Here is a 1,153,433-nt window from a genome sequence, read left to right as displayed (position 1 = left end):
GATGCCCCTCCCAGCAGCCATAGCCTGGGCTGGGGTCTCAGCCTGTGAAGGGTGCAATCCCCCTCCCCGCAGCCATAGCCTGGGCTGGGGTCTCAGCGTGCTAGGGGCGCGCACCCCCACAGCGCTATCCCCCTCCCAGCAGCCATAGCCTGGGATGAGTCTAAGCCTGTGAGGGGCGTACACCCCCACAGCGCGATCCCCTTCCCAGCAGCCATAGCCTGGGCTGGGGTCTCAGCGTGTGAGGGGCGCGCACCCCCACAGCGCGATCCCCCTCCCAGCAGCCATAGCCTGGGCTGGGGTCTCAGCCTGTGAAGGGTGCAATCCCCCTCCCCGCAGCCATAGCCTGGGCTGGGGTCTCAGCGTGCGAGGGCCGAGCACCCCCACAGCGCGATGCCCCTCCCAGCAGCCATAGCCTGGGCTGGGGTCTCAGCGTGCGAGGGGCGCGCACCCCCACAGCGCTATCCCCCTCCCAGCAGCCATAGCCTGGGCTGGGGTCTCAGCGTGCAAGGGGCGCGCACCCCCACAGCGCGATGCCCCTCCCCGCAGCCATAGCCTGAGCTGGGGTCTCAGCGTGCGAGGGCCGAGCACCCCCACAGCGCGATGCCCCTCCCCGCAGCCATAGCCTGGGCTGGGGTCTCAGCGTGCAAGGGGCGCGCACCCCCACAGCGCGATCCCCCTCCCAGCAGCCATAGCCTGGGCTGGGGTCTCAGCGTGCGAGGGGCGCGCACCCCCACAGCCCGATCCCCCTCCCAGCAGCCATAGCCTGGGCTGGGGTCTCAGCGTGCGAGGGGCGTGCACCCCCACAGCCTGATCCCCCTCCCAGCAGCCATAGCCTGGGCTGGGGTCTCAGCGTGCGAGGGGCGCGCACCCCCACAGCCCGATCCCCCTCCCAGCAGCCATAGCCTGGGCTGGGGTCTCAGCCTGTGAAGGGTACAATCCCCCTCCCCGCAGAGCCATAGCCTGGGCTGGGGTCTCAGCGTGCGAGGGGCGTGCACCCCCACAGAGCGATCCCCCTCCCAGCAGCCATAGACTTATCTGGGGTCTCAGAGTGCGAGGGACGTGCACCCCCAAGGCGCGATCCCCCTTTCAGCGGCTGTAGCCTGGGCTGAGCCTAAGCCTGTGATGGGCGTTCACCCCAACAGCCTTAGCATGGGCTGGAGTCTCAGCATGTGAGGGGCGTGCACCCCCACGGCCCGATCCCCCTCCTAGCAGCCATAGCCTGGGCTGAGTCTAAACCTGCGAGGGGCACACACCCCCATGGCACGATCCCCCTCCCACTGGCGGCAGCCTGTGGTCTCAACCACTGAGTCACACCAGCCAGGCAGATATGGAGAAGTCTTAAATGTTACTTTTTTTGTTACATATATTTTATTGATTTTTTACAGAGAGGAAGGGAAAGGGCTAGAGAGCTAGAAACATATATGAGAGAGAGACATTGATCAGCTGCCTCCTGCACACTCCCCACTGGGTATGTGCCCCTAACCAAGGTACATGTCCTTGACCAGAATCGAACCTGGGACCCTTGAGTCTGCAGGCCGATGCTCCATCCACTGAGCCAAACCAATTAGGGCTGTCAAATATGTTAAAGAAAAAACCCTATCTAATAAAGAGGGAATATGCAGGGGAGGGCATTTGGGGGTGACCGGGTTGTCAGGGGAGGGCAGTTGGGGATGATTGGGCTGGCAGGGGAACAGTTAGACATCGATCAGGCTTGCAGGGGAGTGGTTAGGGGGTGATCAGGTTTGCAGGCAGAAGCGGTTAGGGGCAATTAGGCAGGCAGGCAAGCAGTTGGGAGCCAGCACTTCCAGATTGTGAAAGGGATGTCTGACTGCCTGTTTAGGCCCGATCCCTGTAGGATCGGGCCTAAACAGGCAGTCAGACATTCCTCGAGGGATCCCAGATTGGAGAGGGTGTAGGTTGGGCTGAAGGACACCCCCTCCCCCAGTGCACGAATTTCGTGCACCGGGCCTCTAGTTTTTAATAACACTCTCAGAGTAGTTTGTTTATTTCTGTTCTGTGTGTGTGTGTGTGTGTGTGTGTGTGTGTGTGAGAGAGAGAGAGAGAGAGAGAGAGAGAGAGAGAGAGAGAGAGACTTGAATTATGGACATGTCCAAACAACAGAGTTTTCATAAGTCCTATACCAATTGTTAATATTAATTTCCTTCTGATTTCTAAAATTCTACTGCAACCACTCCTACTGTTCCTTAAGTTGTTGAATATGAAACCATCACTATCTCCACAATTGATTTTAATTATGAGTCGTGTTCAAGCTTGTGGCATGCAGGAATTGAGTTTGGATTATAATTTTCAATCATAGATATGTGCTATTCTGGAGAAAAAAAGAAAGAATAGCAGGAAGGGAGGGAAGAAGGGAGGTAGGGAGGCAAGAAAGGACTTGGTCAGTTTCTTCATGGGACAAATATGGCCTTACGCTGAGATGTAACCCTTGTTGTGAAGACTCCATAAGTGAATTAGTTTCCTCTCCCCTGGAAATTAAGGATCTATTTAATAACATTTGCTGATTTATTTTACCTAATAATGAATAATCATTCTAATAGGTGCTAGATTTCTCCTGGTTACAGGTAGATATAATAAGGGCTGCTTTTAGAGACTGTGGGCTCTAAAGAATTTAGTTCTTACTCCCCAGCTCACCATCTCAGGCCTTATCTCTTTCCCCAGGGTCAGAATTCATAGTCTAACCCCTTGCTTCCTAAATCCCATCGGTATCAGCACCTCTTAATTGCTTTACTTTGATTTCTCTCTCTCTCCCCACCTCCCCGCAACCTGTCTCTCTGGAGGTCAACTCTGTATTTTCTTAGTCTTTAATTTTTACTAATATTTTTCTAAAATGATTCATTACTTAGTATATGATATTTTTATGAGGAAAATTTCGCATTGATTATACATTTACTCAGACAGAACAGTCTTCAGAATTCATTGATATTGGGGAAAGGTAAAATCAGTTAAAAAATAAAATCAAGCATTACAAAGCATCATAATTTACAATTCAATTACATCTGTTTGCTTATACTAGAGTATTTTCTATAATGAATAATAAAAACAGGCATCATATTAATCACTCTGGAATTTAATGCTTCTGAGTTTTATGAGAGCTGATCAGATTATAATTATTTTCAAATAACCAATTAGTCTGCCATTTTGTCTTAAAGTGCTTTTCTAGGTTTTCCACCTTTTTTCTTGTCAGCCTTTTGTGACTATAATTCACTGTTAAATGGACTTAATTGTTCTTAAAATTGTGCCTTTTCTAACTTTGTGCTTAACTCTGACCAATTGTCTTATGTTAGAAATCCAGTAAATAAGGGAACAGTGGGAGAAATGTGGTAGCAAGAGGTGATGAAACCTGTTTCTTCAACACATACACACACCCACATGGCTCTCGTGTGCAACCATTCACAAATAGCAGAGCATCAAAGGGGCCTGATCCATTCAACATTGGGTTTCCCATTCATTTTGCTAAAAGACAAGAAAAAGTAATAAAAGCAGTTAAAAAATTAAAACATATTTGCCACCATAGGTAACTATAAGTCATCAAACAGCCGACTATCATGTGTCTCTGGTGCTTATTTCCCCATCTATAAAATCAGTCATAGAACGAAAGAATAAATGGGAGCCATGAGGTTTTTTTAAACTAATTCTACTGTTACAAAACCACATGTGGAGAGTTGTAGCAATTCTCTTTATGTCTTCCACCAAAGAAGGGAAGGACTCCTCTTGCTGGGATGAAGGGCAATGTTTTTACTAAGTTGGAAAATATTCCCTGAGGGATCAACCATTGGAATCCACTAAGTTTCTGCAGTTGAAGCCTTTATCTTTAATAATTGTTAACATACCATTCAACTTATTTCTTTGTTTTCTCACCTGTTTCTCCCATATTTTATTTTTGGAATTTTTTTTTGGGGGGGTGTTGTTTTTAGGATTTTAAAATATCTCACATAGGTTCTATTTTCTCAAACTGCATCATTTTGGTTGATGCCTCTCAAAGCCTTTACAGATTTATATCATTTGTAAAACCTGGCCTCAGAAGTTGGGCAACTACTTGCTAAGGGCTTGAACTACCTTAAGAATTCTCATTTATTTCTCAAATAGTGAGCTTCACCCCTCACTAGGGAGATGCAGGAGACTTGAGATATAAGCAGTTACAGTAACAAAGGAGAAAGCGGAGAATACATATGGTGGTGAGGGGGTACTGTGGGAACACAGCAGGAGCACCTATTTAGCTGTATTTCTTTAGGTTAAAGGTGAATGTGCTTATCCTTAATTTTAAATGAGTGCTTTAAAATTATGCCATCTTAATCTTTACCTAAAACTCAAAAGTTTTCCTATCTCTCTGCTCCAGCTTCTTGTTTCATTAATTATCCATTCTTTCTTGAAATTTTCAGCTGCTTTTTCTCCAGTGACTCTTTCAGTCTGCAAATAACTGTCCTAATAAAAAAATAAAAATTCCTATTAACAATTCCTCCCTCTTGTTCTATTCTTTCTTTCCTTCCTTCCAATTTTTAAAATTCTTGACAGCAGTCTACATTCCTGTCTTCACTTCCTTAACTCTCTTACACTCACCAGCATGTTGGAATCCGGCCTCCACTCGCCATTGCTCTACATAAACTTCTTTGTCAAAAGTCAACCATGATATGCTAGATGAATGTCCAGTGACACCACCTCACTGCTCCCTTGCTTGATCTCAGGCAGGATTTGATTCTGTTGAAACTATTTTTTCCCTTGGGTTCTGGCCCACTCTGGTCTACTGGGCTACATGGGTTTTAGAGCTTGGACTAAACCTTTATCCAATAGTCTGTTGAGTTGTTAGTTTTTTTCTTATTTATTTAAATGAGCTCTCTATATATTTTTTAAACAGCTCTTAGAGTCTCACATGAGTTGCAATATTTCCCCCATTTTGTTTGTTCTAATATTTTAATCATAAAAAATAATTAGCAATATTCATATTAAATGTACTTAGCTTTGTTGGGTAGATTTTAGGCTTTTGGATCTTGATTTCCAAGGTGAAAAATAATTATACCATTATTTCTTCTAATAGTTTTATGATATCAGTTTTTGCCTTTAAATATTAATCAACCAAAAATTAAATTTCTTAAACTAGATAATTATTTATTAGAAATGCCATCTTAAGTATGTGTTGAATTTTCAGATCTATTTAGACTGTTTCTAATTCTGTTCCATTGATCTGCCTATCTAATCTTTTGTCAATACAAAAGTATTTTAATTTTTAAAATTGATCACTGTAGCTTTATATACATTCAGTAACTGGTAGGGCTTATTCTTTTTATTATTATTCTTTTTCAGGCTTTTTATTAATTTTGGCTATTTCTAAACTTCTATTTTCTTCATAAAAATGTTAGAATTCAGCTTGCCTAGTTTTAAAAATAGCTCTCTATTTTTTGGTCTTATAATAATGTATGATATCTAGGGGAAATAAGATATCTTTACACTACTGTTTTCAATCGATCCAGAAACATTGTTTGCCTTTCTACATGTTCAAGTTCCTTTCAGACACATCAAACTAAAATCTCCAAAGTGGAAATGATTATTTCTTTGCCACCACGGCCTACACTGTTCCAGTTGGACAAAATAAAATGCTAAGAAATCTGCTAGATGTAGTGAACATAAAATTGGCTGTGTACGCTATAAAGCATAAGTCTAAGTTCCATTTGTTCTGTGACATTAGAAGACTGCATTTTTTTTCTGTTAAAGAAAAAATTTTAGAGAAAAACCTATCATTTCTTTCTTGCTACTCACTAATGACACTACCAACATGCACTTTCTACTTAATGACTTTCTATTGTCTTAAATTTCTAGTTCACGAGGACAAATTAACAGAGATCACTCTTTGTGCACAAATTTGTCTTTTGTTTTTATGAAATTTCAGTCATAACAATTTTCTCTTAATGATCATTATTTAAAAATTATGGAACATAGTGAAACCTATTTTCTTCCTCCTTAGCTTCTCCTCCATGTCCAAACTGCTCCGACAGCACGTGGCTCTCTTCCTTTTTCTTTCATTCCTCTTTTGTCCTGTCTCTTCCTTTTTCTCACTCATGATTCCTGAGAGAAGTTGTCCAAACTCACCAGCATCCAAAGAGCAAGAGAAGCAACAAGACACGGTGTGAAGTGACAATTCGTTATATGATGCCTGAGAGCTGAAGTTCTATGGCCATTGCCAGCTCCCTGTGTCATCATAGATCATCTTGCTCTAGAATCTAGATACACTGGTCTTTCAGTTCTTAGATTTATCTGAGTCCTCTTTGCCTCTAAGTCTTTGCATATGCTGAAATACTCAATCATCTTCTCACCTCTTCCATTTGCTAATTCTTACTGAGCATTTAACATTCAGCTTAAATCATGTACCCAGGAAAGCCTTCCTAGTCATCTCATATGAGGCTAGGTAGCCTTGTCATACAGCCCCATTACATATTGTGCTTTCTATTAATGAGACTTGTTTTAGCTTTGCTAGAGTGGGTTGATAGCCTTTATTCTGGGGATAGGTTAATCTTACTAGTAAAATACGGCTTTTGAAATCCTTATTGAAACACTATAAAATGTTAAAACTATCTCAGCTCTGTTTCATTGGAACTTGCATGTCTCCCAGCCATGAGTGAGCTGTGGGAAATTTTCAGCTTATTCTTTTTGCCCAGGCTTATTGATTCCATCCACAGATTCAAGTAAATTTTATGCAGATTTCTAGAGCTCAATCTCTTAAGAGCTCCCCTCTCTCCTATACTTTTCCTCCCAGAGTCTAGCCACTCAGCCTCCCAAAACTCTGATTGGTCCCTCCAACTCAGCAAGATCACATGACATGCTCTGCTTAGGTACTCCTCTCCTACACCACAAAAGAATACCGGTATGCTTCCAGGCAGAAAACCAGGATTATCATTGGGCTTACCTTGTTTGTTGCCCTTATCTGAGTATCCTGTCCTGTGCTATCTATTGCTCAATATCTTAAAACAACTGTTTTCTGGCCCTAGCTGGTTTGGCTTAGTGCAGTGGTCGGCAAACTCATTAGTCAACAGAGCCAAATATCAACAGTACAACGATTAAAATTTCTTTTGAGAGCCGAATTTTTTAACCTTAAACTTCTTCTAACACCACTTCTTCAAAACAGACTCGCCCAGGCCGTGGTATATTGTGGAAGAGCCGCACTCAAGGGGCCAAAGAGCCGCATGTGGCTCACGAGCCGCAGTTTGCCGACCATGGGTTTAGTGGATAGAGCGTCGGCCTGCAGAGTGAAAGGTTCCGGGTTCGATTCCAATCAAGGGTACATGCCTGGGTTGCAGGCTCGATCCTCAGTGAGGGGCATGCAGGAGGCAGCCAATCATCATTGATGTTTCTATCTCTCTCCCCTCTCCCCTCCTCTCTGAAATCAATAAAAAAATATATATATATAAAACAACCCAACTGCTTCCTGCATTTTGACTAATATTTATTTATAGCAAGACAGCAAGTCTGGTTCCAGTTCCTCTGTCATAATTGAAAGAAGAAGTCTCTATATTTTTATTTAAATTGTAATATGCAGAGAATAGTTTAAGGAGGAAAAAAACGAATGTGGAAAGCAAGTAAAAGGCTATTGAAGCAGTCAGTGAGAAATGACCTAAGATGGTATTAATAGACTTTAAGATACATTTGAGGGTAGATTAATGGGATTGAGGGGCTAAGGAGAAAAGCAGTCTCAAGGAAGATTCTCGGTCTTTTGGAGTAAGCAGCAAGGTAGATGGTAGGTCCATATGTTCAAATGAGGAATAAGGGAATTGGGATAAAAAGAAATTTAAGAAGCAGAACCCAATATGCTTGATGATGTTCACTCTGGTGGTGAGTCAATGGGAAGGAACAAACAATGGTAATCTCATGATATTTGCTTGTTTTAAGGATCAAATGATGAAGTACCTTAAAATTCTATTGTCCATATAACTAAATACAAAGAATCTTTAAAAGTTACAAAGACAGGACTGCTATTTCAATGATCAGATCCATTTGGAGTTTATTTGGGGGTGACGCTGAGTTCTCCTATTCTTGTGTTTCCATGGTCACTTCTCAAGGATTATATTATTTTAGGACCTGGAGGTCAGCTATTATTCCCAATTTGCTGATTTTTATATCTTAGTGTTAATAGCCACCAATAAATACTTTACTGTCTTTGTCTTTGTCATTGTTACATGCCTTCCCTTGCACTTGCTTTTGGATATGGAAACAACCCTCATATCCTCTGCGAGTCTCAGTTAGTGAGTGCGTGCCATTGCCTTCATTTGTAATACCCCTGCACTGCGATCATGATTTAAACTCAAGCTTAGACCAAAGACTGGTTTCTCTGTGACTCATCCTCTGAATAATTCACAGGCCATCTCACCCTTCTTCAGGTGGCTTCTCTTATGGAAATCCCACAAGAACTTTCCTACCTCCTTTCAATTGCTGTGGTACTTGTCTGCATCATTTATGTCAGTTGCCATTTTGTGATCGACAATGAAATATTTCTAGTTGCTCATGTCCTGGCCTTTACGTAAGAATGTGCTCATTCATCTATTTCATATTTATTAACTATGTCTTAGACACGGTGTTAGGTGCTGGTTCTAGATATTGCTATAATATAGCTCCTGTTCACAGCCTTTGCGGGGAGGAGGGGGCAGGAAATACCACAAATGAACAACCTATGCCTCAAATCATTTGTGTTTCTCAAAGAGAATGCACCTAAGAGGTATAATAAATATATGCAGAATAGGAAGATACTTATTTGGAATTAAAAACCTGAAATAACCACTTTCTCATTTTGAGGAAATTTGTCACATAATGATTGTATTTTACTATATCTCAATACCTCCCCCCACCAAAAAACAAACAAACAAAAAAAACACACACAAATGCACAGATTCTTTCTTATATGAGAAAATAAGAGCCTGAATATACTCTCTAGAAAAAGGCTTATCTGGCAGAAATTTCAGATAGCAAGGAGAAAACCTCAAGAGGTTCAGAATTTCAGTTCAGAGAAGCATCCAGAAGTTCAGATGATTGTCTGGCACTAATACAACTTCCTTAACATGAAAATAGAACTGTAAGTCTCAAAGAATAGAAAATATTTTTTTTAAAGTAGTATTTACCATTTTTCTTCCTCACCCAAAGATATGCTTCTTATTGATTTTGGAGAGAGCGAGGGAGTGAGATGGAGGGACACAGGAAGGGGGGGGGGAGAGAGAGAGAGAGAGAGAGAGAGAGAGAGAGAGAGAGAGAGAGAGAGAGAGAAACATCGATGTGAGAGAAAAACATCAATCTACTGCTTCCCATACAACACCCTGACCTAGGATTGAACCAGCAACCAGTGTATGTGCCCCGACGGGGAACCAAACCTGCCACCTTTCAGTGTATGTGATGACACTCCAACCACTGAGCCACACCACCCAGAGCTCAAAGTTTAGAGGATTGTTTAAGAATTTCAAAACCTCCTACTATTAGTTAGAAATCTTATAAGGGTAATCCCCTTTAAAACACTGATAATATGCTTTAAAGCTTAATATGTAGAAGCCTATGTTTTGGCAAAGTGAAGGTCAGAAGAAAAGATGTGTTGCAGTTCCATGCATTTTGGAGCCTCTGGTAAAATCATCTATTTCTGCTGTGCTCTGTCATCATCTGTTAAATGGAGGCAGCTCTAAATACATCATTACAGAGATGCTTCACAGCTCCGTGCGTCATGTCTCCACTTGTTTTAGAATGTCAATAACATCTCAACTATTACTGCAAAGAACAGTAATAATTTTGGGTCATCTGTCTAGTACAGCTCTATCAAAAAAAAAAAAAAAGGAAAAGGGCACAGAATAACTATGATTTCCCCAAGGAGACACGTTATTTTACAGTAAACCTGGGACAAGAACCCAGATATCCTTGAGCCCTTTCCCCTGTTCTTTCCTTGCGTTCTGAACAATGCAGAGAATGAGAAATAAAAGGCCTTTGTTCTATGCAACTGGTTCAGGATTGGGGCAAGATTGTAATTGCATTGCTGCTTATTAAATGGGTATCTGGAAATTCTGAAAACTAAATAAAATGCATACCAGGCACACAGAAAACAATCGTTCCCACAGACAGCTCTGTGGAATGAGCAGGAATGGAATCTGAAGATGTGTACGGGCTGCAGTTCCAAACAGGATGACTGAATTGTTGTTTTCAGGCACCTGGAAGGTCCCACCTCACTGTGTTTGATAGCCTTCCAATGCAATGTAAACCGCCATTCAGCCACAGAAATCATTAAGCCATCATACCAGTTGGATTTCCACGGCATTTTAAAATTTACAAAGGACATTCACAAACTTTATCTCATTTAATCCTCCTAAGAGCCCTGTAAGAGAAATAATACTGTCCTTCTTTACCAAGGAGGCAAATGAGGTTTGGGTAAGTCATCTGCCCAAGCTCACACAGCAAGCAAATGACAGAACGGGGTCCAGATGGGTCTCTGTGCCTCAAAACGCACACTGGGTTTTAACTATTAACATCTTGGTTACTGCGCATGAAGAAAAACCTTCATTCATTGACACCACTCTGAGAGAAAATGCATCCTTTCCTCTTGCTCTGGGCAAGGTGGCTCCATTCCAGGCAAAGCTGGCACTAGCTCCCATTATGTTCCTTTCCTGAACGGCCTCCTGCAAAATGTAATCATCATCACCTCAAACAGATTGAAGCTTCAATTCATGGCAGTACGGCACAATTTTACATTTTTTTCCTCTCACTGCAAATGAATTGACTCTCAGAAATTACCCTTAACCTATTTAAGTTTTTGTAGAAAATGGTATTGCAAAATATTGTTAGCAGGCATATAGCAAGATGTGTAGGATGAGGTAAATTCTCTCCTTGAACATCACACTGGCAGTAAGTTTCTGAGACTGAAAGTGATGGTGAAAATGAGCTCGAGGCACTAAGCACAGAAGCTGTGGAGTTGGCTTCTGGCGAATCTTGTCATTGAGGAAAATCTAGCTGTGCCTACTGCCAGGAAAAAAGTGGGAGAATTGAAAACAGGAGACCTTGGTGTATAAAAGTTAATAGAGCAATAAGTCTGTTTTCCACCATCTAGAAATATAAGTTCATGTTTGAATTTACTTCATAATAGAATAATGTAAGAGAAAAGAACAATAAAAAGGAAAGAAAATTATTATTTTTAGACATAGATGTGGTTCCAGAGTAAGTTCCTGAAATGGAATCAGGGAGCATGAGAGAGAAAAGTGGTGTCACAGCATTGTAGGTCATTGATTGTGATGCCTTTCAGCCTTGCCTCCTGAGAATTTATGATATGTGTGTGTTTTCAAGGAACTAGTATTAAAGTTGTTTTAACCCATTAAATATTTGTTAAAGGTAAGAAAGGAAAAAATAAAATGCTTCAAAATATAGTAAGTGATATCTCTTTAATTTGCTTGATGATCTTATATAAGAATTTTTCCTACAGGTCCTAATTCAGTACTTCCATTCTTCATTATATAGAACCATATATTATGAAATGTACCTAATCATATCTTCATTAAAGAAGACATATGCATTATTGCTACTAACTAATTAGCATTTGAAGACCTGCATAATTTTGTGGAAGCACACAAAAAATCCATTTGTGCTGTTCTGTTTGAGGGCAAGAATATAGATAAGCAAAAGGCACAGGTGAAATAAATGCAACAGAATAATTATTATCAACTGTTTGATCACTCAGAACAACTCTGTAATTTAACTTGGGGGGAAAAGACTTCTTAGGAAAGAAATAATAGCCAGTTCAATATATAATAGGATATTGAGTGAAATTTTTCTTGTTATCTCAAAATTTTATCCCAAAGACAAAAATTAAATTCCAAATTCTGAAGACAGTCCCCCTAAAACAAAAAAAAAATTGGGAAGAGACCCTTAAGGCAACATTTACTGAGAGGCTATCCAACTGGCTCCGAAACCACCAACTGGGGACAGGTGGAGAGGGGCTGTTCTCTAGGAGGCGCCTGTGCTGAGAGGGCTTTCTTCCTTTGTGCCATGCTTCTCCCCACAGACAGGTGACTAGGATGGGGAGGATGATTCCAAGTGAGTCATTCAAAGGACATATGGTGCCATCCCAATTAAAGGTATTAAGTAGGGTGGACTGAACACACACAAACATCTATCCCTATTCCTTCTAGAAGCCCTACTGAAACAACAGTTAGGAATATTTTTTAAGTAATAATAACACAAGGACAAAGAAAACATGGAAAAAGTAATTGCAAAAGAAGACAAAAGAAAAATCAAATTTGAAAATCGGGTTGAATGTTCAGGGATCTCCAGGGCCTGAGAGCGCTGGGTCCTGAACTAGCCATGGAGAAAGTCGGTAAGCCACCCAGTTTGCACCGCGGATCCCTGAAAACACGCCAGCTGGGAACTCTAGGTGCTTCTGTGAGTGAAGGAAAGGCGGTTTTAAAAACAGCAGATTGGCTGACAGTCTGTTGAAGAAGCTAGAATCCTGGATCCTCTCACTTACTTCACACGTTCAGATTACCCTGCCTTCCCCAACCTGACAGAGAATAGAGAGAGACGTTCATCTCTGAAGAAGGTGAAATGGGTGGTAAAACACAGCATTCCTGGAACAGGAACAGGATACTATTTTTGAAGGACATTTAAATGCCAATAAGAGCTCTTGAAAATGAAAAATATGATTAAATAAACCATAATCTCAACAGACATGTTAAGAGAGAATTGACAGAACTTTCCCAGGAAGAAATAAATAAATAAATAAACAAACAAACAAACAAACAAACAAACAAATGGAGGTAGGAGAGAAAAGAAAAGGTACTCCTTATCTGTTTCAGCTACAACAGAAACACCATAGCTTCTGAATGGCTTGCGTCTAACAGAAATTTACTTCCTACCATTCTGGAGGTTTGGAAGACTAAGATCAAGGCACTGGCAGCAATGGTGTCCGCTCAGGACCGGCTTCCTAATTCACAGACCGCCTTCTCCTCACTATACCCTCACAGGGAGGAGGGGGCGCTGTGCCCCTCGTCTCTTTAGGAGCACCATTTTTATCACTGAGGGCTGTCCCCTCACGACTTAATCACCTTCCAAACACTCCATCTCCAAATACAAACCTAAAAATGAAAAGGTGGACGCCGCCTTGTATGAAGGAAAGTGGCATTTTGTTCCCTGGTTAGACACCTGCCTGAGCTGTGGAATTGCTAGTCTGTACCTTTGCCCCCCTGAGTTGGGGAAATTGAGCACAAAACTAAGAGGAGAGGAGGCGGCCAAGTGTGGAGCAGCCAGCAGCGTTGACATGGCCAAGATGCACGGTTGCCTGGTGCAGTAGCTACCTAGTTGTCATAACTTTAATCACCACAGATCTAGTGGCTTAACACAGGCTTACAGTCCTGCAGGTGGGCAGTCTGACGCTGGTGTCACGGGGCTGCAGTCAAAGGGCCACCACGGCTGCCTTTCCTCGGGAGGCTCTGGGAAATCACTCATTTCTCTGTCTTTACCAGCTTCCCGCGGTCACCCACAGTCCTTGGCTCACAGCCCTCTTCTTCCATCTTCAGAGCCAGCCAGGGGTGGTGGAGTCCTCTTCCCATCACACCACTCTGGCCCAATCTTCCGACACCCTCTCCCACTTTTAAGGGCCATTGTGATTACACTGGATCCACCTGGATAATCCAGGATAATGTGATGATCCTGGATTTAGAGTCAGTTGATTGGCAACCTTCATTCTGTCTGCAAATCCCATTTTGCCATGCAACGGGACACATTTATCGACTCCACGGATTCGACTGTACAGATCTTTGGAGGAATCATTATTCTGCTCAACACATCTCAGGATGCAATGGACAAATAAGAAGGCAGCTGGAGCTTCAATGATCTTGCCAGTTCTCCACCTGCGAGGGATTCTTATTGGGGGGGAATGAGAGAGTAAGCAGCACAGGGGTCCGTGGGGTATACCGGTGGTTGTAGGTTTCAACGGGGGAAAGCTGGAGACAACTTTGCATCATGCACTGAAGAAAACTTTGTAGTGAAGAAGCTCCATAGAAGCCATATCTTTGCCAAACCATCAAGAGTTAGACTTTGGGGCCCCGGAGAGCCCCTCCGCGCGTCTCGTCACCCTGCCCCAGTGGCTGCGGGATACGGACGGCTCGGGCCGGTTCCGCTCAGACCTCCAGCCGTGGGCCCTCCAGTTCCGCCGCCGCCGGGCACCATCGCCAGCCCGTCCGCCCGTCCGCCGCCCCGCGGGCCGCTGCGCCTGGCCCGGGAGAGAAGGTACAGGAAGAAAGACTGGAATCGGAATCGGAAGGAAGAAACTTCATTTCAGAGACAAAATAGCCCCCCTCCTCTGTGACAGCTGTTCCCCGGGCAATACAAGCTCTCTGCTTGCAGGTTCTGTGCATTGCAGACCGCGAGCACTGAGTCCGGATGGGAAACAGACCACTGAGCCCAAGCTGGCAGCAGCCGGTGGTGGGGTCCAGAAGCCCACGTTATCTGAAGGGGCACGCACACGCGCGGGAGCCAGGCCTCCACTGTCCCCGGCTCTAGTTGGGGACCTCTTCAAACCCACCAGCGTGCGGATGGCAGCAGTGAGGAGACGGTGTCAGACTGAACGCTGGGACCTGGACTCTCCCCTCTGAGTCCTCTTCCCGGACCCACTGGAGCTGCCACCACCACCAAGAACCTGGTGGTGACCGCAGAGATGTGCTGCTCCTGCTTGGATGTCCTCTACTGTCACCTCCATGGCTTCCCCCAGCCACGACTCCCTAGACTCACCAATGGCCCCTATCGGCTCTTGGTGACATGGAAGACAGGGCGGGACGAGCGGCTTCGTGGCTGCATTGGGACCTTCTCAGCCATGAATCTTTATTCAGGACCCAGGGAATACACGTTAACCAGTGCACTTAAGGACAGTGGATCCTCCCCCCATCCCCCCCACCTCCCCCCAACCCCGCACCCGAGAGAAGCTGCCTGAACTTTCCTGCTCTGCCTCCCTCCTGACTAACTTTGAGGATGCCAGTGGTTACCTGGATGGGAGGTAGGGGTCCATGGGATCCGAATTGAATTCATCCATGAAAAAGGTGTCAAATGTACAGCCACATATTTACCTGAGGTCGCTAAGGAGCAAGACTGGGATCAGATCCAGACAATAGACGCCTTGCTCAGGAAAGGTGGCTTTCAGGCTCCAATGACCAGGGAATTCAGAAAAAACGATCAGACTCACCAGGTACCGAAGTGAGAAAGTGACAATCAGTGATGCAGAACATGTTGCTTCTGGACAGCACTGTTTCCAGAATGGCACTCTTCATGCCCCGCCCCTCTACAGTCATTACTCCTGACACAGGGCTGCATGACCAGTCCCACCCAACCCCCCTGTGGCCACCCATGGCTATGACATCATTGGAGCAGAGCCTCCTCTTCCTGGTCCAGTTACTTCTATTACTGCACCATTTGATGATGTTAGCTTCCAGCTGACTCCGGGGTGGGATGGGAGGGCGGGGTTATATTGAATGAAACAGAACTCCAAGGGCCCAAGCCTTATTTCAGCCTTTCCTCATTATGGGGTTCCATTGGATTGGGGCTCCTCCATGACGAGTGAGAATTGCCTGTGGGTTCAGAAGGCCCTGGGCATGCACGTGGCCACCTGCTTGCTGGCTACACAGTGGGAGCTGGAATTCATGATTCCTGAAGGTTTACCCCACTTGCACCCTCACCCTTGTAGCCTCCCCAGATCAGGTAGATGTGTTTTTCCCTGGCAGTCTGGGCAACGGAGACCAATAAGACACATTTTTAGGTTGTTTTAAATTCCTTTTTTTAAACGTCCAGTGTATTGCGTACCAACAGTTGGTTACACCCTCCATGCTTCGTAAGTGGACGCCATGTTCGGGTTGGCCGTGGGCGCCGGGAGTCCTGTGAGGCTCCTGGACAGACACCCACATCCAGATGGAAAGCCCTTTGGATGGCGTGGCAGATCTCATTGGTTGCTCAATCAGCCTCCAAGGTTTAATTCTAACCCTGCTGTCAGTGGGATTTTCTGGCGCTCTTCTCTCATGGAGTCTCCTGGTGCTGAACAGAGAGCTCTGCGGTGTCACCTGCTGAGGAATGAACTGGGATGCCTGTAGGCGGTCCTGCCATCCTAGCTGCATGCAGTGTGAAAGGAGAGGCCTCCTCCTCACCACCCGGCTGCCTCACTCCTCGCCTGGTAGCAGTGCCTATAGCTGCATCTAGGTTCACAGAAGACATAGATGTTCAAACACGCACCTGGGTTGGGCTGTAGAAAGACACATAGTCACAGGAGAAAATCCTGGGTCTCCAAGCTGTTTTTGTCTTTTCAGGCAAACATCTTTAAGGGACTTAAAAGCTGAGGAGTTCCTTTTCCTAGTTTCCCTGTAGAAGTGAGAAGACAGTTGATTCAGTCCTTTACAGGACTTTAGAACAAAGCTATGTGATTACACAAGGTGAATCGTTATCTTGCCTAATATGCTGGGAATCTTCACCCCACCAGGGCAGGGTTCCAAACAGCTCATTTTAGTCTCGGTCATTCCGTTTTCCTGTGGCATATTCCCCTTTCCCATAGCTGCTGACTAAGTACCTGTCAGCAAGTTCCTCCTCCCTCTTGCCCAGCCTTCACTCCCTTGGTGCAGAGCTGATGGCAGCTGGGAGTGGAAGGGGCCAGGGCAGCACTGTCCCGGAGGCACTGCTGGAAGGGCTACAGGAGGAATGGCCGGTGGGAGGAGAGACCCTAAGGGTAACGCTGTTCAACAGCGCACTGGGAGAACTCTTGAAGTGGATTGGATGTCAACCTGGTGGACACAATATTTTTATTTAATTTATTTTTAAAAGTTTATATGGTGATGGTGTGACTTTCCAGAATGGGCAAATAGTCAAGTCAAAAGACCTTTTGAGTTTCCTTCTGCCAGGAATTAGGGAAGGGGGCAGACAGGGACACAGTCTAAGACATGACACATGCTATTATAGGCATAGCTGTCTCGTTTCCTGGAAGAGATAAATAGAGATGGGCAGACTAGCTTGGCGTCATCCTCTTAGGCTATGGCGCGTGCAGGGGCAATGGGCTGACATCCGGATGCCCAGGCTGGGCTGCATTCTCACTTCCTGCCACTTTTCCTTGCAGAGGTAACGAAAAAAGCTATTGAAGATGAAGGGATTGTTTCATGATTTCCTGCTGCTGAGAATAATGAATGTCTTGTTACAAACATGACGACAGTTACTTTTAGGTGATATGGATTGATGTCAGGTGCCGGAAGCCAGTTCCAGCATGTCAGCAGGGCTGAATCATCTGGAGGTGGCTGAGGGCATTTCCCCAAACCTGAAAAGGATGCATAAATTGATTGCTTGCTGCCAGACAGCTGAGGGCATCTTAATCTACATGTTATTGCCTCCTACTGGCCAAACACCTGAACAGCTGTAGACAATTTCTCCAATCTGACAATGGATTCTGTGTACTAAACCTGGCCTTTGATGTGTGTATCTACCTCGCCTTAGGACAATTTGTGTTAATAAAAAGCAAGGGGTCCTGAGACAAGGGAGAACTTGATTTCTTCAGCCAAGCTCCACTGGCTCCCCATAATGCCTTCCAAAATTATGTTTCATCTCTGGACTCTTATTTAATTTACACACAGAACCTTCTCCAGATTCCTGGACCCTTCTAGATGCTGGATCAAGACCACCAGCAGTCAGGATGGTCAGTTTGGGACTAAACTACCCACCTTCAATTTGTACAACAGTATTGATCTATAGGGCTACACTTCATTATTGTTCAAGTGTTCTATGTTAAAAGTTGTGTTTAATTTCTAAAGATTAAAAAAAAAAAGCCAAAAAAGTGGTGCTAAAATTTTACCCCTGAGCACGCTCAGTGAAACTGGTCATGCAAGCATTTACTACAGTGCCAGGCTTTTCAAGCCTACTGTTTCTCATGGAAATGCTGCTCTATTTGTCTTCTCCAATGTATAGTGTGATTTTTAAATTTTATTTTATCTTATTAGGGGTCGGGTAGAATACCTGCCGTTAAGAAAATGAACAGAAAAATTTGAACCCACACACTAGGGGGCTGGGGAATCTGCACAGAACTGGCTGGTGAAGCCCAGCACCACACTGCAGTGGGCTCCCAGTCCCTACGCTCCACCCAGACCCAGCAACAGAGATGCTCGGGGTCCTCTTGCTTGTCACGGGAACTCTGGAGTTGACCAAGGAAAGTTATGTGGCTCTGGAAAGAATGGCACTATCTGTGTCCGTCTTAAATGGGGCCTAGTCAGGAAGCAGTGTGGGAGTGCACCGTCATGGCCACCTCATGAAGGTGTGGCAGGTGGCTCTCGGGAAAAATACTGAGTCTGGATCATCCATGTGGCAGTTGTGCAGATGGGGATGACAGCTCCAAACTACAACTGAACTGCTCTCCGCACACTCTACCTGCGCCGTGATGAGGGCGGCCAGTCCACGTGTAAGTGGTGGGTTTAAAGAGAAGGGATGGTTTTGCGTGCTCTGTTTGTCCTTGGGCTGCTCAAGCTGAACAATAGATGACCACCGTTTTGAAGGAACCAACCCCATGTGGCTGGTTTGGTTCAGAAGTTGTTTCATCCCTAGCAGTGAGTGCCTTTTGGTCTGGAAAGTTAGCTTGTCTCATAACACCCACAGATAGGACATTCTCTATGTAATTATGAATTGTGTTTGTTTTGCATAAAAGAGAATGTCTGATCACTAGAGTTTGTCAGTGTTGGATTGTTCCCACTGTGAGGTTCTTAAACGTTTTTTGCTTCATAATTACTATTAAAGCAATTCATGTTAGAGATCCTTTCAATATGAAAGGTTTGTAATGGAAACATAGCATTTTATTGTTTATAATAAAAACTAGAGGCCCAGTGCACAAATTCATGCATGGGTGGGGTCCAGCAGGCCCGCCCCAATTGGGGTGAATCGGGGCTGGGCCTGTCAGGAGGAGAAGATGGCCGGAGGTTGGCCAGCCTGCCCCTGATCAGGGCCCGATCAGAGCCAGGCTGGCTGGGGGAAGGGACCATGGGCAATTGGCTGGTGGGCCCTGCCCCCGATTGGGGTTGGGGTGTCGATTGGGGGCCAGCGGCCTGGGGGAGGGGCCATGGGTGGGAAAGCTGATCTGGGGTGGGGCCAGGTGGGGGGAGGGGCTGCAGGAGGTTGGCGGCCAGCCTCACACCCTATTGGGGTGGGGGACAATCAGGGGCGGGGACAGCCGGGGGGAGGGGCTACAGGCCAATCAGGGTGGTGGGGGCCCATCGGGGGTGTGGCCAGCCAGGGGGAGGGGCTGCAGGAGGTTGGCCGGCCAGCCCCGCCCCCTATTGGGATAGGGGGTGTGATCAGGGGTGGGCCGGCCTAGAGGAGGGGCTGTGGGCCTATCTTGGTGGGCGGGCTGATCGGGGGCAGGGCTGGCCGGGGGGGAAAGGAGGGGGCATTTAGCCAGCAGCTCGCTCTTGATCGGGGTGGGAGAGTCCAATCAGGGGCAGGCCAACAGGGGGCAGGGGCCGCAAGGCTTGCCAGCCGGCCCCACCCCCTGACCGGCTAATTCGCTGGCCATAGTGGGCATCATAGCGACCAGTCATTATAAGGTCATTATGGCTGTTATGGTCGCTGGCTTTTTATATATATAGATCATCTATACAGAAGTCCTAGGTGTTAATACAGTAGGTCCTCAGTTTACGTCAGAGATCCATTCCTACAGCACGATGCAACGTGGTATTCGCCATAAGTTGGAACCCACCTACATAAGCACCTATGTCACTCACATAGAGCACATACACAGCAGTAATGAAGTGAAACAGTAAAAAAAATTTTAAAGAAAGATTACAATTCCTGACCTTTACTTGTGGTAAATAAATAATAAAAAACATAAAGCACATATGTACATACGTCGAAATGATGGAACTTTTTAAAAAATAAATAAATGGGAGATGGCGACGTAACCACAAAACGACGTACGTTGAGTCCAATATAACCTGCGGACTGCCTGTGTTTGCACAAGATCTGCTTTCCATGTTAACACCTACAATTTCACTAACTTGGTGTTATTTTCTGTTGAGATTCTGGAGCCTAAGGAGCTTGTGTGTTTTTTTATTAATTTTTCTATTTCCTTGAAGCAAGAGACTTTGTATAGCCTTCAAGTGCAAGGACTTCAGACCAATTCTTTGTATTACACTTGGTTGCCTCTTGGCTATATAACTGAGTGCAAATCATTGAACTCTTTAACGAAATATTGTAAAGAATAAATCATTATGGGTAAAAATTGTTCTTTGTCCTGCCTTTTTCTTTTTTTTTTTAAAGTAGTTTATTGATTTTTAGAGAGAGGAAGAGAAAGGGAGAGAGAAGCATTGATGTGAGAGCAAATAATTGATTGGCTGCCTCCTGCATGCCCCATACCTGGGATTGAGCCCACAACCCAGGCATGTGCCCTTGACCAGGAATCAGACCTAGTACATAGGACTACGCCCAACCAACTGAGCCACTCTGGCCGGGCATTTCATTTTTATTTTTTTTTAATATAGTGGTACCAACCATCCTTATTTTTAAAGACAGCTAACCATATGGTATTCATTCAGGCTACATATTCTGTGTGATGTTCATGACCTCCAATAATATTTCACTTGTGTATTTTTTTGTGTTCGGAAGCAATGCCACTGCACTGGTTTGTTAGAGTCCAGTTTCCTGAGCCAGGGTTTATGAACCCTTTAAAGTTTGGGCTTTGGAAAGAAGGTTCATAGATCTCATTAGCTTTTCCAATAAAACTGACCTTGCCCATAAAGTTAAAACCTGAAGAGGGGGGAGAAATACTCAAATTTAAGATATCATTTGGTGACATTAATCCACCCTGGGACACTAGTGTGTTCTGACCTAAAGGAAAAGGTTGATTGTAGAAGGCCCAGAAAAGATGAGATGTGTTTGGAGAAAAATGACAATTAGTTTTCAAACAAACATATTCTGAGATTGTCAGTCTTTGGTTTAAATTTTTATTTACAAGGATGTAGTTTTTTTCTTCTTAAAATACCCAGTTCTGAGGCCCTTACACTTGGCAGAAGTCATAAACATATGACCAACATGTTAGATGTCAGGTTTATATGATAATTTTGGGAAAACTTTGAACAACCGATTAAACAGTTTGGCAATAAAAAAAAAAAGTTAGACCTTGAATACCCTTCAAAAGGCACAGACAGCCAATCAATGATAAAGGGCATGTGACAGGGGGTAGGGGAGGCTGGGGGAAGGTCAATGGGGAAAAAAAGGAGACATATGTACTACTATATGTAATACTTTAAACAATAAAATAAAATTTAAAAAAAAGAAGTGGCAACAACCAATCAGAAGAGGATTGTGTCATCATAAGATAACTGACACTCTTCTATGATATCTCTAACCCAAGCCCAGAGGAGTCAGAGCTTTTAGAAGATTTAGAAATGGGAATCCTATAAGAATACACCACCACCAACCTACTTGAGTCTATCTGTCCCTGAAGAAAGAGCTTTGAATCCATCCAATATTGATATTACTGACTTGGTTGGATTTTTAATAAACAAGATTGTCTGGAAAATTTGCATACTCTGACCAAGAGGAAAGTCAGTGAAAAAAATCAACTTTCTCATAATTTTACTTCTATGTGTCTATATTCTTCAATAACCTGTTACAAGTATATGAACATCTGAAAAGCCATTCAATTTGTATGTAATCTAGATTACATTAGCTCTGGGAAGTTTAACAGAGAGGAACATGATGTCTCTTAGCTGAGCTAAAGGGCCATGGTCTTTCTTCAGGCTCTTATTTCCAGCAACATATGTTTTTAAAACTATATTCTTACTGTAAAATTAAGGAAATTTGGCTCAAGTTAAAAGTGGCAAAATTATTTTCCCTTTTCTAAGCAGTGATAGAACAACTGGTGCTGTTATAAATACAAGTGATGAGTCCATGCCTTCAAGATCTTAAAGTATATAAATGTAATCAACATTTTTCTAGGTTAAAAAAAGCAGGAAAGAATCAGAGAAATGATTTGCTTTTATAATACAAACTATTTGTCTTGCTGTCATATTCAGTCCCTTCAGTCTTATTCATCTACTCTCTTCAACCGCCTACGGAAGCCATCAGCGATGGAACAACATCTCAAAATCTTGAGATGTTGAGGGTAAGTATTAACAATTTGTGAGCTGACTCATCTCTGATGGTGGAAATTTACATATTTCTCCTGAAAGACTTCAGAATAATTTTTAACATTCAGAACCAAAGAAAAGATAGCAAAACTATTACAATCCAGTATGCAATCATACACCATTGTGCTCTGTTGATTTTGAGTTTCTTATATGTTTTTATTTTATACTCTCATTCTGTCTAACTCCCCCTCCTCTTTCTTTTTGTTTTTACTCTGTGTAGCAGACATCTATTTTACCCATATTTGTTTCTCCTTTCCATCTAGGCACATTGAAAAGCCAATGGTTGGAAGAAAAGTACTATATGCCCTATCTGTATGAAGATATTTAAGTTGACAGTACAAGATGCACCAGCACTTTCTTTCCCTGAAATTGTGAAAATTGTGAAAAATGTGTGTTGAGAAAGAGATGCCAAAAACATAAAACAGCCTGAATACAATGCAGCTCCCCTGGCAAGTCAATTTTCTTGGTTACTGCAGTATAATCTAGCACATCCTGACTGATATACTCACTTTGCATTATCTTTTTTTTTCCATTTTGGTTTTTATTATTTTAATTTGCTCTCATCCTTGGGTACTTCTTCATGTTACTAAACATGCTTAATCAATCTTCAACTTTTAATTTGCCAAGTATCCTATCTAATAAAAGAGTAATATGCAAATTGACCATACCTCCACTACACCCACAAGCCATGCCCATCAGCCAATAAGGAGCGAATATGCAAATAAACCCAACCAAGATGGCTGCAGCCACGGAGAGCAGGAGGGAGGCTTGGGTTTCTCTGGCAATGGAGGAAGCCAAGTTTTCCACCTGCCCTTGATGGCCTAGGCCTCCAATCAATGCTACAAAGTTTCAATGATAGAAGATAAATAAATCCCAACAGAAATGGCTGCTTCCACAGAGCGAGCAGAAGGCTTGGCTCAGCTCCAGGCTACAAAGTTTCAATTATAGAAGATAAATAAATCCCAGACACCAGGGCCTCCACTTGGGTCGCCACAGGTGTGTGGCCGGCCTGCAAACCACCACAGGCCCCTCGCCCAGGCTGCCCCACACCCCAAGGGAACCCCCACTCTGATCCAGGACACCCTTCAGGGCAAACCAGCTAGACCCCACCCATGCACCAGGCCTCTATCCTATCTAATAAAAGAGTAATATGCAGATTGACCATCACTCCAACACACAAGATGGCTGCCCCCATGTGGTCAAAGATCCTGCCCCCATGTGGACACAAGATGGCCACCACAAGATGCCCAGCAGGGGAGGGCAGTTGGGAGGGACCAGGCCTGCAAGGGAGGGCAGTTAGGGGTGACCATGCCTGCAGGGGAGGGCAGTTAGGGGTGACCAGGCCTGCAGGGGAGGGCAGTTAGGGGCAAACAGGCTGGCAGGGGAGCAGTTAGGCATCAATCAGGCTGGCAGGGGAGTGGTTAGGGGGTGATCAGGCTGGCAGGCAGAAGCAGTTAGAGGCAATCAGGAAGGCAGGCAGGCAAGCAGTTGGGAGCCAGCAGTCCTGGATTGTGAGAGGGATGTCCCACTGCCCATTTAGACCCAATCCTACTGGAATCGGGCCTAAACGGGCATTCGGACATCCCTCAAGGGGTCCCAGATTGGAAAGGGTGCAGGCTGGGCTGGGGTCTCCCCCCTCCCCATGCACGATTTCATGCACCGGGCCTCTAGTACATCTGTAAAGATGTATAGGTATTATTGATATGAAGAACCAGTTTCATTGGAGTGTAAAGCTAGCAGCAATCGTGTCAATTCCGGTTGAGCCACAGGTGCTCACTAGGGGAGTAGGTAAGTACTGGGCTACTTCTGCTTGAGAAAGAGGCCTTCCTGTGGCTAACTAAATTCATGGTGTGTTTATGAAGAGAGCATACATACTGGCACCAGAGAAACTCAATTTTTAATTCCAATTTCACACACACCCCCTCCAGATCTTTGAGTAATGCTAAACTCATTCTGCCTTGGGAAACATCTACAAAATAGAGAAATGATATATCAAGTTTGGGGTTTGGTTGTGATTAAAGATAACAATACAGAAACATTTGGCTTAGAGTTGATAGTTGGTACAAGATAAATGCTATTATTATGTTCTGTTCTCTTGACAAGATTTTGAAGATGACCAGGTGCTAGAGGCTTCAGGGAAGAAAAGGAGGGTACTAATGAGTGCCCTTTGTTCTCCAGACTTGATGTCTCGTTCTCCTCAACACTCCTATATTGATTTTCCAAGCCCTTTGAGGTATAGTTCCAAAATATATCGACTTAGGTAACTGAAAAGAAACACAAGTCAGTCTTCTCCTCAGGCTAACAAGAATCTTATTTGGGCAGATGGCATGCTTGAATTCCTGGAATGATGTGTATTCCTTGCACATGCACTGTTCATGTTACTGCCATTTGGCATGCAACAAGCTTTGTAAAATGTACTATGTATCAGGAAAGCAACATAGCGACATGTTTCCTACTATGTAAGGCACCTGGTCTGAGTTTGGTAGGGGGTTAGTTGGCAAAGAACCTCTTAAGTGTCTTCAGGAAGATTCAATGTAGGTTAATAACTAAATATATAGTTCATACCCGAGGTCTGTCATTTATGATCTATGTGACTGATCAAGTCATTTTTTACTCAGTTTTCCTACAGCACTGGGAAGACGGCAATGTTACCCACCTCGTAGTTTTGACGGAAGATTAAACAATTATATACAACACCTTCAGAACAACATTTGGCACCTCATATGTGCTAAGTAAGTGTGGCTATAATCATTATTACAATAGAAGGACTATAGTAGAGAGTCAATAATTAGTTTTCTAGAACTTTGGTGTATACCAGCTTCTCAACTGTATATATATATATATATATATATATATATATATATATATATATATGTAGTTGTATTCTTTCTTATGAGAATAATATGAGAATCCTCTAGGGCTGTGGAACCTTCTTAGCTTCTATTCCTATTTTAAGGAACAGGAACAGCTGTAGAGAAATAATGTAAGTAAAAGTGAATGCTTAGACAGGTTTTGGCCAATGGCAAATTTCAGGGTTTTGCAATAGTCTCAAAATATAGATACTTCTTAACTCTTAAAATTTTAAATAACTAAAGGCCAAATACTGCTGCTGAAAAATCAGGAAATGATTGAAGTCCCCAGGCCTGGCTGGTTCTCTACTTGAACAGAATCTTTGGAGGAATTAATCATTAAAGAAGAGGAGGGAATAAGATTATGATCTGGGAATGAACTGAAGGTGTACTAGGTCTGCTAATCATATTGACAGTTGAAGAACAAAAGTCAAGGAAAATGTGTTATGAGTAGTCTATTATCATAAAAACCAGCCAGTAAGGCAAGAGGAAGAAGATGCCTCCTTATTCAGAGGGTGTAAGTTAGTGTCCAGGAAATGATAGGGAAACATCCAGGCTACAGGCTGATGAATTGCATAGCTCTCTTGAAACTTATCATAAGCAAGCAGGAGAGGCAGCTAGTACTATTGTTTTGACAATGGCCATCTTCAATAAATTAGTTCATATATGTAAATATTTATTAAGCACTTACTATGTGGTAGGCCCATTGATTATCTGAATAAATAATGATTGATACAGAGTAAAATTTCAGAGTAAACAGTAGGATTTGGTGACTGATGAGCTGAGGCTGGGGAGGAAGAGGCCAAGGAGATTTTTCAGGTGTTATAGACCATAGAAAGCACCAGTTTTAGAGAAACTATGAGATTTTAGTTTCAAGGTGCATTGCACTTGCAAGACTATTAGAATGGGATTTTTTTTTTTTACCTTTTAAAGATAACTATTAATGGAAAAAGGAAGGCAGAAACCTAATGTTGATGCTTTGAGAGAAATTGGAAGGTGAGGAAGTAGAGATGATGATAGTCCATTCTTTCAAAAGAATTATGAAGACTTACCTGGCACTATAATTATAATGAGATATGCAGTCAAAAAAAGACTTTTTAATGGAAAATATTTAATAGCCTGGTGAGAAGAATAAACTGGAAGGGACGGATTCAAAGAAATGATGGATCATTGACCCCAGAGAGTCAGTGGGTTTATATCAATCTTGGAAGAATGAGCATTTAGCAAGAAAAGAAAAAAAAACTCACTATCTAGGATTGGAGGAAAGCAGAAATTTTTTCTGCAAGTAAAGGGGAGAGTTTTTTTCTGGGTTCCTAAGGTCAAGTGGATGGTATTATAGAGAGATAATTTAGGCTAAAAATGAAGGTGAACATAATAATTTTTAATATTGTCAGAGTATAATGGATCATCTAGAGTGGTTATATGTTATTTTTGATTGGAGATAGGCAGGAAAGAGTTAAGTGATTATTTATTGGAAATGTGTATGCCTTTGAAATAGAGTGGCTCATTCCAATGGCACAGTCTAATGCTGATTTTCTGATTTTTTCAGAACTTGTTTTTACACATTTACTTTCCAGGCTAACACTATCCTGGGTATTTTTTTGAAGGCCTAGAGAGCAGAGAAATATTGATTTTAAATTAAGCTTATAAAAGCTCTTTAAATCCTGAGCTTGCTTCTGATAAGAAAGGGAGAAGAATGTTTTCACCTTTAAATGGCAAAGAAATGGAAGTAGAAATAAACCTAAATTTGGCCATATGAATCTTTGTAATTTAATGCAAATTTGAGGATACATTCCCTTGGAACTTATCTGAATAATGAAATTCAGATCATGGCTGTTGGGGGGAAAGAAAAATATCACTATTTATAATAGAGATGGTGGTGGAATGGGGAGAAGGGGGCAGTACAGTGTAAAAGAGTAATCACCCCCTCCCATTCTAAAGAATACACTTCTCTATTGTTGTCGTTTTAAATATGTTTTTATTGATTTTTTAGAGAGAAAGGAAGGGAGAGGGCTAGAAAGATAGAAACATCGATGAGAGAGAAGCATCATAGATAGGCTGCCTTCTGCACGCGACCCACAGGAGACCCAGCCTGCACCCTGAGCACTTGCCCTGACCAGGAATCAAACTGGTGACCTTTTGGTTCCTGGGTTGATGCTCAACGGCTGACCTACACCTGCTGGGTGTGAATACACTTCTCTTAATGCAACTAACAATTATCTTAACACAACCAAAAATTAACAATATAGTACACTGCCAATTTACATGAGCTCCTCAAATAAAAGTTCCCACCATAGAGATGAATTTATAATTGATGGATAATACTTTTAGATCTTTAGAAACAATCATTAATGGCAGTTCTTATTTATTGGTGTGTATTCCATATTAGATATTCATTTAAAAAATTACTCTGGCCAAAACCGGTTTGGCTCAGTGGATAGAGCGTCGGCCTGCGGACTCAAGGGTCCCAGGTTCGATTCCGGTTAAGGGCATGTACCTTGGTTGCGGGCACATCCCCAGTAGGGGGTGTGCAAGAGGCAGCTGATCGATGTTTCTCTCTCATCGATGTTTCTGGCTCTCTATCCCTCTCTCTTCCTCTCTGTAAAAAATCAATAAAATATATTTAAATAAATAAATAAATAAATAAATAAAATAAATAAAAAATTACTCTGGTATTGAGAATGGACTAACCAGTAGAAAGATTAATGGCAGGACAACCTATAAGAAAGCAGGCACAATATTCTATCCAAGAGGGTCAGAGCCAGTAACAAGGTGACTGGGGATGGAGGGAAGGAAGATTCATCTGAGAATAAACATTTTCAAAATCAAGAGCAACTTTTCCAAGGAAATAACATGCATCCAGCATGGATTATTCTTAAATAATATGAAGTGGCTCCTAATGATCACTACTTCCTTTTCTAAATGATCGTAAATCATGCTGCTCATAAAATATTCTGGAATTAATACGCTTCTTTGATAAGTTCAAGAAGCCACCAAAGGAAAATGGCCTGAAAGACGGTTGGTGAAGTAGTTTAAATCAATCCAACTACTTTGCCCAGAAGGTTGTTTTAGTTTATGGATATAGATGCAGATATGGACATAGGTATATACATATAGAAAGAGAAGAAATAAGAAAAAAGAGAGAATGATAAAGGTAAATATTAACAATTAGAGAATTGCCGCTCAGTTCATCGATTATAACAAATGTACCTCTCTGGTATGGGATGTTGACAGTGGAGAGGGCTGTGCAGGTCAAGGAGGACAGGAAATACATGGGGACTCTCCCTACTTGCTGCTCAATTTTGTTGTGAACCTAAAACTGCTCTAAAAAAATAGTCTGTTTAAAAAATAAAAACCATTTTTATATGAGTTAATCAAATTAAAAGTTTAGTTCAGGATAAAGAGAGGCTCAAGAATTTGAATACCCTTACTTTTAAACATATACAAATATTGGGCTTATTCAAAGACAAAGGAATATTTCCAAAGCAAGATAGCAGTATAACCAATCAAAAATTTAAGATGACACCTAAGATCCTTGTTACAATGACATGTTTTCTTTTTGAAAGAAAGATAGACATGTAAGCAATATTCATCCAGAAATAATTTTTACAGTTTTATGTTTATTTTTTCTAACCACTGTTTTAAATTTATGCAAAATGTGTAAATAAATTATTCTAATACACAGAGGAAAAATTATCCTGAACTAAATGTTCCTGACATGGATAAAATGGTTCCTACCTTTTTGTATTCTTTAATACAGTTTTAATCACTAAATTATATACTTTGCATATAATGAGTTTAAATTATTTTATAGTGAATCATGATAATATACTAAAAAGCTAAGTATGTAGCTCACTGTGGTTTTCTTTTAAACATAATTATCCCTTCTTCAAATAGACTCAGACTCTGGACCTATCAGTGAGGATCCTCCCACCTGTTTTATACCTGAAATTGTGAAAAGGTGGTAATAGGCCAACTAGCTAAACTCCTAAGGGTCATTAGGAGCAACGATGCAAAACTCAGGCAGATTCCTACCTGCTTTTTAGGTAGAAAGTTGCTAGTAGGACAAATCCAAATAAAAGGTTTGACTATGTCACAGAAAGTAAAATTATTCTTCAGTCTTTTCAGAAATTTCACAAGAATACTGAGTATATGCCATTGTCTCAATCATATGTGAACACAATTTGTAAGGTTCAAAACACAAGACAAATCTATCGTCACAATCTAAATTACTTGCTTTCAAGTAAAATGAGATCTGCTCTGACAAACATCTTATAATCACAAAACACAAATTTTATTTCTAAAGAAATAAAATTACATTCTCAGACTGTAAATACTGAGTTGATCCAACCTAATGATTTCTGCTGAAATATATTTGTCAATGAAAATGGATAAAAAGGAGCAATAGCATATGTGAGCAAAACAGGAAGAACTCATTACAGTCATATATAAGAAGTATTTTACATGCCCCTTAATTCCATGTTTTATTCAGTGATTATACAATACTCCGTAGTTCTGAGCCACACATATTCTGCAGAGAAAACACCCCCCTTCCTCCAACTGCCCCTATCTTTATTCACATTAGGGACACTTCAGAAATAATTTGCTGAGGAAGAAAACTTGTGGGAGACCATGGATATTTCACCACCACAAATGACTAGCCCTGACATCAGACATTTCCCAGACCCACCCAAGTGTGATGGGAAGACTGAGCAAATAAAAATACCGGACACCCTGTTAAATGTAAACTTCAGATAAATAATGAATTTTTACAAAATATAAAAATGTCCCAAAAGTTGCCTTGGAGGGCATTAAAAATTAATTTGTAAATAAAAATTATTCATTACATTAAAAACCTATTCCTTAAGTTTATTCATTAAATTTAGTGTATCGCAGTACACTAAAATTATTTTGCACTAAAAATTATTCTTTGTTTATATGAAATTCAAATTTAACTAAGCATCCTGTATTTTATCTGGCAATCCTCAGCAAAGATATTTTGTAGAACAATGCTTTTATCTCCTTTCAGACTGTGAGTTCCATTATGGTAATGATGGAGCGACTAAAACTTTAATGGTCAGCTCCTAAAGCAATGCAGGATATATAATGGACACACAATAGAAATGTGTTGCATAAGAAAAAGAAATGTAAACAATGAATTTTAAAGAACTGATGTAGACAGATAGAGGATGGGTGAATGGACAGATAGATGGGAGGATGGATAGGTGAATGGATGGATGGATGGATGGATGGATGGATGGATGGATGGATGGATGGTTGAATGGATAGATAGATATAGGTAATTACCCTATAGCTTGTTTTATTTGCATAGCTCAACAAAATAATTATTACCCATACTGGCAAAAAGTGAGGCCAGAGTTCCAGCTCCACCAGGTTTACCTCTTTGGCAACTGGTATGAACAGCAGCTGTGCTATTTTGGCTACAGTGTGGCTGTGTAGTGGACGGAAATGGACATAACTGTCTTCCTGCATGTGAGACCTCTGTGTGCACACTGAAACTTTGGTTCCACTTGAGTTAACCACTTCTCTGGATGAGAACTAAGATGAAGACCCCACTAGAAGATCCGAATCTTCATTGAATATTTAAGAATTAAACAACGAGTTTATGGTAGAAAGCAAAGAACTCTATGACTCTCTCATAAGTTGCCATTGGCAGCCTCTGGATATATTTCATTCTAAAATCCAAGATGATAACCCCCCCAAACAAGAAAGATGTTCATTAAGCTCTCATATTAAGTGTATCCTATTTTGTTTTTATTTTTGGAAAAAAAAACAACAACAAAATATTCTCCTAGGAATATAATAAATTATGCCTGTAAATACAAACTTCCAGAACTTAAATGTGATTGACATGATACAGCATAATTTAAATAAACTTTACCAGCACTCCCACATACATATAATATTATAGATTATAGAATATATGTCTAGATATACAAAAGATATAAATATGTAAATATATTTACAAGCGTAAGTATATAAAATATAATATATGAAACGACATATGGCTATCAATTGACTTACATATGGATAAATAGGTAAATACATAGATAGGTGATAGATTCAGATTCTGATGTGATTTCACAAGTTTATAACTTTAAATCACAATAACTAATGAGTATTAATCAGGCAACACATCTCAGAAATGACCATGACCCCCGTAAAATTGTGAAATGTGAGGTATAATTTGCTTTTGATGTTCCTACCCTTCTGATGCCTTCTCTTCTCCAACATCTGGGCTGTTGACCTATTTTTCAAGAACCTGAACCATCTGATCTCCTGCTCCATCACCCTCCCAGGACCATCAGATCCACATTGGCTGGTTCTCCAAGGCAGCTTTCCATTGCCGTTACTCAGTCATATAGAATTGGTTGCCATCCTGCTCCCAATGCAAACCTCAATAGCAACTTGACAATCCCCTCAAGGTGGCTTCTGTGCCTTCCTAGAAGAATGACAATAATTTTAACTGAGAACTGAATTAGCAAAGACCACAGGATCCACCTGTCCTTTTTACCAGGGTAACTTTGATTTCAACAGTGTCACTGTCTTGTGATCTCACTCAAAATAGTGACTAGTGATGTGACTTTTTGGCCAAGTAAAAAGGGAGTTAGAGTCATTTTTGTTATTGTTGGATTATTCTGGCAGGCTAGTCAGGTAGACTTGATAATTGAGGCATTATGGAACACCACATATGCTCCTGAGCAAAACTAGCTTCTAAACAGTTGAAGTTCTTGGAAGTTCCTTTTGTGGTTCCCTCTTACTTAGTATTTCATGTATAAGCTCCTCCAATACAAAAGCAATGTTTCCCACTTAATATGCTCAAATTTAAATCACATTATTTTTATAGCACATGACTGCTTATTTCATTCTTGTCCCCAAACCTTTGACATCAATTTTCCCCCTTCTAGTCCTTCTCGATTAACCACAGTTCTTTAGGAAACCTCATCTACCTACTCCAGTCCATATGAAACACTATGTGACCTCTTGGTACATTTCTAGTTTATATGCATTTCTTGCTGTGTTAGCAAATATTTTCTTCCCTAGTGGAAACTGAACAATCAACCGCCATTATAATTCTTTTCAAAGTTGCAACTTTTCTATTTTACTCATGGAAGGAATAAGATTGAATCAATTTTCTTAAAATGTATATGTATTCCTGATTAAGCATTCTAGATCCATTTGAAATTTATTACATGACTACCATCAGTTTCGGAAGTAATAGCAAATAGAATCACTGCCTCTGCACATTTACTAGTAACCTGGGGTTCAGAGGCTGTGGATATTAGTGAGAACAGGTGACAACACTCGAAATACATTCAGAACCCAATTTTGTATGTGATAACTTTCTTTAAAATGTTTAAACTAAAATACTGTTTTTGAGACGAGAACAGGACACAGGAGCACACACTGTACAGATAACCTACATCAAATGGTTGCTAAGAATACAAACGATAAATTCAGAACTTGATTTTCTGAGTCTTGGAGTGGACTTCCAAAAAGCTCCAAATTCGGTCTCATATAAGTAGAAAACATATTCCAATAGTTAAAGGATAGATAAATGAAAATATTTGAAAAGTTCATGAATTTTCGGGACGTTGCATTATCTTGTCCTTTAGGCTTCAAGTTAATTCAACAAATACTTAGGGAACGCATATCGGCTCTCTCTGCCTGTGTGCGAGGAGCTGGGTGATAAGAAATAAGGCAAACTCCCACCATCAAGGCGCTCCCGGGCTGGCTATGGAGACCACCACACAAACCAGCACGCACAGCGTGACACTTCCAGCTCCGAGGCCGCAGAAGGCGTGCAATATACCTCTTTTGTTTATCTTTCAATCAGCCAATTAAAAGACGTTTCCCTGCGACCCATTGCACTTGAAAGTTCCTCCAGGCCGCTGTGCGCAGCAGGACAATTTGATCGCACTTTGGGGAAGGGGCAAGGACTGACGGGTCCCACAGTCTGGGCCGGACGGAGATTATTGTCAACTGCCCCAGAGGTAACAGGGTCTGGAACTCCTTCGGAGATGTGGAAATGGAAACGGAGGGGACACCCAGTTTACTCAGGCTTCCCCACCGCTGTCTGATCGGAGCCACTTAGCATCTGCAGGGAGGGCAGCGATGAATTGAAAAACATTTCCAGGAGTGAACCCCAAAGGTCAATCTCTGGCTGTGCGGGACTGTGGGGTCTGGCCTCTTCTCTTCCAAAGGGGTGGAGGAGTCCTCAGGAGAGGATCTTCACTCCGCGAAGATTCTAAGCCCCAGCGGGTTCCACCAACTTCAGCACAGGGCAGCTCCTGCCAGGGGCGGGGGAGGTGTCGCCATGGGACTCGTTTATTGGGACCCGGACCCTGAGCGACAGCCGCGCCCCTCCGCCCACGATCACGCGGAACCCCGGCCGCGGCCAGTTCCCAGCCACGAGGCAAGGCGGCGCGCCCCCGCCCCCACCCAGCCCCCGCGCCCGCCCCCGCCCCCGCCCCGGTCCGCGGCGGCGCGCACAGCCCGGCCCGGCGCGCACCCGCCACCCGGCGCCGCTGCGCTCCGAGCGCTCAGATCGCGGTCGCCGCAGCCGGAGAAGGAGACCGACGCCCGCCCGCCCGCTGGCCGACATGCGCCTCGGCTAGTGGCTCCTGTTCCCACGAACACCACCACGCGTCCCTGCTCTCTCTCTCTCTCTTTCTCTCTCTCTCTCTCTCTCTCTCTCTCTCTCTCTCTCTCTCTCTCTCTCTCTTTCTCTCTCTCCCACACACACTCACAATCTCACATCAATCTATACATCTATATGCTGGAGGAGAAAACCTTTCCTTCACGTTCCCTCCCTCTGCACCCCGAGAAGCTGAGCAGCCGCGTGGCGGGGGCCTCCGGATCGTCTGGAAATGCTCATCCCAACGCGCTTCCTCGCCTTCACTCAGCTCCTCTGTGTTTGCCGCCTGGGTGAGTGAGGAGACCTCGGGGGGTTTCCTTTCGGGGACCCTTGGGGACACAGGTGGGGGCATTTCAGAGCGTTAGGTCCTCGCTCTCTCGCCGCCCTGTAGCAAGGAGGAGAAAGGGCCGGTGGACCGGGGTCCCCCAGGGTGTCAGCAGCGTGGGAGAACGCGCCCCTCCCCACCTCGCACCTCTGCCACCTGCCGTCCGCCCGCCCCGCGGGGATCCTGCTCCCGCCCGCGCGGCAGAGGCTTGGGCGATCACTGCCCCTGTCCTGACCGCTTCTCTCGCTCTTATTTTGCAAAGTGTAGAAAGAGCCTGTTCCTTCGGCACACAGAAGATAAATACAGCCATAAACATGACCGTGGTGCGGGGCTGCATACTACATCGCGTTTTTGCTGTTAAGTTCAGGCTACGGATATTATGGGCTTGAATGAAAAATACACGCGCATTACACACACACACACACACACACACACACACACACACACACACACACACACCACTCTCCCCCCTCCCCCCCACTACTCACACAACACCTGAGCGGTAGTAACAGGAACAAGCACCAACCCGACTTTTCAGTGATTTTTCATTCTTTTAATTTAGTCATATTCAAGTCTGGGCAGTTACTTTAAAAAAAGTTTCAGTCAACCTTTCTGTCAACCTTCCGCCGCTGGTGCCAAAGCCAGAGGAGAGCTGTAGGCTGATCTGTTTATCCACGGATTCATCTTTCACCCACCACCTTTTAGGTTACACATTAAATACTGGAGTTGCACTCAGAAGTAGCCATTTTCCTGAAGAATTGTAAGATTGGATTTTTTGCATTTTTATTAAAGAAATGTCTTTTTTTTTTCCCTTTAGAAAGATTTGCTATTATGATGGACTGTAATCGGTTTGGAGGCATGCACTTGAAAGTTGGAAAGCATACCTCCATTTATGGGTGCACATACTCTTTTTAGTTAGAGGATAATACTTTTTAAAAAATGTTTGGATTGTTCATATTCAAGTAGATATTAGCCTACATTTTCATCCAATAGATGGTGCTGTTCTTGGCACAGTCACATGTACAAGAAAAAATAATTTCATAGTTAGAATTGTATTGCAAACATGGTGATTACCCCCCCTCCACCCCCCAGATACATGGTCATAATATAAATCCCAAAAGCTTTGCGGAAGTACTCAGGGGTGATGTGATGCACACAGTGACATTTAAGACTTACAGGGGATTCTGGTCCTGGTTCTCTCTAGCATCATACAGTTGACTCTGGAGAGGGGAAGACATTTTTCGTTAGTGTTGTGGTCATCAGATACACACCTGTGGAATTTACATTTCCTCTGTAGATCTGTTTTAACAACAAAGCCAGATCCCCTTGGTACTTAGACGATTATTTAAAATACACCTCACTGCAGTATAGAAATAAATTATAGAATACTGGTTTGTATGCCTTCCAAACGGCTTCCCCTGAGTATACTATGAATTCTTTTTAATTGAGATATCATTCACATGGTGTACAATTCATCTTTTAAAGTGCACAATTCAGTAGTTTTGGGTGTTTTCACAAAGTTGTACAACCATCACTGCTATCTAATTATAACATTTTCATCACCCATCACATAAACTTCATTAATAGTCATTCCTCATTCTCTTGACCCCAGCCCTGGAAACTTCTAATCTACTTTTTCTTCTATAGATTTGCCTCTATGAATATTTCATATAAATGGAGTCATATAATATGTGGTCTTTGGTGGCTGGCTTCATCCACTTAGCATAGTGTTTTCAAGATTCTTCCTCTAGTCTGTATCAGTACTTCATTCCTTTTTGTGGCTGAATGATATCCCATTCCAATAGGCCACATTTTGCAAATTCTTAATAAAGCATAATTTGTAGCTTGTTGCTTTTGGTTATTTAGATTTTAGTTTATTGGATCTTTTCTTTAATGCTTTGATGATGTTAGATTATAAAGGATTAAATTAATTGTTTAAGGGTATCACAAGTGTATGTGATGATATAGAATGTAAGCCTGTTTTAGGATTCAAATTGGATTTTTTTTTTTTTTGAGATGGCAGTTGACTCCTTTATTATCCTTTCTCCAATTTGACAAAGTTGGCCTTTTACAGTGTTGCCTACAGGCTGACATAGGGGTCTTTGCAACCTCAAATCTGATGAGTATCTTGATCTTAGGGTAGCACATTTTGAAAAAAAAAAAAACAGAGGCAATTATCTACAAATCAAAAATTCGGCCTCCACTTCAATTATCTTTCCCTCAGCATCTACTCTGGTATCTGTGTCTGTGTGTGTTACTCATCTTCAGTGCCCCTGAAGCCAACAAGAGACCTCGCACAGGTAATAGGTGCTCATGAGAGGTCTGCCTGCTGAGGCCAGCAGTGCCAGGTGACAGCTCTGAGACAATTTGAATGTTGGGCTGCCGTTCTGACCATTATCTGTAACAATTTGTAGAACTCACCAATGCTTTCATTATTAGCAATTAAGACTATCTTAATGACCTTGTCACTTTTTGTCCAAGATATTCTGGTGTTTTGAATGAACATATAGACCAATCGCACCCCTCAAATAACTTCAGAACACAGACCAAGTATCATTAAACTATTTAGACTGAAACAAAATTTTTTTCCAAGTTACTAAAGAGAAACATTAGGGGTTTTCTTTTTAGTTGGGGGAGAGGGATTGTGAACTATGTTGTGAGTTCATCTACTTGGACTATTCTGTCAAGATTGGCCCGTGGCCTGAACTGTTTTTGCCAACTAGCTAGATTACAGTCCTCAAACTTTAGTGTGCATCAGAATCACCAGAAAAAACCTAAAACACAGATTTCAGGGCCCACCCTGAGGAGTTTCTGATTCGGTAGGTCCGGGGTGGGGCTTGAGAATCCACATCTAACAGATTCCCAGGATATGCCGATGCTAGGCCCAGGCCCGCACTTGGACAACTTCTGAGCTAGTTTGACATGTAAATATTAGCCTAGTGTCCAGATTATTAACAAGTTTTTACTGTGGATTTGATTTCTGATACCTGACTTAATATTATTTTTTTATAAAAACCACATGAGTAACACATTTAATGCTAGAGATTCTTAATAAGAGAGGCGGAACTTAAAGTTGACTCTAAGATAATCCCCTAAGTGAATCTGGACCTTCTCTAAAATAATTGGGAGGTGTGCTACTAGGTGGAGAACTAATGTGATGATTATGTGACTCTAATTATTATTTAATCTTGACCCACTGAACAGGTAATGGGAAAAGCTGCGGTGGCTTTCCTGTAAGGAAGCTTAACTGTGAGTCATAGAGGAGAGGTAACTGTTTTAAGGGCTTTTATGGAATAGTTACTTTGAACTAATGAGAATTCTGGATCTTTGAATTGAGTTATAGCCCTGCAAGGTATGCAAAATGTAAATGTTTAAATATTATTGTTAAAGAAGGTGGGGGCTAGGTGGTAGAGCTTTAATAGTGAAGACAGTTCAGTAGCCACTCTGTGGCCTGTGTAGACTGGTGTTAAAGGGGAGAGATTAGCTCTTAGCTCAGAAGTGAATGCTCTGTTCCCACAGCACATCATCCGTGATGGGTTTTAGCAGTCACCTTATCATTTTGTAGTGTATCTCTCTATCTCCCCCTCTAGCTCCTTGAGGGCAAAGACGGTATTTCATTCACGCTTGGACTTAGGATTCTTGGACTTAGAACCTATAGTAGGTACTTGGTAAATATTTAATGTATAGGTCATAGAGTAAAAGAACTGTGAAGGTTCTTAGACAGCAGTAGCTTTTTGCTGTTGCGATGGGTCCATTTCATCTGACATTTCCTTCTTTTGATTCTGACCCCAATCCGAGAGTTAGGTCACTATTCACTTTGAGCCATCCATCTTGAATGCCACTTCTGGCACCTAATTTTCACATTCTTTGATTCTCCCAGAAGGGCCCATAAGCATCACCTAGATCCAGACACTACTTGTGCCTTAAAAATGGAGCTCCTGTGATGGATACTGTAAGTGTGGTCACAGCAGCAATTTTGAGTGAAGGTTAAATTCTAGATGAGTTGGCACTAATGATGCTTGGATATGGCCCAGGGAGCAGGGCATCAAGTCATTGTATGTGCCTGTGCGGGTGTGTGCATGTGATTGTGTATATACTCATGTTTACCTGTTAGGGAGGAGTGGGCAGTCGGAGTGAGGGGTGGTCAGTAATGAAAAATGAAGTGTCTTGAGCCCATGAAGACTGTGTTTTTAGTCAGTCAAAACAAACAAACAAGAGAAAGAAAGGAAGGGGAGTAAGGAGAAAATACAGCAAAGATCCTAAAAGAAGAACAAGTCTTTTTTTCTGTTTTTAACTCCTCTGAGGATTTCTAACTCATCCCACACCCAGTTCCATTTGAATTCAATTCACGAAAAAAAAGACTTGGTCCTCTTTTAGGATCTTTGCTGTATTTTCTCCTTACTCCCCTTCCTTTCTTTCTCTTGTTTGTTTATTTTTTGGTGGCCATTGATCTTCATCTTCACTTCCTTTAAGCATGAATTTAAGATTTTAAAAAAACCCTCAGCATTGCCCAGCATCTTGATGAAGAATTTGATAGGGAGGATATTGATTCTATTTGATACCATTATTTAAAAATATCTTACTGTGATATAATTTGGGGAGCTTTGTAGTTAACATAATTTTTAAAAGATGTGTTAACATTTCTTTTTGCCTAAAAATTCTAGTGCCCTAAAATGGGCAGGTTGTCTTTTTTTTTTCTTTTCATATTTTCACACATATATGTAAGTATTTAAAGTCCTGGTTAATGTAAACTTTCTGATCTCTTTCAATAAACATGAATCAATTTATATACACATTATACACATTGGCAGGAGATAAGTTTTTTTTACAAGTTTCCTTAGAAATTTAGTCTTTATGTATTTGGAAAGAATAATGCATTAATTGGTAGGAAAGAAGGATTTTCTGTTAAAATATTCATAACAACGAGTAAAATTACTTTCCCACACTTGTAGAATAGTCTATCTTTCTTTCTCTGATTTCCCCGACAGCACTGACTCCATACTTTTTCTGTTCTTTCACTGTCACCAACTGGACTGCTTATTTCTTGAATCCTAAAGCTCTGATATATTTACTGAAAGATGGAGATTGTTACCAGACTTTTTCTCTGAACTTATTAATCCAGAACTTTGAATAGGAAAAAAAACAACTGTTGTTGTTTACAAAGACCTCTTTTGGCCGAGATCATGGTCACCACCACAGTCCTGATTGTGTGCTCATAATAATAAAATGCTGGCCAGACATAAGGAACTTTCTAGATTTTCACAATGATTTTAAGTTACGTCGTCATTAGAGTACAAATTATTTCTGTAATTAACGCTTTTACCCTCTTGCATTCTTACACATTTTCTTGAATGGGATACAGAATTGTGCAGAATCTTGGTCTGCCCACAGGAGGGCATTACACATGCAATATCATTGTCATGTTTGTTTCAGTGCAAATAAAGATTGACCACCTAGGTCAATGGTTCTCAGTCCTCGATGCACTTTGTAATTGGTTGGTGTTATGTCTCCTCCCAACATTCCTATGTTGAAATCCTATTCCCCACTGTGATGGGATTTGAAGGTGGGGCCTTTGGGAGGTAATTCGTTCTAGAGGAGGTCATAAGAGTGGAGCTCCCATGATGGGATCAGTGTCCTTATAAGAAGAGAAAGAGAGGCCAGAGCTTTCTGTCTCTCTACCCTGTGAGGATACAGTGAGACAGCAGCTGTCTCTAAGCCAGGGAGAGAGGTCTCTCCAGCCCTATCCAGAACCAAATATGCTGGCTCCTTGATCCTGAACTTCCCATTATCCAGAACGATCCTATATAATAAAAGGCTTTTATGCAAATTGTCCCCTCGACCAGGAGTTTGACTGGGAGCTTGACCAGGGGGTGGGGCCAGCCAGCCAACCTCCCTTGTCCCCTCCCCTGGCTGGCCCAAATGGATCTGCCCAGATCGGGATGGACTGGCTGGATCCCACCCATGCACGAATTCGTGCACCGGGTCTCTAGTGAGAAATAAATGTCTGTCATTTAAGCCACTCAGTTTATGGTATTTTATAGCAGCCTGAGCTGACTGAGACACCTGTGGAACTTTTAAAACATACTGATGTCTGGGCCCCACCCTGGATCCAATACATGTGTGGGTACAGGGCCCAGACAGAGATGTTTTCTTAAAATTCCCCAGGTGATTACAGAATACAGCCAGGGTTTAAAAAACACAAATCTAGGTTAACCTTGTGATACTACTAATCTTAGTTCATTTTTCTTAAGTAGAGAAATTTGCAAGTTTCATGCTATCCTAAAACACAGCTAGTGCCACAGAACAAAGGTTCTGGAAAACTTCCCATCCCTTTCTGCTCTTCTTCTCCTTCTCCTTTCTCCTTTCTTCTTTTTCTTCTTCCTCACCTGAGGATATTTTTCCATTGATCTTGTAGAGAGAGTGGAAAAGAGAGGGAAAGACAGAGAAACATCGATGTGAGAGAAACACATCAATTCGGTTGCCTTCAGGGCTGAGCTGGGGAGGAGCTCGCAACCAAGGTACATGTCCTTGACTGGAATCGAACCCAGGACCCTTTGGTCTGCAGGCTGGCCCTCTATCCACTGAGCCAAACAGGCCACAGTGCTTTCTCCTCTCTGAAGGCAGTTTCAGTGCCAGAGTAACCCCAGAAGGAGGAGTGTGGACTATAGTGGCTGACCTCATAGTCTTTGCAAGCCAGAGGAACCTCAGGAGGCCAGACAGTCTTGGAGTTGGTCCAGAGATTTAAGTCTGTAGGCAGGTGGATGGATACCTGAACCAGCCTCTGAGATGGGAGTCCCAGGTGCAATATAGGCACATAATATATTTAGTTTTGTCAATGACACATATTCTTGCTATCCGTTTGTCTTGTTTATTTTCCTTCTCCATGCATAAGTTGCTAGAATCAGACTTACTGTTTTGTTATGTAATAGGTATAAAATGTAGCCATATTTTTCATTTCAGCAATTGCTTTGTGTGTATTTCTTAAAATAACATTTTCATATTCATCAGGTCTAGGCTATTTGTTTTTTATTATATTTGAAAATTACTAATATCTCCATTTAAAAGTTAATGTAGAACTGTTTCAGATGGCCCAAATAACTATTTTGATATCCTTAATCATTAACAGTGAGGACACAAGCACAAATCAATTCAGTGAGTCTTTGTTGAGCACCTCCCTTATGATAAATATTTCCTTAGAAAGAATATTTCTCTAGTGGTTTGCTAAGCCTTTGCCCGAGAGAGATCCATCCATAAAGGTCTCTCATACATAGCAGAGTTTGCAGAATATGAAGGTGTGAGTTGTATGGGAGTGTAAACTGGATTCACCTTTGGGAAGGTTTCCAGGAGACAGGGTTGGGTGTAGACCCTGCAGAGTGGGTAGGTAGGGCTTCAGGGGTCACTGTTGGAGGAAAGGGCATTAGTTTCAATATACGTATGTATGTCACAATATACATTAAGGATATATGACGTGGTAAATTAATGAATTAAGTGGTAAATTAATAAATAAATTAAGTTTAAGAAAGATAATGCAAGCATAGTTTTTCTTGTGTAATGAAGAAATGTAACTATATTGTGCTATTAAGAGCTGTATGCAAATATTTAAGAAGTATGGCTGAATGGATTCTTCAAGAGTAATATTTGATTATGATAAATTTGCCCTTGATGGCTTACAAAGTGGGGAAATGACATGTAATATGCATTATAATATACTAGAGGCCCTATGCACGAAAATTCGTGCACTCGGGGGTGGGGGGGCGTCCCTCAGCCCAGCCTGCACCTTCTCCCAGTCTGGGACCCTTTGGGGGATGTCCACCTGCCGGCTTTAGTCTCACTCCCTGGGGGATTGGGCCTAAGCTGGCAATCAGACATTCCTCTGGCATCCCGGGAGCCCTCAGGGGATGTCCGACTAACGGCTTAGGCCCAATCCCCGCAGGAGCGGGCCTAAGCCATTAGTCAGATGGGACATCCTTAGCACTGCCGAGGTGGCGGGAGAGGCTCTGGCTGAGCGGCACTCCCCCTGTGGAAGCACATTGACAACCAGGGGGCAGCTCCTGCATTGAGCGTCTGCCCCCTGGTGGTCAGTGCGCATCATAGCAACTGGTCGTTCCATGGTTAGGGTCAATTTGCATATTACCCTTTTATTATATAGGATATTTATATAAGTATTTTATATGTAACTATATATGTATATTGAACATATATGCATATAAACACACAATAAATATATAAGAATATATGTTTTCTACTTCTCAAAATTGATAGTGCCTTATTTCGAGCATTCTAATGATAAGATTATATCCTTTAGAAAAATTAAGCTTCATGGTAGGACTTATCCTGGATATTTTGAGCCTGCCTTTTTCCTGCCTCCCACAGAAAGAAAGGAGAGGAAGAAGGTCTGCTTCTTCCTGTGACCTGAATAGAGTTCTGTGCCTCTCAGAGGGCTGAGTCCAGTTGAGATCAATAGAACTCATTTCACCAGATCCTCATTGAACAGCTACTGTTTGCTTAGCACTGTGCTGGACTTCCATAGTTTTTTCTCTTTCAGGAGTTAATTTTGCTACAGATATAAAATGAACCCTGGTGGGAGTATACCAGAATAGAGAAGAATTAAATAAATGTTAGAGTATATGTATCAGATTTTAAGTCTGTAGAAAGTCATAAAAAGAACAGACAAAATAAAGATGTGATTTCATTTAAAAATATCTCTGTGAGCATCTGAGCAGCACTTTCTCCTTTTGAGACATTTACTGTTTCATTTCATCATTGAAACCCCTTTTGTACCTCCTCCCTTATTTTTGCTAGATACAGAAACAAAAAGATAAGCTTATATTTATTACTCATTTCAGATTACTCACCCAAAGAGAAGCTTCAATACGGAAGTCGGTTGGGTTTTGCATCTCTAGTCTGGAATGCATTTACTTCACCTACATACCCTATCACATTGAAAATAGTAGTGTAAATAGCAAGATATAGAAGCAATATATTTGTTAAAACACTCATCCTGTATGTTTTGTTCAACACTTACTGCTAAGAAAATGTCACAGAATTTCCATAGTTAAGTCTGTTCCAATGCAAAGTTTAAATTTTGGTAGTGGTAACTGCTGTTTTATTTCAAAGATAAACTCTTGGTGCTAAGATTTCAAAGACTGGGTGGATATGCCTATGATTCTTAGGTAAAAGTTTATCAAAATGAGGCAAGAATTTTAGACAAAGAAGCGCAGAGAATGAAATAAATTTTAATTAGTCAAGAATGGCTAGTACATGTTGCCCTTATATCCTTTAAGATGCAGTACAGTCTGGGCATCATCCATCCCACAAGAGAGTATCCCTCTTGCCTGTGATTCCAACTTCTATTCTTCCTTATCTTTCATTACATTTTAGCTATTTAGTATTCTTGGCAGAAGAAATCAAGAAAACACAAGATGCTTCCTTGTTCCTCAGTAATTTATTCAAAATTTTATACTAATCCCTCCATTCCCTGAAGTGATAAAATAACCATCATTTTTTTTTAAAGAAAATATTCCAGTTCCCTGTTTGATGGGAGCTTTTCAAGATGGCGGCTCTCTCTGCTCCTCCTCCTTTTTCCTCCTCCTTCCCATCCTTCTCCTTCTCCTCTTCCTCCACATTTTGGAATTAGAATCCTACAGCATCTGCCATTTTAAAAAAATAAAGCAACTGGTGCATTTTTACAAACATGATGAGCTGTGAAGATGCGTCAGACTCAATGGCATTCAGGCAAATGAAGATGATATTTAGCCAAATAATCACTCTGGTAATGGTTATGGTGCATAAATCCTTTTACCTGAGACGGGCTGGGTCTTCTCTAAATGATGACAGAAGGTTACCTCATGCAGTGAGTTTTCCATTATGAGCCCATGGGGAGTGCTGGCTTTCTAAATGTGAGGCTTTGAGACTGCAGCACACAGTCTTCTGGAGATTGGTTTGAGTGACTGCATTATTGGAGGAAATCCTGAAAACAGGTCATCAAGAAAAATTGATACAGATTTTTGTGTGGAAGTGATTGTGCTTGTTTGTTGCCTTCTGCTATCGCCAATATGCCAGACTATGCAGTTTCAGTGAGAAAATGTGTTCACATTTATCCCAGTTAGGATTTGTAGGCTGGAGTGTGTGTTTCCACTGATTGGACCTCTCAAGACCTTTATGTGAAGAGTTTTTTGCATATTACACCTTTTATTGCTCAGTCATCTATAAATCCCAAATACACACCTATTTGTTCATCAAAACACAGCTGGAAAGCTCCATTGCACTAAATGTCATTCACATACATACATACACCCACATACCCACACACAGAGCCATGGAAATAGTAACACATCCATTCCCTTGTTAACCGAGGAAACCAACCTGTTCTCTTCCCATTAGGCAAAAAGTTCAATAAACATGCTATAGTCATTACTGACTTAACACAAATTATTGTTTGTCTAAGGCAGTGGTCGGCAAACTCATTAGTCAACAGAGCCGCAGTTTGCCGACCACTTGTCTAAGGCCAACGTTAAAAAGTTTTATGCAAGTTTGTAGTAACAAATATTGTTGGTATGCTTTTCCCTTTACATAGTGTGTTTCTGTAATTCTCAGAAAGAAATTCTTTGAAAACTAACTTCCATAATGAAACAAAATAGAGCAATAAGATCTGTTCTTCTATTGGAAACTAGAAAATATTAGATGGGATTTTGTTTTGCTTCTACTCATTATTGGGAGGGATCCGTAGATTCATGTAACTCTTGATATCATATGATGCTCTTACGAGAGCATTTAAGGTGCTTCAAACCTGAACTCGGGCTACCTGTCCAACTTGACCTGACCCTCCACACCTGTGCCCTTCACTTTGGCTCGAGCTTCTCCTTTTCCTGTGGAGGCTCTGGCCTCTTGCATCCCTAGTTATCTTTTACGTGCACTGTGAAACCTTCTCTAACACATCACTTTTCCCTGCCCCAGAGAGGGAAACATCACTCATGTTGTATCCATAACTCTCTTCCTTGAAAGAGTCTTGTCTCAAGGGATACAACAAGCCCTGGTCTGTCAAGACCCCTGACTGATAAAGTAGGTGCTCAATAAGTACTTGTGACATAAATCAAGGGATGAAATTCCTGCCAAAGCAGTCACTTTAAGAACAGAAAATTCAATAGGATCCATCTAGTCAAATGAGAAATATCGCCCCCACCTCATCTCATTCAGCACACTCTTTAGCAGAGTAAGGAACTTGGGATCACATTTCCAGCATTCAGCATTAGAATTCAGTTCACCCTCTTATTTTAAAAAAGTAAACGAAAAGTAGGTCAATCAAATCACATTCTCATTTTAACAGACCCAAGAGTCTATATAGATTTTGAACTGAATTGGCATACTCTCATGGACCACTTTCTAAGGGCTTTTCCTCTTGGCATTCAGGCTGTTAAGAAAGAAAATTAAGCGATTGGAATAGAGTACAATAGTGAATGCAGAAGAAGGGAAGAAAGATGACTGTGGCCAGAAACATGAGAGAAAGAGGACTATAAGTTTCTTTATTCTAAGTAGTGGTGGGAGAATCTACTTGTTGGCCTGCACAGCGGATGCGCCATTTCTGTGGCTAAGTTTTCCCTATGTTTCCTGTCAAACCAGGGTTTTAATGAAACAAAAAGATACCGGATCCTTGTCACTAACACCTCCTCATCCCTCCAGGGCCAGCCAAGAGCATTTCTCTCAGTTCTTTTTATCCTTTTTTTAAACCAAGAACAAGATCTGAGATACGTGAGATCCTGTTCGATTCAAGTGTGGAGAAAGCGCTGTAAATTTTATAGCCACTGGTTACCTGTTGCTGTCAATAGCTTTATTGTCTGCATTTTATCATGTGTCCAGTGCTTTAAAATTTTTCAAAAGACTACATTTTAGATTTGTAGAATAAAAGCTATTTTACTTGGAAAGGAGAGCCAGTGTTCTTGATACTTAAAATCTCAAAAAATAAAAATAAAAATAAAAATGTGAGAATAGCAGAGTTATGCCCGGCCCTGCTTGGGGGTCTATGAGGGACATTCTAAAACCAAGTTTTGTGACAAGAATCCTAGTTTCTTCTCTTTGGGCTTCTGAACTGCTTTACAGTGTAGCTGGATGTGGCTCACAATAAGATATGTGAAATATGAAGAGATTATGAAAAAATAGATTGCTAAAATCAAGTCTATCAAGATGAGGCAAATGTTTAGTGAAGTATTATAGAAGTGAGTGTTCTATTCAATAAAAAGAGTTTAAATATTTATGAGACTAATGGGCAAATAGAAATTATTTGCAGACCTCTGTAACTTCCCAATTCTGCAAATAACCATGAAAGGAAGTTGAATTCAGGAAAATTTGTCCTGGCTAGACTAGGATAAAGGACCCTCTAAAATACATAATTGTTCATATTGAAAAAATTAGTCATTCTTTTTAACTTAATGTCAATTATACTATTATTTAGTAATAGATTATTTAAGAAATTATTTTGAAATGTTTAATATGTCCAGAACAAAATGTAGGCATTATAATTTAAGAAATACAAAATTAAGAGAAAAAACATCTGAGGAAAAGAATTACAATGCTCAGATATTTAATTAAAAGACACTGAAAAAGAGAGTACTTGTTGAAATAGTGATGCTTGATAGAATGTTAGGTTATTAAAAGTTCAAAAAGCTATTTTTTATATAATAGAAGAAGCGGTATTTGGTCTGATGCAGAATTAGCAAATAGATTTAAGCAATGATTAAGGTTCCTATGGGACTTACTTTGGGAAAATCAGGTTTTAAAACAGTTATATAGGGAATGAATTAGATGACCAAAGTTTTTAAATTATGAGCACAGAGGAGAATTGGGTTAATTTAACATTGATTTTTAAGAGATGCAATATTTTCATCCTGCTTTTTAAAGAGGCTTTTGTGACTTTAATTAATGAGTTATTCATTCAGAATAAGAGGCTTTTGTGATTTTAGTTAACGAGTTAATCATTCAGTATGCAGAGCCTCACACAAAATTCAGCCATTATGGTTGTGGTCCTTGGGAGGTAATATTAATCATAAAGTTATGTGTAGCCTACGTTTTCAGAAAAGCTTGTTATGACTTCAGAAATTGTTGATAATAAATTATCTCTTTTGCAAAAGCAGAAGGGACAATGTAATATTGGGAAATGTGGGTAAGAGTTCTGTGTGTGACTTCGGAAGGACTTCCTCCCACCCTGAAGCAGGAGGCTCTGTGTGAATGCTTACAGCTAAAGGTGACGTCTTGAACAGCAGCATTTTAGTTTTTGCGTTATATCTATTCATCACTAAAGCGATGCTTTCTTTCCAGTTATTAGCTTAACATATGATAATACAAATTAATCAGCAGCTGTTAATTTAATGAGTGTTTCTTATTAAATGTTAAAATAATGAGTGTTTCTCATCATGCTGTTAGTTCTACCATTAAAAAGAAATCCTCTCACCTTCTGCCCCATTTCTCTCCCTTTTCAGCTAAACCTCTGGGAAGTGTTTTCTATATTCATCATCTCCATGTGCTCTCCTCCTGTTTGCTTCTGAACCCACTCTAAACAGGGTTCTCTTTCCACCCCTCCAAAAAACGGCCCTCATCAATCTCACCAGTGGCCTCAAGATTGCTACATCCAATAGGCAACGTTCTGGGTCCTCATTTTATTGACCTACCAGCAGCTTTTGAAAATGATCACTTTGTGTTTTGGGCAAGGCTTTGTTCATGTGACTTTCAGAACGCCACGCTTGGCCTGGTTCTCCCGGCTGTCTCACTGCCACCTACTTCGCCGGCTCCCTCCAGCACTTTTGCTGGTTCCTTCTCATCTCCCAACTTCTAAACACTGGCCTCCCCATGACTCAGTCCTTAGGCCACTTCTCTTTTCTGTCGGCACTGCTTGCATGGTTCTGTCATCCCTATATTCTCTACACAGATAACTCTCAAATTTATATCTCTAGGCTAGACTCTTATATGAGCTCCAGAGCAATATATGCAACTACCTACTTAGATATTTAATATACCTTTCAAACTTGATGGTCCAAAATTGGTCTGCTCTTCCTCCAACCCCATTCCTAACTTCCAGTGTCTCTCTTTTTTTTTTTTTAAATAATCATTTATTGTTGAAAGTATCACATATGTCCCTTTTTTCCCCCATTGACCTCCTCCAGACCCCCCATTCCCCTCCACCTTGCCCCAGGCCCTTACCACCCCATTATCTGTGTCCATGGGCCATGCATATATGCATACAAGGTCCTTGGTTAATTACCTCCCACCCACCTAAGCTTTCCTGCCTTCCCTCCTAGATTCCAAACTCTGTGTCTTCTTTATCTAAGTAAATAACTTCACTCTTTATGTTTCTCAGGTCAGAATTCTTGGTCATCTTTGATTCTTCCTTCTCTCTCACAACCCATATTTGCTCTATCAGCAAACATCTCCCAGATTGCATTTTCTTATGTTCTGCAACCACTGCTACCATCTTTGGAGCTTCCATCATCTCTTACTTGGATTATTGCTCCAGCTTTCCTTGAGTGTCCCTGCTTTGCCTCACAAATCAGCTGGGTGACCTTGTTCAAATGTAAGTTAGATCATGCATTTCCTCAACTTCCTGTCCCACTCACAATAAAAGGCAAAAGCTCTACATTTTTCAACAAGCCCTGACTGGTCTGGCTTTCTATGAGTAGTTTAGCTTGAAGGAGTCAAAATGTCTATGCAAAGTTTTGATTGTGTGGCTGTTGATGCCCCTAACCCCCCACATTGTATAAGGGTCAAATGCACTTCTCTAATTGCCTCCCCTGCCCTCACTCCTCCTCTCCCAGCCTCACTGGCCTCCTTGCTAATCCTGAGTCATCCAGGCTCATTCTCCTCCAGGCTGTGTTTAAAATATTCTTCTGTTCCCTCCATCCTCTCTAATAAAATGGTAATATGCAAATTAACCATCACTCCGCTACATAAGCCACGCCCACCAGCCAAGCCATGCCCATCAGCCAATCAGGGCGAGTATGCAAATTAACCCCATCCAAGATGGCTACAGCCACAGAGAGCTAGGTTTCCCAGGTAACAGAGCAAGCCAAGCTTTCCATAGCCGTTGCAGGCCTAAGCCTCCACTCAAGCTCCAAAGTTTCAATTATAGAAGGTAAACAAATTCAAACAAATGGCGGCAGAATGGAGCTTGAGAGAGCAGGCCAGGGTTGCTGGTGGCAACAGGGGAAGCAAAGCTTTCCCCACACCCTGGCCGGGATCACCCGCTTAAGGCTACAAAGTTTCAATTGTAGAAGGAAAATAAATTCCAGATACCAGGGCCTCCACTTGGGTTGCCAGGGGGCATGGCTGGCCTGCAAACCACCGCAGGCCCCTCGCTCAGGTCGCCCCACGCCCCAAGGGAACCCCACCCTGATCAGGGACACCCTTCAGGGCAAACCAGCTGGCCCCCACCCCTGTACCAGGCCTCTATCCTATCTAATAAAAGAGTAATATGCAGATTGATCATCACTGCAACACACAATATAGCTGCCCCCATGTGGTCAAAGATCCTGCCCCCATGTGGACACAAGATGGCCACTACAAGATGGCCAGCAGGAGAGGGCAGTTGGGAGGCACCCGGCCTGCAAGGGAGGGCAGTTGTGAGGGACCAGCCCTGCAAGGGAGGGCAGTTGGAGGTGATCAACCCTGCAGGAGAGGGCAGTTAGGGGTGACCAGGCTGGCAGAGGAGGGAAGTTGGGGTCAATCAGGCTGGCAGGGGAGCAGTTAAGCATCAACAAGGCTGGCAGTGGAGTGGTTAGGGGGTGATCAGGCTGGCAGGCAGAAGCGGTTAGGGGCAATCAGGAAGGCAGGCAGGCAAGCAGTTGGGAGCCAGCAGTCCTGGATTGTGAGAGGGATGTCCGACTGCCCGTTTAGGCCTGATCCCACCAGGATCGGGCCTAAACGGGCAGTCGGACATCCCTCCAGGAGTCCCAGATTAGAGAGGGTACAGGCTGGGCTGAGGGACAACCCCCCGCCATGCACGAATTTCGTGCACCAGGCTTCTAGTTTAAAATATTCTTCTTCTATAACTCTTTATAATCCACCCATTATCCCCTTAGATTTTTATTCAATATACATTTTTTATTGTGGACTTTCCTGGACACCTTATTGAAATTGTGACCATCTCTCTCCCCCTAATGCCTTCTATCCCCCTCTATTTATCTTCTTCTTTAGTACTTATCACTTATATGCATTTTTAAAATATGTTATTCTCTACTAGTGGCCTGATGCATGAAATTTGTGCACAGGGGTATCCCTCAGCCTGTCCTGCACCCTCTCCAATCTGAGACTCCTCAGGGGATGTCCGACTACCTCACAGGGATCGGTCCTAAACCGGCAGTCGGACATCCCTCTTGCTATCCGGGACCACCGCTGGCTCCTAACCTCTCACCTGCCTGCCTGCTTGATCGCCCCTAACCACTCTGCCTGCCAGCCTGCTTACCCCCAACTACCCACCCCACCCCCGCTGGCCTAATTGCCTCCAACTGCCTCCCCCGCCAGCCTGCTTGCCCCCAACTGCCCCCCACTGCTGGCCTGTTCACCCCCAACTATCCCCCCGCTTGCTGGCCTGATCTCCCCCAACTGTCCTCCCCTCCTGGTCTGATCGCCTTTAACTGCCTCTGCCTCGGCCCCACCACCATGGCTTTGTCTGGAAGGATGTCCGGAAGGTCTCCCAGAAGGTCTCCTGGTCTAATTAGCATATTACCCTTTTATTAGTATAGATTCTCTATTCGAACCTAAATGCCATGAGGGTTTGTGGGTTTATTCACTCTCTAGCTCCAAACCCTAGCACAGTGTCTGGTACAGAATAGTGCTCAGTAAATATTTATGAATAAATAACTAAAAATATGCCCCCACCCCCCCGCATTGCTTGCTTTTGTTTGAATTCTATTTTGAGTGATATTATTGTGTCTTTCTTTAGTTTGCATTGTCATAGATGTTTTAAGCTCTCCTTTTATTTTTGACATTTCATGTAACTTTTCATTAAATGAACCCTGTAATCATCATATGGTCAGTTTTTAGCTTTATCTGAAATCTCTGTGTATTTTTTCAACATTTTTCCTTCATCTTGTGTTTTTCAATTTAATATTTTTGCATCTTAATTGTTTTACCAGGTACATACACTCTGGTTTTTGCCTTATGTACTGTCTAGTCTTTGCATTTATCTTTTCCTGGGTCATATTTTTAATTTCTATTTGATTTTAAGTAGTAGAATGCTTTAAAACTGTTAAGAGAGTTCCTTTGAGTCTTTCACAATAGCAGCCATGAGTTACAATAGCCTTCTTTCATTCCACCAACCAGCTTTCTCTAACTTCTCTGTTACTGTTACTTGGTGTTGTAAATATGGATCTGTTATTTTAAATATAGAACACTGTTATTAAGTTAACATTCATAATTGGTTCAGCAGCCAGTTCTGTAAGATACATCTGGATTACTTTTTATGCCTTAGAGCTTACAGTTGGTTGTTACATATCATAATTTTATCATTCTTGGATTCCTCCTTGAAATATTTGTTTAAAGGAGACTTAGGTGGCTTGTTTAATGTATCAAGACATAAACGTTAAAGTCTTTTTCATCTTCACAATCAAAACCTGGGTGACCTAAATTTTTTATCACAACCTTTTTTTCCTACGAAATACATGGGCTCTGCTTTTTTATATGATGGCACTTAGTGTTGCTGAAAAAATAGAGTGTAAAGGGCACTCATTTTCTGCCAGAACTGGCATATTTAAGGGCAGCAAAAAGAAGGCAGGCGTGGTGAGAGTGGAGCTGTATCCTGGTTTCATCAAAACCCAGTGCCTGCCTGGTATAAGGAAGGGAAACAGACTTCTGATTGGTGGAGACACCAGAACTAGAGAATGTATCGATTGCGGCTCTTCATAGTAAAAAATGATTAAATGCATTTAAAATTATGTATTTTTCACTGTAATATTTAGTATGAATAGTTCAAAAGTATTAAATTTGGCTTTTCCATTTTACTATTTAAAGGATAAAGTCATTCTGCCTGATATATCTTAGAGTTCTGCAAGATTTCTCATAAATGTACACGTGTGTGTGTGTGTGTGTGTGCGCGCGCGCGCGCGCGCGCGCGCGCGCGCACGCATGTATTTCATGCCGTGTCTTTTTTTAAAATCTTCACTGGAGTATATGTTCATTTATTTGAGAGAGAGAGAGAATATCTGTGTGAAAGAGAAACATTAATCAGTTGCCTCCCGTACACACCTGGACCAGAGATTGAACCCGCAACCTAAGTATGTGCCCTGACTGGGCCTTGAACCCGCAACCTTTTGATGTATGGGACGACACTCCAACCTAGCCACCCAGCCAGGGCACATGCAGTAACTCAAAAGAAAGCAATCTAATATTTCTGGTAAAACATTGGGGATTTTCCAAATAAAGATTATAATAATTTAATACTTTAAAATGTGCATATATAGCATTTCCTGCATGATAGTGGCTCTCCTTGTTTTTTGGAAAAATCTTTTTCACGCTTATAAGATTATCATTGCAGATATTCAGAAATTCAACCCCAAATTCCATCTAAGCTAAATATTTTTAACATTTTAGTTTACCTCTCCCCTGAAATTTTTCTAAGTATGTACACACACACACACACACACACACACACACACACAGGGAGGGAGGGAGAATATTTTTTAACAAAAATTGCCCTGTACAAATGGCTTGGTGATCCGACTTTTGAATTTAAAATATAGTGAATAATTTGCTATGTCATGAAACATTGTGATTTTAAATTGCTGATTTAGTTAGACCAGTGGTCAGCAAGCTCATTAGTCAACAGAGCCAAATATCAACAGTACAACGATTGAAATTTCTTTTGAGAGCCGAAAACCGACTTCTGCGCATGGGCCATGAAGTTTCAATCGCACTGTACGTGTGCGCCTGCACGTGGTATTTTGTGGAAGAGCCACACTCAAGAGGCCAAAGAGCCGCATGTGGCTCACGAGCCGCGGTTTGCCGACCACTGAGTTAGACTATGGCTTGATCGCATGTTGAAATCTCACATGACTATGTGTCTCAAGTCAGAATCAAGTTTATTTCTCTTTTGCTTATTAGTCCAGATTGATGGAGCGTTCTCCAACAAAGTCCAGGGTGATAATCTGCACTCAAAAGTGTCAAAACCCGAAGTCCTTTCATCTTGTTGTTCCACCATCTCTGGGGTATTATCCTCTTCGCGGGTGTCCTTGCTGACTCACAACTGTGTCAGTGGGAAGGGTCAGTAGGGGAATGGCATGGCCTACACTTACACTTCTTATTAAAGTTACATTGCTGAAGTTGTACTTAGCAGTTTGCCACAACTTATCCACGTGTCCACAAGGAAAACTAGAAAATTCTGAGGATACTCTGGATAGCCAGGTGTACAGCTAAATATTTGTTACTGTAGAAGAAGGGGATGGGGGGGGCTAATGGAGCAATTAACAATCACTGTCAGAGGGAAAAAAGATGGCGGCGGAGGTGAACGGCTGATCTGTTGCCTCGCATGGCAGTTCCGAAAAAAAAAACTAAAAGATGGACTGGCAAGCGCGGCGACTCCTGCTCGCGTCTCCCCAGACCGGGCGGTGGCTCCTCTCAGCCAGCACCGCAGCCGGGGCCATGGGCTCGTGGGCACCGCGGCAACTGCTGTGGCGGCAGCCGCGGACTCGGCGCAGCGGCTCTCAGTGAAGGAAGAGACCATCTTTCTGCGAGACGGGCCCACCCGCGTCACCGACCCGACCGAGCTCCCCACTGAGATCCTCGGGGCCCCGGAGACCGCCAACACCGACTTGGAGGATTCTTAGGACTTCCTGTCTTACACTCGGGTCCTCTGGCCATTTTGGGAGAGGAGAACCGGGAGGGCAGCAGAGTCGAGCAAGGGAACTTCGCGCACAACAATTTCAAGGTTAAACAAAGGAACTTCGCGCGCACAGAGCGTCTGCCACCCAGAACCACAGGAGAGCTGGCTGAATGGTGGATTTACAGCTAAGAGAGAAGAGGAAAGAGCGAACTCTGGAGGAGCTGAGGTGCGGAGGCGCGTGGGTCGGGGGAAGGGACTTGTGGCTTTTGTTCCAAACCTAGGGGAGATTAGCGCCCCAGACGCCTGCGGGGAGAGGCGCGACTCTCGGCCTTCGGATCGGAGAGTGGGAGTGACTTCCTTGCGGAGGCGCGCCCAGCAATCAGTGTTTGCTGCATTGGAGTGCGGAGCGAGGGGGCTTGGAAGCATGGAGGGCAGAAGGAGCGGACTTGCAACCAGTGCGGTTCGCCACGCCATGGTCTGGTGGCGCCCTGAGGCCCCGCCCCGCCCTGAGACTCGCCCCGCCCTGGGACCCGCCCAGCTAGTTTTGCAGCTCCGCCCCGCACGTCTTGCAGGCACACCTGGGCTCCAAGCAACGGCTTTTGCATGTGGGTGGCCTGCCCTGTGGCAGCTTGACCAGATAAACTGCGGTTCTAGTCGGACTGCTCTAGGGACGCTCAGACAGGAGGAGGAAACTGCAGTTTTTGCCGCAAATCCTGCTGAGTGGTCTCAGGTAGTAGATGACCTACACACCATTGGAGACCCAGAAACGAGGGCATCTAGTGGTCGGTATGAGATGACACCAGATTTCAACCACTCACATAAAGGACACATTCTAGAGGCAGACGCAGTGAGCGCCAAAGCCTTGCTGCACCAAGCACCGGCCCATAAATCTGTCTCCTACACAGCAACTCTTCCTTTATAGTCACAGAGGATCCGCACAGCCAATCGGCCTGGAGGACAATTCCTCCCAGCGACACCAACAACAATCAAGACTTAACTATACAAAGGAAGACCAAGATGGAGGCATAGGGCGGAAGCCTGATTGTTGCCTACCACAACAATTTTGAGTCTACGACGGGAGAGCAGAGCAGACACCATCCAGAACCACCGGAGGGCTGACTGAGCAGATGCTCTAATACTAGAATAAAAGAGAGGGGTACTCGGGACGATGCTGATGCCGGTGACCCAAAAATCACACTTTAAGAACTACGGCTCAGGCGACACAGTGGCGGCCTGGAACGTGCTCGGCGCAGTCCCTCCGGCGGTCTCCGGCTGAGGGGAAGGCCCCACTCGCTGCCGAGCGCGGACAGACGAGCCACTGGGAAACAAGGGGTGGGAGACTCCGCACTTGCTGACCTCCGAGTCCTTCAAGAATCTCAACGCCCTGGAAGCGGCCAGGTGCGCACGCTCGGTGACTGGCCACCGCTGCAGACCCAAGGGGCGACGCAGCCACCCTGGACCAGCCCGCCGCCGCGCACCGGGCAAACCGGAGCTTCGCCGAGCCCGCCGCCCAATGAGTTCTGCGGCGGCTGCCCTAGAGCTCTGAGAAAATGGCCGAAGGAATTACTGAGAATGAATGGACCAACAGGAAATGGGATCAAGAAGACGAAACCCCGCTGGGTCCCGGATCCGGGTGAAGCTGCGCACCTCTGGGTCCGGGTGAGGCTGGGAACTGGGTCAGGGTGAGTCTGGGTCCAGGGTCCGGGTGAGGCCGTGGGCCCCTGGAGACGGGTGAGCCTGGCCCTGGGTCCGGGTGAGGCCGTGGGCCCCTGGATCCGGGTGAGCCTGGCCCCGGGTCCGGGTGAGGCCCTGGGCCCCTGGATCCGGGTGAGCCTGGCCCCGGGTCCGGGTGAGGCCGTGGGCCCCTGGATCCGGGAGAGCCTGGCCCCGGGTCCGGGTGAGGCCGTGGGCCCCTGGATCCGGGTGAGCCTGGCCCCGGGTCCGGGTGAGGCCCTGGGCCCCTGGATCCGGGTGAGCCTGGCCCCGGGTCCGGGTGAGGCCGTAGGCCCCTGGATCCGGGTGAGCCTGGCCCAGGGTCCGGGTGAGGCCCTGGGCCCCTGGATCCGGGTGAGCCTGGCCCCGGGTCCGGGTGAGGCCGTGGGCCCCTGGATCCGGGAGAGCCTGGCCCCGGGTCCGGGTGAGGCCCTGGGCCCCTGGATCTGGGTGAGCCTGGCCCCGGGTCCGGGTGAGGCTGTGGGCCCCTAGATCCGGGTGAGCCTGGCCCCGGGTCCGGGTGAGGCCCTGGGCCCCTAGATCCGGGTGAGCCTGGCCCCGGGTCCGGGTGAGGCCGTGGGCCCCAGGATCCGGGTGAGCCTGGCCCCGGGTCCGGGTGGGGCCGCGGGCCCCTGGATCCGGGTGAGCCTGGCCCCGGGTCCGGGTGGGGCCGTGGGCCCCTGGATCCGGGTGAGCCTGGCCCCGGGTCCGGGTGAGGCCCTGGGTCCCTGGATCCGGGTGAGCCTGGCCCCGGGTCCGGGTGAGGCCGTGGGCCCCAGGATCCGGGTGAGCCTGGCCCCGGGTCCGGGTGAGGCCCTGGGCCCCTGGAACCGGGTGAGCCTGGCCCCGGGTCCGGGTGAGGCCGTGGGCCCCTGGATCCGGGTGAGCCTGGCCCCGGGTCCGGGTGAGGCCCTGGGCCCCTGGATCCGGGTGAGCCTGGCCCCGGGTCCGGGTGAGGCCGTGGGCCCCTGGATCCGGGTGAGCCTGGCCCCGGGTCCGGGTGAGGCCCTGGGCCCCTGGATCCGGGTGAGCCTGGCCCCGGGTCCGGGTGAGGCCCTGGGCCCCTGGATCCGGGTGAGCCTGGCCCCGGGTCCGGGTGAGGCCGTGGGCCCCAGGATCCGGGTGAGCCTGGCCCCGGGTCCGGGTGAGGCCCTGGGCCCCTGGAACCGGGTGAGCCTGGCCCCGGGTCCGGGTGAGGCCGTGGGCCCCTGGATCCGGGTGAGCCTGGCCCCGGGTCCGGGTGAGGCCCTGGGCCCCTGGATCCGGGTGAGCCTGGCCCCGGGTCCGGGTGAGGCCGTGGGCCCCTGGATCCGGGTGAGCCTGGCCCCGGGTCCGGGTGAGGCCCTGGGCCCCTGGATCCGGGTGAGCCTGGCCCCGGGTCCGGGTGAGGCCGTGGGCCCCTGGATCTGGGAGAGCCTGGCCCCGGGTCCGGGTGAGGCCGTGGGCCCCCGGATACGGGTGAGCCTGGCCCCGGGTCCGGGTGAGGCTGTGGGCCCGTGGATCCGGGTGAGCCTGGCCCCGGGTCGTGGACCCCTGGATCTGGGTGAGCCTGGCCCCGGGTCCGGGTGAGGCCGCGGGCCCCTGGATCCGGGTGAGCCTGGCCCCGGGTCCGGGTGAGGCCGCGGGCCCCTGGATCCGGGAGAGCCTGGCCCCGGATCCGGGTGAGGCAGTGGGCACCTGGATCCGGGTGAGCCTGGCCCCGGGTCCGGCCGAGACCAAACCAGAGGGAGTCGAACCTGCAATACCACCATTTGTCCACCATCCAGACCTGAGGGGTCAGTGCCAACATATACTCATAAGGAACTGGTGGACATTGATATTGGGTCTCAAAAGAACTGTTGGTCCAGAAAGAAACTCACTACTGACTGATTCATTTGCCTGTCAGCATAACTATTATTGCTCGTCGCACATTCAATTCTTATAAGTACATCTCTAGTGACACATGATTTTGCTCATCTAGGGGAAATGATGAACAACATGGACTGATGAACAAGAACAGAACCAGAAACAAGGAGACATCGATCGGACTATCGGGCCTCAGAGGGAGGATAGGGGAGGGTGGGGGGAGGGGGGAGAGATCAACCAAAGGTCTTGTGTGCATGCATAAGAGCCTAACCAATGGTTAAGTCCAACAGGGGGTTGGGGCATCCATGGGGAGGGATGTGGGATGGGAATGGGGGGATGAGGACAAATATGTGACACCTTAATCAATAAAGAAATTAAAAAAAAAAAAAAAAAAAAAAAAAAAACAATCACTGTCAAATAGTATTCCATTAAACAGTGTGCTGACCAGAGTATTGCTGTTAGTTACAATGTATTGATGAACATCCTCATACTTCTATATCTGCCCCCTTATCAGATTAGCTGTTTAAGGATGGCCAAGATTTTCTGAATATTTGTCAGGTTCCAGATAGTATGATAATATTTTACATATGTTTTTCCCCCACTAAATATAATAATCTTTTTAAAAAATATGTTATTGATTTCAAAGAGGGAGAAAGAGATAGAAACATCAATGATGAGAGAGAATCATTGATTGGCTGCCTCCTGCATGCCCCCTACTGAGGATAGAGCCAACAACCCGGGCCTGTGCCCTTGACTGGAATTGAACCTGGGACCCTTCAGTCCACAGGCCAGCACTCTATCCACTGATCCAAACCGGCTAGGGCTATAAAAATCTTAATAGGTAAGTATTCTTCTCAATCCTCATTTAGGAATTGACTGAGGACATCAAGACTTATGTCTTCTTTAGAAGGCTTAGAAGATTAAATAAGAAAGTGTTAAGTAGCTTTGTCACATACACAGGCCTAATAAATGGTTGGTTAACATGAGATTCAGATCCAGGACTATCTGACTTCCATGTCCTACTTCCTACTGTCTAATTATTTTAGGGTAAATTATAGGAAGAAAATGTTCTGCCACAAAGGTATGCATATGTCTAAGGCTGTTGATTCCTTTTGTCAAACTACCTTCTGGAAAGCAGATCCCAGTGGGAGCTCCTACAAATGGCGCCATGGTTTGGCTCTGTGGATAGAGCGGCAGCCTGTGGACTGAAGGGTCCCAGGTTCGATTCCGGTTAAGGGCACATGCCTGGGTTTCGGGCTCGATCCCCAGTGGAGGGCTTGCAGGAGACAGCCGATCAATGATTCTCATCATTGATGTTTCTATCTCTCTCTCCCTCTTCCTTCCTCTCTGAGATCAGTAAAAATATATTTAAAAAAAAAAAGATATTTGTCTTTTATTTAGAGATTATTAGAACTCTTTTCTTAAGCATATACATGTTTCAGATTTCCTCCCATCTCCTTGATTTTGATGTACTCTATTGGATTTGGGGGAGAATATATTGTTTATGCTCTTGGTTTTTTAATATGTAGCTTTTTGGGATTTATCTCTCTGAAAGTCAATCTATTTTAAAAGTGAAAGATAGCCTAAATGTCATGATATTGACTCTTGCATGAAAAGATCACCCTTACTTAAAAAAAAAACATAATAATCCCTTTCCTCGGGTATGGAGGACTAGAGTGAAATATGTTCTCTGATGGCTTTTATTTTCATAAACTAATTATCTCTTATTTAAGTATCTTTAGCTATTTTAAGATTCGAATGCTTAGAGAAAAGATGTTGTTTCTCTTCTAAAACAGAGGATGAAGCCATGGTTTAAGGTGCATGAAAATAGGCATTGGCCTAAAACAAGTTGGGCTGTGATCCTAATGAGAAAAATAAATAAGACCTGTCTCTCTTCTGTTCTTTTCTCGTCAGGTGTTGCCCGTCAGGTCCTGCAGGTGTGGGATAAGCATAGTTATACATTTTTTGGAGACAGATATTGGATTTTAGTCATTTAAGAAAATGGGACAGCCCAGCCAGTGTGGCTCCGTGGTTGAGCATTGATCCAGGAACCAAGAGGTCATGGTTCGATTCCTCGTCAGGGCACATGCCTGAGTTTCAGGCTCGAGTCCCAATAGGAGGCGTGTAGGAGACAGCCAGTTGGTGATGTTTCTCTCTTATTGTATTGATGTTTCTATCTCTCCCTCTCCCTTCCTTTTTCTCTAAAAATCAATAAAAACATATTTGAACCAAAAAATGAAAATGGGACATCTTGGAGCGGGAGTGTTGGATGGGATTGATCCCAAAGCTCCTTAGAATTCTTGTAGACCACTTGCAGCAAAAATAGCAATGCTACTTTTTTATAAAAACACTAGAGGCCTGGTGCACGATATTCATGCACTGAGGGGGCCCGTCCCTCAGCCCAGATTGCGAGAGGGCACAGGCCAGGCCAAGGGATCCCACCGGTGCACGATCAGGACCGGGGAGGGATGCGGGAGGTTGGCCAGCCGGGGAGGGACCATGGGAGGGCTCCAGGCATGTCCAACCTGTCTCGCTCAGTCCCGATTGGCCGGACCCCAGCAGTAAGCTAATCTACAAGTCAGAGCATCTGCCCCCTGATGGACAGTGCACGTCATAAAGACTGGTTGACTGGTCAACTATCTTCCCCCTGATGGTCAGTGCATGTCATAGCAAGCTGCTGAGCGGTCTTAGCATATCATTAGCATATTACACTTTGATTGGTTGAATGGCCAACTGAATGACTAGACACTTAGCACATTAGGCTTTTATTATATAGGATACTTATTGAGGGAAATTTAAAATAATGGTATTTTAAAGGAAATGTGAACAGAGGACAGAGTAGAGATTTTTTATACATTCCATGTTGTGGTGAAGGCTCACTGTAGAAAGTTGTTTTATTATAACCATTGCTACACTTTGATAAATCTTCTGGTATTATACACTATTGAGCTCAGAAATAAAGATATCTTTGTCTTGAAGGGTTATTTGAGAAAATTGTGATGACTCAGATTGGCCTTATGAGGAAAGGATATAAAAGGAATTGGCAACCCACAGTTTTTACCCCAAACAGTTTAAGAAAATAATTTTCAATGAAATACCAAAAAATAAAAATAAAAAATGAAATTTCAGACATGCAGGAAGATCTCAAAGAAAAAAAAAGTTTAGCTGAGCATCTTTTCCTCTTCTTTTACTTATTTATTTTAGTTAGTTAGTTAGTTAGATTTTCAATTACAGTTTACTTTCAATATTATTTTGTATTGGTTTCAGGCATAGAGCATAATGGCTAGGTAATTATTTACTTTACAAATATTTTCCCTCGATATTTCCAGTACCGACCTGGCACCATACATAGTTATTGCAATATTATTGACTATAATTCCTATGTTGTACTTTACATCCTCATGACTATTTTTTAATTGCAAATTTGTATTTTTAATCCCTTTACCTCTTTTACCCAAGTCCCTCAATCTCCTCCTCTCATACTACTCAACACAACACAACACAAAACAAAACAAAAACACCCCAAACAATTCAATTTAATAATGGGCAGATACTTCTCCAAAGAGGACATACATTTGGCCAATAGACATATGAAAAGATGCTCAACATCACTAATTGTCAGAGAGATGCAAATGAAAACCACAATGAGATATCACCTCATACCTGTCAGAATGACTATCATCAATATATCCACAAATGGCAAGTGTTGGTGAGGCAATGGAGGAAAGGGAACTCTAATGTACTGTTGGTAGGACTGCAGATTGGTGCAGCCCCTATGGACGTTCCTCAAAAAATTAAAAATGGAACTGCCTTATGACCCAGCAACTCCACTTCTGGGCTTTTATCCAAAGAAACCCAATACACTAATTCCAAAGAATATAGGCTCCCCTATGTTCATTGCAGCATTATTTACAACTAGAGGCCCGGCACACAAAATTTGTGCACGGGTAGGGTCCCTAGGCATGGGCTGTGATCAGGGCCAATCTTCTCCAGCTGCCATCAGCCAGCCACGGCCCCCCACCACTAACATGCCACTTTCTGTTGCCCTCTGTGTATGGGGCGACTGGCGGGGAGATCGGGGCCCTGGCGCTGTGTGTATCTGCTGCTACCCACTCCCAATTCCTGGTTCCCCATCGGGCGATCAGGGCCTCTGTTGAGCATCTGCCCCCTGGTGGTCAGTGTGCATCATAGCTGACTAATCCTTCCGCTGTCTGGTCAATTTGCATATTACAAATCCTTCCGCCGTCTGGTCGATTTGCTTTTATATATATAGACAGCCAGGATATGAAAGTAACCCAAGTGTCCATCAATGATGAGTGGATAAAAAAGCTGTGGTACCTATATACAATGGAATGTTACTCAGCACCCTTCTTGATTTATTCTTCTCCCATCCTCCTGAGACACAATACTTCAGGCTGCATTTGGAAGGCCTGCATCCACTGTTTCTGCACCTCTTCTGAGTTCTCCTTTTTGCCAAGTGTTCCAGGCCCCCCTAATTAGTCAGTTGTTCTGCCTCTTTTTCCAATCAAATCTCCATTTCTTTATCTTGACTACTCAGCTGCATACTTCTTCACTGGCTGTCTGATCCATGTAATTCATGCTGATCTGTAAATGATCAAAATTAATAAGGACACAGGTAGATTTGAAAAGGCAAGCACATTAACACCAATGATTCTGTAACTGGTATAAATATAGAGTAGATATTTTTGAGGGATTGGGACAGCAGGCTCTCCTGGGTAGGATGTTTTCCACTGCTTCAAATATATGACTTCATATTATTTTTTCCTCCATTGACATTTTGCCTTAATCTCTAGATTATTAGCAGTGGATTTTTCTAATAATCATTGCTTGTGTGAAGCTTTGTGAATTCCTTCATCTATACTAATAATAGAGGGATATGCAAATTGTCTGGGATGCTGCCACAGTAACAGTAATGACCAAACAGCAGGCTGCATAGGGCGACAAGGCCAGCAGGGCGGTTAGTGAAGGACGACCAAACAACTGAACAGCAGGCTGCATGGGGTGACCAGGCCGGCAGGGGGTACAGTAAGGGACAACCAGGCCAGCAGGGAGGGCAGTTAGGAGCCAGCGGTCCCGGATTGTGAGAGGGATGTCTGACTGCTGGTTTAGGCCAGGGATCAGGCCTAAGCTGGCAGTTGGACATCCCCCAAGGGGTCCCAGATTGGAGAGGGTGCAGACTGAGCGGAGGGGACCCCCCCCGTGCATGAATTTCATGCACCCAGCCTCTAGTTATTAATAATAACCATTTGTTGAGGCATTCATGGTAGCAAACACTTTATTTCTATGTTCTCTATCACCTTTATAATGCTATGACAGACATTATTGTTCTCATTCATCTCTTAGCTTCCTTAAAGTCCCAATTGGAAGGAAGAACTAAGATTCAAACCCAAGTCTGCTAATTTCAAAGCCTCTGCTTTTAACCCCTGTACTGTTCTGTAAAAATGGCTTTTTATATCTTATATATTTTTTATATCTTAAATGTGTACACATATATCTTAGTGTACACATTTCAAAGCACCAATCTCAGGGGGCCGGGGGGCGGGGAGGGGGAGCAACATGATTTAAAAACAACAACAGAGTTTTGAGGGTTTTTTACATTGCTGCTTTTGGTTTCAGGCTTCCTGCTGCCATGATGATTTCAGAAGTATGGACATTTGTCACTCATTCTCCTACCCCCCTTTGTGCATGCCTCGGTTTCCAGAGCTGTCTGGTTGGTTAGCCTGACCACTCTGTCACTACCTGTCTTAACCGTCATATTTCACCAAGCTTCCTCCCTTTAAGTATCTAGAAGGCTTTGTTCACTTCCCACTGAGATGGAAGCCTGAGCCATGGTATCCAGCCTCAGCATTTTCCACCTCGAGTTGTGCACATCAGCTTTCTCTGCCTTCTCCCCGAGCAGTGAATACTTTTACTCAAGAAATACTAAGTGATTGTAGTGGCAAGAAATACAAAGCAGCATGATGGCATATAAGGCAGAGTTATCGACTTCACGCATCCATTCCTCATTTAATCATTCAACTAGAGTTTTTGAGAACTTGCTGTTTTCCGTAAAATGTCATGGGCCCATTGATTGCCCCAGCTTGAGTGGAAAAAACAATTTTTCCCAATAAAGGTGAAAAGTAACATCCACTGGGGGGGTAGTTAAATGCTACAGCAGCAGAAAGTGATGTCTGAAAATGTATAGCAAGAGGTATGATATGCCCCTTCTGGTGCTGAAACAATAAAACATATAAGCATTTAGAGGCATCCAAGAGTATGTGCAGCTCTCATAGATTTCACCCTAGTCAGTGAATTACCTTCAGAGAAGATCTCTTTTAACCATGGAAGTATTTGATGGGTTTTCTCATGTTCTATGCATTGTATCAGTATGAAAAGAATTTGAAAGAAATAGGACATAGGCCCTACCTGGTTTGGCTCAGTGGATAGAGTATTGGCCTGTGGACTGAAGGGTCCCAGGTTCGATTCCAGTCAAGGGCACATGCCTGGGTTGCGGGCTCGATCCCTAGTAGGGAGCGTGCAGGAGGCAGCCGATCAATGATTCTCTCTCATCATTGATGTTTAAATCTCTCTCTCCCTCTCCCTTCCTCTCTGAAATCAATAAAAATATTTTTTTAAAAAGAAAGAAATAGGACATAGATCTTTCCCAATCCAAAAAAAAAATGGTGTTGTGGACAGTTCAGAAGTGTCTCTGCCATTAAAGGAATATTTTTAAGGTCTTTTCAGCTGCTGTTTTGGGTAACCATAATATAAGTATACTAGGTATCACATCTGTTAAATTCAAATACTATTTTCTGGAGCATGAGAAGCTGAAGTTTGCTGGCAATCTTTACTGTTATTTTGTTTTTTGTTGTTTTAAGGATAGTTTATTAATTTTTAGAGAGAGAGGAAGGGAAAGAGAGAGAGACAGAAAGAGAAACATTGATGCGAGAACAAAACATCGATTGGCTGCCCCCTGCACGCGCCCTACCTGGGATCCAGCCTGCAAACCAGGCATGTGTCCTTGACAGGACAACGAACTGGCCACTTCCTAGTGCTTGGGACGATGCCCAACCAACTGAACCACACCAGCAGGGCAATCCTTACTGTGTGTGTGTTTTTTTAAATAGTGGTTTTCTCGCTGCAAGAGTAGTGGCAAATTAATTGATGTTGCTCCTTCTTTTGGATACATGACGGAGAATCTTAGATGTGTTTCCTTTGAGTAAACTGACAAGGCTGTCCGAGAAGTGCTGCTGTGTGTTTTCTTTACTGCTTTACACATCAGAACGAGGGGGATGCTATTCTAAACATAAGAACATCTTGCTATAAAGAGAAGTGTTTCATATACTTGTAATCTACCAAAGAGTGCAGGGAAGCTCTTAATAAGTAGTTCAGGTTGACCAGCCTCCAGGGAAAAGCTGATGCAGAGTGTATCCGTGGCAAGTAAAAGAAGACATGGAACAGAATAGTCAATGATGGGAGTGCACGAGGAGTTGCTATGAAGTGATATCACGGGAGAGCAAATCCAGTCTAATGCTTGTGTTTATTCATGATCACATAGCTTTGGATTATTACTGTGTTTTAAAAACTTGCCATCACTGTTTGCTTCTCTTTTTCTTAGCTTGTCTTCCATTCAAGTCCTAGATGTTTTTTAAAAATAGCTTCAAAGCGAATGTTTCCCATTAGACTAAAATAGTAGTGATGAGGACATATCTCTATTCCTCCTCTTTGCAAATCCTGTTAGGCATTGCTGTTCCCATCCCAGTTCAAATCGATTCCATTTCCTTTCAGTCGTGCCTCAAAATGCCTCTTAACTTCTAATGCTTGGAGGTATTTCTGTATGATTTCCAGATCTCTCAAATACATTTCTTGCAATTTTTTTTTGCTTCATTATGTTCTTAATACTTTACGTGTAACACTCTGAATATATGAATGATAAACTCTGCTCTTTGTACAAGTTCCTATCTTGTTGCTTACATTATCAGAAGTTTTATCTTTGAAGTTTCAGAAAGCTCAGATTTCATTTGAACAGAATGATCACTTAGGAACCGTATCTGGCTTCCTTCAGACTGTCTCTCTCTCCTCAGGAAGCTCAGATCCCGGAGCTCCTGGGAGTTGGAGCCGAGGCCAGGAGCAGTGGGTGGCTGTGGACTCAGGGAAAAGGGAGCCCTGTGTTTCAGGCTCAGGCAAAGGCCAGATCTGATTGGAAGGCTCTACAGCTCTGTGCAGGCCGGGCTGGGCCGGAGCAGCTTTCCAGGGGAGCTTGGCACATCTCCTGAGGCGAGGCGGTGTGACGTGGTGTGTGTGGATGGAGGCGCCTTCGAAGGATTATTGGAGACCAAGCTTGGGGTTGGGGACAAGAGAGAGTGTTTGTAGTACAGGCAACTTCTAGAACTAGCATTTATGACTCAAGCGACCTAGTTGTGTAATAGTGGTGACCACTGTGCTCTCTGTGGCTAAACTTGGGGCCTGCATCGCTTTGGGAACAGACTCACATCCATTTTTCTGAAGGAAATTCTGGCCTTGTCCATAGATACTCTGAAGTCTGAGCAGAGATGACACAGCCATTCACTGAGGGAGAACAGGACACCAGAACGGTCGTTGAAACCTGAGATACAGGTGTCAAGAATTCATATTTGGTTTTCAGAGTGAAGAGGTCAAGTTTGGGAGCTGGAAGGAAGGAAGAAACATGACCCCGGGGGAGGGTGACCTGATAGAAAGGGTGACCTGAAACTAGATGCTAAGGACACGGTCATAAATGCGAACCAGGGCCAAAGCCCTGGCAACTCAGGAAACCCCAAGAGGCCTCTCACCCTGCAGAATAGGATACAAGCATCACCTTGTCTCTGATGCTTCCCTCACTGCCCTGAGAGGGTCACTCGCCCTTCTGTGAAATCATATTGTTCAAGCATGCCGCTCATTGCCAAGATCCCGTGGTATGGCAATTGTTTATACATTCCTCTTCCAGTTCTAGTGTGTGAACTTGGTGCCAGAAACTAGCTCACCACCTGGCACATGCATGCTGTTGAATTGGCAAAGAGGCCTTGAGAATCTCTTTATCTGTCTATAGATAGAGCCAACAGATAGCCTTGCTATATTGGCTCATTCTGGGACATAGATAAGGATAAGTCATATTGCCCCAGTCAAATCCGTGGCTCTCCCTGCCTGCTCTAAATCTTCGCATTGGTCGAGGGGCATAGGGATGTGTGGAGATACGTACCTGGAGCCAGAAGTGGCAGGTCTGTACTTTTATTTATTTTTTAACATAGAAGCACACACAAAGGCTTTATTTCATATATATATATAATTTTTGTAATTGATTTTCTTACAGAGAGGAAGGGAGAGGGATAGAGAGTTAGAAACATCAATGAGAGAGAAGCATAGATCAGCTGCCTCCTGCACCCCCTCTACTGGGGATGTGCCTGCAACCAAGGTACGTGCCCTTGACCGGAATTGAACCTGGGACCCTTCAGTCCACAGGCCGACGCTCTATCCACTGAGCCAAACCAGTTAGGATGGCAGGTCTGACCTTTGAGATAAGCATTCTGATCAGTGTTTGGGGTACAAAATGAAGGTGATGAAATCCCTCCCTGCAAAGCCTAAGGCTAAGCATAATAACCACTGTTTCTTACACATGACCTGGGTGCTCATCGTTGCTAAGTATTGTCCGTCTTTATGTCATATAACTCTTCACAACAACCCCATAGGATTTGTTTTATCCATTTTACAAATAGGAAGTGTAGAAAAGTCAAGTAACTTTCCCCAGCATCATGCAGCTGGTAAGTAGGAGAGCTTGGAGTCAAGTGTCTAAGCCCAAAGGAAAGGGAAGAGCTCAGTGGTACGTGTCCCTATAAATGTACTCCATTCTGGGTGTCTGACACTTCCCACCATGGCTCTGAGTGATAGTGTCTTTTTCTTGAGAACGGAAGCAGTAAAGAGAGCACTATTTAAGACATCCCTTCTACAGTTCAGGCAAAGACACTATGCTTGCCAGAAATCTCATTTTCACATTCACTATTTACTCAAAGTGAGAAAGCAAAACTAAAATAAGGATGAGGCCGTGTAATGTAAAGTTCCTGAGCAGTGTAATGAAAGCTAGTTTTAAGTAAATAGTACTGAAAAAAAAAAAGATGTATTTTGTTAAAATGGTGAGTAGTTGGGAAAAAGAACAGTAAGATCTTAAAATCTTTTCTATTATGTTTGTATTCAACGGCCTGTCTGTCTAGCTCAACCACTTGGAAGGTAGCTGAATTTGTGCATTGCAAATAGCAGCTCTTATCCAATGTGTGGTTCAGCCCTAGCTGGTTTGGCTCAGTGGATAGAGCTTCGGCCCACGGACTGAAGGGTCCTGCGTTCAAGTCCGGTCAAGGGAATGTACTTTGGTTGCAGGTTCGATCCCCAGCCCTGGTCAGGGCACATGTGGGAGGCAACCAATTGATGTGTCTCTCTTATATCATTGTTTCTCTCTGTGTGTCTCTCCCCCTTCCCTTCCACTCTCTCTAAAAAAAAAAAATCAATGGAAAAATATCCTCGAGTGAGGATTAACAACAACAAAATATGTGTGTGGTTCAGTTGTATTGGAAAAGAGTATCAACTATAAACTGTGTATTTCTTAGTTTTATTGTTTGTTCTTTGTTAAGAGTAGTGGTACATCCTTAATGTTCCTTTCTGATTGTGTCATATTTTAGGTTCTGCATCAGATTTATTTTCATCCAGCTTTTCTTGTGGACTTCAGATACTAGTTTTCCCTGCTCCAAAATGTATTGTATATTTCTGTAATGATTCTATCGGTATTTCTACTCTCTTTAATGGCAAGTGACAACATTTTAGGTAAGCTCTCCTTAAAAATTAGAAACTTGAATAAGTTGAGACTTTAAAATAGGTCACTAAATAGCCATTTGAACTAAAAATGTTCCCAATAAGCAGGGTTCAGGCTAGAATAACATCAGGAATGACCTTGTAGTGACAGTGCTATTTATCCTTTTGAAATAAATGTCAGATAGACTGGGATAGGATTAGCAAAGTAAAAATTTGGAGCAAATTATTTTTGTTGTAGAAAAAAACCTATAGTGTTGATTTTTTTCTTTTTTATGGAATAGGCATTGGTACCTGAGGGTTTCATGGCAATTTTTTAAGAATTTGCAGGATATCAGCAGACATGTTTAGGCTTTAATATTGTTCTGACATTTCCGATTGTTCTATGTATTAAGTATGTGTGCTTGTTTTGAGATTATTTTGAATTAAACTTTTCTCTTTGCAAATTAAACTTTCATCCTGGCTTTTACATCTTGCCTTGGATACCCAGGCATAGCAGAGATGAGCTATAGGGGGGAGAATAGGGAGTTAGCGGAGAGTCTGAGCGCCAGCTGGGATGCATTCCTGCATCCTGGTCCCAGGATGCCAAAGGGGTGTGGACAACAGATATTTGAAACGCCACAATGAAAAATCTACCTTATGTTGTGATCACCCTCTAGTGAAACATCATTTGACAAACTTCACTCACGAAACATACCTTCTCTAGGTTTTAGTGTGTTTCTCATAAATAAAAAGGGTCATTCTAGGATGACCATATATTTAAGCAAAGCCTCCTAGTATGAAAGTGATCCAAAGAAACAATAAGTAAGCAAAAAGAGAGAAACTGAGACAAAACAGAAAATAAAGTGAAATTTTATAAAATCTATGATTATATAGTTAGAGATATTTTGTATTCACAAAACAAGAACAAGATATTTTAAAAGGGCATAAAAAGAGAACAAGAAAGTGCCCTTAGAATTTTTTAATAATGAAATAATGGTTGAAATAAACTAGCAAATATTAGGTAGAAAATTTCCCTAAAAGTAGAACAAAAATCCAAATAAGTGGACAGTAAGAGAGAGGAGATTGTTAAAAAGTAGATTATCCATCCAGAAAATCAAATATCTAGCTAACAGGCGTTTCAGAAAAATGAGTAACAGGAACAAAGAAGAGAAATTTAAGGAAGGAAATGTCAAGAAAATGTTCTATTACTGAAGAATTGGGTTCTCTAAATTGGAAGAGCCAAAATATACCCACTATAGTCAATGATAAAGAGATCCAAACCAAAGGATTATTATGAAAAATTCAAAACATTGGAGATAAAGAAAATATTCTGCAAGTTTAAAGTGGAAAACAACAACCAGATTCGATATACAAAGGACTGAGAATAAAAACGGTGTCAAATTCCTCCATATAGGAGTGATACATACCTTGAAAAATTAGGAGGCAAAGTAATTTTCAATCTAGGATTGTGAAGCTAGAACAAGACTGCTTCCAACATAAACATTCTCAAAACTTCCATGTCCTGCACTTCTTCCCAGAAGCTGGCTCCGTGTGCTTCAGCGATCCATTAGCAACACCGGAATACACTCACAGGGGGTTTGGTGGAATCCCGTTTGCAACCAGTGAAACGGCAACCAGAGGGAACACCTGAGGATACCAGCTTGGCAACAGGCTATGGCGCCACCAATTGGAACAGAAAAATTCAGGAGGAAAAAAAACACACAACTAGATTGGCTAATTCAGCATTTCATTATCAGCATTGTGTCCCCATCCATTTTTGTTTGAGAGCTGTCAAGTATGGGAAACATAACATAAGAGATTATTTATAAAGTTGAACATGTATTTAGCATTGCTGTGTATCATTACATCATCCATTGATTCTTTTCCTGTTACGTATGTATTGAGCACTAATTTTGTGCTTGGTGTTATAGAGGATCCAAGGATAACAGTTGCCGTTAGAAGAATATATGGGAGCAACGATGCTTAGTGCGTTTGGTAAACAGAAGTCAAGGGAAGGGTAATTTTTTTTTTTTTTTGGTATAGCAAAGGTGGAAATTTATTGAGAAACAAGCACAGACTTCCACGTGGGGAGGGGGAAAGTGTCCCCGGGAAAGGTAATTTTTAGGGTACCAGGGTTGAGTGTGTTACAAGGGCCCAAGGAAACAATCCAGTGGAGAGAGAGAGATTGAAGCGCAAGAAATCTTGGAGAAGGTAGGACGGCAATCAGAGGGATTATAAGCAAAGACAAAAGGTAATTAAAAGGTGCAATGGCTTCTGTTTTCTTGGTGATAACATGGTGTTGGGTCAGCCTTTAATTGTAAAGGGAGAGATTTAGCACAGCCACTGGTCTAGAAAATGTTGATGACCAGAGAGGGATAAATGAATTATACGTGGCAGGGAACATTCATCTGAGATTGTAAATCCTAAATTTGTAGTTTATTCATTCAATGAATATTTATTTAATACCTACTGTGTATCTAGGTTAGGTGATGAGAATACAGCAAAACAAAGAGACACATTTCCAATTCTCATGAAATTCACAGCCTCGCACAGTAAACAAACATCAAAAATTATTACACAAGAAAAAAGAATTACCTGAGAAATAGTATAAATTGGTTAGATGTAGGGGAAGAGAAAGAAAAAACTATTACACAAGTTATATTTCAAATGTAATTGTGAGAAAGACTGTGCAAGAGTCATAATAGAAAGGACTTCTTTGAAAAAGTGGTATTAAGGTACCATAGGAAGGATGAGAAGGACTGGGTGTGGGTAAGGAGCCAGAGAAGGGAGAGAGTAGCTATGTCCAGCCAGGCGGATGGCTGAGCAAGGGCTCTCAGGTAAGAAGTTGCTTGGGGCCGAAACCGGTTTGGCTCAGTGGATAGAGTGTCAGCCTGCGAACTGAAAGGTCCCAGGTTCGATTCCGGTCAAGGGCATGTACCTTGGTTGCAGGCACATCCCCAGTAGGGGGTGTGCAAGAGGCAGCTGATCGATGTTTCTCTCTCATTGATGTTTCTAACTCTCTATCCCTCTCTCTTCCTCCCTGTAAAATATCAACAAAATATATTATAAAAAAAAAAAGAGAAGTTGCTTGGGGGCAGAACTGCCAAGAGTGTGTCTAGGATTCATCTACTCGGGTCTTACATGTCAGCCCTGGGCACTGCATAAATTACCATTTTCTAACTGAGTCACGATAGGAACAAGTTTGAGAAGCCCTGCATTAGGTGGATGGACGCTAAAAAGTTTTCATCTGAATCGATAACAAGATGCCTGGAGTAGGTGACACCTGGGTGACACCTTCATCTGGCCCTTCTCATGTACCAAGTTCGGCACATCCCAAGATGATGTTACGTCTCCTGTGTTTGCAGTCATTGAATGAATTCCTTTATTTAGTTGATATGTATTTGATAAAATGATGCTACATTTAACCTGTCCTCATTGTATAAATATCATAAATCAACACGCAGAGGGTGTGTGAAATGAAAGCTTATCTTGGGATTGCTTGCAGAGAGAGTGGGACAGTGCTCTTGCCTTAGGCAGCAGGTATGGGAGAGAGTTTTCTTTCATGCTTTTTATATTGACTACCATCAGTAGACTAGAATAAGATGGAGTGGAATTGCAAATTATGTCATATTCAACAAAAGGAATTCTCAAATTATTTGCACAAATTAAATAAATAATTCAGCAAGTCACTCATAAAGTTCAGGCAAAAAATAATCCAAGTTAGTTGCCGGGGAAAAAGTGGAACTGTTGCCTGGAATTATCCAGCTGCAACAACTATATTTCTTAAATCGCCTACTTATCCTCTTTATTTCTGTATACAGTGCCTATTTAAGAGAAGCAAGCACCTAGCATTGCTTTTCTTAGCTGTGCGTTGTTACAACTCTGAAATCATGTGTTCCACACTGTCTCAAATCATTGGTTTCTGATTGCTTGATATCGTCTGAATTTTTAAAGCATTCCATTTTTATTTCTGTAGAAAAAAAAATTTAGCATGATAGAAATTACTGGGAGTGATTTGTATCATCACTAACAAAGGTGCCGATTAAGGTCCTAAGTAAGCTTCATGCATAGGAGAGATTCCACGGCTCTCTTCTTATACTCAGATGTAAACTTGTGGTGGTCTCGAGTCTGAAAGGCCTGGGAGAGTGTGTCCATGGCAATCTGCTGCCTGTGTATAGGAAGCTGCAGCAGCACTCGGCCATGAAAAGGATCAATTGTTTTTGTGAAAAATCCTCAAGGCATGCCCTGAATTCAAAGACACAAGTTCATTAAAATTGTGAAGCATCTATTAATCTTTTTTTTTTATATCATGAGATGTTCTTGATGGCCAGTTGTCTTTTAAAGATCAAAATGAAAAACATGATTGTTGAAGACCATGGAATACAATCCCCACTGCCTTTTCTTCTTAAAGACTTTTTACTGAATACTTGCTATACCTCACCTGACTATAGGCGTGAACATGATGTGAGGTGTATAACTTTCCATTCATTTATTCACTCCTGTGCCAGGCACCCTGCTGGTTTTGCAGACGAAAACATCCCAGGGGTTCTTGTTATATCCAAAAGCACTGCTAGGCTTCCCATAAATCATTTGGTGGACTGGGCATTGAGGACATTATATTGTTACCAGAGAATTAAACTCCCTTGTAGCTGGAGGGAGTGAGATGGAGGTTCTCGGGTGCCGCTGAAATAAGAATTTTCAGAAGCCCCCACGGGAGGAGGGGATGTGGAAGAAGGCTTTATTTGTGTGAGTTTACATGTCTCGGGTTCCAAAGTCCCCTGCCACTTACGCCAGTCCTGGAAAAGGGGCAGCTGGGGTTCCAGCAGTCAGAAACAAGGCCAGTGTCCAGAGCTTCCACCTCATGTTGCAGCGGGGCGCGGTTCAGCATTCAGGCCAGATTCAAGTGCATGAGTCCACGCGTGGCGCCCCACATGGCCCTGCGCTCTGTGGGTGCAGGGGAGCCCAAGCTCCTTGCAGCGGGAGTCCCAAGAGGGCCCAGCGTGCCAGCTAGGGAGAAGAGAGGGAACTTGCTTTGTTTGGAAGTTTAATATTCAGGTTTCTCTCATTTGCAGTGGCCACACCCATCCCGGCCACTGACTGGCTTTCAGGTGTGATTGAAGGGCAGACAGGTAGGCACCTTCCCAAGTCACCCACACCTTACTGGGCATGCATCTAAACTGCCTTTGTCTAGTCCCTTCCCCCAGTGATCAGCGGAACAGACTTGGAGAATGTGAAATGCAGCTTTTTGGCAAAGCTGTGTAAATGGCATGCCTATATTATCGGGTCTTCCCTTTTCTCCTTTCCTGTTAAATAATAAGCAGGTTATTACAATGGCATCATTAAGAGAGGCTGATAAATATACATTACTTCTAGTTGGATGTCCCAGGAAGATGGGGTGGTCTTTCTCCCTTTGAGGACAGATGAATGAGTAAGGCCCATTAGGGTGTCACAGTGTCCTGCACACACACTCCTGTGGCTGACAGGGGCTCTGTGGGAGATGGGAAAGCATGTCAGGGCGATGGTGTTACCACCCCAAATCACCAGACGCTTCCTGAACTGGAGGGAACAGTGAGTCTCTGGCCCCGGTACTAACTAGGGAATGGGTGTGTAACCTCAAGGCGCCTGGCAGGGGTCTTGGGAAATGCAGACTACTTGGCCTACTCATGCCCTTTGCTCTGATACCCAAGAGGCTTCTGGGAATCCTTCCTCACGGGAAACATTTCTTTCACTTAAATATTAAATGAAGTGAAACATTTCAGTTAGCTGTGGAGGTACAGAGATGTCATTTAAAACGGAAGGAGCCGACAGTTTCTGTAAGCTGTTTCTTCTGAAGTTTAAGAAAAAGGTAGTTAATTTGTATTTCAGTAGTCACTATTTTCTAAGTTTGCCAAAGAACTTGAATGGCATGTTAAAGAACTTTAGACATTATGCTATAATTTGTGAACAACTTGAAGAGAATCTTTTTATTTACTAGTAAGTGGTGTGTTCCTCATGCATACAGTTTAATAGGCATTAACTGTTAAATGAATTCTTAGTGAACATTCCATTTGGCACTATTGTGATGGAATTGGAGAAATGTTTAAGTAACTAAAATATATCCGTTAAATCCCCAAACATTTATTTTAAAATCTTCCCAGTTTATGATGAAAACCATTTTTATACAATGTAAATAGTTTTTTCTACTTTGTTAAAAACATATTTAATATAATCTAACTTCTTAAATGACATCTCACATCAGTATTCTCATCTATATCTTCTATATATATAAAAGCCTAAGCGACTGTTACAACTGGAACAACTGGTCAACCAATAGCTGTGATGCGCACTGACCACCAGGGGGCAGACATTCAATGCGCTCCCACAGACAGCCTCCCGCGGCCCCTCCCCCCTGGCCTACCAACCTCCCATGGTCCCTCCCCCTGGCTGACCAACCTCCCGTGACCCCACCCCCTTCAGCTGGCCAGCCAACCTCCCGTGGTCCCTCCCCACAGCTGGCCAACACCCCAATAGGCCTCGATCACCAGTCAGGCTGAGGGACCCCACCACCCATGCACAAATTTGTACACCGGGCCTCTAGTCTATAATAATTCTTTAAGATGCTATTTAAGAATGAGGCTTATTTTCACATCATTAAATGGCTCATTACTGTTTTTGAGGTTCTTTCTTTTCTGATTTTTAATGGTTGTTTGGTCAACTTACTCTACTATCCATTGTCACTTTTTGATACTATTGGAATTTCTTTCTTCAGATTTTCTCCTTTGTGTTAGTGTTTGTGACTTTTAACTTTCTCTGGATTCATGATAGTTAATATATATGTTGAAGATGTAAAATCTAAACTCTGGATGATATAAGAAGAATTCTTATGTACGAATTTGCTTTGAAGCTATTTCTGTTAACTATTCAGCTTTTTAAATTAATTTATTTCAGTTTAATTAAATTAAAATGTATTATTGATTGCTTACTCCTGTGGATCTCTTCAATTAGATTAATTTTGTTATTGAGTAAATCTGACTATAAAAATATCTTTTCAAATGTAGATTTCTCCTTGAATTGAATTCAATGAACATTCCTGATAGTATCTTTATGTAAAAGGACTTGCAAGATGCTAATTGTTTGCAAATTAACTTTTTTGTTTTGCAAAGAAGTTAATGAATCAGTGAAATTGATGAAGTTAAAAAAATAGCAGGATGAACTCTAAATGTAAAGTAAATATATATACATACACACACACACACACACACACACACACACACACACTAGAGGCCCGGTGCACGAAATTCGTGCACCAGGGGGTGTGTGTGTCCCCCAGCCCAGCCTGCACCCTCTCCAATCTGGGACCCCTTGAGGGATGTACGACTGCCCGTTTAGGCCAGTTGGACATCCCTCTCACAATTCAGGACTGCTGGCTCCCAACTGCTTGTCTGCCTGCCTTCCTGATTGCCCCTAACCTCTTCTGCCTGCCAGCCTGATCACCCCCTAACCATTCCCCTGACAGCCTGATTGATGCCTAACTGCTCCCCTGCCAGCCTGATTGCCCCTAACTGCCCTCCTCTGCAGGCCTGGTCACCCCTAACTGCCCTCCCCTGCAGGTCTGGTCCTTCCCAACTGCCTTCCCCTGCTGGCCATCTTGTGGTGGCCATCTTGTGTCCACATGGGGGCAGCCATCTTGTATGTTGGAGCGATGGTCAATTTGCATATTACTATTTTATTAGATAGGATAGAGGCCTGGTGCACGGGTGGGGGCTGGCTGGTTTGCCCTGAAGGGTGTCCCAGATCAGGGTGGGAGTTCCCTTGGGGCATGGGTGGGCTGGGCGAGGGGCCTGTGGTGGTTTGCAGGCCAGCCACGCTCCCCTGGCAACCCAAGCATAGGCTATGGCCGGCTGGAAGCAGGTATCTGGGATTTATTTATCTTCTATAATTGAAACTTTGTAGCCTTGAGCAGAGGGCAGGGCAGGCCAGGTTGGGCGGGAAGCTTGGCTTCCTCCATCGCCGGGGGCAACCCCAGCCTCCTGCTTGTTCCAGCTCCATGGCCGCTGCCATATTTGTTGGGTTAATTTGTATACTCGCTCCTGATTGGTTGGTGGGCGTGGCTTGTGGGTGTAGCGGAGGTATGGTCAATTTGCATGTTTCTCTTTTATTAGATAGGATATATGTTCTATAGATATGGGATTTGAGACTTAAAGACAAGCACCGACTGGCCCACAGAGATAGGAAGCAATATGTTAAACAATAGGATTGGGTAATATCTCACATGGAACATAAGAGAAAGGATAGAGAAAACTCCTGCTGTAGCAATACATGAAATAACCTTTGTTCTTTAAGATAAGGTGAAAATAGGGTTCCATTTACTTCCCAGATGAAAACATTGCTATGTTAATATGTTGTCTTATCCTTTATAAACACATGCAAATGAATTAATGAATTGGATTCCAAACCACCCCACCAGCATAGGAGGGCCTTCTGCTTCAGGCAGAGGAACTGAGGTTCTGAGGTGGGCAAATGACTTCCAAAGTCCACAGCTGGGAAATTTAAAGCCAGATGTAACATTCTTAGTTCTAATGGCCCCCTGGCTGGTTCCAGTCTCTTTCCATTATGGTTCATAGCCTTTCAAAGTTCCAAAATTTAAAATAGCTTTTTACTTTTGGGAGGCACCCTTGACTGGAGAAGTGGGACCATTTGCAGCAGGTGAGTGCTGTCAACTAGGGAACACAAATTTAAAATCTTCAATGAGATGCTAGTCCTAAATATAAACACACAAGGGCACTTAATATTTAGCCCTTGCTATTTCTTGTTGGTTTTTTTTTAAGAAAACTATTCAAATGCTTTTTATGACATTCTCCAGTAGTAGTTGAAAGAAATCTACTTTTATGAAAGATCTATTTATACCACTCATTTCCTTTCCTGATTCCACATTTCACTTGCCTTTTCTTCCTATAATCTATATTCAGTCAGTGTGACCATTTAGAACAGGGGTCCTCAAACTTTTTAAACAGGGGGCCAGTTCACTGTCCCTCAGAACGTTGGAGGGCCTGACTATAGTTTAAAAAAAACTATGAACAAATTCCTATGCACACTGCACATATCTTATTTTGAAGTAAAAAAACAAAACAGCAAAAACACCCGCGTGTGGCCCGCGGGCCGTAGTTTGAGGACGCCTGGTTTAGAGAGTAAATACAGTTTGGGAGAAAAGTATTATTTTTAATCAAAAGGTTACTATTTTTATGTTTAAAGGTGAACTTGGAGTGGTAATTGTAGCATTTCTTTTAAATCATAGATCAGTTCAGTCACCCCACTATTTTTTATTTTAAAACTCAAGACATCAACAAAATCGCATTCACTTCAATATAAAATAGATATTGTGCAAATTTTATTTCCCAGGTTAAATCAATGTGTCTTTGACTAGATGTATAATAGATTATCAGTTAAACATTTGCCACCAAAAATGAAAATTAGGATAAAGACATAAACTTCAGAAATGCATAAAGTCACTTAGATGTTTAAAAATATATTAATGAAAACATAAATTATATGTCAATATCTTAAGTATTTATGATCCTATATAATAAAACCCTAATGTGCAAATCGACTGAACAGCCGAACGACAGGTCACTATGATGCTCACTGACCACCAGGGGCAGAGACTCAATGCAGGAGCTGCCCCCTGGTGGTCAGTGCACTCCCAAAAGGGGAGCACTGCTCAGCCAGAAGCTGGGCTCATGGTTGGCTAGCACAGCTGTGGTGGTGGGAGCCTCTCCTGCCTCCACTGCAGGCGGGCGGTAAGGAATGAGGGGTCCCAGACTGCGAGAGCCCCAGACTTCGAGAGGAATGTCTGACTGCCGGCTTAGGCCCGATCCCCAGGGGTATTGGGCCTAAGCTGGCAGGAGGACATCCCCCGAGGAGTCCCAGACTGCGAGAGGGCACAGGCCGGACTGAGGGACACCCCCCCTCCAGTGCACGAATGCTGTGCACTTGGCCTCTAATATATATATATATATATAATATCAAAAAACTATATATATATTTCAAGGACTAAATTCTTTCATAAAAAACAACTTTTCTTTTTTTTCTTGAGGTACAAAGATGCTACCCTGCGGGTTTTTTAAATCCTCACCCGAGGATATGTTTTTATTGTTTTTTAGAGAGAGAGGAAGGGAGAGAGTGAGAAACATGCAAGTGAGAGAGAAATATCAGTTGGGTGCCTCTCATACTCACCTTGACTGGGAATGGAACCTGCAGCCTTTTGGGGAATGGGACAACGCTCCAACCAACTGAGCCACCCGGCCCAGGCAGAGATGCTACCCTTGGTCTGTTGTAAGATGTTCTTTTTCATTTCACCATCTCCATTACTACATCAGACACTGCCGGAGTATGCTAATTATCTGGAGGTGCCCCAGTGGCCCAGTAACTCCAGGGCAAAATACCAGCAGAGTCCTGGTTGCAATCCAGGTTGAAAACACTGCATTAACTTGTTTAGTCTCTTAGCATCCTCACAAACAGTAAACCTGGAGAGAAAATGTGTTTAATCAAGCTGAGTTAAGTATTCCAAAATAAATAATACCTTACTCCTGGCCAACTATTTGTGATTGTGTGTAAAAAGTAACTAAAGAACTATATTCTCCAAGGCTATTAATTATCTATAGAACAGGAATGCTTTTTAGATATTGATCCTCTAAGTGCAATAAACCTGGGTTATCTAGGCAACCTAATGAGTATCTGTGAACATCTGTCACTGCACACAGCTTTCAAGTTTCAGGAAAAACAGTGGGCCACTAAGTCAAGACAAGTCACCAGTGCAAGACTTGAAGACAAGTGTGTCGTGATTGATGAGTGAACGGACTCCTCTTTTCTTAGAGTGGACTTTGGTGGTTCAGAGAATGAATATCATGGAGACACCAAGTTCCATGGGGCGCACACATGTCTACATGAGAAAGATGAGTGCAGTGGGAAGCTTTGCAAAGAGCAGCAGCTTGGTGGGAGAGTAAGAAAGTGAAACACAGAAAATGATTCTTCTATCCCAACAGAACATTCCTACATCGTCCCAATCAATTGAGCCAATAGGATTTGAGCAGTTTCCACTCACTTCAAATGCATTTTGTAACAGACGAAAATAAGTTGATGAATAATATTTATCACTTGATAGTCTAATGGCACGTTGTTCTTGTGAGACTCAGTTGAACATTTGAATGTAGGGATTTGTATTCCCCATGTACATTGAATGTCCATAGTTACCTTTAAGACTAAAGGATACTTTAGTCTAAAAATCAGACAACAGTAAACAAATGTTGTGACTGAACAGAATATGCTCTGCACGTGATCTAAATATATTATTTTGGGGACTTTTGCTTCACTCGTAAAAGAAAAAACTAAACACTTGGAAAATAAATTCAGGAAATAATGAGTTGATACAAGCCTTTTTTATTTTATAAAAGAGAAAGGTCAGATAAGGCTTCATAGAGAATATTGTGTTGACAATTATTATTTACTGATGGTGGTGTTGGTGGGTATATTACTTTCTGATTGCCATTTAAAAAAATTATCATGATTTTAGAGAGAGGAAGAGAGAGAGGAGGAGGGAGGAAGAGAGAAAGAAAGAGAGGAGAAACATCTATTGTTTGCCTCCCATAAGCGCCCGACTGGGAATCGAGCCCACAACCCAGTTATGTGCCCTGACTGGAAATCAAACCAGAAAGCTATTGCTGCACAGGACAACACTCGGCCAGGGCACTATGTAAGCTATTTTTAGGAAGCTCAAATGGCTTAAGATATGCCCTATCATTTGTTACAGTATCCTTATAAGTAAACAGGAGATAACTATCCCCATTTTATAATTGTCAAAATGCCACCAAAGACATGTGACTTCTCCAAGGTCACCACTCAGAGGGAGGGTCTAGATTTCTGACCCTAAAGATTCATGAAAGAGGTATAAAATATTGATATGTCTATAATTTAAATTAGGCAGATCTACCAGGCTCACTCTGATTTCTGTTTGAAATATTGCCCAAGCCCATGGAGTTTTAATGAGCAGTAACATCTGGCTTATTAAGCTTATAAAAAATTATAAAATAATAAATACTCAAAATCATTAACAGCTATTGAAAAATGCCCTGGCTGGTGTGGGTCAGTTGGTTGGAGCGTCATCCATACACTGAAAGTTTGCTGGTTCAATTCTGGTCAGGGCAAAAACCTAGGTTGCGAGTTGGAGTTCAATCCTGGGTCAGAGTGAATAGGGGAGGCAACCAACTGATGTTTTTCTCTCACAGCGATGTTTCTCTCTCTTTAAAATGAAATAAAATAATCTATTAAAAATTATCAGCCTCTTTATTATAATGACTATGCTTCTTATGAATAAAAGCTTTTTTGCTAGACCATTAAAAAAAATAAAGTCTAAATGAAACGTGACAAAAATGAGTTTTCAGTCACCACATTGGAAAGTCAAGAAAATCGTTCTGCCTGGTCCAGACATAATAATGAATCAGTCAAAACACTGGCAGCTATTTTAACATACAATCCACCTATAGCCTATTTCATAACAGGCTGCCAACTCATAAAGTTGCCAGATTTTCCTGCTTAATCGATAGATATGTACATATGGGTCTAATTTTGTCTCAGCAAAAAGTATTTGTTTTAGAAGACACAAAGTGAAATAGGCTGTTTCAAAGTTTATCCCAAAATAGATGACTTAATCAATCTAGTCATCACAGCTAATTAGATGTTCTAAGAGTTTGCTACATTCCTATTTTGCTATGGCTCTTGTTTTTAATTTTCTTGGTAGTTGAAATGTTCAGATTGCCTAACATGTGCAGGCTTGGTTATGATTTTCTAAACTTAGCTTAAAAATATTGTTAATGCTACTGTATGCAGTCTCTTGTGAATAAAGATAAGCTGTTATTGTAAAATCTAAAATAAGAAAGGAAAATGGGTTTCAAATTTTTCTTTACCCAGTCTTCAAAACATAAATTTGGCCCGGGCTGGTTTGGCTCAGTGGATAGAGCGTCGGCCTGTGGACTAAAGGGTCCTGGGTTCGATTCCTGGTCAAGGGCACATGTCCAGGTTGGAGCTCGATCCCCAGTAGGGGGCATGCGAGAGGCAGCCGATCAATGATTCTTTCCCATAATTGATGTTTCTATCTCTCTCTCCCTCTCCCTTTCTCTCTGAAATCAATAAAAATATATTAAAAATAAATAAAACATAAATTTGTCTCTAACCTATTTGGCTTTAGAATTAGAGATACTGTTTCAGAAATGCATATACTTTTTACTTTTTTTTCATTTTACATTTTTTAATATTTAACTAATACAAACATAAAATACACGGAAAACTTAAAAACATATTAAAAATAAAAATCACATAGAAACTTACATTTCTGAATATATGTAATATTATAAAATTTTTACCATCACTGTTGATAAGGTTTTACATCATGTGCATTTCTCCAAATCAATAAATACATTATTTCATATTATGAACATTACATCATTTCTTTAAACTTCCCCTCACTTATTGTACATTAACTTATTTTTCAACTGGTCACTGTTACTTTCAGTGTTGTGAACATCATGGAACATGGCACTTTGTTCTTATCTCTGTTAATCTTTTAAAATATTCTCCTTGAAATGGAATTACTGTCTCACAGGATATGAAGATTCTTAAGAATCTTGATGACTCTTGTCAGCTTACTTTTCAGAAAATTTATACTTGTTCATACTTCCACCTGTATATTAAGAAACATATCAAGATAATTTGGGGTGTCACTGAATATTTAAAATAATAATAATAATAATAAACTTTTGACAGAAATGCTATCTTAGTGCTCGCTTCGGCAGCACATATACTAAAATTGGAACGATACAGAGAAGATTAGCATGGCCCCTGCGCAAGGATGATACGCAAATTCGTGAAGCGTTCCATATTAAAAAAAAAAAAAATGAAATGCTATCTTAGTATTATTTTTTGTTTCTTTGATACCCAGTAAAGTCTAACAGTTCTCTCTAGGTTTATTAATTATATTTTCATTTTAAAAACTTGTTTGTTTATATATTTGCCTTTATTGATTTGTAAGAATTTATATGTTTGGAATATATTGTCACATTTGTTGAGTGCATTTTAGCAGTTACCAATAGTTTAACATTTGTAATTTGCATTTTACTAAGCATTTTTCTTACAAGTTTTGAATGTTATGGAGTCAATACTATAAATATTTTTATTATATCTTTTGTTTGTGTGTACAAAGGTCTTCCCCATCTTATAATAGATTAAATACTTACTTATATTTTTTCTTATAGTTTTTTGTGAATTCTTTTTTAATCAGTCCTTAATCCACTTGGCTTTTATTATTGTTATTTTTTATTTTTAATCCTTACCCAAGGATAGGTTTCCATTGATTCTAGAGAGGAAGGGAGAAAGAAAGAGAAAGAGAAACATCAATCAGTTGCCTCCCGTACATGCCTGGACAGTGGGTCAAACCCACAACCTAGGCATGTGTCCTGACGGGGAATCAAACCCACAACCTTTTGGTGTACAGGTTGATGCCCCAAACAACTAAGCCACCTGGCCAGGACCACTTGGATTTTATTTTGATATGTGTAAAGTGTGATTAAACTGCTTGTTCCAAATAGCCAGTGTTCCCCAAATTGGTTGAACTTTCATATTTTCTTTATTTGACTCTCATGTTTCCTTTATCATGGATTAAACTGGTATCTATCCTAGGTCCAATTTTAGTGCTATATGCTTTGTTATATTGATCTGCCTATCAGTTTATCTTTGAGTGATTGCTTAACCAAGCCCCCATTATCTCACTCTTTCTCTTAATTGTGTTATTAATTATTATTTTTCATTTAATTTCTACTGAATTTAGAATAACTTTGCTGATTAAAAACACTCCATTGAGATCTGACCTATTTATTGACATGGAAAGAACTGATATCTTCCCCAAATCCTGTGTTTCCATTTAAGGATGTCATAGTTCTCCTTATTTATTTATGTTTTCTTTTGTGTTAATAACAGGTCAGATCTTTATTTAGGAAACGTCTTCATATTTTATGCTTTTCATGGTAAATGTAAACGGAATCCCTTTGTATCCTTGGGAATTTTGGTGTGCCAGTTGTCCAGAACTTCCTGAGTGATCCTGACCATGGAGGGACACAGACATTCTTGCTCTACTCCTGATTTCACATGGGCATAAGACTGAACAACAGAAACATCATTTAGACTGCTGAGTAATACCGCACTCTCATTTAGATATCAATATAATTGTGTATAATGAATAATAGTATATTAATACATAACACAAATGTAATAGTACATTATTTTTGTGTATTGGTGAATTCCATGTTTTGTCTTCACATTCATATGCTTTTTCTTCTACAGATTTGATTCTCTTCCCACTTTTAGTATTATTTTTAGCTCCTTCTAACAACTATTTTCGCACATGTTGTTATTTCTATCTTTGATCCCATCACCATTATTTCATCCACAATTGTGTTTTTCTCTTATAGTGGAATAATTTCACTGTTAGTTGTTGTCATAAACCTAGGTAGCTGTGATAATTATAGCCCTGTACACAGGCAATGAGTTTGTGCCATTTTAGTGTTTCCTCGGTGTAGTAGAACACAGTTGACAGGGAAAATAAAAAGTGTCGCTTACTCTCCTTCAGACTTTATTTTATACATGAAGCTCAAACTAGCTTAATGGAAACTTTCATCACCCATATAATTTAAGTCCAAGAAATAAATTTCCCAAAGTTAAATCAACTTTTCATTTTAATATTCAGAATGTAGAGAATGTTTTAACGGAACTGTTATGAGGCTATAAAACCCTACTTATTAACTTGAGAATATATCAGTGATTTATTATGATGTAGGAAAAAACAAGTCACCAAATAATGAAGTCGTGTAATTCAATTTACATAAATTATAAATTCATTACATAGACATAGTAAAACATGCACAAAATTATACTGGTTGTCTGTAAGAGATGGGATTATAAGTGATTTTTAAAATTATTTTTCTTATCTTTATTTTTCTAACTTCTCTGATACAGATTAAAATTATTCATATGTTTTTGACAGAAAAGGCCTCAACTTTAAGGATACAAATAAATCACATTAGGTTAAACCCACACATCTAAGGAGTGTAAGAAAATACACTGGTTACTTTTTCAAGAAAAGTGAATATTTTGAGCTTTTATTGAAAAGTGTTCAGTAGGTTTGGTAGATAAATTGCCAACATACAAATCCTTTTTAGGGAGGCACACACGGTACTCAGTGTCTATGGAACAGTAAAATCTAATTGCTCACCTCCACACCTGTCCTTAGTCCTATGAGAAATGTGTATTTAATTAGGTATCTAACTACCAAAATAAGCATGTGGAAGAAATAGCTCCCTTTGTGCTCTTACTTAATTATCTTTTATATCTCTTATATTTAATCTTTCCATCTCTCTGGATAATTTTCTCATTTTCAGTATAGTGTCTCAAGGATATATTTTTTCATCTTTTCAACCTTCTCTTTAAATGAAGAGGTCATCTGGACTTTAGTAATTCATCTCTTTGCAGAATTCCTTGTTGTTATCCATATGAATTAAGTACCCTCTTATTTGGCATTAAGTTGTAAATTTAAGTTTTAAGACTATAAGCAGTACATTAATTTTTAAATCTTTACAGAGAAGAGAAAACCAATGGAATTCTTCTTACTAACACTGAAAAGTAGCTGAAATTGGGAAACAAATGATTTTGGGGAAAATTTATATATAAATATATAATTTTTAAGAGGAGTACTTTTTTAGGGAGTTTTATTACATCTGAAGAATAAACAGTAAGTATTATGTTTGAACTGTAACAGTATCCTAAACAAGCCTATTACCTGAATTATCATAATTAGCTAAATTATGTTTCACAAATGTCTTTGCACATATACTGGATAAAAGTTTATAATCCAGATTGGTAAAGGCAAGCCATATGATAACGCAATTTGTTAGCAATATTGAATAACAGGAAAATCCAGAGAAAATCTGCCATGTATGATATTATAGACTCTCTACTATATCATGGGCAGATTTAATTTTACTTGGAAAGTTTGCCTTAGTTATCTAATCAGGGTTTTGGTTTAGATCACTTGGATCATAAACTCAGCTTTCTTTTTTTTTTTTAATATATTTTATTGATTTTTTACAGAGAGGAAGAGAGAGGGATAGAGAGTTAGAAACATCAATGAGAGAGAATCATCGATCAGCTGCCTCTTGCACACCCCCTACTGGGGATGTGCCCACAACCAAGGTACATGCCCTTGACCGGAATCGAACCTGGGACCTTTCAGTCCGCAGGCCGACGCTCTATCCACTGAGCCAAACTGGTTTTGGCATAAACTCAGCTTTCTTATCAAACAAAGATATTATAATAGAACTAGAGGCCCGTTGCACAAAGATTCGTGCAAGAATAGGCCTTCCTTCCCCTGGTTTCGCTCCCAGCTGCCCGGGAGCCTTTGTAAGTCTTCGCTCCTGGCCGGAGTACTGCTCCTGTAGCTCCCTCTGCCCCCCGCCCTCTCCCTCATAGCAGGCGTCCTGCCCCACCCGGCTGCTCTGTGCTTCCATATGCAAATTAACCAGCCATCTTTGTTGGTTAATTTGCATACTCTTTATTGGCTGATGGGCGTCATGGAGGTACGGTCACTTTGCATATTTCTCTTTTATTAGTGTAGATACCGACAAAATAAAGGACTTTCAAAGCTAGGTGATGCGATCACAGGTGTTCTTTAATCAAAAGCTAATTCTCTTCTTAAAGGAACTCTTATTTCTGATTTTATTTCTTTTCTGAGAGGGGACTTCTATTATTTTATTTCTGGTAATAGATGGGTAATGACTGCTATAGCGATCACCCTTTTTTATCACTGCCGCTTCAGTCTAATGGGTGTCTGACTGCCACATTATTTAGTGGGTGATAATTGTTCCAATGACATTAAACTGTCTTCAGGGGTTTCCAGGTCTTCCTTCAAGCAGATACCAGCCACCTAAATTTCTTTACCCACCCACCCCCAACCTCTTTCACTTCAATTAGAAATATTTATTGCATTATTACCCAATCTTATTTTTTTTTTTACTAAATATTTTTTTTTTATTGATTTTAGAGAGAGAGGAAGGGAGAGGCATAGAGAGATAGAAACATCGATGATAGAGAAACATCAATTGGCTGCCTCCTGCACACCCCCTACTGTGGATCAAGCCCTAAACCTTGGCGTGGCCCTGACCAGGAATTGAACTGGTGACCTCCTGGTTCATGGGTGGATGGTCAGCCACTGAGCCACACCAACCAGACTACATACTCTTCTGTAATATTTCCCTTTAAAATATGCGCAGTATGTGAAATATTTTTATATTTTCCAGTTAACTCAGCAGACTATCTCCTTCCTGTTTTTAAAACAAATGTAGATAAGAGGAGAGTTGGATGAAAACAAAAAGTATGAAAATTTATGTGACTTTTGTATCATGGTGAGCTGTCACCAAGGATAAGTTCCTAGTGACCTATGCAGACCCTACATGAGGGCCCAACTGGCCTACTAAACCTTTGGTTTCAGCATTTGCCGCTGCTTGGTGCTCATGCCTTTCCTCTACCTGAACCTGTCAATCCCTGCCTCCCAGTCTCCTTGTCAGTCTTAATCAAGGGCTTTAAAGATTCATCTTTAATTTTATTTCTTCTCTGCCTCTCCAGATTTCTACCATCAACTGACTGCCTGTGCCCCTCCTCTGAAGTTCCTTAGTGATTTTCTTTTAAAGAATGTGAAATTTGTTAGTATCATCTCCTTTGGCAAAGTCCACTAGAGAAATTTAGTTTTAGAATCTTAGACTTCAAACCTGTATCTGTGGTTATTTCCCACCAAAAGCTGAATTTCTTCTCCTTGTCATAATATTTGGCCACTTTATAGAATTAAAGAGTGTGTGTGTGTGTGTGTGTGTGTGTGTGTGTGTGTGTGTGTGTGTGTTTTGTCAGAGCACTGCTGCTAGATTATATACTTGGATACAGACAATAAGTAGAATATATGTTAATCAACAAGAAGCAGAGACTTTTTAAGTTAAGGGCAAAATCAGAGGCATTTTTGTAATTTGAAATATTTATAATGATATTTTAATAGGAAGTGACCACTCTAATTTTGTTGTTTTAAAAACTTGAGAAAAAATGCTCATTTTACCTATATCTTTTATACACATAGTTTTCTTTATATTCTTTGAATATAATATATACATATATATATAAATATATATATATATATATGTACACACACACACACACACACATACACACACACATAGACATATACAGATTTGCATATATCTAGGTGCTCAAGGTAAGTATAAGATCGAATATGTTGCAACAAGTACTTTTAAGATTACCTGAAATAAAATAAAGCAAATTTCTCTCTGCTTTTTGTAGCAGGTTATAAAACCATTTCATGAAGAATATTTTAGGACAAATTTTAGAGTAGCCTTAAAAAAATATATTCTAATGCATGTTTTCTTGTGTATCATGCGTACAATTCATTTCTGAAATTTATTTCTTAGTTTTAACAGTACAAAACACACCAAAACAGACCTGGCAAATACGTTTAAATGGAAAGAAAAATAGGTTAAAACTAAAGAAACTAAAATTCACAGAAACAGAAAAAGAAGTCTATTTTATTATTTTAATTGATTTAAAAATGTTTAAGTACTTCGATAGATTCTATTTTATATACTGATTTTCAAAGTATATAATGCAAGAAAAACAGTGACCCTAGCTTCTTTTTTCTGGTTCATTGGAGCTATCACATCTTATCTATCAGACCTCTAAGGAGATACTCTCTCACACTCAAAGACTATGCAATTAGCATATGAATGTGCAATGGATTGTTTGAAGTAACAAGAACACAATATGGAAAGGAACTGAAGGGAGCTACCAACACCTGGGAATCTTGTATTGAAAAAAGCTTTTCTTTTTTTTTTAAATAATAATTCTTTATTGTTGAAAGTATTACACATGTCCCCTTTTTTTCCCCCATTGACCTCCTCCAGCCCGCCCCCACCCTCCACCCCAGGCCCTCACTGCCCCATTGTCTGTGTCCATGGGCCATGCATATATGTATGCAAGGTCTTAGATTGATTACCCCTACCCGCCCCCCCGCCCCCCCCCCCCCCCCCCCCCCCCCCCCCCCCCCCCCCGCCATCCGCCTGAGATTCCACCCTCTGTTCCATGCTTCCAGAGACACGGAAGCATGGGAAAAAGCTTTCTTAAGGTAAGCAATTAAAAACCAAGGACAAGTGCTCATTGTGTAGTGTTTGAGCCCTATAAGGAAAGCTAAATTTTGTTATTTGCTGTCATCTTTTAGACTGAGTCATTTAAACAAGAACTTACTGTTTTATTTATTTCAATGTAATACTTGCTAAATGTAGGTTTTGTATGGTCTTTGATCTGAAATCATCAAAATGCATTGAGAGGACAAAAAGTCTTACATTTAAAAATATTTATATTTAAAATATGTAATAAGATGAAAAACCTTTTCCCTGTGGTCAGTGCAAAGTTTCAGAGGAAAATTACAGTTGATAGCCAGTTCAAATCAGGTATACAGTCAATTCTCAGTCATTTATATATCTAAATAATTTCTGTATCGTTTTGTTTTATTTTGTTTCTCTTGAAGGTATACATGCTATAGTGGTTCCTGCTCAGGCAGCACACCTTTGGGTAGTAACAAATAGCTCAGGATTGTTAGGAATCACTGATACTGGGGAAGGCTCAGTGGAGTAGGAGGCAGGAGCCATGCTTATTGTGTTCATTTCTGTCACTACTTTTACACACCACTTATATTTCTTTGGCATAAATTACCTTACTCTAAAATAAGAATTAAAAAAATATATATATTTATTGATTTCAGAGAGGAAGGGAGAGGGGAGAAAGATAGAAACATCAATGATGAGAGAGAATCATTGATCAGCTGCCTCCTGCACGCCCCCCACTGGGGATCGAGCCCACAACCCAGGTATATACCCTTGACCGGAATGGAACCCAGGACCCTTCAGTCCGCAGGCCGATGCTCTATCCACTGAGCCAAACCAGCTAGGGCAGGAATTATTTTTTTTTGTAGACTATTGAGGTCTGAGTCAAATGACCTTTGAGAGGTTTTCTAACATTTAATTCGATATATTCCTTGATCATGAAGAAACACTTTAACCATAAATGACCACCATACTATGGGATAACTCTATTTGATAAATGAAGTAGAAACTTAACATTTAATTTTTAAGTAGAAAAACCAATACATGCATAAATATTAATATCAATTCTATTCATAATAGCCCTACCCCAAATGAAACAACCTAACTAGCCATCAGTTGATGAATGGATAAATAAAATGTGGTACATCCATTGTCAAAACAAAAATTGTACCAGACGAGTTTAAACAGCAAGAGAGACTTTATTCAAAGCTATTGCAATTGGGAAAGAAGCCATAATTAAGTCTGAATTCAACTCCATTGCAGTAGAGGGGGTAAAGTTTTTTAAAGGTTGGAGTGAGTCCCAGTGGAAAAGTACTGCAGAACATTAAGGGGAAAATCATAAACCATTCGTGTTTGCTAATTGGCTTTATTCAAAGGAAAAATAAATGCATAACTTTATGACAAAGGGGTAGTTTTTGCAACTTGGAGCAGGCACCCCCATGAAGTCAGGCTCCTACCTGCTCATAGAGAGAGGTGATAAGGGTGCTATTTCCTTTGATGATTACATTTCAAAGAGAAGATTCCCCTGTCCTTGAGAGTACATGTCTGATTGTAAAACTGCCCTGTGGCTAAGAAAAAAGATTTACATCTCCAAGGGACACAGAGAGAATTTACCTTACAAGTCTTCTAAACTCTAAGGAAAGGTGGGTCAGGGGCCTGGAGTCCAGAAGAAGCCAGTCCAAAGTTTATTCCGGCTGAGGGGAACTTTAAGACCATTTTGGTCACCATACAATGAGTATTTTTAAGGCAATGAAAAGGAATGAAGTAATGATATATGCTGCAACATGGATGAACTTGGGAAATATTAATTATGCTAAAGAAACCAGTCACAAAAGGCCATATATTGTGTGATTCTGTTTATAGGAAATGTCTAGAATACCAAACCTGTAGCAACAAAGTAGATTAGTGGTTGCCTAGATCTGAGGGTTTGGGGGATCGGGTTGGAATGGGAGCTATATGTTTTTTGGGGGAGAGTAATGAAGATGTTTTAAAATTGTACTGTGAATGTGCAACTCTGTGAATATACGAAAGCTATTAAATTGCAGGCTTTAATGGGTGAATTGTATGATATGTGAATTACATTTTAATAAAGCTGTTATAAAAACAAGTAAGTGTTGAAATGTGCTACATGGCCAATGGATTATTTTCTAGTATTTATGGTTATAAAACATTTTAAAACACAAACAAAACCCTTATTTCTCCAAAGTATGTTTTGATTATTCTATGGATTCAAAATGTGTATTTCTCATAGCTGACCTGCTTTTCGGTTCTTATAAAATAGTTTACCAGTTATTCATTACCATGTTGAACTAATCAGAGAGTATGTGATGTAGAAGAAAGGAAAATAATTTCTGAACTGTCCTTAAGATATTTGCTTCCCTGAAACTGGGAACTGTCAATAAAGAGAAAACAACTTATTGAGGATTTTAAAAACACAGTTTCTTTTCTTAGCTATTGAGAATTATCAGTATAAGTGTAGTATGGAATGGAATGGTATAGAATGGTATGGTATGGTATGGTATGGTATGGTATGGTATGGTATGGTATGGTATGGAATAATATGGAATGGCATGGCATGGCATGGTATGGAATGGAATGGAATGGTATGGGATGGGATGGGATGGGATGGGATGGAATGGAATGGAATGGAATGGAATGGAATGGAATGGAATGGAATGGAATGGAACGGTACAATATAAATAAATCCTTATATTCCAATGAAGGCTTTACTGACAGATCCTCAATTTCTGAGTAACATTCTATAAGTTCTTTTGTAAATTATTTGTAGCCATTTCTACAAAACAGTTTTCTCAACACTGATAAGGGTTTGGAACCTGATTTACTTGAAAGGATTTAATTGGCCCACAAAGTAGTTGGAATGGAGTACTAATGCTAGTACAACCAGGATGTAAGGGACAATGGCACAAGAAGGAGCAGGATCCATCCAAACATCCCCGTTTTCTGGGTGCAGGCATGACTCTAGGCAACGTTTTGAATTATGCCGAGTGAGACTTTGATTTTAAAAGGTTCTGGAACCAATTTCTACTTGTGGGGCAGGGGGGTTCCCACACCAACAATTCTTGGACACCAACTGGGTGTCCTACAGTTTTACTCAATTCTGACACTATCTACATGGCATAGCAGCAGATCCTACAGGCTTAGCCCTTCAAGATCGTCCTTACCTCTTCAGACACCAGTCGCCAAATCCATGTTTTCACCTGTGCTTCTCACCAACTGGCTGAGGTTTAGAGTTCCAATGACCCCCTCCTCGGGTTACATTAATTTGCTAGAGGGGCTCACAGAACTTAGAGAAACATTTTACTTACTAGATCACCAGATTATTATGAAAGAATATAACCCAGGAACAGCCAGATGGAAGAGAAGCATCGGACAGGTATGGAGGAAGGGCTCAAAGCTTCCATGCCCTCTCCAGGTGTGCCGCTGTCCCCAAATCTCCACATGTTCACCAATCAGGAAGGTCTCCAACTGGGAAGTTTTCCAAACCCTCTTTGTTTGAGTTTTTATGGAGGTTTCATTACATAGGCATGGCTGGTTAAAACATTGACCACTGGCAGTTGGTTTATCCTCCTGCTCCTCACCACTCCCCAGAGGATGGGCGAGAAAGGGACTGAAAGTTCCAACCCTCTAATCATCAGGTGGTTCCCAGGACCATTGGTTGGTGAGTGTCCAAAAGTCTCCTCATTCATATAAAAAAGACACATGTTTATGGCTCTCTACAATTAAGAAATTCCAAGGTTTTAGGAGCTCTATGCCAGAAACAGTGATAAAGACCAAATACATATTTCTTACTATACGGTAAATCACAATATCACAGGCTTCTACCCACTTTGCTTTCTATACCTCCTTCCCTATGTTCTAAATCTAAAGCCTCTCTTTCTAATCTTGAGGCATCGCTAAGCTTTGATGATGCCCTAAGCTTTCTATTGTGCTACCCAATTCGGGCATCTCTGTTTCTCCAAGGGGCAGATTTACCTACACTGTCTGACATAACCTTTCTCCCAGCCAACACACACACATTTCAAGTCTCACTTCCGCAAGGCACCTCATTTAACTTTTTATTGTAAAAGAAGCAAAGTTTCAAAACATGATAACCTCTGGGTCTCCCAGAAGCATTTACAGATAAACCTGTGTTTTTATAAAACCAAAAGTATTACTAATAATCAATAGGATTTTAAGCATTAGACTTAGGGAATGGGAAGAAAAATTTGAAGATAGGAAAAGTTGAACTGCCTGACACCCATCTCTCTTTGGGATAAACCCCTCTAAATTGCTCCTGCTTTACCCAGAATATATGCTTTGTCTGTCCCAATTTCTCCTTCAGGGACGTAAGCACAGGTGACCAAGGGTTTCTCAGCCAGTCTCTAAACTGACACGTACGACCCAAGGTACTTACTTAATTTTGGCCGAGCATAAATTACACAGGAGACAGACATGCAATGCACGAATCACACACGGTTTATTTACCAGAGTCCTGGTGGTTTCCAGACCTCGGCAGGCCACCCGGGAATCTGCGCCGACAGACACACACACTGGACGTTGGACGTTGCAGCTGCAGCTCGGCGTCTTGCTTGAGGCTTCGGTTTCCGGCTCACTGTTCGGACTCACAGTCCACGGCAGAGCTTGGGCAGATTGCAGGAAGCGGGGTGGAGAGTGACCGTCTGTGGAGGGGCAGAGCAGGCCTCTCTGATCTTCCTCTGGTGCTTTCTCTTTTTATGTGCCTAGATGGGCGTCTTCAGTGTGTCTTATCAGCGGGTCCCAGGAGCCTTGCATATCTGGTTTTACATATGGGGAGCAGATCACTTTATCTATTTTCTACATACAGGCCACTCAGGGGTGTTTATCAACCTGTTTACATTACATTCAATACTTTTTAACATCACACTTTAATATCACACTGTAATTCCACACTTTGATACTTATTCTATATTATTCTTATCACTATTACTATAACATTGTCCCTGCCTGAACTTCAGCCTTCTTTAAATTGCCTCCTAAAATTTACACTATCTATAAAAAGAGCAACAATGGGATCTATAATGGTAGTGATTGGGGTTGGGAGGAAACATTGGGAAGGTGACATGGTAAGAGTAATAAGGAACCATTTATGGCATCGATAATTTGACCATCTTACTTTTTTATTATTTTTTTTTAATTTAGACATGTTTTTCTACACATTGATTAATTGTTGTTTTTTTCTTGGTTCTAGATTGGGCTTATGGATACTATAGACAACAGAGAAAACTTGTTGAAGAGATTGGCTGGTCCTATACAGGTAAACATATTAACATATAATGAGTTTCAGAAGAAAGTTTTATTGGCTTTTTATCTATTTTTATATGTAATAAGAAACTTTGTAGCCAATGCATCTTTTTCAACTTAGCTACATGGATATTCATTTAGATTAACTAATAAAAATGTTATATGCAAAATGATTTCTAGTGGATTTTCCATAAGCAAATTTGTTAGTGTAGAGAGATTGGTATCAAATAGAGCTGGATTTGAATCCCAGTTCTACAGTGGCTGTATCTGCTTGGGAAATATGCATAAACTACCTGAGGCTTGTTTTTTTCATATTTGAAATGGAGGATTATTCTGGACATTAAGATGAATGAAATTTGAACAGTGCCTTCTTATAAACAGAAAGCTCTCAAGAAATGTTACTGCTATTGTTTTGATGACAGTAGTGATTTTTTTATTCATTTAACAAATACTAATGGGATTTTTGCTCTCAGAGGGGTTCTCCTTCTGAATTACTGGGCTGCACTAACTGGAATCAGGTCCAAAATGATTTTTTAGAATTGCCAACCTTGGCTTAGAGCATCATGAATATCTGAAGTTGGCTTTACATGGTTACAACCAGAAATCATGGTCAGAAACCCTAGGGCAGAGGAGAAATGCCAGACCTGATGGGCAGCATCTAGATGGCCCATGACATGCCTGGCGACCATCTGAGACAGTGTTGAGTGGTAGAGGAGTGGAGAGGGGTTGGGGAGCTGAGTGAAAATGTGAAGGGATTAATAAAATAAAAAACACCCCAAACTCATAGACAATAGTACAGTAATTACCAGAGAGAAAGGGGATGGGGGAGAGGTAGAAGAGGGTAAAGAGGGGATAAGTGGTGATGGAAGGAGATGACTTGGGGTGGTGAACATACAATACATTATACAGATGATGTGCTATTGAATTATACACCTGAAGCCTATATGATTTTATTAACAAATGTCAACCCAATAAATTCAATAAAAAGGAAAAAAAGAATAAAATTGGATGGATAAAATGGAATCAGATTGAAAGGCCTTTAACATGAGTATAGCCAATTTGAATTTTATTTTATAGGTGAAGGGCAACAGCACCATGGGTTTTATAGATAGGCATGCATGTTATATTTTTTTATACTTTCTTTAAAAGTAGTAAATATTTGTTGTACAAAATTTAGAAAATATGTTTAAGGACAAAGAAGAATATAAAAATTACTCTTAAGTACTTCCCAGGATAGCCACTAAAAAAAATTGTATATTCCTTTTAGGCCAGTTTTTATTATATTATGTTTGTATATTTTATACACAGAGTTATGCATCCAATATGCTAGAAATTATTTTTTGAGCATTTACTCATTTCAGTGATAATTCTTGTTGATCATCATGTTTTATTTTTAACCATTCATTATTTTTTATATTTAAGCTACTATAGAAACAACACTAGATGAATAGACAGATTGATATGTCTTTATTTGTAATTTTATCATTTGGTTATTAGAGAATATTTGAAATGCAGTTACTGAGTACAAAAAATTAAATGCTTTCCTTCAAAATTCTTGATATACATAGCCTAACTGTTTTCTAGACTAACCCACTGAATGCTAGCCAGGATTGGTGATTGTCATTTTTTAAATCTTTAATTTGATAGCTTTAACAGTGACATTTTGCTTTATGTTGTTTTGTTTAATTACCACTGAAGTCATGATTTTTATTTCTATTAGCCATTTGTATGACCTCTTCAGTGAAATAAGTTGAATTAGAACTTGGAAAATAATCAAGATATTCATCAGAGCAAGAAAAATGAGCAAATTAAGGCTTATCGATACTGTGAATTACTGGCAGATAGGTATGAGATAGATCTGTATGACATTATATGGAAGGACCTGCCATTAATTTACCCATTTTTAATTATGACCATATAATCTAAGAAATACCAGCTTTTCAACTTTAATATTTCAAATCCTGAGGAATATATTAAAGCAAAAATTACCCATAATTCTACACCACTTTTAATTATTTAATTGCAATTCTTACTTTTTAAAAATATTTTGCTATTACATACCCAAGAAAGTAAACATCCCCAAACTATAGTTACTTAAGCAATTTTTTTCAGAATATTGGACTTTAATAAAAAAGGATTATTATATCAAAGTGCCTAAATGTTTATAATATTAATAGAGGTAATCCAATTAATTTCAAAAAATTTTGTTAATTTATTCATATTCCCACATTTTTACTAATACTATTTTTTTAATTTGGTCAATTTGATTGAAAAAAATTACAATCTCATTTTTAATTTGTAGTTTTCTAATTACTTAATTTCTTACATTACCCCAAACAACAGGGTCTTTATTAGGATTTTGGAAAGATATATGATAAATAAATACTACTTGAGGTAATGGCTATGTGAATAAAAATGATAGACATGAATAACTAATATTAAAAATGGTGATTCATTGGTTTCTCCTAAACAATTTCACTTTTTATTAAAATTGTACCTGTTATATTCTATTTGAATAAATTTGTATCTTTCTCTGGATTCAATTCCAGACGTTGGACCAATTCTTTCTTCTCTGTTATATACGTAACTCATAAAACAATGATTTTAAGAGAGGTTATTTTGAGTAAAAGATAAAGGTAACTTTTAAGTACCTTTAAATTGTATTTAAAGTAAGATTTTCAAGTAAAGTATTTAAGCATAAGAGGAAAAATATGTTCTCTTAGTCTTACATTATTAAAATAATACCAAGGCTAAGGCTAAAAATTATTAACAATAAAACAATCATCAAACAAGAGTAAATACCAAGATAAATCCAAAAGAAGAGATAATACAAGTTGTAGAAAATAACTGCTAACATGTTTTTCTACTTTTGAAACATTTGAAAGTCTTGACTATTCAAATATATTTCTTGATTATTCAAATATATTTCTGACCTGAGAATATTGTTACTTTTAGTGAATTATTTAGGGAATTCCTCTAAAATTAATTTGATTATAATAAAGAAAAGCCAAAATGCTTCTCCTAAGCCTTTTTTTTGGTATCATGTTATGTTCTTTAAAGATACATGTCATTTACACTTATTTTTACAGAAAGTTGGTTTTAGAAAGAAAGCAATATATATGTACTGATATAAAAGATAAATTTTCCATGTCTCTTTTTATATGTACTATCATCAGTTGGGTTGTAAGTTTATTTCATAATGATATTAACTGGGATGACATTGGTTAGTAAGATTATATAGGTTTTAAGTGTATATTTCTATGATATATGATCTGTATATTGCACTGTGCCCACCACCCAGAGTCAAATAATTTTTTATCACCCTATATTTGACCCCCTTTATCCTTTACAACTGCCCCACCTCCCTTCCGTCTGGTAACCACCATACTGTTGTCTGTGTCTAGGAGTTATTGTTTGTTTTTCTTGTTTGTTCATTTGTTGCTTTGAGTTTTATATCCCACATATGAGTGAAATGATATGGTTCTTAACTTTTTCTGTTTGACTTATTTCACTTAACATGATATTCTTAAGGTCCAACCATGTTGTTGCAAATGGCAGTATTTCATCTTTTCTTACGGCTGAGTAGTGGTCCATTATATAGATGTACCACATCTGCTTTATCCAATCATCTTTCAAATGACACTTTGGTTGTTTCCATGACTTGGCCACCATGAACAATGCTGCAATGACCATAGTGCATATAGCTTTGCCGATAAATGTTTTCAAAATTTTCAGGTAGATATCCAGAATAGGGCTTGCTGGGTCATATGGTAACTATATTGTTAATATTTTGAGGAGCTAGCATATTGTTTCCATTGTGGCTATACCAGTTTACATTCCCACCAGCAGTGAATGAAGGTCTCTTTTTCTCCATAGCCTCTCCAACATCTGTTACTACTTGTCTTGTTGATAATAGCCATTCTAACAGGTGTGAGGTGGTATCTCATTGTAGTTTTGATTTGCATTTCCCTAATTGTAAGTGAAGTTGAGCATCTTTTCATATATATGTTTTTCATTTGTATGTCTTCTTGGGAGAAGTCTGTTCATGTTCTCTGATCATTTTTTAATTGGGTTGTTTGTTTGGTGGGATTACATGAGTTCTTTATATATTTTAGATATTAACCCCTTGTCTGAGCAGAGAGCCCAGAGATAAGCTCATATGGATGTCTGCAAATATTTTTTGACAAAGGAGCCAAAAACACACAAAGGAGAAAAGAAAGCCTCTTTAATAAATGGTGCTGGGAAAATTGGAAAGTCACATGCAAAAGAATGAAACTAAACTATTGATTGTTCCCAATACAAAAATTAACTCAAAATGGGTCAAAGACCTAAATATAAGACCTGAAAAAATAAATTACATAAAAGACATATGTACTAACTTATGGACCTTGATCCTAGAGAAGATTTTATGAATTTGACCCCAAAGACAAGGGAAGTAAAGGCAAAAATAAATAATTGTGATAATATCAGATTAAAAAGCTTCTGCACAGCAAAAGAAACTCCCAACAAAACAAAAAGGTACCCAACCAAATGGGAAAAGATATTTGCAAAGAACAGCTCCAGGCTGTAAGTTTATTAACAGATGTAAAAAGTATTATATTGTTCTATTTTTCAAAGCTTTTTGTGCTTTGTAACTTTATATCTGACCCTGTAACTAATTTTGTCTTTTTTTCCCTCCAAAATGAAAATTCTAGTCTTTTTGTAAAAGTGACAGCACGTTTTTACTCCCCCCCCCCCCCCAATAACTATGAAAAAGTCTGAATACTTGGAGTGCATTTATAACCACGGAAGATAACATCATGATGGACAGCCCTCTTGTTCTTCTGGAAAATATTTGCTGATGTCACTATTTGGGGATTTAATACAGGACACCTTTTTTTTATTTTTTATTTCTTTATTGATTTCAGAGAGGAAGGGAGAAGGAGAGAGAGATAGAGACATCAATGATGAGAGAGAATCATTGATTGGCTGCCTCCTGCATGCCCCCTACTGGGGATCGAGCCCGCAACCCAGGCACGTGCCCTTGGCCAGAATCGAACCTGGAACCCTTCAGTCCGCAGGCTGATGCTCTATCCACTGAGCCAAGCCAGCAAGGGCTGCTACAGGACACCTTTTAAAAAGATTTATCTAGATATCACTCATAGGTGTTTGGGAATGCTGATTGCAGGATAAACTTTTCTCCAATAAGTTTTTCATGAGGATTAAATTTCTACCTGCTTTGGCTGGTTACATTTATATTTCTTATTTTTAACTGCCAAGAATATCACAGCCAATTTTTAAAAGTTCACCACTCTGTTTGGATAGTTTTGGCTGTGGATAAAAAGTGATATAGATAGCCTTTTTAGGAAACTTGATACAGAGAGACATGTTCATTGATAAAAATCATCTGGCTTTAGTTTCTTAACAACTCCCTAGTTTTAGAGATAGAACTAAAAATAAGTTATTTTCCTCTCTACAATAAATCTTTAAAGAGAGAACTCAGATATTCATCAGGTATGACTTAAATGAAAAACAAGCTTTAATGTAGCCTCCATTCTTCCTAAACCTAGAATCAGAAAATGGCCTAAGGAGAGAGAGGGTTATAGTTCTCACCAAGCACCAATGTGTGTTGACTGGTAGAGTGTAGTGTTGTGTGTTTTCCAGCAGACCAGGGTCCCTGAGCAGCTGGGTGTGCCTCACCAGGTCAGGAGAAGATAACACTTTTACCTTTGGGTTTATTATTTACCAATGCAGATACCACTGTGTATATCCTATTATAGATCTCTTCCTTTAATGGGCGGATTGTGTATAGACCTGGCATCTGTAGGGTGGCCAGGCTTTTGTGGCGGGGTCTTGGCATAAACAATGCACAGTTCTTTGCTCTCTCTTATTTATTTGTTTGTTTGTTTGTTTGTTTATGTATTTATTTATTTTACTAAACCATAGACTTAAGCTAGCTTTTATTTACTAAGGATTAATCTTAGATCACAGGAACTTGAAAAGCATTGAGTTAGTTTCTGTATTTCTGAGAATTTTAGAATGCTCAATCCTTACAAGTGCTTGCCTTTGAATTAATTTTGACAATACCATCTGGAGGTAGAAAATTATCGCATATTTATAATATACATATATATGCATATCCAGATAGACACACACAGAGAACAGTTGGATTCAAATTTTGTTTTGGAGGCTTTTTGTGATTTATATCTGCCCTTGACAAGTTAAGTTCCAACTGACCTTCCCTTTTTAAAATAGGGACAGCCATTTTTAACACCCTAAAGAATTGTTTTGACATCTAAATGACGCAATAGGTTGCTTTATTTCTCTAAACACTTTTTTATGAAGCTTCTGGAGACCAGTGAAAGGTTTGATTTTATAGCTAGTTTTTTTCTAATTGTGTGCACACACATTAATTTAGAAGTATCCAGGGATCCTCATCTTGGCCATCTTTATATTAATGGGAGACTGTGGTGGGCCTTGCTGGATTGGGAGGCTCTATTTCCCGTGTTAATTTTGAGATCTGTGGAGTCTAAACAAACTTCTAGGGAGCACTGACCTTTATGTGCATATCTCTAGATGAGCCCAATGCTGTGGATCTCCAGATAGGACTACTTTATGCCCTAGGGGCAAAATTTTCTCAGGAAATTCCACCAAGATTCTTAGTCACCTAAGAATACTAGAGGAAGGGCCAGCAAGAGCTTACCAGGTGTGATGGAACTGTGGTGCTTCCCAAGGCACGGGCCCCTCTCTCGGGGTGAACCCATTCCAGGGCACCCTTCCCTTCTCCCCAGGCTCCCGCTGGCTCTTCTGGAATCATCTGTGCTTAACTGCACTAGACAACCCCTGATGCCCATCTCTGCCACTCCAGATATGGGGTTTGAAACAACTGTGGTCACCCCATTGGCTATACTGGTTGGGGAAGCAAACGTTCTCTCTCTTTCAGAGCTAAAGAGAGTTCAATCTCTCATTTAACCAGCAAATATTTTGTTCAGATTCTAAGTAAGTATACGATTAAAAATCCAAAATTAAAAACAACACCCCCTTTTTTTTCCTTTCCCTTGGTTATCTCAACAATTATCCACCCTGGGGATTTCCTAAGAATAGTCCAAATAAAGTCATGGTCTGCTTCTTGAAGCACAGAGGCCTGAAATTCCAATGAAACTCACCCCAGTTCAGCCAATGAGAAGCTGGGGGCCAGAAGGGCACAATGGGACCCTGCTTGTACCCAGCACCAGGCCCAGGTCTCTGGGGTGATCCTGGGTAGGCTCCTTTGGAGTCCTGCTGACTACGCCAAGTAAATGTCAATGTAAGAAACCTCCAAACCTGTAGAAAATGTTGTAAGAGCTTTTTTTTGAGCCAAACTGATAACATCACCAGGGAGCGAGATCTCAAATGCTCCCCCAGTTCTTTGCTTTACGATCAAGTTGCATCATCTTGCTTATAACATAGGGCCTGTTGGCTTCTGCTCCTTTACAGGACAATCTACCGATCGAAGGGATAGACTCATTAAAAAATGTCATTTTCTGTGTGGGGAAGTGTTATAGGTCTCAAAAGGGAATGTTTCAGATGAGGACATTTTACAACTGCTTAGCTCCAACTGACTACAGATTACTATTTTTTTCTGAATTCCTAAAGTGTTAAAAGGAAAACAAAGGAAAGTCTTGATCCAAATGGATGTGTCTCTTTCAAGCAAATTACACCTAACCAAGCATTTATAATGTGGATTATTCACTATAAAGTTTATTATCTCTTTTTATTGTTAACACAAGTAGTTAAAGGTTTATAGTATTTTCAATTTCTATGCTTACTATTACACCTAGAAAGTGAAAAACTATACTCTTTAATAAAAGTTTTAAGATTCTTAATTTTAACTAATTGATGAATGGCTGAAGTAAATTGGTTTTGACTACACTTAATGCTAGTTTCATTCATAACAGTTTATGAAAGATTACACAATTATTATATGTGAAGAAACAATGGAAATCTTGGTGAGCTATATATTTCTGTTCTTTCTTATATTGTGTTATCATTGAAATGTGTCAGATTAGCTGCTATCTCAGAAGAAAGGATTTGCCCTTGAATATTTGTACATATAAAATTCTATAAAAATTACTAGGAACATCATAACATTTATCTAGAGGAGAGCTTGTTGCTTTACCATAGCCATTTAAAATATTACTGAAATGGAATCACATTAGGCTAAGGTTGTTTATGAAAGATTACACAATTATTATATGTGAAGAAACAATGGAAATCTCTGCTGGCTACCAGCTGGGTGGAGAAATAGTGGGTGGAAGAAGAGAAGGTACTACTATTTCAGCTGTGTTATTTATATAGGTTAAAAACAACTATATAGGATGTTTGCTATAATTATGTTGAGAAATGACAGGGTTGGTAAATACAGTTGACAGTCGCATTTTTAAAGTTATTATGGGAAAGTGAGCAAGGCGTGTTAGTCATTGAGACAAAATAGTGAATGTTAAACCTGGGAATGTCGGCACTAAAATCCTTAGTAATTTAGTTCTTTCCTTAGTAACTTCATTTCATTAAAGGGTTTCAGAAGGTGAATTTCCTTCTTCCTAGTAACCTAAAATTTTCTATGACTATACCTAAACAAAGACAATTCAATAAAAATAAAAACTAAGTTACTTGGCCTTTTTTTTTTTTTTTTGATATATTGAACACATAACCCACGATCATCATGTGAAATGTTCAGATCCTCCGTTTGAGGTGTTAGAACTTTGCAACTTCAAGCAATAGATGGGCTTTCACTGCTGCATTCTTAGGAGTTTCACTATTGAAATTGAGTCTTTATTGCCCTGTCTGGTGTGGCTCAGTTGGTTGAAGCATTGTCCTAGGCTCCAGCTCAGTTCCTGGCCAGGGCACGTGCCCAGGTTGCAGGTTCAATCTCTGTGTGACCAATCAATGTTTCTCTCTCATGTCAACTATTTTTCCCTCTCTCTCCCTCACTCTTCCTCTTTCTCTAAAATCAATAAAAATTTATTGGCCAGCTGGCATGGCTCCGTGGTTGAGCATTGACCTATGAACCAGGAGGTCACAGTTCAATTCCCAGTCAGGGCACATGCCCAGGTTGCAGGCTTGATCCCCAGTGTGGGGCATGTAGGAGGCAGCTGATCAATGATTCTCTCTTATCATTGATGTTTCCGTCTCTCTCACTCCCTCACTCTTCCTCTATGAAATCAATTAAAAATATATTAAAAATTTAAAAAGTTAAATCAATAAAAATGTATTGAAAAAATAAAGAAATGTAATATTTATTTCCTGGATTTTAAAAATATTTTGTTGTGTGTTTTTTCACCATATTTCAGAGCAACTTGAAATTGGAAATTTTTTATATATATATACTAGAGGCCTGGTGCACAGAATTCATGCAGGGGGGGCGGTGCCCCACAGCCTGGCCTGCAATGATGCCAGCATCCCTCACCCCAGCCTCTAGCCAGAGGCTCCTCCCCTCCTTCTGTGCAGCCTCTGGGAAGATGCTTGTCCTGGACCTCCTCTGGGCCCCGGCCCACAACGCCTGGCAGCTCGGGTACTCAGGGGCTTGGGCTCTCAGGTCCGGCTTCCCCACCCGGCCTGGTGTGCATCAGCTGCCATGGGAGCCGTGCCTCAGGAGTTGCCCCCTTGGACCATACTACTTGCCAGTGCAGGGGAAGGGGGTGGCCGCAGCGGCAGAGATTTGATGTCTGTAGCATGCCCACCGGACACCGCCCCCCCACCGTGGCACCATGCTGGCCACATCCGCGCTGTAGGCAGGGGGCTTCCAGTCTGCGACTAGGGCTGCCAGGCTGCAACTGGGGGCTGAAGGCAGAGGACCCCGGCAACCATAGGGCTCCGTCAGCATCAGAAACTGGAAAGATCCATTTTTCTGGGTCCTCCCCTCCCTCTGTGTGGCTGGGGCGAGGACACTGGGCTCAAGTCCCCAGGGGCCCCTCCTCTCCCTCCGCGGCCAAGGAGCAGATGCTGGGCTCGCATTGCCGGGGAGATGCCGCCAGCTTCTGCTATGGGTGCTGCCATTGGTCGCGGAGTGATGGTTAATTTGCATATTACTCTTTTATTAGATGGGATTGTCAAGTTCTTAAAACCTGGATACTTTTAAAGTTTTAGTTAAAGGGTTGCATTGTATACAAGTAAAAAAGGCCACACCAGTATCACTCTTATAGACACTTGGCTGAACACCTCAGGAGGAAGGAGGCTTTAAATACTGAATTGATTCTGTTGTCTTAAATAGAATATCCTGTCTAAACAGTATTTCCATTCCAATAAATATATGAACTAGAAGCTGCCACTTATGGCAAACTCAAGAGCCATAATAGAAGGTTGTGTGCAGTGTGGTTTTATGTTTGGCATTTATTTGGGGACATTCTTGGATTTAATGTTTTATCTCTCTTAAACTAGGAGAAAGTAGGCTAAATGTATCTCAGAAAGAAAATTTAAATCCGCGTAGAACAATGACTGGTTTCTGGCTCATCCAGGCATCCTTTTTCTTCTAAAATCTAAACTATATTTTTTACAGTAACATATTGTATTTTCCTCTTTGATTCATCACTCCTTATATTAAACATACTGTTCACTTATCATTTCCAACTTAGGAGTGAAAAAAGCAAGTTCCAGAAATCTATGTATAGAATTATCTCATTTCTGTAAAAACCTGTATATGAACATAGACGAAAGGCCTAGAACAGTGGTTCTCAACCTTTCTAATGCCGCGACCCCTTTAATACAGTTCCTCATGTTGTGGTGACCCCCAACCATAAAATTATTTTCGTTGCTACTTCATAACTGTAATTTTGCTACTGTTAATGAATTGTAATGTAAATATCTTTGTTTTCTAATGGTCTTAGGCAACCCACAGGTTGAGAACTGTTGCTGTAGAGCCTAAGATCATCGGAAAACACAGATATTTACATTACGATTCATTAACAGTAGCAAAATTACAGTTATGAAGTAGCAACGAAAATAATTTTATGGTTGGGGGTCACCACAACATGAGGAACTGTATTAAAGGGTCGCGGCATTAGAAAGGTTGAGAACCACTGGCCTAGAAGGATACATACCGAACAGTTGGCAGTGGTTGCCAGCAAGAAATGGGACTATGGAAGGCCAAAAGAGACCAGAGATGTTCACCACTCATTGTATACTGCTTAACTATATTGTATTAAATTTTTAAAACAAGTATACTGAAACAAAAGGATTTCAACTCACTTAGCTAAGAAGAGTAAGGTAGTTGAATAAGGACCACACTTTGGGTTTTCCCCAGGCAGAATGTAAGGCCTCTGCTTGGCTGAGTTGCAGGGAGAGGATGTCCCAGACAGCTGATCGGAGCAGAGAGCACTTAAGCCAGGCTTTCTGGACATCACTAACACGCAGACTCACCAGTCTGCCATACTGTTCTATATTTCAGTTTTGCTATTTGTCAAAAGTTTTTAATGATGCCCTACTTAATTGTTCATGGATCAAATAAATGTTGTAGGAGAGCTGTTTGAACAAGCTCACTGCAAATCTAAGTGATTATTATTTGGCAGCATCTTAACTTGAACCCAAACAGATTGCACAGAGTCTCACAGAAGGATTTAGAAGGAGTTGACTTGCTTGAATGCATATTATAGACAAGTACTTTCTATCAACTGTATATTTTCAAGAGTTTAGCTAAGATTTGTGTCCTGGGAAAGCTTTCTCTATGCTAAATGATCAGTAGAGTCTGCCTCATTGAAGAGGCTGAATAGAGTGCAGTTAAATGATCTAAAAACTCAGAACTTACTTCCCTGAAACTATCTTTTAGTATGGAATTAAAAACACAAAAGTGTGGCTGTAGAATAGCATCCTGATTGAATAATCACAGCAAAATGTATCTAGTAGTAAAACTAGATACTAATGAGTATTCTGCCAGGAGTAAAATTAAAATTGCATAGATTCTCTAGCCCAGGCTCATAAGTAACCCTCTGGCAGCACCTAGTAGAGTCTTGAATGGATTGGTCAAGTCCTCTGGCAGCTCAGGCTGAGAAAATCTGGTTGTTCCTCCTCTGTCTGTGCTCACCCTTGTGGGTTTCATATCTATGTATATTGTTCTTCCCTTTTCTAGAACTTCTTTATCTCTCTGTGTTCTTCTCCTCTCTGGAGCGCTCTACTACGTGAAATATATATTTTAGCAAAAGGAAAAAAAAGTGGTTATTAGATGGTTAAGAAAACATCTCAGATTAGGCCACAGTTTGTGTTGTCACACAAAACTCATTTAAACATTTTCAACTTTTAGGCAAAATACCATTGCAGTTAATTTTAAGCTGGCCTTCCTATTTTATGAATCAGTAAAAACTGAATACAGGGCTTATTTAGTTAGTTTCCTTTTTTGTTTTCTGTATGATAATTCTGAATCTTTAAACCAAAGATTTTCAAAGAGCAAAAAGTTGAAAAATAATATAAATGACTCACTTATTATATTCAGAAAAATTTCTTATTAAAGTGAATATAAAATTTCTTATATATTTTTATGACTGAAGCACAAAATTACAAAAATGACCTTGAAATATATTTAAATATGTTTAGGACTGATAGATTTTATTTTTTTATCCCTTGAATGTATATTTGTGTCAATCAATATGACTATCTCTCTATTGTGCTACCCATGAATGCCACAGTTTTGTTTTTTTTTTAGAGAGAGGAAGGGAGAGGGAGAGAGAGAAAGAAACATCCACATGAGAGAGAAACATGGATTAGCTGCCTCCCACACACACCCCAACCTGGGACTGAGCCTGCAACTTGGGCATATGCCCCAACTGGGAATCAAACCAGTGACCCATTAGTGCATGGGACAAGGTTCAACCAATTGAGCCACACCTGCCAGAGCTGCCACATTTCTGTTTTAATCATGTACTATGTTTTATTCAGATAAGCGAGCCTTTAATTGGACCAGAGCTAGGACCCTTTCTAGCTTGGGAGTGGAGGACCTTAGAGGTCCTTTATGGCTCTGGCACACCAGCCTTAAACTATTTTAGACCATGCAAGGAGCTTCTTAATTATCGTGGAATATTCCAGGACATTCACAACGCTGCACAGATTCACGCCTTAAACTGTATAAGCCTAGGGTTTCATTGGAGAGAGCAAAGAATTGGGACTGTATTTAGAGGGAGGTGGGGCTGAAGGAAGCCAGAACCAGGGAAGGGTAGTAAGGACACCCTATGAGGCAATTAGCATGACGGAGGGAGAAACCTGGTGGCAGCAGCTGAATGCAGAGCAGAGCCTGGCATCCACTGGAGCAGGTTCCAGGTTAAACTGGTTTCCTGCTGCTTCAATAGCTCACTCCCAACCTAGAGCCTCCCTTCCTCTCCAATGCCTGCCCTCCACTGTGCTGGCAATGAAGTGCCCCCCAGCTCCACTGCTGGAGTCTTCAAAGAGTCAAAAATGAGACGAGGAAGACCCTGAGGGTTCCAAGGCTGACGCACGGAGCAGCCCAGCGAAGTGCAGGCACCCAGTCTCGTCAAGAAGCTGCCCGTGGCTAGGGAGCTTACTGACCATCTCCAGGAAGGAGCAGCAACCTGGGACTTAAAATCAGATTCTTGGTCCACATGGGCTAAACTTCATTTCCTAACTTAACAAAATAATTTTTGGTGACAGATGATGAAAGAGGAGACCCTACCCAGGCTGAGGAAAGTGTGATAAGACCATACCAAAGCTGGGGAGATAGTAGATGCTTTTCTGATCCATTTCTCCCAATGAATCTGTGAATCTATGAAGTGTAGAGATCCTAGCCATTCTCATAATGAGTATCATGGATGAGGATCTGATGTGCGGGTAGATATCTTTTTCCCCAATTGAAAATCAGTTCACTTATTTTTCATTTAAAAGAATAAATGTTCAGAAATATTGAATACAGGGTGTCCCAAAAAATGTATATGCACTTTGAGTGATTATTAAGTCAGTGTTTATTAACATACAGTTCATTTTCAAAATTTAATAGAATCAACAGAAATGAATAATTTTTTTTTTGGCAATGCCTGTTTTCAAACTGGTGACCGTTCTTGTCCAGACACTGCTGATGTGTAAAGCAATGGCATCACAAACATTAAGAATCATTTCGTTCCGTATTTATGCACCCCCATTTCGTCGACTGTTGCCTGTTTTGCACCGTAAACTTGGTCTTTTATGTATCCCCATAAAAAAAAGTTTAGTGGCACTTTAGGATAAATTTTCTTTGTTCAAACTTCGTCAGGCTTCACCCATTATTTCAGACCAGTTAAGCCTTAAAAGGAGTGAAAATTAAGTGAGTTATCAGCTGTGTATACATGTTGGGACATCCTGTATATGCTTATATAAATATTTATATAAATATATGAGTATATTTATAAACATAAGTAAATATTTATAAACATATACATATAAAGTATATGGTATTTATAGATTTAAATATAAAATAGCTGGGATTTCACCCTCCAGAGATAACTGCTATTAATGTCTTCTGTTCAGGAAATATAATTAAAAATAAATCTCCCAACACAGAAATCCTCTCCAAAAGGTAGTAGAGAAAGGGAACTGTTTTATTATTGAATAAGCATTAAACCAGAACATCAAGACAAACCACTGAGAGACTGCAAAGACAAAAAAGAACCTCATCCCTTTCCGGTCAAGCAGATACAACCAATGTCACACATGTTTTCAAGATAAACAATGACTAGTCAGTCCTCAAGTAGGAACTTGGCAGCAACTTTATCACACATAGTTCACCCTGTTTCCCTGGTAATTGGAGTGACTACATGTGTTGTTAGCATATTGGCTTTATCTAGAGGGAAAACAAACCTCCTATCTTTACCAGAGGAGGTAGCTTTGCAAATTGGAACAAGGCAACCACCTAAGTTAGGCCCCTACCTTCCCACAGAAACTGTGAGATAGCGCTTTGTCTTCCTTCTTGTTCACATTCCATAAAAGATGGCTCCCAGGTCCTTGAGAAAGACATTCCTGGCTCATAAAGCTCACAAAAGGCCCGTGGAGTTTTCAAAAGGATGCATATATTTTTCAAAGAGCAGAGAAAGTACTGACCATGATCAAATTTCCAAAGAAAATGCTCTAAGAAAAGGAGAAGTCGCTTTCCTATCTTCAACAGAATTGTCTCTTATTTTTAAGGTTAATATTTCCTTACACTTCCTAATTATTCTTTCAGACATTTTTCTGACCTCTTACTAAATGTGCTACTCGAAACAAAGAAATAAGCTGCTCCTAGGGCTAAGCTTTCTTTTCTTCATTGTATTTCCGAGCCTAGAGCAGAGCCTCACACATAGTAGATGACCAATAAATATTTGATACTTATTCATCTACCTCATTCTGTCTCATTGGGACAAAGAATTGATTTCACCTGGGAGAAATTGTGACTACTAATAATATAATTTTAGGGAACCAACCCAAATCAGTCTTGCAACAAATAGGGATATAGAAAAAAATGAATACCGTGGAATGAGTTCAGAGCGAGTTTTAGTACATGAAAAGTAGCTATATGTCTTAATGACGTGGAAAGCAGGAAAGGCTGTATTTTGTAGCCCTTTGCCACCTGGAAATTGAAGCAATAGCAGAAGCTTCCAAAATCAACAGTAGAGCAAATTCAAAACTTGGCCTAAACCAAATTAGGTGATCTCTAAACTGAGAACGACTAATTTAGCTTTTCCTCCCATGTGGTTCCTATCCTTTCATATTCCATGAGCATCCCTAGGATGTAAGAGCTGCTTGCGGAACATTTTCCATAGATAACATATAGTTTTCCTTTTCCGAAACCCCAAAAGTTTGTTCTTGAGGACCAGTTGCATTTAGGCATATGGTGCCCTCAACATATCTCTGAGAAGATTTTTATATTCAGATCATCTTTGTTAGAATGTGTAGGATTCCACTTCCTATCACTTCCCTGGCTTTGCTTTTCTCTGAATCTTCTTCTCTAGTCTTCAGCAAAGGAAAATCTAAAGTTTTGAGATTATTCGCTTAATTAACAAATGCTTACTGGGTACAAAAACATGAGCCAGACCGTGTGCTAGCCTCTAGGATGCAGTGAAGGAGGGAAGCAACCACAGGCATGATAAATGCCCAGCGGTAGATTGTGGTGACAAGCACAAGGCCAGGGGCCTCGGCATAGCTCCAGGGGTTCAGGGAAAGCTTCCTATAGAAAGGGACTGAGATAAAGCATGTGTAGGAGCTCAGTAAGCCAACGTGGGCGAAAGGTTGCTCCAGGCACAGGGAGCAGCTGTGCCAGCCTGGAGGTGAGAGAGAAGTGGCTGTGCTCCAGCCTCTGTAATATTCTTCCTGCCTTTGGACACAAAACTGGGAATGTGGCCGCTCTCTCTATGGAGCATGCCCCATCCCAAACGCTCCACCCTCTTTTGTCTCTCAAGGCTTGTGTATCCCTCTCTCCCCTAAGCTCCAAGGGCCCTTCTTTTGCTGTAACTTGTTTCCTGGACCCTTTTCTTCTGTGTCTCACATCTTCTACCCCTGTGACTTTCTAAATAAACTTTTAATTATAATTGGAAGGGGAAAAAGAAACTAGGAATGTGATGAGACCAATTCTTAGAGCCTCTTGAGTTAATTCTCATTTGATTGACATCCTTGTCCTATTCAGATTTCTGGGTAATAAAACTCATACCATATTTTGATTGGCAAAGACTTGAAATGTTAGTTATTGGATTATTTTGCATTAAGGGATATTAGGCATGATTTTACACCAACATGTTAGTTAGTAAATGAAAGGAAGATGAACTGGTAAAAAAAACAACAACACCAACAACAGAGAGGTATGAGGAGGTGGAGGTTTTACAGAATGTCCCACTTTTACAGAAATGGGAGAGGGTTTCAAAAAGACAGGATTAATCAACATCACCACATGACTTCACAGGGAGTTCATGGTGACAGAAAGATGATGGACCAAGCCATGTTCTAAGGAAACAGGTGTTGGTGGGATTTCTTCTATCAGTTTGTCTGAGAAGGGACAAGCTCTGCGCTCAGACTATCTAACTGCTTGCCTTCAAAGATGGCCTCCTTAGACCTCACATCTTTCCCATTTCCTCATCTGTAAAAAGCTAAAGTAGAGTTGTGATTGTATTATTCTCCTGTTCAAATCCCTTCCTTTGCTCCCCATCATCTACAGAATGAAAAATGGACTCTAAAGAGTGGCATATAGTAACTTTTGTGATCTGGTTCAACCCACCTCTCTGTTACCCATCATTCTCTCTCTCTCTCTCTCTCTCTCTCTCTCTCTCTCTCTCTCTCTATCTCTCTCTCTCTTTCTGCCTACTGCTACACTACCATTTTCAAAAGCAGGTTCTCTCTGATTCTAATTGTTCTCCACTGTTTTGCCTGAATCCCAAACCTCTGCACCTCCTTCAGGAAATGAAGCCTTCCGGATGCCTCCTGCCTGTGTTCTGTCCCCAGCTCTCCTCTTTGTTGCCCATGACACAGAGATGTGGCCGGTCCCATGTCCTTTTCATCTTACGTTCTCAGAGTGCAGCATACAGCTTGTGCTCAGCAAGTGTGGGTGGCGTGCGTGAACCAAGCTGAGAAGCAGACAGTGTTTTCACTTTACAAATGCAGAACCAGCTGAAGTCACTGTGTGGAGTCACAAGAGAGCAGGAGACTGGGCCCTTGAGCCCGAGTCTTGACTTCAGCACTGTTTCCTGAGAAACCTGAAGGCCACCTTGGATTCTTTTGTTTCAGTGATGTGGGCAGTAACATAGGTGTAAAGCTGGTAGATTTTGAATTCTTGTGTGGATATAAAAAATGTTGGTTCCAAAGCCACTGTGTTTGATATTGTGGTTTTTTACTTTACACATGTGTTTTTATTTTTTTAAGAATAACTTATTGAATTTGAAAGAGAGAGAAAGGGAGGAGAGAGAGAGAAACATCGATGTGAAAGAGATACATATATCCACTGCCTTCTACTGGGGATCTAGCCCACAACCCGGCATGTGCCCTTAACTTGGAATTGAACCAGCAACCTCCTGGTGCACCAGATGACACCCAACCAACTGAGCCACCCTGGTCAGGGCATGCATGTGTCTTTATTAGGAATGTGTTAAGAGCAGACACTTCTAACAAATGTGATGGTGGGTGCCTTTTTTCTTTCTATTTTTAAATCCTCACCTGAGGATATTTGTTGTATTGATTTTTAGAGAGAGATGAAGGTAGGGAGAGAGAGAGATAGAGACAGAAACATCCATGTGAGAGAGAAACATTGATCCATTGTCTCCCGTATGTTCCCCGACAGGTATGTGCCCTGACAGGGAATCGAACCCTCAAGCTTTTGGTGCATGGGGCAATATTCCAACCAACTGATGTATTTGTTTTATAATCAAATTGGGGGGTTGCGGGGCTTAAACATGTACTGAATATACATTAATTTTTGTTCTGGGGATGATTAAAAAGTTGTTTTTGCCATCACAGAAAATCTTCTGCCTCTTCGTACTTCCTCACTCAGTAATGGTCTAGTGATTTATGTATCTGGGCCCGTTGCTATTTGACTGTAGCAGGTGAACTGCTTTGCTGATAAATAAAGTGAAAAATACTATCTTAACCATTTCTATCCTTGAAGAGTATGTGATAAGTTGTAATTAGTGTAGAAATGACTAACGTTCTCTCACAGAAATGGTAATGTTATACATTTGCGTTTCACCCGGACTCAATCTGGCCAGCGTTCCATCGAGGGCACTGAAAGGCTCACAACCTGGTGTTCTCCTCTGCTGTGCGCTCTCTGCTCACTTTGCATTCATTTCATAGTCTGGGTCATTATCCCAGCTCAGTGAGAATCTCTTTCTCATCGTTGATTGAACCACTACCAGCTCAGTCGCATTTTGTACATCGTTTACCACAGAGTATATATTTTTTAAGAAATCAGAACAATTGTGCATGTCTCCTAGAGCCTTGAAATGCCCCCCAAATGTGCTTCGGAGCAGTTGCCCACCCCTGGAGCTCCACTTCTTCTGCAGATTGATTGACAGTGTTGCTGGCCTCTGGATAAAGGATCCCCATTCCAATTCACTGTTTTCTAAGTGAGTCTCTGTTGACATGAAAGAGTTCATTCTCTTTTGAAAGGAGGACGGCTTCTCTTTGGAAAGCAACCTCTATTGTTGTCCTTTAGCAGAATAATCGCCTCTTTAATTTCTGTGGGGATAATGAAGAAAGCCAGTTCGGGTCTATGTCTGTGTGGCTTCAGTTAGATTTGGAGAGAAGGTTCTATGATTTTTAATTATGATTGTTTATCCCCAAAACATAGATGTTTTAGTAAATTATAAGAACTTCTCTTGTCAGTCCCCATGATTTCTTATTCATGCTTAAGCACGAGAAAGGCTTGATTTACAATCCAAGGCCTAGTGATGTGTTTTAAAATGCCATCAACATTTCAAAAAGTAAATTGAAGTAAAAAAATAAATTCTGGCATATGCAAATTCCTCTAAAGTAACTGGCCTCTGTTTAATCATTTATGAGTTATCACAGCAAGATGTTTATATAGATTAGAAACCACAGAGATCTAAGGAGCTATATTTATTTGATCCTAATTAATATTTGGCCTTACATAAATAATCACACCACTTTCCAATTTCCTAATGGTAAGCAATTAAGCAAGCAGCTGTTGGCCAGATAAATATTAAATATGCCAAGTGGATGTGTCAAGTTGTTTACCATAGTTGGGCTATATTAGAATAGACTCCTAGACATGCTGAAATTCACATACCTTAAAAAGAGTGTGTATTTAATAGTGTCAATATTTATGCTGAATTATCACAGGTAGTTTAGTGAATGTTTGTTCATAGTTTATGAAGATAAAACAACTAAACGTTTTGAGACTATGAAAAAGTGATTCATACTTAACACTAAAAGTAATAGAACACTGGATTAGTAAGGAATTCCATTACCTTCATTGGAATGTTCTTAAACTTTAAATGTTTCCATTTTTAGAAAATGAAATTGCCAGCGGAGCAATTACAATGGTAAAGAATAAAGGGGACACTAGATATAGATAGTTTATCACTTAGACTAGCTGTTCTAAACTTCAGTGTGCACCAGAATTACCTGGGCAGGTATTCAAATAAGACTACTGAGTCTGACTTCCAGAATTTCCAGTTCAGTAAATCCTAGTTCGAGGCTGGAAATTTAATATCTAACAAATCCTCAAGTGATCCTGCTTCTGATCTGGAGTACCTCAAATTGCACTACCCAGAATCTTAATCAGTCTCTACTTCTATTGCCTTAATCTGTGGAATGAATGAATGAATGAGTAAAAATTAAGAGAAATAATATGCATTTATAATTGTGAAAGTGCTTTAGCTCTCCAGATGTGTTAAATTGATACGAAAGAATATTATCAGTGCTTCCATTTACTATACCATCATATCTTAAATGTAATTTCCAAAACCTGCTAAGTCTACAAAAAGATGAGGAAAGTTCTCAAACAGTTGTTAATACAACTTGCTTTAATTTGCCCCACTAGACAGAAGGCTCATTACCTGTATCAGGAAGTTTCTGGCCTATGGGGGTCCAAGGAGAACCCCTCACTCTGAGCCTGGCTGCAAGCCATCTTTACCTTGAATTACTCTGGACACACTTATCTCCAGCCATTTCCAAGGAACGTTCTTTCTCATAACCTTTTAAAAATAATACTTTATTGACCTGGCCCCAAAAGAGCCTGGATCCTGATGACATCAAGATTGTATTTTCAACCCTAGCCGGTTTGGCTCAGTGGATAGAGCGCTGGCCTGTGGACCAAAGGGTCTCAGGTTCAATTCCAGTTAAAGGCATGTACCTTGGTTGCAGGCTTCTCCCCAGTCTGGGCCCTGGTCAGGGCTCATACAGGAGGCAACCAGTCAATGTGTTTCTCTCACATTGATGTTTCTTGTCTTTCCCTCTCTCTTCCACTCTCCCTAAAAATCAATGGGAAAAAACAAGAACAAAAAATTTTTTAAAAAAAGATTGTATTTTCAGTTCCTTGAATTCATTTTTACTTTTTTTTTGAATTTCCAAATTTCAGGGTTTTAGTCTCCTTAATTATGTTGTTAATAATGATTTCTTCCTAATTTTATAAGGTGTTGATAATGTAATTTAGTGCTACTTTCAAAAGTTTTAAAATAGAATAGAAGTATTTCTGGATTTTTGTTTATAAAGGCTGTTATACTTTTCATTCTTCGGTAGATGTTTAGAATTAATTCACTTGTATAATTGTCACTTTCCAAGTCATGCCAGCTCCCTAGGACAAGTTCCTGCTACACATACAAATTACATTTCCCCTCATTGGACTGATTTTTCCTGGACTTTAGTCTCTAACCATGGGGGATATGTTTGAAAGTTTTAATAATTTCTGAAGAAATTGAGAATAAAAGCATCTGCCATATGGCATTATTCTAGCAGAGAACTTGTTTGAAAATCTTACAGTGGATAGTAGAGCCTGAACTTGTTGGATAAATAACTTCATTTGAGCTTTTTTGTTGTTGTTGTTAATCCTCACCTGAGGATATTTATTCCACGGCTTTTCAGAGAGAGTGGAAGAGAAGGAAGGAGGGAGGAAGAGAAAGAGAGGGGGGGGGGGAAGCAAGGGGAAGAGAGAGAGAAAGAGAGAGAAACATCAATGTGAGAGAGACACATCTATTGGTTGCCTCCTGCACACACTCTGAGGGGCAGAGTGAATCTGCAACCTAGGTAGGTGCCCTTGACTAGAATCCAACTCGAGACCCTTCAGTGCGCCAGCCAGCCAATACCCTAATCACTTAGCCACACCCACCAGGGCAATAACTTCATTTATTCAACACATTTTAATTGAATTCTTCCTATATGGCATCATATATATTTATTTGGTACTTGGACCTTTTCTGTAAGTTTAAAATTGTTTCCACAAGAAAATTTATACAACAACCAGTTATTAGGACTTGCCTTTTAAAAGAGCAGAGGTGAGGGAGGTAAAAATGGAGCCTTTTACTATTTTACTCTAGAGTTGTGTGCTGCTCATTCACATTGAGAATACATGTAAATTTTAATTATTTAGTGGAAAAGAAAGGAAAAGTTCATATCACAGAGCCTATAAATATGTGACTAATAAAGCAGAAATTTGATTACACTAGTTTCAACTATTGAATTTCCCTCTGGTTTTAATTTAAAAATAAAGATAATTCAGTTGGTAATTCTACATTGAGTTTAATGCTTTCTCTATAGAAATAATTTTGATTAGAAAACAATGCAAGGACCTCGGCAATGCATAATTTAATGTGGTCTCTTTATTCCAGTCTGCTGAGAATTCTAACTAGAATAAATGAAAGCCGGATGTTGCAGTGAGAATTTGTTTTGTAATTTCAAAATTTTGTTACTGAGCCTGTTTTAAAAGAATTTTGTTTGTGAGGCCAAATCTAGTCTAAATTAAATAGATTAATCATGGTAACATATCATTTGGAGCTCTCAATAAGTATTTCCTTTTAATATGAGTACTGAAATATTTTAATAAGACAAACTGGGGCACATGAAATGGAGTTTCATGCTCCATTGAACTGAATTCTCTGTAGCTGCTTAGAGATGTTTGGGGAGTTTTAGTAACTTTATTCAGTTTTAGTGATGATGTTTCTCCTTACATTGTAAAGTATATTTTGTTGTTCATTTCAGTTATTCTGGAAATGTGAGTTTGCTTATCTACCTGCTTCAGAGAGCACTCATGAGAATGAAGAGAAATGATAAATACTAATAAATACAATAACAATTATAGGTAATACTCATCAATTTATTCATTCAGTACTAGTCTCTGTTGATACAATTAACAGAACAGATAAGGTACCTGCCCTGAGTAAGCTTACGTTCTATTAGGGAGGGAAAGACAGAAAAACAAATAACTGTCAATGTAAGAAACATTCAAATCTGTAAATAATATTTGTGAGTTTATTTGAGCCAAACTGACAATTTCAGCGGTTTGAGAAAATGCTTCAGAAAAATGGCAGTTTTGCACCTTATTTTATACATTACAATCAAAAGAGAAGACATAGATTGGATAAAATGTAAAATGATAGACACATACTTCTACACATGTGGGTACAGGGTAGTTAACAGTCAACAATGAACATGATAACAATAACAATGAGGGGATTTGTGGTCTTTGCTCTGGTGCAGTGCCTGTGCTTTGAGGGGTCTGGAAAGAGGTATGTTATCATAGATACAAAAACCCAATAGACAGGCTCAGTGTAAGTAAAGATTGACTTTTATCGGGGTAGATTTGAGCCTAGGAAATCACTACCTGCCATAAACTACTTTTAGTTAAAAAGTTTTAATTTCAGACCATCCTGTGTAGTTACTTTAGGTCTCTGAGTCTGTAAGACCACCACTCAGGCCTTCCCTGAGCTTGTCAGTTTTAGTATGTAGCCCCTTTTCATACACATAAGTAAATGAGGTAATTGTTGACCATGAGAAGTATTTCAAAGGGGATAAGCACAGTGATTTTATTATTGGTGGAAGGGGAGTTCTTGGGGTATCCTGAGGCCCTCACGGGAGGATGAGGTTTTGTGGAAAGCTTTATTGATGATGTGAAATTAAGGGGGTCCCCCTTCAAGGTCCCATCTCTGTCCATCTCACCATGGAAGAAGTCCAATCTTACCTTCAGCAGTGCTAAAAGTAAGGCCACTGCCCAGACTTTCTGCTCCACATTAAAGTCCAGTCTAGTCCATTCTCTGGCTAGTTCAGCTTGTGTCCCCAGCTGCAGTCCATTGCGTGTAGGATCCCCCTGGCCATGGGCCATGCGGCTGCTTGAGGCCACATGGCTATGGAGAGGCGCGCACGGGCCAGTGTGGGTCATGGAGCAAGAGTGAGCAAGGGAAGGGAGCCAGGAGAGAGGGAACTCTTCGGGGATGTTACCTTTCCAAGATTTGGCACATTTGCAATAGCTTTACCTTTCTAGCCAATGATCTCTTTTCCAGGCTAGACTGACAAGCAAGCAGCTTCCCTACATCACCCCAACTTCACTGCCCATGTGCCCGTTTCCCTTCCCCCAGTGATTTGCAGGGAATAGACCGGTGATTCCCTGGGCAGCCTGAAGCTCTAGCTCCCCAGGGAAGCTGCCCAGATGACCATGCTTGTAACGCCTGGCCTCCTCTTTGCTCTCTTCCTATTATTAATATTTACTAGCTAATTATCCCGATAACAATGTGATAAACAACTGCTTAGAGGAATGGGGAGAGCCTCTCCAAGAGGAGGCCATTTCAACTGAGATACGAGGAAGAGAAGGAGCCAGCCGGTGAAGAGTAGAGTGTGAATGTTTCAGGCCAGGGCAGGGTGAGTGTAGGGGCACTGAGACAGTAAAAGTGTTGTGACTGAGAGAGAAAAAGGGTGGAGTGTGGTAAAACAGAGAATCCATAATCCCTTATTTTGTGTCAAGCACTGTGTTAGCTCATTTAAGCCTCACACTAATCCTGTGAGGTTGACCTTATATAATCTATATTTTTAGATGGTAAATACTGGAGAACAGAGAGGTAAAGAGACTTACCCATGACTAAGTCACCTGGTAAGTAGTAGGGTAGGATTTTCAACCAAGCAATCTAACTTCAGAACTTTCAATATTATTGCAGGCCAATTACCCAAAGAAAGTGCCATACAAATGGAAAGTGCTTTATTATTATGGTAGTTTTTGTTACTTTTTTCAGCTTAAAAAGCTCATCTGGCCCTACCCGGCTTGGCTCAGTGCATAGAGAGTCAGCCTGCGGACTGAAGGGTCCCAGGTTCGATTCTGATCATGGGCACGTAACTCGGGCCCTGGTCAGGGTGCATGCAGGAGGCAACCAATCGATGTGTTTCTCTCACATCAATGTTTATCTCTGTCTTCCCTCTCTCTTCCACCCTCTCTAAAAATCAATGGAAAAATATCCTCAGGTGGGGATTAAAAAAGGGAAAGAAAGCTCATCTGTATTTCCATTTCTTAAAGAAGGTTAAGCCCTCCTCCACATGCCAAGCTTTCAAAAAATATAGACAAATTGGAGAATATTTGGAAGAATACCACCCCCCCTCCATTGGTAAAGAGTCTTGACATATGTAAACAGATGTGATTCTATCATGAAAAAGATAAGACTCAGGAGTCTACATTGTCAATATTCATATATTTACAGAACTATCATGTGAAAAAATAACATTTTGAATGGCCCCAAGTAGATACTATTTGGAGAGGAATTACTTGTGGAGAAAAACTTACTTTGATAAAGGAAATGACTTCCTAACCTCAAAAAATCTAAAGTATAATATCCTGTCATCTGTGAATAATATTAATTTTCCTTCCTCCTTTCCAATTTGGATGCCTTTTATTTTTTCTTCTTGTCTGATCGCTGTGGCTAAGACTTTCAGTACCATCTATATAAATAAATGTGACCCACTGTACATCCGTCTGACCATCTGACCGACCGGCCAGTACATATGATGTGTACTGGCAATTTAAAAATGAACGTTGACTCAAGCATGCACGATACATATAAAGTTCTTGCTGGCGCCAATAACACATCTGTTTCAATCTGTCATTGTCAATCGTGAATTTGGTTGTTTTTGTTGCCATTCTGAAGCTGAAAGAAATCAGAGTCTGTTTTTGTATCATGTTTTTGTTGTTTTTATATCATGTCTTTGTTGTTGTTATATCATGTTGTTATTGTTTATTTATATATTATTTTCATATACATTTTAATAATTTTATTTAATCTCTGACACTTCTATTATAGAGAAAAGGGGAATAGTGAAATTAAAATATTTCTTCTAATTAATTTCCTTTCAATGTGCATGAATCCATACACCGGGCCACTAGTGTTGAATAAAAGCAGTGAAAATGGACATCCCTGTCTTGTTCCTATTCTTCACTTATAGATTTTGCCCATTGAGTATGATGTTGGCTGTAGGCTTGGAATATAAGGCCTTTATTATTTTTAGGTATGATCCCTCTATTGCCACTTTGCTGAGAGGTGTTACAAAAAATGGGTGCTGGATTTTGTTGAATGCTCTTTCTGAGTCTAAAGAAATGATCATATGATTTTTATGTTTTATTTTGTTTATGTGATGTATCACATTTATTGATGTGCATATATTATACCAGCCTTACATACCTGGAATAAATTCCACTTGATCATGATGTATGATATTTTTATTATATCTCTGGGTATGATTTGCTAATATTTTGTTGAGGATTTTATCATCTATGTTCATTAGAATATTGCCCTGTAATTCTCTTTTCTTGTGGTGTCTTTATCTGGTTTTGGAATTAGGATAACTCTGAGTTTTGGAAGATTTATGTTTCTAGGAAGTTGTCTATTTCATCTAGGTTACCTAATTTGTTGGCATATAGTTGTTCATTTCTTACAATCCCTTTTATTTTTGTGGTGTCAGTTGTTACTTCACCATTTTCATTTCTGATTTTATTTATTTGGGTCCTCTCTCTTTGTTTCTTGCAGAGTAAGGCTAGGGGTTCATCAATCTTGTTTATCTTTTCAAAGAGCCTGCTTTTGGCTTCATTGATCTTTTGTATTGTTTTTTCTTTTTTGTTTTTTTAGTTTCTATGTCATTTATTTCTGCTGTAATCTTTATTATTTCCTTCCTTATACTTACTCTGGGATTTTCTTGTTCTCTTTCTAATTCTTTAACTTGTAGGGTTAAATTGTTTATTAGTAATTTTTCTTGTTTTTTTTTTTTAGGTAGGCTTGTAGTGCTATAAACTTCCTTTTCATGACTACTTTTGCTGTGTCCCATAGATTTTGTGTTGTGAGTTCATTTTAATTTGCTTCCAGGTAATTTTTTATTTCTTTCTTGATCTCATTGGCAACCCATTCATTGTTTTATAACAAGTATTTAGCCTGCATGCTTTTGAATGTTTTTGAGTGGTTTTACTGTAGTTGATTTCTAATTTCATGCCATGGTGATCTGAGAAGGTGCTTGATATTATTTCAATCTTCTTGAACTTGTAGAGACTTACTTTGTGTCTTAACATGAGGTCTGTCTTTGAGAATGATCCATGTGCACTTGAGAAGAATGTATATTCTGTAGCTTTGGGATGAAATGATCTGTAAATGTCAATTAATTCCATCTGATCTAGTGTGTTATTTATTTAAGATCACCATTTCCTTGTTGGTTTTTTGTTGAGAAGATCTATCCAGTGATATCAGTGACATGTTAATGTCTCTTACTATTATTATATTGCTGTCAATCGCTCCCTTAAAGACCTCCAGAAGTTTTTTGTTTTGTTTGTTTTATATTTGGGTGCTTCTATATTGGGTGCATATATGTTTACGAGGGTTATAGCCTCATGTTGGATCGATCCCTTTAATATTATGTAGTGGCCTTCATTGTCTTTTGTTATGGACTTCATTTTAAAGTCTAGTTTGTCATATATGAGTATGGCTACCCCAGTTTTTTTCATTTGCATTTGCATAGAAAAATTTTTCCCATCCCTTCACTTTCATCCTGTGTTAGTCTTTTGTTCTGAGGTGGGTCTCTTGTAGACAGCATATATATGGATCATGTTTTTGTATCCACTCAGCTACCCTATGTCTTTTTTTTTTTTTTTAATATATTTGACCGATTTTTTACAGAGAGGAAGGGAGAGGGAAAGAGAGTTAGAAACATCGATGAGAGAGAAACATCAATCAGCTGCCTCCTGCACACCTCCTACTGGGGATGTGCCCACAACTAAGGTACATGCCCTTGACCGGAATTGAACCTGGGACCTTCCAGTCTGCAAGCTGACGCTTTATCCACTGAGCCAAACCGGTTAGGGCTACCCTATGTCTTTTGATTAGAGCACTTATGCCATTTACATTTAAGGTTATTATTGATAGGTACTTACTTGTTGCCATTTTTACTTTTTATACCTATGTTCCTCTCTTTCTATTTATTATTATTACTAGAGGCCTGGTGCATGAAATTCATGCACAGGGTGGGAGGTGTCCCTCAGCCCAGCCTGCACCCTCTTCAATCTGGGACCCCTTGAGGGATGTCCTACTGGTAGGCCTGGTAGGATCGGGCCTAAACGAGCAGTCGGACATCCCTCTCACAATCCAGGACTGCTGGCACCCAACTGCTAGCCTGTCTGCCTTCCTAATTGCCCCTAACCAATTCTGCCTGCCAGCCTGATCACTCCCTAACCAGTCCCCTGCCAGCCTGATTGATGCCTAACTGCTCTCCTGCCAGCCTGTTTGCCCCTAACTGCCATCCTCTGCAGGCCTGGTCACCCCTAACTGCCCTCCCCTGCAGGCCTGGTCCCCCCCAACTGCCCTTCCCTGCAGGCCTGGTCACCCCCAACTTCCCTCCTCTGCTGGCTTGGTCACCCCTAACTGCCCTCCCCTGCAGGCTTGATCGCCCCCAAATGCCCTCCCTTGAAGGCCTGGTCCCTCCCAACTGCCCTCCCCTGATGGCCATCTTGTGGTGGCCATCTTGTGTCCACATGGGGGCAGGATCTTTGACCACATGGGGGCAGCCATCTTGTGTGTTGGAGTGATGGTCAATCTGCATATTACTCTTTTATTAGATAGGATAGAGGCCTGGTGCACGGGTGGGGGCTGGCTGGTTTGCCCTGAAGGATGTCCCGGATCAGGGTGGGGGTTCCCTTGGGGTGTGGGGAGGCCTGGGCGAGGGGCCTGTGGTGGTTTGCAGGCCATCCATGCCCCCTGGTGACCCAAGCAGAGGCCCTGGTATCTGGGGTTTATTTATCTTCTACAATTGAAACTTTGTAGCCTGGAGTGGAGCCAAGCCTTCTGCTTGCTCCGTGGCGGCAGCCATTACTGTTGGGATTTATGTATCTTCTATAATTGAAACCTTGTAGCCTTAAGCGGAGACCTGGGCCAGTCAGGGTGTGCAGAAAGCTTGGCTTCCTCCATCGCTGGGGGCAACCCTAGCCTCCTGCTCCTTCCAGCTCCATGGCTGCTGCCATTTCTGTTTGGATTTATGTATCTTCTATCATTGAAACTTTGTAGCATTGAGTGGAGGCCTAGGCCGGCAAGGGCAGGCGGAAAACTTGGCTTCCTCTCTTGCCGGGGAAACCCAAGCCTCCCTCCTGCTCTCTGTGGCCATAGCCATCTTGGTTGGGTTTATTTACATATTTGCTCCTGATTGGCTGGTGGGCAGGGCTTGTGGGCATGGCTTGTGGGTGTAGCAGAGTGGTGGTTAATTTGCATATTACTCCTTTATTAGATAGGATTATAACAGTCCCTTACTTGCAGTGCTGGTTTGGTGGTGATAAACTTCTTTAGCCTTTTGTCTGTGATGCTCTTTATTTCACCTTCAATTTTGAGTGATAGCCTTCCTGGATAGAGTAGTCTTGGATTCAAAATTTTGCTTTTCATTAATTTGTATATTTATGCCACTCCTTTCTGTCCAGAAGTGTTTCTATTGAGAAATCAGCTGACAGTGTAATGGGAGTTCTCTTATAAGTAACTTTCTGTTCTTTCTTGCTGCCTTTAAGGTTCTTCTTTGTCTTTAATGTTTGCCACTTTAATTATGATGTGTCTAGGTGTGGGTCGCTATGGAGTCATTTTGATTGGGACTCTCTGTTTCCTGAACTTGAGTGACTTTTTCTTTCAACAGGTTAGGGAAGCTTTCTGTCATTTTTTTCAAACAGGTTCTCTATTCCTTGCTCAGATTCTTCTCCCCCTGGCACCAATATGATGTGGATGTTATTCCATTTCATGTTGTACCAAAGCTCCCTTTAGCTATCTTCCTGCTTTTTATTTTATTTTTCCAATTGCTGCTCAGATTGTGTGTTTTTTTCTTCCTTATCTTATACTTCACTGATTTGGTCCTCAGCTTCTTCAAATCTACTCTTGATTCTTTCCATGGTATTCTTTATTTCAGGTATGTGATTATTTCCAATTGGTTCTTATTCATGGTTTTTACTCAATTTTCATGCTGAAATAGTTTCCACTATATTCCTTATAGTTCTCAAGTTATTTGAGCATCCTTATAACCATTACTTTGAACTCTATGTGAAATAAATGGCTCTCTATTTCACTTAGATCTTTTTCTGGCTATTCCTTCTGTTCTTTCATTTGGGGCCTGTTTCTTTGTTTCCCCCTCTTTTCTGTTTCTTTGTGTTTGTTTCAGTGTGCCAGAGAATACTACTATGCCAATCTTGGTGGGGTGGCCATCTTATGGGACCCAATGATATAATCTCCTTTATCTAAGTTCAGTGCTCTAGGAATGACCTTGTGTGAGTTATTTGGGTTCTCCTGTTGAATTTGGGTCTTGATAGTTGTTGTTATGTTTGTGGATGAGCTCAGCCCTCAGGCTTGTTGACCGTGAGTCTCAGCCCCGAACACATCATGCCAACTGTTATACAGATGCTAACAGAACTAGACTAAACCAAAAAGAACATGAAGAAAACAATAACAAAAACTAAAAAAGGAAAACAAATACCAGTACCAACAATAATAACACAACAGCCTCAACCAGAAGACTAAAATACAAACAAACAAACAAATGAAAAACAGACACTAAAAAAGAACTCTAGAATACATGACACCAGAAGAATTAGAAGAGGAAATAAATAAGTAAAAGAGAATATGAAAGCAAAGAAGGAAGAGATCAGAAATAGGGTAAGTATAAAAATAAAAGATAGAAAATAACAAATAAAAAATAATAATAATTTTTAAAGTGATAATACTAAATAAAATAAAATGTAGAATAGGAAAAGAAAAGTGGGAACAGAGAAAAGAAAATAAATTGAATTAAAAATAAGAATTAACAAAAAGTAAAGAGGATGAGAAAGAAAAAAACAGACCAAAATAAAAAATAGCAATTAGAGACTATGCAGGTGAAGAGAGAGAAAGAAAATCAAAATCAAACAAACAAAAAAACACAGAAGGAAAAAACACACACACAACAAGCCTTGGGTATGCTATATGTGAAGCTCACTGGAATTTGCTTTGATGCTGTTTCATCTGGCCCCTTGATACATGGGTCTTAAATCAAGTAAGAGGACCACACCTCAGTGTGTTATGTGTATGTTGTGGGGGTGGGGAAATGTTAGTTTGAGGGTGAGGGGCAAATGAGCCCTGTTGAAAAGTACCTGCAACTTAAATCCCTTCAATAACCTATCAGAAAAAAGTTCAAACCCTTTATCCTGGCATTTAAAACCTCAAAAACTGCTCCGCTCTACTCATTCTTCTCCCCTCCCTGCCTTGAATTTTCTGTATCATCACATGGAACTTCCTGCTGTTTTTCCCAAATAACCATTCTGTGCTCATGCTGTTCTCTCCTTAGATACCTTCAGCCCTGACTTTCTTCCCCACCTTCAATTTGATGATCCTTGCCCGTTATTTAAGTCTTCTCTCAAGTATCTTGTCATTCAAGTCTTCTTTGTCTCTTGTCCTGTCTGGATTAGGCACGACATTTTTATGTCCCTGGAATACTCCATATATCTCTCTGCTGTCATACTTATTAGATTGTATTACAATTCACAGTTGATATGTTTTAGGTCTCACTAGAGCATGAATTCTTTGATGATGTGTGCTGTTTTATTCATATTTGAATCTTTTGTACCAGATTTATATTCTATCTCCCACTAGGCACTTTGTTAAATATTTGATGAGTGAGTGAACCAATGAATAAATGAAAGCTGCCTTCATTGGGATTAAATTTTGATGGGATGTAGAGATAATACAAAATATAAACTTCCCAGCTGAAGCAATGGATTTATGATATCTTCCCACAGCTTTTTCTTAGTCCTTACATGGAGCAGAAGCACGCATGGAGGAGATCTGATTTAAGAAAGAACCCCATAATCAGTGTTTACAGGAAGGAGGAACTGACGGTTCTATATAGGGATTAAACCAGAATATTTGATCCTATAGACAGTGTGCTCTTCAACCAAAGCAAAATAATACCGCAGAAAGTTTTATCAAAAGGCCTATCACAAATAGAAAGACAGGATATCTGTGTCCCAGACTTCAACTCTGAATGTCTGGTCCTTTTACCAAAAGTAGGAAACAGAGCCAAGAGTCACACTCCATGGCAGCAATAAGTATGTGGACAGTAACCCGTGGGGGCAGATGAGATGGTGGTGTTACTGTCAGAAAACCCGTGTTATCTGTTGTGCCATTGCTTCCTTGCATAGGAGCCTGGCTCCTCGGTTATTGGAGAAGAGGAACGTTGATGACCACAAGCGTCCACAGTGACTCTAAGGCACTTTCAGAGCTTTTCCTCAAACCAAGAAGTAACTTGCAGGGCTTTTTTTTTTGGTTCTGTATTTACTATATCATCAGTGATAGCCAGTCTGCAGCAACAAAGTAAAGAAATCTCACTCTGTTCCTCTCTCATCATTCCACAGGTCGTTTGCCTGCCTTTCAGTGAGGTTAGTTAGTTAACAGCAAATACTATAGAAAGGTCCTGCACTAAGCCTGAATATTCAAACACAGTGGACTCATTTGGAATCATGCAAATATAAAGGTCATGACTTTAATCAGAGTTACCTAATCCCCAGCCTTGTCTTCCTTTTTAGAAGTACTAGCTTGTCGGGGTAGGTCAGTGGTCGGCAAACTGCGGCTCGCGAGCCACATGCGGCTCATGAGCCGCGGTTTGCCGCTCTGTTGACTAATGAGTTTGCCGACCACTGACCTAGGCTCTCGATTCCAATAATTACAGGCTGTTGCTGTTCCTTGTGATTAAGCCCCTATCCCAGTGGTCAGCAAACTCATTAGTCAACAGAGCGGCAAACCGCGGCTCGCGTGCCGAATGTGGCTCGAGAGCCGCAGTTTGCCGACCACTGGGGTAGGTAGACGAATAAGAACTCTTCATGGTTCCTGTAGCTTGCTCAGTTTCAGCTGTGTTTTTCTGATTTAATTAGAGAATATTTGATACCAGGCTCCAGCAGTAGAAACACTACCGCATTGGGCCACAGTAATTCATAAAGCTGTAATTTATAGTGTATGGAATCTTGGAGTATATTCAAGGCAATTAGTAATGAATGTTGTAATCATTACTACAGCCTTACAGCAATATTACATTTATATTTGCCTTTTAATATTTTTACATGTAAAGATATAGAAATGCAAACACTTTCTTAACACAAAATCTGGACCAGAGCCCCAGCCCCAGTGACTCACTTGGAATGTCAACCAGAACACCAAAAGTTGGTGAGTTCGATTCCCAGTCAGGGCACATACCTAGGTTTCGGGTTCCATCCCAAGTTGGGGCACGTATGGGAGTCAACTCATAGATGTTTCTCTCTCACATAGATGCTTCCCCCTCTCTCTCTCCCTTTCTCTCTCTAAAATCAATTAACCAAATCTTGTTAAATAATAGCACCGTATGGTAACTTAAAAGAAATCATATTGGAATTCTTATCAAATTTTTGTGAATTTTCAGTGGCTCTCCTGCTGAATACCTTAAACAATATTACAATTATTTTATCCATTTTTCTCACATTGGAAGGGAAGACTCAACAGAAATAATGTAAAAATAGACAGGAATAATTGTCTTTTAAAACATTTATTTTCTTACTTTTTTTCTCCAAACAGTGAAAAAATTCTTTTTGTTTCCTTCCTTCCTTCATTCCTTCCTTCCTCACTTCCTTTCTTTCTCTCTCTCTCTTTCTTTCTTTCTTTCTTTCTTTCTTTCTTTCTTTCTTTCTTTCTTTCTTTTTGTTAGAGACAGGTGAAGTAATATTTCCCCACATAGAATATTTTTTAAATGTGTTTTTATTTAAGACAAGATGTATAATACAAAGACAGAGAAGGGTAGGTAACTGTAGATATCTTGTTGAAACATTTATTCATCCAGGAAATGTTTACTCCTTAAGTGGAGTTCTAAGAAAGTTGCTGAAATTACAACATGAATAAGACACAGACATATTGTAGTTCAAATAAGTCCTTTCAGGCTGCTATACCAAAATCCCATAGGCTGATAGCTTATAAACAACAGAAATCTATTTCTCACACTTCTGGAGGTTCGGAAGTCCAAGATCAGAGTGCCAGCAGATTCGATGTCTAGTGGGGGTCCTTTCCTAGGCTGCTATCTTTCCTCTACAACCTCACCTGGTGGGAAGGGCCAGGGATCTCTCTGAGGTCTCTCTCATGCAGCACCAAGCTCATTCACCAGGGCTCAGCCCTCGTGACCTAATCACCTCCCAAAGATCTGCCTTCAAATACATCCCATTGGGGATTCGGATTCAACATATAAAATCTGAGAAGGCCAACACTCAGTCCCTTGCATAGGGATTTTGTAAAAAGTGAATGAAGACAAATGACTGATGCCTGTGAAATGCCTGCTAATTATACAGCCTCGCTTTCTCTGCCTATTCTGCAGTCCCGCCCACTTCATCTCTCTAATAGGACTGTTGTGAACTCCTTCACTCTTCCAAGGCCTCCGTGCCTCCACTGGCCCATGCAGTCTGCTCTTCCATCTCCATCTGGAGGTCCTCGGCAGCCACTCTTTGCTCAGTGGACCAAGCTGGGTTGCTCACTTCTCTCTGAGCATTGCCTGCACTTTTCTGCCACAGGGAGCTCCCTCCAGCTCACAGCTCAACCAGACATACTGTTGGTTCCCTCTCTGCCTGCCAGTGAGGATTCTACCATTTCTCAGGGCTCACTTGTGTGCTTTTACTGTCCATGTGGACCTACCTTCAGCTCATCTACTCCTTGAGGCATCTGTCTAGTTCTTATGTCACATGCCCCCAACCTCTGAAATGCAAGAATGAAAAAGCAAGTCAACAAACTTGAACCCATGTTTGTATATCTCCTACAAAGCCTAGAATTGATTTCCGTTCTGCTTGGAATTCTAATTTAAATATTTGAATACATTCATCAGGTGCACAAAGACTATTTTGCAAGAATTTCATTTGTTCCTGTGTGCCCACCTGGGAGTTTGGCAATAAGATACAGATGAGCCCTAACTGGTTTGGCTCAATGGATAGAGTGTCGGCCTGCAGACTCAAGGGTCTCAGGCTCAATTACGGTCAAGGGCATGTACCTTGGTTGCGGGCACATCCCCAGTAGGAAGTGTGCAGGAGGCAGCTGATTGGTGTTTCTCTCTCATCGATGTTTCTAACTCTCTCTCCCTCTCCCTTCCTCTCTGTAAAAAATCAATAAAATATATATTTTTAAAAGATACAGATGCAATAGGTAACAAATAAGTTAACAAACAAAATACAGTCTCTACATGCTCCACTAGAGATAACCACAGGAAATTTATGGGAGTGGTATCAATCCAGGTAAGTCAATAATTGGATGAAAGAATGGATGACTATGTGAATGAATAATTTATTTTAATTTTCTAGAGCTGACATTTAGTCCTCTACAGTCCTCCTTGTGGGTAATCAGCCTGATGATTTTGTGTTGCAACTACAGGGACTCTCCTAATTTCTTCTTCACCACATTCACTAATAATGCAGTGGATATCGTTCTAATGAATTCTGTACACCTGCTTTCTCAGGTACATCATCATGGCTTTACCACCATGTGGACTGAGCTCTCCAATTGTGACATTAAAAATGTTAACTTGGGAGTTTTAAAAATGTTTAAGCATAACATTAATCTAATATTTTATTATTAAAGACAGGTAAAATGCATTTAATGCTTCCTTGATCTATGTTTCACCTATGTGCATAATTTTAACACATTATCATTTTACTTCCCTTGGTTTTGTACTTATGACGATTTGAAAGAACCTGATTTCCAGAGTCCTTTGCAAAAAGAACCTCAGTGGGCTTTTGTTGTTTTATAGCTTTTTAAAAATATTTTTCTTTTTATGGGACTTTTTCTTTTACAATCTTTCCATAAAATATTATTTTCCCTACTCTGCCTTTTTTATTTTCTTTTAGTCACAAATGTTAAGGAGACTTCTTGACCCTGTACTTGACCCCATGCTCTAGTAGATGTTTTAAACTAGGTCCACACTCAGTGTAACTGTTTGATTCACTTCAAACCTAACCTTGTCACTCAGGATCACTGTGCTATAAAATGTCAGACAACATTTAGGCTGGACGTCATGTCTTTCTTGATATCCTTCAGCAGAAGTTTAGTAGGGACTACCCAACAAAAGTATCATACGGCAAACAGTAAAATGTGACCTACTATTGAGGTTAGAAATGGTTTTCTTTTTTTTTTCTTTCTGTTGCCATTTAATGTTAGATCCCTATGAGCTCAAACTCATATAACAAAAGACATCATCATCTTTTATTTGTCTGATTCAATCATTCAACAAATGTTTATTGAACACCTATGTTATATGCCAGGGCTTTTTTTCCAGGTTCTAGGGTATAGGAACAAATACACATCATTAATACCTAAGGAGAACAAAATTAATTAAAGAGAAGGAATCAGGAATGACCAGGGTAGGGAAGTGTGTTTTATACAGGATGTCCAGAGAAAGCCTCTAACAAGATGCATTTGGGAAGGGACCTCATTGAAGCAAGAGAGTACGAGAGAGAGCCTTGCACAGCATTTCGGGAAGCCTTCCGGGAAGAGGTGGCAGCGAGTGCTGGGCCCTGGGGCTGCCCGTGTTCCAGGGACAGAAAAGCCAGTGTGGCTAGAGTAGAGCCGGCACCACAGAGCAATGGGAAATGAGATTAGGGAGGATGTAAGTGGCGATATCATGTGGCATCCGTCAGCCATGGTAGTACGTTTCTTTACATTTTACTCTGCGTGAAATGAAAAGTTATTGGAGGGACCCGAGCCAAGGAGTGACACGCAATCTGATACATATTTTAAAATATTACTTGCCCTACTTGTTGCATTCATTTTCTTACACTGCACAACAAATTGGTACAACTTACAACGTGTATTTGTTATCTCACAGTTTCCATGGGTCTAGAGTCAAAGGGGGGGGGGCACTTAGCTGGATTCTCTGCTACATCTCATAAATCTAAAATCAAGATGCCCTTTGCAGGGCAGAGTCCTGTTTCTAGCTCATGCAAGTTGTTGGCCGAGTTCACTTCCTTGCCGTTGCAAGATTGAGGTCCAGGTCCCCAATTTTTGTTTGTTTGTTTTTGCCATCCTTATCGTTTTCTTACTGTGGTAAGAATTTCATAGTATAAAATTTACCCTCTTAACCATTTTTTAAGTGTACACAGTTCATTAGTTGAGCATACTTACATTATTGTGAAACATCTTTAAAACATTTTTTTATCTTGCAGATTTGAAACTCTGTACCCATGAAATAATTTCCCTTTATCCCTCCCCCCATTTCCTGGTAATCACCATTCTGCTTCCTATCTGTGTGAGTGTGACAACTGTAGATGCTGCAAATAGGTGGAATCATGCAGTATTTGCCTTATTGGTACTGGCTTGTTTGTTTTGGCTGGCTACCAGCCTGAGGCCACTCTTAGTATCTAGACATATAGGGTGTGGGAATTTGGGGGGCCATTTCATAATCCTGCCAACTATGTAATTGGGGAACAGAATTGAAGGAGAAGAAGGTGGAGATCAGAGAGAAAGCACTCGAGATGTCTAACCCATTGTGACTCAGAATTTAATATGTGTATGAATCTCCTGGGGTTTGTGTTAAAATTAGATTCTGACCTAGTAAGGCTAGGACCTGCCTCTCCTAACAATCTCCTAGGTCAGTGGTCGTCAAACTCATTAGTCAACAGAGCCAAATAAGTCTTTTGAGAGCCAAATTTTTTAAACTTAAACTTTTTCTAACGCCACTTCTTCAAAATAGACTCGCCCAGGCCATGGTATTTTGTGGAAGAGCCACACTCAAGGGGCCAAAGAGCCGCATGTGGCTCGCGAGCAACGGTTTGCCGACCACTGGTAGGAGATGGCAATGCTGCTTGTGGAAGAGAAAGACATAGACTAATGATGACTGTGGGCTGGGCTGGGCTGGGCTCGGTTGGTAACAGTGGAGATGAGAAATGGTCTGATTAGGGATATGCTTTGAAGGTAGACCCAAGGGGCTTGCTGAGGAGGAAAGAGAGGCATCAGACTGACTTCTAAGTTTAAGGGACCGCAAAGATTATAGGAGGAGCTAGTTTCAGTTGTTCAGTTTGGATAAACCAAATAGGAAGCCAAATAGAGATGATCATGAAATGCTATGGGAAATAGCAGGTTTATAAATCATATGCACTGGTACCAGAGACTTAAATTTGTATGTTTCTGTGAACCACAACTGTAAGATTCATCCTAGGTGTCTTGGATTTATTTCACTCTATTAAAAATTTAAGCAAACAAAGGGCCTTATTGGTTTGTGCTGCATTTTCTCTGCTTCTCTTGCTCTGACACAGTAAAATGAGCAGTGTTTTTTGTCCTCGTGCCAATTTCTTTACAGTGAAATTAGCATAGTGTTACTCCTTATTAGAGCTGTACCCGGAAGCTGACTTGTGCATCATGGTGCATATTTAAAGCATATGATTCTCAAGTGCTCTCTAGAAGTAGTTAGGTTTAAAAAAAAAAAAAATTAACATCTGTCGATTTTGGTAGATGCCTCACTAGGGGATGAATTACCTAATCGCCCCTGGCTATATAGGCAGTTTCATGGTATGACTATTATTTTTTTCCTGAGCTAAGTTATGGATATATATGATTACACATATAAATGTATTATGTAATATTAATATTTAGATGTACATGCTTATATTTGATGGGGAATATAATTTAATGTACAATTATACATAAAATGGATTACGCAAAGCTAGTTTTGTCACATTATGAGAGCTTGCATGGAAGTCCATCCTCACTGAGTTCCTTATCACAGCGATTTTAGTGTGTCACAAAACTTTTTGGGCACACCCAAAAAAATATTTTTTGCTGATCTGACAAAATAGTAGGTATAATTTTGAATGATTAAAAAAATAATAATAGTAATTACCTACACTTTTTTCTCCAAAGTGACTTTTTAAAAAATCAGGTGCCTATAATTGTATAAAGAATTTCTGGTACTAAGAATTAACAAATCATACCCAGCTGGTGTGGCTCAGTGGTTGATCATTGACCTCTGAACCAGGAAGTCATGGTTCAATTCCTAGTCAGGGCACATGCCCGGGTTGTGGGCTTAATCTCCAGTAGGGGGGTATGCAGGAGGCAGGTGATCAATGATTCTCTCTCATCATTGGTGCTTCTGTCTCTCTCTTCCTCTCCCTTCCTCTCTGAAATAAAAAATATATATGTTAAAAAAAAGAATTAACCTTATGTGATGTGACCAACAAGATTATATGACCTATTTATTTATGGTTCAAGACAGGGCATTCATACCGGATGGCTACTGTTGTGTTGACTGTTGTCATATTTTTATTTGACAATCTAGGAAAAAGAGGTCAGGGCCCTTCACTAAATAATCAGGTATTGCATGTTTAAACAATTCTTGCAGCACACTGTTTGAAAATCGCTGTTTTATCACAAGAAGTAGATTGCATAGACTACAGGTACAGAGGGGTGGAGGTTGTTTACTTATAATTTCCTTCAACATCAATCATGGAAAACCTTGGCCTTGCTCAAACGTGGGCTAGGACTCACTGCCTCACATGACAATCAGGCTTTCTGTTGATTTGGGAGAGTGTGGTGGCTAAAGAAAGGCTGTTGATCTCTGTACTTGATGTGGTTGTTCTAGAGGCCTGTTTTTTTTATAGTGTATTATATTAAAACCCAGAATCTAAATCTAGGCATAGTTGTTTTATGAATTGCTTCAAAGATGTCTCAATTTTCTTCCTATTATATATATTTTATATAATATAAAATTTAGCTTTTGCATAGTAAATTATGAAACTAACTTCTTACCCTTTTCTTTTCCTAGGAGCACTGAATCAAAAAAATTGGGGAAAGAAATATCCAACATGTAATAGCCCCAAACAATCTCCTATCAATATTGATGAAGATATTACACAAGTAAATGTGAATCTTAAGAAACTTAAATTTCAGGGTTGGGATAAAACATCTTTGGAAAACACGTTCATTCATAACAATGGGAAAACAGGTAACATGTTTGCATTTTGTGTGTGACTTTAATATATTTATTGGACCTAGAGGAAGTTCAGATTAGTTTCATTTGATTTTCTTTTTATAGAGTACTATGAACTGGATATAAACTATCTGTACAACAAACCAAACAGAGCATAGAAAATCCAAAGTTTAGACATTTTGAAAATGTGTACAAAAAAATAAAATCACCAAAGTAGTTACCTCAAGTTCTCCAATAATACAGCAATAACAATGCCTCCACTAGAAGATGTGATAAATATACTATAACATATAATTAATGCAATCGAATAATTCCATCACTGGTTAATCACTTAATCAGGATTTTCTTTTCTTGGGCATTGCAGTTTGATTTGTCTGCTGACCCTCAGACTATATTCAATAATTGGATAAGAAAAAAGCAATTGACTATAATTGAATTTTAAGAAATTACTAGCAATTCTACACAAAAGTTTAAAATTATATACAATCCTTAGGAAGCACTCTCAACGTGCTTTTTCTTGACACTGTTTTTAAAAACATGCAAATTATAATACCATAAAAAATTCCACTAAATGATAAGTAAAAAAAAATAGTTTTCAAAAAATGAACACCTTTTTTCTCTGATATGTTTTAAATAAAATTGTATGTATTTCAAGAAGTTGGGTAAACAAATATAATCATGGGAAAGAGATTGGAAAATATATTGAAAATTATAATAGTGGTAATGTTGAGGTGGTTTATCATTAGTGAATTTTTTCTCTATTTTCCATATTTTAATAATATAATTATTTGAATGTGGCAATTTAGTTTTAAATTCCATAAGGGTAGGATTTTTTTCTACATCAGTGCCTAATGCAGATTAAATACGTACTCAGTAAATATGTGTTGAATGAAAAATTAAGAAAATTATTATATTATAATATATTCTTAATTAAATTCATAAAAGTATATTGTAAATCTTGACATTTCCAGTGCTCTTTTTTTTTTTTATGTGTCAATATTATTGAAAGTATATGGATGTCCCCTTTAAGGTTTTTTCCCATTGACTCCCTCAACTCCGTACCCACCCCTTCCAGGCCTTCACCACACTATTGTCTGTGTCCATGGGTTATGCATTTATGCATGTAAGTTCCCTGGTTAATCTCCCATCTCACCCCCACCTCCTCCTTCCCATTGAAATTCGCCAGTCTGTTCCGTGCTTCTATGTCTCTGAATCTATTTTGTTCATTAGTTTATTTTGTTCATTAGATTCCACATATAAGTGAGATCATGTGATACTTATCTTTCTCTGACTGGCTTATTTCGCTTAGCATAATACTCTCCAGGTCCATCCATGCTGTTGCAAAATGGTAAGACTTCCTTCTTTTTATAGCCACATAGTATCCCATAGTGTAAATATTCCACAGCTTTTTTATCAACTCACCTATCTGCTAATTGGCACTCGTGCTGTTTCCAGATCGTAGCTATTGTAAATTGCCCTGCTATGAACATAGGGGTGTATATATTCTTTCCAATTGGTGTTTCAGGTTTCTTAGGATATATTCCCAGAAGTGGAATCACTGGGTCATATGGCAGTTCCATTTTTAATTTTTTGAGAAAACTCCATACTGTTTTCTATAATTGCCGCACCATTCTGCATTCCCACCAACAGTGCACTAGGGTTCCCTTTTCTCCACATCCTCCCCGGCACTTGTCATTTGTTGATTTGTTGATGGTAGCCATTCTGACAGGTGTGAGGTGATACCTCGTTTTAATTTGCATCTTTCAGATGATTAGTGACTTTGAGTATTTTTTCATATGTCTCTTGGCCATCTGTATGTTCACTTTGAAATAGGTTTGCCCATTTTTTTTTATTGGATTGTCTTCCTTTTGATATATTGTGTGAGTTCCTTATATATTTTGGATATTAACCCTTTATCATATGTATCATTACCAAATATATTCTCTCGTACAGTGGGCTCTCTTTTCATTTTGTTGATGGTTTCTTTTGCTGTGCAAAAGTTTTTATTTTGATGTAGTCCCATTTGTTTATTTTCTCCTTAGTTTCCTTTGCCCTAGGAGATGTATCAATAAACATTGCTATGAGAAATGTCTGAGATTTTGCTGCCTATGTTTTTTTCTAGGATTTTTATGGTTTCATGAGTTACATGTAAGTTTTTTATCCACTTTTAGTGTGATCTAGTTTCATTTTTTTGCTTGTACCTGTCTAATTTTCTCAGCACCATTTATTAAAGAGACTGTCTTGACTCCATTGTATGCTCTTGCCTCCTTTGTCAAATATTAATTGAGCATAATGGCTTGGGTTGGTTTCTGGGGTCTCTTCTGTTCCATTAATCTATATGCCTGTTCTTTTCCCAGTACCAGGCTGTTTTGATTTTGGTGGCTTTATAGTATAATTTGATATCTGGTATTGTAATTCCTCCAACTTTGTTCTTCTTCCTCAAGATTGCTGCAGCTATTTGTGGTCTTTTTTATTATTATTATTATTCCATATAAATTTTTGGAGAGTTTGTTCTAGATCTATGAAATATGCTCTTGGTATTTTAATAGGGACTGCAATGAATCTATAGATTGCTTTGGGTGATATGGACATTTTAATAATGTTAATTCTACCAATTCATGAACGTGGTATATTCTTCCACTTGTTTATATCTTCCTCTCTTTTTTTCAACGTCCTGTAGTTTTCTGAGTACAAATCTTTTATAGAACTCCTTGATTAAGTTTATTCCTAAGTATCTTTTTTTTGTTGCAATGTAAATGGGATTGTTTTATTAGTTTCTCTTTCTAAGAATACATTATTGGTGTATAAAAATGTCATTGAGCCCTAACCTGTTGGGCTCAGTGAAGAGTATCGGCCCATGGACTGAAGGGTCCTGGGTTCGATTCTGGTCAGGGGCATGTACCTTGGTTGCAGGCTCGATCCCCAATAGGGGCCGTGCAAGAGGCAGCTGATTGATGTTTCTCTCTCACTGATGTTTCTAATTCTCTATCCCTTTACCTACCTCTCTGTAAAAATCAATAAAATATATTTTTTTAAATATCACTAATTCCTGGGTAAATTTGTATCCTGCTACATTGCTGAATTCATTTATTAAATATAGTAGTTTTTTGGTGGAGTGTTTAGGGTTTTGATGTACAATATCATGTCATCTGCAAATAATGACAGTTTTACTTCTTCCGGTCCAATTTGGATGCCTTTTATGTTTTCTTCTTGTCTGATCACTGTGGCTAGGACTTCCAGTGCTATGTTGAATAAGACGTGGTGAAAGTGGACATCCCTGACTTGTTCCTGTTCTTAGGGGAAATGGTAGTTTTTGCCCATTGAGTATGATGTTGGCTATAGGTTTGTCACATATGGCTGTTACTATGTTGAGGTATGATCTTCTAGTCCTATTTTGCTGAGAGTTTTCATCAAAAATGGGTGTTGGCTTTTGTGGAATACTTTCTGTGCTTCTATTGATATGATCATGTGATTTTTGTCCTTCAGTTTGCTTATGTGATATATCACGTTTATTGATTTGCGAATAATGTACCAGCCTTGCATCCCTGGAATAAGTCCCACTTCGTCATGGTGTATGATCTTTTTAATAATATATTGCTGGATCCGAATTGCTAATATTTTGAGGGTGCCTGCATTCCAGCCATTTCCCCCTGGTAGACCACAACCCTGCTGCTTTTCACAGCCAGGTGTTATGTGAACACCTTTCTCAGTTCTCCTGCTCTGGGCTGCGGAGCCCAGCTTGGGGTTTAGACCCCAGAGTTCTTCGTGGGAAACTTCCCTAGCTAGACGTCCCTCTGGAACTTCAGCTGCTGCCTGTAGGTGCCTGGCCAGCCTCTGCACTTCCTACCAGTCTCTATGCCATCTCCACTTTCCATCCTTGGTTATCAGGATTCTATGCAGCTAGTCTTCAGTTGATTATTCAGGGTGGTTTTTCTGTATTTTAGTTGAAAATCCAGTTTGGTGGGAGGATGTCAGTGTAGCTTCCACTTACTCGGCCACCATTTCAGAACTTTCCCGTACCAGCTTTGAAGGCTGTTACGAAGCCATGAGGCATGTCCTCTGCTGTATTTTCTCAGTGAAGTGCGGCCAACACTTGATCTTTAGAGCCATACCTGTTTAGTTGTTTTTGCAATTTTTTATTAAAAATGTTTAATGTTGACATTATTTCAGGTGTTCCCTTCCCCCCACCTCCCCACTTTTCCACCTGCACCCACCCCGCCTCCCCCTTCCTGGGCCTTCACCACACTGTAGTCCGGGTCCATGGGGTATGCATATATTTTCTTCAGCTAATCCCTTCACCTTTTTTCCAGTCACTCCCACCCCCGACCCTCGGGCACAGGCAGTTTTGAGTTCACTGCTAACTTTTAAAGTACAGAATTAAGCTCAGCCAGTGTGGTTCAGTGGTTGAGTGTCGAACTATGAACCAGGAGGTCACGATTCGATTCCCAGTCAGAGCACATGCCTGGGTTGTGGCTCGATCCCCAGTGTGGGGTGTGCAGAAGGCAGCCGATCAATGATTCTCTCTCATCATTGATGTTTCTATCTCTCTTTCCCTCTTCCTTCCTCTCTGAAATCAATATATACATATATACATATATATATATTTATATACATATATATGTATATATATTTTTTAAAGTACAGCATTAAATCTTGATCAGTTTACTCTCTGTGACTCAATTTCCTTATCCATAAAATAGGATAATAATTATGTCTCCTCCTTCCTAGGATTGTGTGAATAACAAATATTTAATACATGTAAATTACTTAGTGTAATGCATGGCACATTGTGATTAAAAAGAATGTTGACCATTATTGTTATTGTAGTTATTATTAATGGAAGTTTATATCTCTAGTTGTCCGACCAACATGTTGGATTAAGTCCCTAATGCCAACAGTGCCTCATGGAACAAAAACTGTTTAAATCTGATTGAGAGATTTCAACATCATGTATTAAGCTCTCAAGAGAATCCTTAATCTCCAGACAATGCTTAAAATACTGTCAGATAATATCTGATATGGAACTCAAATTAAGAGATTTTAAGATTCTGAAAGTTGTCACTCAGGATTCAAACAGGAGATGGCTAAAACCCCTCAATGGGACTGGGTTCCCATCTGCCTTGCCGCACGCAGCCTGGGACACGGCTTGATGAAGCGTGGGGTGATGTATGGAGGGGTACGAAGGGGAGACAGAAGCAGCAGCCTGGTAACCAGTAGAAATGAGCTGAACTTGAGAAGGTGGGGAGCACTCCCAAGGGAAGACTTCTCCTCTCCACTCTTCTGTTCCTTCTCCCTTCACTCTGTCCCCTCGCTGTCATCATATGCCTTAGGGAAGCAGGGCTTTGGGGGAAGGGCCATCTCAGGACACCAGAGAAGCAGGGCAGGTGGACTGGCTGGCTGTCTTCTGCTAAAGGGTCCCACAGCACTTAAGGCCTTCGGGTTAGTGTACATTTTAGGCAATAAGATATATTGAGTATATTGTGCAGAGTTACAATTCAGCTTCCAAAATGGCAACTTATTTTTTTAATTAATCAAAGAAATTATTTCTGATGTACCTGTAATAGGAGAAAATTTACTTGAAATTTGTAATTTTGATTTTAAAAATTTAAATGCAGTTTTATTTTTGTCTGTGTATGTGTTTTTAGTGGAAATTAATCTCACTAATGACTACCAGCTCAGTGGAGGACTTTCAGAAACGGTGTTCAAAGCAAGCAAGATAACTTTTCACTGGGGAAAATGCAACATGTCATCCGATGGATCAGAACATAGTTTAGAAGGACAAAAATTTCCACTTGAGGTAAGTCACTAGTTCTGCTGGTGCTCCAGTCTGGACTGGTCGCCCTCCGCATCCATGCACAGCCATCCTAAGATCCCCCTAATCATTCTCCTTGGAGTTCCCTCTGATTCTTTCCTTTAGTCATTGAGATTTTATTAAGCATACTATTTTATTAATTTTTATCAAATTTTATAATTTGTGCAGTTATATTTTGTTTGCTTTGTTAATATCTGTCTTCCTTACCAGACTAAGTTAAATAATACCCAAATTTGGTTTTTCACTTCCTGGTAACCGAGAATGTCACATTATTGATGATAAATGGTTATGAGTAAATGAATAAATGAAACTTTTTCATATCCCTGTAGGGAAAAAGGGGGGGGGGGGGAATCTCATCATTATACTGGAGAATCAAAGAAATGCAAAGTAAAATGAGAAAAAATTTTCAGCTTTAAAATTGGCAAGATAAATATAATTATAATAAATCACAAATGTGGGATGAAATAAATACTTCTATGCATGTCTAGAGAGTATAAATTGGTAGACTTTCTGGATGCACTTTGCTTGTTTTTATCAAGAGCTTTAAAAAGCTTATTGCCAATATCTATCATTTCAATTTGTAGCAATTTAATCTAAAATATAATTAGCCCTAACTGGTTTGGCTCAGTGGATAGAGCGTCAGCCTTCGGACTGAAGGATCCCAGGTTTGATTCCGGTCAAGGGCATGTACCTTGGTTGCGGGCACATCCCCAGTAGGGAGTGTGCAGGAGGCAGCTGATCAATGTTTCTCTCTCATTGATGTTTCTAACTCTCTATCCCTCTCCCTTCTTCTCTGTAAAAAATCAATAAAATATAAAATAAAATAAAAAATAAAAAATAAAATATAATTAGAGATATACTCAAAAATGTATGTGCAAAGATTTTTTTACAGTAATAAAAAGTTGAAACAAAAGAAATTGATTAAATACATTATGATGGGATATTATATATCTTGTAAAAATCATATTCTTGGATGATTTACACAAAAATGGTTCATCATAAGATATTACCATAAGATAGTAATGCTTTTTACTTTTTAAAGATATTAATGCTTTTAAAAAAGAATATAAAATGGTGAAAATGGTATTATTATTTCAATTTTGTGAAATATGAAAACTAGTGACTGAGAGTAAGTTTGAATCACTAAGTTTAAATATAGATTTCACCATTTAATTATTAAAGACACAACATTGTACAAATTATTGTTATTTTAGTTATTAGTTAAAGACATTACATTGTAGGAATTATTTACTTTACCTAAGCTTCCAGTTCTCTTCTGTGAAATTAGCGTAATAGTAGCAGCAACTACCTTATGCAGTTATTATAAGGATTAAATGAGAAGATGGATTATTACTAATATAAAAATAATTGAGGGAAATCAAGAAAACATTACCAATGATTTTTCCCTTTGTGATGGCATATAGATGCCTTCTTGAAAATCCCCATGTTTTCTAAATTACTTATAATGAAACTATGAATTTATAATCCAAAATATATATTCATAATAACAATAAGACTAGCGTGAATGATCTCTTAAAGGACTAAAGATCATTTTTAATGTGGATAAGCACATTCAGATTTATAGCTTGTAATTCATTTTTAAACTAGGGGCCCAGTGCATGAATTCGTGCACCTTGAAAGGAACTGTGGGCCATGAGGCTGTGGTGGGCACAGGGGCAGGTTTCAGCCCATCCTCCACACCCCCACCCAGCCCCTCCCACCGTGACCCCTGGTCCTCTGTCTGCCAGCAGCACCGCTAACACCACCGCCGCTTCCACGTGCTGACAGTGCCGGCCCTGATCGCACCCGCTGACGGCGTGGAACGATTGGAGCCGGCGCCAGCAGTGGGTGTGAGCAGTGGCTGCTGCCCCAATCGCCCCTCAGGAGCACGGGGAGGTGGAGAAGCCCTGAGATCAGACCTGCCGCCGCTGCTCTCACCCACTGACAAACACTGAATGATCAGGACTGGTGCTGTGCACCGGCAGTGGGTGCAAGCACCGGGCGGGACCGCAGTGCACAGGAGCAAAGAATTTTCAGTAACCACCAGAGGCTCACCCCGATGACAGTGACCGGCGTCCCGCCTTGGTCTGGCAGTCCCTCTCACCTGCTTCACCATCCTGCCATGGCTGACACCCACCATGTTCCTTGCGCATCCCTGGTGGTCAGCACATGACATAGAGACCAGTTGTTCAGTTGTTCTGTCGTTCGGTCTATTTGCATGTTAGGGTTTGATATATATAGATATATTAACTATTCTTAAAGAAAATACAGTATCAAATTTGGTTTGTGAAAGAAATAAAAGTCAATTCATTAAACACATAACATTCTCATTTCTGAGAGTTTAGCTCTCTCACAGTATTATTTAGAGCAGAGATGAAAATCAATATACAGTACAGATGATGTATCATAGAATTATACACTTGAAACCTATATAATTTTATTAACCAATGTCACCTCAGGAAATTCAATAAAATTTTTTTAAAAATCAAGAAAAACTGACAACAACGTTAGTCCTGAACCAGCAAAATAAACAGTAGAGAGTCTGTGCACTAACCCTCATATTTTTTTTCTTATTTAAAAAGGCCCTAAAGTGTTCTCTCAGTGGTATTGTTTGTTTGATGTTGTTTGTGTAAACTCTCTCCATGTCATTGTGCAAACAGGAAACTGAGGGGCATCCTGGACTTGTTCTGTTTTTCTGGTCTTTCTGCATCCTACAGACAGGTCTTCTCCATTCTGTCCCTACATGACGTGGGCGATCAGATAAAAATTTAAACCACCTTTGTCTCTTACTTCGCATATTGAACTGGTCTCCTTCTCTCTAGTCTTAATCTCTTCCACGTTACCCTTTCCCCTCCCCGCATCCTGCTCCCTCCCCACCCTGTTAGCTGAAATGCATCAGGATTTGTCATTGCTCTCAAGACCAAACTGCAGGCTGGGACAGCCTCGCAGACCTTCCTGGTGTGCCCCCTGCCTACGTCTCCAGCTTCATCTCTCCTCTCCGTCACATATGCTCAGCTGAAATCACCACAGATCACTTCCCATTTCCTCCATTTCTCATATTTGCTTGCCTATTGGCCTTCCCAAGCTGGTCCCTCTGACTTGAACACAAGCTCATCTCTTCTGCCTTTTCACCTCTGAGCTTTAAAGCTTCTCATCCTTTTGGGTTCAGCTTAGAAATTCTCTCTTTGAAAGGCTTTGGGGATCACTCAAGGTAGGAGCCACTGCCGTCCCTGCTTCACACCCACTATTTCTCTGATCACAGCCCTACTGCACATTAACCTTCTCAGAGGCGTTCTGTTCTTCCCTTAATTATGTTCTAAACTGAGTTACCTCATTTCCAAGCCCACAACATGAGGATCACCAAATTATAAGTGAGACTAGAGTTTATCGACAGCTATATAGGCTAAAGTAGAAATTAACAAGTTGTAGCCTCACACCTGGAGAGAAAACAAAATAAGGAATTAAAACTCCTAGCATTTTTTAGGTGGAAATAAAGTCCTTAAGAATTTCACAATTGCCATGACCGGTTTGGCTCGGTGGATAGAGCGTCGGCCTGCGGACTGAAAGGTCCCGGGTTCAATTCCAGTCAAGGGCATGTACCTTGGTTGCGGGCACATCCCCAGTAGGGGGTGTGCAGGAGGCAGCTGATCGCTATTTCTCTCTCATCGATGTTTCTAACTCTCTATCCCTCTCCCTTCCTCTCTGTAAAAAATCAATAAAATATATTTTTTAAAAAAGAATTTCACAATTAATAGAGTGGAAGACAAAGTCCAAACAATAGTAACCCTCAGACCATCAAGAAAGGCATGTCCAGTCAAAAAAGAATGAAACTATATTTGAAAGAATACCAGCAAAATAGTTGAAATAACATTTGATCATTTATTACATTTGATAATTGTCCTAGAAAACTATTACTTTAACGCCACCTGGTAATCTCAACGTGGTCATTTCAGTTTTAGTATGTGTAACTTGTGTTTCCTTCCTCATTGCAGGATGAGAAATGATAGTAAATGCAGTTGTGTATACTAGTACACAAAATTGAAACATTATTTTTAAATATGCAGAGTACTGAATTATACAGTTTAGAGAATTTTTCAGATAGAAGTGCTTGAATTGGTAAATCATTTTATTGTCTCTTTGCTCACTTTTGTGAAACCTTTCTATATACTAAAGCCGTCATTGTTGCATTTATAGATGCAAATCTACTGCTTTGATGTGGACCAATTCTCAAGTTTTGAAGAAGCAGTTAAAGGAAAAGGGAAGATAAGAGCATTATCCATTTTATTTGAGGTAATCATTATACTTAGATTTAACGCTAACTCAGTTCCTTTTTGAATCACATGAAATATTGATGTGAAATATCAAAACATTCTTTGGAACAAGTAGAAGAGCTCACAAGTAGAATGCTAACTGGGAGAACCACCCCTTGGCTGGGAAGTGGAAAGGAACTCTTGGACTCATTTGTTGGGTACCTCACTGCCGGCTGTTCTGAGGGCACCGATCGGCCTCTTTGTATAGGCGAAGTATCGTAGTGATATAGCAGGGACTGTGAGTCATGACATTTTAAAATGTACTTTTCTTGGTGGAAAGTTGAAGAGATTTAAAAAGTTTATGTTGTATTTGTTTGTACCTTGCTGTGGAAAAAAGAGTGAGCAATTTGGAGGACATTGCTTTTGACTACTTAAAATGAAAATCACTAATCTTTACATTTTAGTGAACACTTAATCAAATATTTTATCCCATTTTTAGAATATCATTCTTCTTTAACAGATTGGAATAGAAGAAAATTTGGATTACAAAGCAATTATTGATGGAGTCGAGAAAGTTGGTCGTTTTGGTAAGTAAGCTATTTGGAGACATCTTCTAGATTCTGCTTTGGGTACTTATGGATTTTTACATTATTTACAAAAATTAGTTGGGTGGGAGAATGAGTTATACATAGATCTCACTGGGAGATTGCTTCCTGCATGAGTGAGGGCTGGCACACGAATAGCTAAATGACCAAGGCAGTGGTCGTGCTACTGGGACGTGCTACTGGGAAGATGCAAACACAAAAAATGGGACTATTCAAGGAGCCAGGAAAGCCATATTGTTTCAGTATTCTAAGACCAGATGAAATACTTAGGAAAACTCTACTCATTTTTTTTTTTTTTTTGGTAGGAATTCTCTGTTTTGAATACAAATCCTATATTCTTGTATATCTAGCGAGTTAAATCAATATTTATTATTGTACTATACATGTATGTGTATTTATATACATACTAGAGGCCTGGTGCATGAAATTCATACATGGGGGTAGGGGTGTCTCCTCAGCCCAGCCTGCACCCTCTCTAATCGGGACCCCTCAGGGGATGTCCAACTGCCGGTTTCAGCCCGATCCCAGGGATTGGGACTAAACTGGCAGTTGGACATCCCTCTCACAATCCGGGACCACTGGCTCCTAACTGCTCACCTGCTTGCCTGCCTGATTGCCCCTAACTGCCCCCCTTGCCAGCCTGGTCACCCCTTAGTGCCCCCTCTGCCAGCCTGGTCACCTCTCATTGCCCCCACTCCCCCACCTGCCTGGTCAACCCACATACCCTACTGGTCAGTCGTTTGGTCGTCCCTTGCTAACCTCCCTGCCAGCCTGGTCGCCCCACACAGCCTGCTGGTCAGTCATTTGGTCATCCCTCGCTAACTCCCCTGCCAGCCTAGTCGCCCCACACAGCCTGCTGTTCGGTTGTTACCGTGAGGGCATCGTGACCAATTTGCATATTACCCTTTTATTAGTATAGATGTTATCCATGATATATTTTCCATTCTTTGTCTTAGCTTTTTACTCTCTTAATAGTGACTATTGATGAATAGATCTTGATTATCACATCTTAAAATTTATCATTTATCTTTTATGGATAATAATTTTTATGTGCCATTTCAGAAATCTTAATCTACCATAAGGTTATGAAGATAATTTTCTGTTTTTTCTCTTAAAGTTTTATTATTCTGTTCACATTTAGATCTATAATCTGTTTATAACTGATCTATGCAGTGTATTTAGAACTGATTGAGTGTAAAATAGGGATTCAAGATGCACTTTTTTCCATAAAAATATTCAACTTATACAGCACTCTTTTTGTTGTTGTTGTTGTTGTTGTTAATCCTTACCCAAGGACACTGCTTCCATTGATCTTTGGAGAGAGTGGAAGGGAGGGGGAGGGATAGAGAGGAAACATCGAAGTGAGAGAAACACATTGATCAGTTGCCTCTGGTACTGGGCCAGGTGATTGAGCCTGCAACCAAGGCAGGCACCCTTGTCTGGAATCAAATCCGCAAACCTTCAGTCCTTGGGCCAACACTGCAACCACTGAGCCAACAGGCCAGTGCTGACCCAGTCCTCTTTATTCAAAATGCAGTTCATTCCAACTACATAGTAATTTTTTTCTGTCATAAATCAAGTGACTATGTATATGGGGGTCTGGACTCTGTTCTCTACCATGTTTCCTTTGTCTCTTTTTCCATAAAGATCTTGCTATCATGATTTTTACAGCTTTATATAATAGATCCTACTATCTAGTGGTGAAAGTTCATCAGCTTTATTATTGTTCAAGAGTATCATAACTTTGTTTAATTCCAGTTGACATTCAATATTATATTTGTTTCAGACGTATAGCATAGTGGTTAGACATGTACAAAGTGATCTCCTCAATAAGTCTAGCAATCACCTGGCACTATACATAGTTATTACAGTACTAGAGGCCCAGTGCATGAAATTCATGCATGGGGGGGAGGTCCCCTCAGCCCAGCCTGCACCCTCTCCAATCCGGGACCCCTCGGGGGATGTCCGGCTGCCAGTTTAGGTCTTCTCACAATCCTGGACCGCTGGCTCCTAATTGCTCACCTGCCTGTCTGCCTGGTCACCCCAACTGTCCCCTCCCTACCAGCCTGGTCACTCCTAACTGTCCCCCCTACCAGCCTGGTCGCCCCCAACTGCCCCCCTCTGCTGGCCTAGTAGCCCCTCACTGCCCCCCCCCCTGCCAGCCTAATCACCCCCAACTCCCCCCCCCCCTGCCAGCCTGGTCACCTCCAACTGCACCCCCCCTGCCAGCCTGGTCGCCCCTAACTGCCCTCCCCACCAGCCTGGTTGCTTCTTACTGCCACCCCCCTGCTGACCTGGTCACCCCTAACTGCCCCCCCTGCTGGCCTGGTCACCCCCAACTGCCCCCCCTGCCAGCCTGGTCACCCCTCATGGCCACCCTGCCAGCCTGCTCGCTCCACGCAGCCTGCCATTCAGTCATTTGGTCATCCCTCACTAACACCCCTGCCAGCCTGGTCATAGGCAGCCATCTTGTGAGGGCATGAGGGTCAATTTGCATATTACCTCTTTATTATATAGGATGGGCTTTTGAAGATAATCATCAGAATAAGCTTTTGTTTTCCACTAAGTGTATTGAATCTTATCAAATAATTTTTCTGTATTTATTGAAATGGTCATATAATTTCTGAATATCTTTTATATGTATAATAATCTTTCTAGCATCTTCCTGGTGTAAAGATGAAGCATCTAACACTATGTAGTGATACATGTAAGAAAATTATGTATATGCCAGTTTTATTGCCATTTAAAAAGTAGATCCAAACTGTTCTCAAATTTTCATTTCTGATTAAATAGATGACAAGACATATGTCTCTGTTTCATAGAAGTTTTGAACAGCTAAGTTCCAGAGTTGGGATGCCAGCTGAGACATATGTTATTACTTTGCAGGGAAACAGGCAGCGTTAGATCCTTTCATATTGCTGACCCTTCTGCCAAACTCAACTGACAAGTATTACACCTACAATGGCTCGTTGACGTCTCCTCCCTGCACAGACACCGTTGACTGGATTGTTTTTAAAGATACAGTTAGCATCTCTGAAAACCAGGTAATATTAGAAATTCAAACAAATGAAGTAATTTGAAAAAAATAATTTTCTAAGCTTTACTACAGAATATGTTTTAGAGCATTTACTGATGCCTTTGAAGCAGGAATGTTAAAGTACATGTTACATTATTTTCTTTTTAGTTGGCTGTTTTTTGTGAAGTTCTCACAATGCAACAGTCTGGTTATGTCATGCTGATGGACTACTTACAAAATAATTTTCGAGAACAACAGTACAAGTTTTCCAGACAGGTGTTTACCTCTTATACTGGAAAGGAAGAGATTCATGAAGCAGGTATGTATTGAAATATAATTTTTTCTACAACTCACAGATTCAGTGTTGTAGGAGATAATTGTGGTACAATGGAAAACAACAATTTCTAGAAATAATTTTATTATTAGCTTTGTAGCTTTAAACAAACTATTTAACTTCTCTAAATCTCAGTTACCACATTCATAAAATGTCAATTTAAAATATTTGTTCTTCCCCACATGAATATTTCCATTTTGCAGGTGAAAAACAGTGAGATTCAATAAGGCAGTGATTTTTCTAAAACACACAGCAATAGATGGCAAAGCTACAGACACACCTCTGAATTCACTTGATGGAATTTGTCCGTTCTAAGAGCTATAAAAGAAATGAATAAACAACCAAGGTGTTCAGAGCATGGGGAGATCACATCCAGTTGGGGTGATCAGGGAACCCCAGTGAGAGAACTACATTTGAGCTGAGCCTTGATATGTGGTTTGGTTTTTGTTTGTTTGTTTGTTTGTTTTTGAGGTAGATCAATCATTTGTTTCAACAAGTATTTTTAAATTAAATTTATTGTGTTGACATTGGTTAAGAAGATGATGTAGGTTTCAAGGGTACATTTCTAAGATACTGCATTGTGTGCCCACCACCGAAAGTCAAATCTTCTGTCACCATATATTTGGGTTTTAAGGTGTTCATATTAGTGTCAGCAGCTCCAGGAGAAGAGCTAATGCCGAGTAGGGATGGAAACTAAATGTGCTGAATTATCCTATATAATAAAAAGGCAATATGCAAATGGTCGTTACACCGTGATGCGTAACGACCAATCACCAGGAGGGCAGGGCGATGAGCTACCAGCCACGGAGAGCTACAGGAGGGTGGGGTAGCAAGCTATGAGCCACAGGGAGCTACAGGAGGGTAGGGCAGTGAGCTATGTGCAATGGAAAGCTACAGCAGCAGGGGGCGGGGCAGCCAGCTGAGGCAAGTGGCAGCAAGCTACTCGCACACGGATTCGTGTGCAGGGCCACTAGTTAATGAATAAAAAGTGAGTCTTTTCCCCAGTTGCCTTCTTTGGGGGGGAAGGAATGTCTTGTCAGGCAATGGAGAGGACGCAGGGGAGCATCTCTGCAGCGACTTCTGAGTCTTTTGAAGCCAGCGCAGCAGTCAGAGCCTTTGGAAATGCCCAGAGGACACAATCAGTTGCATCTACTGACTTGTCCTTTTCATGTCACCCTTTGAATGGACTAGTTCATGAAGGAAATAGTTGAAGTGGCCTTTGCTTTGCGGACTTTTTTAAAACCTTTTCAAGTACATGGTCTTCTTTGATCTCAGCCCTGCAATGAATTTTTGGCCATGTATAACATTAATTTAATAATCATCTGCTTTTGAAGATTAGGCATTAAAATGGCATGTTTTAATGTGCTATTTGTGAGCATTGTTTACGCTTTAAGCACACAAGAAAAAAAAAATACAGCACAAGACAGCAATGATGAATAGCTGCATTTAATGTTACATTAAGTTTCAAATTAAATTGCCCCAAAGTGAGGAAATTTAATTATATTTCTACTAGCAACACTAAATACTATAACATCCTGTCTGGTAAATAATAGACAATTGATTTTTAAAAAGAAGCGGGATTTAACCATTTCCTTTTCTAAAATGCAAATGACCAAATAAAAAAATTTAAATAAATGTATTTCTGTCATGTACTTTTATCAATTATATTTTATTAAAACCCTTCCATACCATTTGCCATTTTACGGTAGGTCCTGTTTAATACTAACTAGTCTCAGTGCATTTTCCTCCCCACCTAGCTTCCTTCTTTCATTCTGAAGAGGACAGACTCCATCTCCCAAGTTGCACTTACACATGCGCTTTCCTGTCCATGGCATGTTCTTCCCGGCTGTCTTCACTCATTGGTCTTCTCGTCCTTCAAGACCATTCTTGCATCCACTGGAGAGCCACTCTGACTCCACCTCCATCCCCACCAAGTCTATCTCTGGCCAGGGCACAGGACTGTGCGCTGGTGGAAGTGCTGTACCCATAGAGTACAAGATAAATAATGTGCATCTGCAGTTGTGTGATGGGCCCACGTGTGCCTATTTTCTGCGCATCCAAACCTCACAGCAGTTGGCATAGAATGATAATTGTTTGTTTACTCATGAAGGAAGTAGCTAAGTTTTTCACCTCTTCACCTCTATTGATGAGCTAAAGTGCAGCTCTCATTCACCAGACATCTACCAAATGACTAAAAGAGTTCATCTCCATATAATGTAAATATGGCAGGTTATACTTCATGGCTGTCTTATTGCACCATTTAACATGTCTACCCATATATAGTTCTGATTTAATGTGGAACATTGTTGTTTCCACAGTTAAGTGATGAAGTCCAAAAGTAATCAACAAAAACAGCAATCTACCATGTATTGTGTGAATCAGTGGCCTTATTTTCCAGTTTGGAAAGATGATATTGAGTGGTTTGTCCAAGTTCATAGAACTATAAAGTACTGAATGAGTATTTGAACCCAGGTCTTCTTGATTTTAAAGACTTCCAAAGCTTTCTCCAGTATGCTTAATATTTAGAAGGGAACATAATTTCTGCCTATATCATCTATACTAATAATAGCCTAGGTGGTGTCATGCCCTCACGCATCACTCCCTAACGTTGTCATAAGATGGCTGCATGCACAGCAGAGGCAGGGCCTGGCGGTCATTCTGCACAGTGAGGCCTGGGGGTCCCGCGGCTCCGTGCAGCGCGAAGGAGGCAGGTCGTGGCAGGGGAGGGCAGTTGGGGGTGATCAGGCCAGCAGGGGAGGGCAGTTGGGGGAGATAAGGCTAGCAGGGGAGCAGTTAAGCATCAATCAGGCGGCAGGGGAACAGTTAGGGGGTGATTAGGCTGGCAGGCAGAAGCAGTTAGGGGCAATCAAGCAGGCAGGCAGGCAAGCAGTTAGGACCCAAGGGGTCCCAGATTGGAGAGGGTGCAGGCCAGGCTGAGGGACATCCCCCCCTCATGCACCGGGCCTCTAGTTTTATAATAAAAACTGATTACCTTAATGACATGAAACTTTTCAAAAATAGTATTTTCTTTTTCCACAGACGGTAACAACTGAATTCTTGCTTGTTCCATCATGAGTACTGGTGTTCAACAAGCTCCTATTATCAATTGCCTTGTGCATATTCCTGTGATGGTTGTTTTCTTAATCGATACACTACTTCCCGTCTACTTTCTTGAACTGAATTTGAGAATAAGAATTGAGGTTTGCATTTATGTTCAGCACTTAATTTTTATTATATTTAATCTGAAAGTATGTTTTTATTAAAATAAATATTTTTTAAAATAAGGAAATATAGATAAACACACAGAAGAAAATAAAAATATTTTATAATGTCACCACCCAAAGGTAATTGATATGAGGATTTTGGTGAATATCCTTCCAGACCTTTTCCTTAAAAATATATTATTATTTCTCACAGAAATGAAATTGCACTACATACATATTTGTTTATTGATTTTTTTATTCCATGATATAAATATATTGTTAATACAACATTTTTATGTAGTATTGCATTGTAGAGTCATAACAACTTATTAATCCAGCCTCTCAGTTCTGGATATTTGGGTTACATTTATATATTTTACCATTATAAATATCTAACATTCTCATTTTGACCAAGAGTTGGCATGAAAACGGTCAAAATTCTCCTCTCAGTAAATGCATTGTAGAAAAATACACTCTGCAAAACTACATTGCAAATAATTGCAAAACCCACATGAGGTCTCTATATCTATACCCTTCAGAGTTGAGGTCCAGCTTCATTAACTTCTGTCTTCAGAGCAGGAATGCAATCAGAGTTTGTGCGTGAACACATCTTACCAGAACTCAGTCCTCAAGTTTTGCATTTTTTATGTGGAGCTGCCACTTACTAGAAAGGCATGTCTTTTTGGCACCATGGAATGCACAATGGCTTTCTAAGAATCACAGAATCCTATCTAATAAAAGAGTAATATGAAAATTGACTGTCACTCCAACACACAAGATGGCTGCCCCCATGTGGTCAAAGATGGCTGCCCCCATGTGTATACAAGATGGTCGCCACAAGATGGCCAGCAAGTGAGGGCAGTTGGGAGGGACCAGGCCTGCAAGGGAGGGCAGTTGTGGGTGATCAGGCCATCAGGGGAGGGCAGTTGGGAGGGACCAGGCCTGCAAGGGAGGGCAGTTGGGGGTGATCAAGCCTGCAGGTGAGGGCAGTTAGGGGTGACCAGGACAGCAGAGGAGGGAAGTTGGGGGCGACCGGGCCTGCAGGGGAGGACAGTTGGGGGGGGGGGAACCCAGGCTTGCAGGGGAGAGCAGTTAGGGGTGACCAGGCCTGCAGGGGAGGGCAGTTAGGGGTGACCACGCCTGCAGGGGAGGGCAGTTAGGGGCAAACAGGCTGGCAGGGGAGCAGTTAGGCATCAATCAGGCTGGCAGGGGAGTGGTTAGGGGGTGATCAGGCTGGCAGGCAGAAGCAGTTAGGGGCAATCAGGAAGGCAGGCAGGCGAGCAGGTGAGAGCCAGCAGTCCTGGATTATGAAAGGGATGTCCGACTGCCTGTTTAGGTGCAGGCCTCAATGGGCAGTCGGACATCCCTTGAGGGCTCCCAGATTGGAGAGGGTGCAGGCTGGGCTGAGGGACACACACACACACACACACACACACACACACACACACCCTGTTCACAAATTTCATGCACCAGGCCTCTAGTTTAGTAGAACCATTGGATCCTGAAGGAGTTAGTAAAAGCAGTCTTTCAGATAATGAGAAATATGTGTGAGTAACCATACAGACACGGCGTGAGTGGGAAGTAGGTGAAGTTCAACTTTGTCCCCTGCCTTCCAGGCGCCAGGTGCTTCCCTGCTGCCCTCGCAGCACACTGGCAAGACTCCCACTGAGAAGCAGGGCCTGGGCAAGCACAGTGGGAAAGGCATGGTCTTTAAAGTCCAGTAGGCTCTTGCTTTCAAACTCCTGTGTCAACACTTATTAGTTACACAAAAATTGTCAATTTACTTAATTTATCAAAGCCTCAGTTTCTGCACCTAAAAAATTAGAGTTAAAATGCCACCTTTGTAGGGTTGTTGTGGGTTTTAAATTAACAAAAGTTTGCAAAGCAGAGCAGTCCTTTGAACATAATGTGCTTCAGACTTATAGCTACTACTAGAGGCCCACTACACGAAAATTCGTGTACTTGGGGGCGGCCCTTAGCCCAGCCTGCTCCCTCTTGCAGTCCGGGAGCCTTCAGGGGATGTCCGACTAAAGGCTTAGGCCCACTCAGCAGTTGGACATCCTTAGCGCTGCCGTGGAGGCGGGAGAGGCTCCCGCCACTGCTGCTGCACTCACCAGCCTTGAGTCTGGCTGCCTCAGTGCATGTCATAGTGACCGGTCGTTCCACCATTCCATCGATTTGCATATTAGCCTTTTATTGTATAGGATTATTGTAATGTGTGTGTGTATGTGGTACACTCTTGTTTATATGTGTGTGTATGCATATATGTGTCTGTATATGATGGCTAAGCTATCACAGCAAGTATGGCATACTATTCAAGTTTTCCATGTTTAAGGCTTTTGTTTGTTGAATAGAATTATAAATGCACTTCATTTGCTGCCATGGTAATATATTTAATGATGCTTTTCAGTGGAAAATGGCATTACAGGACTGTCTTTATCCCCTAATGTTGTATTTGAGCAAGGAGAAATTGTCTATAATTGCCTGAAAAATGTCACAATGAATTATATATCAGCAGACTTACCTTCTTGAAAGTCAGTAGTTATAAATAGCATTCATTAATGTCACATGTCCATTGACACTCTATACGGAAAAGTGACTTGAGACTTCTTAGAAGATTATACTAGTATATTACAAATAAAACTATTGATGAAGTTCCTGTCTCCCCAAGAGAAGACTGACTGAATTAGGGAGAATTTAAAAGATTCCTCTTGGCTATTTATCTCAAGTGAATGCTGTAATAATTTAGAGGTACCAAACAGTGACAGATCATTTCTAGTTATTATTTGTCACAGTTGTGGCCATGTTTATATCAGCTTTATTAAGATCTGCTACTCCCTGAGGGGAAATCGCAACCTTAATATTGATTGTCTTCTGGGTCTGTGAATCTTTAAGCTCCTCTCACAATAGTTTTCCAAATGGTGCTCATAAACCTCAAACAAAGATGAGGTGGGTTTATCAGTTTGTCCATAAAGTCCTTTGTCATGGGTTGTGTTAAATGGCACCAAACTTCAAGTCAGTGTAAAATAAGTGGGTAAAACTTAGCGACATTGCAGGCAATTGTGACATTTTCTCTGCCCCTCCCCGAGAATCACCATCTGTCTTGTCACCTTGACTCATAAGCCATGGAGCTAAGCCTGGACCTTCTCCCTCAAGGCAGACTGCCCTTCCTCCAAGGTGGGCCATGAAGCAGCAAAGCAGGAGACTCGCACCTCCCCTTGACCATCTGCAGCAACTTGCTCGATTAGCTGAGAGATGTGTCAAGCCAAAGAGTTGTCATGTTCTCCTCATTTGTACTTTGCCTCTTCTTTTCCTTTTCTTTTTCCTCATTTTTTTTTTGTTTTCTCATGACACCCAGTGCTTTGCTTATTAATCTTTCATACTTGTTCTCCAAGTCCTACATATGAGATATTTGCCCTTCATAGAGATTTATATATGTTATTAGAGGATAAATGACTCTCTGTCAGCTAAAAGTTTGTGAAACCTTTACAAAGTTTAGTGATAAAAATGTGTGGTTTTGAAAATCACAACCTAATTTGGTCTAAATGGTATATTTTTACAAATTTATTTTTATTCCTCTATAAATAGAGTCTAGGACTAAGAAACTAAAAACAGCCATTATATTTTATAGCTTACTAGATGTAAGGGTTAGAACAAGCTTCCTAGAGGCAGGGACAGCATCGCCTTATTTGTATGTTAAGAGAGCCTGCTATCAAGTGGATGAGAATTTAACGTTAAAAATAAGTTTTTAAGTGAGAACATGTATTGCACCCTGAAAAAGGGGACTGCATCCTCATTCTTCATACGTGAGCATCCTTTGCATTTCTACCAAGGCAGTTGCTGTATTCTACATGACATGGACCACAGGATTGTCAAGGGCAAGGGCTTGCAGAAACCAAATTCTCGTTTTGGCCAGTGTTGCTTAAAGAATCTGTAACTATGGTTCAGATCACATGTATCTTGTGGAAAGATATTGGGGAATGTGATTCAGTCCTGCTGTAGGAACTGGGACCTCGACATAGTTCTTAACTTCCCATAATCAAGGAAATTAATTACATTTTTATTACTATTTTATTATATCAATTGGTAGTCTGATCTGGAAAACCCTTCTTAATTTTAAATCCAGATAATATGCTTTGTAGAGTGTATGTCCTTCTGATATGATAATTATACTAATTCCAATAATAAATATAATGAAAACCTGGAAAATTTAGTGCAAATTAAAAACTCATTTCATGGTAATTACCAGTTTTATGCTTGAACACCAAGTAGTGTGTGTGTGTGTGTGTATATATATATATATATATATATATATATATATATATTTAACTAGATTGTTATTTAAAGATTCCATCCTACTTTATAGAAGGGCAGTCCTTTGGCAAGATCACAGACTACAAATAGAAGTACAGGCTTATCTTTTGAATATATCCTGAAATATATATATCTTTTCCCCATAAGAACCTTTATTTCAATATCTAAAGTACAAGATTGGGCTGTAGCTTTGTAACCTATTATTAAGTTTTTTTATTATCAGTAAACAAAGGGAACCCTGGCCCGGTGGTTCAGTTGATTGGAGCCTTGTCCCTGAATCAAAAAAGGCTTCAGGTTCGATCCCCAGTCAGGGCAACCACAAACAATCAATGTTTCTTTCTCACATTGATGTTTCTCTCTCTCTCCCCCCCCCCTTTCTTTCTCTAAAATCAATTAAAACACACACACACACACACACACACACACACACACACACACACATATCCTCCAGTGAGGATTAAAATGTTTTTAAAATAAACAAAGAGAGTGTTGTTAACATACCATTTATAATTCAAAAATAAGTGAACTTATTTTTAATTACCACAATTAGCTCAAACTAGGCTCTTATAGATCTATAAATAAGAAAGCAAATCAATGATGACCTAATGAAAAATATAGCTTCCTTTTTTAGAATTCTTTTTACTAATGTTGATTCTTAAAATATGAAGCATCTGTGATTTCTACTATTATTAAATTGAGATAAACATAGACATCTGACCAAAGAAGTTAGTGCTATTTAGAGAGTAGTCATTTGGGTATTTTGCAGTCATTTGGGTATTTATATTTTTCTCAAGCAATTTTTATGATTTCTGTGCATGCACAAAATTTATGAATTTTAAGATTAATTTGAGGGGAAGAGAATAGTTCACTTTAAATCACTCCCATATTCTAAAACCTGGGATTGAATTTTTAGGACAAAATCTACAAATGATATTGTCTAGAATCACTTTTGTCCTCCCAAAAGGAACTTGGGAATCATTACAAGCAAAACTGAGGAATCTTGTTCCTACAATGATTGTTTATGTGAGTAGCTCACATATATTTTGAGATGATTTGATGGTCTTCTGCCATCTGGTGGACACTAATAGAAGTGTCACTAGGTAGAGTAAAGATAAAGTAGTCTGGACCTAAATTAGAATATATTTTCTTATTATGAATTCATATTTTATGATAATGGAAGAATCCTATTCTTATTCCCAAAGAAACACTTCACCTTAATTCCCTAATAAACAAAAAATAACTTCATAGTTTGTACAATAATAAATCCTGTCTCTAACTCATATGAAGCTATTCATGCACTTATTTATGCAAAGTATATATGTTTATATTTTCCTGAATCATTCATATTCCATTACTAGCATAGTGTACATTTGCTGAAATTGTTAGTACTAAGTACAGTATGTAAAACTTTTCAATTTACAAGGCCAATTGTTAGTTTTGGGTGCCCTCCTGTGTTCATGAGATAAACTACAGACTTGTACAGAGATGAAGACTTTGGTGATGATGCTATTAAGGCACATTTTCATTGAATCCTTGAAATATTTCTTAGAGCAGTGACAATTGGGTGACTGGAGTCAACTGCCTGATCTCAGCCAGACGCTTTGTAACTTTAAGTATCTCCTGAAAACAAAACCCAGATTGTGTGAGCTGATTACTTAATCCTGGGTCTTAGAGACCTCTCTCTCTCTGTCTTTTGCAGCTTGATCTGGTCTATGAGGAGGTATAGTTATTACTTTGCTTCATTTGTACAATATAAAATTTTATAATTTTCATTCTCACAATTAGCTCAAACTAGCACATTATGAATGTGTTTCAGAAATTCTTAGAGTACTTTTTCATTGGGACTAAGTATTTGGCACCATTCCCAGCATAGGCTTGAATTCTATTCTAAGTCCCTGAAATATTAAAAAACACTTTTTTTCAGATGAGATAAGCAAACTTTCTAATTCCATGAAATTAATTGCTTAATCAATTTATTATGCCAAAGTGGGATTTTTGTTAGCAGATCTGAAAAAATACTGAAATGATTGTTTTACTTGTTCTCCTATGGTTTTCTCTGGTTGGAAATTTTTAATTATTTCAAGGATTTTCTATCAGCAAAATGTCCAGTAGTAGGCCATATTTTATAATTGAAATTCTCCTCGTCCCAAGCTAAACACATTGGTCAAGTACCTAACAAGAGAAATAAAGGCATCATAAACTTGTAGATGCCCTTTGTACATTTATTTCCAAAAATAATGCCAAATATTCAAAATAGCATTTTAGTCAATCCTATCTAATAAAGAGGGAATTGCTAACTGACTGTCATACCATCACAAAGATGGCGGTGCCCACAGCCAATAAGGAGGGAATATGCTAATTGACTGCCACACCCTCAAAGATGGTGGCGCCCACAGCCACAAGATGGCGGCACCCAGTCCCCTCAGCTCCGCTGGAGCCGCAGGCATGCGGCACGGCTGGGCCCGCCCCCAGGAGGGTCCGGCTGCTCCGCGCGCCTGCCTCTAGAGTCCCCCAATCCGCTCAGCCCCCCATCCACCCAGGGCTGGCCTGAGGCTCAGGTAACCAGGGCCAGCCAAAGCTTGCACTGTCGGCAGTGGCAGCAGCATAGGTGTGATGGGGGCATCGCCTTCTCCTGATTGTCAGGTTACCTCCCACCGCTGAGGGATCCCGGACTGTGAGAGGGGGCAGGCAGGGCTGAGGGACTCTGCCTCTAGTGCATGAAATGCACTGGGCCTCTGGTCTAGAAATAAAAGGCTATGGCTTTTATATTTATAATCAGCTAGAGAAGTTAAGAAAGACCAATTCAGAAAAACAATATAAGAGAAAGTGCAATTAATCCAGTAGTAAAACCAAGCAGACAAATGACACAGATCAGCAGAAGTCAGAGCATTTGACCTAGACCTTTCCTGAATGGAAATGTAGGACTTGAACAGTTAGAGATAGGTGGGAAGGAAGAAGTATTTCATAGACAGGAAATGGCATAAATAAAAGCTCTGCAGCAAGTAAGTATAACTCTTTACATTTTTTTGAAATAAAATACAAAAAAAAATCATCTATATATATATATATAAAAGGATAATATGCTAAGTGTCCGACCATCTGGGTAATAACATCATGTAGCAATGACTGGCTTCCTCTCCCTAGCGATAACTAGCCTCCTTGCAGTTTCTTCAGCCCAGGAACATGACTTACCTTATAGCCAGATGGAAACATTTCACACTTTAACCAAATGTCTGTGAAGCATTTTCCCATGCCTGATCTCATTTGATCCTCACAGAAGTCCTGGAGTAGGTAGATAGGAGACTCAGTGGAATCCTATTTTCATTGCCGAAAAATGGAGATTTAGAAAACTGAGAAACTTGATCCAACTGAAAAGAAGTAAGAAATGGTGGACCTTGAAAATGACTCCAGGTTTTCTCACTGTGGAGAATATAGTCAAACATTGCTGCAGTTAAATATTTTACCCTTTGTTCTCCCTGCATGATCTACAATAATAATCAGCTTCGTGTTGATATTTACTGTTGTGTTGCTGACAATTACCTAAAAGAGAAGTTGGGGTACTTCAATTACCTAAAAGAGAAGTTGGGCTGGAAAAAGTTTAGCTAAATCAGAAAGCAGGTCTAATTAAGCAAGTTTATTATATACATATAAAAGGCTAAGTTGACTCACACATGCACAACACATATAAAGCTCTCACTGGTGCCAATTGCATGCCTGTGCTTCGATCTGTCATTGTCGATGTGAATTTGGTTGACACTTCTATTATAGAGAAAGGGCAAATAGTGATATTAAAATATTTCTTCTAATTAATTTTCTTTCAATGTGCATGAATTCGTGCACCCGGCCATTAGTAGAATATCATCTAGTACTTGTTAAAATCCTAGAGGCTGACAGCTGTATCTATAAGTGTATTTTTTCTCTCTCTGAAGTTTGTAGCTCAGAACCAGAAAATGTTCAAGCCGACCCAAAGAATTACACCAGCCTTCTTGTTACATGGGAGAGACCTCGAGTCGTATATGATAACATGATCGAGAAGTTTGCAGTTCTTTATCAGCAGTTAGAGGGAGAAGACCAAACCAAACATGAATTTTTGACAGATGGCTATCAAGATCTGGTAACTATAAGATCAATTGTTTCTTATATTGATAATATTATAGTTTAATTTTCAAGGAAAATCTTACAAGTGATTGTATATTGTTGCCCTCGGTTATTTACAGTTGGTATGAAGGTCACCAGAGGGAGGAGGAGGAGCAGAAGCTAGCCTAAATTATGTCAAATCTTACAGTGAATCACACTAGGTTATTATTTATGGTTTTAATTATGGGAGACCACCACTTTGCCAACAACAACATTACAGAGTAGACACAGATAGAAGGCTTAGGAACTAGAGATCATCTAGTGTCATTTCTCTTTAGAAATAAAGGGAAGGAAAGAGCAGTTAAATTCCTGGACTGTGATCTCACGGTTGTGGAAAAGAACTGGGCTGGAATCTCCATGCTCTTGTGCCATCGTGTATTATTTGCCCCTTCATATTACACCAGCACGAGGAAAATATAGTAGGGCTCTCCAAAGTTTTTTTTTTTTGGCATCAAGTTTGAAAGTAGCAATGAAATCAATTGAGACAGAACTTTCGGGACACAAGGCAGGTAAGCCTTGGGAAAGATCCACCTGCTCTCCCTCCCTGCCCAGGCACGTGAACTAAAGAAAATAAAGGACAGAGTCCCGCATGACCTGAGCGTCTCAGTAGCCTAAGTGTCTCAATAGCCTGAGCATCTCAGACTTTGCCTGGGCAGGGAGTATTGGAAGTGTTGGCTGTGGACTGGGGTTTCGTTGAGGCAACACCATCTGGGTGTGGCTCTATGAAGATCCCACTGCAGGTCAGACACTGCACTCTGCATTCAGACAGCTCGAGTTCTACATGCCCTAGGAAGCTGCCTTTAAAAAAAACTGTGATCATGGTTTTGACTACCTTATGGACAAAATAGATCAAATTTGTTCCTACTTTTATATTCATTTAACTAGAACAGAGACACTATGAACTTGAAAGATTGTGGAATTTATAGGAATATACTATAGTATAGGAATATACTATACTATTTTCATTTCATAATAGTGTGATGATAATAATCCTATTACTATCTGGCTTATATATTGTTAAGATTAGAAATAAGTTGTTTTTTCATTGTGTTTTCTTCACCTTTTGCTCCTTGCAAATGCTACGTGTTTATTTGTCTAGAATATTAATTTGCAGATTTTGACACTCGTGTATAACTTTTATGAGTTCTAGTTAAAAATGAAACTTTCTAAAACGAAATCAGATTTTTTTAAAGCTAAAAAATGCCTAGTTTTCGGTAGGTTTTCCATTTAACATTACATAAACATTTTCTTTGGTTAATAAAATATAAATATTTCTCATTTAGTAAGAAAAAGTTTTCTAAGGACAAATGTGTACATGCTATACTCCTTGAAAATAACACAGTTATAATTTATTGACATCTTTCTTTTAGGGTGCTATTCTCAGTAACTTACTACCCAATATGAGTTATGTTCTTCAAATAGTAGCCATATGCACCAATGGCTTATATGGAAAATATAGTGACCAGCTGATTGTCGACATGCCTTCCAATGACCTTGGTAAGTGCCCACCTAGCAAGTCTTTATATTATCTAAATATATGAGGCTAGTTTCATTATTGGATGCATTGGTGTTTTCTCTTTGCTTTTATATCCTTTGGGCCAGAAGGCAAAATGATTCTCTTTATAGTCTGGATCAGGGAAATTTTAGGAAACATGGAAGCCATTTTTCATCCAGCAGGTCTGGGCAGGACAATCACTGAATTTATTCTGAATATTGAAATTTTCTATTTGTAAACTAAGAGCAGCAAAACCTTTTGTAATGTCTGTGATGGTCATCAAATGAAAATAGTTGTGTAAACATTAAGACTTTTATTTTGGACAATGAGCTTTGGTTTCATTTGTGTTTATTTCCTTTTCAGCCCTCAAAGCATTTTGTAGTAAGTATATGTGTGATGCTGGGATTAAGAAAGGTACTTTGGAATATCTATACAAAGCCCCTCAATAGATATTTTTATTCACTTTTTGTGATTTGGTTTGTGGGGGTGGGAGTGCTTTCGTCTTAGTTAATTTCCTAAAAGCAAAACAAAAAGTTGGTTCTAATTGTATTTTATTTGCATGCATCTTCTCTAAGTATTATGGGGAATTCTTTTGATCTCAAAACATATGCAATAATTAAATGAATTGCTAACTATCATAATTTTACAATTTATAGATATACCTAATTAAACAAAAGTCTTCCTTTGCTAATATAAGCAGTTTTAAATAATAGAATGGAATTAAATATGTATATATGCATATATTTATACATCCATACACACACATATCCTACATATGCATATTCATAAATATATTCAAAGATACATATATAAATCTAAATATTCTGTGGTCATCCCTATAATGAGGCAACTCACTGAAATTTTTACAAGTTTTTAATGGAAATGAATGGTTACAAATTACATTAAGTATAGCATGTTTCAGTCTTACGTATGGATGGACAACTGATGTGTATTGACTTGCCTTTTGGTCCATATGCTACAGCACAGACTTTATTTAATCCATATGAGCTGTTCACTAATTACCTCATCTCAGTGTTCTTACTAGTTGAATTTTTCACTGAAAGAATAGATGCTAGAGCACTAGATATTAGATTATGTATTTTTCCAAACTACAGACTACAAAACTTGCCAAGATATTTCCCAAGTTAAAACATTGATGGCTAATGAATATTACTACTATCATGATGGCAATAAGGCAACCCAGCACTGACTGCCACCGCCAAGGCGGGTGAGATGTGATTGGTAGGGGGCCCCGCCATCGCCCCACAATCGCCCCACAGAGGGAAGCCCAGGCCACCGGTGTGGGGGGCTCCACGATTGCCCCAAAGAGGGAGGCCCAGGCTACCCAGCTGGTGGTGGTAGGCAGGGCCTCCCTCTGCGGGGCAATCAATTGCGGAGCTCCCGGACTGTGAGAGGGCGCAGGCCGGGCTGAAGAACCCTCCACGCCCCTGAGTGCACGAATTTCGTGCACTGGGCCTCTAGTTATTTAATAATATTTCACATGGCCTGGGTATAAAAATCTTTCCTATTGCTCTTATTTAGCATTGCTTTTCAAAATCAGGTTACTTTTAAGTGGAATGTTAGCTCTAAGTCTTATTAAGAGGTGAGTATCAAATGAACTGACCATGGTTTCAGCTGTACCATCTCATACTCCTCCATGGAATGTCATCCCTCACTCAGCAAAGTGCCCCTATTGATCCCCTCCAGAAAAATGGCATCTTTAGCAGTGCAACACTGACCATGTTGGTCAGTATCATACGTGATATGGCATCCAAAAACCTCCTCTAATCTTATTGTGTCTTTTAAGATATGAATTATATTGAATATATTCACTTGATTTTGCTATCTTGGTTTCATGATAGCTATCTAATTTCTTTACACAAAACAAATTCCCAGTAGTTTACAAAAAACAATTACTGTTAGCTATTTATATTATACTCTTCCTTACTCTATCCGCTATGGCAAAATTTCAGTCCACTATGGCAAAATTTTAAACTTTCTGAATGTTTTTTTCTTTTTGAGAAACATATTGCATATGAAAAAATAGATCAAATGTCTATTTTTTATAGAAGTGATTTCTGAGTGATCCTTTTAGACCGAATCTATATTGGCACAAAATACAATACTCTTGTATCATTTGTAGCACTTTCACATTTGTACAAAATAATCAATATTATAACTTAATTTCTATTTATTTGAAGGATCGGGACACTATTGAACTAATGAGATGCTAGTGTGGACACACCATTTAATCTCCATGAATGTGGCTCAGTCCTTTAAAACATTTTATATTGTAATGATGTTTTAGTAGAAGATGGTATTCGATTTATGTTTCACTATGATATTCATTTTAAAAACCAAGGGTTAAAAACAGATAAATGATCCTTTAATTATTCTTTCAAAAACTAATTCATCAAAAGTCAATTTACCCAAAGTTTGGTTCTTCCTGTTTTATATAGAAAAAATACTAGTTCTCTTACAACTCATCCTTTCTGATCTTAAAGGCTGCAGAATCATTCTAATCTAAATGTTTTCAATTTATTATTGAAATTACATTATGTTAAATATTGTTTCTATGGTAAACACAACACAGTAAAAGTCATGGTTTAGTGTGATGGTACCTTCAAGATTTGTGAAGTTTGTGATTTATGTGGCTAATATAGATGTAAGTAGATTTGAGTTTGCTTATTTCATTGTCTTTGTTAGTACCATTTCATCCTGTTTATCATGTTGTTTCATTACTTTAGTAACCTTATAATATGTCCTATTGAATTACTCTATTATTATTTTGGATAAACTGTTTTCTAAATACTGTATTGCTCAAAAGAAATGAAGGAGGTCATTTATAATTGCCCTTATTCTTTCAATCAACGATTTCAAATATTTTAATCAATATCTGTGAAGGAAACCTCAATCTTCCAAACTGTGCATTTAACTTTGGCTCCTTTGATTAAGTTATTGCTTTGCATTAAATTATATTTGTTGTGTACAACAGTATCACCATACACTAGTGACCATTAAATATTATTAGAATCTGCTGTTTTAAAATAAATGCATAAATTCATATTCATAAACAATTTAACTTTGTCAGGGAAAACTTTTTAAGGTTAAACAGAAAGAACATTCTTTTCAAATACTTTGCAGAAAATTATATTTATAAATAAATAATTTGTAAATATTGTTTCTATTATAACTGAAATAATTGTATTTATTTCTTTTCTATAATGTAGAGCTAATTACTGTACATTTATGGAGACATTATATAGGTACATGTTTTAGGGCCTTGGTAATTATGCGTTCAATTTAAATGCATGGTGAATTAAATCAACACAGTTTTCTGTTATTGTGTGCTTTTCAGTTGTGTAACAATTGTCTTTGTTAAATCACTCTACATCTGTCCTTATCCTGCCTGTACCATCTTATGCTATGGCTATTATAATAATATAATATAATATAATATAATATAATATAATATAATATAATCACAGTTTGAAGAGATCGCAGTCCACATTGCTTTCACTTTTTGCACTGTGAAACTTGGCTTGCCTTCAAACAATTAAATAAGTCTTTCTTGCCAACCTACACTAGTGTTGCTTTTTTTGTGTGCTATGGAATATTAATGTCTAACTAACAGGCTCTTTTAGAAAATCTGGCATTATAATTACCCAAAACCAAAACCAGAATGAGTCAGGAGCTTTTGTTCAGTTATCACGCAAATATGAATTTTAAGTATTCACTAAAAAAAAAAAAAGAATTCTGACAATCTTGGCTGTTGGACTTTTACAGCCCTCATGGGATCTATTTTGGTGAAGTGAGAAGATTCTATAAACAAGCGTAAATTTTTTCACCATCATATATGATTGTAGTACCTGAGTCAGACCAGTGGCTACTAAAACATCATTATTATTTGTGAAGAAACGGCAGGCCAACGGGTACCCAATATGAGACCTTGTGCCAATCACTAGAGTTTGACCTTGGCGGCTATGAACTCTCAGCCCAGAAGTCCGACTTCCGAATCTCCAGGATGATAGAAACTATCTCCCCAAATGATTTTATTTCAAAATTGTTCTGAAGAGATTCAGCAAAAAAAACCTTCTGGATTATTTGGAGGGGGTGTTGACGTGTTGCTGGGTAACCCCAGAATTTCAGTTAATTAAAATGATCTGAGTTTAATAGGAAACCAGAAATATGGTCTTTCAAAGTGTGTATATACTTACCAATATGAAGGTCCGCACGTGGGGTATTCACCCATAAGAGTGCCTTGAAACAGAAGGGGATCAGAAGGCTGTGTGGGTGCATACATGCTGCCCGTAGGGCCAAAGAGAACTTCTTCTTTTTTTAAATATATCTTTATTGATTTCAGAGAGGAAGGGAGAGGGAGAGAGAGATGAAAACATGAATGATGAGAGAGAATCATCGATCAGCTGCCTCCTGCACTGGAGATCAAGCCTGCAACCCCGGCATGTGCCCTGACCAGGAATCGAACCATGACTTCCTGATTCATAGGTCAATGCTCAACCACTGAGCCACACTGTTCAGGAAGAACTTTTTACTTCTTAATGCAGCAAACACAGAGTAGAACTCACTGATACTTTAGGGATATGTTTGGGTAAAATCATGTATTTTAACTTTTTAGGATCCATAATCCATATAGTTAATTTATACTCTGTAGTGGGGGAATAAGGACACATATGTAATACCATAATCAATAAAGAAATTTTAAAAAAATTATACTCTGGCAAAATGATACAAATAAATGCAGTTAACACAGAGAACATTGAAAGAGAAGAAAATCAGTCCTCGATGTAATCATTATGTAAACCCTCCCCCAACCCTGACAATGAATAAGAAAATTACCTTTACCCATTACAAGTATAGAGTTAGGTGAAGTTAGAACTTTTATAAAGAATTTTTTTAACACTTCTTTAAGCATATTGAAGAGAAAAGACTACCTTTGAGATTTTTGCTCCTAGCTTCTTATCAGAGAAAAAGCAACAGCATCATATATGTATCACCAAGTATTTGATTATGATTTGCCCTTATTAACATTAAAGTATTTTAAAAGTCCACGAAAAAGAGTGACTGCGTTTGAAAGCATTGTCAGTCAAATTTTGCATTGTCTTATTGCTGAATTTGAAGATTTTACATGCATGACCTTCTTAAATTGCAGTTTTTACAAAGTCATATTGAAGTTGTTATGTGTCTCTCACAGTTTAGTTGCCTCCCACTTTAAATTCACATGTAGTGTTTCCTGCTTTCCTTGGCCGTTATAGAGACACAATTGTTTCCGACTATTGAAATCACTTTCATTAGTAACCTAAGGAATAAAGAGCGTAAAAAACATGGTGAGGAAGGGGATTCATACAAACAAAAATAGAAAAGAGAGAACAGTAATAACCCAAACATCCAAACCCCTTCAGTTTTGGTCAGTTGTAATAAGAAAAAACATTGAGAGCTAAAATTTAAGACTTGTTCTCAGGGAATATTTTCATTTTTACAGCACAGAAAATTGTTCGGGGTAAGTAACTTTGAAATAGCTAACTAGTAAAGAGTATTAATTTTATCTAAATTTCTTTGGAATTCAGGCATACCACTGTGTCTTATGGTTTTACATTTCTGAACAGCTAGAAATTTCCTGATTAAAAATATACTCAAGAAAGTCTATGTTATAAAACAGGCCTGGGTTTGAGAAACACTTATTGTTAGTTCAGTCATGTCTTTGAAAATTATACAGAACTTGCATTTCCTTTGAGGATATAGAGAGGCATAAGACAGAACATAAATAGCATGGGGATAGTGAAGAGCATAAACTTTGGCGATGGAGTGAGATTTTATAAAATAATAGCAATAAGAGGAACCTCGTTGTAATAATGCTCGCACCCTCACAGTTAGCCTGTCTCCCTAGGCAGCTCAGATGGAGAGTGAGCAGGAATCTTCTGTCCCCCAGTAATTTGACAGTGGGGCTAGGTCCCTTGTTGGAGAGAATTGGCTCCTAACCTTTTCTGATATTTACTGACAGATCTTGTTTTGGGATTCATATGTCCATGTAGTAGAAATATGCTTATTCTCGTCCGTTGGAAAATGGACTTGAATGATCCTGGTCATTACATTCTTTGGATGGGCAGCATTAGCTGAGTTTCCCTGGGGAGGAGGCAGGGAACACCAGCCCAGCCCGGACCTGCTAGAAAACTCGCTCCATTTCACCTGGGGCAGCACCCCGTGTACAATTAGTTATGAGCACAAATCTGAAGAATTAAAAAAAGCAGTTGACCCTTAGTCAGAAGATGAACTTAAGGAATAGTAGCTGAATGAGAAAGTAAGTCCCGTTACTTCTCCCCCAAACCTCTGTCATTTCCCCAACTATGCTTTCATCAGCTCTGCAAAGGTTGAAAGTAAATCTGCACTGATGAAAATTATTTGATTTTTTAATACTCAGAACATCAGCCTCACTGCCCCCCTCTTCCTTCTTTAGCTTCAATCACACGGGGGTGGGAATGGGGAAGGGAGTTGGATTGGATTCATACAGGTGTATGTAGTGTTGTGTTTTATAGTGTTCAGTAGTGTTGAAAACTGAAATTCAAGATTTTTATTTGGACAGATTCTGTATTTTCAAAGCTAACAGTCTTTTTTTTTTTTTGGTCGTTTTTCTCTTTCCATCCAAAGGTAAACCCACATGGCTAAAATAGTTGAATAAAAATGTTAATAATTTTGTTTTTAATTTTGTAGAACTTGACTTCTTTCCTGAATTAATTGGAACTGAAGAAATAATCAAGGTATCATAGCTATATTTTATATTCAAATGTTTTAAACTTTGAAAGTCTATTATGAATTATTCATTAGGTTTCAGATATTACTTTAATAAAAATTTGTGTTACATTAGTTTTTGTAGGGTTGGTTGATGAGCTTTATAGATAGTCATATAATTGGTGTACGTAATTTTTATATGAAGAACTTAGAAGACACTTTAATGAGTATAATAAAAATAATAGAGATACAAAGGATTTGGTGATAATGAAAAATGAATCTTAAAAATAATTATAGCTATGAACTATAGCTATAAATCAGAATTTTTTCAGTGTCAAATTTTTCAAAAAGAATAAAATAATATCAATTCTTTTTTTTTCCAGTTGAATTTTTATTTTTTATATCAATTCTTAATATTACTACAGTTTACTTATAACTAACTTAACTAATCATTAATAGATTGATAATAAATATGGGCCAAAATATAAATTGAATATATTTTTTGCCCATTTAATTTGAATATTTGTGTTTGGACTATTCAGATGATAATGTTTGTTCTTCAAGTAAAGGGGTAATAAAAAATATTTATACATTTTAACGTTGTCTTAATTTTTAAAAGATAGAGAAACTGACTGATGTATCTTATATTTAATCCTAAACCCAAATGCACTATTCATCTTAACTGAGATTATATGTTTAAATCCAGGTGCTGTTGTTAATGTAGTATGAATGTGTGCATATGTACATATGTATGTATGAGATCATAAAGTGTGATAACTAATGCTATTATCTAGCAATAAGTAGCAATTAGGTTGTGTTTTACATGTATAATTACCTCAATATAACTTACAGCAATTCTCTCTTGCAAAGGATTATTTTACCGAAATAGCCAGTTCATCTATTAACAAGAGTCCATAGAATTCAGCTAAGGGTATCTTTGTGTGAGTGTGCGTGCCTGCATGCTTGTGTGCACATGCGCGTGGATATGTATGTACCTAGAAATTATCACCAGAATCAAGCCAAAGGCAGGAAAAAGAAAATATTTTTACACTTTAAATTCAAATCTTTAGTTTGTGTCTTAGACTGGGAGTCTGGGATTAGGGTGCCAGCACGATCCGGTTCCAGAGAGGGCCTTCTGGGTGCAGGCTGCGCGCTTCTCCACGTGGCAGAGAGCAGAGCAGAAGAAGCAAGCTCTCTCATGACTCTTACAAAGGCCCTGATCCCACTCATGAGGGTTCCCCCTTAAAACCTAACTTTAATTACCTCCCCAAGACCCCCACCTCCTGATGCCCTCACATTGGGAGGTTCGAATTTCAACAGATGAGTTGGGAGGGGGTGGGCACAAACATTCAGTCCATAACACTGTTCACTTTCATTGATTCATGCAGGAATGAATGATAGAGGTTGGCGAATATCTGGAATGTATTTGTAGTGGGTTTAAGCCTGAATATGGAAATGAATAGTTTGGGGATGTTTCTCAGATCCTCTTTAAATAGAATTGTATGACTTTGAAAGACAAAGCATCTCCAGCATAATCAAGGCTTTCCAATGATTTTTGAAAAATGGAAGTTGTGAAGGATAACAGGCATAGCACAGACCAAAACCACAGTGGAAGAGAGATTCACAATAACTTCATAAGAAATTAGAGGAAGAAGTAGCCATTAAAATATTTGTATAATCGTAAAGCATGACTTATATATTCTTCTTGAAATACTGACAAAAGGCAGTATGGCCTCAGAGATTTTCAAGATTGGAGGGGTAGGATTAATAAATGATCCGTCACCTTCATCAGATTCTGGGAGGCATCTGAACTTCATAAAGTCTAAAATCTGCTGGAAAAGAGAGAAATAGAAGGGAGGTGTGTGTCTACCCGCATATAGTAATTTTTCCAGATTTAACAGAAGAAGAAGGTGTGTAGTATTATGTTTTAAGAAAAATTTTATAAAAATCCACAGAGCTAATGGTGGGAAGATAATAAAGTGTATTTGTATAAGCAAAGAGAAAGGAAGCAATGCTATTGTGGGATTTGATAGAAATTGTTAGATCATAGATGATGTCTTTTGGGAACTTTGGTTGAGAAGGGGAGGAGAAGGTGGAATAATAACTAGAAATTAATTAGAGAGGGTGGAGTTGGTAGGTCCCTGTTTTGGGTGTTTTAGTGTTAGGAGGAGGTATGTGTTTGTCTATGGCTTCTATTTTCCCTGTAAACAGTATGGTGAATGAAGGGAGAGGAGAGGAAAAGAGGTTTGAATAGAGCAGAAAAGGGTTTGAAAGAGTCTTGGCAGAGGATAAGGACATGGAGTGATACCAGAAACTAGGCACAAACCCAGATTTGCAAAAATGAGGATGAGTTGAGAAAATCCATCTTGTTAAAACTGATCCTCAGCAAAACTTTCAATCAGATTACAAAACAAATTTTTAAGAACTTCTAGGGAAAGAAGAGATAATCTGGCACCAACAAATTTTCCCCGAGAGTGAGTCAAGGCAATCTATTCTCATTTCCTTTTTTATGAAGTGTTGGAGCTTGTAGATTAAGTGAGTATTTTATTCAGGAAAATTATTTGGTGAAAGCACTTGGGTTGTCCTTATGAACAAGATATTAAACAATGCAAAATTACATGAAGATAATACTGACCGCTAGTGAGGCAATTTGTCTAGGAGATCTAAAAGAATATTTATTTTTAGCACCAATACAATCTAAATCATTAAAGCTGAAATACTTCTCACAATTGTCATATATATGTCTTAGAAAATAGTTAAAATCAAAAGAATTAAGTTCTGAATATGAAAACTTGTTTTAACCAATCCAGCTTTTCATGTGTAAGAGACATAATCATGAACACACGTGGTTTAGGATTCAGATATTATCTACTGATATTGGTCAGGTTCTACTGATTAATTTGTACTCAGTCACTTTTTTCTTCTTTTAAGGGACAGGGCCCTAAAAGATCTAATAGATGACAATGCTAACAAACTGAAAATCATATCTCATATGGGCTAAAAATATAATATTTTGATACCTTTGGCAGTTTCATTTCTAAATATATAATTAGACATGTTATAAAATGAACAGTTTTTTTAAAAAGGAAAATCAAAACCAGAAAGTATGGGTCTTTGTTGACCTCTAACCAAATTGTTTCTGGGCCATTTTAGTGACTAAGTGGTCATGAAAGGCTGGGTCACCTGAATGGCGTTTCCAAAGGAAACACAAAATTAAATAACTAGCACTAGAAATGTATTTTGACAAGTTGTCTCTAAAATGTCTGCCTAAGCCCTGACCAGTTTGGCTCAGTGGATAGAGCGTCGACCTGTGGAATGAAAGGTCCCAGGTTCGATTCCAATCAAGGGCATGTACCTTGGTTGCGGGCACATCCCCAGTAGGAGGTGTGCAGGAGGCAGCTGATCGATGTTTCTCTCTCATCGATGTTTTTAACTCTCTATCCCTCTCCCTTCCTCTCGGTAAAAAAACAATAAAATATATCTTAAAAAATAAAAAAAATAAATAAATAAAAATAAAATGTCTGCCTAAGTCTTAAGTGGAAAGTATTTCAAACAAAATGAAAAATAAAAACCTCTTTCTATTATGAGGGCTTAAAAATTGTGATTTATTCTTAATATACACAATGAAATATGCTGAATGTGCAACTACTTTAGTCTTTGAAATAAGTTGTTTCATTGACATTTCATATTACAAAGAAGCTAATTCCTATTTAGTTTGTTGTCAGATGCACTGAACAGAGAAACATAAAACAAAAAATAATAAATACTAAGTTAAATAACACTCCCAGTAAATAAATGTAACTAAAATGTGTCTTCCTTTCAAAGCTGTGGTATCTATTAATTTAATTACTTCGTTACATAGCATTAAAATAAAGGCAGCCATAAATATGATGTTTTCATTAAATTTAATTACTCTCTCTAGAGGGTGGATGATAAAGGTTATAGGATAGAGCAGCAATTTTCAACCCATGTGCCGGAACACTTTTTAAAACATGCAATACCTGACTGTTTAATTAGAGGCACTGACCTCTTTTCCCTTAGATTGTCAAATAAAAAAATGACAACATCCCAGCTGGTGTGGCTCAGTGGTTGAGTGTCAACCTATGAACCAGGAGGTCACTGTTCGATTTCCAGTCAGGGCACATGCCCAGGTTGCCACTCAATCTCCAGTAGGGAGCGGGCAGAAGGCAGCAGATCAATGATTCTCATCATTGATGTTTCTATCCTTCTCTCCCTCTCCCTTCCTCTCTCTGAATAAAAAAGAAAAAACATATTTGAAAAAAAATGACAACAGCCAACCCAATAACCGCCCAGTGTGAATGAAACAAAATTATACCTAATTGTTTCAGCAGATTGGAAAAAATATAATATATTTTTTGGTGGGCCACAGAATTTTAGTAAATAGTTTTTGTGTGCCATGAGATGAGAAAGCCTTCTCTGGAATGGTGCTTTATGGGAAGTCCCTGAGATCCCACGAATGAAGATTAGCAGTATAATGCAGTATAAGATATTATTGAGATTTAGCTGTCCTCTCATTTCCTTACGTTCCATTAAATCTTGTTTGCTTTTCAAAGGAGGAAGAAGAGGGAGAAGACACTCTTGTGAATCCTGGTAGAGACAGTGCCACAAACCAAATAAGGAGAAAGGAACCGCAGAGTTCTACCACAACAAACTACCATCGCCTAGGGACTAAATCCAACGAGGCCAAGACTAACCGGTCCCCAGCACGAGGAAGTGAATTCTCTGGAAAGGGTGATATTCCCAACACGTCTTTAGATTCCACTTCCCAACCAGTCACTGAGTTAGCCCCAGAAAAAGAGGTTTCTTTGACATCACGGACTGGGACCAAACCTCCTCCACTTCACACTCTGGAAGGCACTTCAGCCTCTAAAACTGTCCTCAGATTTCCGCAGAGGAACGTGGCTGGGACTGTGGGATCTTTAAGCACAGCTTCTGTAAGGGAATCTCAGGAGGTATGGACTGATCTCGGTGACGAAGAGAGTTTACTCGCCAGTGTCAAGCTGGACACGGGAGCTGATGATGCTTCGGGCTCCAGTCCCACCACTGCTGCTGGGCCATTCGCCTCCGAGAACATATCCCGCGGGTATGTATCTTCTTCAGACACCCCAGAGGCCATCACCTATGACGTCCTTATACCAGAACCTACGAGAAATGTTTCCGAAGAGTCAGCATCGTCGGGCTCAGAAGAATCCCTCAGAGAGCCTTCCGTGGAGGGAAGTGTGTGGTTTTCTGGCCCCACAGATGGGAGGACACCGCCCGAGGTTGGCTCAGGTGGCGAGGGCCTTCACCAGACTGATCCCACCGAGATCCATGTGGGCGCATCTGAGAAGACAGCCGCGTCCTCTTCTCCAGGCCCAGGGGTGTCCCAGGGCCCCTCGGTCACAGATATGGAAATGCCGCTTTATTCTTCCTTTGCCTTCTTCCCCACCGAGGTGACACCTCGCGCTTTTACGCCGTCCTCTGGGAAACGTGATTCGGCGCCCACTGTCAACGTGGCCTACTCGCAGACCACCCAGCCAGTGTACAACGGTGAGACACCTCTTCAGCCTCCCTCCAGTAGTGACGCCTTTCCTCTAGTCACCCCTCTGTTGCTTGGCGAGCCGATCCTCGACACTCCCCCTGCCGCTTCGAGTAGTGATCCGGCCTTGCATGCGACGCCTGTATTTCCCAGTGTCCCTGTGTCATTCGAATCCATCCTGTCTTCCTTTGAGGGTGCGCCTTTGCTTCCATTTTCCTCTGCTTCCTCCAGTAGTGAATCGTTTCGCCACCTGCACACAGCTTCTCAGATCCCTCCACAAGTGACCTCCGCTGGGGAGCGTGCTGAGGGGTCCCTGCATGCTTCTCTGCCAGTGGCCGGGGGTGAGGTCCTGTTAGCGCCCAGCCTTGCCCAGTACTCTCCTGTGATGTCACCTCAGGCCACTCCTCCTGCCGCTTCAGAGACGTTGGAGTTTGGTGGTAGCGAAGCTGGTGTCCTTCCTAAAACGCGTCTGTCTCCTCAAGCTGAGCCATCCAGCAGTGATGTCACCATGCATGCACGTTCTTCAGGGCCCGAGCCTTCCCATGCCTTGTCCCATGCCGAGGCCTCCCGACACCTCGTCACTGTTTCTTACGGTTCTGCAATCCCTGTGCATGATTCTGTCGGTGTGTCTTCTCGGGGTTCCTTGCTTAGCAGTCCTAGCCACACACCCATGCCTCAGCCTTCGTTAATATCCCCAACCGCACCAGTGCTGCAGCCCACGCATGGCCTCTCTGGTGATGGGGAGTGGTCTGGAGCCTCCTCTGATGGTGAATTTCTTTCACCTGACACAGATGGTCTGCCAGCCCTTAACATTTCTTCACCTGTTTCCGTAGCTGAGCTTACATATACGGTATCTGTGTTTGGTGATGATGATAATAAGCCGCTCTCTCAAAGTGATGTAGTAGATGGAAATCAGACTGAACTGCACATTTCTCCTTTCACTGAGATGGGTTCTCATCCTGAAAGCACAGTCATGCCCGGCCGGCACAGTAATGTAAATAAGTTACAAGAATCCCCTGTTTCCATTTCTAACACCAAGGGCATACCTCCAGGCTCGCTTGCTTATAGTGCCACTAAGGTTTTTGATGATGAGATTAGTCAATTTCCAGAAAATAACTTTTCAATTCAACCTACACATGCAGTATCTCAAGCATCCGGTGATACTTCACTTACACCTGTGCTTAGTGCAAACTCAGAGCCAGCGCCCGCTGACCCTGCTTCTAGTGAAATGTTATCTCCTTCAACTCAACTCTTATTTTACGAGGCCTCCGCTTCTTTTAACCCTGAAGTATCGCTGCAACCTTCTGATGTTGACACATTGCTTAAAACTGCTCTTTCGGCTGTGCCTAGAGATCCAATATTGGCTGCATCCCCCAAGGTTGATCACATTAGTCCTACAATATTGCATCCCATGGCATCCAATTCTGCTTCAAGTGAAAACATGCTACACTCCACATCTGTACCGGTTTTGGGTGTATCACCTGCTTCTAATATGCCTGCTGCCTCACTTCAAAGTGTAACCATTTCTTATGCAAATAAGAAAGATGTTGAACCAGTCTTGCTTAAAAGCGAACGTTCCCAGCAAGTGGTACCTTCGTTGTTCAGTAACGATAAGTTCTTCCAAACTGCCGGTTTGGAGATTAACCATGCCTTTCCCCCAAAAGGAAGGCGGGCATTTGCTACTCCTGTCTTATCGATGGATGTACCTCCCAATACACTTTTAAATAAGCTTGTATATCCTGATGAAGTCTTTACCTCCACCAAGGGTTCCATTACTGAGGAGGTATTGGCTGGGATTCCAACAGTTGTTTCTGATACACTTTTAACTGCTGGTCATTCTGTTCCTTTCGGAAATGTGCATGCTTCTATTCCAGCCGCTTTTCCCAACAAAGATGTTTCTGTTGCCACAACCAAGTCGCTGTTTCCTTCTAAAACAATTTCCAAGCTGACTCACAGTGCCAGATCTGATGCTGAGTTAGTGGGTGGTGGTGATGATGGTGATACTGATGATGATGATGATGATGATGATGATGATGATGATGATGACAGAGAGAGAGATGGCTTAGCTGTAAATAAGTGTATGTCCTGCTCCTTCTATAGAGAATCCCAGGAAAAGGTGGTGAATGATTCAGACCCCAAGGAAAATGGTCTTGTGGATCAGAATAACCCAATAACATACTCCCTGTCTGAGAAGTCTGAAGAAGAAAGTAAAGTCACAGTTGTGACCTCAGAAAGTCAGGCTTATATGCACAGAAGTCCTAACAAATCACCATCAACAAATGTGCTCTCCCAAAAGCACAGTGATGGAAAACAGGACAATGACATTCAGACTGCCAAGGCCCTGCTTCCTTTCACCCCGGCCTCTACAGCATGGGCCATTCTTACAGGTGACGGAGAGAGTGGATCAGGGCAAAGTATCTCAGAGAGTCTCAATGAGAACGAGACCGCCACAGATTTCAGTTTTCCAGATGCTAATGAAAGAGCTGAGGCTGGGGTCCTGGAAGCAGGTGACTCAGAAATAACCCCTGGACCCCCACAGTCCTCAGCACCGACTGTTGCCAGCAGGCACTCAGAAGTGTTCAACATGGCAGAGGCAGGTTAGTTGTGGATCAAAGGGATAGACTGAGGCTGGTGGTTTTCTCCCTCAAAAAATAGAAAAATCATGAAAACATAGAAATTTGGTAAAATGATGTATCGGTTTTTAACCAAAACTTAATCAATTTACGATTTTTAGAGTATGATTTTGTTCATTACTTCAAATGAATACTCAATATGTTGGGGTTTTGGGTTTTTTTTTATTTTTATGAAAATATTGTTGGCATACCATGTTGTGTTAGCTTTAGGTGTACAACATAGGGATTCAACATTTATATACCTTATGATGTGTTCACCATGACAAGTCTATTAACCATCTGTCACAGTGCAAAATTATTATGCTATTATTGACTCTATTTCCTATGCTGTACACTACATCTCTGAGTCTTATTTATTTTATAACTGGAAGTTGTCCCTCATTCCCCTTCACCTTTTTCAGTCATTGCCCCATTTCCCCACCCCAACTCCAGCAGCCATCACGGTTTGTTCTCTGAATCTGAGTCTGTTTCTGTTTTGTTTGTTTTTGGTCTTTAATTCTCTGCAAAAGAGAGAAAGTGACTTTTATTTATTGTCAGTTTTTCATGTTCTACATGATGCCTGTTGTATGTGGGAGCAATTACGCGTGCATAATATATTTTTACTTATCCTGCTTTTTAAATGATAGATTAAAGTGTGCTATTTTTAGATGATTTTAATTTTCATATTTACTTATGTTCTAAAATAAGTTGTAAATGAATTCTATTGAATTCGAAAATGAGTTATAAGTTCTGAGAGTAATATGATATAAGCACCTTTTTCTGACCCGCCCCATGAAAAGGAATTACATAATTTGCACCACATTAGCTTGGGGAACTTTATAAAAAAGTTCTATTGCTAACTTTTGAGGGTGAATGGTGTGCTTTTTTTTAAAAACAAGGTTTTAGTTTTTTAAAATTGTCTTTGTTTGATTATCTTAATGTTGCCTAAAGAGGGCAGTGTAAACTAACAAAGCACAGTCTACTTTGTACTTGTTATACACCTTTCTAAGAAGTTAAATAATGGGCATTAATATGCAGTGTATGTATAGGTATTGTATGACAAGATGTAAAATGTTAGAACACTTTCTGTGGAGATGCATTTCATTTATTAATGTATTTTATGCAAATTAGTTTATTGGCCAGATGTTTCTTAGAGCAGATTATTTACAGCATGTTTGCTTCAAATGCCAATGAGAAAAAAAGGAAATTCAATACCATTAGCCACATGGGATACTAGATAATTTTATTGAATTGATCATAAGAATTTTACAATTTGCTTTTATTAAATTTTAAAGCACTTTTTAAATTAACAATGAAAATAATTAAATCTAACAGTAAATTAAAAGACAGGCTAGAGTAACATCTTTCACTATTACTGCATAAAAGTGAATATTTATAATCCAGAACATAGACACAATCTCATTGGGAGATTTTTTTCTCTTTCATTATTTGTATCCCTTCAATTGTATGCTGTTCTTCCAGTACAGCAGCAATTAAAAGTTTGTACATTTTGATAGAGAAGTTGTCTAAGTATTCTGACTTGATATTATTTAACATTGCATTCCAATTTAAAAACTTAAACTCTATCTGAGAATAAATAATTAACCCATAGGTCACCATATTAACTAGTATTGCCATATATATATATATATATATGGCAATACTAGTTATATGGCTCCAATTATAGTACATTTTTTAAATGTTTATCAGATGCATTTTAGAGGAAAATATCAGGAATCAATCTATTTTTCTGTCTTACTGGGTAGTGACATCATTGGATATTCTTGCTGGATTATGCTTTTATAGAAAGACAGTATATATAGGGAAATACCAAACCTAGAATTACTGACTAAAACTTAGCAATTTCTCTTCAATAAATCTTACTAGACTTATGAAATTATTTAGAGTATGTTTTCCCACTGATGAGGAGAAAACAACATGAATATAGCATCCCATATCATAAAATAACAATTAATGAAGTAAATAAAATAAAACAAGATTAGGGAAATTATGGCTTGTTTTTAAACCTATATCTGTAAAAAAATAATACATAGTATGTCTTATCAAATAATTGAATAGGCCTCTTTGTCAAATGCCTATAGACTAATTCTGAGACTTATGATTTGATTATGTATCTTTAAAGGTAGAATAACTTACAAGACATGTTCCTCAAAATAATATAGGTAAGCCAAATATTAATATATGCAGTTTATTACTGCATAAACCTAGACCCAGAGATACTAGATTATCTGATCCAGGTCAGTTAGGGAGTTAATACAAAACTGAGACTGAAAACCTGAGTTATTGGTGTCTATGTCTTAGGACTAGGCTTTCGAGATGGTAGATAATAAAATATATATATAATGCTTAGTTTGTAATGCCAGAATTATAATGTTTTATTCTGAAAAGGTACTTTAAAATAATAATCTTAGTTTTTTTAAATTTTCTAATTGTCTATTAGTAGATTCTTGCCTTATCATTTCGGTAAATTATATATACAACTTAGCTTATATCAAAATTAATATTTTAGTTTCAACTAATGAATATAAAAATCAATGCAACTAGTTGTTATTATAATATGCACTGCAATCAGTTGATTGTGTGCATTGTCCTGTAGTATCCCACCTTGGAACAAAAAACCTAGGTTTCATAATATATAATTAATTATTATGGATTTATCATTCTAACTCCTCAATTAAAGGTTTTATTTAAAGTCAGACCTCTCAGAAAACTTAAGAGAAAGTCTGTATACAAGACTATATTGTGCACATGTGTATGGATAGTGTGTGTACATAGTGTGTATGGTATATATGGTAATTTGTTATTCATTTTATGTGTTATGTATCTTATATAGCACATATATGATCATACATACCTCATATATGTTGCACATGCATATATATAAATGAGATATGTATGTATCTATATATGTTTATATGCATATTGTTATGAATATTTGTAGTCATTGAAGACCTATGTAATTATATAAGCTCACTTTGTATGTAACTTAATGTACATCATTGGTTCTCAAACTTTAATGTGAACCAGAATCACCTGGAGGACTTGTTAAACACAGATTTCAGGGCCTTACCCACAGTGCCTTTTTTTATTATTAATTTTCAGAGAGAGAGAGAGCAAACCATTGACTTGTTCCACTTATTTATGCATTCCTTGTTTGAGTCTTGTTTTTTAGTTTTTTGGGTTTTTTGCTGGTTATTTATGTTTTTATTTTTTAATTTTTTATTGTTGAAAGTATTATATATGTCTCCTTTTTCCCCCATTGACCTTTCCCAGCCTGCTTCCACCCCCCAGCACAGGCCCTCACCCCCCTGTTGTCTGTGTCCATTGGTTATGCTTATATGCATGCATACAAGTCCTTTGGTTTATCTCTTTCCATCCCCCTCCCACCTTCCCCTGCCTTCCCTCTGAGGTTTGACAGTCTGTTTGCTGCTTCTATGTCTCTGGATCTATTCTTGTTCATCAGTTTATGTTGTTCATTATATTCCACAAATGAGTGAGATCAGCTGATACTTATTTCTCCGACTGGCTTATTTCACTTAGCATATGCTCTCCAGGTTGACTCTTTTATGCCCTGATTGGAGACTGAACCTGCAGACTTGGCATATCAGGACAACACTCTAACCAACTGAGCTACCCGGCCAGGGCACCACTGAGTTTCAGTAAATGTGGGGTAGGCCCCAAACTTGCATTTTTAACAAATTTCAGGGGATCCAATGCCACTAAGGACTGCACTTCAAGAATAACAGACACAGATAATATTAACCACCCTTTGTAATTACTAGGTACCAGGAACTTTGCTAAATGGTGATTTCATTTATTACTCACAGACTTTCCATTTAGATCATGATCGTTATGATAGAAAAAAAGTGTGAAGACAATAAAATAAGGTGCTTTTGTAAATTTCATAGAGATATTTTAAAGGATTCATCATCAGATTAATTCATTTTCTAAATGAGCCTCGCCCTAATACGTAACTGCCAGAGCACATGGTTAACAAAGTAGAAAGTAAACGTGGGCTTCTCTCACAGGATATTAACTACAGCGCAGGTGTCAGTTGACTTACAATATTTCCACTTTTCCATTTTATGATTTTTAGGCACATCCTTGAATTCCACTATATTTTTTTAAGAAAATGCATCCATAAATTATAAGAACAAACATTTTGGGAAATTTGGGTATCGATTCTATGCCTTGGATCTGTATGAGTAGATTAAATTTTTGGCCCTTTTTGCATCATCCAGTTACAGAAGGAAGCTATCATTTTACATCCTAAGTTCTCTGCATTAGATATATTTTGCTTATCAATGTATATCACTCTCAAAATATTTCAGTTTCCATTGAATCCATTTGTCTCATGTCACTAATGGTAAGGGACTTAGTACAACAGCACCAGATGTGCCGTTTGTGTAGGAAGCAATGGAGAAGCTCCTGGAGAACGTAAATGTAGTTCCTTCTAAACTTCTCCAGGCAGACAGGTGGTGCTGTCAGCATGTCATTATGGCAGAACAGTTCTACTGTTCAAGCACCTTGTCTCCCACTGCACACACCTCGGAGTAGAAGGGGCGATGGTGCCTGGCCACGGACACCCTGGGTTCTGAACCGCCTTTACCAACTTGGAAGGACAGCGCCAGTGGCAGTGATTTTGAAAATGCTAGAACAATGACACACCTGATGCCTCACAAAAATACTCACTTGTCACCTTTTAAAATGAACCCAAGGAGAGAATTTAACCTTTTTCATAATTTACATTTGCATATTTGAAGAGAATTTCTTAGATCTATGAAGTCCTTCCATTCATGTGCAGTAGTATTTTTATTTTTGATATTTTTATTTTTGAAACTGATAAGAAGGATATTCAAAATAACATTTTAAAGCATCCTGCATTTAAATTTTAAATAGTTGTTATCTTCAGTAAGGTTTATCTTAATGTAAGAAGGGTTGTCCTAAGATTCTCTTTGAATGAAATGATTAACTGCTCCTAATTATTACCTAATTGCAGGATTAAAAATGATTCTTATATGGTGATTCAGTAAGTAGCATTGTTCTCCTGATTGTTTTATTTAAAAGCTGGATAGCCTTCTTCTTTTAATACTTCTATTTCCCTTTTAACAATCTTCTCAAGGCAGTATGATGCTCACTCTTGCTATGGCTCCCCTACCTAGGTGCCAATCTCTGTTAGGATATTATAGTTCTTCAGGTCTGATCGCCTGCCTTCTTTTTAGATTTTGGTTTACTTAAATTGGCTTATAATCATAAACATTCTTTGCATCATAGAGTCAAAATTTTAAAGGTAAGCAATTATTTGCAATTGTTTATGATTGAAAATTGCAATTATTTGATTGAAAATGTTGTAACTTTCCTTGAAATTTAAATATCAACTCTCTTCATTTTCTCCGACTACAGAGGCCAGTAATAGTAGCCATGAGTCTCGTATTGGTCTAGCTGAGGGGTTGGAATCCGAAAAGAAGGCAGTTATACCCCTTGTGATCGTGTCAGCCCTGACTTTTATCTGTCTAGTGGTTCTTGTGGGTATTCTCATCTATTGGAGGTAAGTTGAGTGTTTGTTTTGGAAATGTTATCTCTTAAAGCTCAGATTTTTGCCTGTTTTTACCTGAAAGTTTGTCAAAGCACATTCAAATTTCTTTTACTTGAGAGCTACCATTAACTTATCCAGGTACTGTGAATGAGATTAATTTTTGAATCCAGAGTCATAATAATAAAAGATTTTATTATTCTTCATACTTCAATCAAACAATGAAAGGTAAAATGGAGGACCTTTGGCTTAAGTTACTATAATACAGTACTTTTACAATTGTACTTTCATATTTATCTAACATTCAAATCTTATCATAACATTTAACATGATTATAAGCTTCTCCGCTTCAATGCTCCCACTGTTATAATTTTTAAAATTATTATTTAGGAATGCATAATTTTTGATATAGTAAAAAATAGTTTTTTAATTATTGGATTAGGTACAAGATGCGTATCAACTGCATACTAAAAAAAAAAATAGTACCCCATATATAAAAGTAAAATTCAAGCAATTAAAATATGAATTTAATTAGAAAATAAAAAAAATTTTAAATAAAATAAAGACCCATGGGATTTGAAAATATATTATAATTTGCCTTGAGGATGAAATTTAGCTTCATTTCCACCAATAACATACTAAAATCTTTAAAAGACAGGGAAAATTGTATCCATCATAAGCTTCCATTCTATAGCAAGATGAACACAAAGCAAATTAGTGAGTTTAACATGGACACAATGTAAGTCAGTATAGCTGTTATGATTGTGTCTGTTAGTAAACAAGAACTTTATGATAAAGGGAATCATATCTGTAAACTAGGAAAGGGCATAGATTAGTACTTTCTAATTCTGTTTTCAAAGAGCATTTTGTTCAGAAGGTCTATAATTAACTCCTTTTTGCTATAAATCCATTAACTACATTTTGCTGTAAATCCATATTGCCATTCTTTATGTGTTATCCCAAAATATATTCTCATTTTATTAAAAAATATTTACTATTTCAAAAATATTGACTATTTTCCATGTACCTAAGGTAACAGCTATGGGAGAATATTTTTAAATGAATGAATGACAGTCACTTCTGTCAAGAAATTTGTGCTCATTGAGGAGAAATAATTCTCCATGAAAATACTAGTATATAAAATATTATAAAAGTGCATGCATGTAAAGCTAAAAGTGGTCTAAAAGAACTAAAGAGCTAAAGCTAAAAGAGATCAAAGGATCTTGACAGGCCAGAAATGGCAGGCAAACGTAAAATGTAGTGTTGGAGCTGGACGGAATTCAGAAGATGGAGATAGGCTTGGCCGGCGTGGCTCAGCGGTAGAGTGTTGACCTATGAACCAGGAGGTCACGGTCTGATTCCTGGTCAGGGCATATGTGGGGCATACAGAGGCAGCCTGTCAGTGATTCTCTCTCATCATTGTTGTTTCTATGTCTCCCTTCCTCTCTGAAATCAATAAAAATATGTTAATAAAAATAGTTTTAAAAGCCCTCACAAGGCTTTGTAAAAAAAGAAGAAGAAGAAGAAGGTGGAGATAAAGGTAAAGGAGAGGGCATTGCAGGCAGGAGGCAAGACCAGTAGCAGAATGAGCTGAGTATCTGAGAGCCATCCCTGGAGCATGTGGTTGCATGACATTGGTTGGCGAGGGTAGAATGTTTTCAAGGCCAACTGCATTTCATACCTGATTTCCTTTACGGAACAGAGTAGACTGCAGACTGTGGAGAACAATCATGCTTCTGTTATTGTACATGGGTTAGGTGCCTATTTTGTCCATAACATGATGCACACAAAGCTGCTTTCTTCAGTAAGTTCTGTAGTTGCCAATGACTCTTTTTCCAGAAGATCCCATGCTCTGCAGAGTCCCGAGATCACAGTACAGAATTCATACATGTTCGCTCAACAAGAATTCATATTGCTTTTCTCCCTCCTCACCAACAGTGATATCATATTTATTTAAATGACTTATTTATATCTAATCTTATTTCCCCTGCCAAACCAGTATTTGAACTTATTGGGAATTCGAGTTAAACAAATTTAAAATAAGATGGAAAGCAGGACCTAATTCTACTTCATAGTAAATAGTGCTAGAACAAAGTTCCAATAAAGATGTCAGATAGTTTATAGTTATAAGATTGAAATAATTATTATGAGTCTTCTAATCTCTTACTTAATATTTTAACTTTATTTTCTACAAATTGGAAAAGTACTCATTTCGATACAATTTGATATTTCATGGAAAATTAAATTTCGGAGTGTTTTTTATCTTCTATTAATAATGGGTTATTTCACCTGTATCATACATGGAAAAAATATAAAACTACAAGTTGGGCAAGATTAATTTTACTTTCACCAATAAGATGTTTCTCTTTTCCTCACAAATAACACCTGATGTACCTTGAATAGAGAGTGCATTAGCACTCTGGTGGTTTTATGTGTGTGGTTTTTTTTTAATATATTTATTGATTTCAGAGAGAATAAGGGAGAGGGAGATAGAAACATCATTGATGATAGAGAATCTTTGATTGGCTGCCTCCTGCATTCCACCTATCAGGGATGGAGCCCACAACCTGGGCATGTGCCCTTGACCAGAATCGAACCCAGGACCCTTCAGTCCTCAGGCTGACACTCTATCCACTGAGCCAAACCAGCTGGGCTTTGTGTGTATATTTTATATCTAACTATCAAATGTTTTGATAATTTTTGCTATTTTTACTTACCCATTTCAGAACTTGACATATCTGTTCTGCTCACATCCATGTGAAGTTAAATAACTTTGAAATGTAACCTTTTAGATCAATAATATGATAGGGGTGTCATTTGCTAAATTACAAAATGCCAGTATTGTACATTCTTCAAGGTTTGTGTCAATCATCCAAATTCCAATGTAGATGCATTTGTGAATAATATGATTCCACTAGTCCAGTGATCGGCAAACTGCAGCTCATGAGCCACATGCGGCTCTTTGGCCCCTTGAGTGTGGCTCTTCCACAAAATACCACGTGTGGGCGCACATGTACAGTGCGATTGAAGCTTCGTGGCCCATGTGCAGAAGTAGGTTTTCGGCTCTCAAAAGAAATTTCAATCGTTGTACTGTTGATATTTGGCTCTGTTGACTAATGAGTTTGCCGACCACTGCACTAGTCAATTTGGAAACATTTTAGGCCTTCTTGGAGACTGCAGCCTGTGGAAAGGTTAAAAATCATACCAGCCCAGCTGGCATGGCTCAGTGGTTGAGCATCGACCTCTGAACCAGGAGGTCATGGTTCAATTCCCAGTCAGGGCACATGCCTGAGTTGCAGGCTCGATCCCCAGTAGGGCGTGCAGGAGGCAGCTAATCAGTAATTCTCATTTTTGGTGTTTCTATCTTTCTCTCTCCCTTCCTCTCTGAAATTAATAAAATATTTTTTTAAATCATACCAACAGGAGTCCCAATGGCCCTTATATGTGTTTCCAAGATTACATATTTAAGCATTTTTCTAGCCTAGTTTTCAGGAGAAAAATATAACCTCAGAGTGTTGTGATAAATCCTCTCTTGTCTAATTTACCTAACTGAAGGTGGTCCCCTATGTTTTGTGCAAATCTTGAGAGGAAATATGTTGTAGCAGGAAGACAGAATAAATTAGAGGTGATAAAATCTGGGTCCCTTTCCCAGTTCATCCTGGCATTCGCTTTATGGCCTTGGGCACCTCACTCACCCACCTAAGAATTAGGCTTCTCTTTTGCAGGGAAGTCTCACTAGATTACCGTAAAGATTTCAGTCAGACCTTTCGGGTTTCTGTCATGAATACAGCATGAAGGATGGATATTGTTTCATATTTGTATAAGGATCTAAAAAAACGGAATAATAATTACAAATTTTTAGTTTTTAATTCTAAATACTTACTGTGATGAAAAGGTGTAAATTGAATAATCAGATTAGCGTTGATTGATAGGGCCTATGTCTGCAAGTTTAAAACAGTCATCACTTTTTCATCATGGCTGAGTGATAATTAGCAGGAGACATTGTGATCAACACTTAGCACATAGACGTGAAGACAGTCACTGCTTATACAGAACAGATGGACTATAGATAGTGAATCTTGTCGTACATTAAATAATATGCCTTGAAATTATCTTCCAGATGTTTTAAGGTATAATTTACATGAGCCAAGTTGTAAGTTTCAAAGATGCAAAATTACTTTGATAAGGAAGATATTCAAAAAGTTCTTTTTAAAAAGACAAAGGGTAAATTTTTTTAGAGCTTTTTTAGTAGTTAGAATCTAAAAAAACAAAAACAAAAAAAACACCACCAAAGTTATATTCAACAAAACAGCATTCATTAAAAGCAGTATAGAAAAGAACTTGCCATGGACACATTGTTTTGACTGGTGGGAGTGGGAAGAAAAGCATTTCGAATTCTCTCTTCATCTTAAATTTAAGTTTGTAGGCCCTTGAGGGGAGCTACCACCCCAGAATAGAGGCCTCCCAGTACCATGCTGCCTTTTAGAATGTCACTTCCTAGGTAAGATTACCTAGTAGCAATATGCAAATGCCCTTCATCCAGAATTTTTCCTGCACTATTTTAACATTTCCCACTTATAAGCTTTTTGGTATGATTTTCCTACTTACAAGGTTCTTTTGCTAAAAAAAAAAAAAAAAAAAAGTAGAGTTGGTATTTACCCAGATACTACAGTGAACATTAGCAACATGTTAAACCTCAGTACCAATGTGTTGTAATTTATCTTTTCTATTGTATGAGATGCTATCTTCTTCCCATTTTCTCAGAGACAAGCTCTTTCTATTTGTCCTTCCATTCATCCATCCATGCATTCATCTTTCTCTAGCTATATGCTCCACCTCTCCCTTCCAAATGCTTTGAGATTTTTAAGTTATCCCATGTGGGGCTTGGGTAGATTAGAGACTTTAGAATGCAGCTGTAAACTAATTTATGATTGGTGGATTTACTTGCTCCTGGAAATCCATCTAATCTTTTAACGCTTAACACCTGCTGTACTCCGGGCACTGTATTAACAGTGAGTCTACATAAATCCCATCTTTAATTTATATGGCACAAAATAAATATATTGCAAAATAATTACTCTAACCACCAATTAAGAAGAGAATTTAAAATAAAATCATGGAGAATAATGTCCAGTGAGGTGGAGGTCAGGATTAATTAGGCACATTTTTTAAATCAAGTAAAGGTGATTGTGAATGGAAGTTTGTGTTAGGTGCAGGGGGAACAGAGAAACTGATTGCTAGAGTCTGCTCAGACAGCGAGGGGTTGTTTTCCCAGGGAATATGCCACTGAGCATCTTGAAGGAGGACAGCGCTCGCCTGGCATATCAGTAAGAGAGGCATTTGATCAGAAGGAGAACAGCTACAGCTGGGAGGAGAAATACTGAGTTAGGACAGACAAGGGCATGTTCAATGATCTGTAACTTGTTAGTATTATTAGAGTAGAAATGTCAGAAAAGGTGAGGACCGTAGGTAGATAGGGTATACATACTGTAAGATACTGGGTACCGTAATCTAAAAGTCTGTAACATACAGAACTAGAGCCAGTGTGTTAAAGGAATAGGGAGACTGAGCTCTGGTTTGATACAAGAACGATTTCAACAGTAAGAGGCACAACAGTGGGACAGGAAGGCCTCCCCTTTGGTACCATTTGGAGGCACTTAGAAGGGAATGAGCTTTGAAGTAGTTTGAGAAAAAAATATCTAGCAACTAAAGATAACACAAAGAAGTGAGCTCCTTGTTACTGAAGGCATTCAGACTGGGCCTTCTTTATGTGTCAAAGATGCTGTAGAAGAGATTCTTGTATCAGCTGCTATATTGCACTGTCTCTTCACGCATCTTATAGCTTTAAGACTCATTGTAAAATGAATACAAACCCTTTTACCTGCTTGTGTAACCTTATTTTAGAGGAATGAAAGAGATTGTATTCCGTGATCTTAAAAGCAAGTGTCTAACCCAGTTTCAGAATAGACTACATCTGTGGTTGCAAAGATAACCAAACTTTCCCTGTGGTTTCTGCTCCAGTCTGCTTTCAATTCTATTCAAATGTGGTCTTTCAATAGGATGGTTTCTTTATTGATTGACTGATTGGTTGATTTGAGAGAGAGAAACATCAATTTGTTGTTCCACTTTTTTTATGCATTCATTGGTTGCTCCTTGTATGTGCCCTGACCAGGGATCGAACCCAAAACCTTGGTGTATCGGGGCAATCTTCTAACCAACTGAGCTATCCGGCTAGGGCTAGGGGATGGTTTCTTTATCATAAGACCTACTAGAGGCCTGGTGCACAGATTCGTGCACCGCTGGGGTTCCTCAGCCTGTCCTGCAGGGATTAGGCCAAAACCGGCTCTCTGACATCCCCTGAGGGGTCCTGGATTGTAGAGGGTGCAGACCAGGCCAAGGGACCCCACCGGTGCATGATCGGGGCTGGGGAGGGACCGTGGGAGGACTCCAATGCGTGTCTGGCCCATCTTGCCCAGTCCCAATCAGCCAGACCCCAGCAGCAAGCTAACCTACTGGTTGGAGCGTCTGCCCCCTGGTGGTCAGTGCATGTCATAGCAACTGGTCGAACAGTCAAACTAACGGTCAGACACTTAGCATATTAGGCTTTTATTATATAGGATGGCCCTCATCCCTCCACTCGTCATTGATCTGCCATATCTACTCCACTTTCCAGATGTGAAGAGGATCCTTTTGTCATTTGATTCTACATCCACTCATCTTCCTTTCCACCACCTGTTCGTTTTTTAAGGCATTCTTGTGTTCTCTCCATTATCTATGTTCTCACAGGTTTCATTATCAACGACTTACAACCTTGCAACAGAGGGCTAGGTTTTGCTATCGTTGCTTTTGAATTTTTTTTCTTGTGACATGAAGGTTACAAATAAACTATATAATGTTATGTGACTCATACTGATAGCAGTGAATTCACTGAACAAATATCTGAGGGCACCTACACATGCCAGACCTGTTCTTAGCACTGAGGACTAACGCTGCACTGATTAAGACAAAGTATTTTGCCTTTGTGGGACTTACATTCTGATGAGGGAGGACCAGCTAAAAACATACAGGGCAAATGAACAGATACATAAATAAGGCATCACCCAGTGCTAAGTGCCACAAAGCAAACAAAGGGCAAAGAATAGTAAGTTGGTGAGCTAGGCTGGTATTTTTAGCTAGCCTGGTCAGAGAAGGACTCTCAGAGGAAGTGGCTTTTGGGCCGATGCAAAACTGATGGGGAAGAGGAAGGTGGCCAGAGGGAACAGCAAGAGCCAAGGGCTTAAGATGGTACTAACAGGGCCTCCTCCAGGGAGAAAGAGAGGAGCCATGAAGATTAGAGCCCATTGGGTAAGGGAAGGAGTTATAGGAGATGAGACAGTTGAAGTAGGCAGGGGACCAAATCATGAAGGGTCTTTAGTCTTTCCTGAAATAATTGAATACCATTCTATTGGGAAACCATTGAAGAATTGATGCAGAGAACTGATTACTGAAAAAATGTAGGTGTGTCGTGGAAGAATAAATGTTATCTTAGAGTTCATTAGGATAAATATCTTGTAGCTTGAAGCTTTTAAATGGAAAATGAGATTGGCATTTACTCAGATATTTCTATTTAAACTTAACCACTCATGAGTAATACTTCAAATACATTAAATGACCCACATCAAGGAGTGTCATTAGCAGTTTTAATTATCTAAATTTTTAAATGAAGCATGTTTTGCATTCGTTTATAGCAGCAGTTGGTTCTTTGCTCTTCTCAGTAGTTTGTAGTGTGCTCTTACCAGATGTTACTCTTATTATCTGAATGGAAATAGATTCAGGTGACATTGTAGGTTATAGTTACCGTTGATTCCAAATATGTTTATTCTCAAAACCCTCATCAACAAGGCTAGCATCTGTTGGGAAGAAAATCACCCCTATTTTTGGTTATATGCTCATTATTTCCTCACTTTGTTCTGTCATCAGTGCATTATCATACAGTATAAAGCTGACTTCTTTTTTCACCAAAATGTTACCACTGTGGAATTTTATTTCTACGTGATCATAGCTTGCTGCCTTTTGCTAGCAGCTGCCTGGGCTCGGAAGGGCCTGGTCACTGAAATATTGAGTGAAAATAGCTTTGGACAAGCTCTTTTCCACTGTGGTCCTGTCCTAGGTAGAAACAGTGGAAGAGTAACTAGGGTGTTAAGACATTCTACCTCAGCCAAGCTACAACTTCAACTACAACTTCAAATACATCACTGCTTACAGCAAGTCTGATATCCACTTGCTCTTCTGCATCTGGTACATAAAACTGAGATAAATTTGGAGGCCATGAATTGCTCCAATACTTTGTGTTTTATAAAATAGATACAGATTTCCCCTTACGTTTTGTTTCTGAAGATTTCTGTCATGACTTTCAAGCAGCGCAGAAATTGTCTCATTCTCTGAGGCAGCTGGTAGTTTAAATTGCTTTCTTTCCTTTCCAGGAAGTGCTTCCAGACTGCACACTTTTACTTGGAGGACAGTACTTCCCCCAGAGTAATATCCACACCTCCAACACCTATCTTTCCGGTTGCAGGTAATAGTTTAACGTATGACCATGAGGAGCTGGTTGATGTTGACTGAAAAGCAAAATGCTGGAAGGGTTGTCCTTATTGTACTTTGCAAATGCCTATAATATACTTTAGTAAACATTTGTGTTGCCCAAAATATGTGTTACATCATGTATCAGGCACCCAGTTGTTTAACTTGTTCTCAGAAAGTTTGAACATTCTTAACCATACACATGATGTGGGAAAATAGTTTATAATGGTTCAGATGTACTATGTTAAAGAACATAAGCATTTATAGCAATAACATATTAGTTAAGAATAATGCTGAGTTTTGGTCCTTTCACCTTCTTTTAATGGAAACCTAAACAACAAAAATGGACTAAACCAGTGCAGTAGGGTGGATAGGACAAAATAACAAAAATGAGGAGAATCTTTAGTTCTTTCTGATCATCTGCATTTGTGTGGGAAAAAGGTTTCTTAACTATGTTAGAAAAAAATAAACTATTTTTATCAGAACTTGCCTGATTAACACTATGCAAGAATCAGCCAGTGTCATTTAAGACACCCATTAACCCTACAGTTCACACTATGACTACATTCCCAGACACTTATTTTACTACCATTGTACAACCTCTCAGCATGAAAGAGGTAACAAAAAAGGAATTGTCTAGAAATGTGTGACCTATGGAAGAAGCACAGATAGAAGGTGAGATAAGGACATGGAAAGTCATCAAATCAGGGAAAACAAAAGGAAAAATTCATCCATGTGGCCATTTTACAGAAGCCTCCTTTTAAATTTTCTGGTACTACATATATTATTGCTAAAGACACAAGTTTCACCTGATATTATCTTCTGAAATCTCATGATTTAAAAAATGGGAAAAAGAGAAGCATTTTCTTTGTAACTTTTAACAGGCATAGGAATCAGACATCTTGGGCTGTTTTTCCTCTTTCATCAACTCTGTGTCTTTAATCCACTACTGTTTTATTTCTATTTAACTCTTTGTATTAAACTGCTATGTATTTATGTTAGTATAGCACAGTGGTCGGCAAACTCAGTAGTCAACAGAGCCAAATATCAACAGTACAACGATTGAAATTTCTTTTGAGAGCCGAAAACTGACTTCTGCGCATGGGCCACGAAGTTTCAATCGCACTGTACATGTGCGCCCACACGTGGTATTTTGTGGAAGAGCCACACTCAAGGGGCCAAAGAGCCGCATGTGGCTCGTGAGCTGCAGTTTGCCGACCACGGGTATAACACAATTTCTCATGGACATATAAGGGATTTTGAGACTTTCAGTTCTGTTATCTATTCCATTTTGATCCCCTTCACTTTCAAACATACCTCTTCTACATATCCTGTTAGCCTGAGTATGCAAATTAACCATAATATTATCCAAAGTCCAGCATAGGTTATTATTAACAATATAAAGAGTAAATCCAAAATCAGGACCTTGTTTAGGAAATCCAAAATCCCTGTTCTGCTTCTCAGAGTAGTGATCAAGGGATCTCCTTTTTTTTTCCCTGCTCAGCTCTCAAAATTGCACTCCTGATCACCCAAATGTGTGCATTTTCATATGAAATCGGAAAATAAAAAGGTATTTGGGTCTCACTTGCAGACCAATTCATAAAAGAGATTAGCAAAATAACATAATTGTAAATGAAAAGTAGTCAGTTTGCTTGTGCAAAGAGGTTACCTGTACAGGATAGCATCAGTGGATTTGAAGGACCTTTAGTAAAAAACCAACAATTTTGATGCGACAAATTATTTCTGCTTCCTTGTCTGCTTATAAAAGCTACTTGCAGGCAAGATCCTCCAGTAGGTGTGAAGGTGGAATTACACCTTTGTCTAGAGTTTCTTAAACTTAACTGGCTAATTCAATGTTAGTATTCAGGTATACTCATCTAAGAGAGAGAACAGATGGATTCTAATTTTTTTTAATCAATCAATTCTTGGTAATTGAGGCTTAAAAATATAAAATGGCCTGGATGCTTGAACAGCTGTTGATGTAAATAACTGTTTCTAGTGAAATGTGTTTGATGTTTCCTTGTCAGAGAAATCACTTGTGAAATTGCATGCTGTGAACTAGTAATATGTTTAATCTAAGAAAGTCTTTCCAGGAATAAAAATAGAGCCAGTTGAAATAATTTGGCCTCTTCACAATTAACTCACAGATATGATGACTTTGATTTCATAGTATATTTTCAAGTTAAAACTCTTGAAATACTAAAGATTAAAAGTCCCAAAGATTTTTGACATCATTTTCAATGAATAGTCTGCATATAAGTCTTCTCTGTTACATAGAAAATAAAGGAAAAATGTTTTCAACTGTAAAAAATCTTACTATTTAACTGTAAGACATTGAGCCATACAATTTTTTAAAAACTGAAATTGCATTATATATCATGTCCATGGTAAAATTGAAAGTATATTGTTTCTGCATTTCTCCCTAGCATGTACATGCAACTCCTACTCATGTTAAAGAAAGTTGGCCATAAAGAGTTGCAGTTCACTGATAAGAAGTGAGGCTTTGGTGGTATTTATCATTTAACATTGAAAATGAAATCTTCTCTCTTTGGAATATAAAAGGAAAGAGATGCTTGATCTAATCAGAATTCTAAAATGCAGATTATGGTTAGTAGTAAATATAGAGAAAATTGGTAATTGTTGCTAAATGTTTCATTGGGGTTATAAGACTAATTGAATTTTGAAGTTGTTTTGGAAGAAGCCACCTAATAAATCTTTATAATGGGAGGCACATTCATGTAAGTTGAATCATCCTTTCCAACCTCATTTTTTTTTTATTCACTTAGATGATGTTGGAGCAATTCCAATAAAGCACTTTCCAAAGCATGTTGCAGATTTACATGCAAGTAGTGGGTTTACTGAAGAATTCGAGGTATGATTTTACTACATCTATGTTAAGTAATAGGGAAAATAGCAAATTTAAACGATTCAGCAGTAGACTATTTTTTGATCTAATGACATGGAAACCATTTTCACTTCTAGTGAGAATATTAGTTCCATATATGTGTTTAGGAGATGTGTTATGGTTATCGTATAATTTAGAAAATTGGTTTTCCATTTTAAAAAAGCCATGTCGTGCTAGTGGAAAAATTAAAAAACAACAACATAGTTAATACTGGCACATAAAGTTCAGAACTCTAGCATTCTTTTTAAAAATAATAGTCATTAGTAACACTGATTCCTTTTAATTTTCTAAATTATATAAATTACCCTAAATGACTAAATTTCATGCTTCTCAGCCAAAGTATATACAAACAGTTAATTATAAATATTACAGCAGTGTAAATGCAGAAGCATTTATTATACAGGTATAGTAAATATTATACAAAGTAACATCCCAATTTCTCAAAAAAATATACACTTCTAAAAAGCATTTAAAATTTACAATCAATGAAAATTTTTCTAGTAACATCTCTTAAAATACTCTTAGCTAGAAGAGGCAGATAAATTTGCTGTGAATTTATCAGTTTACAGATTTTTCAAAATAGGGTCACTTATTGTACTAGGTGACTCTACATTCAGCCTTCACCCAACTCTAGAAGTTATTTGCTCTTATTTACATTACTGATGAACTCAGTTTCCATAGTAGTGAATTAATAACTAAAATTCTGGGATTCAAAACTAGGGATCTTCAGTCCCACCTCCTCCCCTAGGAAGCATCACATGGCTTTTCTGTCTCCCTTCTGAATATCCCAGTGCTCTAAGGGCTTCCTCCCTCTTTTTTTTTAAATATATGTCTTTATTGATTTGAGAGAGGAAAGGATAGGGAGAGAGAGAATTCTCATCATTGAGAGAGAATCATTGATTTGCTGCTTCCTGCACACCCCACACTGGGGATCCAGCCCACAACCCGGGCATGTGCCCTGACCGGGAATCGAACTGTGGCCTCCTACTTCATAGGTCCGCACTCAACCACTAAGCCATGCCTGCCAGGCTAAGGACCTCCCTCTTTAAAGCACTTTCAGCTCTGCTCCTGACCAGAGGGTATGCCACTCTTTCCATTGCACCCAACAACTGCTTCCCAGGAGTCACGCCAACCAAGGTGCATTTAGGGAAGGAAGGTGCCACAGGTTAGAAAGCTTTAAGAAATCAAAAGAAATAGCAATGAAAAGTGATGTCTTTTCACTAAATTTAAAATAGGCAATTCACAAGATCTTAAAAGAAACGAAAGCCATGGCTACTTTGAATAAGAAATCAGTGTGAGACAATGACTAAGTAAAGAGGAATAATATAAAGAATTACATATTTAAAACGTCAAATTAGTTGTTCTTACTTAACAGAGGTTACTGAGTGGTCCGATGTTAACTCATAGAAACTACCAGGCTCACCTCAAACAAAATCGTAATTGAAAGAGGGAGAATGTGCCAAGGATAGGTCTGATTTTCCAAATGTGAAAAACCATCAGGAAAAAATAGACAATTTATAATAAAGTTGCTGATAGCATATGGGCAAAAGCAGATTGATCGCTTTCACAACTATACAATCATTTTGAATATTACTATGCTATTTGTAATAATGAAATTAATAACCTCAGAATGTGTTTTTTAATTCCATTGCTTTTAACTCACAGTTTGATTCAAGAAAGAAAACTTTTAATTAACTTAATAATTAGCTTAGTAACTAATAATGCTATACCTTTTAAATATTAAATTGTTTTTAAGTCTAGAGTCAGAATGACTTGCTGCAAAAGAGACATTAAAAGCTTACTTGAAGAGAGGCTGGGCCATTTGTGATTAACCAGGTTTATATTTGGGTTATATACTTTCTCAAAAAAGTATAAGGCTTTCATGTTATTGTTTAATATTAAATAATTATTAATTCCAAACTCATATAATTAGAAAATATCCCTGAAAAAGATTTTAGCTCATTTTTAAAGATAATTGCCAGAAGTAATTTTCTGTATCCATTAAAGTTTAAATTAAAAATAGGTCAGTGTATTGAAAGTAATGCTATCTAAATTTTTGTTTCAAAATGACCTAGAATATATGATAAAAAGTTTTTGGAGATTTTTAATATTTTGTAACCCTAAATCTATTTCAAACCACCTAATAGGAAGTCTTTTATTCTTTAAAATTACTCAAACAAAAATATGTATCATTAATTCACAGTTTAAAATAGTGCTACAGTGATCAAATAGCATTATATTTGGATATTAGCAAATCTAACTAATCTGACAAAATGTGTCATCAAATAGATGGGTTTCCTCATCTGAATTTTTTTAAAACCATCATATTATTATACCACTGTCCTTTTTTAAAATGTTTATTTTTCCTTTCACATAATTTTAAAGTTCCAAATTGTTAGAAATTTTGATTTGCATGTAACTGTTTGAAACATTCTGTTTTGTATTTGACAAATGTATTTATTGCATGATCATAGTTTTCCATTGTAAACCTAATATGAACACTTTTTTTTCTCATTTGTCGTGTGCTGTGGAATTTGATTTCTTTACTTTTTTGGCATTCATTCCCTCATTAGACACTGAAAGAGTTTTACCAGGTAAGGCATTATTTCACTGCATTTTCTCTTAGCCAAGAAATAGTTGTAACATGCTAAAATTTTTTTAGATAGACTATTTTGTTTGTTTTGTCTTCATTATATTTTAAGGCCCTTTGTCTGAAAGGACACATGTGAAAATGTTGCACGTACAATTTCTTTACAGGAAGTGCAGAGCTGTACTGTTGACTTAGGTATCACAGCAGACAGCTCCAATCACCCAGACAACAAGCACAAGAACCGATACGTAAATATCGTTGCCTGTAAGTATATCCTTCATTCAGCTCTGACTTGGTTACCATTGTCATTGCTATGCCTTTAAACAATGTCCTCAAGTCTTCTCAGCACACCTATGGTCGCTGTTGCCGAACCTTTATGTCAGGGAATAAGACATGTGTTAGATAATACATCGAATTTATCACTACACTTTAAATGCATTTTGCCATTAATGACACCTGTTTCTTTCATTTTTTTAAATTTACCTTTATTGTTGAAAGTATTACAGTTGTCCCCTGTTGGCTCCCATTGGGCCCCCTCCCCAGGCCTTCACGGCACTATTGTCTGTGTCCATGGGCTGTGCATATATGCATATAAATTCTTTGGTTAATCTCTTCCCACCCCTCACTTCCCTGTTTCTTTTAAATAAAACAAACTCATTTTAATCCAGTCCTTTCTTCAGGTCCCATTGACTATAAATCTGTTCTTATGGTTTCTGTCATTATTTATACTAGTACTAGAGGCCTGGTGCACGAATTTGTGCACGGGTGGGGTCCCTCTGGGTGGCCTGCAGGAATCGGCCAAAACCCACAGTCCAACGCCACCTGCAGCTCCTACCTGCCGCTCATCCCGGCCCCACTGTGCAGGCTTGCTCCCAGTCAGTCCCAATCAGGAGAGGCTCGAGCTGCTGCAGCAGTGCTTGCCAGCCATGAGCCCTGTGTCTGGCCCATTCCCAAGGGGAGTGGCCTGCAGGATCGGGCTGAAACTAGCTCTCTGACATCCCCCAAAGGGTCCCAGATTGCAAGAGGGCATAGGCCAGGCTGAGGGACCCCACCAGTGTATGATGGGGCCAGGGAGGGACCACAGGAGGGCTCCAGGGCGTGTCCAGCCCATCTCACTCAGTCCCTATCTACCAGACCCCTTGCTGCTCCTACTGGTCGGAGCATCTGCCCCCTGGTGGTGAGTGCACATCATAGCAACTGGTCAACCAGTTGACTGTCTGCCCCCTGGTGGCCAGTACACATCATAGCAAGCAGTTGAGCAGCCTTAGCATATCATTAGCATATTACACTTTGATTGGTTGTTCAGTTCTGCTGTTTGGTCTATTTGCATATTATATAGGAATTCCATGGTCTTATTTGCATTTGAGATCTACTTATTATTATGTTAATTTATTAACCAAGTTATATTTTCTTTGGACTTTATTTTCCCTTCCACTCTTTCCTCCCGGTCTTGTCATTCTTCCTGGGGTCTTATAAAGGGTTAGTTGGATTTCCTTTTATTTTCTTAGCTATGTTTATCTTTTTCTTCTCAATAGCTCTTTTCCTTAATGCAAGTTTACCTCTTTCTTCCTATGAAATTACCATCTTTCTTCTGTTGTTGTTTTTTAAAGTATAATTGACGTATACAACATTATATTAGTTTCAGGTATACAACATAAAGATGCAACATTTGTATATATCACCTCTTGTTTATATCTCTTCCCTATGATTTTCTTCTATATTCCCTCCCCTCCATCTCTTGCAATCCATCTTCACCCCCCTTCCTGAATCTCTACTTACATTCTTTCTTATATATTCCGTGTGCTCCCCTAGATCCTTATGAACATAGTATTACCAGCCTGGTTATTTAAATACTGGTTCCAGTCTAGTTTCTGGAGGCCAATGAAACTGCACTTTTGTTATTACATTTTTTCTAAATAGTTTGCGTAGATGCTGCCTGTCTTCCCATGGGGCTTACACCGATGTTTATTTTTTTAGTAGAAGGTCCCCCTTCATGTTTGTCTTCCTCAACTGAAGCAACTGTCTGGCTGCACACAAAAACTCAGCTGCTTCTTGGAGAGGGTGAAGTTGTTAAACTATTCCCTCTACCAGCTAAATAGAAAATACCCAACAGGTAACTAAGAAGAAGATGGAGATGAACATTTGTTGAACAACTCCTATGTGCCTGGCACTGTGAAAACATCATTTTGTTTAGCCTGAGCCAGTTTGGATCAGTGGATAGAGTGTCAGCCTGTGGACTGAAGAGTCCCGGGTTTGATTCTGTTCAAGGGCACGTACCTCTGTTGCAGACTTCTCCCAGGCCCAGGCTCTGGTTGGGGCGTGTGCAGGAGGCAACCAATCAATGTTTTCTCTGACATTGATATTTCTGTCTTTCCCTCTCTCTTCCACTCTCTCTAAAAATCAATGCAAAAATATCCTCAGGTGAGGACCCAAAAAAAAACCAAAAAACACCACAAAACATTATTTCGTTTAATTCCTGAAACAATCTGGCAAGATAGGTAATTAACAGTCCTGCTTTAGAGATGGAGAAAAACAACTCCGAAAATTTAGCCAGTAACATCCACCAAAATATATTAGAACAAAAGTACAAAAATCAGTGAAACTGCCTCACACTCCTCGTTCCATTGCCATACATTATTTCCGCTTATATCCCTGCACCTGTGTGAGCAGCTGTCATCACAGAAGCATTAATATCGCTGAATATCTCTAAATCTTGTCACGGTTTGGTCTGTACTCACTTCTTTACCCTTGAAAAGAATAGTCTGCCCTGTGAAACTACCATGTTTTCTTCCTGTAACATTTTTCTTTCTTATTCTGTAGTTCCCCCAAATAGTTTCTCTGTGGAAATGCAGTTAATCCCACACGCTTCATTTCAACATATTTAAATTGCCACAGTACACAGTGTGGAAGTCACTATAGCTTTCATCCCCCTTTATGGACAGGGCAGGATCCATGTCTGCTGTTGGGCAACATTTCTCCTGTCTCCCTTTGCAGGAGTTCCTCTTTGAGGTTCTTCCCTTGATAGAGCTGTTTGTGTAACTGTTGCAGAAACCGGAAAGAAAAACCAGCAACACTTTGAGAGTTTGGAGTCACACTTTAATATACACCGGTGGGCTTAGAGAAAAATGAACTCAAATTCTAAGCAGAGCAAACAAGCAGAATTTTTCTTTTTATTAAAGAGCCAGCCCTATGTGTGCTTAGTGGTTATCTCGCAGGAAGCGTGTGGCCTTGAAAACAACACATTTCTATCCAATTAAAAAATACATCCGGCATGGCATGAGAGTATGGGCGTATCTAGTCTCTGGCCTACAAGGTCAGACAGCTAAGTTTATCTTCCTTGTTATTCAAGCAGGCTAGAAAGCAAAGTTATTTTTTCAGAATAAGGGGCTGTCTAAAAAATAGCAGAGAATTTCAAACAATGGTTTTACAAAATAGGGATTAGCCTTCTCATAACCATTCACAGATGCCTCCTAGGTCCCTTGTGCTTCCTTCTGTACTTTTCTTCCTCCATCAGCCTCACCTTCAGAGCACATATACAGCCATCCTTCCTCAGCTTCCTGAGACCCCATCACTCTTCTCTCCCTTCAGTGGCTCCTCCCAGTTCATAGCCCAATATCCACCTTTAGACACCTACCTAAGATGTCAAGTTCAGGTTTCAGTCTCTACAAAAATGTTTATCATCCCAAACCAATACAGGTTCTTCCTTCATGCCCCCCTACTACTTTGCACCTCTCTCAACACCTCAGCCTTCCTTTCTGTGTATATGTCCATTCTCACCTTCTACATTAGAAAACTTGAAGTCAGAAGCTCTTGTTATTTTTATATTTATCTTTGTCATCTCTGGAGTCCCCAAAAGCCTGCTATAGTAAATTACATTGCATTGATTCTAATTATACTTGACAAATTATTATGTAAATAGAAAGAACCTTTATGCTGAAAAGTAGTCCATGCTATAATGAAATTTTTTTTTTTTTTTTTACAGATGACCACAGTAGGGTTAAGCTGGCACAACTTTCTGAAAAAGATGGCAAACTGACTGATTACATCAATGCCAATTATGTTGATGTAAGCATGCTTTAACTTAAATGTTATAGAAATTATATTAGAGTAAGAATTTATTGTGCCACATACTAGTATTTAATACATGTTATATGATCGACTATAAGAAATACAAATCAGTGGTGAGAGATTCCCCTGTCTAAAGGATTTCAGACTGAATAACAGCCCAGCTCATATATACGGTTTATCTTCTAGATGTGTAAGGGATTCAGGCTGGCAATGTATACTCAGGGTAGGATGGATGGATAGATAGATAGATAGATAGATAGATAGATAGATAGATAGATAATAAATAGATAAATAGATAGATGATAGATAAATAGATAGATAGATGATAGATAGAGATTTAGGGAGGTTTATAACCCCTTCAATATGAGGGGCAGGATCAGTGCTTATTTTGCATGTCCCAGAACCCCTGGCACAATGCTGTGTAGATAACAGATGATCAATAAATCCTTACTGAAAAACTTCCAAGGTGGTGCTGGCTAAAAGTGATTACTACTAACCAGTTATCAATCTTCATAACCTTGGGCATCCCTCAGGACACCCAGCTCTGTAGGACCTGTTAGAGCTCCTCAGGGACTAACTTATGGTGTTTCACTGTGGTCAATGGAACGTCAGTGGAGCTCCGTTATTCTCCTGACAGTGAGCTCTCAGTCTTGCTGCCTTCATTTTTACGCTGAGTGGAACACTGAATTCAAAGAAGTGAGCACCAAATATAAGTATACAGTGGGCTTGTTGTAGGCAACCACTTCTTGCTTCCAGATAAGGCAATAAGTATGTCATATCAAACATGGGGTTGGGAGTCAGCACTACCCGTTTTGAATCCAGGTCTGCCGCTGGCTAGCTGTGGGAGCTTGGAAAGCCACTTAACTCCTCTGAGCTCCAGTGTCCTCATCTTCAAATGAGGATGGTGCTTCCATTTTGCATATAGCTTATGGATTAGGGTCAATGTCTGTAGAGCATCTTGGCCAGCAACGGGTGCTCAGTGAAGCATAGCTATTAATCATTAGCGTTGCTCAGTTCCACCAAGGAAAGGGTAAGGAGACACCAGAGGTTTCCTAACTGTTGTAAACAATTGAGCCCCAATGCCTGGACCACGTTTCAAAGCGGCACAGTTAAGGACCAGATATTAAGCAAAGTCCATAGGCTTAGAGTAAATATACTTGGATTAAAGATGCACAGAATGGTGCACCTCTTTTTCTACAAAAACATGTAGCTAAAGAAGAGTTGCTGTGTTTTTTAGTACTATTAAGTTTATCCAGCTTTGCAGGCTTATTTTTTTATGATTTTCTTTTATAGAAAAATAAATGTGCTGACCTAAAAACGTAAGTCTTAGATGGTTAAAAATGGCATGCAAATCAGTTAGTAAGAAATGGTTTCATTTATTTCTTCAGGGTTACACCAGACCAAAAGCTTACATTGCTGCTCAAGGCCCCTTGAAATCCACAGCCGAAGATTTCTGGAGAATGATATGGGAGCATAATGTGGAAGTCATCGTCATGATCACAAACCTCGTGGAGAAGGGAAGGGTATGTGGGTAATCCCTTATGGCATCCCCAAAGTAACAACTAGAGGCGCTTCAAAGTGCTTTCATGGAGTCAGCTTTAGGAAGCAACCAAAGGTAGGAGAGCTCACCAGGATTCCTTTCCAGTGAATATGACAGCTAAAGGAAAACTTATCATTTTAGGGCAAAAAGTTTCACTATTAATCCAGTTATCTGCTATTGAAATGCATTCTTCATAGTTTGAGGAAGATTAATGGGGCTCATTGAAAAGCAATGTGGAGTGAGATTGCCCTATGGTGACTAGATACATCTAGCCACACTTTCCTCATCTGAAAAAGGGAAGTTTGGACCAGATAATTGCAAGTCCCTTTTGCTTCTTTGATCTGTCCCTGGGTCTCCTCTTCAGCCAATCTGCAATCACTTAGAAAGGAAAGAAATATTTTGAAGAGTGAGAAAGTCCATTCCTGTCACAGTCTCAGACCTTTACAGATTTTAGGCGCTGCTCTTACCAGTACATTGCGCATTGGATATGGAAAAAGCATCTTTACTTTCCCTTTTGCAGAGAAAATGTGACCAGTACTGGCCTGCTGATGGTAGTGAAGAGTATGGGAACTTTCTGGTCACTCAGAAGAGTGTTCAAATGCTTGCCTATTATACTGTGAGAAATTTTACTCTGAGAAACACAAAGATAAAAAAGGTGAGTCCATAAATGATGGACATTCTGATTTGAGTAACACATCTGGCCCATTTTCAAGTGAGTGGATGGTATAATGAAAATAGGGTAAAAATGTATAATAAAGGCATTAAGTGTTCGTATTACTAGGTGTACTGGTTAATAATAGCAGATTTTATAATCAATGAAAACACAATAATTTCAAGAGAAACATCAAAAGTGCTTTATTTAAAGTAATGTCCATTGCTAACTACACATTTCCCCAATTTTCAGGTAATTTGTGGATACCATCCCAATAGAACTTTTCTTGTATTGAGGCAAACAATTCAGAGACCCAATTTTCCATTTCTTTGTATGTTTTGAAGTACTGCTCAGAAAGTGCATGTGCTATCGATCGGAACAAGTGGTAATCTGAAGGAGCAAGGTCTGGTGAATACGGCGGGTGGGTTAATACTTCCCAGACAAGATCTTTTAACGTGTCTTCAGCTGATTTTGAAGTGTGTCATCATGAAGCAAAATTACTTTGCCATGTCTTCTGGAACATTCTGGTCCTTTCACGATCAAAGCATGGTTCAAATTGATTATTTGTTGTTGGTAGAGATCAGTATTAATGGTTTTACCTGGCTTTAGAAGCATATAATACACCCACCTTCCTGATCCCACCAAATGCAGAGCATTGTCTTCTTTCCGAAGCGATTTGGCCTTGCAGTCAATGTTGATGGTTGACCTAGATCAACCCATGATTTTGTGCATTTGGGATTCTCAAAATAAATCCACTTTTCATTGCCAGTCACAATTCAATGCAAAAAAAATACTTTCTTTCGTGCCGTTGAAGCAACATTTTACTGATGACTTTTCGGTTTTCCATTTGTCTTTCATTCAGTTGATGTGGCACCCATTTTCCTTCCTTTAAAATCTTTCCCATTGCTTGTAAATGATCGGAAATTGTTTCCTGAGCAACGTTTAATCTTTCTGCAAGTTGTTTTGGAGTTTGATATGCATCTTCATCCAATAATGCTTGTAATTGTTGGTCTTCAAATTTTTTTTTGTTTGACCTGGACATGTTTGTCTTTCACATTGAAAATATCACTTTAAAGCATTTAAACCAGCGTTCACAAATATTTTGAGATGGAGCATGTTCACCATAAGCTTCCCGAAGTATTCAGCAGCACTTTTCTTCAAAATAAAGTAATGAATGAAAACTTCCCGCAGATGCTCTTTTTTTTGGCACGAAATTCAACATTTTTAAGTGTAAAAATAACTACCGGTATGATGTTAACACCTTCAGCAAATTTGACATATGAAGTTTTGAAGCTTCTTGTCAGTATAACAAAATAGCATACATATCAAATTGCATATATATCAACATATGTGTAACTCCATCTATTGAAAATAATCCACATCATTAACCGGTACACCTAATATAACCACACCTCAATCCCAAAGTTTCTTCCAAGTCTCTAAATGCCAGCCTTGGCTTTGGAGCTAGATTGGACATGGTGCTGATGGTTGCAGTGGATTTGATGCACAAACAAAAATTCCTGCCCCTTTGGTCACTGCACATCCAACTAAAAATAGTGGAGCTTAAAGTAAGGGAAGGGGAAAAACAGAACAATGATGTAGTAGTCAGGGAGGGAAAAAGGAAGGGGGAGAGAGAGAGAGAGAGAGAGAGAGAGAGAGAGAGAGAGAGAGAGATTGAGATTGACTGACTCCAGGGTGGAAATTCAGGCAGTGTCTGTGTTACAGACGTGAGGAGAATTCCTTCCTCTTTCAAAAACCTCAGTCTACTCTTCCAGCTTACATCTAATTGCATGAGGCCCACTCATATTTTGGAGCATAATCTGCTTAACTCAAAGTCTACTGATTTCAATGTCAATCACATCTAAAAATATCTTGACAGAAACATCTAGTATGACTTGGTGTTCTACTAAACCACAGGCCACTACAGCCTGGCCAAGTCAACACCTAAGATCAACCATCACAAACAACAGTGTGCACATTTGCTTCATTACAGACTGACGACATCCAGCTATGAACCCTAAGCTGCTTAAGAGCCCCATGTGTTTTGTGTGTATTCCTGTGATTGGTTGTCTGGTCTTTTCCAGGGCTCCCAGAAAGGAAGGCCCAGCGGGCGGGTGGTCACACAGTACCACTACACGCAGTGGCCCGACATGGGAGTGCCAGAATACTCACTGCCCGTGCTGACCTTCGTGAGAAAGGCGTCCCAGGCCAAGCGCTATGCGGTGGGGCCTGTTGTTGTCCATTGCAGGTGAGTCCCAGAGATGGGCTTCTAACCCAAAGTCTTGCTTATGCTGACGACAAGGGAATCAGTGGAACCAAGATTTTGCCAAAATGGGAATGATTTCATGAAGTGGTTTTGAAACCGGACAACCAATGGGTCCGGGCTGCCTGTCACTACTTGAGCCAATTCAGCAGAGACAGGGTTGAATCATATATGAGTGTTTATTCTAAGAATGCCCGCAGAATGGGAGAGCAGCAAGTCATCCACAAAAATCTGCTCTGCAGCCCCCCTAAGCCAGCTGTTTATATAGGGTGGGATAAAGATTACATGGGGACATAGGGATTACAGGTATGGGGAAGTAGTTAATTCAGGCTGGGGTGAGACTCCATTGTTTGGGCAGCAAGGTTGTTAACCTTTCCATTCTTGAATGAGAATGGACCACATTCCAAGGTTGATTCCCAGGTCCCGGGGGCGTACAACTCCCAGCCAGGTCAGAATGCCCTTTCTTTAACCAACACAAGGCAATCAAGGTTAACAGCGCATGATTAATATTTCCCATAACCATAGTGTTAATGTAAAAACATTCAAATCTGTAAAGAATTTTTGTGAGTTTATTTGAGCCAAACTGTCGACAATTGCCGGGAAGCAGAATCTCAACAGATTGGGATAATGCTCTGGAGAATGGCAGTTCTTCACCTTGTTTTATACATTACAATCAAAGGAGGAGACATAGGTGGGTTCCATGAACTCCATTGGTGATAGATTAGGGAGGAGGGAGAAAGCAAAGGTGGGGCGGAACCTCTGGGGTTGTATAAAAAGTAAAATGATAGACACATACTTCTTTTACTTAGGTGGGTGCAGGATAGTTAACAGCAACAATTAACATGATAACAATAACAATGAAGGAATTTGTGGTCTCTGTCCTGGCGCCCAGGGTATTTGGTTGTGCCCTGAGGGGTCCCGAAAAAAGAGAAGTTAAAAGTTACCCTGACATTTCAAGGATATGTTATAGTAGATGCAAAAGATAATAGGCATGCCCTTGTCTTCCCTGATAAGGTCAATCTTTACCTGAACCAGTTCAGGCTGGCAGGGGAGTCGTTATGGGTGATCAGGCTGGCAGGGGAGTGGTTATGGGTGATCAGGCTGGCAGGCAAGCGAGTGGTTGGGAGCCAGCAGTCCTGGATCATGAGAGGGATGTCCGACTGCCCATTTAACAGGCATTCAGACATCCCTCAAGGGGTCCCAGATTGGAGATGGTGTGGGCTGGGCTGAGGGACACACCCCCTCCCCCCCCCCCCTGCACGAATTTCATGCACCGGGCCTCTAGTTTATTACAATATAATGGTACAAGATAAAATGCTTGAGAAGCAGCCCCTGTTCCTAGGAGTTAATAATCTATTGTAGAGGGTTTGTTTTGTTTTGTTTTAATCCTCACCCAAGGACATGCTTAGAGAGAGGAGGAGAGAGAGAAACATGGATGTGAAAGAAACATCTATCTGTTGCCTCCCATATGCACCCTACTAGGATCGTAGCTACAACACAGGTATGTACCCTGACTGGGAACAAAACTGACAACTTTTTGGTGCACCAAGCAATGCTCAATCAACTGAGCCACACTGGCTGGGCTATTGTAGAGTTGTTATGCCAGGCTTACATTAGAGAAAACGAAGCACACGGAGTGTGAGGAATTTGACAGAATACTTTTCAGTTGTTTTAACACAGTTTGGGACCTAAAACCCTTTCTCATTTTCCTGAGTTCTCCCTAATATATCCTATTGAATGTGTTATCAATTCATCCTTGCCCAAGTCATTTAATTTCCAAGCCAGGATTGATGATAAGGACAACATGATATAACAGAGAAAGAGGAAACAACATTGGCGGTTTCAGGTGCTATTTTTCAGTTAAAATAAAAGTAGCAGCTAACCATTCCTGAGTGTTGACTCTCCACCAAGCTTTGTGACCACAGAAATCAAATCCCTCTCTGTGTGCAGTGTTTTCATCAAAGCAGTGCCTGTGTTCTTACAGAAGCAAGCATTTTCCTTTGCTCTACAGCTTATCTGACATATTCTAATTACCTATCTCAGGAGTTCTCTTCAGACAAAGTTTGAGAGACCTATCTTGAGGTTTTTATCTGTTCGCCTGAAGATAAGCTGAGGGAAACAGGAAGATGCAAGAAAAACAGCTCTGAAGGTCAGGAATTGTTTCTGCGCAAATGGAGAAGGACCAGGGTATTGTGCAGAGCGGGTGCCAATTTTCCTCTCTAGCACTTTCCACTTGTTGGAGCAGCTGAAAGGAATCCAGTCTGTGAATTCTGTCCCTTCAGTAGAGTCTTTGAAGAAGTCAGTAGATAATGACCCTTTAGAAATGACTGAAGTTAAGCTTTATTCTTCGTGCTCTCGCTGAAATGATATTTTTCAGCAGCAACCCTGATAGAATTCTTTTTCCCATTAATGCGGAAATCTTTACAAACATGTCTCCCTGGCAATACAGACTCAGGGACCTTTTTTTTTTTCTTTTTTCTTTTTTTTTTCTCTCAGAATCTGGTGATGCTTGTGCTTTTATTTTTCTCAGATTAATTGTCTATTTATTATGCTCTGACAAATAATATTTTCACTGTGCAATATAAAATGAATAATAAATGTATTTATTGAAAATAAAAATCTACAACAGAGCCCTGTCTGACTTGGCTCAATGGATAGAGCATCAGCCTGCAGACTGAAGGGTCTCGGGTTCAATTCCAGTCCAGGGCACATGTCTAGGTTGTGGGCTGATCCCCAGTGTGGGGCATGCAGGAGGCAGTTGATCAATGATTCTCTCTCATCATTGATATTTCTATCTCTCTCTCCCTCTCTCTTCTCTGAAATCAATAAAAAATTTTTTTAAAAAATCTACAACAGAAATAGGTTGTTTTGCAGTTTGACTGGTAGCAAAAAAAAAATTAATGGAAACTTTGTCATTTGAAGCATATGCTTAATAACTACTTACAGTTTTGGGTAGCTAATTATTTATTATGTGGCTCATTTGCTCGAGGAAGGAAATTATTTTAATTTACAAGACAGCTCGTAGTGACCTATCTTCCAATTTATTCTGTGCTTGACATTGAAACCATTTTTTTTTTTTGTTTTGTCTTCTTTAGTGCTGGAGTTGGGAGAACAGGCACATATATTGTGCTGGACAGTATGTTGCAGCAAATTCAACATGAAGGCACAGTCAACATATTCGGCTTCTTAAAACACATCCGTTCACAAAGAAACTATTTGGTGCAAACTGAGGTATGAGAAAAAGGATAATTTTATTTATCTAAGGGTTGGAAACATCACTAAAATGCTAACGCTGGGTAGACAAGTGTTTGTGTTAGCAGGTGAATTAGTCTGGTAGGGCTGCCATATAAAGTACTACAAACTGGTTTAAAACAACAGATACGGAATGTCCCATCGTTTTGGAAGCTAGAAGTCCAAAATCGTGGTGTTGGCAGGGCCATGATGCCTCTGCAACCTCTAGGGAGGGATCCTTTCTTATCTTTTCGAGCTTCTGGTAGCACGTGTGTTCCTGGGATGGAGCAGCATAATTCCAACCCCTGTCTCTGTCCTCAGACGGCCCTCTTCCCTCTGTGTCCAGGTCCAAATTTTCCTCCTACAAGGACACCAGCCACTACCTCATTCCAATTCTTTACATGTGCAATGATTCTATTTACAAGTACGGTCACATTCTGAAGTGCTGGGGGTTAAGGCTTCAACATATCTTTTGCGGGGGACACAGTTCAACCCATAAGAGGTAATTGCATGTAATTCATGGAAGGGCCAACTAAATTTTGTCTATTTTGTGATCAAATGGGAACTGTCTTTAAAGTAACACCAGTTACAGAGAAGATTCAGAAAATGAGTCTTCTGCTAGCAGAATCCTCAAGTTTTTCCTCCACGTAGTAAAGGAATGGATTCATTTTTATATTTAAAAGTATGCATTATGCTAAAGTTCTATCCACTTTTAGGCCCATATTCTTTACACGTCTATGGCACAGGACAAGTCTGCATATCTGTGTTGGTTTTCGCTATGTCTAAATAAAAAGGAATGTAAATTGAAAATTATTGATGGCAGCTTGAAAGCGATTGGAAACCGGACAGGTTTAAAACCAAACCAAATTTCATTTCATAAAAGAACCGACATTCTAGTCACGTAAGACTAGAGCAGCGGTTCCCAGTGTGGGGCACACACCCCATAGGGGGCAATTGGATTTTTAAGAGGCGGGGGAGCTTTCGAGAATGAGTTATAAACCGTGAATTTTTTGCATTTCTTCTGATTCTAGGGGCCTCGTATACAGTATATAAATATATCTTGTGACATATTTATGCATTTCAATTCTCTATTATATGTTTTGAAACTTTATTTGCTATTTTTTTCATATCACTTCATATTATTATTATTTTTTAACTATTTCTTAGTGATTTCTTCCTCAGTACTTCAACTGTCCTTTCGTTCTTTTATTTTTCTCTTTCATGGATGCCATGTTCTTTGGAAGCTTGTTTAGACCAAATGAATGACCTTCGACGCTTCCTCCACGTGAATAGGAGTTCACTTTTTGAAAAATAAGCATTATATGTCACAGGGGCGAGCATCAGGATTTTAGAGAAGCTTAGGTGGGGCATGGCCAAAAAAAAGGTTGGGAACCACTGGTCTAGAGAAAAGAGTCCTATTCATAGAAAAGAAGATAACTCTTAGAACCCGTATAAATAATTACACTAAATTATATATGACTGGCTAAAAGGAGAATTAGAATGGACAGAGGGGAAGACCCCTGAGAGGGAGAGAGGTCGTGGAAGGCCTCATGCAGAATGCGGAAGTGGGCGTTGGGTTGAAGGCAGGGCAGAGAAAAGGCATTGCTTTGCCTCCCCACATCACCCTCCTCCTTCCCACCAATGTGAGCCCACAAGAAATAGAGAGGTGAGGGAAGAGGAGAGCTGTGTTCTGCCTCGACTGCCTCTTTCCCTCCCCCTGCCTTCCTGCCGGACCTGATAAGCCATCTTTTGTGGCTTTCTCTCCACCCTCAGTAAAACGCTTTCTGTCTGTCAATGGAAGATACTGCTTTTATATATACCTAGATGCACATAAGGAAAACCTGAAGTAATATTCCCTTCTGTCCCTGCCTTGCCAGGAACAGTATGTCTTCATTCATGACGCGCTGGTTGAGGCCATCCTTAGCAAGGAGACGGAGGTGCCCGACAGTCACATTCACGCCTATGTCAATGCGCTCCTCATCCCCGGGCCGACGGGCAAAACAAAGCTGGAGAAACAATTCAAGGTGAGTCCTCTTGGCAGCGCCTCCTGTCTCTCTGCCCAAGGAACTGAATGTGCCTGCCTCCTCTCCTCGGAGTCCGCAGGGCCGCGGGGGCGGGCGGAGAGAGCTGTTGGCACAGGGGCTCGTATTGTTCTGTGTTGTTCTCTGCAACCGGCAGCGAAGCCACGTGGTGCATTTCAAGGAGAGCCTTCCTGTGGAGTGGCGAGGAGAAAAAGTTCTCAGAAACCCTAGACTAACTTTTATAAATGCGGACTCGGGCAGGCGGAGGGGGGCGCCCAGCCCACCAGGATGCACAGACAGGACTTACAATACAGACCGGACAAGTGCTCTTCTTGCTTTGAAAAGCCCAGACCACTCAGCCAGCCGGGCGCGCGGGGGCCCGGGCTGCTCTGTGGCTCTTGGGGAGGAGTCGGCCCCACTTGAAGCCCCAGAACAAGAAGAGGCGGCACCACCACAAGGGCTTCGGCAGCCCGTGTCTCCCACGCACCCTGTCCCAAGGCCGCGCACCGGGGAGGAGAGCGCGCGGTGCTTCTGTGGTTGTTTAATAGTGTTCCTCCCGCCGCCCAGCTCTCTGACTTCCAGAAATCAGGGAGCAGAGAACTCAGAAAGCAGATGTGCCCCGGCCTGCCAGCTGGGGTGGGGCATTGCAGAGGGAGGCTTCCAGAGGAATGGAGGAGTTATTGTGCTCCCCGTTATTCCCGTACTAACCTCTTATTTACCAGGATTCCCGGGGAAACAGGGCCACGTTCTGAAGAAGGACTATCTGGGAAGAATTCGGAAGACCTTGGGGAAAATCCAGGAGAGTTAGTTAACAAACCTTGAGATTTCAGGTTTTCCCCTCCCTTCTCCCCAGCCCGCAGCATAGAAGATGCTAGCACTGAATTGTCTCTGATGTGTTGCCCTCTTAGTACTGTTTGCACTTCGGAGGATTAAGAGAAAGACGAGATGCCCTAGCCGGTTTGGCGCAGTTGAGAGCATTGGCCTGCGGACTCAAGGGTCCCAGGTTCGATTCCGGTCAAGGGCACATGCTTGGGGTGCAGGCTCGATCCCCAGTGAGGGGGCATGCAGGGGCAATGATTCTCTCTCATCATTGATGTTTCTGTCTCTCTCTCCCTTTCCCTTCCTCTCTGAAATCAATAAAAAAATACATTAAAAAAAAAAGATTTAAACACTTGGTGACTCCTAATTCTCTATAGAAATCCTCACGTGTGAATATTCAGAAATATAGAAGGGAAATTCATTGCTACAATTTGGACATAGCAAAACATTGGAAATGACCTGAACCTTCAGTAATTGGGGAATAGATAAATAGCAAGTAGATTGTTCATGTGATGGAGCACTAAAAGAATGAATAAAATCCAACTATACCCATATACATTTACACACACACAGTGTGCAGCTTATCTCCCAACTGCACGGGATTTAAGTAGAGGAAATGGAGAGTGGACTCCACAGAGGAAGCCATGGGGAAGATCTTCCCGATGCTGCAAGTCAACTAGGAAGCTAGTGTTCTCTGCGTCTTCCAACTTTCCTGGTGTCAAACACAGATGTGCCACAGAGTTCCCTAAAACAACTTCAGTGCAAGGAATTCTTGAAAAAAAGTCAGATATATTTATATTCGGTATCTTACCTTGGTTGGGCTGTGTATGTATATGAGTGTGTGTGTGTGTGTGTGTGTATTTGAGTGACTTTAATGAAATAATCTGTATTTTTCCTTCACTCCCATTCTCAGCTCCTGAGCCAATCGAATATACAGCAGAGTGACTATTCTACAGCCCTAAAGCAATGCAACAGGGAAAAGAACAGAACTTCTTCCATCATTCCTGGTAGGATATGTGAATCTTGAAAAAAAACAAAACACAACTTTCTTTCATTTATAATAGAAACCTTGTGATTAATTTAACAATATTTGTACATTTTAGGACAAAAGCAATACATTCAGATTTTTCTAATTATGTAACTTTTAAAAAAGAATCTCAAACCCTGAAGTGTCACCTAAATCTGCAAAATACATGGTAACGTGAGCTTAAAGGTCACAGACACTCAGCGTGAGACGTGCAGCTGTGTTTTGCCACGTGGGGCTGGAGGGGAAGGTGTAGCGCGGGGGGCACGGTTGTTTACCCGGAATGCTCTGTGTTGCAGTGGAAAGATCACGGGTTGGCATTTCGTCCCTGAGCGGGGAAGGCACGGACTACATCAATGCCTCCTATATCATGGTAAGTCAGAGAAGTCGCTGGGGAGACTGCCTGCCAGCTTGTGCTACCAGAACCAAAACCAGAGTGAGCTGCCTGAGGCAGTAGCTAGGGACATGGGCAGCAGCCCTGGGGGACAGAAGTCAGACCTGATGATGGCAAGCCTACCACCCACAGTAGCGATAGATAACAGCCTTCCTGGATGCTTTAATGTAGGCTGGGACTGGGAAAACCTGCAAATAAGTAGAAGCAGGAACCAAACACCATCAGGGCTGATGAATAGACACAAAACATGTGCTCATCCATCAGAGGGCCTCTGGACACCAAACGTGCCCTGTTGCCAGCAGTGTGAAATTTGGCACTCTGTCGCTGGGACTTGTAGGAAATGAGAAATGTAACTCTTCTCTAGATTTCCACCCTATATAGTGAAGGAGATACGGTTCGGTTCGTAAGTCATGTTGATGAGTCTGCTCCTAGAGCTGATGGCTGTGTGAACTTGGGCATCTGCTTAACCATCTGTAAAATGGGACCACATTTTCTATCCCGTAGTACTACTGGGAGGAATAACCGACTTAAGGGGAGAAAATGCTTAGTGCTATACCTGGCATAGAGCAGTGTCCCCTAAACATTGACTGGAGTAATCACATTGTTACTTATAAACACAATCTGAAAATAAAGAGATTGCCATAATGTTTTCTGAATATTTAAAGTCATATGTCAAGGTTTTATCTACCTTCTTTTTGATTGTGTAGGGTTATTACCAGAGCAACGAATTTATCATCACGCAGCATCCCCTTCTCCACACCATCAAAGATTTCTGGAGGATGATATGGGACCATAACGCCCAGCTGGTGGTTATGCTTCCTGATGGTCAAAACATGGTAAGGCCCTCAGGCCGCTCTTAGTATTGTCCTTGAGGGAGAAATATCAGCTCACAACAGCCGGAAGTCCAGCAAACAAACCGGTCATGTTTGCAACTAATAAAGTAATGTCACTGGAGTTGCACCTTGACTAGTATTGGGCCTGGTTTGGTTATGCAATCAGGTCTGAAATTGTTGAATGACAGTTTTAAATAAGGGTAGGTTGAAATGAATTTAAATTTAAGTATTTTGTGACACAGTCTACGAAAATTACAATCACAATCATGAATGAAGTCAGTCCATATGCTTCTATGTATTTTTAATAAAACTTTGTAAGATATTTGGAGATTCCCTGAGTTTGAGGCTATCCATAGAAGACCAATTTGGAATAAAGTGAACTCCCAGTATCCGAAGGACTTTTTTAGCATCAGAAAATCATGGATGCCCTATGCTACTATTCATATGTATTTGGAGAAACCCTAAAATAAAATAAAATTAATATTCCATTTAGCCTTTGCATATATACCTTGAGATTCATTTCTTGTCCATAAAGTTATGCTGACCATTCCAAATGATGCTGTAAATTGCTGAGCTCAAAAATCACTTGACTTTCATCTACTAAGTTATCAATTATAGAAGCAACAACTAATTTTTGTTATTGATAAATTAAGGAAACAAAATAACAAAGCAATAATTTGGGTTCTTAAGTTTTATTCTGCAGGTCAATCTGGTTTATAAGACACAAGATTTTAAGAGTAAATTTTGAATTCAAAGAAAAATGTGTTGAATTGTCTATGGCAACCAGTTAACTTCATTTCACAGCCTGCTTAATTGGACATTTTATTAAAATCTAGCATTTTCTTTGGTTTTTAATCCTCCAGGCAGAAGATGAATTTGTTTATTGGCCAAATAAAGATGAGCCTATAAATTGTGAAAGCTTTAAGGTCACTCTTATGGCTGAAGAACACAAATGTCTGTCTAATGAAGAAAAACTTTTAATTCAAGATTTCATCTTAGAAGCTACACAGGTATGGTTATAATCTAATTGACAAACTTTTCATCTTAAGCACCTGTTAAATATATGCTCTTTAAGGATCTTTTCCAGCAAGAAAAAGAAGGAAACCGATTTCTTACAAATTGAGACAGATTACCTAAATAGTAAGTTTTACTTTACTTGTCACTTTCATTTTCAAAATCTTGTAGAATCATTAAATACTTAATTATCACTAAACGGAAAACAAAGATTTCTACACACACAGGAAAACAAAGATTTCTCTTTTACTTCAGAACAGTTGTTGATAGAACTTAAATTGAAAGTAAACACAGTAAAAAAAAAGTTGAATCAATCCTTGTTCTCATGTATTAACTTTACCTTGGATTCTCCTAAGTAAAATGGAAAACATATTACCTAGTAAATTAACGCATTGCTCTCCAGAAATGTATGAGTTGATAAGTGAAGAAGTGCTTTTTTTTTAAAAATATATTTTATTGATTTCTCACAGAGTGGAAGGGAGAGGGATAGAGAGTTAGAAACATCGATGAGAGAGAAACATCAATCAGCCGCCTCCTGCACACCCCCACACTGGGGATGTGCCCGCAACCAAGGTACATGCCCCTGACCAGAATCGAACCTGGGACCCTTGAGTCCGCAGGCCGACGCTCTATCCACTAATCCAAACTGGCCAGGGCAAGAAGTGCTTTGAAAATGTGCAGTGAACTAGAATTGTTTTACTAAATTCTTTTTAAAAATATATATGTATATTTTTATTTATTTCAGAGAGGGAAGGGAGAGGAAGAGGGGGATAGAAACATCAATGATGAGAGAGAATAATTTATCAGTTTTCCCCTGCACACTCCCTACTGGGGATTGAGCTCACAATCTGGGCATGTGTCCTTGACCAGGGATCCTTCAGTTCACAAGCAAATGCTCTATCCACTAAGCCAAACGAGCTAGGGCTGTTTTACTAAACTCTTGATTATCTACAAGATAGATTCTATAAGGAATTACTCTAAATTATTTGTCAATATTTACATAACTACAGTACAGTACATTATTTGTTGTATAGCCATACTAAAATACTAAAAGATATTAAGAATGATAAGTAAGGAATCTGAGGTTCAGAATAACTTCACAATCAAAAATTAAGTTTTAGATGGTTTAATTGTTTCACTTTACAATACCCTAATTCTGAAACCAGTAAACCATATGCTATCCTATATAATAAAAGCCTAATATGCAAATCGACTGAACGGCAGAATGACCAGTCGGTGGGGGGTGGGGCCGGTGAGCATGTGGTGCCAGGCCAGCCAAGGCAGGTGCCAGCGGGCAGAGGGAGTGAACGACAATCGGGGGGGCGACAGTGACCAGCAGTGGCAGGGCAATGGGGGGCGGGACTGGCCGCTCACCAGCTAGGGAATTCCCCCATTGCCTCCCACAGAGGGAGGCCACCGGTGGCGGTGGGGGGTGGGGTCGGCGCCATCCCCCAATCGGCCCACTGGTCACCTCCCACAGAGGGAAGCCAGACTGCAGCTTAGCCATCAGTTGGGCATCCCCTGAGGTTTCCTAGACTGCAAGAGACTGCAGGCTGGGCTGAGGGACCCCCCCTAGTGCACAAATTTCCATGTACTGGGCCTCTGGTATCTATACTAATAAAAGGGTAATATGCTAATTGGACCAGGAGATCTTTCCGGGAGGCCTTCCAGACAAAGCCATGGTGGTGGGGCTGAGACAGAAGTGGTTAGGGGTGATCAGGCCAGGAGGGGAGGGCAGTTGGGGGTGAGCAGGCCAGCGGGGGGGGGGGGGCAGTTGGGGGCAAGAAGGCCGGTCGGGGGGGCAGTTGGGGGCAATCAAGCAGGCAGGCAGGTGAACAGTTAGGAGCCAGCGGTCCTGGATTGCAAGAGGGATGTCCGACTGCCTATGGGATTGGGCCTAAACCGGCAGCCGGACATCCCCCGAGGGGTCCCAGAAAGGAGAAGGTGCAGGCCAGGCTGAGGGACACCCCCTCCCCCCCCCGGTGCACGAATTTCGTGCACCGGGCCACTAGTCTATAATATTAAAAGCATAATATGCTAATTAGACCGGACAGCAAAACAACATTCCGGATGTCCTTTCAGATGAAGCTGCAGCGGCGGGGCCAAGGCAGAGGCGGTTAGGGCTGATCAGGCAGGCAGGCGAGTGGTTAGGGGCCATCAAGCAGGCAGGCAGACAGAGGGGTTAGGGATGATCAGGCAGACAGGCGAGCAGTTAGGGGCAATCAGGCAGGCAGGTGAATGGTTAGGGGTGATTAGGCAGGCAGAGTGGTTAGGGGCAATCAGGCAAGCAGACTTACAGTTAGGAGCCAGCATCCGACTGCCAGGATGTCCGACTGCCAGTTTAGGCCTGATCCCATGGGATCAGGCCTAAACTGGCAGTCGGACATCTCCTGAGGGGTCCCGGATTGCAAGAGGGTGCAGGCCAAACCCCGTGCACCAATTCCATGCACCAGGCCTCTAGTGGTATATAAGAAGATTCACTATTCTGCAGAATATTTGAATGACCAAAAACATATACATTTGATAATACAAGTAATTAATAATGTAAACATTGCAATGGAATAGTATCCTATTGATTAAACAAAACAAAAACAAAAAAAGGAAGAAAAAAAGAAAAGAACATATTGATTCCAGTCCCTGGTAGAGTGACTTACATTCCTTATTTGTAAAATGAGGGGCAGATACCAATAGAATACTAAGATCCCTGAGAGCTCTTAACATTCTATAATTTTCACCGGTAACTGTTCCCTACAAACTTCAAAATCACCCCTTCAAATGTGTAGTTTCTCATGTTCTCCCATAAAAAATTTATTATAAGAGTAATAATCATTAGATACCCATTATCCTGACTATTGATCATGTCTAATATCTAGTTTGGCCCTGGGTAATCAGCCACATTTTCTCCTGGTATATGCAGAAAATAAACATTGATGGTGAACTCCAATTTAGTACATCTCCTCTACATAAATCAACTGCTGTGGACACCTTGATCACCCGATCTAACATAGGAATGGGAAGTATTTCTAAAATAATAGTAAAAGAAGAGGGAAAGACTGAAGTGGGCAGTTTCATAATTTCAGACAAAAATAAAAATCACAGTGTTTGAGGTTGGTAGAGGGGTAAAGGTCTATACTATAGAACCAGGGTTTGTTTTGGTGTCCAGGAGGTTTGGAGTAAACTACTGAAATTAAGCACTTGGGGCTTTTACTTATTTACCTATTATATGAGCATTATTAATTATTAAATAGTGGGTAGATTAAAAATAATGTTCATAAAATATATGCAAGGTATAAAATCTATATATATAAAAGCCTAAGCGACTGAACAACCAGTCAACCAGTCACTATGATGCACACTGACCACCAGGGGGCAGACGCTCAATGCAGGAGCTGCCCCCTGGTGGTCAGTGCGCTCTCACAGCCAACCTCCAGCACCTGGCCAACTTTTCATGGTCCCCTCTTACTCCCCACCCCCAGCCGGCTGGCCCAATGGCCCCGATCAGGACTGGGCAAGATGGTCCCAATCAGCCCTGATCACCGGCCAAGCCGAGGGACCCAACCCATGCATGAATTCATGCACTGGGCCTCTAGTGATACTATAAATGAGTTCATGGAAAAGAACACAGCCTTTACTTTGATGTCCCTCACAAGCCCCCCATCCCATTCCATCCTTCTCTACCTTCCGAAGCAGCCACTTCCTGAATCAATCCATGTTTATCGCTCTCTTGATTTACTTTCTTATTTAACCTTTTGTCCTTGTATTCCTTAACACCATGTTCTTTAGTTTCTGATGTTTTAGAATTTCAAATAAATTATATTTATGTGTATTTTTCACTTTACTTCATCCTGATGCTGCCAATATGTATCTATATAATTGAGTATAGTTCCAATGCATTTAATTTTCTGCTGTTTAGCATTCCAGTTTATAAATGTACTTTTTTCATTCTACATTTGGGTTATTATTTGTTTGTGTTTGTTTGTTTTACTATTGCAAACAATACAGCTGTGAATATTTTTCAATATATGCACAATTTTTCTCTTGGGTATGTCTGGGAATTCCACTGCAGAGTCATTGGCATGAGCATCTTCAACTTTCTGCAACTTTATTAAGTTAATAGAGGCCCGGTGCATGCATTCATGCAGGGGGTGTGGTCTGGCTGCCCTTCCCCGATCAGGGCTGATTGGGCCAGGCCAGCTGGGGGGGAGGGACACAAGAGGTTGGCAAGAGGTTGGCCAGCCGGCCCAGCCCCAAATTGGGGTGGGGGGGCGGCGATCAGGGTTGAGGCAGGCCAGGGGGTGGGGCCTCGAGCCTTTGGCCAGCAGACCCCGCCCCTTGGTTGAACTCCCGGCCAAACTCCCAATTGAGGGGATAATTTGCATATTAGCCTTTTATTATGTAGGATGCCAACTGTTCTCCAAAGTGGTCCTGCCAGTCCACCTGCCCATCAGGAGCACTGGAGTGATTTGGAACCACCACCTCCTCATCAGTGTTGTGATGAGAATGATATGGCATCTCATGGTGGTTTAATTTGCATTTCTCTAGTTGCAAATGAAGTTGGATATCTTTACATCATCTTTTGTGAAGTTTCTGTTTATGATTTTTGTCTATTTTTCTATTAAGTTTTATACCATTTTCTTATTAGTTTATTGGAGGTCCTTTTATACTCTGGATACTAATCCTTAGTCAACTATATATGTTGGAAATACCTTCTTTCCTATTTGTGATTTGACATTTTTCTTTGTGATATTTTTGGTGAATAAAAGTTTTAATGTTTAATCCATGTAAATTTATATTTTTCCCTTGCCACTTTTTAAAAAAATAACTTTTATTGATTTCAGAGAGGAACAGGAGAGAGAGATAGAAACATTAATGATGAGAGAAAATCATTGATCAGCTATCTCCTGCATGCCCCTACTGGAGATTGAGCCCGAAACCCGGGCATGTGCCCTGACCGGGAATCGAACCATGACCTCCTGGTTCAGAGGCCAACCTATGCTGAACGACTTAGCCTTGCCAGCCAGGCTCTTGTTACTTTTATAAGGAAATCATCTGGTGTCTTTTTTAAAAAAATTCATTTTTATCTTGAAAAATCATCTTTTTACCCTTTTTTCTAAATGTTTTATAGCTCCACCTGAAATTGACATTTTGTATTATGTTTTGTGAGGCAAGGGTCCAATTTCCTTATTTTCCATGTGGATAACCATTGTTCCAGCATACTTAGTGATCAGCAATACCAGTTCAGTCACAAATCAAATTTCTCTCGTATGTGTATGGGCTTGTTTCTTAGATCTCTGTGTATTATATTGGTCTCTTTGTTCACGCCTCTGCCCAAAATATAGGGTCTTGTTCATTCTTTTATGATATAAGACTTTGTGTTAGCTAATGAGATAGTCTCCTATATTGATTATCTTCTTCAGTGGTTTCTTGGCTATTTTGGACTTTTGCACTTCCACATACTAGTAAAATGTTGGTTCTGCTGCTTTTTTAAGTTTATTTTTTATTATTCTTTAAAATATATTTTTATTGATTTCAGAGAGGAAGGGAGAGGGAAAGATAGAAACATCAATAATGAGAATCATTCATCAGCTTCCTGCACTCCCCCTGCTGGAGGTTCAGTCCGCAACCGGGCATATGCCCTTGATCAGAATCAAACCTGGGACCCTTCAGTCCACAGGCCAACGCTCTATCCACTGAACCAAGCCAGCTAGGGAATCTGCTGTTTGTTTTTAGATGTAACATTTGATTGCGTACACTTCAGGAGCTGGAGGTCAGAGGTGTGAGGGATTTAAAGTCACACAGGCTGCTTGGTCACTTAAGCAAGAATCAGAACTGGGACCAGGTTGAAACCAAACATTACTCGCCTTGCCAGCGTCTTCCCCAGCGTCCTGCTGTCTCATTTTCCCCTCAGTTAAGCCTGAGTGATACTGGTACTGAAAAAGTCTATGTTATTTTTAAAATAAATTTTAACACTGAAGATTTCTTCTTGTAAGTTTAAATCTAGCATCACAGACACATCTTTTGCACATAGTGCCATGGTTTGATTGGCATAAGCCCACAAATAAGGTTTATTGTTGGACTAAGAAAGAGATGCATCTATATGTGACCAGTGTGGCCTCACAGCAATGCCTTCCTTCCGTGAAGGACAGGCTGACACTGCTGCTGCTCGCTTGTGCGTGCCGTTTGCTTTCATCATCTTCCTGTGATTTCTGATTTTCCTCACTTATTCTACTCAGTAACCCATCTGATTCTTTTAACACATGATTTTTTCTTTCTTGTTACAGGATGATTATGTACTGGAAGTGAGGCATTTTCAGTGTCCCAAATGGCCAAATCCAGATAGCCCCATTAGTAAAACTTTTGAACTTCTAAGTATTATTAAGGAAGAAGCTGCCAGCAGGGATGGGCCCATGATTGTCCACGATGAGTAAGTTCCACACTCGAAATCAAGTTGTGCCTCAGCATCCCCTAGGTCAGTGGTCGGCAAACTCATTAGGCAACAGAGCGGCAAACCGACCACTGCCTAGGTGTGCGCGGATTTCTCCTGTCTTTGTACTCACCTAATGCTTTGGGCCAATGTAGTGATTCAGTCTGGGTGGATTATCTGCTTCTTATAGACAAGGTGAACACGGAATTTTTTTTCACTTCTCTTGGAGCTCCTCCTGAAGGCAGGAGATGGGTGTGTGATCACAAAAATGTGCTCTTGCAATGGATGCCAACAGCCCTTTGGATGATGGTCCAGATTGATTGATTGATTTATAGTTAAACCTCACCCAAGGATATGTTTCCATTGATTTTTAGAGAGGGTGGAAGGGAGAGAGAGAGAGAGAGAAACATCAATGTGAGAGAGTCACATTGATTGGTTGCCTCCCACACGTGCCATGACCAGGGCTAGGGATCAAGCAAGCAACCGAGGTACGTGCCCTTGACTGGAATCAAACCTGGGACTCTTCAGTCCATGGGCCAACACTCTATCCACTGAGCCAAACTGGCTAGGGCTGATGGCTCAGTTTTAGCATTTGAATTTTTACAGGTGCTAATCAGAGACATTTCTCAGCCATGGACTTTCTTGGAATAGGAGTAAAATTGATATATTTTTTTCTTTACCAGAAACAGAGATCTTTATCCAATAAGTCTTTCCAGGTTTCTGTTATAAGCAAATAAAAAATATGTGTGCTGGAATTATGTATTATATACATATTCTATATAATACATATTATAACCTTAGTCAGAGCATTCTGATTTATTGCTAGCTCCTGGTATAAGCAAATCTTAATCCTCTATAAAGCATCTCATTACTAATATCATGAGCACTTGTTGAGTGTTCTATAAACCATAGTTTTATGCACAATAAAGAGAGGCAATTCATTAGAAATCTCAGTGTTCTTAGGGCAAAGTTGTCAAGAGTACACACTCTGTGAGTCCCAAATATGAAAGTCTGATGAATCTGAACGGAGCCTGTCCCTTCCCTTTGCTTCAAGGCACGGAGGAGTGACAGCAGGAACTTTCTGTGCTCTGGCAACCCTTATGCACCAACTAGAAAAAGAAAATTCCGTGGATGTCTACCAGGTAGCCAAGATGATTAATCTGATGAGGCCAGGAGTCTTTGCTGACATCGTAAGTAACCAAGCAATGAAGCAAACTTCTCACTGTTACTACTGACTTCCTACAGCAGTGATGGGCAACCTTTTGAGCTTGGTGTGTCAAACTTCGCCAAAAAACTGAGCATAACTCGGGTAATGTGTCACTTTGAGGAAAAAACTAACTCCAAGACTCTAGTCGCAAATGTTTCATCCTCAGGAGCAGCAAATGTTTCATCCTCGGCATGCAGCCGCGTGTCATCAGAAATGGCTACGCGTGTCAGTGCTGACACGCGTGTCATAGGTTCACCATCACTGTCCTAGAGGCTGCCAACCTCATTTTATCCTACATCAAAAAAGGTCACATTGACTGATGGCATTAGATGTAGTTTTCAGCCTGAATTACAAGTTATTCTGTCTCCAACCCATATAACTGGAACTATAAATAAGAAACATTTACATTTTTTCTTCTAGAAAATTTATGGCTAAAAATTTTAAATCACGTGTGTGCTTTTTTTTTTTACAAGACTTGTAATTCTGCCAAATATCCCCAGTAGAAGCATCAACACCCTGACTTATCCAACAAAATAAATAGCTACGTTTCCAGAGTTCTCGTTCTGCCTAGCTCAGAGAACCTTCAGAAGACACACCCCAAAGTCTTCAACTTTTGAAGTTTTCACTTTTTTCTCAAGTGAAATTTAATTTCTGAAGTTAACAAACAGCTAATTCTTGGGTACTTTTAAAAAGAAAGAGACTCAGATGATCAAAACAGAGATACAGCACATCTGGAGAAGTTGGTCTCGACACTGAAATAATTTGGAAGATTTTATTGTAGAAATATGGGCTGAAAACACAATAGGGAACTTAGTTCAAGTGGCCCAATGGGAGAAGCCTATGTGGATGTAGAATATAGGCTCACCTTCATCCCCTGGTCTGTGCATGTATAAGAGACTTAGAAAAGGTCCGTTTTTTGAGCTACAGCCCAAACCCACTGGCCAAAGGCAAGGTTACCCCCTGCAAACCTGCACTTCAGAGGAGACCCTATTAAACATCTCATTCAGATCCGTTGGGTTGTATCAAGCTTGTCCTGTATGAAATTGCTTTCCAGAGGGTGACCTTTCACCCATTTTGAGGATGCATTCAGTGGGGCACCAGTTCCCATGTGGTCCTAAGGACTGTTTGCTATGATGTTAGTCCCCAACTCACTTTCTCTGCAGCTGCCTTCCCCTACCCGCCACAACCAAACCAGCGTCTGTAAGAGGAAAGCTACCTTATTCTACTCTGTCTCTACTCTGAGACCTCAGCAGGGAACACGCTCGCTCACCTTTGGTAAAGCAGGGATAGCGCGGTCAGGTGGGGAGAGTGTGAAGAATACTTGATAAGTGGATCTTGGGAAAGGCCTGCGTTCTGCATGGGTGTCTCCGCTGACTGATGTGCAGTCCTTTGACCTCCCCTTAATAGACAAACCCAATGGTTTCCATAACAACTAGAGAACGGAGAATGAGCATCTTATTTGGGAGTGGGTCACAGGTGCCCCATGCCAGAGAGCTACGCACAAGTTGACCAGTCAGTGACGGAACCCTGTCACATTGCCTTCTCACTGACGCCATGAAGTAAATGAATAAGGACGGAGTGCCAGTGTGTGGAGACCAATTTTCTAGAACAATGAATGTTAGCTAATTAAAAAGCTGGTTTTTTTTAATCCTGACCTGAGGCTGTTTTCCCATTGATTTTTAGAGAGAGTGGACAAGAAAGAAAGACAGAGAGAAACATTAATGTGAGAGAAACGCATAAATTGGTTGCCTCCTGCACGTGCCCCGACCAAGGCCCAGACCCAGGAGGGGCCTGCAACCGAGGTACATGCCCTTGACTGGAATCGAACCTGGGACCCTTCAGTCTGCAGTCCAACACTCTATCCACTGAGCCAAGCCAGCTAGGGCAATTAAAAAGCTATTTTAAATGTCATCAGAAGAAGACATTTGTATAGATTGTGTGCCTCTGCTGAGTATAACGGAGCCCCTAACACAGAGCTCTTCCGTGGACAGTGCCCAAGTGTCACTAAAAATATTCCAGATGTATGTCTTCACTGAGCTTCTGTTTATATCTCACGTTCTCTGTTTCCTAGGAGCAATATCAGTTTCTCTACAAAGCAGTCCTCAGCCTTGTGAGCACGAGGCAGGAAGAGAATCCATCCACCTCTCTGGACAGTAACGGCGCAGCACTGCCCGATGGAAATATAGCCGAGAGCTTAGAGTCTTTAGTTTAACACAGAGAGGAGGGGAGTATGAAACTCCATATCTCAAATTAGACTGGAAAATCCGTCCTTCTGTTCCCTGTTTTCTTTCCCATCCCCTGACAGTAACTTTCATGACATAGGATTCTGCTGCCAAATTTATATTATTAACAATGTGTGCCTTTTTGCAGAACTTCTTGTAATTCACTTATTGTGCTTAAACTAAAATGATTGGATTTTACAGTGTTTCTAAGAATGGAATTAGGGTGTTTTTTGTATTGATTTTAACAGAAATTTTCAACTTATAGATATTAGGAATTCCAAACTACAGAAAACATGTTGTTTTAGTGTCAAATTTTTAGCTGTATTTGTAGCAATCATCAGGTTTGCTGGGAATATAACTTTTAATACAGTAGACTGTAAATAAAATGCTCTGTTCCTTATGATATTCAACATTTTACAACTGCAGTATTCACCTACAGTACGAAATAATCTTCTACTTACTGTAAATACTGCTCTAGTGGCTCCATGGACCAAATTTATATTTATAATCGTAGATTTTTATATTTTAATACTGAGTCGGTTTTCTAGTTCTGTGTAATTGCTTAGTTTAATGATATAGTTCCTTGCCTGGTCTTGCTTTATAAGTCTCCTGATATTGTTCCATGTTATCTCAGTGATTAACTCTGTTTTAGCATGTGATTTTAACTTTTATGGAAAACAGAAATACATTTGTTTTGAAAGAATATGTTTTTATGAAAATAACACCTTACCCAACATTGTTTAAATGGTTTATTGAAGGGATTGCAAAAATAAATATAAGTATTGCCATCAACTTGCGTTTGCCTGTGGAGTGTTGTGCCAGGGCCTGTGTGACAGCGAATGGTGGGCGTGGGTCCCGCTGAGATGATGGATCTGATGGAACTGTGATTCCAAACTGCACTGAGGCACACAGGGACTTCACCAAATTTTCCATGCTTGAGGACAACACAGTAACATGTACTGACACTGCACAACTACTAACATGAAATTATTTGGACCTAATTACTTCATAAAGGGAACCATTAGGTATGTCCTTTGGCTTAGTGGAGCTAGGAAAATGTTACCGAGAAGCTAAGGGTACCACATACCAAGAAATGTTGAGAAATTTTCGTTGAGAACCAAACTGAGAGTTAGATTTGCCAGCCAGGGACAAGCTAAGCTGGCTTGGAAACCAGGTGAGTAGAAAAGGACCGGGAGGTCATAAATCCCAGAATGGAAAAAGGGAAGTCCTATGTGAAGGTAAATCAGCAGAGCCCACCGGCTGTGGGGAGCCCAAATGCAGCAGAAGAGGGAATCATGGGTAACCAGCCTGCTGTGGTACTGGGAACTGTGCCCCGACTCAGCCAGGAGTGTTTTATAACACTGCCTGCTGAGGAGGGCAGTGATCCCCAAGAATGCCCAGCTTAGGGCCCATAGCAGGAGGCCAGGAAAAGCTTCCTTTAAACCAGCGGTCCTCAGAGTAAGGTTCCCAGGCCAGCAGCACCAGCAAAACCTGGGAACTTGTTAGAAATGCAAATCCTGGGTTCCCATCCCAGACCTACCATGTCAGAAACTCTGAGGTTGGGATCCAGCAACCTAACGCATGTTCAGGTTTGAGAACAACTCAGGGAGCCTCGAGTCTCCTCTAGCAATATACCAGGAAGTTTTCACTAAATCCTTAAAATAGAACTGAAATTAATTAGTTCTTGTTTGAAGCTTACTTTTTAAAGCAATAGTCATGACGATAATCTGAAATAGGAACATAAGAAATGGGACTCAGTGGATAGAGCGTCGGCCTGCAGACTGAAGGGTCCTGTGTTGGATTCCAGTCAAGGGCATATGCCTGATTGCAGGCTCAATCCCCAGTAGGGGGCGTGCAGGAGGCAGCCGATCAATGATTCTCTCTCATCGTTGATGTTTCCATCTCTCTCTCCCTCTCCGTTCCTCTCCACAATCAAAAATATAATAATTTTTAAAAATGGGAAAACAGATATTAGAGTGTCACAAATCACAAAATGGATAGCCCCCGGATCACCCAACACAAAGTGTCAGTAGTACCAAGATGGACAAGCCCTGCTATCATCGATGTACACCAGGGCTCTTGTTATCATTTTCCTGATGTTAGCTAGTTAGGCTCTTTTCAAATTTTTCCTACTGCAACACTATGACAAACATTTCTTTATGTATAAAGCTTTTACCATGTTTAACATTATTCCTTAGGCCCTAGCCGGTTTTGCTCAGTGGATAGAGCGGCAGCCTGTGGACCAAAGGGTCCCAGGTTTGATTCCCGTCAAGGGCACTTACCTTGGTTGCTGGCTCCTCCCCGGCCCTGCCTTAGTCAGTGCGTGTGCGGGAGGCAACCAACCAATGTATTTCTCTCACATCGATGTTTCTCACTGTCTTTGCTACTCTCTTCCACTCTCTCCAAAAATCAATTGAAAAATGTTCCTTGATGAGGATTTTTTTTTAAAGATTATTCTTAAGTACTGATTTCTTTAAGTATCATTGGGCAAGCAGATTGTATGAATATTTTTATGTCTTAAAACTCTTTTACTGTACAAAAGAGTTGTACCATTTACATTCCCACTGGCGAGATAATAGTTTTTTATTGTTCCATTCATGGGTTCAGGCCTCTGCTCAAATATCTCCTCCTCAGAGCAGCATTCCCAGATCAGTCTGTCTGAAGTAGCATTCCTCCCAAGGAAGATATTCCAAATATCTAGCACTTATCATCACAAGAGACATGGGCTGGCTCACTGTCCTGAGTGTACCAGCTGAATGTCAACCCACCGCTCTGCACCCGCTTCGTCCTAAGGACCCCCTCATCTCTGGGGATCGGGCCTAAACTGGCAGTTGGACATCTGTCTCACAATCTGGGACTGCTGGCTCCTAACTGCTCACCTGCCTGCCTGACGGATCACCCCTAACCGCCTCTGCTTGCCGGCCTGATGGCCCCTAACTGCCCCCCACTGGCCTGGTCGCCCCTTACTGCCCCCCCAGCCAGCCTGGTCGCCCCTTACTGCCCCCCCAGCCAGCCTGGTCACCCCCAACTGCCCCCCCCACCAGCCTGGTCGCCCCTTACTGCCCCCCCAGCCAGCCTGGTCACCCCCAACTGCTCCCCTGATGGCCTGGTTGCCCCATGCAGCCTGCTGCTCAGTCGTTTGGTCGTCCCTCACTAACCCCCTTGCCGGCCTTGTCACCCCACGCAGCCTGCTGTTCAGTTGTTACTGTGATGGAGTCCTGGACAATTTGCATATTCCTCTATTATTAGTATAGATTATTGCACTCCTTATAGTATTTGTGATAGGTAGGACCAGGCCTTAAATCAACTTTGATCCTTTTAAATAGCATAGGTGCTTTCTCGACTTTCATATATTCCGCATCTAATATCTGCTATTTCAAGGGTAGAATTAGTTTTATGTGCCAGGATATGAGCACAGTCAGTGAAAGTCAAACAGGTATTTAGTTTATATGAATAACTATAAAATTTTTATTAGTTATATATAATGGTTTTCCCAAGGAGCCCAAAAATGTTTCATTTGTAATTGAATCTTTTATAACAACTTGAGATCTAATTCACATCTCATACAATGTATATTCAAAGTATATAACTCAGTGATTTTTTAGGATATTCAGAATTGCCCACTATTATCACAATCAACTGTACAATATTTTCATCACCCCAAAAAGGAACCCCCAACTTATCAGTAGTCACTCCCTCTCACCTCCAGCTCTAAGTAACCTCTAATCTAGTTTCTCTATATACAGATTTGACTACTCTGGACATTTTATATAAATGAAATCATATATGTGGCCTTTTCTGTCTGGCTTCTTTCACTTAGCACAATGCTTTCAAGGTCCATCCATCTTGTTGCTTGTATCAGTAATTCATGTCTTTTTTGTCAAATATTCCATTGTATGAATACACCACATTTTGTTTATGCATTTATTAGTTGACTGACATTTGGATTTTTTTCATTTTTGGCTATTATGGATAATGCTGTTACAAACATTTATTTACAAGTCTGCACGGACATGTGTTTTCATTTCCCTTGTGCATATACCTAAGAGTGGAATTGCTGAGTCATATGGTAACTAGGTTTAGCCTTTGTGCTAACTTTGTGCTAAACTTCGTGTTTTCCAAAGCAATTGTACCATTTTGCATTTCCACCAGCCCTTTATGAGGGCTCCGATGTCTCTACATCCTCACCAGCATGCTTTTATTATAACTATCTTGGTGAGTATAAAGTGATACCTTGTTGTAAGTTTGATTTGCATTTCTCTGATAGCTAATGATGTTGAGCATCTTTTTATGTGCTTATAGCTTTTTGTTTATCTTCTTTGGAGAACTGTCAATTCAGATCCTTTGTCCATTTCTTCACTTTGGGATCTTTGTCTTTTTATTGGGTTACAATAGTTCTTTATGTATTCTAAATATATGTAAGTTCCTCCCTTACCTGATATATGATTTGCAAACATTTTCTCTCATTCTGTGGATTGTCATTTTGCTTTTTCGATGGTACCCTTGGAAGCACAAAGGTTTTTTATTATGATGATGACCAATTTTTTTTCCTTTTGTTGCTTGTGCTTTTGATTTCATTTATTTAAGAAATTATTGTCATAAAACCAAGGTCATGAAGATTTATGCCTATAATTTTTCCTAATAGTTTTATTGTGTTTGCTCTTATATTTAGGCCTTTGGTTCACTTTGACTTAATTTTTATATGTGCTGTGAGGTAAGGTCCAACTTCATTCCTAAGCATGTAGATATTCAGTTGTTCCAGCACCAATAGATAAAAACACTATTTTCCTCTAGTAAATTGTCTTAGCAACCTTTTCAATAATCTATTGACCATAAATGTGAGAGTTATTTCTGGACTCTCAATCTATTCCTATGAGTTTGGAAGTGTTCCTTCCTCTCTAACTTCTTGGAATGATTTGAGAAAGGTTAAGTGTTAACTCTTCTTAAATGTTTAGTATAATTCACCTGGGAAGCCATCAGATCCTGGACTTTGTTTGGGGGAGTTTTTAATTTACTGATCAATTTTATTACCTATAATTGGTCTACTCAGATTTTCTATTTCTTCGTGACTCAGTCTTGGAAGGGGCATGTTTCTAAAAATTTATCCATTTCTTCTAGGTTTTTCAATTTGTTTGCATATCATTGTAGTAGTCTCTTACGATCCTTTGCATTTCTGTGATGTTGAGGAAATATTTTCTATCTAAAAAGATGAAACTTCATCTGCTGAATATAGGAAAATATATTCTTGTAGGAAAACAGTTGCACAATAAATTAACAAAAAATACAATCATTATCACTTTTACACACACGTGAAAAAATACATGACAGAATTATTAAAGTTCTCTGGTAATTACTGGCATATCCTGTTCCAAATATTTGCATAAGAAAATAGAGATTTATATTTCAAAAACCATTGTAGTGACAATCAAAATATATGTTTTATACTTTAAAATAGCACTGTAGCAAACATGTTTGTTGCACAAATGTTCAGAGCTGTATTGCTTGGGAAAATAAAAATAAAATATAATTCTCAATTAAGGTTTGATTGTGCTCTGTGTTGTATAGATAATGCCTTCTGCTTTAATTCGCTCCAATATTGGTCCATAGATCTCCTTTGAAAAGGGTCCCATTAGGCCTTTAGCTTGAATTTCACCTGAAAGAAAGTTAATTTGTAGTTACCATTTTAAAGGTGGTATTAAATGCTAATTTCTGCAGCAAGAATCTCCATATAGCAGTCAAGTCAGAGTCAATGAATTATTGGAGGCCTAAACATTTTTTAAAATAGCTGCTTAAATGTCCCCTACTAAATTATTACTTAATCAATTTTAGATTAAAAACACAACTGGACTTAGGGATAGTGTCAGAATTTATACACTTGACTGCATTAACTCCTGCCAAGACAATCAGAGAATAAAGTAAAATAAGAAAGTAAAGTAAATCTAACTGGCTGCTTCATTTGCTGATTTCATTTTATTTAAAAGCATACTACCCAACAGAATGAATAAAAGCCCATCTGGTTATTTGGGCATGGGTGTCTGTCTGATTGCTGAAACAGTAAGTCTGGACACATTCCTTAAAGGCCATTATTACCTCATCCTTCATCACTTCATCACCCCTGTTCTGCAATAACTAAGTACATGGTTTAACTTGGTATTAGCTGATTTGCTATTGTAGATACATTTTCTCATTATTTGACATTGATATGCTTTGATGTTTGAAGAGTTAAAATTTGAATTCATTCTGTTCAAAATATTTATTAGTACTGATAATATACTGAGGCATGAAGATTAACAAAACGTGGTCTCAATAAAGCGAGTGCTTCACAGCAAAAAATAAAATAAATAAAAAAATAAAATAAAATAAAACCTGGTCTCTATGTTGGAAGACCTAAGTGACTGCCTTTTGCTATTTCAGTGTTACAGCCTCCCAAATACAAAAAACCAAAGAAAGAAAGGGAGTTCACATTGCTGGGAGGCCCCTCCATGTGGTAGGAGCTTTACATATTATTTCACTTTAGCGTCACAACAATCCTATGAATTGGCGATGACAACCCCCAGTTTGAAGATGAGGGAACTCTGGCTCAGAGATGCTGAGTAACTTGCACCTGATCGCTCAGCCATCTGTGACTGAGCTGGGAGAGAAGGCGGTGCTAACTCCAAAGCCCATGCTTGTCACTCCCACGGAGTCCCTCCCAGTCAGCCAGCACCTGGAACTTCTGAGGTGGCTCACTTTTAGTGAATGCAGTGTCATACTCAGGAATAGTTATTGGGTGTCCAGGCACCGAATGCCTTGAAGATGATAAGGAGATGAAAGAACTTACCATCAAGCAACATCTTGGCCGCCATAGCGGTGGGGAACCCCACAGTTTTAGCCATGGCTGAAAAGCCATTGATGTCTCCATAAACCACAAGATCAATAGTCTTATTTTCTAAATGTCCAGAAGGATGTCTGATTCCAAAGCTGTCTCTCATCACAATCATATCTTTCTCTCCAGGACCTTAAAGTGAGTAAGCAGACATTATAAAATGCCACTGTCATTACAAGCCCAATATTGTATTTCCTCTCCTGCTGCTGCCCTCTCGCTCTCACAAGTCTCCCTCCCCTTAGATATGGTTCTTAGAAAACTAGCCATACTGCTCTGTAGCTCAAAGACCCATGGAAAACTCAAAGAAATTATGACTCAAATCACAGTCTGCTATCCAGGTTTGTTATCACTGCAGCCTGGTATAGGCACGAGGTCTCTGCTACAGAGGCCATCCACTTTTCTCTCAAAAATGCTCCTGTAGTTTTTCCAAATGAGCTAAAAATTAAAAGTAAAACTGATAGTATTTTCCTTTTACATATTACCCAAGTTCATTCTTTTTTTAAAAAAATGTTATTATTTATTTTAGAGAAAGAGGAAGGAAGAGGGAGGGAGAGAGAGAAATATCAACAATGAAGGATGCTTGGGTCATTCACTGAGATGGTCAGATTGGGCAGGAACAGGTTTTGGGTGAGGATATGTGTGTGGAAATGAAGAGTTCTGCATTAGCGATGATCATTAGACAGGTACCACTTTGATAGCTCAACTATGTATGGGTCTGTAACTCTAGCTGGGGTGCAGACTGGAGACTTGAATCCGGAATCCTTTAACCTACAGCACGGCGCTATGCAACAGAAATAGAATGTGAGCCAAGTATGTAATTTAAAATTCCCCAGTAGCCGCATTAAAAAATAAAAAGAGCCAGCAGGTGTGGCTTAGTGGCTAAGAGTTGACCCATGAACCAAGAGGTCACGGTTGATCCCCTCTCCAGGCACAGGTGGGGCTGTGGGCTCTGTCCCCAGTAGAGGGCCTGCAGGAGGCAGCACATGGATGATTCTCTCTCATCATGGATGTTTCTCTCCCTCCCTCTCCCTTCTCTCTCTGAAATTAATAAAAACATTAGGAAAAAAAGAAGAAAGAAAAGAAAAGAAAAGAAAAGAAAAGAAAAGAAAAGAAAAGAAAAGAAAAGAAAAGAAAAGAGAAAAGAAAAGAAGAGAAAAGGAAAGAAAAGAAAAGAGAAAAGAAAAGAAAAGAAAAGAAAGAAAAGAAAAGAAAAGAAAAGAAAAGAAAAGAAAAGAAAAGAAAAGAAAAGAAAAGAAAAGAAAAGAAAAGAAAAGAAAAGAAAAAGAAAGCATCAACAATGAGAGAGAATCACTGATTGGCTGCCTCCTGCACGCCCCTCACTGGGGATCAAGCACACAACCCAGACAAGTGCCCTGACTGGGAATAGAACTGTGAACTCCTGGTTCATAGGTTGATGCTCAACCACTGAGCGACACTGGCCAGACCCAAATTCATTCTTACTTTATAGTTCTCTCATTTTTCCCTCTGAAAAAAAGTCAAGTGCTCTTTCCCTCATATCATACTACCCCACTCCTACTGCTTAGCTCCAGCCCTCTAACATAACTTGCTGGTTATACTGACTACATCGTATGTTTCTTCTGAGATGTCCAGCTAATATCCAATGGCTTACCATAGGAAAGTTTCATGGCCAAATACTTGGAAAGTGCATCCACAACAGACTCTGCCCGAGGGACTTGTTCATCCCCAAGTAAGCCCAACCTGAGAAGCACAAGAGATGGCTGCATTAGTATAAGTCCTGGACATATTCTCACTTGGGAAGCGGGAGGGAGCACTCCTTGGATTTCATCTTGAAGGGAAGAATCCCAAAAGAACAGTTCAAGGTATAGGACTCTTCTAAATTGTCAAATAATAACGGCAGTAATGTTACGGCCTTTGCAATCATCCCCAGATTCTCCCGGGCAGCGCTCTCTGGAGCAGAAGTAACACATTGGAAATCCACGCTATTGCAAAGCTTTTTATGAGATTCTCTCGCAGGTTCGTTCTCCCACATTAAGGATGACAGCAGAATGTGCCACCGCTGTGTGAACAAATGTTTTAAAACAGTTGGAAAACAACTGGGTGATTCTCCAGAGGAGAAAAAAAAAAAACACCCCACCTGCCTTGAGTACTGAGTAGTAAAGTGTCTCAAAATAAGTATTTCCCGAGTTATAATTGCCGTTGAATTTCTCTCTTAATCTACATTTCATCCCCACATGAACATGGTATCTGATAATCTCTCTAAAACAGGCCAACACTAGAGCAGCAGATTAACCAAAGACCATGAGAAACATTTGGTATTATTCTGACCTTTCTATGATGGAAAAGGGCTAAGGGATCATCTGTCCAATAGTTAGCTCTATGTTGACTGGTGGGTGCCTACCGTTCAGCAGCCTCCAGCTGGGTACTGTCTCCGCCTAGTTTCTTGAAGACAGCTTCCTTAAGCACGTCCTGCGTGGAGGAGGGCGGAATCCCAACTAGATCACACAGGAGCTCTTTCTGGTTAGAAAAACAAAAATTACAACTCTAAGTTCCTAACAGAATAAATAAGTTGAGAAAGTATTTTGATAAGACATTGGACCTCAAATGCACCTCGAATTAAATTAGAAATAGTAAATTAGAAACATACACATGTGTCTGCACACCCACACATCAATAAATGCATGGTATTCCAGAATGATATTTCAGCAATAAAAATGAGCCATAACATTAAATCAATACTAAACAGATGGTATCATAATGACATCACATGTCCTGTCTTTGCATATCCTCTCCATCACTTTTTCACCCATTGCCCCCTCACCCTCCAGCCATCCATTTTGGCCAGGATGAAGTTATTTTGTAGTTCCAAAGATGAAAAAGACCTCGCAGATAATAAAACCTCGAAGAAGAAAACTTAAACAGTGGCCACAGCTTTTTCTACTTTCTAAACAAGAGTGTTTTTTTTCAGGCTCCCAAGGGAAAAGTTATGCTTTAGGTTGCAGGGGTGGGGAATGTCTGGCCCACAAGCCATAGAAGGCCCCTAAATCCTTCCATCTGACCTGGCGAAGGCATTAGGGGTGAGTTAATTAAATGTTTGACCAAATATAGCTAGCTAATTTTTAAGTTGATAGTTTTGTATGGCCCACGAATGATATTGTAAATATTCAAGTGGCCCTTGGCAGAAAAATGGTTCCCCACCCCTGGTTAAGGAAAAACAAGCCAGTTCACAGGTCAAATTGGGCTCACCACCTGGCTTTGCAAGTAAGAAGTTTTATTAAAACTTGCTCATGTGTTGACCTATTGTCTATGGCAGAATTGAGTAGTCTGACAGACATCGCTGGTCCATAAAGCCAAATATATTTTTAATTTGGTCTTTAAAACTTGGACCAGCTCTAAGAATACCTGTACCAACCTCCCCAATGCAGCTGCCTCACCCCCATGTTCACCCTATAGATACTTATTCACTCCTGTCCAACAAGTACACTTATGGATGGCAAAACTTGAACTGGAAAGTCTCTCAGCATATAAAATAACTGAATTGAAAAGCAATTGACCAACAAGAATACCAAAGTTTCTTTGGGGAGACTTATAAGGATCGGCAATATTGATCCTTTTCTCCCTGTGATACATTTCTGGCATTTCTATTGGAATATGGGCACATTAGGTTGGATGACCAGCTAGTAAGAAGCTAATTCCTAGCAGAGAGTGGAAGCTCTACTTTACATTTAGTTCCAAGCCTCCAAAGTCCCTTCCAACACTAAACCTTTTTTAATTGATTTTTTTTACAGAGTGGAAGGGAGAGGGAGAGAGAGAGAAACATCGATGTGAGAGAGAAACATTGACTGGCTGCCTCCTTCATGACCCCTACAGAGGATCGAGCCTGAAACCCTGTGCCCTGACACAGAATCGAACCGGCAACCTTTTCGTGCACGCGACAACACCCAACCAACTGAGCCACCTGGGGGGAAAATCTTCCAGTTTTAATTGATTTTAATACAACACAGATATGGGGTGAACTCGGGAACTGAAAACTCAAATTACGCTTGATTACAAACGGCCGAATGGAAGAACTGCTGGGATCCGCGGGTTAGGAATCAGATCTGATACCAGCAATCCCCCCCCCAACCCCCCCCCCCCCCCGGTGCTATTAGTGCCGGAGGCCCAGACTTAATTCCTCTCACGGGGCCACCTCGTAGGCCAGTGGCAGAGCCCAGAGCCCAGTGCAGAGGCAAGTCCACCTCTTCCTAGAGTGAGGGAGCCCTCAAGTGGTAGAAGTTACTGAGGAAATAGGCCCGGAGTCCGCCTCCAAGCTCTCTCCATCCTCCCGTAACAGTGAAGGGAAAGGGGACTTTGGGGCTAGGGTTTACCTTGCTGCGGGTAAGCTACACAATGGGCTCGTTAGCTGGTCCAAACCAAGTTCAACCCTAACCAGTCAGAAGGCACATCACTATGAAATTACTCACCCAGGTGAGAGGCTTGGCCTCAGGTCGAAGCGCGGGAAAAGCATCTCTGTTTATGAGACCCAATTTCACGAGTCCATTCAAGGCTTTGGCATATCCCTGCAAGGAGAATTATTAAGCAGTATATGAAAATTTTCTCTTCAAAAATAATGTTTCAGTGTTTTTGGAAAGAGGGCTCTATCTTCACTTGTTTACAACACAGGCTGAAAGAGTCATCTGCGTGGCTCCTGTGGATGCAGCCTCCTTCAGGTTCAAAACAAAATCAATCGTGTCAACAACAATCCCACTGGTTTACATAAGCGGCCTTGAGAAACTGGGGTACTGACTGCTGTTTCTGGGGCCACCGAGTGGTATTCTCTGGCAGCAGGAAGGCAAATTTCCTTCTGCGTCAAATTTCAGCTCTGCAAACAGTATTCAATAGAACAGTTGTTCTCTCTCCTAATGGAAGAAGGACGTTTTAAGAATAGCCCCCAAAAGCAGGTAATCCATTCTAATGATTAACAGCCACCATTCTAATGCCTATAGAGAGCAGGGGGGAAAGCAGACCAGAAAGATTTTTCTAAAATGTCATATCTCTGACAAAAATTCCTCGTGTGTTCTTCATTGTCTACAGAAGTCTGAAGTCCTTGGCCTATTACATAAAATCCATCCCAATATGCCCCTCTAGCCGACTCACTATCATCGCCTCCACCACTCACCATTCCCCAAACACGCTGTGCTCTTCAGAGACCTGGGCCTCTGTGCACGCTGCCCCTGCGCCTGGAATGGGGGAACCCCCTTCTCCACCAGTGGAATGTTTACTCCTCCCTTAAGGTCCAGCTCAGCAAACCTACTGAGCCCCTAGGTGAACGGGCGCTCCCTTCTCCTCTGTAGCATTTTGTATATATCTCTGTTATGGCACTTGACACATACTGTAATTCTCTATTCAGCTGCTGAACAGTAAGTATAGTGTGTGTGTGTGTGTGTGTGTGTGTGTGCCCTCACCCATTTATCCATCATTCCAGCAAGCTGAGAGAACAAGTGACTGCATGAATAGATTCTGAATGATGATGAAGTGATTGAAGACCATAACTATATGTTATGCTGTGAGCAAATATGGGGGGGGGGGGGGTAAGGGGCTTTGTATCAGAGACAGAGGCAGAGAGAGAGGGAAAGAGTGGAGGAGGAGGAGGAGGAGGAGGAGAAAGAGGAAGAAGAGGAGGAGGAGGAGGAGCAGCAGCAGCAGGAGGAAGAAGAGAAAAATGTAAAATTATTTTAAGAAGCAATAAAATGTTAACATATCAAAGCGTCTGCAGCCATGGAATAGTTCACCGTTTAATGTGTGGCCAACTAGTAATTTTCACATTTCAGAGCAGTTGTATTATTCAAACTGTTCAAAGGTTACTAATAAAGAATTCACATTTATTTGATCCTATCCAATGCAAATATATTTCAAACAGGAGAAACAAAAAAGCAGTTCCCTTGCTTGCTTCTAGAACCCCTTCATCCAATTTCTCAAATACTGAGATATTTCTTAATCTCAGAAATGTGTTTTATGGCGATCTCTAGAAGTAAATGTATCGTGTGTATTCACTCACCAGGAAGCATTTAGCAAATTGCTACTGTGTGTGAGACTTGTGCTAGGGGCTGAGGCCACAGAGATGATCAATGCAGTCCTCACCCACAAAGAAACTGAAATCCAATAGAAATTCAAACAAAACAAAAAAATGCCCGGTGCATAGCGAGCAAAGCTACATGACCGCTGTTGACTACACTGCAGTAGAATATTCTAGGTGCTGTGACAGAGGTAAACAGAGCTGTGGGAGCTCAGAGGGGGGACCTCACGTAGGTGTGGGGGAGGGGAGTCCAGGAGAAGGAGTTAAGATCCCAGGGGAAGGCGATATCAAGCTGAGTCTGCAAGGACAGCAGGTGACGGGCAGGTGCCTAATACCCGAGGTGTCCCTGTCACTCTGGGATGACAGTGTCTCATCTCTAACACCCAAAAGAATGGCCAGGCTAGGGAAGGGTGGCTGACACCGCTCAGGACGGTGGCCCTCGTGGACATGAACACCGTGACGTCTTCCATCCTCCAGGGCTCAGTCGCCTGGCTCCCAGCCACGCACTTGCGAGCTGGGTTCAGTTCCTAAATCTCTCAAAACCCTGTTTCCGGGTCTACACGTTTGGCAAGCGACTTTACCTAAAGCTAACAGAAAACCCCAATTCCTGCACCTCCCCCAAGAAGCTACTACTTTCAAAATAGGAATCAAGAAATGTGCCGGAGCTGGGGCTGGGCTGGCTTTCACTCAGACTAGAACTTCTGTTGTGCTTCTAGGCACGTGGAACATCGAGGTGCCTAGATCCCCTCGGATGTCACCACAGGCATCTCAGTTGATTCCTGGCCAGTGAGGACATCCGAGTCATGACAGTACCCGTACCTGCCCTCCAGGGGCTTAAAGTCTATTTCAGGACACAAGAAAAATATACATAAAATAGAACTAGAAATGCTGGAAGTAAATGCTGTGCCAACAAATGCCACAGATGCTCTAAAGCAGGGGTCCTCAAACTTTTTAAACAGGGGGCCAGTTCCCTGTCCCTCAGACCATTGGAGGGCCGGACTATAGTTTAAAAAAAACTATGAACAAATTCCTATGCACACTGCACATATCTTATTTTGAAGTAAAAAAACAAAACGGCAAAAACACCCGCATGTGGCCCGCGGGCCGTAGTTTGAGGACGCCTGCTTTAAAGAGCAAGCGATGTGGTGGTTGTGTTCTCTTTAAGGGTACACAGGGCTCGAGGAGAAAGGCGGCAACCAGAAGGCAGTCTCCATGAGCCGGCACCGTGGGGAGAGCCTCCGCCCTCAGTCACTTTCTCAGTGATTCCCTTCACACACCCATGCCAGCAGCACCCACCGCACACAGGGAAGGGGACCGAAAGCATCCTGGATGACAGAGTTCTGATTTTACTTATTTATTTTTAAGAACGTAATTCAGTTTAGTCTTTTTAAAATATATATATATTTTTATTGATTTCAGCGAGGAAGGGAAAGGGAGGGAGAGATAGATAGAAACATCAATGATAAGAGAGAATCATTGATCGGCTGCCTCCTGCACACCCCCTATTGGGGATCGAGCCCAGAACCTGGGCATGTGACCTTGACCGGAATCGAACCCGGGACCTTTCAGTCCACAGGCTGACTGACGCTCTATCCACTGAGCCAGAATGGCGAGAGCCAGAGTTGTGATTTTAAATACCAAGGTATGGAAAGCCGCACAGGCATGGGGCAGTTTCTTTCTCAAAGCCTTCAGAAGGTACCCACTCCGCCCGCACTTTGATTTCAGACTTCTGGCCTCCTGAATGGTGAGAAAAGACATTTCTGTTGTTTTAAGGCACCCAGTTAGTAGTAACTTGTTATAATAGCCCTAGGAAACGATTTCAATAAAATTGTCTTAATCTGGTCATTCTTGTAACTACTCTTTTGTGATTAATAGATGTGTAGTGGACATTTGTGTTTATGCTCCTAGAAACTACCCCTCATTTTGTGGTAAAAAGATGTTGCTTTGGCCCGGCCGGTGAGGCTCAGTGGTTGACCTATGAACCAGGAGGTCACAGTTTGATTCCGATCGGTCAGGGCACATGCCCAGGTTGCAGGTTCGATCCCCAGTGTGTGTGGGTTGTAGGAGGGGGAAGGAGCACGCATACAAGACGCAGTGGATCAATGGTTCTCTCTCATCCTTGATGTTTCTATCTCTCCCTCTCCCTTCCTCTCTGAAATCAATAACAATATCTTATATTTAAAAAAAAGATGTTGCTTTAGGAAAAGTGATACTGACTACATCTTTCGCTTAAGGGACATAAAACAGAGGGCAAAGCTGATTGGCACATTTTATCCCACTGGCCTCAGGCACTAATGAAACCAAAATTACATTTTTAGATATTAAAAGACGCACTTTACGTTCTCACTGAACCTAAGAGGGTGGGGATGCTACCACCATCCGGCCGCCGTGGGAGCCTGGGACTGCAGCCAAAACCTGAAGGCAGAGCTGAGAGGTGAAGAGAGAGCAAGTCCCAGCAAGGTCACCTGACTCCCCAAAACTCATTACCCCCGAAGCTAGTCCTCTGCCCGCCCCCACTCCTCCCGGGTCTGAAGTTCCCTTCTTGCTCACCTCATTTTGAGCTGTCTCCTAATATCGCTCAATCGAGAGTCCTGAGGACACAGACTCCAGCGTGGCCCAGCATCCTAATTATTTTTATTACTAGTCACAATGACGTGTGCACATCACTCACATCAAAACAGGCAACGTGCTTCATCTGAAACACAGCCGCTTACCTTATATCTCAGTGTCCCCCGCAACAAGGTGTGAGCAGACGAAATGCCATAAATTTCAGCGTATTTGGTACTGTCTCTGTTAGGATAGCCTTCCAAATTTAACCCGGGGTAGTAATCCATGGGGGTCACCGAGTCGAGAAAGGAGACGCCCCCTGCCACGTTCACAACCTGAGGACAAGGCACACTGGTTACACAGGTTGTCATTTGCATGATGAAGAAATCAAAGTTTTAAAGGAAAGCAATAGGGATTTAAAAAAAAAAAAACTTTACTGAAACTACCATAATCAACATTCCATATTCAAGCTGTTTCACTAGTATGAGAATTCACAAGGCCATATGCTCCCAAGCTTTACTTTAATCATTTTTTATTAAATTTATTGAACACTTGGTTAGTCTCATGTTATAAATTTCAGACTCACAACATTATAGTTTGATATTTGTGTCCTCTATGGCATGCTCACCACTAAAACTTCAGTTTTATTCCACTACCATATATTTGACCTTCTTTACCCAATTCACCGTCCCCCCATCTCGTTCCCCCCTTCTTTCAAACTTGAAAATCTGACTGAAGCATTTCATTTTTTACTAAGATCCTGTTTTCTCTATTTCCTCATGCCCCCGGATTAAATGGTACTGAATAATGTCCCGTGGGGTTTTGTTTTTAAGCAAACAATAAGCTAAAAGCAGCAGACACTCATTTAAATGGCTTCTAAGCTCAGAGCATCGGCAATGTTCTCACTGTTCTTTGGCTTTACCCCGCCCCCTTTCTGAATCCACACGAGGCACCAGCCTTGTACATTTCACTCACACGGCTAGCGCTTGCCGAGCACCCACTCCGTGGGCCTGGATCCCACTCATTGCGGAGGGAATATGATGGATAAGGCACAATTCCTGCCTCCATTCACTCCTTTATTCATTGAACAAACACTTCCTGAATGTCCACCAAGTGCCAGGAGCTGTGCTAGAGAAATTATAAAGAGCTCATAGCCTGCACTAGTCAACCTACAGTGTGTGTTGGGGACAGGGAGCAGGGGAGATGTTCCCTCACAAGAAAGACAACCAAATGAACATACGGTGAAACTCAAAAAGTGCTGCCCCACTATTACTGCTGGTGAGAAGTTAAATAGCCGATGCCAAGCTCTTTCAACTTCTCAGTAGTCCTAGTACCCAAACCCCACCCCCCAGCACACTCAAAATGCAGTGAAGCATTTTTTTCCCTTTAATTTTGATTAAAGGACTAAGTTTTTCTTTCAGCTGGTGAGGTTTATGATCATCCTTGAGATAACGGGAAGCATCCTGGAATGATAAAGCCAGGGCTGAGATTCCCAGGGAGGGGGTGTGGCTGCTGGTGGAACTGGATCTTGTCCTGTTTGCACCAAGGGAAACAACTGCTGATCACGTGAGTAAAGCTGTAAAGAACAACCTGCACGAGACAGTCCTCAATGTATCTTCAGGAGGATTCTGATGAATTTGCCCAAAGGAGTCTTGGCTAAACCTAATGATTCCCAGAGCTTACTAGCATCTGTAAGTAGGTACTGCAAGTGTCTTGGTATGAGAGACAAAATGGAAATGTATGTCTCTCTACAGTGGAAGTCCAGAAGGAAACGTACTCTGCTGACCAAGGTCAGGCCTGGTAGAGTCTCTCCACTTAAAAGGCTCACTTTGCAGAACGCCAAGCATTATCTAAAACTCCAGGACTGGCCCTAGCCGGTTTGGCTCAGTGGATAGAGCATCGGCCTGCAGACTGAAGGGTCCCAGGTTCGATTCCAGTCAAGGGCACATGCCGGGTTGTGGGCTCGATCCCCAGTAGGGGGCATTTAGGAGGTAGCTGATCAAGGATTCTCTCTCATCATTGATGTTTCTATCTCTCTCTCTCTCCCTTCCCCTCTGAAATCAATGAAAATATTTTTTTTAAAAAATAATAAAAAAAATAAAACTCCAGGACTGAGAATCTAAAAGTGAGAAATGCTTATTTCATTTCCCTATAAAATCCTTCTGGATTGCACAGAAACCATTTCCAGGGACACCATTTCTGTGCTATTTCTTTATAACAAATTTATTCTATCAGAATTCTAAATTTTAATAGAAAAATTTATTAAGAAAGCAAGTGTTAAACTTCAGCGTCTCCACACCTATCTAATTTCTATAACCTATAGCAATTCTAAATCTTGTTTACTTGCTTGAAGGTTAGAAAAAAATTAAGAAAAATTCAATAAAGATGACTAAATTTTAGCAATTTAGTAATAAAAAAGAAATCAGCTATATCATAAGTCTACCATAAGACCCTTGTGAAGAAAACATGGAAATGTAAGGTGAATGATAATGATTCCTTTAGAGATTGGCAGATGCTGAAGCAACCTGACCCAAAAATTACTGGGTAATCATTATCATTGGATATCGACTGAGAATTGTATGTCTAGTGGCATATTATAAAATTCATTAATAAACTCTGTCTTGTTTAATATTTTATTAATGACTTGAATGAAGACAGAAAGAATGATTTATCTATTTGACAGAGAATATGCTTTTTTTTCCGACTCAACAATACTCAGATGCAAGACCCACTCCCAGCAGAAACAGTGGCTCATTACTCACTGCTGTTGCTCTAGGTCCAACTCTTTTATACACACACACACACACACACACACACACACACACACACATCTCCCAACCAATGAGAATCGATAATAAGCTCATCTGTTGAACTAACAAGAAATAAAACACAGGAAATATACAGACAATCATTTAGGACCCACTGTGCTAGGTGCCTCCTAGACATTACCTTTAACCCATGCAATAACCCATTTTTCAGAGGTGAAAACTGAGGCCAAGTCACCCAAAGGCACATTTGAACCCAGGCTTACCTGGGTCCTTTCCCCTATGCCATGTCTATCCCCTTAATTGTGCTTATTTCTGGACATTTTCAGAGGGGTACGACTGACCAGGGGCAGCATTCCAGATGGTGCCAGTTCCTTGCCTGAAAATCGCACTAAGCATGGTTGCAGGAAAAGAGAGCAACAGCAGCTCTTTTTAAACATTTGTTTTATTTCACAAATACTTCCTGGCAACATTTATAGAAATAGAATTTCCTACAAAGGAGGCGCTGGGTGTGGCCATCAAGGTAAACTTGACTTGCAGGCCAATTCGAGGATGAGAAAACCTACCTCAGAGCTGTGTGTGCGGAGCAAGCACGGCCCTGAGAGTGTGCAGCTGGGGGCAGCTTGGGAGAGGAGGCTGCCGGAGGGGATGGTGAAGCTCAGCATGTCATTCCCAGGTGCCACCATTATAGAAACTGTCCCTCTGCCCACGGAGGGAACAGGACTAAGAGAAGATACAACCACCATCTCCAGAGATGTAGAAGGAAATCAAGCATCATTAGAAATAGGATTAGCTGGGAATTGTACCCGTGGCTGGAAATCACTGCAAGGATGTAGGCCAACGAGACACATCCTAATTCATGGGCCACTGCCTGCATCGCTGGGAAAGTTTGAGGCTTCAACTCTAAGCAGAAGCCAGAGGTCCCCTGGGTCGCCCTTTATGATCCTGTGAGTAACGTAAGGCCTACTCCACGGTCACAGAGGGATTGGAGGGACAGGAACACAAAAGAGGATTCGGGGCTGCGGGACAGACTGATGCACTTGAGTTACTGAGTGAGTGACACAGCATCCGAAAGATTCTTAGACACAGGCAAAGTGTGGGAGTGCAGACAAAGGAATAGTGAGTAAGGGCTGGAGTGGTCAGGGAAAGAGGTGCCGGCAAGAGGAAACTTGAGCAGGACCTTGACAAAAGTATCCATTTTAGCAAAGAAAAGCATCGAGTTTTCTCTCGGTGTCCTCCACGGAGGCAGAGCGATGCAAAAAGCACTTTTTACAAAAGGAGCTCAGGCTGGAAGGGAAAAACTTCAAATTCAACAAATACAACTCCTGCTGCCTGAAATCTCCTCTCACTTTCCCCCCAGCTTTTCCCACCATTGAACCTACAGCAGGAGCCCTGCAGACGGGGTTACGTTTATCTTCCAACAGGGAGCCCAAAGCTCAGAGGGATGAAGTGATTGTTCTAGTGTCCCAGCTGGGCCAGGGCACGAAGCCAGGCCAACTGACACCAAAGCCCTTGTTCTTTTGTTTTTTTTTAAATATATTTTTATTGATCTTAGAGAGGAAGAAAGAGGGAGAGAGAGATAAAAACATCAATGATGAAAAATAATCATTGATCGGCTGCCTCCTGCATGCCCCCTATTGGGGATCGAGCCCACAACCCGGGCATGTGCCCTTGACTGGAATCGAACGCAGGACCCTTTCGTCCAACGCTCTATCCACTGAGCCAAACCAGCTCGGGCAAAGCCTTTGTTCTTTATGTAGCACTCTCCTGACCCCCTCATTGCGATCACTGACATGGCCGCCTGAAGCATTTTGCCCAAATGAAGCAAGACGTTTTCCTGCACTCACAGGTTAGGCCAGTCTCTTTTCCTGGACTGCAGAGGTGACAGACAGGGGCATCGGGAGACCGGCTCTGGCAGAAAAAAGACATGTCGTTGGGAGAAGGTCAGGATGAGTTTCTTGCCCAAGCCTTCATGAGTCACAGACTCGGAAAACTCCATGGAGCACTGATGCTCACATCACGCATCAGGAGACAGACAGTTCCAGCGGACCTTTGCAATTGCCTGGCCTTTGGGGACATTGTCAGGGGTGCCACCACCTGGACCAGAACTCAGGGGAATGTTTCATCCTGAAACTTGTGAGTGTATCTTTCCAGCATCACATTTAAGTGTCCCGATTGTTTAGTAGAGTCTTAGGTGCAGCTCTGGTCCTCTGGTCACCGAATTGGGCCCTCTCAAATCCAGCTGCACATTAGAATCACTTTGGGAGTTTTTAATCACCCCCACACCATGGGGAATCAGAAGCGCTGAGAACGGGGCCCAGGCACCAGGGTTTTGTAAACTGCCCCGTGATTCCAATGTGCAGCAAGGCTGTGAGCCAAACTGTCCACCGTAGGCTCAGAAGACCATGGCTGGTAACAACATGCACCTCGTTTCTAAAGAAACTATTTAAGCCGTAGCCAGTTTGGCTCAGTGGATATAGTGTTGGCCTATGGACTAAAGGGTCCTGGGTTCAATTACGGTCAAGGGTACATGCCTAGGTTGCAGGCTCAATCCCCAGTATGGGGCATGCAGGAGGCAGCCAATCAATGATGATTCTCATCATCGATGTTTCTCTCTCTCCCTCTCCCTTCCACTCTGAAATTAATAAAATATATTTTTTTAAAAAGAAATTATTTAACTTTCCTCTTTTGTTTGTATACAAAACACCCTTAGATTCACAGGTACACTGGGAATTTGTAATACTGCTGCCAGACGAATCTTTTTAGGGTGCACATCTGATCACATGAGTCATCACTCCCTGCAGGGCCAGGACGAGGGCAGGGGAGGGCGGTGCAAGGTCACAGCGTGTAAAGAGGAGCCCTTAGCCTAGCCACATTTCTTCCCAAATCTGAATCTTTCCTTCTGGTAAGAGAATAACCTCTGAAGGCAGCCCAATGTGACTTGGAGATTGGCTGTGCCAGTTGCAACCTCTTGAACTGTGGCTGTTAGCCAAGCTTCTTATGCTTGCTTTCTGCCTTATGAACCTGGTAAGGTTATTGTAAGGAATGAGTGGCAGCAATCCAGCCCGCCTGGCAGCTTCTTATCCTTCAAGGCCAAGCACATCTTCTCTTCTCCACTCATTTTCTCCTCCCCACCCCCTCACCAAGTTCAACTCAACCCCGTGGCACTTCAGCATCCTTCGGAACTGCTCTCCCTGGATAGCAGTATCATTCCAGGGTCTGTCTTGCCCACCACGAGGAGGAAAGAAACCGCTTGGGAGTTAGTGAGACATACGTTTGGGAGTTAGTGAGACATACATTTTCAAACCAGGCTGAATGATCTTAACATTCTCTTTAAGCCACAGTCTCATTACCAAATTCAGAGAGCACTTACATTCTGGTACACAGCAGCTGGGGGGAAATTTGTCTTTCTCTGACCCACCAAACCCTCTATTCCAAGAGCCACCCCCATTCCAGCTGTAGGTTCTCTGAGGTCAGGAACTTCATGCATTGTGACAACCTTGGGAGTCTTGCCCCCTGGCCAGCACACAGTAGGGACTCTAATCATTTGCCATGCTGAAATAAATCACAAGATGACCAGCATTCGCACATGCAGAGAAGTCCAGAAGTGAGTTTTCCAAATGCAGAAACAACTTGTGAGAAGAGGAAAGAATGAGCACAGGCCATGCTAGGAACAGTGAGGAGAGGAAAGGGAACAGAAAATACACTCTGGGAAACGTCAAAGGAGGACGGGACGGAGCACAAGCAGCACAGCCAGCATGAAAGGGCCTCGGTATCAGGGAGAAAGACTCTGGACTTTGTGGGCAGTTTCTACAGGTTGGTATCTAAAGCTATCAGGAGCATCCTTCACCTTTCCATTGAGCAGGTAGGTGGCGGGCTGCATTATGTTCATCAGAACTCCCACTGGACTCCAGCTGAACTTGTACCTCAAAGGGTTGTCTGAGTGTTCGGGGGCAGGAAGCCCACCACAGTAGGAAATGTAAGATTCAATCTGTAAAATGAAGACTCAACAAATTAGGAAGAATTAGCAATACGTTAGGGAGTATGACATGTATGAGGTAGACTTGCTACAGTTTTTCCTTTCTTAAAGTTACTAAGTCTTTCCAAACGACATCCTTAAAGGCAGATATCATTCGATAAAGTCACAGTTATATTTTAGGCATACTAAATTTTTAAAAAACCCTCTAGAGATTGTGACTAACACTTTGTTTACTTAAAAATCTAACTATTAATTCAAGTTGGCTTGGTATGAAATTGCATGCTTGGTGATAATTTGATTACATACATTATAATATGCAACTTTAAATACACTAATCGGTATATGACATAATTAATATATATACAGTTAAACCTTGTTTCTTGAACATCTCCCATCTCCAACAATTTGCTTCTCAACCAGATAACCCTTTCTGCTGACACCTGTATGACCAGTCACACATCTCTCAGGTGACAAATAAAGGAGAGAATGTGTGAGTATGAGTCAGTTTATTGCTGTTACCTCGGGATATTGTGCTGTGGATATTTTCGGGTTTGGTTATTTTTTTACTTTTGTTACTACTTACTATTATCATTAAATTTTCTTTTTTTTACTCTATATTTCCTTTTTGTTAAATTTTCATTTATATTTCATGATCTTTTTATTTTTAAAGTATTTATTTATAGATTAAAGAGTACATTATTCATGTACTAAAAATAAGAAAGGTTAAAACAGGGAATCATTTTGGAGTCTGGAATGGATTAATTCAATTTACATTATTCTAATGGGGAAAAATGCTTCGATTTTCATACATCCGTCCTGAATGAATAAAGTTCGAGAACCAAGGTTCCACTGTAATTACAATTCATTTGAATCTATATTTGATTACATATATTGCATACATAAAACCTAAAACATTTCATCTGATTCATCACATTTAATGTCCAGTAGTTCTTTCTCCTGTACAAAAGATTTGCGGGCTTGATCCCCAGTAGGGGGCGTGCAGGAGGCAGCCAATCAAAGATTCTCCCACCGTTGATATTTCTATCTCTCTCTCCCTCTCTGAAGTCAATAAAAAAAATTAAAAATAAAATAAGAATAATGCCATGGAGCTACTTTCTTGAAAATGACTGAACTTACCTCTTTTCTAATTCCTTTAGCGCTGGTGTGATGTAGCTTGCCGTGACCATGTTAACTTTGCTTGTGATGCATGTACCAATAAATGGATAATATGGTAAAGAATTTTTCCCACTTTTAAAAGTCAAACCTTATTAAAGAATCTTTAAGGCAGTCTAAAATATTTTATTAAACCAAAATATTATAGTAGCATCTATTTCTCTAAAAATTGATTGCTCAGAGGTGGACACTGTTTTACCATGCAGATATTTCTGCCGTTACAGAATTTTACTTGGAATTTCTGGTCAAAGTATGAGCTAGAATATAGCAACACCTTTAATCAGAATTATAGAAAGATACTTGCAAACACAGAAACCTGGACCTCTGAGTGTTTTCCTAAATGAACTTCTGGGTGTAAATGAGACTCACCGTGGCCCCCACTTCTTTGGCTTTATCTATCGTTTCCATTGCCAGCATGTGATCAAGACCAGGGTCCAATCCCAATTCACCAATGACTGTGATGCCAGCATCGTCCACACTACAACAGGTGAACACAGGAGGAAGAAAACGTTGAATGTGAAATAAAAATAATGCGCCTAGCTGGCATGGTTCACTGGTTGAGCGTCAACCTATGAACCTGGAGGTCACAGTTCAATTCCCAGTCAGGGCACATGCCCGTGTTGCGGGCTTGATCCCCAGTAGGGGGCGTGCAGGAGGCAGCCAATCAATGATTCTCCCACCGTTGATATTTCTATCTCTCTCTCCCTCTCTGAAGTCAATAAAAAAAAATTAAAAATAAAATAAGAATAATGCCATGGAGCTACTTTCTTGAAAATGACTGAACTTACCTCTTTTCTAATTCCTTTAGCGCTGGTGTGATGTAGCTTGCCGTGACCATGTTAACTTTGCTTGTGATGCATGCCTTGGCCACAAGAGGATGCAATACATAAGGCAACAAGCTTAAAGACAAAGGGAGGAGCCAATCAGAAACTTGTCCAACCCTATCTTCCAGTGTACCTTGAAGCACTAAAGCGGAGACACTGCTCTGATTAATTTATTCTCTACCTTAAGGACTACAGAACACATGCATCCTGTTATCACATTTAAAACTCTCCACAATATGACCTTCACCTAACTTCACTATTTTTCTCCCTCCATCTTCTTTATAGATCACATGTGGGAACCAAAGAAGCCATTATAACTCTCAACTCCCAGTCTTTACTTTGCCATCTCTGAACCTTTACTCACTGTGTCTTCCACATGAAATGCTCCCTTCACCCCCCCGCCTCACCCAGGCCATACCCTCTTTAAAGAAATGTCTAAACAGTTATCTCCTCCAAGAAGCTTTCCCAGATTCCCCCAAATCCAAATGTCCTTCTTCTTCAAGTATCAAGCTATTTTTTACAACATTAAGTGGAATTTATTTTATCCATCCTTATATTTCTATTATATCCTGTTTAGAGCCCCCTACTAAAAGGTAAGGCTGCTGTTCTTTCCACTTTCACATTTCCCAAATGACGATCAGGAAGGGGTGAAACTTAGTCTAGGTGGCCTGTGTGTTATGCTAAAGAGTAGAGTCTATGAAGGGCCAGGGTGGAAGATAGGTTTTAATGGTATTGCCTGGTGTAAAGCCTATTGGCTAAAAGGCTATATACTGAGTAAAAAATGAAGATGTACTTAAAACTCAATTTAAAGTGGGTTTTCTAAAAATCTGGTTTTGGTGTTTTAATGTGGTGCTGGGAATACACAATCACCAAAAAAAATAAAAATGAATTTCTATAAATGTTTATATAAATGAGTATATTCATATTCTAGCCAAGAAATAATAAAACATATTGCAACTCACTTACCACTACTTAAGTTCCACTAGCTTATTGCCTATTTGATAAAGCATTCTACATAGTAACCATGAAAATGTAAGTACAAACTTATAAACACATTCACACTGTGTCCATGTATATGTCAATGTCACCCTGCATACTTGAGATTTCTCTCTTTCACATAAAACAAAATTTCTTAGACTCTACTCCTGCTCAGGTCAATAGAATAAGTATTATTAAATAGATTTATTATCATGTAGAATAAAATTATGTACATATTTTGCCAGTATCAATAGGAAAGCCCTTGATCTCTATTTCCTGGCTTTTTCAATTCAAAGGAGTTATTACTGAAAGTAAAGAGATGGAAAAAGTATTTCATGCAAATAAAAAAAGCTGGGATAGCAACACTTATATCAGACAAAATAAAATTCAAAACAAAGGCCATAATGAGATACAAAGAAGGTCACCACATAATAGTAAAGGGATTGATCCAACAAGAGGATATAACCCCTGTAAACATATATGCAACCAATATTAAATATAAAAAGGAGCAATTAAATATATAAAGAAATTACTGGTAGACGTTAAGTGAAAGATCAATAGCAATACAGTCATTATAGAGGATTTAACTGACATCAATGGATAGATCTTCTAGACAAAAAAATCAACAAAGCAACAGTGACCTTAAACAACACACTGGATTGGATGAATTTAATAGATATTTATAGAACATTTTATCTCAAAGCAACAGAAATTACATTCTTCTGAAGTGCACATGGAAATTACTCAAAGATAGACCACATGTTAGGACACAAAATAAGTCTTAACAAATTAAAAAAGATTAAAATTATATCAAGCATTTTCTCTAACCACAATGGTATAAAACTAGAAATTAATTACAATAAAAAAATTGAAAAATATTCAAACACATGGAGGCTAAATAGCATGTTATTAAACAGTGAATGGGTTACCAATGAGATCAAAGAAGAAATCAAAAGCTGCCTGGAAATGAACTAAACTGAACACACAACACCCCAAAATCTCTGGGACACAGCAAAAGCTGTCCTGAGAGGGAAGTTCATAGCAATATGGGCCAACCTTAAGAAGCAAGAAAAAAAATCAAACAATCTAACCCTATACCTAAAAGAAGTTAAAAAAGCATACACACACATAAATAAAAACCCCAGAGTAAGTAGAAGGAAGGAAATAATTAAGATTAGAGTGGAAATAAATGACATAGAGACTAAAAAGGCATTACAAAAGATCAATGAAACCAAGAGCTGGTTCTTTGAAAAGATAAACAAGATTGATGAACCTTTAACCAGACCCATTAAGAAAAAAAAGAGAGAGGTCCCAAATAAATAAAATCAGAAATGAAAGAGGAGGAGTAACAACTTATACAACAGAAATACAAAGCTATATATGACAAGCCTACAACGAACATCATACTCAATGGGAAAAAACTAAAACCATTTCCCTTAAGAACAGGAACACGACAGGGATGTCCACTTTCACCATTCTTATTTAACATAGTACTTGAAGTTCTAGCCACAGAAATCAGACAAGAAAAAGAAATAAACGGCATCCAAATAGAAAAGGAGAAAGTAAAACTCTCATTATTTGCAGATGACATGATATTGTACATAGAAAATCCTAAAGACTCCACCAAAAAACTACTAGATTTAATAAATGAAATTGGCAATGTAGCAGGATACAAAATCAACATTCAAAAATCAATGGCTTTTTTAATAAAGAATTCTCAGAAAGAGAAACTAAACAGTATATCCCATTTACCATTGCAACAACAACAAAATAAGATACTTAGGAATAAACTTAAGCAAAAGACTTATACTCGGAAAACTACAGGACGTTGAAAAAAGAGATAAGAGGAAGATATTTAAAAGTGGAAGAATATACAGTGTTCATAGATTGGTAGAATTAACATCATTAAAATGTCTATACTACCTAAGGCAATCTACAGATTCAATCCCTCTTAAAATACCTACAGCATATTTCACAGATCTAGAACAAATACTCCAAATATTTATATGGAACCAAAAAAGACCCTGAATAGCTGCAGCAATCTTGAGAAAGAAGAACAAAGTTTGAGGAATCACAATACCAGATATCAAGTTATACTACAAAGCCACTGTACTCAAAACAGCCTGGTACTAGCACAAGAACAGGCGTATAGATCAATGCAACAGAACAGAGACCCGAGAATTGGGTCATTATGTTCAGTTAATATTTGACAAAGGAGACAAGAGGATACAATGGAGTCAAGACAGTCTCTTCAATAAATGGTGTTGGGAAAATTGGACAGATACATGCCAAAAAAATGAAACTAGATCACCAACTTACACCGTACACAAGAATAAACTCAAAATGAATAAAAGACTTAAATGTAGGTCAGGACACTATAAAAATCCTAGAAACAAACCATAAGCAGCAAAATCTCAGATATCTCTGGTAGCAATATGTTTATGGATACATCTCTTAGATCAGTGGTCGGCAAACTGCGGCTCGCAAGCCACATGCGGCTCTTTGGCCCCTTGAGTGTTCTAATGCCACTTCTTCAAAATAGACTTGCCCAGGCCAAAAACTGACTTCTGCGCATGGGCCACGAAGTTTCAATCACACTGTACGTGTGTGCCCGCACGTGGTATTTTGTGGAAGAGCCACACTCAAGGGGCCAAAGAGCCACATGTGGCTTGTGAGCCGTGGTTTGCCGGCCACTGTCCTAGGGCAAAGGAAACTAAGGAGAAAATAAACAAATGGGACTACATCAAAATAAAAAGCTTCTGCACAGCAAAAGAAACCACCATCAAAACGAGAAGGGAACCCACTGAATGGGAGAACATATTTGGCAATGATACATCTGATAAAGGGTTAATATCCAAAATATACTAATATAAGGAACTCATACAACTTAACAAAAGGAAGACAAACAATCCAATTAAAAAATGGGCAAAGGATCTAAATAGTGACATACAGATGGCCAAGAGACATATGAAAAAAAAATGCTCAAAGTCACTGATCATCAGAGATGCAAATTAAAACCATAATGGGGTTTTACCTCACACCTGTCAGAATGGCTACCATCAACAAACCAACAAATGACAAGTGCTGGCAAGGATGTGGAGAAAAAGTAATGCTAGTACACTGCTGGTGGGGATGCAGACTGGTGCAGCCTCTGTGAAGAACAGTTTGGAGTTTCCTCAAAAAGTTAAATATAGAATTGCCATTTGACCCAGTGATCTCACCTCTAGGAATATATCCTAAGAAACCTGAAGCACCAATAAGAAAGAATATATGCACCCCTATGTTCATAGCAGCACAATTTACAATAGCTAAGTCTGGAAACAGCCCAAGACCATCAGTAGATGAGTGGATAAAAACACTGTGGTACATTTATACCATGGAATATTATGCAGCTGTAAAAAAGAAGAATCTCTTCCCCTTTGAGACAGCATGGAGGGACCTGAAGAGTATCGTGCTAAGTGAAATAAGTCAGTCAGAAAAAGACAAGTATCACATGATCTCACTCATATGTGGAATCTAATTAACAAAATAAACTGAGGAACACAGTGGATCCAGAGACACGGAAGCACGGAACAGAGTGTGAAATCTCAGAGGGAAGGTGGAGGAGAGTGGATGGGTGTGAGGTAATCAAGCAAAGACCTTGTATGCATATATGCATGGCCCATGGACACAGACAATGGGATGGTGAAGGCCTGGGCTGGGGTTGGGGGTGGCCAGGAGGGGGTCAATGGGGGAAAAAGGGTGACATATTTAATATTTTTAACAATAAAGTTTTTTTTTAATTAAAAAGCTAAAAAAAATACCACTGGGACTTAAAAAAAAAAAGGAAATCTTACATTTTGCAACAGTATGGATGGACCTGGAGATTATAATACTAAGTGAAATAAGCCTGTCAGAGAAAGACAAATACCCTTGATCTCACTTATCTGTGGAATCTAATGAACAAAATAAACTGGCCAGCAAAATAGAAACAGAGCCAAGCATACATGGAACAGACTGAGAGCTGAAGGAGGGGAGAGTGCTGGAGGGCTAGATGAAAGATAGCGAAGGAATTAAGCAAAACAAACAAACAAACAAAAACCAACACCTTATGTACAGAACGAAGACAACACTGTGGTGATAGCCAGAGGGAAAAGGTGGTGGGAGGTAGCTGGGTAAAGGTGGGGAGAATTGTGACGGAAAGATACTTTGCTTGGGGTGATAGGTGCACAAGCAGTGTGCAGATGATGTTTGGTTGAGTTGTACACTTGAAACCTATATGGTTTTGTGAAGCAATGCCATCCCAATAAATTCAATTAAAAAAAAAAAGAAAGTTAACATGGATAAATTAATAGCTATTTATTTAACCCCAAGAAAATTAAATGTAAGTGAAACCCATTAACTTTTTGTGTTGTAGTATATTTTTGGAAGATTAAGAATACTTCGCCCTGGCCGGTTTGGCTCAGTGGGTAGAGCGTCGGCCTTTGGACTGAGGGTCCCCAGTTCAATTCCGGCCAAGGGCACATGCCCAGGTTGCGGGCTCCATCCCCAGTGTGGGGCGTGCAGGAGGCAGCCCATCAATGATTTCTCTCATCATTGATGTTTCTATCTCTCTTTCCCTCTCCCTTCCTCTCTGAAATCAATAAAAATATATATTTTTTAAAAAAGAATACTTCAATAATGTTCATTATTTAATCCTTTTGAATACTTAGAAAATCATATTAAATTTTCAACTCTCCTTAAAAATTCTCTATAAATAAAAATAAATTTAAAATAATAAATAATAAAAGAATTGTCTAACCACTATTCTGTATACCTGAAACCAATATAAAATGATGCTGAAAACAAACTGTAATTAAAAATAAAAACATAAAAGAATTATTACTAAATATTGAAATAATTTAAAAGCCAATGAGCAAAATACTTGCAAAATGCTTTGTTGAAAAAGTATTAATAGACAGTGTAGAATTACATCATCTGAAAGGTTAGGTAGAGACTTTTTGTCACCTTCCGATCACTGAAAACTTGCCTACTAAAAGTGTTATCTAGAGCTAATATTTTTTTATTTGGCATTAATTACACTAACGTAATAATATGTTGAGAACTAGAATGATAGAACTTTGATTGGTGGTGCTTTTTTAGACAAAGGGATTAGAGTTCATAACTGATTGTTTATGTGATATAGTAACTAGCCAAGGGCCATAACTCTAAGTCAATTAATTCAAACACTTGGAAATACCACTTGTAAAAACATATACAAATGTAATATTCAAAGCAACATATCAAACTTGATTAATATTTACATTAAATCATCAAAAACTAAACTTGAAACATTCAAACCAAAAAGATGTGATATACCATTATATAATTTTTTGTGAAACATATCCCATATTTTATTTTGGTGGTCACTGCGCTTACCTCAAAACATTCTTTCTGCAACTTAAAAATAAGTTATTTGAGGAACATCACAGGATAACCATGTTTCACAGCATTATCACTATTCAGCAGGGAAACTCAACCAAGAAAAATTAAGTATAAAACAGATTTTGCTAATGCTAACTTTCATGAAAGGACACCAGTTCGCTAAATTTGAAAATTAGGGAAAGAGAAATAACAACACCAACAAAATATGCAGCAATCATTTCTTGCTAAATACTAACCTGATGACAAGATCCTGTGATGCCACCAAGGAGGCCAACTTCTCTTCCTGTTTACTGATGTCCATGATAACAGGATTAATATTATATTTCTTGCCTAACTGCTCAACTTGATTCCTTAAGTCAGAGCCTATTTCAAGAATAAAGAAGCCCAAATTTTAGATTTCCCTCTACTAGTCAGAGAGCAAACACACTTTAATATCTCCAAAGTAATTTTTCAAAGTTTAGAAACAAAATAGTCATTTAAAATTCACAAGGGAAACATGAAATTAGTTTTTCTTCTTCTTCAAATACTAGGGCTTATTTACCTACTGTTATTGATATGTTGTTATCTCTTGACAGGTATTCCAATACAGGCTCAGATACATAACCAGTTCCAAGGACCAAGACCTTTTTCGTGGTGCCCATTGAAAGTGACTGAGCACGTTCCCTATAGGAATCAATAAAAAGGCAGGGTAGGGGGAATCATTTAACAACAACAACAAAAATTAAATAATAGAATCTTGCTGGCAACAAAACAAAATAAAAGTTAACACTATAAAGCAATAATTTTCCCACATTATTCATAAAAAGAACCTCAACAGGAGTTCCCTACACCAACATTTTTCATTGATTATTTTAGATTTTGGACAATGGACAACGGACCCTGACATCTCTGAGGTGTATGTTCACAGACTTTCATGAATTTGACTAGTGAGGCACAGATGCTGGGCCGTTGACTGTCTTACTCACGATTGAGTAACTTGGTCTCACACTTTGTCCTTTCAGGGGACGTGATTCAAAATCCTGCTAGCAGCTTTACCATGGAAACCTGATTCACTCCACACAAAATCCGAGGAGACTATTATTATCCATATTAGACATTTGTTTGGTTGTTTATCTTTAGGATCACTTGAGAACAGTTGAAACCATAACTTTGAAATCACAAATGTCAGGGGTCAAACCTAAGAGAAGTTACCAGGCAGGAATTTAATTCTTGAACAGTTTATTCTATTAAGAATTTGTACCTTCCTGACAGATAACTCTTTCTCTTTCCAACAAACTTAGTTTGTCTTAAATATAATAGGTACTCGTTAAAGGCCTTCTGAATCAAATTCCCAGGCATCAATGTAAAACCATGGAAATGGCCTGGTGCCAGGAACTTAAGCAGCAAGCTTTGTTGTTTAGATCTTTTAGACCAGGATATCTCTCAAACTTGAACTTTTTCATTAATTATGATAATTGCATAAAAATAACTATAAATGTAAAATGTCCCTGTCTCTCATCACCCCAACACTTATATTACTGATGAGGGAAGGTCTTTAACTTCCACCCCATTCCATGCCACCTCCCAGAGAATATCACTATTATTTGATTATTGGATATGCTTCCTAATAACACTTCCTACAGTATATATAATTGAAACATATTTTGATGTCTAAATGTGGTGTGTTCAAAATAATTTTTTTAAAAAATCACACCTAGATTCTAATACAGTTCATCTCATGAGCACCCCCAAACACTCCAGGTTAATAACCACCGTGTTAAGTGATAAAGATAACATCAGAATAAGGCGGGGTGCAAGATAATTAAATCTCCTTTCAAAATTCAATCTTCATATTACTCTCTTGGCACAAGATTCTGCTAGGGAAGGAAGGCAGGAAACCCTAGTGATGGGAGCCTAGTAGACCTGCTGCCACATGAAACAAGGTGTGTAAGAGTGAAGATGCCATCGTCACTGGTCACGTCAGATATGACGTTGGGATTAGTATGAGATCATCAGGTGATGAGAATCAAATGACACAGGGAGTATAAAAAAACAAATACACGTGACGTTTCCCCAATAATTAGCTCTCCTAAGGGGTTATAGAGTTAGCTCTTTCTTTTGAGAAACAAATTATACACGCTTGCTGTCTTATGCCAAAATATTTCATTGAAGCATACAAAGTAACTATAAGCAAATACATGGAAAAAGCATAACTTTGATCTGTGCCGCTCTCCTCATTTACCTCTTGTAGAGACAACAACTGAGAAAGAAGATAAGGCAATCTGTTTGCTTGTTTATTTGTTATTAATTTCCCCACTCAGCTTTTTCCTGAGCATTCAGTGCATGGGCTATTTTGTTAGATGGGAATAGACCAGTGGGGAGCAGAGCTAAACACAAACCAAGTGCACTCAGCTGAAGTGGACTAGAACATTCCAAAGAAATGATTTTGAGTAGGAAAATCAATCGAGGGAACGAGGGCCTTAGCTAAGTACCTTTCTGTGAGAACTATTCTCTTGGGGAGATTTGTCACGGTACTTTTTGGCACCTTCCTCCTAGGAAGAATCTCCGGGAAAACTGACTTCTGATCATTTTCTTTCTCCACGGCTTCTAATCTCTAACCAAGAGCCTTCTTTCCTACATATTACACTACACAAAAGAGAGCCCAAACCCTCAGCTAAAAACCGGACTGAAAGCACCACAGAAAGAGTTAGTTTGCTCACTGTCTTCAAGCAAGTAACAGAGGCATGACAACAGGCAAAGTGCTAGAGAGGGGGGTTCCCAGAAAGGATAGTCTTTTGGACTTATATGTGGGTTTGCATACAAAGCTACACAGGATAGGATACAGCCCAACACTGTCCCAGAGAAAATAATTCACACTGGTTTCAACCAGTCACTTAGTTGGGATATCCTATATTTATAGGCATTTTCAAATTTTTCCTGTTGTATAAACCTAGTTCTTCTGAACTCACATTGAAACATGAAAAAATACTCATCAGATCCAAGATAAGAACAATGCTTACCTGCTCTCTCGGAGTTTCTGGATATATTTATACTTATCAGTCAATATACCGTTGGATGTAATCACTGCCTAAATGTATATGACACAAGACATTTCTTTAATATCCACATATTAGTGCCACAAACATGGGCTCATGCTTGATAGAGAAGAGACAGAGAGATAAAGAAAGATGGGGAGGGAGAAAGGGAAGGGAGAGAGGGGAGGGAGGATGGTAGTGGGGGAAAAGTACATTCATAGAAAAAAATTATTTTTATAACTTACATCTCGCACCACCGGAGAAAAATTCTGACTTTCAAGAGGCTGTGTTGCATCTGATAATATCTGAAAGGAAAATGAGATTGGTAAGAGATAAATGACATTGCAAGGAAGGCTTCTTGGCATTTCTATTCATATAACAATATTAGTCAAAAGAAAAAGGAATTTAGAAAAGTTTCTGAAGATCAATAAATAATTGGTAATGAAGACTTCCACAAGCAGTGAAGTCTGCCCCCAAACACATGCCATTTCACAATTTTAACCTTTTGCACTCGGATGTCGAGTGTGACTTGACACAGTTAGCATCGGTAGCAGGAATCGAGAAAAAAGCAAGCGAGTGCAAAGGGTTAAAAGTAAAATTTGATTAAATTCATCTTCACTTACTGGAAACGTGAAAAACTCAGACCCCCCCCCCCCCACACACACACACACACACCAGTTAGATGTGTCATATTGAGCATGCTGGCAAATATCACCACAAGGTCTATAGCCTCGCTCTGGGGGCTTCCTTCACATTTCAAAGGTTCGGGCAACAAGCCTCCAAGACCCCAATAGGGAATCTCCCTCAGGTGAATATTAGTTCTGAACATAGACACATCAGCTTTTCAAAAGTGTTAGGGAAAATGACTTCAAGAAGTAGATTTCAAAAAGTCATCCACACTCTTCCCTTTATTTTGCAAGAATGAGTCAGATGGCCAACAACAAACACAATGTCACTCATTTTAACATCCTAGCATCTTTCTCGGTCTCCTCTTTTCTTGCAAAAAAAAATCCCACTCTAGAATAGACTGCCAAGGGGTAAAGATCATATAAATCAGTATTGTTGCTTCTGGTGGTCAGAGTATTAGGGTTAATGAGACAATCCATAGGTTAAATCTAGAGCACTCACCCAACTAAGAAAGAGCAAACTGAGCAGATGCTGGCATGGGAGTATTTATTTTCTGCATTAAAATACACATAAAACTACTTTCATGTATCTAAAACACAAGCCACTTAGGCTATCTATTCATAGGACAGGGGCATTTAAATATATATATACTAGAGGCCTGGTGCACAAAATTCGTGCATGGGGAGAGTCCCCTCAGCCCAGCCTGCACCCTCTCCAATCCGGGACCCCTTGGGGGATGTCCAACTGCCGGTTTAGGCCCTGGGATCGGGCCTAAACCGGCAGTCGGACATCCCTCTTACAATCTGGGACCGCTGGCTCCTAACTGCTCACCTGCCTGCCTGCCTGCCTGATCACCCCAACTGTCCCCCCTGCCAGCCTGATCACCCCTAACTGACTCTGCCTGCCGGCCTGATCGCCCCCAAATGCCCCCCAACCTGCCTGGTTGCTCCCAATTGCCCTCCCCCCCTGCTGGCCTGGTTGCCCCACGCAGCCTGCTGTTGAGTCATTTGTTCATCCCTCACTAACCCCCCTGCTGGCCTTGTCACCCCACGCTGCCTGCTGGTCATTACTGTTACTATGACGGCATCCTAGACAATTTGCATATTTCTCTATTATTAGATAGATATATAGCATAAGCCAGGACGTACTTTGGGAAGCTCATGGAATTAACACATCGAGGGTCCTCCCACTGCCCCTTTCTCCCAGGCACCCTTGGAGTGTTCCCTTCTCAAGCTGACTCCTCTACCTACCAACCCTGTCTACAGGCCGGAAACCATTAGTAGATAAGAAAATGAGGCTTGAATTTCACTCTGCATATGGTCAAACCACTGAACACTTGTGTATCTTTCCCTTATCTGGGCTCTTTCTCTATATTTCTACAGTCTTACTTAGGCCTTACTGGGATCATGGGAACTACCTCTCACCGTTTTTCCTTTCATTTAAATCACAAAACTGATTGTTTTCCTGTACCTATTTAAACTAACTCAGTATCTTTCCCTTGCCTCCAAGATAAAGTCTCTTGAAGTGTCCCTAAGTGTCCTACAACATTCTCTACAGGCTGGTTCTGCCTCTCCACCTCAGCTCTCCCTTCTGCCTCACACCCAACTCTTCAGACGCATTAACAGCATGGAGTTACTGCTCTGGGTCATGCTTTTATATGCTTCTGTGCTACGCCAGGTAAATGCCTCCCTCACATGCTGTTCCTCTACCTGGAGCTCCCACTTCTCCTCCTGCAAGGTGCAGCTGAAGAAGTGTCTCAGCTGTGAAGTCTTTACCAAAATCTGCCCCTGAGCACACCTGGAATGGAGGAACTGTATTTGGCATCCTACCACATACCTACTACATTATAAAATGGTAAATATTCAGTGAATATATTAGTAGATACACGCAATAATTATTTAAAGTTCCATGGACTTTTCCCCAAGAAAACTAATAGTTGTCATGAGTTCACTTAAAGAAAGGCACGCATGCAAGACAACCAAAGGCTGCTCAATTCACCCATTACACATGTGCAAGCACAAGGGTCCTGAAGCATACCGGATGCCTTATCACTTTCACATAGAGCTTTGAGAGCTCATCACTTTTTTTTCTTATTTTGTTTTGTTAATCCTCACCCGAGGGTATTTTTCCAAAGATTTTTAGAGAGAGTGCAAGGGAGTGGGCGAGACAGAGAGAGATAAACATCATCGATGTGAAAGAGACACATTGATTGGTTACCTCCCACACGAACCCAGCCTGCAACCTAGGAACATATCCTTCACCAGAATCAAAGCCAGGACCCTTCAGTTTGTGAGCCGACGGAGACCTCATCACTCTTGCCCAAATTAATTTCAAGCTATTTCTTCTGATGTTAAGACCCTTTCCAATATGGAACAAACATACTTAACCTTTACTTCAATCAGAATCCCTAGATTAAATTAACTCCCTCATTTGCTCTCCTGTCTCCATCACATATTGTACCTCCCACTACCATGCAAAGGAACAGATACTATACATCTATCAAGAGCCAGCTCAAATGTCACCTCTTTCATAAAAGCTTTCCTAATTTTACCCAACAGGACAGAGCCTCTCTCTCCACTTCACTACCATCTTTCTAATGATTGTCACATTCTACCTGACGGCTGGTTTGCATATCTCATCCCCTTCTGGACCTCATGCTTCTATAGGTCAAAGCCTGTGTTTTCATTCTAGCCATCCATGTGTGTGCCTTGTTCCAATAGACCAGGCGTCCTCAAACTACGGCCCGCGGGCCACATGCAGGTGTTTTTGCCGTTTTGTTTTTTTACTTCAAAATAAGATATGTGCAGTGTGCATAGGAATTTGTTCATAGTTTTTTTTAAACTATAGTCCGGCCCTCCAATGGTCTGAGGGACAGTGAACTGGCCCCCTGTTTAAAAAGTTTGAGGACCCTGCAATAGACAGTAAATATCTAACGAATTCAACTAAAACAAAAATTCTATGTTGGTACAAAATAATAGTATGTACCCTGCAATGCTACAAAAGCTATCTGGACCTTAAGTCAAGAAGGAAAATCGGTAGGGGAAAGGACAGTGTATATACTTTAAATACAGTTCTCATACAATTACGAGAAGAGATCACAGACAATATACTTAATATTTTAGTGGTAAACTGACACATATATATCAACACTACAAAATACAGACAGTCATCAACTTTCACAAAAGTTCAGTGCTTCAAGATAGCACAGAAATAAATGCCCCCAAGGCAAGTCTACCAAGCTGTTTAGAGGGGTAGCCTATATAATAAAAGCCTAATATGCTAAGTGTCTGACCGTTTGTTCGACCCTTCGACCAGTCGCTGTAACGCATACTGACTACCAGGGGGCAGACACTCCGACCGGTAGGTTAGCTTGCTGCTTGGGTCCAGCTGATCAGGACTGGGCGAGACGGGCCAGACACACCCTGGAACCCTCCCGCAGTCCCTCCCTAGCCGGCCAACCTCCCGTGGTCTCTCACCAGCTGGCCAGCCCCAATCAGCCCCGATTGGGACTGGGTGAGACGGCCCCAATCAGCCCCAATTGGGACTGGGCGAGATGAGCCGGACACGCCCTGGAGTCAACCTCCCGCAGTCCCTCCCTTGCTGGCCAATCTCCCACAGCCCCTCCCCAGTCTCTAAAATATTTCTTCTAATTAATTTCCTCTCAATGTGCATGAATCCATGCACTAGGCCTCTAGTCTATATATATACAAGTCTAAGCAACCAAATGACCAGTCGACCAGTCGCTCAACGTATGTGGTCAGTGTCCTCCCACAGCAGGAGCACTGCTCAGCTGACCGACGGGAGCCAGAGGCAGGGCTCGTGGCTGATGAGAGCCTCTACAGTGGCACGAGCCTCTCCCGATCGGGAATGACTGGTTGAGAGCCTGTGGTAGGCGCAGTGGGGCCAGGATGAGTGGGAGTGGCAGGCAAGAGCGGCAGGTGGCATTGGACTGCCGATTTCGGCCCGATCCTTGCAGGCCACGCCAAGGGACCCCACCAGTGCACTAATCCATGCCCTGGGCCTCTAGTTGTGATATATAAACAAAAAATAGTGTGACAGGAGATTCAAAATGGTGGCAGAGTAAATGGAAGCTACACTGACAATCTGCTAGGACCAAACTGGAGATACAACTGAATTACAGAAAAAGCACCCTGACAAATCAACTGAAGGCTAGCTGGAGAGACACCTGATAACCAAGGACAGAAAGTGGAGACTGCATAGAGACTGGTAGGAAGTACAGAGGCACGAGAAGGCTGGCTGGGCTCCCAAAGGCAGTAGCTGAAGTTCCAGAGGGATATCTCAGCTGGAGGCGGGGGGGGGGGCAGTTTCCCACTGAGAACTCTTGGGTCTAAACCCCAAGCTAGGCTCCCCAGCCCAGAGAACCAGAACTGAGAAGGAAGCCCACAGAGTATCTGGCTGTAAAAAGCATCAGGGTTGCTCTCTGCCAGCCAGAGACAGATAGAAATACAGGCACCCATTTAAAGAGCCAACACACAAAATTTTGTGTGCAGCCACTAACCTTGGGCTCTGGCAGAGGGAGGGCAGAGTGGACTGGAGCTGTGTGAGCATAAGTCAGAGTTGGGGGCTCTAGGGTGGAGCTCAGAGGGCAGCCACCCAAGTTTCCTGTGCTGAATCATTCCCTCATGCTGCGGGCCTTTGGTTTCCAGGTGGTTTTTGCCTGGAGGGAAGGCAGTTACCCAACCCTGTTGGAAGACCTCTTACCCTACCCTGTGGTCTATAGCCTGAGGCAAACTAAGACTCTGAGAATAACAATCAGACTGCAGTCGAGTTGGATCTTTGGAGGTTTTGAGTCTTTGCCTGATTTCCTTCTGGGCCCAGGGCTAGGAAATGTAGAGTCTGGTGCACAATTTGGTCCATTGCAAAGATACCCAGCCCCAGCAGAGGGAGCCACAAGCTGTGGATTTCTAATAGCTCCAAACAGAGAACTCAAGGCCAGACAGAAACAGCATCTGACATTGTCCTGCACTGGAGACTGGGAGTCATAGCAGATCTACCTAATATATAGACACAAACCCAAACAGGCAGCCAAAATGGGGAGACATAACAAACAAACAAACAAACAAAAAAAAAAAAAACAAGCCCCAAATGAAAGAAAAAGAGAATTCCCCAGAAAAGGAGCTAAACAAAATTAAAGTAAGAAATTTATCAGATATAAAGTTTAGAATAATGAAGGTGAAGATGCTCAACAGCATGAGAAACCATACAGTAACTATGAATAAAGGCCAGTTGGAAATAAAGAATGACATAGCACTAATGAAGAACACATTGGAAGGAAGACAGAGTAGATTATGGGAGCCAAGGATCAGCTCAGTGAATTAGAAGACAGAGTAGAAAAAAAAAATCACTCAGAGAACAAAAAACAAAACAAAAAACAAACACACAATTAGAAAACAGGACAGCTTCAGGGAGCAGTGGGACAATGTGAAACATAATATTCAAATAGCAGGTGTGCCAGAAGGTGAAGAAAGTGAGCAAGGGACAGAGAATGTGTTTGAAAAAATAATGGCAGAAAACTTCCCTAATCTGGTGAAGGAAAAAGTCACACAAGTACAGGAAGCACAGAGAGTCCCAAGCAAGAAGAACCCAACCAGATCCACACCCAGACATATCATAATTAAAATGACAAAAATTAAAGACAAAGAGAGAATCTTAAAGGCAGCAAAAGAAAAGCAATTTGTTACCTACAAAGGAACTCCAATATGGCTGTAAGCTGGTTTCTCATAAAAAAGTCTACAGGCCAGCCCTAACCGGTTTGGCTCAGTGGATAGAGTGTAGGCCTGCGGACTCAAGGGTCCCAGGTTCGATTCTGATCAAAGGCATGTACCTGGGTTGCAGGCACATCCCCAGTAGGGGGTGTGCAGGAGGCAGCTGATCGATGTTTCTCTCTCATCTATGTTTCTAATACTCTATCCCTCTTCCTTCCTCTCTGTAAAAAAATCAATAAAATATATTTTTTAAAAAAAGTCTACAGGCCAGAAGGGAATGGCATGAAGTATTCAAGGTAATGAAAAGCAAGGATCTGAAACCAAGATTACTCTATCCAGCAAGGCTATCATTCAAAATAGATGACCAAATAAAGAGCTTCCCAGACAAAAAAAAAAAAAGGCTAAAGGAGTTTATCACAACCAAACCATCACTGAAAGAAATGCTAAAGGGACTGCTGTGAAGAAGGAGGAGGAGGAGGAGGAGGAGGAGGAGGAGGAAGAGGAGGAGGAGGAAGAAAAAGAGGAGGAGAAGAAGGAGGAGGAGGAGAAGGAGGAGGAGGAGGAGGGGGAAGGGAGGGAGAGGGAGAGAGAGAGAGAGAGGGACATATAGAATTTAAAAGGCAATCAAAAAGTACCTATTAATAATAACCTTAAATGCAAATGGATTAAATGCTCCAATCAAGAAACACAGGGTAGCTGAATGGATACAAAACATGACCCAATTATATGCTGTTTCAGAATTTTGGAAACGTGAGGCAGACACTGTAAAGCAGCTTTTATAACTATACTCTATGTGACAAAGAAAGTATACTCAAAATAAATTAGAAAAATAGAAATTCTCAGCAGAGAAAGAGAAAGAAAAGGACTGAATGGAAACTTTACAACTGGAAAGAGAATATCTGAAATATTTAATTCAACGAACAGGAGAGAACCAAGATGGCGGCAGAAGTAAATGCCTGTACTCACTGCCTCCTACAACCATATCAAAATTACATCGCATATATAGACCAACCATCATTCTGAAGTGCTTAGAATCTGGCTGAATGGAAGTCCTACAACTAGAGAAGTAAAGAAGAAAGTACATCCAGACTGGTAGGAGGGACAGAAGTGCAGAATGGGATAGTCCAACACCCATTTGTGGTGTATTTTTAATTGAGAGGGATATCTCCACTGCAGATGCCTCCTTTGAGAAGCAAGGGGTCCCAGCCCCACACAGTACCCCTATCCCAGTGTTCCAGCGCTGGGAGAGAAGTCCCCATAACTTCAGGCTGTAAAAACCAGCGGGTATTGTGTCTGAGTGACATGGAGGCTGCTGGAGAACCAGGCAGTCCCTTTTAAAGGACCAACACATGAACTTAGTCAGACTTGATTCCTCTGAGCTCCAGCACGGGGTGGCAGTATTGGGGGAACCAGAGACATACAGGGAGGAACTGGAGTGTCTAGCATCAACGCAGGAACTCAGGGGCGGCTTTCTCCCAGACACAGTTGCTCGCAGGAGTCATTGTCCCTCTGCTGGGACCTCCCCATCACAGAGCTGGCTGGCAGCCATATTTGAGTTTCTATCAGCCTGCCTCACACTGTTAGCTCCATCCTGGTGGTTCCCTGAGACCTGGCCCCATCCAACTTGCAGCCCCACCCAAGCTGTTTGCATCAGCTTTTCCATATGATGGCCCACCCTGGCTCAGGCTTCAGACTTTCCTAAAATCTCTTAAACAGGCAGCGGCTGTCAACAGTGTACCCCCTATCTAGTAGTAAGAGGCCCAAGACCTGGCACTAGTACCAGCCTGCCTTGCTTCACAACTTGGCCTCTCCTGAGCACTTTCAAGCCCAGTACAAATAGCAGTCATCTGCAGATCATTCGGTAGCTCCTGCTGCATGGCCCCAGGCAGTGGCTGACTTTGCACCTCCCGGAGGCCCCAGAGCCAGTGCACCTAGTGGACAACTTCAGACCATACCAGATTACAACTCTACAGATCCACAACTGAATCACTCAAGGAACAGACTCAGTGAGCACAAAAGCCCTACTGAAGCAAGCCCTGCTCCATAGGGGTATTTCCTGCACAGCAACTCTTCCACTGTAGTCACAGCTGGTCTTCACAGCCAATTGGCCTGGAAGTTAACTCCTCCCAGTTGATGCCAACAGCAATCAAGGCTCAACTACAACAAGACTGTGCACACCACCCACACAAGAGAACACCTAGAGTGCCCAGCTCAGGTGACTGGGGAGGCTGAGCCACTGGGTCCTACAGGACACCTACTACACAAGGCTACTCTACAAATTCTAGGAGACATTGCAGCTCCTAGAATTACCTAGTACATAGAAACAAACACAGAGAAGCAGCCAAAATGTGGAGACAAAGAAACATATGACAAATGAAAGAACAGAAATATAACAAATGAAAGAAGAAATCTTTGACAAAGAAACATATGACAAAGAAACATATGACAAATGAAAGAAGAAATCTCAAACAAAAAACTAAATGAAATGGAAGCAAGCAAATGACGAGATGCAGGGTTCAAAATAATGTTTATAAAAATACCAACAGAATATTTCACAGACCTAGAACAAACTCTCCAAAAATTCATCTGGAATAAAAAAAGACCCTGAATAGCTGCAGCAATCCTGAAAAGAAGAACAAAGTAGGAGGGATCTCAATACCAGATATCAAGCTGTATTACAAAGCCACTGTTCTCAAAACTACCTGGTACTGGCACAAGAACAGACATATAGACCAATGAAATAGAATAGAAAACCCAGAAATCAACCTAAACCACTATGCTCAATTAATATTTGACAAATGAGGCAAGAGCATACAATGAAGTCAAGACAGTCTCTTTAATAAATGGTGTTGGGAAAATTGGACAGACACATGCAAATACATGAAACTAGACCACCAACTTATACCATACACAAAAATAAACTCAAAATGGATAAAGGACTTAAACCTAAGACGGGAAACCATAAAAATCTTAGAGGAATCCACAGGCAGTAAAATCTCAGACATATGCCGAAGCAATATCTTCACCGATACAGCTCATAGGGCAATGGAAACTAAAGAGAAAAATAAAAAAATGGGACTACATCAAAATAAAAAGCTTCTGTACAGCAAAAGAAACCATCAACAAAACAAAAAGAAAGCCCACTGCATGGGAGAACATATTTGCCAATGTTATCACCAATAAGGGTTTAATCTCCAACATTTATAGGGAACTCATACAACTTAACAAAAGGAAGATAAACAACCCAATCAAAAAATGGGCAACGGACCTAAATAGACACTTTTTGATAGAGGACATAAGGAAGGCCAAGAGACATAAGAAAACATGCTCAAAGTCACTAATCATCCGAGAAATGCAAATCAAAATGACAATGCGGTACCATCTCACACCTGTCAGAATGGCTATCATCAACACATCAACAAATGACAAGTGCTGGTGGGGATGCGGAGAAAAAGGAATTCTCGTGCACTGCTGGTGGGAATGCAGACTGCTGCAGCCACTGTGGAGAACAGTATGGAGTTTCCTCAAAAACCTAAAAATGGAACTACCATTTGACCCAGTGATCCCACTTCTAGGAATATATCCCAAGAAACTAGAAACACCAATCAGAAAGGATATATGCACCCCTATGTTCATAGCAGCACAATTTACCATAGCTAAGATTTGGAAACAGCCTAAGTGCCCATCAGCAGATGAGTGGATTAAAAACTCTGGTACATCTACACAATGGAATACTATGCTGCTGTAAAAAACAAGGAATTCTTACCATTTGCAATAGCATGGATGGAACTGGAGAGCATTATGCTAAGAGAAATAAGCCAGTCAGAGAAAGATAAGTATCACGTGATCTCACTCATTTGTGGAATATAATGAACAACATAAATTAATGAACCAAAACAGATCCAGAGAAGTATCAATCAGACCATCAAACCTCAGAGGGAAGGTAGGGGAGGGTGGGAGTAAGGGGGAGAGATCAACCAAAGGACTTGTTTGCATGCATATAAGCCTAACCAATGGACACAGACACCAGGGGGGTGAGTGGGAGGTTTGGGGGGGGGGTGGCAATTGGGGGATAAGGACACATATGTAATACTTTAGTCAATAAAGAAAAAATAAAAAATAAAATAAATAAATAAATAATGGTTATATGGTTGCTCAAGGAGCTTAATGAGAGCTTCAAGTGACTTAGTGAGACTTTCAAGGATCTTAGTGAGAATTTCAAGGAAATTAGAACATCAATGACATGACAGAGTACCATTCAGAAATTAAGCATACACCAACTGAAATAAAGAATAATTTACAGGGAGTCAACAGTAGAGTAGAGGATTCTGAGAATGAAATCAATGACTTGGAATATGAGGAAGCAAAAACACACCAAAACAGAAGAGCAAAAAGAAAAAATAATCCAAAAATATGAACACAGTGTAAGGAGCCTCTGGGACAACTTCAAGTGTACCAACATTCATATTATAGGGATGCCAGAAGGAGAAGAGAGAGAGCAAGATATTGAAAACCTATTTGAAGAAATAAGGACAGAAAACTTCTTCTACCTGGTGAAAGAAATAGACTTACAAGTTCAGGAAGCACAGAGAGCCCCAAACAAGAGGAACCCAAAGAGGCCCATATCAAGACACATCATAATTAAAATGCTAAGGGTTAAAGACAAAGAAAGAATCTTAAAAGCATCAAGAGAAAAGCAGTTAGTTACCTACAAGGGAGTGCCCATATGACTGTCAGCTGACTTCTCAACACAAACTTTGCAGGCCAGAAGGGAGTGGGAAGAAATATTCAAAGTGATGAATAGCAAGGATCTACAACCAAGATTACTCTACCCAGCAAAGCTATAATTTAGAATTGAAGGTCAGATAAAGAGCTTCACAGACAAGAAAAAGCTAAAGGAGTTCATCATCACCAGACCAGTATTACAGTATTACATGAAATGTTGAAGGGTATTCTTTAAGAAGAGAAAGAAGAAAGAAGAGGAGGAGGAGGAGGAGGAGGAGGAGGAGAAAAAATATGAAAAATAAAATGGCAATAAATATATATCTATCAACAATTGTATCGCCCGGCTGGTGTGGCTCAGTGATTAAACGTCGACCTATGAACCAAAAGATCATGGTTCAATTCCTGGTCAGGGCACATGCCCAGGTTGCAGGCTCAATCCCCAGTAGGGAGCATGCAGGAGGCAGCGACTAATGATTCTCTCTCATCATTGATGTTTCTCTCTCTCTCCCTCTCCCTTACTCTCTGAAATCAATAAAAATATATATTTTTAAAACACAATTGTATCTAAAAATAAATGAACAAGGAATCTAATGAACAAAATAAACTGATGAATAAAACAGAACCAGAAGCATGGAAACATAGAACAGACTGACAAATCTCAGAGGGAAGTGGGGGTGGGGGGAGAGGCAGGGAGAGATTAATCAAAGATCCTATATGCATATATGCATTGCCTATGGGCACAAACAATAGGGCAGTGAAGGTCTGGGGTGGGGTGGGAAGAAGGTAGAGGGAGGCAATGGGAGTAGAAAGGGGGACATCTGTAATATTTTCAACAATAAAGATTTTTTTTAAATAAAAATTATAAATTCATTGAACCGGCTAAAGGAAATTATCAAGTCTACAGGGAAATGATGCCAGAGGGAAAAGAATGAAGATCATCGAAAATGGTAAACATCTGGGTAAACTTATTATTTGTTTTATATACATGCCTTTCAGCCACTCAGACATCCACAATACAGAATGTTACAACTGGAGGGGCCATTAAGATTTTAAATTACAACCAACTCAGGTGAAACATCTGAGGCTCAGAAAGTGAGTATCCAGCTCAAGGTCAGAAAGTAAGATGACGTCTCCAATAAAGCCTGGGAGGTGTACTCTGCTTATTAAGCTACATCATATGCTAATCCCTCAGCACCGATTCCAAGCACATCCAGCACAGCGGCAGCAACCCTTTTCAGTCTTAAGTTCTTTATGCCTCAACTTTCTAATCTATAATTTGGGTTTATTTATGGTACCTACCAGATAGGGCTGTCATGAGCAATTAAAAATTAAAATATATAAAGTAATTTATACACTGCCTGGCACATAGTAGATGCACTATAATATTGTGCCAATTATGGCAGTGCCTGCTGCCTGCATTTTCTAAAGCCTGTTACATCTTCCTGCTGACATATTACAGGAGAAAAAACAAAGGTTCAAAATGGAATAGTATGTGAAAGAAAAGAAGTTCACAAAGTTTCATTTACTCATGCCCCATAACCACTGTCCCATTGCAGTGTGAGAGCTCCAGAGTGAAGCCATGGATGAAAAGGACAACAGCCACTGATTCATACCTTGGGACTCATTGCTAGAGGCAGTCAGCCATCAGCAGTAGACATAAAGCAGGTTGAGCATGAAGGCTTAAGATAAATACTGAAATAAGAAAGCTTATCTTTGGCAAAAACATAAAAATAAAATAAATCACACAAAAAATGTGGTAAATTTACACACTGGAATAGTACTCAGCTGTAAAAAGAAGAAAATGTTACCCTCTGTAACAGCATGGAGGGACCTGGAGAGCATTATGCTAAGTGAAATAAGCCAGTCAGAGAAAGACAAGTACCATATGATTTCACTCATATGTGGAATCCAATGAATAAAATGAACTATCAAGCAAAACAGAGACAGACTCATAGATAGAGAGCAGGCTGACAACTGTCTGGGGTGGGGGACTGGATGGGGAGATGGGAGGATTGAGCCAAAAAGAAAAAAAGAGAGAGAGAGAGAGAAAGAATTCGTGGACAGGGACAACAGTGTGGTGATGGGGCGGGGAGGGGGGGCAGTGGAAAAGGGTACAGGTGGGATAAATGGTGATGGACTGAGACTTGACTTGAGGTGGTGAACACACAATACAGTGCACAGATAAAACCTGTATATAATTTTGTTAACCAATGTCACCCCAATAAATTTAATAAAAAGGGGAAAAAAAGAAAATGGAATTTAGATAACATAGTATTTCATTAATCAATTATTGACCACAGTGAAAAATACAAGACCTCAAGAAAAGCTGTCACTTAACTAAGCATTAGTGACTAAAATCCAATAAAATTTCCTATATACCTGATTTTTCAAATCTGCTAATCACAGCACACTAAGAATACCCCAATATGAATTGACCTAGAAAGCAGGAAAATTGAAAATAATCTAACCTTACCTTCCATGTCATGAACATTCTTACTAAAACATGCATAAGGAGAGGCAAGAGCAAATTGTAATTAAGCATGAAGACAGTTATACAACCATATTTCCCATGAGACAAGGAAGCAGAATATGTAAAGTGTCAATAAGGGCTTCAGGGAAGGGCTGGCATTTCACTTTGCAACAGATTTCTTAATACCAGAGACCAGAACATCGATAAGATCACACCACAGTTCTCTTTCAGCCATGGGATTGTTACAAGGCTCTAGGTTTGCTTACCATTTCTTCAACGTAAGGATAAAGCATGTCGCCAAAGTATTCTGTGGCTTCTTTTGGAAGCTGCGCGGGCAAATTGTCAATGGAACACATCAGAATCCCAGAACCTTCAACGCTAGGAGAAGCAATATGCTTTATTTGGATGTACAAAATGTTACTTGTGAGCTCTAACTTTTCCAGATGTCTACTCCATTATATTTGCTTCACATCATTTGTAATATGGTACTAGAATATGTAACAAAATAAGCAAGAATTTCTAAACAAAGTTTTTTCCCTTCTTCAGCAACCTATTTCCCATTTAAACATTGTGTATATGGATTTAAGTGTTCTAATTTGCATGCGGGTTTTCCACCAAATGTTTAAATATGTTTCAGTATATCTCTGGAAATTTGCGTAGTCTTCATAATGATGTAAAATATTGAGTATTTTAGGACTAGTATACAAAGTTAAGTAAATGACGTGTTTTTATGTCTTTCTCACCATCTAACAGCTTTAGCAAACTCACCTGTCATGAATAATATGCTGGTCTGCATCATACATGCAGAAGGGATGCTCTATTGTCGTGCACTCCGTCATAAACTCTATAGATCCCCCTGTGTCTGCAGAAATGTCACATATCGCTACGAGTCTGAAAAGAACATCAACACGTAGGTCAGAGCATGGAACTCTAAAGTCTCCAACAAGATTACAAACGATTCAAGATGAAAGGTGCTTGGAACAATTTTTAAGGTGGCTGCCTGGGCTCTTAGCTTTTTCCCTACAGCTCCCTGTGTTCTTCTGGGATACACCACATCTCCTCACTATGAGTTTCAGGCTTCACAAGGAAGAAAAAGAGGGGGAGGGGAAGGGAGAGGGAAATAAAAGTGGAAAATCCCTTCCCTATATATGTCATTGACCACAGCCTGAATTTAACCTACTTGGCCAACTCCCTCCACCCTGCTTTGTACTACATAATTTTACATGTTATTACATGGAAATCTCTAGACTTATGAACAAATGTCTCAGTCCAACACTTGAAATCCTTTAGCATTTGACCTCGTATTCCTGCCCAATCTCCAATTACCACCTGCCTATATAAACCCTCAGCTAGACCCTAGACTGGCCCACACACTGTCTTAAACTGTGCTTTGGTGACTCCGTATTTATCAAGCAGCAATATTGTCACTTGCAATTCTCATTCTCCTCACTCATCCCTCTTAAGGTATTGCTGAGGCCAGGCTCCCACTTTCTCCAACTCTGCTCATAGCGATTGCTCCTAGCATTCGCTTGGCACCTACTTGCTGCCAGCGACATGCCTGAGGGGACCAACCACAGTTTTATTCTCCTTTATCTTTTAGCTCAGCAGAGTGCCAGACAGATCTGGTGTTCCATAAATATTGATTGATTAATTAATTGGACATTTAATCATTATTTCAATATATATGATTTGTCAGGCAATGTCCTGGGTACTTGTAGCCAAGAGAAATGGGGGCCCTCTCCTTAAAAAGACTAAGTTCAAGGAGGAGAGGGAAAATCATAAACACTGGAAAATAAATGACGGTGAGTTTCAGTAAAAGAAGCAGAGGAGAAGACTAGAGAGAGAGGCCATGGGGAAGCAGGAAAGGACCTCACTGAGGAGGATACTTCTGAGCTACATTTGGAGCCACAGAACTTCAGAGATTCAAGAAGGAGGGAAGTTTAACGGCCAAATGTTCTCAAGAGCTCAGCTAAGATAAGGCAACTACTCAGTAACAGTCCAGTCCTGTGACACATGAATCCCCTATGTGTGATACCCTAACAGTGGGCCCTGCTAAAAACTGCCGTCATTGCTGAAGTAAGGTCCTTACTTGTGTGACAATGCAGGGCAGCCTTCCACACCAACAACAGGGGACTTGCCTGGAGCCAGGAGACTCTGAAGATCTTGGCGGGTTAGTAGACGCGGGCTTTTTTGTTCCCAATAGATTCCATTAACAAGACAAGTTGTGTAGGGTGCAATCTGTAAAGCAAGTTTCAGGTTCAACAAACCAGGAAACAGTGTATTTCAATACAGTGTGCTGAAAGAGAGCTATCCGTAAATTCCACGAGAAATAATTTAATGTTATTTCAAGTTGACTTTATTTGCTAGGTCAGTGGACTTCTTTTGAGCCTGAGACAATAAATAACCACCCAGATTCAGTGTAAAATTTCCCATAAGTATATGAACATAAATATATTAATACATTTGCTCTATCATATATTACATAGCTAAGAAAAAGGAAGGGACCAAGAATCAGGTGACCTAACACTCTATACAGATGACCTAAATCAGGCTACCTCAATTTCTCTGGGCTGTTTTCTTTATCTGCCAGATGGGGATAATACATACCCTGTCCTCAAAGGAAAGCCGTAAAGATTAAAGCATCTGTAGGCTCCATGGACAAATGTACTACATACATGCATACACGGTAACTAGGTCATTATAAGTTTTAGGATGCAGCCAATAACCAATACTTCTGTGATTGGGAAAGACAGAAGGAATGGAAATTTACTAGATGCAAAATTTTTCAGTTTGAGTCTAGTTTCATATTTCTTTCTGAGGTGTCTCAAGAATTTGCAAGTTACAGGTCAGATGCTCTTCCTATAACATGCTTTACATGCTAACCATTACATTTCACGCCAGAATCTAAAAATGCTATGTTGTTGAAACATATTAAAAGTTATTTAAAATACAATATTCCTTCTCACCATATATGCCTGTATTTTTGTTTTATTTTTTGTAGATTTCTTTTGAAGAGGATGGTTGCATGACCAATGACTACAGAACATACAAACATGTTCTTATGAGTCCGGTATGCTCCCATCAGAAGGATTTTAATTGAAAGTGACTTTTTTGTCCACGGGGGATGGGTCTATGCTTCTATAGCCTCCCTGTTTCACCCTGGAGCGCTAGAATCAATGGCATGCATTTCAAGACAGCTGGCTGACGTTATGACTGCAATTCATGGCCTGGAAGGAATAAACCTATGTTGAAATCAAACCTCATAGACACTGTGCTTTGCCAACAGTACAAGCTAGTCCAGGATAAACACCGAAAATAACAATCCACAGGAAATGTTTTAGAGCTAGTGGGCACATGCAGACCTAAAGAAGAAACAGAGACAGTAAAATAAAGGGCACAGCCACGGAAACCACCAAAACCACTCAGCAAAGGCCCCTGCAAATTTCAACAAAAACCAACAGTGCCTTAGGCCAACTCATAACATCCAAAGGACTCACCACAAGTCAATGTGAGGAACTAAAAAACAATGTACGTATCCATAATTTCTCTCCTGAAAACAGCCTGGCTATAGTGTATCATGAGCAACCAACTCAAAAGCTGAGTGTGCTACTCACATCAGTATTAAAACGACTTATGTAGCGCTCAGGATATTTGTCATATTCCACAGGATCATATACACCATCTGTTTTCCTGACAAGGTGATGATGGCGACTTATCACTGTTCCATACACTTTCCTCAGGTCTTGCAGAGGAGAAAGAAATTAGTAAAGTGGGTGACAAATGATAAAGATTGATAGTGATAAAATATTGTAACACAGACACTGTTAAAAAACAGTAAAAAATACACACAGCCACCTTCCCCCTCTTACCTCCTGTTTGGGAAACTTCTTTTAATTCATGTGGTTCTACATATTCACAGGGCAGTTCATTGAAGATTTCTTGGGCCCCCTGTAAATAACACATGAGTAAAAATCTAAAACTCAATAGGAAAAAAGCCAACACGATGTCATGCAAAGATTCGAATTCATCTTCCCCACAATTATACAGCTCCACTTGTCCCGCCCTGCGACCAGGACTACGACAGGAGTACAGATGAGGTTCTTGCTCACAGCAAGCAGTGTGAACACCATGCATTTAATTTATAAGATATTCAGCATAGAAACAAGAGTATTTAGAAATGAGAGCACCATAAAGTATTTCTATTTACTTTATGCTCCATTTCAGAAATTATTTCAAGTGGGGGAACTATATTTCCTACCAAAAAATTAGATACCTATCTCACAGCATAATACAAATAGTGATGTCCTCTTTGTAAAGTATTTTCATTAAAGAAAGATCTATTTTATAAGTTTCTTGGGGGGGGGAGGAGTTTGGGGGAGGTCTACAAATGCATCCTCAAAACCATCCCAGAAGGAAGAAAGTATTAATTCCAGTCTTGAATTCATCCAATTAACAAAACTCCAAGTCATCTTGAAAAATTTACAGCCTAGGGTAACGTCCAAACTTCTGGACATCTCCATGATGGAGATAAAACAGATCACCCTAAGAACAGAGCTTTGCACCATTAAAAATTAGTTTTTTCTCTCTAAAAAGGGGGAAAAAGCATTCAAAACCTCTCACAGCTTGGAATCAACTAAAAGCATAGAACATAAGTTTAGACTATGACTGCTCTTTACTATAGTAAAGGTACATACATAGGTAAGGAAAGCACCCAAAACAGAATGCCCATTTATGAAATGCTCCGAAATGCTCACAAAATGCCCACATCCTCTTAGAGTTTCAGGCTGCTTTACAGAAACAAGACAGGTGAGATTTACCTTTGATACATTACCAGTCCCTGTGAACACAAATGTTAAGGGCCCTATCGACTTGGGCATCAAACCCAGAGATATTTCATAGCCAGCATCACGGACAGCTTGCACAGCCTGACTGCTGTTCCTATAGTTATGAGCCATGCCAATGTGCTGAAAGCAAGCACACAATTCAAGTTAGTCTACCACTTGAGACATTTTCCTACTCTAAAAGTGTAATATGTATTTTAAAAAAATCAAATAAACATCTCACCATAAAAGGTGTGTGATGTCCCAAAGCAAGGAGCCTTAAACCCATTCCGTGCAAAATGTTGATCATCCCTATTGTAGAATCAGACCAATAGAAAGACCATTAGTTGGGAGAAGTAGGACTTGTTCTCTCTGCCTGTTCTCCAACCTGCTCCGGGCTCTGAGGAAGCACCGGCCACAGCATCTCTGCTTTGGAAGAGGCCATCATCTTATCTATCCCCTCAACTTGCTGCAATCCAAGGCACTAAGTCAGCTTCATTCCCACCCTCCCTGCCACTTTCAACCCTGCTACAATGGGATGAGTGTCCCTCTTCTTCTCTACAGGTAATCGCTCCACCTTTGCTCCAGATCTCATGCCTTCCTGCCTCTCGAAGGAATCCACTCCACTCCTGAATTATTCTTTTCATTATCGCTGTCTATGGGTTTATTCCTATCAACATTTAAACACTCTTCCATTCCTGCCATACCAAAAAGAAAGAACAAATGAAAACAGTCACCACTGACCCCATGACCCCCATTAGCAGTTTCAGTAACCTAAATAACTAAACTCAGTGGACACTTCAGATCTTGACTGACTTGTCAGAGGTATTTGGCAATGAGGAGTCCCTTTGTAGGAGTCTCTTCCCTCAGTAGCCCATGCCCATTCCTTTTACATCAGTGTCCTCTGCCTTTGCCTTAGAGATTAATCAGCTAGCTTCAGGATTCTGTCCCGGGCCCTGTTCTCTTCCATCTCTCATTTTTTCCTTAGCTAATTTCATCCAGTCCTAAATCCCAAGTACTCTCTGTATACAGATGACACCAAATCTGGATCTCTAACACAGATATTTTATATCAAGACCTAACCATCCACTGATTTCTCAGTTTGGATGTCCCCTCCAAAAAATAAAAACTCAGCATGCCTGTAGCAAAGTCCTCAGCATCCATTCTTTTCTTCTTTATTGGAACATACTTTTCCTGTCCTACAAAATGTTCTTTTATCTTTTTTTTCCTGAAATCAACTTTTAAATGGATAATTTATACACAATAAAACACAGCAACAAATGTATCCACATTAGTCCTACCTGACTAGATTTCTAGTCATTACCACTAACATATCAAGATAAGAATATTTCCATCACCCCAGTCAATTCTCCCTAACCCTTAGCCAAAAACAACTACTGATCTATTTCTGTCTGTATAGATTAGTTCCTTCTACAGTTTCATATAAATGTATGAAGTATATATTTTTGTGTGTGTCAGCTTTCACTCAGCTGAATGTTTTTGAGATCCAAACATACTTTGTGTGTATAGGCAGTTTGCTTCTCTCTATTGCTGAGTTTTCCATTTTATAGATATACCACAATTTATTTATCCATTCCTGTGCTGATGGACATTTGGATTGTTTCTAGCCTATTATGAATAAAGATACTATAAATAAGTCTCCACAAGATATAATTCATTTCCCTTAAGTTTTTATGTATGGCATTTATTTTGTAGATTGATATTCAAGTTTTTTATTTCTCCTTGAGTTGGATTTAGTAATTTGTGTCTTTCAAGAATTTGTCTATTTTATTGCCACTGTCAAATTTCTTGGCCTATTTATAATATTCGCTTATCCTCTTATTGTTTGTAAGATATATAGTGTGTCCCCTCTTGGGTTCCTAATATTGGTAAATAGTGTCTTCTCTCTTTTTTAAATAACCTAACTAAGGATTTATCAATTTTATTAATTTTTTAACAAAAGAATCAGCTTTTGATTTCATTGATGTTCTCTATTGTTTTCCTGCTTTGGTTTCATTGATTTTTCTCTCTTACCTTTATTATGTCCTTTCTTCTATTTGTTTTTGGTTTAATTTCTTGATCATTTTCTAACTTCTTAAGATGGAAGTTTAGATCATTAACTTGATAACTTTCTTCTTTTCTAATAAAAGCATTAAATGCTGTAGATTGCCTTCTAAGCACCACTCTATCCACATCCCAAAAAATTTGGCATGCTGTTTTTAAACTTTTATTCAATTAAAAATATTTTCTAATGTGTCCTGTGTCTTAATGTGTCCTGTATTATCGGATAACCCATTCAAGGGTCAAGAAGACTTGACCCTTGAATGGGTTATCCGATAATACATCGTTTCTTTTTCAAATATTTGGAAAATCTCTAGTTTTCTTTCAATTATAATTTCTAAGTCAGTTTGATTATAAAGCACATACTCCATGATTTAAAATCTTTTAAATTAATTAAGAATTGTTTTGTGGACCATCTGGGTGAATGTTCCACGTGACGTGGAAAGAATATGCATTCTGCATTTGTTGGGAGAAGTGCTCAGTAACTGTCGCTTTTATCAGGGAGGATGGTAGTGTGTTGGCATCCTATGTCCCTACAAATTTCTGTCTCGTGTTCTGACAATAACGGACCTTCAGGTAGTCTAATCTGATAGTTATACCACATGGTGTTTCTTGACTAAACAAGGTTCAAAGAACTAACTGAAAAATCAAGTAGAGTTTTTACCCAAACTCCAGCTTCTATCCCTTCTAGATTTCTCCTTTGTTGCTCCTGCCCCGTACCTTTTTCCTCTTTGTCCCTTTCTTCTACTCCCAAGTTCTCATCACCAAACTGACCTCTCCGTCTAGTCTTCCAACAGAACTACTGAGAAAGTCAGAGCCTATCTACAGTTGCTTTCCGTCTCCCTACCCTCTTTTTCTTTTTAATTTTTATAATAAACATATTTTCATGGTTTACTTTGTTATTCTAGCCCCCTGATAGTCATCACCCTCAGATACACCCTCACATTTATTTTTATTGGTGAAAATGGAGACTTTTGCCACAAAAAAGAAAAACACACACAGTCACTCCACAGTCAAATGTAGAGCGTGGGTGGTGTCAACGCCCACACACCTACCTGCCACACCGGCCCACTGTCCAAACGCCACGACCCGGATTCCTCTATGATCCACCATTTTCTCATAGTCAATAAGTCGGATTTCCTGATGAAAGAATAAAAGATTTCTCAACCAGACCCACCAAGCTTAATATCAAGGAGTAAAACACATACATAAGCAAGTCAGTATTGCACATTTTTCCCTCTTATGAAATACAACTTCACTGGCCAACATAAGTTACCCTAAGGGGCACCCTGAAACATTTAGAAATATCATGGTTCAATCACATGTCATAAACCAATGATAGGTTTATGATTAGAGATGAAAAAAATTGTCCTTGACCCGTGCGTGCTAAATGCCCCTTGAAGGTAGTCAATCAAATAATAGTCATTATTTCTTTTAAATTTTAGCCCAGCAGCATCTACAAATATATCTACAACCCCGTGTCTCCTCACATTCTTCCTTCTAGTTTCAAAGAAAACAAGCCCCTCTGGAGACTAAGCCCTGTGAGCTAGATCCCAGCTTTCTCCATGCCCTCCAAGACCATTATTCTTGAGCTTTTCTCTGTCCTGCATTATTCCTCTCTGCACAGCTCCTTCCCCTCAGCCATTCTAAGTGACATTCACCCAGGTCCCTTCTACCTTAAAAATAATACCACCACTCTCTCTCAAGTCTATACACTCAAATATCTTTCTTTCTCCCCCCCTCTCTCTCCCTCTCCCTCTCTTTCTCTCTCTTCCCCTCCCTCTCTCCCTCCCTCCTTGCTCTATCTCAGTCTCTCTTCTTCTCTCTCCTCTTTTTTTCTCTCTCTATCCCTTCACAAGTAAGCTCCATTTAAAAAGTAGCACAGTCTGCCTGCCTTTTATTTCATTGCCTCCACTAAAACCAGCCTTCCACTTTCCTTGGGAATCTCCCCTCTCTTGGGAATGTCTAATTAACTCGTGGTTAAAAGCTACTGACATGTTGTAATTATGCAATGTTTTAAACAGTCCTTTAATATTCCTCAAATATCATATGATTTTACCAGATGCATGAATGTAAGAATGTTTACTGTTTATCCAATTCCAAGTAATTGGTTACAAACTGCTGCCAAAAATCAGCCCTGCTGGGTCTGTTTCATTCATTTTCTTGTAATTAATGCAAGTTCATATAACAACAAAAATGTTTCTAAAGTACTTTTTAAAGGAGTTTATTTGCTTAAGGTGAAACATTCTTCTTATTACTTCAATTAATTCCTTTCTGAATTTGTTCTTCAGAAACACTGCAAATTCGCTGCAGCCTGGGTCTAGCATATTTCAAATTACTAAGAATGTGTTTTAGCCCAGCTGGCGTAGCTCCGCGGTTGAGCATCGACCTGTGAGCCAGGAGGTCACGGTTTGATTCCAGGTCAGGGCACATACCCTGGTTGTGGGTTCGATCCCCAGTGGGGGGCTTGCAGGGGGCAGCCGAAGTAATTTTCTCTCATCACTGATGTTTCTATCTCTCTTTCCCTTTCCTTTCCTTTCTGAAATCAATTTAAAAAAATTTTTTTAAAAGAATGTGTTCTATCACCTATATAAAATACTTCCACTGCTTTTACTGTTTGCAAACTCTCCTGTCCTCTGCCTAGTCTCAGGTTCTAGTCTAGTTTCTAATGCTCTAACATCCTTACCCCAGGACTGTGTAAAATTTCTAGTTGTCTCTCTATTATAACAGACCTCAGGCTTCTCTAGCTACACTCATTCCCTGTGCTCATCCACTCTCGTGGCTTTACATACCATCTAGTCTCTGACAAGCACAAAATGTGTGTCAGAAGGAGCTGCCCTCCTGAGCTACAAATCCACATCCAACGGCCCACACAGCATCTCCTCTTAAATATCTAATGGACAAATTAAACTCAACTCCCGATCCTCCATCCAAGCCTGCTCCTCTTACAGTAGCATCATCTCAATTTATGGAAGCTCCTTTAAAATCTTGGAGTCATCACTGTCTCTTCTCTTTCCCTCATATTCCACATTCATTTCATCAGGGAATCCTTTGGAATCAGACCTCTAAAGTACATCCAGTATTTGTCCATGCATCACAAACTCCATTGTAGCCTAGTGTCTAGACTGGTCTAGACTTACAATCTTCTTATCAGCTTTGCTCTCTCCCATTTCCACAAAGCAGAAAGAATAAGCTTCTTAGAACATCATGATTTACTCTCACCCTCCACTCAAAAAGACCAGCAGGCTTTGTGTTACTATTCTCTCTGCTTGGAAGACACCCAGATGGATAGTTTGATCCTTCATCTTCTTCAAATTTTTGCTCAATGAGGCTCTCCCTGATAATCCTATTTAAACTAGCATTGTCCCTTTCCCCCGGGCCCAACACTCCTTTTCTCCTTCTAGATTCTTTTATCTCCATTACACATATCACCAAGTGACCTATGAGAGGTCATTTATTTATCTGTCTTCTCCCACTAGAATGGAAGCTCCATGTCAGACACACGATAGGCACTCAGCAAATATTTGTGGAATGAATACTCTGTATTTTAAATAGCTGCTAGTCATTCAAATAGTATTTATATCTTAAAAATGCTTTTCTCCCCTTTTAATGTTAATGAAGGTAAAATAGTCTACACTCCAGGTCTGGTACTACGGAGCTGTGCAACCTCAGACAAGTCACTTCACCTTGCTGGGCTCCATCTGAAAAATTAGGAGGATGGATTATATGATTCCTGAGGTTCTTTTCGGCTCAAAAATTCTACTTGCTAATATCTGACCAAGTGGCCTTATAAACTGGGGATCATTTTGGGAGAACGCTTCTCTCATTCCTTCCATTTCAGAATACAAAAGGAATAAAATTTGTTTGTTTTCTCTTATAACCAAATCCTCAAGAACAGCAGAGCTAATCGAGCACCAGCTCATAGATCACCTTTCCTACTGAGGTGAATAACAAGATGTATTTCCTAGATGCTAGAAAAAAATTCAAACTCTGCTTGGTAATTCAAAGTAATTTCTATGACATTTCTGAGTGTTGTTTACCAATTACCTGTTTTAGAATCTCATCCAATAGGCCCATATTGGCCTCCTGGGCCTTTATTGTGTGGGAGAAGAATGCATACGTCTTCTTGGACATTAATTTTTCCTCTGGGGGTCTTTTAACTCCCAAAATAAGACAAGCTTCAGAAATATCCTCCTGAAGAATGCCGCCAGCTTTGACATATTCCTGGGAATGCAATTTTGATTAAAAGTTATTCCTCTGAGTTGTTATATTCACATTCTTTCATAACTAAGTATAGCGATTAAAGGAACAACCTTTTGAAGGAATACAATCTCTATGAATAAGAGCAAGTAATAGAATAACTACTAATATTTTTACTTGCTGGTTAAAGATCAATCTAACATGTTTGACTTTTATAGCAAAAAATTTAGAAAATTCAGCACATACTCCTATTTTAAGAACAGTTAATAGTTTGATCATAACCACTAGCACAAGTGATTTAAATATCATTGTGAAATATATATTTTACACCAACAATTCTCTGAAATATTAAATGCTAAGGACTAGTTTATTACTCAGGTTCATTTTTTTAAAGGAAGACATATCTGCAACATTTAATTTTCTATGTTTAATTACTATTTATTACTGTCCTATTCTATACAGCAGACTGTGATGGAGATGAGATGATAAGACACAAAGAAAGCCAGGTAAATCCCTCCTGTAAAGGAGTCCACAAAATACAGTAAGAAAGAAGTCAGGCCCGGCTGGCGTGGCTCAGTGGTTGAGGTCAACCTATGAAACAGGAGATTACGGTTCAAGTCCCAGTCAGGGCACATGCCTGGGTTGCAGGCTCGATCCCAGTAGGGGACCTGCAGGAAGCAGCCGATCAATGATTTTCTCCAATCATTGATGTTTATATCTTTCTCCCTCTCCCTCTTTGAAATCAATAAAAATGTATTTTTTTAATAAAAGGAGCACAGTAAATGAGGCTGAATTCAAAATAACATTGTGATCTGCAGAATCTAAGTGATTATTAGTTTAATCAATACTGAGATAATTCCCAGGTAAGGTGATAAAGGAAGTAGAAAATTTTAAACTAATCTAAAAGGTTGGGTAGGATTTGAAGAGGTGGCAATATCAGTAAGAGGCTTTAAAGGAATAGATATAAATATGGAGGCAGGAAAGTAAAGATGTTTAGGGCATAAAGGGTAAATCAATTTGGAAAAGTAGACTAACTATTATCATGGTAAAGATGCCCTTTATTGTATAAAATAATCATCAACATTTATTAATAAGTTACTATGTGCTTTGCCAAGTTCTTTACACGGATCACTCTATTTAATTCTCATAAAACTCCATGAGGTAGGTACAATTATCATCCCCATTTTATCAATGGGAAACCTGAGATTTGAACACATAACTGAGACTGGACAGCTGGTACATGGAGGCAACAGACAGTCATTTCAGAATTTTAAATAAGGTGTAGCATGGTCGAAGCAGAATTAAAAGAGCATCAAAGGTGGCAACTGAATAAAATGAAGATAAATCCACTTAGCAATCTACTTCAAAAGAAAGTAAAAATGGATAGAAGAGACAGTACAAGAATGAACTATGGTCCATACCTAGTTTCTTTGAAAATAGTCTATTTGCCCAGTGATAGCAGACTGGTTAAAGAAATCACAACAAATCACGGAGTAAGCACAACGGAGTAATTCCTGTACCACCATGAACTAACCTGGAGGATTTCCAGGATATGTTGATGACTAAACAAAGCAAGGTGCAAGAGGGTATAAATAGTACACAACCTTCTGTATAAGAGTGAAGGGGAAATAAGAACATGTACACACACACACTCACACGCTTATTTTTGCAAAAAGAAACATAGGAATGATAGGTCAGAAACTAATGAAAATAGCAGCCTATAGGGTGGGTGAGAACACCACTTTTTTACATAGTTTTAATCTTTGAAACTCATAAGTGTTTAAGTTATTTGAAAAATAGAATTAAATCAAAGGATAGAAAAGCAAACATAAAATGTAATAGAATAAAAAAAATTAATCCAACTGGATATCACATTGACAATGTAACCATACAGAAAAAATAACTCAAGTAACTTTTAAACATAGTATTCCAAATATTCCTTGTGAGATCTATTGTGAAGAAAAAAGTCAAAGAAATATTAAAGTCCATTTAATATTTTTTGAGATCTGATTGGCATACAACATTACATTAGTTTCAAGTGTACAACATAATGACTCAATATTTGTATATATTGTGAAATGATCACCATACTAAGTCTAGTTAACATCTGTCCACAGGCATAGTTACACAAATTTTTTTATTGTGATGAAAACTATAAAGTTTCATCTCTTAGCATTAGCAGGCTTATTGTTAACTGTAATATTTGCATTGTGATTCAAAAAGTATTTTATGTATATTTTGGGGTAGAGCAAAAATGTGCACTCACATTATAAGAAATTAAAATTTTCACTGCTAGAGAAATAAATGCAAATATAAAATTTTAAAGGTGAGAAATACCTGCAATGTTAAATTTATTTTGAAATATCATTATTAGCTCATGATTTAATTATATACAATTAATATAGACAGTTACTACATACAATTAATTATATATATAATTTCTGTGTGTGTGTGTGTGTGTGTGTGTGTGTGTGTGTGTGTGTGTGTCTGTGTATTTCTTTGCTCTGTCACTGAAAGGGCTTAGAGCAACAATATCTCAGTAACATAAGCACACCTAACACCAGATACCAGATCTGTTTCTATAAACTAAAAAAATCAGGATTCCTTGAGGCAGTGGTCGGCAAACTGCGGCTCTGTTAACTAATGAGTTTGCCGACCACTGCCTTGAGGTAATGGCTGATCCCAGCTGTGGGGCAGAAAAAACACAAGGTGAGGCTAGGACCATTTGCTGTTTAAGGCAACCAGAAAGTTCAGAAATAAAAGGATTCATGTACAAATGACATAGGAGCACCATTGAGGGGATTCTTGCTATCTCAAATTGGGGATCATTAGGACATCATATACCAATAATGATACTCAAAAGAGCAAGAGAGAAACTAAGGTCAATCTCTTTTCTACAGAAGAATATCAGGAAATAGAAGAGTGATAAAATCAGAAAGCCATCTTTTTTTTTTATATATAAGCCTCCATGTAAAAATTGATTCAGGCAAAAATTACCAATGGATGCTAACATCATTAGCATCCATTGGTAATTTGAAAGGCTGTTGAGAAACAGGAAATTCACAGGTCTCAAAACAGCATCCCAAGAATGGCTCAGTAAGTACAAAGGGAGAAAGGTATTTTTGCAATGGAGAAATCTGATAGCAAAGTGATTATGCATTTTCTCATCGTGTGATGACTGATTTTTTGTGTGTGTCTGATGTGATACAATGGGGGAAAAAACATGTATCACTTATGGAATATTTATCTATAACTTGAATTATAATGAGGCAAAAAACAAACGAGTTACACTCAAAAACGGAACATTCTACAAGTCACCTGGCCTGGACTCTTCAAAAAGAGTCAACATCATTGAAACCAACAAAAATCAAAAGGGCGAAGGATGTGCTGTTTTAGATTAAAAGAACTAAAGAGACGTAGCAATAAATGAAAGAAACTTTAAGCCTCAGTTGAAATAAAAGACGTTTGGGACAATGGGGGATTTGAAATGAACTATGGGAGATAATACTATGGAATAATTAATTTCTTAGGTGTGAAAATGATACAATGACTTTGCAGGAAAATGATACTGAAATGCATACCGAGCATTTAGTAGTAAAGTGTCATCATGTGTGCCACACACTTTCAAATATTTCAGGGGAAAAAAGCATATGCCTATCTTTAAAATGAAAATAAGAGTCAAACCTGTATCACAAGATTATTGTGAAGAGAATGATGAATGTAAAGAGCATCACACTATGGCTGGCAAGGCAAATTCTCATGAACAAAGTCTACTACTCAATGAAGCATTTCCTATAGGCAAGTCTTAGAGTCAAAAGATAGTAGTATCTTATTGGCCTTGTCCCCCAGTGCCAGAACAAGGGTCCATCATGAAGGACAGAGTGATAGAAGGATATCATCTCCTTCCAAAAGCAATCCCTCTACCTTGGAATAAATTTAATCAAGGAGGTAAAAGACCTGTATTCAGAAAGTTATAAGACACTGAAGAAGATACAAATAAGTGGAAGCATATACTTTGTTTATGGATTGGAAGAACTAACATCATTAAAATGTCCATACTACCCAATGCAATCTACAAATTCAATGCAATTCTTATCAAGATATCACCAATGGCATATTTCAGAGAGCTAGAACAAATATTCCAAAAATTTATATGGAACCACAAAGGACCCCAAATAGCTACAGCAATCTTGAGAAAGAGGAGTAAAGAGTCACGCTACCTGATATCAAACTATACTACAAGGCCATTGTAAACAAAACAGCATTGTATTGGCATAAAAACAGACATATAGACCAATGGAACAGACAAAGGAGGCAAAAACATACAATGGGATAATGCTGGAAAATTGCACAGATATGTGCAAAAATATTGAAACTAAACCACCTTCTTATACCATACACAAGAATAAACTCAAAATGGATCAAAAACTTCAATGTAAGACTCACAACCAAAATCCTAGAAGAAAATATAGGCAGTAAAATCTTGGACATTTCTCATAGCAACATTTTTTCTGATATATCTCATCGGGCAAGGGAAAAGAAAAAATAAACAAAAGAGATTACATCAAAAGAAAAAAATGAACAAAAGAGATTACATCAAACTAAAAAAAGTTTTTGTGCAGCAAAGGAAACCATTAACAAAATGAAAAGACAACCCACTGAATGGGAGAACATATTCGCCAATGAGACATCTGATAAGGGGTTAACATCTAAAAATTATAAAAAACTTATATAACTCAACACCAAAAAACAACAACAAAAACAATCCAGTAAAAAATTGGCAAAGGATCTGAATACACTTCTCCAAAGAGGATATATAGCTATACAGATGGCAATAGACATATGAAAAAATGCTCAATGTCACTAATCATCAGAGAGATGCAAATTAAAACTACAATGAGGTATCACCTCTCACCTCTCAGAATGGCTATCACCAATAAATCAACAAACAAGCGCTAGTGAGGATGTGGAGAAAAGGGAACCGTCCTGCACTGTTGGTGGGAATGCAGACTGGTACAGCCACTGTGGAGAACAGTATAAAGTTTCCTCAAAAAATTGAAAATGGAACTCCCATTTGACAGTGATTCAAGTTGAATCACTGTCAAATGGGAGTTCCATTTTCAATATAAATGGAACTTTTTATATTGAATATTTTATATAAATATTCCATAAGTGATACATGTTTTTTCCCATTGTATCACATCAGACACACACACACACAAATGGGAATATATCTGAAGAAACCTGATTCAAACGAATATATGCACCCCTATGTTCACTGCAGTGTTGTTTACAATTACCAAGATTTGGAAGCAGCCCAAGTGCCCATCAGTAGATGAGTGGATAAAAAAGCTGTGGTACATTTACACCATGGAACACTACTAGGCTGTAAAAAAGAAGGAAATCTTACCTTTTGGGACAGCATGGATGGAGCTGGAGAATATTATGCTAAGTGAGTAAGCCAGTCAGAGAAAGACAAGTACCACATGATTTCACTTACATGTGGAATCTAATGAACAAAATAAACTGACAAACAAAATGGAAACAGACTCATAGATGCAGAGAACAGACTGACAGCTGTCAGAAAGGAGTGGATTGGCAGGCTGGGTGAAAAGGTGAAGGGATTAAACAAAACCAAAATTCATAGACACAGACAACAGTATGGTAATTACCAGAAGGAAAAGGGGGGCGTTGGTGGGGGAGGCAGAAGAGAGTAAATGGTGACAAAAGGAGACTTGCCTTTGGTCGGTGAACAGACAATACAACATACAGATGATGAAATGCAGAACTGTACACCTGAGACCTATATAATTTTATAAATCAATTTCACCCCAATAAATTCAATTAAAACATTTTTAAAACCTTGAAAAAAAATAGAAAGGTCAAAAATGTTTTTAAAAATTAAAGTAATCCCTTTACCCCTCAGCTGGAGAAAGCATGAAATGGGATGAAAAGAATATTTATTGGTTGAATTCTGGACTCAGGTAAGGATGCTAACTAGCCATCTCATGATAACCAAAGTAAAGAAATATTGCCATGTGGTTGTTCAAGTGACACGAGCCACATTTTCTTTTCACTCGGGTGCTCCCTCATTTCCACTGACAGGGTCCTTTTACTCTCACAGATTTAAAACATTGGCAATACTTACCTCATCGTGAATGGCTCGCCGATTGGAGGGCTGGATTAAGACCTTGTATCCCAGGTTGGTGATGCCTTTGATGTGCCGGGGAGCCAGCGGCGCCCTCCGCTCCCAGGCGTTCACATCCTCCCGCCGCAGGGCCATCACAGGCTTGTGGTGAAGGCCCCGGCGGAGGCTGAGCCCCAGCCGGCCCAGCCGGGTGCCACACGTGCGCAGCATCTTGAAGCCTGGTGACTGCAAAGACATCATGAGAGCGCGGGACAAGAGGCAGGCGGGCTCACAGGTCAGTTCTGGTCTCCTAAGAAATCTGCTGTAAAGGCCAACCAGCTCAGATGGTAGCAGATACAGGATAGAGCCAACAGGAGGGGAAACCTGGACGGTAGCGTTCCTTTACCCAGACAAGCGCAAATTGCCACAAACGACGTTATTTCTTTCCAAAACTAAAAAAAGTAGAGCGCCCTGGCCAGGTGGCTCAGTTGGTTGGAAGGTCGTCCGTGCACCAGAAGGATTAGGGTTTGATCCCCCATCAGGGCACATACCTAGGTTGCAGGTTCCATCCCACATCCGGGTGCGTACAGAAGGCAACCAACTGATGCTTCTCTCTCACATCTAGCTCTCTCTCTTGCTCTCTCTGTTTCTCAAAATCAATAAAAACATATCCTTGGGTGAGGATTAAAAAAAAAAAAAAGTGCAGAGCAACTTATGGGACACTAACCCATATCTGGGAAGCTGAAGTCGATTTTTAAGTGTATGTTTTTATCAAACAACTATTCAGCACAAATGTTTTAAGCAAGTTAACCTGCAGTGCAAATATAGGAAGATAATGGATGTCAATTTTGAGAGCATGAAGTTTGGAATTCTTTAATCATGTACAAGATTCTTAGCTCCAACGTGTTTCGAGTTTCATCTCTGACCATTTTCTACAAGTGCTGCTCAGCGCTGGGCCGCCTGTTCCTCCGTGAACTGCTTTTCCCTTTCACTGGTCGGCGATGAGATACGCACAGAAATAGAAAGTTAGCACTTAAAGACCTTTGTATCACATGATCACTTTTCTAGTAATTCGCTGTTACTGAATTTTATGAAAGTCTTGGTCCCGGGCGGGTTGGAAATTTAAGAAAACAAAACAAACACACCTGTTCGTCCACCGCACGTGTTAAGAGTTTTAAGGAGCAGAGCCCTGAATGCAACCCCCGCCTCCAGCTGGGATGCCCAGCCTCGGCCTCACTGGCCTTTTGTTGCTCTAAACATGCTGTTCCCTCTCCCGGGGTTTCCTTTCCAGAACGACCCTCCTCTCACATTAAACCTGGGCCTGTCTCAACCAGCTTTCTAGCTGTTATTCCAGACGGCAAAATTCCACTCACTGATTCAATCCTGAAATGTTTGCAAGAGGCTCACTAAGTTTTAGAGCATAAATATCAAACAGTATTCTATCCCTCTTCATATGGCCAAATACATTTGGTAGTCAAATGTCATTTCAGATGATAATTTGCTGGATCATTTGGATGTTAATGTTTAGGTTCTTATGTTTAAGGTTGGCATCAAAATATAGGGACTATGGGCCTAGCGGGTTTGGCTCAGTGGATAGAGCATCGGCCTGCGGACTGAAAGGTCCCAGGTTCGATTCTGGTCCAGGGCACATGCGGACTTGATTCTCCAGTAGGGGGCAGGCAGGAGGCAGCCGATCAATGATTCTCATCACTGATGTTTCTATCTCTCTGCCTCTCCCTTCCTTTCTGAAATCAATAAAAATACACACACACACACACACACACACACACACACACACATATATATATATATATGGAGTACATGATTTCACACCTCCCAGAAATGTTCTACCAATTACTACTAGCATTTAGCCAAATTGGTTCAGAATACATTACTGTTACATCAGACTGCAACTAAATCAGACCCACCACACAGATGGGGAATGTTTATCCAAACCTGGGGGCATACAAATACTTGCCACCCGAGAAGGCAACTCACAGCACCACAGACCACAGAGCAGAGGGACCAGCAAGGAGCCCCTCTAAGAAGGCTTTGGGAAGGAGAGGGCATGGACAGAAAGGGCTGCACGCAGCAAGTGAGCACGCAGATGGTTAGGGCCCACATCGACGATCGGCATCTCAGGACAAGACTGCTGTGTACCCTCTCTAAATTGTGGGTGATTTAACATACTTTTGTTTTTAAAAGAGACAACATTGAGGCCAAACCCAAGCCAAAGCACATAGCAGTTATTCTCCCCCAAGACAGAGGGAAAAACGGCAGCAGCCCATGAAACGTAAATCCCTATGTTCTCCGATAAAACCCACTCCCAAGACACGCGATTCTTTCGAACACACAGGTAAGCCCAGAAATGGCCCCATCGTCCCAGCAGGAGCTGTACTTCATATTCCATCGGTGGTGGAGGGACGCCACATCCTCTGTTCTTTGCAGCAATTCTTGGTGTTAACATGAGGGAACACTTTCAGATAATAGAGCCTCTCTCTCCCCTCAACCTGATTCATAACCACAGCCACTCCTCCTTGGGGACCATCCCTCTTCCCCCTCCCTCCTCCGTCTGGGGTGGAGGAGCGCGATGTGGTAGGAGAGACACAGACACACGTATGTAATAGGCACACAGACACTGGCAAAGGCAGGCTTTCCACGGGAACAGGAAGAGAAAGCAGCAGCGAGGGAGCCTCTGCAGTTTATTTGGGAAGCTGCTTTCACTTTCCCTCTTTGTAGGCCCGTCTCAAATCACAAGCCCCGTAACTTTGTTTTCAAACAAATGTTAACAATGGATATCACTGACTCCACATAATATGCCAAGCACCAGGCTGGGCACCTTACAGATATTATTTTATTTTCTCCTTGCAAACAGTCTTACTAAGTAGACACTATTGTTACCCCATTTTACAGGTGAAGAAACGGACTCGGAGTCTAAGTAGAACCGACGCTTTGAAGCAGAAGCAGGATTCCTGTTACTATTTAACACTCGGGCTTTTCTCTTCTTTGCTGAAGCCTGCAGATCCACACCATGTAGATCTGACACAGGTTGTTCCTGCTGCCAGCTTGTTTCAGAAATCGACCAGGTCCATATGGCATCGGCTTTAACAGTTTTAGAGAATGATCAATTCTGCCCCAAGCATGGGCTGCCTCTATCCACCCCTTTCCCACGTGCCACCAAAAACCCTTCCTGCGTCCCTGCCAAGATCAAGTCCAGTTCTCTGGGGAGCTTAGGAAAACATGAATGCCGGTATCACTGCATTACTAACTGCTTGAACCGGAAACTTGGTCTCAGCCTAGAACTTTCCGGGCCCACCATTCATTTCACTGTAAGGTTATCCTGAACTATCTGACAGTGAAGATTTCTCCATTGCTTTTAGGTGAGGCACGGCAGGTGTCTGGTATTTCCTGGAAATGCCCAGGTTGGCTGTTCTGGGTGTCCCTGTCCTGGAATTTGTGTGTTTTTCCGAGGAGATCAGGAAATAAACAACATGTATATTTCTGGCAATGCCTCCAGTGAGACAAAGCAGGAAGGCCCCCGGCTTACCACGGGCGCTGGCCAGGTCACTTCACGGTGACAGGTGCTGAAAACGGCCTGTAGCATGAGCAAAGAGGATGTGGAAGAGCAAGAGGAGAAGAAAAAGAAAGATCTGGGGAGAATAAGGAGGAGCAAGAGAAGAGGACTGGGGTGGGGGGGGGAGGTAGAGGAGGGAGAGAAGTGTCACCCAGTCAGGGGAGGGGAACAAGACCCTTCCCCTGACAATTGCTAAAGTCTTCCCTTCAACACAGGAAGGGCTAATGTTTCAACAGCATAAAAATGAAATTTAAAAGATTCTATCCTATGTGTTTGTAAAACAAGAAGAGCACTAAGGTACACATTTTACTTCCCTAGAATTGATCGGGGATTTGAAATAACTCTGAAAGTCGTGGGAGTACTCTACTGAACTAAGTGCTCAGACATGCACAGAGACAGGGGACAATCAGCGGGTGGGCTCTAGCAATAGGATATCGTATGTGATATCGCAGTACCTCTTTCCATCTCTCAATGGGGAAGACTTAAGAATTTCTTTCAACTCACAAATTATCGATCTTTGCAATGTACACATGAGAATCAGTGTACAAAGGAGAACATGCTTAAATGGAAGAAGGAGAACATGCTTAAATGTTCTTGGTACATTTTCAGTGTACAAAGGAGAACATGCTTAAATGTTCTTGGTATTTTCTATCCTTTTCGAGAGAAATGAAAAGGAAAATGGTGATTAAAAATAGAAACAGAGGGGACCCTTCTCACTCCCCATGTGGGAGTCCGTTCTGTGGAACTCTTTCCCCCTCCCCACATGGGAGTCCGTACTAGTTCTTCAATAAAACTCCACCTTTGAAAAAAAATAGAAATAGATAGATAGATAGAGCGTGGCACTCCATACATATCCCACAATTCTCTTTCAGTGACCATGATATAAACTATGGTGATTAAGTATATCATCACCCCAAATCACATGAAGGAAACAAAGAAAATTTTGTGAGGTGTACTGGTATTTATAAAAGATTCTACCTGAGGAAAAGCCACGTTCACAGGCAGAGGAACTGATAAGTATTTGGGAAGGTCCTTTCAAATGATGAGCAGATTGGTCTTTGTACAATTACATATATTAATATAGTAGTACCTGATCATTTGTATATTTAAATAAAAATTTAATAAAAGTCCAAAATTTTCTTGATGGAGTTAGATTTTTCCCATTGATTATAGGTGTTTTGATTTTTTTCTTTAATTCAAAAAAATCTGGTGGGTCCCTAAGGTGTGCATAGCATGAAGTTAAGTACTTCTAAAGAAGCAGAAATCCTATTTCTGCTCATTTTCATGGGATCCCAGGGTGGGACAATTTCATTTAATTAAATGGCCCCCATTAAAATCTGATGGTGAGCCTTGGCTGGTGTGGCTCAGTTGGTTGGAGCATCGTCCTGTACACTAAAAGGTGGCGGGTTCGATTCCTGGTCGGGGCACATGTGGGACGCAGCTCATTGATGTTTATCATCTCTCTCTCCCTCCATATCTCTCTCTCTCTCTCTCTCTCTCTCTCTCTCTCTCTCTCTCAAATGAATTTCTAAAAAATTTTAAAAATCTGATGGTGAAGTATCAATTACTGATTCTAACTGGTAAATTATCAATTACTGATTCTAACTGAATATTAGAGTCAGAATGACCCTGAAGGTAGTGAGCCCCATAAAAATCAGGAATTTTCTGTGGTTTATAAAAATCATTTTCCAAGTATCTATGGGTGAATCACAATAAAAACTGTCTACTGTTCTGGTAGGCATAACTTTTAAATGTCACTGGATTAACCATTGTACGCCATGAGCATCTATAGACGCAAGCAGCAGACCTTTTTTAATTAAATTCAATACATCGTGGCAGTTAACTGGTTAAGTTATATCTATCTGCTACTGTTTAGGTAGTACTTATGCCATATAACATTGTACTTGATTTGTGCTGATTTTCATGAGTAAGAGTGGTAGGTAGTTTAATAGAGCTGAGGTCTACATAGAGCTTTTTATTCTTTCATCTAATATTAAAAAATCCTTGAAGTCTCTTCAGTCCTTTTCATAGCATCAACCTAACCAAGAAACTTTTTAAGCTCACCAACCACCCACCTAAACCAGAACAATTTGTGATCTAAATACAAGAACTTAAGTACAAAAAGGGCCTCCTAATGTCTGTTGTTTCCAGTGGGACATGTATAAAGGATTACAAATTCCTAATTAACAAATGAAGTCCAAATCTCCCATCTCTAGCCCCAGTAGTCAGAGATGTGCTCTTTGTCCTTACGTTTTAGATTTTTAAAATAATGCCTCTAGACTATAATTCAATAACTCAAACTCAAACTAAATCACACAGAGAGATTTCTCAATGCCAATTATTTGTTGTACCAATCTTGATTAAATATTGAGAGACTAACGAATGGAGTAGCCTTGAGTTGAACAAAATAAGGAAATGGATGAGAAATGAAAATGTTTTATACCTACCCTTCCACGTCACTCAAAAACCACAAGTGTCTTTTAAAAACCATGGTTTCCCAGGAAGCCCTGGTACTGTAGCTAAGGGAAGGCAGCTCCGTGACCATGCGCCTTGGCCCACATTACACAGTATGTGGTATTCTGACCTTAATAATCCTGGAGAGGTCCAAAAAAGTTACAAATTAACAGAACACCTGATGATGGCCTAGAACTAACTCAAATACCTCCCAACCCCAAGGCTTGCTAGAACTAGGCTTGGGCATGCAGTAACACCATCCTCCCTCCATACCTGTACTTCCTGTTGCACAGGTACATCCTTTAACGCTTCCACATTAAACTCCTTATAGTCGGCCAGAAATTTAAAAACAAAAAAAAAAGTAGACTTGGGTGGGTGGACTCTATTAATATTAACTGACCTGGTCTAAGAATACTCATAAATTCTCAAGCCCATGAACTAGGCATAGTTATCCCAGGATATGAGACCCAAGATTCTCTGGTGTCTAGCCCACAGATTTTGTTTCACTGACATGGAATGCAAAGTTCGTTCTGAATTGGAGACTCATCCAAAATGTCTCTCCGCTTATTTGTCTGTCTCTGCTCAACTGTAAATGCTCCGAGGGAATAAACGGTGTTTTATTCATCTTTTGTTACTGCTGCATAGGAGAACTCAAATGTTTTAAGGAAAAAAAATGAATGAGTCAGTGACCAAGTTTAAGCGAACATCATAAAGACCTATGCAGCAGAGAAAACAAAATAGACACACCAGATAGGGACTCATATTCCCCTCCCAACCCCACTCCCAGCCACAACATTCAACAACAACAAAAAAAGCTATTCTCTGCCAAGGTCTTATAGACCAATAAATGTTATGAAATGCAATAGAATATGGTAGGAAAATACACACCTGGGAGCCGAAACTAATAACTAGTTGTGGGTTCCTTCTCTTGACCTCAGTTTCCTCTTCCAGACCAGACACTGCCGTACATGCTGTAAATACTCCGTAAATGGTAACAAACGAAGTCTCGAAGCCTGCCCGCTCCTCAAAGATGAGCACAGCGAAGCCACCAGCAGAAGATACTACCTTCCTCTCCTCTTTGTCAGACCTGTAGGCGAGCATGTCAAACTCTCCCCAGGCGGCCCACAACGAATATTTTTGCAGCCCAGCCAATATAACGGTATGTAAGAAACGTTTTAATAAAAATTTTGTAACTTAATTTTTACAATATCCTGTTGTACATAATTATTAATAACGAACTACAAAGTTTGCTAATGACTGATTACTATAATCGTGTTGCATTCATTTCCCTTACACGCCATACACGCAGGCGCACCATTTCTCTCCACTAATACTAGCACAAACATTTTAGCAGCCGATTACCATGTCATTAATCTCGTACTGACTTCTTTGGTGTGCGCAACAGGAAATATTTTGCTTTCGGAGAACAAGAAAAATAGGTTTATTTGTGTTACGCTTATTAATTTGTGCAGTTATTCAGTGTCTGGTAAGTTCATATTCAAGAAAAAATATTAATTTTTATTAAAATGTTCTATTATTTTATGTTAACGATGACTCATTTATTTCAGCCCTTTGTATTCAGCACATCTATCAAAATAAACCTACGTTTCTATGAAATTTGAAACTTTTGTTTTTTTGCAGCCCACAGAAACTTAAACCTTGTTTATTTGGCCGGTGTTAGCCTTTGAGTTTGACATGCTTGTTGTAAGGCCTTCACAATGGCTTCATGCTGACTCCCTCCCAGTCTTACATCCAAAAAGGGAGTCCCTTTAGGCGTGGGCATTCAGGATAAATAACTTACCATTTTGATGCTGCATTTCATCAAATTTAAGACTTTTTATTTTTTCACATTTTAGCATCCCTGAAATAGGAATGCATCTTAAATGATTTCATCTGAGATTAACATGATAACATGGTGATAATGTTGTTGGTTATTTCCCATTCAAAATGCACAGTGTTTCTGTGATCCCATGAATTTCAGGAATTTGTTGTGGCCTCACCAAGGAAATTTGCCACTATTTATAGTTTTATTTCTATAAAAAAACACTAAAGAATATTTGCAAAAATGAAAACCTTTTTGTTAAATGGACACTACCTACACTCGAAAGACCACTTCCAAACTCCCACGCCACGCTTGGTTAAGGCTTAAATAAAGGTTTAAAGTTCGTTAGGGGGGAAATTTTCAGTTGTAAATAATTCAAATTAAAGTGCCGATGATGCTGCCACCAATAATAAATGAGACTGATAACAAATACGAATTTCTGGAGAGTGGGAGGGTGACTTAGTTACGTTGGTTTAAACCTTGGTCCTCCTAACTCCCTTTGCAGGAAAGCCACGGGTTTACAGCACCAGGTCAGGAAGCCCTGGGTTCACTAGTCTTTATGGGGAAAAGGCGGGAAAGGAAGTGCAAGTGGCAAAATCAAAATACACACACATACACACACATAGACAATAACACGTCCACACAAAGCGCTATGAGTGATTTCTTTTTTTAAATAAAGTATGTAAAAGCCACTGCCCGGGTCAGCGGCCTGTGTACAGCTAGCTACACCTGCATAATCACAGCTACATCTTCGCCCCATTCCGATACCTGATGACCCACAATTTCAAAACACGGTCATCGCTGTTCAGGTTACTGAACTCGCTCTCCTTCCCGCTCTCCAGGCCCCCACCCCACTTCCACTGCCCTGAAATCGGTGCCTGAAAAGCACCTCTCTTCTGGAAGTTGTGAGGACACTGGAGCCCTCTTGGATCAAGCAGGGCAGGCAAACAAACAGCTTCTACCCGCACCCACTGGCCGGGGAGCTCCTCACTGGCCCACACAGACCCTGCAGGTCTCGGGGGGCTGCGGGGGCGGGGAGGGGGGTGTCCATCTCAAAGCCAGCCCGAGATGGACAGCGTGAGAAGTTTGTGATCAGAGTTGGGCTAAGCAGGCCAGAACTGGAAAACAACTGCACAGAAAGACGGCGGCGGGGGTGGGGGTTGCCCCCCACAATCTCCATCAACCACCCCCCGCAGCCAGCCCATCTAAATAAGCACCCAGTCCAAGGATCCACAGGGAGTCCGCTCCTCGGCTTCCACACCAATCCTCCACTCCCCGGCAGCCCCACCCCCTTCCGCCGCCAAAGGAGAAATCTGAATTGCATCCCTCCCCCTTCTATTCAGCAAGATCGGAGCTGCGCCAGCGGCCCCCCTGGCCGGGCTGGAGCCTTGGTCCCCGCTCTCCCAGCCCCGGCGCGCAGCGGCGAGTTCCCGGGAATCGCGGGGGGCGGGCGGCGCAGGAGCGGGACGCAGAGCTCCGCCCGGGCTCCCGGCCGCACCCGCGTCCCGCCGGCGCCCTCCCAGCGCATCCCGTCGGCGGAGCCCGCCGCACCCCTCCTCACCTCGTCCTCCCGGGCGCCGACCGGTCCCCGCCGCCTCCCAGCTCCCGGTCCCGGCAGGGTAGGCCCCGAAGTCCCAGCAACAATTGGGATGCGAGCCGGGAGGAGGAGGTGTTTGCTCAACTTCTGAGGACGTCATGCCTCCTCCCCCCGCGGCCAATCAGCGGCCACCCTGAGGGAACAACCTTCTCCTCCGCCAATCGGCGGCGCTCCCAGGTGCTGGGTCATGCCCGCCCCCGCTCCGCCCCGACAGTCCGCAGCCTTTCAGATCGCTGACCTGCGTCCTTCGCCGGGCCATCAGGTCCTCTCAGGACAGTTATTGACCAAGTTCATCACTGTCCGCAGCAGGGGACAGGCAGGGACAGGGAAGGACGAAAATAGCCTGGGCCACACACGCTACAGAGATGCGTGTATTTCCTGGAAAAAGTTGTGAGCTCATGTCCTTTGCGTTTGTTTAGGAATATACTTTTTTTTCAAAGCGTGTTCACAGCCCCATAGCAAGCCTCTGAAGGCAGGTAACAGTTCGTAGAACAGTTTTTGAGCCCAGCAAACTGAGACTGAAAAAAATGAGTATATCCATGTCCAATGATTCTTGTGAATCATGCGTATCTGACAAAGCCCAGTGTTCTTTAAAAGTCCTAAGGGGCCCCAGAGGAACAGGGGGAAATGCATTTCATAAACACTAGCCTCAGCACTAGAGGCTGAAGAACGCCCGAAGCCCATCCGTGTCCTGCTAAGGAGTCAATGCCAGAAGGTACTCTTCCCTGCTGTTTTTATAACTTTCTCCAACGCTCACACTTTTCTCATTCCTGCCACAGAGGTGTTAAACTATCAAACTCTCATGTCAATAATCTAGAGCCTAGAATATTCTTATAAACTCCTCTCACACCTCTAATTGCCGGGTAGATTAGAATCTTCTCTGGAAGTAGGAATTTCCCTCTGTATCTTTAGCTTCACATATCCAAAGTGATCTTCCTGATGACCCTCCCCCCCCCCCCCCCCCCCCCTTTAAGCCTTCTCTTCTTGCTCTGTTTCCCAGCTTGGATCTTGACATCGCCAACTTCCTAATCAGCACCTCGCCAGATCTGAAACCCCAAGTTTGCTTTAGTTCTTCCTCTGGCCTGTCAACCTTAACCTGTCCTTTCAAATCCCTCTACTATCACCCTCATTCAAACCCCTTTGTACACTACCTGCACTGTATTCCCTTAAGCACACAACTCTGACCATCTCATTGGCCTGAGCAAAAAGCCTCTGCGCTTCTCAGTAACCCTAGAACGCGGCCGAAAGTCCTTCACACAATGTTGCTTCATGGGGTCATTGTGAGGATAAAATGAAATGATGGCCAAAGTGTTCTGCCAAGTGTCTATATAAAGAAAGTGGTGATTATCATTTACTTTTCTGTGTTGTCCACCTACCTGTAATTCTCATCGACAAAAGTGTCCACCTCTCTGAAACACACCCATCCTTTAGGGAGCAGTTCAAACACCACTTCATCCATGAAGCCTTCCCTGAGTATTTCAACCAGCTGTGATCTCTCCCTTCTGTCTTATGTGTCTGTCTCTCTTGTTCTTACTGCAGCCTTCCCTATATAATAGTCATTAGTACTTATCTTACCTCCAACCCTTACCGGTCGTCATCATAAAAACCTCAATAAAAGCAAGTATATATATTTGGCCTTGCCTTTTTTTTTCCTACTACTCCTAGCATGTGGCATGTCTTAGGTAGGTCGGGGTCTAACAAGGAAGTAGATGGTACAAGCCACCTGGAGACATGAAGGGCATAGCATGTACAAGGATAAATGAGGGTAAGGAAAGACGGTGCTGCGCCCTGTGACTGGCAGCAGTGAGAAGTCCCTGTAGGCCTTCACCAGGCCAGAGGAAGGGATGGTCACCAGAACTCAGAAAGAGCTCTAGCGATGGTGTAGCTGAAGCTACAGGCAGTGCCACCTGACAGAAGGGGCTTTGGAATCAATCAAGAATGGAGCTGCCTAAGGAATCAATAACTCCATTCCATCTAAAGCAGGGGTCGGTCGCACAGCCGGTCTGGCTCAGTTGTTGAACATTGACCTATGAACCAGGAGGTCATGGCTCAATTCCCAGTCAGGACACATGTCCAGGTCTTGGGCTCGATCCCCAGTAGGGGACGTGCATGAGGAAGCTGATCAATGATTCTGTCTCATCATTGATGTTCCTATCTCTCTTTCCCTCTCCCTTCCTCTCTAAAATCAATATACACACACACACACACACACACACACACACACACATATATATATATATATATTTTAATAAATAAATCAGAGGGTGAACAAACGTTTTTCTGTAAAAAGCCAGAAAATAAATATTCCAGGCTTTGCACACTTTAAGGTCTCTGTCACAATTATCCAAATTGAGAAAATTGCAAGTCCCTTGGCATTTTCAGGGTCAATCTCTGTTGGTTTCTAATGTTTCACATTGTCCCCAAGGGCCCATGGTATCCCTGGAGAGTCTGTTCCCTGTGCAGGGCATAACTCACGGAACAAGTTGACTGCCCCTCATCTCCTGCTTAGTTACTGTGATAAGTCCGCCACAATTTAGAAATTTTCGGTTACACATCACTGTGTTTTATATATCGGATGACAGTTATATGCTATAATATAAGCACATTTGGGGAATACAAATTTTGTCGATATTTCACTGACACATGGTAAATTTAATATAGTCGAATAAATGGGGAAAATCCAGTGTTCCTCCTTTCAGCGTCTCTTGAATGAAAGTCTCAAAAAAAAAAATAATAATGTCTTGAAGGACTGAGAAAAGATTGGAGACAAGAGGGAGAAAGTAATTAAAATGAAAATGAAACACAAGTGTAATTTTTCTGGAATAATTGTAAGTGTCATTGAGCTGGAGACAGCTAACAGCCAGGTGTAGGAGGTGAGGAGACTCAGGACTTTCTTTTTGTAGTCCCAGTCTGGGTCAGGTACTGAATGAAACCAATCTTTTACAGTAGTTGTCTCACTATCGAGAAAGGAAGGATAAAAGAATATAAAAATTGTTTTTGCAATATAAGAAGTAGCAACCAGGAAAAATAATCACAACATAGGCAAGGTCGCAGCAAGGGCAGAAAATAAGATAAAGTGGCCCTCACATTGAAATGACTTTCATAACGATTGCTATCTGTACAGCTCCGCAGAAACAAATGAAATAGAATTTGAAAGGAAAACAGCATCAAAGGAGGATGTTCCCGCTGGATGGTATAGTGTTGACATTGCCCATGATAGGCACAAACCTTTCTGTCCTTGTCATTTATTATTATTACTGAACAACCCCAAACCCCTAAAACAAAACAAATGCAAAAAGCCTAAAAGACCAGAATTTAATAAATAGAGTACTTTGTGGGCCTGTATGCACAAGTTAACTCCAAATTTGTTAGCTATTTTGTAAATATCCTATATAATAAAGAGGTAATATGCAAATTGACCCTCACACCCTGGTGTCATAAGATGGCTGCCCCACATTGTCACAAGATGGCCGGCAGCAGAGAGCAGTTGGGGTGATCGGGTCAGCAGGGGAGGGCAGTTGGGGGCGATCAGGCTGGCAGGGGAGCAGTTAGGTGTCAATCAGGCTGGCAGGGAGTGGTTAGAGGGCTATCAAGCTGGCAGGCAGAAGTGGTTAGGGGTAATCAGGCAGGCAGGCAGGCAAGTTGTTAGGAACCAGCAGTCCCGGATTGTGAGAGGGATGTCTGGCTGCCGGTTTAGGCCCAATCCCACAGGGTGTAAACCGGCAGTCGGACATCCCCCAAGGGGTCCCATATTGGAGAGGGTGCAGGCTGGGCTGAGGGACAACCCCCCAGTGTATGAATATCATGCACCAGGCCTCTAGTAGTTTAAATAAACACTTTCCTAAAACTAAATGCCTAAAATAATAATGGTGTTGCCCTAGCCAGTTTGGCTAAGTGGATAGAGCATTGGCCTGCAGACTGAAGGGTCCCAGGTTTGATTCTGCTCAAGGGCACATGCCCAGGTTGTGGGCTCAATCCCCAGTAGGGGGCATGCAAGAGGCAGCCAATCAATGATTCTCTCTCATCATTTATATTTCTATCTTTCTCTCCCTTCCTCTCAAAAATCAACAAAAATATTTTTAAAAAATAAAAATAAATAAATAAAATGACAAAGGTGTGTCAAGACAATGACAACACCAACATACAAACACCTGGGAGACAGAGATGTACACTGTGTTTTTAGAATCCGCCAGCGTCTACTGCCTGTCCGGTACACACTGGGGTCTGAGGGACCTAGGTCATTATGTGAAAGAAATAGATTTGGACACTGATAAAACAGGGGAATGAAAAAGGAACAAAATGAGGGAGAGTAGAGAAAACAAGGGTAAAGAATGAAGTGGAGGGTGAGAAATCGATAGCAGAAGGATTAAAGCAAAGTTTACACATTGTGTTCAAATATGGAGCAAGGGAAACAAGGAGAATGAGCCGCCATGGAGAACAGAAACATAAATGCTTCAGAAAGAGAAAGAAATCAAAGTTTTTGTGAAAACACCCAAATCTTAGAAGGCCTCTGTTGACTTTTCAGAAGGAAATTAAGCTGGAGGAGATTTTCACAGCTACAAACAACTTCTTCTTCCCACCTCTCTTTCTTGGGCAGAGGTGACCCTTGCCTTTTGAACTCAGCTTTTTCTCAGCTTCCTGGCAGCTGCAAACGCTCCATGGCTGGTGGGAGCATGGATGGGCTATATCTGCTGAGCTTGCAACCATGAAGTACCATCTCCCAGACAGGAAAGGAACAGTGTCTCTAGCACCTAATGAAGTTAAGTTGAAGTGGGTTGAATAATGTCCTCCAAAATTCATGTCCATTCAGAACCTCAGAATGTGACCTAATCTGAAAACTAGAGGCCCGATGCATGAATTTCGTACATGGGTGTGGTCCATAGGCCTGGCCGGCAATCAAAGAGTGAGCGTCTGGTGTGGAAGGGCAGGTTCCAGCTGACCTCTTGGCCCTGGGCAGCACCTGTGCCCCCAGGCCTTCACATGCCCCCCTCCGCCTGAGTCATGGTACCTGAGTCCCCACATGGAGATGTGGTAAGCGCAGCCAGACACTCCGAGCTGGGGCATAGCGTGGGCCTCTGGGCCACCCAGCAGCACCGCACAGAAGCCAGGCAGGCAGCGTGGTCTCTTCTGGCCGGCCTCGCAGACCAGCTCCTTCATGAACCCACTGGAGCCCAACCAGCCTCTGCAGGCCTAGTGTCTGCAGCCTGGCTCACCCAGAAGAGGCTGTGAAGGTGTGGGGTGGGCTCCTCATGGGCTCCTTGCAGGTGGCCTGGCACCTGAGCTCAAGGGGGCTTCCCTGGCACGAGCCCTGGCATCCCGAGGGAGGGTAGCAGGAGGAGTGAGACCAAGCTTGGAGAATGCCCCACATTCTCACCACACATCCGTCCCCGTCACCCCTGCCCTCAGGTAGCCAGCAAGAGATCGCAGGGTGTCGCCGGCCGACTCCCACCATGTTCGGCACTGCCCCCTGGTGGTCAGTGCACATCAGCACATCATAGCGAGCAGTCAAACTCCTGGTCCCCTCCCCCCTCTCCCCCTCTCCCCTAGTTGAACTTTGGATAGAACAACTGCCCGAGGGGTAATTTGCATATTAGGCTTTTATTATATAGGATTAGGCTTTTCTTATATAGGATAGAGTATTTGCAGATATAATTAAGGTTAGAACCAAGATGAGATCATACTGGATTCAGATGGGCTCTAAATCTATTGAAAATGTCCTTAGAAGAGACAGAAAAGGACACAGAGGCACCTGGAGGAAGGCCATGTGAAAACAGAAGCAGAGCTCTAGCTGATTTGGCTCAGTGGATAGAGTGTTGGCCTGTGGAGTGAAGGGTCCTGGGTTTGATTCCGGTCAAGGGTACATGCCTGGGTTGTGGGCTCAAACCCCAGTAGGGGGTGTGCCATAGACAGCCGATCAATGATTCTCTCTCATCATTGATGTTTCTGTCTATCTCTCCTTCTCCCTTCCTTTCTGAAATCACTAAAAATATTAGAACAAAACAAAACACAGAAACAGAGATTGAAGTTATGCTGCCACAAGCCAAGGACACCCAGAAACTAAGGGACAAAGCAGGATTCTCCCCTAGACCTACAGAGAGTGCATGGCCCTGCCAAAACTTTCATATTGGACCTCTGAATCCCAGAACTGTGAAAGAATAAATTTTCTTCTCATTCTTAGCCACTTTGTGGTACTTCTTTATGGCAACCCTAGGAAATGGATACAGCCTGAAATCACCAAAGATCTAGGTTGCCCTCCAATGTTGGGTGATTACCATGTAATCTGAGGACACAAAACAAAATAAAATCACACAATGAACAAAGAAGGTGGAAACGTACAGTTACTGCACAGAAAGAAATTTAAAGGCCAGATCACTACTCTACTCACTACTCAAAAGATTGTTTGCTCTGAATATCTAGAGAAGTTGACGCTGTGAGCTCTGAAATCAATGTGAAATACAGTTACACTGAAGCTGTTTGAGTCTACCTTTAACAGAGCTATGCCTCTGGATTTTGGAGAAACAGCCTTATACATCCAATTTCTACAAGCCCATTTAGCAAGGTGTTTCCCTTTTAAAAATATATGAAGAGAAAGTAGTGGAAACAAACTTTTTTCTAATCACTTCATCCCTGACAAGTCTTCTGTAACTCATTCCTCCTCATTAGGTAGGCTGACAAAAAGCACATCAGAGAATTGGTGAAAATTACTTGAAAATGGCCTCATTGTTATTATTATACAGGGTACACTGGGCACCATAACTCCCAGAATATGAGAAAAAAAAGTCCGAAAAGTATCACCCTCAAATGAAACAGATGAACAGCAACAAAATGGAGGGAAGAGTGACCAACTTTAGAAATTGTTTCTCAATAAAGCACTGAAGGCCCTGGCTGGTTTGGCTCAGTGGATAGAGCATCGGCCTGTGGACTGCAGGGTCCTGGGTTCAGTTCCGGTCAAGGGCATGGACCTGGGTTGCAGATTCGATCCCCAGCCCTGGTCAGGGCATGTGCTGGAGGCAACTGATCGATGTGTCTCTCTCACGTCGATGTTTCTCTTTCTGTTTCTCACCTTCTCTTTCACTCTCTTTAAAAATCAATGGAAGAATAGCCTCAGATGAGTCTTAACAATTAATTAATTAATATATAAATAATAAACGAATCGCTGAAGGTACTAAGAAACTTTTCAGATCTCCTTCAGGAGTCCCCAAGTTCTCAAAAATACCTCTATGGGATACAGGGTGTCAACTATAACTTAGCTGCTTCTTTTCTGTCTGAAGTGATGATGTGGTAACAGAAGAATTGTGAGAGGCATGGAAATCTAAGAAAAGGTAAACAGAGTCTTGTCCATGAAAGAGGGTTCCCTGGTCATGCCAGCAGAGCGTCTGTATCCCTCCATTAAAGACTAGGGGGCAGATCCACACTTGCGGGGAGGGGCTGAAATTCTAACAGATGGACCTTCTTTAATTAAAAAAAATATATCTAAATTGTAAATTTAAAATTAAATACAAAAATAAATATTTCTACTGAAAAAATAATTTACCAGGAATTATTAGAGGCTTGAAAATTCAGGTCCCATTTTTATGAGATCTCTTAGTCAATTTACCAAAAATGCTTACACAGAAATGCTTCCTGGGTGCAGTTCTGGCTTCTCATCTCTACCTAAAACACTCTGTAGCTCCCAGCCACTCCCAACTCTCACGGGACTCATAAAAGCGAGGGGCCGAGGCTGAAGCCTTTTTACTTGATGCTACATCTACGTCTGTAGAAAGGGTTGCATCCAGCTACAGAGACTTCCCTGTACTGAAAAGAATGTGCTGCCAAGCAGTGACATGTATTTCTTATTGCAAGTGAATAATGAACTGACATTTTGGCTTCTCAGTCTCGTTTGAGTTCAATTAGCACGAGTCAGTCCCTAAGAAGCGAAAGTGCTAGTAACAATGAAGAAACTTAGATGTGGGGACGCCAGCATCCTGAGATGCCAGCCTGAGAATCCCTGGTTGAACAACCAGCTACACTACAACTTTAACATCTCCAACAGGGATGACCAGGCTTCCAGCCAGAGCTACTTATACTCTTCCCCTTCCCACACACACACATTCACTTAGCTAAAGTATTAAGACTCTTCTTCTCAGTCACTCACACACATAAATACAGATCACCTTGTTGTCTAAGGTCCAATTATGACCTCAGTTTAGGGTGAATTTATATCTGAACTTTGGCTGTGCATCAGAATCACAGGTAGGAAAAGCACTCTAATAAAGATATGCACAATAGATTTTTTAAAAAGAGGAATGACCAACTCGGTTGGATGAAGGGGTTAAACTCATGCGTTAGTTAAAAAGACTCACGTGCCGAAACCGATTTGGCTCAGTGGATAGAGCATCGGCCTGCGGACTCAAGGGTCCCAGGTTCGGTTCCGGTCAAGGGCATGTACCTTGGTTGCGGGCACATCCCCAGTAGGGGGTATGCAGGAGGCAGTTGATCGATGTTTCTCTCTCATCGATGTTTCTGACTCTCTATCCCTCTCCCTTTCTCTCTGTAAAAAATCAATAAAATATATTAAAAAAAAAAAAAAAGAATCACGTTGTGTTTCCCTGAGATGATGTCATAGCTGTGCTGTTCATGCAATGGAGAGTGAAGGAGGAGAGATGTGGTTTTAGAAGATAGTTAACTTTTGTGTATATGTACTTTGAGGTACATGCAGGATATATCCAGATAAGATGCTTGGTAACCATTTACTACAATTGCATTCATACATGTCTTTATCTCCTGAGGTTGTGAGCCCCATGAAGTTAGATAATGTATCTTAATCACTTTTTTTAAATATATATTTTTATTGATTTTAGAGAGGAAGGGAGAGGGAGAGAGAGATGGAAACATCAATGATGAGAGATAATCATTGATTGGCTGCCTCCTGCATGCCCCCTACTGGGGATGGAGCCCGCAACCCAGGCATGTGCCCAGACTGGGAATTGAACTCTGACCTCCTGATTCATAGGTCAACGCTTAGCTCAACCACTGAGTCATGCCGACAGAGCTCTTATTCTCTTTTACATCCTTGGTGTTCAAGTTGGGGCCTACAATATAGAGGCGACTCAATAAATATTTGATGAATGGATGTGGAGTCAATGGACCACTGTTTGACAATCTGTTCAGAAATGGAATCATCCAGATGGAAGCTTTTACGTGCACTTGCAAAGTCCCAAGCAGAGACAAGAATGTTAGTGCCTGAAACCCTGACACCTGGAAACCCCGATTCTCTCATTCTGTCTACTTGCCTACCAGATTCTCCCAGAGTTCCTACTCTTAGACTCTTGATTCCCTATTCCACGTGCCAGACAATTCATGCCACCACTCCTTGCTATTACTCTGTAATGCAGATTGCTCACCTGTTACAGAAAAACGGAGAAGAGCCAAGCAACGCTTAGAGAGATAGAGTTACATTTATTATTATTATTATTATTATTATTATTATTATTATTATTACGCACGGGCCCAGAGGAAAATGCCTCTCAAATTCTGGGCCCCAACATGGAGGAACTTTCCCTATTTATATGTTTTTACCTTCTTTGTCTCCCAAATATGGGGTGATTCCGGCCTCCTTTACAAGTTCTTAAAGAGCCCCTATGTGCTGGGGCCTTGAGACCTCAACCAAAGGCCTGGCCTGGTGCCAGCACTGATAACTTCGTCCGGGGAAGGTTTAATGGCCTCTCTGAAGTGGGAGTAGTCTTATTTTCCTTATTATTCAAGCAAGCAAGCATTTACAGAAGCTAAATAGCAGGGTTAAAATTTCAAACAGCTGTTTTTATATAAGATGGATGCTTCCCACCTAGGATGCCAACTGTTGTCTGTGCCCATATTCTCAGTATTCTGTGTTCTGCATTCCTAGCTGCATTTTCCCCATCACGTGTAGTGGCATTCCAGTGGCTGTCTTCTCCTGGTTCCTCCCAATTTATCCTTTCCTCCATGGTGTAGCGATGTATTAGCAGGAAAGACATGGCAAGCACAAAGGCTGTAACTGAGAGAGTTCGATCAAAGTATCATCTAAAGAGGTATGGGCGAGGTTAAGAGAACCAAAAGGCTTGGCAAAGCACACAGGGATCAGCAATGGTGGGCAATTATTGCCATCCCGAAACAAAGGGGCCAGAGTGAGCAGTCGTGTTTTTAGAGCCTAGAAAAAGGGTGGAGCCTTCGAAAAAGAACTGCTGGACAAACGCTGTAACCACAGAACAAAACCACTGCCAAAGGTGTGACCAAGCAGCCCTGGCCGGTTTGACTTAGTGGATAGAGCATTGACCCAAACAAACTGAAAGACCTTGGGTTTGTTTCCGGTCAAGGACACATGCCTGGGTTGCAGGCTTGATCCCCAGTAGGGGGCATGCAGGAGGCAGCTGATGATTCCCTCTCATCATTGATGTTTCTATCTCTCTCTCCCTCTCCCTTCCTCTCTGAAATCAATAATATATATATATTGCAGCCGATGATTCCCTCTCATCATTGATGTTTCTATCTCTCTCTCCCTCTCCCTTCCTCTCTGAAATCAATAATATATATATATATATATATATATATATATATATATATATATATATATATATTTTTTTTTAAGAAAGTGTGACCAAGCCCTAGCTGGTTTGGCTCAGTGGATAGAACATCGGCCTGCAAACTGAAGGGTCCTGGGTTTGATTCCAGACAAGGGCATATGCCCAGATTGCGGGCTTGATCCCCAGTAGGGGGCATGCAGGAGGCAGCCAATCAATGATTTCCTCTCATCATTGATGTCTCTGTCTCTCTCTCCCTCTCTCTTCCTCTCTGAAATTAATAAAAATATATTTTAAAAATAAATAAAAAGTGTGACCAAGCAAAGGTGGTCACCTTCCAATACCCTGCTGCTGCCTCCCTTTAGCCAAAACCATCTGGAAGTCAAGGGAGAGGGAAGCTTGGCAATGGAATTCTTAAAGGTCAGTGTCCCAGGACACACAGGGTAAGGGGCATGGTTCAGATCAAGGTAGGGGTCAGGTGAAGCAAACAGAGAATAACTAGCACAGTCCATCCCTCTTGCTACTCAGCTTCAACTCTTGACCTTTGCCTGGATGAAGAACTTCTGACCCCAACACAGGAGAAACACAAAGTCTGATCAGCCACAGTAGCATTGCTGAGTGATATCAGTTCTGTCATATTTCCTACTAAAACCTAAATTGTGATGTTAGCCACCACTAGCTCTCTTTATAAAAAGTTACATAAACAAAAGTCTAGAGATACCTTTAAAAAAAAATTTAAAGAGAGATTATTCAGATCATTATTTGCAAACTGGGAAACCCAGTCCTCAGTATGAACTAAGAAAACATTCCACTATGGAGGGATAGGGCAGGGTTTATAAAGGCAAATGATGCAAAGAGTTATTGATCAAAGAGATGGGTTGCTAAGGGATACAAGACCATAAACGTACAACTGGAATTTCAATGATTGCCCAACTCAGTGATCAAGCAAGTGGGGTTGTGAGGTAAGAACATTGGGTAATATATTATTAAACATTTGTCAAGTCCTACGTTCAGCTCTGGCCTATAGAATAAAAAGTCTATCTTTGAGCACACAACCATAGTACAAGGAGAATTATTTGAAACAATGCAAGGAGTACAATTCATCAAACAGTACAATCGGCACAGCAGGAGATGCGGTGGGGGCTGCTGGCTCTGCAGGCAGCTCCGGAGCCCCAAAGGGCAAAGTTATGCTCTGCAAGCAGCTTCAGAGCTCAAGCTGTAAATTGAAATTAAAGTTCTCATAAGTCCTCAATAAGAAGGAAAAGGCGAAAACAACTTAAGACTAGTGACTGTAATGCTCTATAGCTGGCCACATGACCTGAACTGATAACAATAGCTTTCATATTTTACTACTCATTCCATTACCTGCTAACAGAACTCTTTATCTAGTGAAGTTATCAAAACCTCCTTTTCTGAAAAAATCTGAGCCCTTGGAGTTTCTGACTCTATGAAGCTATTGGAATTTCTCATTGACTAGTGCTTTGAGCTGGGAATTCTAGACTTTAACGTTATCCTTTATGTACGCTCTCCAGAGCAGCCAGAAGTGCTCAGATCATTCCACAATCCACCTCATGGTTGCCATAGCAACTAAGTACCACAGATATTTGATTTCTCACTACTTTGTTCTCTCCCTATGCTCCATCACATGCCACCTTTCATGATTATTACAGTAATGTGATGTTATCTCATGATACATCATATTTCATTTCCTAACAACAATGAGGTTATCCATGCCCTCAAATATGTGAACATCGCAACCCTAAAATCCCATTTTGAGCATCAACCCTCTGGGGTCACTTCTGGGACCAATATTAGCCAGAGTCTCAGCAGGAAAAAGATAGGTCACTAGAAGAGTCCCTTGGCATCCTTTTCTGCCCATACCCCAAACTTTAATCAGAGTATCTCACCAACCCAACTCAACAAAAAACCCTAGGCCAAACTCTGGGCTGAGGTCAGCCTCCTGGGGCACAAACACATCAGAGAAACCTGGAGAATGGAAATGGTGGAGCACTTATGTTATAGAATAGTAAGAAGCTAGGAAAATTCCAGGACAAGTGGAATTGGGAAACTAAGACAGAGAGTTAAACAGCAGTTTGCAGCCACCTAGTAAATCCTATCTTCCCTAAACCAAGGATACTTAAGAGTAAATGGTTTGTACTTCTCCCCAACCAGAAGGTAGACAGCTTAAATCAATCACCCTACTCTGGGAGACAGATAACATAAATCCAAGTAGTGCCAACCACACCCAAGGACAGGCTAATTAAGAGAATAAATCTCACTTTGGTACATCAGCATAAAGCTGATGAATATTTTATTGATTCACCCCCAAGGCCTTCTCTAAATACCCAGCCTTTAAAACTCCTGAAAATGAAGGTCCCAGTTCACTCTCCCTCCAAGGAGCACAGCTGTGCCATTTTCTTTCCCTTCTGCTCCCGCCACAGGCACATATCCCCTAACCTCTAAGGGACCCCCTGAGACTTAAAACCAGGGGAGCAATGGGGAGCAGCAGCTCGTCCTGGACTAACCCCCTAAACCTGTTTTCAAGCCCCCTTTTCTCCGACTTAGCAGGGAGCCAGAGCAGCCCTGCCCAGGCACTCTCATTGCTTCTTCGATGCCCCTCCTGTTTCACTGTCCTAAGTCTGTTTGTGCTGCAGTCAATAAATTCTTGCTTGCTTTTCTACACTTGGTCTCTTAATTGAAATCTTTCCTTCTAGAAGACAAGAACCAGGTCTCCTTGTCTCTCTGGAAACACTTAGATAATAATCAGCATACTTGGTCACAGTGACATTTAAAAACCTACTTGCTTTTGACGTTATAACACCTATAATCAATTATAAGAGATTAAATGGACATGGGCATGTAAGACGACTCTCAGTTCTAGAGACCTGAGACCTCGCTATCTAAATCTCCTTCCAAATGGAAAGATTACCCAGCAAATGCCAACATGCCTTATAATTATTTCACTTTGCTTTTATTTTCCCTTCAAGGTTTAATGAGTTTGAATAATTTGCTGATGCAATTTTATTAAAATGAAATTTATCAATTTCAAATATCATTCATTACATATTATATTTGATCTAATTATAACTAGAAATATTCTTCAATAATAATGTAAATGTTTGCTAATGTCATTTGGAGCAAACAAAATTACCAGACCATGTATTTTTTTTTTCTTGGCACTAATGAATATTCAAGTCTTATCCTTATAATGGTAGCAGTCCTCCAAACTGATGTTTTTCCTTTTTTTGAAAAAAAAAAAAATTTTTTTTTTTTTTTGCTGCAAAAAGCTTTATTGTTTAATTTGGTCCAATGCAAGGGAGAGGGCTTCAGGGTGGTTAAAAGAATGGCTAGTAGTTTCAGGGAGAGGCTCAGGCAAAAGCCAGACACCAGGGGATGCAGAGGGGCCTCTCAAAGGCCTCTGGGCTCCAAAGGCTCCTAGTCGTGCTTGAGGGTGAGCCCTTCAAAGAGATATTCGCCCTGCCCAGCCTGGGGGCCAGCCAGCCTGCGGAGGTGAGTCAGGTGGTCGCCCATCTTCTTGGTGAGTTTCACCTCCTCACCCCAGAAATAATTCTCCAGGAAGTCACAGAGCTGAGGGTCTACGTGGGTAGAACCCAGGGCCTGCAGCTCCAAAGGGCCTGGCTCAGGTTCCTCTCTGAGGTCAGGGCAGCTGCCACTCACCTTGGGAGGCTTTAGCACGTCCTGGAAGAGAATGCGGCCACCACGCTGGTTTTGCAACATTAAGAGATGCTCAGCGCCCTCTCTCTTCTTCTCCTCCAACTTGCTGAAGAAGTAGTTGCTCTTTCCCATGCTCTTTCTTCAAAGCCACATCATCTCAGTCAAAATAGAAGCCCAGAGAGAGGTAGGTGTGGGAGGCCTGCAGACTGCAAGTTGGCCAGGCGGTTGACTGCAGCCTCCACCTCAGTGGAATAATTCTGACGGATTTGGGGGCTTATGGTTGTTCAGCTTTAAGGAGTTAAGGCAGAAAAAAAACAAAACAGTGTGTTGGCTGGTCTCGGAGGTGGTTTTGAAGGTGATAACTGGAAGGTGATAACGCAGGAGAGTGGCCCAAGAATGGAAGAAGGTGGACAACCTGAAGCAAGAGACAGATCCAGGACCGCCAAGGGCACGCCTCTTTTTATTTTTTTAATTTTTGTGACCTGCCATGATGGCATGCAAAACTGGAAACCATAGGTTTGGGGTATTCATATAAATAATATTAAAATTCAGTGTAATGTACACAGTAAGGGATATTTATGGGTGCTAATGTATTTCAATAGGAAAACTTACAGAGTTCTGCAAATGATGGATGGAAATTAAGTTTAAGAGAACTGATTACATTTAGTATTACAATTGTGTGGAGGAATGGGGAAGTGGATGTCTTAGGGAAGGGGAACTTTGGGAGAGAGATACTCTGATTGTAGGAGCTTTCTAATGACCAAAATAAGATCTTATTGAGGCTCAGCATTCTGGCTGAAGAATCACAATTTCCATATAAAAAGTTTTATTTGGACAATTGCAAGTGGACTTTAACTTCAAGATATGCTTCTCTAGACTCATATTTGATGGAGTACATGAAGTAGTATAATAGCATTTGAGGGATGACTGTGATACATTGAAGATATATATAGTGAGCTCTAGAGCACTAATATAATGGGATATAGCTGATAAGACAAAAGGAGGGAAAATTAATTGTGAACAATTAATCTATCCAAAGGGGCAGAAAAGGGAATAAAATGGAACAAAGACCAGATGGGATGAATATAAAACAAATGACCTGGTGGTAAATTATAATCCAACAGTATTGGTAATTATGTTGTGGGTGGTGAGAACTGCACAGGTGTTAGATCCATGGGGTTGTTAGGGGCAGAAATAGAATATTGGGGACAAGCCATAGTTATAAGAAATATTAATCATGCTCTGTTAACCATGATTGCTTTGTTCTGATTAAAGAAAGCACATTCTAACCTGGCTGGGAGTTGTAGGTACCACCACCCCCCCACCACCCCCGCCCAGACCTGGGAGTCAACCTCAGAATGCAGTCCATTATCATGGAAAGATGAACAACCTTGTTTCCCAAACAATGGGGTCCCATCCGCATTATCTGTAACCTAGAACCATTATACCTATTATTCCTTTTGCATACTTTCCCAAGTAATCTTTGTCCTACTCAATATAAGCATCTGGCTGATGAGGGGGTGCAGAGCACATTTGCATGGATGACCTGCTGCTCTCCTGTACTGCCGGCATTATTGGAATAAACACTCATGTATGGTTCAACCCTGTCTCTGCTTAATTGGCTCAAGTAGTGATAGGCAGCCCGGACCCATTGGTTGTCCAGTTTCAGGGGCAGACCAGACCTGGGTTCAGCAATCTCGGTGCTTGAGTTCTGGCTAGGAAATAATTCAGAGCCAATACTCAAACTGTAAGAGAACATTTATTTGGAAAATCACAGAGGTAAAAGAAGTCATTTGTAGAAGAAATGGGCTTAGAAAACAAGTTATAGAGGCAAAGGAAGGGCCTTTGGAGCTTGGGAGTGAGGCAGGTAATAGTAATGTGGCTGAGGGGAGGAGCAGGAGGAGGGGGAAGGGGAAGGGAAAGGCCAGGGTGTGCTCCTGGGAGGGAGAGGGCACACTGGGTCCTCTTAAGGTTTGAGATTTTAGGGGCGGTCCCAGGGGCAGATCTCAATACAATACTGAGCAGTTTTCCAGGTGTATCCTTTCAGGGACCAGTCTCCACGGATTGATTGATTGGCTCCAGGGCAGGGGTTCATTGTCTAATACAGCTGGTTCTGATGTCAGCTGTGGGTCACTTGTCTGGTTTTGCTACTTTTATGGGCCTGCAGCTGAAATACAACAGAGGCCTGGATGTTATCTCTAGGGAGGGGTCCAAACCACATGACCAGTGGATATGTTAGGGGAGGAAAGATTTCTGGCAGTGAAGTCCTACCCTACAATTGTCCACAATTGTTCCTCGCTAGGCACCTGGAGCTTTCCACCCTGGTGACCTCTGTACCTGGCCCATTGTCCTTGCTCTGCTCAAGTCTGTCCAACTGCCTACCACAGAGAAAAGAACTGCCTTTTATAGTTGCCACAGCTGTTATAACTTCCATATAACTTTGAGTTTTCTGTTACCCCTTTTAGTAAATGATTATTTTTTACTAGAACAAAAAATTTTTTTTTAATTCTCACTGGAGGATATTTTTCCATTGATTTTCAGAGAGAGTGGAAGAGAGAGGGAAAGACAGAGAGAAATATTAATGTAAGAGAAACACATCTATTGGTTGCCTCTTGCCAATGCCCCCACCAGGACCCAGACTGTGGAGGAGACTGCCACCGAGGTACATGCCCTTGACTGAAATCGAACCTGGAACCCTTAGGTCCACAGACTGACACTCTGTTCACTGAGCCAAACTAGATAGGGCTAGAACACAATTCTTTATATTAAATGTTTCCTTAAAATCACAATGTAGTATCTGTTTTCTGATTGAATCCTGATTGATACAAAACACATCATTTATCCATCAGTCCTATAAAAAAATTCAGACCTGAATATATAATGAAGAAACATCAGACAAACCCCAAATAAGAGACTTTCTACAAAATAAGTACTTGTACTTTTCAAAATTTCAAGGTCAAATAAGATTTTTTGAAATAATTAATTGCAGTGTATGACCCTGGGTTGGCTTCTGTAGTTGGGAAATGGAAAGCAATTGTAAAGAATATTTATTGGAATAACTGCAGAAATTTTGAGTATGGAGAATGTATTAGATAACAATATTATATCAATACTAGAGGCCCGGTGCACGAAATTCGTGCACGGAGGGGGGTTGTCCCTCAGCCCAGCCTGTACCCTCTCCAATCTGGGACCCCTCAAGGGATGTCCGACTGCCCGTTTAGATCGGGCCTAAATGGGCAGTCGGACATCCCTCTCACAATCCAGGACTGCTGGCTCCCAACTGCTCGCCTGCCTGCCTTCCTGATTTCCCCTAACTGCTTCTGCCTGCCAGCCTGTTTGCCCCCGACTTCCCTCCTCTGCCGGCCTGGTCACCCCTAACTGCCCTCTCCTGCAGGGTTGATCACCTCCAACTGCCCTCCCTTGCAGGCCTGGTCCCTCTCAACTGCCCTCCCTTGGAGGCCTGGTGCTTCTCAACTGCCCTCCCTTGCAGGCAGGGTGCCTCCCAACTGCCCTCTCCTGCTGGCCATCTTGTGGTGGCCATCTTGTGTCCACATGGGGGCAGGATCTTTGACCACATGGGGGCAGCTATATTGTGTGTTGCAGTGATGATCAATCTGCATATTACTCTTTTATTAGATAGGATAGAGGCCTGGTGCATGGGTGGGGGCCAGCTGGTTTGCCCTGAAGGGTGTCCCAGATCAGGGTGGGGGTTCCCTTGGGGCATGGGGCGGCCTGAGCGAGGGGCCTGTGGTGGTTTGCAGGCCAGCCACGCCCCTGGCGACCCAAGTGGAGGCCCTGGTATCTGGAATTTGTTTACCTTCTACAATTGAAATTTTGTAGCCTGGAGTGGAGCCAAGCCTCCTGCTCGCTCCTTGGTAGGCAGCCGTTTCTGTTGGGGTTTGTGTATATCTTCTATAATTGAAACTTTGTAGGCTTAAGCGGAGGCCTGGGCAGGCCAGGGTGTGTGGAAAGCAGGGGGCAACCCTAGCCTCCTGCTCTTTCCAGCTCCGTGGCTGCCGCCATTTCTGTTTGGATTTGTCTACCTTCTATAATTGAAACTTTGTAGCCTTGAGTGGAGGCTTAGGCTGGGAATGACAGGCGGAAAGCTTGGCTTCATCCGTTGCCTGGGAAACCCAAGCCTCCCTCCTGCTCTCTGTGGCTGTAGCCATCTTGGTTGGGTTTATTTGCATACTCTCTCTGATTGGCTGGTGGGTGTGGCTGGTGGGCGTGGCTTGTGCATGTAGCAGAGTGATGGTTAATTTGCGTATTACTCTTTTATTAGGTAGGATTATAGTTCCTAATTTACATAATTATACTGTGGTAATGTAAGAGGATGTCCTTATTCTTAGGAAAAACACACTGATGTACTTAGTGGTAACATAGAACTTGCAAACTGTTCAAAAAATTGTGTGTGTGTGTGTGTGTGTTTGTGCGCACCCACATGCCTACCACAATTACATTAAACTAGAGGTCTGGTGCACCAAACCAGCTCTCCAACATTCCCCAAGGGGTTCCAGAATGTGAGAAGGTGCAGGCCAGGCAGAGGGACCCCACCAGTGCATGATTGGGGCCAGGGAGGGACGCAGGAGATTGGCCAGCAGGAGAGGGACCATGGGAGAGCTCCAGGGCATGTCTGGCCTGTCTTGCTCAGTCCCAATCAGCTGGACCCCAGCAGCAAGCTAACCTACCAGTCAGAACATCTGCCCCTGGTGTTCAGTGCATGTCATGGCGACTGGTTGACTGGTCAACTGTCTGCCCCCTGATGGTCAGTTGCATGTCATAGTGAACAGTTGAGTGTCCTTAGCATATCATTAGCATATTACACTTTGATTGGTTGAATGGCCGACAGGACGACTGGACACTTAGCATATTAGGCTTTTATTATATAGGATGTTAATGATTACAGCATTCCAACAAAATGGCAGAGATTATCACATTGGATAAAAAAGCAAAACTGATCAATATGCTTGTTATCAGCTAGATGAGGAGAACCTCAGTTCTTGTCTTCTTGAAGGTAAGATTTCAATCAAGAGACAAAGTGCAGAAAAGCAAGCAAGAATTTGTTGACTTCAGCAAACACATACTTAGGACAGTGAAATAAGGACCGTTGCTCCCCTGGCTGCAAGTCTCATGGAGTCCCTTAGAGATTAGGGGATATGTGCCTGTGGGGGAAGGAGAAGGGGGTGGAAATGGCACAGCTGTGATCCCTGAAGGGAGAGCATGCTGGGACCTTCATTTTCAGGGGTTTTAAAAGCTGGGTGTTTAGGGAAGGTCTTAGGAGAGAACCATAGAATATTCATCAGCTTTATGCTAATGTACCAAAATGGGGTCTATTCTCTTAATTTGTCTGTGCTTGGATGTGGTTGGAAAGTGGCATTAATTGGTTTATGTTATCTGTCTCCCAGAGTAGGGTGGTTTAAGCTATCTACCCTCTGGTTGGGGAGAAGTGCAAATCATTTACTCTTAAGTATCCTTGGTTTAGGGAAGATAGGATTTACTAGGTGGCTGAAAACTGCTGTTTAACTCTCTGTCTTAGTTTTCCTATTCCACTCATCCTGGAACTTTCCCAGCTTCTACTATGCTATAACATGCTGCCTAAAAAGTAACCAATTTGAAAATAAAAATACAGCTTTAAAAATAATGAACGTGGAAATACATACTATATAACTACTAATCAAAAGAGGACCTATAAATTGGGAAATTTCAAAATATAAAGAGGTCATAGATAAAATACCTAAATATAAGAGATAAAACTATAAAACTAAAAAAAAAAAGTAAGAGAAAAATTTGTGACATTTGTTAGTCACAGATTTCTTAGATAGGATACAAAAGAAAAATTGATAAATTAAACTTCATCAAAATTAAGACTTTTTCTCTTATAAAGCTTTTAAGAAAATGAAAAGGCAATTCACAGACTTGAAGAAAATAAATATTTGCAGATTGTTAAATATTTAGGAGTTTTGAGAGCCAGTCATTGCTAGCTGGAAAGTCGGAATGATAAGATTATTTACACCTTGGAAATCAGCAAACACTATGAAATCAGGACTTTTTCTTTTAGGAAAGTGGGTGGCTGGTTTACCAGCACATCACTGCCTATCGCTGCCACTTCCTTTCATCTAATCTTTTCACCTTGGGGGCATCTATCTTCATGGTGATTCTAACCTAGGTTTAATAAGCTCTGAGAGTTGGCAGAAGAGGCAGATAGTGCCTTCTTTGTCTATCTGGGGTATTTTGGTTGGTCACGATGTAAGAAAGGATTGCACTCTGGATGTCTTAAGAGATCTTAAACTGGACTTAGAGTTATATGTGTGGGTGTTTTCTCCTCAAACCATTTTAATTACATACTCATAGACTTAAGAAAAGCCTAATATTTAAAAGTTAGCAGGTCAAGAGAGTCCAAGGCAAAAGCTAAACAAACTCTAGCAAACTATAAAAATTGATGATATTACAAATGCACATAAAACTCACAGACATTCTGTACAAAAGAGTGAAGCTGTTCTGTCCCGTGGAGTAGCAGCCTTGGAACCTGGACAAAAGGCACAGAGATGAATCCTTCAAACACTTTACCAACATTTCAAAGCCAAGGTCCAAATATATTGAGCACCGCCACTTGTAAGCATCCCCATGGCTCTTACAAAACATCACTCTGACTAGACTCTACCAAAAAAAGCCCAACAGCAAACATATTAAGTGCCTCATCCCCAGTACACAGTGTTTTAAAACCATTATTCATGCCTCTGCTATTTATTCTAAACACTTTTTTTTCTAATTCAATGAGAAAACACATTCAGATAGGTTTTGAAAGAGTGTTATTTTAAAAAACCTGGTAATTATTATTGCCTTCACAATATTGAAAGTCCTTTTGGAAAACTAGACCAAGGTAGATGAACTTGGTGAGCATTTGGAACTAACAGAATTTCTCATAAGTTAGCTGCTTATGGGCATTGACCTTATTATTCTTTGACACACATTAATCAAAGAACTCTATATTTCTATTGTGTGGTGTGCTGCTTAGTATAATCATGAATTTCCCATTCTTCAGGGATCAAACCTTGGATCATCCTGAGGAATTCAATGTAGTTTCTTCTATAAATTTAAACTAAAGAAGTCCCTGGAGACCCTTAGAAATCTGTGAAATGAATAGTCCAGGATAAATTAATGGGGTTATAATGAGAGAACTTAGCTTGAAACGCAAGCACACAGGCAGGGGTCCAGTGGAGAACAAAGGCAGGTGGAACCTAGGCAGGGGCAGACAGGGCCGTTTGAGCAGCCTAACCACAGGAGCCAACCAAGCAGAAATAATAAAACGTTTCTGGACTCAAAGCAGGAGGCACGGGAAACCAAGGGAGGGCCTGCACCAATAAGGTGTACGGACACAGAAACAGAGAACGTTCAGCACAGGAACAGAGAAAGAACACACAGAAAGAGGGAAAGTTCAGGTTCGTTACTGGGCAAGAACAATGAGGGAATCAATCAGGTGATGACAAAGATAGACATAGAAGCAGGCTTGTAGTAAATATATACCCATTATTGGGCCCCCATCCCCTTGAGGGGAGTCTGAATCTGCTTGTAGTACATTTTCCACACTTTTGCTTAAATCTTCTGGTCCACAGAGCTCATTTTTCGGTGTCTTGAGACACACCCTCCCCCGGGGGAAAAACCCTCAGCTCGCCATTCCAGTTATCAATAAGACCTATCTGTTCCAAAATTGTGACGCAGTTCTAGATAAAATGTCTCTACCCCTTTCTTTTCCTTCTCTGTGTCCTCTCAGGCACAGATTTATCTAAAGTGAGAGTTGAATCCTAAGACATCCCTGCGATGGGTAGTATTATTTGACAATTTGGCCAGTCTACAATTCCCACTAGTTCAAACACTAATCTAGCGTGAAGATGTTTTATAGATGTGACTAAAGTCCTTAATCCATTGACTTTAAGAAAAAGACATTATCCTAAATAATCTGGGCATGTCTGATTTTATCAGTTTTGGGGCCTTAAAAGTACTGCTAAAACTTTCCTGATGAAGAAATTTCACTTGGAGACAGCAGTTTCTGCCAAGCCTGAGAGTTCTAGTCTACCCTAAAGAATTTAGGCTTGCCATAATCATGTATATCAGTTCCTCATAATAAATCTTTATATCTCCTACAGGTTCTGCTTCTATGGCTGAAACCCTTGAACAATATGTGCATGTTTTTTCTTAATTCACAAAAATGAAATATTTTCATTGCAATGATTTGGAACAACTCTCTTTCCACTCTGCCTAGACCCCTGCCACTCCATTTGCCTAGACCCCTGCCACACTGGTGGAGTCATGTTGCAATAGCCACAAGCATTTTGGAGGTAATACAAAAAAAAAAAAAATTAAACTAGACCACCAAGTTACACCGTACACAAACTCAAAATGGATAAAAGACTTAAATGTAAATCATGAAATCATAAAAATCCTAGAAGAAAATGTAGGCAGCAGAATCTCAGACATCTCCACGTGGCAGGATTTTCACTGATACATCTCCTAGGGCAAGGGAAACAAAGGAAAAAATAAACAAAGGGGACTACATCAAACTAAAAAGTTTCTGCTCAACAAAAGTATCCATCATCAAAATGAAATGGAACCCACTGTACGGGAGAACATATTTGCCAGTGATACATCTGATAAGGGGTTAATTTCCAAAATATATAAAGAACACATACTATTCAACAACAGGGAGACAAACAATCCAATTAAAAAATGGGCAAAGGACCAGAATAGACACTTCTCCAAAGAGGGCATAGGGATGACCTTTAGACATATGGAAAACTGCTCAGTGTCGCTAGTCATCAGAGAAATGCAAAGTAAAACCATGATGAGATATTACCTCACATCTGACAGAATGGCTGTATAATCACATTTCTTTATACCTTCATCAATGGTCACCTAATCTACTTCTATATCTTGTCGATTGTAAATAATGCTGCAATGAACATGAGGTTGTATATATTGAGTTAGCGTTTTCATTTTCTTTGGATAAATGCCCAGCAGTGAAATTTCTAGATTATATGGTAGTTCTATTTTTAATGTCTTGAGAACCCTCTATATTATTTTCTATAGCGGCTGCACCAATTTACATTCTCACCAACAGTGCATAGAGTCCCCTTTTCTCCACATCCTTACCAATACTTATTTCTCATCTTTTTTATAACAGCCATTCTGATAGGTGTTCGGTGAAATCTCATTGTGGCTTTAATTTACATTTTCCTGATAATTAGTAAATTTGAACATCTTTTTATTTAGCTGTTGGCCATCTGTATGTCTTCATTGGAAAAGTGTCTATTCAAGTACTCTGTCCATTTTTTAATTGGATTGTTTGTTAATGAAGATCTGTTCTATGCCCAGGCTTTCTCCCCCTCCCTAATCCAATCCCTTTTAATGGTCCTTCTCTAAGCCATCAGAGGTGTTAGGAAAGGCCAAAATTCCTCACTAAGGGTGTTTTCTCAATTTTATCCACAATTCCTCTTAGAAACGTTGCATTTTTATTTGCTCTATAACAAGCTGAGTCAGAACAGTGTGTTGGCCATGCATGTGTAACTTCTCTAGTTTTCCAGCCCCAGCTTTCCTACCCTCTTGCCACTCCCATGCTTTTCCATGTACAAATTCTAAAGCTACACAAGCTAAAAGTTGAATTCCACAATTTTGCTCAATAGAGAGAACCAAAAGGGCTCTTCAGAACCTGGAGGTAAGACCTGAGATTTGTGGTGAGATTGGTTTGAAAGCCAAGTGTGGACGAATGGGGCCACATGCTGACCTGACAAGCTCAGGTGAGGCCTGTGTGGCAGTCTTGCAAACTCAGAGACCTAAAGTAACCACAAAGGATGGTCTGACATTAAACTTTAACTAAACGCAATTATGCTGGGCAGTTACATAGTAGGCCAGTATCTTCACTGACAAAGTCAACCTTTACCTTAACTGAGCCTCTCTGTCTTTTTGCATCTATGATAACATACCCTTGAAATGTCTGGGTAACTTGTAACTTCCCTTTTTCTGGAGCCCCTGGGGCACAACCAAATGTGGTGGTTGTGCCACAAATTCCTTCATTATCATGTTAATTGTTCCTGCACCCACCTAAGTATGTGTCCATCAATTCACTTTTTATCCAATCTCAGGGGTTTTCCCAGCTTTGCTTACCACTTCCTTAATCTATCACCAATGAATTGTAACCCACCTATGCCCCTCCTTTGATGGCAATGTATAAATACAAATGTAACCCACCATTCTCTGGAGCATTATCTCATTTCATTGAGGTTCTGCTTCCCGGCACATGTCGACAGTTTGGCTCAGATAAACTCATAAAAATTCTTTACAGGTTTCAATGGTTTTTTTATGGTAACACAAGGACCAGGACTACATGAGATAACAAAGACAGGGTTAGAAGGAATGAATGGGATGCTATCTGAATTGTTTTGGAGACAGACACTAATGAGATCAATGAGGCTCTCGTGGGATCTTTGTGACAGGTCTCATTTATTGCCTCAATCCATTTGAAGGACCCCGGAAATGACCAAATGGAGGGCTTGGATCATTCACTTTAAGTTCATAAGCACAAGGACCAGGTTCTATTCATATCGACATTGCCAAGCCAAACACCCAAACTTTCCACCTTTTTGTTTCCTTACCTCCCCATGCGGGAGACTGAAACCATATGGGGGCATTAACAGGCAGTATAGTCCTGGCTCATCTCCCCAAGACTCTGCTTAATGAACTACCTCCAACTACCATCTTGTATTCTCACAGATCAGTTTCAGACAATTGAGAAAGATACGAATAGAGACTTGCTCTAGTTGCAGTGTAGGGGGTCACAAGTTCATATTCCATTTATACCTCCAATAATTCTATTCGTTTCCTTTGCATTAGGTGTTCTGAGATAATGAATACTTCCATAGCAACAAAAACCTGACAATAAATCGTTACCTTGATTTTCACATTTTCAAAGAGAAATTCTTCAATGGCAACCAAACCAGAAGTCTCAGCAATGAATGTGCAACAATGGCTACAAGGTGAACAGTTTTTCTATTTTATTTTCTTAGCAACATCATTGATTGATTCTCTTAGAAAGGAATTTAGATGGGATTAGATGATTTCTCCCCACTTGTATAGCATGATATTGGCAATTAAAATACTCAATTGCTTTTGAACAACATAGGTATTTAGTGACTTTGGTAGAGATTTATTATATTCTGATACAAATGATTTATAAGTGCAACTTTATTTTAAAACCCTGTCTCTCTGGTTACAATTGTCAAAGGATTCTGAAAGCAGAAAGTATGTGTATAACTGAAAAAAAAAATTTTCAGATATAGTAAATATTTTACAGGTTGAATTCAAAGGTCTGCTGATGCTATATATATATTTTTTTAATCAACCACCTTTCTTATATGCTCAACACCATCAGGGACAACCTTCCTAACGTGGGAAACAAGAAAACATTCTGTAATGATTTAGAATCAAAGGAAGACTTACTTATCAGCCATGTGGAAATTGGCAATTTTTTTTAATTTTTAAAAATAATTCTTTATCGTTGAAAGTATTACATATGTCCCCCTTTTCCCCCTCCAGCCCACCCCTGCCCCCTCTCCCCCACTGCAGGCCCCATTGTCTGTGTCCATAGGTCATGCATATATGCATACAAGGTCCTTGGTTGACTACTTCCCACCCTCCCACAATTTTGAGAGTTTCAGACTCCAAGTGCAGCAGCTATGTCTTTGTAAGGGCTTAACTGGAACACAGGTATGTGCAAAGGGATCCCTGAAAATTCAGAACTTCAGTGAGCTCAGCCTAAGTCCTGGAAGGGCAGCTATCTAATGTCTACTCTAAACATTTCTAAACTGACATGGTTGGGTATAACTTTTTAAATGATACACTTTCATCTATTTCATTTTTCTGGACCTTGTGATTGTGGCTTTACAGAGCCAATAAATAGCACTTCTCTCTACCCTAATAGATGAGAAATCTGACAGAGATGAAATAAAGAACTTAATTATTGCTAAAAGTTAGATGGAGCATATGGCTTAAATGTTCAACCTCAATAAATTTCCTAACACTTTGTCACTGTATTAAATTTACCATTAGGGGACATAACAGTGAATCCATTGTACTGAGAGTTGAGACTGGCACCTGACCACTTTGAGAGCCTCCTGACACTGAAACAACAGGCAAAAGAGGAGATGACTGTACTGCTAGGGGTTGATTGATCTTGAGTGAAAAGGGGGAACTGAGGTTGCTAGTACATAATGAGAGAAAAAGGTGTTTCTGTGGAAACCAGGAGGTTCTCTAGGACACCTCTGAGTTCCCTCATGTCTTCTGAGTAAAGTCCATGAAAAACAACAATGATCCAATTTAAGCAAAGCTGCTAATGGCTCAGATCCCTTTGGAATGAAAGCGAGGGTCACCTCATCAGGTAAAGAACCATGATTAGTTGAGGTCAATGCTCAGGGCAGAGGACATATGGAAGAGGTAGTAGAAGAAGATAATTATAAATGGTAGCTACATATAAACCAAGATGGCGGCATAGGTAAACATCTGAACTTGCTGCCTCGCACAACCATTTCAAAACTACAACTAAAAGACAAAACGAACATCATCCAGAACCACAGGAAGGCTGGCTGAGTAGAAATTCTACAAATAGAAAGCAAGAGAAAAGCACACTGAGACTCAGAGGAGGTGCGGAAGTAAAGTGCAGAGGTACGGAGGTGCGTGCAGCGGAAAGGGCTGGCAACTGAGTACGCAATTGTCTTTTTCAATCGAGAGGGAGATACAAGCTCCTGACTGCTCTGAACTCCAGTTCCAGGCGAGACTCTGGGGACCCAGACTCATATGGGGAAAAACTGGACTGTCTGGCCTCAGGCAGAACTCAAGGGTGGCTTTCTCTCAGAGGTGCTTGCATCGATTACTATGGGACACTGAGACCTGGGGGCCTCTTAGGGCAGGGCTGAGGATCATCCATAGCTGTTTGCTCCACCCTGTTGATTCCCTGAGACCCTGCCCCACCCAAGCTGTGTGCAGAGGCTTTTGCATATGAATGGCCTAGCCCTTTGCAATCTAAAATTACCTAACAAACTGCAGCTGAGTCAGAGAGCCCCAGAGCTGCCAAAAGAAGGCCAAGGCCCCACAGCAGCTTGCATTGCTTCACAGCTGGGCCTCATCTGGGCACCTCCAAACCCCAAACAAAGAAGAGGAATCTGCAGATCTCTCCGTAGCTCCTGCTGGGTGGCCTCAGGCAGAGGCTAAATTTGCACCTCCTTGGAGATCCAAGAGCCAGTGTACCCAGTGGTCAGAGTGGGACCATCAAGATTACAACTCCTCAGATCCATAAGGGACACACTCAAGGGGCAGACTCAGTGAGCACCAAAGCCCCACTGAAGCAAGTCTTGCCCCATAAGGGTGTCTCCAGCACAGAAGTTCTCCCATTGTAGACAAAGCTGATCCTCACAGCCAATTGGCCTGGAGGTCAATTCCTCCAACAACACTCAAGGCTTAACTACAACAAGACTGTGCACACAGTCCACAAAGGGGTGCACCAAGAGTGTCCACCTTAGGTAATTGGGGAGGCTGAGCCACTGGGCCCTATAGGACACCTAGCACACAAAGCCACTCTATCAACACAGGGAAGCAGCCAAAATGTGGAGACAAAGAAACAGGTCACAAATGACAGAAATGGAGGAAAGCAAACTACTGGATATAGAGTTCAAAACCACAGTTATAAGGTTTTTCAAGAATCTTCTAGAAACCGCCAATAAATTTAGTGAGACCCTCGAGGATATGAAAAAGGACCAACTAGAAATTAAGCATACACAGACTGAAATAAAGAATAATATACAGAGATCCAACAGCAGACTAGAGGATCACAAGAATCAAGTCAAAACTTTGAAATACGAAGAAGCAAAAAACACCCAATCGGAAAAGAAAAAAGAAAAAAGAATCCAAAAATTTGAAAATAGTGTAAGGAGCCTCTGGGACAACTTCAAGCGTACCAACATCAGAATTATGGGGGTGCCAGAGAAAGAGAGAGAGCAAGATATTGAAAACCTATTTGAATAAATAATGACAGAAAACTTCCCCCACCTGTGAAAGAAATAGGATTACAAGTCCAGGAAGCACAGAGAACCCTGAATAAAAGGAATCCAAAGCAGACCACACCAAGACACATCATAATTAAAATGCCAAGAGCAAAAGACAAAGAGCGAATATTAAAAGCAGCAAGAGAAAAACAGTTAGTTACCTACAAGGGAGTACCCATATGACTGTCAGCTGATTTCTCAACAGAAACTATGCAGGCCAGACGGGAGTGGCAAGAAATATTCAAAGTGATGAACAGCAAGAACCTACAACCAAGATTACTATACCCAGCAAAGCTATCATTCAGAATTGAAGGTCAGATAAAGAGCTTCACAGATAAGAAAAAGCTAAAGGAGTTCATCACCGACAAACCAGGATTATATGAAATCCTGAAGGGTATTCTTTAGGAAGAAGAAGAAGAAGAAGAAAAAGGTAAAGATAAAAATTATGAACAACAAATACATATCTATCAACAAGTGAATCTAAAAATCAAGTGAATAAAAAATCTGATGAACAGAATAAACTGGTGAATATAATAGAATCAGGAGCATAGAAAGGGAGTGGACTGACAATTCTCGGGGGAAAAGGGGTGTAGGGGATGTGGGGAGAGACTGGACAAAAATCTTACACCTATGGATGAGGACAGTGGGGGGGGGAACTGGTGGAGGGGAGTTATGGGGTGAAAAAAGAGAAACAACTAGCCCTGACCGGTTTGGCTCAGTGGATAGAGCGTCGGCCTGCGGACTGAAAGGTCCCGGGTTCGATTCCGGTCAAGGGCATGTACCTTGGTTGCGGGCACATCCCCAGTAGGGGGTGTGCAGGAGGCAGCTGATGGATGTTTCTCTCTCATCGATGTTTCTAACTCTCTATTCCTCTCCCTTCCACTCTGTAAAAATCAATAAAATTATTTTTTAAAAAAAAGAGAGAGAGAAACAACTATAATAATCTGAACAATAAAGATTTATTTAAATAAATAAATAAATAAATAAATAAATAAATAAATATATGTATTGGGGTGGTAACATTAAAAAATAATAAAAAATAAATAAATAGTAGCTACAAGCTTCTATTTATAAAATATGACCTATTGCAAAAATGAGGACTGTAATAGTTATGAGTAGATTTACTTATTTTTATATTAATATTTTTCTCCCTTTTTTCACAACTTTTTATCTAACATAAAATGCAGTAATAGTAGTTAATTCAGTATTTAAGTTAACAGACTATGAAAGGAGAGTGTGAGTCTGCTGGGAGAATAATTAATACCTAAAGATAAAAAAGAGACTTGCAATTTCTCCTGGAGAAAAAGCATGTTTTTCAGTTGTATGTGATATGGTTGTATCAAGTTAGGTAGGAGTATGACTATTTTATTATAATAATTTGAGATTAAGAATAGTTTTAGGAGACGTATATAGATGCCAAGTTAACAGGGATTTGATTGTGGTGGCTTGTCAATTTGGTTAGGTTGAATTCCATTTTTTAGATTCCTTTCCATGCTGATTAGGGTGGGATAGATCTGGAAGCAGAAATATATAGATATAGATATATAATATATATGTATGTATATTTGTAAATATATCCATAAACATTTGTATAGCTATTTATAAGTAGATCTACATCTATACATATTTATATCACCCATCTACCCTTCCTGACTACCTGGGCTGTGGACTTTAAGATCCAGTATCAGATGTGATAACAACAGCTTTATGGAGACAGTTTAAGCCACTCCCACAATTGTCCCCTGAAATCAAATCCCTAAAACAAATCTTTTTAGAGAGAGATATAGTTCTGGCAGTCTGCTTCTCTAATTAAATCCTGACACAATATATTTCAAAGATGGAACCAACAGAATTTGCTAACATGTTGAGCTTAAGAGTACAAGATAAAGAAGGGCCATGAATGGTAACAGGTTTTGGCCCCAGAAGCTAGAAGAATGGAGCTTCCATATACTGTGAAGGAGAATGCTGAGACAGAACAGATCTAAGGGAGAAAGTCAAGAATATGTTTGTAGCTATGTTATATGTAAAATGCCTACTAGATATCCAAATGGAAGTGTCAGGTAACCTCCTGAATTTATAAGTCTGAAGTCCAGGTGAGCTGGCCTAACTGCAGATAAAAATTTGGCATCCATCCCCAATATTAAGTACTTCAAAGTTAAGTGCATACTTTGTATGGTACTGAAGTATCCCAACTATCATAGATAGAACATGAGCCAGGCACATGAATTAAGTCACCTTGGGAGTAAATGTAGAAGAAGGAAAAAGTGATTTGAGAATGGAAAGCTGAAAGGGGAAAAAGAATTGGAAAAATAAAAAGGATTCACCAAAAGACATTAAGAGGGGTGGGAAGGTAAGTCTTCCCCTCACATGCAGTATCATTTAATGGTACCCAGTGGGATACACATTCCGCACAGTGTATTATAGGATTTCTTTGAGATACTTCTTAAAGACTCTGTCTGATTTTAAGCAAATATCCTATTGGGATTCATTTTTATTACCATACAGAAAAAAAAAAAACAAAAAAAAAAAACCAAAAAACTTTGGCCCCAAAGAGGAAATCTGAGGCACAAAGAAATTATAGCCTCTAGTATGTGTTTTGCAAATATATTTCTGAATTTCTGGATTTTAAAAAATTTATTAACTTTATTGAGGTAACATTGTTTAATACCATTATGTAAATTTTAGGCTGTTCCTTTAAAAATTGAGAATAGAAGTACCATATGATCCAACAATTCCTCTTCTGGGTATTTACCCCCCAAATATGAAAACACCAATTCATAAACATATATGTACCCCTATGTTCATTGCAGCACTAATTACAATAGCCAAGACATGGAAGCAACCTAAGTGTCTACCGATGGATGAGTGGGTAAAGAAGATGTGGATACAATGGAATAGGATTCAACCATAGAAAAGATGAAATACTGCCATTTGCAGCAGCATGAATGGATCTTGAGAGTATTATGCTAAGTGAAATCTATCAGATGGAAAAGGACAAAAACTGTTTGAATTCCTGTTTTTTACTTCAATTTCCCTGACACATCTGTCAGCGGCAGTGACTCTTCACTGGTGTCCCTCCAGTTTGCAGAGCCCTGCTCTCACGCATTTTGTGAGTCAGACTTCCCTATTTGAGGTTATCACTCAGAGCTGCAGCTGGAGGTCAAGGGGACTTAGACAGGCAGGCCTATGAGTGAAAGCTCCCAAACTGAAAATGCTCCACCTGAGTCAACTTGCTGCTAAGATTGGGAAGCACACCTTGTAAGTCAGTCCTACATGGAGCACAAAGATGACATTGGTCAGCGACTTCATGGCATCAAGATTCTGAGGTTCCCAATATAACTGGCTTTGCAACAGCCAGGCTATCCAATATATAAAAATGTGTAAAGAGGAAATGTGAGTGGCAGAAAGAATTCCTTTGGAAAGATAAGGAACTTCCAGCCCTACCCAGAGTATCCTGAGTGTTGGCATCAGTAGAAAAGGTTATATAGTTTCTGAAGAATCATTCCAACAATGAAATCATTTTGTGCTGAGAGCTTCAAAAGCAAAGTTTTAGCCATTGACATGGAATCAAATTATGTACAGACTAGAGGCCCAATGCACGAAATTCGTGCAAGAGTAGGCCTTCCTTCTCCTGGCTGCCGGCACAGGCTTCCCTCTGGCACCCTGGACCTGGGCTTCCCTCCAGCTGCCAGCAGGCACTTGGGACCCGGGCTTCCCTCGCAGCCCCGGCTTCGTCCAGAAGGATGGCAGGTATAATTAGCATATTACGCTTTTATTATTATGCCTAACAATTGAAAAAGTTTGGAAACAGTATATAAACACAGGTGTGTAAAATGGTAGTGAATTGTATTGCTGTTACCACTTCAGCATTCCAGTTAAACTAGGAGGGAATTTGAGTTTTTAATAAGGTGCTCATATATGGAAAGCTAAATTTACAGGATGATTGTATTTTCCTCTCCCAGAAATTGATTATTTAATTGAACTTTGCAAATTCAAGTATGAGTCAGTACATAGAATGGAAAAAAATCATGAAAAAAACTCTCATCTATAGCAGAGGTTCTTGGCCCAGACTTCAGTTAGAATCACTTCAGGAGCTTCTAAAAAAACTCCAGCTGTCTGGGCCTCACTCCAGATTAACTGCAGCATGAGGAAATGAGAGCTGGGGGCGGGGGGAAGGGCACAGGTGTGCTTTTGGAAGCTCCTTGGTGATTCTGCACTGAGAAGGTTCTCCGTGCTGCTGCACTTAGAATCGCCTGGGAAGGTCTTGAAACTTGTTGATGGCCAAACCACACCTTAGACAAATTAAATCAGAACTTTGGATTCCTGGATCCAAGGATCAGTATTTTAAAGCTCCCCAAGTGATTACAACATATAGCTAAGATTGAGAACCACTCTTTTAGAACCTATGGTATAATGGGGCCAATTGCATTGGTTTACTTTCCTTGTTCATTTTGTCATAAGTAAATGTATGTATGTATGTATGTATGTATGTATGTATATTTCACTGATAGAAGACTATATTGATGTTGTTTTCATACCAAATATTCCATTAAAAAAGAATGTTCCATAAAAAAGAGACACAAATTTATGGGGCAGAGTAAGACTTGGACCATTCAACCAGGTCTGAGAACTCAAGCAGCCTTCACGGACCATTAGATGAAGCTGCATGTTCAAGGCCATAGATGGAAGGACCTGGCGAGGTCCTGGGTGAGTGTAGGGCTACAGCTCCACAATCCTAAATTTAAAATCTAATGTGGCATTGCCAAAGTATTATGTGTAGTTGACATCTAGATCTTGAAGAATATACATTTTCCAGCTGTTGGCCATGTAAATAGCATTTCTATTTTACAAATGAAGCAACTTTAGAACATCTGTCTCCAGTCTCTAATTCCACGTTTCATTTTCTATATTATATTATCTCAGGTTACAGGTCAATATAATTCCAAACTTATACTATTTTTAGTATTTAATAATACCTCTGTGAATGGCAGGGTATACTAAGGAACACTTTCAATTTGGAAGTCTTTCCTCAAAGTTGTGCTTATGCTGCAATTCATCATGTCGACACTGGATGGCACCAAATTTTCCCTTACAAAGTCAATTTTCCATTGAAATGGATACTGGTGCACAGCAGTAAAGTAAATATTTAAGTTACAAGAGTTACTCAAGAGCTAAACACTTTAAGCAGGTAAAACTCACACCCTAATCCCCAAATCAATGCTAAAAAATCAACATTTTTTGCACCATGTATTTGTAACTGTGCTCCCACCTCACTTTTTAATAGCTGCACCACAGTGGTGCTTTGAATGGCTGTGCCATAATTTGTTTAACCAATACCCAATATATGAATATTGGGGGTGTTTCTGAATATTTTTAAATAATATTTCAGAGATCATTGCATAGACATTTTTGCATGTGGGTGTATGTCTTTGTAGGGAAAGTCCTAGAAATGGGATTGCTGGGCCATAGGGTATAAGGGACATAAATTGGAGTCATAGCCTTGATTGTCCTAGTTGCCATGTCTGTGCTCTACCCCTTCTTGTGAGGAAAAGCTCCTCCTCCCAGTTATCCCTGAGTCCTACACAGAAATCATAGAGCTTTGATATGACCCGCCCCTCCCCAGCCAGCACCAATTATCATCTCCATCTTGCAGATGAGACAAATGAGTCTCATAGAGCTCTAGCTTCATAGACCTCACATGTTCAGTGAATAAGATCAAAGTCAAACCCAAGTCTACATGACTCCAAAAGCCTTGTTCAGCTCCCTATGTTGTACTTTGATGCAAATATCAGTAATTCTGTTGAAAATCATCTAAATATGGAAGCTAATTGGATTATCTGGGACTCAGGCTAAGACTCTGGTTGGGTTTGTGCTATTTTCTGAACAACGACAAAGGAGAAAATCCTCACTCTCGCATCTAAGTATCCTGACTTCATAGTACCACAGTCAATACTTTCAAATACCTGGATGTTTGGATTTAGGTAATAAACCCTTACATTTCATCTGAATACTAGAGGCCCGGTGTATGGGCTCGTGCACATGGAAAGGAAATTCATTAGAAGGTGGCCGGCGGGGTGGGACTGGGCGAGACAGGCGGACATGCCCCAGAGCCAACCTCCCAAGGTCCCTCCCCAGCTGGCTGCACCTGGTTCGGTGCAGGGGCTCGAAAGGGCATCTGCAGAGTGAGCGGGGTCCTTCCGGCAGGTGGGATCCCTCAGCCTGGCCTGCGAGGATCAGGCCGAAACTGGCAATCTGACATCCCCTGAGGGATCCCGGAGTGCAAGAGGGCACTCTGCCAAGTTGCTGTTGCTCAGCAGCTCCTGCATTGAGCATTTGCCCCCTGGTGGTCAGTGCGCATCATACCTACCAGCTGGTCAGCTGGTCAGCTGGTCGGCCGGTCTCTTAGCCTTTTATATATATAGATTTGGGGACTATGGAGACAAATAGAATGTGGTTAAACACGTACAGTATTCACAGGAAATCACTCTATTAATTGTAGCATTTGTAATTCAAGGAAAGAGGAAAACTGCTAGCAATAGAAGCATGTATTTATTTGGGCCAGATAAAGCACTCAGATACTGTTGATACTTCCTTATTATAATGATAAGGAAGAAAGAATAAGGCTGCTAATTTCCTTGCATTACATGGAACATGCTTTAATAGTATTATAGTAACAAACACATTTGTTTCCATGTGATGGAATTCTCTCTTCTTATTCTACTATAAAATTACTGAGGTCCAAAGCATATGTAACGGACATTCATCACCCAATCCCTATCTGGTTCTCAAATGGACAGTGTTGCTCTAACAGAATATACCAGCCTGAAGCAAACCTGTAAAGTGAGTCAAGCTGCCTTCAGCACAGTCTCTTCCTAAAATTATCCATCTTGTTTATTTTAAACCAACATCAACAACAATGATGATAATAGCAATGATAACAGCTAACACATATTGAGTGTATATACGGTCTCTAGCCAATACCTTATCAAATGTTCTCAAAATCATTTGAGATAGGTATTGTTATTATTCCCTTTTTCAGAGGAGGACACTGAGCCCCTAATAACTGTCAAGCAACAGGGCCATGAGCCAAACCTAGATCAGACTAATTCCTCATGCCCTTGTTCTCACAGTGCCCCCTTGTGTTGTCCTAGGGAGGCCAGAGGCCACAGTGACTGGTCCTTCTCTGTGTTTCAGTCAAACACCTTTTTCATGTCACTTGGATCAGAACTTGCCAGTTGTATGCCTTAGCTCTGGGAAATACTATTAACTGACCTCAACAACAGATATCTACTTGGTTTATGATCTAATATCTATTTTTAAACATAATTGTATGTTTGATGTCATTTTTATGTAAAATATAATGTTTTAAAGCAAAAGAGTGGCTCTATGCTGAACTCTGCGGCAGGAAGCTATGTTCTGTGGGCAGAGATTTCCAGTACCCCCAAAGATATTCCCAGTGAAAGGTGAGAGATGGAGGGGATAGCAGAAGAAAGCAGTCTCTACGGGCCATTCCCACCCCAGGCTCTTTCTGCCATGCCCGAGCATTGCCCCACTTAATCTTAATCCTTACACCAAAAGGAATTCTTTATGTCTTTTTTATTAAATCCATTTCAGTACTTCTCCGCAAGGAAAAATGCTGGAAACGCCCAAGCACTGTGATAAAACTCTAGGTTACATAATGCGGGCTAGTTATTATCTCTAAGGGTCAATGGAACCTCAATTTTTGAAATTGTACCAGTGCCTGTCCTCTCCTCCCAACACTCCTCCCCCGATTGTGTCAACTGGACTTGGAGGAGTTATGCCTAGAAAGACAAATGAACTTACCATTTTCTTAAAATTATTTTTTATTTTAGTTAAGCCTTACCCAAGGATATTTTTTTCCATTGATTTTTAGAGAGAGTGGGAGGGGGAGAGACAGAGAGAGAGAGAAACATTGATGTGAGAGAGGTGCATTGATTGGTTGACTCCCACGCGTATCCTGACTGGAGCTATGGTGAGAATTAAATTTTCTATAAACATATGGACTAATTACATATCATTATGACATATTTTAAGTAAACTTAGTGCTAAAAGCTGTGTTAAGCAACTGCATGGGTTAAGAGGGACAAAAAAGATCTGGAGTAATTGACCCAGCTCAGTATACTCGCCCAGCCTAAACTAACCACAGTGAGGGGTTAGGATATTCTACTTGTCTGTGCCCAAGTCATGTGCAGGCATCATGTGCCCAACAAGATGAAGGGGGGAGGGTGGTAAACACACCTAAAAAAAGTACTCAACTTTCCTAAAAAATTTCTATTTATTGGGTATTTAAAATATGCCAGGCATTATAATTAGCATTACTCTAATTATACTTACATACACTTATATAAATAATTATATAAATATAATAATAAATACAGGGTGTCCCCAAAACATCTATACGCATTATAACAGCTAATAGCACAATTGATGTTACCTTCTTAGCCAGACTAAGCTTTGAACAAAGGAAACTTATCCTAAAATGCTTCTGGAAGTTTGAAAATGCAGTTGAAGTACAAACACTGTCTTTATAATTATTCAAAGTGTGTATACAAGATGTCCCCCCCAAAATGTATATACACTTTAACAGCTGATAACTCAATTTTTACTCCTTTTCAGGTTTAACTGATTTGAAATAATGGGTGAAACCAGACTAAGCTTTGAACAAAGAAAATTTATCCACTAGGTTTTTTTCTTTTTTAATAGGTAACTAATACAATATTTTGCTAATAGGAATTTTTCTTTGATTGTTTGTTTTTAAATTTGTCTTTATTGTTGAAAGTATTACAAATGTCCCCTTTGTTTTTTTCCATTGACCCCCTCCACCCCACAACTGCCCCTCCCAGGCCTTCACCACTCTATTGTCTGTGTCCATGGGCTGTGCATATATGCATATAAGTTACCCAGTTAATCTAGACTTTTTTATGGGGATACATAAAACATAAAGTTTACAGTACAAAACCGGCAACAGTTCACGAATTGAGGGCACACAAATACCGAACAAAATGATTCTTGATGTTTGTGATTCCATTGCTTCACTGCTATCAGCAATGTCTGGACCAGAACAGCAACCAGTTTGAAAATAGGCATTGGCAAAAAAATTATTCATTTCTGTAGATTATTTAAAATTTTTTAAAATATATTTTTATTGATTTCAGAGAGGAAGGGAGAGACAGACAGAGAGAGAGAAAGAGAGAGAGAGATCACTGATGAGAGAGAACCATTATGGGCTGCTTCCTACAAGCCCTTTCCTGGGGATGGAGCCTGCAACCGAGGCATGTGCCCCAACCTGGAATCTGACTGTGACCTCCTGGTTCATAGGTTGACTGAGCCGTGCCAGCCGGGCTAGATTCTTTTAAATTTTGAAAATGAATTTTATGTTAATAAGCACTGACTTTATAATCATTCAAAGTGTGATGAATACATTTTTGGGACACCGTCTACATACTATATTGAATTAAATTAAATAATAAGTATTCAATACTTACTATTTAGTTATAATTATGTCAGTTATAATTAAAATTATATTATTCATATTTAAATATATTGTCCATATTGCAATACCTCACGATTTGGATTTTTGTCCTAGTTCTAAACCTGATACAAGTATAAAATATGTTATGAGAGCTATTTCAACCTCATTTTTGTACTAGAAAATAATTTATGAAATCTTGCATAGGAAACCATTGGAGCTTTAATTTTCTTCACTCTCTATTTCTCAGCATGCTGGAAAGTGTATTATGCTATTGGTTATTTAGTTTTGGAATTTTGTTCACGCTGTTCTCAGGAAGTGTTACCAAGGAGCACAGATGGAAATCAGAATTGTGAATATTTTTTATCCAAATCTTACTGCTAACTCTATCTCTGATGGCTGGTCATATTAAAGGCTAAAGTGAGTCATTATAATATGACCTTTAAATTGCACAATCTCTTTATTTAAAAAGCATTATTTACTCAAATGGCAGCTGAGAACCCGGAGCCCATGGCTACTTACAGCATTTTCTAACACAGGCAATTTTCTGTCCTAAAGACAAAATATGAATGGGCCAATGAATGGGGTATGACTGAAACAGAAAATTAAATAAAGGATGAAGACAGAATTAAATGTCACAGACCAGTCTTATTATCATCAAGACATTGGGGTAGGGGTGAGGGAAGGGTGTCATAATATACAGTGGCAGAAGATTTGACTTTGGGTGGTGAGCACACAGTGCAATATAAAGAGCTTGTAACTTAGAAAACCACACCTGAAACCTATATGTTCATGTTTACCAATGTCACCCCAATAAACTTAATTTAAAAAAGACATCAGATTTTCTGGAAACATTGTTTTCACAGTTAAGCTGATTGGATGAAGATGATCACCATTAAGTGAAAGTGGACCTAAGAAAAATTTAGGAAGTTTGAAATTCTTCTTCTAAGTCAACCAGTTCATCAGTCCAATCTGTTTTAAAACTAAAATTTTAGCCATGGCCAGTGCTGTTTGTTCAATGGTTAGAGCATTGGCCTGCACACTAAAGGGTTCGATCCCGGACCCAGTCGGGACACATGCAGCAGGCAACCAATCAGTGTGTCTCTCTCACATTGATGTTTCTCGCTATCCCTCTTTCTCTCTCCTCCTTTCTTCCACTCTCTCTAAAAACCAACAGAAAAAATATCTGCGGATGAGGATTAACACACACACACACACACACACAAAAACAACAAAAAAAAAACTACTAACATTTTTAAAAATTATAGTTAGAAATTATATTTTATTTAAAACTTCATATAGGAATTTTTAAAAATTAAGAAGACTTAAAGTCAAGTAGCAGTCAAACAATACATTCTAGGTACTGTGAGACAGAATTTTAAAAGCTCCTGTCAGGAACACCAGGACACTCTAACTAAAAGGATGAATTTCGTGATGTGTCAAAAAGGACAATTTACCTTGAGAACTGGGCTTGCAAAAGATGTTCAAGGAGCAGCTCTCTTCCAATGAAAGACAGAAATTGCAATGGCTTAGTTCCAATATTAATTATCCTAGCATTCTGGCATTTGGACTTGCTGAATCTGATTTGTGAAATTTGATGAAACACAAAATAAAATCTGATTTGCCTAAACTGACCAACATGTTGTGGTTTTATTAAGGATCCAAACCTGGCCTGTTTGATTTCACACGGCCCTTATAGTTAAGCTGCCTTAACTGTTATGGTTAAGTCTCAAACATTATTATAAATACTAGATTCTAACAATTGATATATAAGTACATATATTTATTATATTATATTGTTATATTTTACATAATTATTTATATAACTATGTATAATTATAGTAATTATATTCATTATAATTATAGTGTCTGAGATATTTTAAATACCCAATAAATATTAATTTTTTTTTAAAGTTGAACACCTTTTTAGTTCTGTTTAGCACTCTCCTTCCCCCTTCATCTGGTTGGGCATGTGATACCTGCACATGATTTGGGCACAGCCCATCAGAATATCCTAACCCTGATACCGTGATTAGTTCAGGTTGGGCAAGTGACTGAGTTTAGTCAATTACTTTAGATCTTTTTGTCCCCTTTAACCAATGCAGTTGCTTAACAGTTTTAATTATTGAGTTTACTTAAAATATGCCTTAACAACATGTAATTAGTCCATACGTTTATGGAAAATTCTAGTAAATAATAATTAAGTAATATCGCATTTTACATTTTATTTTATTTTTTTATTTATTAAATTTGTTGGGGTGACATTGGTCAACCTGAACATTTAAGTTTCAAGTGTGGGTTTCTATGTTACAAGATCGGTATATTGCATCATGTACCCACCACCCAAAGTCAAATCTTCTCCTGTCACCGTAAATTAGGAACCCCTTTCCCCCACCACTTTCCCTCCGGCAACCACCACACTGCTGTTTGTGTTCGATTTTCAGTTTTTCATATCCCATATATGAGTGAAATCATATGGTTCTTAGCTTTTTCTGATGGACTTATTTCACTTAGTTTAATGTTATTGAGGTCCATCTATGTTGTTACAAAAGGCGCTATTTCTTCCTTTCTTATGGCTGAGTAGTATTCCATTGTGTATGTATAACACATCTTCTTTATCCAGTCCTCTATCACAGGACACTTTGGTTGTTTCCATGTCTTGGCCATCATGAATAATGCTGCAATAAACATAGGAGTGCATATATATTTGCGAATACATGATTTCAAGTTTTTCCAGTATATACCAGTATATACCCAGGAGTGGGATTGCCGGGTCATATGGTAGCTCTATTCTTAATTGTTTGAGGAATTGCCAGACTGCTTCCCACAGTGGTTGTATCAGTCTACTAGTACATTCCCTTATATGTTCCCTTTTTTCTATAACCTCTCCAACACTTGTTATTGCTTGTCTTGTTGATAATGGCCACTCTAACATGTAAGGTGGTATCCCATTGTAGTTTTGATTTGTATTTTCCTAATTGCCGGTGAGATTGAATATCTTTTCATGTATCTATTGGCTGTCCATATGTCTTCTTGGGACAGGTATATTTTCAGGTTATGTTTTCTTGATGTAGTGTTCTCTTTATCATTATAAAGTGTCCATCTTTGTCTCTTGTTGTCTTTGTTATCTTGAAATCTATTTTATCAGGTATACTAGTAAGTATGGCTACACCTGCTTTTTTGTGGATGTTATTTGCTTGGAGAATCATTTTCCACCCTTTTACTTAGAATCTACCTTTGTCTTTGCTGCTTAGATGTGTCTCTTGTAGGCAGCATATGTTTGGGCTTTGTTTTTTGATTCACTCTGCTACTCTATACCTCTTTATTGGTGAATTCAGACCATTTACATTTAGGGTAATTATTGATGTATGAGGATTTCCTTTAGCCATTTTATCTTTTGTTTTCTGGTAGCTCTGTGCCTCCATTGGGTCTTTTCCTTTATGTTTCTTCCTGTTGTTTTTGTTTGGTGGAATGCCAAACATCTTTCCTCTGTTTCCTCTTTTTTTAAGTGATATGTTTGGTTTGGGGAGTTCTGTGTGTGGTTACCATTAGGTTTATAAGAAATGAAGTTGTATATATATAACATAGTTTGTTTTTTGTTTTGTTTTTTTTAGTGCATCTGACCTTCACCTTTCCTCCTTCCCCTTGTATGTTTTTGTTGTCACAAATTATCCCTGTTTATGTTGTAAGTTTTTTTGATGATCTTACTCATAGTGATGTGACCTTATGTTCTTTGTTTCAGGTAGAAAAACTCCCTTGAGTATTTCCAGCAATGGTGGTTTTCTGGTGATAGAATCCCTCGGCTTCTGTATGTCTGGGAATGCCTTTATTTTTCCTTCATATTTAAAGGATAATTTTGCTGGATAAATTATTTGTGACTGGTAATTTCTCTCTTTCAGACATTTGAATATTTGATTCCACTTCCTTTTTGTAAAATAAATCTTTATTGTTGAAAGTATTACATATGTCCTCTTTTTCCCCCCATTAAACTCCCCACCAGCCTGCCTTGTCCTATGCCCCAGGCCTTCACCACCCTATTGTCTGTTTCTGTGGTTATACATATATTCATATAAGGTCTTGGTTGATTACCTCCCACCCACCCACCTTCTCCTGCCTTCCCTCTGAGATTCTGCACTCTATCCACTTATTCGACCTGGTTCCACTTTCTTCTGGCTTGCAGAGTTTCTACTGAGAAATTGATTGAAGTTCAAGTCCTTTGTAGGTCACTTCCTTCTTTTTCCCTAGCAGCTTTGAGAATTTCTTCTTTGTCATTAATTTTTGACAGCTTCAATATAAGTGCCTTGAAGAGGTCCTCTTTGGATTGAGGTAATTACGTGTTCTGTTTGCTTCTTGGACTAGAGGATCTAATTCTTTCCATAGGTTTTGGAAGTTCTCATCCACTATTTTTTTAATAGACTTTTTATTCCATACCTCCTCTCTTCTTTCTCCTAAATGCCTATAATTTTAATATTGCTTTTTCTAATGATGTCAGATAGGTCTCTTAGAACTCTTTCATTTTTCTTTATTTTCTGGTCTCTCTTCTTCCTTTTGCACCATTTCTTGATTCCTATCTTTGATATCACTAGTTCTTTCCTCTAACTAGTTGGTTCTGTTTTGTATGCTCAGTGGTTCACTCTTGATCTCCTTAATTGCATACATTTTCAGGATTTCTGATTGGTTCTTTTTTAAAAGTTAAATTTCCTTGGTAAAATATTCATTTTATTCATTAATTTATTTTCTGAGTGCACTAAATTGCCTGTCAGTATTTTCTAGCATCTTGTTGAGTATTTTCAGAACTGCAATCTTGAAATCTTTGTCATTTATGTCACATATTTTCATGTGTCCCAGCCTGCTTTGTAGGGATTTTTCATTTTCTTTCTGGTCATCATCATTACTGTGGTTCTTCATGGTATTTGCTGTCTTCCTTTGTTTTTGTCTTCAGTTATCTCTGAAGAGGTCTTTCTACTATATTCCAGTAGATGATGCTGAATCACAAGATTTTTACCTCTGTGGTCTCCCAGATTTGAACCTCCACAGCTTCCATATGACAGTATAACCACGTTGCTTGGGCACGGGGTTTGTTTTGCCCTCACCGTAATGGTGACCCCTGACATCTGAGGGGTCCCACCCCAACCACTCCTCCTGGGGATCAGTCACAGAGGGAGACAGCAATTCTATTGCAACAGCTCTTGGTTTACAGATGATATGCTCCTGGACCCTACTCCAAGGGCAACCAACAGGGAGTGAGTTTGGGGAGTCCAAGCAGCAGCAGGGCTCTGTGGTTCCATTTCTTTGACTGAAAAACCACCACTCGGCTCAATAGTGGGGAGCTGCATGGCAGAACCCCATGCTCTGTCAGTCATCTGCTGACTCAGACACTATTTGCTCTCTTGCTGCTTCCAGCTCACCCTGTTAGGCTGTCTCCTGCAGCTCTCTGTTCCTCCTGCCCAGCCAGGAGAAGTGCCTGCTACCGCTGGCTTTCCCCCCTCTCCTGGCCACCAGAGCCATGAGCTCCCGGCTGCAGGGCTGTGTCTGCAGGCCGTCTGGGCTTTCCTCCTTTCTCATTTCCCCGTATATCCCGGATGCTCACCTTTAGGTGTTTCAGTGTGTGAGCCTCTCAGGCATGTGTCTGCTGAGCAGGGATTTCTTTGTTGAATTATAGATGGTAAACTTGTGAAATGTCAGGGGAAGAGGAAAAACTGCACCCTTATGCCACCATTCCTCTGACATCACGCTCCACATTTTATATTTTAAAGAGGGAAAGAATGGGAAAGCTAGTCCAGGATTAAGTGACCATTAGTTCGTAATGGAACTAATGGTTATATTAGCCCATATATTTCCTTTTGTTGTGTTCTGTAAGCTGCTTTGAGTAAGAGTCCTGTCACAATCAGAAGAGTCCTGACCATTACTAAGCAATAGCAGGTACTGTCCATGTCCAGTGGCATTGTCCTGTGTGCCCTGGGAGCAGTGTGCTCAGTGTCCAGGGCAGCTTAACAGAAGAGCTGTGTGAGGTCACACTGAGGCCAGATTTGGATCCTTAATAAAACCATAACATGCTGGTCAGTTTGGGCAAATCAGATTTTATTTGGGGTTTTAACAATTTTCACAAATCAGATTCAACAAGACTCAAACATTATTATAAACTAGAGGCCCGGTGCATGAAAATTCATGCACTGGAGGGGGGGTCCCTCAGGCCAGCCTGCCCCTCTCATAGTCCAGGAGCCCTAAGGGCCAGGCGGCAACCCGGCGATCAGGGGAAGGCAATGCCCCCATCACACCTCTGCTGCTGCCACTGCCAGCAGCGCAAGCTTCAGCCAGCTCTGGTTACCTGAGCCTAGGGCCGACCCTGGGTGGCTGGGGGGCTAAGAGAACTGGGGGACTCTGGAAGCAGGCGCACAGAGCAGCCGGGCTTGTCTGGGGGCGGGCCTGGCCTTGCTGCGCACCTCCCGCCCCAGCAGGGCTGAGGGAACTGGGTGCTACCATCTTGTGGCTGTGGGTACCACCATCTTTGAGGGCATGGCAGTCAATTAGCATATTCCTTCTTTATTAGATAGGATATATAAATATATAACATGATATGTTATAATACAAATATAAATAATATAAGATATAATAATTAATATAATAAATATATAATTATTTACATATATTTATATAAATGCTATAATTTTCATCAGTATAGTTAGTAAGCATTGTACCTATAGGATTGCTTCTCATCCTTACATCACCCCCAAGAATTAGGTGTTATTCTTTTTGTTTTGTTTTGTTTTGTTTTTTGTTAATCCTCACCCAAGGACATTTTTTCCATTGTTTTCTAGAGAGAGTGGAAGGGCAGGAGGGAGGGGGAGAGAGAGAAACATCAATGTGTCGATTGATTGCTTTCCACACAGGCCCCGAATGGGACTGAAGATTGACCTGCAACCCAGGTTCATGCCCTTGACCAGGAACGAAACCATGACCCTTTGGTGTGTGGGCCCTACACTCTAACCACTGAGCCACAGCGGTCAGGGCAGTTATTCTTATACCTAATAGACATGACACTGAGAATTCGAGAAGTTAAGTAGCTTCCTAAAGTCTCACTGCCAGTGAATCTAAGCAGTCAAAGTCCCTCTTCCCTGTTAACACCCTGCTGCTGGCAGCAAAGTCACAGCCCCCTTTATCTTCTGCTGTTCCCTTATTTAGTAAACATCTGCAGTCCCCACTGTCTTCAAATATTTGTCCTTCACTTTTTCCTATGAAATATTGTTGAGTCCGAGCTCCTCTGCTAGGGACTGGACCTCCTTGGATGGATTCCGGGAATTGGAAAAAGACACGAGCAGCTGCAGGTATATGGGATATGCTTTATTGCAGACAAAGCAGCCATTGCAAACAAAGCAGCCAATCAATGGCTGGTCAGTAGCACCTTTTATACTAACTCAAATAAAAGAGGCTTCGTGCCCGTTAGTGACATCTGTGTCACATGAGCATGTGGAGGGCCACCTGGGAAGACACATGGGCATTTTTCTTTAATTATCGTCAGCTGAACTCAGGGTGTAGGCAGAGCCACGCCCTGGGAACATGCTTCCCCAATCATAGCAGCCCAGGTGTTGGCCGGGGCGGGACTAGATATGTAAATCTAGGTTCTATAAAATAAACGCGCTGCGGGGCTTGGGTCGTCATGCTGCTTCTCCATCAGAGAAATGGCGTCCCACCCAGCTCCCAGCTATAATCTATTTCTGCCTCTTGGTCTCTTTCTTTCTTTAATTTCTTAATCCCCAGCTCCTCCACTCAGCAACTGGACTGTTTCCTTTTCCGTGATGAAGATGGACGCGGGAAAGAGAGAAATACCACTACATGAGCATAAGTGGGTTATATAAGGGTGCACCTGCGCAGTAGGTATGGTGGTACTGCTGAGTCGAGTCATTGCCTTCGTGCATGCGTATGGCAAATGGACTTTAACATCCGGTGTACTTTGGTCAGGGTCCCCACAAATATCCAAATAATTTTGAAAGTCTGATCTATTGGTTCAGGGTATCATGGAGAGGAGGGGTACAAGTTACACGAGTATGGAAACTCAGACACTAAGGTATCTAGTGAGATTGAATTCTTCTGTCCTTCAAGCAGAGACCAACACAAAGCCGAGAGCTCACAAAGGGTGGAGGGCAAGCTCCGGAGGAACCTCCCATCCGCAAGTGCCAGGTAGGGGTGGAACAGTCCACAGCAAGATGGCAGAGTGGGTTTCACTTGCTGATGTACATCCATTTGCCAAGCACATCCATTCTGGGCCAAGGTGAATATGTACGTACACGCTGGTTTGCACTGGCATCAGTACTATTGCTCATATTCTGCGAGGCATATCAGCTTTAGTCTTCTTTTTAAGTTATCTGAGCTCCCCAATTTCATGACAACCACTGAAAATGAAGGCAGGTACTGATAACAGCTTGCATTTTGTGAATCAAAGAAGAGAAGCTGAGAGCATCATAAACAGCACGGGGAAAAGATAAATGCCACCAGATGTTCGTTTTTCTAAGTCTTTGATCAGAACATTGATAAAAACAGTCTCTAAAATGACTTGAAGAAATTATACGAAATTCTTACTGAAATTTTCCTTGGTTTCCTTTACTAACCATTTCTAAATTGGTATTCCAGAAATAGTAGTATATTTATTTTATTAAGAGCTTATATAGATGTATAAATATTATCCAAGGTATATATGTATAGTAGGGTGATAAATGACTTCCCCCAGAAGTGCGTGCAAATTAAATTAACATTGAGAGGGAGGTTCTTTATCAAAAGAATCCCACACAATCTAGTCTTTCTTCCCTGCTGAGAGCGCTAATTTATATTTTCTTAGCTAGAAAACTATGAGAAGGCCTCTCTTAAGACTCGGTTTTCTATTTATTAATTTCTTTCATTGATTCTAAGAATACTTTAAAAACAACTGTGCATTATGGTTACAGTATGTTCAAGCTGTTTAATGTAATGTCAGACAATATGTGTCACAGTAGAAAGAGAATCCCTTTCTAGTGTTAGGCATTGCCTCCATAGGTAAGTCATCAAAGAACAAACAGTAGCAAGTATTTATTGCAGGCTCAGAGGCCCAGTGATTGGATAGAATTCTTTGGTCAGTAACAGATACAGAGAATTAATAGTATTTTTTCAAAAATTTTATTTAGAAAGCATTTTGGGTGAACATGTTCAAGAAAAAATACTTAATATTAACAATGGCTGTTTATGACTTTTCCCTTGATTCACATGAGCTCAAAAACTCAGGACAAAAGTAACAGCACTACTCTGCTGTCAAATGTAATTTATATTATCCTACCTAATAAAATGGTAACATGTAAATTACCATCACTCCGCTACGCCCACGATTGGGCCAGCGGGAGGCACAGGGGGCGGGACTCGGGGTGGCCGGAGTAGCTGATTGGGCCAGCAGGACGCTGAGCTTGCGTCGCCAGCGGCGGCTCGAGCTCAGCATCTGCGCCATGGCTGTGCTGCGGCACAGAAGGGGCCTCTGGGGCAGCGAGCTCACATCCTGCTGCAGACCATCAAAAGCGGGGGAGCTGGGTGCCTGTCTGCTCTGGCACCAGGCCTTTCAGAAGCCTCTGGTGGGGCGGAGGCTTCTGAAAGGCCTGGTGCACCAGCGGACAGGCACCCAGCTCCCCCACAATCGAAAGCGAAAGCGTGTAGGGGACCCTACACGTGCATGATTCAATCATGCACTGGGCCTCTAGTAGCTAGTAAGTAAAGACACTCACGTTAAATGACTTATTGACGTCTCCAGGCCCACAACTCCAACTTGTAAACTGCTTTTCTTCTAAAAATTAATTTGTAGCTTTAAATATTGTTAGGGTAGAGTAGCACAGCTATACTACTAGTTGTGTTATCTTGGACAAAAACTTCATTTCCCTGAGTTTAATTCTTCATATACAAAATAGAGCTAATTTCTAACTTACAGGGTTATATTTTTTTTAAAATATATTTTATTGATTTTTACAGAGAGGAAGAGAGAGGGATAGAGAGTTAGAAACATCAATGAGAGAGAAACATCAATCAGCTGCCTCCTGCACACCCCCTACTGGGGATGTGCCCGCAACCAAGGTACATGCCCTTGACAGGAATCAAACCTGGGACCTTTCAGTCCGCAGGCCGACGCTCCATCCACTGAGCCAAACCAGTTTTGGCTACAGGGTTATTTTGATGATTTAATAAGATAGTGAATGCAAAACATTTAGCACACTTTCTGGCAAACAATAGATGTTAAATGGAATGTACCTGACAAAGGCCAATTTGAGCCATTTTAAAAATTGAAAACCAATTTTAAATGTATTAATATAAAGTTCTGGAATCAAGAATATACAGGTTATTTTTTCAAGTAAGCTTCTTATTGAAGTATCAATACATAGCAAAATACACAAGTAATAAGTGTATTGCTCAATAAGTGTTTAAAATATAAGTAGATCCAAGTAGCCAAATTGAGAAATATAACATTACCAGTATTTCAAAAGCCCATTCTTTTGTTTTCTCCCAGTCACTACCCCATTCTGAAAGGTTTTCAATATTTTGACTTCTAACACCTTAGACTCATTTTCCCCATTCTTTAACTTCATATATGTGAAATATACAGTATGTATTCTTGTGTCTGCCTTCTTGTACTTCAAAATTATGTCTTGAGATTAATCTCTGTTGTGTGTGTCACAGTATCTCATTTTTTATTGCACCACTGTATAAATATATCACAATTCATTTTTCATTTTACTGTTGATGGGTTTTTGGCACTTTACTAAATAATGCTACTATAAAAATTCCTAACAAAGTAATAGTGTAGGATAATTCTACTATGAAGATTCTCTGTACAGACATTTTAGTTCATATATGTATATATTTCCATTGGGTATAAGTTCTGTTGTAAATGGAACTGCTGGGTCATAGGGTATACATATGTTTATTTTCAATTCTATAACAGGAAAAAGTAAGCAAAGACAGCTAGGATAGCTATTTTAATATCAAATAAAATAGACCTTACAACAAAAAACCTTATTTATAATTTTTTAAAAGATCACTATATAAAGATAAAGAGTCCAATTAGTAAATGTGGCTTAAATTTTTTAAATTTGTACACAAATAAATGTAAATATATTCTGGATTTATGGTTGTAAAAATTAATATTATACAAATGCAAGATTCATGGATTGGAAGAATTATTATTATTAAAATGTTCATATAATCAAAAGCAATCTATGAAGATAATGTAATCTCTATCAATATGCCACTGTCATTTTTCACAGAAATAGAAAAAACAGTATTAAAATTTGTGTGGAATCACAAAAGATTCCATAATAGTCAAAGTGGTCTTGTGAAATAAGAACAAAGCTGGAAGTATCAGAAATTCCTGATTATAACCTATATTGAAAGCTATAGTAATTAAAAGAGTATGGTCTTGTCATAAAGACAGACACATAGATCAATGGGAGAGCATAAAGAGCACAGAAATAAATCCATGCATATATGATCAATTAATTCTCTTTCTTTTTATATGTATTTTTTATTGTTAACAGTACTAGATATACCCCTTTTTTCCCTCCTTGTCCCAACCACTACACACCTCCAGGATTTCACCACACTATTGTCTGTGTCCATGGGCTATCCATATACTAGTAAGTATGTAAGTTCTTTATATCTCCAGGTCCATGCATGCTGTCTCAAAGGGTAAGAGATCCTTCTTTTGTACTGCTGCGTAGTATTCCACTGTGCACCTAGTAAATATATCATAGATTTTTTTATCCACTCATCTATTGATGGGCACTTGGGCTTTTTCCAGATCTTAGCTATTGTAATTAATGCTGCTATGAACATAGGGATGTATATATTCTTTCTGATTGGTATTTTGGGATTTTTAGGATATATTCCTAGAAATGGGATCACTGGGTCATATGGCAGTTCCATATTTAATTTTTTGAGGAAACTTCATACTGTGTTCCGTAATGACTGCACCAGTCTGCATTCCCACCAGCAGTGTACTAAGGTTCCCTTTTTTCCATATCCTCGCCAGCACTTATCATTTGTTCATTTGTTGATGGTAGCCATTCTGACAGGTGTGAGGAGATACCCCATTGTGGTGTTAATTTGCATCTCTCCGATGGTCAGTGACTTTGAGCATTTTTTCATATGTCTGTTGGTCATCTGTATGTCAGGGGCCATGGGCAATTGGTTGGCAGGCCCCACCCCCAAATGGGATAGGGGGTGCCGATCGGGGGCCAGCAGACTGGGAGAGGGGCCATGGGTGGTTGGCCAGCCATCCCTGCCCCTGATTGGGGTGGGGGAGCCTATCTGAGGCTGGGCCGGGTGTGGGGAGGGACTGCAGGAGATTGGCCGGCTGGCCCTGCCCCTGATCCCCCACCTCAATAGGGGGTAGGGCTGTCTGGCCAACCACCTGTGGCCCCTCCCCCTGGCTGGCCCTGCCCCGATGGACCCCCACCACCCCATCAGTCATGGTCCCTTCCCCCAGCCATCTGCGCCCCCCAATCGGCCCCCCTATACCAATTGGGGATGGGGCTGGCCGGCCCACCTCCCACAGCCCCTTCCCCCAGCCGACCCCACCCTCAAACAGCCCACCCCCCCACCCCAATCAGTGGCGGGGCACCCTGGCCAATTGCCTGCGGCCACTCCCCCCAACCAGCCTGGCCCTGATCGGGTCCTCGATTGGGGTGGGCCCGCTGGCCAACCTCCCACCATCTCCCCCTTCCAACAGGTCCGGCTCCAATCCACCGATTGGGGCTGGGCTGGCTGGACCCCACACATGCATAAATTCGTGCACTGGGCCTCTAGTGTTGAATAAGAGTGGTGAAAGCAGACATCCCTATCCTGTTCCTGTTGTTAGGGGAAAATTTTTTCCCTAAGTATGATGTTCACTGTGGGTTTGTCATATATGGCCTTCATTATGTTGAGATATGATCCCTCTATTCCCTTTGCTGAGAGTTTTTATCAAAAATGGATGTTGGATTTTGTCAAATGCTTTTTCTGCATCTATTGATATGATCATGTGATTTTTGTCTTTCAATTTGTTTATATGATGTATCACATTTATTGATTTGTAACTATTATACCAGCCTTGCATCCCTAGGATAAATTCCACTTGGTCATGGTGTATGATCTTTTTAATATATTGCTGGATCAGATTTGCTAATATTTTGTTGAGGATTTTTGCATCTATGCTCATTAGGGATTTTGGCCTGTAATTCTCTTTCATTGTGGTGTCTTTATACAGTTTGGGAATTAGGATAATGCTGGCCTCATGAAAAGAGCTTGGGAATGTTCCTTCCTCTTGGACTTTTTGGAATAGTCTGAGGAGGATAGGTGTTAGTTCTTCTCTGAATGTTTAGTAAAACTCCCCTGTGAAGCCATCCAGACCTGGGCTTTTGTATGTTGGGAGTTTTTTTATTACTGCTTCAATTTCATCAGTTATTGGCCTATTCAGGTTTTCTGATTCTTCCTTATTCAGTTTTGGAAGATTGTATGTTCCTAGAAATTAGTCCATTTTGCTCAGGTTGTCCAGTTTGTTGTCAGATACTTGTTCATAGTACTTCCTTACAATCCTTGGTATTTCTGTGGTGGCCATTGTTATATCACCACCAGGGTGCAGTGACTGCCTTTCTCCCAAAAGCACCTGGATCGCAAAGGTCTGCAGGGGAAAGCTGTCCTCTGCAGCATGAGGGAATGACTCAGCACAAGAAGCCAGGGTGGCTGCCCTCTGAGCTCCAGCCCAGAGCCCCCAATCCTGGACACTCCTCACACAGCTCCAGTCCCTCTGCCAGAGCCCCAGGTGAATGGCTGCACAGGAAATTTTGTGCATTGGCCTTTGAAGAGGGTGCCTGCATTTCCAGCGGTCTCTTCCTGGCAGACAGCAACCCCGCTGCTTTTCGCAGCCAGATGGTATGTGGGCACCTTTCTCAGTTCTGGTGCTCTGGGCTGGGGAGCCCAGCCTGGGGTTCAAACCCCACAGTTCTCAGTGGGACCCGCCCCTCCAGCTGAGATGTCCCTCTGGACCTTCAGCTGCTTCCTGTGGGAGCCCGGCCAGCCCTTTCGCATCTTCGCACTTCCTACCAGACTCTATGTGGTCTCCGTTTCCTGTCCTTGGTTCTCCAGATTCTCTCCAGCTAGTCCTCAGTTGATTTTCCAGGGTGGTTTTTCTGATTTTAGTTGTATTTCCAGTTTGGTCCTGGGAGAGTGTCAGTGTAGCTTCCACTTACTCCACCGCCAGTTTTAAAACACACACACACACACACACACACACGCCCTGTATTTTCAGCATAACTATAAAATGAATTCCTATGAATCACTTACCTTAAAACATTACCAATACATGTAGAGCGCTATAGTAACTTTCTAATCATGTCCATATAGCCCTAGCTGGCTTGGCTCAGTGGATAGAGTGTCAGCCTGTGGACTGAAAGGTCCCAGGTTCGATTCCGGCCAAGGGCACATGCCTGGGTTGTGGGCTCGATCCCCAGTGGATCAATGATTCTCTCCCATCATTGATGTTTCTATCTATCTCTCCTTCTCCCTTCCTCTCTGAAATCAATAAAGAAATATATTTTTTAAAAATATATAGTACGTTACCTTTTCTTAATTAAAAGTCCAACTGAAGGTATTGGGGTGGCATAACTATACCATGTTTGCCTTCTTTACACATTTCCAATTATTTTTTAGGGAACCATAAAATAATGTGGGGAGGCAGGTAAAATGTTACACTCTCAAAAATGCAGTGACCGAGTTCCAGTCGCATGCAGAAATGTGACAGCACATTAAGCCTAATAAAGCCCTTGGTTAAACCCACATGTACCTCACCCATGGCAATATGAGTGACAATTGAAATATCCATTGTAAGTTTATATAACAGGTTACTTTAAAACCTCTCAAAAGGTAAGTAAGTTCTAAAGGGGAAAGTTATTTTAGTCAAGTACTTTGCTTAAAAATAACAAGTGTATGAAAAAATTACCTATGACTAGAGACTATTATCCCTGTTAACGATAACATGAGAACTTATCTCCCGCAGGTACCATTGGCTTTTGTTACTCTACTTGTTGTCTTTGCCAACATCTTTTGGTTTAAAAAAAAAAGAAAGAAAGAAAAAAAACACCTGCAAACCTTGAAACCCAATGATCTTTCCTACATGATTCTAGGACAAACATTGTTCCATGTTCTGTAATAATGGTAAGGACCTTTAATAATAATGTCAGCACATTGGCAACATTGTCAGGTGGTTTATTCTAGTTCTGAACACACAGGAAGAGTACACGGTGTCATTGGTGCTTTTAGGTGCTCTTTTAAAAACCTTTAAAAACCCGGTGCCATGTGAAATCTTTAGCACTTCATGGAAAAGTTTCACTTCGTGAGAAACCGACTTACACGAACTAATTTGTTTAGTTAGCAAATGGATCACCCACAAAAATTTTTAAATGAAGTCAAGTTTCTTAGAACTACATTTTATATAATAATTATTTGAAAGTGATGATTTATGTATTTCACTGCAAAATGTTGAAATGACAGTTCTGGAAATTGGATGGGAAGATGCTATTTGAAACACTATACACACACACACACACACACACACACACACACACACACACAACTCTCATGAGCTTAATCTTGGTACTGCTGACACAGAGATGCTTTCAGCAGAACGATCGTAAAAGCATGAGCCAATAGAAGCCATAGTTTCTAGAATAATCTCTAAATTATTACATTCATATTTTAGAATACATTTTAAATACATATAGGAGCCACTTGAAATAATTTGTTATTCTATTTCCAAATAAAGTCGCTATTGTTATTATTATTATTATTTGCATACACTTTATCGAGGGTCTAGTACGAGCTAGGAATCCACTAAGTGCCTTATATAGACTTTCTTCAATCTGCACAGTAGTCCTGTGATTCTCTGCTGAGGAAATGAAATGTCAGAGAAATGAACTGACCTGCCCAAGGTCGCATTGCTGGAAAGTGGCAGCGCTGGCCTCTAAACCTGGGTCCGACCACTCCAAAAGTCTCTTTAATGACCTATGCATCCTCCCATGGTTCTGATGTGTGAACCTTAGCTTCTTGTCTGGATTGGAAATCAGGCTGAACTGTAATTTTTAAAACAATCTTCAGAGAAAAGGATGGCTTCATATCACTGGTTGGCATTATTTAAAAATGGGGCAGCTAATCAATATGTAACAAACTGGCGTTTTAATTTTTTACCATCATTCTCCTCAGCAGTCTTCCTTCCCTCTCTTCATACAATATTTGTTTGTTTGTTAAGCCTCACTAGAGGGTATTTTTTTCCTTTTTTTTTTTTTTTTAGAGAGAGTGGAAGGGAGGACGGAAGGGTAGAGAGAAAGAGGAACATCAATGTGCAAGAGACACATCTACTGATTGCCTCCTGCATGTACCGCAACTGGGTAGGGGATGGAACCTGCAACCCAGGTACGTGCCCTTGACTGGGAATTGTACCAGTGACCCTCCGGTGCCTGGGTCAATGCTCTAACCACTGAACACTCCAGCCAGGACTTCATACACTATTTTTAATACACTACCCACCTTTTGATAAAAAACAAATTCTATGAAATGCATTAGGGATGTCCAAGAAAGTAGAGACATTCAGCAATTTGAAAGGTTGTAGAAAAAATTATCTGCAGCCTAGGCCAGTTTTATACCTATCTATAATAATGAAAGCATATATGCTAATTAGACCGGACGTCCGTCCGGATGAAGCCGGGGCTGCGAGGGAAACCCGGGTCCCAGATGCTAGAGGGAAGCCTGTGCCGGCAGCTGGGGGAAGGAAGGCCTACTCTTGCACAAATTTCGTGCATCGGGCCTCCAGTGTTCAGATAATGACTGATGAACAGAATTCTCTGAAATTGTACTTTTGATAAATACTACCTTGTGTCACAAATGGGAGGCTGGCTCTGAGACGCTGATTAGCTTGTGGGAGGTTTACTAAAAAGCGCTGTTAGGATTGCCACCTGTGGACTGAAGTTGGGCCGGGATGCAGGCCTAGTGAGGCCTCACCTGACCCCATAGGGAACTGTGGAGCTGGGATGGCCCTTCAGAGTTGTCCAAGTTGTGGCAAAGGGGCCGGAAAATTCAGCCCCTGGATTCAGCCATTTAGGGCAGGCTTCCTTAGAAGGAGGCCAGATCTCCCAGAGGCAGTTTTCCTCAACTGAAGACCAACTGTCCTGGCCAGTGCGGCTCAGTCGGTTGGGCATCATCCCTTGCACCGACCGTTGGCCGGTTCCATTTCTGGTCAGGGCACATGCCTGGGTTTCAGGCTCAATTCCTGGTGGGGGTCGTGCAAGGGGCAGCCAATGCTTACATCAATGTTTTTCTCTCTCCCTTCCTCTCTCTAAAAATTGATAAACTATTCTGAAAAGACAAACCCAAAGAGGTTTGACAGCTGTGGATCCTCTTCAGGCAGGACTCCCAGCAGCTGCGGAGGGTCTGAGCAGCATATCGCATGTTCATCACATGTTTATCACATGTTCATTGCATGTTCATTGCATGCTCATCACAGGTATGGGCTGACTAGTGTCCATCCCTAAATTTATAGGTTGAAATCCTAATCCCATAGTAACTGTAGTACCTGAGAATGTGGCTTTATTTGAAATAGGGTCATGGCAGATGTAATTAGTTCAGATGAGGGCATACTGAGGAATTAGGAGACAGATGCACACAGTGGGGACCAGATCTCACCCAAGACCCACACACCACAGACAGCTCTAAGATTCATCCCGGAGTCAAACCCACACACAGAGACAGGCTGTGGAAATCATAGGGGGCTTTTCCAGGCCCCATCTATGATTTTTTAAAATAAATTTTTATTGCTTTCAGAGAGAAAGGTTGAGGGAGGGAGGGAGAGAAACATCAATGATGAGAGAGACAACCTGATTGGTTGCCTCCTGCATGCACCCCAGCCAGGGCTGGGGATCGAGCCTGCAACCGGGGTATATGCCCTTGACCGGAATCAAGCTCAGGACCCTTCTGTCCTCAGGCTGACACTCTATCCACTGAGCCAAACCGGTTAGGACTCCACAATCTTTTCAGCTAAAATTCAGGACAGCTGCTTGTCATGACTGGTAGATTGCTGTATCATTTAGGAGAGAGAAGGAAAATGGCCTGTGATGAAAGTCACCGAGGGTCAGGCCACAAGGCTCTGACAGTTGTTTTAATAATTTAGACAAGGAGATTGATGCTAAGTTAGCCAAATCTCGAATAAAACTGACCTGGAGTACTTGTGTGTGACGGAACCAGTATCCCAGCAGACTAAACAACGGGAGAAGCCTGAATGATGAAATAAATCAAACAAAAATGTAATGCCATTAAGCTTAATGAAAGTAAGTTAAGTACCAGTAAGAAATACATGATTAAAAATGACTCGTGTTTTCACTGACCATAAGCTCACTCTGAGCCACCTGGAAAGGGACTGTGCAGGAGTGGACGAGGCAGCAGCTTCGTTAATGAAGTCTGAACGCGCAGCAGAGAGCAAGCCTCGCTCTACTGCTCTACTCGCACGGGTCGAATGCCTAGAGGGTTCAGTTCCATTCAGACACAACATCCCCGGGCTCCTGCCAAACTGGAGACTTCTCAGGAGAAAACTACCAGGATGACGCATGACCTTACATCATTTCACACCGGGAAACACCTGAAGAAAGTGGCAAGGCTTAACCAGGAAAAACAAAAAAGCAAGATTGAAAGCCCACCCTACAAAAGGGATGAACTGCGTTCTGAAGGATTCTGAGAGATACGGCATGGCCAGCGCGTGGAGGTTTCAGAGACGCTCATTCACTTAAAATCCAGGAGGGACTAGGAAGCATCAGAGCTGTGCAGAGAGAAACGGGAGCAGAGAGCCACGGGCCTCTCTGAGGCTGTCGGTTCCCGGCAGGCCCCTGACCCCTTGCCGGCGTGCTAGAGAAAAGGTCTGTGCGCCAGGTAGAGCAGGCAGAGCAGGCAGATGCCTCCTGTGAATCGAAATTCTGATTCACCCCTTCCTACCAAAACCTCTGCCTGACACCTCAGTGCACACTTCCCACCCACTCATCAGCCCCTTTTCACTTCACCTTTTGTTCAGTTATCTTCGGGACCAACTACAAGGCCACAAAGGAGACCTGGGAGGCACTTTGAAGCAATTTGCTGGCAGAATACCCTGTATATGACATCCCTGAGAGCCAGGCGTCCGGCGCATCCTTGCTGAGTTCCCCGCTGACACATCCCCCAGGGCCCATCTCCCAGGATGTATCCATTGCCTTAGCCCTCTCACCCCACACCTGTACCTGCCCTGGGTAGCAATGTAGTGTCGTGACCAAGAGCTTGGCCTTTGGAATCACCCTTAGCTGGCATCCAATCCTGGCTCTGCCACTCATTAGCTAGGTGACTGTGAGCAGGTTGCATAGCCTCTCTGCTTTGTCTTAGGGAAAACAGAAATTGTAATGGCATATAAACGATAGTGTTAGTGATTAATAAATTAAATGGGTTATTATGTTCAAACACTTAGGATAGTATGGCAGATCAGTGCTTAGTAAACATTAGCAAGTATTATCTTATGGACATTCTCTTCTCTATCCTAGGTTTCTAACCTTCTCCATAACTTCTACCTGCTTTTAGCCTCCTTTCTTTCTCCCAACAATATGCCTACTCAGGACCTTAACCAAGGTGCTACTGTGAGTGTGTGAAGATGGGAAGGAGACTCAAAATATGCTTCAGAGAGTTATTCTTCCATCTGGGCAATTTCCCTGCTGTGTTTTAAATAATACATGCAAAGACAGTTTCCAAGGCCCACTTCTTCAACGAAAGCATGTCATAATGCAGGCAAGTAACATTCCATAAGAGAATTAGTGATGGAAAACATGGCAGGCCTCTCCCTCTGCCGATGTCACCTTTTCACTCGTGCTGCTGGTGACAACACTCTCTCCTGAAACCATATACATGTGGTCCACAAACCCCCAAATTAATGAGTTGTGTAGAATCATTACTCTGGGAGTCTGTACAAATATATATATTGATTTCAGAGAGTAAGGGAGAGAGAGAGAGATACATCAACAATGAGAGAAAATCATTGATTGGCTGCCTCCTGCACGTCCCCTACTGGGGATCAAGCCCACAACATGGGCATGTGCTTTGACCAGGAATTGAACTGTGACCTCCCAGTTCATAGGTCAATGCTCAACCACTGAGCCATGCCAACTGGGCTACAGATCTTTTTCTATCCCAACCTTTATGCAGCCATCCCAGAAAAATCTAAACATGGGAGATAAAGAAGAGCTTGTCCTGTTTTCTTGCTACCATTCTGATCACAAGTTTACTGGGAACAAAAGGTTTTCTTTACAAGAAAGTACAGATAACAGCATTAACTAAGTCATTGCCAACAGAAACTAAAACTCTCCATGCTGTTACTATTTCTGTCTCCCGGATGCCCTTCACGGTGGGCCTGTGGCCATGGCTCAGCTTCTCGGCCCTTCTCTGGCTCACCTCCATTTGCCCCAGGTGACTACCGCACCATTCCTTTCAATCCCTCATCTGGGTGCTTGTTCCTCGGATTACTAGAAACCCACCACTCACTCTCTGAGGCTAAACCAAGGTTCTCTCTTTGCTGTGATACCATAGCCCTGTCCTATGCCTACTACACCTTCCCATCCTAAGCATTTGGGTAGGAAGGTGGAGGTGGAGGTCAGAGAGACTTGCTAGGCATCACTAATAACATTTGGCAATAATTTTGATGTCTTTTCGGAACCAATTCACATACCACACCTCTAACACCACCATAATGAAATACTTTTTTTCCAATTCATATCACATTTTCAGCTGGCATGCCACAGCTGAACTTGTAGATTACAACTTGTCAAATACATGACTTAATTCTACTTTTAACCAGGCCCTGGCTTAGTGACCAGGCCATCTCCCTCTACTCTCTCAGTAGAGAGAGTGACTCCAAGGTGCAGGCCAAAAGAATCCTTTATTATCATTCACCGTGGTTAATTGAGATAACCTGAGGAGTGATGGCATTGACCTTTCTGATTACCTACAAATTCTAAACTCATTAAGAGTTAGAATAAACCTAATCTTGGGATGGTGCCTGGCTCCATGAAGCAAAGACAAGTCTTTCCCACAGAGGAATCTGTTCTGAAGGCAATGAGAAGCTACCGCTCATGTGACCTGTTGTAGAGTCTCTTAAAACAAATTAAATGAAGTTTCCAATAAAAATCCAACAATACTGTACCTAATTTTAATCGACAGTTCTAGATATTTAAAACCTTTAAATATTAAATAATCAATTAATTCAAACTCCAAAAATCAGGCTTTGAATAACATTTTAATAATAGGAAAACCTAATAGACCATGAATATCTCATAATTAAGAAATATGTGATATGGGAAAGTTGTACCTATATGTTTCTGTGTGTGGGGGGGGGGGGTGAGAGATCCCTTCAGTAGGAGGGACCATGGGGTTCATTATATGTTAATTGAAAAAAAAATAAACAGTCCAGCCAGTGTGACTCAATGGTTGAGCATTGACCTATGAACCAGGAGGTAGCGGTTTGCTTCCTGGTCAAGGCACATACCCAGGTTGCAGGCTTGATCCCCAATGTGGGGCATGCAGGAAGCAGCCAATCAATGATTCTCTGTCATCATTGCTGTTTCTATCTCTCTCTCCCTCTCCCTTCCTCTCTGAAATCAATAAAGATCTATTTTAAAAATAAACACAAACAAATATGTGATACCTTAATCAATAAAGTAATTAAAAAAAATAAAATAAACACAAAATCAGGGATAAGATGAAACTTGAAACTCAAAATATTAAATTCTTATTACCTTTCAGCTTTAAGTAACTTAAAATACAGCCATCACTGTTTTCTCTTGTAATTCCTAGAAAACAGGATGAAAGAGGAAATGTTTAAATATGCACTAAAACTTGAACTGTTGTAAATATCTTTTCTTTAAAACCGAAGGGAAAAGGAAAGCCAAACAAATAAATTTAAAAAAAAACTGAGACAGTAATTTTCGAGGTATCAAAGACAAATGCTAGAACATCTTATTTATAAATTCATAACAAATCTTAGTGGGGAGGGGCTTGGGGGAATTGGAAAAGATTAACCAAAGAACTTAAACACATGTGTGCCTGGACACAGACAATAGTGTGATGAAGGCCTGGGGTAAGGCAGGGGATGGGTGAATGGGGGCAAAGAAGAAGAATGGGGGACATCTGTAATACTGCCAACAATAATCTATACATTTATATACATATATATATATATTTATATATTTTTTAAAACTGAGGTCATTGATGGTCAGCGTCCCTCTGTGTCCAGGTAGAGCCACCTCTATACATACTAAAACTTTAGAGAACCCTGCTCTGCGGGTGCTGAATGAAGGTGTACCCAAAGACCTACATGATTCAAAGGTATTTTGAGTTTATTTTAATTTACTTGTTACACTAATAAAAATAGTTATCAAATGTCAAAATAAAGAAATGAAACAAGTACTTGTTCTCCTGAACATAATGACAACTTTACTTCTGCCGTCCAATTAGATGAGTCACAGTGCCTGATAGAAATTCTCCCTCTGCTAGATCTAATTGGTAATAATTAAATTTCACCAGTAGGCCTGTTCCATATTATTTTTAAATGTAACATCCCAACTTAACCACAGGTAACGGATGCCGTTCTCTGTAAAGGACTCTCAAAGGTAAGGTAGTGACTTTCAATTACAGACAGCGTGAAACTTCCATCTGTCTGCCCTTCTGTATTCAACGTCCCCAGTCCTTGGGTGTCAGCCAGCTAACAAAAGACAGTATATCGCCATCTTGCTTATTAGATTATACTGTTGACAGTATGATAATCCGCATGTGAGAGAAAGGCTGATAGGATGAGTGAGCAGAATTCTCTTTCTGCACAGCAAGCCCACGAAGAACATCATTTAGATTCTGGCAAAAGACACTGCCCTAAGAGCACCCTCAGTAGTTCTGTGTCTGCCCTGTACAGGTTGTGTCTTCAAAACATCTGTTTGATTGGCTTGTGCTTGCCCCCACCCCGTGTTGTCACTTTCTTGGAGGCAGGAAATCCAGTGTGTGTTCCTCTGAGGTCCCGAGGGAACTGGCGATCTTCTCTGAACAGTAGGTAATCAATAAGGACTTGTTAGGCTAATTTGCTTGCCACTTCTGTTTGCCAACAGTTCACAGCGACTCCACATGGCTTGGTATTATGCTTTAGCGAAGCCCCTATGAGTCCTTGTAACAGTGTCACACAACAGAAAAGATGGGGAGCAGGAGATCCGAATGCCTGGATTTTGGTCTCAATGTGCTGCTAACTTAGATGTTGTGGGGCATGCTAAGAAAAAAGCAAAAAAAAAAAAAACCTCATTGGGCCTTTAGACTCCTTGACACCCTCCCACAGAGAATCCTTAATGTCACCTTCTAGTGAGATCTTTCCTAACTATCTTAGTTAAAATTACAGCCACGACCAGCTCCAATCCAGAAGACCTCTCCCCTATTCTTGCTTTATTTTTTCTTCATACTCAACGCCATCTCACATATTAACTTACTGACTGTCTCCCCCCACCAGAATGTAATCTTCATGAGGGCAGAGACTTGGTCTCTTTTTTCCACCTTACTCAAGGATATGCTTTTTATGATTTTAGAGCAAGGAAGGGAGAGAGGGAGGGAAAAAGAAGGAACGGAGGGAGAGGGAGAGAGACATTGATGTAAGAGATACATCAATCAATTGCCTCCAGTATGTGCCCCAATGGGGATCAAACCTGAAACGTAGGCATGTGCCCCAATCGAACCCGCCACCTTTCCGTGTATGGGATGATGCTCCAACTAACGGAGCCACACTGGCCAGGGCTACACTTTGTCTCTTTTAACAAAAGTATCTTTGATAAATGCAAGGGAGATTTTTTAAATTTTTTATATTTTTATTGATTTCAGAGAGTAAGGGAGAAGGAGAGAGAGAGAGAAACATCAATGATGAGAGAGAATCATCAATCGGCTGCCTCCTGCATGCCCTCTACTGTGGATCAAGCCCACAACCCAGGCATGTGCCCTTGACCGGAATTGAACCTGAAACCCTTCAGTTCTCAGGCCAGCCCTCTGTCTACTGACCCAAACCAATTAGGGCTGCATCGGAAATTTTAGATGCTCAATGAATACTGTTAATGAGAAATATATAACTGACATTCCACTCGTGAGAAGAAAATAGAATTAATAGATTGAGACTGGACTAGGCCCCATTGCTTTAAGATTTGAGGACTCTTTTCCCAGAAAATAGGATACTATTGTGACTAAGGAAGAGAACATATAATATTTGCAAATTTCTTATTACAAGTCCCTCTTTGTTCAGAAAGTATGCAAACCTAGTCCTTGTATTTCTTTTGGAGAATAAGGAGAAACTTTCGCTCCAGTTTCCTATTTCATAGAAATTGTCAAGAGAAAATGAGTGGTGACTGGATTCCAAGTTATATAAAGCATTTGCTGGAATTTGGAACTTCAGAGAAAATTAACAAGAGGGAGTGAGAATCTCTCCTTTGGGAGATAGCAGTTCAATACAGCAGAGCCTTCATTTGAAGGTTCAAGAGCCTCTGCTTGTAGTCCATCCTCAATCCTGAGAGCATAATGTCATCTGATGGCTCAGATAATTGAAGAATCTCACCTTCAGGCAAAGGATGGGAAGCAGCAATGAAACATCTCAGTACCACTTAGAATTCTATTTGACAGGGAATAAGTGGATTGAAAAGCTCTGTCCCATGTTCTATCTCTCAGTGTCCTGCAATTTTCCATTTTATTGTCATTTTTTAAATTTGGAGATTAACTTAGCCTTTCAAACCCTGGCAAATCTACATGGTAATAATTCTTCCAAGTCTTCTCCAAAGGGTCCTAAGGCCAGTTACATGGGTAGCTGTTCACTGGGGTCACAGGATGTAAATTTGATTTTTGTTGCTGTTTTGCTTTGTCTGGTCTTATTGTGGGGTTCTTGGACAAATGGTCTGAGTTCAAATGGATACCCAGGGACATGAAGTGCCATTAGAGCCAAATGGTTAGAGTAGAAGCATATGGGAAGCAAGTAATAAGTCCTGTTCTGGACTAGATTTGACTCATGGTAGGTCTACTGGATTTACTTGGTTCATGAACTCACCCAGTAGTTATCTCTCTGGTCCCTGAAGGTATGTACATAGTACTGGGCAGAACTAACATATTAATTCTTTGACATGTGAGGTAAGAGCAGTTGCAGTGAAAGCTTTTGAATCTTCCTTTACTCTAACTGAGCTAGTCAATAAAAAGCACGAGACTTCCACTCCTAGTTATGATATAGAGAGTAACAAGAGCCCAGTCGGAGTGGTCAGTGGTTGAGTGTCGATCCACGAACCAGGAGATCACAGTTTGATTCCCGGTCAGGGCACATGCCCAAGTTGTGGGCTCAATCCCCAGTGGGAGGTGTGCAGGAGGCAGCCGATCGATGATTCTCTCTCATCGGTGATGTTTCTATCTCTCTCTCTCTTTTTCTCTATGAAATCAATAAAAATGTATTTTTAAAATATTATATACTTAAAAATTGCTATAATATGAAGATTCTTCCATCCCCATTCATGGATTAAAAGTCTAAAAATTGTCCCAGCCAGTGTGTCTTAGTGGTTGGGCATCAACCCATGAACCAAGAGGTCACCAGTTTGATTCCCAGTCAGGGCACATGCCAAGGTTGGGGGCTCAATCTCCAGTAGGGGGCATGCAGGAGGTAACCGATTGATGGTTCTCTCTCATCCGTTTTCTATCTCTCTATCCATCTCCCTTGCTTTCTTTCTCAAATCAATTTTTTTAAACCATATAGAAAAAGACTCAAAATTATGCGTACTTCATGTCTCTCCAAATGCAGTGCAATTCCAGTCACATTTTATAGAAATTTACAAGCTGTTTCTAAAATTTATATGAGAATGCAAAGAACCTAGAATATCCAAACCAAAATTGAAAAATAAGGATAAAATAAAAGACTTACATTGTCTGACTTAATTCCTTTACAGCTACAATAATTAAGAGAATGCCAGTGGCCTAAGCACAGATGAATAGGCCAATGGAACAGACTAGAGTCCAGAATAGAGTCCAGTTGACACATATGGTCAACTCAGTGGCAAAAGGAAAGTATTTTTAACAAATAATTCTGGAACTGGATCAACATATGGGAAAAAAATGGGTCTCTACCTCCATGCAACCATACAAAAACATTAAATTAAGATGGACCATAGAACTAATCATAAAAGTAAGATTCATAAAGCTTTTAGCAGAAAAATATATATATATATATTCATGACTTAGAGGTAGGAAAGTTTTCTTAAACCAAAACAAAAAAACATTAACCATAAACGGAAAAATGATAATTTAGATTTTATTAGAAGATAATTTTCTGCTTATCAGAGGCACCTTTGAAAATGAATAGTCAATCCACAGGCTGGGAAAACAGTTACAATATAAACTTAAGAAAGAACTCATATCTCCAATATATTCTTAAAAATTACTACAAACCTACAATAAAAACAAAAACAACCTCATTTTTCTAAATGGGCAAAGACTTGAGCAGACAATAAGAGAAGATATAGGTATAGCCAGTATCACGTGAAAAGGTGCTCAAAATCATTAAGCATCAGGGAAAAGTAAATTAAAATCACAACAAGGTGCCATTTCACACCTCTTAGAGTGCCTAAAATCAAAACAGTATGCCAATAGTACCAAATATCGACGTGGATGTGGAGCAATTATACCCTCATATACATATTGCCGGTGGGAATGAAAATTAGATAAATGAAACATATGTCCACACGCACACAAAAAACTTGTACGTCAATGTTAAAAGCGGATTTACTAGTACTGCCCAGCCAGTGTGGCTCAGTGGTTGAGTGTCGACCAAGGAACCAAGACGTCGCCATTCAACTCCTGGTCAGGGCACATGGCCAGGTTTTGGGCTCAATCCTCAGTGGGGGGCATGCAGGTGGCAGCTGATAAATTATACAGTGTATTCTCTCTTATCGATGTTTCTAAGTCTCTGTCCCTCTCCCTTCCTCTTTCTAAAAATCAATAAAAAAGTATTTTTTAAAAAAAAACAGCCCTAGCCAGTTTTCTAAGTGGTTAGAGCACCAGCCTGCAGACTGAAGGGTCACAGATTAGATTCCATCAAGGGCACATACCTCAGTTGCAGGCTCAATACCCAGCCCTGTCAGGGCACGTGTGGGAGGCAACCGATCAATGTGTCTCTCTCACTTCTAGGTTTCTCTCTTTCTGTCTCTCTTCTTCCCTTCCTCTCTCTTTCTAAAAACCAATGGGAAATATATGTCCTCAGGTGAGGATTAACAGGAAAAAAAAGGGAGCTTTACTTATAAAAGTCAAATCTTGGAGATAATTCAAGTATCATCAACAGGAGATTAGATAAACAAGTTATGATAAATCTAATTATTGGAATACTACTGAGTAGTAAAAGGAACAAAGCAACTGGTACTAGGAGCAATGTGGATGAATCTCAAAACATTATGGTGAGAGAAAAGCCAAAAGAAAAAATTCATACTGTATTTTTTAAAATATATTTTTATTAATTTCAGAGAGGAAGGGAGAGGGAAAAAGATAGAAACATCCATGATGAGAGAGAATCATCCATTGGCTGCCTCCTGCACATTCCCCACTAGGGATGGAGCCTGCAATCCGGGCCTGTGTCCTGACTGGGAATCCAACTGTGACTTCCTGGTTCATACATCGACTCTCAACCACTGAGCCACTCCAGCTGGGCTGATTCTGTTTATATGAATAGCTAAAAAAGCCAAATATAATATAGTCAGAAAGTAGATCAGTGTTTGCCTGGGGTCAGAGTTGAGGGGGCAGAATAAACTTGAAAAGGACACATGAGACCTTTGAGGGCATAGAGGTGTTCTATATCTTGATTATGGTAAGTTTTGCCATTTATACAACTGTCAAAACTCAGTGAACTATACACTTAAGATCTGTGCAATTTATTATTAGTGAATAATGCTTCAATGAAAACCAACCAAACCAACCATTGATTAATGAAATATGTATTGTTCTTGAGAAAATGGCAGAGATTTGTAACACCCTTAAAAAAACTAGATGTTGCCCTAGCCGGTTTGGCTCAGTGGATAGAGCATCGGTCTGTGGACTGAAGGGTCCTGAGTTCAATTTTGGTCAAGGGTACATGCCTGGATTGCTGGCTCAATCCCCAGTAGGGGGCCTGCAGGAGGCAACTGATCAATGATTCTCATCATTGATGTTTCTATCTCTCGCTCCCTCTCTCTCCCTCTCTGAAATAAATTAAAAAATATTTTTTAGAAAAATAACAAAAAACTAGATGTTGCAGGAGTGGTGGTCTCTAGCACATTTCTATTGAGTCACCTGTGTGACCCCAAAAATACTAATGAATCCCGAAGAATAGCAGTAGCTGCCTTCAAACCCAATCCAGTCATAGCCCCAATCGTAGATATAAAATATTTGCTCCATCAGATTAACATAGTTTCAGATGCGTAATATGTAACCAATGGTCTGGCAAATGCATTCTTTCCATCGTTCTCAAGGAGGACCAGACACAGTTCATGTCCATGTGAGACGGACGACAGTATACATTCCCGAGCTTTCCCCAGGGCTGCATTAACGCCCCCTGATCTCTGCCATGACATATTCCAAAGAGGCCTAGACCATCTGGACATTCAGTGTGTCCTGAAATTGGCCCACTATACCAACAATATCATGGTAGCTGGGCCAGATGAGCAAAGAGAGCTAGTATGTTGGAGGCTTTAGTAAAGCACCTGTGTTCTGGAGAGTTGGAGATAAACCTTATGAAGACTCAGCAGTTGACCACGTCAGTGAAGTATTTTAGGATTTCCATGGTCTATGCCAGGATTACCACACAACCAGGTTCTGGAGACAGCACATCCCACACTTGCCAATACTGCTCCAACCCAGTACTGAGGGTCATGGAAGGTGACATAGATGACATTCTCTCTCATCAATGTTTCTATGTCTCTCGCTCTCTCCCTTCTTCTGTCTATAAAAATCAATAAAAACAAAAAAGCAGCCCTCGCTGGGTTGCTCACTGGTTAGAGCATTGGCCTGCAGACTGAAGGGTCATGGCTTTGAGAGAAACATCAATCAGTTGCTTCCCATGCACTCCCCAACCTGGGATCAAACCGGAAACATAGGTATGTGCCCTGACCGGGAGTCGAATCCACAACCTTTTGGTGTGTGGGGCGATGCTCCAACCAACTGAGCCACGCAGCCAGGGCAATGCCATATGAAGTTTATGGCAAGTTCCTGTAGGAGAATCACAGTGTTAGACATCTAGAGTTCACAACCATGGAATATACAGGAGAGAATTATAACTACGCTAAACACGGAAGTGGTACAAGCCGGTAACCCAGATGTCTACAACATCCAGGACTATTACAGGGATGTCTCCCCATCAGCTCACACCTACTAGTATAGGCCCAGGGATGAAAAAGGGCCAAGCTGAGTTCACAGGAGTGTTGGCTCAGTGTGGGGGTACAAGCTACAATTGGCTGCTGTTGCATTAATATCCTCATTCAGAGGGAGGGGAGGTTCTGAAAAAAAGTGGTGATGGGAAAATCCTCCCCAAAGACAGCCTTGCATGTGGGCTGCCCTGGGGAAGTGGTGTTCAATGGCCCAGCGTCTGTGCCTTAGTTCAGGACACTCTGACACTCTGAAGAGCTATCCCAGCCTCCTAGCACTCTGTGGGGTGGGGGAGGCCTCTGTGATACCTGCATCACAATCCATCTTCTCCCTCTGCCCAATCCCATTTCCCTCATATCCTTTATTCTCAAAAGCACATCGCATAATCTCCATAACCTGTGAACCAGGAAACCCAGCCTGCAGCAATCAATAAAGAGAATCAATATAATAAGTAAGGATTAAAAGTCCTACAGTTTGCCCTGGCTGGTGTGGCTCAGTTGGTTGAGCGTCATCCTCTAGGTGAGCATCATCCTATGCACCAAAAGGTTGCAGGATTGGTTCCCAGTCAGGGCACATATCCAGGTATCAGGTTCGATCCCTGGTCACAGTGCATACAGGAGGCAACCTATCCATGTTTCTCTCTCCCATAGATGTTTCTCTCTCTGTCCCTCTCTTTCTTCCTCTCTCTCTAAAATCAATAAAAACATATTTTTTTAAAAAGTTCTACAGTTTAGAAAGTTTGTGGGAGGCAGGGAGGAATGTTAGTTCTGCTTGGAAATTCATGTTATCCATTTTAAAACGTATCTTGTTAGCTCTCTTGTTTCTGACAGTGGAGACATAAGACCTGGTGAGTGGGAGTAAGACTGCCACTCCACGACCTGACAGCAGAGAGCGCTTTTGCCTGGGCGCTGTCTAGACAAATTACTTTCTTTTTTTTGGCAGGAAAGGGAGGCTAGCTCCCAAAAGGCTAATGCTTCCTGGCGAAATTGAGAGTTCTCTAGAGATCCACTTATATGTACACATCCGTGTTTAAAGGCAAAGATGGAAATTAATGTCCAATATTGTGGGGAAAGGCATTTACAGTGTAGGAACCGCCAGGCTTGGAATATGTTAAACAAAGGGCAAATATTTCTTCCTCCCTTTCCCTTTGTTTTTATTGGACCTCAGGTGCACAGAATTGTATTACTCATAGTCCTCTATTCATAACAACTTTTCATCATTTCTACATAAAAGCTCTTTTATTTATCTATTGTTCATTTGTTGGCTTGTTTGTTTTAATAATATAGTAAACAGTTTAAAAACACCACCCAACAGAAAACTAAAATGACAACAATAACTTACACCCACGTGAGGGGCTGGCCCATCCTACCCCTCGCCTCCCACCTTGCCACGTAAGTTCATTGTTACTTTGCTTTCCTTTTAATACCATTTTATTGCACTTATATGTATTTATTAATAGCATATACCTTTGTTTGGCTTGTTTTAAAATTTATTTTTGAAACAGTGACTTAATCCACTTTGTGTTATATTTCACAATAAAAATGTATTTTTTTAAAGGTATCATGCAGGATGTAATCTCTGGGAACTTTTCACTTAAAATTATATTTCTAAAATATATTTATCTACTTTGTTTATTGACTTTTTTCTTCTATTTCCATGATAATGTGTTAACTCTGAGTATTATTCATTTAAAAATATTTTTAATTTTTTTCTTTATTTCCTTTCTCTTTCTTACACAATTTTTTTCTCTCAGTATCATCTGCATGCCTTTCTTTTTGTCCAACATAGTTCCAAGGAACCCTGGATTCTCTTGTTTAGCCTCAGGATGAGAGATGCTTGTTTTTCCAGAAAACCAGAACAGAGAGATTCAAAATGCCTTTAATATAATGCCACATGTGAATACCCCTGTGCCTACACCGAAACCTTGTTCTTGTGGGTCCCCGGAGCCCACCTGAGGCCTTACACCAGTTGCGCTGTTTGTAAAGATGCATTTGGTTGGGGATAAAGAAATCTCCTGTGGCATTGAAAACACATCCCTCGGAGAATAAAGGACCAAGCTGTTGGACATAATGAAAATCAAGTATTAACCCTACGTCATCCAGGCACTTCACACACCTGGAACAACAGCCTGATGCTTCGGGGAGACAATGGCAGAAAACGAATCTCATGTGTATTCCAGATGGTTCTGAAGGATCCCAGACAAAAAGCGCTCTGTCCCTGCCCTCTTTTCAGAGCAACTCCAATTAAAATGTCCTCCCGTCCTCCATCTGAAAAGTGAAGTGGTTCATAAACCCCTGAGATGTGACAGATTATCCTTATCCTCCCACCTTGCATGTGAATGGGAAGTTGTCCTGCAGGAGGAAACTGCCAACACCCCAGCTATTAAGACTACACTGACTTCTTAGCGGATGAAATGACCAGCACAACACAGGGATCTTCACAGAGGGCAGGTGCAAGCTGAGCTCCACAGAGCTGGGCGGCCTGGAGGGCACATAAACCCAGCTCTGAGGGGCAGCAAGCCGTGCATGGTGCTGCCACATTCCTGCGGAGGCGGAGAGAACACAGTCCCACCATTCACAACAGCTTTTAAAAGAGCAAATATTTTCTATTAAATCGAAAGAAAATTATGTTTGTGAGACTAGAAAATTGTGTGGATGCAAATTCTCCAACCTAGTAATCATCTCTGATTCATTTCAATAAGCAAAGGTTTGGGGGAATTATTCACGTATGAATCATTTTCACTGCTTCTTACTTGCAGAATAGATTGGAACTGTATGAATAAGAGACCTTCAACTCCTATTAACATTTTTGAATGCAATCGAGGCTCTCCAGAAATTAAAAGACAAACGTGGGTAAATCAATAAAAGAAAACATTATTTTACTTCACCTTGGGCTCAGCCACCCACTGCCTGTCTTGTCTTCATCCTTGGAAAAAAATTTTTTGAGCTGACCCAGCTAGAAGGGAGACGGTAGTGAGGAGGTGGTGCAGGCATTGCAGCTGCAGGGAGCTGCCTGAGCAAAGATGAGACTCTGTGGAGCTGGGGAAAAAAAACAAGTCACTCCTTTACTGTATTGAGGGGCTCATGTGGGGAACTGGTTGTAGAGAAAGAGGCAGTTTGTGGAGGAATTTGAGGATTAGGATAATTGGAAGCCACAGAGTACACTGGATTAAGTGTGTGTGTGTGTGTGTGTGTGTGTGTGTGTGTGTGTGTACACGTGCATGTGCATGTGTGTGTTGGGGATGAGTGCTGACCAATGACTTAGGCTAACAAGGACAGCCAATACAGGGCAGTAGATCATTCGTTAGACCACCAAACTGAACGACTGGTATCAGACCAACCACAGTTGAAATACCGGCTCAGCTACTTACTGCCTGCTGCCTTGGGCAATCTACTTACCTCTTCTCTAAAATGGAGATGCGCCCTGGCCGGTTTGGCTCAGTGGATAGAGTGTCGGCCTGTGGACTCAAGGGTCCCGGGTTCGATTCCGGTCAAGGGCATGTACCTTGGTTGCGGGCACATCCCCAGTAGGGGGTGTGCAGGAGGCAGCTGATCGATGTTTCTCTCTCATCAATGTTTCTGGCTCTCTATCCCTCTCCCTTTCTCTCTGTAAAAAATTAATAAAATATATTTAAAATAAATAAATAAGTAAATAAAAATAAAATAAAATAAAATGGAGATGATATTAACAATTTCTAACTCATGGTGTGGTTGAGAGGATTAAATAAAATCATCTATATTAAGCACTAGACACAGTGTAAGATTAAGTATAAATATTAACACTGATATTATCATCTTCATTATTATAATTGTTATTTCAGGAAAATTAATTCTCTATATGAGATGATGAGAAATACCTATGCACTATTGCACATGGCTAAGATTAAAAAAAAAGACCAATTATCAGCAATAATACAAAGCAACTAGGACATAGGCTCTTTTCATTTTGAACAGCCTTAAAAAGTGTCCCTTACCTGGAATAAGCCATTGTAAATGATCTTAAATGTCCTTAAGGCAAAGTGAACTTTACCTCTTTAAACTGCAAAGAAAAAACACATGTGAACTTCAACTTAAGTTTCTCCGTAAATTTTCTGTGGAAAAAAAATAACTGGCCCAAGCCTAGAAAAAAAGAGCTAACTCACATGTTAAAGGCGAGTTCACGCAGAGAACATACAGTGATGGCTGTCTCAGCCGGAACCGACTCCCTCGGGAAGGAGAGGGTAGCTATAGATTGTGGCAGATGGGGATTATGTTTTCTTTGTTTGGCTCTACGGGTCTGAAGCACAAGAACGTGGTGGTGTTACTCAATTGCAGAATTACGCAATTCTAGACCCACCTAGGTCTTCCAGTTTTCTTTTTATTGAAAGAATGAGGAAATTCAAAGGAACAGCCATGTTCATTTTCTAAATAAGTTACTTAAAAGTCAAGAGTCATGTTACCTATTTAAGTGGGTGGCTGTGTGAGGCAAAGAAAAGCTTACTGACATGAGGATGGTGTAACTGAGATCAGATACCAGTTCCTTATTTTGGGAGAGATGGACTGTGCAACTATCTAATTTATAGACAAGGGAAAGGTTTGGATTCAATTATGTAAATCCTGATTCCATATTAGCCACATTTTACATAGTAGTGTCACCTAACTCCTCCAAACCAGATATAATTGTTTTCCTCCATTAAAAGCTTGTAGGATTTCCCCCCTCTTTTACACTTGCTTTGTTCCACTTTGGATTATAGTTGAGTGTGTGTCTATCTCTTGATTTCCTTCTGACTATAAAATCCTTCAAGGCAGACATATTGGTATGATGCAACAATGTGTAGAAAGAATTGTATTGCAAACAACTGAGATTTATTCCAAGTATCCAAGTCTGGTTCAACATTCAAAAATCAATTAATGTAATCTACCATATCAATAGCTTAAAGAAGAAAAATCATATAAATTAATGAAATTTTTTTTGCAGAAAAAATATTTGACCCATGAACGATAAATACTCTCAGCAAATTAGAAATAGAGGAGAACTTCCTGCACTTGATAAATAGCATCTACAAAAAATCCACAGCTAGCATTAAAGTTACTGGTGGGAGACAGGATGCTTTCCCCCTAAGATTGGGGTAAGGCGAGGATATTCTCTCTTATCCCTCCTATTTAACATTATATTAGAAGTCCTAGCAATGCACTAAGACAAGAAAAAATAAATAAAAATGCATACAGATTGATATGGGAGAAATAAACCTATATTTAATGATAGAAGGCACAGTTGTTTACAGAGAAGTTCTCAAAGATTCTACAAAGAACTTCTGAAACTAATAAGCTAGTCCAGCAAGATTGCAATATAAAAGGGCAATGTGCAAAAGAAAAAAAATATTTTATAAACCAATTATGAACATTGCAAGCTGAAAATCTTAAAAATGCTATTTACGATAGAGAAACCAAGATGGCGGCATAAGGTGTACACCTGTACGTGCTGCCTCTCACAACCACATCAAAACTACAACTAAAAGACAAAATGACTATCATCCAGAACCATGGGAAAGCTGGCTGAGTAGAAGTTCTACAACTAGAAGAAAGAAAAAAAGCACATTGAGACCAGGTAGGACGTGCAGAGGCATGTGAATCGGGCTGGAGACTGGGTGGGCTGTGCTGTTTTTTTCAATCTGGAAGGAGACACAAGCTCCTGACTGCTCTGAACTCCAGTTTCTGGTGAGACTTTGGGGACCCAGACTTTTACGGGTAGAAGCTGGACTGTCTGGCATTGGGTAAAAAAGTGAGGGTGGCTTTCTCACAGAGGTGCTCACAGGAATCATTGTTTTTGCTGGGGCGTGGTACACGGGGACTCAGAGACAGCTGACTGGCAGCCATTGCTATTTGCCATGCCTTGTTGATTCCCTGAGACCCTGCCTCGCCCAATTTACAAACCCACCCAAATTGTGCGCAGCAGCTTTTGCATATGAATGGCTTGCCCTTTTGCAGCTTAACCTAACACTGCAACTGGGTCAGACAGCTCCAAAACTTCCAAACCCCAAACAAAGAGGAGAAATTTGCAGATCTCCCTGTAGCTCCTGCTGGGTGGCCTCAGACAGTAGCTGACTTGGACCCCATTGAAGATCCAGGAGCCAGTGTACCTAGTGGTCAGTGAGAGACGACACAAGATTTCAACTCCTCACATCCATAAGTGACATACTCAAGAGCCAGACTCAGTGAACACCAAAGCCCCACTGAAGGAAGTCCTGCCCCATAAGGGTGTCTCCAGCACAGCAGTTCTTTCATTATAGACACAGCTGATCCTCACAGCCAATTGGCCTGGAGGTCAATTCCTCCCAGTGTACCAACAGCAATCAAGACTTAACTACAACAAGACTGTGCACACAGCCCACAAAGGGGTGCACCAAGAGTGTCCACCTCAGGTGATTGGGGAGGCTAAGCCACTGGGTCCTATAGGTCACCTACCACACAAAACCATTCCATCAACACAGGGAAGCAGCCAAAATGCAGAGACAAAGAAATATGTCACGAATGAAAGAAATGGAGGAAAGCAAACTATTGGATATAGAGTTCAAAACAACAGTTATAAGGTTACTCAAGAATCTTCTAGAAAGCTCCGAGAAACTTAGAGAGATCTTCAAGGATCTTAATGAGAATGCCAAAAACAATGGAAAAGGACCAGTCATAAATTAAGCATGCACTGTCTGAAATAAAGAATAATATACAGAAATTCAACAGTAGACTAGAGGATCACAAGAAACAAACCAAAGATTTGAAATATGAGGAAGCAAAAAACACCCAACCAGAAAAACAAAAAGAAAAAAAATCCAAAAATCTGAAGATAGTCTAAGGAGCCTCTGGGACAACTTCAAGCATACTAACATCTGAATTATGGGGGTGCCAGAAGAGAGAGGGCAAAATATTGAAAACCTATTAGAAGAAATAATGACAGAAAACTTCCCTTACCTGGTGAAAGAAATAGACTTACAAGTCCAGGAAGCACAGAGAACCCCAAACAAGAGGAATCCAAAGAGGACCACACCAAGACACATCATAATTAAAATGCCAAGGGCAAAAGACAAAGAGAGAATCTTGAAAGCAGCAAGAGAAAAACAGTTAGTTACCTACAAGGGAGTACCCATATGACTGTCAGCTGATTTCTCAACAGAAACTATGCAGGCCAGATGGGAGTGGCAAGAAATATTCAAAGTGATGAATAGCAAGAACCTACAACCAAGATTACTCTACCCAGCAAAGCTATCATTCAGAATTGAAGGTCAGATAAAGAGCTTCACAGACAAGAAAAAGCTAAAGGAGTGCATCACCACCAAACCAGGATTATATGAAATGCTGAAGGGTATTCTTTAAGAAGAGGAAGAAGAAGAAAAAGATAAAGATAAAAATTATGAACAACAAATACATATCTATCAACAAGTGAATCTAAAAATCAAGTGAATAAAAAATCTGATGAACAGAATAAACTGGTGAATATAATAGAATCAGGGTCATAGAAAGAGAGAGGACTGACACTTCTCAGGGGGAAGGAGGTGTGAGGGGTGCGGGAAGAGATTGAACAAAAATCTTATACCTATGGATGAGGACAGAGGCGGGGTAAGGATATGGGGTCGGGGGGAATTGGGTGGAGGGGAGCTATGGGGGGGGGAAGAGAAACATCTGTAATAATCTGAACAATAAAGATTTATTAAAAATAAATAAATAAAATGCTATTTACAATAACACCAAAAATTATATACTGTGTTATAAATCAATCATAATATATACAGAATCTATATGTGAAGATCTATGAAACATTGATTAAAGAATTTTTTATATGGGAGTGGGGTGGGGGGGGCAATGGTAAGATATGTACACATATAATACCATAATAAAAAAAATTGAAAAAAAAATCTAAGTAAATGGAGAGATAGTTTATAGTTTGTGTCCATGGATTTAAAATCAGTTAATGTTTGCCAGGGGCTCAAGGGGAAAGGGAATTGAATAGGTGAGGCACAGGAGATTTTGGTGGGTGGCAAAATGATTCTGTATGGTATGCTAATGGTGGATATATAATATTATGCACTTGTCAAAACCCATTTAACTTTATAGCACAAGGAATAAAATTTAATGCGTATAAATTTTAAAAACTCACTTAGGAATCTTGGTATCCCAGGAAGGAAGGAAGAACGATTAGGACAAGAGACTCTAACTGTATTGCAACTATATGAAGCAGCCTCACCTAATGGGACAGGAAAAAGGTGCTGACCTAAGTAACATTGGACATAAGTGATCACTGTAAGACAAAAGGAACTAAACACAATTACTACACTCTAACTGATAAAGCTTTTCCCCACAAGTGTATAAGTGACCAACTCAGAAACCACTATACATGAACAAATAAACAAATGGATAGTGGAAACCAGATTTCTCACTGTTGAAATGGGAAATTGCACTTAAGAAGAGGGGGCAAGAATGAACCATGTGGTACTTGACTCAAGTTCAAGACATCATTATGAACTCATGTTTAGCTTAATACAGATATATACAGGAATATTTATAAGTATGTGTAGATACACCAGTACACACACACACACACACACACACACACACACACACATCCTGGCTCTGAGAGCTTAAAGGGCCTGGAAGCACTGACAGAACTGTAGCAGAGAACATACTTGGTACCCACATCTTGATTTCTAATATCATTCTCCAATAAAAGGAACCAAGGATGCTTCGGGAAATGGTTGATTCTATGACTAGGGCAGGAAATATACAGGTGAACTTGCAACACATTGTAGTGTCAGTCTGCAAGGAAGCGCACACACACACGCACTGATGCTGGACATACTGACAATAATAAGAGTTAGTCAAAGGGACAGAGGAAAGAGCTCTCAATAGCCAAATCTGAAACAATTTGAGCAAAGGATAAAGTAGTATTGTATTACAACCCAAGTACAAAATAAACATCTATGAGTCCATACTGATATAAATAAGTGACTAAATAAATAAAGGAATGGAGGAAAAACAAATGTCCCACGCAGAAGAAATCCAAATAATTTATGCTGCTACTCAGCTGGGCGGTTCTGCCTCCCTGATGGCTGAGGTGAAACCTGGCATATGGAGCGGCATAGCTCCACTCACGTGTGCTGTTTCTTCAGCAGCACTTTAGCAACCTCTGTGTTGTAAGAAAGAAAGCAGACACACGAATGGATTCAAGATCGAGGTTTGAGGTGAGACTGCAGTAGAAACAGAAGGAGATTAGGACGCTGAAAATGCCAGCAAACAAGTGGCTGACAACATGCACGGTGAAGTGTAGGCTGAGGAAGGGCGAGGACATTCGCATGACAATGACCTGATGACAAAGAAAGTTGAAGGGGTCTCAGAGGAATGCACTGAAGAGAGGTAGCAATGGAACTGATGAATTGTGACTTGGGTAAGAGCACAGTTGACCAGGCGACTTGCATCTTGAGTGTGGCAGGGAATGAGGGGGGAGAGGATTGAATGGTCTTAAGTCTGAGCTTCTAAGCAGGCTCTGCTGGAGGCCTTGCCGGGTGGTGTCCGCCACAGTACTCTCCCTCCCCTGCCTCCTCACCAAGAAGCGGGCCACTGTTGGTTAGCGGCGCAAATGAAAGGGTGGTGAGAAACGACCTGGCTGCTTGAGAGGCTGCCTATTTTCCATCCACCCCTGAGAAGCTGGTTATTTCTCAAAAGCACCGGTGATGCCCTTCATTAACTGAGTACTTTTCATTCAGCTTTATTGAGGTGTGATTGACAAATAAAATTGTATACATTTAGTTTGTACAACGTGATGCTTTAATAAATATATGCATTGTGTAATGATTACCACAACCAAGCTAATTAATATACCATCATCTCATATAGTTACCCCCTTTTTTTTTTTTTTGCCTTTTTTGGTTTTACTTATTTATTATTAAATTTTTTAAATTGAATTTATTGGGGAGACACTGGTTAACAAAATTATACAGGTTTTGGGTGCACAGTTCTACAACACATCATCTGTACACTGTATTGTGTGTTCACCACCACAGTCACACCATTTATCTGCCCTATATTCTCCTCCACCTCTCGCACACACCCTGCCCCCAGCAGTCATCACACTGTTGTCCATGTCCATGATATTTTTTCTCTTTTTTTCCTTTTTTGTTCAATCTCTCCCACACACACACACACACACCTAAGCTCCCTCCCAACCAACAGCAGTCAGTCTGCTCTCCATCTATGTGTCTGTCTCTATTTTACTTGTTAGTTCATTTTGTTCATTAGATTCCACATATGAGTGAAATCATATGGTACTTGACTTTCTCTGACTGTATTATTTCACTCAGCATAATGTGCTCCTGGTCCATCCATGCTGTCACAAAGGGTAAGATTTTTTTCTTTTTTATGGCTGAGTTTTATCCACTCATCTACTGATGGGCACTTGGGCTGCTTCCAAATCTTAGCTATTGTAAATAATGGAACAATGAACATAGAGGTCTTTCAAATTATTGTTTTGGGTTTCTTTGGATAAATCCCCAGAAGTGGAAACACTGGGTCATAAGGCAGTTTCATTCTTAATTATTTTGAGGACCATCTATACTCTTTTCTATAGTGGCTATACCAGTTTGCATTCCCATCGACAGTATATGAGAGTTTTCTTTTCTCCACATCTTTGCCAGCCTTGATATTTGTGGACTTATTGATGATAGCCATCCTGGCAGGTGTGAGGTGTTAGCTCATTGTTGTCATAATATACATTTCTTTGATGACTAGTGAAGCTGAGTGTTTTTTCATATGTCTGTTGGCCATCTGTATGTCCTCTTTGGAGAAGTGTCTATTCAGGTCCTTTACCCATTTTTTAATTGGATTTTTTGGGTGTTGAATTTTATATGTTCTTATTTTTTGGTTTGTTTTATTTTATTTATTTTTAAAAAATATTTATTGTTGAAAGTATTACATAGGTCCTTCTTTTTCCCCCATTAACCTCTTCCAGCCCACTCCCATCCCCCACCTCCAGGCCCTCACCACCCCATTGTCTATGTCCATGGGTTATGCATATATGCATACAAGTTCATTGGTTGACCTTTTTCCACCCACCCTTCCCTGCCTTCCCTCAGAGGATCAATAGTCTGTTCATGCTTTTATGACTCTGGGTCTATCTTTTATCATCAGTTTATTTGGTTCATTAGATTCCACATATGAGTGAGATCATGTGACATTTATCTTTCTCTGATTGGCTTATCTCGCTCAACATAATACTCTCCAGGTCCCTCCATGCTATTGCAAATGGTAAAAGTTCTTTTTTATTGCTGTGTAGTATTCCATTGTTTAAATGTACCATAGTGGGGTGTTCTTATCTTTACTAGAAGCCCGGTGCACAAAATTCGTGCACGGCGGGGGGTTATCCCTCAGCCCAGCCTGTACTCTCTCCAATCTGGGACTCCTGGAGGGATGTCCGACTGCCCGTTTAGGCCCAATCCTGGTGGTATCGGGCCTAAACGGGCAGTCGGACATCCCTCTCACAATCCAGGACTACTGGCTCCCAACTGCTTGCCTGCCTGCCTTCCTGATTGCCCCTAACTGCTTCTGCCTGCCAGCCTGATCACCCCCTTAACTACTCCCCTGCCAACCTGGTTGATGCTTAACTGCTCCCCTGCCAGCCTGTTTGCCCCCAACTTCCCTCCTCTGCCAGCCTGGTCACCCCTAACTGCCCTCTCCTGCAGGGTTGATCACCTCCAACTGCCCTCCCTTGCAAGCCTGGTCCCTCACAACTGCCCTCCCTTGCAGGCCGGGTGCCTCCCAACTGCCCTCTCCTGCTGGCCATCTTGTAGTGGCCATCTTGTGTCCACATGGGGGCAGGATCTTTGACCACATGGGGCCAGCTATATTGTGTGTTGCAGTGATGATCAATCTGTATATTACTCTTTTATTACATAGGATAGAGGCCTGGTACAGGGGTTGGGGCCAGCTGGTTTGCCCTGAAGGGTGTCCCGGATCAGGTGGGGGTTCCCTTGGGGTGTGGGGCGGCCTGAGCGAGGGGCCTGTGGTGGTTTGCAGGCCGGCCACGCCTCCTGGCAACCCAAGGGGAGGCCCTGGTATCTGGAATTTATTTTCCTTCTACAATTGAAACTTTGTAGCCTGGGCTGCAGCCATTTCTGGGGCGGCAGCCATTTCTGTGGCAGTTAATTCACCTTCTACAATTGAAACTTTGTAGCCTTAAGCAGGTGAGCCCGGCCAGGGTGTGTGGAAAGCTTTGCTTCCCCTGTTGCCGCCGGCAACCCTGGCCTGCTCTCTCAAGCTCCATTTTTCTGCCATTTGTTTGAATTTGTTTACCTTCTATAATTGAAACTTTGTAGCTTGAGTGGAGGCTTAGGCCTGCAACGGCTATGGAAAGCTTGGCTTGCTCTGTTACCTGGGAAACCTTGCTCTCTGTGGCTGTAGCCATCTTGGATTGGGGTTAATTTGCATACTCTCCCTGATTGGCTGGTGGGCGTGGCTTATGTAGCGGAGTAATGGTTAATTTGCATATTACCATTTTATTAGAGAGGATTGCTGAAAGTATTACATATGTGTTCCCCTTTTCCCCCATTGACATCTCCCACTCCCTTCCCCCAGGGTCTTCACCACCTTATTGTCCATGTCTATGGGTTATGCATATATGCATATGAGTTCATTGGTTGATCTCTTCCCCCTCCCCCCATCCCCTGCCTTCCCTCTGAGGTTTGACAATCTGTTTGATGTTTTTATGTCTATGGGTCTATTTTTGCCCATCAGTTTATGTTGTTCATTACATTCTGCATATGAGTGAGATCATGTGATACTTATCTTTCTCTGGCTGGCTTATTTTGCTTAGCATAATTCTCTCTAGGTCCATCAGTGTTTATCTTGGGAAGTTCTCCAATAAGCAAAGTTACATCACTCAATGTTGTATATTACAGGATAACCTGAGATTTTTTTTTTATGGTGAGATGCATATTCGGTTACAACTGCTTTGAAATTTCTCTAGGCTAAACTCATTGCAGTCCTGCCCTATTACATAGAAAATTAGATTAAAAAACAAATATATATATATATATATATATATATATATATATATATATATATATATTATTTCAGAGAGGAAAGGAGAAGGAGAGAGAGCTAGAAACATCAATGATGAGAGAGAGTCATTGATAGGCTGCCTCCTACATGCCCTCTACTGGGGATTGAGCTGGCAACTCGGTCATGTGCCCTTGGCCGGAATTGAACCTGGGACCCTTCAGTCCGAAGATAGATGCTCTATCCACTAAACCAAACCAGCTGGGGCAGAAAATGAGATTTTGATGACTCATTATAGGTAAAGGCAAGGTCAAAATTATATCTTACAGGGATGCTGGCCCATATAAAGTGATCTCTCAGACCTCCTCTATGCTATTGTCATGTACCAATCTATTCTGGCTCACTATCTAATCTAATTCCTCAATTTTCATAATAACATTTTAATTCTATCCTCCATCTCTATTGATTTTTTCAAATACTGTTCATTGGTTTAATTAGCAATATATTGTATATTACATGTTATGCTACCTTAACTCATTGATGCTCAAAGTTTTTTAAACCTCCATTAGGGGAAACACAATATTCATAAAAAATGTCAGAAATACAGTTTAACTATATCTGTAGAATCTCTCTCTCTCTGTGTCTCTCTCTCTCTGTCTCTCTCTCTCTCTCTCTCTGTCTCAAATGGAGAATTGCATTCCTGAATCAAACTGCTAAGCCCCTTATCTATTATTTTTATTACATTGTACTTTGATATTTTGCCAATAGCTGAGCAAAACTATATGAAACAATTTTTAAGAGCTGGGTGTTTACTCGAAGGAAATTTTTGAGGATGAAATTCCCTGCATCCTCTCAATGTCTTCTCCAGGAAGACCTTCCATGGAAATTTCCACTCCGCCTCACGACTAGTGTTGTTTCACTTCTTCCCAGCGAGTCTTCCTCCCAGCGCTGTCCCTCACAGCAGTGATGATTTCCGTGTTTGCTTTCTGAAAGCAGAAAACAAAATTTATGTCTCTGTGCCAACAAACCAACAAGATCTGGCAGCACAGTTTTGTGTAATAAACCCAATTCAGGTATGATTTTATCATTCCTGCCTTCATTTTCTCGCCTGCTAAGTTTAAACTTTATTTTCTTATTATATTGATGTCTTTTAATAACCTATTTTAAATTCTTCCTGGAACAAGAAAATACTGTTTAAAGCCTTTAAGGAAACCTTTCTCTGAATGTGTTTCCTGCTAAATCAAATAAATTCAGGGGGCATTCAGTAGCCAAGTAGAAAAAAAAAAATGTGATTAATCGCAGGGTCCTCCTTTAAACGCTACTCTTCAACCCACTCAACCAGCCTGTATAGAATGTTGCTGCAGGCCAAGAGAGACTAGATCTTTTGTTAGGCTTTTTACTCAGCCTTGAATCTATGATCTGGGGAAGCTCAGGTAGATGAGTGGAGTAAACAACGTCCTCTGAGAAGTCAGTTTGGTGTATCTGCCCAGGAGTCTTCACCCTGAGATACTAGCCTCAGGAACCATGGCTGTGATGGATTCACGCATCAGCCCCAATGGTGCCTGTGCAGCATCCTAGGCAGGACCTTGGCGATTCCTTATCTCATTGTGTCTGTCCTGGTCCAGCTCACAGTTCTCTGCTCCAAATGGTGAGCAATTGGTTCTAGGAGCCCCATGCTTTCCACTCAGTCCATTCCTTTTCTGTTCCAGGTACAGATCCTGTTCGGTGGGTTGTCTTCAGAAATCTTGATTTCTACACGGAGCCACTCTTACTTTCTCAAGAAGACAGGCTGCCACTCTGGGATTCTGGGAGGTCTCACTTTCAGATTCAGAAAATAACTACTATGAGGCTGATATCTGGCAAGTGGTCCCAGTCTTGAGATACATTCTGACAGAGGGGGGAGTTTGTTTTCTGTCAGAAGATGCTGAAGAACACAAATGCTATTTCTCCTCTTAATTTCTAAAGATGCTTTTAGCTTCAAATAACAGAAATTACAACTCAAAATGGTTTAAACAACAGCACTATAAGAACTGAAGCTTATATGATTTCTGTGGCCCTCTTTAGGCAAAATTATAAATTTCATAGCCCTAGCCAGTTTGGCTCAATGGATAGAGCGTCAACCTGCGGACCAAAGGGTCCCAGGTTTGATTCTGATCAAGGGCATGTACCTTAGTTGTAGGCTCCTCCCCAGCCTGGGCCCTGGTCAGGGCTCGTGCAGGAGGCAACCAATTGATGTGTTCCCTCACATTGATGTTTCTCTCTATCTTTCCCTCTCTCTAAAAATCAATGGAAAAATATCCTTGAGTGAGGATTAACTAAAAATAAACAAATAAATTTCATATTGCTAGGCCACTCTGTAGGTATTATGCAATAGAAAAACCCTGATTTTTAAGATTCATGTTAAATCTACCTCAAAAAATTATACCTCCCATCACTAGAAATCTAGAAGTAAATTGATAATAGACAAAGAATGCAGCAGCTTAATGATATCCTCCACAATAAAAAACCATGTGCTGTGGTTTTTTTTTTTTAGGGTAGAAGGTGTGAGAGGCAACATTTTCACTTTGAAGATGTTATCCAACATACTCTAGACAACTAGAGCCCTAAAAGCATCACTGAAGTGAGAGGCTGTTAATTTTCACTGAGTTTATCTCTAAACTTCTGACACACCTGTGTCATCTAGTAGATGGCATCCAGTAAACTTGAAGCTTCCTGTACAACAAAGTCCATCAGTCTGATGTGGTCAGTCCAGGGTTTCAACAGGAGTTCCTGGGGGAGAGTGAGGCTGTCACCTTTCCTGCGACTGAGACTGTGCAGAGAGCACAGGAAGTCACAGAGCTCAGAGGTAAGACTGTGAAAGCATGTGCTGTCCTTCCCAAATGAAAACAAACGGCTTCAGGGAGTCTTTCCTCATCATTACAGAGGAAAGATGTTGTTTGGTGGGTAAACAATAGTATGCCAGGCCCAAGGGGTGTTGTTCACTCACTCCAGACAAGAGACTATCAATAAAATAGCAGCTATCATTGGAATCACCCCCCATTTAAGTCTTACAATCCAAGTGTCATTCTCCAAAGTCAACTGATCTTTGGTCCAGGCCAACCAGGTGAGTGTTATAGAAATAATTATATTTATACTAGAGGCCCGGTGCACAAATTCGAGCACAGGTGGCGTCTGGCTTGCTGGAGGGAGGGGTCATCTCCAATCGGGGGGTGGGGCTGGCTGGGGGAAGGAGCAGGGGGAGGTTGGCCGGCCAGCCCCACCCCCACCATATCATAGTGACCAGTTGTTCCAGTCATTTGGTCATTCCAGTTGTTCCAATCATTTTGGTCACTCAGCTTTTATATATGTTATATGTTACATATATGTTATATTTTATATATATATATATGTTATATGTTTTACACTAATGTTTGAAACTCCCCCAAGATATCTAGCTGGGATAAATAAGGTTTTTGAAATTAAGAAAAATTATTTGTCTCTTGACAAAGCCTAGGTTTTAAGATTTGTCTCACCATGAATTCTAAAGGTCAACTGAGAGTTCAGAACAGGTAGCGGACAGGACTGGAGTGAAGGAGAGAGTGTGAGGGAGTGAAAGAGTGAGAGGGTGAGTGTGTGGGTGAGCGTGAGTGTGTGTGTGTGTGTGTGTGTGTGTGTGTATGGGACAGTACTATAGCTCTGAGCCTGGAGGCGGGCGGTTGGCGCTCTCCTGGCCAAAGAGCCCCTGCTACCCCCACAGCACTCCCCAAGCTCACCTCTGGCTTGGAGACTGCACCACCTTGAAGGGTTTACAAAGTCCTCCTAGGGAGGAGGCAGTGGGGAGCAGCAGCAGCTAGGCACCAACATAATACTCCATGAGCAAAAACTAAAAGCATTTCCCTTAAGAACAGAAACAAGGCAAGGATGTCCTCTGTCACCACTCTTATTCAACATAGTACTTCCAAATTGGAAAGGAGGACGTAAAACTGTCATTATTCTCAGATGACAAGATATTGTACATAGAAAACACTAAAGGCTCCATCAGGAAACTACTTGACTTTAATAAATGAATCTGGCAAGGTTGCAGGATACAAAATCAACATCCTGAAATTGATGACATTTTAATACACTAATAATAAACTCTCCAAAAGAGAAACTAAAAAAAATTCCCATTTACCATTGCTGCTAGAGGCTAAGTTCAGCAGGTCATAATAAATGGGAGAAGTCCTCAAAAGGTTGAATGGACATATTCAGCAGGGCTGAAAATCTGCATATTATTACCTGCTGGCAGAATAGCTGAAGGAATTTCCCCTAACCTGATAACCTTTTCCTGTTTACCAAACCTTACCTTTGATATGTATATTTGCTGCGCTAAAGAGCAAAATGTGTGAATAAAAAGCCGTGGGTCCAGAGATTCGAAGAGCTTAGTCACTAGAGCTAAGTTTCCACCTGGTTTTCCCTCATGCCTTCCAAATTTATATTTCATGTCTAGTATTCATTTACATGCAGCCCTTCTCCAGATGCCTGAACCCTCTCCACATTGCAACAACAAAAAATAAGATACCTAGGAATAAACTTAACCAAAGAGGTAAAAGATCTGTACTTGGAAAATTATAGGACATTGAAGAAAGAAATAGAGGAAGATACCAAAAAATGGAAACAAATACAATGTTCCTGGATTGGAAGAATTAACATCATTAAAATGTCTATACTACCCAAAGCAATCTATAGATTCATGCAATCCCTATTAAAACACCAATGGCATACTTCATAGAACTAGAACAAATAATCCAAAAATTTATATGGAACCATAAAAGACCCCAAAAAGCTGCAGCCATCTTGAGTAAGAAGAACAAAGTAGGACGGATTACAATACTGAATATCAAACTATATTACAAAGCCATTATAACCAAAATAGCCTGGCACTGGCACAGGAACAGGCCTATATACCAATGGAATAGAACAGAAACCCCAGGAATTGACCTACACCATTGCACTCAAGTAATATTTGACAAAGGAGACAAGAACATACAATGGAGTAAAGACAGCCTCTGCAACAAATGGTGTTGAACAAACTGGACAGACACATGCAAAAAGATGAAACTACACCACTAATTTACACCAGACACAAGAATAAACTTAAAATGGATAAAAGACTTAAATGTAAGGCATGAAACCATAAAAATCTTAGAAAAAAACATAGACAGTAGAATCTCAGACATTTCACATAGTATAACTTTTGCTGATACATCTCGTAGAGCAAAGGGAATAAAGGATAAAATAATGGGACTACATCAAAATAAAAAGCTTCTGCACAGCAAAAGAAACAACCATCAAAATGAAAAGGGAACCCACTGTATGATAGAACCTATTTGCCAGTGATACATCTGATAAGGGGTTAATTTTCAAAATATATAAAGCACTCATACAACTCAACAAAAGTAAGACAAACAATCCAATTAAAAAATGGGCAGAAGACCTGAATAGACATTTATCCAAAGAGGACATAAAAATGGCCAAGAGACATATGAAAAAAAATACTCAAATTCACTAATCTTCAGAGAGATGCAAATTAAAACCACAATGAGCTATCACCTCTCACCTGTCAGAATGGCTATCATGAAAAAAATCAACAAACAACAAGTGCTGGCAAGAATGTGGGGAAAATGGAACACTTGTTCATTGCTGGTGGGAATGCAGATTGGTGCAGCCACTATGGAAAACAGTATTGAGTTTCCTCAAAAAATTAAAAATGGAACTTCCATTTCACCCAGCAATACCACTTCTGGAAATACATTCTAAAAATCCTGAAACACCAATCATAAATAATATATGCATGCCTATGTTTATAGTAGCATTATTTATAATGGCTAAGATTTGGAAACAGCCAAAGTGCTCATCAGTTGATGAAGAATAAAAAAAAGCTGTGGGACATTTACACAATGGAATACTATGCAGCTGTTAAAAAGAGGGATCTCTTACTCTTTGGGACAGCATGGGTGGACCTGGAGAATATTATACTAAGTGAAAATGCCAATCTGAGAAAGACAAATATCACATGATTTCACTTATTTGTGAAATGAATTGACCAATAAAATAAGACCCAAAGCATTGAGGCATAGAACGGATTGACATACCTTGATGTGGGCTTGAGGGGGGGGAGTGAGAGGAGATAAACCAAAGTATATATGCATATTATGTACTTATATGCATAGCCCATGGACACAGGCAATAGGATGTTGATAACCTGGGGTGGGGGGGGGGGAGGACAGAGGTAAAAGGGGGTAAAAGGGAGACATCTGTAATAATATCAACAATAAAAATATGCATAAAAAATAAAGGTCAACTGAGAGTCAAAGTAGAATCATAATCTTTTTGTTCTAGAATTATGTTTTCCTCTCTTCCCTAACATTTAAATCTCTTTTTGAACGAGAGTGGCTTATCGACAAGGAAGATACAGAAAGTGGTAAAAAATACTCCCATTAAAATCACTTTCTCAGGAAAGCCTTCCCAAATATCACCTCTCCCACTCCAAGATTCATTAGATCCTTCTTTGAGAGACTCTCACCACTCTTCCACTATACTTATAATTATTGATTAGTTATTTCTAATTATATATATTATGACTGAGATTCATCAAAGCATGAACAATGTCTCTTTATTTTATTCCTGTTGCCATAGCATTTGGTGCAAGATTTGTCTCATTGTAGACACACGATAAATTTTGATTGTCTGATTGAATTATCTTTCACATTTTCCAAATTTTTCTCTCAAGTTTCCATTCCAGAATTCCTGTAGGTTCTGGGATAATCTCTGAAATAGCTTATATATTTAAAACCTGATTTCTCATATTATATTTTAAATTCACTCTATTATAAAACATTTGTGCTTAATTGAACAGCAGTGTGTGTGTGTGTGTGTGTGTGTGTGTGTGTGTGTGTAATCTCTACTGCATAAATATGTATGAAGATGCACCATGATTATCCAACATCATGCAGCATTTTCTGCCCATTTGTGTGAGATTGAGGATTGTCCTGACTTCTATTCTAATTCTCATCCTACTTCTTCATAATACTACTTTTATAACTTTTTATATATCACATTAAATAGTTTGATTATATAAATGACAAGATTAAATTGTCTCAGAGTTAAAAAAGTACCCAACCAACCAAATCACATGGTATTCCATCTTCTACCTTAGGCATTGAGACTGTATAACTTCCCTGACCATTTAAAAGTAGAATAATTTTTCACAATCCAGAAGTTCTTCCTCATAGCTAATTAAATTGTAAGCTTCGTGAGTGTAATTTTATCTCCAATTATAGGAATTTTTAAAAGAGCCAGTCCTCATTGATTAATAATTATTTTCAAAGTTGAACTTCATTTTTTAACATTTCTACCAAGTGTTTGAAGCTTTATATTGTGATTATATTAGTCCTGGAATAAGACTAAAAAGTATGATGTAAAAAAAATGCAATTACTGCCCTGGTAGGTGTGGCACAATTGGTTGGTGTCACCCCAGGCACCAAAAGGTTGCCAGTTCAATTCCGGGTCAGGGCACATGCCCAGGTAGAGGATGTGCAGGGGGCAGCCCATCAGTGTATCTCTTCTTCCCTCGCCCTTCGTCTCTCTCAAAAATCAATAATTTTATCAAACACCCAGTCAGTGTTCAAATTTCTAAGACTCAGATAACTTGTTATTTTTGTAGTTTATTTGATTGACTTGGGGTGAAATAAGATTCACACATAGCAATTGGTCATTCTGTTTTGAAACCCCTTTTTAACTGGTAGGTTTTCTTGTTCTCCCTGTCCAGTACTCCCTTCCTCTCTCCCTCGCCCTCTCCAGCTCTCCCTTTTTCCTTTACTATTAATTGTCAAGGAAACTGGGTTGCTTGTCCTGTAGAGGTTTGTTTCAAACTTTGGTTTCTGCTGAAATTTTTAAAATGCAAATCTTATTCCGAGATTTGTGTAAACAATTTGCATCTGTGGAATGTTTCACCTATTTCAGATTTGGCTCACATTTAACTGGCATATTGCATTTCTATGGTGAATCATCCAAAGACATATCTGTTCCTGTGATTAGAGGGTTCTGCATTGGTCTACTCTAAACGTTTAGATTTCTCACACAAACACACAAAACTATATTATTGTTATCAAGAAGAGTTAAATCAAACAGATAGATGTATTCATTTTTGAGTTATTTCTAGCTCCACTTAGGAACCAATCCCGTGATGCTTTCTCTCCCCACGCCCACACCTTTGTACCCATGAGCAAACATTTGTCCATTTGACAGCAAAATATTAACCCTGGAGACTTCTATTGACAGAATTCTATTTCATCTTTATTTAGTAACTTAATCTCCATAAGACCAATAGCAACATGATTTCATTTGACACCAATGTCACCTCAAACTTGACCAGGAAGTATATGATTATTTGTGATAACTTTGTGCCCATTCAAGTACATGATGGATTTTGACTTTTCCTCAAAGTTTATTGTGGGCAACATGTCACAATGCAAACAGAAAAATATAATAACAGAGGTAGATTTTTCCATCAAGGTCATTTAAACACCAGGCTTCCTCTTCTCTTCTTCTCTATTGCCTGAAGTGAGATAACCCTTCACTTGAACTGGCTTGAACTGTCAACTGTTTCATCACCAAGAGTACACAAATGACCAGTGTGTTAATGAATATATCTTTGTTTTTAGTTCATCTGCTCTGGAGTTGGAATGGACATATGCCTTGATTTCTAGAAACAATCAAATTTATAATAAGATATCTTCTACTTCCAAATATGGTTAGTTTTTTTGTTTTTAATTAACTGGATGAAAACATATAATTTCTAGTGTGAAAGTAATCTATGGTTTCAGCCAAATCATAGCAAAAAGACAATGCCTTATCTGGTTCAAAAATTTTGGGGGGACCAGTCAACAACTTCACATTTTTATCCATTAACATTTAGGTTTGTCTTGCATTTTCATGCTTTAAAAAAATGCACTATTTGGTAAGAGAGTAAGTCATGATCCTTTAAAATTATAAACTTCATGTTTATAATTAAACAAAGATTTACCCAGTACAAGGATTTATAAAGTGATAAAATTTTTGTTTCTTTCCTAATTTTGAATTTAAGATAATTTATATTTCATATTGTATCTTGTATATTTTGGGATGAGTACTTTACAAAGACAAAATAGACCCTTTAGAATTATAATTTACTCCATGCTTTGAGTCATCACCAAATATAATAAATGATGATTTCTGTTATTGCTAACTGCACTTATATAAAGGGTATCTATCAAGCAGGGTGTATTATAACTGGGAATTATGACTCCATTGTGTTTGATGGATTCATTTGGAAAAGAGCAAAGCTTGATAAGAAACTCACCAAGTGCCCCAGCCAGTTTGGCTCAGTGGATAGAGTGTCAGCCTGCGGACTGAACCCAGGTTCAATTCCGGCCAAGGGCACATGCCCGGGTTGTGGGCTTGATTCCATTGTGGGTTGTGCAGAAGGCAGCCGATCAATGATTCTCTCTCATCATTGATGTTTCTATCTCTCCCTTTTCCTTTCTCTCTGAAATCAATAAAAATATTTTTTTTAAAAAGAAACTCACCAAGCTTCGAACTTTACTAACAAGTACTTGGATGAAGCCCCTAAGTAATGCTGATAAATTAACACCTTAGTCTTAATCTTGCACAATAACTTGTTCTCAAATTAAAATTTTGAAATTCTGAACAAACTATATCCTTTGGGATGAAGTTACTAGAAGTCAGGATTAGGGTTCTGTATTAAAATAAAATTGGTAGGGAATGAACTATTTACATATTAATTCTGTTCTCTATTCTGATTTTCAAAACTGAACAAAACATAAGGCCCCAGATTAGGAGATTTCTAACATTGGTCCCCACAGCCCCACAGGCCACCTTTCCCTGTAGAAAAAGTTAATTCCGATAAAGAGAGTTGAAGGTAAATCATTGCTCCCTGCAGGTGATGTGAACACTGGCCACTCTACCTTACTACATGAATTTGCTGGCTAACTCTAGTAAAAAGAAGGTGGACTGGGATCAGCCAACTTGCTATTTGTACTTCTAGGGTACCTGTTTCCTGAACAAACATAAACACTTATGTAAGCACACAGATACACACAGAGCTTAGGTAATGAAGGAGGGAAAATCACCCTTTAATATTTGTCAGATGGCAGAGAACTGTAAAGTCATCCATTGACCATTCGCTAGTATCCTTCTTCATCCATTTTTACCACCTCCAACTTCATCTCTAAAGTCAGACTATCCTTAAAGAGATTCTCCTTGATGGTCAGAAGCTCTACCAGCTTTGTCATAAATCAAAGTTTATTGATAATTTGTCTCCTGACAAGTAATCTCTTGAGTGCTTATTTTAGAGAATTTATATGCAGCTTCTCCTACTTAATCACCACCACTTCAGGCTACTCAAACAGACAGACAACTGCTTCCTTTTGCCTGCCTTTTCTGTAACTTGCACCAAATTAGACCTATATAAAGTCATTCCCGATTACATTAACAGATTCTCTGCTTCTCTCTTTCTTTCTTTCTCTCTCTCTCTCTCTCTCTCTCTCTCTCTCTCTCTCTCTCTCTCTCTCTCCTTCTTCCCCCACTAACCAATTATTTCTTTCCATAGAAGACTTCCTTTTTCAATATAAGCCAAAGCACACTGGCATGTATTAGAAGATGGGATCACCATATAAGTATTTCCTAACTGGAAGTATTTTATGGCTTAGTAATTTTCCTCAACAATATTCCTTTTGTTTATAACCAGTAAAATCCTGCCACCTTAAAAGCCTGGAAGAATTACCTACTGGGGTTTTGAGAAGAAGTTCAAATAATTACTGAGAATAAGTTTAAGAAGCAAAGGCCATTTTCTGCCTCCTATGGTAACCCCTGACCTCCTTCAATTTACTCAAGGAGAACAAATGCTTTCAAGATCCGACTAAGCCACCTCCAAAGGTGGTTGGTTACCCACAAACTAGGAGGCCTGTCCCTCACCTGCCTCTGCGGCTGGGCAGCTGTGTAGGAATGTGGCCAGGGCCTGGGACAAGATTTTCCTGTTGTCTGCGATCTTCAGGGAGAGACGGCACTTCTGCCAGCCGCTCCGATTCAGAATCCACCCAACTGGGGAATTCCAAAACAACCCACATCTCTCCGAAGTCCAATCTGACAGGGCTCAGGTGGGGTGTGGGGAGGCGAGGGACTCAGACAAGTAGGGATTCGATCTAACGCTTGCTGGGCCGCAGGGCCGTGGGAGGGTGGAAGGCGTGCGACCTGGGGCAAGATCCGGGGAGTCTGGCCTCCGAAGTCTGCACGTGGAATCGGGACTTTCCTCTTCCCAGGGCCCTGCGGTCCGACTCCGGGCGGGAGGTCTCCGGCACCCCCACCCTGAAAGGGGCTCGGGTGGGACTTGGGTCCGATGTTCCGCGGGGCCCGATCGTCCCTCCCGGGCTCTGTCACCCCTCTGCCTCTTGGGCCTCCGGGGAGCCCCTCGGGTCTTCGGGTCCCTGCAGCCATCCATCCTTCCCCGCCTGGAAATGCAGGCTCTGGTTGCCAAGGATACTGTCGCCTCGCCCCTCTCCGTCCTTCACCCCGCGAGCGGCCCTCCGGGCGCCCCATTTCCTTAAGCGCCGCCGCAAGGAACACAAAAGCGAGGCGGGACCGCACGTTTAAACGCCTTCGCGGCGCCTCTCCGGCCGCCGGCCGGGCGCTCCACCCCGGGCGCGGGAAGGCCGTCCTGGTTCCTCGGGGGCCGGCGCTCGCGGTGCGGATCCGCGGGGCTCTCCCCTGCGGGGAGCGCGAGGCCCAGGGAGGGGCGGAGACCCACCCGCCGGCTGGAGGGGCGGCGGGGACGCGGTGGCCAGGCGGGGACCCTGCCCGCTCCCCCAGCTCTCCCCCCGGATGTGGCCCCAAAGCGGAGGGATGTCTGTGCTGGGCTGTGAGCCCGTCTGGCAGCGTCTACTGAGCAGCTAGCTAATGGTATAACATCCCGTCTTTGATAAATCTGAACTAATTACCCCTCTTAATTAAAGTCTTTAGCAGTTGTTTCACTGTTTTGGCAGGAGAACAGGAGAGACTTGCAGTTAGAAAACACCAGAGCCCAAACCCGCAGCGGAGCTGCTGATTAACACTTGAAGCGTTTCAAGGACCTGGCACCCGCCACAGTTTGGTTTTCATCCGCGCTCACTCCTTGGATGGAAGTATATTCATCTATAAACATATACACACGCCTCAAAACACGGCGGCTCCCTTGCCAGCTGTGGGCAAGTCAGTCCGCCCCTTCAGGATGCAAACAGTAGCGACCCCTGACAAGGCGCGGCTTTACATCCCCGGGGTGCATGCCACACGCACCTCCTACATGAGGTGCCCCCCGCCCCGCCCCACGCAGCACCGCAAGCAGCTTGTCAGATGGCCCAGGACCAAGGCGCGATGCCTCTGTGACCAAACGCCACATCTTCTGAACTTTATCAAATTTCATCACTTTACCAAAGTTGGGAATATTTGGAGAGACTATTACTTGCTTTTGGTCAAGTTTTCAGATCAAGCATTAGGTGATACTATCACAAAGTTGAACTTTTTAAAAAGGAGGAAGGATGAGGCAGATAGAGATCTCCAGCTGAATAATGTGAACCGAGCCCTGAAGCTGATGATTAAATAAGCACATTCCAAGTATTTATTTCTAACAGTCAATGAATCCATTTTCACGTGCAAGAATAAAAAGCAAAATTCAAATTCATTCATCATGAACCATACTTATCTGATGTATAAGTGTGTGTGTGTGTGTGTGTGTGTGTGTGTGTGTTCAGTGCGGAATGGGCCTTTCCAGGTACACTCATCTGTGTGTGTGTGTGTGTGTGTGTGTGTGTGTGTGTGTGTAACGTACACACAGTGTTTTGTTACTTCAGGGAAAGAGGAAATGATTATAAACAATCGGCAGGCATTTGACCACAGAATCAGCACAATGAAACTATATACAATAATAAAATTAAAATGGTGCAGCATTCCTGGGTAGGATAATATAGATCTCAATAAATACAGCAGAATTTTTTTAAAAAAACAAAACAAACACCATCTCTCCACCGAGATGAAAAGTCTTTCCAAATTAGAAAACAATCAGAAAAACAACCCCCCCTCCATTTGTTCATACTTGTCAGTGCCTATGGTATAGAATATAATACACAGAGACATGGATCAGGGGCATGCAAGAGGCAAAGGCTGAGCAGTGCGGAGGCTTCTTTCTGGTCGGCGCCCATGTGTGGGGCCCGACATGCCCTGGGGTCTGCGGACCAGCTCGGATCTGGAGGTCCAGCTGCACTCTGCCGCCGCCTCAGCGTCGGGGAGCTGGGCTGAACCCCAGCTGCACTCTGCCGCCGCCTCAGCGTCGGGGAGCTGGGCTGAACCGGGAAGGGGCTTTGGCCTTGATCACTGGTGGCTCGGATGGAGCCCGGGCTGCAGAGACCCAGGGGGCGGCAGCTGCGCGGGCAGCGGCGGCAGCGGCGTGGCCGGAGTGGGCTGCTGCGCCGCGGGCTGCGCGTCCGCGCCGGGCTCCCAGGCCGCCGCGCGGGCCAGCCCCAGACCGCTGTCGTGCAGCTTGCGGACGTGCTTCTTGAGGTCAAAGTTCCTGCAGAAGCCCTTGCCGCACGTGGGGCAGGTGAAGGGCTTCTTGTCGTTGTGGGTGTGCATGTGGAAGGTGAGGTTGTACACCTGGTGGAAAGCCTTGTTGCAGATATTGCACTTGAACTGCTTCTCCCCGCTGTGGGTCAGCTTGTGGTTCTTGTAATTCCCTGAAAAACACAAATGACGGGAAGGCGGGTTTGAAAAGAGGGCTGGAACCGGAGGGCGCGGAGGGGTGGAAAGAGGGCTGGAGGGAGAGCTGGCGCAGCTCAGACAGCCCCCAGCCAGCGCAGGGCTCGGCGGCGGCGCCTGCACTTCTCGCCCCGCGTTTATTTATAAACAGCAGCAAGGAGGCCCTTCCCTCCTCCACCTTTCATTGTGTTTATTAATCCAATTATCTAGGATGAGAGCAAGTAGTTAGGAAAAATACCCCCTTGGTATATGCAGCCTTCCTTTTTCTAAGACTAACCCGACTTCCAGGTAGGAGGCTGGGAAGGCAACACATAAACCAGTTAACGAGCTGCGCTTTAAAAATCACTTTTCTAAAACATCCCCAAACCACTGGGGTTTTGGGTAAGACTACCGTGAAGACGTCTCCGCGATTTGATACCTTTTTGGTGAAATCCTTTGCCACAGAATTCACATATGAACGGTTTGTAGCCTGCGTGTATCCGGGTATGCGTGTTCAAAGTGGAACTTCTATTAAATGCTTTGCCACACTGGTTACATTTGTGAGGCTTTTCCTAAACAGGAGGGAGGAAGAGCAAAGAAGTTAAGGTGTTTGGGTATTCAGTGCAGTCCTGTAAACGCAGAGACCCAGGCATGCTCTCCCTGGCGCTTTGAAGAAGAACAAAGGCAAGCGATCCAGGCTCGGCACCTCCTGCGGCCAGCGGGCCCGTTTTAAACAAACCTCGCGGTGAAGTATACGAGCTCATGGGCCGCTTTCTACCAGCCGTGCCGGAGTACACCAGGCGGAACGCAGGCCGGTGAACATACCTGGGTGTGGATGATCTTGTGCCTGCACAGCGTGCTGGCTTGCCGGAACCCCTTTCCGCACACTTTGCACACGAAGGGTCTGGCTCCCGTATGCACCGGCATGTGGCGGGTTAAGTTATAGTGAGCGTTAAAGACCTTAAAGGTAAACACATGCAGAACAGGTTAGTCCAACGCGCACGAACTGGGGAATAAAATCGGGCAGAGGGAGGAGATGACCTTATCACAACTGTATACAAATAATTACGAAATAAATTTTAAGAGGAAGGAAGGAAGGGGAGGGGGGGGGAGAGAACGCCTTTCTTCATAGTACTTGCCTTTCCACACACTTCGCACGTGAAGACTTTGGGTTTGGTATTCGGAGAGCCTCGGCTGAAGTCGGAGGTTTTGAACGCGATTTTTTCCGACAGCAGCTGGGCGCTTTCTTTCATGTAATGCTGCAGCTGCACCTGGGACAAGTCTTTGAAAGCGACTCCCGAGGGGTACTTGTCCACGGCCGGGACCACCAGTTTATTCCTTTCGGCTAAATACGTTTTTGGCTGCGGGTGCAAAGGGGAGCTGAGGAAGTAGGAGGCCACCGGGTGGATGTTCACGCCCGCCGCCGGGTGGCAGGGGCCGTCCCCGCGGTTCAGGTAGCACAGGGCTCCCATGGCGTGGAAGGAGGAATGGTTGACCACCCGCGGCCTCACCAGCTTGTACTGCGGCAGGGGCAGGGCGTCGCGGGCCAGGTCGCCCTTGAGGCCCAGGGCGCAGTTCAGCAGGTCGCTGCAGCTGAACGCGGGCGCCGCGGGCGCCGCTGCCGACCCCGCGGCCGGAGGCTCCAGACTCGCCTTCCGTGGCTCCGAGCTTGTCAGTCCGGTCTTGGGGCTCGTGTCGTACGCCACAGGCACGAAGGGGATCATGCAAGGGATCGACGAGTTAAGATGCAGAGAGTGCTTGGAGTCCCCCTTGGGCACGGCTCCCTGCAGGAAGTGGGGGACCGGCAGGGCCTTGGGCTCCGGGGTGCGCGCCATGATCCGCTCGATGGAGAAAGCCAAGGGCTTGGAGGCGCTCATCACGTTGCCCCGGGCCGGAGCAGTCGCTAACATTTTGGCAGTCGCGTTGGGGCAGCCACCGTCCATGTCTGAGCCGCCCGCGTCCGCCAGCCGGGGCCGGGCTGCGCTGTCGCTGCCTTGTTCTCTGCTTGTCACAGACCTGCGGAGAGGGGGACGGGCGCGATCACCACCAGCAGCCTCCTCCTCCTCCTCCCCAGCATCACCAGCCGAACCTGCCTGCCCAGCCCAATGGACTCCCGCCATCCCATCGCAGAGTTCTCGGCGCACCAATGACTCAGGGACAATCACTACTTATTTCTATCAATAGAAAGTGTTGTGTCAATAGCGCAGCCAAGATCTCGCCAATCGTTAACTTCCAAGAGGAGAAGGTAAACTAGATAATTGCTCAATTCGCTTCCAACAGTCAACAGGAAAACTTTTTTTCTCTGCAGTCGGTGACTACTTTTCATTGGCGAGGGACGTTCCCCCGCCCAGAGGAGGCGGGGGCGCCCTCCGCCGCGCCGCGCGCCCTCCCCTCCGCGCACACTTCGCTCCCCTCCACCCCCACCCCACCCTCACCCCTTCGCTGTTTTCCTCCGTCTTTTTAATTCTCAATCTGCTTAACCAAGCTTTAGAGGCCAAGCAAATCTGAGATCAATTTTCTCGTTTAGCTCTAAGTGACATCATCTAAAATCATTGTGCACGGGCTAAATAAGGAAGCGGAGTCTAATTCGAGGGCAAACGCCAGGCTATATTTATCAAATTCCAAGCTCCAGAAAGCGGCAGCCAGGAAGCCTCCGGCAGCGAAACCCCAGCTTTCCCCGCATGGTTCCGCGGGGCCGGAGCTGGTCCCGGGTCCGAGCCGCGCCGTCTCCTCCGCAGCTGCTCTTGCTGGCTCTAGGGCGTGGGGCCGAGTGCTTCCGGCACCCCGGAATCCCTGTGGCCAAACGGAGTCTGGACCACTAGGAAGACGCCAGCAGGTAACTGGCCTCCCCAATCGCCCCTGAGAATTAAAGGCCTTGGGAGACTTGTTATGTGTTTGTGGCTTTGTGAGTGCGATGCCGTGACGCACGCCGCATCCACAAAGTTGGAGAGGAGTTGCAAAGAATAAGCGCGTGTCACACCAAAAGAAACCTCAGTTAGGGCCGGATCCCACCCCCGCTACACACAAACACACGCGTGCGCTTTCCTGCGTTTCCATTGAGAGTCCGGAAAGAGCATTTTGTTTGTTTGTTTGTTTGTTTAAGTACCTGCACTCACTAGACCCTTCTCGGAGCATTTTCAATTCTGAATGTTGAGTGGAGAAGGGAAACAACTTATTGATTTCCTCCCCCAACCTCCCGATTGCAGGTGTCCGCAGGCCTCTCCGAAGCAGCGCGGGCGGCGGCGGGGCGGTGTGAGCACCGCAGGGCGGCGAGCCCAGCGACCCGCCGGCGCGCGAGTTCCGGCTGCAACCTCGCAGGCGCCTCCCGGAGCGCGCGGAGACCTTGCTCGGGCGTCCGGGCGGCCTCCGGGCGTGGCGCCCGGGACCAAACTTCTAGGGAGGAGCGGTGGAGTGTAAGGAGTGTTTCTGGAAGACTCCAGCGTCTGCGACTCCTCCAGCTGCGCGGGTTCTCGCCGCCCAGGCAGGCGCGGGCCCGGAGCGCGCTGGGAACAGCGGCGCGCGCCCTGCTGGTCCCTCCCCTTTGCGAGCCGGCGATCGTGCGGAGGTCAACAGTGAGGTCAGCTGTGCCGGGGCCGGGCGTGCACTGGGGGCTGCTCGGGGAGAACGCAGCGGCCGCGGGCCGGAGGCGGCGGAGGAGCGCAGAGATGCCAGCGAGGGCCTTGCGATCTGCACGCCCCTGCCGGTGGCGGTCCGCAGCAGCCCAGGGTGCTACCTACCCGGTGAGTGATCCCCGAGGGTAGAACGGATTGGGGTCGGGTGCGCCTTTTGGGAGGATGATGCAAGCCCACTAGAACCAGGGATTGTTGAGCTGCTGACCAATTCCACCAACAAATGCGAAGTCTCAGGAAATTGACCTGAAAACATTACCTCTTCCCTGCCTCGCTGCCTAGCCTTTGCCAGGGGCCGCTCACCCTAGCTTTTCGGGAGGGCCGGCCTCGCCCGCGTCCGGAGAACCGAGCGGGCCTGGGCTGGGACCGTGCCTGATGCCCAAGACCGAAGCCGAGCATCTGGGAGCGTGTTGGGGAAACCCAGTTGCCGAGGAAAAGAAGGGAGAGGCTTGAATCTTGTTGCAAGTTGAAGGCAGCCAAAGGGCCAGGTGGGGGATGCGAGGGGCCTTAGCGACTAGGCCTAGAAGTGCCCCCTGTCCGGTCTCGGGGTGGCTTCGGGCTAGTTGGATCGAAGCAGCGAGAGAGAAGTGCAGAAAAAGGCGAGCGCAGAGCACGGGGGCCGAGTCCGGGGGCCGGGGCCAGGGCCGGGGCCACACCTTCGGAGCACTTCGGAGCGGTTCCAGGCCCGGGCGCAGTCACCAGGGTGCGCCCAGGCTGGAAATGTTCCTTCCATTTGCTCTTGGGGCCACAGATCCTGTCTCTCTTCTTCCCTGCTCAGACAAAGGGCGCTGGAAGGCTTTGCGAGGGGAAGGGGGCGTCCCACAACAGATGGGTCGCCCTTAAGACTTTAATTGCAGCCTTTTGTGGCGGATCTGGTTTCCTTTCCTACCTGACGATTCCCACATCGAAAATCCCCCTTCCCCATTGTATCCCTGCGACGAAGCAGGGCTCGGTTTGAAGGAAAAAGCAGAGAAGCACCAAACAGCCTGGCTCTGGCAAGCTCTGGCGCACCCAGCTGACTTGTACAACTCACCACTTCAGGAGCGTCGCCTGCCTTGTTGACTGAATGCCACCAGTTTGTTTTACACTTGACGCGTGTCCTTCCCTCCCCCCCCCCCCCTTTTCCCCCTCCCCCACTCCCTACTCCTTAAGGGCAAATTGACCTTAGTAAATTTCTCCTTTTCCTAAAAAGGAAAATCATGGCCTATGGGTTATTCTGCTTTGTATAGTTAATATTTCAGCACTTCGTTTTTCACTGGTCTTTTCGGGATTTGCCTTTTTGACAAGTGTGTGAAAGTAGTGTCATTTGAGTAACAAATATCACAACATAGCAATTATGCCCTACCTTTTTGGACCTGACCTTCCTAATCCTGAAGACGGAAGAGGTGCTTTATAAACCCAGTTCTTGATATTCCAACATTTGTGAATGAGTCTTCTACAGTAAAAACCTAACGTAAGGCAGGTGTTAATTTTTACAAATATCCCTATTAAGTAAAGATGGTCTTAAACAAAATGCAAAATGTAATTTAGGAAAGGCCTCCATCTTATTGTCAATCTGTCCAGTACTTCGGGATTTTACCCGCCCCCCAAAAAAATACATTTGAAAAATTACAACAACAAGAAAATAAAACCACCAATAAAAGCCGAGCGTATTTGGAAAATTTAGAAGCTTTTAAAACTGTCCAACACTTAGCATTGTTTATTAAACAACGCAGGGGAGCCTGTTTGTTTTGTTAATGGCAAAAGAGAAACTCAGTTATAGTTTCTTTGGATTTTCTTGAAGAATCCTCTAATCCCACCTCTTTTGGTCAGAGCTGATGATTAAGGATCGCTCCCCTTCCCAACCTGGGAAGGCGCTGTTTATTTGCCCTCCCTACCCACTTAAGTTCATGTGGAAGGCCAGTTCTGAGTGCGTGCGCTTTGTCCTGTATGCGATGCTGTGAGGGAAGCAGACCAGTGTCCTTGACAAGAAGAGACCAGATAACAAACTCCGAGTTAAGACCTTGTGAGGAAATAAGAGAAAAGCCCTACACCTCTAAACCAATTTAAGGCTCTCTTTTCTTTTTAGGCATCTAATTTTGATTTCAATGATTCCTAAACTATGTTCTTGACATTACTCAAGAACTTGAATGATTTTTGCAGGCTTTTTAGTTTGCATTCTGTCACCAGTAAATGCACTTTCTGATAGAGATTATTGCAATCTGACTTTTAAAAGCAATAAAATAGAGCCATTAATTACCAAATCATGCATAATTTTTAATCTCTTCTTTAATAAGTCATGAAATACTGTTGAGGTTTTTTTTAAATAAAAAATGGATTTGAAAAGTTATAACTTATTCAGCCTTCTGCCAAGTGCATTAATTCATGTCTGCTCGTGTTTTGGGGGTTTTCAGACCTTCCCAACATCCACAACTCCCACCTCTTCATCACAAGCAACAGTCTGCTTTCTCTGCTTCTCATTAGCCACTTGGAGCTAAAGGAGGGAGAAAAGGTTATTATTCTGAGGAACCCTCCTCCCAGGCATTCAGACTCACCCGTACTCTTTCCTGTTTAGAAAGTAGCACCAAAGGCAATGTATGTTCCTTCTAGAGGAGGAAAAATATTCCTAACTTCTTCTATAGTTTTTCTCAGTCTCTATTTCTGACTTGTCTTCTGTTCTTTCTTGTGGGGTGGGAAGGAGGCGAGGAGACAGAATAGGACACAAATAGGAAGGGCCTGCAAGGTTCAAGTAAAGAGTCTTGGGTGCTAGTTAATGAATACACGACGAGAACTCACTTTCCTGCCCTTAACACCCAGGCCACAAGTTCGAATTTAAGGCTACTAGTGTGTTTCAGTCAGTTTGGTAGCAAATAGAGAATTCTTGCCAAATTTGTACAGCGTGTGAAGGGCAGTATCACAGATCAGGAGTATAGGAGGGACCTCATTAACTCAGAGCCCTCCTCCCTTTTGGGGACGGATAGGTGAGTTCCTGTATCTTTTACATTGGGATTTCATTTAAGCCCAGTGAAATTATTCTTCTCCAAATAACGCTTACACATTAAATCCATTTGTAAAAGTAAATGAAGAGCCCCGAGGGTTGTCTGACAACTGTTCAGTGAGCGGCAGGATCACCTCTGTCTGCCCTGGGTTTGTGTCTGCCACCCCACTAATGCTGGGATTTTTCTCACCATTCCCACAGGCCCGTACGGTGTGTTCCCTCCAGACTGCCCGGCTCTGACTCAGGGCGGGACTTGATGGAAAAGAAGTTTCTAAACAAGCAACACAGTTTCTCCAACTTATTGGAGGACCTGCGTAGAGGTCGAGCAACAAAAACCAGCCAAGGTTTTCTTGCAATTGACAGTGTTATTGAAACCTGGGAAGAGAGCAGTTAGAACACAAGGCCGCCCCCCCCCCCCCCCCAATATGCTCTCTTGCCCTGCACTGATAGCTGGTTAGTGCAATTGGTTCATTATCATTTTGCAGCCATTGTCGGATAATTTTAAAAATTCATTTGATGGTCAAAATAAAAAAAAATATTTCTTCAACACACAGCACGACTCTTTCCTTGATTCTGCCCACGAGGCTCGGAGCAGTGTTAATATTATTTTCAAGCTTTCTCCCTTATTTCTCACGAAATAAAAGTCAATAACTGAGATTCACATAACATAGAGCAAAGATCAGCTTTAAAAAATGGAGAAGCGATAGGAGTAAACGAAAATCCCTGAGCAGAAATGCCTGAGAGCTCTTTATAAATTCAGTTACCTCCGGGAAGGGCGGTCGGTCGCTCCCGCCCCGAGCACCCTGCCTGGACCCGCTGCCCTCGGCCGCCTGGCCCCCAGACCGCCCCGGCCCCGGCCCCGGCCCCGGCCTGGCCTCCGAGGGGAACGTGCCCGCTGCGGGCGCAGGCGCTGAGGCTGTGGCCCGAACAGAGCCCTGTAATGCCAGCCAAGCCCGAAGTGAAACAGAAAAGCCGACACTTCTCCGCGGTCTGGTTCTCCACCGTGGACTCTGGCGCACGAGTCCAAACAGTTTAAATGACTCTGGCAAGGCCGAGGATGGGTGCCTGCAGCCGCTCGGAGGGGCTGGGAGCTGGGCGCACTCCGCAGCCCCCGCCGGTCCTCCCCGCTGCCCGCTGCCCGCTGCGCCCTGCGCGTCCCGCCGGCTCCGGGTCTGGCGTGGCCTCCGGGTGCCCGATCCGTCCGCGCCGGCGGTCGCCCACCTGGTCATCTGACCTCCGGCCTCCCGGCCGGGACCCGCGGTCCGGACGGCGCTCCTCCCCCTTCCTGCCCCCCTCCCCGCGCCCCCCGCGGACCCAGCCCGCCCTCCCTCCCCCGCCCGGACGGGAGGAGGGGAAACGCCAAAGCGTTTCGGAAGGGGGTGCGGGATCGGGTTTAAAGATCAAGTCGCTGATGGCCCAGAAGTCCCGATTGCAAAGTTTTCGAACAGAACAGTCGCTAATAGACCTGCTTTGACGACTCGGGGGTAACGGAGGGTCCTGTGATCTAGACGGCGGGGGAGAGAACTCGGGCCCGACGCCGCGGCTCGCCCCGGAGGCAACCTGAGCATCTTTCCATTCGCTTTGCCTGTCACTTCGAGAGTTTCCCGGAAAACATTTTCTTAAGCCAATTTTCAACGGGGGCAGGAGGCTCCTCTGAGGATCCCCTCCACACACCTTTCCTGTCCATTGTCCGGGACTGTGATGTTGTGCCCCACCCCCACCCCCGTCCGCAGGAGCCCTCCCGCGCCGTCGGGTCGGGGCTTAGAATTAGTTGGTGCTTCCTGAGGGCCCCTGGGAAAGCGAGAACGTTTTCTAAACTGGATCCTTCCGTTTGACAGCTTCGTTCCACCTTCCCCTCTGGGCCCCACCCGCCAAGTTGTCCCCTCATCCGGTTCAGCCCCCGGTCTCCCGGTCCAGCCAACGAGGAGAAGGGATGGCGGGCCGCCGGGCACAATAACCCGGGGCCTCCGCCAGCCGGTCCCAAGGCCCGGAGCGGAGGAGATGCTCAGACACGGGCCGCCCCCTTTTCTTGGTGGGGTGTACGCTTCCCTGCTGTCTTCCCCCCCCCCCCCCCACTTCCGTCCTCCCTCTCCCTCAGCCTCTCAGGCCAGACCCTACAGGCGCCGGGCAGGTTTCACGGGTTGAGCCTCAATATCACGCTGAGAAAATGCCAAGAAGAGGTCGGGTCCCGCGTTAGGGAATCAGCAACTTCTACAACACGTTGAGTGATTGCTTTCTTAGCATGGATTCATTTGGAAGTCGCGTGTCGTCCCACTTTACGTCCGTCCGGTTAATTCTTTGAATTCCACGCACCGTGGGCCCGCCCCGAGGGGGGTCTCCCCTTAGTCCCGCAGAGGAAACCCCGCCAAGCGATCAGCGCCCCGGTGCTCGTGTGGACGGTGGCGACGGGGAACCCAGAACAGCATCGCGCGGGCCCCGGCGACCTGGAGGGCCGCCTGGTGGTACAGACCCAGCGCTCTCTGGGCGACGAGGGCCAGAGGCCCCGGCCAGCCGCAGGGTCGAGGCTGGGGAGGTAGCTGGTTCTGGGTCAAAGCCGGAGGGAGAGCGGAGGCTGTGAATCATTCAAAGACTGAATGGGGTCGGTTCCTGCTGCATAGGGGGGGGGGGGGGGGTTCCTTTACCTAACCCTGTGATTCACAGTTTCTCAGGAATTTACACAATACAAGGGGTAGATGTAAACCTAAAGGACAAAAATAATAATTCAACAGCACATATTCCATTTTCGCACCGTGGGCCTGGATCTGTGCCCAGTGTTGGCACATGAGCTGATTTCCAGAGCCTTGTACTCTCGATGGAGAATGACTGAACTTTCACACCCCCGTAGCAAGGAGAGGGAGAAGGGGAGGAAAAAAGGGGGAGACAGAGACATGGGCTTTAATCACGCCGAAGCTGATTTCTTCCTAATGGCAAAGGAGTTTTCGAAATGAAAACGATAAACTGTGTTCCAAAGGCCGTGAGCATGATACGAATTGGGGTGCCTCACTTTCCCTACGACCTGTTCCCTGTTTGTTTGACTGACGTAAACGCTTTATTTGGAAAGCAAAGCCATTACCCTTTGATATTAATAGAAAGTTCCAATTTACCATTTCCCCCAAATAAGTGAGGGGCCACACCTACTGAAAGAGAGAGACGCCTCTATGACTGAACTCTAACCACCTAACTCAAATACAGGATGGAGAGGTGCCTCATAGCTTTTCCTCCCTGCCTGTGAACTCAGACCCCACTAGTACATTCAAATTCTGGAGCCCTGCTTGCGGTGTTCTCTTAAGGATTTTCTTTGGAAATCCAGGGACAAGGTCTGTGGGATCCCAGTGTCTCCTTATATTAGCCTGGAGGGCCACAGCCGCACAAGCACCCTCTGGCCTTAGGCCGGACCGCTGCCAGGTGGGTCCGGGCCCAGACCTGGGTGAGAACGGAGCCCTCCCCTCTAGTTTCGGTGGAGGGTGGTGGTCACTGGAGATGGGTAACCAAAGGCCTTTCTCCCCCTTTCTCTGCCTTCTGCATCTGACTATTACTCAGGCTTCCTTTTTCTCTGCAAAACCCGTGTGCAAAACTGGCCATACCCTCCAACACTCTCTCCAGCCCATTGGTAGTTTGCAGTTGTTATTTTACACTAATGTTTAGAGCTTTTAAGTAAACGTGTATGGGCAGGAACTTAAGAGGAGAAAGCGTCCATTTTTTTTTTCAAGTATGCAGTGAATTCTGCCGCCATGTGACCCCCAACTCTGCCCATAAAGGGTAAAATATAATCCCCTTTTCTCCTAACCGGACCATCCTTTTAAAGCTGGATTCTTCAACTATCTGTTCAAATCAAGAGCAAACTTTCCTGCTTTCTAAGAAAGTTCTTCCCCAGTACTCCTACCATCCATTTGCCCCAGACATCTTGATAGCAGGGTGTTTCCGGGGATGGGAGCCACACAACTAGTGGGCAGTTCCCCTTTGCCTTAAGTAGTTCGTCTGTAAATGGGACTAAATCAAAGCCCACTTTATTCTTGAGAGGCTTTGGGATTGAAAAGACATTTAAAAATAAAACTACATACGGAAAGTTATCTATCACCTTGTTAAAACCTTAAGCCAGAAACTTTTCCAAAATATTTTTCAGACAACTATATTTAAAAAACACCCCTTCTCAGGGATGTGATTTCTGGTTATCTGCAAGGGAATGTTAAAATACACATACACAATCACACTTGCTAAGGTATTTTTTACAACCTTGACAACTTTCCTTATCATACCGTGGGGTCCTGCTCTCCCACATTCAGCCCTGGGTTCCCCAGGGGACACTTTCTTCCGTAGATTCACGAATTGAGTTAACCTTTTATAAAAGCCCTTTGAAAATCCCAGTGTGATTAACGCAGATTTCATCTCTTTAGAAGCAGCTATGCATTTTTAAAATTAACCATTTTTTGATACACTCTCCTAATGATCTGAAATAACTCACCTAGCAATTAATTACACGATGTAACAAAAAAAACTGGGCAGTTTGAGTGAGTGACAATGAATGAGCTTCTTCAATACAGCAACTTTGTAATGTGTTTTTAAAAATTATGACCCAGCTTCGGGGTGTGTGTGTGTGTGTGTGTGTGTGTGAGGGTGGGGGTGGGTAGGATCTAGCAAAAGCCCTCCCTTGTCACAAGCTGTGACTATCCTGGCCTTTCTCATGTTTCACTTTCCACTTTTTGAAATCCAGTTCTTTCAGATTCTGACCTTTTACTACATAACCCCTCTTTCGTGAAGCTTTTCCACATCCCTACCAAAATCGCTTCCCAAAGTAACCATTGGGTGTGCTTCCTTGGAAATTCAAGGAAATGCCCTAAACAACAAACCTTAGCACTTTAATTGTTTTCCTGCCAATCACACCCTAGAGAGACATTACTTGTTGGGTGTCAGGAAACCGGCAGTGTTAACAGGCAAGCCAGAATTGACTTCAAGCAGAAAGGGAAGTAATTTGACGCACCACTTTCAATTTCTGCCAAGGTACATGCCGTGTGGAGGGGCTCCTTACACAAGCCTGTGCCAGGGCTAGGGGAAGAGGAACTAGTCTGCCTGATGGTTCTTGAGTTTGAATCAACTCTTCTCTCCCTCTCCGATGGAGAGCCACTGATCCTAGGGATGGGCAATGTGGAAGGAGAATGCTGACAAGCCTAGAATATGTTTATTTGCTGATTTTCTGTATCGCCCACAAATAAGCATACCAATACATCCTCGGTTACTGTGGAGGTGAAAGTGCTGGAGCTTAAAGGCCTCGTGGTATTCCACCGTAAGGGGCAGGGGTGAAATCCTGCCCCCTGGATCTGGAACTCAGAGGCTGCAGGCAGGCGACCTTAAAGGAATGATGGAGACAGTATTGTATGCCCCTTGCAAGGGATCAGTTTCTGCCTCCCCCAGGCCAAGACGTGTCTGGCCCCAGCACCACCAGGGAGTGCGTCTGCCTCTCCACAGACGTGCTGGGTTGTGACCAAGGAGCACCCCCCCCCCCCCCCCCCCGCCCCAGGCCTTCAGTTGTTGGCCTTGTCCTCCCGGCCTAGAAGGGCTGCCAGTTCGGTACTCAGTGCTGGCCATCTCCTAAGAGTTTTGGCTCAGCTGTCACAGTACCTTTCCTCTTGGAGGGCGCTCCCCCCCCCCTCTCTCTCTCTCTCTCTCCCTCTTCTCATTTTCCAAAAGCTGTGTGCACATCTCTGCTCTGAGATGCAGGTGGCCCCTTTAAATTTTGGAAAGCATCAGTGAATACCGATTTGCCCCTGAAATTCTCTCAAACGAAACCCACTGGGCACAGGCCACGGCCTGAGAGTCCTCGCTTGTGGTCTGACACTTCCCGAGTCAAACCCGTCGGGTTTCAGAGCCCCTGACCATCCTCATCCTCAGGTGGACCAATGACGTGTCCCCAGCTGCCTTCTCTTTGAACTGCAGCTCCGGGGGCTGCTCTCAGCGAAGCGAAGGGGCTGCTCTGGAGTCAGGAGTGGGCTTGCCCCTGCCCCTACTCCTCTCCTCCCCCCAGGCTGGCCTTGTGTATAAATAACCCGGGAGCTGGCCCACCGTAGCCAGTCCAGTCCGCGGCCGCCAGGGCCAGGGGCGGGGCTGACTGCAGGCCGGTGCCAACCCCGGGGGGATGGCCGGTGGCGGGGCGGAGCCAGGGCCAGAGGCAGCCTCCCTGGGTGTCCTCCGATCCCGCCCTACTTGAAGAAACAGTTGCCAGTGGCTGGCTCAGTGGTTGAGTGTCAACCTGTGAACCAGGAGGTCAGGTTCGATTCCCGGTCAGGGCACATGCCCGGGTTGCGGGCTCCATCCCCGGTGTGTGTGTGTGTGTGTGTGTGTGGGGGGGGGGGGGGCGTGCAGGAGGCAGCCCATCAAGGATTCTCTCTCATCATTGATGTTTCTATCTCTCTCCCCCTCCCTTCCTCTCTGAAAGCAATAAAACTGTTTTAAAAAAGGAACAGTTAACAATGGCCACAACTTGTTATATGCCTCTACTCCTTGCAACCGCCGTCCTGGTTCGGAGTGAACTAAGTGCCCAGGCCCCGGAGCGGAGCGGGGAAGAGGAAGCTGTTAGGACCCAAACCCGGGCTTTTCTAGCTCCGAAGCTCATTGTGGTGGTTTGGGGGCAGTTCTTTACATCAGGGGTCTTCTCCACTTGGGAAAAACATCGGATTCTTCTTCCTCACTTCCTCTTCCCTGGGTGGTACACGCTTACCCTCAGTGCCCACCTCTCCCTTAGAACGATCCATCGCGTACGTATCGCACCTGCAAAGGCCACTCTGGACTCCTGGAAGCCCGGCTCCCAGGCTCCCGGCTCCGCTCGCTCCCTGAGGAGTCTCACTTCACCGTCCCCAAAGGGCAGCTCCCGCAGCTCCGCACCCCCTAGTAGCCAACACGGAGGAGAGAGAGCCTGCCCCGGAGCTCCCGCCCAGCCCCCCAACCCCGGCCCCCCCCCCCCCCCTCGCTGGCACAGCTCCGTCTGCAGAGAAGTTCTGGGCCAACTGCACCCGGGGCCTCCCCGAGGGTCCCGGCGGCCCGACTCCAAGGGGAAAGCAGACCCTCTCCCCGCCGTCTCCAGAGGGACCGGGGCAGGGCGTGGGAGGGACTCATGGTAAAGGCAGGTGGACACAGTCCTCCGGAGCCCCCACAGACCAGGCCTCCAAATCCCGCACAAGCCGCGGGGGAGGGGTGCGTGCAGGGCAGGCGGTGGGGCTGGGGCCGCGGTGAAGGGCGCGGCGCCCGGCGCGCGGGGCGCACTAGGTGGCTCTGCCAGCGAGTAGATGCGGGATGCCAGGGACCTGAACATCTCAGGCACATCGATCTACCAGCTCCCTTTAGATCTACCAGCTCCCTTTAGATCTACCAGCTCCCTTTAGATCTACCAGCTCCCACTAGGAACCCGGACCGAGAAGTTCCCATGTTCTGTATGGAAGTAAGAAATAAAAGCGACCAAGCTCTTGCTCTACTCGCCCCCTTCGGGTCCTTCTACCCAGCGGGTGGCGGGAGGGGCTCGGGGCCGGGGCTGCATCCCTGGGGACGCGGGGATCCCTGGGGCATCCTTGAGCCCAGGGCCCCAGCCTGGGGTCGCCGCGGGTTTTCGCGGGACCTCTTTTGCATTGAAGCCCCCCTTCCAGGGCTCACCCCGGATCCTCCCTCGGGCGAAGGAGGGCGGTGCCCCCCCCCCGCCCCCGCTATGACCCTGGGGGGCCGCGTGGGAGCCCGGAGACACTTTGCAGGGGCGTTTTCTGCCAAGGTAGCAAGAAATCCTGTCTCCAGAGGGAGGGACAATGAACAAGAACTAAAGGGAATTCAAGTGGAAAAACCCGTGAATGCCAGAGCGACCCGCAACTGCAGCCGCGAGGTTGACTTGAAGCTCTGTGGTTCTCTCCCTCGCCGGGAAAGAGTCTTTTCATGATTTTTCTCCAACAAGTGTTTGGAGAAATTCCCCTTCCAGATGTGTTACTTAACAAGCCCGCTTCGGCCCGGACTTTAGACGGTATTATTTTTTTTCCAGCAACACTCACCAAACTGTGCAAAGAATGTACTTTTTTGCCCATCCCCAAGGCCATTCAGTAGGGTAGAGCTATTTCTTTGGGGTTAAAAAATGATTTTCACTTCAACATCTTTCACTGCAAGACTTGTTACGTTTCCAATTAAATCCCTTTTAAAAAATGATACTTAAAAAAAAATACTTGGCTTCCTCTAACAGACAGATGCTTGGATATTCACCCTAACAGTTACACACACCAATGAACAATTATGAAGTCATTTCAAGCAATTTGTAGTTATGTTGAAGGGCATTTCTGGGGAAAACCACAAGCAACTTTTCAGTCTTTGTCAGGATTGTTTTATAAGTTTCTCTTTACACACCTTGGACTGAAAGGATGATGGTCTTTAGTCCTCATACCTGCTTTTGTTATTCTCGCGGTGGGGTGCCAGTGGAGGCTGGAATGGGAATGGAGCTTTTAGAAATCTGGGTACCTGAGGGAAGGGAACACCCCAATCTAGAGAGAAGCTACAAGAGGCTGATCAGTCCCTAACTGTCCCCCGCTGCCGGCCAGGTCGCACCCAACTGCCCCCTCCCTGCCGGCCTGGTTGCTCCTAACTGCCCTCCCGCCAGCCTAATCGCCCCCAACTGCCCCCACTGCTGGCCTAGTCGCCCCCAACTACCCCCACTGCTGGCCTAGTCGCCCCCAACTGCCCCCCTCTTCTGGCCTGGTTGCCCCTAACTGCCCTTCCACCAGCCTAATCGCCCCCAACTACCCCCACTGCTGGCCTAGTCGCCCCCAACTGCCCCCCTCTTCCGGCCTGGTTGCCCCTAACTCCCCCCTCCCCCACCAGCCTGGTCACCTCTTACTGCCCCCTCTTCCTGCCTGGTTGCCCCACACAACCTGCTATTCAGTCATTTGGTTGTCCCTCACTAACCCCCCTGCTGGCCTGGTCATAAGCAGCCATCTTGTGAGGACGTGATGGTCAATTTACATATTACCTCTTTATTATATAGGATTCCACACACACCCATGGTTAAGAGCAGGTCACCAGTCATTCACACTTTAGGACAAAATGGGCCAACTGCACTGAGATGAACTGTATCAAGGAAATAGACATTTTATTGAACGGAAAACAAGGGTGGGAAATTTCTAAGCATAGAACAATTTGAGCTGTGTAGCAAGCAGCAAGCTTGGGGGTTTAGGGGAGCGTGACTGGACACCTGAGGGCTGGAGAATGGATGGTCATGAGCCTGAGGATGGAGAGAGAGGGAAGGACAGCATTCTAAGACAAACTCCCTTTCAAAACTACTGAGTGGTAGAGTTAGTCTCTAACCCAGAAACGGGAAGAAATCTCCTTTCATGTTGACCTTGTATCACAGGGTCTTTTACCCTAGGACCCAGCAGTTGAGTTAAAACAGTATTATATAATAATTTGGATGAAGTAGATTGTTGTGGGCTAATCTGGGTACCAAGTCATCATCTATAACACCAATGGTGGAATGAATTTAAAAATCCAAGAAGTTGTTTCACTTCCAAAGTTTTGGAACTCAAGTTTACATAAAATTCAGGGATAACTCCACTTATTTTGCATTAACTGACTTAATGGAAACATTACGTATGAATGAATGCAGTAGCAAACATGCCAACATATTTTAGAAAAAAAATACAAAAATAAAAATTCATAGGGAATTACAAAGCATACTACTATTATTTATCTTTCAAAATTGTTGCAAGAAAATACTTTGGGGGAAGAAATAACTGTTAATTAATAAGTTAATTGCTAGTTAATAGTACCAGCATTCCTAGTATTAACTAATTATTAGTTACCATTAATTGCTAATGTTAACTAATAATACACAATATCTAAGCATGTACTCAACACTACCTTTGACATGGAAATATGCTGTCCTAGTACTAAGTCTTTTAACAAATGTGTGTGCCTACTAGGTGCAAAGAAGTGTTAATATTTTTTACTCATTTGATTGTGAACGAGACAAAAAATTAAGCAAGAAACAAAACAGAGCCAAATTGTTATGATGTTTATAATACTGCGAACATTTTTACTGCATTTAATCTATACAAGTCTAATAAATACAGAAGTGCTTATGAATAAATGGATTTTTATTGCCTGCAAGCTCTTACAAGTAGGAGAATAAAGTATGTTATGGCAGCACACTCACTAACCCACACTTTGGGATTTTTTTTACATTTGAAAAAAGAAATGTTCAGAATGGAACAAGACACAAGGGTGATCCAGCCTATATTTGGCTTTGGCAGTCCTTTAACCTTTTGCACTCGGATGTCGAGTGTGACTCGACACGGTTAGCATCGGTAGCAGCTCGAGAAAAAAGCAAGCGAGTGCAAAGGGTTAAGCCCAGGAATATACCTGCAGACCAATTCAGAGTACTAAGAACCAAGGTTAACGTTTTCTCACACGTCACAACAATGACAAATTAATTATGAAACGAACCTTGCACAAAAATGACAAACAGTGCATACCACTTTAACACAGGTGCGGCAGAACTGGCAGAGCCAACAGAAGTGACTTCTCACAATGGTGTCTTATGAGAAATACATACTTCACACACAGGACACTATTTTGATGTGATTACAGAAAAAAAAAAAAGTCAACTAAGAAAATAGTTCTAATCACAAACAGAGCCAAAGCTCATATTGGGTCAAGCAACACAAAAGAGGCTGATCTTCTTAAAAACAAAACAAAAAAACTTGGCAAGCTTGACATTTCCCCCTTTATTTCTGCTTCCAGGTTTACTTTTGAAAATGTGGAGTGAAAGACAAGCATTTTTATTTGGTCAAACACTGTAACTGCAAGGACCAGGTACAAAATAAAGCAATGTCAAGGACCTGCTTTCTCCCACAAGCTGCACACCCTCAGGCTTCCTCTTCTTCATCACTGTCCTTCATGGTAATGCCCTGAAGTCCGCCTCCTTCTGAAACAGAGGCTGTAGCCTCCTCCACTGTTAACCGTCTGTGCACAGTGTCGTAGGTCTTACTGTTCAGTGTGCCTTCCAACACACCCTGCAATCGGAAGTCCCTATAGGTTTTCTGGAGGAGGAAGAGAAACATTGTTTAGATCACTTATGGATTATATGTGTGCAGGTATATGCAGATGTCTATCCTATATAATAAAAGTGTAATATGCTAAGTGTCTGACTGTTTGGTCGACCGCTTGAACAGTCACTATGACGTGCACTGACCACCAGGGGGCAGATGCTCTGACTGGTAGGTTAGCTTGCTGCTGGGGTCTGGCCAATGGGGACTGGGCCAGTAGGGCCGGACATGCCCGGGAGCCCTCCCGCGGTCCCCAGCCGGCTGGCCCCCATCGGGACTGAGATGGCCCCGATCACTGGCCAGGTCAAGGGACCCCACCAGTGCATGAATTCGTGCACCAGGCCTCTAGTATGTACATAAATGCAATTGGCATTTCCAAAATGATCTTGGGAAATCCATGAATGGCTTCAGATTATCAATGATTTTGTTTGTGTATTTCTAGGGAGAAAATAAAACGAGAGACTTTGGGTAGAGCTATTTAACCTAGAATTACTCTAAATAGATAAAAATGTTTTAACTATCAGATGATAATTGAGCTTTTCTCCAAAATATTACTAATTACATAACATTTACTATTTGGATAACTTGTAACAAGATAAAATGATATGTACTGATATATATATATTTAATATGAAAAGAATCCTTAGTATAACAATTGAGGAGACTTTCCTTTAACACTTAAAAATACATTACATTTTATAAAATGCATTAGCTTTTTGGGGAAGGTGTATGGAGGGAGAAGATTAATCCTATTATCAGTAAAAGAAATTTGTATTTTCACTGCTTGTGAATTATAACATTTATTTATATGTAACAAGGGATAAAATTTTGTATACACCTAAATGTCTATGCATTCTGCCTTTTCCTTTTGAAATTCCCTTGGACTGTGAATTTTCAAATTCTGGCATAAAGCTCTCATAGATGGGCTAATAAAAATGTATTAACATTTTCTGTGAAACAGTAAATTATAATTTCGTGTGTTATATGTCAAACATAGAATTCCATGATATTATTTCTACAGTGATTCTCAAAAACAAAAACAAAAGAACTCTGGGTTATGTGGCACTTCAGATATGTAACCTGTAAAGCTTCCCTTAATTTCACTTTCCCCTTAAGGGTGATTTTCTTCAGATATGATTTTTCTATGACTAAACAGTACAGGTATTTTAGTGTTGATTTTTAAAGTTGTAGGAAAAAATCTAGAATTAGTTCAACGGGGAAACAAAGAACAAATGAAGAGTTCCATTCTGTTGAGGCACTTCTAAGGCCATTTCTTTAAGCGAAATTTCTTTAAAAATAATTTAACTGTCCTATATTAGCTTTAGAATATTAGGCAGTCATATTTCAATGAACTGGCCCCAAAGTATCTTCTATACATATCAATAAGCCACTGATTGCTAATGGTCATCTTTTTTTTTTGGGGGGGGGGTGGGGGTGGGGAGGGAAAGTTTGCACTTAATAGATGAATACAGTAAACTAAGAAGGAATGTTGTACTTGATGGCCCAATATTATAACTCCAACATCTGGAAATTAACATTAAAGGATGTTTGAATTCACTCAACACAGTAGAAGGCAAATATCATACTATTCAGAGGGTTGAGCTAAAGGAGCTTCTTCACATGAGCTGAAGGTGCTGCTGGATGACACCTGATTCCCCTTGGTATACACACCTGGCCCACTAACAGCCCTCTGGATACAAGGTAGTGGGCCCATTGGTATTTTCACGTTTTAGCTTCCTGTCTTATTTCATCTGACTTATGCCCCATGTGGTCACACCAAGTTTCAGAAGTGATTTGTCAAAAGTAAGTATGGAGGGTGAATACTTTTTTTTTACTTGGAATAATCAGTAGTTATAAATAAAATTCATATTTGAAAAGTCCACCAAACCTAAAAATAAGCTGAACTGTGAGGAATACTGTATAGAATCTGAAGTTGGTATCGCAACAGCAAGCAAAGTTTAGATGCAGAGGGTGGTTTTCTTAAGTGATCACAACTATTGTCACTTGGATTCTAATATTTTGTTTTAAGACACACACAACCCACCATCCTGATAATCTCTTTCTAAGATGGTACCTTACGAATAATACATCAAAATTTATGATCATTTATATTAAAATCTATGAAGTAACTCTGAAAGGTAAGTTTTGTCTAAAGAATCCAGAAACAGATATACATGATATTACAACCATAGAGATCTGTGTTCAAGCCTCTAAGTGTCTAATAGTTAGATTAAAATACCCAAATTTTCATCTACAGATGACCTATCTGATCTAAAATATTATTGCTCCACTGATAATTATGTATGTGGTTTGTGAGTCCTACTTTCTTATTTTGTGGAATGACTTTCCTTAGTTTAATTATCAATAAGTTGGAAGGGACAGATTTGTATGGTGAAGGCTTTCTAATTTCTATATAATTAAGACCCCACTTCCTTGTTTTATTAGCAAGCAATCAGCAGTTAGGGGCAGGTACCCTTGCAATCTCTCTCTTGTTTCAGAATTCATAAAATGTTATTTACACTCGGACAGCCTCTGTGGCTGCCAGTGAAGGTCTGCTTGGCTCTTATTTAAGCTAAGTGTCTGCCATAGGGTGCTGCTCACTTGTCTTTTCTCCTAGTAAAAGAGGCAGCTGCTTTATGTTAACTGCTTGGAAATGTCTTATGGCCACTAGAGAGAACACAATCCACCATTTTGATTATTTGAGGATTCTATTTTTTCCCTCCCCAAGTAAGTCATTCTGATGTTAAAACTTTGCAAATAGCTTCTTAGTCCTAAACATTTTGTGAAAATCTTACTAGAATTTGTTGGGTTTTGTTTTCGGGTGTGTGTTTTTTTGTTCCCCCCCCCCCCCCCAACATAAATAAAGCAAGTCATGTCTAAGTATCTTTGTGGGACAAAGTTGGCTATCATATAAATGTAGATGGTGTCTGGGTCTCCAGGGGCATAGAAGAATGACAATGCTTGCTAGTAGTAAGGACTAAATAGCCAAGGTGGAGTACCTGGACTCCTGGGGAGGGTGAACTACTCTGCTATCACATGCAGGCCAAGTCTAAGGGAGTTGGATGAAAGGAAAGCCTATCAGGGCCTTTACAATTCTATACAATTCTCCTTAAATTCATTGGAAAATGTTCAGTATAAACAGAACCATATAGGTTTGAAAAATGACGAATTTATGTCTGAAATTGGTTAAAGACTCTTTATATTCAAAGTAGGAAAAAACCATTAGAACACTAAATTATTAATTCATTCTGATTTTTTATTGTGAAAATAATTATTTTAAATTATTAAATAAAGCCCCATGACTTGAATAAATATATCAGCCCAAGAAAGCATTGGCTGAGTCTGCTTGTGAAAAGCAAAACATTGAAAGTCAAACATATTCATGAAATTTAATTTCATACTTATCAGAGTTAGCTATTGGCAGCCATAATGAAAAATATGTTAAAGTTAAGATAAATCAATTGGCTTAGAGTACAATAGAAGTGTCACTGTAAAATTCAAGAAAGTATTAATTGTTATTTTCTGCTAAAACATTTTCTGGTCCTTGATTTTCAACTGTAATGAAGAGAATATGAGAAAAGGAATAGTTTTGAAAGAAACAAATGATGGGCTAATTGAAAAGACAAAAAAGAACTTAAGCTAAAAAAAGAAGGTTTTTATTCTAAAAACACAGTAAAGAGCTTAATCTATCAACTAATATTAATCGACTGAATATGTAAATTTCTGACACCCTAAACCCAGTGGACATCAGCTTGAAAATGAGGCTGATCGTAAGGGCAGCCAGCTTATCCCAACAGTATAGACTGCAACCTTAACATAAACATATTTTTAGAAGGTAAGAACCAGATTATCCTGATTCTCTTTTATGAAAGACAAACTTCATTTGAAAGCTCTCCGCGTCACATTTACAGAAACAAGGAAGAAACAACAAAGAAATTGAGGCAAATGTGAACGCGTCTTAGCGTGCTTTCAATTTCCTTGTAAAATAAATAATACCTCGTAAGAAGTGTCCTGGATCAAAGGTATTTTGTGTATTGAAATGTAATGTGTTGGAAAGCATTTAAAATTAGTGGGTGGCTATCATGTGACGTGTTATTTTTGACTAATCATGATTGCGATTACCGTGCCATTATAGATCTGGTTCTATGTGCCAGGTTTGCCAACTTCTTACTTTGGAACAGAACTTTCCTATTTGTGGGTCTTCCCAATCTGTGATAACCTGTATGTCTATGGCACAAAATAATTTGTATTCTAATTAGGTTTCAGGAACCAAGAGAATGATGGGAAATATTTTAATGTGGCAAAAACTTCCTTTACTGATATTAACAGTCGTTCTTAAACTTGAACCACTGTATGCAGATTGCTGGTCCCCACTCTCAGAGTTTCTGATTCAGTAGATCTGGGGTTAGACAACTAGTCAGCATGTCTAGCAAATTCCTAGGTGATGTTGATAATGCCAGGTCAGGAATGACACTTTGAAAATCAATGTGTATACGTGAGTGTGTAGTATGTGTGTGCATGCGCATATACACGTATGCACACACATAAATATACATAAATACATATGTGAACACATACTCACATATATAGGCACATACATAATTACACATAATAATTTTATGTATATGTGTATACCAGTATAAGGTATAGGTATGTACTAATTTGACAAATGGCACTAAGATTGTAGTAAAGCTTCTATTCACTAAACATAACATATGCTATTACCTTTTCTCTTGAAGAGCAAAAGTCAACATGGCCTTGCTGACGTGACATGACATCAGTTAGTTTTGATGGTCCCCAGCACTGAAAATGATGATCCTTACATACAGGAAGAGGCATACTTCCAAAGAATTCAGGTGTGACAGTGCATTACTTTTGTGTCAGGATATAACTACAGAATGGAGGCTCTCCTCATCCTACTGACAAATTAAAAGCCCTCCTAACGCTATATGATCCCAGGAAATAGGGAGGAAATACATCATGAGAAAACATTTCTATACCTAAGAAAATACAAAATTATTGTGGACCACCTACCTTCAGGTAAATGTGCTAGGGGCTTTCTGTATGTTATATAAAATTGTGATTATTTAATAACAAAATACTTTTTATTTATTAGAGCAAAGAAGATAAGTTTATATTTATTGAGTAATCTAACTGAAAATGGAAATAAACAGCAGCACATCACTGCTGACAGTGTTGTTTAAAAAGTACTTAAACCCACTGAGTCCTATCAAATAAGATGCTTTATTTGTATGTCAATATCTTGCCATTACTCTTTATAGCTTGCTGGGCAATTCACATCTAAACACATCTTGTTTACCTTCACGATCTTGATGAGCGTCTTCAGTTGGTAAATATGAAGCTGAAGGTCTAATCTGTCGGCCAACCACACACAGATGACTTTCATGGAACTGCTGTACCATTGCTGGAAGGAGGGATGGGGGCAGAGGGGAGGAGAAGAGGAAAGAAAAAAACCTCTGCAGTATTCATTTAACAGATTCGGTAATGAGGGGGTAATGAAACACTCTGAAATGACCACAGATCAGCACTTGAAGTCAATAATGCTATAATTTCCTGTTAACAGAATTGTATGTTTAGCTAGAGAATCTGCTAAGTTGACCTGGCCTGTTCTTCCCATGAATTAACATTACAGGCTTTCAGCTGTAACATATTCATGGGAAACAGTGTTTTCGCACTTGCTGCCTACTGGCCTGCTTTGTAATTTGTAGGTAACAATGGGTACTAAATACACGTTATGGGACTGAATGGACTGCCAAATAGCAGGAAAAGACAGGTAAATAATTTTCAAAGGAAAATTTGCCATTAGCTTGTATGTTATGTAAAAATCCAAGAATAGGTGCATTATGCCATAATGCATGTCGTCAATGCCTAGAAATAACATTTTAAAGGAGTGATGGCAAAAATAGCCACAGCTTACTAAACTACAATCCTCGAGCACACATGTACCTACTATTGATTGTCAAGTATTTGCCAAAATCTTTTAAAACCACCTAAAATGAAAATGTCAGGTCGTAGGCCTGAACATCATCAGGATGGAATTCTTGCGTCTTTTGTGTCTTATAAGAATCACAAAACAGCTGTCATTTGAAAGGAAAGTTTCTGTTCCATTTTGCAAGGGTTTTGGATGGTTCCTTTACCTCTGTTTATTACAACTCTCTTTAGGGGAAAACTGAAATTCTTCTTTCATGTAATTTCCTCTTCATATGTAATGTCTGCAAGTATATCAAAAGGAGGAATTTTGTTCCAGTTGTCAAAAAAAAAAAAAAAAAAGGCAATCTGTCAGTGGTGACATCTTAAGAGATTCGATGACTACCATGTGCCAGAGCTCGGTTTAGGTGGTTCTGTGAGAATAATCAGGCTACTCGCCCAGGTAACCATGAGACATACCCGAGTCCATGCAGCACTTAGGCGATGATGAGAGTTTTTGAAAGAGAAGAAATCTCGTACCTTGTTTGTATACCCAAACACAGTGACACTATAGGTCACATGCGTATACATATGTTTGTACATACTTGAACATAGAAAAAAATCTTAAATGTTTTTCTTCACAAATAAAACAGTAAATTCAACTTCTAAGAGAAACCTCAAGGGATACAAATAAGTCTGAAATTCATCTGGACTTGTAGTAACATTGTTTTAATAAAATTTAGTATAAGAAATGGTATTTTAAGCATAAGTTAAGAATGAATTTGGTTTCATATTCATCAGACTTATTTCTATTAGTTAGTACACTGAACATACATGTATAAAATGAGATATGCTAGATAAAATGAAGAACTGACTTACTAAATACTGTGATATCAAATGGATGAATGAACATTTTAAAAATTTGTGATTAGACTATGATCTTTAAAAACTATGTATTCATGTACCTAATTTCATTCTTCCCTAAAGATTACTTTCTTAATTTTAAGACATGTAAAAGTATCAGAAATAAGTTTTATAAAATGAGATAAATTCCTAAACTCTTAAAAAATGAACTGCTAATGAATTCAGTACTTCAGCTGACATATTAAATCTAAAATCTTTTATAATCTCTTTATTTCTGATACCGTTTAAATTCTATACTTTCTTACTTCAAATTATTTTTAGTCTTAACGTCTTGAGTTCTATTTTAATACAGGTAAACACTCACCGGACTGGTGATACCGAAGACAAGTACACTGAATGAAGACCCTTACTCCTTCCCACATAATTTGAAAGCTAAAATATAGTCATGATGATTATGAGTCTTAACTTCTATTCCTTCTGCAGGGGATAATAAATTTTTCTCTTTGTTGGGGGGGGGGACAAAATATGATAAATTGTATGAAGTATAGCATAACGTACTGACTAGTTAATCTGTCTGACTGCAGGTACTATAAAAATGGTAAGTTGTATGAATTTGAGGAAAATGAAAATACTTTCTTAAATTATTCCATATGTATTTTTTCTTAAAAAAATCCTTACATAATTTAACATTAATTTTACTTTATTTTTCCATTACATATGAATAATACTAATGGTTATGTCGCAAAGACACCTAATGTAACACAGAAATTTATTTTTAATATGGTAATACCTTTAATAAAAATGACAAAATTATAATTTTAGAAAAAACCCACAATTTTAGAATAAATGATCCAAAGTTAACAAAAACACAGTGAAAAAAGAGAACTATTGTTAAGTAGAATTTTTAAGCTACTTTACTATAATCTTACTTTAAAGGCCAACAGATTATTCTATATGGAAAATTCTATAAGAAAAATTATAGTATCTGATAAGAATGCATATTTTTTGGTTCCCATGGCAAAGCATTTTGAAGAACTTCAGCTAAATCAAGCAAGTGAAGAGAAAGCAGTAGCTCAGTTTATGTTGCTACTAAGAATACAGTGACAAACATACTCTCCTTTCTTGTATATGATGAAACACACACACACACACACACACACACACACACACGCACACACGCACACACGCAAACAAAACCACAAAACAAATCTCTAGCCCTTTCCTATTTCTGGAGCTGGAATTGGTATTTTTCTCTTTGGGGTGCTGAAGTATGGTGAGTCGTAGGTTTTCATCTTGAGAAAAAAGTCAAAGATAGCAGCTTAGCCTCAGCCCCTGCCCCCACCAAACCAAACCAAACCAACCTCCCAAAACAAAGGGGAAATTTTTTGAAAAGGATGAATGTGCAGTGAAGTCTGAGTGTTAGAAAATGCCCTTTCATTTCGGAAAAGTTAATTTTTTAAAAGAACTTGGTTGACTATTCACTTTTCCCGTCAGGGGCTGACAAGGAAGGGGTGCTGTGGCTTGCCCCGGAGCCCGGGCTGTGGCATTATTGCTTTATTCTTTGCTTTGGAATAAAGCAGTCAGTGTATATTCTACTCTTTTTTTTCCCTACACCAATCCATGACAGCAGCCTACCACTTTAGCAAAATATAGATTTTTTTTTTCTTTTTGTGGTTCATTCAACTCCTGTAAGGGCATGTATTACTCACTTCATTTTCTTGAGATATCTCTTTTAAAGCAAAAATAAAAGGAAAGGAAAGGCTAGGGTTGACTCTGTGAGACCCCTGTATTTATTCACACTTATTGTGCATGACTGTAGACTGGTAAATCATATTAGCAGCCCGTCTCCCCATCAAGCTGCTACTTGCTTTCCAGCCCTGGGAAGGTTCAACAAATCAACAGGAGCACGGAAAACAGAACATCAGTCTAATCTAGTGTTTAAGGTGAAGTTTTCAAACCCAATCTAAGAAGATCTTTAGAGCAAGCAACAAGCTGAAGGGCTCAGAAGGTGGTATTGACAATGAAGGAGTGTTGAAATATCGAGAAGCACAGCACTTGTGCATTTTTAATAACAAGAGGGTCAACAAGGACACAGCTCCCTCCGTGCCCGGAGTTGCCACTGACTATGGAAATTGCCACACCACGGCTATAAACGCTTGCAGTTCATCAGCTTTCTTAAACAGTTCATCAGCTTTCTTAAACACCCTGAACCCCCTCCGTGGACCTTTAGTCTTGAATTAACAAACCAAAGCAATGAAAGAGGGTGCAGCCTGAATGGCTGGCATTGATCCCCAACTGTGCCAGCACTACTACAGGCCCTGAAAAACTCTCTCCATTGTCAATAGAAATTGACAAACCTCCTCTCCTAAATAGTGCAGCTGAGCCGGGCGGGATCCTTGCAGCTGTAAAGGGCTCTGCTCTCGGGGCCCCGGAGCACTAACAATGGAACAAGCATGAGCTCTTTGTCAGCCCCAGACTCGGCAATTTTCTAACAAGGATTAAAGTTGTTTCTCTGCAGCGCGGGTGAAAAGAGATTTAGCAACATACCGTGCTTTCTTCATGCAAGTTAAAGAGAAGTAGTTAAGGAATTCCACTATTCTGTTGGCCAGTGGAAATGCAAAACAAATATACTAAATACGCACAGGTTCCCTTTCTGCTAATTTAGAACATTTTAAGGATGATTCGATTAAGTATAATGCGTATTGCCTGGAAACAAGCATTGCACATTTATTTGGGAAGTTTTATTTTTAAAAAGTCCAGCTGCTTGCCACCTGCAATGAGGTCTCAATACATACTAATGCACAATGCCTTTAGACCCTCTGTAGCTGATATTCCTAAATCTGAATCACAAGACCACATAGGGTTTATATATCGCGGCTGCTTCAAGCAAATGATTTCCGTCAGAATGTGGCTTCTGATGATGATGGCAAGGTAAAAATAGCTGCTTTGCCAGGGGACAAATCTGTGACATATTTTCTGCTTAAGTGTTTAGCTTTTTATTGATTATGAATTGGTGCAACTAGTTGATCTACTCTCATTTTTCTCCAGCTATGCTCGTCTCAATAGGAGAACAACAGAAAAAATAGAAAAGAACCAACACTTTTAGCGCACTAAGATATGGAGTGGCTGAACTTCCACAGTGTGCCTGTATTTCTTCATTTATTTCAAGAGAAGCTGTTTTACAGGCACTGAGTCACTGTGTTGAAATACCATCTAGAAAATCCTCACCTTAGAAAATGTGTACCTTTTTAATGCAAGGTTGAATAGAATAAAAACATAATATTCTTGAAATGCTGGAGGTTTTGATACGTTTGATAAAGATAAGCCATCCTGTAGGATTACTGGTAGCTTTAGAGAGCAACAAAATGCTTAGAAATGTTCATGCCTGACAGTTTCACCAGCCGATTAACAAGAACACAGAGATGTTTTATTACACACCGAGTGTTCCTTTTGTTGACCGTTCATCTCCTTAGTGTAACTCAATTTAGGGCCACTCGCTTCCCTTTTCTAAAAATTAAAATGCAAAGTTTATTTTAACGGTAAGTTGGATACAGTAATATCCACATTTCCTCCTCTGTTCAAGGCACCCTGATAAAATGACCATATTTAGTTTCCCAAAACAGACCCCCAAACACAAGCATTTTGGAAGTGTTAAGTGTGAATTTGTTGTTGGCTTGGAACAGGAGTAAGGGCTGTATTTAAGGAAAACCGAAGCCAGTCTTACGGTTAAATACAGGCCTAACCTACATTTATCAACATTCCCAGCGAGACCCAGAGAGAGTCGGATGGAAGACAGAGACCTGCGTCTCCACGTGGCAGCTGAGGGCTGGCTGACAACACAGCAGAGCAAAGTAGGGAAGCTGAGAGGCGAGGAGTGCAGCCCCCTTTCATGCTACTCTCTGCTTGATTGAGCCGGTCACTTGCTTTCTCTATGCCTCAGTTTTCTCATCTGTAATGTGAAGGGCACATTTTATGAATATAACTCTAAAATAATTAGATTCTGATAATCTCCAGAAATACCATGAGGTTATATTTGTCAGAGTAAAGGGCATGATTAGAGACAATATAGCTTGTGATTCTTGTATAAATGAAGTGAAGGGAAAAGCTAAATTGCCATATTTTTTCTTTTCATATGTGGCCTAAATACAGCTTTATTCTTAAAAAAAAAAAATGCAAGCCTGGTGTTCCAGAACTTTCTATCACCTATTTGTTTTTTAACTTACTCATTTTGGTATTTTAATGAAGTAGTGCCATATAAAAGTTAAACAAGGTGTAATGAGGAATGCATGAGATTTATAAAGAACTGTAAGATACAGTTATTCTTATTACTATTATCTTTATGAATTGCGATTATAAAGGAATCTGACATATTTTTCTTAATTGAGTGCATCAGTTAAAATTAAATTTCATTTAATTCTTACAACAACCTTGATGGATGGCTATTATTATCCCCATTTTGCCTATGAAAACTGAACTTACAGGTAGATAACTGGGTTTAGATTAAGCAATTAATCCAAATTTATACAGGTATAAGTGGCAGGATTACAATTTTTATCTCCTATCTAAATTCCAGAGTCTGTGCTCATGACTCTAGGCTACTCAATTTCTTTCTAGAAAACAGCTTGTTCTGTCAATAACATCTCTGATTCTTTAAGGATAATGTGTTGCTTCTAGCAGACAACTAAGAAAACAGCTCGATCATTCCTGGTGGCTCTTGCTAGTGGATCTAACACAGGATTGTGAAGTCATACAGGAGATTCTCACTGTTAAGTCCATCACATTTCCTTACAAGTTAACGCAATCTACATTTTCAAAGATACCTGTAAACCCAATGATGTAATATGTAAATAAATTATTTAAAGAACCACACTCCCTGTTAGGATAACCAACCAAATGGCTCTTAAGCTACGCATCTCCCACAGGTCCCCTTAAGATATTTTAAAGTGCCATACACCCAAATGCTTAGGAATACCAGAAAGGATTTTTTTTTTCACTGTAACAAAACAAGACAATGGGGACAACAAAGGTCGTTGGCTCATTCATAAGGGGACTTGATCGATGTTTGTAGCTTTCTTCTTCTTTAAAAACACAGACCAGAGAAGTATTTAATTCATGTCTTTTTCCTTCCATGTCCAATAGCCTCACATTCAGGGTGATTTGTATTTTTAAAAACTCTACCAGGAAGTCTGCAAATGAGAGTTCACAAGCACTACGATGCCTGTTAAGAAAGAGAAAGTGTATAAAGCGGTAACATGGCAAGTTTGGCATACAGTAGATACCTAATAAATGTTAAATCCTGGGAAAACTTTCCTATTCTTGAAGTTCAATACTTTTTTTTTCATACTTTCTCTTTTTAAAAATGTCTCAATGTAATAAGGTATTTTCAGATGAATTAGAACCTTTTCAGATACAAAACAGAGTGAGTTACAGAGCAGGGCAAGTTCTAGAATTTGGGAGTCTCAGAAGCTCTTTTCCACTCACTACTATGTCATTAATCCAAACTTCCTTCATTCCAAGGTGTCCTGACGGTAATGTTATTCCACTAGCCCACCTTTCTCCACACTACACAGGAGACTGAAATAAATACTGTTCTTATTATTCATCATCACCAAGCAGGCAAGTACTTCTGTACATTTATTCTGTGGCTCTTTTCCGAATGTTATAAAGACTAATGACTATAAAGTGAAAATTTCAGATAATCAGTTGTTACAAAATGATGGGGTGAACACTAGTTTGACAAATCTTTTGACTAAAATGGACTCGGGTTAATTCAATTATACAGGCATATGCACCAGTTTGGGGCCCAGTCATAGTCCATGAGTAGTTCATTGGGGGCACTTTGACCTTTTCATATAGTTGAATGCTTCATTTTGAACACTATAGATAACATTTTGGTCAGTATGGCATTTAAATCAATAATGTAGGGTGTCTGGGTAAAAATAAATTGGACTCTAGGAACTGCAACTGAATGGCACAAGTTGTTTTGAGATAAAACCCAGGTCTAGGAATTAGCAGACTTTTTTTTTTTTTTGCTTCAGTCTTCTTATAAAAAAATGGGGAACAATCATTCCAAAATTAGTTTTTGAGAGTGCTGTAAGGACTGAAGTACATGGCTACCTTTCTGCCTCCGACCCAGTGCCCTCCCATGGGAACCCTTGTCAGCAAACGAATGACCCGCTGCTCTGCTGGATGCTGGGCTTCTGGGCCAGTCCACTGTCTCAACGTTTAACCCCACATACGTTTCCCCAGCCAGATCCATGTTGACCTTTAAGACTCAGTTCAACCATTATTTCTGCTATAAATTCAATACTCTCTCTTACTAGGCAGAGTTAGCTGCTCCTGTATTTTCTGCTCCTTGAACTCTGGACAGGTGTCTATAAAAACATTGTAGAATGTACTATATGCCCATCTCAATGGGCTGTACCCACAAAACAGCAATGATTCATATTTTTGTTGATACCAACAGCCCTTACCAGAATGTCAGGCACACAACATGCATTGCCTAGTTGTTGAAGGACTGAATGCTTTTAGATATTTGGAAATATGAAATGCCACATATATAATAGTGACAGGGCAGCTTTTCAATAGAAAAAGGACAGAAGAATGTCAGGGCCAGATTTATTGTTGACTTAAATCATGGTTCATGAATAGAAAAGTCATTTGATAGATCTTAAAACTAGAAATCACCAAAAAGTAAACAACTGCTTTTGGCTAAAGGAATTGAACACAGGACTAAAACAGAGCTTTAAAGGTGACAGTCTAATTTCATGTAGGTGATGAGTTAAATAAAGGAGAAAGTACTAATAACCCCCATGTCTATGTCCATATATGAGTGTCACACATATATACACGTTTGCACAACAGTCTGATGACTCTCCCTGCTGCTGTTGATGTGTTCAGGGGGCTGCCTCTCAAGCAGATGCTCAGGGCACTGGTGTCCACTCCTGGGGGCTCGCTGAGGCTCTAGGGCACATCTGGAGTAGGGCTGGCTGCGCTGTCTGTGCATTGTTACCTCTAACTGACCTGTCCTCGTGCCTTCTACACTTGCTGGCTTTGTGCGCTGTCTGTAAAAAGGGCAGAAAACATCATTGCGATGGCATTGCTGACTTCAGTCTGAGGGAACATTAGAGCCCCCCTTCAACCCCAGCCTCTGGGAGCTGGTGGTTGCCTGGTTTTGAGCAAAGAACTCTTAGAGGGTGGAGAGGGGAGGGGGCGCCCTTAGCTCACAGTCTCAGCACTTGATACCACAAACACTGGAGCAAGGTACAAATTTTGTGTTGGGCCTAACTTTTGGCAAATTTCTAATCATCCACTTGTAACAGACAGAAATAAACTAACACATTTCATAGTCAATCACTAGAATGTATTTTGAAAGGACATTTAAAACATTTCAATTTACAACTTTTTGGAAAACCCATCTGATACTAAGACTGTAAGCTCCCTTAGGGTGGAGACTTGGTCTGTCTTGTGTCACATAATATTCTCAGCCTCTAGCATAGTCTGTGGCCTTTAGGAAATGTCCAATAAATGCTGGTTGGATGGATAAATGATTAATAAGAGGGGCTTCACTTTCCTATTCTAATTAGAATCCTACCGAGTCATTGTGACAGTGATAGCCAACTACATGGAGCCATACCAATGCCTAACCTTTTAATCCCAGCATTCACCACCATTCCTTACACATAGTAATTGAATGGTGAACTGGACCTGTTTTCTAGACCACATGTGTTCAAAACATCGACAGAATGAACATTCTGCATTAATAAACATATCCATTGTAAGGGTATATGCTAGGCAGTAACTGAGGGGAAAGTCAGCAGAAAGAGCTGTGGACAGTACATGAAGCCACGTTTGAGGATCAGGAGAGCAACAGTATGGGGCAGTTATGTATCAGAATGCCTAAGTAGCCATATGGCTGGAAAGAATCTTGTTCAGCCACATTCAAATACCGCATCCCATTCCTGACTCTGAACCCTACGCACGACAGAGGACACTTTGAGAAGTTTCAAAGAACAGCCACAAGGATGATTAAAGGGCTAGAGAGGGGCCCATGAAGAGAAGTGAAACAAATAGGGATTGCTTGTTCTGGAGGAGACAAGTATGACAGGTGGCTTAATAACAGCCTTCACATACGGGAAAGATTATTCCCTAGAGGATGCTGGCTACCTGCTTTTTGTTCTCCACTGAGAGGAAAAGGAGAAATGGGTTTCAAAAACAACATGAAGGCCCTAGCTGGGTTGGCTCAGTGGATAGAGCGTCAGCCCGCAGACTGAAGGGTCCTGGGTTTGACTCCGGTCAAGGGCACGTACCTTGGTTGCAGGCTTGATCCCTGGCCCTGGTCTGAGGGCACGCAAGAGGCAATCAATTGACGTGTCTCTCTCACATCAATGTTTCTCTCTCTTTCCTCCTCCCTTCCATCCTCTCTAATGGAAAAAAAATCCTCGGAACAAAAACCAACCAACCAAACAAAAACAAGAAAACACAGCATGAAGAATTTAGGTGAGGCAGAGGTTAGACCCTTCTTTAATCTGAAGAAAATATTTTGCCCAGGTTAAGATAGCCACATGTAGATGGCCACTTATCTAGGATTGAGCTGAGATTGAGAAATCGAGGGCTCTGTCTCAAGCTTAGGTGTTTCTAATCGTGGCGATCTGGCTGCCACTGTGGTGCCCACTTGTGAGTGGCAATGACGATGCTGCAGGGAAAGCTTGTGGAGGGGGTGGCTGACAGGGGGAGTTCAAGAAGCCCCAATAGCAAATGGCCTTAAAGCCATGCGCCACTTGCTTATGGAGTTAGGTCTGAAGAGAAGGAGAATAGTAGCTATCGGTTCTATGAAAACATCACACTGGCCCACGGATAGAGATGCTGGCCTCAGGGGAGGCCTGAGTATTTCCATGAAGGCACCGTGGCCAGTTGCAGTGCAAGCATGCAAACTCACCGGGGCCAGCCGGGCTCTGCATGGGGAAGCCAGAACTTCCAGACCATCTTAAAGGCGAACGCAGCACGAAATCAATACCAAGTAACTTTTGGAATGCTCAACTTGTTTCTAGTAATCCTTTCAACCACTGTGCACAAAATCAGTAGAAAGAATATTCTAATTTCTTCAAAGACTACGAAGTCCTTGGTGTCGGATGGCTGCATGAATGTGGATGCACACTGAAAGCATCTGGTGTTTAGAAAAATATCTGGATGAAAACGAAAGTTTTGTCATCTTCCATTCATCAAAGCCACTTTTACCATTACTCAGAGCATTTAGGTGATCAACAATATTTTCCCCCTAGTCAAGTAGAGACCTCAGATCAGTCCGCATGTGAGATTTTTTTTTTTTTTTTTAAATCCTGAGCACTATTAAAGGTGAGTTAAGGCTCTGGTGGAAATCTAAAGAGCATCCGTAAATCTGAGCACTGCTCAGCTTTTGAATTGCTTTTCTTCTTCTCAGTTCTTTTAAATGGTTTTCTATGGCAGGAACATTTTTCTTAATTAGTCACAGCTAATTAGTGTTCTGGCATAGACAAGTAATCAGAAATGTCAGAGCTGCAAGGCTACATCTCCCTAATCCTTTGATAATAATTTAGCCTCCTGGGAGGGCCCCAAGCTGCGGTAAGTAGTGACTGACAATAAGGCAAAATTAGGTGGGCAGCAGACCATTAGGATAGAAAAATAAAAAGCACTACCCAATCCCGCTGAGCACCATCAGGCAACTAACTGCACTGCCAGATGAGGTGCCTGTTTAAGCCTGTGTTGTTAATTAGCTGATGCTACCAGACCTGCCACAGATGTCCAGGTGCCTCATGCAAGGTTGTGAATTTCTGGGAAGGAGCCAAATGACAATTGTGTCCCATGATCACATTTCAAGAATATAAGTATGGAGGCCACATATTTCTTGAAGATTATTCTGAATTATCAAAGAAATAAGATCAACAAGCTACCATGCGTTTTCTTTGAGGCAATTAGGTACGCTTATCTCAAGTTTCTCAGGTTTTCATTCACCAACAGCTTAGATTCAAATGAGGGCCTCTGGCCGCTCCGAGCCCCGCCTGGGCTTGCCAAAGCTGTTTTGGCACAAACCACACATCAAAATAGATCCCTTTAAAAAAATAAATTCTTACACTTACAAATAATAACATGAAAATAAGGGTTATTAACAAAAATGAACCAGACGGCTGTAATTTGAGAGCAGAGGTTTAAAAGGGAAACAAACTTTGAGGTGTGTGTGTGGGGGGGTGGGGGGGAGGTAAGGAGTGAGCTCCGTATGGCATTTACTGAGGCAGAAAAGACAATATACAGAGCAAGTTTGACTGTGACTATCTTAAAAAAGGCCAAACAACTTCGATGTGAGTCCGGATACTGTAGGTAAAACAATGCAGGCATATATACAATTAAGAAAACACACACACACACACACACACACACACACACACACACACACACACACCAGAAAACAGTGTGCTAAAGCAGCTCAATCACACAGTATTAAAACACGTGACTGCAAAATGAATGAAATGCTGCTCAGAGAATACAGATATCAAACAGTCAAACTTTTTATCTGTCTTTAGTACACAATGAGGCACCAGGGTACACAACATAACATGTTTAGAAATAAATAATCCCAAATAGCCTCGAGTACATCACTGAACTTATATCATCCATCTCTTTCTAGTGATAGAAGAGAAATAGAATTCTTATGCCATGTGACTGAAAAGAATGTGCAATTTTGAGTGTTGATAGGACAATCATGGTTGGGCATAATGGACCCACAGTTAATGTTTCATATTTGAATTCTTTTTTATATACACACAAAGCCAAAAAGGACATACTAGCACTCTGTAGTGGAAATCTATACACATTTACTCAGTCTATAGAAAAACTTTCCAGTTATTTGAGAGGGAAAGGCCACTGAAAAGAGGAAAACTGTTATTTTTAAATCAACATTCACATATAAGAGAATAGATCTATACTATCATCAAATTTACGAAGTGTAAGAAGGCGAAAAAGTCTTTAGACTTAATGGGGTCTGGCTTGCCTTCCTAATAGAGAGGCTAATTATATACACAAAGAAATTCGCCCAAAGAATATGACTGAAAAAGTGGATGGTCAGTGGTAAACACACACTCCGAGGGAGTTAGGGAAAGGAGGTTTTATCTAGCGGTCCTTCTTACCCAGGCTCTGTTGACTTCCACTATTCTTGGGAAATCAACATGACAATAAACTGAATTTTTAAATAACGCAAGGAGAGTAATATTGATCGTACTGAGGATGAATAAATTCTCAGATCAAAAATTTGGGCATTAGTGAGAAATGCTAAACTCAAAAATTCTGAGCATTTCCCCATTTCTTATTTGGAGTAAGTGCCAAATTAGTTTTTTTGAGAAGCACACTTACCTGTAATAGTTGGTTTTTCTCCCCCCCTTCTTTTTTTTATTGCACTGAATCATAAAATGGCTACTGAACTCATCGATATAGTTGAGGTCAATTTTACTTAAATGTTTAATTTAGAGTTTCTTTACTAAAAAGGATATTTTTCAAGAAAACTTCTGAGAAATTAATCCTTATAAAACACTGTTTGGATGAATGTAGCTGATTAACTACCATTTAAAGAATTTTACTTTTAGAAGACACCGTAACAGTATTTTAAAAAAATGTCATTGAGATGAAACTCCTCAATAATTAAATGTTTAATCAGTTTATAACACAAGAGAATGTTTCATTTGCATGATTTGCCAATTAAATACTGCACCCTGATGTGCCTTCAGCAACATGAGAGCTAAATTAAATTGTTTCAAAGGGACTCACGGTGGGCAATGCCCAATAAATTTACAGAGGTTCAGAGGGGCAGGTTTGGTGCACTTTGGCCAACCCCTCAGTGTTGTAATGTCCTTGGACATTAGGACATGACCTCAGAGGGTGCTCGTGCAGCAATTCCTCTAGATGTCAATTCTGACGTGTACAGCATCACCACTTTCCAACCGAGACCCAAAGCTCTCAAGGAATGTTACCAGTGTCTCTCCTGACACATGGCCACCTGTGGCTGGCACTGTGCGTCCTCACACCCGAGAGTGTGGGAAGCAACATCCTAGTAGGCATGAAGGATGGAATTTAAGAATTAGAAAATCTTTGTCATACGTTTATATTGGGATTAGACGAGTTGTAGATGGTTTTGATTTGATAAAAAAATTTAAAAAGACTACGGTAGACCCTCGGTTTTGCGGACCTCGATGTAATGGACAAAATTTCCGGCCCATATGTCCCATGTGAAAATGAACACTGTTAATTTTAAAATGCTTTTAACAAAGATTTTCTTATATTAAATTAACGGGGTCCCGACTCGTGTGGCTCAGTTGGTTGGGCACTGTCTGGCACATGGAAAGGTTGCTGGTTTGATTCCCAGTCAGGACATGTGCCTTGGTTGCAGCTTCATCCCCGGTTAGGGGTGTGCATGAAGCAGCAGATCTATGTTTTGCTCTTACATCCATGTTTCTCTCTCCCTGTCCCTTCCTCTCTCTCAAAAAAATAATTTAAAAAATATTTTTAAAAAAGGAGAGACTGTTTCACAGTCTTATTTAAAAATAAATTAACAGGTTATTTTTTTGTTAGTCACTGTTATGTTAACAAATTTTAGTAAATAGGCCATATGTTGGAAAAAACACTGTAGTAATCGCCCTAGCTGGTTTGGCTCAGTGGCTAGAGCGTTGGCCTGCGGACTGAAGGGACCCAGGTTCGAGTCCAGTCAAGGGCACATGCCTGGGTTGCAGGCTCGATACCCAGTAGGGGGCATGCAGTAGGCAGCCGATCAATGATGTCTCTTTCATTATTGATGTTTCTATCTCTTTCGCCCTCTCCCTTCATCTCTGTAGTCAATAAAAATACATTAAAAATGATTTCCATTACTTTATAACAAAACAAACAAACAAAACCCCACTGTATCTACATATTTAAATCCAAGGGTCACCGCTCATAAATTTCACAAATGACTATCGCGTGATCACAATGCATTGCATGCGTGTGACTGGGGGGTGATTGGTTCTGTTGTCGTGTGGCATGACTTTCTGCAGCAGTTTTAACACCTGCAGCCAATGTTCCCACTTGTGCTAAGCCTCACCCCAGCCGGTGCACTTGTTGACTCACGGAGACTGGTGAATGCACATGAGAATATTACAACACCGAGGGGTTGACTAAAGTGCCCCAAACCTGCTCCTCTGACCTGTGTGCATTTACTACAGCTATTCAGTATAAATTTAACATCACAGTAATGCATATAGAAAACTCTTCTGTGAAATAAAAGCTTTCATATTAATTTTAATTACACAAATGTGTCAACATAAGTAAAAACAGGTAAACGAACTAACTTGTCAATTTTTAACATATGCATTCAGAAAACCTACTTTTATTATATAATGGACTTTCAGTCTTAATGGACACCCCCTCACCAGAATTAGTCCGTTATATTGAGGTTTTACTGTACTGACAATGACATTTTATATTAAAAGAAGAAGAAAAAAAAAGGACACAGGGTAAGAGAGATTGCCTTCAAAGCGGAACAACTTTATGGTGAATCCATTATCTCTCCTACTACAGGAAAACTTCCTTAAAGCTTTCTCTTACCAGATACTTTAAACTGAAAAAGTAAATTGAACATGTAGATTTTGAGCTTAGCATGTGAACCAATGATTACTAGAGAGGCAGAGACAGCCTCTGTTTAAAATATTCTGGCCACTCAGAAACACTTAGCATGAATACAGAATATATGAGTTCCAACTCTGGGATTCAGAACCATGGTGGTAGATACATAGGATGTCAGATGGCACAGATATTTTTTTATACAGAATCTCTTTTCTACCTTCTTATCCACTGCACTTGCTATTGCTTCTGGTGTGGGATACCCTGCTTTCACCTGGTCATCACAGAATGTCTTAAGAATTGCTACTCTGGGCCGGTGGCTCACTTGATTGAGAGTCCTCACAGACTTCAAAAGGTTGTGGGTTCCATTCCAATCACAGGAGGCAACCGATCGATGTTTCTCTCTCACCTCAATGCTTCTCTCTCTCTCTCTCTCTCTCTCTCTCTCTCTCTCTCTCTCTCTCTCCTCTCTCTCTCCCCTTCTCTCTAAAATCAATAAACATATCCTCACATAAGAATTTTAAAAAATCCAAAAAATAAAATAAAAACAACTGCTAATCTTAGGGGTGCAAGACTTGGCATACAACCAACACAGCAATTTTAGCCATTTCTAAAATTAGAACTAATTTAATTTACATGGTTTAAAATCTGGAAGCGATTTCAGAAATCATCTGCAATTCTAGACCAGCCTTTTCAGTTCATGTGTACTAACTATACCCAGCCTTACACAGGTGACATAACTTCTTAAAACTCACTCAGACAATTAAAGGCACGACTGTGGCTGAAATTCAGGTTTCTGTATTTCTGGTCTAGTCCTCTTTCCACCACATGTTGACCATTTCAAATTTTGTAAGTAATGACTTATGGTAGAGAAAGCATGGACTTTGAAACTAGAGACACAAAGTTTCAAAGTCTGATTCAACACTTAAGTCACTTATCTTCTCTGAATAGGAGATTCCTTAGATGGAAAACGAGGATAAAATGGAGATGATGGCATAGAGCCTATAGGTTAGAAATGATACTATAGGTAAAGCACCCCGCACATGTACCTGGAGGTACCCCAGGAATAGTAGTGGTGATAGCTAAGGCTATTATTACTTTTTGATAATTTGAAAAGATTAGGGGTGTACCTAATTGAAGTTGGTTCCTTCTATTAACAACTTAAGGCTGCCATAAATTATTTATATTTTTTGAAGCCATTTGTTTTAAGCAAAAGTGTTTTTATAAGTTTAACCACTTATGGAGTGAAGTAGAATGTCTTGATATTTGTCCTATTATTAACTTTTTTTGATCTTCAAAGGATACTATTAGTTTTAACATCTCAGGATTTGGTGTGTGTGCGTCTGTGTGTATCTGTGTGTGTGTGTGTGTGCGCATGCAAGCACACGCAGGTGTGTTAAGAGGATTCATTTCCTTTTGTACTCAGAAAGTACTTTAATTAGAATATCAAAAGTTTGTCATGATGACTGAATAAAAGTGTTCTCTTCAATCTTTTATCTGTAATAGACTAACGTTGCTAACAGTATTTACAGGGTCATTATTTTCAACTGTTTCTTAACACTGAAAAATATTATTTTAAGCACCAGCCACGTGGATTTCCAATAATTATATAATGTTTCTCAGTAATGATCTGTTGCTTAAGATACACATTTTACATTACCTTTCAACACATACTTGATAACCTCTCATTTACTAACTGCAATTGAGGCGAATTCAGTCTTGGCTAATTAGGGGCTCTTAGTACCCCCTCACACATGTTATTCTTGATGACATACCAATAGAATTAGAGTCTACCTTTTATTTTTTAATTACAATAATGAAAATTTGAAACTTAAAAGTATCAGAACATTTAAGGACATTTAACTATTTTACAAATAACAAGTCCAATGTTCACGGGGGGGGGGGGGGGTGGCGGGTGGAAGGTGGGGGGGGGGGAGGACGGGTATGCAAAATGACAAAACCTTCCCAACCCAAACCAGAATGATTGCTTGTCAAGGGCTCCTTTCACAAGCAATCCCACAGCCAGGTCAGGTGTTCAGGCGCTGAAAGGGAACGATCTATAGCTGGGACAATTAAATAGCACATCATTTTAATGTTGGCTTTCATGTATCCACTTTAGTTAGTTTCGTTTGTTATCGTTAACACAGACAGTCTTCAAAAGAAGTTTGGTGAATAAAGTGGAACTGAAGTGGGGAATATCATTATAGAGAAAGAATTCTGCCTCTATAAAGTTATGAAGTGATAGCAAGCTTTGCAATAAATAGGTCACCAAGACAACAAATTGAAGATGCTAACACACACGCCTACAATGGCCTATTTCCAGAATGATTCTACCTTTCTTCACCACAGACTATATGCTTTAGCTAGACTAAAAAGAAACATAAAGGGAAGAACATTAATTCAATTTTCCTCTTCTGTTTCACATTTTTGAAAATTACCACATAAGCAAAAAAAAAAAAAAAAAAAAAAAAAGTAAGAGAACTAGGACGTGAAGCATATGCTTGTAAATTCAAAGCAAGACCGAATGGAAGCAGAAGTTGCTAATACGGTTTCAGTATTTTGTAAAAGAGCCAGCTGGATGGATGACAATTTTTCTACCCCTGCAGGGCATCAAAGCTTTTAGGAAATCATTCTTTTCACACATATTAACACTTAGCTTATTAAAACAGATGATACTTTTATTGTAAAACAGCCTGGGTACAGGCTAGACACATAAAGCACGAAGGAGAAGACTCGTTTTGGCCACCCAATCTGACAATCAGAGACCCTGGCAGGGCAGACCGGGGCAGGGGCGGTGATGTAGCGGGACCTTCCGTAAGTGCCACAGCTGACGCGGCACCAAGCAGCCCGTGAACTGCTGTTATGAAAACATTTGCCGTAACTTGCATAATTAAATGAAACTGCCAGAAAAGCATTTCTAAAATGCAGAGATGTACATACATAAATCCAGTTCAAAGCGAATCTTCCATTTCAGAATCAGCCTTGTGGCGAATCAGACAGTTATGTCACAAGCAAAGTAGCATTTCCTTTGGACTGACTGTGAATAATTACAGATGAATGACAACATTGTTACTGAAATGGACTGCTCTCTTAGTCTCCTTTACAGATATTCAAGAAATGGCTCGAGGATCATGGTATTTAAATATCCCCACCCTAGCCAGTTTGGCTCAGTGGAGAGAGTGTTGGCCTGCAGACTGAAGGGTCCCCAGTTAGATTCTGGTCAAGGGCAGATGCCTGAGTTGCGGGCTTGAACCCCAGTAGGGGGCGTGCAGGAGGCAGCTGATCAATGATTCTCATCATTGATGTTTCTATCTCTCTCTCCCCCTCGCTTCCTCTATGAAATCAATAAAAATATATATTTTTAAATAAAAGTCCCAATCCCCCATTTCTAGGAGCTGTTGTGCGTCAGTGAAGATGTTCCTATTGACAAAGCTGCACTATTATACCCGTTAGCACACATCAGCACTGTAAGTCAAGGTCAAAATGTTCAACAACAGCAGCGGCAGATATCTGCCTTCACTGCAGCTTATTTCTTTGTTTAACTGAAGAGAATTTCACTGACTTAAAACTACTCTCACAGCAGGCCCACATCCATTACAATCGGATCCTGTTTATGGAGTGCTGCAGAGGCAAGAGAAATGACACTGGACACAGAGGTAAACTGATGATCATCTCGCTGGTTAAAATTAACTTCAGAAGGGTTTTGAGACTCTCATTTTAACAGTGACAGTTTTCATGTGCAGAGAGAAGCCTATTAAGGTTTCCATCAGCAAAGAACTAAAACTGCCAATGATATTAGCTGCATGGAAGAAAAAGGATCAAAAAAGGAGAGTCCAGCCTGGCCAGCATGGCTCAGTGGTTGAACATCGACCTACGAACCAGGAGGTCACGGTTCGATTCCTGGTCAGGGCATATTCCCAGGTTGCAGGCTTGATCCCCAGTGTGGGGTGTGCAGGAGGCAGCCCATCAATGATTCTCTTTCATCATTGATGTTTCTCTCTCTCTCCCCCTCTCCTTTCCTCTCTGAAATCAATAAAAAAAATATTAAAAAAAAAAGGGAGAGTCTGCTTTGCCAACACATCAAAAGGCAACTTCCCCCTTCAGAGCACCTGTAATGCCAGCACACTTTGCAGAGTAGTTACTTACATCAAACAACTTTTCTATGTACATTTCTTCATTGACCTTTTCACGAAGAATATCCTGATTCTGCCGAACAAACATAATATAGGTGTCTGCCAGATCCATTCCTGGTTTCTGTGGTGAGGGAAAAGCATAGCGAAGAAAATAATATCAGACCTTGATTAGAAAAATATTTAATCCCAACCCTGGAAATCATTCACTATATCATTTCAAAAATTGCTCTAGAAAAATATGCTCAAGCCCAAATGAACCATGAGCACTTTCAGTAAACTCCAGACTTAAAGTAAATAAAAGTTTATCACTGATGTCTATAACTTGAGGTCATAGTTATTCATCGTTACTAAAATGATTAGAAATTTGTGGTTGTACAGTAGATACATATTTTTAAAATGTCTATCTTGAGCCTTTGGTTAGAACAGTGGTCAGCAAACTCATTAGTCAACAGAGCGGCAAACCGCGGCTCGCGAGCCGCATGTGGCTTTCGAGCCGCAGTTTGCCGACCACTGGGTTAGAACATCATCCAGTAATCAAAAAGGCTGCGGGTTTGATTCCCTGTCAGGGCACATACCTAGGTCGTGGGTTCTATCCCCAGCCAGGCACATATGGGAGGAAACCGATCAATGTTTATTGCTTACATCAATGTTTCTCTCTCTCTCTCTCCTTTCCTCTCTTTCTAAAAATTAATAGAAATAGATCCTTGGGTGAGAATTTTTTTTAAAAAAGGCTATCTTAAAAGGTCAATATGCCAAGCAGCACAAATGAATAACTTTTTCAAAAAATTCCCACATGCAATAATCATTCCCTAATTTCAAATACAATTTGCTTGCCATCATCTTTGGGAGATTTATCCATATCTATTAAAAATAAATATGTTAGCTTGCCTTGTTTGCCTTCCTCAACCACTATGGGTACTTAAGGAATACAAAATAAATTTTCTTACTAACTGGAATAAAACCTTTCTAGGAAGATACTGGGCAAAAAGCATTTAATGTATTACAAAATGAAACATAAAGCAAAATTTTGAGTTTATACATTTCTTCTATTCATTTACATTTACATTTACACTATCTCAAGGTTTTATTTTATTTTAGGAATGCGCTAAGAGTATTGATAAAGATCCAAAGGTGTGGATTAGATAACTTTCCAAAGCTATCCAACATTTGGTGTTAGGGGAGACAGGGCAGTTAATATGATTCCTTCTTGCTATAAGATCAGTACGAGGAAGGGACAAAACCTGAAAGCTCCTCAAGAGTTTTCCTTCTAGCCTTGAGTTCTTCCTTGAGTTTCACACAGCTGAACAGTTAATAAAAATGTTTATTTGTATGATCCACCCCTGGGGTTGGGTCATAATCTGTATCGATTTACTGATTCAATTAGAATATGGTATTAGCAATAACAAAATTATAGAATTGATGCCAAATAAGTTAGTTTTGCATAATTTCATATCCACAGAATGCATTTATCTATAATAATCTATAATAATAAAAGCATAATATGCTAATTAGACCGGATATCCTTCTAGACGACCTTCCTGACAAAGCCAGGGTTGTGAGGGAAGCCCGGATCCCGGGTGCCAGAGGGAAGCCGGTGCTGGCAGCCGGGGGAAGGAAGGCCCACTCTTGCACAAATTCCATGCATCGGGCCTCTAGTGACCTCTATAAACAAACTCATTTTGCAAAAGTAAGTATTGCAAGGAAAGTAGTTGAGAGACGATATGGATGATTTAACTATTAAGTAACATTTAATAAGGTTTTAACTTATTAAACATTAATAGTTAAATGAGGCATATGCTGTGGAAAAACAACTCAAGATCTACATCTGAGTGATGTTAGGACAGTTGGTAGTGCCTTCTCTTAAATGAAGGAAAGTTCTTAGCACTTAATTTTTTGTGTGTGGGGGGGAGCATATATTATATACAATGATAAAATTATCTCTTAACCAGGGCACATTACAGGCAATGAGCATATCTCATTAATAAAATTTTGATTTTTTTTCCTGCCGCTGTCTTTTAAAAAAATTTCTTTTATTGATTAAGGTATTACATGTGTCCATATCCCCTCATTACCCTCCCCCCCACCATAAAATTTTGAATTTTTGGTAACAAAGTTATTTCTTGGTAATGAGCATCACAAGTTTTTACTGCTTTTCTATTTAGCCTAAAGGGAAATATATACACCACACAAATTCAAGGATCCATTCAAACATAACCCTGATATAATAAAATTGGTTTTCAGTTATAATTTGAAACAGCTATATGAATGTCTTTCCTTCAAGAGCTTCTATTGACAATGTAGGTAATATATTCCAAGCATATTGGAGGCAACTTTCCAAATTCATTCCTTCTCTATTTTTCTGCATAATTCTCATAAGCAATGTTTAAAAGTTGAAATAACTACAAGGACAATCAAGCCAAACCTAGGTTGCTTTCTTCTGTGGTGTGGGGGTTTTTATACACCAGTTTGTCCAATGAAGAGGCAGGGTGATTTGTAGAAAGATTACTGACTACCATTAAATATGCGAGGACAACTCATCCATAAGTATTTCTGTCCATGCCCTCAAACTTTTTCACGATACCAAAAAGGAGAAAATTCAGAACACCGTAGAATGAAAATGACATGAGAATAATTTTCTATACATAATAACACATTAGCTCAGGGTTGGAGTTGCAGGCAGGTGCCCAGGAACAAAATGCTATGATGTATATGATACTGAGGCGGTTGGACACAGCCCTGTAAAGTAGCAGTTCAAGAATACACACACATGGGAGGTTTGCCTTCTCCACCATTCCCCCCTGCCCCCCCGACCAACCCCATTTTCATTTCTGTCTTTCAAAGGAAGAGTATGCTTGGGAGTTGAACCTAGTCAACCACTTGACCCATCAGGCTCACTGGAAACGAAGTCATAGCCATGAGGACTGGAGAATAATGGGTCTAAACACTTGCCATAGACTCTAAGGTGTTTTTTTTAATCTCCTTGATCAATTTCAAGATAACATTAGACATCATGAAACACTGTCCAGGAAGAGTCTATCTTCTACCATCTAAAACAAACAATTTATAGCTTAGGCCCAAAGAGAAAATGGAATACTGCTCTCTTTGGCAGACCCCAGGCACGTAATACAGACATGTGTGAGCTGAGAAAATTCTACGACTTTCTAAGGAGATAAGAATCTCTGGTTGAGAGTGTGAGGTAAAGCTAACTTAAAAGTTTATTTCAACAAAGTAAGTGTGTCTGTGTTTTTCTTTCTGAAATTACACTTTCTCCCCTTTTGGCAAATTAAGATCCACTTGCCTGGAAAACAAATCTAGAATTCTTACGGTCCTCATTAGCATTATTTTTTTTTTTCCTTTCTCTTCGAGCTGTTTACCTAGTCTTGAAACTTTGACATATGGGAATTTCACACCTAGTGAATATATTTTCATGTGGCTTGTGGCATGAGACTATATTCATTAAAAGAATACACACAAGTAAGAGTAGCTGCAACAGCTGGTGACATTTGCCAATTAGAATTACAGTTCTTTGAAACACTCTCTCCTTCCTTTGCTGTATGAAAGGTAATTATCTCTGATAAACTGCTGAAAAGATGTAATTTTCCTTTTAAACAGCTTCTACTTACAGGACAAATGTGTTTGGATAGAAGACATTATCGCTGGTTCAGTGCTCCTTCGTGCAAAGACTGTTTTATGGCAGCAAGCTTTACATACTTCGGAAGTCACTGCATCTAATTCCATAATTACATGCTATCTTGTTAGGAAATGAAGTTGAGTTGAAAAACAACAACAACAACAACAACAACAACAACAACAACAACAACAAACTGAACACATTCCGTTAAGTTTCTGTCTTTTTGGGTGTAAATGAAAAGAAAGCACATGACAACATCACAGAGACAGAAGAATATTGCTACAAATTCTGGCACCGGTGGCTGCCCACCAAACTTGCCCACCAACCTTAGCGAAGGAGCAGCTGTGAAACGTTAACCGCTGTGCACGTGGATGAGTTTCTATCAAGAAGTTTTTATTCTAGAGAGCTATGTTTAGAAATCCTTTCTATATTGGTAAATTATAGTTGTCCTAATGAAGATGAGGAAATAACAATTAAAAGCCATCCAGCAAGCACACTCTGTACTAAATACCACTTAGAGAGAGTAAATGCTTTTTTTCATGCTCCCATTTGAACCTCTGAGAGCCCCAGATCACTATGCATTAACTTTCCCATCTGATAATCATTAGGGGAGTCATTTATAAATCAAATAGGGGTCCTTAAATTACTTCTAATTTGACTCAGAAAACAGAATTTGGCTAACAAAACTGCAATAAAATGGCAGACGCACACACACACACACACCCCTAGAAAAATTCCCCATGAGCACAGAGATCAATACATAGTGAAGGAAATGAAGGGTGTTGAGGCGAGTTCCTCTGACTCTGCTACGTAAGTGATAGAATGCACCAGTGAGTGAAGGAGTGTAAGTAGGGGTGCAGACTCCAGCAACTTTTTTTTTTCAACCATTAATCACTAGTTCACCTAGTGCGGTGAACATGCTGTTTTAAAAAAGAGAAAAAAAAATCCTTGTTAATTATATGCTGTAAATGCTCTTACTTCCTGCTGCTACACCTGATCCCACAGGTGCAAGTCTGAGCTCTCCCCACTCCCCGGTAGGTGGGTGCAACACTGCCAGTCATTTCTCACAGCAACAGATTTAGATACAGAAGCAGCCGCTTAACCTTCCACGGGAGGTTAACGATACACTGTGCAAACACTGTCATGGTGTCTATTTAACAAGGAGGCACATTTTAAAAATATACTATTCTAGTCTCAAAGATTAACTAGAAGCTACAGTATAATCTACTTAAATGAAAAGTGTACTTCTCACAACTTAGAAAAGCTTGCCTTGAAGAACCAATGGAGAGTGAAACTGTGATATGCTGACTTAGGATAATCTGCCTGCTTTGTAAAGAAAATACTATCACCCTTTGGAAAAACACAAATCTTGCAAGATTTAAAACATTCACATGTCTCCTCAATTTGAAATTGTCATAGGAACAAGTTACATGTCAGTCTAGCTTTTTAGATTCAGAAGGTCTATAACTGATCATCAGGAACATGCTACAAACACATAACCTACTCTAGGTTTTGCTAAAAACAATATATTTTTTCTTTTGCTGTCTAATATATCCTTTATTACTTTGACATTTATGCAAGAATATCTATATTTTTATACATGAGTAAAACTGCTCTTAAGGTTAAGCTTTTTTAAAGCATTTGGAGCAGTTTAAATAAATTATATGTTCTCAAATACTTAAAAATAATAGGCGGTTTTGAGTATAGCTATGAGGATTATGTTGTAAAAAATATATATTTTATGTTTGGTAAAAGTTTTCATGCAGAACAGCAAAAGGAAATACACAGAACTGAAACCTTTAACTAGATTTATGCCAATTTACATATTATATAAGCCCAGGAAAAGAAATAATCCACAAAAACAGGGAGGGGAGAAGGGAAGAAATGTAAACAATTCACAAGGATATAATGTTTTCAAGATTATTTAATAGTTTATTTTTTAAAACAATGAATTAAAAAATTCTCATTATTCTCTAGAAAGAACCAAAACTATTATTTCAAGTAGTGAAGCAGCTACAAAGTCACCTTTCTCTTTGTTGAATTCAAAGTATTCAAAATTCCTTTAATTAACACTATGATGAATTTTGTTTCCAAATTGGAAAGAAAATTCTGAATTAAAGACACTGGCATCCAGATCCTTTTGAAAACATCTTTTAGACATGGAGCATGTAATGTGTGTACTTTGAATGTGTCCATTTCATTCAGTCTCACATTTTCAAGGGAGAGGAGTTCCATTACTCCAGAGTTCTTGGTCTGGATAAGGATCTTCTGTGAATGTAGTCAGTAAAAAGCAGATTCCTACCATAATGCTATCTATAAGAGTATCTGAAATCAGAGTCCGCTATAATTAATGCTCCTATAACTTAGGTAGTCATATTGAATTCGTTCTTAACATTCACATGAATGTTTCACACAATTTCTTCTCAGTAGTGAGATAGTTTATGCATTCATAGGAGCAGGTTATTTTAAATATTAAAAGGAATACTGCCTTGGCCCATGTGGCTCAGTTGGTTGAGTGTTGTCCTGTGCACCAAATGACTGCCAGTTTGATCATGGTCAGGGCATATGCCTGGGTTTCAGGTTCAATCCCTGATGGGGGGCAGCCAATAGATGGTTGCTCCCACATAGATGTTTCTCTCTCTCTCCCTCTCTCTTCCTCTCTCTCTAAAAATCAATACAAAATCTTAAAAAAAGGAATACTGAATGATAGTTTAAGATATTAGCCTCCAACACTTAAGGAAAAGAGGCAGGTTGATTTTCAATTGAGATTTAGGGGTTCAATTTTAATCTTTCTGTGCCTTGTCCATTTGCGACTATGAGCATTTAGTATCTCTCTTGCTATTTCTGATACATAGCAAGAATAACTAACACTTTAGATTTAGAGAAACAGCTGCTGATACAAGAGAACCAGCAAGGGGCATGCTGATATATGTCTCACATACTAGCTTTAGCCTATTGTTTTCATGAGTAATTGTTATATCGATGATGAAGGTACCAGCTTATAATAATGTTCACTAACCTTTCTCTCATCTATCTACAGTTGTTATCATGTCAACTACAAAACTGCACTGAGGCTTTGAAGTGAAGCTGAAATGCTGCAGGTATTCTTTCATTTGGCTTTGAAAATGTATACTGACTGGGATTGACCGAGTCCCAATTTGGAACCTTTCAGCTTTTGGCTTCAGGGAGACCCGAGGATGCTAGAATGTTAGGTTCCAGAGGTAGCCTATGGATTTAACTTATGTGAGGGAGACGAGCCAAACACACAAAACACAAAGGAATCAGTGAGAGAAGCCAAACGCTCATGGAGGAAGCACAGTGCACAACCTCCCCCGCTCCTATGATGGTGAGGCCCTCACTGCGGTCCTGGCGTACACACGCCCTCTCCAGGTGCACCTGTCCCAGGGGGCCGGCGTTCCTTCCCCCAGGTTCTGCCTGGCTCACATCCTGACGTAAGGCTCCGAGTATTCGAGTGGCCTTATCTAAGTAATAAACAATATCAGAAGCAAGAGGGCAAAGAATGTAGGGAAAACACCATTGTAATGAACTGGCCAATTGTGCCTTTCAAAGTCATCCTTAATACATGCAAGGTGCTTACTCTAAAAGAAAAGGAAAAAAATAAAAAACCAATCTAACATTTTTTACTCTGTGGAAGGAAAAGAATGTTTCTTTTGGAAAATGCTCATGTTCTGAAGAAGGGAAACTGCAGAGAAATGCATGGGAGCAGGAAGCACCAAACCAGGTCGGAGCAATACCAGCCCCATTTATTGCCACAGTGCTTTTCATTTACAGAGTGCTTGCATGTTAATCCCCACACTGAATCCTCCTAAGAACCTGGCGAGGGAGACTGCACAGGGATTACACTCAGGCTCTCTGCGCAAATGGGAAGATGGAAGCCCGTGGGGCAGGGGGCAAAGGTGGAACTTCACCTAAGATCATGGACTCCACATCACATCTGTACTGTCCATTACTGACTTTTCAGAAAGAGAGGAAGGGAGGGATAGAGAGAGAGAAACATCGATGAGAGAGAAATATCATTGATCAGCTGCCTCCTGCGTGTCCCCCACAAGGGATAGAGTGCCCTGACCAGGAATGGAACCAGTGGCCTTTTGGTTCCTGGGTTGATGCTCAGCCACTGAACTACACCAGCCTCTGTGTGTGTGTGTGTGTGTGTGTGTGTGTGTGTGTGTGAAACACTTTCATAAATTCTGTCACCATAAGATGCTCCAGGCTTATCTTGTATATTTCCTGTCCCTGTCCTAGAACCAACCATTTCTAAGAGGAGTCCTGGGTCATTTTACTGGGGATTAGAGAGCAAGGTTTGGGCACTAGGTGTGCTTGTTGCTACTGGAGAACCATTGCTTCTAGGCTCTCTCACCTCACAGAAACCAAGGGAATCGATATGTATATACTCAACAGTAAGAGAGCAACCCATGCATATGCATATATCTAAAAATGTTTTTTTATGCAACCAGCTCTACTTATATGAAGCTAAAGCCAAGTTCACACTAATGTCTCCAACTCTAATTCATCAGCATAGGGATCATTCTAGCCTCCACTTGCTTGTCTCCAACATCTCATTTCAACAGTGAGAAACTTGGCTCCCAGCAACCACCATCCCTTTCCTTAATTGTTCAGTTCCAGTGTACATGTCTAATGGTTTCTGAATTGTTAACCCGTGGGAAAACACCTTATCAGCTAGAGTATAGTGCTTATGCACAATTCCCTTTTCTTTTATTTTTACAGATTCCACTCATTTCCAGTTACTCAGATCAAAACTTTTCCTCCACCTTTCTCAGTGACGCCATTCAACACATTTGCAATAGCGTTACCTTATTTTATCACTGTCTCTTTTCCATCCTGGGATCCCAGGATATCCTAATTGATTTTTAAATTCGCATATATTGAGGTTTAACCTTTGTACTGTACAAGTAGGTGTTGACAAATGTATAGTGTCATAGATCTTTGGAGTGGTTTCACTGCTCCAAAAAGTTCCCTGGGCTTCACCTCTTCCACCTTCCCTGACCTTGAAGTTATGGCAACCAGGAATCTGTTCATAATCTTTATAGTTTAACCTTTACTAGGATGTGATATAAGTGGAATCATACAGTGTGCAGCGTTTTCTGGCTTCTTTCACTTAGCGATATGCCTTTAAGATTCATCCAGGTCTTCTCGTGGCCTGGTAGCTATTTTTTCTCTCTCTGCTGAATTAGTATTCCAATGGTATGAGTATGCCATTTCTTATGTAACCATTCAGCTACTGAAGGACATTTTGGTTGCTTCTAATTTTTGGTGATTATCAATGAGGCTGCTATGAACATTTGTGTGCAGGTTTTGGTGTGGACACTTTAAAAACTCAGTTGGATAAATACCTAGGAGCAGAGCGCAAGTGGCAAGCTGCTCAGTAAGACTGGTTAGCTGTGTAAGACACTACCAAACAGTCTCCCAAAGTGCCTGCATCATTTTGCATTTCCACCAGCAATAAACTCCCCGTTGTTCTGCATCCTTGTCAACATTTTACTATTGCTAGTTTTAAAAATGTTAACCATACCAATAGGTGTGTAGTGGTATCTCGGTTTTAATTTGCATTTCCCTACTAACAAATGATGTTGAGCATCTTTTCATGTGACGATTTGTTACCCATACTTCTTTGTGGCAGTGTCCATTCCCAGATTTTGCCCATTTTTAATTGGTGGCTTGCTTTCTTATTGTCGAGTATGAACTGTTCTTTGTATATTTTAGATCTAAGTCCTTTATCAAATATGTGTCTGTGGCTTTTCATTTCTTAACAGTGCAGAGCAGTCAATTATTAAGTCCAACTTACGATTTTTTTCATGGATGTTTTTGGTGTTATATCTAAAAAAAATCATCACCAAATCAAAGGCCATATATATTTCTCTTATGTTTTCTTCTAGAAGTTTTGTAGTTTGCATTTTACAGGTAGGTTGTTGTTGTCCTTAAACAAATTTGAGTTAATTTTTGTGGAAGGTGAGCCAGTGTTCTTTTTTTTCTCGGAGGCATAGTTCCTGGAGCTTTAGCATAAAAAACATTAACAGCCAACAGCACTTCATAGCTCTTGAAGTTAATACTCAGAGGCATCAATAAGAGAGGTGTAATGTCCAGATTCAGGGGAGAAACTCTTTCCTTAGTAATCCGCCATTGCCAGACCACACGTATAGTACAGTCAGCTCTGCTAGGAGTAGGGAGGTGGCCAGTTGGATTTAATAGTGACACTGGTAAACTGGGATTCATCTAGAGAGTGACTCCCATGATGAGTACAACTGCTATAGCTGCATTCATGTTCTATCTATTTGTCTATCTCTTTCATCCCTAACACTGAACAGCTTGTGGGCATTATGTATGTCCAGGGCCCAGCACTTAGTACATGCTCAATAAACATTTAATTAGTGAGTTCAGTGAAGAAGTTGAGGATGTTTAGTATAGAAAACAAGAATTCCTCAGGTAATATATCCCTTTGAGTATCTCTTGGGAAGAGGAGGCATGATAATTATCATCAAATATTTGAAGGGTTGTCATACAAAAGAGGGATGAGAAGCAAGGCTGAAGTCAGAGAACTACAGAATTTCAACTCATTATATATAAGAGGAGGCTGCCTTATGGTGAGTCTGCAATCATTTAGAACATTTAAAAGCCTCAATGACTGTTTGTGAGGGATATCGGGGGAGGTGGTTTCTGCATTGAGAAGGGGAGTGAATGAACCACTTTGTGTATCTTTCATCTCTGAAGTTCTATGGGGTCTAACAGATCTAGTAGAGGGGCAAATTAAGAACTTCAAGAGCCCTAAGAACAGGAATAATTATGGTGTTCCATTCCATTAATAATTCAAAATAAAAGCAAAACAATATAAAATGTGTTAGGAATTCCAATGAAGTTCATGTGTTCCAGTGATTGCTTGTCTTTTTCTTTTTAAGATAAATATCGACTGTTTCCTTACTTCTTTCTTTCTCTCTTTTGTGATGCTGCTTTTCAGGACCCTACACAACTGATTATTTCTGCTTATTTGCCCAATGGTGATTTTCGGATTCTTGGTACAAGACAAGGGGTACACCAAGACTTCTTTGGGAATCATTCATAAAATAGAAATCCCTGTTCCAAAGAAACCCCATGCAAAGGCAATAAAGTTGATGGTCTATTCATTTAAACTGTCCATTTATAAGAGCCACTAGAGGCCCGATGCACAAAATTTATGCAAGAGTAGGCCTTCCTTTCCCCGGCTACCAGCACCTGCTTCCCTCTGGCACCCGGGACCCAGGCTTCCCTCACAGCACCAGCTTCGTCCAGAAGGTCGTCCAGAAGGACATTTGGTCTAATTAGCATATTATGCTTTTATTCTTATAGATAGCAGCGATAATAAATCTGGGGACCGTCTCGTTCCCAATATAAAATGTTATGCCTTTACAAGGCTTGTCAGTACTCAAACCACTAACATTCACAACGACAAGCCAGAGATGTGATGCTGCCCAAGCAGTCTTACCCAACGATGAGATTACTTATGTTCCATCCAGTTTTAACTTTAAGTTTTTTTCATTTGTGCTCTGATTCTTTGAAAATTGGTACATATGCCAAGATATATGATTACGCAAAACATTTTATGCCTTGATCATATGTGGTAATAGGATTTAAGGCAAACACTAATTTTGTTATGATTAATAACTTAAAAATGCTGCACTAACTTGTTGACTGTATTTATCATGTGAATTCTTGTACATTAGTTTCACAATCTCCTCTCATGGGATCTTAAGCTTTTAACAAATTTAGAGGTTACAATTATTTCTCAAGAATTCTGTGAAAAACTAAATATTAAAATGAATGAAAATTGACTTATAACACTTTTGTGTTTAGAAAACTAGTCCTCTGATGTAACTGCTTCATCTTTATTGTTACTTTAACCCTACAAGAAACCTTTTATTCATGACTATCATGTAAAGGGGTGAGAGAGTGAGCATTTTTTCTATAAATAGTGTGAGGCATTTTCTATCCCAGCCCAGGGTGCTATTACTGCCCTCTGCAACTGGGCTGACACGTTCTCATGATGAACTGACCTCCACAAGAGTTCCCAAGTTACAGCAGAAAAAGTACAGAGAAACCCTGCCAGGCCTTGTTACGAGGGCAAGCCCTTAAGAAAAATAAACTGCTCCCTGGGGGAATGGCACTGGTTTAAAGATTTGAAATAAACCCACAGTGAACTATGATTATTTTTAAAAAATTACATATAGTTTTAAAAAGCAAATAAAAAATACTTACTGGAACATCAACATATTTTGCAGCTGCTTTCACCTTAAGTGGAAAAGAGATAATTATGAGAATTATTTTCTTAGTTGTGAATAAGTACTATGATGAGTCAAAAGACAGCAGAAAAGAATGCATGCAAATACTTACAGTGAATGACAGAATGGATGACAAGAAAGTGCCTTCATCGTATCTTGACAGCTTAGACAACACCCCTTCCAACACTGAAATAAACTATAGACAGTTTCTGGTGAGTATTTAGAAAATTTCTGTGCATACTAACTAGTAACAGAGTAAATAATTCCTGAGCCAACTTCTGCCACAGCACAGAAATCCACGATGCATAAACTGACAATGAGGGGCTGACTTGTAATGTTTGCTCTTTCATTTTGAAGATGAACTCTAAGGTCCTTTTTAATTGCTGGAAATCACACAGATGTTTTTAAAGATAGAAGAATAATACGTAATAGGAGTTTGGTCACTATATGTGAGCTAACTTAAACCATTAGTAAATAACTTTAAATTTAAAATAATTTCAACTTCACTATAGATGTTTAGAAGTCCTCATCACAATAAAAATTTTAACTAGACTGTGGCCATTTCACAATACCTACAAATATCAAATCCTTAGGTTGTACACCTAAAACTGATATAAATCAATTATACTTCAATAAAAAACATATAGAAGTTATAAGTAATGATAGTCAAGCATAATCAAATCCTTCTGCCATATATCACTTGGCCATTCCATGATGTTTTCTATGTATAGAAGAGGTTGAATAAAAAAAGAACAGATAACGATGTGTAACATTTGGGGCTCTTGTAACACTAAACTGAAGTCTGACATTAGTTAATAAGCATTTAGCAAGCAGTTCTAATTGTATATATAAGGATGAACCCCACTTTCAAAAGCTTACAAAGAAGTTGGGGAGCTAATACAGATATTCACACTACAGGCTACAATAGAAAGAATTTAGTTGGGTAATACATACACTGAGTGGCCAGATTATTATGATCTGTGAACGCATAATAATCTGGCCACTCAGTGTGTGTGTGTGTGTGTGTGTGTGTGTGTGTGTGTGTGTATGTACATATATACACATGAGGCCCAGTGCATGAATTTGTGCATGGGTGGGGTCTGGCCAGCCTGGCCAGGGGGAGGGGACATGGGCAGTTGGCTGGCCTGCCTGCTGGTTGAACTCCTGGTCGAGGGGACAATTTGCATATTAGCCTTTTATTATATAGGATATACACTGAGTGGCCAGATTATTATGCGTTCAGAGATCATAATAATCTGGTCACTTAGTGTATATGCTGATTCTGTCACTCACTACTCTGTGAGCTCAGGCCAACCACTGCATCAATGACTTTCTCCATCAGTTAAATTGTGTGTGCACGTGTATATGAATGTGTGTGTGTGTGTGTGTGTGTGTGTGGTTTGGGGGGGCATATAAAATTAAAATTAGTTTCAAAAGATTTTACATTTCTAAAATTCTATATTTCTATGACATGAAAGTTAAGACATGTATACTGTAACAGTTAAAATGTGGAGATGTCTTTCATTGAGTGGAAATGTTAAGATGTGACATGAAGATAAATAAGAGATATAAATAAGGATCTACGACCCTACATCTTTCCTCTTTAGAACTAAAATAATATGTACTATTGACAAATTATACACTCCCAAAGGGAAAATACTGACAAGGTTTTTTAACTATGAGAAGGGAAATGAACAAAGGCTGGTTTTTGTTCACATAGCAGCTTCTTCAACAAAGTGATAATAGTTCGAGGGACAGAGCTTATTGGTCTCTGGTGACTAGCGAGCTCACTGAGAGCGCACAGGAGATAATCTTTTCTCCGTGGCTGGTCAATTACCGCAAAATAGTTTATGCAAAAGAAACAAAAACTTCCCTATAGGTTTCTCCATCACATCATGTGCGACATGATGTAAGAACACAGAAACAAAATCATGCAAACTGCCACCTAAACTTTATTTTTAAAGAATGAGGATTGTGTAGAGCTGGCTAGCTATCCTAAGGGATACAAACAGCAAAAAACACAAAATTATAAATTGCTCACAACTAAAAGTCAATTTAGCTCTTTCCTCCTGCCCATTAGGATTTCTTACCAATCACAGCTGGCTAACTCAACTTGATGTGGTTTGCAAAGACCCAGAAGACCAATACTCCAGGGCTATGTCAGACCAGGGGAAGGGAATTCCAAGCTTAATGGCCCTCTGTGGAAAATGCCTCATCTCTTGTAGCTCAAATCTTAAGAGCCAGTGTGTGCTGGGTGATCTCATTTGCCACAAGGAGAGAGACAATTGCTATGGTTACCAGCCAACCTGAACCATTGAAGGCTCTGGCATAGCACCTGGTTCTCGGTAATTTCAAGTGAGTCTATGTTTACACATGTGAGCCATGCTGAAGGACAAGGCAAGGCAGAGGCGAGAGCCCTGTGGTTGGATTCAGAGGATCTAAATTCAATTTGAAGCTTTGCCACTCTCTGGCTACGAGACAGCAGTGTAGACATTTAGCTTCTGTGTATTTATCAGTAAAATGGAAAAAAACAACAACAAACAGCTGTCCTGCCTGTTACAGGAATGGTGTAAAGATCAGTGGAGATGATTTATGTGAAAGGACTATGAGAATGGCAAAATACTAAAGAAATGCAAAGAATTAATACTCTTGATATAAGTAGCTAAATCTCTATCCATTATATAAGTCTAGAAACCTAAATATGTTAAGTAACAAGTTAATGGGGGCAGCTTTAGGATTGTTTAGTGATGAGGAGTAATAAGGAATTCGGTCATCAGTGAATGGTTTCCATACAATTGAATGATATCTATGAAGGTAGAACAGGGTTGAGGCTGTAAGTTAGAAGATCCGCATTGGAATCCCATCTATTTCTAGGGCATTTGGCTGATGTGAGAGGAGCAAGGCTTCGAACCCAGGTGGTCTGGCTCCAAAACCCATGATCTTTACCATCATACTACAGAGTTGTAAGCATTAAATGAGATGACATAAGTAATGTGTCCAGCATATAATAGGTACTCAATAAATGTCACTTTGTTGTAATAATTTTTACTGAGCTCCTAATATGAGAAATAAAAGAAAATGAGTCTTAGCCCTCTCGCTCCAGGAACATACAAACTAGTGGGAGAGACAGACATGTATACAATTGCCCTCCACGCAAGGCTGAAAGTGTCCAGGGCCAATGTAGGTGGGCAAACAGTGTAAGTGAAACTAGAGGAGGGAAAGAATGGCTGACGGGAGGGTATGGCTAAGCTTCATTTACTAGGTGACACAGGGGCTGAGCCACAGGGTGCCAGCAAACAGTGGATAAAATGACACCTGGGGCAGCCCATTGGCACATGAACCCAGGGCAGAAGTTTCCCTGCTTGGCAGCCTCTCTGGCTTGTCTTCTCTGCCGAGTATGAAGCAGCCTTGGGTTGTATCCAAGTCAGTCCTACACCTGGACCGGTGTCCCAGCATTCTTTGCTTCCATTTGAATAATAGGGGAGAACCTGTTCTTGGGTTCCCCCCAACCCCAAATGATCTCTAGGGAGGCATGACCCCAAGGACTTACACGGCAGTGAGCAGCAACTGCACCTCTGGGATCAATGAGGTGAGCCGTGCAGTTCCTACAGGAAGGTTATTCTTTGTAAAAGTAAACTCTGTTAGCACCGAGATTGACTATGACTAATAACAATATATTTCCCATCTGGCTTTTAATTGCACAAAACAGCAAGCTTCCAAAGAAATCCAGTTAAATGCTGGGTTTGGTTGCTGTGTCTTTAACTGCTTCCTGTGAACTTTCTCTGCGCAGCTCAGGGAGTATGTAAATACTCATGGGTCTGCCTTGTGCACTCTGCTCTCCGGAGGGTGTCCGGTTGGAATGAAACACCGTCATCTCCTTCTTTCCCTGCTCTTTATTGCGGATGCCATTCACTGGGTTTGTTGGAATAATATTTAACACATAAACTCTGTCTGGGTAATTACCAACTTTGCCTCACCATGCATACTCTCAAGGAAATGAAAGATGAAAATGTTTTGAAGTGACTGGAAAACATGAAGAATGAAAACATGAAGCATGCCACAAGGCATGCTGGCTTAAATTTTCTGTTGAATTTTAATAGGGTATAAGATTAATTTTCCTACATGTATGGGAAGTAGAAGCTAAGTCTAGGAAGTGATTGTGAGGAGTCTAGCTATAGCGTGGTGGTTCGAAACACATACACTTCTTGCCTTTTCAGCTGCATTTCATGAAGTAAACAAGAAATATCTGTATCATTTGTACTGCAAGTTATAAAATCTTCCACAGAAAAGAGTTTCATCCACAAATAAGACTGATCTTTTTTGGGGGGTGCTTTTCTTTGAGTGGGGCTAGAGATATCTATAAGCAGATGCTTCATATTTGTCTGGTAATATCAGGACTAACTAGCAATATTAAAAATCCACATGGAACCAGAATACCATGGACTGGAACAAAACAGGTTTCTTTCCCTGAATGGGATTATTAATGTTATGATGAAATGCAATTGTCTCTTCTTCACCCTCTTTTTTCCAAATGTAAATCCATTTCCTCTTTGAACCTCTGATCCAATAACTCCTAAGAGGTCTTTCCAGAATATCCACATCTGTATTAAGGATGGGTAGTACCTGACAGCATGGATTTACGACATACCTTGCTCGGCAAGTTTCTTAGACAACTTCCAAAATATCACACCTAGTCCACATGCTGGTGAATTCTCCATACTTTTCTCATTGTTTTCTTTCCCCTTGCCCCACAAATAGAGTGACTTATCTTATACTAATTTCCTCTCCTAATGGTTCCTAATAGTGTGTTATTTCTTCTAAGCTCATACTTGAGTTGCATAACTGTCTTTTGAGCATATGGACTTGATCCAAAATGTAAATTTAATCTAATTAATCTCACCAGATTTTGCTTGTAACTTCCTTAAAATATGAACTTTCCTTGCATCTTTTTAAACTACTATTTCTCAGTGAGGTATATAGAAGTATAAGACAGATATTTCTAACAATTCTCAGAAATAGAAAATGATTTAAAATTTTGATTTTAGAAGGTGAACAAGTAATACATTACCTTTGAAACTAGCAGTGCAATGATTTCTTTTACAGTGTTGTCAATCAAATCATCTATTTTGGAATGGTACTGTTGCTAGATATTAAAAGACAAAGATGCATTAGTTGATGTAGACACAAAAGTTTAAAGCTACTAGTTATGACATATCCTATTTACTTAAAATGATCATCTTGAACATTAGAAAAACAAAACTTTGAAAATGATCTACCTAATCAACACTTTTTGCATTGTTGTTTGAAAATTTCCCCATGTGCTTTGTTGCGTTAAGCAGCTAATGGGGTTATTATATAGATGAATTGAGTTCTTATTCTCATTCAGACGGAGGAATGTGAAGGATACTTTTTGTCTTCTCCTCTATAATTAAGGTGGCCATGTATTTTTCTAAAGGGTTGGATTAGCTGGAGAAGCGAAAAGACTAGAAAGAGATTTAATTAATACAGCATTTCATGACTGTCAACTCTCATTCATAAGTTATTTTAAATGTGCTCTGGAAATAAAATGAGCTCCCAATTGTTCACTCGAAAAGGACGTGTTTGTCAGTGCGGAGAGCAGCAGTTTATACAACTCTCACAATATGCTTAAGCAAGGGCAAAATTAAAATTTCATCAACAAAGGTGAATAGATGGTAACAAATTAATAGGCCATAAAAGATATAATAAAACGGCACTCACGCCCCATCATTTTATTACTGCTTCCTCATGAAAAAGCCACCTTTAAGTAAATGCAAAAAAAAAAAAAAAGATGTATTTAAAATAAACCTGAAAGACTCTCTCTCTATCTCTTTTTTTTTTGCTTTCTTTAGAAAATACTAGAGAGTTCCATTCTTAAATTAGCAGGAGCTTCGCCTTCTACAGAGGCATGTGAAGGCACATTCACTTAAACAGCAATTCTTCCTTTAGAAGCATTTATCTGACAGCTGATTGTCCCCAGGAGCCACTTCACAGAAAATGTGACTTGTAAAGACTAACCCTATCTTGATGGTTCAAGGCTTCCTGGAACAGCTAACATAATGCGTAGCGTAAAAGTACTCAGGTCAGTATAAACATTAGACCAACTTAGCTGCTGGCTGAATGGTTCCCTGAGATGTAAGTTTTTGAAAGCTATTTTTTTTTCTTCTAAAAACATGTCTCGAAGTTTCCATACAGAACAAAACATCAACTGAGCTCTGCTTTGGAATACACAAAAAATGATTCCTCCCCTTAGGCTCTGACAGTTACAAGTGGTCATCTACCTGCATCAACAATAAAGAAAGGAAGCATGGTTTTGGAGCGTGTGAATTATTTTCTCTCTCTGCCTGTGTGTGTGTATTGACAAGTGGTTTAAAATCAACAGACATATACAAACGTGGCACTTCCTAGGCATGTATTTTGCCCAGAAAAGTGAAGTACTAAGTGTCCCTCTCACTCAAAGCCTTATGCATCCCAACCTTGTGCTCCCGGGAGGACAAATGGAACAGAATCATAGAGGTGGCTTTCTATTGCATTACACGGACACTTTTGCTGTTAGAACAACTTGGAGAGAAGCAAAAGGGGAGAGAAAAATAAAGGAAAAAAAGTAGAGGAGAAAGAGCCTGAAAAAGCTGGTTGGTTGTGGATAAGGCCAGAGCGCCTCCCATCCCCCCAGACACAGACACAAAAAAAGCAGCTCCCCGCCGCCCCCCCCCCCCAGCTGACTGAGCGGTGAAGTTTATGCAAATGAGCTCTGCCCCAGCTCTCCCTCTCGGCCACTCTTTCACAGCTTCTCCCTCCAAATTTGTGTCTGTACAGGAGGGGGAAAGGGAACACCTGACTGAGGGTCCCTCTGGGGTAGACTAGAAAGGGGAGACAGCAGAGGCTTCCAGCTTCTCACTCCCTCTTGCATGGGAAGAGCTGTAGAACACACAGTGATGGAGGCACCCAGACTTCCATCGGTTCCCTATTCTTTTTTTTTTTTCTTTTCTTTTCTTTATTGATTAAGGTATTACATATGTGTCCTCATCCCCCCATTGGACCCCCTACCTCACACCCATTCATGCCCTCACCGCCCTGGTGTCTGCATCTATTGGTTATGCTTATATGCATGCATACAAGTCCTTTGGTTGATCTCTCCTCCATATTCTTAAATATGCCCTATCCTCATTGTTTATTGCTATTTGCCATACATTTAATTTTTTAACTCAAAAGTAATCAAATGTCATTAGAAGGCTATTGGATATAAAATAGTAGAGTTTCTACATATTAAACTTTCAGGTAGGACAAATTCAGGCAGTTCTTAAAATCAAGGGATAAGCCACAAAAGAGGTAACTTTTGCCTGGCCGGCATGGCTCAGTAGTTGAGTGTCGACATATGAACCAGAAGGTCATGGTTTGATTCCAGGTCGGGGCACATGCCTAGGTTGCAGGCTAGATCCCTAGAGTAGGGCGTGCAGGAGGCAGCCGATCAATGGTTCTCTCTTATCATTGATGTTTCTATCTCTCTTTTCCTCTCCCTTCCTCTCTGAAATCAATCTAAATATATTCTTAATAAAAGAGGTCCCTTTTTATTGAAAGGTAGGAAAAGCCACAGACCCTGGAAGCCACAAAATTCTCCTATAATACATATTTTAAGAATGCTATTTTGATACCTGATCTAGCCAAAAGCAGAATGGGAGAGGGGGAGAGGGAGAGAAAGTTAAAAAGAGAGGAAGAAAAGTATACATCTTAAATACACTACTTTAAAGGACAAACTCAAATAGGATAAGGTTTATTAGGTTTGTATAATCTAATAGTTTGCTATTATAGATTTTTCTGATTAGCTCTGACTGACACGAATATTAAATGTGAATGCTGCTGGGAGCTTCCAGGAGCTGTTCTGGCTGCACAGTTGGTACAGGTGGTCAGGGAGCATTGTGGGTAGAAATGGGGAGGTGGCCTCAATTTTCATATTTTACCTACACTTTCTGCAAAGAGAATAATCCACATATGCCACAAATGGAGAACAGAAAGTTAGGTAGAAAAAGTCATTCATCAGCGGATCCAGACAAACAGGAGCACAGAAAAAGAGATCACAAACGGATAAGAACAGAATTGATCTGCAGAGAGATTTATGCTACCTAAGTTAAAATTGTTCAATTTTTTTCATTTAGAGAAATAAACCAAATTTTTGATAAAATTCTGCTACGTTTTTATCTGCAATAGAAAAATGATAAAGTTCTTAGCGTATTTCAAGTTTGATCAGTAATCCTACATACAGAGCTATGGTAGGTTCCAGACTAATTCTCCCCACATATGCCCTCAAAAGTAAACTGTTGGTGCCTTTATTTTCCAGTAGATAACTCTGAACTCAGATGAACAACAACCCTTGAGGAAGTCTTACTTCATGGAGCTCAGGGAATTCAGAGATCAGCCCTTCATCACGTGACACTCTGGTAAATATCATCATTTCACTTGACTGTCCTCATGTAAACATACAAGAAATGAAGACTAATCAAGTGCCAGTGTAATCCAGCATTTGTAAAAGATGTTGGTCCTTCTCTTGGGATGAATGTTAAATGTATTTGAGTGCCAGTTCTAGAAATGAAAGTATTTCACTGTAATTGAGAAATAATCCCCTACAAGAGGCCCCCTGACACCCCCCTAGTGGCCCCATTAATGTGCTCTCATCCTCAGCGGATGGGCCGTGGGACGCAGTGGCTCTGAGGGTAGATGACTGCCTAAGGCCCACGCAGTCATCTGCGTTTCTGCAGGGATGGATAATAAGGATTTCTAAACACTGGTGGTTCTGTGATCTCAGCACCTGTCCCTGAGGGACTGGCCTGAGATTGCTGACTCATTACATACACCTGTCACATGAGCAGATCGTTCACTCCTGATCACTCCAGTAAGCAGTTCTGGGCTGTGGCTGAGCATGTTTGCATCAAGTGCCACGTCAGAGAACAGAATCATAACTCAGGAGCCTTGTGGGTAAGGCATCCAGAAGGTTTTATTCACTGACAAGGACAATGTAACAATTTATTGGAGATTGTGCAGATGTAATTCCTTTATAATTTAGATGTCTCTGCTGGATTTACCTATTCAGTATATGTGTGTGTGTGTGTGCGTGTAATAAGTTATTATAAGTTATTATTATATATATTATAAGTTTCCAAAATGTGTAATGGGCTAGTATTTTCAACACTGTTATTTGTTGCTTACTACAGAATGGAGCCCACTGGCTCACCTATGCATGTAATATATTTACTAATTTACAACAATAACCTATCTCAAGCCCATATAGAGCAAGAAACTCTGTGTAATTATGTGGGTATATTTATTGGCTATTAAAAGCAAAGTATAAAGTCCTTCTTTGGCATTGAAATTCTTGTTTACCACTTTTCAGGGTTGCTGATGGGTTTTACACCTGCACATTTTGAACTAGAAAGCTGTGGGGGCATTGACTCTGGTGAGAAGGTAGAGATGCAGACATAATGAATGGTAGCAGATTACCCTTCAAAAACCACCCACCTATTAATGTAAAGACTCATTTGGCAATGCACTGACGTCATTTGCATATGTGCTTGTGTTCCTTTTTAAGTACAGTACCAGAATTGCTTCTAATGGGGAGAATTTTTAAAGCAGTGACAACAAACCAGTGTGTTCGTTCCACAAACATTTACTAAGTGCCTACCGTGTGTCAGGCACTGCAGTGTATGCTAAACTAAGAACAAATGGATAATTCCAGTATTAGTGAAAAGAGGCAAGATGATTCAAAAAACCTGATGAGAAATGGATGAGCTTATTACAAAGAGACTTAAGACAATATTCTCCAACAGACAATCAAAGGCTTACCTCTGGGTACTGAAAAACATGAGGTGAATATGAGCTATTGATATCCAAACCAGCTGCCTCCTTATTCAGATAATTAGAGATAATAAACCATGTTGTAAATGATCAGAGAATAATTACTGAACACTCTACAACTCTTAGGCATCAGTTATGTAATATGTAAGATGGTACGCTATGGTATTAGCAATACATCATTTCCTCCTCAATTGCCCAAAGAATGAAATATGTGCACATAAAGTACGGTCAAATAGCTAATGTCTATATCTGGGTTAAATAAGTATGCCATTCACAAGCAGTGGGCCTTCTCATTCTCTTCCACAGTCATGTAAGTCCTTCTGCTTAGATGGGATTTGTTAGCCCAGTAAAGAGTTGAGGCTGACTGCCAGGTGCCAACTGTAAGACTTGTAATATATCCATACAGCACAAAACCATTTTGACTTATAAATATATGTATAACCTAGTCAATCCTGTATGCATAAAGGTTTTCACACCATGTTCCTCTGAGTCTCTGTGTGGCACCTTGAGAAACCCTGTGTGGGGGAGGGGAAAGGCTCCTGACCCAGGCCTGCCTCTTTCTTCCCCGAGGATGGCTCCATCCCAGGCCACCAGTGGGAGGGAAGACTGTATCACTGGTGGCCATGTGCCTCACTGAAATCCACACCCGGGTTCTTTTGTCTGAACTGACCTTGAGGGTGGTTTTCTGGTCCTCAAACTTAGGGTTCCTGTGATAATGTCATATGTTATTTAAAGCCCCACTCTACATTTTTCTAGTATTAAAGTATGCAGAAGACACATGTATTTTGAAAATGTTAATAATCATTCTGCTTCTGAATTTACTTAGAACTCAGTTTAAAGGAGAGTGAACTCATTTGGTTTTACATGTAAAAATCTAACAGCTATTTATAGATTCTGCAGCCTAACAGGAAGAAACGCTCCCCCTGACATTACTTAAGGTATTTACATATGTTTTCACGTGACTTTGGGCTATGCTATATTATAGGAAGCTGTTAGCATTTTACTCACATGCAGAAACCAAAAACCTGAAAACAAAATTAATTATAATTTGAAAATATGAAAATAAAAAATGTACATCAACAAAAAATAAAAATTCAAATGAGAATGTGGTTTAAAAAAAAAATGAGACTTACCCATTGACTACCAAACTGGATCATGTCATGGGAAAAAAGACGATGGAGAACATAGGGAAGAGTAAAGAAATGATGAAAAAGTAATTACAATGGGGAAAATGCAATAAAATGTCAACTTAAACAGATAATCTAAGAAAAAAACAACCATTTTCACTCAATCATGTCTTTCAACAAAAACAAATCATGGGATAAAATAATTTACTTCTGAATGTAGACAAACACATATACACAACATTAAAACAATGGGATATTTATTAAAGAGAATAAAGCCTAATTTTCAAGTATATTTCAACTTGGCCTTTAAAAAAATAGAAATTTTTGTGTAAATAAAATATTTCATATGCTATTTTCTGTGGGTTGTTTTTTGGATGCAAACTTTGTATATGCTAGATTTGTATAAACAAAGCAGGTAGTTTTCTCATTTGCTTGTGAAAAGTAATCTTTATGTAAATATACAACACCAAAGTTGTTAAAAGGTATATCTGAAATTCAATGGCTATTTGTAAAACTGTAGGCAGTCTTCATATAAAAAGGAAGAAACTGACAGGAGCAAAGGATAAAGGGTATTCCATATTAGAGTGAAGAAAAGACCAAAAGTTTGTATTGGAGAACTTGGTCTTTTTAATCTAATCAAGTGGATGGATTTTGGAAACAGCATTGTCCGTTGCCAGGGCACCCGTGCCGCACTTCCACATGTGGCACTCAACCCACTCACCTCTTGTCCTCCATCCAGGGCACAGAGTTTGGTGCTTTGCTTTTTGGCATCAACTAACACATTAAACATGGTACACACAGAAGCGGGAATGCGCAAGTCAGTGGTTTTGTTTGCCTTTTGCAGCTTGAGTTCAAATGCAGCTCTTGTTCTATTCATTAAAACATGAATTCAGAGTAAGAAATTCTGACATCTGTCCCACCTGTTTTGTAAAAGTGAAATCAACACTACAAGATGCTAATTTAAAACATGCAAATAAGGAGTGTGGCAGTGCTTGGGAGCTGGGACGGGATGGCCTTCTTTTCAGGTGTCTCATTTTATATGAAACGTAGCTTTTTCAGTCACTTAGACAATCTCTCTACCCTCATGAAGCAATTTGCCCATCTAATGTATCACTTTTAATGGAACAACCTCACAGTTTCACTTAACTACCTGAATTAATATCCAAGCAGAAAAATTACTTGCTTCTCTGCATTAAAGCAGAACAAATCCTCCACATGAAGATTTATTGCCAAGTCAAAAAACAAGTCTGGAAAACTCTAAAGCATCATAATTAACAGCTCAACACAGAATGTGTAATTCTTTTACGTCCCCTAGGTTCTCTTTCAAATACCCAAAGTTGCAGTTAGGTTTTTGAAGGAAACTGAATAACAGGCAATTTGGAATTGGTCTTGATTAAGTATCAAAAGAACATCTACTGATTTGAAACATTAGAATCACAGATGATGAACATGATTTTCTTAAAAAACATTGAATTATCTACTCCATGCCTAGCCTTGGAAGGCCATCATTATTCTAATGACTGAATTTGTCTTGCTTTAAAGAATTCAGGATTATTCAATTGCTCCAACCAGCATTTGTTATTCCACTATTGTTCTTGTTCATATTATGAACACAGACAATGAAAAAACAGTGCTTGGCTAATTAGGATGCAACGCTGCTTTTGTAAGAACAATTAAATATGAAAGCACATCTGGAAGAATCCAAAGCCTAGGTATTGAAGAATGAGAATGGATAACTGGAACTCACCTGATGGGGATAGGGAATACCAGAAAACACAAGTGATGGCACTGATCATAATTAGAATTTGCCATGTCATTTCATGGCGCACACAGTACATAATGCAAAAAGTACTTAACAGACCTTTTCCATATGTCTCGGGCAGTACCACCTTGGGAATTTATATTGCCTTGGGAATTTAAAACACAGTATCCCAAGACAGGGAACAATAAACACAACAGAAATGATTAATGTGGTATGGGTGCTACCGATGAGGGCAATGGTTGGGAGACCTAAAAAAAACTATCAGGCCAAGTTTATGAATTACATGGGTCCCCAGAATTTAGGTCAGAGAACCTAATGTCCATTAAATTTTGGAAGAGTAGTACAAATTGAAATCTCTCTTGTGACAATGATATAACAAATATTTGGTGAAAAGTGATATTTTGGGTGCTGGCATATTAAGCAGCAACTAGAAAATGCATGTCTACCTTTTGACACAGGCCTCTATCATATCACTGGCCATTAGTTTAAGTCTTTGCTCTAAGTGGTGGGCAAATTCTTGTTCTGGCCAGTGTAGGTCAAAGACAAACATTTGAAGTGCATCAAGTTTCCAAAAAAGGTCTTCAGATGTTGCTGAGCCATTGCTAGAAGAAAAGGAAAAATGGACATCATGAACCTCCACTGTTAGCTCTGTGGGTCACTAATATATTGTTTTTTTCCTCTTTGTATCAATTTCCCTCAGTGAAAAAATGACACATATAATTTCTAATACAAATATTTTCTTTGTTCAACCTTCTAATTTTTCCTTTTCACTTCTCAATGATTAAGGCAAGGCAAAGAGAAAAAATTATACATATTAAACCACAGTAAGGTTTCACAAGAAGGGAGAAAATGAATAAGGATACTTTATTAAGGAAATTAAATTGTGTACATAAGAACTAACATCTTAAATGTTCTTTACTAATCTCTAGGAAAAAGATCAAATATATAAATATCTCCTTCTAGAAATTCCAAAAAATATGTTTTATGCAAGAAAATCCATATGATAGCAACTACTAGCTTTATTCTTCTACTCATTGGTATGTGTTTCTGTCATCAAGATGGATGACTTCTGTCTGTCTACAGGTAGGTAGCCCCTAAACTTTTCAATTACAGGTAAAGGTGAAACAGGTACTGGAAATGAAATAACAGGTCAGGTAGGAAAACAAATCTTATACTTTGAAATGTTTTGTGCCTTTTCTAGCTCATAATTAAACTTAACAGTATCAGATACGGTTTACCACAGAAAGGACATTCAGTGTGGGCTAAAGTTGGAGCAAAATCATGTATTTCAGGTCATTACCTCTGTCTAACTTGGAGCCAGTATCTACTATGCATTCATAACTAGAGTGCAATTATATTTTCAGTCCATGTATGAAGATAATTTGTACCAGAGTATATATACTATTGGGGTGAAGGATAATACTATTACTTCCCATTATGCACATAGGTAGCTTAGTAGGGAAACAGATGTTTTGAAAGTAAAATATTCCTATGTTAAGACATATTGAAACTTGGTGGTAAAAGAGAACAAAAGAGAAAAAAAACCCAGCTATATGATTCATTTTTCTTCAGCGTTCCAATAATTATTTAACATATACTAATCTAAAATGTATATTTTTAGTTTGTAAAAGAAAATAAGAAAAGTAAAATAAACTCATTCATCACAAGGGAATAGTGGAAAACTTTTATAAAAGACTAGGGGCCTGGTGCACGAAATTTGTGCATGGAATGGGGAGGGGGATCCCTCAGCCTGGCCTGCACCCTCTCGCAATACGGGACCACTGGCCCCTAATTGCTCGCCTGCCTGCCTGATTAGCCCTAACCGCCTCTGCCTGCCTGATCCTCCCTAACTGCCTCTGTCTGCCTGATCGCCCCTAAGCACTCTGCCTGCCTCCCTGATCACCCCTAACCGCTCGCTGGGAGGGTGGCTGGCTGGGGTGAGGGACTGTGGTCATTCTGGTCTCTGGTCATTCTGCCATTTTGGTCGCTGGACTTTTATTATATAGGATAACATTATTTTAGATAACTATATCTTAATCAGCTAGCTTTAAAAAAATCACCTCTACTCTGCTCCCCTACTTTGTCTCTCCCCACCCCCACCCCAAGCCTCGGCATCTTAGCTCCATCACCAATCTCCTTTGCTTTCCTCCTCCCATTCTCCCAATAATTCCTCATGATCTCCTTGTCTAGCCAGGCTTTCCTCAGAGTTAAATTCTGCAGGGACCAATCACAGCAAAGCACTGAGATGACCCATCACATTTTATTCACTAACTATCTCCTAACTTTAGGTGCTCCAAAAGTATCATTAAACAAACAAAAGAACCAGAACAACACCATGCTGATATTGCTGTGAAAAACATTTGAAAAAATACTATATTTACTTCTCCTTTTTGCCATAGATATGATGAGAAAAAAATGACCAAGCAAAACCCACCTTATATTCATAGTGTAATATTTGGTAGATTAGAGGACCTATGTTTTAAGTGTAATTCAATATAATTGGCTAAGAAGCAAATCGGATTATAATTTTTTACTTAGCAGAAAGATTAGTAGTTATGTGAAACATACATGCATTCTTTAATAGCATAACAAAACAGCAACAGCAAAAATCATAATCAAAACAAAATCCCAAAGAGAAAAGGTAGAATACTATAAAAATAGACTTCCTCATTATATGCAACAATTAATTCTTCATAGAGAATATGGATATATGTTTCTTCTGTTCTTTAAGGCTATGGTATGATTCTGAACAATAAATGTGCTTAATTGGAATGTAATTAAGAAAACTGTTTGCTATAATTAAATAGATGGAAAAAATATAAATAGGTTTGCTCTCAAGATAGTGTAGATAATCTGCCATTTTATCAGAACTTTTTCATTCTAAAATTATTTCTAATGAGTGACTTATTCCTAAAAGTATTATTAACAGATTAAATAATTCACATATGAATAATAGACTCAGGCAGGAAACTTACCTTACTAGTATTCAGTTTCAGAACTAAAACACCCAGAATGAGGATTTTCATTCAGGGGGAGATGTGGGGAACCACCTCGTAAGGTGATTTATACATTAGTAGACAGGGATCTATCTCTCAAACCCATGGTTCTTTGATATTACTCATCTTCCCTTAACCAGTAATTATAGTCTTAATTCCTTATACATGTGAAATGGATTTTTTTTTTTGCTATTTACTGCTTTCTAGCAAAAATTCAAAAAACCAATTGCAATGATATGTTCATCGTAGCATTATTTATAATATCCAAGATTTGGGAGCAGCCAAGTGCCCATCAGCAGATGAATGGATAAAAAAGCCGTGGTACATTTACACAATGGAACACTACTCAGCCTTAAAAAAGAATGAAATCTTACCCTTTGTGACAGCCTGGATGGACCTGGAGAGTATTATGCTAAGTGAAACAAGCCAGTCAGAGAAAGACAAGTTCCAGATGATTTTACTCATATGTGAAGTCTAACGAACAAAATTAACTAACAAGCAAAATAGAGATAGACTCATAGATGGAGAGCAGGCTGACAGCTGTTGGTGGTGGGGGTTGGGAGGCTGTATGTGTGGGGGTGGAGGGATTGAGAAAAAAAAGAGAAAAAACTCTGACAACAGTGTGGTGATTGCCAGGGGAGATAGGGGTAGGGGAGGTGGAGGAGGGTATGGGGTGATAAATGGTGATGGATGGAGACTTGACTTGGGGTGGTGGTGAACATACAATACAGTGTATAGATGATGTGTTGTGGAATTGTGCACCTGAAACCTGTGTTAATAAGTGTCACCCCAATAAATTCAATAAAAAGGGAAAAAAACCTGAATATTTTCTGCCACTTTTTTTTAAAAAATAGGAGAAGAAAAAAAGACATGTGTGGAAAAACTGGTAAAATACAAATAAATTCTGTAATTCATTAATAGTAATTTAGTTGTAAGGTACATTTCTTCATTTTGATAGCTGTTCTATGATTATGTAAGACATATAAGAGAAGCTGGGTGGAGGGTATTTGGGAACTCGATGGAATTCAACTCTTCTGTAAGTCTAAAAACAACGAAGTTTATAAGAATATGATGAGCACAGCCTGGAATTCCTAGCACAGGAGGAATGGAACACCAGATGAAATCAACGTACACTCATTGGATATTGGGAAAAGTTCCCGTAAGTTCAGAGAACAGACAGACAGGATCTCACATCCGGAGATCCTGAAAGGAAAGTGATTCAAGAGAAAAAGTGGACTCTAATAAAAACAACCATATGAGATAAATAAATAAATTACTTTCTAGGCAAAGTTAGAAAAACTTAATTGCAATGACATCACAGCATTATGAGTAATTCTGACACTTTGACAAAGAGCCTAATGTTGATCATCTTGGCAGGTAAAGATAATGGTCATTAACTTAAAACATTTTTTATTTGCCCGGAATGATGAAAGCACAAGCACTTAATTTACAAAGCCACAATTTGTCATGATTCCTGTCTTGAATTGCAGGTCACTTTAAAAAGGAGCTCCCAAGAATGAGATGCAGGATTTACACATATCTCAAAGTTAATAAAATAGTGATGACAAAAACAACAACAATAATACTCTTAAATTTCATAAGGTAATGTCCACAATAGCATTCTTGGTTAAAATCAAGATTTTTATACATATGATAAATAAGGATGCAAAAAAGTTAAATTATTAAACAGTATAAAGAAGTACAAAATTTCACAAACTTATGAAGGTCCATTATACTTCCTAGGTAACTCCTGAGCACACATAGATGCCCTATAATGGCCCAAAGCATTTGCCTATAAGAGTAAGATTCACATGTAACCTAATATCCTAATAAATATTATGAGTACAGTGATGATATTTAACTTGCAGAAATATTGCCAAACCATTTTGCAAGGTTGTTCTCTTTCTTGGTCTTTTCTCGATTGGATGCAGACTAGACTGGGATTACATTTGACAGGTGATGGTACTGTAGGTAGAAAGGATGCTAACCAAGCTCTTAACCAGTATATTCTCTGGAAGCAGAAGAATGATAAGTGAGGGCTCTGAAGTCAGGCAAACCTGGGTTCATCTTACCTATATCACTTCATTATTGTGAGATATTGGGCACATTTTACTTCTTAACCGCTTTATGACTTAGTTTCCTTAATTGTAAGGTGGGGATAATGACATTTGCTTCACAGAGTTGTTATAAGGCTTAGACACAATAAGTTGGCACTGTACCTGGAACATAAATTCTCAGTAAATTGTAATATTTCCCTCCTAATTATTTACTTGCTAGCTGACTTCAGAAGACATCTTGGGTCAAGTATGGGCTATTATTTGGTTCATTTGATTGCTGTGAAGGCAATCAAATGAACCAATACTTTTGATAACTATACTGTTAAGGATAATAATGGTGATGATTGATGATACTTTTGATAACTATACTGTTACCAATACTTTTGATAACTATACTGTTAAGGATAATAATGATGATGATTGATGATAGTAGTAATAACTATCGTAATAACAATCATAAGGTAGAATAACAGTAGTTACCATTTGTTGAGAAATTAGGATGTGCCAAGTGCTTTTCATAGCTTTTTAACAATCCTCCCAAGAATGTCTTGAAATCAGGTGTCATATCCATTTTTGAGTTTAGGTAACTGAAGCTAAGCACGACTTAAGAATTAATAAACTAGGGTCTCAATCCAGGGCTCATCGATTTGAAAGTCTGTGTCCTTTTCACTTTTATGACTCTCAGTTACTGAATCTACAGTAGGTAGGCTGGTCACAACATGGAGTTAATAAATATGGTTTTTAATGACATAAAGATCATTTAACAATAACAAGGCGCATCAACTGATTTGTGAAGGGACAAAAGAAGACCTTGCTGGTGCTGGGAAAGAAAGGACAACCCCTTCTCTGCAATTAGCAAAACTGTCCCTTTAAAGGTGAGACTAAGATAAAAACAGAAAACGATTATATTCTCGAAACTGTTCTTACAATGGTTTTCTACACGCACAAGAGAAGTCATGTGGGCAGTAACAACACGGGAGCCAGGGAAGGATGCAGACACACTGTTTGCCACACTGATGGCCTGAAATTGGAGAACTCAGGTTATATCACTTAGGCCCGAATCTACAACCCGAGTCACAAAATGACCCTTGCCCCACAGATTACATATAAGCTACATGAAACCAGTGAGTACTTAAAAAAAAATCTATATCATTTATCATCCATGTGCTAAGCTTAGATTAATAGCTTAAAAAAAGAAAGAAACCAAAACCAAAACATAGTATTCCTCAACCAACGATGATAAATGCCATGCAATCTAAACACATCTGCACAGAACACAGCCCAGGCCATGCACTAGCTAACACAGCACCAGGAAATAAGTGAGGAATACACACGTGGACTCATATAAAGGAGCCATCCACGAAGGAGTAGAAAAGCTAGGAATCTGTGGAAGATTAAGAGGCAGACTTGGAACTTTTGGAAGAGCTACATTGGGAAGACTGTTGGCGATATTCCTGTAAAGAAACAAACAACGGGGGAAGGGACCACCATAAGCAATAACTACAGATGGCCATGTGGAAAGTCATAAGGTCAGAACAGAAGAGGCAGGTGCTGTATGGGCACTAGGCAAGATACCTACTTGACAGGCTGCCATGTCTCTTGCTCAAACCCTCTGTGAATTGACTGGGCGATGGAGGACTCCATGAGATCGACGTAGCGAACAACCATGGGCACAAAGATTTCTTGCAAGTGTTTGTGAAATTTTCCATTACATAAAAGTGCTGAAATAGTCAAGCAGAAACAGTGTTTATCAGAGAGAGAACATCAGGCATTTGGAAAATATGGGGGGAAAACTTTTCTTGAAAGAGTCGGACACAGAAGAATAAAATATAGATGATAATGGATCTTGCTCCTCCTATTGAATATCAGGTCTTGAAAACTGATCAAGAAGTATAATTGACCTTCTATATATGGATCTCAAAAGCACAAATGGATTATATTTCTATGAAATGTTCCTGGAAGTGGTATGTTTTTACTTTCAAAGAAGTTTAACACATGAGGCATATGACCACTTGCTGGTGAATCTTTATGCAAGGGAGCTGCTAGGTCCCCTAAAGGTCTGGACACATGTAAATACAGCAATTAAACAGTTACAATCCTGGTACTATGTTGTGTATTACTGAAGAGCGAAACCTCTTCAACTCTAAGAGCTAAGCTTGACTGCTTCTAAGAGAAATACTTGTTAAATTCACTAAGAGGGTGACTGTGGCCTTGGGAATGTCTCTTCGGATTCATGAACTTATTAGTTATTTGTGGATTTTCTTTTTAGTCATCTTATTTTCCCTTAGGGTCTTTAAAAACAGTCAGCACATCACATCACATGCACTCTTCATTTGCCCATTTGTCTCTAATGAATTGGGCATAAAAATTCTCCCTAAAGCAGCTGTAGAAGCCTTAGAGTTTATGCAAGGTGTACCTACCTCCATCAGAAGATGGATGCTTTCTATGCACATACTTTCATTAGAACATACGTCAATGCTATAGACTGAATGTTTCTGTCACCCCCACCCAATGTGATGGTATTAGGAGATGGGGGTCTTTGGAGGGTGATTAGGTCATGAGGGCAGAACCCAAAAATGGGGTTAGTGTCTTCATAAAGGAGATCCTGGGAAGACCCCTTGACCCTTTCATGATGTGAGCACATAGCAAGAAGATGGTTGTCTATGAAGCAGGCTCTTATCAGACACCAAACTTACCTGTACCATGATCTTGGACTTCCTAGCTTCCAGAACTATGAGAAATAAATTTTTCTTGTTATAAGCCACCCAGGCTATGGTAGTCTGTTATAACAGCCCAAACAGACTAAGACAGTCAGTATGTGCCTACACTGCACCATGAGAAAATAGAGAATCTGTAGGAAAATACTAAGTAATACTAAGTAATATTTAATAAAGAATTTGCAATGTTTCCAATGATGGTACACATTTTTTCATGTGAACATATCCTAAACCCAGTTGTGATTTTAAAAAATAGCCCTCAAAGTGAGAGCATGTTCATTTAAAAAATGTTCTCTGTGTTTAGGAAAGGTATTTTTTAAGTGATGGTATTTTAATTGCAACTAAATGACAAAGGAATCATCTATGGAAGATTTGAAGGGAAGGTTTCCAAGTAAAGAGAGTAGCTGGCACAAGAGTTTTAGGGAGGGCTAGCTGGTGCTCTGCAAAGAAGTGTGGCAGGAGTAGAGTGAGGGAGAGGGGAGAAGAGTCCAAGGTGATGTCTATATAATGGGGCATGGTGAGAAGTCAGAGTTATGGGGCATGGTGAGAAGTATTGGGTGCAATGGGAATCATTATTGTTTTTATTATTACTAAGTAGAGGAGCGACATGATATAATCTCTCTGGCTCCTGAGTGAAAAATGGAGTAAGTAGGTGGCCAAGAGTGGAAGCAGTGAAGGTGGTTGGTGCTCAGTTCTTTACCGCACTAGACCAGGCAAAAGATGACGAGGGTGATGGTGGTGTTGATTGTGGTGCCTTGGATTAGAGTGAAGAGGCAGAAGATGAGGAAAAGTCCCTCAGCAATTTCATTCACAGATTTGAATAGCTGTATATGCTTATAGTTACTAAATCTAATTATTAGCATCTCAAATAGTGTTGTCTTGTTTTGACAATATCTCATATAATCTTTTTCAGGGCAACAATACCCTGAAAAGTAGATGGTTTGTTTTTCTAATTTGGGCAAAAATGTGACACTATGGTGGAATGAATATGAAAATTCCTATTATATATTATTTTAATTAAGTGATTCTGAAATTTATCAGTCTGGAAAACTATAGAAACACAAAAGTGGAGTAGGAAGTAATTATAAATACAGAAGAATTTTCTCCTCTCTCTAGCTGATATGGGTTAGTATTTCTTTAAATATGTCTTTACTAATTTTAGAAAAAGAGAAAGGGAGAGAGAGATAGAAACAGTGATGAGAAACATTGATCAGCTGCCTCCTGCATGCTCCCCACTGGGTATCGAGCCTACAACCCAGGCATGTGCCCTGACTAGGAATCATACCAGTGACCTCTTGGTACATGGGCCAACTCTCAACCATTGAGCAATACCAATGGTTGGGTGATATGGTTTAGTATTTTTTTTTTGTGGCTAAATAGTCTTTTCTGGCTTGTCTATATACTAAAAGATTTCCTATTAAAGTGGGAATAATAATTATATTTAAAGATAAATGTCTTATTTGGAAGACTAATGTTATCTTAATGATACTTTCATTAGCACTGAAAGAGGCTTTACTTATTCCTAGAGATCCAATCATGTAGCTAGAAGGTACTACGGGTCATGTAATTTAGTTCCTTTTACCAAGAGTCATGAGAATAGGATGCTGAACACTAAGGATGAAAAGATTCTCACTCAGACCATCTAAATAACTGTGGTGAGCAAATTAAAAAATACACCCAAATCTGAATTTATTAGATCTCTACCTAACAACTCTCCTCTTCTTCCTCTTAGTCATCACTAGCATTTTTAGTGTCAAACATGGTGCTAAGTGTTTGATATGCATTCTCTCACTTAATAACCAGAAAAACTAAGAGATAAACACTATAATTTTTTCAATCTTATCAATAAGGAAACTGAGGTGCAAGAGTTTACGACTCTTGTCCACGTTATTTAGCTATTTGACAGTAGAATAAGAATTACACCAGAGTCCCCTCTTAACTTCCACAGAACTATAATACCATCATCTCAATTTGTTACCATAAGTCATTATCTGTCTGTCCATCCATTCACAAATCTGTCCAACCTACCATCATCACATCAGCATCTGTTAAGACTTCGAATGTAGTACAGTAGGTGGTTTTAGGTTAAAAAAATCTTGCAAATGACCAATAAATTACACCATTTCTTAGATGAATTATATGTTTTCAGAGTTAGAATTTTGAAAAACTTTTACAATATGAAAAAGACAGGAGATTGAGCAAAACTGTTATATTCAATGAATTGAAAAATAAATTAATGCTGTGAAAATATTCAGTGTGCTTATAATACACAATGAAATCAGGACAATTTTACATTGCTATATAGCTAGACTGTATGCCTAAGCCTTAATTTATATGGCCTATTAATAAAAAATATAGAACTTTTGGCTGTACATCTTGATAAGCACTGTCATTATTTTTTTACTACTCCGAGACCAAAACACATGCTTATGTAATAAATAATTACATCTACAAATAAGTTCAAATGCTACTTTATTATACATTTAGAGATTCGCTAAATGTCATACTCAGGTTGTTAAAATGAAGACGCACATAAGGAAAATCATACTTGGTTATTAAATGTTATAAAGATTCTAAGATTAAGTAGCAGTTGACTCAGATGTATTTCTAGCAACATCTCTTTTATTAAACACTTGATAAACACTGGTTTTATTATCTTGTTAAATAAGTCTGCTTCTCTTCTTGTATTCCCATCAAGAGAGTAGATATGATCCACCTGACCACCACACCAGCAACTTGGAAGCCGTTTCACAGGCCTTTATTTCCCTCCCTACATCTCATTAGTAATCAAGATCTGTGTATTTTATATTCGGGTTATCCTTTTAACCCTTCCCCTGCCTCTCTTTATCACTACTGCTATTGTACTAGTCCCGGCATTCTCATCTTTTGCCCTGATTATTGCAATAGTCTCTCCTAACTGTCTTAGGCTCCTCATTTTCCCTCTGCCAATTCATCTTCTTAAAATCTCAAGCAGAGGGACTTGCTAAAATATAAAACTAATAATGTCCCTCCTAAAGATTATAAGCCATCAACGGACCATCATGACCAACTCCAAAAGCCTTAGCATGACTTGAAAGCCATCCTTGAGCTGTCTTAAAATGACCTTTCTGACTCAGTTCTATTGCCTGACCCATCTCCTGAAGTCCAACCATAATGATTTTCATAGTTCAGTTCAAGTATACAATTTCTCTTCCAAACCGTTCTTGAAATGTTGTCCCTTTGCCCAATTACTCCTTTCCCTCTTTACTCTCTTTACAGGTTTGACTATAGTCCATGTTATACTTTTGCATTGCTTACATATCTCTTTCTCCCTACACAGGTGCAAGGTCCTTGAGGCAGGGACCAGGTCTGTATTCTTAGTAGCCAGCAAAGTCCTTCACTCAGAGCAAGTTTTCAAATGCTTATTGAATGGATGACTATTTAGATGCAATATTAAGATTACCATATAAGAATCTACTGAGGCTTGTGTATCTCTTCATATTTTGTATAAAATATATGGCATTAAATAATAATGTTATGAGAAATCCTATATTTGACTTATATGTCTAAGATCATACTGCTAAAAATTCTACTGGATATGAATGTTGGCCACTTTGTCTCTTAAATATATCTATCTATCTATCTATCTATCTATCTATCTATCTATCTATCTATCTATATCTATCTATAGGTAGATATAGATAGATAGATTTCAGAGAGGAAAGGAGAGGGAGAGAGAGATAGAAGCATCAATGATGAGAGAGAATCATTGATCAGCTGCCTCCTGCACAACCTACACTGGGGATCGAGACTGCAATGCAGGCATGTGCCCTGACCGGGAATCAAACCGTGACCTCCTGGTTCATAGGTCAACGCTTATCCACTGAGCCATGCCGGCTGGCCTATGTCTCTTATTTTAATAAAGGGAGAATTTTCTCTGTTCAGTCATGATACATGATAGCAAACTATTACATCCTACAAAATTAGGAAAAAATGGAGATTTCCTATATTTCCGAAGACCTGTCACAAATGTTGACTCTGGCCAAAAGTCTGCTAATGTTTCAGCATAGTGTTCCTTTTTATATTTAAAAAGTCAATTTATAAACCCATATTCCAAAGTTTTAGAAACCTGGCAATTGGCAGTATTATTTATTTGGTAACTAGATTCAGGAAATGGGAGAAAGAAGGGAGGCAGAGATGGAGACAGCGAGAGGGAGAAGGAGATAGAGGAAGAGGAGAAATAAAAAGAAAATACACAGTGAGGGGGAAAGAAAAGATAAAATCTAGTTTCAAATGGCAAGCCCGCAGAAATACATGCCACAGTGCACTTCTGTATGTAAATGTATGCTCCTTTTCTCAGTTGCCCATATGCCAGTTTGTAATCCACTCCTATCAGACACTGTCAAAAGCCCTCTTACTATGTAGCCCCAGGCATCAGAATGAGGCTTCTACCCTTTCCATATGGTTTAATAAAGATAGGCTATAATTTGGGGCTGCCACCTGCAACCGCTCATTGGAAGAGGTACGTTCTCAATATGACCTCATCCAAGGTTGCTTCTGATACTGTACCTGACGTGAAGTAGAAAGGACTGCTCAGAAGGAATCTCAAATAGTGTTTGCAAGAACATACGTGGAGGATCAGCATCTACTTTGTTGATAAAAATAATCTTCCCCCTCCCCCAAAAAGGATTCCATGTTTCAAAATATCACCTGGTCAGAAAATACTGAAGCATCAATGACATTAAGCCCAATGGCACAATTAGAAATGACAAAAAAGCAGAAAGACTTAAATACAAGGTAAAGTAGAGATGCAGATGTGCCCAATTATTTTAAATATCCCAATAATTAATAAATGAGTGTTGATTATTTATATAACAAAAAGTCTTACATTTACAAAAGTCATAGGCTTTTAATAGTAAGATTCCAACAGAGAATTTAAACCAAGATTCAATTAATAACAATTACTGGGATAATAATCACTCAGTAAATGAAGGATAAGCAGATAAAAGAGTGCATGTACTGCTTTTAGGGTAAAAATACAATGTTAGCTCCTGGGCCCATATAAGCATTTTACATTGTGCTGCCCCCTTCAATGAACATTAATGGATTAATAGGAAGAATGATTTTCCCTCCCTAAAGTTCTAATTAGGCATTTTGGAAGGAAACAGGTAATCTGTGATCAAACAAACACCACCAACCACAATAAAACAAGAGCCTTTGCCATAAAATAATTATTCCAGGGACTATAAATTATATCAACTGTGAACAATGCAAGTACAATGGGCTAGGATACAAACTTAATAGGTCACTCTCCCTGTTGACAAATCCATATAATAAGGATCCCAATCACAGGAAATATGTATACAGGCTTCAGGAGATGTTAGGAGGATCACAACCTAGAACAGCATTATGTAAAAGACACACACACACACACACACACACACACACACACACACACACACACACACACATCCTGAGATCTAAGAACAGCATTCAGCTGAGAATCCGGCACATTAAGTAAGCATTCAATAAATGTCTGTTTATTGAGTGAATCTCCATAAAAAATCCATCCCCTGAAAGAAACTCTGAGTGAGTCCACTGAAGTTGAAGTAGAATAAGAAACTCATTGGATTTTATTTTCCCTTTAGTTTAAAATTTGATAAATATTTTATATAGTTTGGTAATATTAATTTATACCATTACTAGCATAATAATCTCCTAAAGCTGCACCAAACTCTTCCTTTCCCCTTGGGGAATTTATTAAAAAATATCCATCCATCCATTGAAAATACCAGAGAATAAGACCACTGGTGTTATAATGCTCATTATGTTTGGGCAACAAATCCCAGTGTGGGTCCCCCTATGCTCACAGGGCCTTTAGTAGTTACAGATGCTCCCACGAATCTGCAGTGAAAGACACATATGCATTTAGAGCAGATTATTTTCTTTAAGGCACTAATTTCTAAAAAAATATACAAAGCATATTAAAACTTTAAAAGGTCTACATGTAGTAAAGGAATAGAGTGGTACTATGGAATTTACTTGAAAAAAAAATCTAGTGACTCTTTTTTTTATATTTATTTTAGTATACTGGCTGGTAAAACAAATGCAAACATACAATTTCAAATTCAATCAACTCTGGGGACTGGAGTTAAATACACTTTCACATTTCATAGTCATTTCATCATTTGTAAAGGTGCTTACCTATAAAACTAAGCTGGCCTGCAGCCCTGCCTCAACCCAGAAGTTACATCCTTTCTGCTTTGTTTCTAATATGTGTACAGATATATCTCTACAAACAGCAATTCACGAATTTCAGATGCACAGCTCTTTTAAGCACTTGAAGTAGAAGAACATGCAAGTGTCAGCACTTTATGTTTCAAAGCTTGAAGGTTAACCTAATATACAATATGGTGACCTAGCAGTTCTTCATTTGAAAGAAATTGGAAAAATCATATCTCATACCGCCTAAGTGTGAGAGCAACCAGCGGGACTTCCACCTCTTCATTTCTTAATGACTTTTTGATAATGAGAGGGTGACTTTGCCAGTCACTCTGGGCTCTATTATGGCTAATTTGACGCCACTTCACTCTCTTTGTTAATTATTAACACTAGCCTTTTTATCCTCATGAGACACTCTGATTTTTCTTTTTTTTCTTTCGATTTTCATGAGCTCATCTTTATGAAGGTGAAAGTCTCAGAGAATAGGTTTTCACTTAGAGCAGAACTCGGACATTTATTATTCCTCTAGGCAGGCAGAGATGCTGTGACATTGATTATATAAGCACGGGTGTTCTTCAGGATGGCTTTAATGTGCTAGCAATGTGAAAGGGCTGTTAATTAAAGAAGAAGAACCGCAGTATTTTTTTCACTTGGGAATTAGTTCCCAATAGAACGGTCATTTGCCACTTGCTAGCATAGCCACAGATTAAAAGGTGACTAGCTCCAAGGGTTTGCCTTTCCATAGTGTTGAAAGACGTGATTTGTGCCATTTGCAGATGACTTTCATTGGTCAGAAGCAGTCACTTGCCATTTCTCTATCAACAGGACAATGGTGGGCAATAGCATGCAAGGGTAGAATCTATTTGCACTAGCTTTATAGTCATTCAGTATCATGCAAATACCATGTTAATTGCTTTATTATAAAAACATTTATTTCCCCTCCATTCTAATACATCTCATTTTCAACACTGTTTCCTTAGATGCCATTTAAAGGAACTGCCCATCCAACTAACTACCTCTTTAGTTGGCGGGAGTGGATGAGGGTGGGAGGAGGCAGGGGAAGAGACGAATGGGATTGTAGCCTGTTTTGGACAGAAGTGAGAGCCTGAGTGTGTTTTCATCATCAGTCCTGCCTTGGGAATCAGTGGGTGAGTCTGTGAGGGATGCGAGTGTGGGGACAGTTGCTAAAATGATGGTGCAGCTGGTATTCATCCCTTGAGGAAAACCACATTTCATCTCCAGGGGTTCCTAAGGCTTAGACTTACCCTAATCATGCCCAACTGTGAGAAAAGACACATGCCCCAGACAGGGTTTTTTCCCCTTAAAATAGAAACTGAATTTTATTGCATCCCTTTCCCCAATAATTAGTTCAGCTTCTGGAATTCTCATCATAGACATTTCGTGACACACACAGCAAGACATTATATAGCTTTATCTGTACCCTTTAACCAATTCTCTTCCTCCGTCCCCACAACTCAAGACCCTATACATAAATATTTTCTCGGATAAAAATAGAAAAGATTACATTATTTTATAAATGCCCCAAGAACCTGCTTTTGTCACTGTAGACCAAGACAGAACTGGAGGCCAAGTGATCAACTCTAACTACCTCTGTGCCTGATTCCCTGTGAGCAAGCCCCTGACCAGGCATCGTCTGCTAGGGGTTTCGTTTCCCCAGCTGGAAAATAAAGGTCTAAGGACCCTTCCATGCACCTGCAGAAAAACACCTATTTTGAAATATCAAAGCATAAAGATTTTAACAAAAGTAAGATGGCAAACAACCAGTGGACTATCTAAATTAGTCATTAAAAACCCCAAACAGAGCCAGCTATGAAGATTTCAAGGCACAAGTAAAGTACACATTCTAACCAACACCTTCATTAGTTGGAGACATGTTAGTAATTTTTATTTTGGAAAAGCAAACATTCTTAATAGTAAATCACAATAATTTAAAAATCTCTATGTAATTAGTGGTATACCACGTGTGAGATAACAAGAAGCACGTTTATTCAGCAAATTACCTCTGGTTCCAACACTGGACATTTCAGAGTGATCTGTTCTTGTTGCCCTCAGCTGGTTAAAGTTGTGATTGATTAGAATTTGGACTGTAACTTTAATGGAGTCAATCTGATAAAAAGTCATGCCATGGCAATAATGTAAGGATCTTCTTATCAATGGGGGCTAAGAGGATAGAAGCTTTATATTTTCCCATTGGCTTTCAAAAGGGACAATTTGGGGGCAGTATAAGTTGACATTTAACATTTGAACTGAATTCACTAAATCACTATGTAAATATTTCAGGAATTTAATAAAACAAACACTTAATTATTAACAATATTCATTATTATCAAAGGTGATATTAATAGCCAATGATTATGTTTTACTAATATCTGAGATATTACTCAGTGGTTTTGGCTTTGGATAGTTTCTTGTGAGTTCGGGAAGAAAGTCACTGTATTCTATTTCAATTCCCCAGTCCACACGGCACTCCCAATGCCAAAAGGAAATTATGACACTGGGGAACCTTTCTACTTACCTCACTGCACAAAGGTGCTGTTTTTCTCTGAAATAATTGATGTTTTCTAAAAATCTGTTAATCACAAAGTCAAAGCCAAGATCTAGACTTAATGGCCCTTCCACAAATAGATAACATTCAAAAGAGATCAGTAGTAAATACTTTTGTGTTTTGTTTGAGTAATGTATACCAAAATATCATAACATAGAACAATATTTTATGCATTTAATAACAGCCAATGGTGTAGAAATGGTTTAAAACAGGAGAGAAATATAAAACTCTTTTGAATTAAATATTTGCAAGTCTGGCTAAAAATTCTGTTATTCTCATTTTAGTGGTTTTTAAAAATTATAAATCTTATAAATTTATACTTGCAATGTGAGAGCTCTTCTTAAAAATAAATATTAAGAGATGTTAATTTATTGAGTTGCAGTAGAGATTCCCCAAGAAAGCTTCTAAGAAATCTTCATGTTTTGTTTATTCTATAAATTCTAAGATGTTGAATAAGTTAAATGATTATGTTTACTAACAGTTTGATTGTCAACATTAATGAGTAAACTCCATAATAACTCTAAATATGATCATTTCTTGAGTTTTCATGCAAATGGAGAAAGCAATGTTAGAAGTAATCCTACATTAACTCATTCTTATTTAGGGACTTAATGCATGACACCTGTATTCTTGTATTTTTTGGGGGGGGGCAGCAGGTTTATTGTTATACACTTGTCTTAAGATAATATTAACTCTGACTTGTGATTTCTTAGCAAAAAATGAATGATGGTAAGAGACTGGCAATAAAAAAAGGACATTCCAAGTATGCCAGCTGGCAGGGGGGAAAGAATTTGGAACTTAAAAACTGGAATGAGAAGCCATGGGCTGTGTGGTTCAGTGGTTAGAGTGTCAGCCCATGCACCAAAGGGTTGTGACTTCAATTCCTGGTCAAGGGCATGTACCTGGGTTGCAGGTTCAATCCTCACCCTGGTTGGGGCACATGCTGGAGGCAACCAATCCCAATCTATGTATCTCTCTCACATTGATGTCTCTCTCTCTCTCTCTTTCTTCTTCTCCACCAGCCCCTCCCTCTCTCTAAAAAGCAATAGAAAAAATATCCTCAGATGAGGATTAACAACAACAACAAAAAAAAAACAACCAAAAAAAAATACACAAAACCAAAACAGACTTGGATGAGAATAATTTGCAGAATGAATGAACCAGAGTTTGGAGAAAACAGAGCTCAGTCTAGAATGGGAAGAATGTTATAGAATAGGTAATTAATGATGTCATGATTACTACAAGTGTTAGAGCAAGCCTCTCAATAGTTACCAAACTAGGGCTTAAGGGAAACTTAAAAGAATCCTCCTAATATATAAAAAGCCAGGGGCTGTCATGACCAAAACAACCAGACAGACAACTGAACACAGGCTGCATGGCGACAAGGCTGGCAGGGGGGTTAGTAAGGAACGACCAAACTACTGAACAGCAGGCTGCGTGGGGTGACCAGGCCAGCAGGAGGGTTAGTGAGGGATGACCAAATGACTGAATAGCAGGCTGTGTGGGGTGACCAGGCTGGCGGGGGGGTTAGTGAGGGACAACCAAATGACTGAACAGCAGGTGGCGTGGGGCGACCAGGCTGGCAGGGGGGTTAGTGAGGGAAGACCAAATGACTGAACAGCAGTCTGCGTGGTGTGACCAGGCTGGTGGGGGGACAGTTGGGGGCAACCAGGTTGGCAGGGGGGCAGTTGGGGGCAACCAGGCCGGCAGGGGGGGCAGTTAGGGGCAATCAGGCCAGCAGGTAGAGGTGGTTAGGGGTGATCAGGCTGGCAGGGGGGCGTTAGGGGCAATCAGGCAGGCAGGCAGGTGAGCGATTAAGAGCCAGCGGTCCCAGATTGTGAGAGGGATGTCTGACTACTGGTTTAGGCCTGATTCTGGGGATTGGGCCTAAATTTGCAGTTGGACATCCCCTGAAAGGTCCCGGATTGGAGAGAGTGGAGGCTGGGCTGAAGGGACCCCCCCCCCCCCGTGCACGAATTTTGTGCACTGGGCCTCTAGTCATTATATAAAAGGTAAAAAAAATCTGTATGTTAACAAATGACCCCCTGCCCTATCTGGGTGGCTCAATTGGTTGGAGCATTGTCCTGTATACCAAAAGATTGCAGTCTTTATTCCAAGCCAGGGCACATACTTAGGTTGTAGGTTTGATCGCTGGTTGGTCATGTATGGAAGGCAATTGATCAGTGTTTCTCTCTCCCCATTTCTCTCTCTATATAAATCAATAAAAAGACATTCTTGGGTGAGGATTCAAAAAAAAAAGTCCCCCTATAATTTTGATGAAAAACTAGGTTTGTACTGAATACTAGGAGACCATATCACAAAATAACTGTGAAAAATTATCTCAATAGAGAACCTTTATGATCTATTTAATTTCTAAATACTAAGAGAGCAAGCTATACCACATCCTATGACCTTTAGAATCCCTTTCAGAAACCAATATTATCACAATGCATAGAACAATGATAACTTTCTAAGGTGTCTTTCAGAGATCTAAGTATTCTCAAGTGCTTTAGAAATGTTAACCTTTGAAGACTTTCTGATTCATAAGGTACAATGAAAAGGGTGTCTATGATATCCGTTTTCGAAGAAGCCAGGAGAGTAGGAATAAGAGGAACTCCAGAACCAGGGAGCATGCTGGGGGTTAGCTGGTCTCCCCAGGCCCCAGCCTGATACACTCAGGGAGGAAGAGAAAACATTCATGTTATCCATGTTGACCCATTGAGCAGCTGCAAGAGCTCTGTAAATGTACTTTCCAACACACAACATTCTCCCGCCTCTTCCCACCTCATATACTACAGCAAATGAAAGTGCTTACTGTCATTTCTGAGGAAATTATTAAGCAGTTGGAAAAGAGGAAAACTATCCCAGGAATCTTGTGGCTGAGCCTCCAGTGCCGTATCCATATCCACTGTGAATAAAGCCCAGAACTTCTCCGCGTGCTCCGCCAGTAAATCCGGCCACCAGGCAAAGGCCTGTTAAAGGATAAGGAAATACTGTAAAAACAAACTACTTGTTAGAAACATACACAGAAACTGTGCCACTTCAACACACATCATTAAAAGTGCAGTTGTAGCTATAGCTGGTCTGGCCCAGTGGATAGAGCATCAGCCTGTGGACTGAAGGGTCCTGGTTTGATTCCCATCAAGTGCACGTAGCTCGGTTTTAGACTCATTCCAGTCCAGTGGGGGTGCATGCAGGAGGCAACCAGTCGATGTGTCTTTCTCACCTTGGTATTTCTCTCTCTGTGTCTCTCCTCCTCCCTTCCACGCTCTCTAAAAAAAAAAATCATGCTAAGCGAAATAAACCAGTCAGAGAAAGACAAGTATCACATGATCTCACACATATGTGGAATCTAATGAACAAAATAAACAGATGAATAAAATAGATTCAGAGATATAGAAGCATGGGAAGAGATCAACCAAAGAACCTGTATGCATATATGCATAATTCATGGACACAGACAAGGCCTGGGGCGGGGAGAGGTGGGGGAGAGGGGGGCAGGCTAAAAGAGGTCAATGGGGGAAAAGGGGGACACATGTAATACTTTCAACAATAAAGATTTAAATTAAAAATAAAAGGAAACTAAAAGAAAAAAAATCAATGGAAAAATACCCTTAAGTGAGGATTAATAAAAACAAAACAAAAAGTGCAGCTGTAGTAGAATGTTGTAGAGCATGAAACCAAATGTTTTAATGTTTGCAGAAAAAAAGAAATATTGGAAATAAATACACCAAAACATTCATAGTAGTTATGTTTAAATTATGACATATGGAATTTTTTATTTTATATACTTTTCAAATGTTCTAAATTAAACATGTATTTTTAAAATATAGCAATGACGGCCATTTTGTATTTTAATTTCTATTTTAGATTTCATAATTTATTCCTCAATGCCAAATGTGCTTATTATTTGAGTATGTGTATCTATAAAATTTCTTTTCACATTTAAAAATCATTGCTTTTTATTTGTAGTACATCTTTTATAAACCTAAGGTCTAACACTAAAACACACTTTCATACAGATTCCTCACCCTCCAATGTGCATTAGGTCCTCTTGAATAGTCTCTCTGATACCAGGTATTTTTATTTCACAGATCTTAGCATTGCACATATGACTACATATGTGAATATTTTTGATGTCTGCCTCTTAAATTAGACTTTATACTCAACTAGGCATTTTCTAATGCCTTCTAGGTAATGGCAATAACCACTTAAAAAAATCTGTGCTGTTTAGATAGGTAATCATAATAATCAATTATTTATTGATTTATTTTTGAATCTTTATTGTTGAAAGTATTACATATGTGCCCCCCCCCCCCTTTTCCCCAATGACCCCTTCTAGCCTTCCCCTGCTCCCTGCCCCAGGCCTTCACCACATTACTGTCTGTGTCCATGGGTTATGCATATATGCATACACGTTCTTTGGTTGATCTCTTCCCACCCACCCTCCCTTGCTTTCCCTCTGAGATTCGACAGTCTGCTCTATGCTTCTATGTCTTCGGATCTATTTTGTTCACCAGTTTATTTTGTTCATTATAAAAGTTAACTTGGAAGACAGTGCCGTGGTGGGAAATGGAACATAACTTTCTCTTAAAAAGTAGCTTCAGGTGACAAGATATTTTCATCAACTTGAAATTTTCGTCATATTTTGCATAAGCATCTATTTATGCCTTAAACTGCATTTCTGATAATGTTATCCCTGATGGTGCAAACTTCCTGATGTAAACCAACCTGTGATGAGTGCTTATTGTTCTAAGAAAGACTAGAGAAAGCTTTAAGCAATCACTGCCTTTCCAAATAAAACTCGAGAGCCGCAAGTAGTTGACGAGGGTCAATTCTATACCTATCCCCTCCTCCTTTTTGCCACCACCCTGGGTGGCAGTCATTCAATCTGGGTTGGCAGTAAGAAGAGGGGTTGTCTAATTTCCTCCCTAGAGTCCACCTTCATGAGAGAGGCCCGAGGTTCCACAGCATCAGCCTCCACCCAGGAGGAGAAAAGCCCTCTCAGAAATGCATCCATCTGAAGGACACGGATCAAAAGTCATGATCATCTGGGTGAAAGCTATCTTGGCTCTAATGCTAAGTCCCTCATTTGTGTAAAGGAGATGGCAGAGGCAGAAGGCCATGTTTACTTTGATTACGAGGGAAATACAAAACAAAACTTGGCTGTGATCCATTAGCCATACCATTTCAATTAAGGTTCTAACAGTAAATAAATAGTGTACAGTGAAAACAACATATGAGGCAGGCCAGGCTGACCATGCTCAGAAAGCCGTGTTTACTGAAGGTGGCTGAAAGCAGTGGCAGGTAAGAATGAGCCCTGAAACAGAGCAGAGCACTGAGCTTTTGAACTTGGTGATGAGATGGGAGTGATCATGGGACTTCCATTTCCTCATCTGAACATTGGCAGCAACAATACTTGCCCTAACCATCCCCAGAGTTGCTGCTGTGAAAATTCAATGACTATAAAAATCTCTTGCTGCACAAAAGTAAAAAATAAAACAAAACAACACACAAAAAAACAAACAAAAGCCTCAGTAATTACATCATCAGTAATTACAAAAATGAGTTGAAATTTATACAGATCTTATCATATAAATGTAGATATTTTAAAAATAGTAATGCCCAACATGAATTGAATAGTTTCTATGTATTAAGTACTGTTCTAAAGGCTTTTTATATGATTACTAGAGGCCCGATGCACAAAATTTGTGCAAGGGGCTCAGCCCTCGCAGCTCCAGCTTCATCCGGAAGGTCATCCTGAAGGTCATTCATCCATCCAGTTTAATTAGCATGTTATGCTTTTATTGTTATAGATATCTTAATCCTCTATACAACACTTTCAGGTAGCTGGTATCATTTTCCTTATTTTATGTTGTCAAATTCAGAGAGGTAAAATAACTTGCCCAAAGTCATATAGTTGATAATAGGTAACAGCAATAATTTGAATCCCAGTCAGCTGGAGTGCAGAGACCAAGCTCTTATACATCACTATATGCGGGGGAGAGGAAAAGTAGGTTTACAGTTGTTTGTATGGAAAATAATATAATAATGAAATAACTGTACAAGAATAAACTCTGTTTTGCACACTCACAACTGCAAAACTACCTTTGCCCTCCCTGTATGTATGTATATATGCATGTATCTCTATCTATCATCTATCTATCTATCTATCTATCTATCTATCTATCTATCTATCTATCATCTATCTATCTAAATATCCTTTTGCACATCAGACCACTGGTAATGTTCTCTGATTTTTTTCATGTCAGGGCATCTATTATGGTATGATTTCTTTGTGTCTTTTCTAATTTCTTTGAGGTCTGAGGCTTTTGATTACTTTACCTTCAAAATACAGTTAAATTTATAATTTACAACAAAAAAAGGAGGATGCCTACATAAATGAACAAAACCAGTGAATCTGATTTTGACATGTATTATGTGCCCCCCCCCATTTTTCCTATAATTTGTACTAGTAGATGATGCCGAAAACTCTAGAGACAGTTCAGTGTCTAAGGTACAATCCGTCCCCAACATAAACATACACACGCCTCAACATGTGCTGAGGGGCCATGTTCTAGAAATATTTATGCTGCTTTGAGGAGCCAGTAGAATGGACTAGAACCCTCAGGGTGACAACTAAACTACTGGCAAACTAACCAAACAATTTTTACAAGTCTTTTATTGATCAAAATCTCTCCCTAACTGGATTCATACCTGAATACAAGTATTGAAATAACCAAATGAGATGATAAACTGAAAATACTTTAAAACATATGCAAGGGTAAAGGACTATTCTTATTACTATATATTTACACATTAGTAAGTGGTGAGCAAACATTTTGGTAGGTATTTTTGTCTATGCAATTTCGTTTGACAGCTATTGCTGCAAATGGAATCGTGCCTCTGTACCTTAGGCATCTGAAAGCCACTTGCTGGTCACCTTCTTCCAAAATGAGGGACATTTGTTGGGCCAGAGCCTGATCTAATCCTAAGCCCAAACCCACCGTTAAAAAACATGTTGATTTATCTCACTGGCTACCCAGTTATAAATACTATGCAATGACAATGAAGTCTCTGAAATGATTTTGGAATCAGACCAATTCATTCCCCAATACTGTTCAGAGAAAATGATAGCTCTAACCATCCTTTTCTTGGGGTTGCGCTACTGTCCAATGAACATCTAGTGAGGGCAGTACTGCTAACGCCTGAACAACACGTTCGCATCAGGTTGGGCTCTGCTTTATCTTGGTGCAATTTTTGGAAATTATAAAAAAGAAGAAAAAAAAAGATAGATCTTCTGGTTAAAAAATAAAAGAAAAGAAAACAAACACAAAACTCCCAAACGAACAAAAAAATAAAACCAAAGTATTAAAATCTTCTCAGCTGGCCCATACTTAGGTGGCTGGCAGTAATTATGCATGCAATTATTAATAAGACATAATCACAGAAATACTACAAAAAAAGGTTAGTCTAGTTAAAGAAATAGTCTTTAATTCCAAAGAGAAGAACGAAGTTGGCTTTAAAATGAACTCCTATCCAAGTGGGGTCTATCTTATCTTCACTGAGTTATTTATTCCACGTTAGAAAAATAGCAGAAACAATTTTACATACCTCTCTTCCCTGAGGGATTCCAAGAATTTGGAAGCATTGTGGAGTGGAAGAATGCCATAGTGTTACAAAGCATTTTGAAAAGAGGTCATTATAATAGTTCTATATTTCAGCATATGGCAGAGTGATATTTATGAGTTATGATTATCTCTGTTCAATAAAGCCAACTCAATTTTCGAGGATTAGAAAATAAATAATATTTACATTTTAATTGTGTTTGGATACATATTTCAGTAAGCATTCAGTAACTGTGTGAAGTATATAACACTTATTAATTACATTTTTAAAAAGGTTATTATTTTCATTAGTGCAGAAAAATTAAATGTGGTTTTTGTGAAATGTATGAGAATATTAGATATACCTGTGTAGGTGAAATATACTGCAATTGGATATCCAATCAACAATTTTTTTAATTCAAAAAGGTCTAATACTCTGATTATAATGCCATTTAACAAAAGACAAAGACAACAGGCACATACATTTTATCATATAATCACTTTCATTGTAACATAGCGTAGTACTCGCCTAGAAAAGATCCTCCTGGGAATTCATTTCAAATCATTGAAGCAGCTGTTTCTTCAGTTTAAAATAAAATATCCATAACAAGTTCACACATGACAGATGCAAGGTAAAAACTAGACTCCACTGTGTGAGCTAAAAGCAGATGTTTTGAATGATCATATTTATAACCAGATACAATAAATCTTAGTTACCTATGGTAAGGTTTCATGAATACTCTTTTCCAAGAATTTGCTTCCAATATACTTCATGTAGTTTCTTATATTTTGAAGAACTAGCCTTTATTAAATATAAATATTCTATAATTTCTTATGTATCTGGTTATCTTTTATTCTTGCTCATTTCATGTGCTTCTTCAAGAATAAAAGCATTATTAGGGTGCTGGCATTTAATACATTTATTTAACTGCACAGATTTCCCACATCCAATTCCAATTCAGAAAACTCCTTCAAAAAAATAAATAAATAAACTCATGACTACTAGAAAAAGTGATTCCTTTTAAGTCTTAGAATAAGCAGTTTGCCTGACGAATAACCACTCCGTATCTTTAATGAATGCTAATATATAATTAGAACATCTAAAACCTGTAAACAATGCAGGCTTAGTGGAAATTTAAAGAAAAGTTTGACGGTAAAAGCCAAAGACTAGAGTTATAAATGCCTTCCTTTCGATGTTATCTTATAGTTTAGTTTATCACTAGCTTTCCTTTTGCACACTGACTGACATTTCTAAACTAAAGCAATCATGGCTGCAGGAGCCGCAAGTGACCCAGCATCACTGGGTGGGGTTCGTGTTCCAGGTTTGCTTCTTACTAGTTGTACATCATTAGTATACCCCACGAGCTCTCCCATGCCCCCCCTGCAACGAAGCTATTGTCAGGAACAAATATTAAATCATACACACACACACACACACACACACACACACACACACACAAATATATATAATGGCACATATATACATATATGGCATTCCTTTGTGATATGTAGGAGTTGTATTTCTAGGCAATGCACATCTGTTCTCAGTTTTCTACAGGTGAATGGCCAAGTGTGTGTCAAAGTCTATGGGCAGGCCACTTCTTCAGTATTATTCTTACTATGGCAAAGCATCACGGGTAGCATTGTAGAGCAGTTAAAACAGGTCGTCACCTCTGCATGATGCTCTTCATTTTGCTGTAAGACTTCTATGCAGAGCTCTGCTAGGTGAAGAACTTCCTCCAGCTTCCTAGCAGGAGTGGCCTGGCTCATGGTCTCTATATTAAAAACAAATCATAATGATGTTACCTTAAACATAAAAAGCCAAACATTTTCGAAAAGAATGTGAATGCATATTTTGGAGACAGAAGAGATGCAATACATACAAACACATTCTTTACAAAAAGAAAACCAGTTCACCCGACTGCAGAAAACATTTCACCCACAAAGCAATCCCAGGGAGCTGCGAGGGCTCTGCCATTCAAAATACAAGAACTAACAGGTGCATCCGCACATCAGATGCTCAACTTCTGCAATAAACAAGTTATAATTCTCCTCAAGGTCAGGAACACAAAGAAAGCAGATACCACAGTCTTTTCCTTCTCTCTTCATTGTATTATCAATACAATACCATTCTCACCAGATGAGTCATTCCCGGCATTGGCATTAGCAAAACCCATGCTTTTTTGTTGCTATTTAAATTCCCAGCCTGACATGTCTATAGTTCATGCTGATCTTAAATTCAACAAGTACAAAGTCACCTAAAACAACTCTGACAGCCTACAATTAACTGATTTCCTCCCCTCTGTTCCCTGCCCACCATCACCCCACCCCACACCTTCCTCCAGCTGGGGAGGAGGGGGAGGCGGTTTGTAAACCTGAAGGTTCTTTCAGCATTAAGGCGAACTGGTAGAAAAAGGCAAGACCACAATGACATGAAGTGCAGCTACTTGAAATTCAGTAACACCAAAGGCAAAGTCACTGATTTAAGAGATACAACCAACAGGCAGAAATTAGAAGTGCCCTGTGTAAAGAAACTGTTTCAAAATTGATTGTGAATAGAGTTTCCAATAAGGCCATTAAAGATGACCTTAGACTCATGGACCCTCCTTACCCCAGTATGGCGGTTTAAGGAAGGGAAATGAAATCTGCAGGAAAAGAACTTCCTCTGTGGAACCTAAGAACTCTTTTTTTTTTTTTTTTCTGCAACAGAGCTTTTCCCTCAACTTCTCCCTAAAACTTCAGACTTAAATTTGGAGGAGACTCCTCCATTTGCTCTTAATTTGTTCCCAAGGGACATAAAATGAAGCAGTGAGACATGGCGTATGGTGGTGCTTCCTCATTAAATATTTATTTTAAATGTTCTCTAGGTCGCCGTGTGATGGACATGGAGGTTACCATTCCCCAACCCTGGAACACATCTTGCTAAACTCCCCTGCAAGAAGAAGAGCCATTGACAGGGGTCAAGAGCACTAGGATTCTTCAGGAAAACGAGACAGCAGACACCACATCCTTGAGCCAGCCTACAATGTCCTTAGCTTTGGGAAGAAGGAGGAAGTATAAGACACGTTGCTGACGTTAAACAACTCAGACTCCAAAAGTCATTACAGAAAGGACCCTTAGCTATCATCGATCCAGTCTTCCGTCGGTCTCATGAATACTTCAACATCCTCACACAAGGGCAAAGTCAAGGAGGCTCATGACTTTGCACCATAGACTTCTCCATTGGGGGCGGCTCCATCTATCACAGCCTGGGGAGGAAGACAAGACCTTGAAGAAAAGTTTGAAAACGATGTAAACCAAACATAGCAGCACTGCAGGAATCTGAGAGTGCTGAGAGCAGGTGAATTTAGGGAAGGGATCTGGGAAGGTAAGCAGGACCTGAAGCAGATTCTAAAAGAAGTCACAGATGACCAGGGTAAGAAGAGGAGTTTCTAGAAATGTTTGTATGACAGAGATGGGATGCATTTTAGAAGAAGGTGAGGAGGAAGGTGATTACAAACATTACTATTCACTGAGAGCCAATTAAGGTGTCAAGCGTGGCACTAGGAACTTTCCATGTGTTATCACACTAATTGTTTTAATAGCTTTAAGTTGTTTGCTTTTGTATCCATAAAACACAGAGATCAGGAAACAAGCTTGGAGAGATAAAATGCAACAGCCTGTGGGTGGGTAAGGCCGGAAGTTAATGTGGGCTCTTATCACCTCTGCCTTACCTGTGCAAGGTGTTGGGGAATGGTGATGGGTGATGGAGCCTGAGGCCGGGTTGCCGCAGGCTTTGAGACAGACAATAAGTAGACTGGAAAACTATATCCTCCAGAAAACTTGGGCCAATGTTTCTCAGCAGGGCATCAGAATAAACTGATTTTAGGAACATGTGTGTGGTGGTTGCACAGAACACGAAAGGCTTGGTGCGGTTGTGTGATGTGGATCCTGAGGGGCAGGCCTACTCCTATGGAGATCTGTGGGAAGACGGTAGTGGGAACAGAAAAAGAAAAGTGCAGGGATGCCTTGAGAAAGAATTGGCAAGCCCTCCTGAGTAACTAGAAATTCCAGGCCAGAGAAGAGGATAACCCTGATGCCTGGAAGCTACAAGGCTCAGAGAACGATGATGCACGGTGGGTGAAACTAGGAAACGGGTCTTCAGTGCACCAGCACATACACTATGTTAGGACCAATTACTATACATGCTTAATAATAATTACAAAATCGGCATGCACGGGGAGTTAGGATATCTAACTGCCTGAAAAACTCCCAACTCATTATCCAAGACCCAACCTTAATGCTACCTTCAATGTGGGACCTTCTCCAAGTTCTGGGGCCGAATGCTTTGCTCCTCATTCTGAGTTTTCTATGACAGGCTCAGAGACTGGTCTCATTATCTTGTGCTGCCAATATCTTAAATAGGCTTTGGACCATGCAGGGTATTTAAGGAATGTGTACTGAAAATGCACTAGCATAATATTTGGGAAAAGTCATGTTAAACATAAAATGAATACCCAAATGATTCCATTTAACTTTGTGTTGGACTGCAAATGCCTCTTCTGTCACTAACATGTCCAGGGTAGGCTAGACAGCAGGTCCCGCAGTGAACTGCAGCTGTAGTGTGAAACCACTGCTTAAGGAGCTGATGAATGCTGTGTCCTCACATTATTCAAAACTTGTTTTGGAAAAGTGTTTTCAAAATAATTTTTAATTCTCAAGAGCATATCACTTATATTTCTTAGTTTTTCCGTGGTTAGATTGAGGGTGTTGAGTTATGTTGGGGATTCTTAACTCAGGAGGTTAGGACTAGGTTTTAGGGCATCCTTGAATACCTTAAAGGTAGATGCTAAATTTTGTGTACAGAGGCATTTTGTGGGAAGAGATAGGTTATAACTGTCAGATTCTCAAAGTGGTCTGTAAACCAAACAAATGCTAAGAATTACTGAACCATATAATCTCTAAGATTCCTTCTAGCTAAGAGATTCTATGCTTCCTATAAATGTGGGTTTTATTTATGTTGGATTATATTATTTCAACATACTTGTAGGTGTTGATATCATGTATTTTTCATAGGGAGAGGCAACGCAATTTAATTGGGCTTATCAAAGAAGATAAACTTATTTTTCCTATGTACATGAGTACGTTGTTTACTGAATCCTTACAACCATTCTGTGAATTAGGGAATCATGACCCTCATGTCCACATTAGGAAAAAAATGTGTTGGAGGGGTTAGAGAGGGTGTCCAAGGTCAAACAGATACTGGCCAAGATGGCATTAAAGTCTTACCTCTGATGTCATGCAAGCAGCAATAATACAATAATTTGAATTCTTTTTCATTTTCAATTTTCTGAGTAGCAATAGCACACACACAAGCACACAATTGAATATGTATTTCAATAGGAACTTCTGAAATAGCTGAAAGCTGGAGGAGTTTATAAAGTCATCATATCCTTAGCCACAAGTAGGCAATAATGGAACAGAATTACTGAAAACTCAAAACTTAGTTCTGTTTACATGTGATTATGTCAAAACCAGCTTTTACATTTGACACTATCTTAAGAACAAATTCTGAAAGTATCCTGCATCCTATTAAAACCTAAAACAGTCTTAAGCATTTTATCCTTCCTAGATTAAATTTATGGAGAGGATTGAAACTTTGTACTTGAACATAATGGCCACTCTGATACTTTAATAAACAGCATTTTTGTCAAGTACACCATGAATGCCATCTCGTGCTAGCTCCCAGGGGACCACAGTCCAGCAGCTTAATGCATTCTATAGTCAGAATGCTATTACATAACAAGGTTATCAATAGCTCCATTAAAATTCTGGACACTGAATATTTGTGAATTCCTCTAAAGTGTACACTTTCCCTCTTTTTGCAACATTTCTATAGCATTACAGATGTCTCTATATTCTTCCAGCTTCACAAGTTGCTGGTTGTTGCAATACATTTCAAATAGTGACATTTCAAACAAACATGCCCCAAGCAGCAAGGTTTCTTGACGAACCACAACACATTGCTCTTGGCTATAACTTGTCTTCATTTTGGAACATGTTTACTTTTCTCTGAAAACACTCCTTGGCTCCTCAAAGCCGTTCCTTTCCCTCTACTTATACGTCTACATTGAAGATGAGATCTCTGAAGAAAAGAGAGGGAGGTGGGAAGATGCAAAGAAGACACCTGACTGCTTTGCTTTAATTCTGCCTCAGGGAGGGTGCATACTTCCAGCACTTTCTCCTTGGCTGCCTCCCTTAGCCCATGTCCTGTCAAGTCCCTACTGATGGATACACAATGATGCCCTAGGGCAGTGGTCGGAAAACTGCGGCTCGCATGTGTCTCGCAAGCCGCAGTTGGCCGACCACTGCCCTAGGGGAAAGTAATAAGGGGACATGGGGAGACCCAAGATCACTTCAATTCCTTTTTCTCCGAAGAGGATATGTAGGAATTTGTAATGTGTTTGACATTAACTTTTGACAGTCTGGTTGTGCCTGTACTTGCAGCTAAACAGGAAACAGAATTCAGGATGGTCCTGGGCTGCGGGACATGGGAATAATCCCACCACAATGCTGCCTTGTCTTCTTTTCCTTGCATCTCGGTCCTGATGACCAGCTAGGGTGCCTCAGAACATAAGTCCCGTATGTGCACTCAGGTTTCTCGCTTGGCCCTTCCACAGCCCCAGACTGTGTGGCCCTGAATTTGATTCAACAAGCATGTTATGTACTCTAGTAACAACTGAGGGGATAAGACACTGAACAAGGAAATATTTCTGCCTTCACAGAATTTATGTATCTCTCTCCCTAACCCAATGATAAGGTAGACGATCGCTACGTATCATCCACTTTTGGTCCATATGAGCAAGTTCTGTAATACCTCTCTGATAGAAAGTGAATTAAGTGCACTCAGAATGCAAGAACGAGGTTATGAGAATCAAAGACACATAGCTAGGAAGGCTTTACATTGCTCATTCATAACAGGTGGGGTTCTTCGGAATGAAATGATTCTTTTAGTGGGTGTCTGAGTTCAGAAACTCTAGATCAGAGAAAGCTAGCAGCAGTCTGACATTGAAGCCTCCCACACTCTCCCTCCTCCCACCTGAAAAAAAAGGACTCACTCTTCCGTTGCTTCTCCCTCCTTCCAGAGAACATAAATGAGATGAGGAGACAGCCCTGGCACGCAGGAGATGGCTTGTAAGGCTTAATTAAGAAGGGGCTGTAGGGCTAAGGAAGGAGGGGGAGGAGGGAGTCAAGGGGAGAGGGCTTAGGGGAAGGACGAGGGTGGAAGCGACAGGGAGGTTAGGACCAGGGCGGCATTTCCCTGCCACACTCTCTGGAGACACAAGCCCTGACTGAGGCTTTGCCTTGCAAGGTTTACAAGAACAAGGACGTTGGGCCAAGGATACAATTTCTGATTTCTACCACCTGGAAACCCAAAATTCACCCAGGGGCAAGGACTATCAGCATCCTCTCTGTGGACTGCTGGCTGGCAACACTGACCTCAAACCCGGCTCAGAAACGCTGAAATGGCTCTCTCCATTTCCTGTGCCCCCTCACTGCAAAGTAGTTAGGGATCGCTACTTCCATGTCCCTCACCCTACAGAAATACAGGGAAACAGCACACCACACACACACACTGCTATGGGCGCATACACGATCTGTTCCAATTAGAGGTCAGGAAAGGTTCCGTCTGAGCCTCCATGCTACATGGCTTCTTCCACTCACAAACCCCTTTAGGACGGGCTGGCTGGCTCAGGGAGAGTCTACTGGCTTTCTGGCCTGTCCTAATTCGAACCTTAGTTCTCATCTGATTGTCAACGTTCCCACTTTGCACCATCCAGGTTGATGACTCAGTCGAAGGTCTACATTTTTATTGAAATTTTCAGACCTATCCTCTGCTCTAGGCACAGCACCAGAGTCTAGCACAGGCAGCCTCCTGGGAGTCCCAATTCAGGCCAGATCTCAACAGTCATGGGCCCTCTCAGCCCAAGAGGGAAGGAGCATAGGAGATCAAAGACTTTCTTTCCTGTTCTACAAAGCAGCCCCGCCCCTCCAAACCTGTCTGTCACTTTCCTTAGAGCATGTGACTAGATTAGATGATTTTGGGGGAACTCTCTTGACTTAGTCCCCTAGGAGGAATAGTATATAACTTGCTGGTTACTTAAACTGCCCCAGAATCTAGGGGAGAGGTGGTTTCTAAAACTAAACCCCACTTCCCCAAATCCTTAGAGTCAACGGGACTTACACTTACCCAGTATCTGACTCCCAGGACCTGGCTCTGTCAGCTAATGCAAGAGCAAGATCTCATGAGCTCTCTCCTGGCTGTCTGACTGCATCCTAAATGCTATTATGGTTGTATGAGTGCCAGAATATGCAGGGGTTTGGCCAAAACAGGTTTTCAGTTGTAATACAAACAATATAATAATTAACATATAATAATGCATTATTATTGATAAATTTTGTTTCATGAACCCACAACTGTAAACCTACTTTTGCCCACCCCTGTATATTGCTGTAATCAATGAATGGAGTGCCTTGGGTATAGGTCTGTGGTTCCACTTCAGCGGGAACCAGAATGACCTGGAGGGCTTGCGAAACACAGATTGGTTGGCCTCACTCTCAGGGTTGCAGATTCAGTAGGTCCTGTGTGGGGGCCCAAGAATTCACATTTCTAACAAGTTCCCAGCACATGCTGAGGATGCTGGTCTGGGGAAAGCACCGTGAGAACTATCAGTGTTTATGGAAAACAAAGCTTAAGGCGAAGACCTGTTTAGACTTTAGATCATTTACTCTGTTACCTGAAATCAAGCCACATCTTTATATAAACTTCATTTTGGGGAAAAAGGTGACTTCCTGTAGAATCTGTACATATTTTACTCTTTGTAACGTTATTCTAGACAGGACAGCTTACATATTTGGACAATACTTTCTGTTATGTCTTCCCTATGGCTGCTTAAATCCATGAGAAAACTAATGCCACGGATGTTTGAAAACAACGGGGCTGCAGCCTGCTAATACCCAGCCTCCCTTTGGGGCCAACTTGTGTAATGACCCTGTCATTTAAAGCAACAGTTCCAGTTAATACCTCCTTGCAATTAACCATGCTAATAACATAGTGCTTTGGAATAATTGTCCTGTGGTCACTATTTCACGTTAACTACTTTACCTGGATTATCTTTCACATCAGTAAACTCATTTTTAAGCAACATGGTCAGCTGTGGAACAAAAGAGAACTGGCCACTGGAGTATAGGTCAATGGCAGCCAGATTGGATCCAAACTGAGCAATCTCCTTAGCCAACAGCAAGTGGTGACCCATGAGTGACAGGCCATAAACCTCAGATACCTATGAAGGTAAACGTCAGTGATGCCTTTTGTGAGTCTTTAGGGGGCATATTCTCCTCTTAAGATCTTTAAGTAAGGTCTGGTAGTGATGGAATTACAGATACAAGATTACTAGGTACATACACAAAATTTAATGTGCAGTTTAACATCTGTCGCAGGCTTTTATAGTTATGAGATTTCTAAGAGTGGAGAAACCAGACACCTTGGTTTGAGTTTTATTCACGTTGTCCTTTTCACTGCTGAGACACTGGCTCTCCTTAAGTTTGTGAACCAGGAAGAGCTAAGATCTCACAGGGACAATTTTTTTTTTCATAGTTACTGCTGTAAGAATCATGAAAGTTTGAAAGAGAAAAGTTTGCTATTATGTATATTTACTTGGCTTTGGTTAGCTCTGGCCAGAACTGTGATGTAAGAGTCTAATGACAGCATAAAAAATTTCCCGGTAATGTTGCTTGTATTACTGGAGCTTTCCTAAAGATTGGTTTTTAGCCAGGATCTCTCTCACATATGTATATTCAGCCGTTGAAATTGATAAACTCCTCCTTGATTTTATTGCATCATACCCTTTTTTTTTTCAATACAATCCAGATTCAGAAATTTAAAAAAAAAAACACACATCAGAATAATCTCAATTCTAATAACTGCCATGCCAGCACTAAATTATCATGTAATGAAGTTCTACAACAGCACCTTAAATTTCATACCTAGTCCTTCGTGCATCAAATGCCTCACATCCTCCTTCTGTGCCTTGAACTCCTTTTATCATTCCTTTTTTTAACTTTTAAATTTTAATTTTCAATTACAATTTATGTTTAATATTATTTTGTTTAGTTCTTGCATAGAGGTTAGACAATCATGTACTTTACAAAGTGTTCCCCCTGATATTGCAAGTGCCCATCTGACACCATACATTATAGTGTTATTGATTACATCTCTATGCTGTACTTTACATCCCTGTAACTACCAATTTGCACTTCTTACTCCCTTCACCTTTTTCACCCAGTTCCCCAACCCCCTCTATTCTGTCCTTGAACAGTGGAGGTCAGGCCAGGCAGGATCCTGTGAGGTGGTAGGTGAAGACCACTGTGGAGTGGGCAACAGAGAAGGTGAAAGGGACCCCAGAGGCTGGTCAGCTAGGGGGCAAGCTGAAGGAGAAGGAAAGAGAAGTTTCCTGGACATAGCAACCACAATCTGAAAGATATCATTTGCAAAGATTTAGAGCCTTGGGTGCTAAGGTATTTAGTCAAAAGCTCTTAATGTCTGTATGCATGTGTTTCTTTTGACACATAATCAATAGCTATTGCATGCCTACGGCAGCCTAGTCATATGTTAGTAGTGATAATCTATTTAATACTAATATTTGAAGAAAGGCTCCTAGATGGACCAGGTGTAGAGGTAGGGTTGGGCTTAGTGACATCTTAAATATTTCTACAGTTTAAACATCCGCCAACCACTGTGAATGTGTATGTGTGTGTCTCGGAGATATGCTATAGGTTTCCCTGTTTAAATAATAATAAAAAAATATCTGGTATTACAAATGCTTCGATTGGACCTTTTAATTTCATGCTTGAAGCTATATGGCCACTTAGTTACGCACACAGTAATGAACCCTTCCTAACTTAGAAAACTGTCCAGGCTTTGAATACCTACAAACTCTGTTGAGAAACAGAGGTAGAAATCTGTCAGTCTGCATTACTCTGGTTTTGTCCAATTGGACAACACTTCTTAATACATCTAAACTACTCGGATTTTCACGGTGCTGCAGGGGCCACACAGCTATGTCACTTGGTTTACCTGTTGACACATGTTCGCAAATAAACCAGAGGGTCATCAATCAGTTGGTTTCAAACCCTGGAGTTAGAGAATGACAAATTCTACAGAATTGCTCATACAAGGAAGAAAGTTTTCTATTTCTAGTCTGTGTTTATCTGTGAATCACATTCCATATAAAAGCAAAAAAATAAAATAAAAATCACAAATACCTGACACACTGTCAAGAGAGCTGAGTAAACGCAAGACCTTTCAGGGAACAGGTGTCGAACACTTGTGATGAGATTTCCACGCATCGTCGGAGGAAGGAGGTAAGATTCTAGCAAGAGCTGTGCAGGGTGTTACAGATCACGGCCGAGGGAATGATTCTCAGTGAGGAGCACAGCGGAGGACACGTTACATAAAATGCTTTGTTTTCTCAGGAGGTGCGTCTGTTCTCACTGAGAATTTTTACAGAAGGCAAATATTCACCAAAGAGAAGCTTTGGGAGAATATAAAATAATTTTTCCAGGCCCCAGGGATTAAGTACTCCTGGTGTACTTTCCCGTGCGAACATGAATCTTCCTTTGAATCTGGGCATCAAAATATGATTCAGGGAGCTTCTGTAGCGTCGCTTCAAAGTCTGTGAAGTACTTGTTTTCAAGCACAAATGGTTGTCTCATCAACTAAATGGAACCTGCTATGTTTTATAAGAAAGCTAAAACAATGTTGTCTCAACTGAAATAGACATGACATGAACTTAGGATATCATCAAGGAAGTGAAAAAGTAAAATATTAATCGGGGATAGTTATGATAAAGATAAATGCTAAATTTATATGGCAGATATTTCCTTCTTAAAAAATTCAGGTGTCTTACTTTCTCTGGAGACCATGTTTCTATTAGAGAGGAGTTCAACTTATTTTTATCCATTGTGTTAGCCCATCTTTCTAACATCACCTCGCAAACAGCCCATCCTCTGCCCACTGTTTTGGTCCCACTTTACTAAGGAGGAAGCATATCAGGCTCCCATATAAACAGCAGGCCCTTGAGTAATGTCATTTCGCTCAATGTTGTTATGTCGATGACATTAGCTCTTGTTTATATCAATTAGCCTGTGGTAAAATGGGTTTTCTTGTATGTCGCTTCACGTTGCAGAACCTACTGAGAACAGTAAGGGAGGACTTAGTTTACATGAGTCTCCCTACCTTCCCATTCTGAGTATCTGCCTTATTATGGGCCTTGGTGATTGTCTTCTAATTTGCCTTAGTATCTGGCAAGGCAAGTCTCCACACTCTGTTCTCTTCCTTCTCTTTTTAAAGTTGACTTAGTTATTCAGTACCCTTTATTCTTCCACTTAAATTTTACAGTAAACTTATGAAGTTCTTTAAAATACCCTTGGGATACTAATGGAATCTGGGAGGAGAGCTTATCCTCCTATATAATAAAAGGCTAATATGCAAATTGTCCCTATGGGCGAGAGTTCAACTGACTGGGAGTTAGACGTGCGCTGACCACCAGGGGGTGGCACAGAACACGGCAGGCATCGGCTACGTGGTGCTGGCAGTGGGCAGCAGTGGAGATGCTGCCATCCCGATGGGGCCCTACGAGAGCAGGACTGCGGCAGGATGGTGGAGGTGAGTGGGCGGCGCCAGGCCAAGGTAGGTGTGAGCAGAGGCCCTGCCTGTCGCCCCACAGATGGGCCCTGATCACCAGCCAGGCCTAGGGACCCTACCTGTGCATGAATTTCATGCACTGGGCCTCTAGTATATTATAGTACAGTATCAGTTCACCTCTCTTAAAGTCATGGGCTATCCCTACATCTACTTCAATTACTCTCTAGGACCTTTATTTGAGTTTCAAATTTTCCTTAGACTGTTAGGAAATCTGAGAGATAAAAACTATTTTCATAATAATACTAAGATGGTTTGCCTTTTTACTCTGTTCATATTTACAGTGATGATGCAAAAGTAATGGTGGGTGAAACTGCTGTTGCCTTAGCGTGAAATGAGGCTAAACCATACTCATGATTGCATTCTTTACCACCATGCACTAAAAAACGCACACAGCAAAGGACAAGAACAGTTTTCATATAAATTCCCTGATGAAACAGTAAAAATTATTAATTTTATTTGATCTCTCCCTGAGTATATTTTTAAATATCATCTGTGACAAAATGAGAAGTTTGCATAAGTCACTTCTGCACTGAGCTATCATGATTGTCTCCAGGGAAGGTATTGTGTGATTGAGCTGAGGGCTGAACTAGTTGTTTTTTGTTTTTTCTTTCACAGAGAACCAATTTTAGTTGAAAGGAGTACTGATGAACAAAATTATGGTTTTTCATACTTGGCTAAGTAAACCTGTCACGTTAAGGATAATAGACAGTTTTTGTTTCCACTGACAAAATTAAGAGCTTTCAAGGAAAAGAAGAATTTTAGAAATCTGTCATGAGATTGACAGCTTCCCAATCCTTTAAAACATTACTGGTCGGACAGGTGATATTAACAAAGGACTTTTTTGATATAATAACCTTTGTCAATATTTTCCTTGATCAATACACGATATCAAAAAATCGTGCATGGTGAAAGATTTATTCAAAGTGCATGATAAACCATTTGAATTTAATGAAGTAACATGAAAAATTCATGATATGCTTTCAGATTCCACATTGCAATTAATCTGTAAGAAACTATTTATTACTTGTCAAGTTTTGATGCAATATCATAAAAGAAAACCACAATTATCTAAAAAGTCTATTAAAATATTCCTCCCTTTACAACTACCTATCAGTAGGTGGCCAAATTTTTTTTCATATACACCAACAAAAATATTATATTGTGTGCTCCATTATCCTGTGTGCTTCTGCATTTAGTATACTAAATGCAGAAGCACACAGGAGAATGGAGCTGTCTTTTATTAAGACAGCTGTTAAAGAGATGTGCAAAAAAGCAAGTTTTTTTCTACATGGGTTTTATAAAGTTAAGAAACTTTCTACGACTCTAATGGCATAATTTAAAATTATACATGACTATTGACCGGTTTCACATACTTTTTCCTACATCTACTGAGATGATATGATTTTTGCTGTCAGTTTGCTGGTTTTCTGATGTTGAACCACTTTCATGCCTGGAATAAACTCCATTGGGTATGACATACTATTTTCTCTGTTGGGTATTGTGATCATATATTTAGGAATTTTGCGCAAATGTATGCTTAAGATAAAATGAACCTGTACTCACTCTCTTTTTTTCTGTTGTTTTTATCAGGTTTGGGAATCAAGATTATATTTGCTTCATGAAATGAATTGATCAGCTGTCACTCATTTCCCATTTTATTGAACTTATTTTGGATACGAACTATTTCTTCCTTAAAAGTTTGGTAGAACTCAGCTCCAAAACCAACCTGGCTTAGGTATTTGGAAATTGAAGGTCTTTGATTCTTTGATAACTACTTTAATTTCTTTAAAACTTACTGGCCTATCCGAGTTTTGTTTCTCATGCTGATTATACCAACATATGGTTTTTCAAAAAATGTGTTCATTTCATCCAGACTTTCAATTTTTGTATTTATTCATAATACTTTTATTTTCTGTCTCTTGTCCCTCTAGTCATTATCCTCTTTCATACCGTATTTATCTGCATCTCCTTTTTTTCTTAAACAGTCTGATGGAAGTCTTTTTCTATTTTTATTCCTATCCTACAGATTACTTAGCTTTTCTTTTCTATTTTTTTTAATTCTTTTTTTCTTTATTAAGGTATTACATATGTGTCCTTATCCCATTGCTCCCCCCCCCCCCCCATTCATGCCCTCACCTCCCTGGTGTCTGTGTCCATTGGTTAGGCTTATATGCATGCATACACGTCCTTTGGTTGATCTCTCCCCCTTACCCCCACCCTCCCCTACCTTCCCTCTGAGGTTTGAGCATCTTATCGATGCTTCTCTGTCTCTGGATCTGTTTTTGTTCATCAGTTTATGTTGTTCATTATATTCCACAAATGAGTGAGATCATGTGATATTTATCTTTCTCTGACTGGCTTATTTCGCTTAGCATAATGCTCTTCAGTTCCATCCATGCTGTTGCAAACGGTAAGAATTCCTTCTTTCTCCTTTCCTGCTGCCCTCATTCTGATCCCCCAGGTCACTAAAAAGTTCTGCAGCTGCATTCATTCTGTATCCAATCTTTCCTACAACTATTTTCATACCCAATATTTCCACTTGGTTTTTCATGACTTCGCATCCCTATATTATATATATATATTTTTTTAAATAAATCTTTATTGTTCAGATTATTACAGGTATCCTCTTCCCCCCCCCATACTTCCCCTCCACCTGATTCCTCACCCCACCCATGCCCTCACCCCTCGCCACTGTCTTTATCCATAGGTGTAAGACCTTTGTCCAATCTCTTCTCACACCCTTCAGACCCCCTTCCCCCTGAGAATTGTCAGTCCATTCCCTTTCTATGTCCCTGATTCCATTATATTCACCAGTCCATTCTGTTCTTCAGACTTTTTATTCACTTGCTTTTTAGATTCACTCATTGGTAGGTATGTATTTGATGTCTTTTTGTTGTTCATAATTTTTACCTTTACCTTTTTCTTCTTCTTCCTCTTCTTAAAGAATACCCTTCAGCATTTCATGTAATCCTGGTTTGGTGATGATGAACTCCTTTAGCTTTTTCTTATCTGTGAAGCTCTTTATCTGACCTTCAATTCTGAATGATAGCTTTGCTGGGTAGAGTAATCTTGGTTGTAGGTTCTTGCCGTTCATCACTGAATATTTCTTGTCACTCCCTTCTGGCCTGCATAGTTTCTGTTGAGAAATCAGCTGACAGTTGTATGGGTACTCCCTTGTAGGTAACTAACTGTTTTTCTCTTGCTGCTTTCAAGATTCTCTCTTTGTCTTTTGCCCTTGGCATTTTGATTATGATGTGTCTTGGTGTGGTCCTCTTTGGATTTCTCTTGTTTGGGGTTCTGTGCGCTTCCTGAACCTGTAAGTCTATTTCTTTCACCAGGTGAGGAAAGTTTTCTGTCATTATTTCTTCTAATAGGTTTTCAATATTCTGCTCTCTCTCTTCTTCTGGCACCCCAAAAATTCGGATGTTGGTACGCTTAAAGTTGTCCCAGAGGCTCCTTACATTATCTTCATATTTTTGGATCTTTTTTACTTTTTGGTTGGGTGTTTTTTGTTTCCTCATATTTTTTGTTTTCTCTGGTTGGGTGTTTTTTGTTTCCTCATATTTCAGATCTTTGGTTTGATTCTTGGGGTACGTTGATCTACAATTGAGTTTCTGTATATTCTTTATTTCAGACAGTGTATGCTTAATTTCTGACTGGTCCTTTTCCATTTTTTTGACATTCTCATTGAGGTCCTTGAAGTCCTCATCAAGTTTCTCCACAGTTTTAAGAAGATTTTTGAGTAACCTTATAAATGTGGTTTTGAACTCTATATGGTCCCGTAGTTTACTTTCCTCCATTTCTTTCATTCGTGACATGTTTCTGTGCCTCCGCATTTTGGCTGCTTCCCTGTGTTGATGGGGTGGCTTTGTGTTGTAGGTAACCTATAGGGCCAGTAGCTCAGACTCCCCAATCACCTGAGGTGGATGGTCTTGGTGCACCCCTTTATGAGCTGAGTACAAAGTTTTGGTGTAGTTAAGCCTTGATTGCTGTTGGTACACTGGGAGGAATTGTCCTCCAGGCCAATTGGCTGTGGCGACCCGCTGTGTTTATAACTGCTGTGCTGGAGACACGCTTCTGGTGCAGGACTTGTTTCAGTGGGGCTTTGGTGCTCTGAGTTTGCCTACTGAATGTGTCACTTATGGATGTGAGGAATTGAAGTGTGTGTCTCACACTGACCTCTAGGTTCACTGGCTTCTGGATCTCCAATGGGGTGCAGGTCAGCTACTGTCTGAGGCCATTCTGCAGGAGCTACAGGAGAATTCCAGTCCTCTCCTCCCTGCTTGGGATTTGGAGATTTTGGAGTTGTCTGAACTGGTTGCTAGGTTAAGCGGCAATCCATTCATATGCAAAAGCCGCTGCTTGGAGCTTGGGTGAGTTTGTAGGTTGTGCAGGGCGGGGTCTCAGGGCATCACTAGGCTAAGGCGTGGCAAACAGCAATGGCTGGGAGCCAGCCTTCCCGCATCTCCGAGCATGACCCCATGTCTTGCACCCCAGTGCAGCCAACAATTATTCCTCCGCACAGCTCTGCAAGCAAGCCACCCTCACTTTCCGACCCAATGGTAAACAGTCCAGAGACAGAGAAGCATCGAGGATGCTTCTCCCCGTAGGAGTTTGGGTCCCACGCATTTCCCCTTTGGGTTGAAGAAAGCAACGCCCGCTGCCAGCTGGGATCCGCCACCAGCCAGTATCGCGCGCACGCCCCGGTACTTCAGCTTTTCAGCGTTTGTGTCCTGAATGCTCCTCTCTCTTTCCGTCTAGTTGTGGGGCTTCCATTCAGCCAGCCCTCCCATGGCTCTGGGTGATAGAGGTTTTGTCTTTTAGTTGTAGTTTTTGAAATTGTTGTGCACGGCCGCTGTTTAGGTGTTTACCTATGCCGCCATCTTGGGTTCTCTCCCCTATATTATATTGTAGTATCTTCCTGTAGCCCCTTGTGAATACTTATTATGTTCAATTTAAATACTTGCTTCCTAAGTTCTAACTAGTAGATACCATTTAGTTTATTGTCTTTTATAGGGACTGCATTCCTTAGCAGTCTAATTATTTTGGCTCGAGAGCTCATGATTATTTGGAGGTACTGAGGCAGGGATGATGGGCAGGCCTGGGTTGCTTGCTGGACTTTGATGAGAGAGAAGCTTCAGCTCCAGAGCGGAGAACCCCAGGCAATTCAGAACCGATACTGGTAATGTCCTTTTCCTATCAGTCCATCATGCAAATCCTACTGACAGGGAACCATTGGTTGGTTATATTCAAAGCAGCAGCACTTGGGCAACAAGCTCCTTAGGTTGCATTTCACTAGGCTGGGGGGGGTGGGGAGTTGGAATGCAAGTGAATGGGGTGACTGCCCAAGGGTGTCTCAGCCCATTCCTGTGCCCAACAGCTCACTGCAGAACAGCTGCAACCTGTCTTGATAAAACTACAACAACTGGCCACCGGGCCATTCTACCAATTCAATGGCAAAAGGTAATGAACAGATTGTTCAAAGGCAATGCAAAGGAAAGGCAACAGAATTCAGAGACTTACCCCCCTCCACTCTCCCTTTGACAAGCCATACTGCAGATCTGGTGTAACTCCCACCAGAAAGATTAGTGAGACTGCAAGCCAAACTTCCTTGGGCAGAGAAGTGAAGATGAATGAAATGAAGTTGAGTGTATACATTTGGCTTGGCCCTCAGTTCTGCATCTGTGGATTCAACAAATTGTGGCTAGAAAATATTCGGGAAAAATTGTTCCATTGTTGCTGATGTGTACTATGTAGTTAGGCTTACAATGGCTGCATATGTACTGAATATGTGTAAACTTTGTTTTTCTTGTCTTTATTCTATAAACAATATAGTATATCAACTTTTACATGGCATTTACATTGTATTATGTATTATAAGTACTTTAGAGATAAGTTAAAATATGTGGGAGGATGTGCTTAGGTTACATGAAATGCAATGCCATTTTACAAAGGGAACTGGAATATCCATGGATTTTTGTATCCACAGGGGGTCCTGGAACCAATGGTCCTCAGACACCCAGGGACACTGTACAATGCTCTTTGGATGGCAGCTGGGAAGAGATGTATAGTTCAGGTCAGGGCATTTTAAAAGGGGATAACATGGTGATAGATGGAAGGAAATATGTAGAAAGAAGACAGAGCTAAAAGCCACAGGGAAACGAAGAGATATAGGATGGAGTAAAATCCATCCAGGAAAACGCGGGGTGACTATCACAGGCAGAAGAGCTGGCCTTGATGGGGAAGACACCTCATATTTCCTGATGCTGGAGAACAGGACACAGAGGTAGGCATGGAGCCAGTAAATTTTAGGAGCAGAGCTAGAAAGCTGAGGTGGGCTTACTATGCTTACAAGGTGGAAAGGTAGCCACTGCCCTCAAATACCCTGTTATGTGTCATTTAAACTTAAGAGCCAAAGCCTATGATAGCCTGATTTGAAAAGAGAACATTGTTCAAGATTGAATCAAGGTTTCATTTTTATATGGGATTAGCTGTGACCATCGCTGATTGAAATTGTCCTTATCCATTACAACTCGCCCTACAAAAATAAATTATATTTTTTAAAAAAAAGGAGAGAAAGGATGGATAACTCATTGACAAAGACTGTGGATCAGGTCACAGAACACCTCGGCAGAGTCTGACGCAGAGTCCGAGCGGGCAATATTAGTTCCAATATAAGATAGGAAGCCACAAGCAGAGCGCAGCATGACGTGCTAGCAGCGGCTGCTTTACATGGATGAATACTTGCCCAGAATTAAATTCAGATAAAACAGAAAGGATGGTAAAGGAACGCAGACTCAGAAACAATTCCAGAGGAGAGAGAACTCAGTGGCCTTAAATGTCTCCATGGTTGGTCTGGAGCTGACAGAACGCCTGTCCTTCCCTTTGGTCACTGAGCTATGGGTAAACAGAGTACGGAGTGTTGCAAGCATCCCCATCACGTTGCCTCGGTATCTGAGGGTGCTCCTCGTGTCCTCATTCGACTTTTCACTTACGTGGTTAGTACCTGAGTGTGCAAAGAGCTACCGTGACACTGCACAGCACACTCTTCCTCTGTTTTCAGCTAACAGAAGGTATACGCAGAGCTTCAACGCACTGTCACATCGCAAAGTGTCTTCATTTGCCTCTTCTAATAACAATCCCTGCAACTCCTGTTTATTTGTCCCCAAAACATCTATTTTAATCTTCACCTGAGGATATGTTTACTGATTTTAAAAAGAGAGAAAGGGCGAAGGGTGTGAGGGGGGAGGAAAGAAGAGGGAGAGAGAAGGAGAGAGAAGGAGAGAGAAGGAGAGAGAAGAAGAAGAAGAAGAAGAAGAAGAAGGAGGAGGAGGAGGAGGAGGAGGAGGAGGAGGAGGAGGAGGAGGAGAAGAAAGAGAGAGAGAGAGAGAGAGAGAGAGAGAGAGAGAGAGAGAGAGAGAGAAGGGAAACACCGACCGGCTACCTCCTGTACCAGTATATGCCCCTACCGGGAATCAAACCTGCAACCTAGGTATATGCCCTGATCAGGAATCAAACCCTCAACCTTCCAGTGCACAGGACGATGCTCCAACCACCTGAGCTACCTGGTCAGGGCCCCAAAACATCTTTTGATACACAGGAATTAATCTGTTGACATTGTCATGATAACCAACTGGTGTGAACACAAATTATATATTGTTGGGTTGTTATCTTGGATGGCTAGTGTGGTGGTGGCAGAAAAGTTCAGCAAATAGACTAGAAACCCTCATTCACTCCAGATCAGATGTGGGAAAGGATGAAGTGGTTTCGTATTACTTACATAGTACTTGAAAGGGAACCTGATCGTAATACGCGGAGGTGTGCACACTACCTAGATTAAGGCTAACGGTGTGGCGAGGAAGTGATGTTAATGACATCTAATTCAATGTTGATGAGAACGTGTTGATAAGAACAGTTTAAAGTTAAGTTTCAATTGTATCATATTAGATGACAGGAATCAAAGTAATTTATTGCTATCAGAAAAAATTACCTTCTTAAATAACCTAACTCGTTCATTGACCATCTGAAAAATACTCATAGTTTCTTTTTTATGTAGAGTACAAAAATAACTTTTAATTTGGTCCCTACCCAGATGATCGCAGACACTAAGTCAGTGTAGCTCAAGCAATGAGGTTTTACTATAAACATACTGCTTTACAAATGAAAAACTTTTGACTGATTTTCTCAGTCTAATGAAAAAGATAGTAAGTCATTTTTTCTTTTAGAGCCAATTTGTCCCTAAATCATTAGGTGACTCAGAAGCAGAAATGGTCGCCAAGGTTTTACTTTTAGGCAAAGGTCTATCCTCCAAAAAAATCAAATTGATAAGAAATCACAACTATTAAGAGAAAACTATTATCCTAGAAATATTAGTACATCATTACTCCCTAACAAAAGGTATTTCCATCAACTGTGCAGTATTTTTATATACTTCCTTTTGTAAACACACATCCTTAAGCAGGGAAGATTTTATTTATTTATTATTCATCGCTACCGACAATGAGTGCTAAATTAAAATGCCACCCAGATGGCAAACACATCCTAATGACGTAAGCAAGTCACCACAGGGCAACTTCTCCTCTCAGAGACTGTCAGCAGCATGGCCCTCTGGGAAACCATCTCTGTCCCACTCAACTGAGACTGAACTAGAGCTCGCTGGGGTTAGACCGGTAGCCTGGCAACCAGAGGCCCAGCCAGAACCTCACTGCACAGAGACTCTGTCTGTTCAATCCATGCTACCTTTTGTTTAGGGCACCTCCGAGTTCCTGGATTCACAGGGAACCCAGGTCCTAAATCTATGCCAACGATCTCAGGTCAAGGCAAGCCCTCAGTTGTGGTTCTCACCTCTTTTGTCGTAAGTCAATTATGTGATATGTCGTTTTCAGGAAAAAGATGGGACTGATATTAGATGCATTATTGTTGTTATTGTCTATAAGAAATCCCTCAAATTAAAGAACAAATGGTTTCTTCGTTAAAAATCATAGTGAGTTTGCATAAACGGGCATGTGATTACAAAGATAATTAGGAAAATGGAAAATCAACCCAAAATGAATTTGCCTATTGAGTATGATGTTCATTTGTCATACTTTCAATCTTAGGTTATAAATAAAAAGGATCTTACTATTAAACCAATAATAGAGTTCATGATAAAGTTAAACCAAAGAAGAAAGCTAGAAGGTTTTGCAAGAGTGTAAATCTTAAACATTTCTTAAAATAAATAAAAAAACACATGAGCTTTCTAGAAATTTTATGTTCTAAAAAGAAACTGTCTGGTAAAACACATGCAAATAGTTTGCCAAAAGGGAAGAAGGCACTTGGATAAAGTTAATTTGTTTTATTTCATCTATTCTGAAGTTGTGAAATCCCTTTCTTCTGCAAATGTATGCTGCCAATGGAGAATTCCCAAGGATGGAAGCGAATAACGAGTCAAAACTGAGCATCATGCTGAATTACAGAAACAACTGAGCCAGGTGAGATGACTAGATATTGGTTATGTAACTGCAATCTACAAGGTCTGGCTTCTGCGATTCCAAGTTGATGCCTCCTTGTCTCTCCCCCAAATGACATGAAATCCTAGTGCAATTTGTTTCCATCTTGTTACTTTTTAAGTGGTTAATTTTTGCTCTACATTGTTCATTATTCAGCAATTGGTTTGAATGAACCTTCGGCCAGCTTGCCAGTTTACAGGTGTTCTCTCTGCTACAAATAGCATGATCATTCTTTGTGCCATATACTCATTCATTTACACAGTAAATATTTATAGGGTACCACTTTTCTTGGGAGGCACTTTTCTTGGCATGGGAGATGTAGCAGCTATTAAAATACAAAAGCCCCACCCTTGTGGGGCTAACACTCTAGGACAACAGTCGGATGAATGAAGAAGTATCTTACATGCTAGGTCGTAAGTGCGATGGAGGAAATTAAAGCAGGGAAGAGGGAGAGATACTCTGAGTTCGGGGGAGGTGGCACATTTTAGTCACTTTCTACACCTGACTCTAAAGATGTGTGTGTGTGGTGGTGGGCGGGGGGGGGGGGGGCGGGAGTGGGAGATAAAAAGATTTAGATTCTGGAGCCCACTCTCAGCCCTACACTAGAAACCTGTCCTGCCCAATTCAGCAGCCACTCGCCACACACGGCCAATGAGACTTGCAACGGGGCTACTCTGAACTGAGGTGGGGCGTGAGCATAAAACACACACCGAGTTTCTCAGACATAGTATGAAAAGGTAATGTAAGGTATCTCATTAATAACGTTGTATATTGAATACATTTTAAAATATTAAATACACTATATTATTAACATTCATCTCACCTGTTTTTTTTTACCTCTTTAATGTGACTGCCGGAAAATTTTAAGTTACATGTATGGCTTCTGTCATATTTCTGCAGAGACCACCATTGAGGACTCCCTTTCAAGTGTCCATGTCTCAGTTGTAACTGAGAGCAAATTTAACTTTATACAAGCTTACCAAGAAAGGGGAGGGAGGAAGACACAGGAGAATAAGAAGATAGCACTATGATTATATAATAGACAGTGGTTTATAGTCTTCCTCTAAGCTCTGTGACCACAGCCCAGCTGGCCAAGCCTCTGCTTCAGTTTCCTGAAAAAGTAATCATAATAGTAATGGTATTTTTTTAAAGAGTTATAAGGAATAAATGAATACATGTAAAGTGCTTAGAATAGTGCCAGGCACATAGGAGTTAATTATTAAATACTAGAGGCCTGGTGCACGAAATTCCTGCACGGGGGTGGGGGAGCTCAGCCTAGCTTGAACACTCTCGCAATCTGGGACCCCTCTGGGGATGTCCAACTGCCAGTTTAAGGCCCAATCCCCGCAGGGCCTGTGGGGATCAGGCCTAAACTGGCAGTCGGACATCCTTCTCACAATCCGGGACTGCTGGCTCCTAACTGCTCGCCTGCCTGCCTGATCGCCCCTAACCACTCGCCCGACTGCCTGATCATCCCCAACAGCTCGCCTGCCTGCCTGATCACCCCTAATTGCTTGCCTGCCTGTCTGATCATCCCCAACAGCTCGCCTGCCTGCCTGATTGTCCCTAACCACTCACCTGCCTGCCTGACCGCCCCTAACTGCCTCTACCTGCCTGCCTGATTGGCCCTAACCTCCTCTGCCTCAGCCCCCACTGCGGTGGCTTCATCCGGAAGGACATCTGGAATGATGTCTGGAAGGTTGTTCGGCTGTCCAGTCTAATTAGCATATTACGCTTTTATTATTATAGATCATTACTTTTTGAAAAAGGGATCCTACAAATGTTAATTAACCCTTGACCTTTGTACGTGGCTGAAGTGTTTATTTAAAAAATGCCACTGCTTCAAATCAGACAGCCTTGGAGGTAGAGCAGCCAGTGGAAAGAGCATGCCGAGGGCTCTGGTGTCTGAAGGACGTGGGTGCAAATCTCAGTTATGTTGAATTTTAATAGCAACAGTACAGCCTTGTGCAAGTTACTTTTTCTGAAGTCTCAGGTACTTCTTTTGTAAAATATTTTGGGTCAATTTGTGGGTTCTCTGTTCTGTCCCATTGATCTATATGCCTATTCTTGTGCCAATACTGGGCTATTTTTTATTATAATTGTGATCCCTCCTACTTTGTTCTTCTTTCTCAACATTGCTATGTCTATTTGGGCTCTTTTTGGTTCCATATAAATTTTTGGAGTATTTGTTCTAGATCTGTGAAATATGCCATTGGTATTTTAATAGGGATTGTGTTGAATCTGTAGATGGCTTTGGATAGTATGGACATTGTAATTATGTTGTCTTCCAATCCACGAACATGCTATATGCTTCCACATGTTTGTATCTTCTTCTATTTCTTTTTTCTATGTCCTATAGTTTTCCCAATACCTTTTACCTCCTTGGTTAAGTTTACCTCCTTGGTTAAGTTTACTTCAAGGTATCTTATTTTTTTGTTGTTGTTGCGATGGTAAATGGGATATATATATTTAGTTTCTCTTTCTGAGAGTTCATTATTGGTGTATAAAAATGCCATCAATTTCTGATGTTAATTTTGTATCCTGCTACTTTGCTGTTTTCATTTATTATATCTAGTAGCTTTTGGTGAAGTCTTTAGGGTTTTCTATGTACAATATCATGTCATCTGCAAATAATGGCACTTTCACTTCCTCCTTTCCCATTTGGATACCTTTTATTTTTTCTCCTTGTCTGATTGCTGTGTCTAGTATGCCCAGTACTATGTTGAATAAGAGTGGTAAAAGCAGACAACCCTGTCTTGTTCAAGTTCTTAAGAGAAATGCTTTTAGTTTCTGCCCATTGAGTATGATGTTGGCAGTAGGTTTGTCATATATGGCCTTTATTATGCTGAGGCATGAAATTCAATGCACGGATGGGGTCCCTATCCTGGCCAGTGATCAGGGCTGATTGGGGCCTTCCGGCTGCCAGCAGGGCCTTCTCTCTCATGGGCCCTCCCCCCAGCCGGCCCTGCCTTCCTGCCGGACACCAGATGGGGCCTTTCTTCTGGCTGCTGGCCGCCAGCTGGATCCTGCTGGACAGGGGAAGGGGCCGTGGGAGGTTGGCTGGCGTGGGGAGGGACCAAAGGAGGTTGGCTAGCCACAGGAGGTTGGCTGTGGGAGCGCACTGATCACCAGGGAGCAGCTCCTGCATCAAGCGTCTGCCCCCTGGTGGTCTATGTGTGTCATAGTAACCAGTCATTCGGGCCAGTCTGGCGTTCTGGTAGCTTAGGCTTTTATATATATAGACTAGCGTTCCCGTTGCAGGAAAAATCCTGCAATAGGGTTTCCTGCTGCACTCTACCCCACCCTGCCTGCTCTCCTTCCTTGTCCCCCGCCCCGCGATCTCTGCCAGTCCCCCTGCTTTTCTAACTTCTCCGCCAGCCCACTCTCCTTCCTTCTCCCCCGGCCCCGCCTCCGCTCCTCCCTTCTCCCCTGGCCCGCCTTCTCGGCCAGCCCACCTGCTTTTCCCTTCTCCCTCGGCCCCGCCTCCGCTCCTCCCTTCTCCCCGGCCCCGCCCCTTCTCTCCCGGCCCCGCATGTTCAACTTCCTTCTCCCCCGGCCCCGCCTCCGCTCCTCCCTTCTCCCCCGGCCCGCCTTCTCGGCCAGCCCGCCTGCTTTTCCCTTCTCCCTCGGCCCCGCCTCCGCTCCTCCCTTCTCCCCGGCCCCGCCCCTTCTCCCCCGGCCCCGCCTGCTCAACTTCCTTCTCCCCCGGCCCCGCCTCCGCTCCTCCCTTCTCCCCTGGCCCCGCCCCTTCTCCCCCGGCCCCGCCTGCTCAACTTCCTTCTCCCCCGGCCCCGCCTCCGCTCCTCCCTTCTCCCCTGGCCCCGCCCCTTCTCCCCCGGCCCCGCCTGTTCAACTTCCTTCTCCTTCGGCCCCGCCTCCGCTCCTCCCTTCTCCCCGGCCCCGCCCCTTCTCCCCCGGCCCCGCCTGCTCAACTTCCTTCTCCCCCGGCCCCGCCTCCGCTCCTCCCTTCTCCCCGGCCCCGCCCCTTCTCCCCCGGCCCCGCCTGCTCAACTTCCTTCTCCCCCGGCCCCGCCTCCACTCCTCACCCCCCCCCCCCCGCTTGCTTGCTTCTCTGCAGCTTTGCTCCCTTCTGCAGCTCTTGGCTTCTTTCTAAGCTGTCGCGATATGCAAATTAGCCACCATCTTTGTTTGGATAATTTGCATATTCGTCCTGATTGGTTGGCGGGCGTGGCTTGGCTGGTGGGCGTGGCTTGGGCATAGCGAAGGTGCGGTCAATTTGCATATTTGTCTATTATTAGATTAGATGGGTACTGGATTTTGTCAAGTGCTTTTTCTGCATCTATTGATAGGATCATGAGATTTTTATCCTTCACATTGTTTATATGATGTATCACATTTATTGATTTTTGAATATTTTACCAGCCTTTTATCCCTGGAATAAATCCTACTTGGTCATGGTGAATAATCTTTTAAATGCATTGCTGAATCTGATTTGCTAATATTTTGTTGAGGATTTTAGCATCTTTGTTCATCAGGAATACTGGCCAGTAATTTTCTTTCCTTGTAGTCTGTTTATCTTGTTTTGGGGTTTGGATAACACTGGCCTCATAAAAAGAGCTTGGAAACATTCCCTTTACTTACATTTTTGGGCATAGTTTGAGGAGTATAGGTGCCAGTTCTTCTTTGAATGTTTGGTAAAACTCCTCTGTGAAGGACTTTTGCTGGCTGGAAGTTTTTTATTTTTATTTATTTTATTTATTCAATTTCATTAGTTAATATTGGTCTATTCAGGTTTTCTGATTCTTCCTGATTCAGTTTTGGAAGACTGTATGTTCCTAGGAATTTGCCCATTTTGCCCAGGTTGCCCAATTTGATGGCATATAGTTGTTTGTAATATTTTCTTACAGTCCTTTGTATTTCTATGTTGTCAGTTGTTACCTCACCACTTTTGTTTCTAATTTATTTGGGTTCTCTTTTTTTCTTAATGAATTTGGCTAGAGGTTATTCAATCTTGTTTATCTTTTCAAAGAACCAGCTTTTGTATTTTTTTTTCTTAGACTCTGTGTCATTTATTTCCACTCTGATCTTTATTATTTCCTTCCTTCTACTTCCTCTGGGATTTTCTTATTCTCTTTCTAATTCTTTTAGTTTTAGGGTTAATTTATTATAGATTTTTCTTATTTCTTGAAGTAGGCCTTGTAGTGCTATGAACTTCTCAGGAATGCGTTCACTGTGTCCCATAGATTTTGGGTTGTTGTGTATTCATTTTCATTTGTTTCCAGGACGTTTTAAATTTATTCCTTGATGTCATTGGTGACCCATTCATTATTTAATAACACGCTATTTTGCCTCCATCTGTTTGAATATTTCTGAGTGTTTTTATTATAGCTGGTTTCTAGTTTGAAGAGTTGTTTAAGGAACTACTGACGCAATGTAAATAAAAAAATCTTTGGAGCAATAGGCAGTGGGTAGAGAACATGATGACAAGTCTTGGGCAGAATTTTACTCTTTTCTACAAACTAACAATGGATAATGATTATAATGCCCTAGAGAGTGCTGTTTGAAAGTCTTATCCAGCATTTGCGCTCTTACACATTCAACTGATATCCTCATTTTTACTCACTTTTCTAAGCACCCTAACATCATTTCTAAGTAACCCTGTTAACTCACAACCAAATGCAACTGAAGGAATAGAACTACATTTCTTAAAAACCTCTCTTCTGTTACTTCAGAACATTCTTCACTTGAGATTAGCTTTCTGTTCCATCCACTTAAATTACCGAGACTACTCTCATTTTTTTTCCTCTTCTCTATGCAAGCATTTAATTTTTAAAAGGCCTTTTTCCTCATGTCAGGCTGTCCAGTTGAGCAGAGGTGTGGATACTCAATGCATGTGAAGGAAAGGCTTCCGTCTGGTGGCAATGAGGTAAGAGGGGACAACAGCACATGTCCTTTCCCGGGCTCTTTAATGGGAACAGGGCAACAGTCTGCGCCCCATCCTTCCTGAAGGTGCACTGTGACCCCCCTTCGTATTTCACAGGGGAAGGAGCAGAGCCCTGTAGGCGGGGGATCAGGACACCCGACTCTCGTCCCAGGTGGCCTCCTCATTTACTCTCTGGCAGTGGGAGGGCCACTAACAACCCTGGACTACTGTGTGCAAACTATAAAAACTGTGTTCACCACAGCAAGGTTGTGGGGGATAAAGTGCCATAGAGGTTTTGAAAAAGTTTGTTAAAGAGCACTGGACTGTTGCTGTCACAATGGGCTGTCATGAAAGGGACTGGCAGTCTCATTCCTTTTTCCTAATTCATTTTTTCCTAAAGTGCCCTTTGGCGACCATGATAGGTGTGTTCTCCTCCCTTTTCCTGGCTCTGAGTGTTTTGTCCCTGACTCTCGGAGAAGTCAAATGCTTCAGAAAAATAAGGAAAGAAAAATGTAGGGAAAAAAGGAAAAAGAAACAAAGCCTTAATAGAAGACTTCAATTAAAAACAACCCAAGCAAACTTGTCTATAACACTGCGTGCAAAATTTGACGAAATAAGCAAACTGGGACTGGAAAGGTTCATTCATCACTCTTATTTTTCTCCATTGCTTTCAGATGAAACTGATTTCTTGTCCCTCTCCAAAGTATTCAGTACCTGCGTCATGTCAGTGGCATAGTCCTGGATGCTGGGAATACAACAGTGACTCTGGAATACAAGTTCAGTCAGGATCCTGCCTTCATGAGGCTGAAGAGGAGATAGGTAGGATAAATAGGTAACAGCAAATGTAACTAAAATTATTCCAGCCCTGGCTGAATAGCACAGTTGGTTGGAGTGTTGTCCTGATGCATCTAGGTTGTGGGTTTGAACCGCAGTCAGGGCACATACAAGAATCAACCAATCAATGCATAAACAAATGGAACAACAAATCGATGTTTCTCTCCTTCCCTTCTCTCTATTTCTCCCTTCCTCTCTCTCTGAGTCAATAAATAAAAATATTCAAACATAAAAGTTACAACTGTGATAAGTGACACTAGAAAAAAGTAACAAAACCTTTCAAAATCAACTCTTTCCCAGCAATTTCTTGAGATGGGATTTCATAACCTCTGCTCCTCCCTATGATTAACAACTTTCCAAGTTAAGAGCTGCTTCCTTTTTATTTAACAGCATTGGTGCTTTTCACTCTCATGTTATTTTTCAGGAGTGATAAAGGAAAGATGGTCCTCTTTTCTGGTTGAAAGAGCCCTTCAAACACTGGCAACAGCTTCCAAATAAGATTAGCGTCTATGCTTAAAAAATAATGCATAACATTAACACAGCCTCAGGTGTTTTGCTTTGAATTCATATCAGAAGCGTGTGCTGAACTTTTACAGAGATAAATGGCCTATACGTTTCCCTACAAAGCATTCTCGATAGTTCTGATAAAATCAAAGTTTTCTCCACCATCTTAAAGTGATCCAATAGGAGTCCTGAAAAGGAAAGGGCTACTCATAATATCAAAACACAGCAGCACCACGTTAGAAATAACACGTGCATGCACAAGCATCTGTTACCTGTTTCCTTTTCTGCTGGGCCTAAAACATAAGAAAAGACAGTTTAGGAGAGAAGCAAACTACCCATGCTGCTCACATAATACAGTAGGCCAATCCAGCCGAGAAAAGTAGCCCACTTCCCACTAACTTAGATGTGACGTTGTTCTTAGTCTGATCCTAAGCATAAAAGAAAAGCTCTTTATTTTTTAAGACACAAAACAAAGAGGGGGGGAGATAATAAAAAGCATAGAAGTTTTTCTCATCCAATAAGCATGCCTTTTGTTTTTTGAAAAGGAGACTGCTCAGTAGTCCTACCTGACTAGATTTCTAGGATCCATTTTCTAGAATATTCTCAGATAGGAGAGGGTACGTTCCAGAAAGTATTAGGTAATGGTCAAAATAATGAACTAAAATAGACAGTTAAGAACAAAAATAATAAAATAGATCCAGACCAACAGAAGCATAGAGCAGACTGACAAATCTCAGAGGGAAGGCGGGGGTGGGTGTGTGTGTGTGTGTTGGGGACAGGCAATAGTGTGGTGAAGGCCTGGGGGTGCAGGTGTGAGGTGGAGGGGGGCAAAGGGGGGAAAGTGGGACATCTATAATACTTTCAACAATAAAGATATATTTTAAAAAAGATTTTCATCGTTTTTTTTGGATAGGATTCATAATATTTAGATAAAGCAATACTGTATTTATTCAGGTTGTCCACATTTTTCTCATTGCCAGATTTGAAAGGTTTTAATATGTCTACTTTTATATTAATTCTTTCAATCCGTGTACGCAACACCCATTATTCCCAAAACATGAAAACTGAACGAGTATTCAAAATGTGAAAACCAATCTGTTTATCTTCCACTTTCCCCAAATGATCTAATATTCATTGCTTGTGCTTTAACACAACATGATATCATAATTAATGATGTTAAACTGGTAACTAAGGAGGTTTCATGTTGTTACTCTCGTGATATAATATTGGTTGCTATAGTGATGGGATGGCTTTTTTGTTAATCACTCAGGAGGTTGGTTATCACATGCTTGTTAGAAAGCTTGATCAGATTTGGAGAGAAGAAAGGATATATAATACAGCCAATTATAGTCACCTTTTCCATTGTCACCATTTTGATGAAACTATTATAACAGCATCTAATTAATACATTTATAATTCATCATGTAAAACTTTATATTAAAAGTGACTAAATTTTTTCTAATGATTTACTTTTTATAGTTAGACATAAATATTTGACATTGCAAGCTTTTTTCCTCCCTAAGTAAATGATACATGTGTTGAACAAGCTTGTTTTATAATTAGATAGAAAATTTAAGGTCCTTTCTATTACTTTTAATTATATCAATCAAAGGACTGTTGAGTAAAAACTGCTTGTGTGACTTGGCCACAAATTTCAACCTACTTATTTCTAAACATCTTAAATGACAGTTTCCTCAATGAATAAAACCTGAAGAAAGAGAAAAAAATGCACAGTCCTCTCAAGAGATCTAATCTTCCAATGCATCAATATACTGCAAGCAATTAAAAGTTGCAAGTAATTCTATCCATTTATTTCAGCCCTCATGATAATCAACAAGTTCCCCCTTCTCTGAGTGACACTGCAGAATAGAAAATAAAATTATGTAATACTACACTGTTACTGATCAGGAAAGAATACACCGTCCATAGTTTAAATGTTAGACATACTTACAGTAATGCCAAAAAACACAACCCATGAAAACACCTCTTGGTTTCTTGCAAACTCAAAATAAGAACAAAGGACAACTTAAGCACGAATCCTGGGTCTTTCATTCAAGCAGAGTCCCAGGAGGCATATTAAAGCAATGAATAGGAAAAAGCTCTTCAGTTCACCAGCTGAGATTTTAATGAGACATTTCCCTTTGCCAGGGCACAGGTTTGTTCAGAAAAGGAAAGGGCTTCTCACAGAAAATTCAGTTAATAGGCATTGTTGGCTCTCTCTGCCACTTCGGCAATTGCTCACTGCACTGACCTTCTATTTTGGCATATTCTGTGAGTCTAGTGTAATTGATCAAGGCGGCTTTCTCCAGACATTTTCTGACCACTTTTTTCACCTCTTCTGCTGGTATGGGAGTGGCAATATCTTTCATTAAAACCTGGGGGGGGGGGGGGGGTGGGGTTTGAGAGAGAGAGAGAGAGAGAGAGAGAGAGATTGCATAAAACACTAAAAACAAATTATACAAATTGTTCTAGACCTGACTATTTATTAGTAGGAGGGGTCCTAGGTAACACGGGGGAAGTAATTAGTCGGCACTTCACAACTGGGAAGTAATCCTCTAATCTTGGCTCCTCCTGCTGAAGCCTCATTTGTGCACATCAAAACCTCCCACAGGCCAAGCCACCATTCAGTGTGACTGTCATTCTTCCCCCAGGGACCCAGGACACCATTAGAGCAGCTGTTTCCGATCAGGATTACCATCACTGGGACAAGCAGTAAACAAGGTTTGTCCTCCTAGCTCTTAATTTCAAAGCTTTAAATGTTTTGAGCAACATAGATAAAAACAATAACAAGACTCCATTAAGAAGAAGCATACTTTTTGTGCTCTATAAAAATCAAGACCACTGCTTTCACTAATTAAACTTTAGTTACTATGATCTACTCACGAGGGAGAAAACTTCTTTGTCTCTGTGAAACGTAGTTTCAAGTGTTGAAAGACGTGGAAACTTTCTAATTTAGAAAAAACTGATTATTCTCCATTGGGTTCCTAAATTGTGTTTTTGGACTTTTTCCTTTAAAAACATTACTATTGGTAAGGGGGAAATACAGTTATATCCATAATTCAAAATACAATGTATTTAAACACTCATTTAATGGCTGATAACTTTTCTAGTGATAAAACTGCTCACAATAAGTTTTGATTACACTATTAGTCAAACTCTATTTTTCATAAAATTAATGGCTTTATCCTGATTTGCTTACATTCAAATTATAAAGTATATAGCAAAATGTTACTATAAAGACGACGATACTTAAGTGTTCTTACTATCCTATTAGTCTTTTATTGGGGAAGAAATAATGATAGAACATGAAAACACCCATTTCCTGCTTCATTATTTCTTTCTCTTTCCATAAGTCTTGGCACTAAGGATCTTATAATCTCACATGTATTCAGTGGTTCTGAAAGATGAGACAGAGGGCCGAAAACCAGGACTACAGGCTTTACTAGAGGAGAAGGACCCCTGCCGGGCTGCTCCGCAAGGGGGAGTAGCAACACGTGCAGAGGGGACACACGCCTTTTGAGGGGAGGAATGGGAAGGGATGGGGCTTAGGGTACTTGGCATGTGCTGATTGGTGGTTTCATATAAGGCACATGATTGGGCACTTAGATACTTAGGAATCGAGGGCTTAGGGTATTTGGCAGGTACTGATTGGTGGTTCAATGTATAGTCCATATAAGGTGCCTGGTTAGGTGCTCAGGAATATCCAGGCCGCCAGTGCAGTTTACGTCATACTCCATCCATCAGTTGGGGGAAGGAAAGATCTATCATTCCAGGCTTTTAGTAATATTAAAAAAAATTGAGAGTCCGGGCAAGGTCAGGGGTGAAGGTCCATCTTCCATAGCTACTTTCTGCTGAGAGGGGGCATTGTCAGGGGTGTCTACTGGGGGTCTCAAGGATTCTGGTGCCAAATACCCTAAGCCCCATCCCTTCCCATTTCTCCCCTCAAAAGGCATGTTCCCCTCTGCACATGTTGCTACTACCCTTGAGGGGCAGCCCGGCAGGGGTCCTTCTCCTCTAATAAAGCCTGTAGTCCTGGTTTTTGGCCCTCTGTCTCATTTTTCAGGTTCTAGCATTGGTGATCCTGACAATGGATTTTAATTTTGTTAGGCAAATTTTCCTTTTGAAAACAACAAACTCCATCATTTGAAAGCTTCCTCTCCATCAACTTCATTTATTCATCATACTCTTATAGTACTAATCTTTAAAACAGACACATATTTGCATTTTATTTTGAACTGAACATTAGACTCTTTATAGTCAGAAAAATCTTTCTACTTATAGTAAAAAAATGTACAAGCATTACATGCACTATTATTTTTATGTGATTATTACTGAAATTTGAATATCAGATTAATTTTGTACCATAGGCAGAATTACAAACTTTACCACTAGGCCTTACCATGGTAACAACCTTTTAAATAATAGAAATAAGTAGCTGTTAAAATTAGAATGAGGTGAGTCCAGGGTTGAAACCAGGCAATATTTCTTACTAAGTATCAAGAATTCACATGTAGATTTTATTTTATTTTGCTAAGGGGTCAGTAAGTACAGAGACATGAAAACGAAGGTAAGGTTTTTACCATTCCTCCCTCACTTCAGCAAGAGACATGATTAGTGACTACAACTGCAATAAAGGTCACTGTCCATCCTGCCCCCTGTCAGTGCAGGGCATGGGGCATCACTGCTACCACTAACTCTTCCCTGCTGGGGGTGGGGAGGGGAGGAGGGAGCTCTGCCATGGAAACCAGCTCACAGAGAGGCTGGTACCCAGGATGGGACGCGGTTCCCAAAAGTAAAGCTATCTTTTAGGATTTTGTCAGGAGCCAAGAGTCAATGACAAATTAATTCTAACATTATTTTAGTAAGCTAATGAAACAGAACCTCATGGAAAACTGGTCCTCACCATAGGCCTACTTCCTCATGCCTAAGGACAAAGCATTCTTCGCATAACTGCCCTTCTACCACCACACCTGCCCTCCAACCGCCCCATCCTTTATCTATAGTCAGCACCCTTTACGACCTTAGCAAATTCCACATGACCCGCTCAGCCCCCATCCCTCCTAGACATCTCCCCTTCTAGAAACCACCTGCACCCACGGCTACTTCCTCATACCCCCTTCCCTGCCTGCAGCCCCTGCTGGCAAGCACTGATAGGTCCACAGTTCACTCCCCGCGCCCCACCTCCCACTCCCTGACTTGGATATAAGGCACCGTTGTAAGAATAAAAATTTGAGGCTTGATCAGAACCCATTTGTCTTGCCTCCATTCTTCGCGTCCCTTGTTTGTCTAGTTCTCTTAGGTTCGTCTCTGGTGTCTGCGTTGTTGCCCCGCGGGTCGGGGCAAAGATGGCGCCCAACGTGGTCTAGAGACCCTCCGACGGGAACATCCACTGAAAAGGCCTGGCCAGGCGACCCTTCGGATTGCATTCCCCCTGATCTCGCACCTTCGGATTGCATTCCCCCCTAGATCGCCGCGCACCCGCCGCGAGTCAGATCGGAGTGAGGTAAGTGGATAATTTTACAAACAAGCATTTTCGGACATTTCACCCCTCTTTGCTCGGCTGTTATTATTGGCTTTTCGGGTCAATTCCTCTAGCCCACTAATAAGCAGTCACCTCACCGTACTGGGGAAGAGTGAAGGGTACCCAGTCTCGGTAGTGACAACTCTGAATCACCTGGCCTAGTATCCCTGCTTGATTTCTCTGTCGTGAATTCCTCACTGAGTAGATTTGCTCTCCAAACCTTGAGCTTGCTATGAACAAAAGGTCGTTCACCTCATAGACTCAACCACGAGGAGTTCACCTCCCCCGTTCCTAAGGGACGGGGGACATCAGGGTTCTTCCTCGTCTATGAGGGTCCGAGTAGGCGGGTTATACCTACCGACTGTTTCACGCAAGCAAGGGAGTAAAGAGCAATATTGAAAAGTGAGAGTTCCGCTTTGATTTCACAGTAGGCGAAAAAAGTCAGGCTGACCTGGCGCGGGGTTTATACAGCCCGGAGGCTTACGTGGGAGAGGATAAGTACCTAGAAAGCCATCCAGCCGACCAGGAATGGGGCATTCACTGAGTAGTCATGAAATGTTCCTTGATAGCCTCAAGAAATCCCTCAGGACGCGAGGAGTAAGGGTTAAAAAGAAGGATCCCAAAAAGTTTTTTGACTTTATCCATGATACCCTTCCCTGGTTCCCCCTAGAAGGAACCATCAATCATAGACGATGGGCTAGAGTAGGAGATGCTTTACAAGATTTTTATCGAGCCTTTGGCCCTGAAAAAGATTCCTGTAACTACTTTTTCCTACTGGAATTTACATGCTGAAAATCCACTCACATGGCCCTGATGTTCAGGAAGTTATTAAAACGGGGGAGGAAATTCTTAAAGAAAACTCCCGTCCCCCTTCCACACGCCCTTCAGGATTATTATGAGACTTTTGGTCCAGAGAAAATTCCTATTTTAATTGTTGATGGCCTTGATTCAGCACAGGAGAGTTTAAGAATGTCTAAGTGGGTTACAGCCTGCAATGGAAGGGTGCAAGTCTCTAAGAATACCATCTGCACCTCTTCTGCCTCCACGTGTAAACTACTTGTAACCAAGTAAAAAAGAATAAAAGGAACTTTTCAGCAACGGCCAATAATTCTTTATCTTAAAAATCTTTTCTTTCCTTAAAAATAAAAATAAATAAAAATTGAAAAAAGTAAATAAAATAAAAACAGTAGATGCCAGACCATTACTGAATCTTCCCCCTAAGAAAGAAGGAGGTGGGGGAAGGGAGACACGAGGTGATCCAATATGGACGCCACTCCCCAAGACAGCCAATTTGAAAGGCCTCATCTTCACCATCTTTATTTATTTTCCAGCTAATGACTTAAAGCTTTTACAAATTTATAAATGCATCCGGGATTTCTGTGCACATGCAAGGGAAAAGGCCAGTTTAAAAACGAGTGCGCATAGTTTTGAGCTGGACTTGACCTTTTTCTGTGTACAGAATAAAAACCCGAGACTATTTTGGCCTTAAAGATGGTGGAGATGAACCAGGGAGAGAGATAGAGGCTGGTTTCCCAAGGTGATTTGGGGTGACTCTTTTGAAATTACCCACCCCGAGGCAAGTAACCCCCAGGAAGTAGATAATACTGAAATGTTGATCTGAGTATGCCTAGTATGAAGTCTAGATGTTATAATTAATTAATCTATTAATTGACTATGCCTTATATTTTGTTTGAAATGTATCCTTAAAAATGTAAAAGTATTATTGATTTGAGAAATGCTAAGTATTTAATTTTGCTATCTAAGATTTAAAGCTCTGAAAGTTTAAGGTCTCTTTACTCTCCATTAAAAGGTTTTAAAGCTACACCCTTTTTTATGGAGGGAAGGGTGGACACGCCCTTCCCCTAGCATGCAGGTAGGCTGGTTCCCCCCAGCAGCCATCTTAGAAGAATGTTAATTTGCATTTCAATGGCTACACCTTTTGCTAGCCGACCTTCCCAGAAAAGGTCAAGTGGCTAGGCCAACCCCAGCTAGAAAAAACATGATTTAAAGTTAACTATTAGATTTTAAAATTTATTCTTAAAAAAAAAAAATAAAGGGTTATTAATAAAGAACTGCTAAATATTTGACTTACAAACTCTGGAAGTTTAAGGTTCAGATTGAATTGTGAGAAATTATAGAATTGTGGTAACTAAATGCCTAGAGTATAGCAACTTAATTTTTGAGAAAATAAAATGTGTTTTCTCTTAAATAATTAGGAATTCAAAACATGTTACTTCTTGGTCTGATTTAAAAAAGAGAATTAATTCTGCGATACAGTTTAAATTTAATTGATATTCTTTAAGATAATTTAAGTATATAATCTTTAAATCATATATATACATATATATATTATATGTTTGACCTTTCCAAGGTATTTCAAGGTTTTGAGAATAGCTTTTAAGACATTTCACAGGCCCTTAAATGTATTTCAAAAGTCTATTCTCTCTTCATGGAAAGCTTTATAAAATAATGAAAGTTTTTGCCTGTAAGGAGGGCAAAAACAATATATTTAAATATAGCCAACATTTTCAACAGCAGTAAAATTTCTAAAAAGACAAAAGCCTCAAGCAGCCTGCATTTTTGGATCGGCTGGAGGTGGGACAGTGTTTATACTTTTGGATCAGAACAATAAAGTATCAAATAAGTTTTACTGAATAGGTTTCTTTGCTTTTTAAATTAAAGATACCTACTTAAGTTACCTTATAAATTGGATTTTTAAAATATAATCAATGTCTCATATAAATTAAGTTACATGAGAAGCCAATGTTTTTATAAGTAGTTGAATCCTGACTCGTAGCCACCTGCATTCTTAATTAAGCCAGAGGCGGGGCAACATTTGCCCCTTGTGAGACAGCCGCCATCTTGCCTGCCCCTCTGGCCATGTGGCTTTTGGCCACCATCTTGAAATAACAAAGGCCAGTCCCCTTCCTTTAAATAAGCCAATGTCTTTGTAAGCAATTTAAATAAGTTTTCTAAAAGGGTTACTGAAGGCTTCCCATGATTCCTCTGTATATTCAAATAAGCCTAAGAGGATACTTTAAAAATATAATTATAAATTTATAAAAAAGAAATTTTAAGATTTTAAATTCTATTTCACTAACATTTACAGTATAAACTGAAAATTGTTATTAAAATGTTAAATCTGAAAGTAAATTAGTAGTCAGCCTTACTGTAAGAATACTTGTAATATAGCTAGCTAGTCGCCTGAGGCTTGCCTTTCAAGCTGTAACCATACAGGTTGCTTGTTGTAAAAAGAAAGACAAAGATCCTTAAATGAAACTCTCTATAGCCTGCAGATTATTTTGGGAGAAAATAGAGTTTTCCTTCAAACATCAGAGATTGTAATTGATAATCAATGCATCAGACCTCAGAAGGTGTAGATAAGAAAAGATTAAATGACTTTTAGAAATTATTAGGAGACTTTAACTGGTTAAAACCTTTTGTGTACAAAAGAAATTGATAGCCAGTTTGAGATTGAATTGCCATGGCCTAGAACAAAGAATATTCTTACATGATACTTTAAAATTTCATTATAATTTTTGATATTTTACAACAGCACATTGTACAATTATCCCAAACTTACAAATTAATTCTTTGAATGTTTGGCAGCAATTTAAAAAGGACATGAAATAATTTAATCCCTTCCACTGTGTGGAAAGCCCCTTGGGAAAGCATTTGAGCATTCTATATTGACCCTTCTTGCTCTTTTTGCCAAGAGGGACCCTCTTCTCACAATCCAATTGCCCACAGCTGTTGCCTGAGTTTTCAGTTCATGCTGAGGTTGAAGCCTCATAATGACTGGTACCATGGATCTGTCTCTCGCCCAATGGCGTGAGATGGGCCCTCCCTGGAGAAGAAACCTGGGTTCCCCAAGATATGTGATCAATGCCGGGGCCCCGCCAGCAGGCGAGGGGATCCCAAGGCAGGTACTGGGCATGGAGGCCATAGGGGCGTAGGCTACCAAGGAGACAGAACTGAACCTCACATCACCCTGCTTGGCCCCGGAGGATGGCTGGTTAGTCAAAGACGGGTAAGATTCCTCAAGGGAGGAACAACCTAAGACAGGCACAGTCGCAGAGGGGCCATCAGGAGAGAACTTGGGGGTCAACAGAGGTGGGGCACAGAACCTCACCCCCCCAACATTACAGGGGCTTGAACACTCGCCCCTTCTGAAGGAGGTCTCCTGCCCCATGGCTGCTTCGCGCTTCCCATGCCAGCTCAAATCGGGACCCAGGCAACATACAGAGACTTGGCCCAGATCAGATCAGATCTGGACCCAGATACAGAAAGAGACTTGGCCCAGCTTGGATTGAGACCCAGGCAACAGAGAGTTGGCTGATGGCAGCTGCCCTATATCTAAATCCAGGAATGCTCAGGGCTTTCTCAAGGATGCAAAATAATCCTTTCCATTAATATTTACTGAGTAAACTAAGATTGTTGTTATTTAATGAGTATTAAATTTGACAGTAAAATAGTCAAGTTTTCAGATTAATTTAAATTGGCTAATTGAAAATAAGTAAATATTCAAGAAAATGTAATTGTACAAAAGCTGTTCCTAAAGTATTAACCAAAATTTCTATTGATAGTTCATTTCATGGTAAAATTACTTAACATGCAATGAACCTAAAGCAGTCATATTTTGTGCAAAAATTAAAATTTAAAGTTATCAAGACTGCATTATAAAAATCTTCCAAAGCCTCCTAAAAATTAAATAAAAAAGGGGGATAGTGGAAAAATACCATGTAAGAAAAAATATCCTGTAAGTAAATTACATCTAGAAAAAATTTTTTACTTTGAAAATTAATCTTCACACAGCAGGACACCCATGAAAAACATATATGGTGTCAAAATAAGCCAAAGGAAAATTGTTTGGGCAAAAAATAAAGGATCCCAAGTAAAATTTATAGAAAAGAGTTCTCTATTAACCTTGGTCGAGAATGTGTTTGTATATTTTCAGAAAACAACTCCTAGACCATGTGGATTCCTGCAACAGAGAGGAATTAACAGGAATGCTCCAGCCATGAAGACATTTGGCCCTTGGGCATTTAGAAAAATAACCGACCTCGTAAAACAGCAAATAGATTCAGCTTTAGCAAAACCCATTCAGATTCATTATCAATGCCTGGAAATGGCCGATAGGTGGGGCTCGGTTTACCAAGAGCGAGAAAACCTCCAGACCCAGACTCGCTCCTTCCCTACGGGGACAGCATCTTAACCAGAGGGATGCTTACCTACGCTCTGGCCAGAGCCAGAGCCAGAGGTATGGGTATCAAACCGAGTGCAGAGCAAAGCATTGCAAGGGAAGATCGGGACATTTTTTCCAACCTCCTCTGGATTTCCCTGAGAGTACACCTGGTTTGCATAGAGGTTGACATCAATAAAAATAATGGCTCTGCCTCTCCTCCCCAAAAGATGTCAAAAACCACACATGGTGGGCATACAAAGCCCACGGGAGGAACCAGGTCAATGTCTCCCCGGTTGGTTAAGGCCCACTCCCTTCTCTTAAACAGAGAGGGAGGAGATGTCAGGAGCCAAGAGTCAATGACAAATTAATTCTAACATTATTTTAGTAAGCTAATGAAACAGAACCTCATGGAAAACTGGTCCTCACCATAGGCCTACTTCCTCATGCCTAAGGACAAAGCATTCTTCGCATAACTGCCCTTCTACCACCACACCTGCCCTCCAACCGCCCCATCCTTTATCTATAGTCAGCACCCTTTACGACCTTAGCAAATTCCACATGACCCGCTCAGCCCCCATCCCTCCTAGACATCTCCCCTTCTAGAAACCACCTGCACCCACGGCTACTTCCTCATACCCCCTTCCCTGCCTGCAGCCCCTGCTGGCAAGCACTGATAGGTCCACAGTTCACTCCCCGCGCCCCACCTCCCACTCCCTGACTTGGATATAAGGCACCGTTGTAAGAATAAAAATTTGAGGCTTGATCAGAACCCATTTGTCTTGCCTCCATTCTTCGCGTCCCTTGTTTGTCTAGTTCTCTTAGGTTCGTCTCTGGTGTCTGCGTTGTTGCCCCGCGGGTCGGGGCAGGATTTTATCTTATCCATGTACCTTAATGAATACGATGAGATATATCCTTTGAAAAGCTTGGGTTGCATGCAGCTCTTAATATTATAAAAATTCTAATTAAATAGATAATTCCTACAAGAATATTTCTTTCACACAATGCACAGTAATCAAGGATAAGATAGGGATCTGTAGATGAAACCAATTTATATGTGAAAGACCTCATTTTAGCTACTAGTTCTAGCCCTCATCTCCCAAGCCTTTAAATCCCTAAAATCCCTTTGGGGTTTTCATAGAGGTGCTAATAAACAATGCAATCTAGAGTTCACTGGGCTGAAAAACAGACAGGAACAAGTGCTTGAAGTTGATAAATCAGCATCAGAATGATCAAATCATGGGCCATAGATGATTCCTACATATTGTCTTTTTCTTTTTTTTTTAGGGAGAGTGGAAGAGAGAGGGAAAGACAGAGAGAAACATTGATGTGAGAGAAACATCATGTGTTGGTTGCCTCCTGCACTAACCCTGACCAGGGCCCGGGCTGGGGTGGAGCCTGTGACCGAGATACCTGCCCTTGACTGGAATCAAACCCAGGATTCTTGGGTCTGCAGGCCGATGCTCTATCCACTGAGCCAAACCAGCTAGGGCATAGACATTGTCTTTTAGCACTGATAAGGAATAGGAACTGGCCACCCACTTACCTGTTAGCTTCCAATGAGCATATGAAAAGTTTTATAAACAGATGAAAATGATACTTCCCTTTCAAACCTAATCTATCACAAAAACAGGAGTGGAGAATATACTTTCATTAATAAACCAATTTTCAGCATGGAATGAAACCTTATTTGCTATTTATTTTTTGAGGGGAAATGAATTTCTACAATTCGTGAATTCATTTAGAGCAATACACAGATTTAATTGAAATAAATTCTGAGATGATTTTTAGAATACAAAGAATGATATGTTTGTGAATATTAAATGATAAACTCTTTTAGGTATGAGGACTATGACAGGTAGAAGTACAAATAAGTCAGGGGGAATGATAAGACAACTGTGAAGTCTGAAAAACAGTTCATTATACTTGACTGAAAAAAACTACCACACCTATTTAATGATGGGAGGAAACAAGATTAAAAACAGAAAATTACCAAAAAGATGCCATCAACTTAGCATATGAAGCCAAGCTGCGCTTCAGAAAGGCTTTGGGAGGAAGAAGCAGGGTATAGGGAAAATTTTGAAGATAGCAAGGAAGCGTGAGAAGTTGGTGAAACACAATGGACTTAAAGGAGAGCACACTCCTGAGGAATGAGACTGTCTGCCTGGACAGCTGAGACACCCAGCAATTGACCGCGTGAAGAGTATTTGTAAAGTAATGTTCAAACATACCCTTTCAAGTAAGGAAAGTGTAGCTTTCAGAGCACCTTCAGGTCGTCCAAAGGGAAAGCAGTATCTTCAAAAACAAAAGGAGGAACAAAGGTCAAACCTTTAATATCCAAACTGTTAAACCATCCCCTCTTCTATTACCTGGCATGATAGAACAATGACAAGTGGTTAAAACAGCATCAGCCCATTCAGGAAACTTTTAATGCTGATGTTCACCTAGACTCTCCATTCCAATAATTACAGGCTGTTGTTGTTCCTCGTGATGAAGCCCCTATCCCAGTGGTCGGCAAACTCATTAGTCAACAGAGCGGCAAACTGCGGCTCACGAGCCGCAGTTTGCCGACCACTGACCTAGTCCCTTGATCTTAATAAGGGTACAAACTATGATGAAAAAGGTTCTAAAGTTTTGATGACACATGTATATAAAGAATATAATAATCAGAAAAGAACCACTAGGGTTCTATGAGTAAAGAGAAAATTAAAAAGCATTCCCTAATGGCCCAGCCAGTTTGGCCTAGTGGATAGAGCGTCCGTCTGTGGACTGAGGGTCTCAGGTTCAATTCCGGTCAAGGGCACATGCCCAGGTTGTGGGCTTGATCCCCACTGTGGGGCATGCAGAAGGCAGCCGATAAATGATTTTTTCTCATCACTGATGTTTCTATCTCTCTCTCCCTCTCTGAAATCAATAAAAATATATATTTTTTAAAAAGCATTCCCTAATAATTTCTTTTCTATGATAACATTGAAATGACTTCCCCCATTTATCCCTGTGGTTTAAGATGGAAACACACAACTGACATAACTTCTAGGACCAACGAAGTTCCAGCTCCCCAATCCCCTCATATTTGCCTGTCCACACCGGTGTCTAACTCTCCCTCTTCCCCCCACAAAACACAAAACCCTTAAGCCAGGAGAGTCATTTATCCCGAATCCTTCAGGCCCGTGCATCCGATACACACCCACAACTGAAGGGCAGGTTATGCTGATGCTCTGAAGTCAGGGCCAGAGGCTGGGAGCTCCAGTGAGCTCCTCAGAAGTTACTGCCACATGGTGATGAGAGGTGACTGCTCTTTACAAGGGGCGGTGTGTGTGTGGGGGTTGTTCCTCTTTAGGTCACTCCTGCTGGGCCTCCTGGCTTTGGTGAACCCTCCCTGACCACTGCTCCAGCTCCAAGGCCAAGTGCTACGAGCAGCTGGGCTGTCCCCAGGCTGCACCTTACTCAGACTTAGAAATCTCCAAACCAACAACTTGAGAAAGTTTCCTTATTGCCACGTCCTTTGCCATTACTGAGGGACTTGGTGGACATATTATCTAAGATGTAATTCACAATGAAATTCGTTTCTCACACTATCATTTGAACAGGTTTTCCTAAAAGGCACTTGTGTTTTAAGTTGAATTTGTTTTATAGGACCGAATTTGAATGAAAAAGAAAAAGAAAGATTTCTTACAAAGCAGTGGTTGAATATAAAGCCTGAGTTTTCGTTTCATGAAACTTTTATTTGTCTTAGATAAATGCAAATAAATGTCTTGTAAATCTAAGCACTCAAATTTTTCTTCAGAATACTGTTCATTTCATGTTAAAAGTTTCCTTCACTTAATCTCATCTCTTTGCACCCTATTAGCCTCTCCTACACACAAAAAAAGCCAGGGCCAATCTATTTTGATAGTTTTCCCTGTGTAGTGGTGCTTCTTAGAGCATTAGCAAATTAGCAAAGTGGCTTTATCATTTTGTATACCATAAACCTTAATCCGAGTTTAAATAAAACACAAATTGGGTTCTTGTTGTCCCCTCCCCTTGCTTAAATCTTTTCAGTGTATTTGCATAATCCACTCATTGTCTTGCCTATTGTTTATTTCCATTAACCTGTGGGTGATGCATTTTATGAATGGAATGTTACTGATCCGCAGATTACATTTAGCATTGCTGGGCTCCGAGGTCCCACTGGGCATGTTCTGAATTAGCATTAGCTGCCCAGGATGTGTAAATAATTCAACACATTTATAGAGTACAAGTAATCCTGAATCAATAAAGTACAGAAAATAACGACACAGAACCTTAATTAATCTTTACAATACAAGTTGGAAAAGGGAATCATTTTGGCCTGCCTTTCAGGATAAATATTTTGGGATTTTACCACTTTGACAGCTCTTTAATAACAACACGAAGTGGAAAAAAACTAAATTATCAAATAAAATTCAACCAAGTTTAATCCGTAATAGGAATAAATTGAAATCCTCTTCATTCCCACTTTAGTACATTAAATACTCAGATAAATGAGCCTGCATAGACCTGTCCTATGATTAAGATGTTCTTTTACTTAGCCACTTTTAGATGCAGTATGTAGTTTCATCAAAGTAATATATGTACATAATCTAACAGGAAACTTCTAAAAGGTTTTATATGAGAAACAAAAGTCCTTTATGTCAGTTCTACCCCATTCCCCAAGTAATTACTCTAGAAAAAATATTTTTAACTTTTAGCTGATTCTTTTGGCATTTAAATGTCATATCCTTAACCTACCTGCTAATATTTCTAATTCTTGATGTTTCAGTTTTAGATATTATTCTAAACATCCCACTATGGAAGAGAAACAGTTAGCTTTAAAAAAAAAAGTTTTAAAGATGTAAGTGACATACAATGAACTACACATGTTTAAAGCATGCAATTTGGGTAGAAGTCTTTTGTGGAATATGTATTGTGCAAATATTTTCTCACATTCTGGGACTTGTCTCTTTATACCCTTAAAAATAGCTTTGGAAGATCAGAAGTTCTTAATGTTTATCAAGTTCAAGACAACATTTTTCCATTTGTGAATTTTGGAATCAGGTTTCCAATTTCTACAAAATCTTTTTGGGATTTTGATTGAGATAGCATTGAATCTATAGATCAATTTGGGTTTTCCTTAATTTCTTTTAGAAAGACTTTGTATTTTTCAGTGTACAGGTTTCGCACATCTCTGTCAAATTGAACCATAAATATTTAGTAATTTTTGTTGCTATTGTAAATTGTATTGTTTTTAATTTCAATATGTTTGTTGCTATCATACAGAAAAAATTGATATGTATATATCCAGCAGCAGTGGTGGAAGTCTTTCCCGCCTCTACAGCAGCACTAAGGAGCAGTGAGCCGAGCGGTAAGGAGCAGTGAGCAGGTGGGCAGTAAAAATCGAGGGCTCCGGGACTGCAAGAGGGATGTCTGCCTGCCAGCTTAGACCTGCTCCCCGGGGTGATCGGGCCTAAGCCTGAGGCGGACATCCCCCGAGGGGTCCCGGATTATAAGAGGGTGCAGGCCAAACTGAGGGAACACCCTGCCCCCCACCCATGCACGAATTTCATGCACCGGGCCTCTAGTCTAATATAACTCCAAAATCTAATACAATCTAATTAATACAATTCCACACTCTACTCCAGACATGTTAAAATAATGAAGAATTTTCTGACCTGTTCCGGTGAGAATTGGTTGCTCTCTAAGCTCCATTGCCACTTTGGAGCCTTTTTAAAAAATATATTTTTATTGATTTCAGAGAGGAAGGGATAATGATAGAGATAGAAACATCAATGATGAGAATCATTGATCTGCTGCCTCCTGCATGCCCCACTCTGGGGATCAAGCCTGCAACCCGGGGATGTGCCCTGACTGGGAATTGAACCATGACCTCCTGGCTCATAGGTTGATGCTCAACCACTGAGCCATGCTGGCTGGGCAACACCACTTTGGAGTCTATTAACCATAACCTTCCCTCCTGTCTCAGGTTGATTTCCTATTACAAGGATCTTAACTCTTCTTTTTTCTTTGTTTTCTCCTTTGTCGTGGTAAGTTGCATTATCTTTTGAGGTTCTTCATATCTGAAAATATCATTCTACCATTACCCTTAATCAAGACTTTTGTTGGTACAGAATTCTGGGTTGAAAGTAATCTTTCCTCAGAACTATGAAATCACTGATGCAACGTTTTCTGGTTATATAGTATCACCCCTCAGATCAAAATGAAAGCTGCAGAAGCAAAGGATCTTTTTAGTTGTTGTTGTTCACTGCCTGACACATAGTAGGTACTCAATAAACAGTTCTAGAATAAATTAACATTGAAAAACATTCTGATTCTTTGTATTCTGGGATCTTCTCTTTTATCACCAAGAATCTGAAAATTCATGAATATGTACCCTGATGAGTAAATATTTTAATCCATTGTGCTGGGTACTAAATGTTTCAATCTGAGCACTTATGTCTTTTAATTCTGGAAATCTTTTTGGATGATTTTATTCAAAGTTTCCTACCTTTATACTTATCTCTTTCTGGAATTCCTATCTTCTACACTAATAAAAGAGAAAGATGCAAATTGACTGTACCTTTGCGACACCCACCAGCCAATCAGGAGTGAGTATGCAAATTAACCCAACAAATATGGTGGGTTAATTTGCATACACAGGCACCGAGCGGCCGGGGGCAGGATGCTTGCGTCGTCGCCATGGCGATGACGCAGGCATTCTGCACCGCCCCTGCCACTCTGGGCCCCTGGGCAGCGTGGGAAGGCGGAAAGGCAGCTCTGGGCCAGAGCAAAGGCAGTGCCAGCAGCCAGGGGAAGGAAAGCCCATTCTTGCAGGAATCTTTGTACATCGGGCCTTGAGTTATTTATAATCATGATATTGTTAAGCAGATCTTTTTCTTATCTTTGTTGTATTCTGATTTTCCTCTCCCCCACCCTACTTTCTGCAAGGTTTCATTAACCAATTCTTTCAGTAGTGTATATGTATTGTGTGTCATTTGCATATAATTTGTAAGAGATTCTATTTGTTCCAAGGTTTTTTCCTTTCTTTTAACAACATCTTATTTTTGTTTTACAGATGCTCTATCTTCTCAAACCTCTCTAAGGATATCAGTAATTCATTCCAGCCCCCTCCCCCATTTTTTTCTTCCCATAGAATTTTTGTGCTTGTTTTTTCCAAATTGCTTTTTTAGTATTTATTTGTTTGAGGCTCTGTCTTCCATAGCAAATACTTTCCTCAAATGTCTGATGACTTTGGCTCTCTGATCATTTTCAAAAGCATGGTATTGAAAACCTGAATGAAAGCAACATGCACCTAGCTGGGTGCATGTAGATCATGGTCTTCGCTGAAGGGGAATCTGACTGGGCTGTTTCCATGCGAGTCTTTATTGTCCAGAGTTTTAGGTTTTTGTCTCTTGGGCTAAACAGGCTCCACTGGGAAGACACTGGTAACAGGCTGGGGAGGTATGAACCTACCTACCTGCCTGTCTGCCAGCATTTTGGGAGTCAAGGGGATGAGCTGGTAGGAGAAGGCTGTGGTTCTCACATTTCAGAATAAACGCTTATTTAATCTCCATGCGTCTGCATATAATCCTAACTCCAACTGTGCCTGTTGTTTCCTCCCCTCCTCCACCCCAGTCCAAGTGCCCTCTAATCTGACCCTCTTCAGAGACTGAATCTGCAGTGCTCTGCCCAAGGGTGGATTGGGGAGCGGAACACAGAGCAGTCTGAGGTGGAAAAGAGATGTAGGGATCTAAGTGAGTTTTAAGCACATTTACAATAAATTGTCCTTCACTCTTATTTTCTAGAAGGGCTTGATATGGGCAATTCCTAAACACTTTGGTGATCGTATGACATAAATCAGATAGCTTCTCTGTTTTCCCCACTGCCAGCTTATGATTCAGTTCTTCCTGGGCGGCTAAATTAGATACCATTCATCCCTCTGGCTTCCAAAAACGCTTTTCCTCTTTTACTTCAGTTGTCCTTGTGGGGTTGTCTTCTGAAAAAATAGTGTTCTGTTATTTTAGTTAGGTCCTAGGAGGAAGCTTTGCAAACAGGCATCAATCTGCCATCTTTAACCAGAAGTTCCTCATTTATTGTTAATTTATTTTGCCTTATTCTTTTATCTGTGTCTTTGAAATGCATTTCTGGAATACATAAATTTATGGATCTAAATAAATAAATTTCTATATGAGTTAAGAATAGTACTGTGATTACTTCTTTAGCCTGAATTGATAAGTAATTTATGTTCCTTCTAAATTTTAACCTAAGTGACTAAGAAAGATCATTTGGTAGAATCCTTATTTTCATGGACAATATACATATTTATATATTTTCTTATGTGGATGCCTAAAATTTCTTGTTTTATTTTAGTCCCAGGTCCTGTTGTTCAATATTTTATGGACTAAGAAAACCTCCCCATAGAACTGGCAAAATTTATAAAACTCTACATATATCAAAAGGGAATATAAAAATCAGCTCAAAATGTCTAGACTGGTTCCTTTTAGTTCTTGTCCTCAGCGCTAAGGAGATAAAAACTGAAAAGTATATCTTTAGAGAAATTATTAAAAGAAGATGTGCATTTAAGAGAAACAGAGAACAAAACTGTGAGAGGGGAATAATTATGTGGACAACTGCCTTTCCCTGCCTCCCCGTGTAGTTGTTGGGGGGGCAGGGAGGGGGAATGAACTGCCCTGGTGGGGTGGCCCCAATTAGGCTAATCAATCATGGTGATCCCATACTCCTCAGCAACTGCCTGAGGCACCTAGTGCCTGGGCATCCCCTGGCCACCGGGTTTGGTACAGGACTGCCTCATGACCTATTTAGGGCAAATGAGATATGAGGGGTAGGATTTGCTAGGATTGTCTAACATAACGTCATGGTCTTAAGAGAGCATCACAGAAAGAGATGGCGCCACTACTTCCTTTGAAAAATTGCATATTTGGATGTGAGGCCAAGGAATTCTGTGGTCTTGCTACCAATCTGGGGATGAAGCCATCCCACCATGGAGGGCAGTTATGTGAGAACCACCAGGAAACAGAGCCATGGCTACTGAAGTCAGCCTGACTTGAAGTTCATCCTACCTGAGACCAAGTGATGACGAATACATTTATTTCTTTAAACCAGTTTGAGGTAGGATCTGTTACTTGTAGAGGGAAGCATTAATACAAAAAAACATAGATATTGAACTGAATGACAGACAATCTCTGCCTCAATGTCAAAAAATGGAAAAGTATGTGTGACTGAGAGACACATACAAAGTTAAGGGTCTCTACACAACCAAAAAGACAACACTCTTAACAAATACAAATGCAGAAACATTCTCTGCAAATGCAAAAGCCTTCCTCATATCTCCATTTATTTATTTTTAAAAATCAGAAGAGAATTCAGTCTTAATCCTGTAAGTTGAATTGCACTATGCTCTCAAGAATAGTGTTCCCTAATGTGAGTCTATTGGTCTTTTAGGCAAAACAATTCTCCAGTGTGAGACTGTCCCATGTACTGCATTCCTAAACCCCAGAACTAATGACTGTCCCAGTGCCTGGCTACTGTGACAATGAAAATCCTCCCTCATTCACTTACCTTAAGGTGATAGTACCAGCCCAGTTGAAATCACTAATGTAGGGGAACAGATCTACAGTATATTCTTTGAGAATTTCTTCCTTCAAGATCATTAAAAAAAAACACCCCACAGTCTAAAGCTTTTCATATTACAAATAAGAAAATTGAGGCCCAGAGCAGCTAGGCATACACTATTCAAATCCTACCTAATAAAAGAGTAATGTGCAAATTGACCGTCACGCCAACACACAAGATGGCTGCCCCCATGTGGTCAAAGATAGCTGCCCCCATGTGGACACAAGATGCCCATCACAAGATGGACAGCAGGGGAGAGCAGTTGTGGGTGATCAGGCCAGCAGGGGAGGGCAGTTAGGGGTGACCAGGCTGGCAGAGGAGGGTAGTTGTGGGGGACCAGGCTGCAGGGGAGGGCAGTTGTGGGGGACCAGGCCTGCACGGGAGGGCAGTTGGGGTTGACCAGCAGGGCCAGGCAGTTGGGGGGAACCAGGCCTGCAGGGGAGGGCAGTTAGGGGCGACCAGGGCAGCAGGGGAGGGCAGTTAGGGGCAATCGGGCTGACAGGGGAGCAGTTAGATGTCGATCAGGCTGGCAGGGGAGTGGTTAGGGGGCAATCAGGCAGGCAGGCAGGCGAGCGGTTGGGAGCCAGCATTCCTAGATTGTGAGAGGGATGTCCGATTGCCCATCGAACATCCCTCGAGGGGTCCCAGATGGAGAGGGTGCAGGCTGGGCTGACGGACACCCTGCCCCCCCGCCCCCGTGCATGAATTTCGTGCACCGGGCCTCTAGTGGTTAAATAACAATATTTTCAAATAGTGGTTAAATAACAATATTTTCAAATGGCTAAAGGGGAATATGAACTGAGCTCATTTTTTCAGTAAGTTCACATGGAATGATTACAATGACAGGCATGCTATAAGCCACAATGTGTAGACATGGCAACATTTTATTGGATCTAATGATAAGAGTGATAGAAAATGAAGTATATTGGCATATTTCTGTTTTTAACCCACTAAGTTCTACTGAGCTAACTATAATCAGGGGAAAAGAAATATTATCAAGATATTTATCTTTCATTCTGCAAATGTTTCATAGTATCAGTACTTAATTCTGAGCAAGGAAGTGTGCTAGGCACTGTGGTCCCTGTTCTCACAGAATGTAAATTTAAAAGAAATAAGTGACCCAAAAGATATGTGCCAGAACCATGTGATCAGTGCAAAGTACAGATAAGACTTCAGCTTTTCCAAAGAACTGAGAAAGGTTCTGCTTGAAGGCGGGACTTGAGAGTCTCCACGCCTGATGTCACAGAGAGAGGGAGGAACAGTCACCAGAGTTACCATGAAGAGACTATGCAGGAAGGAGAAATGCACAAGGCAAGTGAGAGGGACTCCGGGACAGACATTGCAGGGGGAGGGGCCTACTTAAATGAGCAGAGGAAACTGAATGGCAGGCTGAGAGGCAGACCACGGACGGATGAATGTGGAGAAGCTACTCCTAATTGTTGGGTAGTTGCAAAAAGTCATAAACATTTGCAGGCGATTGGATGGTTGAGTGAAGTAATAAAGCAAATACTTGTATTAATGAAGGGAGTACATACCTGAAATGGCTTATCTGATTTTCTAAAAGGAAAGACAGTCTCTCTTTTATCTCCTCAAATCTCTCTTTTTCTTCCATTGAAACTGTTCCGATTCCATCAGGCCTGAAAAACAATCAGAATCAGTCATTCTACTTTTATATATTTTATATTTATATCTACATCAGCACACACACATATATATATTTCCCTAAAAATCCAAATAATTAAGGAAAATGCATAGCAGTCTATAGTATACATATTACTTGTGTCTATAGTGAAAATTTATTGCAGACACTTATAGCCATTTACTTCATATTTGACCTGGAATTAATGGAATGGAATTATTCTCTTTTAGACAGCCTTCAAGGTAAAGGATTACAATACATATTTTCCATATCTACAGAAAACAATGACTAGTCCTTGAGAATGGCAGTGAAAAGTGTTTTGTAGCAGTATCAAACATTTGACCAATTAAATGAATATCCCCTGAATGGAAATATTAAAAAATACTGAATGCAAGCTAAAGTGTCTTAACGGCTTCTTTTCTTAATTAAACTAATGTAGAGTAAGGGATTTAATTTTAATTGTTGAAAGAAATGTAGACATCTTGTTTGGATACAAGTAGTGGTTTACTGTTCCACTCTTTTTGTTTGTTTAAATTTATGTGCTTATAAATAAAAATAAATATTTTAATAACAACATACAAAAAGACCATCAATGTTGCAAGATTTTTCTGTTTAACCAATATCCCTCTGGAGTCAATGTGAATTTTCATTAGGACTTTTAAAAGTAGCTATGAGGATGAAACAGAAATCTTCTTTTACTAAGATTAGCATATAAAATATAAGATATATCTAATGGCATGGATTTAGAATTTATTCTGTATCAATTTATGTTTCTGGTATATTGCAAAAATATGAAAATATAAAATTTAACTGTCTTTGTTAACACAGAGAAAAGGTATAGTAATCTCATATACAACATCTATTTATTTCAACAAATCTTTTTGCATTTAATAACTAACACCAATAATTTCTTCCCCTATTAGTTCATTTTTCTAAAAATTATATTTTAATTTTCAAAAGATTTATGCATTTCATTCCAATTTACTATTTTTTTAAATATATTTTATTGATTTTTTATAGAGAAGAAGGGAGAGGGATAGAGAGTCAGAAATGTCGATGGGAGAGAAACATCGACCAGTTGCCTCCTGCACACCTCCTACTTAGGGATGTGCCCACAACGAAGGTACATGCCCTTGACTGGAACCGAACCTGGGACCTTTCAGTCCGCAGGCCAACGCTCTATCCACTGAACCAAACCAGTTAGGCCCAATTTACTAATTTTTAACGTTTTTGTGAAAATAGGTGGAAATAAGGACTATGAAAAACAAATGCTTAAAATTAATTTCCAACAAGATTTTTATTTGATATTCCCACCGTTTTCTTTATATGTGTGTGTATGTGTGTGTGTGTGTGTGTGTGTATGATGCTTATAAACTAGTCAATTAGAATAAAAAGCAATTAAATTTTAAAGCTATACCTGTATCTCATTGACATAAAGACCTTTTATTTATATCAAAGCATCATTTAAGTTTGAAGTTTTTTTCCAATGTAGAGTAAATAATTTATTTCAGAAACTCGTGTGCTGCTAGGATTTATGCTTTGAAAATATTTCTTACAATTACATTTTGCTCCTAAGTAAGGAAAGATCAATTATTTCACTACATAATCAGAGTAATACATCACATTTTCCCCATCATTTGAATGTTAACTAAAGAAGAACTAATGGCAAAATATTGGCCTTTCAAATATTTTTAGAAAGAAGAAAAGAAAGTCTGGTCTATAAGTTATAAAGCAATTAAGTATGAGCAAGCTCCAATGTTTTATCATTTAATAATGGATTTTTTTCACATATTACTTCAGAGCCAATTCTCATTGAGCAAATGATAACACAAAACCCAGACTGCAACCTATGAATGAATCCATATTGACAATGATGACAAAAGTTCAACCGGAGAGTTCTATTTTACTCATCAATCTGGGAATCTTGACATTCCAACAAAAACCATAACTACATTATGCTATCTAATATATAATAATAAAAACATTCCACAAAGTTGCAGGTGGTTATTTCACTAAACACACTTATGCAAACTTGATAGAAAACAGCAAAGAACTCGTTCTGGTCACTGACATGCCCTTTGGCTTTGCTCTCTGACAGTGCCACCTGGTTCTATCTGAGTGAATTGTGCTGTTCACTTCAACTGTCGCCCAGTGATAGAGCACGTGGTCCTGTCACCGAGAACGCAGTGCCCACGGCCTACCTGGAGGGGAGCCGGGGCTTCGGGCAATGAAAAGCGAGAAAGGTAAGTCGGGGGAGCGTCACTTATGTCGATCTTCACTAAGATAAAGACCATTATACACAGTGAAGGGTCATCATTTTACTGAGTTTATTACTAAATTAGGTACATATCTGACAGATTAAACACATCATTTAATGCTGTGGAATTGCTCTTATTCTGAATATTAGGTATATGAAGCGGTGTTCTGTACCTAAATTATTGGGAGTACATGGTAACTTCACTGCAGTCAAGCCTGAAGGTAACAGCTCCTTCTAAAATGAGTCTTTCCAATAAATGCAAATACCTCCTGTGTCAATCAATATTTTCCTGTCATCATCATCATTAAAACAAACGTAGTGATTATCAATTACAAACTTTTGAATATGAGGTTGGTACTGTGCTAGCTGTTTTATATGCAGAACAACAGAAAATGCTCACAGCAACCTTTTCTGTAGTCTCCAAGGAAGGAGCCGCTAGGGTCCAGGGAGGTTAGGCTACTTCCCCCAGGTCACATGCTGGGTGCCAAAGCATGGCCTTCTGCATTTCAAAGCCAGTGCTCTTAATGTCCATGCCTTATTCCCCCCTCCTCCATTTTCACAGAAAAGAATAAAGAGCAATTTTTAAAGACCCATTAGAAAATGGAAGCTTTATTTGAGAAGCAATAATGGCAGCACCATTTTGAATACATGCACTTCAGACATTTTCTATGTTATGTGTATTAAAAGGCAAAGAACTTAAAAATTAATACAATTTTAAATGCCTATCATTGAATCAATTAAAAAAGACCTTAAAAAGGAAGTCCTAGAATGTACTCTTTCAGACACTACAAAATATGTTATTGCAGAAGCCTTGAGGAAAACTTGAACTAGTTATATTTTCCGACTGTTTATCAAGTAGACTCAGGGTAATAAGAGACTTAAAGTAACAGGTTCATAAACTCAGTTATAAAGTAACTAGCGTTCCTGTTGCAGGAAGAATCCTGCAATAGGGTTTCCTGCTGCACTTTACCCCGCCCCGCCTGCTCTCCTCCCTTGTCCCCCGCCTCGCCTTCTCCGCCAGCCCGCCTGCTTTTCTCCTTTCTCGTCCAGCCCACCTGCTCTCCTTCCTTCTCCCCTGGGCCCGCCTCCGCTCCTCCCTCCCCCCTCCCCCCGCATGCTTGCTTCTCCACAGCTTTGCTCCCTTCTGCAGCTCTTCGCTTCTTTCTACGCTGTTTTGATATGCAAATTAACCGCCATCTTGGTTGGGGTAATTTGCATGCGCGTCCTGATTGGCTGGTGGGCGTGGCTTGGGCATAGTGAAGGTGCGGTCAATTTGCATATTTGTCTATTATTAGGTAGGATTTCTATCAGCTGCACCTTCAAGTCATATCCAGAACCTGACCAGCCCTCACCACTTCCCCGGCTTCCCCTCTGGTTCCAGCCATCAGCTCTCCCCTGAGAACGGTGCCAGCCTCTTTGGTCACTCCTCTAGTCTCTTGTTTGAGTATTGGCAACAACTGTGAATCCTTTTCAAGCTAAGTCTTATCTTTGTAATGGTGGCAGTCATTTTAAAAGCCAAAGCCCTTATAATGGTCTACGAGACTTTATATGATCCTCCTACCCCACACTGACTCTCTGACCTCTTCCCCTTCCAGCAAGTCCTGTCACTCTAGGTAGCCTGGCCTCCTTTCTGTTTGCAAACATATGAAGTATGCTCTGCCCTGGGGCATCTGCATGTGCTGTCTCCACTGCCTGGGAGCTCTTTCCCTAGGCACACACACAGCTTGCTTGCTTCCTTCTCATCTCTACCGATTTGACTCAGGATTAGCAAGGTTATCGCTAATCATCCCAATATAAAGGTATAGTCTCTCTCATTCCCATAGGCCTCTTTTCCTTTATCAGGCTTTTTTGCTTGCCATTTTACATAATGCTATCATCCAACATGTGGCATATTTGTTTATAGTCTGCATCCTTTATGCTATACCTCTAGTGCTTAGAACATCTTGTTCATGTTCAATACTACATAAATGCCAAAGAAATGAATGAATGATATATAGACTATAAAAATATCAGTTATATAAGACTATGAGAATTTATGAAGTAGTACTATCACAGATATTGCTTTATTAGTGTTAACATGGCATAAATTATTTGGAACATTTGTTATGTAACAGTAGATAAAATAGGATTTTTTTTTTTTTTAAAGCAAACAGAGGCAGGTATTATAGTTAAGTATTCTGGGTAAAAAGATCTCTAACAAAAGTTAGCATGTATTTACACAGCAGAAAATTTTCAGTGTTTACTTGCCATTTTAGTTATTAGTAAAATTATTTACTTTAAATCTCAAGGATAAATTATTTTCCCTGTGATAATAAAAGTAAAAAGAACAATGCTTCTTTGACAATGATTAAAAGGCTGTGAAAATGTGGTTACTGAAAATTCTAATATAAGAGACCAATTTTATTATTTGAATGTTAATTTGGGTTTAACTCTATACTTATAATTAAATATTAAAGTGGTTCTGATGAGAAAGAAAAGTATTCTCATATATCAAGATTTAATATTTTTCTGTTTCTTTCCTGGGGCCTATAGTTATTGAAACTACATGATTTAATAATAGCAGAGTGTTCTCTGAAAGAAGTTCAAGATATGAACAAATTATAAAACACAGTGTAATAGTAGATACATATCTTTTAATTATAGATATTGTCAAATAAGTAATGACATGGAACTTCCTGCTGGCATTACACAAGCAGTTGAACACCAAATGCAGTTGTGTCTATGTTAATTATATTTCAAAGATTCTTAAAAAACAATTCATACAATAGCACCTTCTGCAAGTATCGCTTAATAGGTTTGATCTTATATGCGCCTATGGGTCACATTCTGTTTTAAGAGAAACTATCACACCTTGATTGTACACACACACAATATCTTTTTTGAAAGCCAGATTCATCCAAAAAACAGTTTCCACATACACTAAGGCCTATACCCGTGGTCGGCAAACTGTGGCTCGCGAGCCACATGCAGCTCTTTGGCCCCTTGAGTGTGGCTCTTCCACAAAATACCACAGCCTGGGCGAGTCTATTTTGAAGAAGTGGCATTAGAAGAAGTTTAAGTTTAAAAAATTTGGCTCTCAAAATAAATTTTAATCATTGTACTGTTGATATTTGGCTCTGTTGACTAATGAGTTTGCCGACCATTGGCCTATACAAATTAATTTCATTAAATTCCTCCATGATCTAAAGGATTTTATCATTTGTGCTATTCTTCAATCTGACAAACTAGGCATTTTAAAATAAACAGAATCCTTTATGTATACTGGACATCTTGGCATGGTTACCAATTCCTTCGGTAATGAGCACAACATAAGCTCTAGCAGTGGTTCTCAACCTTTTTAATGCTGCGAACCTTTAATACAGTTCCTCGTGTTGTGGTGACCCCTAACCATAAAATTATTTTCGTTGCTACTTCATAACTTTAATTTTGCTACTGTTATGAATCTAATGTAAATATGTGTTTTCCGATGGTCTTAGGCTCTACACTGTAGAGCGACCCACAGGTTGAGAACCGCCAGCAGTTCTTAGGCAACCCTGCTAGTGGTTCTCAACCTGTGGGTCGCTTTACAGTGTAGAGCCTAAGACCATCGGAAAACACAGATATTTACAGTACGATTCATTAACAGTAGCAAAATTACAGTAATGAAGAAGCAACAAAAATAATTGTATGGTTGGGGGTCACCACAACACGAGGAACTGTATTAAAGGGTCGCGGCATTAGAAAGGTTGAGAACCACTGCAAGGGACAAAGATTTTTTTTTAAGACAACTAAAAAAAAAACAAGAGGGATAAACAGTATAACTGATCCATTTTCTATGATCTCCGTGGCTTTTGGGATAGTTCAGATGAGAAATTAGTTTCAATGAAGTTAAAGGGTGAGTAGGCTATAGCTCAAGAAAGACCTAAGACAAAAGGGTATAAAACTGGATAACAGAGTCAGGCACTTGAGCACAAGACAAACGATCCATGAGGGAATCTTCCATATTCAGATATGGACTAATCCGGTAGCTTCACTTCCCTTAGTTGAACTGTTTACAGTTCACACATTTTATAGTCCTTTTTCCCAATCTAACACCAAATTTCAGCAACTCTTAAGGCCTATAAAAATGAATTTTGGCATGTTTAATATCCATTTTATCTGCGTGAGTTGGAGTAAAGAGATCTTACCGGCTGCCGACATGTTTTCATAATCAGTGGTCCTGTGATAAGCTCCAACTAAAAGGGTTAAATTGCCCAAGCATTTTGTGAACAATACAAATTGTAAGACCTTGGAGGATCATAGTGCAATCAAGGTGTATTAAAGAGTCTGAGAAGCCTGATAGTAAAGAAATCTGTTTAACTTCATTTGTTTTTAAATATATATTTTTATTGACTTCTGAGAGGAAGGGAGAGGAAGAGAGAGTTAGAAACATCTATGAGAGAGAATCATTGATTGGCTGCCTCCTTCATGCCCTCTACTGGGGATTAAGCTTGCAACCTGGGCATGTGCCCTTGACCAGAATAGGACCTAGAACCCAGGACCCTTCAGTCCGCAGGCAGATGCTCTGAGCCAAAGCGGCTTGGGCAAAAATCTGTTTAACTTTAAAGAACATGTCCCAAAGTTACTTAGTCATGGGATCTCCTCAAAATTCTCCACTTCAGTGCTGATGAGTTTTTTGTTTTGTTTTGTTTTTAATGAAAACTATAACATCTTCTATGATTATTTTCTCAATCACTTTCCTCAGCTGAGTAGGTTCTAGATGCTTGGGAGTAAATGTGACTTTGTCTTTATCATCTCTAGGAGTCTGCATATTGCCTGGAACAGAGTGCTCAGGAAGCCGGTGAGTTGAATAAATACACCAGAATTACCATTGTACAGAAAAGCCTGGGAAATTGATGAGACAGATTTTCTTCCCCCTCCACCACCCACCCCCTCCTTTCCAAAGCCATCATGTAAGTTTGCTTGTCCTGGCAGTTTGGTGGTTTGTGGTTAAAAACATTTTGCAAGCAAGACAAATGACTAAGTTTATGGTGCTTTTGGGTTTCTTATAGGGCTCTTTTCACCATCCCTCTCCTATGAGGAATGTATAACATCGTAGCTTCCTCTAAGAGATGAGAAGAGGAGAGATACCTAGAGTGTGGTATTTCTGAATTGTCAATTCTGCCTGCAGCACAGCAGGTAAAAGTCACTTTGCACTTCGTGTATTTCCCACCAATATCCATTTGTGAACAGAATAAAAAAGAGAGGAAGGCACAGCATGAGAATAAGAAATGATGGAAGAGGAAGGAGAAAAATCTCTTATTTTTGTTTCCCCAACTTATAACACCTCCTATTGTTTCAAATATAATGACAAATTATTTAGATGGTCATATATTACATAATCAGATTCCTTTTATTTCCCTGAAATTTTACATATCCAGAGAAGACATTAATTTGATCCCTTCACATTCACTGAGGTAGAAGAAATAGTTTTTCTATGAGACAATATTTTTAAGACAATTTAAAAATCATTCTTCTCTTTTTCCAAACACTCCTCCCTCCGACTCCTTTCCTTATTTGGATTTCCTACCACATTCTATTTTCTTTGGAGGTTTTTAAAGAGCAGACATTTCCACAGAGAAAGCAAGAACCTGACACTGTGAAGGAATGTGATTTTGTGACGTAGTTTTTGTGTTAAGGTAACAATATACTGAGGACAGTTACAAAAGGTGTTTGATAGCTGACCTGACCTGCAACCAAACTCACAAACATTCCTGGAGTAATCCAAATGAAAATCACGGCCGCACACAGCTCTAAAATTCAGGAGAAACAAAACACCAAGAGACTTTATGCTAAAAATAAAAAGTATTAATGTTAGCGAGTGTGTTCTCTGATGCCAACATCACCCTCTGCCACACTCCTAACATTAGTATTTTTCTTAAAAGACATGTTTTTTAATTAAAGGACTACAGACAAACTATCGTGGATGGAGGAATTCAGAAAAACACAGACACAAAAATTAAAATTTCCTATAAATGCACCAACTATAAATAACTGGCAGTACCATTTTGTAAATATAATTCTAGTTTCCATTCTATAAACCTATGAATAGTCTTGTACATTCTGATTTATAAGGTGATTCTTTTAATGAACTGTAAATATTTTTTACATCATTTAAATATTCTAACATATACTTTTTAGTGGAAGGATATTATTTCATTATTGGAATGTACCATAATTTATTAATAGAATACTCCATTAGTAAAAATCTAGACATTTCCCCCCTTTGTTTTTCCTACCATAAATTCTGCTGCAATAACAAATCTTACACATACATATAATCTTTATTGTTGAAAGTATTACAGATATTCCCTTTTTAAGAGATTAACCAAAGAATTTATATGCATAACCTATGGACACAAACAATACTATATATTTTTAACCCACCTCTAATTGTTTCCTTGGGATACATTTCTGAAAAAATATATACTTAATATATTTGTATTGATTTCTATATAGAGAGAGACTGAAACAACAATCTGCTGCCTCCTGCATGCCCTCTACTAAGGTTTGAGCCTGCAATTTGGGGATGTGCTCTGACTGGGAATCGAACCAGCGACCTCTTGGTACATGGGTCCATGCTCAACCACTAAACCACACTCTGAAAGTATATTGCTAGGTTGAATGGTGCTATGAATTGAATTCTGTCTCTCCTTCAAATCCATACCTTGAAGCCAATGTGACTGCATTTGAAGATAAGGCTTTAATGAGATAAATAGGTTAAATGAGGTCATAAGGATGAAGCCCTAAGCTGATAGGATTGGTGATTTTATAAAAGGTAGAAGAGTGAGATCTCTCTTCTGTTATACGAGGACACAGAGAGAAGGCAATCAACTGCAAGCCAGGAAGACAGTCCTCCCCAGAACCCAACCATTCTGACACCCTGATCTCAGAGTTCCAGTCTCCAGAACTGTGAGAAAATAAATTTCTGTTCTTTAACTTAAGATATTTTGGTATGGCCAAAATAATCAAGACAAATGGAATATTATTGGGCATTTGATACATATTGCAAAAGTGCTTTTTAAGAAAGCACTTATCAGCTTATACTCTGACCTATAGTCCATGAAATTATTAATTTCCCTGCAACTTCATCACCCATGGTCTTTTATCATTTGTTATGATAATTTTCAACTTTATACATAAAAAGACTATTTCATTGTTTCAATACATTAATTTCTATGGTACAAAATGACACAATTTTGCTGGTTATATACGGTCTTTCTGTGGGCCATAAAAACCATTGCATTTAATTAAGAACATTTAATTGTGAACTCTGCTTATGAAGAGTCCCAACATGTCACTTATAAAATTTGTAAACAGATGGCGAACGTCATTCTTTTACTTACTGAACAAATATGTATTGAGAACCTAGTTAGGTCCTGGGGATACAATATAAGCACAACAGAAGTGACCCCTACCCTAACAGAGTTTAAAGTAAGGAAAGGCATAAAAAAGAAAAATCAAACCATAAGTGTACAATTACATTTAAGAAGGGCAAAAGTACACAGACCTGATGTGGTTTAGATTTTCAAGGAATGATTCATTTTGGGGACAATTTAATCAGGTAGAATCTGCAGCAGAGAGGTCCAAGGAGGTTCTCCATAGAGATGTCTAATTTTTCCAAAATGCAAATTTCATCATGTGACTTCTGCTCCTAATATAGTCAACTTACTTGTTACTCTCCAAATCCCTCTTCACTACAAAACACCTAAACACTGAATAAATTATAGCAGGCACACTGTTAAATATTGTACTATACTTATAATAAGAAAAAAAGAAGTTATCCAAAAGGCAGGAAAACAAAAATTGAATCAGGAGCTAAAACCAAAGTAGGAGTAAAAGTGAACACCAGAGCTGCCTTGGAAGCAAATGCTGACACCAAGGAGGACTCTTGACAGCTATGCTCAAAGGACTCGACCACCAGGTCAGAGACCTAATGTGCATGGGCCACTAGACCTGAGATGCCTGTGAACAACAGGACCCTTGAGTAGGCTGTGCTATCAGTGAAAGGATGGCTAGAAAGAATAAAAAATCTTGCAACGGGAGGCAACAAGGAAGCCTGCCTGTATCCACCTCATAGACTGAGTGAGAATCTTTCCTGAGAATATGCATCATAGGCCTGACCTCATTGTATTGAGTACTACTGTGCAGTCAAGGGGTCTCCAAAATGAGAGAATATAGTAGCTCCAGTAGCACCCCTATCACCAAGTAAAGCAAGAGCAAATCCTTTTTGGAGGAAAGCATTTTCAAATAGGCCTTATAGAACTCCCACAGAGTGATTTCAAAGATGTGTATTTAGTACAAAAATGCTAGTTGCATAAGAAAATGGTGACCATAGCTTAAACATTGGATGAAATAGTAGATATAAATAACTAAAATACTGGCCAACATAAATATGTCAGCAAGGAAGAGGGTGATTGGAGTGAAATGTTCTAACTTCCACAGGAAGAGGGGAAATTTTATGATTAGTATAAGACTTTAAAAATATACATAGCCGAAACCGGTTTGGCTCAGTGGATAGAGCGTCGGCCTGCAGACTCAGGGGTCCCGGGTTAGATTCCGGTCAAGGGCATGTACATTGGTTGCGGGCACATCCCCAGTAGGGGATGTGCAAGAGGCAGCTGATCGATGTTTCTGACTCTCTATCACTCTCTCTTCCTCTCTGTAAAAAATCAATAAAATATATTAAAAAAAATATATACATATGGCCTGGCCGGAACCAAGAAGTCAGTACAATTCCTGGTCAGGGCACATGCTGAGGTTGCGGGCTTGAGGCATCTAATGGATGATGTTTCTCTCTTATCAATGTTTCTATCTCTCTATACCTCTCCTTTCCTCTCTCTCTAAAAATCAATAAACACATACTGGTATATTAAAAAAAAGACAAAAAACATACATATGACAAAATCTCAAATGTTGGACAATGTAAACTGTGAAAGAAAGAAAGAAAGAAAGAAAGAAAAAGCTTACAAACATGAGCCAAAAAAGGAAAGCCAAAAATGGCAGAAATGAATTTACTTATATAAATACACATGATAACTGTAAATGAACTAAATTGATTAAAAAATTTCATGTTGGATAATTAAATCAGAATCTAGTTTGCTATTTATAAGATGCACTAAAATACAAGAATATAGAAAAGCTAAAAGTATGAATAAACACATATCAGACAAATACTCACCAAAAGGCTAACATTAATAACTATCTAAATAAACTTTAATGAAAAATACATTATTAGTTATAAGAGGGCCACTAAATAATAATTTCTGTTCACTGGGAAGATTAAATAATTTTAAACTTAAGTGCAGTGATTAAGCAGCTTCAAACTATAAAAAGTAAAATTTGGCAGAAGTAAAAGGAAGAAGCCAATGGCAGTGGCGATTTCCATTCACCTTGGTCCCAATCCCACAGATCAAACTGGCAAATAATTAAGAAGAGTTTAGGAGATCTGAACCACGCAAATCCTGCTTGCCCTACTAAGCTACAGAGTAGACTTTTTTTCAGGCAACACGAAACATTTACAATATTTGGCAAATATTTGGCCAAAAGAAAGTCTCTCAGCAAGTTACGAAGAATCAGTATCACACAGATTACATTCTATGAACAGAAATAAGTTAGGTTAGATATCAGTTCTCAGGAAAAAAAACAAAAAAGGTTCACTTTCTTAGAAGTTTAAAACTACACTTATAAACAGCCCTTTGTTAAACAGAAATTATAATGACAAGTTAGAATTACTTAAGAATGAATTTTAATCAAATATTACATATAAAAATTTATATATGTAGTAAAAGCAGTGATTGGTGGGAATCTTCAATGCTTATGTTATAAAAGAAGAAAAACTAGTAACATCAAACAGGAAGTTAGCAAAAAATAACACAGAAAAGTAGAAAAAAGAAATAATCAAATTAAAGACAATATTTAATTAAATGGTTGACGACAAAAAGGGGTACACAGAGAAACTTACAGGGTGATGGGACTGTTTAGAATGACACTAGTGTAGTGAATATATGACTCTGTGTTTGTCAAAACCCACAGAACTATAAGAACTGGCCAGCACAGAACGTGAGCTTTACTGAATACAAACTTAAAGAAAACAAACCACACTGCACCAAACCAGATGCCGAAGGATCTCAGGATGGATTGCATATTGTGACCAGTGACACTAACTGTACTGTCTGCCATAACCTCACTAAAGAGAGTGGGGGAGAACAAAAGCTGTCCTACTGAACAGTGTTTGGACTGAAACTATAAAGCTACTGACTAAAAGACCTGTACACAAACACTGAATTCTAAGTAAACAGATGGTAGCTGCGGGAAGCCAGATTTCTCACTACTGAAGAGAGAAGCTACAGACAAGCAAGAAAGGAAGGATAACGTGGGCTGTGTGGTATTGGACTAGAGTTGGAGACATCAGGATGAACTAATGGGTTAGTAAATGAACATTTATAGCCTAGCTCTGTCCAGTGAGAGGGCCTGGAAGCAATGACAACCCAGTAGCAATGAGCATATCCATCATCCCGATCTTGTTTTCTAAATACCATTGGTAATAATAAAAGTGTAATATGCTAATTAGACCAGAGTCCTTCCAGACGACCTTCTGGATGAAGCTGGGCTGAGAGGGAAGCCTGGGTCCCAGGTGCTTGCCAGTGGCCAGAGGGAAGCCTGGGTCCCGGTTGCCAAAGGGAAGCTGGTGCTGGCAGCCAGGGGAAGGAAGGCCTACTCTTACATGAATTTCGTGCATCGGGCCTCTAGTTCTTTAATAAAAGGAATTAGGGCTCCTTGGAGAAATGACTGATTCTACGGTGGAGGCAGGGAAAATATAAGATGAGCTTGGGGCACGTTTTAGTACAAGAAAGAAAGAAAATGCTCAAAATGCTCAAAGTCACTAATCATCGGAGAGATGCAAATTAAAGGGACAATGAGATATCATCTCTCACCTGTCAGAAATCATCAACAAACAATAGGTGTTGGTGAGGATGTGGAGAAAAGGGAATGCAGACTAGTGTAACCACTGTGGAAAATAGTATGGAGTTTCCTCAAGAAGTTAAAAATGGAATTTCCATTTGACCCAGAGGTTCCACTTCTAGGAAAATATCCTAAGAAACCCAAAGCACCAATCAGAAAGAATATATGCACCCTTATGTTCATAGCAGTGCAATTTACAATAGCTAAGATTTGGAAACTGTCAAAGTGCCCATCCGCAGATGAGTGGATAAAAAAGCTGTTGTACATTTATACAATGGAATACAACACAGCTGTGAAAAAAAAAACTCTTACCATTTGCAGCAGCATGGAGGGACCTGGAGAGTATTATGCTAAGTGAAATAAGCCAGTCAGTGAAAGACAAGTATCACATGATCTCACTCATATATGGAATCTAATGAACAAAATAAACTGATGAAAAAGTCAGAGCTAGAGACACAGAAGCATGGAACAGACTGATAATTTCAGAGGGAAGGTGGGGGTGGGTGGGGTGGGCAGTGATTAACCGGGAAACTTATATGCACATATCTATAGCCCATGGACACAGACAATAGAGTGGTGAAGCCCTGGAAGTGGGGAGTGCAGGGAGGAGAGGGTCAATGGGAAAGAAAAAAAAACAAAGGGGACATCAGTAATACTTTTCAACAAAAAAGATTAAAAATAAAAAAGTGCTCAAAAAAAAAAAAAAAAGCCACCACAAAACCCAACAAACCCCAAAAGGATGGGACACATCACAGGGAGTCAGTCTGAAAGAGCTCTCACTGGCTCAAGCTAGAACAATTTGAACAACAGAGCAAATATACCAGTATTGGATTACAACCCAAAGTATAAAGGTACTAGAGGCCCAGTGCACGAAATTCGTGCACGGGGGGGGGGAGTGGTCCCTCAGCCCTACCTGCACCCCCTCCAATACGGGAGTCCTCAGGGAATGTCCTACTGATGGCTTAGGCCCGCTCCCCATGGTTCTCTGCTCTCTGTGGGGCCTGCCTGCTCCACACCACAGCGATCGGCAAGCAGGCCCTGCTGGGTGCTGTCTGTGGGCCGTGCTTGCCTGCTCCTGGGTCACCGCAGTGACGGCCAAGCAGGCCCTGCTGGGTGCTGCCTGTGGGCCCGCTTGCTTGCTCACACTGCAGCTACGGCCAAGCAGGCCCTGCTGTCTGCTGTCAAGCTGCGCAGCCGCCCTCGCCTCCTAGGGCAGCGATGGTCCTGGGAGGCTGCGGGCTTGGCGCCTGTGCATGCAAATTAACCCACCATATTTGTTGGGTTAATTTGCATACTCACTTCTGATTGGCTGGTGGGTGTCATGGAGGTATGGTCAATTTGCATCTTTCTCTTTTATTAGTGTAGATTATATATGAATCCATATTGATATAAATGGCTGACCAAATAATTAGAGAGGAGAGGAGACAAATCTTCCTTGCAGAAGATTACTTCATTATGTATGTAGCTAGTCCTCCCTCCAAGGAAGTGAGAGGACTAGCTACACAGTTAGTTATATGTATATATTTAATACACATTTAATTCCTCTCTCCCCTTGTGTGTGAACTGTGCTTAGTCACTTGCTTCCTAGTACTATGAAGAAAGCAAAATATCTTCACAGTGGAAAAACCTGGCAAACACCACCTTCACCAAGTGATCAAGTTGAACATGGCCAGTGATGTCCTGTGGATATCAATACTCCTTGACAGAAACAGAAGAAAAGGTATTTCACCTCTTCAAAATCCCATAACCCCAGTCTAGTCATGAAAATGTCAGAGGAATCAAATTGTTTGACAAAATACTTGACCAGTACTCTTCAAAACTGTCAAGGCCATGAAAAACAAGGAAAGGCTGAGAAACTGCCACAGATCAGAGAAGACATGACAACAACATGCAATGTGGTATCCTGAGTTGAATTCTGGGACACAAAAAGGGACATTAACTTAAAAAATGGACTGATCATTAGCCAACAGTAATGTACAGATGTTGGTCTCAGTATTGACAAATGTACCATGGTAATTATGATGACAACATTAGAGGAAACTGAAATACCAAAGCTCTTTGTGCTATCTTTTCAGTTTTCCTGCAACTCTAAAATTACTCTAAAATAAAAACTTTAAAAAAAAATTCATGAAATGGAAAACAAAGAAACAAGAGAGTTCAACAAAGCCAAAGTTGCAGTCTTTAAAAAGAGTTTATAAAAGTTTACAAACTTCTGGTAAGATGGATTGAAGAGAAAGAGAGAAGGGGGCGGGGGGGGGGGGAGAATGGGAAAAGGGAGATGTTTGGAGATAGAGAAAAGCATCTGAAATGCACTATTTCCTAGAAAATTATAACCTGATAAATTTACTGAAGAAATAAATGGGAAGCCTGAATAGTTCTTTAACTATAAAAGAAACAATGCAATAGTTAAATATCTCTCCACAATAAGTCCCCACACCCAGATGGTTTTAAATAGTTCTTTTTTAAAATGTAATTTTGTTTTTAACACTATTACAGATGTCCCCCCTATCCTCCTCTTTGCCAACCTCCTCTAAGCCCCCTCTCCCCTGCCCTTCAAAGATAACTTCTTGATCAACTTAAAACAAACAAACAAACAAAAAAAAACAACAACAAACAAGCGATTTGCCTGGCTGGAGTGGTTGAGAATTGTCCCATGAACCAAAGGATCATCGGTTCTATTCCTGGTCAGGGCACATGCCAGGTTTGTGGGCTTGATCCCCAGTAGGGGTTGTGCAGGAGGCAACAAATCAATGTTTCTCTCACCCTCTCCCTTCCTTTCTCTCTAAAATCAACAAAAACATATAAAAGAAGAAGGAAAAAAAACAAGTTCTTTGAATATCATCCAGAACAAGTGGGAAAGCTACCCAACTTATTTTATATGGCTGCAATAACCTGTATACCAAACCCTGACACAAACAGCATGATAAACAAAAATCACAGGCCAATCTTGAGCATCAGCGTAGATCTGAAAATCCCAAATTGATGGGAAACAGTAATGGTAAGTGCTACAGATATGTGTGTGTGTGTGTGTGTGTGTGTGTGTGTGTATGTGTGTGTGTGTATATATATATATATATATATATATATATATATATATACCTTTTGTTTTGTTTGATTGTTTCTAAGTAACAGCATTACATATGTACTATGTTCTTTAAAAACTTTAGTATGTTAGCAAGCTCCATGGAAAGCCAACTCAAGAACCCAAATTCTTTACCCCTCCTAACGAAGCTAAGAAGGCTCTGAAGATCTCAAGTTCAAGACAAGCGAAACAGAGGAGTAGCCTGCTTCCGCTCCCTGTTAACCTGGCCTATATTCTAACACATACCGACTCATTCCCTTTCCCTTGTCTCGTCCTCACCATTCACCTTCAGCAGGCTCTTTTATGCACTGTTTCAGAAAAACCCAGGAGTTGTTTGCTGTGAATCAGTGGTGTGAAGGGAAAACAGAGGAGAGTGATTAAGTAACCCTAGTAACTATTCCCCAAGTTCTGGTTTGGCGACTGCTTACCTTGCACAATGGGGTTCTTCACTCCTGTTCTGGCTGACTCTTGGCCACGCCCATATCAGGCCCACAGTGGGGTGGGCCTAAGCAGCATGGGGGTGGGGTGGGGGTGAAATAGCCTCACCACGGCTCCTCCTACTGATCACGGACAGCACATGAGGCGAGGCACCTACTCAATGCTTCCCAGTTGCATCCTCCTACTTGACACTTGTTGAGAGTATGCTGCTGTAACAAGGACACCCTCAAAGTTTACCTCTGCACTGTCGGGTCTTCTACACAACAACTCCCCAAAGCTTACTTAACTACCGTATTGTACGTAAAATAGCACCAACTTGATATTTAAACGATATTTCATCATTTACAAAGTGTTTACGTGATTTATGTGACCTACTTAGTAGCCACGTAAAGGTAGACAGCATTAATATTATTAATCACAATGAAGCGATGAGAAACGGAGGCGCAGACCATTTGAGTAAAATGAAATAGCTCCTAAGTAGAACCACCGGGAGAGGAAGACAGATGGTCTGACTCCTAGCTCACTGCTATTTCCAAGGTACCAAGTTTCTCCCCATACCATTCACTGTGCTCTGTTTGTGTCTGTCTAGTTTTGAAAGGCATAATTATCTTGCTTGAGTACCGAACTCGAGGTTGGGTGGAAGAGATATTACTGCTGGGAAAGTGTGAGGCAGATCTGCGGTTGTTCTAGGTTTCTGATATTCAAAAAAGAACCCTCTGTGCAGAGTGTAAAGGCACTCCGTGATAACCGCCCTTCAACCTTTGCACACGTAGCATGTGGAAGGTAGTATGTCAGATTGGCCACACTGCATGAGGATAACCTTGCTTTGATTTTTGATCTGATTGTTCACTTGTCCCAGAAGTAAGTCTCCAGATTTAGGATTTGTATAGCATTTATGCTTAATTTCTCTATGCCATATATCCAATACTAGAATTAAGAAGTGATAATGACTTGCCCTGGCACAGTAGCTCAGTTGGTTAGAGCAGCGGTTGCCAACCTTTCGGACCTCATGGACCACTGGTTGGTGACCGCTGGGTTAGAGCGTCATCCCAAAATGCCAAGGTTGCAGGTTTGATTCCCAGTCAGGGCATATACAAGAATCAACCAATGAATGCATAAATAAGAGGAACAACAAATTCTCTCTCTCTCTCTCTCTCTCTCTCTCTCTCTCTCTCTCTCTCTCCCTTCCTCTCTCTAAAATTAATAAAATCAATAAATAAAAAATGAAAAAAAAGTAGTAATGCAGTAATGAGGGGGTGGGGGCTGGTTGAGGTGGGCAAAGGGAGGTAAAAATAGAAATATCTATAATAGAGTCAACGATAAATATAAAGTAAAAACGTGGTGATGAAAATTCTTAATGATCCTACTTGATGTGATTATCTATGATTTTGCTAAAAATGCACCACTGTCTCTAAAATTAGAAGCAGGAAGATGAAGCATAATTTCTGAGGTGACAGGTTAAAAGATGGAGGTTTCGTGATATGATTTGACTGATGCCCATAAAGACTGCCCACCACTCTGTGCTGTGACCCGGAGCCCACAGAAAACAGGGACTCCTTCCTGCTGCAGCCTGTCCTGGGAGCTGGCCCGTCTGAGCGGACCCTTCACTGCGCCCCGGAGTCAGTGAGCACACCGCGGATCCTACATCACACGGAAACACAAAAGCCATTCTGTGTCGCTGCTGCCGTTTCTCCACCCTCAGCCTGGCTTACAAAACCAAGATGTATAACCACACAGATCAACCTAGAACTCTGCCCCCCGATGCATTGTCTCTGCAAGTCTTTTTCTCCTTCCTGTCGGCCCTCGGGGGCACCGTGGCCGAGCGAGAGGCTGTGTTATTCACGATGTGTGCGGCTCTCATCCCAAGGAGCGTGCGTGTCTGTTTCTGTCCTTGACTCACTTTTTCTCTCTCCCTTTCTTTTTATTCCCTCTTTCTGAGTCCCAGCACCAGCCAGCCCTTTTCTGTTGAGCTCTATTCTTTTATTCCCGAGACACTCAGAGTGCTATTCAGAGATGTGTCTGCACAGAACGCACACACCCAGAGCGCTCAACGCCCGGGAAGAGGATGTGCTTCCGAGAAACTTCCCTGCCAGACAGCACTGCTGTCCTTCACATCAGGCACGAACAAAAGGCACTCTTTTTTCCTGTCCATTGTTTGCCGGAGGTAGTTCAGGCAATGAACGAAATGACTCTCTCCCTGTGTGTCGTGACAGATGTAAAAATGATCATAAAAGGAGACGATGGCAAACTCTGACTGGAAAGCCAGACTTGACATTGACAGTATTTTTAATGAAAATCTGTGTAGGTATCAGATGCTGCAGGCGTGGCTAAGAGACGCTAGTTTTCACAAGGACAGGTTGCTCAAACCTGAATATTCTATCAGCGAAGGAATTAAGAGTATCGTTACATACACACTGAAATATTTCCATTTAGCAGGAGGCATAACCACCGATTTTTCATGTTTTTCCTCCTCTCACAATTTACATTCTTGTCTCTGGGTGACAAAAAGAAGCATATTTGAATAATAACTGATCAATACGGACATAGCATTTTATAATTATCCAGTACCTGCACATTAGTATTTCCCCTTTTACATATGAATTCTGTTTCAGAAAGGATAAATGACTTGCCCGACAGGGATCAGTTTGCAAATTTCAGAGCCGAGATTCAAGTAGAGATCTGCCTCTTTTTATTCTTTCATTGCGACAGCATAGCATCTATTTAACTCTAAAAATTACAGAGAGCGTCATACCTTTTAGTTTATCTTGTATAATGTCTAGCCTACAATGTGGTTCAAATTTCTCTAAAACCTGCACTTCTTGCTTTCTTTTTTAAAATCTTTTTTTTTATTGATTTCAGAGAGGAAGGGAGAGGGAGAGAGAGATAGAAACATCAATGATGAGAGAGAATCATTGCTCGGCTGCCTCCTGCACAACCCCACTGGGGATCGGGCCCGCAACCCAGGCATGTGACCTCCAGGTTCATAGGTAGACTCAACCATTGAGCCATGCCAGCCAGGCCTTGCTTTCTTTTTACTTAAGCTACATGTGACCTAAATGTTGGATCAGAGACTGACTCAAATTTCTATTCTAAAACATACCCAGAGATACCTGCACATGTACATATTTTAATCTGGAAAGTGGATTTAATATGTATTATTAACATATGTATGAACACATAAACAGACCTTAAATTTCACTTTACAGTGTACCATGACAAAGAAAACAATACTTTTACAGAATACAAGTAACTATGGCAACCTATAGATTCCAATCAGGCTGCCTCCCAGGCAGTGGCAGCAGCTCCTGGCTGCCTAAATAACTTTCCATTAAAATGTGTCTCAAACGCATACAGTTTGGGGGCGCATTAGCTGAATTTCCTACTTAATGTTTTTAATTTTATGTTACCTTTCTGTGTTAAGGACAAAAATAGTCCTATCATACAACATTTGCTGGGTATGTCTGTTTCATTGCATCCATGTTATCTTCTTGCTTCCAGGAGTGCTGCCTAACACTGGAGGCCTGCCCTCTGACAGCCACTGGTCAGGGAGAATTAGGATGGAGCCAGGAGATAAGACCAGTTGTAGTAAAACAGCCCCCGCCATGCTGGTTATCAATGGTTAGCCATCCTGACTGTGCCTGCTCCTCTCACTCCCCGCACCCCCCAAGTTGGCTGAGGGCAGATGGTTTCATTCAAGGTGATGGGAAAAGCAACCACAACCTGCAACATCCCCCTGATTTCCACGAAAGGCTGAGTTCCATAATGAGGGCAAAGCCTGGCAGGTTCTGAGACTAGGATCGCTTTTATTTCATTTTGGGGTGAGAAATGGCAACTGCAATTCAACAGATATTTATTGTGCCCCCACAATGTGCAAGGCACTGTGGTAAGGCCTTCAGAGGATAATAGGTGAACGAGACTAGTTTTTGTCTTCAAAATATGATCTAGTAGAACTGAAGCGGGGGTATGTGTGTGTTTATAGCATATAAGTATACATGATACATTTCATAAGAAAGCTACAGATAAAAGGTGTTTGAACAAGTTAAGTCTTCTTAAAGGAGTTTTGTGATTCTAACTATTACAACACTTGGAAGCAGAAACATTACAGTGAAAATACACAGGCTATCTGGGGGGTAAAGATCATGTGTAGAATATCTGGACTTACATACTAAGTAGAGATAATGAGATGATGATATTGAGAAAACCCAAACATTATAGTATGGGATCTATTTTTAATTTAATAACCAAATGAGAATCACTGAAGTTTTATGAAAGAGTATAGTAAAAATTAATCTGTAACATAGAAGGCAATTGCCAGGCTACTATAGGGAGAAAAGCAGCAGTAGAGAGATGCATAAACCCAGATAAGCACGAAAAAACTGAAGGTCAGGATAGGGGTAGGTACATGGAAATGGTAGAAAGACAAGTTTGAGGAGTACTACGAAGATGGAATACAAACTGAGTCTAGGAGGTCAAGAAAAAGATGAATGAACAGTGAATGAGCCATGAATGCAAGTTAACAGTAGTACAAATAACAAAGCCATTCATTCATTCATCACATATTTACTGAACACTTTGTGTCAGGTGTGATACTTTTTGCCAGGCATTCTGCTAGGAGCTAAGAGAGGTACAGGAGCTTGTTTGGCGAGATGATGGATTTAATTTTATATGAGGGCTGAAAGTCCTGGCAGAACATCCAAGCCAGCAATTGTTGACGGAGATCTGTTCTGTAGGAGAGTAACTGGGTTGGGATTATTTGCACCGAGAGAGGTCATAGTTGAAGCTGGGAGATCACTGAAGTTGAATTTTTCGCTGAAGTAGGAAAGGTCTTAGAAAGAAGAGAGCAAGTTTAAGAACAGATGGGAGAAAAAAACGGTAGCCTGCACTTGGTGTCTGGAGGAACAGGACCTGTGAGCAAAGAGATGGTCAAAAAATAAATGAGAGGAGAGTTGAGGAGGTGCTGCCTCAGGGAGAGCAGCAGCAGTTTAAGCAGCACAGGGTCTAGGATGTGCTGTCGTATCAGCCTTCCAATGAGAGTCAGGGGAGTGAAGCTGGGGCGGAGATGACTGGGTTATGTCATTAGGCACTCCATTTCAGAAAGCCTCACTGGCAAGCGAGGAGCCAGGAGCCAGGCAGGGGAGAGGTCAGTGGAAGGTAGCTTGACATGATGACAATACGTAAGATGACATAGGGTGTCACATAACGGCTTTTGACCATGTCCCAGGCACAAACGGTTCTAAGCGCTTGATATATAAGAATGTATTTAATCCCGATCACAACTGATGATTTTTGAGAGAGATTCTATCATATGTCTTTCTCAAAGGTAATGAAGCAGAGACACACCGGTTCAGAAGTGTGCCCTACCTCACACGGTGCATGAGTAGCAGCTGGAAGCCAGGCAGTCTGACTTCAGAACATCTTGACAAATCTGTTATGTGGTGAGGCTAGGTGAAGCTTGGCCAGGCTTGTGGGAAGAAAGGAAAGGAAATGAGGTACCACTACCCCACCCCCTTATTGACTTGCTTCCACCAGAATGCCATTAAGAGTGAGAGATGGCATATTGGTGGAACCAAGTTAAGAAGGGGATGGAGTAGTGGTACCTCATTTATGGAGGAGCCCCCGGTTCTCCGGAGCAGGATTAAGAAAGGACAGGGGGAGTGACATGGAGAGATTTTTAGCTCAGAGGCACACAGACTGGGGAGTCTGCATTAAGTGATTTCTTGCCCTTCTGGTAAAGCAAGAGAAGAGGTCACTGGAGTGCTAAGGGTAGATGAGGGAAGGGGCTGGGAGAAGACACTACATAAACTCCCCTGTTTATGCTGCCTTATCAATGAAAGCTTATTCCACAGTGGAAAAGCCAGGATCATTAGGAATACACAAACCTCTCAGCACACCCTGCCCAGACACACATATGCATCACAACAGAAATACCAATGACACTCAAGCTATGCAGACCTTGGTCCGAGGTGGCTTCTTAAGAGCTTAGAGGTGACGTCTCATTCCAGATAGGCTCTCTCTCACTCTCTTTTCCAAGCGGCTTCAACAGCCAAAAGCGACATTAACGTGCAGCCCACCTAAATCAACAGCATACTGATGTACATTTTTCCTTTGTGGGATTTTGTTGTGTTTTTTTTTTTTCTTCTCTCTCTGAAGAAGTGTTTGCTATTTAAAATCTGTTACTAGGTGGTAATGACAAAGCACACTTTTCACTCTTCCCAAGTCCACCCCACACCTTTCATTGTGTGTTTGCAAGTTAAAATACCTGTTGCCGTGCACGTGAGAGGCGCAGAATGCAAAGCTGTAATGGAGCAGGGTTGGGTCAATGACAGCACCGTTCTCTGAGTGTTCCATCAGCTCTGCAAGGTAGCAGAGGTGTCTGTGGCAGCCTCGTACACCATACCGGGCACAGTACTCATCCAACACAAAAACCTGGCCAGGGCTAAACCAACCCTACAAAAAAAAAAAAAAAAAAAAAAAGATTTGTTTTTTTTTTTCCCCCCTAGTACTGAGATCTGCTTTCCTGAAGGCACTGGTATGCATCATAAAGAAAAGCTGGATTAAAGTGTCTTTTTAAGAAAATATTTTTATCAGTTTCACAAAGGAAGGGTGAGGGAGAGATAGAAACATTAATGATGAGAGAGAATCATTGACCGGCTGCCTCCTGCACACCCCCTACTGGGGATTGAGCCCAAAATCAGGGCATGTGCCCTTGACCAGAATCGAATCTGGGACCTTCAGTCTGTAGGGCCGACGCTCTATCCACTGAGCCAAACCAGCGAGGGCTAAAGGGTCTTGGGACATTTTTTCATTAATGGTATGTTTCTGGTTATTTTCAGAATATTGAATGTCACCAGTTTTTGAACTGATTTGGACACTGGAAACCTAAAAACATTATCTCTTTATTGCCACGGAAGGTATGGGCAACCTGTTCTCCAAAACTGAAGGAATTCCAATGATCTTCTGAGGGTTAGATGAGACTAAAGCTTCCCTGTTAAATAGATAGCCCCTGCCCTCTTTATCCCACTGTTTCTTTCCCCTGTTAATTAGGTTGTCTTTCTATGAACAAAAGAGAGAATCAAAAAATATATCAACCTTTGGTGAACAGAACTTAAACCTCACAATGTCTGTACAGGTGTTGGTAAATCCTGTCACAGAGGTGTTTTTTGTTTTTTTTTTTTTTTTATCATCATTAAAGCCTTCTATTTTCATTCGACCTTCTCCAGAGGGACTGATAAGCCATAGCTCAGGGTCTGCCTGAGTCTATTCTCCTGTCTATTGAGTGGCACAGCAGTGGTCTTCAAGTGTATAATTTTCAAATTGGGAAGCAATCGATTGGAATCCTTCACCCCTAACTCCAACTACAGTTATTAAACAAGTCAGGAATAAAATGCCGCTTCATAACAAGTATTTCTCACTTTTAAACCTCTTGAATTCTAACCTGTGGGGAACCAGACAGAAAGACTTGCACTCACCAAGCAAGAATAGGAATCGTTCAGTCTGTGATCCAAAGTCTGCCTCTGGAGTATTCTGAAAAGGGAGGCGTGGTCAAGCTTGCAAGGGTTTGCAGAAATAAACTCATCCATACCATGTTTCTGAAAACGGTCTGCATCTGTGAATTCAGAAAGCATGTATAATACGATTTATATTTCTGGTTTAATAATGAGTAAATGGATTTTTTTTTTTGTCTCTCAACTGTTTTATTTTTTATTTTTTTTTCTTTCCAATTTTTTTATTAAGGTATTATATGTGTACATATCTTACCATTGCCCCCCCCACCCCACTCCCATATATGCCCTCACCCCATAATAACAAAAGATTACCTTCTATAATATAAAATAGGATGAATTCAGCATATGAACATAAATTGCAATTTTTGGGGAGCCCAAATAAAAATGACAGGGAACAATTTGCAAGTCATTTGAAAATGAGGTGACAAAATCCTATTTTCTTTCAAAGCTACTTCTAATACTCATCATAGAAATAATAGTATTTTTCAATTTTAGGAAAAGTTGATGCATTTTAAGTACATATTGACTGAGGAATGACTGGAAAAGAACCAAAGTCTATTCATAAAAAATTGCAATGATGGCTAGAAGCCTGCTTCCCAAATGGCAAACTAGGACAGAAATGAACACACAAGCTTTAGCTGGACCACTTCCAGTCCTTTTTTTATTTTTATTTTTTGTACGGAGCCTTTAATGGGACCAACCTTAATGCAGAAATGGCAATGAATGCTCTCAAGCTTCAAGTTTAAGAGACATGAAAAAGGGAGCATCATGTTTGTGCAAATATGCAGACAAAGCCTAAGGTCCCACATGGCACTTCAATCAAAGGCCCAAGTTCATTGTTCTTTACAGATTGCATCTTTCAACGCCTGTAGACCCCGCGGGTGTATCAAAAGGCAAGCTTTTATGATTGCGTTCATTAATGGCATGTTTTGTCAAAGTCTTCAATGTGAGTTATTTACTAAGGATAGAGAGAAAGAGCCACACACCACCCCAAAGAAGTGCTGGGTGTTACTACATTAGCTCTGTTGGAAATGGTGCGCATATTGGTCAAGCAATCAGTTATCAAGATAAAAGGGGACTCTCCTCATAATGGTAGAGCGGAAGCCCCATTGTTCCTTAAAATTCACAGACAGACCTCGTTTCTGGTCATCACAAGAAGCAGAGCCCGAAATGTAAGCTAAATGTCGTTTTAAAAACCTACACGGTGCAATCCTAAAGTTGCAGAGGAAAGGAGACAAAAGTTTATTGATTAAACCCAATTATAGAGTCAGGCTCATAATAAAACTCAATATTGATCTGTGGACATGATGCTAACATAATCAGTCACATTTAGATATTTAGCCCAGATCATATTGATCCATGTCAACTTCAACTTTCAGCCATATTTATGGATGGAAGAACTACATAATTCAAACTGAAGGGCCTTCAGAATCACATTTAAAAAAAAGATATACAAACTAATATATATCCTACAATATCAAAAGGTGGATGTAGCAAGCACAATGAATGTCCATTTATTGATGATGAAAGGTAGGGGGTTATAATCCATGGAAAAGTAGCATATGTATCTCTTCACATGTAATACTCACCTGGATAGTTAAATATAGTACATGTGGTAAATTAGTATTAATTAGATGAACACTAAACTAAACTCCTTTTCCTGAACTCTGAAATGAGACAATTCAACTTCCAATGTATTTTATTCTTATGTGTGATACTTTTAACATAAAATTAAATGTAATGATAATGCAAAATAGTATCAGATGAGAATGAGGCAGACTGTTGAAAGCTACAAGGCAGATATAAACCCAGAAGATTATGTTTTATTTTTAAAAAATTATCTTAGAACCTTTATTTCTGCATTTAGCTGAGTACAAAATCTCTGAGTATCACCTTTATGAAATTAAATTACTAGTTTTATAAAACATCTGCTGAATTTTATTCATTATTTTTTTCACCAGAGAAGGTCATAACAGGAAGTTAAAAATAACACCCATTAATGGCTTATCTGTTGAGAGGAGGATATGTAATAGAGAATAAAAAAAACTCCACAATTCTCAATTAACTATAAAGGTTTGTATCAGAAAATTTCTATTTTAAAACAATAGGTATACAGTTCTTAAATAAAATATACAAGTTCCTGGAAAAAACAAATCTATGGTTCATTTCTATAATTAATCATATTTTCAAAAATAAATGTACTTTCTGAGGCATTTTCTTCATGAAATATAACTCTAAACCATAAATGTGACAAGGCTTTCTGAGTCGTATACATAAAGGGATAATTACTTTTCCAACAATTGCCATTAGTGATAAATAATATTTATGATAGAAATTTAAGTCACATATACAAATTCTATAGTGACAGTGAGAAAACAAACACACTAAAAATCCTCAAAAAAAAAAAAAAAACACACCAAAAAACACCCACGTAACCTTCCATGGTTATAATTCTATGAAAGTAAAATGTACTCTTAGGGATTATCCCATCTTCAAAACATAGGCTGCAAAGACCAAGCTCCTCGACTTCTTCCTTTCTATGTCTGAAAGCACAATTCAAAATATTTTATGCAAATATACTTCACTGTGCACCATCACACCGAGAAGGAGAAGAGGTGGCCATTCACTATTCACTAGCATTGAGACTACTCAAGTGTCCAGACCTGGGACTTGAGTACCAAAAGGACTCAGAAGATGGTGCTGCTAGTTAATGGTCACCTCCTCTGCAAAACCCTCAGCTGATCTAAGCGGCCATGAACATTTTCAAAGACAGTAACTTAGTTTAAAGTTGTCCTATGTTTAGGAGCTGGCCTGGAGCTGCATTTACTGCTACCCACACCTGATCATACTTTCCTTTTAGCGCAAACTCTCACTGAGCTTGAAAAATTTGCAGGGAGTTAAAAGTGCATAGAGAAGTACACACCACTTCTCCTTATAGCACCCCTAGAGCTGCTAATAGGAAGAGCTTGATGTTAAAGGTTTAAGTAGATTCCTTCTGAGATCCATCAATCTCAGAGGAAAGTAAGGATGGGGGGAGAGAGAGATGAACTAAAGAACGCATATACATATAAGCAATATCCATGGACACAGACAATAGTGCTGTATGCCTGGGGGGGGGGCGTGCAAGGTGGAAGGGGTCAATGGGGACAAAAGGGGACATCTGTAATACTTTCAACAATAAAGATAGATTTTAAAAATTTTCAGTAGATCATCCTGGTAGTATGTTTGTGTTTTATGTATAGATGTTTTATGCTGAGACCGAAGAGAAATGGTTGACAGATATATTAACTAGAAGTTTGTTCACACCTCTAATATTGACCCAAATGATTTCCTAGCTTGTTTTTGTTAAACTGATTAAAAACTGATGTATGGATTTACACATCTTGCTTTCTGCAGCAAATAACATGTAATATTTTCACATGATGACAATTTTAATCAACACATACAGACCTAGAATCACAGGCCAAGTACACCAATATTCAACATTTAGTTAAAATAATATATTCAATGTAAAGCAAGACATATTTTACCTTATGTGTGAAATTTAACTTATTAGATCAATCAGGAAAATTAGCTTATATAATTAAATGTAAATTTATACTCTGATTTAAGGATTAAAAATTGGCTTAAAATGGAAAAGAAGATAACTTTTCTGTTTAATGTTTGACATTAATTTATGACTGGAAGTCCACTAGCCCTGTGTTGGATTCTATATTATGTAATATACACACTGTGTTATGCTACATACATGAGTTAAAAGATAAAATGAAAAATAAGGTGCTTGCATATTAGTTTGATTGGAAACAGCAAAGAAGGATAGTTTAACCAAAGAATGTTCCATAAGTCAGGCTAAAGGCAGTGTCCACCCTATTGCAGAATTTCTGTATATCCTGAGAGTCAAGGAAATAGAGAATAGATTCTCTTATAAGAGCAATGTATAAGAACATGCCATTATTTGTATCCTAAAAATGTAATAAGGTTGTCTTCCAATAAGCTAGATTTTATTACTTATTATTTTGTTCTGACTATCCCCCTAAATATCTGATATGCTTAGTTTTGAAAACAAGCTTTCTTTTTTAAAGTTATAACACAGAAAATTCAGGAGAACAAATGAATTAGCAATTAGTTCTTCCACTTAAATTCACCCACTGTGAATATTTTAGGTATAATTCTACCTATATTTTAAAATTTTTTTACTTAGTGAAAATAATATCACATACATAATTTAGCATTTTCCCTTATTGAGCATTTTTTTGCATGCTACTTTATCACCTTTATAGCCATTACCTTTATACCACATGAATGATAGGTAATAGGTTGTTTCTACTTTTCTATTGGGCAAAAATAGATATTTTGTTTCATAAATGATCAAGTTAACCTAAATATTCTAGGTTTACCTAGAAAAAAGGAGATTGACGTTGTAAACAAGGTCATGATACGCCTTTAAAAATCGTGTCATTACCAAAATTTATACAGTGAAGCAAAAAATAAAAAACAAACAAAAAAAACCCCATGAAAATACTTACCCTTACCAGCTATCAGTCAGCAAAAAAATTTAAAAACAAAGCATTGTTAAGTGGGTTAGGAACATATTTCTTTCTATAACTAGTCAGGCTAATTTTATTACTTTCTTGCGGTCTACGAATGACTCTAAGACCTGTTCTTCCAAGAGAGCAGCACTAGGGCAGGACTGTCTGCCGTGGCCGACTGGCATCTCTGCGACAGGCTGCACTCAGCATTCTCATTCGCATGAGGTAGAAACACATTTTTCTCCCTTCCTTCCTTTTTTTTATTTCTTTATTTTTCCTCTTTAAAGAAAAACGGCAGAGTCTGCTCTAATGGAAAACTTTACTACAAGCCTAGAATACAAGAAAGCTGTCGTTAACCCAACTGAAACAGGTTGGCTTTTTCGAACAAGGTTAGCTTTTCCAGAAGAAGTTAATCAAGGGACAAGAAAATTCAGTTCCAGTTAGCCTGATCAACACTGCCCTGACAGCACACATCTAACAGTAGAAGGTTTAGCCACAAAGAGATTGCATGGCGCTCTGAATCAGTTGATCATTAGAGCCTTAATTCATTAATTCTGTACAGTCATGGCCTTCATTTTCTAGGCTAGTGGTTCCTGACCACATTTCTTGCCTCTCTGTGCAAGACGGGTGATATCCATGAGCTTGGAACACTCCTTGGGTATTCCTTACACTCAGGATGTCAACAAAAGTGAATGAGTGAGATATTTTTACAGAAATAATTTTCAAGTCATTGCAACTCACTGGTTCTCAAACGGGGATAATCCTTTCCCATCGGAACCCTGCCCTCTTGAACATTTGGCAATGTGTGGAGATATTCTGGTTGTCAGATCTAGGTTGGGGGTGGGAGGGCGTACTCCTGGCATCTAGTGGGTAGATGCCAGGGAAGGTGCTAAACATTCTGTAATACACAGGACAGACCTTCCCCAAGCCCTGAAACAAAGAATTATCTGGCCCAGAATGTTAACAGTGCCAAGGCTGAGAAATCTTGTTCTAACTTACAAGAAATAATCACTATACTTCTTTCTGGTCAGGATGGTATGATTAAAAACAGATTTACCCTCCCTACTTGAAATAACTAAAAATTAAGAAAAAAACTGTTCTCAAAACATTGGGCATCAGGCAAAACAGGAGAGATTCCTAAGCAACAGGAAACAAGAGGTGAGACCAGCAGTTCCCACCTCCTCCCTTCAGGATTCACTTGAACCCTGATCACCTCAGCCAGTGAGGCAACCACCGGAGGCCAGGGCAGAACCACTCTAATGGGTTGGAGGGGATAATGCCCACGCTCACACAGCCTGGAACAGCCCTTGTTCCCAATAGTCTGAATATAACACCTCAAAATTCAGGGCTCACCAGTTGAGTCCTTAAGAAGCATCTCGGTCCGTGAGTGGGGAAAATTAACCCTGGATTAGACCCTGTTTGGTTCCACCTACCAAAACTTAAAAGCAAAACCTGAGAGGCTCCAACGATTTCCAAGGAACTTAATTTTAACTGTGTCTTAGAATGAAGGTCAAGAACATTTTCATGAAGAATGCCATACCAACGAACATCATAATCAAACTGCTCAAAACGGGCACAAAGAGAAAAAATTTAAAGTAGCCAGAGGGGAAAAAATACACATTATGTACAAAGGAACAAACAAAAAAGATAGCACACTTCTCATGGTGGGTGGTGGTGGTGGTGGTGGGGGAAGCAACTTAGTTGACAGTAGAACAAAATCTGTGAAGAACTGAAAGAAAAAAGTCTTTCAAAACAACAGTAAAAACTTTTTCATATATAAACAGAATTCATCACTTTCAGACATGCACTGCAAGAAAAGTCAAAGGAAGGCCTTCAAGAAGAAATAAAATATCTCTCTGAGAGAATGAGGAGCACCAGAAGTGGGTGAGTATATACCATTTTCCCTTATTACTTAAATTTCTTGAAAAGGTAACTGTTTAAGGCAATAATGCTAATAGCAATGCACTGTGGGATTTCGCACAGAGGTAGAAGTTAAATGTATGGCCAGACTAGCTCAGAGGCCAGGAGGGAAGAAATGGAAGTCTACTCCTGTAGGGTCCACATATATGCACCAAGTGATATCACATGATGATGGAGTGTGGTAAGTTTAAAGGTATATCATTTAACCCCAAAGCACAAAAGTGACTGGAGTTCATATTTCATCTGTAATTATTTGACTAACGTGCCTTTAAGATGTCCAGATGTGACACTCAAGGGTGCCAAAAAGAAAAGGGAGTAGTTATTTGAAGCATAACAAGTAGGAAAAGAAAATGCACATCAAGATGTTACTCCTCTAAGAAGAATCTTGAGAGTAAAAGGTGCTGATTGAAAAGTCACCGTTTGAGCTTAAATTTATAGACAAATGAATTTATTTCAGGAGAAACTAGAGAAGTTTTACAAAGGAGCATAACAAATTAGAACATTTGGCCTAATGATTATAAAAGCCATGCTTGAAAATGTTTCTATCGTTCCATAATTTGTTATTAATCACTTATAAATTCAAGTGACAAATATATTTCTTGTTTTGATTTATTAATTTTTAGAGAGAGAAAGAGAAATATTGATTTGTTGTTCCATTTATGTTGCATTCATTGGTTGACTCTTATACGAGCCTTGATCAGGGATCAAACCTGAAACCTTGGCATATCAGGACAATGCTCCAATCAACTGAGCAACCCCACCAGGGCCAAAAAAATATAGTTCTTAATGATTTAAATTAGCATTCAAAAATTGACATAAATATTAAGATATTTAGAAAAAGAAAGTTGGCTTGATGACTTTTTTTTTTTATCAATCTACAACAGAAAATAGCCCTGTTATCCTCTGAGTTATGAAGAACAAATCTAGAAAGTAATAGTTCATCATTTTGGTTTTCAGAAATCCTATCAATGCCAATTTCATTTTGCAATACTTTCTTATTTCTATAAGACACAATTAAAATTTCTATAGCACACATAAGTACTTAAAACTACAAAATTACAAAAGTTAAAATAAAATTTCTTTTGAGAAGTTTTGGAAAATGTTCTTATATGCTATTGCAATTCCCAGAGATACTCCAATGCTTGGCAAATTCATGATTGGAAACCATTTACTCTAGATCTGTGTGAAAAATTAGATGACTAATTCTATGACTATTAATATGAACTACTTTTATTCAATTAGGAATCAGTTCATGATGTAAACTATAACACTGAACAAATTTGCCTCAGATGATTTTATATCTCATTAAGGTTATTAATTGATAATCAAATTATTTTTTAATAAAACTTACAAAGCTGAGCATCTGCTTGAAGAGTTCCTCCTTTAGGATTCAGCTTCTGGGTTTGAATTGCAGGAATGGGTTTATAAGATTGACCTGTGGCCCTATACATGGCTTGAACCCATAATATTCTATCCTGTTCATCATCACTGGCAAATATAACAGTGTCTCCTTCTTTAACAGCATTGAAGAACATGCGACCACCCTGAAGGCCTGTGGAGGGAGAAAGACATCATTGAAAAGTCACACAATTGACAGATTTTAATCTTACTCACTAAATGGTCTCATGGAAAGGAATCGATTTGATACTAGCTGCTCAATGCTTTAGTTGAGGATCAAACCAAGAATTGTAGGAGAGACAATAAGAGAAAGGATTAAATCTCCATATTGCTTTGCAAATTAAAAATAACCTAGGGAAATAAACAGTCCATGTCATGGTAGCATTGTGCAAGACATACAAGCCTACCCCATAGAAAAGCATACTCTAGTCTGACAGTTCATGTCAGAGAAGTGCTTATCTGTAGGCAAGCTTTTCATTCTCTGTGCAGAACTATGTGATGAGTTTAGCTGGAAAAAAATACAGATAGGCAAAAAAAATGATACTTTCATTATAAGGTATTTTATCTTTTGCAAAATTCTTTCACACAGAAGGTATTTTTCATTTTTTAAATGAATGAAAAATTAGTGCATGTGATCACAGATTTCTATTTTTAATCTCTATATGTTAATTTCTCAATCTCTATATTTATTTACATTTTTCTTAATATCACTTTACTGATTTCACCAATCTCCTCATGTTGTTTCGTTCCCTCACTCCCTCACCAGCTTTAGTAACCAAGAGTCTAGAACTGGACCTAGTGTTAATATGGAGGGAGGGAACAGAAGCACAAGAATGTGGTGCTGGGGACAAAATTGGGAGAACATATAATAATTCATTTGCCATTTCTTTCCCTCTTTCTGTCTCTTATACATTTTGCTTTCCAGTAAAGAAGTTTAAGTAGCTGAAACCGGTTTGGCTCAGTGGATAGAGCGTCGGTCTGCGGACTGGAAGGTCCCAGGTTCGATTCCGGTCAAGGGCATGTACATTGGTTGCGGGCACATCCCCCAGTGGGGGGGCGTGCAGGAGGCAGCTGGTCGATGTTTCTCTCTCATCGATGTTTCTAGCTCTCTATCCCTCTCCCTTCCTCTCTGTGAAAAATCAATAAAATATATTTTAAAAAAAAGAAGTTTAAGTAAACATTGATGCTATTTCTCATCTAATTTTTCTGTTAACAGTAACTTTCACATATTTCATACTTGTACTAAGACAGAGATTTTCAACTGGTGTGCTGCAGGAATGTTTAAAACATGCAATACCTGACTACTGAGTCAAGGGCACACTGACCTCTTTCCCCTTAGACTGGAACATAAAAACATGACAACAGCCAACACAACAGCAGCCATCCCGTGGGAAGCACATCTACTTTTTTTTTTGGTCAGAATGGCCAAAAAATTTTTTTTAGTGCGCCACAGAATTTTAGTAAGTAGTTTATGTGAGATGAAAAAGATTGAAAAATCTCTGTACAAAGATAACAGAGATGATGAGTATGGCTACAGTGAAGTAGCCCTCAAAAAGATACAGTTTGCTTTTCATAAAGCCTGTTCAGGAATATAAGCGAAATATGCACCCCAGTCATTGAGTGGATATTGTAGAACAGAGACGGGATGTTTATGAGAACTTGATGAATACGTGAATGGCTGGGAAAGTGATTCAACTCAGAATTACCTGGGTGGGGATCTGTATAATCCACGGTGTATCCTTCAAGCTGCATTAGTTCTTGCGGCTCAGACTTTTTTTCTCTATAGCTGCACATAGCAAAGGTGTACTGGCTAACCTGAACGAGAAAGAAGTTTGCAGATTGGTTGCATGAAATTTGTCTTTTAGATGTTTCTGACTCTTTGCCCAAATAGAACAGAACATGATATTCCTATAAAGTATTAAATGTTAGCGCGTTTCAAAACCGAGCTCCCAGAGGAAGGCGCCTTTCGTCTGTCAGCTTGCAGTTGTACCTTCCACGCCGTGGCCCGGCATTTCCAAGTCAGTGAGCCACTAGTCAGGATTCTGGGATGCTAATAGGAGCATCATAAAAAAGTATTCATGTTAAAAACAAGTGTGGAATCACTGGGTTAAACAAAGATAAGCAGGCTTCTTTCACCACAGGTTTTATGTTCTTTAATAAGCTAACCTACGCCGTGACTCTCTAGGAGTGAGATATATTAGGAGCATTCGCAAACTTCTATGATAATGGGACCTCATTTTCAAGTGTACTTCCTTCAAAACTTTTAAGTGAAAAAGATCTCAATAGAAGTTGGGAATTTACAGACCCGCCTACCAAACCCACAGGAAGGTCTGGCGTGCAGTAAGTGTTAGGTAGCAGTGACCTGGCAGGGCCGAGACCTGCTCTTTCTCTTCATTCTGCTGCTCCGGTCAACTGGCTTCCGGCTATGCTGCCTGGCGGAGGTAGACCGTGCTGTGGGCAGCTCTGCACACCTCCCTGACTGCTCCAGCTGGGCTCACAGGCCCTATATGGACCAGCCACGGCAGCCAAGAGGGGACAAAAGTACCAGTGTTAGCTCTGTTTGGGTCAAGAGCTCACATGCTACAATAGGCAGGCCCTTAGAAGCCCCCTCTCCTCCCCTCCCCCCCCCCCAAAGATAGGGGAGGTGCTGTTTCCCAGCAGGAGAAAAGAATGTTGGTGGATCAGTAAAATCTAAACTGCAAAATACCCTACAACACAGGATTCCACGGAAAACAGCTTGGTTATTGTGAATCATATCTCTTTCCACTTTGAAACATGACATGAAACTAAGGAAACATAAGACCATCTCTCAACAGACATTACTTCAGGAGGACTCCGAAGACCTAATTATAACAGAAGAAGCGATGGCATGGAGTACAGTAGAATTTAGGAACTGTCCTTATTAAAGGACATCATGAAGAAAGTAAAAAGGCAAACACTGAGGTTACCAGAGAAGAGAGCATTCTGCAGCATACACTCCTGCCTGAGTTTCCAGCCTCTGGGCTGGCCTGTCTGGAGAGTCCTGACTGATGCCTGACTATTTACTGTGCATTCCCTTTGGTCCAGCAAATCATCTAAAACCATATCCCGAGGAGACAAATGGACAAGTATTCAAAGACTAGAGGCCCAATGCACGAAGATTCGTGCAAGAATGGGCCTTCCTTCCCCTGGCTGCGGGCACCGCTTTTGCTCTGCCCAGAGCCACCTTTCCGCTCCAGCTGGGAGCCGCCTTTCTGCCTTCCCACGCTGCCCAGAGGCCTGGAGCAGCTGGGGTGGTGCGGAACGCCTGCGTCATCGCCATGGAGACAACGCAAGCGTCCCGCCCCGCCCGTTCCGCACCTATGTATGAAAATTAAGCCACCATCTTTGTTGCATTAATTTGCATACTCACTCCTGATTGGCTGGTGGGTATTGCGAAGGTACGGTCAATTAGCATGTTACTCTTTTATTAGTGTAGATGCTTGTGCACTGTGTTCATTGCAACCTTGAATATAAGAAACGCCAACAGTGGTTCAAATACCTTATGGCAGGACCACACAGTATAATGCTCCATAGCCATTAAAAAGATATGACAGATTTTATTTTTCTGGACATGAAACTATTTCTAAGATATCTTATAAGATAAAGAGCAGGTTAAAAACAAAAATACAGAGTGTAATTTCACAGTAAACACTATACATACACATAAATAGAAAGGATATATATAAAATATTAATAATGATTATTATTGGATGGAGACATTATAGGTTATTATAAATTACTAGAGGCCTGGTGCATGAATTCGTGGGTCCCTTGGCCTGGCTAGCGATCGGGGCTGATGGGGGTGGCGTGGGTGGAGGGCTGGCCAGCCAGCTGGGGGGAGGGACCACGGGAGGTTGGCCAGCCACAGGAGGTTGGCTGTGGGAGTGCACTAACCACCAGGGGCAGCTCCTGCGTTGAGCATGTGCCCCCTGGTGGTCAGTGTGCATCACAGCAACTGGTTGACCGGTCGTTTGGTCGTTTAGGCTTTTATATATTTAGATTTTTTCAGTGTTTTGAGTTTTTTCCCCGAAGATTATGAATTATTTTAATTTACAAAAAGTACAGCTATTTCCAATTTGAAAAACAAACAAACAAATCCTTGTTTGGAAAGAGTGAGGCCAATAACTTGAGACACTTGTGGTTCCTGCTACTCTGAAGGTTTTCTTTTATTTTTTCACCTCACAGACTGTCGATGAACTTACTTTTCACCTGTCTATGCCTAAGGCTTGCAGATGAAACCCAGTGGTTCACACAGTGGTTTGTTATTAAAGAAGGCTTCAGTTTTCTTGTGAAAAAAGGTCTGATTGTGGGGTTTTTCTTGTGTTGAACAGTAAACAATAACATCGCATTCTATTACTTATTCTAAAAAAAAAAATCATTCTCTTACTTAAGAACAGTAACTTAGTCCAAAGTCCCACTATTCTTCCATAAAGTGGTTTAATGCAGTGTTATCTTTAAATAGGATCAGATACTTCAAACATAAACAGAAGTACAATAATATTCTAACATGTATATATCCCTCACCCATTTTTTTGAATCATAACTTTTTGTGTACTTATAATCTTTAAGTTGTTTTTTTTTAAATGTTTTATTGATTATTTTAGAAAGAGAAGAGGGGAGAGGGGGAGAGAGAGAGAGAGAGAAACATCGATATGAGAAACAGCTATGGCCTCCTATAAGCACCCTGACTAGGGATTGAACCCGAAACCTGTGTATCTGCCCTGACGGGGAATCAAGCCATGATCTCCTGGTTCATAGGTCAACACTCAACCACTGAGCCATGGCCAGCTGGACTGGTTAAGGAAGTTTCAATTTCACTATTATTTTTCTTCAGATGAGGTAGTTTGAGTGATTTGGTTTGTTCAAAGAGAGAAACAGGAGAAAAAAATACCTGGGTGTTTAGCATAAGATGAGCTAATGACAGCTATTTTCAGAGAAAGGGCTGCCTGTCTTTCCTATGCTATTCTTTCTGTCTGGTACCTCTGTTCTCTGGTTTATTGACTTAAACAACAGAAACTTATGGTCTTGTAGTTCTGAAGGCTGGAAGTTTAAAATCAAAGTTTCTGCAGGCTTGGTTCCTTCTGATAACTAGGGAGAATCTGTTCCGTGTCCCTCTCCTGGCATCCAGTGGTTTGCTGACAATTTGGGGCATTCCTCGGCTTGTAGAGCATCATCTCCACCTCTGAATCCATCTCCCCTGGCATTCTCCCTGCACATGTCTGTGCCCCAATTCCCTCTGTTTATGAGAGACCAGCCAGGCTGGACTAGTGGCCCGGGTTTCGTACCTTAATCACACCTACAACAACACGATTTTCTAATAAGCTTACATTCTGAGGTATCATTCTGAGGTACTGGGAGGTGGGGGACTTCAACATAAGAGGGTTTTACTTTTTAGTCTAGTTTTGTAGATTTAAAAAATATATATATTTATTCAATAAAGTCCATTTCCCAGTTATAAATTGATTTTTGATGAATAGGTTTTAAAAAATTTTATGACATTTCCTTTCTTTTCTATTTAAACCTAATTGTTTAGTGGCATCTTCCTTATGCTTTGTTTTCACTCTTCCTTTGTGCTTTTCCTTCAATTTTTTGATTCTATAGCCTGTTGTCTCTTTTATTTCTTTATTTCATCCTTTCTTTTCTCTTGCTCTCTACCTTTGACTGCAAATGATATATGGCTATACTATATTTTTAATATTTGTTGGGTCACTTAAAAAATGCTTACTATAAGTGTTGGCAGTGGAAATGGGGTCCTTTCACATTTCTGGGCACCCATACATGGGAGAAGGAGGTTTAGTGGTAAGATTTATTGGGGTTGAAATAAATGGCTGCACCCAGGTGAATTTTGTAGCCTTTTTTTATGAACTGAAGAGAAGCATGATAGTGTGATGAAGATGATTTTGAAGCATAATACTTATTTCCTAAGAATAAAATTCCAACTCAGCCCGTGTTGCTCAGTGGTTGAGCGTCAACGTATGAACCAGGAGGTCGTAGTTCAATTCTGGTCAGGGCACATGCCCGGGTTGCGGGCTCTCTCATCATTAATGTTTCTATCTCTCTCTCCCTCTCCCTTCCTCTCTGAAATTAATAAAAATATGTTAAAAAAAGAATAAAATTCCATTGGGGGAGAGTCATGGAAGTAAGAATTCATGGAGAAAAAGCAAATAATTTTGAATTTGCAATGGCTATAGGTGAACATAAAACCACAACAATGTCTAGGTTCCACTGGGCATTTTTATGATTGATTTAATACTTTTATTGTCGAACTTGCATCCATTGCAACTATTTAAATTTATTAAAATTTTACAAAGACCTATAATTGTACACAATTATTTTAAGGGACATATTAGCAAAATAGTTTAAATGCTGACGTGAGTGCTCTTTCCTATCTGGTGTTTTCGGAGGACACGTCTGGTCCTTTCTAGTTATCCTTTAGAGATACGGAATTACGCCTTCATTGATTACTAGCCAGAATGGTAAATAGCTGACTTTAGTTTCACGTGCACTTACTATTTTCATATCTTCCTCTGTGTTTTTGTGGGTATTTCCCTCTCTTTCTTATTCATTCATTCAACAAATATTTACTGAGCATCTACAGTGATATTTTCTAGGCCTTGAGGCTATAACAGTATCATCTGCATCAGAATCAGAAACAACAACGAAAACAATAGAAAGGAAAAGAATTAATCTCACAAAGTGAGAATGGAGAAGACTGAATTACAAATAAAGGGATATATAAAATAATTTTTCGGTGGCGAGTTGTTCTGAAGAAAAATAAAGCACAGTAAAGAGAATCACACTGAAGGGGGTCTATTTCAATAGAAAAGGGCTCTCTGAAGACAACCATAGTAAGGAATTTCAATATAACAGATTTAACAAAAGAGTCTGCTCTTTCAAACGCAGGTACCACTTTCATTCTCTTCTACCCTCCCCACCCCAGTTACTTATCTGCATTCTTTCAACTTATCTTTGGCAAGACCTCTGTACTTCATTTTGATTTTCTGTGACACAGAGACAACAGTAACGTACGTTACCAGGTTTGAGAGAATTAGAGATAACGGACATGGAGCACCTAGCACAATGCTTGCCTACTATGCAGTAGTCTCCCAATAAGTCAAACCTAGTTGTCAGGGGACCATTCTTTTCTCACCCTATTCTCTGTGTCTTCCAAGAGTCATTTCCTTTTGGGTTAGGAATGCAGTTTGTTGCTGTAACACAGTGAAGGCACTACTGATTTGGGGAGTGAACTGATGGTCTGGCCATATGCTTTTTCGCTGTGAATGACCTGGGGACTGGTTTCTTTCATGCCTTGGCTTTCTGTCTCCCAGCTTCACTTGGTTCTCTCCCTTTCTCTTTCTCCACACTCATCGTTTGTCTCTTTACATGAAGAACACAGTGACTATGTTGTGGAAGATACTTGTTGAATGAATACATAGATGAAAAAGAAACGGAGGGAGAAAGAAGTAGGGAAGCCGCTAAATGTAGTTTTCTATGTTACCCCCTCTATTTTTAATGGAGATGATCTTGAATATATATTTCAATGTATATATTTAAATTATTGTTCTCTCAAAAAATAATTGATCTCTAAAGCTCTTTATATAAATCATGTTCATATATTATCATGCATTAAAGAATCTACACTTGACAGGTGTAACCCACCAAAAATGCTAAAAATTTGCTTGCTATTTAAGATCTAGCCTTAAAAATTCTATGTCAAAGGCTCCTTGTCTTTTTACATGCAGTGTAAAAATGCTTACATCAATGCTGCCTTTTCTTTATATACCAGTAACTTAAACACAAGGTCCAGTTGCTGTGTTATGCTCCAGGTTTAAGTATGGTACTTTGAACTAGCTTTAAATAATACAATTGTTTCTTAACATATGATGGATAAAATTGTAAGTCCAATTTCAAGATCTTTAGAGGTACTCCATAAGAAACCCCCAAACAAAAAACCAGTAGCTTTAGAGGAATCACCTACTTTCTGAAGCCATGTTGATTTAAATGATAAAGTATTAAATACTCATTTTATTTCATTCTTCTTTTAATATTGTTAATTTTAACATCTCAAAAGTCACCAGACAGACCCCGAATCCGTCACAGATACCTGGGCCTCGAGTTTAATGAAGAGTGCAGCTGGAAGAGGAACAAAACACCAACGACTAGCAAAGCTGTCACTGGCAATTAAGAAATCCGACCCCGGACACAACTGAACACGTGCAGTTTGGCTTTCAAGTACGTTGGTTCCAGAAGCAACTACCTATTTCCAGAAAATGGTGCTGCCTTTTGTGCTTCTTTGGATTCCTCTAGTGTCTCCAATGACTTTCACTTGTGGCCTTCTCTTTTGCAAGGTCATGCCAAATCACATTCCTGAGGCAAAGCCCACACCCAGTCTGCAGGGCCAACTCAAGCGAACCATCGCAACAGTGCTAAAACCTTGCAGCTACCCCTTGGCAGGCAGTATCCAGATGAAGGGTAATGTGGAGAAGTTACACTCTGAAAAAAATGTCAACATCGGTTGGCACTAACAGCTAAACGAAGCTGCTGAAAGACAAAACAACAGGGACCAGGTGGTCACCCTGCCCACTGTGCTCCTAGCTGGAGGCAGTCTGTGGCCCTCCCTCTGCCCCATAACCACATGCCAGGGAGTGAAAGAGTAACAGGTGGTCTGACCTCTTCTGATCTAGTATTTGTTTTCTCCTCTAAGCTTTCTAGTATATTACTGAACAAAGCTTATATAATATACTACATTGCAATGAAAAATCCTTTCAGCAAAAGACAGAGCAATGATGTATACTCAATGTCCTTAACCCAATCCACTCTTAACAACTCCAAAAATAATGGATTTGTTGAGAATTGGGGGATTTAAACTGACTTAAATCTGAGGGCAGCAGCGTTAAATCAGGTTCTGACATCACGACCTATGACAGGTCACTGTAACTGAAGGTGCTCAGGTCCCATGAGGTGTCTGCACCTGGTCTGGGCAAGCTCCCATTTTGTTTTCAATTGCCAACCTGTTCAACACCTGCCCATGTCCACATGGCTAAGGGCTAACTATGAGTTTTTAGAGACCACAGCATTCAGGTTAGTAGGCTCTATTCCTGCTGCAGGGATCATGTTAACAGCTGGCAGCTTAGCAACTGCCACCATCTAATTTCAGTAAAGATTAAGGCTTAAAAATCCTTAGCTGGAAACGCTCCTGGCAGAGGCCAAAGGTACTAGTAGAATTTCTTTTTTTTTTTTAAATCTCATAGCTTAATTTAATCAAAGAAAATGAATATATCTTCAAGAGCATGATGGATTTAGGAGAACTATATACTTATTGTCTTGACTGAATGGCATAAAAAGACTTAGCAATCAGTGTATATAAATTAGAAAGAGAAAAGGCAGTCTTTTAAAAACACTGTTCAGAGCTATTCAGATATATTCATTTATTTAACAAATACTTAGTTTCTACTCATAGTAGCTTATAAGAAAGACAATGTCCTTAGTTTCATGGAGCATATATTCTAGGAAAGGTTAAAGAGATAATAAAAAATAAATATGGAAGTAAAAAATAATTTTGATTAGAGATAAATGCTCTGAGAAATATAATGTGATAGGAGTGAGTTGAGGGGTGATCTAGATTGGGAGGACAGAAGATGCCCATTTGAAGTGGCATGTGACCTGATCCCTAAAATGGGAAGGCAGAATGAGCCACCATGAAGAAAATGAAAGCCAGCTAGCCAAGCTTCAACTGGGTTAAACACCACCAACAACAACCAACAACAGGGGACTTAATTCAAAGGCATATTTGCATAGAAATCACATTTAAAAAGCACACCCATATTATACATTTAGTTGAGGTATCTTTGGAGAACAGGGCTGATGACTTGGAGGTGCTAAACTCCAATTATTGGCATTTATCTGGGCGCAGAATAGTACAAGTTAAAGGTGCTGCTCAGCAACAGGGAGGGATCCAGCAAAGAGGAAACTAGGGGCCAGAATATGCAGGACCTTCTCTAGATGATGGTCAGGGGTATTCTAAGCGTAAGGGGAAGTCATGGAAGGATTTAAGCAGCAACTTGGCAAAATAAGAGTTATGTTCAAGTAGATTATTCTGGCAATGAAAAGATTGTAAGGCGAATGGCAGAAAGTGGAAGCAGAGAGAACTTGGGAGTCCATGTGAAGAATGTAGGGGTCCCATTGTATGGGAGAGCATATTTGCCAATGATACATCAGATTAAGGGTTAATTTCCAAAATATATACCGTATTTTCCGGTGTATAAGACAACTGGGCATATAAGATTTTCCTGGGTTAAAAAGTTGTCTTATACTCCGGAAAATACGGTAGTCCAATATATCTAATCCATTATATCTAATCCCATCAATATAGTCCAATATACCGTATTTTCCGGCATATAAAACGACTTTTTAACCCAGGAAAATCTTATACGCCCAGTCGTCTAATATGCCGGAAAGTACGGTAAATAACTCATAAAACTTAACAAAAGGAAGACAAACAGTCCAATTTAAAAATGGGCAGAGGACCTGAGTAGACATTTCTCCAAAGAGGATAAACAACCCCCCAGGACTGATCTAATAAAGCCTAATTTTCATATTAAAGCCTAATTTTCATATCAAAGCCTATTTTTCATATTAAAGCAATCAGTATATTAAAAATGCTTTCGCCTGTTGTCACTTAACCAATCTCCAATAAATATACGTCGCAATTGAGCTCCTTGGTATTTACCCAAAGGAGTTGAAAACTTATATACACACAAAAAAATCTGCACATGGATGTTTAAAGTAACTTTATTCATAATTGCTAAAACTTGGAAACAACCAAGATGTCCTTTAGTAGTTGAATAGATAAATAAACTGTGGTTCAATCCAATGGAGTATTATTCAATGCTTTTAAAAAGTGAGCTTTTAAGCCATGGAAAAAACTTAAATGCATATTACTAAGGGAAAGAACTCAATCTGAAAAGTCTACATACTGACTCCAACGATATGACATTCTAGAAAAGGCAAACTATGGAGACAATAGAAAAGACCAGTGGTTGCCCGGTGAAGAAGAATGCACAGGCAGAGCAAAGAAGACTTGTAGGGCAGTGGAAACCTCTGCATGGTATTATAATGATGGATACGTGTCATTTTACATTTATCCAAATATACATAATGCACAACACAAAGAGTAAATCGTAGTGTAAACTATGGACTTAGGACGATCATGGATGTGTCAATGTCAGTTCATCCTTGGTAATGAATGTATCAAGTGATGTTGATAATAGGAGAGACTATGCATGTGTGGGGGCAGGAGTTATATGGGAAATCTCTGTACCTTTCTCTCAATTTTTAACCTAAAGGTGCTCTTAAAAATTAAGTCTTACATAAAAAAGGAAAAAATTTAAAAAAAAAAGAGTTACTTGTAAAACTCTATGCTTATTAAGAATCAGCTGGGTATGTTTATGCCAGTAACATAAGGTATTGAAATTATGGAGTTAAGTTTCTAAATAAATGTATGAAATATGAGTATGAAAAAGAAGCTGCTGTTTCTATGAAAAATCAGTTGAATGCTTTAGAAAGACTTGATAAAGACAAGTCACCAACACAAACTTGTCAAATTAGATGTGAGCAAGATATCTATAGCTGGGAATAAAATCAAAATGTTCAATCAAAATGTTATCACACAAGAAGAAGTTACATTTTAGCCATTAAAAATAAAAGACTGGCTGTTTGCAATGTAGATAAAACTACTTTGGACTAATTTTTTTTTTCATGAAATTTCTATGCCATATGGCAAATAATTTATTTAGCAATTGATAGGTGGACATATTGCTAGAAGATAGCAAATGACAATTTTCCTTCCTTGGCATTTCATCATATCATTCTGATTTAGATCATTTAAGCTTGCTTAATGTGTGGGTAGGAATCAATTAGTTTTGTGTTAAGTTTTATGTTAAGAATTTAAAAAATGAGTTTTTTTTTAATGTATTCCCATTGGAAATAAAATACCTGAGGCTTATCATAGAATAAAATGACTACTACTTAGAAAGTTATTCTTTAATGTAAATTTAACTTATTGAATATATTCTATGAGCAAATGTTATCCATGATTCAAAAAGAACAAAACATAAATCCACAAAACCAAAGTGTCAGCCAAACTGTATATTCTAGTAATGGTCTACATTCAGAATCCTATCACAAACAACCTACCAGTCAAGTGATTTAAAGACATAACTATGTGAGTAAGTGACATATATGGCACATCTGTATAAAATGAGTGCTTTTATGTATGTTTACCTTTAAAATATCAGAATGATACACTGGTACTCAAGGTATCATTTGATAATCCAGAAGACCTTCCAAATCTTTTCAGGGGATCTATGAGGTCAAAACTATTTTTATAATATTCAGGCATCCTCTGCCTTTTTCACAGCTATTCTCTCATGAGTGTACAATGGAGTTTTCCAGAGGCTAAATTTGACCCAATATTCAACAGATCGAATGTAGGAGCTGATATAAAAATCCAGCTGCTTTCTATTAAAGCAGACACTAAGGAGATGTACAAAAGTATGAAGGCCACTCGTGTCACTAAATAGTTTGGTTTGGAAAATAGCTGCTGTATATAAAAATGTAATTTGTGTTAGCTAGTCATGAACTTACTACTTTTATTTTAAAATAAATACTTAAACTTTATTTCAATTTTAATTTTTAATACAGTGAATATTGGTAGATATAACCCACAAAAAGAAAAGTTTGAGAGCTACTCTCTTAGAGCAATTAAGTAACAGGAAGAAATTCACTAACCTGAACAAGAACAAAGTAACGTTTTTTCCATCTTTTCCAAACCTTCTGTCCCAGGGCATACAGATACCTGGTAAGAAAAACAAACAAGCAAAGCGTATTTCATATGTGTAATCATATTCCTCCCACCCATTTTTATCCTTGAGACCTGCCTGCTAAAGCCAAAGTCTAGTTAATTTGGAATCTGAGACATACGCAGCTTTGGTATTACAAAATGACTGAGCTTATTCTAGGTTCCTGAAAGGCAACTGATTTATGTAGTTTACCAATTTGTTAGTTCACACCACAAATTGAATGAAGTTGGAGTTAGAAAGGATAATCAGGGAACCAGTAGGAACTTTATTCTTATACATACTTCTCAGGATAAGAATAGAGTACTAAATGTTTCAGCTGTCAGTGTGGCCTATGAAGACCCAGGGTGAAGGGAAGGGTCATTGTCCAGCAGGGTGACCCAGAAATGTGCCTGCACCAATCTCAGCATCCATGTCCTCAACTACCAAATGAAAGGATGGGAGTTGCCGATTTCTAAGGTCTGGGTCAGCCCCATAATTTGGGGGTTTACCTGATTTACAGGATCACCTTGCTGCAAATTTCCCTAACTACGAAATTCTGATAACAATGAAGGTGACATGGTGTAATTTAACATAGTTTCAATCAAGGCTTTTGTTTAACTCTGCAATGCTATTAGCAATGTGAATTAAAATGATTAAAGTAGTCAATCATTTGAAAATAGAACTTATGTTCTTACTGAATATACAGATGTAAGCTTAAGTATCAAGGAAAAAGAAGAAATTAAAAATTAATCAAGGGAGAGCATGTCATGGAGAGCTATTTTAAAATTATACCACAAAACTCCACACACACCTCCTATAAAACTAGAAAACATTGTTAGAAGTTTAAAATACGACAAATAGAAGCTTAATTTTTAAATTAAAGTAAGCTTTTTCAATATTTCATCACAATCTCTTTTTCTGGAGTGATGGTTTAACATTGTAGATGCTGTTCAAATGAACTCAATTTATAGACAGAAGATCACTGCAGCTAATAGTTTATTTAAGGGCTTAGAGTCTCTAGATTTCCACAATTTTTAGAACTGAGATCGTGACTTCAACTTTTAGTTTCTGTCTTGTGAAGAGAATTCTCTCGTGCAAAACAAAGCAAACATACTGCTATCCCCTTTTTGCAACATAATAGGGGCTTTTGGCTAAGGTGTGTTGAAATGGACAGGCACTCGCATTCACTGTTAGCACAGTGCAACAGGAGATCACCTTTCCGCAGGCTAGCGTGGCAATATGTAGGCACAGCCCCAGCCTTTCATCCTGGAATTTATTAGGGAAATAATTAGTATGCTACATGGATACACAGAATAGTGTTGTTCACGTTACTGAAAACACCACAACTTAAGTGTCCAACAGTAAGTGAGTCATTTAAGAAAAATGACATATGCATAGAAATACCACACTGCCACTGAGATTATGTTTTTGATAAAATTAGCAACATAAAGACTATCTCACCGTAGAATGCTATGTGAAAAGAGCAGATTCAAAACTACAAGTGTAGGTAATGATTTGGAATTCGTAAAACATATATATGAAAGAAATACTTGAAAATATTAGTAATAGTTATCTTTGAGTGGTAGGATTTCAGATGATTCAAGTTTCCTTCTTTAGTCTCTGTATTTTATAAATTTTGAGAACCAAACACACAAACAAGGATGAAGTTATTAAAAGTCAAAATAAAAACGAGGCTCCTGCACTGGAAAGCATCCCCCACGCTGCCCAAATCAATTAGATATTTTCTTCCAGACGCATCAGCTAGCCGAAGTGCTTGGCAAACTTGTATTTGGCTCTCACAATATCCTTAATACTGTATCATCTGCGCTTGTGCATGTAATGGGAACTCAGTTACCGACGGAGACAACTTCCGCTCCTATTCTCACCTGCTCACTCTGGTCTCCTGAGGTCCCTGGAAGTCCTTGGCCCCACCTTTGCTCTACCCTCTGATTTCTTTCCTGTGAGTCTGGTGAAAGGTGTTGAGCTGCTCTCTTTCTGTCTTTCCTGTGTAATCCCCCGCTGCTTAAATGCACATACCCAACCTCTTGCTACAGGGTTAACAGCAATGACCTTGGGAGCTACATACTGTGGACACAACAGATGCCCTCTATAAAAGTGCAGTAGCAAGATGTGCACCAAATAGCTGCCTCGGAGCCACAGAGGGTCATTTGGAATGACCTTTGCCTGTGACCACAGCCTGTTTCTCAGCTCCTTCAAAGCATCTCACTTAGCATGTTGCGGGCAACTGGGTCATACATAAGTGAAAGTGAATATTGATACGCAGGCCATCAACACCACAAGCAAGTCAAGGGTAAGCCTTGCTGACAGTGAAGGTACTGCAGAAGGAATAATACTGTCAGCTGCAACATCATTCAAAATGATGGCTCAACAAATCTGGAATGAAAATGGATGGTTTTTCTGAAGACACGAAGCAGAGAGGTGGGTGGATGCATAAATGTGCACACTAGAAGATGTTCCAAGGTAGAATAAAAGACAGCTTGAGACTGGAAGCAAGGTAAGCATTTGAATGTTGGGCTTTGGGGTATTTTGGGCTGTGGAACTATAAAAAAGAGCTCAACTGAACATAAACAGAAGTCATAATTGACCAAATGTATCTAGAAAGTAACAGGTCAAAAGAGTTTTAGTCTCCGCATAAGGAAGGAAATTACATTCAATAAAGATTAACTGCATAAAGGAAATGTTAGTTTCTGTCCTTTAGTTTTCATATTAGCCAGACAAAAATTTAATGTACAGCAAATGGAGTGAATAAAATATATCAGAAAAGACAACTATACTGAATAAAAACACATCAAATTTTAGTGTTTTAACTAACTTGATGAATTCTGGGATTAGGTACCAAGTACCACTGTTTAGCTGTGTGTTTTCCCCACACTGGTATCAAAGCAGATTCTTGGCATAATAGACACATTTATAATTGAGCGAAGGATAAAGAAAAAAGATGTTCATTAATATTGTTTAAGAGCAAAATCTCAAAACCATCAAAGAATCAAACAGTAAGAAATGATAAGGCTGTCATGAAAAGTGATGCCAAAAAAGAATGATATGGAAGAATTATTATGTTAAGTTAAAAAAAAAAGCAGTTGCATGAGCTTATAGTATATGTATGGAAAAATACCTCAAAAGATGTAGCAAAATAACACAAAATATAAAAAATAATACAAAATAATTTGGCTGGTGAGATTAAATATAAATTTCATATTCATTATGCCTTTTTACATTTCCACATTTCTACATTGAGCATGTCTTCCAATTTTTTTAAAACTAACGTTTACTGGTATAGTTTACATGAAGTAAAATTCACCCATTTTAGGTTTATAATTTGATGAGTCATGTGATCACCACTACAATGAGCTTTCAGAACATTTCCATCCCTCAAAGGTTGCTTCATGCCCTTTTATGATCAATCTCCTACTCAGATTTCTTACCTTTCAGTTTTCTATTTTCCAGAATCTCATATAAGTAGAATTATAGTTTGTAGCCTTTTGTGTCTTGCCTTCTTTCACTTAATATAAAGCTTCTGAGATTCATTCATGTTGTGTTCTGTATCAGGAGTCCCTATTTATTGCCGAATATTATATTTCATTGCATGAATTTACTTCAATGTATTCATCCATTCACCTACTGGCTATCAGAAATAAAGTTGCTATAAACAATCATGTACAGGTCTTTGTGTGGGCACATGTTTTCATTTCTCCCAAGTAAATATCGAGGAGTAGGACTGTTGAGTTAAATTGAAAATTGTATGTTTAACTTTCTAAAAAACTGCCAAATTGTTTTCCAAAGTGGCTGTAAAATGTTGCAGTCCTAGTAGCAATGTGGAAGAATATATCCTATTTTATAATCAGAAAAATTACAATTATTAAGGATTTGGGGAATGTAGTCATTAAGGCTCCATAAAGAATATTTGTGGTCTGACTAAGTTGAATACCTATAGACCAAAGATAAGGATTTTTGTCCTTTATCTTGAGCACCATAGAGGACTCATAAGCTTTAATGGTTAAATGGGTTTTCCTGTTTTCAAGGCTATTCTCAAGTTCTGGAATCTGGAGCAGTTTAAATTCTCTGTAGGTGAGTGGTCTCATCAGCTTTGGGAAGGCTGAAGTGTGGAGGGTAAGGGAAAAGGAGCCAGAATCACTTAAAATGTGTTTGCAATCTGATAATCCATTCATTAGAAAGCATCTGTAAAGAAATCAAAATACTCCCCCCCCATCCTATCTTTATGACTAGCATTGCTGTTGAATCACAGTTCTTTTGTTTGTTTGCTTTTTAAAAATGTTCAATGCTAGGTCACAAATTATCTCTTTTATAGATAAAAATCCAATAAGATTTTTTATTTCAGAAAAAATCCACAAAGTTACATTTAACAGACTATGTTCTACTCGGCAATAGATTCTGTTCATTACACATACATAGTGATGTACCAGTACTCTTAATTACTGAAAAATGAGTTGTTCTATACAGAGACTGTGTATCTATCTATAACAAATTTTTAAAGAATTTGTATACAATATGTTGACTTGACTTCAAATAGTCATAAAATATAATTTGATCTTTCTTTAATGATTTAGAAATGACTATAACATCTCAGGGACATTATTATGAACATCAATTATAAGTACATACTTCCATAAAAGGAGACATGAAATCTAACTAATTGACATACAATGGCAATAGTATTAATTAAACAGATCATTGGAAACTATTTACTTGCATTTATTTCTGTTTCATAAAAATAGTTTAGATTTTAAAAATTTATCGGGGTGACATCCTATATAATAAGAGAGGAATATGCTAATTATCTGTTATACCGTGAGGCATAACAACCGACCATGTAATGACCAGATCACGGATCTGCAGGAGGGTGGGGCAGTGAACTACAAGCGGGTGGTGGAGAGCTACAGGGGGGCGGGGTGTGAGGGGGGTGAGGGGAGCTACAGGAGGGCAGGGCAGCGGGCGGAGAGCTACAGGAGGGCAGCAGAGAGCTACTGGTGCACAGATTCATGCGCAGGGCTACTAGTTGGTTAATAAAATTATATAGGTTTCAGGTATACATTTTCATCTGTACATTGTATTGTGTGTTCACCACCCCAAGTCTCCTTCCATCACCATTTATTCCACCTTTAAAATAGTTTAGAATTTTAAAAAGTTTATTATAAATTATTCTTGCCATGTGAATTCCGGACAAACTATTTTTTTTTACTGCTTCATGAAATCTGATTTCACCCAATAAAGATATAGAGAACAAGAAGTGAATTTGTCATCCTGGAGAGAGAGTACCACTCTAGTGTGTTACAGATCTGTTGGTGGATCTGCTCTGCGGCTGTATTCTTTCTGAATATATATATATCCTATATAATAAAAGGCTAATATGCAAATTGACCAAACGGCAGAACAACCGGTCACTATGACGCACACTGACCACCAGAGGGTTGGTGCTCAATGCAGGAGGTACCTCCTGGTGGTCAGTGTGATCCCATAGGGGGAGCGCCACTCAGCCAGAAGCCAGGCTCATGGCTGGTGAACACAGCAGCAGTGGCGGGAGCGAGCCTAAGCTGAGGGGTCCTGGATGGCAAGAAGGCACACACCCCCCCCCCCCCCCCCCCGCTCAGTGCACGAATGTCATGCACTGGGCCTCTAGTATATACATATTTGTTATTCCTCACCCGATGATATTTTTCCATTGATTTTTTAGGGACAGTAGAAGAGAGAGGGAAACATAGAGAGAAACATCAATGTGAGAGAAACCCATCGATTGGTTGCCTCCTGCACAAGCCCAGACTAGGGCCTGGGCTGGGGAGGAGCCTGCAACCAAGGTACATGCCCTTGACCGGAATCGAACCTGGGACCATTTGATCTGCAGGCTGATGCTCTATCCACTGAGCAAAACAGGCTAGGGCTGAAAAAAAAAACATATATATATATATATATATATATATATATATGAAATTCATGCAATCAGAGGGGAGGGAGGTCCTTTAGCTGGGCCTGCGCCCTCTCTTGTCTGGGAGCCCTCGGGGGATGTCCAACTGAAGGCTTAGGCCCATTCCCCACAGGGAGAGGCTCCCGCCACTGCTGCTGCACATGCCAGCCATGAACCCAGCTTCTGGCTGAGCAGAGCTCCCCCTGTGGGAGCACACTGACCACCAGGTGTCAGCTTCTGCATTGAGCATCTGCCCCCTGGTGGTCAGTGCATGTCATATTGACCAGTTGTTCCACTGTTTGGTCGATTTGCATATTAGCCTTTTATTATATAGGATATTCAGCCCTCTTGATTGTATGATTAACTTAAATAATAAAAACAACAAAGTTTGGCCTGATCAGTGTTTCTCAACAGATAGAGCCTCAGCCAAAAACCAAAGGGTCTCAGGTTTCATTCCTGGTCAAGGGCATGTATCTTGGTTGCAGGTTCGATCCCGGGCCCCAGAGGTAAGTGTGAGAGGCAACTGGTCTATGTGTTTCTCACATGGATGTTTCTCTCCCTCTTACCTCTGTCTTCTGCCTCCCCTTCCACTCTCTCTAAAAATCAAAGGAAAAAATATCCTTGGGTGAAGATTAACAAAAAAAAAGTGTTTTTTAAGGGTATGTAAATCAGAGTTGTCAAATACCAATCAATCTGGACCACACATTTAACTGAGTTTTATGTGACAATTTATAATGTTATCCAATAAAATAAATATTTATCACACAGCATGAGAGCAATATTATCTAATGGGCATTGTGAATCTTTTTCATCTTCTTTTAAAGAGGAAAACAAGTTTTTTATTTTTTATTTTTTGTGGTGGGTGTTTTAACATTATTCATTTTCATCATCCAAAAGAATTTGGTCCTAAACACAGCATTTTTTCTCATCCTTGTCAAATTATCTCAGTAAAGTATAAAATGGATGAAAAATTAAGGAACAATCTTAGTTTTACTATATTTTCCACAAATCTATTTGAGTATGGCCCTAAAAGAACCAAAAAATCCTTAATCAAAGTTAAATTGGATCCAAGAATTATTATTTGACTGGAGTAAAAGAGATATTCTTTTGTACATAACACATTCCAAAAGCACATATTTCCAACACTAATTTGTACTAAGTGTACATTTTCCATTGAAATATTTCCAATGTATCACAATATTAATGTAACTATAGTATTTTAAGTTATTTAAAAATAATTGTTCCAATACTATTTAAAAGTGTTTGCTTTCATCAGCACATCCAACTTAAGTAAGGTATTAAGAAGTTGTTCCCTTTGAACAACAAAAAATGCCTGCTTAACTTTAAAATCTTCTCTTCTTACACAGGATTAGGTAACAAAGAAATTAGTAGACCTGACACAAAGCTCGGATTTATCGTGGAAGAGCAAAGCCGTAAAGCATTTGGTTTTATAAATCAGTACAAACACAGCAATAATCTTAAAGTATTAATCCCTCTTCTAGGGTTGTTTCTAATGGAGAGCACTATTTGCTCCAAATAAACATAGGAATCAATGCTAGAAACCAGGCACAAAACCAGCTGAATGTGTATCAATGTTTCACCCGCCTGTGACTATCTCTTTAGCATTTCTAACTATTCCTAAGTCATGCTCTATCCTCAAGTATCAAAGATATGAGAAGCTAAATTTTAAGATATTTGATGACATATTTAAAATACAATGTGAATGAATAGATCAGATACGATGCTGTTAGGAAAAAAGTCAAGAGAAGAGAGAAGAGAAAGAGAAAACAAAAGAATTGTGCTATGGCCAAACTTCAAGCCAATGTAGTTACTATCAACAAGGCAAACAGGGAATATTTTTTTCATCTTCTATATAAAGAGTTATATATGGTCATAGAGTATCTCAACACACTAAAAAGTGTACAATCTCTGTGGGATCACCATGATTCTTAAAAGAGTTATGTTAACTTAATAAGCCATAATTACTTCAAAAAGTTTCATTTGTGCAAAAACAAAAGCAGAGTCCTTATGAAATGCGCCAGAACAGTGGTCGGCAAACTGCGGCTTGCAAGCCACATGCAGCTCTTTGGCCCCTTGAGTTTTTAGCAAAGGCCAGCTTAGGAGTACCCTAATTAAGTTAATAACAATGTACCTACCTATATAGTTTAAGTTTATAAAATTGGGCTCTCAAAAGAAATTTCAATCATTATACTGTTGATATTTGGCTCTGTTGACTAATGAGTTTGCCGACCACTGCACCAGAACATTCTGACAATAGGAATAAAAACTTTTCTTTAGATGTAAGTTGATCCTTACAATTATGCATTATTCTAATAAAATGATCTCAACAACAAATTTACTGAGTAAAATAAAGTTAGGTAAAAATAAACTTCAGCAAAACAAAAATCAGAAAATATTACTTTGCTTGTTTTTGTTAAATTTCAAAAGATTGCATAACATGTTCACACTGCAATGCTTATAAAATTATTTTGAGAGCTTTTTTTTTACACAGCACCTCTTTCCATATGTTTTTTTTAAAAAAAATAGATTCACATGTAACATGCTGTGATTTGTCTTACTTTAAGCCAAAGAACTCAGAAATTAGTTTTACTAACAAATTAAGACATTTTTTTCTATAAATACTATATAATCACAAAAGTTAATGAAATTTCATCTTCTGATTAGTTTTAAAAACTGAAATTTAACTCATCTTTATAACACAATATATTGGAACTAAAATATATCCCACATTATTCCAGGAAGGAAACAGCTCATATTCTCTATTTATGCTATATTTGAAATTAAAAAGGACAACATGAAATACTGTCATTTATTCAAACACATTAATAGCACTTTTAAAACATTTCTAACTTGAAGATTGTTCAAAGAATACTTCCACAAACAAAGACCACGCCTTCTTGAAGAGCAGGACTGCTTGTGACTAGGATCCCAGCCTCACCACCACCCAATCTGGTCTCAGACGCAAGCTGGGACCCTACAACCACTCGGGACAAAGACCTGCAGACCCACGGACACCAAGACTCCAGACATCCCGGCCACAGATTACTGTGAGTCACAGAGTCCATCCCCCTCCCTGCTGGCCTGCTGACCCGCTGTGCGATTTAACTTTGACTCTGGGCACAGTGGGCACACGGGAGTCTGTTCCCCGCTGTGCAGGAGCGGGCCTCCTGCTGACATAGGGCAGCTGTGCAACCCGGCCCCTTAAGCAGACCAGGGACACTGATTCTCCATGCAAGAGGCAGCACTGAGCACCAGTGACTTGACTCTCAGCGCACAAACGTGGGGACTCTGTTTCTCATCTTGTGCGCATGGGATCCCTGATTCTCAGTCTGTGCACACTGAGCGCCTGTGATTGCAATTCTCAGTGCACGTGCACACAGGGACCCTGATTCATGGCGCGAGGCCTCACCAAGCTACAGAGACTCTGAAACTTGATTCTCAGAGAATGTACATGGGGTCTCTGACTCCTGGCATGCGATAGGAAACTCTGATTTTCTGCGTACACCTGTGGGGACTTTTTTTCAGTGCAGTGCATGTGGGGGTCCCTGATTCTAGGTGCATGCATGAGGCCACACTGAGTGCTGGTGACTCTGATTCTCGGGGGGTGTGGCTCCCACCGACCCATGGCAGCCACACGTCTTGGTGTTGGAGCTCTTCAGTGACACTCGGGTGGCGTGATGCTCCCACTGCACACAGCTCAGGCCCCCGCAACTCAGCATTTGGACCTTCTGGTGATAGTTAGAATGGGGAGACAACAAAACAATCCCCAGAGGAAAGAAAAAGAGGAATTGCCAAGAAAGGAAATAGGTGAAACTAGGCATGCAATATGACAGAAAAAGAATTCAGAGTAATGGCCATACAGTTCATAAATTGGATGGATGAGAAAATCAACAACCTATGCAAAAATCAGGAAGAAATCAAAGTGATATAGCTACAACAAAAAACACCATTGAAGGTTTCAGCAGTAGACTAGAAGAAGCAGAGGACCGAATTAGTGAGTTAGAAGATAAGGTAGAGAAACAAGCTCAATCTGAACAGCAACTGGAGAAAAAAATTAAAAAGCAGGAGGAGAGCCTAAGGGAACTTTGGGACAATGCAAAACGAAGTAACATACATATAATAGGGCTGCCAGAAAGACAAGAGGAGCAGCAAGGATTAGAGAATCTATTTGAAGAAATAATGACAGAAAACTTCCCTGATATGGGGAAGAAAAAAGTCACACAAGTACAGAGAGTCCCAAGCAAGATAAATCCCAAAATAACCACACCAAGACATGTCATAATTACAATGGCAAATGTCAACAACAAAGAGAGAATCTTAAAGGTTGCAAGAGAGAGACAGAGAGTTACCTATAAAGGATCCCCCATCAGATTATCAAATGATTTCTCAACAGAAACACACCAAGCTAGAAGGGAATGGAATGAAATATACAAAGTGATGCAAAGCAAAGGACTAAATCCAAGAATACTCTATCCAGTAAGACTATCAATTAAAATTAAAGGAGAAATCAGGAGCTTCGCAAGCAAAAAAAAATGCTAAGGGAGTTTATCACTACTAAGCCAGCAATGCAAGAAGTGCTAAAGGGAATGCTGTAAAAAGAAAAAATAGAAAGGAAGGAAGGAACACAGGCATAAAGCACAGAAATGGCTACAAACAAGTACCTATCAATAATAACATCAAATGTAAATGGATTAAATGCTCCAATCAAAAGACATCGAGTGACTGAATGGATAAGAAAACATGACCCATATATATGCTGTCTACAGGAGACCCACCTCAGAACAAGGGACTCACACAGACTGAAAGTGAAGGGATGGAAAAATATCTATCAGGCAAATGGAAATGAAAAAAAAAAAAAAAAAAGCTGGGGCCCTAATCGGTTTGACTCAGTGGATAGAGCGTCGGCCTGTGGACTGAAAGATCCCAGGTTCGATTCTGGTCAAGGGCATGTACCCTGGTTGCAGGCACATCCCCAGTAGGGAGTGTGCAGGAGGCAGCTGATTGATGTTTCTCTCTCATCGATGTTTCTAACTTTCTATCCCTCTCCCTTCCTCTCTGTAAAAAATCAATAAAATATATATTTAAAAAAAAGCTGGGGTAGCAATACTTATATCTGACAAAATAGACCTCAAAGTGAAGACCGTAACAAGAGACAAGGAAGGCCACTTCGTAATTCTAAAGGGATCGATACAACAGGAGGATATAACTCTGGTGAACATATATGTACCCAATGCAGGAGCACTCAAATACATTAAAAAAAAAAAAACTTCTGGAAGATGTCAGGGGAAAGATTGACAGCAATACAATCATAGTAGGAGACTTTAATACACCATTAACATCACTGGATAAATCCTCTAGACAAAAAATTAGCAAAGAAACAGCAATCCTAAAAGACTCACTAGATCAGATGGACTTAATCGCTATCTTTAGAACATTCCACCCCAAAACTACAGAATATACATTCTTCTCAAGTGCACATGGGGCATTTTCAAAGCTAGACCACATATTGGGACACAGGCAAAGTCTCTCCAAATTCAAGAAGATTGAAATCATATCAAGCATTTTATCAGACCACAATGGCATAAAATTAGAAATCAACTACAATAAAAACAATCACAAAAATTCAAACACTTGGAGGCTGAATAGCATACTATTAAACAATGAGTGGGTTACCAATGAGATCAAAGAAATAAAAAACATCCTGGAAACAAATGACAATGAAAACACAACAATCCAAAATCTTTGGGACTAAGTAAAAGCAGTCCTGAGAGGGAAGTTCATAGCATTACAGGCCTACCTCAAAAAACAACAAAAAATGGTCATAAATCATCTAAATCTGCAACTTGAAGAATTAGAGAGAGAGAGCAACAAGAAAAGCCCAGAGTGAGCAGAAGGAAGAAAATAATAAAGATCAGAGCAGAAAAAAATGACATAGAGACAAAACCAAACAAACAAACAAACAAACAACAACAAAAAAAAAAATACAAAAGATCAATGAAACCAAGAGCTGGTTCTTTGAAAGGATAAACAAGACTGATGAACCTCTAGCCAGGCTCACCAAGAAGCAAAGAGAGAGGACCCAAATAAACAACATCAGAAACGAAAGAGGCAAAATAACAACAGACCCCACAGAAATACGAAGAATCGTAAAAAAATACTATAAGCAACTCTATTCCAACAAACTGGTCAACCTAGAAGAAATGAACATATTCCTAGAAAAACATGACCTTCCAAAACTCAACCAGAAGGAATAAAAAAATCTAAATTGGCTGATATCTATGGAGGATATTGAAGCAGTAATAAAAAAACTTCCAACAAACAAAGGCCCTGGACCAAACGGCCTCACAGCGGAGTTTTATCAAACATTCAAAAAAGAAATAAAAACTATCTTCCTCAGACTATTCCAAAAAATTCAAGAGGTAGTAACATTTCCAAGATCTTTCTACGAAGTCAGCATTACCCTAACCCCAAAACCAGATAAAGACAATAGAAAGAAAGAGAATTACAGGCCAATATCCCTCATGAACATAGACGCCAAAATTCTCAACAAAATTCTAGCAAATCAAATCCAGCAATACATTAGAAAGATCAAACACCATGATCAAGTGGGATTTATTCCGGGGATGCAAGGATGGTAGAATATCCACAAATCAATAAACGTGATACACCACATAAACAAACTGAGAGATAAAAACCATATAATCATATCCATTGATGCAGAAAAAGCATTTGACAAAATCCAACACCCTTTCTTGATAAAAACTCTCAGCAAGGTGGGAACAGAAGGATCATACCTCAACATAATAGAAGCCATATATGACAAACCCACAGCCAACATCATACTCAATGGGCAAAAACTAAAACCATTTCTCCTAAGAACAGGAACAAGACAGGAAAGACCACTCTCACCACTCCTGTTCGACATAGTACTGGAAGTACTAGCCATTGCTATCAGACAAGAAGAAGAAATAAAAGGCATTCAAATTGGAAAAGAAGTAAAACTGTCCTTATTCGCAGATGACATGATATTGTACATAAGAAACCCCAAAGACTCCATAAAAAAAACTACTAGACTTAATAAATGAATTAAGCAATGTAGCAGAATACAAAATTAACACCCAGAAGTCTATGGCTTTTCTATGCACCAATAATGAACTCACAGAAAGAGAAACTAAAAAAGCAATCCCATTTACCATTGCAACAAAAACATTAAGATACCTTCGAATAAATTTAACCAAGGAGATAAAGGACCTGTACTCAGAAAATTTCCGGGTGCTGAAAAAAATAGAAGAAGACATGAACAAATGGAAGAATATACCATGTTCATAGACTGGTAAATCAACATCATTAAAATGGTCATACTACCCAAAGCAATCTATAAATTCAATGCAATCCCCATTAAAATACCAATAGCATACTTCAAAGACCTAGAACAAACTCTCCAGAAATTCATCTGGAATAAAAAAAGACCCCGAATAGCTGTAGCAATCTTGAGAAAGAAAAACAATGTTGGAGGGACCACAATACCAGATATCAAGCTATACTACAAAACCACTGTTCTTAAAACTGTCTGGTACTGGCACAAGAACAGACATATAGACCAGTGGAACAGAACAGAGAATCCAGAAATCAACCCAAGCCATTATGCTCAATTAATATTTGACAAAGGAGGCAAGAGCATACAATGGAGTCAGTCTCTTCAATAAATCGTGTTGGGAAAATTGGACAGATACTTGCAAAAAAATGAAACTAGACCACCAACTTACACCATACACAAAAATAAATTCAAAATGGATAAAGGACTTAAATGTAAGATGGGAAACCATAAAAACCTTAGAAGAAGCCATAGGCACCAAAATAGCAGACATTTGTCATAGCAATATCTTTACCAATACAGCTCCTAGGGCAATGGAAACTAAGGAGAAAATAAACAAATGGGACTTCATCAAATTAAAGAGTTCTGCACAGCAAAAGAAACCATCAACAAAGCAACAAGAAATCCCACTGCATGGGAGAACATATTTGCCAATGTTATCTCCGATAAGGGTGTAATCTCCAACATTTACAGGGAACTCATACAACTTAACAAAAGGAAGATAAACAATCCAATCGAAAAATGGGCAAAGGACCTAGACACTTTGTGAAAGAGGTCATACAGAAGGCCAAGAAACATATGAAAACATGCTCAAAGTCACTAATCATCCAAGAGATGCAAATCAAAACAACAATGAGGTACCATCTCACACCTATCAGAATGGCTATCATCAACAAATCAACAAACAACAAGTGCTGGCGAGGATGCGGAGAAAAGGAAATCCTCCTTCACTGCTGGTGGGAATGCAGACTGGTGCAGCCACTGTGGAGGACAGTATGGCGTTTCCTCAAAAAATTAAAAATGGAACTGCCATTTGACCCAGTAATCCCACTTCTAGGAATACCAGTATATCCCAAGAAAACAGAAACACCAATTAGAAAGGACATATGCACCCCTATGTTCATAGCAGCACAATTTACAATAGCTAAGATTTGGAAACAGCCTAAGTGCCCATCAGCAGATGAGTGGATTAGAAAACTGTGGTACATCTACACAATGGAATACTACGCTGCTGTAAAAAAGAAGGGATTCTTACCATTTGCAACAGCATGGATGGAACTGGAGAGCATTATGCTAAGAGAAATAAGCCAGTCAGTGAAAGATAAATATCACATGATCTCACTCGTTTATGGAATATAATGAACAACATAAACTGATGAACAAAAATAGATACAGAGGCAAAGAAGCATTGAACAGATTGTCAAACTACAGTGGGAAGGCTGGGGAGAGTTGGGGGAGGTAAGAGATCAACTGAAGGACTTTTATGCATGCATATAAGCATAACCAATGGATGCAAGACACTGGCGATGGGGTGGGGGGTGAGGGCATGTGCTGGGGGATAGGGGTGGCCGGGGGAAGGTCAATGGGGAAAAAAATGGAGACATATGTACTACTATTTGTAATACTTTAAACAATAAAAAAAAGAATACTTCTACACAACAAAAATTTGCAAGCATATTACTAAATATTATAGTTTAGTTGTCATTAGAGTGGTGGCCTACTCTTCTAATAGAAAAGAGAGTATGACAATTTATTTGCACCGAGTTCATGCTGTGAGAGTTCATGGTTTTACTTTATGATGAAATATCATCACTAATGAATATTTGAAAAACGTAATTGTATACAGAATAGGGGAATTAGTCAGTGTTTGAAAAAAGGACTATTATGTTTGGCAGATCACTTATGAGTCTACCTTTTAATTCAAAGAACTGGTAACGATCAATCTACATGTTGAATGATAAAGCCTTTTCTCCTACAAGCCTTCATTTCTCAAGGAAAAATACAGAAAGGGAAAAAAATCAATATATAGAGTAGTTTAGTCCTGGAAAGGGCTTTCTTAAAGAGAAGCCTCAGTCAAGGTTGAAAGAGCAATTAATGCAGGCTCAAGAATCTGGGCCATTCTGATAGAGTTCGGTTAACATGTGGCAGAAGTAATCATCCACTTGTGAAAATGATTTTCGGTTCATTCTCAAACACCTTTCAGACACTCATGATCCCATTTAACTGACAACAATACAGGCTATCTGCGGGCACCACCGCACTGGATGTGAAAACCGATCGGGACAAAGTGCCCGGAGGCACTTTCAGTCATCCCTGCAGTCCTCCGCTGCTTGCGTGAAGGGACTCTTCCTTTCACTACCGTCTCTCTTTTATTTAACCCCAGAACATTAGGACAGTTTTGTTTGTGTGTTTGTTTTGTTTTCAGCTAAGGATGAGAAAAAGAAACTGATTCCAGACAACAGCGCAACCTGGGCATTAAGAAACCTAGAAGTAAATACTTTGCAGTTGGCTTTTCCTACTTTCCGAATTCTTATGGGAAAGAGTACAGAGGTGGGGAGGCAAGGACAGGATCATCACCAAACAAATTAGGTAAAAATTATGAATGAAGAAAATTCAGAAGCTCCTATTGTTGAGCAAGAGTTAAAATGTGTGTGCTGTATAAAGAGGAGATTTATACAAGCAAACTTCGGTAAAATGTAGAGTTCTCCACTCATTTTTGTATCACTTTGTAGACTCAATAATATAAACACTGTCACCCCTCCTTTTCCTAAATCCCATCATCTGCTAGTTTAATCTGAGTTAAATCTCAGATTAAGTGTAACAGTCTAAGGTGTAAAAGCGCTTTTGAAAACTGGCCTGCGCTGTACAATCTAAAGTATAGAAAGCGGCAAACCACTAAGCTGAGAAGGCCATAAACGCCCATTCCACCCCAGATCAGACACCGAGAACTACAACGGGTCCTTCTTAAAGGGGGAGTTCTAAAGCCCAATGCACTGTCACCTAAAAACAAAACTGAAGTGGGAACCATGGAAGTGGTTCTATGAAAAGCTAAACAAAGCCAAACAATCCAACTAAATCAAACTCTACAGAGAACTCTCTTATTAAAAAAGGAAGTTTTTCCTACATTTAGCTTTGATAACTGATCAGCCTTCTTTCACATCTCGATTGGCAGAAAAAGTGCCCTACTATATACTTTGTAATGGTTCATGATCTCTTCAATACTGGTGTTTGCAAAATTATACAACTACGTAGGATATCTAATTTTGTAAAGCATGTGTCTCCTCAGTTTAAATGTTCTTCAAAATATGGTAATACTTTTTTTTTGAATCTGCAGAAGCTTCACTGCTCTGTTAAAAGGTCAAGAAAGTTAGTGGACTTTCCAAGCTAATTATAAAATGTTTCAGAAGAGGATATGAGGGGACAATATCCTAAGAATACATTAAGCAAACTACCCCAACCTACCCTAAACGTGCATAGAATCAAGTCTATGCTGCATCCCTTAGGAAGAGGGGGGGAGAGGCTGCACAGATCTGAATCTCTGGGGTTCGGGCTCTGATACTCTTCAAAGGGAAGGACACTCCACTCCACTTTACAAAAGCTCTAGGGCACCGTAAAGATTTAACCTGAAATAATCCACTTACACAATCCTAGATATTTGTGTAAGATATTCCACTACGCTTTCCTCTTCCTGAAAATGTAATTGGGCTGGTAATGATAAACAAAAGTTTCAGCAAAAGCTTTTATGTATGTATCCAAGTATGTGATACTGACTATAGAAAATGCCTTCCCTTTTGGGGCACACTATTCCCAAGCAAAAGCAAAATGATCAAACATTGTTAAACATTATATGTAACATAGGTAATCCTGATTTAACACAAATAATTTAGACCTCAGTTTCCTTATCTATTAATGGAAATAATATCATACCATCTTCCTATTTAGGATAAATTCAAGTGAAATATATACATAAAATGCCCATTTTATAAACTACATCTATACTAAAAAGAAAATCATTGAGAAGGTAATTTGAGATTCAATGTTGTTTATGGTGTGTCTTGGAACATCTGGATATAAGGAAGTATTCAGCAGAAAAAGAATGGGATTGGTGGGCAAATGTGAGGAATACTGAGCTAACCAAAGCTAAAGTCTCTATGTGAGGACTTGCAAGAGCCTGTAAAAGACCTGGATAAGAAGATGCTGAGGAGTGGGGGTGGGTGGGGAGAACAGTGTATATAGTGTCTCCAAAATCATAGGATCTTTTCACAGAAGGTCTTCTGGCATACACTTCAGGCAATTAGCAGGATTAGATGACTACTAATGAGTCTTTAGGCAATAAAATTATATGACTGAGTTTTTACATTCTGCTGGGAATTAACTAAAACCCTAATCATAATTAGATATCTTCTTCACTTCTCACTTCATTTAATTAAGAATCTATAAAGATTTATGTTTGAAAAAAAGCTTTTTGTAAAATCTGAATTCTAATCTTCATGGATAACGGATGATTCCGGAAAGGCCTCTGTAATGCGCCTCTCTGATCTTAGTTAACAGGGGCATTTTTGGAGGGCGGTGAGATTTAGAAAACAAACGGGTTAGCCCACATTTAAAGTAACTATTTTCTTGTGAGTTATTTCCCAAGGTGTTTGAATTTCTCCCAAAGACCAGCAAGTTTCACAGATTCTCTTCCCCAACAGCCTTCTTCTACCTGAACTGTCACTTGAACACAGTCTTATGCTTCGTATTAATCTTGTCTGTATCCAAGGAGGGTGGAGAGCTGGTTGAAGGCTCCAGGGACTGAGCAGTGAGATCCCCTTGCCATCATTCCAGCTCTGACCTTGCGCCTTGGCCTCTGTGTCTCTGTCCCTGTCCTTCACCCTTGTAGTAAGTACTTCAGTGGCTGTTTTAATGAGCAGCCCAATACGCCGGCTGAAGATCCAGCTTTGCTCTTGTTCTTGCTAATCTTTCTCTGATACCCTGTTCTCGAATTCTGAACATGTTAGTTGGTCACAGACATTTCTTTGATTGCTCACATTTGTAAACATTGCCTGTGCTGAGATCCTGGTAATTTTCTTGGCTTACTTTGACACCAAGCATTCCTTTACAGAAATACGCAGAGTTCTCATGGCTTTTCTAATTATTGGTGTGTTGTCTGTCTTACCCCATCGGTCCCGCACATCTTACAATTTCATCCTTTTCCAGCAAATTAAATTTAATACTTGAACCACACATTTCCAATTTCTTCCTTTCTCAGAGAAGCCCTCTCTGACATCCTACCTAATAAAAGGGTAATATGCAAATTGACTGCACCGTCGCTATGCCTAAGCCACGCCCATCAGCCATGCCCACCAGCCAATCAGGGCGAGTATGCAAATAAACCCAACCAAGATGGCTACAGCCACAGAGAGCAAGGTTTCCCAGGCAACGGAGGAAGCCAAGCTTTCCTCCTGCCCTTGCTAGGCCTAAGCCTCCACTCAAGCTACAAAGTTTCAATTATAGAAGATAAACAAATCTTAACAGAAATGGCGGCAGCCCGGAGCTGGAGAGAGCAGGCCAGGATTACCACCGGCAATTGAGGAAGCAAAGCTTTCTGCACACTCTGGCCGGGCCCAGGCCTCTGCTTAAGGCTACAAAGTTTCAATTATAGAAGGTGAATTAACCCCAACAGAAATGGCTGCCGGCCACGGAGCAAACAGGAGGCTTGGCTCCGCTCCAGGCTACAAAGTTTCAATTGTAGAAGGTAAATAAATTCCAGATACCAGGGCCTCCTCTTGGGTCACCAGGGGGCGTGGCTGGCCTGCAAACCACCACAGGCCCCTCGCTCAGGCCACCCCACGCCCCAAGGGAACCCCCATCCTGATCTGGGACACCCTTCAGGGCAAACCAGCTGGCCCCAACCCCTGCACCAGGCCTCTATCCTATCTAATAAAAGAGTAATATGCAGATTGACCATCACTCCAATACACAATATGGATGCCCACATGTGGTCAAAGATCCTGCCCCCATGTGGACACAAGATGGCCGGTACAAGATGGCCAGCAGGGGAGGGCAGTTGGGAGGCACCAGGCCTGCAAGGGAGGTCAGTTGAGAGGGACCCAGGCCTGCAAGGGAGGAAAGTTGGAGGCGATCAACCCTTCAGGGGAGGGCAGTTAGGGGTGACCAGGCTGGCAGAGGAGGGAAGTTGGGGGCAAACAGGCTGGCAGGGCAGCAGTTAGGCATCAATCAGGCTGGCAGCGGAGTGGTTAGGGGGTGATCAGGCTGGCAGGCAGAAGCAGTTAGGGGCAATCAGGAAGGCAGGCAGGCGAGCAGTTGGGAGCCAGCAGTCCTGGAATGTGAGAGGGATGTCCGACTGCCCTCGAGGGGTCCCAGATTGGAGAGGGTACAGGCTGGGCTGAGGGACACCCACCCTCTCCATGCACGAATTTCGTGCAACGGGCCTCTAGTCGCCAATAAGAACACATTTCCTTATTACATGTATTGGGTAAGATGTGGGCATTTCTCCAGAGCCATGGGCTGTGGTGTGGCATAGTGGACTAATGTCTAATCCAGCACAAGGCCCTAAGGCCTGTGAAGGCCAGGGCCTCAGGTGACTCAGCACTCATTCTGGCACAGTACCTCTGGAGAGCAGATATTCCACAAACATTTTTTGGAATGACTAAGTGGCTATTCTTAGTTTTGTCATTAGGAACCATCACAATAGAAACCTGATGAAGAAGGTAAACTCTAGCAAAAATGTGTATACTCTCTACACAGGTAAAAGTAAGACTTCAGATTTTCCATAAAGTTGGTATGTTTACATTTATTTCATCAAGAGTATTCAAACAGTTTTAGCAGCAGAATGGTATTCTAAAGTTTAACTTAAAATGGAAGGATATTTAATAGCATAAAGGAAGCACAAAGTGGCTCCTACGAAAGCAGGATCAGGTAGATGTTAGGAGTCCAAGCCACCCACCATCCCAGGATCTGGAAAAGAGACAGGCAGCACTTTAGATGAGACCCTTTGACACAGAGCTGAAGGTCACAGTAGTACAAGGTCACAGTAGTACAAGGGTCTTTTAAGTTCAAAAGAAATGGGATATATTCTAAGCCTAAAGATCTCAAAATGCCACCAGATATTATAATCTATATATATAATAGAGAAATATGCTAATTAACCAGGACACTGTAACGGGTCAACGGGACAGGAGGAGGTTGCGTGCGCAGTGTCGGGGGCGGGGCGGCAGGAGCCTCTGCGTGCCTGCGCCGGGGGAGGGCCTGATCAGCAGCGGCTGTGGCTGCTTCAAGGGCCGGAGAAGGAGGCAGGCTGGATCGGCAGCGGCCTTAGCCGCGGGGCCCGTGGAGGGAGGCAGGGCCAGACTGGCGACTCGAGGGTGGGCGGCGCTGTGCAATTTCAAATCGTGCACTGGGCTCCTAGTTCTCATTAACATTCATTTAAAAAAAAAACTTTATGACATGCCCTGGCTGGTTTTGCTCAGTGGATAGAGCATTGGCCTGCAGACTGAAGGGTCCCAGGTTTGATTCCAGTCAAGGGCACATGCCTGGGTTGTGGTTGTGGGCTTGATCATAGGGGGTGGGGGGGGGCATGGAGGCAGCAGGAGGTAGCTGATCAATGATTCTCATCATTGATGTTTCTATATCTCTCTCCCTCTCCCTTCCTCTCTGAAATCAGTAAAAATATAAAAAGCAAGCAAGCAAACAAACAAACAAAAAACCCCTTTCTGACATATAAATATTGTTGGAATCTCTGAGGAGGCCCAAAACTTTAGGACCTCTTTTCTCTACCTAAGTTCTAAACAGTTGGCTAAAGACAAAAGAGTTAACAAGAGGCTAAAACATCCTATAAAATAAAAGCCTAATATGCTAAGTGTCTGACTGTTCATTTGACTGGTTGCTATGACGTGCACTGACCACCAGGGGGCAGATGCTATGACCAGTAGGTTAGCTTGCTGCTGGGGTCTGGCCAATTGGGACTGGGCGAGATGGACCGGACACACTCTGGAGCCCTCCCATAGTCCCTCCCTGGGCCCGATCATGCACCGGTGGGGTCCCTCGGCCTGGCCTGCAACCTCTTGCAATCTGGGACCCCTCGGGGTATGTCGGAGAGTCAGTTTTGGCCCGATCCCGCAGGCCAGGGCAAGGGACCCCACCAGTGCACGAATCAGTGCACCGGGCCTCTAGTTACCTTATAAAGATAATACTGAAGAGTGTTTCTTTCTATAAGAAGGAGGCTCCTTTACTAGGGTCAGTATTACCATTAGACATACTTTTCCCACTCCAGTCACAGACAGGGCCAGATAGGATAGGCCTGCCCACATGGAGGCCCTGCTGCTGAGGCACAGATGCAGGGCGAAGCGGAGACCTGGTGCTCCCTATGGACACTCACCTTCAAGGGACAAACAGAGAGGAAAGGGCTGACGTATGCATGCCTAATTCCTGCTCTCAAGCTAACCAATCAGATATGTTAAAAAAAGAAAAGGGGGACGAGGGCAGAGGAGGGAGAGAATCCAGGGGTATTACTGTCCCTCCACATGAAAGCATATACCGGAAGTACAGAATAAGTACTTTTCCAAAACAGAGATGAAATAGTGAAAATGATGGGGGCGGGGGGGTGGAGGGGGGAAGGAGGGAGAGAACAAAGAAAAACAAAGAACAAGAACACAAAGGAATGATTCTCTTGAGACCCTTTAACTTTTAGTAACTGTTATGTGCCCAATGTGGCTTTCACATTTTGCATCTGTAAAATCGGAATAGCAATATTTGCTCTGACTATAATACAGTGTCATGACGAAAATCTACTGAAATGATATATGTGAAAGAGCCTTTGAAACTATAAAGCTCAATATAAATCAAGCATCATTACCATCATCATCATTATCATTATATTAATAGTGTAATATTCCAGAAATATTTCAATCCAACAATTTTAAAAGACTCTTTGGAAGGCTTGGAGTGGCAGTAATTTTTCAACTTTGTCCATTTAGAAAAAAGAACCTTCCAAACCGTGGGGCAAAACTTTGAGGGTATCTTTTTTTTAAATAAACATATCTATGATAACACATAAGTTACAACTAGTTCTCATTCATCAGATAAAAGTAGTATTTCTATCGAGTATACATTTTATGTTTCCCAGCTACTAAGTTCCTTCGGTTCTTAAGAAATTACTATTTACCAACCAGGCAAAAATTCCAGACTACTACAGACAGAAAGTGTACTTTGATGATCAGTTTCTTTTTCCCACAGATTTACTTATTTGAAGGAGAATGAATAGCAAAATACATAAAGGCAATAGTAATAAGGGGAGCATTTACAATCAGGTTGGAATTCATTAGGCTTATAAAATGTTTCTCTCTCTCTTCTTTAACTTAATGATTATGAATTCATGAAGGGGGGAAATTGGGGAAAGGGCAGAAAATGGGAGATATCTGTAATACTATCAACAATAAAAATATATTAAAAATAAAATAAATAATCTGTAATTTCAAATCCCAATTATAATCACTGTTAGTGTTAAAAAAAAGAATTACATTTATCTGTTAAACTATATTCACAATACTTCTGCCTATAAATACAGGATACAAAGAAAAATGAAACCAAGGTAATCAACAGAAATAACCTTTATCGTTTACAAAACATATTCAGAATTTCAAGTCTCAGATAGTTTTAGTTAAAATTGACAGTAGTGATATATCTTTGATTATTCATATACCACATTAAAGTTTTTCTGCATTAATTTGATAAAATGTCTTGACAAGTTTGATATGTGCAAAGTGAACTATGACTTCACCTTCTTTTAACCTCTTCTTACGTTTCTTCCAAAAGAAAATGTCTTTAAGATTACTTACTACTGCTTAAACAGTGCTATCTTTATTACAAAGTTCTCTACTTTCTTTAGTCCAGACCAACAATATTTTCTATTTTCAGGGAATGCTTGCGCCATCTACTGGAGAAACATATTACCACTTTTGTCAAACAAGAACTATAATCGCAACTTTGAAACAAAATCAGGCCCTTTGCTTTTGCCCATTTTAAGGCATGTGTCAGTATAGGAAAAACATTTTCCTCGACGTAACAAAAATATACACTCATTCAAATAACTCAATATTCCCATCTTCATGGAATAACTTGACAGTTATACATTCACAGGCAAAAATAAAGTGAAAGAGAAGTGCAGATGGAGAAAAGGAGATAAGTAACCATTTTGCACCTACGTTTTTAAACCAAGTATAAACAGAGGCCCTCTCCCATTTAACCATAAAGTTAGGGCTGAAGATTAGAATTCTGTCATGTGAATATGTAAAATATAAGGATTACTTCACAGAAAGGAATTAAAGCCATTCTGAAGGTATCTCTGAATTTCTCTCCCCCCCCCCCCCCTTTTTTTAAAGCACTCACTGTTTATTAACTGGCCAGATTACAAAAATAACCATGGTAGATATCTCAGTCCATCCTTCTAATAAGTCTATTGAGATGGTCTTCCCTGTTGTCAGCATTTCCACCTTCCACAAAACGGGTGGTCTTTTCTATTCTAGCTCTTGGAAGATAATTGAAGGGCCACAGGAAGCTGTCTGCTTCTTTGAAGCATTTTCCAACAGTACAGATCTCACGAGTCAGCTTCTCCATGCAGATGACGCGGTATTTACCAAAAGATCGAGCAATCAATGTGTTCTGTCGGGGCAATTCGCTTTTTGTTGATTTTGCCATAACCATGCTTGGAGATGAATACATTTACTGACTTCAGGTTCGGGTACCCCATGTAATACATGGTTTCCCAATCTTCTGCGTGTTCACTGAAGCCTTGCGGAGCTTAACAAAGGTGCCACTGGAGATCTGGCAAAGGTGCAGCAGGTACCTTTCCAACCTTTGGGCTCACACCACTGATCCCACTGATCCCACTGATCCCACTGATCCCAAGGACAAGTGCCAATCAGCGTTCCACAGGTAATAAAAGTTGCCAGGTTTCTTGACGTCCTAATCTCAGTTGTGTACATCTGCCTATGTTCCTTGTGATAGTGTTTTAGCTCTTTCTTCCTTTTTTTTTTTTTTTGTGTGTGTCCTCATTGGAGGACAAGTTCATTGATTTTTAGAGAGACGGGGAGGAGAGAGAGGAAAGGAGGGCTGGAGAGAGGAAGGGAGGGCTAGAGAGAGAAAGAGGGAGGGAGAAAGGGATGGAGAGAGATGGAGGGATGGAAAGAGGGATGGAGGGAAGGAGAGAGAAACATCAATGTAAGAGAGAACATAGATTGGTTGCCTACCATACTCAGCTGACCAGGGATCAAACCTACAACCTAGGCATGTGCCCTCATAGGGAATCGAACCACCACCTTTCAGTGTACCAGATGAAGCTCCAAGCAACTGAGCCACACTGGCCAAGGCTAGCTTTTTCATAATAACCTTCCCCCTTGCCTTTGGAAGCAGCTTTTGGGCAAATTTGTTTCCCAGGTGCTTGATGTTCAGCTCTGCCAAGTTCCTTTGCTTTTTCTTAAGGGTTTCTGGCGTAGCAGGAACCTTCTTTTCTTCTCTTCTGCCCCTCCATGGTTACAGCCAGAAAAAGCACTCTTAGTAAGTAAACACAATAATAAGATGGAGCATAAAAAAAAATCAGTACATAGGAGACAGTAACCTGTAAATATATATTTGTTTCAATTCTCTTTATGGTGGCACCTCCGAAACAGCAGAAGAACTGAAGAGAAGTTTGAGATCTGTTCATTTGCAATTAAGGAGTGATATTTTTTCCTAGGAAAAAAATGGGGAATCTTGCTTGCAGGTCCGAATCATAATTACATCCTTGGGTGGGGTACAAACATATCCATGTTTCAGTGAAATGCATGAATTACTAGGAAGTTATAAATCATACTGTAACTGGCTAGAATCCGATCATTTTCAATTTATCAGAGGGCTGTTCCCCACTTTGTTTGCTCCACAATTAGAGGAAAATAGACAAGAAAAACTTACTTCACAGACTGCAAGACATATGTTGGAGTCAGTGCTCTTCAGTGATATTTACTTAATATTTACTTGGTGCCGTTTAGGACAGAAGATATGCTAACCATTAAAGTAGAAAAATGATGAAAAGTGAAGATAAACTACCAAAGAAGTCAGAGAGTCTCAGATGGATGATCATAAGCAAATAAATGACCCTTAAGAATCAAATAAAAGTAAAACATATTTACGGACTCTACTCTAGAAAGCAATACAAAATTGTAGTAAATATTAAGGGAATTTTCAACAACTTAGTTTAAAATATAAAAAGTTTTCCAGTGAGACTTATTCAGTTAGCATTCAAGTTAATTAACCATATAATTCAATCTAAAAGTTTAAAATGACAGACTATAATAGAATATATTCTGTGATAGCATCCATTCTATTCTGATGCTTTTCAAATAACTATTCCCAATGCATTTCATCATAGTTTTCCTTATAACAGGTTACATTTTTAAAGATTTACTGAATTCTAGCCATTTTATTTTATACTTTACATATATTATGTCAATTAATATAACAACCTATAAGGTAGATATAGCTATTATTATAAAACTACCATAAATATAGCCTATAACTTCTGATACTTTTAACACTACAAAAATATTCACTGAATATTTATATTTCAACTTTGCCACCAGATTCACTTCACAGTTATAGTTAACTAGAGGCCCGGTGCATGAAACCGTGCATGGGAGGGGGGGGTGTCCCTCAGCCCAGCCTGCACCCTCTTACAATCCGGGTCCGCTGGCTCCTAACCACTCACCTGCCTGCCTGATCGCACCTAACCGCCTCTACATGCCTGCCTGCCTGATCGCACCTAACCACCTCTACATGCCTGCCTGCCTGATCACACCTAACCGCCTCTGCCTGCTTGCCTGATCTCCCCTAACTGTTCTCACCTGCTGGCCTGATCCCCCTAACTGCTCTCCCTTGCCAACCTGATCACACCTGACTGCCTCTGCTTTGACCCGCCACTGTGGCTTTGTCCGGAAGGCCGTCCGGAAGGTTGTCTGTAAGATGTCCAGTCTAATTAGCATATTGCCCTTTTATTAGTATAGATTGTAAAGGAATGGCCACCACCTAATCCTATATAATAAAAGGCTAATATGCAAACAGACTGAATGGTGGAACAACTGGATGCTATAACATGCACTGACCACCAGGGCGCAGACGCTCAACACAGGAGCTGCCCCCTGGTGGTCAGTGCACTCCCACAGGGGGAGCGCCACTCAGCCAGAAGCCCTGAGCCGGGCTCACAGCTGGCAAGTGCAACAGTGGATCCCAGACTGCGAAAGGGCACAGGCTGGGCTGAGGGACACCCCCCCCCCTCCAGTGAACAAATTTTGTGTACCTGGCCTCTAGTATGTGCATAAAACACTCACCTTCACGTATGATTTTAGCTCTTATATATGGAGAAGGTGGCCTTGATCTCAGAACAATCAGACCAAGACCACTCCTTGCATATTGGGAGGATGCATCCTGGACTAGTTGTGACTTGGTTGTGAATGAAAAACTGGTCACTTACAGAGGAGGCCATTCCCTGCTGGTGGCTGTTAAAGGTAAGAGTCTTCATTTGGAGAGAAGACTAAGAGCAAAATCCCAGGGCACCTTTGTGAGGTGCCAGCTAAATCAGGCCAGCTTTTGGGTAGAGCACGACAGCAGATAAACAGTCAGAACCCACCAGGCTGATGGCAAGCTTTACTGGTGTTTCTTTTTTCTTTTAATCTTTATTGTTGAAAGTATTACATAGGGCCCCCCTTTTCTCCCTTTAATGGCTCACGTCTTCCCCGCTCCCCCCAGGCCCTCACCACCCCATGGTCTGTGTCCACGGGTTATACATATATGCATACAAGCTCATTGGTTGATCTCTTCCCACCCACCCTCCACTGCCTTTCCTCTGAGGTTCAACAGTCTGTTCATGCTTCTGTGTCTCTGGGTCTATTTTTGATCATCGGTTTATTTGGTCCATTAGACTCCACATATGAATGAGATCATGCGATGCTTGTCTTTCTCTGACTGGCTTATTCTCTGTGGTGACTTTATTTGTTCCTCCTCAGCATAAAGGCGTTGGAAGTTCTAACTATTGTAACTGATGAAAGAAAAACAAGGAAGGAGAGTCCAGATGGAAGAGAAAAAAAATGAGGGGCAGGCAGGGCACATCTGAGTCCTGGTCTGGTAGGAAGGAAGGATGTGAGAGAATACCTCCAGGGAGGGAAACCCACATCCCAGAGTATTCTCCTTCCTAACTAACACTTTAGAGGTTTATGGTTCTTTTACAGGCAGCAGGATTCTCTTCCAGCAGTTCTCACTAACTCTCAGGAACAGGGGAACAAAGTTAACCACTTATTAAAAAGGGGTTAGTATAGTCTCTATCTGAATATTACACTTAGGATTCTAAAACTGGTCTCAGCTTTTCCTAACTGTAAACAGAGGCAATGATTGGTTTCCTAAATTGCCTCAAAGAATTATTCCAAGAATCAGATGACCCAGTAGATAGAATAGCTCTTTCAATGAGTGTAAAGATACTATAGAGATGTAAAGAAACACTGTTAGCAGTACTAGGTTGAAATCTAGGCCATGTCTTGACATCATCACAAGGAGTTATATTTGAGAAATTAAATTACTTGACTGATTTATCTATATAATAGAAAACAAATGACTTAGCTTAAGTTTCACTTGATTGAAAATTGGGGCGGGGGGGGCAAAGGGTGGAAGTGACTAATCAACTAACTGTTCTGACTCATCTGACCCCGGTTGTATAATCATGGGGGGGGGGAGTTTAATTCTTCAGACTCATTTATTGTTCATGTAGGAGAGGAACTTTTCCTAAGAAATACATTTTCACAATATCTCAAGCCCATTTGATAATTTTTAACCTAATAACTTTTCAACAGTTAGGAGCTTTAAAAGTATGTCAAAATCCACCTATTCTAATTCAGTGGTTCTCCAATGTTAGCAAGTGCTGGAGCTTGCAGAGGGCTTGGGAAAGCCATACTGCTGAGCCCCACACCGATTTCTGACGTGGAGCAGCCTGAGGCCCTGCCTTTCCTGCAGGCTCCCAGGGGATGCTGGGCTCCTAGTGCAGAGACCACACGCTAACCACTGATCAGTCTATACCTCCTGCAACTCCAACAAACACAAACAAAAACCGCAGCCATATGCACATCTAAAAAGCTACGTTACCTAAAAATACATAACTAGTTAGGGTTTCCCTACAGTAGTACTCTGAACCATTTTTCTAACTGAAGTAAACCAAACAAAAAAAAAAAACAACAAACACAATTTGTCTCTTTTCTTCTTATACAGGGGTGGAGAAAAGTAGGTTTATGGTTGTTCATATTGGAAGTAATGCAAATGAATGATACATTAATTAATTAATACAAGGATAAATTCTCACTGACTTGCAACTGTGAACCTACTTTTGCCCACCCTGTATTTGATCATAGTGCCCCTATGTGGATGGAAACATTACTGACAAGAAAGAAATTAGAACCATTCTCAAGAGGATGAAGTCACTGTAAATTAATCATTGTATTTGCCAGAATGCTCAACCTGGTGTTTTGCCCAGATACACCAAGAACCGGTTCATGGAATCAATACATACTTGAGAAATGCTAGCCACTCTTACCCTCAATGTTTTATTTAAAAAACACTAATGTGTTTTGCCAAGAATTGCAAAATCTCTTTTAGCTCTTCACTTCTATGCTGGCGTAAAGTAATCCCATTTAGAATACAGTAGAATATATATTAGTGTCTCTCTCTCTCTCTCTCTCTCTCTCCTACCCCTCTCTCTAATGTAATGCCCCTCCATGGTTGCAGCCAGAAAAGCTGGAAGTAACAGGAAGACCAATACTATTCTATGCTCTCCATTCTCACAATCATTAAGTTCCTCAAAGCTGTGATGGCATCTATATATACTAGAAGCCTGTTGCATGAAGATTCATGCAAGGAAAGGCTTTCCTTCCCCTGGCTTCGCTCCCGGCTGCCCAGGAGCCTGCAAGTCCTCGCTCCCGGCCAGAGCACCACTCCTTAGCTCCCTCCACCCCCTGCCCTCCTCCTCATAGCAGGCATCCCACCCCACCCGGCCACTCCGTGCCTGTGTATGCAAATTAACCAGCCATCTTTGTTTGGTTAATTTGCATACTCACTCCTGTTTGGCTGATGGGCATCACAGAGGCACAGTCAATTTGCATATTTCTCTTTTATTAGTGTAGATAAAAGCCTAATATGCAAATTTTTCCTGCGGGAGTTCGACCGGGAGACTGATCGCTTGCTATGACGTGCTGTCCACCAGGGGGCAGCGCAGGATGAAGGAAGGCCCCAGCCAGCAGCCAGAAGGCCCTGATTGGCCCTGATCGCTGGCCAGGCCTAGGGATGCTACCTGTGCACAAATTTCGTACACTGGGCCTCTAGTTGTAATAATAACTCATTTAGAGGTTAGAAAGATAATCATTCGTGCTTAATGACTGTAAGGTAAGGTGGTTACATGTGTTCTGCTAAACTTGTTTCCCCAATGCAGGATTATTGGCAATCATCTATTTGTGCCATATCCTCGAGGAATTCTTTAGGATAAAATCAAGTGTTTCCTAGGTGTAATCAATAATACCTTTACACTCCACTCCACAGAAATGTGCATAATATTTTGTGGTACTATACCTAAAAACTTATCAGCTGAATATACTTTTTACTTTGATGGGGATATATGGAATCAATACACAAAGGAGCCTTAGTCAATGTCACAAATTGAATACTGTTGATATCTAAAAATCATTTAACATAATTTTTAACATAATAGTAAAGAGGCTTGGAGCTTAAAGGCTTGATACTGACAATCTTTTTCTTAATAATTTTCTTACATGCAAATATCTGTCTTTTGCCTATTTCCCCTCCTACCTACTAGCATTTATATACATATATCTTCTTCACTTTTCATCATTCTCTTACCTTCATATATATTTGAAATGTATATTCACATTTACGGTGGGTTTTTTGTTGTTGTTGTTGTTGTTTTTTTTGTGTGTTTTTTTTTATAATTCTGGTAATCACTCAAATCAACAATCTCCTCTGGTATAATAAAGGAAAGACATTCACAGGACAGAATCACATAATTTGCTGGCACCACACAGCGGCACTATAAATGCTAACGGGGGCTAATGAACACATTTACCACTTTGCCTTTTCCTTAGCTTCCTTAAGCACACATGAAACACTCAGAAAAGCCTCATGTTATTTCATGCCAATTAACAAATTGCTAACATGTCATGTTAATAAAAAAAGCAATTGACCTAAGTAGAAGGGCTAATTAAATGGAGTAAGATAATTAAACGGTTCTCAATATGTAATCAAAAATTATGGCTGGAAGTGTTTCACAATGTTGTCTTTTTGTTTTCAAGTATCTATCCGCAAAATTCTAATCAGTGTATCCATATGCATAAACGGCAGCTCTAGTGCAGATGTTAATTTGTTGCATGATGGAAATCAGGTGTTCAATTACAAATAATGGGGTGTATGAGAGAACGGCCAAGATTTCCATTTAGCTGAACACATGCATCTCAACCGACAAATGATTGCAAAGCATTCATATTGGAATTAGCTACTAATATGCACCGGAGGCACATCGCATTTCACTCCTTTATTATCCTCATTATATAATCTTCACATCTCCAGCCCTGTGTGTTCCCTAATGTGCCACCGACGTAGAAGTTTGAATATGTGGTGATATAAATTACATTTACTGTACCTAAGGTCTTTTAAAAGAATGATTTCGATTTTGATCTAAATTCCAGGGAACTTAAACATGAGAAATTTTGTTTCCTTATCTTACATTTCAATAATCAAAATAATTTGCTTTTGTACAAAGGCAAATTCCTTAAACTAGGACCATTATACATGTTTAACAGTTAAAGCTTATTTCAACAAAGCCCTCCCACTATATTGTCTAAATGTTATTTTAGCAAAATACGCAGAGGCTATCAAAAGTACTCACTTGGACAAAAGACATTATGCACATTTGCTTTTTATATAAATTACTACAAAGACACAGGCTTAAAATGTATTTATGGCCCAGCCGGTGTGGCTCAGTGGCTGAGCAATGACCCATGCAACAAGAGGTTGCTGGTTCAATTCCTGGTCAGGGCACATGCCTGGGTTGCAGGCCTGATCCCTGGGGGAAGATGGCATGCAGGAGGCAGCTGATCCATGTTTCTCTCTCATTGATGTTTCTAATCTCTCTCTCCCTTCTCTAAAATCAGTAAAAACATATATTAAAAATGTATTTATGAATTAAGATAGTCACCATGCCAAGCCTGTAGTCTGCTACAATTCTGAGAGGATGAATAAATATCAGACTGATACTGAATTCTACGTCCTATCTTAAGACCCAAAATTTAGTTTGAAAATTATTTATTCCATAACTAACAGGGCTATACCTCTCAAACCCTAATGTCAGATAACTGCAGAGTAGTCGATGGGAAGGATCATCGTGTCAGATGGCAGAGTAATAGCAGTGTACACCCTTGGGACTTCATTAATTAAAAAAAAAACACAACAAAATACATTTTAAGAAAGAAAAAAATTAATTCTTTTCATTCTTATTTCAATGAAATCAATTTCAAAATATGTAACTATGGTCCCTTACTCATTAAAAAAATGCTATTTCTGAATGTGTGGCAACTAGCAAAGCCTCAAATATTATTTGGAGGCAAAAATAGAGAGGAATAATTTCTATAAACAAAGAGACGAAAATGTGGTGAACTTATGGGTCAAGTCTGGCCTGCAGATGTGCTGTGAAAGCACAGCATTAAATATATATATGTATATTTTGAATTTCTTTTCATGTCCTCTTGATTCTCATAATGCTGATCATTCCACTCTTCATGACTTTATATTTAATCACTTCACACATTTATGTGGCTTGCCTTGCCTTTGGTAGCATTTGAGTTTTATGAGCTCCTAGTATAATCACTTGAAAAAAGCATTGTGTACTATTAGACAGTGGTGCCTAATTTAGGAATAAGCTCTGGAATTCGACAAACTGAGGTTTAAATCACGGTCACTTACTAGTTGTATGACCAGTCAAATTTCTTAACCTCTTTATGTCACAGTAATCTCTCAGTAAATTGGCATAAAAGTGATATCAATTATATCACACAAATATATAATTATATAAATTTATCACAGAGTTGTGAGAACTAATTAAAATGATATATATTTAAAGTACTTAGCTACTTTAAATGTATTTAAAGCAATCACTCTGCTTTATTATGATGTCACAGCTATAGGAAGTCATACACTTCATCAGCTTGCTAATTAAGAGAATAACAGATGATCACACTGGAAGGGTGATAGTCTACTAGATAATGAACGCGTAGCCTACTTTAAAAATTGACTGCTGCTGTTAAGGCATCTTTCCGTTATATTCACATGACTTCTACAGAAAGGGCACAACTACTGAAGTTATCCTATTTACATTGGCCACAAACTCCTTTAAGAACTAATGGAAACCATCACTGTAAAACTAATGAGGACACTTACATATATTTGAAACTTCAACAAGAAACCCATGGCAAGCAGATTTTGTTTTAAGGCTAATGGTAAAATTGCAGGTTAATGGAATGCTATATCAAGTCCAACATCAGAAAACGTGACTCATATGCACTTTGAGGCCTCTTCGAACTTTAAGAAAAATTCTACTATGTAAATATAAGTCTTACTTTTACTTTTCCAATCGTACTTGAGGATAAGAGAGAATAACAACTCCTTAGAAGAAACCTTGAAATAAACCTCACTGCTGGGGAGAAGGAGAACATCTGCAACAGGACAAGTTGCCCTCACTGAAATCACCTCTGTAATTGGGTTTCTCCAAACCCAAATTTTATCATAATATCATCTCCATAGAATAGGGTAGAAGACACAAGACAATGATAGATTTTAACGAATGCCCTTTTGCATTTATGAATAATCAACAGTTAGAGGTTATAGTTACAGAATAGTAAATAAAGCAGACTCAACAAATGGAGGTTTTTATGGTTATAATTGTCAATTAGATACCTATCCTTTGTAAAACAGTGCACTAAGAATTCAATGAGGAATTAAAGATGAAATAGACACAGATCATGGACGCAGGGCTCATGCAAGTAGGGCAGCTAAGGCATTTTCAGACATAGTTAAAACACACAGTAGAAAGCTCTATGGGATTCAAGGAAGAACACTGTAATTCTTCTATCAATTGAGCATGTTAAAAAAATCCAAATTACTTCCCACTTTAACTAGAAATCATATTTATGAAGATCAATAAGCTGAAAAGGTACCCAAATCCAATACATTTTTAAACTGGAAGTTTATTGGGGGAGAAAAGTCAACACACTTAGTCAGGTGAGACCGTTTACTGAGGAAGGTTAGAAATGGTAGAGTGACATTTCTACACAGATGGATCTTACGGCAAACAATGTTTTCATGTGAGTGGGGCGGCAGGAAAAGAAAAGGGGGTTTGAAAGATGTTTTCAGTAACAGTATTCACAGCACTTTAAGATAAAAGAAACTTAGCTATTGGATCAGAAGTATGGAAGGGGTGCCAATGAAGATTAAGGGGAGGGAGGCCCAACCAAGCCTCCCAAGTTATTAGTTGGTCAGACTTGGTCATCACTGATTAGAGCCAATAATTCACCGATGGGAGTAATAAAAAGTTAAAATGGATGAGCTGCATATCTGAGAAGACTTTCATGAAGCATATATAGTATTCAAGTATTAATCTAAGAAACATATGTACAACTATCTGTCCTAGGAAGTTTGCACAAATACTTGTGAATGGCAATTAAAAACAAAGAACAAAAACTAAATATGATGCTTCTGAGAGTATAGAAACAATGCATACAAAGGGAAAATTCTGAAAAAAATATGAAGTATAATACAATAAGAAGAATCACATTTATGCCAATATAGAGGGAAATTAAAGATAAAACTAGGTGAGAAAAATAAAGGATCACTATAAATAGAAAAAGTAGCTATTTTGATGTGAAAAAAGACTTCCTGAAGAAATGGGGGAAAATCTAACTCAAGTGATAGAATAAAACAAACAAAATCAAATCAAACCCAAATTAAAAACACACACACACACATTAAAGAGTCAAGGTTAGCCCTGGTTGGTGTAGCTCCATTGGTTGGGCATCATTCTGTGCACTGAAAGGTTGCTGGTTCAATTCCCAGTGAGGGCACATGCCCAGTTTGAAGGCTCAATCCCTCATAGGTGGCATGTAGGAGGCAGCCGATTGATGTTCCACTCTCTCATAGATGTTTCTCTCTCAGTCTCAAACTCTCTCTCCCTCTCCCTTTCTCTCTCTCTACAAAAAAAACACACCATAAAATCATTTTTTTTAAGTCAAGGTTATTAGAATATAAAAAATAGAGGAAAAATGAGCTGAATTCAACTCAAGAAGTTAGAAAAAGCACAACATAACAAAACTAGAGAAAAAAGAAGGAAATATAGATTTGAGCAAAAATCAATGTAATAGAGCCCTAGCCTGTTTAGCTCAGTGGATAGAGCATTGTTCTGGGGACTGAAAGGCCCCAAGTTCGATTCCAGTCAAGGGCATGTACCTGGGTTGCGGGCACATCCCCGGTAGGAGTTGTGCAGGAGGCAGATGATCGATGTTTCTCATTGATGTTTCTAACTCTCTATCTCTCTCCCTTCCTCTCTGTAAAAAAGCAATAAAATATATTTTTTAAAAATCAATGTAATAGAAATAGAAAATTAGAAAATGAACATAATCAAGTGTTAGTTTTTTTTATAAAAGATTAGTAAAATAAACAAACTTCAGGAATAATAAAAATTAAACAGAGAATTATAGAAACATTTTAAATGAGAAAAAATGGAAAAAGGATAGCTATAGACACAATAAAATATTTTTAAATGTTAAAATATCAGTATCATTTTTCAGATATAAAGGAAAATTGATGCAAGATGTACTAAAAAATTTAAACAGACCAAGTCACACTAAAAATTTTGAAATGGCTATCAAAGACCTCCCCTTAACTGCTAACTAAAGCTTCCATTCCAGACAATATTACAAATACAGCAAAATTAAGAGAAAGATACAATAAACCACTTTATGTATGGGGAATACATTCCAAGACTCCCAGTGGATTCCTAAAACAGTGGATACCTGTATTTACTACTAGAGGCCCAGCGCACAAAATTCATGCATGGGTACGGTCCCTAGACCTGGCCTGTGATCAGGGCCATCTTCCCAGGCTGCTGGAAGCCAACCCCGTCCGCCCCCCCAACCCCCCCTCCCCCGCCGCCGCCACCCTCCCCCAGTTCCCCATTCGTGATTGGGCGATCGGAGCCTGCTGGTCAGGAGGAGGGACCTAGAGGTTGGCCATTCCCGCCCGCTTGCTGGCCCTGCCCCCTGCTGCCACCCACACCAGGTCCCCCATTTGCCATCAGGCAATCGGAGCCTGCCAGCTGGGGGGAGGGACCGAGAGGTTGGCCGTTCCCACCCGCTTGCCCCCGCCGCTGGTTGCCCTCTGTGTGTGGGTTGACTGGTGGGACGAGGGCTTTGGCCTGGAACTGCCTATGTCTGCCACCACCCACCCCCAGTTCCCCATTCCCCATAGGGTGATCGGAGCCTGCTGGCCGGGGGAAGGGACCAAGAGGTTGGCCAGCAGGCTCCCATTGGGCGATCGGTCTTGTGGGCTGGGGACAGCTCCTGCATTGAGCATCTGCCCCCTGGTGGTCAGTGCGCCTCATAGCGACTAGTCATTCCACCGTTCAGTCTATTTGCATATTACCCTTTTATTATATAGGCTTATTATATAGGATGCTATGTGTTGTTTTTCTTATAAATACATACCTATGATAAAGTTTAACTTAAAAATTATGCACAGTAAGAAATTAACAAAATTGAAAAATTATAACAATATACTGTAATAAAAGTTATATGAATGTGCTCTCTCTCTCTCTCTCTCTTTCTCTCATAACTGGTCTAATAACCAAGATGGTTACTAAGTGACTAATAGATGGATGGCTAGCTTATAAGCATAGATATGCTGGACAAAGGAATGATTTACGTACAGGGTAGGATGGAGTGGCAGGTCAAGAGATTTCATAGGGGCTTGCAATTTAAAAATTAGGATTCTTTATTTATGGCATTTCCCATTTAATATTTTTGGAGATTTCCGTTACAATCCCTGACCCCATGCAGGTAAACATTCAGCATCAGAGTGGGACATTTGTTACAACTGATTTACACCTACACATCATAATCACCCAAAGTTCAGAGTTTACATTGTGGTTAAACCTCGATGTTGTACACTAAACATGTATTTGGACAAATGTATAATGATACATATCCATCATTATGGTGTCATTCTGAGTATTTTTGCTGCCTTAAAAATCCTCTGTGCCCCCCTCCATGACTGGCAACCATAGATTTTACTGTCTCCATAATTTTGCATTTTGCAGAATGTCATGTAGTTGGAAACATACAGCACATAGCCTTTTAAAAAACATTGGCTTCTTGCACTTAGTAATATGTATTTAAGATACCTACATGTCTTTTCATGGTTTGATAGCTCATTTCTTTGCAGCAAAAATAATTCCACTTTTTATTTTTAAAAAAATATATTGTTATTGATTTCAGAAAGGAAGGGAGGGGAAGAGATAGAAACATCAATGATGACAGAGAAACATCGATCGGCTGCCTCTTGCATGCGTCCCTGCTCCTCTCCCCCCGACAATGGGGACTGAACCGGCAACCCAGGCATGTGCCCTTGACTGGAATTGAACATGGGGCTCTTCAGTCTGTAGGATGATGCTCTATCCACTGAGCAAAACTGGCTAGGGCTAATTCCATTTTTTAAAATATACCACAGTTTATTTATCCATTCACCTACTGAAGGTCATCTTGGTAGCTTCCAAGTTTTGGCAATTATGAATAAAGCTGCTATAAACATCCATGTGCAAGTTTTGTATGGACACAAGCTTTCAACTCCTTTGGGTAAATACCAAGGAGCATGACTGCTGGATCAAATGGTAAAAATATAATTAGCTTTGTAAGAAACTGCCAAACTGTCTTCCAAAGTGGCTGTGTCATGTTGCATTCCCAACAGTGATGAAAGAGTTTCTGTTGCTCCATATTCTTGCCAGCATTTGTTGTCAGTGTTCCAGATTTTGGACATTCTAAACAAACTTTCAATAATAGAAAATCTTACACGGGTTGTTCTAGTAAAAAGATTTTAAAAAACAGAGAAAGTGAAAGAAAATGAATAAAAACAGAATAAAGCTGATCAACTGATATAATGAGATCACTATAACTTTTATTTCCAAACTTCAAACTAGATGAGAACCTTAAAAGAAAAAAAAATGTTGGTGAATTTCACCTATAAACATAGATGAGAAATTTGGCAATGGAGATGACCATATGAATTACAGAAAGAAGAGCTCAGGTAGTAAAAAGCAAGTGAAAACTTACTCAAATTCATCAGACAGATAAACTGAAGAGGATATTTAACTTATTTAATTATTAATAACTTTTATAATAAAACATTGTGTTCCATGAATGTAAGGATGATTTAACATCAGAAAAATCACCAAAAGTAAATCACTATATTGATGGTTTAATGGGGAAAAATAATATTAATACCTTAATAATTACAGAGAAAACATTTGATACACTTCAATATTTTTTTAAATGTATATTTTTATTGATTTCAGAGAGGAAGGGAGAGGGAGAGAGAGATAGAAACATCAATGATGAGAGGGAATCATTGATTGGCTGCCTCTTGCACGCCCCCCCACTGGGGATCAAGCCTGCAACCTGGGCATGTGCCCTTGACTGGAATCAAACCTGGGACCCTTTAGTCCATAGGCCAATACTCTATCCACTGAGCCAAACCAGCTAGGGCCAGTTCAACAATTTTTGCTTTAATAAATAATTTAGTAAAGATATGTACTAAGAACATAAAGCCAATATTATGAATAATAAAATAAATTTAGGTATTTTGATGGTTAATGTTATGTGTCATCTTGACTGGGCCACAGGATGACTAGATATTTGTCAAATAATATTTTGGGTGTTTCTGTGAGGATGTTTTTGGATGAAATTAACATTTTAATCAGTAGACTGAGTAAATTGCCCTTCCTAATGTGGGAGGATCTCATCCAGTTAGCTGAAGGCCTGAATAAAACAAAAAGCTGATCCTCCCACAAGTAAGAGAATTTTCCTGTCTGACAGCCTTCAAACTGAAACATTGACTCTTTCTGGTTTCCAGTAGCTTCTGGCCGTCAGACTCAAACTCAACTGGGAACACTGGCTCTGTCGATTTTAGATTTGCCAGACTCCATAATCATATGAGTCAATTCTTTATTCTAAATCTCCTAATAGACACACACACACACACACACACACACACACAGGCATGTGTATCTTATTGCTCTTGTTTCCCTGGATAAACCTGGCAAATGCAGCAAATGCAGATTTAGTTCTAAGACTGGGAAAAGGCAAAAATGCCTGTTGTCACTTCCAAATAACATAGCACTAGAGGCCCTGGACCATTGTATAAAACAAGAAAAAGAGTAAAGACAATAAATTAAAAGGAAAAACTGCTGTTACTTACAGATGACATAATCACCTACAGAACAAAATATAACAATATCAAGTCAACTTCTAATAGTCATCACTATGCTTTCACATCCAAAAGCAGAGGGGGAAGAATGGATTGTCCTCCACATAAAAATGTGGGAAAATTGGCTTGTTAAGAAAACAAAGGTGGAGACTTTCCTTATACAATATCCACAGCATTAAAGGTCTACTTCAAGAAGCAAGAAAAATCTCAAATTAATTATCTAACCCTGCAACTAGAAGAACTAGAAAAAGAACAACAAACAAAGCCCAGAGGAAAGGAAATAATAAAGATCAAATAGGATATAAATGACATAGAGATTTAAACAACAATACAGAAGATCAATGAAACCAAGAAGACAAACAAGATTGGACTAGCTGGGTCATTCAATTGGTTGGAACATCGTCCAGGACACCAAAAAGATGATGGGTTTGATTCCTGATCAGGGCACAATCCTATATTGTGGGTTCAATCTCTGGTCGGGGAGCTTGTGGGAAACAACTGATCGATGTTTCACATTAATCTCTCATATAAATGATTCTCTCTCAAATCAACAAAACATCCTTAAGTGAGAATTTAAAAAATAATAATCATCAAGATTAATGAACCTGTAACCAGACTCATAAAAAAAAAGAGGACCCAAATAAGTAAAATAAGAAATGAGAGAGGAAAAGTAACAACTGATGGCAAAGAAATACACAGGATTGTAAGAAAATACTATGAACTATATGCCAATAAATTGGACAACCTGGAAGAAATGGAAAAACATTCCTAGAAACAATAATATTCCAAAACTAAATTAGGAAGAATTAAAAAAAAACTGAATAGACCATTTACAACTAATAAAATCAAAGCAGCAATCAAACACTTCCCAGCAAGCAAGAGTCCTGGAATGGATGGCTTCACAGGAGACTTTTACTAAAACATTCGAAGAAGAACTAATACATATCCTTCTCAAACGATTCCAAAAATTTTAAGAGCATGGAAGACTTACAAATTCTTTTTATGAAGCATTACCTAGTTCTAATACCAGAGAAGGACACTACAAAGAAAGAAAATTATAGGCCAATATCCCTGATTAACACAAGTGTTAAAATCTTCAATAAAATGTTAGCAAACCAGATTCAGCAATACATTAAAAGATCTACATCATGATCAAATGGGATTTATTCAGGGGATGCATGGTTGGTATAATATTTGCAAATCAATAAACATAATACATCACATATAACGAAGGATAAAAATCACATGATCAAATCAGTAGATGCAGAAAAAGCCTTTGATAAAGTCCAGAGCCCATTTATGATAAAAACTCTCAACAAAATGAGACTAGAGGGATTACACCTCAATATAATAAAGGCTATATATGACAAATCTACAGCCACCATTATACTCAAAGGACAAAGACAAAAAGTGTTTCTTTTAAGATTAGGAATAAGACAGGGATGTCCACTTTCACCACTCTTATTCAACAGCAATCAGACAAAAAGAAGAAATAAAAGGAATCCAAATTGGAAAGGAGGAAGTAAAACTGTCAATATTCATGGAAGGCATGATATTGTACTTAGAAAACCCTAAAGACTTCATCAAGAAACTACAAGATATAATAAATGAATTTAGCAGGCTACTAAATTAATATTCAGAAACCAGTGGCATTTTTATACACCAATAATAAACTATCAGAAAGAAATTAAGGAAACAATCCCATTTACTGTTGCAACAGCAACAAAAAAGTAGGGTACCTGGGAATAAATTTAACCAAGGAGGTAAAAGACATGTACTCAGAAAATTATAGGACATTGAAGAAAGAAATTGAGGAAGATACAAACAACTGGAAGCATATTCAGTGTTCATGGATTGGAAGAATTAACATCATTAGAATGTCCATACTACCAAAAGCAATCTATAGGTTCAATACAATTCCTATCAAGATACCAGTACCATATTTCACAACTCTAGAAAAAATATTCCAAATATTGACATGGAACCAAAAAAAAAAAAGACCCTGAAGAGCCACAGCAATCTTGAGAAAGAAGAACAAAGTTGGAGGGATCACAATACCAGATGGATAGCAAACTATACTACAAGGCTATTGTAATCATAACTGTTTGGTAGTGGCAAAAGCACAGGCATACAGACCAATGGAACAGAACAAAGAGCCCAGAAACCAACCCATGCCTTTATGGTCAATTAATATTTGACAAATGAGGCAAGAGCATACAATGAAGTAAAGACAGTCTCTTCAAAAAGTGGCGTTGGAGAAATTGGACAAAAAAAAATTGCAAACAAAATAATGAAACTAGACCACCAACTTATACCATACATAAGACTAAACTCAAAATGGATAAAAGACTTAAATCTCTCATAGCAATATTTTTGTCAATATGTCTCTGAGGGCAATAGAAACACAGGATAAACAAATAGGACTACACCAAGCTAAAAAGCTTTTGCACCACAAAGGAAACCATCAACAAAATGAAAAGACAACCTACTGAGTGGGAGAAGGTATTTGCCAATGATACATCTGATAAGGGGTTAATTTTCAAAACAAAGAACATATACAATTCCACATCAGGAAGACAAACAATCCAATTAAAAATTGGGCAAAGGACCTAAATAGATACTACTCCAAGGAGGACATACAGATGACCAGTAGACATATGAAAAAAAATGCTCAACATCACTAATCAGAGAGATGCAAATTAAAACCACAATGAGATATCACCTCACACATGCCAGAATTGTTATCTTCAAAAAATCAACATGCAACAGTGCTGGTGAGGATGTGCAGAAAAGGGAACTCTCGTGTCCTCTTGGTGTGAATATATACTGGTGCAGCTACTGTGGAAAACAGTATGGAGTTTCCTCAAAAAATTAAAAATGGAACTGTCTTTTGACCCAGCAATCACACTTCTGGAAATACATCCTAAGAATCCCAAAACATGAATTCAAGAGAATATATGCACTCCTATGTTCATAGCAGCATTATTTACAATAGCCAAGATATGGGAACAGCCCATGTGCCCATCAGTAGATTAGTGGATAAAAAAGCTCTGGTACATTTACTCTATGGAATATTACATCACCATAAAAAATGAAGGAAATCTTATCTTTTGTGACAGCATGGATGGACCTAGAGATTATTATGCTAAGTGAAATAAGCCAGTCAGAGAAAGACAACATGTATCTCAAATATGTGGAATCTAATGAGTGAAATAAACTAAAAAAATAGAAACAGAGGCATGGATAATGGAACAGAATGACAGCTGTCAGAGGGAAGGGAGTGGAGGACTGAATGAAACAAGATGAAGGGATTAGTCAAAGAACATATATGCATAAAACACAGACAAAGACAACAGCATGATGATAGCCAGAGGGGAAGGGGGCTGGGGCTAGGAGGAGGTGTCTAAAGGTGGGTATAATGGGGATAAAAAGAGACTTTGCCTGGGGTCTGGGCACATGATGCAGATGATGTTTTATGGAATTGTATGAAACCTGTATGGTTTTGTGAACCAATTTCATCCCAAGAAATTTAATTAATAAAAATAAATAAATAAATAAAATGAAAAAAAAATACTGTGAGTTCCATTCTTTCAAGCTCAATAATCCAATAAAAAATCAAATTGTACCAAATTAAAAAAAATTTAAAATTTTATGATTGTTAACCTTTCTTAACCATACATTTTAACAAAATATGCTCTTGAATTTGGAATTTATATTTCAGCTCTTACATATATTCAAACTAATTATTTCAAAATGAATATAAATGACATTTTAATTAGTAATGTGTCTCCTGGCAATTAAGATTCTCTTTCAGCAATTAAAATGGCAAGGCATATTATTAAAGTCCCATGACTCTTCATACCTCTTCCTGACAATTACCATGAAAAACATTAAAGGCAAGATTGTAGCTATAATCCATTCACTGAATATTTGGTAGCAGGATAAACACTTTCTCCTCCTTGCCTAGTAAATTTCCATTTCATACATATTACCTATCAATCATTAATGTAATTAAATGTCACAAAGTTCAATTTTTCATTTTTATAACTTATTACAATCAATTGATTTTGTAGAAATATAAGTTGTAAGGATAACTTTAATTAAGAAATAATTTTTAACCCATTTATTTATGATATGATTTTAATGGTCAGAATGTTAAATAAAAAGTGGTTGATTCTAGCAAAAAGTTCTAGTGCTGAAAATATCAGACATCTAAAATTACTGTAAATTGAATATATTAATATAACAAGAATATATGCACAAAAATGTTTATACTGCTTATGGGGGTGTTAAAGAATAAAGGAAGCACTTTCATTTTTAACTTTTAAATACCTATTTTTTAAAAAGGATATTATGAAATTACTTTTATGTTCTTTGAATTATCACTGTAATAGAAAAACATCTCAACATTACATGGAATATATGACATATCAAAATACTATATCATAAATTTAAAACATACTCTATATTTGTAAATTGCTTTGAATAACCTAGTTTATTAATAGTTAAAATGTATTGTATTAACTATTTTCCTAATAAACAATAAGTAATTAATAACCCTCACAACAATCTTTTTTTTTTTTAATCCTCACCAGAGGATATTTTTTCCATTGATTTTTAGAGAGAGTAGAAGTGGGGAAGGGGGAGAAGGAAACATGGGTGTGAGAGACACACATTGATGGACTGACTCCTGCACGTGCCCCGACCAGGGCCTGAGATTGACCTGAAACCTAGGTATGTGTCCTTGACCGGGAACTGAACCCATGACCATTTGGTGTGCAGGTCAATACTCTACCACTGTGCCACACCAGCCAGGGCCCTCATTATCATTAGCATATTACACTTTGATTGGTTGAACAGCCGAACAGCTGACCGGACACTTAGCATATTAGGCTTTTATTATATAAAAGATGCATATATGAATCCAAAATTAAGAAATCAATATTTTAAACATTTTGCTGGTTTTCCTCTTAAGGCCTTCTTCTTTTTTGGCATCTTAAGGAGTTCTTGTTTTCTCCACTGTCTGATCATGCACTCAGTGGTAGGAGGCCCAAATTGTCTCTCTGCAGCTCTATTTCCATGCTCTTTTGCATAGCTGATTACATTGTTTAAATTTTTCTGAGTAAGACAATTGCTTACCAGTATTTAGTACCTTTTTATTTTTTGACATCTTTATGAGCTCAGAATGCTCTGGTCCCTTATCGCATCTGCGCACTCTCCACCTCCACCTCCAAGTATGGCATCAGTTGACGTCAGTAACAATAAGGCTCCTGATTGGAGGAAGCCTGTTTGACAAGGTATGGGCAGCTGCACACCTGTGTGGTTCCCTCCTTGGCTGACTTTCATGTATAAGACGCCCCTTGATTTTTCAGTCTGACGATTTTAGAAAAAAAACACACATTGTATACATAGAAAAATACAGTAATAAAGTTAGAGTCAGTATCCCTGCCTTCAGGAGACAACAACATAGCTATAGATATAAGACACACACATCAGCCCTAACCGGTTTGGCTCAGTGGATAGAGGGTTGGCCTGAGGACTCAAGGGTCCCAGGTTCGATTCTGGTCAAGGGCATGTACCATGGTTGCGGGCACATACCCAGTAAGGTGTGTGCAGGAGGCAGCTGATAGATGTTTCTCTCTCATTGATGTTTCTAACTCTCTATCCCTCTCTCTTCCTCTCTGTAAAAAATCAATAAAATATATATTTTTAAAAAAGACACACACATCAGAAAACAGAAGTATCAAAAGAAGACAGTACCTGAAGAACATTATGTTAAGTGAAATAAGCAAGTCAGAGAAAGACAAGTGCCATATGACTTCACTCATATATTGAATTTAATGAACAAACTGAACTACCAAGCAAAAAAGAGACACTCATAGACAGAGAAGAGGCAGCCAGCTCTGGTTGGGGGATGTGCTGGGGTATGTGAAAAGACTGAATGAAAAAAAGAACAAATTTATGGACATGGACAACAGTGTGGTGACTTCCAGGGCAGAGAGGAGGGGAGAGTGGAAAAGGGTGTGGGGGATAAATGGTGATGGAAATTAAAAAAAATGTGCTTTTCCTCTCTGAATTGAATATTAATATACCATCCTTAAGGCTATAAATGATTCCAGGACAAATTATTAGAAATTTTAATACTTTAAAAACCCTTTGCTCTTTCTGTTCATGTCATCGACACTGGAATTAATTAAAATTAGTGAAAATTGTGATTGATTCTTTTTATAATCAGGACACACATTCATCCAGCTAAAATTCATTTGCTACCATCCCCATTATCATAAACTTACAATGATTCCCACTCGTTTCAAATATAATCTGGATATGGAACTGTGGCTGACTGTTATATTCTGTTACCCGTGCCCCATTCTGCTAAACTCTAGCTATGATCATAAGAGAGAGGATCAGGAAATAGTCCTTATGACAGTAGGTTATCATTTATGAAAAGAATGCCAGAATTAAATGCATTGTTAGACATTGGGACTACTTCTGGAGAAATGTAATAGTTTCTGTATTTTCAGACACTAGTGTACCCGCCAGTACTTTGCACTAACACCCTTTTTTCCTTGTGGACCCCTGTCAGATCCCTCCATGCTATCTTACACCTCCTTCTGTCAGGGCTTTCAAATGAGGTGAGCTTGGCTGCCACATGTGTTGATCAGGTTCTTCTGCTCCTGCTGCCCTTCTCTATTGCTATGCTTCATGCTCTTTTCTAATTTATGTAATCCTCAGCCTCCTACATTTCTTCCTCATTTTGACCCACAGCCATGCTCTGACCCTCTGAAATCTTTACAAACCCTAGAGCAGTCAGCCCATCCTTTTGCTTACTCCAACTTCTCTCTCACTTACAGGTCCACAACTTGACCTATCTCTCTGAGCAAGGCATTGGTTTCTTTTAAATGAGACAAGTACCAGACGATTTCACTCATATGTGGAATCAAATGAATAAAATGAACTAACAAGCAAAATAGAGACAGACTCTTAGAGAGCAGGCTGACTGCTGTGCGGGGAGGGGCAGAGGCACTGGGTTATTGAGCCAAAAAGAAAATAAAGAGAGAAAGAACTTATGGACCCGGACAACAGAGTGGTGATAGCTGGGGGGAAGCAGGGAGGGGAGGTGGAGGAGGGTTTGGGGGGATAAATGGTGATGGATGGAGACTTGACTTGGGGTGGTGAACCCACAATACAGTGTACAGATGACGTGTTGTAGAACTGTGCACCTGAAACCTGTATAATTTTGTTAATCAGTGTCACCCCAATAAATTCAATAAAAAAAGAAAAAAATTTTCTCTTCTTTCTGCTTTGTCAGTTGTTGGAAAGAACATTTTCATGAAGTGTTTTGTGCCTATCTAAATGGAGTAAAGTGTTCATCCACTAGAACTGACAGAACAAATTCTGAAATAAATATGACTATTACAAATCAGCAATCACCATAGGAGAAAGTAAATTACTTTTGATTCCGCAAAAATTGTATGTACAAAGCTAAATCTAGTTTTCTTTTTTGCCTTTAATAAGTATTGGTTACATATTAGTAAAACATCATTCTTATAAACAAACCCTGAGATATACTTTTACCCACAGGAAAAGTTGCTAAAACTTCCTCCTACCTTTCAATCACATATTACAGGAGTGGTTTAAATGTAAACGTTGACATAATAGATAATATTAGACTTTTACTTTCTCTATCATATTTAGGCAAAAAGTCATTAAAAAAGGAAGCCTCACTATAGAAAATAACGACTTTAAATTTAAAGTTTTTAGACAAGGATACATTTTTTCCCATAGTATTGTCTTTAGATTTCTAGTAATATAGAAAATTTTAGAATAATGAAACACTGTCATACATTTGGGGGCAATGAAATTTTGAAGCATACTCCGACAAACTATCATTCCAATATCACCAATTAGATAATGACCTGACTTGAGGCTTCTATCCAAACAATCAATCCAACACTTATTTCAAATATTTAAAAACTGTGACATAAGTTCTGTTTTTTCTTTATAAAAGAAAACATTTATTCATTCGTTCATTCAACCAATATTTATTGAGCTTCCACTAAGTGGTAGGCAATTTTCTAAAAAGTGGGTTTAAAAAGAGCAGTGAAAAGACAAGGTTCCTATCCTCTTGAAGTTAGATTTGGTTGGAGACCTAGTCACCAGCAAGTCACCTAAATGGAGACACAATTTTAGTTGGTGGAACAGTCAATAAGCAATAGCCAATCAATGTATTATCAGCTACTCATAAGAGCTTAGAAAGAATGAAGCAGGTTAAAAAGAACGCTGGCAGTAAGGAGAGAGAGGCATGACTCTATGGAGCGTGGTCAGGATGGGCCGCTCTGTAGGATGACATGTGATCAGGACCTGACAGAGTGAGGGGAGTGGGTGTGGGGAAGAGCATTCTCTAACAGTGTCGGCAACTGCCAAGGTCCTGTCCTCGGAACCAGCTGGGAACGTCCAAGCAGCAGCTTCATAACCCTCATCTCAACCACACCAACCTCTCCCAGTGATTATTTTCATAAAACATTAACATATATAATTAGGCTAATTATTCAATTACATGAATGTCTTGGGTGCTATGGTAACAACAAAATAACTGTCTTTGAGCTAGTTAGTATTAAGTAAGCTTATCAATCCTACCTTAAATTAAACATGTATAAGCTATAATTAAAACACACAAAAACAGCTAATATGAAGTTAAAACTAATGTATTTGGAATGTAAAAATTATTAAGACCAACAATTTACCAAAAAGTGGACAAATTTTAATACTAGCAAAACCTAATAGACTGTTTAGAGCTATGTAGGGTCAAGTACTATTTGTCTAATGATGCAGGTAAGAAAATTAAAAGTAAAACTAGCAATTGCACTAAACATACCAAAGACACTACTAGTTATCCTACCTAATAAAATAGTAATATGCAAATTGACCGCACCTTCGCTATGCCAAGCCACGCCCACCAGCCAATGCCACGCCCACCAGCCAATCAGGGCGAGTATGCAAATTACCCAACAAAGATGGTGGTTAATTTGCATATGCTGAAGGAGGGAGGAGTGAAGACTGAAGACAACTTAGAAGGAAGAGGGAGGAAAAGTGGAAAGCAAGGTGGCTGCCAGAGGGAAAGCCTGGGCGGGGCGGGATGGGGTGGAGCAGGGCGGAGCAGGGCGGGCGGCAGCGGCACTCGGGTGCAGGCGTGGCAGCCGTAACCGCGGCAGCACTCGTGGCCACAGCGGCTGCTTGCAGGATTCTTCCTGCAAATGGGCTACTAGTTTAAATTTTCTTTGAAAGCATTTGCCTTTTCTTTCTTTCTTTCTTTCATGTCAGAGAGGGAAAGGGAGAGAGAGAGAGAGAGAGAGAGATAGAAACATCAATGGGAGAGAATCATTGATCAGCTGCCTCCTGCATGCAACAAGGGCATGTGCCCTGACTGAGAATTGAACTGTGACTTCTTGGTTCATGGGTCTACACTCAACCACTGAGCCACACCGGCCAAGCAGCATTTGCCATTTTGAATATGTTATACTGAATTGGGCTGAAATAAAGGGAGAAGTTCTATCTTATTCTTCTCACTTGATATGAAATATCCTCCTTTTATAGAATGTGAACTTATTTTATCAGATACATCAGTCAAGTCAGCTCTTCAGGCACAGTAGAGAGCTCTTATGTAATAATAGTGAGCCGGTGCACAAAATTCATACACATTAAAAGGGAATTAGAGGAAATATTTTAATATTGCTATTTGCCCTTTCTCTATAATGGAAGTGTCAGAGATGAAAGAAAATTAGTAAAATGTATATGAAAATCTCCCTCCTGTCAGAGTCTGGGGTGAGCCACGGGACCCAGAGTCAAGTTCCTGCCCACCCGCTCGCGCCTCAAAATCACGTGAGACCCAGACCAGACCGGCCCCACCCGTCAAGCCCTGCAGGGCGGGGGGTGCAGCCTCAGGTCTCAAACCCTGCTGGGCAGGGGGTACAGCCTCAGGTCCCTCGTCAAGCCCCGCTGGGGCGGCGGCGCAGCCTCAGGTCCCCTGGCCCGGCCTCAAGCCCCCCAGCTCCAGCACTGGGGCAGGGGGCGCGGCCTCTGGTCCCCTGGCCCGGCCTCAGGTCCTCCAACCCCAGCACCGGGGCGGGGGGCACGGCCTCCAGTCCCCTGGCCCGGCCTCAAGCCCCCCAGCTCCAGCACCGGGGCGGGGGGCGCGGCCTTCGGTCCTCTGGTGTGGCCTCTGGTCCCCCCACCTGGCCTCAGGTCCCCCAGCCCTGGCGCAAGGGCACGAGGGCATGAGGGTGTGAGGGCATGATGACCATTTGCATATTAGCTCTTTATTATATAAGATTTCTATTTTCCTAACTTTGGACATAGGGAAGACAAAAGAAAGCTAGCAGCAAAACATACACAGGCACACAAAGTGAAACAAAATATACCACTGCCAACGCCTGCATTCATAATAGCTGTGAAATGAAAATGTAAATAAAAGCCAACAATTAAGCAGAAGGCCCTAATGAGGGATATAATTCTCATACTCTCCAGGAATTACTGAGGACTTACACACTTCTATTTCTCCATCTAAATCTGAACATTTTCTTCTGAATAAAATCAAATGACATGGTTAAAACCAGGTTTTATTATAGCTCATGGGAATATGTTTATTTTAATAACAACTGTCACTAGTTAATTGAGCACTTATTATGTAACAAGCACCGAGCTATGTGCTTTATGAGTATATCTAATTTAATGCGCAGGGCAACCTAACTTAATGGTTGAGGAAAGTGAGGCTATGTATGAGGAGTTAAATAGCTTGACCGATCTTGCATAAAAATGACAGGGCTAGAATTTGAACCCAGATCTGTCTAACTGCAAAGCCTATATTCTTAACCACATTGTATCTTGCTTCCTGGTTATGAAGATGTCCTTAAAGAGAATAAGCTGGCTTGAAAGTAATTTATTTTTTTTCATCCTGTCCAAGAATATGAACATGTCCACCTTACTTTCCTTTAGAGAGTTTTAATTTTAGGTTTAAAATAAAGAATTAAAAAAAATAGACTTCCGAGGTGAGAGAAACCTAAGGAAAGATGAAGAAATGAAGGTGGTGCATGGCTACAGACCCAGAGCAGCGACTTGCCTGAAGAACTGGCTACAGCCCAGGTCTCCCAGTCTCGTGGATGCTTGAGAAGGAGAGAGAAAGGGATCAGACATCGGGTGATGTGTGTGCTCTATTATTATTAACGTGGTTTTTGCTCTGTTTCACAGAATAAATGTTTATTTTTCCTTCTTTGACTAGTGTCTCAACTCAAAGGTATAACTTTTGTAGGGTTTTATCAATGGCTAAAACATATTGCATATTACTGTGAGAATCTAGCCAGGGTTTGAAGGCAGGAAGTCTGGCCTCAGAGCTCAAGTTCCTACACTGTGCTGCTCCTTTAAAGACTGGGTGGACAAGAATCTTTCTTCAAGGCTCACCTTAAGGAATCCTCTCAAATGAATTTCCCTAATAATAAGATTTGGGTAAAAAAAAATTAGCTATTTTTTACTTTAAAAAACCTATTTGCTTCTTTACATTTTAGTGTGATAACTGCATTCTTTCATCATAAAAGTACTATAACTACATCAGAAAATCTGGAAACTAGAAAACTTTACCCATAGTTGCATTATTCTATGTAGCATATTTAGTATACTTATTTCTTTCTGCATTTTTATATGCATTTTTAATACTATCAGAGGGTAAACAATTCTATGTGTATTTTTCAAATTAATGTTACATAAAGTTTATTGCTTCAGTCAGCCTTCATACTTCCTTTTTTGCCTGGAGAAAATTTGAATAAATCCTGTCATCTCTCTCCATGTTGCCCCCACTTCTCCCAAAACTCTGAACATGTATATCTGTAGGAAATGCCGTGGAAGGGTGTGTGTGTGTGTGTGTGTGTGTGTGTGTGTGTGTGTGGCTAAGGGAGGAAATTATTTGCAAGTCATGAATTCCCAGGGGGCTTAGGAGCCATTCACATTTTTCTAGTCTAATGTCTCCTTTAGCAACTGATGAAATTGAGGCCAAGAAAGACGCGGTGACTTACCAAGGAAATGAAAAAAACTGAGACCTAAATACAAGTGTCTTGGCTCTTAAATAGTGGCTATTCAACATAACTATTACTGCACAGTCTCCGCCTGGGCTGTTCGGACTGTAGGCAATACAATCCTTAATGGCCATTTGTAAGCTTTCCACCACAGAACAAAGGACCAGGAAAAATTCCCCGAACCTCAGGAGTCAGACCATGTAGAGAAGAGAAACTGTCCTGAAGGCACGTGATCGCCCACCTGCATTCCACGCCCACCAGCGCAGCCCCCAGACCACTGCTGACAAGAGTTTCAGGCCAGTGATTCCACATGAGGATGAAACTCCAGCTCCTGGGTGTTGCCATCATCTACCCAATGGCCCCTTGGCTCAGTGCTGTGCAGCCCTTCCATTTGGATAGCCCATCTCCCACCCCCTTTCCTTAAATAAATTCCATTTTTCTTTAATCACCATCTGAGATGGCTCTTTAGCCTGCCCATATGCACCATGTTCACCTTTCACGTCTTACACTCTCACAACATCTCTCGGCCTGGCTCCTTTAGGCTAAGACCAAACATGGACCACAATTCAGCTACATGTATCCGAGGAATGAATGAAGAATCAACATCTTTAAATAATGTCCAATTTTTCTTGACCTCCCAAAGTGCTCGAGCATTCAACAAGCCCAAGATTCATGCTTGTTAACTCAGTGTTAATATTTTAAAACTTCTGGATATGTGCAAAAGAATAAAAAGTATCACTGTGTCAGTACATACTACCAAAATTTTATAGTAAGGCATGGATTAAGAAAATGAAACTATTCTATAATTGTATACATAAAGTCATTATAGAATTGTACAATGTTCCTGAATAGTTTTCACAATTTTTTTAAAAAGTATCCCAACTTAATTAAGATAAGCTATGATATGGTCTGTGGTTTCTGAAAGAAAATAAGGAAAAAAGGACCTCATATTCCCTCTTTAATTTCTTTGTCCCAAAGTGCCTTTGTTTAAGATGCTCAGATGTGGCATTTAAGGGTGTCTAAAACCAAAAGAAAGCAGTTATTTGAGGCATGAAAAGTAAAGAAGAAAATAATGTATATTAAGATGTTACTCCCCTGGAGAAAATCTTGAGAGTAAAAGGGTGCTGAATGGAAAGCCACATTTCAAGTTAACATTAAGGGATAATTTATTACGGGAACAATCAGAGAAGTTCTGCAAAGGAATAAAGTTTGAAAATGTTTCTATCATTATCACATAATTTATTAATCGCTAGTAAATTAAAATGAAAAACAGAGTTCTTAATGACTTAAGTCAGCATACAGAAAATGACCTAAATATGAAGGTATTTGGAAAAAGGAAGTTTGCTTTTTGACTTCCTCTTTTTATCATTCTACAATGACTATATCAATGTTTATCAAGTACCACAGACAGACTTCTCTTCTGAAGAGAAGTTGTATTTGGAAAAAAGAACCAATTATGTATAAAGAACCTAGCAAACACTTTGTCAGAAGTCTTGGCAAGGCAATAAGAAGGGGGGTTTCTATGAAATCACGGTAAGCCAACATGAGGGAAATTCAAATTGGGAATGCAAACAGAGCTAAACATAGGTTCAGGTGAAGGACTGATGCCAATACATGGTTATTTCAGAGAAGAATGTGTGGGGAAGTCATTCTAAAAGGTTGATTCAAAATGAGGAAACCATTTTTCCTAGGAAAAAAAGCAGATTTGTCCTTTCTGTAAGGCCTGGACCCTCCAGGCAAATGCCACCCTGAAAGAAATAAGATTTTCCTTCCCTCGGTCATCAGACTGTCCTTTAAATGAGTTGCAGATCACAAACCTTAAATCAGAAATAAAACACTGCAACTTTATTAGCGTGCAGTGATTTCACTTTATGAGCAAATGCCTTGTCTGAATTTTAAGTATGTGACTAAAAGTGTCCCTGGGCATGACAGCCCAGCCGGAAACGCCTGGCTGGCCCTCGCTCTGGGAGAGCAGGACAAAGAAATGCAGCCTGCTTGGTGCTTGCCCAGTTCTCCCTGCTGGCAGCTGAACTGCTGTCCCTGCCTTACAGCAAGAGGAGGGCCCAAAGCCTTTAATACCCTTGTGCTGTAAATTAAACGGAGACTTCATATATGACAATGTCAAAGTATTTCAATACTTCTATCAATTTAACATGTTTATGGATCTACATTTAAAAAAAGGAAATTTATATGACAGTGATAAAACTACAATTTTATCTTACCAATTCTTCACTGCATAACTATTCTATAGTTATATAGTCATGAAGTTTCATTCATTTTCAATTGTAAGATAACCAGTTGCTTGCAGATTTCTGATCGGTCCTGGTCAAAATGTCTCCACATATTTGTGATGGCCAATTTAATTTTCTCCCTCCTTTTCAATTGCAGATATAATCATTCTAACAGTCACATTTGTTTTATTACTTCCACTGTATTTTGCCTTTCTTTTGGTTTAGAAAATATCATTTAAATTGGAAAATGTTAATAAATAAAAACTGGGAGAGTATTTCTGAGATTTAAGTTAATACTGTTACTTAGCCACTAGGCTATGCTAAAGGATAGCCCATTTGTTCAAGAACACGGCTGTCTTCCAGCTACCTAAGAAGGCAGGCAAATTAATTCAAAAGCTGGATATGAATTATTTAACCATTCAAAATCTAGCTGGTAATTCATTTAACAGATTTATGTGAGTTAGTTTATATAATTACTTTATATGACATACTCCAAAAGAATAAATGAACCCTTTTTTAAATTTGTTTTACCAAATATGTCTTGTGGTAATGTCTAATTAGATTTTAAAATAATGAAATCGTAATTATGCTTATTTTATCCAAATTAAATATCTATTTTCATTTGCATATAGTTAATTCTATTTTATAAACTATAATGTACACAGTCATGGACTTATTAGTTATCAGAAACATGAGATTTAACCAGATATATATTTTTTCTGCTTCAAAAAAAGGTCATGTTAAAATGTAAACAGCTGAGAGCCAAACACCATTTATTTCACTTATCTTAGGCATTTTTCACATTAAAATTATACTCTATTCTGTATAAATTATGCTTAGAACCCTTTCAGTTTCAGCTTACTCCCATTCTCACTACTTTTCCCTGAAAACTCTACAGAGCACACTGCTTTCATGTTCATCATCATTATTCACATCTGTCCTTGATCGCACACTGTGGAGGCACCGGGGCTCAGACAGATCTGAGAAACTCACAGTCTACCTGGGAACACATATACAAATATAGGTAACACTGATAAAAACACTTATTTAGGGACAAAACAGGGGCCACATGGGATAAATGAGTAAAACATAGAATAAGTGTTAAAACTGTTCACATGAGAAAGATATACTTGTGCCCACCTTATTAAAACAGAAAATAGGTTTCATGACTAAAGCCCAAAAGGATTTCAAAGACTACTTCTGTAAATGCTCTGAAGATAAAGGCCCATAACCTTCCTATTTAATCTACTTGATAACTCTATCTGTAAGAGTTTGCCATATTTTAAAGATATATTAATTTTAACTTGTGTTGTCTCTTTTTCAATTATTCATTATGCATCTGTTAATTATTCATTATAAGATGAATTATTGACAGAATACAATTCAGTCTGAAAGCAAAGTGCTATTAATCTACTATGTACTCCTATTCAATTATTGCTTTGGCATGTGATAGAGCACTTGGGGAAAAAAGATTATAGTTAAGTTTCCCTTCTTAAATGTAATTAAGTTCAGTAAAATCTATCTATGAAGCACCTCAGAAAATATTAATACAGTTATATGTAGGTCAAGTTATGTTTTCTCATATACAACTGTACACAAGGGTGATATTACAAATATTTAAAACTTACCACACAGGCACTGAGAGACCTGAACTGGTGGTGAAGTACTGTACTGTCCCCGCCCACAGGGATAAATTCTATTACAGCAATGCTGGAAGCTTTCAATTTGGTTGATCGTTATCATTATGCCCAAACACCGGTATTAAATAATTTGTGAATGACCATTACAAACTATAATTAAGAATATTAAGAAAATTATAATATTCTTAATTATGCTACATCACTTTAGAGAAGTAGTAAAACTCCCTAATCTCAAATTTGCACCAAACTTGTCATTATCATCCGCAACTCCCGCCCATGTACATGCTCTGTCATGTGACATTATGACCCACAACTCCTGCCCATATACATGCTCTGTCATGTGACTGGAATGCCCTTCCTCCCCACTGCTCACCTGCTGAATTAACAGGTCAGAGTTCATCTCAAAGGCCAGCTGTCTTATGAGATTTTCAGGACTAACTGCAGCTGGAACCACGCGGATGTCTCCCAGTTCTCAGTCCTCCCTTACAGCACTTATGACTCAGTGTTAGAATTATTTGTAGATGAGCTAAATCCCTGACGAGCCAGTTCTTGTAGGCCTCGCTCGGTATCTCACTGAGGTCTGCTCTGGTTTCAACAGAGTAAGTGCTCAAGACACACTGCTGCATCCATCACTGGTGAGCAGGCAGATGGGTGAGTGAAAGAATTCTAAATATTAAATCCCAGGAATTACAACTGCACTATGAGCTGAGCTGCAGTCTTTACTTTGCATTATACATTAAAGAGGCCATAATGTGAGCTACCCAGATTACTGTTGCCCTCTGTGAGATTAGTTCTGATGCTACATACATTGCCCACCCATTTAAGAAAAACGGTCACATTCTTTCCTAATGGCTAACACCCCTATGTTGGGATTTGGTTGTAGTGAGTCCTGAAGTGTTAACCTGAGAAAGATCCGGTTTTTTTAAAAACCCGTTTTATTGTACTCATGCGTTCAGCCCTGTTACCTCACCAGCAACAAGGGAAAGCGAGCTCTGGCCGAGATGACTGCCCCATGGCAGCCCCCGCACTTCTGTTTCCTCCATGGATTTAGTTTTTCAAGCCCACGTTGGATCTCACCCATCAAAATGTATACAGGCTCCTGAGTTATACCTGAACCACATTTTCGATTTAATATATTCATGTAAGTTTACTCCTGGGGACCTGAATGTGAAGCTTGTCTCAACTAGTATTGTATCTTGAGAAATATTACTTAGACATTATCTCCATATATCACTGTTCTTTATCAATATAAGTGATGTGTAATACCAATGCAATCAAGTGCCAATATTATGTTAGCAATGCAAACAGGTGTATTGACTAAATGACCATATATACTTGGCTCTGAAGATGTTAAAAAATTAAGTTAACCTATGTATGTCATTGGTGGAGGGTGGGGGGGGGGGGAGAAATCCATTTAAAAGCCTGATATCCTGGCTCTCTCAGTAAATTGTCAAAAGTGATACACTGAAATGAAATCCAATAGTTCAACAGAAAAAAAATCAAGTATACACTCACCCACTATGTTTCATATGTGGCGGTTTATCCATTCGCACTGCCAATTTGATTTTTAAGTCAGAATCCTGGCTATTTTTTGGAACTATCATTCGGTGCAACTCAGCTGACTTGGAGCTATTGGAAGTTGGGTACAATATCACCTGTAGGGGACAAAAAAGAAAACATTTAAGTGCATCATACAAAGCGTCTAAGGACTGGAACTGAAGTCTTTTCTGTACGTGTTCCTGTTTGACAAGCAGGTGCCATGCCCAAACCTGCCTAATCCACCATTTCACTCCCACCAGAGCAGACAGGTTCAACACAGACTCATTTATCTTTTCGACAAATATGTGCTTTCATATTATCACATAAGTTTCCTTCTTGTCCTGGCCAGGTGGCTCAATTGGTTGGAGCGCCATCCCCTACACCAAAAGGTTGCTGGTTCAAATCCTGGTTAGGGCACATTACTAGGTTGTGAGTTCCATCCCAGGTTGGGGTGCATACGGGAGATGGTCAATTGATGTTTTCCTCTCTCATATTGGTGTGTCTCTCTCTCTCTCCACCCTTCATCTCTCTCCCAAAATCAATAAAAACATATCCTCAGGTGAGGATTAAAAAAATAACCCAAAACACAAGTTTTCTTCCTGTATCACTTCATAATGAATTATTAGCACCATGACAACAGTTGAGTTGACAGTTGAAAAATACTTAATAGACACCTATAATTTCATGAACACTCTAAATTCCTCAGGGCTAAGAAGTTCAGAAAGAAATATGCTTTGAAATTACAGGTAGCATGCTTAAAAAGAAAAACCAATTATTTTAAGCAGCAAAAATACTCCTCATGTTTCAATATTTTCACTGTGAAACAGTATTAAAGAAAATCAACTCAATTAGAGGTAGAAGAGACTGAGCATAGCACATTTTCTGCTCTAGATCAGTATCAAAGAGGAATTTTCCCCCCTGACTACATGTTTTCAAAACTATAAAGATGATGTTATAATGACTAAAACAAAGTAATTATTTTTGATAAAACTGCCAAATTACCAAGTGATTACTTCACGACACCACGGGTCCACAAAGCCACCCCAAGAAGGAAAAGCTTCCTCTTCAGATGTGAGGTGCCGAACAGATTCAACAATGCCTTTTCCCCTTTTACGTCAGTCATGACACCATTTAGACACAGCCAACACCCAAGCCTTCAGGGGTATTTTAAAATGGGAACACTAACTTCTGAAAGAAAAAAATAATGACATGACACGCAGTGCACTGTATTTTAAATAATTCTTACTTTAAACCAAGGGGAAAAGTAAATAAGCCTGAACTTTCTATGTAGATGGAAGAATTCTAACATGCTCAGGTATGGTACTATGGTGCTAAAGTACAACTGGAAAGCTGAATTTGATTTGCTCTGCCAAAAAAAAAAATCTTCATTTTTATGTATAAGTGGAATATTCACTGAGAAATCTTCAAGCGAGGCTCTTTTTCTCTCTAGGAAAGGCAACACAGTCCAAAAAGCTTCTCAAACTATTCTCAACTTCCAAGTTGTTAAATGTACCTACTATTTTGAGACTTTTCTTAAGCCTGTTCTAAAAGCCACAGCTAAATTGAATCCAGCATATTTGTACCCTTGAGCATATAAAGGCACATCCAAGAACAGAGTAAATGGCAATTGTGATGTTTTGAAAAATTATGATCACATTCTAGAATAAGTTCTTTTTTTTTTTTTTTTTTACTGCTAAAAAATATCCGATGTAATATTTTACAGATTCCTTCTTAAATAACAGCAAATGAAAGTAAGTCGAAACTTTTTGGCTCAAACCAGTAGACAAAGGGATATCATTATCAGTTTAGAAGATAAGTCCTAAAAAAGAATCTAAGACTAAGAGCTAGATATCTTCTGGAGCTATCTCTGCTACTTGCCCCAGCCATTCCAGAAAGCTTCCTCCCCTCCCCTCCCCTCCCCTCCCCTCCCCTCCCCTCTCCCCTCCCTCCCTCCCTTCTTTCTATCTCTTTCTTTCTTCCTTTCAAAGTATTTTGACATGAGACTTTATTCTTTTGTAATTCTCCTTTCTATGTTTTTACAAAAGTTGGTTTTGTTCCAAACTCTAGAAGTCTTTTACAGGAAGGGAATATTTAAATTAAAACTTCTGACAATTTCTCATCCTCTAAATGCCAATGATGGGTTAACTAAACAAGGTCCCAAAATAACTAATTGCAGCTGAACTGCTAATGAAGGATCATCCCAGGATTGAATGCCATCATTTCTGCCACATTTCAGCTCTCTGATGGGTAATGAAGTCAGTGGAAGGATTTGCTATTTATCTCTGTTCAAATAAACAAACATTCGAGTGCTCACCATGTGAAGACACACAAAGATGAAAAAAACATAAATGGCTCAGTCCCTCAAAGAGCTCACATACCCTTCTCACCAGATCTAAGAGCTTAGGTAATATCTGGTAATATTACTTCCTCCTATTGCCCTTCTGTCCCTAGGGGTTATAGCCGTTTTCTGATTTCATTAGTGTCTGAGTTTATTCACCATCATTTGTTTGCCTTCTCTGTTCTATCAACTGTGTAGCTAATTCCTGTGTTAAATTTTCTCCATTGGAAAGACCTGGAATTGTCTCGTTTTTCTGGACAGTGTCTGACTGATAAAGTTATAAACACTGGCACATGTAACAAACAGAGGTTCACAGATATGAATTATCCCTGCATATCACAGATCTATCATTGCTAGTGTTTCTAAATCCACTGTTTCAAAAGAACGGTCCTGGCAAATAAACCCCAAACGTAGCCTTAAGTATGTCCTGTAAACTAGCTTTCAGGTTCCCAAACGGCACAAGCAGAAAGTGGTCATAGACCTTTACATGATGTAGCCACGGATGATAACCGGTCAAGGAAGAAGCTCTCGTTGTAGGTAGCCCAGAGGGTCAAGGAGAACAAAGGACAAAGGAGTTCCTTAATCAAGTGAACATGACACTGCCAGGGTGTCTTCACAGTGCCTGCCACGACAGGCTTTCACTGTTGTCACCGACAGCTATCCCTCTGTACTTTCCACTCCACCATCACTCAAACGGGAGCCTTAATTGTCACTCTCTGCCTCGGCCTCACTGCGGTGTATTGGATTTGTTCTAGGACAGGCGGGGAGGGGAGGTGGAGCTGGGGCGGGGGGGGGCTAACTTGAACTTCAGTGTATAGGTCACGAGGCTGCAAAGAGCCCACAGCTGGACCCGAGGGAGATGTTGGAGTTTGGACTGGATGTAAGGACAGGATGAGACTTTGGGTTGTTTCCCTGGAGTTGAAGCAAACATATGTGTAGGAGAAAGGGTAACACAGTCGTTATCCTTGGCCACAGGGGTGAACTATGGCAGGTCATCTAACTGGCTACCGGGACTCACGCTTCCACTAGTGTAGAACTGCTGCTGGGAAGCTCAGAGTCAGCCAAGGACCGTATTCTCCAGCTCCCCTTGCATCTAAGTAGAGACATGGTTCTAGCTAATGGAATCTGAGGAGAACTGGTAAGTGTCCCTTTGGGGAAAGATGATTTAGATATAGACATGCCTTCTTCATCCTTCTTTACTAAACTGCTCGCCAAATGCAGAGGACTCCAACGCTCTAGGAAATGAGAGAGCCATAAAATGGAAAATCAGAGTCCCGGGTCACCCACCATGTGAAGGAAATCTACCCATCTGGCAGGAACACCCATACTCATCTGTTACATAGGTGCTACTGTTTTAAATGACTGAAATGATGCCATTTGTTGGTTACAGCATTTGGCAGTATCTTCACTAGTACATTAACAGAGTTTTGCTTCATAAGTCTTTTACAAGTAAATTAGTGCTTGAAGAATTTTATTTCACGATAAATAGTTCTGTTTCATAGGACTTAGTTCATGTTCAGAGAGGTGTGTCTGATGTTGACTGTACAATTAAAATATTTAAAATATAAAAATTTACTAAGGATTCTTCTGTATTGTAGGTTTGCATCTAAATTAAATTATATTTCTGTACAAAATAGTTAGCTTCTTATATTACTTAGCAATGTAGGTTTTTTTTCTATCCTTTTATCTTAACCTTTCTATTCACACTCAGTATTCTATTTTATTTTTGTCAGCAACACTTTAAATGTCTTGTCACTTAGCATGACAACACATTTTATGATTTCTTATCTTAAATTGAGAGCCTTCTTCATAATAAAATGTCAACATTGCTTGTCATCTTTGCTAAGGTGTAATGAAAAATATGAAATGGTTTTTTAGATTTTGTTTAAAATTCTGTCAAATTTAATTTACAGGGAGAAAAAAAACTTAAAAATGAAGTGTGAGTATATGTATATTCACAATATTTAGAGCATATGGGATCCAGAAAGATCTTTCTCTTAAAAGGAGACTTATGTAATACATTAAACAATAAAGAATTTAAATTTATGTTGTTCATTATATTACACAAATTAGTGAGATCATGTGACATTTATCTTTCTCTGAATGGCTTATTTCGCTTAGCATAATGCTCTCTAGTTCCATCCATGCTGTTGCAAATAGTAAGAATTCTTTTTTTTTTTTTTTACAGCAGCATACTATCCCATTGTGTAGATGTACCACAGTTTTCTAATCCACTCGTCTGCTGATGGGCACTTAGGCTGTTTCCAAATCTTAGCTATTGTAAATTGTGCTGCTATGAACATAGGGGTGCATATATCCTTTCTGATTGGTGTTTCTGTTTTCTTGGGATACATTCCTAGAAGTGGGATTACTGGGTCAAATGGAAGTTCCATTTTTAATTTTTTGAGGAAACGCCCTACTGTTCTCCACAGTGGCTGCACCAGTCTGCATTCCCACCAGCAGTACAAGAGGGTTCCTTTTTCTCCAAATCCTCGCCAGCACTTGTCCTTTGTTGATTTGTTGATGCTAGCCACTCTGACAGGAGTGAGATGGTACCTCAATGATGAACAAAAATAGAACCACAGACACAGAAGCATCGAACAGACTGTAAAACCTATGAGGGAAGGCAGGGGGTATGAGGGTAAGAGATCAACCAAAGGACTTGTATGCATGCATATGAGCAAAACCAATGGACACAGACAGTAGGAAGGTGAGGGCTTGTGCTTGGGGGTGGGGGTGGCCAGGGAGAGGTCAGTGGGGGAAAAAGGAGACTCATCTAATACTTTAAACAATAAAGAATTTAAATGAAAATTAAAAAAATATATATAAACTTGTTACATTATTAAAAAAGAATTTAAATTTAATAAATAAATAAAGAATAGTGAAGTATAAAAATAAAATATACTTGCACAAGCAGGCACCTCTCCACTGTTTTCCTTCCTATTTAGATAAATTACTTAAAGCCAAACCACATGCATTTATGTGGATATAAAAGTAATTAAACTTGGTGACCTATAAATACATGTCTTTCTAAATTATTTAAGGAAGAACTGAAAAACTAAAAAACTAGGGGGGGAATCTAGAAGAACTGAGAGGGGCTAGATAAGTTCTAGGGGTAGGTAAACTGTTCTCTGCCTTTCCCTATAAGCAGTCTAGAGGAAGCAAAACAGTTGCACTGTAGTCTTATAGTAAAACTAGAGGCCCGGTGCACGAAATTTGTGCATGGGGTGTGTGTGTGTCCCTCAGCCCAGCCTGCACCTTCTCCAATCTGGGACATCCCTCTCACAATCCAGGACTGCTGGCTCCCAACTGCTTGCCTGCCTGCCTTCCTGATGGCCCCTAACCGCTTCTGCCTGCCAGCCTGATTGATGCCTAACTGCTCCCCTACCAGCCTGATTGCCCCTAACTGCCCTCCCCTGAAGGCCTGGTCACCCCTAACTGCCCTCCCCTGAAGGCCTGGTCACCCCTAACTGTTCTCCCCTGCAGGCCTGGTCCCCCCCAACTGCCTTCCTCTGCAGGCCTGGTCCCCCCCAACTGCCTTCCCCTGCAGGCCTGGTCCCCCTCAACTGCTCTCCCCTACAGGCCTGGGTCCCCCCCAACTGCCTTTCCTGCCGGCCTGGTCACCCCTAACTGCCCTCCCTTGCAGGCCTGGTCCCTCCCAACTGCCCTCCCCTGCTGGCCATCTTGTGGTGGATATCTTGTGTCCACATGGGGACAGCCATCTTGTGTGTTGGAGTGATAGTCAATTTGCATATTACTCTTTTATTAGATAGGATAATAGAGAAACAAATCTGGCAAAATTCTATCTCAAAGATGAGTACGATGAGCAATTCTTCAAGGAATCAGGACAGACTCACATAGAAGAATGACTGTTTCATTTGGAAACCTAAAAGAACACATAAGATTTAAAAAGCCATACACTTGGGAAGGGACTGAGACATAAATACATGAGGCCATTGCAACGAAACCATTCTAAGAGTGGCACCCTAGAAAAGGGCACACCATCCTGATGCTGACATTCTCACCACTACCTTTAGTTCTCAAAGCCTTCCTCCAAGCCAGACAGGTCAGCTCTTTCTTTGTTCCCTGGGCTGACCCTCAGTCAGTTTCCACTGTTTGCCACGAAAAGAACTTGAACCAATACAAATGGCTCATTACATTTTCTGCATTGTCAATTCTATATCTCATCAAAAGGTAAGGAGAGAGAACCCTGTGGAACATAACTTTTAAGGATTAGGAAAAGGAAAAGAACTCTGTAACTGAGACCAGAGGCCGAGGAAGCAGATGAAAAACAGGGAGGTTGTGGTACACTATATTCAAGGTTGGCTGTGTTTCAGGGAGTAGAAACTGGCCAAATGGTCAAGCCCAGTCAGAGTGGGAAGGCTATTGCTTGGCTTAAAAGCGAAGTCACGAGAGATCTCCGGCAAGAGAAAATTTAGGTGAGGTCAGACTATAATGGCTTGATGAAGAAATCTGTCTGAGGAATAGGGGAAGAATTCACTTAATTCTCACATGAGCAAGATTGGGCAAGATGGACAAGATCACCTTAGCTAGAAAGAAGGAACCTTGTGTTCAAAGGCTGAGCAGAATGAGGATATGACCAGGTAGATTGAAGAGGTTAAGGAAATGAGAAGGTTGCACTGACGGATGAGACTAATAAAGAAGTCTAAGAATAGACTGTGAAAGAAAGTGTTAATTTAGTTAAGGAGTTTGTATGGCATCCCATACATGCAGTCAAAAGATGCTTTTAAGCCAATAAATGAAAATCAAATTTTCATACTTTTAAGTAAAGAATAATGCCCTTCTACTGAGCTGTGGGAATCATAAGACTCAGTGTGTGGTCAGACATTCTAACATTCACATAAGAGATGAATTGGCATTAAAGATACATCCTTAAAACAGAGTAAGAAGGAACTAAAAATGTTATTAGCTGGAATCCTGTTTCAATTTGTGATTAAAAATCATTTTTTGCTGATAAGTGGATATCCTTGAGACACAGGGTATTTTAAGGAAATGGTCACGTGAACATCTCTCCAGATGAGTATAAGTATTTCTATGAGAAACCTTGATTCGATTTACATCTTTTGTTTTCTCATTCAACTGACAAGAGTTTTTATAGTTTAGCAAAGATTCAAGTACCTCCTTGAGAGTTAGGACCTTGAGAGAGTACGTGTTGTGAAAGGACTAAATGAATTTACTTCATTTCAGTAAATTTTTATTTAGCACACTAGAGGCCCGATGCACAAAATTCTTGCAAGGGTAGACCTTGGCAGCCCCAGCCGCATGGGCTGCAGCCCCGCCCCCGCTCACTGGTCATTCTGGAAGGTCGTTCCGCTGTCCAGTCTAATTAGCATATTAGCTCTTTATTATATAGGATATTATACAGGATGTTAAAAACTAGCATATATTTTCTCCACTATCAGAGCCCTATATTTTCAGTGTGTGGAAAAGATGAATTGGATGATTTTTCTGAGAGAAATCGGCAGCCCTTTTAGTAACATTTCCCAGTGTTCAATGCACTTGAGGTTGCTTAAATTACTTCTTCTTTGATTTAATATCAACGCTCCCTGTCCGACTTAGTTGAAACAAAGAACACCTGCTCACTCTCACTAACACAATGCTCTTTTGTATACGGAAAGATTAGCAATAAGTCTTCTGTCAACCCTATTGTCAGTGGGCTAAATCCAGTTTCCTTTATTTTGAAAGCGGGGAAGAATCCTGGAATTTACAATATGAAATTGATCAAACTTCCAACCCCTTACTAAATGTTTTCCTGACCTGACAGAACCACACAAAGTACACAGTACACTTTTTATGAGGTCTTTTACAAAAAGAAAAAGAAACTGAGTAAAAAGAATAAAAGGGAAATTATTGTCTTAATTATATACTTTTTTCTGGCATTAGCTTATTAAAAGAGATTAAAAGTTTTGTTAGTTGCACGATGGGCACTGAGGAAAGGCCATGGAAAAGAAAAATGAAGGTGTATAAAATTATTCCCAAATCTTTTTGACATCTCTACTTAAAAATGAATCATCGTATAAAGGGGCTCTTGGAATGCATTTAGCAGAGTATGCTACTAGAGGGCAGAAGCTATTCTGTGGCTCATAGAGTAATTTAAGCCAGTATCATTAATTAAGCCTTTTTTTTTTCACCAGGGTTCCCTTCATATACTATAGTAGACATATTTTTGTTTGCTTGGTTAGTTGGTTGACTGACTGAATGGATGAATACTTAGAGAAATTAGAAATAAAAATGCAAATGTAAAATTTTTATTTCACTGAAGTAAAAAGAGAAAAAGGCCTGCCAACTGAAGTAATGCCAAAATTTGGAAAATGACAGTAGTAAATGCAAGAATTCGGATGCCATTTACATACCAGTCTCTAAAAATGTATGAAACTCGCATCTTTCCATTTCTTGACTGTGATAGGTAGAATAAGTTTCCCAAAGATGCCTATGTCCTAATTCCCAGAACCTGTGAATATGTTACTTGACATGAGGGGAATTGAGGTAGCAGATGTAATTAAGGTTGCTAATTAGCTGAAAATTATCCTAGATTTTCCCGGTGGGCCCAATCCAACCACCAGGTTCTTAGGTATTGAAAAGGAAGGCAGAAGAGTGCTGGAATGATTGTGATAAATACTGAGCATTGCTAAGCGTTGGAAACAGAAGGGGGCCATGAGCCAAGGAATACTGGCAGCTTCTAGAAGCTGGAAATGGTAAACATTGCATTCTCTCTTAGATCTTCCAGAAAGGAACACAACCCTGCCAACTCCTTGATTTTAGCCCACTGAGATTCATTTTGGACTTCTGATCTCTATGACTGTCAGATAATAAATTTGTATTGTTTTAAGCCACTAGTTTTTAGTAGCTTGTTAAAGTTCAATAGGAAACTAATACACAAACAATAAAAGCTGAAACTACATCATAAAAGAACACTAAAAGCTGAGATTTGATAATAAAATACACTAAATTTACCTTTCAGATATTTCCACTAAATCTGTAATTCAAAGATGTCTTTACATATACATTTCTATCATTAGCTTTGTCTGATTACTTTAATGAAAGGTTTTATGTTTGTATTTGTATGTGAGATGATTTCTCTCACATTCCTAAAGCATGCTTGTATGAAATCTTTTGAAAAAAAATTTTTTTCTCACTTTCTTAAGTTTTTTCACTTAGTTAAACAATGTTTTTAATTTCCTTATCATGAATCAAAAAAATTTGTAAATAGATAAACAATGAGGCTGAATATTTTGGTTTCTAGAATGAACACAATCATGCATATATTTCTAACAAATTCCATATACCCAAATGACCAAGAATTATTTCTTCTTTGTCAAAGTGTTCCCTTGAAGATTTTGAAAGACATATTCAGATTTGTCATTGTGTTTTTGTCATGAGTCAATTAAAAGTACTGGCCTTTATTCATCTTCACATATCAGTTTTATTGCTTGTAAGGTATCAATTTGATATTTCTCCTTGGATGCAGCATATATTCCATCACAGCTATATCTGTATTTTTAAAGACTTATCTAGACAGGAACGCCTATTTATTATCCTTGATTTCCCTCAGCCATAAATTAAGAATAGCAATAACCTTCGTATTTCCTTACCAAGACAGTTTCTATGAGTGCACTGCACAAGTAATTTTATCATGTTTCTTTTTACTACTCATGTTATAATGCATGGTATTTACAGAGAACCTTTCAACTGAGTGTCTCAGAGTGTTTTTCAAAATTTAAATTAATTTTCACATCATCCTTAAAAGTAGGCATTACTCTTGTTATGTAAATAACCTGACATTGAAGTTAAATTAATACCTATAAGAAAAATTACTTCAAGTTAACAACAGACACTTTCAATTTTGCATCCCCTCCCTAACCCCACACATTATTTCATTAGTTGTTTCACAAACATTAGGTTAACTAAATTGACATTGTTCTTACTCTTTGGTCATTAAGTACCATAAGAATTCTTAAAGCCAAGTCAATTTTATTTCTGTCAATCCGTAATACATAATGGAAAGATGGAAAGGAGGAAGTTACGTACAGTATCTAAATTTTAATAACTTCAGCTGCATCCTAAAATTGAAGAATATGAACTAGCCAATTGTATAGCAAAATGTTTTAGGATTGACTAATTTATGGATAAGTATTGTTATTTATATTAAAAACCAACTACCACCCTGAAGAAGAAAAATTAATTCTTATTCTTCATTTGAAAAAGAAATCTATGGATCTTATAATAATCACAGCCTAACAATTTGCCAAAATGATAAGACTCAGGAGAAACCTTCCAATTTGCAATTACATACGTAGCAAACTAGTCAGTAGTCATTTAAGTAATGAAAAAGGAAAACAGAAAGAAGAGTATGAGGTTGAGAAATATTGGTGATACATTTCACATGCTCCAAAAATTGAATGAATTCAGAAAATATGCAATTAGATGGAAAGGTGGTGGGGAATAAAGGTCAGGGCAGAGGGAGGGAGGTTTAGTGACTTGTTCATGTCCTCATGGCTCTTGCAGCAGTCACAACAAGAATCAATGTCTTCTAGAAAGAGGTTTCAAGCTTTTTAGTTTGTGATACTCAACAGGCAGCTAATTAGAATCTGGTGCCTTTGACCTAAGGACTTTATTTTTTGGACTCATAGATCACATGCAATAAAAACTAGCAGGGAATAAAAGTAGATAGCTTTAGGTACAGGTGCTAAAGACAGTAAAGGTGGATATTCTTTTTAAAAAATTAAATTTATTGGGGTGACATTGGTTAAAAAATTACATAGGTATCATGATATTATATATAGAGAACCCTAAAGATTCCACCAAAAAATACTAGAACTGATCAATGAATTCAGTAAAGTAGCAGGATACAAACTAAATATCCAGAAATCAGTTGCATTTTTATACACCAATGATGAACTATCAGAAAGGGAAACTAAAAAACCAATACCATTCACAATTGCTTTAAAAAGAATAAAATACCTAGGAGTAAGTTTAACCAAGGATGTAAAAGAGCTGTACTCAGAAAATTCAGTGTCTCAGTAAGACACTGAGGAATGAAATTGAGGAAGATACAAATTAAGTGGAAGCATATACCTGATTCATGGGTAGGAAGAATTAGCATGATTAAAATGTCCATACTACTCAAATCAATCTACAGATTCAACACAATTCCTTTCAAGATACCAATGGAGTATTTCACAGAACTAGAACAAATGTTTCAAAAATTTGAATAGAACCACAAAAGACCCAGAATACAGTAGCAACAGCAATCTTGAGAAAGAAGAACAAATTTGGAGGAATCACTCTATCTGATATCAAACTACACTACAAGGCCATAGTAATGAAAATAGTATGGAACTGGCATAAAAAACAGACATATAGATCAATGGAAGAGAATAGAGAGCCCAAGAATAAATCCATGCCTTCTATAGTCGATTAATATTTGACAAAGGAGGCAAAAACATACAATGACTAAAAATAGTCTATTCAATGAAAGGTACTGGGAAAATTGAACAGATACATGCAAAAAAAAAAAAAAATGAAACTAGACCACCTTCTTCCACAGCACCCAAAAAATAAACTCAAAATGGATTAAAAACTTAAATATTAAGACTCAACACCATGAAAATCCTCATGTAAAACACAGCCAGTAAAATCTCAGACATCTCTTGTAGCAATATTTTCTCTGATATACCTCCTCAAGAAAGGAAAAATAAGCAAATGAGACTAATCAAACTAAAGAGCTTTTGCATAGCAAAGGAAATCATTGTCAAAATGAAAAGACAACTCACTGAATGGGAGAATATATTCGCCAATGATACATCTGATAAAAGATGAATATCCAAAATTTATAAAGAACTTATAAAACTCAACAACAAAAAAACAAGCAATCCAATTTAAAAATGGGCAAAAGACCTGAATAGACACTTCTCTAAAGAGGACATACAGGTGGCCATTAGACATATGAGAAGATGCTCAACATCACTAATCATCAGAGAAAAGCAAATTAAAACCACAATGAGATATCACCTCACTCCTGCTAGAATGGATATCATCAATAAACCAACAAACAAGAAGTGTTGCTGAGGATGTGGAGAAAAGGAAACTCTCATGCACTGCTGGTGGGAATGCAAACTGTGGATTGCCACTGTGGAAAGCAGTATGGAATTACCTCAAAAAATTAAAAATGGAACTGTCTTATGATCCAGCAATTCCATTTCTGGGAATTTATCCAAAGAAACCCAAAACACTAATTTGAAAGAATATACGTACCCTTATATTCATTGGAGCATTATTTACAATAGCCAACATTTGGAAGCCAGCCCATGTGCCCATCAGTAGATGAGTGGATAAAAAAAAGTTGTGGTACATTTACACAAAGGAATACTACCCTGCCGTAAAAGAAAGAAAAATTTACCCTTTGTGACAGCATGAATGGACCTGGAGAAATTATGATAAGTGAAATAAGCCAATCAGAGAAAGACAAATACCATATGATTTCATTCATATGTGGAATTTAATGAAAAAAAAAAACAACAACAAAAAACCTGAACTATGAAGCAAAATAGAGAGATTCCTATATAGAATGCAGGCAGACTGCTTTTTGGGGGAGGGTATTGGGTGAAGGGTGGAGGGATTGAGTAAAAAAGAAAAAGTGAGAGAACTCATGGACATGGACAACAGTGTGGTGATTGTAGGGGGTAGGGAGTGGGTGGAAGTGGGCATAGAGGTGATAAATGATGATGGAACAAAATAATAAAATAATAAATCTTAAACAAATATATTTTAAATATAAAGAAACAAATCAATTACAGGATGGAAAGAGATATAGGCTGACACTAGTTAAAAGGAAGCTGGGGTGGCTAAGATAAAGTAGATTTTAAAGTCAAGTATATTACCAGGGAGCAGGAAGGTCATTTCACAATGAAAAAGCAGTTAATTAATGAAGAGGAAATACTGGTCCTAAATATTTATGCACCTAATTGCCGGAAGCTAATTCCAACATGTCATAAATGCAAGAAGTTTCATCAAAAGGTTGATGGGCTTCTATATTCAGCAGGGCTGAATACATATTACCTGCTGCTGGAATAGCTGAAAGCATTTCCGCAAACCTGAAATTTGCTAATATTATTGTCTGCTACTGAGACAGTCAAAGGCAGTTCCCCCAAACTGACAATGCCTACTGTTTTGTTTTTTGTTTTAGTTTTGAATTTTGGGAAAGTAGTACATATGTCTCCTTTTTTCCCCATTGACCTTTCCCCGGCCTCCCCTACCGCCCCCCCCCCCCCCCCACCCCAGTGTCTTGTGTCCATTGGTTATGCTTATATGCATGACAATGCCTACTGTTTACCAAACTTACCTTTGATATGTATAACTGCTTTGCTTTAGGGCAATTTGTGTGAATAAAGAGCCCTGGGTTCGAGATCAGAGAGAACTTGGTTACTGAAGCTAGGTCTCCTCTGGCTCCCCAAAATGCCTTCCGAATTTATATTTCATGTCTAGTCTCTTTATAAATTTACATGCAGCCCTTCTCCAGATTCCTAAGCCCTTCTGGAAAACACCCTGGCACCTGATAAAAGATCCTTAAGATGCAAAAAAAAATTGATGGAACAAATACAAAATTATACTCAGAGATTAATATCATTCTGTCAATAATTGATTTAAAATGTAGACAGAAAATCAATAAGGACATGGAAGATATGAACAATACCCTCACCTATTTGACATTTATAAAACATTCTACTGAACAACAGAAGAAATCACGGTCTTTTCATATGCACATGGATCGTGGGAATTCATAGTACTAAATATTAGAAAATCAGTTTTTTCTCAAATCAGTGGATTCAGTTTTTACTTTAAAAGTAAACCAAAAGTAGATAAAAAAGAATAAAGATCAGAGACAAAGTAAGTTCAATAAAAATTAGCAGAAGGAACTTTATTATCCTGATGAAAGGGACCTACCAATAACCTGCAGCTAATAACAAACATAACGTTGAAAGACTGAATGCTTTTCCCATAAGACCAACAACAAAACAAGGATTCCACCTTCACCACTTCTACTCAACATACCATCGGAGGTTCTAGGAAACACAATAAGGCAACAAAAAGAAAGCATCTAGATTAGAAAGGAAAAAGTAAAACTGTATTTGTAGACAATATTACTTATGAAAAAATAATCAATCTACAAAATTGTTACTAGATTTAGTGAGTTTAGCAAGGTTTGGAGGATATATGATCAATACAGAAAAAATCAATTTTAGTTCAATATAGTAGCAATACCTAAATTAAACATTAAGCTAACAAAATAATACCATTTAGAATAGCATCCAAAATATGAAATACTCAGTGATAGATTTAACAAAGGAAATGCAAAACCTGTACACTGAAAACTAGAAGGCATTGCTACAAGGAATGAAATCAGACCTAAATAAATGGAAGGATATATAAGATGGGCAAAAGTAGGTTTATAGTTGTGTGTAAACAAAGAGAGTTTGTCTTTTTCCAAGCAAACAACTATAACCCTAATTTTGCCCACTCCTGTACTATGATCATGAGTTAAAAAACTCAATATTGTTGATCAATTCCCAAGTTGATCTGCAGATTCAATGCAATCACAATCAAAATCATACTGGGTGTTTTTTTTTGTAGAGACCCACAAACTGATTTTAAAATTCATAAGTCAAAGTAAAGGACCTACAATAGGCACAACAAGTTGGAGGTTGGTGGTGGAAGGAGGAAGAACAAAACAGAGCTAAAGAACTATCACTACTTAATATAATAGACTTTGATAAAGTTAAGGTAATCATGGTGATAAGCTACTGGCACTGAGATAGGAAAATAGATCAATGGAACAGAATAGAGTGTGCAGAAATAGACCCACAAATATATAGACAATCGATTTTCAACAAAACTGCTAAGGAAATTCAGTGAAGAAATGCTTTCTAATAAATGGTATGAGAAAACTGAATATTCATATATAAAAAAGTGAACTTTGATCTTCATGTAGCTCAAGATACAAAAATTAAGCAAAAATGGATCAAATATGTAAATGTAAAAATCTAAAACTATAAAGCTTCAAGAAAACAAAGGGTAATTCTGACCTTGAGTCAGGCAAAGATGTATTAGATATGGCACCAAAAGCACAAGCCATGAAAAAAAAAACACCAAAAATTCACAAATTGGACTTTAAAATTAAAAAAAAAAACTTCTGCTCTTTGAAACACACTGTTAACAAAATGAAAAAACAAGCTGGAGACTAGGAGAAAAATATTTAAAAATTGTACATCTGATAAAGGATATGTAAACAATATATTATGGTCTTTCCAAACTTAAGAATAAGTAAAACTCGGGGAAAATGTGTGAACAGATTTTTCAACAAAGATGTACAGATGAAAATAAGCATGCAAAAATATGTTCAAAATGATCAGTACCAGCTGATGGAGAAGTAAACAGTAAAATCATAAAGAAACATTATAACACACCTATTAGAAATAAAGGATTAATTAGTACAGAATATATGTCTAACATTTGTTCCATCTATTGTGCTGAAGAAACTGAAATATCAACTTCCACTATAATCACCCACACAGACCCACCATGAAGGATGCCTATTTATAACTTGCTCACCCTCCTTTAGTGGTGAGAAAGTTAAGAAAATGCATTCCTCTAACTTTACAGTGAGGATGGTGGCCAACTCTCTCTGAGGAACTGATGTCGGTTGTCAAGGTCTCCTTTCCTTCAAAGTCATACTTAGAATGATAAGTAGCCTCCTCTTACACTTCACAGCATCTCACTAACGAGCCAGACATAATTAATTGCCACTAGAAAAAAATCTTTCAAAAAAACATGCACCATGTACGAATCATCTCTGATCCTTCACCTGTGTGGTCTTGCTTCTTGTCACCCACATGGCTTCTGAGATATGGCAACAATCTCTTGTCAGAAATGGCTACATGAAAGGATTAGAGGAAGGAGACCTTTTCTGTGATTTTTCGTTTCAGGAAAGTTATACTACTTGCTAGAACTACAAAAATAAAAGTCTACTGTTATGGCAAGCTAAATGAGACATAAATGAAATGCAAATGAATTTCCATTCTGTTTTGCAGCAAATGATATTAATTTACTGACTAAACTGGCAGTCATCTAGTGCTGGCTATTTCAATGAAATTAGATATTAAATTTTGCCTTAAAATTGAAGAAAAATACCTATGATTTCACCAGTAGCTTCTCTAATGCTTTTTTTGATTCCTATGTAGATAAATCACATTCATAAAATGATGGAAACTTTTTATTAAATCCTCAAATATAAGCTTTGTCTGTTTGAGTTAAGGAAAGTCTTAGGTAATTTTTATGAATTTAACTGTTTCATTATTTGTGAAAAATTAGGATGGTTAATTCTTCAATAATATATCTTACCTATTATTTTATATGTTCAAATTAGAAGTTCTACAATGACTGCCTATATAAACAAGTAATCAGATACATGTTTTTAACTCTATGGCTCCTACACAATTGTATGTATGGGGTATTCAGTTAAATATGCTGAATTTGGGTAAAGTAATTCACATACTCCTAAAAATTTTAACAAAAATGAGAATTATTTTATAGAGAATTCAACTTAACTAGAACCATATAAACTAGAAAAACTAAAAAGACATAGTTCAGAAACACAAGAGGGGCAAGAAAAAGAAAATTAGATTGGCCAGTGAATTAGACGTTTTAAGATAGTTTCTCAAACCTCCCAAGAAGACAAATATTTGAACACTCCACTACATCACTTCTGTCAAGTTTCAGAAACAAAAATCATGCTTATTCTGATAACTCCTCAGATGACTCTCCTTTGATGCTTAATAAAGCAAACAGAAGAAACAGCTTGATGAAAAAGGCAAAGATATGGGCTAACTATTACTTACTAAATTAAGATGTAACAAGCTGCTTGAAAGATAATAGTTCATTTTAATGGAACAATACATTCAGCAAGGCTAATTTATCTTAACATTAAAAATGTATCTGAAATTAACCACTACCTGCTGCTTCCAGGTAGTGTGTAATTTGTAAAAGAAGCATAATGAATGTCCCTTTCAATTATTAGGTAAGAATATCTCCAGGTTAAGATATGCTGAATAGAAGCATAGGTATTCAAAAAGAAAAGGACAAGCAAAATACATAAAATGAAAGCCTTAATTTCAAGAATATTACTACTCTCAAAATGTCTACCTAAGAGGTGAATAAACTTTTAGCTTACTGCTATCTTGAAATATTATTTAATCAAAAGAGAAAAAAGTGTATGTTCTGGATCCTCTGCACTGTAAACAAACAAACAAAAAAATCTCTGATTGGCATGCTTCTCCATCCTCAGGGAGGCAGAAGAACAGCCTCCTTCTGGGTGTGCTGGGGTGGTACCAAGGCCATGAACTCAGAGTGTATGAACAGACAACTGGGTTATTTTTCTAACAACTGGCAGAAAGAATGTCTTCACAGCAACACTTTTAAAAGTAAAAAGTTATTTGGAAAGAAATTTCGAAAATTCATTTTGTATTCAAGAACACCTTTTGGCAAGTTAAATACCGACCGGGGAGTACAATTCATTCTGAAATTTTCGATGGAAATTCCCTTGTCCACAAATAGATGTCCTGTGGGATCATTATTTAAATTTTTGTATGGCTATGTTAGTATGGCTAAACTTGCTTTTCAAGGTTTCCGGGACAAAATTATCTTGATTATGATAAACCTTAGAATTTTGGGTGCTTGACTGGTCAACTGCTTACTTGGTATGACAACCCCATAATATAAAACCTTCCCTGTTCTGCCTCCAGGTATTCCCTTGGTACCTGGTGGAGGATTGGCGACCAATTCAGATGAAAAATCTCCATATGCCACCTCCATTTCCATAAATAAGTATTGGCATCTGCCATCTACAGACATAATCTGCATGTCAAGCACTTGCCAAAAAACACAACCTTCCACAGCCGAGGCCTAATTTTGAGCTACCATTTTACAAAACTATATGCTATGATAGGTTTTTTCTTATCCTTATTAATTCTAAACCCGGGCTACACATTAGTATCAGTGTGCAGCAATAATCAGCCCTAAATGTGCATTAGTATCTCCTGAGAAGTGCTTAAAATACTCCTTCCTGAGTTCGCCCCAATCCAACTAAAAAACAAGTGTGGGCCCAGAACTTGCTTCTTTTTCAATTCTCCCCAATGCGGTTCTTATCTGCACACAGAGCTGAGAGGGACTCACAGGAATAAAACAACACTGGCAGCCAGGGAGAACCCTAGTAAGATTCAAATCATTGTATGAAATGATGTAAAATATATTAAATGGCTATGCATAAAATGACTTTAGCTTAAATAATATTTGGTTCCTGCTTTAAGTCATGAAATTAAATTGGCCTACTCTCACAACATGATTTCTAAAACACTGTCAAATTTCCTCATTTTATCAGGTGTCATGTTTAATAATTGTTTTAGAATGCAGACTTTGGATGGAGTCAGGTAAGCTGAGTTCCAATCCTGACTCTTGCACTTGCAGAGTGGTCTTAACCTCTCCAATTCTCATTTTCCTTATCTAAACACTAGAGGCCTAATGCACAAAATCTGTACATTTGGGCGAGGGGTGGTCCCTTAGCCCAGCCTGTGCCCTCTCACAGTCTGGGAGCCCTCAGGGGATGTCCAACTGCCAAAGAGGCGGGAGCCTGGCTTCTGACTGAGTGGCGCTCCCCCTCTGGGAGCACACTGACCATGAGGGGGCAGCTCCTACGTTGAGTGAGATTGGGCCAAAACCCGAGGGGTCCCGGATTGCGAGGGACGCAGGCCAGGCCGATGGACCCCACCGGTGCATGATCGGGACCAGGGAGGGATGTGGGAGGTTGGCCAGCCAGGGAGGGAGGACTCTAAGGTGTGTCCAGCCCATTTCGCTCAGTCGCGATCAGCCAGAACCCAGCATCAAGCTAACCTACCGGTTGGAGTGTCTGCCCCCTGGTGGTCAGTGCACGTCATAGTGAGTGGTTGAGCAGCCTTAGCATATCATTAGTATACTAGAAGCCTGGTGCACGAAATTCGTGCACGGCGGGGGGTTGTCCCTCAGCCCAGCCTGTATCCTCTCCAATCTGGGACTCCTGGAGGGATATCCGACTGCCTGTTTAGGTCCGATCCTGGTGGGATCGGGCCTAAACAGGCAGTCGGATATCCCTCTCACAATCCAGGACTGCTGGCTCCCAACTGCTTGCCTGCCTGCCTTCCTGATTGCCCCTAACCACTTCTGCCTGCCAGCCTGATCACCCCCTAACCACTCCGCTGCCAGCCTGGTTGATGCTAACTGCTCCCCTGCCAGCCTGTTTGCCCCCAACTTCCCTCCTCTGCCAGCCTGGTCACCCCTAACTGCCCTCTCCTGCAGGATTGATCACCTCCAACTGCCCTCCCTTGCAGGCCTGGTCCCTCACAACTGCCCTCCCTTGCAGGCCGGGTGCCTCCCAACTGCCCTCTCCTGGTGGCCATCTTGTGTCCACATGGGGGCAGGATCTTTGACCACATGGGGCAGCTATATTGTGTGTTGCAGTGATGATCAATCTGCATATTACTCTTTTATTAGATAGGATAGAGGCCTGGTACAGGGGTGGGGGCCAGCTGGTTTGCCCTGAAGGGTGTCACAGATAAGGGTGGGGGTTCCCTTGGGGTGTGGGGCGGCCTGAGCGAGGGGCCTGTGGTGGTTTGCAGGCCAGCCACGCCCCCTGGCAACCCAAGGAGAGGCCCTGGTATCTGGAATTTATTTACCTTCTACAATTGAAACTTTGTAGCCTGGAGCAGAGCCAAGCCTGGGGCTCCGGCAGCCATTTCTGTGGCAGTTAATTCACCTTCTACAATTGAAACTTTGTAGCCTTAAGCGGGTGAGCCGGGCCAGGGTGTGCGGAAAGCTTTGCTTCCCCTGTTGCCGCCAGCAACCCTGGCCTGCTCTCTCAAGCTCCATTCTGCCGCCATTTGTTTGAATTTGTTTACCTTCTACTATTGAAACTTTGTAGCTTGAGTGGAGGCTTAGGCCTGCAACGGCTATGGAAAGCTTGGCTTCCTCTGTTACCTGGGAAACCTTGCTCTCTGTGGCTGTAACCATCTTGGATTGGGGTTAATTTGCATATTCGCCCTGATTGGCTGGTGGGCGTGGCTTGGCTGGTGGGCGTGGCTTATGTAGCGGAGCAATGGTTAATTTGCATATTACCATTTTATTAGAGAGGATTACACTTTGATTGGCTGAATGGATGACCAGACGACCAGACACTTAGCACATTAGGCTTTTATTATATAGGATGGAATATTACTACCAGCCTTAAAGAGGTTTAAATGGAGTTCAGTTTCAATGGTAAGCAGTAATGATAATTGGTAAACCAATACAATGATAGAGAACTGGAACTAGCAATGACAACAGAGTTTTTATTTCACCTTGCTCAATTTACAGACAAGGTGTCGAGATCCAGAGAAGCAATACTTCCAGATGACAGTTAAAGGCTGAGTGGAGTGAAACTTCCTCAGTAGAAAAAAACTGATTAAATAAGCCTGTTAGTTGCTCAGATGAAAACTATTATCTGATATATTTGTTGACGAAAATCCCTATAATAACTAAACTTGCAATTTCTTTATTAATTTTCACTCGCTAGACCAGTGGTTGGCAAACTCATTAGTCAACAGAGCCAAATATCAACAATACAACGATGGAAATTTCTTTTGAGAGCCAAATTTTTTAAACTTAAACTTCTTCTAACACCACTTCTTCAAAATAGACTCGCCCAGGCCATGGTATTTTGTGGAAGAGCCACACTCAAGGGGCCAAAGAGCCGCATGTGGCTCGCGAGCCATAGTTTGGCAACCATGGCACTAGACTATTAAATGAAATTTTATTACCTTCCATTGCATTGGGTGACTTTTAACACAGCAATCAGACATATACCTTTACTGAAATATATTCTAAGGACAAAAAAAATCTGCAAAGAAATGCTGACCTTTACTTTGTAACTTGTTATTGGCTCTGGTACTGTTGTGGTTTTCCTGAAAGGATTTTGTATGTATTCTAAGACAGAAAATGAGTATGTATATGGATGCTGTGGGGAACCAGGAAACTCATGATACACAGAACTGATGATACATAGAATGTTGGTTTCTAAATCCCATCATTAGTAAAAGGTACCAGTGCTGATTACAGGCTGAGGACAGGGAGGGTATAGGCTGAGTCTGTTAACTCAAGTGCCAGAAAACAAAGACTAATGAAATCATGTTTAATTACCATCAATATCAAAATAATCTGCCATTATCTGACTCCAGATATGACACAATTAAAACGAAAAGCACAAAACATCACAAAGGTAGTGCTTTTCCCAAAAATGTTAACCTGAATCTAATGATGAAAAATTATTAATAAAACAAGTCCTGAATTAGTTGAAAACTCTTCAAAAATTTCATCATCATGAAAAAAAAAAAAGAAAAACAAAAGAGAGAGAGAGAGAGGCGGGCATTATAAAGTAAAAGAGACTAAATAGTCATAATATCCAATGCAATACATGGGGTGACCCTGACTGTAATCTGGATGAGAAGGAATCTAGCTTTTCTAGAATGCTGGGATAATTAGAGAACTCTGAATGTTGACTAGCACATATTATTGAATAAATATTAAATTTCCTAGGTGTGATAAAGGAATTAAGTGTCAGAAAATACTTGTTTCTTAGAATATATATGGTAAAGTGTTTTGAAAAAATATTTCAATAACATTTAATTTTAAATCCTTATTTCTTATAAATCTTTTTAAAACCAAGCTTTGGATTTTGAAATAATTTTTTACAGAAAAGTTGCAAAAATATATTGAAAGTTCTGGTATACCTGTGACAATTCCCCCTTAATTAACACCATACACCATGGTACATTTGCTTTTTGTTTTGTTTTGTTTTTTACACTTATATTTATTATTTCCATTCTTTGTTGTTGTTGTTAATCCTCACACGAGGATATTTTTCCATTGATTTTTTGAGAGAGTGGAAGGGATGGGGAGAGAAAGATATATCGATTAGTTGCCTCCCACACAAGCCCCAACCAGGTCAGGGGATCAAGCTTGCAACTGAGATATGTGCCCTTGATGGAATCTAATCTGTAACCCTTCAGTCTGCAGGCCGATGCTCTAACCACTAAGCAAAATGGTGAGGATGAGATAAAAGAGAGAAATACATGTAAGAGAGCTACATAATTAGTCTAATCGTAATAAACATAAAGAGCGGATTACTTCAAATACAAAGATGATGCCTTTAACCAAAGGACAGAAATGTTTAAATGAGAATGACCTTTTACCAAGAAGTACAAGTCAGCCTGTAGAGGACATGTGTGAGAAGCATGACTCGAGTCAGTGGCTATGATCTTATATGTACCCCTTACACACCCAAAGCCTATCACAACACTATGTTATTAACAATTATGTTTAATAAATTAGAGCTGCAAGCTGAGCTCCTGAAGAACGACTCTGAATGAAAAGAAGTTAAAATTGTATGACCTCGGACACACAGAGCTGATCGCAACTCACCCTTCCCAGCTCTTTGTCTTCAAGGGCCAGGACGCCAGTGCTCTCCGTGAAGAGTTTCACTTTGACCACGGGCCTGGGATGGGTAGTGGTGAAATCTCCTTGAGTTCCCCATCTGCAAAGAAGTAAAACAATTTCCTTTGAAATGCAGCATTATTTTTCCCCCAGATAAATGTGCCTCCTTAGAAGACATATTAAGCAATACAAATCTTTGGTGGCTCAATGACATTTTTATCTTTGCTTTTGTGTCTGACAGATGGCTCAATCAAGAAGGAAAATAACAATAAGCTTCACAGCTTGTAATAATTATTCAGCCGTTCCGAAAATTAGTACACAACAATACAAAACTAGTGTGTGATAAGAATTTAGGTTAAGGTACAGCAGAGCAGATGCAGCTATTAAAATCTATTATTTGGTTAATTCAACACCATTATTTATGTATGCCCGGGGGGGGGGGGGCAGGGAGAGATGTGTGGAGGGGGAAATGCTAAGGGTTTGTTCAGGTTAGACGCTGTTTCCCAGAAAAGTGTTTTTGCATAGTGAGGTTTTTGCCCCATCTCTTCTTGAGAAGACTTTACTAGATATTTTATTTATATTTTAAAAAGTGAAATTAATTATCTCAAGCCTATTACTTTACCTGATTTTCTTAAAGCTCTGGTCAGAGAGAAAGAAATAAGCATCACAAAAATGAGTGTTTTTCTGTTAATTTCCCAGTACAGTTTCCTAAGAACAGGATAAGTCTGCCAACAGCTGGCTTTTCAAATCATCATCATAAAAAAAAAACATGTTTTCTTGGCTTATCTTTTAATTAATAGCATTTCATCTTTACCACACACCAATTTATTCTAGTATATTTACAAACTTAACTGGCACATAGCTGATATTAAAAAATCTTATCAATAACTCTCAGAGATCACAGGCATGAGATTCGGTACAGCATGAAGAAAATGCCATTGAGAGAAATATACATAAGAGAAAGAAAAAGTGAGATTTAACAAAGTAAAACTTTCTGTTAAAATAAGACACCTAATTAAAGTATCAATTATGTTGTTTATATGGTTTAAAAAAACAAATAATTTAGCATTTTCATGGAACTATCTAAATTTATTTTATAAACCTTATTCAGAAAGCTAGAGGAACACAGAAAACTGAGAAGAATAATAAAACTTTAACAAATAGTTCCTTCTTTGCCTAGCACAGCCATGGCTCGTGGTCCCAAGAAGCATCTGAAGCCTGTAGCAGCTCCAAAGCATTGGATGCTGGATAAACTGACCGGTGTGTTTGCTCCTCGGCCATCTACCGGTCCCCACAAGCTGAGAGAATGTCTCCCTCTCATCATTTCCTTAAGGAACAGACTTAAGTATGCTCTAACAGGAGATGAAGAAGATCTGCATGCAGCGGTTTATTAAGATTGATGGCAAGGTCCGAACCGATATAACCTACCCTGCTGGTTCTATGGATGTCATCAGCATTGACAAGACAGGAGAGAATTTCCGCCTGATCTATGACACCAAGGGCCGCTTTGCTGTTCATCATATTACACCTGAGGAGGCCAAGTACAAGCTGTGCAAAGTGAGGAAGATCTTTGTGGGCACAAGAGGAATCCCTCATCTGGTAACCCATGATGCTCGCACCATCCGCTACCCGGATCCCCTCATCAAGGTGAACGACACCATTCAGATCGATTTGGAGACTGGCAGAATTACTGATTTCATCAAGTTTGACACTTGTAACTTGTGCATGGCAACCGGAGGTGCTAACCTGGGAAGAACTGGCGTGATCATCAACAGGGAGAGGCACCCTGGTTCTTTTGACGTAGTTCATGTGAAAGATGCCAATGGCAACAGCTTTGCCACCCGGCTCGCCAACATTTTTCTAATTGGCAAAGGCAACAAACCATGGATTTCCCTGCCCCGTGGAAAGGGTATCCGCCTCACCATTGCTGAAGAGAGAGACAAGAGACTGGCGGCCAAACAGAGCAGTGGGTGAAGTGAGCTCTAGGTGACATGATTGGAAAAGTCTTTGTACTTAAAGATAATACAGCATGAAAAAACAAACAAACAAAAACTTTAACAAATAATTGCGATGACTTCCTCTTTAATGCAGTTATATCACAATATGTGTACAGTAAACCCGAGTCCATTTCAATGACTGAAGAAACGAGCAGCCAGATACAGTTTGATGTTTTTAAACTAGCATCAGATGCTCAGATGCCAGAGGAGAGAGAGATTCCATTAGGATGGGAAAGCAGCTTAATTTCCACTTTAGACTTCTAGAAAGGAGTTAGCAGATTCTTTTGCCGTTTCATAGAATTAAGATGGTCTGTGAAAAGTAGAACTACATAGGAGTAAAAATAAATTTCTCAATTTAGTGTGTAGACTCTGAAGCCTTGAATATAGCCAGGCAATCTGGATGAGACTCGAGTAGATTCCCATGACATATCCTTCTTTCTTTGGTATTATGTGGTGAAATTATATATATATTATATTTTATATAATTTTATATATATATAAAATTCCAAAATGTGTGCGTGTATATGCGCGTTCGCACACACTTGCACACTTTCCAGGAGTACTTGAGGGGCGAATATGTATTCTCCATTTTGAGTACAATGTTGTATGTATGGCCGGCCATAAGATCAGGCTTGTTAACTCTGCTGTTTATATCTCTACTTTATCCTTACTGATTTTTGGTGTCCTTTATATAGCAAGGTAGAACTATTACAATCTCCCATCAAGAGAGATTTTGTTAATTTCCCTTTATATTTTTTCAACTTTTGTTGTCTAATTGGTGATGTAAAAATGTTCAATAGCAACCATGTTCTTTGCATATGAACTGTTTCCCTTTTCCAACCCCAGGGCCATGGTTATTTTTCAATAACTGGACCTGTGTAAAATTAAAGAACTAACACTATGCTAGGAAGGGTGAAATTAGAGTCATATGTCAGAGTTACAGACCAGCTTAGAGAAGTCACACAAGTAACCTAATCAACACATTGCAAATATAGGCCGTAATTTATTAGGAAACCAAGAGTTGGCTAAAATTTACAGGAAGTCATCAGTAATGTAGGACCTGGAAGGGAATCCAGGATATCCATTCCCCAAACCAATATGCCAATGAAGACAGGAAACAGGTGCATATCACAGGACCCAGTAGGTACTCTTAATAGTCTGTCTACCTACAAGGTCTGGAACCTCTGAGTCAAGAGCATACACTACGAATGGCCAGCCCCTGTGGGGAAGGCCTCAGTCATGTGCTTTCAGATGGGGAGATGTTAGGTACACATATACTGAGTGGCCAGATTATTATGATCTCTGAACGCATTATAATCTGACCACTCAGTGTGTGTGTGTGTGTGTGTGTGTGTGTGTGTGTATGTGTGTGTATTTTAGAGGCCCGGTGCATGAATTCGTGCATGGGTGGGGTCCGGCCAGCCTGGCTAGGGGGAGGGGACATGGGCAGTTGGCCGGCGGGCCTGCTGGTCGAACTCCTGGTCGAGGGAACAATTTGCATATTAGGCTTTTATTATATAGGATATACACTGAGTGGCCAGATTATTATGCGTTCAGAGATCATAATAATCTGGCCACTCAGTGTAAATATAAATATAGTGGCAATTAACAGTCTTTGTAAACATTCCAGGCTACAAACTTAAACTGACACCACTTTGACAGTTTCTCCTACGAAAAATAGAAGTTAAAATGTATAGCTATGAAAAGCTTGTGAATTCTACAATGAATGAGTTAAAAAGCCGAAGCCCTTTCTCCTTCCACCCCCAAAAAGGCAAGGGAAGGAGGGGAGAAGATGACATATCTATCTTCAGTATCCGCCACCATCTTTCCTTGTTTTCTACCTAATTGGCATGTTTACACACTTTTAGGAATTCATACCAGCAATTATCTTCCTACTCTTTTCTCTGTATTATGTGATAAAAGAATACATTACCCTTGCTGTCAATTTTCTTTGACTCAAAATACAGTCACCTTTCTCTAGTTCTATTTATGTATTATTTATGAGGGTTCAGACTTCCACTATAAACCTTCAGATGAATAAAATATCTACAAAGTACCCTGATGAGGACAGCAGGACTTCCTGGCTATGACAACACAGGGTAGTTCATATGCCAACTGAAATAACTGATGCTAATTATGTGTTGGATTAAATAAAGTATACTGGACATTTGTATCAGGAGCCAAAATGTATGTTCATGTCTATTGATCCAGTAAAACCATATCTAGGAATTTATCCTAACAAAATAATCCCGAGTATTGAAAAGACGGTAAGTAGGAACATATTCACTATAGCATTGTGTATAACAGCAAAAGCAAACAACTGATAGTAAGGGAATGATTATATAAATTATGTGGCATATAATGGAATATTTTGCTGCTACTTATGATGATGGCTGTAAAGGTGATGTGAAACCATATGTGATGTAACATGAAAAAATAAATAAATAAAGAGGGCACAAAGCTGGATGTGGACCTTTTATTCTTTCAAAAAAAAAAAAAGCTGTTAACCTTGTTGTATGCCAGTCATCACTATTCTAGAGCCAGCAACCAGTCTCTATCGTCTTGGAATGTATATTCTAAGATTAGAGATGATAATTTTATTATTATACACAGTAATATACCTCCCACCCTGGCCTTGCATTCTATTTTGTTCCTGTTAGCAGTTTATTTTCTCTCATCACTGCTCCTTCCCCCATATCACACATCATAAATGAAGCCTGATCAATAGGCTTCATTTCCCTCACTCTTTAACAGCTGGATATTTCCCAGGTCTCTCAGAATATCTAGGGAACTAGATTTAACTTTTTGCACTCGGATGTCGAGTGTGACTCGACATGATTATCATCAGTAGCAGCTCGAGAAAAAAGCAAGCGAGTGCAAAGGGTTAAATTGCAACCTACACATTCTATGTTAAATTCATTTTATAGTATTTTATATTTGAAAATATGTTGAAAATCATGCACAGTAAAAAAAGTTATGTCAAAAAACATGCAAATCCCTTTTCGAAATTCTTCTTGTGAACATATAATGTACCCTTGACTACAGAAGCTAAAACAGAAAAAATCATGCCGAACCGGCATTCCTTATCTGTGACCAGCTCTGGAAATTAAATAAGGCATACATTATTTCATCCATCTCTATATCCTTCTATCCACCCAACTGCGTGACCAGCATTGGGAAAGGATGGGTATTTTACAAAATCAAGATGACGGATCCTGCACTAAATGTGCTCAGACTGTAGGGAAGACAGTAATTAATGTAAGTTCATAAATATACAAAATAAATCACATACAGAATTGAAGAGGGTTATAAATTGCATAAACTGCAGTTCCTAATTACTTCTGAGATGGGGAACTTTTTCTTTACTAGTCATCTGCATTTCTCTTATGACTTGCCTTTTTATTACCATTGTCGATTTATCTATTAGTAGACTCTCTTTTAACTGGTGATTTAACAGAACTCTTTATAAGATGAAGACATTTACTGTGTCTGATACATCTGGTAAATACTGTCACACTTGGTTATTTTCTAGTTAACTCTTGTTATGGCTTTTGAAAATGCATAGTCTAAAAATATTAGGTAGTACAGTTCTATCAATTTGATTTATAGGGTTTGATTTTGACATCCTCAAGAGTCTCTCCTTAACCAAAAATTATATGAATATTAACGGATATTTCTTACACATTCCCATAGTTTAGACTGAGCTTCGAGTTTTCTGGAAGTTAACACATTGCGGACAGATCACGAGAATTCTCGTTTCATATTACAGTGTTTTACAAAGTATCATACTTTAAAAAGATATTAGCTTGTAAAAACATGTAATAAATAACTTCAAATGCAATGAGTATTTAATTTTAAAGCCTGCCTTTAACCTTTATGCAAAACGTTTTTTGTACTCGTTCAATAGAAACTTATCTGGCAACTGGGTAAGCTAGCAATAAAACTACTGGTCCGCAATGTGATAATAGTGATATTAAACGGCAGTTTCATTTAATTCTTCATCTATACCAATCTCATGTGGTTTAGAAGTCAAATGTTTTATAAGATTATCTTACAAACTTGGGTTTGGTTTTGAATTTTCTGTCATAAAGATTTATCTCCTGAGCTGTGCTATATGTTAGAATTATTGTAGTATTATTAGAACACAAAGGAAATAGTTATTTTATTTTGAACTCATTATATGCCTTTTAAAAAGCACACATATATTTTTATTGATTTCAGAGAGGAAGGGAGAGGGAGAGAGAAATAGAAACATCAATGATGAGAGAGAATCATTGATTGGCTGCCTCCTGCACGCCCACATTGAGGATTGAGTCTGCAACCCAGGCAGGTGTCCTGACTGGGAATCGAATCATGACCTCCTGGTTCATAGGTCAATGCTCAGCCGACTGGACTGAACTTACTTATATTTCTATTCAAGAAAAAGTGAGATCTCTCTATTTATTAGAATCTGTTCTAACATTCCTTGGTTAGGTCTTAAACTTTTTTCTTCTTCTCGGTAGGTCCTACACATTCTATGTTAAATTCATTTTATAGTATTTTATATTTGGGAATTCTAAGTAATGTATCCTTTATATTGTCTGACTATTGCTGGTATGCAAGAAAGTTATAAGCTCTCTTCTTTTGTCATATGATAGTTTTGCCTTATTTCCAATTTAGTAATTGCTTTTTTAAATGATGCTTTCTTCATCAAATTATAATTCTATTACAAAGATGGAGTTATTAAAATAATCAAATAACAATGACATATAATTCCAAATACATCACTCATTTTGTAACAGAAAACATGAAATAAGGAGATCTAACTATATGGGCAGAAATAAAAGTCTTTGAAGAATTATACATAATACAAAAATTAAGAGTAGAGCTATCATATGACCCAGCATTCCATCTCCTAAGTATATACCTGAAAAACTCAAAAACATGTATTTGCAAAGATATATGCACCCCTATGTTCACTACAGCATTATTCATGGTGGCTTAAGCATGGGAATAACCAAAGTGTCCCACTACAGAGGACTGGATAAAGAAGATGTGGTCCATATACACAATGGAATACTACTCAGCCATAAGAAAGGATGAAATCCTGTCATTTGGAACAACATGGATGGACTCTGAGAACATTATACTAAGTGAAATAAGTCAGTCAGGAAAAGCTAAGAAACCTATGATTTCACTCATATGTGGGATATAAAACTGCCACTCATGGACACAAACAGCAATGTGGTGGTTGCCAGAGGGAAGGGGGAGGATAAAGAGGGCCTAATATAAGGTGACAAGAGAAGATTTGACTTTGGGTGATGGGCACATGGCGCAATATATAGATCCTGTAACATAGAAACCCACACCTGAAACCTGTATGATCATATTAACCAATGTCACTCCAATAAATATAATTTAAAATTTTTTAAATAAAAGAATTACATATAATTAAGATTTTTGATGCTGTAATTATTTTAACAAACAATCCAACTACACATAAATTATTTTCATAATTTAGGCATTTTAAGGACTAACATGATAAAACATTCCCCCAAAATATGTGCTTCAATAATAGCTTTGCTTCATAACTTAAATATCCAAAGCACCAGATGTTTGGTCACACTGATTTAGATATTCTCTTGGGAAAGTAAAAAATCTTTCCAAGTTTTCTGCAATCGATTTCAAATAGGTCCAAGGTCTCTTTCTGCTGTCCTATAAAGGATTTGCCCAAGAAAATGAATTGGATTCACCCAATTCAAGGTAAACAGTCAGGATTGTTTTGAGTTATCTTGAATTACTTGTGTTTGCTAACAAATTTGATGGGCACACTTCATTAGCTCTTTAAGAGGGACTAAGAGGTGAGTGCCTTCTTGGGAACTGGATGCCAGGGGGACTTGACTGGATGACTGAAGAAGGCACACGGCTGTATCCCTGCTCGTGCAGCTACCTCGATGCAGGTGAGCTTTAATATGTTTCTGTTACATAAAGAAAGCTGTACCCCTTCCCTGCATCTGTTGGTCTACTATCAGTCATTGTCCTGCTCATGATGGCCATGAATCCCCTGAAACCATTCTGAAACAATTTGCATGTAAAACAGGTATATTCATAGGCCTTGTAAGATATACCAAGTAACTACAAGACCTCACTATTATGCATATACAGGGCTATAACTTTTTAATTGAATAACTTAAAGTTGGGGATTACATTTAAAAAGCATTACTAACAGCCTGATTATTATATAAATGAAGATTAAAAATAAAACACTGAAAGCATTTAAAAACAATGTTAACCACTGTAAAAATGTGCTTATTGACTTATTTATTTTAAATTTATCTTTATTGTTGAAAGTATTACAGATGTCCCTCTTTTACCCCACGGAACCCCTCCACCCTGCACCAGTTCCTCCCATGCCTTCACCACACTATTGCCTGTGTCCATGGGCTATGCATATATGTATCTAAGTTCCCAGGTTAATCTCTCCTCACCCTTCCCCCCCATTGCTATCATCAACAAAAACTATTTTCAAATACAGCATTTCTGATTAATATGAGTAATTAAGATAGTCATGTAAGCTTTTTCTAAGTAGAAGACACTTTTGGAAGAGCAGCTTTTGATATTTGAAAAGTTCAAGATTTCTAAGTCATTTCCTAGGGCCAAGCATATAAAAGTTTTATCCAATACTGACGGACTTAAGCCAAAGATTAAGGGAATGTTGAAGAAAACTACAGTTTTCATGGGAATGTAGGTGGCTGGTGACACATCATTTCCGATGGTCAAAACTACAAGAGGTGAAGGGACCTAACTGAAAAACTCAAATGTCTGATTCCAATAGGATGCTGAAAATCCAGGCTACACTTTTGCTAAAAGGCCGCAAATGAAGATACAGGTTTGATAGTTATTAACATAGAGACAGCAGTAGTAGCAGCAACAAGAATGAATGAGCTTGTGAAGGGTGACCACTAAAACTCCATGATGGTAGGGATTTGTATCTTCTAAGTCCAGCCTATATGTGTATTTATATTCTGGTGTGTGTGTATCCAATGCATATTTATTATTTATTCTAAATTAATGGGATAGTCAAATTGTTCTATAACATATTTTTATATAACATATACTATTCCCCTTTATGTATCAGTACATGGATGTACATAATTCTTTCTGAGAATGTATGCCTATACCGTAATTTAGTCTACCACTCTCCTGCTGAGGGACCTGTAAGTTGTTTTCAATTTTAACTAGTACAAAAAAATACTGCAGAAGTTATCCTTCTGTTTATTCAATAGTTTTTACATGAATATTGAGAAAAACAAAAGAACAAGGGCAGGATTCTAAGATAGCCCAAGATTTAAACTGTTCTAAAATGTGAAAGGTTATCCTAAGTAACTAAAAAGGTTGATTCATAAGAAATTTTCCTATGTAAAAAATAATAATTACCACAAATAGCCCTGTTATAATCAAAAATTCAAATTTTAAAATTCATTACAATACAAAATCCAAGGTTTGCTAAAATTTCAAGATTTTACTGTGAACATCTTCAACTTCAATTTTAATAATCTGTAGAACAGATTTAAACTTTCTTTTTTTTTTAATATATATTTTATTGATTTTTTACAGAGAGGAAGAGAGAGGGATAGAGAGTCAGAAACATCGATGGGAGAGAAACATCGATCAGCTGCCTCCTGCACACCCCCTACTGGGGATGTGCCCGCAACCAAGGTACATGCCCTTGACTGGAATCGAACCCGGGACCCTTCAGTCCGCAGGCCGATGCTTTATCCACTGAGCCAAACCAGTTAGGGCAGATTTAAACTTTCTTTAAAATATATTGAATATATTATTAAATAAAATTTCTATATATTTAATTAAATTAGTTTAATTTGGGTGATCAATAGTGTTTATAAAAATTGCCTTACTTGTTATTACTGTTGACATACTTTAAAAGAATTTGAAATTTCAATTTGTGGTATATAAACTGAATCACATAGAGGTTAATAATATACCATAGGCAATATAGCTATAGCAATTAATTAAATTATGGCATGATTTTCTAGGTCATGAGGATAACATTTATCCAATCAATTACATTGTTATTTATGACAGCAAAGTACATATTCTACTTTATGCTTTCAACAAAACCAAAGGACTTACTGTACATAGTTACACAGGGTGTGGCAAAAGTATGTTTACATATGTTCATATGTAAAATAATATAATTAAAATTAATAAATAATACAAGAATAAACTCTGCCTCATGAAATCACAACTGTAACCATATATATATATATATATATATATATGTATATATATGGTAACAATCTTAATAAAATTAATGACATAACAGTTTCATATAAAGATGTGTGAGGAAAAACATGTCAAAATGATTTCTTTTTAGAAAAAGGAAAGAAAAATAATTAAAAACAGTATCTGAGCCTTTGCCTATAATACAGTACAGTGGTGGTAAGACAGGGCTAACGAGTTCAGCCCCTAGAGACAGTTTCAAGTCTCAAATGCCAATTCTAAGATGCAAAGGAACACTGGGCAAGCAACTTTATCATAACTTAATACTTTTCTCGAGGAACTGTTGAGGCACAAGTGAAAACAATTCGTTAACACCCTCACAGCACAGCACCTATCATCCAGAAAGTGCACACAGCAGGGTAACTACGATTAGTATCCAAGAAGTATTACTATAGCTTTACTGTCTAAGCAAAAATAATACCTCCCTGAAAAAAATGAGTTATGAACATTAAAGTTTTAATGTTTCACAAGATGGTGACATTATAAACTAGACAGTATTAGAAACTACAAAGACAGACATCAACTAATAGCAAAACACGACAAAGGAGAAGAAAAGAGAGAATGGAAGACAAAGAGGAGGGAGGGAGGGACCAAGAGGAAGCAGAGAAGACAGAGAAAGGGGACATGACTGGGAAAGAAGGGAGGATTAGCAAAAGACCAAACCAGGATAGGGCAAGACAGTTCTCACCCGAGCATTACTCTGAATGTCAAATCTATTTTTGCATGTTATCTTTAACCTTCCTTTAAAAACAATTTAAAGCCTAAAATGCTGACATGATACATTTTTAATAGAAAAACTACAAAATATCCTTTAAAGTAATGAAGTTGTATCATCCTAAACTTTGAGGAATATATTTCAAAAAGTAAAGACAATACAAAGTCATCTGTTTCTTCAAACATGACAAAGGAAGAAGAAATCCGGGTAGGACATCTTGCACTTTAAGGCAGAAAAATATTTGCAGGTGGGTAAGGATCACTTTTGTAATAAGAAATCCCATGGGTATACCTTCATGCTCTCCACTGTCACCTCTTGAATGTTTCCCTTTCCCTTGGAAGAGACAGCTCCCATTTTGTTCCTCTAAATCTCAATAACAGGATAAAATTATCCTGTAAAGTCTGTATTCCATTTGTAAAATGGAATTTCATGCCATTAAACTTCCATATCTAGAGTAGAGAGATAATATTTTTCTGGTACTATTTTCTTCTGGGAAAGTCTAGCAAGCATGTCAGCACAAAATCAGGTTTCAGAAAAGACAGAAGATACAATCTCTTGCAAGCATTTTCCTTTCTTCCCCTTACAGCAAGATAGTTCAAAGACATTAGCGGGAAGCATCTAATTTTAAAGAGAACCATTTGTCACATCTTGCATTACAATCTACTTGGACAAGACAGTACCAAAAAAATGTGTAACTTTTAAGAACTTAAATATAGGAAGACAGGATAAGTAATTGCTATATAAGATAACTTAATGTAACTAAAATGCATAAAGTTTGTATAACACACAAATCCCAAGAGGTTTAAATAATATAATGCGATAGTGTGTAAATGAGCACAATTATACTGCATAAACCAACAATTAAGTCATCCACAGAAATTTATCAATGTATGTTCATACTTTTGTCAGACCTTCAACTTTGAGGGTTATGTGAGAACATTAGCCTGGCTTGTTCCTGTTTTATGACCTAAAGTAAAAGGTGGATGTGTTGTATAAGCTGGAAAATAAAACTTTAAAATATAGGGATTGAAACGATTAGGTTATAATAATCATTAATCAGCACAGCCTATCGTCATTAGTAAGTTGGGGTGTCCATCATGTACTACCACATACTTACTTTACCTGATCTTCCAATAGCTGATCTCTAATTTGATAGAACTTACTAGTAAAGTGGGTTAATGTTCTTTGGGGCCAGACATATGAGTGTGAAAATGTTTTGCTTTACATTTTCTTAATTTGAAGGCCCTGGAATTGCCAAAGTACTATAATGTCAGGGCATCCTATTCTTCTATTTTTTTTATCGATTTCAGAGAAGGGAAAGGGAGAGATAGAAACATCAATGATGAGAGAGAATCATCCATTGGCTGCCTCCTACACGTCCCACACAGGGGACTGAGCCCACAACCCAGGCACATGCCCAGACCAGGAATCAAACCGTGGCCTCCTGGTTCATAGGTCAACGCTCAACCTACTGAGCCACGACTGTTGAGCCAGGGCATTCTATTCTTAATGGCTTACAAATAAAAAATAATAATAATACAGCAAATGTTCCTCAGCTGTTTCCTGCTGCTCGGAAGGTGAAAGACTCTGGGTCCTGTCTCAGAGCAGCTGAATCACCCACACAGACTTCTTTCATTTCTCCCAGGAATCGTTTCCCTGGGGTCTGCTGCAGATAAAACATTTTATTTCCTTTCCTAAATGATAGTGCTTTTTTTTTTGAGACAAAATAAAAAAGGCTTTCCAATTGCACAGGAGAAGTTTGGCACAATAGAAGTTTCTGAATTACACAAATATCCCCGATTCCAGAAAGGCTTGAATTGCATGAGACGCTTCCTGAGGGGTTGAGAAGGCAGCCAGAGCAGCACGCTTTCAACAGGGCACGATGCATGGCACAGAGACCAGCAGATGCTCAAGTGCACAAAGCACGGTGGGGGCCCGAAACCCGGCCCAGGGGCAGGGCGTGGAGTAACTGCCTAGTGGTGACACTGTCCCAGCAGCCTCAGGAGGAAGCTGTCAACAGTGAGGTCTGATAACCTTCACAGGCCAAACAGTCACCACTGCACTCGCTGCTTCCTGGTCCTAGGAGACCCTCCCCCATGTTACCCAGGAACAGAAATCCCCACTTGTGAATTGCTGATGGACAGCAACTACATAAATGTGAGATGCCTTGGAACACAAATGCAACACACATGTTTTTTTTTAAATTAAGCACACTTAAATTCATTTATTGCGGAAAAAATGTTGATGGTCATGAGATAATAGAGACCCTATCAATATCTGAAAGGAATGGAAATTGCAGCTGTGACCCGTGTTTCTCCAACATTAACCTAGCTGGCCCTTGAGGAACGATAAAATAATGACACTTTCAATAATTCTTGTCCTCACTTGTTCAATCTTTAGAATTCTATTTAATAAGCACCTGGAATGTGCCCATAGTGAGGATGAATGTTGAAAATACAAAGATGAAGGAAAAATGTCTCTGGCCTCCAGAGATCCAGGCTTATGGGAAAGGGACAAGTTTGAACTATAAACAAATACAGCACTGAGAAAAGCTACCTAGTGGCCTTCACTTGAAGATCCAAGTCTAACACATGACATTTCTACGTTTTTTATTAGTCTTAGCAATTACAGCCAAGTCCCTCACTGCAGCCACCACTGTGCTCCTGACATAACAGGCACATATATAGATCCAAGAGAGAAGAGTGTGTGGGGAAAGAATATAGACTACTAGAGGCCCAGTGCACAAAATTTGGAGGTACGGTCCATTTGCATATTACTCTTTTATTAGATAGGATGGACTTTGGAGTCTAAGAAGACCACTGGGTTTGAATACTCATTTCTACACTCAGTAACTGGGCTAACTTGGTTCAACCTTTGGAAGATCCATTTTCTTATCTAGACTATAGGCATATTAATAAGTCTTACCTGACATAAGTAGAAGGAATACATGAAATCCATAAGAAAACATCTAGCACAATGTCTGGGAAATCAGAAGGCATACAAAATGAATGATTCATACTTGAACACCCAATTTTCATGATTTCAGGGCCTAAATGATCAATTCCTGAACGTTTTCCCACATGATCTTCTCTGAAGGGAAAGGGGCCATGTGAGAGGTCTTACATTCTCTTTTCTGTGGAAAGCAGCACCATATATATCAAATATGATAGATGATGGGTTTTATCCATATTTCTAGTTGATAATGCAGCTTTTCTGTACAGTTCTTTGACTTTTGGGGACTCCGTCAGCCCTGAATTAGCTCCAGAAAACATTATTAAATCTTTATAGGTTCTGTTTGGAAAGAATTCTGCAACAACAAATATATAATTCCTTATAGTACTTTGTAGAGTACCAAGCTGGTGCTTATTTTAGTCTAAGAACTTGGTAGCAGAGGTGGAGTATTAGTTGCCGAGATGTTGGTGGGAAGTCCAGTCTAGAGATGAATTTAGCTGTCTTAAGAGTCAAGACTCTACCTAGCAGCATCCCCCCTCCCCTGCCCCCACTGTATTTGGTACCTGCAGAGGGACTCTATCAGTATTTTTTCTTTGTTTTCTTTTCCCCCCCTCTTCATTCACTCTGTCCTTGAACTACCATGGTTACCAGTAAAGTTGTATTTGTAAAATAATCCTATATAATAAAAGGCTAATATGCAAATTGACTGAATAGTGGAACGAACGGCCGCTATGATGCGCACTGACCACTGGGGGGCAGACACTCAATGCAGGAGCTGCCTCCTGGTGGTCAGTGTGCTCCCACAGGGGGAGTGCCACTCAGCCAGAAGATGGACTAAGGATGTCCAACTGGCGGCTTAGGCCCGCTCCCCATCCCCTGAGGACTCCCGGACTGTAAGAGGGCACAGGCCAGGCTGAGGGACACCCCCAAGTGCACAAATTTCATGCACCGGGCCTCTAGTAAAATATAAAAATGGCTGCAGAGATGAACTGACTAGAATGACCAGAGCCAAGACACAGGTCAAATCAAATGGCCAAGATGTGATATATGCAGAGCATATGGTATTGGAAGAACCAGGCAGACAAGCAGATTGGGTGGGTGTAACCCCAAAAAGTTGGCTAAGGATGGAATAATCAAAAGATGATAAACCAGGAAAAAGTACAGGAGAAGAGGGCTAAGGTAACCTGAGAAGGAGCCTTAGAAAGTCTGTAGTACTCTCTGATCCAGCTACAGAGCTGGAGCAAACTCGTCATGAACGCTTGGCCTCCTGTCATGATGGGAGAAGAAAACACTGCTGTTTTACACATGAGCTATCTTGGCAAATGCTGCTTTCCCACCAAACTCCAGAGCATGAAAGCAGCTCCCTTTGTGTTTCTCTAGAAAGATTTTACAGCTCTAATAAGCACTAAGAAAGTCTATACTTATAGAGAAAAGCAAAAGCTCTTAAGTATACTGTGGTTTCTACCACAGAAGCTGGGAAAGGGTAAAAGAAAATGAAAGATAAGGGAACAAAATGATAGAACAAAATGATACTGTCCTTAAGATGGCTCTTAAGATTGAGCACACCCAACCCTTACCTATTTCTCAAGCTTCAGCTCAACCCTTCTAAACCCCAATCTGCAGCCATCCAGAAGGTTCCTGCCTCAGGGCACCACACATGCCTGCTCCTCCAGTAGTAGCCCTGATTCCTCAATGTCACATTTTTCCCTGACATGTCGGGTCAACTGCCACTTGGCTTTCTGTTGAGAACTCAAGGGTCATGTTCTCAGAAAGACTTCCCTAACCATCTCCACCTGCTCCACTGGACATCCTCCCAATAAGTCAGATTGCTGGGTCACATGTTTGCACAGGAACATATTCCTTTTCTTTAAAGCAGTTACCTAGTTTGAAATTATGTTTATCTGGGTGTTTAGTTGTTAATGGATGTCTCCCCGCTTTAGACTATAAGTGCCATTTGCCATAGCCATGTCTGATTTTAGTCATCATTTTAACCCCAGCGCCCATGCAGTATTTAGCCCAAAGCAGAGTTCAATGTACTTTATTCTAATCAGTCTGTTACTCAAAGGACTATGAGGAGAGCCACAGTAGTTGGATGATCAAGTTTATTTGACAGTATATTTTACTGTGATAAACACAGAAAAGGAACTGGGTCAGATCAGGAACTGTGCTGCTTAAATGACTGACACATTGGAAAATTGCACCAGGTGCATGTACAGCAGCTCTAGATCAGATTGCCATTGATATATACAAACTATGCAAAATACATCATGTTTACCAATGAACAGTTTTTATGGATAATGCAACCAACTCAAGGTGTGGGTTGGTGATGTTGTTAAATAAGAGTAATCAGCTGAATCTTAAAGCCATTTCTGTATTTTAAAATATGTCATTACATTTAACTAAAATAACATCAGTATTTTTTAGCATAAACTACAGTATTTCAGAAAGATTCTAAAACAAATGAAGATCTACATGTCAGAACTGTCACAGCTGATCAACCACATGTATTCTAAATGTGTTTACCTGGAACCACTATTCATTTCTTACCCAATCTCTCTGTCTTGGCCTACTGTGAAGTGGTGAAACTTTCTTTTGGCAAAATTTGTTAATGAGGAACAGGTGTGTTTGCATAATTAATTCAATAAACATTTTTAAAATTAAATTTATTGGGGTAACTCTCATAAACAACATTATATATTTTAGGTGTACAACTTTATAATTCTCCATGTAGCAAAGCCAGACTTGGCATCTTCTTAATATTTTTTAAACAGGCACCTCTGTAGATGAGATACCACATCCTCAGATAAAAAGAAGGTGGGTTGAAGGTGGAAAAAAAAAAGTATTTCTATTTTGAAAGTGTTGCCTCTCAGAAACCTGAGTGAAGATATCCAGACAGAAGGATATGCTGTCCAGTATCAACCTGGATAACCGAAGAAAGGGTCTGTCTATTGTAGAATCACTTTAACAGCCATCGGAACCTGGATGCCTATTTCTTTGTATTCTACCACAGGGTGGGCCCATTGTAAAAGTTTCTTTGAGAATGAATACTACTACTACATAAAATATGAATTACCCATTATAATAATACAGAATAAATTGTATATGTCTCTTTTCTAATAAAAGTGAGTGATTATATCCTACTGTGAAATTCTTACTCATCCATGCCATATGGATAAATATTCCTAGATCAGATTATCAATTTGCAATATATCTTAACTGACATTTACAGTGGTGTTATAAAACTGTGTACAATTTTGATGACGATATAATAATGTGGATCGGTTTTAAGAAAAAGATAATTATAAAATGGATGTATACTTTCTGTCCAGGCCTTCACAAGCTACATAATGGGGAAGAAAACAAAGCAAAACACCACAAGCAGCAGCTCAGTAAAGGAACTGGTCTCCTTATGAACAGAAAGAGCAGCCCTGTGGAGTCAAAGCAACAAAGCCAAGCCCAGCTTGGTATAAACAAGCTTCCTCTTTCTGAAGATCCCACCAACTGAGGGAAAACCGCAAAGGTCACTGGCTAGGTTGGGGATCTTCTCTGAAAAATTAAGCCAGGAAACATTCACAGATATGTCCAAGGAATAATTAATGATAAAACTTTAATGCAATCACCAATCTGATTAGGGGGGAAACAGGTCCATCTGTCAGTGAGTCTCATCATAAAGGTGACTAGCACATTAGGCCCACAGACCTCCTCTGGCCCTCCCAGAAATAGTTACTTTTGCCATTTTTATGAGTTTGCAGCAGAAATAAGACCCTTACTCTAAGCCTTTTATATTTCTACTAGTGTCCCGGTGCACTGATTCATGCACACTGAAAGGAAATTAATTAGAAGAAATATTTTAATGTTGCTATTCACCCTGTCTCTGTAATAGAAGTGGTCAACCAAATTCATGATCGACAATGACAGATCGAAACACACGCATGCAATTGGTGCCAGCGAGAGCTTTATATGTATCACGCATGTGTGAGTCAACTTACCCTTTTATAGATATAGATAAACTTGCTTAATTAGACCTGCTTTCTGATTTAACGAAACTTTTCCCAGTGCAGTGAAGCACCTCAACTTCTCTTTCAGGTTCTTGTCAGCAACACAGCAGTAAATATCAACACAAAGCAGATTATTATTGTAGATCACATAGGGAGAACAAAGGGTAAAATATTTAACTGCAGCGGTGATTGACTATATTATGCACAGTGAGAAAACCTGAAGTCAGGTCAAGTCACTTCTTTTCAGTCAGGTCAAGTTTCTAAACTTTCTAAATATCTGTTTTCTGGCAAATGAAAAGAAAATAGGATTCTACCAAGTCTCCTATCTACCTACTCCAGGACTTCTGTGAGGATCAAATGAGATGAGGCACGGGAAAATGCTTCACAGACATTTGGTTAAAGTGTAAAATGTTTGTACCTGGCTATAAAGCAAGTCGGGTTCCTGGGCTGAAGAAACTGCAAGGAGACTAGTTGCTAGGGAGAGGAAGCCGAGTTGCTACGTGACGTCATTACCCGGCACCCACAGCATCTTTTCTGAGCAGGGCTCGGCTGTGGGCTGCATTTTGCGCAATGGGGTCTTGGCAGTGTTGGCTGCAATTTGGTGGGGTGTCGCTCTGGGGTGGTGGTGGGGCCTGTGTCCCACTTGAGGGAAGCTGAGTGTTGATTTGTCAGTGCCAGGTCCTTGGTGCCACTTATTTTTAAATGGCCAGTTCGCATCATGGCAGCTACTGTGTTGAGTGTCTGCCCCCTGGTGGTGATTATTGTGCATCATAGCTACCCATTGGAGGGAAGAACAGACACTCAGCCATATATATATATATATATATATATATGTGTGTGTGTGTGTGTGTGTGTGTATTTATTTATATATATTAATATATATATATATATATATATATATATATATATATATATATAAATACACACACACACACACACTCTAGAGGCCTGGTGCACGAAATTCGTGCACTGGGGTGTGTATCCCTCCGCCCAGCCTGCACCCTCTCCAATCTGGGACCCCTCTCACAATCCAGGACTACTGCTGGCTCCCAACTGCTCGCCTGCCTGCCTGATCACCCCGTAAGCACTCCCCTGCCAGCCTGATTGATGCCTAACTGCTCCCCTGCCAGCCTGTTTGCCCCTAACTGCTCTCCCCTGCAGGCCTGGTCACCCCTAAATGGCCTTCCCTGCAGATCCGGTCACCCCCAACTTCCCTCCTTTGCTGGCCTGGTCACCCCCAACTGCCCTCCCCTACTGGCCATCTTGTGACAGCCATCCTGTGTCCACATGGGGGCAGCCATCTTATGTGTTGGAGTGATGGTCAATTTGCATATTACTCTTTTATTAGATAGGACACACACACACACACACACACACACACACACACACACACTAGAGGCCCGGTGTATGGAATTCGTGTGTGGGGGGGTGCCCCTCAGCCAGGCCTGCGCCCTCTCGCATTCCAGGAAACCTCGGGTAGGTTCCCTAGGCCTGGCTAGCGATCAGGGCCTATCAGGGCTTTCCATAGCCCGGCTGCTGACAGTTGGCCCCACCCCTGCTGCTGCCACTGCATGCCATCTGTGCAGTGCTGCCCCCCCCTTCCCCACCACCGGTCACCTCCCTCTGCGGGTGACAAGCGTGGGGTGAGATCACATGGCTGGCCTGAGCCTCTCTCTGCGGGGCAATCGCTGGCCAGCCCTGCACACCCACCATAGCATCGCTGGCTGGTGGCCTGGGCCTCCCTTTTTGGGGCGATCAATTGCGGGGTGATCGTAGACTGATGGCAGGGGCCCCTTGACCAATCATATCACACCCGCCTTGGCTGGCTTGGTGCCAGTGTGTATCATAGCGTGGTCATCCGGAAGGTCATCTGGATGGTCGTTCAGCTGTTCAGTCAATGTGCATATTACGTTTTTATTATTGTAGATTTCCACTATAAGTAGGATGTGTGCCTAATCAAGCAGCTCAAATAAATACTAACGTCCACCAAAATCTTGCTATGATACAAATTTGTTTGGAACTGAACTTGGAATTACTCATGTCTGTTTTGGTCCTGCTTAAAAAGTGTCTTATCTACTAAAGAACTGATGAATCCCTCCCCTAGAAGTTGGTTCTGTGGCCTTCACCCAGAATCCAGTATTTGCAGAGAGAACATGAGAATGAGGCAATCTGAACCAACAATTGAATATGAATGTTTTGAATTTTAGAGGAAATTGACAGGAAAAGTTGTTTAATGTTGATGTAAATGTTGATCTTTAACTACTGATTTTATTTTAGCAGCAACACATGACACTATGGTACACAGTTTTTAAATGTTAAAGATGGCAAGTTAGGTTTTTATACCCACAAAATATTATTCATGGTAAATAAAGAGGTTCACTTTCTTTCCTAGACATCTACCCTATTTAAATGTGAAGAAGTACAGAGTAAAAAAAAATTAAGAATACTCTGTCTCCACCATTTTGGCAGAGCTATGTAAAATGTGTGATTTTGTACACATGTAAACATTAAAATTTTGAGGATTCTTATAAAAATTTGCCTAATTAAGGATCATCCAAATATTGCCATCTGCCAAAAAAGCTATACTATGGCAAGAAAAGGAAAGTTAAACATTAGAAGAGAGTGAGAATTTAACAAAATTGCTCCAGGTAAAATTTTGCTATTTTATAAACCAATAGATTTCAAACTTTGCCAACCAAATCCATCTTGCATTTTATGTAATAAAGAAATCTGAGCCAGGATTATAAAAGTGTTACTTGTCTAAAAATTGACTAATTCTTCACTTTTATTTCTTTTGCCAAATTTATCATCACTGTGGTGGTGTTAATTCAAAGTCTTTCCTGAGAAGAAAAAAAATTTAAAATAAGCTTGCCTCACCATCTTTCAAAACTCTCTTTAAATGATGCTATGTCAACATCGTTGTGGCAGTATTTCCAGAGGCTACAGTTTTAATTTGGAATGTGTGCAAGTGCAAGGGAAAAACAACCCTGAAGCTTACATAAGACGACTTTTCTTAAAACAAAACGCAAGGAAAACTCTGCCATATCTACTAGGAAGCAGTGTTCCTGTACTTACAAGTCTCTTTAAACTTCACAGAGACAGAGTCACTGCCACGGACACTTGGCTTCTGCATTCTAAAGAATTCTCAATCTGCAAATGATACCTGAAAACTGCCAATACTTATAAAGATTTAAGTGTCCACTTCCTTATAAACACGAAGGCTTAGAAATTATGATTTTTAAAGATACTATATTAATTTAAAAACAATCAGCATGTGATTAATATTACTAAATTAGTTACAAAATAAATAAAATATATTGAGGAAAGTCACTGTCATGAATATAATCATGTGTCTTAGTAGGAAGAAAATATATCACTTAGGTGGTATGAGCAGAAATTTCTTAAACCTAATTGACAAATATTTAGCTAGATTGTGTAGGAGAGAGAGAAGACCCAAACAAAATCATAAGTGAAAAAGGAGGTATTAAAACTGATGCCACAGAAGTAAAAAGCATCATAGGTGATTACAAGGAACAATTATACACCAACAAATTGAGTAACAGAAGAAATGGGTAAATTTCTAGAAATGTACAACCTGCAAAGATTGATCCATGAATAAATAGAAAATCTGGCCCTGACCGGTTTGGCTCAGTGGATAGAGCGTCAGCCTGCGGACTGAAGGGTCCCAGGTTCGATTCTGGTCAAGGGCATGTACCTCGGTTGCAGGCCCATCCCGAGTAGGGAGTGTGCAGGAGGCAGCTGAATCGATGTTTCTCTCTCATCGATGTTTCTAACTCTCTATCCCTCTCCCTTCCTCTCTGTAAAAAATCAATAAAATATATATTTTTAAAAAAAAAGAAAGAAAGAAAATCTGCCCTGGCCAGTTTGGCTCGGGGATTCGAGCATCAGCCCATGCACTCAAGGGTCACGGGTTTGATTCCCAGTCAAGGGCATGTACCTAGGCTGCAGGTTCAATCCCCACCCCAGTCAGGGCGCATGCAACCAATCAATGTGTCTCTCACATTGGTGTCTCTCTCCTTTTCCCTCTCTCTCTCCTACCCTCCCGCCCTCTCTAAAAATCATGATCAGACCTATAATTAGCAAGGAGATTGAATTAGTAATCAAAAACATCCCAACAAAGAAAAGCCCTGGATCAGTTGGCTTCAAAGTCCTCAACAAAATACTAGCAAAACAAATTCAACAGAACATTAAAAGGATTATGCACCATGACCAAGTGAGATTTATTCCTGGAATGCAAACATGTTTTAACATACACAAATCAATGTTACATGCCATATTAACAGAATAGAGGATAAAAATCACATGATGATCTCAATAGATGCAGAAAAAAATATTTGACAAATTCAACATCCTTTCATGATAAAAAGGTGTCAGCAAACTAGGTATAAAAAAATTCAACTGCCAAGCTGGGTGTTACTCAGTGGTTGAGTGTTGACCTATGAGGCAGGAGGTCACAGTTCTATTCCCATTCAGGGCACATGCCCAGGTTGCTGGCTCCATCCCCAGTGGGGGGTGTGCACAAAGCAGCCAATCAATGATTCTGTCTCATCATTGATGTTTCTCTCTCTCCCTCCCTCTCTAAAATCAATAAAAATATATTAAAAATTTCAACTCAATGTAATAAAGGCCCATAGCTAACATTATACAAAATGGTGAAAAACAAAACTTTTTCTGTAAGATCAGGAATAAGGCAGGGGTGCCCATTCTTACAACTTCCATTCAACACAGCACTGGAATTCCTATCCAGAGCAATTAGGCAAGAAAAAGAAATTTAAGCATACAATCTGGAAAGGAAGAAGTAAAATTACCTGTTCGCAAATAGCATTAGCTTATATGTAGAACACACTAAAGGTTACACACACACACACACAAACCCTGTCAAAACTAATAAACAAATTCAATAAATTTGCAGGATACAAAATCAACATACAAAAAGTCAGGTGCATTTTTATACATTAACAATGAACTGCCCAAAGAGAAAATTAGGAAAATAATTCCATTTAAAATAGCATCAAAATTATAATATTTAGGGACAAACAACTAAGGGAGGGGTGAAAGACTTGTAGCATAAAAACTATACACAACTTAAAGAAGACACAAATAAATGAAAAGATATTTCATAATCATGGGTTGGGAGATTCAATGTTAAAATGTTCATACAACTGAAAGCAATCCACAAATTCAATGCAATCCCTATAAAAATCCCAGTATAATCTTTTAAACAGAAATAGGGGAAAAAAATCCTAAAATTCAAATGAAACCACAACAGACCCCAAATAGGGAAAACAATCTTAAGAAAGAAAAAAGCTGGCAGCATCAGACTGGTTGATTTCAAAAATATTACAAAGCTACCGTAATTAAAACATTATGGTACTGGCATAAAAACAAATGTATAGACCAATGGAACACAATAAGGAGCTAAGAAATGAAACCACACATATACTGATATTCATCAAGAGTACTAAGAATTCTTAATGGAGAAAGGCTTGTCTCTTTAACAAATAGGAATAGTGGGAAAATGGGTATCCACATGCAAAGAATGAAACTAGACTCACACTATACACAAAAATCAACTCAAAATGGATTAAATACTTAAATGTAAAACTCCATTAAATGCATATGTAAACTCCTGCTGAAAACCTAGGGAGAAAGTTTCATGACACTGCCTAGGTTGGGGATCACAGATATGTCCAAGAAATAATTAATGATAAAACTTTAATGCCATCACCAATCTGATTAGGGGGGAAACAGGTCCATCTGTCAGTAAATCTCATCACAAAAGTGACTATGCACATTAGGCCCACAGACCTCCACTGGCCCTCCCAGAAAAAGTTACTTTTGCCATTTTTATGAGTTTGCAGCAGAAATCATGACCCTTATTCTAAGCCTTTTATATTTCTACCAGTGTCCCGGTACATGGATTCGTGCACATTGAAAGGAAATTAATTAGAAGAAATATTTCAATATCACTATTTGCCCTTTCTCTATAATAGAAGTGTCAACCAAATTCATGATCAACAATGAGAGATCAAAACACAGGCATGCGATTGGTGCCAGCAAGAGCTTTATATGTATCACACATGTGTGAGTAAACTTAGCTTTTTATATATCCTATATGATAAAGAGGTAATATGCAAATTGACCATCACTCCAACACACAAGATGGCCACCCCCACATGGACACAAGATGGCTGCCACAAGATGGCCGTCAGGGGAGGGCAATTGTGGGCGATCAGGCCTGCAGGGGAGGGCAGTGGGGGGGACCAGGCCTGCAAGGAAGAGCAGTTGGGGGGGGCAGGCCTGCAGGGGAGGGCAGTTGGGGGGGACGACGCCTGCAGGGGAGGGAAGTTGGGGGCGACCAGGCCTGTAGGGAAGAGCAGCTGGGGGGGGGGGGCCAGGCCTGCAGGGGAGGGCAGTTGGGGGGGACCAGGCCTGCAGGGGAGGGCAGTTGGGGGGGGACCAGGCCTGAAGGGGAGGGAAGTTGGGGGGGATCAGGCCTGCAGGGGAGGGCAGTTAGGGGCAATCAGGCTGGCAGGGGAGTGGTTAGGGGGCAATCAGGTAGGCAGATGAGTGGTTGGGAGCCAGCAGTCCTGGATTGTGAGAGCAATGTCTGACTGCCCATTTAAGCCCAATCCCACTGGGAGAGGAAGCCGAGTTGCTACATGACATCATTACCTGGCACCCACAGCATCTTTCCCAGATACAATAAAGAATTTAAAAACTCACAGTGCAATGCATTGTATTGCTATTACACTATGTTTAATTTCAAGTACTAATAGCCTGGCCAGTGTGGCTCAGTGGTTGAGCATCAACTCAAATCAGGAGATCATGGTTCATTCCCAGGGGTGTGCAGGAGGCAGCCAATCAATGATTCTCTCTCATCATTGATGATTCTCTCTCTCTCCCCGTCCCTTCCTCTCTCTGAAATGAATGAAAACATTTTTTTTTAAAGAATTCATTTAAAAAAGGGCTAATGAAGAATGAAGAAGAGTGTGCGCTAATATCAACTAGGGTTCAAAATCTTCAAGTTGAACTGGTTTTGGACCTTTATTCCAGTTTCCTGGGCAGAGCAAGGCCACGGGCAGCACCCTGCTCTCAGGTAGAGGCATGACAGAGTCCAGCATTTTTGATGCCTCCTCTGCTGGGACCTCCATGTCACCAAGGCTACTTGAATACACTGATTTATAGAAACACCCTTCTGTACGCCCTTCTCACCGCCAAGGTCCTTCCATGGCTTCCAAGATACCCAAGATAATTTTTACAAACTCTTCTAGATTTCCCTGTATCTGAAATAATCCTAACAATATAGGGTATCCTGAATTGCGAATTATCCTTTCTTTTCCTGATCTGCATGGCAACTGTAGTGGAGCCACAAGCTGCATTTCGATCCCACAGATCCAGTTCAGGGTGCAGTGAGTGTCCTGCACACAATGCACTAACACGGTGCCAGCATGGGAGGCAAGGCTGCAAAGTAACCATCAGCAACTGCAGGACGCTCTGCTTGCTGCACGGCATCAGGGACCCAGGGACAGCTGGTTTTGCCAGAGCAGACAGACATCTTCACTGATACCAACTGAGAAACAAAACCAATGTTGATAGTAAATATATAGCAACCAAGAATGTTGCCCCTTCATAATACCAGGAGGGCATTATTCACGTTGGAAACTATTTTACTTTGATTGAAACTAACTCTCAAATCCTAAAAACAACACAAAAACAAAGGAAGGTGTTTAGGGGGTTCTTACCGAATAAGTCATACATGCCAATAAAAACAGAAGCAAAAATCGCAGGCAGGGCTTGGGAGACACTTCATAAAACAATGTTCTTTCACACTGTCAACCCTTCATTGAGTGTGAGCACCCCTCCTGAAATTCTTCTGGACAGAATGCTAAGAGAAAAGGTTTGAAGGAGGCAGAAAAATTAAAAATTGAAAACAAGCACATAAAGCAAAGATTAAAAGAAAAAACAGTCCTAACTGGTTTGGCCTGTGGACTGAAAGGTCCCAGGTTCGATTCCGGTCAAGGGCATGTACCTTGGTTGCAGGCACATCCCCAGTAGGAGGTGTGCAAGAGGCAGCTGATCGATGTTTCTCTCTCATCAATGTTTCTAACTATCTCTCTCCCTTCCTCCTGGTAAAAAAAATCAATAAAATATATTAAAAATAATAATAAAGAAAAAAGAAAAAACAGCGGGTGTACAGGAGGCAACCGATCCATGATTCTCTCTTGCCCTTCCTGTCTCTCTAAAAATCAATAACAAACATATCCTTGGGTGAGGATTAAACAAAAAAAAGAAGAAAAAAATACTGAGTATATAGAAAGAGGTAAAAGCAGAAAAACATGGTTGAGTGTTCCTACATACATGACCTCAATTAATTCACAAAATAGCCTTCATATAGGCACGACTGTTCCCATTTTACCAATGAGGAAACAGAATCACAGAAACTTAGATAAGTAGTCATGATTATACAGCTAATGTGTGGCCAAGTTGGAACTGATACTCTGATCTGTCTCATTCTTCCCTTTAAAACCATGCTGTCCTGCCCTAACCGGTTTGGCTCAGATAGTTGGCCTGCGGACTCAAGGGTCCCAGGTTCGATTCCGGTCAAGGGCATGTACCTTGGTTGCGGGCACCTCCCCAGTAGGGGGTGTGGAGGCAGCTGATTGATGCTTCTCTCTCATCAATGTTTCTAACTCTCTATCCCTCTCCCTTCCTCTCTGTAAAAAATCAATAAAATATATTTAAAAAATAAATAAATAAAACCATGCTGTCCTGTCCTGGCCAGTTTTTCTCAATGGTCAGAGCGTCTGCCCACAGACCAAAGGGTTGCGAGTTGGATTCCCAGCCAAGGGCATGTACCTTGGTTGCAGGCTCATCCATGGCCCTGTTGGGACACGTGTGACATGCAACCAATTATGTGTCTCTCAAGTCTATGTTTCTCTCTCTCTCTACCCCCTTCCTACCATTCTCTCTAAAAAAAACCAAAAATCAATGAAAAAAATATCCTCAGGTGAGGATTAAAACAAATAAACTAAAGTAGAAATAAAAACTATGGTGTTCTGATAAATATCCACAGAGCCGCACTAAAATGACCATTTTTAAAACCTTAAATTTTGAATTCTTTAGAAATCCTACTTCCTTAACTTTCATTTCTAATGCCCTTGTTTCTATTTTTCAATATACAGATTCTGGGCAACTCTGAAAATATAAATTTATTACCAACTCACATCAAATGCTATTCAATTAGGTTTCTTACAATATCTTTCTTACTCATCACTATCATCATTCTTTCCCATTCATTGATTGTTCTGAGGATGCTAGCAAATCCTTGGCATAAGCTCCCTCTACTCTCTCCTCACAGCAACGTTCTAAGGAGTTGTCATTGCTCATATGTCTCAAGGAAAGACTGGTCCTGTGGTGTTCCATTAGGTGCTGCTCTGGGCTGGAGGAAGATCTGCACCGGCAGCAGTGAGGTGGGCCCCGGGGTTGCTCCTGGACTGCTGGGCTGAATTCTAGATGAAGGACAGGAGCAGCTAAGAACACCGGCTTTTTTTCTGAGTGTAGGCATTAAGCGGTTTGCACGTGAAGCACGACAGCAGTAGTCTTCTGACCTCAGAACTTAGTCTGGCTCCCATACATGGCATGTCTTAGAAAAGCACCCTTCAAACTTTCCCTCATGTATTTCCTAAAGTGATGTTGAAAACATATATACTCCCTTCACACATTTTCAAGTTAGCATCTAGACATTTTAAATATAAATGTAAAGAGATGCAAAGGGTATAATTTCTGGCGTGTTGTATACACTGACATTTAATATAAAAGTGTGATGTCATTCTGAAATGGATCTGATGGATTCTAACTATTGTATAAATAAGATCGCACCACAACCCATTAAAAACAAAAAACAAAACACCTGCACTAATCTTCTTCAGAAGAAATCTGACATTATTTTTTACCATGAACTTCTATTTTGATTCCATTTCCCAATCAGATATTCAGAATTTTATCCTATGGTAATCTATTTGAATGCTTGAACATGTTTTATTGAAGACCCCATCCCAATTATCTGCACCAAATTTGCATGTGTGTGTTACATAGAGCCTTACAATCCTAGAAAATTACACACACACACACACACACACACACACACACACACACACAAATGTATCTCCTTTTACAATGTACTTCAACAATATAAAAATCACATATGACAAGACCACACCTAATATTTTACTAAGTGGTGAAAAACAGAAAGCTTTTCCTCTAAGATCAGGAATAAGGCAAGCAAGCTTACAATTTTTATTCAACATAATACTGTAAGTTCTAGCTAGAGCAATTAGGCAAGGAGAAAAAGGCATCCAAATCAGAAAGTAAAATTGTCTCTGCAGAAGACATAGAAAACTCCAAAGATGCCACCAAAAAAATGATAAAATAGATGAATTAAGTAAAGATGCAGTATATATAAATCAACATAAAAATCAAGTACATTTCCACACACTAATAATGAACTACCCATAAAGACATCTGAAAACAATTCCATGCACAATAGCAAAAAAAAAAAAAAAAAAAAAAAAAAAAAAAAAGAATGAAATACTTAGGAATAAATTTAACAAAGGTGGTGAATTATCTGAACCCTGAAATCTGTAAGATATTGATGAAAAGACTCTTAGAAGGCACAAATAAGTTGAAAGATATCTCTTGTTCATAAATTAGAAGAATATCATTTAAATGTCTTTTCTATCCAAAGTGATGTACAATCCCTATAAAAATTCCATTGGCACTTTTCAAAGAAAAAGGAATCCTAAAATTAGTTTGGAAGCACAAAAGACCTTAAGTAGCTAGTTGAGCAAGAAGAACTAAGCTGGAGGCATCACACACACTGATTTCAAACTATATTACAAAGCTATAGTAATCAAAACAGTATGGCACTGACATAAAAATGAACACATGGACCAATGAAACAGAATGGAGCCAGAAATAAACTCATCCACATGCAGTCAACTGATTGTTGACAAAGTTGATATATAGTAGAGAAAGGAGAGTCTCTTCAAATAAATGGCTACTGACTATTCAGGGTCTTTTGTGGTTCTATACAAATCTACTGATTTTTTTTTTTGTTCTATTTCTTTAAAAAATGATATTGGAATTTTGTTGAGGATTGCATTAAATCTGTATATGCTTTAAACTATGTTCATTCTTCAAATCCATGAACACAAAATCTCTTTTCTTTTCTTTGTGTCTTCTTTAATTTCTTTTAATAATGTCTATTTAGCCCTGGCCGGTGTGGCTCAGTTGAGTGTTGTCTTACGCATCAAAAGGTCGCAGGTTTAATTTCTGGGCAGGGCACATGCCCAGGTTACATTTGGTTCATGGTCAGGGTATGTACAGGAGGCAACCGATCAATGTTTCTTTCTTTCTTTCTCTCTCTCTCTCTCTCTCTCTCTCTCTCTCTCTCTCTCTCTCTCTCTCTCCTTTCTCTCTAAAATCAATTAAAAACATGTCTTATAGCTTTCAGTGTATAGGTCCTTTGCATCCTTTGTCAGGTTTATTCCTAGGTATTTTATTCTTTTTTTTTTTTTGTAATTTCAAAAGGAATGGTACTTTTTTGCATTTCTTTTTCTGAAATTTCATGGTTAGTATAAAGGAATGAAATGGATTTTTGTACATTAATTTTGCATCCTGCAACTTTATTTTATTATTTTAATAGTTTTTTGGTGGAGTCTTTAGGGATGTCTATACAAATGATTCGGGTCATTTACATGAAGAATAGAGTTATCCTATGACCCAGCAACTCCTCTTCTGGGTATCTATCTGAAAATTTTGAAAACATTTATTCATATATGTAACTCCTGAGTTCATTGCAGCATTATTCACAGTGGCCAAGACATGGAAACAACTGAAGTGTCCTTCAACAGATGATTGGATAAAGAAGGTATGGTACCTATATTCAATGGAATACTACTCAGCCATAAGAAAAGATAAAATACTACCATTTGTGACAACATGAATAGCTCATGAGAATATCATGCTAAGAAAATAGGTCAGACAGAAAAAGTCAAGAACCATTTAATTTAATCATATTTGGGATATAAAAACTGAAAGCAACAAACGAACAAACAAGACAAACAAACAAAAACTCATAGATGCAGACAACAGTATGGTCGTTATCAGAGGGAAAGGAGGTGTGTGGGTGGTAATACAGGGTAAAGGGAGTTAAATAATGTGGTGACAGAAGATCTGACTTTGGGTGGTAAACACATGATGTAAAATACAGATAATATATTATAGAATTGTACATTTAAAACCTATATAATTTTATTAACCAATGTCACCCCAATAAATTTTTAATGAAAACAAATAAATAAAAGTAATCACACAAAAAAGTCAGTCCTGTCATTTGCAACAACATGGTTGAACCTAGAGGCATTCTAAGTAAAATAAGACAATCACAGAAAAACAAATAGTGCATGATCTCACTTACAGAAGGAACCCAAGAACAAACAAATAAATGAAGTCAAACTTATAGTAATAACAAAAGAATGGTGGTTACTGGAAGCTGGTAGGAACTACGGGGAGAATTTTATCAGAGTACAAACTTCTAGTTATAAGTTCTGAAGGTGAAATGGTCAATAGGGTGACTATAGTTTATAATAATGTATTGTATACTTGAAATTTGCTAAGACAGCTCTCACTACACACACACGCAAAAAGATAACAATGGTATGTGATGGATATGGTAGTTGGATTGGAATAATCATTTCAGAACATATACCAAAACATCTTATTATATACTTTATATACTTTTTATTTGTCAAAAATAAAGACAAAAAATTCCTTCTAAATTTAGTTTTTATTACAATTACTAGTATGCAAATAAATCCAAATAAATATGATAAATGATTATTAGTAAATATGAAAAATAAAATAGTAGATTAGATATGTATCTCTTACTGAAATGGATAGTACTATTTTTTCCAAATAGTTTGCATATCCACTGGTGCCTATTACTTAATTCTAGATTGAGACAGAGCTTGGCATAAATTTTTTCTTCTTTTTTCTTTTTGTTTATATTTCAGCATCAATTTTAATCCAGGTTTTTGTTTTTCCATTTTAAGCTAGAAAAATAAGTAGATGGGACATTATTATAGCAATATCCATCAATTTGCTTAATATCTTCCAATTTAAATGTTCCAAACAATACAGTGATTGAAAAGACAAATGTATTTTTCAATCACTTAGCAGTTGAAATTTTAAATCCTTCATCATCTTTGTTGAAAAGCAAAGCAGTAGAAGCCATTTAATTACAGAAGGATTCATTACATCATTTGTAAATCACTTTCTTAAAAATAACACGAACATTACAAGTTTTCCTTTGGAATGGCGACCTGGAGGTTTCTCCGCTCTGAGACAAGAGCCACAGGAAGACTCCAGTTGGGTGAGAGTGTGCCTTTCTTTGGTAAAGGCACAGAAGGGGGACTGTGAAAAGGGGGTTAAGAAAGTGAACTGGCATAGAGCAGGCTCTTTACTAGACAGAAGGGCTTTAGGAAAGAATACTAATGAACTAGAGGAATCATAGTGTATTATGTCTATTTAATCAACTCTATTAAAATTATTCTTGTGCCTGTGTATCTCTTGGGAAGCTGCCTTTTTTACCCACGTGGACCCCCATTCTCAGTGATTCTGAATTCCAGCCTCAAGTTAGCACACATGAACCAAAAAACACACACTTTCATGTGAATGCACGTGTTTTCCAAGGAATTTCCAGAAAAATGGGAGCTTCCTATGGGAGAACGAGGACTTCACATCCTGCTACTACGGGTAGGTGCTGGTTCAACTGTCAGGCCCCGAGACCTACTTGCAGACGAATCAGAAACTGAACACCCACGGGTCCTATTACTGTGGCTGGTGCTAGACAGGAACTAAAGGTTTAATATATTGCTCTTGTCTTCGAGGAGCTTCTACTTGGAGTTATCTGCTGAGGAAATTAAATTCAAGCAGAATGAGGATGTGTGGGTGATGTCATTAAACCAGTAGCTCAGGGGAAGGGGAGGGAGGGCAGCTATAGATGCATCCTTCTATGATGCAATGTGACATCAGAAGTTCCAGGGCACGTGGTGCATCATTAAGCAACTGACTAGAGAAGTTACATGGGGCATGTGCATGACAGAAGGTATTCGCTAACCAAGAGAGGGCTACCAAGAGCTCCACATACAAGGACATTTTGCTCTCCTCAGCCTCAGTCCTACCCCAAAGTGTTAGGAAGAATATACTGTATGTGTAAGGAACTGCCATTTGATCCAGTGATCCCACTTCTAGGAATGTATCCCAAGAAACTGGAAATACCAATCAGAAAGGATATATGCACCCCTATGTTCATAGCAGCACAATTTACCATAGCTAAGATTTGAAACTGCCTAAGTGCCATCAGCAGATGAGTGGATTAAAAAACTGTGGTAATCTACACAATGGAATACTACACGGTGGTAAAAAAAGAAAAGAAAAAGGAATTCTTACCATTTGCAACAGCATGGATGGAACTGGAGAGCATTATGCTAAGCGAAATAAGCCAGTCAGAGAAAGATAAATATCACATGATCTCACTCATTTATGGAAAATAATGAACAACATAAACTGATGAACAAAAACAGATCCAGAGACAGAGAAGCTTCTTTCAGACTGTCAAACCTCAGAGGGAAGGTAGGGAGGGTGGGGGTAAGGGGGAGAGATCAACCAAAGGACTTGTATGCATGCATATGAGCCTAACCAATGGACACAGACAACAGGGGGGTGAGGGCATGAGTGGGGGGGGGGTTGGGGGGCAATGGGGAGATAAGGACACATATGTAATACCTTAATTAATAAAAAAAATAAATTCATTTAAACAAAGAATATATAAGTAGGCAAATGAGAGTGAAAACCAGACTATAGTACCCTTTCCCTTGCTATAGGTTTCTGAATAAAATGAAAGGAAAAGAAAGTTTTTAAATGAATAAGTCTTAATTTAAACTGAGATGAAAACTTTAACACCTAAACATATTATTTAATACCTGAAAATGACCAGAAAAGCTATGGTTCCTGCCAAGATGTCTTCAAAGAATCCTGGAGTACAGCTGAAATTGGTAGCACCAGATGAAAATTAAGTTATTTGCTACTGAAACTCAGCCCATGCAATAAATCGGTTACATAAGTCAAATGAATAATGAAAACAGCTGCAAAAGCTTGCTCTGAAAAAGTCACAGATTATAAGGGGAAGTTATATACAAGCTATAAATGTATCACAGAGGTGTTGATAATCCTAGTTATACAAACTTTCTCGCAAGCTCTCTCACCACTGTTTTTCACTAGTGCTGGTCAACCAGCGTTTGCAATCTTAATCCATCATATTTTCCCTTTAATTCAGATGCCCTAATTTTGATGAACCCCAGATTACCTTCCCTCAACTGAAAATAAAATTTCAATGAATGCAATTTCTGTATTTGGCCAATGTTTGTCTCTTTTGGCTTTATTTTGCTCTGCACCAGTATCTTCTGGTGAATTTTTTTATATAAGAGGAAGAAATCTCATGCTTTTAAAAATGGAAATGATGAAACTAAAAGATGCAGCTTGAGTGTTTTCCCTTTAGTTTCTTAAATATAGGCACACTTTTTGATGGATCATTTAAATATGCAGTATTTTTTTCTCTAGCCTGCAAGAATAACTGTCTAATGAATTATACTTCAAAACTAATTCTGACATTACTAAATTAAAACGAAAGCTAACATCATTTTACAATGCACGGTTAGCTTCTCTTGTTTATATGCAGTCTGTATTTACTCTCTAACACTAGCTTGTCATTCTGATAAGCTTCCCATTTGTAGTTGCAATACTATTTCAATAATTTGACAGATTGTTACAATCCTGGTTCAGAATTTAAAGTTTCCAGAGACAGGTACTGAAGCCTGAATTTCCCATCATTTTCATGAGGCAGACGAATGTTCTGTCCCAATATCTGTAAATAAGTTTCTGTCATTGTGCAACTCCTCAGTTTTTCTTATCGCTCCCTGCCTTTCTATTTTATTACTTTGAAGGGGGTGGGAAACAAAGACCCATTAACCTTCAAATGTTTTTAATAAAATAGCACCATGGGACAAAAGAGATACAGAGGATATGGAAAAAAAAAAGAGCATTGCTTTCCATATTTTTTTTGTGCTGAAAACATTTAACTTGAGATCTACCCTAATAAACTTTTAAATATACAATATAGTACAGTATTATTAACTGTAGGCACAGTTTTTATAGGTCTTTAGAATTTATTCATCTTGCATAACTGAAACTTTATACCTGTTGATTAGCAACTCCCCATTTCCCTCTCTCCCAAACCCTGGCTTATTTTTAATAACAAATATCCTTGGTTTTATTTCATCAGTACCAAGACCTATGTTGGCCCTCCATAGGGCAATATTAGCTCTTGTGTTTTGAGGCACTCAAAGGATGCTCGTCATCTGTAGGGAAACTGTTTTAAAGATCAGTACATATCAGGAGATGTGTGACTACAACATGACTATAACGAACGGCACCTCTGCCTCCAGCTTGTCATTCTTGTTGCTATCCCTCCGCTTCCTTTCAGGGGATATCATGAAGGGTATAGGCTAAAACTGAAACACTGACATGTCTGGAAATGGTTAAAAAGCTATAAAAGTGTAGCAACAATGCTTTGCTACCTCATTCATAGAGAACAGAACCTTTCACAGTTAACTGAGAAACTAAAACAATGAGTTAAAAATCCATCAAGTTTGTTCCATAAGTAAAAAATACAGTTTATCTATATTCCCTTCCCTATATTAAAAAACTAAAAACTAAACACAGGACTTACACAGATTACCTCACTATCATTATTTACAAACAAAGATTGTCTATAACCACCACCTTTACTGGACCCCAGTTTCTCTATTCAAAGCTATGTACTGATGTCATATGCTGTGTCCATCTAATTGCTGGCAGGAAATCTGAGCTACAGGAATGAAATAGGCAATGGCTAGAAATCTTGATTACGTTTATTGGAAATATGGACTAAATAAGGTACTTTAATTAGTATCAGACAGAAGGATGGATTGATCTCCAACAAAGCACAAACTGTTAAAGGAATAATATTTAGAAAACGTGTCCGAGGCATAATTCGCCATGATGATGGAGGAGATAAATCTCTTTCCTGTTGTGTAAGATGAGTACAAGATAAATGTAACCACACTGTTGAAAACTGCAGTTGGTCAGCACTCGGGAGATACATTTTTGAGGTAATCTGCCCCAGGATTTGATGATAAATACAAATCTTTTCATTCACTTAAGAAGTTAACTCAGTGTTCATGAGGAAACGCAGATAAGGTATTTCAGTCAAATTTCCTTGTGGTAAGAATAATAAAGAGTATTGGAGGCTTACTGTAATATTTTCTAACTTCCAAGTATTTTAATTTGTTTAAACTGCCCTTCAGAATGTCCTTATAAGTACATTATGAGTATATTCGAAATTAAATGAGAACCATCCTTATTTGTGAAAAAAGTGTTGAAATAATATAACCATTTCTTATAAAAGTTACTTCATGTGATTGATCAAATATTAAGTATCCTATCTAATAAAGAGGGAATATGCTAATTGACCATCACACCCTTACAAAGATGGAGGCACCCACAGCCATAAGATGGCAGCGTCCAGTCCCCTCAGCTCCCCAGGGCTGGCCCAAGGCACAGGCAAGCCTCAGATGGCAGCTGCCCAGCCACCCAGGGCCGCCCGAGGCTCAGGTAACCAGGCTGGCCAAGGCTTTCGCTGCCGGCAGTCACAGCGGCAGAGGTGTGATGGGGGCATTGCCTTCCCCTGATCACCAGTTGCCTCCCGCCCCTGAGGGCTCCCGGACTGTGAGGGGAGCAAGCCGGGCTGAGGGACGGCCCCTCCAGTGCATGAATTTTCATGCACCGGGCCTCTAGTCAATTAAATATTTTGTAGAAATTATGCTAAGCTAAAAAAGCCAAATTCAAAAGACTTACACGATTTCATTTATATAAAACGTCCAGGAAAAATAAAATTACAGAGTGTGAAAGCACGAGTGTTCCCTGGAGCCAGGAGTGGGAGTAAGAACAGACGCAAAGGGGCATGAGGGAGCTTCTGAAGTGATATGTTTTACAACTGCACTGTAATGATAGAGGCACAAGTGTATACATTTACTAAAACTCACCTGAATTGCAATGGAAGAATGTTATGCTACATCAATTATATCTCCATAAAATTTTTCAAATAGATTCTGTAGAAAATATCATGACATTGAGACTCTTAGGGCACGTGTTTGTGGCCCTCTCCCACAAATTCATATGTTGAGTCTCTAGTCCTCAGTGTGATGCTATTTGGAGTAATTAAGTTTGGGTGAGGTCATGGGGATAAAGCCCCCACGGTGGGATTGGTGTCCTGATAAGGAATGAAAAGACAGCTCTGTTTCTATACACTGTGAGGCACAGCAAGACAGGAAGGCAGCCGTCTGAAAATCCTGAAGAGCGCCCTCATCAAGATCCTGAAGATGCTCCCAGCCAGTAGTTGAGTGTTGGCCTATGAACCAGGAGGTCAAGGTTCGAATCCTGGTCAGGGCACATGCCCGGGTTTTGGACTTGATCCCCAGTGTGAGGCGTGCAGGAGGCAGTGATCAATGATTCTTTCTCATCATTGATGTTTCTATCTCTCTCTCCCTCTCTCTTCCTCTGAAATCAATAAAAATATATTAAAAAAAGAAAAGAAACTGAAGATGCTGGACCCAGATCTCAGATCTCCAACCTCCAGAACTATAAGAAATAAATATTCATTGTTTAATCACTATAGTCTATGCCATTTTTATTGTAGCAGCCAGAACTGAGAAGTGTGCTGCTGCTGTAACAAACACCTAAAACTGTGGAAGTGGCTTTGGAACTGGGTTGGGTATAGGCTGGAAGAATTTTGAGGTGCTTGCCAAAAAAAGCCAATATTGCAATAAAGAGACTTTTCTATTACATTTTGAAAATGAAATGTATTTTGATGAACACTGCCTTTATACTTATTCAAAGTGTGTATACATTTTGGGGGGGACACCCTGTATATAAATGTATCAAACCTACACATTATATACCTTAAACTTACACAATGTTATATGTTAGTCACATAATAATAATAATAAGAAAAAGAATAATAATAATAATAATAAGAAGAAGAAGAAGAAGAAGAAGAAGAAGAAGAAGAAAAAGCTCTAGAGAAACCTCTCATCTTCTTAGAGAAAATGTAAATAATCATGTATAGAATGTTAGCAGAAATATGAACAGTAAAAGTCATTTTGATGAGGTCTCTCTCAGACAGAAAAGAGAAATGTGTTATTGAAAATGGGAAGAAAAGTGATTCTTGGTATCAACTGGTAAAAATCCTTGCGGAATTGTATTTGTGTTCTAGTGTTTTGTGAAAGGCTGCACTTGCCAGCATGAAATTGGAGATTTAGCTGAGGAAATTCCTGTTAAATGTTGAAGGAGTGGCTTGATTCCTGCGTGCTGATAGTAAAATGCAAGAAGAGAGACATTAAAGACAGAACTGTTAAGCAAAAGAACTCAGATTATAAAATTTTTGAAGATTCTTAGCCTGTCTACACTACAAAAAACTAGAACTAGAAAGTATTTCCAAAGAGAACAGTTAGGGTGTGGCAAACTAACCATTTGCTAAGAAGATTAGTATGAGTATGAACCACAGACCAAATCAACTATCCCAGTGGGAAGTGAAGAAAATAGAAGAAATGAAAGAAGACTACACCACCGATTCAGCTGTGAACACAATTTATTATTCAAGACAGGCTAAGAATGACCCGGAAAGTGATCCAATACACCTTAGAAGCTGCACTCCCAGCCCAGGCCCACAGTACATGGGGCTAGGGCTGTCTCCACCTTGGCTTCAAAGGGAAAGAGCTCTGCCCAACAAAGCCATGTGTTTGGGGATAACACCTTGGCGGCAACAAGCCAGAGGGCAGCTACTCCGAGCTGCAGAGGCACAACTCTCATCTGGCAAAGCTATCAGGGCGCAACCACCCACCTAACAGAGTCACATAAGTGGGAAAACCACCTTAATAAGTCTGAAAGGCAAAGCATGAAGCCAAAGAGAATTATTCTTGGCTTTTGATCAAGATGGTGGTGTAGCTAAATTCGTTGTGCAAATCCTCCGACAACCACATAGAAATTACAACTAAATTAAAGAACAAGCATCACCTAGAACTGCCTGAAATCTAGCTGAAGGGAAATCCTACAACTAAGGATATAAAAAAGAAGCCACTCCAGGACTGGCAGGAAGGCCGGAGATGCAGAACTGGCTGGTCACACACCCACATGTGGTGGATAAAAATAGGAAGGGATATCCAGGCTGCAGAAGTCCCACATGAGAAGCAAGGAGTCCCAGGCCCACAGCAGGCCTCCCAGCCAGGGTCCCAGTGCCAGGAAGAGAAGTTCCCACAATTTTTGGCTGTGAAAACCAGCAGGGGGCCAAGGAGGGAGAGGATGCACCTGGAGTGCCCAGTTCAGGTGAATGGAGAGGCGATGCCACTGGACCCTACAGGGAATCTACTACCTTAGACCACTCAACCAAGCCTGGGGGACATAGCAGCTCTACCTAATTCATAAAAACAAACACAGAGAGGCTGCCAAAATCAGGAGACCAAGAAAAATGTCAAAAATGAAAGAACAGAATAAAACACCAGAAAGAACTAAACAAAATGGAGACAAGCAATCTACTAGATGCAGAGTTCAAAACACTGGTTATAAGGATGCTCAATTAATTTAGGGGAATAGAAGATAAACTCAGTGAGAACTTTAACAGCATAACAAAGGACATGGAAACCATAAAAAAAGAACTAGTCAGTAATGAAGGATACACTAACTGCAATGAAGAATAAATTATAAGGAATCAATGGTAGAGAAGATGAAGCTGAGATGCAAATCAGCAATTTGGAATACAAAGAAGCAAAAAATGGCCAATGATGAGAAAAGCAAAAAATTTAAAAAAAGGTGTTTTTTTTTGTTTTTTTTTTAAATGAGGCTAGTGTAAGGAGCCTCTGGGACAACTTCAAGCCTATTAACATTTGCATCATGGGGATATCAGAAGGAGAAGAAAGAGAGCAAGAAATGGAAAACCTATTAACCTTTTGCACTTGGATGTCGAGTGTGACTTGACACGGTTAGCATTAGAATAAAGGAACTGAGAAAAAAGCAAGCGAGTGCAAAGGGTTAAAAAAAAAAATGACAGAAAACTTCCCTAACCAGGTGAAGGAAATAGACATAAAAATTCAGGAAGCACAGAGTCCCAAACAAGATGAATTCAAAGAGCCCCACACCAAGACACATCATAATTAAAATGCAAAATGTTAAAGACCTACAAGGGAGTGCCCATATGAATGTCAGCTGATTTCTCAACAGAAACTTTGCAGGCCAGAAAAAGAGTGGCAAGAGATATTCAGAATGATGAAAAGCAAGGACCTATGACCAAGATTACTCTACCCAGCAAAGCTATCATTTAGAATCAAAGGACAGGTAAAGAGCTTCCCAGACAAGAAAAAGCTAAAAAAGTTCATCACCACAAACCAGAATTACACAAAATATTGAAGGGTCTATATTAAAAAAAAGGGAAAAAAAGATAAAAAATGTAAACAATCAAATGGCAATAAATACATATCTACCAAAAGTTGAATAATAATAATAAAAAATGAACAAGCAGAAGAGAAACACTCATAGGTGAAGAAAACTTTCAGTTGCTAGATGGAAGGGTAGTTGGAGGGATGGTTGAAAAAAGTAAAGGGATTAAGAAGTACAAATTGGTAGTTACAGAATAGTCATGGGGAGGTAAACATAGGAAACATGGTCAATGATATTCTAACTAACTATGTACGGTGTCAGATGGGTCCAAGATTTATTGGGATGATCATTTAGCAAGTTATATAATGTCTAATCACTGGGCTGTACATCTGAAACTAATATAATATTATATGTCAACTATAATTGAAAAATACAAAATGAATTTTTAAAGAAGAGAATTATACTTGAACCAAGATAACCTTTAAAAAGGAGAACATAGTTGGTAGACGCAGAGTCCTGATTTAAAACTGGTAATCAAGGTAATATGATACTAGAATAAGATATATATGTATCAATAGAATATAATTGAGAGTGCAGAAATAAACATATGCATCTATGATTTCAAAAGGATATCAAGAAAATTTAATGGGGAAGTAGTTTCTTCATTAAATGGTGCTGGGACAACTGACTGTCACACACAAAAGGAGGAAGGTGGACCCTTACATCAGATCATGTACAAAAATTAACTTAGAATAGATCAATGACCTAAATGTAAGGGATAAAACTATGGAAGTCTTCGGAGGAAACATAGGGATAAATCTTTGTGACCTTGGATTTGGCACTGGATTTTTAGATATGATACAAAAGCACAAGCAACACAGAAAAAATAGATAAACTGGACTTAATCAAAATTTTAAAACTTTATGCTCAGAAGACAATATATCAAGAAGATGAAAGATCCTCTGAATGAAATAAAACACTTGAAAATAATATATGTGATCAAGGTCAAGTATCTAGAACAGCAATTTTCAACCTTTTCCATCTCATGACACACATAAGCTAATTACTAAAATTATGCAGCACACCAAAAATACGTTTTTTTTGCCAATGTGACAAAATTAAGTATAATTTTGATTAATTTATAAAATAAATAATAATAATTACCTACTTTTTTGCTCCAAAGTGACTTCTAAAAATTTTTTTTATTGATTGATTGAGTTTACAGAGAGGAATGAGAGTGAGAGAGAGAGACATCAATTTGTGTTCTGCTTTCTAATGCATTCATTGGTTGATTCTTGTATACGCCCCGACTGTGCATTGAACCCACAACCTTGGTGTATTATGACAATGCTCTAACCCAGTGGTCGGCAAACTCATTAGTCAACAGAGCCAAATATCAACAGTACAACGATGGAAATTTCTTTTGAGAGCCAAATTTTTTAAACTTAAACTTCTTCTAACGCCACTTCTTCAAAATAGACTCGCCCAGGCCGTGGTATTTTGTGGAAGAGCCACACTCAAGGGGCCAAAGAGCTCCATGTGGCTTGCGAGTCGCAGTTTGCCGACCATGGCTCTAACCAACTGAGCTACGCGGCCAGGGCCAAAGTGACTTTTTAAAATGTATGTAAGGAATTCTAGTACCAAGAATTAATGTTATCGGGTACAATCTCATTATGCTACATAATAACTCTATTATTATGACCTTTTATTTTTCCTTTCTTTTTGTTGTTGTCTTTTTTTTCTTTGACAATCTAAGGGAAAAGAGGTCAGTGCCCCTGACTAAATAGTCAGGCATTGTATGGTTTAAAAATTCTTGTGGCACTCTAGTTGAAAATTGCTGATCTAGAGTTATATAAACAGCTCTTATAATTAACAACCAAAAGACAACTCAATTTAAAAATGGGCAAAAACACTTGAATAGACATTTCTCTAAAGAAGATATACAAATGGCTAATACAATATGTGAAAATATGTTCAACATCATTAGTCATTAGGGAAATGCAAATCAAAGCCACAACAAGATACCACTTCACCCTTATTAGGATGAAGATTATATCTAAATCATCTATATCTTTATCTAATCTATATCTAATCTCCGTATGTCCATCTCTATAGCTATCTATCTATCTATTTTTAATTTATCTGTATTGTTGAAAGTTATACAGATGTACCCTTTTTTCCCCATTGACCTCTTCTAGCCTCCCCTGCCCAGGCCTTCACCACACTATTGTCTGTGTCCATGGGTTAAGCATATATACATACAAGTTCTTTGGTTAATCTCTTCCCACCCACCCACCCCCACCTTCCCTCTGAGATTTATTAGTATGTTCCATGTTTTCATGTCTCTGCATCTATTTTGTTCATCAGTTTATTTTGTTCTTTAGATTCCACATATGAGCGAGATCCTGTGATACTTGTCTTTCTCTGAATGGCTTATTTCACTTAGCATAATACTCTCCAGGTCCCTCCATGCTTTCTCAAAGGGTAAGAGATCCTTCTTTTTAATAGCTGCACCGTATTCCATGGTGTAAATGTACCATAGCTTTTTTATCTACTCGTCTACTGATGGGCTGGCTATTTATATTTTTAATTCAAATAACAAGCACTGATGAGAATGTGAAGAAATTTGACTCTCATATATATAATCCTGGTGGGAAAATAAGGTATAGCCATTAGGAAAAGCATTTTGGTGGTTACTTAAAAAAAACAAGAAACAAGAAACACCAATCAGAAAGGATATATGCACCCCTATGTTCATAGCAGCACAATTTACCATAGCTAAGATTTGGAAACAGCCTAAATGAAATAAGCCAGTCAGAGAAAGATAAATATCACAAGATCTCACTCATTTGTGCAATATAATGAACAATATAAACTGATGAACAAAAACAGATCCAGAGACAGAGAAGCATTGATCAGACAGTCAACCCTCAGATGAAAGGTAGCGGAGGGTGGGGGTAAGGGAGAGAAATCAACCAAAGGACTTGTATGCATGCATATAAGCCTAACCAATGGACACAGACAACAGGGGGAAGGGGTGAGGGCATGAGTGGGGAGGATGGGGGGGTAATAGGGGAATAAGGACACATGTGTAACACCTCAATCAATAAAAAATAATAATAAAGAAAACCTCCTCCAAAATAAATAAATAAACATAGAATTATATGATTCAGAAATTCTACTGCTAGCTTTACACTGAAAAGAATTAAAAACAAGTACTAAAACAGATATTTGTACACCCAGTTTAATTTGCAGCATTATTCACAGTAGTCAAAAGATGGAAACTATCCAAGTATCATTAGCCTAGATCAGAGATTTTCAGCAGGTGTGCGGAAAGAATTTTTAAACCATGCAATGCCTGACTAGTCAGGGGCACTGACCTCTTTTCCCTTAGTCTGTCAAAGTAAAAAATGACAACAGCCAAATACAATAGCCATCTGGTGTGAATGAATCAAAAGTATCCCTATTTTTTGTCAGATTGGCAAAAAATATATGTTTTGGTGTGCTGTGAAATTTTAGTAATTAGTTTATGTGTGCCATGAGATGAAAAGGGTTGAAAACTGCTGGCCTAGATGCATGGATCAACAAAACATGGTATACAGATATAATGCAATATTATTCAGCCATGAAAAGAAATGAACTCCTGACATATTCTACCAGATGGATACATCTTGGAAACATTATACTAAGTGAAAGAGGGCAATCACAAAAAGACCACATGTTTATGTGAAAATGTACAGAATAGGCAAATTTATAGAAACAGAAAGTCAATTAGTAGTTGCTTAGGGTTGGGGTGATTGGAGGTTGATAAGTAAAGGGGACAGAGTTTCTCTTTAAGGTGGCAAATATGTTTTAAAATGGACTGTGGTTGCACTGCTCTGTGAATAGCTAATATACACTGCAATACTAAAAAGCCAACCTTTAGAACAAACATACCCCAAACACCTCCCTGACTCCATATGTACTCTCTCTCACACCCTCCTCTGGGGAGGTGTTCGCCTCTTAACGAATTGTTGATCCTCATTCCTTTCACTTCACTGTCACACTGTAAATCAACTCTATATGGTGCAGAAGTAAACACCACACTGTTAAATATTTACTATGGATAACCATAAAAGGAAGTTCAAGCAGTTGAATTAATAAATTGTGAGTGTGCCAACCGGCACTAGGATATAGAAGCACACAGGACAAGACCCCCTCTTCTCAAGTGAAAACAACGATGCAAAATAGCTAGGATACACATTTGTGTAAACATGTAAAAGTGATGAGCCAGAAAATACCTGCTTCTTGTTGGATTAATCAGAGGGAAGGGCTGTTCTTAGGAAGTGGCGTGTAAATTAAGATTCTCGCTACCAAGGATCCAGCCAGAAAAGATAAAAGGAAAGGCGACTCCAGCCAGAGGGGAAAGCAGGCGCAATGATGAAAATAGGTTGATACATCTGAGGAACTGCATGAAGTCCAGAGTGGCTGAATAATAGTGGACCAGGGAAGAAAGGGACAAGGTGAGGCCCCAGAGGTAATGAGACTGGTCAGGGACAGACTTGTAGGGGTGTGTAAGGCCAGGTGAGAAGTTTCAACTTCCTTCTGCTCAATCCCTTAAGATTCTGTGCACATCTCTCCTGTTTCATTTAACCCTCTGTATCCACCCCTATCTATCTGTGCTTCAGAAGACGATATACTAAGAAGATGAAAGAATCAACGGTAGAGAAGATGATACAGGAAGGGATATCCAGGCTGCAGAAGTCCCACGTGAGAAGCGAAGAGTATTTAGACTGTGCCTGTCCTAAAGAAAATGAGTTGATCACCTTCCTCTTTGGGGTATAACCAGTGTCTACCCAGAACCTCAACAGAATGAACAGGCCACATATATCGATTCTGTAATAAAGTAAAAAGCCTAAATCCTGCAAGAAAATTTGGATAAAGTTTAAGTGGAAGAAAGAGAAGTTATCTCTAAAGTTAGTTAGTGTACAAATGAAGGCCAGGCAAGTTTCATTTGAATTCCTCAGACCAGTCTCGTTATTTCTACCATAGACTAAAGTTTCCCATATTGAAATCAGCTAAACTAAACATCTTCCAAACTTTATTAAACTCATCCCCAGAATTTGAAACATAAAACAGCCAGCAAAAAATAGCCTTTTCCTCTCTGATTCCTGTACAGTAATTCTAACAGGTTCTCTATCTCAAGCCTACCCCTAAAGTATCCCAAGTCCTTGTGCACAATCGTGGTAGCTCCCTCACCTTCACCGCAGAGCTCTTATACAAAGAAATAAAAGTGTTATCCTATATAATGGCAGAATGACCAGTCGCTATGACGCACATTGACCACCAGGGGGCAGATGCTCAACGCAAGAGCTGCCCCCTGGTGATCAGTGTGCTCCCACAGGGGGAGCTCCGCTCAGCCAGAAGCCCTGAGCCAGGCTCACAGCTGGTGAGCACAGCAGTGGTGGCGGGAGCCTCTCCCGCCTCCACGGCAGTGCTAAGGATGTCCGAATGCCCACAGGAGGTGGGCCTAAGCCGTCAGTCAGACATCCCCCAAGGGCTCCCAGACTGTAAGAGGGCACAGGCGGGTCTGAGGGACGCCCCTCCCCCTGAGTGCACGAATTTTGTGCATCGGGCCTCTAGTTGGATTACAATCCCAATAATTGAAACAGGATGAAGTACTCTCTTCGAAATAACATATACTGACAGCACATGCTATCTTTATAAATGACTTTTATTTCCTACTATACCTTCACATTTGCATGTTGGATTTTCTGTTTGAACTACAGGGGACTCTGCTACAGTTCTAATTGTAACATTATTATCCAGAAAGGCACACGCTGACCCTAATATAGTTGAGACAAAGCAAGCCAAGTAACCATTTCAGAGTGTCAAACCATACAACTGTGCAAATATATAAAGCCTGTTTCTCTGGGAGGAAAATAAAAACACATTGTTTTCAGCTGGCTTACTGTGGCCTTGAGGCTTCCGCCTGGTCTGTCTGCAGTTTCTCTCCTCCTTCCACTTCCATTGTGCAGTAAACAATTCGATTGGGAGCGACTGACTTCAAACCTTGCACTTCCATTATGACAATCTAAAGGTAAGAAAAATGTTAAATGATATGTCAAGTTGACAACATTTAGCTATTGAGAGAGACCGCGGCATAAACAACTGGATAGATCAATTGAAAAATTATCTCATAATATAAATGGAATTTTGTCTTCCCACGAATGCCTCTACTTACTATCCCTCTATTCATGTTAGGGATGGTAAAAAATCATGCTGAGCATCTGAAGAGGTATCTCCTGGCAACAATTAAAGTAATAAGGTTAAGTCCCTAAATATAACCCCCAGTGAATCAAGTGAGATTTAAACTCAGATCCTTAAACAATTACAGCAACTCTTTTTAAAGTAAAGCAAAATTACAAATGAAAAGTAAGTGCATTTGATAAAAGGAGTATACATTGAGTTTCACAGAAAGTGTTATAATATGTATTACTGGCAGACACTGTCACCATCAGACCAACGCATTGATGTCAAAATGTGACAGCATCAGAAATTTTCTATACTCACTCATTTCAGATGACATTATGAAAGAAAATGAAACTATTTAATTTTAACTATTATACAAGGTATTTATAAAAGAATTTTCTTTATGGCCATTTTATAACATTATCAAAATAATGAAAAATATAATGCCACTAAACATCTTAATACCAACTTGCAAAGGAAAAGGTAGTTTTCCACCCATTAAAGGCACACACTAGTTTAATGCATTGCACTGGGAAAGGGTGCAGACACTGATACTACATTATGGAGCTATAATTCCTGAGGGAAAGGGAAACTGTTTTTCAAGTTTGCTTTCTATCTATAATAATAAAAGGGTAATATGCTAATTAGACCAGACGTCTTCCAGACATCATTCCGGAAGTCATTCCGGACATCATTTGGGACTTCCTTCCTCCGGGTCCTGGGAGCCTGCGGGTGGCTGAAGGGAAGCAGCCCAGGTCCCGGGTGCCTGCGGTGGCCCGAGGGAAGCCAGCCCGGGTCCCAGATGCCTGCCGGCCGCTGGAGGAGGGAAGCAGCCTGGGTCCAAGTGCCGGAGGGAAGCTGGTGCTGGCAGCCAGGGGAAGGAAGGCCTACTCTTGCATAAATTTTCGTGCATAGGGTCTCTGGTATTTTTATAAAAGGCTGCCAATCTTAAAATATTCTTGCTAGATGTACACATAAAATATGATGATTTGCCACAGTTTTTTCCCATCAAACTTGAATCATGAAGTTCCCTAAATTCCCAAATTTTAATTTATAAAATACTAGAGGCCCAGTGCACGGAATTCGTACACGGGGGTATGTCCCTAAGCCCAGCCTGCACCCTCTCCAATCTGGGATCCCCGGTAGGATGACCGACTGCCCGGTAGGATCGGGCCTAAACGGGCCATCGGACATCCCTCTCACAATCCAGGACTGCTGGCTCCCAGCTGCTCGCCTTCCTGCCTTCCTGATTGCCCCTAACCGCTTCTGCCTGCCAGCCTGATCACACCCTAACCACTCCCTTGCCAGCCTGATTGATGCCTAACTGCTCCCCTGCCAGCCTGATTGCCCCTAACTGCCCTCCCCTGCAGGCCTGGTAACCCCCAACTGCTCTCCCCTGCAGGCCTGGTTCCCCCCAACTGCTCTCCCCTGCAGACCTGGGTCCCCCCGCAACTGATCTTCCCTGCAGGCCCGGTCGCCCCCAACTTCCCTCCTCTGCTGGCCTGATCAAACCTAACTGCCCTCCCCTGCAGGCTTGATTGCCCCCAACTGCCCTCCCTTGCAGGCCTGGACCCTCCCAACAGTCTTCCCCTGCTGGCCTGATCGCCCACAACTGCTCTCCCTTGCAGGCCTGGTCCCTCCCAACTGCCCTCCCCTGCTGGCCATCTTGTGGCAGCCATCTTGTGTCCACATGGGGGCAGCCATCTTGTGTGTTGGAGTGATGGTCAATTTGCGTATTACTCTTTTATTAGATAGGATACTCAATGGCATTTTTATATATGTACATTCATTTCCGTACTGATCTCATGCTGTATTTCTATACACAAGATTAATAACATTAATGCTATACAGCTACCAAAATCTTCACCAAAACACCCTCTATATCACTTATTTGATGACTCAATACTTGATTAAAGTCATAATACTTTTCACTGAGTTGTGAAATGAACCTTAAGACCAAGCTCTCAAAGAAACAAACCATCTTAAAATAACTGTTTTTCCTTTCAGCTCTGCTATAACAGAAGTGTCATGTTCATAAATACAAATGCATATTGCTTTGTTTTTTTTCATAAAAATATATGGGAAACCGTTCACAGAAAAATAAAGATCAAATTCAGGAGCACTTTCCTTCCTCAACCAAGCTTTTTGTCATTTTTTCACACTGAAATGCATCGCAACATGTGAATAAAAATAAGGACTTAAAACAGACTAAGAGAATTAATAGAGAATAGCTATTATCTTTCATAGCTGCTCTAATACTCAAGGAAGTTGGGGTAAAATACTAAATCCTGTTTAAGAAAAATAAACAAAAAAATTCTGTATTTTTAGTAATCAAATTTACTACGTTAGTAATACTGAAACTCATTAGAAACCAAATAAAATAACCAGAAGCTAAGACAAATGAAATTTATAACCATATCAATTAACTTACCACCATGACTCTAAAGACTTCTTAATTCAATGATAAAAATTTTGGATGGTCACTTAAAATGTATGAAATAGGAGAACTGTATACCACAAGAGAAATCTAGAAATCTTGACGGCCTTAGTTCATGGTTGGGCATGAGACTGTTTGCACTGCATCTCTCTGTGATGTGTTTAACAGCCAGAGTGCACGAGAGAGGGAAGGAAGCATGTGCTTGACACTATTTCTGTCACCTCTGTTATAATTTGCTGTAAACAGGACCTCCTAAAACATCCAACTTGTGAAACCGCATCCGCCCCTCAAAACAATACTCCCATCTGTGCAGGGGATGTTTTATCCTGCAGAAGTGCCACTTCCAAAGGATGTAACTTCTGTTATGAATCCATACACATAAACAAAACAACACAATTCTACAGATATAATTGCCAAAAGGATGAGAAGAAAAAAAGCCACACACAGCCAGTCTGAATCATTAATGATAAAGAAGACAGCCACGAATTAATTCTATGGACCATTAAATTAACCTAATTTAGGTAACTGTCTCAAACCAATTCCCAGGAAAACCTGATAATGGAACTACAGAAAATAAAACTGTTCTGTTTCATCTTCTCTTCCCTGATCTCTCTGTGACCGATTTAATAAGGATGAAATAGATCAAGTTATCCTAGAGGCAAAAGGAAGGGAGGCATATACAAAACATGGAACTAGAAAACATACTTCTGAGGAACATGTTGCCAAAGTGTTATGGGGCACTCAGACACTTGTAGGTTGTGAGGAAATGAAGTGGGCAGGATGGTGAAGAGGGGGTATGTATCTCCAGATACAGTGGAAGTCAGGTCTGCCAGCCTAATCCAATGGAAATGCTCTGTGTGAACACCAACTATGTCCATGCCATGACCCAATTCCCCTTATAACATAACTTCAGAGATGAACATTTGCTTTCCTGGCTTTAATTATATGTAGTTTTAACATACCATTCTATGGCTTCCTGTTTTGTGGGTTAACTTATCTCTTGCTTTATTCTCTCTGAAGGCTTCATGCATGGCTAACTGATGCTTTTTGGTACCACCAAAGTCCCCAATTAAATAAATATTTATCAAGTCGAGTGTGTGCTAGGCACTTTTGTAGGCTCTTGCTATATGCTTCAACAAACAAACACAAAAAAAAAAACACCAAAAATATCTTACCTTCCTGCAACTTACATTCTAAGTAGAAAAAGTCAGGTAATGAAAACATATAACAAATGTCTAAATATGGTGATAAGAGCTGTGGCAAAAATTAAGTTAGGTAAGGGAAAAAGGTGTGGTGGGAGGAGGGAGGAGTGAGCAGCAATTGAAAAATAAAATTGGAAAAGTTTTTCAAATCTGCACGTATTCCTTAGACTCAGACTTCAGTTCTTAAACAAGACGCCTTTCTCCACTGGACCAACTCCAAACCCGAGTGATGTGTGAGGCCCTTAACCTGGATGAACTGCTTGCCTTTCAGAGTTTCTTGGGCGAAATCTGGGTTCTGAGGAGGAGGCTTGGAAAATGGGCTGGGTTAATTACTCAAGTTAGCTAAGCCTGGGTCAGAGGGAGTCCTACAGATAAGCACTGTATAGTCTGCTCTTCATGTGGTTTCAGTTTTTTACTAGACGTGTAACTTCTACTTAAAATACTGTGGGCACCAGGGAATAGATCTGTATTGTGCTTTGGTAGGAAAATATCTGCCTCCTATAGATAGAGCAATAAAGAATATCAAAATAATTTTATAGCCCTAGCTGGTTTGGCTCAGAGCATAGCATAGAGTGTCAGCCTGCGAACTGAAGGGTCCCAGGTTCGATTCCGGTCAGGGGCACGTGCCCGGGTTGTGGGCTTGATCCCCAGTGGGGGACTTGCAGGAAGCAGCCGATTAATGATTCTCTCTCATCATTGATGTTTCTATCTCTCTTCCTCACCCTTCCTCTCTGAAATAAATAAAAATAAATTAAAAATAATAATTTTATGAATATGCAAGCTTCTTATACCATGCAGAATTAAGTTTTAACTTGTATTCCTCAAGACTATTTCATTGTTGTCTGAACAGACCCCATTTAACATAATGGCAATAAAGTTCAGAATAATAATTCTTAGTTTCACTTAAGCACCAACTCACAGCATCTGAGATTTTTAAACAGAGAAAATGTTTTGAACTGTTTTCAATTCTGAGTGCTTATAGAAATAATGGTAGATTTAGCCATTACAAAAATGATTTTCTTCACACATTATTTTTATCATTAATGAATTTAAATATCAAACTTGTAGAAAAAGTTATGTTGTCATTAAATACAAAAACCTATAAAAGTGGGGGAAAGGGTGTTGGCACTTTACATTATAGAGAGTAGGAAACCTCAGGCAGGAATAAGAAGGAAGTCCACTATGTAGTTTCAAAGTAAACAACCTTAGGTTAAGAGGCTAAAAAGATTGAGAAGAAACCTAACACGCAGCAAAGCCACTTCTAAGTCATGAGGTAACCCCAGACTGTGTCCTACGTCAGAAGAAAACATCTTATTCCTACTCTGAAACCAAATTTAATCTATTAACCAACAAACATCATTAGCCTGGAAGTTAAGAAAGTGAGAAGCAGCTGTTTTTCCCAAGCTTAAGTTTATCTTAGAGATGTAGAAGCGGAGAAAAAAAATAGAGATCTGATTTTTTTATTTTTTTGGTCATAAAGTAAGCAAGCCAAGTGTAGGAATATTTCAAAAAAGAAATGTAAAACTGTGCCTTCTAAAACTCCAGGGTACTTTTCTTTTTTTTCTTTTTTTGTCACTCAGCAAACTGAAATAGCAGTACTGGGACCCGGAGAGAGAATGTAACAATGTAAGCAAGGAGCGAGCTTTAATGTAATGTGTGAGAGAGCTATAAATTTCAGCTTGCTATTGCTAGGGTGTGTGTGTACTGTATATAAACCACAGACATATATGTGAATCAGCCCAGATACAGAGGTTGGCAAGAAGAAATGTGACTGTGAGGACAGGCGGCTGTAATAGCCAGTCAGTGTCTGGTTTCCAGGGATTTGCATGGAAGGGAAGAAACTGAAGTCTTGGAGGGCCCAGTGTTAAAGGCATGGCATTTGTTTCGGTTCTTTGTAATGCTGATGGTACCTCTAATGAAGCTGGGTGTTCTGGAGCAGAAGAGTTTTCCGCTTCTCATCATCTACATGCATCCAACACTTACAGTACAGCTACTTATGTGATCTGATTCTAAAAAGATAATCTCAAAGGGGAAGGTTAAAAAAAAAAAAAGGCTAACTGAAAGCCTGAGAGGAGTTCCCCAATATCAGAGAATGTAGTTATATGTTTAAATCCTGTTTCCACCCCAGTGTGCTTTGGTATTTCCTTTAACAATAAACTCACACTAGCCTAAGCTGACACAAGGTGACTGGCCTCAAAACGTTTAAAATACATACATATATATATGTGTGTGTATATACATATATATGTATATTATTGATTTCAGAGAGGAAGGGAGAGGGAGAGAGAGATAGAAATATCAATGATGAGAGAGGATCACTGATTGGCTGCCTCCTGCACACCCCCTACTGGGGATTGAGCCCACAACCCTGGCTTGTATGCCCCTGTCCGGAATCAAACCTAGGACCCTCCACTGAACCAAACCAGTTAGGGCAAAATGTTTATTATTTTACTAGAGGCCCAATGCAGAAAATTCATGCAAGAGTAGGCCTTTCTTTACCCCAGCTTCTCTCCGGCTGCCGGCAGGCACCTGGGACCCGGGCTTCCCTTATAGCCCCAGCTTCATCCAGAAGGACATCCAGTCTAATTAGCGTATTACCCTTTTATTATTATAGACTAAGAGGCCTGACTGAGGGGGGAATCCCTCAGCCCGGCCTGTACCCTCTTGCAGTCCGGGACCCCTCATGGGATGTCTGGGACCCCTCACTCCTTACCGCCCGTCTACTTGCTGCTCCTTACCACCCAGCTTGCTACTCCTTAATGCTTGGCTCACTGCTCCTTAGCGCTGCCATGGAGGTGGAAGAGGCTCCCGCCACCGCCGCTGTGCTCACCAGCCGTGAGCCCAGCTTCTGGCTGAGCGGCGCTCCCCCTGTGGGAGTGCACTGACCACCAGGAGGCAGCTCCTGCATTGAGCATCTGCCCCATGGTGGTCAGTGAGCATCATAGTGACTGGTCGTTCTGGGCGTTCCGCTGTAATGGTCGCTTAGGCTTTTATTATATAGACTAGAGGCCCAGTGCACAAAATTCATGCGGGGGGGGGGGGGTTGTCCCTCAGCCCAGCCTGCACCCTCTCCAATCTGGGACCCCTCGAGAGATGTCCGACTGCCTGTTTAGGTTCGACCCTATGGGATCGGGCCTAAACAGGCAGTCGGACATCCCTCTCACAATCCAGGACTGCTGGCTCCCAACTGCTTGCCTGACTGCCTTCCTGATTGCCCCTAACCGCTTCTGCCTGCCAGCCTGATCACCCCATAACAACTCCCCTGCCAGCCTGATTGATGCCTAACTGATCCCCTCCCAGCCTGTTTGCCCCTAACTGCCCTCCCCTGCAGGGCTGGTCCCCCCTAACTGCCCTGCCCTGCAGGCCTGGTCCCCCCCAACTGCTCTTCCCTGTAGGCCTGGGTCCCCCCCTACTTCCCTCCTCTGCAGGCCTGGTCCCTCCCAACTGCCCTTCCCTGCTGGCCTGATCGCCCACAACTGCCCTTCCTTGCAGGCCTGGCCCCTCCCAACTTCCCTCCCCTGCTGGCCATCTTGTGGCAGCCATCTTGTGTGTTAGAGTGATGGTCAATTTGCATATTTCTCTTTTATTATATAGGATTACTTAATTCCAATAGTGCTGCTTTATTTAAAAGACAGTTTACATCAATTTTATTCATAACCTGATGGTCTTGCAAATGAAGAATAATTTAATTTCTTCAATATATACTATACTGTTTAAATTTGAAAAGTTACCACAAAGGTCAGCAAAAACTATCTGCAGCCCCATTTACGCTGTCAGAGGCGAGCATGAGATAAGGCCACCTACCTCTAAGGTGAACGACAGCACCACGTCAGACTTGGACAGCTGAATCTCACTCTCATCTCCTATGTCCAAAAATGCAGAATTCTGGGAGCGTTTTAATTTCTGTAGTTTAAATTCTGGACCACCTTTCGAAACTGGAAGACTTTCCAAATTGGCCATTAGCAAATTCACTGAGGATCGCAACTCTTCTATATACATATTCTCCATTTCTTTTGTTACGAATTTGGGGAATTTTCTTTCCTTGAAAAGAATTTTTAAAAATAACAATGTTACACAAGTCATATTTCCAGTTTATCATAAAACACATTTGGCATATATTGACTCTTAGAAATTGCAATACTAGACATAATGCATCTACTTTAGTCTGTAGGCTTTAAAAGCCTCAGGCTCTGGCGAATTTGATTATACCTAAAGGTACATGATATACCATACTAAGGATCATTATGGTACAAAATGAATAACATTATATACATTTCCACATTAACTTTATTCTTGATGAGGTATTTGCTTAAAGGATAAACAAACTCTGAAAATATACATGTAAGAAGTTTTCGTGAACAAATGAATCTTAATTAGCCACTGTTAGCTTGGAAATTCTTGGGGTATCTGGCCTACGAGAACAATGTTCATTGTGCACTGCTTGCCTTTTAGGAAACAATTTTTTAAACAATATCTTTCTTTCTTACCACACATGTGCATTGTTCGGAGGGTATGCTTTTTATAAATAAGCATTCAAAGGTAAAAAAAAATAATAAAGCCATGAAGGTCAGAATATTAAATTGCAATACAGTCATATTTCTAAAATTGCTTAATTTTCATGTTACAGAAATGGGTCAAGATCCCTTATGTCCATAAATTCATATTTTTAGGAAAGCCTTAGAAAATATTAAGTTTAAAGCAAAAACACACACACAAAAAAAAACACACATACAATTTATGATAAAAGCTCAAAGTAAAAAAGTAACAATATCAAAGTTAAAGAGTCTATGTTTTCTGAACTACATGAGCATTGCCATTCAATCCTGCTACCTCTGCAATCAATTTGTTTCTTCCACTCACCTAAAAGCACATTCCAACTGTTGATATTTACATAAGATATTGAGAGAGATTGCCAAATTGTTCTTAGAGAAGATTATATACATTTATATTCCCACACACAGCAAATGAGGTTATAGCGGGTATAGAGCTTTAGAATGTCAAGTGCAGTGCAACATAACAATCTCTGTACACAACTGGCTGGGGTGAGAGCAAAGCAGACATCTTTCAGATGATCGCCTAAATTTCCAGAAAACCGATGCCTTCACTATTGTTTCCTCTGGCATCATTCAAGACATAACCTAAGATCTGCCCCTCCATATGACTGGACCACCTCCAGCGTGCGCTCATCAACCTGCAGCAGTCTCGGCCTCACCTGCACCAGTTCGTTCTCAGGATGGGAAGAACATCTGGTGTCACTTCTCAAATCAGTCCCAGACTCCCAGGCCACCTGTTCTGCTTTTCCCCCACATAAATTTCACATGTTTCTCTTAAAATAATTTACACATAATCAATATTGAACTGCATATTATCACAGAATGATTAAAATTCTACATACATAATTAACTTCCCCAAGGAAGATTAAGTATCCTTTTAACATTCCTCTATAGTTTTAAGCAACATTCCAAAAGAGTAAGTTTGCCTCCACAGTAAAAAAATATAAGGACACAGTTACAGAATACCTTGATTACCTTTGGGAAAAAAAAATAATTCTTTGGGATGGTTTTTCAGTACACACACCAGAAAAATAAAAAAAGCAAAATAAGCCATAATAACTGAATTTTACATTTGCGGACCAATTTTATAAGCTGTCATAAAAAGCAACCAAAACTCAGAAATAGGGCAAAAGCTGAGGGACAGCTCCTTTCAATGCCATGTGCAAAGGCCATCCAAGGGTCATCTGAGGAAATGTGCTTACTTCAACGTTCTGTTTACTATTGATTAAAGTTCCCAGTGAAGTTACATGTTACCTTATAGAAATTTCTCTGAAACACATACAAACAATCTGTGTCTAGTGAGTAGAATAATGCAATGGTTATGATTTAAATCTTAGTTGGAACTTAATCACTTTTATATCTCTATTAATCTTATTCTACCTTTGTCCCCAAACACCCAGTTTTCAAACACCCTCCAGTTTGGACTAGTTTTAACATCTAACTAGTTTGCTTATTAATTATGCATTGAATGAAATCTTCATTGTATGTTCATTTTATATTTGTATAAGAGTCATAATTGTGCCTTTTAAAAATTATATTTTAGCAAAGCAAAAGGCAAATATATCACGTTTGAAAGTTTGTATGTTCCATTTTCATTTTTCAAATTTTCGGGGTGTTATTTTATGGCAAATAGCATTGGAACGTGAAAAAAAATCTATTCTTTTTTTATTTTATTGTTGACACTATTACAGATGTCCTCCATTCCATCCCCCAAGCATTTGCCCACCTCCACCCAGCCCCACCAACATCTCCCCTGGTCTTCACTACATTGCTGTCTGTGTTTATATATATATATATATATATATATCTCCCTCCCCCGCTTTGGCTACTCTCTATTCTTATTTACCTTTAATTAAAAACATTTCATTCACTGTCATTTTTCAATGAGGAGACTGTTAGGAATCACTAAACTTGACTATTTTGTCAGCATTTTCAAACTTTTCAGGAAATAGACTGTACTAGAATATTTTTCTCTTTGAAAAAAAAAAGGGACAACTCTGTTTCAATGCTTTTAGGTTTACTAATAGTAATTCATCAACCTTATTTAACTTGCTTGTGTTGCCTACTTCTTGGAAACAGACCAATTATACATCAGACTAGTATGCATGTTAAATTCGATCTTTTAAATTAAAACAGCATCAGAAATAGGGCTATTCTCTCGTTTAACTCTGAATCACCAAGTGTCTGCTATGTGTTCTACTCTAGGCCCTTAGGATGTAACCACGAAGAAACGGATAAAAAAATCATCGGTGCTATGGAGCCTACATTTTACTGTAAGAAAACATATACCATAAATAAGATCATTTCAAAAGGTTGAAAGTGATCAGTGGGAGAAAAAGCCCAGACAGGAACATGGAGTGGAAAGGTGTTGTACATAGGGTGGCCAGGGAAGGACTCAATGAGGAGATGACCTTTAAGCATAAAAGTAGATAAAGTAGTAAGATAATGAATTTTACATGTCAACTCGGCTATGCCACGGTGCCGTTGTTTGGTCAAACACTAGTCTAGATGGTGCTGTGACGATAATTTTTTAGATATGATTAGCATTTAAAATCAGTCGACTTTGAGTAAATCTGATTGCCCTCCCATATCTGGGTAGGCCTCATCCAATCAGTAGAACACCTTAAGAGCAAAGCAGCAATTCTGCCTCAATACTGTAATATCAAAACTTACCTGAATTTCTTGCCTGTTGGCCTGCCCTGCAGATTTTGACTTCAAGACTACAATATCAGCTCTTCCTTGAATTTCAAGCCTACTACATTGCCCTATAGCAGTGGTCGGCAAACTCATTAGTCAACAGAGCCAAATATCAACAGATTTCTTTTGAGAGCCAAATTTTTTAAACTTAAACTATATAGGTAGGTACATTATTATTAACTTAATTAGGGTACTCCTAAGCTGGCCTTTGCTAAAAACTCAAGGGGCCAAAGAGCCGCATGTGGCTCACAAGCCATGGTTTGCCGACCACTGCCCTATAGGTTTCGGACTTGCCAGCCCTACAACCATATGATCCCATTCCTATAAATCAAATCAAGTTAATTGAGTTAATATTTCTCTCAACATATATATTTATATAGATACACATATCCCTATGCATATATGTATATACCTGGTATATACATATATATATATATATAGTGTGTGCATATATATATATGTGTGTGTGTGTGTGTATATATATATACACCGAGTGGCCAGATTATTATGATCTCTGAACGCATAATAATCTGGCCACTCAGTGTGTGTGTGTGTGTTAGAGGCCTGGTGCATGAATTCGTGCATAGGTGGGGTCCGGCCAGCCTGGCCAGGGGGAGGGAACATGAGCGGTTGGCCGGCCTGCCTGCTGGTCGAGGGGACAATTTGCATATTAGCCTTTTATTATATAGGATATATACTGAGTGGCCAGATTATTATGTGTTCAGAGATCATAATAATCTGGCCACTCAGTATATATGTATATATGTATATATGTATATATGTATATATGTATATATATATAATTATGTCTATATATCTATTATGCATATATTTGTCCAGAGATAATCAATAAGAGATCATATATCTATATTGGTTCTGTTTCTCTGGAGAACTCTGATTAATTCTGGGAGCAAAAGCATGTGAATGTCAGTGGGAAACCACTGCAGGAAGGGAAAGTAACCAGACCAAAGACCCTATGGCAGGAAGACCAAGAAGGCTGACACAACTGGGGTGGACTGAGCAAAAGTGAGAACTTAAAGGATGACAAGGTCAGAGAAGGACTTCGCAGGCCACTGTAGGAACTTACTATTTTATTCTTGGTGACATGGGGAGAGGTCTTTGTGCAGAGAATGACTGGCTGTTGGTTGGGAAGTAGAAAGTAGGAGCCTAGCCAAAGGACAGAATGGTTGTTCAGGTGAGACACAATGGTAACTGGACCGGAGTGACAGGTGGAAAACAGTGACAACTGTTAAGTTCCGAAAATATTTTGAACACAGGTGCAAATAGAGTTCCTAATAAATTTGGCATGAGGTGTGAGAAGAAGAAAGGAGTCAAAGATGATCCCACATTTTTGGACTGAGTAACTGGAAATATAGCACTGCCAATGACTGGCCTACTCTGACCACTTGCCTGAAAATTGTAACCGCCCTTCCTCTCTGTTGTATTTTCCAGATTATCAAATGATCACCTTCCACAATTCAGTTATAGCACCAGGGCTCTCCCAAATAAAATTTAAGCTCCACCAAGGCATGGCAGAAATATTTTTGTCTGTTTTTACCCCAAGACAACTACATTTGTCTAGATGCAATCCCAAGCACTTAAAACAGAGCCTGGATATTTTAATAGGTATTCAAAAAATATTTTGGCTCCAAAATTCAGGCTCCAAAAGGGTGAATAATATGTCTAATGTTATATATCTAGGAACCAATAATGACAGATTTGACCACAGGTCTTTCTGGCCCTATCCACATTTTTTTCTCCTACTTCCTAATTATACCTTGGCTGAAATATTAAGATCAATATTTCTATCTCTTGAAACAGAAATTTCTGCCCTGTGGTTTTATTATATCATGTTGTTGAGCAGTGTGGTGGAAGATGTGACTGATTGTGAACTACTTACTATTAATACACACTTCCAGATTTATCAAACTGAAGAGTCAGCCGGGTCTCAGAGAGAGGGCCAGGCTCTGGAGTCAAAAGACAAGGGTTTGAGGCCTGCCTCCACCACTTACTTGTTACAGAATCTGGGTGAAGTCAATCATCTTGCCTAAGCCTCGATCTCCTTGTCTATAAAATAAATTCATTATATTATCTACCTTTGTGGGTAAATAGGATTAGTGTAGAAATATAATCCAACAAGGTCAGCAAGTTGTAATTAGCCTTATAAATATTTTATCAAGATGGCTTAAATTTGGTGACATTGAAGGAGAAAACAATTAAACATGCTCTATGTCAGTAGTCTATTCAACAGAAAGTATCTTATTTTTTTAAAAGATCCTTCCTTATTGCTTTTTATTAAATATTTTTATGTTTTTATTGATTTCAGAGAGAGGAAGGGAGAGGGAGAGAGAGATAGAAACATCAGTGATGAGAGAGAACCATCACTCAGCTGCCTCCTGTAAGCCCTCTACTGGGGATCGAGCCCACAACCCAGGCATATGCCCTGACCAATAATGAAACCATGATCTCCTGGTTTATGGGTCGACACTCAACCACTGAGCCACACCGACTGGGCTAAAAGGCTTCTTATTTTTGTGTTGCTCTTTTTCCCATCTGATCCCATTGGCTTCACTTCCTTCTCCACAGTTCCTACTTTATCACATTTCTGATAAAGCCATTAGGGTCCCCTCAAACACAAGTCTCAGAGTGTACATCACAGGCCCTTCCCCTCTGACTCAGCCCGGAGGTTATTAACAGACATGCTCCTCTGCAAACAGAAACAAGAGAGCATATCAAAGGCCTCCCTTCTGTTCCACAAACGCTCTAAAAATTATCTAAACTTTATTCTAATGTGTCAGATAGTCAGCCAGGCCAACTTACGACAATGTGCACAGTCTCGGGCACAATCTACACACAAGCAGGCAACTTACAAATGCTGAGCCCAGGAGCAGAGTCCTGCCCCGAGGTGTCTGGCACATCCCTCTGGATTCTCTCTCAGCCTCGGGTTTTCAAGAAAAGCGAACGCCCTTCCAACCGGCTGTCAATTTAGGTTAGGGTTTCAAGGAAAGGGTTTTTCTCTCTAAAGCTTCCAAAAGCCTGAAGCTTATTGATTTCTATCCTATGATGCCCGTATTCCAGTCTCTAAATTATGTGGTGCCTCTCTAGAAATCCAGGGGATGGCAACATGGCAAACTGTGCTGCCAAACACTGCTCTTTTTGTGAATGTAATGTTTGAGCCCCCAATTCATGTCATCCTGTGACCTCTCTCCTCTAGAGATTACTCCTTACACAGGGGTGGGCAAAAGTAGGTTACAGTTGGTTGTATGGAAAAAGACATGCAGGTCATGATTATTACAGTAGTGAATAAATACACTCTGCTTCATCTACTCACAGCTGTAAACCTAATTTTTCCTGCCCTGTATATCTCCGACTTGGTTCTTAAAACATATTGTCATCTCTATTACCCATTTTCTTTTAAATTTTTTTGTATTTTTCTAATCACCTCCAATTTCTCAGCTGTTCTCTACTTTGTTATTTAATAAACATTTAGATAAACACAATAGTAGCATTCTTAAAACTTATAGATTCATACATATTTTATTTGCAAAAGAAAAAAACATGATTATCAAACAAATCATTATAAGATGTTTCTTCTCAAATGTTAAAAACTTCAATATCTTGATTTGGGAGGTAGTTATACAGGGTGTATATACACACATTGAGCTGTAAACTAAAGATTTGTGCACTTTGCTGTGTACGTTACACCAATTTTCTTAATGAAGAAAAATCCCTAAGTAGAGAGGATTCTTCAGAGAGACAGAGAGGAGGAGAATCTATCAATCAAACATTCAATGTTTTTGCTTAGGAGAAGGAAAGGCGGGGGGGAGGCGGGTGGGGAACTTACCTCAGAATAATTAACAGCATTATAAGCTCAAGTCTATTGGGAGGGACTAAAATTTTTGCGCCACTGAAGTAAATTAATGTAGCCATTTACTAAAGAATAATTTAGACAATGAAGTCCCAATCTCTCTAACACGTCTCCAAAATTGAAAAAGAAACTCATGGCTTTTGTTCGAAATCTTTTTCTTTTCGTAGAAACAGTGATTGCACAAATAAAATAACTACAATATTGTATTGAACACACTCTGCCAGACTCTGTACTTGAAACTTCAAATGGTATTTTTCATCCACTCAATCATTCAATCAAATATTGGTTGACTACTACTGTGCGCCAAACACTGTGATGAACACTTTGAGATATATTATATAATTTCACAGGAGGGAGATTTTTCTCCCTGATTATGTTATGTTTAGTGCAATATTAAAATTCATGTAAATCTTGCAGTTTGAGAAATTCAGGCATTGTTTTAAGAATATATCTGCAAAAGTTATCATTGAATTTAAACATTTCACATATACGTTGGATATGTAAAATAGAGAGTATGTTCCATTTAGATCATATACATTCAGATATTTTGGCTTAAGAAGTATGCGCGTCAAGGAAAAAGTGATAAAATTATACTGGCTTTATCTATACAAAACTCTTTCAGCTCACAGAAGTCTTGGTAAAGAAAGAAATACTGTACAGTATGTTCAAGTTAGTAATTTACCTTCGCCATCTTCTCTGCCAATTGCAATCGGCCATCAAGTTCCCTCCTGATCTGGGCTGCTTGTTCATCTGCATTATCCAACTTAAAAAAAACAAACAAAACAAAACAAAGAAATTATACTATGTGATTGCTTAATTACAGTGACCTGCAGATTAAAGTAAAAACTAAATGACTCAAACCTTTTAAAATAAATTTTCTCAGCTACCTATTGAAAAGAGAACAGTGAAGACTATTTAATTAGGTTAGCGGTCCAATTAAATTTCTTGGGCGCTTCTCATTGTGTTTTGGTTCACAATAAGTTAATAAATCTCTAAGGTTAATAGCTCAGTTTACCAAAACACCTAATTATAACAATTCTTCAATTAAACTGTAGACAACTCTAAACCAAGAAGTCCTCATTTCCTTCAGGTTACGTTAAATTGTCATGAAGTTCATTCAGCTCAGCTTTCTGTCTTCATAAAGGTCAGTCCTAAATGGCTCCAGATAGATACATCTCATGTTTTGTTCTTTGAAATTCCCAGAATGCATTTCTGGACTGTGAGATACTGAGTCATATTTCATTTCTTTCTTTGTTCTTTTAAAAAACAGTCCCTTCATTTTTATAGCAAGTCTGTATTAGTGCCAAACTATAAAAGTACTATTTGATGGAAATAATTTTCTACCATTCAAGTTTTTATATATGCCTCATTCTAGTACCAACAAACTCACACTGCCAAGACAGCCTTCCATTCTTTCACAGACTGGCACCACATTAGAATTTCAGTCTTGTTCTAAATTGGACTGAACGCAAGAAAAGCATGCTATCATCATTTTTAAGATATCTGCCACTTACATGAAAAATTACTTTCACTTCTCCACTGAAATAATCCTTAACTTTTTCTATAACTTCCTTTCACTTTCCTCATGATTCCTTTCCCTCCAATTATTCATTCAATCCTCCTTTATTAATCCATTATAAAGCCTGTTAAACTGACCTATGAGTCAGGCACAAAATGGGAAGCACTGGGGGCTACAGATGTGAACCAGGTGGATGTTTCTCTGTACTCATTCCTTCCCCTCTCCCATTCCTATCATTAAGAGGCCTGTACCACACAATATGACCATGTCTTAGTAAAGATCCATCTAAAGATCAAATTAGTACTGAGTACATTAAACACCCAGGAGCATGCAGATTAATTTGTCCATTTGCTAAATAACTAAAAAATGACCATGTTACCTTTTGAAACTCGCCTTAACAAGAAAAAGATAAGTAGGAGCAAGCCAGGTCAACAGGATAGTGGAGTTGGAATGTACATGGAAAACAAAGAAAAGGGAAGATGTTCCAGTAAGAGGCACCAAGTCTGGAGTTGAGACTAGACAATGGTTTGGGAAATGAAATACTTTGGGGTTGGGGGAAGGGGGACTTGGGAGATGGGTCTGGAGAGAGAGGAAGGGCTACTTCATGAGCTAATCTTCACGGCAGGGAGTATGGAGTTGGTTCCTACATCAGTGAGAAGTCATTAGAAGGTTTTACCTCTTTTGTAGAAACATATCATAAAAAAGAAAAGGAAAGGAATTGCATGGAGCTAAAAATTGGGTCAGCTGTCATACAGCTTTTCAGCAGTGGAACACAGAGAGGGAGGATCAGATCATCAAGCAAAGAAATAATAAAGTGATGCTTACATTCCACCCCAAAAAAAGGTTTTGAGCAGGTGAAGGGCATGATCAGATCTGAGCTTTGGAAAGGAGAGATCACTCTGTCTCCAGCACAAACAGGAAGTCTATTTGTTTATTTAAAAGAAGACCTGGGGTTACCATTCTAAAAAAATATGTTCCCAAGTTGATTTTAAAAATCAAATTCATTTTAACACAAGGTTAAAAATAGGCAAGATTTTTGTAAACTAAATCCTTATTGCAAAGGAGTTTCTCTGTCATCTCAAAAACAAACACACTTATAAATTAAACTTTATCATAGGTCTGTATGTATATGAAAAACATAGTATATATAAGATTCAATATTATCCATGATCTCGAGCTATCCACTGGGGGGGGGGGCGGTCTCAGAACGTATCCCCTGCAGGTAAGGGGACTACTGTAATGTCGGGCCATGTAAATAGCATGCCTATATACCCAGTTGTTCAAACCTTCGTGTCATCATTGAACTCTTTCCCTCACAGCCCACATCCAACCCAATCTAGTCATGTAGAGTAAAACCTAGAATCACATACTTGAGGGAGACCAGAATTTAGGTACTGTGAGTCCTTGACCAAGACTCTTTCTACTTTAGTGTGGTGGAGCGTTTCCCTAGCTACTGTATGCACATGCCATTTTGCAAGTACAGTTGTACATATTGTCATGGAGAAAATATTGTTTTCTTTTTTAACCCTCCAGAGAACTTGGTTTTGTATACCACTCCCCACCACAACCCCCAAAAATGAGAGAAGGAAGAAGAAAAGCCTGAATGGATGGCTTGTAGATGTGAGGCATTAGACTTTGCAATGGTGGTGACACACCTGTCTCTGGTGCCGATTTGGGCTATGAGATAAAGGAAATGGGGATATGGAGTTTGTGGTAGGAACCGGAGTCAAGTCCTCACTCCACAAAGACTTCACCTTAACTCGTTTTTATTTTACTTTAAATTTCTGATTTCAACAGTTTATGTGATGACAGATTACCTACCTCACAGATGGCCTTTCTTGGCACAGGATATTTTCCAAGTCTTTGAAAGAGGGTCATTCAACCCTGACAATAACAGATGCCCAAATGTATCTTTATTCTCTGCAATGCCTCTAGTACCTATTACATAGAGCCTTTTACAACTTACCAAAATATTTCACTGGTTTGACAAATATTTAGTACAGAAGATAGAGTTGTATTTTCCTCCTGTTCATTACACAAGGATTACTGTTTCCACACTCAGACTTCTCTAGGCTAGGGAGTTTTTAATCTGGACCTTTGGGAGTCTATGAACCTATTCAAGTTGTGGTGAAAATCTGGTAGAGATATGTGTGTTTTTCCCCTTGGGGAACTGTTTAAATTTCATAGCTTACCAAAGATTCTCAAAGGGGTGGTTAACTCGAAAGAGGCAGAGAGCCATGTTCTAGGAGAAACTTCTGTATAGAAGCTTCTGTTTATTTGTTCTAAAAGAGTCTGCAATGGCTTTCAAACATAAGCCATGGAAAACGGCCACAACAGACCTACACATCATCAACCCTACCCTTACAGAGTTTTGTTAAATTCTTTGGAAAGGGACAGTAAGACATAGGCTATTAACAATGTTGACTTGAATGGCCCTTGACTTCTTCATTAACTTTGCTTTTTTCCTCCACTGCACAGCAAGCAGTATTGCAAAGTCTTCAGCAGCTACAAAAAGTGTGTCCTTCCAGAAGTTCACACTTTATACAGAAAACAGTAAACACTGTATGTAAATCAATATAATTGGTACAAGACAGTTACTGATCAAGTATTGTGGGGATTCAGTGATGGAAGAGATGTTTCTCCTGGCTGACAGTAACAAGACTAATCTGTGAACACTGAAATATTAAAAATGGAGTTTGAGGGGTAGAGAAAATGCTGACCTGATGCAGCAGTCTATTAGGCTTGACTTACAAATCTCAAACCCTGAGCTGTCCATGCCCCACGCCTCTCGTGATCCGTGGAAACAGCTCTGAGAAAGAGAGGTCTCAGAGATGTCCAGCAAATATCTCTTTGCAGAAGTCCTGGGGAGGACCAAAAGCATGTGTTGGGGGCCAACTATCTGACAGTTAAGAACATTTTAAACACGCCACAAAAATAGTTTTACTAAGTTTAGCCCAACAGCTCCATTTTATAACTTGTGATATCATTCTTGTAGTGCTTTAAAAACTATAAATGTTAAATACTTGGATAAATTAAATCTCCTATTTTAAACAAAAAAAAAAAAGATCTTTTAAGAAGTGCTTTTCACACCCTGTTGAGCATCATTACCATCTCTGATTAATCTATTTTCTAGAATCAGGATACTAGACAGAGGGATTAATGGCTGTATTTTTCCATACTGATGCCTTTGTACATGCTAACCCCCAGTGTCAATGTGCCCTTCTTCCATCCATGAACAAAATCAATTCGATTTTTCTCTGTGACCCCACTCTAATTATGGTGTAACTCTTCAGACATATTATACTGTGTTATTCTTGTAATATTCATTTTTATGCGTTAGTTCTAAAAACACAAAGTAGACTAGGATTTGCACTGTTATGGAAATTTAGTGTTTTCCCTAAGATAAATTCATATGCTGGTCCACTGTATTTAAATTACCTATAAATCTGGGGAGTTACAAATAATCTATCATGAACAATAACCAACATGAACCTAACAGTGATTCCAAAAGAACACTCTACGCAACATTTTACCATATAATTTTCTAGTTGCCCAGTGATTGATTTATTTTGACAGTGCCATATGTATGGGTTTTTCAACATAACCTTAAAACACTGACTGAAGCTTTAAGTATTAGCAAATTATTTTATCAATACACCTGTTAATTATCCACTATCACTTGAATCACAAATTATATATATCATAAAGACAGAGCATAACTCTACCCTACTGACTGATCATTACAGTTGTTTCCTGTACTAGCCCCCTCCCTCTCTCAGCCCACAAGCACACACGTTGGTCTTAGCTTGTTCTAGATGTCAGAATGTCTGCAGCCATTTCTCAATACAATGTCATAAGGGGCCTCTCTCCTGAGTTCCATCTCTCCACCTCCAAGTGAAGGCAAAGAATTTCTTTCAGGCACCCCACAATAATCTCAAATTAAAACTGAACTGATGTTCTTTTCTATCCACTCTTCAAACTGACTCCATTTCTACATGGTTCTGACTACCCATAATCAGGCTAATATCTCAGAGGGTGGGAGGGAGGAAGGGGCGGGGGAGGAGAAAAAAATGAGAACAGGGAGTAAATGATGAGAACAAGTAAATATGAATGAGAGAGATGATCTCCAAACACCTTAAGCCTAGTATTCAGGTCCTCCCATGTTTTACCAAGCTAACTTTCTAACCTCTTAGATAATTCCATTATTTATGCAAATTAGCTTTTTCATTATTTACCAAACATGATACACTGTCCGATCATTTTTTTATTTTTCAGTTACAGTTGACATACAATATTATATTAGTTTGAAGTGTACACTTCAGTGATTGGACATTATAAAACTTATTAAATGATCATCCCAAAAAAATCTCATACGCATCTGATACCATACATAGTTATTAGAATATTGACTATATTTCCTATGTGTACTATACACCCCTATAACTATTCTGTAACAACCAATTTGTATTTCTTAATCGCTTTATCTTTTCCACCCATACCCCCAATACCTCTCCCATCCAGCAACTGTCAAAATTGTCTCTGTATCTATTCATCTGTATCTGTTCTGCTGATTCACTTATTTTGATTCTTTAGATTCAATTGTTAATAGATATGTATTTATTACCATTTGATTGTTCATATTTTTATTTTTCCCCTTCTTATTAAAGAAGACCCTATAACATTATATTTAATACTGATTTGGTGGTGATGAACTCCTTTAGCTTTTTCTTGTCTGGGAAGCTCTTTATCTGACCTTTAATTCTAAATGATAGCTTTGCTGGGTAATCTTGGTTGTAGGTCCTTGCTTTTTATCACTTTGAATATGAATGTTTCTTGCCAATTCCTTCTGCCCTGCAAAGTTTATGTTGAATATATTTTCAAATTCTTGCTCACTCTCTTCTCTTCCTGACACCCAATGATGTGAATGTTGGTAAGCTTGAAGTTGTCCCAGAGGCTCCTTACACTGTCTTCATATTTTCGTGTGTTTTTTTCTTTTGGCTGTTCGAATTGGGTGTTTTTCCCCTTCCTGATATTCCAAACTGATTTGATTCTCAGCATCCTCTACTCTACCACTGATTCCCTATAAATTATTCTTTATTTCAGTTAGTGTATCCTTCATTTCTGACTGGTCCTTTTTTATGTTGTTGATCAATAAGTTCCATGAGCATCCTTAAAACCATTGTTTTGAACTTCGTATCTGGTAGTTTCCTTCCATTTCATTTAGTTCTTTTTCTGGAGATTTCTCCTTACCTTTCATTTGCAATATGTTTCTTTTTCTCTGCATTTTGCCATCTTTTCTGTTGTTTTTTTTTTTCTGTGTATTAGGTAGAGCTACTATGTCTCCCAGACTTGGTAGAATGGCCTTATGTAGTAGGTGTCCTGTAGGGCCCAGTGGTTCAGCCTCCCCAATCACCTGAGCTAAGCACTCCAGGTGTTTCCCTGTCTGGGCTGTGTGCACTATCCTGTTGTAGTTGAGCCTTGATTGCTGATTGCATCACTGGGAGGGCTTGATATCCAGGCCAATCGGCTGTGAGGAGCAGCTGGAGCCACCCAGCACAAGCTACAGAGCAATCTGCAGATGGCTGCTACTTGCATTGGGCGTGGAGGTGCCCAGGAGAGGCCAGGCTGTGAACCAAGGAGGGCTGCTGTTGGTGCTGGGCTTGGGCCCACTTATCAGGAGGTATGGGGCACCCTGTGGCCAGCTGCTGCTTATTGGAGAGATTTTAGGACAGTCTGAGGCATGAGGCAAAAGAGGCCAGTTATATGGAAAAGCCATTGGAAATGGCTTGGACTTGCCAGTTGGGTGGGGTGGGGTCTCAGGGAATCACCAGGGCAGGACAAACAGTGTGGGCCAGGTTGATGGAGACACAGATAAGGTGCCTGCCTTTTGGCTCTGTGGTGGGGAGGGCTCGGCAAAGGAGCAATGGCTTCTGCTAGCACTTCTGTCTTGGAGAAAGCTGTCCCCCTCCAGCTCTTGCCCTGATGCCAGACAATTTAGTTCCTCCCTGTATGTCCCTGGTTCATTTCAAGCTGCTGCTTCAATGCTGTAGCTCAGAGGGAGCGAGTCTGAGTAAGTCTATCCATGAACCCTTTAAGAATTGCCCGGGAATCCGGAAATCTCAGTATCACTCATCCACATACCCTACTGGTTTTTACAGTCTGGAGATATGGGGACTTCTCAGCACTGGAATCCTGGGATGAAGGGTCTGGTATGTGGCTGGGACCCTTCGCTCCTCATGGAAGGACCTTAGCAACCAAGATATCCCTGATAAAAAACTGCCACATGTGGGTGTGGGACCAGCCTATTTTTGTGCCTCTGCCCCTCCTACCAGTCTCAATGTGGCTTCTTTTTTAATTCCCTAGTTGTAGGACTTCCATTCAGCCAGAGTTCAGACAGTTCTGAAGGATGGTTGTTCTGTAGTTTAGTTGTATTTTTTTTTAATGTAGTTTAGGGTAGAGGCAAGTACCATGTTTAACTACACCACCATCTTGACCAGATGCCTCCCAATTATATATTTTGCTTGTGTTCCTCCTGCCTGGGACTCTCTTCTTACATACCTTCATTGCCCAGATCAATCTCCAAATCTTCTGAGAAGACTACTTAACCAATCATGTAGTAACAAAGCAGGTACTATCTGATAACATATCTTTCATAGTTGTCTTATTGTTGAACTCTGATACTTAGGACTTTACCTCAAGCTGCAATGTATGCCCTCTATTAGCACACCCTACCCTAAACAAAATCCATCTCCAATGGTGGGACTCATATAACTAGACTCAATTTTAATGCAAATACTAAGAATAATTCCTGTATTTAAAAGGTCCTTAGACCCTAAGGAACTCCATGCTGACCCATCTTCCATGAGGCAATCTCCTTCAAAACCAAAAACAAAAAAAAACCCGTCCTCCCTTTTTCTTGATCACCGAGAATTAGCCAACAACCACCAGGTAACTAAAACTTGTTTTGGAATTTCATACAACAAAAAGAACATGAGGGAATGAAGTTATCCCTCTATTCAGAAGAGCACACTGCCTGTATGATGTTATGTATGAACCAGATAGCATCTGTCTGCTGGAGGAAAAGTTTTCAGAGAACTCCTTTATATCTACCTTCTAAATTATGTATAAAAACCTAACTCAGAAATAGCAGTTCTGCCATGGATTCTCATCGCGTCTTAAAAATGCATTTCCCAAACCACACTTTCTTTTGAATACTTAAAAGTAGGGAAAAGATAAATGAGTTAATTAGATATAAAATTACCCTATGTGAACTGAACTAAACTATATTAAATAATAGATCAAATGTTCAAAAGCAAGAATATATAAAATTTAACCTCAAACATAAAAACCCTGGAACTTCAACAGCCTGGAGAATATGCATGCATATTCTCTAAAATAGTAGATATAATTTGGCAAATTTTTACACGTCATGAAATTTTCTCTAGTTATTTTCATTTGGTATTAACAGTGTATCTTCTGGACAAAAGGAATGAGCTAATATTTTCAAGCAATTATTTACTAACTATACTCACCCCAATAAAGTAACTGAATATACATTCACATTACTAATGAAATAATGCTGAAATTGAGAATTTAGCACTAAATAAAATAACACATGCACTATCAGTGTTATTAAAGAACAGTAACCTCATAAAGTTCTCATGGTAAGGATTCAAGAAAAGTCCCCATGTGGATCAGGCAGAAAGAGGGGAAGAACAGCCATTATTAAACACCCTGGATTCTTTTCCTTAACAAAGGGGGACAGACTTTGCCAGAAGGAGCACTGACAAGCTGTCTCAGCGGAAGGAAGATAAGGCTGCCTCTGTAGTCCTTTGCAGCCTTTCTATGACTTCCATTGGGAAGAACAAACAAACAAAATCCAGAGTGAACAGGAGGAAAGACCTCAAGAAAATAGACTGGGGATGCTGTAACCAGAGAAGGGAATCCAGTACATGGGTGAAAAGGGAAGCAATACTCTTAGACAAGGGACAGAAAACCTTGCGAAGGTTACAGCCCAAGATGTAGGCCCACTAAAAGAGTGAGGCTTACTCGGGTAATAGAATACGCGCTATTCCCCAACACCTTGCCACAACACCAACACAGCTCTAGGACAATAACAGTCAATCACAGCTAAAAGATGCAAGACACTGACCCTCTCTGAGGAGGAATACGTAAGGAAACCCAAAGTCAAGAGGAAAGACAAGGATACGAGGAGAACTTGAAACTTCTTGTACCTATGGCTACAGTAAACAGTAAGCATTGCCCAACTCCCAGTCAGATCAACAAATATCATCACACTAAAGGCAAATACATTTCAGTTCTTGTAACCTGATGCAACGTGTCTGGATTTCAACAAAAAATTACAAAGCATGCCAAAAGGAAAAAAGAAATAGTATAGAGAGCAAAAACAAGCATCCAAACCAAGTTTAGATGTAACAGAGATGTTAGTTATCAAAGAAAAAATGTAAATAACTATTATTAATATGTTAAGGGCTTTAATGGAAAAAGTTGAAAACAAAAAGAAAATACAAAGAGAAAAAACTCCAAGACAAACAAAACAGACCATCCCAGAACTATGGGACAATATCAAAACTATAATACCCGAAGGAGGAGAGAACGGGACAGAAGGCATATTTCAACTAGTAATATCTGAGAACTTTCCAAAATTAATGACAGACACCAACCCAGGAATCACAGAACACACCAAGCAAGAGACATATCAAAGGAAAACCTAAACATATTCATATTTAAATGGCAGAAAATTATGACGATAAAATATTGACGATAAAATCCTGAAGGAAGCCATAGGACAAAAACACCTTGCCTGTAGAGAACCAAGAAGACCTATATCAGACTTCTCATCAGAAACCATACAAGAAGAGAGTGGAGTGAAATCTTCAGTGTTGAAAGAGAAAAAGAGCTAACCAATAATTGTGTGTCCAGTGAAATTATTCTCTAAACATGAAGGAGAAACAAAGTATTTCTCAGACAAACGAAAACTGAAGGGAATTCATCACCAGAAGTTCTGCCTTTTAAGAAATATTAAATGAAGTTTTTCAGAGATAAAGATACTGATATAGGTAAAAAACTAAATCAACATAAAGGAAAAAAAAGGAATAGCACAGAAGGAACCAATGAAGGTAAAATATAATCTTTTCTTTTTTTCTTAATTGGTCTAAAATTTTATAGCATATAATCAACAAAATGAATAAAAGAAATGTCATAAGAGATGGGAAGAAGGAATTAGGAATTCTCTATTATGGGATAGCATTACACTTATCACCTTATTGTGTTATTTGGAGGTAGACTTAGATTATTTCAAAATGGATATTGTGAACCTTAGGGCAACCATTAAATAAATTTTTTTAAAAACCAAGTATAAGTAGTACATAAAAATAGGATATAAAATGGAATGATAACATGTTCAATTAAAAGTAGAGAAGGCAGAAAAAGGAGGGGAGACAAAGAACAAATGCAAGGAAGTGACAACACAAAGACTGCACAACTTAATCCAAGTAAACTCTTTCAAATATGAAGAGTCTAAATACATCCATTAGAAGGCAGAGATTGTGAGGTTGGATTAAAAACAAACAAACAAGATGCAACTATATGCTCTACAAGAAACCCACTTTAAACATAAGGAATCATATAGGTTAAAAGTAAACAGATGGAGAAAGGCACCCCATGTTAATCCTAATCAAAAGAAAGCTGGAGTAGCTATCTCAGTATAAGACAAAGTAGATTTCAGAGGGGAAAAAAGAGGGACTTTATATAATAATAAAGGAATTAATTCCACAAAAAGACATATTCTGAAAGTGTACAAACCTAACAGAGCATAAAAATACATGAGGCAAATACTGATAGAATTTTTTAAAAAATAAATCTATTGTATTATTAATAAATCTATTGAATTATAAGTACATATGTTCCAAGTCATAGAGGACATAAATCAGGGGATCCACACCATTGCTTTAGAAGTTATCTTAAAAGCAAGGAAAGGATTAATTTTAAAATATCTTGAGTTAATAAACAAACTCTTAGGTTCACATATATTTATGACCCTGGAACATCCAGTATAAATTCTCATGCATATGTAATAACTCCTTTTCTGGGTCTATCTGCTCTATTAGACCTTGGCATATGGAGAATAAATATTTTATCTTACTCAGCTTGATTTCCCCACTACCTAGCAAGTTTTGGACTTGACTAAATACCCAATAAATACCTACTGAATCTGAATTTTACTACTAAATTAAGTTAATTAATATTTAACTGTAAAGTAAGCTATCATTTGATTAAAAATACAAACTCCCAGTTTCATTTATCTTTTAAAGAAGGAAATTTTGGTTTTACAGTCACCTTCCACTATTATCAAACTGCCAATGGGTGTAATAACACAATTAGAAACAATTACCATGAATGCACGATTGTTCACAGGGTTAAGGTGCCACATTGCTTTAGTATTATTTAACTCTGTTAATTTATTCATCTTAAATGATACACAAATTAGTAATACAAAGTAAATGATGGATAGAATGTCAAAATTAAGAGAAGTAGATCTGCAAAAGATTAAAAATAAATGTAAACATATGAACAGTGTAGAAGTATAACTCTTAATGAACTGGTTAACATTTTTTTTTTTTATTGATTTCAGAGAGGAAGGGAGAGGGAGAGAAAATCACTGATTGGCTGCCTCCTGCACGCCCCCTACTGGGGATCGAGCCCACAACCCAGGCATGTGCCCTTGACCAGAATCGAACTCGGGACCTTTCAGTCTGCAGGCCGATGCTCTATCCACTGAGCCAAACCGGCCAAGGCTGGTTAACTTTTAAATACCAGAACTTTGTCCATTTAAATTGTATATCAGGGCATAGTTAAATAATTTATACCTCTAAAATAAGCAAACAAAATGCAAATAGGGAAGGAATACATTATTAGACAAATCACAGGGTCTAAAGATGAAAGACTTGGAAAAAAACATGATATTTTATTGAGCTTTTACATATGTATGATTTGAATGAGAACAGAAAAGAAAATACATTATTCACTGTAATCACTTTAAATTATGCAGTTTAGGATTCATTGCCAATTAATTTCTATCTGGCTAGGTTAGAGAAAAAAATCTGAAATTTCAGTTACTTCCATAACATTTTACGTATCTGTATGTAAAATTATTTTGCACTGAGGAATAACTGTTTATTAAACTGCCAACCTTCTTTAGATAACAGATTATTTCTATTTTACTATTTGGACATGCCCCTTATATACCAAACAGGCACAAATCTGATGCCCTAAAACTGGGCACATGGGAATATTTATTTACTAGATAAAATGTACTGATGTTCTTTTTCCTCTATCAAATAATTCAAAACCTTCTTTACAAATATCACTATTTGATTAAAATTATATTTCACTCAACTTTTCAACCAAAGTGATTATATAGAAAGTAAAGGACATCTCCCTAGGCTTGTAAACAGTTGAGGTTCACTCTGAGTCCAGCAGGGTAATGGGAAATACGATGGGCCACTTACCTGACATGCATTATAAAGGAGTTGGTGCTCCAGTTTCTTAATACCCAGAATCTGCTGAAACATTTCATAGAGCTGTTCTTTGCTCAGAATAAGTTCAGACACAGCACTGAGGGTCATCCTATTGGGCTGTTTGCACAAGTCCTCTTCACCCCTGTAAATGGCATCGTATTTGGCTATCCATGAGCTCAGCACTGTCTCTTTGCTTAAGCCATCAATTTCTGGCAAACTCCGCACGCGTTTCTCGATGTTCTTCTTAAACACCTCTCTGAAGTCATTAGCAGAACATCCTCCACTCTGAACCATTCTGGCCACTCGATCACTCTTCAGAAAAACCTGGAAGATAAAAATAAAGAACAAAACCCCGTTTATAACTAAGCAGAGACACTAACACACTTGCTTGTAGCAATCTAGCGAGTCTTAACACCAAACATTCCACAGTGTTCAAATGTTTTTTAATATATGGTAATGAATGAAATAATGGAGGCCCCAAATCTACTCTCTAAAATGTTGAAATATTTAGGAGAGACAGCAACCAGTGTTGAGGAACTGTAAAATGATCTTGATCTACATGCTATCTCCCACCTGTAAATCAAAGGCCTCTCTGCCAACAGAATCCTTTAAGAGTTGATTAAGAAAGTAATTGGAGATATGACTGTACTTGGGAGTTCTGGCTAGTTCTTCAGCAGGGATAAGGTCTCCTTTTGTTTGAGCGAGGATCTGAAGGCCAGTGTGCGGTAAGTCCAGGATCCAAGTCAATAGGCATCATGTATAACTCAATCACGAATGCTTCACATTTGGGCGTGAGGGTACGCCCGACCCCCTCCCTCATTTCACCAGTCCTCCAACTTGTCACACATTTCTTATAACCAGGGAGAATGGATGACAGAAAAGAGATGCTCGTGAAACCGCAACCTGGGCATATCAGGATGACGCTCCAATCAACTGAGCTACGTGGCCAGGACAGAAGGATTCTTCTAACTGGTTGTTCTCTTCTTATTTGGAGGCGCATGGCACCCACCCATGGGCAGCTTCTCTCCAGATCCCTGATGGTGGCTTCACACCGTCCCACCCCCATTGGCAGATTCCCAGTGAGTCCTGCAGGGCAGCACCTCCCTGGGGACCATTTCCCTCCAGCACCCAGAAGGCAGATTTCCACGAAGTTCACTTCTGTGAACTTCTCTGCCATCCAGTAGGACACAACCACGCCTTCTCCAGTGAGGTCTGATTCCAGCCTTGGGGATGGGGGACTGGAACCCTCTTCCAGATTCCTTCCTTCCTTGGATGCTGTGTCCCCCTATCTGCTACTCCTGTGTCCTTATGTTCCTTACTCATGTTGTCAATCCCATTTTGTTTGTATATTAAATTTTCCCTGTTCAATTATTGTGTGGCTTCTGGCTCCAGATTGCACCCTGGAAATACTGAAACACTATATGTAATATTATATCTATGGGAAAATACTTGAAGTTGAAACAAGCAACTTTTGAAAACTTGTAATTTTGTGTAAAGCTGGAATGGCAAGGTATTTTTAAAGTGCAATATAACTGAAGACTGGCTTCAGAAAAACTTTTAATTACTTGATATTTAATATTCCAAGTTGGCAGGCATTTCATTTTTTCTAACTTTTGCCTAACACAGTCAGTGCTAAATTCCACCAAGTAATCAAACCACAGTTTTGAAGCAAAGACTCTAATGAACTTAAGTATCTGGATTCTAAATTTCACCTTATAAAAGCCATACCTAAAGCCATACTTAGTCCGATTACATGTTATGTAATTGGCATTTATCAAGTGAACAATGTGTCAAGCATTTTGCTAAGCATTAGAGACACAAAGATAAATGAACCTAAGGCCCTGCCCTCCAACAGCTCATGCTCCCTGAGGGAGACAGAACAAACAATAAGATACAATCAGGTAAGAGAATAATAGAAACCTATGCAAAGGGAGGAAAAGCTAAGGAGAAAAAAAATTAGGAACTCTGTTGGGGAAGGTGGGGGGTTCACAGGGTAGAGACGACAGACCTACAATTTTATTTGGCCTGTGGGTTAAGTGAGGGGTAAAGTGAGAATAAAATACATTTCGGGAAAATAAAAGGACAGGATTAAAAAGCACAGAGGCAGTCCACAGCATGGCCTTCTAAGGGAAATAAAAATGTTCATATTGCAGCAGCCTTAAACATAAGGGTGAGGGCAGCAAAGGTTGGGCCACACAGACCAACAGAGACCAGACAGCAAGATGCGTGTGTGCCACGCAAGGCATCGGTGCTCGCTCTGGGACCAGGAGTTAGGGATGTGGGCAACCAGGGACTGAAATGCTGAGACACACGAGTTGGAGAAATAACTGGCAATAGCATCAAAGGTAAGAGGACAAGTGACCAGAGCAGAGGTTGGGATATCAGTTATCAGAGGAGTACAGCAGACCAGGTGAGAAACAGTAAGGGTCTAATCTAGGCCAAAGGTCATGGGCTAGAGAGAGAGGGAGAAACAAGAGAGCAGGCTGAGAAAATGAACAGATCTTGGTGATTTACAGAATGTGAAAGTAAGGCAGAAAAAATATTATGATTCACATGTTTTTTAATGGGGTGCCTGGATTCTACTAACCTAGAATAAAGAACCAAATAATACAGGTAGAACAACGCGTGCACGCGTGCGTGAGAGAGAGAGAGAGAGAGAGAGAGAGAGAGAGAAATGAGAGAAATGTTTGTATATGGTGGTGGGTCATGGATAATTCAGTTTTGTTAGAGGTCAGCTTTGCAGACAAAATACAATACAAATAAAAATGAATCAAGGACAAAACTCTATGAAACATCTTCCTTTAAATGGCTGACAGAACAAGTGGATACAGGGGAGGCCAGCGGGGCAGGGGAGGAGAAGAGAAAATCAAATGCCACAATAAAAATCACTTAAATTAACAAGAGAACTGGTTGATCTTCATCACCACTAGGTCTCCTTTTGCAAAGAAGAGTTAGTGACATGGTGAAGAATGGAAGCCAATTGGCAGGAGGGAGAAGAGGACCAGTGGCAATGAAGTAAGACAGCAAATATAAATTGTTCTTTTAAAGTGCTTGAGTAAAATAAGAAGCAAGATAGAGGAAGGCAGAGCTAGACCAGAAAATTACATATAGGCAATGGGGAAGACCACTCAGTAAGAAGGGACAGATTGTGGTAGATGACAGAACATAATGCTGCAATGTCACGTCTGAGATTAGTTCGTAAAAAACGGTAGGGCCTTCTCTCTCTCATCACTTGCCCTAGGGCCGTGGTCGGCAAACTGTGGCTTGCGAGCCACATGCGGCTCTTTGGCCCCTTGAATGTGGCTCTTCCACAAAATACCACGGCCTGGGCGAGTCTATTTTGAAGAAGTGGCATCAGAAGTTTAAGCTTAAAAAACTTGGCTCTCAAAAGAAATTTCAATCGTTGTACTGTTGATATTTGGCTCTGTTGACTAATGAGTTTGCCGACCACTGCCCTAGGGGAAGCAAGCTGCCAGGAGGCAAAGACCCCAGACCCTCAGTCTAAAAGTGCTCAGTGGCCTGCCAAGAACCACATGAGTGGGCTAGAAAGCAGATTCTTCAGTCCCAAATGATCCACGAGGTAACTGCAGTCTCAGCTAACAGCATGACTACAAGCTCTTCATGAGAAACCCTAAGCAGAAACAGCCAGCTACTGGTAAGCCACACCCCGATTCCTAATCCTGAGAAACTGTGAGATAACATATATTTGTTTTATGCTGCAAATTTGGGGATAAGCTGTTACACAGCAACCCATAAATACACTCATAAATCCACATGGCTCACTCTCTTCATTTGGGTCTCAGTGCCATCATTTCCTGAAAGGAAGCTCTGTCCCTCCCCAATTCATCACCCTCCCCTCTGACCTTGCTCCACCAGACATGTATTTATTGTCCGTTTCCCCAAACTAGAAAGTAGAGGGCACCAGAGTCCTCGTTTGGTTTGCCAGTAAAGCCAGTGCCTGATCTAGAGCCTGCCCCATACACAGTAAGAAGTCAATAAAGATTTGTTGAAAAAAGTCATGACTATCTATCTAAAGGATTCTCCAAGAAGAGGACTCAATCTGCCTCTAGCTCACAGGTTTCCTAAGAGATGATGATTGTGGGAGAGGAACTCAGAAACTGAAAGTGTGAGAAGAGATCAAGTTGAAAGGCATGAGCTCCCGAAGCTGGAGAGATTTTTGCATGAGAGAGGAAGTACCAGGATCTGAAAGCAGGAATAAAGGGCAGTTCTCCCGGCCCAAGGTGCAGGGGAGGCAGGAAGGCTGCTTTCCCTCCCTGTCTCCTCGTTAGGGTGCCCCTCCGTTCCCCATCCGTTAGGTCTGGGGCACTCCACTCTGCATATGCTCCCAATCCGGGCACCACCACAGTGTGATCCATCAACTCCTCCTAGTTTACTTAAGCTTCAGACTTGGAGCTGCAATACCAGCCAACAGCTTTTCTTACATGTCCCACTGGGCCCCTAAACTAAACAAGTCTCAACAGGAATTCATGACTTTTCCAATTATTTGTTCTGCCTCCTGCCGACCTGCTTCAGTGAATGTCAGAAACCCATTTCCCTCCTTGAGAGACCTGGGTGCCACTCTCAGACTCCTCCATCATCTCCATGTTATTTTCCCCAGCAGACAATCTGTCACCAAACCCTGCTGATTCCACCCCTAAATCCTCTCCAACCCCTCTCTTCATGCCCCACACTGGGACTTAATTGCCTAAGAGCAATAGCCTCTTCTTACCTGGCCCTCCTGCCTCAGAAGTTTCCCCAACATTTTCTCTTGACTGCCATTACGCTAATATTTCCTTTTTTAAAAAATATGATCACTTTAATCCTCCTTCAACTTAAAAATTCTTCACTGACTTTCCACCAAAACCATCTCCAAGGCCTCAGATCCTACTTTAACTGGCCTCAAATGAATTCTCTGGTTTCATCATAAGTCATTCTCTTTCATTCAATCTCCAGGCTCCAGTTCCACTGGCCTTTTAAAAAAAATCCACACTGTCCATCTCACTGTCATCTAATAGTATCTCTTAGCAACACTTCAGATCCCCACTCAAACTGACCTTCCTCGAAGATTCCTTTTCCCAGTCACCTTGAATGACTGTATTGTGTGTCTGTAATCTTAGTATCCTGTCTTTTTCCTTTAAAGTACTTATCACAAAAATGAAAAAGGATCGCAAGTCAAATTTATAGAACAGATTCCTTTATTAACTTTTGGTCGAGAATATGTTTGTATATTTTCAGAAAACAACTCCGAGACCATGTGGATTCCTGCAACAGAGAGGAAGTGACAGGAGTGCTCCAGCCATGAAGACAGAAGAGAAACAGTCCAGAGATGGAAGACGCTGACGATGCCTTGCCATACTAGCAGTCAGCAGCTGTGCGTCACTGCAGGTTGCCCAGGACCAAACCAGAGAGGGTCGGACCTGCATTACCACCATTTGTCCACCATCCAGAACTGAAATATCATTGCTGTTATGTACACATAAGAAACTGTTTGACATAGAAATTGGGACTCAAAAGAACTGTTGGCCCAGAAAGAAACTCACTATAGACTGATTCATTTGCCTCTCAGCATAACCATTATTGCTTGTCTCATTTTCGGTTCTTATAAGTGTATTTCTAGTATCACATGAGCTCATTCATCTAGGGGAAATGATGAACAACATAGACTGATGAACAAGAACAGCATCGATCAGACTGTCAGACCTCAGAGGGAAGGTAGGGGAGGGTGGGGATAGGGGAGATAGATCAACCAAAGGACTTGTGTGCTTGCATATGAGCCTAACCAGTGATCACGGACAACAGGGGGGTGGGGGCATACGTGGGGAGGGGTTTGGGATGGGAATGGGGGGGATGAGGATAAATATGTGATGCCTTAATCAATAAAGTAATTTAAAAAAAAGAAAAGAAGGAAAATAAAGAAAAAAAAAGTACTTATCACTTTGGAACTGTAGTAATTAACTGAAAATTCTATTACCATCTTGTGTGTGTGTGTGTGTTTTTACTCACTAGTAAGCTCCATGAAGCCAAAGACGGTTTCATTCACTCTATCTGTAGCACCGAGCTAAGCACAGAGAAAGCACTTAGAAAACATCTACTGAACACATAAATGAGGAGTAAATAAATGATTTAGATAGTCAAGTTAATTTCCCCACCCCACACACTTAGTTAATGTAAATAATTAACCCGTCAGGTTTACTGATTTTCAATTAGGCATACAAAAGAAAGAAGTATAAGGCAGTGACCTTGTGTATGAGTGGGAGAGGGAAAGACATCTTAGATAAAAGGAAGCACAATGAGTGATGTCATAGGGGAAAGCAAAACTAGTTTGGTGAGGAAAACAAAATGTATATGTCTAAATAACATAACATTGTCTAATTCCCATAATCTGCTGTTCTTACAGAAATGACAGTTTTTAAAAGTAATTTTTCAGGTGTTGCTTATGAAACTATAAATGACGGATTTGGTCCCAGTAGACCTCAAAGATCTTATTCCTGTATCCTTTCATAACAGTTATCAATCAAATTAAAGGCAGGGAAAGTGTAGCCACAGGCAGAGACTGGTCCTAGAGCTGGTGCACAAGTGCGGGGACCTCTGTGAAATTCTGACTGGAGTACATCTAATACAGCACTACATTGTCACTGAAGCTGGCATGGGACAACTCGGTGCATCAACAAACCCACTGACGAGCAGACAGTCTGTCTTTCTAGAGCTCTTCACACATGAACTCCTTTTGTCCTCACAATCACCCGGTGCCTTTTCCATTTTCATTCTCTTGCAGATTAAATGGTTTTGGCTGGCCCAAGGTCATAAAGTTATTGAAAGAGTAAAGAGGAATCCAAAAGCAGCATTCCTTTACTTATTCCTTTCTCCCTCTCCCTCACCCCACCATAGCCCACTCCCATCAGAGCTCACCCCTGGCAGCCATAACTTCTGCTGGGTGATGGCCAACACCTGTGGAATTCCCAGTCAATGACCTTCTTGTGAAAATGCCACCACACACAACCAAGTCAGAGTGGGGATTAGGAACTTGACATCACAAAACTGTAATATACTGCGCATGTTGTACTTCTCCACATTTCAGTGAGGTTTAACTTGCACATGGGGTCCTCAGTGTGAACACTGTCAACCCTTTCCATTCACCTGCTCAGCTCAGACACAAAGAATTTACTAAATATGATAACAAAATGCTGGTAAACAAATGGCAAAATTGAAATGTGGTGACTATAACAAGAAACTATATGTGCAATGGGTAAGTCTGCTCAGCTGTCCAAATAAGACTTCAACCATGCTTATCCACAGAATCACCCATTGTTCATGCACTGCTTTTGATCTGAACTATGCATTGCTTCTTTGATTCAAGAGGATTGTATAATGAAAAGAGAAACATTAGCTGCTTGCCAACTCATTGTGGCTATTTATGAGATGGTTCCTGGGAAAGCTGCCAGCATGTGTTCAGCCAGGAAAATGTTGAGAAAGCACAAGAGCCCCACTTAAGAGATGCCTTTTTCTCTTTAATAATGACAAATAAAATACTGTAATAATTCTATGCTGTCCATAAGAGATTTTTAAACATTTAAAAAGGGGTTATCAATTCATGAAGGTTTTCTGCAGTGATGATTTGAGTTTCACTAGATAGCAAATAATTCCCAGTTTCCCAACATAAATACTACTTATCAGGTCAGTTTGCACGCCCAATGCCAGTCAATGGATTCCCTGCTAGCACTGTATTGTTCCAGTCTCTTCATCCAGCCAGGTCTCTCCCCCCACCTACCTTCCAGCCTTTTCTTCTTTTGCTTCTGAAAACATGTTTTTCTGTTCTAATAACGGGAACACTTGTTTAGCCCTCAACACTCTCCATAATTTCTTCCCCCATACCTCATCCCATATTTGTCCCATAACTATTTATCAAAATATACCATATGGTGGGACCCTGCTCAGTGCTGGGAATTTACTGGTGATCAAAATGATGTGAGTTTGCTGCCTTCACAGAGCATACAGTGGAGGAAATAATTATACATAAAAAAATGACTATGGCTTGGTGAATGCTACTGAGGATTTTTGTAACTAGGACAATTTGTAACAAGGTTTTGAATCTAGTTGAGAAGGTTATAAAAGGGTTCCCTCTAAGGAAGTGAGTGGAGATCTGAAGAGCAAGAGGAATTGGCTTGGAAATGCGAGGAGACCAAGGGAGGAGTGTGGCAGGTGGTGCTGAGGGGGACAGAGCTGGTCTAAGTGGGTTTGAAAAAGGCTCCTTGGGCTGCAATGAAGGGACCAAGGAGAATCCAGTGGTATGAGAGGAGGATGAAGAGGAGGAACGGGCTTTAGGTAAGCCCTGGGAAGGCATCTGGTCTTTATCCCAAGAGCATGGAATGCCATCCAAACATTTAAGTCAGGTGGACAGTCCCCTGAGTGGGGACTGGGCTCTCCCCTCCTCGGCTCTTGTCAATCTCTTGAGAAGGAATTCAAATGAGTGACAGAAAGCAAAGCAAGCAAATTTATTTAAAATGCAGTTGGTATGATGCACAAGCAGGCAACTCAGTTACTCTGAGTGCCCCACCCTGTGGGGTTCAAGGGGTTTTATACCTTTCCCCCTATAGGATTCAAAGTTCCCCCGCCAGATATCTTGGGCAGCAGAACAGGTTTCAAAGTCCCCTTCTACACTGTTGTGACTTATATCAGAATGTTTGTACATACATCTGGTCATCTTGTTTGGCAAGTCCTAAGGCAGTGACTTCTTTGTTCAGTGGGTGAGATAAACTTCCCCATCTTTCCCCCTCTCCTGTCCTATGAGCTGTCTATGCTATCTAAAAAGTCCTCTGATAAAAACTGCATTTTAAAAATAGCTACAATGTATTCTAGGGGCTTTACATATATTAACCACACAACCACATAAACTAGGTGTAACTATTTTAAAGGTAAAAAACAAGAGCAGGGAGAGGTGCAGACAAATACTCGAGGTCACATAGCCAAACAGTGGAGGGGTGAAAACTTAAGCCCCGAGATTCTTGCCGCAGAGCCCCCTTCTTTTATCACCATGCAATCGAATTTGGTGATTTCTCGGGTTATGGCTCATTAAACTGAGCTAGAGTGGGCAAGGAGTGGATGGATTAAAGAGAATCTGGTGTGTGTGTGGGGCGGGGGGACGCACTGTTATTCTCTGCCTCCTTCATGAAGCTTCCCACAGCTTGATGCCGTTCCTTTACTCTGAGCCTTCTCAGCACATCCCCACCCTCTCTGAAGGTATTCAACACGCCTGTCTTCATCATGTAGCAACTTGTGTACAGCATCATTGTGTCTTTCCCCTGCTAAGACTAGGAGTTTCATTAGAGCTGCACCTTTGAAGCTTCTGCAGGGGCTGAAGTCATTAGATACATAGAGTTTAAAGGAAATCACCAGGCCCTTAGAATATTAATGAACTCTGGAAAGTTACTGAATCTAAAAGATGGTGTTCTGACCAGTGCGGGAAGACATTTTCACTGATTCAATGTAAAGAACTAAACATAAGATTACAGAGTAATTTTAATAAAGCTCAATTTATTCAATATTTAGAAATCGTAAGTCCAACAAGTCTCTTCCTTGTAATTCAATGTTACTAAGAATAAACTGTGGGCCCTGGCTGGTTGCTCAGTGGTTAGAGCATCAGCCTGGGGACCAAAGGGTCTTGAGTTCAATTCCCGGTCAAGGGCATGTACCTTGGTTGTAGGTTCCAATCCCTTGGCCCCCAATCATGAGGGAGGCAACCAGTCCATGTGAGACAGCAATGTTTCTCTCTCTCTCTCTCACCCCCCTCATCCCCCTCCCCCTCTCCTCTCCTCTCTCTCTAAAGATCAATGGAAAACATATCCTCCAGTGAGGATTAACAACAACAACAACAAAAAAGGAGTAAATTGTAGGTTAATTTTTTGGATGTAGTGGAAAAAGAGCTATACTTTTTATTATATTTATGTAAAATATATTTCATATATTTATTATATACTCTATTTTTAAATTTATCAATGAATTCCAAAGGTTTGGAAACCATTAATTTAATCAATTCTGTTCCCTTATTTATCAAATGTGAAGAAATCATAACTTAAAACTTACAGCAAAGAAATTCTAATTTAAAAAATTAATTTGGGTAAGTGGTACACCTCAAGCCCTTTAGCTGTACACTATGAAGCAGGTGCTCTCCAAGGACCCTTCCTTATAATTGATCTAAATCCTTAAAGCAATTCTAACCACCAAACTAGCAACCTCTTCTCATGTTTTCTGTGGAAGGAATTGAGATGAGTTCTTTTATATCCAAAATAACATGTGATTTGAAAAGTATAAAACTATTTTTAGAAAAAAAATATGTGCATGCTAGTCCCATCATCTTAAAAAAATTAAGAAGTTTTTTTTTTGTTTGTTTGTTTTAGCTTTGCACAGTGGCAGTATCATAGCCAATGAGCTTTATCTGAGGCGCAATTATTGATAATTGGGAGAAAAATTACAACGTTTGTATAAAGCTTTTATTTTATAGAATCACATAACAGATCTTATAAGTCTTTCTTTATAGGTATTTTCCAACTCATTGATTACCTTAACTCTCCCTAAACTGATGGCAAATTTTCCTTACCCTTGTAACTACAGAATTTACCACTCTACTCACTCTGAGCACAAATTTAAACAGAGAAACACGATCACTGGGCTGAAGCTGGGCTTCCAACCTGTGGGACACTGAGCCTGAGATCCTGAAGGGGGAGCAAGGTCACGTTCACAGTGGAAAAGGGAGCCCTGGCACGGGAAATGTGATTTTCTAAAGCAAATGTCTATACGCATCCGAAATGCAGAAGCAGCCTCCTCTTCCACGGCCTCCCCCTCCCCCCATTTCATTCAATGTTCCAGGATACCACAGAAAATTCTGGAAGTTCCTGGGGTTGGGCTACCCTTATTCGGCCTAGTCTGTGAAGAAAAGTTGTTTTTTTCCCTCCATCATTGTAATGATATAGAAAATAAAATTTAAAAACTTAGTGTTTTATATTTGGAGTCTCATAATATCTAATGGTCAGTGAATCCTTAGAATGGTTTACCTTTATTATATGGAACAAACTATGCTCCCCCTGTCTCACAGCTTTACAATAGTCCTCTTTATTCCTACTGACGTTAATGGTGTAACTCTGTTCGCTTTGCTTTCACTTCTCCACTCTCCTCTCATCAGCTGGGAAATGATGGGCCAAGAAGCAGAGCGGAATCAGACCTGAGTGGTCAAGGTGCGGGGGGAGCTGAGAGACGGCCTTTCTGGGTCAGTGTCCTCACTAAACGTGATGTGACGGTGCCATGATATCTGGAAACATGAGAATTTCTATTTTGTTATGAAAATGTCCAAACACACAGAAAAACGGGGGGGGGGGGGGGGGAAGGTTATAGTGGTTTGGAAATCACTGACTTAATGAATCCCATTCCTTTACTTACCAAATTTGGAGAAATCAGAACTTAAAAACTAATGAACAATCTTTTATTCTGGCATGTACCTCCTACCTAGATTCTACGAGTAACATTTTAGTCTAGTTTTTCTTTCACATATCTATCCGTCCCTCCATTAATCCAAATTGTTTTTTGTTATGCGAGTCAGAATAAGTAAAAAACATGATTCTGTATTTACAAAATGATCCACAGTGGATTGGAAAACTATAAAAACTCGTCCTTTGCTGGACATACAATAGGTGGAGAAACTTTTCCTTGAGAAGAGGGATGATGTATTAATGTTGACAGAGGAAAAAAATATTAATTTGGGGAGAAAAGATATTCCTAAAAACTAAATCATTATATTCTCCACAACACTTACACAAGGATACAAGAGAATGAGCTACTAACCCTTTCATATTTTAGGTTTATAAAACATGAATCTGCAGGGTAGCAAGTTATTTACTCTTGCTAAGCCAAGAGCCTTTACAGAGAAATAAAGTTCCAAATGAAAATGAAACAAAAAAAGAAAATTTCTGGAAAGTAAATAAATCTTAAAAGCCAACATTCTGTTAAGTGGAGAAAAATGAACCCAAAATGTGACTACATTTTCCAGCTGTATAGTGGCTCTTAATACTTGTTGGATTATGTTGTTTATACCTTGTAGTTATTTATTTTTCCACCAGATGGCAACTCTGTGTGGAAGAACAATGTTTTTCAATCCCAGGATGTGATTTTCAGGGTTGTGAGGGACTTCAAAGGCACTATAAATCCAGCCCCCCTTCCAGAGCTTATATTCCCTCACCATCAAAATGACATCCAAACATCAGACTCCTTCGGGGAAGAGAAACGCTTGGTTCCCTGAGGCAATAGCCTGTCAATGGGCAGGACCAACTACTGGAAAGTGGTTCCCAGGTGGCAAAGCTCTCCTGATAGCTGTCATGCTCTCACCTACTTCTAACTTAGAAATTATAAAGGTCATTTTTCAAGTGTTTAATGGCAGCTAACACTGTCTTCACCATCCGGTGAAAGACACCCTGACTAACCTGGCAACTCGCCTTTGCACATGCCCCACGTTTCCTGTGTTCTGATGTAGGCACCTCATTCCTTTAAGGACATTGTTCAATTGTTTATGTTCTTGGTGAAGCCTCCTCTACTTAAAACTGTACCTCTGCCTCTAACAGTCCCCGTCCTGTTTCCTTTGTCTCCACAACACTTACAACTTTTTCACAGATTATATATTTACTAGAGGCCCGTTGCACGAAGATTCGTGCAATAGGCCTTACTTCCCCTGGCTGCCGGCACTGGTTTTCCTCCAGCACCCGGGACCCAGGCCTTCGCTCCAGCCGCAGCAGAGAAGCCAAGCCTCTTCAGTCTTCAGTCATCTTCAGTCTTCAGTCTTCTCTCGGGCCGGAGCCTTCAGTCTTCGCTCCGCACCTGCATATGCAAATTAACCCACCAGCTTTGTTGGGTTAATTTGCATACTCACTCCTGATTGGCTGGTGGGTGTTGTGGAGGTATGGTCAATTTGCATATTTCTCTTTTATTAGTGTAGATTTTATAATTTCTTCCCACTAGAAAGTAAGCTCTAGGCAAGCAATGAGTTTGAATGGCTCACCTCTATATTTCCAGGGCAATGACTATTTGTTGAATGAATGAATGAATGAATGAATAAATGAATGAATGGGATAACTGATTAATCTGGATAAGATCTCACCATCAATGTAAAGAAAAGGACAGATACTAGTATTGGTTCTAGTTAGATGCAATGCTGCTAATGCCTGAGAGTCCCGCTCCTTCAGGTGGCCTGCTTAGATGCCCATTGGCTCATCTTGCATTTATTTTCAGCTACATTTTTATGGTCACTGAGTCTCTCCCCTCTTTTTGTGAAGCTGGTTTTATGGACCCAAACCCAGGAATTTATATGAGTCCCTTCTGAATTTCACCTATGACCCACTGTTTTAAAGAAAATTAATTTTATACCTTTAGTCAGAAACTATCCTTTTCCAGCATGGGCCTCTCAGTCCAGTGTGTAGATACCCTAAACCAGGGGTCCTCAAACTTTTTAAACAGGGGGCCAGTTCACTGTCCCTCAGACCATTGGAGGGCCGGACTATAGTTTAAAAAAAAAAACTATGAACAAATTCCCATGCACACTGCACATATCTTATTTTGAAGTAAAAAAACAAAATGGCAAAAACACCCGCATGTGGCCCGCGGGACGTAGTTTGAGGACGCCTGCTAAACTGTTTGCACCTTCCAGGTTTCTTTCTATTGTTGTACCTTGGAATTCATGAACTGCATAAAATCCATTCATTTTCTCGCAATTCCCTCAGCAGTGTGATGGTGGTGGTAGAGAAGTAAGAACTGGGAGAGGAAAGTAGCATGTATATGCACAAGTCATGCATACGTCGGAGAACTGCTGGGTTAGCGAAATATGCCTAACAACTTAGTGCAACAATCGTAACTGTTATTTGTGCAGTGCTTTAAGATTAGCAACTACCTCCATTTATACTATTTCTATCTAATTACAACTGTGTGATGCATGGTGCATCCTCTTCTGAAAATGAACTGAGCCTCTGAGAGAGTAGAGGTTCCTAAACTTGAATGTCCACCCCAATCATCTGGAGGACTTGTTAAAACAGATTGATGCCCCCCTCCACCCAGAGTTTTCTACTCCATAGGTCTGCCGTGGGGCCTCACAATCTGCAACTCCCACAAGCGGAGGTGCTGCTCATCTGCTGGCCTGAGGACCGTGCTCTGTGAAGTTCTGCCGCCAGGAAAGGATATGAACGCAGGTCAGGTGATATAAAAGCACACACCCTTTTCAACAGGCAACTGTGCGTCTTATGCCTGGACTTTGTAAATAGACTGATATAAATTCTCAGGGAAATTACACAATTATTTTTTAGCCCTTTCAAGCTCTGGAGGAAAAGAAGGCTATAGAAAACCTCTCAGACTAAATAATCATTTTTTTACAAAAGAAAACTACCAATTCTAGAATCAGTACTTCCTAAATGGGAGCATCCATTTCCTAGAGCTCAATTTATCATGGGTGTTTTTTTATCCCCAATCAGATACAACCTGCCCATCCCCTCACCCACCTACACTCCTTTATCTTTCATAATGATGTGAGATATCATGAGTTATCCCATCAACCTTCCTCTAGCACTTCCAATGCCTTTAGCTGGAATTTTTCTTCCAAGGCCCAACCCTTGAAGTATGCAAAGCTGAACTCATATTAACAAGTTCTCTTTCACTTCAAAACTAGCTTTTCCATATCATTGTCATGCGGTGGTTAGAACCAGGAGCTGTGGAACCAGACCAAGTTCAAATACAGGCTCTGCCACACACGGGCTGTTTAAGTTTGGGCAAGGTGCTTCGCCTCTCTGGGTCTCAGCTTCCTCATCCAAGGAATGGGGATATTCACAATGCCTACCTCACAGAGTTATTGTTAGATTTAAATTAGATTCTACCTGTTAAGTGCATGTAACATCACCTGGTATATTGTAGCTGTTATCACCACCACCACCATCACTATCCCTGCCACAGTCACCAGCTTCACTCAGGCTGCTCAGCATTTCTGAGAAAAAGTTATACAGCACTGTAAACGGGGATACTATAAAACCGGAGGGCCCAAAATAACAACATTAAATTCTACATAATAGTAAGTCACCACTCATGTAAAAGTAAACAGTGGGTTCATTGCTTTTGTTGTTGTTAGTAAATCACCAAAACCGAGTACTTAAATGTAGCAAGCCTTTTGCTATATCGATGCATTTATGCCATTTAATTAGCATAGACCTATCTTTTCACCTGTGCAGTGAACATCACCTATAAGGCTTTGGTTCTGTCAAATTCAGCATACTCCAAATCTGAACTCGATGCTAACCGGTTCTATGCTAACTTGCTTCACCGAATTGTATTTTCTACTTCACTGTATGGCATCATTGTCACCTACTGGCTGAATCCAGATGTCAAGGAGTCTTCAGTCTTCTGTACCCACTGTGTGTTGCTAAACCTGAGATGAACTGAAGAGGAAAGTTATGGGTATAGGCAAGTTTTGAAATCAGTGTTAACTAGTCATTTAAAAATGAAGTTGAAAATTCATATCAGCAAATAAAGTCTCCAAAGAACATTTCTTGGAGGTGACCCACCTTACATTCATCTCACGCAATTGGTAACCGTTGGGAACTATAACCCACCTCACCATTCCTTTGACATTGTTTCTGTAAATGCTGACTCTGATGACTACGTAGCTTTAAGAGAAAAAGCATTTTTTTGTGTAAGAATCGTAGGAACTAAAATCAGAAGATACAGATGCTGACCTTCAGGCATTCCAGCTCTGGGAGACTGGCTACTTTCAAACGAAAACCAGTAGAATGCACATCAGACCATCCCCTGACCAGTTTCAAGGTCCTTACCAGAATAGACTGTGCTGGCCTGCACATGGAGAACTTTTCTACCCCTGCCCCTTGATTTATTTACTGTGTATTCCCTCTCCCTCCTTAAAAAACAAACAAAACCAAAAAAAACCCTGCTTCCCTGGAGGTGGGGAGACTGGCTTTGAGATGGTAGTCCCCGATCTTCTCAGGTGGCCAGCACTTGAATAAACCCCTTTATTTTCCCACCAGCAGCTGTCTTATGAGTATTGGCTTTTGTGGCAGCAGGCAGCCAAACCTGGGTTTTGGTTACAAATTCCCCAACTACTGCTTTTGTTCATACATTCACCTCATCAATCATAGACCACTGCAACAGCCTCTGGAATTCCCTGTCTCCATTTTCCAGTTCCCTAACCAAATTCCACATGACACTCAAAACTTCTTTACAAAACACTGTTGTTCACACTGTCCCCTCCATTATGAGGCCCTTGCTCCCAGTCCAGCAGAGTTCCATTTCAAATGTTATTTCCTTTAAGTATTTTCGCTTCTCCAGCTGAAATCCATTCCTTCATACTCCCAGAAGCCTTTATCAATTCCTTCTCATTAAATGTAAACATTGACACTTGACATGTCTATTTCTACCTAAATATTTCCAGTAAAGTGAAAACAAGTCTATCTGAATGAAGCAGTGGGTGACATTGGGAACTTGATTAATGTAAACGTTCTTTGGAACAGCCCTATGGCAGTGGTCCTCAATTCCATGTGCACACTGGAACCACCTGGGTAACTAAAATAACACTGATGCTTAGGCAGCTCATAGGACTTGAGTGCAGCCTAGACACTGTCTTTTTTTTTAAGGTTTTATTTTTTTATCCTCACCGAAAGATATGCTTTTATTGATTTTATTGATTTTTAGAGAGATAGGAAAGGGGAGAGAGGGAGGGAGGGAGAGAGAGAGAAACGGGGGTGGGAGGAAGGGAGGGAGGGAGGGAGGAGGGAGGGATAGAGAGAGAGAGAGAGAGAGAGAGAGAGAGAGAGACAGAGAGAGAGAGAGATGGATGGATGAGAGACAAACATCCATCAGTTGCCTCCCATATATGTCCTGATTAGGGATCAAACCCACAATCTGGGTATGTGTCCTGACCAGGCATCGAACCTTTGGGGTGTACAGGACAACATCCAACCAACTCAACTATCCGGCCAGAGCCACAAGTCTTTTTAAAAGTTCTCCAGGTGATTCTTATGTGCAGCCTAAGCTGAGAAGTACTGCTCTATGAGGAGGAAAAAAAATGAATTAAGAGATTAATAAAGGATTTTTAAATAGAAATAAAAATCTGGTGGAAATCAGTAGACATCACTGATTTTTACAGTAGGTAAATATTACTGTTACAAAATTCCTAGGAGGTGAGGAATTCCTTGGTACAGTAAGGATAAAATGGTTTACAATTTAACTCTAGGCTGAAGCTGAACAAAACGAGATGGGCCAGAAAAGGACTGCTTGGAATGAGAACAAAGAGCAAGTGGTGAGAATGAAAAGTACATTCAGGAATGGAATTCTGGAAAAGATGCTATACGTTGGGAAGTTTTCAAAAATGACAAAACCTGACGTGTCAACAATGGAATGTTACTGAATGGGAGATGAATGTTAACAAACATGGACAAGGTTTGAAATCAGGGTTACCTTGGTCATCAACAGTGAAGAGGAAAATTCATGTGCGCAGCTGAAATCATAAAGGGGCACAGTGTCTTGGGAGGTGTGACAAAAATGGCAGCACAATTGTGCAGACAGGTATCGTAAACTGTAGTGTAGCTGTGAAAATGGGAGGTTTTCATGGAGTACGTTACCCCCCACCCCTCCCCCCAAAATTCCTGTGGTTTAGAAAACCAGGTATGCATTTTAAGACAGTTCTGTGCCGGTAGTTGTAATAATCAATAACCCTATTTTCACCACTTAGCATTAAATGATTAAAATAGGCAGTAAATGCAAAACCAAATGAATTCTAAAGCACAGAAACTGGCGCCAATAGCAGAGCAAGTACATGGCCTCGCGACCTCAATGACAGTTCATAGTATCAACCGTGTGAAGCCTCCCTCTTTTTACCTCGGTGCTTCTCTAAACTCTGACCCTCCCCACACCTTGACTCCTGTGTGCTGCTTCAAACTCCAGGGAGTTTGCAGAGGAAGAAAACACTTGAACTGTACACTAAGCTTAAATACTATCAGAAATGCCAGATCTCTAGCTCACTACATCCTCTGAAGTATTCACATTATTGAAAATACTGTGGCTGACCAATATCCCTCTGCAGGGCAAATGCATTATGATGATGCCATAGCAAGAGACAGGTATACTATCAGTGTGTTGTAATACAAGGAGCTGCACAGATAAATTCACCTGAAATCTCCCAATCAGTGGTAAGGGCTTTAGAATCATTTTCACTTTAGTAGATATTAAACCTAATTTGTCCCAGTAATAAAAAAATGTTTAATTTTTATAAGGAACATCAGCCCCCTACCTAGCCGAGGCGGGCATGGGGAATCAATTTTACTACCAGAGAATGCAAAAATATATACAGAGGAGAAATGCAAGAGAAATCCATTATGACAATGGCATTAGGAGTAAAATAATTCACATTATAGTCCCATATCATTATGGCAAAATATATTTGCATCCCTAAGTGCAAGAGAAAGTGTAGCCCACAGACTACACGAGGTAAAAACTAACTATAGTGAACAGTACCTAACATTTGACATATCAGTGCTATTTCCAGGTCCTAGTTACTAAATCGAGAGTAAAAGTGGTTTATTGATCTGTTTTCAACATTCTGAGGCATAAAACTGCTGTTTTGTTCTGAGATGAGAAACAGCTATGGAAAACTCTTAGCCTACTGCCTGCTACACGGCAGGCACTCAGCAATGACAGCCCCAAGTCCACTAACTTGACCTTTCCTTCCCCACCTAAAAGATAGATTCTAACCACCCTTTGAAGAACATCCATTGGACATTCTCAAATCAAGATAAGCACACTGCGTTAACAAAGGACATCTAATTATAAAAGTGTGCCCGTGCTAATTTCTTACAGATGAGGGCAAATCAGATTTAAAGCTGACAGTGATGAACAACGCAAAGAAAAAAGGCAAAGGAAAGGCGAAACCGATGGGGGTGCAGGGGAATGGTGGAAAGAGAATGCAATGGCAATGTTAGTGTGATGAGTAAGTGACGAATTCTTCAAGTGCTAGGTCTATCACGGAATATGTGCCCCATGTCAATGTGCTAAGAGTGCACAGAGCTGTAACGGTCCCCGGGTTTGGGGACTGACAGAACTACCCCATTCATTCATATCTAGAGTTTCAATGATTCATCTGGGCAACCAGCCACCCCCAGGAGATGCTAACCCCAGAGACACCAACAGTAGTCAGTCGGAGAATGACAGCTTATCTTGCTTAGGAGCTGATTCTAGCAGAAGTGGCTCTCAAAGGGTTCTCAGTGTCCTGTTTCTCCCATGTGATCCTTGGTCTCTCAGGAAATGACTTTCCTCTCCCAGAGTAAACTAAACAAGACACTCAAAACAGTGTTCCTGCTAAATCCTCCCATGCTGGTGCTATGCAGTCCTTTCAAAGAGCAGCTCCTGTGATTAACTAAGTCCAAGCCTCCCCAGGGTTGGCTCTACAAAAGCCTGTGCATACCAAGCAAGGCATAACGCCCCCCCTGGTCATTTGCCCACTTTTTGCTGTGTCCCTCCCTCTCTGAAATAGTCTTCCTGGGCACTGCTCTTAGAAACAAGTACTACTCCTGCCTCCCTCTCTGAATTCCTGTATTGTTAGCCCTGAGCAACTCACAAAATTACTTACAGATCTCCCTCCAGGGTTGCACAAAAATTCAAAACTCACTGTCAGCCCTGGAGAGGTCAAAGCTCCTCATTAAAAGTATGCATGCTAAGTTATAATAATGAATTCTGGGCTAATGATTGTAATTTTCTGTTTTGTCAAAGTGATTTAGGATGAACATTTTCATGATTAGGGTCCCATTATTTACAATTGGGATACACTGCTCAGTTTTTCCAGATTAACACATAATAGTTACATTATGAAAAAGGTGTTTATCATTATTCATTCACTCAATCATATTCAAGTGTCCAGCTCTGCCCCATATTCCTGGAAATGCAGTGAACAAAATGAACAGAATCCCACAATGTCATATTAAAATTCTACAGTGTGACACTTATCTCCAAAATAATCTGGAATATTTTATTTAATGGCAAAAAAATAAAATAAATTGGGTAATACAAAACATATAGGAAGTAAATACACCATGACTAAATATCTTAAGAATTCTTTATCATTTAAGCCTTTCTACACACTATGAACATGTAACAATTATGATAATATTGGGCACTGAAATATTTGCTGGCCACTTAAAGAGTGCTACCATTTTACTTTTAAGATTGCAGATCACATAAAATGTACTAATTGCTTGAACAGAATTGTTTGCCAAGAGTAAGAATAAAATTCTATAAAGCAAATTTTTATGACAAGAATAAAAACACACAGCACAATGGAGGTCAAATTATACTATACTATAACTATCAAAAGATACATTTTACTCTTCCTAGCACAGCAAAGATAATTTGTTTTTCAAGCTTAATTTATAGCTTTAGGATTATAAGGAACATGCAAATATATTAACAATTTCCTTACTAAAATAAAGTCAATGTATATAATACAAAAAAACATCTATGGAGAAAAGTTTGTCCTTGCTTTTAACATGCATGTGTCATACAAAGAAGCATCTATACTCACAGGAGCAACATACATTGACAAACAGTTACATTTAGCAAAGATTTTTTTTTTTTTAAAATCCTGCTAGACCTCTTTTTCTTTGTCTGTCTTTAGGGCTTGACAAAGAATGTAGAAAATTACCAAAGTAACAAAAAAGGACACAAAACCACACTTCAAGCAAACTGCTTGTCAGTATTAGAACCTGGTTTGACAAACAGGTTTAATCCGCTTCCTCAAAGGTCATGCTATCAAGGTGAAGGATGAACGTCTTCTGCCGAGTTCGGCTGGCTGTCGTTCGGAGAAGTGGGGCGCTCCTCCGCCTCTCCCACGTGGGTCACTTTATCGGACGGCCTTGCAGGAGTAAGTTCACTAGTGGTCCCCTCTTCACTAGGTGATAAAATACCAGGCCATTCATTTGACATCAGAACTTGCAGGGACTGGGTTCCATCTTCAACGTCCACTTGAATTCCCAAAGCATTAAGAATGTCACATTTGCACATGGGGCATGTCCCATGGGACAGAATCCAGGGGTCGATGCAATTCTTGTGGAAAAAATGTTTACAGGTCAGAATACGAATTGTGTCGTTAGGCTTGTAGAGTTCGAAGCAAACTACACAGCTATCTCCGTTGGGACTGACTTCCTCGTCCCCTTCTTTCAGGACCCGGAGCTGAAGCTGGCCAAATGCTAGCTTGAGATCTGTTGCTAGGCGCAGCCATCTCCGGCTCTGAACCCTTGCCACCCAAAGTCTTCGGATATGATAAAAGACGAAATACGTGAACGTAGCGGTGGTGACGATCAGAAAAGAGACAAAATAGTGATTCATCCAGATGATGTGTTTTCTCCCCATCTCCACCATGACTGTGACATGAACTCCCTTCCGAATTAAATGCAGGATCTCCATGCCTTTTAAGTTGCCAATCATCACCACCACAACGTCTTCAAAGGCCTGGTGAGACATGGGGAAAACCTGGTTGCCGGTTCCCGGGAAGTTGTAGATGATCACTCCACTGGCTCCCTTCTCAACGGCCACCTTAATTTTCTGTGTGAAAGGACAACCTCCCCGTTCAATAAGTGCGAGCCACACCTTTGCGTTCTTTGACCTGCTGAAGCTGGTGTTGGGACTGCAGGCATATTGCGATTTTCCATCGGGCGGCACAATAACTCCTGACACTCTCTTCAAAGTGGAGCTTCTTCCAAATACTCCAGTTTCCCCCAACTCTGACAGCATGCGATTCCCAACATGGAATGAGATGTTCATGTAAGCGGTCCAAACAGCACTGGCTTGGCAGCCGTTCTGACTAAGAAGCCAAAGAAGAGTCAATTTCACAAGCCAGGTCGATGCAGTGCTGTTTCTCTGAGTGCCAATCTGGAGTAGATTCATCTCTCTCTGCCTAGTAAGCAAAGGACCAATCCAGTGAAAAGAGATGGCTCCCACATCTGTTGGCAATCAATTTAAAATAACAACATGAAAAAAATCTTCTGGGTGAAAACAGGTTCCACCGTCTTCCAGCATGTTTTTGTGAGAAATTCTTAAAGATGTTGTATGAGTTGCAGATGTTTTATTAGAGGCAGAGAGAGAAAAACTTTACATTGGGGGGAAAAAATCCTAGTTTCACTGCTGTAACTCTAGATACTGCTTACTGTTTGTTGGGTGATGTGATTATGACATAAAAGGCAACAGCCAATTAGATAAGAGCTCAGAGCAGCCTGTAAAATGTATTGGCTTGAAGGTTTCAATGTTGTTATGGGTGATTTTCTAAGTTGTTATAAGCTAGATTTCATCCCTGAGTGGCAAATACTGTTAGTAGATACCACAATTAAACTAAAAATCCTATCTAATAAAAGAATAATATGCAAATTGACCATCACAAGATGGCTGCCCCATGTGGTCAAAGATGGCAGCCCCCATGTGGACACAAGATGGCCACCACATGATGGCCAGCAGGGGAGGGACCAGGCCTGCAAGGGCGATCAGGCCAGCGGGGAGAGAAGTTGGGGGGGAACAGGCCTGCAAGGGAGGGCAGTTGAGGGTAATCAAGCCTGCAGGGGAAGGCAGTTAGGGGTGACCAGGCCAGCAGAGGAGGGAAGTTGGGGGCGACCGGGCCTGCAGGGAAGGGCAGTTGAGGGGGACCAGGCCTGTAGGGGAGGGCAGTTAGGGGTGACCATGCCTGCAGGGGAGGGCAGTTAGGCATCAATCAGGCTGGCAGGGGAGTGGTTAGGGGGTGATCAGGCTGGCAGGCAGAAGTTGTTAGGGGCAATCAGGAAGGCAGGAAGGCGAGAAGTTACGAGCCAGCAGTCCTGGATTGTGAGAGGGATGTTCGACCGCCCGATAGGATCGGGCCTAAACGGGCAGTCGGAATCCCTCGAGGGGTCCCAGATTGGAGAGGGTGCAGACTGGGCTGAGGGACAACCCCCATGTGCACAAATTTCGTGCACCAGGCCTTTAGTTAAGTGTAAAATTCATACAACACATGCATTTTAAAACCTAAAAGGATATGGATATGGAAGAAAGCTATCTATATATATAAAAGCCTAATATGCAAAGTTTCCCCTCAGGAGTTCGACTGACCTGGAGTTCGATCGTTTGCTATGACGTGCGCTGACTACCAGAGGGCAGTGCGGAATGAAGGAAGGCCTGGGCTGCCAGCCAGCAACCGCTGGGGACCCTACCCATGCACAAATTTCATGCAGTGGGCCTCTAGTCTCTATATATAAAAGGCTAAGTGTCTGTCCAACCAGTAGCTATGATGCGCACTGACCACCAGGGGGCAAACAACGCAGGAGCTGCCATGATGAGTACTGGCCATTTAAAAATAAACGGCACCATGGACCTGGTGCTGACAAACCAACACTCAGCTTCCCCGAAGTGGGACACAGGCCCCACCACCACCCCAGAGTGACACCCCACCAAATCACAGCCAACGCTGCCGAGACCCCTTGGTGCAAAATGCAGACTCCAGCCAAGCCCAGCCTGGAAACGGTGGCTGTGGGCGCCGGGTAATGATGTCACATAGCAATGCCCGGCTTCCTCTCCCTAGCAACTAGCATCCTTAGAGTTTCTTCAGCCCAGAAACCCGACTTGCTTTATAGCCAGGTGCAAACATTTTACAGTTTAACCAAATGCTGGTGAAGTATTTTCTGGTGCCTCATCTCATTTGATCTTCACAGAAGTCCTAGAGTAGGTAGATAGGAGGCTCAGTAGAATCCTATTTTCTTTTCATTAGCAAGACTCGAACAGCAATATTAACCCTTTGCACTCGCTTGCTTTTTTCTCGATTCCTTTATTCTAATGCTAACCATGTCGAGTCACACTCGACATCCAAGTGCAAAAGGTTAAAATATTTCTTCTAATTAATTTCCTTTCAATGTGCACAGATCCATGCACCAGGACACTAGTATAACTATATTTTTTCTTCAAAAGAAATATCTTCAACAAAATGGCAAGTTTTGACAAAATAATTTAAAATTAGCACTGCCACCAAATACATGGTAAAAATGACAAATTCTGTAATACCATTTTTAACTCACATTTGGTTAAAATGCAAATTTTTTACTTATCATGTAAACCACTATACTAAATTGGCTTACTAAAAGCTTACTCAGAAGTGTGGTGTGGATTTTGTTTTTAAAAGTAGGGTATCCTGTTAAATGACATCAGCCTCACTTCCTCACACACTGCTCAGATTCAGGAATGACAGCAGGAAAGACAGAAACGTGAATCTCATTTCTCTGCAGACCCTGACATCTGTTAATAATATTTTGAGGGAAGAAAAGGAAGGGTGTAGGAAAGTTTAAATACAACAGTTTTAGTTTAGTATAACTCACTGTAAACAAAAGTGTAGCTACTGATTTTAAAAAGAAGAGTTTCAAGGTCCCCACTTAAAATCAACCAGAGCAGTGACTACAAAGGCCATAGATGTTTTTAATAAAATGTTTGTCATCAGGGGTCCTCAAACTTTTTAAACAGGGGGCCAGTTCACTGTCCCTCAGACCGTTGGAGGGCCGGACTATAGCTTAAAAAAAAAAAACAACTATGAACAAATTCCTATGCACACTGCACATATCTTATTTTGAAGTAAAAAAACAAAACAGCAAAAACACCCGCATGTGGCCCGCGGGCCGTAGTTTGAGGACGCGTGGTCAAAATCAACAAACATCCCTAAAGGAAGACCTCACATACACACTGTCAGCTCTGCCTATATGTTAGCTACACTTATGTCAATGGCACCATATGACATACAAGCCAAAGAATGACTGTGAACTAATAAACATGGGCAGTCACTAGTGCTGCCACACACTTTAGTTGTTATACATTTAGTTGTTTTATATTTCAGTGGTTCTTCTTCACCAGCTAGGAAATCAGTGAAGGATTTTGACCTTGAACATAAATGCCTCTGACCTCTATGCACAGGGTGCTAAGAGACACTTTTGGTTGGGTCTCACTAGAACAATGGATGCTAGCACTTCTTATGAAATGTGAAGCAACAGCGTGATTACGTGAGGTAGGAAAGAGGAAGGAGAAAAGGGCCCTGTGTGCCCAGCAAAAAGTAGAATCAGAGACCACTGACATGGAATGCTCAGCTCATAATGGTCAATTTCCTTTACCAAAGGCCATTAATCTGATTGTACTTCCATACAACCCACTCTTTAAAAAGACACTATAGTTAGTATGAAGTGTGTGGACTCACAAACTGGGACATCAGTGGTTCAACATATTGTCCATAAATAGAGATTTTCATCAAAACAATGTAACCCAAATCTTTCAGTCTCTCATGATTACACAGGGGTTTATTCATATACTTGAAAAGAGTAAAAGGCAAAGTAAAGCAAAGATAGAATTCAGAAGGGCAACTGAAAATTTCAGCTTTTACTTTCCACATTATTAAAGAGAGACACCAGTATTTTGAGAAGAAAAGCATTTGCTAGCTTATTTCTAGAAGGGAAATCTGATTACCATAGCTGAAACATACTATGGTAGGATTTAAAGTGCTCTGGTAAACAAAGGTGATTTTTTGCAATGCTGCCCTAAATGAGACCTATCACAATTTAAAATAGTTTTAGTTACATAACTAAAAGTGCTATCATCTCTCTCTATATAAAAGCCTAATATGCAAAGTGTCCCCTTGGGAGTTCGACCAGGAGACCAGGAGTTCGATCGCTTGCTATGACATACGCTGACCACTGGGGGCGGCGCGGAACGAAGGAAGGCCCCGGGCCAGCAGCCGGCTGCCAGGGAAGGGAGCCCCCAGCTGGCAGCTGGAAGGCCCTGATTGGCCCTGATCACCAGCCAGGCCTAGGGACCCTACCCATGCACTAATCTAGTTTAAAATAATTATTAAGAACATTAGAGGCTCAGTGCACAAAATTCATGCACTGGTAGGGTCCCTAGCGGCTGCCGGCCAGGTATTCCCTCCCTTCCCCCAGCTGCCTGCTGCCACTGCCGGCCAGTGCCTCCCTCCCTTCCCTGGGCTACCCCACCCCCTGGTCAAACTCCCAGACAACTCCTGGTCGAGGGGACACTTTGCATACTACACTTTCATTATATAGGATACTGCCTACCCAGTTAGTACCTTTGGAAACCAGATTCCTTAGTTATTAATAAAATTAATTAATGGATTATTAAATCAAGGTCTAATCCTATAATAAAGTTTATTAAGCAGAGATATTATTAGATATCAAATGTTAAAGAAAATATGGTAACAAAGTATAAAAATTAACATAAAAACCTTTAAAATATTATGACTAACTCTGTGACATCAATGTGACATTGTAACTTGAAGGTAAAGACTAATTTGCTTTTAAGGTATGCTAATGTCCTTATTCAAATAAGAGCAAAAATGTATAACAACTAAAACTTATTAGAAAAACAACAAGTTCAAATAGGTGAGCGTGATAGGGAGTTTTATTTTAAAAACACAAATTTCACCCTCTTTGGTACATGGGGAGAGAAGCTGGAGTTGAATTTTCTCTCTACAAAAAGTGCTAAAAGAACTCATCTAGTTTTAATCTTTGAAAAGACTTGGTTACAGCTTCAGAAAATTCTCTGGGTTTCTTAAGTTTTCAGAATGTCACACTTGCACATGGGGCACGTCCTCCGGGCTAAAAGCCAGGGGTCAATGCACGCCTTATGGAAAAAATGTTTGCAAGTTAAAATACGTACTGCATCTTGGGGTTTGTATGTGTCAAAGCAAACAACACAACTGTGTTCATTGGGATCTAGTTCCTTATCCCCATCTTTGAGCACTCGCAGTTGAAGCTGAGCAATTGCTTTCTTCACATTGGCCTTTATCTGCCTTCGCCTCCTGGTGGAAGAATTGGGTGCTCTAGGTCTCCAGGCGCAGTACAAGAAAAGGTAGGCGACTGTGGGAGCCAGGAAGGTGAACAGAGACATGACGTAATAGCTCAGCCATGGCATGTGCATTCTCCCCACTTCGATGACGATCGTCACATAGACTCCTTTCTGAATCAAGTGCAGAAGTTCCATGCCTTTCAAGTTGCCTATCATCACTGCGACTGTATTCCCCGTTCCCTGGTGAGACATGGGAAATACTTTGTTGCCCGTACCTGGATAGTTATAGATGATCACACCATTGGCTCCCTTCTCTGCTGCCACGTTGATTTTATGTGTAAAAGTACAGCCTCCCCGTTCAATGAGGGCCAACCAAGAGTCTTCCTGCTGAGGCCTGCTGAAGTTGGTCATAGAATTACAAGCATTCTGATTCCATCCTTCAGGAAGTACCACCGCACCAGACACCCTTTCCAGGGGAGAATGGTTCCCGAACACTCCACTCTCTCCTAGTTCGGATATAATGCGGTTTCCCACCTGAAATGTTATATTCAGGTGGGCTGTCCAAATGGCTTTTCCTTTGGAGTCAGGAAGGCTAAGCAGCAGGAAGATGCTGAGCCTCAGGAGTCGAGATGAAACAGAACTATGAGTTGAAGGAGTAATTCTAAGTAGGCTCATTCCTCCATTTGCCTATTAACTGACAAACATGAACAACAAAACGTCAAGTATAAAAGAAAGTCAAAAAAAAGCTAGCTTCAATTGTTCACAGGTGATAATCAAAGCACATCAATGGAAAAGGTCTGCATGGATCAAAGATATCTTGCTCCTTCCAGTATTTTTATTTTGTGTAGATAACCTTTCTTACAATGAAACAGGAGTTGTTAGTACAATGTGATTTCAAGAAAATTATGACTTCCTAATGGGTAAATTGTGACATCAGAGGTAGTTAAGCCAATCCAAGAGTTTATATTCGTGCACTGCATACTGAAATCCTATTGGCCAAAATGCAACTAAGCAATGACTCATGGTTTTCAACAATCTGAATAAACTCTAAAGCAATTAATAAACAGATAAGAATATTATGTTTACAGTCTTGGGTTTCTTTCCTCGTTCTGGATAGGTTGAGAAGCTGCCTAACCACGTTCATACTCATTGTTTTACTATCTGTCAGGGAGAGCAGCAATCACGTACCTTGCCAGTCACTAGTTTTCATGTATGGTATGCTACCTAAAACGCCATTCTATGGGAAGCAAGAACAAATCATTCCTAGTGTCTTCCAATAGCAAATGCTTGCCCAGGCCTAAAGACTCAACATGGGGACGGTGTAATATAAATTTATATTGTTAGCCCAGTATGTTGTCATCTTGCAAGGAGAATTCAGCTTTATGCACAAAAATAGCTACTGCAATTGTACTATGTGCTAGACAAATACTAAGATGGATCCTATATCAAAGAAGAAAACAGACATACACCTACTTTGCAGAGCACGTTATCCAGTGAGGGCAGATTTTATACAAATGCACAGAGAAATGCTTACATGCAAGTCGTGAGAAGGGCTCTGAAAAGAAAACAGAATATCGAGAGGAAGAATAGATGTAACAGGGAGTGAACTCTGTTTAAAGAAGTCCAGGGCACTGCTCTCTCAGAAAGCGATCCTTAGTCTAAGACTTGGAAGCTAAATCAGAATTGCCCAAGCAAAGAGGAGTTAAGACGATGTCAGGCAGGAGCAACCGCAGCTTCAGGACCCTAAGATAGCAAGATGGCAAGAGAAAGGATCTGAAGAAACAGAAGTTTGGCAAAGGGAGAAAGGAGAGAGCTAAGGGTGACAAGGGAGGAGAGGCAAAGGGCAGTCCGTGTTCAGGGTCATGAACATTAGAGTAAGGATTCTGGATTATGTCCCAAGGACAAGAGAAGCACTGAAGGGTTCTAAGCTGGGGAAATGACACCTAAGTGTCTCCAAGTGTTCACTTTTAAAGAAGTGTGCTTTGACTGCCTTATGAGGAAAATGGATTGAAGGAGGAGGAGAATGGACTGGTGCGATGAGCTTAGGCAGAAGAAGCTAGTGGCTGGAACTCCTGAAATATCAGTAAAGATATAGAGACATCTTTACTTTGAAGTTGAGTTAACAGACGTGGTAACTGGACGAGTGGTTACCACAGAGGAAGGAGGACCACAACTGTCACAATTCACTACCTTACTTTAATGCTGCAAACTACAGTATCTTTGCTACTTTAAAGAGGTCTTAACGCTTGTTTGATTTTATTTTAAAATTTCACGGAAGTGTGTTTCAGGGAGTCAATACATTGGCAACAAGCATTCGAACATTTATTATTTACTACATAGGGCATTTCCGATGCCCGAGGCCTGCATATAAAACCCTGGGGATACAAAAAGGGGAAGAAAAAAAAAAAGATCCTGTTTCCCAGCATGCAAATGGACACCAACATTTCAATCAGAGGCATGTGGAGAGAATTCAATCTTTTTGTTTTGTTAATTCTTACCCAAGGATATTTTCCCATTGATTCTAGGTAGAGTGGGAGGGAGGGAGGAAGGGAGGGAGGGAGGGAAGGAGGGAGAGAAACATTGATATGAGACAGACACATGGACTGGTTGCCTCCACACATGTCCCAACTGAGGAGGGGGTTGATCCTGCAACCCAGGTATGTGCCCTTGACTGGGAATCGAACACGAACCCTTCCCTGAATGGGCCGACACTCCAACCACTGAGCCACACTGACCAGGGTGAGAATTTAGTCATTTTGTAAAAAAACCATTTATTGTACTTACCAGCCCATAATATTTTAGTTAATACTTGCTTTTAAAAATAAAATTGGAACCAATCAACTTGCCCCATTCATACAGTTGTATTGAGACTTTGTTCTGCTCACATCTGCATTGTCTTTTCATGTAGACTGTTCCCAGGTTCAAGCGAAGTGTGAATTCCTGGCTTTTTCTATGAACATCTACAAAATGAAGCCTCACTCAGAAGACAGTTTACATATTAAATAAAAGAAGCAATCCCTTCTCTACCACACTGGTTCACATGGTGGGGTGTGTGTGTGTGTGTGTGTGTGTGTATGTGTGATTTTGCCTCCCAAGGGGTATTTGGCTATTTCTGGAGACATTTTTGGTGGTCACAAGGGGGAGAACTACTGGTGAGTAGAGGTCAGGAATGCTGCTAAACATACTAAAATGCACATGACAGCCTGTGCAATAAATAATTATCTGGCCCACAGTGCCAATAATAAGACTAAGAAACTATTCTCCAATGGGACAGCCATGCGGGGAGGATCCATCCCAGAACTCACTTATCCCTGATGGACAATCACATCTGAGCTCTCACCACGGAGTAAGCTTTTATAAGTGACAATGCATCCACCGGGGACGATGCCCTCAAACCACCCCCATTTCCTGTTTTCCTTGGAATAGAAATAGTCAAGACCTCAGAAATAGTCCAGACCTGCCCATACCACCTACTAGTTCATGAAGATGGAATACAATGCATTCATTTTATTGCACCAGATCTCAGTCTTCTACCCTGGGGCCAGAGTGTTTGAGTGGGAAAGAAAGGCGGGTGCAGGCTAACAGCTACTACTGGAATCTGTTCTTTAGCAGCACTTACCTAATACACAGAACGCCTTCCTTTTTGCCAGCCACGTGTTAAATAGGCTTTCCTTCTGCTGAACTTCGCAGGCAGGCTAAAGAGGACGGACACAGACCACTGGGGTTGACTGATCCAGTGGTTCACAGTCCCTGCTCCTTCCAGCTGGCCATCTGGCCTCTTTACAGGTATGCCCTGCTTTTCGAAAGTTCAGGTTATGCCACTTCACTTTTATGAAAGACCTACATTAGTGAGTAGCTGTTTTCGCTAACCAAAGGAAATCCAAAGAGTTTTCAACTTTATGAAAGAAGGTGAGCGCTGCCACATGTGGTTCAGTGGTTAGGGTGTCAGCCAGTGCACCAAATGGCTACAGGTTTGATTCCCAGTCAAGGGCACATACCTGGATTGCAGGTTCGATCTTCACATGGTTGCGGCACATGCAGGAGGCAACCAACCCATGTGTCTCACATCAATTTTTCTCTATTTTTCTCTCTCTCTCCCCACCCCCCACCTCCCTCCCTCCCTCCCTCTCTTTTTAAAAATCAATGGGAAAAATATCCTTGGGTGAGGATTAACAAAAGAAAAAAGGTGAAAAGTGAGGCCTGGCCAGGTATCTCAATTGGTTAGAGCATCATCCCAATATGCCAAGGTTGCGGGTTCAATCCCCAGTCAGGGCAATTATAAGAATCAACCAATGAATGCATAAGTTAAGTGTTAATTGAGATCTCTCTCTCTACCACCCCCCTCAAAAATCAATAATTTTTTTAAGTGAAAATAGCATTCAGCATTTGTTTTGCAGCCAGTCATCACAGAGGCAGCGCTCACCACCACCAGGCTCCTTCCCTGGGAAACACAGCCTCTCAGCATCGTCCCACCATAGCTTTGTATTGTGTCTGTGAGCATCTGTGCTTTACGTTGAGTTAGTTTGTGCACCCATTAGCAACATGTGTCCTAAGGTATCAGAAAAACTTAAGAGAGCCCAAAACAGGAAGTAATTAAGTGTATTTGCTATGATTTGGTAGGTTATTTCTGGGTCTGGGAATGCTAAAAATTTTCCCATATAAATTAATGGTAATTGCTTCTTCACTTTATACCATTTGGGCTTATGAAAGGTGTCACAGGAACACTCTTGTTTGGGTAGCAGGGAAAGGTGTATGTTGACCTTCTTCTTACGTAGGCTCACTTCATGATGCCCCGATGTGGCCACTGTTGTTCCAGGTCTCCAAAGGCAGCATGGCAGACCACACCCAGAAGCACCTAGAGACTTTTCTCCTCCCGTATCTAAGAGTAAGAGAATTCCCCCCACCCCTCCCAGAAAGCTACCTTCAAGGGCTTCCTTCAATGACTCTCCAGCAGTGCTTCACAAAGGCATGACTAATAAAGCCTGGAAATCAGACTCCTCTTGCTTGGCTCAGTTCATCAAGATTCATCCTGTGTGGAGAACCCTTCCCCAACTGAGCACATGGCGAGAGGCACTCTCCACCATGGCGGGGGGGGGGGGGGGGGGATGGCAGCCACAGGCTCTAAACTCCTGAGGTTTACCCAAAGAAATGACACTTAAATAATCATAAACCACAGCCCTAGCTGATTTGTCTCAGTCAGTGGCTAGAGTATTGGCCTGTGAACTGAACGGTCCCGGGTTTGATTATGGTCAAGGACACATGCATGGATTGCAGGCTCGATCCTCAGTAGGGGGTGTGCAGGAGGCAGCCGATCAATAATTACTAGTATCTCTCTCATCATTGATATTTCTATCTTTCTCTCCCTCTCCCTTCCTTGCTGAAATCAATAAAAATACATTTTAAAATATAATAACCATAAACTACAATAATCACTAGACACACTGTTATGAGCCAGAACCTATATTATAAGGGACACAATATGGCCCTATTCTTAAGAAGGTCATCATCTAGACAGGAGGAAAGAGTTACATACAAACTAGGTGTATGCATGTATCCTAACCTCCAAGTCCCAATTACAATTTCAAAAAGGTTAAAATCTTCATTAAGCTCGGGTAGAAAAATCAGCTTATCTGTAGCCCTCTGCTGTTTGTCAACCTCTGTTAAGAATGTTCAAACTTCCAGAAATCACTATTCTTCTGAGAAAAATAGTCAAATACATTAACATAGCACTGCCCAGAAAGCATCTCTAAGATGCAGGGAATACCAGAGAGGCTTCAATAAATTACTCCACAAGTCACAATATCCAGGGCTATGCCATTATTAGAGGTCTCAAAGAAGCCAAAAACCACACTGGGTTAGCATTTAAGCTCGAAAACAACTGTATAGGTTTCCTCTGAGAAATTAAATGCATCATAATGGGGTTTGGCAGGAACAGAATACTTGCTCTAAGTCGTTTACTAAGAACAGCAAATATTTTCTGAAAGCAGTATATTTATTTTTAAAGATTTTTAAAGGTAAAACTAAATTTAAAATTTGTATATTTGTTTGCAAATTAATCACTATTCCTACATATTCTAACATATGCAATAAGATTCCTTTTTTAGCCTTGGACAGGTGGCTCAGTTAGCTGGAGTGTCGTCCTGTACTCCAAAAGGTTATGTGTTCAATTCCTGGTCAGGGCACATACCTAGGATGTGGGTTCATTCCCGGTCGGGGCATGTATGTGAAGCAACTGATATCTCTCTCTCTCTCTCTCTCTCTCTCTCTCTCTCTCTCTCTCAAAATCAATAAAAACATATCCTTGGGTGAGGATTAAAAAAAAAGAAAACGTATTTTTCAAATACTTTTTTCTCACACTATTTTTGAATTCAGCAAAGATCTAAATATGCTAAAATGGGATACGGTAAATTTTAAAATTAATACATAAGCTTCTGAATTACCTTGACAGACACACACTATAATAGGTCAGGGACAGATGCATGAAAATCACAAAATTTACTCAGGCTCCTCTTTCATTATTTTTTCTATTAACCAATATAACAGCTTTTAATACATTAAAACTTTGGTAATTAAGTATATTAGAGAAAATAAACAGCCAAAACAGACATATTTTACATCACCAGATCACTAACCATGATTTCTTCACTATGTAACACTGGATTACTATTCCTCTCTACTTATCTGCAGGCCTACCAGTGGGATCCATGAGTAAAGTGCACGTTGTGCAAGAGCTCCCCAAGAAGCCTTCGTGACATAGGGAAATACTCACTGACGTTTCTCAAATGCGTAATACAGTGCCTGGCTCCTAAGTGTTTGTGTGAGTGAGTGATTCCCATGCACAGGTTTACCACACTTGAAGGAATACACTCCTCATAGCTTTAGTTTGGCCTTCATAATCATCCCCACAGCCTAGAATTTTGCAATAGCATCGAATCCCCCATCACTGTTTTTCTCACCTTGAATTCATTCTGTTCCCAGAACAACCTATAGAAAAAAAGTAATGAAGTTTATACAGGCATTCCTGCTGGCTTGAAACCTATATGGCTCCCTCTATCCAAAGGACAACACCCAACTTCCTAGGGCAGAAGTATGAGCCTCTCTATGCTATGGCCACAATCACTATATGCAAGACCTACAATAGGCTTTGTCCCTTCTGCAAAACTGCCTACAAACTACCCTAGGAGAGGTACATTGATGGTTAATCAGCCTCAATTGCTTCCCTTCCTGGACTGACACACCCCTTGCAATGTGACTTAGCAGATCCTTCCATGAGGAGGTGGGATTTATCTCTTCGCCTCTTCAATCTGTGGCCTGGTGACTTACGTGGGTGAACAGACTGAGCAGAAGTGCCGATGTGCCATTTCTGAGCCTAAGCCTGAGGAGCCCTGCCCTCCTCCTCCCCACCGCCCCCCGCCCCCCGGCCCGAGAAAGGAATGCCAGCCTGAGAGAGGAGGAGAAACTATAAGGAGGAGAGCCCTGTGGCCTAGCTGAGGTCCTCCTAGATCAGGCGTCCTCAAACTACGGCCCGTGGGCCACATGCGGGTGTTTTTGCCGTTTTTTTACTTCAAAATAAGATATGTGCAGTGTGCATAGGAATTTGTTCATAGTTTTTTTAAAACTATAGTCTGGCCCTCCAACGGTCTGAGGGACAGTGAACTGGCCCCCTGTTTAAAAAGTTTGAGGACCCCTGCCCTAGATCCATCTACAGATGGGCAAACATGCAAGAGCTTGGGATGAACAGAGATGTTTACATGATCCTGAGTTGGTGACAGACACGTGACTGAGTCTAGCTAAGACCTGAAGAATCATCTCGCCCATCTAGGGATGGCTGAGCAATAACAGCCACTGAGTCTTTTATAGTTTACTAGTGGCCTGGTGCATGAAATTCATGCACATTAAAGGGATTAATTAGAGGAAATAATTTAATATCGCTTTTTGCCCTTTCTCTATAATAGAAGTGTCAGAGATGAGAGAAAATTAGTAAAATGTATATGAAAACCTTCCTCCTGTCAGAGTCTGGGGCATACCATTGGACCCAGAGTCAAGTCCCCACCTACCCACATGCGCCTCAAAATCACGTGAGACCCATACCTGCCCCCCCCCCCCCAATTGGGCTAGATCCAGACCCAGCCGGTCCCACCCTTGTCAAGCCCCGCCGGGCAGGGGAAGTAGCCTCAGGTCCCCTGGCCTGGCACCAGGGCAGGGGGTATGGCCTGAGGTCCCCCAGCCTAGACCGGGGCAGGGGGGCGTGCCTTGAGGTCCCCCGTCAAGCCCTGCCAGAAGGGGGGTGCAGCCTCAGGTCCCCCAGCCTGGCACTGGGAGGGGGGCACAGCCTCAGGTCCCCCGTCAAGCCCCATCAGAAGGGGGGTGCAGCCTCAGGTCCCTCATCAAGCCCTGCTGGGTGGGGAGCACGGCCGGAGGTCCCCTGTCAAGCCCTGCCAGGTAGGGGGGCGCAGCCTCAGGTCCCCTGGCCCAGTGCTGGGGTGGGGGGTGCAGCCTGAGGTCCCCCGTCCTGGTGCCGGGTTGGGGGGCGTGGCCTGAAGTCCCCTGTCAAGCCCCACCTGGTGGGGGGCGCGGCCTGAGGTCCCCTGGCCTGGTGCTGGGGCATGGGGAGCAGCCTGAGGTCCCCTAGCCCAGCACCAGGATGGGAAGTGCACCTTGAGGTCCCCCATCAAGCCCTGCTGAGCGGGGGGTGTGGCCTGAGATCCCCTGTCAAGCCCTGACGGGTGGGGGACACGGCCTGAGGTCCCCTGTGAAGCCCACTGGGGGCGGAGGGAGTAGCCTCAGGTCCCTGCTGATTGCTCGTTAAGGCTCCTTATGAGAACTTGGCCTCAGCTGTGGGTGCAGCCATCTTTGTGATGGAGTGATGGTCAATTAGCATATTCCCTCTATTAGATAGTATATACCAGGGCAATTTTTCTTATCCTAAGGTGCGGAGTAGTTCATTATGCAGCAACTGATACAGTTCTCTCGACAATATTATCTATTCTATTAATCTTTTGAGGACTGAAATTAAATCTTATTAATTCTCATTTTTTTCAATACTAAGTTTCCAGCACAGTATATAGCACACCATAGGTTCTCAATGAAAGTTGAATTAAATTGAAAATGTCATTATCCTCTGCATTCTCACTTATACTATTCCTCATGCAATAATGTATCTATTTAGTTTTATCTTTATGAGGGTGATTATGTCCGTTAGAATATAGAGTAGTTAAGACTATGCATAAAAAGTTCAATCCTGAATTCTTTTATAGATTAAATACTCATGAAAATAGATTTATTATGTCCATGCCTAAATATAAAAATAAATGAGCACTTTGAATATGACCAAATCTTTTAAAATTTTCATGGGTAAAAATCAAACTACTTAAATTATAGTCTCTCTTCTGCATTCTGAATTCAAGCCACGGACTATATAACTTTAACACTAAACAACCTTTTCTTCTCATTCAATATGAGTTAGAAGCTGAAGTGGTAACCAACAGAGTAGAAACCCACTACTAGCCTGGGAAGCAACGGGGGAAATCTCACACCACAGCCTCTGCATTGGGGGGGGGGGGGGGGGGGGGAGGAGAGGAGGAGCTGAACATCCTTCGGTAAACACAAGATGAAGGGTGGTATTTGGTGGCACTGTTACCTAGATCCTAGGACAAAACACATCTTAATGCTAACCCAACCATTTAGACTAGATTTATCTTTTGAATAACCACCAGAACCTGTCCTGTTCTCTTTTTTTTTTTTTTTTTTTTTTTTTTTTTTTTTTTTTTATTGATTTTTTTTACAGAGAGGAAGAGAGAGGGATAGAGAGTTAGAAACATCGATGATAGAGAAACATCGATCAGCTGCCTCTTGCACAACCCCTACTGGGGATGTGCCCGCAACCAAGGTATATGCCCTTGACCGGAATCGAACCTGGGACCTTTCAGTCTGCAGGCCGACGCTCTATCCACTGAGCCAAACCGGTTTCGGCTGTCCTGTTCTCTTAACAGACTATTCTGCTCCTGTGGTTCATCAGAGCCAACGATGAAGGCCAAGTATGGAGGCTGCTTTCGGGACTCGGCCATTTCAAAGTTGTCCTAGAACTCTGAAGTAGATTCTAGACCTTCCTACGCCACAATGCATCACTGAAGGTGTGTATTCCTTCGCCTTCTTAAGACCAGTTCCGCAGAGCACGGTTAACTCTGAGAGTTCTTAGCAGTCACAAGTAGCAGGGCATAGGCAATTAAGGAGATTTTCCCATTTAGACCCCTTATATTTCTCCAATTCACAGGTCACAAAACCCTTGCTCATTTATTAGGTAGTGCAAACCCTCTTGGGAGGCAATAGCAAAGAAACAACATGCATATGAAGTCATCACACTAGCAGAATCTGTACAGAAGCACCCATCTGTGTGACAGACCTGCTGTGAAACCCAGTCTCTGCCACAGGCTGGCTGTGCAAGGTGAGCCTCACTGAGCCTGTTTGCTCATTGGTACGATGGGGAAGTAACGCCTGCCTCTTGGGCCCATGATGTGTATCCGATGATCTGTTTCACATCTATTCGTAAATCAATCACCAAGCACACTGCTAGCGTGGCAGGCACTTCTCAATTCTATAAAGCATCTTTTTTTTTTTTTCCATTTTCCACCAAATAAAATTCTTCTTGTCCTTCAAGACAACTCTCAATCTCCCTTTTGCAATTTTCCCAGGCACAAAAACCTGGTGCTGTAACACATCCTTTTTGTAACAATTTGACAGTCATTTAATTCTACCGTAGTTCATATAGTGAGATGCTTCTATATCTATACTTTCACTTGATTTAGAATGTCTTGTGAGAAGCAGTGTCATCTTACTCATTTTTGTAAATTTTTGTTTCCTCTTTCTTACCCCCATACTAGCACAATAAAACTTGCTCAGGGTCCCTGACAAATGGTTGGCTTTTCAAGCACTTATTCTTCAAAATATCAAGACATAGCAGCAGCTATGGCAACCTCTGCTTTACACAGTCACCCATTTGAAAAAATAATAGAGCAGGCAATGATTTGACAACTCTTCCCTCAGCTAAGAATTACTTTGACAACAGTTGTCCAGAAAAGGGCTTATTTAATATCACAGAATCAGAGGCCATCTGTCTTACATTTTCTATCTAAAAGTCAAGAATAAATTTCATCCACATCTCTGTATCTGAAAAATGTTATAAATATGGAATAATGGAATAAATATGGAATGATATACAGCCATAAAGTAACAACTATTATATAAGCAAGCAGACTGCTGAATTTAAAAAAATCTTCCTTTAATTATGTTTTATATGTCAAGATAACTGTATCTAGATATACACTGAGTGGCCAGATTATTATGATCTCTGAACACATAATAATCTGGCCACTCAGTATATAGCCTATATAATAAAAAGCTAGTATGCAAATTGTCCCCTTGACCAGGAGTTCGACCAGCAGGCAGGCCGGCCAACTGCCCATGTCCCCTCCCCCTGGCCAGGCTGGCCGGACCCCACCCATGCATGAATTCATGCACCGGGCCTCTAATATACACACACACACACACACACACACACACACACACACACACACACACACACTCTGAGTGGCCAGATTATTATGTGTTCAGAGATCATAATAATCTGGCCACTCAGTGTATACCTATCTAAAGAAATGAATAGTCATAGCTCAAATCATAAGCCAAATAGCCATTATAAAGAAAAAAATGGTATCAGATAAACTTTGTATTGCTTGGTACCTAACACACCCCAACAGCATCCCAGCAATAAACTTAAAAAAAAAAGTTCTAAATGCAACCAACTTTCTCACCAACTCAGAAGGCCTTCTCTTTCCAGCCCAAGATGCAGTCAGATCCTGTAATTCCCAGCAACCTTCTCTGGTTAATCCAGTCCAAATTATGCCCTTCCAACTGTGAACTATAGCATTCAAAGTTTTTAACTTCTATTTTACAGCAAAAACAGCCTGTACTGAAAAAGAGGCAAGATGGCTGCTGCAGTCTAGGGAAGGTCTGTCCACTTGCTCCCAGCACCAGACCAGACTTGCAGCTAAACTGAAGAGCATTCCACTCGAAAAAAACAGCTAAAAAATCGTTGCTATGAAATACTGTGAGCAGGGAGCGCCGAGAGGGGACCGGAGAAGACGCAAACAGGTGAGCCAGTTCCCGCAGCTGCGCAGCATCTCCCCACTGGAGGGAAGGTGTGGCAGCCCACCCCCTGCCCCCTGGGAACGGGGGGGTCTCCACCCCACGCAGGATTTCCAATCCAGAGAAACAGAGAAGGAAAGGGGGGCCCACGTGGCCTCAGATAGTGGGAATCAGTGGTGATTCGGTGCAGTGGGGAGACTCAGACCCACTATCCCAGTGAGTGCTTGGTTACAACACCAGCCTGGAAATTTCACCCCAATCTGTGTCTGCAGGAGGCGCCACACAGCAGAACTCTGGACCGCCAGAGGGGACTGACTGGTTCACCCAGCAGTGAACCTGAGGGTCCAATGATTCTCCAAAAGAACTTTTAGTGGAGAGCAGGATGAGGGACAGAGAAAGGTCCTGGAAAAGAGGGGCGGTGCTCCCCACCTCAAGGAAGGATGAGGCCCCACCTGTGGAACGATTCTACACTGAAAATCTGCACCCATGTGGCTGGCCTGGCAGCAGGGAACTCCCACATCTGGCCTGGTGGAAGCCTGGGAGGAGGCTCCTACCAAGGAGGGCCGGCCACGCTAAAAGATTAGAACGTCAACCAGGGTTGGTTATTTTTTTAATATCCTCTCCTGCTTGGGGTGACAAGGGGGTGTCAGTGACCCAGGCAGAGCAGAGGCACTGGAAGGAGAGGAAGCAAGAGCTGCCTGGGTCACCTACAAGCTGTGGGCAATACCCCCAACATGAGTCTGTTTACCATCCTGACCAGGACCCGGATATCAGTGCAGAGTCCAGTTCCGAGGGGGGAGGAAGAGCAGCTCATTACAGGGACATCAAGGTCTGAGACCCCAGGCAGACCCAGCCTCTGGCCCACGGAGGGCCTGCCCGCTGGATGGTCCCTGCAGGATGTCCGTCAGGTTGCCCAGGGTCAAGCAGGGACAGCGACTTACACTGCCCTGCAGCACAGAACTTCCTGGGAGGCCTGGGACCCACACACCAAGGGACCACATTCAACAACACGGAGACAAATCCAGCAAGCTCCACAAATACCAGATCCAAAATTGGTTTGTTTGTTTTTGTTTTCCTTTCCCTTTCTTCTATTCTTCTATTTCTCTTATTTCTAGCATTCCTTTTAGTCTGTTCCTTTTTTCAATTTCTGTTTACTATTTTTAATTTTTATTTCTTTTCTGTTTTCTTGTTTTTCTTTTCCTATTCTCAGAAAGAGAATTTTAAAAAATCCCAATTACTATTGCAACAACAACAAAAATAAGATACCTAGGAATAAATTTAACCAAAGAGGTAAAAGACCTATACTCGGAAAATTATAGGACACTGGAAAAAGAAACTGAGAAAGATACAAACAAGTCAAAGCATATACCGTGCTCATCGACTGAAAGAATTAACATCATTAAAATGCTCATACTACCCAAAGCAATCTATAGTTTCAATGCAATTCCTATGAAAACACCATCAGCATATTTCATATATATAGAACAAATATTCCAGAAATTTATATGGAACCAAAAAAGACCCAGAACAACCACAGCAATCTTGAGAAAGAAGAACAAAGTTGGAGGGATCACAATACCAGATATCAAACTATTATACAAAGCCACTGTAACCAAACTAGCATGATAATGGCACAAGAGGCATATAAATCAAAGGAACAGACAGAGACCCCAGAAATTGACTCACACCATTATGGTCACTTAATTTGTGACAAAGGAGGCAAGAGCATACAATGGTGTAAAGACAGTTTCTTCATTAAATGGTGTTGGCAAAATGGATAGATATGTGCACAAAGAAGTGAAACTAGTCTCCCAACTTACACCATACACAAGACTAAACTCAAAATGGATAAAAGACTTAAATGTAAGATGTGAAACTATAAAAATTCTACAAGAAACCAATCTCAAACATCTCATGTAGCAGAATTCTCACTGATACATCTAGGGCAGTGGTCGGCAAACTGCGCTTGCGAGCCACATGCAGCTCTTTGGCCCCTTGAGTTTTTAGCAAAGGCCAGCTTAGGAGTACCCTAATTAAGTTAATAACAATATACCCACCTATATAGTTTAAGTTTTAAAAATTTGGCTCTCAAAAGAAATTTCAATCGTTGTACTGTTGTTATTTGGCTCTGTTGACTAATTGAGTTTGCCGACCACTGTCCTAGGGCAAAGGGGGAAAAATTAACAAATGGGACTATATCCAAATAAAAAGCTTCTGAAGAGCAAAAGAAACCATCACCAAAAATGGTGAAACCATGGTATGGGAGAACATATTCACTAATGATACATATTGAAAGGGGTTAATTTTCAAAATATAGACAGAACTCATACAACACAAAATATCCATGGGCAAAGGACCTGAATAGAACATTTCTCCAAAGCGGACATACAGATGGCCAATAGACATATGAAAAAATGGTCAACGTCACTAGTCATCAGAGAGTTGCAAATTAAACACCTGCCAGAATGGCTACCATCAATGAATCAACAAAGAACAAATGCTGGTAAGGATGTACAGAAAAGGGAATCCTAGTACACTGCTCGTGCAAATGCAGACTGGTGCAGCCACTATGGAAAACTACATGGAGCTTCCTCAAAAAATTAAAAATAGAACTGCCATTTGACCCAGGGGTCCCACTTATAGAAATCTAGTCTGAGAATCCTGAAACACCGATCAGAAAGAATGTATGCACCCCTATGTTCACAGCAGTGTTATTTACAATAGCTAAGACCTGTGAAACATCCAAGTGCCCATCAGCAGATAAGTAGATAAAAGAGCCGTGGTACATTTACACAATGGAATACTATGCATTCATAGAAGAGAAGGATCTCTTACTCTTTGAGACAGCATGGATGGACCTGGAGACCATCGTGCTAAGTGAAATAACCCAGTCAGAGTAAGACAAATATCACGTGATCTCATCTATATGTGAATCTAATGAAAAAATAAACTGATGAACAAAATTGGTCCAGAGGCATGGATGCATAGAGCAGACTGACAGATATCAGAGGGAGTGAGATGTGGGTGACAGGAAGAGATTAACCAAAGAACTTATATGCATAACCTATGGATACAGACAATAGCATGGGGAAGGCCCAAAGTGGGGTGGGGCCTAGGTGGAGAGGGAATGTGGGGGGGAGGGTGGGTAATAGGAGATATCTATAATACTGCCAACAATAAACAATGTATTTTTTAAAAAGTTAATTGACTATATATGCATGGATCTATTTTTCGACTCTTTGCTTTGTCCTATTGATCTATATATCTGTCTTGAAGCTATACTACATTTCCTAATCACTGTAACATAATAAATCTTGAAATCAAACAACAAGAACAAAACTGCATATACTATATGTACATTTAAAAATAAAAACAGCCCAGCCAGTGTGGCTCAGTTGGTTGAATGTTGTCCTATGCACCGGAGGTTACTGGTTCGATTCCTGGTCAAGGCATATGCCCAGGTTGTGGGCTCCATCCCCAGTTGGGTGTGTGCAGGAAGCAGCCGATCAATGATTCTTTAATCATTGATGTTTCTATCTCTCTATCCCTCTCCCTTCTCCCTGAAGTCAATAAGAATATATTTAAATAAAAATATATTTTTTGGAGTGTCATCTAGTACACTAAAAAGGTTGCAGGTTTGATTGCCAGTCAGCACACATACAGAGGTTGTGTTTGACCCCCATTCAGGGTGAGTACAGAAGGTAATGCATTGATGACTCTCTCTCTTTCTCTCTCTCTCTCTCCCTCCCTCCCTCCCTCCCTCCCTATTCCTCTCTCTTTTCCTTTTTCTCTAAAATCAATAAACATATTCTCAGTTGAGAATTAAATTTTTAAAAATAAATATCAAATACTTAGTACATTTAATTTTTTTTTTTTTATTTCAGAGAAGAAGGGAGAGGGAGAGTTAGAAACATCAATGGTGAGAGAGAATCATTGATCGGTTGCCTCCTGCATGCCCCACACTGGGGATAGAGCTCGCAACCCAGGCATGTGCCCAGACCGGAAATCCAACCATGACTTCCTGGTTCATAGGTCAACGTTCAACCACGAGCCACAACGGCTAGGCACTTTGTACAATTTTTAAAAGGACTATTTTGTTGCTCATTTTTCTACATCCTTAAGAAATTATGTACTGCCCTGTGATATTTTCCTGCAGGTGTTGAAAACAGTGTTAATTTACTCTTCCCTCTTATAAAGATTCTTTTGTCTCTCAATTATAAGCTCTTTGAGTTGGGAATTTGCTCTATTCCCTAGTCTTTATCCAGAGCTTAGTATACTAATTTGTGTAAAATCAATTACTTATTTCATTTTATATAACAACAAGTGGCCCGGTGCACAGATTCGTGCACATTGAAAGGAAATTAATTAGAATTCCTGGGGCAGCGCCGTGGCTTGAAGGGCATCTGCGGAGTGAGCGGGGACCCTCAGCCTGGCCTGCGGGGATCAGGCCTAAACCAGCTCTCCAACATCCCCTGAGGGGTCCTGGAATTGTGAGAGGGCACTCTGCAAAGTTGCTGTCGTACAGGGTGTGGAATGCAAACGCAAGTGTGCAGTAAACCAGATTCAGGGCCAGCAACAACATACCCCAGAGCCGAAGGTGGAATTGTGTGGCCTCAGGAAGAATTGGGCTCCCTCCTCTCTGGTTCTGGGGTGCATCACCTGAGAACTGCCGCTGCCTAGTCACCACAGCTCGGCAGTTCCTGCATTGAGCATCTGCCCCCTGGTGGTCAGTGCACATCATAGGTACCGGTCCATCAGATGGTCACTTAGCCTTTTACTAGTATATATATAGAAGGTGATTCTGTGGCATAATAAGAAAGCCTGATATGTCCCACTGTTATTCATAGCCTCCCCAGGAGTCCAGTCTAAGAACCATGTTTCACCAACTAATTGTTACATTACTAATCCATGTCAAATTGCAAGAAGAACGATCATGCCATCAATGACTCGAAATTTCATTTGAGATTTAAGGAAAAGAGGTTACCATGTGAGAAAGTAAAAGTGTTTGTAAAATCCACATAAAAATCTAGTTCTGGGCAAGACCTGGAGTTGAATTACTGTTGTTCTAATGCAGTGGTTCTCAACCTTTCTAATGCCGCGACCCTTTAATACAGTTCCTCATGTTGTGGTAACCCCCAACCAAAAAATTATTTTCGTTGCTACTTCATAACTGTAATTTTGCTACTGTTATGAATCGTAATGTAAATATCTGTGTTTTCCGATGGTCTTAGGCTCTACAGCAGCAGTTCTCAACCTGTCGCGACCCACAGGTTGAGAACCGCTAGCTGGGTTGCCTAAGACCTTTGGAAAACACAGATATTTACATTACGATTCATTAACAGTAGCAAAATTACAGTTATGAAGTAGCAACAAAAATAATTTTATGGTTGGGGGTCACCACAACATGAGAAACTGTATTAAAGGGTCGTGGCATTAGAAAGGTTGAGAACCACTGTCCTAATGTCTATTTAATTGAGATTATGCTAACGGCGATTATGCAGGTGGGAAAACTACATGATTGATATTCCATATAAATCAAGAGGGAAAGTGACAGTTAACCTGAAAATACCTGTGGATGAGAGGCTCTTTACCTCCAAGTAAATAACATGGACAAGGTATTCACCGTTCCTATCCTCTCTTCAACTTCTGAATTGTTTCTAGTTGTCTTAAACTTTTAGCTTGAGTTTCTACATCCCACCTTTACTTAAGTTTTCATTGCAAATTATTTGACAAATTTTCTCAATACTTTTCTCTCAGCAATCATTTAATAAAATCAAGCAAGAAGGGCCACAGCTGAAACAATTATAGAAATTGGAGAGACTGAGCTCCACAAAATCTGATTTTATTATGTTTATATCTTAACAAAAACACATATACGCAAGATGGGCTTCTATGTATGGTGTAATGATTGAGAGCAAACTAGAACAAATGGTCCTTACCACAAGAAAACTATATCAGATTAATTTTGTACTTTTTGGTACATCAAAGAAATCCCCAACATCGTATCAGCAATAACACTTAAAGCAAAAAGTTCTGAATGCCATACATAGGAATAAAGTTACTCACAAGGTAATTAATGTACAAGCTGTCCTAGCTGATAATTCAAGTATAGCACTTTTATAATTTGTTGAATTATAGTAATTTACAATGCTACTGCTATTAATAATCTAAGCTTCAATTTGAGTCTTTACTGAATGCTTGATGTTTTATGTATTATTTCATATTCACAATAATGCAATAATGTAGATATAATAATCTCCATTTTATAAATGAGAAAACCAAAGCCAAGCAAGTCATCTGTTAAATGCCACATAGCTAATTAAGTAGATGAACTAGGATTTAACCCCAATGGCTATGTAAATATTTTGTAGTCTAATTACCTGTTTTTTATAACTAGGTCCAGATGCATAATTATTTTCCATATTGGATACTTGCCAAGAGCAACTTTTCTGATGCTGAGTTTGCCCTCCAACTTTTTATTTTATTTTATTTTTTTAAATAAATTTTTATTGATTTTTTACCGAGAGGAAGGGAGAGGGATAGAGAGTTAGAAACATCTATGAGAGAGAAACATTGATCAGCTGCCTCCTGCACACCCCCTACTGAGGATGTGCCCGCAACCAAGGTATATGCCCTTGACTGGAATCGAACCTGGGACCTTTAAGTCCGAAGGCCAACGCTCTATCCACGGAGCCAAACCGGTTTCGGCGCCCTCCAACTTTTTAAAAATAAATATTTGAAACCCTCAACTGACTGCAGGAAATGTACGTTGGTACTGCTCATTTTGCCAGCTATGCACACATCTATTTTATTTTTAAACTCCATCAAAAAAGTTCATTATAGAAAATTCAATCAAATTAGTGGAAGTTTATTTTTAACTAGTTTCAGGATACAATATAAAAACATATGGAGAGAATAATACAACCCCCATGTATTCGTCACCCAACTTTAAAGAACCTTAACATTTTGGATATATATTCAGGTCCTACAGCTGTTGTAATACAGCGGCATAAACTGGCTAACTTGAAACAAAATCATTCTTCTTCTCAGTTCTTAGAGGCTAGAAATGGAAAACCAAGAGGTGTTGGCAATGTTGGTTCCCACTGCAGGCTCTGAGAATCTTGTCATGGTGGTGCCCAGCAATCCTTCCTGGCCCTTGACTTGTAGATGCATCATTCCAATATCTGCCTCTGCCTTCATCTCACAGGGTGTTCTGTCTCTCTTTTACTTACAAGGATCTCATTTTTTAGATTAAGGGCCCACTCTAGTATGCTCTCACCTTACTTTAACTAATTACATCTGCAACAATCTACAGTCACAGTCCGAGGTTCCGGGAACCTCTGAAAGCCTCACCATCAGCTATGATATTTTCTCTACATTTCTGATAGATATTCAGAAGTTTCTTCTGGTGCTCATTTTATCTTAAATAATATTCTTATCCTGAACAGATGTTGAATTTTATTAAATGCCATTTTTGTAATGTTAATATAATCATAATTATTTTTCTCTTTAATTTCTTTCATTTTTTTTATTTCTTTTTGAGTTTTTATTTTCCAATAAAAGTGTCACTTCATTTAAGTTCCAAATTTACTGGCATAATGTTGTTCAAAGTCTTTTTATTGATTGATTTGAGAGAGAGAGAGAGAGAGAGAGAGAGAGAGAAACACTGATTTTCTGTTCCACTTATTTATGCATTCATTGGTTGATTCTTATATGTGCCCTGACCAGGCATCGAATCTATAACCTTGACATAGCAGAATGATGCTCAAACCAACTGAGCTACCCAGCCAGGATGTTCAAAGTAATTTTATTATTTAAAAAAATTATTCTATCTGTAGTTAAAACCACTTTATATTCCTAACTAGAGGCCCGATGCACGAAATTCATATAAGAGTAGGCCTTCCTTCCCCCAGCTGCAAGCACTGGCTTACCTCTGGCACCTGGGACCCGGGCTTCCCTCGCAGCTCAGGTTTCATTCAGGAGGACATCCGGAAGGATGTCTGGTCTAATTAGCATATTACGCTTTTGTTACTATAGATTGTGGTTGTTTGTGTATTCTTTTATTTTTTTCATCGATCATGGTAGTATTTGTCTCATAGGTCTTCTCATATAACTCAATTTTAGTTTTATTTCTTTAGTATTTTTCTATTTCTATTTTATTTTCATTTTTATGTACTTCTTTCTACTTCTTATAGCTTTATTCTATGTGGCTTTTACCTACAGAATTAAATACTCAGCAGCAATATATCAGGCAAAAGTATATTCAGCAAAGACTACAGTGAGGATTAAATAGTGTAAGTTAAAAAGAGTATGCAAAAAATAAAAGAGCCTTGGTTTTAGCTTTGCCAAGATGCTACCCAGTCCATGGCACCTGCTCTGAATCTCTGATCTGTGAACATAAACACTCCCATCAAAAAGCTGATTTTGGCACTACAAATTTACCAAGTCTGGTGGGTAAATCCAGATGGATAGAAAAATCCATCTATGTACATAATCTCCACTGTAAGAATTTCATTCAAGACACTGCTTCCTTCTTTGCAATGGTGAGTGCCCTTGTTATCACATTTTATTTGAGGTTCTTGATCCCTTCCATCATACATATGTATATCCTCTTAACTTCTATAACCCCTTTCATTCTCCTTCCCTCCCCCCACCCAATACTGAATGGCATGGGAGTTCTCTCCAGTGATACGGCATCACTCTTTAGTGAGGAGACACTATTGGACTATCCACTGTCTCCAGGTAGGATTGGTCAGGCCTCATAATCCTGCCTCCACGAGGAGGTTTCTCCCTACAGGACCAAGTCTGGCTCCTCTATAAGCCACACAGGATTTCAGTGCCTTGCAACTTGAAAGCAGCAGATAGTATTCAACACCTGAAAGACATGAAAAGATACTCTCATCCATACACCTCTGCCCAGAAAGTACCAGTGTTATTCCAGGCCTGTGTACCAAGGCCATTTGTGTGGCTCACTTGCAGTTTAAACCAAGTTTGTGCTCCTTTGAGTAAGGTCTGGAGTGTACAGTCCTGCATCTAAAGAAAGCTTCTTTCCCACGGACAAAGCCAGGCAGGCCTATCTGCCATGGTAAAAACTCTCCACAGTACAAGCCTTAAAACTTCTCACACAATCCGTGAAAGAAAGCAAGTTGTGCAACTATAAAAAACAACCCCAGTGAAAAGCTCCGAAGTAAAAATCTCACATGCTCTTGGTAAGGTACCAACAAAGCTGTTAAGGTCAGCCACCCTAGCACTAACAGAAATATCAGCAACAACGTATGACTGTGTTCCCGTAGATTCTACTGGAGGCCGTAATCTCATATACACTATTCAATTTTTTTTTCTTTTTAAATTTTTAAAAAAATATATTTTATTGATTTTTTACAGAGAGGAAGGGAGAGGGATAGAGAGGTAGAAACATCGATGAGACCAGCTGCCTCCTGCACACCCCCTACCGGGGATGTGCCCGCAACCAATGTACATGCCCTTGACGGGAATCGAACCTGGGACCTTTCAGTCCGCAGACCGACGCTCTATCCACTGAGCCAAACCGGTTTCGGCTCAACTTTTTTTTTTCTTAAGTTTGTGCCTTGAGGCACAAAACCTGACCTGAAATAGTGTAAGTCTACTGAGAGTCTCTCAGTGTCCAAAGGAAATAAAATAGGAGGTTAGTCTCTACTTGGAAACATGCCTTTCATTTTACTAGTAGAGAAAATAAAATTTTCAATATACCAACACAACTTGCCACTTAAGGGAGCTTTATAAGTAAATAGAAAAACAAAGACTTTTTTTTTTGCAGTGTGAGTAATCTTTCCCAATATTATCTATTCTGTACATTCATACTTTTTTTAAAAAATTACTTTATTGATTAAGGTATCACATATTTGTCATCAACCCCCCCCATTCCCACCCCAAACCCCCCCACACTCATGCCCCCATACCCCTGTTGTCCATGATCACTGGTTAGGCTCATATGCAAACACACAAGTCCTTTGGTTGATCTATCTCCCTTGTCCCCACCCTCCCCTACCTTCCCTCTGAGGTCTGACAGTCTGATCAATGCTGTTCTTGTTCTTCAGTCTATGTTGTTCATCATTTCTCCTAGATGAGTGAGCTCATGTGATACTAGAAATACACTTATAGGAACCGAAAATGAGACAAGCAATAATGGTTATGCTGAGAGGCAAATGAATCAGTCTATAGTGAGTTTCTTTCTGGGCCAACAGTTCTTTTGAGTCCCGATTTCTATGTCCAACAGTTGTTTATGTGTACATAACAGCAATGATATTTCAGTTCTGGAGGTGGACAAATGGTGGTAATGCAGGTCCGACCCTCTCTGGTTTGGTCCTGGGCTGTACATTCATACTTTTGAATTCAGGATATAACTGATCCTGGCTTTTCATATTTGGCATTATCACTTTTTACCATTTTGCATTAATTTTCCAAATAGGCTGGTCAGAACTCAATTAAGAAGTTTTCTCCCTCTTCTCACAGTTTGGTCCCACCAAACAAGCAAACATGACAGATATTTAACAGCAATGCCAGAATAATCTGGCAACTTCAAAAATGTGGAAATTAAAGATACGAAGACATAAACAGGCCATAAATAGTTCTCATTGATAGGACTTATTAAAATTCTGAATAAACAAAAATATTAAATGGGTAAGACCATATAAAAACTTGCACAATTTTAAGGCACATTGACATTAAATAGTGGCAGAAATCTTTTCTCCTAATGAACATTGACTATAAATGGCTCACAGACAATTCTGCTTAGATTTCCCACCTGCAAGTTATCTTGGAAATTAAAAGATAATAGCGAACTTTCATATGCAAAAGTTAATAGTAATAATAATGTAGCTTTAAGATTAGGGAGAGAAAACACTCCACTGTAGATAATCTTCTTATACACATTTTGCAACTGAAATCTTTCCATCCCTTCCATCTTTTGGCTAACGAGCCTTATATTTAAGAATGTACCCTGGAGAGAGTATAATCATTTTCCCCATATGGAAAACTTACTGGGCAGAAAATACTGAAATACTACTTCATTATCTCAGCTCAACAATGGTATATCCCACATTTAAAAACAAAAACATGACAAGTTTACTAAGGTAGAACGTTATATCAATATTCCCCATTATATTCTTTTTTTTTAATTTCTTTATTGATTAAGGTGTCACATATTTGTCCTCATCCCCCCATTCCCATCCCACACCCCTCCCCATGGATGCCCCAACCCCCTGTTGAACTTAACCATTGGTTAGGCTCATATGCATGCACACAAGACCTTTGGTTGATCTCTCCCCTCTCCCCGCACCCTCCCCTATCCTCCCTCTGAGGCCCGATAGTCCGATCGATGCCTCCTTGTTTCTGGTTCTGTTCTTGTTCATCAGTCTATGTTGTTCATCATTTCCCCTAGATGAGCGAAATCATGTGTCACTAGAGATATACTTATAAGAATTGAATGTGAGACGAGCAATAATAGTTATGCTGACAGGCAAATGAATCAGTCTGTAGTGAGTTTCTTTCTGGACCAACAGTTCTTTTGAGACCCAATATCAATGTCCACCAGTTCCTTATGAGTACATGTCGGCACTGACCCCTCAGCTCTGGATGGTGGACAAATAGTGGTAATGCAGGTCCGACTCCCTCTGGTTTGGTCTCGGCCGGACCCAGGGGCATGGCTTCACCCGGATCCAGGGGCCCACTGCCTCACCCGGACCCGGGACCCAGCCTCACCCGGATCCAGGGGCACACGGCCTCGCCCAGACCCAGGATTCAGCTTCACCCGGACCCAGGGGCGCGTGGCCTCTCCCGGGCTCGGGACCCAGCCTCACCCGGATCCAGGGGCACATGGCCTCGCCCGGACCCGGGATCTAGCTTCCCCTGGATCCAGGGGCGCGTGGCCTCTCCCAGACCCAGGGGCGCGTGGCCTCTCCCAGACCCAGGGTCACGTGGTCTCACCCGGATCCAGGGGCCCATGGCCTCACCCGGGCCCGGGACCCAGCCTCACCCGAATCCAGGGGCACACGGCCTCACCCAGACCCGGGATCTAGCTTCACCCGAACCCAGGGGCACATGGCCTCACCCGGACCCAGGGTCGCGTGGCCTCCCCCAGATCCAGGGGCCCACAGCCTCACCCGGACCCGGGACCCAGCCTCACCCGGATCCAGGGGCACACGGCCTCGCCCAGACCCAGGATTCAGCTTCACCTGGACCCAGGGTATATTCTTATATATATATGAAAATTCTTTGACATGGAAAAATCACAGGAATTGGTAACGGGAGAAGGAAAAGAGGGAAGGGAGATGGAAAAGAGGGAAAGGAGGAAAAAGGGGAGGGAGAAGAGAGGAAGAGGTGGGGGAAGAGTGTGAGAGGAGGAGGCAGGAAGAAGAGAAGAGGGAGGAGCAGTGAGGCTACCTAGAGCAGTGGTCGCCAACCTTTGGGACCTCACGGACCACCAGTGGTCCATGGACCACCGGTTGGCGACCGCTGACCTAGAGGATATAATCGGTGAACACAGGCAGAGTTCTCTAGGTAAATAATGGTGACAAGAACCTTCTAAAGAGGACAAGGATAATGAAATGAAAGATGTGTACATAACACTCAGGTAACCCCAGATTTTTTTAGTTGCTTTCTTTTTCTATCACTAACGAGTCAGGTATGCATGAGGAAGTTTGGTTAAATAAGGCACTAAGATATGGATGTTTGTGTTACCTCCCAAAATTCATACGTTGAAATCCTAAGCCCCAGTGCGATGGTATCGGGGTGGGGCCTTTGGGAGGTACTGAAGTCATGAGGACAGAGCCCTCAAGAATGGGATTAGCCCTCTCATAAAAGAGAATCCACAGAGCTCCCTACTCCTGTCCCCACATAAAGACACAGTGAGAAGGTACCATCTGTGGAACAGGAAGTCAGTCACCAGACTGAATCTTCCAGAATCATAATCTTGAACTGTGAGAAATAAATTTCTGTTGTTTGTAAGTCATCCAGTCTATGGTGTTTTGTTATAGCAATCTGAATGGACTAAGACATAAAGGTAGAAGAGTTGGGGGGAGAAAAAAAAAACAACTGATCAAACAGGTCCACCCATAATCCGAGCATTCCGGCATCACACTCACAGGAAGGAGAAAACACTGTGGACAGAGAAGCTGAAGCACTGACCACCTCTCAGACAACCTGTGGATGGTTTGGTAGAAAGTGAATAGAAACAATGAAACGAATGCTTTCTCGGGCCCAGGGCTTTTGGCCAACAATCGAAGTCCATGGCGCACTCTATCTTGCTTTCTCCTCCACCCTTGCGGCATTTACAGTAATAATCACTTGCCACTTACTGTTTCCATAATAAAGCTTTCAGGGACTGCCACCTTATGCCAAAGTGCACACAATTTTGAAGTGCTAAGTAAAAGAAAGACCAAGGTGTAAATCCCTCCAAGAATCAGTCCCCCTTTGTATACTTGCTGATAACCAGGCAAGTCAGTGTTCTTCAAGTGTGGGAGGAGGCAACTGCATTCACCTCAGATGTCCTGGAGGGACCGTCTAACTAGGCAGAGAGTTCTGCAAAGAGGCCCAGAAATGGAGTGAGAAGGATGAGGGGGGAAAGGACGGAGGGAGAAGGGAGTGAGAGAGAAAGGGGGCCAGCTACACTGATCTCTGGAGCTCTACATGAGGGGAGCAAGCAGGAAGTCCCCAAACATAGCCCTTCCTCTCTACTCCCTGGCTTGTTCAAATCATCTGTCTCTGACTATCCTAAGAAGGAGGGCCAAGTTCATCAGTGAGTGTACCAGAACATGCACTGAAGCCAAGTTAAAAAACAAAGACTACCGAGCAGTGAGTGGGGGTGGGAAGGCTGGTCTCCATCATTCTTCCAAGCATGCATGGAACAGAGGTTAAGTCTACTTAATACCTTACCTGTTGAAGGCCCCTTTATAGCATTCTATAATCATCACTAATTTAAACCTGCCCAAGCTACATCATCAGATATGCATGTAATTTTGTAAGAAAAGTAGAAGATAAACTAGGATGGGAATTAAATTCCTCTATGTGATGTAATTTTTGGAACAAAACTCAGTAGTGAAGCTAAACTCTCAGCAGCATATAAAGGATTAAATATATTCTAAGGTGACTGAAAAAAAATAATCATACTTACTGCTTCATCATCATGATGTAGAGAGTGAAGGCCACATGGGAAAGAAAAATTCCTTTCTGCAACTATTTGTTGTAAGTTAAAAAATAAAAGCATGTACAAAGCATCTCAAATGGACAGAATTTGCTCAAAAAGGAGCAATCTTGCAATAGAAACTCACAATCACCAAAATAATGGTTCCTAACACTTTGCTTGAATTCAATACTGCATGATTCACCCCCCTCCCCCCAGCACTGGACTACTCCAAATCCACATAATCAGTGGACACTCAAATGTTGGCTGAGTAGAAATAAAACAAATATGAGTATCACATTTGCCGGTCAAGCCTAATGAGCCAGTCTAGAGTAAACTGTTTTAAAAACAATAAATGTATGTGGTAACAAAACCACAATAATCTCAATAAATTAAGTACCTGTTAGTTTTAATTTCTAAATGTGATGGAGTATATACCAAACATTTGGAAACAAAACTAAAAGCACATAAACCGGTATTACTGCTGTTAAAAATGTATAGTTACATAAACTTGATAGGGAATAAAGTTGAAGGTCTTATAAAAGTGTGATGATACCTTACAGGGGGATACAGCTGAGAAACCTTTAGACATCTTCTAGTACACCCTAAAAATGACCCACATCCTTGTCATGTTCCTATAAAAGTCAATCAGCTAGATTCGGAATGACAAATGTTCATAAGATCACTGCCACACAAAACCACCCACTATTGCTGCTTTGAATACTACTGCTTTATCCATAGGAAGCTGCCTTTATTATATCAAAAAGTCAGGTATCGGCAGTTTCCTGTGGTTCATCTGAAAAATTACTATGATTATTTTTAATTTATCTTAATTGTTGAAAGTATTACATATCCCCCTCTTTATTCCCCCTCCTCATTGGCCCCCTCCTCCTCATTATTGCCCCCTCCCCAGGCCTTCACCACACTTATGCATGGGTTATGCATAAGTGCATACAAGTTCCCTGGTTATGAAAAATTATCAATTAAAATGCAATATGTGCTGGACCCTGTGGTAAATCAATGTGCATAATCTTATTTCATTTTCACAGCTTCATAAGAAATCCACATATCATTTCTATGTACATAATATTTCCATTTTGAGATAGGCGTCAACATGTTCAAGTCCTCTGGGTTTGCTCAACACAAAAGAGAGAGCTTTCAAAGAGTGGCATGGTCTCAAGCATCCCCTACTCCAAGATGGTAAAGTGAGCCAGGGTGACTTTTATAATCAACTGTTTATACATCTGTCTCTCCCCCAACAGACTTGATAGGGGTACAAGGGTAAACTAAAAATATGATTTTTAAAAATTTCTCTTCATTTCCCGCCCTTTTACTAACAGAATGTGTAATTGATTAATCAATTGTATACACTGAACCTGTGTTCTGGCTGAGATTTTGTTACAGTTTTCAGTTGACCGGGCAAGAACAACAAGACTTTCAACCCAGCCTTGAACTTACAGGCCTGGCCACCAAGAACGGGGGTGCTGATTGATTCGGTCTCAGACACACAGGGATGACACACACTCCATCACCGCTTGAGTGATTTCAGAATGCTGGCCATCCTGTTCCAGGGACCAGTAATAAAGACCCAAGACCCCACAGGAATGCAAATTCCAGGACTGTAAATCACCAGCAGCCCTCTTGTACTCTCTGCCATTCCCTTTCCCCAATTCCCCTAGATAAGCTTTCTCCTTACAAGCTTAAGGGAAAGGTGGATATTAAGGTTTTTACTGGTCACCTTCCCACATTTCTGCAATATGATATTATTAAACGCACACTTGTAACCCAATCCCTATCTCTGCTTTTTGGCTGGGGAGTGGCAGACAGCAGGGGCCCAGGATTCTGTTGACCTCTGGTTACAAACTGTAGACTCTTGAGGTCAGAGACATTGCCTATTTATCTTTATAGTTCCAGGGCACTGGGCAGTACCTGATCAGCACTTAAATGAATGTTTAATTAGATGAGCTGTTTAACTAAAACAAAACAAAACCAAAAAAAATGGTTACTTAATTTAGAGTCTAGATATGCTCAGTACTGTATAAGCCATGGTTTCCTGCTCTAAAAAAAACTTATTAGAAAGCTATACATGTGACAACATGAATTAAGTGTTCAATTCTGAAAAAAAAATAAGGCAGATACTTTTAGGAAAGCAACACTTCAGGCAATAATAATAGCACCTCACACTTAGCACTGTGCTTAGTGATTTAAACTGGTTTAATCATTAATGATCTTGGGAGGGAGGTACATTATATCTCTGTTTTACAGATGAAGAAAATGAAGTACAGCAGAGTTAAGTAAATTCCTGGAATCACATAGGTAATGTATATTAGAGCTTGAGTTTCAACCCAGATAGAAATAAAACAGTTGCTTCTGCCTGTTTTTCTTTCCTGTGTTTAAGCTCTATTTCCTCTGTGACGAAGCCTTCACAAGTCCTTTAAGTCAGATTTCTAGCCATTTTTGTAGCATGAACCTTTTGGCAGTCTGGTGAAGTCTATGGATCCCTCCAAAGTATAATGCTTTTAAATGCATACAATTAAGTTCATAGCATCTCGGAAGGAAAGCAGTTTTACTGAAATATAGTTATAAAGATATTTTTTAAAACAAATTTGTGCTATAGCAATTTATGTGCATCTTTAATAAGTCATCAACAAGATATAATGAGAGATTTAAGTGTACTATAGCTTCAGTGTAGTTTATGAACATAAACAAAATTTCAAGATAGCTGCAATAAAATACATAATATAAAAATATATGTACTTCAATTGGTGATAAAGCCATGGATGCTGTTAGTAGTATCAGGGTTTGTTGTCTACATTCATCATGAAGTAAAATGCTAAATTTCAGTTAGAGAAAATAAAGGTGCAATGTTTTCCCATCTGAGTTCACCGATTCCCAAATTTTATCCAGATGAATTATTTCAACTGTAAATTACAACTAATCAGTTTCTCTCTGAAGCTATTGAATTTTCCCTCAAAGGACTCATCATGGTCCTCCCTCACATCTTGACTAGGAATGTTGGGAATGTGCCTTAATAGAATATCCAGCACTTCAGAGCAAGGCAGAACTCATGCTCCTGGGAGGTCACTTGCAATAGCATCTAACATAAAGTAGATGGTCAAAGGTTTATGGGGTAAATGCATGCAAATTTGATATTATCCCCTTGGCTAAAAATATTAGGCACTTCCTAGAAGCTTGAATTTTGTTTTTCACATTGCTATCCTTCAAGGCAGCAAAGCTTGCCTCACCAGCTCAACCATGTTTAGATAAAACTTCCACCACAAACTTGGATCTGTGTGGAAAAGGATGCTCCACCCAATGATCTTAAAACAACAAGGTTAACCATGCTAGAGGTAACTTCAGTGACAAAAACAGGTCATTTTTTTTTAAACTGCCAAGCATTAATTAGTAGGGGCTATGTCTTTAGTGTGTTTTATGGGGTACTAAATGAAAACAAGACCTTTCAATACGCATTGTTGAGATGATTACTATAAAGGTAATTAAATTATATAAGCTAAAACAAAAATGAACTGAGAAAAAGATGATCAATGACTACCTTAGCAGGTCATAGTCTTGCATACTCTACCTATGTAGGGCTTTCAGCTTTCCAAGAGCTTATTCTGTCCATTTTTTATGATTATGAGAGAGAAAAGCTGTAAATATACCAGGGTGAGACAAGCACCCTTTGGGGCTGTGTTAATAAGGGTACATATGATTCCTCAAAAGATTTCACCCCTGAAACCAAAGAAAAGATAAAGTCTTTAAAAATAGAAGTGTAATGATAAAATGTCTATTGAGTAAATCTGACAGAAGCAAAAGAAATGCATTTAACTGACTTGAGTGTGACATTTAAACACACACAAAGCGCCCTGGCCTATGTGGCTCAGTGGCTAGAGGGCTGGCCTGTGCACCTACAGTCACAGGTTGGGTTTGATTCTCAGTCAAAGGCACAAAGCTGGGTTGCAGGTTCGATCCCTGGCCCTGGTCAGGGCACGTGTGGGAGGCAACCAATCGATTTGTCTCTCTCTCTCACTCTCTTCCCTCCTTCCCTTCTAGTATCTATAATAATAATAAATAAATAAATCATAGGAAAAATATCCTCTGGAGGATTAACAACAAAAATTATAAACACACACAAAGCTTCATTACTCTTCCAGGCTTATAAAGGGAGCCAGGGGAATGGAATTATTTACACCTGGAAACTTTTAGAAGTTGAACAGTGATCAAGGTAATAAAGGAAAATTTTAACTCTAAAATTAAGGAGGACTTTCTGAAACAAAAAAACAATCCACATAAGAGGTCGTTTGCCTAATGAGGCAAAGAACTAACTAAACTTGTTCAAATAAATGTTCCTTAACCTTAAGGTAACAAGATAATTAATTTGAAGTAAAATAAATGAAACTAAGCAACTTTCTCAAGAAAGACACTTAAAGTTAAAGAGCATGTCCTGTATTAATGAAGGAGTAGTCTCACTAAATGTAATCTGTGAACAAATGGGCTTACACAGCAGTGCTTCTGCTCAGAGATCCTTTAAGCACCAACTTGGCATTCTCCCTCACAGAGAATGTGGCTTTGCTGACTCTGATTTTAGTAAAAGCACTAAGTTTCCAATCGATAGCCTCATGGCTATCAACTCCTAGATATGTCTAAACTCCTCTTGAATTGTGGCATCAGGCCAAAGTATACAAAGACTGGGGCATAGCACAAAACAAGCTTCTCAGATCTGGCCAGGGTCACCTTCGCAAGGGAACCCTAAATTCAGCACTCCCTCACGACTGGGTTTAGAGAATTCGAGAATGCTACAGAGGTAAGCCACGAGAGGTAAGCCACGTGTGCTTCTGCTCTTTGTGCCTTGAGTTAAAATTCCAGATCACTGGTCAAACAGGAAACCTACACTGGGTCTACTCACCCCAGCCCACTGGGTAGACACAATATCCTTTTACAAGAATGTAGATGTAGGAGAAAAGAGAATTTTACGAGGTAACAGAGGTCTAGCCCTGCCTTCTGCCACAAATTTGCCATGGGGGCTTGAAAAAGTCAGTTTCTTCTAAAAGTACATCAAGAAAGAGGAGGAAAATACTCAAACAGGATGATTTCTTCACCTATCTTCAAGCAATAAAATTCTACCATCGGTGGATTATCCAGTCTTCATCACAAAGTGGATGTCATCAAGAATGTAGGCAACTCTGCAAAACACACTGACAGGCAGCACAAAGCAAACGACCCTAAATAGAAACAGTAATCCCAGACATGAAAACACATTTTCCAGATTCATACAGAATACCAAATTTAAAATGCCAGCCTTAGACTTTAAGAAATGTGATGTCAAACAAAACAGCTAATATCAAAAATGAATAAATACAATGTGATCTGCAGAGCTCAATGCAAATTTAAAACCTCACTTCTCATTACCGGTTACTGGATTTTGTCTATGAATGTGTTGACCTTTTTTTTTAAAACTTTCCTGCCACAGGCTGCCAATCTTGGTTTACTTAGTGATCATCAATTCACTATGAAAAAACAGACCTTTTTCATGACATTATTTCAAAGTTTAGAAAAGATTTTGACTGGTCAAACATTCCTTGGAGTATGAAAAGCAAATCTTTCGATTCCAAAGTAAAATGATAAAGAAATTCTCATTGGAATATTTAAGTACAGATCTGCCCAGCCCCTTGTTGTACACACAAGACTAAGTAACACACAGTTTGTGCGTCTCAATTCTAAGAAGGTAAGGCCATTACATAAAACAAGACAAAACAAATGCCTTAAAAGGGCTCTCAGTTTTCGCAAGCCAATCATTAAACAAATGCACTTAACTTGTAAATCAATTTTAAGAGTCTGATAATGTTAGACGAAGAAAGTAGGAAGTAGAAAAGGAATGATTCCAAGCTGATTGCTGGTGGTGAGAAGCTGCCGCAGGTATTCCTGAGAGAGAAGCTGACTGCTGAAATCAAGTTCCTGGGCATTCTGGACTAGGAAGTAAGATACATAGAGTCCTTTGTGTTTCTTTCTTTTTTTCATGAATGTGTACAAAAATTCAAAAACCATGGCCTGGAGATTTCTCCTGGAACTAGCGTATCAAGCCATGCTCCTTTTTGTGTTCTTTACATTTGGAAATATAAGAGCATGCAAGTGAAGGAAAAGGAGAAACAGAAACAAATTAACTGAGATGTGGGCAATGAGAGGAAGCATCAGAGATCACCTTCCCCGTGCAATGGAGTGGGAAACAGGTGCACAGCAATGAAATGAGTTACACCAACGTTCCATTCGCAGAGCTACTAATACAAGACAGGTGGCAGCTGGAATGAGGAGGGGGAGGAAGAACATACATCATTGGTGATGCAAACTGCTATCACCAATGATGTATGAATAAGAAAACACAATCCAAAAACAATGATAAAATTAGAAATTGTATGCATATATGCATAACCCACGGACACAGACAACATGGTGGCGAAGGCCATGTGTGCAGGCCGGCGCACAGGGGCGAGATAGAAGAGATCAACGGGGAAAACGGAGACATATGTAATACTTTGGACAATAAAGATTTTTAAAAACAATAATAAAATGGGGTGCAGTCTCCACTTGAAATGTAAACTTTTTTCAACACCTTGGTAATTTTTAAAATATTAAATACCTCCATTACTCTCTTCCAGTGTTGGGAACCATAAGAGAAGAAGGACAAATGGCACTAATAAAAAAAAACAAAAAAACTACACACCCTTTCTGAAAGTTGTGAACAAAGCCAACCACCAAAAAGTAAAAGAAAAGCTCCAGTATCCATTTTCTTTTTGCACAATAACTGCATTGGAATGTTTCTGTTATGCTGAAAACAGCTAGCACACAATTTTATATACTGTCTTTTCCACATATCTGTTATAAATCATAGTCATTGGTTATATTTGGGTGAAGTCCACTTGAATTTTGTGAAAGAGAAGCAGATAACAGATGAGGAGAACAAGTTGGAAAATAATATGTTGCAATAAACCTATGTTTACCCAACCACAGAATCAGCTGAAGTTTCCTAAATTGAAAAATAAAAACAAGCAAAAAGACATGGCCAGAAAGAAAAAGCAAGTAGAATGAGTATTCATTTTATGTCTTCCTCCAGACAATGAGTCACTAGCAGAGGGGGAAAGAACTTGAAAAAAGTAAAAAAAAAAAAAGATGAAGGTAAAGCAGAATCTAATGACAATTAGCAACCATAAAATTATCAAGATTATAACTGCTAACTTTTATTAATCAGCCATGTATGCTACCTGTCATTTCTTTCTTCTTTTCTTGTTCTGGTCCTTCTCTATAATTTTGTCTGCCTAGTTAGATAATCCAGATGCTTGGATCCATTTTATTTCCAAATTATTCTAACTTTATGAGGAATAGGACTGATGAAATTTTAAGAGCAGATTTTTTATTTCTGATTCTTACTTTATAAGCCAGTATTTAAACCAAACAAGACATCCAATAAAAATAACACAACAGAAATTATATAGTCATATAAAATCATTAATCTTCACAGTATATGCTTCCTCATAACATATTGAATAGTACTCACAGTAAATATGTATTAACCAATAGATAGATGCATACAAAGACACACATCCAATTGGGCACCACATATAAACAACCTCAGAAAAATCCAATCCTATAAGGATCTAGTTGAGAAAAACTATTTAACTTTTAATATAAAAGATATCTTGGTCAAATAAAGTGGAGAAAAAGAAATACCTTGAGCCACATACTAAGATCCCAGGTATTAAAGAGAAGTAAAATAGGCCAAATATCTGAAGGTACAACCAATGTAAGAACAGACAGATAATTCTTTTAATTTACTGTAGAAAATATAAATCTACAACCAAGATGAAAAAAGCTATTCAAAAAATCATTAAAGAAATAGAATTTATAAAGCTAAAAAAATTAATAGCCAACATAGACTTTGGTGAAACTAGTATCCCCAGAGTATGAAGATGTATTTTCAATTAAAGTGATAATATATATTTATTAGGTTTTTTTCATATATATATATATATATATATATATATATATATATATATATATATATTCTTGGTTAGAAATGGCCATCACAACTAAAGGCAACTAAGCCTAAGAAATGAGAAAATTATCACTGATAGGTTAATAGTTGAAAATAGCTGTATATGATGAACAATATGTAACAACCTAAAAAAAAAAAAAAAAACCCCTCAAAAAGTCAAAGAAGACAAAAAAGATCACAAACTCACAGAATACAAGTTTAGAAAGAACATAATAGCCCACCATGCTTTGCAGTATCTGCCATCTTCAAGGAAATACAAAATCATGAAACTAAGAAGAGTTGCAAGCAAAATAAATTCCATAGCAAAACTGAAATATTTCAGAAACATAATTATGGGAAAATAAGAGTAAAAAACAAAAGATATAGTTTCTACATAGAGCAGTAAATGATGAAATACTCGTTCACTTAGCACGTGTTTGTTGAAGGCATGTGAGTGCTACATACTGTGATACAATGGAAACCAGGACAGAAGTGGCTCTCCTTCACGGAACATATATTCCAGAAGTTGTGAGATCTAAGTCAACACCTTTCTCAATCATAGTGTGAATCAAATCACCCAGGTTAGCAAGTTCAAAATTCAGATGCTCCATTGCCAGGAATTCTGATTTCATAGATCTTAGATGGAATCACAGAATCTGTTGTTAAGCCTTAGTGTATGAGTTCTTTGCTCTACTATTAAATATCTATGCAGCTTTGAGCACAAATCACTTCACCTCTAAGATGGAAATAATTCTACCAGTTTAAAAGGTTTATTCTAAAGAATAAAAATACTTTTTGACGTGCTTCACATAGCACCTAGCACAGTTGTATTCAAAATGGCAACTGTGAAGTAACTGTGGCAGAAAGAGTCCAAAACTCTGGGTTCACATTTAATTCAGCTGCTTACCAAATATATTAGCACTGGCCAAGTTATTTAACCTCTGAGTTTTAGTTTCTATTTGTGTAATATGTGGGTAGTAATATATGCACTCTATCAAAAAGAGATATTGGAAGAAAAAAATTAGGTCTTTTTGGTAAACTATAAAAATACTACCTAAAGGCAATTAATAGTTGAGACTACTAGCATTGTTAGTCATTGCAAGGTATACAAAAATATCATTAAAGAGAGAGAGAAAATTGTCCTGGCCAGTGTTGCTAAGTGGTCTGCACACCAAAGGGTCGAGGGTTTGATTCCCAGGCAACTAATTGATGTGCCTTTCTCACATCATGTCTCTCTCTCTCTCTCTCTCTCTCTCTCTCTCTCTCTCTCTCTCTCTCTCTCTCTCTCTGCTTCCCCCTTCCCTCCCTCACTCCCTCCCTCCCTCCCTCTCTCTCCCTCCCTCCTCTCCCTCAACCCCTCCCCCTTCCACTCTCTCTAAAAATCAATGGAAAAAAATCCTTGAGTGAGGATTAATGACAACAAAAAAGAAGAGGGGAAAAAATTGAAAAGCATCTTTTTTTTTTAACCAACTTTTCCCAAAAAAAGCAACTTTTGTGGGGAAAAACTCTTGAAAAGCAACTTTTTAACCACCAATATGTACTCATTCGAGACTTTAATGAGTACCAACTATATGCCACCTTGGAAATAACTCCCCAGATGTTAATCAGAAATGTAGTCTCCATAAACCCATTACTAAGATCAAAAGTCTTAGCAGTTTGAGGGTTGCACTAAGACAAGTTGGATATGGTTTCCCAAGTAAATATTGGCTGGAAATATCACCATAGAATAGAAAACCCTTGGTGGCCTCTTCAATACTTACATTTCTCTTTGTAACAATCCTAGCAAGCAATCATCTAATTCCATTGCTTGGCAATCTACCGGTTGTAAGAACATCATCTGGGGAGCATGGAGGGACCTGGAGAGTATTATACTAAGCAAAATAAGCCAGCCAAAGAAAGACAAGTATCCCATGATCTCACTCAGATGTGGAATCTAATGAATAAAATAAACTGATGAACAAAATAGATCTAGAAACATGGAAGCATGCAATAGACTAACGATTCTCAGAGGGAAGAGGGGAGAGTGAGGTAGAGGGGCCAATGAGAGCGGGAGAGGGGACATCTGTAATACTTTCAACAATAAAGACAAATTTTTAAAAATAAGTAATAAATAAAATTATAGATTCATAAATTTGGACTCAGTAAGTCTAGCTGAGCTCTGGGACGTGTATGTGCAGCGTGCCTCCCAAGAGCCCATGAAGCACAGCCAAGAACCGGCCACCAGTCAGGCTGCACTCACCAGTCCATTCTGCATGTGGCCAATGCAACCAAATTCCGAAGGTATTAGCTTGAAATCTTCGCCACTTCACTTACCATCTTGGTCCTAATGTTGCTCTTGGAACCGCATACAACACAAGCCTAAACCTTCTCTGGGCTAAATATCTCCAGTTCCTTCAAGTAATCTACAAATAATACATTTTAAACCTGACAACGCTAAATTGTCCACATCTTTTTATTTATATACTAGAGGCCCGGTGCATGAAATTCATGCCTGGGGGGCGGGGGGTGCTCAGCCTGGCCTGCACCCTCTCCAATCTGGGACCCCTCGGGGGATGTCCGACTGACAGTTTAGGCCCACTTGGACATCCCTCTCACAATCCGGGACTGCTGGCTCCTAACCATTCACCTGCCTGCTGGCCTGATCGCCCCTAACCCCTCTGTGTGCCGGCCTGATCGCCCCTAACTGCCCTCCCCTGCCGGCCTGGTCACTCCTAACTGCCTCTGCCCCCGACACCGTGGCTTTGTCCAGAAGGAGTATAGGACGATCAGAAGATGTCCAGTCTATCCGGTCTAATTAGCATATTACCTTTTTATTAGTATAGATCATGCCCAGAAGAGAACACAATCCTCATGTAGAATACAATGGGACACTCTCCCCTCCTCAGAATTACAATATTTAGATTAACATAGCTTAAGTGTGCCTTTTACTCAACTGTGGCTCTATCACATTATGATTACTTCTTTTAAATACACTTATTTTGGAAAAATTTTAGATTCACATGAAAGTTGCAAATATAGTACGGAGAGTGCCCACATCCGCCTCACCTAGTTGCAATTTTCCTAATGTTAACATGTACAGTGTGCCACAGCACTTTACCAAAACCAAACATGAGCTCAGTGCTTTCTTTTAATTACATCTTTTTACACAAATTACTCTTCTGAGCCACATTTCCTTCATCCTGAACACAGACTTTTTCACTTTTATTTTATTACAGGATGCAAATAAAGACCCTTACATTTTATCCTTTAAGATTCAGCACAGTATTTTATCTTGCTAGTCTTTGACTCAAAGACTCAGGCGTTGAGTCTTGCAAGATGAAATGGAACATCCTATACTTAAGATTCTGAAGTCCTATATTTGTTGATATTCTGAGTCAAGGTTCACTTTAGACAACAACAACTATCACCATGAAATTCATGTCGTACATGCATATGGTAAGCAAGATGTCTATACTTCCATCCAATTCAATAGGCCAATTCTTAGGGTAATTAAATAACATCTGATGCATATTATCAATGATTTACAAATTCAACCCATTTTCTGTACATCCAGTTACTGTGTTTTTCATGCAAACATATTATTTCCCATCTCAGGAAAGTTCAGACACATTGTGTCTCCACATTTTTTACTTTGTACTAATCTAAATATATGTTTGCATGTTTTGCTTCTTCCGCTGAAAGGTTTAGAGTAGCTGCACAATGCAAGGAAGCCATTCATCAAATAATCTGAAATGCTTAGGAAAAGAGGGAACGCTCTAAGTTTAACATCCACTGGCAACTCACTGAACAGCTCATAGGAAAACTGGTGCTCATAGGAAATCCACAGAGAATTCCTAATGAGTCAGTCACAAAATAAAATCAGAAGAAACAGCAACGTGGCATTTGTAGTATTATTCCTTCAGGAAGAAACGACATCCAATTTATCCTCTTGAAATTAGTTACTGGTCTTAATTATTATAAAGCTTAGGGAACATAATGACACAAGACAGCAATTTACTATTGAAATCCCAATTAAAAAGGATAATTTAGACATGTGGACCCAAAGATAGCTATATTCAGCTATATCAATCATGGCCAAAAAATTTTTCTAAACCGTTTACTTCTCCTCAAAGATGTGAATAATTTTTAATTCTGTTTATCTCTCAAAACCAGGCTGTGGAATCAGAGTTCTTAAATTACAAAATAGAGTTGACAATGATTTCAGAAAAGTTGCAAACTCATTCCTTTTTTATTATTATTATTCCAGTGAGTTTCTTAAAGTGGGAAATCCATTTTTAAAAATCTTTACTAAAGCATCAGGCCCTGGCCAGTGTGTCTCATTCGGTAGGAGCGCCGTCCTGTACCTTGAAAGGTCAAGAGGCGTTCGATTCTGGTGAGGGCACATTCCTAGGTTGCAGGTTCGATCCCCGGTTCGGGTACATGCAGGAGACAACCGATCAGTTTCACTCTCACAATGATGTTTTTCTTTCTCCCCCTCTCCCTTCCTCTCTCTAAAATCAACGACATTTAAAAATCAAATAAGTGCAAAATAAATAATAATAAAATATTAGAATGTCAAGAACCAAGACCTCTTCCCACTTACCTCATAGTAACTCCGGACAGCATTGAAAAATGCTTCATCAGCTACAATCTGGGTTTCCCCGTTGAGGAAGGCCTGGAATCGTTCTTTCAGTAACTGCAATTGTTGCTTATTAAGCTATTAAAAAAAGAGAAAGAAGTAACTGAAAAATTTGCCAATCCATGAAATGTAATTCTAAAATGTTATATTTGTTACATGTTCATTAGATTTGACACCTAGAATTAAATTTATGGTAAAAAAAAATTAAAGAGTCCTACTAATTATACTTATGACTCAATTGTAAGACATTTTCAATTTACTTGTCCATATACTCTGGAATCCTGACATTGCACTGAAATCCAAACTTCTACCCCAGATGGAGTTCCTATGATTACTACCCTGGTCTCTTTGCAGAGACAGGAAAAAAAACAAACTAAAATTTGGGTGAGAAATTAACTTGTGCAAAATTATCAGATATCTTGAGCAGAGAAGGCAGAAAACAAGCAGTCTTGGAGGTGAGTGGATAACCCTGGGCCTTGGACAAGAGATAACAGGAAGACTGCAAGGTCAGGGATTCTGAGAAATAATCCTCTGGAAAGGACATCTATTGGATGCCAAAAGTTTTGATTCCATGAATAAATGTGTGGATTCAATGACTGAGGTCAATAAAGTAATGATCAAGAGGAGACAATCCAGAAGAGAACAGTGATGCAACGGGTGGACAGTGAGTGCATCTTTAAGCACTTTGGTGTGTGGATGGCAAAAAAGGCCACATGCTAACCTGACTAGCTCAGGGGAGGCCTGCATGGCGGTTCTGCAAACTCAAAGACCTAAAGTCACCACAAAGGATGGTCTGAGATTAAAACTTTAACTAAAGCAGTTATGGTGAGTAGTCATGTCCTAGACCAGTATCTTCCCTGATAAAGGTCAGTCTTTACCTTAACCAAGCCTATTGTCTCTTTGCATCTAAAATAACATCCTTGTGAAATGTCAGGGTAACTTGTAACTTCCCTTTTATGGGACCTCTCAGGGCACAACCAAATGTGTCTGGGCGCCAGGACACAGACCATGAATTTCTTCATTGTTATTGTTATCCTGTTAATCGTGGACTGTTAACTATCCTGCACCCCCACCTAAGTAAAAGAAGTCTGTGTCTATCATTTTACTTTTTTATCCAATCCCAGAGGTTTCCCCGCTTTGCTTTCTCCCGCCTCCCTAATCTATCACCAATGGAGTTCATGGAACCCCCTATGTCTCCTCTTTGATCATAATGTATAAAACAAGGTGAAGAACTGCCATTCTCCGGAGCATTATCCCAATCCACTGAGATTCTGCTTCCTGGTCCTGGCACTTGCCAACAGTTGGGCTCAAATATACTCACAAAAACTCTTTGAAAGTTTGGATGTTTTTACGTTAACAGGTGGAAGAGCTGTGAACTAGGGAGAGGAGTGCAAGTTCGCAACCCGATTTCCTCGCTTTGGGAATGGCGGCTGTAATTGTTACCGAGGGTAGGTTAGATGTGAACTACGACATACCACCGGTATCCTCTAGTCATCAACTACAAGCAAAATAAGCTACTTCATTTGTAGGGCCCAGAACAAAGTGAGAATGAGGAGCCCCTTGTTAAAACACTAAGAATTTCAGGTCAGCAACAACAGGGCATTAAACAAAGCCAGGGATTCTTCTGAGCACAGAGCCCAGAGCAGCTGCACAGGCTCATCCAAGGCCCCGAAGCCAGCCCTGACTACAGGGACATAAACTTCACTGGAGGGAGGGCATATTAGCTCAGGCAGAAGCATTTTCTTAAAATTGCTAACTGGAGAAAGAACAACACAGTCTTTCGGATAAAACCAATCCCAAGACATAGTATAGGAATAGGACAGGAGTAATCTTCCCATTTCGCTCAATCCTCACCAGACTATTAAAGAACTCAGTCCAGTTCTGGATTCTACAGAGAGATGTGAAACATCTGAAACTATACTGAGGATCAAATGATTAAAAGATTAGAAAGTCTAATCAAACTGGTATGACTTGGCTTCAAAAAGAAGGCTGATGTGAACTAAGTTTAAATCATTTCAAAAGGCTTATTAAAATGCCATTCAATATGAGACAAACCCTTTCTAAGATAGATTTTATTTAGGAGCCTAACAAACAGGACAGTTTGTAGAGACACTGTTGCTGGTAGTAACAGACTGATAAAGAAGTGTCCTATTATACCCCAATGTGAAAACCCTCTTGCCCTGAGCAGTGGAGAGAAGACCATTCCATTTCTTTACTAAGGTTACAGCCTTCATTTTAGGGAAAGCTAAGCCAAGCTGAAATGCAGAAATATCACCATTAGACTCCATTCTCCATTTCTACACTATGGGGAGAATAAAAGCAGGGACCTTGTGTGTGTGTGTGTGTGTGTGTGTGTGTATGTGTGTGTGTGTACTAGCAAAGAAAATTAAGTCCATGACTTGTGCTCTCTAAGCATGGTTCACAAAAGGGACCAGATGGAAACAGGACAGCATTTGCTGAGAGTGAGACAGCTGAGAGCACATTAGTTGCCAAGCCCTGAGAACTGCCAAGAAGAGCTTCAACTTGCAAACAAATCAAGTGTCCAGGCAAAATAATGGAAATGGAAATGTACGCGGGAATAACAATGAACTGGAGGGGACCTTAACTATCTTTTTTCCCAACCCCCTCATTTCATAAATAAGTGGCATTTAAAACCCAGTAGATGCCTTCATTCAATTTTCTCTCATCAGACATCATGTTCTTTAAAAATTCCTTTAAATCTTTGCAATTTCTAGTTTACCAGTGTGTAACTAGCCATTGTATCTATGAGCTACTTTTTGGTGATTATGGCATGGAAATTTCATGGGTACAAACCAAGGAAAGGATATTTGAGTCAACCAGCTTTTTGGAAAGTCCAATGTTGACACATTCAAAAACATGCCAGAGGCACCTGGATAAATATCAGGCTTCAACTTTTCAATTAATAAAAATTACTGCAGTTACATTTAAGACATAAAGTGAAATATATTATAGTGATATACAAATACTCAATAAATGGATACTTTGTTAGTACAGTGAAGAGGTCCCCACTGCCACATAAACAGGGAGAAAAAAGGAAATGAAATTTAAAATCTATCAGTGGGAACAGCAGTGGGGAAACAGAATTCCTTACATGCTGTTTGCATGATCAAAATAAGCTACATGTTACGTCTACATAGAGACCAATGGAATATATCCAACAAATGGATACAAATATAATCAGGAATGTCCTATAAAATACCTTTATTAACAGCCACACAGAAGAAATTAAATTGGAGCATAACACCCCTGATTACAGTCCAAATGAATTAAACGTTTAATGTAAAAAGATGAAACTGTAAAGGTACTAAATGAAAAAAAAAAAAGGAAAATTCCTTAAGTACTGGTATGAGAAAGAACTTTCTACCATGAATCAAAAGCCACATGTAATAAATTTAATTACATAAACAATGAAAATAAATACCAAAATCTACATGTAATAAATTTAATTACATAAATAATGAAAATAAATACCAAAAGAAAAGACTAAAAAAAACTTCGCCCTAGCCTGTTTGGCTCAGTGGATCGAGTGTCGGTCTGCGGACTAAAGGGTCTCAGGTTCGATTCCAGTCAAGGACATGTACCTTGGTTGCAGGCACATTCCCCAGTAGGGAGTGTACAGGAGGCAGCTGATCGATGCTTCTCTCTCATCGATGTTTCTAACTCTCTATCCCTCTCCCTTCCTCTCTGTAAAAAAATCAATAATATATATATATATTTAAAAAGACTAAAGTATATACATACACACACACACACACACACACACACACACACACTTACAATTCATATCATAAAAAGCTATTTGCAAACACATGGATCCTAGAAATTGATAATGTGACCAATAATCCAACAGAAAAAAATGACAAAATGAATACATTCAGAGAAATGACTCCTAAACTATGAAAGCCTAACTTAATTCATAACCCAAAAAAAGCAAATTAAATCGACACGAGTGGGGAAGGATTCTGGGAAGATGGTAGAATGGTGAGCATCATAAATGTGTCTTAACCAGAGCATTGGCAGTGTCTGCCTGATATAACTATTTTGGTAGTCGAGTCTACTAAAGGCTTGCAACTTAAAGGGGAAAGCTTGAATGGAGTTGCAATTAATTTAGGTTAATTTCGGCTCTTAGCACAGCCGCAGCTACCCATCCCTCACCTCAGTCCCATGGCAACAGCAACAACAAAAAAGCCAACAACCTAAATTTTCATAATTACAGAATTCAAACAATGGTAATACTATTAGCTCTATAAAAAGAATGAAAAAGCTCCCTTATATACCTTATATACTGACATGAAAAGATCTTCAACTATCTTGGGGAAGGAAGCTAGTTATAGAACAGTATGCAAAATAAATCACCACTAGAACACTGCAAAACCAGAACTTGCATTTGAATTTGCTTCCAAATGCAGACAGAAACTACAGAAGGATGGCTGTGTGAACTGGACAGATAAAAAAAAAAAGAGTGAAAAAGTGTTTTCAACCTATACTACTTTATTCATTTTAGGTTTTAAATCACAGGACCCCTTTTATCTGCACACATTTTAATTTATATTTAATATACATTATAATAGCAACTGTGCATGTCTTTTTGTTGTTATTGTTAATCCTCCCCCAAAGATATTTTTCTACTGATTTTTTTAGAGAGAGTGGAAGAGAGAGAAAAACATTGATGTGAGAGAAACACATCGATTGGTTGCCTCCAGCATGCGCCCCAACCAGGGCTGGGGTTTGAGCCTGCAACCAAGGTACAGGCCCTTGACCAAAATCAAACCTGGGACCCTTCAGTCCGCAACGGGCTAGGCTGCAGCTGTGCACATCTTTAAACTAAGAATGATTATGACACATGACATGCAGTTTCAATCTCATCATCTTGTAGGGAGACTGGACAACAAGCCAATGGATTTTTACATATTTCCTTTCAGGTAGGAGATCTGAACTTGACTGGATCCCTTCATTCATGTTTCAAGGTTGAGGATTTCCAAGAAAGTTAGATTTGTGTGTTGGGAGAGGGGGGTGGGGGGTAATGTGAATTGTTTTAATTAAAACAAGTCTCCATCAGAGGTGCTGATATATCAGAGCAACTGCTCTAGAGCAAGCATGTCAAACTCGTGGCATGTGGCCCGCCAACTGCGAGTCGGACAATGCCAGCAGCACACCATGGACAACACTCCCCTGTAACCAGTGAATGTACTGACTTTTACACAATCCACACCAAGTAGCCTCAAAGCCTCCATATGAGCCCATTAAAACTAAAACACACACACACCCTACTTTATTATTTCACAATGAAGCTGATTCTACTTTTGGATAGCCATAAAGAATTAAAGCCCATTTCCCTATGACTTCCACACAATCCTACTTTTATGCTATCTAAGCTAAAACAGATTTCTCCATCTTCAACACAGCAAGCAGTTTAGGAACTTGAAGACAAGTCCTGGATTATTTGTGAGACTTCTCTTTCCCAGAAATAAATTTTGCCAGTTCCCCCAATATCCTAAGGGTACTCTCTCCTGTTTGTCCATAAATTAAGCATTAAACAGTTAAATAAAACTAAGTATAAGAAATCACTTGGAAAGCTCTAACATTATGCAAATGAAACTCCTAAAATAGCAATGTCCTTCCTAAAATGTACCGGATAGATTGATCGTGATTCTCCAAGGATAGTGTGGCTGACACAAGAGACAAGTGGGAGGCCTACTGCCCACACTCTAAGCAGTCTGTGTATATTAATTCAAACTAAAAACAAATTAACTCTTCTTGGCAGTCGCATCAACTGACTCATATTGTGATTATAATCAAGAAACATTTCTAAAACATTCTTACATGTGCTTCACTAAGCTATGTTTCACCTCGCTACATTCATTTGCTCCATTGTTCCAGTTGATTATGTTTTTTTAGAAGTCTAATTCCTTCGCTAAATGGCCAAAGAGCTCTCCTAGTTTTGTTATACCCACTAATATAATAAGGTGTTAGCCATAATCTCCATTCAGATCTCTTTAAAAACCTTCATCAATTCAGGATTAAGAAAAGCAGAAAACATGTCCTTCCACGCATTCATCCAGTTTGACACCATCTTTCAATTAACATTCTTTGGGGCATTTGATTATATTATTAATCAGCCTACATTTTAGTTCTGGCCATATATTGTCTTCGCACTAGTGCATTTACCAATGAAATGATTAAAGTATTTTTCAACAGTAAAGAAAACTTTGCCCTGGCTGTTGTAGCTCAGTAGTTAAAGTGTCAGCATGTGCACCAGAGGGTGGCGGGTTTGATTCCTGGTCAAGGGCACATACCTGGATTGTAGGTTCGATCCCTGCCCTTGGGTGGGATGCTTGAGTGAGGCAACTAGTATATATATGTATGTATATGTATGTGTGTGTGTGTGTGTGTGTGTGTGTGTGTATATATATATGTATGTATATATGTATATATATGTATATATATATATACACACATACATACACACACACACACACACACACATATATATATATACATATATATATATATATGGATTTTGGAGAGGAAAGGAGAGGGAGAAAGAGATAGAAACATCAATAATGAGAATCATTGATCGGCTGCCTCCTGCACGCCCCCTACTGGGGATCAAGCCCACAACCCAAGCATGTGCCCTTGACTGAAATCAAACCCAGGACCCTTTAGTCCGCAGGCCGATGCTCTATCCACTGAGCCAAACCAGCTAGGGCTCTCTCTTTTCTCTCTCTCTCCCCACCCCCCTCACCTCCCTTCCTCTCACTCTCTCTCTAAAAAATAGAGAAAAAAATATCCTCACTTCTTGGGTAAGGTTTAAAAATAAATAAACAAAAAATAAAGAAACATTTAACCAGCAGAAATTATCTAGTGGGAAATTTAAAAACTAAATTGCCGATGCTTAACTAGAACATGAATACCTAAGTAAATATCTAAATACAACCATGAGATTAGCCTTCTAAAAAGAACACTTCCAATACTGACAGTAACAGCTACAGTGTGTAAATCCTGGCTGGCAGTGATAATTTATCCATAATAAAAACAATTGCCACAGGAAAAACACAATTTCCAGAGTTCAAGGAGATGTATTACATTTCCTAGGTTTTACTTTTCGTCTTCTTTTTTAATTGCCAAATTAGATTCTAGCCTTTTCATTTCAAGTCATGATCAACTGCAGACTTATGCCAGAATCTCGACGACAGCAGGAGACCAGGACCCAGCAACCTCTACTGTGCAGAGCCTGTGCTGACCTGTGGACCCCGTCATGTGCCTTGACACTCATGCCGGGTGCCGCATGACACCCGGTGAGGAAAGGCCATCACAGACTCCACAGCAAAGTGGCAGGTGACTGGTGGGTACTGTATCTCTGGGGATGGAGGGTAAGGTGGTGGTGTGTGCGTATATCTTAAAGAGGCAGAAACACATACTTTTTTTTCAAGTAGGTAAAAGGAATCACTTCAGGAACAGTCTTGGAAATGTACAAAGGCCTACTTTCAATGCCTGTCAATGAAATGTAGTAAAATATAATAATAGGGAAAGAGTAAAAGAGAGGTGCCATTTTCTTTTTTTAATATATTTTTACTAGAGGCCCAGTGCATGATTGAATCATGCACGTGCAGGATCCCCTACACACTTTCGCTTTCCATCACGGGGGAGCTGGGTGCCTGTGCTCTGGTGCACCAGGCCTTTTAGAAGCCTCCAGTGCGGCGGAGGCTTCTGAAAGGCCTGGAGCCTAAGCGGACAGGCACCCAGCTCCCACGCTTTTGCTTTTGATTGCTGGTGCACCAGGCCTTTCAGAAGCCTCCAGCGCGGCAGAGGCTTCTGAAAGGCCTGGTGCCTGAGCGGACAGGCACCCAGCTCCCACGCTTTTGCTTTTGATTGCTGGTGCCTGAGCAGACAGGCACCCAGCTCCCCGCTTTTGATGGTCCACGGTGGGACGTGAGCTCGCTGCCCCAGAGGACCCTTCTGTGCCGCAGCACAGCCATGGCGCAGATGCTGAGCTCGAGCCGCCGCTGGCGACGCGAGCTCAGCGTCCCGCTGGCCCAATCGGCCACCCCGGCCACCCCGAGTCCCACCCCCCGGCGCCTCCTGGCCAATCGCGGGCATAGCGAAGGCACGGTCAATTTGCATATTTGTCTATTATTAGGTAGAATTGATTTCAGAGAGGAAGGGAGAGAAAGAGAAACATCAATGATAAGAATCATTGATTGGCTGCCTCCTGAACGCCCCCTACTGGGGATTGAGCCCACAACCCAGGCATGTGCCATTGACCGGAACTGAACCCGGAACCTTTCAGTCCACAGGTCAATGCTCTATCCACTGAGCCAAACCAGCCAGGGCAAGGTGCTATTTTCTTTTTCCCTTCCTATGTCAAAAGATCGACATAAAACCACTGGGGCCAAAAAATTAGTGTTGCCTATTGTCTGAAACAATGAAGCTCCCCAAACTGCCTTTAAGAACAGAATAACAGAGGAACCATGACCACATTATGATCTATACAAATAAAAGGGTAATATGCTAATTAGACCAGGTTGACCAACCATCTTCCAGACATCCGACTTCCTTCCAGACAAAGCCATGGTGGTGGAGGCCGAGGCAGAGGCAGTTAGGTGCAAACAGGGTAGAGCAGCAGGGTAGAGCAGTTAGGGATGAGATCAAGCTGGCATGGGATTAAGGGTGATCAGGCCAGCAGGGGAGGGCAGGTGATGACCAGGCCTGCAGGGGAAGGCAGTTGGGGGCATTAGGCAGGCAGGCAGGTGAGTGGTTAGGAGCCAGTGGTCCCAGATTGCGAGAGGGATGTCTGACTAATCGGGCCTCAACCGGCAGTGGACATCCCCCGAGGGGTCCTGGATTGGAGAGGGTGCAGGCCAGGCTGAGGGACACCCTCTGACCCCACGTGCATGAATTTTATGCACCGGGCCTCTAGTACATTATAACATCCTTTGGGAGGCACTGCTACTAATAGTTTTCTATCCAAATAACTTTTCTTGTCCTCTTCTAAATCCAGAATTTGAAACATGCCCATCTGAGACTACAAATACCAGCCTAACTTGACACTGGACATGGTCAAATGACTAAGTTAAGGCCCATGAGATATAAGCAAAAGTGCCATGACATCCAGGAAACCATGAAAGGTAGATGAAGCAGATACTTTTTGCTTCTCTCTTTTCTCTTTTCTTACCTGCTGGAATTTGATGTGCTAGCTGGAACTACCAACTTGGCCCATGAGGACAGCGGAACAGCAAGATAAACAGAGCCTGAGACTTCCCCAATGTGGAGCAGCTATTGCAACCCTGGATTTCTACCTTCCCACTTCCTTCATATAGAAGAGAAATAAACCATCTATGGACAGATCACTCTTATCTGGGGTTTACTGTGTCATATGTTTCTGAACCAAATCCTAATTGATATTAATCCCAATAAAATACCAAACCAGGGAAAAAAGGCAATAGTACTGAGAAGATTTATCTTAATTAATTCTAAAATATTCTTTCCATATATTATTTTATATGAAAAACCCCTTATCCAATGAAATTGCCCACTGAGCAATAAACACTAGAGTCTAAGTGTCGGAGGTAGACTGAAAATAAAGTTAATTTGGCAGATTGAAATCTATCATTCCACAGTATTGAAAGGGAGGATTAAAAAGCCCCAAATCTGCAAATACCACTTTAACATATTTTATAATAAAGGTATACTAATAAGTACAGAACAGCAAAATCCCATTGCATTGTGAGCAAATGGGCCCCAGGCTAGGCTTACTCAGCCTAAGTGAATTATTTCTATCCACATTCTCACTGACCTACTAGTGTAATTCAAGCCTCAGAAAAATTACTTGCCATTACAGGATTGTCTTGGGGGAGAGGGGCTGCTGGTAATACTGACACTATGGATGTTAAATCCATGAACTCTATCCATGAATGCTAGGCACATTCCATGCATGTGTCAGCCTTCCTAAGTCTCCTATAAAGTGTTTATACTCATTTTACAAATGAGGAAATTAAGCTTAAAGAAGTTAAGCATCTTCCCTGACTTCACATCTAGTAAGACATAGGGGCAAAATTTGAACCAGTATCTTGATCTAAAGTATTTTCTTCCCAGTCACCCATTATTTCTGCCACTCTTATAGCCTCACGTTGTTGTTTTTTTCAATAAGAGGTGTTTTTCCCTGTCTGATATGTCATATATAGCTTCAATGTATGTATTTCCTTATTCTATAAGCCCTATTCTATATAATAAAAGAGTAATATGCAAATTGAGCATCACTTCAACACACAAGATGGCCGCCCCCATATGGTCAAAGGTGGCTGTCCCATGTGGACACAAGATGACCACCACAGATGGCCAGCAGGGGAGGGCAGTTGTGGGAGACCAGGCCTGCATGGGAGGGCAGTTAGGGGTGACCAGGCCTGTAGGGAAGGGCAGTTAGGGGTGACCGGCCTGGCAGGGGAGGGCAGTTGGGGGGACCAGGCCTTCAGGGAAGGGCAGTTGGGGGCAACCAGGCCAGCAGGGGAGGGCAGTTAGGGGTGGCCAGGCCAACAGGGGAGAGAAATTGGGGAGGACCAGGCCTACAGGGGAGGGCAGTTGGGGGGGACCAGGCCTGCAGGGGAAGGCATTGGGGGTGGCCAGACCAGCAGGGGAGAGAAATTGGGGGGGGACCAGGCCTGCAGGGGAGGGCAGCTGGGGGTGACCAGGTTGGGAGACGAGGGCAGTTAGGGGGGACCAGGCCAGCAGGGGAGGACAGTTTGGGGGGACCAGACCTGCAGGGGAGGGCAGTTTGGGGGGACCAGGCCTGTAGGGGAGGGCAGTTGGTGATGACCAGGCCAGCAGTAGAGGGCAGTTAGGGGCAACCAGGCTGGCAAGGGAGGGCAGCTAGGGGTGACCTGGCCAGCAGGGGAGGGCAGTTGGGAGCAACCAGGCCTGTAGGGGAGGACAGTTAGTGGCAACCAGGCCAGCAAAGGAGGGCAGTTAGGGGTGACCAGGCCAGCAGGGGAGGGCAGTTGGGGGCAACCAGGCTGGCAAGGGAGGGCAGTTAGGGGTAACTGGGCCAGCAGGGGAGGGCTGTTGGGGGCGACCAGGCCTGCAGGGGAGGACAGTTAGGGGCAATTGGGCTGGCAGGGGAACAGTTAGACATCAATCAGTCTGGCAGGGAAGTGATTAGGAGGTGATCAGGCTGTCAGGCAGAAGCAGTTTAGGGCAATCAGGCAGGTAGGCAGGCAAGTGGTTGGGAGCCAGCAGTCCTGGATTGTGAGAGGGATGTCCGCAGCCAGACATCCCTTGAGGGGACCCAGATTGGAGAGGATACAGGCTGGGCTGAGGGACACCCTCTGCGCCCCCCACCCCCGCCAATGCACGAATTTCATGCACCGGGCCTCTAGTTAGAATAAAATCTGCTTTTAGAAAAAGAACTTGATTTTAGCTCACAGTTCTAATCCCATACTAAAATAATGTCTAGCATATAGAATGTGATACACATGCACAATCATATATTTTTTTTTTAAGAATGAACAAAGGAACAAACACATGTCAAGTGGTTGTTATGAGATTATTCCTTACCAGGACAACCAAATCTACTCTCATGCTCACCTTCCCCGACAAAAGAAAAGTTGGTTCATTATGCAATCATAAAAATTTAAGATTATCTAAAGCTACCACAATGGGTAAGAGAACAGAAGAGCAAGACATTGAAAACCTATTTGAAAAAATGACAGAAAACTTCCCTAACTTGGTGAAGTGCAGAGAGTCCCAAACAAAATGATCCAAAGAGGCCCACATCAAGACACATCAGGTTTAAAATGCAAAAGCTTAAAGACAAAGAGAGAATCTTAAAAGCAGCAAGAGAAAAGCAGTTAGTTACCTACAAGGGAGCTCTCATAAGACTGTCAACTGATTTCTCAACAGAAACTTTGCAGGCCAAAAGGGAATGGCAAGAAATATTCAAAGTGATGAAAAGCAAGGACCTACAACCAAGATTACTCTACCCAGTGAAGCTATCATTTAGAATCAAAAGACAAATAAAGAGCTTCCCAGACAAGAAAAAGCTAAAGGAGTTCACTACCACCAAGCCACTATTACATGAAATGTTAAAGGATCTTTTTTAAAAAGAAAAAGATAAAAAATATAAACAATAAAATGGCAATAAATATATATCTATAAACAAATTAATCATAAAAAAATATATGAAGCAGAACAGAAACATACTCATAGATACAGAGAACATACTGATGGTTGTCATATGGGAGGGGGTTTGGGGGTATGGATGAAAAAGGTGAAGGGATTCAGAAGTACAAATTGGTTGTTACAGAATAGTCACAGGATGTAAAGTACAGCATAGGGAATATAGTCAATAATATTCTAATAACTGTGCATAGTGTCAGATGGGTCTGAGATTTACCAGGATGATCACTTAGTAAATTATGTAATATCTAATCACTGGGGTATATACCTGAAACTAATAATATGTGTCATTGAAATAAAAAAATAAAAATGAGCCCTAGCTAGTTTGGTTCAGTGGATAGAGCACTGGCCTGAGGACCAAAGGGTCCCAGGTTTGATTACGGTCAAGAGCATGTCCCTTGGTTGCAGGCTCCTCCCCTATCCTGGCCCTAGTCTGGGCTTGTGCAGGAGGTAACCAATGGATGTATTTCTATCACATAAATATTTCTCTCTGTCTTTCCCTCTCTTTTCCACTCTCCCTAAAAATCAATGGAAAAATATCCACAGGTGAGGATTAACAAAAAAGGAAAAGAAAAATGATTTAAAAACAAAAAAGAAAGCCTCTCTAAGATATCTTTACCTATTTCATTAATTAGTAAGATTACATTATGACTACTGGGGCAGCAGAGTGAGTGATAAAGAACACATGTCTTGGTATAAGACTACTTCTGTCTGTATCCAGCATCCCCCACAGTTTGTAAGGTCTTCAGGCAGGTCATTTAACCTCAGTGCTTCAAGTTCTTCATCTAATCAATGAGGATAGTAATAACATATTTAAAAGGGCAAATGTAGTAAATGAGATAATACCAAAAATGCTTAACACATATTAAATACTATATAACTGCTAGCTACTACTTTAGAAATACATGGTGATTTCATTTCAGCCATTGCAGAGCGAGAGACAAAAATGAATTTTAAGGTAGATACAGATAAACAATGAACAAGAGACTGCTCAGAGCTGTGCTGTCCAACACAGTAGTCATTAACCAACAGGGCTACTGAGCATTGTGGTTGGTCTGGGTTGACGTGGGCTCTAATTCTAAAGCACATACCAGCTTTCAAATACTCTGCAACAAAATGAAGTATATGAAACATCTAATACTTGCATATTGGCTATGTGTTAAAAAAAAGTTTTGGATATTTAGGGTAAAATAAATTATTAAAACAACTTTCATCTATTTGTTCTTTTATGTTTTAATATGGTTAGCCGGAGGTTTTAAATCATATATGTGGCTCACATTGTATTTCAGTTGAACAGCACTGTTACAGAGAAATGTGTATGATGGCCAAGTCTCCCTTGAAGACACAAATGACTAGGCCTTCTTCACCTGAAAAACAGGTGCGGCCTGACAGCAGCCAGCCCCACATTATGTAAACTTGTGGCAAGTCCTATGTATGATATGACTAACTGAAGAGAAACTGAACAAGCACCAAAATGCAATACCTAAGTATTTACCTAGTGTTTTTTCATTGTTAGAGTGAAGTAGGTATTACTAATCCCATATTACGGAATAGAAAACAGACTGAGAGGTTAAGCTACAAAATCAGTTAGGTCATAGAACCAGGAACCTAACTTAGTCTCCTGAACCCAGGCCCAAGGTTTTTACCCCATCACTACATGACCCCTTACCATACTGGCATGTTCTTATTTGACTCAGACTTAACTCAGCTTAGTCCTGCAAAAGACAATCAAGTTAAGTGCTGAGGAGTTAGTTATTCAATAGGTCTGTTTCATGTTCCTGAACATGGTGATAGGTAGGTACAAGAAAAAAAATAGCATGTCTTTTTGGTCATTATACTCCAAAAATTTGCTTGAGGACCCTCTTATTCATTGATAGCATCTCTGAGAGTGAAATGGACCCAAGATAATAACCTTTAATGGTCCCCATTAATAATACAAGCTCATCGAAAGCAAAGGCAAACCAATTGTGATGGTTAGTTTTGTGTGACAACTTGACTGCCTTAAGGGATGTCCAGGTAGCTGGTAAAACACTATATTAGGGTGTGTCTGTGAAGGTGTTTCTGGAAGAGATTAGCATTTGATTCCATAGTCTGAATAAAGAGATCCACCCTCATCTATGAAAGGGAACATCACCCAATCCATTGGAGGTCTAAATAGAACAAAAAAGTCTATGGAAGGGTGAATTATCTTTCTTCCTGACTCCCCTCCTTGAGTTGGGAGGTCTGTCTTCTCCTGCACCTGGACATCAGAGCTCCTGGTCAGGCTCAGACTAAATTACTAGTATAACATCAGCTGTCCTGGTTCTCCACTTTGCAGAGGACAGACTGTGCAACTTGTTCAACCTCCATAACTGCATGAGCCAATTCCTATAATAAATCTTCTTTTATATTTATCTATGTATCCTATTGGGTCTGTTTCTCTTAAGAACCCTGACTAAAACACAAATAATCATAAAATAATATCAGCCTTAGCAATGAAGCAATTGGGAGATGACTATGGGGGAAGATATACACACACACACACATACATACATATATATATATATATATATATATATATATATATATATATACACACACACACACACACACACATATATGTATATATATACATGTATGTATGTATGTATATATATGTATATATACATACATATATGTATGTGTATATATATATGTCTATCTATCTATCTTAGGAGCCATTCTGAGAAGTTCTTACTATATTCACAAGTCATTCCCTCCCCACAAGGCCTGACAAGATAAATAAAGCTTCCCAAACAAGTAGACTTGAAATCTTACTATGGAGAAAAAAAGCAAGAATTCGAAGCCATCTAGCACATGCCCTGCCCTATTATGGTCCTACAAAGTCAGAAGATCCTGTCACAAGCCATTAAACTTTCTAGTCAGTGCGTTCTTACAAACACTTCTAGTGACTATATCAATATATATCCTGAGGAATCTGTCTGTGAAACAATCTGACCACTCTTAATCTATACTAATAAAAGGGTAAATATGCAAATTGGTCTGGACACCCTCACACAATGACAAAACAGGAGGCTGCGTGGGGCGACCAGGTTGGTGGGGGGAGCGGGGGGAGGAGGCGCCAGTGAGGGGTGACCAAATGACCAAACAGCAGGCTGCGTGGGGCGACCAGGACGGCAGTGGGGCAGTGAGGGGTGACCAGGCCAGCAGAAGGGGGCAGTGAGGGGTGACCAGGCCAGCAGAAGGGGGCAGTGAGGGGTGACCAGGCCAGCGGGGGTGGGCAGTTGGGGATGACCAGGCAAGTGGAGAGGGAAAGTTGGGGGTGACCTTGCCGGTAGGGGGGGCAGTGAGGGGCAACCAGGCTGGCAGCGGGGGTCAGTTGGGGGTGACAGGCCACAGGGGGGCAGTTAGGGGTGATCATGCCAGCAGGCAGAGGCGGTTAGTTGTGATCAGGCTGGCGGGGGTGGAGGGGGAGTTAGGGACGATCAGGCAGGCAGACAGAGGCCGTAAGGGGCAATCAGGCAGGCAGGCAGGTGAGCGGTTAGGAGCCAGCGGACCCGGATTGTGAGAGGGATGTCTGACCACCGGTTTAACCCCAATCCGCAGAATTGGGCCTAAACCGGCGATCGGACATCCCCCAGGGGGTCCTGGATTGGAGAGGGTGCAGGCTGGGCTGAGGGGACCCCCGCCCCTTGCACGAATTTTGTGCATCAGGCCTCTAGTAAGTATATAATTTAATACCTAGTAATAATAGCTAATAATAATTGAGCACTTGCTACATAATAAGTAACTCTTCATAAAGATGAGTAGGAGGTGGAGTTCTTGATCCAAGTAGGAGAAATCCAAGACACAAAGAAGCTAAGAAAATAGTCCAGTTCACCTAATTGGGGGGCAAAGCTAGGTACATCTGACTGGGATGCTCTTAGCCACTTGGGTACCTTTGGGATTTCTTCTTGAAGTCCTCAAGGCACATTCTCCAGACCCAGGTCAAACCTGAGCCTGGCAAAGCCAACCACATGGTTTGAAGCTCTCCTTCTTCCCATTTACCTCCAAAACATCATTCTATCATGCTTGCTCAATGGTTTGTAAGAGGCAGATTGTGAAACTTCTAAGAATAGGCACATACTACTACTGATCTCCGTCTGGAATATCCTTTCATCCTTTAGAACATAACTCACATAAAACCTATTAACCTTCCTTCTGTCCCGCCCCCCCCCCCCCAATAAAGCAATCCCATCCTCTATGTATCTCTGTATTACTTTTGTACCTCATACATACACCTATCATTTGTTTAACATGGCTGTCTCCTCACTAGGGTACAGATTCCTTAAATACTGATGCCAGTCATCTGTATATCCCCCTTTCCCACCAAATCCAATGTCTGCTGATAAGTATGCGCAGTGGAAGAAAATCCAGAGTGAAAGAGGGTATCACCGTTTATGACTGCTTGTCTGGGATGTGTCCTGTCATAACCACTGACAAAGGACTCTAGCACTGATGTAACTTGGGTGAGGAGTAGGGAACAGACAGTCAGAAAAGAATTCCAAGACAGTTTGTGTGTTGTCCAAATAACAAGTTCATGGCCAGACTCAGTGAGGCCTGAGAAACAGCAAAGGATTTTTGTGGCGCTGCAGTGTAAGTAGTTCTGTTTGCAGATGATATTGTTCTCAGGCAGGAAGAACGCGGTGCCTCAATACCATCTGGTATTCCACGGCAAAGTTCCCTATGCGGAAGCCACATTTGCAAGAAACAGAGATTTCATGTTTATTACCAAGAAATCAGACAGACTCTGCAGCAGACCACTGCATGCTGGCCTAAGAGCTTAAACATGCTGACCAGCTCCAAGCCACACAGTAGCCTTTTCCACCAAGTAATAAGTGGTTTGGGATAGCTGTTTTTGAAAGAAGCAACTATCATATAAATGTGGTTTCCCCAGAAATGTTTGAATTGGTTTCTAAAGTAGCTATATCATGAATTAGACATGGCTATCTATAAAGGCTGGAGAAGAGGAAGTGAGGGACTTTCTCATCTTTGTGGAACCATCCTCTGCAGTGGAAGAATCAAACAAGATAAGCATTAAGGTCCACCTCACTCCTTTAATTTTGTTAGGGTGCAATTGACTTAATTTTGTTAGGGTGCAATTGACTGAAAACTGCAGAAACTCCAACTCCAATGGCCGATGAAACAATAAAGGGGCTTACTATCACATATCTGAAGAAGTCCATAGGTAAGAGGGTGACAGTCATTCAATTAAGGTACTCAATGAAGGCATACAAAACCCACCCAATCTTTCCCACCTTTCTATAGCCTCCATGTGCTGGCTTGTCCTCAGGATTACTGCCTCCAGAGAAATCCATATTAACTCTATGCAAAGCATCCTCACACAACAATGAAGGTTGAAGAAGAAAATGTTTTTCCTCTGAAAAGCGGGTAGAGTGAGGAGAAAACTTTCCTAGAAACAGCACACCCTCACAGATTTCTCCCCACATGTCACTGGACAGAAATGACCCATGTGTCCTTCCTCAAGAAACCACTGACGAAAGGGAAAGGGACCATCATGACTGACCAATCAAGTCACCCTGGGGACTTAAGGAATCCAGCCAATCCTATATGATAATGGGTCCTGATACCTGAATAAAACCAAGGGCCTATTAAGGAAGCTCCAGAAAGAGTACTACAGTGATGGGCAACCTTTTGAGCTTGGTGTGTCAAACTTCGCCAAAAAAGGAGCATAACTCGGGTAGTGTGTCACTTTGAGGAAAAAACATTATTTTGAGATATTTATAGTTTAAATAACATAAATGTATAATTATTATATATAATTGTACTTAATAAACCTCAGCGGCCGCGTGTCATCAGAAATGGCTACGCGTGTCAGTGCTGACACGCATGTCATAGGTTCACCATCACTGGACTACTGTGTAGGCAACTAGCACTGCTGTTTTGTCCCAACCTTGACCTTCGCAATAATGAGGCCTGAACTGGAAAACTTCATAGGAAAGATCAAAATTATTAATGTCTGCTAATGCCTCAATACTATTTCCCTAATAAATAACAAAATTCTAGTCTGTATTTAATATATTTTATTGATTTTTTACAGAGAGGAAGAGAGAGTTAGAAACATCGATGAGAGAGAATCATCGATCAGCTGCCTCTTGCACACCCCCTACCGGGGATGTGCCCGCAACCAAGGTACATGCCCTTGACCGGAATCGAACCTGGGACCTTTCAGTCCGCAGGCCGACGCTCTATCCACTGAGCCAAACTGGTTTCAGCTCTAGTCTGTATTTAAACTAGAAATCTTAGCTGCAACAATTTTTAAATAATTTATTTCAAATAAATTATATTGTATTAATTATTGCATATATGTCCATGTACTTAGAGGCAAAACTATGCAAGGATCACATCACTCCCTTAACAATGAAAATTATTTCATATTTATTTCCTTCTTTAACCTTACAAAATTCAGCCAGCAAAAATGCTATGCTACCTCTAAGACATCATGGCAAGCTTATTTATATTAGAAAATTCAAGGATTTGGGAAGATTAAGTGGATAAAAGACCTCTTTAAGATTAACATTAAAATAAATGAACATCTAGACCAGGATTGGCATAAATATTTGCTTTCGATTTTTGGATTCAAAAAGCAATTCTGAATTCATAGACAGAATATTGCTGATAAGTAAAAAGCAAATGTTTAGTACATTTGCCTAGCAAGTGAGGTCACAAAGGAAGAATATATGACAATTTTCCCATTATGAGGGAAAAGCAAATGGGAGTCTCTTCTACCAGTTAGCTTTCAAGAAATTAAAAAGTTAGCTTTCAAATAATTAGCAAAAAAACAACAAACAAAAAATGTATTTTAAAATAAAGCCTGTTCCTAGGGCTAGTCTGGTTGAACACTATACTGCTGAGTCTATAAACAGTATGCCATCGCCCCCTTTGGCAACAGTAGACATCCAGGTAGGGCTGCAAAATTAAATGTAAGATGTCCCATTAAATTTGAATTTCAGATAAACAAGAGGTAATTTTTAGTATGAAATGTTATTATCTCTATCTCAAATTTTAATATGTCTTATGAAATACCTGGGATATACTTATACCAAAACATATCCATTATTTACCTAAAATTAATAAGCAACTGGGCATCCTATATTTTATTTATCTTCTAGCCCATACTCTTAGTCTTTGATAATATCTTACTTTTGTTCTTTGGACTGCCTTGCGCTTTTCTGCTTAGTCATTGGTGCCTCTTAGGGTTTGATAGTGTCTCATGGTTCCAGTCACCCCCACTGAAGCTCCTCAGTGCTGTCGGAAAAGGAAGCGCAAAGGAAATTTCCACAGCAGATTTCAACCTGCTGTGCAAGACAAACCAAGCAGACAAGGTGCCACTAAGAGGCTAGTGTGGTCATTTTTAACAGAAAAAGCAGCAAGTTTCCTAAACCTGGCTAATCACAGTCTTCAAAAAGCTTTTTAAAAAACATCGATACTGAAAACCTACCCACACCACTACTTCAGGACTCTGAATAGAGTGACCTAGAAAGCCACTCAGTTTTAACATTCCTGAGGATCAGATATTCAGCTAGGGGTTTGCTAAACCTAGTATTTATTAGTTAAGAAATCTACCCAACTAAACCAAAGGAAGGGAGGCATCAGTGAATGGATTTAGATATATTTACACAATATAATACGTAGCTGTCACTCCAAAATCTGCATTTTTACCAACCTAAAACGAAAAGATACACGTAATACACAGGCTATGATTGAAATCATTTCAAAAATTAGGGTTTTACTCATCACAAAGAAGTACGAGCAGATTTATCCTCTGGCTAGCATAATTCTGAGTCACATTTTAAACTATAGGCACTTCTTAAGTCTCACATCTTATAAGCTTAGAAAACAACTTAAAATGCTTACATATAAAACAAATTTCTCATTAGAAATAATGACAAAGGACATCATTTCCAAGGTCTGGGGAATTGAAATAAGGAACCCCGAGGCTCAACTGTCTATTCACTGAGGGGAAGACTGAGCAAGGTGTGGCAGGAATTAAAGGCACATTCCCCTCACCTGTGTCAGGACAATTGGCCTTCACATACAACCTAACCGTAACCTGCCTGAATCATATAGGAGGTGGTGACTTTACACCAAACCTACAAGAAAAGCTTTAAAGGAAACCACACATTTTACTGGCCATACCCTAAAAAATTAAATTCAAATAAACACGGAAAGGCTCTGGCCACACACACAGAAAAAAGAAACCTCCAACTACAACATAAGCCACAGGGATGGAGAGACATTGATTGCACAGTGCCACTTATTTCGTGACCAGATGTCCCTAAACACATCACCACATAACAACACTGGTCCAATAAGAAAACCTACACTATACTAAATGTACACAAAATAAAGGCTGCTCAATCACAGTGTAATTCTGTGTGATTCAGGCATATGCACTGTGGACCTAAAACCCTGTATATTGGTAGAAGGGGTCTCTGCCTCTACTCCATCTGCTGGCCACCTACTGAGAGACAAAGACTCAAGCCAACTTGGAGAGTCCTTATTACTCTTCCTTAATATTTAGAAGGATTATAAGTTGCATTTTATAGGAGAAAATTCACAAAACAGATATCCAAAAAGCTCAAAGGGGATTCAAGTTACTTAAAACTGAAAGATAATCTAGGATGTGAAGATATGGAACAGAATACATATTTTGTGCTGAAGACATTATTCTAGTATTTTCTTTTCAGATAATTTCTTTCACAAAAATTATATTAACAAACCCCACTTAGCTTATAAAATATGTTTACATTATTAAATTACAGAACCACCGAGAATTATTTCATGTAGCAAAGAATAGCACATTCTATATACTTTCTGAAAGAGCTTTCTGAAGTCCTGAGAATTAAAAATTTCTGAAATGTACCTGAATATCACTGTGATATTTGACTATAAAGTGAGTTGGGTAAAAAATTACATCATATCAATATAGAGATTAAAGTAATGTATTAACAATTACAAACATAATTAAGCACCAAAATCATTAGTGTATTGCAAAGAATCACATGAAGTAGCTAAAATGAAAAAAATATTGGGTAAATTTTACACAATTCAAAAGCTTCATGTGATAGTTTTATGATTTGCTACATTTTCCTAAATATCAGTCACACATTGTACCTTTGCCTACCAAAATGTCTGGCACTCTAACAGTGACAAACTCTTTGGGGAATAGCATTGTTTGCAGGACCCCTTCCTGGTTAAAATTCCTACAATAGGTTAATATGCAAATCCATCAGTCCTCTAAAATGCTTAGCAGCTTACCATTAGGTCACTAAGCTTACAGCCTGCTCCTAAAAGGGCAGGACACATCAAATAAGAATTTTCCCTAGTGCCCTGGCCATGTGGCTCTGTTGGTTGGCGAGTCGTGTACACCAAAATGTTTGGGTTCAATCATTGTGCATACAGGAGGCAACTGATCACATCCCTCCCTCCCTTTCTCCTCCTCCCTCTTTCTCTAAAAACAAACAAAAACAAAAAACTCAATAAAAAACCTATCCTCTGGGGAGAATTGAAAAAAAAAAAGAATTTTCCCTATTGACTAGGAATTTATTGAGGCAAAAATTATATTCAGAGCTTAATGCTTTCCTAATAGAGAAGCATCAAATCTATTATTAGCAGCAAATGGACCCCTAAAAGTTACGCTTGCTTCCCTTTATTCTATTAATAACTTCCTTATTGGTTTTTAGATCTAGCTTGGATTATAATTTTAGTTCCTTATGCATATGTATTACCATCCATGCCCGTGATATTAGAAATTCCTTTTGGTTGAAAACTTCCAGGTCTCATTCATTTTTAATTTGCCTGAAGGTTCTCAAATACATTTCTCACTTGTTCTGGAGTTATGTACCTAACCTCAGCACAAGAAATAAAGAATCAAGCTACAAATAAAGCAATCTTTTTAGAGGATGAAGTAAAATAAACATTCACAGTAAGACTTTTACAAACGTTTTCATACGCATTCTAATGACCACAGAGGTGAAGCCGAGCAAATGCAATCATGCATCTAATTCTGAAAGCCTCTTCTAAAAAGCATAATGATTGTGTAAAATATTTTTCTGATGTATCCTAAATGCTGAAATTAAGAGCCTGATTTAGGTATAGACAACATAAATGTTAGTACCTATGCCTCTTAAAAGGATTTCCTACTCAAAATATAATATGTTGTTGTCCGTTTTTATACAGGCACATCATATCAAGTCATCTCTGTAATGCTTAAAAGGGTGTATGCAATCAGACACAAAGGGAAATGGGGCAAAATATACTTAAATTGAAAGGAAGATGTGATTGCATACGTTTGCTGACCTTTCCCTAAGCAGTCTTCAGAACTGATGCTAAACCACCTTTCAAAATTAGAAAGAATTGAGTTTATTCAACTAATCTTTTTGCTACCATGAAAGCCTTTGGGATTAAAAACACAAAGTGAAAGCTGCAAACCATTAATGTTTCTATACCAATGTTATCAATAGAGTTTGGCAGAGGGTGGTGGTCTTAGAATTGCCAGGAAAAAAATAATCACTAAGGTTAATACATTTAATGAGTGCATTTGTTTACAAGGGAACACTTTCCTTAGCACAGACTAAAAACATTATCTAAGGACTTTCACTTGGGGGGTAGTGGGGACAGGGGGGAGACTAGAAGACTTTAAAGGAAAAAATAAGAGGCCAAGGAATCCAGTAGTTTCAGAGCAGAAAATCATAGTCAATGGAGTTGAAGACAAAAAAAAAAAAAAAATCACTATTTTCCCACTAAAAGGATTATGAGTCTACTATAGTATACTAATCTTTGGAGGCATTACCAACACCAGTGTAGAGCTTTTCTTATTATATCTGAAAATGAGGATCCAGTCATGTAGTAATAAAAGTATGGCTCTGAGTAACAGTTATTTTATTAAAGAAACAGAAAAAGACTGAAATGCAAAGGTTAGAAAAGAAATTGAAATACCATTTTAATAAGATTATATTTCTAATTTTTAAAAAGTACCATAGGAAAAAAAATTACTAGCTTGGTGCATTCATTATGCAAATCACATTGTAACAAAAAGAATATGGTAGGGGCAGTCTCTCTGAGTTCTCAAAAATTATTTGGGGTTTCATTAGAAAAAAGCTTTTGAAACTTCTGAAATTCTGCAGAAGAGTTTTATTTCATTAGAGTACACAGTTATTAAACTGATTTATAGAGGACCTTAATGATTTTAATGGATTAACTGGGTATTATTCAGAAATGAGATTGTAGAAATGCAGAATCCCTTCTTGCCTAGACCTTTGCTATTAATCCAATTGTCACTATTTCTGAAGAAAACCACTTATCTTTGTAATTTGTCTAATTCTAAAGCTAGTAGCAAAGGAAGAATCAAAATCTAAATAAGAATTCCTTAAGTGAGCATATAAAACAGAAGATAACCACAGTTCAGAATTTCAGTCACAAGTTGGATTTGTGCATTTTCTATACATACCAAAGATATGTACAGCACAGGTACAATTAATAATTTATATAAAATATAATAGGATCAATATGTGCATGCATCTTGTATATTCAGGCAAGTAGTTACACACACACACACACACACACACACACACACACACACTATAATTACTAAACAACTTTTATATGGTTAACTATAATCAACTAGAGGCCTAGCGCACAAAATTCGTGCACAGGTAGGGTCCCTAGGCCTGGCTGGTGATCAGGGCCAATCAGGTTCCCCACCTATCCACCTCCTCCTTCCCTCGCTGCCTGCGCACCGTCACCATGCAATTCCCCCTGCCTCCCTGCCTCCTCCTTCCCTCACCACCTGCTCACCGCCACCACACGGTTCTCCCCGCCTCCCCCTTTCCTCACTCCCTCAGCACCCTGCCACTACCACTGGTCACCCACCACGTTCTGCACCGCCCCCTGGTGGTCAGCGCATGTCATAGCAAGTGATCGAACTCCTGGTCTCACAGTCGAACTCCCAAGGGAACACTTTGCATATTAGCCTTTTATATATATACTAGAGGCTCGGTGCACAAAATTCGTGCATGGGGGAGGGTGTTCCCCTCAGCCCAGCCTGCACCCTCTCCAATTCGGGACCCCTCAGGGGACGTCCGACTGCCGGTTTAGGCCCGATCCTGGGGATCGGGCCTAAACCGGCAGTTGGACATCCCTTTCACAATCCAGGACCACTGGCTTCTAACTGCTCACCTGCCTGCCTGCCTGATCACCTCTAACTGCCCCCCCTGCTGGCCTGGTCACCCCCAACTGTCCCCCTGCCAGCCTAATTACCCCCAACTGCCCCCCCAACCTGCCTGGTTGACCCTTACTGCCCCCCCTGCTGGCCTGGTTGCCTAAACTGCCCTCCCCCACCAGCCTGGTCACCCCTCACTGCCCTCCCCATGCCGGCCTGGTTGCCCCCAACTGCCCCCCCCCTGCAGGCCTGGTAGCCCCATGCAGCCTGCTGCTCAGTCGTTTGGTCGCCCCTTACTGCTCCCCCCTGCCAGCCTGGTCAACCCCAACTGCCCCCCTGCAGGCCTGGTCACCCCACGCTGCCTGTTGCTCAGTCGTTTGGTCGCCCCTTACTAACCCCCCTGCCAGCCTGGTCACCCCACGCAGCCTGCTGCTCAGTCGTTTGGTCACCCCTCACTAACCCCTCTTCCGGCCTAGTTGCCCCACGCAGCCTGTTCAGTTGTCTGTTAGGTTGCAAAGGTCGCTTAGGCTTTTATATATATAGACTAGAGGCCCGGTGCATGAAGTTCATGCACTCAGGGGGGGTCCCTCAGACCGGCCTGCACCCTCTTGCAGTCCAGGAGCCCTCAGAGGATGTCCAACTGATGGCTTAGGACCACTCCCTGTGGCAGTCAGACATCCTTAGCGCTGCCACGGAGGCAGGAGAGGCTCCTGCCATCACTGCTGCGCTTGCCAGCCATGAGCCCAGCTTCTGGCTGAGTGGCACTCCCCCTGTGGGAGCACACTGACCACCAGGGGCCAGCTCCTGCATTGAACGGGATCAAGCCAAAACTGGCTCTCTGACATCCCCCGAGGGGTCCCAGAGTGCAAGAGGGCACAGGCCTGGCCAAGGGACCCACACCGGTGCAGGATCGGGGCTGGGGAGGGAAGCAGGAGGTTGGCCAGCCGGGGAGGGACCGCGGGAGGACTCCAGGGCATGGCTGGCCCGTCTCGCTCAGTCCCGATTGGCCGGACCCCAGCAGCAAGTTAACCTTTTGCACTCGGATGTCGAGTGTGACTCGACACGGTTAGCATTAGAATAAAGGAATCGAGAAAAAAGCGAGCGAATGCAAAGGGTTAACCTACTGGTAGGAGCGTTTGCCCCCTGGTGGTCAGTGCATGTCATAATGAGCAGCTGAGTGGCCTTAGCATATCATTAGCATATTACACTTTGATTGGTTGAACAGATGACCGGACACTTAGCATATTAGGCTTTTATTATATAGGAAGATTGTATATATAAAATGTATTATTAAGCACTGTGCAATTATCTAAGCAAACAAATCAGTTTTAGGAAAAAACAAAAGAGAGGAAGGATAATCATATTGTACAACAATCCTCAGTTGTGAATATTTGTATATGCATTTTGTCATGAAGGGTGAAATCCCTGCTTTATGCTTCTTAAGTTCTTATAGCTGGACTAATGATAAAATTGCACAAGATCACATTAAGAGGAGAAAAAACAATTTAATATGAGTGCACAAGAGATCATAGATGATGCTTCTGAAATGATGACCCAGCCAGCTTTTTATACTTCTTAGACGAAGGAACAATAAATTCATGAGGAAATGACAGGACCAAATGCACTTTAGTTCAGGGTAAGCATTAGTGAGGAATCTAAACAAAGTTTGGGCATAGGTAGTAAATTAGTAAAGGAGTAATGAGGTTTGTTTATGTAAGCTTTCCAGCCCTGGGTTCCTTAACTCTAGCTATAAGGGTGTCTCTCATACTCCTCCTGGAGCAAGGAGGGGCACCTTCCACCAGGGAGATTTAGTTCCTGCAGTGGACAAGGGATTGCCAATGTGCCCTTCTTGTTCCAAATGCTTGTCAAGTAACTTTAATTGAGAGGAATCAATAATGATATTATAGGTTATTTGGGGGCAGCCTGCCCTGGACCCTGACAATATATAGGTACATAAAGATACATTCAAACAAAGATTGTCAGAGACTGAAAAAAGCCTCTAATGTAAAAGAAAAAAAATTAAAAAGGCAACTTGGAAGCAATACACTATGCAGAAAAACAACAACAAATCCATCCTTAATATTATCTGAAAAAAATAAGATACAACATGAAACAAGAATATAAAGTTATAAAAATATCCAGAGAACAAAATTGCTCTTCAAAACTAAAAATCTGATAGCAGAAATGAAGTTCTGCCGTGGAGGGGTTGGAAAATATAAAGTTCAATAAATCCCCCAGAAGTTAGAGAGAAGAGATGTGGACTCACACACAAGAGGGGAAAAGATCATTGGAAATTACCTTTAACCAGGCTAATTGGAAATTCAGAGAATGAGCAGAGATACTGAAAAGCAAATCAACAATTCAAGACAATCTGGCAGAAAGGAAGCACTTGAACTTCAGCACAGAGGGTGAAATTGATATGAATCAAAAACCAAGACAACAGAAGGTGCCAAAAACCTAAGATTTTCCCCCAAACTATCAATTGAGTGGGTGAGTGAAAAGACATTTTTCAAAATTCAAGAATTTAGAAAATATTCCTCACATATACCATGGTCTCTTAGGGTGTTATTGTGCTTCCTCGACATTAGATACTGTACCAAAAACAAGAAGGATGAGGTCACAGAAAACAGAGGCTTCAACTAGGAGCAAGGGGAAGGGGATTCTCCAAATGATAAGGGAGGTCTCAGGATGAGAGATATGCGCCAGCTTCAGAGGGCAATCCTGCTCAGACTGGAGCCCTGTGGCAGGTTAGTTAAGGGCGGTCATCACCGTGCACTTGGCCGCCATACTTTTTTTAACCTGAAGGAGGACGAGGGGGAGTTGTTGTTCTTATTAGAGAATGTGTTCCACTGAAACAAGGAAAAAAAACAAAAACAAGAGAAAGATAGTAGATCTTGGTAACAGGGGAAATGGCTCAGAAACGGCCAAGGGAATGCCCAGGATAACACAGCAAAGGGAAGTTTCAGGAAGATCTGGAAGGCAGCCTATAGAGTAATCCATCCAGATAGTAGACGGAAGTCTCCAGAGAGATGAGAGGCTTTTGGATAGGGTAGAAAATTTTGCAACGGGTACAGTGAAAACTAAATAAGGATAAGCACATCGCCATTCTCTTTAGGAGAAGCAAAATGAAGGAAATGTAATCATATTGCATAACAATTCCCAGTTGTGAATAATATTTGATGAATAGTGATGAGAGAAAAAAAATGTAAAACAACTCTATGGGAATGAGAGGAGGAATGGGAAGCAAAGAGGAGAGAGGGATAACAGCACCAAATCGTAAACCAGGATGATAGGAAATCAGTGGAGAATGGCTAACGCTAATCAATCCAATTACATCAGTACATGAACATTAATTTAGAAATATGGGCATGTGCAATTGTCAGAAGAAAAAAGAAAAGAACAAAAATGGTTTCCTTATGTTTTCTGATAGATATATGTGGAGATAACATTGTCAGTAACATATCCATATCCAAAAAGCACTGTATCACCTACATTCAAAATGTAAACTCCATCCTTCAGCATAAAGGTTTTTGTTCACTGTACCTAGCATAAAGGACTTGCTCTATAATGCTTATTAATGAATAAATGAGTAGCCCCAACATTTAATACGATAAGTTCTAGAGAACTATGTTAGATAGCCCAACGGCATTCTATTTATGGACATGGAAGACACTCATGAAAAGTTTAAGGTGTTTCAAAATGATTATAGCAGAAAAAGCAGTTATTTCCCATAAATCACTTTATATGATAGGGAATTTAGTGTAGCCAAATACATAAGTATATATTTGATTACTTCATCATTATATCTAAAAATTTATATATTCAAATTGGATAAAAACTTTAAGATCTACTCATTCCAGGACAGAACTCCTAATATGCTCGGACGACCCGCTCCTCTAGGCCTTTCTAGTTGTAGTTCTCGCGGCCTGGTAGGCCTCCCCTGCCCAACCCTCCCATCACACCCTGCCTCCCTCAAGCTGCTGCTTCTCAGCTCCTTCTAAAGCTCAGCTCAGATATCACCTTCTTTCTCCAGGATACCCTGTCAGTATCTCTCTCACAGAATATAACACAGAGTTTTCTGATTTTGTCTCTCTTTCACTAGAAAATGAGATCTTGCCGAAACCGGTTTGGCTCAGTGGATAGAGCGTCGGCCTGCGGACTCAAGGGTCCCGGGTTCGATTCCGGTCAAGGGCATGTACCTTGGTTGCGGGTACATCCCCAGTAGGGGGTGTGCAGGAGGCAGCTGGTCGATGCTTCTCTCTCATCGATGTTTCTAACTCTCTATCCCTCTCCCTTCCTCTCTGTAAAAAAATCAATAAAATATTTAAAAAAAAAAAAGAAAATGAGATCTTGACAACAGTGACCGTATTCTATTTGTAACTATATCCTTGGCAACCAGCATCATATTTGGTAATCATAGACACAAACATCTGATAAACAAGTTTGTTCATTAACTTAATATTTATTCAGCACCTACTATGTACCAGGCATTTTCTAGGCATTGAGAATGTCTGCCTTTGTCTCTTCATCTACATCCTAGATGGTCTCTTCATCTACATCCTAGATGAAGAGACAAACACAAACAAATGTTCACATATTTTAATAGACATAAAACACAATGTAAGGTGGTGCTGAGTGTTATAAATAAAATAAAGGTGGATACGGGAATAAAGAGGGGTAGGAAAGCGTGCTACCTTAGAATGGTGGGGAGAACTCTTTAAGGATTAGGACTAGAGATCTAAGTGAGAGAGTTAAGTCATGCCAATATCAATAGGAAGACTATTATCCCAGGTAGGAAGACTATCATCCCAGGTAGAGGAAACAGTCAAACATCAAGGCCCAGGTAAGGAATTGTATAGGGTGCAATCAAGGCAAGCTTGCCACCAACTGGTTAAATAGTTTGCATGAAATCCATTGTCCTCTCTAACCCTTAGTTTCCCCATCTACAAAATCTGAAGTCTGTTGAACTAAAAGCAACACTTGCAGCCCAGGCATCCTACCACCTGACTACACTGCTTCCGCAACTCCTACCATCACTCAGTTTGGTGCAGGTGATAGGCCACGTATGCTGCTCTCAGACACACACAGAGTCACTCCCCAACACATTCTCTCCCGAGTTTAATCCCAAAGCAGAGGCTCATCTCACCCTGACATGATTATACCAAATGAGCTGTACATGTTCTGGCAGGTAACAGAGTGTAGGCGCTCCAATGTGCTGGCCAGATTAAGATTCCAGAAGGTTCACAATTGGATTTTGCTCTAGCAAAAAGTCAGGGTTTGGGTTACAATTACACCAAACAGGGCCTCCATAGCGCTAAGCCCAGAATTTTTAAATTCAAGTCTAATGCATATGTAATGCTCCCTTCTTGTGGAAGATAGGTAAAATGGCCACAGAAAATTTTGGTTACCTTATTCTTCTTATTGCTAATGCATGGAAAAATTAAAAAAAACTTGATAAATTAATAAACAAACCCTAGAAGGTCAAGGTGGACAACAGCACCCTGCACAGTGCCCAGGAATCTGAATAAGCATTGGATTAGTACATGGGTGAATGACTGACCAGTAAGTCATTGGGAGATGCCAAAACGAATTAGGAACTCACGAATCACTAGTGCCTCTGCCTACACCTGAAGGACTGTGGTGACAACATTTTCTTAGCTCCAGAACCTCAAATAGCACCCATTGCACTGTATTAATACTATATCTATTAAAATAAAGCTGTCTATAATATTTCTAAAACTTAAGTGTACACTATTAGGGATGTGACATGTCCTCTTTTGTAGAGAAATATCTATATGTATAAAAGGATAATATGTAAAGTGTCCCCTCAGGAGTTCAACTGGGAGACCAGGAGTTCGATCCCTCATTATGACATGCACTGACCACCAGGGGTTGGCACAAGACAAAGGAAGGCCCCGACCGGCAACCGGAAGGCCCGATCGGCCCTGATCGCCAGCCAGGCCTAGGGACCCTACCCTTGCACGAATTTTGTGCACCAGGCTACTAGTGTTAAATAACAATAAAATTTGTCATAGTCAAAACAGCAGCTACCAATAATTCAGAGCCTCATATGAGCTATGCTAGCTCAAGTGTAAATCCATTTGATTATCAAAACAAACTCACATGGTCATTTTTATTGTCTCTAATTTACAGTTAAGAAGACCTACTCCACTTAGGTGATGTTCCCATGGTCACACATTGCTGGTTCGTTGTGCAGTTAATATGCAAATCCCAGGTATGTTTGACTTCTGGGCTCAACTTTTCTCTCTTGCGAATGTCAATGAACAAATATAAAAGGTTTTTTTTTTAACTATCTGAACCACTGGCATATAAATGCAATACAGAATGATTGGTTAGCCAGCTGTAATTTAGAAATTTTTATGCTGATTTAAGAATATTTTTATATCTGTGAACATTTTACCAATATACCATTTGGTCTACTTGCCTCAAATAAACCTAATAATTACTGTTACAATGTCCGAAAAACCGTATTTGATGAACTATGGAGCAGGGAAACAAGAAAAACTGTTCATTCCTTCCTTTTCAATACACTGATAGGTTCAACTAAGAAAAAATGACCTATAACACCAAAATCATTTGAAAAGCCATCTTGCGAACACCTAAGAAAAGGTGTTAGCAAGGATGTATGCCCTTGCCAGAGACAATAAATCTCAAACAAGTGAGGGCTATTTCAAAAGCTTTTAAAAAGACTGTGGAACACAGAAATGTGGGAGAATGTGAGTCAGCAGATGATGGCATCTGAGCTAACAGGATAAGGAATGACAAGTAACAACTCAGACCCTGACAGCTGAAGTTAAATCCCAGACCTACCACTAGCTGGTTACTGGAAAAATAACTCATCCTCATATTCTCTACAGCTACGTTTCCTATCTGTAAAGCCAGGATAAGAGTACCCGTTTCACAGGACTGACATAAGAATGAAATGAACTAATGCATATAAAATACTTGCCAGGTGGCTCAGCTGGATGGAGTGTAGCTCTGCACACCAAAAGGTCATGGGTTTGATCCCCAGTCAGGGCACATGAGAGACAACTGATTGATGATTCTCACATCTATGTTTTTCTTTCTCTTTCTCTCCCTGCCCCTCTCTAAAATCAGTAAGAAACATATTGTCAGGTGAGGATAAAAAAGTAAATAGTAATAAAATATAAAAGCCTAATATAAAAATGTGTAGCACTTATTAACTACTTAATAAAACGTCACTAATCCCACCCTAGCCGGTTTGGTTCAGTGGATAGAGCATCGGCCTATGGACTGAAGGGTCCTGGGTTCAATTCCACTCAAGGGCATGTACCTCTGTTCCAGGCTTCCGGCCCTGGTCGGGGACATGCGGGAGGCAACCAATCGATGTGTCTCTCTCACATCGGTGTTTCTCTCTGTCTCTCCCTCTCCCTTCCACTCTCTCTAAAAATCATTGGAAAAAATATCCTCGGGTGAGAATTAAAAAAAAAAAAAAAAAAAAAGTCATTAATCCTGGGAAAGTGTTAAAAAAAAAAAAAAAAAAGGTTCAGGAGAAGAATGCCTGCCAAAGCAGTTTTCAGGACTATCAAACGTAGGTTGTTTTCAAGCAGACACTTGGGAAATTTGATGAGCTTTTAAATATGCATATGCCATTTTAATTTTTTTCCTAGTTAGTGAGGAGATCCTCACTTAATGAATGCTTCCTAGGTTTTAGACACTAAAATACAAGACATTTTTCTCAGCTATTCCTCCCATCTCTGTGAGGAAAATGATATTAGCCCCCATTTTACAGGAGGGAAAGCATGGACTTATGAGGACACTGTCCGTTCTGATAAATGATAAAGCTGGGATTCCCAGCCCAGGTCTGCTGATTCCAAAGGCCATGCTTTTAAGCATGATGCTACCCTAACCCCTTATTACCCTGGAGACCATGGCTGAGCCAACCACAGTGCTTTTCAGGAAAGTTAAGCTTCCCAGCTGGAGAGGAATGGCTGAAAGATTATTTCTACGGGGAAAAGTCCATCGTTGAAGAGGACATTCAAAAGCATGCAGCGAGGCCAACAAAGGCTTTCATTCTACACAGCAGGCACACCCACTGCGCCTCTTCCTTCTTCCCTTTGCCTTACCCCTAGACCATGTTGTATAAATAATTTTAGTAACTGTAGATCTCACACTTCCTGACATTCCAAATAATCTAACTCAGTACCTTCAGGAAAACAGGATAAAAGGAACTATCACTGATTGGAAGAACTCCCAGATTTTTAGTCTATTCATGAGATTGTGTTTAAAAAGGATGAAGGAAATATTTCATAATAAAACTCAGACAATCTATAAAGGAAAACTAAGCTTCTAGAATTCGTATCCTTACAGCGGTCTGCTGCCTCTCATTTGTTACTTCACTGTGGAGACAACAGGCTTGCATTCCTCTTTGTTCACAACTCTAGAAAAAAGGAGTATAAAGGTCAGGTGGCAGTGGTGGCTAAAATGAGTTTCTGGTCTTATGCACAGCTTTTATTGTAGTCTTCAGTCAGCTGTCATTCACAAATTAGCAAAGGGAAATGTGACAACTAAAGCCAAACTTGTCCCTTCATGAAGGAGGGCTTACAGAACCCTTCAAGCATCTGTAATCTCCGAGTTGGCTGAGTGAGACAAGCGCCTGGCATATTAATCATAGAACTACAGTTGATATTGGCAAGCTTACATCCAGGGTCATGACCTTCATTTCCTGGTTACTGCTCTGGAGTGCTTGAGCTACAAGGGTGAAGGTAACATGAAGATTTAGTTACTTATCAGAAATACACCACAGTCACATATAAATCTATGACAGGCCATCCTGTTAGGAAAATAGACTTCTTTAAAGTATTCCTCTGTTCCAAAACTTGTAAATATTTTTTTTAATTTTTATTTTATTGACTTTAAGGGGAGAGAAAGGGGGTGGGGGGAGAGAGAAACACTGATTTGTTTTTTCACCAGCATTCACTGGCTGATTCTTGTATGTGTCCTGACCAAGAATCAAACCACAACCTTGGTATACCAATGTCAGGATGACGCTCTAACCAACTGAGCTACTTGTCCAGGGCAGAAAAACTTTTAAATGCTTTTTTAAACCAAATAAAGGAGCCAAAACAATGACTACTCAATCTTTAGATCAAGTAAAAGAGGGACCTGAAAATTTTTAGAAATGTCACACTGCCTTACCCAACTGGTCATTCAGTAGTGATCTTCAAAACTGTCAGTCATAGAAGACTGCGAATGGTTTTTAAAGACTGAAAACAAAATGCCTTGAAGAAGACACAAAATAATGTTTCCAATTTTGCAGAATGAAATAAAATGTTTGATATTCTTAAAGTTTCTTCTTAGATGTGAAGAAAATCATACTGTGGATAATTATATAAGTAGCAGTTCCTTTGGACGCCATACATTTAGACTTATAAACAATATTTCTCTTTTGTGTAGAGTAGCCCAAAGACCCCAATCATATAAAGTTACAAGACAGCATTGAAGATATAGTTTATTCTAAAAAGAAAACCCAAATGAGGAATGACAATCACACAACAAAGCACAGAGCTTATGACAGAAAATGTAGATAACCTGAAAGACAGCATATGTTGCTAAGCGGCACTATCCCAAAAAAAAAAAAAAAAATCACAGTTGCCAAAAGTATTTGTTCCCAGATCACAGCAAGGCTGCCATTCAAATTGTACTGTCAAATCGGGTCTACGTTCAATGTGGAATACATACGGAAAGCGCTTTAGAGGGGCAAGAAACAGCGAGACAACTGTAACTAATGTGACTTTCTGCTTTTTTATTAGCACTGCTCTCAAGGCAATTCAGCTTCGTTTTATGATTAGTGGATAAGAAGGCACTTAGCTGATTCTTCTGCCAACACATGGTTTTAAAACTCACAGCTAAAAATTAGAGTCCAAATCTCATTCTCTCCCTTTGGATGGGGCTCTGGCAACATCCCTGTTCACTCCAAATTCCTAACAGGGCAGAGTTCCCCACCCCTTGGGAATGCGGTATTCGCACACACCGCTTGCAGAGGCACAATTCTGAGGACTTCTTGACAGGACCTGTGCTACTCCTTGAGTCCACCTCTTTCTGTTCATCCAAACACCCATCACCTCAGAGCGCCAATTCTTTTTCCTACAAGAGCCTCTTCCTCCTCCACATCATAACGGAACATACTTTACTAGAAATGCCATTGAACCATCTGCCAAAAGTCAATGTTCTCCATCGTTCTCAGATCAAATAAAACCTGAAAACTTCCTCATTATAGACTTTGGAATGTTCATTAGTGGTTTCAATACCTTCATCTCTTTTTCAGGGGCAACATGGTATAACAAAAGGTATAGGCTTCAGAATGAGACCATTAGATTTGAATCTAGGACTTGTCTACTGGGTGACCTTGGACAAGTGAATTAGCGTCTCTAAGGCTTTTTTCTTCCTCTAAAATGGAGATAGTAATAGAAATCTCAAATGGCTGCTGTCAGGGTTAAATTATTATAATTTTCGTAATTATAATTATAGCTAACACTTACTGAGCCCTTCTATGTGTCAGGTAGTATTCTAAGCACTTTACATAATTAACTGGCTTAATCCACACAAACACCCATGAGGTAGGAACTAGTATCTGCTTACAAATAGAGAAACCAAGACAGAGAGGGTAAGGGACTGCCCAAGGACACCAGCTACAATTGCTGGGGCCAGAACTGAAACCCAAGTGTGTCTGCGGAAGTCTTAACCCTTAGGACACCTGGCTCACTTAATGACAGTGCTATGTGTGCGGAGTCTGTTCAAGTGCCAGCCACATAAATTTCTTCAAATTTTTCCCTACCTTACCCCAATCCCACATTATGCAGACTGTGAAATCAATTTAATAACTTAAGTGGCAAAAGAAAATAATAATATTATAGAAAATTTTAAATATACATATATATATATATATATATATATATATATATATATATATATATATAAATTGATTTTAGAGAGGAAGCGAGAGAGAGATAGAGACATCAATGATGAGAGAGAATCAATGATTGGCTGCCTCCTGCACATCCCACACTGGGGCTGGAGCCTGCAACCCAGGTAAATGCGCTTGACCAGGAATCAAACTGTGACCTCCTCGTTCATAGGTTGATGCTCAACCACTGAGCCACGCTATTATAGAAATTAAAAAAACAAAAACAAAAAACCACGAGGGACTAAGAGGGTTCCCTAGATTAAGAATTTTAAAAGCTCACCTTAAAGAAACAGTCAGGAAGACCATGTTGGCTAGTGACAGTAACTTCCTCAGAGGTGTATCTACACACAAGGCCATTGGTCCTATGCCACAGACTGAATGATTAGGTTTATCTTTTAGAAAGAAAACTCTGGTAGCAAAGAAGAAGAGAGGAAAGAAAAGACCAGGTCTACTCTTAATGCAGGCTATTGGTAGTCTGTGCATCCAGCCAGCCACTCTCCTGACAGTTACTGAGCATCCTCTACTTAAGATACACCACTCTTGCTCTCAAAAAGTTTCCAGTGGAGAAAGAGGCAAGAAAACTAAAACACTGTGCAATAAGTAGAATATGAATGTGAAGGATATAATGAAACTAGAGAGGAAAGACACCTAACTTGAGAGTGCAGAGCCAATGTATCGTAAAACACTTCCAAGACGAAGTGAATTCTGAGCCTAAGAGGGAAGGGGAAGGAGTCGCCAGGCAAGCAAGGTGGTGGTAGATCATTCTATGCTGTGAGGACTTCCTATCATGATTCTGTAAAATTAAGTGAAAATAAGACTGGAACAAGGGCAACCGTGGGGACCTGAAGGTAGGAAATCAAAGCCAGAAATGACTCACGTAAAAGTTTCAGCTTCACAGGGAAGGCGATGGGACACTACTGACCAACTTTAAAAACTGAACTAACAGCCCTGGCTGGTTTGGCTCAGTCGATAGAGCATCAGCCTGTGGACTGAGGGGTCCTGGGTTCAATTCCAGTCAAGGGCACATGCCCAGTTGTGGGCTCGATCCCCAGTAGGGGTGTGCAGGAGGCAGCCAATCAATGATTCTCTTTCATCATTGATGTTTCTATCTCTCTCTCTCTCCTTTCTTCTCTGAAATCAATAAAAAATATATTAAAAACTGAACTGATATGATCATACTTGTGTTTCGGCGGGGGGCGGGGGGATCAGTCTCATAGTAGAGAAAGGATGGAAGAAAGGCACATAGTGCAAATCAAAACGAAAATGCGGTACCATCTTACACCTGTCAGAATGGCTATCATCAGCAAATCAATAAATGACAAGTGCTGGAGAGGATGTGGAGAAAAAGGAATCCTCATGCACTGCTGGTGGGAATGCAGACTGGTGCAGCCACTGTGGAAAACAATATGGAGTTTCCTCAAAAAATTAAAAATGGAACTGCCATTTGACCCAGTAATCCCACTTCTAGGAATATATCCCAAGAAAACAGAAACACCAATCAGAAAGGATATATGCACTCCTATGTTCATAGCAGCACAATTTATAATAACTGAGATTTGGAAACAGTCTAAGTGCCCATCAGCAGATGAGTGGATTAGAAAACTGTTGTACAGCCCTGGCTGGTTTGGGTCAGTGGATAGAGGGTCGGCCTGTGGACTCAAGGGTCCCAGGTTCGATTCCAATCAAGGGCATGTACCTTGGTTGTGGGCACGTCCCCAGTAGGGAGTGTGCAGGAGGCAGCTGATCAATGTTTCTCTCTCTCATCGATGTTTCTAACTATCTCTCTCCCTTCCTCTCTATAAAAAATAAATAAAATAGATATTTAAAAATAAAAGAAAACTGTTGTACATCTGCACGATGGACTACTATGCTGCTGTAAAAAAGAAGGAATTCTTACCATTTGCAACAGCATGGATGGAATTGGAGAGCATTATGCTAAGCGAAATAAGCCAGTTAGAGAAAGATAAATATCACATGATCTCACTCATTTGTGGAATATAATTAATATAAACTGATGAACAAAAATAGAACCAAAGACATAGAAGCATCAAACAGACCGTCCAATCTAATGAGGGAAAGTGGGGGGTGAGGGGGTAAGATATCAACCAAAGGACTTACGTATGTATACATATGAGAATAACCAATGGATATAGACAGTAGGGAGGTGAGGGCATGTGCTGGGGGGTGGGAGTACTGGGGAGAGGTCAATGGGGGGGGGGAAGGAGACTCATGCAATACTTTAAACAATAAAGAATTTAAATTTAAAAAGAAGAAGAAGAAAGGCAGATAGTTAGGGAGCCATTCCAACAAACCAGGTGAAGAAGAGTGAGGACTAGCAGGGCAATGGATCAGTGGGGGATGGGGGTGGATTTCACTAATTTAGGGCTGGAAATGGTACTGAGCTGACTAATTGGATATGGAGGAGTGAAAGAAAGAAGAGTTTAAAATTAAGTTAGGAAAAAAAATAAAATTAAATTAAGTTAGGAAGACAATGTGAAGCACCTAGGAAAGATTCTGGAGGACAGAACAAAAGGCAGATGTGGTATGTGAATAGCCCATTAAAACTCCTGAAATAATGTGATTATATTAAATATCTGGGGGAGGGGAGCAAGGTGAATCAATTTCAATAGTGTATTAAAATATTTATCCATTAAGACTATGTCATATTTCTTCAAGAACAGCTTACGATACAAATTCTATTAGTATATCACTACTAGGTTACACTTTAGGACTCCATATAATGATCTTTATACTGAAAATGTATTTGTCAATTTCAATATGGAATCCTGATTTTTAAAACTAAATAAGTAAATCTTGGAAATAATATTACACAATCTATACCTCAAAAAAACCAGAAAGCATTCTATTTTTTAATAATTTTTTATTTACTGATTGATTTTAGAGAGAAAGGAAAGGAGAGAGGGGGAGGAAGGAGGAGGGAGGGAAAGAGAAAAAAATATCGATTTGTCGTTCCATTTATTTATGCATTCATTGGTTGATTCTTGTATGTGCCATGACTGGGGACTGAACCTCAACTTTGGTGTATCAGGAAGACGCTCCAACCAACTGAGCTGCCCATCCAGGACCCAGAAAGCATTCTTAATGGCTGAGAAACTGATGGCAATCCCATTAAAAGTAATAAACAAACAAACAAACAAAAAAACACAACAAGAATGTCATTTCATTTTTAGATACTATTTTCTATCTAAGAAGCCTGAATTAATTGAGTTGTCACTGGTAAGTAAGGGAGTTCAATAAATTCAATGGATACAAGCTAAATTTACCCAAGAAAATCAAGAGCTTTCCTGAAGAGTAAAAATTGTTTAATGTAATAGAAAAATCTACAGGCAAAGATAGCCACAAACTAAAATGTGAAAAAATATATACAAGGTTCAAGGAGTCTATATAAAGAAAACATATCTTTACGGAAAGATTTAAAGGAAGGCTTAAATAATTGGTGAAACAGACCATACTTCTAGGTGAGAAACTGGATGTCAGGTCTTCACAAATCCACATGTATAATTATTGCAAATCCAATAACTAAATGCACTCTTTTACACATACACAAGATACTTAAAAATTATAAAACTGTAAGAAAATAAAGGTAAAACTCTAGGCTCTTCGGAAGAAAAGACTTTCCAGGCAAAGGAGATAACAAAAAATCATTAATTTTAAATACACAAAACTTCTGTTTGTAAAAACAGATCTCAAGGAAAATTAAAAAACAAACTGCAAGGAAATTGCTCCAAATGAAATGGGTAAAAGTTACCTTTATTAAAACCAGATCTATATATATAAAAGCCTAAGCAACATTACAACCAGTCAACCAGTCACTATGACGTGCACTGACCACCAGGGGGCACTCAGATAGGAGCTGCCCACTGGTGGTCAGTGTGCTTCCACAGTCAACCTCCCGCAGCCCCTCCCCCTGGCCGGCCAACCTCCTGTGGTCCCTCCCCGCCGCCAGCCAGCCCCCCCATAGGCCTCGATCACCAGCCAGGTCGACGGACCCCACCTGTGCACAAATTCGTGCACTGGGCCTCTACTATAATATAAAGAGAGAGAAGACATGAACAATTCATGAGTTAATATGTTTGTCTACTAGTAATTGCTCTAGTAATCAAAAGAAAGCACATTAAAGAAGATTGTTTTGATTAAATTAACTATTTTTAAATTTACTATATTAAAGTTGTAATGCTCAGTGCTAGAAAGGACAGGATGATATGGAAACTTTCAAACTTTATTGGTGAACATAAAATGGTAGAGCATTTCTGAAATGCTAGTAAGCCTAAGGCCTCAAGACTGGTTTTTTTTTTTTCTATTTCCGCAATTTCTCTTCTATAATAACTCAATCAGAATAAAATATGATTCAAAAATCAATGTTCATCTACTGAGTGCTATAGTGGCAGCCCCAAAGTATGCATCTACTCAGCAACATTCACCCTAATTTTCACTCCAAGTGATTAAAATTTCTCCTTTTCAGGAATCCAGTTATCTGCTGGACTCTTAAAATTTTCACATTGATGCCTTTTAACAAAAACTTTTAAGCTTGCCTTAGAGACACCCAACTCTAATTAAAGTTTTCTACAAAATTATTTCTAAAAACAATTGCATAGTAATTGGAGCAAACTATTTTAAAACATTTAAGCAAAGATTTAATAGGACCATTATTTTACTTAAAAAAAAAAAAGAGGTTCAATAGTTTTGACACAAACTAAGTGAAATTTTTGAATGTTTTTCAGAACAGAAGTACATGTTTATTCTATTCACATGTGACTTGGTGACATTTGCTTGTGGCAGGGAGTGGGGAGAATAAACCTGGAAAAAATCTGGCTGCCACTTAGACTTGAGAAAGGAGAAAACCAAACGCAGAACAATGAAAATATCAATTAAAAAAGAGATGGGGCCAAAACCGGTTTGGCTCAGTGGATAGAGCATCGGCCTGCAGACTGAAAGGTCCCAGGTTCGATTCTGGTCAAGGGCATGTACCTTAGTTGCGGGCACATCCCCAGTAGGGGGTGTGCAAGAGGCAGCTGATAGATGTTTCTCTATCATCGATGTTTCTAACTCTCTATCCCTCCCTCTTCCTCTCTGTAAAAAATCAATAAAATATATTTTTTTAAAAAAAGAGATGGGGGTAGTGTAAAGAAACCTTCCAGCAGCTTTAACAAAATTAAAACCAAATTACCCAAGCTTGGTGCGAGGAAAAGAATCTCCACAAAAAGAAGGGCATTAGACCCCACAGCCCAGCCACTGTCTACCACAACTGTCCCTTAGTAGTAACCCTGACATTATCCTCACGAAGGTTGCTGCTTCCCCATCTACACCCCAATTCAGTTGCGGACATATTTTCTCTTAACCCTTTGCACTCGCTTGCTTTTTTCTCGATTCCTTTATTCTAATGCTAACCCTGTGGAGTCACACTCGACATCAGAGTGCAAAAGGTTAATTTTCCATTAGGCTTTCAAGATAAGATAGTATACTTAATCAAGACATTTAAATGAAGGCTTCCTCTCAACACAGAATATACAAACAGAGAATTGCACAAAATTTTGTATTCTGACCTTCTGGACAATATTGGCTCTCTGGGACCCTTGGGGCCCTATTTTAATAGTGTCCCAAGAGAGGTATCATGCTCAGAGTGTTCCCGCTTTTGCTCTCCTTCTCTCCTTTCAAAGGAGGAGCCCACAGCATGATCCAGTAGACATCTACCTATGAAGATATTTCCATGTAAATGGGCCGTGGTTCTGTCATCCTCACTTGAGTCTCTTCTGGAAATCAGAATGAGGAGACCATGGCACCTAAACCAACCAGAAGCCCCTGGCCAACAGAAGTAGCGGCCTGAACACCTCTCGATGCTTGGGGTTGCTGAGGATAATGATAAAGGGATGAACAGATGTGCACAGGTAGGTTACAATTTGCCATGGCCAGAACCAGTCACTCTCTGTTGAAAAGAAGCCTACAGCATCAATGATCAGGGACACAAAAGACAGAATGTAAAGAATGAGGAAGGAGATGAGTGACTTCAGAGCTCTGGTGTGAGCCTGGGTGCTGGCGTCTTGCAGACTGTGGGCACTTTGCCGCATTGTCCGAGTGTGTCTCCTCAAAGAATGAATCAACAATGCAGTGGAGACCAGAAAAACAGAGCAAGGAATTGACAACGTGACTAATTTGAGGGGTAGGAAATAGTGAATTTCCATCCTCATGACCCTCTCCATGTAGGTCATATTCTCATAAACTTCTCTAATGAAGAAACCTTGATACACGGCGTAGTTTCCCCAAAAGAAGAGCAGGGTGACGATGGTGGAGATCAGGAGAGAGCCCAGCAGAAGCCAGGGCACTGACCCTAGGAACCTCCACTTCAGCCAGAGGAAGGTAGGGTGGGTGAGGTTAGCAATCTTCAAGCAGAAGAGGACACTGAGCCAGGTACCGAACCAGAAGGTGGCTGAATTCAGGAAGTCCCATTGGAGACCAAAGAGCTGCCGTGCAGGACCCTTGCTGAACTCCCCCAGGTGGAAGAAGGAGTAAAAGTTGTGCACCATTCCAACCCACTGCAGGCAGAAACGGGAGGCACCCAAGCTAATGAGGATCATGTCGGAAGGGAGCAGCCTCCCAAGCCGCCTCCATTCTCTGCTCAGCATCAGCACAATGAAGCCATTGGCCAGGATTCCCAGGAGACACAGCAGGACAAAGAGCAGCATGAAGAGGGCTGTGAAGGCTGGCTGCATTTTGGCCTCTCCTCTGGTCAGCACCCCTGCGCCTTGGTCCTTGGCCTCCTTCCTACCCCCACTCACAGTCCCTCTTCAGATTTTTTTCCTCAGCGCATGTGAAAAGAATGCTCAGGCTCTGCATTTGAGCCAGAGCTCACTTAAAAGGAAGATGCTTGGCTATGGCTATGGAGGAAAGGTGAGCTTGGCTCAGCAGGATGCAAATTTCTCCCAGGCTCAGTTACCATTATACTACCAACTGCTCCTGATTTGGTTTTTCTGGTTTTGCCTACATGTTGCCATGGTTAACATCAATATAGAGGGCTTCTCAGGGAATCTGTGACCGATTTTCATCCTTCTGATGCCATCGTGGGCCCTGTAAACACACACCTCCCCATCAGGTCATTCTCAAGATACTAAGTATATAAGCAAGAAGTACAGAGAGACATTCATATGGCCAAGACCTAAGCAAATACTGAAGCTAAAGAAGTCTGTATCTAGCCAAGCTTCCCTGTTACACGTCCATCCTTACCTAGGAGCAGTCACCCCCTTCAAGCTCAGATACCTTTGTAGCAAACCTCTTCTCAAACCCTTCTTAGCCCCTGAGGAATAAATGATTGACAATGTTTTAAACAAGTTGTATGCTTCCAGTGAGATAATTCATTTCCTCATGGTTATGGGAATGAGAACATCTGCTTCTTGCTGAGTGTCGGCTGAAGGTCAACCTCAGGTCCTAGTGGCTGCCTGAAGTCTTTACCAAGGGGGCTGTTTCAACATGGAGGCTCAAGCCAGCAAAGTGAGTCTCTAGAGAGAGTCTTAAATATCAAAATGTAATCACAGGTGTGACATCCTATCACCTTTGTTATATTCTATTGGCTAGAAGCAAGTCACATTCCCCACAGACACTCAAAAGGAGGGGGTTATACAACGGTGAGGATACCAGGGGTGGGGGACATGAGGGGCCAACTTAGAGTCTGTCTACCACACTGAGATACTGTAGCTTGCAAGGCATGTGTGAGTACTGTCCTCCAACACCAAAATTAAAGAGATCCCAGCCCTAACTGGGTAGCTTAGTTGGCATCGTCCCAATACGCCAAGGTTGCGGGTTAGATCTCTGGTCAGGACAATTCAACCAATGAATTCATAAATAAGTGGAACAACAAATTGACCTCTCCCGCACCCCACCCCCCCGGGCCGCTTCCTCTCTCTCTAAAACAATAAATAAAAATTATTTTAAAAGAGAGATCCCTATGAGACCATGTTAAAAATAAAAATAGGATGGACCTGGAGAGCACTATGCTAAGCTAAATAGCTAAATAAGCCAGTCACAGAAAGATAAATATCACATGATCTCACTCATTTGTGGAATATAATGAACAACATAAATTAATGAACAAAAATAGATCCAGAGACAGAGAAACACTGAATGAACCATCAAACCTCGGAAGCAGGGGAGAGCAGGGAGGCGGGGGGGGGGGGGGGGGGTGCTGTAATAAATCAACCGAAGGACTTGTATGCATGCATATTAGCATAATCAATGGACATGGACACTGGGGCAGTGGAGGTTTGTCCTGGGGGTGGGAGTGGCCAGGGAGGGATCAATGGGGGGAAAAGGAGACATGTGTAATACTTTAAACAATAAAAAAATTAAATTAAATAAAAATATTTTCCCACACTAAAATAGATTCAAGTCAATCCATACTCAAATGTTTTGTTTAATATATCAAATTTGTCCTTCTTCCACATTTGTGTAAAACATTTTATGTTTGTGTGTCATAAAAAAGTCAGCTAAGAAAATTAGTCATACAAATAATATAAAAGTTGTTATCACCACAGCATGAATGTATAATTGTACTAAAATAATTCACAATAAAAAGAGAGGGCCCATTGAAATTGGGTGAATATGCATTTTCCTCATTCTCAGATATCTGTTCCTTATACAGTTTTCACATTCATTCATTCACTCAACACATATTTATTGAGCACTTCTACACACGGGGCACCTATTCTAGTCACTGGGGACAGCAGCAAACTAAAGAGGTGGGATTCCTGCTTTTATGGAACCTGCAGTCCAATGGAAGGTAACAGATAATAAGGAAGCACAGGAACAAGACACTTTCACATAATAATCGGTGCTTTGAAGAAAATAGAAGAGTAAGATTGCTGGAGAATGGCGGGAGAGGGAAAAGTGGTTTTCTCAGGGGAAAACCTGGCCTAAGCCTGAACGACTAGAGCTTTTCCATGTATAACTGGACATGTTCATAATATCACAAACCATAATTATACATCATTCTCTTCCACCATTCTTTTCAACTTTATTTGGCAGGGAATCTTCTGCCAGAAAATAAGAACTCCAGCAGACCATATGACTTTTCCCTTTACTCTTATCAAACAGGTTGTCTCAAGATCACTTGAAATCACAAAACATCCTCAAACCAGAAGTTGGACATCGCTGCACAATATATGAATATTACATACTAGGTATACCGGTTAATAATGTGGATTTTTTTCAACAGATGGAGTTACACATATGTTGATATATATGCGATTTGATATGTATGCTATTTTGTTGTATTGACAGCAAGCTTCAAAATTTCATGTCAAATTTGCTGAAGGTGTTAACATCATAGATATTTTTACACTTAAAAATGTTGCATTTCGCCGAAACCGGTTTGGCTCAGTGGATAGAGCGTTGGCCTGCGGACTGAAGGGTCCCAGGTGCGATTCCGGTCAAGGGCATGTACCTTGGTTGCGGGCACATCCCCGGTGGGGGGTGCGCAGGAGGCAGCTGATCGATGTTTCTCTCTCATCGATGTTTCTAACTCTCTATCCCTCTCCCTTCCTCTCTGTAAAAAATCAATAAAATATATTTTTTAAAAAAATAAAAAAAAATGTTGCATTTCATGCCCAAAAAAATGCATTTGCGGGAAGTTTTATTTCATTACTTTATTTTGAAGAAACGTGCTGCTGAAAGTTATTGTATACTTTGGGAAGCTCATGGTGAACATGCTCCATCTCAAGATACTTGTGAACGCTGGTTTAAACACTTTAAAAGTGCTGATTTCTATGTGAAAGACAAAGAACATCCAGGTCAACCAAAAAAGTTTGAAGACCAACAATTAAAAGCATATTGGATGAAGATGCATGTCAGACTCAAAAACAACTTGCAAAAAGATGAAATGTTGCTCAGCAAACAATTTCTGATTGTTTACAAGCAATGGGAAAGATTTTAAAGGAAGGAGAATGGGTGCCACATCAACTGAACAAAGACAAATGGAAAACCAAAAAAGTCATCAGTAAAATGTTGCTTCAACAGCACGAAAGAAAGTCTTTTTGCATCAAATTGTGACTGGCGATGAAAAGTGGATTTATTTTGAGAATCCCAAATGCACAAAATCATGAGTTGATCCAGGTCAACCATCAGTATCGACTACAAAGCCAAATCCTTCGGAGAAAAGATAATGCTCTGCATTTGGTGGGATCAGGAAGGTGTGGTGTATGATGAGCTTCTAAAACCAGGTGAAACTTAATACTGATCACTATCAACAACAAATAATCAATTTGAACCAAGCTTTGATCATACAACGACCAGAATGGGCCTCTTCTGACATGGCAAAGTAATTTTGCTTCATGATGACGCACCATCACACACTTCAAAACCAGTTAAAGACACGTGAAAAGATCTTGCCTGGGAAGTTAATAACCCACCACTGTATTCACCAGACCTTGCTCCTTCAGATTACCACTTGTTCCGATCAATGGCACATGCACTTTCTGAGCAGCACTTCAAAACATACAAAGAAGTGGAAAATTGGGTCTCTGAATGGCCTGCCTCAAAACAAGAAAAGTTCTATTGGACGGTATCTACAAATTACCTAAAAGATGGAGAAATGTGTAGCTAGCGATGGACATTACTTTGAATAAAGCACTTTTAATGTTTCTCTTGAAATTATTGTGTTTTCTTTTATTACAAAATCCACATTATTAACCGGTACACCCAGTATCACCTTTCCCATTTTAAAGGAAGGATAAAAGCTAGATCTCACAATTTTGATGTTTGGCATTCACATTTTTTTCCACCTCCTTTGTCCTGCATGCTACACAGATTATAAACCTATGTTTGCTTAGCTCTCGTCTTGTGCAAACCTTGTATTACAGGTCAAAATTTTTATCAATAACAGTCTATAAAAAATCACAGACAGAAAAAGCAATATGGTTCACAGACCCTGAATTAAAGTCTTGAAAGCATTTTAAAGAAAAAAGAAATAACTTTTCAATTTCATTTTAAATTTTAAGCACTGTATGTGTATTAATCTCTAAAAGTGGGTCTAAGTTATTGGAAGTTGTTTTTGAATAAATTAATTTACTAAGTTTTGTTCAAGTCTTTCTATAAAAATAAAAAAATACATATTCTGGAAAACTACTGACAAAAAAAGCCACCTCCAGCCAATTTACTTCTTTCAAAGTTAAAAAAGCTACATTTTTTTTTATTTTCTAAAAATGGAACTTGTTAGCACAGATTTATATTTAGGCATAAGAACCAGAACCATTTCCAAGGACAAGTTGGTTAAGACTCCCTGGTTTCTAGACCTGAATTCTTTCTTCATATATTTTCAGATCATTTTTTTTAATGAAAGCATAAGGTTATGAATTTTCTATCAAATGTGGTTTATATTCTTACCATAACCTTTGCTATAGAGTATGTCTCTTATCAATCATGAGATGCAATTTTATATTTGATATCCCCTTTGATCCCAAAATTATTTAGAAAAATTTTAATTTTTATTAGAATTTTATCCCAACTTTCTTAAATGGATTTAGGCAAGCAAAGAAAGGCTAAATTGTTTCTACTCTTTAATATTTATTTAACTTTCATTTAAAGACTACAATATATATTTAATTTATTTATTAAACTTTCATTTAAAGACTACATTTAATGTTTTTCACTTTCATAGGCACTTAATTTATATAATGTTTAAGGAATATTGTAGATGTGCATTCATAAATATTCAATATATGCTCACTCAAGTTTTTTGAAAGTGATAGTCAAATTTCCTAAAATTATTTGTTGGCCTATTTGATCTATTTTGAAAGAACTAAGTTAAAGTATCTCAGTTGACTTTTAAAATACAAAATAACATGCTTCTAGAAGTTTTTGTTTTATAGATTCAGTTGCTATGTTGTTTTGCATCATAAAAGTTTGATGACAACTATATTTGTTCTCAGCATGCTATACCTTTCATCCAGGGGTGATATGTGAAATATTTAACAAAGAATATAGCACAGTATCTGTGAAAATTTTGGGATTTTACTGTATGCAAGCTAATGAATTAGCCTACCATTGTTTTACAGATGCTGGCCCAAGAGAGGAAACTCCTGGGTCAAAGATAAAGGATGTCGTTATTCACAACACAGAAGGCAGCATTAGCATCATGTTCCCCTGGGTTCTCCTTGCCAAGTCCCACAGGAGCCATACAAGGTGGCTCAAAGAGATGCCATACGTGCAGGCATTTGTGTCACAGCTGAAGATTCCTGGAGTTTAGGAAATGCCAATATTTTTAAAGGGGTACTAGCACATACATCTACCCAAACTGTCTCCTAGAGGGCAGCAATATACACTAAGTGGCCAGATTATTATGATCTCTGAACACATAATAATCTGGCCACTCAGTATATATCCTATATAATAAAAGACTAATATGCAAATTGTCCCCTCGACCAGGAGTTCGACCAGCAGGCAGGCCAGCCAACCGCCCATGTCCCCGCCCCCTGGCTAGGCTGGCCAGACCCCACCCATGCATGAATTCACACACCAGGTCTCTAACACACACACACACACACACACACACACACACACACACACACACACTGAGTGGCCAGATTATTATGCGTTGAGATCATAATAATCTGGCCACTCAGTGTATGTATTACCCAGATTAGAAAACAAACCTGCCCTTTGTGCCAGAGAGATAATTTACCTTTTTTTTTTTAACACAGCATTTCTTACTCTAGTGGTTACCTTTAATTTAGCATATCTGCACATACATTTACTTATCACCATCAAGAATTAATACTAAATATATGATCTTTCCCCTCCTAAAATAGGACTATAAACAACATTCTAATTTCCCTTCCCTTCCAAGCTCCTAAATTTTACTAAGGTTAGATTCCTGATACTTTCAACAACTCAGCTCTTGAATTTTGAATATCTTTTCCCAACAATTACATTAAGATTCACAATCTTCTATGAATTTAATCATACTCTTACTAGCTTCAGTATTCACTGCTGATTCTCCCACTCTACTTCTATGTTCCGTATTATGATTCTTTTTTCATTTGGGTAGAGTATGTCTTCAAGTTCTAGTCAAGTTGATGAGCATAGAGATCTCAGACCCATAAAACAACAGGTGCTGTTTTTTTCCTATGTGAGTTGTCTCCCTCACCTATTGCTAGGTAGCAGCCCACCACAGAACCCCAGTGCACACCGCAATAAGCACTTGTTCCCAATGACTGGTCTTCAGCCGGGATGGATCCACTGGTCTCATTCTGGGGAGAGGCTCAAGGAACAGAAGCTACCATGGCACGTTCTTCTCAGGTGGCAGTCAGAAGCATTTAGGAGGCCATTTCAAACCTCTGCTCATATAACATGCAAGTAAAAACGCCAATCTTAAGGGAAGGGGTAAGAAAGCAAACTCTGCCCGGACTGAGCAAGGAGGGTGAGCATTTGCTGGACAAGGATCTAAACCGTGTCACTCGTCCACAATACATGACTGAGTGAACACTCACTCCATGGCTCACGGCCCTCTCCCCACCCAACAAATATTCCTTCTAGGTCCTCAATATTTGAGTATCAAAGCAAGTAAAGCCAACCGCAGCAAATGCCCCTTTATTTTGTGTACAGTGCTTAGTACAAAAGTCAGGAGTCTCACATGCAGAATTCATTGGTACATGTGAAGGGCCTTCATGTTCTCTCCCGATGGACCACCTCATCACATACCCACCATATCCCGAAGCCCTGCTATTCTGAAACTACAGCCTTATGATTTTTAAAAAAAAGCCTTTTGGCTGAAATTCATTAACTGGTTACTTTCTAAGGCAGACTCATTCCTTCCATTCCATGTATTGAATCAAGGGCTAGTTAGCAGTAACCTACTTTCCTCCTTATCTGATCCTGTCTGCTACAGAACTGCTCGAAATTCCTCAAAATCTCAGGCTACTCACTGGTTTCCTTCCACGTTGTCTAGCACTGTTGTCGGTTTTTGGTTTTTTGTTTTAATTTTAATGTATTTGTTGGCCTTTTCTGGGGACAAAAAAAGGGGGGGGCTCTATAATAAACCTGACAGCTCTAGTGACTAAAAGTAACTCCCCAGGGTGGTCTGATCATAAATTCCTCACTGGGCAGCTGATGGTAGGTAGCCATGGTCCCAGTGTAACTTCTTTAGTGAAAGGTTTGAACCAAGCCCTCATTATTCTTGTGCATCTTGGTTAACACCCTCTGAAATGCCAAGAATACCCCTGAAAGGTATAACCAACCTCAAGAGAGCACAAAAACTGAACTATCCTGTAATCCAGTCCTTGCCTGGCTTTCTCCCACCTTCGTGTAATTGTCCATGGGTTCCCTCCCTAACTTCAAATGCAAATACAAGGAACTGCAAAACTGTCCTTCTCAAGGGCCTCTGAGATACAGCTTCCTGGCAACGGTCATCAGTTTTGGCTCAAATGAGCTCATAAAAATTCTCTCCAGGTTTGAACGTTTCTTACGTTGACAACATAAATAACATCACAATCATGATTTTCTTTTTAAAAAAAAAATACTTTTTTCTGCCTCACTTCACATTTGTTCTGATTTTTCTCTCTGCGCCTGCAGGTCTTCTATAGATTGCTCCGGTCTACTGTGGCTCCCTAATCGGGATGCACACCAGATTCACTTGGGTGCTGGGGAAGTTTAAAATTCCTGATGCCTATTAAGTCAGAAACCCTGGAGGTGCTGCTGCTCCGGCATCAGTACTGATGTAGCTCCCTCAGGTACCACGAGAACCAGAGCCCTCACCCGATTCCGAGTCTCATCACGTGAGCTCTGTAAAGAAAGAAGGCTGTCGGTCCCATGAAGAGAGTACTCAGGCCTACTTGTCCTCTCTGGGCACCATGCCAAGTCCAGCCAGTCAGCCCCCTCCTTCTAGGGGTCAGAGACATCCAGCATACTTTCATACACCTATCTCTGAAGACCAGGCTTTTTCTGGGATCTGCCTCTTTGAAGCTCTTTATCCTGTAGTTCCAACACTGTTCTTCCAGCAAGGCTCAGATCACTGGAGAAAGCTCCCATCATCTCCCTTCCCTGGAGCCCCACCTCATACAAGGACTTTTACTCGGCTGTGTAGGTCCTTCTCGAGAGAGAAGCCAGGGAATAAGGTTCTGGCAGAAAACATAAACCACACCCAAATCTGCAAACGATACCTCTTAGGAGGAATCTTACGACTTTGATCTTATATGTTCCCTATGTTTATAGTCAACATCTCGATACAGTTTTTGTTCATGTAAGTGGCAAATGAGCATCTTTGGAGAAATGGGTGAGACCAGAGAGAAAGGTAGGTCTGCTAATAATGAACATTAGATGCCAACAGCAAATTTCAAAGGGGAAGGAGGAGGATTAAGCTGTCAAGCTGGGAGGAAGGACTGATCAGATAATGCCTGAAGCAGAGTCAAAATGACTTACAGATATAAATAGATAAGTAGTACATTTAAAGATTAGTAGCTCTATACAACAAGAGTGTTTAGCTGGAAGCAGGTGAATAGAAAATGACATCCTTGCATTTCTTCTAACTAGTATTTGGCAAGGATGGGACATTTTGCTTTTAAGAATTTATCAAGAATTGTTATATTTATGGATTTAACAGTGAATGTGTAGCACCCTAGTGAGACGACTAGTGAGATAAATACATGGCACAACTTTTGTGGATGATTTTGCCTTCCAATTTTGAGACATAAATGTTTTTACTACTGTTGTGAGTCCCATGTTTAAAACAGGATTGCAAATAGTATTTCCAAAGCTCTCTCCATTCCCTGAGAATTAAGTAGAGAGCAGTAATAAAGCATCACTACATTCCAATCCTATCTAATAAAAGACTAATATGCAAATTTACCATCACTCCAACACACAAGATGGCTGCCCCCATGTGGTCAAAGATGGCTGCCCCCATGTAGACACAAGATGGCCACCACAAGATGGTCAGCAGGGGAGGGCAGTTGGGAGGGACCAGGCCTGCAAGGGAGGGCAGTTGGGGGCGATCAAGCCTGCAAGGGAGAGCAGTTAGGGGTGACCAGGCCGGCAGAGGAGGGAAGTTGGGGGCAACCGGGCCTGCAGGAAAGGGCAGTTGGGGGGGACCAGGCCTGCAGGGGAGGACAGTTAGGGGTGACCAGGCCTACAGGGGAGGGCAGTTATGGGTGACCAGGCCTGCAGGGGAGGGCAGTTAGGGGCAAACAGGCTGGCAGGGGAGCAGTTAGGCATCAATCAGGCTGGCAGGGGAGTGGTTAGGGAGTGATTAGGCTGGCAGGCAGAAGCGGGTGATTAGGCTGGCAGATCCTACCAGCATCGGGCCTAAACCAGCAGTCGGTCATCCCTTGAGGGGTCCCAGATTGGAGAGGGTGCAGGCTGGGCTGAGGGACACACACCCCCGTACACGAATTTCATGCACCGGGCCTCTAGTTTCTCTATAAAAGGGGTTTTCAAATTGGTTTTAGTCAACCTTTATTCAAAAGAGAGTTGAGATAAAAGCTGACTAGAAAACAAATGCCAGCAGAACACAGGCTGCTGATGACCCCACCCTCCCAGCCACAACATTCTCCCCACTAGAAACCAGGCTCCGTGAGAATGAGCCATTGTGTTTCTCACAGCTCCATCCCCCAAGCTACAAAACGCAAGGCACTTCATTAGGCCTTACCTAGCATTTGTTTAAGAAATGACTCTCCTGCCCTAGTCAGTTTGGCTCAGTGGATAGAGCATTGGCGTGTGGACTAAAGGGTCCCAGGTTCAATTCCGGCCAAGGGCATATGCCCAGGTTGCGGGCTCGATCCCCAGGGTGGGGAGTGCAGGAGGCAGCCAATCAATGATTCTCTCTCATCATTGATGTTTCTATCTCTCTCTCTCCCTCTCTGAAATCAATAAAGATATATTTAAAAAAAGAAAAAAATGAATCTCCTAAGAGTATGCAGGACTATTTAGAAACCATTATTCTTGACCCTTTTGTTTAAGTATTCTCCGGGTAAGCCATTCCAGAAAGAATAAAACTTGAAGCACCAAGAACAGCTCATGCTCCTACCAGCTCAGTGATCAAGATACTTAGCTTCTCTGTATTTCATGAGGCTTTCACAAGAAACCAACAGAGCAGTGGTTCTCAACCTTTCTAATGCCATGACCCTTTAATACAGTTCCTCATGTTGTGGTGACCCCCAACCATAAAATTATTTTCGTTGCTACTTCATAACTGTAATTTTGCTACTGTTATGAATGTAATGTAAATATCTGTGTTTTCCGATGGTCTTAGGCGACACACAGGTTGAGAACCGCTAGCAGGGTCGCCTAAGACCATCGGAAAACACAGATATTTACATTACGATTAACAGTAGCAAAATTACAGTTATGAAGTAGCAACGAAAATAATTTTATGGTTGGGGGTCACCACAACATGAGGAACTGTATTAAAGGGTAGTGGGATTACAAAGGTTGAGAACCACTGCAATAGAGGGAAGAGGGAGGGAGAAGAAGAAAGTGAAGTATCATGGACTAGATTCCAATTTCTCTGTAAAAGAGGTTTTCAAATTGGTTTGGTCACCCTTTATTCAAAAGAGAGCGGAAATAAAAGCTCACACTGGGCAACAGATGGAAGTGGAACCGAGACTGATGACCCTACCTCCCAGCCGAAGTATTCTCCCCACTAGAAACCAGGCTCCATGAGAATAAGCCTTTCTCACAGCTCCATCCCCAGTGCATAGACTTCCTTGGGCCCTGGATGCCTCCCAGCCATTTTCTTGTTATTACAAACTTCTGGAGGGTGTTCTTCTCTCAGTAAACTGGCAGTTTGACTCTCTTCTTTGAGCCCAGACACACTGCAATGCAAGGCCCAAATTCCAGATAACTAAAGGCATATTAAAGTTCCAATGGACATTGGAAATGGGGATTTTGTCATGACTAGCTTGTGTCCCAAACAGTTTAACACTCATTACAACGCAGTGCAACAATCTGCTTCCATGTCCATTTTCCGGAACAGAGAAGGGCTCCTCAAAGATGAACACACACTGTGTTCAGATTAGTAATTAGTCTAAGTGCCTAGTGCATTGCATGGCACTCTGTAGGCCCCCATTACCTGTCTCAGGCAGGAAAAAGGCAGAAAGTTCAAACATCAAGTACCTGCATTCCAAGCCCAGCTGGCATGGCTCAGCATTGACCTATGAACCAGGAGGTCACAGTTTGATTCCCGGTCAAGGCACATGCCCGGGTTGCAGGCTCAATCCCCAGTGTGGGGTGTGCAGGAGGCAGCCCATCAATGATTCTCTCTCATCATTGATGTTTCTCTCTCTCCCTCACTCTCCTTTCCTCTCTGAAGTCAATAAAAAATAAAAAGAAAAAGTAATTGCATTCCAGGTAATCTCCTGGCATTAGCAGGCAGGGCAACCTTCAGGATCATCTGTAATCGCTCACAGAACTTCATGGTAGTGAGGAAATGAGGCAAAGCAGTACCAAACATCTGATCCCTCACCCTCACATGACACCTCTCAAGGTCCAACCACCAGCTTCAAACACTGGAAAGGAGCATGTGCAGTATTTACATGGTCTAATTAGAGAGAACAAAGAGAGTCCCTGACACATGGTGCTCAAAGAATAGATGACTTAAACGCCCTCCTCTGAGGCGGAGATCATGTCATGGGAGCCTGAGAAAGTAAAATTAACTCAGGAAAAGAAAGTAAAAATCAGCTCACCTATTCATCAGGTTGAAACAAACAAGAAGAGAGCTAGCTTCGAAGTTAATAGGAAACCATAGTTTTCTTAAGGACGTTCTGCTACTGTGAAGTGCCACAATAACCCCCTTCTCTGAGTGTAGACTGTTTTCTTATGGAGAGAACTTAGTTCTCTAAAACCCCAGACTATTAGAAACTTTGTTCACTGCGGTTACAATAGTCAGAGTGAAGCATTTCACTTTTGCCTGGAGGATCTACGTCACTTTGACAAAGACAAGTACCCTTGATTCTCGATCCAGGCGCAGAGCTTCCGAAAGAGGGTTCTGGATACAACATTCCACGTTACTCTCAACTTGGCAGTTTCCAAGGAAACAGGACTGTGGTCCACTGTGCAGTGATGTCGACCCATTTACACACAGTCCTGTTGTGCTTTGAACCCATCAAAAAGTTGATTTAAATGTCACCTCAACTCCACCCTTCTTCAAAATCCTACAATAACTCAAGTCTTTCATCGGTAAGCAGTCCCATGAGTGTTCCTCTGGTGTGTGGTCTCCCTTTTCGCCGTGTCAATCCGTTGAACTACAGCTTGTCCCTGATGGGCTTAGGCTGGTTTGGCTATGGTGAGACCCTCAACAAGTCTTTCGTTAACTGCCCCTTCCATGATTGAGTTCCGAATCAAGCAAAGCCCTATGCATTAAGTCTGGCCTCCCTGAGGTCATAGGGCACCACTTTGTCACTTGTGTTCAGTCAGGCTTAAGTGTACTTGTCCTGCCCAGGATGTAAGTCCTCAACCCAGTTGTTAGGACTGAGAAAATGCCAGCTTCAGGAGTACAAACAGCTCATTATTTCCGTTTTTGGTAAGCCCTACTTTCAACACTCAGCACACCCTGGCTCTTATCCGATGCTGACCACAAAGAAGGAACCAGTCCATGCCCTCTTATCTCCAACTCTTGGCCCCAGGGGTTAGACTCCAAGTTCTTAAGTCCTCAGAGGTGATAAGTATCAGATGGTGGAGGCAATGGTAATGGTTTTTCTTGGTTCCCAGCTTGGCTGTACTCAACATGCCCGTGAAGTAGGAGGTTGAAGAGTGAAGGGAATGTCCTTAGAAGTGTAGATTTCAGTATTAGGGCATCATTCAGACTGGAAGGATGCAGAATGCCAGCCATTGCATCAAGTACATCCAGGGCTTAGTGTTTTTACAACCCCTTTCTTATCAGTCAGAAAGAAGACTTACTGCTGCATTAACCCATCTTCCTCAAGGCCCACACATTTCAAGGAGGGGGTCAGCCACTAATTTGTTTCTTTACTCCAAAGGTCCAGTAATTTAGCAGTGAGAGCTCTTATTTAATTGACTCAACCACTTTATCTTGCTTTGGAAAGCACTCAAAAGGAAAGGGGTCTTGCAGGGCATATCGGCTAAGGAATACAAAAAATTCAGCCATTTACTAGAAGCATTGTATCCTAACCCCAAAGCATCTTTAAGCCTCGAACCCAAAGGACATCAATACAAATTCTTCTCCCTCCCATGGCAAAAAATAATAATAATAATCACAATAAAATGCTTTAAGAAATTATCTTACAAAAAAAATAATAAATTACAGCTAAAGTGTCCATAGATAAATGTGCACATTCAACAAATGCTTTCAAAGTTTTTGCAGATAAAACCCAGAGGCCAAAAGGAAAACACTGATAATCTGACTGCCTAAAACTTTTATATAAGAACACAAAGCAAAACATGGAGAAAGGCCAAAACCTATATGGGAAAAGATCTACAACGCCAAGAGATATGAGCAAGTTTCCTTAACACAGAACATAGCCTTGAATAAGACATTCACAGAAAAGAAAAATGGCACTTACTAGTACCCATTTTCTTAAAAAAAAATAAACTATTGTTAAAGATAGTATGCTGATAAGAAACATAAATTCTGTATGTTCACATAAAAATAAGGAATTATGTACCGGGCAGTATTTTTTTGGTGTGTTTTTTGAGGAAACACCGGTTACCTGTAATCCAAGTTTGCAATGATAAAATCGTGGATTTAAAAAAAAAAGAAGACAGCATCAGAGTGAATTGGTTTTTCCTCAGATGAGATTTTATTAAAGCTCTTATAAACCAGTAAAATGTTCTTAAGCCCTCCCACTCCAATTTAGTTGTGTGTGTTTTTTTTTTAAATCTACTCTGTCTAGAAGTGAATTCAAAACATAGGAACTACAGGACTTTAAAATATCAAGGTATTATAAGATCAAACTAGCTCTCTTTATGAATAAAACATCCAACTTAATCCATATGAAATTGTGCGTTTTTTTAAGTATCGAAATCTAGTACTTATATCCCTCAGTCATTCTTCAAATTATGGCTCATGAACACCCATCCACATCTGAAATTTATTTCAAGATAGCTCTAAAAGTTACTCCAATGCATGACAAGTACTGCCTAACTGAAAATTCACAGGAATAAAATCCAAGGCTTCTGTAGAACCAAGCTCTCCCAAGAGCCCATCTTTATAACTTCTCCTGGCCATCAAGTCTTAATACCCAAGAATTTAAAAATATGAACTACAAACAAGTACAAAAGGAAATGGTGGCACCTAACATTAGAAAGCAAAGGGAAAAGATACAAATCACTTTTAATTCAGGGTTCAATATGTGGTGTGCCCACAGTGTATGCAGATGTGCATTAATTCTCCCAGCTGTCTGAATTATTTTTCTCAAAATATGTAGACCACCCTGGCCAGTGGGATAGAGCATCAGCCTGTGCACCAAAGGGTCTTGGGTTCAATTCCTGGTCAAGGGCATGCAACTGGGCTGCAGGTTTAATCCCTGGCCCCGGTCAGGGCACATGCAGGAGGCACCAATTGTATCTCTCTCACATTGATGTTTCTCTCTCTCCTCTTCTCCCTCCCTCCATTTCTCCTTTCCACTCTCTCTAAAAATCAATAGAAAAAATATCCTCAGGTGAGGATAACAAAACAAAAAAAGTAGACCATGCTGGCCAGAACAAAATTAAATAAGCTATATGAGACTGTGCTGATGGGTGAGAAAAAGTATAAAAGACCAATTTGTAATGTATGAGGTGCAGGTGCTAAAGCTTTTAACTTTAACATCACAGTCTTATATACGAAGTTATTTTCCCTTATGTAAGAAATTATTTAGGTATGAAATAATATTGTCTAACTTTTAGATTTTATACTACAGAAAAAACAATGAGGAAATAAGAGATGCAATCGGATGAGGTTCTTTTCAGAGATACACACATACAAAAGAATAAATTCTTAAACTTTGCTATTCTTGGTTCTTTCAACCATTCTAGTTTTCCTTGTGTTATTTTCTTGAACACTCAATGTCAACTAAATCTTCAGTTTGTTCTGAACTGCACAAAGGATAAGAGTCAAGTACTTCATGAGATATACCAGCATAGCAATTCATAACAGCTACCAGATTAACAACCACTTCCAAACCGTCTGGAAAAAGACTACTAGTACACAGGATGCCATTAACAAGTATATTGTGATTTACTGACTTCATATTGTGATTTACTTCCAACTAAGCATACACCTCACTGCTTTGTTTTACCACTCAGACCTCAGCTCAAAAAAATGCCTTCTCTGACTTCTTTATCTAACACAGATATGCACATATATGCCCATATACACCATAGGTGTAGGTCTATCCCATTATACATCTCAAACTATAGTGTTTGCATTCCCATCAGAACATAAGCTCCATCAGGGTAGGAATCATCTCCCGTCATCTCTAGGGCCTGGCATAAGGCTTGGCACACAGGCCTTTGCTTAAACAGAATGTATGAGTGTGTTCTTCAAAACACAATGTCTACTCTTTCACTATTATCAACCGCCTAAAAGTCTACTACTAAGCTGTTGGTTAAGTAGTTACACATGCATGCAGTGAGACAATATACAACCATTAAAATGATGTTGCTGAAAAAGAATTAAAGGCAGCTATTGAAGTATATAAAACAATTTATGTATACAAAAAACATAAGAATATACACAATTCTTACAATGGCTACTTAATAACATGTTAAGTGTTTTTTTGTATTTTTATTCATTTTAATGCTTTTATTTTATTTTTACATTTTATAAAATAACTATGAATTATTTTTAATAAGGAAAACCCAATATAGGTGTGTTGTTATTGGATGTGGGTGTGTGTATTTTTAAAATATAGTTCTCTTCACTCTCCCAACTTTTCCCAATGTATATAAACTTGGGGAAAAATCACAGTTATACCAGTCAACTGAACAAGTTATATAGCTCAGTGCTGTTTGAAGAAATCCACTCGATACTTTCCTTGCTGCTTAAAAAAATTGCAAATCTTAAGTAAAATAAATTAAATATTGCCAGTATTTGCTCTTTAAAGGGTAATCACAATTCAGAAAGACTTTTTTCTTCCTTTTCAAAGTAGGATCAAGAACAACAAAACCTCCCTAAATTCTCACCCTGGTAACATAGGAAAACCAGCAGGGAAGAATATGTGATGTTATTATGGAATCTCATTTCAAGATCTGGAAAAAATGTCATATTGCTACATGTGACACAGAGTTCTGTATGTTCCACAGTGCTTTATATCAGAATCATGTATGAAAATGTGACACAAACCACAAATCACAGTAACCTTTAACCACTAGATGGTGATCTCGCGGCTTGGCAGCTCAGGCCTGTGACATCATTGCTCCCTCCCTTCAATGGAAAAAAGATTGAGAAATAAGATACTCAATTCATCTTAAAAATGAAATGTTTCACATTTGTAACTGAGCATCATACAGTACAAACACATCCATCAAAACATTTTTTTTAAATAACCAAAATGACACACTTAAGTCCTGGTTTCTCATTTCATACTACACTTTTTTTTTTTTTTTAATCTTCACCTGAGGATATGTTTTCATTGATATTAGAGAGAGAAGGGAAGGGAGAAAGAGAAATATCTATGTGAGAGAGAAACATCAATTGTTTGCCTCCTGAAAGGGGATCAAACTGCAACCTAGGTATTTGCCCCGACTGGGAATCGAACCCGCAACCTTTTCGGCGTACGGGACGGCACTCCAAACAACTGAGCCACCCAGCCAGGGTTCCTAATATACAATTTTTTTCATGATATATATTTATACTCAAATTTAACTGAGGTGAGAGGATGCACTACTTAAAATGAGAATCCTATGTCCAGGCTTTCTAAGTTTGATCACCCACCTGTATTGACCTTTTAACCAGTCTTGAATGGAAACAATCACTGGCAGGCTTGTAGTGAAGCTTCTGCTTGACGTAATGGACAGCTACACTTTGGCCAAACGCTAGTTTAAAGCAATTCACTGTGGTCCAGCATTCCCAGCCACCAAAGACTCTTGCCTCAGTGGTCCCTGAGTGCAGATGGGACCAGACCTGAACTCGGGTTTGTTTGGAAAAGTCTAGGCCACAACTCTGATCCTGACCCCTGTAGTTTCCTTTCCCCACACACCAGGGCCAGACCATTGGTATTACCAGTATTTCTCTTGAAAAGAAAACACTCTTACTTCTTGTAGGAGCTTCTCATAAGCCCAAACAAGGCATATCTATTCATTAAGATTTGAAACAAAGATACACAATCACTGAAGACTATTCTGTTGCATTTTTACAACCATGGATATATACTGAGTTTTCCTTTCACTTTCAGGGAAAAAAAATATTTTTTTAAACCTCATCCAAGGATATTTTTTCCCCTTGATTTTTAGAGAGAGTGTAAGGGAGGGAGGAAGGGGGATAGAGAGAAACATCAATGTACATCAACCGGCTGTCTCCTGCACACGCCCCATCCAGGGCCTGGGATTGAACCTGCAACCCAGTCACACACCCCTGACTGGGAATCGAACCTGAGACCCATCAGTGTGCTGGCTGACTCTCTAACCACTGAACAATACCGGCCAGGGCTAGAAAAATATTTTTCATGTAATAAAGCATCTGCTCTCAGAAATCCTGTGCAAACAAATGGCTGAAAATTTTAGAATCACTGATAGTTTTGTTTAAAGACAAGAGATCATTTAATTTACCATTTTCATATGATAGTTATTCAAGGACCTTTTTTTAAGGGAAAGTTTATTTAGGAAGTTACAGAGGTAGTAGAAGGGCCCTTGGAGGTTAGGAGAAAGGGGGAGAGAGGGATGAAAAAGTGAGGAGAGGTGTGGGCATGGTCTGACAAAGACAGCACACCTATTCAAGGACACTGTAAGGAAATAACTAGGGTATGTGGTATTAAGTAATGAAGCAGAAAATACTTACACTTTTCTTAAGTCTCTGTGTCATCATCATGAATGGCAATTATTACTCTAGATCAGAATACACACATGCCCCTCAGGACACCATGTACCACAAAGAGTCTGTTTCCCTGTATTTAATGACTCAAGATTGACACACTTTTCACATTCTTACACACTTTATTAGATTTTCTAGGTTCCGTCTTGAAGTCAACTATCATTTTTCACTCCAACCATCATGCTGCCTCTAGGAGCCCTCATCCTCACCTATTTGCTGCTGCTAATACCATATACTTAAAAACGTGGCAAGCTTGTAAGAATGGTTAAGTGAAACAATGAGTAGACCCTAGAAAGTGGTCAGGAGCATTCTTACCAATCACAAGCTCAGGCGCTTCAGTGGGAGGATTTTGTTTGATCTATTTAGGGATATGTTATCCTTTTCATATGTGTCTTATCTTCCTTTATTAATCACACATTTCTGGAGGGCAAAGGCCACAGGACTCCTCCTTGTAGTCCCATAGCTAACCCCCCTGCAGTGCCTTGGTAAACACTGAAAGATTTCTCACATGCTCATTGTTTACTTCTTTTATATTTTGGATAGCTTATGTCCAGATGAGTATTTTTACTAATTTTAACAGTGGCACCAAAGCTCAAAACTTTACCAGCTTACATATTAAGCTGCAGTCCTTCCAAATCAAAGCTCTTTTACACTGACATGCCCCATAACCATCTTTCCCAGTTATGACTCAAGCAATTTACACTGTTTACCAGGACAAGTATCAGGAGAAGGCACAACTGAGGGTCTCAGGACCGTGAGGGTCTGTGCAAGGCCAGCACTGACAGTGGCACCATCACACATGCAGCTGGTACCTGGAAGTACGTGCCCCATTAATTCACAAAAGAAACCCCTCCCCGAACCACAACAAAAGGAACAGAAAAAAATGCACACAGATATTAACTTGCTACAGCCCTTCCCACCCTTAAACTTGAGTAGGGGGATTAAAAGGAGACAATGACCCATAATACTAGAGGCGCAAATGAGGGACACAGAGCTCCACCCCAGCCACCATGCCCCAACCACAGACCTTCACAGTGAGCTTACAGCCCCAGCTCAGCCCAGTAAACACTTCACCATGACCTCCTGACATGCACAGGGTGTACTCTAGGTCTTGCTCCACTCAACCAGTGAGCACATTCCCACTGCCCAAATCCCTTTGTGCATCCGTCCACCAGTCTGGGCCCACCTGAACACCAGAGAGGTGTTCCTTGCCTGCCAGTCTCAAGCTGCCCATAATCTGGAAGGGTTTCCTGTTTGCCTGACAACAGGACTACCCTGGCCTGAACAACCCAGTCAACTTCTAACATCTAGTGGGCCGCACGCATACCTTCTACTATGAGGTCTGAATTCCACTGCTGGAGAGGTGGCTCCTTTTCCAACGTTATCCCTTCCTTGGTTTGTCTGTTAGGGCTGCCACAAAAATACCAGAGAGCAGCATAACCAATGGACACAGACAGTTAGGGGGGTGAGGGCTTGTGCTGGGGGTGGCCAGGGAGAGGTCAATGGGGACAAAAGGAGACTCATGTAATACTTTAAACAATAAAGAATTTAAATTAAAAAAAAAAACACAAAAAGTCACATGGTCATATCAATTGACACAGAAAAAACATTCAACAAAACCCAGCACCGAATTTTTATAAAAACTCACAGCAAAGTGGGAAGAGAGGGATTATACCACAAGAGAATAAAGGCTCTATATGACAAACCTACAGCCAACATCATACTCAGTGGCAAAAACTAAAAGTATTTCCCTTAAGAACAGGAACAAGACAGGGATGTCCACTTTCACAACCCAGTCAACGTAGTACTCTAAGTCCTAGCCACAGAAGGAAAAATAAAAAGCATCCAAACTGGAAGCAACCCAAGTGCCCATCAGTAGATGAGTGGATAGCAAAGCTGTGGTACATTTGCACAATGAAATACTATGCAGCTGTAAAAAAGAAGGATCTCTTATCCTTTGATCAGCATGGATGGACCTAGAGATTATTATGCAAAGCAAAGTAAGCCAGTAGGAGAAAGACAAATATCACATGATCTCACTTATATGTGGAGTCTAATGAACACAATAAACTGATGAACAAAATAGGTCCAGAGACATGGAAGTATGGCACTAACTGACAGATCCCAAAGGGAAAGGGGGCAGAGGGCAGGAAGAGATTAACCAAAGAACTTGCCCTATATGCATATGTGCATAGTCAATGGACACCGACATTGAAGGCCTGGGTAGGGCAGGGCCAGGTGTAGGGAGGCAAAGGGGGGAAAGTGAGGGACATCGGTAATACTCTCAACAATAAAAAAATTTTTAAAAATTTAATATCAACTCCTTCAATTTGGGTAAATTTTTTTTCTACCAAAATTAGATATATCTATTTATGTAAAATTACTCAATATTATTGATGCTGAAAAAATTTAGAGAAATAGGAGTTTTTTACCCAAAGAGATATACTATCATGATGTTCTCTCCCCCAACTTATCTCTTTGACATTCCTTATTCATTATAAATCAAAGATAATGCAAAAAAAAAATAGACTAGTTCTAGAGGCTGGATGTCCAAGATCAAGGTGTCAGCAGCTTCAGTTTTTCTTGAGGCCTTTCTCTTTGCTGCACAGATGGCCTCGCTCTTGCTGTGTCCTCACATGGTCTCTCCTGTGGGCTTGCATCCCTGGCATGTGTCTCTCTGTATGTCCTCATCTCCTCTTCTTATAAGGACACCAGCAGATGGAGTTAGGATTTCAACATGTGAATTTGGGAGGGGGCACAATCTAGACCATAACACATGGGTACTCTCACTCATCCAATTAAGACACTGTTTAAAGTTCCTTTTAGCCCTTTGTAGTGAATTCCCCACCATAGTTAATTTTTAATTAAACTTTCCTTATTCAAATTACTTTGTGGTTTCTGCCTCCTGGTTGAGCCCTTTCTGATACACATAGAACTGGGAGGCCCCACTGTCTATGTTCATATTTTTGTAACTTCAGCATGCCTGTGGTTTTGGACCAGTATGATTTAGAATTAAGAAAGTAAAATATAGTTTTGCAGAATTATAGTTCTGTTGAACTCTCTACCACGTATTACTCTTAATACCATGACAACTTTACTGATCAAGTGCATGAGTTCCTGTGGGGTAACAATAAGAAACTGGGTAAGAGCAGCTCTACCTACTTGCAAACCATTTCCTTGATAACAGAGAAGACAAATGCAGATGCTTACAAGTTTTGGTTTGAGGCAAATGAAGAGTCCTATGTCAAACTAATTGTTTAATCTAAATTGAAGTTTTCATCATGAATGCAAACAAATCTAATTCAGATAGCGCTGAAGAGAGGCACACTATACAACTGACATCTGAAACCCCAGCATTTGCCACAATTGGGTGAATTTACGGGAAGCAGTATTTAAAGACCTCAGTCTTGGTACTACAGATACTCATTATTACTAGGTTAGTTATTCCTGTGTAAGAGGTAAGATATCTATATCTATAGGTAGGTAGATATAGATATAGACAAGTATATATAAATTATGATATTAGATGTATGTGTACATATATATGGAAGTTCATGCTGATATTTCTGATTACAAAACCTCTTGTCTTAAACTTATTTCTCCTTAGTGGGAGAGGACAATGGAGGGCTTCTGGATTAGTAGGCAAGGCTCTTACCTTGTCACCAAAATGAGGTTGTTTGCCTTTAATAACTCATTAAGCTCTATATTTGTTTCATGTGCTTTTCTGCATGCATATTATATATGTATATTGTTTTATATCATAAAAAATGTTTTTAAATAATGTTTTTAAAATTAATGTTTTTAAAATTTTAAATATTTTTAAATAAAATTGCACAGTTAAGAAAAGGGCAAGGATCTAAGACTTTTAAAAATGCTCTCTTACACCCTAAGATAAAGCAGCTTTGTAATATATTTTTAAATATTCACAAATATGAATTATCAAGCCACGGAGAAACCTTAAATGCATTTTACTAAGTGGCTTTTTATATATGGAGATAAAATGTCCTTGAAACTGATTGCATTACACTGTGCTGAGCAGTACTACTGATTAAGGAGATAATTTGCTAAACTGAGGAGACTCATCTTTTATTTAATTATCTACTCAATCATTTAAATCATTCACAGTTGTTTTTTCCTCTTCTAGCTTTCAGATTCCAGTATTCTTGGTCCTAAGTTAACTGAGGATTTCACTTCTGTCTTTCCTTTCATGGAACTCAGTAGATTGAAGTCCCTAAATACTAAATATTCTACTTGTACCAATTATCTTGCTCAGTGGTTTCTGAACCAAGTAAATTCCCCATCTGTAAAATGGAAGTATTATACCCATGGAAGTTATTTATGCCGATAAAGAATTGTTCTAGTGCAGCTGGCATAGCTCAGCGGCTGAGCCTTCACCTATGAACCAGGAGGTCACGGTTCCATTCTTGGTCAGGGCACATGCTTGGGTTGCAGGCGAGATGCCCAGTGTGGGGCTTGCAGGAGGCAGCCAATCAATGATTCTCTCTCATCATTGATGTTTCTATCTCTCCCTCACCTTTCCTCTCTAAAATCAATAAAAATATATTTTAGAAAAAGAATTGTTCTAAAAGACTTCATAACATATTGATAGATAACACTTTAAAAAACAGAAGTAGCATCTACTTCTAATTATTTACAGATGCTGTATAACTTTGAAGTAACAAATGCTAAAGGCTGTAAAGTCTGTTACACAAATGTAACAAACAAATGTAAAAAAAAACACCTGGTGTTTAACATGTAAATTACAAGTATTAAGAACACTCACCATGTGAGGAAGGGATGGGATGAGAGTTGTCTTTATGATGAAGCCAATGTATTAGTTATCCTTAAGAGTTTCTTCTCAGTACTCAGTACTTATTCATTCAACAAATATTTGAGTTCTACTATTCTCCAGGTATTACAATAGATTAGATGTTAAAAATAAATCCTAGTCTCTTACTACTATATTCATTTTTAAGGTAAGTAATAGTGTCCTACCATAAACTTACTCTATACAGCTAAAGGTATTGTTTGCTATGCACACTAAGAACCTAAAGGACATTCCCAGTTGGCACTCAATGTGCTATATGTCAATCAATCCTTGGACCTCAAACTTAGGAATCAAATTCTTTTTGTGTTACATCCAATACGAGCACAGTAAAAAAAAAAAAAGCCATGATAAAAGGACAAAGGCCCTCACCACTTCCCATTCTTCCTCCACTCAGATTTTGAAACAGCATAAGCAGTAAGTTTTTTAGAGTTAATTATGTCTTTATCTGTACCAAGTCCCTTTGACTCTCCCTACAAGATGTAAATCAATATCTACATTTATGTATTTTTCTTCTCTTCCCACTCACAATTAAAAAACATACTTAAAGCAAAATCATGAAAAATAACACTTTGATTTTCTATAAAGTCCAATTTTTTAGATTTAATTATACGAACAGCTTGCAATAATTACATTGCTTAATTACGCTAATTTGTAATAATTACATTTGTCTTTTTGCTAAAATATTATTGTGAAATTTGATAACTCATCATTTCAAACTGTTTATTAACCATAACTAGAGTGTTTACAGTTCTCTAGTCAAAAAAAAACACTCAAAACCATCATCACTTGTAAATTTACATTAACAGTCTTTCAGGTACAGGAATCTTTTTTTTTTTTTTTTTAGAAATCCTTTTAAAAACGAAACTTGATCATCAAAAAGTTCCACTTTAGCAAAGCCTGCCAATACATGGAGGCTACCATGGGGCATTCTAACAATATCACTTCATTAAAACTGTATGATTTTAAAAAACAGCTTTGTCTCAATTACTTTTTAGGGATAACACCATTTTTAGTATAGCACAAAAAAAGACAGTAGACACTGGGAAATACTTAAGGAATAGAGAGTATTTCTTTGTAAGATATGAATGCCCTAGATTTCCATTTTTTTCAAAGAACTCCCCCTTAAATTAATGCAGAAAATTAAACATTTCCCATAACATTGTGAACCAGGAAGAAGTAAGTTCTGACTGAAATTTTTAAAGGTAATATTTATTATCTACGCTTTTATTTTAGAACTAGAGGCCCGGTGCACGAAATTCGGGGGGGGGGGTGTCCCTCAGGCCAGCCTGCACCCTCTCTAATCTGGGACCCCATCGAGGGATGTCCGACTGCCCGTTTAGGCCCGATCCTGGTGGGATCGGGCCTAAATTGGCAGTCGGACATCCTTCTCACAATCCAGGACTGCTGGCTCCCAACTGCTCACCTGCCCACCTTCCTGATTGCCCCTAACCGCTTCTGCCTGCCAGCCTGATCACCCCCTAACCACTCCCCTGCCAGCCTGATTGATGCCTAACTGCTCCCCTGCCAGCGTGTTTGCCCCTAACTGCCCTCCCCTTTAGGCCTGGTCCCCCCTAACTGCCCTCCCCTGCAGGCCTGGTCCCCCCCCAACTGCTCTTCCCTGCAGGCCTGGGTCCCACCCAACTGCCCTTCCCTGCAGGCCTGGTCACCCCCAACTTCCCTCCTCTGCTGGCCTGGGTCCCACCCAACTGCCCTTCCCTGCAGGCCCGGTCACCCCCAACTTCCCTCCTCTGCTGGTCTGGGTCCCACCCAACTACCTTCCCCTGCAGGCCTGGGTCCCACCTCACTGCCCTTCCCTACAGGCCCGGTCACCCCCAACTTCCCTCCTCTGCTGGCCTGGTCACCCCTAACTGCCCTCCCCTGCAGGCTTGATTGCCCCCAACTGCCCTCCCTTGAAGGCCTGGTCCCTCCCAACTGCCCTCCCCTGCTGGCCATCTTGTGTCCACATGGGGGCAGCCATCTTGTGTGTTGGAGTGATAGTCAAACTGCATATTACTCTTTTATTAGATAGGATAGAGGCCTGGTGCAGGGGTGGGGGCCAGCTGCTTTGCCCTGAAGGGTATCCCAGATCAGGGTGGGGGTTCCCTTGGGGTGTGGGGCAGCCTGGGTGAAGGGCCTGTGGTGGTTTTCAGGCTGGCCACGCCCCCTGGCGACCCAAGCAGAGGCCCTGGTATCTGGAATTTATTTACCTTCTACAATTGAAACTTTGTAGCCTGAAGCGGAGCCAAGCCTCCTGCTCACTCTGTGGCCAGCAGCCATTTCTCTTGGGATTGATGTATCTTCTATAATTGAAACTTTGTAGCCTGGAGCGGAGGCCTAGGCCAGCCAGGGCTGCAGAAGCTTTGCTTCCTCCATTGTCAGGGGCAACCCTCGCCTCCTGCTCTTTCCAGCTCAGTGGCTGCTGCCATTTCTGTTTGGATTTGTTTACCTTCTATAATTGAAACTTTGTAGCCTTGAGTGGAGGCGGAAAGCTTGGCTTCCTTTGTTACCGGGGAAACCTAAGCCTCCCTCCTGCTCTCTGTGGCTGTAGCCATCTTGGTTGGGTTTATTTGCATATTTGCTCCTGATTGGCTGGTGGGCATGGCTGGTGGGCGTGGCTTGTGGGTGTAGCGGAGTTAGGGTCAATTTGCATATTACTCTTTTATTAGGTAGGATATTTTTAGAGTAGTTTTAAGTTCACAACAAAATTAAGGGGAAAGATACAGAGAACTAAATACTCCATCCCTCCTAATTCACAGCCTCCCCCATTACATCCTCCATCAGAGTGGTACATTTGTTACAACTGATAAACCTACATCAACACATCGTAATCACACCAAGTCTACAGTTTACAATATAGCTCAATCTTGGTGGTGTTCACTCTATGGGTTTAGACAAATGTATAATGACATGTATCCATCACTGCTGTATGATACAGAGCATTTCAGTGTCCTAAAAATCCTGTCTGCTATTCATTCCTCCTCCCACCCCACCAACCACTTATCTTTTTACTTTCTCTAGTTTTGCCTTTTCCAGAATGTCATACAGAAGGAATTGTACAGAAGCCTTTTCAGATTACCTTCTTTCACATAGTAATACACATTTAAGGTTCCTCCAGGTCTTTTATGGCTTGACTACAGGCCTAGTGCACAGGTTGGGTCCCCTGGCCTAGCCGGCGATCAGGGCCATCTCACCCAGTCTAGGGGGAGGGACCGTGGGAGGTTGGCTGTGGGAGCATACTGACCACCAGGGGGAAGCTCCTGCGTTGAGTATTTTCCCCCTGGTGGTCAGTGCATGTCATAGGCAACCGGTCAGACGGTCATTTGGTTGACCAGTCGCTTAGGCTTTTATATATATAGACAGTTCATTTCCTTTTAGTGCTGCATTATATTCCACTGTCTGGATGTATGACACTATCAATTTACTACTGGAGGACATATTGGTTGCTTTTGCTGCTGTAAACATCCCATATGCAAGCTTCTATGTGTTTTCAACTACTATTTGGTAAATAACAAGGAGTGTGATTGTTGGATTCTTTGGTAAGAGTTTTGTAAGAAACCACCAAATTGTCTTCCAAAGTAGCTGTGCCATTTTATATTCCCAGCAGCAAAGCATGAGAGTTCCGGTTGCTCCACCTCCTCACCCACATGTGGTGTTATCAGTGTTCCACGTTTGGGCCATACAAAGAGGGGGGTACTGGGATCTCTTTCTTGTTTTAATATTGTTTACCCCAGCTTTTTTGTTTCTTTTTCAAATTACTTCATTAACATATATACAGAGATGTGGGGGCAAAGTTAGTCATGTTACTCCCACTTTAAAGCTGGGTAAAATAAGGCTGAGGAAAAGTTAAGTAAATTGGTCCAATGATACAGCTAGCATGTAGAATCTGACTTCAAAGTCTACACCTTGCTATTACGCCTTCCAACTGGTATCTTGCTAAGTATTTTGAAAAATAAGGGGGGGGGGGGAATCAAGCAAACAACATGATGGGGTGGTAATAACATGATTAGCAAAGTCCTAAAGAAAATTAATGAGATAAGGAGACATACTGAGCAGATCACATAAGCAAAATAATGACATGAAACCTTCTCAACTTAGTGAAACCAGAAACAAGTGCAGACTTTTGAAATATCAAATGAAACACTCTAAAATAAGCATCTTAACTGCACCCCTATAACCATAACAGTGTCAGTAAAAATCATAAAATTTATAATATGGGGTCAGCAAACATTTTGTAGGTTCAGCAAGTTAAGAATAGTATTCTCATGTTTAAAAAAAAAAGAGTATATTATTCATGACACTTTGTTGTTGTTAGCAGGAAAAGAAATATGTTCTACCTTCTCAAAGGTCAATTTTATTTAAATCTTAAATTATTTTATATCAAGGAGTATGCTGCGAAAAACTCAATCCTTATCAAGGAGAGAAACATCTGAATCTCATATCTCACAGTAACTTTTAAATTGTACAATGCCATTTTATTTTAGGAAAAAACAAGCATATCTTGCCTCAGTTTCCCATTCTATAAAATAAATTAGAACCTAACTCTTAAGTTTGAGGTAGGTACTAAATGAAAATGTATATACAGTGTTTAACAGAATCTTATCACATAAATGATTAATAAGTCATTTTTATGATACATCCATAAAGTCTCAATACTGAGAATGAAAAGGCAGTCCAACAGGTAATAAAATTTTAATTAGGTATGTAGTCCATCCCTTTCTCTCTCCTAGATAGCTTTACTCTAAGAGTATCCACTAGACAGTGCTTTAATAGACATACAAATCTCCTGGAGATTTTGCTAAAATGCAGATTAATTCCATGGCTAGGGGTGATGGGGCTAGAGATTCCAAATTTCTCCTTTTAAAAAATATTTTATTTATTGGAGAAAGGAGAGAGAGAGAGAGAGAGAGAGAGAGAGAGAGAGAGAGAGAGAGATCTGTTGTTCTACTTATTATGCATTCATTGGATGATTCTTGTATATACCCTGACCAGGGATTAAACCAGCAACCTACTGAGTTACCTGGTGGCCAGGGCAAGATTCTAACAAGTTCTGAAGACACTAAATTTCTTTTGATAGCCACAGTTTGCATAGCAGAGCTCTGTTATCAACTATTGCATGGGGATCAGCTGCAATTAGAAGGGCTATTTTGGTTGCAAGAAACAGAGACACCACTGAACGGTCACTTAGGAAATTTAATAAAATACGTCCTGGAAGAGACCTAACTCTGGAGCTGGGTCTCTGAGAGACAGTCTCTAACTGCCACTTTGCACCTACTTCCCCTTCCCCTTTCTTTCTCTTCTACGTCTTTCTCTTCTACCTAGGTCCCTCACCATCTACTCCCGTAGATGAATCTCAGACTAAGGGTGGACGTGGGCTGGTTCTGTGTTTTTTAAATGTACTTATAGCATAGATAAATTCTGACAGCTTCACTATTTGTACTTAGGACAGCAAAAATGCCACAGATGTAGATTTCCAGAGAAATTCCCTGGTAACATCTGAGAATTCAAGAACTCTAGAGCTCCTCAATCTTTGTTTGCCCTCCAGCCACAAAGTCTTTAACACCTACTCAAAATTCCCAAGTAAAATGAATATAGTGTCTGTCATTTAAGGAATGTCTACTCAATTTAACAAAGTTTTGTTTTTTTTCTGTGTGTATTTTTTAATATGTATGTATGTATGTATGTATATTAGAGAGGGGGGCGGGTAGAGAGAAGGAGAGGGAGAGAATCATCGATGTGAGAGAATAACATCAATCAGCTGCCACCCGCATACACTACAGCCCACTGAGACCAGGGATTGAGCCCGAAATATGGGATGTGCTCTAACAGGGAGTCAAACCTGTGACCTCTCAGTGCACGAGAGGATGCTCAACCAACTGAGCCACACCAGCCAGGGCTTGACAAAGTTTTATTAAACATGTATGTTTACCACTGTAGGCAGCTACTGTGGCTGATATAAAAGCAGCATTTGATTGAGTCTTTCCCTGAAGGAGCTTTCCATTCAAAAAGCTAGTAAGTATCAGCAGAAGCTCCAAAAAAGGCCAGTGAGGACACAGTTCATTAGATCTCCATTCACTTGGGCAGCATTCTTATTCTGCAAAGGGCATACTGTAGCTAGTGGCTCCTTTCCTAGCCGCCCGGGCACTTCTGTTCTCACTAGGACTAGCTATGCTGTATGTCAAAAATGAGACAGTTGTGTTTCTCAATTCACTCATGTCAGCTTTACTTATTATAATAACTGTTCTTATTATTTAAATAATAGAGGCCCAGTGCATGAAATTCTTTCGGGGGCGAGGGGGGCGGTCCTTAGCCTGGCCTCACTCTCTCGCAATCCAGGACCCCTCAGGGGATGTCTGACTGGCCTCTCGCAATCCGGGACCACTGGCTCCTAACCACTCACCTGCCTGCCTGCCTGATCACCCCTAACCATTCACCTGCCTGCCTGATCATCCCTAACCATTCTGCCTGCCTGCCTGCCTGATGGCCCTAACCATTCTGCCAGTCGTGCACGAGGTGGGGGGGAGGTCCCTCAGTGCTGGCCTGCGGACTGAAAGGTCCCAGGTTCAATTCCAGTCAAGTGCATGTATCTTGGTTGCGGGCACATCCCCAGTAGGAGGTGTGCAAGAGGCAGATGATCAATGTTTCTCTCTCATCGATGTTTCTAACTATCCCTCTCCCTTCCTCTCTGTAAAAAATCAATAAAAATATATATTTTTAAAATACCACTGACTGGGTGACTTAAACAAAAATCATTTATTTTTCAGTTCTAGAGGCTGGAAAGTCTACGATGGAGGCACAAGCAGATTCAGCGTCTAGTGAAAGCCCACTTCCTGGTTCAGACACGGCCTTCTCCCTACAGTGTCCTCACAACGCAGAGAGTTCGAGAGCTCTCTGGGGTCCCTTTTACAAGGGCACTAATCCCATTCAGGAGAGCTCCACCCTCATGACCCAATCACCTCCCAAATCTACCTTGGGAGTTAGGATTTCAAGGTATGAATTCTGGAGAGACACAAACATTTCAATCCATGAAAAGTAAGAACAGGAGAAGACAAGGAGCATCCTAATACAGGATGCAGGGCTGATGTCGGTAGAAGAAAAGAGGGAAGGAAAACTAGACTTATAGCAAAGATCATAAAAAGGTTCACCTGCTAGCACAAGCCCACACTCAGAGGAATGGGTGTGCCTTACTATCACTTCTGTGCCCAGTCACTGGCTAGGAGGCGTACAGAAAACATGACGTCACAGTGAAGGTGGAAGCAAAGGGGCAGCAGCTGAGCCATCAGTCAATTATGCTCCGCAGCAGGAGACCAGAGGGGTGCATTTTCCTGGTCACTCGGCATGTAAACCCAACCTTATAAGAAAAGCTAAGATCTAGTGAGCCCTTACGTGTAGACTGAAGTTTTTCATGCCTTAATTTCATACTTATAACGGTGTAGTTGGGTACTATTATTATCTCTATTACAGACAAGGAAGCTAAGCCACAAGTAATTGTCCGTGAACAAACTATGAGAAGTGTCAGAAGTGTAATGTGCATCCAGAACTCCTTACTACCTCAAAAATTTTAGTCAAAAGTCATTCTTTTTTTATATTAAAAATTAAGGTAAAACCCTTTGGAAAGGCTCACGAGAAGCAAGTTAGTAAGTTATTACTGTCACATTAAATGTAATTAAAACAACTAAGAGAGATTTTGAGAAAGAACTCCTAAAAATCTAGGAAGATTCCCTAGCCATTCATCCAACAGCAGCATATGAGCCAGATCAGTGGTCAGCAAATTCATTAGTCAACAGAGCCAAATATCAACAGTACAACAATTGAAATTTCTTTTGAGAGCCGAAAACCGACTTCTGCGCATGGGCCACGAAGTTTCAATCGCACTGTACGTGTGCGCCCGCACGTGGTATTTTGTGGAAGAGCCACACTCAAGGGGCCAAAGAGCCGCATGTGACTCACGAGCCGCAGTTTGCCGACCACTGAGCCAGATGTTCTATGAATAAAACTGCCAAAAAGTTTCCCCACCCTCACAGAGTTTACATTAACGGGGGCTAGGGAGGGGGAAAAGTAGAGGTAGATCATGAATGTTATGTATATTAGGAGGTGTTCAGTGCAACAGGGAAAAATAAAACTCAGAAAGAAAGTAGTTTGCGAATAAGAAGAGTGGACCATTTTAAGCAGGGAGGTCAAGAAACACCTTATCAAGTTGATGACTGAGCAAAAGTGAAGGATGGGAGGGAGGGAAACCTGGAGAAAGAGCATTCAAGGTCCAGGAATAGTCCATAAGGGGCACAAGTAAAAACATGCCAGCATGTTCCACCAACAGCAAGGAGGTGACTTTAGCTAGAGCAGAAAGAGCAAAGTGGGAGGAGCAGGAGATGAGGTCTGAGAGAGAAAGGAGATGAGGTCTGAAAGGGGAACACCTCCAGGGCCTGTGAGAAGGGACACTGGAAAGACTTCAGCGGGGAGTGTGGTGGAACCCTTTGGAGGCCGTGAAGAGAAACAAACTCACTTTTCTTATAAAGCAATCACTCTGACTGCATGTAGAGCCCAGATTAGAGTTGGGGGTGGTAAGGATGGAAGCAGGGAAACAAATTTAGAGGCTACTGCAGAACACTGCATGCAGACTGCATTCTCCACGCCAAACATTTCCAAGATAAATTAAAGAAGTCCTACAAATTAAAACATCTAAAATGGGAAATGATGGAAGGTGCGTTAGGGATGTGCCTCGTGCATGACTATAATCAACAGAACCATACCTTTGTGCCAGTCCTTTGCCTGTTTGCTCTCTCATTGGTTCCCCTGCCTGCTCCTTCACATGACTGAATCCCGCGAACTCCAATGCCTAGGTTTCCCTGACAGCTGGCTACTGGTGTCTTGGCTGATGAGAGACTAGCAGGGGACCAGACATCATGAGGCTGGAAAAGGTCAGGGTATTTCTCCTCTCACCTCCTCTATTTCAGGTGGCAACTCCAGCAATAGCTACAGCTCCTCTGTTGCTTTAGCTCCCCATGGGCAGCCCCCTCCACAGGTCCACTGGGTGACCCTGAATCCTGGGTTCTGCTCTCACCAGACAGCACCCTCATCCATCCTCCCCCTCACCGCCCCCCTCCCCTGATAACATCAGCCCCAGTCTCTTTAGCCCAAGGGACCATCGCTGCTTCCTGCAGTTGTCAGCCTCTGCATTGCATAACAGATTCATATTTGCTCTTTTGACTTTTCCAATACCTTTGTAATTAGTTCCCTATATTAAATTCCCACTATTAACCCACTTCATGAGACTTGTTTTTCTGACTAGATCCTGACTACCATATTACCACTTCAAAAGATACACAAATAAATAAATGTACACTTATCTATTCTTAAAGTGTGCATATATCATTCTGTATGATCCATACTATTCATATCAACTCCTTCCCGGAGAAATCGGGCTGCAGGAATAACAGCGGAGATGGAAGAAGAGAAGGAAAGGCAGGAGAAAACAGGGTGGTGGGGGAGGGGAGAGGCAGAAAAGGGGGAGTGGCATGTACCCTGTGCCACTGTTTCAGTGCTTTGCCAGCTTCCTCTTACCTTGGAGCCCAAGGGAGAAGCCCCAGAGGCCGCTGGGGCATGCAACGCTGGTGGGAAAGCCTATCCCAGGCCTTCTGGAGAGCCTGTGGCCACCCGTCGTCAAGACAACAGGGTGCCAGGCGCTCCTGGGACGCTGTCCTCAGAACCGCCAACGAGGATCTTGCTTTCACCGGCTCAGTCCTCCCAGCATCTGATATTTTACAAGGCAGAGGAGAGGAGGTCTATGCCCAGACAAGTCAACAGAAGGTGTCTGACAAAGCTACCATCCACATTTGCTACAGAATGTCGCCAGGCACGGCACCCCACACCGTGCTGCTCAGCTGTGCTGGACCAGGAGTGCTGTACACGTCGAGGACTGTGAGACGTCCACGAGCAATCTCAGGGCTAACACTTCATAGTGTTGCACATCAGTATTCTGTGCCAACACTGACAGAAGAATTAGCTTCAAGTACATGCAGACAGCAACAAGTTCTACAGGAAAACACTTAAGATGATATCGTGCTGCAAAAGTGTTTGCTATAAAGGGAAGGCTGAGTTGACCTGGAGCAGACAGACATTCCCAACTGATCAAAACACATGGCTTCAGCACCATAGCTGTTAGTCACCACTTAGTTTAATCAAAGGGGAAGCGTGTCCTTGAAAATCAGCACATAAAGGGACATCCCCATATTTGCAAAAGACCTACAATAATTAGATAATGTTTACTGACTTGTTATATATGAAATATAACCCATAAGAGCCTTGAATTACTTAAAAGCCTCTCTCCCGGGAGAGGAAGTAGTTTGTAGTGGAGTCTGAAAGCTTTTGAAAGTGTGACTTTGATCCCCATCTGCTGTAGTCAGGGCCGGAGAGGAACACTGATGAGAAAACAAGCAGGATCATTTCCTTAGCAGAATTAGGAACAGTCCTTAGCAGCATTCTGCCTGGAAGCTAGTTCTTCCTATACCAAGTCACCGTCAGGGAGATGGGAAGGAAACAGTCCAGGAAGTGAGAGTCACTGTACACCCAGTGTGGTCAGTCTCAGCAACAATCCATTCATTCCCCCAGGTATGAAAATACTTATATGGAGAGGGGTTGAAAAATGTGGTTATTGCCATATCCCTGATAAACTGCAGACTGGAATTAAAATTCCAAACATGGATAGAGGGAACACCCCGGCCCCCCTCCAATTAACACAATAAGCAAGCATACCCAAGAGAATTTCGAGGGCAATTAATGAAATAACAGCAAACAGATCAGAATGATGGGATGTCATGAGGGAATCTAGCCTTGTGGCTGAATGGTGCTGGATATTCGTGATACAAAGTGACCTGAAACCTCATAAATGGAATTCAGGCAACAAGAGAAGCCATGGAAACAGGACAGAAAACCGAGAAATTGGAATCTGAAGTCCTTAAGATAAAAGTCTGAATATGAATCAAATGCAGATCGCATCTACATCTATCTTTCAAGCCCTGACAACTTATTTTAAAATCTAAGCGCATTTTCCACTGCATGAATGTCTCCTCCACAAACATGGCCAAGATTAAATTTATTATCCATCCCATTGTTGGCATAGTTTCAGTGGCTTAATTCCCATCCCAAATCCCTTCTCTTCTGCTTTCTTCTAGTACAGAATGGTAAAAAACAAACAAACAAAAAAACTAATATCCCAGCCTTCCTTAGTGATATGGTTTGCCAATAAGACAAAGAAAGTCCATACCACCCAAAGCAATCTACAGATTTAATGAAATCCCTATCAAAATTCCATTGGCACTTTTCACAGAACTAGAACAAGTAATTCTAAAATTTGTATGGAGCCACAAAAAACTCCAAACGGCCAAAGCAATCTTGAGAAAGAACAAAACCAGAGGCATCGTGCTCTCTTATTTCAAACTATACTACAAAGCTAGAGTAATCAAAACAGTATGCTACTGGCATAAAGACCCACAGATTAATGGAACAGAAGAGATCCCCAAAATAAGCCCTCACATAAGTGGACAATTAATTTACAACACAGGAGCCAAGAACATACAGTGGGGAAAGGACAGTCTCTTCAATAAATGATGTTGGGAAAACTGAACTGCCACAAACTGGTGCAGCCAATATAGAAATTGTATGGTGATTCCTCAAAAAATAAAGCATAGGCATACCAGGTCACCCAGCTATTCCACTTCTGGATATTTATTCAAAGAATACAAGAACACTAATTCGAAAACATGCAGGCATCCCTATGTTCCTTACAGCATGTTTACATTAACCAAGATAAAGAAGCAACCTAATGCCCACTAATGGATGAATGGATAAAGATGATGTGGTATGAGTACTATTCGGCCATAAAAAAAGAAATCTTTTCATTTGCAACACTAACATGATGGACCGTGAGGGTATAATGCTAAGTGAAATAAGTGAGATGAAGAAAGATAAATACTGAATGATTTCACTTATATGTGGAATTAAAACAAAACCAAATAAAACAGATACAGAGAACAGATGGGTCGTTAGCAAAAGGAAGGGGGGTTGGGGAAGGCAAAATGGGTGAGAGGGGCCGACTATTTGATGATGGGTAGTAACTAGACTTGTAATGGTGAACACTATGCCCTATATACAAATACCAAATTGTAATGTTGTCCACCTGAAATATATATAATCTAGTATAGCCATTTTACCACAAAAATAAAGATAGAGAAAGAAAGTCAAGGTGGAAAGGGGTGCTCTTTTCCAGAATAAAGTCACTCCATGACAGAGCCCATGGCTCCATCTTTCCTTCTGCCAGGAATGTAAATCCCTCACCTGCAGGTAGCTGCAACCAGGAAGGTAAAAGCCTCAGGCTAGGGATGGAAGAGCAGGCAAACAGGAAGATGAGCCACAATCCCAGCTGCTGTTATTGTAAAGAAAGAAAATAAAGTCCAGTGGCTAAAGCTACTATGAGAGAGGCTTTGTGTTCAGAGCCAACCTAATCCTCACTAGAATATCCCCAAATCCTTTTCACCTATTGGTAATGTTATCCCCATCCCACAAGTGGCACCAGCATGATCCTAAGAATAATCTCTAAATCCTGCTCATTTACCACTCCGTTTGCTTTTCACTGTTTCCCAACCATCTCTTACAATCCTTCTGTTTCTCCATCACCTTATCCGTCTTTACATTCACCAGGTCCATTCATCTCTCCTTCCCTAGGCTACCGCAGTACCACCAAACTCCTCTCCCGCCCCCAATCCACCAATCCTCTTAGACACACAAACCTCTACTTTTCAGACAAATCAACGGGAATTCTTGGCTCTCAGCTTGCCTCACAAGAGGCTTCCCAATAATGGGGCCCAACAATTGGCTAAAAGAAACACGTGAGAACGGAGCATTTTAGCTAACTTTTTTTTTTTTAGTAAAACAAGACCCCATTTGTGGTAATCAAATATACAAATATGTCTAACAAACTATAGAGCAGAGTAAAAACTACATCTTTGTTAAAAAATGAACTTCACAAAGACATCTTTAATATAATATTGAAAGCTGACAGGCTGCAGTGAAATGGGTATTCTTACAAACTAGTCACAGGAATATCTATAATAATAAAAGCATAATAAGCTAATTAGACAGCACAGCCAAACAGCAGAACCACCATCTGGACGACCTTCTGGACAACCTTCCGGACGAAGCCGGGGCTGCGAGGGCCGAGGGCAGCCACCGCGGCTGCGAGGGCCAAGCCCCTTGCACAAATTTCGTGCATCGGGCCTCTAGTATACATATATATATATATATATATATATATATATATATATATACATATACATACACACACACACACACACACATATATTTATTTATTTATTTATTTATGTGTATTTGTTCTAGAGAAGAATTATTCAATATATAACTCTCAAAATATGCACACTCTTTCCTTTGATATTCCCAGTCTAGAAATATTGTGAAATCCATCCTTCAACCCCCATAAAGTATACCTACAGGATCATCATGGCACAAGTGTTAAGAAAATTATGATACAGAAGCAGTATGAGGAAAAAGTACACACCATTTAAAAAAGTACTAGAAATAGTTTTTTAAATAGAAAGATATCCAGGATATAATGTTAAGTGGAGGGGGGGGGCGGGGAGAAAATACAAATTGTCTTCATAGGTGGTCAATAGGGGGAAACAATCATGGGAACAACAGTAAGGATGAACTGCTCAGCACTCGCTGCTGTTAACCTCTGGTCAGATGGTAAATATTTTCCCTTAATTTCTCTGCATGTTTCTGGACGTTACTACAAGCACATATTATTTCTACATTCAGAAAAAAATATATAATTCTAGAGATTTATGAGTAATAAAGATAAGATAGTAAAAACAAAAAAAATTTTTTAAAAAAACACTGAGGTTGGACTATTTATTAAATAATGACAGCTTTCCAAAACCAGATTCCACATTGCTTTGGGGAAGGGACTGGGAAGCCCTGAGTACAGATGCCCCAAGGGCAGGCACTTGGAATCAAGATCAATAACCCCCTCAGTAGTTTGACAGACTCTATTAGACTTTATGAGAATTCAGAATTCCAATTATGAGGTCCTGACATTTTAAGATTTCTTATTCAAACAGTTCCTCACACAATCCTAACTCCCTTTATAAAGCTGGCGTGAAGACCAGAAAATATTCAAGTCACCTTCTGTCAGGCTTTAAGAGGGTGTTGTAATGTGTTAGTGGCACATGATTTCTCCTGCAATTTGCCTTCAGTGCAATCTAATACAACTATTTCAAATAAGATCTCTTGTAGCAGAAACAAAGTAGTTGTAATTTTTGAAAAACAAAACAAAACAAAACACAAACCTCGGTAAGCACCTGAAGGAAAGATCCAAGGGTTTGGAGACACAGAGGTCTGAGTTAGAACCTAAAGTCCACTTAGAAATAGAATGACCTCAGGCACATTGCTATGATCTCTGAGAAAATACCGAAATAGAAATAAGATGACCTCAAAATTCCATGACTTAAAAATGTCATTTAATCCTATTCACTTTTTAAAAAAGTCATTATTGTTTTACCCATTGTTTTTTAACCTTCATGCTCAGCACCTAGTAAACATTAATATATCTGGCACGTTATGTAGAGTTGACATTTTAGACTATACATTTTTTGTGAAGATATTGAGACCATTCTGCTGTGAGGCCTCAGAACAGCAATATATAATTCTGAAATTATTGAAAATACTGGGGGTCTAGTGAATGAAGTCGCTGGCAAGAAAAAAAAACACAAGTAAAAAGTTTAATGTTTAAGCAAATATGAAGAAAGTTGCCTTTAATGAGAATAAAAGATGCTTCATAACAAGTTAAAATGTTCTCATTGTCATACATTTGGTTCTTGTGAGGGGGCTGGAGAGGGTACAACAGATGGTACTACTGAAACCATTACATATTGATACTAGAGGCTCAGTGCACGAAATTCATGCACTGGGGGGCGGGGTCCCCTCAGCACAGCCTGCGCCCTCTCGCAGTCTGGGAGCCGTCAGTCAGACATCCTTAGCGCTGCCATGGAGGCAGGAGAAGCTCCCGTCACCACCGCTGCCCTCGCCAGCTGTGAGCCCCAGCTTCTGGTTGAGTGGCACTCCCCTTATGGGAGCACAATGACCACCAGGGGTCAGCTCCTGTGTTGAGATTCTTCCCCCTGGTAGTCAGTGCCTGTCATAGTGAACGGTCATTCTGCTGTTTGGTCGATTTGCATATTAGCCTTTTATTATATAGGATGGTCAGGGAACAGGGCCATAGGACCTTACACTATAAAAAGAACTGAGTAACTCCTGCCAAAAAGTTACTAATGGAATCCAGGTCTCTCCCTGACCCTAGCACATACCTCACCAGTTGTTTTTCGGAATATGCTTTTGATTCCCCTTCACTACTCCCTTTATTGGATTGCTCCTAAAACTGCTTAAAACATTCAATTCAACTGGGTGTTGGTTAATTGGAAGTTTATACTATTTTACAGTAAAAAAAATTCTCCCAAAAGACTCCTATAAAATTTTATAAATAATTGAGCCTGTGAGTCATATAGTGTTTGTGTGTGTGTGTGTGTGTGTGTATATATATATATATATATATACATATATATATATATATATATATACACACACACACACACATACACACACTGAGTGGCCAGATTATTATGATCTCTGAACGCATAATAATCTGGCCACTCAGTGTGTGTGTGTGTGTGTGTGTGTGTGTGTGTGTGTGTGTATACATTTTAGAGGCCCAGTGCATGAATTCATGCATGGGTGGGGTCCGGCCAGACTGGCCAGGGGGAGGGGACATGGGCAGTTGGCCGGCCTGCCTGCTGGTCGAACTCCTGGTCCAGGGGACAATTTGCATATTAGCCTTTTATTATATAGGATATACACTGAGTGGCCAGATTATTATGTGTTCAGAGATCATAATAATCTGGCCACTCAGTATGTGTGTGTGTGTGTGTGTGTGTGTGTGTGTGTGTGTGTGTATTTCAATATACATATATTGAATAACTAATTAGACAAGAACTTTTTCATTTTTATTCTTATCTTAACGTTTATAATAGCTGGTTGTTTTGTTTTGTGGGAAGCAGCAAAAGTTATGCTCAGAGACTGTCTTTGCCAGCAAATTATCCCAGGTTTTCTGTCAGAAATATAATAATTTCACAAGCCAATAATATACAGGATAATCTCACTTAATAAGCAAAATAAAGAAATAACATATTTGAAACAAATGACAGATTAATGACACTACTGTCCCAGGCAAAGGGATGTGCACCGTTTAGATGAGGAGGCACTCAGGAGAGTTAGTACCCAACCAAGAACTGTCTTCCAGCTGCCAACACCCAAGTAAACGTCCCATGCTGCTAGAGCCCGCTGCTAGGGAATGCAGATGCCAGTGTTGACAGGCGGGCTGATCTCTTCCAAGGGGCCACAGCAGGGCTGGCTTATCACCAGGGCCAACCAAAGAGTCACCTTGACCACAGCAGAAACTATATGCCCCAAAGACCCCTGGAGAGTGTCTGTTAGCAAAGAGTCACCTCACCCAAGCTGAAACTCGTAAACAGTCCTCACAAACTCTCAGAATTTATACCTAGTATTTTAAATGTCCCCTTGCCATAGTTGCTTCTACCACAAGCTCTTATGGATAAGTCCCACACACACACCCTGACGCTCCGGGAGGCCCTCTCAGCTGCTGGGTTGCTGACTGCTTATGGAGGACAACAGAGTTAGAATGATGGCATCCTGGCCCTGCTTACCTTCATTCTTATATCAAAGAAATGCGGAATGATGACATCCTGCCACAACTTCACATTTGAATCAAAGCAACTCTTTTTCTCCCCCCTTTGTCATAAGTAGATTAAAACAACTTAGGTCATAAACAAGTGGATTTACAATTATAATAAACCTATACACAACACTGGCTAATGCCTCTAGGCAAACCATGCTGAATGAGCAAACGTTTCTTTTGAAATTCCTTTCTCCAACCAGAAGTTTACATTTCATCATATCAAGATCATTTTAAAATCCTACTTCAGTTAATAGCTCCATTAATACACAGGGGAGTCAAAGATAAAACCACAAAGTCATATATGAAATTAAAACATAAGAAAAATAGGGAATATTTTCATTACACACATATGAATACCCTGTTGTCATGTTCTTTGATTCTCCTAAGCAAATTTTACTAGTATATTACTCTGTGTACTTACATAAAGCCAAGATGCAAGCAAAGAGAAAACACCTGTTTGTTAATGACTATCTTCAGTATGATGAAAATTCATCCAAATTGATGAAAATTCATCCAAATAGAAACGTTTCGAGGTTTGTAAGTGTGCTAAAAACCAGTAGGATGATTTCAACAAGCTGTGTCACCTTAAAGAAAGCAAACACCATTCTTTACCACCTGGCCTTCCATTCCAACTTCACATAAAAATGTCCAAGAGTTGAAAGACATGATCCTGTAGGCAGATTGAATGGAAACAAGTTCCTTGCACAACAAATACTTTTAAAGACAAAAGGATTATTGTAGCATTTTAGAACCCCCTAAAAACAAAGACAAGAACATAAAATCATTTGAGAAAGGGGAAAAAAGGTCACTTAAAAGTGAAACCACACTTCAAGCTTTTCATTAGCAACACTGGATGCTAAAACACTATGGAGTAATCATGCCTTCAAAGTTCTGAGGGAGAATGAGTTCAACCCAGACTTCCATGCCCAGTCAATTTTCCCATCAGAATAAACAAAGTCTCAGACCTGCATGGATTCAGACGATTTATCACACTTTCTTATAAAGGTGCATGTGAAAAAGTTCAAACAAAGTGAGGGAATTGCCCCAGCTGGTTTGGCTCAGTGGAGAGAGCGCCAGCCTGTGGACTAAAGGGTCCGAGTTTGATTCCAGTCAAGGGCTCATGCCCAGGTTGTGGGCTCGATCCCCAGTAGGGGGCATGCAGGAGGCAGCCAATCAATGATTCCCTCTCATCATTGATGTTTCTCTCTCTCCCTCTCCCTTCCTCTCTGAAATTAATAAAAATATTTTAAAAAATGAGAGAATAGGAAAACAGTGTCTCCAACTCAAAAGGAACTATGAGAATGACATCTCTCAGCCTGCTGTCCAAACACAGACTCAGAAATTAGTTGAGTCAGAGAAAGGCTACAGGAGGAACATATCTGGGCGAGGAAGGTAAAAACAAGAAATTAGTGCTTCCCTTTAGAATATTGACTCTCAAACCTAATCAGACACAACATCCCATGTGCTGAGAATCCCCTCCACCTCTGGCCTCCAGAGCCATTCTCCCCTATTGTCCACACTACTCTGCGCCTTGGGAGGCTAATGAACCGCAACAGCCAAGTATGTTTTGCTCCACATCTTCTCATAGGGTTTCCCTTTGGGTGAAGTGTCAGCAGGAAACCAGAGGGAGGGAAGGAAGAGCAAGAGGAGATTTACTCCCTTCACTCCCTCCCTACCATGCCCAGTGGTCAGTGACTAGTTCTTCACCTGTAGACCTGAGCTTCTTTCTCCCACAGCTTTAGTTCCTGCCCAGCTCAGGCCACAGCTCCCTCCTTTTGCCCATGGAGGCTGAGGGGTAAGTAAGGGCATTCCTCTGCAGCCAACTATTGAGTACTCCAACATCCCTCATTGGTTCCATTAAACCTGTCAGACCCTCTGTAGTTTGTGACTTGCTCCCTTGGAGTATGACAGCTATTTCCTACTGGGCCCTGCTAAGCCCCTTTTTAAAAGAAAACAAAATAACCCTTTTGCTACACAGAAATAACATCTATTACCAGGTTATATTATCTGCACAGATGTTTTAAAAATTATAAATACATGATCCTAACTGGAATCTATAATAATAAAAGCATAATATGCTAATTAGACCGGACAGCCGAACGACCTTCTGGACGTCCTTCCAGACATCCTTCCAGATGACCTTCCAGACAAAGCCAGGGCTGTGAGGTCCAAGGCAAGCTGCCGCGGCTATGAGGGCCAAGCCCCTTGCAAAAATTTCATGCATCGGGCCTCTAGTAGAAATAATAAAGTGAAATAACATGTATCTTAGTATGTAAATGCTTAGGCATAGCTGGTCTAGAACATAAACTAGATGCCTAGACCCTCTTATATAATGTAGGAATCTAAACTTAAGGGAAGTTAGAAAATATTTAACTGTTGTCAACACTATGCTTTACTTTTGACATTTTGACATAAGGGCTAAATCGTTTTTGTATATATCTATAAAATCAAGGAGAATGTGACAACTGTAAGTGAAGGCTGACACAAGCATCCTGCATTGATAACACAAATGTCACAAGCATCATTGCTGTTGGTGACATTATTTCCAAAAACGATGAGCAATTCTCAGAAAAGTTCCTAACAAAATAAAGTGCAATCTTCCCTCCATTTACCCAAGAGTTGTATTTCTAGAAAAAAATAATTACATATTAAACCCTGTGACTCAAATAATTATAAACTATCTTTACCAACGTAAGTGTCCATGTGAACATGCAAATGCCATGTGTGATGGACAATTCATCATGCATTTCAGGATGTGTAGAATCCCTGGATCCCTACTAAATACCAGTAGTAACCCCTAATCATTGAGAAAACCAAAAACACCCCACAATTATTTTTTTAAGTTTATTTTAACTATTGTTTCCATTTATTTATTTATTTTTAATACATTTTTATTGATTTCAGAGGGGAAGGGAGGGAAGAGAGAGATAGAAACATCAGTGATGAGAGGGAATCACCGATCGGCTGCCTCCCGCACACCCCCCATTGGAGACTGAGCCTGCAACCCAGGCATGTGCCCCTGATGGGAATCGAACCCAGGACCCTTCAATCTGCAGGCCGAGGCTCTATCCACTAAGTCAAACCAGCTAGGGCCACACTTATTTTAAACATCTGCTTAAAGGGTACTACCATCCCCCTTAAGAACTACTGGCTTATAATATTGTCCACTGTGAAAAGGCAATGAAAGGAGACAGTGTCCCTCAGCCCAGCCTGCACCCTCTCCAATCTGGGACCCCTTGAGGAATGTCTGACTGCCCCTCGAGGGATGTCTGACTGCCCCTTTAGGCCCGATCCCGGTAGGATCAGACCTAAACAGGCAGCTGGACATCCCTCTCACAATCCAGGACTGCTGCCTCCCAACTGCTCGCCTGCCTGCCTTCATGATTGCCCCTAACCGCTTCTGCCTGCCAGCCTGATCAACCCCTAACCACTCTCCTGCCAGCCTGATTGATGCCTAACTGCTCCTCTGCCAGCCCGATTGCCCCTAACTGCCCTCCCCTGCAGGCCTGGTCCCCCCCAACTGCTCTCCCCTGCAGGCTTGGGTCCCCCCCAACTGCCCTTCCCTGCAGGCCCGGGTCCCCCCAACTTCCCTTCCCTGAAGGCCCAGTCGCCCCCAACTTGCCTCCTCTGCTGGCCTGATCACCCCTAACTGCCCTCCCCTGCAGGCTTGATCGCCCCCAACTGCCCTCCCTTGTAGGCCTGGTCCCTCCCAACTGCACTCCTCTGCTGGCCTGATGGCCCACAACTGCCCTCCCTTGCAGACCTGGTCCCTCCCCTGATGGCCATCTTGTGGCAGCCATCTTGTGTCCACATGGGGCAGCCATCTTGTGTGTTGGAATGACAGTCAATTTGTATATTACTCTTTTATTAGATAGGATTTAAAACATTACTAGTTAAAAAGTGAAAAGGGTTCCTTCTGGGCATGTGACTAGGAAGGGAAAGGAATGGGACAGGGGACTATTGCTTTTTTAAAAATATATATTTTATTGATTTTTGAGATAGAGGGAGAGGGAGAAAGAAACATTTATGTGAGAGAGAAACATCTATCATCAGCCTCCCACATGCACCCCGACAGGGGATCAAGCACCCAACCTGGGTATGTGCCCTAATGTGCATGGGACAATATCAACCAACTGAGCCACCACACCTTTGGCTCTATTGCTTTTTATTGTTAAGATCTTCAAGACTTGTCTTTTTAACCACTTGAATACATTATTTTAACAGAACGCTTAAATATTTTTAGCATGTTTTAATTTCAAAATAACAGTATTTTAGCATATTGCTCATTATAATGTATTTGTGTACTTGGTTAAATAATGTTGAATAAATACTACCTACATTCCATATTACCTTTTAGTCTACAACCCTATTTAAACCTGAACCACTGCCACAACCTCCTAACTCCCAACTTCCTGCTTCTACTCTTGCCCCTTTAGTCAATTCTCATGGCTGTACAACTTTAAGGCAGTGCTTTAAATTCCATGAAACTGGTATACCCTCAAGTTCTGCAACGTAGTGGCACTATCTATTCTCATCTCAAAGAGATCTTTTCAGAATCTTAATCAGATCCCTTCTTGAACTTGCTCAAAACTTGTCAATAGCTTCTCATCACACTTAAATTTTTATCTTACCGTCACCTAAAGAATTCATATAAGCTAGCCCTATCTCTCCAGACTCTTCATCTTCAAGTGGCTCAACCCTTCACTTAATTTCAAGTTCTGCTCAACCACTACCTGCTCCTCAGAGGCTTTCTCTGACCACTCGACCTGAAACAGCCAATGATGCCAAACTCCCTCCCACAGTCACTAGATATTCCTTATTACGTAAATCCATATACTTGTTGATCACCCATCCCTCTGCTAGAATATACGTTCCTAAGGGCTGTCTTGTCCACATCTCTATTCCCAGTGCTTAAAATACTGCCTAGCATACATATCTGTTCAAACATTTTTTGTTAAATGCCATATGCTTTATAGAATGAAAAATTTATTTTATGAAGGAATATTATGAGAAAATAAATTTAAAAAACTCTTTGAAGATCTACTCCATGCCAGACACTATGCTAGTTGCTGTTCAGAAATCTTACATAATCTTCATGGCATCTTGCTGAAGTATTAGTCATTTGACAAAGGAGGTGACAGCAATGTAGAGAGGACAGTGAAGGGCAGAGCCCTACTCTCCTACACACAGGTTCCCACAAACGACACAGAACACTGAGAGTGGGAAAGCCAAACAAAGAAAAGGGAGACAATGTAGGAGGGGAGACATACATTTCCACTGAGATAAAAACGTATTACAAAACCTGGTTGCATCCCAGTTTTCAGTTTATGTATTTGTACAAGTTCTTCGAGTCTGATTGTTTCATTCACAATTGAAATGAAAAACAGCTAAACTTAATAAGCATACTTTGGTCTTTGTCTCAGTTCTACCAGATTTGAAGTCTATGCTTATCACTAATAATTTTTATTTCACTTCTAAAAAACAAAAGAACAAAATTTTTAAAAACCTCCACACTGTCTTCCATTTTGAGTTTATTCTTATATACGATGTGAAAGTGTTCTAGTTTCATTTTTTTTGCATGTATCTGTCCAGTTTCCCCAACGCAATTTATTGAAGAGACTGTGTTTACCCTAATGTATATGCTTTCCTCCACTGTCACAGAATAATTGGCCATATAGGTGCAGGTATTATTTTCTGGGCTCTCTATTCTGTTCTATTGATCTATGCTTCTGTTTTTATACCAGTACTATGCTGTTTTGATTATTACAGCCTTGTAGTATAGTTTGATATCAGGTAGTGTGATACCTCCCACTTTGTTCTTCTTTTTCAAGATTGTAGTGGCTATTCAGGGTCTTCTGTGGTTCCTAGATTATTAAGATGTGTGGGGTTCTTTGTTCCTTATGAGAGCGTCCCTATTGCCTTTTTCTTAATATGGAATATTAATATGGAAAACTGGTTTAATTACTCAGTAATCTTAATCAAATACTTTCACCTTGCTTAGGTGAAAATAAGCAATTTCCCTGTAGCTTTGCAGTCTGAAACATTGGTTTTCAACCTTGGTTGTAGATTGGAATCACCTGGGAAGCTTTAAGACTACCCAGAGATTGATTTAATTAATCTGGGGCACAACCTGGATAATGGCATTGAAAGTCCCCCAAGGTGTTTCTACTGTGCAGCTAAGGATAAGAATCACAGGTGTTTTTCTTTTCAAAAAGGAAATCATATCCAAACACTCAAGTAACTTAAACAGTGATCATAAAATGAAATGTTGTAGATTTAAGACAACAGTTCCATAATTTGATTCTTAAATATTCCTAAAACCCTGGAAAAGGTGTCCTTTGTTTCAATAATGCATCCACTATTTACAATCATTAGGTCTTTTCTAGCCTAAAAACTGAAACAACATGTGACTATGCAACCCACGTCTTCCTTCCCAAAGAAAGGTCTAAATTAATTTGAAATGCATGTAAAGGAACACAATAACTCAAAAGAGACCTGCCTCACAGCCAAATAACTGGTAGGATTTTCCATTCAGAATGCCTATATTTCATAACCTGGCAATTGGCTTCCTTTCGTTTTGCTTTGAAGGTCTTTAATGACCTTACAAACTGTGCTTTTTATCTTGTGAGTGTACAAATGAAGAGGACTGTTTCCGTTAACAAACAGACCGACAAAAACTGAAGAGAAACCACAACATGACAATATTTCACTTTATAGGCAGTCATTGTGTATTAAAATTACAGCTGATTTTTGAAAGAGAAAAGCAAATGCCGATATTACTTAATCTGTTTGAGTTCTCATTCATACAACTCATTTCACCAAATTAAGTTCTGTGGTCTCAAGACACCCTGATGGAGGGTTAGATGGATCAGTTGAAGCAACAATCATTTTCCTCCAAGATACTGTTTAAGACCAGTCTCAAGTTTTACTTTTACGTGTGGTTTCCAACTCACTCCCCTCAGGACAGCAGCAAACAACAAAACCTATCTCTTCTGTATTTGCACCAGAACATCCCAAAGCCCCAGGGAGCACAAAGGATGGATTTTTAGACTATCCCCACATCTGCTGGAACCCTGCAAGCAAGAAAGCAAGGATACTGTGGGGTTCCTACAAGCGCTGCGTGCCTCTTGGGATTGGTAGTGGGAAAGGGTCTCTTTGAAGTTATTACTTGCACACCAAAAGGTACTACCACTTTTATGGCTTTCTTTAGAAGGGCGGGGTGAGTCCTGGTGGTCTCAAAACACGTTTATGGAACATTAGTTTCCACAGCAAACTAAAAACTATAAGACTCCTCTTTTGCCTTTATGGTATCCTTCCTCCATCCTATACGTCGCTAATTCTTTGAGGCAGACTAAATGGGACCCTTCCACATATCCAGACATTTACTCATTTCTTAGCCTCCAGGCACTGCACTGAGAACGTATCGGGCCACCATTGTATTTCAGTCCCAAAAGATGGAACAATAGCATAAGCATTGAGGCACAATGACTCCTGCCATAAGGTAAGCGATTCTCCATCTTCGTAAATCTGTAGCTAATCTATAATAATAAAAGCATAATATGCAAATCAACCGAATGTCCGAACAGCAGAATGACCGCCCGGATGACATGCTATGACACGCACTGGTGCCAGGCCAGCCAAGGCTGGTGTGATGCAATTAGTTGGGGGGCCCCGCCATCACCCTACAATCACCCCACAGAGGGAGGCCCAGGCCACCCTCTGCAAGGTGATGGATTGGGGGGGGGGGGCACGGGGTTCCACAATCAATCTCACTGCAGAGGGAGGCCCAGGCCACCAACCAGCGGGCTGTGGTGGGTAGACGAGGCCTCCCTATACAGGGCGATCTATCACAGGGCTCCCGGACTCCGAGTGCATGAATTTTGTGCACCGGGCATCTAGTATTTTATAAAAGTGGTTCTTTCCCTGAGCGGAGGGATAACATAAGCAGTCAGAAGATTGAAAATCAAAACAGAACAAAAACAAAACCCCAAAAATACTACCATTTCTAAAGAGGGACAGAAGTGTCCACTTTACTGTAGTATAATATTCGGATGGGAGAGAGTTGAAGGCAAGAGCCCACTGTGAATTATTATTTCACCAATACTATTTCCTCACAATGCTCTCTTCCTGATCAATTTTAGTTAAGGAGCTTATTCTCCCCCATCCCCATCTGCAATTTCACAGTATTATTTGTATACATTAGTCAAATTTAGAATTAACAAGAAAAATTGTGTGAAGTGGTGGGAGTAATTATATAAAAAGGTTTAATAAGGCCCAATTTAGTGTGATTACAGTGACAATGCACATAAAAATGCAAAGAACGTGGGTACATGAAGCATGTAGAAAGTTATGAGGTACCATTTCAATCTTCTTAATTCCCTCTTCATTATTTCTAGTTTAAAAAATAGTTGGCTCCTTTTTAACATCTGACTTTAACTTAATAAAAACAAAAATAATGAACATAGCAACCACCAACTAGAAACCTATAAACTCCTGGCTAACCAAAACGATTCCTACTTTAAGTCAAGCACATATGAAAGACAGTTATAATTTGAGAATTATAGTTTGTAAACCCACAGCTACGTGAGTGAATGTACTTAAATCACTTCTGTGGGTATCATGTTTGCCAGGTTCTCCCTACCTTCTAACCACCACGAACTCCTTTTATCACTTTTTTCTCCTGGATCTCAATTTTTTCCCAAAGGTTCAACAAACAAATTGCCTAAAGCAATAACTGACTTGCTTTATCTGTGTCATTGTTTTCCGGTTTCAACACTGATCCCACCTTTAACCAATGATATAGAACCACCCAAAGTTCATCTTTACTGGCCTTAGCAGTGAGATAGTGCCAAGGTAATCAAAGTAAATAAGCATCAGAGGCTTACACACTGCTCAGACAAAGCCATTTTGCCATTGGCAATCTACTTCACACTCTTATTACGTATGTCCACTTAGGAAGTGTGCCCACTGGTGCAGAACCTTATCAGTGCCCGGGCCACACGCCGCCCCCACCACCACCACCACCCAGAATTTCCTGAAAAGTCACTCGGAGGGCCTAACTGGCATAGGGTAACAACCGTTGTTCCTCAGCATTGAAATTTCCCAGCCAAAATCAAAGACAGACATGTTTTGGTCAACTGTGAGTTTAAAGCTATTAAGCTTTCTCAAACAGTTCATGGATGAGCCCTTCACTAGCTTTGTGGGCCTTTGGAGCCAATTGAAAAACAACACTGAGAGCTGAAACCGGTTTGGGTCAGTGGATAGAGCGTCGGCCTGCGGACTGAAGGGTCCCAGGTTCGATTCCGGTCAAGGGCATGTACATTGGTTGCAGGCACATCCCCAGTAGGGGTTGTGCAAGAGGCAGCTGATCGATGTCTCTCTATCATCGATGTTTCTAACTCTCTATCCCTCTCTCTTCCTCTCTGTAAAAAAAATCAATAAAATATATTAAAAAAAACACACACAAAAAAAAAAACAAAAAACACTGCGGCTCCTCAGAGGCCACCAGCCCTAACAGTGAGAGGGCTCTGCCTGGCAAGGTAAGGCTCTTATCTCCCATTCATTTTCTTCATTTACAAAATGAGGACCCTTTTTTCAGATCCCAATTTCTGAGTTCTAAATTCACCAAGTTGAAAGAAGTGACTTGGGGTGGGAAACACACAATACAATATACAGATGATGTATTGTAAAATTGTATACCTGAAACCTGTGTAATTTTATTAACCAATTATATTTAAAAAAAAGAAAGAAGTGAGTAGCAATATGCATTTCAATGACAACAATTTAAGCTATTAAATCCTTTTATGGGATGTCTGCCTACTTGAAGACAGTATAAAAATATACAATAGCTTGTGATTTTGTAATTATCCTGTTATTTCCTCTGTATAACCCAACTGTATAATTCAAGATTGGCCTGTGCATCAAATTCGCAAAAATATAGTTTATTACCATTTCAGAGAAGCATCCTATAAGTATGCTCTGAAAATGAACGACTCAAAACAGTCCAGGATGAAATCTGTCAAGAATTGCTCCAGCTCCCCTTAGCAAACAACATGTTAAAAAAAAAAAAAAAAAAAAAAGGTATGAGGTGCCTTTTGAATAAGTTTGACTACTTAGGTTGTTGTAGGGTTTCCTCCTTTTTTTTAATTAAAAAAAAAATTCGCAAAAGTTAATCTGACTGCACTCAATGCTCTCAACCTTTAGAAAAATTTCCAAGTATTCCAAATTATTTTTGAACAGAACACATGCGGTAGAGTTGGGAATGCACCTGTTTGCCAACACAATTTCTGGAGAAACATTCTACACTCTACAGGGCATATCTCATTTTACTGCACTTCGCTTTACTGCGCTTCACAGATGTGTGGGTTTGGGGCTTTTTGTTTGTTTGTTTTTGGGGAGGAGGTGGTGCAAATTGAAGGCAAGACCCTCCAGCTGCAAAAAGATTAAGACTCGCTTTATTGAGATGGTCTGGAAGGGAACCTGCAACATCTGAGGCCTGAACAGGTGTCGTCAGAGAGGTCGGCTCTAGCTGAACAAGCAAGGGAAAATTTGTCTCATTACCAAAATCCAACAAGTACACACAGTATAAAGCAGCTACTACTAAGTTGCAAAAAATATTTTCAAAGATAATATTCCAAATGGGACAGCATCTTAATGTCACCAAACTTTTGTGTGTGTGTTTTTTTAAGAATTTAATGCCCCAAAAATAAGTGCTAATGCAATATGAGTGAAAAACACTGGAGACTGGATGATATTCATGAACTCGATATGACCACTTATCACAGGGTGCCCCCCAAAAAATATACACACATGTTAACAGCTGACAGCTCAATTTTGAAAATGAAACGTATTTTAATAAACACTGCCTTTATAATTATTCAAAGTGTGTGTATACATTTGGGGGGCACCTATATTTGTCCAAAGTTACACTTGGTTTAAGAATGACTACTGAAATTGAAAGTCACTTGACCTACAGAATTGAGAAGAGGGAAGAGGTGACTGCATCTCCACAGCAAGCTACAGACAAGAGAAAGTATGGTACTGGCCTAGGGGTGAATGGAAGGCTCACAAAACTCCCCGGTGCACTCAAATCTGATCTAAGGAATGGGGTCATCAATTATGCCAATTGGTCTGGGATTAGAAATGCTGCTCTGACACCTTTCTCTCCTCCAAAAACCAGAGGTCTACTCAGAGGATCCCTACCTCTTTTCCATCCCTGGGGTTGTGACTCTGAAGAGGGTTGGGTATTTTTGAAGGGTCTGTGTAATTAGCTTCCAGCTGCAGAGAAGCGTCCTATAAGCATGCCCTGAAAACGAACGATTCAAAACAGCTGCTTAGGTTGGGCCTGTTTTAAAAGAGGATGGGTGCACAGGGTTAGGATGGTGTGGGGAGACTGCCTTGACACTGAAATGCAGGTTTTCAAAACTCAATTCGAAAGCTCCCCAAATTTCTAAGTGCCTCATCCGCTAAAGTTAATACTCCCGGAAACTAACAAACACCTGTGCGTCTAGGTAAGCACGCCTTGGGCAATCTCTCTAGGTCTCCACATCTGCTCCCAAACCAAGGAGACGGTTATATATTTCTACCGAACCTTCTAGGTTCAGCATTCCATTAGAGAGACTGTCTACACCGGTTCTGCTGAAAACACCCAGTTAAGGCAATTTGAGCCATTACTTTTGTCTGCTACAGAACATTAAATCCCTGGGGTCTTCGGCACGCATTTCTCCTGAAACAAACTCCCGACCTCTTGGGGGGGGGGGGGGGGGACAGAGGAGGGGGAGCGGGGAGGGGACATTTGTTTTGAAGTGGTTATGCGTCAATCCTTTATTTTTCTCAATAGTGCGTTTCCCTGGGCCTGGCTGGCCCAGGAATTAGTAACTCACGGTACCTCCACAAAGCTGCGTGCCTTTCGCAGTGTTTAGAGGTGAGGTCCTGGTTTATAAAGCAGTACAGGAAGCTTGTCCATTTTACTTTTTCAGCCACCGAGGCACATTCCCACCCCTTCGCCCTAGGGAAGACTTCCCTCTAACCAGTGCAAGTGTCCGGATTCCACCTGTTTCGCCGGGCTGCACACACTCCTCCCGACCTCCGGCCAGGGCCAGCTCCAGCGGGGCTAGGCGAGCAGGAGGCACCGCAGCCGTGGGAAATTCAAGTGGACCGGGGTTGCGTTCTAACCGGGCCAGAGCCCGGCCCGCCGGGTGCCCCGCCGCAGGGCCGGCGCTGCGCTGCCCGGTCCTACTCGGTCTCACGGACGCCAAGCGGACAGATTCTGCCCAGCCCGGGGCGAAGATGCGTCCGCGGCAACCGATTCCCAGCTGGCTGAGACACCGTCCTCCCCGCCACGGTGCCCCCTGCCCTCCAAGACTAACAACAGCACAGCGTCCTGCGCGGAGCAGAGGAACCGCGGCCGGAGCGCTGCCCGCCCGGGGGCGGGGGGAGTCCAGGAGGCGCGCGGTCCTGCCCGCAACTCACCTTCTGCTGCCTCCGGGCCATGTCTGTGGGCTGCTTGGCGTTGAAGGGGTACGCGATGCATCTCACCACGAAGACGTAGAGCTGCAGGCGGATCCTCCGCTCCTGCTCCTCGTCCAGCTGCCTCTCGGGCTCGTCTCGCCCCTCACTGATCACCGAGGGGCTCGGGCTCCCGGGTCTGACCGCGCCACCGCCGCCCGCGCGCCCCGGCGCGTCCCGCCGCCCTTCCCGAGCCGGGGCGGGCAGCGCTCGCTGCGAACCGCCGGCCGCCGCCGGCACCTCGCGGCTCTCCTCTTCCAGCCCCTCGTCCGACTCCTCTTCGCTGGAGGAAGGGTCCAGCATGGTGCTCGAGCCGCCCCGCCGCTCTGCCCGCGGCCCCGGGTGCCTCACCCCCGGCGGCAGCGCCCGCGGGGCTCGGGGAGCCGCGCGGCTGGCAGCGGCGGCCGCGGAATGAAAGGGAAACTGGCCAGGGCGTTCCGGACACGTCGAGTTAGACTCGGGAGTGTTTCCTACCCCGCGGGCGCAAGGGGCGGGCGGGCGCCGGGAGGAGGACGCGGGCGGGAGAGGGAGAGCCGCCGGGACTAAATAGGCGGAGTTAGCGCGGGGGGTGAGCCCGCGCGCCGGGCCCGGGCCCGCCCACCCCGCGGTCCTTTGGAGCCGGCGGCCCGGGGCGGAGCGGCCCGAGCGCCCGGGCGCAGGTGGGGAACCTGTGGCGCCTACAACACGCAACACGTGGGCCGCACCGCCCGGGCGCGGGCGCGGGGCCGCGGAGTGCGCGTGCGCGCGCTGCCTCAGCTGCCCGCCCGGGTGCCCAGCTTGCAAAGGCGGGGAGCCGCAGGGCGTGCTGGCTCTGTGTGCAGCCCCCCTGGGTGGCCTGGACGGTCGTGACCGCCCCACCCCACTCTTTTTTCTCTCCCGAGCTTCCTTCCTGAGAGGCGGGAGATGGGCGATTTGACCCCCCCACCCCTCTTTCCCAACTCCCTCCCCCACACACACCCCAACCCCCGCAGGTAAGGGAGCTGCCAGAAACTCTCTCGGACCCAAAACTGGTACCCAGGTTTGAACCGGAGCGCGGAAAAGTGGGGCCTTTGCTGTTCTCCAAATAACGTTGGGAAGAGACTTTGAAAAGTCTCTCTCTCTGCTCTGCTGCTGTTTGATCCTCATGGTGAAGTTCAAATGATAGAAGTCAGAGGAACGTTCTTGAAAAGAAAAACAAAGAGCAAAACACGCGAGGCTTAGAAAAATAAAATAAAAAACTTTTTATTCCTGTAGACGCATGAAACAAGATAGATTTTATATTCGCTAAATTGCACACTCATTCAGCTCTCGTAGCTCGATTATTTTCTGGGTTGGGACGCGGGCGACTCCAGGCAGGGAGGGCAGCGGTGTAAACATTTATTCAGCGAACCTTGGAGTGCACGCCCTGTGCCCAGCACCTTGGAGGATTGGGCCGAGCCTTCGGCGCACTGGGGCACACAGCTCTGGGTCGCTGTTGGCTCTGGCCTCCAGTGGGCGTCTCCTAGCTGCACCAGAAGCCTATCTCATCTGCGCAGATTTCTCAGTCCCAAAGCCGGAACCACCTGGACGTGTCTGAGATTTTGTTTATGTTCTTCATACCGACAGAGCGGGGGAAATCAGGAAAACGGGGCATTCAACCCACGGGGCAGTGTGCCGTGGCCAAGCTGGCAGGGAGGTGATAAAGCACAGTGGTGGTATCACTGAGCGGATGAAATGACTGCCTCTGAGTTTGTCTACCCCGTGGCCAAATAGCAGTTGTGGCTTTTTCAAGCCACTGCCACAGTTAGGGAAACAAGAGAGAGGCGTTCCTTCTGCATTGAGTGACATTCTCCCTAGCTGGGATAGAAAGGCAAGCAGGCGATGACTCCTTCTTGTCAATTTATCAATCTTTAATGGGTGCTCACAGTGATAAGAGGGGTTCTCTGAAGGCATGACTGATCGCCGAATGCCAAGGAATAGAAAATCTCAAAAACTGATACTAGTACATTTAAAGACAGTGTTTCACTTCTGGCAAAGTGAACAATAAATGGCAAACTTATCCATGTAAGTCCTAGTATCTAGTGCTTATATTCACAATTTGCAAAGTTTTGTGAATGTCACCGAAGTAACCCTTTGAGAAAGGGGATGATGATGATGATGACAATTACCATTTACATGTTTTGTTCCAGGTACAGCACTAATCCCTTTATATAATCTCATTTATTTTTAGTTCCGTTGTACAGATAAGGAACCTGAGACTGAAAGAACCTTCTTTTCTACAGAACTAACTAATGGAACAAGGACTCAACATAGTAAATCGCTTCTTGTTCCAAATAGTAGCTTTTACTACTACAATTTGTCTAATTATAAATCAGTATATACTAAATGTGTAATGTTTATTAAACTGATAACTAAAATAATTTAGTTCCTACGGACATAAAAGTGCATTTGAAATATAGCATCTTTATTGCACTTCCTTTTCTTGCCAAGGAAGGCTATATTTTTTCATTTTCCTTTATTAATTAGTTAATAGTATTTGACATGATGGCTTGTTATTTATTCTCTTCCTATTGAAAATGGTTATCAAATTAAAGATTCCCCAAGCCTTGGGGACCCCACTGGAAACATCTAATAATTTTTAGAATAAGGTATACAGTTTTCTCTATGAAGATGAAAATGGTTCAAAGAACATAAATTAAAGAAATATCCAAAAGACAACAAAGAGAATCTTTAAGCCCTGACTGGGTAGGTCAGTTGGTTAGAACATCCTCCCAATATGCCAAAATTGCCTGTTCAATCCCCAGTCTGGGCATTTTCAAGAATCAACCAATGAATGCATAAATCTGGGCATTTTCAAGAATCAACCAATGAATGCATAAATAAGTGGAACAACAAATTGATGTTTCTCTCTCTCCATTCCTCTCTCTCTCTCTGTCTCTCTAAAATTAATAAATAAAAATTTTAGAAAGGAGAATGTTTAAGGATTTCATTAATTAAACATACTATACATTGTTAAGAAACTAACATACGTTAAAATGATGCTGGGCATACTTAGAAGAACAAGATACAGACTCTGACCTTAATAAGGTTAAAGAACGACAAATGAGAAAAACATTTATTTATTTAAAATAAATGTTTATTTGAAAAAAACAAATCAGAAAATAAATATTGGTATTGCAATCTGATGATCATTTTAATCAACCAGGAGATAATGGTAGTACAGAGAAAAAATACTTCACTGAGGAGAGAGTAAGGAAGGCTTCCAGGATGCTTGACATACATTTTGAAGAATGATTGAGAGCTTCCGGGCAAGGGCACTTTAGGCAGGAGGAACTGCATTTGCAAAGGCATTAAATTATTTGCTTCATTGGACAACTGCAAGTAAACTGGTCTACCAGCAGTGAAGGGTACATATGAAGATGGGGGGGATGAAACTAGAAAGCAAGCAGAGACAAATTCAGCATCGAGCAGAATAGCGGGCAGGCATCCAGGGCCTTGTAAGCCATGCTTTGGAATTTAAAGCATATCCTGAAGAAAACAGGGAAACACTTAAAGGTTTAAGTAAGGTAAGATATAAGGTGATCTGTAACTCTTTTTTTTTTTTTGTTGGTGGTTGTGCCTTTTTTTTTTTCTTTATTGATTAAGGTATTACATATGTGCCCTTATCCCCCCATTGCACACCACCCCCACAGCTTGTGCCCTCACCCCCCTGGTGTCTGTGTCCATTGGTTATGCTTATATGCATGCATACAAGTCCTTTGGTTGATCTCTCCCCCTTCCCCCACCTTCCCCTACCTTCCCTCTGAGGTTTGACGTCTGATCGATGTTTCTCTGTCTCTGGATCTGTTTTTATTCATCAGTTTATGATCTGTAACTCTTAAGAGTCAATCTGGAGTAATGTAAAGGCAGTGAAATCAGAGGCAAGATACCAAGAGATTACTAAGGAAATCTGGGAGGGAAACAATGAGGGCTTGAATATAAGACAAGAGACAAAGAGAGAAGGAAATCTTAGAAGATGAACAAAGGTATTAATACCACATGTATGAGAAACTGAGGGAGAGGGTCAAAGATAGAAGATGATTCCCAAGATAAGATAACTTGACTGATAATGGATGAGATATGGACTTCTAGGAGATGACTAGATTTGGAGAAACATCAAGTTTTGAGGCGCTTATCAAAGAGATCCTAATCTTTGTTGGAAATACAAATGTGATACTCAAATCTAGATAAGGAGATCATGAGCATATAGGTGGTAGTTGAAGCTACAGATATAGATGATCATAAGGTCCAGAGATCCTTTGTTCAGGGTGAGAAGAGAAAGAATAACGGGTCTCTGGGGAACCCTCCCTACCTCCCCGCCAATTAAGGGGTGGATGGAAGAAAAGGAACCTGAAAAGAAAGCCTGACCGTTAAAAATTAATTATGCCCTAATAATTTCTAATGAACATTTTCAACTTTGCAGGTACACTAATGTTCTTAACCAAATTTCTATGAACAATGTTAGCTTTTCAAGTAATTATAACATTAATTGATGCAATGATCTGGGATAATTGAATAAATGATACCCAACATAAGATTGCTATTGGTTTGTGCCATTTCATAAATATAAGAAATACACTGGAATTTAGTCAGTGACTCATTTTAACTTTTGTAAAGGTGAGCATAAAAACAAATTGAAGTTATACTGCTTTTTAATGAAACACCTCTAATGCTGGTAAAAGATGGATGCACAGTTAATAAAATAGAATATAAATGTGTTTTAACAATGATAGTTTAGAAAACAGGTGTGTGACCCGAATAGCTATAGGTGGTCTGTTTGCTGGTTGAGAAGTGATTTGTGCATTTGACCTGAAAGGAAGCTATTAACTCTTTCAAGTCACAGATTAAATCATTCTTTCATTTGAACAGACATTGTTTGGGCACCCACTCTAGGCTATACAGTATTCTGAGTAGATAAAATAAATAAATAAAAGTTTGACCCTAGTTGGTTTGGCTCAGTGGATAGAGCATGGGCCGGAGGCCTGAAGGGCCCAGGTTTCAATTCTGGTCAAGGGCCTATACCTCAGCTGCAGGCTCAATCCCCTCCCCAACTGGGGTGCGTGAGGGAGGCAACCAATCCATGTGTCTCTCTCACATCCACGTTTCTCTGTGTGTGTCTCTCCCTGTCCCTTCCACTCTCTCTAAAAATCAACGGGAAAATATCCTAGGGTGAGGATTAACCAAAAGAAAGTTCGTCCTTGAGGGAATGCATATGAAACAGACATGAGCAAAATAAAAAATTATGGTAATATATGCTCTTGTGGAAATAGAGAACAAAATTCACAAAATACCCCTTAACTGTTTTGGAAGTTATAGTTAAAATTATATTACAACAGAGAGAAGAATCACTTCAGGTCAGTTGGAAAGACCGGATTTGCAAATATGTACCAGAAAATTGTCAACTCACAAACCCAGCTAATAAGAGGAATATGTTTTTACAAAAGTAACATAAAAACAACAAATTTTTGAAACTTTAAGGGGAGTACTTTTATCTTATGAGGCAATAATCCTCCTGGCAACCCCTTCTTCCCTTTTCTCAGCTTTTTCTTTTTCTCCTCTCCAGTTATAAGTTGAGCGCTAGCAGAGAATTATTCTGGGATCCTAATCTTTACAGATAATGGGTAAAAATATATGCAGATGATCAGCACAAATTGACCAGTAAATGAGTGGTCCACACTGATATGCAGACACACAGACACACGATTGTTGTGAAGATTAAAGAAAGCAATGCTTGCAAGGTGCTGAAAGACATCTGTTAGAGTAAATTCTCCGTTGTGCGCCAAGTATTTTACTGCTATTATACTAGTAATGGCCTTATCACTTAGCTCACTTCTAACCATAGAACTATAGAAACAGTGCTATAGCATAAATTACATGTATTTATTTTTAAAAAGCACTATATTTTTTGAAATAGAGACAAATTAGTAAATGAGTCAGTGCATTTACTTACTGGGTTTAACATGAATTAGAATTTGTATTTCTCAATTATTTGCCTTGAAACAATCAGACCTAAGAAATGCTCCAATATAGGTTAAGGTTACTAAGATCTCAAAAATGTCGTAATTTTTATAAGGTTGACCTCACAATAAGAAGTTACTTTACTTCTATTCCTTTCAGTCTGTGAGTATTCCCATTAATGACTGATTGCAGTTCTGTTCTTCACTTTTCCGTTTTGTGAGACATGGCGAGGAAGTAACTGACATTTGAGTAGGTTGAGAGGTACAGGGAGGAAAGAAAGGTACAAGTATGTTGTGACCTATGTGCTCAAAATATCATGAGAAAAGTCTTGTATTAATTCAAGGTATATAATGTATGTGATAATTATTATGATCGCCTAGTGAAGCAGGTATTTAGCCCAGAAGAGGATGTTTGTATTTTAAATGTCAATGGAAACACAAACTATGTGAACTTTTTGTGGAAATGGAAAAACAAAAATCTAAGAATGATGCTCATAATGGATAAAGCAATAGTCAGAGCTTCCCCCCTCTAGCTTTCACAGTTTTTGTACTTGTATTGACTTGTTAAATACATTTTCTGCCAGTCAGTCAATAACATGAATTGAGTGCCTGTTCTATATAAAGCACTATACTAGGACTCTGTAAAGAGGACATTGCATTGATTGACTAGGAATTCAACCAATGTCTTACTTAAGAGATGAAAATAATACTGCTGTAAACACACATTTCAACAATAATGCTCCAGAAAATTAAATTAAATTGAAGTAGAGATTTTACTGGAGAAAATGATAAGGGATAGTCAAATAACATCAAGTGCAAAAAGTAAAGATATGTCTATAACTACTTACTATTATTTTGGTCTGTAGTAATAATTAATAAACTTGTTCTCAGAACCCACTTACACTTTGAAAGTTATTGGGACTCCAAAGAGCTTTTGGTTATGCAGGTTACGTGTATTAGTATTTCTAATAATAGAAAAATAAGACTAAGACAACTTAGGAATAGCTATTTATTAATTCATTTAAAATAACAAATTTGTGCTATAACATAAATTATATATATTTATTTTTTAAAAGAATTATATTTTAAAAGTAAAAAGTTGATTGGGAAGAGTAACATTATTTTACACTATACAAATGTCTTTATTGTCTGGCTTGGTATTCATGTTACCAAGATTCTCATATCTGCTTCTACATTGAATCTGTTGCAATATATTATTTTGTTTGAAATAGATGAAGAAAATCCAGTCACTCATATATATATCATTGAAAATAGGAGTATTTTAATGACCTTTTTATATAATTGTAGATATTCTTCTTTCATATTACACCAAAACTAATAAGTGGTCAATTCTTTCAGCTTAGCTGTAATGTGGAATCTAAAACCACATTAATAAACTTTTTTACTCTATGATATTAAAAAATCCATTATTCTATCTTGCACCTTGGACTGCTAGTTTTGTGATATGATTCATTGCTCATTTGGAAAACACTGGTTCATTGGGTAATACAGATTAAAAGTTGACACTTTTAATTTTATTATATAGTATTTTAAAAATTACATTTTTCAATAACCACCAATCTCACCAAAAAAAAAAAAAAAAACAAACAGTGGAAGACTATCAAGCTTATAGTGACAGATACAAACTTTACAAAATATTAATTTTTTCTTGAATGCTTGAATTTTATCACTGGCAACAATATTGTCAGTTGTTTTCATTAAAGTAACAAGCTTACTTCACTGACATCTGGCACAGTATCTGCCAAATATCCAAGTATGAATAATTATAACTTGTCAAGTTGTTCTCTCAGGTGAGAATGGTGTTCTAGGAAAAAGCTTCCAGCTCAAACCAGTGCTTCTCCTACAAGTTACTGTGCAGGAGTGTTTTCTGTATTCTTCCCATTTCACCTCACAGAATATCTGTTAATGTATACCCAAGGATTGAGATTTAACAAAATTTATACTTTTTACTGCCTAACCAGAAGTATTGTTAAATGAAACTGGCACTTTTTTTTTTCTGTGAGTGTATACCATGAAGAACACAATGATTATTAGTAGATTTGGGTACCTTGTCATGATTGCCTTGATAAAGCTCCACATGAATCCACCATTGGTCTGCACCATCTCTGAAGTGTTAACACAGTGAAAAAGAAATGTAATGCTTTAGTATTCGTATGGAAAAGTTTCAACATCACTGATTTCCCAGGTAAAGTCTCAGGGATCCCCCTGTGGTTTGAGGACCACATTTTGTGAATGCTCAATCTTCAGGGTTAGGTCTCTAATTTTACTATTGCACAACTAACTCAGCAAATATTCACTCTCAGATATTCTTCTCTCTGCCTGATTTAAAGATAAAATAGGTATTATACTATGTTGAACAAATATATCCTGTGAATCTTATTATAGCTAAAGATATAGATTGTGAAAATGTCTTCATTCCTGTTTTAAAATGATTAGATATCTAAATTTTTCATAAATTTTGATGCCCTTAAAAATTAAAGTAGTGTGGGTTTTTAAATTGAATTTATGGAGGTGACATTGGTTAATAAAATTATATAGGTTTCAGGGGTTCAATTCTATAATCATCTATATATTTATTATGTGGTCACCACTCCAAGTTACGTCTCCTTCCATCACCAAAAAATGAAAGCATTGTGTTAAATTAACCCACATAACCAAAAGATCATTGGGGTCCTTAATAACTTTTAATAGTGTAAATGGGTCCTGAGAACAAGTTTGTTGATTACTGCAACAGACCAAAGTAATAGTAAATAGTTGTTATTTGACGATCCCTTGCAATTGTATCCAATAAATTAACAAGATTGTTCTAGAATATTAATAAATGAAATATTTTTAAAATTAAGATAAATCTTCAATTTGATAACAGGAAAAAATTTAACATCTAATATAGTGTCTTGGATCTGAATTTAAACATCATGCTATTAAAATAAATCTATTAAATTTCCCTGGGTTTTCTATTAAGCTAGAAAATACCTAGTCACATTAAGAAGTGAACATAAAATATGTATGTGCTATGGATAACATTTTACAACTTTTGTTAATATTTTTCTATCAATGTACAAATCTAGGAATAACTTACTTTTATTAAATCAATGACAAGTTTATATTTGAAACAAAATTTAGAAATTTAGAGTCAAGAGTCTACATTATATACAAAATGATTCCTAAGAAGACATTATTAGAATCTGTACTATTCTGTGAGGATAAAGCCAAAAATTCTATGTTGTTTGTAGTCAACATCATATTTTTACATCTCACTCTAAAGTAAATAACATGAAAATAAAACCTATATGATAACTCCTTTATTTACACTGACACTTTTATATAATTTAGTTGGAGAAGGGGGAGAATGAGTTAAAACCAAATAGAAGTGTGTGTGTGTGTGTGTGTGTGTAAATAGATAGAGCTTCTCTACAACAAAAAGGCTTCATAATTAAGCTCCTGGCTTTCAATACTCAAAATTAGGATCTAAAAGAAATAAATGTTAAAATAAAGAGAATTACTATTTAAAATCATAGAGCATGGAGGAACCCCAGGAAGTCCAGAAGCCTCTAAAATTATATGCAAAGTATATTTTACTAATGGACTTCTTTCTTAGGAGAGGTTCCAAAGCTTATTTCATGGAATTCAAGACACCAAAAAGCAAAGAACCACTGAATCTATGTTTTGTATTGTGTGAACTGGGTAAATTATGTAATGCCTGAAGTCCATCCTACCTAATAAAATGGTAATATGTAAATTACCATCACTCTGCTATGCCCACGATTGGGCCAGTGGGAGGTGCAGAGGGCGGGACTTGGGGTGGCCGGGGTAGCTGATTGGGCCAGCAGCGGCACGAGCTCAGCGTCTGCATCATGGCTGTGCTGCGGGACAGAAGGGGCCTCTGGGGCAGCGAGCTCACGTCCCGCCGCGGACCATCAAAAGCGGGGGAGCTGGGTGCCTGTCTGCTCCGGCACCAGGCCTTTCAGAAGCCTCCGCCGAGCCGGACAGGCACCCAGCTCGCCCGCGATTGAAAGCGAAAGTGTGTAGGGGACCCTACACATGCATGATTCAATCATGTACTGGGCCTCTAGTATATAATAACTAAAGTGAACTAAATATTAAAACTATACCATACAGCCCTAGCCGGTTTGGCTCAGTGGATAGAGCGTTGGCCTGTGGACTGAAGGGACCTGGATTCGATTCAGGTCAGGGTCAATGCCTAGGTTGCAGGCTCAATCCCCCCAGTAGGGGGTGTACAGGAGGCAGCCAATCAATGATTCTCTCTCATCATTGATGTTTCTATTTCTCTCTCCCTCTTCCTTCCTCTCTAAAGTCAATAAATATATATTTTTTAAAAATATAAAAACTATACCATACATGTGTAACTATGCCTTAATAATGAATAGAGAAGTTTTGTTCATCAATTTTTCTGAAATCTCCTTAAACTGGGTATTTGCTCTACACTAAAATAATAAGAAGGATTATTAGGAAATGTTCATTCAAAAATATCTATATCTATATTTAAACAAAATAGTGGGCATAAATCAATTATAAAAATGTTTAAATGCTAAATAAATATAAGGGGAATTTATTACCAGTTATATAATATCCGCAGACAGTTAAATGGGTTTATTAGCATGCCTAATTTTTTCAGCACTCTTTAGGAAGTGTGGCTCCTGGCTCATAAGAAAGTTCTACTTCTCAGTAGTTTAGTTGTTTTAAAATATCTTTGCAGGTTGATAATTGGTGATGCCCCAGTGTCATTTAAAGACTGATAATATACATGTCTTCTTTCACAAAGTTATATATTTTTATTGTAATAACAGTTGTTTATGTTTCCTTTTATTAGAATTCTTAATTTTGAAAGAAGAAAGAATTACAAATCTCAGTTTGTGCCTTTATCATGCCATCACAAACACACATTCACACACACACACACACACACACACACACACACACATTTAAGTTATTCAATGCCGCATACTTTTTCTTATATTAAAATATTCTCCTCCTATGATTTTTTTTACTTATAAATTAAGCTTTTCCATTCCCAAATTCAGAAAAACTTTTACATTTCTACATTTTACAAATATAGAAATATCCATAAGATGGTGCTGTATCTTTAAGTTAATTTGGTCAGATACCTGAATGCTAAAATACATCTATTACAAATGTGTTTTTTTAAAAGTAGGTTAGAGTTCAATGTTTAATAAGCCTTATGATATAGAGATGTTAATAAACTGTAATTAGAATCTTTATATAATTTATTTTTCATATCTCACGCAATTGCTAAAGTATCTTTGTCCCAGATTTAGTTGCCAATTATAGGTGAAAAAAAATAATTGAAATTCTTATTGACACTGACATTTTCTGAAATATAGCCACTTTGCACATATTAGATAAAGCAGTTGAATTATATACCATATCAATTTCCACCAAGGTCAATAATAGTCTTGAAAAGTCCTCTGAAACATCCAATTTGCTGAAAATTAGAAAAGATATTGCATGCAAGCACTTCCTTTCAAAAGTAGAACTACAGAGAAATTAACTCATGAATTTTGTATACCTAGCAAAATTATTTACCTAGTAAGGGAAAGGTAATTTAAGATATGCCAATTGTACAAAAGTATTTCTTATTTAGGGTGATACAATCCAGGAGAAATAACATTTTATATCCCATGCAATTATCACTCATAAACATATTTAAAAGTAGAGTACTTAAAATTCATTATAGAATCCTTTATTTTTTTTAAGATAAGCAATCATATGCCAAAAGGAATAGTGGAGGTAACAAGAGAAAATGTGTTTATGAAAGAAAATATTTGGAGTTACAAAAGGCAATAATATCTATATTGGCAATAATATTCAAGCCTGGAACCAGGACTCCATCACATAACCACATGAAAATCTCAAAATATTTACTGCTACGATTTGAAACGTATTTAATTTTATGGATTTGATTTTCTATCAATTGCTCAGAATTTTTTCTCCCTATCAACAGTGCCATCTTCTGAATGACACCATCATTACAACTTTAAAAGGTGTAATATAATGCTATAATTTTGCAGAAATCTTTGAATAGTTTAGTAGTTATTATGAGGTTCTAGTGAATGGAGAATCCTATGCAACATTACATTGCAAAATATCAAAGCCTAGTGAATGGTTATTATTAAGAACATATACATTTTTTGTCAGAAAAATATCAAATGACATTCTAAAAACCTATAAATAAATTCTAGGAAATAGATGATACCATATTTGTGAGGACATTTTTACCTTCTCAAAATTTCTAGGAATTTAAATTCTTAATTTTTTCTTAATAATCATTTTTCTTTTTTGCCCTGAAATAGAAAAGTCTAAATAATACTAAGATTTCTTTAAATAAAGTAATATAGCAAAACTCATATTTGTGTGATTTAAAATAAAATATTAAAATTAAGAAACTAAAAACAAGTAATGAATTATTTTCCCATTCACTTGATCTTGCTGTTGGTTATGCAATGATACATAATTAACATTTATGTTAATGGTACCTTCCCACACACTGTTTTCTATGACAATGTTCTGTATTCGGTGGGAAAAATAGTATTATGATATATAAGAAATAGTTAATGTGAATTTAAAAGATTAAGAAGATAAATATTAATTATAAGTTTTACTGTACATTCATTTTGAAATTAAGACTGCATCTGTAGGAAAAATAATACCTTATTAGCTCCTTTGGAAGAAATCAAAGAGATGATAAAAGTCTGTTTGTAAAGACTAAATGTACAATAGGACAGGGACTATGTGCAGAAAATCTTTGCATGTCAGTCAAAAGAACATGAAAAATACTAAGATAGCAGCAACGGCCAGAGTTCTACTACAGAAATCTCCACAGCTTAATTAATATATATATATATATATATATATATATATATATATATATATATATATATCTTCATTATTGAGCATATTACAGATGTCTTCTTTTTTCCCACATTGCCCCCCTCCACCTGGTTCCCACCCACCCCAGTCCTTCAACAACGTATCCTGATTGTCCATGGGCAATGTCTGTTGTTGGGCCAGTACCAAGCTGTTTTGATTACAATAGCTAATTAGTATAACTTGATATCAGGTATTATGATTATGGTATCAGGTATTATGATCCCTCCAACTCTGTTCTTTTTTCTCAAGATTGCAGTGGCTATTTGGGGTCTTTTTTGGCTCCATATAAATTTTTGGAGTGTTTTCTAGATCTGTGAACTATGACATTGGTATTTTAATAGGGATTGCATTGAATCTATAGAGTGCTATGGGTAGTATGGACATTTCAATGATGTTAATTCTTCCAATCCATGAACATGGTATATGCTTCCACTTGTTTATATCTTCTCTATCTCTTTTTTCAATGTGCTGTAGTTTTCCAAGTATAGGTCTTTTACCTCCTTGATTAAGTTTATTCCTAAGTATCTTAATTTTTTTGTTTCAGTGGTTAAGTGGGATTGTATTTGTATTTTTATTTTGGGAGGGGGCTTCTCTTTCTGAGAGTTCATTATTGGTGTGTAAAAATTGCCTTTGATTTGTAGATATTAATTTTGTATCCTGCCACTTTGATGAATTCATTTATTAAATCTAGTAGTTTTTTGGTGGAGTAGTTTTTAGGGTTATCAATGTACAATATCATGTCATCTGTGAATAATTACAGTTTTACTTCCTCCTTTTTCAATTTGGTTGCCTTTTATTTTTTCTTCTTGTCTGATCTCCATGGGTAGGACTTCCAGTACTATCCTATACTAGAGGCCTGATGCACGAAATTCATGATATCCAGTCACATGACCAAATCAAACATGAATGGGATGGGGAAGTGAGGGTGGGGAAGAGTGACTATTTTTGAACAACAACTTAATCTACCATGATGGCTTTAACATCTCTTGCCTCAATTTCTCTCTGTGTAAAGCCTTTCTAAGGTGGCTGTGACAATTCAACAAAGCACTTAGGATGCTTGGCAGATGGTAAGTGCTAGGTAAATAGGAGAACTACTATTTCTATATGTTTCTGCTTTTTTAATGGTATTCCCACCTCCAGGCCTCTCATAGCCATTCCATTTCCACTCATACTCATTTCTTTTTTGCAAAGAAGCACATTTGTTTGGCCCAAGACAAAAACTTTGCACTTAGGTGAGGTTAGCTCTAGTGACCATATTAAATGACTCACCTGTAAGGAAAGTCTATCAGGCAGGCCACACAGATTTCCCTTTTGCATTTAAGGCACATCTTTTAATTTTTTTTATCCAGATGAGATTAATGAAGTATATATCCTTATTTTTCCTTTCCAAATTCTCTGTTATGAATGTGTTTCCTTTTCTAAAGAAGGCAAAAGGAATTATAATAAAGATAATTTACTTCAAGTGACATTTCCAACTTCCCTTCCTTCCTCTGTAATTGTCAATATTGTTTTTCCCTAAATATTTATTGCTACAACTGGATTTTATAGGAAATGTTTTTATTTCTGTATAATAAAGTGAAATCTTCTAGGAAATGGTTTATTATTCTTGTCTCTTTCCTAACATGACACAAGGTAGATGATCAATAATGTTTATTGGCTAGAATTAGGGAGAAGACTGAAATGAAACTTAACAACAGATTATTAGATATTAAAAGTAATGTTCACTAAAATACACAGTTTGCTGCTTGTAAATTACACCTCAATAAAGTTTTATTTAATGTTCCCAAAGACAAATGATCAATGACATATGAACTATTACCTTTTTACTGGCAGATAATGATATTTATTGAAAAAGGAATATAAAATAATATTGCCAAATGTTTTTAAAATTGAGCTTTGGTTAGTACTAGAAAATAAGCATTGTACAAAAGATGGAGGGTAGTATAAAAGCAGTCTTTTCAACAAATGATGCTGGAACAACTAGATACCCATACAAAAATATAGGTATCAATCATCATCTCATATCATTCTTAAAAATTAACATAAAATTGATGATAGACCTAAAGGAAAAGCTAAATTCATAAAATTTTTAGAAGAAAACATTACAGAAAATCTTTCTGACATTGGGTTATCCAAAGTTTTCTTAAATAAGGTGCAAAAAAATGTGAAATGAAGAAAAAATAAAGAATAGGTCTCTATCAAATTTTAAAACTTTTTTCTCATAAAAAAACACTATTAAGCAAATGAGAAAGCAAGCTTCATACTGGAAGAAAATATCTGCTACACGTATATCTGGAAAAGTACTTGTTTTCAGACTACATAATGAATTCATGCAATTCATTAATGAGAAGTCAAATAACCCAACTTAATGATAGGCAAAGATTTAAATAGGTACTTCACAGCAGATATGCCAATAGCAAGTGAACACAAGCAAAGATGGTCAACAACTTTAGCCACCAGGGAAAAAATGCAGATTAAAAACACAAGGAGACAATACTGTATACTCATTTGAATTAAAATGAAAAAGACTGAGAATGCCAATTGTTGGTGAGGATGTGAAACAGCTGGAACTTACCCTCTGTTGGTGGGAATATAAAATAATACAGTCACTTTGGAAAATTACTTGACAGTTTTAATACAGTAGATATACATATACTTATCATGAGAACCTATGTCCACAAAGTCTTGTATATGAATGCTCAAATCAATATTATTCACAATAGCCATAACCTAGAAGCTATCCAAATGTTCATCAACAGGTGAATGGATTTTTTTAATGTGGTAAATTTGTACAGTTGAGTACTACTCGGCAATAAAAAAGAATGAACTACTTATACATGCACCATGAATGAATCTCAAAAATATCATGGTAAGTGAAATAAGGCAGACCAAAAATTACATAGGTATAATTCTATTGTTATAAAAATTGTAGAAATTTCAAACCAATCTATGACAGAAGCAGGTCAGTGGTTGCCTAGAACTGGGAGCAGAAAATGAGATGGATTGCAAGGCGCCATGGGGAATACTGTGGGGGACCTGAAAACTTCTGTATCTTGATTAGAAGCAGTAGTTTCGCAGGTGTATGCATCTGTCAAAACTCAACAAGTTGTATAGTTAATATGGATGCAGTTCATTCTTTATAAAATATACCTCAATAAAGTTGATTTAAAGAAGAACAGATTTCTAAAGGCTTGGAATGAAATGACCTATAGAAAATTAACATTTTATTGGCAGATAATTATGTATTGCAAAATACAAAAATGTAATACAGCTAAACACTTGTAAAAATACTTTTGTTAGTGCTTAAAAGTTAGCATTGTATAGAAGATGAAGAATAACATAATCAAATATAAGAGTTTTTTATCCTTACTCTCTGAGTCAATGTATTCCTACTCCTGCCTCACTCTACTCCCCCATTTTCTTAGTTGGGCAGGTGGACATCGCTTCCCTTCCTCCTTCCCCTCTGTCTGTATCCCCTCCTCTCCACATATTTAAAAAGGTCTATTATTTTATGCACTGCAGAGTATACAAAATAATTGATTTTTTTTATTTTGAGAAAGAATTTTCAGGTGTAAAATTAAAATACCAGAGGTAGTACATGTAATCCCATTCAAGCAATTGGAAGTATTGACAAAAATGAATTGAACATTTCATACGCAGTCTCCAGAATTCAGAGAAAGGGCTCTCAAACTCACAGTGACATATAGAGCTGACAAAAGCTCATGAAATCCAACCCTGATTTAGTGCATCTCTCAGGAGACTGTTGCTGATTTCTAGTTGCTTTCAACCTACAAGTTGATCTTATATTTGTTTTGGTTTTTCTTTCCCACATATGAAGTTTACAAAGAATAGCAGAGTGTAAGGGTTTGTTTCCAAAATAAATTTCATTTGTAATCCAACTAAAAGTCGCAGTTAAGCTTTTAACAGTACAGTCTTTATAAGTTCCAATTGATTTAAGTTTTAACTTAATTTCAAGGACTAATATTAAAGAACCATTTTAATGAGATTCTTTGGAATTCTAATAGAATCTGCATATTTGGGGATTTTTCACCTAGAAGTATTGATATATACATAAATAATTTTCCTTGGTGAACGTATACCTAAACATATTTCCATTGCACTCACAAATTTTCAAGAGCTGGATTGGGAAGAAAAAATAAATAGGTTAGGGATAATCTTACCTTATAATAGACAAATATGCAAATTGACCGCACCTTCGCTACGCCCAAGCCACGCCCACTAACCAAGCCACGCCCACCAAACATGCCCACCAGGAAACCGGTGCAGGGACATTGGGGTGTGGCGGAGCCCAAGGCCGGGAAAGCCTTGGGCGGAGGCTTTCCCGGCCTTGGGCACCAGAGGGGAGCCTGCACCGATCGCAGGAAACCACTGGGGGTCGGCTCCTGCTATCGGTAGCAGGGACGCTGGGTGCTGCCGAGCCCAAGGCCACCGCCCGGGGCCAAGCCCCGACCCTGAAAAAGGCAGAAGGCTGTGGCCACAGCCAAGGCCTGGGTCCCTGGTGCCGGCAGAAAACTGGTGCAGGCAGCCAGGTGAATGAAGGTCTATTGCACGAATCTTCGTGCAAACGGGCTACTAGTATTAAATAATGAAAAGTTTTAGTTAATGGTCCATTTTACAAATATTTCATAATTCAGACTTGTTCATAATATGTCATACATGGAACTATGAGAAATTTGAAGCATTTTGAATATACAGATAAATACTGTACTATTCACATTTTTTAAACCATCACTATCAACTGTTTATTTGAATTCTAGAGTTTCTGTAGTAAGATATCCACATGCTAATACCCTGAAGATAGCCACCAGTGCATTCAAATGATGGGTTGAAAACTTGGACTAGTACAAAAAGAGGGCCCATACTAAGGAGGACATACAGATAGCCAATAGACATGAACAAATGTTCAACATCACTAATCATCAGAAAATTGCAAATTAAAACCACAATGAGATATCACCTCTCACCTATCACAATGGCTCTCATCAGTAAATCAACAAACAACAAGTGTAAGTGAGGCTGTGGAGAAAAGAGAACCTTTGTGCACTATTGGCGGGAATGCAGATTGGTGCAACCACTGTGAAAAGCAGTATGGAGTCACCTAAAAAAAATTAAAAATGGAACTACCTTTGACCCAGAGATTCTACTTCTGGGAATTTATCCAAAGAAACCCAAAACACTAATTCGAAATAATAGATACACCCCTATGTTCATTGCAGGGTTATTCACAATAGCCAAGATTTGGAAGCAGCCCAAATGCCCATCAGTAGATGAATGGATTAAAAAGCTGTGGTACCTTTACACAATGAATACTACTCAGCCGTAAAAAAAGAAGGAAATCTTGAATTTGTGACAGCATGGATGGAGCTGGAGAGCATTATGTTAAGTGAAATGAGTTGGTCAGAGGAAGCAAGTACCATATGATTTTTACTTTTATGTGGAATCTAATGAACAAAATTAACAAACAAAATAGAAACAGACTCATAGATACAGAGAACAGACTGACAGCTGTCAGAGGGAAGGAGGGTTTGGGGGCCTGGTGAAAAAGATGAAGAGATTAAACAACAACAACAACAACAAAACCAAAAAACAAAAAACAACAACACACACACACACAAACACCTCATAGACAACAGTATGGTGATTATCAGAGGGAAAGGGGTGTGGGAGGAGGTACAACTGAGTAAAGAGAGGATTCATGGTAATGGAAGAAGACTTGCCTTGGGGTGGTGAACACACAGTACAATATACAGACCATGTATTATAAAATCATACACCTGAAACTTATATACTTTTATTAGCCAATGCACCCCAATAAATCCAATAAATTAAAAAAACAACAACAAATAAATAACTTTTCTGGAAGCTTCTCTCCTCCCCAGAAAGATGGCCTATGAACACTAAAAATATAATCCTGGCATGAATACTTCTTGATACTGTGAATTTTCAGCTGTAAAATTACCTAGAATTTTTCCAAAGCTACCGTAAGTCCTTTCTTCCCATAACAAAATTTTATTATTACTTGAAATATAATATCTAATTACATGGAAGTAAAATATTTAAGTAGTTAATAACAACAGTAATAATAACAGCTAATGTGAAACCCAGAAGCATTGCCATCTGTTTAAAGGTGAAATGTGTATCTATCACAAGCCAGCCGACTTACTAAGAGTTCATATAATTTTTTCACTGGATTTTTACAACCCATCCCCTCCATGAAGTAGGTTCTATTATAGTACCAACTTTACAGCTGCAACCGGAATGATGCTTTTGTTCATATTAGAAGAAAACCTTCTCTTCCTCAAGACACAAACAGCCAGCCAACAAACAACCATGGTAAAAAAAAAATCCACAAGGCCAGGGGGCAACTGTGGATGAAATCACACATCTAGAGCTGTTCCTAACCAATCATATGCCCTGGCCCCAAGAAAGACCACATCGATGTTCCTACGTACTTTAGTGAACCTTTTCTGACACTACTCAGCTAGCATGGAAAATTACGGAAGTAATCAGAAAGATTACTTAAATTCTTTGCAGATGAGAACTAGGTATACTAAGTAAATGAAGATACTTTGACTTTTTAGTTTTCATAGCGCCACAGCTTCTACTGCGTGTCAGTGAATCTTGCTACATATCAGAATTTTGTCATTTACCTATTTAACCCAAATATCACCTTTTGTCTTTTTTTAAAAATATATTTTATTAATTTTTTACAGAGAGAAAGGGAGAGGGATAGAGAGTTAGAAACATCGACAAGAAAGAAACGTCAATCAGCTGCCTCCTGCACACTCCCTATTGGGTATGTGCCCGCAACCAAGGTACATGTCCTTGACCAGAATCAAACCTGGGACCCTTGAGTCCGCAGGCCAATGCTCTATCCACTGAGCCAAACCGGTTAGGGCATCACTTCTTGTCTTGATATGTAAATATATATTTGTTTGTTTTGTAATCCTTACCCAAGGATATTTTTCTATTGATTTTTAGGGATAGTAGAAGAGAGAGGGAAAGACTAGAAAAACATTGATGTGAAAGAAACACATCAATTGGTTGCCTCCTGCACAAGCCCTGACCAGGGCCTGGGCTGGGAGGAGCCTGCAACCAAGGTACGTGCCCTTGACCGGAATCGAACCCAGGACCCTTTGGTCTGCAGGTCAAAACTCTATCCACTGAGCCAAACCGGCTCAGGCTTGTCTTGATGTTAAATTTAGCAAGTCAACACTCTCTAGATAGAACAATATGAAATGAAATGATATTTTAACTGCTAATTATAATTTAGTCATTTAAATCACACGAATTCATTATGCTTTTTTAAAGAAATTATATTCCTTATGATGCAATACTGTAAATATCAGATTTCATTAGAAGAGTCATGTTCCCATATATAATTTTCCTGATTAGCACTGAAAATGGTTAGACAAAGTAGATGATAAAGGCTATTTTTTAAAAATATGTTTTTAATTGACTTTTAGAAAGATGAAGGGAGAGGGATGATAGAAAAATAGAAACATCAATGAGAGAGAAATATGCATTGGCTGCCTCCTGCAGGCCACCTACAGGGGATCAAGCCTGAAACCTAGGCATGTGCCCTAACCAGGAATCAAACCATGACCTCCTGGGTCATGGCTTGATGCTTAACTACTGAGCCACACTGGCTGGGCATAAACACTATTATTAAAAGTTCTTACACTTGAAGAGTAACTAAAAATCAGTTGGGTTTGTTTGAAGATGGGGATACACACACACACACACACACACACACACACACACACACAGAGTGTATATATTTTACTTTAAATGAGATTTACAAACTTTTATGGTGAAGCAAAAAGCTACCTAGTAACCCAGTATGTGTAACATATAATGAAATAGAACATGTAGTAATAAGTAGAAAACACTATTATTAAAAGCTTAGAAAAAACTGTAGGATGAAAACTTAAGATACTGGTCTCAGTCGTAAGAGAAGTGAAAAATATTATTGGGAATTCGGAAAATAAAGGAGAAATCGTGTGTTTACATATTATATATATGTGTGTATATATGTGTACTAGAGGCCCGGTGCATGAAATTTATGCACGGGGCGGGGGGGGGGGTGTCCCCTCAGCCCAGCCTGCACCCTCTCCAATTTGGGATCCTTCGGGGGATGTCCGTCTAGACCGGCAGTCGGACATCCCTCTCACAATCCTGGACTGCTGGCTCCTAACTGCCCCCCGCCTGCCGGCCTGATTGCCCCTTACTGCCTCTGTGTGCTGGCCTGATTGCCTCTAACTGCCCCCCCCTGCTGGACTGGTCGCTCCTAATTTACCCCCACTGCCGGCCAGGTCTCCCCCAACTGCCCTCTTCCTGTCCGCCTGGTCGCTCCTAACTGCCCCCCCTGCTGGCCTGGTCACCCCTAACTGCCCCCCCTGCCAGCCGAATAGCCCCCAACTGCCCCCCACACCAGCCTGGTCGCCCCCAACTGCGCCCCCTGCCAGCCTGGTCACCTCTTACTGCCCCCCTGCTGGCCTAGTCACCCCTCATGGCCCCCCTGCCGGGCTGGTCATCCTACACAGCCTGCTTGTTCAGTCATTTGGTAGTCCCTCACTAACCCCCCTGCCAGCCTAGTCGCCCCACGCAGCCTGCTTGTTCACTCGTTTGGTCATCCCTCAGGCCGGCCCTGGGTGGCTGGGCAGCTGCCATCCGAGGCTTTACTGCACCTTGGGCTGGCCCTGGGCAGATGGGGAGCTGAGGGGACTGGGGGACTCTGGAGGCAGGTGCGAGGAGCAGCCAACCTGCCTGGGGGCGGGCCCAGCCGTGTAGCACTCCTGCAGTCCCGGAGGGGCTGAGGGGACTGGGCGCCACCACCTTGTGGCTGTGGGCGCTTCTGTCTTTGAGGGCGGCAGTTAATTAGCATATTCCCTCTTTATTAGACAGGACTAGTAGCCCATTTGCAGGAAAATCCTGCAAGCAGCTATTGCGGCCGCGTGTGCTGCCACTGCCGCCGCCTTTGCGGCCACCGCGCCTTCACCCACTTGCCACTGCCGCCCGCCCCGCTCCGCCCCGCTCCGCCCCGCCCGGGCTTTCCCTCTGGCAGCCACCTTGCTTTCCGCTTTTCCTCCCTCTTCCTTCTAAGTTGTCTTCAGTCTTCACTCCTCCCTCCCTCAGCGTATGCAAATTAACCACCATCTTTGTTGGGTAATTTGCATACTCGCCCTGATTGGCTGGTGGGCGTGGCTTTGGCTGGTGGGCGTGGTTTTGGCGTAGCGAAGGTGCGGTCAATTTGCATATTACTATTTTATTAGGTAGGATGTGTGTGTATGACATCTGTGGTTAAGTTCAGAAGTACTGTTTAAGTTGTATCTTGAAATATATGAGTTTTTAATATTCTCTACTAGAGGCCCGGTGCACAAAATTCATGCATTGGGGGTTGTCCCTCAGCCCAGCCTGCAAACTCTCCAATCTGGGACCCCTCAAAGGATATCCTACTGCCGGTTTACAGGGATCAGGCCTAACCGGCAGTGGGACATCCCTCTCGCAATCCAGGACTGCTGGCTCCTAATTGCTCACCTGCCTGCCTGCCTGCCTGATTGCCCCTAACCACTCTGCCTGTTGGCCTACTCGCCTCCACTGCGCCCTGCCACCAGCCAGCTCTCCCCAAATGCCCTCCCCCCCACCAGCCTGATCACCCCCAACTGCCCCCTGTGCCAGTGTGCTCACCCCCAGCTGCCTTCCCTGCCAACCTGCTCACCCCCAACTGCCCCCTCTGCTAGCCTGCTCACTCCAAACTGACTCCCCCTGTTGTCCTGATCACCTCCAGCTGACCCCCACTGATGGCCTGCTTGCCCCCAACTAGCTCCTCTGCTGGTCTACTTACCCCCAATGGCCCCGCCCCCCCACCAGCCTGATCACCCACAACTGCCCTCCCCTCTTGGCCTCTAACCGCCTCTACCTCAGCCCTGCCACCATGGCTTTGTCCAGAAGAACATCCGGAAGGTCTCCCAGTCTAATTAGCATATTACCCTTTTATTAGTATAGATAGAGGCCTGGTGCACAGGTGGGGGTCAGCTGGTTTGCCCTGAAGGGTGTCCTGGATCAGGGTGGGGGTTCCCTTGGGGCATGGGGCAGCTTGGGCAAGGGGCCTGTGGTGATTTGCAGGCTGGCCATGCCCCCATGGGGTGAAGGTCCCTGCTGGGGGTGTGTGGCCAGCCTGGGTGAGGAGCTAAGGGCTGTTTTCAAGCTGTCCACAGCCCCTTCAGGGTGGGGGGGGGGGTCCCGCTGGGGTGCCTGGACAGCCTGGGTGAGGAGCTGAGGGCTGTTTTCAGGTTGGCCATGCCCCCCGGCGATCGAGGCTCCCAGACCCTCCTTTTTTTTTTTTTTCAGTGCCTCCTTGAGCAGAGGCCAGGGCTGGCTGGAAGCAGGTATCTGGGATTTATTTATCTTCTACAATTGAAACTTTGTAGCTTTGAGCGGAGGCTAGGGCGGGCAGGAAGCTTGGCTTCCTCCATCACCGGTGGCAACCCAAGCCTCCTGCTCACTCCAGCTCTGTGGCCGCCACCATCTTTGTTGGGTTAATTTGCATACTCGCTCCTGATTGGCTGGTGGGCATAGCAGAGTGGTGGTCAATTTGCATGTTTCTCTTTTATTAGTATAGATTCTCTTTCATTCTCTTCCTAATTCCATGAAAAAAATATGGAAGACTTGAAAGAAAGCCTACAGATTAATTATTCTTCCTAATATCAAATGCCTTTTTTTTCTATAATTGCTGTTTTACACCCTTTATGAGTGTGACAATGATTATATTATATATTTTATGCATTTGGGGATTGACATTGGAATAGGCTTTGAGATTAGTACCCTTTTTCTTACAAATCATGAAAACTAGGGATGAGTTAAAAATGTAACTAGCCATTATATTCACAAATATTTTCAGTTTTTAGATGAGTTTGAGATGAATAATTAGCTTGAAAAATAAAATTTAGTTCAGGGCACACCAATAAAATGTATCATACCCAAAATTCAATTTAATCTAAAAATCATGCCCTAGCTGGTTTGGCTCAGTGGATAGAGCATGGGACTGTGGACTGCAGGGTCCTGGGTTCGATTCTGGTCAAGAGCAGCTGCCTGGGTTGCAAACTTGAACCCTAATAGGGGGCGTGCAGGAGGCAGCCAATCAATGATTCTCATCATTGATGTTTCTAGCTCTCTCTCTCTCCTCTCCCTTCCGATCTGAAATCAATAAAAATATCTATATTAAAAATCATGACCTCACAAACTAAAAAGTTTTCTTAGTAAACAAACAATGATTGAAAAGCTGGAGGGTAAAACAATCCAGAATCAAAATCAAGTACCTCAAACTTCAAATGAATATAAATCTCAGTGATTGTTCATCTGAAGTAGTTTATAGATATCCAGCATGGGTGTAGTGAGGTGGAATATATCCATAGTATTAGGTTAGATCTGGTATACTGAAAAACTGACATAGTAAAGACTAGCTGCTTTGGATAAAAATATGCCAGTACATTAAGATGCTGGATGATAAAATAAGCATAGAAAGAGTAAGCAGAAATGAGAGCTTTTTATTAACACTTCAAGTGAAGAACCAGGAACCCAAGTAAGATATCAAGTTAAAAGGTCAGCTCCAGACAACCAATAGTATCTTGAAATTTCCAAGAAAATTTGTGTTTCTTTCTATTTCAATATTACCTAGCGTATGTAAACCCAATAATTTTTAAGAACTAAAATTTTCAGAGATACATGCAATATAACCTCTATAAATCATAATGTATTAGGTTCTTCAAATGGGGAGGTGGTTGATTTAAAAAAAATAAAAGAAAGAAAGCTCTACCCGAATGCTAATGTTAAAATACTGTTCCTTGGTGTCCTCCATCTGCTGTTTATGAAGTCCTGTGTCTAAGCGATGTTAGGAGAGGGACACTGCAAAATAATAGTTTTTATTCTTTATTCCATAGTAGAATATATGCTTCTTTCTACCTTGATGAATTCATTTGGATATCCCAGAAAGAAATTTGAAAGCTCCCCAATACCTACCACTCTTTAGTCCAAAGATAAAAGCAAAATCTGAACAGACAACATCTATTTTAACATTTAGCAATTCTTGCTAGGGAGACAATTTTTTTCCAATCTAATATCTTCTTGTTTCTGAAGAAATTTTGCATAAAAAATGTGCATGTCTGAATGAATTCACTCGAGAAGGCCTGTGGGCTGTTTGTTCAGAATTCTCACAGAATAGCATTAATCTTGGCAATTAATCAGGTATTAGTGGTTGGTTCTCAGATTTACAAGCTTAAAAAAGCAAACAAAAACATAATAACAGATTAAGAATGGGCTCTTCTATGAGAGTATACCAATAATCAAATTCATAGACTGATGTGTATAATCAAATGCTTATTATTTTACAATGAGAAGAATAATTATGCAAATCAAAATTCTTGCACCTATTTAATGCTTTGGACTTTTTAGGGAAAACCACTTATAATCAAGAATTGGAAATGAGCATGGAATCAGAACAAAGAGAGTTGTATTGGAGAAATATAATTAGAAACAAAATCTCCTCCAGACTCAGCAAACCTCACCGCAAAGGTAGGAGAGAAAGAAAACAATTTTACTTTGGAATAAGCATTAAACCACAATGTGGTATGCATTGTAGGCAGTCAACTAAAAAGACTGTAAAGACAAAGAGATCTCACCCTTTTGTATAGCCAAGCAGATACAACCCATTGCATATATGTTCTCATGGTGAGAACTAGTAACTAGTTCTCAACTAAGTTCTTAACTAAGAGAACTTAACAGCACCATATGTCACACATAGTTCATTCTCAATTCACTTGGAAATTGGGGTGATCATCTGTGCTAGCTAATGGTCTTACCCAAAAGAAAAATAAAATCTTATACCTTTACTAGAGGCCCAGTGTATGATTGAATCATGCACGTGTAGGGTCCCCTACACGCTTTCGCTTTACGCGGTGGAGCTGGGTGCCTGTCCGCTGGTGCACCAGGCCTTTCAGAAGCCTCCGGCTCGGTGGAGGCTTCTGAAAGGCCTGGTGCCAGAGCAGACAGGCACCCAGCTCCCCCACTTTTGATGGTCCGCGGCCGCTGAGGGGGGCTACCCTGCTGTTGAGAGGCACAGGGGGCGGGAGGCACAGGGGGGCTGCCGCGGACACCTGGCTACCCTGCCGTTGAGAGGCGCAGCTGGGTGTCCGCGGCAGGCCCCCTCAGCAGCCATGGATCTGGCCGTTGAGAGGCACAGGGGGCGGGAGTCCCGCCCCCTGCGCCTCTCAACAGCATGGTAGCCCCCCTCAGTGGCAGCAGATCCGTGCCTCTCAATGGCCGGATAGGCCACCCCGAGTCCCGCCCCCAGCCTCCCGCCGCCCAATCGTGGGCGTAGCGGAGTGATGGTAATTTACATGTTACTCTATTATTAGATAGGATAACAGGAGGTAGTTTTGCAACTTGGAGTGAGACTTTTACTGAAGTTAGGACACTATGGTCCCATAGAACCTGGAAAATAGAAATGTTATCTTCCTTGATACTTACATTTCAAAGAGATGGTTCCTAGATCCCTGAGAAAGACATTCCTGGATCATTTAAGCTTATTAACTTTTAAGAACACATACCTTATGATATCACTTATTCAAGGAATCTAAACAAGCAAACAAACAAAACCCATAAAGCTAGCCAAACCAAAATCCTAACTTGTGAAGACAGAAAACAGATAGGTGGTTACCAGAGGCAAGGTTAGAGGGAGGGCAAAATGGGTGAAGGGGTGAGGGTTTAAAAAAGTATCAACTTCCAGTTATAAAAAAAAAGTCATGGCAATATAATGTACAGCATGAGAACTATCCTATATAATAAAAGGCGAATATGCAAATCGACCGAACGGCAGATCAACTGGTCACTATGATGCACACTGACCACCAAGGGACAGACACTCAATGCAGGAGCTGCCCACTGGTGGTCAGTGCACTCCCACAAGGGAAGCACCGCTCAGCCCGAAGCCCTGAGCCAGGCTCATGGCTGGTGAGAGCAGTGATGGTGGTGGGAGCTTCTCCTGTCTCTGTGGCAGTGCTAAGGATGTCTGCAGGGAGCGGGCCTAAGCCATCAGTCGGACATCCCCCGAGGGCTCCTGGATTGTGAGAGGGCACAGGCTGGGCTGGGGACCCCCTGAGTGCATGAATTTCATGCACCGGGCCTGTAGTAGTTAATAATACTGTAGTGTATATTTTAAAGTTGTTAAAAGAGTAGATCTAAAAAGTTTTGATCATTTCACAATATATACAAATATCAAATCATTATGTTGTTTGTATACCTGTAAATAATATAATGTTACATATGAATTATATCCAATTTTTGTTTGTTTTTACCTCCATCCCCAGGGGAAATGATATGGCTGACCTGTGTCCAAGGGTGGGCAGAAGTCAACAGTCAGGAAACCTTCAACAGCAAAAGTAGTAGGGGCTCCAGTCTGGAAAGCCTATGGACTGGCCAGAACCTACAGTCTCCTGGTGGACTGGGAAGTGGGTATGGCCTGCATGTGAGAGGAGGAGCAGGGTTGGGGCTGGTTACCAGAGTTAGCGAAGTCATAGACCCAAGGCTGGAGGGCCTGCGTGAGGGCCTGGAATCTCCCAAGGTACTGAAAGCTCTACTTCTTAGACATAGAATTCTGGGACACCAAGGGATTGGAAGGTTAGACTTCTGGGACCTGGACTCCCAGAATGCTGAGGGGTTGAGAGCCTAGGGACACCATAGGACTGTGCATAGGCTACTGGGCTGCAGAGAACCTCTGGAAGATCAAACTTCCACTGAGTCCCAGCAAGAATCAGGGCCTGACCCCTAAGATTCCCAAAGTTCTAAGAGTTGGGATGTGAGTCCCTGAGGGAAGCTGAGGCTGTGAGCTGAAGGAACCAGGTGAGTTTCCAGACTTACCAACCTCATCCTTGTTCACAGATGGGGTCAGGGGCTGGGCCAGGGGAGGGGGGAACTGTCCCAACAGAGACATAAGCAAAAAGGAACACAGCTGAATATATTTGGAGATTTTTCAGCATCCATTCTCCAGCTGTGAGAAATGGCTCACCTGTCCGAATTTCAAATGACAGACTGGGAAACAGAAGCATGGCGAAAATGAGACTTTTAATAACACTCTGGAGAATGGGTGCCCATTGTACAGCAACACACATGGGGCAGGGAACATCGCCTATTTATTTAATCCCTCCTCTGGTTCCTCATTGGCTGAGTACTATTTGGTCACCTGTTTCCTAATATGTGACCTAAGTCTTGCTGTCTCCTATTGGGCCATTTGAAATATTGGGCTAAGACTTCTCTAGCTGTCTTGTCTCCACCTCCCCTTTCTAGCTGAGGCAGTTGCCTCAGGGGTTTCCACCATGTTGGCTCAGGTGCACAGTTCTTTGTTCCTACATCCTCTTCCCTCCTCCCCACATTCTGCTTGCCCTGGGGTCACTCAGCAAATTCCACTATGCCAATGTCTAATTTGCTTCAGACTGGTGTTGCACAGATTCTTTTTTCTTCCTTTCTTTGTTTTTAAAAAAAATATTTTATTGCTTTCAGAAAGGAAGAGAGAAGGAGAGAGAGAGAGAAAAAAATCAATGATGAGAGAGAATCATTGATCGGCTGCCTTCTACATGCCTCCCACCAGGGATTGAGCCTACAACCCAGGCATGTGTGCTTGATCGGAATCGAACCTGAGACCCTTCAGTCCGCAGGCTGATGCTCTATTCACTGAGCTAAACAAGCCAGGGCTCCTTTTTCTTTAGATGCTTAGATTTTCAATTTCTACCTTGCCTCTTTTTCTCTCTCCCTCTCATTTCTACATTCATTAACACGTTCTTCCTTTAAATATGTTGCTATTCCACTCAATTAGGTTACATAAATTAGCCAAGGGAGCCATTCAATCTCTTTGAGGCACATTTGCTTATTGCTGTTTTATACGTTGATTCCAAAGTTTGTCTCTTAAAGCAAACTCATTTTGCTTCTTGCAAGTTTTTTTGACTTATAACTCTGCCTAGGAAATCTTACAACACAGGGTTTACCTGGAATAACACACCTCTACAGCAGGTACTCAGCAATTATTGTTGATTGATTGAGAAACCTCATTAACTGGAAGACCAACATAGCTTTCCTTCCAGTTCAACTGGTTCCTGTGTAAAGTTTCCAATTGGCAATTACAGGAATGGTTTTCATTTCCCTTTGCTGTTAAAGAAGCTAGCAGAATGAAGCAATGACATTACCGAAATAATGACTACATCTAAAATGGAAACATTCCAAGTGTCTTGTAAGGCATTGTTCAACCTCTTGAGATTTACCTGAGCTTGTATAACCACTTTGGTGTGAAAATGTAGAATAGAAAGAAATCTTGCCACTGAACTAGGAATGTAACCTATTCAACTTCTCTTTCCTGATACTACATCTGGCTACTTAATTAGCATGCCTATTCCAGTGGGCTCTGTTACTGCCTTTAGCACTGTGAGAAGTACTCAAATTAATATGCGTGTAGGAAACCTTTGCCTTGGTTCCCTTAAGGCTTGATTCAGCTGAAATTACCTTTGGAGGCCGCTCTGCTGACCTATGTGCACGGATTTAGTAAGGAACAATCATTCTTAAAAGTTAGAAACTTTCAGCTGCGAGTCAGTTGTGTTTCTTGCTTCAGAGGCATCTTCTTCCAAATAAGATAATTTATTCTGGATAACACAGAAAACAAAGAGAAATTAATACTGTAATCATTAAACATCTTCTAAATTAGTAACGAAATGTGTTTCTGCAAGACATTTCAGTAAGAGCTTCTACAAAACTCTTTTTTTTAATATCAAGATTTTGTGTGCTCCACCACAAAATAAATACCAATTTATATAAAGCCATAATTCCTCAATATTATCTCTGCATTTTTTATACATTTTCCCTCATTTGGTATATATTCGACTGAAATTCAAAAGTGGCAGAATAGTTTAATAGGAAACAGTTTTTCTGAAATGAGGAAAGAATATATGGCACTCTCTTTTTTGGGAGATCACAAAAAGTTATGGTCTCAACGTGGGAAAGCAATGGTCTCATGAAACCCAAAAGACCTGAGAATGGATCCATCTCTTGCAATTACCAAATCTGTGAGTTTAGGTAAATTATTAATCTCCTTGAGACCTTATCCTCTCATCATTTCCTCATACATAGATTTTACCTCATGGTCACTATATATAACACTATATACTAATAAAAGAGTAATATGCTAATTAGACTGGGAGACCTTCCAGAGACCTTCTGGACTTCCTTCCGGACAAAGCCATGGTGGCGGGGCCAAGGCAGAGGCAGTTAGGGGCGATCAGGCTGGTGGAGGGGGGGGGGGCAGTTGGGGGTGAGCAGGCTGGCGGGGGGGTGGGTGCAGTTGAGGGTGATCAGGCCAGCAGGAGGGGCAGTTGGGGGAGATTCAGGCTGTCAGGAGAGGCAGTTGGAGGTGAGCAGGCTGGCAGGGGAGGGCAGGTGGAGATGAGCAGGCCAGCAAGGGGGGGGGGCAGTTGGGGTGAGCAGGACAGCGGGGAGGGGAGCAGTTGGGGGCAATCAAGCTGATGGGGGCGGGCAGTTGGGGGCAATCAGTCTGGCAGGGGTGAGCAGTTAGGGGTGATCAGGCCAGAAGGGAGGGCCAGTTGGGGTTGATCAGGCTGGCAGGCAGAGTGGTTAGGGGCGATCAGGCAGGCAGGTGAGCAGTTATGAGCCAGTGGTCCCAGATTGCGAGAGGGATGTCTGACTGCCGGCAGTGAAACATCCCCCAAGGGATCCCAGATCCCAGATTGGAGAGGGTGCAGGCTGGGCTGAGGGACTCCCAGCCCCCTGTGCACGAATTTCATGCACTGGGCCACTAATCTATATATATAAAAGGCTAAGTGACCAGCCATACATTCGTCCAATCCTCCTCTGACTGACCAACTAGCCGGTACATATGACGTGCACTGGCACTTTAAAAATAAACATTGACTCGAGTATGTATGATAGTTGTCCCTGTCTGACACTGGGCTCCCATTTAAATTAATTCAGAGAAAGTTTCTCGTGATGCTAGCATTTGCAATGACTATTAATAAATCACAAGGACAAACTCTAGACAGAGTAGGAATATTCCTGCCTGAACCCATTTTTCGACATGATCAGTTATATGTTGCTTTTTTGAGTTCAAGTTTGAAGAGCATGTGATGTTAAAATTACAGTTGTAAATAATTCATCACAAGGGAAATTAGTTAAGCACTCTGAAAGTGTTTTTATTCTTAATGTGGTATACAGGGAGATATTAGAATAAACTTAATCAATTTATCAGTCATTGTTTTTATATCATGTTTTTGTTGTTTTTATATCATGTCTTTGTTGTTATATCATGTTGTTATTGTTTATTTATTAATCAATTTATCATTTTCATATACATTTTACTAATTTTCTTTCATCTCTGACACTTCTATTATAGAGAAGGGCAAATAGCTATATTAAAATATTTCTTATAATTAATTTCCTTTCAATGTTCACGAATCTGTGCCCCAGGCCACTAATATGGTTTATGAAAGAGCATTATGGAGAACACAAAACAGCCAACACATAGCAGATGTTCAATAAAGGGTAGCTGTAATTATCTTCCTCTCCAAGGTTCTATAGCATCCTATTTAGAGATCACTGAAAAATGACAATTATAATTTGCTTGGCACTATTCTCCTGGACATGCAGAATTTCTGTACCTGAGATTAGTGCAACATGTTTTCCTAATGAGCTTTAATCTATTGCTAACACATTATTCTTTTCCTGCACAAGCATCCAAATCCTGTTAGATAAGGAAAACAAATCCCATGAAAATATGTACCCAGGCTTCCAGATAAAATCTTTCTTATACATTTGTTATCAAATATTGCAGCTTTGTTTTTACTCAAAACCTAATACCAGACAATAAGGTTATTCTCATCACATCTATTTGAATAATAACTATGAAGCATGATAGATTTAGAAATGTCAAAGAAAAATGAGGTTTTTGTCTACTCAAGATCCTTAAAATAAAAAATCAAGAAGCATAGAATTTTGGTACTGATAGAGCCATAGAACTTTAGAGTTCACCTTATTCAATTATCTCACTCCCTCACCTCCCCCTACCTATTTCAAACAAGAAATTTTATTCAGAGATCTAAAATAATGTCATTGTGATATTGCTAAGACCAAAGCTCAGGTTGCTGACTCTATTATATCATGGGTAACTATAATTATTTTCTTCATTATTTGTTTGGACACAGAGCGTTAAGAGGAAGAGATAAGAATTGGCAAGTTTTCAAAACTTCATTTTTCATTCCAATCTTTCCATGTTGCATAGATTTTAAAAATAAACAGTGACATGACTATTTCTTGGTTTTTCTCAAAATGTGTAGTCTTTCTTCTGGTAATAGAAATAATTTTTTCTGTAGGCATCCACTCTATCCCTACTCATGGTCCATGTGGCTTTATCTTAATAAATACTTGTTAAATTAGTGAAATAATGAAGCAAACTGTATTTCATTGATCAGAAACATCTACACATTTTAAAAATAGCAATACATCGATGAGAAAGGCATATTATGTTCACTGTCTAAAGACAATATGGGGTGTGTGTGTATATGTATTTTTGGCTGAAATTTCCCAAAGATTCTCAGCTAAGGTGCCATCCAAACGGTAGTTATTCTCAAGATAATGAAAAGCGGCAGGAGGCATTTTGCAGAGCATTTTGTATAAAGCAAACAATGAAGGTTGGGTGGAGGAGAGATGAACCTGGGGGCTCCCTAGTGTCCCCTGGTACTATCATGTTAACTAGAATGAACGGAACACTAGAGCAAGTCAACCCAAGAAGGATCATCGAAGGTTTACTTGTCTAAGGAATGAAATTTGATCCTCCTTGCCAGCCAAAAGAACCTTAGTCAGCTGAAGTGGTGGCTGAGGGCAAAGACAGGGCTAAATGGCTAATATGGAAGGAAATCATACACATCAGTCATCTTTAGAAATGAAGGTGGTATTGAAGGTATTAGCTAAATTTTATTTCCCCCACTTCATCTACTGGTTTAATAGGGTTTGTGGCCAGTGGTTATTTTCATAATTTAGTTCATAAATTATAGAATACTCAAAGTAGTTCAATAACTATATGGTGATGGATAGTAACTAGACTTATGGTGATCATTTTTCAATTGTGCCAATATTGTCACGTTGTACGCATGAAACTCATGTAATTTTTTTTATATCAATAAAAAGTTATTTTAAACCCCAAGGAGGTCCCCTGCCAAGACTGGTTTGGCTCAGTGGATAGAGCGTCGGCCTGCAGACTCAAGGGTCCCAGGTTCGATTCCGGTCAAGGGCATGTACCTTGGTTGCGGGCTCATCCCCAGTAGGGGTGTGCAGGAGGCAGCTGATCGATGTTTCTCTCTCATCGATGTTTCTAACTCTCTATCCCTCTCTCTTCTTCTCTGTAAAAAATCAATAAAATATATTTAAAAATATAAAAAATAAAAAATAAACCCCAAGGAGCCTGAGAGTAACTCGCAGAAGAGAGCACATCAATACTTAGAATACATACTGCAACTGGAGTTGGATGCAGTAACTGATGAGCTTTATGGATTATTTCTTTTAGGAAACACATGAACGTGTTTCATTGCGCTTTGCTTTTGTAGAAGCAGCATTCTTCTGAATGGATGAGGATATTTAGGATATTTGGATATTTAAGTTTGGAAGAAGTATCATGTTGTTGCTGGGCAATCAAGAGATGGGATATAGAAGATAGTCATCAGATGGAGCTGTCCAATCAGTTTAAACACTCTTCTGATGTGTTAGTAATTTTCTGCATCATAAACTCAGCCCTCCTGAGAAACCAAGAAAGTTCACATACCCAGATTTATGTTCATCTAGGATGCAGGCATGTGGCATACAAATCTAGGTTGAAAAATGCTTTCTCTTAGTATTTTGAAGATATTTAAAGACACTTTCCTGGATTCCAGGATAATTATCATTCATTCTTTCAGATAAAATTTTTTTTCATTCCTGCTTTTCAGTAGTGTGTGTGTGTGTGTGTGTGTGTGTGTGTGTGTGTGTTGGCATTCTGTATTTCACTACACTATTTCTACATGTGTATTGATTTTTATTTATCTTTTTTTATTTCCTGTGAGTCTTCAAACTGAACATTCTAATTTTTCATCAATTCTAGGAAATGATTAACTATTACCTATTTCAATATTCGTTTTCCCTGACTCTCTCCATTCTATCCTTCCAGGATGCTATTTTATATATATTACTAGAGGCCCAGTGCATGAAATTCGTGCACGAGTAGGGTCCCTAGGCCTGGCCAGCGATCAAGGCCAATCGGGGCCTTCTGGCTGCCGGCTGGGGCCTTCCTTCTGGTTGCCAGATGGGGCTTTCCTTCCCCTGGCTGCTGGCTGCTGGCCAGGGACTTCCTTCATTCCATGCCGCCCTCTGGTGGTCAGCGCATGTTATAGCGAGCAGTCAAACTCCTGGTCTCCTAGTTGAACTCCTGAGGGGACACTTTGCATATTAGCCTTTTATATATATAGATAACTTGTTCTTCTACCTGCTGCATCTTTTCATTTTATTTTTTCCTTCTGGTTGTCTCACTGTGCTGCATTTTTCAAAGTTTCTTCCCATCTCTCTTCCAGTCCTCACTGTATCTAATTAGCTGATTAATCCTTCCATTCAGGTTTGGTCATGTAAATTTTCTTGGATTATAATATACACTAGAGGCCAGGTACACAAATTCATGCACCAGTGGGGTCCCTCAGTTTGGCATGCAGGATCAGGCTGAAACTGGCTCTCTGACATCCACTGAGGGGTCCAGAATTACGAGAGGGTGCAGGCCAGGCTGAAGGACCCCACCAGTGTACAATTGGGGCTGGGGAAGGATGTGGGAAGTTGGCCAGCTGGGTGGGGACTGCAGGAGGGCTCCAGGGCATGTCCAGCCTGTCTCGCTCAGTCCCGATTTGCCGGACCCCAGAAGCAAGCTAACCTACCAGTTGGAGCATCAGCCCCCTGGTGGTCAGTGCACGTCATAGTGAGCGGTTGAGCAGCCTTATTATGCTTTGATTGGTTGAATCACTGACTTGACGACCAGACACTTAGCATATTAGGCTTTTATTATATAGGATTTTAAAAGCACACAAATCATAAGAGTAGCTTAATGTATTTTAACAAAGTGAACATACCCACTTAGCCTTCACATTACTAGCACCTAAGAAAGCTTCTTAATGCTGCATATATGGCCTCCTCCCATTCCAAGGGTAACCAGTATCCTGACCTAATAGAATTGGTTAGTTTGGCCAGTTTTTCTTTCTATGAATGGAATCTTAGAGCATCATCTCTTTTGGTTATGGATTTTTTCTTCCAACAGTATATTTGTGCTGTTGCATGAAATTGTAGTTTGATCCTTGTCATTGCTCTATAGCAGCGATTTTCAACCTGTGTGCTCCAGCATATTGCTATGCCACAAACAAATTTAAAGCATGCAATACCTGACTATTTAATCAGGGGCACAGACCTCTTTCCCTTAGATTGTCAAATTAAAACAAATGACAACAGCCAACACAACAATAACCATCTGGTGTGATTGAATCAAAATTATACCTTTTTTCTGTTACATGGACAAAAAATATATATTTTTTTTGTGCTGCAGAATTTTAGTAGTTTATGTGTGCCATAACTTGGGAAAAGATTGAAAATTGTTGCTCTCAAGTATTGTTTTTTAAAACATGCCACAATTTATTCATCAATTTTACTGTAAGTAGGCATTTACATTTGTCCAGTTTTGAGCAATTAAAACAACACTGCTATGAATATTCTTGTATGTCCTTACTAATATTTATATGCATTTCTCTTGAGTGTGCATCTAGGAGAAGTTCGATAAGGTATGTGTACTCCACATTAGTAGATATGCCTAACAATTTTTCTAAGTGATAAAACCAAATGTAAATGTCTACTGCAGTGTATGACTGTTTCAATTGTTCCGCATCTTTGTCACTCTTGTCTGTTCTTTTCATTTTGACACTTTTGTGGAGATGGTAGTACAGTGAAACTGAACACATTTTTATACATCTATTAGCCATTTCAATTTCCTCTTTACCACAATGCCTGTTTACTGTTTTGGCTCAGTTTTCACTTAGGTTGTCTTTTTTATGGATTTGTGCTGGTTCTTAAATATCCTGCATATAAGACCTTGACAATTATATAACTGAAAATGCCATTCCCATTCATGTTTTCATACTCTATAATTGTGTCTTTTAATGAATGGAACTTTTGAAATTTAATGCAGCCCAACATAACCATTGTTTTACTATTGCTTTTTGTGTTTCATATAATAAATATTTGCCTATCTCCAAATAACAAAAATATTTCCTCAGTTTTTCTATTTGCATTATTTACTTACCTTTCACATTTGCCATTGATATACCTCAAATTAATTTTTTGTATAATGTATGAAGTAGGAGGTTAATGTCTTTTTTAAAATTTTATAGAGAGAATTACTGCAGAACCATTTATTAAATAACAATTCATTTCCTACTGAATTGTTGTGGCACTTTGCCATTTGGTTTCATTTCTCTATTTATAACCTATCCTTGCGACAATGCCACAGTTTTAATGTGTGGCAATATAATGAATCTTGATATATGCTAGGTCCTCCAAGTTTGTTTTTCTTCAATATTATCTTGGCTATTCAAGTTGCTTCGATTTTTAAATAACTCTTAGAAACATCTTGCCAATTTACAGACTCACAAAAACAGACGGGATTTTTGGTTAAGATTGCATTGAAACCAGAAGTTAATTTGGGGAGAATTGACACCTCAAAAAAATTGAGGCTTCCAAATTGTAAATACGATGAATACTACTTTTATTTACTTGATTTTTCTTAATAAAGTTTTGAAATTTTCATTGTGGAGACATTGTACATCTTTTATTAGATTCAGTTTTAAGTATTTGATGATCTTAATGTTATTGCAAATGACACTGACTTAAAATTTTACTTTCCACTTATTTATTGCCAGTATACAGAAAATATTGATTTGTTGTATATGAATCTTATTAAATTTGCAACTTTGCCAAATTTATTCATTAGTTCTTCTAGTATTTCTGTATACTTTTTTGGATCTTAAAAAATACATACACACATGTCATGTGCAAATAAGCAGTTTTGCTTTCTTCTTTCTGATCTTTATACCTTTTATTTATTTTACTTGTCTTTTAACACATGCTAGGACTTTGGGGAAAATGTTGAATATTAATAGTGGAGTGGACATTTGAGTCCTGTTTCTGACTTCAGCTTGCAATCATTTACTCTTTCATCATCAAGCATAATGTTAACTACAGGTTTACCATAAACAACCATTATAAGATTATGAACATTCCTTTCTGGTCTCAGTACGCAAAGAGGTGTTTTGTGTTTTTTTAAATAGTGAGTAGGTATTGAATTTTGTCAAATATTTTTTGTACCTATTGAAATGATCCTTCTTTATTCTGTTAATGTAGAAAATTATACTGATCAAATTTTGAATGTTTATCAAATCCTGCATTCCTGGGATTGAATCCCAGTTAGTGTTGATGCATTATCCTTCTTATATATATGTTTATTTGAGTTGACAACTTTAAAAAAATATTTTTATTGATTTCAGAGAGGAAGAGAAAGGGAAGGAGAGAAACATCAATGGTGAGAGGGAATCATTGATTGGCTGCCTCCTGCATACCCCCTACTGGGGATGAAGCCCGCAATCCAGGCATGCGCCCTTGACCAGAATCGAACCCGGGACCCTTCAGTCCACAGGCCTTTACTCACTGAGCCAAACCAGCTAGGGTGAGTTGACAACTTTTAAAAAGGATTTTGCATCTGCAAGATTGGTCGTCTATAAATTCTCTTTCTTGTTATATTTATGTTAAAATAAAACGAAATGAGAGGTATCCACTCTATTCTTTGAACAGGTATGTCCAAGATTGGTATTATTTTTCACCCAAATGTTTGGAAATTTTCACTAGTGAAGCTTTTGGAGAATGTGCTTCTCTTTGTTTTATAAAAATAATTGATTCCATTTCTCCAATAGATTGAGGAATATATTTTTTCTTTTCTTTTTTTGACAAATAATTGTATATAATTAAGGTGAAAATGTGAAGTTCTGATATATGTATACATTGTGAAATGATCACCACAATTAAGCTAAATTAACATATCCATCACCTCACATAGTTACCATTTATTTTTGTCTATTTTTTGTTGTATTAGTTAGTATTTAGTATTGCGGAAATTGAATACGTTTAAACAATAAAGGTACTACCTTTTTTCTTTTTTGTTCAACTGAAATATAAAATTGCTTCTAAATTTATAAACTTAATTATATTTAGGACTAAACAAAACTACTTAAAAAACTGTTTTAGTAGAACACTGGCTGCCAAAATAGCAAATTTTCCCTGAATTTAAGTTATCTATTGAGTGGTTTCTATGGTTTCTCAATAGTGTTTTTCATTCATTTTGCAAGAATGAATTTGGCATAAAACATACAATTAAAAAGTAACATAACATTTACTTTTACCATATTGGCTTGTTATTAAGCCATTTTCTTTCTGTTTCAAACCTACCCTTCTGGTTTCTGCCTTCTCTTTCTAGGTCCAGGACTCTGCAACCATATTGCTGTCTTTGACAGTTGCCTCACTGATAGACTTCAACAGCAGAGAATTCTAAGGTAAGATTGGAGGTCTTGAGAAGGACAAAGAAACACACTCTCTCCCGCTTTGCTTCCTGTGACTGTCAACATCCCCTGAGCAATGATTTTTCACCCTGGAAGTGGCAGTAGGTAACAGGATCAGTTGGTTCTATTTTTACTTCTTTCCCCCAATCTTCTACCACCAGTCCCACTTTGCCTTCTCAGAGAGTCCTGCATCAGTTAGCTGGTATCATCCTTAGATATCTGAAACCCTGCTCCTCTCCACTGAGACCTGGAGTACAAGCACTCCAAGTAGTTTGAGGACTACTAGTTTATTTTAGTATTCCACTACTGGTGATAGCTTCCTACTGTAGTAGCTAGCTCCATGATCCTCTAGTACCTATTAAATCAATTCTTAAATTATCTTATTAAAAAAGTTGGTGAGATAATAGTGTGATGAAGGCCTGAACTAGGGTGAGGGAATGAAGGTGGGAAGGGGAGGATATAGGGGACATCTGTAATCCTATATAATAAAAGGGTAAAATGTAAATAGACTGAACAGCAGAACAAACAATCAAAGTGTAATATGCTAATGATATGCTAAGGCTGCTCAACCGCTCGCTATGATATGATGTGCACTGACCACCAGGTGGCAGATGCTCCAACTGGTTAGCTTGCTGCTGGCTCCTGTAGATTGGCACTGAGTGAGATGGGTCAGACACATCCTGGGGCCCTCCCTTGGTCCCTCCCCAGACCGATTGTGCACCGGTGGGGTCCCTCAGCCTGGCCTGCACTCTCTTGCAATCTGGGACCCCTTGGGGGATGTCGGAGAGCCAGTTTCAGCCCGATCCTGCAGGCCACTCCCCTTGGGAGGGCGCCAGATACAGGGCTCATGGCTGGCGAGCGCTGCTGCGGCAGCAGGAGCCTCTCCTGATCAGGACTGATTGGGTGTGAGCCTGCAGCAGGCACAGTGGGGACAGGATGAGCGGGAGTGGCTTTGGACTGTGGGTTTCAGCCCAATCCCTGCAGGCCACCCAGAGGGACCCCACCCATGCATGCATTCATGCACCAGGCCTCTAGTAATGACAATAAAAAATAAACTTAAAAAAAAACGTTGGTCTGATTTCTGCTTTCTTAACTGATAAAAAAATTTCTTAATCTATGTGTTTTCTGTGCAAAACCAAAAACTTACTTAAAAATTAGGTTAAGAAGAAAACAGATTTTATCATAGAATATAGGAATCTTGGGACAAGAAGGCCTGGTAAACTTTGGGAAAAAAAGCTTGAACTAAGATTATTCCTTTTTCTTTCTCATCTTCTAGTATCCCATCTTCTCTATTCTTTCTTACTTTCTCTATATCTCGCTCAGTAGACCAATTTTCTCTACCCTTTTATTATAGCACCTCATAGCTCTGGTGTATTTGTTTTTAGTTCAGGTAATGCTCACTAGCCAAACTGAATTCCAGTTCCAGATAAGGAGAGAGGCCCTTACCGCCCTTGTTTGCACAAATGTCCACACCTGGCTGTACCAACTTAAGCCATTACAAACACAGCTGTGGGGCTCTACCACTGGAGAAGGGCAGAGATGGGGACTGTGCTGAGTGTACAGCTCAGCAAGTTTCTAATACACTTTCTAATTTTTATTTTTCATTAAAAAGGATCATAGACTAAGGAGATTTTTTTTTGGATGACATATTTGAGGCCTACACCATTTATGTAAAATAATTATTAGATTATTACTTAAAACTTTGTTAGATACATGCTCACTGCACAAAAAGTATAAATGTAGATGATTCACAGTAAAAAAAAAAAAGGTATCATGTACTAGTTAATTCTCAGTACACACGGAATATTTAACCAAAATTATATTTATTTATATAAGCATAATTTTTATTCTTTACAAAACTGGGATTCCCACTAACAATAATTTTGAATAACTTTACATGTCAATAAATATGTTTCAAAATATCATTTTAAAAGACTACCCAATAATTTGCCCTAACCGGTTTGGCTCAGTGGATAGAGCGTCGGCCTGCAGACTCAAGGGTCCCAGGTTTGATTCCGGTCAAGGGCATGTACCTTGGTTGCGGGCACATCCCCAGTGGGGAGTGTGCAGGAGGCAGCTGATCGATGTTTCTCTCTCATCGATGTTTCTAACTCTCTATCATTCCTCTCTGTAAAAAAATCAATAAAATATATTTTTTAAAAAAATTAAAAAAAATAAAAGGCTACCCAATAATTTATGAAACACAGTACTTAACCCAGATTATTGGACATTTATAAGCCTTTAATAATGTAGCTACATATTTGCAGTTACCTTTAATTATTTCCTGAGAACAACTTTTTTAGGAGAGGTATTTCTAAGTTGATGAACATAATTTCAAGATATCCGGTATATATAGTTTTGTATCGATTAACATTGCTTCCATTAATATAAGGGGTTATATGTTTGTTTCTTTTAGTACTCTGAACAAAATTGTTATCAATTTTTTTAAAATGACATTTTGAGAGTCAAAAACCCCTGGTTTCAACCTGGCCAGTGTTGCTCAAGGGTTAGGGTGTCAACCCATACACTGAAGGGTCACAGATTTGATTCCTGTACCTGGATTGCAGGTTTGATACCTGGTACATGCAGGAGGCAACCAATTAATGTGCCTTTCTCACATCAATGTTTCTTTCTCTCTCTTCCCCTCCCTCCCTCCCTCCTTCCTTTCCAGTCTCTAAAAATCAATGGGAAAATATCCTTGGGTGAGTCCCAACAAGAACAACAACAAAAAAATCCAGACTTCTCATTGTTGTTTTAATGTACATTTTATTTTTAAATATTGAACTAAATATTTTAACATTTGTTGGTTAAGTTTTTTCTTTTGTGATTTGCTTCCCCTCTCTCTCTCTCTTTTTTAAAATCCTCACCCAAGGATATTTTTCCATTGATTTTCAGAGAGAATGGAAGAGAGAGGGAAAGGCAGAGAGAAACATCGATGTGAGAGAAACACATTGATTGGTTGCCTCCTGCATGTACCCCAACCAGGGCCCGGGCCAGGGAGGAGCCTGCAACCAAGGTACATGCCCTTGACCAGAATTGAATCTGGGACCCTTTGATCTGTAAGTCAACGCTCCATCCACTGAGCCAAACCAGCTAGGGCTGCTTCCTTTCTCGATAGTTGTTCTTTGAGTAATATGTAACAGTTGAAAAGACTTCATTAAATTTCCATTTTATGTTTTAGCATTTGATCCTTGCACCCATCAAATTTAAAGTGCATAATAGTGTGGTTCAGGCCTCAGGTGGGGTTTGAGGGCAGGCTAGAAAGGGTCAAGGGAGGGGGGAAGGGTACATCCGTATTACTTTCAATAAAACAGACAAATTCTAAAAAATAAAGTTTGTATCACTTATTTTGTAAGTACCATTGAGGTTTAAGCTAATTTTTTGCCTCTTCATTTAAATCTCCTATTTTATTAAAAAAAAACTTGTCACTGAAATAAGTGTTCAGCAACCAATCAGGAATTGTATATTACCCTGCTCTAATTTGGTCAAAAGACAAAATACACTTCTATTAATAAATAGCACCCAAAAATAAAATAATAAATCCATGAATAGAGGAATTAAATAAGGTATAAAGCTTGTCTATATAAGATTCAATAAATAATATATTAGCTGATTTAATTATACTATATGATAATGATAAAATATTATTTATGCCAAGGCCGGTTTGGCTCAGTGGATGAAGCGTCGGCCTGCGGACTGAGGGGTCCCGGGTTCGATTCCGGTCGGGGGCATGTGCCTTGGTTGCGGGCGCATCCCCAGTGGGGGTTGTGCAGGAGGCAGCTGATCGATGTCTCTCTCTCATCGATGTTTCTGGCTCTCTATCCCTTTCTCTTCCTCTCTGTGGAAAATCAATAAAATATATTTTAAAAAAATTATAAAAAAAGAGAAAAAAATTATTTATTACAAGTAGCACATTAGAATTTGTTGTTGTGATTGTAAATCCTCAGCCAAGGATATTTACAGAGAGTGGAAGGGAGGGAGAGAGAGAGAAAGAGAGAAAGATCAATGTGAGAGAGACACATCGATTGATTGCCTTCTGCTCGCACTCTCACCTGAACCTGGGATTGAATCTGCAACTCAGGTACCTGCCCTTGACTGGGAATAGAATCCACAAACACTTTGGTGCATGAGCAAGCACTCTAACCACTTAGATATACTGGCCAGGTGTGTTTGAATTTTAATAGAAAATTTAAAGAGATTATATAATTTAATAAATTTTTTATTTAAAGATTTTTTTAATAAAATATTAAGTTTATTCAGTACACAGTAGTATATAATTTATATGCTTCTTTACAAGTATTTGTTAAAATTACCTATACCTATATGCAAAGAGATTCTGAAAGATGGAAGAATGGAATTGTATTCATAAATAAATTTGAAATGAACCTTTAAATTACAGAAAATAATTTTAAGACATTTGATAGACATCATCTTGCATAAACTTTTCTTGAAGACTTTTTATCTTTTGTGAAAACTATAAGTACAAATTTTGAATTTGTATGACAAATTCAAAAACTCATGCCATGTTATTGTTAGAAGGAAACTTAAAAGTCATACAGTCCAATTGTTTAATTTTGCAATTGAAATAGAGATTTAGCTCAACGTCACACAGCTAGGTAGTGCCGGAGATAAGACTAGAACTAATTTCTTCCAAAATCAAACTTCAAACTCTGGAGTAGAGACTACACTGGCAGCCTATCTTAATATTGCTTCAGAGGCCTAGTAACCCCATATAGTAACAGTACACCATTTTATTTAGGAGTCATACACAATCTCTAAAAAACATTTTCTAGACTCCCTTATAGCCAGACTAGTGGCCCGGTGCATGAAATTCATGCACATTAAAAGGGGATTAATTAGAGGAAATAATTTAATATTGCTATTTGCCCTTTCTCTATAATAGAAGTGTCAGAGATGAAAGAAAATTAGTAAAATGTATATGAAAACCTTCCTCCTGTAGAGTCTGGGGCACACCACGGGACCCAGAGTCAAGTCCCCGCACACCCACATGCACCTCAAAATCATGTGAGACCAGACCCGGCCATCCCCCCCACCCCCATTGGGCTAGATCCAGACCCAGTCAGTCCTACCCTTGTCAAACCCTGCCAGGCACGGGGCTGAAGCCTCAGGTCCCCTGGCCCGGTGCTGGGCGGGGGATACAGCCTGAGGTCCCCTGTCAAAGCCCTGCCGGGTGGGGGGCATGGCCTGAGGTCCCCTGTCAAGCCCCACATGGTGGGGGGTGTGGCCTGAGGTCCCCTGGCCTGGCACTGGGGAGGGGGGTGTGGCCCGAGGTCCCACCCTGACGCCAGGGTGGGGGGCATGGCCTAAGGTCCCCTGTCAAGACCCATGGGGGCGAGGGAGGGCATAGCCTCAGGTCCCTGCTGATTGCTTGTTAAGGCTCCTTATGGAACTTGGCCTCAGCTGTGGGTGTAGCCATCTTTGTGATGGAGTGATGGTCAATTTGCATATTCCCTCTTTATTAGATAGGAGGATGTGGCCATATGACTACACGTCAGCCAATGAGATACAAGGATAAGTGTGAAGACTTTTAGGAAGCCTCCTAAAAAAGGGAGAGGGGACATCATTCTCCTTTCTCTTCTTCGTTCTTGTTGCTTGGAATGCAGACATGATGGCTCTAGTTCTAGCAGCCAAGTGGGACCATGAGAATGAGGACCACACCTTGGCGGTATTAGTTAAGTAGAGAGCTTCTATAGAGTGAGCCTGAATCCCTCATAACCTTCCTGATAATTGTTGCTGGAATATTTGTGGAATATGAAAGAAAACAGATCATTAATACTGACTCCAAGGTTTTTAGCCTGAGCAGTTGGTAGACTGAAACTGACATTTACTGAGATGGGAGAGGAATGGGTTTAAGGGTTGGGGACAAGTAAAATTGGTTAGTTAACTTTGGCTATGTTAATGTAAAAATATTGAAATCTGTAAAGAATTTTTGTGGGTTTATTTGAGCCAAACAGTCGACAATTGCCGGGAAGCAGAATCTCAATGGATTGGGATAATGCCCTGGAGAATGGCAGTTCTTCACCTTGTTTTATACATTGCAATCAAAGGAGGAGACATAGGTGGGTTCCATGAAATCCATTGGTGATAGATTAGGGCCGTGGTAGGCAAACTGCAGCTTACGAGCCACATGCGGCTCTTTGGCCCCTTGAGTGTGGCTCTTTCACAAAATACCACAGCCTGGGTGAGTCTATTTTAAAGAAGTGGCATTAGAAGAAGTTTAAGTTTAAAAATTTGGCTCTCAAAAGAAATTTCAATCGTTGTACTGTTGATATTTGGCTCTGTTGACTAATGAGTTTGCCGACTACTGGATTAGGGGTTTGGGAGAAAGCAAAGCTGAGGTGGGGAGGGGGTAGGACCTCTTAGATTGGATAAAAAGTAAAATTATACACACATACTTCTTTTACCCGGGTGGTTATAGGATAGTTAACGATCAACAATTAACATGATAGCAATAACAATGAAGGAATTTATGGTTTCTGTCCTAAGTGGTCCGGAAAAAGGGAAGTTACAAGTTACCCTGATATTTCACAAGGATGTTATTTCAGATGCAAAAAGACAATAAGCTCAGTTAAGGTAAAGATTGACCTTTGTCAGGCAACATACTGGTGTAGGACGTGACTACCCACTATAAACTGCTTTTAGTTACAGATTTACTTTCAGACCATCCTATGTGGTTACTTTAGGCCTTTGAGTTTGCAAAACTACCATGCCAGCCTTCCCTGAGCTTGTCAGGTTAGTATGTGGTCTTTTTTTCACCCACAGCTACATACAACGAAAAAATTCAAAATAATGGTGGTGTAAGTAACATAGATATTATTTTTCTCTCTTTTTAAAAAATCTTTATTGTTCAGATTATTACAGTTGTTCCTCTTTTATCCCCCCATAGCTCCCCTCCACCCGGTTCCCACCCCACCCCCTGCCCATACCCCACCCCACTGTCCTCATCCATAGGTGTACGATTTTTGTCCAGTCTCTTCCCGCACCCCCCACACCCCTTTCCCCCCCGAGAATTGTCAGTCCACTCCCTTTCTATGCCCCTGATTCTATTATATTCACCAGATTATTCTGTTCATCAGATTTTTTATTCACTTGATTTTTAGATTCACTTGTTGATAGATATGTATTTGTTGTTCATATTTTTTATCTTTACCTTTTTCTTCTTCTTTCTCTTCTTACAGAATACCTTTCAGCATTTCATATAATACTGGTTTGGCGGTGATGAACTCCTTTAGCTTTTTCTTATCTGTGAAGCTCTTTATCTGACCTTCAATTCTGAACGATAGCTTTGCTGGGTAGAGTAATCTTGGTTGTAGGTTCTTGCTATTCATCACTTTGAATATTTCTTGCCACTCCCATCTGGCCTGCATAATTTCTGTTGAGAAATCAGCTGACAGTCGTATGGGTACTCCCTTGTAGGTAACTAACTGTTTTTCTCTTGCTGCTTTTAATATTCTCTCTTTGTCTTTTGCTCTTGGCATTTTAATTATGATGTGTCTTGGTGTGGTTCTCTTTGGATTCCTTTTATTTGGGGTTCTCCTCGCTTCCTGGAATTGTAAGTCTATTTCTTTCACCAGGTGGGAGAAGTTTTAGGTCATTATTTCTTCAAATAGGTTTTCAGTATCTTGCCTCTCTCTCTTCTTCTGGTACCCCAATAATTCGGATGTTGGTACGCTTAAAGTTGTCCCAGAGGCTCCTTACACTATGTTCATATTTTTGGATTCTTTTTTCTTTTTGCTTTTCCAATTGGGTGATTTTTGCTTCTTTGTATTTCAAATCTTTGACTTGATTCTTGCGATCCTCTAGTCTGCTGTTGGATCTCTGTATATTATTTTTTATTTCAGTCAGTGTATGCTTAATTTCTAGTTGGTTCTTTTTTCATATCCTTGAGGGTCTCACTAATTTTATTGGCCTTTTCTAGAAAATTCTTGAAAAACCTTATAACCATGGTTTTGAAATCTATATCCAGTCATTTGCTTTCCTCCATTTCTTTCATCTGTGACCTGTTTCTTTGTCTCCGCATTTTGGCTGCTTCCCTGAGTTGGTAGGGTAGCTTTGTGTGCTAGGTGTCCTATAGGGCCCAGTGGCTCAGCCTCCCCAGTTACCTGAGGTGGACACTCTTGGTGCACCCCTTTGTGGACTGTGTGCTCAGCCTTGTTGTAGTTAAGCCTTGATTGTTGTTGGTATCACTGGGAGGAATAGACCCCCAGGCCAATTGGCTGTGAGGATCAGCTGTGTCTACAATGAGAGAACTTCTGTGCTGGAGACACCATTATGAGGCAAGACTTGCTTCAGTGGGGCTTTGGTGCTCACTGAATCTGCCCCCTGTTCTGAGCGTGTCCCTTATGGATCTGAAGAGTTGTAATCTGGATGGTCCTACTCTGATCCCTGGGTACACTGGCTCTTGTATCTCCAAGGAGGTGCTAATTTAGCCTCTGCCTGAGGCCATCCAGCTGGATCTACAGAGAGATCTGCAGATTCCTCTTCCTTGTTTGGGTTTTGGAGGTGCCCAGATGAGGCCCAGCTGTGAAGCAATGCAAGCTGCTATGGGGCCTTGGGCCTTCTTTTGGATGTTTTGGGTCTCTCTGACTCAGCTGCAGTTTGATTAAGTTTAGATTTCAAAGGATCAGGCCATTCATATGCAAAAGCCTCTGTGCACAGCTTGGGTGGGGCGGAGTCTCAGAGCGGAGCAAACAGCAATGGCTTCCCATCAGCCCTGCCCTAAGAGGCCCCTGAATCTCAGTGTCCTGTGGTAATCACTGCAAACACCTCTGAGAGAAATCCGCCCTCGAGTTCTGCCTGCTGCCAGACAGACCAGTTTCTCCCCATATGAGTCTGGTTCCCCAGAGTCTCACCCGGAACTGGAGTTCAGAGCAGTCGGGAGCTTGTGTCTTCCTCCGGCTTGAAAAAGCCAGCTGTGTACTCAGTTGCCAGCCCTCTCCACATGCGCGCGCCTTTGTACCTCTGCCTTACGCACCTCCTCTGAGTCTCAGTGTGCTTTTCTCTTTCCTTCTAGTTGTAGAATTTCCACTCAGCCAGCCTTCCTGTGGTTCTGGATAATGTCTGTTTTGTCTTTTAGTTGTAGTTTTGAAGTTGTTGTGAGAGGCGGCAAGTTCAGGTGTTTACCTATGCCACCATCTTGGTTTCTCTCTCAGATATTGTTATTCATAAAAAATATCTAGAAATAGGCTGTCTCATCTATTCTTTCTTCATAATAGACCCAAACCTATCTGTTCCTCATCACTCTCACTGCTGTCACTCTGGTCCCAGTCACTATCCTCTCTCACCTGGTTTACTAGTGGCCTCTTAACTAGTCTCCCTGCTTTCATTCTTACCTGCCTTTCCTCAGTCTATTTTCCACAAAAGAGCCAGACTTAATTTTTAAAAACATATGTAGGCCCCTGTTACTCCTTTGCTCAGAACTTTCCATGGTGCTTCTGATTCAGAGTAAGAACAACATCTTTATTGTAGCCTACCAGTGTCTGTAGGTGATCTGGTCCCCTCCAATGTTTCTGACTTCTTCTAATATTTTAATTTTAAAAGAGTGGAAAGTTCATGCAAGTAAGAAATATTTTGAGCACTTGTATATTCCCCACAATTCAAACGCCATCAGCAATCACACCAACTTTCCTTGGAGATGACAAGTCAGTGAGAAACTGACTAAACTTGAAATGCAGAAGATGAAAACAAACAAGAGTAAAAACAAAGTAAACTCCTATAGAACCTGAACATAAAATTAAGCTTATTTGTAAAAGAATTCAAAATACAAGGGAGACATCTTAAGCTCATGCAATTACTGGAATAGTTGGTTGTCATCCTATCTAATAAAAAAGTAATATGCAAATTAACTGTCACTCCATCACAAATATGGCGGTGCCCATAGCCAGTAGATGGCAGCGCCCAGTCCCCTCAGCCACGCTGAAATCCCCCAGTCCTTGGGGGGCGGCCGCTGAGAGCAGATAGTGTGAGTGGCCTGGTGGAATGTTTGCTTTGTCTCTGCAGTGACGAGGCAAGCATTCAGCCTAGCCACGGAGGGCCTCTGGGCAGCAGGAGCGGAGTGGCTGGGGCCTCTGGGGGATGGGAGGCAGGCCCACAGCCTCCACGGCTGAGCGCAGGCCTGGAGAGGAGACAGCAGGCCCATCTCCCATGGAAGCAGCGCGGCTCCCTCCCGCCTCCCGTGGAATCGGCACGGGTCCCTCCAGGCTCCTGCGGAAGCAGCGCGGCTCCCCGTGGCGCGCTGCGGTTCCCGTCGGCTCCTGCGGAAGTGGCGGGCGGCCTACTGCGGATGATATCACGCGATGGGCTACTAGTTGTATTATAATTTCTAGCATGACATTGGATGATCTTGAGTGACTTGAAGCTCTTTGCCCATTTCCCAAGTATAAATGGGAGAGGTGATATGAACAACAAAAAGCATTGAAAAATATTCTAGATTTCTTAGTAAAAACAAAACATCACTAAAACATTCTGATTTTTTAAAAATATTTTTTTAAAATATTTTTTTATTGATTTCAGAGAGAGGAAGGGAGAGGGAGAGAGACAGAAAAAATCAATGCGGCAGCCTCCTGTATACCTCCTACTGGGGATCAAGCCAGTAGTAACCTGGGCATGTGGCCTGACCAGGAATCAAGCTGTGACTTCCTGGTTCATAATTCAATGCTCGACCATTGAGTCACACTGGCCAGGCCTGATTTTCTTTTGTTACATGTCTTTTCATTCTGTCTTGTAAGAAACAGCCGAAGAATTATACGTATTAATGTTTAACACATAAAACATATCCAGATACTACTTAAAAGGAAAACTCTGGGTCTGTAGTGTCAAAAGCTCTGTTTTATCTCTTATAGGGATTAGAGAGGTCTAATGAAACAAACTCAGAACTTAATGAGAATGAACAGAAGTCTGGGAAGGCCTTAGGGTGGTAGTGGTTCAATGGAGATAAGTGACAACATAACACAGGGAATAAAGTACATTTCTCAAATAGAGAAGAATCTGTATGAGTTAAGTATATTTCAAAAATGATGTCAGCAACATGGCTGAATAACATGTCCCTCATCGTATCCCCCCTTAACAACAACAATTTGGCATCCAAAGACAAAAGTGCCTTTGTGGGAGCTATGGGATCCAGCACAACATACCAAAGACCCTGGGAGCAGTCTTACTCACCTGTGTGTTGGGTAATAGTAGGCACACCGACCTTGGTCCTTCTGTGGACTCTGCAGGGGCCTGGGAACTGGCTCCAGCCCCTCGTGGCTTCAGTCTGAGCAGCCCTGAAGAACACTGGTTTAGACAATCACCTCTGGGTGAGAGGGCCTTTGTGGAAGTCCAGGTTATGGGTGAAGTTCCAGCACACCATTCTAACAAAAAAAAAAAACACAAGTTTGGATGCATTAGAGAGAGTAAGAAGAACAATTTGACTTTACCTATGTCATCCCTCCCCCAAAGTGACACAGCTCTCTACCAATTGAGAGCTTACTGGCCTGTGATTCCTTGCGTGGGGAAAAGTGAGTGCATGGGAATGAGAATCCAGCTCCCAAGAGGGCCATTTCTGTCTTGCCCCATGCAGAGTACTGAGTCATGAGCAGCATGACTGGAGAGAGGGAAGAGGCTGAGAGCGTGGCCAATAGGACACTCAGAGGGCATTGAAGGGACATGGATCCTACTAACTGTGTCACTAACTCCATCAAGAACCCCTCACATGAGATACAGGGGACACCTCACCTGTGGAACCCCCAACTGGCCTGTGAACACCCTGGGTGCTCATTGAAGAAGATGAGGCTTACATTCTACTTAATATTTGTCTGCACTGTTTGGAGAAACATATATTTATTGAGCAATTATATCACTGCTTGATGTTCACCAGTTGCCATTATTTTCAGTAAACGTAGCTCAGAAATTATTAGTTCCAAAATTTCTAATCTACCACTGTGGACCCATTGAGCACTAATGCTTAGTGATCACTTGTCATAGGAGGAACATATACAAGGTTTTGTGAGAGTCTAAATATGTGTAAATGGGCTTCTCAGCCTTCAAGTTATTACCTAAAATAGGAAACTAAAACCAAGGTTAGGAAAACCAAATCATGTACTATAAAACTAAAGATTCAAAATAAATGCTCTGATATCCTAATCAGACACGAAACTACTCAGATTTATTTAGACCTTTCCTCCATCTTTAATTTTAACCTCTAAAGTATAGATGTAAGAAACCATTTCTAATACATCTTTTGGACACCAGTGATTCTCTCTCCATTCTTTACTGTGGATCAAAGGACTTTCTCTAAAAGGCCTTGATTTCGAGTAACTTCATTTTTTCCTTCCTGACATTATGGGAAATAAGATTGGGACACACTTTTCCCTGAAGAGCTATCCATCCACAAATTTTTCCAATTACATGAAATCATTCAGTGTGTGAAGGGTCATCATGCAGATAAGAATGTCTGACTATTCCCTGTTGCCATGAATGACAGAATAAGAGAACATGAGTTTAAATTGAAAGAAAAGAAGGGGTTTGGCTTACCTACGGGAAAAGTTTGATTATTTAAGCCCTTCTACTTTCGAATAGCATGGATCTCCTGCATCAGAACTACTTGGAACTTACCACCTGTCAGCCGCTGTTCTAAGTCCTTCACTAGCTCATTGACTCTTTGCAATAGTCTTTTGAAACAGATATTGTTATTATCCCTGCTTTACAGATAGGGAAGAGTTAAGATTTCAAACCCAGGCAAAAAAAAAAAGAGAGAAAAAATTTAATGCTCTCAACCACTCCATTATTTATATCTCACCATCCCTTGTGCTGCCTTAGTTCTTAACCTACCCCAGCTTCTTTCATGCTTAGCCTTCCTGATCTTTCCTCCAGAGCCCATCTTCCCAGACGTGCTGATTCACACTGCATGTCCAAATTCTAAATGCTAAATCATATAATTTTAATTAAATCTCTCATACTATTTTAGAAGCATTACCCATTTAATCCTTTCAGGGGAGTTACATGTAGAAGAAAGTTTAGTCTAATGCTTCCCAACAAAGTAGTTTATAACTTTCCCATTGCTACCTAGCAGCAAAATGTCCCAGTGTTATTTTATGTGCCTTTCTAATCTTATTCATAAACTCTTAACTGTTAAACAGTAGTAATCAACTGAAAATTTTTCAAGGAAAGCTTGGTAAGGAAAATATCTACCTATATGAAAAGAGAAATGATTGTGTTTAAGTTCTCTGTAAAAGACCATGTCTATTCTTGTTTGGCAATGATTTTTTCTAAAACTTCACACTGCATAATACTGAAGTCTTAGACAAGCTTACGTAACTGAACTTAATTTCTCATTAGTAAGTTAAAGATTATGGTGCCCTCCCTCCATGCTTGCGTCCTCATCTCCTGCTATCATTTAGTTGTGCTTTGTATTATCTTCCCTGCTACCATCTGCCACTGGGCTATGACCTCCAGTTTCCAAGCCCAGCTGCGTGGAGTCTTCTAATGGCCTTCATTCTAACAGTGTCTCACAGTGTAGAAGTGATGGGGGCGAATTACAGCCACTTTGCGTGGAATCATTTCTACTACAGCATTTTTTTTCTTATTTTGATGTGATAGCATTAAAACTTCCATTTCCCTCTCATGAGCTCTTTTCTAATTCTGTGGGTATGTTGGCCCAATTCTGAAATATTTAGACTTTAAAGAAACTTGATGCAAGATCATGTGGCCAGGCAAAACCTCAAGGGACTTCGGACAAAGCAGAGCACACCTAGAAAACATCAGTTCCTGGATTTTCTTTATACTAGTAAGTCTTTTTTTTTTTATTTTTATTTTATTTTATTGATTTTTTACAGAGAGGAAGGGAGAGGGATAGAGAGTTAGAAACATCGATGAAAGAGAAACATCGATCAGCTGCCTCCTGCACATCCCCAGTAGGTACATGCCCTCCTGCACATCCCCACAACCAAGGTACATGCCCTTGACCGGAATCGAACCCAGGACCCTTGAGTCCGCAGGCCGATGTTCTATCCACTGAGCCAAACCGGTTTCGGCTATACTAGTAAGTCTTTAATCCACTCTGAGTTTATCCTTGTGTATGGTGTAAGAAGGTGCTCTAGCTTTATTTTTTTGCACATATCTGTCCAGTTTTTCAAACACCATTAATTGAATAGACCGTCTTTACCCCATTGTATGTTCTTGCCTCTTTAGTCAAATATTTATTGACTGTAAAGGCATGGGTTTATTTCTGGGCTTCCTATTCTGTTCTATTGATCTTTATGCCAGTACCATGCTGTTGTTGTTGTTGTTTTATTTTTAATTTATTTTTTAAATGTATCTTTATTGTTGAAAGTATTACAGATGACATCCTTTTCCCCTCCGTTGACCCCATCCACCCGACACCCATCAGTATCATGCTGTTTTGATTACTGTGGTTTTGTAGTCTAGTTTGATATGATATAGCATGATTCCTCCAATGTTGTCCTTTTTCAAGATCTCTGTTGCTATTCAGTGACTTTTGTGGTTCTGAAGCATAATAGTAATCCCTCCTTTGAAAAAACTGCTGTTTGAAACTGCTGTTTTAAAATTCTCTGCTGTTTTGAAATTCTCTGCTATTTTTTGTTAGTCCCTCTGTTATTTTTAGACTGTGAAATAACTTTGTTTTTTAACTTGAATAATAGAAAAGATAAACTTTTTTTTTTCAATTTTTTTATTAAGGTATTATATGTGTACATATCTTACCATTGTCCCCCCACCTCCCTCCCATATATGCCCTCACCCCCCAGAGTTTTGCATCCATTGGTTATGCTTATATGCATGCATACAAGTCCTTTGATTGACCTCTTATCTCCCCCCCCCTCCCTAACCTTCCCCCTGTAATTTGACAGTCTGTTTGATGCTTTACTGTCTCTGTATCTATCTTTTTGTTCAAGTTTATAATGTTCTTTATTATCCCTAAATGAGTGAGATCATGTGGTATTTTTCTTTCATTGACTGACTTATTTCACTTAACATAATGTTCTCCAATTCCATCCAGGTTGCTGCAAATGATGAGAGTTCCTTCTTTTTTATGGCAGCATAGTATTCCATTGTGTAGATGTACCACTGTTTTCTGATCCAGTCATCTGCTGACGGGCACTTAGGCTGTTTCCAAATCTTAGCTATGGTGAATTGTGCTGCTATGAACATAGGGGTGCATATATCCTTTCTAATTGGTGTTTCTAGTTTCTTTGGATATATTCCCAGGAGTGGGATTACTGGGTTAAATGGGAGTTCCATTTTCAGTTTTTTGAGGAAACTCCATACTGTTCTCCACAGTGGCTGCACCAGTCTGCATTCCCACCAGCAGTGCACGAGGGTTCCTTTTTCTCCGCATCCACGCCAACACTTGTCATTTGTTGATTTGTTGATGATAGCCATTCTGACAGGTGTGAGATGGTACCGCATTGTTGTTTTGATTTGCATCTCTCGGATAATTAGTGACGTTGAGCATGTTTTCATGTGTCTCTTGGCCTTCTTTCTGTCTTCTTTTGAAAAGATTCTATTTAGGTCTGTTGCCCATTTTTTTATTGGATCATTTATCTTCCTTTTATTAAGTTGTATAAGCTGCCTGTAGATGTTGGAGATTAAACCTTTATCAGTGATGCCATTTGCAAATATGTTCTCCCATGCAGTGGGCCTTCTTGTTGTTTTGTTGATGGTTTCTTTTGCTGTGAAAAAGCTTTTTATTTTGATGTAGTCCCATTTGTTAATTTTCTCTAGAAAAGATAAACTTAACTGTCTGACCTTGCAAGCTAGCCATCTAAAGGGACTGATACACTGATACTGATAATAATTCCCATATTCTCATGCCAAGTGTTTGTTCATTATGTATCCAAGGTTGTTACAGATGTCTATATAGATATGTACTCAAGGTTACAGGTGTCTGTATAGATATGATATGTACTCAAGGTTACAAGCTGTCTACAAAAATAACTTACACAAAGAACTAGAAGGATATAAAAAGGAAATACTCCTTCCTGTGTTTGTTCAGAATTTGACAGAGGTAATCTGCTCTGAACCTGGGTGCAATAAAGATGACTCCTAACTAATTGGCTCATTAAGGCGTATTGTCTAGCTTGCTAATCTGCGACACAACAGTTCCATATAAATTTTTGGAATATTTATCATAGTTGTATGAAATATGCCATTGGTATCTTGATAAGAATTGCATTGAATCTATAGATTGCTTGGGGTAGTATGGACATTTTAATAATGTTAGTTCTTTCTACACATGAACACAGTATATGCTTCACTTATTTGCATCTTCCTCAATTTTTTTATTCAGTATCCTATAATTTTCTGATTAAAATTCTTGTTTAAAATTCTTCCTAGGTACCTTATTTATTTATTTATTTATTTATTTATTTATTTATTTGCTGCAATGTAAATGGGATTGTTTTCTTAGTTTCTTTTTCTGAGAGTTTATCATTGGTGCATAAAAATGCAACTGATTTCTGAATATTTGTTTTGTATTGTGTTACTTTACTGAATTCATTTATTAGTTCTAGTAGCATTTTGGTGAAATCTTTAGGGTCTCTACATACATATCATGTCATCTGCAAATAATGACATTTTATTTCTTCCTTTTCAATTTGGATGCCTTTTATTTCTTCTTGTGTGCTTGCTGTGGCTAGGATTTCCAGTACTATCTATATATATATAAAAGCCAAGCGACAGGAACAACAGAACCACTGGAACAACCGGAAGGACCACTCACTATGATGTGCACTGTGGCAGCCAAATGGCCTGATCAGGGCCCCAATCGGCGGCCCCACCCCAATAGGGGGTGGTGCCAGCCATTTAACCTCCTGCAGCCCCTCTCCCTGGCCGGCCCGGTCCCCGTTCACCCCCCATCAGGGCGGGCCGGCCAGACCCCACCCATGCACGAATTTGTGCACCAGGCCTCTAGTGTTGAATAAGAGTGCAACATCCTGTCTTATTCCTGATCTTAAGAGAAACATTTATAGATTTTGCCCATTGAGTATGATGTTGGCTGGGGGTTTGTCATATATAGCCTTTATTATATTGAGGTATGTTCCTTCTATTCCCACTTTGCTGAGAGTTTTTATTATAAACTAGAGGCCCAGTGCACAAAATTCGTGCACAGGTAGGGTCCCTAGGCCTGGCCAGCGATCAGGGCCAATTGGGGCCTTCTGGCTGCCAGCTGGGGCTTTCCTTCGTTCTGCACCATTCCCTGGTGGTCAGTGCATGTCATAGCGAGTGATCGAACTCCTGGTCTCCCGGTTGAACTCCCAAGGGGACACTTTGCATATTAGCCTTTTATATATAGATTGATGTTAGGTTTTACCAAATGCTTTTTCTACATCTATTGATATGATCACATGATTTTTATCTTTCATTTTGTGTATATGCTGCATCACATTTATTGCTTTCCAGATATTGCACCAACCTTACATCCCTGGAATAAATCCCGCTTGATCATGGCGTATATCTCAGCTGCTGCCAGTGGGAGCAGGGCCAACCCTTTTCATGTCTTCACCATTCCTCCCAATCTCAATGTGGCTTCTTCTGTAAATCCTTGGTTATAATACTTCTCTTCAGCTAATCTTCAGTTGGTTATTCAGGTTAATTGCTCTATATTTCAGTTGTCATTCCAGTTTGGTCCTGGGAGAGGGGGATGTAACATCCATCTACTCTGCTACCACCATGGGTCCTCCTTTTATTTCTTAATTTGCTTGTGAAGTTTCTTCTTTGCTGGCCCCTACTTCATGACCCCATTCGCTTGATTATGCTTTCTGGAGGATCTATGATTTTCTTTGGATACCAATTGCCTCTAAAAACTCCTTATATCTTATATTCATAGACACCAAATTGGATCACATCACTCTGACAGCTATGTGACTAGGAACCAAAGTGTCCAAAATTTCCATTTATATCTATCAGTAAATTTTCATTTATTCACTTTAAATTGAGTTGAAAAAGTAAGAACTCTCACTCTTATTGTCCATGCTTCCCAAACTGCCTGCTTGTTCTCCAGCTATAAAACTTTTGGATTTTATTCAGCTCTTTGCCCCCTTATAACTATTTCCTACTAGTTTAATTTAATCCATCAATTCCTTTGTGCTCTATTCCCCCATTCCTTATCTAGACTGTAGTTATTTTATGCTTGGACTCATTCAATACAAACTTGTTGCTATTTACTAGGAATTATTCTGAGTACTACACATACAAAGATGAACATGTCAGAGCCTCAACATAGATCGAACTTTAAACTTTTTGTGTGAGAAATCATTTCATTTGAAACATCCAGCAACATCTGTATTTAGGTGGGTATTGTAAATTGGCTTGGATCAGTTTTTACTTAATCTGGAAAGAGTCGTTTCAGTAGTCTTGGCTGTGTTGATATAAAATAAGTCATCACACATTGCTCTAGAGATAAGTGATAGTGAACTTGTATTTGCGGTGTTCAATATCATTACAACTTCTCTGATTAATTGTATGATTCCAACTAGGTTTTCTGGTAGGTAGGACATAGGGATACTAGCCATGTTGGTTTGCCTGGGACTGAGTAGTTTCTTGAGATGCAGGATGTTCAGTGCTAAAACTGAGAAAGTCTTGGACAAAACAGAAAGAAATGATGACTCTGTCATCCAAGGAAGGGCAAGTCTGGACTATTGATCTAAGTTTATTACTAGGGCCTACAAACTTAATACTCTTTAGGGGCCCAGACAGACAATCTAAATAAGTACAGTTGCTGATTATAAAATGCAAGGAAATGATGTGATCTGCAGAGGGTACATACTGATTGTGTCAGTTTACTAGGTCTTCCTTAATAAAGTACCACAGACTAGGTTTTGGAGGCTAGAAGTCCAAAATCAAGGTGTCAGGAGGGTTGATTCCTGAGGGTTTTGAGAGAATGATTTGTTCTAGATATCTCTCCCTGTCTTATAGATGTCCATCTTCTATGTTTCTTCACACCATCATCCTTGGATGCATATCTCTGTGTTCAAATTTTCCCTCTTATAGGGACACCAGTTATATTGCATTAGTGCCCAACCTTATGACCTCAACTTAACTTGATCACTTATATAAGACCAAATAAGATCACATTCTGAGGTACTAATGGTTAGGATTTCAACATATAAATTTAGAGAGGACAGAGTTCAATATCTGCCTTTCATAATAAATGATACTTAAGAGTTATGGCAAATCAAAACCATCCTACATATTATGTGACCAAAAGTTTCTTACCACTGGTCTAATCTGACATCAAAGAAGACTAATTCCAGCACAGTTGTGTCTGAAGCTAGAAGTACTCCTAGACAAAGCTACCTTAGTGTAGCGGTATACTTTGAAAACAAAGTATGAGCCAGTTAGCACAATCTGTAGTTGTAAGTATTTAGCTGTAAGCTATGAGCCTAAGTTTTCCTGAAGATTAATAACACTACCCTTGGACTAGGCAGCATGTGCTTGCCTACCTTGCAAGATGAGTTGTTTTCAACAGCAATATGTAAAAAATTCAGTAGAAGCAATGGCAGCAGAAAACATAACATGTATGGAGTAAATAAAGAACTAATTATTTCTTCCAGTACTTTTACTGCTTGGCATTTGGACTTAGGCATGGCCCCTACATTACATTTTTATTTCTATGTAAAACGTGGAGACTTAAAACAATATCCATGTATAGCTCATAGCTCAGAAGTCTGGTCAAAGCATAGCTGGATTCTCTACTGGGGGCGGGGGGAGAGGGAGAAGTCTCACAAGGCTGAAATCAAGATGTTTACCAAACTGGGCTCTTATAGGGAGGTTCTGGGGAAGGATCTGCTTCCAACATTGTTTCAGTTGTTGGCAGAATTCAATGCTTTGCAGCTGTAGAACTGAGGTTCATGCTTCCTTACTAGCTATTGGCCAGGGGACTTCTTTCAACTCAATCTTTTCAACTCTCTTTCTCATGTGACCCCCTCCATCTTCAAACCAGCAATGGCATGCCAAGTCTTTCTCATTCTGTCTTCCTCTCCTGCTTTTAAGGGATGATGCGATTAGATTAGGACCTGGGTAATCCAGGACAATCTACCTATCTTCAGGTCAATTTATTATTAACCAAGGGCAACTAATTAGTAACCTTAATTATATGTGTAAAACCCCTCTTGCTATGCAATATGGCATATTCATGGGTATGATATTTCCTCAAACTCACAGTTTCTAGTGTAAGAAATCTTAAAAGCCATTTTTATTTTATTTGTTTAAAATATGTTTTCATTTATTTTAGAGAGAGAGGAAGGGAGAGAGAGATAGAAACGGCAATGAGAGAGAAATATTGATCAGTTGCCTCCTACACGCCCCGTACTGGATTGAGCCCACAACCTGAGCATGTGCCCTGACTGGGAATCAAACCATGACCTCTTGTTCCTATGCTGACACTCAACCACTGAGCCACATTGGCTGGGCTTGAAAGCCATTTCTAGAACTCTGTCTACTATAGACCCTTCAGAATGAGCAAGCTTCTCAGATACACTTTCTCAGTACACTGGGATTGCATTATACCACATGAATTCAGAGAACTTTTTTTAGTAGAAGCATTTCCCACTGCTACTCCTGGCTTTGAGAAAATAGCTATGCCAGAGGCCTCAGGGATGCTGATGCTCCCTCCAGTAGAGCACTTTTCAAAGCCTTTATAAAAGAAGTGTCTCCCAGACCTCCCCTGGGGACACAATTATAAGAAGGATGATTATAAAGTCACTACATCATCCCAATTTCCTTAAATATTTGATATCTTTCTCTACAAAATACCAGAGTAATTCTGGTTTTTCAACTTCAATTAGCATAAACCACATTTGATTCTGAATTCAGTCTAGTAATTGAACCCTCGGAATTAAACCAGTCAAAAGCACAGAGCCAATCCAAGTTCACACATTAAATTTTAAAAATCTGGTTAATTCCTCAGTATCAATAAATTTGGCCTCATTCAATATTGCATTCCTTCTATCTGATCTGTGGCCAAAAAAAAGGCCACATGCTAACTTGACTAGCTCTAGGAAGGCCTGAAAGGCAGTTTTGCAAACACAAAGACCTAAAGTAACCACAAAGGATGGTCTGAAATTAAACTTTAACTAAAAGCAGTTTATAGTATCTTCCCTGATAAAAGTCAATCTTTACCTTAACTGAGCCTATTGTCTTTTTGCACCTAAGATAACACCCTTGTGAAATGTCAGGTCTATCATTTTACTTTTTATCCAATCCCAGAGGTCCCCCTGCCCCTTTGCTTTCTCCGCCTCCCTAATCTATCACCAATGGATTTCATGTAGCCCACCTATGTCTCCTCCTTTGATTATAATGTATAAAAGAAGGTGAAGGACTGCCATCCTCTGGAGCTTTATCCCAATCCGTTGAGATTCTGTTTTCCAGCATTTGTCGACAGTTTGGCTCAAATAAACTCACAAAAATTCTTTTCAGGTTTGAATGTTTTTACCTTAACAGATCCAAACTCTTGGACTCCATTATGATAATATTTCTCATGTTTTTGTACATTGGCAATATCTTGTGATATTGTATATGCTACTTTCTCTGGGGACATACTTTCTACCCAAAACCTTGGATTTTAATATAGTTATAGATCAGGAATAACAAGAAGATTATCAAGATTTTCCTGTAAGGCAATACTTCTGGAAAGTCATTACAGGTTCTTTAGGCAAGAGAAGTCTAACCTCCATAGCCAGAGAGAATGGGCTGTTACTACTGCCAAAAAAGCAAGCAGCATCTATCCAGAGGGTTAAGGTCCCCAGCTTCTTTGGAACTTACCCAGATTCTCCCACTCCAATTTTTATGGTTCAAACTCTTTTCCAATCAATGCTATAACTTTAACAAATCTGTGGCTTCGAATTCCATGTACATTTTAATTAAGCCACCTGAGGATTAGACCTTGGGTTTGTTTTCAGAAATCTCAACCATTTAGCTATACGGTATAAGGAAGCTTTCTGGTCCATTTCCTAGATCTTAGGCTGGGAATTTAAAGCTTTAAGCTCATTATTTTCTTTTTTCCCAAGTTTCCAGAAGCATCCAAACAAACCCACAACATTATACTCTATTTCCACTAAAAACCTGGCCTTCTTCAGGTGACAAAAGGTAATCTTATAGCTCACCTATAGAGCTGAAAATGGGGTTTATCCAACCCAAGAATGAGTAGGGAGTGATTCTTTCATGAGAAACCTCGGTACTCTTGGTGGGAGAGGGTAAGAATGTAAGAAGAGATCAATATCCAACCACCCTGTTCAGAGCCAGTCTTTTCTCTCCAAAATTGAGTATAAAATATAATGCCATTATTTAGAAGATCCACCTCTGAGAACAAGACTAGAATGGATCATGTTGGGCTAGAACATAGGATAGGGCAAAAGAGAAGGTAAGGAGACCAGATGCTTGAAAGATTAGAAGAGATCAAAAGAGGAAATTACATAATAGCTAGGCTGGCGTGAAGACAGAGGCTCTGACTTCTCTGCAATTTTGTTTAGAACTATTCCTAATAATACTTATGTGAATTTACTCATATCCAGTGTAGCATTAATTTTTGAGTACAGTAGATACACTTGTTTTTTTGTGTTTTTTTTTAGTTTTTTTAGTATATGTGCTGCCAAAATTAGTACTAGACACAATTGTTTACATTTTAAAAATATTCTAAGATCTGAAAGAGAAATCGTGTTTGATCATATATATCTGAATGAGAACATGATTGTCTTATATATAAGTGAATTTTTGTATTCTGAAACCATTTGAATAGTAAGTAATAATAATATTATTCTATTTTATTAACGATTGTTTTCACCCTATTTTCATTTTTGTATTAGAATGCAATCTGTGCTACTTTTTAGGTGATCCCGCTAAGCTTTCTGCTTCTCACGTGTCTCAATTATTTCCAGGAGATTGAAAGTTTTAAAGTTATTTTCCAAATGGTGGTATCATAATGATGAATATTATTTAAAATCCTTACATCTAGGAGAGATTTCCAGGACTTCGCTTAATTCGTTATAGGGTTTTGGGGGCTCCTACAAAGTATTCCAGCATTGGCAACTGCTAACCAAGTCTCCTGCTATTCCCCACAACTTGAGCATTTTCTATGAAGTTTCAGAATAGAGATTTTCAATTCCTGTGCAGATGTAAATTGAATGAGCTGGGTAATAGAAGCATCTGGCTTTAGCTTCTGTTTTCTGAAGTTTTACCAGAGGGATTTTAAAAATGATTCCGTTTAACCTCATTTTCATTTGTCAGTGTCAGCCTCTTCTGTGGGAGTCCGAAGTTTACCTTCTGTGACCTGCTGGTCGTTTAGCAGAGCTAAAAATATCAAATCACCTTTTTAGGCTTTCATGTCAGTTAATATCTTCAAGAAATAAATCCTATACACATGCTCTTAAATGCTCAAATTTGCATCTTGCTTAATTACTACCCAGATAAATTCAGTATTTTAAAAGATGCAGCTCTAACATATTGACTTTCAAACTAACTACCCCATTTATTGCCATATTTTTATATTGTAGACAATTGTGAAAGCACTTGAACTTTAGGCCAAAGGGTTTGTATTTTGTTGTTGTTGTTAATCCTCACCCAAGGGTATTTTTCCATTGATCTTTTTAGAGAGAATGGAAGAGAGAGGGAAAGACAGAGAGAAACATCAATGTGAGAGAAACACATGGATTGGTTGCCCAGATCAGGGCCCAGGCAGGGGAGGAGCCTGCAACCAAGGAATCAAACCCAGGACCCTTAAGTCTGCAGATCAATGCTCTATCCATTGAGCCAAACCAGCCAAGGCCCAAGGGGTTTGTATTTAGTTTGGGATGGAATGGAACAGTAAGACACTATAAAATGTTTTAATAATGAAATAATGCTAAATGTAATTTCATATTGTCTGTATTGAGAAATCCCTTGAATCTTCAAACAGACTGCTGTGTGTTCATTAGGACCCATTCTCTTCTTTTTCTATAGAAATGGAATTTTCAGTGGACCACATTACCAACCAACCAATCTTCTTCATATTTAAATGTGGACATATGACCTAGTCCTTACCAAGATAGCACTTAAAAGGACAGAACTTTCCTTCTTTGGCCTCTTCCTTCATCCTGCTACACAGAATGCAGGCAGGATGGTGAGGCATCTTGAACTGCAGCTGCTTGAGGGATACAAGAGACAACATGGCGAAACCTGGACAGTATTACGCTAAGTGAAATAAACCACTCAGAGAAAGACAAGTATCATATAACCTCACTTATATGTGGAATCTAATGAAGAAAATAAACTGATGAACAAAACAGATCCAGAGACATTGAAACATGCAACAGACTGATGTATTTCAGAAGGGGTGGGGATGGGAAGAAAGTAAACAAAGAATGTATATGCATATATGCATAGCCCATGGACAAATAATAGTGCAGGGAAGGCCTGGAGAAGGGGAGGGAGCAGGGTGAGGGAATTATGGGGGGAGGGAGGGAGGGGGGGACATTAGTAATACTTTCAACAATAAAGTTTAAAAAAGAGAAAAAAATCTTTATTTCTATGTGATTAAATTTTATATAATGCTGCATGAAACTTAAAATCAATCTGGAGTACTCATCTTGCACTTCAGAAATGCTGCTCTTTGATTCTGTTTTTCATAAATAAATAAGAGATCGTAATATCAGGAAAGATGTTGAGTGGTTGGGGGTGAGGTGTATTTCACTATGTAGTGTAGTTTCACTCTGCTCCTATGTAATCCCTTGTTCTGAAATGAGATGGAAGATAGTCAACTACCTACCACTAGGAGTCCTTGCTACTTGTTATTTCTTCTCATATTTTTTCTTTTAAACCATACATTAAATAATTTTTAAAAGTAATTTTAGTTTACCAATATGTGATCCCAAGAGTAAAATAATGACTTCATTGTGGTATGTGCCTGAAATGAACATAAGGAACAAACTAGTTAAGCTTGAATGAACATTTAACCTTGGACACGATAATAATACACATCATTAAAGAACAAGATGAAAAGAGAGTGGACCATTTTACAAACAATTATAGATTTGTTTAATTTGAATGGTTTCTGATTACAGAGCAATCTTTCCAAGATTTTGAGGTTTTTGTTTGGAAACTGCGAGAACACAATGATGTGATTTTGCTAAAATGATGCGTAAATGTGTTGCCTTAAAAAATGGGGGCTTAAGAGTGCTGCTTGTACAAAAGGGCACAGTGTGGGCCGATGTTCTAGGAGCCTCCCAACAGGGATTCTCTTATGCTCTGGGTCCTCAAGAAAGGGTTGATGACTTGATTGGCATCAATTTACCATTAACAGGAGGTTGAACACATTCTGAAGCATTTTAAATATCCATAGTACATCTTATAGGCATTTCTAGTTATAATTCAAAGTTTTGCATTCACACAAAAAAAAGTCTTTTTCTTTCATTGTGTTTGTTGAACAAGTGGAAGTTTTATGTGTTCAGGTTCTCCATTCAGCACTTGATATTAGGCTTCCTTCAGGCAAGAAACCAAAAAAAAAAAAAAAAGTTTTTTCTGTTTTCATTCTAAACTAGAGGCCTGGTGGATGAATTTGTGCACCAGTGGGGTCCCTCGGCCTAGCCTGCAGGATCGGGCTGAAACCAGCTCTCCTACATCCCCTGAGGGGTCCCGGATTGCAAGAGGGCACAGGCCAGGCCGAGGGACCCCACTGGTGCATGATCAGGGCTGGGGAGGGATGCGGGAGGTTGGCCAACCGGGGAGGGACAGGGCGTGTCTGGCCTGTCTTGTTCAGTCCCAATCTGCTGGACCCCAGCAGCAAGCTAACCTACTGGTTGGAGCGTCTGCCCCCTGGTGGTCAGTGCACATCATAGTGACTGGTCTATGAGTTGACTGTCTGCTCCCTGGTTATCAGTGCACGTCATAGAGAGTGGTTGAGTGGTCTTAGCATGTCTACACTAATAAAAGAGTAACATGCTAATTGACCGTACCTTTGCAATGCCCACCAGCCAATTAGGAGTGAGTATGTAAATTAGCCCAACAAAGATGGCGGGTTAATTTGCATACACAGGCACTGAGCGGCTGGGGTCAGGGTGGGACGCTTGTGTCATGGTGACGACGCAGGCGTTCCGCACCACCCTAGCCGCTCTGGGCCTCTGGGCAGTGTGGGAAGGCGAAAAGGCGGCTCTGGGATGGAGCAGAAATGCGTCTCTGGCCAGAGCGAAGGCGGTGCCGGCAGCCAGGGGAAGGAAGGCCCATTCTTGCATGAATCTTCGTGCACCAGGCCTCTAGTAATTAGTATATTAAACTTTGGTTGAATGGACAACCGGACGCTTGCACATTAGGCTTTTATTATATAGGATTCATCTGGATTTACTCAACACCATGCTGCATCCCTGCTTTAAAGATTAGACTGTGTGTCAGATAGCTGTATAGTCACCATAATCTATTTTCTTTTCTTCTGGGCTCACAGGTAGACTTCACTTTTTATTTCTAAGGTTGCTATATAACTGAGTTCTGGCCAATGGAATGCAGAAGGCCTTAACAACTTGCAGGTTAATCCATAGGCATAGGGACAACTGTGTGATTTTCCTGGCTTTCTCTCTTCCTCTGCCAGCCAACTGGGTTTGGAGAATTCAATTGAGGTCTATGAGTTCATAGAAGATGGACATAGAAGATGTCCTTGAATGACTTCATGGAGCAAAAAGTGCCCCCCTACACACACACACATTGATTGTAAACTTTAATTGTATTCATCCCCTAATATTTTGAGGTTGTTGCTAGACACATCTAATCATATCGAATGCAGTTAGATATGATTAAAAGTATCAGGCAACAGATGATAAATTTAAACCTGAAACAGACCTGGAAAATATCTCACCCCATGTACCTCCCTGCCAGATCCTTGTGTAACACACAACCACCTCCTATTATAGGCAGCAAGCAGGAAGGAGAGCAGTCCTCTCTGCACTCTGTCCCACATGTTAGGATCATCTTTCCAGCCTATAATTTTAAGATTCTTAGAGAAAAGACTTTTAAAAAATAGTCCAAAAATCCTTATTTTATAGATGAAAAAATTGACCACGAGTTTAAATAATTTGCTCAAGATTACTTAGTCATCAAACAAGAGGGTAAAATAAGTCCCCTAATTTGTAGTTCAGATAATGCATATGTATAGGTCATTAAGAACATTACTATTCAGATGTATATTAGGATAGTTATAGGCTTACAAAGTTTGAGGAATTAGTTCTTAAATTTAAGTAAATACCTGTGGTAGATTAAAAATGGCCTCAAATTCTTAGCCATTTCTCCATTGGGAGTCTAAATATCCTCCCTTTGAATTAGGTGGGGTTTTGTAAGTTGTTTCACCAATAGAATGTAGCAGAAGGGATTTTTCAGAGTAAGTCATAAAAATCCTTGTAGTTTCTGTCAGATTCCTTTGGAACACTCTTATGGGGATTCTGACTCTCTATTTTGACTCTTCTGAGCCTGTCAGCTGTAATGTCATGTGTAGGACCTCCAGCCAACTGTTCCAGCTGAGCCCAGCTTTCCAACCATCCCTGCCAACAGGCCAGCCATGCAAGGGAAGCCGCCTTGGACTTCACTTATCAACTGAAAAACCAAGCTTGACTTCAATTGATGCTACACTGAGCAGAAGAATTGCCCAGCTGAGTCCTGCTTGAATTAATGGTGATTGTTTTAAGCAGCTAAATTTTGTTATAATTTGTTTTATAGCAATAGGTAAATAGTGAATAAAATATTGTCTTTTCTATGTAAGTTTAATGGTTAAAAAAGAGCGACTCTCTCTGGATTCAAATCCTGACTCCACTATTAACGAATTGTATGGTCTTAAATTACTGAACTTTTGTGTGTCTCAGTTGCCCAACCTGTAAAATTTGGATAGTGTCTACCACCCAGCCCGCGTGGCTCAGTGGTTGAGCATTGACCTGGGAACCAGGAGGTGATGATTTGATTCCTGGTCAGGGCACATGCCTGGTTTGTGGGCTCGATCCTCAGTAGGAGGCCTGCAGGAGGCAGCTGATCAATGATTCCCTCTCATCATTGATGTTTCTATCTCTCTCTATCTATCTCCCTTCCTCTCTGAAATCAATATATATATATATATATATATATATATATATATATATATATCTTAATTAGTGTCTACCTTACAGTGGAGATTAAATGAATTACTATATTTTAGTGCATACTAAATAAAATATAAAAATTGGATTTATTTATTGCTCATTGCATTTTCTCATGATAATGCTCATAATACAGCCTTCTTCTGGTTCACTCAGTAGGCTGCTAATGTGTTGGTTTACCAACCATATCAACTTGATTAAACTGAAACTACTTTTTCTAGAATCCTTTTAGGTGTTATCACTTTTTGAAGATACATGTTAAAAATACTCAAGTAATACAGGGAAGTACAAAGAAAAAAAGAAAAACTATTGTCTTTACCCATAACTCAGAAATAAGCATTTTAACCTTAGGTGAATATCACTCCAAACAGTAAACATGTAACTAGAAAAAAATAAATTAAAACATTAAAGTATTTATGAAAGTATAGATTCATAGATATAAATTTATGTGGAAGTAATTTCATATACCTGAAAAGCAGGCAACTAGGTTGGGCATAAAGTATGTGGCTATGTATTTTTTATTTTGTAGAACATTACTGACTTCTTTTGTCAGAATAACTTTTTCCCTTTATAGTGATTTTCTTTTCCTGTGAAATAACTGAGAACTCTATTTCACTCTTTTCTTTTTAATGACTTAATTTTTTTAGAGCTGTTTAGCTTCATAGCAAAATTAAAAGTAAGGTACAGAGATTTTCCATACCTGGCCCCATACATGAGGAAATCTCTAAACTTTGTCTTTAAAGTATAACAATTTAGGTTTAGCTCAGTGGATAGAGCATCAGCCTGCGGACTAAAGTATAACAATTTAAGTAGGGTATGTTTACATACATAATTCTATATTCATTTTCCTTGAATCACAATGTGCCCATTTGATCTATATATTTAAATTGTGTTCATTTCAGGGAAATTATTCTTCAGACCTCTAATTACATTCAGTAATATAATATAAAAATATCTATATATATAAAAGCCTAAGGGACCGAACAACTGATTGACTGGTTGCTATGATGCGTACGGACCACCAGGGGGTAGACGCTCAATGCAGGAACTGCCTCCTGGTGGTCAGTGTATGCCCAGAGGGAGAGTGCCGCTCAGCCAGAAGCCAGGCTCATGGCTGGCGAGTGTAGCAGAGTGCTAAGGAAGTCCGACTGTTGACTGAGGGCTCCTGAACTGCGAGAGGGCTCAGGCCTGGCTGAGGGATTCCCCCCCACCATCAAGTGCACAAATTTCGTGCACCAGGCCTCTAGTCCTATATAATAAAAAGCTAATATGCAAATAGACCACAGCGGAACAACTGAACAACCGAACAACTGGTCGCTATGACATGTGCTGACCACCAGGGGGCACGTGCAGAACATAGCAGGCGTAGGCAGCAGGCGGCAGAGCGTGGAACATGGTGGGCATCAGCCGTGGTGGGATGGTGGAACAGGTGAGCAGGGGCGCCAGACCAAAGCAGGGCATCGGTTGTTGTCATTGGGGCAAGCCTCTGGTGGTTACTGAAAATTCGTTGCTCCAGCGTGCTGCGGTTCCACCTGGTGCTTGCACCTGCTGCTGGCTCCTGAGCTACTGCTTGCACCCACTGCCGGTGCCTGGCACCAGTCTGATTGCTCGGTGCCATCAGCAGGTGCAAGCTTCAGCTGCCAGCCCCGATCACCCCTCAGGGTTTCTCCACCTCCCCCTGCTCCTGAGGGGTGATCACACCTGCTGCTGGCCCCAATTGCTCCGTGCTGTCAGCGGGTGCGAGCAGGGCTGGGAGCAGCAGCAGTGGGAGCAGGGCTGCCATCAGACAGGGGACTGGGGGGCTGCGGCGTGGGGGCTGGGTGGGGGCATGGAGGATGGGCCAAGACCCACCCCTGTGCCCACTGCAGCCTCGCGGCCCACAGTTCCTTTCAAGGTGCAGGAATTCGTGCACTGGGCCCCTAGTATATATATAATGTTATAGCCCACTGGTTGGTAAACTGCAGCTCGCAAGCCACATGCAGCTTGCGAGCCGCGGTTTGCTGCTTTGTTAACAAATGAGTTTGCTGACCACTGATCTAGACTCTCGATTCCAATAATTACAGGCTGTTGTTGTGTCTTGTGATTAAGCCCCTATCCCAGTGGTCGGCAAACTCATTAGTCAACAGAGCGGCAAACCGAAGTTTGCCGACCACTGTTATAGCCAATCATTTTAATCTGCTTTTCATTTTCTGTATTATAGGGATTATCTCAAGCCTTTTCTTTATGGGATTATCAACACTGTTCCTTTCTAATTCTAAGCTATTGTTTAGTTCCAAAATAATGTGTTTTTTCTTCATTTGTTTCTTTAGCCATATATAGTTGCTTCAGTTTGTGTTTTATTGAATTCCTGTTCATAGTTTTTTTGTGTGGCTCAAGGCACTTTGGGGGGCTTTTCTTTATCTTGAATAGGTTTTCTTTCATAAAACATTTGTCATCTGCTTTTGCATGCTTATTTCTCATCCCTCTCTTCCTCCTCCTTCTTCTTTCTGTTTGCTTATTTTTTCTTTGTTATGTTTTTTGCCTTTCTCCTCCCCTCTTGCTCTTTTTGAATGTGGACAATTTTATCTAGATATGCTCAATGTTTTGTTGTAAAGTGGTTGAGTTATTTTTGATAGCCTTAATACTTTAAGACTGGTTTATCATTTGCTTGAAGATTGGTGACTATATTTTATCCTCCTTTCTGAAATTTGAAATACATCTGAGAGCTGGAGCTGAAGGCATAGGACTTGAATGCTGAGTTCCTGCTTAATATTTTGTTAATGGCCCACTCGACTGCATAGGGTCTACATTATCTAGTGCAAGGTATATTGTATTCTCATGACACTGGCTTCAGGCTGTGGATTGCTCCCCTATTTTGAAATTAACCCCTGGACAATGATAATCTTAACATTTTTCTTCCTCTGCTGAGCTTCTAAGCGCTAGAGGTAAATCTTAGTGGCTTCCACTCTCAAGATTTTCCTGTGCTGACTATTCACCATATATTTCCCTCCACAGTGACAGTATTAGTGAAGATTCTTAGGAGTTAGTCATTCAGTTTTCCACTCAATAATATTTCTTTGGAGTTCAGAGCCACATACAAAAGCCCCCAGATTTTCTATGATTGCAACAGATTCGTCATTTTGGATTGTCCTTTATTTAATTTGCATTTGGAAGTAGAAGATCTTGCAATCCAGTTTTGCTTTGTCATCATCAAAATGACTTTGACAACACATTTGAAAGCCTGTGACCAATATGGAACTGATTTAGAAGAAAACAATGGAGATAATAAAGTGATTCAAAACTATGACAGTTATGAAACACTTAAAATTTTCATTTAAGAAAAAAACAGAAGATCCATCTTTACAGAAGACTCACACAGAATCAGCAATGTTTGAAAGGGTTAGCGCTCTAGCTTAATTAGGCAGGTTTAGGGAGTCTTAGAGATAAGGAGGGTCTATGGGAGAGGAATACATAATGGAAACTTGAAGACGCCAGCATGTTTATCTTACTTGTACAGAGGATAGAGAAATGCCACAGGCAAATAGAAATATTTCTGGCCTGAGCAATTAAAGTGACCATAAACCAAGGACAGAGGGTGGTATCTCGGGCCTGAGCAATTAAAGTGACCATAAGTTAGGCCAGTGGTCGGCAAACTGCGGCTCGTGTGCCACATGCAGCTCTTTGGCCCTTTGAGTTTTTAGCAAAGGCCAGCTTGGGAATACCCTAATTAAGTTAATAACAATGTACCTACCTATATAGTTTAAGTTTTAAAAATTTGGCTCTCAAAAGAAATTTCAATCATTGTACTGTTGATATTTGGCTCTGTTGACTAATGAGTTTGCCGACCACTGAGTTAGGCCAAAAGAAGCCCTGACCTGAGTAGCTGGGAGGCTATTAGACTTTCTCTGCCAGCAAAACTGGGAGAGCTGTAAGATACATCAAAAGTGACTCCAACCTAAACAAATGACCAAATGAGGAAAAGTGCAGATGTGGGGGTCATGAAAGCTGATTATAGGGCTAAGGTCCCACCGTAGAAAAGGGGGGGTTTCCAGCATATTTGATGCCTCAGGACAAAGAAAGTAATGGTCACCTTTGTTAGAGGCCCCTCTGTCCCAGAGGAACAGAGTCTTAGGCTTAGAATTTAGAATTTAGGTTTTAGAGGTAGTGTTTGCTTGCAATAAAGGTTCTGCACTTTACACCTATCACCTTTTGTCCGTGGCTTCATTCTTCGAATCCATCTGGACAAGAACCCCGGGGAAAGCAAATCACCCTGCTCAATAAAACAACTCAAATCAGTATTAAAAGGCTTCTTTTCAGGAATGAATAGTTTTAGTGTGTGTGAACCCAGGGACAGGAGAAATAGAGGTGGGCTGAAATCACAGAGGAACTGATTTCAGAGTGGTACAGTGAAGAAACTTCAGAAATAAGGGCATGCCTACCTCTGGGTTCTAGCGCTTATTTTCCCCTCCAAATGTCCTTTCCCTGTGATGTCTGTGGAATGGACTGCTCTATTCTCACTTCTTTATGGGAATATTTTTTTTTAGCTCTTCCCATTATTATTTTAATCTCTCCCATATATGTTCTCCTATTGTAATGTTGAACTATTAAAGTATACATGAAAGCATTCATGGTTTTTAAAAATAATATACTTAACTTGTATGCCATACGATACTATTGGAACTGTTAGGTCGTTGCAGGAGGAACATACAAGGCCAGAATGGTGAGGGGGTTACGAATTTATTAAATCAACCGCACACCAGGTGGGTGAGCCTGGATGGCTCCAGCCCCCAGTGACGGGAGTCAGCAGCTTTTAAAGGACTTCTGGTGGGCTTTTTGTGGGTGGAGACTTCTTTATGCATACCCAGAGGGCAGGGAATGGAATGTGGTCACCGCAAGTGAAATGTGGTCTCAGCAAAGGGAACATCCATAGTGAAATGGCTTGAAAAGCCAGTTCCTGGGGGAGGGTTATTGATTCAATTACTTGATGAGACCTAACAGGAACAAAAGCCTTTATCATGGATTATCATACTTTTGCTCTAACCACTGTGGGTGAAAAAGGGGCCACACACTAGTTCTAAACCTGAGACGCTCAGGGGAGGACTGCATGGTGGCCTTACAAACTCAGAAACTGAAAGGAACCACATAGGATGGTGTGAAACCAAAACTTTCTAATTCTGTCCTGGGCAGATATCTTTCTTCGCAAAAGTCAAGCTTTACCTGTCTTATTGTCTTTTTGCACAACAGTAACACACCTTTGGGTAATTTCCTTTTTCCCAGACCCCTCAGGGCACAACTTCCCACCGGAGCAGGAGACCACGGAGCCCTTCACTGTTATTGTTACCCTGTTCATTGTTAACGGTTTGCTATGGTATGCCCACCTATGGAAAAGAAGTATATGTCTGTTCCATTCACCTTTTATCCAATCCCAGAGACTTCCCAGTTTTGCTTTCTCCAGCCTCCCTTATCTATCACCAATGGACTTCATGTAACTCCCCTTAACCTTTTGCACTCGGATGTTGAGTGTGACTCGGCACGGTTAGCATCGGTAGCAGCTCTTTTTATTCTCTTTGAATGTATCAATAATTTGAAATATAAAAAAAATCCAAATAAATAAGTTTGTATGAAAAGAAACTCCAGTTTTTTATTCTACTGCCGCGCTTTGTAAAATCTGGGGTATTTAAAAAATTAAATCCCAAGTAGAATAAAGGAATCGAGAAAAAAGCAAGCGAGTGCAAAGGGTTAAAGCCTCCCGCTTTGATTGTAATAAAATAAAGAGCAAAACTGCCATTCTCTGGAACATTTCCTCAATTTGTTGAGATTTTTTGCTTCCCAACAGTTGTCCTCTGTTTGGCCGAAATAAATTCACAAAAGTTCTTATAGGTTTAGGTATTTCCTACATTGACACCACTGAAAGTATTGGCTATAAATTTTAACAAATTTACACATTTCTCTGTTTTGTACTCACCACTAATCTCATTCCCTGCCCCTCACTAGCACTCTCTTATTCCCCATGTTTTGACTGGGTTACTCCTTAGTGCTTCAAGCTTGGGTTCAATTGCCCGCCAAAGCCACTGCATATTATCTGTGGGAACCCCGTCCTCCTGCCCTGCCTCCTTCTTTTTCTCTTTGCTTTTGCAGAGGAGAGAAGTAGAATTAAACTGATCTCCCAAATGTTCCACGTTTCTGTGAAATTTTTCCCATCTTATTAAAAAAATGCCATCTTGTTCTATATTTTGTATTCTCTTGCAATGAAGGAAATAAAAATAGAAAGTAGAGGAGGAAAGACAAGTGCAGGAAATTAAGAAGAGTGAAGCAATAAATATGGACATTTGGAGATAAGAGAAAGAAAAAATGAAATGAGGTTCAAGAAAAAGATAAAGGTTTTATTTAAAGTGAGATGCAAGAACTCTGATAAAATACAGGTGAAAGAATCAGAATAGATGTTAGTAATTAACTTTCCCATCTCATCCTCATTCTTTGTAGACTTTACTTTAATATTTTAATCTCTATCACAATTTTCTATCTCTCTGACTTCTTTTTCTTTATTTTATAAAATTAAAAAATGTTAATACACCCTGACAAATAAAAACAAACCAACCAGACTGTCATCCTCCAAAAGCTCTCTAAATCCAGGTATGTGACCTAAATGTCCCATGCAGGCCCCTACACCCACCGATTCCAGTCCCCCTACAACACCAGGCACAGTAAGCTGTGTCCACAGACTGAGGGAGATATAAGAAATGTTAACATAAAAACATTCAAACCTGAAAAGAATTTTTGTGAGTTCATTTGAGCCTAACTGTCCACAGTTGAAGGAAGCAGAATCCCAATGGATTGGGATAATTGGGCGGTTCTTCACCTTGTTTTATACATTACAATCAAGTTGAGGAGACATAAGTGGGTTCCATGAAATCCATTGGTGATAGATTAGGGAGGCGGGAGAAAGCAAAGTGTGGTGGGGGGAACCTATGGGATTAGATAAAAAGTAAAATCTTAGACACATACTTCTTTTACCCAGGTGGGTACAGGATAGTTAGCAGTCAATAAAATAACAATAACAATGAAGAAATTTATGATCTCCTTCCTGGTGCCCAGGCATATTTGGTTGTGCCCTGAGAGGTCCAGAAAAAGGGAAGTTACAAGTTACCCTGACATTTCACAGGTGTGTTATCTTAGATGCAAAAAGACAATAGGCTCAGTTAAGGTAAAGATTGATCTTTGTCGGGAAGATACTGGCCTAGGACATGACTGCCCACTATAAACTGTTTTAAAGTTTTGTTTTTTGTTTGTTTGTTTTTTAAATATATTTTTTAGAGAGGAAGGGAGAGGGATAGAGAGTTAGAAATATTGATGAGAGAGAAACATCGATCAGCTGCCTCCTGCACACTCCCCACTGGGGATGTGCCTGCAACCAAGGTACATGCCTTTGACCGGAATCGAACCTGGGACCCTTCAGTCCTCAGGAAGACACTCTAGCCACTGAGCCAAACCGGTTAGGGCTTAAAGTTTTAATTTTAGACCATCCTATGTGGTCACTTTAGATCTTTGAGTTTGCAAAACTGCCATGCAGGCTTTCCCTGAGCTAGTCAGGCTGGTATGTGGCCTTTTTTTTCTTCCACAGAACCCACTTTTTTTCAGTCTTTTTACTTTTTATGATACTGTTACCATAGCTAGCTAGATATTAATGAGGAAAAGAGAACGGAGGAGTTCAGCATTGTTGAGCATATTCAGCTGGGCCTGTTTGCTTATCTGGAAGCTATAGCTTCACACACACTCCAGGGGATCAGAGCATTGCCCTGCCAAGGACGAACACTCCTCCCTTCCCCTCTGGGTTGTCAGGGGATGGGGAGGGATGGCAGGAGAAGATAGGGATATGCACAATAAAATCAAAATGGCATGGGGGGCTGGGGAGGGGATGCTCAACCATAGAGGCCTGTCATTCTAACCTGGGAAAAATATCATTGGTTAGAGGGGTGGACCCCATTAGAGGTCCCCCAAAGCTTGGCAAGTTGATTGGCTATTTTGAAAAAACCGTTGGTTCCTCCCAAGCCCAAGAATACATAATTCCAAGGGAGCAAAGAAGCTCTCTCTCGCTTGCTTGTGCTCCCTGCACTTGCCTGTTCTCTCCATAGTAGCCAGGTGGCCCTACTAGCCACATAGCTGCTGGCCAAACACTGGCTCCAGGAAGGAGCCTGGATACAGCAGGAAAGCAATGGGTTGCAGCTGGGAACACAAGCTAAATTAGCCAATGCTGGCTCGGGACTAAGCTTTAACATGGCACAGAACCTCGACATGGACTCTGTTTCTGGCCCCGATTTTCCATGCTGGGACAGATGGAGATGGGCCATCAGAGGGACATCCTTTTGATTTTGCCTCACAAATAAATAGCACCACCAGATCTCATCCTTCCTTGTGGGTTCCCAAAAATGCTTTTTCTTGAGACACTGCAAGAACCTGACTTCTACCGTCAACAGTGCCTTTACATAAAAAGTCTCAACTACAGATTGTTATTGCTCACAGCTGTATAGGACAGAATTTAATGTCCCCTTTTTGATGTGACCAGACATCATTGCCCACCCCCCTAATAGTAAATTAAAAATGTTTTTCTTGCTATAAATCAGTATTTATCAAAATTCCTTCATGTATTAGAGTTGGTTCCTTCTTTTTCCTTGGGTGATTTCCCTGACACCGTGGAGAGCTTCTTAGTCCCTCAACACAAAGGAAGTGGGTGTTATTTCCTTAGGGAGAGGCTGCAGCCACACGTAGTGTTTACACATGAAGACCTTGCACTGTATATAAATACAAGCTGTGTTCCATGTAAACACAAGGATATTCTCATGCTCTTAGAGTTGCTTATTCAAACCATTGACTGATAAATTTTCAGATGAGAGCAAATACTTTACTCATGGTCCTGCCCTTAGCTTTTAAACATTTTCTCCCTTTTCCTCCACTTATCCCCATGTAGGTAGAGAAAGAGGATGAGGGAGATTTGTTTTTCCACTAAGAATGCAGATATTTTAAAATATGTGCTTTATAAAAGTATTACTTAATATGTGTAATTTGAAGCAAAATTTAAAGAGGTGACCCAGGAAAATTGAGGGCAGCATAGTGGCAATGTTAGGAAATGCTGTTGTATTATAATATTCCTGCTACAGTTTGAAAAAGCAAAGTCTAGCTGGAGAATAAAATCCAAACACCAGAACAAAAGCTAATCTCAGCTTTCACATATAAAATATTTATGTTTTAGTGAAAGGCAAATCCTTATCTGCCCTTCCTCCTGGCCTTCCCTGACTCCATAATATTTTATTTGTGAAATTAGCCTTTCTTCTGAAAACAAAAGAACTAATACTCTAGAAAAATCTTTCTTATATGGTTAGTCTTCTTAAATGATCAGCTCTGTAGGACCCTAACTTATGTTCTGGAGATTATGTTTCATGCAGATCAATCTGTGACCTGGGCAATAATGTAGACAGACTGGGTTGTGCTATTATACGGTGAGCAACGACATTTAATGTCAAAGATCTCACAGGCTTGGAAAACTACAGGACATTGAAAAAAGAGATAAAGGAAGATATAAAAAAGTGGAAGAATATACTGTGTTCATGGATTGGTAGAATTAACATCATTAAAATGTCTACAAGTATACTACCCAAAGCAATCTATAGATTCAATGATTCAATGCAATCCCCATTAAAATACTAACATAAATCTAGAACAAATACTCCAAAAATGTATATGGAACCTAAAAAACCCCATATAGCTGCAGCAATCTTGAGAAAGAAGAACAAAATTGGAGGGATCACAATACCAGCTATCAAATTATACTACAAAGCCACTGTAATCAAAACAGCCTGATACTGGCACAAGAACAGGCATATAAATCAATGGAACAGAACAGAGACCTCAGAAATTGACCCAAGTCATTATGCTTAATTTATATTTGAAAAATGAGGCAAGAGCATACAATGGAGTCAAGATAGTCTCTTCAATAAATGGTGTTGGGAAAATTGGACAGATACATGCAAAAAATGAAACTAGACCACCAACTTACACCATACACAAGAGTAAACTAAAAATGGATAAAAGACTTAAATGTAAGTCATGAAACCATAAAAATAAACCATAGGCAGCAAAATATCAGACATCTCTGGTAGCAATATATTTGTGGATATATCTCCTAAGGGAAAGGAAACTAAGGAGAAAATAAACAAATGGGATTATATAAAAATAAAAAGCTTTTGCACAAAGAAATCATCAACAAAATAAAAAGGGAGCCCACTGTATAGGAGAACATATTTGGCAATAATACAGCTGATAAAGGGTTAATATCCAAAATTTATAATTAACTCTTACAACTTAACAAAAGGAAGACAAACAATCCAATTTGAAAATGGGCAAAGGACATAAATAAACACTTCTCCAAAGTGGACATACAGATGGCCAAGAGAAATATGAAAAAATGCTCAAAGTCACTGATCATCAGAGATATGCAATTTAAAATGATAATGAGGTATCACCTCACACCTGTCAGAATGGTTATCATCAACAAATCAACAAATGACATGTGCAGGCCAGGATGTGGGGAAAAGGGAACCCTAGTACACTGCTGGTGGGAATGCAGACTGGTGCAGCCATTATGGGAAACAATATGGAGTTTCCTCAAAAAATTAAATGTGGAACTGCCATTTGACCCAGTAATCCCACTACTAGGAATATATCCTAAGAAACCCAAAACACCAATCAGAAAGAATGTATGCACCTTTATTTTCATAGCAATGGAAGTTACAATAGCTAAGATCTGGAAACAGCCCAAGTACCCATCAGTAGATGAATGAATAAAAAAGCTGTGGGTCATTAACACTATGGAACACTATGCAGCTATAAAAAAGAAAGTTCTCTTATCCTTTGAGATAGCCTGGAGGGACCTGGTGAGTATTATGCTAACGAAATAAGCCAGTCAGAGAAAGACAAGTATCACATGATCTCACTCATGTGGAATCTAATGAACAATATACACTGATGAACAAAATAGATCCAGAGACATAGAATCATGGGACAGACTGTGGAATCTCAGAGAGAAGGTGGGGGTGGATTGAAAGAGATCAACCAAAGAACTTGTATGCATATATGCATAACTCAAGGGCAAAAGCAATAGGGTGGTGAAGATGCAGGGTGGGGGATGGGGTGGGTCAATAGGGGTTGGGGGGGGGGAAGGGGACATATGTAATACTTTCAACAATAAAGATTAAATAAATAAATAAATAAATCTCACAGGGAGTGAAACTAGAGACCAGTGAAACTTGTGTCATTCTTCTGGCTGACCTTAGCCCAGATGGTGAGAAAAACAGCCCGGGAAAGTGGATCATAATTCGACACAGATATATTGAATCCCTATTTAGTCTGCTAATCAAATCATGTGAGTTTGTGTCTCCTGATGGGGGAGGGGGAGGATAAAATATGTAGGCAGAGCCAGGAGTCTTAGTGTTAGGATACAGAAGGGACAAAAAGTTATGGAGACGTGCAGAGGATTGTTAGAAATCAAAGAAAACTGAAATATACAGGCAAGGGAAGCCTTGTGTTCAGGAAGAACGAAGATCCTAAAATAAATTGAACTTTTGTACAGGAGCTAATTTTCTCATTATATGTGAGAGCAGGAAAGAGATGAAAACATACAGACATCAGAAAGAGACTGGGAAAGGATGTGGGGACTTGGAAAGCCTGGGAATTAAGCATAATCAATTAAACATGGTTAAGAGCTTTCTATCTTACTGTTTTCTTTATCTCTCAGAGTTCTTTTTTTCCTTCTTATTATGTAAGCAATATATACTTAATGTTGAAAATTTAGAAAATGGAGAACTATATAGCAAGCAAAATAAAAATCTCTTGCAATCCTCCATTCAGATAATCAAACAACATCATGAATGTTTTGGTATGTTTTCTTCTTAAGTTATTTGTCTTTTATATTTTGGAATGTAGTTACACCTGCACAAGACTTTAAGAGAACAAAAGTTCTTCAAAGTTTGTTAGGAAAAGCAGAAATTTCAAGTTTAAATGGATTCTTTTGATATTAACCCCCATTGCTCTAAGTAACATGTTTATTTTGTTTTTTAATTTTAGACATCATCTCTTAAGAAAAGTGAGAATCTAGCTGTTGATTAAGTATAATTTTTAAAAAGCTAATACCATCATGACTCTCATGCAATCTTAAAATGAACATATGTCAAACTTAGTGGTTTAAAGTAACAATTCAGTTTACAATTTTTCATGACTCTGTGGTTGGCTGGGCAGTTTCCTGGTACTAAGAGGGCAAGAGCAGTGTCCTCCAGACTTCCTAGATGCACACTTACCCCACCATTAGTCAGTTAGTCAAAGCCCATCACAAGTCATCCCAGATTATAGAGGGTGGAGAAGTGGACTCTGTTCCCAGGAGGAGCAGCAGTACAACCTTGCAAAGGGTGGGGCACAGAGAGCTTGATTTAATAGGGGACATGACAAAATATACTCCTTAATTTTTTCCCCACCAAGTTACTGTTCCCTGTATTCTTGTTTCTGTGCTTTTCTTGAATTATCTGGAGATACTGTTCAATCATATTGAAGGATAGGCAGTAAAATGTTGATGGGAAGCTCTGTGCACAGGATCAGGGTGTGTTGCATGAGGGATGCTCCACTGGTTGACTTGACTGGGCCATTTGTTTGGGGAACTCCTATTAGTAAAATTCCCCAGGACAGTGTTCCTAAGTCCCAGGTAGCAACTTGGTGGCTGGGGTTCTCTATCCTGAGTCCTGTTAGAAGGCTGTTTGCAGTATGGTGCTCTGTCTCAGCTACATCACTGTCCCGTTTCAGGCACCCTCTGTGTGATCCTCTCTAGAGAATAATGCTGCAGGCTTCTGCCAGGGCAGGCAGAGGAATGTGGATCCCACTGTTCAGTAGATTTCAGTACATTCTCTTGTTCTTACCCCACTTTTACTCTCACTTCCAGAGGTGCCCGGTGCCTTCCTTTCTTCCCCTGGGCTGTGTGGTATAATTGGTTTGCTTCTTGGATTTCCGTATTACCAGTTTACAATTCAAATTTCTCAGTAATGCTGTCAGTTACCAAACATCTGCTCTCCAGCTTCCAAAATCTTCTTTTTGTTCTCTCTTCTCCCTTTCTCTTTGTCTGTATAGGTTTATTTCAGCTCTCCACCCCCCCCCCTATATTTTTATCAACATTATTAATGTAGTTTCAGGAGTAACTATTGAATACATTCAACTTCAATCAGAAATGCCACTGCTTTATGCATACTGCACATATCTATACTAATAAAAGCCTAGGTGACATCTCGCCATCGTGTCATCACAAGATGGCCACCCCCATGTCATCACAAGATAGTCGCCACAAGATGGCCGCCCACATGTCATCACAAGATGGCTGCTACAAGATGGCCAGCAGGGGACAGCAGTTGTGGGTGATCGGGCCGGCAGGAGAGGGCAGTTGGGAGCGATTGGGCCGGCAGGGGAGGGTAGTTGGGGGCAATCGGGCTGGCAGGGGAGCAGTTAGACATCAATCAGGCCGGCAGGGGAGCAGTTAGGGGGTGATCAGGCTGGCAGGCAGAAGTGGTTAAGGGTAATCAAGCAGGCAGGCAGGCGAGCGGTTAGGAGTCAGCGGTCCTGTAATGTGAGAGGGATGTCCGACTGCCGGTTTGAGCCCAATCCCACAGGAATTGGGCCTAAACTGGCAGTTGGACATCCCCCGAGGGGTCCCAGATTGGAGAGGGTACGGGATGGGCTGAGGGACCCCTCCAGTGCACAAGTTTCATGCACCAGGCCTGTAGTCCTATATAATAAAAGGCTAATATGCAAATAGACTGAACGGCAGAACGACCGGTTGCTATGACATGCACTGAACACCAGGGGGCAGATGCTTAACATAAGAGCTGCCCCCTAGTGTCAGTACACTCCCACAGGGGGAGCACCCCTCAGCCAGAAGACGGGCTCATGGCCAGTGAGCACAGCAGTGGTAGCGGGAGCCTCTCTTGCCTCCGAGGCAGCACTAAGGATCCCTCGGGAGATTTCTGCCTGCCGGCTTAGGCCCGCTCCCTGCAAGAGGGTGCAGGCCAGCTGAGGGACCCCCCTGAGTGCATGAATTTTATGCACTGGGCCTCTAGTACTATATATATTAGTTCACTGTATATTTTTTTCAGAGTTTGTTTCTACAGAAACTAGGCCATGTGAAATGCTTACAGTTACAATGACCCTTTTGGAAACCATAGTGCTATGGTTTCACTGAGTCATTAGGTCATGATGCCATGTTTTGTGCCCCCAAAGTCACCAGAGCTCACTGAAGTAAGGATGAGCATCTGATCCAAGGAACCAAATCTGTTGGTTGAAGTGGCCACAGCCTAGTGCTCTGTCTTGTATGTGTTATTCCATATTGAATGGTGACTGCCATTTTTCTATGATGTTGGTATTAAAGAATCACACACAGAAAGAGAAAGAAGTCTATTATTAGTAAAAACAAGAGCATTACATTTAGAGATGAACTAAATCAACATCATATCAGAACACTGAAGTAGAGAACAAAGTGTGCCTGTTGGGAATGAAAAAATTAGGACACTAAATTGCTTTGTACTAATGTTCTAGTGCTCTGTGAAGTCTGTTATGGGATAGGAGATACTGTTTACTATATGATTTACTTCCTCGTATATCTATCTGATAAGTCCAGATTAATTAGCCTAAACTAATCACAGTTCTGTTCTTGTGCAATCTGAAAGTAACTAGGTCCCTGTAATCCTGAGCAATGGTGAATATACTGCCATTACTACTGTGATGATAACGATCCTGGAAGAGAGGACCTGAAAATATCAGTCTTGTCTTACATTGGTTAGGATGAGTACACTCTGCTAAGAATGCATGAACAGAAAAAAAAATAATAAAATAGCATCTCAATTGAAAACTGGAAGATAGTTGTAAACTTTAGTTTCCCTACCAGCTACTTAATTCCTGAAGCAAGTCACCTACTATTAATTTCTTTTTTAAAAATCTGTTAATGAAGGGCTTTGTAGCCGTGGTCGGCAAACTGTGGCTTGCGAGCCACATGCGGCTCTTTGGCCCCTTGAGTGTGGCTCTTCCACAAAATACCATGGCCTGGGCGAGTCTATTTTGAAGAAGTGGCATTAGAAGAAGTTTAACTTTAAAAAATTTGGCTCTCAAAAGAAATTTCAATCATTGTACTGTTGATATTTGGCTCTGTTGACTAATGAGTTTGCCGACCACTGTAACTAGCGGAATAAAAGATCTCTCCTAGTTCTCAAGTTCTGTATCAACATGTCATAAGATTATTTCAAGAGTAGAGGCCTGGTGCATGAAATTCATGCATGGGTAGGGTCCCTATGCCTGGCCAGTGATCAGGGCTGATCGGGGCCTTCCTTCCCCCGGCTGCTGGCTGTCAGCCGGGGCCTGCCCTTGTTCCCCAGCTGCCTTCTTTCATTCCATGCCACCCCCAGGTGGTCAGCACACATCATAGAGAGTGGATGAACTCCTGGTCAGTCGAACTCCCAAGGGGAAAATTTGCATATTAGCCATTTATTATATAGGATCATGGAGGAAGGGTCTTACATGCAACTCCCTTTCTCATACAGTTACTTCATTCATTGCTTCCCCCAAACAATACTTAACTTACTCCATTCTTTTCAGTTCTATTCATATTTTTCCGTTATCATCAGTCAAATTTTTCCCTGCAAAAGAATTTTTTAGTAAATCAGAAAAGCCCAGGTAACAATGTTTAGATGTCTGTGGCCAAGAGGATGTACAATGTGTGTCTGTGTCCTGTGTGAGTGTGTGTGTGTGAACACAAGCGGATAAGGGGATTAGGAGAGGGGAATAGCAAAGGCCAGGAAGAGAACATAGGATGATTGGGAACCTGTAGTATTTAGGAAAGCCTTCAAAATTTACCTTTGAAAAGAAATATATGCTTCATGGACATAGTAATTTTTTAGTATGAAATAAAAACAAAGCTGATGCTAGGTTGGATAGTGGATGTAGAAAACTATAGAAACTTGGTATGAAATAAATTTTGTAGACATAAAAGTACATTTATTTATCTATTACAAAAAAAAAAGAAAGGAAAGAAAGAAAGAAGAAGGTTAAAAGATATTAAGCCAAAAGGCTCTGGTGGTGATTCAAATGATAATTTGTCCCCAGAGCTCCAAAAGTCATAGTCATTTTCTAAATCAGCTAAAAATAAATGAAGCACTTAATTATGACTAGTGTTTCTAAGTGAGGTTTTTGGTAAAAATGCAGTTAGGATTATTAAGAGTTTGTGGGTTTTTTTAAGTAGACAACACAAAACATTCTGGATAAAAGTAGTTTTGTTTATCCCTCTAGCTATATGCATTCTAAAACTACGTTATCTCCTCAAAAAGTTAAAAATAAAACTCTCATTTGCCCCAGCAATCCCACTTCTTTGTATTTATCCAAAGGAATTAAAATCAGAATCTTGAAGAGATACTTACCTGTACTCCAATGTTCATAGTAGCATTGTCCACAGTAGTCAAGATATGGAAGCTACCTAACTGTTCATCATAGATGTACTATATGAATAAAGAAAATGTGTATATACATACAACAGAGTATTATTCAGTCTTGAAAAAGAAGGAAATCCTGCCATTAGTGATAACATGGATAGACCTGGAGGACATTATGTTAAGTTAAATAAGCAAACACAGAAAGACAAATACTGTATGATCTAATTTATATGTGGGGAAAAAATCACAGAAACAGAGTTTAAAAGTGGTTGCCAGGGGCCATGGGGAATAAAAAATGGGGAAGGTGATTGTCAAAGGGTACAAAATTTCAGTTATGCAAGATAATAAGTTCTGGAGGCCTACTATATGGAATAATGCCTATAGCTACCAATACTGTATTGTATACTTAAATATTGGTATGAGGGTAGATCTTATGTAAAGTGTTCTTATCACAAACACAAAAAACAATGATAATAAAAGGAGCAGGAGGAAACTTTTGAAAGTGATGGATATGAATTTACAGGTGGTGAGGGTTTTATGGGTATATACTTAACCTACAACTCATTAAGCTGTGCATGTACATTTTTTTACATGCCAATCATATCTCAAAAAAGTGGTTTAAAATTTAAAAAATCAAATACTCAGTACAGGCATACCTTTGATATATTGTGTGTTCAATTCCAGACCACAGCAATAAAATGAATCATAATCTTTTTAAAAATATATATATTTTTATTGTTGATAGTATTACAGATGTCTCCCATTCCCTCCTCTCCTTTACTCGCCTTCTCCCAGCCCCTCCCCACCCGCCTCATGTTGTCGTTGTCATCCCCCTATTGCTTGGTGTCCATGAGCTATGTATAAAGCATATAAGTTTTTGGGTTTATCTCTTCTCATCTCCCCAGTCCCCACACCAAGGTATGTCAGTCTGTTCCATGCCTCCCTACTTCGGGTCTTATTTTGTTGGTCAATTCATTTTGCTCATTGCATTCCACAAATAAGTGATATCATGTGATATTTGTTTTATTAAGACTGGCTTATTTCACTTAGCATAATAGTCTCCAGGTCCATCCATACTGTCCCAAAGGGTAAGAGATCCTTCTTTTTTACAGCTGCATAGTATTCCATTGTGTAAATGTCCCATAGCTTTTTTTATCTATTCATCTACTGATGGGCACTGGGGCTGTTTCCAAATCTTAGCCATTGTAAATAATGCTGCTGTGAACATAGGTGGTGCATATATTCTTTCTGATTGGTGTTTTTGGATTTTTAGGGTATATTCCCAGAAGTGGATTGCTGGCTGAAACGGAAGTTCCATTTTTAATTTTTTTGAGGAAACTCCATACTGTTTTCCATAGTGGCGGCACCAATCTGCATTCCCACCAGTAATTAACAAGTGTTCCATTTTCCCCTCATCCTTGCCAGCACTTGTTGTTTGTTGATTTTTTGATGATAGCCATTTTGACAGGTGTGAGGTGATAGCTCATTGTGGTTTTAATTTGCATTTCCCTGATGACTAGTGATATTGAGCATTTTTTTATATGTCTGTTTTAAAATTGTATATTCTCTTTAGAGAAATGTTTATTCAAGTCCTCAGACCATTTTTGAATGGATTGTTTTTTATGTTGAGTTGTATGAGTTGTTTATATAAGGTCTTCAAAAAGTATTAAAAATAGAACTACCACAAAATCCAGAAGTGCACTCCAGGATAGTTATTTAAAAAAACACACAAAAAAAACACTAAACAAAAAAGACATATGCACCTCTATGTCCACTGCAGCATTATTTACAATAATCAAAATATGGAAGCAACCTAAGTGTCCCTCGATAGATGAGTTGATGAAGAAAATGTGTCAATATAGATATAAATATAGGTATAGATATAGATGTATACAATGAAATAATATTTCATTGTCTATATAGGTATAGACAATGAAATATTATTCAGACACAAGAAAGAATGAGCCCTAGCCATGTGGTTCAATGGTTAGAGTGTCCACTCTAGTAATGAAGGTTTGATTCCCCGTCAAGGGCATGTACCTGGGTTGCCGGTTCCGTCCCCCCACCCACTCAGGGTATGTGGGGAGGCAACCAGTCGATGTATCTCTCTCACACTGATGTTTCTCTCTCTCTTCCCCCACCCTCCTTCCCTGCTACTCTCTCTGAAAAGCAATGGAAAAGATTTTTTTAAAAAAGAGTGAAAAATTTCATTCGCTACAAAATGGATAGACCTAGATGGAATTATGCTAAGTGAAATAAGTCAGACAGAAAATGACAAATACTCTATGATTAAACAGAAAATAAACAAATAAAACAGAAACAGATTCATAGATACAGAGAGCAAATTAATGGCTCCCAGAGGGCTAGAGGGGTGGTGGTAGATGAAAATGGTAAAGGAGAGAAGGAGGTACAAACTTCCAGTTATCAAATGAATAACTCATGGGATGTGGTGTACAACATAAGGAAAATAGTCAACAATATTGTAATATTTCTTTTTTGTACAGTGACAGATGGTTACTAGACTTATTGTTGCAATCACATTGTAAGGTATATAAATGTTGAATCACTATGTTGTACATCTGAAACTAATATAATACTATATGCCAACTATACTTTAATAAAAAATAAATTAAAAAAAGAAACACTTTCTAAGGGACAAGAATAAAAGTTTAGCAGGTAGTTCATAGAAAAATTCAAAGAGCTCTCCACTGAATTTTCATCTCTTTCCCCCAAATTAAAATCAAGCTTCAATGCTCTTTGTCTTTTCCATAAAAGACCAAGTTTTCCTCATTAGAAACTCTCCCTTCTCCACTAACGTTTACAGCCCTGGATATTTCACAAAGAGCTTCTCAAGCTAGCTTCAGTTTGAGACATACTCTCCTGAGGTTTGGAGCAATGATTCTACTCTCTGTCAGTCACACGTTTTTCATGAAAATATTTTGATTTGTTCCTGCACATATACTTCTACATGGATTGGAATAATTTGTTTAAAAGGTTATCTCTTGTCCTTAAATACTTTTCTAAAGGAAATTATTTAAACAAAAGTAAATGAAATACTGTGCTTAGTTTGCTACCAGCTTCTCACTAAAATTTACTGTAAGGTAAATTCAATATTGAGTTTCTTCTCTTTATAGCTCCAGAAAGGAAATTATAGTTTAACAAGCACACATCCAGCTCCTAGTATTTCATAGCTTAGTGTTAAGCATAAGGATTATCATGACTTGATCATAAAAAAATGATTCACTAGTAACACAAAATGTGGTTTACAGCAAGACATTGTGAAGAGACTGTGTTCAAAGATTATTTTCCAAATAATTCTGATCCAGGGAATCCAATGGGCCTTGGTTCTGAGGTTCTGGGGTTCTGAGGAACCTCTCCTGAAGATTCTGAATTGTTAATCTAGAATGGTCCTGAGGAATCTTTATTTTTAATAAGAATCCAGATGATTCTTAGGATGAAATTGAGGGAACACTGTTACAAGGTTAGATTTTATTCATCTATGGGAATTATTGTCAACAATTACTCATCAATGATAATGCTTTTTTTCTTTAGCATTTAAAAATGACAGAAAGAGAAGATGGACTCTGTTGTTCAGGCCTCACATTGTAGATGCCCCTGATTTCTCCTTCACATGGATTTCTGCCTCTAGTAAGAGAACAGAGATGCTTGATTTGAATCTATTCTAACAGGAGAAAAAGCACCCTGGATTTCTGCTTACTCTTAGGATATAGAAAGATGAAAAGAACATGCTCCCACCTATCAATGAGACAGAGCTGGATAAGTGACAAAATTATAACTTTTCCTGAACCCATGAGAGGGCTAAGGACACAATCTGAAACCCATGGAGGGACAAACTCCTGCGGGGAGAGAAATTATACCCTCACAGAAGGCAAGAATGCCTGTACCTAGGAACAAATATTATTTACCTCAACTCACTATTCTTCCTAAGATGTCTGACATTCAATTAAAAATTATAAAACATGCAAATAAGAATAATGGAATCACTCTCAAGATACAAAGAAATGACCCAAGTGTTGGAAGTATTATGTAAGCAATTTAATTGCTCTTTAAATATAAACTTCAATTTTAAGTTACATAGGTATACAGAAGAGTGGTAAAGATAGGAGGACAAAGAGTGCTAATGCTTGGTTTCCCTGATTGTTAATTAGGGTACATAGGGTGCCTGTGGTACATTTGTCACAACTAAGGATCTAACTTTGAGACATTGCTATTAATCAAATTCTGAAGTTTATTCAGATTTCACTAGCTTTCCCCTAATGTCTTTTTTCTGTTCTAGGGTCTTCCCCAAGCCATCACCCTGCACGTATTTATCAGGCTGCCTTAGCCTCCTCTGCTCTGTGACCATTTCTCAAACTTTCTGATACACTAGACAGTTTTGAGAGTACTGGTCAGATATTTTTTAGAATGTTCCTAAATTTTGGTTTGTCTGATTTCTTTTTCATGGTTAGTCTGGGTTTTTAGGAGGAATACCACAGAGGTAAAGTATCATTCTCATTACATTATACCATGCTATCAACATGACATAATCACTGATGAGGTTAACCTTGATCACATGACCTTAATAATATTTGCCAGGGTTCACACTGCCCTGCTTTTTTTTGCTGTGAGGATTGAATGGCAAGTTCTAAGCTCTTTACATGTGGAATAGAAAACTAGGATTCTTTGTCGTATTATTCTAGAAAATTATTTATTTGATCTATGTATTACAATTGACTTGCTTAGAATATTGCAAAGTAGTCTCATGATGTTTTTTAAAGTCCTTCTGATGAAATGGTTTATTACTCTTTTCTCAATTATAATTTTGTTTTTCTCCGTTACTTCTGGATTAAGTTAGCTAGCAATCTGTCTACTCTGTTAAAATTTTCAATTAACACTTTGATTTTATTTAACTCTTTTTATGTTTTGAATTCATTAATTTTTGCTTTTATCTGTATTAATTTCCTCTTGCTTCTTTTGTTTTCCTTTTATAGCTTTTGAGTAGGATGTTTAATTAATTTTCACTTTGTGTATTATTTTTATAAACTAAAAATGCTTTAGTTTATCTCAGATTTTATGTGTTGTATTTTCTATTTCTTATTGTTAATAAGTTATGAAATCTTGATTTTTGTTCTCTCTTGACGTAAGATTTTTTTAAAATATATTTTTATTTTTAGACAGCAAGGGAGAGGGAGAGAGAGAAACGTCATGATGAGAGAGAATCATCGATTGGCTGCCCTGTGCGCCCCACACTGGGGATCGAGCCTAAAACCCAGGCATGTGTCTGACGGGGAATCGAACCATGACCTTCTGGCTCATAGGTCAATTGCTCAACCACTGAGCAATGCTGGCTTGGCCCAGGTTGTTTTTATTAGAATGTTTTCAACTTTTATATGAAGGGATCCTTATAGTTTTATTATTAATAACTAGGTTTATTGCATTATGTCAAATGCTATTAATATTATTTCCATTTTATAATTTCTTGATTTTTTCATTTTGGTCTAATATATTGTTAATTTTTATAACATGCTACATGCACAATTAAAACAAAGGTATATACTCTATTGTTAGAGTTTGACACATGACTACCTTACTTTTAATACTATTTAGCTCTCAAACATTTCTCTTCACTGATTATTTCTCCCTCCTATTTTTACTTTGCTATTTTCTCCTTGTTTTCTACTACAATAATATTGATATTAGCTGTTTCTTAGTTCATATTCCTGGAAACAAAACTTGAGCAGCATCTTGGTTGAGTGATATATTGAAAGAATGTTCTCAGAAGGAAATGAGTGAGGGATGCTGGATGAGGCAGGGTGGGAAAAAGCTGGGTAATGAGGGATGTGGAAGCCCAGGGGGAATTCTGAGCAGGACTAACACCCTAGAGTTAATCTGACCCAGGGGAGTTGGTCATTATCTGTGGCTGCAATTTGTGGGCTGGAAATATCCTCCTGAGGGAGGCTGTTTCTGCTGTTGCTTCTTGGCAAGTCTCTCAGAAGGGAGCCCCTGTGAGCTTGTAGCAGCCCACACTGACAACAGTTAGGAGTTAAGCACATGGACTTTTGGTAAAGTGGGTCAGGGAGGGAAATGAAGACCATTGACTACAGATAATAATGTCTCCTTCCCTTTCCCTACCATTAAGTTCAAGGTCCCCTCCCCCCATTGAAATAGAAAGCAAACAACAGGGGGAGGGGGTAAAGCATGTACTGCAAAGCTTACCATCATCTTACACTTACTTCACATATTTATGCTACCAGCTCTGAAATCATTTGAATTTGGGATTCTTGTTTTTAACAAATGCCAAGGTAGCCATAGTTAGTTATCCTTGTTTGTTTTAGATATATTTTTTTCTGGCATCAATTGCTTGAAAACGTTCACGATTTATTTTCATATCCATTTTAGGTATAAAAACAATTTTGGTGATAATGAATTTTTATTAGTGAAAAATGGTAATAAATATGTGAAGACTATAAATTACAGATTATAGTTATTTGTGTAAGAAAGTTGTAAAGAGACTGCTTAGCCTTACTCTTCTCCACCTAGAGATCCCTTCTTGTGAGGCTTCGATGAAGGCTGGAAAACTAAACATGACCCTTTCCAGACTCGTTGCAGGTAGGGCTCTATACGTGACCCACGATCAGTCAGCAGAGGCACCCACCAGAGTCCTACAAGAAGGAAATAAATGATGTAGGATAGTGGCTGTGTACGCCAGATTTCATCTTCGCTCAGAGGCATCTAAGGCTCCTGGGGCAGCAGTGATGCAAGTTCTGTTGCCTGTTCTCTGATGTCATGGATGCCAAGTGGCAGATGGTGTTGTTGGAACAACTCTGTTGCATGGTTGGGTGTTTCTTCTGGTTGCATTGCTCTGACCATTTTCCTAGACCTCCCTGAATCTATCTGCTTCCAAAAATGTTGTAAATTCCTCCCTTAAACCATCTAGAATAAATTTTGTTGCCTGTATCAAAGAAGTAACCTAGACAGTGACAGTAATAATCCTGAGTATGGCAGAATTATTCTCAAAATAATATCTTAGTGTCAAATGCTATTAATATTATTTAATATCGGGGTACTGCTCAATTTTATGAGTTCAGGAACCCATCCCTGTCAGTTCTCTGGTGTAGTCAAGTTGAGAAACTAACTCATACCTTGAAACTGAGACAAATGAGACTGAGATGGGAATAAGTATGTATGTTAAACTAGAGGCCCAGTGCAAGAAAATCATGCATGGGGGTTGGGGGTGTCCTTCAGCCCAGCCTACACCTTCTCCAATCTGGGATTCCTGTCACAATCCAGGACTGCTGGCTCCCAACTGCTCCCCTGCCTGTCTGCCTGATTGCCCCTAACCACTTCTGCCTGCCAGCCTGATCACCCCCTAACCACTCCCCTGGCAGTTGGAAGATTGATCACCAGGCCTGCCAACCTGATTGATGCCTAATTGCTCCCCTGCTGGCTCGATTGCCCCCAACTTCCCTCCCCTGCAGGCCTGGTTGCCCCCAACTCCCCTCCCCTGCAGGCCTGGGTCCCCCCAAACTGTCCTCCCCAGCAGGCCTGGTCAACCCCAACTGCCTGCCCCTACAGGCCTGGTTGCTCCTAAATGCCCTCCCCTGCAGGCCTGATTGCCCCCAACTGCTCTCCCCTGCAGGCCTGATCATTCCCAACTGACCTCCCCTGCAGGCCAGATCACCCCCAACTGCCCTCCCCTGCAGGCCTGGTCACTCCCAACTGCCCTCCCCTGCCGGCCATCTTGTGGTGACCATCTTGTGTCCACATGGGGGTGGCCATCTTTGACCACATGGGGGCAGCCATCTTGTGTGTCAGAGTGATGGTCAATTTGCATATTACCTCTTTATTGTATAGGATGACAAGATGTTAGGGGAATTTCTGCCTAAATTCAATTTAGGTATGATCGTAAGTCTAGGTGAAGAATCTGAAACTGAGTATGAAGATGGCAGAAATGAACTTCACAGATACCAATATATCAATGTTTGTCAAGAATCAAAAACATGATGACAACACCAGAGACAGTGTGAGTGTAGCTTTCTCTTGTGTTTCTCAGGGGGTGCTCTAAGTGATGAGCAGTCTGTGTGGAGTACTGAAACCAAGCTAGAATCCCTTTATGACCCCCTCCCACAAGTTTCTTTCTTGAAAAAAACAAACAGACTGAGTCTCTTTTCCTTACATTTACTTAAGTCAATTTTTTCAGACATAAATCAGGATTTGGGGGCACTGGAATCACAGAAAACATTGATGTGCACCTTGAGTTGTTTTTGCAAAACCTCCCCTAGATAGAAAACTACTAGTACTTACTGGTACTGACTATAGTCACATAAACCCCAGAATACCTGATGTTGGAGGATTGATCACCAGAACTCCTAAAATATCTCTTTGTTACTCCAGCTCCAACCAATCAGAAGATACCCATAAACTGACCATTTCTTGAAAAACTTTACCCCCATTTTCACCCTTTAAAACCAAGTTTGGGCTTTTAAACTTGTGTAGTTTCTTTGTGTAGCACTACCAATAAAACAAATCTAATTTCTGTACTGCAATTCTTGATGTTCAGTGTTTGACACAGCTGGTGCTGGGTGGACGAATATTTTGTTTGGTTACAGAACCAGCCACCTATCTTTTTTTTTTTTTAAAAAGTAGAATTTTATTGACTTCAGAGAAGAAGGGAGAGGGAGAGAGAGAGACAGAAACATCAATGATGAGAGAGAATCATTGATTGGCTGCCTTCTGCACACCCCGCACTGGGGATGGAGCCCACAACCTGGACATGTGCCCTGAGTGGGAATCAAACTGTGACTTGGTTCATAGGTCAACGTTCAACCACTAAGCCATGCTGGCCAGGCTTAGCCACCTGTCTTAATGTATGGGACCTGGGTCCTGAAAGTCTTGCTGTGCCATAATCATGTATATTACACATTCTCTTTTTACCTATCCCCATATTTTAGGACCTAGAACTTTTCTTTTTGTTTTTCTTTGTTATTCCTCACCAAAATATATTTTTCCATTGATTTTTTAGAGAGAGTGGAAGGAAGGGAGGTAGGGGAGAGAGAGAGAAAGAGAGAGAGAGAGAGAGAGAGAGAGAGAGAGAGTGAAACACCAACGTGAGAGACACACATTGATTGATTATCTCCCACACATACCCCAACCAGGGCTGGGGATCAAACCTGCAACCCAGATACTACATGCCCTTGACCAGGAATTGACATGATCCTTAGGTGCACAGGCTGATGCTCTAACTACTAAGATACACTGGCCAAGGTAGGAATTTTCCTTTTATGTCTACTTAGGGATATAGTCATAGATTATCATATCATAAAAGGCCAAATCATAATGATGTGAGAGCATATAGAACAAAAACTGGAAGGCTTCATATGACCTTATGACAAATCTCTCAGATAATAGTTTGAAGGACTTGTCAATAAGACTAGAAAGCCTTACATTGTTTGACCAAACATCCCGCTAACATGGTGTTGGTGGAAAGCCCCAAAAGTCAGAATCATTCTAAAGAACTGATTCGTAGCTTTATTCAAATTCATAAGAGCTTTTATAGGAGAAACTTACAGACACTGGAAAAGCAGCTGCTCTCAGTGGTGGACGGCTAGGAAGAATTCACACCCCTCTCAGGACAGGGTCTCTGTTTTACAAGGGGTGAATATCAAAACCATATGGTGGGTAGTCACGTAGACCACCAGAGAGAGCAATGCATCAGGTAGCTATCGTACTCTATATATTCATTAACCTCCTTCCTGGGGGCATGATGTTTGTCTTTGGTTGGCATTCCAGTTTTCTGGGTAGTCAGCCAGGCCTGAGGCTACAGAGAATTGAGTCCAACATTTCCCAGACACCTTTGCTGCTGGAGCCATATTGCATCTCAGTGAGTTCCCCAAACCTGGGCAGACTGGGATAAACAGAATGACATTCAAATTTATCTTTTTGTTATAAGTTCATTTCAAGACCTGTTTTACTTCTTTTTGTGTAACATATTACAATCTGGACTCTGCCTAGATTTATTTGAAGACATTTACCCACCTATTTTCTGGTTAATTCTTAGGTGATTACATTTAGAGTGGAGGTAGGAGGAAAGGTGATTTACCCTTCAGAAGACAATATAATTTCCAAGTTCTTGGAGTGGGCTTCACTCAAACCATCCAGTACTGACAACATCCAGCTGCCAATATTCTCAAGAAATATCGGCATACACATTTTATCTTTAAAGAATGAAGGTTTGTGAAATGTATCTTTCTTCTAATTTTAAACTTAAATGTTAAAATCTATTTTCCTCTGCAAATGCAAGTGATTATGCCCAGTCATTTTGATTGTAACTTGGCTGTGTTTCAGTTATTTACATCTCTTACATCTAGCATATTTTAATAAAAGTTAATTTAAAAAAAACACCTCTAGCAGTTAGGTTAAAATAAAAAAAAAAACTTAACTTATAATAAGGGATTTCTCTCCTATCTAACCAATGTAATCTTTCATTTTGATGTATTTTATCTAAAATAGTATTTAAAGAAACTTGGCAATGCAATATAGTTTCTACAACTATATACCCTTGTCATCAAAACTAGTAAAAAGTGAATTCATGCTTAGGAAAAATTTTGTATGGTTTATTAAAAAAATAAATAATTTAAAAAAATGTTGTTTTTGGAGTTTGAGACACCATGAATAGATTATAAACGAGTCTCAAAGAGTCTATTAAAAGCTCTGTCTAGAAAGGCAAAAGAAGATGCATTTACCCTGTGATTACGAAGCTTTTTGAGATTATAGTAGTCACAGGAATAAATTATTTTATACTGATTATAAGTAGATAATCGTCTAGGCTTCATATGAAAGAGTTCCCAACCTCTTTAATGTGCATGTCTAGAATAAAAGTAAACCTGGATAATTTTTAAAAATTGGTTTACAATTGCAGTTATGTCATGATTGTTTTATTGCTACAATGCTATTTATACTATTATCTTTGGAGCCTTTCTTTCTTTTCTTGCTCTTTCTTTATCTCCCTTAAGACCAATTTCTGGAATGAACTTACCACATTTTATAATAGAAATGCATGAATAATGAGGACCATTGACACAAAATAATACCATTAACAAAATAGAAGCACAAACATCAGAACTCAGTGTTTTGCTCTTGAAATCCTATTGAAACCAGGAAAGTCAGAGTTTGTGCTGCCCACCAGAGCCAATATGTAGGGGTGAGGATTGAATCTTTATGGGCTCTTTATTCAGATAGCTGGCAATCTGAGAAGACGGTGGGTTATGCACCTTAAAAGACTGTCTTACATCTCATCTCAAGCCAGCCTTTTTTATAAGGAGAAGAAAAGTGTAGGTAAATGGTTTGGAATTTAGGGAAAAAGGTTAATCAGACAAAAGCTGCAGTCTGCGCTTTTCTGAGCAACTCTTCATCTGGGTGATTCTTTGTCTGCATCCTGGGTGGCTGATGTTCTCTCCCCGGAGCACAATGGCTCAGATAATGTCTTGGTCACTTGCAGTCCTCTTGGGGCACAAAGGACGAATTGCTTGCGGGTCTCCTGAAGTCTGGCAGGTCCACTCAGTCCCTGGAACAATAGCTTTCTACCCGCATTGATTACCAAGCCTATCAACTATGTATCTAAAGCTATAAAATTTGTAACTTCTTGCTTGGGTTCCCCATCACTGTGTGCAAAGGTATTGTGATCAAGCCCACAATTTAAGGCTGCTCTATCTGGATTTAGGTAGAGAGAATCATAAAGGTTGTTGCGGCTGGAAAACTAAGGATCATCAGAGGTAAGCTCTTACCTTAGTCTGGTTTAGCTCCTGAGAAAGGAATTTATCTCAGGGTCATTTTATAAGGGGAATATAATAAACAGTATCTGACAAAAAAAAATCTCAGAGAAAATGCGAAGGTATTTAGCATCTTACTGACTTTTATGTATCGTGTAATAAATTTATTGGATAGACTGAGCTCCGATGAAAAAAAGTTTTTCTTTAACCAATGCCTTCAAACATATTCCAGAGATCATTCATTCTTTCCCATCTCTTGATGGTATTATAGATTCCACAGGTTTGTTTTGTGCAGATGATAAAGAGTCTAAATCAAACAATTAATGTTATATCTAATTAAAGTCTTCATCTTTCCCCCTATCGTAGCTCTAACATAGAGGTTGGTGACTAGCAGGGAAGAAAGTGAGAATTCAGTTTTTCACTTCTCTACTGCCTCTTCTTCTTGCCTTTAGAGGACCATGGAGTTGAGGAGGTGGAAGAAATAAAATTTAAGTGTTAATTGACTGGTGCTATTGTAATCTGGCCATTGGTGCCCTCTGTTGGGAAAGGAGTCCAAATGCAGGCTGTTTCCTGTTCTTCAAGAGCCTGAGAGGACTCCGGAGCTCAATCATTCATTGGTAAGGAAGGGACACTTCTCTGCTAAACTCCTCTCAGCTCTTGCCCCACTGTGGAACCCATAGCCTCTTTCTTATAGGGAATTTTAAAGTGATAAATGTATATATTAAGAAAATAAAGATCTCAACCTACCTTTACACCTCAAAGAACTAGGAAAAGAAGAACAAAATAAGTCCAGAGTAAGCAGAAGGAAAGACAACAAAGATCACAGCAAAAATAAATGAAAGAGAAACTAGAACTACAATAGGAAAAAGCAACAAAACCGAGAGCTTTTTTTCAATAGATAAAATTGACAAATCTTTAGACTAAGAAAAAAGAGAGAAGATAAAATCAGAAATGAAATAGGAGACATTACAACTGACACCACAGAAATATATAGGATCATAAGAAACTATTATGAACAAGTATATGCCAACAAATGGTTACCTAGAAGTAAGGGAGAAATTCCTAGAAATATGAAAGACTGAGTCATGAAGAGTATATGAACAGATCAACAATGAATAATGAGATTAAATCAGTAATAAATAAATAAATAAGTCCCACGAAAGAAAAGCCCAAGACCAGGTAGTTTTACTGGTGAATTCTGCAAAACATTTAAAGAACAATTAACACCAATCTTTTCAAACACTTCCAATAAATTGAAGAGGAGGGAATGCTTCCACACTTATTTTATGAGACCAACATTACCCTGATACTAAAACCAGACAAGAACACTGATGAATATGGATGCAAAAATCCTCAACAAAATACTGGCAAACCAACTTCATCAGCACATTAAAAGGATCACACACCAAGATCAAGTGTAATTTATTCCTGGGATGCAAAGATGACTCAACATATACAAATCAATAAATGTGATAAACCATATTAATATAATGCAATATAAAAATCAAAATATTATCTCAATAGATGCAGATCAAGCATTTGACAACATTCACCATCTTTTTATGATAACCCCCCTCAGCAAATTGTGTATATAAGGAACGCACCTCAATATAATAAAGGTTATATGTGACAAACCCACAGCTAACATCATGATCAACAGTAAAAGATAGAAAAATTTTCCTCTAAGATCAGAAACAAGACAAGCATGCTCACTTTTATTGCTCTCATTCAACATAGTACTGGGATAAGATAAAGGTGAGATAAAGAAATAAAAGGCAACTAAATTTAAAAGGAAGAAGTAAAATTGTCTTTATTTGCAGATGCTATAATTTTATAAATAGAAAAATCCTAAAGGCTCAACCAAAAAAACTGTTGGAACCAATCAATGAATTTGGTGAAGTTATAGGATGCACATGCAACATACAGGAATCAGTTATGACTCTGTACACTAACAATGAGCTATTTTAATGAGAAATAAATAAAATAATCCCATTCCTAATAGCACCAAATCAATAAAATACTTAGAAATATATTTAACCAAGGAAGTGAATGATCTGTACACAGAAAACTACAAATTTTTTTTATGAAAAAATGGAAGAAGATACAAAAAACTGGATTCTGTGTACATGAATTGGAAGAATTAATATCACTAAAATGCCCATACTACCCAAAGCCATCTGATTCAATGCAATCCCTAACAAAATTTGTTCTTTTCCTCTTCTCTACTTATGAAGATCTCTCTCTCTCTCTCTCTCTCTCTCTCTCTCTCTCTCTCTCGCTCTAGTATGAACACGCGCGCGCATGCACACACACACAAATATTATTCAGCCATGAGAAAGAAAGGAATAAATCTTGTTATTTGCAACAATATGAATGGGCCTGAAGCTATTATGCTAAGTGAAGTATGTCAGACAGAGAAAGACAACTACTGTATGATATCGCTTAGAGTGGGAATATTAAAAAGCCAAACTTGTACAAACAGAGTAGAATGCTGGTCACCAGGGGCTGGAGCATGGGGAAATTTGGAATATATTGGTCCAAGGGTACAAACTTGTAGTTAAGAAGATAAATAGGTTCTTGGAATCTAATGCACAGCTCTGTGATTATAGTTAACAATACTATATTATATACTTGAAAATTGCTAAGTGACTATATCTTTTTAAATATCTTTATTGTTGAAAGTATTACAGATGTTCCCATTTGACCTCTTCTAGCCCACCCCTGCCCTCCAGCCCAGGCCTTCACCACCCTATTGCCAGTGAGCATGGTTTAAGCATATATGCATACAAGTTCTTTGGTTGACTTTGGTTGATCTCTTCCCATCCTCCCATCCTCCCATGCCTTCCCTCTGAGAGTAGACAATCTGTTCCATGCTTCTATGTCTCTGGATCTATTTTGTTCATCAGTTTATTTTGTTAATTAGATGCCACATATGAGTGAGATCATGTGACTATATCTTAAATGTTCTCACCACAAAAAAGAAATGATAACTATGTGATGTGATGGAGCTGCTACCTAACACTGTGGTGGGAATCATGATTCGATATATAAGGATATCAAATCAACATGTTGTATGCCTTAAACTTACATAGTGTTGCAAACCCATTATGCTGTAATTAATAAAAAGAGGTAAAAGGAAGAGAAATTTACTAGTGTGGTAGAGTTTACATTTGTGCCAAGTAAGGTAAATGGCATCAGCAAATGTGAGGAAGTAGAGCTATGCATGGATATTTAGGAAACAAGGAGCAGATGCATTGGGTGCAAACACTTGGGTTTATGTTGGAGATTATTGGAAGTTAAGGCTGGGCCAGTGGTTCAGAGGCAGATCTTGAAAATCCTTGAATACCAGGCTCCTAAATAGGCAAATGGTGCAACTGAAGTTTTCTAACCCATGTAACATGAACAGTAGGCATGGGAGGGTCATACAAATATCCACTAAATAAATGTTGTGGTGTGTCTATCAAGCTACTCAAACTCAAAAGAATGTCCTTGTTCTTGGTCCAAGCATTGGAGGTGCTGTTCATCTTTCTAAACGCAACTCCCTTTAAAGCCTAACCATCTTTCCCCAAATTTTAACTCTTTGCTCCTTTAAAATGTATCTCCTGGTTTCCTCTCTTTTTCCTTTGGTTCTTAGGGATGATATTAACCAGTCTCATGAATTTAAGTAACTCACTTGATCTTCTTAGGTCTGTTTTCCAGCTGAGTTGGATTGAATAATCTTGACCTGCCCTTTCAGTTAAAAATGTATGTAAAAGCTCTTTATGAATTATTAGGTGTCCCAAAGATAAGAGATAGATGTTATTTCTTTTTTTTTTAATTTATGAATTCCCCCCAACTTCCTCTAATACTCATCCAGGATAAGTTTTCCCTTGCACTTTAGGGAAAAAAAGACAGTGAGAGTATTATAAATATTTAACAGATTCTGGAAGAATGTCTCTGTGTGTGTGGTAGTGGAGGGGAGGAGGTTCATACTTTCCCCATTCTCTACTGATATAAAGGAAATGGTTTCTTCCAGCTATCTGAGATTTTAGAACATGCACAATGTGGATGCAAATGATCAATAGCAGTAACTCAAATTTCACTGGCCTCTGTTCCACTTACTCTGTCAGGATACTAAACTCTTGCAACCCACCTCCTCACCAGCCTCCTAAGCATTCCCAGAAGTCTCTGGACAGATAACACCATGCTGATATCTACCTTTTATTTCTCCTCAGTCCCACATCATCTAGTTATGATTCTGCTCCACAGACATCACTGCATCCACCAGGTTTCATCCCACCGTCTACTATAGTTGAACCACTGGAGCTTGGGAGATGCTAAGGCTGCATGGCAAGCTGCTGCAAAGTGGGAAAATAGGCTTTACTCCCCTTTCTGTGCAATGGTAAAGATGCTGCTGAGATGTGCCAATTGGCACAGTGTCCTTGGCTAAAGTGGTCTTTCAGTTTGTACTTATATTTCACACCCTCAATTTCAAATATTAACTCAATGGATGACTTGACTGGGAGACAAATCAGAGTGATAGACCCAAGACCAGATCAGAAATTTCCACTCCAGGGCCTACATGTTTCCTTCATAGTCAAGCTTGAAATTCCTGCATTCTTTTCCCCATAGGATGGTTTTCTCTCTGGAGGTGTTTCAGTCTTCTAATGGCAGATCCAGAAGTTCAGTTTACCAGATATGCCCAATACATATAGGAAAGGTGAATAAAAAGTATATTCTTAACCGTGGATACCTGGAAGCCTTAAGAGATGAAGCTGTCTTTAGGAAAAACACCCTAATAAATGCTTGAAGCAAATGGAAGCTGAGACCTAAAAGCCTGGGAGTTGGCTGTTACCAAGATATTTTGTTGCTAGTAGGTGAAGGTAAAGAGGACAGAAATGATGAGAGAGATGCCATGGGGAGATGGTGAGACAGAGTCCTACAAGAAAAAGGGTTTAAGATAAGCTGAAGGGAAAAGGGGATTGGAGAAGCAGAAAAGGACTTATAAAGAACAGAAAAGTCCCATAGGTGATTTTTAACTGATTAGTATATGATTCATATATTCTTGTCAATTTGGGAGGGTTTTGAACTATTACAGAGGAAGAAATAGTAGAGTATAGAGAGTTTAAGCCAATGTCACTCAGCTTTTATGAAGTAAGAAGAGTTCCCAGATGACATTTGGGTTGTATCTGGAAGAAAACCAGCTAAGTCTCAATCTGGGAATCTTTATAGAAAGTTTATTCCAAATTGCAGTACAATTGAGAGGCAAGAATCCTGCCAATGGAAACCATATGCAATTGATCCAGTTAAGTTGCCAATATTTGGAGATGTTCTAGAAAGAATCTAGATTGGGTACGTAGTTTGCTATTCTGGGGAGAATATAATGTCTTGACAAATGAAAATAAAAGAAGAGTTAAGTTTTGACTTGAGTTTTAAAGGAATAAAGGCACATTGTGTGGGAGAGAAACAAATAAGAAAAGTTATGCCATCGGATAAAGGTCCATAAAGAACAGAGAAAAAGAAAGATGGTCAGACATTTTCTTGACTAAATTTAGAAAAATTGATTAATTGAGACCTCAGCATGGAGAACCTTCAGGGTGTAGGCAATAAATTATTGTGGGGGAGCTATTTCTATTAATATGTGAAGTAATTTGCAGTCATGAAAAGGATAAAATAAATATAATGTATGGACACCATGATTTTGGCTCTCTTGGGTAGAATACACTGGGAGTAAAACTCCAGAGATAGAGAAGACTAAGGAGAGATGGGGAAGTCATGAGAAAGTTGGGACCAACCTGGGGACTCTGGAGAGGAAACGATAGGAGTGGCTTAGAATAGAGAAAGAATGGTTGTTTAGTGATGAATGGCTGTGGGAATGGAAGAGAATAAGGCTTGCTTTGGCTTGCTTGCATTTATGGTACATTACTGTCACATAGGATTGTGAAGAGTAAAGCTGGTTATTGGTATTAGTTGCATCAATGCAAGCTCCAATTTGCTCAAGGTCTTGTTGTACCCGGAGCCTCAGGCAGCTTTGGGCCATTGCAGCTTACCTTTAAACCCTTTTTCAACGTAGAGCTACTCAGCATGAGTGAAGTTAAATGAATAGAGACTGTAGCATAGATGACAGTTTCCCAGGCCCAGAACCAGGAACTCTTATATGCTAGGATGTATTTAGTGGAGATGATTATGGTCAAAAAGTAAGAGGTGAAGAAGATGAGGAAGAAGGCGAAGAACTTCAGGGCAGTGGCATGAGCTTTCATGCTGGACTTGCTGTGGCCGGCGTTGTGATGTCGTATCTGCCTCAAGTGTTGGGACAACGAGGCTATGAGCAAGATGGTGGCAGTCAGGAACAGGAGGAAAGGAATGAACAGTATTGTCAGATGCTGACGTATGTAATATTTCTCCAAAAATGTCTTAAGTGGCTCAGTCTCCGTGTTGTTTCCAGGTAATTGCATCATGGAGGTTAACTGACTCTTGATGTAATGTCTAATAGTTGAAACAATGATTGTCACACAGGAAATCATCAGAGAGCCCAGCAACAGCCGGGGAATCAACCTCAAAATTCTCCACCTCAGCCAGAGGAAGATGGCATAGGTGAAGGAAGAGACTTTGACACAGTAGACGACAGCAAGCAAGCTGGTTAACCAGAATGTAAGAGTATTAGTAAATTCCCAGATGACTCCTATGTACCAAAGTTCATCGTCAGGGTTGAAATAGGAGCAAAAGTTGAACAGCACTGATGACCACTGTAGACAGAAGCGGCAGACACCCAGGCTGATGAGAATCATGTCCACAGGTGACAGCCTTTTGACCTGCACCCACTCTCTGCTCAGCACTGCAACAATTAAGCTACTCTGCACAATTATTGTCAAGGACTCGAGCAGATAGATGATCATGAAGAAAACAGTGAGTTGGTTGGGTATCATTCTTCCACTCCAAAGTATCTTCCCACACACAGACCCAGAATCTCTGCAATCATTTCCAAGTAGAAAATACATTCCTGGTCTCACTATTGTCTCATGCAAGAAAATACCTCTCTATGGATGCAAATTTTCCCTAGCTCATTTTTTATTTTGCATGTTCCTATCTGCAGAATTTGCTTATGCTTTGCTTGCTGGTTTGTTATCAGACCTGGGATGCAGGAAAATATTATTTGAATGTGGATTTTTGCTCCTGAGGTTATTTGATTATTCCCATAAATGAAATGCCTGTTTCATAACCATGCCATTGATTTCCTCTTTATCTCTGTGAGATGTCTTTAACTTATTTCCCCATCTTCTTTAAATGATAGCCTCATTCTTTTAACCTACAATTTGAACCGCAGGAAAGATGAATCCTTCACTATTCCTTCATGTCCTGGGTGATATATTTATTCTGCTAACTGAGTGCTGTAATCATGACAACTTCAGAATTCCTGTCTCCCCAGCTTCCACAGGAGCTGGGGGTAGATGCTGTAACCAAAGTACGAGTGTCAATAAAAAATAATAAAGAAAAGTCCTTACTCTGAGATTCTACCCACAAAATTGCTGGAACCCCAGATCTTCAAGTATCACCCTCCAATACAGACCACTTCATAGCTGCCTGTCAAATTCTTCAACTCAAGAAATCACCGCACACACCCCATTGTACTCCCTATGTCAAGGTGTGGCATCCTTTGCTATTGATCTTCCAGTTCAGTAGTGTTGACCTTTGTATATCTTTGGGAATTGTTCTTGTCCTATTAATATCACTGCTTTGATTTGTTTTCTCCTTACATAGCTAAGCTCTTTCTGTTACTGCTCACACTGCCCAAAATAAAAGAGTAAACAATTTTTAAAAATTAAGCCTTTTGAATAGAAAGACCTAGAAGCCTTGCTCACTTTTTTTCCCCTTCAATTTATTATCCTCATGCTTCCCTTTCTCTGACCAGACTGTGGAAACAAATGGATCACTGATGGTGTTAACATAAAATGCCATGGATTCTGGTGTAATCTGGTTTTGTAAAATTGCACTCTTCTGGAAAGTGCCCATTAGATATTTCTGGAAGAATCTGTGGGCTCACAATGAAGTCTGACACCAGTGGATGAAGGATGATCTGATCTGTTAGACACCTGCTGAAGTGACTGCACCTGCCGGCTGCTTCCTTCTCCAGCAGCATAGTGTGGCCTTTGCTGCACCATCCCTGCCACATGCTCATGCTGCTCAAAGTCCATCCCGCAGGCCCTGAGCCTGAGCTAAGCAGCCAGTGGTCCGTGGTGAAGACCTGTGTTCACACTCTGAGCTGTTTGAGGCAACTTGTCCTTCTAGCCTTTGTAATCTCAGCAGAGGAAAATTGGGTTTGTATTTGCCCAAACAACCACAATAGCACCTTCATGAAGCTGGGTGTTTTTCTATCTTGATTCTGGGACCACATTCTTGAGTATCCAGTGTTGCTGGTGTGGAAGTGAACACTTGTTATGTGGTAGGCTGTAACATAAAGCTGAGAATTAAAAGGCTCAGAGGCAAAAGGATCCCTATAAGTAGGGAACTTGTGAATCTGTAGAATTCAAGTGTTGTTTTGGGCAGTGGACAAACTACACATTACTTCTAAATATCTAGAAATTAATTCATAGCTACCTAGGTAGGCTAGAGAATAAATTCAGGAAATTAATTCAGATAAACTATACCAGATAGACACCAAATATTGAATTAGTGGCTTCAAAAATGAGAGCAGAATTCTAGTAATTTTTACTTGGTAGAAAGACAAAGTGAGTCATTGACTCTATGTGTGATAAGCACCAAGTCTGGGTGGACTTTAATTATTCACGGAAGGAAAAACAGAAGTAATCTAACATAAAGTTTAGAATTCTTGAACATAAAACAAGAAACCACTGAACTCAAGATGCAAAGGTAAACTATAGCTTTGAAATATTACACCAGGCCATGTCCAGGTGGCTTAGTTGGTTGGAACATCATCCAATATACCAAAAGGCTGTTGGTTCGATTCCTGATCAGGACACATACCTAGGTTGCAGGACCGATCTCCAGTCTGGGCGAATAGGGGTGGCAATTGATCAATGTTTCTCTCTCTATCCCTCTCCTTTCTTCTCTTACTGGGACCTTTGAGGTGGGGTTCAGGATCTGAAGGAGGGGCCGATGCACAAATGAAAATACTATACAAGGAATATGAATTTAGAAAATATTGGGGGCCAGGTAGAGACCTCTTTCTTGAAGAGGCACACTGACTTCTGGCCTGGTCCGCTATTTATTTACTTGAATTCACATTTGTCCTTTAGCAATGCATATAGGCATATCAAAGGTAAAGTTTGGTAAACAGTAAAAGGATTATCAGGTTAAGGGAATTGCCTTGAGCCACCACTATCTCAACAGATGAGGTGCTTAGCATCAGCCCTGCCAACACTCAAGGTCCATCGGCCTTCCGCATTCTCATGATAGTATTGGCAGTGGGTGGCTTCCCACACACTCTCTTTCTCTCTCAAAATCAATAAAAAAACATATCCTCAGGTGAGGATTAAAAAAATTACACTAAGCATCAGAATATTAGAAAAGCATCTGCTTTGCATTCTCAATAAAATGTAAGAATCCGGAAATTAAAAAACAAGATAACAAAATCATGGTTTGCAATTGAAAGGTGAATCTGTTGAAACGTATCCAGACATAATAAGAAGGGAGAAAGATAAGAAATGATGGTAAGTAGGGAAATATGCAATATAGTATTAACATTTGCCTTTTTTTCCTGGATGCACTAAGCATGTTGCCTCCTAACTATAGTGCTTCATTCTGAGAAACCCTAGAAAGCTTGTGATGCTCCAAACCTCCATCTGAGGGTCTTCGAAAGCTACAACACCCATGCTACAGCCCTCATGACTGGATACCAGACACAGCAGTTTGACTAAGAATCAGCATCTGCCAAAAGCAACCTCTCCTAGGCTGGCCTGTAGCCTGAGAGATGGCCCAACACTACTCTACTCCACAGGGGCACTCTATGTGTTAGTGACTGACTATATAACCCAGACACTCTCTTTGGGAGAATTTGAATGGGAGACGTTCAAAATGGGTCCCTAGACTGGTGGTTGATATTCCCTGGGGTGAGGAGTTCAAAGGCTGGCTCTTCTATTGTGTGTGCATGTGAATCCTGCAGAGCCATCTCTGAGGGCCCTTGATTCAGCAGCTGGAACACTACAACACCCAGGAGGTATTTAGAAAGTATCTGTGGACTGATTGATGAGAATAGGGAGAGCAGGCTGGAGAGGCAGGTGTCCTACTATATTGCACGTGTAATGGCCTTGGCAATCATAAAACCAGCACCCTAGCATAGTAGAGAAATACACAATGTGATTACAGGTGGTTATATTCCTATGTCATTCAAACAACAGAAATTCACAAATATGCTAAAGTATAAGTGTGCCAAATTGACAGCTATTTTTTAGGGAAAAACATGTGTCTTAGATATTTCGTTTGAACAAATGCATTGAAACTGAATGACACAAATGGTGATTACTATTTCCTCCCCCCCCCCCCATCATATATACCCATTGTAGAGAGTGATTCTTATGATCTGTACTGTGAACATGCATTATTGATCAGTATTTGGACCAATGGGAAACTGGTAAAATGGACCCCAAGTTAATAAAATGTGAATTCAATAATGCTCTGGTCATTTCTCCATCACACAGTAGTTTATCTACACTGTTTTAGGTAAAATAATGGCTCCAAAACATTCACACCATAATTCCACAAACCTGTGAATATCTTACCTTATGTGGCAAAATTTGCAGTACAATTAAGTTAAGAATCTTGAGATGGGCCGAAACCGGTTTGGCTCAGTGGATAGAGCGTCGGCCTGCGGACTGAAGGGTCCCAGGTTCGATTCCGATCAGGGGCATGTACCTTGGTTGCGGGCACATCCCCAGTGGGGGGCGTGCAGGAGGCAGCTGATCGACGTTTCTCTCTCATCGATGTTTCTAACTCTCTATCCCTCTCCCTTTCGCTCTGTAAAAAATTAATAAAAATATATTTTAAAAAAAAGAATCTTGAGATGGGAAAATCTGGGTGGGTCCAATGTTATCAACCAAGGTCCTTATAAGAGGGAGGAAGGGAGGTGAGGGTCAGAGGGAAATGAAATGATGAAAGCAGAGATCAGCGTCATGAGCCAAGGAATTCAGGCAGCATCCAAACGCAGGAAAAAGCAAGGAACAGATTCTGGAGAAGAAACACAGCTCTGCCGATATCTTGATTTAGACCCATAAGACCCACTTAAGACTCTGACCTTCAGAACTTTAAGATACTAAATTTGGTATATAGCTGTACCCTCTACACATCTGTGGGGTCTACCTTCCAAGATCCCAGGTGGATATATGTATTTTTTTCTTAGACATACATAACCATGATAAAGTTTAACTTATAAATTAGGCACAGTAAGTGATGAACAACAATAACTACTAATAAAATAGATTATAACAATATACAGTAAAAAAGTTATATGAAAGTCTCCCTCCTCTCAAAATATGTTAATGAACTATAGTCACCCTTCTTCTTGTGAGTATATAAGGCCTCCATGATGAGATGAATTCAAGTGAATGGCGTAGGCACTGTGATGTAGTGTCAGGCTGCTATGGACCTGGCAATAATTCAGAAGGAGGATCATGAAACCATGATGACGTCATGTCTTCCACCCACAAATTAAATGCCTTTTCCATCTTATCTAAGCACTTATCATGCACTGGGGCTGTCACTCTTGCAGTTTGAGGTGCAACAGCAAAACTAGTCAGAACTCTCCTTCGTCACAACCTCAGATAGAAGATTCATTCTTACGGTAGAGTTTAGCAACTTCAGCATACGATTTTTTTCTTTACTTAACTGGATAACTTTCACCTTTTCACATAAAGGAAGTACTTCAGGGCTCCATATTCTAATTGGCAGCATTACAACTCTAGAACTTTGGGGTCACTATGAAGTAAAAATAGGGGTCACTTGAACACAAGCACAACTACCGTTCAGTGGATCTGATAACCAAGGTGGCGGCTCCTAAGTGACTGAAGAGCAGGAGCACACACAGCCACACAGCATGGATGTGAAGACAAAGGGATGAGTCACGTCCTGGGCCCCCGGAGGCGGACATCCTGAGATTTTATCCGGTTACTCAGAAAGGCATATAATGATGGCATGCACACTTATTGTTTATCTCTGGACTTCTCCATTTAATTGTTTGGACTGCAATTTACAGCAGGTAAAACCTTGAAAAGTGAAACCTCAGAGAAGGGGGGCTACTGTATACATACAATGGAATATTACCCAGTTTTAGAAAGGAAGGAAATCCTTGTATTTGCGACAACCTTGAGGACATTATGCTAAATGAAATAAGCTAGTCACAGTAGGAGGAATGATGGATGCATGATTCCACTTAAACGAGTTTCCCAAAATAGTCAAATGCATAGAAGCAGAGAATGCAAATAGTGGTTGCTGGGTGGAGGAAACAGGGAATTTTATTCAATGGGTGCAAGTTGTCAGCTATGCTAGAGGAATACGTTCTAGAGATCTGCTACACAACATGGTGCCTATGTTAACAATATGTTATCGTGCATTCAAACTTTATTAAGAGGGCACATCTTGCCCTAGCCGGTTTGGCTCAGGGGATAGAGCGTCCGCCTGTGGACCTAAGGGTCCCGGGTTAGATTCCGGTTAAGGGCACGTAGCTCAGTTGCAGTCTCCTCTCCTGCCCTGGCCCTGGTCAGGGCGCATGCAGGAGGCAACTAATCAATGTGTTTCTCTCACATTGATATTTCTCTCTGTCTTTCCCTCTCTCTAAAAATCAATGGAAAAATATCCTCAAGTGAGAATTAAAGAAAAAAAAAAAAGGAGGGTAAATCACATGCTGTGTTTCACCACAAACATAAAACAAAACAAAAATCAGAAACAGAGGGAAGTTCTGGGAGGTGTTGCTTATGTCTGTTACTTTGATTGTGTATCACCAGTGTTTGTATATGTCTAAAATCATCACATGGTATGCATTAAATGTGTATATCGCTCTGTATATTAATTATACCTCATTAAAGCTTTAAAAGTAAAATGAAAATGAAAACAATAACTGAAGCCTAATCCTGTGATTTAATTGCCTGGGGTGTAGCCTGGGTATCAGGATTTTTAAAAAATCACTCCATCTAATTCTAAGAGCAGCTCAGTTTTGCACCCACTGCTTTAGAGCCACCTGTGGAGAAGACAACTGCATGGTGGTGAGGATAACAAAACCGCGAAATATTTTACTTTGCAAATCATCAGTGAGGAGGGAAGTGAGCTCTTAAGTTCACAAGCAGCTAGCTGTTGGAAAAGGACAGGAGTGTCCGCTTCTCCAGGACATATTTTTGTCATTCATGCTATGAGAATAGCCCTCTTTCAATGTAGTTCTACCCCTTCGTGCACTCACACAACATGAAACTTGCTGGAGCTTTCTTTGTTCCCAAATTTGTGAACATACATAAGGTTCTGCTGATATTACTCAAAACTCTGATGGCTAGAAAAGCCACAACTTTTTCCGTAATGGAATTAAATGTTTACTACATATGTTTCACTATTACAAAGCATTCACCAACCCTATATACGTTATAATTATCTAACAGCATTCGAGCCTGCACATTAGGCAAGATCTAGGGCCTCTAAACAAAGCCTTCTTTTCTAAAGAGCCTGTAATACCTGTACTCCGGGTCCCTCTTTTCTCTCCCAGTATTCTATAAATCTGGAGATAATTCAGCTTTGGAGGTAATAGCCTGCTCTTGCTTCCTACAACGAAGATCCTTTTCAGTCTGTGACTCAGTCTCGCTTTCCCTGGTATATATTTGTTCTGTGGAGGAAGATGGCATCCATTTTTGAAGACTTTTACCCTCACCACAAAATGAGCAGCATGGTTTGCTTACCTGCTTTTCCCTTCGTAAGACCCTTTCCTGAAAAATAGAACCCCTTCCCCACAACTTGTCTTGGAGTTTTGAGCCTTTGATCCTTGTTGAAGTAAAAAAAAAAAAACACCAGTGGGTTCAGATGTTTCCCAATTAGTCAAACACATTTTCTTCCTTCTGGTACTAATATTCAATGACAGAATTGTTCTTTTACATGCAGCAGCAACACCCAAATGGTCAACATTTTACAAAGAATATCTGACAGTAACTAACGTGGTCCAAGCACAGAAGCAGAGTGCATTCTCTTTCCTGTTTCTAATTCTGTCACCAACCTGTGTGGCCTGAAGTAATTTTTAAAAGTTTCATTCTTTAAATAAGAATCATAGCATGAATTTGTTCAGTATGCAGTTTATTGAGTGTACACATTGCCGAAATCCTGGGCACATGTATGTATTTAACAGGCAAGTTGCTAATCTATACTAATAAAAGAGTAATTTTGCTAATTAGACTGGATAGACTGGACGTCTTCTGGACATCCTTCCAGACGGTGGCGGGGCTGAGGCAGAGGTGGTTAGGGGCAATCAGGCAGGCAGGCAGAGCAGTTAGGAGCGATCAGGCCAGCAGGGAAGAATGGTTAGGGGTTATCAGGCTGGCAGGGTAGAGAAGTTAGGGGCAATCAGGCCAGCAGGGGAGAGCAGTTAGGGGTGATCAGTCAGGCAGGCAGGTGAGTGGTTAGGAGCCAGCAGTCCTGGATTGAGAGAGGGATGTTCAAGGGGTCCCAGATTGGAGAGGGTGCAGGCCAGGCTGAGGGACCATCCCCCCATGCATGAATTTCGTGCACCAGGCCTCTAGTTTTACCTAATAATAGAGAAACATGTAAATTGACCGTACCTCCGCTACACCCACAGCCAATCAATGTGAGCATGCAAATTAACCCAACAAAGATGACGGTTAATTTGCATACATACCTGGGTCCCGGGAACCTCCTCAGCACCCAGGTCATTCCCAGCTGGCCATCGGAGGGGTAGGGGGTCCCCCTTCCCAAGCCTAAAGTCTGGGGCGGAGGCTTTAGGCTGGGGAAGGGGCGGAGCTTGCGATCAGAGGTGCCAGGGGGTGGTGGGGGGGAACCCCTTCCCAAGCCTAAAGCCTGGGGTGGAGGCTTTAGGCTTGGGCAGGGGCCGAGCCTGGGATCAGAGGGAAGGGGCAAAAAATCAATGGAAACATATCCTCTGGTGAGGATAAAAGAAAAATAAAGAAAGAAATGTCATATCCTATGAAAGACACACCTTGAAAATGCTTAAAGAAAGTTGTCATTTTTTCATGGTAAAGGGATTGGAGTCTGTGTTGATGAAAATACCTTGGTGGCTGTGGTGACTGGCAGTGGCTGCAGCAGTGGGGTGATGGGGCTGGCACCTTCCCCTGATCAGCCCATGTCGCCTCCCACAAAGGGAGGCCAGACTGTGGCTTAGGTCTGCTCCCAATGGGGAGCGGGCCTAAGCCATCAGTAGGACATCCCCTGAGGGATCCCAGTATGTGAGAGGGGGCAGGCTGAGCTGAGGGACCCCTCCCCAGTGCATGAATTTTGTGCACCAGGTCCCTAGTTATAGATAATACAAAAACTACAATTTAACACTAAAATGAAAACAACCATAGGCTTTCGGTAAAATTCTGAACAAAAGGAGTTAAAAGGAGTCATCATCAACAAAACTATTTGCGTTTTAGGTGACACTAGTAACTCCACTAGGAACTATCTCTTTTTTCATCTTATTTACCAGGAATTACATATATGCCCTAGAACAGTGGTCGGCAAACTGCGGCTCGCGAGTCACATGCGGCTCTTTTGCCCCTTGAGTGTGGCTCTTCCACAAAATACCATGGCCTGGGCGAGTCTATTTTGAAGAAGTGGCGTTAGAAGAAATTTAAGTTTAAAAAATTTGGCTCTCAAAGGAAATTTCAATTGTTGTACTATTGATATTTGGCTCTGTTGACTAATGAGTTTGCCGACCACTGCCCTAGAACATTGAACACTCATGGTGCAGAGCTTCTGGTGATCTGTATATACTAGTGTAGAAGAGAATAACTCCCCCACATCACCCTCTATTGTATGTTCAATGATAGGGGTACCAAAGCTACAGACAAACCCCAGAGCCTCAGACATGTTTTACTGACTTTGTCTCCCTCCCTAAGACAGTGACTTTTAACCTTTTTCACCTCGTGGCATTCATAAGCTAATTACTAAAATTCTGCAGCACACCAAAATATATAATTTTTCCAATCTGACAAAAAATAATAACAGTAATTACCTACTCTTTTTTGCTGCAAAGCGATTTTTAAAAAATATCAGGTGCCTATACTGGTGTATAAGGATTTCTGATACCAAGAATTAACAAATCAGACACAAACTTATTATTTGACATGACCAATGAGATGCAACTCTATTATGTGACCTATATATTTATGGTTCAAGACAGGGCATTCCCACCAGATGGCTATTGTTGTGTTGACTATTGTCGATTTTTTTTTTATTTGACACTTTAAGGGAAAAGGGGTCAGTGCCCCAGACTAAATAGTCGGGTATTACATGTTTTAAAAATTCCTGCTGCACACAGGTTGAGAATCACTGCCCTATGACATAGTGTAAGTCCATGAGGCTGGGAAGGCTTGGGGCAGAATGATAAACACTAGCCTCAGAGGCAGTCCTCTCTTACAATGTCTATCGCCATGGCTCCTGTGTATTAGCAGCATCAGCACCTCCTGGAAAATAGTTAGAAACTGCTGGGCCCTACCCAGACCTACTGAATCAACACTTCTGGGAGTGAGACCCAATAATCTGAATTTTAACAAGCCTTCTAGGTGATTTTGATGTATAACACAGCTTGAAAATCATTGATTTAAACACATCATGTCTAGTCTCTTCTAGCCTTGGGATGACTGTTCCTATAGCCTGTAGCCTTTACCGTTGTGAATAGGTTCATCAGACTCCAATGGAAGCCCCAACCTTGGATCAAGGTTGAGAGACTGAGAGTCTCTCAACATATAAAAGAAGTGAGATTTTTGTTTTTCATAAGTAGTGTCCCACTGTGAAAATGTCCTTGTTTAATTTTTGGGCAGTATATTTTCAGTATACTGTATATTTGAGTATCTTAGGGAGAGGTTTTGGAATGAGAGTTAGATGGGCTACTTTGAGCTGTGAGAAACCTTCACTTGGTTACCTTCTGTATCTTTCTCAACTTTAAGAGCAGTAACTCATCAACCAGCCCTGAGTGCAAACAATGATGCCAAACCTCGTGGATGACTTAGATAGCTCTGTCACCACCCAAAGGATTTGCCTAGGAAAAACAACAGGAAGAATAAAAAGAGCAAGAAGGAAAGACGGGATGTGGAAGAAAAGGAAAGGAGTAAGAAATGAGGAGAAAGTGGGCAAGAGTTCTTACGCCTCCTGGTCTCTGTCCTATCCCTCAGAATCCAGACTTGTTCACAGGCTACTTAAACCCTCTTTATAGGGATAAGGAAGGCTCTGCAGGAGCTATGTCCCTGGAGTTTGGAAACAATCATTTCTCAGGGATAAAGATGCCAACCACATGCAACTATCCTGCTAGGACGAGTTCCCATCCCTCAAATGTCCATGCTCATAAATTTTAAAAATATGGATAATAGCATGTTTTTATATGATGGAAATGAGGGGAAAGTGATGGGCCATGAGAGGAGAGAGAGAGGGAAACTTGGCAGCTTTGTCCATAGTAACAAGAGGTGGTGGGATCTAGTCATGTAGAGGATTTGGTCTTTGCTATATGCAAGGATGTTTTTTTTTTTTTTTTTCCGCTAGTAGCAGGAGGAAAAGAAATATACACATGATTCATGTAGATGGTGATAACACGTTAGAAGTTCCTTTCTTATTGTGCCTATTTTTCTCAGTGAAGTTGGAAGGAAGTCCCCATGAATTGAGAATGAGGAAGAAATGAAATGTTGACATTTGAACCCAGGAGAATTTATGCAGTAGGTGTTCAGGTGTCAGAGACCTCTAGGGGTTGCGCCTTGCAGAACTCTAAAGGGAAGCATTTACATAGACCAGTTGCAAGGAGCTGTGGCGGCTATGGCTATGGAAATGTGTGGCTCACATTTCCTGCTGCTGGCAGCATCACTGACTGATGGTCCAGCTTCTGCTCTTCTAGGTCCACAACCACATTTGCAATAAGAGTCACGCTTCCCACGCATGGGCTTTTCCCACCCAGTGACTGAGCATGGCGGTGTTAAAGGAGCAATAGTGCAGACCCATTCCTGTGAGACGCGGGGCTTCTCAACTGTGTGCCTTTGGCTCAAGGACACTCTTTTCATTCAGGCCAGATCATTCTAAAAACTGCACTGCAGTCTAAGAATCTTCCTACCTAATATTCTTTCCTTCCTCTGTTCCTTTATGGAGGTTAAATCTCATCTCATTTTGAATTCTAGCTCTGTCTTCTCCAGCGTCATCCTCTTTTTATTTCATAGGCATTTCTCCAATAAATCTCTTGCACATCTAATACTACTTTGGTGTCTACTTTTTGGAAATCTGAACAAACATAAGTGGTGCCAGGAATGGACTGGGAAGCAGGTAAAAAGATAGGGTTTGACAACTGACTCATTCATACCTCAGCAAGCAAAGAAGACCATTAGTGTTATTTGGGGCACAAAAAGTGCCTAGCACAATATGATGGCCTGGTTGTTAAAGATTTCACCTGTGCGCCAATAACAATTGATGAAATAGAAGCAGTAATAAAAAATAAAAAAAAACTCCCAGAAAATAAAAGCCCTAGTCCAGACGGCTTCACAGGGGAGGTTTACCAAACCTTCAAAGAATAACTAGCGCCTATCCTCCTCAAACTGTTCCAAAAATTTTAAGAGGAAGGAACACTTCCAACCTCTTTTTACAAGGCCAGCATTATCCTAATTCCAAAACCAGATAAAGACACTACAAAGAAAGAAAACTATAGGCCAATATCCCTGATGAACATAGACACTAAAATCCTCAACATGTCCCCTTTCCTCTGACAGTCATCAATCTTCAACATCTAATCTTTTAATGTAAAACTCAAGTGTTTAGACTCATTCAACATTTCTGCTTTTTATTCTGCTAATACTTTATAATTTATTTCGGCTTCAATCATTTGCCTTAAAGTTTGAACTTACCAATATATCACCAATTAATATCTTCTGGTCTTCTTTTATTTTGCCTCTAATACTTTCATGAGAATCTGCTTTATGCAGAAGACTATAGTGGGCACTGTGAAGGGGAGAGTAGACAATGAACATACATACTTGCCTCTAAGGAGAGCGATCAGGCTACTTACTGAGTGCTGAATAGAAAATGTAACTGGATGTAAAAGTAGAAGGAATGAGAAATAAGAATTGTACATGGAACAGTGCAAGAGACAAATGATAATCACAGTAAGTGAAGAGAGTAGTATAGTGAAAATAGATTTTCCTGGCTTCACTGCTTAATAGTTCTGTGACTGGTCAACTCCTTAAATTTGTTTTCTATAAAATGGGAATGCAATTATAACCATTTCAAAAGGTTGGCTCGAGGTTTAAAAAAATCATGTTAAGAAATTAGCTCAGCCCTGACTGGTTTGGCTTAGTGGATAGAGTATTGGCCTGTGGACTGAAGGGTCCCAGTTTCGATTCCGGTCAAGGGCATGTACCTTGGTTATGGGCACATCCCCAGTAGGAGGTGTGCAGAAGGCAGCTGATCAATGTCTCTCTCATCAATGTTTCTAACTCTCTATCCCTCTCCCTTCCTCTCTGAAAAAAACCAATAAAATATATTTAAAAAATAAAAGAAAGAAATTAGCTCATTGCCTAGAACTTAGTAAATGCTCAATAAATGTCCATTATCTTTATTATCAAACTAGTAGCCTGCGCACGAATCCGTGCACCAGTAGCTCTCTGTGGGGCTTGGCCGCTCCGCGCCCGCTGCCCAGAGGCTCTCCACAGCCCAGAGGCCCATCCGTGGCCGGCTGTGGAATGCTTGCCTCGTCACCGGGGCGATGATGCAAGTGTCCTCCCCCCTTACCCCCGCTGCTCCATGCCCACTGCTCAGAGGTCCTCCTCAGCTGGGGTGGAACGCTTGCCTCATTGCCGTGGTGACAAAGCAAGCATTCTGCCAGGTTGTTCACACTGCCTGCTCTCAGCTTCCTCTCAGGGACTGGGGGACTCCGGCAGGGCTGAGAGGACTGGGTGCCGCCATCTTGTGACTATGGGCGCCACCATCGTTAATTTGCATATTACCCTTTTATTCGATAGGATTGCCAACAGAAAATACAGGTAATGCTGTGAGAGATGAGAACAGGAAAGAGATGAAAATATTCCTAAAACAAAGGAATATTTGAAATACATATCCTATCTAATAAAAGAGTAACATGCAAATTGACTGTCACTCCAAGACACAAGATGGCTGCCCCCATGTGGTCAAAGATGGTTGCCCCCATATGGACACAAGATGACCGCCACAAAATGGCCTGCAGGAGAGGGCAGTTGTGGGCAGTTAAGGGTGACCAGGCCAGCAGAGGAGGGCAGTTGGGGGAGACAAGGCCAGCAAGGGAGGGAAGTTGGGGGGGGGGGACCCAGGCCTGCAGGCGAGGGCAGTTGTGGGCGATCAGGCAAGCAGGGAGGCAGTTAGGGGTGACTGGGCCAGCAGAGGACGGCAGTTGGCGGAGTCAGGTCAACAGGGGAGGGAAGTTGGGGGGGACCAGGACTGCAGGGGAGAGCAGTTGGGGAGAACCAGGCCTGCAGGAGAGGGCAATTGGGAGGGGACCAGGCCTGCAGTGGAAGGGAATTGGGGAGACCAGGCCTGCAGTGGAGGACAGTTGGAGGGGACCCAGGCCTGTAGGGGAGGGCAGTTGGGGGTGACTGGGCCAGGAGAGGAGGGCAGTTGGGGGAGACCAGGCCAGCAGGGAAGGGAAGTTGCAGGGGGGGGGGGGGAACCAGGCTTGCAGGGGAGGGCAGTTAGGGGTGACTTGGCCAGCAGGGGAGGACAGTTGGGGGCAACCAGGCCTGCAGTGGAGGACAGTTAGGAGTGACCAGACTGGCAGGGGAGCAGTTAGGCATAGATCAGGCTGGCAGGGGAGTGGTTAGGGGTGATCAGGCCTGCAGGCAGAAGTTGTTAGGGGAAATCAGGCAGAGGCAGGCAAGTGGTTGGGAGCCAGCAGTCCTGGATTGTGAGAGGGATGTCCGAAGGGGAGGAACCTCTGGCTAGAGGCTGGGGTGAGGGATGCTGGCGTCTTTGCAGGCCAAGACAGGGCTGAGGGACCACCCCCCACCATACCCCCATGCACGAATTTTGTGCACCAGGCCTCTAGTTTTATATATTTTTTGGAAATTGTGATAGAGAGTGCTACTTGCTCTCAATATCCATTTCGCCCTTCTTCTGTAGCAGAATCTTGATTTTGAGCTGGTCACCTTGAAGTCTATTTAAGAGACTGCATTCATTCCCTACACTCTTTTGCAAACTAAACATGACCATATAACTAAGTTCTGGCCAAAAGGATATAAACACACCTGATGTGTAGAGTTTCAAAGAGTTCTCCCCTTTCTCTACCTTGTTGCCTAGAATCCTACCTAATAATAGACAAATATGCAAATTGACCATACCTCCGACACACCCACAAGCCATGCCCACCATCCAATCATAGCGAGCATGCAAATTAACCCAAACCAAGATGGCTACAGCCACAGAGAGCAAGGTTTCCTAGGTAACAGAGGAAGCCAAGCTTTCTGCCTGCCCTTGCCAGGCCTAAGCCTCCACTCAAGCTACAAAGTTTCAATTATAGAAGGTAAACAAATTCAAACAAATGGCGGCAGAATGGAGCTTGAGAGAGCAGGCCAGGGTTGCCTCTGGCAACAGGGGAAGCAAAGCTTTTCGCACACCCTGCAGGAGAGGGCAGTTAGGGGTGACCAAGCCGGCAGAGGAGGGAAGTTGGGGGCAAACAGGCTGGCAGCAGAGTGGTTAGGGGGTGATCAGGCTGGCAGGCAGAAGCGGTTAGGGGCAATCAGGAAGGCAGGCAGGCAAGCAGTTGGGAGCCAGTAGTCCTGGATTGTGAGAGGGATGTCCAACTGCCCGTTTAGGGATCCGACTGCCCACCGGGATCGGGCCTAAACGGGCAGTTGGACATCCCTTGAGGGGTCCCATATTGGAGAGGGTACAGGCTGGGCTGAGGGACAACGCCCCGTCATGCACGAATTTCGTGCACCGGGCCTCTAGTCTATATATAAAAGCCTAAGCGACCAGCCAACCATTCAACCATTCGACTAGTTGCTATGATGTGCACTGACCACCAGGGGGCAGACACTCAGTGCAGGAGCGGAAACCATAGGTATGGAAACATGGAACAGACTGATGAATCTCAGAGGGAAGGGGGGAGGATGGGAAGAGATTAATTAAAGATCTTATATGCATACTAGAGGCCCCTCGGCCTGGCCTGTGCTCTCTTGAAATATGGGACCCCTCAGGGGATGTTGGAGAGCCAGTTTTGGCCCGATCCCTGCAGGCCAGGCTGAGGGACCCCACTGGTGCACGAATTTGTGCACTGGGCCTCTAGTCCTATCTAATAATAGACAAATATGCAAATTGACCATACCTCCGACACCCCCAAGCCATGCCCACAACCACACCCACCATCCAATCAGAGCGAGTATGCAAATTAACCCAAACCAAGATGGCTACAGCCACAGAGAGCAAGGTTTCCTAGGTAACAGAGGAAGCCAAGCTTTCTGCCTGCCCTTGCCAGGCCTAAGCCTCCACTCAAGCTACAAAATTTCAATTATAGAAGGAAAACAAATTCAAACAAATGGTGGCAGAATGGAGCTTGAGAGAGCAGGCCAGGGTTGCCGCTGGCAACAGGGGAAGCAAAGCTTTCCGCACACCCTGGCCGGGCCCACCCGCTTAAGGCAACAAAGTTTCAATTATAACCCCAACACAAATGGCTGCCTGCCTCGGAGGGAGCCCCAGGCTTGGCTCCGCTCCAGGCTACAAAGTTTCAATTGTAGAAGGAAAATAAATCCCAGATACCAGGGCCTCGCTTGGGTTGCCAGGGGTCGTGGCCGGCCTGCAAACCACCACAGGCCCCTCGCTCAGGCCGCCCCACACCCCAAGGGAACCCCCACCTGATCTGGGATGCCCTTCAGGGAAAACCAGCTGGCCCCCACCCCTGTACCAGGCCTCTATCCTATCTAATAAAAGAGTACTATGCAGATTGATCATCACTGCAACACACAATATAGCTGCCCCCATGTGGTCAAAGATCCTGCCCCCATGTGGACCAAGATGGCCACCACAAGATGGCCAGCAGGAGAGGGCAGTTGGCAGGCACCCGGCCTGCAAGGGAGGGCAGTTGAGAGGCACCAAGCCTGCAAGGGAGGGCAGTTGGAGGTGATCAACCCTGCAGGAGAAGGCAGTTAGGGGTGACCAGGCCGGCAGAAGAGGGAAGTTGGGGGCAAACAGGCTGGCAGCAGAGTGGTTAGGGGGTCATAGGCTGGCAGGCAGAAGTGGTTAGGGGCAATCAGGAAGGCAGGCAGGCAAGCATTTGGGAGCCAGCAGTCCTGGATTGTGAGAGGGATGTCCGACTGCCCTCAAGGGGTCCCATATTGGAGAGGGTACAGGCTGGGCTGAGGTACAACCCCCCTCCGTGCACGAATTTCATGCACCGGGCCTCTAGTGTAAATATAAGAGCTGGAGCTCTAGCAACCATACTGACTCGTGATCAGCCACTGAAGATTCTAAGGCAGTGCAGGGAGCCTGGTCCCTGATGACCATGGAGCTGCCATCTCTTCACAGACTCCTGCTTTTAGAGCCCTTTTAGGAGACATATAAACTTCTATATTACTCAAGGTGTTATTTTTGTGACTATCTTTACATGCAGCTGTGCTTAATTCTGACACTATTTTTTAATTAATTTCTTTGGATAATTTACTTTAATTGTCTTTATTTTACTTTATTCTTATCTGAGATTTTCCAAAATTTACTCACCAAGGGCACCAGGCACACCAACAGAGTTGAATTACCAGTTTATTTTCAAAATATTTTCTATTAATTAATGTTGTAATATTCTGTTAATTTGGTAACAAAACCTCATTGTTTTCTATATTACATTAATCTGTTCACAACACAGACAAACAATAGTTTTGCTAGATGGGAAGGTAGAAAAGTGGATGATTAATCATACATTGGAGAGAATTGTAAAGGAACAACATTGTCAAAGGTTTAAAAAATGTTACTTTCCTGAAGAATAACTTGAAAAGGGGCCAGTGATTTTAGTGTGAGCTTCATCATGACAGGTATTGAACGAGTAGTGTTTGTGTTCACAATGCAGGAATACTGCCTCCTTCAGAAGCAATTGTAGGGTATAAGTAAGAGGCTAACATGGATGGATCATAGTAATCAAGATTTAATAAGCATGGGTCACAAAAGCTGCCTAAGTCATTGAGGCTGAATTTGGAAGATGAACAACACAGACCTGTAACCATGGAAACACAATGGGCCAATGATAATTCTAAACCTCTGATCAGTTTTTGTTTAGTACTAAATGCCACTTGGAAAAAAAAAGGAAAAGGAAGTGCTGAGAATACCCAGACATACACTTCACAAACCTTTTTTGAAGTCAAATAAGCAGAGAAGTATTGAATGTTTGCCATGACTAAAGGCAGTCCCACATGCCAATACTTGTGGAATCAGGCACAGGAGTGGGCCCTCATAGAAGAAATGACAAGACTAGCAACGTTTTCATTCATTCTTCTGTTGGTATAAAAGATAGGAAGTCAAAGTTACTAACAACACATGACCACATATGTGAAGTGATTGATAGAAAGAAAATAATGTAGACACTTATAGACCATTTAGTCAATTGCACTGTGCATCACACTCAGAGAAGAGGGTCATAATGTTATTAAATTTGTTTCCATTTCATTCCATTAACAACTTTTTTTTTTCCATCTTCTATGTGCTTAGGACTGTAGTTAGCAACTGTAACCTGAGGGTCAGTTCTGATGGGGAAAAATCAAGGTCAAGAGGCATGTGAATGTGACCTTTGGGAAGCACAATACATTTCATAGATGACTGGGTACTCACACTGAATGCTCTGCACAAGGAAAGTGTTTCAGACCTTCATTCGTAATATATTTATTCTTATTTTGTACACAACTAGAGGCCTGTTGCACCAAGATTTGTGCAAGAATAGGCCTTCCTTCCCCTTCTTTGCTCCTGGCCGCCTGGAAGCCTGCAAGTTTTCACTCCCAGCCGCCCAGGAGCCTGCAAGTCTTCGCTCCCGGCACTGCTCCTGTAGCTCCCTCTGCCCCCCGCCCTCCCCTTCCTAGCAGGCGTCCGGCCCCACCCAGCTGGTCCACGCCTGCATATGCAAATTAACCCTCCATCTTTTTAAGTTAATTTGCATACTCACTCCTGATTAGCTGGTGGGCATTGTGGAGGTATGGTTCATTTGCATATTTCTCATTTATTAGCATAGATTGGATTATATTTGAATCTCTGGTGACCAAGCACCTAAACAGATTAGAAGCAAAATCTAAGAAGATAAGAAACAAAGACACTAAAATGGGCACATTGACTCTGGTGATGATGACAAGCATGACCCCTGAGTACATGAGTGATGAATGATAAGAAAAGATATTTAAAGACTTTTAAAGAAGGATGATGAAAACCTTGAGGGTAATCATTCACAGTTATTCGCTTTAGGAATGAATGACCCTACTTAACTTGTCAGCCATGAAAGTATCCTATATAATAAAAGGCTAATTTGCAAATTGTCCCCTCAACCAGAAGTTTGACCGGGAGTTCAACTAGGGGGCGGGGCTGACTGACCAACCACCCGCAGCCCCTCCCCCCAGCAGGCCCGGCCTGATCAGCCCAGATCAGGGTGGGCTGGACAGACTACACCCGTGCACAAATTTATGCACTGGGCCTCTAGTATCTACCTATATATATATAAGCCTAAGCAACTGTTACAGTGGAACGATAAAATGACCAGAACTACTGGTCTCTATGACGTGCACTGACCACCATGATGGCCTTATCAGGGCCTGCTGGCCAACCTCCCGGTCCCTCCCCACAGCTGGCAAGTGCAGATTGCCTGATGGGGAACATGGAACCAGGGGTAGGTGATGGGGATATGGGTAGCATCAGGCCAAGGCGGGTGCAGGCAGGAGGCGGGCCCGGCTGCTAGCAGCCGGGGGAAGGAAGACCCTGGCCAGCCAACCTCCCAGTCTCTGAAGGCTTTTGCAAAACCTTTCTGGGGAGGCTTTTCTTTTCCCTCCAGCGGTGCCACCCAATCTCTCCCCACACCCAGTCAGATTGAGTCTGTTGCATGGCAGAGCAAAACACCCCAAGCCACTGACTACAGGCAGGAGGCTGGCTGGGGTGGGGCATGGATGCAGGGGCCTCGGAGCTAGACCATCCGGCCCCCAGCATGCTCTCCACCTGGAGGCATCCAGCTGCAGACCTCTGACCCCATTAACTGGATCAGTGGTGGGTGGGAAGCAACCCAGGAGGGTGAGGAAATGAAACTTGGGGCCAGTACCAAGGGTGCAGTCCCTGTGACCTTCCCCTCCCAGGATAATGCTGTGCTCCCTAACCTCCCACGTGCCAAGAGATAAATGTGGATTCTCAAAGGCAGGCCCCCCAAGGAGCTTCAGCTGGGGGGGATGAGAGGAGTTACTCACTTCTGACACCCCCACCCTTTGCTTTAAGGCTGCATTCTCCTTCCCTAATACAGGTTGCTTGAAGTACACGATGGTTTGTGTTTAGACATGTGATAAATGTGGCAAAAGCAAAGTTTTGTGCTTTAGAACAAAAGAGTCTGGAGTCTTTGGGGGTGTGCCTCTCTCTTTCTCTCTCTCTCACACACACACTCACTCCTTCCACCCCTGTTCCCTGGCCTGGCGAATCTTCACACAGAAAGTTAACCCTAACTCCTCAGAACCCACCCTCACTGGAGTGGCCTCTGTTTTGTTTTTTCCTCACAAGGTTTTTTTCTAACCTCTAAACCGGCAGTCGGACATCCCCTGAGGGGTCCTGGATTGTGAGAGGGCGCAGGCCAGGCTGAGGGACAACCCCCCTACCCCCGCCCTGTGCACAAATTTTGTGCACCAACCCTCTAGTTATATAATAGAGAACAAAAATCAATGATAACTAACATTTACTGTTTTTATTATGTGCTCAGCATTAGGTAGGCATTTTGAATACATTTATTATCTCATTTAATTCTTGAAACTACCATGTGATATAAATATTATTGCCCTTATTTTACATATTTGGGAAGTCTAGGGTATTTTAATTAATTTGGAATGGGTCAGTAAGTTTTGGGGGCTGGGGCTAAAACATGATTCAAACTCTGGTCTCTAGGATTACAAAGCCCAAGGTTTTTCAATGTCTTTATAGCACCCTTCACTATCCTATGCTGCATCTCAAAAGAGAAATATTATTTTAAACCCAATTTATTTTTATCTAGAAGGGAAGTGAGCTAATCAAGTTATGTTTGGAGCAGCTACATTTATTGAAAGTTTAGTATATGCTGAAAAGTAGAATTACATGCATTATTTCATTTACTAGCACAGGTATAGCAGGAGAACAATATTAGTATCCCCATTCAATTGCCAAAGAAATAAAGTTTCTTTGCCCATAGTTACACACCTTTTAAATAGTGGAGTGTAGCTGGGATTTAGAACATGTTTCTAGAGCATGGTGTCCCTGGCTGGATGGAGAAACATGAGCTCTCTTTACCTGAAGTCCAACTTGTATCTCAGCCTCTTCCAACTTCTCCAGCATCCTCACTGTTTCTTTTTCACACTCATTTCCCATATTCCAACCCTTGCACATTTAATCCTGTCTTGATGTCTGCTTCTCAGAGAACCTGGACTAACATTGTTATTTGGTGTTTGCTCAAGATTTTGAGAAAGGAAGGAGTGACGTCAGAGGAATGGCAGGGTAAAGGCACATCTTTTCCTCTCCCCCTGACATTTCAACAAGTTAGCCATCTATAATTTAACAAAGAAGTCTCTGCTCAGCACAGATAAACAGGGGTAATTTGTGACAACAAAAACATACAAGGGCAAGAGAAAAGGTCTGAATTGGCAAAGGAAGATGAAGATCAGATGTACCCAAAAGGGAAAAGACTATGGTATATATGAAACTTCATTTTTTATAAACCTAATGGTAACCACACACAGAAATGCACAAACCAGGACATACAGCTTTAAAAAAGAAGAAAGAGAGGAAAGATGTACAGAATATGACCAAACAAAAACAACAGGCAGAAACCTAAAGGAAAAGAACCAATGGAGGCACCAAAAAATTAAACATAAAATGGCCATAGGAAATCCTCATACATCAATACTTACCCTAAATGTAAATGGTCTGAATTCACCAGTAAAGAGGCAGAGTAGCAGAGTGGATCAAAAAACCAAACCAAACCGTATGCTGCTTACAAGAGACACATCTAAGCTGCAAAGACAAAGGTAGATTCAAAGTAAAAGGGTGGAAAATGTTTCTCCAAGCAAATAACATCCAAAAAAAAAAAAGCAGGTGTAGCCATACTTACATCTGACAAAATAGATGATTTCAAGATAACAGAGATAACAAGAGACAAAGGTGGACACTTTATAATGATAAAAGAAACATTACACCAAGAAAACATAACACTTCTTAATATATGTGCACCCAACCAGGGAGCACCAAAACATATAAAACAACTACTTACAGAACTAAATGGATAAAGAGATCAAAACACAACCATAGTTGGAGACCTTAATACTCCATTGACAGCTCTAGAAAGATCAATCAAACAGAAAATCAATAAAGAAATATTGGCCTTAAATGGAACAGTAGACCAAATGTACATAATTGACATTTATAGAACATTTCATGCCAGAACATCAGATTATACATTCTTCTCCAGTGCACATGGAACATTCTCAAAGATAGACCATATGTTGCATCACAGAACTAGAACCAACAAATTCAAGAAGATTGAAATTATATCGAGCATATTTTCTAACCATGATGCTTTGAAATTAGAAATCAACTGCAAAAAGGAAGTAAAGAAATCCACAAATACATGGAAATTAAATGACATACTACTAAAAAATGACTGGGTCAAAGAAGAAATAAAAGATGAGATAAAAAATATATATAGACAAACAAGAATGACAATACAACATATCAAAACCTCTGGGATACAGAAAAGCAGTAATAAGAGGGAAGTTTATATCATTACAGGCCTATCTCAAGAAACAAAAAAAATCCCAAATAAATAACCTAACATCACATCTTAAAGTACTAGAAAAAGAAGAACAAAAGCAACCCAAAGTCAGCAGAAGAAAAGAAATAATAAAAATTAGAGCAGAATTAAATGAAATAGAGAACAAAAAGGCTATACAAAAAAATCAATAAAACAAAGAGCTAGTTCTTTGAAAAGATTAATAAAATTGACAAACCCCTGGCTAGACTCACTAAGGGAAAAGAACCATATAAACAAAATCAGAAATGAGAGAGAAGGCATCACATCGCAGATATACAAAGGATCATACTAAATATTACAAAAAACTATATGCCGCCAAATTCAATAACTGAGAAGAAATGGATAAGTTCCTAGAAATATATAACCTTCCTAGACTAAATCATGAAGAACTGGACAATCTAAATAGACCAACCAGCAGTGAGGAAATGGAAACAGCCATAACAAACCTCCCCAAAAACAACAGTTCAGGACCAGATGGCTTCACCAGTGAATTCTACCAAAGAGTCAAAGAAGATTTAAAAACTGTCCTTCTCAAACTCTTCCAAAAAAATCGAAGAAGAGGCAATACTTCCTAACACATTCTATGAGGCCAATATAACTGATACCAAAACCTGGCAGAGATAACACACACACACACACACACACACACACACACACACACACACACACAGCTACAGACCAATATCTCTGATGAATACAGATGCAAAAGTTCTAAACAAAAATACTAGCAAATCAAATGCAACAATACATCCAAAAAATAATACATCATAGTCAAGTGGGGTTCATTCCAGGGGCACAAGGATGGTTCAACGTACACAAATCAATCAACATAACATACCACATTTCTTATGAAAAAGATATTTAGTCTTTGTGGGACTATATAGTCTCTAAATTTCCTTGGAGAGCTAGTAGCCTTTTAGTCTATGTGTCTCTAAGTATGTAAGTGAAATTTATTTCTTCTATTGATGTAAGGCCTATGATTTTATTAACTTGAGTGGTAACCCCAGATGGTCTGTGACTACTGTCAAGCATTTTATGTTCATGAATATAGAAGTAAAAAAGCAAATGTATTTATAGTCTAAAAGATTTAGGTACATATTTCTTAGTTTGGGCAATTCAAAAAACAGAAACTATAAACAAACCACGATAATTTAATCACAATCAGTAAGAGTAGCTGTGTTAGTTTCTATTGTGTTTTAATACGTTACCATAGTGATTTAAAACAACACAAATTTATTATCTTACTTTTCTGGTCTGCAGGGATGTATTCCTTCTGAAGCTCTAGAGAGAACCCATCTCCTTGCCTTTTGAGCTTTCCAGACTCGGCGTGCATTTTTAAAATTTTTTTTAAATTTTTTGGGTTGTGGCTCCTACTTCGGTCTTCAGGGCCAACAGTGTTGCATCTTCAAATGTCTGTCTCCTCTTCGTCCGTCACCACATCTGCTTCTCTGTCTCTGTTGTCACCCTGCCTTCTTTGACATCTCCTGCCTTCCTCTTATAAGGACCTTTGCAATTGTTGGGACCACTAGGATTATTCGGGATAATCTCCCCTCCCAAGATGCTTAACTTGATCACATCTGCAATGTCCCTTTGGCCATGAAAGGGAACATATTGACAGGTTTCAGGAATTAGAACAAGAGCATCTTTTGGGAATCATTATCTTGCCTACCACAGTAGTCTCAATAGTAATAACAGAAGCAAGTTAAAACAATGAATGTTTAGAAAAATACAGGCATTCCATATTTGTCTGGTGGGAGTAAAAATATAGCTAAATTCTATAAGACAAAGAACTTCAAAATAACTACATCCTTTTGTCCTCCCAGAATATACATATGCAATATTGTTTATCAGAAAGAACTTTAATTACAATAAATGAAAAAAACTTAATGCATTATAGGAGAATTGGTTAAACACATTTTGATATATCCATAATAATGTGTCAACAGGATCTTTAGTAAAATAGTTTTTGAAAAATATTAAAAATATGAAAATATGTATTAACGCGTGGCTCAGTGGTTGAGCATTGATTGACCTATGAACCAGGAGGTCACAGTTCAATTCCCTGTCAGGGCACATTCCCCAGGTTACAGGCTTGATCCCCAGTGTGGAGCGTGTAGGACGCAGTGCAGGAGGCAGCCAATTCAGTGATTCTCCCTCATGATTGATGTTCCTATCTCTCTCTCCCCCTCCCTTCCTCTCTGAAATCAATAAAGATATATAAAAAAATAAAAATATTAAAAATGCATCAACATTGTTATTGGCTATATTGCTGTCAGATTTTAGTATGTAAAATTAACATATTCTAAGAGCACATTGTTTAAAAATGAAAAATTGCAATTATACAGATATAGAAGAAAATTTCTGTGGCAAATCCTTGCATTGCCCCAGTAATTTTATTACATAGGAAGAGAATGCTCAATTATCTAGAAACCTTGAGGAGCAATCAAAACAACCTATTCTTCAATTTTACCAGTTAATAAATATTTGTGTACTTAATACTTTGTTTGCACAAGAGCTTAGAAATACACTTTAAATATAAAATACTCTTTTTTACAGTACTCCCTATAGCTTATTTTTGGTAACTGGGTGACATTCAAGACGTTTCCTTAAATCATTCAGTTATTTAATAAGTCAGTAGCAGAGATTCAACAATAGTCTTACAAGTTCCAGCTCCTGGAAGTAGAATGCACAATACCCTTTGAGGTCTAATATTGACCCAGAGGCTGTTAGAACTATAGTGATCTTGGAAATGATTTTTTTTTTGGAGGGCAAGCATTGCTTCTGTGGCAACCTTGACACTGTTCAGGACTTAGGCCCAAGAAATAGATACATCAAACGACCAATATACTGTAGAATTAACTGAAAATATTCTTTCATTGACTGTTTTAACATTCTAGTGACTTTTCAGCATTTCATGTTTGCAGGTCAAAGAAGGGAGAATCATTAGTGTCATGATAATAACAGAATCAGATTTACCAGAGGTCATCCAGGAGTCCTGTGCCTCGCCTTTTGTGTCCTTAGACAAGTCACTTAGCCCTTTGGTCTTGATTTTCTCATCCCTGGAGAAATGGGTAGGAGAGAGTGGATGAGACCTCAAATGTCTAAATGACTCCTCTAATGTCTTAGTGCAGTGGTCGGCAAACCGCGGCTCCCAAGCCACATGCGGCTCTTTGGCCCCTTGAGTGTGGCTCTTCCACAAAATACCACGTGTGGGCGCGCACATACAGTGCGATTGAAACTTCGTGGCCCATGCGCAGAAGTCGGTATTCAGCCTGGGCGAGTCTATTTTGAAGAAGTGGTGTTAGAACACTCAAGGGGCCAAAGAGCCGAATGTGGCTCATGAGCCGCGGTTTGCCGACCACTGTCTTAGTGGAAAGAAATCTAAGATTTCTTCTGGATCCTCTTTTGACAATTAAGAAAAGTACAAAAGAGAGATGTCAGTACTGAAGAGAAAGTAGGTAAATGTCTCATCTAAAGACTTGGGAAAACTCACCCAAGAGAAGAGAAAATAGAAGGTAAACCCATTTTAAAATATATGCAGAGCCATCATAGAGCTGTTATCTAGTGGGCTAAGCTAAAAGGATCTGGGGAACATAACCAAATGCCAGACAGAGTACATTGAGAGGACAAAGTTTATAGATGCTTTGAAGTTGAGAGAAGAAGATAGGACAACTCAAACTAACAGCAAACCAGGCTGCCCTATACAAGGTGGAATGCTCCCTGACACTGGAAAAAAGGAAGAATCCAGAGGATCTGCTATGATATGGAAAATACGTATGGATGGAATGAGAGACTGAGCTATGAGACTTTTCTAGTTTTTTGAGTCTATTTTTTAATGACCAAAGCAATATTATTTTATAAATGAAGATATGCAGACTTAGTTTAACTGAATTTAATTTTATTTTTATTTTAAAAGCATAGAAAGACAGTTTGGGGGGTGGAATCAGATGACCTTGTTTTAGTCAAGGTTTTGATTCCTCCTAAATGTGTGACTTTGATCAAGGTGCTTGAAGTCTCTAAGTTTCCTCCCCTGTAACATCTGATAGCTATTTAGTTCTCGAGTTTGTTGTGAGATTAAGTTAGAAATTACACATGTATGAAACTGGCCTGTGAAACCCCTTTGCATTGCTGAAAGTACTGACAGTCATTTGCTTCGTGTATTAGCATTCTTAAAACCTCTTTTATTTATAATACCAAGGGAACTTTATCCATTCTCATAACTACTTTAAAAGGATTATTCATCCCTATTTCACAACTTAAAAAAGAGACTAATTGCAGGTTAAATTGATAGTCATATCTAAATACGGAATAGAACATAGATTTTCTTCTCAGCATAGAATTGAAGATGCTCTTTTCTGGTGAAAAAGATATTTCTTTGAACTTCTTCATTTCAATTTACTGTGCTAGCTATTGGTGTTCAAGGTTACTGGTATCTGATGTGTAATTTGGTCACCAAATGTGTGAAAGCTGAAAAATGACAGGGAAAAGTAATGGGGATGAAACTAAAGGGTAATTCACAGGGAAAAGGGGGAGAGAGTATTTGTAAATTGCACAAGATGGGCTGGCTCCTAAGTAATCCTCACTGAGTTTAATGACTTGATGGGCAATTATGGAATGGGGAACACCGAATTTGACATAGATTTCATAAGACTTTAAGCTGCCTCTCTATATGTCTCTTGAAAAGGTCATATTTTCAATTTCCCCAGTGGGTGAAGGAGAGATTAACCGTGTGGGCTTGAAGAGGTCAATGGGGGAAAATGGGGACATCTGTAATCCTTTCAACAATAAAGACACATTTTTAAAAATTGCCTTCATTAACTTCAGACATTTTTCTCTTTACTACTTGTGAAGGACTGAAAGGTCGAGAATGAAAGTAAAAGACACTTCCTATCTTTCCTAGCCGTTGCAAGTAGAAGAAAAGAGAAGACAGGAGGAATGGATAAATCCCCCAACAGGTGATACGAGTCCTGCCAAAAGTAGTAATACAAATCTGAAAAGTTACCTGAGCTGCCAAGAATGTTTACCACTTGGAAAATGCACTTGTCATTCTTAAGGAACTAAAGACAACTGTAGGGTGTTGAGTACTCAACTGAGCAGAGATGTTGGGCAGCTCAGAGAAGTCTGTGGTGTGTTGTCCCCGAGCTGAGAATACCCACTAAGATAGGGAATCCCTCCATTTACTCTGATTCCTGGTGGATAAATTTGCCTTTCTCCAAGTAACAACAACAACACTTACAAAAGAGGTTAATGGGAAATTATTAAGGGTTTCATTGTAGGATTATTACGAGATTGTCATAGCACTTATATTTTTCACTAAGTTTTACTTTGAAAGGTAAGTAGGGTGGTAACTGGAAAGGAAACATATTAGTCACAAAGGGAAGATGTTGAAAGGAGAGGGTGATTGTGTACCGTCCTTAGCGAATGATGGATGGGAAAGGAAGCAAAGGGAGCGTCAGACATTGTTGAACTTCATCAGCTGGGAAGCAGAGGCCTGTTTGCCTCCGCAGGAAGCTACAGCTTCACACCCAAGAGATCTCAGCATTGTCCCTCCAAGGGGATTGACATCCATCACTCCCCCCGCCCCCTCTGGTACCGGATTGTGTGGGGGGGAGTGATACCCTTGTAATTAACCTAGTTATTAATAACAGGAAAGGAGCAAAAGGTAGACCAAATATGATAGGCATGTCACTTGGAAAGCTTCGCCAGGAAGTTACAACTTGACACTCCCGGGGAGACTGGGCAGAGGGAAAATAGGCACATGCCCAGTGAAGTTGGGGGTACTAGCGAAGGTATTTGCCTGTTAGTGGCCACTGCGGGGGCACAGAATTTGGGATAGTTAGTCCCCTAAGTAAAAGAGTTGGCTGTCTTATTTCTGCTTGGTTCCTCTGGGTGTGTTGCCCTTGACTCTTAGCCTGTGGGGCTCTTTCACTCCTGCTTCCTGACATTTGCCCACATAGCCCACGGCCAGGTGGACTCCAACCAGCCTGATGCTGAACTGGATCCGGCTGCAACATGGAACTCTAGACACTGTCTTTGCTTCTAGCTTTACTGGAACCCCAGCTACACTTCTTCTATGACTGGAATGGGGCTTTGGAAACCCAGGGATGTAATTTCACTCAAAAATCACTCATCCTCTTATGCAAGTCTCAGGAATTTCTTTTTCTTGAGCCTAAGGCCCCCACCTCAGCACCCAGTGGGAAAGAGGATGCTCCAAGGGAGATAAGGACATGCACAGTGAAGTGGAAATGGCACAGGGGAGGTACTCACCCACAGAGGACTGGAAGTCTAAGCCGGGAAAAAGATAGTTGTCTCAGGAGTGGATCCGCGTGCAAGCCCGAGAAGCCAATTAGTTATTTGAAAAAACTTCTGATTCCTCCCAAGCCTGAGAACATATAATTCCATGTGAGCAAAGAACAGTAAACCCTGGATTTTGCGGACCCTGATTTAACAGACAAAATTTCCGGTTTGTATGTCATATGTGAAAATTAACACCGTGTTAACTTAAAAATGCTTTTAACCAAGATTTGCTTATAATTAAATTGACAGGTTATTTTTTGTTATTAACTCACTGTTATTTTTTAACAACAAATTTTAGCCAATAGGCCATATGTTGGAAAAGACACTGTAGCAATTTCACCAACATCCTATATAATAAAAGGGTAATATGCAAATTAACCCTAACGGTGGAATGACCAGAACGACCACTGAACCAGTCACTATGAGGCACACTGACCACCTCTCGGTCCCTTTCCCGGCCAGCAGGCTCCCATCACCCAATGGCAAACGGAGAACCAGGGGTGGGTGGTGGAGGAGTGGGTGGCACCAGGCTAAGGCCCCTGCCCTGTTGGTCGCCCCACACACAGACGATGACCTGAGGTGGGGGTGGGGCTGGCGAGCAGGCAGGAAGGCCAACCTTTTGGTTCCTCCCCCCCAGCCAGCAGGCTCTGATCTCCCAATGGCAAATGGGGAATTGGGGGTGGGTGGTGGCGGGGGGCAGGGCTGGCTTCGGGCAGCCAGGGAAGATGGCCCTGATCACAGGCCAGGCCTAGGGACCGTACCCATGCACAAATTTCATGCACCGGGCCTCTAGTAAATAAATATTACATGTCCACAACTATAGTCTACATATTTAAATCCAAGGGTCACTACTGGTAAACAATGTTCAGCAAATGATTGGCATGTGATCACACCCCCATCACATAGTAATGAGCTCTGTTGTCACATGGTATGACTCTCTGGAGCAGTTTTAACATGTGCTGGCCCATGTTCTGACATGGGCTAAGCCACGCCCCAGCCGTGTGCATTTGTTTACATGACTAGTGAATGCCCGCATTTACTAGGTCTATTCAGTCTAAATTTGAAATTACTGTAATACATGCAGAAAACTTTTCTGTGAAGTTAAACTTAATTTTAATTACACAAACATGTCTACATATGTGAAAAACAGGTTTACTAACTAATTTGTCACTTTTTTTAACATACCCATTTAAAAAAAATCTACTTTATTATATAATGGACTTTTGGCTTTAATAGATTTCCTCACCCTAATTAGTCCTTTATATTGAGGTTTTACTGAAGCTTCTCTCTTTCTCTCTCTCTCTCTCTCTCTCTCTCTCTCTCTCTCTCTCTCTCTACTGCACTTGACCTGTTTGTTGATGCATTCACCCAAGAGCACACAACCATGTGGGTCTACCAGCAATGGGAGCCCCAGACTCCATGGGCTCTGAAAAGACTGAACTTCAATATGAAGCAGAAACTCTGGGCACTGGCTTTGATTTTGGTCCTGCTGTAAACCTGGTTAGACTTTTCCATGATGGATGGAGGGAGATGGGACATTGGGAAGCCAGGAGGGGAACTAATAAATCATCTTGCCACATCCACATTACAACCTCCTGTGCGTGGATCCTTGAAACACTTTTCTCACGATCTCATGGAAGAGCCAGTCTTCCAACAACAATTGGTGTGGATGATACTTTTAAAGCAGAAATTTCAAAAATTGATCGGCTTATGTAACAATTATGATCATAATACATGATTTTTACTCAATGGGCAATCCCCTAGACAAAGAATATAAAATTTTCTTTAGACTGAAATGAAATATTTAGCAAATTTTATTATTTTATTATCATTTGGCATTTGAGAATACCATGGTACAATCAAGAAAATTGACCCTCACCACATACTTATCTGGAAATAAACACCACACATGGACAAAATGAAAGAAAAGATCACTGCATTTTTATGGGGTCACTTAAAAAAAAGTTTTTAAATTAATTTGAGAGAGAGAGAGAGAGAGAGAGAGAGAGAGAGAGAAATATGGACGTGTGAGAGAAACATTGATCAGATGCCTCCCACATGCACCCAGGGATCGAACATGCCACCTTTTGGTGAAGGGGACGACCTCAGCCAACTGAGCCACACTGGCCAGGGCAGGATCACTTTTTCTTTCTCTCTACAATTAAAAAGCCACCAAGCAATACTTCTCTATGTCTCTTAACTTTCTCCCATTGATGCTGGCAAGCTTCTCAACAATTATGGAGAAGATATCTGAGCTCTAACCTGACCAAGGCAGTAGAGAACGCTTTAGTTCTGTTTCTCATCTCGTGACACTCCTTGTTGTCATGTGTTCAAGTCTTGATTTGTTTAAAGCTCTATCCCAGCTACACCAAGATGTTTAAATTAATTGTCAGCTGGAAAGAACCTCTAATTTTGGAGGTAGGACAATAATTTGGCTGTAACCACTGATGTGAAGATTAATATTGCGAACATGTGGCAAAACAAAAAGGACCCAGGCCCTGGGTCCGTGAGGAAGGTCAGACCTCCCAACTTCCTTTTCTTTCCCTCCTCCAACTGAAATTTTTACTTGTAAAAAACTCTCTCTATAGATATTGGTTCCATCAATGCTTCTGCTTTCTTATGGTATGCTGAGCTATATAATAAAGAGGCATTAATAAATAAGGATAAACAGTAATACAAATTTTATAACTCAAATAAAATTTAGAAACTATTTTCTGTAGAGGGCCGCCTGGGAAGGCACATGGACATTCTTTAAATTGTCAGCTGAGCCCCAGGCATTGGCAGAGTTGTATCCCGGTTAAACGCCCCCCCCGCCACCCCCCCCCCCCCCCACACACACACACACAAGAAGGTGGGGAGTGTTATTCAGTTTCTGACTTACCTTTGTCCAGGTATCAGCAGGGGCGGGTCTAGATATGTAAATCCAGTAATGCTGGGGCCTACTTAAGAATGCAAATAAGCTCCTTTGATCCTAAGTTTTGGTGTTACTTCCTGGTATTTTGGGATATAAAAATAAGCCTGCTCAGGTGCTCGCTGCCTCTCCATCAGAGAGAATGGCGCCCACCTAGCTCCCAGCTTTTATTTCTATTTCTGCCTTTTGGTCTCTTTCTTTAATTTCTTAATCCCTAGCTCCTCCACTCAGCAACCGGACTGTTTCCTTTTTTCCGTACAGGACGCGGAAAAGAGAGAAACACCCCCCACAATTTTCAATGACTTCTTTTATTTTGATCAGTGGTCTTATTCATACTCACAACATCTAGAAATAAAGTTGTATAGTCCATTATGAGAAAGAAAACAAATTCACGGCTAGCTGATTCAGATGCCAATGAAGACCCATAGGTGGGTGAAACTTTACTTTTTACATCAGCTTACGTATACTTTCTGTACATACAAGGGCTGCCTCCTCTGGGAATACCTTCTTTCTCCAGCCTCCTGCCCTCCTCTTCCTCCAGGCTGTCCTCTGTGTTCTCTAGTCTCTGTCACGCCTACAGAGCCTAGGATCTTTCTGGAGGTAAGTTTCAGTGGCTCTGAGGTAAGGGTGAGTGACAGTTCTCATAACCAGATATGGATAGGTTCTTCCCCGCACCCCCCTCAAAGCAAGAGGCTTCTTTCCCCAGTCTCTTCAGCATGAACTACCTGCAGTATACACATTCAATTGTGTCTCACGGCAACATTATTAAACACAGGCAAACAAAATCTGCTTTACCAAAAGCTCCTTCCCATCACAGTAAGCAGAATATGGGAATAAAGGAGAGAGAGAGAAAGAGAGAGAGAGAGAGAGAGAGAGAGAGAGAGAGAGAACAAATTGATCATCCATTTTCCTGACATCCTTTTACCCCATCACATATTGGATAAGCACCCACTTCAAGGGACTTTGTGATGCTATCCTAACATTGGTTCTTGAATTATTTAGGCAAATCGTAGACTCTTGTTTTCAAGTTGATGTCACCTTGAAAATAAACTGCTGTAATTTCCTGTATCTTCTGAAGGAGGGAGAGACTGGGCCTACGTGATATTAAAAAGATCTTGTCAATTCAGTTGAAAACCAGTCAGTTTTGTTCCTTATTACCATGGCAAAAGTTCTAATTTTATAAAAAATTAGGCTCTTGGTGTTATTTTCCCTGCTTATAATGTCTTGTTTTCCTGTTGCTTTTTAAAATAACTGAGAAAGCTTTACTTCCCACTATTTCACTGGGTTGTTTTAAGGAGCAAATGCAATAATGTGTGAGAAAGTGCTTTGAGAAGTGCAAAAAGGAATTATATAATTATGGAGAAGAATGTTCTTAAAATAAGCATTCAAATGATATTCCCCATATTATAGGTTGAGTGCCATGGACTACTAGTAATGCAGTTAGTATTTAATATCCCCTTTTTCCTTTCTAACAGAACTTTGATTTAGTTGAGATAGCAGTGTCCCCAGCTTAAAAAACAAAAAATCACAGACTCAAGCTCCCTTGCAGATTAAAGCAGCCACATGCCAGCTTTTTGTTGTTAATCCTATTGTCCTACCTCCAAAATTAGAGGTTCTTTCCACTGATTTTTAGAGAGAGTGGAAGAGAGGAGGAGAGACACACAGAGAGAAATATTGATGAGGCTGGGGATCAAGCCTGATACCGAGTTAGGTGCCCTTAACTGGAATCAAACCTGGGACCCTTCAGTCCATGGGCTGATGCTCTATCCACTGAGCCAAACTGGCTAGGGCCACGTGTCAGTTTTGATCACCCAGGTATGGACAGATGTTACTAGTTAGAATCTCTGGGAAATCTTGAAAGAATAACTAAACTCAGCCGGCATGTGCCCTTTGTCCTCTCCTCTGGCTCCTTCTTCCTTCACGGAATTGTGGATGTATTGGCTAGGACTTCAATAGCCATTGATGACCTTGTGGTGACTTTAAGGCTGGGAACCACTGGAAAGCACAGGTCCATGGAAAAGACTAGGGTGACCTGGCTTGTGGCTCACAACCTGGAGCTGAGGCATCAAATGCTGGAATGTCCAATTCAAAACTGGTTGTGCTCCCTGGGGGGAAAATTGTCTCTATTTGTTTAATCTACTTTTTCACATATTTGTTATTCACCATCAGGGCAGCTTCTAACAGAAACAGGGTAACTGTACTATGTATAGTTTCTATTAAGTACACATATACCTGATGGTAATATCTGATATTTCTACTGGCATATCACATGTATCTTATATGTCCCACTGACATTAGACATGCGAGGACTCTAAGGTTTGAGACTTCTTTCTTTCAAAAGCTCTTTCTTACCTTTTATTCTTAAACCCAATGAAAGGCATCATTATTCTCTTAGTTAAACCAAAATGGGGTGCCATCCTTTTACCTTCTCAAAGATATCAATTGTGCCTTCTTGTTATGAATTCTGAACTCTGTACTTGGCCTTTAAACCTTCTTTACCTTTCGTGCAGTTTCTAGTGACCCTTTTAGATTGCAGTAAGTCATTAGCTTAGATTGAATTTAAATCTTTACTACCTAGAGGAGTATATCTCAACTTTTCCCTTATCATGGCACACCTGTAAAATGCTATATATCTTGGGGTAAATGGATGAGATTATTTGTCCAGAGTGACATCCCACGTCCACCCAGAGCTGAGTTGTTTGTGGACTATGTACCCATGACACATTCAGTATATCAGTTGAACTTGGTGCACTGTTTGGAAAGCTTTGGCTTAGAAGTTACGAAGTCAAAATATCTTAACATGTTATGCTAAGCTCTCCCAGGATCTAGTCTTTTCCTTCTCTTCCAACCTTATCACAAAGTACATTCTTTTTCTGCTCCTTCTGGCCCAATGCAAGAAATTCGTGCAAGAGTAGGCCTTCCTTCCCCCAACTGCCAGAACTGGCTTCCCTCTGGCACCCGGAACTCAGGCTTCCCTCTGGCCGCAGGCAGGCACCCTGGACCCGGGCTTCCCTCACAGCCCCAGCTTCATCTGGAAGGATGTCTGGTCTAATGAGCATATTATGCTTTTATTATTATAGATAGTATTTCAATATTATGTATATTATATCTATATGTATAAAAGGCTAAGTGACCGTCCGACCATTCAACCAGTAGCTATGAGGAGCACTGACCACCAGAAGGCAGACGCTCAATGCAGGAGCTGCCGGGCTGTGGTGACTTGGCAGCAGCGGTTCTTGGGTGATGCACTCGGAACCAGAGAGGAGAGAGCCCAATTCCTGGGTGCAACACCTGAGAACTGCCCTTGGGGGATGTCAGAGAACCAGTTTCAGCCCGATCCCCATAAACCAGGCCAAGGGACCCCACCTGCCAGAGGGACCCTGCTCACTCTGCAGACATCTTGCGAGCCGCGGCACCACCCCAGGTGTGGCTGGCCTGGGAGAGACTGCAGGAGGTTGCCTTCAGGGCCTGTCCGGCCTGTGTCACCCAGTCCCACCCTGCCGGCCACCTTCTAATTAATATCCTTTCAATGTGCACACATCCATGCACCGGGGCACTAGTATGATATATTCTATATCCTATCCTATATACTAAAAGCCTAATATGCAAAGTGACTGAATGGTGGAATGACAGGTGGAATGACCAGTCATTATGATGTGCACTGACCACCAGGGGACAGATGCTCAACGCAGGAGTGGCCCCCAGCTCACAGGCCAGCCAAGGTGGGTGCCAGTGGGGTGTCTGATTGTCCCACTGGTCACCCCACAGATCAGCCCTGATCACCGACCAGGCCTAGGGACCCTACCTGTGCAGGAATTTCGCATATATATACTAGTACACCGGGCTTCTAGGGTATATACATGCATATATATGTGTTTTGTGTATCTCTATCAATATCTACATCTGTATCTTTCTGGCTAGTCTGAATTGTCTTCATAGAAGGTGTCAAATTTCTTCATCCTCCCACTCTCTGCTTTCTCTTGTTATCCCATCTTTAATATACATATTAAATAACAACTTATCTTTTCAAATTTAATTCACATGTTGCCTCCTCTGTAAAACTGTTCCTTCTCCTTGAATATAATAAATCTTTCCCTTTGTATTTCCATTGGTCCTTGTTAACACTTCTATAATAATTCATTGCTTTTTTTTATTAACAGATTTTTCTCCCTGTATGAGCTACACACTAATAAAAACCAGGAGACATATACCCAGTATCTATTTACAACAGTGCCTGATTCATGACAGATACTCAATAAATATTTTTCAAATATTGTTTGTTGACTTAAAGATATAAAGTACTTTGGGAAAATGTTCAGAAAAAAATATTAGACCATATTTATAGATCTTACTGACAGAAAATTTCCAAATTTACCCTGCTTAAGACCTTACTGCTAGTTAAAAATAAAAGCCCCCCAAAGTTTCCCACAATTGTGTGCCCTGACTATTGTACTCTGTGGACTGTGACTAATTTAAAAGACAAATGCTACATTTGAAATAGTTCTTGAATAATTTTGGCTTTCCCACTCTGTTGATGGATGTAGCTTTAAAATGTAAGACTTTGAAGCATTTGTCTCTTGCATTAGAAAGCAGATGCTTAGTTTGCTTAAAGATCTATATGTCTCTGGTATTTGTCTATAGTATTTGTTATTCATTGAACACCATGAACTTTACCATTGACACTTGATAAAAATTACTTAGCAGTGCTTTAAAGTCTTCAGCCCGTCCCATGAAGGACGACGACTTTGGAATTCACAGTAAATGCATGAAGAATTTGATAAGTCACAAAACATCTGCATATTGAGTTAATTTTTATAAAGTAGATTGGAGCAAGTAATTTTCTATGCCCCCATATTCTTTTTATAATTGCCAATGAATTTACTCTATTATAAATGCTACTTCTCATTAAGACAAGAATGTTTATATCTTTAAAGAACAGAGATTCATCATGTCAAGGTAGAAATATCTCCCATAGATTTGTTATTCTCATAAGTGATTTGCCTTAAAGAAATTTATTGCTGGAGGAAAATTGACTGTATCAATCAACATTTATTTTTATTTATTCATTAATTTATTAATTTTAAAAAAGTATTTTTATTGCTTTCAGAGAGGAAAGGAGAGGGAGAGAGAGATAGAAATGTCAATGATGAGAGAGAATCATTGATTGGTTGCCTCCTGCATGCCCCCTACTTGGAATCTAGCCTGCAACTTGGGCATGTGCCCTTGACCGGAATCGAACCCAGGACTCTTCAGTCCACAGGCGGACAATCTGCTGAGCCAAACCGGCCAGGGCTCAATCAACATTTAAAATGCACCTCCCTTTAATCTAGCAATTTCACTTCATGTAAAGCATTGTTTTTACTAGTAAGAGTTGGAAAATAAATGTTTAATAGGGAGCTGATTAAATATGTATTATGGCATATTCACTTACGTGGACTGATATGGAAATATCATAATAGTGCTAAATTATGATATTTGGTGAAGAAAACAGGTACAAACAAGTGTCTATAAAAGGCTGTTATTTATATAAAAAACAAACAAACAGAAAAACAGAGTCTAGTTTGTAAAGGCATAGTATTCCTCTAGAAAGATACACAGAAACTGGTAAAAAGCATTGGCTCCAAGGAGAGAGGCCCAGAAACTAGGGAAGAGAAAAGAGATTGATATTCACCTTTCTCTGTTTATATACTTTGCCCTTTGAATAGCATACCAAGTACATTCATTACCTATCTATCAAACAAACAAACAAAAGAAACCCTGTTCTTATTTCAAAAAGAATGAAATTCATATATCCATGACCAGCTTTCAACAAGTCATTTTTTGATAAGCCACATAGAGATTTGGGGGCAAAATATTAAGCCCACAGAATTTCTCTCGGTACAATGACTAATCAAGGGTCTATGCTCTTTTATAAGCAAAAATGTACATTTTTTTTTAGAATTCTAAATTTCCATAGCTTTATCAACTCTATGGACTTAGAATATAGTATATAACCTTATATTTACTTGTATATATATGGTTTTCTTCCCAAACTAGATGGTAAGTATGTTTAAGTTAGTGACTTTGTTTTTATTTTTTAAACGCATTAAAATACCTAGCATAGTTTCTTTTATATGGCAGGAGGTCAAATGTATTTATTGATTGTGCAAGAAAGAGATTAGTGATGGGGCACAGTGTCTTTAGTAATTCCTACCTCTAGCCGTGTGGGTTCAAAACGTAATTTATTTCAATGTCTTCACATAAGCACTTAGCATCCACCACCTTCCTTAGCAATTGAGTGATCGTAGAGAGGTATCAGCTCTTAAGGGGGTTTATTGAGTGTACGTCTTAAATAGAACTTCAGATATATTCCTAAAACTGAAACTCGAAAATTGAACTGGAACGTGTGGGGTTCCCCTGGGCAGGATGCAAAGGTGGCCTCCTGGGTTCTTGTCCAGGTGGATTCAAAGAATGAAGCCACGGACAAAAGGTGGTTTAAGAAAAGGTGGAAATTTATTGAGAAACAAGCACAGAATTGCGCGTGGGGAGGGGGAGAGAGTCCCATCAAGTCCCTCTTTCTTAGGTTTATAAAGGCTGCAGTTCTTTGTGTCTTGATAGCCCCTCTGATTGGTCACTATAGCAGCTTCAGAGCTCCAACCTCACATGATGTTCCCCTCTTCTTCTCCCTTATTGTTTTTCTATTCCCTTTGGTCTTCCTCTTCCCTCTGAATGCGTGGATTCCTTTCCTTTATTCTGTAAACGTACACCTTCTGGCAGCTCCCTTATTCTGTGAATGTACACCTTCTGGCAGCTCCCTTATTCTGTGAATGTATACCTTTGGGCATCTCCCAGCTTTGCAGCCCTGTGCTTCTCCCCATGGACCCCCTAATTCCTAAAACTTCCTAAACCTGCCTATTTTACCCCTAAAAACTTCTTTCAAAACTATGAAATTAAGGTGGAATTGTTACTGTTTGTAATGAAAGTATTCTAGACGCTATCATAAAGGCAGGGCACTCCTATGTTAGAGTGCTCATCTTTCTTTGAATCCTGGCATTACTCTTCATGCTACATAGCTTGTTAAAATGGTGCATTGGGAATTTTGAAAAGCCTCAAAATGTTTGCTAAATGAATCAATGTTTATAGACTACCTTCCTTGTGATTTAGGGTTCAGTCAGACAAGCCATTTGGGGCAGACCCTAAAGGGACGGATCTGGATGAGTCGTTTTGTATGAGTTCTTTTGTTTATGCCAACAGAGCAGGAAGGCTCCAGTGCCAGAAAGGGTCAGGTAGGATGGAAGAGAGAAGGAGGAAGTGAAGGGAACAGTTTGCTGTAAGTCTCCAGCCAAAACGTCTATGGGATCAAGGACAGGCACAAAAGAATGACCTGTTTTCAGGACAAACATATGAAATGACAGATGGACAACACCGTGAGAACGTTAGTGTCCCTTGGCCCCACTGTTCCTTCTAGGGAAGATTCCAAGGGGAAGAAATGTGGTGAGTCAGCAGTAATTTCTTACAGAATTAGAATGGTTTGAGGACAGATGTCATTCATGGGAGTCCCAGAAGTAGCTGATGGAAAGCTATATGGCTGAAGGTTTAGTTGATGAGTCATCAAGACTGAGGTGAACTATTACCATTATTCTGTCTCCTTCAAAATCATAGGTTCCGCATTAACAAATAAATGTAGATAAGGCATACTCAAACTTATATGAATGAATTTACTAAAGAAATACCACCATGGACTTATATTAATAACATGTCAACTGTTTTTTTCTGGATTAAAAAAATATTAGCCTGTTATTTTGGCATGAAATTAGGATAGGATTGCTAATGTTAAATTAGTGTTAAAACTAATGATGATTAAATATCATCTCTTATTTATTTATTTTAAAATTACAGTTGCAATTAATATTATTTTATATTAGTTTCAGGTGTACATCATAGTGGTTAGACATTTATTTAATTTACAAAGCGATCCCCCTGATAAACAAGTCTAGAATCTACCTGGCACCATGCATAGTTATTACAACATTATTGATTATATTCTTTATGCTGTACTTTACATCCCCATGACTATTTTGTAATTACCAATTTTTACTTATTAATCCATTCATCTCTTTCACCCAGCACCAATCCCTCTCCAATCTGGCAGTCATCAATTTGTTCTCTCTATCTATGAGTCTGTTTCTGTTTTGTTTATTCATTTATTTTGTTCTTTAAATTCCACGTGTAAAAAAATTATATGGTAGTCTTTCTGTGTCTGATTTATTTCACTTAGCATATTGCCCTATAGGTCTATCCATACTTTCACAAATGTAAAACTTAATTCTTTTTTTATGGCTGAATTATATTCCATTGTATATGAAAGGAGTTCTTAGGGGTAAAATAGGCAGGTTCAGGAAATTTTAGGAATTAGCGGGGAGGAAGGGCCCATGGGGAGAACCACAGGGCTACAAAACTAGGAGCTGGAAAAGGTGTATATTTATAGAATAAAGGGAGAGGCAGCCATCCATTCACAGAATAAAGAAGTCTAGAGGGAATAGAAAAACAATAAGGGAGAGAAAGAGGGGAACCTCATGTGAGGTTTGAGCTCTGAAGCTACTATAGTGACCAATCAGAGGGGCTATCAAGACACAAAGAACTGCAGCCTTTATAAACCTTAGGAAAAAGGGACTTGGTGGGACTCTCTCCCCCTCCCCACGTGGGAGTCTGTGCTTGTTTCTCAATAAATTTCCACCTTTTCCTATACCACCTTTTGTCCGTGGCTTCATTCTTTGAATGCAACTCAGGAGGCCACCTTTGCATCCTGCCCAGGGGAACACTGCACGTTCCAGTTCAATTTTCACATATATTTTCACAAATATGCATCACAGCACTTCTTCCATTTCTGGGTATTTATATGGAGAAATGCAAAACACTAATTCAATAAGTTATATTTACCCCTATTTTTATTGCAACATTTTTTTTACAATAGCCAAGATATGGAAGCAACCTAAGTGCCCATCAATATACAACTTTATAAGTAAACTTCATGATGTTTTTCTACTAAAAATGTTTTATGTTCACAGGAACAGATGCAGTAATAAGAGAACCTGAGTTTTTCTATTGAAAAATACTACCTGCAGAACATACATACAAACATATATGCACATTTACATGTGTGTATATATTCTTTCATTTACAAAACATGAATATGTCACATTTATGATCTATGCTGAGTTATTGTGTAAAGTCCTCATCACAGTGTGAAAGGAGTTGCTTTCAAAGCAATGCTGAATTTTTTGTATTTTTCTTATTTAACCATCAGGCATTCAATGTTTCCCTGAATCATCAAAAAGTGTACTTGAGATGGAAACTGACATTTTCTCATATTAAAAAAATAAATCCTTGAGTTGACAGACATCCAACCGGAGAGAAGGCTTGAGCTGCCAGTTGCTTCCTCGCACAGGCTTTGAATTATAGAGTCAGCATGAAAGCTTCAGAAGCTCCCAGGAGTCGGTAGCTAACATGGACTGGCGTTCCATCCATTGCGAGAACGGTAACAGGAAGACGTGTGGCAATGAATGGGTTTCAGTGGGAACGTGGGAAGTATATAACGTGCTCTAGGACCAGGAGTCTTAATTTCTTATAGATAAAAAAAGACCATTGTTTCATCTAGGTAAATGTACCAGAAAATAAATAGTTTCTCATCATTAAAATTTTATAATAATTAAGGTGTAGAATGTAGTCAATGTTATATGTAAGCCATTTACATATTTAAGTCACATCTTTTTTTATGTGTATTAGATATTTTTCTGTCCTATTAAGTACAGTATTCTGAACAAAATAGAAACTCTTATGGACCCCATTGATAAATTTCAATTGTTCCAGTTTTACAGTGAACACAAGACCGTATTTTTCTAACTGTGGGTCTTCAATCAGCTATTCTTTCTCAGCATAAGCTTCTAGCACAATAGCCCAATTGAGGTGTTTCTGTATTCTAGGGACACAGACGACCAAGTTTGTTGAGTTAAAAGAAAATTCTTTATCACTGTACATCAGTAAGCTTTCAACCAAGGAAGACTTCTTTTCCTGTGGGTTCAAGCATTTTAATATTTCCATGGTTCTGATCAACTTCCAAAATATTTACAGAGCATCTGTTATGTGCCAGGCATGGCGGAGTTTGCTATAAGTGTGTCCTTTCAATGAAATAAATGCTACTGAACTCAAATACTTTGGGAAGCCAAGGAGACAGTTTTCAGCGTTTTTGCCCAGGCCTTTTGCATCTCCTGAAACTCCTGCTTTTTAAGATTTTCTACCTTCTTCTGCATCAGCGGAGGATTGGACATGACCTCTGGAGACTTTCAATTTTAGAGTCAGAAGCATGGTGTTTTCTGTGGCCTGGCATCCTTTGCAGCCCTTAGACCCTCCTGGGTTAAGTCCTGAAATGACAATATGAAGAGTTCTGACCCAGATCTCCACATAAGGAAGTTCATCTGTGAGTTTCACATCTAAATTAAGATGGATCACTCTTAGTTTCCCTAAGTTTGCCTGCCCCATATGCTTGCTCAAAATAAAGCCCCACATGAATTGGGATAGACCAAATTTATAAAAATATATAGGAATGACAAACATGAAAGGAGATAAGGGATTTTTCCATCATTAGTTAATGTTAAATCCTTCATGGAATAAAAACATATAAACAAACAGACTCCCAGTCTTACAGTTTCCCCTGACTCTTCAATTTTCCCTTTTAGGAAAGATCAATGATTTAAATCTTGGCTCTTTTTAGAAGTAATGCTCTAGCCCAATTAAATTAAAATCTCAAGGCTCATCCACTATATATATTCCCAACTAATGTATGGCACTGAGTTCAACTGACTTAAAAGGCACAGTGAATAGACACTGATTTTGCAAAGTCTCATTCCAAACAGGCATCTGATATTTTTAACTAATCTAATTTCTAAGACAACTTCATTTAAATAGGAAGTTGAAGCAAATACGATTTAAAAGAATCTGTGGAAAATTTGTAAATCAAAGGCAACATATCAGGGACATACTTTTCCTCCAAAGCGGCTAATCAGAGACTGTAAGATATGAAAAGAATGTGCCATAATTTGACATTTCAATAATGGCTATTAATCACAGCCTTATGTTTTACTACTAGAGGCCCAATGCACGAAATTCATGCAAGAGTAGGCCTTCCTTCCCCCGGCTGCTGGCACCGGCTTCCCTCTGGCACCCGGGACCTGGGCTTCCCTCTGGTACCCAGGACCCAGGCTTTTCTCGCAGCCCTGGCTTCGTCCAGAAGGTCGTCCGGAAGGACATTTGGTCTAATTAGCATATTACACTTTTATTATTATTGATTGAAAAAATGCCATTTAAATTCTATTTGATAATGGTCATGAACAGTTTATTTCCTGACTTGGGTTTTCTAGGCTTCCCATTGCCCCTTCTGCTATGTGATTCTGGATCTCTGAGTCAGCCCTGTTTTAGAGGTCTGTCCATATGTAGTCTAAGAGTGGAAGTAGTTCATATCCTATCTTCAAATATACTTCAGATTGAAAAGCCTTTTGCTAAAAATAATCTGGAACAGAAAAGATATTGTGCAAGCACTAAAATGTACCCTCTGGAAAGAAAAATAGGTGAGCTAGTTTCTATCTATTTTTATGTATTTTCTTTAAAATTTTTCATTTAATAAAAGGGGAAATTTAGAAAAAAATATTTAAAGAAATAAAGTTGTGTTAATTCTTTTTGACTAATATGGAAACTTTAAATGAAATTGTTGTAACTTTTTTCCTCCAGGGTGCCTAGAATTCCTTAAAAAATAGAATTTCAAAACTGTTGGAATTGAGAGAAAATTGCTTTCTATTTTCTTTAGAGACATCTATACAGCACCCTTAAATTTAAAAAAATCACATTATAAAGCCTCAGAACTATTTTCAGGATAGTTAATTTACTTCTTGATTAATTTTTTGGAACTGTTTTGGGTAAAATTAAAGTGGCTTCGGACATTAAAAAAACAAACAAACAACTGGAAACCCAGAATTCCACAGCCACAGTCATATGAATGATAGTGACTTGAAATCATTTAGATTCAGGAAGCGATGTGCTCAGGTTAACTCAGAGATGAGGCCTTATCTACAGACAAAGGGCCAAAGGTAGGCTCTCAGGATATCATTACCGTTGAGCAGCTATTCCTAATGCCAGGGCCTCCAACTGACCGTCTGTCATGCAGAGACGGGGCACAGAGTGGTCGTTAGCCTGCCAGGGAGTGGGTCTCAGAACCTGCCTCATAACCGTTGAGCTACATGCCCTCTGGGCTGACTCAGAGATCCAGAATCTCAGCAGGAGGGCCGATGGGGAGCCTAGAAAACCCAAGTCAGGAAATAAACTGTTCTCCACTTAGGAGCCAGGACACAAACTATAAAACTTTAGAATTTAACTTTTATATTTGAACTTTGTTTATTTACCTTTTCCCATTTCCTGAAATTGTTAACTGCAATACACACACACACACACACACACACACACACACACACACACAACAATAACAATGAAAAACAAGAAGGGAAAAGTTACTTTACAAATATGCCTTTATAAAGCACAATTGAGTGAGGAGAAAATATTCCCAATCAGTATCATCAGGGTGGCCTTCAGGCAGAGGGAGCTGCTGGGTTTCTCCATTTTGCCCAAAAGCTAAGTAAGAAGAGCCTTTACACTTGACCCAAGATGGCCAAAAGCTAAGCTCCGCTTCCAAGTGCACATTGGGAAATTCCAAATAGAATTCTTCCTTTTCTTTTTCCTTCTTTTCTTTTTCCTCTTTCCCTCCCTCCCTCCCTCCCTCCCTCCCTCCCTCCCTCCCTCTCTCCCTTCTTCCCTCCCTCCCTCCCTTCCTTCCTCCCTTTCTTCCTTCCTTTTTTTTTCTTTCTCTCTTTCCAAAAAAAATCAGCCCAAGCAAGAGGTTGTTTCTCTACCCAAGGCAAAAACCTTGTTTGCAGGGAGTGGTTCCTAGATCGGCTAGGGCTGGGAAGGGGAGCCCTGAAAAGGAAGAAAGTAAAAGGGAGAAACAGACCTTAAAAAGGTTTGTGTGAAAAGGAAGAAAGGCGTCAATTTTTGACCAGCTATGTCCAGGAGAAGAAACTTGAGGAGAAAGAGAAATCTCCAGACAGAGTATGTGTATGTGTATGTGTATGTGTATGTGTATGTGTATGTGTATGTGTATGTGTATGTGTATGTGTATCTCAAGGGACTCATTGTTATTGTGGTCGCATTAAATATAATATCTAGTATTTGATTTGCCTACCTGCAACTCTGATTGAACTGGTACCCTCTAACATCACACTTTCATAGTAAAAAAAAAAAACAAAACAAAAAAACATATATCAGCACAATCCCCACCCCAAGACAGCCCACATCTTAGATTAGCTGGGTGAGACAATGATCTTTAAAATATATCCACACACATTTTCCATTCAGGCAAATACTGAAAATAAGATTGGAGAGTAATGACCTGTCCTTTGGAAATATGTAGAACAATATCATATGATCTAACTTACATGTTACTGAAGTCCCAGGATAAGAAAAGAATCTGGGTGGAAGAAAATATTTAAAGACAATGATGAAAACCTAAAGATCCAAGAAGCCCAAAGACCTCAAGCAGGATATGCTTTCTTCCAGCTATTAATTCAGCAATTCATTTAATATTTGCTGACCACGTATTCGTTCAGCATTTATTTAGTGCTTGTTGTGTTGTGCAAGAGGGAGGAAACATCTGAATATGGCACAGTCTCTGCCATATTTAACAATTTAGGTTACAATACCCAGTACTCTAAACACTAACCATATTTGTTATTGAGCCCTTCAAATGTAGGTAGTATAACATGATGAAATTATAATATTCTGGATTAAATAAAATCTATTACAGAAATTAATTTAAACTGTTTCTTTTCATTACTTAAAACTATTAGTAGAAAATTTAAAATTTGACATGTAGCTTAGACTACAGGTGTATTATATATAACACTGATTTAGATCATAATCTAATTGTAAGATAGAGTCCATACATTTCAAATCAGATACATTGGGACTAGACACATTTTATTAATATTCTTACTTTGTAAGTATCACTTTCATCTAAGTTTTGATTGTTTCTTTTAAACTTGTTTTAACTTGTGTTTCTGTAGAGGAACCAGAAACATAGGAAGTATCAAAAAAATCTGTCAATAATAATTGACAACAGATTATTCTGAACTCAATATAAGACACTTGGGGCTTTGAGGTTATCAGTTTGGAATACTTCAACTCTTTATCTCATGATCCACAACAGTAAAAAAAATAAGTATGATTTGGACTGTTTATTTCACATGGTTCTTTTGAACATGTAATGAGGAACATTAAAAATGCTTTAAAAACTCAAGTTTTATGTACAATGGAACCTATTTAACCTACCACTTTTAAAATTTTTATGTTTTACTCTTTTAGCACATATTTTTACTTTTTATTTGATAGACATTAAATTAAGCAGAAAAATTATAACTATAATCATCAAAAACTCTGTCCTATAAAGCATTTTTATTAAGTTAGCTTTCATAGGTATTATTAAGCTAAATTAAAGAGAAACTGCTGAAGAGAAAATATTAAAGCGATTTGTTCATTTATTTGAGCATGTGCTGTATGCCAAACTCTATACGATTAGACACTGGAACACAGCAGTTTACATGATCTATGTGATTTTTCTCTCAAGGAACTAATAGTCCTGTGCATGGTATTTCCTTTGCAGGGTTAGGTTTGACTTTTGATTTTATAGATTTCAATTTAAAAAAATCTTCACCCAAGGATATGTTTTTATTGATGTGTGTGTGTGTGTGCTTGTGTGTATGTGTGTGCATGAGAGAGAGAGAGAGAGAGAGAGAGAGAGAGAGAGAGAGACATGGATGTGAAAGAGAAACATGGATGGTTGCCTACCATATGTACCCCAACCAGGAATGGAACCACCTGACTAGGGCTCCCAGATTTCAATTTTTAAAAAGTGAATAGCATTAAGTTATCACTAGGAGTTTCTCTTTGCCACTCTCAATAAAACTCTCCTTCCTTAGGTGTAGCTTTGGGTTTGCAAGTTAGGGTGTGCAAAGGGCAATGGGGCTGGGAGCCGTCGGGTGGTGAGATGTTCAGAGAAATAGGATTCCTGAAATCAATTAGAAATGATGGGGCTAAAAGGTTCATGCTGACAGTTTGCATAACGACGAAGATTTCCTGGAGTGAGTGGTTTGCCAAACTGTGAGGCATTCCAGAAATAACCACTGCAGGTCTTGCTGTCCCTGCCAAGATAACAAGGTCATACTTTCACAAGACAAACTCTGTATGAATAATTTTGCTGGTAAAATTTTGTTCCAACAGATTTTTTGTTTCCATCTCCACAGCATGCCTTGGCCTGGACAGTGTCTGTTTGTTGTTTTTTATAAAGGACACTGTAAATCTCCTGCTATGGCACATAGACCTATAAAGGAGTTCCCACAAGTCCACAGAGGTGGGAAAGATCTATAATGAAAGTAACTGAATAGGATTAGAATCTAACTTGTTCTGGAAATTAAAGTACAAGACTTCCATGTAAAGGTGGGTAGCATAAGCGGACAAAGGCATCTTTCTCTTATGTTTCTAGATTTCCATAAAAAAGACTGGGGAATATAAAATAGTATTAAAACATATTACTGTGTTAGAAACTAGGAAAAGGTATCATTCATGGGGCAGAAACATCAGAGAAATCCTGCTGGATATAAATGCTAAGTCTGCTTGTTTATTCTGAGAGAAAGCAGCGTCAAAGGGGAGACTGTATGGAGACTGTAAGAACACCCACACTTCCTGAGGAGTAGACACTATTTGGTATTCAATGCTGATAGATGTTTGCAAACAGAAGCACCAAAGGCCCAAGTTTAATTACGCAAAACAAGAAGTTTTATTATTGGTAATGCCAAGCAGAGAGTTTGCATGGGCTGAGAGATGGATAACTAACTGAAGAAAAAACCTGCTCAATATTGAAAAAATGGAATATTACTCAGCAATAAAAAGGGATAGACTACTGATACATGCTAACAAATGGATGAAAATTAAAAGAAGCCAAATGTATGATTCCATTTATATGAAAGGTCAGAAAAGGCAAATTCACAGAGACAGAAAGCAGGTTAGTGGTTGCCTGGGAGTGGCATCTGAATGGAAGATTGACCGGAAACCTGAAAAAGTGGTGTAAATATTTTAAGACTGAATTATGATTCTGGTGACGTAATTATATAAATTAACTAGGAGTCATTTAAAACAGGTGAACTTTAAGGTGAACTATACCTCAATAAATTTATTGGTTTTGTCACAGCAAAAGAAACCATCACCAAAGTGAAAAGACAACCCTCTGAATGGGAAAAACATATTCACCAATGCATCTGATAAGGGGTTGATATCCAAAATTTATAAAGAACTTATAAAACTTAACACCAAAAAAACAAGCAATCCAATTAAAAATGGCCAAAGACCTGAACAGACACTTCTCCAAAGAGGACATACAGAAGGCCAGTAGACATATGAAAAGATGCTCAAGGTAACTACTAATCATCAGAGAAATTAAAACTATAATGAACTATCACCTCTTGCCTGTCAGAATGTCTATCATCAATAAATCAACAAACAACAAATGTTAGTGAGGATGTGGAGAAAAGGGAACCCTCGTGCACTGTTGGTGGGAATGCAGATTGGTGCAGCCACTGTGGGAAGCAGTATGGAGTTACTCCAGAAAATAAAAAATGGAACTGCCTTATGACTCAGCAATTCCACTTCTGGGAATTTATCCAAAGAAATCCAAAACACTGATCCAAAATAACATATGCACATATGCACCCCCATGTTCATTGCTGTGTTATTTGCAATAGCCAAGATTGGAAGCAACCCGAGTGTCCATCAGTAGATGAGTGGATGAAAAAGCTGTGGTACATTTATGCAATGGAATACTACTGGACCATAAAAAAAGAAGTAAATCTTACCCTTTGAAGCAGCATGGATGGACCTGGGGAGCATTATACTAAGTGAAATAAGCCAGTCTGAGATAAGTACCATATGATTTTACTCATATGTGGAATCTAAAGAACAAAATAAGCTAACAAAAAATAGAGACAAAATCATGGATAGAGAGCAAGCTGACAGCTAGTGGGGAGGGAGGGGAGTGGGGACGGGCTAGATGGAGGGATAGAGCAAAAAAGAAAAAATGAGAAAAAACTCATGGACACGTGATTAGTGATGATTGCCGGGGTACAGAGGTTGAGAGAGGTGGAGAGCAGTGTAGGGGTGATAAATGGTGATTGATACAGACTTAACTTTGCATGGTGAACACACAATGCAATGTACAGATGATGTGTTGTAGAATTGTGCCCCTGAAACCTATATAATTTTGCTAACAAGTGTCCACACCAATTAAAAAATATCTGTTAACAAAAATAAACACAAATATCAAAACCAATTCCTAATAGTTAAAAATTCAAATAAATATTAACTGGGTCTAAATTAATAGAGTAAGAAGGTAAGAGATGCTGATAAGCATATAGATTTTCTCATTTTATACTGAATGATAAAATAAATCCTGTTGTTATAGTTAGATTTTTTAAAAGTAGGTTCCAGCTGTTAATATGTGAACATTGTTTTAATTATATAAGCAACATTTGGAATCAATCTTTTTTTTATTATTATTTTTTTAATTGAGGTATTATATGTGTACATATCTTACCATTGCTGGAATCAATTTTTTTGTAAACATAATTATACTTTACACTTGAGTACCCATACCCACTGCCTCAATTCCTGTCACCTTTGTTACTCTCATCACTTTGGTGTGTGTCTGGGACATTTACATATGTAGTCATGTAATGTACAATTGGTCTGTTGTTTTCTTTTTTTACTAGAGGCCTGGTGTATGAAATTCGTGCACTGGGGGGAGGTCCCTCGGCCCAGCCTGTGCCCTCTCACAATCTAGGACCCCTCGGGAGATGTCTTCCTGCTGGCTTAGGGAGTGGGCCTAAGCTGGCAGGCAGACATCCCTCTCGCAGTCCGGGACCCCTTGCTCCTTACCACCCACCTTCTCGTTGCTCCTTAGCGCTGCTGCAGAGCCAAGAGAGGCTCCCGCCACTGCTGCTGCACTCACCAGCCGTGAGTCCGGCTTCTGGCTGAGTGGTGCTCCCCCTGTGGGAGCACACTGACCACAAGAAGGCAGCTCCTGCATTGAGCATCTGCCCCCTGGTGGTCAGTGTGCATCATAGCGACTGGTTGTTCTGGTTGTTCCGCTATAATGGTTGCTTAGACTTTTATTATATAGATGCTGTTACAAAATTTGTACATCAAGATAATGTTGGATTAATTAAAGAAGTTGAGAAACCACCGCTCCTTTTCTGTGGAAAATTTCATAGAATAAGGACAATCATTGTTCCTTAAAAGTACAATGTCACCCAAAACTGTCCTAGCCTAAAGATTTAAAAATCTTACCTAGTCACCAGTTTTTCCAAATTATTTCCTCTCTATAGGTTGTCCCCTTGACCTTCACTCAACCATGAATGCTGAGAGGGTGGACCAGGACAGGAGACCAGAATTTTGCCATATCTTATTGCTGGAACCACAAAGCTTAGACATAAGGGAAGGGAAAGGGCTGGAGCATCATGGTCATGGTCCTTTAGACTCCACAGGGTTTCTCTCTGACCCTGCGTTAGCTTTAAGCTCTGACTCTCTCTGAGACAGGCACTAGAGCACTGTGTACCTGCTATGATTCCCCCTGCCTTGGCCAGTTTTCTCCAATAAATGCTGTGCTGGGTCAGGAGTGTGCAGTGCCAGGTCATAGTACTTATTTTCTACTTATATATATAGTAAGATGTATTGATGAATGTTTTTTGCAGAAGGCTTTATAAAAATAAAAATCATGTGTCCAAAAATTGAATATTTATTAAATGAGTTACATTATGATAAAATATGACATAATGAATAAGAATTATGTTTTTCTGAAAAAAAATGTGTTATACTAATTCTATAACCCATCTCCCTTTCATTCCTTCCTTTCTCTTGCCTTCCTTCCTTCTCACTAATTTTGTTAACATTAAGAAAGTCATTTTTCCCATGAAGGATGTCCCATGTTACTTCAAGAAATTGATAACACTATCTAATCATGTAAAAGTGACAGTATTTCATGATTTGGCACTGTACCTGAAAACTTCTGTGGTCTCTTCCGTTTCAATTTATGGTCACAAAGATTGACTAAGACATTAGATGATTCAGTGTTAACCAATAATAGCCCCAAACATATGTCCTCTATGTCCTTGTAATTAGATAGCCATTATCATAATTATTATGGAAATGTTAAAACTTGAGTTAAGGGTAGAGGTGGACAATCAGCATTCTTAAAAAATTGAAATCTGTCACCACGCAACTCAATTGAGTAGCCAAACATTCACCAAAGGAATAGAATTTCCTCTCAAGAAAATACAGGGGGTGTGGAAGAAATGGGGTGATGTCAGTCAAAGACTACACACTTTCAATTATAAGATAATTGAAAGATAAAAGTTGTGGGTATCTAACGTATGCATGATGACTATACTTAACTCTGCTGTATTGTGTACTCAAAAGTTACTAAGAGAGTAAATAGTAGACATTCCCACCACACATACACAAAGAAAGTTTACCATGTTAGGTGATGGAGGTGGTAGCTAATCTTATTGGTGTTATCATTTCATCACACATACATATACTGAGTGGCCAGATTATTATGATCTCTGAATGCATAATAATCTGGCCACTCAGTGTATATCATACCTAATAATAGACAAACATGTAAATTGACCGTACCTCTGCTACACCCACAGCCAATCAGAGTGAGTATGCAAACTATCCCAACAAAGATGGAGGTTAATTTGCATACATAGGTGCCCATCAGCCTGGGTCCTGGGAACTTTCTCAGCACCCAGGTCACTCCGAGGTAGGCCCCGCGTGGGTCCTGAGCAACCTGGGAAGGGCCTGAGCCAGGGGGCTTCTGGGCAGGGGCAGAGCCCGTGATTGGAGGGAGCTGGGGGCCCCTGCCCAGGCCCCGAGGCTTTAGGCCTTGGCAGGGGTGGAGCCAGAGATCAGAGGCAATAGGTGTGAACTACAGAGGAAACACCTTTTCTGACTGCTCATCGGCTAAGCTCCCTGTATGCCACTGGTAATATTCTTAATAACTTGGGTATAAGAATCCAAAAAGGTGATCTAGGGCAATGGTTGGCAAACTCATTAGTCATCAGAGCCAAATATCAACAGTACAACGATTGAAATTTCTTTTGAGAGCCAAATTTTTTAAACTTAAACTTCTTCTAACACCACTTCTTCAAAATAGACTCGACCAGGCCATGGTATTTTGTGGAAGAGCCACACTCAAGGGGCCAAAGAGCCCCGAGCCGCTGTTTGCCGACCACTGATCTAGGGTTTTTCCACCACACTCCTGGAGAAAAAAATGAAGGTCCGCTGCTGGAGGGCTAAGAAATGTCATATCCTGTCCTAGCCAGTTTGGCTCAGTGTATAATGCCTAGGCTTGCCCACTGCAGGGTCTGGGTTCGATTCTGATCAAGGGCATGTACCTAGGTTGCAAGCTCCTCCCTGGCTGGGGCCCAGGTCAGGGCTCATGCAGGAGGCAACCAATCAAAGTGTTCCTCTCACTTTGATGTTTCTCTCTGTCTTTCCCTTTCTCTTCCACATTCTCTAAAAATCAATGGAAACATATCATCAGCTGAGGATAAAAAGAAAGAAAGAAAGAAAGAAAGAAAGAAAGAAAGAAAGAAAGAAAGAAAGAAAGAAAGAAAGAAAGGTCATATCCTATGAAAAACACATCTTGAAAATGCCTAAAGAAAGTTGTCATTTTTTCATGGTGAAGGGACTGGAGTCCGTGCTGATGAAAACACCTTGGTGGCTGCCGTGACTGGCAGTGGCTGCAGCAGCAGGGTGATGGGGCTGGTGTCTTTCCCTGATCAGCCCGGTCGCCTCCCACAAAGGGAGGCCAGACTGTGGCTTAGGCCTGCTCCCCACAGGGACCGGGCCTAAGCCGTCAGTAGGACATTCCCTGAGGGTTCTCAGTATGTGAGAGGGGGTAGGCTGGGCTGAGGGACCCCCCCCTCAGTGCACTAATTTTGTGCACCGGGCCCCTAGTCCTATATAATAAAAGGCTAATATGCAAATTTCCCCCTTGACCTGGAGTTCGACCAGCAGGCAGGCTGACCAACTGCCCATGTCCCCTTCCCCTGGCCAGGCTGGCCGGACCCCACCCATGCATGAATTCATGCACTGGGCCTCTAATATATATTTATACACACACACACACACACACACACACACAAACACATACACACTGAGTGGCCAGATTATTATGCATTCAGAGATCATAATAATCTGGCCATTCAATGTATATTATACACCTAAATCCTTACACAAGGTTATATGTCAATTGTATCTCAGCACAGCTAGGGGAAGAAAAAGGAAACACATGGGAATACTAAGAAACCACACTTTCTAAGTATTGTAAGAAACCACAATACTCAGAAAAAACACAGTTCTGTGAGTGGTTGGCTCTGAGCAATTCATAGAGAAGTAGCAATTAGGGCAACAGTCTAGCCCAGGGGGTGGGTAGTTTTTGATAGCTGCTGGTAGAAGCAAAAATGCTACAGGCAACCATGTATGCAGGTATGGATGCTTAATCCCAGCAGAGGCCACCCGGATGAGAGCTAGGAAATGAGATCTGACTATTGGGAAGCGAACTTCTTTCTAACTTGTACATTGCTTGTATGATTAGAAATACATGGAGTGATTTATAACAGAAAATGGCTCCTTCAGCAGCAGTTCTTTTATTTGTTAGGACAGGTGTTCCAATTGCAGGGATGAGAGTTGATTTCCATTCAGAGGCAATTCATCTCAGTTTCCATTAACCAGCTTAGAGTCTGGTTCAAAAAGCAGTTAATTTTACTTATGCGATGCCTTCTGGCTTCTGGGTGCCTAAAGAAACATAACTCAAATCATGTTTTAAGAATAAGATGTTAAATAAGATTCCCAACTCCCCTACCAACCCCCCAAAAGTGCCAGGGGTGAAAGAGGGGGAGGGTTTGAGTTGGGAATGAAAACCAGCCTTTGATATTTTTTTAATAAGAAACCATTTGTGATGTATGAAAGGCGGGAGGAGCAAACTAGCAACTCCATCTTTGCATATCCTTAAAATGAAGAAACATTTCTCCTCTATGTCTGAGCATAAAGCAAATGCCCAGAAACTAATTACCTTTACTTCAGGTCACTTGAACTATTTGGTGACTTGATTTTATTTGAAAACGAGTTTCGTGCTTTAATCACAGTAGTCAGTGAGACTGGAAAACCATACCAATATCATGTAGTTTTCAACAGGTACTAACTAGGATGGAGATCTGACTTAGAGGAAAACTCCCAGTGAGATAATTCTGTGGCTAAACCTTCCTGTATGGAGTTAAAGACAGTCAATTTTCCACCAAATTTTGTTTTGTAGAAAATCACACTGTGGAGACACCTTAATTCAGCAGTAACTAAAATGGACCCCCATGATCAAGAAGCCCTTAGCCTGGTCCTCAGTTTGCCTGACTTTAGACAGGCGTCTTTCTTTCTAATTCTAGGTTCCTGATCTCCCTTTTCTTGGAGCATTTACTTCAAAAAATATTTAAATTGTTTCTCTACCCCTTTGAGATATAAACCTTTTAAAGGCCTCTTGCCAATTGTAAAACCCTTTCCCCAGGACCTTGCCCTCGTGACCAATGCCTCACCATGAAATATTCTTCTATAGCCACATTTCTTAAGAATGCTTTTAGTAATAATCCCTTAGGAATCACTGCCTAGGAGTTTGTTTTCACATATTATGCTTATAAATGAAGTCTAAAAACCTAATGACATTGTTTTATCCTGATTAGTAAATTTCTTTGCAACATTAGTTTCTATGCAGGATTTGAGATCACTAAACCATTTTATAAAAATTTTCCTTCAAGTATGAAAATATTTCTACCCAGCTAACTAAAAGTTTAAAGAGTGTATTAAAATCAGATTCCTTTCTATAATGACAATTAGGAACTTGGAATTCAATAGTACGTTGAAAAGTAGGAAGTGTATTGTTGCCTGAAAAAAAAAGTCATCCAAGTTTAATAAAGCAGAATAGAAGAAACTATCAACTATCACATAATACTTGAAATAGAGGACTTATGAAATATTTTTTTCAATAGTTTCTTTTGTAAAGAAAAGGGATAAAGCACTTAATCTATCTGTGTCTCTGAATTAGTGAACAAAGCGTAATGTACTGTCACCTATTTCTAGAGCATTGGAGCAGGATTAACAAGATAATAGTGGCAAATTTCTTTAAGAATCTTCAGTGAAGGGCATTGAATAAAAAAAGCAGTTAGCTAAGTACTGGTTAGACTATACTCACACACATGCAAATATGTACACACTACTAACATACACATCTTGTGTGTGTATCATAACGGGGTTTACATGTCCCTGTGTTACGTGGAGCAGGGCTTCTTAACCTCGGCTCTGTTGACGTTTTGAGTCAAATAATTTGTTGTGGGAGCTGTGCTATGCATAGCAGGATGTTTAGCAGCATCCTTGGTCTCCATCCAATGGCCAGAATAAAAGAATCAAACATTTTAAAGGAGATTTTTTTTTTTGGAACTTAATATTGTGACACAAAAATTTATGTTGGAGAAAAAAAGGACAAGAATAACTAAAATAATTTGGAACCAAATCGGTTGTTATAGTAGTGAAGGCAGTATACTATTGGAACAGGAACAGCAAAAAGACCAATGAAACATGACAGATAAAAAGCCTAGAAACACACATAAACACAGACACCCTAACGTTTGTGGAATCTGGGGTAAGGGTATAAAGAAGACTCATATGATATTCTATATGCTTAAATATTTAATCAAGCTAGTGAATAATTAAATGAAACATGTTTTACCTTTTTTTACCTTGATATATACACCTTTCTAGTGACCTGGGAATAAGGTTTGGATTTATAATTCTTGGATTCCTGGAGTTCTATGCCAGAATGTGGTGGCCCAGGAAAAGCAGGCCTCTGAGTCCAGCTCCTGAGCCTTAGCCTGACCTGTTTTATTCCCATTCCCAAAAGTCTGATGCACACACATGTGTCGATGCCAGAGCCCTAGACTATACATCCAACGTCTCCCCACAAACCCCCGCAAGACAACCTCCACTTAGCCAGCCCCCATGCTTATTGCTGGTGCGGTCTACTCTTGGGGGAAGGAGACTGTGCAGTCTCTATAAGTCGTCTCAGAGTTGGTTGGACAGGGAATTCTGGGATACAGGCTACTTATCACCAGGTAGGTTCAAAATTGGGACATGCCTTGCCACCTCCTCTTACCACAGGAAGGCTATGGCTGGAGGGGGCCCAGAGCAGACCCTCTGAAGCATGGGCCCTAAGCCAGACGCTCCTTTCCTTGGAGTGTCTGGGTGGTCCTGCACATACATATAGGGATTTTTTTATGACAGTCTTTCAAACCAGTGGGGAAAGATGGGCGCAAACAACAAACAGTATTGGGATAATTAATTACTTACATAGAAAAATTATATTTTTCTTATAGCAGCACAAAATAAATTCAAGCTACAAGAAATATCAAAATACGAAAAGCAAACCTTTAAAGCTTTTTTTCCTTTTTTTTTTAAGTGTAAGAGAATAACTATGATCTTAGGGAGGGTTATACGTTAGACCACAGGGGAAAGTCAGAACCAAAAACCATCCCCACAGGTTCATAATTGGTATCCTGGTGAGACATTTAATGGAATATCCAGCTATTCTGTAAACAATTACTAGAATAAAGTTTAGAGTTTCAATTCAAAAAAGAGAAGTCTTAATTTGTTTTAATGAACAATGTAATTGTGGTGGCCACCCTGCTGAGATGAGATTGACCGTCTTTCCTCCCTCCACACTTGGTTCTGATGTCAGGCTGAAAAGCCACAAGAGCACCCAAAGAGTATGGCAAGTTGTACTGCACACACTATGAAGCTTTCTGGGGAGAGTAGGGCAGGCCCCAAGCAGATTAAAAAAAAAAAAAATAGAACCCCAGTCTAATCATGAAAGAAAAAAAACGACAGCAAATTCCAATAGAGTGATGGTCTACAAAATACGTGACTGCTGCTCCTCAAAACTGTGCCAATCATCAAAACAAAGAGAGTCTGGAAAACTGTCAGCCAAGAGGAGGCTAAGGAGACACGACGACTTAATGTAATGTGGTCTTCTGGAACAGAATAAGGATATTACCTAACAATTAAGGAAATCTGACTAACTGGACTTTAGTTAATAACAAACAATGTGCCAATATTGGTTATTTACAACAAATAAACAATACTAAAAGGTAAATAACAGGTGAAAACATATGGGAACTCTTTATTTTAGACTATCTGCAATTTTCTATAAGTTTAAATTTATTCTAAAAATAAGGTTTATTAAAAACTTTATTAAAGCTTTCTACATTCTTTCTTGTGGAATTTAATGAATGAATGAATGAATTTTTATTGAATTTATTGGGGTGATACTGGTTAAAAAATTATACAGGTTTCAGGTACATAACTCTATAACACATCCTCTACACACTGTATTGTATATTCACCAGCCCATGTCGAATCTCTGTCCATCACCATTTATCCCCTCCATCCCCTCCTCCACCTGCCTCCACTCCTGTTCCCTGGCAATCACCACACTGTTGTTTGTGTCCATGAGTTTTCTCTCTCTTTTTTTCTTTTTTGCTGATTTTCTTGACCCAGATACATTCTTTATAAACAAATGAAATATGTGTATATTATATTATATTATCCTATCTAATAAAAGAGTGATATGCAAATTGACCATCACTCCAACACACAAGACGGCCACCCCCATGTGGTCAAAGATGTCTGCCCCCATGTGGACACAAGATGGCTGCCACAAGAAGGCCTGCAGGGGAGGGCAGTTAAGGGTGACTAGGCCAGCAGAGGAGGGCAGTTGGGGGAGACCAGGCCAGCAGGGGAGAGCAGTTGGAGAAGACCCAGGCCTTCAGGGGAGGATAGTTGGGGTGGACCCAGACCTGCAGGGGAGGGCAGTTGGGGGGGGACCAGGCCTGCAGGGGAGGGCAGTTAGGGGAACCAGGCCTGCAGGGGAGCGCAGTTGGAGGGGACCCAGGCCTGCAGGGAGGAAGTAGGGGGGGACCCAGGCCTGCAGGTGAGGGCAGTTGAGGGGAAACAGGCCAGCAGGGGAGAGCATTTAGGGATGACTAGGCTGGCAGGGGAGGGCAGTTGGGGGGAACCAGGCCTGCAGGGGAGGGCAGTTAGGGGTTACCGGGCCAACAAGGGAGGGCAGTTGGGGGCAACCAGGCTGGCAGGGGAGGATAGTTAGGGGTGACCAGGCTGTCAGGGGAGCAGTTAGGCATCGGTCAGGCTAGGAGGGGAGTGGTTAGGGGGTGATCAGGCTGGCAGGCAGAAGTGGTTATGGGCAATCAGGAAGGCAGGCAGGCCAGCAATTAGGAGCCAGCAGTCCTGGTTTGTGAGAGGGATGTCCGACTGCCCGTTTAGGCCTGATCTCGGTAGGATCAGGCCTAAACGGGCAGTCGGATATCCCTCGAGGGGTCCCAGATTGGAAAGGGTGCAGGCTGGGCTGAGGGACACCCATCCCTGTGCACAAATTTTGTACACTGGGCCTCTAATCTAAACATAAAAACAGATCCTTAGAATTTTTAACTGGCAAGTTTACATTAATTTTATTTGAATAACAATAGAAAATGCAAGAAGATTTACTAAATAATTTTTGAACATATAAAAAATCTTTCACTACCCAAAATCAGTGAAATTTTATTTTTTATTTACACCTGAAAAAGTGCACAGTAGTTTGACAAATATTGAAAAAAATGACAAAGTTTAGAATTAAACTTTTATTCAAGGTCTACTTCATACTTATGCCTAGATTCCTTAAGTTTATAAAGATTATATCTTCAGAAAAATTATATCTGCCAAATAACATTTTATTTGAATATAAGACTTATTTTGTTTTCATTTCTGCAATTTCCACCCTCTGCACAGTTTCCAGAGCAATCATTCCCAAGCTGCTGAAGGAAAGAGTGAGTAGTGAGTGCATCTCAGTCACTATAATACAAATGCTTAGCAGCTAGCTGCTGTGCACTGGTGGCTATAATGCAACGTTTTTGGCCACATTAACATCACTCCCAGGGACTGAATTCTTTAATATTTTTTGTCAATCTGATCAATTATTTAAAAATTCTACTTGCTTGTAAATATGGAATTTCAAGCCACATTTTGTTATAATAGCCACCCTATTTTCTGCATTTATTTATCTTCTGTAATTTAGATTAATATTATCTATAATAACAAATAAATAGTGTATATATATCAGTGGTTCTCAATCAGGGATAATCTTGTCCTCCAGGGGACATTTGACCAAATCCAGAGATATTTTGGGTTGTCACAAATGGAGGATGTTTGGTACTGATATCTAGAGGGTTAGAGGCCAGGGATGATGTTAATGCACATAACTGCTCCTCAAAAAAAAAAAAAAAAAGACTTATCTGGACTGAGATGTCAATAGTGCTGTTTTTGAGAACCTTGATTTATACTGAAGAGAGAAGGAAAGACATTGTTTAATGCCTCTGAAAAACTAGTAAGCTAGTACCAAGTGTGGGAAAATGTGTCCTAGAAATCAGAATCCCCGAGAATAGAGATTCCAGTGCATGGGAAAGGCCTGCATGTTTTGCTTGATTGGTTGAGGTGCCCTTGTCCTCTTCACTGTGTGTTAAGAAACAGGAAGTGGGGTAGATCCTAGCTGAGGGCAAACACTTATCTATGCAGTGATTGGAAAGAAAAAGGTTTTGCCTAGACTAGAGAAAACTAGGAGCAGGCCTAAAGAATTTGACTCAAAAGAGAGTTAAGCTCTAGCCAGTTTGGCTCAGAGAACAGAGCATAGGCCCACTCTATTCCTGACTGAAGGGTCACGTGTTCAATTCCAGCCAAGAACAAGGGCACAGACCTCATTTGCGGGCTGGATCCCTGGCCCTGGTCGCAGCATGTGCAGGAGGCAACCAATTGATGTGTGTCTCTCACGTGGATGTTTTTCTCTCTCTGTCTCTCCCCCTCCCACTCTCTAAAAAAAAAAAATCAATGGGAAAATATCCTCAGATGAGGATTAACAAACAGAAGAGAGAGAGATAGAAAGAGAGAGAGAGAGAGAAAGAGACTTCTCTCTTGGCTCTGCAACCTATAGATATATCATGTGGCTAAAAAGAAGTAAGTTCGAGTACATAGTTACTGACATTAGGAAATAATCATCTATTGGAGATCACAGCTTGCAGGAATAGAGCCAGATCCTGTTTCTGAAGAATATATGAGATTATCTATATACTAGAGGCCTGGTGCATGAAAATTCATTAACTGGAGTGGGGGGTCCCTCAGCCCAGCCTGCCCCCTCTCACAGTCCGGGAACCCTCAGGGGCAGGAGGCGACCCAGCAATCAGGGGAAGGCAATGCCCCATCACATCTCTGCTGCTGCCACTGCCAGCAGCACAAGCCTTGGCCAGCCCTGGTTACCTGAGCCTCGGGTGGCCCTGGGTGGCTGGACAGCTGACATCCGAGGCTTGCCTGTGTCTTGGGCTTCGACTGGGCAGCCACCATCTGAGGCTTGCCTGTGCCTCAGGCCTGCCCTGGGTGGCTGGGGGCTGAGGGGACTGGGGGACTCTGGAGGCAGGCGTGCAGAGCTGTCGGACCTGCCTGGAGGTGGACCCAGCCGTAACGCATGCCTGCCAACCTGGCGGGGCTGAGGATACTGGGCGCTGCCATCTTGTGGCTGTGGGTGCCTCCATCTTTGAGGGGGTGGCAGTCAATTAGCATATTACCTTCTTATTGGCTGTGGGTGCTGCCATCTTTGTGAGGATGTGATGGTCAATTAGCATATTCCCTCTTTATTAGATAAGATGTGCTTTTCCCTTATCTATTTGAACCTAAATAAAAACTATTAAATAAGCATGCAAAGGCAGTGGATATAGCTTTAGTAAACAGTATCAAATAGATAGAGGAGTAAATAATTGTAAAACTGCGAGAATTGTTTATAATCTTTTATAGTCAATGGACAGACTTTAAATGTATTAAAGGCCAAATAATAAATTACTTTGGCTGACTCTGTATATTTCCCCATAGCCTTTGCAAAAAAATAACTGAAATTATGCTAATCTAAAATATTATGGCAATCTTAATTTTAATCATAAAGACAGGAGGAAAATGCTGAAAACTTGTTTATAACTAACTCTGCTGACATTGAATATGAGCTAAAATAATGTTTTTACCTTTAAAAAATTGGTGGGACAAACATAAAATATATCACACTGTAGGAAGAAAGTTAAAAATGTTATTGTGAGTACTGTGGAATAAAATATCCACATCCAAAATATGTGATGAACACATGTAAATCTCCAAGAACCAGGCCTTATGCATAATAATCACTCTCTAAGTGTGAGCTGCTATTATTAATAATGCTAGGGCCCATTATAGCTTTGCATGAAGTCTTATAACTAACTGAATGAAGGAAGCATAACCAAATAAAGAAATCATAATGAAGGAAGATCTCAGTCCAGAGTTCTTGTGTTGCTGATTCTATATATTAGGAAAAAATATATTGGGGAAAACCCATCTATTTAGAAAAGGAATATATTCTTCTAAGATATCAGCAACAGCAATGCACAATTGTCATTCTCCGTGTTCAGCAAATGTTCTTCAAACAACCCCTTTACAGAGTCAGAAAAGAATAAGTAATCTGAATAGAAACAGAAATCTGAGTAAGAAAAACCAGTGACACATGCCATCTCCCAGCAAGAACAGATGGCATGACAGGTTTTAACCATGTTGAAGCAAATGAAGGGGGACATAGTGGATCAGGTGAACATTGTATGGAATTCCACAAAAAGAGTAGCTCAGTTGAAAAGTATTTGTTCTGCTTATGATAATATAAAAATACAAAATCAGCATGGGACCCCTGTGAATAAAATTGCAGAATCTTATTAAAGCAGCACAAATGAGATCTGAACAAATGCAGTAGAAAATAAAATGCATATTGAACATAACCACAAATCAGTTGGTAGTATTAAGTGCCTAAAGCATAAAGATGTTACTCACAAGTAACATATAGAACATATGTAACATACACAACAACATAAAATATACAATTTACATTGTAGAAAAATTATTAGAAATATTTAAAATGTCTAAACACATCGGGTTATTGTGAACTATCTTTTTGCTATTAAATCCTAATTTTATTACATTGTTATCAGGAAACACCGTATAAAATTGATTTGTTGTAATTTATTGATATTTGTTCTGTAAACTATTTCATGATTTGTAAAAACAATGCAGACATGAAGCATAGTTACAAATACAGTAGATAAAATAAAAAGGATCAGATTAAAAACTTTATTCTAATAATTTTAAAAACTAAGGTGAAAGTCACTCATAACAAAAGTTTTGAAAATTTGAATTGATTTATATCAAAAAAGAATCAAATTTAAAATCTACTAACTAATCAAAAATCTAGTTGGACAGACAGATATGTTATAAAGTGAGTAGACTAAAGTGTTAATGGTAGAATCTAGGTGGCAGGGGTGTTCACTAAAGTTCTATAGACTTTATTGTTCATTTGAGAATTTTCATACTAAAATGTTGGGGAAATTTTTCAGGTATTTATGTAGTCAATTTCTCTCAAATTTTGAAAGTAAAACAATCCTATATATAATATAAATTATTCCAGAGAATAATAAAAGTGAGGACGATATTCAACTCACATAATAAAAATATCATAACCTTGATGATGAAATTGGACAACAGTTCAGCACTATTATTATGACATTTAACAGACAGGGAAACTGGGGATGAAAGAGTTAAATAACTGGGCCAAAGTTATACAACCAGAAAACAGTGATATGCAAAGCTTGGTAGTTCTTGTTTTAAAATAAGTCTCTTAACTCATATTTTACTTTTCTATTCTTAAATTAGACAATAATATTCTGGCAAAAAACTTAAGTTCAAAGGCATTTCGATACTATTTTAATACTATTACATTTTCCTATTGCCCTTTTTATTTTTATTTTTTAAAAATCTTTATTGTTGGCACTATTACACATGTTCCCCTTTTCCTCCCTATTGCTCCCCTCCACAGATTCCAGCACCACCCAGGCCTTTACCACCCTATTGTCTGTGTCCATAGGTAATGCATATATGCATAGAAGCTCTTTGGTTAATCCCTTCTCACTCCCTCCCCCTTTCCCACTGAGATTCCTTAGGCTCTTCCATGTTCCCATGCCTCTAGTTCTATTTTACTCATCAGTTTATTTTGTTCGTCAAATTCCTTATTCATTTATTTTGATTTTTAGATTCAATTGTTGATAGATATGTATTTATTGCAATTTTATTGTTCATATTTTCCTGTTCTTATTGTTGTTGTTGTTGTTGTTGTTGTTCTTCTTCTTCTTCTTCTTCTTCTTCTTCTTCTTCTTCTTCTTCTTCTTCTTCTTCAACATTTCATGTAATACTTGTTTGGGAGTAATGAACTCCTTTAGCTTTTTCTTGTCTGGGAAGCTCTTTATCTGAACTTCAATTCTAAATGATAGTTTTGCTGGGTAGAGTAATCTTGGCTGTAGGTCCTTACTATTCATCATTTTGAATATTTCTTGCCACTCCCTTCTGGCCTGCACAGTTTCAGTTGAGAAATCAGCTGACAGTCTCTGGATCCTCCTGTGTAAATAATTAGCTGCTTTTCTCTTGCTGCTTTTAAGATTCTCTCTTTGTTTTTAACTTTGGCATTTTAATTATGATGTGTCTTGGTATGGGCCTCATTGGGTTCCTCTTCTTTGGTACTCTCTGTGCTTCCTGGACTTGTAAGTCTATTTATTTCACCAGGTAGGGGAATTTTTCTGTCATTATTTCTTCAAATAGGTTTTCAATATATTTTTCTCTCTGTTCTCCTTCTGACAACCCTATAATGCAAATGTTGTTATGCTTGAAGTTGTCCCAGAGACTCTTTACACTATCTTTACATTTTTGGATTCCTTTTTCTTTTTTGCTCTGCTGATTGGGTGTTGTTTGTTTGTTTGTTTTTCTTCCTCATATTCCAAATCATTTATTTGATTCTAGGTATCCTTTACTATACTGTTGAATCCCTGTAAATTATTCTTTTTTTCATGTAGTGTATGCTTAATTTCTGACTGGTTCTTTTTCATGGCTTTAATGTTCTCACTAAGACCCTTGAAATTATCATACGTCCTTTGAAGCTCTCATTATAATACTTGAGCATCCTTATAACCATTGTTTTTAACTCTGTGTCTAGTAGTTTTCTTGCTTTCATTTAATTTAGTTTTTTTTTTAAATTTCTTCTGTCCTTTTATTTGTGACATGTTTCCTTATCTCCATAATTTGGCTGCTTTCTTGTGTTTGTTTCTATATATCAGGTAAAGCTGTTATGTCTCCTGGAATTGGTAGAGTGGCCTGTGTAGTAAGAGGGCCAGTGGCTCACCCTCCCCAGTCACCTGAGCTGGGCACTCTAAGTGCACCCCTGTGTGGGCTGTGTACATTGTCTTGTTGTAGTTGAGCCTTGATTGCTGTTGGTGTCCCTAGGAGGAATTGACCTCCAGGTCATTAGGTGGTGAGGACCAGCTGCAACTACAGTGGAAGAGCTGCTGTGCAGGAAACATCCCTATGGAGCAGGGCTTGCTTCAGTGGGGCTTTGGTGCTCACTGAGTTTGCCCCTTAAGTGTGTTGCTTGGGGATGTGTAGAGATGTAATTTGGCATGGTCTGAAGCTGACCACCAGATACACTGGCTCTGGGGCCTACTGAGACATGCAAAGTCAGCCACTGCCTGGGGCCACCTAGAATAAGCTACAGAGCAATCTGAAGATGGCTGCTACTTGTGTTGGGCTTGGAAGTACACAGACAAGGCCAAGCTACCAAGCAAGGCAGGCTGCTACTAGTGCTGGTTCTTGGGCTTCTTATTGATATGTCTGGGGCATGCTGCAGCTGCTTTGAGAGATTTTAGGAAAGTTTGAAGCCTGAGCCAGACAGGCTATTTATATGGATAAGCTATTGAAAACAGCTTGGGTAGGCCTGCAAATTATGTGGGGCAGGATCTCAAGGAATCACCAGGGCCCTTTTAATAAGTCTCTCTTCACTTTGCTTTCCTACCCCCAGGCTTTCACATTTCACTCAAATACTCAAACCAAAAACTTGGCCAGACCTTCTTTAAAACAACCAATCAATGAGTTTTTCATATCAAAGATCTTTGTGTATTCATATTTATCCAAAAAGTGGAAATGTGGACTAAATGGTCTTTTCCAGAAGCCCATGTTGATTTTTATTTTTTTTCCCCTAAGAGTGACAGTAATATTTATTACAATCTTGCATTGCCATGAAGAACTCCTAGAACCCATCACAAAATCTTACTTTAATACAATGCTTTGTCCAGGCTGGTGTGGTACAATGGTTGAGCATCGACCTATGAACCAGGAGGTCATGATTTGATTTCCAGTCAGGGCATATGTCTGGGTTGTGGGCTCAATCCCTAGTAGGGGGCATGTAGGAGGCTGCCAATCAATGATTCTTTCTCATCATTGATATTTCTATCTCTCTCACCCTCTCTTTTCCTCTCTGAAATCAATAAAAATATATTTAAAACTAAAATAAAATAAAACAATGCTTTGTACATTGGGTTGAACCAGCCTACAACTAATTCTAACTTCTAAAAGTAGGAGAATTCCTGGTTTTCCAACTCTTTCTAGAATTCTTATATACACTCTTATAGGAGTTTAGAATAATACTCAAGAGGCAGAGAGTACTCTTTTTTAAAAATATTTTTTTTATTGATTTCAGAGAGCAATAGAGAGGGGGAGACAGAAACATCAATGATGAGAGAGCCTCATTGATCTGCTGCTTCCTGCATGCCCCCTGCTGGGGATCGAGCCCGCAACCCAGGCATGTGCCCTTGACTGGAATTGAACCAGCGACCCTTCAGTCCATAGGCCAATGCTCAATCCACTGAGCTAAACCGGCTAGGGCAACAGATAGTACTCTTAAATCATCATTTGTTATATTTTTTTTTCTAAGGGAATAAAAAGAGTGATTAGAAAATGTCAACAATAAATTTTTGGAAAATCTCCTAATTCATCAACTGACATTTCTTCATGGAGAAGTTAGAGATATGGCGATGATTGCTTTGATAATTTCAGATACTGTTTCTTTGCCTCTTAGGAGGCACTTACTCAGACTCTAATAAAAATTAACAATGTAAAAATTCATTGAGAACATGCAATTATGGTGTAGTACATCTTTCAGTCCCCACACTGACATTCTGAGTGCTTTAAAAACATTCCATCAGCCATTCAGATAGTGGGAATGAAAAACAGATGGCTTATGAAGAACAAAAAAAGGAAGAGAAAAATAAAGCTCAATGTTACCCCTGAGTGTACAGAGTATTATATCCCTCTCTTTAGCTCTCCAAAGTTCAGGTGTAGCTGGGGAGTGATGTCTGAATCTCTAAGAGCCAATCTGTCAACAGAATCTTCCATCCCAACCTCCATATCCACTTTTTTTAAAAAATTGTAATTTACTGTTTGCAGTTAGAGGCCTTATAATGATGTAAGGAATAAATATTTACAGCCACTCTCACACAACTTATCTTAACGCAAAACATCACCAGCACTAAAGAGGCATTCAAGGCATGCCTAGCCAACTTGTGTGGCCAAAGACACTTTAAGACTTCCACTAGACCTGAGACTTAAAAGGACCCAAATCAGTATACAGCAAAGCCTTGTTCTTTTTTAATGCTGAATAACAGTTCATGGAATGAATGTTTCACAATATGCTTAACCATTCATACATTGAAGAACATCTGGCTTGTTTCCAATTTTTGCTTTTATTAATAAGCTGCTATAAATATCTGTAGGTAGGTTTTTGTATGAACATACATTTTCATTTCCCTGGGATAAATGCCCAGGATTGCGATTGCTGCGTCATATGCAGTTTCATATTCAGTTGTGTGTTTTTTTGTTTGTTTTTGTTGTTGTTTTTTGTCAAGAAACTGGCAGTCTGTCTTCCATACTGGCTGTACTACTGATATTTCCACCAACATTGCCTGAGTGATTGAGTTTTTCCACATCCTTGCCAGCAGTTGGTGTTCTCACTATTCTTTATATTAGCCTTTCTGACAAGTGTGTAGCAATAGCTTACCATGGTTTTAATTTGCATTTACCTAATTGATAATGATGTTCAACATCTTTTCATGTGTTCATTGAACATCTATATATGCTCCTCTGTGAAATGTATATTCATACCTTATGCCCATTTTCTAATTGGATTGATTGCTTATTTACAGAGTTTTAAGAGTTCCTTATATAGTATCTATATTAGTCCCTGTGGTTTGCAAATATTTTCTCTCATCCTGCAGTTTGTTTTTCATCCTTTGAATGGGGTCTTTTTTTTTATCCTCACCTGAGGATATATTTCTATTAATTTTAAGAGAGAAGAAGGGAGAGGGAGAGACAAAAGGAGAGAAAGAGGCAGAGGAAAAGGGAGAGAAGAGAGAGAAAGAGACATTGATTGGTTGCTTCCCATACATGCCTGGACCAGGGATGGATCCTGCAACCTACGTGCTGACCAGGAATCAAAACCACAAACTTTTTTTCAAGTTTATCTTTATTGTTAAAAGTATTACAGATGTCCCATCCCCGCCCCCCCGCATTGAACCCCTCCACCCTGCACCCACCTCCTGCCCCAGGCCTTCATCACACTATTAACTGTGTCCATGGAACCCACAAACTTTTGGTGTACAGGATGATGCTCCAACCAATTGAGCTACCCAACAAGGGCTTGGTGGGGTCTTTTGCTGAGCATAAGTTTAAAATTTTGATGTCCAATTTATTCATTTTTGCTTTTATGGACTTTTGTGGACTATGCTTTTGGTGTCAAGTAATCTTTGTGATTTAGCCATGGCAGAGATATATCTAACAATAATCTTTTACATATAACAAGATGTAGTACACATTTCAAGACACAATTAATGTGCCATGATATTATGTTATTAATTTTTGCTAATACATTTATTAGAAATATTGGCTAAAAGTGTACCTCCTCACCTCCCAGGCTGAAAAGGAGAGAACAAAGTCTTGGATACCAAGTAAGGTGAAAGCAGTGCACACAATTGGGAGAAAGGAAGTCTGAATTCTGAGGATGCTGACATGGACAGAGGCAGTTGGAGTGGGTGAGGAATGCACATATGCCAGTGAAGCCCTCTAAGTGCTTAGATGAACAGACAGTAAAAGGCACTTAGTGAAATAGCGACTATTATCTAGACAAGTTCTAATCCTCAGTAAAATACTACGATTTAAAGTGACAGAAATTTCTAGTTAATCTTAAGTAAGGATCAAGGAAATAACAAAAACACTATCTGCCACAGAGTGGGAGGACAAACATTTATTTGATCATCTGTTAAGGCTGCCTTTTAGAAACTTCCAAAGACAGTATGTACTCTCAATCTAACAGAGATTGAGGACTTGATGGAAATGGGGCAAACGTGAAATGGGTGAATTAAGTCATTTTTGATACATCAACCAAACATAGAGATGTAGCAAGAGAACTATCTAGCTCACGTAAACAAATTTTGACTAAGTATTATTTTTCCTGTACTCAGCTGGCAGTTGTTGGAAGTAATTTATTAGAATGATTCAAGCTGAAATATTTACATTATTTTCTTGAGAACAAAACTTATTCATTATAATTTGAAAAGTCATTTTTTTTATTTTCATAATAAAAATGTATTCTTCATACAATGTAATTCATCAGTGATAAATTGAACGGCTAGAAAAAAGCAGAAATGTAATTGATACTGTGGATCATAAATAAATGTGTACCATGATAGGGAAGGGACCAGGTGAAAGAGTGAACATAGAAGAGATACACAAAGCAGCCATATTATAGTTTAAGGTTTAAATGGACAAATTTTGCCTTGAAGGAAATTATTAAGCTTTCAATAGACAAATAATGAATACAGGCAATCTATAATGTATAATTTCCTAAAGAAATGTATTCCGTTTTAAAAAATCATCCTATATAATAAAAGCATAATATGCAAATAGACTGAATAGCAGAGTGACTGGTCGGCAGAGGGCAGGGCCTGCGAGCAGGTGGTGTCAGGCCAGCCAAGGCACGTGCCAGTGGGCAGAGGGAGGAGACGGCGACAGGGTGGGGGGGCGGCGGAGACCGATGGCAGGGCAATGAGGGCCAGTGCCATCCCCTGATTGCCTGCCTGGTCACCTCCTGCAGAGAGAGAGCATGGGCAGCAGCAGCGGTGGGGCGATTCGGGGTAGGCACCCCCCCCCTCCGGCATCGCCCCCCCCCCCCATCAGCCCGCTGGGGTCACCTCCCACAGAGGGAGGCCACCAGTGGCAGTGGTGCAATGGGAGGCAGGCCCGGCCACTCACTGCCCACGCCATTCCCTGATCGGCCCGCTGGTCACCTCCTGCAGAGGGAGGTCAGACTGCAGCTTAGGTCTGTTCTCAGTGGGGAGCGGGCCTAAGCCATCAGTTGAACATCCCCTGAGGGCTCCCAGACTGCAAGAGGGTGCAGGCCAGGCTGAGGGACCCCCTCCCCCCAGTGTAGTTTGTGCACCGGGCCCCTAGTCTTTAATAAAAATCATCTTTACTATATTTAATTTACAATAAAACCAAATCAGGTTTGATGACTTTCATGAAAATTAAAAACTGCGAAGGTATTTTTTAAGCCTTACCTTTCATTTTATTTTTTTTCATGAGAATTACTGCTTTAACTTTTCCATCTTTTTCTATATACCCATCTTCTTTTGTTTTTGATTACATTTTCTCCCTTTAGTCTAAATTTGAAGTGCCAATAGACTTTATTCTTTCACATCTTGAGAGCTAGAAGACTGTTCTCTTCCTTCTTTTTTTAAAAAAAATATTTTTATTAATTTCAGAGAGTAAGGGAGAGGGTGAGAGAGATAGAAATATCAATGATGAGAGAACTATTGACCAGCTGCCTCTTGCACGCCCCCTACTGTGGATTGAGCCTGCAACCTGGGCATGTGCCCTGACCGAGAATCAACCATGACCTCCTGGTTCATAGGTTGATGCTCAACCACTGAGCCACACCAGCCGGGCCTCTTCCTACTTTTGTTTAAATGTTCAGTTCTTTTCTCTTTATGGTTTGTCCATAAATAATTTATATTTTTTATAAGTATCCTAATAGTTTTAATTTTTCATTCCTTATTTTCCCTGTGTGTTTTTTTTATTTCAATGTTGATATAACGGAGTTATGTACTTTTTTCTACACATATATGAAGTGAAAATTCATTTAAATTTCTGAATCATTTATGACATTATGTATTTCTAAAATAAGATAAACACTTAAGCAAAATTATTATACGTAAGTGTGGTAATAGTTTTACAGTGTTTAGCTTTCTTTTCTAACTGTGCTAATGGTGCAAATCATAGGTCTACAAAATGTATTTCTCAGTGCACTGAGATCATAAAAGTACAAATTATATTACTCCAACCATAAGGTCAAGTGGAAATTGGTCCTTATATATGAGGTTTCTATTGTTTATTGGATTCACATTTATTTAGATTAAATTTTGCTTTTATACCACAAGATGACCACAATTTTGTTTCTTCAGAAAATTCCCTTGAACAACACTACAGAAATAATTTATCCAAGTACATAATTAACTTGTATTTTTTTATTTTCTATATATATAGCTTTATGGGAAGTTTCTCAAATAATAAATTGACATTTGAAATGTCACACTGAACCCAAATGGTAAGATGAAACAAATGACCTCTTTGAAGGTCAAGTTATAAATTATTCTTGTGATGAAGCAGGATACTTATGGTCCATGCGCAAAATCCCAACTGTGGGCTTCTTGATGAAGGCACTTAGGCACTCTGGCTGCATCTCAAAGGAAATGCAGACTGAGTTGTGACAGCAGGTTTTGAGTGTTCACTGGAAGTGCAGAAGCTACACCAGGATGGACTTAAATGTGTCCTCAGTTTTTCAGAGTGAAATTCTGCAGTGAATTCTTAATGGTTCCCAAAACTCACCACAGGATGGTCAGAGCATTGGTGCTTGTCATGGCATGGTCTCATTACTAATTAAAGGAGCCCAAGTAGGGTATGTATGGAGGTCAAACATGGGCACAATCCAGGTGAACGTGCCCAGCATCACCACAGCAACGCCCACAATGTTGACGCCAAGTCCAGCTTTAACCTTGAACAGGAAAGAGCATAAATGTCAGTCTCCTAAAAAGAAAACTTAAGGAAATTGGAATACCATTACAGAATGTATTTACATGCATACTAAATGATTAGTATAAACTGTTGATTTCCTAAAACAATGAGTTCTTTCATTCATTTCCAAAGAGAATCTGTCCCCAACTAAATGCCATTTACCTGAAGAGTTTTAGAGAAGTTCTTCTTAGGAATATACTGGCCATTCTGGTTAGAGAAAAAAATCCCTTTAATAATCTGCCATTTCACCCTGATCAGGTGGCTCAGTTGGCTGGAGCATCATCCTGTACGCCAAAAGGTTTGGGTTCGATTCCTGGTCAGGGCACATACCTAGGCGGCGGGTTCTATCCCTGGTCCCTGGTAGGGAAGAGTATGGGAGGCAAGCAATGGGTGTTTCTCTCACATCAATCTCTCTCTTCCTCCCTCTCTCTCTAAAAATCATTAAAAATATCCTCTTGTGAGGATTTTTAAAAATCTTCCATTTCATGTTAAATCAAAATTAGAGTTTGTGGTTTTGTATTTCAGTGGATAAAGTTCAGGTCACTATGTGATAACTGGATCCTTCATAGTCAACATTATTAATAGTTTACCCTTCAGTATTCTCTTGTTAAGATTTAATAATGTCACTTCTATTCATCTTTTTTAGAGTTCCCATGTTTCTGGCTCTGACATCATCATTCTGGTATCCATGAAACAATCTCAAAGTTGCTTCCTATCCATTAAAACAGAGGCCGGCAAACTACTGCTCATGAACTGTTTTTATAAATAAAGTTTGATGGGACAACAACACACCCATTTGTTTACATATTGTTGTTGAATGCTTTCATGACACAATGGCAGAGTTGAGGAGTTGTGACAGAGACCATATGGCCCACAGAGCCCTAAATATTTACTATCTGCTCATCTTTGCCCCTCTGTATTAAAGCAAAAGGTGGACACCCGGCAGTGATTACTACAGAGATCCCCTTTCCTGTCCACGCAAGCCACTCATTTATTCCAGAACCAAGTTTTTCTTTTTAAAGCTCACATACAAAGGACATTGTTTATGTTATGCACATTGTCTTTACCAAAATGATAGTACATGACTTCTCCATAGGGATGTTTCCAGGATTTTTACCTTGAGGGGTTTAGCAATCTGTGTGAAGGGAAGGGATCTGGGACTTAACTTGAAGTCGCATTTGCATAGCAAGCTCCCCGAATTTACTTTGGCTATATTCTTGTTTGTTTTGGCTTGGAAGTTGGCAATCAAAATTGGGAGGAGACTAGACTATTCTCACTACTTTGATTATCACTACTTTCGTATTTGGCAAAAATGTGCATGTTTTGTCTCTTAGATTTTCTATTATTACTTGCTTGTGCTTTCACTTCAGGTGCTGCTATTAAATCAGAACAAGAAAGATGGCTTTGCATCAGTCAGGCACTGAGCCTCATGTCTTATTCAGAGCCAATGTCAGCCGCACAAATATTGGTGATAGTAAACCACAGTGCTTGATTGCTAAATTTCATTAGCCCTTTCTCCCTTATCCTAGGTCGAGTTAGATCTGATCTTGACATGTAAGGGTGAGCCTTTGTGTTGACCATATTCTATGCTTTGCTGATACATTCAGTATCTCTGTATTCCTGACTATACATTCAATGACATGTTTGCTTCTGGTTATCACTCTTCAAAACAATTCTATAACCAGACTCACTCTATGACACAATCACTCTCAGAAGCAGAACTCAAGCCACGTTTTTTCATGGCAGTGATTCATGTGTAGAAGCTAAGACTTCACAAAGACTGTAAGACTTCACAAAGACTGGCTCCTGAGCCTGACAGTGTTCTCTCAGCTCACTCACCATGTCAGTAACCTTTAGGTGGCCATAGGAAAAGACGATAGCATTGGATGGATTCGCTACTGGTAGGAGGAATGCAAATGAAGTACACAGAGTAGAAGGTATCAAAATATACAGAGGGTTCACGTGAATAGCTTCAGCCTGTTGCAAAAGAAAAAAAAAAGAGTCTAAGTAATATTTTGAGATGCATCAAGCATAAATTGAGCAAAATTATAATAACAAATTCCCAGAAGCACGTAGAAACCTAAGACATAAAATTATACATAAATGCAGTTATAACTTGAAGAATATTTTTCATATAATGTCTCTTCCTCTTGTTTATATGCTTATTAGTGCCCATTTAAGTATTATAGCTCAGTTTATTTAGAAAATCAAGTTTCATTTATTCCAGAAACAAAAACAGCAACCATTTATTTATTTATTGGGTATTTATTGGGTGCTAAGTGTTTACCTATGTATAAAATATACTAGAGGCCCGGTGCACGAAATTCATGCATGAGGGGGCAGGGTGTGTGTCCCTCAGCCCAGCCTGCACCCTCTCCAATCTGGGACCCCTCGAGGAATGTCTGACTGCCCCTTTAGGTCCGATCCTACCGGGCATCCCTCTCACAATCCAGTACTGCTGGCTCCCAACTGCTCACCTGCCTGCCTTCCTGATTGCCCCTAACTGCTTCTGCCTGCCAGCCTGATCACCCCCTAATCACTCCCCGCCAACCTGATTGATGCTTAACTGCTCCCCTGCCAGCCTGTTTGCCCCTAACTGCCATCCCCTGCAGGCCTGCCACCCCTAACTGCCCTCCCCTGCAGGCCTGGTCACCCCTAACTGCTCTCCCCTGCAGGCCTGGGTCCCCCCTCATCTGCCCTTCCCTGCAGGCCCGGTCTCCAACTTCCCTCCTCTGCCGGCCTGGTCACCCCTAACTGCCCTCCCCTGCAGGCTTGATCGCCCCCAACTGCCCTCCCTTGCAGGCCTGGTCCCTCCCAACTGCCCTCCCCTGCTGGCCATCATGTGGTGGCCATCTTGTGTCTACATGGGGGCAGCCATCTTTGACTACATGGGGGCAGCCATCTTGTGTGTTGAGGTGATGTTCAATTTGCATATTACTCTTTTATTAGATAGGATATGTTTATATATAATATACGAAACTTCCATGTATTATATGTAATGTATAAAATAATATCACAAACTATATGTATACATTTATATATAACATACTAGAGGCCCAGTGCATGATTAAATCATGCACATGTAGGGTCCCGTAGGCCTAACCTGCCATCCAGGCCATATCCACTGCCCCGCAAAGCCTAGCATGCTCCGCGGACACTGCTAGAAGCCTGCTCCCTGCTTTTGATGGCAGGGGGTCCGCTTTCAATCACGGGGGAGCTGGGTGCCCATCCGCTGGTGCACCAGGCCTTTCAGAAGCCTCTGGCGCGGCGGAGGCTTCTGAAAGGCCTGGTTCTGGAGCAGACAGGCACCCAGCTCCCCCGCTTTTGATGGTCTGCAGCGGGATGTGGGCTCACTGCCCCAGAGGCCCCTTCTGTGCCCTAGCACAGCCATGGCTCAGCGTCCCAATGGCCCAATCGGCCACCCCAGCCACCCGAGTCCTGCCCCTCCACGCCTCCTGGCCAATTGTGGGCATAGCGAAGGTACGGTCAATTTGCATATTTGTCTATTATTAGGTAGGTAACTCAACTTTCACAATGCCCTTATGACCAAATAACAGATGAAGAAACCAAGGCCTGAAAAGTCTAAAAGTAACTCATCAAACACACAGCTGACAAGCAGTAGAGCTCAGGTGGGCTCTCAGGCCCCTCCAGCTCCAAGGCTTCTCATCACTGCCTCTGTGACATATATACTTTAAAACTTGTTTAGGGATCATCACAGAAGAAAATTAGCATGATTCTTAATTTATCACATAATTTTCTAGCTGCTCTATGTTGAGAAATATAAACCAGGAAAAAAAAAAAACCCACAATACTTGCCAATTTAAATCCCAACATTTCTTTTCTACTTTGAAGCAAGCATCAGCTCAAGAATGCTAACATATGCCCCTTGAGCTAGTAGCAGAAAAACTCCAGAAGGGCAATCCTCTTAATTTAAAGTGCTTTCCTTCCACCAAACCCATCTGCCCCAATAAGAAAAACATTGACTCAAAGCTATTTCTTGTCATTGCTAGCTAGGTGGGGAGAAGAAGGGAAGACAGTCTATCCCTCTCTCTCCTTGCAGATCTGCTTCTTACTTATCTTTGAAAATTCTTCCCTGGGCAGTCAAGACTTGTGTCTAAGATATTTAAGCTTGAAGCCTGAAGCGTAAGCCTAGGTTTTCAATCACTTACATGAAGCAGTTCTCAGAAATTCAGAACTAATCTGGAGGGAGAGGTGTCAGAGTTAGAGGTCTAAATACTAAAATTGTCAGGAAACACTGGACCTAAAAGTCTTACAGCTGGACAGGATCTGGGTTGGCCGTCCCACTTATCTGCAAATTGAAAATTGGGGTGGACGGAAGGTAAGTGGTTAAGATCCTGCTGCTTGGATGTGGGAAGAAAAGGGTTCTGCTGAGTTGAGGGCTCCTAAAAGGTAGGAATGCAAATAAGGACCCTCTACCAGTGATTTCCAGGAGGACCATTCAGGCCCAAAATGATTCTATTCCACAATATGAGAACAAGCAAAGCAGAACACTGCTGTTTTGATAAAGAATGTAAATGGGATAAGTGAGATACTCACCAGTGGAGATAATATTGGGAGAAGGAGAGTAATGGTAGCTGCATTGCTGGCGACCTCTGTTAAAGATGTGACGAGCAAAGAAGATATCAGAATTATTAGCCATACTGGTAATGATCCTAGAGGAGATAATTTCTGTCCTATCCACATAGATAGTCCTGATGCCTACAAAAACAAATTTACATTTGTTATTCATTAATAGTTCATTTTAATGGACAATTTAAATTTATTTAAAAAAACATTATTTTCTCTAAGAACTCTGTTTCTAACATATAATTTTAACCTCTCATATTTTCCTGTGGCTTGGCTTTGACCTGGAGAAGCTCTCATTTATTTTTATTTTAACACTTCCAATATGCTTTAGAAAGTCTGAATTGTCTCCTATATTTTTCAATTAAATGTTAATGTTATCTAATTAATATATGTGGGCATTTATAACTAGAACGATAGGACTTTAAGAAAAGAATGGCCCTTCTGGTGTACCTCCCTCCACTCCTAAATAGTGTTCCGTAGAGACAACAACTTTCAACTGAGATTAGCTATTTAGAGCTATGTTTAGGTATTTATGGCTATTTTTTAAAATTACCCTTTTTCCTAATTTTCAAATTAGACATTATTTACCGACTTAAGTAAGGATTCTGTTTTCTTTCACCAGATCTCATCCACCACACATATATTTCCTCTCCCTCCATTCCCTTACACTCACATATCAACAGTTTTTATTAAATCAATATTTAAAGTTTACCATTATGATTATATGAACATTGTTCATACCAAGTCATTTAATGTATTATGATCATATTTACTTTTTTTGTTTTGTTCTACTATTGTTTTCCCAGGAAATAATAGTCTCATTCTTTGCTTGGTTTTCTAAGTACCTGTCACAGATTTTCAGCATACTCTCTAGTAAAATTGGAAAACTCCCCACAAGTAGACAAACATATTGTTCCTTCTCGTTTTCCCCCAGGGAGATGTCCGTCCTGGAGTATTCCCTCCTTCTGTTCCATGTGGACTAGTTGTCCTTCATGTCAATTCTACTGTTGTTGTTCTGAGACCTCTCTTCACTGGTGTACTATGAGCCCCCCTCCTCTCCTTCTGTGGGAATCCTTTCTTCTTAATGCCTTTGTGTTGGTGGAGACCTTCTTCTATAGCTTTCTGAGAGTTGGTGAATGGGAGGCTTTGTTTTTATTTGTTTGTTTCTGCATGTCTGAAAACCTCTTTGTTTTCTTTTCACACTGTTTTGATACTTTAGCTCTTGTAAAATTCTAGACTTGAAATAGTTATCGCTCAGCCAGAAAGTCTGATGACATTCTGATCTTTGATTCATTGTACATAGTACAAAGAAATCAGCTGGATGCAAATTAATAGGTATGTTATTCTATTCTCTACTCCCACCTGGGAAAATCTTCCATTTATGAGATTTCACTTAACTGCTGCATGTGTGAATTTTATGCCCAGGTCAAACTGGGAATGGCATATTTTAGAAAAGCTCTAATTATAAGCAGTATACCCTTAGATCAAAAGTTAGCAAAATATCCCCAGATATGGATACCAGATATTATGTATGTTATTTGTGATCTTGATTTATGCTTTTGTGGGTTTATTATTTTTTTACTTTTAGATGGAAAAAGTCTGAGTGCCATTTAAGTCATATTGATAGAAGTTCATCTTAAAATATAATTATATATATTGTAAGAATGGATTTTATCGATGTTTAGATGCTGCTAGCAAACATTATACCACATATATTCTCCCTTCTTCCCCCCCACCACCACCTCTGGAAGCCACTGGGATCATACCATCAAACCCAAGGTTTCTAAATTCTACATGAAATGCTTTAATATTGGGCACTTAGTTGCTCTTTTAGTCCATGATCTCAAAGTCTTCAGTTCTGGGAAATTTCTTGTATTATTTTTGGAAATGGTTCTTCTATTTCTTTTTATTTTCTTTCTTCTTTTTCTTCTCCTTCTGAAACTCCTATTTGTTGGCTGTTGGAGATTTTCTAATTTTCTTATCTTTTTTTTATATTACCTTCTCTTTACCTTTTTGTTTTATTTCCTGAGATAAGTTCATCTTCTAACTGCTACTGAATTTTTAAATTTATTTTACAATATTTCTCATCTTCAGTGGATCTTTCTTACTTTCTGTTTATCCTCTATTTAAAAAGTAACATTCTACTTGTTTTGCATGTCTTTACTGTTTCTAAAATCCTTTTGGGGCCTCAATGATAAATTTTTAAAAATTTCTTTTTATCATACATTTTCTTTGCTTTTATGTGTTTCTTTTCAATTTTTCTTGTTTATTACTGGTTATTGTATCAGAGGCTTTCTCAACTATCTGATGGCCTCATATAGTCCATTTATGTTTAAAAGGGAGGTAACAAAATAATAATTTTGAAAGCTCTTTGTGCCTGATCAAAGATTGTTAAGAAAAATACTTTACTGTAGGTGACTAAGGTGTGAGCCAGCGTCTCGTTGATTCAATTTTGTTATAGAGTAAATCTAAATTTTCTACTAGGGAGGGAAGAGAGCAGTTGCCTGTCTATTTAGGTCTGGAGAGAGTATTTGTGAGGCTCACAGCTCCTTAGACACTTTTGAAGCCATCCTTCACCTTTAGTACTGGATTTTACCCCAGCTCTCAGCTAATCTGCTGCTTCCAATTTCTAATCCTTTCAGGATCCTGTGGATGGATCAGTTTGTTTCTTGTTGGCTATCCTTTTTCAGGTCCATAGATTTCATCCTTCTCTACTATTTCTACAATATAAAGTCAGTTACCCCTCAAATATCCTGTTTCCATATTTTAAATCATATTAACATCTCTTATATGTTACTGTTCCTGCTATAAATTCTTTATCTTTATGGATTGACACTTTTATGTTCTGTTATTGCTATGTCAGTGGGGAGCTGATAAAAATAGTGTTTAATTCTTCCATTTTTAACTCAGGAATGTGTGAAAAAGGGAGAGGAGGAGTTATTCACCGATAAGAATTTGAAAGTGACTACCAGAACATGAGAGTTCAAACATGTTAAAAACATATCAAAGGATACTTAAGAGAGAGGGAATTGCAGTGAGGTGAATGCTATGTCATGGTTCCCAATTAGAAGGGTTATTTATTTCTAGACATTTTCTTAATTACAATTTGGGACAAAATTTTAAAAAATTAACTGTCTTCAAATCTTTGTAAAACCAGTTTCTAGGGCCATATTTGCCCATAATCAGATTTATTAAGCACATGGCTTCCACCCCACCACCCAAAGGTAGGGCTATTCTGGGTGTTCCTAGAATAGTAGTCCTAGGATTTTCATAGCAAACTAGACCTCCTTCCAGGGGTTCCCCATCCTTCCAGTGAGAGAGCCGACTACATCAGACTAGGTCCATACCTTTTCATTTCCTTAAACTTTGCTAGACTAGGGTCTGGCCAATGCTTTTCAAACCTCTTTTGAGTGTCCAATCCAGACAGATATTCTGGAGAGGAAAGATGAACATAAGTTCATATTTAGGCCAGAATTGCTGATTCTGATTTCCTCACAATTCAAGTGAGCAGGCAGAGGAATGAAGGTTATTGATTCTGAGAAACCAGATCTGCTGGACTAGTGGAAAAGTCTATTTGTCTTATATTCAGCTCACTTATATTTGAGCAGTCTACAAGGCAAGCCAAATGTAGGCTGAAAACGACTTCGTAGGTGGCACTCAGAATTTCATCTATTACTAAATCTTATTGCTGAAAGCTCAGTATCCAAATATAATACAGAAAAATTGACAATAAAGTCAGAAGCTAAAATCAGTCTCCCTAGAGTTTATTAAGAAGAGAACAGAACAGGTAGTTTTTTTGCCTTGAGAAGTGTAAAAATTTAACTTCCCAGAAACTAAAATGCTATACAAAACATCTCTCACCACCATTTTTACTTTGATAACAGAATAAGAAAATGGAACAGCCATGAGCTTTGAGTGTTTCACAGAAGGCTATAAAATCCAGAAACAAGAGATTTTTAATTTGTCCAAGAGTAGAGGATTTTTATGGAATTTTTGAAGCAATCCTATAATGACCAAGACAATTTCAAGGGACAGTGACTTCCCCAGATAATCTACTTTCTATCAACTGGATAGATAGGCCAAGAAATAGCCAACTCTAATCTACCTATGGTTTTACTTTTCCCTAAAATCATAAAGAATACAATATTAGCCATGGTTGTGTGAAATTCTCTCAGGACTTTATTCCACAAATGTGTATATAGTACCTTTGATATATTTAATATGTAATAAATACATAAATAATGTAATACATTACTATTATTTCTTATTGTCCTTCTTTGACAACATTAAGACCATGATATATTCCAGAGAACTCTGAGAGCTACTCAAATCCATCATGAAATAAGGTAAAAATATAAACAAAAAATGTTTCACTAGTAGTCACCATATGTATGATTTTTATTTTTTTCTTATTAAGCTAGTCTTCTAATACTATTTCATGAATTAAGAATTCTAATCTTCTATGCTTTATTTCTTTTGTCACGCATCATAAAAATTTATGCTTGGAGCCTGTAAAATGTTTTGAACTCTTAACTCACCTCATCTGTATGATATACTTACTGCATGGCTATTGAAACCTGTGTCATTAAAATGACAGGATGAAGCTGAATATAACAAAGGCTTGAATGTCCCCATGTTCTTTTTTGCAGTAGCCTAGTTAATTGTTAAATATCTTAGACACAGACTTGGCCAGGGTGACTCAGTGGTTATAATGTTGGCCCCTGCACTGAGGGCTTACAGGTTTGCACAGGGTCAAGGGCACATACCTGGGTTGCAAGTTTGCTCCCCAGGCCCAGTCGGGCACTTATAGGAGGCAACCAATAGATGTGTCTCTCTCATATTGACGTTTCTCTCTCTCTCTCCCCCGCTCCCTCCCTCTCACTGTCCCTAAAAACCAATGGGAAAAATATTCTCATGTGAGGATTAACAACAACAACAACAATCTTAAGACACAGGTTATTACCTCACAACCATCTGCCAAGGCAAACCCTCCACCAACAAGAATGGCTATATCCCAGGGCATGAATGACTGGAATTCTTTCCAAGTAATCAGTGGAGAGTAATCAAAAGCAACTGCAAAACAAAAACCCTACAGTTATACATTGCTTAAAATATGATAGGAGATTGTTTTCTTCATTATTGTAATGGTCACCTCACAAGAAGTTTTTACTACTCCTATGTTGTTTTAAGATAGGGGGTTTGATCTGGACTTTGAGCAATTTCCATCTATCTTAAGTGGAAGATTATATTACTTAAACAGGTCATAACTTGGAAAAATCCTTTAGATTATATTATAGAATAATTTAGATAAATTATAACATTGTTATTTATAATGCTATTCATTCGATTCCACTAACATCTTTGCCTACTATGAGTAAAACAGTGTATTGGACTACATTATTCTTTGCTATGCAAACTGTCTGTAACAGTCCAATGGTTCTAGTAGCATAAGTGTTGCATTATTATTCATTAGTATTTATTTGAATATTTTATTATTTTTTCAAATCGCAAGGGGGAGCGCATAACAGGTTCATCAGGATTCCAGTTTAAAGTAATTCAAAATTCAGGTTAAATAATTTAAGCATCATTCATGAGACCCCTTAAATACTCATAAAGCAATTATCTTAAAGATTTCTCTTTATATTCCTATTGTCTCCATAGATTTATTGAGAAATAAGATCATCCATGAACACATTATGTCCATTTATCATTTATATGTAGCAGTTAGCCTTCTACCTGGCGAGATTCTAAAGTTACTAATTAGCTTCCTTCCCATCCCTTTTCCCCAAACCTAAACCAAACATACCCTTCACTGTTGACAGAAATTTTGTTATTTCTTACTTGAATTAAGACCATATCTTCTGTTAAAATGCAAACATCTTTGAAGTGTACCTTTCATGTAAAATGTAACATAATACGTCTTATCTGTTATTTTTAAACCTACTGTAAATGAGTCTATCAGGGAGAAAAATTATTGAAGAATAAGAAGAAAGAGAATGGGAGAGAGGGGCAAGGCTCTGTCTGAGGGGGACTCAGATGTTGGAGCCAGGGATGTGAAGTCAAACATTAGTTCCTCAACACTTGCCCCTGCCAGGCCATGGGGCTTAGATTGCAATGGTCAGAATTCTCAGGTTCTCATAGAAATCATTGGTCTGTACTGCAACATCTCCTTATAGTGCACTTTGAGATGTTCTAGTCTCAATGAAGAATGAAAGGCATTTATTTCTATGTTATATTGTTTATATTTGTCAGGGCCTAGAGATCAGATTCATTAGTCATTTATTGATTCTGACTCAAGGATTCAGGTGGGCCAATCCAAGAGCATGAATGAATCCCAGTTCCATCCCAATGAAAGAAAGAAAGAAAGAAAGAAAGAAAGAAAGAAAGAAAGAAAGAAAGAAAGAAGGAAGGAAGGAAGGAAGGAAGGAAGGAAAGAAAGAAAGAAAGAAAGAAAGAAAGAAAGAAAGAAAGAAAGAAAGAAAGAAAGAAAGAAAGAAAGAAAGAAGGAAGGAAGGAAGGAAGGAAGGAAGGAAGGAAGGAAGGAAAGAAAGAAAGAAAGAAAGAAAGAAAGAAAGAAAGAAAGAAAGAAAGAAAGAAAGAAAGAAAGAAAGAAAGAAAGAAAGAAAGGAAAGAAAAACCAACAATAAAAAAACACATTCTACTCTACCAGACTATTTACAGACAATTTTAAACCATTTGTCCCACACTGACAACATGTGAATCTGACTTCCTAAAACATGATGTGTTAGCATTCAGATGTGGATGAATCCTATGTTTAAGACGTGTTTGTGTCTGTGTGTGGGCAGAGTGAGTATACTCACATAAACATGCACACATGTTTGTCCATGTGTTATAAAGACAATGAGTGCTCCCTCTGAATACCTTTTCTTCCAATTGTGACACTAGGTTATGAGCTAGTGTAGGGTTGATCTGCACTTTCTTCAGGACTATTATGAGTCTGTAACTCCCTTGAAACTCCTCACCTTTGTAGATCCTCAGCATTTAGTACCAAGGGCTCATCATGAAGTAATGACTTGTCCTATGTTTGCCAATAGTAAGATTAATTCTGATTATGAGAAGAGAAGTGAGCTTATCAAAGACCAAATAATATCACTCATAGCAGAGTCCTAACATGGAGCATAAGGAAATCTACTTCTCACTTCTGCAAAGTAGGATGATCCTTCTTGAAGCAGAAAGATGTGTGTTGCCTGACTAGGGGTTACAGTGTGCAAACAGGAAGTGTGTCAACATGTCCATCCTTTTTTTTCTAAATGCTAACTGAAACCAGTAGAATTTTGTATATTTTTTGCTCTTCAGTCAAATTCATTTGGAATTATAAATAATACTCAACCAATTTCTCCTGTAGGTGTAGTTTTAGTCAATTTCTTAGCAGGGATAATAAAGAATAGGAGTCCTATAAGTAAGGCAACAGTTGAGTCTGTAGCAAAACCAGGATACCTGAAAAAGGACAAATGTGTTCATTAGCAAATGACATCCAGAATTTTTTGGAACGAAACACTAAGTGACTATGTTTATATCATACAAGCAATAGTGGTGGTATAGAGTATTTATTTTGGATAATCTGCTCTAAAAATCTATGGATTTCCTACTAAATGATTCCCCACTAAGTAATTTAGTGGAAATGAAAATCTCAGACCATGTTTCCATTGTTTCTCTATACTTCTTCTTCTTTTCAAAACCATGTATACACATGCTGACCTACTAGGCCAACATGGCCAATTTCCCTTTTGGTAAAGCTCACAGCTCTGGTAAATAACTTTTTCTTTGAATTATTTATTTTCATTATATTGGCAGCGAATTGATGTTGAAACAATTATTAGGCTAGGCAAAGCCTTCTATAATTGATTTATAACATCCTAGTATTGAATTGTGGCAAGGCATGAATGTTTCTAGAGTCCTTGAAAGCTCTTTTGTAAATTGTGAAAGTGAATGATCTGTTTTTCTAAGCTATAACATCTGCTTCCATGATTATAAACCCTAGCCATATCATACAAATGAAATCAACCCATTTAATACTTTGCACCCTATGAAACTTAATCAAGAATATTAATTATTAGAATGGCTTATGAGATGCTCATAAGTGATCACTGTTCAAATTAAGAGTGATTCAGGAACAGATGGGGATTTAGAATCACGAGGATATTCCAGCAAATAAGACAGGTTCCCAGAAGCCTCATCAGTTAAGAAGCACCTGGAGACTAGATATGAATGAAACAGGCATAAATAATTAGAATTTGGTTATAAAAGTCAGTCATATTTAACTAGTGAATCTTTGGATTCTGAGAAGAAATCCTTATATCCTAAAGGTTATTTTGCTACCTTGTCACTCAATGATGCAGGCATATTATAGAAGCTCTTTACTCCTGTAATTTACTTGAACAAATTAAAATCAAGGAAATGCATTATATTATTCAAGCTGACAATTTAAAACGCAGTTTGTTTTCCCTAAATGTAGATTTTTTTTTCTTGCATTGTTGGGTAAAAAAGCTACCTTGGTGTACTTTATTCAATAAACTTAACTAATATTTACATTTTCATTATTCCTTATTTCTTTTAACTCTGTTATAAGTTACAGTTGGATTTTTTGCCAAATTAGGTCAGGCATCATGTAATCTGATTTTGTTTTTATGAAGACACATTGGACTCAGTCCAAGCTCAAACAGATGGAATGAAAACATTAGGTGGTAGCTATAAATCTTGATCTCTCATACTAGCTTTGGAACATCTAAATGCCTAAAACTTCTTCATTACAAATATATTCTACAGAATATATACCGATGAAATGAAATCAAGCCATAAATACTGAAATAATTTATTTTCCAAAGACTTTTAAAACTATTATTATTTTACAATGTTTATTTTTATTTTAGTTTTCATTTGTTCTAAATTAATTTAGGTTGCTTCAGTATTGCAAAAGGTAAGGTTACATAAATTTCATTTGCTTTTATTTATATCTTCAAATCACTTCCTATCTCAAACCTTTGTTCCTTTTATTATTGTTTTATCTCAGAATTCTAGGTAACATGTGCACCTGCCCATAGCAAATACACTCTATTTTTCTGCTATGAACAAAACATCTCCTGAATTACATTCCCCTCCTGTAAAGAATAGAAATTAGAAACTGATTACATTGAATTTACTATTAGGATTTCAGCTTTATTTTTATTAGCTGTTGTTTGATTTCATTTAGTTTTTACACATTGGTGTTTAGAAAAGACCCTCCTTACCTAGGATGGTAGGAGAGGAATTTTTAAAAGGTGGAAGAATTATTTTTTATGTTGGTCTAGTCCTATTACAAAACTACATAGTACCATCAAACTTTAAACAGTCGTGTGCTTTCAATAGCTTGCACTGAATAATTGGAAGCTGACATTTTAGACCTCTCAAAATGAAAAGGTTTAGTCTTAAAGGAAACAAAAAGTGTATAAAGCTAAAACAGATTCTTTGAAACATGCTACCACATTGCATTGCTACACTTGTATGCTCACTAGGAATTTGGACTCAGATTTTGCAGCTTTAAAAAGTGCTGGCAATGCCTGTATAACCAGAAGGCTCTGATTTAAAAAAAATAATAATTTCTTTATTCTATGTGGGAATAATATATTTGACTCAAACAATTTTGGTTTCTGCCCCCGAATACATTGAGTCTTGGTGGGGGGTGTGAGACAGGAAGTCCAAATCAGAGATCTGCTCAATTTAGAAACTAGATTAATTCAGTAAAGGATAGATTGGGAACACAAATCTCAAAACCTAAGTATTTATAATCACATGTGGGATGGCTCTTAATTTAGAAAATTATGCTGCCATCTTCCCCCCGCCCCCTGCCCCCCTGCCCAGTTCACATGATTCAGCATTGACTGCTGGTATGTAAGACATTGAGAGATAAAATTAACTCTGACCCAGCTTCTAACAGAAGTTTGTAAAATCAGATTTATTACTTAATCAGGAATTCCTTACCTAAAATATAGGGGCAGGCATGGGTTTATGGTGAATTGGTGTTTAATTGACATTAACAGAGAAAAAGACAAGATACTGAACCAAATAAATAATCCCCCATAGAAGTAAAAAAAAAAAAAAAAAGTGAGTCGGCAAAAATCACAGAACATGAATTCATACCAGGTTATTAAGAAACACTGAGTGACATTTTACATAATAAACATTTAGATTGCCTTTCACATCGGGAGAAGGGCAGCACTGTTCTAAGCGCTATAAACTCCATTTTACCCAGGAAGAAACCCAGGGATGTGACCTGCCCAAAGCGAGTGGAAGAGGCAGGAATGGAACCCAACTTGGGTGGCTCCCAAGTCTACACTCCTAATTGCCATGGAACATGGCTGCCTGGCAGATTGCATTTCTAATTTTGTAGGAATGGAAATAGCCTTGTCTAAAGAAGCTTGAATTTTAGTTACATTGGTAGTGTGGTTATCTTATCTGAGGCCTTTCCTTGGATTTCATTCCTTATCATTCTTTTAATTCCTGAAAGGATTAGAATTAAGAATTCTTTTCAATGGAAAGGAAGAAGAAAATCTCAGACAATCCTCCAGAGTTCTAAGAGTCACTTAGGAGAAAAGCAGAGTGCCAAAGAGGAAGGGCTGACAAACGTCACAGGTAATGCTTACTCAGGAAAAAGCGCAGACCAACCAGGAAATAACCCAGGATCTCGGCTAAACCACAGCAGGGCCATCACAATGAAGAGGGCCAAGGTGATAATTTCCTGATACCTGTAAAAATATTTGCAATCCTTTCATTTATTTTCTCAGTCAGGACATTCGTAGAAACGCCCTGAGCTGGAGTAATCTCACCAGAACACTAAACATTAAACACGGGATGTGTCGATAACTCGAGCGAATCAGTGCAGTTAGAGAAGGTCTTTACTCTTCGGTGGGTCTGTCAGCTTCTTGCCATCCTACTGGTGAATTTTATGTAGAGAAAGTGTGTATTTTGTCATGTGGAGGTTAGCACTTACTTTCACAAAGGTTAGCACACCCGGGGCTGTTATCGAGTGTTAAAAATACATTACCGATAATTATGTGGGGTTTTTTGTTGTTGTTGTTTTGTTTTTAATAAATACTTGCAGTATAAGCTGTGTGTGTGTGTATGGGTGTGTGTGTGTGTGTCCACATGTGCGCACACAGCAATCTTACCTTATTGGCCCAAGTTTTTTGTATTCTTGTTTAATCACTTCAGCATAAGCCTTTTGTTCCACTGTCTTGGTCTTTCCGCCTTTGAACATCTCCTTGAAACTGAAAAGAGTGATTAAGCCAATTAATCATAAGATTCTCCCTTTCTAGAAGATACTTGCGTGAAAGCTTCATAACATACAAATCTCTCTGCTAATAACATAAATCTGAGCTTTTCACCTATACCTCCATCTCCTTCTTTGAATGTCCCCTCCCCCCTTTTCTGTTTCTGCCCATTTTGCTCAATTTTCAATGTTTATTTTTTTGTTCCATATTTTCCAGGCCATCTTCCACTGATCTCCTCCTTCTCCAAGTCCTTTTTCACTATTAAAATTTTGCCATGTTCCACTCATCTTCAATTTAACACTTTATTATGTACCTGTTATACATTTTAATATACTTATTATATATTTTGATTGTTAATTGTTGCACATGAGTGAATTTTATCTCACTAGTTAGATCAATTATTTGAGGGCAGGAGCAGTGTCAAAGATATTTTCTTTGGCCCGATACCTGTAAACACTGGCTTACACGGTAAATATTTGATTCATCAACTCAACAGAACTTTTGTCAAATTTATGAGACAGTTGGTTGTCAGAACCATCAATTGTTACAAAACGTATTACACTCAAGTTATACTCTAGGGCCATGGTCGGCAAACTACAACTTGTGAGCTACATGCAGCTCTTTGGCCCCTTGAGTGTGGCTCTTCCAGAAAATACCACGGCCAGGGCAAGTCTATTTTGAAGAAGTGGCGTTAGAAAAAGTTTAAGTTTAAAAAATTTGGCTCTCAAAAGAAATTTCAATCGTACAGTTGATATTTGGCTCTGTTGACTAATGAGTTTGCCGACCACTGCTCTAGGGCAAGGAGGTCACATACACTGATCATGGACGTAGTCCAGTCTGGATCTGTTCTCAGAACTAAAACCAACTCGATCACATTTTTTTCTCCAAGTTTCTTCACCTCTTATGTCCTAATAGCCTCCACTAGATAATTTTTCAACTTACTTCCAATAGTATCTGTCAGTTTATATTCTTTTTAGCTTCTTATCTTAGTGACCTTTTTCCTGGTGACTATTTTTTTTGTCCTGAGGTCCAGGGTCTTCACAACTTTGAACAATTTTTGTGTGAAGTAGGGCTCTACACCTAGATTTTTAAAAAATCCCTCCAGAGGAAGAAACAAATGGGAAATGCCTATATTCTTAGGAATTATCTCTTGGAATGTCTATGAGCAGCTCCATTAGATTACATTACATGTAGGTGTAAAAAGCACATCTGGATATCTAATGCAAAGGAATTGAATTCTGGATCTCAAAGAGATCTGCATGCACATGTTCACTGCAGCATTATTCACAAGAGTCAAGGTATAGAAACAATTTAAATGTCCATCAACAGACAAATGGATAAAGAAAAAGTAGTTTATATGTACAATGGAATATTATTTAGTCATAAAAGAAATAAAGCACTGATACATGCTACAACATTGATGTACCTGGAGGGCATTATGCTAAAATGAAATAAGCCAGACTTAGAAAAATAAATACTTTATGATCTCACTTATATGTGGAATCTAAAATTCTCAAACTCAGAGAAGCACAGAGTAAAAATAGTGGTTGCCACGGGCTGGTTGGGGGTGGGAGGAAGAGATGGGGGGGGGGTGTCAGTTACAGGGTACACAATTTCAGTTATGCAAAATAAGTAAGTTATAGGACCTATGATTAACAATACTGTATTGTATACTTAAAATTTTGCTAAGAGGGTGGATTTATGCTAAGTGCTTTTTACCACAAGGGAAAAAAGAAAACAGTAAAGGATGCAGGAGGAATCTTTTGGAAGTGATGAATAAGTTTATGGCATTGATATTAATGATGGTTTCATGATTTATAATTACCACCAAACACAACAAGTTTTGTATACATTAAGTAGCTACAGCTCTTTCTATGTCAATCATATCTCAATAAAGCAGTTTTAAAAAAGAATAAAGCTATAGTATTTTCTTTTGTAAAATTTCTGGGGTAAACATGGACATCTATGAGGGAGTAAATAGGAAGACTGAGGTATTCTGAAGGTAGCTATCACACAAAGACATATATATATATACACTGAGTGGCCAGGTTATTATGATCTCTGAATGCATAATAATCTGGCCACTCAATATATATATATTAGAGGCCCGGTGCATGAATTCGAGTAAGTAAATTGTCCTGAGGAACACGGACAATTTACTTACTCGAATCCCAGCCTGGCCAGGAGGAGGGGATATGGATGGTTGACCAGCCTGCCTGCTGGTGGAAATCCTGGTCGAGGAGACAATTTGCATATTAGCCTTTTATTATATAGGATATACACTGAGTGGCCAGATTATTTTGCATTCAGAGATCATAATAATCTGGCCACTCAGTGTATACTAGTATTTATTTATTTTCGTGTGACACCATTATTCAAACTTGTTTGGACTATTATTGCTTTTGAAGGAGCAGAATTTCCTCAATTCTTCAGTAATCTATAATAATAAAAGCGTAATATGCTAATTAGACTAGACAGCCGAATGACCTTCCAGACAGACCTTCTGGACGAAGCTGGGACTACAAGGGCCGAGGCAAGTCACCGTGGCTGCGAAGGCTGAACCCCTTGCATGAATTTTGTGCATTGGGCCTCTATTACATTCATAATCACTGTACTGTACACACTCCAACCATGAACATAATTAGGTGGATGTTGTTGCATTTAAGATCAATTAAATTACTAGTTACAGTGTCAAAATTTTATCTCTTCACTAATATAAATGCTATTGTAAGAGACTAATCTATGGACCTCCTTGAGAACCATCTGTAGAATAGAAAAGTAAAGAAAGGAGTGAGTCTCCTTCGAAACTACTTCCCACCCTGTAGACTGCATTTGTATTTTGCCACTTTGGTTGGGGACCATAAATAGTTAAGTGGGAATAACTATTTAATAACCATAAATAGTTAAGTGGGAATAACAATCATAAATAAATTGGCTTTGCTGTAAATGGAGGTTAATGCCTTCACAAAGGAACTGATGAAGCATATGACAACGCATCAACCTCTCCATTTAAATAAGTTTGGTGGCACTGACAGATGAGCTTCTTCGTCCCCAGTATGTTGGGATCATTTATAATGTGAGAGTTAACTGTGTTAACAGCCAACACACTAACCAGAATGTATGGTGGCCTGCCAGAGGAGTGGCTGATGATTTCTGTTGGTCGATCTAAAACCTCTGGAGGTGAACACCCTGACAGACTGAAAAGGACACTGAAAAATGAGCTGGAGCATGACGTTGCGCAGTGTCTAACCAACAGTGGACAGCAAGGGGACTGTTTAAACATGCCACTGGCTGTGATTTATGGACTTTGCCTAATGTTTGCACGTCACACTCTTTTTTTTTTTTTTCCTCATGGAAAAACACAGTTTCATAGATCTCCCCTTTACCTTTTTTATTTCTCCTTTTTAAATGGGGAGGCCATTTCCTAATAGTGACAATGGTTGCATGCAATTTTATAAAGTCATTTGCATGCAGCAAAAAAAAGAAGGAAACAGCGGTGGGTCTGCCTATTCCATTGGTTTGGGTTTTCTGTCCCCTGCAGCCTGCACTGCTACCTGTACAGCTGAATAGACCCCCGGAGGCTTGGTTTTCAGGAAGGGGCATTTAGTATGCAGCTGGCCTCTCCCCACTGATGCCCACCTGCTGAAGTCAGTGACATTCCACACATTTGCTTCAGCGGGAGCACTGCCACATGCTGCTCCCACAATCTGGGCAAAAATATTTTTCAAAAAAAATCATCAGTACCATCTCCCTACTCCTAATACAATTGCAGCGGTTCTGGGGGAAAACCAGGGAGAGGAATAGAGAGGGGGAAATATCAGTCCTTATGTGACTTGACTTGGAAAATGTCGGTGTGGGCGTGGAGCAGCACCTGGTCACGGTATTTTGCTTTCCAAGGGAAGTACAAAGAGCTGATATCAGGCTCACCTGCTTGGTGGATAGCATGCTGTTTTATTCATTCACCCTTGAAATTAATTAAATAAAGCCCCTATAAAAATGAATTTGAATTGCTTTATTTTTCAGGAGAAAATCTTCAAGGTTTGACATACAGCCTCTTCCCCTTCCTTTTTTTTTTGGAATATTGTTTTCTATGTTAAATATATAAGCTACATTTTCCATTTTTCTGTGGAGCCCTTTATAATTTTAAATACTGGCTGTCATTTAAGTCATGTGTCATTGGTACTTATGGATCACCAAGTTCTGTCCCAGCCAAGGTAACGTTTGCAAATTCTCCTTGAATGCGTACATTTGACATTTTAGCAGCTCTTGATTGATCAGTGTTTCTTGCCTTGTCTTCTATGTGTTCAACGTGGGCCCATGTGTGTGAGAATTACAACACTGGAAGTGATGTGACTGATCTTCCAGTTAAAGTCTGTTGTTTTACAGTTGAGGATGCTGAGACTGAGAATGGATCAGGACTTGCAAAGGTCAGTGGTCTGGCTTGGAGAAGCCACAGCCTTTGTCCCTGGTCTCCTGATTCTGAGTCCAATGTTCTTTGCACAGAGCTCTCTCAGACCTTTATTTTTTCGTGGACATATCCATTTTGGTGCTAGGGTAAAACAGGAAGCCCTGCATGTTACAGTTTGACAGACAGTAGCTCCATAACCTGAGGAAATCCCCACAGTAAGCCAAAGGGGAGGGCAACACTTCTTCAAATTTCACTCTTCATCAAAATGAGCCCCGTATGCTTCCCTGGCCTATTAACATGTTATCGGTTGAGGACTCAAAGGAAACCAAGATGGAGCTGCTTCCCACAAACTCTCTTCCACAGTGAACGTAGTTTACATGGTACTTTCGAGTAGCTTAAAGCATGTGCTCATCCAGGTCAGCTTTGTGGGGAAGAGCAATGCAGAAAGGCAGCTTGGAGAAACAGGTGAGAGCAGCAGAGAACTCAGAACCCAGACACCTTCGTTTACCTGAGGAACACGGACAGTTTACTTACTCGAATCCCAGGAAAAGCCACTGAAGCCAAATCCAGGACAAGAGTAGAATAATAATAGCAGCCGGGAAGGAAAGCAAAAACCACGATCCAAAGTTGATGCATCGACAGCCAGGGTAGCGCCTGTGGGAAAACATGGAAAAGTGTTCAGGGAAGAGGACAAGTGGAATCCCTCTCCATGGTCAGTGGGAAGCGACAGTTCACCCCTCCCCTGTGCTACCAGCCAAAGTAAGAGGCAGGGGGTGTTCACCTTTAAGAATGGAAGTTAGCGTTTCTCCTTTTCTCTTGATTCTTCACTGCGTAATTTTGTTCCCTTGACTCAATCCGTAAGGATGTGCTTGTGAAAGAACCCAGCACAGTGCCTGCTACTCATGAAATGCACAAGAAGTAGGTGTGCACGGGTGCGTGTGTTTTGCTGTTAGTACTAAGACCATGGACGTATGAGTGAGGAAAGACAATAAGCAGATGTGGGAACAGATGAAAATTAACAGAATTTCTGTTACCATTGCACATTGGTAGCAGGCATCCCAGGTACCTAAGAAGGGACTCTGATCCAGCCCACGTTATCTCTCAGAGATGTTTTTCTCTATTTCTTCTGCCCCAAAGCAACTGTAACCATCAGACCAGACATAGATTAGTCCTTTCTTCCTAGAATTAGACAGTGCTTTGGGTCTCAGTCAAAGGGAGTAAATCTGGACCAGAAAAAAATTAATGAACAATTCTGTGGGAAACATCAACTTTGCCTTTATCTCTACTAGTTATTTTCAGCTTTTTAGCTCAGATAATAACAAAACAACAGCAACGACAAAAAAGTTGTTGACTCAATCTGTAAGGACGTGCTTGTGAAATGAGGAACACAGGCAATAAACAGGTATTCATATAATGAATCAGGTACAAGCAATGTGTCTTTGGTAACCTCACTCTCATTATTTCAAAATTCAATCTAAATTCCAAATAAATATAGTTATCTACTTTATGACTGTGGGGGGAAATCGAGAAATTTGAGAAACAGTTGTCTAGAAATCCAGAAAATACAAAAAAATATACAGAAGTAATAAAAACACTATGAATACTTTTATTATTTTTGAAATCATAAAATATAGCTAACTTTATAGAAATAATAAATGTTTCAATTCTTATTTTGTTTAAATCACATTAGTATTTTGTCATTTATAAAAGATCATGTAGCCCTAGCCAGTTTGGCTCGGTAGATAGAGTGTCGGTCTGTGAACTGAAGGGTCCCATGTTCGATTCCGGTCAAGGGCACATGCCTGGGTTGCAGGCTTGATCCCCAGTAGAGGGCATGCATGAGGCAGCCAATCAATGATTCTCTCTCATCATTGATGTTTCTATCTCTCTCTCCCTCTCCCTTCCTCTCTGAAATCAATAAAAATGTATTTTAAGAAATAATAGGTCTCTTTAAAAAAAAAAAGACCATGTAAATAAACAAAAATGTTTCATGCCAAATGCATCAGCATAAGCCAAATGTATGGATTTTAGAGAATTCTTTGTTTTATTTTAGGATGGTTTCTAAGTAATGCAAAGACTTTTATAAAAAAAAAAAAAACCATAAGTTTCAAAAACTCCAGAATTCTAATGATTTCTAAATTTCTTTGAGCTTATAAAAAGTCACTGATCTCCCTATGTCTTAGAGATATCATTGGCAACTTCAGGGTGATTTTATGACATATAGCTTTCCTATATATGCATTGGAAAGTGACGAATGATAAACAAGAAATGCTAGAGAATACAAAGAAATTATGAATGGAAAGATGCTTTATCATATCTATGAGGCTCTATTGAGAATCTCTTGCTTAAAAAATAATTTGTTGTTTTCAATTGGAAAATAAAAATAACGGGGAAAAGGCTTAAACTTATTTCCAATTAATTTATTAGACTTGGGTTACAGGTCGATGGCCTATGTTATCCTGTTTAGCCAAGAGACCTTTACAAATGCTACTTGGTTTAGGGTCAAAACCATGCCCCAAGCTCAATTTCATTTCCACCATCTGTGGCTAATACCTTGACATCAGGCTGCATCATTCCCCCCACCATGCAGAGAATCCTGAATGGTTTGTTTGGCTGAAAAGGGGCTTTTCAGAATTTTTGCCTGGAAGGATAGTTCATTTAGAAAAATGAAAGCCTGAAAAAGCTAAACTCTGTTTGTTTGTTTTTTTCTTTGTTTTTTTTTTCTTCTTCAGTAATAAGGAAGTAAACACCACACAGGACTGTGACCTCCATTATCCCAACTCTTACACGTCTACTGAGAGTGAATACTTTGGATGGAAATTGAATGAACGGCATACTCGAAGGAATTAGTTTCACCGTGGTGTCTCTTATCTCACTTCCTCATACCCTAAAAGTGAAGTGACTGCAAGTATCTGCCTAGAGCAAATATACATTTCTTTCATCATGAACTATGTAAGTACATTTAATTCTGAGAGGATCCTTTTCTTTCACACGACGCTATGTTTTGGGTGTCTACCGTGTGCCAAGTACTCTTCTAACTATTGGGGATATAGTGGTGAATTAGATGGACATGGTTCAGGCTCTCTTAAAGTTTTATTTAAATGAGGAATACAGCCAATAAACATGTAAGCATATAATGAATCAAAAAATAAAACAAGATAATGAAATAAATTACTAGGGGAAGGGACACATTTTATAGAATGTGGTCAAGGAAGGGGATATTTGAAATGAGATTTCAAGGGCAAGAAGGATCCAGTCATGTACATAACTGGGAATCAGCATTACAGACAGGAAATAGCAAGTACAAAGGCCCTGAGGTGGAATGAACTTGGGATGTTTAAGGATTAGATAGAAGGGCTGTGTGGCTGTGGGTAGTGAGCTAAGGTTATAGCGACATGAAATAAAGTCCAAGACGTAACCAATAGGGGTCAGATCATATATGACCTCGTAGGTCATCCGAAGGAATCTGAAGTTTAGTAGAAATGGGATTATGAGTAGTGGGAAGGAACATAGTAAGTAAATTAGTGACATGATCTAATTTAAAGTCTATGTAAATTTATCACTTACATAAAACATGTTGGCTAGATGGATTCTCAATATTGAAGGGAACAAGAGTGGAAGCCAAGGTGTAGTAGGCAGAGTTCCAAGATAAACCCCTGGTGTACATGCCTTGTATAATCCTCTCCCCTTCCGTGTGTATAGAACTTATGAATACAATGAGATTTCAGTTCTGTGATTTTATGACAAAAGTAAAGCGTTCTGTAGAGGTAATAAAAGTCCCCATCAGCTGACTCTAAGTTAATCAAAAGGAAGGCTATCTTGGGTGGGCCTGGCTTAATCAGAGAAGCCCTTAAAAGAGATTTTCCTGCTGGCCTAAAGAAGTAAGTTTCCATGTTGTCAAAGGAAGGGGCCTATCACAAGGATTTGGGTATACCTGGTAGTTGCTTAGAGTGACTCCACGCCAACAGGAAAAAAAAAGGGGGGGGGAGGGGGGAACCTCAGTAATTCAACCAAGGGGAACTGAATTCTGTCAATAACCTGAATGACCTTGGAATAGAACTCTGAGCATCTTCAGTGATTACAGGCTCAGCTGACACCTTTCAGGCTGATGAGATCTTGAGCAAAGGACCCAGCTAAACTGTGCCTGGACTCCTGCCCTGACCCACTGAACTCATAAGATAATAAATTTGTGTTGTTTTAAGTCACTAAACATGTAGTAATTTTTAACATAATAATAGAAGATAAATACTTAGGGCAATCTATTAGCAGACAGAAAGTTTTGCACAGGAATAGGGAAGCGTGAGAGTAGAGCTTTTAGCTTAATTTAGATTGTTGGGGAAAAGAACAGAAGGCAACAGATTTTAATATATTTGGGATAAAATGTAGAAAATGGAGAAAAAGTTTCATCTATTGAAATGAAGTCTGAGGGGAGAATGGCAGAAGAATAAGGGAGTGGTGGATCAGAAATGTTGCTGTGGGCATGTTAACTAGAAATATCGCTTAATTTTCCAAGTGGCCATTCGAGAGGCAGTAGATAAATGAGTCTGGAGCTGAGAGGAGAAAGCAAGTTAGGGATCTAAAATTGCTAGATACCAAGCATATAGGTGGCTTCATAAACCATGGAATAGGGGATGGTAATTTGGGGAGTAAATGGAGATAAAAGGAAGCAGGAATGCACTCTGGAGGTGCTCTAAATTTTAGAGGTCAGGCAGAAGTGTGGGAATGAGCAGAAGACCTAACAAAAATCCAATGAGAAAAGCATTGTATTTACACCAGAAGACACCGAGTCTCAGAAAGTTAAGCTAATTGCTCAAGGTCACCGACTGTGTGGTGAAGCTGGATTTTTAACCCAGGAGGAGTGTTTGAATCACAACCTCTTTTCATTAATGCATAGTGTCCTCAACTGAAGCTCTGAAGTGAAAATAAAATATTCCATATATATTGAAAAGTATCCAGAGGCTAGAGTACAAACCTGATGTTTTAAGGACACTTTAGTACATCATACAAATGATTTACTCCATAACAGAGACATGGTTTGACCTAAAGCATAAATGCCTGTCAATGTTGAAACTCAGGAACACAGTGCTGTTATTGCAGATCTTATGAAATGATGAATAATGCTAATGAAACACACACAAACTGTCTCAAAAGAATGAATGTAGCTATGGAAATTTACAGCCTTGAAACAGATTTGGGCCATTTAGATCACTATAAGCTAGTGTCCACACTGATCATAGTCTTTTTGATTAGTGACTGTTTTGATTATTTCTGAATCAAAGCCATTTTTCAGTTTTGCATTTGTGTACTTCCAGAGGTTTCTTTTCAAATATTAACGATGTGTTATTTATGAGCCAGGCTTAGATTTCTAACAGCAATAACAAAAGTAGAAGCAGCAGCAGCAACACTAGCATGATTGACAGTTTCCTATGTGCCAGGCCCTTTGCTAAGAGCCACATTTGCGTTTTTAAGCCTCACAATAATGTTTGAAATTAGAGTTTTGCCCCCATTTCACAATTGAAAAACCTGACATTCACAGAAATTAAGCTAATATATAGCAAGATAGAAATCTGAACCAAAGTCTGAGTCCAAACTCTGTAATATCCAAATTTCTTCTATCGTGTTGGAAAGAGAAATTCTTTCTGAGAAGTATATATTACTCATTTCTGCAGGGGAAAGTCATGGTATCTTTTGAAGGTAACTACTGCTAGGTAACTAACTGATTTACCTTTCCCTCTGTAATTAGTTAAGAAGAGAGGTTAGAGATGTAGGCTTTGAATTTTGAGCACCTATTAACTCATTTCTTTTATCATTTGTTGGTTTGTAAACCTATGATAGTTATTAATTAACACATAATTAGTAACAGGGACTGTACTAATCATTGATAATACAACTTCCTTCCAAGCTGCTTTGTATATACATGTATTTCATAGCTGACCCAACATGAACTGAATAATATACTTTGATAATCAGCAAGCTATATAAATTGACTTGTGATAATGTTCCAGTTTTTAATCTGGTAGATTTGTGGGGGGGGGGGGGGTTGTATTTAACTAATAGCTGCTGTATTTGTTAAATAATATTGATGCGTCAAAGCTACTCTTGTGAAAACAGTAATTATGCCTAATAAGATTTCCCTTAATAACTTTATTTAAATACCAAAAATAAATTTTAGTTATTTGGATGATTCCCAAGAACAGTCAGCACTTTATTTATGTGTTGGTACAGTTCATCTTAACCAATGTTTATTAATCACTTACCTGTGCCCCTTGTGGGCTAAAAGAAGGATAAGAATGAAAATTTCACAAACTTGAACTCATCAGGAGTGGGGGTTGTGCATGTGTAAAGAAGACAAGTTTATAGAAATGTGAATATCGTTTATGATAAGAGAAGATGGGAATGGCAATGGAGGAGGAACTGAACAGAGTTTCCAGTAAGATAGCATCCACACAAATAGAGAAGGAACTTGGCAGAACTGGTGGGTCTTCCAACAACCAGAATAGGAAGAAATGGTTAATTACCGGGTGGTACTTATTAACAATAGTGTTAGCCATGGAAGAGATTGGCTGATAACTGGAAGGATATATCAGTGTAGCAATGAATAAGGATCAGGAAGAGAACATTTTGAATTGGAAATGTTTTCTGTTAATCTTTATTGTTCAAAGTATTACATAGGTCCTCCTTTTCCCCCATTAACCTCTTCCAGCCCTCTCCCGTCCACCCACACCCCCCCAGGCCCTCACCACCCCATTGTCTGTATCCACGGGTGATGCATATATACATACAAGTTTATTGGTTGATCTCTTCCCAACCACCCTCCCCTGCCTTCCCTTTGAGGTTCAACAGTCTGTTCATGCTTCTATGTCTCTGGGTCTATTGAATTAGAATTTTACCAACATGCCCCACTCACATACGGTAGGTGAGGCAATGAGACTGCAGAGTGGAAAAGGGGCTGGGACTCGGGCCACCTGCCTCCAGCCCCCAGTTCCTCACTGACTAGATCATCACTTAATGTTCTGAGCCTCAGCTTCCTCATGTGAAATGAGGGGGATGTCTACATGGTTTGAAATTTCTGTCTGCATGTTTTCTCTTCTTCCCTGGCATTATTACTCTGGAGGCTAGGTCCTTCTTTTCCAAGACTAACATTTCTACTCTTGGTTTTTAAAAAATAATCACTTATTTTTCAATTACAGTTGATATACATGTTGTATTAGTTTCAGGTGTACAACCCAGTGAGTGATTAGAAATTTATATACCTTGTGGAGTGATCCTCCTGGTAAATCTAGTACCCATCTGACACTATACATAGTTATTACAATATCATTGACTATATTCTCTATACTGTACTTTACATCCCTGTGACTATTTTGTAACTGACAATTTGTACTTCTTAATCCCTTCAACTTCTTTACCAGTCTCCCCTCCCCTGGTCCCCTCTGGCAAATACCAAAATGTTCTCTACAGTTATGTAGTATACTCTTGATGAATGTGTACTCTTAGAAGCAATAAGTACACAGGAGGTCTGTGTTGTATGGTCCCTAAACTGCTATACCAGTTTTCTTTGTATGCAAGTTCTCATTCTTCCCAGTACAGAGTGATATTTTTTGAGTCTTAGATTTCTTGGAAAAGCTATGCATGTACAAAATTTTGAAAATACTTCTAGAAAATTCAGTCTGTGAATCTGCTTCTTAGAGATTCACAGACTGAACCTGCCTCTGAACCTTAATTTTTCTGTAATAAAGACCTAAATCCTGTTTCAGGGCATCATAGTGCTGCTCACCTTTCTTGAACTTGGACAATAATTTGTCCTATTAGTACTTGAAAATATATCTTGGGTGTAGAATCAATTTGAGCTCTCACATAAAAGCACGAAGTTTCAAACTATTGTTTCAGTAACTCTTACACAGTGCCAAGTATTTTTACATAGTTATCTCATTTAATTATCACAGTAATCATGTAAACTTTGCCTAGTTTAGATATGAAAAATTAAGTCTTGGAGAGTAATGTACTTTTTTATTGTTCAAATTCACAAAGTGACTTAATATTGTGGAATATTTAACCCAAGTATTTTGACTATATCCACAGATTCCCCATTTCCTGCAATGGAGTGATAATACAATGCCAAACTTTTATTTAGGGTCATATATCTGTTCTTAGATTACTTTATTACTGTCATTTCTTGTAATTACTTAATCCTTCAAAGTTTTTTTTTTAAATTCAAAGGCATGCCTTTAGTAATTAGTACTGTAACTCTATCTGGCATTCATCATTTAAGTTCAAATGTCAGTTCCCAAACACTTTATAAACTGTCCCATGCAAATAACCCCATTTTGTTTCCTCTAACATTTGCAGTGTTGTTTGAAATTTAAAATATTTTCCCTATTTCATTAGAATGGTCATCCAGGAGTTATCTTTTCTGAGCTGCCTTGGGGAATCTGTAGGTACCTGTTAATTTACTATGTCTTACATATTTAACTCTCAGTAGAAGGGTTAACCCAATAGAGCACCTCTGTCCCTAGAGTCTCTAAATTAGGTTAGTTGTGTGCTTTCCATTGATTAAATCACCAATCCAATAATATTACTTACGAATTGAAATGCTCGGCAAAAATCAAGTTGGTGGAGGTACCGGTGATCGTTGTCAATCCACCAATGGTAGAAGAGTAAGTAATGCACAAACACATAAGCTTACACATCATGTGGTCCTTCTTTGTTGGATATTTGATTCCTGTGACTGTATTCTGTCCAATAAGAAAATGTACTATGAGAACAGCTCTACTGGTAGCCATGACAAGCAGTAATAACTTTGTTATGGACTGGATGTTTGTGTCCCCCCCAAATTTCTTACCTTGAAGCCTTACCCCACACTGTGATGCTATTTGGAGATGTGACCTTTGGGAGGTAATCAGGGTTAGATAAGATCATAATGGTGGGGCCCTGGCATGATAGGATTAGTGCTGTTATAAGAGGAGATAACAGAGAGCTTAATCTCTCTCCTCCATGTGAGAACACAGAGAAGGTGGCCATCTGAAACCCAAGGAGAGAGCCCTCACCAGACAAGAATCCTGCTGCACCCTGATCTTAGATATCTATTTCCAGAATGATGAGAAATAAATTCATGTTGTTCAAGCCACCAGTCGATGGTATTTTGTTACAACAGCCTGATAGTACAGCATTTATCTTTCCATCAGTAGAAATGTAAAAATAAAAATATTTAACCTGAAACCACTGAAATATTTTACAAATATAGTTTTATTCCTTTGCTCATGCTTTTTTATTCCTAAACCAACCCTTTCCTCCTTTCTTCCCTTCTCACCATCAACTCCCAAATTTTCTGCTATTTTTTCTGCTGAACTAGTAGTACATGGCAGTAAGTTCTTCAACCTCTTTTTGCAGTGTTTCCCTACCTTGGTGGCTGGATAACTATAACATGTTCATGAATAACCCTTCAAATATCCCGGCCTTACAGATTTTTAAAGAAATCTCATTTCCAGAGACCTTCAACTCTGCTCTACCTCAGTCACTCTCTCCAATAGTTCCACCTTGGATAACAGCACATCCTCAAATGACTCCATCTTGGAAACCACTATTTCTAATGTGTTTTGTTTAAGAATAGGACTTCCTAGGGTGAAAGACAAACGCAACTTCATTTCTTTTCTCACCTATGCCCAATATGAATACACTTGTGTTTGTCTGATTTTTGCTATTCCTGGGATGAAATCTGGGGAAGAATCTATAACTTTTCTGAGCACTTTGTTTAATAAAGTCTTTCAATCACATTTAGTAAAAAAGCAATCTCATTCCAGGCTGGTGTGGCTAAGTAGTTGAGCACTGACCTATGAACCAGGAGGTCACAGTTTGATTCCTGGTCAGTGCAAACACCGGGTTGTGGACTCAATCCCCGGTGGGGGCATGGGGGAGGCAGCAGATCAATGATTCTCTCTCATCATTGATGTTTCTAGCTCTCTTTCCCTCTCACTTCCTCTCTGAAATAAATAAAAATATATTTTAAAGAAATATTTAGAAAAAGCAACTTCATTTGAGTAGTTGGCATGAGCAGTCCTTCATTTAATAGTAAAAGTTCCAACTTTAAAGTTAAACCTTCTCCCTTGTATCTGGCCTACTTAAAAACCCATAGTTGGAAGGAAGTTTGTGGGTTTGGCTTTATTTCTCTCTTCTAGCTCCAATTCCTTCCACAACTTGCTAGTGTCAGCTTTTAAATCCTTCATATTTGGAGTGGCAGAGGATAGACAGGATCAGGAAAGGAGTGGTAAGGTTTAGAACAGCTTTAATTTGATGGATATAATTAAGATATGACGTTAGTACTTTTTTGGCTTGATGGATGGTCAAAATGACTCCTATATCTGATTAGTACTTTTATGGATTCTTAAGAAATTTCTATCACTCAAATAGTAACATTAGAGTCATGCTCCTCCTCTGTAGTTAATGCATCATTTCCACTTGGTTGCTTATGACACACTTGTGTTTTCTGCATGTGATGGTCCACACACATCTCTTCATGCTGAGGTCAAGTTGCCCTGTGTAGAAGCTCTCTTGGGGAAAGTTGCTTTTCAAGTGACCCCAAATACCACTTCTCCCATATGTTCCTGATATTTGGTCCGTGGGAAATGGGCGCCTCTGCCCTGTTGACAATAATAGTGAAGATGAAACTATATTAGGTAAGGAAATTCAGCCATGGCCTTTCACTTTCAATTTTTTTAAGTTTATGTCGCTTACTAGTCCATCGATCTCTTCTAGGTCTAGAGAAGAGATTCTCAAGTTCTCTGAGTGGTGGTTTTTCTATCTCAACACCTAGACGCTCTTTCCTTCCCTCTCTAACCCAAACCTAGATATTAGAGCTAGTTTGGGAAAATATTCCAACTTATTTCAAAGGTAGACTCTTTCTCAGCCTTCTCTCATTTTTAGCACTAAGTTTAAGAGCCTAAAACTAATTTTTGGTCATTTACTTTGCAAGTCCTTTGTAAGTGCAATATGGGAATACTTATAGTATGTGCTTAATATTAGAGTTCATTAGGGATAAAAAGAGTGTCATATTACTACTTTATTAACAAAGAAGTCTGTTCCTTTACCACAGCTTCTTCTTCCAACTTTGCTGTTGAATTACTCCTATCCCTCCTCTCCTTCAACTATATTGGCATGTCTAGGTCATTGAAGCATCTATGTATTCCCAGTAGATTTGTCTGCTTCCTTTCCAATCCAGTTTATATTTCATGGTAAACCAATAAAATGACATTTTTAGGCTTTTTAAGCAACTTTATTGAAGTATGATTGACATGTAAAACACTGTACATATTTAATGTATAATTGATGAGTTTGGGGATAAGTATATACCATCACCACTATCAATAACTTTCTTAACAAAATCCTAAACTCACTTGTCTCTCTTTGAATGGTAGTTATTTAGTAAAATTTCAGCTTTGGATGAACCCAACCATTTACTTTTTCTGAGTCATGTCTGCCCCGCGTAGTCAAGTACTGTTGGCGAAATGATGCACATAGCAGAGGAGACTGGGTTCCTTACACGCACAATCACAAACTTCAACTGCAGTGCCCTGCTGCCTCTCTGCCCCACTGTGTTTCTCTGACCCAATTTCTCTACATGTCTTCACAGGAGGATTAAAAACCTTCCTTATTTTCTTTCTACCTTCTTCTCAATGCTCCCGCTCACTCTTCACAGGTAACTTTGCCTCTTATTCTACAGGAAAACTAGAAGCCAGAAGATAGATGTCTCACTGACAGATGCAGCTTGCATCTACACTGCCTTCTCCTCCTTCTCTACATGCATAATAGAGTAAAGGTCTCCCCTCCAACTTCTTATTACTGCACCCCAACCCCTCAGGCCTTCCAAAAAACTATATACAAATTGCTTTACTGGAATTTCCTCACCAACATTTAATCATTTTTAAGTCATCTTTACAAAAGAAAAAAAAAAAAAACACGTTTCCTAATCCTCTTAATTAGACTACTGCCTAACTTACCTCCATTTTCACAGCTAGACTATTCAAAAGAGTTGTGTACTTTCAGTGACTCCGTTTCGTTAACCACTCCAAACTAGTTTTTGTCTCCTCAACCACCCAAAATGTATATGCTATGATTATCAATAGCCTCCATGTTTAAAACACAATAGATACTTTTCTGTCTCAATCTCATAGACCTTTCAGCAGCACCTAAAAGAGTTAATTACTCCTTTCTGCTGAAAACTCTTCTTGGACTTCCATGATATCTCAGCCTTGTGTTGTTGTTGTTTTTGTGTTGATTTTTGTTTTGTTTTTCAGCACCCAAATAATTTAATTTTCATTTTCTAAACATTGCCTGTGGATTTATTTTTTAATTTTATTTTATTGTTTTAAGTATTACAAATAGTAGTACATATATTTCCTCCCCCCCCCACCCCCATAGCCTTGTGGTTTTTCTTCTACATCTCTGCCTGTTCCTCTGTCTTTCTTATCAGTTTATTTTCCTTTATCCTTCCTCAAAACTGGAATTTCTTGAAACTCTGTCATAGGCACATGTCCCTTCTCATAGTAATATTTCTCCTTAGGAAATCTCATATATTTTCATTTTTTCAAAATGGATATCCATATTCCAGACCACTAAAACCCTGTTTTAGCCCAGACTTCTCCTTTTAGACCTAAATATCCAATTGTCTGTTCAACATTATTTGAATGTCTTAAAGAAAACTCCAATCCCCCAAAATGTTCAAAACCAAACTCATTATTTCCTTCCTCAAATCTAGTTCTTCTGCTATGTATGATAATAGCAGAAGAACTAGCATCACTATAACCATAACTGCAAACATCGATAGTGGCTTAGTATATAATAAATATTATTTTAAGTTAAAATCAAATAAATAGTTTAATTAATTTTATTCTTACAATACAGTGAAGTTAGTCCTATCATTATCCCACTCCACACACGAAGACATGATACCCAGAGAGCTGGGTGGCCCAAGGTCACAGAGCCTGGAATGTCAGACTTAGATTATGAAACCATGTAGAGCTCAGCTGCTATTCTAGATTGCTTGTCCTCCTTGAAACCTTTCTCTTCCTTACACCACCACATCATCTCAATTTTATCTACTTAAATATTTCTGGACTCTGTTCAGTTTTTCCATCCCCGTTATTGTGTTGGTCTAAGTTGACATCATCTCTAATTTGGGTTACTGTAATAGTCTCCATATGGGCCTCCTTGCATCAATTCTGGCCTATTTCAGATCTATTCTACACACTGCAGCCTTCTAAAAAAAAAATCTAGATGTATTTAAGACATATACAAAGAGGAGGATCGCCCTGTTCCATAGCTGAATGTAACATTGCAACTGAGAGATCTTTTTGAGAAATCATAATAAGAAAAAGTTCCTATTCATGAAAAGCCATAATGGATATGGAAATGGCACTTAGCATGACAAGGTCAGGTGTATTGAGTTGTAATTTGCCTTTTGCTTTCTAATTAATTTAAAGGTTAGCCCCCAGGGGTCTTTACTCTTTACCCCAAAGAGGTTAATTTAGAAATGTCTCCTTTGCTTATATTTCCTAGGTGGAAATTATTTGTATTCTCCATGATAAAAGTTTCCATTGAAAATTTCAAAACTAAATGGTAAATAAATAAAATAGAAAAATAAGTTTATAAATTCTTATGAGTGAAACAAAATGAAAATAAGGTCTTAAATATTATTTTACTATAGGAAAGACTTCAAACACAAATCAGAAAGTGATGTATAATTTGGATATTATCAAGTAGATAATAAGGAAGAAACTTATAGATGTAATGTGTATATAATTTCTCATTGTCACATAAAAACTTTCAAAAATACTATATATATATTAATTTTATATAATAGCTTAATGGCAAATATAGGCATATATATAACAGTGATTAAAATGGAAGATACAAAACTAAAAATAAATCTCATGGATTTTCTACACTTTTTTCTTATATAAAGATCTTTAAAAAAATACGTTAATGCACATAAGGTGATATATATGCAAATATCAAAGACAATCTAGAAACGTATTAAAATCCTAAGGTAAATTCAAATTCTGCAGTAAATTGTAACACTAATGTCATAATACATGGTTAAGTGGAGGTGTTTGGGAGGTGGAATGGGGTGCACCACTTTTGTTACCCAGTAAACATGAGGCCCACACAGTCAACTCTATTGTTATTTTTGCTTAGGGCAGGTGATTGTTGGGCTGAACTGTTGAAGAGATGATACTGTAATAAGAGGTAAAGATTGAGGACCACAGGGACAGTAGTAGAGGGCAATAGGCAGAAAAACAGAGCTCTTAAAAAGCCAGAGATAAGCCACTAATTGAGCCAACTATAGGTATAAAAACTACAAAAATATGAGGGAGGATTAGTCTTTGGCTACACTGGGCAGTGATTTCAATTTGAGACCAAGCGTTTGACCGTAGGCTAAAGGGAATTGAAATGAGTCTTTTAGGTAGAAAGTAAAACCTTGACACTGAGGTCATGTGTTTGCAGATATCAGCACAACAAAATAATGACTACATTTCTCTATAAGTGGAGAAGAAATTGTGTATGTAAGTGTGCGTGTGTGAGTGTGTGTGTGTGTGTGTGAGAGTGTGTGTGTGTGTGAGTGAGTGTGTGTGTGTGTATGTGTGTGTGTGTGTGTATGTGTGTGATGTGCTAAAGATATAAAGATAGTATCCTGTGCTGGTAATCAAAGGACATTCCATAGATATATTGTAACTGGGTATGTGCTTGCTTTGTATGTTTCATAATGAAATTAAATATACAGAATAATGTAATTTGTAAAAAATAAAAAAATAGTCCTGGTTAGGTGGCTCAGTTGGTTGTAGCATCACCCTTTCCACAAAAATGCCTCCTTTGCTTATATTTCCAGTCAGGACACATAACTGGGTTTCTGGTTCAATCCCCAGTTGCCAATCAATGTTTCTCTCACATCACTGTTTCTCTCTCTCTCTCTCTCTCTCTCCCCCCCTCCCTTCTTCTCTCTCTAAAATCAATAAAAACATATTGTTGGGTGAGGATTAAAACTTAAAAATATATATATCCACTGTGGAGAGCGGCTACATTGTTTGGACAGGTTCAAGCTTCGGACTAATGAGGGGGCACAGTCCTCTCGTGGCAAAGCCTCGTGCAAGTCCCAGCACAATTATAGCCAAAGGCTATAGTTGTAAGCTTGATGTTATGGTCCGAACCTGTAGCCCCACGTGGCTGAGTATTATAGGCTGTGGGAGGTGCAGTAAGTAAACAAAGCTTGATCAGGTACATGTAATTCAGTAGGTTCAAAACCCATGAGAATGTTGTAAACATCTTGACCATGCCCTTACTTTGCCTCATGGAATCTGGCTATAAAATAAAGACACGGCTTACAGGCTGTAGCACTGTTTCTCTATCAGAGAGGACAGAGTCCCACCCTGACCCAGCTTTTTTCTCTTGTCTGTCGTTTCTCAATCCTTCTCTGCCCCCTCTCAGGCTCACCAAAACTGGCTGTGCTGGTGTGGTACATATGGCGCCCAACATGGGGCTGAGTATGGGGAAAAGGGGCCTGAGCTCAGGTTCACCCATGGCCATGCCAGTTCGGTACAATCCACATACATATATGTAACTAGAAATAAGACTGAAATGAAATACGTTAAAATTTTAACAATGGAATTATGGAGATAACTGCTACCTTCTTTACATATTTTGTATGTCCCACAATCATAAAAAAGGTTTTCTAATATATAAAAGAATCATAGACTATTGGAGCAGAGAGATGTTTAGAGATTATTTGGTACATGCACCTAATTTTTCAGAAATGAGTCTCAATTTTGACAGCTGGTCATATAGCAGATTGAAACCAGAATCCATGTATGAATTCCCTCTCGATGGTTTCCCTTATATCATCCTGCCTCCCAAAACACTTTTTACATAGGTGAGTTTTTAAACCTACATCTAAAACTTCACATTGAATTCATTTCACATTGCTTTCACCCCAGCAATTGTAACCTGTTGTGCTTTTATTCAATCCCAATTGTTTCATACATTCGTATTTCACACAAACATATCTAAGACTTTGTATGAGTTCCAAAAATTCTCCTAAGTGACTTAAAAAAATTTGTCTGGGACATGACCAAATTCAGAATCCTCTGACATTGCTACTGGGATGATGCTCAAGAGACATTTCAGAACAGAAATGCTGCAGATCCAGATATACTAGTAACTCACTATGGCCACCTGGTGGCAGTGACTACAGATTCTAGGAGCATGTTCCACATTTCCAACCTCAGGTGATAAACACACATACGTGAATCAGCATGGACTTGGCCCCTGGTCTCCACAGCACTGTATAAAATAATTCATTTGGGTAAGTGTGGTATGAAAACATTAGGGTTTCTATTTATATTTAAATAATTATGTAGGGCAATTGCACAAATATTAGTTCCTACTAATGATTTTCTGCTTGCCAAAGACAGCAACTTTAAAATAGTCTAGCTCTTTTTGGATATTTACTTGCATTTACCTTAATAATATTTATATGATACTATCTCTTAATTTCAAAATTGTAGGCATTACAACTAAATTTCCACTATGTTAGATGTGAATTGAGTTTCCTTTCACATCCTCCTCCACTGAATACATTCATACTTTTCATGTCTTCATCATTCTCCCATTGTGGCTAGACTAGAGGCCCGGTGCATGAAAATTCATGCACTGGATGGGGGCGTCCCTCAGCCCAGCCTGCTCCCTCTCACAGTCCAGGATCCCTCAGGGGCAGGAGGCAACCTGGCGATCAGGGGAAGGCAACGCCCCCATCACACCTCTGCTGCTGCCACTGCCAGCAGTGCAAGCCTCAGTTGGCCCTGGTTACCTGAGCCTTGGGCTGGCCCTGGGTGGTTGGGCAGCTGCCATCCAAGGCTTGCCTGCACCTCGGCTGGCCCTGCTTGCCTGAGTCTCAGTCAGTGGCGGGTGCAGGAGGACCTGAGGCCCCCCGCAGGGCTGACAGGACTCCAGCAGCAGGCGTGTGGAGCAGCCAGCCCCTCCCCCACTGTGGGCGCCACCATCTTTTGAAGGTGTGATGGTCAATTTGCATATTACTTCTTTTTTACTTTGCTTTGAGCAGAGTTCAATGTTCAGAATATTGTCTAGAGATCTATTATCAGCGTAGTACTAGGATTCATATTACTTTTCCTGTTTTGCACTCCCCCCACATCTTTAATTGATTAATTTTCTAAGTACATATCACTAAATCTCTGGATTTAGGTGATCTTCTCTCAGAACATTTAAATGATAGAATACCTAATCCACATCAAGTAGACTACTAATTTCATTGCCTTGAAGATACGTCTTCCAGAGCCTTCTGCCTGCTCTAAATCTAATCACTTTTTTTCTCTAAACCTGCAAAGAGCTATCTAGATGTTCATTTATCCTCTCACTTCATTGATAGTTTCATGGATATTGATTTCTAGATTGGAAATAAATGTTACTCAGAATTTTGAAGGCATTTTTTTTTCCCTCTTGTCTCTGAGTTTCCAGTGTTGCTATAGAGAAATCTTCAGCCATTTACATTTTTGCCCTTTTTAAGGAATATGTTTTTCCTCTTTCTGGAAATTTTTAGGGTCTCTTCACCCACAGTATTCTGAAATCTCAATGTCCTTTCCTATGTGGGTCTGTTTTATCTCCTGTCCTGTGGTCAAGAAAAGCATACTCCTCATTATGAAATTTTTCTTGAATTTTTGATGCAATCTTCTTGGTTTTTTCTTTTTCTGAAATTCCTGTTATTTTCTTGTTTCTTCCTATTTTCTCCTACCTCATTTTCCATTTATATTTTATTATATTATTTTTATATATTTATTTTACATTTTATTTTTGTCTTCTCTTTTTTAAATTTTACTTTTTAATCCTGACCTGAAGATATGTGGGTATTATTATTATTATTATTATTATTGATTTTAGAGAGAGTAAGGAAGGGAGAGAGAGAGAGAAACTTCGATGTGAGAGAGAAACATCAATCTGTTGCTTCCTGTTTGCCCCCTGACCTGGGATTGAATCTGCAACATGGGTATGTGCCCTTGAAACCAAAGTGCTGTGATTGGGTCTGAGTTTGTTATCTCGAAAAATCAAAGAATTAGTCACAGACAAAGATGGTAAATGGAAGCAAAGTTTATTGAGAGATAGAGGGACTCCCTGCAGCATGGAGCAAAGGGAGGGGGCCCAATGTGGGTTGCCAGTGAAGCTTCTTTGTCTCAGGTTCCAAAGTCCCATGCCCCTTAAGCCAGTCCTAGAAAAGGTGTAGCTGGGGTTCCAGGGCAGCCCAAAGCAGGCCAGTGTCCAGACCTTCTGTTCTATGTTGCAGCCAGGTATAGTTTAGCATCCAAGCTATTTAAAGTCCTTTAGTCCATGTGTGGAGTCCTATATGGCCACAAGCTATGTGGGTGCAAGGGAGAGCCAGGAACCCAGTGCACCAGAGAGAGAAGATAGTGTGCTTCTTTGTCTAGTGGTAGATATATGCTTTGTTAGCTGCAGATTGGTCATTTCAAAGAATTCTGCTTTAGCAACATCTATACATTTTAAAGCTCAAGTTCCCACGGGGAGATGAACCGGACTGAGAACTGCCACTTCAGGTCCGAGGTGACATCACTGTTCTGCTAGCAGGGTTGCCTTAGCAACTGCTGCCTACCTGGGTTCAATTCCAGGTTACTTTGTTTTTCTCAGAACAGGACACAGTCAGCAACCTGCATCTGCAACTCTACATTCCCCTCCCCCACCTCCCACCTCACCCGTGGTCCCAACCCTGACTGCCTAGCCCTCTTCTATCTCCTCAACCTGACTGGGAATCCAACCTAAAGCCTTTTGATGTACAGGATGACATTCCAACCAACTGAGCCACCCAGCCAGGAAGTCTTCTTCCCCTTTTATAGACTTTCAGTCATATTTGATGAGTACAATTTCTTTACCGTTTTGAATAGATTAATAGTAGTTCCTTTTCTTGTGTTTTCATCTTCTTGCATTCTCTGTTTCCTGAAAGTTTCTCTTTCATTTTTGTTTGTTTGGGATTCTCTTTCTATGCCCAAGGCTTTCTTCAAATATCCAGGACTTTTTAGTTGTTTGCTCTTACTGAAGTCAATGAAAAGCTGATTGGAAGCTCTGAAGGTGTGCTTTGGGATTTGATGTTGACTGTGGGCTTCAATGCAGTAGCATCTGACTGGGCTTTTTTTTTTTTTTTTTTTTTTTAGAAAAATCCAATGCTATATATTTTAATCTTCTCTTTTGTGCTGATTGCATTCCCCAAGGAAGAAACTTCTGGTCTCCTGCCTACTTAGCAGGTGGGGTGAAAGTCAGGGGTCTCACAGTTTAGCATATAAACTGTCACTCAATGCCCCTATTTTCATTGTGAAACCTTCCCCCAACCTTGAACTGTGTCTGGTTCTCCTTACCCTCTGCTTCATTATATCTAAGATTACACTTCTCTTTGGTGGGAGAGGAGTAGTTGCATCTATGTACAGTAGAACTGTTTCATAAGAAATGTTTTATTTATCTCCACTTTTTAACATTTAAAAACTTTGAGGGCTGCTTCTATGTAAATTGGATTGTTTATTGTCTTTCCTCACCGCTGATTTAGGATTCCACTTTTGTGGGATAAGGGAATCATTTCTCACCCATTCTCTTTTGTATTTTGTTAATCCTCACCTGAGGGTATTTTTTCCATTGATTGTTTAGAGAGTGGAAGAGAAAGAAGGATGGAGAGAGAGAGAGAGAAACATCAATGTAAGAGAGAAACATTGATTGCTTGCCTCCCGCACTCACACCAGCTGGGGTCAGGGATCTCTCCCAGGTAGGTGCCCTTGACTGGGAATTGAACCTGTGACCCTTCAGTGCACTGGCTGATGACACTCTAACCACTGAGCACGCTGACCAGGGCTACCACCCATTTTTTTTCCCTTCCAGCCTTTAAAATGATTATGTTATCATCTCCTCTTCCCATAATATGCATATGGCTTTGAAGTATTTCTATAGAAAGTGATTTATGTAAAGATACTTCAGAATGAAAATAGTAAGTGAACAGCAGAAAATGTAAGAGGAGATTCTCCAACTCTTGATATAATCTCTTCATAAAGATCAGATGAAGTTGAAATTGGTGATAACCTGAACAACTCAGAGAAGCTGGTAACAAAGTTGAAGTTATCAATAAAACTCCTTGAATTGTGTTTTATATCAACTGTAGTTAATAAAGAATTATGTTGTATATTGTGAATTGGGAATATTAGGTTACAAAATAATAGTATGATGAATAGATAGATATTAAAAATTTAGCTCCAGACATGAGGAATCTTCATAAAAACTCTACTTTTTCAACGATGTTGAAAGTCAATTAAATCCAAAATTTATTTTACAAAATAATATTATTCTCAATGTTAAATATTTAGAAGCTTCATTTGTAATTTCTTAGTGAAGAGCAAAAAGTAAAAATATATGTGCTATTGGGGAACATCTTGTTTTTTATAGTGGTAAAAATGACTGAAATAATATATAAATAATATAGCAGATTTTTATATCCAGCTGCATGACAAATCAGGGTCCCTGTTTAAAATATTTAAAAGTGCATTTAAAAATTTATCACTGAACTGATATAAAAGTAAGAAATCAGCCTTGACCTCAAAAAAGTGAAAGTAAAAGCTTAAGTGAATGTATAGGCAGCTTTTCGACCTGAGGGTTTCGGTTTATTCTTTTGCAGGAGCAGCTGGAGCTGGCCCGTCCTGTGCAGGGAACTCTATAAGAAAACACTCATAAAGTAGAAAGCAAGGAAATCTCATGTTGACTTAAGAGAAAACATAATGTACCCTGAAAACTCTTAATTGGTGTGTGTATTAAAATAAAACAGTAATATAATTCGAGGCTTTTCCATGCAGCTACAACCCAGAACTTGGGGAATTCCCATAGATACTTCAAGGAAATTTATCATTTCTATATTTAAAAGCACACAAGAAAATAAGGTAACCAAAGTGAGAACAAACAGGAAACAAAAAATAGACCAGAGAGAGAGATCCATAGGACTTCAAACACTAGAGTTAGACACAGAAAATAAATATGGTAAGTTTATTTATGATTAACAAAACTAGAGAAGGGATGGAAAATATGAGTAAGGAGGAAGAAACTATAAAAATTACTAAGCAAATCTTAAAAAAGAGACAAATAGAATTTGTAGGAATCAAAATTAAATAACTGAATTTAAAAACTCAGTGGAAGGGAGATTCCAAGATGGCTGCAGACTAGGTGGAAGCTACACTCAGCTAAATGATAGAGCAATCAACCTGAACAACCACCTGAAGGCTAACTGAACTGAAATATTATAACCAAGGATTTGCAGCAGAGGCACATAGAGACTGGTAAGAAGGGCAGAGACGTGGAAAGGGTTGGTCCCTGCACCCCTGTGGCAGGTGAGGAGCTGGAGGGTTATCTGGGCTGCAAAACTCCCTCCCCCAGCAGCATGAGGTCTGAAACCCATGCAGGGATCCACAACACCAAGCAACAGAGACACAAAGAGGATAGCATCTGGTGGTGAAAATCAGTGGGGATTCAGTCTGCCTGGGAGAGAAGGGAGTCTGCCATCTTCCCAGGGTCAAGCACTCCTGTTGTTAGCACCAACCTGGAGAGTGCACTTCCTAGTTTCCAACTACTGGTGGCTCCCATTCTTCCTTACTCAGGTGCTGCAGAGGGATCTGCTGGCTGCACTCAGCAGGGATTTGGGGGGTGCTCTTTTTCTGGAGAAGCTCTTGGTGGAGACTCAGACCGTGATTGAACTGTGAGGCTTTGGAAAGGGGACCATTCTTCCCCACCTCCAGCACACAGCCAGCACTCCCCTCCCACCTCTTGAATCACAGTGGCCTGGCCTGCCACTCTGTGGCCCTGCCCTGCTGAGTTCAGCCATGAAAGGGATTAGAGTACAGCACAGAGCTGGCACCTTAGGCACACTGTCTCCCAGGGAGGCTTTTATCCAAGAATCAGACTGGCCAGGGCTGGGTTTGGGGGGTGGGGAGGGAAGGGGGCAGTGGTTTGGCACTGCTATCTTTCCTGCAAGCTCAGCCCACCTATCCTGGGAAGGGGAGGAAGTCCGCCCCTCCCCCCTTCCGCCCCCGCTCTGCTCCTACAGGCTTGTTGTCAACATCCCCAATGGGAGACACTTTGGATCTCCCCCACCTCAAATCCCAATGAGCGGGGAAGGAAGGGTTGCTCAGAACAGGTCATTCAGAGTTTGTCTCCTTCAGAGGCTATTGTCTTGGACCAGGATGAAGTGCTTGGTCCCCTCCTGAAGGCACTGCTGGCACCACGCCAATGGGAGACTCTTGATCACCTCCCCATCCCCATCCCCCAAGCCCGAGTGACTCCACCTGGCTGACCTTGCTCCTGCAGAAGGGATGGCTTGCTGCTACCAACTGAACCTGCAGCATGCCCCTCCTGTGGGGACTAGAGTTGGAGACTCTGGCAGAGACTGAGTGGCTTGGCTCTAGAGTAGGGTCCACATTCCCCTCATTGAGTGCCTGACCACACAGCCCTCAAGTAGGAGGCCCACTAGTCCCACCCTCTGGACCCAAGCTGCCCTCCCCTACCAAGCTCACAACCTGGGGCAGGGTGTGTGGGTTGTGGCCAGCCTGAGTCCACTCTGCAGTCTTTCTTCAGAAGGCTCTGGAGGAAGACCAGGCAACCTCAGGGGAGGCAGAGTAGCTGACAGGTGGAGGCAGACCTCAGAGACCCTCAGAAATTTTACAGATATTCCATCTGTAAACTGGGTAGTATGGATGGACTGGGAGATGATTATGCTCAGTGAAATAAGCCAGTCAGAGAAAGACAAATACCATATGATCTCACTTATATGTGGAATCTAATGAACAAAACAAACTGATGAACAAAATAAAAACAGAGGCATGGATACACAGAACAGACTGACAGCTGTGAGAGAGGACGGGCATTGGGGGACTGGATGAATGAAGGTGAAGGATTAAACAAAAAACGTACGGAACACATAGCCACAGACAACAGTGTGGTGATAGCCAGAGGGAAAGGGGGACAAGGAGTACTTGGAGGTAGGCAATGTGGGGAAAAATGGGTATGAAAAGAGACTTTGCTTGGAGCAATGCAGTGTGCAGATGTTTTACTGAGTTGTGCACTTGAAACCTGTATGGTTTTATGAGCCAATGTCATTCCAATAAATTCAATTAATAAAATAAAATTGTGGTGATGGTTGCATAATTCTGTAAATATACTAAAAATGACAGACTGGCATACTTTAATGGGTGAATTATATGGCATATGAATATAATTCAATAGAGCTGATATATTAACCTTTTGCACTCGGATGTCGAGATTAAAATTACTCTTTGAATGTATCAATAATTTGAAATATAAAAAAATCCAAATAAATAAGTTTGTATGAAAAGAAACTCCAGTTTTTCATTCTACTGCCGCGCTTTGTAAAATCTGGGATATTTAAAAAATTAAATCCCGAGTAGAATAAAGGAATTGAGAAAAAAGCAAGCGAGTGCAAAGGGTTAAGATAAATAAATAAAAACTCTGTGTATGGGTTAAACTACAATATAGACATAGCTGAAGGGAGAACTAAATAATTGGAAGATAGATCTGAAAGTATTATTCATAGTGTAGTCCAGCAAGACATAGAGAAGAAAAATGAGATGTTATGGAAGTTGGAAGACTGAGTGAGAAAGTTTAAAGCAAACACTGGTTTTTGCATGTTTATGCAGGTTGAAATTTCTGCTTCATCCAGCAAACCGGAGACCCAGAGGAAATAATGGCTGAAAATTCTCAAGACTTGTTGTAAAAGACCAATACATAGATTTAAGACACACACACACACACACACACACACACACACACACACACTATTAAAGGAATTAATGAGAAAAGAATTATTAAACAGAGAAAAAAATTGGAAAACATAGAAATCTGGCATTAGAAATTCAGAATTCATAAAATTGCAAAAGTTCAACTGAATCAAACTTTTCAGGTAAAAATATTCAACCTGGATAAACATGCAAAAGCCAGTGTTTATTTTACAAGAGATACGTCTAAAATATAATGACACAGAAATATTAAAAATAAAAAAACGCCAGGTACAAGCCTAAAAGAGCTTCATCATCAGACAAATAAACTCTAAAACCCCAAAACATTAGTATAGATAGAGAGGGGCACTGCAAAATGGTAAACCTGTTAATTAATCAGTAATAGGTAAACATTCCAAATTGGTGAGGACATAATAACATAATCTAAAAATATATAGAAACCTGAACTGACTGAATTGCAGAGTAAATAGACATACCCACATCGTAGAGGGAGATTTTAACAAAACAGTTTCATCAATTGCTGGGTGAAGCAGAAAGAAATTGGTTAAGTCACAGACTATTTGAAAGGTACAACTAGCAAACTTGATCTAACAGACTTTGAGGAGGGCAGAGCGGGGTGGAAAGAGTCAGGGTCATCTTGATCGTGAAGACAACATACCAGCCTATTTTTATCTCATTAAAACTATTGCTATTTAGGGTGGTTGTCATAGTGAACAAGTAACTAATACAAGTGGTGATGCTAAGAAGAAAATAGGAGAATTATTAACACAAAATTCTGGACTGTGGCTAACCCAGTAAGGAGAGAACATAATTGCATGAGGAAAGGAGAAAGAATCAAAGAAGGACTCATGGAGATTTCTAGAAATGGTTATGTTCTATTGCTTTCTTTTATTTATTTTTTGTTAATAGTCACCTGATGATATTTTTTCCATTGATTTTTAAAGAGAGTAGAAGGGAGGGAGGGAGAGAGAGAGAGGAAAAAAAAAACTTGTGTGAGAGACACATTGATTGGTTGCCTCCTGCACAGGCCCAGACCAGAGACCAGGGATCAAATCTGCACCCCAGGTATGTACCCTTGACCGGAATTGAACTTGAGACCCTGTGGTGTGTGGGCCGAAGCTCTAACCACTGAGCAACTGGCCAGGGCACGTTCTATTTCTTAAGCTGAGGGGTATGTATGGTATATCCAATTTTATTCATTTTATTACTCCTTAATTTTTTGTTATATTTAATACATATGTATGAAATATTTCAAAATACAATTTGGGAACAAAATAAACATATTTCTTGCTTAGGAAATAGCATTGGAAGATGCATAAAAACATGACTGAGGATTTTAAGAAACAAAATACATTCTATTTTGTTTCTTATATTTTTCTTATATTTGTTTCATTACATTTTGGGAGGTTTACTGAATAATTAGAGTAAAGTACAGATGCTTCCAACATGGGTGAGCTTATACTATTTGCTTGAAGATATATGAAGACAAGATATCATCAACAGTCAATAATTTCTTTAACAACAAAATGTTTTGTGGAAACACCACTAATTATACCCATCAACATAGCTAGGCTTTGACTATGATAAAAATGGAAATCTGGAGTGAGTTCATGTTTACTGGTTGCTGCCATGATTCCTTGTCTTAATGAATGCTAAATAAACTCTTTATTCAAAAGTGAATTTACCTCACCAACTGTTGCCACCCACTTCTTTCTTCTTTCAGAAATACACCTGGCAGAATTTCAGGTGGATTAGGTTTCCCTGCTGGTCTATATTCAGGCATTTACCTTCACTCTAGTCTAGGCTCTTGGCAGAGCATATTGGATTCCCATTATATGCCAGAAATTTGGTTGTTTCTTCTGATATAACACTATTGAAAATGAGGCTTCTAAATATTCAGTTGTGTGGAATGAGTTGTCATAAATCGGATTAATGAGTAGAAGAGTTATGATTTTTTAAAAAAAGTTCAGCTTCATCTTGTGTTCTCAGAGGCACAGAAAAATGCCAGATTTAAAAAGTCCAAGTAAGGGGTACAGACTTTCATCTATAAGTTGAATATGGACTGAGGATCCAATGCAAAACATGGCAGCTAGAGTTGATAACACTACACAGCACAATTGAAGTGTCCCAAGAGAGTAGAACTCAAAATTTTCACCAAAATAAATAAGCAAATAAGTAAGTAAATAAATGAGGTGATGTATGTGCAATCAACTAGATGGGGAGCTGTTATATCATGAATACATATTACACCACCAGGATGTACACTTTAAATATCCCACAATTTTTTTTCAACTTTACTCAGGTAAATTTGACAAATAAAATTGTAAGATACTTAAAGTGAACACCATAGTGATCTGAAACACATATACATTATTAAAAGATTACCCCCATCTAGCCAATAAAACAGCCATCACTTCGCATATCTCTTTGTTTTTTAGTGGTGAGACATTCAAGTACCCTAGCCAATCTCAAACATGCAACAGTGTTATCAGCTATAGGCATCACATTTTACAGTTGATGCTCAGACCTTATTTATCTCATAGCCAAGAGCTTGTACCGGTTATGAACCTTTCCCTATTTACTCCACCCATCACCCCGTCAACCACTTTTCTACTCTTTGCTTCTATGAGTTTTCTTTTTAAATATATATTACATATATAAATGATACCAGGCAATATTTATCTTTCTCTGTCTGGCTTATTTCACTTAAAATAATGCTTTCAAGGTTCATCATGTTGTCACAAATAACAGAATTTCCTCCTCTCTCGTGGCTGAGTAATATCCCAGTGTGTATGCATACCACATCTTTTTATCCTTTCACCTATTGGTGGACACTTAGGTTGTGTCCATATCTTGGCTAGTGAATGATTTATAAGGAATATAGAAGTGCAGACAATCTCTTTGAGTTAGTGATTTAATTTTTTGGGGGTAAATACCCAGAAGTGGGATTGACTGCTGGATTATAGGGTAGTTGTATTTTTAATTTTCTGAGGAGCCCCCATATTGTTGTCCATAGTGGCTGCACCAATTTACATGGTCTCCTTTTTCTCCACATCCTCACCAACATTTATCTTGTCTTTTTGCTGCTGTTCCTAAAGAATGTGTGGCTCTCTCTCTCTCTCTCTCTCTCTCTCTCTCTCTCTCTCTCTTTCCCATAGGATTTGGCTGGATGAATAAAAGGATACACCTAGGTTGTATCAGATAAGGACTGAGCAACACTAACAATTGGCTTTGCCACACAATTTCACCCAGTATAGGAAAAGGAAAGAGTAATCCAGGAGAACCAACTTTTGATTGTAGCATCTGCCTGGTCTGACTAAAATACCTTTTTTCATATTTGATCCAGGGGCTAGCTATTTTAGAATTACTATTACTTCACTTGGGTGAACGAATGCCCCTCATCTCTGATATCATGAGCCATGCTTATTACTGTTATATGGTTCTTTGAATTCTTAGAGAACATTTAAGAATGCTAAATTACAGTATTTGGTTTTAAATAATAATAATTTTCATCTCCAAATTAAATAAGACCTAATTAAAAGCAAGATTTGATTTGTTCAAGAAATATTTTTCCTAGAACTTTTTCCATTTAGGGAACTACAAATTATATAAGATGAATAAAAAGCAATGATCTCAGGCCTTTTATTAAAAGCCTACTGATTTTCTAATTCCTTTAATTCCAAGATGGCTGGAAGTTTATAAATTGAGCTAGTGCAAAAATCTGGGGTATCTCTTTGAATAATACTATTGCATATAAGGAAGAGGGAAATCTAGTTACTTGGTTCTTCACTTGGTATGTAAAAACTAACTTCTGGAACTCATTTTTCAGAAAAGAATGTGATGATTGGTCTCCCAGTTTCCCCACTGGAACCTGACAAATATATGGCCCCATGTACTATCAATATCCTTTCTGGGTCTTTCTTTCATCTTGTTTCTTTTATTTTCTAAAAATATTTCAGCTACTTTTGGAGGAATGCAGGATCTATGGGCTGCATACCTACCTACCACTTTTATTCTGGGCACAAGTAAAGAGCTCTGCTAATGTTTGAGCCGTGGAAACATGGTGAGGCATGGGAAACATCTGTTTTCTAGGTATGCAGTGTAGGAATCTGACTCTTAGATATGAGTACTCCTTAATCAGTCCTTGGAATCTGAGGTACTACTGAATATTCATCATCTTCAAAACCAACATGTAATTATCACCATTAGCAGCAGCAGCAGTAGCAATGGCAAAATTATCTTTGTTATTATCTTTATCAGAATTTTGCAGTTCTATTAACAAGAATTTTAGGGCTAAAAAAATGTTTAGTTTCAAACTCTTGGTTTCTTTCCCTCAAAAATAAAACTAACCTCCCCATATAGCCAAAGCAATTTTGAGAAAAAATAAAGCTGGAATATATCACACTTCCTGATTTCAAACTATTCTAAAAAGCTACAGTAATCAAATCAGGTTGGTGCTAGCATAAAAATAGACACACAGATCAATGGAACAGAATTAATAGCCCAGAAATAAACGCTTACATATATGGTCAAATAACATTTGCCAAGCAAGTAAAGAATACTCAATAGGGAAAAGATAGTTTCTTCCATAAATGGTGTTAGGAAAATTGGATATCCACATACAGAAAAATGAAATTGGACCCCTGTCTTATACCACTCACAAAAATTAACTTGAGCCTGGCCAGCGAGGCTCAGTAGTTGAGCGTCAACCTCAGTGGTTGAGCATAGAACCAGGAGGTCATGGTTCAATTCCTTGCCAGGGAATATGCCTGGGTGGCAGGCTTGATCTCCAGGGGAAGGGGGCATGCAAGAGGCAGCTGATGGCTGATTCTCTCTTATCATTGATGTTTCTATGTCTCTCTCCCTCTCCCTTGCTCTCTGAAATCAATAAAAAATATTTTTAAAAAATTAATTTGAAATGGATTATAGACTTAAACATAAGAACTGTAACCATATCTGGAAGAAAACATGGAGAAAAAGCTCCTTTACATTGTTCTTGGCAAGGATTTTTTGGGGCTATGACATCAAAAGCAAAAAATAATAAGTGGGACTGCATTAAACTGAAAAGCTTCTGCATGGCAAAAGAAACAATCAACAAAATGACAAGGCAACCTATGGAACAGGAGAAAGTATTTGCAAATCATATATCTGATAAGGGGTTAATAACCGAAATACGTAAAGAACTCAAACACCTCAATAGAAAAAAAAGTACACAGACAATGCAACTTTAAAAAAGGGAGAGGAACTGAATACATATTTTTACAAAAAAAGACATACAAATGCTCAACAGATCTGTGAAAAAGTACTCAACATCATTTACCATCAGATGAATACAAATCAAAACCATGAGATATCATCTCACACCTGTAAGCATGGCTATCATTGTAATAGCATTATGCTAAGAGGACAGAGAAAGACAAATACTACATGGAGTCATTTACACGTGGAATCTAAAAAAGCCAATCTCATAGAAACAGAGTAGAGTGGTACTAGGGGCTGGGAATAGGGAAAATGGGGAGATGTTCAAAGGATACAACTTCTAGTTATAAGATCAGTAAGTACTGGGGATCTAATGTACAACATTATAAAAATACTAATATACTTGAAAGTTTTAAAGAGAGTAGAAGTTAAATGTTTTCAAAACACATGCATGCACACACAATTAATTGTGTAACATGATGGAGGTGTTAACTAGCACTATGGTGGTAATCAATTTGCAATATGTAAGTGTATCAAATCAACACATTATGCACCTTAAACTTACACGTTATGTGCAAATATCTACACTAATAAAAGAGAAACATGCAAATTAAACATCACTCTGCTACACCCACAAGCCACGCCCACCAGCCAATCAGGAGCAAGTATGCAAATTAACCCAACCAAAATGGCAGCTGGCTATGGAGCTGGAGCAAGCAGGAGGCTTGGGTTGCCCTGGAGATGGAGGAAGCCAAGCTTCCTGCCCACCCTGGCCGGCCCTGGCCTCCACTCAAGGCTACAAAGTTTCAATTATAGAAGATAAATAAATCCTAGATACTTGCTTCCAGCTAGCCCTGGCCTCCGCTCAAGGAGGCACTGAAAAAAAAAAGAAAAAGAAAAAAAGGAGGGGCTGGGACTTTGGTTTGCCAGGGGGTGATCAGGCCAGGATGGGATGGCAGGGGCCAATGGGGGTAAGCAGACAAGCAGGGGGACCAGTTGGGGGTGAGCAGGCCATTAGTGGGGGTCAGTTAAGGTGATCAGGACAGTGGGGGGGCAGTTTGGAGTGAGCAGGCCAGCAAGGGGGCAGTTGGGGGTGAGCAGGCCGGCATACAGAGTGGTTAGGGGCAATCAGGCAGGCAGGCAGGCAGGCAGACAGGTGAGTGGCTGGAGCCAGCAGTCCTGGATTGTGAGAGGGATGTCTGACCGCCAGTTTAGGCCCGATCCCTGTAAACTGGCAGTAGGACATCCTTCGAGGGGTCCCAGATTGGAGAGGTTACAGGCCAGGCTGAGGAACACCAACCCCCCACCCCCGTGCATGAATTTCGTGCACCGGACCACTAGTATCTCAATAAAACTGTAAAAAGGTGATAGTAATCTGATCCATGGTTTTAGCTTACAACTTTTAACAGTTTGCTTCTTCTATTTTTATCACTTATGTTCCGAATGAGTTTTTAAATTTAATTGTAATTAAGAAAAAATTTTAGTGAACTTATTCAATTAGCAAATATATACCAAATGCTTACTCTATGGTAGGTAATTAGATATTTGAGATGCAAATAAACAAATGGACAAAGATTTTAGTGGAGAAAACAGAGAATTTAAAAAGCAAATAAAAATTAAGTAAATTGAAGTTTTAAGAAGGTAATATATGTTTTGGAAAAAGTAGGGCAGATTTAGGGGGATTAAGAGGAGGAATGTATTGGCTACAATGAAATGGGTTGGTAAGGGTAGGCCTCATAAAAAAGATAATATCTGAGCAAATGTTAAATGTATATTTTTAATGTTATTTTTATCACCAAATTTAGAACTTATTTGGTGGTAATTCTTAATTTTCTTCTACTATTGGGAACTTTCTGCTTACTAAACACCTAATCTATATATATAAAAGGCTAATATGCAAATTGTACCCTTGGGAGTTCAACAGGGAGACCAGGAGTTCAATCACTTGCTATGATGTGTGCTGACCACCAGGGGGTAGCACAGAATGAAGAAAGGCCCCGGCTGGCCCTGATCACTGGCCAGTCCAAGGACCCTACCCGTGCACAAATTTTGTGCACGGGGCCTCTAGTTTTATATAAAGCACTGTGTATGTCATTGACTTTAGAGAAGAATATGCTGTATAATTTTTTTTAATTAAGTAAGTATATAATTCTAAAAGATGAAGTAAGCTTATTGATCATCTTGGATTGATTTAATTGTATTAGCAAAAAGATTTTAATTAGATTTAAAAAAAACTCCTTAATTTTTTACTAAGCAAATGTGGATTCAATTGTATGAAATTGTAGTAATTTTCACTAGAAATCTAACTTTTTTAGTAGGAACAGGGCAAAAAGTGATGCAAATTATTAAAAAAAAAAAAAAAAACAACTAACTCCTTCATTTTTTCTCTCTTTGAAATTTATTTGAAACCATTCCCCCACAGAAGTATTAATATTTGAATATTTTTGACTTGTAGTTCAAAATCAAAGCTAAACCACATGGCATTTATTTTAATTCAATAGAATGTCCCAACGACTTCAAGAAGAAAACAGACCAAAATAGCTAGATGAAATAGACACAGTTTTTTCTACATAACCATTTTGTGTTAAATTACCTAGTGTAAAAACCTGGCCAAGAACAGGTGCAATTTATTATAATTATAACACAAACCATATAACATGTTCATTCCTAAGAAGAGATTTATAATTGTTAAAAATCAAAACATATCTTAAATGTGCATTACGTAAAATGCTTTTGTGATATTTCTTATAAAGAACATTTTGTAGAGCAAAATGTTAGCCCTTAATTTTTGTTTTTTTACATAAAGCTGAACTTCTATACATTGGATTCTAGAAAGACCATATATTCATTGTTCAAAGACTTCTCCTAAACTCCGATCTCAATCTTTATTGCCAAAAATGCACCCAAATTATCTTACTTTTCTCCATTAAAAACGTATTCCTCTCCTGTGTTTCCATCTCCATTAGTGGCATCACAAGACCTGTTCACTGTAGCAGGGGCATTTTCTATACTCCTCTTTCTCTCATCCCCAAAGTCTGATCATCAAAAAGCCCACTTAGGCCCATACCCCATCCCGTTCAGTCTTGCCACAGGAAGCTTCTCGAAGGGCAGAACTTACATTGCTGCCCCCAGCTTCAAAGCTCTCTATTCCCCCTATGATAAACTAACCTTCTTATATGTTACAAACAGCTATTTCTCACTTGGCCCAACCTATTCAGTCATTTCACTTATCACAGGAACACACATCCCTAGCACCTGCACTGGAGTTGTTTCCTGAGGAAAAAGAAAAAAGGGAAAAAAAAAGCCCTGTTCTCTACATATTTGAGTCTTTGATTTCATTGTATTCTCTGAATAGAATACTCTTCCATTTCACTCATTCACTAACCAGTAAAGACAAACACCTACCTAATGCCTTCTCTGTGGCAGGCAATGGAGTGTGCAGGGGATTGAATGGTGAACCAAATAGATGTGGTCCGTGCACACGTGGAGTCTGCACTCCTCTGCCTGCACATGCCACCTTCCTTCCTGATTCAGCTTTCTTTACCTCATACTCCCCCTGCAATCAGTCCCGATGGAGGTAGTTGCGCTGGCTTCTGGAAGACTTGGCCTCTGTGCATGCCTTTGTTGTGGTATTGATGTCACATTTTCTGTTGTTGTTTTTTTAAAGTCAATGTTCCCCACTAGACTCTGAGCTGCTTATAGTAAGGAGCAGGTCTTTTCATTAATAGACTTTCCTTTGATGCCCATTAACAGACTTTCCTTTAATGCCCAGTGTAGGCTATCAAAGCAACGTGAAGGGGACTTAACCCAAGATTTAGGCACCGTGCCAGAAAACTGAGTTTCTAAAAATGACCCCAGAAAGTTAGAATGCGAGTATATTCTTTCTGTTTAGGCTTTCCAATGTTCATAAGAGTTTTAAAAGCCCATTGGAAATGTATTCTTCCATAATTTACCTGACACACTGTTAATTTTCTATGTTTTAGAAGAATTACTTATATCCCTAAAGATGATCATGTTTTCATAAATATATATGTGTTCAATTCTCATCTTTAAAACCCTTATTGTGCACTATAACTAATGGCTTAAAACGTATTTTTGTATTCGATTTCTCTTGACATAGAAATCGCTCTTTCTTTGAAGATTTCTGTAAATTATGAGAGAGGGTTTCTCTTCCCATTTGAGATGATGCTAATGCATTATCGTCTGAGGAAGGAACGTATGCCCCACTCTCCTATTCCTATTGCCATGGCTACCTTAGGACTATTTCTATGCAGAATTATTTTTCAGTGGTCTTGAGATATATAGTTCCCGATACAACCTGGTGTAGTATTTTTATATTGATTCATTCTGGAAAAATAAATTGTATAGGATAGTTTACAAGAGACTCCTTCCTTCCTTTGATAACTGGAATGGCTACAACAACTTTCCCATCTGTATTTGACAATAGCAACTCATGAATCCTGCATTGAATTTTTCAGTGGCAATGGGGATACTAAAGATAACTGGATTGTAATTACATGAATAGGAATGGCTCTAAATTCATAAGCTGTAAGAAATGAGGATGCTCCTAATGAAAACCAGGCTATCAGGCAAGCAAGATTTTCATTTAAAAAAATGAAACGCTATTCTGAGACTGGGATTATATTTCTTTAAACTGCATATGACAAATGCCATCACCAAGGATCTAGTGGAAAGAGAAAATAATGATGCTAACGTTCAGAGCACAAAACGTTTTCTGTCAGGTTGTTGATTTTGGTCTATCTATGAAGGGCCATTGCACTGGGAGCTTCTGGTCCAAGATGGCAGTGTGGGAAGAGGCTGAACTCACCTCCTTCCAGGAACACGTCAAATTTACACCTACAGTCAGAGCAATGCCCCCTGATGAAGAACTGAAAGCTGCCTGAACAGCTTCTGCATAACCAACAAGAGAGAGACCACACAGACACATGTAGGAGAGCCAGAGACACCGCACTGTGGACACCCCAGCCAACACACTGCCCTGCAGTCCAAAGGGATCCTGGGAGGTCCCACACAGATTTGCCTGCCCTGGGGCACAGCAGAAAAAACACACAATGGTTTAAAGGACACCTAGGCTAGACAGGAAGGAGATCCATTTACAAATCCTAGAGGATCTATCAAGTGGGAGGGGAGCTGCTGGAACGCTCTCTGAGGTTGGAAGCACCAGAGTGCCATTTGTGATCCTTCCATTCCCCCTTGATTGCAAGGGCAGGAGCTTGATCCAGGCGCTCTACCTGTAGGCCTATGCCATCCCAGTCTCCTCAGGTCCCCCAAATATATGCTGCTTATCCCTGGGTCTCCCGGCAGCCTGCTCAGGTCCATGTTCCAGCTGCCCTGAGAAGGCTGCCCCCAGGAGTCCTCGGCTTCACACCACCCTAGCTACCGCTATCCTCCAACGGCTGGCTTGTCCTGAGTCTCCCTGTGGCTTGCTCTAGTTCTAGCTTCCAGCAGGAGCAACTTGTGTCAGGGACTCTCCTCAGCTTCACATCTGCCCCAACTACAGCTTAATAGGTTAGTTAGTTTATTGCTAATAATGGTGTGGGTATACTAGTAATTCTAAAGCAAGATTATGTGTATGGTAGAATTGAGCGAAGGAGTAAATATATTAATTTTGTTGGGATCCAGCCTTCTCAGAGTGAAAGAAAGGAGTTACAAATATAAAATTGTGAAAGGCAAGAATGATATGAAATGGATATTTCTCCCAGTCTGTTCACTAAAAGGACATGAGTTATGACACCTCAGTGACAATGAGCACACCCAGATTCCAGATCTTAGGCTCTAATATCACAGCCCACAAAAAGAGTCAGGGGTCCTTAGAAAAACGGCTGTAAGAGTAAGCATGGACCATCTTGTGCACAAGTTGAATGACAGCACAGTAGCCAGCTTGAACAGGCTCCTCCTGACCAAATCTGGGACAATCTGAACATAAAAATAAATAATGATAGTAATGGATTATAACCCATTGAATAAAAGGAAAATCCATGGATCCATATTGACAGAAGTAAATAATAAGAGAGAAGGAAAGACCTTTTCAGTAAAATGTTAATTAATAAATGCAGAAGGAATAACAGAGTTAAAATATCATTATTTGGAAATCATTATAGTAATTTGATTCAGATAAGAGTCAGCAATTACTCTAAGAAACAGGATATTCACCTGGCTTCAAAAATTCTCCGCACCTGGCTTCAAAAATTCTCCCCATAGTTTAGTTATTAATTACAAGTGGGAGGGGGGAGTGTAAACCCGGAGGACTTATTGATCAATACGTTCAAGACTTTTTGATCAAAGTTCAGATCAAATATGGGAACAAGTGAAAACCGCCTACCATCTGATAGAAACAATGAGAAGAATACAGCATTACTTCTGGGGTATTCCTGCCACCCAAGCATAACCTGAATCTAATGAAATATCAGATGAACCCAAATCCTGGGACTTTCTGCAAAGCAACTGGCCCCATCTCTTTAAAATGTCAACGTGAAGAAGGACAACGAAAGATGGAAGAAGACTGATCCAGAGAAGGAAGGCTGGAGAGAAATGACAACTGAAACGCAACAGTGATCTTAGATCCTGAAAATTTCTCACTACTGAGCACATGCAGGACAATGGGTGACATCTGAATAAAGTCTGTGGGTTCAGTAACAGTTCTTTATCAATGTTAATTTCCTGGTTTTTGAGACATTTATATGGTGGCTAAATAAGAGAATGCCCTTGATTTTAAGAAATATACACTGAAGTATTTAGAGGCTAAGAAAAAGAAAACTATTACACTGTGGTTTGACTTAACGAACTGTGGCTCTAATATAATTTCATGTGTAAATATTTTAAAAAATCAAATTTAATGTACCTTTCTCAACTTCATCTTGTTTGAAATGTTCTCTGCATCATCACTGTGTCTGAAAAATAAATTGACCCAGTTTATAATATTATTAAAATGTAATTTGAAAAATCCTAATCAAAATGTCAATTTTCTTTACCCTGGAACTGGTTTTGTCTTCTCTTTATTCTCATTTGTTTCATGTCCATTAACACATTCTGCAAAACATTAAGTAAAAGAAAAATAATTTAAATGAAGGTTTATCTGTGTGTGTGTGATGGAAGCATTACTAGAAACTGAAAATAAAGAAATTCACCTGTACTGACATAATATTCATCTTAATAGTGTATTTTATAAACACAAATATCCCCCAAGATTTTTCACTACATCAGAGCAGTTTATCAGAGGCAGAAATAATTACAGTAAAATGAGATGCCATTTCCAAATAGAATGTAGGAATTAAACATTCTCAATCTAGCCTGGGCTGGCCTGGCTCAGTGGTTGAGCATCGACCTATGAACCAAGAGGTCTCAGTTCGATTCCCATTCAGGGCACATGCCTGGGTTGTGAGCTCAATCCCCAGTGTGGGGCATGCAGGAGTCAGCCGATCAATGATTCTCTCTCATCATTGATATTTCTCTCTCCCCCCCCCCTTTACCTTCCTCTCTGAAATCAATAAAAATGTATTTTCTAAAAAATTCTCAATATTATGCAAGAAAATATTTTCAAGACAAAAGAGTAACCTGAGGTCTGCTGATAAAGACATGAGAGAGAGTTCCACCAGACTGGCTGAAGAATGGAAAGGGTATTCTTCCTCTTTTGCTAGAAACTGTAAACTCAATAATCAATTTAAGGTAAATATTGAGGTAAAGTAATTCCCTTGTATAAATATTTGGAAATATAGAAAGAAAAAGGTTAAATTCACATCATGAGTGTATGGACAGTTAATTAAACATATAACCCAGAATTCTCAAATTTATGGCTATTGCCCATATGACTAGACCCTCTGTGGCCATATCTACATGTGATACCTTCCATCTCCAGTCCGGGATTGATTGATCCATTGCAATAAGTCATCTGAGTGGCCTTGACCTGTGCTTGAGCACTGATGATCTGCTGTGCCACAGCCTCCACGATGGGCATCACCATGGCAGCAGTGGAAGTGTTGCTAAGCCACATAGATAAGAAGGCAGTACTGCTCATGAACCCCAATGTCAGCCTGAAATGAGAGGAGAGGACTTTTAGTATGAGCTGGGCTCCTAGCTTAACTAACTGCATTGTTTAACTGTAAAGGATGCTGTTTATGGGTTGGAAATTCATTTGTTCAAAACATGGATGGTTAGGTTGCCTCCCACACAACAAACTCGAAGGACAGTCATAGCCCGTAGAAATCAAAGTGGCAGAGGTAAGAGGGGAGTTCTTATAAGTTTTGTCTCCCAGGAAACCATAAAAGTCTTGTCTCCCAAAACAGAATAATGACTAAATGTATAACCAGCCTGCAAGTTGTTAGATGATATAACAGTTTCTAATATTATGTCAATATTTGAATGCACTTTCCTTCAAATCCTAGTAAGACAAGATGCAATCAACTTTTGAATTTCGGATCCCTTATTTATTTATTTATTTAGTTTTGATCTTTTGGACATATCTCTGTAAGACAGGATGTTGCCAAGAAGGCATTAGGGCAAGGAGAGAGATTAATTTTTATAAACCTGCCTTTTACTTTTTCACTACTTGGGTTTAATATGTGGTGGGTGGAGGAAATAGTTAAAAAGCAATGGCTAAATTGAGGCTTCAGAATTTTTTGTAGATTCTATTATTCATGCTTGTCTGAATCTGACATTCCTGCCTGTTGTCAAGAACTGGTTATATTACATGGTCTTCTCTTATGAGTAGTTCTTCTCCCTTAATAATAACATACCTACTAGTAAAACTATAAGATTTTAAACCATGTCTATAAGCTTTCAAAATCACACTTGGGTTAAAACATGATCTCTTTTGAGTAGAAGGACCCAGAAAATCATTCAGAAGCACATCTTTCCATATAGAGCCACTTATTAAATTCTCTGACTCCCTTTAAAAATAGATCTATAAGCCAAGCCGGCATGGCTCAGTGGTTGAGCATCAACCTATGAATCAGGAGGTCACAGTTCGATTCCTGGTCAGGGCATAAGCTTGGGTTGCAGGCTGGACCCCTAGTGTTGGGTATGTAGCAGGCATCTGATTGATGAGTCTCTCTCATCATTGATGTTTCTGTCTCTCTCCCCCTCTCCATTCCTCTCTAAAATCAATAAAAATATATTTTAAAAATACATGTACAAGAATTTTATACTGTAAGTTTCAACTTCAGATAAGGTGAATATTTTCTATGTGTAAAACAAAACAAAAGAAAACATATTAGAAATCAGCTTAAACAAGAAATTATTTCTCTCTATAAAAGCCTGATATGCAAATTGTCCCCATGGGAGTTTGACCAGGAGACCAATCACTCACTATGACGTGCACTGACCACAAGGGGGTGGCACGGAACAAAGGAAGGTCCCAGCTGGCAGCCCGCAGCCAGCAGCCAGGGAAGGGAGGCCTCAACCAGCAACCTGAAGGCCTCGATCAGCCCTGATCGCCAGCCAGGCCTAGGGATCCTACCTGTGCATGAATTTGGTGCACTGGGCCTCTAGTTCTTAAAAAAAGAGGTATGGGGGGATTAATGGTGATGAAAGGAGACTTGATTTGGGGTGGTGAACACACAATACAAAATACAGATGATGTATTATAGAATTGGACATCTGAAAAATATAGAATTTTATTCAACAATGTCATTCCAATAAATTCAACAAAAAAGCGAAAACTAGAAACACTTTTAACTCAATGCATTGGCAAGACACAAAATCTTCCAATAAAAAAGGTTGGGATCAGATAAGGTTTCTGTTTGATAAAAATTCCTTAAATTGAAAAGCCATTTAGTGGCATAATGGATAGTGCTCTGCTGTGCAGTAAAGAGACACATCTCTATAGCACCCAGGAAGCCTGGAACACTGTTTCACTCTTAAAGACGTGAAATGCCCTTAATACATATATGTTATACAATTTTTAAGTAAATATTTTTTTAAATTTGTCTCATCTGAGTTATTTGTTTTTGTATTTAACAAAACAGTTTGCTCCATAAATGATGAACACAGATGTGGTTATATCCTAGAATGAATTATGCAACAGAATTCAATACAATTTTCTCATTTTCAAAGAAAGATGAGGGAAGAACCACCTAAGGCTTTAAAGCATAATTCCATTATGCAAATGATATTGACACTGGAAAGTTATTTTAGCTTACATCTACATTCTTAAGAGCTGGAATTAAAACTAAAATAGCCAATTAATTTAATGGGGGAAAATTCATTTCAGTGGAGAAAATAAGTCAAATGAGTGATTTCACATGCTATAAATAAAGTTTTGCCTTCTGCAAGCACCCCTACAGGGGGCAGAGAGCGAACCTACAACCTAGGTATGTGCCCTTGACCAGAATCAAACCCAAGACCCTTAGGTGCATGGACCAATGCTCTAACCAATGACCAATACCAGCCAGAGCTAGAGGAAGTTTCTTAATTGATTATTTCACTTTGCAATAGTTCATTTAAAAACAAAAATGTTGCCCTGGCTGGTTTTGCTTAATGGGATAAAGTGTTGAAGGGTGCCGGTTTGATTTCGGTCAAGGGCACGTACCTTAGTTGCGGGCTCCTAATTGGTGTGTTTCTCTCACATGGATATTTCTCTGTCTTTCCCTCTCATTTCCACTCTCTCTAAAATAAGTGGAAAAAATATCCTCAGGTGAGGATTAAAATAAATAAATAAATAAATAATAAGGGGGAAAAAAGAAAATGTCCACCTTGGAATTTTTTTGCACATATTTGTATTTTGTCAGTAATGTCATTGTCTTTGGTTCCTAACATCCTCCATGTGACTAATGATGCTCTTGAACAAGTCTTGAATGTGTAATCAGCCAAATAAACAAGATAGTATGAAATCTACTCTGAAGTCTATCAATCTTGCATGTTGACATTCAAGGCTTCTCTCGCCTTTGATTCCGATGGTACATAAAAGGTAAGAGAGTTGGGTGCAATCTCCCTGTAACTAGACCTTCATTGAAAAGATAGTTGTTCTTTTTCTCCTACAACTCAAGTATACTTTATATCACTTTCATATTTTCGGAGAAAATAAAGTCATGAAGTATACTGCAATGCAAATGATTGCCTGGATATGCATTACTTTTTTGGTTATTTGCTCTGCACAAAAATGATCTGTTGAGAATGTAAACCTGGAACAGTAAATGCAGAGCTTACCATGCTGGGTTCACACCCACCATCAGCACCATTTTCAGAGCAATCCTTTTGTGCAAATTCCATTTTTCTATTGATGTTGCTAAACAGATGACTCCAATTAGCAGTAGGTGAAAATCTTTGAAATAAGCAGATGCCACCTGAAATTATAATTAAATCCATGATTATTTAGGTTGGTGGAGGAGGGGGAAATAACATTACACAAAAAAGGCATTATTTCAATGCTCTTAGCTTTGACTTTCAGCTACAAAATATTTCTATTTTGTTGAGAGAAATGTGTATGTATTTGACTACAACTTTAAATATGTTTTACATTCTTACCCAGAAATAGTAGTTTTAAGGGAAAATATTCAGGGGGAAAAAAATAAAGAGTACCCAGGATTCTGGGTTTTCAAACCACTTAATAACATCAGGCAAAGGCCATCTATGCCTTAATTTCTCCATCTGTAAACTGGGATTAATTGGGTTATGCTCCTACCATAGAATGTCAATGCCTATAATTTGGGAAAGTCCTAAGTTGAGCTTTCAACTCACCAAAAATATATTTATTACCATTTGTATTTTAAATGGTTTTACCTTCAAAATTAATTATTTTAAATAAATAACCTTGAGTGGGTCAACATTTTAAGTCATTTTTAGCTTACACGATTCAGATTTAGTAAAGTGTACAGACAATTGGGGCAACCATTTGCAGCAGTATTTAGCAAAGAATGAATGCTCTGAAGTGTGTCAGGTACATAATATTTTTCTCAAAAAAAATATTTTGTGGTCAAATAAGATAAGAAACCAGAGTTTTGAAATACTAGAATACTCTTTCCTGTAGACCCCCTAAAACCCTTCAAATAATAATGTATATTGTCACTCTCAAAAAGTGGGATTCCACATTTAACATATTTTTCAAACTTATATAACCATAGAAACCTTATTTCTACATTTTTAGGTGGAGTATCTCATGGGACTGATATTCAGGAAATGCTTAACTAAACTGAATCACAAGGCTGTACTAAAAGAAAAAATTATAAGGGGAATTACCCCTTTTTAAAGAAATCAAACAATATTTAGTAAAGAATGGAAGAGTTGGAACAAAATTATTGTAATATTCTGAAATCATATAAAAATAGGACAATCAGTTATCATGATGATTTTGCTATTTTATTTATTTATTTTTTATATTAGATATAAATCTTTATTTTTTTATTTTTTAAAAATATTTATTGTTGACAATATTACAGATGTCCCCCCTTTTCACCTACATTGTACCCCTCCACACAGTTCCCACCCATCCCCAAGCTTTCATCATCCTATTGTCTGTGTTCATAGGTAATGCATATGTACATATAAATTCTTTGGTTAATGTCTGTTAGCCCTCCCCTCCCCTGTCCCTCTGAGATTCATCAGTCTGTTCTATGTTTCCATGCTTCTGCTTCTATTATATTCATCAGTTTACTTTGTTCATTATATTCCTTGTTCATTTGTTTTGATTTTTAGATTCAATTGCTGACAGATATGTATTTATGGTCATTTTATTGTTCATATTTCCTCTCCTCCTCTTCCTCCTTCTTCTACTTCTCCCTCCTCTTCCTATTCCTCTTCTTCTTTCTTTCTCTTCTTATCCTTAAAGAAGGCCGTTCAACATTCCATGCAATACTAACTTGGTGGTGATGAACTCCTTTAGCTTTTTCTTGTCTGTATAGCTCTTTTTATTATCTTCAATTCTAAATGATAGCTTTGCTGGGTAGAGTAATCTTGGTTGTAAGTCATTGCCATTCATCATTTTGAATATTTCTTGCCACTCTCTTCTGGCCTGCAAAGTTTCTGTTGAGAAGTCAGTTGACAGCTGTATGGGTGATCTTTTGTAGGTAACTAACTGCTTTTCTCTTGCTGCTTTTAAAATTCTTTCTTGGTCTTTAATCTTTAGCATTTTAATTATGATGTGAGCCTCTTTGGATTCATCTTGTTTGGATCTCTCTGCACTTCCTGGGCTTGTTAATCTACTTCTTTTACCAGGTAGGGGATGTTTTCGGTCATTATATCTTCAAATAGATTGTCAATATCTTGCTTGCTCTCTCTTCTCCTTCCGGCACCTCAGGATGTGAATGTTGGTACCCTTGAAGTTGCCCCAGAGGCTCCAGGCACTATCTTCATATTTTTGGATTCACACTTCTTTTTGCTCTTCTGATTAGGTGTTTTTGCTTCCTTATATTCCAAATCACTGATTTGATTCTCAGTGTCTTCTACTCTGCTGTAATTCCCTGTGAATTATTCTTCATTTCTGACTAGTGCTTTTTCATGTCTTTGATGTTCTCACTAAGACCCTTGAAATTATCATTAAGTCCCTTGAAGCTCTCATTAAGTTCCTTGAGAAACCTTATATCCATTGTTTTGAACTCTGTATTTAGTAGTTTGCTTGCTTCCATTTCATTTAGTTATTTTTCTGGAGATTTCTTCTGTTCTTTCATTTGTGACATGTGTCTTTGTCTCTGCATTTTGGCTGCTTCCCTGTGCTCATTTCTATGTATTAGGTAAAGCTGCTATAGATCCTGGAATTGGTAGAGTAGCCTTGTATAGTAGATGTCATGTAGGGCCAAGGGCTCACTCTCCCAGTCACCTGAGCTGGGCTCTCTAAGTGTGCCTGTGTGTGGACTTTGTGCATTGTCTTATTGTAGTTAAGCCTTGATTGCTGTTGGGTCACTGGGAGGAATTGACCCCCAGGCTAATTGGCTGTGAGGAACAGCTGCAACTACAGTGGAAGAGCTGCTGTGCTGGAGACACCTCTATGGCGCATGACTTGCTTCAGTGGGGCTTTGCTTACCGAGTCTGCCCCTGGAGTGTGTCACATGCAGATGTGTAGAGTTGTAATATGTGTGTTCTGAAGCTGTCCACCAGAAGCTGTCAAAAGCTCAGGGGCCTCCTGTGAGGTGCAAAGTCAGCTGCTACCTGTGCCCTGCCTGGGGCCACCCGGCACAAGCTACAGAGTGATCTATAGATGGCTGCTACTTGTATTGGGCTTGGAGGTGCCCAGAAGAAGCCAAACTCTAAACCAAGGCAGGCTATTGCTAGTGCCTGGCTTGGGACAGCTTATCAAGTTTATATGGGGCATGCTGTGTCCAGCTGCTGCTTGTTTGAGAGATTTTAGGAAAGTCTAAATCCTGAGCCAACACAACCATTCATATGGAAAAGCCACTGCAAACCGCTTGGGTGGGGCTGCAAATTGGGTGGGGTGGGGTCTCAGGGAATCACCAGGACAGATTGAATAGTGTGAGCAAGGTTGCTAGAGACTCAGATATGGCACCTTGCTGATCAGCTCTGTGGTGGGGGAGATTTCAGCATAGGAACAATGACCTCTGCAAGCACTTTTATCTAGGAGAAAGCTGCCCCTGAGTTCTTGCCCTGAGGTCAGACCATTTATTTCCTCCTCCCCATATGTCCCTGGATCCTTTCAAGCTGCTACCATAGTGCTGGAGCTCAGAGGAAGCAAGTCTGAGTAAGTCAGTGTGCCAGCCCTTTAAGAGGAACTGCCTGGGTCTCTGGCTTCCACCATGTCACTCATCCACAATCCCCTCAGGTTTTTGCAGCACAAAGTTATGGAAACTTCTCTTCCCAGTACTGGAAACCTGGGCTGAGGGGGTTTGGTGTGAGGCTGGGAGCCCTTGCTCTTCACAAGAGGCCTCCTCAGCCAAGATATCCCTCTCAATTAAAAATGCCACACATGGGTGTCAGACCAGCCCATTCCATGCCCCCATCCCTCCTACCAGTCTCAATGTGCTTTATTCTTTACTTCTCTAGTTGTAAGACTTCCATTCAGGCAGATTTCAGGTGGTTCTGAATGATGGTTGTGCTGTATTTTAGTTGTAATTTTGATGTGGTTGTGGGAGGATGTGAGTACCATATTTACCTATGCCACCATCTTGGTTCCTCCTGATTTTGCTATTTTAAACTGCATCTGCATTTTTTATATAGCTTACTAAGCTTAGCTTGGTTTTTTAAAAGGTAAAAATTACCATTTTATAGAAGTGGACGTCTTCATGTTTCACAAAAAATTATTTTGTCATCCTTTTCAAAGTTTATATTTATCTCTTTTTTTTAGTGATTGTATAATATAAAGTAAATAATTCAATCAATTTCTTATTATTTAATTCATTAATTACTCTAACATTGAATATGCATCTACCATGCACCAAAACTGTTATGTGAGCAGGGGATATAGGTATAAATGGCTGACAGTTTTTGCTCTTCCCACCTCTTCAATGCTCAAATATCAAACTTTTCTAAATAAATCTCACTGTTTTACTTTATTGCAGAGCCCTGTTTGTTTTCTTCTTAGCACACCACACTGTAAATACTATTTGTTTACCTGTTTGTTACATGTCTTCTCTATTGTATTACACATTCTGTTTTGCTAGCCATTGTGTAATTGGCACCTAGCACAGTCCTGCTATGGAGTAGGAGCTTAGTCAATAGTATTGGATAAATGAGAAAGAGAGAAAGGAAATCAATGAATAAGCTATGGTTACTGAGCTCCTAAGTTCCAATTATCTACACTCTGATCCCAAAATGCTATCCTCCTAACTCACTCCCTTAACCCTTTATCTTGGTATAAGTATTCTTTCAATTTATTAATCTACTAGTACTTCCAGACTTATGAACCATTTTTTCTCTCCCTGGTCCTAACCCTGCCTCTATGAATTTTTCTTCTTGGCCTTCTTAGAAAATTACTCTTCTTCTGCCCTTTTCTTAAATTCTGATATTCTGTCTGCAATCTTCTTGTTTTATACACCTAATGGTGGAATCTTATGATTTCAATTTATATCTCTATGTAACTAAAATAATGCCTGGCACATAGTAGGCATTCAATACATATTTATTGAATGAATTCTGAAGACTCTAAAATTTTTATATACAGACAGATAAGTCTGAGTTCCAGACTGGTGTATCCAACATTTCCATTTGAATTTCCCACAAATATCTAAAAACTCAACATTCCTCTTTTTGTGGTGATTGAAACTTTCATATATTCCGTTCCTTAAGTCAGAAACCTGAGGGCCAGCCACGATTCCCTTTTCACTTTCAATATGTGTGTATTAGTCACCAAACTCTATTATTTCTAGTTTCTTCAAATCTTTTAAATTTGTCAGCTTTTCTCTCTTTGCACATTACTACCTTCATTAAGCTCCTAGCTGTTTCATACTTGGTTTCTGCATAATCTTTCCTTGTCTAATTCACTCATTGCCATTGTCATAGTCACTTTTCTAAAGTGTGAATCTGATCACATTATTGTCCTTCCTATACTCCTTCAGTGGACCCCATGTCTTTTAAGACCAAACCTAATCTTTCGACATGACTTACAAGACTCTTTATTATTTAGTTCCATCCCATCTGTCCTGCTTAGTCTTTCAGTGTTCCACCAGCTCCTTCCTACGTGTGCAGTCCCCAAACATAGAAATGCTGTAACACTGGCTTGTCATTTAACTGGAAGGATCCTTTCTCTCACCTTGGTTACCCCTTATCTTCCTTTGTGAATGAACTCAGATATCAATTCTTCAAAGATTGACCACCCCAGACTTGGTTGGATGGTACGTTCTTTTGTTGTAGTACATCTTAATCTGTTCAGATATCATTTCTTTACTAAACCATTCCTTTCATTCAACTAGACACATTTTGAAGCCACAGCTGTGTCTTATTGGTCATTGTATTTATGGACTTAACACATGCCTGGCATGTATTGCCACTCAACAGGTATTGAATTAATAAGTCTAAACTTAAAAGAGTTTACAGGGTGTTAAATGAGGAAAAATAAGTCAACAAAGAGCACAACAGTGAATCACAGGTACATGAGAGCTACATCATCAAGGTATAGTTGAGGTTTCAAAGAGTAAGCGACCACTTTTTCATAGGGGAATTTGGAAAGTCTTACAGGATCTGATACTTGATTTGATAATTGTAAGATAAATAGACATTTGAGCTTTCCTCTACTCTCATCTCTTTTGCAGTTTTGCTCATTGAATTAAGCCCCACTGATCCTATCTCAACAATACTCTGTACTTAAATGAGAGGAAAAAGGCAAGGTTCTTTCAAAAACACAAAGGAACACATAGAAGCAAGCTATTATTAGTAACTAATTAAACACAGAAAGAGGTCCAGGACCATGAGATACGCTTTTTATAATATCGTTAGATTATACCAGAACTTGACAGATTTTTTTCTATAACAAATTAATATTTTAGACTTTGTGAGCCTTATAATTTCTATAGTAAGTATTATTTCAACTTGTCTTTGTAGCACAAAAGTAGCCAAAGATAATACATAAATGAGTGACCACAGCTGTTTGTGTTTCCAACAAAACTTTTTATTTTGAAAACCAGGTTGCAGGCTGGATATGTCCCTCAGATTTATGGTTTGTCAATCCCACAATAGAATATGTAACCAAATTATGGCCTTCAGCCCAATTGTCTAAATAAAATTAGTTGTTAAACCTAAGAAGGAATTTTTGCATTCCATTATCCATTGTTTGTTTTTCATCAGAGTTAGTATATTTGAAGAACTTTAGCCATGTTTGTGTTTATAGTCTACTTGTATAAGAGGTAATAAGAGAAGGTGATATTGGTTTGTAAATGATGCTGATAAATGTAACTATTTTCAAGGCAAAGTTGGTATGTCAAATCAGATTCCTAATAAAACTTGAAATCCATTTGCAACATCAAGATAGTTATATTTGTTTCAAATGGGATTTCATCAAGAAACATGGGCTTTTGTGATCAGAGCACCTGGGTTCTGTCTTAGCTAAGTAATTTACACCAGTTCAGCAAACTTGCTACAAGCCAATATACTTACCCATGAAAGTAAAATAATACTTCACATCAGGTTTGTGAATTAAATGAGATTTTGGGGGATACTTTGTCAGTTCTAATGTGTATGATTATAAAGCCTATCCTATATAATAAAAGGCTAATATGCAAATAGACCGAACAGTGGAACAACTGGAACAACCGAACAATCAGTCACTATGACGTGCGCTGACCACCAGGGGGCGTGTGTGGAACACGGCGGGCATTGGCCGCAGCGGGATGGTGGAGCAGGTGAGCGGGGATGCCAGACCAAGGTCACTGTCATTGGGGTGAGCCTCTGGTTGTTACTGAAAATTCTTTGCTCCCACATGCTGTGGTCCCGCCTGGTGCTCGCACCTGCTGCTGGCGCTGGCCCCGCTTGCACCAACTGCCGGTGCCCAGCACCAGTCCCAATCACCCAGCACCATTAGTGGGTGTGAGCAGCGGCTGCCCGCCCTGATCGTCCCTGAGGGGTTCTCTACCTCCCCCTGCTCCTGAGGGGCGATCGGGGCAGCAGCCGCCACTCGTACCTGCTGCTGGTGCCGGGCCCAATCACTTCTCACCCCTGCTGGCAGACAAGGGACCAGGGGCCGTGGCAGGAGGGGCTAGGCAGGGTCCTGGAGGGTGGGTCGAGACCCGCAGCCTCTCGGCCCACAGTTCCTTTCAAGGTGCATGAATTCATGCACTGGGCCCCTAGTATTTTAATAATATACTTAAGAGAATATTTACTTATATTGTGTTGCTAAATCCAATGGTCAATTTCCAGTTTTCATATTAATTGACCTATTAGAGGATTTGACACTTTGGATCATTACTTCATTCTTAAAACATTTGCTTCACTTGCATTTCTAAACCCCACACTCTCATGGTCTCCCTTCTATCTCAATAACCTTTCATTCTCAGTCTTCTTTGCTAGCACTTTCTTTTCTCGCCAACCTCTTAGTTCTCCAGAGCTTAGTTCTTGGTTGTCTTTCCTTTTCTATCTTCACTTGGTCTCTAAATGATGTCTTCAAATCTTAGGGCTGCTGAATAGCAGCTCTATATTTCCAGCTTAGCTGTCTCATGAACTCTGGACTCATTTGTATGTAACTGCTTACTCAACACTTTCACTTAGATGTAAAATAGGTCTTTCAAACTTAGCGTCCAACACTGAACTCCAGGTATCAGTCTCTCTCCTGCAACAAGCCTACTTTGCTCATAGTCTTCGTTCCAATTGATAGCAACTCCTTTTTTCCAGTTGGCTGGTCAAAAATCTGTGAGGGCCCTAGCCAGTTTGGCTCAATGGATAGAGTGTCAGCCTGTGGACCAAAGGCTCCCAGGTTTGATTCCTGTCAAGGGCACATACCTCGGTTGTAGGCTCCTCCCCAGTCCAGGACCTGGTCGGGGCTCCTGCAGGAGGTAACCAATCGATGTGTTTCTCTCACATCGATATTTCTCTCTGTCTTGCCCTCTCTTCTACTCTTTCTAAAAATCAATGGAAAAATATCCTCGGGTGAGGATTTAAAAAAAAAAAAAAAAGCTGTGAAGCTCCTACACTTCTTTTCTTCTTTCATGTGCCATATCAAATCATTCAGGAAATTATTGATAAAATATATAATTAAAAATAGGTATAATATATTCAACATCCCTATTACTGTTCCTGGTCTGAATTACCATGGCCTCTCACTGAGATTATTGCAAAAAAACTACTACCTTGTTCTCAACACAGCAGCCCATGTTATTCTTTTAAAATAAAAGTCAAATCGATCATATCACCCTTCTACTCAAGGCTCTTTAGAGGGTCTAACTTCATTCACAGTTAAAACCTTATTGTGGCCACCCTAGCCAGTTTTGCTCAGTGGATAGAGCTTCAGCCTGAAGGGTGCCAGGTTTGACTGTGGTCAAAGACACATGCCCAGCTGTGGGCTCGACCCCCAGTAGGGGGCATGCAAGAGGCAACCAAACAATGATTCTCTCTCATTATTGATATTTCCATCTTGCTCTCCCTCTCTTTGCCTCTCTGAAATCAATAAAGATATATTTCAGAAAACAAACCTTATCGTGGCCTACTTTTGTCCTCCATAGTCCAGATCCTCTCCACATTATCTCCTTGACAACATTTCTACCATTGTCTCCTTCATTCACTCTGCTCCAATCACACTACAGATATATACCTGCGTTAAGGTCTTTGCACGAGGTATTTCCCCTTCAGCAATGGCTGTTCCCCATATACCCAAATGGCTAACTCCTTCATCTCCTGTAAATCTTCATTCAGGTATGGACACCTCATTGATAATTTTATTTAAAACTGAAACCCTCTCCTGACCTCATTCTTCTGTTGCACCTTTTATAGCACCAATTACCTTCTAACTCACTAAGTAATTTACCTATTCTTTAAGGCATATTGTTTGCTGTCTCTTTTTTCCTAGGAAGACAGGGACTTTTTGTCTGTTTTTATTCATTGATATATTCTAAAGTGTCTGGCAGAGTCCTAGCACATAAATATTTATTAAATAACTGAGTAAGTATGTAATATAACATTTTATTGTACATTTGTATCTTTACATCTATATATTTTAAATTTATATATAAATGTGTTTTAATAACAATAAGCCTGTTTGCCAAGACCGGTTTGGCTCAGTGGATAGAGCGTCGGCCTGCGGACTCAAAGGTCCCGGGTTCGATTCCGGTCAAGGGCATGTACCTTGGTTGCGGGCACATCCCCAGTGGGGGGTGTGCAGGAGGCAGCTGATCGATGTTTCTCTCTCATCGATGTTTCTAGCTCTCTATCCCTCTCTCTTCCTCTCTGTAAAAAATCAATAAAATATATTTAAAAAAAACCAAAAAAACAATAAGCCTGTTTGGGGAAATCTAATTGGCACACTACATATTTAGCATTTCAAATTTATTCAATGGATGAGAGAAATTCAATACTTGATGATGCTCTTCATACAACAATGTGCTCAGTAATGTTGGAGTAGGTAGTTTGATAGATATGAGCCGGGAAAGATAGCTAAGATCAAAGGGAAGACTTGGGAGATGTGACAAACAAAAATTAACCAAGAGTGAGCAGACCCAAGAGTGAGGAAGGGGGAGACTTGAAACCTTCTCCAAGATGTGGTATAACAGCTTAACATCTGGGTGGGGCAGCCTTGAAACCTGAGGAGGTTTGGGGTTTTTTTGTTGTTGTTGTTTTTTGTCAACTCCAGAGTATAAAATTACAAAACCCAAACAAGTGAGGTATTTGGTTTGGCTTCTGCCAGCTAAACTTCCAGCTTGGTATATTTCCTTTCATTGCAAATAAACTCTCACATGCTTTGCTATTTGGTACTGTCTCTCATTTGAATTCCTTCTTACAAACAAGACAAGAACCAGGGTGCAGAGCCCACCTCTAACAAAAAATAAGATATAGGTATTTAGCACTGGCTTGATAAATAATGTTAAAACTGTGGTGGCCAAACAAAGAGATGTGTAGGGCTCTGAACTTGGATAAAGATGGTAAAGAAATATTATTCTCTTCAATGACAGATGAGATTCCAAAATGCTGCAATGGGCTGGAATGATAGTTTCACACTATTAAACAAACTTTAACTGTGATATTAAAATGCATAAGAATATTTGATACTTAGTTTGCACCACTGTTTCACATGTATTATTTGATTTGATTGTTATAACCCTTGAATTGTGAGGCATTATCATTCCCCATTTACGGATGAGGAAAAAAAAGCATTATTAAAAGACATAATCAGGATCATACAAGTAATTATTAGGAATATCATGAGTTCAGCTCAGATCTTCTGACTGAATCTCTAGCTCTTTCCTTGTAGCTTAGGTCAGCTACTTTTGAGAAAAAGGTCATTGCCCTGTGTGGACAGAGGATCACAAGACTAAAAAACAATTCTCTCCACTAAAAGTTATAAGGACTTTGATTTGTTTCAAGCTCCAGTTAAGCTTACCAGGTGAAAAGTCACACAAAGTTTAAAATGAATTTGGGCTGAAATACCAGAATGGAGATGATAAACTCACTTTAGCTTTGCAACAATCAGAATGTTTCTAGAGGGGGGCGGGCAGCCCATGTGAGGAGCTGCCGGTTGAGGGGCGATGAGGGACCATTACCAAGCCCACCCACTTCTGGAGGAAAGAGCCACACTGCTTGGAGGTCAGTCTGTTCACCAAGTGGGACCCCAGGGCCTTCTGTATGTTCAGCAAAGAGAGCTTGCAGTGACCACCTCGAAGGATGGCTCCACCCCCACTCCTGGCTCTGATGATGCCACCACTTGTCACATTGTAGTCCTGAGGCACACAGGTAATGGGCTACTTGCTTGATACACTGTGGTGGCACCTACACCCCAAACTAAGGCCCCTCGGTCATGAACTCCATAAAATCCTTTCCCAATCGCTCTGTGTGGAACCCTGGAAGTGAGCCTCGTAGTATGCTCCAGGGACAATGGGCAGTTGTCACAAAAGTATACTCATCAACTTCTTAGTGAATTTGACAGACAAGAAGATAAGATTCACTTAATGACATTCTATGTGACAGAATTAAATGACCTGGAAGAAAATGAAAACCACTTCCCAATGATTTATGGCCTTGCTGTCAACACTGAATCTGCAGAGATTCACCGAGCCTCCTTCCAAGATTGCGGTCCGGAGGAGCTGCCAGCTGCGCCAGCTTTAGCAGGAGGAGCAGTGATTGGTTTCTATGATGCAAAGACAGAGCAACTTCGCACACGACCTTATTCCTGGATGCCATTTCCACATGTGGATTTCTGGTTGCAGCAAATACTAGAGAACCTTCCCATTTCACCTCTGGCTGACCCCCTTGCCCCCCACGTTGCTGAACATAGTAGATCTACCTGATTTTTTTTCACAAACATGCTATTTCCTGGAAAATAAAGCTCTACATTACAAACAAATAAACAAACAAAAAGGAAAATATATTTTCTCCAGCAAGCAAAAGATAGGAATTACCAAAGAAAGCAACTTTGGGGCATGACAGAGACAACTGGTGGGGGTTGGACAGAATATGGTTTGAGAACAACATCTACTGAGTCTTAGTGTCTTTTAAATGACTTTCAAAATGAAATCTTATTTTGGCAAAGGAAAATAAAAAGAATGTTTCTAGAGTGATCTACAGTGTTCACTTTTGTCAGTGTACAAACAATACTACTATTATTGACTGACATATATTGAGTGCTTACTATGTGACAGACATTGCGTTTTTAACTATTTAATCCTTAAGAGTCATTGACAAACCAGAGGTAGTTTCAGCAAGAGAAAAGGTGGTAGTGGCGATGGAGTTGGAGGTGGTGGGGTGAGGAAAGGTGCTGAGATCTGAAAACCATAGAAGCTGGAGGTGGAAAGACTTAAAGAGATTTATTTTCAAATCCAAGCAGCACTATCATGTGAAAGAAAAATGAGGTTCATTGGTGGAATCTTAGTTGCAAGAGAAAAGTTTCAAGAGTCAGAGCGACTGAGTTTTAGACTTGGGCTCAATAAAGCTGAGTCAGTTGAGTGTTAAAATTATTCAAAAATGCCATGGGCTTCTCCTGAGGGATTCTAAGCCCACACCAAAGAAGCCTTTAAGCACTTCCTGAGTGATCTCATCTGTAAGGGATATTGTGGCGGGGAATCCCTGCCCAGTGTAGAATGACTCAGACAACTCCCTTCCGAATCTAAGATTCAGTGGCTGTTAAATTAGCCTGAGACGGACACGTTGGGGGTAAAGGGCTCTTGGACAGCTATCAGCAGCCTGCGTAATGCAACTGTCATTAGTGCCTGGAATTTTGCTGCCTCTTGTGGGCCTCCACATACTGAAAAAGGGGAACTGCTCTTTCTTTGGCAGTTCCCACGAAGCCAGGCCTTCCTAGGTCCCCTTTTCCTTCTGTCTCCCTCCAGCCTGCTTGCCACAGACATGCCCCACGATTCCAGCAAATCTTGCTTCTACATGAGTCTCTGGTAAAATGTTAGTCAGTCTGATGATTATTAAATCGTAAGAGACAAATTTGTGACTGTTAAACTTTACCTCTGGCAGTGGGACCACACAAGCCAGCAAGACAGGGGTTACTCATCTGACACCTTATTTCTGAGGATTTGTCAACCCCTTCTTTTTCTATTGACTTTACTGAGAGCCATAGACTAGTAACGTGTCGGAGCCTTTGAGAAACGTCTTCGTTTATCGCTCCTAGATTCTGTGGGGCAGCAAATCTTCAGCCTGGGGGTGAGAGAAGCTAAAGTACAGCCCCAGCTACACTCTTCCAAATCAATGGTGCCTAGAAAAATATGAGTGAAGATTATAAGGAAGAAGGAAATGTAGTAAGAAAAGAGGAGAAGGATCAGAAATGCAAAAAAAAAAAAAAAAAAAAATTCCAACATGGGAAGGAGCAACATGAAAATAAGGAAAGGAATAATAGCTTCTCCAGGGGGGGTGGAGGACGGGAGAGGGGGGGACAAAGAACAACAACAATAAAAAAAAAACAACTGTATCATGGGTTAGTTAAAAAAAATCTCCACCTCCATTATAAGACAGATGAGTCTCATGATAGTACTAGTAATATTGGACCCTGGCAGAAGAAAGAAGTCCAAAGGTGACAAATTCTGGCATCTTGAACTTGACATTTTTTCCTGAGAATGTTTTGGCTGTGGTTTAGGCAGTTGTGTGCTGGGTGGCTGCAGACCGTGTGGAGGTAGATATTCTGGTTTCAATGCATTTCATGGTTTTAATAAGAAACTAAATTCATTTTCTTCAGATGGATACCTTTAGATTATATAAAGGTAAGAGGCACCTCTCAGCATGAATAAACTCCTCTCAGCAAGAACAAAATAGAAAGACACGTGAAAGTTAATTTGGTTTTATCTTTTGAAATGTCGGGTTTCTGGAAAAGAAAACAGGGAAGCTTTTTCTTCATTAAAAACAAAAATTGCTTTCCAACCCCGTGTGAGATGGAATGCAGCTGAATGCACAAAGCTTCTGCGGGCTGTGAAAGAACTGGCCCTTTTGCTGGGAGAGAGGCTCCAGGCTCAGGTGTCAGCCTGGGAAGAAGGGGCACACTTTTCTCCTACTGACATGCACAGCCCAAGGAGCTGCCGCCGTGTTTGGTTTTGGTCCGCCTGAAGGTGGACACACATGCAGAGTTCTAGAGAAGAGAAACAACTGGACTTTTGGAGGACTTACATAGACGCATTATCTTTTTCTTAATTTTTATTGATGAGAGAGAGAGAGAGAGAGAGAGATGTGTTGTTCCACTTATTTATACACTAGAGGCCCGGTGCACAAAATTCGTGCACGGAGGGGGGTTGTCCCTCAGCCCAGCCAGTACCCTCTCCAATATGGGACCCCTCAAGGGATGTCTGACTGCCCTCTCACAATCCAGGACTGCTGGCTCCCAACTGCTTGCCTGCCTGCCTTCTTGATTGTCCCTAACCGCTTCTGCCTGACAGCCTGATCACCCCCTAACCACTCTGCTGCCAGCCTGTTTGCCCCCAACTTCCCTCCTCTGCCAGCCTGGTCACCCCTAACTGCCCTCTCCTGCAAGGTTGATCACCTCCAACTGCCCTCCCTTGCAGGCCTGGTCCTTCTCAACTGCCCTCCCTTGCAGGCTGGGTGCCTCCCAACTGCCCTCTCCTGCTGGCCATCTTGTGGTGGCCATCTTGTGTCCACATGGGGGCAGGATCTTTGACCACATGGGGGCAGCTATATTGTGTGTTGCAGTGATGATCAATCTGTATATTACTCTTTTATTAGATAGGATTCTTTGATTGGTTCTTGTATGTGCCCTGACTGGGGATCAAACCAACAACCTTGGCTTATCAAGATGATGCTCTAACCAACTGAGCTACCAGGCCAAGGTACTTGGAAGTGTTATTCACAGGATTATTGCTGCCTTTCAATATAGGTTTTCTCAATGAAAATATCAGCACAAAACAAGCAACCTAAACATGGCAAACATTTGCAAGAGAACTTAACTCACTTACCGTCTTAGAGGGCATGATTCCAAACAATGGGAACATTAGGCCAGGCAGCAGAGCTGTTACAGACAGGGGCAATGCTTCTGTAAGCCAAAATATGGCAACAACGAAGAGTGTGTAGGCACATTCTGCTTCCTGGAAATAGCAAAACACAGCATGAAATGATGGGGCTGGGAAATCATAGTTCAAATCACAACCGCATTTGCTGAATGGAGCCCTGTCACAGAGAAGGAGGAAACTCTGAGGCCTCTGCACTTTGAGTTGGGGGGTAAACTGTCATTCTTGGGGGTTCCAAGAGCAAAAATCGAATACACATGAAAAAAAGACATTTAAAAAATCCTCATTCATTACGTTTCCTTCACACTTCCTTCAAAGCATGTAGTCAACTTTCTGTGCTCATATCAGTGTGTGTGGCTGCTAATGCTCACCTATTTGGCTGATGAAATGCACCCCCAGTTCTTCTGGAGTGCAGGAATGGCAGGACACAGCTGCCATTTAGTTGCATTCCTTGGTGCCTGGTTGTTTGGGGGACCCATGCACACCCACCTTCCTTCCCTTTTGCTAAAAGGGGGAACATTTTTGCATAGCATGGATGAGAATGAATTAGCTCCTAAGTGATATGAACTTGGAGGTGAAGAACCTTCTGCCTTGCTTTTTAGAAAGACAGCTGAGCTCCTTAGGAGACACAGGGAGACTCAACGGGGTTGCAAATCTTAATAAATCTGTCAATTTGCTAGGTATAAAACTGCGGGTTTCTGTTTTAGGACATTGCTAAGAAATGGTTGAAATTCATCATTGTATTTGGCATACATAAATAATTTTCATAAGAAATTATCCAGAACATACTAAGGGATTAATAAAGATTAACATCTATTATATATATATATATATATATATATATATATATATATATATATATATATAAAATTGTTTTGCTCTCACACTACTTAATCTCTGCAAATTCTGAACTAAATTTGAAAAATTTTACAAAAACTATCTGAGTTTAATGAAATCTTTTACTTAAGGTTTTCCCAGGGCAACACAATTTCTAGCTCTGCAGCCCTCTGGTTCACCTACTTCAGGGTGAGTTCTCTGAGCTTGGCATTTACTTACCCAGCATCCCTGCAATTTTAGTGGCTTTCTAAGCAATCCTTAATAATCCAGGATTATATCATTTAAAAAATTATTGATTTTTAGAGAGAGGAAGGGAAGGAGAGAGAGAAAAAAAAACATCAACTTGAGAAACATTGAAACATTGATTGGTTGTCTCCCGCACGCATCTGGACCAGGGATTAAACCACAACCTAGGTATGGGTGCCTACCACCTTTTGGTGTATGGGGCGATGCTCCAACCAACTGAGCCACACTGGCTAGGGCTATCTATATATATAAAAGCCTAAGCAACCATCCGACCTATAACTATGATGCACACTGACACTGAGGGCAGACACTCAACGCAGGAGCTGCCGAGCTGCAGTGGCTTGGCGGCTGCGGTTCTTGAGTGATGCACCTGGAACCAGAGAGGAGGGAGCCCGAGTCCAGGGTGCGTCACCCAAGAACCCCCCCTCTTGCAATCCGGGACCCCTCGGGGGATGTCAGAGAGCCAGTTTCGGCCCGATCCCCGTAGGCCAGGCCGAGGGACCCCACAGGTGCATGAATTCGTGCACCGGGCCTCTAGTATCTTATATTTATTGTTTGTTATCTTTTTTAAGAAGAAAGAATAAAGGTTTTTGATGTTGACAGTTTTATACAAAGTCTGCCTCTATAATCTCAAACAAACAATAAAACAGAGCTGAGCCTTGACTGAATCTTCCTAACTTCTTTGGAGAGAATTTGTGGATACCAGCTTAATTTTACATTTCAATGTAGGAGAAAGACCAGGCCAGTATTTTCCTTAGAACAAACATGAATAACCCCAAAGCTCCTCCTGATGACTTTTTTTCTATCATAGAAAGGTATTAAGAACCTAGATTTCAAAGACAAAGGGGGCCCTTTTACTATCTTGCTCTTTAGGCACAACCAACCAGTCTCTTTATCCTCTATCTCCCCATCATTTTACCTCTCAGATCTGCCCCTCAGCCCTGACCCCACTTGTTCCACTGCAGGCAAAGCTGTTCCAAAACCAGATCATCTTTCAAGAATCCACTTTGATTTTGTCATTCCTTTGCATAAAACTAGATTAAGGGGCTAGCCACCCTGACAACTATCTAGAGCACAAATCCATCAGGGACTTCTAATACTAAAAAATTAAAAAGGAAGGAAGAAAGGAAAGAAGGACGGAAGGAAGGGAGGGAGGGAGGGAGGGAGGGAGGGAGGGGAAGGGAAGGAGGGAGGGAAGAAGAGAGGGAGGAAGGAAGGAGGGAAGAAAGGAAGGAAAAGAGGGAGGGAGGAAAGAAAAGTGGAAGGGGAGGGGGGGAATGTTGCTAGCTAATTCTGTTCACCACACATAACCCCTGCCATGAGAGATAAAATTTCATTTCAACACAGATCTACTTCATCTATTCTAGACAGTCACAGTCTGCTCAGATAGGGCAACTTTGGGGCAGAAATAAAAAGCAAAACTTCCTATATTAAATTATTAGCTTGCCCAGCTAACACTTTCATATTTTAACAGTCCCAGCCTTTATTTAAAACAATCAAGTCTGTGATTTTCAGTAGTTGCTTGAAAACAATTCAAAATCCCCATTCAAGGCCACATTCAGTCTAATTATAATAAGATTCACCCCATTACTTCCTGACATCAACTCTCTATTTTTAAAGAGTCTTCTTCACATGTCTTCTTGACATCTGTGTGCCGATCTCTGGTCTCATCATGCACCCTTTTACTAAACTCTAGTCCATAATATTCAACCATACAGTCATACCAGGAAGTCCCCAGATGCCCTAAGTACCAGCTACTACTGCCTGTGACCCTATTTTGGACTCCTGAACTCTTTGACCCAGTGACTTAGATGAAGCAGTTGCAGGCTGATGGCTAAGTCTAACAAGAAAATAAAATGTACAGCTCACAATAGTGTGTGTGTATTTAATTTGAGTCAGGAGTTAAAAACCAGCAGATTTCATATTCAATATTGAATATGAATTTCCTGTTTCTCTTGAAAAACTAAGAAAGTTGGTAACATTGGGATCAGATTCTTCCATATCAACAAATTCTCCAGACTTGAGAAAAGCTTACCCGAGACTGCTGTGTAGTTTTCAGCTTTGTACAATACCACAACTCCATTTCACGCATTCTCTTACCTGCTTGGCCTTTCTCAGCGTTTGAGTAAAATCTCAGATAAGAAAAATGCTGCCCACCTTCCCTGCTTCGAAAATCTTGCTTCACTGTCTCAGAAGCAACACTTGGGTTGCTCAGTTGAATTTCTCTGTGGTCCATGGACCAGCAGCATCAGCATACTCTGAAAGCTGTGAAAAATGTGGAATCTCAGGCCTTCCCCCCAACATACTGAATCGGGACCAGCAAGTTCCTGAGGTGATTCTGATATAGGTTAAAGTTTGAGAAGCATGGCTTACTTCCTCTTCCGGATCTTCCATTTCATCTTTCACTCTATGCTCAAGTTTCAAACAGAAACTTGCTCCCAGGAGGTGCCCTCCTGCCCAAGCTGAATCCCTAGATGCAGAACCTGTTTTGAAAACTTGCCTATCCTTCAATGTGCCCCTGGCTAAGGCAAGGTATCTGCATTATTCCTGATAGCTACCTTCCAGGAATTTTTGGGAAACACCCCATTTTTTCCATATTTAAGGAAGCTCACAGTCTAGAAAGGGAGGATGACAGGATTATCCCTCTTTGATGAGGGGATGGCCATCTGTCCCAGTTTCCTGAGGACAGGCTGGTTTATCCATGTTGCACAGGTGTTCCTTCTGATTAGCAGCCCTTTACACAACAGACCATAACCTGGCTCTGACCCCTGGATTATGTGGGAGCACTTGAGACCAGTTTCTCAACTTCACTCCACTTGTTTGCTTTTCTGACCCATTCTGATATGTAGAAATATGTATTTGCTTTGTATTTAGAGAGGAGAAGTGAGTTTAGGTATGTGTGTGGGTGGGTGTTCTAATTGTTTAACCTTTATCTAGACTTTCTGATCATAGCCTTTACAGACAGAAAAGCTTATTTAAAAGGTGAAGATACGTACCAAGTAAAACAAAACTTTCTTTTCTGATATGATTAAGTAAAGGGATGGAAAAATAACATTTATGATACCTAATATACATGCCAGGTACTATACTTGGTATTCCACATGATTTATTTAGTCTCCACCAAAATTTCATGTTGAACTAAGGATCAATTATCACATTGCTAGATTGTAGTAGAGTTGGGGTCCAATCCTAGCATAACTCCCTGAGGGCATACCTCATTTCATTTACTACCCCATTCCCAGCACTTAAAACAGTGCCTGACATGTAGTAAGTGCTCAGTAATATTTAACGAATGAATGAATATTTCTTCTCTGTATTTGTGCTACAATGCTTTTATTCATATATCTTGATCTCTGTATAAAACAGTCACTATCCTAGGAATGAAGTTCTATAGCATAGGTACCTCTTTGCTTTTCCTTGCTCTGTTTTCCATTCTATCTCCTAATTGTCTGGCACCAGATATCTTGACCCTCACTCCAGTGGGTGAATGTCTCTACATTATTCCTGGACCTCACATCTCTCTTGCCAATAAACTAGAATTGGAACTAAAAATTTTACCTGTATAGGCTAATTTTCCATAGTTGACATTCTTCCACTTACCTAGGCCCCATTTAACTATATCATGGTCATATCCGGTCCTAACCACCTCAACTACAGGAAGCCAGGGCACTTGCTGCACAGGTGGAAAAGGCAAATGAAGCTATGACTCAGCAATTTGGATAAATTCTGCCCCTCCCCACCCACCACCACCAAGTTCTGACTGTCACATTATCTTGACTTAAAAATCACCTTGGTTCCATTTTAAATTATAGCTCCAGATGGAACAGAAATATAGAATGAGCTTTAAAATATATCATTTTTTTGCATCCTTCCTTCCATTTTTAATGACATACTGACTGATATTAGGTAGTAATTTACCTGATGAATTAGTACGTGTGGATATGATCTCTCAGCACAGCTTGAGAAAAGTAGGACCAATCACAGGCCTCACTCACTGCAACTGATTTTTTAAAGAGAACACAACACAATTAAGAAAGGAGAAAAATCATGCATCCTAAATATGAATGCTACGAGAAAAACACTCTTATTATTTGACAGAGCCTGTAAGGACGTTGCATGGTTTGTGATACACCTGCCACTAATGCAGTGATTCCTCAAGACCGAATCCATGTACCTGACAAAGCTTGAAATGACTCGAATTATCTGGTGGAAGGAGGGCTGAAGAGTAAACTACAAAGTCAAGAAAAACTAACTAGCATTTCTTGTTCATTTTCAGGCCAAATAGAGATCAGGGAAAGACAACTGGTGGCTTCATTGTGCCAATTACCGGGAAAATTTTAACTCCTTCCTTTCATTTAATCTCCACAACTAGCAATAGAGATGTGCTGTCTTTACTCCCCATGCACACAGTGGAAGTGGAGTAGCCATAGAGGTCATTTAGTTCTCCAACCTGACTATGCATTCGAGTCTGATCGAAATGAAATGCGTGGATTAACTGCCTCAGAAACATTTGAGTCTGTTAAGAGAGCAGTATCCTGGACTTCATATCCAGAGGTTGTGGTTTTAAGCAAGTACCTCAGGTAAATTTGGGGCAGCTGATCCACAGGGCTAACATTCAAAACTCTTTGAAGAGTCCTATTCATTTTACGGATGAGGAAATGGGCCAGGGGTAGCATGACCGAATCACTCGGGGAGCTTATTCAGAATATGCTAGGTAAATCAAGACAATTGAGGTTACACTGTGCAAAACTCCCTAACTCTCAGCAGTTTAAACAAACACGGCTTATTTCCTGTCTTCACTATTGGTCAGTCATGAGTTGTGGTTGCTCTGAATCTGGGCAGAGGAAGCCTCAGCTCAATACACACTCTTGTAATTGCAAATGCAGGAACGATGGAGCAAGGTAACCCACGCACAAGCTTTTAAAGGTCTGAAATAAAGAAGCAATGTCAGGATGACATTGGGAGTCAGACAGACTTGTCCTTAAATTCTCCTGCTCCCTTTATAAACCGTGTGATTTTGGGCAAATTTCTTAATCTCTTTGAGTCTGCTCATCTATAAAATGGGGAGGAAAATACTGACTATTTCTAAGGGTTGTTATGAGGCATTCACATTTATTATTGTTACCAAAGTAAGTATCAAAGGTGTATTATGGAAGGACAAGAAGAGCTTGTGGAAGAGACACCCTCCTTTTACACCAACGTTCTTGTCTGTCCGTTAGTAACTCTTTTGCTCTATTTGAAGTTCCTTCCTTTTATTCTTTCTTCTGCATCCTATCCTTCCTACAAGATCTGGCTCTATTCTCCACCTCCTTCTGTCATGAAAGATCATCAATTCATCAGAATTATCGGCTGTCTACCATGTGACAGGCATGTGTTTGGTGCTGCAGGAAACAAATTAAATATGTTCCATGTTCTTTAGGCATTTACAGTTTAGATGGGAAGCAAGGATAAAGGTCAAATGGAATAAATACTCTAAAGGCCAATGTATCCATGATGCAATGAAGAGCATAGAGGATGAGACTCAGCTTGTATACCAGCCTGAACTGCCTTTCCCAAGAACAGGGCAAGAGGAAAGGGTATTCCAGGACGAGAACACAGTATGTGCCAAGATAGAGGCACTAATCATGGGTGTTCTAGGCACTGTGAATAGGGAAATATTGCTAGTGTGGAAATGTGAATGGGAGATAGGCACTGGGGCTTTGGGGAGGGTTGTTAGGACCAATAAATGGCAAAATCTTAAAGATCCATCAGTGTATACATGTTTGGTTTCAATATTTCCCCCTGTATGCAAAAGGGAGCCCCTGCAAAGTGTGACGGGGGGGGAGGGGGGAGGCGGGTAATGATAGGACCAGGTTGGCATTTTTAAAATAGTGCTCTGGCTGGAGACTTCAGGGGCAGAGTGTGAAAATGGTCCATGAGAGAAAGAGATGAAGTCAGCCTCAAGACAGCAGTGCCAGCTGGAATGAAGCTGGGGAAGCAGATTGGGGTGGGGGCGGATATAAGAGGTAAAGCAATGCAGACGGTGATGGATGCTCAGGAACATCTGAAGCATCTGAGATGACACGCAGGTTTCAGGCCGAAGAATGAGGGGGAAGGGTAGCAGATGCTCTGAGGCAAAGAAAATAGGAGCAGCAGGTCACGGACAAGTGGGACTGTTAGAGGTTTATCCACCCATTAATTACATATTCGTGGCACAAATGATTTGTACTTGTACACAACCTTATGTGTGATAAACATTTGCCATAGTATATATTGACCTTTCAGCCATTGTACAAGCTACTTAAAAGCATTAACATTAATTTAAACTTCTGCTTAGACCCCACAGTTCACTAAGCACAACATTTTGGGCTTAGCAAGTTCTCATAATACATTCATGAGATAAAAATATATCAAATTTTACCTTCTGGCTTTATTCATCTACCACATTACTTTTAGCATGAGTTCTACTTTCTCGTTCTTTCTTGCCATCATTTTGATGCTCTCTGTGTCTAAAATGTTCACTTTCTTAGAGTTTATAGCATCTCCCTTTTATCTTACATCCCTATAATATTTTTAAGCCACATTTAAAGTTATATCATTTATTCCTATTAAAATGTTTAATTATTTGATTTGGCCCTTTAAAAGTTCTTTATGTTTCCTTGGAATTTGTCCCCTCCCTTTTCTTTCACTTGTAGTTTATTTAAATCCTCTCCCACACATTTTCAATTTTCTATGTCAGACATCTAAGTAGGTCCTTTATTCCTTCAAAGTTTACAGTTCTTTACAAGCAGTATATTTCTCCCATCTGTTTAGTTTATTTAGATTCAGCACCATAAGTCTCTCATGATGTTTCATTTCTTTTATTTATTATAATTTCTATTCTAATTTTGAAATTCAAGATGTATACAATGAATCTATTGTGAAGGAAACAGCCCATGAAATAGAGCTGGCTGTTAAAGCTGAATTTCTTCCCTCCCTAACTCATGCCTTCTGATGAATAAGTTTGTTAGGTGAGTTGTCTGGGTTTAGTGCTAAGGGGTGAGGTTTGGGCTTCTTCCTTGAGTCTTTGGCAGGCACTAAAAGCCCTGCTGTGTTGGCTCGCCCATTCTCTTCTGTTTTTAAGTCTCTCTTGGAATAAAATATTTCCTAGAGAAATCCAGAAATACCTGAAAGAAAACTGACATCTGGTCTTGGTTTTACAACTAGTCAATTGGGGGATGCTCAATAGCTGTGTGGCTGTTTCCCTGTCTCATCTCAAAAAGGGGTCCTAATGAATGGATAAACTAGATAGATGGAGACATAATGGGAAGAAATGCACTCTACAAACAAACAAAAGAAATTGTTATTCTGTTTTCTCCTCTTATTGCTCCTCAAACCTGGCCTTCTCTTTTTATCTTTTTGTTTCATTATGGAAATAGAAAGAAAAGCCAAGAACTGGACAAATAAATAAGGAAATAGCACAAAGTGCTGAGAAGAGTAAAAATGAACAAGATGTTAGGGATAGTCACAAAAGAACAATGCTGCACAGAGAACATCTCTGGAACTGTGGATGTAGCGTAGGCCAGTTTTAAAAAGTTTATATATATATATATATATATATATATATATATATATATATATATAGATTTTTTTTTTTAGAGAGAGGAAGGGAGAGGGATAGAGAGTTAGAAACATCAATCAGCTGCCCTGCACACTCCCTACTGGGTATGTGCCCGCAACAAAGGTACATGCCCTTGACCGGAATCAAACCTGGGACCCTTGAGTGCTCAGGCCGACGCTCTATCCACTGAGCCAAACTGGTCAGGGCTAAAAATGTTTTTATCTAGGAATGTTTAAGAAATTTCCTCTCCAAAATGAGAAAATTCAGTGCAATTATTAACTTCATTCAAATATTTACATAAATAGCAATTACATTATAGGTTTGTTTTACTGATTAGTAACTACTAATTTGGAAGAACCTTGATGTCTATTTAACATTTAAAAGGAAGGCATAGCCCAGCCAGTGTAGTTCAGTGGTTGAGCATCAACCTATTCACCAGGAGGTTGTGGTTTGATTCCTGGTCAGGGCACATGCCCAGGTTGTGGGCTCGATCCCCAGTGTGGGGCATGTAGGACGCAGCCAATCAATGAGTCTCTCTCATCATTGATGCTTCTATCTCTCTCTCCCTCTCCCTTCCTCTCTGAGAATAAAAATCTATTTTAAAAAATAATAAAATTTAAAAATGGCATTAATGATGATTCAGTGTTAAGTGATAAGAACCTAGGATTCCACTAGTAAAGCAACGTTTACATTAATGTATTAGGAATATACTTATTACCACCATGGGAGATATAAAGATCTAGATATTCAGTTGTGGTTGCAATCACTGGCTCTAGAGTCTGACAGATATTGATTGTAAATGTTAGGACAAGGGTCTCAAGGACTGGGCCATTCTTAATGCTAATCTTGCCAAATGTTAAAACGTAGCATAATAATTTGTAGACTAGTTATAAACAGGATGAACTGGACAGGAAACCAAACTGATAAGTGTAAGCCAACTACAACTCATAAAGATTAAATTTGAGCTTCTGTTTAACTTATGCCCATAGGGCTTCTGGGGTGAGGCGTACCCTCCTTTGCTCTCAACTATCATTTCTATAAAAACTGAAACACAGTTCTAAAGTCTCTTCCACCTGAAAGATATTGAGATGCAGCTTAATGCCATGACTCATGGTGAGCATTTGATATGAAAGGGAAGGGGCATACAACATGACAAGCTGACATGACCGGCTTGTATAGCTGGGACTCTGGGACACTCATCAAATGACACATATAAGAAGACCCGCCACTGCTTCATTCTCATGGGCTGATAATCTATACTAATAAAAGGGTAATATGCTAATTAGACCGGATGTCTTCCAATCATCCTTCCAAACAAAACCACAGATAGCGGCTGTTGCTACGAGGGCCAGGCTGAGGCTCAGGCAGCCTCGGTGTCTGGCAGTGGCAGTAGCAGCAGTGTTGGGGGTGTCGCCTTCCCCTGATCGGCCTGGTCGCCTCCCGCAGAGGGAGGCCAGACTGTGGCTTATGCCCGCTCCCTGCAGGGAGAGGGCCTAAGCCATCAGTAGGACATCCCCTGAGGGCTCCTGGACTGTGAGAGGGAGCAGGCCGGGTTGAGGGACCCTTCCCCCGCTGCCCGCCCCCAGTGCATGAATTTTCATGCACCGGGCCTCTATGGATGTAGCCTAGGCCAGTTTAGTAAAGAAATAAAATAGAATACACATTGCTAAGAGAGTCACTTTCAAAGAGAGTCAGGAGCTATTAAGGAAGTGGGGCCAATGCACATCTTGTGCCTCAATTCTCAGAACTGCTATTAAGTTGCTAAACCTATTGCTAAACTCAGCTCAAGGCTGAGTCATAAGCTTGTGGACCAAGAACTGCTGTGTGGACACACCCGGACTCTAACTCCCCCTTTCGACTTTCATCTCCCTTGTTTACATATTGAAACTAACCAATTCCTGTTCATCTAGTCAGCAACCCTTCACTTACTTGCATGAAGGAGTTACATTTTGTTCTCTCCAGAGCACAATTTGAGTTGCTACCTGAGTCTGCCTCTCCCCATTGCAACCATTTTGCTAAAATAAATGCCTCATGTTCTTTATTAGAGCTGAACCTCTCTTCTGGTTAACAAGGCCCACCCCCAGTGATGAGACTCACTGCAATTTTCTATCTTGAAGACATTAAGTAGCATGAGGTCAATTGAGGAATTGCTTCTGTGGTTTGACCTGCTTACAGCATTATTATGAAGAGAAATGCCTGAGTTGTTGATAGATAATTATCAAGTCACACTTTATGTAACTTTTCAAAATAAAAAGTAAATCTTCAAAAATATAGACAAGACCAATGAAAACCCCTTTTAAAACATAAATTAGAAGTTCTGACAGGACCCAAGATCAAATCCAGTTTTCACAATAGCCATGTGGCCCTTGTTGAATGGCATGCCTTTGAGCATCATTGTTCTCAAATGTAAAATGAGAATGATAGAACATGGATGATTGTCTTACTGTTCATAATGAAGTTAAATAAGATAATTTAGGTAAAACAGCTGACAGAATTCCTGGAACAGAAGCAAGCTCTTCTGAGTGAATCCCTTCTTTTTCCTTTGAACATTACATTGAAAAACCACGGAAGGTCTCCCATCATGGGTGCCACATTTTGACTTGAGATGGAATTAAGGTAAGGGTTAAGGTCAATCCATACAAACAATTCAGTAACCAGTAGGAAACTGAAAACAAAAAATCAGTCAATAACTCATTGTTTGTTAGCTCTAGATCATATAGATATATTATGTTTTCATAAAGCAAAATTGACTTTTTGTTTTGCTTGAATCTTTATTTGTTCTGTTACTGTGAGTTTAGAAGCATAGGGTTCTCCAGTTTGGTAACCAGGAAGGTATAATACATTGATTTGTATCTATGTCAAAGTAAGCCTCTACTGAGATTTTACACAAAGGCCCATAGTCTCTGAAAAAAAAAGTTTTGCTTTCATTGTAAGCAACAGTTAAAATAATATCTTTGAATTTAATTGACAGTTGATTAAATGATAGGCTATGCATTTAGAGTAGCCAAAAAATGAAATCATGTTATTGTACAAGCAAAATAAACCTCTCATTAACATGACTTGAGTTTTAACATATGAGTTGATTAGAGAGAAAAGAAAGGGAACACAGTTCATTAAATAGCCAGGCCCAAGGTTTCCCCATAGACCCAATGTACCCTTATCTCAGAACCTTGGAGAAAATAAATCAATGACTGCATTTCTTAGAATACACTTTCCAGTTAATGAATCATGCACTGATATTGTTGCTTTTTATTACCTACTTGTTTTCTCTTTGAAAGAGTTCATATTCATTTTATCTAAAAATTATGGAAGATAATCAAAGTGTCCTGGGTTTATATATCAAAGAAGCAGCATAGATGATATGAAATCATAGCCTAAGTTTGTCTTAACTGGTTTAACTTTTTATTTTCACTGCTGTAAAGTAACTTTTTATTTTCACCACTGAGACTAACCGAGAGATATGACACTAGAGCAGGGGTCCAGATAGGAACCAGGAGGTGCTCATGACAGGATCCAGCTAGGTGCAGGGGACTTCAGGACCAGGGGAGTTGGGAAGAGAAGCCATCATGCATGCCAGATAGAGTAACCATCTTCCAAGAGGGTTGGAGGAGGGCATTCCCATTAGAGCCCTTTGTCTGAGGCTCAAATTTGTCATCTAGTGGTTGCCAGACTCCTAAAGGAGTGCTCAGAAGTAGCAGCAGTAGGAGGGATAGGGAAGAGAGGGGAGGAGAATTCACACAGAATTTGCAAAACAAAACCAACCCAACCAAAATCAGTTGACTGCCTGCTGTTTTCACTAGAAATTCTGTAAGAACCAGGGAGCTCAGCACAATGTTTGGCCAAAAGGGGTGGGGAATTCTTCCCTTCCTCCTCAGGGGACCTGGTGGCCTCAGTGCTGGGAGAGGCTGCCACTGGGTGGTTGCCCCTGGCAGCAGACAAGCTGCAGCTGTGGGTGGCACAGGCCAGTCCCTTTGCCAGCTTTGCAAGTAGAGGAGGCCTTGGCTCACATGAATTTCTTTCCCATAGAAATTCCCAGATTGGTGACCAACTTCTGAGGGAGGCTGGAGGACCCACAGTATTGCCACTACAGGGACCCTCTTGTAGTGCAAAATGGTATCGCCTTGATTAATACTTGCTTTCCTCCACTCAGAGAAAAGGCATCGTAGGGGAATTGCACCTGCTGTGGAGTCATCACATCTTGGGACCCACCCCACCATAGCCACCTCTCCAGTGCTTGATAGTGCTTACTCCCTTAATTCCCACAACAAGCCCATTACTCTCCCAATCTTCTGTAGAGAAGGTCAGATAAAGAGCTTCACAGGCAAGAAAAAGCTAAAGGAGCTCATCGCCACCAAACCAGTATCACATGAAATGCTGAAGGGTTAAGAAGAGGGAGAAGAAGAAAAAGGTAAAGATAAAAAGTTATGAACAACAAAGTGACAACAAATACATATCTATCAACAAGTGAATAAAAAAATCAAATGAATAAAAAATCTGATGAACAGAATAAACTGGTGAATGTAGTAGAATCAGGGGCATGGAAATGGAGCGGACTGACAATTCTCGGGAGGAAAGAGGTGCAGGAAGAGACTGGACAAAGATCTTATATGCGTGTATGCGGTGCCTATGGATGCGGACAGTGGGGTGGTGAGGGCCGGGGGTGGGGTGGGAACCGGGTGGAGGGGAGCTATGGGGGAAAAAAGAGGGACATCTGTAATAATCTGAACAACAAAGATTTAAAAAAACAAAAACAAAATAAAGAAAAGAAAAGAAAAGAAAGAAAGAAAAAAGAAAGAAAACAGAAGCACTGAGAGGTTAAGCAACTTGCCCAGGTCACACAGCTTGCAAGGGATCAATCTGGGACTTAAAGCAGAGAACCTGGCTCCAGAGCCTGTCCTTCTACCAGCAAGTGACATTCATCATGCCTGGCACAGGGACAGTGCTCACTAAACGTCTGCTGATTCAAATCATTTTACTAAGGGGTTAAAAATGCCCTGAGTTTATCATTTGGGACTTGATAGACTGACAACACTTAAAGAAAACAGAAAAATGCTTACAAGTATGCCAAAATGAAATTAAATCTGGACCCACGGGGAAGGGCAGTGCATCAATCAGGAAATGGGTCAGCCTGTTTTCCAGGTCCACTTACCTTGGTGTGGAGGATGACAGGCAGGGGCAGTAAAAGCAGTGGAGTGGAAACTATGAGGAGAAGCCGGCGATAAATCACAATATAACTAAAGAGTTTCATGGTGTGGAGTGGGTGCCTTTGATAGTGTTCTTCTCAAAATGAGGCTGCAGTTAAATAACCAGCCTGGATTAATATTTCTCCAGCTCATCAGCTTCACTTTCTGCCCTAGACTGACCAACATGAGTTAAAATTAAATCTCGACCTTTATTGTTTTACTGTCACAATTAACATGGAGTGATAAGCCCAAAGAATGTTTACAAGAAATCAAAAACCATTTGCTGGTATGGCTTTTGAAAGGTAAAACTGTTCTTTCCCTGTTGTCTATGTTTACATTAAGTGGAATATAGACTGGACAAG

The 1,153,433-nt window shown here is 40.2% G+C and overlaps 9 protein-coding genes and 3 pseudogenes across 17 annotated transcripts; 4 read left to right on the top strand and 8 right to left on the bottom strand.

The window, feature by feature from the left end:
* The first annotated feature begins 12,324 nt into the window (after positions 1 to 12,324).
* Positions 12,325 to 15,311, top strand: LOC307108096 (AMMECR1-like protein; annotated as a pseudogene). The gene is made up of 2 exons: positions 12,325 to 12,337; positions 14,047 to 15,311. The product of its transcript is annotated as an AMMECR1-like protein (transcript).
* Positions 15,312 to 33,765: 18,454 nt separating this feature from the next.
* PTPRZ1 (protein tyrosine phosphatase receptor type Z1) lies at positions 33,766 to 222,985 on the top strand. 3 transcript variants are annotated; one of them, XM_079786830.1, is made up of 30 exons: positions 33,766 to 33,946; positions 93,596 to 93,661; positions 133,309 to 133,488; positions 139,119 to 139,270; positions 143,480 to 143,575; positions 144,056 to 144,122; positions 147,027 to 147,184; positions 147,325 to 147,475; positions 158,937 to 159,121; positions 160,515 to 160,641; positions 167,366 to 167,412; positions 171,958 to 172,933; positions 180,959 to 181,103; positions 189,551 to 189,642; positions 192,434 to 192,519; positions 195,126 to 195,146; positions 195,310 to 195,406; positions 199,125 to 199,207; positions 200,599 to 200,733; positions 201,271 to 201,405; positions 203,487 to 203,650; positions 206,761 to 206,896; positions 208,774 to 208,920; positions 210,650 to 210,743; positions 211,060 to 211,133; positions 211,862 to 211,990; positions 212,851 to 212,997; positions 219,283 to 219,425; positions 220,480 to 220,615; positions 222,704 to 222,985. In XM_079786830.1, the coding sequence occupies exons 1-30, from the start codon at positions 33,889 to 33,891 to the stop codon at positions 222,842 to 222,844; spliced, it is 4,368 nt and encodes a 1,455-aa protein (XP_079642956.1). In that variant the 5' UTR covers positions 33,766 to 33,888; the 3' UTR covers positions 222,845 to 222,985. The 3 variants fall into 3 exon arrangements, with proteins under 3 accessions (XP_079642956.1, XP_079642954.1, XP_079642955.1); XM_079786828.1 differs by having other exon boundaries at positions 171,958 to 175,519; XM_079786829.1 differs by lacking the exon at positions 195,126 to 195,146 and having other exon boundaries at positions 171,958 to 175,519.
* A 3,378-nt stretch (positions 222,986 to 226,363) lies between these two features.
* On the bottom strand, positions 226,364 to 296,715 carry AASS (aminoadipate-semialdehyde synthase; the record flags this gene model as incomplete). 2 transcript variants are annotated; one of them, XM_079786441.1, is made up of 24 exons in its annotated part: positions 226,365 to 228,507; positions 229,675 to 229,851; positions 231,350 to 231,438; positions 232,100 to 232,215; positions 234,162 to 234,257; positions 238,468 to 238,635; positions 244,916 to 245,056; positions 246,587 to 246,695; positions 247,006 to 247,116; positions 253,659 to 253,785; positions 253,964 to 254,085; positions 256,422 to 256,489; positions 256,682 to 256,741; positions 270,251 to 270,362; positions 270,753 to 270,875; positions 272,074 to 272,222; positions 273,599 to 273,726; positions 273,854 to 273,932; positions 274,802 to 274,948; positions 275,049 to 275,116; positions 277,921 to 278,005; positions 280,913 to 281,089; positions 287,214 to 287,438; positions 296,604 to 296,715. In XM_079786441.1, the coding sequence occupies 23 exons, from the start codon at positions 287,421 to 287,423 to the stop codon at positions 228,389 to 228,391; spliced, it is 2,781 nt and encodes a 926-aa protein (XP_079642567.1). In that variant the 3' UTR covers positions 226,365 to 228,388. The 2 variants fall into 2 exon arrangements, with proteins under 2 accessions (XP_079642566.1, XP_079642567.1); XM_079786440.1 differs by lacking the exon at positions 296,604 to 296,715 and having other exon boundaries at positions 226,364 to 228,507; positions 287,214 to 287,453.
* Positions 296,716 to 390,324: 93,609 nt separating this feature from the next.
* FEZF1 (FEZ family zinc finger 1) lies at positions 390,325 to 392,696 on the bottom strand (the record flags this gene model as incomplete). Its single annotated transcript, XM_079786471.1, has 4 exons — positions 391,827 to 392,696; positions 391,513 to 391,647; positions 391,127 to 391,259; positions 390,325 to 390,686 (listed from the first exon to the last, which is right to left on the bottom strand). The coding sequence occupies exons 1-4, from the start codon at positions 392,628 to 392,630 to the stop codon at positions 390,325 to 390,327; spliced, it is 1,434 nt and encodes a 477-aa protein (XP_079642597.1). The 5' UTR covers positions 392,631 to 392,696.
* Positions 392,697 to 407,038: 14,342 nt separating this feature from the next.
* On the bottom strand, positions 407,039 to 891,769 carry CADPS2 (calcium dependent secretion activator 2). Of its 3 annotated transcripts, XM_079786439.1 has the most exons (29): positions 891,270 to 891,769; positions 796,810 to 796,923; positions 731,023 to 731,355; positions 718,655 to 718,735; positions 710,659 to 710,895; positions 702,936 to 703,057; positions 657,419 to 657,530; positions 634,498 to 634,637; positions 578,058 to 578,124; positions 566,954 to 567,062; positions 565,201 to 565,401; positions 557,365 to 557,501; positions 556,155 to 556,342; positions 533,032 to 533,133; positions 524,101 to 524,164; positions 513,418 to 513,541; positions 483,383 to 483,486; positions 476,920 to 477,076; positions 464,200 to 464,341; positions 463,955 to 464,074; positions 458,014 to 458,169; positions 456,527 to 456,674; positions 455,812 to 455,826; positions 449,883 to 449,957; positions 444,927 to 445,010; positions 444,792 to 444,824; positions 432,909 to 433,016; positions 413,674 to 413,778; positions 407,039 to 408,347 (listed from the first exon to the last, which is right to left on the bottom strand). In XM_079786439.1, the coding sequence occupies exons 1-29, from the start codon at positions 891,606 to 891,608 to the stop codon at positions 408,174 to 408,176; spliced, it is 3,891 nt and encodes a 1,296-aa protein (XP_079642565.1). In that variant the 5' UTR covers positions 891,609 to 891,769; the 3' UTR covers positions 407,039 to 408,173. The 3 variants fall into 3 exon arrangements, 2 of the variants coding, with proteins under 2 accessions (XP_079642565.1, XP_079642564.1); XM_079786438.1 differs by lacking the exon at positions 463,955 to 464,074 and having other exon boundaries at positions 891,270 to 891,767; XR_013814316.1 differs by lacking the exons at positions 407,039 to 408,347; positions 413,674 to 413,778; positions 432,909 to 433,016; ... (4 more) ...; positions 463,955 to 464,074; positions 464,200 to 464,341 and having other exon boundaries at positions 456,541 to 456,674; positions 891,270 to 891,765.
* On the top strand, positions 658,602 to 659,441 carry LOC307108449 (small ribosomal subunit protein eS4-like; annotated as a pseudogene). Its single transcript has one exon. The product of its transcript is annotated as a small ribosomal subunit protein eS4-like (transcript).
* Positions 751,678 to 796,864, bottom strand: RNF133 (ring finger protein 133). Its single transcript, XM_079786444.1, has 2 exons — positions 796,810 to 796,864; positions 751,678 to 753,047 (listed from the first exon to the last, which is right to left on the bottom strand). Exon 2 carries the CDS (start codon positions 752,989 to 752,991, stop codon positions 751,858 to 751,860), a length of 1,134 nt encoding a protein of 377 aa, XP_079642570.1. The 5' UTR covers positions 752,992 to 753,047; positions 796,810 to 796,864; the 3' UTR covers positions 751,678 to 751,857.
* RNF148 (ring finger protein 148) lies at positions 757,512 to 758,574 on the bottom strand (the record flags this gene model as incomplete). The annotated part of the gene is made up of 1 exon (XM_079786446.1): positions 757,512 to 758,574. The coding sequence occupies one exon, from the start codon at positions 758,572 to 758,574 to the stop codon at positions 757,663 to 757,665; it is 912 nt and encodes a 303-aa protein (XP_079642572.1). The 3' UTR covers positions 757,512 to 757,662.
* Positions 837,934 to 838,915, bottom strand: LOC307108678 (taste receptor type 2 member 41-like; the record flags this gene model as incomplete). Its single annotated transcript, XM_079786827.1, has 1 exon — positions 837,934 to 838,915. The coding sequence occupies one exon, from the start codon at positions 838,913 to 838,915 to the stop codon at positions 837,989 to 837,991; it is 927 nt and encodes a 308-aa protein (XP_079642953.1). The 3' UTR covers positions 837,934 to 837,988.
* Positions 891,770 to 992,243: 100,474 nt separating the features above from the next.
* TAS2R16 (taste 2 receptor member 16) lies at positions 992,244 to 993,173 on the bottom strand (the record flags this gene model as incomplete). The annotated part of the gene is made up of 1 exon (XM_079785808.1): positions 992,244 to 993,173. One exon carries the CDS (start codon positions 993,171 to 993,173, stop codon positions 992,244 to 992,246), a length of 930 nt encoding a protein of 309 aa, XP_079641934.1.
* Positions 993,174 to 1,063,779: 70,606 nt separating this feature from the next.
* On the bottom strand, positions 1,063,780 to 1,153,136 carry SLC13A1 (solute carrier family 13 member 1; the record flags this gene model as incomplete). The annotated part of the gene is made up of 15 exons (XM_079786443.1): positions 1,063,780 to 1,063,917; positions 1,065,777 to 1,065,914; positions 1,068,495 to 1,068,656; positions 1,073,488 to 1,073,597; positions 1,075,876 to 1,075,982; positions 1,079,165 to 1,079,266; positions 1,079,690 to 1,079,788; positions 1,084,734 to 1,084,853; positions 1,092,783 to 1,092,934; positions 1,120,101 to 1,120,149; positions 1,120,231 to 1,120,288; positions 1,121,102 to 1,121,289; positions 1,124,402 to 1,124,538; positions 1,139,176 to 1,139,304; positions 1,153,038 to 1,153,136. The coding sequence occupies 15 exons, from the start codon at positions 1,153,134 to 1,153,136 to the stop codon at positions 1,063,780 to 1,063,782; spliced, it is 1,788 nt and encodes a 595-aa protein (XP_079642569.1).
* Positions 1,135,572 to 1,136,061, top strand: LOC307108437 (protein N-terminal asparagine amidohydrolase-like; annotated as a pseudogene). The gene has a single exon. The product of its transcript is annotated as a protein N-terminal asparagine amidohydrolase-like (transcript).
* Positions 1,153,137 to 1,153,433: the final 297 nt, after the last annotated feature.

The sequence above is a fragment of the Cnephaeus nilssonii genome (assembly GCF_951640355.1).
Source record: "Cnephaeus nilssonii genome assembly, chromosome: 12".
NCBI classification, from domain to species: Eukaryota; Metazoa; Chordata; class Mammalia; order Chiroptera; family Vespertilionidae; genus Cnephaeus; species Cnephaeus nilssonii.
The sequence above is the reverse complement of the archived record's forward strand: the minus strand, read 5'-3'. Positions and strand labels throughout refer to the sequence as shown.

What these genes read in the sequence shown, in the direction of transcription:
- PTPRZ1 (XM_079786828.1), top strand. Translation starts at nt 33,889, where the DNA reads ATGCTCATCCCAACGCGCTTCCTCGCCTTCACTCAGCTCCTCTGTGTT. An exon ending in CAGATGGCTATCAAGATCTG is followed by an intron (nt 159,122 to 160,514) that starts GTAACTATAAGA and finishes TCTTTCTTTTAG; the next exon opens with GGTGCTATTCTCAGTAACTT. An exon ending in GAAACACAAAGATAAAAAAG is followed by an intron (nt 201,406 to 203,486) that starts GTGAGTCCATAA and finishes GGTCTTTTCCAG; the next exon opens with GGCTCCCAGAAAGGAAGGCC.
- RNF133 (XM_079786444.1), bottom strand. Translation starts at nt 752,991, where the DNA reads ATGAATCTACTCCAGATTGGCACTCAGAGAAACAGCACTGCATCGACC.
- CADPS2 (XM_079786439.1), bottom strand. Translation starts at nt 891,608, where the DNA reads ATGCTGGACCCTTCCTCCAGCGAAGAGGAGTCGGACGAGGGGCTGGAA. An exon ending in TTATACAGATCCCCACCCAG is followed by an intron (nt 565,402 to 566,953) that starts GTAATTCTGAGT and finishes CTCCCTCCACAG; the next exon opens with GCCTTCAGGGTGGTCGCATG. An exon ending in CATCCATTCTGTCATTCACT is followed by an intron (nt 444,825 to 444,926) that starts GTAAGTATTTGC and finishes TTTCCACTTAAG; the next exon opens with GTGAAAGCAGCTGCAAAATA.